This window comes from Equus asinus, chromosome X (assembly GCF_041296235.1).
Source record: "Equus asinus isolate D_3611 breed Donkey chromosome X, EquAss-T2T_v2, whole genome shotgun sequence".
NCBI lineage: Eukaryota > Metazoa > Chordata > Mammalia > Perissodactyla > Equidae > Equus > Equus asinus.
Genome location: NC_091820.1, coordinates 75,216,226 through 76,279,033, shown reverse-complemented (window position 1 = coordinate 76,279,033; position 1,062,808 = coordinate 75,216,226). Strand labels below are relative to the sequence as shown.

General features: G+C 34.7%; 1 protein-coding gene and 1 long non-coding RNA gene across 8 annotated transcripts; one reads left to right on the top strand and one right to left on the bottom strand.

Moving 5' to 3' along the window:
- Window positions 1-87,993: 87,993 nt before the first annotated feature.
- PCDH11X (protocadherin 11 X-linked) lies at window positions 87,994-752,010 on the bottom strand. Of its 7 annotated transcripts, none has more exons than XM_044763830.2 (10): window positions 751,703-752,010; window positions 721,660-721,812; window positions 720,903-720,961; window positions 705,709-706,292; window positions 676,764-679,259; window positions 448,914-448,994; window positions 397,637-397,666; window positions 288,674-288,872; window positions 218,487-218,510; window positions 91,025-91,737 (listed from the first exon to the last, which is right to left on the bottom strand). In XM_044763830.2, the coding sequence occupies exons 3-10, from the start codon at window positions 720,943-720,945 to the stop codon at window positions 91,163-91,165; spliced, it is 4,032 nt and encodes a 1,343-aa protein (XP_044619765.2). In that variant the 5' UTR covers window positions 720,946-720,961; window positions 721,660-721,812; window positions 751,703-752,010; the 3' UTR covers window positions 91,025-91,162. The 7 variants fall into 7 exon arrangements, with proteins under 7 accessions (XP_044619769.2, XP_070358652.1, XP_044619765.2 ...); XM_070502549.1 differs by having other exon boundaries at window positions 721,660-721,765; XM_044763832.2 differs by lacking the exon at window positions 218,487-218,510.
- Window positions 752,011-757,368: 5,358 nt separating this feature from the next.
- On the top strand, window positions 757,369-789,532 carry LOC139042766 (uncharacterized). Its single transcript, XR_011499877.1, has 6 exons — window positions 757,369-757,503; window positions 770,041-770,109; window positions 774,531-774,586; window positions 776,302-776,359; window positions 787,375-787,529; window positions 789,429-789,532. It is a non-coding gene; the product is annotated as an uncharacterized lncRNA (long non-coding RNA).
- Window positions 789,533-1,062,808: the final 273,276 nt, after the last annotated feature.

The window sequence follows — 1,062,808 nt, the reverse complement described above, 5'->3', positions numbered from 1 at the left end:
CTTGAACTCTTCAGAGAGAAACTCTGTTCCTTGCACCTAGAAAAGACAGATATAAAATAGGGAAGCTCTTATCTGTCTGTTCTCTGTATAATGTTCCATTTATTAGTCTCTCCATTGTTTGAATTCTTAATATCTCCTAACGTCGGGTTTTCCTCCTGTGTCTACAAACATGGTTCAGCTCTCCCTAAACCAAAAATTCATTTTCTATTTCTTGGCATCTCTTCAAGGTACAATCTTGTCTATCTTTCTTACTTCCACATTTACTGCAGAGAAGATTTCACAATTGTCATCACTTCCTTACCAACCAGTCACAATTTTAGTTCTTAAAATCAGTCTCAACATTACTATTCTACTGAAACTGCTTTGCCAGATATTACAAATGACCTTCTGGTTTCCAAATTCAATCACCTATGTCAATATTTATTCTTCTTGTCATTTCTGCAGTATTTGAAACTGTTCACAACTCCATATTTCTAAGAATCCCTCCTCCTTTGGTTTCTGTAAAGCTATAACCCCCTCGTTTCTACCTGACTGGTTCTTCTATATCCCTCGTCAGAGTCTGTTATTCTTGCAGTCTGCTAAATATGTACAACTCAAATTTTGGTAGCTTGTTATCCTATTTGCTGACAAATTTTACTCCCTTCCCTCTACAATGCCTGCCCTTATCTTTTCTCAGCTTGACGGGATACCTTTAAGTGCTCCACTCTCAGTGTATCTGCATTGTGCTACTAGGTGCTGTAGTCACCCTTGCCATTCAGCTAGGTACAGTAGTTTTCTAATATTGATGGCTGCTGCTCTGCCTAGTACAGCAGGCATTGCTCCAGGATTGGAAGTCAGACTGTTGCCACTGATCTGTCCCTACTTTTCAGGATACTGTAGTCTTTCTATTTGTTCTTCTTGGCTTGACATTTATCTCTTCCCATGGCCAAAGCCGAAAGGGTTTGCGTGCGATGCAGAGTACTTCCCTCCCCTTTATTTAATAATTTGTTAAATGAATCCCAAAAACATGTTCTGGTACATTCATATCTTAAAGAATATTTAGTGAAATATCTCTCCATGGATCTCATATAATCCAACCAATCCAACTAAAGTTAAGCTTGGTGACTAAACATAATAATAGTTAACCTTTGTTGAGCACTTACTAAGTCTCAAGAATTGTTCAATATACTTACTGTGTTTTAACTTCTTTAATCACTACAACAAACATATGGGGTAGTGTTATTCTCTCAATTATGCACTTAAAGATACTGAGGTACAGAGAAGATAAGATACTTGCCCCAAACCACACAGCTAGTAAGTGGTGGGGCAGGGATTCAAACCCACACACTCTGGCCCTAGAGATTCTACTCTTAACTTCTAGACTCTACCATCTTTCAAAGTCCATGCTGTGGACACAATGTTTTTCCTAGATTGTCCTTCCCTAAATTAACTAAGCTTTGTTACTGAGTCAAGTATAAGATTTTATTTATTTATTATTTTTTTGAGGAAGATTAGCCCTGAGCTAACTACTGCCAATCCTCCTCTTTTTGCTGAGGAAGGCTGGCCCTGAGCTAACATCCGTGCCCATCTTCCTCTACTTTATATGTGGGATGCCTACCACAGCATGGCTTTTTGCCAAGCGGTGCCATGTCCACACCTGGGATCCGAACCGGCGAACTTCAGGCCACTGAGAAGTGGAACATGCGAACTTCACCGCTGGGCCACTGGGCTGGCCCCAAGTATAAGCTTTTTAAATCTTCCTGCCAGGAGACTTCTGTTGGAAGAGCCTACCAGTTTACTGGACATGTCTAGCTATATCTGAGCTATTTCCCCAAACTCTCCTCACACCATTTACTTTACAGGCCTGCCACATGAGTTATATAGCTATTTGCAGATCTTCCCTAATCACTTTTATCTTTAAGTTGGATCTCGCTACTTTTGTATATTCCTTAAGATTCTACTCACAACCTTCTGGTCATTTTTCTTTAGAATCTATTCTTCAGGAAATTTATCTACATCCATAGGTTCAACTCTCACTTCTATGTAAACAAGACTTGCATTCGTGTCTTCAGTCCTAATATCTCTCTAGAACAGGAGACCTGCAGAGCTAACTGCTTCACTGATATTTCCACCTCACTGGCACTACAAATTCAACATTTTTAGAATTGAACTCCTCATTTTCTTGCTCAAGACAATTTATTTTCCTGACATTTAATTTATTCCAACAGTCCTACTCAGGCTTGAAATCTCTATATCATTTTTTATTCCTCCCTCTCTCCTCATCCCTATGGCCAACCAGTTGCTGAACTGTACTATTGATTTTAGTTTCCCCAGCATACCTTTTATCCATTCTTTTCTCTTTCCTCTGTCATTGCTTAAATTTAGACTTGATTGACTCAATCTTGTGCTTTTATAAGGCCTTCTTAGCTGGTCTTCATCTTTTTAACTTCCTCACTTCCAAATTACCCTACCCTCCAATCAGAAAAATCTTCTTTCAGTAAGGCATTATAATTTTATTTCCCTACTTAAAAATATCCATTGCTCTTCCCCAGCTAACTACCAAATTAACTTGAAACTACTCAACTTTGCATCCAAGACTCTCATCATTTTGTTTCAAATTACCTTTTTAGGCTCTTATTTGTTTAACCACCTACAAATGACCACTACTCAGACATACTGGGATGCTTACCGACTCATGCTTTGTTTCCTCTGTGCTTATTTTAATCCATTTTTCTGGAATGCATTCCAGATGCACTCTGATTTCCACGTTGTAAAATTCTGCAGTTCTATCTAACCACCTCTTTAAGAAAAGCTTTTTTGATCCCTCTAATTAGATGTGATCTTTTTCTTCATTTATACCTATACCATTTTGTGCCTATTTTAATGCATTTGTAGCATTCTAATTTTTATCTTAGCTATTAGGGAAACATCTCCCTTCCATCCTCACCTTACAGCCCCACCTCCAACTTTATCTCTGCTAGTGTCTAAGCAACATAAGAACATGGGTGATCTTTCTGATGTTTGTATTCCTAGTAGTGATTAACAGATTGCTTACACACAGAAAGTACTCAATAAAATCATTTAGCTGCATTAACATTTCAAATAAGTCAGAATTTCTAATGTATATGGTGGAGGTATAAAAAATTCGTTAGTGCACGTGGAAGGAGAAGGAAGTCTACTAATTTCCTGAGGAAGGCAAGGGTGAAAACAAATACAGTACATCATGGGTTGCCCTCTAACACTTTTCAGAGGACCTCAAAAAATGCATCAGAGACCCTCACTGCACGTAAGTCACTTGCTGTAAGATAATAGAGTCAAAAATCTAGAAGAGTTTGTGAAGCACCTGAGGGCAGCAAATGTCTTTATTTTCCTCACCATTGTATCCCCCATGATTTGTGGACTACTTGATACATAATACACCTCAAATATTTATAGGATGAATGTATAAAGGATAGAAAAAATTGAATGAAGGAAGTGGGAAAACACCATGAGGGAGGTGGCTTCCTTCATCACATTGTTTAGATGTTGTTCTTTGCTTAGTGAAAGGTTAGACAGGAGGAGGGACCCCTACATAGTGTGAAAGTAAGGAAGCCATAAGGGAACTTTAAACACAGTGATTATGAGAAATTTAGAATTTACTGATACACTTGGTAATCCCTATTCAAATAAACTCTCTACCTAAATATAAAATTGGACTAAAATCTATTAAAATTCATAAAATGTGCATATTTTTGTTCTACCAAATGGAGAGAGAGGACGGAACGGTCAGTTTTCAGTCCATCATGTAAGGAGCTTGGAAATCACCACTCTGTCCTAACAACAAGTAAAAAGCTGAACAAACTGGAAAATCAATAACTTTTCTTAGATCCATAAGAGAAGTGAGGTCACAGGGCAAACCACAGCCCCCAAAATTGGAGAGACAGACAGGTCAGTACAAAAATCACAACTTACCAAAGTAGAAATCCAAGAGCAGAAACCTCCAAAGGAAGCTGTACTGGGGTAGGAAAACCTGAACTGTAATGAATGAATTGCTGGAGGCTTAATGTAGACACTTTTGAGAGTCAAATATCACCAGGGGACCCAGTCATAGGAGGGTACCCACAATTTTGTGATTTTTTTTAACCAATATATGTTGTTTATTATTATTATTATTATTTTTATTGAGTTAATAATAGGTTACAATCATGTGAAATTTCAGTTGTACATTAATGTTTGTCAGTCGTGTTGTAGGTCACCACTTCACCCTTTGTGCCCACCCCCCACCCCACCTTTCCCCTGGTATCCACTAAACTGTTCTTAGTCCATAATTTTAAACTCCTCATATGAGTGGAGTCATACACAGATTATCCTTCTCTCGCTGGCTTATTTCACTTAACATAATTCCCTCAAGATCCATCCATGTTATTGCAAATGGAATGATTTTGTTCTGTTTTACAGCTGAGTACTATTCCAGTGTATCTATGTACCACATCTTTATCCATTCGTCTGTTGATGGGCACTTAGGTTGCTTCCATGTCTTGACTATTATAAATAATGCTGCAATGAACATTGGTGTGCATAGGACTTTTGGGATTGCTGACTTCAAGCTCTTTGGATAAATACCCAGTAGTGGAATGGCTGGATCGTATGGTAGTTCTATTTTTAATTTTTTGAGGAATCTCCATACTGTTTTCCATAGTGGCTGCACCAGTTTGCATTCCCACCAGCAGTGTATGAGGGTTCTTTTTTCTCCACAACCTCTCCAACATTTGTTACTATTAGTTTTAGATATTTTTGTCATTCTAATGGGTGTAAGGTGGTATCTTAGTGTAGTTTTGATTTGCATTTCCCTGATGATCAGCGATGATGAGCATCTTTTCATGTGCCTATTGGCCATCAGTATATCTTCTTTGGAGAAATGTCTGTTCATGTCTCCAGCCCATTTTTTGATTGGGTTGTTTGATGTTTTGTTGTTGAGTTGTGAGAGTTCTTTATATATTATGGATATTAAGCCTTTGTCAGATATATGACTTGCAAATATTTTTTCCCAGTTAGTGAGTTGTTTTTTGTTTCAATCCTGTTTTCATTTGCCTTGAAGAAGCTCTTTAGTCTGATGAAGTCCCATTTGTTTATTCTTTCTATTGTTTCCCTTCTCTGAGAAGGCATGGTGTCCGAAGAGATCCTTTTAATACTGATGTCAAAGAGTGTACTGCCTACGTTTTCTTCCAGAAGGCTTATGGTTTCAGGTCTCACCTTTAGGTCTTTGATCCATTTTGAGTTTATTTTGGTGAATGGTGAAAAAGAATGGTCAATTTTCACTTTTGCATGTGGCTTTCCAGTTTTCCCAGCACCATTTGTTGAAAAGACTTTCTTTTCTCCATTGTATGCCCTCAGCTCCTTTGTCAAAGATAAGCTGTCCATAGATGTGTGGTTTTATTTCTGGGCTTTCAATTCTGTTCCATTGATCTGGGTACCTGTTTTTGTACCAGTACCATGCTGTTTTGATTACTGTAGCTTTGCAGTATGTTCTGAAGTCACGGATTGTGATGCCTCCCGTTTTGTTCTTTTTTCTCAGGATTGCTTTAGAAATTTGGGGTCTTTTATTGCCCCATATGAATTTTAGGATTCTTTGTTCTAATTCTGTAAAGAATGTCATTGGGATTCTGATTGGGATGGCGTTGAATCTGTAGACTGCTTTAGGTAGAACGGACATTTTAACTATGTTTATTCTTCCAATCCATGTACATGGAATGTCTTTCCATCTCCTTATGTCGTCATCCAATTCTCTCAGAAAGGCCTTGTAATTTTCATTATATAGGTCCTTCACTTCCTTGGTTAAATTTACCCCAAGGTATTTTATTCTTTTTGTTGCGATTGTGAATGGTATTGTGTTCTTGAGTTCTTTTTCTGTTAGTTCATTATTGGAGTATAGAAATGCTACTGATTTATGCAAATTGATTTTATACCCTGAAACTTTGCTGTAGTTGTTGATTACTTCTAAGAGTTTTCCAATGGATTCTTTGGGGTTTTCTATATATAAGATCATGTTGTCTGCAAACAGCAAGAGTTTCACTTCTTCCCTCCCAATTTGGATTCCTTTTATTCCTTTTACTTGCCTGATTGCTCTGGCCAGGACCTCCAGTACTATGTTAAATAGGAGTGGTGATAGAGGGCATCCTTGTCCCTTTCCTGTTTTCAGGGGGATGGCATTCAGTTTTTGCCCATTGAGTATGATGTTGGCTATGGGTTTGTCATATATGGCCTTTATTACGTTGAGGTAGTTTCCTTCTATGCCCATTTTGTTCAGAGTTTTTATCATAAATGGCTGTTGGATCTTGTCAAATGCCTTCTCTGCATCTATTGAGATGATCATGTGGTTTTTATTCCTCAGTTTGTTGATGTGGTGTATCACGTTGATTGATTTGCGGCTGTTGAACCATCCCTGTGTCCCTGGTATGAATCCCACCTGATCATGATGTATGATCCTTTTGATGAATTGCTGAATTCTGGTTGCCAAAATTTTGTTTAGAATTTTTGCATCTATGTTCATCAGTGATATTGGCCTGTAGTTCTCTTTTTTCGTGGTGTCCTTGTCTGGTTTTGCTATCAGCGTGATGTTGGCCTCATAGAATGTGTTAGGAAATGTTCCATCTTCCCTAATTTTTTGGAATAGCTTGAAAAGGATAGGTATTAAATCCTCTCTGAAAGTTTGGTAGAATTCCCCAGGAAAGCCATCTGGTCCTGGGGTTTTATTCTTTGGGATGTTTTTGATTGCTGTTTCAATCTCTTTCCTTGTGATTCGTCTGTTCAAATTGTCTGCCTCTTCTTCAGTGAGCTTTGGGAGATTGTAGGAGTCCAAGAATTTATCCATTTCCTCTAGATTATCCATTCTGCTGGCGTATAGTTTTTTTGTAGTATTCTCTTATAATCCCTTGTATTTCTGCAGAGTCTGTTCTTATTTCTCCTCGCTCATTTCTGATTTTGTTTATTTGAGCTTTCTCCTTTTTTTCTTTGTAAGTCTGGCTAGAGGTTTGTCAATTTTATTTATCTTCTCAAAAAACCCGCTCTTTGTTTCATTGATCCTTTCTACTGCCTTTTTTGTTTCAATAGTATTTATTTCTGCTCTGATTTTTATTATTTCTCTCCTTCTGCTGGCTTTGGGCTTTATTTCTTCTTTTTTCTCTAGTTCAGTTAGGTGTACTTTAAGGTTGCTTATTTGGGACTTTTCTTGTTTGTTAAGATGTGCCTGTATTGCGATGAATTTTCCTCTTAATACAGCTTTTGCTGTATTCCATATGAGTTGGTATGGCATGCTATCATTTTCATTTGTTTCCAGGTATTTTTTTATTTCTTCTTTAATTTCTTCAATGATCCATTGCTTGTTCAGTAGTGTGTTGTTTAGTCTCCACATCTTTGTGCCTTTCTCAGCTTTTTTCTTGTAGTTAATTTATAACCTTATAGCACTATGATTGAAGAAGATGCTTGTTATTATTTCAATTTTTTTAAATTTGTAGAGGCTTGCCTTGTTTCCCAACATATGGTCTATCCTTGAGAATGTTCCATGTGCACTTGAGAAGAATGTGTATTCAGCTCTTTTAGGGTGCAGTGATCTATATATGTCTATTAAGTCCAATTGTTTTAGTTTTTCATTTAGCTCCACTATTTCCTTCTTGATTTCTGTCTGGATGATCTGTCAATTGATGTGAGTGGGGTGTTGAGGTCCCCTACTATTATTGTGTTGTTTTTAACATCTTCCTTCAGGTCTGTTAATAGTTGCTTTATGAATCTTGGTGCTCCTGTGTTGGGTGCATAGATATTTATAAGCGTTATTTCTTCTTGATGAAGTGTCCCTTTGATCATTATATATTGTCCCTCTGTGTCTCTCTTTACCTGTCTTATTTTGAAATCCACTTGGTCTGATATTAGAATTGCAACACCTGCCTTTTTTTCCTTGCTATTAGCTTGAAGTATTGTCCTCCACCCCTTCACCCTGAGTCTGTGTTTGTCCTTGGGGTTGAGGTGTGTTTCCTGGAGGCAACAAATTGTTGGATCTTGTTCTTTAATCCATTTTGCCACTCTGTGTCTTTTTATTGGAGACTTCAATCCGTTTACATTGAGAGTGATTATTGACGCATGTGGACTTATATGCTGTCAATCTGTCGCTCATTATCTTGTTTTCCTGCGTTTCTTTTCCTGTGTGCTTTAGACTACCCATTTAATACTGCAATTTCTTATGCTGGGTTTCTTAGATTTTTCCTTATTTATGATTTGTGACTCTGTTCTGTACTTTATTTTAGTGTCTACCTTGAAGTTTGTATTTAGAATTTCGTGTATAATATAGTCTATTCTCTGGTGGTCTCTTACTTACTTGACCGATACTGATTTAGACCCTTTGCTTTTCCACTCCTAAATAATTATTTTCATTTCTTATTCCAACTCGTGTTATGAATATGTAGTTAGAGTGATAAGATCGTCCTTGCTTTGGTAGTTTCCTTACCTTTACCCTAATGCTATAGTTGAATATTTGCTATCCTGTTCTGGTTCTATCCATCGGTCTCACTAGTCTGTGGATTGTGACCCCTTTCTCCGTTTTTTCTTTTTTCAGGTATGAGAGCCTTCCTGAGGATTTCTTGTAGTGGAGGGCTTTTAGTTACAAATTCCCTTAACTTTTGTTTGTCTGGAAAAGATTTAATTTCTCCCTCATATCTGAAGGAAATTCTTGCTGGATAGAGTATTCTTGGCTGAAGGTTTTTATCTTTTAAAGCTTTGAATATGTCACTCCATTCTCTCCTAGCCTGTAAGGTTTCTGTAGTGAAATCCGCTGACAGTCTGATAGGGGCTCCTTTATAGGTTATTCTCTTCTTTTTTCTTACTTCCCTGAGTATTCTTTCCTTATCTTTCCTTTTTGCCAATTTTACTACTATGTGCCTTGCAGTAGGTCTTTTTACATTGACAAATCTAGGAGATCTGAAACCTTCCTCTACACACACTTCTCAGTCAACCCCTAGATTTGGGAAGTTCTCTTCAATAATTTCATTAAGCACACTTTCTGCTCCATTTTCCTTTTCCACATTCTCGGGAATTCCTATGATCCTTATGTTCTCACTCCTCATTGAATCCACTATCTCTCGGAGATTTTCCTCATTTTTTTAAATTCTTAGTTCTCTTTCTTCCTCTGTCTGGAGCCATTCAGCCTGTCTATCTTCAATTATGTTAATTTTCCCTGCTATGGTGTCTACACGGGCATTCAGGGAATCCGTATTCTGTTTTATCTGGTCCATTGTGTTTTTCATCTCTAGTAATTCTGTTTGATTCTTCTTTATGATTTCAATCTCTTTTGTGAAATAACTCCAGAACTCAGCTTGTTTCTCCATCTTTCTCTCTACCTCATTGAATTTTTTGATTATAGCTGCTCTGAACTCATTATCATTTAGTTTGCCTAATTCCAAGTCCTCAGGACTTAATTCTATGTTTTTATTGTTTTCCTTCTGGTCTGGGGCTTTTATAAATTGCTGGATGGTAGAGGAGCGGTTTTTTCGCATGGTGGTAGAATTCGGTTGCAGTTACAGCCTGTCGCCACTAGATGGGGGTCGAGAGCCACGTGTTATGAGCTCTCCACCTTTGGGCAACATGGCTGCACCCACTGGCTTTGCCAGGAGGGAGGGGCGCTGTTCTCGTATGCCGGTCTGGATTCAGATCAGTTCTGTTCTCTGGTCTCCCAAGGCGCTGGGTTTATGCGGTCCCTGCGGATGGAAGCTTTCCCCTCCGTCAGCGGGTTTCCACTGAACCAGCGGCAGGAGTCCTGGAGGATCCCCGGTCACGTGGCCCCTCCCCCGCTCCTTCCCGACCCGGGCCACAGTGATCGCAGACTCTAGGGGAGGGAGCAATGTTCTCTCCTACCGTTCCAGTGCCTCCAAGGCCGTAAGTAGGGTTTATCATCTCCGCTTTCTTGGTATTGTAGGTCTCTAATGTGTTGGCATTATATTTAGTCTCTGAAATTCAGTTTTTTTAATCCTTTGTTGTATTTTGGAGGGGAGAGAAACCCGGGTCAGGTCACCCCGCCATTTTGCTCCGCCCCTTCTCTGATTTTTACCTCTATAAGTTTGATCAGGTTCTCAGAGTAAATATTTCAGTAAAAACCTCTCCTGCTTCTGGCACAAAGTGTGGAAAGATAGCCAAAACTTGAAAGCAGCAAAATATCCTTCAGTAGGTGAACAGATAAACAAACTGTGGTACATGCAGGCAATGGAATATTATTCAGCTCTAAAAAGAAATGAGCTATCAACCCAAAGACTTGGAGGAAATTTAAATGCATATTATCAAGTGAAAGGAACCATTCTTAAAGGGCTATGTATTGTATGATTCCAATGATGTGACATTCTGGCAAAAGCAAAACTGTGGGGACAGTAAAAAGATTAGCAGTTGTCAGGAGTTAGGGGGAGGGAACAAGGAAGAGGCAGAGCACAGAGGATTTTCAGAGCAGTGAAACTATTCTGTGTGATCTTATAATGGTGGGTACACACCATACATTTATCCAAGCCAGTAGAAGGTACACCAAGAGTGAGCCCTCATGTAAGCTATGGACTTTATTTAATAATGTTGTGCTCATGTAGGTTCATTAGTTGTAATAAATGTACTCCTCTGATGGGGGATGTTGATAATGGGGGAGGGGATACATATGTGGGGACAGAGGGGATGTGGGAAATTTCAGTATCTTCCTCTTAATTTTGCTGTGAACCTAAAACTGCTCTAAAAAATAAAGTCTATTCAAAAAAAAAAAATAGAGGGAAATTGTCTACCAAACAATCACAGAGCAAATCAATAGAACTTGCTAAAATGAGACAAAATAAGAATCCTTCCTTGGGCCATTTATAGTTTTCAGTGTTGTTGAAACCTTAGCCCTTCCAACTGCATTGAGTGGTGCTATATTTTTCTAATAGATTAGGCATCTCTAAAATTGACTTTTCAAATATTGAAGAGAAAAGACATAAACAATCAAATATATTTCTTCTACAGAAGACACAAAAACAGTATATCTAAGTTTAAACATGGCAAAACCAGGAAAGATTACTTTTTATTAATGATGTTTCTATTTAGGCAGCTTTTCTTTCAGGGAAAGGATGAGTAAGTAAACCTATTTAATACTTTTCATTTGGGGTTGAGAATTATAATTCTGATTTATGTGGAATTACTCAAGAGGCAATTTGTATGCAAAGTAAAATACGAAGGCTTCCGGTGATAGATCAAAGACTGTACCTCAATGGTCTTTAGATAAATGAAAGAAGGATAAAATGGCTGGTTTAAAACATTTTACTTTGGTTTGTTTTAAATAATTATTATATTAGCTGTAGGTTGATAAAGAACAGAGAGAGAGAGAGTAAGGTATATATAAAAGAATTGACTTTTTAAACATTTTCCTTTGTAATTGATCTTTTATATATTATTAGGTAAACACCAATCAACACTGTAAATTGATCTTCCTTTTGTCTGGGAACACATTAGCCACTTCCTTTCCTGTTTGCAGAGAGTAAAATAAGCTATGGAAGGCAGCTTTTTGTGGTCTATCACAGGCTGGGAGATTATCTGAATTAAAAAGCAAAAAACGTTCAGTGGCATCTTTTTCTATAAGATGTCCCTGTGCAACAACAAAATTGTCAGGATCACCTTTGACATTATACATGAAAATAAATATCTATGAAGACATATACCCAATCAGATTTTGACCAAAAGGGTGGAGATGAAAATGGCTTAGGTATAGATAACCATTACAACTGAGATGAGAAAAACACAGGAATGAAAACAGCATTTACATTGTATTCAGTAAAAGTGAATTCCTTTGCTTTACAGCTTGCTACAATAAAATTCTGATACACTTTCAAAACATCCTTAGCTGTTTCCTTTCTCATTCCAGGTTTGGTTGTTAACATATGATTCAGAGTGGTGAGATTATGAGTTCGATTTTGTTTCGTTTTTCGAGAGAGCTGTTGAGTCAGCGTAAAGCATGCTTAAAGTCCTGCTTCACTGCTTTCTAAGTCTGACTTTCTGAATGTTACTTAACCTCGTTAAGCTTCAGTTCTCTCATTGTGAACGATAGAATCTACTTTGTAGAGTTGTTGTGAGGATGAAAGGACATAAACAAATTTTATTTACACACTGAGATGTAACACAGTCATAAAGATGTACCATCAGTTACCTTGAATTCCTTGTAGCTGAAACTCATACAAAAGGTATTGAAGGAAATAGCTTCATTTAGAGGCTTTTGTTTCTTAAGGAAATCTACATTTCTTAGAGAGTTGTAATATTTGATCCTCTCTCAGTGATTTTTTTTCTTACAGAATGTAAAACTTTTGACAGGAAAATTAGTTTAAAGGCTTATGATCTCCAGCACAGCTGACAACCTATAACTTCCACCTTCATGATGGGCATGTTATTTCATAACACTTTCCTTTGGAACCAAAAACAATAGGTATATGCCTCTCAGTAATGCCAAATTTTGGCCATTGTCTCAGCAGATCTCAGCTCTCTCTCAAACAGTATAGAGCTCATAATTTAAAAAGGAATAATAGAAAAGAGAAAACAAACTCTACTCTCCCCCCAAAATGAGATAACAAACAAGAAAGTGGAAAATAGTCCAAATATAAGAATGATAGCAGTCGGAATATTCACTTCCTGTAACAAGGAAAATTGGAATAAATTACAAAATCTAGCAATATGTTGGTACCTGTGAGAGTTTTAGAAAAAGAGATTAGGTAGGCAGAATAAAAGATGGGTTTACGATATATTTTTTAAAAAGCAAGAAAAACAGAATAGAAATTATGATGTCTAAAAAAAGGATTTAAATAATGAAACCCCAAACAAGGTGAGTAATTTATTGACACAAAAATAAAAGCCATGATAAATAATTTAAAAATTTTGAGCATATGTTTCTGAAAAATATAGCAAAAAAACATATAAAAAATGATAAAAATGTATGAAGAAAACAATGGCAGCAAAATTTCAGTCAGATATATTTATATCTCGCTGATGAGCTAAAGAATATACTTATACTAGGATAAAGAGGACAATTAATCAATAGTAAATGCAGATTTGTGGTGTATACCAAATAGAAAAATAAACCATATTTCCTGAAAAACATACTTACGTGTTTCATTGAAATGATGCATTAGGCCATCATTAGAGGTTGTCATTAGAATTTTTGTTTAAAAGAGAACTTTACACACAATCTTTTCAGGTTGCAAAGAGTAAACAAATAAAATATAATCAAATTATTTAAATATTTGGGCTTCTTAACATACTCTCTTAATAACAACAGCATCAGGAATGAAACCGTAATACATCAAGGAAACACGTTTACAAACAAGAAAATTGAAAACAGGTGTTGGCTGGTTAATCCAGTGCACATTCATTTACCTATCTTTTGGTATGCTGTCAATGCTTACCTTGTTGTTACAATTTTAAAGATGGAGCAGTAACTGGGGTCCCTCTAATGTCACGTCTCCTATCTAAATCTTACGCATAACGCAACCTCTACAGTTTCCTGTTTCAGTTTCTTTAAATTGGAAAAATAATTTATATATCCTTGTGAATCAATCTGAATGCAAAAACTTTCTGGATTGTTGTGATTTTTTTCCCAAATCTTTTAAACTTAAGTCATAGTTAGGCAATCCAGGACCTATGCAGTTCAGAATGTCATCAAAGCACTAGCCTCTCTACTTCATGCTTTACCATCCTCAACATGTGGTTTTTGTCCTCCTGTTTTCAATGTGACTAATGCATCTCCAAAAAGGAAGGAAGGTAAAAGACGGAGGGAAAAGCATCAGTGAAACAGTTGAGGGGTTGACTATGCAAGGGGAGAATGACCAGGTCATCTATAAATATAGAACTCTGACCAAAATCTTCAGCAACCAGCCCAGGAAGCCAACTCATTGTTTATAGTAACCAGTTCAGAAAGCCAAACAATAACACCTGCAACAGTCGGCCCCAAATGGTCAGGACTTGGTTAATAACTGACAGCTACTCTAATTCTGCCTCCCCTTTCCGGCTTAGGGCCTACTGGAGAAAGTATGCATGCCTAACTAATCATATAGGATTCCCCACCTCTAGTTAGCCTGCCTACTGTTTCTTCATGCCAACAGCCTCCAATCAGAGCGTACCAGAAGCCTTCCCTTTCTACCACTATAAAGCTCTCCCACCCCCCTGCTTACCTTTGGGTCTCTGCCAAATACAAGTGACAGTACCTGACTTGCTACAACTTGCTCCAAATGGCCTTTGCTTGTTCTCATTTGGGTGGTCTTTGTTTAATTCCACACAGTCATTAATCTTGTCCCTTTCAAAAGAATTCCAAAAGACTCATCTAAGCTTCATATGCTTGTATTTTATTAGCCAGAATTGGGACCTATGGCCACCCTTATCTGCAAAGGAATTTGAAAAGGTGAGTGTTTTACGTTTCTAGTCATTTTAAATGGCTTTGAGTAGTATCTGCCACACTGCTCAACATTTAGAGTCTATGTGGAGCACAGGGAAATTTTACAAAGTTTGCATTCTCCTGGATTACAATCTGAAATGTTCATTTTTCTTGGGAAAATTCTTAATTGATCCGGAGTTGCTGGCCAGATCATTTTTAAATGTCTAAAGATAGGGACTCTTAAAATCATAACCATAATAACATTATCACATATAAAATACAAATAATAATTGCTATCCTGTCAGTTCTAATTTCCCCCAACTGATTTATATTTTACAGATTATTCATATAAGAATCCAAATAAGGGGCTGGCCCAGTGGCACAGCGGTTAAGTTCGCACATTCGGATTCAGTGGCCAGGGATTCGCTGGTTTGGATCCTGGGTGTGGACCTATGCACCGCTTATTGAGCCATGCTGTGGCAGGCGTCCCACATATAAAGTAGAGGAAGATGGGCAGAGATGTTAGCTCAGGGTCAGTCTTCCTCAACAAAAAGAGGAGGACTGGCAGCAGATTAATCTTCCTCAAAAAAAAAAAAAGGAATCCAAATAACTTTCATACATTTAAATTATATATTATCTCCCTTATGTTTCCTTTGTCTCTTTTAATTTATACTTTCCCCATCTCTTTTTTTTTTTTTCAGGATTAATCATATTAAAGCTCCTTAAAGCATATTACTGATTCTGGAAAGGGCTGGCCCCACAGTGATTTGGTGATTATCAGGGAGCAGGTAATCAGTAGTTAATATGTGTTTCCCTGGTCAACGAGGCCTCTAAATGGCAGAAGGAATTGAATATATAACGTTGAAATAAATTTCTAGGCCCACAATGGAGTCACTCCTGCGTGGGGTGCCACGTCAGCTTTTGTGTTCCTGTAAATGCTCTGCTTGACCAGAAACCCAGTATATCCAGTCAGCTAATCTCCAAATGCCAAGCCAGCTCTAGACTCTATACTTCTTTCATGGTTCCTTGATCTTTCTAAATAAGGTCAGATATGCAATCCCAGCCAATTATGCCCTGTTTCCATGTTTCTGCTTCTAACCCTCTGTAAAACTCACTCTTGCCCCAAATCCCTCAGAACAGGGCTTCACTGCTTGTGAGGCACTGTTGCTCTCCCAATCCATGGATTGTTTTCTCTTGAATAAAAGATATCCAACTTGTTACTGAATTGTTTTACTTTTGTCATTTGACAGTGTGTTGAGTCGTCATTGCTCTTGACACTGTGAGAGTGTAAGGAAATCAGAGGGGCTTCTGCAGAGGACTAGCCACCTGCCTGCTTCTAAGCTGCCAGCCCATGGGGATCCTTTTAGAGTGCTTCCTCCTCCCCTTCTTGTACAAAAACCAACAGTTAGAATACTCCAACAACTATACCTGATCCCCAATGAGCTAACTAATTAAATAATCCTTTTGAATGAGCCCAACTGCCAGAAAGAGAGCGATCAATGAGAATACATAATATATGCATAATAAAGAAAATTTGCTGAGGGAGATAGATGAAGACTGAGATAGGAAAACAATAAAGGACACTTGAGCTACAATCATAATTTCTCAAGTAAACACATCAGTAAGCAAATAGATCATGATGGCCAGTGCTGAGACCTCATAGTTGGTATGTTTATTTTAAAGTTTAAATCAACATTATTGAGGGATAATTTACTTTACAACAAAAAGCACAGATCTTAAGAGTTCACTTCAATGAGTTTCAGCATTTGTATACAAACCTGTGTGATCACTACTCCAAACAGGCTATAGACTACTTCTACCAAACTTAAAACGTTCAACTGTGCCCTTTCGCAGTCTATCCTCTCAAGTCCCAGTGCTAGGCAACCACTGATCTATTTTCTTTCAATATAGATCAGTTTTGCTTGTTTTAGAATTTCGTATAAGTGGAATCATGCATATAGCTTGCACTGTTTTGTGTCTGGTTCCTGTTTTTGTCTGCATTCTGTCTTTGAGATTCATCCATATTGTTGCATATATAAGTTGTTACTTTTAATTTTCAAGTATATTAAATTGAATGGATATATTGTAATTTGTTGATCTATTCTCCTGTTGATTGATTTTTGGATTGTTTTTGTTCTTGGCCACTATAAATACAGCCACTATGAATTTTTTTCTACAACACTTTGGGTAGGTATATTTCTCCATTCCTCTTGTATAAGTACCTAGGAGTAGAAATGCTGGATGGCACAGCTAGCATATTCTTAGCTTTATAGGAAACTGCCAAACTATTTTCTAAGATGATTGTACAACTTTTCATTACCACAACAAGAATTCCAGTAGCTCCATAACTTAGGTAAGTCTCGATAAAATCAGTATTATTAAGTGTAGTAGGTATGTCGAGGTATCTTACTGTCATTTTAATTTGAATTTCTCTGATGTTTAATGATTTTAATTACCTTTTCATATGTTTATTGGCCATGAAGCATTTAAATATTTCATCCATTTTTAATCGGGAAGTATGTCTTTCGCTGTAAGAGTTCTTCATATATTCTAATTCATTTTTCTTTTCTGGTGAGGAAGATTGGCTCTGAGATAACATTTGTGCCAATCTTCCTTTATTTTGTATGTGGGATGTTGCCAGAGCATGGCTTGATGAGCAGTGTAGGTCTGTGCCCAGGATCCAAACCCACAAACCCCAGGCTGCCTAAGCAGAGTGCGCAAACTTGATCACTATGCCCCCGGGCCAGCCCCTGTAAATATAATTCTTTTGATAGATATACATATTGTGAATATTTTCTCCCAGTTGGTGGCTTTTTCATTTTAACTGTGTCTTCTGAAGAACAAAACTTGTTATTTTTTATGAAGTAAAATTTATCAATTTTTACTTTTAAGGCTTGTGCTTTTTGTGTCCTAGCTAGGAAATCATTGTCTATGCCAAGAACATGAAAAATTTTGTCTTATTTTTTTTTATAAGCTTTTACTTTTAAGTGCACGATCCATTTCTACATAATTTCTGGATGTGGTATGAGGTACAGTTTGATGTTCATTTTTTTCCCAAATGGGTATCTGGTATCTGCAACATAATTGTTGAATTTCCTTGTTACACAATTTTTTAAACCAGTGACCACACATATGTGGAGCTACTATGCACTATATTCTATAACACTGATATACATATATATCTTTATACCAATACCTAGTGTCTTGACTAATGGAGCTTAATAGTTTATCTTGAAACCCAGTAGTGTATATCCTACAATTTTTTCATCTTTTTCAAAATTGTTTTGAATATTAAATATCCTTTACATTTCCATATAAATTTTAGAATCAATTCTCCAAATACTTCATATACAAAACAATGAAGACTGATGGGATTTTGACTGGAATTGTTCTGAATCGATAGATCAAATTGAGAAGAAGATTGTAACAATATTAAGTGTTCCAATCCATAAACATGGTTTAAGTCTCCATTTATTTATGTTTGCTTTAATTTCCTTCAGCAATATTTTGGAGTTCCAGTGTATATATCTTAAACATATTTTGTAAAGTATAAAGATTTGATATCTTGGTCTTTTGGAAAACAATTGTACAATTATTTCTTCCTGAAATATAGAAATAAAGTTGATTTTTGTCTACTGACTTTGTATTCTCCAACATTGCTAAATTTACTTATGAGGTATGGTAGTTTTTTGGTCTATTCTTTATGATTTTCCATGTGCATACCACATTGTGAATAAAGAAAAGCTTTCCTTGCTTCTTCTCAATTTATACGACTCTTCTGTTTATTGCCTCATTCTTGACTAGAACCTCAGGACATTGTTCAACAGAAGTGGTGGCAGTGTAGAATGTTGCCTTATCTAATCTCAGGGGGGAAACATTCAGTCTTTCAACATTAAGTATGATACTAGCAGTATGTTTTTTGCAGATGTTCTTTATCACCTTGAGGTAACTCACTGCTATTCCTAATTTATAGAGAGTTTTTTTTTTATCATGAATGAATCTTGAATTTTTTCAGGTGATTTTTCTGCAGCTATTGAAATAATCAAATGACTGATTAATTTTTGAGTCTTAAACCAGCTTTTTATTCCTGAGATAAACTCTTCTTCATATCACATATTTTTCTTCTTACATATTGTTGGTTTGTCTTTGCTAATGTTAAAGATTTTTGCTATCTATGAAGATTATTGTTTTGTAGTTTTCTTATCTTGCAAGGTTTTTCTGGATTTTGTACTGGAAAAATAGTAGCCTCACCTGAAAAACTTATGTTATGGATCCTATTATTTCCTCCATAAATGGTTTGTAGAATTCACTAGCAAATCCGTATGGCTTGGGGTTTTCTCTATGGGAAGAGTTTAAATTATAAATTAAATGTCAATAGGTAAAATATAACTTAGCATTTTTCTTTTTTTCTTGAACGTGTGTTGGTAATTTGAATCTTTCCAAGAATTTAACCATTGCATCTAAGTGGATAAATTTATTAACCTAAAGGTGTTCATACTATTTCCTTATTATCTTTTAAACCCTGTAGAAAATATATCTCCTCTTTCATTCCAGATATTGGTAATTTGCGTTTTCTTCTGTTTTTATTCATCTGCCTAGCAAGAACTTTATCAATTTTTTAGAATGTTTTTAAAGAAACATTCTAACTTTTGTTTTCATTAATTTTCTGCAATAATTTTGTAAATTTTGTTTGTTGATTTCTGTTCTTATCTATTTTATTTTCTTCCTTTCATATATTTTGGATTTAATTTGCTCAAGTTTTTCCACTGTCTTAAGCTGATGCTTAGATCATTGATTATACATTATTCACATTTCTAGCATAATCATTCAAAGCTATAAATGTGACTCTAGCCACAACTTTAGATACATTTTAAATCGTGTTTTAATGTTCTGTCATTTCAAAACATTTTCTAAACTCTGTTTGATTTTACTCATTTTAAATGTATTAAAATTTGTTTTACAGTTTCAGATATGGTCTATGTTGGTGAATGTCCCCTGTGCACTTATAAAGAATGTATATCCTGTAGTTGTTGAATGGAGGGTTTTAGAAATGCCAGTTACATTAAGCTCATTAATATTGTTGAAGACTTCTCTACCACTACCATTGATTTTTTGCCTAGTTGTACCATAAGTTAATGAGAAGAAACTTGTAATCTTCAACTATAATTATGGATTTGTCTATTCTTCTTTTTTTTTTCTAAAGATTGGCCCTGAGCTACCATCTGGTGCCAATCTTCTTTTCTTCTTTTCTTCTCACCAAAGCCCCCCAGTACATAGGTGTATATTCTAGTTGTAGGTCCTTCTAGTTCTGCTATGTGGGATGCTGCCTCAGCATGGCTTGATGAGTGGTGCTAGGTCTGTGCCCAGGATCTGAACCAGTGAAACCCTGGGCCGCCAAAGCAGAGTGCGTGAACTTAACCACTGGGACAAGGGAGCTTGCCTCGTATTTCTCTTCTTATTTTCAGCTTTGGCTTCATAGATTTTGAAGCTAATTTTAAATGTCTACACATTTAGGATCATTATATCTTCTGGAAAAACTGATCCTTTTATCCTTATGAAATTTCCCTCTTATTCTTGGTAATAATCCTTGTTATGAAGTCTACTTTGGCTATTTTCTTGGATTATAGTTTTACATATTAGTTCTGTTTCATTGTTTTCTGTTTTGTTAGGCACTCAAACATATTTTATATCTTTTTGCCCGTCTTCTATTTCTACCATATTAGTTCTGATCCATTTTTACTTTTCATTATTTTTATTCTCTTGGGTTTTTTAGATTTTTCTTTATTGCTCATTATTAAATACTTTTTCAACCTATTACCCCCTGGAAATCTTAAAATTTATTCTTAACTTCTGATATAATTTTGAGCGTTATTTTTTTTACCATTTTTTTCCCCAAATTCACTCAGCTCTTTTTTCATTTCCTCCCCTTTTTATCCATTTTTCTTCCTTGTGAAGTTTGGATTCAAGTTGGTTTTCATATCCCCATGTGCTTATTTGCATGTATTTATTGCCCTTGGAGTGGTTTTTTTTTTTCCACAATTTTCTTTGCTTTCTTTTTTGGAGGGGAAGAGGGATTTTATTAGCTGAGATTTCATAAACTGATTTTTGTAGAAACGATACAGATGTATATTTTGTAGTTTTCCTACTGTTTATCTTGTAAGTTTGAATAGTCGTAAAATAATCTCAGACTTCTTTTTGTCCTCTCTTAGAGCATTTTTAGGCCTGATGCTAAGTCCCTTCTCTCTTTTTCTCAGTTTTCCTTTAACTGCCCTTGTTCAGAAAAACAAAAAAAACTTTCAGCAAAAGCATCAAAGATCTCTTTACATGGTTTGTTTATTCTTCTGTCTTTAATTTAAAGTTTTTTTCAACTTATGTCATTCTCTATGTTCTAGATATGATCACAACATAGTGTTCGTGTAGTCTTATTTGTCCCTTTACTTTTGTGCTGTCCCTGATGAAAGAGCCATGGGGAGATGCAGAGCTGGGCCACCACCAGTCTTCAGCCACCCAGACATCTATCATTCATTGCTTTTTGCATGTTAATTTTTTATCCCACTATCTCATTTAATTTCTCTACTTTTTGAGGGACTTTTTTAACATTAATTCTTTTGTATTTTCCAAATATAGTATCAAATCACCACATATAGAGACAGTTTTAATTCTTTCTGATTCTTAAGCCTCCAGTTGATTTCTTTTGTTTAATTGCATCCAATACCTCAAATACAGTGGTAAATAGTAGTGAAGTTAATGGCCTTTTTGCCTTCTTTCTAGCAAAGTTGAAATGACTTTAGTGTTTTCTATTAATTAAGACACTTATTTGAGATAGGGAAATATATATTCTACCATGTTAAAGAAGTACCCATTGATTCCTATTTTATTAAATGTTTTCATCAATAACCAGTGCTTAGGAGTTCTGTTTCCAGTGACAATTGACAAAAAAAGAGTTTATCTCTCCTGTTTGTACAATAAAAACATACAATAAATAAATTCTGTACAGACATCGAGCAATAAGCAGTGCAGGATGGTGATCACTGGGGAAAAAGAAACAAACAAGTTGAGCTTTATGACTGATCCAGTTACTGCCTGTAGATAGTTTCCAGGCTGAAGCACATTGAGAATAGTCTCCTAGACAGCACACTGGTCTCCCTGAGTTGAAGAGGCATAGTTGAAAAATCAAGGAGAGTAAACCAGGTAGAAATAATAAGGATGACTACCAGAAAGGAGGGAGCTGCACAGAGAAGGAGCCCTGGCGATTTGCAGAGTAATCCCTTGAGTGTGCTGTTTATCACTTATCCATTTGGGTTTGTACATTATTAAAAGACAGAGAGATAACCAGTAGAAATTCGCAATGAAAACAACTCCTAAAGCACACACAGGGCTGGGAATAGTTCATGCTCCCAAAAGAAAGGAGAAACCTCTTTGTACACACATCAGACAAAGTTATTGGAAGGATATTACCTCAGTAATGATGCCAAGCTAGCCATAGACTGAAGACTCTGCTGGCCTCCCATAACAAAGCTTTCAAGAAAGTTTAAAAAGGATGAAACTGCTTTCAAGTAACTTGACTTCATTTCAGAACAAAGCTCAAAATTATTTAAATGAATTTTAGAATAAAAGGAGTACTCAGAAATGTAAAATTGACAATGCCCAGTATCCAATAAAAAAAATTACCAGGCATGGAGAGAAGCAGGGAAATTTGACTATGATTTTGAGAGAAGTCAATCAATAGAAATAGACTTTAAAAATCAACACAAATAGGCTTAAAAAAAGATGTGACAAAATCAGTATAGAAGAATATTTAATAATTATTATCAACATATTCCATACATTTAGGAAGTTAGAGGAAAAAATAAGCACATAAAAGACAGATGTGGAAGACGTAAAAAAGACGCAAAATGAATTTCTGAATATGAAAAGCAAAACTGTTGGAGATGGTAAATATACTGGTCAAGATTGAAAGTAGATTAGACAGTGCAAAAGAAGAGATCAGTGAATTGAAGGCATATCAAGAAAAACTACCCAAAATGAACACAGAAGGAAAAACTGAAAAATACTTGAGTAGTTAGAGTTTGAGGAGGGAAGAAGAAAAAAAATCTGAATAAATAATGATGAAAAATTTTCCAAATTTCATGAAAACTTTCAACCAGAGTTTCTCAACAGTGGTACTATTGAAGTTTTTGGCAAGATAACTCTTTGTTGTGGAGGACTATCCTTTGCATTTTAGGGTGTTTAACAATATCCCACTAGATATCAGTAGGACCCCACTTATGTAACCACAAAAAATGTCTTCAGACATTGTCAAATGACCCCTGTGGGGTAAAGTCATCCCTGGCTCAGATATCCAGAATATACAAAAACTCCCACAACTCAATACCAAAAAAGGAGAAAAAAACCCCCTCACAAACGATATTTTTTAAAAATGGAAAAAGACTTGAATAAACATTTATCCAAGGAAGATGTGCTAGTAAGCACATGAAAAGGTATTCAACATCACTAATCATTAAGAAAATGCAAATTGAAACCACAGTGGATTACCACTTCACACCCGCAAGGATGGCTATTGCCAAAAAACAGAAAATAACAAGTACTGGCAGGGATGTGGGGGAAATCAGAACCCTATGCATTGCAGTGCAATAAAATTCACCCAATCTACACACAAAAAAATGGAAAAAAAATACATTGAAGAAAGTAACAGATCTTCAGGGACCTGTTCAGAAAAACAAAAGATAAAAAATTCTCATCAGGGTTCTAGAAGGAGGGGAGAGACAGTGTGGGGCTGAATAAGTATTTGAAGAAATGATGGTTGAAAACTTCTGAAATTTGGCAAAAAACACAAACCTACTACTCCAAGAAGCTAACTGAACTCCGAACAGGGTAACTTCAAAGATCATCATCATCACTGAACTTTTGAAAACTGAAGAGAAAGAACAAATCTCAAAAGTAGCCAGAGAGTAACATTACATTAGCTATAAGGAAACAACAAATCAGATGACTGCATATTATCCATCTCGAACAATGGAGACCAGAAGAAAGTGACACAATATTTTTCAAGTGCTGAAAGGAAAGAACTTTCATCTATGAATTTAATAGCTGGTGAAATTTTTGTCAGGAAAGAAAAGGGAATTAAAACATTTTCAGATAAAAAAGAACTAAAAGAATTTGTCATTAGCAGAACTACCAGAATCAAGAAAAAAGGGTAAAATGAACTCAGAGCAAGAAGAATGCACAAAATTATACACATAATATATACAATAAAATAAATATGAGTACACATCAATGAAATGAAAACAGAAAAACAACTTAAAAAATTAAAAATTTTATCTTTGGAAAAGATCAATCAAGTTAACAGACCTCTAGTGAGACTGACTAGGAAAAAAGAGAAGAAAATCAAAATTATTAACATCATGATTGAAACAAAGGATATCACTACAGACTCTGGATATAGCTAAATAATAATAAAGGAATATTATAAAGAATGACACACACAAAAATTTGACAACATAGATGAAATGGATCAATTCCTCAAAAGTCACAAATGACCCCTACTCATCCAATATGAAATAGAAAACTTGAATAGTCCTATAACAATTAAAGTAATTTAATTCATAATTAAATAGTGCTCAAAAAACAAATCTGCAGGCCCAAATGGCTTCTCTGGTGAATTCTACCAAACATTTAATGAAGAATTAATGTCAACTCTACAGAGAATTTTCCACGCTGATCAATATCCCTCATGAATAGAGAAGCAAAAATTGTTAGTAAAATAATAGCAATTAGAATTCAACAATATATAAAAAGAATTATAAAACATGAACAAGTGGGATTTGTTCCAGGGATAAAAGCTGGTTCAATACTTGAAAACCAATCAGTGTTATCCACCATGCTACTAGGTTAAGGAAAAATTGTGTAATCCGATAAATTGATGCAGAAAAACATTAACAAAAATCTAAAACACAATAAAAACTTTCAGACAGTTGGTATAGAGGGAAACTGCTTCTACATGATGAAGAGCGTCTACAATCATCCTACAGCTAATAGCATTTAAAAAATTATTTAACAAAATAGAACACTTGTTCATGGATAATAGCTTTCAGAAAAATAGTAATAAAGGGGATCTTTCACAACTTGATAAAAGGCATCTACATGGAGCCTACAATTAACATTATACTTAATGGTTAAATACTGTATGCTTTCTCCTTAAGATTGGGAACAAGGAAAGAGTGTCCACTCTTACCACTCTTATTCAACATAGTATTGAATGTTCCAGCCAGTGCAATAGATAAGAAAATGAAATAAAGATCACACAATTTGAAAAGAAAAAAAAGAAAACTGCCAATATTTGCTGATGGCATGATGGTATACAGAGAAAATCCCAAGTAATATACTAAAACTTCCTAAAACTTATTAGTGAGTTTAGCAAGGTTGGAATATACAAGATCGAAAGTTAAAATCAATTGCATTTCTGTATACAAACAATGAACATTTGGAAATTAATATTAAAACCAAAATATTATTTACAATCACTCCAAAGAAATTTCAATATTTAGGTAGATACTCCAAAAAAGATACACTGGTTCTGAAAATTTTGTAAAAAATTGATGAAGGAAATCAAAGAAGAATTAAATAAGTGGAAAGACACATCATATCCATAGATTGGAAGACTCAACATAGTCATAAAGTCAATTCTCCTCAAATTGATCTATAAATTTATTGCAATTCCTATCAAAACCAGAGCAACAATTTTTGAAGACATAAACAAGCTTATTCTATAATAGATATGGAAAGGCACAGGACCTAGAAAAGCTAAAATAATCTTAAAAAGAAGAATGAAGTGGGAAGCATCTGTCCACCCTTTATTAAGACCTACTATATAGTTAGTGATCAAGACAGTGTGGAATCAGTGTGGAGAGGTAGACACAGATTAATGGGACAGAATAGATAACTCAGAAATATACCCATGCAATTATGCCCAACTTATTTTTGACAAAACTGAAAAGGCAATTTAATGGAGGAAAAATAACCTTTTCTACAAATTGTCACAGAGCAATTAGATATCCATAGACAAAAAACATTTAAAAAAGAAAAATGAACTCAAAATGGATTACAGACTTAAAAGTAAAATATAAAACTATAACATTTGAGAAAAATTATAGGAGAAAATCTTCATAATTGAGAGCTAGGCAAAGAGTTCTTAGACTTGACAGCAAAAGCATCATTACAAAGATAAGTTGATTAATTGGACCTCATCAAAATTTTAGGGAAAGAAAATATATTTTCCTTTGCGAAAGTCCACGTGAAAAGTATGAAAAGACAAGTCAAAGATTTGGGGAAAATATTTGCAATCCAGATATCCTACAAAGGACTAATATCTAGAATACATAAAGAATTCTTGAAACTAAACATTTATAAATACTGTATTCAAAAATAATCAAAAGAAACGAACAGACATTTCACTAAAGAGGATATGTAAATGGAACATTAGCACATTAAAATATGTTCCACAACATTAGCCATCAGGGAAATGCAAGTCAAAAACTACAATAAGATATCACTACACACCTATTTGAATAGCTAAAATAGTGACAACACCGTTCTGGCACAAATCCAGAGAAACTGGATCGCTCATTCATTGCTAATGTGAAATGATAGAGCCACTCTAGAAAAATGTGGCAGTTTCTAATAAAACCAAACATGCAATTGCCATACAACCCAAAAAGTCCACTCAAGCATTTGTCCAGAAAAATGACGGCTCACGTTTACAGAAAAGCCTATAGATGAATGTTCACGACAGCTTTATTTGTAAGAGCCAAAAATTTTGGTCAAACCAGATGTTCTTCAATTGGTGAATGGTTAAATAAAATGTGGCAAAAACATACCACGGAATTCTACCTCAGCAATGAAAAACTATTGATACATACAAATACTACTCAGCAATTTAAACAGGTAAACATATTGATTCAACTTAGTTGAGTCTCCTTGGAGCTATACGGAGTAAAAGAGAAAATCAATCTCAAAAGTTTAGATACCATATGATTTCATTTACACACATTTTTGAAATGAAAAATTTTAAAAATGAAGGACAAAATGGAGGTTTTCAGGGGTTAGGGACAGGAGGGAGGGAAAGGAAGTGGGTGCAGTTATAGAAGAGCAAGGTCAGGGATACTTTTGTTGATTGAAATGTTTAGTATCTTGACTATGGTGGTGAATTCACAAACCTCCAGGTGTGTTAAAATGTCATAAAAATAAATACAAACATACACATGCAAACGCAGACACTCATAAATGAGTACAAGTAAATCTGGTGAAATCTGAATAAGATCAGTGGGTTTTATCAAGTCAATATCCTGGCTATGATCACGTATAATTTTGCAAATGTTACTGTTGGGGGAGCCAGGTAAAAGATACACAGCATAATTCTGTATTGTTTCTTATAACTGCATGTGAACCTATAATTATGTCATTAAAAATTTCTTTCTTCTTTGAGGAAAATGTCTCAATTTCTAGTTAGTGTTAATGGTGGAAGGTGAAAAAAAAGAATTTGTGGAAGGAAAACTATCTAGGGAAATATTGAAAAATTCTTCCTGCTGTATGCATGTAAAGCAATTAGCATTCTGTCCTCTTGCAACACAGAGCGAAGCTCAATAAATATTATCTAATACGCACACTGACCCCACCTCAGTGAGGAAAGAATTATTCTTGGTAGTCTAATTTGGAACTCTGAATATATTTTTCCATATAAACTTTGTTAAACATAATATAATGTTGTGTGCTACAATCTGTTTAGAATAATACTTAAAGGGATCTTAGAAGTTAAATAAGATTTTATGAGTGGCATAAATGTCTATTTACCATACTAAACATTCCCCAGAAGAAAAAGAATTAATTCCCAAACAAATTACATACAAACAAAGTTTACAACCTTCTCATAAGTTGTAAACTGCTCTTATATTTACAGGGATTTTAAAAAATATTTTATTGTAAATGTATTTTTCATATCCAAATATATATAAAAACTTTATTTCAAGAATTATTAGTACCAGAGTCATTATTTAAATGTCAAGAAAAACTTGATTTATCTTTAAAGAATGCACCAATTACTTTTATAAATATATTGTAATTTTTGCCCGATTTTCTTTCCATAGTTCTCTATTTTATATTTGCTCTCATTAATTCTATCTTTCCCTTTTTCAAACTTCTTCAAATCAAGAAGATGTTATTCATATTAATAATGTTAGTATAATTATTATGTAATATTGTAATAATGTTATAAATATTATATATTTATATATTAATATATAGAACTAAATAATGTATAACTAAATAATTAAATATATTAATATTATATATTATAAATATTACAACAAAATAAAAATTATTGTATATAAAGATATAATTATATAATATAATTAATTATATTATTCAATTTATTCAAGTGTCTATGAATAAAGTGTCTGGACCTAAAGATAGAAATTTTTTCATGAAAAGCTATTAGGAAAATCTGAAAAAATAAGAAAGAGATGAATATACGGACACAAATAATTAATGAGAATTTTGTGATGAAAATCCAAGTTAGAGTTAAAGAATATGTTAAAATTCTTCTTGTGATTATTTCACTTTGGGGGATGTATAAAGGAGAACAAAATCAAGTTATTTTATGACCTTCAAGTAGTATGATAAAGTAAAATAAATACTGTATATTAGTCACTGCTTATATGGCCTAAAGAATATTTTAGTTACTAGTATAATTAAACTTTCTTTCACTAAGCAACATAAAAGAGTTGAATCTCTAAGACTTGGGCTCCTGCTTCTAATTAGGGAAATTTAAATTTAAATAATCCAGTGAGAACTTGGCCCTTGATTCTGATGTAAGTGACGGCATTGGGGGTTATGGATCAAGGAGAAGCATGCCCTACTTCTAGTAATAGGAATAGAGGAAGGGAGGTTAGGTAGCCTAAAAACACAATTTTAGGACACATATCCTGCTAGTTTGAATGATACACGGAGACCTAACTGAAACTCTCAGTTTCTCCATTTTGTATGGGAAACTAAAGACGAGGGCCCAGCTGCCGCCAAGATGTGCTCCAAGATGACTTAATACATAGCAACAGTGGCTAGACACATCTCTCCAATGAGAGAATGCATTGGAAACTCAGCATCCTTCCTGGTTTCGAAGGTGGGAGAATAAAGGGCAGATGATTATGGCAAAATGTAATCCTTCTTTGCCCAAATTACTTAGGTTATTTTATTTTTTTAAATGTCTGGTATTGCATGCTTGTTTTGAAGTTGCCAATTCGATGAGTTAGGAATGACTGTTTACTTCTCCCCTTAATCCTTCTAAATAACTGTAGAGCCAACTAGAATGGTTAGTAATCAACATTATGTATAATCTCTCTTAGGTCAGGAATGATTCATATGCACATCTCTGTTTTGATTGGGTAGATGAATTATCTTTAACTAGAATGTGTCAAGTTCAGTATATCTACTAAGATAAACATGAAATTAACTAACAAAATAAGTCTCATTCCAAAAAGAAGGAAACACAAGTACAGATGGTTCAGAGAATTCAAAAGGAAGTTGAAATTTAGAATTTTCCTGAAATTGTGTCATTAACATACATCGGGCAGAATTATTTTTAACAAAGCAACTGATTTAAATTTGACTCTACCAAAAGCCACCAGTTTAATCTACTAAACTAAGTTGGTTCTTTATATATCCTTTCCTTTCTTCCCAAGGTTGTTTTTGTGTGACAGTTGAAGAATCATTGATGCATTTACAGATTTTCCATTTCCCTCTCCCATACCCACACCAACCCCATCCCTCCCAAGGAAGATTTCTGTGTTTGCCTGTACTGCTAAGTTTTTCAAAGTTTTTTTTGCTGAGAAAAATTAGCCCTGAGCTAACATCTGTACCAATCTTCCTCTACTTTACATGTGAGTCACAACCACAGCCTGGCTGACCTGTGGTTTAGGTCTGTGCCTGGGATCCAAACCCACGAACCCTGGACACTGAAGTGGAGTGTGCCAAACTTAACCACTAGGTCATGGGGTCAGCCCCTGTACTGCTAAGTTTTGAGACACTTTGTGCAAACAGGATAATTGATTAAGAAAACACCAATGAAGCTCAGAAGTACTACAATAGCCTATAAAATAACACATTGAGGTACAACTGAGCAGAAGAGGAGTATATTGGAATTCAAAAATCTATGGTAATTCTTAGACAATTTGAGGTGGTAGTGTATGTAAAGGAGTTTGGGAAGTAGCACTGTGAAGAGTGAGACCTTGACATGAGAGATGAATAATTTTAGTGCATTTGGATGTGTGTCATGCACAGGCATTCCTCTGAAATGATTCAATGATAATTTAAATTGCTTTTCAGGATTTTGTAATGGTTGACCATGGGTTTCTGTCTAGTGTCAGACCACAATAGGGCTGATCACAGTGACTCAGACAGATTTGGATTATGTATATTTTAATTTATGTTTTATCTTTTTTCTAAGTATAGAAGTTATACCTGCTCATTCTACTAAATGAAAATAATACAGAAATGTAGAAAAAGCTGAAGGAAATGTGTATTCCTGTACAATTGTGGTAGGAGTGTAAAATGTTAAAACTACATTGGAAAGCCTCCTAAGATGACAAAAATTGTTATGTAAATTGTACTATAGAATACTTAAAATGATTAAATGATGTATTGACATGGATAAGTCTATAAAGCATGATAACCAAAAAATGTTGCAGAGAGGTATGCCCGGTGTGAGAACTGTGGTGGTTATCATACTGAGAGCACCTCTGATGATTCCCACCTCCTGGTATTTATATCCTTGTGTAATCCTCTCCCCTGGAGTGTGGGCTGAACCTAGTAACTTGCTTCTAGAATGTGACAAAATCAATGAGACGTTACTTCCTAGAGTAGATTATAAAAAGACTCTGACTTTGGTCTTGCTTGCCCTCTCTTGCTCTCTTACTTGGTGACTTTGATGAAAGTCAGCTGCCATGCTGCGAGCTGCTCATGTGTCAAAAAACTTTGGGGGGTATGAAGATTAATTTTATGTGCCAACTTAAAAATTAAATTAAAAGTGAGTTAACAGATGCCGAGATAGCTGGTAAAATATTTCTAGGTGCGTCTCTGAGGGTGTTTCTGGAAGAGATTAGCATTTAAATTGGTAGACTGAGTAAGCAAAATTGCCCTCACCAATGTGGGTGGGCATCACTAAATCCACTGAGGGCCTGAATAGAATAAAAAGGAAGAGGAAGAGTCAAATTGCCCTCTTTGCTTGAGCTAGGACATTCATCTTCTGCAATCAGACATTTGCAGTTCTGGTTCTCGAGCCTTTGGACTCAACCAGGACATACACATTGGCTCCCCTGGTTTGCAGGCCTTTGGGCTTGGACTGAATTACACCACTGGCTTTCCTGGTTCTCCAGCTTGCAGACAGAAGACTGTGGGACTTCTTGGTCCATAATAGTGTGAGCCAATTCCTATAATAAATCTCCTCATATCTCTATCTTTATATCTATATAACCTATATATCTATATCTATGTATCCTATTGGTTCTGTTTCTATAGAGAACTCTGACTAATACAGAAGGCTTCTGGTCAACAACCAGTGAGGAACTGAGGCCCTCAGTTGAACAACTCACAAGGAACAGGATCCTGTTCACAACCATGCAAGTGAACATGGAAGCATATTTTCTCCCTGTTGAGCCTTCAGATGAGACTGCAGCTATGACCAATATCTTGAATACAGCTTTATGAGAGACCTTGAGGCACAGGTATCCAGTCAAGCCACACCCAAATTCCTGACCCACAGAAACTGTGAGATAATAAACGTTTGTTCTTTAAGTCACTGAGCTTTGGGGTAACGTGATACTCAGCGTACATAACTAATATAATATCATTTATGTAGAATTTAAAAGCACAGTAAATTACATTTTTTTATAGACACATACATATATATGACACTTAGAAAAAGCATGAATAGGAACAATAACATCAACTTTTGGATAATGCTTACTTTTTGGAATAGAGGAAAGGAAAAGTGATTGGGGGGAAGCAATGACAAGGCATAAGTGAGTTTCAACTGCACCTGTAACATTTTATTTCTTAAAAAGTGTTTCAGAAACAAATGTATTAAATCCAGGTGGTAGGTTATTGGCATAAAAATCTGTCTTTTTCTATATTTTTGAAATATTTCATAACTTAAAGTAACAACAGTAATAATAAAAATAGTGGATACTTCATTTATAAAAATTTATTATACTATCCTATTATTTTCTGCAACTTGATTTTGTACTTACAAATATAAACTGGGCATCTTATAATGACATTCTGTCTTACCGTTGCTGAGTAGGCCATTATGTTGGGGTGCCATAATCTAGACATCAAAATTGATAGACATTTTAATTGCATCTAATATTTTATTAAAACATTGTCTCTGAATATTATTCACCTTTGTGAAAATGCTTGTTCAGAAAAATTTGGAGAAATGGATTTTATAATTTAATGGTTTTGTGGAATTTACACTTTAATTAATATTTCCATTGGTCCTCTGAATATGCTCCACAAATTTGTGCTTGCACCAACATTATATGAGCATACTCTTGCTAGCACTAGAAATTTTTTATATTTTAAATCTTTGAAAATTTGATGAGACGAACATTGATGTGGATTAAGGCTGCCCCAGCTAGAGAAGCCCAAGGTGACCTGGCCTACATGCCAAACTATATGACCCGGTGGATTTTTTTATGGTATGAACTAGGGCTGCCCCAGGGAGAGAAGCCCAGGGCATCCTCACCTACATGCCGATCTATATGGCCAGATTCGTATCTAAAAGTTATATGACCGCACAATAACCAGACCCCATCTGCACTGAAATCATTTAATGACTTTTTACACCATCTTTTCTTTTTCCAGTAAAAATAAGTCACGTACCCATGCCTTATAAAATTAGCCCTAACCCTCAACTCGGGGCAGTAACAGGAGCTCTGACTGCCCATGGGTCCTGTCCCCATGCTATTCCACACTATTCTCTAAATAAAAAGAGCACTACTGCCAGATCTTGAGAGTCCAAGAAATCTTTCTTTCGACTCCTCTGCTCACTGACCCTGCATCAACATGATTTAATTTGCATCTTTTTGATTATCAAATTTGAAGTTTCTTTTTCTGTGTTTATGAGAAATTTGCAATTCTTCTTTTGTCATTTCTGGTTGTGTTTATTTATTTTTAGTGAGGTATTCATTTTTTATTTGTTTATACAGTCTCATATATTGTAGACACTACTCTTTTGTCTGCCACATATATTTGTAAATGTATGTCCAAGTTTGTTACTTGTTCTCTAAATTTGTTTATAGTGTCTTTTGTCACATAAATTTAAAAAAAAATCCACATTCAAACTTGCTTAAATTTCTCCTTTAAATTTTTAATCTTTGAATCATGTTTATGTACATATTCTCTAATATTTTCCTTTAAGATTTTTTTAAAAAAAATTTGATCATTCTTTTCGTTTATATTTAAATCTTTCCACCATCTGGAATCTATTTCTGGAAATGGGGATGTGAGCTAAATATCTAACTGTATTCTTTTTCCAAGTGGTTAAATATTCTAACACAATTTATTGAATAATTCATCTTTTCTCTCCAATTACTTGAAACACTACCTTTTTCTATATAAATTCTTACACTTTTTTTCTGTTTCTGGACTCTGTTTCATTGTCCAATTTTTCTACATCAGTTCAACACTTTTGCATTTTAGAACTTTAAAGTAGGTTTTGATATATTTTAGTGAAAATCCTAAAATATTTTCCCTCCAAATTCTGTATCTATTACCACACTTTCATTAAACTGTTAATTCAATAAGTATTTGAGTTTCTAACATTTATCAGGGATTGCCTTAGGTTTAGGAGATAAAGTAGTGGACAAGCTGGATGTGGAAATTTCTATATAATTATCTGGTTAACATTACATCAGGTTAGGGGTTTTTTTGTTGTTGTTGTTTTTTTATATCTACCATAGAGCCTTGCACATAATAGACTGTCAAATATATATCAAATAAAGAAGAAACTTCTATTCATAAGTGAGACAAGACTATTGTTAACTCTTTTTCTCTGAATTTATCATGTTTTATCAGTGTTACTCTAGATTCATAAATGAGTTTGGGTGATTTCTTTCTCTGTCTATCTATGCTATGCAAAGGTCTAAATACCATATGAATTATGTATTACTTGAAAGTTTGGAAGAACTCATATTCAATATAATGTGGTCCTACAAATTCAGTTTTGGCAGTAGATCTTTGACAATTTGTCGAATGTTTAGGAGCTTGGGCGGAGTTCAAAACCGCATCCACTATTTATTAACTCTGTGATCTTGGACAAGTGTTTTTAACGCCATATCTCTAAAACGTAGAGGATAACAGTATCAAGCTTGCAGAGTTCTTTTGAGGATTATGCAAAATACTGTGTGAAAAGCACTTAGCAAGTCTTTAGAAAACAGTAATTTTCTTTTTGGCTTAAATAGATGATCACTATTTGAAGGGTGCCATGAGCACTTGAAGACAATGTACATTTTCTGTGTAAAAAATACCAGATAGACAGATGATAGCTAGCTAGCTAGCTAGATATAGCTAGATATGCTTTTGCCAGTGTCTATTCTGCAACTGAATGCATCTCTTCATATAATTTTTGGCAATTAAAAAAATTCTGGAACACTGAGAAATTATTCCTTTTACATGGAAGTCTGCATTTGATTTTTCAGTGTATTTCAAAAGATATGGCCTAGAACTTTTTCAAAGCTTTCTCCTGTTTTCTCTATAAAACATCTTGTTAGGTTGGTCCATTTGACCTGAATCGCCAGTTTGAATTCTCTTTTTTAAGCTATGACTACACTAATATATCCAGGGATTTAAATTTTGTATTGTATTCAGATCAATAGCCATAAACTGGGGGCATATAGTTTGATACAGTAGATTTACTTTCTAGTTCACCACAGTTCCCATAATCACTTGATATCTTCCACCCAAAGGTCTTCACATGTTACACTTCCTGCTTGTTGTCTGATGAATTTGCCACTCCTGGTCTAAGTGAATCAGCATTGTTAGCGGGTTGAGTTCCTTCCGAATGTATATAAATTTATTTTTCATATTCTTCACTGAAGTAGATGATCAGTAGATGAGGTCTCTTCCCTATACACTTGGGAATGAGTGGAAAAGGGCCGACTGGGGCAGGCAGAGGCTTTAAGGGTATTTGCCTCACACAGGTAGTGACAGGACTGCATATTATTCTGTGGAAGCCCGGAGGCTTTTCCAGAAATGGATATAAATGGCTGTAGACGGCTAACTATGCAAGGTCAGTGGGCAGAATAAGTCATTTTCCAACAAGTGGATGTGTGTGCTCTGGGGTGGAGTGCTGTATTGTGTATGTCTATTCCAGGAGGAGTAAGTGTTTAGGCCCTGGAAGGCCCCCTCTCACTATATGGCTGGGAAGTTTTCCAAAGGAGAGGCTTTTGAGAAGTCTCATCATGCAGTTTCCGTAGCTTTCTTTTTCAGAAGGGCTGCTAACAGCAGCCTGAGAGACAGAATCCCTTCAAGCTCTCTAAGTCAATTTTTCATAAAATTATTGATCCATTCCCAGGAAAGCTAAAGATAAGCATACAGAAATATTTTCTCATGCTTTGCCGTGGGCTACAGGACTAGAACTCTTCATAGCTACTGTTCACAATGCAGAGTAGACTCTCAGGTCTATGGATAAGAAAATACGTGTATTAGGACATTCTCCAAAACAAAAGCTCTGTCTACTGAGGTATTAACAACCTCGAACCACACAAAGCACTGCAACAGATTTGAGATTACAGTTATTTTCAACATACCCAGTTCAAATTCTTAGATGAGACTCCCTTCTCAACCCAAATAATTTTTCTTTTCTTTTCCTGTTCAGAAAATACCTCAGGCATGGTAGTTTTTCCCCCAATTTCACATGTAAATAAAGACATAGAAGGCAAAAAATATATGTAGATAAAGAGACATACACACACTGAGTCAACTCTGTAAGCTTTAGTTACCTAAAAAAATCAGAAGTAGATTAAAATGGTTCAAAAGATCTGTTTGCTTAGTATTTGTAATTGTTTACTAAACAGTCTTGACAATGATGGGAGTGGTGAGTGGTGAGTGCTTGCTTGCCCCTTAAGCCATACTGAATAAACTACACAATAAACAAGCAAGAATCTGTGAATGTAGCTCAGGGGTCCTCCATCCTGTTAGCTCCTGATTCCTTGTCCTTCCTCTGTGCTTTAGGATAAATGATGCTGCCGAGAAAGGGCATTGTAACTGCTTGAGATGATTTTAAAGCAATGGCATATAAACTATTTCTAACCTGTTTTATTATGAGACTATTGCCCAGTTCCTCAACAAATGAGCAAGCTGGAAAGAAGGGAATATTTACATTTGGGAATTTTAAAAATTTGATTGTAAATAATTTTTGCCTCCAAAAGAAAAACAATCTCTAGAAAATCTTAGCTTTGCTAAAAATAAATCTGCAGGAGGTAGGGGAGGGGAAAATGGGGAATTGATGTTCAATGGGTACAAAGTTGCAGTTATACATGAATAAGTTCCAGAGATTTGCCGTACAACATAGTGATTATAGTTGACAGTATTGTACTGTATAGCTAAAAATTTGTTAAGAGGTTAGATCTCATATTAAGCATTATTACCACAACAATAAAAAATAAAAGTGAAAATAAATCGAGGGCAGGCTTGTGGCCTAGTGGTTAAGTTTGACATGCTCCACTTCAGCAGCCCAGTTCATGGGTTTGGATCCTGGGCGCAGATCTACACCACTCATCAGCCATGCTGTGGTGGCAACCCACATATAAAATAGAGGAAGATTGGCACAGATGTTAGCTCAAGGCTTGTCTTCCTCAGCAAAAATAATAATAATAATAAAATAAATCTACAAAATTGTAAATTCTATGAAAATTCATAAAGTCTTTCCTAGATGTATGATGACTATATGGCAATGCAAAAATTGATTCTAGAATATAAGGATATGATAAAGCTGTATGTCTTCATTGACTATTCTTCATGCTTCTTTGAATAAGATATTTTTGTTTTGCATAGTAGTTTTCGTTTTTTCAGTGAAAAGGATTAAATATGTTTACAACTAATTTTTTTCACATCTTAGAAATAATGCAAATAAAGCAATTTATCTAGCTATCGGAAAAAATAATTGAAAGACACAAGTCTAGGGTATGAAACGCAAATAAGGCAATATCTAACAAAGCATGCAAAACTACTTAAGAAACAATTTTGCTTGGACAAAATTCATCTTTGTCAACAGTTTTATTTTCTCATGTAAGCAAAAGAAATTGTCTTACTTTTCCTTTTCAAAATTTATTCTACAAAAGGTGAGGCAGAATAAAGAAATAATCCAATTACTACATGTTCATTTGTTACTACTAATGCATCAATGCACAAATAAATATTAATTAATTGGCTAAAATATAGCTTTTTACATAACTAGTTTGAAGGTGTACTGTTTGAACTACCTATTCTTACATAACAAATCACCTCAAGCTTAATGATATCAAAACCCAATAATTTTTATTATTAGTATTTTTGTTATTACTCATGGTTCAGAGGATTGATTTAGATCAGATAGACAATTCTTTTTGTAGGTCTTCCAGGCTACAATCAGTTGGTGACTGGGGCTGGAGTCACTTAGAAGGCTTTCTCACTCACAAGTATGGCAGTTGATGTTGGCTGCTGCCTGGGACCTCAGTGATGGCTGTCAGCTGACATATCTAGACATGGCTTCTCCACGTGGCCTGGGCTTCCTCACAGCCTGGCAGCCCATTATTAAAGATTTGAGGGGCTGGCCCCGTGGCCAAGTGGTTAAGTTCACGTGCTCCGCTGCAGGCAGCCCAGTGTTTCGTTGGTTCGAATCCTGGGTGCGGACATGGCACTGCTCATCAAACCATGCTGAGGTGGTGTCCCACATGCCACAACTAGAAGGACCCACAATGAAGAATATACAACTATGTACAGGGGGGTTTTGGGGAGAAAAAGGAAAAAATAAAATCTTAATAAAAAAAAAAGATTTGAGTTCCGTAAACTCAAAGTTCATCTCCTGTAATGAATCTCATTGTGTGTGCAAGGTTCAGCTGGCTTTCTTTGGGAATTGGAACCCAGGAACCCAGTACAAATAGTGCAAGAAGTTTGATACTCTGGCTATTGCTATTGCTGTGAGTAATAAACTATCCTTTCTCTCTGATCCAGGAGTTTCAGGAGGCTGAAAAATATTGCAGGTATATAGCACACTTTTTAAATCCATTTATCCATTGACAGACATTTAGGTTATTTCCATATCTTGACTATTATGGATAATGCTGCAAGGAACATGAGAGTGCAGATACCTCTCTGAGATCTTGATTTTAATTATTTTGGATATATATCCAGAAGTGTGATTGTATTCGAGTTCACTAATTTTTTTTTTCTTCTTGATAAAGTCTGTTGTGGAAACGCTCTAGTGAACTTTTCAGTTCAGGTGTTATATTCTTCAGCTCCAGAATATCTTTTGGTTCTTTTTTATAGTTTTCCTTTGTTGATATCTCATTTTATTCTTGTATTGCTTTCCCGATTTTGTTTAGTTGTCTATTTGTGTTCTTTTATAACTCACTGAGCTTATTTAAGATGATTATTTTGAATTGTTTGCCAGACTATTCATAGATCTTCATTTCTTTAGGGTCAATTACTGGAGTTTTTGTTCTTGTTCCTTTGATTGAGTTATGTTTCCCTGATTCTTTGTGTTCCTTGTAGCTTTGCTCTGGTGTAATTGAAGAAACAGCCACTTCTTCCTGTCATTACAGACTGGCCTTGACAAGGAAAGATCTTCACCCATCAGCCTGGCTGGAGATTCTGGGAGCATCTCAAACCTTTCCTATGGAAGCATCTTCTCTGGACTTGCGCATGTAGGTTGTGAATTAGACTGATTTACTGGTTTCTTTCTTTCTTTCTTTTTTTTTTTCCAACAGCCTATGATCTCTTGCTCCCTCTGGTGTCTGATTGCTATAGTAAGGGATAGAACATTAGAGGCATGCTCCACTCCTCTTTCTCTTTCCCTATGGAGAAGCCTTGAGATCTGCCCCTTCTCCCAATTTTTCAAAGCCGTGTCAGGCACAGCAAACCACTCTCCAATTTTCCTTCTTTTTTTAGTCGCCTCCACAAAACTAGGTTAGTTCCATCAGGGCTCTGGATGAGGTGAGATGGAAAACAGCCCCTCGGGCAGCAGAGTGAAAGGCCAGGATTTTGGAGGCATTCTCTATTCCTTTCCCTCCCTCCCAGGGGAGAAGCTTCAGAATCTCACAGAGCCATGCCAACCACAGAAGGCTGTCTGCCCCATTTCCTTTGTTCTTAACTGCCCCCTGGCATCTGAACTATTCCTGGTTTATCAGCACTTCATATGAGGCAAGACAGAAAGCAACTCCTCTGGCAGTGCACGTAAATGCTGAGATGTTTGAGGCATATTTCACTCTCTCTTGCCTCAGTAGAGAAGTTGCAGGCCAAGATGCTCTCTCTGTGCTGAGCTGTGCCTGCTTGGGGGAGGGGATGGCTCAGGTAAAATTAAATTGCTCTCTTCTCATTTCAATGTGGCTTTTCTCAGTTTTGCACTCCTCTGGAGTACTGCAAATTCCTAACTCGATACTACACTTCTCATAAAGGTATTTTGGTCCATATATCATTGTTAAATTGGTGTTTCTGTTGGGGAATGAGGGCTGATTCTTCCTATTCTGTCATCTTGCTGACATCACTCCTTTGTTGTTTTAATCGATGACATTACAGTTTTCCTCAAGGGTCAGAATTTATGTCCAAAGTTAACAATGAGGAACTGAAAACTACTTAGAAGCTCTGTATAGGTTTATGGGGCTTGCTGACTGCTGAACGTAGGGAGAACTTTCTTTGATCGGACTGATATTTGGCTGTTATGTTGGTGGGTGCCCCAATGTTAGAACTCAGAAAATTTCACTATGGGATAGTTAAATTTCTTTTTATTAGAGAAATTTCTTATGTATGGAAGATAGACTTTGGGAGGTCACACTCTTTTAGGAAGGAAGGAGAAAATGGGAAATTTACTCTTCAGTATTCAGTTGTAGGGGTCTGGAATTGGCCACCCAAACGTCTGTCTCTTTGGCGTGATTATTTGAGGCTAGTTCCTTTGCAGACAGGAAAGCAACTGAAAAGTAGAATTTACATATCCTTTGTAAGAGACATTTACATTGTAAAGGAACTCTCCATCTGTAAAGATATCTCTAGAAACTCTTAATCAATGGGGAAGGCAAGGACTTAAATCTGCATTTGTTTATTGTGCTTGTCTGGCAGCCTCCTGTGACTGACTTCCCTCTCCCTCCCAAATTTGGCATTTCCTTCAGGATTAAACATCTTTCCTTAGGCTAGGAACTGATTGCTGCGCTCACCTGTGACCACTTAGCTCTAGGCAATAGACTTGCCTCCTGCTACACCCACCGAGATAGCAGACCCACTACCTGCTGTGTCCATCAAGCGCCGTGCTGACCGGGCGATCTTGTGACTATTGTGGGAGGGACATTTGAATCTTAAGTGAAACACCCTGTTTGGGGGTATATAACCACTCTGTGCACCCCACTTCTTTGGTGCCCTTTCTTCCTTCGGGAAGAAAGGCCCCGGGCCATGGTTCCTCATAAAGCTTTGTTTAATTTTCTCTTGCTATTCTGTCTCATGTGAATTTAATTCGTTCTCCGGCCAGACCAACCCACTTTGGATAGAGGAAATGTCTTCCTCCCCTACACAGTCTTTCAATCAATTCCCTGTTTTAGCCCAATGTTTCTCTCTAAAACTCTCTTATCTAGGAGAAAAGGAAACAACAGGTGCTGCAGAACTCCAAAGAGACTGAGTACTTAGAAATAGCACACATGCTGGAGTGGAAACTTGTCTACCTGGCACAAAAATGGAAGGTTCTTCTTCCAAGTACTCCGATAACTTCTTCAAGTACAGAGGTGAGCCTGGGCACTCCAAGATATTTTCTAGTTTTGAACAGCATTGTAAAATTTTTGTAGGTGTGGAGGATTGGTTTTGAAAGGAAGGGTTGTTTACAAATTTGAAAGAAACAATGACAAGAGAGACAGAGAATCCTCTCAGATAAATAAAATTCCTATAGTGGAAGGAATAATACAAGCACATCCTGCTAGGTACAGATAGTCGTCCATTTAAAGGATGGTAGAACTACTATTATTGGTTGTCAAGTACTATGATTTGCACACTTCAAATAATTTAATCTGCACAGTAACCCTCTACTTTACTATCACACAAAAAGTTTATAATCCCGATGTTATTTTTGTCTTCAGTATAGTGGGATTCAACTAATTCTGCAACTAAAACAGATTAAGCAATTAACAAATAACAACATAAACTCCATTAAGATTCATTTAGCATGTCCATTCCATAGACTGATGGCCGGGGCAAAATAAAGATTACACACTGTAAAAATAGAAGACCTCTAACCTTAGATTTGTATAGCCTAATGTAGCTATGGTGCAAGCCTAGTACACTCTCATAAGTGAGACAGACTAAATCAAGGCACTGTCGTTTAATGTGTGGCATTTCAGAAGTCCAGTTTTCAAGCAGTCATTGAAAACCAAGAGGTAATAAACATCACTTGATATAGAAAGCTATCACATTATCATGGCAACATTGATTGAAGTTTGCCTGAGGATACCGAATGGAATGTTTTGGAATCTGAGCTCTTGAGGTTCATCCTAGCGCAATTACCTTTTTATGCAAGGTAACTGACCTTCTAGTCTGCATTTGATGCAAATTTTCCAATTTATAAGGCATTCTTTTCGTTTTAATTCGTAAAGAACTCACTGTTAAATGTTTCATGTAAGAACCGGCCTGGTACCTTGTAAAAGTGTAGGTTAATGTGAAGAGTGATCCCTTTTGTTACATTTTGAATAGAATATTCAAAATATTCAATTTGAGTACAATTTGTGTAATTTTAGTTTCCTTGAATAATTCAGAGCATTCATTTATTCTTGATTAGTGAATCAAGATCTGAAAAAGAATATATTTTACTTTATGACATGTGGCATTAATAATTTATTACTTCACTCACAAATCTTTCTTTCAGGAAAGCAGTAGGAAACATTCAGGGAAAGTAATTATCAAAATCATAGATGTACTAATTCCAAGTAGCCACAGCATGATATGAAGATCAATCTTGGTGGATTTGATGAGAAGTTCATGTTTGATGTAGGGGAGGAGGACATTTCCTCTCCCCAAATGTGGGTTCGTCTGGCTGGAGAACGAATTAAATTCACATGAGACAGAATAGCAAGAGAAAATTAAACAAAGCTTTATGAGGAACCATGGCCCGGGGCCTTTCTTCCTGAAGGAAGAAAGGACACTGAAGAAATGGGGTGCACAGAGTGGTTATATACCCCCAAACGGGGTGTTTCACATGTGATTGAAATGTCCCTCCCACAATAGTCACAAGATTGCCCTGTCGGCTCAGTGCTTGATGGACACAGCAGGTAATGGTCTGCTGTCTCAGAGGGCGTAGCTGGAGGCAAGTCTATTGTCTTGAGCTGGGTGGTCACAGGTGAGCTCAGCAATCAGTTCCTAGCCTAAAGAAAGATGCTTAATCCTTAAAGAAATGCCAAAGTTGGGAGGAGGAGGGAAGTCAGTTACAGGAGGTTACAAGACTAGCACAATAAAATGCAGATTTAAGTCCTTGCCTTTGGTATTGATTAAGAGTTTTTGGAGAGAAGGTCATCTCCTTTCTTCTTCCTGGTACAGAGAGGGAGGCGCCTTTTACAGATAGAGATTTACCTTACAAATGTAAATGCGTCCTAAGGAAGGGCAAGTTCCATTCCTCAGAGCCTCTTTCCCTGTCCCAGTTTATTAAAAGCAATCAGCCTCAAATAATCCTGATGCCAAAGAGACATATCTTGGGGTGGCCAATTCCAGGTCCCCACAGTCCCGCCTTTGAAACTTTTTAAAGTTTCACAGTCCAGAAGCTGAGTGGCAGATTGTTTCATCTCACTGAACCCATTTCTTAATCCTGTTAATAGATCAGTCCAGTTAAAGTCATTTTAGAAGGCGGCGACGCAGGTGGGCTCCCAAAGTTAGGCCTGTATTTTGGAAGCAAGCAATCAGGTATTTAATAAGTATTTCTATGGAAATAAAAGTAAAACAAGGTTTATGGTTGGAGCAAATTATAAACTAGTTTCTGAGTCCAGGAGGCAGCCAGTCAAGAAGACTTCTAGATGTCAGAGTGAAGCATCTTTAGCAGCTTGAAATGTCTCTGATGATGTCATCAGGCATTCAGGTATCTTTCTGAGTGGGTTACAGTTTACACAGCAACAGACAGGAATCTCTGGTAAGTTTCTATCAAGTTGTCCAGCTTTAGTTAGCAAGGCTTCAGGAAAAAGAACAGGTTCAATTCTCAATGATTCCAAATGAAAATGAGGTAAAAAAAATTCAAAACATTAGTTTGGAGATGTGTAACCAGATATTTCAGTAGAAGAATTCAGAATCCAGTCCAGTTCACAGGTAGAAAAAAAACCTCAAAGACAATTAACAGAACTAGGATCTAAGATCCACAAATGTGTATTTTAGTTTTTCACTGAAACATAATTCTTCTCTCTAAAATCACCCTGATTTTTACCAAAGATAGCCAAGTTCAGACTAATTGGTTTGCAATATAAGTTTAAAGAAACTTGGCCCAAGTATTTACATAAGTGCAGCAAGAATAGCAAATGATCATTCAGGCTCTTAGATCTGCTTTGCAGGAATTTTTTTATGAGGAATTTCAGATTGAACTTTAAAGACTTCTCGAGGCCAGGAAAGCCAAGCCAAGGATTTGTTGTCAGATTTTGCCTGCAGTACCTACAGATTTGGGTGGATTCCTCCCTTCTCAAGGTCCCCCAAAATATTATGAGGTTCCATGCACCTGCCAGATAAGCAAGCTTCCTTACTTACCAGGTAAGATTGCCAGAATCTCTGTAAACAAGGTACCAGGCCCGTATTTCCAAGTGGCTTATTTCCAGAAAGTCAACCTTATTCCTCAAAGGCAGTATTGTCATATCCGAGTCTGTATGTTCCTCTCAAATATGACATTCCAGTCAAAGCTTTGGCAAGATAACCAATGTGTCCTGTTATAAGGAGAACAGATTCTTATTGAACTTATGGAAATAACTATATTGACATGAAATAACCATACTCACAAAGAGTTTCCAAATTCTCAAGGGATCAGGTAGGGAGAAAAAGATAAATGTTTCAGTTTTGCTCCCAAAGGTATAATTTCACCAAATTACTACTAAGTCATAGCACAAGAAAAAAGAGAAAAAGATTTTCTTGAATCTGAAAAAACAAAGCAAAACATCAAAAAATCAACAATATTTCAAATAAAAGTCACAAAAATTATCATCCTCAGTTCATTCAGTCCTATATAATCAGTTCTTGATCTTAATCTTCTGTTAGCAGTTTTATGTGGTCATCAGTTTCTCCATTAGATTTCTGTAATTTCTTACCCAGAGCTCAGTTCTATGATCTGAAAGTTTATCAGAAAATTGTGTTCCAGAGTAAGTGTCAGAGTCCTTTCCATGAATCCCTCTGAAGATGAGACATATTTGCAAAAGCAAAAAGCAGAGTAAAACAACTGACTGTAAACAACAAAAGACTTAAAATGACAATTGACAGAGAAACTTGGTTATTTCTGTGATATACAACACCTTATAATAATATTTAGAATTATGGCTGATAGGACAGATCAGAATTTTAGGAATGTTATGTAATTTTCAAAACACTTATATCAGTAACCTTTACCCACATAATACCAACTAAGAAAGATTATCATCACTTTCTCTGACAATGCTTCCAATGTAATTTAATAGACCAAATAAACCTAGTTAGTTTAGAATTTTCCACCTTATAGGAAGAGAGAGCGAATTTCTCTGTGAAGTCCCAGTGGCCCTCTGAAAATCCTCAGAGAAATTCTCTTCCTTCATCCAGGTCAAAAGAAAGCCTTTATTCAGGACTTGAATATTTTTGAGGGAGAAGCTTGTCAAAAATATCAAAAGATTTTTAAACACTTACTTAAAGTAAACAAGATCAAGAGATTGCTGATCTTGTCATTGTAAAGAAAGGGTCACTGAAACAGTACTTCATAATATTTAACCAAAGTGACAATAGCAAAAAAAAAAAAAACCTAAATAGAGAGACCTCTGTCTTTTGCATAGGAGATTATCTTAACCAAACATAGATCCTCTAAGCCTTTTATAATCTCTTTATGAAGAGCAGACTAAGAGTTTAAGAAAATTAACCTTTTAAGAGAGAAAGCCAAATTCTAATTTTTGTACCAGTTTACTTTTTCATATTAAAACCCATTTACTTAATTAGATTCATTTTAATCTTAACCAACTTGACCAGGTACAAAACTCTTTTCAGAATTTCTATAACTTTCTTTTTACATTCAGAATTTGTTCCATGCTTTCTTTCTTACTTTCTAGTATATTAGGACAAATTTATCTTGCTTAACCAATCAAACAAAATATTTCCATTCTTTATACCCTCTTTACTGAAAAGATACATTTTACTTTCCTTGAATTCAGAACTGTTTTCCTTATTAATTTCTGGTAGCTTTAATTATATAGGTTAATAAGAACTTTTAACCCTTAACAGACCATAGTAAACACTAAAAAGGTAAGCAATTAAGAATTGTCTTTTATACCAGCATTCTAAACACTTCATAATTTCTAGAAACATGCCACCTTACAATAAAACACAAGGCATACTTTCCAATTGACCCAAATGCTTTTAGCCTCTTTGCAATAAGAAGCCAAAAGTAGATAAACTTACATTTAATGATTAATGTCTAATATCTTATTTGGAAATTATCTAGTTACTCAACGAATTTTATCATTCAGTTAAATTAACCTAGCAAAATTTCAAAGTTTCAAGTTACCAAAGATTTTGGAAGTTATTTTAAATATACATACCATAAACTATAATTATTGCTAAAAAATGTTATCTATAAACTCTTATTTCAGATATATCTAAATCATTTGTTCCCAATAATGATGCTTAGATTACCCACAAAAACTTTGAGACATTAGACAAACAGCTATCATTTAAAGTTATTATGCTGACAAATTTGTAACAGGGATAACATAAGCTTTTATTTATTTTATTTTTTTAAACTAGTGAACCCAGTCTGCATTATTTGCATCATATGCAGTGCTAACTCTGGAGGACATGTCCGAACATTTTAATCAAACCAACAAACTTAAACTTTCATTAACCAAAGATTAATCCATATCATCTTAACTTAAAAGACATTGGGTTAATTTCTATTTCATTTAGAATTTATGCAAGCGCTTACTTTAATCCAATTAAACAGAGCTCTTAGTTTTGGCCATATCACCCGGGGGTAAAAATATCACACACATATAGACACACAGACACAGAGCCTTCACAGCTCTTGTTTTAAAAAATCACTCCATGAATCAGGTACAATACAAAGCTCCCTAGTTATGAATCCAAATTTTGTTCTGAGCCTTTTTACTAATATTTGTGGAGAAGACACTCAAGATGCTAGATTTTTTCTCGGCAAGGGCAGGCTTATGACCTTTCCCCTCTTTTTTTTTTTTTCAGTCTTAGTAATTAGTGATGGGCTAGATAGTAGTTCCTGGAGGCAGGGAGATGATAATCCTTTTTGAGATAAAGGAACTGAGTGGAATCTGAACTGCCTCTAGCTGTATTTCCAGTCTTGCACGGATTTTCCAAGGACAGTTGGAAGTTACTGGGTTTAACTTAATGACATTCTAGATTGACCTACCTGTCCAACTACATCACAAAGGCACAGAGAAACTCCTCAAGTTTTCTCCAAGCTGGAGTTTCTGGGGCATAAACCATCCAACTGAAAGTGTTTCCAACTAGTTAAAATGCACGCAGGGGCTGAGTCTCTGGGGATGGTTGAGGCATTCCTCATGGCGGTAAAGCTGGTGTCTAACTGACAAGGCCAGAGAAAGGGTGCAAAGGCGCCTGACTGCAGGCATCAACATAGTTATAAGATCTAGTCAAATCCCACTTAGCCCAGGGCACTTAGTCCCTGAGCCAGCACAGATGAGCCAGGCAGGGAAGCAGGAGGCAAAGGCCTGGAGAACAAAGGAAAAGAGATCAGGCCTCACCCTCATGGCCTCTTCCCCAAGGGTTATCGAGATAGAGGTCACACAGCAGTTCCCATGCCGGGGCACACAACGCCATCAGGACAGTTCACAGAATAAATCACAGGTCTCCTATCGTCATAACCAACTCAGTAGGCCACCTAAAATGCTTAACGAGTCAATCGCCAAGAGAGGGCACCCCACGTGGTCGCCGGGGTGATCAGGCCCGGAAACCAGAGTTGGGGCTCACAGGGGTGGAGCCTTTAACACCTTAAAAATTCCCTTCTCAGTTGCAAAGCTCAGAAGGAGCCCAAAATGGCCACTGTAACTTTAAGAGAGAGGAAAGAAAAGGGTCCATTACCTTGAAAATCTCCCGAACCTAGGGCAGCATTTTACCTGTTCTGCCTGTGGGGTTCCTACAGCAGGGGGCGATGGGGGCCTCCCTCTGCATTGCATCCCTTGTATACCTTCCCTATTATGTCTGGCAGTCATTAAGTGCCAGGTGAGTTGTCCCAAAGATAAAAGAACAGAGAAAAACAGTGAGGAATTTTTCCGTTGGTCTGGGGGACATTCTACCCAATTGCGTCCTGGAGCCATTCTCCCAAGAAGGGGTTCCCATACTCAACCAGAGGTTAGAGTTTGGTACTTGCCTTGAACTGGAGTCCCGATTGGGACTTTTCCACAGTTCAGAGAGTGGTCAGGTGCCAGAGGAAGGGATCCCAATCCAGCCTTAGGAAAAGAAACCTTCCACGGGAGTCTTGGAGATTGGCAGCCATCCTAATGACTTAAGTGGCCGACCCGTGCCCAGATAAAATTTGTCTATTAGAGATAGAGTCAGAAAGGAATGGATTAATTCATTTTCCATCACCCTCAGGCTTAAGGTACTGATTCTCTTGAGGCTGAATGCCACAATTTGCCCCATAGAGTAGCCATGGGCAGCAAAAGTGGATTCATACAGCTGTCTGAGAAGGTTCCTGATGGAGCAGTGAATTTAGATCCATCCTTGAAAAAAGAGAAAGGCACAAGGAAAACTAGAACTTTAGCTCACAAGCTGGTGAAGCAAGCGGGCTCAGCAAGCCAAGGAGTCAAGAGAAAGACTTCCTGGGCTCAAGGCCTGGAAGTAGCGCTCCTCTATTCAAATAGCTTGGGGACAGGGCCCAAGGGCAATGAAGAGCTGCAGCATGGTGACAGGACCCATGGCCAGGACTTAACAGGTCTTAGTTTATCGCATAAGGAAGCATTCCCAGTCAGACATTTTAAAACATACTCAGGCAAAATTGATATAACCTCTTTATAAAGAAAATCAGCTCAAGCATTTCAACCTTTACAATCTTATCAACACTTAGGCCTTTATATTTCACCAATTCAATTATAACCTGAGTCAGGGTTTAAACCTAGTCATCATTTTCTGTGTTTCCTTTTTAATTTGGCCTTTTCATAGATACCAATAAAAATTATGATGAGAGTGCTCACAATTTTTTTTCCCAATTTAGAAGTTTTCCGAATTTAAATGATCCATCGTCTGGCCTAATTGACGAGTAGGATCTTAACAGCGACTCAACCAAAGCTTAACCAAGGACAAAGAGGCATCCCCAAAAGAGATCCAGAAAATTCACTCCCAAAAATAGCCTAAGAAAGTAAAGGCCCTTATTGCACAGCAAGCAACAAAGGTTGAGATGACAAAGGTTGAGACGACAAAGGCCCTTTATGAAAGCAGTTGGGACCTCTTATGACAAACTCCCCTGAGAGCTGAAATAGCTGGACAAAGAGTGTGTCCTGGAATCCCAGTCTACTCGACTGGTCGCCAAGATGCATGCCGGTACATGCATCCTCTGATGGCAGAGACCAGAAAGGTCACAAAGCCAAGCTCTCAAGACATAGAACAAGACAAAAGGCCCAGACAACAGGCTTATAGAGATGCCTGTGTCTTATGACAAACAAAAAGACAGAGACAAGGAAAAGTCTATCTCTGGGAGGAAAAGGATCTGCAACCAGTGAGTACTCAAATACTAGAGTCGCTGAGTCCAAGAAGCTAGCCTCACCAACATTTTCTCCTGCTAATCTAAATTTAGAAGAGCAAAAAAAACTCACCACTCTTTCTTCCATTGGAGCCTGCAGGCAGAGATCCGGGAGACTGACATGGTAAGAACTCTTACCTCTTGCCGGCTCTCGTCAGGGGTCCGGGATCTCTCGGCCGCAGCAGTCCAGGAGCAAGCAATGTCCAGCAAGGGAAATTTCATCCTGCTGACTATGCCAAAACTGTAGGGGAGGAGGACATTTCCTCTCCCCAAATGTGGGTTCGTCTGGCTGGAGAACGAATTAAATTCACATGAGACAGAATAGCAAGAGAAAATTAAACAAAGCTTTATGAGGAACCATAGCCCCGGGCCTTTCTTCCAGAAGGAAGAAAGGGCACGGAAGAAGTGGGGTGCACAGAGTGGTTATATACCCCCAAACGGGGTGTTTCACATGTGATTGAAATGTCCCTCCCACAATAGTCACAAGATTGCCCCGTCAGCACAGTGCTTGATGGACACAGCAGGCAGTGGTAAGTCTGGGTGAGCTATCTCGGTGGGCGTAGCAGGAGGCAAGTCGATTGTCTGGAGCTGGGGGGTCACAGGTGAGCTCAGCAATCAGTTCCTAGCCTAAAGAAAGATGCTTAATCCTTAAAGAAATGCCAAAGTTGGGAGGAGGAGGGAAGTCAGTTACAGGAGGTTACCAGACTAGCACAATAAAATGCAGATTTAAGTCCTTGCCTTTGGTATTGATTAAGAGTTTTTGGAGAGAAGGTCATCTCCTTTCTTCTTCCTGGTACAGAGAGGGAGGCGCCTTTTACAGATAGAGATTTACCTTACAAATGTAAATGCGTCCTAAGGAAGGGCAAGTTCCATTCCTCAGAGCCTCCTTCCCTGTCCCAGTTTATCAAAAGCAATCAGCCTCAAATAATCCTGATGCCAAAGAGACATATCTTGGGGTGGCCAATTTCAGGTCCCCACACTGACAAGCACAGTCATGGAAAAGTACCCTTTTTCTCTGAATTTAGAATGAAGTTTTTTCCCCTGGGATTATCTAGGTAACTGTATTTGGGTAAAATGTCCTCTAGATTATGGTTCATCCTTGTAGTACTCTCAGATAGAATTCAATGTTACTGTGCCTTCCTAATATTTTTAACATAGTTGCACTTCTACGACATTAGAAGCACATTAAATGGAAAGTAGCCAACTTGGTGCTCTTAGACTCCTCCGTAAACAACCACAAGATGTCTACAATGAACAGATGATGTTGAATTCCATCACTAAGACATGTACTCTCAACCAGGCATATGTGCCATAAACCCTTCCCAATGAGTTGCCAAATATTTGTCAAAGTGTGAGTTTTATTTTTGTTATAACTGAGAATACACACTTTATGGCAAAATCTGTCAGAAGAAATACTGAACTGAACAGTTGTGAGATGCAACGTAAGAAGGAAGAAATATAGAAAAACATCAAGCTGCTGTCAAAGAAAAATTTTTTATTCAGTGAAACACTAGTGAAATTTGCCCCATGAGTATATAAGGTCAAATCAGTAAAAAACTGTAATGATTTAACCAAATGAACAGAAAAGTGAATAGAGTGATAAATGTGGACAATATTGTAGACCCTCTGGGACAATGTTACACTGTAGTAGTAATTATTTTATAACTACTACTGACTTGTTAAGTGTTTCTTTTGATACTGTTGATTTCCACAAGTCTATGGCCCCAAATTTTAACATTTTAAATGTATTCTGTGAAGCTTCCTGATCAAAACTGAACACAGATGTTTGTATTCTTGCTCTCCTGCGCTATTATTGCTTTGGAATTCACTAGATTCTGAAAAGAGTCCACCTATTCTTCAGTGAAGATATTGGAAATCCAAGATTTTGATAGCTGGTGAGGGTCTTTGGTGCCAAAGGAGCAGAAGATTTCAATACATGAGGGCTGCCCTTAAAAATATCCTAATCTAAGCCAACAAAAATATTTCTTTCAAGAGGCCGTCCCGGTGGCACAGCGGTTAAGTTCGCACATTCCGCTTCTCAGCGGCCTGGGGTTCGCCGTTTCTAATCCCGGGTGTGGACATGGCACCGCTTGGCACGCCATGCTGTGGTAGGCATCCCACATATAAAGTAGAGGAAGATGGGCACGGATGGTAGCTCAGGGCCAGGCTTCCTCAGCAAAAAAGAGGAGGCTTGGCAGTAGTTAGCTCAGGGCTAATCTTCCTCAAAAAAAAAAATATTTCCTTCAAAAGCCAGTAATAAATGAAACAATTAATCTTTTACAATTATAATTTTTTTCATTATGAGAAGCTTCAAACCTATACTGAAATAAAGACAATTTTATTATGAAGCAACACTGTCTCATCACCAAACCTGAAAACTCTTCATCTCTCTATCTTGTTTAATCTATACAGCCACCCAGTCTCCTGCCCCCTCCTTATACCTGAGATTATTTTGAAGCAAATCACATAATCATATTATTTCATATTTAATCATTATATACCTCTGCAAGTTAAGGATTTTTTAATATAACCACAATGCAATCATCACACTTAACATTAACAATAATTCCTCAATACCATGAAATATCCACTACGTTAACCACTAACTTTCCCTCATACTCTTATAAATGTTCTAAGACATTTTCAAAGGCTTTTCTAAATTCAAAAGTTAGAACTCTCTTGAGCTTACTTTAAGGTTTAATTTTAGTACCAAAAAACTGTAATGTTTTCCCTTTTGCTCTTACTATTGCTCCTGTGCACAGATGGTTTAAATAACCTATATGAAATATTTGTCACAATGGGGGAGAAAACAATAAAGCAAAGAAACAAAAACATTTCTCTGATAGTGCCGTGCTTAACAACGAGAGAATTGGGAGGAAAAAGAAAAACTAAAGTACTATGTCTATCGTGTTTTGTTTTCTGTTGTTTTATGATAAAGGGACAGCAGTGTCTATACCCAAGTCAAGAGTCATTTGAATAATACTTGTTGAAGAAAGTAGATTTCCATTTGCTCTTTAATTCACTAACATTATCCTTCACCCAATTCCCACATGTATCAGAATATAAATCCTAGACTTCCTGTGACAGTAGTCTGAAATGAAAATGCAAGCAGTACAGGGCCAAACTCACAGCCAAGATGTTTTGAGCTACTTGCACTCTGTGCAAGCTAAATTTGATCCTCAACTTTTACTCTAGCAACTTATATTCAATAATTTTACCCTGTTTTGTTTTTTTCCTCCTACAGCTGGGAACTAAGATTGTTGACTTTAGTAGAATGTATTTTAAGCACATGTATCTATAATTGGGAAATTAACAGAATGTCAGATTTTTTAAATTATGCACATTACAACATTAGTTTCTGAAAAGTCTGGCATGATTTTAAATCTTGTTACATGAAGTATTTTCGCCATCACTAACACACCCCACGCCCTACACCATGGCCTCATATATTTAATGAACCTTTGCTATGGTGGTTATTACATTTCAGATATTCTGATGTTTCTTTGTAAAAATAATTCCTTATAAAAGGAGGTGAAATTTATTTTTGTTTCTTTACATAATTAAAAAAACTAATTCTTTATCTTTTATATGACAAATTTATAACCTTAGAAGATTGCATCTATTCACATGACACTAACATAAAAATTCATTTAATATTCAGTTATTTCCTATAGCATTTACCTTCTCTTACAATCATGGAAATGACTGGAAAATCAACAAAACGTTACTTGTATTTTATTTCTCCAAAGATAGCCATTTAAGAAAATCCTTAAAACATCTCAAAGAAATGTCACAGCTTGTTCTATACGCTTTTAGGTTTTGTCTCCTCTTTTTTGACCCAGTCCATTTCCTTTCAAACTCCACCCACTTTTCACGTAAGAAGAAAGGAACTGATGCTTATTTGCTGCTTTTATGTGGAGGTGCTTCACTTTATGTGATTACTGTATAGGTACTTCACTCCCATTATTATCTCTCTTCACATATTAGGAAAATGAGCGCCAGAGTAAATGTCTGTAGCGGAACAAATAAATAAACCCAACAGCGATCCTAAGGTTTGTGTTCTTTATTAATTATATCCCTCTTCTCTTCTTCCTCCCGGACACCCTACTCCCAAAAGAAAACGTGAAATTAATTTTGTTTGGAAATTACAGACTCTGAAAGTAATACCACATTCAGAAAGGGTGCCTTGTAGGGCAAAACTTCCCAGTCCAAGTTTTTAGTCTGAAACAGTTTTTCTGATCCTTCTCAGCATCTAGGCTAAATGAGAAAAGGACAAAACAGGGCAAAAAATATTGGAAAAATTTAGAAGTATTTCACTTTTTTCTTTTTAATTGTGATAAAATATGCGTAGCATAACATTTACCATCTTAACCATTTTTAAGTGTACAGTTTAGAGGGATTAAGTACATTCATATTTTTGTGCAACCATCACCACCATCAATCTCAAGAATTCTTTTCATCATGCAAAACTGAAGCTTTATACCCATTAGAATGTAACTTCCCATTTCTATCTTCTTCCTAGTCCCTGGCAACAACCATTCTACTTTCTATCTCTATGAATTTGACTTCTTTAAACATATCATATAAGTGGAATCATACAATATTTGTCTTTTTGTGACTGGCTTTTATCACTTAGCTTAATATCTTCAAGGTTCACCCATGTTGTAGCATGTTAGAATTTCCTTCCTTTTTAAGACTGAATAATCTTTTGCTGCATGGATATACCACATTTTGTTTATCCATTCATCTGTCGATGGATACTATGGATACTTGTGTTGCTTCCACTTTTTTTTGTCTATCGTTAATAATACTACCTTGAAAGGGAGTCCACAAATATCTTTTCCAGATCTGGCTTTCAATTTGTTGGGGTATATTACCCAGAAGTGGAATTACCAGATCTTATAGTAACTTTGACTTTTTGAGGAATTGCCATACTTTTTTCCACAGTGGCTGCACTATTTTACATTCCCACCAAAGAACACAATGGTTCCAATTTCGCCAAATTTTCACCAATACTTGCTATTTTCTGTTTTTGTCATACTAGCCATCGTAATGAATTTGCGGTGGTATCTCATTGTGGTTTTGATGTGCATTTCCCTAATGATCGGTGATGTTGAGCATCCTTTCACGTGCTTATTCACCATTTGTATATTTTCTTTGGATAAATGTCTATTTTAGTTCTTTGTCCATTTTTAAATTGGGTTGTTTGTTTTTCTGATATTGCATTATAGGAGTTTTTATATATCCTTGATATTACCCTTTATCATATACATGATTTGCAAATATTTTCTCCCATTCTGTGGGTTGTATTTTCACTCTGGTGATTGTGTCCTTTGATGTACAAAAGTTTTTAATTTTGATGAAGTCCAATTTATTTATTTTTTCTTTTTTTGATTCTGCTTTTGATATCATACTCATGGAATGATTACCAAATTCAATGTTATGAAACTTCTCTCATGTTTTCTTCTGAGAGTTTTATAGTTTTACCTCTTACATTTAGGTTTTTGATTCATTTTGTTAATTTTTGCATGTGGTGTAAAGTAAAGGTCCAAATTTATCCTTTTGTCTGAGAAATCCAGTTATTCCAGCACCATTTGTTGAGAAGACTTTTTTCTATATAATGTTCTTGGCAACATTGTCAAAAATCACTTGGCCATGGGGCCCGCCCGGTGGCACAGCGGTTAAGTTCGCATGTTCAGCTTCTCGGTGGCCCTGGGTTTGCCAGTTCGGATCCCAGGTGCGGACATGGCACCACTTGGCAAAAAAGCCATGCTGTGGTATGCGTCCCACGTATAAAGGAGGGGAAGATGGGCATGGATGTTAGCTCAGGGAGTCTTCCTCAGCAAACAGAGGAGGGTTGGTGGTAGTTGGCTCAGGTCTAATCTTCCTCAAAAAAAAAATCATTTGGCCATATATGTGAAGGTTTGTTTCTGGGCTCTCTATTCTATTTTTTTGGTCTATATTTATGCAATACAATACTGTTCTGATTATTGTAGTTCTGTAACAAGTTTTGAGATCGGGAAGTGCAAAAGTTCAACTTTGTTCTTCGTAAAAATTATTTTGGCTATTTGGTGTCCCTAGAGATTCCATATGAATTTTAGGATGGACTTTTCTATTCCTGAAAAAACTTCATTGAGATTTTTGTAGAAATTGCATTGAATGTGTAGATCACTTTGGTTAGTATTGACATCTTAACAGTATTAAATCTTCCAATCCACGAACACAGATGTCTTTCCATTTTTTGGTGTCTTTAACTTCTTTTATAAACATTTTATAGTTTTTAGTGTACAAGTCTTTCACTTCCTTGGTTAGGTTTATTCTTAGGTATCTTAATCTTTTTGATGCTGCTGTAAATGAAATTGTTTCCTTAATTTCCTCCTTTGGTTATTCATTGTTAGTGTATAGAAATGCAACTGATTTTTGCATATAGCTTTTATCTATCACCTTTGCTAAATTTATTAGTTCTGCCAGTTTTTTTTTCTTTTTGGGGGAAATATTTAGGATTTTCTATATATAAGATCATGTTATCTATGAATGGAGATAATTTTACTCCTTCCTTTACAGTTTGGATGTCTCATTTATTTTTTTTCCCCAATTACTCTAGCTAGGACTTCCAGTACAATGTTGAATAAAAGTTGTGAAAGCAGGCATTCTTGTGCTGTTCCTGATCTTAAAGGAAAAGCTTTCAGTATTTCATCATTGAGTATAATGTTAGCTCCAGGCTTTTCACATATGGCCTTTATTATATTGAGATTGTTTCCTTCTATTACTAGTTTTTGTGTATTTTAATCATGAAAGCATGTTGAATATTACTAAATTCTTATTCTGTATCATTTGAGATGATCATGTGTGTTTTTTATTCATTATCTTAATATGGTATATTATGTTGATTGACTTTTGTCTGTTGAACCATCCTTGCTTTCCAGGAATATATCCCACTTGGTCTTGGTGTGTAATCCTTTTAATATGTTGTTAAACTTGGTTTACTAGTATTTTGCTCTATATTTTTGCATCAGTATTCATCAGGGATATTGGTCTGTAGTTTTCCTTTCTTATGCTATCTTTGTTTGGCTTTGATATGGTAATGCTGGACTCATAGATAAGCTAGAATGTGGTCCTTCTTCAATTTTTGGGAAGAGATTGAGGAAGACTGGTGTTTATTCTTTAAAAGTCTTGTGGAATTCACTGGTGAAGTGTTTTTTGTTTTTTTTTTAAGATTGGTACTTCAGCTAATATATGTTGCCAATCTTCTTTTTTTTTTCTTTTTTCTTCTTCTGCCCAAACCCCCCCAGTACACAGTTGTATACTCTGGTTGTAGGTCCTTCTGGCTCTGCTATGTGGGACGCCACCTCAGCATGGCTTGATGAGCAATGCTAGATCTGTGCCTGGGATCCACACTGGTGAAACCCTGGGCTGCTGAAGCAGAGCACACAAACTTAACCACTCAGCCATGGGACCAGCCCCTGGTGGAGTGGTCTTATCCTGGTCTTTCATTTTAGTGAGGTTTTGATTAATTCAATCTCCTTATCAGTTGTAGGTCTGTTGGTGTTCTCTATTTCTTCATGAATAAGTCTTTTTAGATTGCGTATTTCTAGGAATTTATCCATTTCATTTAGATTATCCAATTAGATGACATATAAATGTCCGTAATTCTCTTTTATTATCCTTTTAATTTTTGTAAAATTGCTTGTAATATTGTCTCTTTTGTTTTTAGTTATTGGGTCTTTTCTCTTTTTTTATTAATCAATCTAGGTAAATGTTTGTCAATTCTGTTGATCTATTTGAGGAAACAACTCTAAGTTTTATTCATTTTCTTTATTGTTTTTCTATTCTTTCTTTGTTTATCTCTGCTCAAATCTTTATTATTTCCTTCCTCTGCAACCTTTGGGTTTAGTATGTTTTCCTAGTTCCTTAAATTTTGGTTGTTGATTTGATATCTTTGTCCTATTTTTTTTTTTTGCTGATAAAGATTTGCCCTGTGCTAACATCTGTGCCAGTATTCCTCTATTTTGTGTGTAGGTCGCCATCACAGCATGGCCACCAATGAGTGGTGTAGGTCCACACCCAGGAATCAAACCCAGGGTGCTGAAGCAGAGTGCACTGAACTTAACCACTAGGCAAAGGGGCCAACCCCCTTTCTTCTTCTTTAATGTAAGCATTTACAGATATAAATTTCCTTGTTGGTATGGTTTTCACTGCACCCTATAAGTTTGGGTATGTCAAAGGTTTTCATTTTCATTTGTCTCAAGATATTTTCTAATTTCTCTTTTGATTTAATCTTTGACCCATTGATTATTTAAACTGTATTTAATTTCCACATATTTGTGCATTTTCAATTTTTCCTTTGGCTTTTGATTTTGAATTCCATTCATTGTGATTGGAAGAGATACTTTGTATGATTTCAATCTTTTTAAATTAATACATACTTGTCTTGTGGCCCAGCATATGGTCTATCCTGGATATTGTTCCATGTATACTTGAGAAAAATATGTTCTGCTGTTATTGAGTAGAGCGTCCTGTATTTGTCTGTTAGGTCCAATTGGTCTATAGTGTTGTTAAAATCCTATTTTTCCTTATTGAAATTCTATCTGCTTTTCCTATCAAATATTGAATATCAATATTGGAATATTGAAATCTTCTACTATTATTGTAGAGCTTCCTATTTCTCTCTTTAATTCTGTCAATATTTGCTTCATATATTTAGCAGTTCAGGTATTTCATGCATAGATGTTTATAATTGTTATATCCTCTTATAGAATGGGCCCTTTTATCATTATGTAATGTCCTGTGCCTCTTGTAATAGTTTTTTACTTAAAGTCTATTTTTTCTTCTGATATTAGTTTAGCCACTCCTGCTTTCTTTTGGTTATCATTTGCATGGAATATCTTTTTCTGTCTTTTCATTTTTTAACATGTGTGTCCTTGGGTCTAAAGTGATTATCTTGTAGCTAGCATACTGTTGGATCCTGTTTGCTTTCAAAATCCATTTCTCCAAATTGTCTTTTAATTGGAAAGTTTAATCCATTTACATTTGAAGTAATTCCTGATAGGGAAGGACTCACTATTGCTACTTTGTTATTTTTTTCTGTATATCTTATAGCTTTTTTGTCCTTCATTTCCTCCCTTACTACCTTCGTTTCTGTGTAGTTGAATTTTTGGTTGTGACATATTTTGATTCTCTTTTCATTCCCTTTTTTAATATTCATTCTATAGATATTTTCTTACAGGGATTATACAAAACATCCTAAAGTTATGACAATCTATCTTATTCTGATGACAACATAAATTCAATCACATATAAGAATTCTAGTCCTTTATATCTCTGCCACCCTTACTTTATTTTATTCAAGCCATAGAATTACATCTTTATATATTTTGTACCAGTAACAGAGATTTATAATCATTTTTATTTGTTTTTTGTCTTTTAAATCCTATAAAATTATAATAACATGCTTCATTTGTCCATGTCTTTACCTTTATGGAAGAACTTAACTTTTTGTTTTGTTGGTGAGGAAGATTAGCCCTGAGATAACATCTGTTGCCAATCTTCCTTTTTTGGCTTGAGGAAGATTGGCCCTGAGCTAACATCCATGCCAATCTTCCCCTACTTTATATGTGGGACACTGCCACAGCATAACTTGACCAGCAGTGTGTAGGTCTGCACCCAGGATCCAAACCTGTGAACCCCAGGCCACCAAGCAGAGCACGCAAAATTAACCACTACACCACAAGGCCAACTCTGAACTTAACATTTTTGTATGTGTTCAGATTACTATCTAGTGCCCTTTTGTTGTGACTTGAAGAACTCCTTTTAGCATTTTCTGTAGAGCAGATTTATTTTTTCTTTTATCTGAGAATGTTTCAATTTACCCCTCTTTTTAGAAGGATAGGTTTGCCAATATAGAATTTTTCATTAACAGTTTTTCTATTTTGTTTTAGAATTTTCCCAGGACTTTGAATATATCAGCCCACTGTCTTCTAGCCTGCAAGGTTTTTTCTGAGAAATCTGATAATCGCATTGAGGATCCCTTGTATGTGACAAGGGATTTCCGCTTTCAGGATTCTCTCTACATTTTTGACTTTCTGTAGCTTGATTATAATGTTCTTGGTCTGGATATAATTGTGTTTATCTTACTTGGAGTTCAGTAAGCCTTTTGGATTGTAGATTTATGACTTTTCTCAAATTTGGGAAGTTTTCAGGCATTATTTTTTCAAATAATCTCTCTGCCCCTTTCTTTCTCTTTCACCTTCTCGAGCACCTGAAATGCTTATATTACTCTGTTTTATGGTCTTCCATAAGCCCCTTAGGCTCTGTTCATTTTTCTCCATTCTTTTTTCTTTTTGTTCTTCATATTCAACAATTTCTATCTTCAAATTTGCTCATTCTTTCTTCTGCCTATGTCTTCTGGTTTAACTCTTGTATAAATTATTCAATTCAATTATTGTATTTTTTTAGCTCCAGAATTTCTGTTTGGTTCTTTTTATGATTTCTATCTCTTTGTTGATTTTTATAATTTGTTCATATATCATTTTCCTGAATTTCTTCATTTCTCTCTCCATTTTCCCTTTAGCTCATTGGGTATATTTAAGTTAGTTACTTTAATGTATTTTTCAAGTAAATTCAAGCCTATATTTCTTTAGTGTCTTTTTCTAGAGATTTATTTTGTTCCTTTGAATGTGCCATGTTTTCCTGTTTCTTTATAGGTCTTGTGACCTTTTGTTGAAAACTGGCTATTTCAAAAAGCAGTCACTCCTCCCCAGTTTTTGCTGAGTGGGTCTATGTAGGAGAGGAGTTCACCAGTCAGCCTGGAATGAAGACTTAAGGTGTTCGATGCCAGTTCCTGCATGCATCTTCCCTAGGCCTGTGTGTGTGCCTTTCCTCCAATTTCTCCATATACATGGCTGCTTTTAAATGTCTTAGTTTTCCCCCAAGTCTCACTCCTGTTTCTTCTCAGGTCCTTAGATGTTTTCTTGTATTCTTCTGCCTATAATTTCTTGCTCCCAGAGGCCTATGGGTCTGCAGTTCCCCTACAGCTTCTCTTGCACAGCAATGTCTTACACTACTTTCAGTAGCCTCTAGCCTAATATCCAAATTCTACCATTCAGATTAGTGCTCTGGTCAAATGAGACAGCAATCAGTTCATTAGGCAGCTCTCAGACAAAGCAGAATGTTACAAACAACTTTATTCTTTTCTTTCTTTCCCAAGGGAATAACAGGTCATTGGATAGCTTCTTCTTGACCATGTCATGCTTCATCTGGGAATGGGTAGGGCAAGAACAAGCAAAAGCACCACAACATTTCCTAGTGTTTTGAATGTGGCTTTTGCTTGATTTGAGGTTCACTTTATTGCTGCAGATTCTTAACTGGTTTCTAGCATTCTTGCAGAGTTACTTTGGTCCATATGTTGTTGTTTACTTAGTGCTTCCATAAGAATGAAGGCCTGGGGGCTGGCCCAGTGGCATAGTGGCTAAATTCACATGCTCCGCTTCAGCAGCCCGGGATTCACCCAGGTCCAGATCCTGGGTGCAGACCTATACACCGCTCATCAAGCCATTCTGTGGTGGCATCCCACATATGAAATAGAAGAAGACTGGCACAGATGCTCACTCAGCAAAAATCTTCCTCAAGCAAAAAGAGGAATATTGGCAAGAGATGTTAGCTCAGGGCCAATCTTCCTCACCAAAAAAGAAAAAGAAAAAAAGAGTGAGAGCCTAGAGCTTCCTAGTTCACCATCTTGCTCACATCCCATGTATTATACTTCTGTATCACTGATTTTCCAAGTAGTCTACTCACTTTAGGCAGTCTTACCTATCTACTCTTATTGGTCAAACCTTGTTCATTGGTGACTTTTTCCCTTATTGAGCTTATATCCATATTTGGAACATTTTCTCCATGCTATTTTATTAAGCTACATACTATACTTTCAAGGACTCCAGCAGGCTCTAATGCCAATGCATCCTTCACCAAATCACTAGCATCTCTTGCCTTGGTTATTATTTTTTTTACTTTCTCCACATTTTATTAAAAGTTTCTTATATGGTCTTTATAATCATCAATTTTAATGATTACAAAGTGTTCAAATTGATGGACATCTAATTTTTTAGTATTTTTTCCCAGCTTCATTGAAATATAATTGACATATAACATTGTGTAAGTTTAAGGTATAAATGTGGCGATTTGATACATGTATATATTGTGGAATGATTACAATAATAAGGTTGCTTAACACATCCATCACCTCACATAATTACCTTTGCATGGTGAGAAAATTTAAGATCTACTCTCTCAGCAACCTTCAAGTACATAATACAGTATTGTTAACTATAGTCACCATGCTAAATGTTAGATACTAAGAACTTATTCATCTTGCAACCAGAAACTTATTCCCTTGACCAAAATCTCCACATTTCCCGCACCCTCCAGTCCCTACAACCACCCTTCTCCTGTCTCTTTCTACAAGTTCAGTTTTTTTGTATTTTATATATAAGTGAGATCATGCAGTATTAGTCTTTGTCTGACTCATTTCACTTAGCATATGCTTTCAAGTTCCAACCCTGTTGTTGCAAACAGCAAGATTTTTTTCTTTTTAATGGCTGCACAATCTTCCTGTGTGTGTGTATCGTATTTTTTTATCCATTCATCTATCATTGGGCATTAAAATTGTTTCCGTGTCTTAGCTATTGTGAATAATGCTGCAATGAATATGAGGTGCAGGTATTTATTCAAAATAATGATTTCTTTTCCTTTGGATGTATACACAGAAGTAGAATTCCTGGATCATATGGTAGATCTATTTTTTTATTTTTGGATGCACCTCCATACTGTTTTCCGTAGTGGTTACATCAATTTGCATTCCCATCAACATGTGCAAGAGTTCCCTGTTCCCCACATTCTCACCTGCACTTCTTATCTTTTGTCCTTTTAATAGTAGCCATTCTAACAGGTGTGAGATGACATCTCATTGTGACTTTGATTTGTATTCCCCTGATTAGTGACGTTGAGTACCTTTACTTGTTGGCCATTTGTATGTCCTGTTTGAAAAAATATTTTTTCAGGTCGTTTGCCTTTTTTTAATTGGATTATTTGGATTTTATTGCTATAGAGTTGCATGAATTCCTTATATAGTTTAAATATTACCCTCTTATTGCACAGATGGTTTGCAAATATTTTCTCCTGTTCCATAGATTGCCTTTCTGTTTTGTTGATTGTTCCCTTTGCTTTGCAGAAGCTTTTTAGTTTGATGAGCTCCCACTTGATTTTCGCTTTTGTTGCCTATACTTTAGGTGTCATACCAAAAAAAATCATTGCCAAGACCAATGTCAAGGAGATTTTCTCCTATGTTTTTGTCTAGGAGTTGAATGGTTTTAGGTATTATATTTAAGTCCTTAATCAATTTCAAGTTAACTTTTTGAGTGGTATAATATACAGGGTCAATATCATTCTTTTGCATGTGAATATCCAGTTTTCCCAGCACCATTTATTGAAGAGACTATTCTTCCCCCATTAAATATTATTGTCCACCTTGTCAAATATCCGTTAATCATATGTGTGTTCATTTATTTCTGAGCTCTTGAACCTGTTCCATTGGTCTATGTGTCTGATTTTTTGCCAATACCATGCTGTTTTGATTACTGTAGCTTTGTAACGTAGTCTGAAATTAGGAAGAGTGATGTGTCCATGTTTGTTCTCTCTCAAGGTTTTTTTTTTTTTTTTTTTTTGCTATTCAGACTCTTTTGTGGTTACATGTAAATTTTAGGATTTTTTTTTCTGTTTCTGTGAAAAATGATATTGGAATCTTGATGAAGATAGCATTAAGTCTTAAAGAGTTTGGATAGTATGAATATTTTAACAATGTTAACCTTCCAACCCATGAACACAGGATTTCTGTCCATTTATTTGTGTCATCTTCAATTTCTTTCATCAATATCTTATAGTTTTCAGTTTATATATCTTACATCTCCTTGGTTAAATTTATTTTTAGGTATTTTATTGTTTTTTATGCTATTGTAAATGGAATTGTTTTCTTTATTTTTTTCAGATAGTTCATTTTTATTGTGTAGAAACGTAACAGATTTTTGCATGCTGATTTTGTGTCCTGAAAGTTTACTGAATTTGTTTACTAGTTGTCACAGTGTTTTGTTGGAGTCTTTAGGATTTTCTATATATAAGGTTATATCACCTGCAAACAAAGACAATTTTACTTCTTCCTTTCTGAATAGGATGCCTTTTATTTCTTTTTCCTGCCTAATTTCTCTGATTGGGCCTTCCAGTATTATGTAGAATAGAAGTGGTGTGAGTGGACATCCTTGTCTTGTTCCTAATATTAAAGGAAAAGCTTTCAACCTTTCATCATTGAGTGTGATGTTACCTGTGGGTTTGTTATACGTAACCTTTATTATGTTGAGGTATGTTGCTTCTATACCCATTTTGTTGAGAGTTTTTATCATGAAAGGATGTTGAATTTTTTCAAATGCTTTTCTGCATGTATTGAGATGATTGTATGATTTCTATCTTTCATTCTCTTAATGTTGTGTATCACATTTATTGATTTTCATATGTTGAGCCATCCTTGCATCCAAGGGATAAATCTTGTTAATCATTTATCCAAGGGATAGATGATGTACGATCTTTTTAATGTACTGTTGAATTCAGTTTGTAACTATTATGTTGAGAATTGTTGAATCTGTATTCATCAGAAATACTTTGCCTGAATTATTTAAAAAGCTTGTTTTTAATATTTTTGTTCAATTAAAAAGCTTTTTTAAAGCTTTGTTACTAGTTTCTATGCTTCCACTCCAGGTCCCCTAGAATCTGTTCTCAAGCACAATATGATTTTTTTTCTTTTTCTGTTTTTTATTTGATCTTTTCTCACCTATGGTGCAAATTTTAATGGAATTTTTTACTGCTGTATCTCTATCACACGGAACAGTAATAGTTATCATATATTCAATATTTAAAATGCTTGGGTATTTTTTGTTTCACAACATCCATATGAGTTGGGGAGTATTATAATCTTTCTTTAATGATTGAAGACCAACACACACAGAAGACATAACTAACCTGGTGGTATGTAACTCATAAATAGTAGAGCTAGATTGGAAATCTAGGTTTTTGTTCACTGTAGAGCATATCGTCTTCTCCACTATGCTATATTTTCAGGTACATACAGAACTCTCAGTTAATGTTTATTAAATGAATGAACAAATCAATGGATATCTAACAAAGAGGTCTGCAAACTATGAGCCATGGGCTGAATCCAAGCCTGCTGCCTGTTTTTGTAAATACAGTTTTATTGTAAACACAGTCACGCCCATTTTTATTTTTTTACATATTGTGTATGATTGTTTTTATGCTACAACGGGAGAGTTAAGTATTTGCAACAGAGATCTTGTGGCTCACAAAGTTGAAGGTATTTACTGTCTGGCCTTTTACAGAAAATTTTGCTAACCCTTTCTCCAGCTCATTACCCAAATTCTTCAAGTCTTCACCCTCACTAACCTCACTTTTAGTATTCTAGTCAGAAATGCATACTATCACCCTTAGTTATTATCAAATATTAAATTTAAGTTTCTCTGGGAAATTTGCACAACAAATTGATTTAAAGTTCCTCAAAGGAAGGGGCTACATCTTTTCTATCTTCTAATTTTCTAATCGTTTGAGAGACAGTATGTGGTGAGGACAGCATGAGACTTGGACACAGGAAGACCTGGGTATGAAAGTGGCTTGACTACTTACACTCATGACCTTGGAAGATACGTGGCTTACACTCTGAAAATGAAAGTTTAATTATTTGGAAAATGAGCAAAATAGTGATTCTCTCACAAAAGTCTTTTAAAGATTAAATGAAAGTGTCAGGTATTAAATACAGTGTCAAGCATGTAGTATGCTCTCAATAAGTGACTGGCTTTATTATTTCTACATGGAGATGGTGCAAGGTAGAAATCAATAGCTAAGGAACAAGAGAATTGCATATTTCCATGGTTGAAGGAAAAAGAAACAGGTAAAACTTGTAAAAGTAGATAAAAGAAATTACTGGAAGTAGAAGTAGCAGAAAAATGGGCAAAACACTGGATAAGAAGGTGAGAAAAAAAGATAAAATATAGGACAATTAACTCAGAGAATGTGGGAGTGAGAAAGGTATATAAAATCAAGTAAAATATATAATAAATGGATAGGAAGCAGAAGAATGTAGAAAGAAAAAATGACACAGTAATATAAATCTATAGCCCATAAAAGCACAGTCATATGGACAGAAAAATTCTATAATAAGCATGACAGAAACAAGGGCAAAGAGAATAAATGTATAGTCTTCTAAACTTCATCCCCCTGGGAAACCATGGCTCTTCACTAGTACAGGTCTTCCATTTGGTAAAATGGTTCCTGTAAATGTAGATCACAAGGCTAAAGGAAGGGCAGGCTCTGACAGTGCATGGAGTAGTAAAGCATCATAAAAAAATCAAAGAAATAAATGTGGGAGACAGAACTTGGAGGGAGGAAAAAATAATTAGAAGAAATATAGGTGCTAAAACTAATAGTAAGAGAAAAATGAACAGGTCAAAATATGGGAGGAGTAAATCTTAGATATGAAAAAAGAGAGAGGAAAAAGTTCAGTACGCAATAGTGATAGAAAGTGAGAAGTAGGAAAACGTCTTGTATGTAAAATAAGTTGCAATTACTCTTAGATTATGTGGAGGGATTTTTTAGTACCAAATGGTAGATGAATAGCAAATCAAAAAGTAATGTAAAATTAATTTAATATTCCATCCAAAACAAATATACTATATTCATTTTTCCATGTTCCCTGTAGTACCTGTACATACGTGTGCGATATTGTAGGCTAGCTAGCTAGAGGACAGATATAGATATATAGTCAAATAGTAGACACATTAATATTTGTTTATTTTACATATGATGAGCATACATATTTAGCATATTTTGCTAAACTATCTCTATATAACCTTTATAATTATACATTTAAATAAATGTCTTCTGGAGTCTGAGTGTCAAGGCCTTACAACTCTCCTCCTGATCTCCCATTCATTCCAGCTACTCCACCACTGATTCTGCTTGCTTAAAAAAACTTGATAATCTTCAGTTTTCTACACATGTATTATAAAATGAAGCACAGAAGATGTAAATATTTTTCTGCTATCAGTCTCTAATTCTCCTCTTTAAGGATTCAGCTAATAAGAGCTAATAACCCCTAACCAATGGAACTAAGGTTAGGGTCTGGTAGAGCTGTACATCCTCGTCTTTTGTCCGATACTGAATTTTTCCTACCCAGTGTGTAGTGTAATGTCTCCCTGCTTCCATATCTTTATGGATGAATTCTTAGTTTTCTTAATTAGGTACTTGCTCAACATCAGGGCTTCAAACATATAATATTTTGTTTATTTTTTCTTCCCTCTTATTTATTTTCCCTCTCTTCCACTCCTTAATCCATACTATCCATTCTCTTACCTCCATGCATCTACCCCAGCCCCACCCTCTAGATAACCAATGGTCACAACCTGGTTTGCACTATTCCATACCTTTCTCCATGTTCATATTTATTATAAACAAACATATATTTATACTTACATGTGCATTTCTTAACAAAAGAGGATTGTACTACAATTATTTCTCTGCATCTTTATCCAATCAAAAGTACATTGTGGAAATTACGCAAAATTAGCTGGTATAGCGCCAACTCATTTTAAAAATGGCTCCTTCATATTCCATTGTGTGATCAGTATTTATATCCTTTCCTGTGTTTTGCAAAATATTATACAGAGTGCTGCAATTTGTCTTATGTAAATATATTTCTATTGCATAGATTGATGTAAGACAGCTGAAAAAGAGAAGATGGAGAGAGACAGACCAGGAAAGGATAAGAAGAGAGCAGAAAGGGAGGAAAGAGGCATGGAAAGAGGGAGAGAAAGGAGAGGGGAAGGGAAGGGAAGAGAAGAGACGAGGAGAGGAAAGGAGAAGAGAAGAGAGGGGAGGGAGGGGAAAGAGGAGAGGAGAGAAAATCGTGAGAGAACCAAATATATTAAAAGCAAAAGAAGTAATGGTATATTTGTTTACTTTTTATAGTTGCCACAAGAGTACTTTTCCAGATTATAACAATTCATAAATCCACTGGCAATGAATAAAAGTATCCTTTTTTCACAGATCCTTGCCAGGAATAGTTTTATGACCTTTAAAATTTTTTGTCAATGTATTAGGTAAAAACAATAGTTTTAATTTTAATTTCTCTCCTAGTGATCTTATATTTATTAATCATTTGTATTTGTTCTTATGTTAATTATCTACTCATATTATGTTCTCATTTTCTATTAAGATTTTTGGTTTTTGTTCTCAATTTGAGAAATCTGTATCTTTTAGGTATTGATGTTTTATCTGTCATCTTCCTTGCATATATTTTTTCCTAATCTATCATTTATCTTTTGACTTTGTATAATACATCTGTTGTCAAAGAAAAATTTTAATTTTTTAACTTTATTGAGGAATAATTGACAAATATATTTGTATATGAAATGTACAATGTGATGATTTGATAGTCATATACACTGTAGAATGCCAAGATCAAGATAATTAACACATCCATCACTTCAGATTGTTAATGTATTTAACCCCTTTTTTTATAAAAAATTAATTTTTATAGTCAAGTATTTCTTTCTTATCTTTTCTAGCTTCTGTATTTCCTATCTTAGAAAGCTTTCCCAAGGTCATTGGTTACATACATAATCCATAATCTTAAAAAATTATTATTGTTTTATATTTTATATTTATATATTTAATCTATCTGGAATTTATTTCTGAATATGATGTTTTATAGAAGTCCATCTTTGTTTTTTCCCAGATAACAAGTTGTGCTCATTCTATTTGTTGAATAAAACATTTTTCCCCATTTGAATAGAATGCAGTCTTTTTAATATCTTTTGATATATACTAGGATCTACCTCTGGGTTCTTTTTCTGTCCTATTAGTCTATTTATTCATAGTTTTGCCAGTACTATACTGTTTTAATATATACAAGGAGGAACTTAGCTTTTCTATGTTTCTATATTTCTGTTTTTGGATTCTTTAAGCTATTTGATTTTCCCTTGAACTTTAGAATTATTTTACCCAACTTTTGTACTAAATCTGTGTGTCAGATTTTAAATTAAAAGGATGGCCAATCCCATAAGTTTTTCATATAATCTTCTTGCAATATGACTTTGATTCACCAGTCGACTGTCAGATATGACAATATGTGACTTCCAAAGCTACCATAAAATTTCATAACACTTCTGTTTATTTTGCTTGGGTTTCTCATTCTTAGGATCTAGTCAACATAAATGTGAGAAAGTTCAAGCAGCATATGGGGAGACCCACTTGCAGAGGAACCAAAGAACCAAAGTCCCTGGCCCTTAGACCCAGCTGAGCTCAGGGTCAACAGTCAGTACCAATTTACCAACCATTTGAGTAAATAACTTTAAAGTGGATCCTCCAGCAAATTTCAATTAACATTCAACTTTGACTAGGTCAGGGACTGGACAAAATGACCTTGAATTTTTAATGGAAGAATAAATATCTTGGGATTATCATTAACTATTTTTTAAACAAAATTGTGTTTATATTCACACAATGAAAGACGATGCATATAGATCATGAGTTTGAAAAACTAAAGCCTAATTTTTTATAAGTAAATGATGAAATTTTTGTATAGCATTTCTCAGTTACGGTGGTGGACATTTTCTGGCATTACTACTATTCACCAATACCTGATTCTCTATATCCTGGCACACAAAAATGTTGTGGAAGTTAGACATGGTCAGGTGAACAGTTGTAGCCAATGAGGTTTGGGCTTTCATTTTCCAGTGGAAGCATTTAATTGCCTGTACTCAACTCTCCAACTTGTTCTTCCACTGCCATGATGTTTACAGATATACCTGTGTAACTGAAAGATTAAAGAAGCCTGGAAGGGTAGAGCAACCCATGGCGGAATGCTAACCTGAACAGTCACCTGGATCCTCACCAGACTTGGTGTGTTTTAAGTTGCTGAGATTTTAGGATTGTTGGTAAACTCAGCACAACTTAGCCTTACCTGACTGTTCTAACAACTTTACATCTTGGAAATAAAGCTACTTTTCTCTAGATTCTTTTCTTTTCTTTATCACAGGTTTCAGCAATTATCTCTGAAAAATAGCTGCATAATGGAACAAAGACTGGAAAAATTTGTCTATAAGAAGAAAAATTATGTTTACATTTTAGACAATTTAGGCTGTCAAGTCATCTTAAAATTGATGCCAATTATTCAATAGCATAACCTGAAAAATGTCAATGTTTTAGACAGAAGAAATATGGAAATTAAACTGTTAAGAAGAAAAGATGTAAAAAGTATTATGAAAAATGGTAACCTCAAATAGGCAAAAAAACCTATCAAAATATATTATATTTTCATTTAATGTTTGATTACCATATTAATTACATTGTGTTATTTGGGACGGAAGTAAATCATGGAACTTGGTTTTATTTGGAATTTCAGGTACTTTTTTCCCTCTGTTTCTTAAATATTTTTTATGAAACTGATTATGTATTCTGAATTTAGTAGGTTTTCAATAAAGCAAATTCAGTTAAAAATTGTACTACGCAGCCAAGATGCCCAAATCTTAGTTGCCAGAACTGTCAGGCTGTCAAAATAACACATGTTAATGAGGTCAAATAAATTTAACATTAGTTTTACTGAGAAAATTACACAGACTCCTGTACAAAATTCAATGACTGTGGCCTTTACCAAAGGCAACTGAAAAATCTTGAAATGAACCATGAGTTTATAAATCATATGGACAGTAGCAAGATCCCTTTAAATTTGTTTCAAATTTTTCAAAACCTAGCTCTCAGCCTTATTTGCAAACTTTATAATTATCCCCATCTCCATCCTCAAAACTCTAGATCATACAATTCTAGATTAACAGGAAGTGTTCCTCACCTAGATTTCCACAGAGATTATCCTTCCAACTCACCCCGTTATCTACACTAAACTATTCAGTACACTCGCTTTTTTTTTTATTCTGGTTGACCCATGTTAGCAGCTCCAAATATCCTGTCATGATTCAAGAAAATATCTCCATTTTTAAAACAGCTTTAATTATTTTTCAATATAGAACATTTATCAGGAAGAATCAATAACCTCTGTCCAGATAACTGCCACTGACATAAAAATTAAAAATATATTACATAGGGACCAACCCTATGGCCGAGTGGTTAAGTTCGCACTCTCTGCTTTGGCGGCCCAGGGTTTCGCTGGTTTGGATCCTGGGTGTGGACATGGCACCGCTCATTGGGCCATGCTGAGGTGGCATCCCACATGACACAACTAGAAGGACCCACAACTAAAATATACAACTATGTACTGGGGGGATTTGGGGAGGAAAAGCAGGAAAAAAGAAAGAAGATTGGCAACAATTGTTAGCTCAGGAGCCATTCTTTAAAATATATATGTTTATATATTACATAGATTCTGAGGCATCCATTTATTTTCCGGAAAATAACATATTTGAAAACAAGTTTCAACGTGTAGTTGATGGTGACTTATAATTACCTTTGCCCAGGAAGCAGTCATGGCATAGTTGTCACTGCCTGCACATGGTCAAATGTAGTCAAAACTGTTCATATTGTTATCCCTCAAATTGAGTTATAGACATTGTTGTATTACAGACATTAATTGCTCTTTAAAATGTTTTCAAAATAGATCACACTACAGTGTAGCACTGAAGTAAAAAGTTACTAGGTATGCAGAAAAGCATGGAAACAGATCAGAGGTCATGAAGCTGATATTAACGAAGTAAATACTATTATTAGTGAAATGACCTTTTTGCTGGCTTAATTTCCCAGAGAGAAGACTATGAGATGGATATTAGCATGCAGAACATTTATTAGGGAGTGTCGTGGGATCAACACTTGTTGAAAGGAAACAAAGAAGCAGAATTGGACAAAAGAAGTTGGGGCAGGATTTACATCTTTACAAATGCCTCAGCTGTACTCATAAAGAGCTCTGAAGCTGGGCTGGTCCTTCAGAATCACCCAGAGTTGGAATAAAGAGAGCAAGCCTTTAGTAATTTGCTACCAGTTGCCCCAGGAACAGAGTGTGCCTTTGGCTGTGGCAACTCTTCTCAGCCAAAACAATCCTGAAGAAAGCTGACAGCTGAAGGCTGTTTAGTGGCAACACTCTTAGTAGCTGAGAGATTACATCCTTCATTCCTGAAAGAGAATCAGAAGAGGCATTACAGTGTCCACTAAACAGTTCAATTTCATTTTTCTTGGAAAGCAATAACCAGGTGCTTTAAAAGACCAAAGAAGGAGCAGCCCAAGTAATGGAAGCTTTAAGTTTTATTACTGAGATATGTGGAAAGAGTTTGCCAGTCACATGACAAGCAATGCAATTGAAGGCAAGAGAATTTCCATATTCCTGGGAAGAGATGAAAGATAATTTAATACAATGAGAGGTTGATATAACCCATTCATATGTAGTATAGGATTATTATTAAGGCATTGTGTTGTGCATGATCACTATTAAATTCTTGTGTCATAGGCTAATAGGCAGAATATTTTTTCTTAAAAGTATATAAAATAATATTTCATCTAAGACAGTGGCACCTTATATTTTAGGAAGTAAGGTATATATGTACGTGATTTAAAAAAATCTAAACATTACAAATAAGATATAACATGAAAGGATCTACTTTTCTCTCCTTTACCTATTTGTAAGGCTCTCTCTTCAAAGGAACAACCGTTAATAACTTTCAAGAGATTATTTCTTCTTTGTCTTTCCAATTGTTTATATTTTGAACATTTTCAATCCTATAGCAAAGTTAAAGTATAGTATTATAAGCACACCTGTAATCTCTCTCTTTCTATACACACACACACACACACACACATTTGACAGGACAGATAAATCATTTGAAAGTATGTTTCAGACATCTTGAAACTTTACCAGTATATACTTCAACATGTATCTCCTAAGACAAGGACACATAATACCATTATCATATCCAAAATATCTAGAGCTGAAACAAGAATCATATCTAAAATAGAATCTATATCAGAATTTCTTCCAAAGTCACAAAAATGTCCCATGGAACTGTTTCACCTGTTAAAAGGAAATTGAATTGGACACATTAAAAATGGCAAGACATATTTTATTTGAGCTACTGCAGTAAGGGGAGAGACTTAACAGCAAATACAGCAAGGACAGATGTGAATTTATAGCCACTGAGCAGGGTGAGGGAGGCAGCGATCAGAAAATTATGAAAAGGAATTCGATTAAATATTAAGGATAGGGGAAGAAGGATTTGATTCGATATTACGAGTGGAGATATTCTCCCTAAACTGTCTTAGCAGAATTCTTCCTAAACCTGGGATTAACAGACTTCTTTCCTGAAACTGGGTTCAGCGGGCCAAGGACAAGCCTCCCAGTTAAGAAGAGCGCTGACAGCAGCCTTACTGAAGTTTGGTTAAGGAGGGCGTCCTTGCTATCCCTCACAACAACATGGAATCTAATGAAAAACACACGTTGCACTTGGTTGTCGTTAGGCTCCCTTTGTCAGATACAGTTCCTCCACCTTTACCTCTCTTTTATTATATTGACATTTGGAAGAGTCCCGGCCAGTCACATTTTAGAATTTCCTATAATCTGGTTATAACTACTTGTTTCATCATGATTAAATGTAGATTAAACATTTCAGGAAGACTATTACAGAGGTCATGCTTTCCAGACCACCTAGAAGTTCAGAAAGAAGAGTTCTTTTTAAATAATATTATGTAAGAAAATTAGACAGAAGGTTTATTGATTGGAAAAATTCTAATTTCCTCCTAAAATAGGCATGGTAGTTCTGGAGAAGTTATATATATTTTGGGGCTTGTATTCCAAATAAAACAAAATTTGGACGGGCACACTATCTCCCTTGTTACATATCTAATTGAACAGCCTCGCAGCCTCCGGAGATACGGTAGCCAACTGGTCAACAATTGAGAGAAATATTATTCAATGGAGACATGATGTCAACTAAGGTGACTCAGCTAATAGCTGGTCCTGTTTGGAGCGTCCCAGATGGCTTCATTCACGTGTCTTGCCATCTTGGAGGTAATGGCTAGAAGGCTGCATTTATCTGGGCTTCTTTCCCTCTCTAATCTGTGAACTTTTGCACATCCCCTCTGCAGCAGGGAGGTAGCACTTCTAATATGATGGTTCAGGGCTCCAAGGGCAAGTGCTTTGTAATCCAGGAAGTGGAAGCTGCAAGTCTCTGAAAGACTGGGCCTAGAATCTGGTATAGCAGCACTTCTACTGTATTCTAATGATCAAAGCAGTCAGGGAGTCCACTGGAATTTCTGGTCAGTGTCATAAACCTCCCTCTCAACCGGAGTAGTGCCCAAGAATGTGTGGGCATATTTAGTCTGCCACATTCCCCTGTATAGATTATACCATTTTTTTACTTTCTCAAATTACAATGAGATGAAAAATTTAGGAAAGCAGGAAACAGATATTGAGTTTTATCACTCTTATAATTCCTTTCAAGTGAACAACACAGCTTTTTCTCTCTCTCTAAAATTAAGAAACATGGGATGTTTAAATGTGTCTAGTCTTCATTGCCTACTTGTGACTGGAGTAGATGACAGCACTCAGACTTTAACCAGGACTTTGGACTCTGCAAGGAATTTCTAGACTATGATCTTAGTGAATGAGGGGACTACTCTGACTATTACAACATCTTTCTTAATTGAATTGTCTTTTAATACCTTTTTTTATATTTTAACAGGTTTATTTGGGTTTTTTCTCTTCAATTTTCAGCAGCTCTTGGTATAGCAGTGTTAATTCCTACGTTGTCATACACTTGCAAATATTTATTCTCAATCTATTCATATTATGATCTTGCTTATGATATCTTTTCAAATGACTTTTTTTAGGCAATGAAAATATTCATATTTTGGTTTTTGGATTATGGACTCACCTCTTAGCCTAATAAATTTTCCCTCATCTTAAGTTTATACAAAATATTTTACTAAATTTCTTCCTAATGTTGCTATTATAATTATTATATTTTATATTTAATTCTATTAGGATGCTATCAATTTTATGATGCATTATTTTATGTACCACAAAGAAAGAAAATGACACTGCCAATTCAACTAATACAATACCTTCTTATCACTTATAACTTTTATTTTATCTCATTGAAAACTTTTTAACACTTATTTAGATATAGATTTTATACTCTGTCACTCTTGTTCATTTATAAAGAGGAAAACATAAATGAAATAAGTAAATTAAAATATTCCTAATATTTCTTTACTCTGAAGGTAAAACTGTTCTAAATTGTTTTTCAATTCAAAATTGTGTATTTTGCCACGCAGTATTGACCTCTGTGCCATCAAGTACTCTATTATTGTCTGCTAGATCCTCCTAGGAAACTCAGGCGCCCATTCTGTAAGTTTTAATGAGTTTTCTTTCTTGACTTTACCAGTAAGTGTCAATGGACTCACATTCCTTCATCAAATGGTTTCACTTTTGGTATGGTTTATTGAATCAATCTTCAAAGAATGCAGCTATGCAGTTATTTACCAGTAATGACAACCAAACTCACACATGTGCAGGCAACGGCAACTATGTCATGACTGCCATTGGTATACAAGTAATTGTAATACAATGCTGATTGTAACACACATCTTATTTCAGAGAAGTTAAATGTGAAAAATAAGTACACATTTATAATAAATAAAATACCGTATTTTATTATTAGGTATTTAACTCATTTGGCATGTGCTTTTATATGTGATAAGACTTAGGGATCTTGCTACATTTTTGTCCTGCTGAACAGTATTAAATTGTAAAAGGTCATTACATAAAACTCCTTTCTTCTCTAAAGGTAAGAACCAACTGAGAGATGGATGCAAGATAGAGATACCTAGTGATCCAAATGTCAGCTTTATTACTAATACAGATGATAAGAGAGAAAAAAATACTATAGTTCTTTGGTCAAAAGATCTTCTTAATATTCTCTGCCTACTACCCTCTTTCCCCACTGTATATAGACAGGCACTATCCAATAGAACATTCTGTAATGATGGAAATGTCATCCATATGTACTCTCCATTATGGTAGCCACTAGCCACATGTGGCTATTAAGCACTTGAAATATGGCTAGTGTGGATAAAGAATTGAATTTTTAATTTAATTTTACTTAATTTAAAAAGACATAGCCACATGTGGCTAGTGACTATTATATTGGACAGTTCAGATCTAGATTATGCAATTAGCTCCACTCAGTCAATAATCATGGACAAATGGATGCCATCCATCATCAGGTAATTTCTTTCTCTTAGGAGAGGAATGAGTTGAGACTACAATTGTTTCTTTATCTGAAGATCTTCTACATAGAATCTCTATATGGAAACTTGAGGCCGTAGAAAAATGAGGATTCTCTTTTTACGGATAGCCAGGTGCTGGCACAATGTATTAAATAAACTAGTGAGCCTCAATTATCAGCAGCATCAATATAACTTTGTATAATATTTATCTATTGCTGCCTACCGATATTACTACACACTTAGTAACTTTAAACAACAGACATTTGTTATTTTTCAGTTTCTGTGGGTGAGAGTTCTGGTCATGACTTAACTGGATACTCTGTGTAGAGGAGGAAAAAATTTTCCGTTATACTTCTAAGTTCGTCTGGCCAGTCTAAGAACTGAAGTAACATGAGGCCGATTAATGGGAGAAAATAAAACAGTTTAATAACATGCATACCTCTTGTATACGTGGGAGAAGCCCAGGAAAACTGAATAACTCACCAAAACGACTGAAGCCACCACCTTAAATACTATCTTCAGCTAAAGACAAAACTAGATGCTGGGGTAGTGGCTTGGGACTTCAAAAGGGAGGAAGACAATTTACATGGAGATAGGAAAAGAAAGGTTTGGTAAACAAGTGTTTGCCATGCCACGCAAAGACAATGGTGCCTGGAGAGAATTCTTATCTCGAGGCCCAGCTGAATCTCCTCTACCATACTTAGCCCATATTCTTTGCAGATATCTCTGGTGATAGCTTTGTTCCTGTTAACAGACCATTTATCCATTTATCTAAATTCTTTTAAGCAACTAAGGGGGAGGTAACAAGAAAAACTTTCTGAATCTTTTGCTTCTTAAAAATAATTAGCTTGGGTCCAGTTCTGGTGGCCTAGTGGTCAAGCTGGGCATGCTCTGCTTGTGCAGCCTGGGGTCGGTTCCCAGGTGTAGATCTACACCACTTGTCTGTCAGTGGCCATGCTGTGATGGTGGCTCACATACAAAAAAAGAGGAAGATTGGCAACAGATGTTAGCTAAGGGTGAATATTCCTCAGAAAAAAAAACATAATAATAATAATTAGCCTAAAATAATCCTCCTGTTGAAGAGATACATTTTTGAGTGGCAAATTTTGTTCCACTTTATCTGCAGGACTACAATCAAGGTGATGCCCAGGACTGAGTTCTTATCCCAAGGTTCAACTAGGGAAGGATCTGATTCCTCGTTAATATGATTGCTGGCAGCATTCAGTTCCTTGCAGGTTATTAGAGCAAGAACCTCAATTTTTTGCTGGCTGTCAACCAGAGGATTCCCTCAGTTCCTTCCCATGTGGCCCTCTCCATAGGGCTGCTTGTGGCACGGCAGCTTCCTTCTTAAAAGCCAGCAAGAGAAAGAGTCTCTTAGCAAGACAGAAGTTACAATCTTATGTGACATAATCACATACACATAATCACATATATCTCATCTCTTTTGCCATATTCTATTGATTATAAACAAGTCACAGCCCCTGCCAGCAATCAAGAAGAAGGAATTTCACAAAAGAGTAAACAATAGGTGGTGGGGATCATAGTGTCCACCTTAAGGTCTGTCACACCAGGGAATGTGTAGAAACGCAAATTTTGGGGCCTATCCCAGACCTTCTGAATCAGAAAGTCTTAGGCTGAGTCCCAGAAATCTATGTGCTAACAAGCCCTTTGAGTGATTCTGATGCATGTTCAAGTGTAAGAGTCACTGAAACGCCCCATCTTTCTCTCACTGAATTGAAATGCTAACCTTGTCATATGAGTGTTAGAGACTGCTCATTGTCTATCAATATCTGCTCTCCTCTTCTTCTGTAGTTGTATATCCTCCACTCTACAGCTGGGCACATGGCCACCTAAAATAAATATTTCATCTTTTGCCTTATATTGTACTAGGTGTGTCCAGGTGACTAAATACTGGCTGAGTGGAAGTGGTATGTGTGACTTGTCAGAAAATAACCTTGAAAGGAATGATTTTTACCCTTATTTTTCTCTTTCCTCTTTCTTGCTGACTGTAATCCAAGTGGGAGACTGGAGCTGAAGCAGCTTTCTTGGATCATAAATGACCCTGAAAATGGAGACCACACAAGATGAAACAAGACAGAAGAAGTCAGTATCACTGACACGGTGGCACCGCATACCAGCATTAAATTATTTCCTCCAGACAAATGAAAGAAATAAAATTATCTCCTTTTTAAGCCACTGATATTTTGGATCTCTTTGATTTAAACTTAATCCTAACCAACATTATGTATGTACTTTGATCTATTTCTGGAGCCCCTCATATTTCCCTTTCAAAGATCTATTTTGCTATTTCTGTCTCAGAGTAATATCATATGGAATAAATAATACATTTTAATATCTGGTGAGGCAATTCTCTCCCTTTACTACTCTTCTTTTCCAAAAATACTGACAAACTTTAAAATAATTTTATATGGATTCCCAAAATAATTACTCCATTGGGATTATACTTGATGCGCTAAAGAAATGTATTAACTTATGAGGTAACGATTTTTTTATAGTATTATTTCTGTCTTCCTATCTGAGAACATGGCTTGTGTTTCCATTTTCAGATCTGGTTTTATGTTCTTCTGTGAAATTTTACATTCATTCGTATAGATCCTACCTCATTCGTCTCAAATTTATTTTAAAGTATCTTGTGGTTCTATCATTAGTGTGAATGAGATCTTTTTCTTTTTTATTTTTAACTGAGTGGTCTATAGAAAAGCTATTGACTTTTTAATTTGATTCCAAACATACCCTCAAATTGTCTTATTATTTTAACTAATTTGTAGAAGAGTCTGTGCAATTCCTAAAATATTTTTGAAAATAACTTTTTCAAATCTCTTCAAATTTTTTATTAACTTTTCAATATTTACTGAAAATAACTTTTCTTTCATTTTTCAATATTTATATTGAAAGTTTCATTTTATTATCTTATTGCACTGTATAAAATTTCCAAAAACAATGTTGAATAATGGTGAGGATAGCATCTATTTGCCTTTTTCTGATAATACTAGAAATTCATTATCATTTATGTTTTCTAGTAGATTTATTGCAAAATATATTTGTCATATTTGTAGTTCCCTTTAATTTCTACTTACATATATTTTTATTTGGATTGGATGTTTAATTTCAGTATCTATTGTTACAATCATATATTTACCCCTTTAATTTATTGGTTGAGTGAATTCTGTTAACAGAGTTCCTAAAGAAAAACCAATTTTGCATTTATGGAGCAAAAAATGCACAGTCATCATGGGGTATTTTTTTGTTAATTTATTGCTCAATTAGGTTGACTAATTTTTTTTAGATTTTTCATTTGTGCTTATAATTTAAATTCTTTTTAAACATTTTCTTCTTTTGTGCTACTTTTGAGGTTTAACATTTGAGTAGTAAGGTTTCGCTGGTTTCATAAAATGAATTGTGGAAATTTTCATGTCTTTCTATGTATGGAATGAGTTTGAAAAATATAGGAGTTTTATGTGTCTTAAAATTTATATATAATTGAACAGGAAAAGCATCTAAGCCTGGTCTCTTTTTAAATAAGTTGGTCTTTAATTGTCTCTTCTCTATCTTCTAAGATTACTTGTATGTCTAGGTATTTTGCCATTTCTTTGGTCAATTTTGGTAATTTATGTTTGCAAGGAAAGAATTTATTTCCTTCAGATTTTAAAATTATTTGAGTAGTATTCCACATTAAAAATTTTTAAATAACTTCCATACCTGTGAATATATCTTCTTTCTCATTTCTTATATGACATATTCTTGCTTTCTTTTTTTATTATCCTTACTAAGTTTAGACAGAGAGTTACCTATTTCATTTGTGTTTTTTTTAAGAATTAACTTTTGGTTTCATTTGCCAATTCTTAAATTTTTAAGATTAAATATTAGGAAAATATATTCCAGAATGGCAGTGTGAACAGCGTGCTCCAATAAAATAGCCACAACCGGTAAAAATTATTAAAACACAAAAACAACCATTTAGAGTCTCTGGAAATTATTCCAAGGGAATATAATAAATAAACTTTTTTTGAGAAAATCTACTAAATCTTGGTAAGAACAGACTGTGTATGGGGCATCTGAGCCACAACCCACTCCCTCCCTCCAGCCTCAGCTCAGCATAATGGGAGGTGCACTCATGGTGAGATCAGCCAAGAACACAGGGTTCCCTTTCCCCCCAGCTTCCAATCTAGGTTACAGTGTCTCCCAGGGATGGGAGGGCTACCAGTATTTTTCATTCTTCCCAGTTCTGTGTTCCAGAAGCTCTATTCCAGTCAAGAGTGTCTGAAAGTTCTGGCAATCCTTTCCTCTAGCCAGCCGCCATTCACAGGGTACAAGATCTTCTCAGGTATGGTAGGCCGAGAATTCTGAGGCTTACTTGCCTTCATTTCAGATTAGTCATAAAATGGAAGTTCCATACCAAGAGAGGCAAACTGAGAAGATTAGTAGCTACTACCGTGCACTTTGGGCATGAAACAGGAGTGTCTGAGAGTAGTGAGCCACTGTCATCAACACACATTCTGGAGAAACAGCAGAAAGATTTTGCACAATAGAGGCAAGTTGTAAGAACGAAAACTCTGAAGCTCACCCCAAGTTATCAGGCTATATTTAGAAAGAACTGTGGGGATGTTCAAGCCTAGGGAATCTGTTGAAATTAATGCAAATTTTGGTAGTAAGCAATTATGAGGACACTGTTGATTCCATGAAAACAACAAGCCAAGGCATAGACCAGCTAGAAATTTACCAGAGACAATCAGGGAAAGAGATAGCTAAGAAGACACATCCTGGGGTGATAACAGGAGAGAAGCAAAACTATATGGTCACAGATGTGCATAGTGGAAAATAGGAATTGGTGATAAGAGCTTGTGGAAATTCTGCTTGAGTTGCTCCAATTTTCTTATTAAAATAGGAAGCGATATTGCTTGCTAAGGATGAGTGAACTAATCATCTAGAAAAGTAGGAGAGTAAATAAATTAATATGGTATGGATGTTGGGCAGCATTAATGTCTACATGAGGAGAGAGGACATTAACTTAAAGTTCCGACATTTAACAGAATCAAACATTCATATTTTGTTGATATTATTTCCTCCTTGAACTTGAACAAAACTACTCTTGCTGTTTCCTCCATTTTTATTATCTCCACTTCCCTGTCTCAATTCATCCCATTGTTACCTCTTTTTATAATTCATACCTCATTTCATCTCAAATGTCTGCTCAAGGAGGCCTTCTAAGGTTGTTGAGAGTTGAGCTAAACTATTCCATAATATTGCTGCCCCACCATCCATTTTGTATGGCTAAGCGGCCTGCAGGGGTCTTGCACTGACGCTAGCCTCGCCCACAAGTGCATGCCTTAGATAACAGCCTTCAGAGTCACAAGTCTAAGTTCCTGATATGACTTTCCCAATGCCTCTGGCAGTAAAACAGTCTTGCCTCCCAACTCCTTCCTCTTGTGTGCCCCTTAGATAAAACCCCTGTGGAACTAACCAAAACCCTGCTCTTTTTGGTTTGAATTGACCAATCCAATCTTAACCCAGGAACTCCGAAAGCACTCCACTTACAAATCCTAATAAAGAAAGACGTGTGCCCCAAGTCCTGCTGCTTGCTGTCTGCCTGCACCCTGCCTTGACCTCCCTTGTGTGGCCCCTTGAGACATGCTATGTACATCTTCCAGGACCTGTGAGTAACGACTTTCTGTTTCACTTTCCCTTGTGGTCTTTGTTGAACTGGTGGCTCATCATCCAACACTCCAGGGCTCTACTTAACAAATGTTAACTTAACAAAAATCACAAGAAAAGTGGTTATGGTATTTGACTAAAACAACTCTATTGCATCCATCTAATTTATTCATGGCAATCCCATTCACTGTAGCAGAGATTGTTTTTAGGAGCATGTGACCTCATTTTGGCCAATAAAATAGTCAGCTGGGAGGTTCTTGAGAAAAATTTTTCTTGTTCTTGAAAAATGGCATCTCCTCTTCTTTCTCAGGATGTTGCTGTGTCCAGATGTGACAATGAAACTGCAGCAATCTTCTTATTACTAGCCTGAGATGAAGCCAACGAACAATGAACAATGGTAGGTAAAACCAAGGGAATTACAGAGAAGCCAGGTTCGAGCCTGGATGGACCATGTCTGAAACTTCCTCGCCTTAGGATGTTATGTGAAGTCAAATAACGAAATTTCTCATTTTGAAGTTATTTGAGTCAGAGTTTTCTGTTACATGGAGCTAAAAGCATCTTAATTGATACACATCATAGATAAAACAGTCAGCCTTTATCATATTACCTTGTTTGATTTTCCTCATTTGTCACTATCATTCTCTAACAAACATATGTGTGTTCTTATTCATCGCCTGTTTGCTGCATCTCATTAGATCATAAACTCCATAAGAGCAGAAACCATTTTTCTTCACATCATTGTACCATCAGTGCCTAGAACAGTGCTCGCCGCATCACAGGCACTCATTAAACACTCACTGAGTGCATGAAATCTCTCTCTCCTTCAGGCCTTTCTTATTTCCTTTCTTGTCTCACTAGCTCACTCTCTAAATATTTGTTTCTCTAAGTCCTTTCCTTTGCTGCTTTCTTCCTCATAATAATGCCACAGGTATAAAACTTTAGTCATAATGTAATGGCCTTGGTCAGGTCAGCTATTTGAAAATGCCCGTAAGCATTGCCTCAAGGCCCATGGGATGAGACACCCTTTTGTTCTTTAGGTGACTAGCAACCTCACTTCACTGAGTGGTTAGATTTCAAGTGTCTCAGGGCTGAGGCACTCTCTCCAAGGACAGAGTAGGGCTGACTAGTTCATTCTTCATTTCACTTCTCCGTTGAATGGCAAACAATGCTAGTCTAGTGAGGTGAATTATATATAGGTGCCACTCCAAAGGAAAACTTTTCTCATTTCCTTCTTCACCACATAGCTTCTCCCTTCTTTAATGAAAGTTCATGTCACATATTGCCATTATTCCTCACAATATGCTGAATATTAGCCCTATTTTACAAATGAGAAAAAGGAGGGTTAAAAATTGCTCCATGGTAATCTAGCTTTCAAGTGGAAGAACTGAGATTTGAGCCTAGATCTGTGTGCTTTTAGAGCCTGAGAATTTAATCACTAAGCAATACTGGAGGCAGATAGAATTCTAGCTAAGCCCACCTACATGTCAAAAGAACATTCTTCTCTCAGAACCCAAACACTGGATGGAGCAGCACTTCATCAGGCCTGATCTTATATGGCAGATCCTAGTTAAGGACATTTTTTAAATTAAAATCTGTACCAGTCAAGGTTCTCTGTAAAAAAACAACAATAGAATATATATATAAAGATATATCTATATTTATATAGAGATATAGAGAGACAGAGAGAGAGAGACAGACAGAGGAAGAGAGATTGACTTTAAGGAACTGGCTCACACAATCATGAGACTGGCACGTCTAAAATCAGCCCAGCAGGCTGAAGACCCAGGGAAGAATTGATGTTGTAGCTCAAATTTGAAGGCAGTGTGCTGACAGAATTTCCTCTTCTTCAGTGGCAGGTCAGGAGATTTTCTCTTAAGGCCTTCAACTGTTTGTATGAGGCCCACCCACATTATGAAGGGTGATTTGCTAGACTCAGGGTTTACTTATTTAAAAGTTAATCACATGTAAAAAATACCTTGACAACAATATCCAGACCAGCGTTTGACCAAATACCTGGTACTGTGACCTACCCAAGTTGACATGTAAAATTAACCATCCCAGAATCTCAGTACTCTGCCTTGGTTACCTACAAACTCTAATTCCTGGAGTTGATTTTATTGTGAAATCTAGTGTGACATTTTTTTGACCCAAGATAGAGATAATAAATTTTCTAAATAAATGCTCCATTTCCTGGATTTCTCCAATTGCTCGGTAGCACATGCAGACAAGCATATTAGGATGATTGGATGCTTCCTCCAGTTGGGTGGCTGGCAAGACAAGTGCTTTGTATCCTTACTCTTTATGTTTAAAGTTAAACTTCTTTCAGTGCCACTCCTGAGTAAGAAACAGGCCTGTGTGTACTAAACATTTTCTTGACACCTTACTGGACAAAACTAGGTAAACTAAAACTCTTTAGGGAGTTGATGGCTGATCCTTTAAACCAGTGTTCCCTTCTAGCATGTAACTGAATTGTAGTATGTAGGAGAACAACTTTCAGTACTGGGAGATGAGCAGCACATGACTTAGGCTTAGTCTCATTGCATCTGACCACATGAATGTTTTCACAGAAAAATATACAGTGACATGCATTACCATCTTTGCACCTAAAAGGCACTCACCTGTGTCATCCAGTAATTGATTTTTTCTATTCCTATGAATAAAGAATGCAGTGGAAAAAATTTACCTTGGGCTACTGCAGTGTAATTTGCTCTATAAATTTGAACTGTTCTTATAGAAGCTTTCTAAATTGAAAGCCACAACTTTTTTTCTTCAGTTTATGAAAAATCACTTCCCTCTCCCACATTGAGTGTATTGTTAGGTAATAAATTTTTGTAACTTCCAGATATGTAGTGTCAAAGAGTCAATTGGTTGAGGTGTAAAATTAAAAAAGACTTGAGAGGGCCAACAGCTTTCTTTCATTAGATAAATCTTCAACAGCGTTTCTCCCTTGACAGTATCTAGTGAATATACGCTAGTAGATAAACTCGAACTTCAACCCATCAATCTATCACATAATAGTCAACTTATCTGCATTGCTTTACAATACCAAAACAAGTAAAATGAGTTAAAATCCAGCAATTTTCTTCCCCAACCCCAGAAAAAAAGGGGTATTTACCTATTGTATTGCGTTTGTTCTCTGTGTGACTAGATGCTTGAGATCTCCCCCTACTTGCCGTTATATAAGGAAAAACCTCAGTTTTAAACCTGTACAGGGAAAAGTCCACTTCTCCACCTCATTCTGTGTTTCTATTTCCTGTGAGTCTTCTTTCCTACTCACGCAGAACTCTTCATTTCTGACACTTCGCGTCACCAAATGTGTGGAGGTTTTCCCCACACCAAGCAATTCTCTGTGACACCAGCTGGGTGTCCCACAATTCAACTCAATTCTGACACTATCTACTCAGAGATAGTGTTGTTGCCTGTGCTTCTGATATCTGCCTATAGCCAGTCTCTCTACCTCCTCCTTAGGTTTGATTAATTTGTTAGAGCATCTCACAGAACTCAGGGAAACACTTACTCACATTTGCCGGTTTATTAAAGGATATAATAAAGGATACAGATGAACATCCAGATGGAAGAAATGTGTAGGACAACTTATGTTGGATGGGGTGCAGACCTTCCAGGCCCTCTCCAGGGGCACCACCTTCCCAGCACCACCATCTGTTCTCGCTAACCAAGAAGCTCTCTGAACCCGGTCCTTTTGGGCTTCTATGGAAGCTCCATCATGTAAGCATGGTCGATCATTAACTCCATTTTCAGCCCTCCTCACTTCTCAAGAGAATGGGAGGGCAAGGCTGAAAATTCCAAACATCTAATCATGGCTTCATCTTTCCCCTGACTAGCCTTCATCCAGGAGCCATCCGGGAGCCCACCCAGAGTCATCTCATTAGAACAAAGGAAAGACACTCATCACCCAGAAAATTTTTAGGATTTCAAGAGCTCTGGGTCAGGAGCCAGGGTCAAAGACCAAGTGTTAGAGCAAATGTCCTGGTGCTCTTATCACTTAGGAATTTATAAGGGTTTTAGGAGCTCTGTGGCAAGAACTGGGGGCAGAGACCAATATATATCGTTCTTATTACAAATCACAATGTCACAGCCATGATTCTTCAAATTTTCATCATTAGTGGGACATCATCACAACACTCATTTCCTATTTAGTAAATGTGGGAAGGGAAACACATTTACTTATTTTTTTTCTATTAATACTTCAGTCAAAATTGCCCTATTAGAAACTGACAAATTAAAAGGAAATGTTAAGGTAGTGATCTTTGTGGCAAGTGAGAATTTGGAAAGAGACTTATCTTGAATTGTCCCAGGGCCTTCAAGCCTGGGGAGGCCACATTTTGGGGATGCCTTGACCCTGAGTGCACCAAACACTTGGAAAATTGTGGGTCTGTGATTCAAGGATGAAGAGTGAAACCCAACCATAAAGTGAGATGATGCCAAACAATAACTGTATAGGTTAAATAATGTGCTATCACGTACACCTGAGAAGGTGTGATAAAACAAGAACATTACCTCTGTGGTGTTCCAGCCAAACACCTATAACCCAGCCTAACCAAGAGAAAAACGCTAGACAAATCCCGAGAGGGACATTCTACAAAATACCTCACCCGTGTTCCTCGAAACTGTTAAGATTGTCATTAACAAGGAAAATCTGAGAAACCATCACGGTCTATAGGAGTCTAAGGGGGCATGATAATTAAATGTAATGTAGAGTCATGGATGGGATCTTGGAACAGAAAAAGGACATTAGGAAAAAACTAAGGCAGTCTGAATAAACTGTGGACTTTAGTTGATAGTAGTATATCAATATTGGCTCATTAATTGTAACAAATACGTCACGTTAAATGTGGGGGAAATTGGGAGTAGAGTATTGGGAAACTGTATTATCTTTACATTTTTTCTATAAATCTAAAACTGATTTTCAAAAATGTTTATGAAGAAAATGTACTATGAATAGATCCCTGAGTTACTTGAGTTGCTGACAGAATTAAGCTTCCATTTATTTCTTTTTTCATTTTTGTCTTTCGCTTCTGTTTTACCCAATTAACTTTAGAATACTTTGATCGACAAGAGGGAAATTCAACTTGTGCACAGATTAAACTTCAGTTATTTTTATACAGCTATAGGTCCTCAGATACTTGAAATGGCTATGGAGTTTGTAACCCAAATTACAGAAATTAAACTCTGAACCTACTTGCCTGTTTCATGGTCGTTTTTTGTTTGTTTTGTTTGAAGCCATTTCCATTACACCGTTAACAATTTATTTTATAAATCAGTATGACTAGGTCTGGCAAGTACAGTAATGTTTTTAATAAAACTAAATATGAGCTCACTAATTTTTCCACTTGTTGAAATATTAGACATTTTCAGCATTCTTTTCCAGTAGGGCACTTATCCCCCATTCAGAGTATGTATTCATCATATTCACTTTTTCACGTTTTTAGAGTTCATGCCAAAGTTATTATGACAATGTCTATACATAACTTGGTGACTCCCAGTCTACCTATTACTCACTACAGCTTGTATTTTTTCCCAAATGGCTGGAGTCAGGATGAGAAATAACATGAATTAACCTATGCATGCATTATATTTCTAAAACTCCAATCTCCTTTTGCCAGAGGTTACATTTTTGCTTGATTTAAATTTTGGATTTTTTTCCATCATCAGCTAACCTTTAGTAAGAATGAGCAAATTAATATCACAGTAATAGAAAGATGGGTGAGCAAAGAAAGAAGACAAAAAGCTAGATTATGTGCTCCATAACTCTTAATCAAATTTCAGGACTAATACCAATGCCAAATGCAGCTGGGTACTTAGTGATCCTGTGCAGCTTGGGAGGTTGCAAACTACTGGGATTCTTTCCATTTTGCCAAAGCGAAAGTGAAGCCAGGAGCAAAATTATTTTGTTCCACAAATATTATCAACATTCTCCAGAAACATTTCATTTGGATCCTCAAGGATTGTACAGAGAAATCCTTAGATGGCTTTTACATTAAGTGAGACCATAGACCTATTCTGGAATAAATAAATATCTCTTAAGTTTGTCTTGAAAGATGCAAAATAAATGTTCCAGAACACTACAATGTTGTTCATCAACTTGGAAAAGTGAGTGAAATGATGTTCAATTCAAAGAATTATATTGAAGAGATTATCAGAGTAAACAAAAAAGCAAGCTAACTCGTAGAAATGTACCACCAAACAGCTGGATTTTACTCGGTATGAATTTAAAAACCAATTTAAAATGAAATAAAACCTTTGACTTCTGAATTAAGAAATGCACACAATAAAAATGCAACTTTATTTCTCATAACTTTATTAATACTTATATTAATGAATCAGAAAACATGCAATACAGAACCTGAAATAGAACAATTAATACACACTTGCCACTGGACTACATACTGCCATCCTGGGCCACCCAATAGCCAATCTTCTCACTTCCAAAGCATGGCTAGAGCTGCTTGGGATACTGTTCACTTTCAGATGCTGTATGATGTCACAGAGGAGGAATCTTCCAAAAATACAAACATAAATACATATTTCATAAAATTCCAAGTACTTTAAGCAGGGACAGTGCAAATTTCACACATTTTATTCCTAAAAGTATCACATACAATCACTAAACAATTGCCTTCATTTTATTTTCATTTGTGCACACACATTTTTCTGAGTAGCCTTTTCATTACTACTTCTGCTGTTGTCAACTTGCACTGCTTTTAAAAATCATGTTTACCTAAAGCACATGAATGGTTAGTGTAAGAAAGCTACCATGAATGAATATTTAAGGCCTCTGCATAAAATTGCTCTGGTGTGGTAATTGGCACGTAACGTAAAAAGGTTCCTGTCCAGATATAGTTCAGCTTCTCTTGCTCCCATGTTTTCCAGGGCAATTGTGCCAGTTGGAAATAGCCAAAATAGTGTCTGATGATTGCGATAAAAAGCTTATCCAAACAAAACTATGAATTTGGTTTGGAACAAATATGAAAGAAGAAAGACAAGAAATGATAACCACACGGAAAATATAAATCAGAGTGTAAAAAGGAAAAGCCTAAACAACTAGTATTCATTAAACATGTATTAGGAAATATACGCACTTTCAGCCTTAACATAAACAATAAAAAACTAATGTTGAATATACATGTGGGCGAAACTTACTTAATTTTCCCATGACTGGAAAAGATTTTTGTGTGTGTGTGTGACATGATTACATTGTAAGGACTGCACAGTTTGTGATCTTTTAGTCTATTTTTCTCCATTTTAATGAAAGTGTGTGACAAGTATTAGTCTGGGAAGGCAGAGGCTCTTCAAAACTGTCACCAATACACAATAGCACTAATCATTTAACAACCATTTTTTCTAACCAAATTTACATTACCAAAAACAAAACATTAAATAACTAAATGAAATTACACAAAATGTACTCTCAAATTTATTACATTGTTTGTATCATATGTAAGTTTGTTTTTAATACATCGACACAGTATTAGCTAAAATTTGAAGATAAAGTTCAAGAAAAAAATGTGTATGCACATAGCATATAGGATACATAGTGCTTGAATACATACTTACAAACGTGGTATATTAACGCTATAGCTAGTAAATTAATAATCACATGTAATTGAACATGGCCACAAAATAGAATAACCAGTCTGACTGAATGTATTATCATCATACTCGTCTTTCAATTTGAAGTTTTAATTTCAAACTAAAATCTTTCTTTTTTCAAGGGAAATATTTTTGATTGATGGTAGAATAAGACTTTTTGTAGGTCCAGGACTAAAGTTTTGCATGTCAGAAGAGCCACCTGTGAGCTTTATCAACCTAGAGCTCTGTCCATCCATTCAAAGAAAGAATTTGTAATGTGATGAGAAAGATCTCATCGGATCTGAAGCCTTGGAAGTTACAGGTTGCCAAGGCCAGACCTAGTGGAAGCTTAGAAAGAGAATGCGTAGGGGAGAATAACTGGGCTCACACCCCTTGCCTCTTTGGCTACTTCTAGCCTGCTTCCATTCAAAGCCTCTCTGGTGCAAACCCAGAAGAGGGTGCCCAGTCATTTAATATTCTAAACACAATCTAAGTCTGACTATGTAATCAGAGTTAGAAAGGGCAATAAAAGCATATTTGTTCATTCCTATATCTCTAGGAAAGGTATCAAAACTTCACGAATTTTTAGATATGAGGATTTAAGAGCCACCCTTATAACTCAATAAATCACACTACCAGAAAAAAATTCTCAAATATCTAACTTGGGTTCCTATTCTGATTTTCACTAACATAGATGGTAACCATTCATATTCTTGACACATTATTTAATAGTCTTTCAGTTTCTCCTTTTTATCTGCTTTTTATTTATTTATTTTTGTGTGTGTAGATCTTAACTAAAACTGTGGAGAGGAAAAATGTGGAAATAACTAAAATAGAAGGAAAAATTCTGACTTACATTATCTTTGCAAGCTTTTAGAGAAAAAGCATTCTAAAATCTACTGGAAGCGCTGATTTTGTCATTCTGGGTTTATCTTCCCCAGGTTTACAATCTTCATCATCAACAATAGCAACAATAATATTAACACATATACATGGTCATATTTCAATAAACTTTCAAATATCATCAGTCCTTCAGAATTTACATGCACCTGGAATACCAGTACACTCCAAATCCCTTTGAACATTAACAAAGATAAAGGAGAAAAAGATTAATAATATTAATTAATTTGAAATTTCACTAATTAAACTCTAGTAGTTAAAAGTTAAGAAGTTATTCTACACACCAAATCCAATATGATTTAGAGAGCTTCACAATGGGAACAATATATTCTCAGAACGCTACGTAACCTGCTGGGCACATGAAGAGAAGCTTTCTCAACATTCAGTGGAAACCTTCACCAATGAAATTATACATTTACCACAGTTTATATTACAACATTTACACACAGTTTAATCATAAATTACATATCTTCAAGTTACACATTACAAAGTCTACGTCTAATTTAATCAAGAATATTCACTCCCCCCCACCCCAACTAAAACATCAATTGTCTCGTGGTTTAGTGTAATACTGAAACAAGACATTTTCTCAGTTTTGCTATGGAGGAAAATTAAGTTGGTGGTTTTTCTGTAAATTGGTGAAATGTGCACATAGAAGATCATGGCCAGTTAAGAGGACAAAAAGGGAAAATTAAAAACAGACAACAGAAGGAAACTAGTGTTCCCTTGGAATACTGTTGTATTCTTTGCTTAGAAGGACATATTTTGTTTCATATATGAGATTTTGTTGGTTTTTCATATGTGTGTTTATTGGGGTATTTCTTATCCACCCCAAGACGCAGTCGTGAACCTCATTTCTCCCTCTGCACATCTCCTTAAAATTCTGTACTGTAACACGTTTGATGTAGATTTATATTTACGTCTCTTGGAAAGTTCCTTCCTTTTATCTTGTTATCAGTGGTTCTCTTCAGTAAATTGAGCTAGAATGACAAAAATCCCTTAGTCTTATAGGTTTAGTATGTGGTTATATATACAGTTATATTTATTTGTTTATTCTTTTTACTTAACATCTTTTGCTATCAGCCAAGTCAGCTGTCAAATCAACATTTAAATCTTCCCGATATTCTCTAGAAAACAGCAGTTTACAGTCGCAGCTGTAAATGAATCCTGCACTGAATACGTCCACCTTCCTTGTGAATTTCTAGGCTGTTATATACAAATTCCAGAAGATGAAGGTCCAATTAATAGTGGAATACAGGCTTAACATGGCAGATACAATATGATTTCTGATGCACTTTACACTAAACTACAAAGGTGAATTTAAAACAAAAAGAGGCCCTTGTTAGCTGATAGTTGCTTAACTTGGGCACAGTTATTGCACTTCAGTGTCTCGAACTCTACTAAAGAGTAGAGAAATAGCTTATCGACATAAATCTGTACAGTTTATATATGTTCTTTACTGAAAACATATATACAAATTATATGAACAATATATTCTTGAAATAAAGGTAGAAAACATAAAAACACAGGTAGACAAAAAATGTAAGAGATATTTACACTCCCTAATGTGCATTTTTGTAGAAAGACTAACAACACGAAACTGGAGACAAATGTCAAACAAAAAGACAAGCAAATGCTACTGTACTTATACCTTCTAATGTTATCTGAACAAAAGTTTAGATGAACTAAAGCTACTCCTGGAAAATCAGTAATTTGCTAGTTTTCCATTTGCTACATACTGGGTCCACAAAAATCAGAATGGAAAAAATCAGTAATTTTGCACATGTTGGTAAAAATGAATGAAAAAATTTACAATGCATCAGAAATAATATATGCTACATATTGATATCTGTCATGATAAGCCTTTCTGTACAAAGGGGTGTAAATTTTTTCTTTTCTTTTTAAATCCACATTCTGAATTAAACAAATTGTAAGTTTATTTTTAACTTTTGACTAAGGGTCTAGCTCTGACTTTATCCTGGTATCTGTTTCTATTTACATAGATATTTACAAACCTAACAATTTGGAATATTCATTGAAATTGGATCTTAAACTTTGATTATATACATCCTGTTGGAAAATGTGAAGTAGCCATGTTAGCCTTACAAGGGATGTTCTTCCATAATAGGAGAATCACCCCTGGAGGATTTGCCTTGTTGCCCTGGGGTGAAAGTTGTCAAGGGAATGACTTTAATTGAATCGTCACTAGGATGAAGTCTTTCAGACATGGTGTAAAACTGAGATCTTGTACTACTTTGCACTCCTTGATCAAGAGAAAGTAGTCCATCAGGTCCAGCACCTTGCCCCCAACCTTGCTGCAGACCCATTGGTGGCCGTGCAGGGCTGCGATGGAGGGCAGCAGCCTGCGCTAGAGGCGAACTGTGGTGGAGAGCAGAGGCCTGTGCTGGTGGAGGGCTGTGGCACAGGGCGATAGCCTGGGTCACCGGAGGACTGTGGCAGAGAGCAATGGTCTGTGTCACTGGAGGGCTGTGGTGGCGAGCAGAGGTCTGCGTCAGGGGTGAGCTGTGGCATAGAGCAGAGGCCTGTACCTGTGAAGGGCTGGAATGGGTCAGAGAAGCCGGCATCCAGCAGGCATCGGAATGGCCCAAGATGAGACATTCTTGAGTGCAGTTGTCCGAGGCCTCTTCCACAGTCGGTTGAACAGTTATTTCTGCAGCTGTTAGGGTGGGAAACAAATGATAAAATTTATATTCCAAACACATACTTTATTAGCTACTTAAAATAAATCATATTGTTACAAGAAAAGTTAATTATATATAAAGATATCAGAGACTTCCAATATTTTCACAACTGGTACTTGGTTTGTCAAGAAATAATTCCTAGAGAAACATAAATAAGCAGGAGTGGGTGGATGGGATCTCATTTTTATAATTAAGATACTCTGGCTAGTCTCCAAATGTAGATATTTTTAATTGTGTTTGTGACTATAAATGGAAACTATGGTCATTCATCTATACACACAAGTCAGTTGAAATACGGCTCCTAACTAGGACAAAGAGAGGACATGAGTAAAATGAGTGGGAAAACCAGTCATAGAAATATATGATGAACTAACCAATTATAGCTAATCATTTGGTTAAGAATCTAATTAATCTGAGAATAAATCTAAGAATAAATTAGGTTAATTTGGAAACATAGTTTATTGAACTTTAAGATATGCCTTTTAGTTTCAAGAATGAAATATAGCTGTAATTATCTCAAAGATAAATGATTTCTGTAGTCCTCATTTTCTGAAATCATGACAAATCAGAGTGTAGTAAATCATAAACTATAGATCCGAAGTGTTTAGCTTTAAACTGTAATACTTTCTAAAACTTTATAAGGTTTCTGTAAAGTTTTCAAATGTCAATAGATACCAACTGTCAATAAGTACACCATACAAAGACCAGCAAAATAGAGTAGCTATAGCAACATAAAAGCTGACTTTAGAGCAAGAAATGTTTTTAGCTGCAATAAAGGATATTAGCATAATAAAAAGGTCAACTCTCTAAGAAGACATAACAATCTTAAAAATTAAAAATAGAAATTCATGATCCTATAAATGCTCAACAGGACATAGAGTCCGTGTCATTATTCCATCACTTCTAAAACCAAAGAATAAGACATACAAGAACTGACTCTCATTAAGACTAATCTTTTCCATTAAATAACCATTTACTTTTCTACATTTAGAGGACACTTAAAAATGTCCCTATGACATTAACAGTTAAAATATCTTATGCTTTTGCACAATTATATTTGAGAAGTAGGAAGGTAGAGTTTTATGTATTTGAGGTGATATTGTCAGAAAAGCATGCATGGAAATATATGGACACACATACAACTATACTTTAAAATGAAGTTTAATTTCCTGGTCATCAGAAAAGCAACTCATCTGCTAGCTTTAAATTTTGCAACAAACGAATACATCATAATTTCAACATTGGGTCATTTGCCTATTTCTGACAAGCAAATGATACAAAGTCATTTTCACTGAGAAGGGAGATGATTTATAGACGTTTTAAGAGCTTTATTGAGATATAATTCATTTACCATAAAATTCACCCATTTAAAGTGAACAATTCAATAGTTTTTAGTATATTCACAGAGTTGTGCAACCATCATACAATCAATTCTGGCACATCCTTATCATCCCAAAAAGAAACCAAGTACCCATTAGCAGTCACTGCGTATTTCCCCCCAAACTCCACAGCCCTAAGCAATGATTAACCTACTTTATTCCTCTATAGATTTGTCTATTCTAGACACGTAATATAAATGAAATCTTTTAAATGGAGTCTTTTGTGACATTTAGAATACCATTTTTAAGGTTCATTGATGTTGAAGCATGTATCAATACTTCAATTTTTTTTTATTTCCCAAGATTATACTTTGTGTGGATATACTACATTTTACTTATCCGTTCATAAATCGACGGACGTTTGGGATGTTTCCACTTTTTGGCTATCATAAAAATGCTGTTATGAACATTTGTTTAAAAATTTTTGTGTAGACACAGTCATTTTCCTCAGGAATATATGTAGGATTGGAGCTGCTGGGTGATACGGCAACTCTATAGGTTTAACTTTTGAGGAACTGTCAAACTGTTTTCCAGATTGGATGCACTTTTTACATCACCACTGGCAATGCATGAAGGTTCCAGTTCCACTCACTTTCTGCAAAAATTCAGCTTGGATTTTGATAGGGACTATGTTGGATCTGAATATAATTTGTGAAGTATTGTACTTTTACAATTTTAAGTCTTCTGATCTTTGAACACGGGATGTCTTTCCGCTTATTTAGACCCTTAATTTCTTTCAATAGGATTTCAGAATTTTCAGAGTACAAACATTGTACTTCTTTCGTTAAATTTGTTTCTAAGTATTTTATTCCATTTTGTTCTATTGTAAATGGGATTGTTTTCTTATATTCTTCAGATACATTTATTGCTAGAGTATAGAAATACACTCGATTTTTATATATTGCTCTTATAGCCTGTAACACTGTTGAGCTTGATTATTAGTTTTAATAGATTTTTAGTGGATTTCTTAGAATTTTGTATATCAAGATCATATAATTTGCATATAGAAATAGTTTTACTTCTTTCTTTGCAATGTGGATGACTTTTATATCTTTTCTTGTCAAATTGCCCTGGCTAAAACCTCCAGTACAATGTTTAATAGAAATGGTGGAAGCAGACATCCTGTGGCTTATTCCTGATCTTAGGGGAAAACATCAAGTATTTCATCATGAAAATATTTTCTAATTTCTCTTGTGGTTTCTTCTTTTACCAATTGATTATTTAGGACTGTTTTGTTTAATTTGCCCAAACTTGTTAATTTTCCAAATTTCTTTTTGTTATTTATTTCTAATTTACTTACATTGTAGTCAGAGAATATACTCTGTATGATTGCAATTCTTTCTTTATATTGAGTCTTGTTTTCTAGCCTAGCATATAGTCTGTCCTGTAGGATGCTGCATGTGCTCTTGAGGAGAATTGTTCTGCTCTTGTTGAGTGGAGTGTTCTACCGAAGTCTATTAGTTCTAGTTGGTTTATAGCACTGTTCATGTCTTCTATTTCCTTATTGCTCCCTGTCTAGTTCTTCTATCTATTATAGAAAGTGGAGTATTGAAATCTCCAGGTGTTCTTGTTGCATTGTCTATTTCTCCCTTCATTTCTGTGAGTTGTTGCTTCGTGATTTTGGGGGCACAGTTGTCAGATACATATGTGTTTATAATTGTTATATCTTCCTGATTATTTTGCATTTTATGATGATAAAATGTCCCTCTTTACCTCTGGTAACATTTTTTAAATTATTTCATTGAGATCATATTGGTTTATAACATTGTGGAATTTCAGGTACCTGTCACTATATATAAGTTTCTGTATAGACTGCATCTTGCTCATCCCCAAATAGTCTAGTTTTATCTGTCACCATACATATGTGCTCCTTTACCCCTTTCACCCTCTTCCCAACCCTTTTCCCCTCTGGTAACCACTAATCTGTTCTCCTTATCCATGTGTTTGTTTATCTTCCACATACGAGGGAAATCATACGGTGTTTGTCTTTCTCTTTCTGGCTTATTTCTCTTAATATAATACCCTCAAGGTCCTTCCATGTTGTTGCAAATGGGACAATTCTGTCTTTTTTATGGCCGAGTAGTATTCCATTGTGTGTGTGTGTGTGTGTGTGTGTGTGTGTGTGTATTTACACATGGCACATCTTCTTTATCCATTCATCAGTTGATGAGCACTTGGATTGCTTCCATGTCTTGACTATTGGGAATAATGCTGCAGTGAACACAGGGGTGAAAAAATCTCTTTGTAATGTTGATTTCCTGTTCCCACCCAGCAGCAGGATCACTGGATTGTGTAGTATTTTTATTTTTAATTTTTGAGAACATTTCGTACTGTTTTCCACAGTGGCTGTACCAGTCTACATTTCCACCAACAGTGAATGAGGGATCCTTTTTCTCCATATCTCCTCCAACATTTATTTTTTGCTTTGCTAATTATAGCCATTCTGATAGGTGTAAGTTTTTCTTCGCTTTTCCCTAATAATTAGTGTTGGTGAGCATCTTTTCACGTGCCTATTGGCCATTTGTATATCTTCTTTGGAAAACTGTCTGCTCAGATTCTCAGCCCATTTTTTGATTAGGTTCTTTGTTTTTTTGTTGTTCAGTTGTATGAGTTCTTTATATATTTTCTAAACCAACCCTTTGTCAGATATATGATTTGAAAATATTTTCTCCTAGTTGGGGGGTTATCTTTTTGTTCCGTTCATGATTAACCTTTGCCTTGCAGGAGATTTTTAGTCTGACGTAGTCGCATTTGTTTATTTTTTTCTTTTGTTTCTCTTGTCTGAGTAGATTTGGTATTCAAAAAGATACTGCTAAGGTTGATGTCAAAGTGTATACTTCCTATATTTTCTCCTAGGTCTTTGATAGTTTCAGGTCTTATATTCAAATCTTTAATCCATTTTGAGTTAATTTTTGTGTATGATGTAAGATAATAATCTACTTTCATTCTTTTGCATGTGGCTGTCCAGTTATCCCAACACCATTTATTGAAGAGACTTTCCTTTCTCCATTGTATTTTCTTGGCTCCTTTGTCAATGATTAGATGTGCAGAGATGTATGGTTTTATTTCTGGGCTTTCAATTCTATTCCATTGATCTGTGTGTCTGGTTTTGTGCCAGTATCATGCAATACAGGCCTACCTCAACAAACAAGAAAAATCTCTAAGTAATCTTAAACTACACCTAGCAGAATTAGAAAAAGAAGAACAAACAAAGCCCAAAGTCAGCAGAAGGAGGGAAATAATAAAAATTAGAGCAGAAATAAATGAAATAGAGACTAAAAACACAATAGAAAGAATCAAGAAAACTAAGAGCTGATTCTTTGAGAAGATAAACAAAATTGACAAACACTTAGCCAGACTCACTAAGAAAAAAAAGACAGTAGGCTCAAATAAATAAAATTAAAAATGAAAGAGGAGAAATTACAAAAGATACCATAGAAATACAAAGGATTATAAGAGAATACTATGAAAAACTGTATGTCAACAAATCGGATAACCTAGAAGAAAGGGATAAATTCTTAGAATCATACAACCTCCCAAAACTGAATCAAGAAGAAATAGAGAATTTGAATAAACCAATCACAAGTAAAGAGATTGAAATAGTAATCAAAAACCTCCCCAAAAACAAAAATCCAGGACCAGATCACTTCTCTGAAGAATTCTACCAGACATTCAAAGATTTAGTACTTATCCTTCTCAAACTATTCCGAAAAATTGAAGAAGATGGATCCTTCCTAACTCATTCTACAAGGTCAACCATTACCCTGGTACCAAACCCAGAAAAGGACAACAAAAAAAGGGAAAATTCTGGTAAAATTTTTAACAAATTTGTTTTTATTTAATTGTCTGATATTAGTGTAGTCACTCTAACTTTATCATGGTTTCTGTTTTCATGATATAACTTTTTCTACCATTTTATATTCAACCTATTTATATCTTTCAATCTAAGGCCTGGATTCTGTAGGTAGACATTTGAGTTTTATTTTTTTATTCAGCTGACAATTTCTGCCTTATTTGGGTTGTTAATCCATTCATTTTTTTTCTCTGAATTTTTGCTTTGTGGTTACCATGAAGTTTGTATAAAAGGTCTTATGGATAAGATAGTCCTTTTTCTGCTGATAGCATCTTATCTTCATTTGCTTATGCAAGTTTGGTCTTTTTCCTCTTCTGCTTCTATGTTTTTGTTGTCACAAATTATCCCTTTTTGCATTGCGAGTTTGTTACCAAATTGAAGTGATTGTAGTTATTATTAATGTTTTCTTTCCCTTTAACCTTTAAGTTATAATGAAGTATTTACTATCCTGTGCTGATATAGAGTTGCAACTTTCTGATTCTGTCTTTTTATCACCTTGCTCAAAACTTTGTATGACTTTGCCTTTTCACTTCAGGTAGGAGAGCTCCTTTCAACATTTCTTGTAAAGCAGGTCTGGTGGTGATGAACTTCCTCACCTTTTGTTTGTTTGTGAAAGCCTTTATCTCTCCTTCATATCTGAAAGATAACTTTGTTGGATAGAGTATTCTTGGCTGACAGTTTTTGTCTTTCAATATTTTGAGTGTATCATTCCACCTTCTCCTGGCCTGTAGAGTTTCTGGGAATAAATCTGCTGATGACCTAATGGGGTTCCCTTGAGGGTTCTTTGTTCCCCCAGCCACTGGCTGTCTTTAATATTCTTTCTTTGTCATTGACTTTTGACAGTTTCATCATCACGTGCCTTGGAGAAGTTCTTTTTGTGGTGAGATAATTGGTTGTTCTATTAGCTTCATAGATTTGTATATCCAGTTCTTTCCCCAGGTTTGGGAAGTTCTCAGCTACTATTTCTTTAAATAAGTTCTCTGCTCCCTTCTCTCTCTCTTCCTCTGGAACATCAATTATCCTATGTTACCCTTTCTAATGGAGTCAGATAATTCTTATAGAATTTCTACATTAAAAAAAAAAATCTTAGTTCTCTCTCCTCTTCAACTTGCATCATTTCTAGGATTTTATCTTTGAACTCATTAATTCTCTCTTCCGTATGGTCTGCTCTATTTCCAGTGTTTTCTAGTGCATTCTTTATCTCATTTATTGAGTTCTTCATCTCCAGAATTTCTGTTTGGTTCTATTTTAGAGTTTCGATCTCTTTGGTAAAGTATTCCTTTCATTCATTTATTTCATTTCTGAGCCCATTGAACGGCCTTTCTGAGTTTTCTTGTGGCTCATTGAGTTCTCTTCATGACAGCTATTTTGAATTCTTTATGAATTAGATTACAGTCTTCCATGATTTTATGTTTGGTTTGTGGAGAATTGTTATTTTCTTTTTGTGATGTCATGGCTTTTTTTGGTGCTTGCTGAGTTATTCTTCTGCCAGTGCTTTTGTCATAGCAAATAATTTTCTTACTTATGTACAACTTTGTTTGTTTGGATTCAAACTTTTCAACTGTTTGGAGAGTACAGAGGCCTTTTTTTTGTTCTTCAGTAGGTGATACTATAGCACTAGTTTTTGGTTTCTCTTACCTGAGCTGCCTCTGGCTATATTTGAGGATCTGCATGTTCCACCCTCCACTGCCTCTATTTGGGACATCACAGGTACTCTCATTATCACTGCCTGTGTCTCTGGGGGTCACTGATGCTTTGCTGTTGCTGATGTCATGGGGTCACTGGCTTCACCACTGGGGGCACAGGCATGGCTGATATCTCCACTTCATCCGGGATCACCTGGGTCAGAAGCTCTGCTGCTGTGGTGGGTGGAGAAGAGTGAGGAGGGAGTCAGGTTCACAGGGCACCACCTCTGCTGTTGCTGGTTACCTTGTGGCCACAGGCATCACCGTAATTGGGATGTCAGAGTCCTGTGCATGTGTCTGCTGCTGCCACCTGGCTCTGAGTCACAGCTGGGGGCCTGAGATCATGGGGCTCCACAACTGCTGCTGCTCTGCTTCCAATGGCTGCAGGTGCTACCACAGCTGGCCAGCCAGAGTTGCGTGTTTGCCTCTGATGCTGCCCACTAAATTCTCTGGTGCTGGGGGCAGCTGGCTCAGCTGCCACTGCCAAAAGTCTAGGGTCCTGGGCACCACCTCTGCTTCCCCCTCAATTTAGCCTCCTCTTTGTAGTCCAGTCCATCCATCTATGTATGCACCAATATGTGGATCTCTGGTCTCCTGGTGTACTGGGCAATGTAGCCTTTGTTGAGTTATGTTTTACTTGCTGTAGATTGAAGGGGAAAGACTAAGGGATCCTCTCACACCACTGTGATGAAATCTCCTCAGTTAACCCATTCATTTTTAATGTTATTATTGACATAGTGGATTTATATCTATCATTTTACTTTTTGTTTTCTATTTGTTTCATGTCTCTTTCTGTTCCTCTATTTCGCCTTTCCAGCTTCTTTTATATTAGGTAAACACTTTGTAATGTAATATTGTAACTCTTTTAACGTTTTTTCAATGTATATGTATATATAATATGTAATGTCATACATAAATATGTATACATATACACACATGTGTGTGTATGTCAGTCTCTTACTGGTCTCCAGGGCTTGTGATCTTAACTTAGAATTACCTCAAGAGTTATTATAAGTTAATTCCAGTGAGAGATATATAAATATTACTCCTGTACACCTGTATTCACTCTTCTCTGTATATTTGGTGGTCTAGTGGCTAGGAATCAGCAGTCTCACTGCCACAGCCCATATTTGTGTCCTGGTCAGGGAACCACACCACCTGTCTGTTGGTTGTCATATTGTGGTGGCCATGTGTTGCTATGATGCTGAAAGCTATGTCCCTGGTATTTCAAATACCAGTAAGATCACCCATGGTGGACAGGTTTCAATGAAGCTTCCAGACTAAGACAGATGAGGAAGAAGGACCTGGCCACTCACTTCCAAAAAAACTGGCCATGAAAACGCTGTGAATAGCAGTGGAGCATTGTCTGATACAGTGCCAGAAGATGAAAGGATGGTGCAAAAGACCATATAGGGTTTCACTCTGCTGTACACAGGGTGACTAAGAGTCGGAATCAACTCAACAGCACTAACAAGCAATATATATATATTGCATCTATGTATGTTACAAACTCAATAATACATTGTTAAAATTATTGCTTTATGTATTATTTGTTATAATAGAGCTGAGAAAAAAAATGAGCAAGAACCTAATTATAGATTTTGTTTTGTTAACCTTCCTATTTGCCATTTCTGGTTCTCTTTGTTCATTTGTTCCCGTGGATTTTTAATTACCATCTGGTGTTGTTTTGTTACTCCAAGTCAGCTTTGCTCCTATCCACCTCCTTTGTGCTGTTAATGTTATATGCGTATAATTTAAATAATGCTACTGTGAACATGGGTATACAAATGTCTATTTGAGTCCCTGTTTTCACGTGTTCAGGGTGTATACCCACAGATGAAATCACTGGGTCATATGGTAATTTTATGTTCAATTTTTGGGGCAATCCCCATATCATTTTCTAAAGTGGCTGTACCATTTTACATTCCCACCAGTGATGCATAAGGATTCCAATTTCTCCAGATTCTTTCTTACATTTGTTATTTTTTGTTTTTTATAACAGCAGTCTTAATGAGCATGAAGTGGTATCTCATTGTGATTTTGGTTACCATTTCCTGAATGACTAGTGATGCACAGCATCTTTTCATGTCCTTATTGGCCATTTGTATACTGCCTTTTGGGAAATGTCCATTCAAGTTCTTTGCCCATTTTTTTTTTCAGGAAGATTAGCCCTGAGCTAAGATCTGCTGCCAATCCTCCTCTTTTTTACTGAGGAAGACTGGCCCTGAGCTAACATCTGTGCCCCTCTTCCCCTGCTTTATATGTGGGACGTCTGCCATGGCATGGCTTGACAAGCAGTGGAATAGGTCCACACCCAGGATCCTAACCTGTGAACTCTGGGTCTCTGAAGTGGAACATGCACACTTAACCACTGTGCCATTAGGCTGGCCCTCTTTGCCCATTTTTTAATTGAGTTGTTTGGGAGGTTTTTTTGGGTGTATGTTGAGTTGGTAGAATTTTTATGTATTCTGGATATCAATCTCTTATCAGATAAATTATTTGCAAATATTTTCTCCCATTCTGTGAATTGTATTTTCACTCTTCTGATAGTGTCTTTCCACATACAAAAGTTTTTAATTTTGATGAAGCCCCACTTATGTATTTTTTTCTTGTAGTGTCTGTACTTTTGGTGTCATAGCTAAGAAATCTTGCCAAATCCAAAGTCATGAAGTTTTTCCCATCTGTTTTCTTCTAAGATCTTTACAGTTTTGGCTCTTATATTTAAGTCATTGATCCATTTTGTGTTAATTTTTGTATAAGGTATATGGTAAGGGTGCAACTTCATTCTTTTGCATGTGGTGCAGTTTTCCCAGCACTACTTGTTGTCCTTTAGCTTCTTAATGGTAGTTATACATATTGCCATTCATATCTTTTCAGAATATCTATTGCTCCAATATTTAAGTAAGGATCTGCCAATTTAAGAAGTCTAATTTGTTAAGAACTATCAACTTTCTAAATTCACTTGCTATCATTCTGTCTCTAGTTAAGCATTAGCACTGACACATAGTCTTTAGGAGGACAGGTGATACTTCACATAAAATGTCTTCAAAAAACATGGTGGAGCAATGTAATATTATTGTTCAAATGATATTTTACTATAAAATTATAGAAAATTCAGTACATTTCTAGAGCTTCTCTAAAAAATTCACCTTGACAAGAATCCAAAATTTCTTTTGTATTTCATCACTCAATTCTAATTGATTCATTATGGAAATAGAACCTCTGTCAATTTCATAGCAAAGTTTTGATCATAAATAACCAGAAACTTATTGATATTATTTGTCCTAAAAAACTCTCTTTTTGCCTTTAAGTAATGGGTATTGCTATAGTTAATAACATTTATGAGTTTTAAAAAACCTATTCATGAGCTACAAGATGAAATCACATACCCAGAGCTACTAAATGTAATTCTTAGACACAGTTTGGCGGATAGGAGATTAATCACAATATTTGTGTGTGTGTGTATGTGTACAATTTATAAAAAAATCACATCTTTAGCTAATGTTTTTAATCTCAGTAATTCAGAATATCTTGGTGAAAATCCTAGTTTTCATTAAAACAAGTTCATGATAAACTTCACTGTTGTATATCTAGGTATATAAAAATCTGCCAACTATTAGTGAATCAATATTAAATAAATATACAAAAAAGAGAAGTGCAATGAACATTCTAAGAGTTTTTATTTGAATGAATGCTGCTAAAATATTCTTTTAAGCATATTTTCTGCAGTGGACTATACACTCTCCTTTAATATTATTGACACCATTTAGTGAGTTTAACAAACTATTTCCCAAAGAGATAGCATGAGAGAAGTACAGATTAACTAAGTGCAAGTTCAAAATTGCATGCATTGCGAATTTGTGTTCTAATTAATTACACTTACAACAACATTCTCTGAGGGCTTCTGTAACTCATTAATAACATTTAACTTTGAAGAAATGAATATCCTTCTTTGGGAAATACATTATCCTCACACAGCACGAAAATACCCTGTCGATATCACAATAGTCTTCTGCAGGGAAAATGTCATGTAGTCAGATAGTTGATCATTTTATCTTGTTGAAAAGGCAACTTGAACTAAAGGTAAGATTTAAGTGATGGCCAAGAATTCTGCCAATATGAACATCAAGCGGGTATCCTAGGAAAATGGAATATACAGCAGTGTAATAAAAATACCTATTCACAAAGAATATATTGCAGAGAAGACTGTCCTAGTATCTCTCTTTGGAAATCACTTACAAAAGACTTGACACCATCTGCAGTTGTTGAGAAGGAGTGAGAAAAAAATGACAGTATATTAAAATCTATTTTTAGCACAATGAAATGAAGATCACTTCTAGAGTGTAATTCATCTGTTCTGTCTCAGAGAGAAAATGTGCTCTTATGAGGTTAAATAAATTCATTTGGACAATCTTTTCCTTCATTCTAAATGCTTACACTTATTTGACCTTTAAATTGCTTTTGAGAACTATCTATTAACTCATATTTATTTAATTGGCTGATATATAATACGTGATTCAAGAAATAGAAGAGCAAATCCATGCTTTCAAAATTCAGATATCAAGTTTGTAGATGTGATTAAATGTGCTCTGGTGATGCTCCCTATCATTCTCTAACCTTTATCAATTTGAGGACAAATGCATATTTTATAGACCTTTTCCTTAGTGCTATCCCAAAGTTGATTTGAATGTTCATTATACAGAAATCTCCAGTCAAACTGTTTCATTTAATGTATCTGTTAACCTCTGATAGCGAATTTCACATGATAGAGGTCTTATACAGATCACTTGATCAGTGTTCAAAGCTGAATTCTCATGAAAAAGAATGAGATACTGTTGTGAATTTGCTTTGATCTCTCTTTCTCTTGCTCTTTCAGTAGCTTCCCAATTGTAACACTGAAGATTTTAAATGTTATGTTTTAAGGGATTATCAGATTGTAACTGATACATTCATTTCAGCAAAAAATTTTACTGTTCTGCATAGTTCATTATTTGATCTTCTCAAGCCAATAACGGAAACATACAACTTGCCTATTTGATTGACAGCTCAGAGCTTGGTTTAATGTGATCCAAATGCATAGTAAAGGTATTTGAAACATTCAGTCCAGATTTTAACTTTTTAGAGTTTTGTGTAACTTAAATTTCCACTAATGTTATTGAAGATAATATGTTGTAACTCGACAGCTTCAATCTATTCATGTAAGTAAACTAGCCAGAGCAGCAAAAGAATACACTAGAAACAAATATCATAAGATGCACGACCTTATTTTTACCTATCTCTCCAATATCCACTGGGAATTGTTGGGAACAAATTGAGTAAAGTGATCATCACCAAGATAGTAATTTGGGACCCACAAGGGTAGGCAAACATCTGGAAATTGGTGGGATTGGAACACTTACTATGAAAATATCATTAGAGTTGGCTACCTTATATATACAAATATAGCTATACTTTATGTTCATAAATAATGTTTATTCTACACCAAACCTTTAATCTATCCGTGGTTCCATAATCATGTTTTAGTTTCAAATTTTAGGCTCCCAAGTGTTTTATTCCTATATAAATTCAAGTCTAAATTAAATAAATTGCCTAGCTTAACAAAGAGCAGGTTTTAAGTTAAGCAAATTCTTAATATAAACAATCTTGGATTTCATTTAGAATAAAATGATGAAAGAAGCAAAATGCTCACACAATGAAATGAACTGCCCATGATTACACAGATATTTTTCATATTTCAAAATACTGCACATATGTGAAACCATAGCTCACGATACTAACAACCAACAAACAAGAAGAAGCAACTTTCATTTGCTATGGCATTTCTGATTAGTCAACAAGTGTAACACTTCCTTTGTTATCAGGTTATTGAGATCTCAACTAAATGATGGTGACAACCACCTTACACTGGTTCAGTTAACAATATCCACTAAGAAAAGTGTTTCTTTACCCTTTAAAAACAGTAATTGATGAAAATAGCAATTCAGGCCTGGTATAAGCAAAAAAGTCTCTGAATTACCTCAGAAACCAAAACTAATGTCATGTTTATATTACCAAATAAATTTTGTTTGATGTCTATCTGAAATACTTTGAAAAAATTCAAACTTATTTGTTAATATGAATTGATGTGCGTTAATAAAATGCGTTATGATATCTTTCATTTCAAAATTCTGAGACGTATTGATCTGTATCGTGTGAGTGTAAAATACTTTTTAAACATCCAAATTTCTCCAAGACTAAAACGGAATGCACATAAATGCCAAACTTTTAATTACCTTGTCCTTTCATATTTTATCATATTATTGAAATAGTGCACACGACCTTCATGAAGAGACAATGACAATTTGGTGCAAAGCATTATCATGCTAGGAGTGTTGTGATGCAAAGTGTACTACAAAAGGCATTATTTGTATTTGGCTTTTGAAGTTGGAAAGGTAAACATTTCTTTTATTTTTTTCCCCAGGGAGTAGGGGGACCTTTTTTTATTATCTTTTGGAAGTTCAATTTACAGCCTGAACTTAGCACTTAGTGAAGTCCAAAGCAGAGCAAGACCATTGCTTTTGGTATTACTTTTATAATTTTTAGGTCAATGGAGAATCTATCAGACTTATAGATTCTCCTTTTGGGAGCTAGAGAAGGTGCCTTTTGGTATATAGCCACAGATGCTATGAAAAACACATAGAATTATTAATGACCAACAAATGTAGCCAATGCCATACATCCAATAATCTGGGCCTATTTGTGGGGATGAAGCAGGCTGAGTAATAACTATTGCTGCTCTACAAAGCAGGACGCCCGTGCTTATTTAGGGTGGGAAAACTGGGGCACAGCTGCCTTGCGCAAGAACTCATTTGGCAAAATTTTCACACTTCAGTTTTAACTCATTCTGCTCTTCTGAATATATCTTATGAGACCTAGAAATTCTTCTCTCCACTTAAAAATTAGTAATTCTACCATCATGAACTGCCCTTTTATAAATTCTGGGAGTTTCTTGCAAGAATGTCAGGTTCTTAAAGTAATGAGTTGTTTTAGAATCCTGAATCATTAATAATAATTGCTGTTCAGTTTATTTATTAGCAAAAGCTATTCCAGTTAAACATGTTAATACATGCTATTTCACAAACTCATAGGTGACTGTTAACATAAAATCATTCATGATATTTTAGAGATTCTTTTGGGCAAACATTTGTTCATAAATTTGCTGTCAGTTACTTATTCAAGTATTGTATCTGGCAAAAGCAAGAGTTAATGTTAATGAATAAAGAGATATATGACAATTGATATTTTAAAATGTAATTTATAATTTAAAAATATACCATTTAAATATGCCTTTCAACATAATCCACAGTACTGGTATCTTTGACTTTGACATAAAGAATAGCAAGTATAAGAAAAAATATTTTCAGACATGATGAAAAAGTACTATTTCATACTTAGTAGAAAACAAGAAAATACTGTCTATCGTATATAATACTATGACACATTGATAAAAGATGTACATAGAAAGAAAAATCAGATACCTAAATTACTTTGAACATTCCATTTAAATAATTTCATTTATATAAAATTGATTTTTGTACTGAAAATATATACGACAAAGTATGAGCTATCGCTATCATCGCCAATAATCACAATCCAGAGAAGAGAAAGAATGTCTTCCTCTTCTGATGCTCCCTGTATAGGGTGCTGATAAAAGCAAAGATAGAGCAGAGACACCAGCTAGTCCCACTGCTGGGATCACCTCTCGGTTATTCTGGGCTAGGATTTGGAAATGTCAAAGTATATAGTGAAACAAATGTGAAAACATTTAGGGCCGGCCCAGTGGCGCAGTGGTTAAGTTTGCATGTTTGGCTTCAGTGGCCTGGCAGCCCGGGGTTGGCCAGTTCAGATCCTGAATGTGGACCTACACACCGCTTGGCAAGCCATGCTCTGACGGGTGCCCCCCCATATAAAATAGAGGAAGATGGGCATGTATGTTAGCTCAGGGCCAGTCTCCCTCAGCAAAAAGAGGAGGACTGGCAGCAGATGTTAGCTCAGGGGGGATCTTCCTCAAAAAAGAAAAAATCAAATATAAAAAAACAGAAAAAAGGGAAAATATTTAATCTAAAGTAACTTTGAATAAATTTGTCCAAGTGTGAAAGAAGTCATGAAAACTTTCTCTGACAACGTTCTTACTCCTGTTACAGTGTCTGTGAACAATTTTCCATAATATAGGTGTGTAGAAATTAACTATTTGTGATCAAGTATTACATATTATTTAAATGCAATATTAAATGAATTTTGATTTATCTTAGCCAAACATAATGTATGTAAGCATTTATTCAATATTTTGCATTTTAATTACTTCCTGGTAACTCATTATTGTCCTGGTGTCAATATTCTGATTGACTTTGAGCAAGAGAGGAATAAAATGTTGCTTTTTTTTGGAAGCAAAGAATGCCTGGTACTTGTTTTTCTAGGTGTGCTTGTGTTGATTTCCATATATTGAAAAAATAATGCTTTATATAATTTTATACTAGTACTGTAAGTACATTTTCATTGATCAAGAGATAAATCTAATTGCTTGTCTTTATTAATGCAGATATAATAACTGTACTGTAATTGCACATGAAGATTTTTCCTTCAAATTGTTTTTTTAGGAATGGCAATTGGTGGTCGAAATGTATTAAGCATATTATATATTCAATATGCTATCTGAAGTTTTGTAATGAGGAGGCATTAGAACGTTTGTACAGATGTAAGATGGACAAGCAATGAATCAAATTTAGCCTAATGAATCATAACTTTGATGTTTTCACTGCAGGCAACTTGTATTTGAATTACTCTGTACAAGATTTCAAAGGTAAGTGTATGTGTTGTAAAAACATACAGAGAAGTATAGAATATAGTCCTCATGTACACAGTACTCTACAGCAAACTAAAATTTTAATTAATGTCATGGATAAATAAACTGTCATAATGTAATGGACCAATCTATATTACTTACAAAATGGCTGAAGAGAGGGAGGAAAAAAAAATGAGATTTCTTAAAATGTGTTTGATCCAAACATCCGTATGTAATTTATGAATGATAGCCAATTTAACTACTCCATTTAAGAGGAAGATAGTAAATAAGATATGGGTTGCATTAACAAAGCAAAATATCTTGTGTATGTGTTTGTAAAGATGGGGAGGGTGTGATTGCATTCGTCAGGATGGAGAGAATGCAACATCTATAGAGGACTAGGGATGATAGAATTAAGTGACGGAAAGGAGAGACATAGGTAGGGAGATTTGCAATGAACTAGTGTGAATAGTCCTTTAGACAGTTAATTGGGACCTTAAGTGAACAGAAAGTTCCAGAGGCAGTACTCTTTCTCCATTTAGGGAAATGAACCAAAAGTGATCTCTGATATATAGACACAGAAATAGATAAAACATGTGAATTGTATGTAGGCTGGCATATTGAGATGGAATATAAGGAAACGTTCTCTCAATTAAGCAGAATACTTATTTCAATACATTTTTTCCTGAAACTGTTTTTCCTCACTATTAACATGTATCCTCCTTCCCAAATACGGATTTTATTATACATACATACATACACAACTTAAGTGCAATTCAGTACATACACATGTACTTTCTTTTACTAAGTAAGAAAGAAAGGACTAACCCCATATTTTTACTCTGTCATTAACTCATTAGGTTTCCTAGTGACTCAGTTGCATGTAGGCTATAACAAAGGACCCGCATTTACTCACTATAGCAACAAACCTTTGGTTTCAAAACAATTATGAAGAAGCCAGATCTGTGATATTGCTTTTACTCCTACCACCACAAGCTAAGGTACTTTGTTTACTATGTAACTGGGTGAATTACATAGACATATTTCTGAATGTTAAACCAACCATGAATTCCTGGGATACAACTCATTCCCTGATACATATCTGACTTTTTATATATTGTTAGATTTTATTTACTAACATTTGTAAAGACCTTTTGTATCTATATTCATGGAGGATATTTCTGTAGTTCTTTCATTCTTTTCTTTTTTTTCCATAATATCTTTTTCTGGTTTTTGGCATCACAATAATGCTGGTCCCTTAAATGAGTTGTAAAGCAGTCTTTCCTCTTGTATTTTCTGAACAAGTTTCTGTAGAATTGTTATCCTTTCTTCCTTAAACATTTGCTAAAATTCACCTTTGATGCCATCTGGGCCTGATGTTTTCTTTGTGGGAAGATTTTTATCAAAAAAGCAAATTTCTTTAATAGACATAGAACTATTCAGATTATACGTTTTCTCTTTGAGAGAGCTTTGCTGGCTTGTATCTTTCAAAGAATGTGTCTAGTTCTTCTAAGTTGTCCAATTTTGGGGAAAAATGTTGTGTATAATTATTCTCTTATTATTTTTTACCCTCTGTAGGATCTGTGATGTCTCTTCTTTTGTTCCTGATATTGATTACTTTTGTTCCTTATCTTTTTTTCTTGATCAATCTAGCTAGGGGTGTATCAGTCTTATTAAAGTTTTCAAGGGATGAGCTTTTGGCTTGGTCATTTTCTTGAATGTTTTTTTCTATTTTGTTGAGTTGTGCTTTTTTCTTTATTATTTCCTTCTACTTGTTTTGGGTTTACTTTGCATTTATTTTTCTAGCTTCTTAAGGTAGTATCTTGAACCTTTAATTTTCGACCTCTTTTAAGTATTTAAAGCTATAATTTTTCCTCTAAGCACAGCTTTAGTTAGTTGCATCCCATTAATCTTTATATATTGTATTTTTATTACAATTCAGTTTGAAATATTTTCCAACTCTTTAATTCTTCTTTGTCTCATGGAAGTATGTTGTTTAATTTCAAATATTGTGATTTTTCCTAGCTATATTATTGTTATTTATAATTTAATTCCATTAAGGTCAATAAACATATTCTGTGTGCTTTCAATCCTTTTAAATTTATTAATATTTGTTTTATGGTCCGGGGAATGGTCTACCTTGGTAAATGTGCTATGTGTGTTTGGAAAAAAATACATATCCTGCAGTTTTAGGGTATAGTACTCTGTATATAAGTATCAAGTAAGTCAATGTGATTGCTTGTGTTGTTTGGATCCTCTATTCATTGCTGATTTTTTATCTACTTGTTCTATCAATTGCAAAGATAACGATGTTAAAAATCTCCTACTATTTATGGCATTGTCTTATCCTCACTTTAATTCCATCATTTTTGCTTCATGTATTTTGAAGCAATTAAGTGCATATACATATATGATTGATAAATCTTCCTAATAAATTAACACTTTTATAATCATGAAATAGTCTTCTTTATCTTTGGTAATACTTTTTGTCTTGAAATCTATTTTCTAATATTAATACAGGCATTCTGACCTTATATTTACTGTTCAAATGATATATCTTTCCCCATTCCTTTATATTCAAGTTCTCTGTATCTTTGTATTTAAAATGTGTCTCTTCTAGACAGCATGAAGTTGGATCTTGCTTTCTGCCTTTATTTGAAGTGTGCACTCCATTAATATTTAATGGAGCTATTGATATGGTTTAATTTGGTTTCCCATTTTATTATTAATTTTCTATTTGTCCTCTTTTTAATTTTTAATATCTGTTCTGTTTTTCTGCCTCTTTTGGATTATTTGAATTTTCTAGATTCCCATTTTATTTATTGCCATTTTAGTTATATGTCTTTCAATTTTTCAGTGATTACTCTAAGAATTAGAACATATATTCTTAAATTTTCACAGTCTGCTTAAAATTAATGTTGTGTTATTAAAGAAAAAATATTATGACACTTGTTAAAACTGAAAAGAAGTCTTTATTCAGGACTATTGCCATAGGTGTCAAGACAACCTCAATAGGGCAGAGAGATTGAGCTCAACTCCAAATACAATAAAGACAGGTGGGGATTTATAGCCAAGGAATAGAGTGAGGGGGAGATGAGTAAGTAGATGGAAAATTAACAAGAGGAGACATCAAAGGTAGGGGATTCTTGCTAAACCAAATCAACAAAATTCTTGCCGAAGGCAAGCCAGGGTGATCAAACATCAAAGGTGTGGAATTCTCTCTAAACTGAATTAGCAGGATTCTTGCTAAAACTGGACTTGACAGGCCAGAGACAAGGCCCAAGGATGAGTCTTAGTTAAAAAGAGGACTCAGAGGAGCCTGTCTAAAATTTGGTCAAGGAAAGAGGCTTTGTCAGTACCACTGCCCATCAAATGTAGCGACTTACTGTGCTTACTATAACATATTATTTGGAAAACAGGTACCAAAATATAGAGTATTAAGCAAGAAATTGTAAGCTTTTACACATAACAATGTTTTTCAACTGCCCACTTTGTCATTCTTCTACAGATTTCTTCTGGAAGAGACTTAAAGCACACTATTTCTTTATTAAAGGAAGAAAATTGATATTGGAGAGAAAGAAAAGTATTTGATGAAAACTGTTCTGATAATTGAATAAAGAAAATCTGAAATATATTAATTATATTTATAATTTAAATAGAATATTTAAATTGTCTATATTATTTCGTCACATTTCTGGGCAGATTGAGCAATGGCTCGTTAATAACAGCCATAATATTAAATCCTACAGGCACATTACAAGAAAGATGCTATCATATTATTGTAGTTAATACAAATATGACAGTTAACAAAGAGTATTCCAAGACCATGTTCTTATATTCAACCCAAAATATTTTAAGGGTTCTTCTTAACGAAGGCTGCCATATTTGCCAAATAAAAGTACAGGATGCCAAGTTAAATTTGAATTTCTTATAAACTACAACTAATTTTTTAAGTGTAAATATGCCTCATGCAATATTTGGATCTACTTATACAAAAGAAAACTACTGTTTATCTGAAATCCAAATTTATTTGGACATCCTGTATTTTATCTGGCAGCCTTATTCTTGATATGATCCTCTAGTATATCCGTGAGTTTTCTGTAAGTGCACAATAACTGCAAATAACATCAAAGATAATTTATTTACTTTCAATTATATGTTAAAAAGAAAACTTAACCCTTGTGTATGCACAGTAGGTTCTATTATTTCTGATATTTATATAGACTAGATCATATAGACAAATTTTGATGAATCTGTTGCTTTTCATTTTCGGGTCTAATTTATTTCAGCTCATGTCTAAAGAAAGTGTTTAAGGGAGTACATTCAGTTATTCTGGTCATCTTAATATTAACTAATAAATTATTGGTCATATACGAATATTACCATACTAATTCAAAGTTAATAGGGAAGAAGATTTGAGAGTCTTTCTGAAAGCTGTCATGGATTTATACTGAGATATTCACACTTTCTTGCTTGGCCCTGCGTGTGACCAAAGATCTCCATTTTCAAGAAAGACAAGCTTATTTTGACTTTTTATCACATAAAGTGCTCGGAGATTTTTAAGCTATTGTACAATAAAAACATGTTCTAAACACAGTGATAGTACGTAGGTATATTTTTGATTTTTACCAAAGCTATTAAAAGTAAAATTGCATTCTCAACAATTTCAAAAATATGAAGTATCTCTATATTTTTGTATTTATCCCTAAAGTGTTTCAATTTCAACCAAAAGTACATTTTTCTCAAGATTTGGATCATCTGTTGGTTTCACAGAGCAGTCACTACAAAATTGAAATACACAGATGTTGAATTAGACATTTCATGATATTGTGTGGTTTCATAAGTTGTAAAATGAAACTCACTAATAAAACTACTTAAAATATTTTATCAAATCAATTTAAGACATAGTCAATATACTATTATAGTACTTTGAAAATATACTTTATAACTTAATGATTACATATTAAAAAGTTTATTATAGCTCTGTGATGATGCATGTTATTTTCTTAGGTGAAAAACCTATATTTTCAAAACCTAAATTGGTTTGATAATATTACACCTTTAGGAACAATACAATGTAGGCAGTTTTCAATACTCAACTACTGTGTTTATTCCCTGCTAATCTCATCAGTTATTTATAATATTGTAGAGTTAGTAAAATATAATTGAAATCTATTTCATGTGCCTTACTTGAGTACATTTTGTATGTCATATAATTTAGAAAATTTTATTGGATTCCATTAGTCATATTCCAAAGAATACAAACACAAATAATATGAAACATGTATATTAGCATTTATGACACCAGTGCCTCACATTCACACCATTCAAAATAATGATGGAATAGATATCATACTGTGGGGACTGGAATTGGCCACCCCAAGATATGTCTCTTTGGCATCAGGATTATTTGAGCCTGATTGCTTTTGATAAACTGGGACAGGGAAAGAGGCTCTGAGGAGTAGAACTTGCTTGCCTTTTGTTAGGAGATATTTACATTGTAAAGGAAATCTCCATCTGTAAAGATATCCCCTTCTGTACCAGGAAGAAGAAAGAGGATGTCCTTCTCTCTAGAAACTCTTAATCAATGGGCAAGGCAAGGACTTAAATCTGCATTTGTTTATTGTGCTTGTCTGGTAATATCCTGTAACTGACTTACCTCCCCCTCCCAATGTTGGCATTTCTTTAAGGATTAAGCATCTTTCCTTAGGCTAGCAACTGATTGCTGGGCTCACCTGTGACCGCCCAGCTGAAGACAATAGACCTGCCTCCTGCTGTGTCCATCAAGCACTGTGCCTACAGGGCAATCTTGTGACTATTGTGGGAGGGACATTTCAATCTTATGTGAAACACCCTGTTTGGGGGTATATAACCACTCTGTATACCTCACTTCTTTGGTGTCCTTTCTTCCTTCGGGAAGAAAGGCCCCGGGCCATGGTCCTCATAAAGCTTTGTTTAATTTTCTCTTGCTATTCTGTCTCATGTGAATTGAATTCATTCTCCAGCCAGACGAACCCACTTTGGATAGAGGAAAAGTCTTCCTCCCTACAATACATATACATTTACATACACGTGTATATGTGCCCACAGTTAATTTTTATTTGGTAGTTAATATCTGGTTGTCCCAGGTTTTTTTAAAGTTTGTTTTATATACATTTTAGATAGTAACTGCACCTATTATCAAATATAATAATTACTTCCTTTCATCTAAAAACAAATGCAATTTTTAAAGAAAATTTAAAGCATTCTCATCTAAATTGAATGCAAATCATCAAAATAATAGAAGATTACATTCATTTACACAAGAGTGTGAGTATAAATAGATGTAAGCAGATAAGAAAGTTTTAAAATGGTAATGCTTTATAAAATAAAAAGGGGAAAAAGCATTGACATATTTTTCTTATTAGGTAGTTGCAACAGAAAGTATAAACATAAAATAAAACATTCTTTAAAGCAACAATTTAGTATTTTAAATGAAAGAAAAATACCTAATCAAACTGGCAAACAGAAATAATATGAGTGCTACAATTTTCACATCAGTCTGAGGTAAAAATGTTTTGAATTACAGCCATTTTAATCCAATTTGATGAAGAAATTATTTCAAATGTGTAATAATTTTAAACGTTATAATCCACATTTCATTGTGCCCTTTTCAAATCTAACAGTGTAAAAGTATGTTTCTGAGCAATGCATATCATCCGAAATTTCTACAAAACACTTTAGATGTTTCATATTAGAAAAGTAGATGGGAGTGTATTGTTAGTTGGTTGCTTACTTGCATCCTTATGATCAGGCCTTGAAGAGTAAAACTAAGCTTATACAAGGTAATCACAACATAACATTTCAAACATAATTTACCATTTATAAGGGGTAAATACTTTAGTCCTAAATACATAAAATGGTGTATGCTCTAATTGTCAGTAATATACATAGTAATATAACAAAATAAACAATAATAGCAAACACATAAGATTAAGATGTTTCTGACATTCTAAAATGCATATAGATTCTACTTGCATATCTAATGGCAGAAGTTGGCCAAAAGTTATTGTATGGCTCCCCAGGCAATCTACAAAATTCCCTTCGGGGGGAGATTAATTAGTTTATGTCAGTGCAATATACTTAAAGTCACAGGGCACAATACGTTCAAAGGATGAGTCAAGATTAAGAACTGAGCATTAGGTCAGACGAAAAGACTGATATAATTTGCCTTTGGGGGCTATTTGCTTCTTTATCATATAGATACCAGCTAATCACCCAGAGGAGGCTTATGTCTTAATTGCGTTCTTAAATATGTTTGTAGGAATTTGTGAGGGTGTTGAGTTGTTAAGTGAATATGGTAACAATTTAAATTGTATTTAAGCTAGGGGTACAACATCTTCATTCATTTCAATCATGACTCTACATCAGCGTAATAGTAGACATCAGTTCTCTGATAGTAACACATACTTTAGTAGTGAATCTAAGATAATATATTATTCTATAAAGCCAACTGTAGCCTAAGGTAAAAGAAGAAAATGAAGACTACGATGTCTACTATTGCACATCACCTTATTTTCAACAAATTATAATATTTCTTTCACCCTATAAAATAGAAATTAAAAGCAAACCCTGAAAAGTGTTAAAGTCTTTTGGTGGAGGCAAGGGTGGGAAGTATAGATTTTAAATGATCACATAAAAGAAATAAAATATAGCCTGTGGTATTGGCTAGTTAGGTTGGCATAGATAAGATAGTATAAGTAAATTAGCTATGAAATCTTCAAATTATGCATTCATTCATGGACCTACATATCATAATGAATTCTTATAAAATTGTTTTTCATATGCATATGCTCAAATTTAAACAATTTGAAATACAGATAGATTGATTAATAGATAAATGCTTGATTATTTAATGTAGCAAGCAAGCTAAATAAAATGAACTGATAAAAAACTGTATATCTTTCTTTCTTAGATGTTAAGCATTTTGGATATTTAACTTACCTAAAATGCAAAAAAAATGTACTTTTGCCACTCACAAGAAAGGCGTTGCCATACGCTTGAACACATTTTTCCCAATATTTTCCCAGTTTTGAAGTAAGTATTACTTCAAATGTTAGCCTGCTCAACTAAAATTCCAAGGGTTAAAAGAAGTACCTACCAAACCAAATACTGGATAATTTTATAATAATCTCCAAATACAGAAAACTTGCTTATCATGACATCTAGTATTAAAAGACTACTTGTCAAAAGTATAAACTTTTGTAAATTTATAAACAGTCACTGAAATCATATAAACAATTATTTAGCTCACTATTTAATAAATCTAATCACTTCATGCATATGTACTTGATATGGGAGAACAACTAAATCAATTAATTCTATCAGATGATGATATTAAAAGATTTGAAGGGCATTTCAATAATTGAAAATTGGGGCGGGCCCGGTGGCGCAGTGGTTAAGTTCATACATTCTGCTTCTCGGCAGCCTGGGGTTCACTGGTTCGGATCCTGGGTGTGGACATGGCACCGCTTGGCACACCATGCTGTGGTAGGCATCCCACATATAAAGTAGAGGAGGATGGCCACCGATGTTAGCTCAGGGCCAGGCTTCCTCAGCAAAAAAAATAAAAAATAAAAAAGAGGAGGACTGGCAGTAGTTAGTTCAGGGCTAATCTTCCTCAAAAAAAAAAAATTGAAAATTAACTGAAGGGTTTACTATATTAGTTTGAGAGAATGAATTAATGATCTCCTGTCTTCTATACACTCTATTCATGAGTTGAAGAGAATATAAGATCTTAAAAGCATAATTTGAATTTTGGCTAAGGATTTTCATATCCCCACTTCATGAAACCCTATATATCCACCTTAATTATCTCAGCACTTAGGAATTATCGGGCTGAGTTAATACATCATGATGAAGACAGTTCACATTTATTGGTCTTGATAAATTGAATATAAATCATAGTGAAGAGCTTCTATCTTATATAAAGAAAATGTAAATATTTCTCTCCAAAATAACTTGGAGGTGAATTAGTCAGATTAACACTCACTAATTTCATTTAAACTCTCGGTACTGAATTTAAGAAAAGCAGCCGCTCTATTATAAATATAACAGGACAGTTACTAGCATTGAAAATTTACTTCCTAGGGAATGACAAGAAAGCTTTTAGCACTTAAAAGTGAACTTTTTTTCCAAAGCAAAGAGAAACCTATTTATCTTAACTCTCCATATTATGATGCAAATGATTTAGAAGTTATTCCTGTCCTACAAAGCTGGTATGGAATGCACTGTATTTGCAGTATGGGAAAAGATTTATGCATTCCAAATACTATAATTACACAGGTAAAAGACATTCAAAGTCTTAAATGGAACAAAAGAATTACACCTAACAGCATTAAAAACTCCTTACTTTGCATGAACATGCATTAATCTGTAATTTTTCCTTTGGAATATGGAATCTAAATTTTAACCAAAATAATCTGCATAAAAGAGGACTAATTTGCATTCTTGTGACTATTTCTATTATTGTCTTCTTAAGCACATATTTACACTCACGGAAAACCTGACGAATTTTCTTTATATTAGAATCCTACAAAATTTTACCTTATTCTCTAATTATAGCCATTATTATTTCCAAGAATTTGACAAAATTTAAAGATAAAAATGGATATGTATGAAATTGATGTGGTAAAGTCTATGTAAATAAATTTATTTAAGAGATTTTGAAGAAAATGTCTTGACTTCTTTATAAACATGAATAAAAAAACTCTTCAATTCCGTTTCAGTTGGATTGTGGTGTAAATTTGTGTCACCATCTTGTCATAAAATGCTGCATGTAATTCACCACACATTGAATGTCGTCCCAGAGCTCAAGGATGAGCTTCTAAACGTTTTGTAGACCTTGTAGAGGAAGTGGGACTGAATAAGACTATTTCTGTATTGTTTTATTTTATTATGGATTATTCAATAAATGCCAGGTCAATTCTTTTACTCCAGCTCCAATTCCTTTAAATGGAATGGTTGTTTTTTTTCTTTTTTTGTAAAGAACTGAAGATACCTTAGAGATCATGTAGTCGTATTTCAGAATAGGAAACCAAAGCAAAGCAAAGTTAAACGATCTGCCCAAAGTCACAGAGCTAGTTAGCAATAGGGTCAAGCCTAGAACTCTATTCTCCTTATTCCCAATTTACTGTTTTTTTAATTACCCTTTGCTCTTGAGGAGTAACGAGCACAACATGCAACGTCTTGCAGGACATTTGGTCCTGTCCAAAACACCCATACGACATTTTGTCCATAAGACATTTGGTCCAAGCCAAAAGGTCCTTCATATTTGGTCTCGTTCAAAATGTCCATGGAGACATTGGGTCCAAACTGAAAGATCCTTGATATTTGGTCCTGTCCAAACCCATTTGGCATAGACCAAATATGCTCATGGACATTTTGGACAAGACCAAATGTCTACTAATCCATGCAATGTGCCATGTTTCCCATTCAAAAGCATTAATTCGCACTTGAAAAGACAGAATGATTTTTAGGATTCACATTAGAATACAATGTTTCAGAATTGCATCGCAGCTTGTGTTCTGATTCTTTCTGGAAAATAATGAGACTTCATTCTCTTAATTCCTGAACTTTTAAAAAATGATTGCATTCTACTTTCCTAATTTACTTCTGATGCTTTGATAAGAGGTTTCATGGTGAAGATACAAATAATACAGGAAGAGTATTCCAGCTGCTGAAAGAAAGTACTCCCATGTTTTAGACATAAACTCATAAAATTCAACCAGTCTTGAAGTTGGTAATCAGCATTCAGACAGTCAACCAGTTTGTCGCTTCTCTTGTCTCTCTTTGGAATATAAACCACAATCAGCCAATTACCAGTTATATTTGATAGTTCTCCGCTGTTCATGTCCATTATATAAGAAGTGTCTATTAAGAACTGCTCTCAACTCATAAAATCAAAGAATATAGCAAACACACTTTTGAATTACAATTTGCAATAAGAAGTTTAATTGTGAGATGAATTAATTTTTAACCCTTCTTTTTCCTACCAATACACGGTGACCATAATCTACTTATTTCTATTAGAATGTTAAGCATGACTTTTTAAGTCAAATTTCAAAGATTTATTTAAATATTAACTCAATTTTATCTACACATGCATAATCAGGTTTAATTTGAAGTCTTCATTTAGTTATTTTTTTCCACATGATGTTAGAGAGAAGTAGAATTTGTCACCCCAAAATATGTCACTTTGGCATGAGGATTCTTTTGAGCTAAGGGCAATCAAATCCCAGCAGAATCAGGAAAAGCTCTTTGCCTTCCCCTCAACTGCCTAAATTTATGTTGGAAAGGAGGCCTTTACCAGGAAGAGAGCTATTACCAGAGATACCTTTTTACCTAAAGAACTTACCTGCGTAACAGGGTGACCTTTGTTTTTCACACATCTCCTTTGCCTTCCTGTGAATGGTCTTTCTTCCCTTTGTATCCCTAGATCCCTACCCCTTTCCTTAGCTCAGGATTTCATATAAGCTTCAATTACCTGGCTGCCCTTTGAGTCTCACATTTTCATGGGGCTCCCATATGTATGAAATTTGTGTTTCTCCTGTTAATATGTCTTACATCAATTTAATTTTTAAACCAGGCAAAGAACCTGGAAAGGAAGAAGGGAAAATTGTTCCATCCCTTCATTTGGCAAATTCAAAGGGACCTTCACTAGCTGGATGCTGCTCCGTCTGGGGCTGCTGTAGCTGAGAGACCCTGGAACCTCTGACAAAAGTCAGCAGAAGGTAAGAATGCTTACCAGCTCAGTCTCCCAAATCTCTGCCTGCAGGGTCTGATGGAAGGGAGAGTGGTGAGAGTCCTTTTCTTTTTATAAATTTACATTAACAGGAGAAAACATTTGGGTGAATGAGTTCCTTCAGTTCGGTAAAAATTGCTATGAATACTCTTGTTTTCTGAGGATTCATTTTTCCCCTAGAGATGGTCACTGTTTTTCTCCGCTTCGTCTTTTGTCATAAGGTGGAAAACCATAGGATATAACAAAGGCACAGTTCCTATAAGCCTGTCATTTGAACTGGCCTCAGACTGGTGAGTTCACAATCTCACCAGGCTGGCTGGCATCTGTTCAGACAAACTTTGCTGTTAGTAAATGTGCACATGAGGTAAAGGCTATTGTTGATGGGAATCTCAGAAGGAGCTGCAAAATTGACGGGCATAAGTTGAGCACTTAAAAGCTGTTAGAGTGCTCACCATCTAACTCAAAGACACCCGTGTTAGGACAAATTGGTCACAGAACACATTAGATTGACACTGGGTCACCCATCAACCTCCACAAAATTTCCATACAATGAGGTACATTGTAAAACACCACATAATCCCCAACCCAGCACACCTCTTAGGTATTATATCTAATAATAAAACCTCTTAGGTATTAATTTGCCTCTATCTTGGAGGCAAATTAAAACTGTTAATGTGCACATGAAAGAAATTGAATAAAGTTTTCTTCTCATCTTGTTCTATGCCTTCTCGTTTCGTGTCCTGAGAACGCAGCTTGGCAACCATCAGTGCTGCACCTCATTTGTAGCTGGATATGGCTGGACAGGAATGTGAGTTGCACCCCATTTGCAACCAGATAAGTCTTTCTCTCTTTTGGTTATCTTTGGGAGTAAATTTTCTGGATCTTGTGAAGGCTACATCTTTTGCACTCTCCTTTGGGATGCCTCTTGCATGCATGGTTAAGCCATAAAAAGGCTTCTTGGTTCGAGTCACTATTGAGACTAATGTAAGATCCTACTCATCAACGGCCAGAAAATCGATCCTTTGAACTGGTTTATATTTAAAATAAAAAAAACACATTTTTTAGAGAGCTACCGTCTTAAACAATTGTCTTATTGGTACCTGTGGAAAGACCAAGTTGAAAAGTAGATACAAAGGAGTACAATGGCTAGCACTAGGAACTCCCTTAATATGATGGAAGAACAGAAATTAGACTTAGACTAAAAATTAAAATCCAGGTCTAATGTAAATCCCCTTTCTCCACCTTTTTATGCACTCCTTTATCCCCAACTCCATGTTCCTGACCCTCCAGAATATTTTTTGGATCTCTAGGTCCCTTGTCTACCCCCCACCCCTCAAAATCCAGCCCTATTGCCTCAGCAAATCCCCTTAGATCTCAAAACTCCTCCAACTTCCCCAGAAAATCCCTGAAAAACCCAGCTATTTGTTTTGACTTCCTTTTCTTTACAAGATTTACTGAGAGCACTTTGGCATTGTCTCCAGGCCCAAGTTATACAGATTACTTATGTAACTACTAAAAGCCAGGAAGTAAATTTAGCAGAAGCATCTGAATGGTGGGTAAGGCTCACTTTTCTGTCCCTTATAATTCCTGCCACTTTCCAGGGGTCTGTAAACAGGCTCTGCCAGCTTCAGGCCCTACTATTCAATGTCCTTTGCAGATGTACCATGAACCCCCATTGCAAGGAATTGTTTTCTTGGACAAGAAGCAGATCTCTTAAATAATAAAGCCCTTTTACCTCCACTTTCAGAAGATTCTACCAAATTTAGAGAAAAATGTAAAAGATTAGTGGCCATTCACAATCCCACTCACAGGAACTTTGATCAGCTGCTAAAGAGTATTCTTCCCACCCATAATTATATTGTAACTAACAGATAAGTCAGAGGGCCCACTGGGGGAAACCCCCCTTCACAGAGGAAACAGATGGCCAGAATTTCTCCCAGACCCTCCTACAAGTGACCAGGAAATGGTTAAATGAGAGACTGATATTCAGGGGGGATAGGAGCAATAGTAGAGGCTTTCTCCCTAAGGTGAATTGGTCCAAGGTTGAATTGTCCATTCAGAAAGAAGGGCTTTGTTAAACAATTTATATAGACTTCTTAAAGGTATATTGCATTAAACCCTGAAGCTCTAGAACATAAAACATCATTTGATTTCCATCTTAATTGGAAATCTCCCTGATATAAAGAAGTAAATTTAGTTGGAGGGCTGGTCAGCCCCATGATACTTAAGCTGCAATTAACTTCTGTGGGGAATTGGAAACAACTGTCTTTGTCTTGCAAAGCTTTCCAAAACCAGACTTTCAGCTCTAGAAACAATTCAAAGCTCACTTATCCTTATGAATCCCAAAACTTTGCCTATTCAACACAACATGTTTGTAGATATTGTAAAAGATCAGCATATTGGAAGTACAATTGTCCTGCACTTGAGAAATAGAAGGAAAATTCTAAATACTAGTTACCCTAGACCTCTGGTAATAGGCAAATATACCCCCAAAACTTGGATGCTTTCTTTGTGCCTTCGTAATGTAGATTTTCTACATGCCACATATTTTAGGACCTAAGAGCCATTCATCAAAATGCAAATGTTAGAGAGACGTTTTTCATCAAAGGGAAAAAAGAAGGGGTAGGTATTTGGAAATTGGGCTAATTAAAAATCTTAAATGTCTTCTCTGCAAATATTAGTAAAGAGCTTTAGCCATCTGAAGAGGTGAACTTAACCTATTCCAACTACCAAAACACAATTTGGATCCAACTTCTCTTTTATAAACTAATGAGTTTTGTATTATTGTACCTGACTCACAGCTAAAATTTTAAAACAATAGCTATAAGGTCTCTGTTTGCATCTGTCTGTATGTTTATGTGTGTCTATATATGTGTGTTGTAGATGTGTGATATTTTTCTACCTTCTGATGGTATTGCCAAAATTAATTTGTAAAAGAGCTCTATTTAGTTGGGTTTAAGGTCAAGCACTTTTAAGAATTGAGTATTCTAAAATATAGAAACTAATCCAAATTTTTTTCAAGTTCACATGATCTAGGATAATGTTCGGTAAACAAAAGTTAATTTGTTTATCTCCTTAATTAAAATAAACAAGTCTTTAGAGTTATCAGTATTAAATATAATATAAACATACAACTTTTATTCTACCTGGGTTTACTAGTCAAATTCATATCTCTGATATGAAATTTGTCAGCAAAAGAAAATAACTTGAGATGATGGCTGACTTTGTCTAAATGTCTCACAACATTTTCATGGATAGTCCAAACACGATTGTTGGGCGCAAGTGATTTAGATAGATGTAAGTCAGATATGAGTTTTTAGGCGAACTTTTTAACAGTAATTATATTTTATGATATGCCTACTTAAATAGTCTCTCTAAATTTTTTTTAAGTTAAAGCCTTAAAGTTCTGCTTAGTTAAGTTAAATGACAGAAATTTATTGAATATTTAAACCATTTCCAAATAATGTGGAATAGTGAAACATTAATTACTGAACATAGGTCTATCTATTTTTGGCTTCCTGGAAATTCTTCTTATTAAATACTTAATTTCTCACACAATATAGGCCTAACTTTGGGAGCCCATCTGTACCACTGCCACTGAAATAAGACAAAACTGTTTAATTGAACTGCCCTACTCTCAAGACTGAGACTGGTTTGGTGAGATAGGGACTTCTAACTTAACTTCTGGACTGAGAAACTTCTTGTTGAAGTTTCAAAGGTGGGACTGAAAGGGAGTAGAATTTACTACCCCAAAATCTGTCACTTTGGCATGAGGATTCTTTTGGGCTAAAGGCAAACAAAACTCAACAGATCCAGGAAAATCTCTTTACTTTCCCCTCAACTGGCTAAATTTACATTAGAAAGAGGCCTGTACTAGGAAAAGAGTTATTACCAGAGATACTTTTTTACCTAAGAAACTTATCTATATGACAGGGCAAACTTTGGTTTCCAAAAATCTCTTCTGACCTTCCTGTGAATGGCCTTTCTTCCCTTTGTATCCCCAGGACCCTACCACTTTCCGTATCTCAGGATATTATATTAACTTCAATTACCTGGCTGCCCTTGTGTATTTGGGCCAATAACTAAACAGACCAGCCACACAATGCTCCTTATAACATGTAAATGGAAATTGTAAGCATCTGACCAAACTCATCCCAGAAAGAACAGCCATGGGGCAAATGGAAGTCAATGTATCATACTCATTTTGTGCTTCACTCACTACATATGCCTGGTAATAAAAAGTAAAGATGAGTTTTGGTTTTACAAAACCTTTAAATTAACTCTGCCATTAATTTGAAAAATGTGAGGTAATTTGTGTAAGTTCTGAAGATTTGCCAAAGATATTCTTTACTATCTTTATCATTTAGTTAATACATGCAAATTAAAACAAAGAGGCTTTCTAAGGAACATTAAATATCTACCTGTTTATTATTTGTTCTCTGCTCTTATTTATTTTCTAATCCGCCTTACCAAGGAAATGCCATTTATATTCCATAGGCAATTCATTATAGCCCACTGCTTTCACTGAAGTTCGTGTTAGCAGAATATATTCATCAAAAATGATCAGACTTGAAAAGATAGATGTAGATTCTAACAGGGAATAATTTATCATGGCTATGAACAAGCTTCCCACCAACTGGGCTGTTTGAGAGTGGGAAGATGAAAATGTAATGCTGGAGTACTCTGTGGTAGGAGTGATTCGAAAATGAAGTTAAAATATACAGTTTCCCAATATTGCATTTGATTACATTTTTAAAAGTCTCCCCTCCCCCCGGCTACCACGAGGCTATAAGGATAAGTAAGGTCACTGAATTACTTTTGCATACAGTGAAGAACTGCAGTTTTGTGATGGCACCTCAAAGAAGTGACTTGATTGACAGTGAGTCATTTAACTTTTCAGAAATACCATTGATTCACACAGGATTGCAAGGTGTTAATCAATTGACTAACACAGTCAGGTGGTTCATGTTAGATGACACATTTTTTTCTCTCTTGATTTTCTATGTATAATTGTATTTCATAAAATATGAATTAATAGTTCCAAGATGTGGCAATGATAACTATTAACAAAGTTTTCCTGGGAAGGTATGCATGTAAGAATGTTCATGTACACTTCAACAGAGAAAACATTTTTTTTAGGTAAGATAAAATTTAAACTACATCATTTAAAAACAACACAGTATATGAACGGGAGTTCACTGATATACTATAGTTCTTGCAAAACTTAAATAATTACTACTAGAGTTAAGCTGATGTTGAATATGTGAAAATAGTATAATATGTTGTAATATATTTCAATGACTACGTAACGTCAAATGTTAATTTGCTCAAGAGGAATCAAAATACAATAGAATAGACACTAAAAATAAAATTTCAAAGAAGAATTAATGACTTTGGAAGAGCTAATAGTACAATGTTAAGTTAAAAAAAAGAAGACATCAAATAGTTTATGATCCCAATGTTTTAAAACCAAACTAAAAAATATATATCCTGACATTTAAAAAAGGATTGGAATAAATCATAGTATCATACCAACATTTTAGTAGTAGTTATGCCTAAGTGATTTTCTTTTTTGAGAAAGATTAGCCCTGAGCTAACATTCATGCCCATCTTCCTCTACTTTATATGTGGGACGCCTGCCACAGCAAGGCTTGACAAGTGATGCGTAGGTCTGCACCTGGGATCCAAATCAGTGAACCCTGGGCCCTGGAGCAGAATGTGTGAACTTAACCACTGTGCCACCGGGCTGGCCCAGTAAGTCATTTTTATTTAAATGTTTTATTTAAATGTTTTTTACACGTTTAGTATTTTTTACAAATTTATAAACATCTATTAAGGCATGGACAAAATAAATAAAATTTAAGTATATATATATATACTCATATATATATATTACACACGTGTGTGTGTTTGTGTTGCTGGGTGGCACAGTATTCAACATATAGTTTGACCCTTGATACAAGATTAATAACATTTATTAAGAACTTACTACATGCCAAATGCAGTGTCTGGTATATTTTATGTTATATTTTATTTACTTGTTACAGCAACCCTGTAAATTAGGTAATTTTTAAAAATATAATGGATGAAGAAACTGAAAGTCAAGAGGCTAAATAAATTTATAAGCCACACAACTAATTAAGTGACCAAAACAGGATTTAAAACACATTGCCTATGGCTCAAAATCTTCTACTCTTTCCATTTTAGCACAATGACTCCCCAATGATTACTTAGTGAATTATATTAGGACTATATATCATTTTATCACTTCTTTCCTTCAAAACTAAGGATCAATAATGAACCAGGAAGAGAAATTTTAACTAGTGAAGATTCCCTGAGCAAAGTTGAGAGAAAGGTTAAAGTACTCTATTTTCATTATCTTCTAACATGAGAGAAAGTGTAAGCAAATCACCGAAATTTGAATGCAATTCTAAAACTTTTTAATAATCTTATTATATAGTCATTTAAAATAAATAATTTTATAAATTTTACTTTGTTTCAGATTGCAAATTTAGAAATTGATAACCAGCCAGCAGCATATTTAAAAGACATGTAAATAACCTGTCCTGAAACTGGCCAGGTGTCTTTGAATGTTTCATTTTTTTACCCTTTGGTTATAAAAATAATTTGTACAATTAGAATACTTTAGGTTGTATGGTCCTTCCAGAATTCATAATAAAATGGTGCTGGTCATAATGAAATCTTATTTAAAGCTTCTGGGTGTTTAAATATAACTTTTATACAGTTTAGAGATATTTAAATATTAATATATCATTCAAAAAAGATATAGTTCTTCTTGGAACTGGCCTACGGTTTACTCCTTCTTAGCACTGGTGAAGGTTGATTTTCAAGTTTGGCTTCAGGATATCTTAGAGCAATCCAATAATTTTTAAAACAGCATTGAAATACACAAGATACACAACATTTTGAGAAACATCAAGAAACTCAGTATCAAGGGGATGCAACAACTCAAGAAAAAGTTGAAATCATTTTTTTATATGGAAACAAAAAGGAATATTTAAGGTTAAGTGGAAACTAAATGCTCAGCTATGTTAAAATGTTTACTTTAAAAATATGCAACAATGAAGTGAAGGTAGTTGTTTTAAAATTTTACACAATTGAAATGTAAGCACATTTTGGAAGGAGCAGATAAAGTATCATCAACATTAGTTTTATCACATTCCTCTGGATAACAATGCATATTTTAAAGGGTAAAAAATATTCATTCAGGTTATTCTTAAGAACCTGGATTTCTACATTTGGATTTAACTAATCTAAATATGCTTAAACAGATGTGTATGCATATTTTTGCTTAAATAACTCAACATTTATTTGTAATTGTAGTTTCCATCTCTTTCTACGTTAATTGCAATTCTAAAAGAGGTCAAGTTAACTCACTTTTTAAAATGAACTACTAATAGAGCCAATTTACTTGTCATGCTTTTAATATTGATTTTTGGCCCTTGCACATTCTCAAATATATTTCACTTCACCATCTAATGCTTATATGTTGTTAAAAAAAATAGTAAATAACTCCATATTCTATTTTCTTGGATCTCCTAGAGTTTAGATAAATTTATTGAATTAATATGGTTGGGTAGATTAGTTTAGATTTTGTCTAGCTGATTACTTAGTAATATTTTGACCAAAACAACAACAAAAAAAACAACTTATTTTTTTGATTGAACTTCCCTGTAGATATCATTTGAATAGAGATAAGTGTACAAAGTCATATCCACCAGAATAATTTTTTTAAAGATCTCTAGTATATCTGAAATGTGGATTCATCCTTGGTTAATATGAGATAAGCATATTATTTCTACTTTTAAAATGGCACATTTAACAAACAGCCATAGTGATTAGTAATAAACGTTTAGGAACATTGATCATATTATGCAATATTTCAATTCTTCTTTTTTCTTAATCCTGTGAATGATTCTTTTCTCATAGATTTTACAAAGCACTCGTCACAAATATAAATATAATTTTCAGACATTTTGTGGACATCTCTTTTTTCACGCAAACCCTGTGAATTAGTTGCAAAATATCCAAATGTCTTCACACACATCTCTAAGTGCCTGCTTATTGCTTTGAAGTAATGACAAGTAAAATAAACTACATGCAGAATAAAATTTTTGGCAAGGTTTATCCAATCTGGATTTTAGTTGTTGCCTTAAAAATTAAATTATAAAGTGTCCATACAGCCTATATTTTTAAAAAATTTAATTATATGACTCATAATTTCTTTAAAATTTAATGCTGGAAATAAGTTCAAAAATCTAGCAAGGATAATTATATTTGACTATTATTTGAAATAGCAATTAACTAAAAAGTGTATGTGACTAACTAACCAAGAATTATTAATCAAGTTGAGATACCATCAACCTCTCCTGAATCTATCTATAATTCTTTAATCACTAAAACAAGTACAAATAAAACACAGGTCTCTAGGATGGTAAACATATTTTGATAGGAAGTTAATAGTCTCAGATCAGTTCTCATCTTGTCTGCATACACTTTAAAATAATATTTTTGTCATGAATGTCAGTATGGTTTCTGATACTTTTAAAGTAATTTATCTAATCTCCTTGGTTCAGTAAAGCATGCCAAGTCACTCATGAACTGAGTGCAGTGGTGGATGGCCTTAATTGGTTTTCTTGTTTCCATACAGTACTTCAAGTACTTAAGCTTTGATCTAATTTACCCTTAACTAGCGCTTTCCCTAAGAACTCTTATTTCCAGATAGTTTGAAAAATATTGATATATTATTTTATATAATGGTATTAGTAACAGCATATCAATTCTTCTAAGAGCACATGCATTTTTAAAACATGATTCATTCATCTCTTCATTCAGCAAACTGATTTATTTCCCACAAAATGTCTGAGGAACAGAACACAGAGCTCAGGAAAATGGGCTGGTAAGAAAAGATATAATGAATGCTGTGATAGAAGTATATACAAGGAAAGGCCAATGCCAAGAATAAAGTGTAATATTTTGAATGATGTATATTCAAATACTGAGCCACCTGGGAAACATGATTTCAGCAAAGAGACCTTCTAGGAGCCACTAAAATAATAGGTTATGAATTAAGACTTCTTATCAATAATTATTTGAATTATGACAAGGACGGAACCTTGCTAAAATTGGTTACAAGCTATGGTAATGCAAATGCTATGCAAATAGTGAGCAGCTGTTTTGCAAGGGAAATGATGGCTATGGAAATGCAGAAGGGATACTTGTCTGAAGTAGTGTTTTAGTTTAAAACCTCGGACTTCTCCAAACCTCAAGCACTGCCTAGAGTGAATTTTAAAATATTCTATTGAAGTCTCTAATCTGTATGATTCATATTTCCATTGGTTATATCAGAATCATTGTACTAATATATGCAAGAAAATATTAGACATTTTTCTGCCAAAATTTCAGGTCAATTGGGAAATAGGTAAAGTTAAAAAATAAATTTTTCCCCGTCATAAACCTAATGTTTTTATCTGATTGCTTAGAAACCATCATGATAGATCCACATAAGTATCTAAAACAGATTCTAAAGGTCAAATATTTCTTCCACGTTTTAGACTTTACACTTGAATTAAAGAATCAATTCCACCCCAAGCAAAGTCCCAGCTTTATAAACTTGGCAAATCCCTTCTGCTGTCTGGGCCACAATTTTACTTTCTTTAAAAATGTAGATTTAGAACGAGATAAGCTCTAAGTCTCTAATACTAGTATTATTTAACGTGGCTTTTAAAAATGATGAGGCTCCTACGTTGTGTCAGGTATTGTGCTAAGCATCGCAGAAACAAAGATAAATGTCACAGGAACCCTGCCATTAAGGCTCTGATATTCTAATGGCAAACACCCAGATGTCAACAAATAATTACTTTGGAAGGTGCTAATTCAAGAATAGAGGTATTTTTGAAGGCTAAGGGAACAAAGGAAAGTCTAATACAGTATGGAAGCTTTGGTGGAAAGTGGGATCTTGGTGGTGGGAAGTGCTGGCCTATAGAAAGGCACGCAAGCAAGAAAGTAAGTCTCCTTTGCAGGAATGTCCATAGTTTACAGCCAGGAGAGAATAAGGCACACTGGAAGAGACATAGAGAGATGACAGATGACAGTATGTAGGGGACAGATTATAAGACACGTGAAGATATTTCAATTGTTTCTTGTAGGCATTAAGAACTTATGAAAAATTAGGAGCAGGGAAGTGCTTTATGATAAAGAAGAGCCAGTTTATCTGAAATGGAGGATTATTGAAGGGGTGATAGTTGGATACACGTTTGAACTGTGTAATTGATTCAGTCCCTTCTGATTCTAAAGGTTTATAAGTTTTTAACTAGGCTAAGCCTAGATACTAGAGTGCCTTGAATGCCAGGCTAACTTTGAGTATTTAGATGTAGACACTGTAAGGACTTCAGCGGAGTCTAATTTAAGGGCAGCAGCACAAATAAAATCATATGGCATGAAAAAAGTTATGTTTTATTTTTCTCAATATTTACGAAACATTCAGGAGTGGAATACAAGATGCACTTGTTTTTCAACAATTAAAACATAATACTTAAAAGAAATATTATGTTGTGAGGAACTCCCAGGTCATAGGAGTGGCCAGGTCACTCTCCTTTCCTGATGGAGCACTTTGGTGGGAAATGCTGAGAAGAGTCAGGGTAGCTGATCCCTCAAGTATATTCCACCTCTAAAATAGATTATTCTATTATTGCAAGAATCTTCCTTGGTTGTCAAACACAAGACCTAGTGCTTATCCCACTGGGGTAAAATTGACTCTGGATCCAGAAGGAAATCTTTCTAGTAATGATAGATCAAGATATTGAATTTATCAAGTTCCTACTACTCGTTCTTTATCACCTCTGCAATTCATCCTTAGTCTCCATTCTGAGTAATGTAAAAGTTTGTTTTGGCTAGAATTCCAGAAATTTATGCTAAAGTGGTCATGCTTCCTCTTTGTAACTATATAAGACAGAAAAAATCTAGATATTTAAAGAGAGTGTTTATTATATTACAACAGAAAAAAATGTCAACCCTTTATTTAATAGCACATTTAGTTCTTTTAAAAATTATATGCTACACTATTGGTAATATGCTTGAGTATCTTTTCACTGATAGTTCGGTGAGATGATTCTGTTTTATTTATTCTAAAGCATAGATGTTGTTTTTTCTCTTTTGCCATCATAAAAAGAATGTCAAAGAAAGATTAAATGAATTAATAAAGTTGGGTTCAGAATAGATAAATCATGGAAAAAAGGCACTACTCAGTGTGAGAAATACATTTTTTTCTTATGGGGTATTTTATCTAGGAACTTAAGGAATCTGAATTTCAATATCACAAATTTGAAAATGTTCATCAACATAGCTTCTCATTTTAGCTATCATTTCACAACTCATTTGCACACATTAAGAAACCAGGTTGAAGGTCAGTATAAGCACAAGACAGAGACATTTAATTTCAGATCAATCAGTATTTCCTTACATTGACCCCAAATCACAATACTGTCTAAGGAGCAAATGAAATGAAATGAAAATCCACTTCGTGTTCAAGATGAAACAAGATAATATATATGAAAATCTTTATAAACTATAAATGATAGCTTTAAAATAAGGCAATGTAAGGTATCAAAATCTAAATTAGGAAAGCAAAGTCAAATGCATATACACACACATACAGTCATGCATCGCATAATGATGTTTCGGTCAAAAACAGACTGCATATATGATGGCGGTCCCATAACATTAGTACCATATAGCCAAGATGTGTAGTAGGCTATACAATCTAGGTTTGTGTAAGTACACTCTATGCTGTTCACACAACAATGAAATCACCTCATAACACATTTCTCAGCACGTATCCCCATCGGTAAGCAACACGTGACTGAATGCGTAATTTCAGATTTGAATGTTACTGTGAGATTTGGCAAAGACAGCTTCGTATTCCTCATAAGGTACTGAAGGCAGAATTTTGGACTTCTATATCCCTGTACTTTGTGAGAATATGTGAGTCTTTTACTTTTTTTTTTTTTATAGTATCTAGTTATTTTGGGGTCAGATGTACCTGGTGTATGTTTTAAAATATTGAGTGGTGCGCCTTAAACCTAATTTTAATAAATGACAATTACACTCTTTCTCCACACATTAAAGATATGGATTAGACATTTCTAAAGTCATTCTGACCTTTTGGTTTATATTTTGACCGTTGCTTCACTTAACTGTTGTAATCCTTGCAAATATTCTCTAATAATAGGTCAAACAGCTCACAAAAAAGCTTACTTTTTTTTCTGTAATCATATGAACAAACATTTCAAATAGAATTTATGTCATTTGGTCTTGGCTCTGTCATTTTTTAAGGGGACTATTTCCCATAGCATTCTGGGAGATAAGGAAAAGATCGCCGAAAGCAAAACTTGACATTGCAGTATTAGATTTAGCTCACATTCCAGAAGGCACTAGTATTAAGAGAAATTAATTTTGGGATGCTCATCATGTTATCACAGGTTTGACAGGATCAGCAAGTATTATTGCGAACACTGATGATAAGATGCCAGAAGGTTAGCTAAAAGAACAAAAAATAAATAAAACTACAGGAAGGAACTGAGCTCTTCCCTTTAGAGTATTTTATAGATTGTGATGCAGAATTTAAACTGGGATTATGTAAGGAGGAAGACTCCAGATTGTCTCCATTTAACAAAGGCTTTTGGTTTTAATCACCTTTTATATATATTGAAGCCATTGGCGTTAGTTTTAAAGCAATTTCTGTACTGCCAAAATGACATTTTAAAGGCTGGTAAAAATCTTACAAACAGTTCACTGTCTATACAATGGTGATGAAAAAGGATATTTTTGCAAGGTCCAGTGCAATTTTTCTTATTATTTATAGATTGGACTGATAAGGCAATCAGAGAATCAGTTTAATACCAGGAGAAAGCTCATTAGAACAAAAATGACCAAATATCATTTTTCTCAAGGTAAGTGTATATCTTCTAAAAGCCCCGATAGGGAACAGCAACACTAACTGTAAATCCTCATGATAGTATAAGGAAAATAACTGGCAACATTCACAATGTTAAAGGGAGGAGGAAGGAAGGAATGGAGAAAAGGAGGGAGAGAGACTGAGAGAGAGATTGGTTTGTATTCACATTTTCTCTTGAGGTTACAACTTAATCTTCCTTTAGAAACCCTTCCTTCAGGTGGGAAGTAGAATTTGAATTTAAATAGCATTTTTCCGAATAATGAATATTGCCTTAAGTAATATTAAAAAAATGACTTGCTGTAATTTCACCATGTTTTATTTTATAAGCAATTCCATTTATCAGTAATCTCTCACCTTTTATGTCATTTTCTAAATAGTTTATGGAGGAATCTTGACAGTTATAAACTAATAGAGAAATCAATCATTAATTTTTAAAATTCTTGCCAAATCACCATGATGCTACTCTAATTCACAGGTAGAAAGAATTAACACTTACTAAAAGGGGATTCATGTAGAATTTCTGGTGGTCATAGTGCTTTCTAATAAAACTATCTAGAAACTAGTACTTTTTTCCTAGGTTTTCCTAAAGGTGCAATAAATATGTCCACCCTGAGGAGGGAAATTGTTTTCCCCACAGCCGTGAGTGATGTTAGTGCTCCAAGGAGGACAATAAGACACTGTGCTGAGGTGCACTGTGAAGAGATAGGAAAGAGAGCAGCAGATCAATTTTTGCAATTCGGGCAACATGACCTTGTAATACAATTAGATGTTGATTAGATGATACGGAGCCTATGAGCTCCTTAAGCCATAGACCCAATATTAAGGACAGTAACCTAAAGGCCACTTGCAGATTTTTTTTTAAAGACAAAAGCAATATACTTGTGTAAATGGAGGATAGTGATAAAGTAATTGTATGGTAGGAAATACTGAAAGGAAATGCAAAATTTCATCAGACAGCCACACATTTTACATAGTTTGTAATATTCACATAAACCTGACTTCTTTTCTCCACTTAATGAATTATTACTAAATAGCAACTTAATTGAGACTAAAACAACGTTTGTGATTTGTAAGAGAGAAAAATGAGGAATTGGCATTATGTTACTTTTTTCCTTGTGTAACATGCGCTAACAATTATTTCCTAATTGTTTGCTATCTACTATCAAAATGAGTTGATAACAAGAAAAATAGTATCATTTAGAATTTTTATTGAAAAAAGAGTTCTCATGTATAGATGGAGATGAGAATTTTCCAAGATTTCTCCTTCATATATGTTGATGGGAAATAATATTATTTCAACTTTAAATCAGTCTAATCTCTGATATTGTATGGTCTTTCATTTTAGCATCATTCCAGCCAGATTCTGATGGCAGAATATTAATTTGCTCAATAATATTTCTTTCAGGTTCTATTCCTTGTTCCACAACTAAATAAATGTGTGACTATAGGTAAGTCACATCCTCACTAAGGCTCAGTTTTCTCATCTGTAAAATAAAGAATGTGAATCCCAAAGTTCTTTCAGAGAAAAATTTCAATTGTTTTCCTTTCCTTTGTCATTTTTTAAAAGAGGAAGAAAGACTCTCAGTTGTGTAAGGATCAGCCCACCACATAATGCCTTAAACTGGATATTCAGCAGTTCATTATCTGGTATATGTTTTTAAAATAAAAAGAGCAGATCTATATCAACAGTGCTTGAAGGTGAGTGATAATACTTCCTTTACTCCTTATCTTATAATTTTGGAGAAAGATAACAGAGAAATGCTACCTTTAAGCCAAAGGCATTAGGTGTCACTATAATTTTATATTCTTAACTTACAATATCTGAGATAGGGTGTAATCACACCTCTAAACTCATCCTACTGGCTTTTCTATCACATTTTGGCGCAAAAGCCCTATTTAAATTTATACACATGAACACATTTCAGTGGATTAATTATCAGTTCAAGAATCTAACTGTCAAAGTCAGCGATACTAAAAATGCAGTTTCACCTATCTCCTTATCCAATAGACTAAATATCTCTTATGCAGTACAATATTACTCATCTTTGGAACCAAGAAAGCCTCTAAATTATAAATTGCTCCAGCAAAAATTAAACAATATACACTAAAATAAATCCTCATATGCTCCCCTGGTGGTCATACCACTCACAAAACTCCCCTGCTTATCGTTATGATTTCCCACTTCACTCTCTCCCATGGAGTATATCAAAAGCTATCGTGGCCTTTCTATTCCAGGCCACCACATGGAAGCATGCTTTTGGACAACAGGATCTCTCCAAAGATACTTTTAAGAACCCTATACTATGCGCTAACCTTTCTGTCCACTTCCGCGAGTCATGGAACATGGACGCAGGTAGTAGGAAGAGATAGGTGCTGGTATACTTTGCCTGGGTCTTGAGGGGTATGAGTCTGGATATACAAACTGTATTGGTCTAAGCCATCAATAAAGACACTCTATTTAAATTGATGCTAAAAATTTCATCTATACAAGTTTTCCTTACTTTTGAAAATTGCTTCTATTAATAATTCACACCAATAAACTTTCTTCATTAAAGACATTTCTGGAACTTGATGTTTAGGAGAGTTTTGACTAAATTAAGCCTTTAATTAAGATGAGTCTAAGAAATTCTATTTATTTTAACTGAATATATCCAACCTTCTGAAATAAAATAAAATCATATGATGGGGTTAAATGTTATGACGTCTCCAATGGTAACTGTGCACATAAGACAAGAACAAAGACAGAAAGAAAAATAAAACAAAAGCAAAGAAAAAAAAATCAAAGCAAAATAGCTTTGTGCTGAATTCCCAATTTACTTTCTTGGCTAACTAAATCAAACATAGGCTCAACAGTTTCTCTAGTCTCACTATTTAAACAAAATAAATCAAGGACAAAGTATCTTGTTGTACTTTTTGTTAAACGTAGCCAATAATTTCTCTTCTCTTCTATTCATAGAACCTATTTTGGAGCAGGATATAGTTACATTTTCTCCAAGGGTAACTTATGCACCTAACAAACAGGTAACATCTTAAAATGATACACTTCTTTAAGGCATTTTGCTATCTTAACCAGTTTATGGGAAAATATGAAATATGTGGAATCATGCCCAAAATGGAAAATTCAATAATGAAATGTACCTGCTTGAAACGCAAGGTTTTGTTCCAATTACTTATGGAGGCCAAAGCGAGGAAGGTGTTTAACAACTACCCTATGCTGACCCTCCCGAACATACCACTTTTATCCAAGAGGGAAATAAAATTGTCAGAAGGCTGTTGCTTTTTAAATTTCCTTCTTCCCTCCCTGCCTTCCCTCTTTCCTTCCTTTCTTCAGTTGTCTGTCATCTATGCTACTTAACAAAGTTTTGGGTTTTTTTAGGTTACCATCTCTATATTCTTATTTATGTTTCCCATATTTGGAAAATAAGATTGGCTTTCGATGGCTTCCTTTAGACGACTTGAGTATAACATGTCCTGTTCTCCTAGATTATGTACTATGATAACAGGTTTTTTTTTTTTTTCCAAATAATGACCCTGATCCTGCTCTCATGAATTCATATGACAGCTTCTAGTCTATTTAGAAAGTTTTAAAAAATGAATTAGCTAGAGATTTCATTCCATTTTCTGATTATTAGGGATTATTGGGGAGGTCAGGATTGAAAATAAAGTCTATTACCATGTATATTCTTAATATGTCTGTGCTTTCAGAATGCGGGGGCCAAAAAGCATTGATTTGAATCACAATTTAATGCTGTGTCGATAACTGTAAATCATCGTAATGGTATGAAAGTCAATTTTATGTAATATTTGCCTTCAATCAGGATTTAGAGACTTTACATGTAGTACGTATAGGAGATCATGGGAATGATGAAAAACAAAGTTTCAAAATTTATTAAGGGCCAAACTTTTAAAAGCCGTAGAGTTAGTATCATGTGATCAAGGAAGTGCAATGGCCTGATATTCAGGAGACTTTAAACTAGTAGTGATTTTAGAAGTGTTTTTTAAAAAAACATAACCCTTTAAAAATATTTGTAGAAATCAGACACTAGTTTCTTGTATTCTAAATGAAAAAATGGAAGTGAGTGGTTTTGTAATCCAGATTTAAACACTTTTTCTGGAAGATGAAATTTCGTGCTGAGGAATTTTGATCTCTTATGATGAATATTCCTGTTCAGGATCATTAATAAAAGAATTGGTTGAAACAGTTCATTTTTCTTCTATACTACGAAGTATCTATAAAGACGGCTCTCTAGAGAGTAAAATGATATTTTTATGGCATTTTTTTAAAGAAGATCATGTATTCTTTTTATTAAAACTTCATTGAATTTTGTAGATTTTTGCCACTAGAAAGGCTTTAGGTTTTTTATAAAGTGTACTGGCCACCAGAAAATAAATGAGTCTTTTTATAGTGGTAAAAAGATCCCATTTGTTGATGTTATTTTGCCTACTTTCACTGTAAATAGTGTTTCATTCTTTCATCTAAAAGGAGAGTGCTATATATCTCATGTATAAGTTGGCATTAAATCATTTTCTTATGGATTATTTTTAAAGAAACATACATTGAGCCACAAAATTTTGGCTCTTATTATGAGCTATTGAGAAAAAAATTATGAAAATGTTGTTTTATTGTAATTTTATTATAATTCACAGACACTTTGAAAGGTGCTAATAGTCATCAGTCAAACAATGAAATATGAAATATGGTAATACAGAGCACTTTTAAATTCAAAATAAAAGTTTGAGAATCATTTGAATTAAGACTTGTATTTGTAGGCAGATCCATAAGCAACTCAAGGCTTTTTTATCTCCTCATGAGCAATTGCTTATGAGGATGTCCTAATATTGATGCAAAAATAATATTTGAGTTCTTTTCAAAAAGGGAGTGTATCTATACAATGGTAAAACATCATTTAAAAAAGGACAATTCAATAAAATTCGTATTGAATCTCACTTTAATTCAATTATTTTTAAACTAAATTCATTCACATTTATTTAATCATAATCATGTAGTGTGAAGATGCCCTACATAAGAATTATGTAAAATAAATTGAAAATAAATATAAATTTGCATTTCCTTGAGGGAGAGGTAAAATTAATTCTTAAGAATTGTTTAAATGGAAAGCATATATGTATGAAAATAATTTGAAGTAGGGTATTTTATAGCTTTCCAATAGTGAAAAGTGGTAGATTATTAAAAATTCAGTCATTTTTTTAAAGAAATAAAGAGTTTAAGGAAACAAAACCTGAGAAATCATGGAAAACTGAAGGCTTTATACTGTAAAATTGGCTTTGCATTTGAGTAATAAGCACCACCACAAGAATGACAGGAAACCCCACACACGTATCACACATCAAGTCACATGTTCACTTTAATACAAGAAGTTCAATAAAAGCCTGATTATCTTCAAATAAAATTGCAATGGTGATTATAAATATCGTACCACAGAATGTCCAGTATTGTTGATGTGTAATTTCTATAAGGTTATTTATTTTCAATAGACGTATTGGGTCCGTAAAATAATTTAGAAGTAAAAATATAAAGATCTAAATCAGATCATGTAATCAAGTATTAGCCAATTAGAAATTGAGGCAAAGATAAGAATATGATCCTGTGATACAATATAGTACCAGTAAGGATACATATTTGAGACCACTAGTTTAATTTATACAAAATGATCATAGGTTAACAAAAATATCTTCTCAAGTCTTTCCTACCTTAGAACTGTTTTACATGGAACTGACAAAAGATTTCACCTTCTCCAAGGTATCATATTGGCTGAGGGAATAAAAAGCATCTCAGAGGTTCATCCTTTCAACTTGATATTCAGTCATTGTAAAATATTTTGTTTTGTATGGTTTTATGTTCTGTTTCTCTAGTGAGTTTGTGTTCCCCATAATCTTTTTTATGTTAACATCTCTATCTCCCCAGAAAAGTTTCATCTCTACAGATTTCACCGGCAGTGAAATTAAAATAGGTGTCTCACATTTTTAAAAACATAGAAAAATAGAATATGGTAGCTTTGTAGTTTCAACACAGGATTTGTGGGGTCTCACCTAATTCACCTCAATAAGAGTACTTATTTTTTTTTCCTGAAATTATTTGAACAAATAAAAGTATTCATACATCACTATTTAATGAACATTCCTAATACAATTTGGTGTTAATATTGACAAATCACACTCCTCCCACAATCTATCTGGTACACATATGGAAACGATGGGATGTATTAAAACATAAATCTTTATCTTCACAAAATAGCAGAGTCATATTAGGATTATTCACTAAAAGTTTCGATATTTGCAATCAGTTTTGTATGTCAATATTTTTACTTAGGAGTTTGGCTTTGCTGTACAGCTTAATAAGGAAAACATCAGTGTTTTTATCTGTTCTATAGACTTTTGATTAAAGATACACAGTAGCAATTGATAATGAATTTCTCATAAGGAGATATCAAGTTGTACTAGCTAAAATTTTACTCTTGAAACATTAGTCTCCTGCAAAATAGCTTCTAAGAAGCTTGTGTAATCTTTATCATTATATTATGGAGATTATTACACTACATGTATTTTTTTATTGAGATAGCATTGGATTATAACATTAAATAAATTTCAGGTGTACATTATTATAATTTGATTTCTGTGTAGATTACATCATGTTCACCACCCAAAGACTAATTCCCATCCATCACCACACACATGAGCCTAATCACCCCTTTCACCCTCCTCCCTCCCCATTTCCCCCTCTGGTAAGCACCTATCCAATTTCTATCCCTATGTGTTTGTTTCCATCTTCTATTTATGAGCGAGATTATACGGCATTTGACTTTCTCCTTCTGACTTATTTCTCTTAGCATAATACTTTCAAGGTCCATCTATGTTGCAGCAATTGGCAAGATTTCACCTTTTTTATGGCTGAGTAGTATTCCATTGTGTTCATATGCCACATTTTCTTTAGCCATTTGTCCCTTGATGGGCACCTAGGTTGCTCCCCAAATCTTGGCTATTGTGAATAATGCACAATGAACATAGGGGTGCATATATCTTTGCACATTCATGTTTTCATGTTCTTTGGATAGATACCCAGCAGTGGAATAACTGGATTGTATGGTAGTTCTATTCTTAACTTTTTGAGGAATCTCCATACTGTTTTCTGTAGTGGCTGAGACAGTTTGCACTCCCACCAGGAGTGTATGGGAATTCCCTTTTCTCCACATCCTCTCCAACACTTGTTATTTCTTGTCTCGTTAATTATAGTCATTCTGACAGGCATGAGGTGATATCTCATTGTAGCTTTGATTTGCAGTCCCCTAATGGTTAATGATGTTGAACATCTTTTCATGTGCCTGTTTGACATCTGTATATCTTCTTTGTAAAAATGTCGATTCAAAACAAATGGGACTTCATCAGACTAAAGAGCTTCTTCAAGGCAAGGGAAAACAGGATTGAAACAAAAAGACTGCCCACTAATTGGGAAAAAAATATTTACCAGTTATTTATCTGACAAAGGGTTAATCTCCTTAATATATAAAGAACTCACACAGCTCAACAACAAAAAATCAAACAACCCAATCAAAAAATGGGCAGGGGACATGAACAGACATTTCTCCAAAGAAGATGTATGGATGGCCAATAGACACATGAAAAGATGCTCATCATCACTAATCATCAGGGAAATGCAAATCAAAACTACACTAAGATATCACCTTATGCCTGTTACAATGGCAAAAATATCCAAAACCAAGAGTGACAAATGTTGGAGAGGCTGTGGAGAAAGAGGAACCCTCATACACTGTTGGTGGGAATGCAAACTGGTGCAGCCACTATGGAAAACAGTATGGAGATTTCTCAAAAAGTTAAAAATAGAAATACCTTATGATCCAGCCATCCCACTACTGGGTATCTATCCTAAGAACCTGAAATCAGCAATTCCAAAAGTCCCATGCACCCCTATGTTCATTGCAGCATTATTCACAATAGCCAAGTCATGGAACCAACCTAAGTGCCCAGCAACTGATGATTGGATAAAGAAGATATGGTATATATATACAATGGAATACTGCTCAGCCATAAAAAAGGACAAAGTCGTCCCATTCACAACATGGATAGACCTTGAGGGTATTATGTTGAGTGAAATAAGCCAGACAGAGAAAGACGAACTCTGTATGACTCCACTCATAGGTGGTAGTGAACATATAGACAAAGAGAACTGATCGGTGGTTACCAGGGGAAAGGGGGGATGGGGGGAGGGCACTAAGGGTGAAGTGGTGTATCTACAACATGACTAATAATGATGTACAACTGTAATTTCACAAGGTTGTTAACTATCATAATCTTAATAAAAAAAGTTAAAAAAAATAAAATTCTGGGAAAATTCCAGTTAATTAAAATTAAAAAAAAATGTCGATTCAGATATTTTGCCCATTTTGTAATTGGGCTGTCAGCTTTTTTGTTGTTGAGATGTATGAGTTCTTTATATACTTTGGATATTAACCCCTTATCAGATATAGGGTTTGAAAATATCTTCTCCCAATTAGTAGGCTGCCTTTTCACTTTGCTGATGGTTTCCTTTACTGTGCAGAAGCTTATTATTTGATGTAGTCCCATTTGTTTATTTTATCTATTGTTTACCTTGCCTGGTCACACACATTATTTAAAAATATGCTGCTAAGACTGATGTTGAAGAACGTACTGCCTGTGTTTTTTTAGAAATTTTTATGGTTTTGAGTCTTAACAGTCAAGTCTTTAATTCACTTTGAGTTAATTTTTGCATATGGTGTGAAATAATGGTCTACTTTCATTCTTTTGCATGTGGCTGTCCTGTTTTCCCAAAACCATTTATTGAAGAGACTTTTCTTTCTCTTGTATGTTCTTGGCTCCCTTGTCAAAAATTAGCTGTCCATAGATCTATGGGTTTATTTCTGGGCTCTTGATTCTTTTCCATTGATCTGTGAGTCTGTTTTTGTGCCAGTACCATGCTGTCGTGGTTACTATAGGTTTGTAATGTATTTTGAAATCAAGGAGTGTGATACCTCCAGCTTTGTTCTTTTTTCTTAAGATTCCCTTGGCTATTTGGGGTCTTTTGTTATTACATATAAATTTTAGGATTTTTTTGTTTGTTTTTTGTTTTGTTTTGATTTTTGGGTTTTTCTTTTTTGAGGAAGATTAGCCCTGCACTAACTACTGCCAGTCTTCCTCTTTTTTTTTTGCTGAGGAAGGCTGGCCCTGAGCTAACATCCATGCCCATCTTCCTCCACTTTATATGTGGGACGCCTACCACAGCATGGCATGCCAAGCGGTGCCATGTCCACACCCGGGATCCAAACCGGCAAACCCCGGGCCACCAAGAAGTGGAACGTGTGAATTTAACTGCTGCGCCACTGGGCCGGCCCCCAATTTTAGGATTCTTTGTTCTATTTCTGTGAAAAATGTTGTTAGAACTTTGATAGGGATTGCATTAAATCTTTAGGTTGCTTTAGGAAGTATGGATATTTTAACAATGTTAATTCCTCCAATCCAAGAGCATGGAATATCTTTCCATTTCTTTGTGTCTTCAATTTCTTTCAACAATGTTTTACAGTTTTCAGTATACAGGTCTTTCACCTTTTTGGTGAAATTTATTCCTAGGTATTTTATTCTTTTTGTTGCAATTGTAAATTGGATTGTAGTCTTAATTTCTCTTCCTGCTACTTTGTTGTTAGTGTATAGAAACACAACCGATTTTTGTATGTTGATTTTGTACCCTACAACTTGATCATATTCATTTATTATTTCTAAAATAATAATTTATTTTATTAATGGATTCTTTAGGGTTTTCTATATATAAAATCATGTCATCTGCAAATAGTGACAGTTTCACTTCTCCCTTTCCAATCTGGATCCCTTTTATTTCTTTTTCCTGCCTGATTGCTCTGGCTAGCAGTTCCAACACTATGTTAAATAAGAGTGATGAAAGTGGGCATCCTTGTCTGGTTTCTGTTCTTAGAGAGAAAGCTTTCAGGTTTTCTCCATTGAGAATGATATTTGCTGTGGGTTTGTCATATATGGTCTTTATTATGTTGAGGTACTTTCCTTTTATACCCATTTTATTTGGAGTTTTTATCATAAATGTATATTGTATCTTGTCAAATGCTTTCTCTGCATCTGTTGAGATGATCATGTGATTTTTATTCTTCATTTTGCTAATGTGGTGTATCATGTTGATTGATTTACTAATGTTGAACCATCCTTATATCCCTGGAATAAATCCCACTTGATCATGGTGTATGATCTTTTTAATGTATCCTTGTATTCAATTTGCTGGTATTTTGCTGAGGTATTTCTATCTATATTCATCAGTGATATTAGCCTGTAATTTTCTTTTTTTGTGTTGTCCTTGTCTGGTTTTGGTATCAGGGTAACATTAGCTTCATAGAATGAGTTAGGGTGCTTCCTCTCCTCTTGAATATTTTGGATGAGTTTGAGAAGGATAGGTATTAAGTCTTCTTTGAATGTTCGGTAGAATTTACCAGGGAAGCCAACTGGTCCTAAACTTTTATTTTTTGGCAAGTTTTTATTACTATTTCAATCTCCTTACTGGTTATTGGTCTATTCAAATTCTCTATTTCTTCTTGATTCAATTTTGGAAGGTTTTATGATTCTAAGAATTTATCCAGTTCTTCTAGATTATCCAATTTGTTGGCATATAGCTTTTCGTAGTGTTCTTTTATAATCTTTTGTAATTCTGAGGTGTCTGTTGTAATTTCTCATCTTTCATTTCTGGTTTTATTTATGTGAGCCTTCTCTCTCTTTTTTGGGTGAGTTTAACTAATGGTTTGTCAATTTTATTTATCTTTTGAAAGAACTAGCTCTTTGTTTCACCAATTTTTTCTATGGATTTTTAGTCTCTATTTCATTTATTTCTGCTCTGATTTTTATTATTTCCTTCTTTCTACTGATTTTGGACTTTGTTCTTCTGTTTCCAGATTCTTTCAGTGCACTATTAGATTTTTCTAGTTTGTTGAGGTAGGTCTGTATTGCTACAAACTTCCCTCTTAGAACCACTTTTGCTGTATGCCATAAATTTTGCCATGTTGTATTTTCATTTTTCTTTTTCTCCAGGTATTTTGTTTTTATTTTTCCTTTGATTTCTTCATTGACCCACTCATTGTTCAGTAGCATTTTATTTAATCTCCACATATTTGTGGCTTTTCCAATTCTTCCTGTACTTGATTTCTAGTTTCATACCTTTGTGGTCACAAAAGATGCTTGGTATTATTTCAATCTTCTTAAATTTATGTAGAATTGTTTTGTGCCCTAATATGTGACCTGTCCTGAAGAATGTTCCATGTGCATTTGAAAAGTGTGTTTTCTGTGGTTTTTAAATGGAATATTCTGTCTATATCTACTAATGCCATCTGGTCTAATGTGTCACTTAAGGCCAATGTTTCCTTATTGATCTTCTGTCTGGATGATCTATCCACTGGTGTAAGTGGAGTGTTAAATTACCCTACTATTATTATGTTGCTGTCTATTTCTCCTTTTATGTCTGTTAATAATTGCTTTATATATTTAGGGGTTCCTATATTGAATGCATAGATATTTACAAGTGTTACATACTCTTGTTGGATTGTTTCCTTTTACCACTGTATAGTGCCTTTCTTTGTCTCTTGTTACAGTTTTTGTTTTAAAGTCTTATTTTTTTCTGATATCGCTACCCTAACTTTCTTTTCTTTTTGTTGCGATTTACATGGACTATCTTTTTCCATTCCTTCACTTTCAAGTCGTGAGTGTCTTTAGTGTGAATTGTCTGAAGTGTGTCTTTTGAATGCATCATAAATATAGGTCTTGTTTTCTTATCCACTAGGCCACCCAGTGCCTTTTTATGGGCTCATTTTTTCCAGCGACATTTAAAGTAGCTGTTGATAAGAATGTACTTATTGCCATTTTGTTATTTTTTTCTGGGTGTTTTAGTAGTTCTTCTCTGTTTGTTTCTTTTTCTCTTGTTCTCTTCCCTTGTGGTCTGATGGCTTTCTTTAGTATTATGTTTGGGTAATTTTCTCTTAAGTTTTTGTGTATTTGTTATAAGTTTCTGGTTTGTGGTTATCATTAGGTTCATATATAATAACCTATGTACATAACAATCTGTATTAACCTGATGGTCTTTTAAGTTTGACCTTTGCTAAAAGCTGTACTGTTTTATTCTCCTCCTCCCATATTTTATGTTTTTGATATCATATATAACCTCTTTTTTATGCATGTATTTCCATTACCCTCTTATCATGGAAATTGATAATTTTTGTACTTTTGTCTTTTGACCTTCATATTATCTTCATAGGTGATTTGTCTGCTACCTTTACTGTTTATTTGCCTTTACCAGTGATTTTATTGTGGGGTTTTTTTTGGGATAATTTTCTTATTATTATTTGTAGTCTTTTCTTTCCCACTTAAATAAGTCCCTTTAACATTTCTTGTAAGGATGGTTTCTTGGTGATAAACTCCTTTTTCTTTTTCTTATCTAGAAAACTCTTTATCTTTCTTTCCATTCTGAAGGATAACCTTGCCAGGTAGAGTATTCTTGGCTGTAGTTTTTTTCCTTTCAGCACTTTAAATATATCATGCCACTTCCTTCTAGCTTGTAAGGTCTGCTGAGAAGTCAGTTGCTAGCCTTATGGAGTTTCCTTTGTATGTAAGTTGTTGCCTTTCTTTTGCAGCCTTTAGGATTCTTTCTTTATCTTTAATTCTTGATATTTGAATTATGTGTCTTAGTGTGGGCCTCTTTGGGTTCATCTTGTTTGGTGCTCTCTGTGCTTCCTGTAGCTGGATGTCTGTTTCCTTCCTTAGATTACAGCTATTATTTCTTCAAATGGATTCTCTGCTCCTTTGTCTTTCTCTTCTCCTTTTTGGACATCTATAATATAGAGGTTAGTGCACTTGAGGTCCCAGAGGCCCTTAGGCTCTCCTGGCCTTTTTAAATTCTTTCTTCTTTTATCTGTTTAGCTTGAGTGATTTCTTCTAGTCTTTCACCCAGTTCACTGATCCTGTATCGTCTACCCTGCTATTGAGTCCCTTTAGTGAATTTTTCATTTTCAGTATTGTATTTTACATTTCTGATTGGTTCTTTTTCATATTTTCCAGTTCTTTGTTGAATGTCTCACTGAGTTCATCCATTCTTCTCTGAAGATCAGTGAGCATCCTTATGACTATTAATTATACTATTTATCAGGTAGATTGTTCATCTCTGTTTCATTTAGTTATTTTTCTGAGGATTTATCCTTTTTGCTTATTTGGAACATATTCCTTTGTCTCCTCATTTTGTCTCTTTCTCTATGCTTATATCTATGTATTAAGTAGATCAGTTATGTCTCTCAATCTTGGAGAGGTGGCCTTATGTAAGAGGTGCCTTATGAGGCCCAGCCGTGTCCTTGCCTCTTGTCATCAGTTCCAAATGTCCCAGGAGTGTCCCTTGTGTGGGCTATGTGTGTCCTTCTGTTGTGGCAGGGTTACTCTTGTTGCAGGTTCCTGGAGAGGCTATGCTGTCCCCTTGGCTGCCTGGTTGTAATGCTTAGCTGTGTGTGGCTGCTATGGTTCCTTCAGTCACTTTATCTGGCATGAGGAACCCCAGCACAGTTGGCTGCAAGGTCTAATAGCACATTCCTTTTGCAGTTTGTCCATTAAGTGACTATGCTCTTGCTGTGGCTTGTTGCTAGGCTCTGGGGCTTATAATTGCTGTAGGCCTCTAGCCTGCAAGGCTTTTGTCAGCTTTCAGTAGTTCAGCTGGGTGGGGCTGGCCCTAGGCATGAGAGCACTCAATTGTTTCAAGTATTGGAAGGTGGGGCTGATCCCCTATATGGCTGTTTGAGAAGTCCCACTGCCCGCAGGCCCACATACCCCATCAACATAGTCCTGCCCCATGGGCACACCATGACCCAGTGAAGCAGAAGCACTCACTCTGCTGCAGAAGCCCCACACATTACACCATCAAAGGCCTACTCCTCTTGCATACCCTGCCCCATAGAGGTGGAACCACTTACCCCACTGCAGAGTTTCCACGCATCCAACCTATGCAGGCTCACAAGTTGCCTGAGGACTTGCTGTTGGGTGGGACCAGTGTCCAAGGTGGGTTGCCTGCCTTGGCTAAGCTGAATTAATTTGGTGCTCTAGTGGGCGGGGCAGACTCCTGTGCTAACAGCCCAGGGGAAGAACTCTAATGGCATCTCCCAGTGCCTGGGTCAGCACACCTGTAGTAGGTCACAATAATGGCTGCTGCCAATGTCTCAGTCCCTGGAGAGGTGGTCCCAGCCTGGGAAGATCTCACCTCTTGCTGAGATGCACCCGGAGTCTATCAAGTGAATCATTTTTCACCAAAGGACTGTGTACCTTTCTTTCTGATGATTTTAGGTTGCTTTGTGAAACAGGTGAATTTGTGTGTGGGCCCTTTAAGAGCAGGTTTTTCTTTGCCTTACATTCAATAGTTCTTCTAGGGGTATTCTCCCTTGTTGCTAATAGCCAGAAAAGCCAGATATTATGACACTTATCTTAGTTTGGTGAGTCCAAAAGCTGCTTATTACAGTAATGTGTCCCCACTCGGATCCCCCTCTCCACCAGGAAAAACTTCATACCTTAAGATTACTCCTGACTAGCTGTGAAGGGCTGTGGCTAGAATATGGCTTTTTTTCCTCTCCAGAAAGGAACTTCTGCCTCTTCCACCTCAGTAAGCACTGTCCCTTGTTGTGAGGATTCTTTTTATCCAGTTTTCAGTTCTCTCTCAGGGGTAATTGTTTCAAGAGTAGTTGTAAATTTACTGCATCCATGGGAAGAGGTGAGTTCATTGTTCCTTACACCGCTATCTTAACAAAAGATCTCTACACTACATGTCTTAAGGAGCTTCTAAGAAGTTCGGGAAAGCTTGGGAGTACAGTAGTAATATCTTTGTTTAAAGATCATTTATAAAAGTTCTAAAGACAAAGCCTGATAATCTTTTATAACTTCAAAAGTCTTATTAGAGACGTGTAAGTATAATTTCCCCTTCTCCCTACTATAGATTATAAAAATATCCACACTAGATAGTAAGCTTCAGTTTACATAGACTAAAGAGATGTTAAATTCTTGTAATTAGTAAATATGTTCAGGTCTTGCACAATCACCACCTTTCAAGATGCCTACCTAAACAGGCCTATTTATAATTACAATATCAGGCTTGCCTCTAAAAATCAACTTACAAACCTCCTATCTCTGCACTGTATTTTTCCATAGCACTTTCCCCCTTCTAACGCATTACAAAATTTTCTTGTTTCTTAAGTTGATTGCTTATTATCTCTCTTTCACCACTAAAATGTAAGTTCATTGAGGGCAGGGGATTTTTTTTCCATTTTGTCCTTTGATAGAACCCAACTACCTAGAACACATATAGAACATTCAATAAATAGTTATTAAAGGAAGTTTTATTATAGGTATAAAATTATGTGATAATATCAGAAGTATTATGGCTATATTTTACAATTATTCGATTTTTTTACTTCTCCCCTCAAAGACATTTCATTTGTATTCTATTTAGACAATGATATCCTTCTCAAGGCTTCCAAACACCCTGATTTTTCTGTTCTAATCAGTTCTTAATGTTTAAATGTAAAAAATGAAGAAAGCAAACCTTTTCCTTGCTAAATACATCACACCTCAACTTATTCTGAGTCCCTTTTAATATGTTCTTAAAACTCATTGCACCCAAATATGAGCATCTTTTCATTTTCTATGTTGCATTTTACTTGAACCTAATCTGTATCTTTTCTTCCATTCCTCCTATTTCCTAATTTATTCCCCTCAATCTGACTAAATACACCTTGTCTCTACTGTCTACTCATATATGCTCAAGTGCAGTATAGATTTAGTTGATGATAATGATAGTATGGTATTTTGTCAGTATGTTGTATTTAGTAAAGAAAATTTTCTTTAAAAATGAGGGAAAGTTAGAGCTACTCCTTGTATGTGAATAGTAAAGGTATCATTAAGTCTAATTTCTTAAGAGAAAACAGGTGTGATTGAAAGGTTAATTTAATCATCTCTATTTGAAAAGAGTTTCTTATTGATGTCCTCACTCCTCTTTTATGAACCAACCCTATGAGAAGGAATACTATATTTATCAACAACCAATATTCATGGACATCAGCTAAATAATGGAAACTTGAAATATAAACAGACAGATCAGATACTCTCAAGGTACCATAGGTTCTACCACAATTAAAATATATTTCTGTTAGTATCTTTCTTTCATTAAATTCCACATAGTAGACCTTATTTTCCCCAGTGTCTACTTTCTCCCTGTACTATGTTAGCATGATTATTGAGGTGCCTCTGTGGTATCATTACTTTTACATTACTGCAGTGTGACAGGAAATCTCATTTATCCTTAGAATACCAATGAAAAATAGGTATTATATTATCCACATTAGTGAAATTAATGAACTCAAAGATCTTTTCATTTCCAATCCCTCAGGCACACTGTTAGGCCGTGATCCTTCATGATTTTCTCTCTGAAAAAGATAATTGACTTTATTTTTTTGACAATATAAGGCTCTCACTAAATTCAGAGAAGCTCACAGCTAAAGAAGATTACATAAATGGGTCAGTCACTTAACAGTAATATTTTTCAATTCAAGTTCTCTAGTATACCAAATATTGTCAAAATTAGATTTTTTTCAGTCTTAGTATAAATATTTTCCTGCTTATTTGATATATTCATGAAAACTTTCCTATGTCAATTTTTCATAAAATCTGGTTGAGCAAATTTTCAGAGTATTATATATAACGAGTTAACAGCAAATAAGATGGCTTAAGAAAATAATATGTAGGAACATATTTATGAATCAAACAAGTAAATTCACTAAGGGTATGTACACAGAGTTCAGATCATCTTGAGAAAACAGCACATTTCTGTCAATGATTTATATTACAGGAAATTATATTCATTTACGAGGGAAATAACTCCAACATCTAAAGTTAAAAAAAATTGGAACACTGACCTTCTGTTAAAAGAGGTAGCTTTGGCATTTTTCATAGAACCAATGAATGTCTTACCCTGTGTTCTTGGTACACTGGGGATAAAGTTTTATTTACAGAGTCGATTTTAATTTAAGATGTTACCTTTAGTCCTAAATCCTTAAAAGAAACCTCAGATGAGTTGAATTAAGACTCCATGTGTGTGCACACACACTTTCAAATTGGCATTTTACTCCTACTAAATATATATTTTTTGGCTCAAGGAAACCTTTCCATTTCTAGCGGGTTTTTTTCACATGTGGGAGTGCCACAGATGTGTTTCTACCAACATTGGGTACACAGTTTTGAAAATAATGCATTAACTTTATAATTTAAAAAAATACATTCTACATTTATGTTTGCCACCAATTTATTTTAAGACCAACTGAAATTGGCACCATCTATATTACTTTCCATCCATGAACGGATAATTTAAAATGCTTGACTTGGAATACTGTGACCAACCTGATGATTACATCAGATGACTCCATGTCTAATACAATTGTTTCTATGATAATCCATTGTCAAGAGAGATGAAAACAATAACTTGAACTAAAACAGTTGATTCAAATATTCATCACCTAAGAGATATATTCTATCATTGGAATATCTGTGGCTGAGGCATTCCTTGTATGTCTTTTAAAGTTCTGAAATCTTATTCTTTAAGCACAGAACCATTGTGAAGCATTACTGTAACTTATGTACTAAGAGACTACAGGATCTGTGAAAAGGGCATATATGAAAAAGTATTAGGAAAGTGCTAAGCATGCTGGTAGGATTGCTAGCATCCATCTCTGGGATATTTCCTGTCTAATAGCTATAGATTTTACCTATTACTGGGGAAAGGCTTCATGCTCTTTATAGTTGGTACAAGGGCAACAATGTAGGCCTGTTTTGGTGAGGGTGGGTGCTCTCCCCCAACGTTCCCAAGAAGTTTTGCATTTGTACACATTACAGGTAAAAGGAGGAGTCAAGTTAAGTTTGCAAAATAGTCAATATTCAAATGATTTTGAATCTTGTTGGAACAACTTCTACTCTCCCCGTAGATGAAGACTAATTAAGAGGTCTAATATGCATCTTGAATTTGGAGTTCAAAGAATAATAATGAAAACAAAAATACTAATCTTTTTAAAAAATAATTTTCTTTTCTGTTTGAGGACCACTTGAATTGAGAGGTAACTTTCAGTTTCAAAGGTTTCTTTTCTTTTCTTTTCTTCTTTTAGGAGAAAGCATGGTGCCAGAGTATATCAAATCACTTGTTTTAATACCTATAAGTCTATTGCACATATTGGATTTACAAAACTCTGTCTCACAAAAAAAGGTCAGTGCTCATAAAAGAATAGTATTTTATAGAGAAGTCCTTTGACTGTATATTCCCAATAAATCCTTATATGAGGTAAATTTCAACTATTATTTATACCAAACCTAGAAAAGAACTATCATCAATGATGGACTCCATTATTGGCTCAAGGTATTTATATTTCTAGTTTTCTTTCTTCATTCACAAACATAATATATCACAGAACCTGTATATATTTACTTTTTCTTTTTGATAAGATCTCTTTCTTTACTAGCATTCCATAGAATATACTATGGAAAATGCTGTTCTGGACTTGCACACTTTCGAGTCAGCTAATTCTATTTTCTTATTCTTCAACCAATGAAACCCAGAGAATGGATGTGTGATCTGTTTTTGGCTACTTATATCAAATTATTCACGATTTTAAATTCATTAATTCTCTGCACATTTATTCCCATCCAACTGCAACTCTGGGCAAGAGCCTAGACTGACTATTGCTCCTGTAGTTGCTCTTTCCTACTACAGTATAAGGGCTGTAATGCATCACCAAGATCCATGAACGCGAATAAATAACAGAAATAAAAATTTGGAAAGCTCTAGGAGTGGTAATTGCGCTAAATAATACATACAGATTCAGTGGACTGTGATTAGCATTTCTCTGAAAGGTATCACAGCCATATTCTGCTGTTAGAACAACATTTGCAGCCGTGGAATAAATCTAAATTAACGCTAGAAACCCTGACTAATGCATCTAGTATGAATAACCCATCCAGAAACAAGCAGTGGTGCTTTGCTCGTTACATCAATACAGATTGCACACTAATCACCGCATATTCTGTAAACATCAATCTAACTGTGTTCTTTTCTCCTGATTTTCTTAAAAAAAAACCAACCCATCCATCTTATAAAAACATAAAAAGGACAGTTTTCCACAGTGTGAAGTATAATGCTTCAGCGAAAAGTGATGCATTCAGAAGTTTTACGCTGTAATCCAGCCAGCAATCCAGGTCTAAGATAGGGCTGTTTTTTAAGGTATGTGGGTCAGATTACTGTATCATTCAATGATTTCCTCTGTGACCTTTCTCAATCCTGTACTAATCTCTCAACAATTAATAATGTAACAAATGCTAAAGTTTAAATTTGACATAATGTCCTAAGTCTCAATCCTGATACTCTTATCAACAGAGTTACATATACCTTTGTAGCTAGTGGGCTTAAGGGTAAAGACCAATGAATGCTCTTTTCTTTGACCCTCAAAACTTTTCTACAAACATTTCCTCTTCTTTTCTCAGAGATTTTGACATAAGAATTCAAATTCTTATTCAAACATGGAAAGATATAGTCCTTTCAGGGTTATATGGAAATGGATTGAACTGGAATTTCACTAAGGATTCTTAGTACAACCTAGGACTCATTAAATACATGTGCATTATACATGTATATGTGTGTGTGATTTTAATTGTGTTAAAAGAAAACTTCTCTTTAATTTTGTTAGATGCATTATATGACCTCCTGTTCTTGGAAAAATAACCAAATTCTTTTAACCAACCCAAAAGATCTGCTTCTACCACTAGTACCACAGTTACCAATCTCATTCTGCTTTTGCTTAATACCTAGGGCTAGGAGAGCATTTACAGGTGGTTCTTACACTCTCTTTCCGCTTCCATCTATTCATTCAGGAGTGGAAATTGCCTTTCACACTAAAAAAGCTATCTGGAAATCTGTTATCCCATGATCCATTTTATTCACTCATGCCTTCTTACATTTGTTCATACTAATCAATAATTTGTTTTTAAATACTCTTGGCATTACTGACTGAAAGGAAGGAATCTAGTTTTATAAGTGAAGTACAATTCAGATATTTGGGTTAAACAATTTACTTGGGTCTTGAAGGAATGAATGAATGCCTTTCTGAAGAAACAGTTAATTATATAAGATAACTTCTCTTGGGCAAGATTCTTCAATAGATTAATATATGTTGTATTCATCTGTTTAAAAGTGTTTTTTTTTAAGTTTAGAGTCTGATAGAATTTTTAAAGTAAATTAATTTAGGGCTAATTTCCCAGCCTATATTAAGTAACACTAGTGTGTTTGTCAAAATGTCCAGCATTTTAAAATAGGCTATAAGCTTTCTAAAGATATGGGAATAATACCACATGTAATTAAAAAAAAAATGTGTCCAGTGATTTCAAATTCAAATATCTTTCATGGCAAATTGTACTTTTACAATACTTCTAAATGGGGACATTGATTTCATTTTTATATATTACACTAATTTTTAAAATATCTGCATTTAAGCATGTGATGTGTCACAGGCATTTCTATGATTTATGGCAAAAATACTTCAATCTTGTATTCTGTTTAATCAGGCACTGTATATAACTCCCTTCCAAGCTTTGCACTCATTAAAGACATTACAACAGATATTAGACTGCTTGTTTAGTTAAATATATGAAGATTTCAACAATAATGTAAATATTTAGAAATTATACATGTCAAATTAGCCACAAATGAAAATCAAAAAGTTCGATTTTTACTAGCAGAATAAAACACATTATCTTCTACCCTGAATCTAAACATACCTGTGTATTGGTTCTCACCCTAGTAAAAATCTACTCAGTTTTAATTTTTACCGTATGACTTCAAGATTTTCCAGTAAAAATGTCTTTCTCTCTCTAACCAATGACATAACATAAAAACGTTAATTTTCAAGAAATACAGGGTTTTGTTTTAAAGTGTGACAGTTTGTTTTTATGAAATAGAACAAATAAAAGTAGACCAAAACAATGACTTCCCCATGTAAACATGAGCTGTTAAGCAAGCAATTAGAGCAGAGCTCATAAAAAAACCAATTCATCTAAAATCTCAGCTTCATTGAAGACTTACAGATTTCCTCTTTCCTCACTGGGCTTCCACCATCTACAGTAGTCTAAAAGCTGCTAATGATCATAGAATGGGGACCATATATCAAATGTTGCAGGTGGTAAAAGAAGAAAGGAAGGAAATGCTAAAGTCAGTCTACAAGGACATAAACCTCCTGTGATGAATTAAGAACGACTTTTATTTCAAGGACAGGTACTCTCTTCAAAGTTCAGATGCTGACCTACTGCATTCTGACACCTGAGAAATATTTGGCTACAGTGAACAGCAGGGAATCTGTAGCCCAAGGTCTGAGTTCTATTTCTTAATCTTATACCCCAATTAATTGTTAGGTCATTTCATAGCATTCTGTGCTTTATCTTCTCACTTAAAAAATTAGAACAAGAAATTTGGAAATGACCCAATAAGTGAATTCTATGTCCTAGCTAAAGTTGCTTTGTCATTGTAATATTTTTCTTTTAAATGGTTACCAATTAAAACTTAACAGACTGGCTTCAAGAAAGATTATGGTTAGGATGTTTTCAAGGCAAGGTTGATAGAGAATGTATTAACTTTTTAAATAAGAAGTTGTGTGCCTGATTGGCCAAAATCTCATAAGATAAAGACTCCATGTTAAAAAAAATTATTGTTGGTAATTTTATGCAGTACCACTTTTTTTAATAACTTGAATTATTTCTACCTTTTTCTTGACATCATGCCTGTGTCTATAAAGGAAAAAACAGGCAGCTTCTTATCAAGTTGAAAAAGAAGATGTAATTCAGGAAGGAAAAGTTAGCATTTATCAAAAAGAGAATTCAAAATGGTTAAGAAGGATATGATAATATTAATCATAACACCACACAGAAACTAAGTTTAAGTTTATTTTTGTGAACTGAAGACACGTAATATTTTGTGAATACTCTACACAGTTTCCATTTAAGGTTTCTTTTCTGGCGCTGTTTTTTATTAATTGAATAAGGAAAAGCTTTACAAAATTGTTTCTTATTGTCAGAGTTACTTTTTTGGGTAGGTTGCAGACTAATTATCAAAAATCATAGAGATCCTCATAGCAGAAAAACAAGGACCTGGTCAGAGACGTGAGCACAAGCCCTGTACTGGAGTTTAGGCATTACCAATAAACGATTCTAAAGATGACGCTGTCCTAAGTCTCTATCCTATGAAGTTAACTTTGGTCAGTTATCAGACCTCAAGGGAATGGCAGGCACGAAATGGCAATAGATTGAAATAAATGTCTATTTCATGGATAGAACATGAATGCCCAGAGATAAATTTAATCTGTATTTAGTTCTAGAAAAGAAAGGGTCAAATTGACCTGAAAACCACTGCTCCAATTTTTGTAAGGGTACAAAAGTAGAGATGAGATAACTTACAGGTGGGACTGGATAACCATATTGGAAGATAACATGTCAGAAATCAGAGGATAAGCCAGATAAATATTATTGCCTTAGTTTTACCAAGGTATGCATTTACAGGAGCTCCTTCTGGGAAACGAATAGGCAAAGAGCTCAGATTTTGGATAAGAGACATAGAACAAAAGTTGGACATCAGATAGGTTTATAGAGACGAAGTGAGTTAACCAGTCTGGGTCTTCCCCTATTAACTCTACCTGATTTATGGCCTGATACGTTTGATTCATATTATAAACCCTGATTCACAACCTCAGAGCAACTTAAAGAGAGAAGAAGGGCAAGAAATCTTTCCACAAGAGAAGTTGCTTAAAATCAGTAGAAATAAAGGTAGGAGCTGGGTACTGAGGTATCATGGTAGTTCAAATTTAACCTTATATAATATCTATTAAATGAAAACAGAATTTTTGCCCAATGTATATGAGCATTTGAAGCCATCTTTCATAAGTTCTAGAATACCAAACCATTGTCTCCTGTGGTAACTGTTTACTCACATGCCTCCGATCCTCCCTATTAGAGCATACTGAAAAATATCTGGTTTGGTATCTGAAAGTAGCTCAGCTTAATTAGAAAAGGGAGTCATGGAAAAGAGATAAAGAAGCAGGGCCTCTTTCTTTTGAAAAAAAAATGCTAAAAATAAACATTAAAAACAAATGTATGATGAATTGTGAGTCAAGGACATTTTTGAAAATAAAAACAAACAAAAAAGAGCAAGTGTTAGATTCAAGATGTAAGAAAATGATTGTGATTGAGTGAAAGAAAGAACTCATGAGGACATGAGCTATTAAGTACCAGAAAGGCTGAGTCACTGCTGCAAAATCTCTTTCTCTGGAAGTCTTTAAAAGAGAAGGTAACAGTGTTCATTAGCGTGCACGCTCCTCCTCTTAGGGAGGCCATGTGAACTTTATGGGCAGGGTCACCAAACAGAGATGGAGGAAGTTAGAGAAGATCCCTATCGCTGAGTCCCAGAGTGCATTTTGGTGGTCACATAGTTAAAGTCTACGGTAACACTAGTTAATTTCAAATGTCAATCTTTAATTCAATGTGTCTTTTCTTCTGAGAGGTGACAAATGTCTAACATTACTCTTACTATTTATAGAAAGAAAATGTAGCTCACAGCTATCTAGCACATTATGAGGGAAAAATAATGAGGAAATGAGTGGATAAAACATTCATGGACCAATTTAATAAGATAAAATTTTAGAGATAGACCAACTATAATTTTGTGTATAGCTAGAAAGGGATTCAAAAGAGCCTGTGGGCAGAGTAGTAAGCAAAAGAGGTGGCTCATCCAAACTAATAAATATCATCATTGGGGTCGAAAAGCAGTGCATCATTGAGAAAAGTTGATATGACATTGGATAGCGATGACAAAATGGATTGCCTCTTGCTGTGATGTTATCCTGGGGGAAAAGACTTTAAAATGAGACACGTTTTAAGGGATATGCATATTTATACAATGTCTACATGAGCTAACAATACTCCAGACCAAATCATAGCCAACCAAATTTTATAGTTTTCTAAAACAGTCTGAGAAGTTTTACTTTGCTACCTTCAGCAGTCTTCTCCCCAAACACAATGTTTAATTAGTGATCATTAAAATAGTGCAGAAGGCTTGGCCTGTCATTTCCTTTCCTATATATTTAGCTCACTCTCTGACTGGCTCATCTACGGCAGATTTGTCAGAGAGAATTACTTTCTGAATGGTCAAAATCCTAACTGCTTAGAACAACGCTTGGATACATTTCATCCAAGTGGTGTCAAGTTTAGGGAAAAGAACAAGCATTAGGGTCAGACAAACCTGGGTTCGATTCTCTGTTTTGACATTTTACAATTTTTTATCTTAGAAACTTCATTAGCTCTCTCAGAGTCCTTTATCCCCTTTTTCTTAAGCTCCAGTGTGAGAGTGTAATTCCTATTCCTCAGAAGGACTGCTTTAAAAATTAGATATAATGTATGTAAATTGCTTAACACATGACCTGGTAAATGCAATAAAATAACATTTACTATCAATACAATAAATGTTAACATTGATTCCTTTCTACTTCTCACCTTCACCCCCAAGATATTTGTGTTTATCAGCAATCTTTCTGGTTACTAAGTCATTTTTACAAATGATGCCCAATTATCCTATTTTCTCTCTCATTCATATAATCAGAAGCCAACCGACCGTTCCTTCCATCCTACCCCACAGGGCAAAGAAAACACTTAATACTTTATCGGTATCACTTCCCAGCTGTTACGGTACGCATTCAAATCTACAAAGATATAACTATTGTTATTATTGTCATCTCTGTCAAAAGCCTGAATAATCAAGTAAAGAAAGAAGCATTTCCTATTAATAAGTACTTAACTGGGGCATATGAAGGCAAAAGAGATGGCAAAAGGGATAAAGAGAAAGTTACTGTATTAACGACATGCTGAAGAAAAGAAACAGACTTTTGAATATACTAGGACTGTTAAAAATTAACTAATGATAAAGATAATTTTGATTTATTTTCCTGTCATAAGTCAAAAAAACAAAGAATATGATGTCATTATGGTATTTCTGCTTCCCAATGCCACCAATAAATTGAACTAATTGCAGCAGATAGGTTAATATGCCTTTTGATAGATGAGTCTATAGTCATTAAGGATATGTTTTATCTCTAGCAAAGAAAGAGTAATAATTAATTATACTTAAGCACTTTGCAAGATAGAGAGTGGTACTAGCTTAATCATAAAGTAAAATAAAGACAAAGCACATATTACCTGGTATTAGGGGGAAGGGAAGGTCACTCTTTGATCATGTTTTGATAAAGATGATAAATATATTTGCTACTGTAATAGAAGGAGAAATACAAGTTTGGCTTCAATTATGAATGAGTGAACTCCCCGTTCCACTATTCTCTAGCCATGTGAACTTAAGTGAATTATCCAGCTTCTCTGTACATATTTCATCTGCCAATGGGTTGTATGGAGCATGTGACATGGATTATTTTTTGTATTCTCTCAAAAAATGAAGTAGTTAACATTACGATCCTCATTTTACAGTTGAGGAAATGGGGTTGAGAGTGTCTAAGAACTTATTCAAGGTCACACAGTGAGTAAGCAGTAGTTGCAGCACTTGAAAGATCTTTCTATCAGAAGTCATACTGAATGTTCCTTGCAAGATTTGTTTTGTATCTAACAAAGTCTGCTTTTGCTAACATGCTCAGAGAAGGTCTTCAACTGGCCAAGTTAGGATATAATGTCGAAGGGCCTGGTCAATCTAGCTTTTGTGAAATTGAGGAAATAGGCCTCATACAAGCAAGTCAAAACGGTGCTTGCACCAAGTGGAGAATGCGAAATATCAGCTCCTTCTCATAGTTATGAAGGGTGTATTGTGATGTTCTCCCAAGAAGATAATTGGCTCATTTGAATTGATTCAGATCATCTTCCTTAGCAATCACTGGACTGAGTCTACAGAGTGTACACACACACACACAGTTGTGACTGTGTTTTACAGAAATATTTTGTAATATCAGTCTTTATAAGTATATGTGATGATATAGTTGCTGCTAAGGAAACTGTAATAATATCCATGTGGTAGGTAAAGAGACAGTGAACAATCATGGAAAGAAAGACATTTCAAAAAGAGAATAGATCACAGCATTTTACTTCCCAATTTGGACGAGTTTACAATATTCTTTAAGATAAAAGTCCAGTTAAACTAAAAAAGAAAAATAGTTAAACAAGTTTAGTGCACATCGGAAAGAAAGCCAACTTTGTTTTTTGAAAGATACTGAAATATGACAGCTTTGACATATTAATTTGTTTAAAACAGCCTACAGTGAGAAGGAAAGAAAGGAAACATGGGATTTATCTATCATTTTAGTTCAAGGAATCTTCACCTACAGAAGAAGTTGAGAGCCCCGGTAAGTGGAAATACTATCATTGCCCTATAACAACATTTAAAAAAAAATCACCACATAAGTCAGAGATTATAGGGCGCATTTTAATGGATTTAATATATGAAATGGATGATATTTTTTACAAAATAGAGAAGGAACTCTATTGAATTAGGTAGCATTGCTCAAGAAGAAGAAGCCTGCCCAAAGTTCCACGTCTGTAAATATTTCATTTGAAACCTTTAATGGTAGGAAGTGGAGTTGGGAAAAGAAATGGGAAAGAGAAGCTAGCTTCAGAGAAATGTTTGGATTCAGTTACTACTTTATACAGTAAATATAGTTTTTAAATTTTCATATATTTACAGCAATATATAAGTATTAGAAATATAGATCTCGTAAGATCTAATTGATTAAAGACAAAAATACCACTTAAAATAAGCAGTTCTTTTTATACAATGGGCTACTTCTAATGTTATATATTTGGGAGTAGTGTTCTGGAACACTGTATTTCCCTTGAAGGTTAGTTCACATTATTAATTTTCTTATCTCAAAGTTTTTTTTATCAAACATAAAAAAATTCACATTTGAATTATCACAAAGGCTAAGGAAGGTTTATACGATTACTTGCTTTACAAAAAGGATGATATTCTGATGTAGCTATCTTGAGTAACTGTCGACAATTTTCTCAGGAGCCTGAATTGTTCACAGAGAGATCTCTGATGATATTCCAATTCACTTTTGAAGTCTGGCATACAGATGTGTGTACTCACACACACACACGCACATACATATGAAACAAATTTAAAAAAATATATATAGACAATGGAAATAAAGACAAGGAGGAGAAAAGTTATGGGATAGACAGGGTGAGAATAGAAAGGGTTTGAATCATTCAGATAATTGTATCCATTCTCCAATTTGCACTTTCATAGGAAACATAGTTAATAAAATCTTGGGTATGTTGAGACATTATTTAGTTCATACTCAGCCTGGACAGTACCTCACACAAATAACCTAGGCTTAGGTTCTCATAATCTTCCCAAAAAGGTCATTTTCTTATCCAGCAAGAGCCATTGTCAGAAAACAAGCCATCGTGCCTAAGCTAGAGCCACTTAGATTGCAAGGTGAGCCTCTTTTTTCTTAATCTGTCCTGAGGATGGCAGATGGCAAATGTTAGCAAGTTACGTTTGCTGAAACGAACCTTCACATGTAGATGGTTGTGTTTGTGGTTTAGATTGTTGTTTGTGTTTTGATGTTGTGTATTTTGTTTTGTACGACAGGAGGGACTTAAGAAAAGAGTTGGAAAATGTGAGTATTTGTAGGACAGAGACTGACTATCCCTATTAAAATAAGAGTTTCCTTAGAGGAAGAGAATTTCGACAGAGCAGGGTGGGCCATCCCTCCATGCACAGACGAGAAACGATAGCTGAGAAGTTCTGACGGGCCGGTGCAAGTAGAAAGAGGGGGCCAAGGTGTCAGAAACTGCTGTATTGTGTATGATAATATCTTTGTGATGAAAAATAGAATAAAACTGGGTAAAGACTGGAGGTGAATTCTCAGAACAATCTCTCCTTAAGGGCCAATCCATCACATTTTAGCGTAAGATTGAGACGACACATGCAGGAAGAAGAACAAACAAAAACCTGTGAGTTTTAGTGAGAAAACCAGAAGAATATCTCATTTTGTGCTTTTCCCCTTTTATTATCTCTGTAATAAGAATTTGTTTTACTTAATTATATATGCATAATGAAACATTTTTAATCAATAGATATCAGTAAAGAAGGAAGTTTAAAAAATACAATGCAAATATATACTTTCAACAGGGAAACATTGATAAAACTTGAAATTTTAAAGTATTTGTAATAAACCTATACATATATAAACCATAGTTTAATTATATGATTCAATAATGTTTATGTTCCCTCAGGGGTTTTTTTAACCAACTTGAGCATTGCGTAATAGAAAAATTGTTTTTGTTGTTAAACTATGTGAATTGGAAGGAATTTTTCAAAACACTTTTGTCCTTTGGAGGGTAAATTCTATTCTCTTCCTGTTCTACTTCTGTTAACAGAAGAAGCTCATAAGTCAAACTCTAATCCAGCTGAAAAATCCCAGTTTTATTTCTTCATCTCCCCAAGGGATATCAGGACATTTCACAGAATCTTTTATTTTCTAAATTTGTGATATCAAGACTTTTGCTTAGTCTTGTCCCTTTTTCATTTAGAGTCACCATCTTCTCCCTGTTCCTTTTTTAAAACCCACATGCTTTTTCAACCTCCTGTGACTGGAAATATTTTGAGCTCAGCAATCAAGTTGGCACAAGCATGATTGCGAGATATTAACAACCCCTCAATTCAATAGGCAGAATTATGTTCACACAGCCGAGAAGATATTAATCAGTCACTTCTTTAATTTTGCTCCGAGGCTGGTGAAATTCTCAAGACTTCACTTGGCAAAAGAGAAATTTATAGCGCGATATAGACCTATGAGTCTTTTCTCTTTACTTAAACAGATATGAGCTATACACATTTACTGAATGATAAGCAGTGTAACAGTCCAAGAAAAAAATTTCTTTTCTATTTGATCTGTTGCTTCTCCAGATACACTTGCAAATGAAAGGAATTTTCCATAGAAAATGTGAGATGTATGTATTCAAGCTCTTGTTAATAACACTAAATTTTAGTATTTACCTTGATCAACTGATTATTATTGTTGTACAGAAAAAAAAGTCACATCTTTCAATATGGTGTGTAACTTCTTCAGATAAGGAGATTTCAATTAGACTACCCTTTCTGTAAACTCACATTAGAACATTTGGACATTGAACTCTCAACTTATTAACTTAGGGTATTTGCAAAGATCTTCTTTATGAAATAGTAAGAAATGAGCTCTAAACTAGTGCATAAATGGAAAAATATATTCATCATGTATTTCCCTGAAACACTTGCCATAATGCCTGGATTTCCATTAATTGATAAGATTGGTTTGATAACATCATTTGAAGATTCACGTTTTCATATGAGATAAAACTATGCCCGTGGCAAGTGTTAAAATCAATTTTGAAGGACAAGAGAGATTTATAATTATTAATTTTATCACTTTAAACTGTTAAACTAGATGTTGTTAAATAATTATATCTAAGGCGAATTTTGATAGCACTAAACCTTATCTGATCTTACTTGCAAAATTTTGATGGGAATGCAAAATGGTGCAGTCGCTTTAAAAAACAGTTTGGCAGTTACCTAAAATGCTAACCAAAGAGTTACCATAAGACCCAGTGATTCCACTCCTAGGCATATCCCCAAGATAAATGAACATGTATATCCACATAGAAACCTGTACATGAATGTTTATAGCAACATCACTCATAATAGCCAAAAAGTGGAAACAATCCAAATATCCATCAGCTGATGAATGAAAAAGCGAAAGGCAGTACGTCCATACAATGGGATATTATTCAGCTATAAAAAAGATTGGAGTCCTGACACATGCTACAACATGGATGAACCTTGAAAACTTTATGCTAAGCGAAGCTAGCCAGACCACATATTGTATGATTCCATTTATATTAAAAGCCATTTATACTAAGAATCAGACAATAGAGACAAAAAGTAGATTGCTGGTTGCTTGGAGTTAGGAATGTGCACAAAGAATATTTTTTGGGCTGATGAGAATGTTCTAAAACTGGATTGTGACAATGGTTGCCTAACTTTGTAAATTTGCTAAAAATCATTGAATTGTTTCCTTAAAATAGGTGAATTTTATAGCAAGTAAATTATACTTCACTGAATCTGTAATAACAAGGATGAGGGGCCGGTCCAGTGGCGCAGCGGTTAAATTCGCATGTTTGACTTCTCGGCGGCCGGGGGTTTGCCGATTCGGATCCCGGGAGTGGACATGGCACTGCTTGGCACGCCATGCTGTAGTAGACGTCCCACATATAAAGTAGAGGAAGATGGGCACGGATGTTAGCTCAGGGCCAGGATTTCTCAGCAAAAAGAGGAGGACTGGCAGTAGTTAGCTCAGGGCTAATCTTCCTCAAAAAAAAAAAAAATGAAATAATAAAGATTAAACTTTAACAAAATGAATGTAAGGGACCTTATAAAATGAACATGTCTAAATAAGTGAATCTTCAGAAGCTTAATCCTCATTTCAAGTCTGAGTGTTTAAGGTCTTTGATAGATATAATAATCATATATTGGAACTTTTTATGGTCACAAAAATCTTATGAAATGTCACATGATGTGGTTGCCAGATCTTTTCTCATTCTTGTGTAGTACAAAGCCTTAAGGAACTCCTCACTATGCTTTATTTTTTATCAATTCCATAAACTTCATTTCTCCCTTTATTTCCAAATTTTCATTATTTTCGATAGTAACATTTTTAGCACCCTCACAATATAAAGGCTGTTACTTTCTTCGTAGAAAGTGCTTCTTTCCATCGCCAGTAAAACAACAATTTGGGCTTGTTCTTTTAGAAAGAATGAGAAAAACTTCAAGTTAGTCAACTTGCAATAGGCATGTGTACACGGCATGATAAAAAAATACATTCACCATTGAATCTCCACTTTTCCTTGTGTTTTAACAGTAGCAAGCATGGGCATACACTACTTGTATATTTTATAACTATAAAAGAACTAACTTGTGTGGAATAAGCACCATCCTAAGTGCTTTAAATTATTCTATCTCAATTAATTCTCATAGCTGACCCGTCTCGAGGACTTAATGTATGTGAGGCACTTTTCTAAACACATTCTATATAGCATCTCTCATCTAATCCTCAGAACATTCCCATGAGATAGGTACTAATATTATCCCCATTTGACAGATGAGAAAACTGAGGCACAATTAAGTAACTTGCCCAAGAGCACACAGCTAGTAATTGTATGGCTGAGAGCAAAACTTCAGTAGTCCAACTGCAGAGCCATGGTCTTAACCAGTGCTCAATGTTGCCTCCCACTTTGTATTAAATTTGCAAGCTGACACTTCAAAATACTCCAAAAATATATATATATTTGTGTGTGTGTGAGGAAGATTCGCCATGAGCTAATATCTATTGCCAATCTTCTTCTTTTTGCTTGAGGAAGATTGCTGCTGAGCTAACATCTGTGCCAATCTTCCTCTATTTTGTATGTGGGATGCCGCCACAGCATGGCTTGATGAGCAGTGTATAGGTCCACACTGGGGATCTGAAACCACGAACCCCAGGCCACTGAAGCAGAGCATGCAAACTTAACCACTACGCCACCTGGCTTGCCCCCCAAAATATTTTGATTTAATAAATGTACTAAAAAAAATCAGTCTTCCCATTGTGCTTCAGCACTCTGTACACCCACTGTGAGGTGATGGCTCAGTTTTATGGCCTGTAGTTACAAAGATGGTAGCTATGGCTTTAAACAGTTTTCTTTTTTCAGATATCATCCTGTAAATATTCCTCTAGTAATTTCGTCCTAGTTAAATAATTTAGTTCTCAGGAGAAACTCATCTCAATTCCGTATTTCAAAAACCCAGTCTTCTCAAGACATTTTAGTTGGTTCTCTAAAAATGTTTTAACATGAGGGAGGACATTCTGGTGAATTCAATATAATTATATTTAACCCCAAAATAGCTCCCAGTATTCATATGCTAACTGATCTTGGAAATGTTGTAATTACCAAAGACTGTTGCACTTTCCAGTGATGTGTTCATCTTTCTTTCATAAGAGGAAGCACTGATTCAATTCAATGAACCATGTAGATAATATTCTTTTGCTTTCTGAAGCACAGGTAAATGGACAGGTATCTGCATGAATGTGTTGATGCCGTCGAGAAATAGACTATTATGTTAGTATGTTCTTCACCTAGAAGATGGTATGTGAAATCAGGTTCATGGATGATGAGGTTTCGAAAGGTTCTGATTTGTAATCCATTGCTTTAACACCAAGTAATAAATACTCGGGGAAGAGGTTCCTCACAGCATCATTTTATAATGATCCATATTTCAAGGAATACTCTTAAAGAGAGGCACAGATGAGGAAAAGACATAACTGCATGATGCCGTAGATAAAGGCCTTATTAAATTTCTGCTCAGTTTACCATCAAGAAGCTAGAGCTGTCACACTCTTAGGCACCCCTTCATTGTCCAGGAGTGTGAAAATTCCTTGAAAGCTTTTGATTACATTATGTGCACCATTAAGAAGGAAAGAACATATGTAGAGCTTCAGGTTTCCTTTTTCTGCTGCCTTGAATTGTTTCTTAGAAAATGTAGGGAAATCTTATCACAAACAGGGCCCTGCCTTTGTTCTTTGTCATTAAGATGCTTCAAAGTAGAAATGGCGCTGAATTAAGACCGGGTTTCAAATACATCCAGTTCAGTTAACTTTTCTGTGCCTCATTTTGTCTATCTATGGACTAATAATGCTAACAGTTACAATAACAACAATAGCTACAATAAATTTGGAAAACACTCTATTACAGGCACTGAACTTGGTGTTTTAACACATTATTTCATTAAGGTTGAAATAATGACATTCACTTAACAGTTGAAACATATTAGGTTAATAACTAGTGAACACAATATTCAACCTCAGACTCGCTCTTCCAAAGCTGCACCCTTCTTTCCACGTTAACATTATTTGACCTCCTACTGCCCCAAATTGGGATTTTGAATTGTAAGAGTCTCTGTTTTCCCTTTTTATTTAAGTAACTGCCAGCAACATGTTCTAAAGACACTCTGCAATTGTCTCTTCCTGGGGTCAGTATAGTTCTGGGAATCCTAGAATCGCACACCTGCCACAGAAATGCCTCTCAGACCTGGATCACAGACAGTAGCAATTTTTAGGTGTACTCATCTCTCCAGAAGAGATAGCCCAGGAATGTATATTGGCCACATGCAAAGACACAGCATCCGGTGAGAAATTGGAATCACTACAGGCAATCCTTTTCTACTCCTAAATAACGTCCGGGGAAACCGGCCTGTAGCACCACCCAGCTCACTCAGTGTTGCTGTCTGCAGTCTGAACATTCAGCAGCTTTAAAAGGTATTGCTTAATGTGCACTTCTTAGAGATAAACACTTAAGATAATTGAAAGCCTGAGAATGGATTTCCATAATTTAAGAATTCCTTTCATGCACAGTAATTGAAAAGCAAAGTGAATCGGATGTGTTTGGGGAAGCTGTACTTAAAAATCGAGAGATGAGTTAGGATAATGCGAACTGAATTTCTTAACAATCTTATAAAATGCACAAGCGGGAGAATTCTATTAAGAAAACTTGCACCTTCCGAACTACCCAAGATACAGTCTGTTAATCCAGAGAGGCCTTGTTAGGAAGACTTAGTCAGATTCACCCCGATACCTGAATCACTCCCAGCTAGTAAGTTACATTACTCTGACAAAATAGTTAGCTTTTCAAGGCCTCTTCAGGACAATTTAGTGCCTTGAAAATTGGCAGTAATGCACTAAATGCCCTCCGGTTGCATCTTCATGGTTAAGCAAAGTAGAGATTTGAGGCAATTATTACATCAGGATAATTCAGACAAAACCCCTTTCTCCAAATTTATACTGAGAGCTGAGGTAAAAGATTCAGAGACAGACGTTTGCAAGATTGTTGTCCTTTTATTTAATTCTTTTAACCATGTTGACTCAGCTCAAGTGTTTATCTTATTGCCAAGTCATTATTCAGGAAGAGGGGAAAACAGCCTTCATTCACTATCACTGAAAGGAATGAAATAATCAGCTGAGAGCAGCTCTTTACACAAGATGTTATGGCCTGGTGATGGTCCCTATTAGTTAATTATTTCAATGTTGTCCTCAATAAGTTATAAATTCCAATTACATCAAGATTTAGGTTTGTCCTGAATCAAGGAAGTATTTAATTTCACTCACTCTCAAGTTCTATACTGCATGTTTACTTTCACCCAAGTGTGACAATTACTTTACAAATTAAAATGTCTGAAATGAAAACATATTCTGTTATTAAAGATTCTATAATCTTTAAAGTCAGATTCTGACTATATCTCCGTTTCTTTTAAATTGTGGCATATTTCAATATGAGTCTCAAAAAAGAAAAGGGAGGAATCATAAGGCTCGAATGAGAATATGACTTAATGAGAAAATTGACAGGTTATCTCAAAGATCAATAATTATTCTTTTCCTACCAGTGGTGTTCCCATACGTTGCACAAAGGAGCTTTTATGAACTTGATCTTTCTGTAGCCAAACAATTCTTTACCCAGGGGTGAAGAGGGAAACTAACAGTCATTAAGCATCTCTTATATACTAGGATCTGGACTAGAAACCGGGTCACCTAACTCCCAGCTACGTAATTCTTCCCCATATGCCGTTGTTGCCGTTTTTGAAATGCAGAGGAAACAAGAAAAATATTACTGAGGCGACATTAGCTCTTATTTCAAATAACTAGGAAGCTGTCATCAATAAGCATGTAGACTACTCTCAAACAATACTTATGTAGAAGGAGAGTCTGAAGCACAATTTGGCAGAATTATAATGAGAATATGCCTCAAAAAAGGCAAAGTAAATATTTCTTGTCGCTATTAATAGCACTTTCTTTTTGTCTGACCTTTCTGTCCTTAAAGAATCAGGATATCCAGATGCCCAAGTTACAATTTATGTGAAGAAACTATACGTCTAGTGCCAGACTGTCAGTCACTGTAGGACTTACATGTGGGCAAATCTGATATACCCACTCTCCCCCACCCCCACCCGACCCTCACATACACAGCGCAATTTCCATCCCATCATTTCAGCTAAGAAGCAAATCTGACAATTTATTACAGCCCTCCTGCACCAGATAATGGTCCAATTGATGGTATGTGACAGAGCAGCTTAACTTCAAGAGCTATTGCCGCTTTCTATAACTGCTGTCACTTTTGCTTTCCTCAGCTTCACCTTCGTAAACGATTTCCTTGCTGCTGTTTTAATTTTGATATGTCTTGTTTCCCTGGGAAATTGCTGTGAAAGTGAATAAAAATAGGTGACTGTGAAGTATTTTTCCCAATATGTACATCAATTTTTGTCTAACATAATCATAGCAGCGGAGCAGTGGCTAACAACAGACATATTTTTTTCCTAGCCAATATGAATAACTAGGCACTGTCTCGTCTTGGCAAAACTCTTTACTTTTCAGGTGATATATAATCTATTGAGACAGAGAAAAAAGTTCAAAAATTCATTGTTTAGATTTTCTTAGTAAATAAGAATATTAGATGTTCTTCAGGAAATTTAAAAATATGTTCTATTTTTAACTTATTTGTATACAAAATGATTTCAGGCACATGTTAAAATGACAGGTGAACTTCTGTCCCAAATGCTATTTTTAATTTTGCTATTATTTAGTTATTTTATTCTTTTTTTTTTTTTTGAGGAAGATTAGCCCTGAGCTAACTGCTGCCAATCCTCCTCTTTTTGCTGAGGAAGACTGGCCCTGAGCTAACATCCATACCCGTCTTCCTCCACTATATATGTGGGATGCCTGCCACAGCACGGCTTGCCAAGCAGTGCCATGTCAGCACTCGGGATCCGAACCAGCGAACCCCAGGCCAGCGAAGCAGAACTTGCACACATAAACACTGTGCCACCAGGCCGGCCCAGTTATTTTATTCTTATACAGATTTATTATAATGTATTTTTCGTCAGTCTTAGCTTTATATCATTTGTAAAATATCAATAAAATGTTAGCATTCTGAGAGAGTTGATACATGTTGGAGGTCCTGTGGTTCAATGTTAATATTCTTGCTTTTTTGGGAACATCTCTTCCTCTTTAGTTTCATTTGAATCCACATACTTTTGGGAGCATGGAGTTCAGAGCAGAGCTTCCTCCAGTAAGGGCTCTTGTTGCAGTCCTGCCTCTTCACTCTTACTCCAACTCCGGTTACACATCAGCTTACACATGAGAGCGTTTCTTTAGGCACAAATCAAATATTTAATATCCATATGTAAACCTAGATGATTCAGCAGAAGTTTGTACTGGGCATTTTGATTTTAACTGAATAAAATGTCAGTTTCTACAGAAATTCATCTCACTTAAAAATGCACATTTCTCATTGTGAAAAGTTCAATTAAAGCCAGCTCTCACCAATCTGGCCCAACAGAGGACATAACAGGGATAACCTATAAGGCATTTCCATTTAGTTTTGAAAGGCATTTTTGACAAGGCATCTTTTGCACTTGAGTGTTCTCTGATTTGGAGCACTTGATTCAAACAGAGTGATTCAAAGACATTGTGAAGGTCCGATTCTGAAACCGCTAAGTTGCTCTGATCTGGACACTCAAAACAGTCCCCCATCGTACCTCATGCTCAGATTCTCTGTTTTCTGCCTAATTCCTCCCTGCATCTCTCGGACCTCTATGATGTCACAAGTTTCTGGCATTGCTTCTTACAGTTGCAAGATCTCCCTTTAGTTCATCCCTAAAGGGAAACAAAGGATTTTGCCACTTTTCCTCAAGGAAAAACAACTAGAAATATATTCACCCCCTCCATTATATTTTCTACCTTTGCAGATGAAGATAGGAATTGATGTTGTAGAAAGGAAAATAAAAGGTAGGAGGAATCACTTGCTTTTTATAGATTAAGGTAATTTTTTTTCAAAATTAAATGTCATTAACTAGGGAGATCTACAAAAGGATCCTGATTCCTGGAACTTAAATCATTTGAAAGATAAATTGTTTGGATAAATATATAAAAAGCAGAATACAACCACTATAAAACATTTTGTAACTTGATTACATTTTAAATCTAATTTTCATTCTGCATCGCAAAGAATATTTCAGCTGAGTATCAATTACAAGAAAAGTTTTTTAAGCCACAGAAATTTTCATGATGAGGCCCTATAAAGATACAAGAGCTGCATTAGAAACGTGCTGCAAAGCAAATACAATGAGGAGCTGGATTCACAATTGGAGAAAATTATACAGATTAGAGTGACCAGAACTAGCATCATAAAGGCCAGAGGAAGATTAGAATTACTTGTTGGCCTCCTTCAATGGTATTTCTAAAGTGCCTTATTGATAGTGATGGCAATAACTACACACTGGTTCTCTGAAACTTCAAAGGAAGAAAGGTACTTTCATTTATTTTATTCTTTTTTTTAATCCAGAGCCTCTATCTGTTGGATGAATACAGAATCAGATATTTGACTGTCTTACATTTATTTGTATAAACTGAAGAGAAATAAATCTAAATTAATTTAGGTATCATATTGATAATGAGTAAATTTTTCCTCTAACTAAATGGCCGTAGATATTGAGACAATTTTCAGTGAATTTTTATATTCTGATTTTAAAAAGCTTGTTTTTCAGGGTATTGAAGTGACTTAGATTTGATGAAAAGAGATAATATGTAAAAGGAACTAGAATGAAACTTATTATGAGATATTTCAAAAGAATTTTCAAAATAGGAGTCTGTGGACTTCTTTTCAGGAAGATTATAAAGAATTAACAAAAAAATATGTTATTTTTCAGCCCCCCAAATTATCTCTAGAATATAGTCAAGATATTTCAAATTTTGCTATAACATCTAATATATTCCTAATGTCCAATAAATATTAAATATCTATTTAGTTTTACAAGGAGGCTGCTGTTCAAGGTAAGGAATTTATCTTCTACTGGGAATTTTACAATCACTGCTTCATTTTTATATTTTTCATTTCATAATTTAAGGTTGCATTTTATGTATATGAGAGTGATCTTTCCTTTTAAATAAGTTATAATTAAAGTGCTATATATTACATAAGTATATAATACATTTATAGATTGCAACAGTTTCATCATGACTATATTGTTTGACTGAACAGTACATTGTAAGGTTAATTATACAGGCAATGTAATAAACAGGCTTGAAGTTTCATTCTTGTATCATGATATTTATTTTGAACAAACTGGGCCGCAGAACTTTTGAGGAAAAAAAACTACAGTAATAACGCAGCAGATTTGTTTTAAACTGTCAAATGTCTGTACATTTAGTGATAATCCACCACATTCTGTTGGTGAACCACAGGTGTCTCTACAGAGTGGGTAATTTGGCATACCATATGTGATGCCATGTTGTCTCAATAGGATAGCATCTTTTGCTAAGAGCATGCATTCATAACATAACTCTGAAAAAGACAAAAGGAAAATTCTCCGGGTATGCTTAAGCACGGACGTCTGAGATAATGGTCCGATTATAGAAGTGCCATTATACTCTATGCAAATGCTTGTTATATTTTGCAGTTTAAGACAACAAGGAAAGTGTCTTCACATGTTGACAAAACAATGAATTAAAAAATGAAAACGAAACCTAATTAACTGGATGTTTGACTTTGCCGCCACAAAACCAATTAATCAGACCTTTTGTCATCATCTAGATATTATTCTTAAGTGATCAATATCTGCATGGAATATCTAAGGACATAGCCATCTTTACAGGAGCTAATATGCTAATATTAGATAAAATTTTGATAACTTGTGATGCTGATAGATTTGAAGAACAACTTGAGGCATTTATCTAGTCCTATCCTAGCCTTGTTTCTAGTATAAACAAGATCATTCTCTATTATGATAATTAATGATTTGAAACAAAGCAATTTTAGTGATAGACCAAAGAGTCAATTAAATTAAATAGCTCCCATTTTTACAGTTACTAAATATATATAAACATTTCAATCAAAAGTTTGTACTTCGAAGGATTTATCATTTGGTTGTAGAATCACAGTGTCTAAATCCTAATGAATATCTGACTCCAACATTATATTTTACAAATTAGTAGTTTACATTTATCTTATGTTCTGTCCTTTAAAAGTTAATTTCAATTCAACAAACATTGATTGATTGCCCACTCTGTGCCAGGCATGGTGCTATTTTTTTTTTTTTTTTTTTTTGAGGAAGATTAGCCCTGAGCTAACATCTGCTGCCAATCCTCCACGTTTTGCTAAGGAAGACTGGCCCTGAGCTAACATCCGTGCCCATCTTCCTCCACTTTATATGTGGGATGCCTGCCAGAGCATGGCTTGCCAAGCAGTGCCATGTCTATACCCGGGATCCGAACTGGGGAACCCCGGGCCTCCGAAGTGGAACATGCAAACTTAACCGCTGCACCACCGGGCGGGCCCCCAGGCATTGTGCTATTTGTTAGGGATACAACATTGAATGCAGATTGATGTCTACCTTCCTGAAGTTTCCAGTCTGGTGGGGATATGCCCAAAATTTTTTTAAAGATATTTCAGTTCAGTGTGATAAATGTTGTAATAGTAAGGAAGACTCTTTCTTTGACCAAACTTTGGTCAGGCTCCTCTAAGCCCTTTTCTCAATCTGGCCTAACCCTTGGGTTTTGTCCTCAGGCTTGCATAGCTGAATTTTAGCAAGAATTCCTCAACATCTAATCTGATCACCCTGGCCTGCCTTCAGCAAGAATCCTGTTAGGTCAGTATAGCAAGAATTGGCCCTACCCTTGATGCCTCCTCTTAGAAATTATCCACCCACCGACCCTCACCCCTAACCTGCTCCTTGGTAGTAAATCCCCATTTGTCTTTGCTATATTCAGAAATGAGCCCAGTTCTATACTGAGATCGCTTTCCCACTATTGCAATATTTCCTGAGTAAAACCTGGTTTTACCACTTTAACTAGTGTCTGGCTCTGGTTTTCTTTAGCAATAGCTCAGTGTGCTATGGAACACAAAGATGAGGCTCCGAACTAGCTCAGTCAGAAATGTCTTCTTAGAGGAGATGACTTCAAAATTAGAGCTAAAGACTGAGAGTTAACTAGGCAAAGGGTTTGGGGAATGGGTGGGAAGTATTCTAGGGAAGGCTACAGCAAAGGTATGTAAGTTAGAAAACAGTATAGTGCATTCTTGGAAATGCCCATTTTTAAGAATACCTGCAGTGTAAAATTTTAGGGACCCAACAGTAAAAGGTAAATATAGATAGATAAGCAGTATGTTTATCTGTCTTGACCTATTCTTAGAGAGGAGGAATTATTTTAGCTACTACACTAACATAATTTTGTTCTTACCATATTCTATGAGATCCATTGTCATCTTCAAGAAATATTTGCTATGCAGACATCCCTGATAGGAGACCCAAAGATAAAGAATGCACATCTCTGAAAGAAAAGCTCGTTCAACCACCTTCATCTATCTGATCGCTGGCTGCTGTGCATTATACCACTCATTGTTTATTAACTGTTGCTCTCAAACCTAAGAATTAATTTTCCTCCGACAGCTAATTTCTAGATGGTCTAACTGCGAGAGTTGTTTAATCTTGATCACTGCTTTTGCATTTATCTTAAAAAGTTATCATATAATTAACCAACATCCATTCTAAGTCTTGTTTTAAAAGCAGTAAAGCCTCAACTGAGGCTCAACTACTGAGGTTTTTTTTTTTTTTACCATGGTTGCTTATTTTCATTTTTGAAGAAATTACCAGTTCTTAAATGTAGGAAGAATTAGTGGATAATTTGCCTCCTGAAGAGATTAGGGAAGCTGAGAAACACTTGTGAAGTTCACAGTCCAGAGGCACAGGCTCAGTGAAAGACTGAGACCTAATCACAGGACTAGAGGACACTTCTCCTCCTCCCATACCTTACCAGCATATTAATAAACGCCTACTTACAGCAGTGCCTGTTACCCAGTACATCATGTCTGGCTATCAAGAAAAAATTACAAGGCATACTAAAAGGCAAAAAACACCTTTTGAAGCAACAGAGCATCATCAGAACCAGATTCAGTTAAGGCATGGATGCTGGAATTAGCAGACTAGTAATTTAACACAACTATGATTAATATACTGAGGGCTCTAATGGATAAAGTAGACAGCATGCAGGCACAGATGGGCAATGTAAGCAAAGAGATGGAAAGAACCAAAAAAATAAAAAAACGCCGGAGATCAGAAACGTTGAAACAGAAACCAGGAATGCCTTTGATGCACTTCATAGTAGGCTGGACACAACTGAGGAAAGAGTCTCTGAGCTTATTTTAGCTGCTGTGACAAGAGTCCATGTAGGATATAGTGAGGTCACGGAGGAGAGAGTGCTCAATTCTACCCGGAGGAGGAGTCACAGAAAGCATTATAAAAGGAATCTACTCTTGAACTGTGGGTTGAAAGATGAGAAGAGTTTTAAAGTGGACATTTAAAACAGAGTAGCAAACACATGAGGCAGAGTGAATCATTCAGTGAACTTTAAATTATTTGAATTGTTTAAAGCACTGGGGTTAAGAAGCAAGTGGAGAAATGAGTATGGAGAGATAGATGGGATGCAGATCATGGAAGACTTGCTAGGCTAAGCAATATGCATTAGTTGATAAAAGAGAATGGCAACCAGAAAAAGGGATTGCATCGATATATAAAGATTTTATACAAATATTAAAGGAACCTTACTATTAAAATGCAGTGTGGTGTAATGAGAAAAGGAAAGATAGAGTATAACAAATCAGTTTAAATATCAACCCTTCTGTTTAATAACTATATGACCACAGGCAAATTACTTAACATCTTTGAACCTCAGTTTACATATTAATAAATTAAATTACGTAGATATGGCAGATGCAACATCAATGCAATGGTGTTTTTATATCTGGCGGAGTCATCAGCTGTAGAATGGCACCTTGCAGTCTATATATACAGCTGTAAAATAAGAGCCCAGAAAGGCAAATGATTATGTTCTGTTTTGCCGACAATACAGGTGAACCATTCCCAAGTCTGATGCATTTACTGATACCTCAGGTTAGAAAAAAATGCCCCTACTGCTATTCAGCCCCTGAGCCTTATTCCAGAAAGAGGACAGCTGTAGATCAATGCATTTTCTTGAACGCATTATGCAAATTCCATATTGTCAGTGAGAAAGGATGGATTATAGTGGTGCTGGCCTCTAATATTCACTGGAGAAAACAAGGCTGAGTTAAAAAAAATCAAATGTCAGCCTCTCTACTGAAACAAAGTGAAAGGTGAACTGTTTATATATATGGCATGACAGCCCCACTAACATATACTTCATTTTTCATAGGGATAAACTGACAGTGACATTTAATACTTCTAACAGGGGATAGATGTTCTGATCTGTAAAACTGCTTGGCAGTTCATGCAGAGAAGACAAAAGTGCGCTGATAGCCTATTGAAAGGCCAGGACAAAATACATCTCTTGAATCACAAATGACATGAACAGGACACAGAACGACTGTATTTGCATGATCTTCAGGTTATTTTATAATAACAGGTTCTGAACAATTTACACCTCTTTGCTGTTTGATGTGCAATACTTTGACCCTGATTTTCTTTATTGGAATTGTTGAATTGTGTATGACTTCAGGGTGTGGCTTTCTCAATTCCCTTTAGAATAGATAATGGGTAAAATAGCAAAATGGATTTTTTGGTAAGGGTATGTGTTTGACCCTTCAGCCTATGCTTCTCCCTTTTTTTGCATTACGGTACTTAGCCTTGTGAAGGGAAAGAAAATAACCTTTTCTTAAGATGTGGCACAGTAGGGTTATAAAAATCAAGGTGACAAACATTATGTAGGTTTTGCTCTTTAATTCACTAGTTGCTGTGTTATGTGGAATCTAAGTGTTGAATAAAAGTTCCTCCTCTTTTTTAGTTGTAAAGATGGATTTTATAACAGAAATAAACGCACTACTGCCTTATTGGTTTCTAATGAGATCAGAACAGACACGGGTGTGAATTCCCTTATTGATTATATTGGATTGACAATGTTATCATTTATTTATGACTTTTTTGACGTTCGTACTGAAATCAGACTTTAGAGGTTGTTTTTTTCTAAAAAAAAGTAATCTCGCACTCAAAAATAAAATATCTCACTGAACTATATTGTATTCTCACACAATGAGATCTGTACTTTTGACCTTTTGAGGTGTGCAATATGCGTCCTTACGGCCATATCACAAATATATTTTATATAGATACCTCAGAAAGGTATGTTTCACATGATTCTGATTTTGAGAGAAGAAAACATTATACATCAATTCTTAGCTTACATTTAGAGACATGTCAGCCTATTCAATATCAAATATTGGGCTTTCGAGTGTGTTTTATAAAGACATTTGAAAATTCTAGAGTTTTTTCTCAGCTCTAAACTATCATTTGGTAATGTGGTAGATACGTTAAAGAAATGTACTAGCAGGCTTTTTGGAAAATGAAAGAAGAGATTATTATAAGAAAGAGAAAGATTAGGAAATTTTGTTCAGATTCTCTATGAGCATTAGTCCCCAAAGTACTTGTCTCTAAAGTTTCCATTTATCACCTAGCACCTATACTTTCTGAAGTTTCACATATACTGTTTAACAAAGGACATACAAATTGATAAATACATCTTCTATGACATATATTCACATGTTTACACAGTAATATGACGTCTAAGATGTTATTGTTAGGCGCCTAAGTAATGTTCTGCAGGCTCAATTTTCCGGATGAAACTCAGCAAGGCTAAGGACCTTACAGATGGGCACACAGGCATATCTTAGTGCTTGGGACTTAAATATTTAAATGTTCGGTCTAGCTCACTAAGTCATGCTGGCTCCCCAGGGAAGCAACCCCTGGGACTCTATTAATACCTGTAAAGGGCCCCAAGGTGGGTGTATGCAGATAATTCTCAGAGGGCATAGCTATATTCTGAGAAAACTAAAACCTAGTGGTCCCTATTTTCATATTAATGAACCAGCCCCACTACCCCTATGGTCTGCCAAAGTGTAAAAATGAACCAAAACCCCCAAAATCTAAAGCGTTAGAAATAGCCTGACTAACTTCACAGCTGAGTCACTGAGAAATGCAGCTGTCCAGTATGTTCATAGCACTTCCAATCTTGGGAGAGTCTCCTGCCTCCCATCTGAGTGTCACAACAATCCAGACGGTGAGGCAGAGTGGGGCTGATCCTCCCCATCTGATCCACGAGTAGTTGAACCATATACAATCTATAGGATTTTTCTCAAAGCAAATGGCAGAAAAAGAGCGAGACTAGAAGGCAAATCTCTTGGTTTCCAGCCCCAGGCACGTTGAAGCTCCTGAATAGTTGATGCAGTGACCTTACCATTCTTTATTAGAGCTAAAAGAAGAAATCGGCTTAAAAGACATAGCGTGTTCGCAAGCATCAAAATACATCTGTTTACTTTCACCCTGGCCGCAGAATGGATGCTAAGCAAGAACAAAGCTTATGGTTAAATGGAAACACAGGTTGATTGATCTGCTTATATCTGTTGTTTTCTGTGGGAAGGATGTAAAAGCAGGTGTGATGTCTCCACAATAGTGCTAGCTTGTACAGTTAGTGAGCTTGATCTGAACAAAGTACTTTCCCTTCCTTTTATGGGCAGAATTAGACCTGAAGCACAGTTTTTCAAGTGTGTACCCATTTGGCGTAGAATTCTGCTACCTGAATTTGTAATCAATGACACAAAGTTAGTTTGTATTCAACTCACCAATGCACAGAAAAAGCAGCTTTCTCCAAAGTAAATATATTTTATTCTGAAAACTTGGGAGAGAGGGCAAAATAAAATGACTGTCTGAAGTGAAGAAATATACATAAAAAGTTAATTGAATATTTGGTACCCAGCTATTCTGTAGCGAGGCTAATATCAAGATAAGGGCTGCTATGCCTTTTGGGTTCCTGGACCCCATTCCAACATGTTTGGGGGCGGATTCCCCACACCAACAAACAATTCTCGGACATCAGCAGGGTGTCCAAGACTTCAACTCAGTTCTGACGCTGTCTACTCAGAGATAGCATCAGATGCCTTGGGTTAAGGGTTCAGTCCTACAAGACTTCCCCCCACCCCCTTTCAGATGCCAGTCGCAAGCCCAGGTTGCTAGTTGTGCATCTGGCCCGCCAGCTACAGAGTGGAGGTTCCCACACCTCCCCCTTGTACTTCATGCATGAGTCACGAGTCCAGGTTGTTACCTATACTTCTGACTAATTGGCTTTAAATCAGAGGTTCTCAAGATCCCTTCCCTGGGTTTGATTAATTTGCTAGAGAAGCTCACAAAACTCGGAGAAACATTTTACTTACTATATCATTCGTTTATTGTAGAAGGATGTAACTCAGGAATAGCCTGGTGGAGGAGATGCCGGGGAAAGGGTGTGGAGCTTCCATGCCCTCTCAGAGGGCACCATTCTCCCCCATCTCCATGCCTTCACCAATCTGGAACCTCTCTGAATCCTGTCCTTTTGGGTTTCTATGGAGGCTTCATTACATAGTCATGATCGATTAAATGATTGGCCATTGGCAATTGATTCAACCTCCAGCCCCTCTCCTCTCCGCAGAGGGTTGGGGGCTGGGACTGAAAGTTCCAACCTCTAATTACATGGCTGGATCTTCTGGTAACCAGCCCCCATCCTTAGGCGCTGTCCAAAAGTCACCACAGTAACATAACAAAAGACATCTTCGTCACTCTCAACACTTAAGAAATTCCAAGGGGGGCTGGCCCCGTGGCCGAGTGGTTAAGTTCGCTCGCTCCGCTGCAGGCGGCCCAGTGTTTCGTTAGTTCGAATCCTGGGCGCGGACATGGCACTGCTCATCAGACCACGCTGAGGCAGCGTCCCACATGCCACAACTAGAAGAACCCACAACGAAGAATACACAACTATGTACCGGGGGGCTTTGGGGAGAAAAAGGAAAAAATAAAATCTTTAAAAAAAAAAGAAATTCCAAGGGTTTTGGGAGCTCTGAGAACAGGAACTGTGGCGAAGATCAAATATACATGAGAAATGGATTTTGTTCTTCTGAATAAACAAAAATATATTTCTTATAAATCACAATATCACACTATGCTTGCAAAAGCAAATCCAAACTAATTAAATAATGGCAACTTATTTGTGTAGACTATCATTGTAAAAATACTGTTCTCTAATATGATGTTGATTACCTTAAAGTTTCAGTGACTTAGTATTTTATTCTAGAAAAGTAAGTAGTTTTTGTTCTTTTTTTTTCTGGGAAGATTAGCCCCGAGCTAACTGCTGCCAATCATCCTCTTTTTGGTGAGGAAGACTGGCCTTGAGCTAACATCCGTGCCCATCTTACTCTGCTTTATATGTGGGATGCCTACCACAGCATAGCTTGTCAAGTAGTGCCATGTCCACACTGGGGATCCGAACCGGCGAACCCAGGCCACCGAAGCGGATCGTGCACACTTAATTGCTGCGCCACAGGGCCAGCCCCTGTAAGTAGTTTCTAACCCTTCAGGTTGTAGCCAGGGTCTCAGAACCAATTAGCAAAAAAGCTAATAAATACACAAAATTTTTAAAAATTAAAAAGCTAATTAGTCATAAAAGCTTACTTTAATTTTTCAAAGCAGCTAAAATAAAGTAGGTTTGAGGATAAAACCTAAACTTAAAAGGAGCATGACTTGTCACAGCTAAAGACTACAATTTTTCCAATTAGTGCATATTTTGCTATACTAGATTCAAAAGTGATGAGTTTTCTGACATTTGCTACAGATATTGCCAACACAAACCACATGAATCATGCTATTAGTAATTAGATACTTAATATGAGATACAGTCATGCGTCACTTAACAATGGGGACACTTTCTGAGAAATGTGTCGTTAGGTGATTTCATTGTTGTGCACAGAGTGTACTTATATACACCTAGGCTATATGGTACTAATCTTATGGGACCGCTATTGTATATGCGGACTTTCATTGACTGAAAGGTTGTTACATGGTGCATGACTGTTGGTAAACGAAATCTCTTGTTTTAAGCCATTTGGACTATACAACACAGTCTTGGAAATGCAACACATGAAGGAATGCACCATGTTTTCTTTGTTTCATTTGTTGTTTATATTACACTGGAGAGATCCTGGAATTTTTTTTTCTTTTTTTTAAGGAAGATTAGCCATGAGCTAACTGCTGCCAATCCTCCTCTTTTTGCTGAGGAAGACTGGCCCTGAGCTAACATCCATGCCCATCTTCCTCTACTTTATACGTGGGACGCCTACCACTGCCAAGCAATGCCATGTCTGCACCCGGGATCCGAACCGGCGAACCCTGGGTCGCCAAAGCGGAAGGTGTGCACTTAACCGCTGTGCCACTGGGCCAGCCCGGGATCCTGGAATTTTTGAAGTGCAATTTATTATGTACTATACGTTCTTTTTGCCCTCTTTCTCCTCTTGCTTCTCTTTTAAACTGTTTTAATAAAATTTGAGTTAAGATTCTGGCAATAACTTATATGTCATATTTTAAAATGAATTTGAATAGAAAAAATATGCTCACTCATAATTTACTCAACTCTTGCTTTTGAAAGGCCAATTTCAGTTCATACTAAAATAGATCACAAAACAGATCACAAGAGAAGCTTCGCAAGATCCTCCTGAGGCCTATGCCTTGTTTTTTAGTTGATATTTTTGTAGTTAATTACAATCATTCAACTGTCAAAATTCTCAGTTTAGAATTCCCTAAGACTCTGTATCAAAAAATCACAGTTGTCATTAATTTCTCTCCTAGTTGTCATTTCAGCAAATGTGCCAAAGACTGAACGGCTCAACGAACACTGAATTTCTGTCTCTCTCCTTGAACAAGGTCTCCAGGGCAAGCGTGATGGTGAGACAGGGCACATAAGTTCAGTACCACTGTAGATGCCATTTCTGTTCTGTGTATTTAGTGGAGAACCATGGTCTCTGGGGTCCCTCTCTGACATCTGGCTTAAGTTCTTTTGGTGAGAGGTTCATTATAAATACATGGATCTTTCATGATCATTGGCATACAGTGTAGCATTTTACTTCCTAGAAGTGCACAAGTTCAACTTGCGTCCATCATCACACTGTAGGTTTTGCTAATTGTAAATACTTATTTCTGATATAAACCTGATAGCTTCATCACTATACATGTAAACAGAAAACATATACATATATGAAATAAAGATATGTGGAGGAAAAATATCTATAGAAACTTAGGTAACACAAATTATATTTGAGGTTTTATTGCTATAAAGCACACAATTAAATTATCTATTCTAAAAATAATCCATGTCTTTACTTCTCTACCAATTTGTCTCTGATGCTCTTGTTACTTTTTGAGGACAAGGAGCTCTCCTACCTCTTTTGCACACGTTCTTAACCACCAGAAGCACTGAGAATGTATTGACCATCATTTCATCTACTCGTATCAGTTCTAAAGAATTTGCTATGTTTGTGAATCTGCAAAAGTTTTTTCCAATTTTGCGCAGTCTAATTATTGGCATTGCTTCATCATGCTCACAAAGTTGTTTTATATCTGCCTGCCTCGAAGATCAATTTTATTTGCAAAAGTTATTATATTATTGTTTTTGCTATTATTGTTAGTAGTATTTTAATTATTATTACAGAATTATAGATGTGAAAAATAACATTCCAGAACTAATACTTATTGGGTTCAAATAAGATCGCATTGTTTAGTACAATAGCTTGTGTGAGAATATTAGTGATTTGAAGGATATATGCAAAATTTCTGTGGCATAATTCCTGTTATTTCATTAAGTGAAATGGGCCAGAGTTAGAGAGATTAAAAGGGTGGAGATGCAGATTGCTGAAAAATATTTTTGATAGTAAGAACAGAAGGGAGTCAGACAGAAAGAGGTATATTATTCTATCCTCAGCTTAGTTGTATGAGGATCTGAAGGAAAAAAAAGGGGGGTGGGGTGGAGATACCTGTAGAAGTTGCCTAAGTAAACTCAAAAAATTTGACTCTGCCCAAGAAGAAAAATAAACATCATGAGAGAAAGAATAAGAGAAAATATCTTCTGTAGTAAATGAACATGCAAGTGTAGGTATGTCTGGGTTTCTGGGTGGAGGTCTCTAAGAAGCCATCGTCTTCTCCATGGCTAACTTGGGCATAGTCTGTGGTGGCCATTTTGGCCATGGCAGCCATTTTGGCTTAGAGCTGATAGTGAGTGCCTTTCACCGGGCTATAATGCCAGAAAATTCATATCTTCGTACCTTTACTTTTCAGACATAGAGGTAATTCAGCAGAGTCCAAAAGTGAGTGAAATATTTCATTCACATTTACACTTCTGGTGGCATAATACTACCATAAGTATACTCATAATAAACGCCCATCTATTGTAAAGCTAAAAATTAAATTAACCCAGCCCTTATATTTATGGGTTAAAAATCTGAGTCAAGAAAGTTAAATCATCAGTTTAACATAAAACTGTGCTATCGGCCAGCATATTGAAAAATGCTCACTGGATGTAGGTCTACACCCACATTCATGGGCTTGGGGAGTCTGGCCATTTGGAACACGTACAAATTAGTTTGTGTATGAAGTCATCCCCACAGAGCTGCAGATATCACTTTCTGGAAAGTTGAGCTGGAATAAGTTACTCCAAATCACCATCTTGAAAGTTGGTCATATCATCCCTGCTTGTTCCTTTTTCCCTTCCAGTCGATGTAAAGATAGAACCTAGGGCAATCCATATATCGTGGCTTTTGAAACAAGTGTCATTTCTGCAGATCAGAATTTGTATGGTAGATACTCACTCTATAGCAATAAGGGTTTTATTATATCTAGATATAGACTGATTAGGCCTTTTTTTGCAGGCCACATTGAAACTACTTTGAAATATAAACAGTAGCTTCTTCGAGCCTGCCTGAGTCTAACAATTAAGATTTTCGGTTTTCTAGTAGTGAATTAGTTCAAAAATACAAATTCAACCTTAGTTATTGTGCATGGGCCTTGTATCCATTTGTAAGAATCCTAGAATAATTGTACTCTACTGGAGGAATAGACAAATGATTGCTACAATTGAGTAGAAAAAGTCACTGAACGAGTATTTCTTGAAAAGCTTCTATGTGCCAGGTACTGTTATAAGTTGCATGGCAAACATCAGTGACCAATGCAGACAAGACCTCTGCCGTCACGGAGCTTACATCCTAATGAAATTACATGGAAGAGATTCTAGAAAGAAATTCTTTAGTTAATACTCAAGACGCTAAACAACTTTCCCGAGAACAGAGGCTGCCTGTCATTTCTTGCAACCTGCAGAGGCTCTCTCACCTTAAAAAGAAGCTACTGATGCTAACAGGTTAACCAAGAAGATGATTACGTGATGTGGTTCTAATAAAACTTTAACCAGATTTGCCCTGTACTGATATTCAGGATTTGAGATTAATTGGAAGGTAATTCCATCACATCATTACAGGGTGTTCATTGAAGGGTGAAGTATTCTTGCCAGTGGTGCCTACACACCATTAGTTTGCCATTATTAAGGGTCCTAAGAGAAACGTTAGTTCATAGGAGTCAAAAAGGGCCTTCTTATTTCTCCAGAGCAGAAAATCTTTTCCATAACTGTGTCTTCACTTACTATATTATATTGAAATTATCTATTTTAGAATCTAAATCTCTCTTAGCATCAGAGACTGGAAAATACTTGTTTCTGGACCCCAAGTCCTACCACAAGGCCTGACACAGCATAAGGGCTTAGAACTGCCAACTGAAGTATTACTGAACAACAATCAGACTCTTTTTTATAATGAAGATTCAGATATCATTTATAAATAATAACCATTTGAAAATCTTACCTTTTTATGCTATTTTTTTCTGTGCACAGAAATATCTTGGCAGAACTAAGTACTAAAACACTTAATATTTTATAACTGAATATGAGAAAATTGTGTTGCTATCTTATATTAGGTCAAATACCAATGAAAAAGTCATTTGATCAGTGATCTCAACAGAAGGTGACTTTGCCCCCAAGGGGACATGTGGGGGCACGGTTGTCACAACTTGAGGTGGGAGGGGTTAGTATTGACATTGCTTGAAACAGAATAAAGGCCAGGGATGCTGCTTAACATGCTACAGTGTACAGGACAACCCCCACAACAAAGAATTATCCAGCCTGAACTGTTAATAGTGCAAGGATGAGAAACCCTGCATTAGATAAATGGAGGCTAAAATTATAAGAAATAAAATTCTAACACAGCTTGTAGGAATCCAAGTGACAATGGTAACTGAACACTCCAGTGAATATCGTTAGTGAAAAACTGGTAAAACCTTTAATTATTTTGTTTGTGACAGCCATTTTAAATGTTTACTGCTAAGTTCTAAAGGCAGCTGGTTTGCTTATTTATGCAAAATAGTGTGTGTGAGGGGACGTCAGTATACTCTGGTAGAAAGAACTCTTGCGATAAAAGAGCAACAAGCGCCTTTCTCCATTAAGTGCAGCACTAACTCCGTGAGAGCTCGGGGAAGTCACATCATTTCTGGGCCTCAGTTTTCGTTATGTCACCTCCCTCTGATAAGTAAGGTCTCAGCAACCTACTCCTTTCCTCTACATCAGCATGGTCCAATAAATATATGAAAGGCATAGACACAAGCCACATACGTAATTTAAAATAGTCTTGTAATCTCATTGAAAAAAAGTAATTTTAATATCATATTTTATTTAACATGATATATCCAAAATATTATCGTCTCAACATGTAATAAATGTAAAATTGTTAATAAGGTATTTTACATTTTTTAGTAGTATGCATTTAAAATCTCATATTTATTTTACACTTAGAGAACATATCAATTTGAGCTAGCCACATAGCAAGGATTCAGTGGCTACATGTTGCTGGTGGTTACCATTTTGGGCAGTACAGGCCTAGATATTGAAAACTGGCTCTTAAATTTGCCCATGGGGCCTTGAAGAAAGAGAAAGGAAAAAAAACAGAAATCGTTACGGGGTTAGCACTATTAACATGTTTTAGTGGTTTCCTCTTACCCCTTTTTTGTGACTCTTGTGATAAGGGCTATAGCTAGAAACATAGCTGTTTTTCTTTACATTTTGAGGCACTATTAGGTAAATAAGTGTAACATTATAAAATAATCTGGATTTTTTTTTTGTTTTATAATCTCAAGAAAGTTAGGATGGTCATGTTCACACAGAACTACGTCTTTCGAGATATTCTCCCATAACGGTAGACAGACGTTAGCTAAAGAGACAGGAGCCGAGTCATAAGACTGTAAGGGCAGAAAAATTAACAACATTTAGTACTATCTCTGCAATTTTTTTCCTTTCTTACATCCTTTCCAAAATGTTTACTAGACTAAAGAAATTGGAAAGTTGCATTTTTTCTAAGTTCAAGTTAAACAAAAAAGTAGAAAGTGTATTTCTTGGAATTAAAAAAACTATATATTTTTCATGTCACTGAAGCTTTGCTAAGGAAAGCGCTTTATCTGCAATCACATAAAGTTCTGAGGCTTCACAATGTAGTACTTCAATTTAAAACTTAACACAGGATTATATGACAGTTGGAAAACTGCAATACAGTGTCTCTAAGAGGATATACTAAAATCCTTTTTGACAGGATGATGATCTTACCACTGCTTAAAGACACATGCTAAAAATGTTCTCAATTTATGCACTTAGTCGTGTGAGCATTGATAAGAAATCAGAAATATTTGGTAAGTTTATTTGCTCATGTCAATATATTTGTACAAGCCGAAGAGTTCCCCAGGAAACATTGAAATGGATAGGACAGAAAAAGTAAATAAACAATGAGTTATGCAATTGGGATTGGAGCATACAGGCTAAAACCAGTGCACTTTCTTCTGAAGAAGAATTTGAATACAGTAGTGTACAGATATTTGAAATAAGTTGGGGTATGTGAGTCACTTTACTTTTTAATAACTTTGCATTGTCTGTCCATGATCTTTAGCTTTTATGGTTCCATATCCACATATTGCAAGGAGCAACTAATATACATTGAGATTTACAATATGACAAGTGTTTTGTAAATATTAATTTAACATATTACTGTTCCAAATTTGCTGATGAAGAAATAAAAGCTATTAGTTTCAAACTATAAAGATTAATAGGAGATAAATAATAGTCGTAAGTGTCCTGCTTATTATTTAATGCATTTATGCAGAATTATTTTCATAAAAGCCTTGTTTTTCAACCATAGTAGAGAGATTCGTGGATAAGATTTTGCTAAATTTGCCATGCTTGCCATGTTAGATACGATGCCTTTTGTATCATTCCGTGAATCTTGCCCACCTGCACATCCCAGTTAACAGTTAAAATAGGTAATTTATATTTTCTTGTACTTTGAGTATTTGGAGTAATTAATGTAACTTTACTTAATAATAATAGCAATTAAAACACTTTATTTTCCTTCCTGTCAAACTGGTGAAAATGCATCTAGATAGTTAGCACTTGCTCTCTATACTCGGTTCTGCATTCTGACAGTCCTTTTCAATCTGGTCATCTAGGGCAAGGAAAAAGCAGTCCCAAAGGCAAGTTTCGACCCTGTGTTCTGCTACATAAAGAATTAGCACTCAGCCTTGCTGTCCAACCCAGCTTTAATAAAGCCACTCAAATCCTCTTGGCTGACTCTTCGGCAGGGTGGTATCAATCAAAGGACTTGATTTTGTACTTGTTAATTCAATAGGCAGCCTGAAACGGCTTTCAGTTCTACATTTAATGGGATAATAAGACTTTCTACATATTTTCAATTTTTGCTCTGTTGACAGAAAAAACTGAGTTTTAAGAACTACAAGACTTCTTCTCTCATAATAAGTGTTTCTTCTAAGTTTAACATTCTGACCATTTCATCAATCTTTCTATTATGCAAGTTTATATTTTAAAGGAATACAGTATTAACTTTATTATCACAAATAATTGAAACTTTATTGATTATTAAAAATAATAATTTGACTAATGTTCTCTCTGATCTTAAAATAGCTTCATATTTTATTACCTTTATAAAGAAAATTTATACTTCAATGGATTATGTCATATTGTTACTTTATTAACCCTGTTCTTATTATTAGACACAATTATTCTCCATTGTAAGTGTGTTTCTTATGATACGTGGAAAAATATGAGCATTTTTGACACAATAAGTGAAGTCTTCCTGATCTTTGCCTATGTCATTGTTATTAGCCACTAATTTTTCTAGGGTAAATGCACTGCTATATGTTTATGTCAGTTATTTTTTTAAATATTCTTAACAATTTTTGACTTCTGGTCAATAAAAATGTGCTCCAGATACGATTGCTTACAATATTTATGATTTTTACTATTATAATTATAAAATAATGACAAAAACTTCTTGTTATTTGAAAAATATCAGCTTTGATTTTACAAATAAGTATGTATAAACCATTTTTTGAAGTTGAAAACTTATATTGACCTCTGGTAAAAATCAGGCAGTTTTAATATAATTCAAGGGTGCTCATCTAAAATAGATCTTAAATTATACCCATGCTGGTTTTTCATACAATGTCTCCCCTTCATTTTATTGGTAAAATGGTGGTAACCTCTTTTTAAAGTACTAGTTTATGAAAACTTATGGAATTTCTCTCATATATATTATTTATATGTGTATCAACACAGCACATTCAAAATTTTAATCTTTATTAATCTTAGAAGTCTGGTTGTCCAAATTGAACGTTATACTAAATGAGAAAAGAAAGTGTATGAAAATTGGACAGTAGTATTGTAACTAAACTACTCTCTGAACTTGACTGTGATGGCTAAGATGAAAGAAAAGCCAACTAAAATTGAGATCCATCACCTTAACTCTGGTTACTGACAATTTGGTATCTGGTACACAGAGCCTATAAATGACTGAAGATAAAGATCCCCAACATAGGTTAATCACCAAAGACCCAGTATTTCTCACCTTAAGGAAAACATTATCACCACACAAGGCATGGAAAACAAAACAAAACAGATATTAATATTGAGATAACTTTTGGTACCTGGGCATGATAGAAACTTGTCTAACAAAAGATTAATAAGTTTAAATCAGTCATCCCTAATTCCTTATATTTTAATGGTATAAGCTTTGTGGCCTATGCATTACTCTTTACAAGTATAAAAATTGGCTCAGGTAATTCAAGTGTTTTCTTAATTTTACACATAGCCACCATCTCTGAAATCTACTCTAGTGTTCTTTCCACTGAACCATGCTCCTTCCACAAGCAGTACGACTCAGGGGATACAGTTACATATGACAGTGCTAGGCCACTGCTTCCTTAGCAGTTCACATTCTCTAGCAGAAATGATATAAAATCAGAAATAATCTCACACTGGAATAGAGACTTTGATTTCTAGGCAAGATGTCAAGTGCAAAATATTGCTTAAATGTTTAAACCAGCTCTCGGTCTATACAGAAGTCATTTCTCTTATGAAGTGGATTATAAAGAATAAAAGAAGAGAGAAGCTTTTTCTTTCTGAGGTTAGGGATTTAAACTTAACTGATGCTTATATGCACACAGGGCAGAGGATGTTGCAATGAGGAGTTTGAATTTCCAACTAATTGCAAGTTTCCTACTTTCTACCTATTGTATCTATTGGCTTTTCACAAGAATAACTGGCTCTAGATGAAGCAACACAGACTGATTTCATGAAAATATCTGAAAGTCAATTTCCCTAACAGATCTCATATATTCATGGAATGATTTTTAAATGGATCATGACTTATATAGTGCTCTAACTGAAAAGGGACATTATTAAGGGCTGATAAGCTACATAATCAGTAAACTTTTAACAAGAGACATTGTTTTCCCAATAAACAAGGAGAAGCTATTGCTTGTTAAACTCATTCAGGCACTCTGAGTGACCTTCTGAGACTCCATATCACTCTGAGAAAATAAATAACAATAAAGGATGGAGGAAACTTCACCTTCTTCTAAACACTAAATGAAATTACCATCGTATGGAATACAACTCTCTTTATATAACAGTTCTGTTTCTCCATCTTAGTCAAATTTCAAAATAAAAAGTAATATTTTCAGGGGTATTCTTTAAAGTCCATGCTACTGAGAGAAAACAGAATGGTTAAACGTATGTGTATAAATATGTACTGAATCATATTTTGATAAAATAGAAGTGGAGTATATAAATATTTTTTGATGAATTCTTGCACAAAATATGCTGTTATAAATTGTGAATACCATTTAAGTGATAAGCAATTCTGAATCTTCGTTTAAATCATCTATCTATAGGTGAGGCTCTCATGCGATCACTAACACATTCATTTTTAAAACCACAGATTGGAAATTTTAGTTTCAAGGATAACCTCTGATGACAAAAAGCACTACTTTTAACTGTATATCAGTTTTTCTGCCATATGTCTTCACACCTCCCCTTCCCTCTACCCACCCAGAGATTTCAATTGCAGTTCCTGGAAGATGCTTGTTTCAGATAGTCCCATTCTATGCCCAAAGAACTCTGGTGCTACTTTCAGCTCAGAACATATTCCAAGCTGACACCCACGTGTGCTATGGTTTCGTGTAGCATAGTCATCTAACCCACCCTTCTATCTCTGACTCACAATTTCCATAGATACTTGGCACATGAGTTTAGAGGAAACCATAAAATAGAAACAGTAAAAATAACTCAGTCTGTTGTTTCTCAAGCTATAGAAAATGATAAAATGCCAATATCAATGTATTTGCAACATTGCATATTTATAATACTATTTGTTCAAAGCTAGTTCTAATCTTGTATGATATGACATAGAATCCAGAATTTCTTGTTTCAAAATGATTAAAATTATGTGAAATAATTTAAAACCATGCACAAGTGTTTTTTAGAAGGTGGCACTGAAAATTCTTACATTATTTACATTATCTCTGTCATTTACTGTATCTTTTAGAGAGAGTATAATAGAATGGGAAAGGGATTTATAATAGCGTTGACTGGATTGAAACTGTGAGGCTGCTACTTAAAGCCTGGAGGCACAGAGAAATTAAGTGACTCGTCCCAATGACAAACAGTAAGTGGTATTATCTATCAAATATCATTGCCAATAACCTCCGTAAGTCACAGAGTTATTGTATTTTTAATACTAAATATATTAGTATTAGCTGATACATTTTAAAATTAATAGATAATATTATATAAATGCTGTATATCTACCACCGCACTCTTTTAAAAAAACATTCTCTTCATGTATTCAGAGTATGGAATTATGCAAATCATATAGCAAAGTACCTGATGGATAGAAGGAGTTAAAAAATGTTAGATACTGTAGCATTGTATAGAAAGTTGGAATATGTTACAAAGTTCTAGTTAGAAAATGAAGAACAGAGCAAAAGGAAGTGAATGCAATTCCTGATTCCGAGTTTGGTTAGGTTCTGGGGTGCATTCCATTTCTTTTAACGTCACTACAGGTTACCAGAAGAATATCTCACTGAAAACCACTGTGTTCTCTCCTTCATCACATCGCCAGAGTACCAGGTAGGAGAATTGTTTAGTCCTGATTGCTTTTAGAGCAAGGTTCCCCTCTTATTAATGTCCATATTTTCATGTCCCTTTCCAACTCACTGTTCAAGTCCAATATTGCCTCAAAATTGTACAACTGACAAATAACAAAAATTGTGATAGAATTCAGGAGATTCTAGAGAGATATAATACATTAATGTATATTAAAGTATAATGTCATGCCAATACAATTCAATGGGGGAAAGAAAAGTCTTTAGAACAAATTCTGCTAGGATGAAAATGGACCCCTATCTTATACCATATGCAGAACTAACTTAAAGTACTTTACACACTTAAGTGTAAGATCTAAATCTATATATCTCTTAAAAGAAAATCTGGGAGCAAATGGTAATCTTAGGTTTGGCAATAGTTTCTTAGATATGCTACCAAAAGTACAGACAACAACAACAAAATTGAATTTCATCCAATTAAAAAGAAACTTTTGCTTTGAGAAAAGCCCTATTAAAAGTATGAAAAACTAAGGTAAACACTGGAAGAAAATATTTTTAAATCATTTATCTAAGGGAATGTATCCAGAACATATAGAAAACTCTTATAACTGAACAACAAAAAAAAACTAACCAGTTAAAAATGGGCAAAGTATTTGAGTAGATATTTATATAGAGAAAATATACCAATGGCCAATAAGCACATACAAGGATGCTCAACATTATTAGTCATTAGGGAAATTCAAATAAAAGTCATGAGACATAACTTCACACCCACTATGATGGCTATAATAAAAAAGACAGATGATAACAAGTGTCGGGGAAGATGTGGAGCAACTGGAACCTTCATGCAGTGCTGGTGGGACTATCAAATGATGCAGCCACTTTGGAAAACAGTTCGCCATTCCGCAAAAAGTTAAACATAGAGTTGCCATATACCCCAGTAATTCCAATTCTAGGTGTATACCAAAGAGAACTGAAAACAATGTCCACACAAAAACTTGTATACAGTTGATGATGGCAACATTCGTAATAGCCAAAAAGTGGGAAAAAACAAAAATCCATCAAGTGATGACTGGTTAAACAATATGTAGTATACCCAAACGATGAGATATTATTCATCAATAAAACACTAGTGAATTGCACACTTCAAAATGGTTAAGATGGTATATTTTATGTCATGTGTTTTTTACTACAATTTAAAAAAACCCAGGAATTGAAGTACTGATATGTATACCGTAACAGGCATGCGCCTTGAAAGTATTATGCTAAGTGGAGAAGACAGTTACAGAAGACTTCAAATAAATCATTTCATTTATATTAAACGTCCAGAATAGGCAAATCAATAGGCACAGAAGGTAGATTAATGGTTGCCTATTGCGAGGGGCGTGGAGTGGAGTAATTGAGGGTAACTGTTAATGGGTATAGAGTTTCTTTCTTGGGTGACAAAAATGTTCTAAAGTTAGATTGTAGTGATGGTTGTACAACTCTGTGAATATACTCAAACCCACTGAATTGTGGACTTTAATTGGATACATTTTATAGTATGTAAATTATATCCAAATGAACCTGCTAAACTCTATCTATCAGACTTAGAGACTCACTTCAAAGAACAGAGTTTGGAAAGGAAAAAAGAGCAACTTTACAGTGGAGAAAGCTGGCAGAAACCACCTTCAGCAGGTGTTCAGAGATAATACCACCAGTGATGTCATATGGATATTATGTACCCCTTAACATAATGTGACAGGAAAGGCATTTCACCCCTCTGTTATTCTTCCTCAAAACCATTAACCCCAGTCTAATCACCATGCAGACATCAGACAAACCCAAACTGAGGGACATTCTAGAAAATACCTGACCAGCACTCTTCAAAAGTGTCAAGTTCATGAGAAATTGTCCACAGATTGGAAAAGACAAAGGAGACATGACAACTAAATGCAATGTGGTATCCTGGATTAGATCCCGGAACCGAGGAAGAACATTATTGGAATAACTGGTTTAATCTGAACAGTGTCTATGGTTTAGTTGTGTTTTAGCAGTATTGATTTCTTAGTTTTGATAAACGAATCGTAGTTATGTTGCTATATTAACATTAGGGTAACCTGGTGACAGTTATATGGGAACTCTGTGCATTATCTTTACAGATTTTCTTTAAATAAAAAAAATAATTATTCCAAAATAATACCAAAATAATAAAAAACGTGTCACAACATATAATATTAGATATATAGTTCATGTGACTATTACACTTCTGATTTATGAATAATTTGAACAAAACAAATACAAAATAATTATTTTGGTGGTAAAATTATAGATAGTGAAATGTGACTTTTGATATTAAAATGTGTATATGATAAAAATGTTTTCTTCTCACGTTTTCCCTCTTTCACAATGAAACCTATTCATGTTAAATTAGTGACATCATCAAAATCCAGAATGTAAAGGAGACAATATCACTTGCATTAGAATTCGGGGTGATGAATTTTAGCAATATTTTGAATATGATTTTATGAATAAAATGATTGTATAATGTAAAACACTCAAATACATTATTTATGTAAATTAATGAAAAATTTATATAACTGAAAGAATATGGGGCTTATTCAGAGTGTATTAGTGGCTCCTGTTCTCCTTTTTCTATTTAATTTTTTAATTTATTTTTTATTGAGATAACATTGATTTGAACATCATATAAATTTCAAGAGTACATCATTATATTTCGACTTCTGTATAGACTACATTGTGTTCACAACTTCAGTGTTTTGAGCCTTCATAAACCAACCATAGATTCAGATCCTATGGTCTTGAAGAACCAGTTTTCTGCTTATGTACTCTCATCCTCCCTTCTATGCAAAACTGTTCATAAGCATCATGATCGTTAAAAAGCAATGCCTGCATCACATGTGAAAGGGTTGAGACAAATTTTTCCTGTGCCGAGGTACAGTCTGTTGGTCAAGTGGCAACACAACCACATTCTCCACCGCAGAGGCTGTGTCTATGAGGAATAACAAACTTTAAAGCATTGAGAAAATGCCATTTTCCTAGCAATCTTTCACTGCCTCTGACTAGTCTGTGTAAAAGAGAATAAATTGTTTAGCTGCACGGAATGTCGAACAAGCCACGTGCCAGAATTGTAGAGATTCTCTTTGTCTTTATGGAATTATGGTAATCCATGTGTCTGTGTTAATTTATAAATTCATCTTGTCATTTTTTTTTTAAAGAACAGAATCTGGATTGTCATAATGTCATACGTAGAGTCTACGAGAGCCAGAGAATTTAGTTTGAGTTTAGCTGTGCGTCGTATGACTTCAGGGAATTTAATAAATACCCTAATTATCACTGAAGGATAAAAAAAGACGATTAATTTACATGCTCCACATCTTTACTCAGAATACCTCATATACTAAAAAGTATCAAAGGATGAGATAAGAAAGGAGATGCTGTGTTTAATGGTTAGTGTCAGATTCGTAATTCAGGCACAGTATAGCATTCCCATGGATGTTAAAATGCAAATGTTGCTGCCTGATTCTTAAAACGATATTCCTCTTTATAGCTAACAATCAAATTGAGACTATTTATAAGGAGTCTACACATAAAAGCTCGAAGACTATGGAAAAGAAAGTAAAGGAAAAATGTCCGTATGATTTTAGCAGAACATATGTGGGAACAAGAGAGAGATACTATGACCAAAGATTTAGTTGTATACATCAAGTAATCTCCATCAAGACTTTGCTTAGACTTTAAAATATGCAAAGTAAACCTTGCTACCTGGTTTATCATCTTTAGGCTTAGACACTAATTAAGTTAAGAGTGCAGTTAGCTTAGTTAAAGGTAAAGACCAAATTGTGCTTAGTTATGAGACTAGAGGGTTCAAATCATATTTAACAGTTAGAAGCTTCTTTGATAAATTCATTAGAAAGGATCTCTCCTGTTTTTTACTTAAAATATATATACCTGAAAATATTGACAATGAGAAAAGAACAGAATAACACATGCAGATTTATTTTAAAAATTCAGAGAAAAATATTCCACAGATTAGTGAAAACAAGTGGCATCTCTTTTATTTGTTTATACTTAGAATAAAAAATAAAATAAGGTGAATTTTGCCTGAAGTCTATGCAGACATCCAGTAAAATTTGCATTCAGAGAAATAATAATAATTGGAAAATAATAATGCTATTATTATATTAGTATAATATTGAACATCTATAATGTCCAAAGGACAGTGCTAAGCTCTTTGCAAGCATTGATTCCTTAAATCCTCACCACACTCTGAGGTAGCTGCTATTGGTATTTATATTTTACAAGTGAGGAAACTGAGAGTTTAAAAGCCTAACTAGGTCTTTGCTAAGAAGATGGATGAGTTTTTGTGTATAACTTGAAATGCAAAAGCAAGGAAAAATTTTTATAGCAAGTCATATTGTAGCTTGTGAAATAGAGCATTTAAAATCGACCATTGGGGCTGGCCGGTGGCGCAGCAGTTAAGTTTGCACGTTCACTTTGGCGGCCCAGGGTTCTCCGGTTTGGATCCTGGGTGCGGATCTACGCACCTCTTGGCAAGCCATGCTGTGGCAGGCATCCCACATATAAAGTAGAGGAAGATGGGCACGGATGTTAGCTCAGGGCCAGTCTTCCTCAGCAAAAAGAGGAGGATTGGCAGCAGATGTTAGCTCAGGGCTAATCTTCCTCAGAAAAAAAAGAATTGACTAAGATTTACTATCCTAAAAACCTGAATGAACCTGGGATGTCAGAAATTACCCCAATTTCCAAGACAGTTTTTGGCTTTCTTGGATAGATTTCAAAGGTCAAAGTTGTTGAAACTCTCTTATTAAAAATATGTTCAGATATCTTTTAAGAGTGGTTACAGCATTAAAAGTTGCTTTTCAAAGAGTAAAGTGTAGTGCAGTAGACAGAGTAATATCCCTTACCCCCAAGATGTCTAAATTCCTAATCCTTGGAATCTTTATATATATTATATTACATGGCCAGGGGGAAGTAAGTTTGCAGGTGGCATTAAGATTGTTAATGAGATGATCTTAGAACAAAGAAATTAGCCTAGATTATCCCAGTGGACCCAATGTAGTCACAAGAGTCTTTAAATGGGGAAGAGGGAGGAAGAAGTGTCAAAAACCAGTGAGATGACATTGTGAAAAAACCCCAATCAGCCCTTGCTGGCTTTGAAAATGGAAAGGGGTCACGAGCCAAGGAATGTTGGCAGCCTCTAGACACTGGGAAAAGGCAAGAAAATGAATTCTCCTTAGGGCTTCCAGAATGCAATACACTCCTGCCAATGCTTTCCTTTCATCTGGGTGAGATGCATTTTCGACTTTAGCCATCCAGAACTGTAAAATAATAAATTTATGCTGTTTTAAGGCACTAAGATTGTGGCAATTTGTTACAGCATCAATAAGAAATTAATACTAGTGGAAAATTTCTCTAATTTGCTTGATTATTATACTGGTAATCTTAGGTGCTATCCAAAATGTTGATCACAAATATTCATTAGAAGCCTGTTCATAAATTGACTTTGAAAACAGAGAAGTTAGGCAACTCTTGAAAAGATTGATGAAATTTACATTCGCCTATCTATATTTTATCTATATCTATGTCATCTATATCTATATGTTCCAGTATATATCCAAATGTAATAGCCAAATAAATGTACATAAATTAATTTGCAGTTAGTAAGGCATAGTTTCAAAAAGCATTTCTACCAGTTTTCTACCTGTCTGCTTATTTAAAGCAAACACTAATACGTCTGACATGCTCTTTCAAACAGCTGAAGGGAAAATGTTATTTGGTTTGAATCACCTGGATTGTTCATGTGACTGTTAAGTGTAAGTTAAAAAAAAAGACTAAACTAGAAAATGTAACCTAATTTCTTGCTACCACCTGAATGGATAGCATTCTTGAGAACTTCAGTCCTAACAAATTTATTCATGAACCACTTAGATGACTAAATTTTTAATAACTGGACACATTTAATCAATTAAAAAATACTTACAATATTCCTTTTCTAATTGCATCTCAGTGTTGTTATTTTTCTAAAATCTAAATTTAGTTATAGTGATGGTAATAAACTGTTTTGTGTGGAAAATCTCTAAAAGTAGCTCAAACTATATTAAAGCCATATTATTTCTAAAACCCTTAAGCTTGTTTGATTACAAATGGAGCCTGAGATAGTAGAAACTCTATATTTACAAAGTAAAGCAGCCTTACAAAATTTTCCCTGGCAGACTTGAGACTTTTTCTTATGCTATTGAAATAGATAAAGAATGTGATTAACTATCTAAATGAAACCAAAATACCCTACATGTATTAGGTATTCTATGTGTCTAAAATATGAAAATTAAAATTTTATAAGGAAACTTAGGGAGTCCTCACAAGATAATAAAGTATTCCTAGTTGAAGTAGAAATTAATGTTAAATTTCTAGTCATAAAAATTCAATGTAAGGTTTATATTATAGCAAAAATGCAAAGTGAAACTACTTTTATTCTAGTTATGATTATTTTGTTTGTTTTATACATCATTTTCAAACTAAGATACACTGTATGAGAATGACATCTAGATTTCCCACAATCCTTATCCTATCATTATTTTTGTAAATTTTATTTGTGAGGAACTTATCATAACGAGATGCATGAATTTATCCTTGAATTGACTTTTCTTTAGATAAATTGTCATTTTCAATGATCATCACAGATTTATCAGTTTTGAATATCAGAAAAAAAAGTTCTCAATAAACTGACTTGAAAGCTATATCTACTTTGAATATGAATATTTTCTTTCTAAAACATATATTACGTCAAAATTATTTAAAGTTTAATTTCCCTTTGCTTAAATAATCTCAAAATATGTATAATTCCAAAGAATATTGGAAAAAAAATGAGAGCAGCTGTTATTGATTTAACTTTGCCATTTCTGTCAATGATCCTTAACCTATATTTTGCCTTCTGAAAAAATTCTATATATATTCTACGACTTCAGTAAGTATACTTTTACACCAACTTTCTCTCTCATGCTATTTTTAGACATATTCTCATGTTTTTGATATAATCTGTACATTTTATTCTAAGTTGTTTTGGGAAATCCACATTAGACTTTATCATATTTCTAATTTTATAATCAGATATAATGTATTCAGTAAATGTAATCACACTTAAAACTGATTCAAGGAGTGGTGTCAGCTAACATTGTGGAATAAGAAATTCTCAAAATTCTCTCCTCCATGACAACACTGGCAAAAATATCAGAATCGACTTTTTCAGAACTGTTGAAATTAACCAGTCTTTAAGAATGCCAGAGGGGCTGGCTCCATGGCCGAGTGGTTAAGTTCGCGTGCTCCACTGTGGTGGCCCAGGGTTCGGATCCTGGGCGCGGACATGGCACTGCTCATCAGGCCACGTTGAGGCGGCATCCCACATCCCACAACTAGAAGGACCTGCAACTAAGATATACAACTATGTACGGGGTGGGGGGGGGGGGTTGGGGACATAAAGCAGAAAAAAAGAAATAGATTGGCAACAGTCGTTAGCCCAGGTGCCAATCTTAAAAAAAAAAAAAAAGAATGCCAGAGAGTATTTATTCAAGAAAAACAACTGAATCTCCAAAAGAACACTAAGATTTGTAGTGTTTTAACTTACACTAGACTTATCCCCTCCCTTCAGGCCAGCAGTAGCCTTGAAAAATAACAGCTCACATTCCTGGGGCAGCTTGGTAGCTCCTGGAGAGAGTAGAATGGAATTGGAGCTATTTGAAGAGTGTCATTCTCAAAGAATTGTTGTTATATTACCTGTTTTGTGGTCCCCTGTAAGACCCTACTTTTAGGCTGCCATAGAGTTCACCCAGTGCTAAAGCCTTCCCCCAGAGAGTTGTTGTTGAAAACAATTACAGGCAAGTATTTTAACATTTAAGATTTCTGAGGTGATGGATGACAGCTGGGGTAAACAACAGGCTAACCAAAATGCTTAAAAGCTGGGGAAATAAATGGTGATAGGGACTTTGATAAGCCACAATACATTCCTGGGTAACTACAAACACACATAGGTAAGGCTGATTATATGCTCAGGAAAGACCTGAGAAAGCCTTCAGCTTTTGCCTCTGGCTGACATTGAAGCTCTGTACAAGCAGAAGTAAAAGTTAAGGTAGAGCTGTAAAGTGCCTGGCTGAGTGCTGAATGCATGGCTCAACAGACATGAAGATTCTCTCAGCAAAGACTGGAAGGTATAAAATTCAGTAATGTAAGGAGAGCGCTGTGCAATCATTAGCTTATCAATTAGCTATGGAGGTATATACTTTAGTGGCCACACATGACAAAGAATATACATTTTACCAAATTAGTTAATAAAAGCACTAAACAAGCAAACAGCAAGTATGACTGACAGCAACAACAACAAAGACCCTGGGGATGAGGGAAAATCTGACTTTTAGAGTTGCCACATTATATTATATAAAATGATCAGTTTTCAAAAAATTTTACAAAGCATTCCAATAAACAAGAAATTATGACCCATACATAGAAATAAAAGCAATAAACAGAAACTGTCTCTGAAAAAGCACAAACATTGGACTTTTTAGATACAGACTTTAATCATCTATTTAAATATGTTCAAAGAGTGAAAAGAAACTATGTCTAAAGAAAGTTTTTTAAAGAATAACAATGTCTTATCAAATAGAAGATATCAATAAAGAGGTAGAAATTATTTAAAAAACCAAATAGAAAACCTGGTGTTCAAAAATACACTAAGTGAAATGAAAAACCTCACTGAAATGATAAAGAGTATCAATAGCAGATTGGCACATGCAGAAAAATCAGCAAACTGGAAGATAGGTCAAAAAATTATCTATCTGAGGAACAGAACTAAAAATGAATGAAGAAAAATGAACAGAGCCTCACAGACCTGTGGGACACAATCAAATAGACTGATATACACCTAACTGGAGTCCAAGAGGCAGAGGAAAGCAGAAAATGGAGAGGAAGAATATTTGAAGAAATAATCACCAAAACCACGCCCAAAGTTTGGTAAAACACTTTAATGTGCACATCTGAGAAGCTCAATGAACTCCAGTAAACACCTAGGCACAACATAATCAAACTCTTGAAAGACAAAGACAAAGAGAGAATCTTGAAAGTTGCAAGAGAGACATGACTCATCCTCTACAAAGAATCTTTAATAAGATTTACAGCTGATTTCACATCAAAAACCATGAAGGCCAGAAGACAGTAGGATGATATACTCAAAGTGTTGAGAGAAAAAAAAATTGAATCAAGAACTCTTTATACCATAAAACTACCCTTCAACAATAAACAATAAACTAAGACATTCCCAGATATAAAAAAATCAGAGATTCCGTTGCTAGAAAACCTGCCTTACAACAAATCATAAAGAGGCCTTCAGTCTGAAATAAAAGGACACTAGAGAATAACTCAAATCCATATGAAAAAAGAGTGTTGGTAAAATAAATACATAGGTAAATATAAAAGATAATATCATTTATTTTCTATTTGTAATTCTTTTTTTTCTATCCAATTTAAAAGAGAACTGCATAAAGCAATAACTACAAATCCCTTCTGATTGAAATATGATGTATAAAGACATAATTAGTAGGACAATAACAGCACAATGGAAGAGAGAGAGAACAAAAGTATATAGGAGCAAAGCTTTTGTATACTATTGAAATTAGGTTTGTATTAATCAGAACTAGATTGTTATAAGTTAAATTGTTAATTGTAACCCCTAGGGTAATCACTAAGAAAATAACTCAAAAATATAACAAAAGAAGTTGCAAGAGAATTAAAATGGTATACTAGAAAATACTGATTTAACAAAAAAGATGACACATAGAAAACAAATAGTAAAATAAAATATATAAGTCCAACCTTAGTAATTACATTAAATATAAACAGGTTGAATACTTCAATCTAAAGGTATAGATTGACATAATATATTGAAAAATGATCCAATATATGCTATCCACTTTAGATTCAAAAGTACAAATAGGTTGAAAGTAAAAAGATGGAAAAATAGATACTATGCAGACATAATCAAAAAAGAGTAATTATACTAACATGGCACAAAAGACATATTAAGACAAAAAATGTTAATAGAAACAAAGAAGGATATTAGGCAAAAAAAAGAGACAAAAGACATCCAAACTGGAAGGGCAGAAGTAAAATTTTCTCTATTCACAGATGAGATAATCTCATATCCAAAAGAAAGACACACAAATACGGTTAGAGTTAATAAATAACTTACAAGGTTGCAGGATACAAGATCAATATAGAAAAATCAATTGGTTTTTTAATACCAGCTGTGAACAATTTGAAAATTAAATTAAAAAAATAATTCTATTCTCATTAAAAGAATTAAATACCAAGGAATTCATTTAACAAAAGAAGTGCAAGACTTGTACACTAAAACTACAAAACATCAAGAAATTTTTAAAAATCTAAATAAATTGAAAGACATTTGTGGAATTGGAAGACTTTATATTATTAAGATGGCAATACTCCCAAAATTGATCTACAGATCCAATGCAACCTTTATTAAAATCTGAGGTGATTTTTTAAAGAAACTGAGTAGCTGATCTTGAAATTCTCATGGAAATTCAAGAGATCTAGATTAGCCAAAACAATCTTGAAAAGAAGGAACAAATTTGGAGGAATCGCACTTTCTGATTCCAAAACTTACTGCAAAATTACAGTAATCAAGATATTGTGGTACAATCATGAGGATAGACATATTGATTAATGGACCACAATTTCTAGTCCAGAAATAAACCCATTCATTTTGCTCAACTTTTGACATGGGCGCCAAAACAGTTCAATGGGTAAGGAATATTCTTTTCAACAAATGATGCTGGAACAATTTGATTTTCATATGCAGAAAAATGAAGTTGGATCTTTACCTCACACCATATACAAACATTAACTCAAAATGAATCAAAGACCTAAATGTAAGAGCTAAAACTATAAAATTTTTAGAAGAAAACTGTCACAAATCTTGAAGATCTTGTGTTAGGCAATTATTTCTTGATATAAAAACCTAAAGCATAAAGAATCAAATTAAAAATGGATGAATAAGACTTCATCAAAATAAAACCTTTTGTAATTCAAAGGACACTACTGAGAAAATGAAAAGAAAACCTGCAGAATGAGAGGAATTATTTGCAGACCATATACCTTATGTGTAACTAGCATCCAGAATATATAAAGAACCCTTACAACTCAATAGTAAAAAGACAAATAACCCAAATGAAGAATAAGCAATGTATTCAAGTAAACCTTTCTCCAAAGAAGATATACAAATGGCCAATAAACACATGTAAAGCTTCTCAGCATCATTAAGGAAATGTAAATCAAAGCCACAATGGGATAATACTTCACACCCACTGTGTATGGTTACAATTAAAAAGACAGCTATTAACAAGTGTTAGTGAGGATCTGAAGAAATTGCAACCCTCATACAATGCCGAAAGAAGGGGTACAGTCACTATGGAAGACAGTTTGGTAGTTCCTTAAAATATTAAACATAGGGGCTGGCCCCGTGGCTGAGTGGTTAAGTTTGTGCACTCTGCTGCAGGCGGCCCAGGGTTTCGTTGGTTGGAATCCTGGTTGCGGACATGGCACTGCTCATCAAACCACGCTGAGGCAGCGTCCCACATACCACAACTAGAAGGACCCACAACGAAGAATATACAACTATGTACCAGGGGGCTTTGGGGAGAAAAAGGAAAAAACAAAATCTTTAAAAAATATATTAAACATAATGTTACCATATGCCCCAGCAATTCTACTCTTAAGTATATACCCAAGAGAATTGAAAACATGTCCACACAAAAACTTATACAAAAATGTTTATAGCAACATTATTAATAATAGCCAAAAGATGAAAAGACTCAAATGTCTCTTAACTGATGGATGGATAAACAATATGTGGTATATCACACAATGATATATTATTCAAAGGAATGACATACTAATATATGCTACAATATGGATGAATCTTGAAAACATTATGCTCTGTAAAAGAAGTCAGACACAGAACACCACATAGTGTATGATTCTACTTCATGAAATTTCCTATGTAGGCAAATCTATAGAGACAAAAGGAGAGTATTGGTTGCCAGAATGGGGATGTGGGGAGCTGGGGAATGACTGCTAATGGTCATGTGGGTTTTTTGTGGGTGATGAAAATGTTCTGGAATTCAATAGTGGCAAAAATTTATGAATATATTAAAAACTATTGAATTGTATACTCTAAAAGGGTGAATTGTATGTGAGTTATATCTCAATAAAAACATTAAATTAACATATTATAGTTCTGCTATATAAGCTTTCAAAGGGAAAACATTTGCACCAGTTATACTCCAGGGAAAACAAAAAAGTTGAAGAAATTGCAGCACATACTAAAACTATATCCCATAGCACTGTGGCAAATCCTTGAAAAATAGAATTTGTTACTTAGTAGAAAAAGTTTTACAATTTCCAGTAAGGAGTCTTTTCAAAAAAGTATTACCTAACTCAATGAGTTGGATGATAGTTGTTAAGTAAATCCTAAAAGTAAGCAAATTTTGCATGGTATAATGCTGACTTTGAATTTCTATTAGACTGTAAATAAGAATTAATATGATATTATCATAGGGAAAATGGAAATTCAGAGTTTTTGCATGGAAACCTAAGAGAACATATGGAATAAACAAAACCTTAGTAGTATTTTCCCTTCATAGAAATGCTGTTTTATGAGCATCAAGTAATTAGAGAAATATATGAAGTTTAGGGGTGTCATAGCACTAACCTCAGAAATAAATTAAATTAGAGCAGTTCCTGATAACCAAGGAAAGTAAGTGCTTTTTTACTGGAGCAAGTAGATTATCAGTTTAAGCAGTTCTATTATCTGACTCTTAAACAATCCTGATTGTCTTAGGGGCTTGAAAAATGTGGAGGAATATGCAAAAGTACATAAGATTAAAAAGCAGTTTTGTTTATACAGTTTTAAATAAAATTCCAATACTATCGTTTTTCATGATGGAGCTATTCACATACCATTTTCACTTTTAAACTGAAATACAACCTTATAGTAGGCATGCAAGATTACATTCTCAAAGTGATCCACTCACGCAGACTCTGGCTTATACATTCTGCCTCTGAATATTTTGAGAAAATGTTGAAAATTATGATATAGTTTTTTCTAGAAATCCCATTTAAGATTTGTCTCTGTTATTCTGAAGCAAGATCATAATATGTCAAATCTTCTTACATAGAATACCATGGAACATTAATATTAAAAATCTTATTTTCACTTATTTATGAATAAATAACTCTACCTTTATCTCACATGCACCTATAACTATACTTATACTAATTTTCTCCCGTGTCATTCCGTGCCTATTGGAGAGAGATTAGAGGATAAAGGAAGGGAACTTGGTGTAGTGTCTGGCATGTATCAGGTACTCAACAAAGATTGTTGAATGAAAGAAAGCAAAGGGAAATAGAACTGTCAAGGGGCCTATAATAAGGAGGGCTGGGGAGGAAAAGGCAGGACTGTACGAGGCTTTTAGGAAACTCTTTACACTCAAGATACATTAGCATTAAAGGAACAATAGGGCTACACCTACAAATACAAGCCGATTTAATCAAATACTGTTAGGTGAAATCATGCAAGCACCTATTTAAAAATAGCCTATGATTTGAAAGTGGCTTACTCCATCTGTTGCTGCTCTGAAATGTGAACAATGGGTAATGTTTTATATCTGCTCATTAAAAGTTGGTGATTATTATCATTATCATCAAAATCAATATTAAAAAAAGAGACTATTACTTAACGCCACACATTCTGCCTTCTAAATTATCTTTTCTTTCAAGAGCTATGTCTAAATTAATGACAACAGAATCAATCGCTCTAGAATCAAAACTTTTGGTGAAACTAACCAGAATTAACAGTAATTTCTATAGTGCACCATGAGAACTAATATCAGTAATTCATTTCAACTAAAGAATTTTTTTAGAACTGTTTGGGACTAGTTTTGCCACTAATTATACAGATACTCAGGAATAAAAATTAAAATGAGGCATATTTCTTTGGTTAATATTCACTTATATTTTCTTCTAAATCGTATGGACCCGGGTTTATACTAATATCTTTGATCTACTATATTTTCTTGGATCTGTATTTTGGAGTGATGCTCTTTCTCCAGATACTTTGCCAACTTTCCCAGCACCATTTGTTTAATAATTCATACTTTTATCTCTGTTTTTAATTATTTTTAAATCATGTATTAACTTCAGATATGTATTATGGTCGGCTTCAGTACTATTTTACCACATTAATCTATCAATTTCTGCACAGCTGCCATCTTGTTTTTATTGTTAAATCTTTATATATTCTGACATTTGTCGACAAGAATCTCTCCCATTCAAAATATTAGTATTCTTTACATTTTTTTAAGATTTTTTTTCTATTTTTTTCCTTTTTCTCCCCAAAGCCCCCAGGTACATAGGTGCATATTCTTCGTTGTGGGTCCTTCTAGTTGTGGCATGTGGGACGCTGCCTCAGCGTGGCTTGATGAGCTGTGCCATGTCCGCACCCAGGATTCCAACCAACAAAACCCTGGGCCACCTGCAGTGGAGTGCGCGAACCTAATCACTTGGCCACGGGGCCAGCCCCAGTATTCTTTATATTTTAAATACATTGGAAAAAGCTTGAGAAAGCCTGATTCAATATATTTGGAAAATGCTTAATGTGGGTTTTCTAAAGTTCCCTATTTCTTCCCTCTTGTCTTCTAGGATATTACTACATTTAGAGAACAGCAACAAATACTGACCGCAAAGGAAATATAACTTTGTTAATTTGGTGTAAATTCAGACTGTGTAAAGCATTCAACACTTCCTTTCTCCAAGCTGCAAAATGTTAAAATATATTTTCTAAATCTCACTTGGATTCTGAATAATAGCTAATGCTATATTCCACATCTTTACCAATAAGCAATGATATGATTAGATTTGGCTGTAGTTAAGAATATAAAGCATTTATCAATTTACTTGAATTTTGTTCTATTAAATGAGCATTGCATTTCCTCACTTTGTAAGATGTTTTCTGTTTTTAATTTGGTGATATTTTGGACCACTAATAAGTGATTATCAAGTGAAGAAATCAATGCTTTAAGTTGTCTCTGACACACAGCACTATTTCGAATCATTGTTATACCTGGTCACTATAGGAAATACATCTTGTGAGTGTGAGTATCATGAATACCATATATAGATATCTACTACATAAATATTTTACACTTGTTTAAGATATTATATGCTTTCACTTAATATTCTTAGAAATTCACATTCTTACATTCACGTTGTCATGGTGGATTATATTACCAATCTTCTAAATTGAGGTACCCCATTCTATATGAACTGGAGGATAGAAACTTTTCAGCCTTCTGGCTCCAGTCTGGTAGTGATACATATTGACTATTATAAAACACTATACAATACACTCTCTAAAATTATCCATGCCTGTGTAGCCTCCAGATTAACTAGTACCAATCAGTGCTCTCTACTGAGGGCTCCTTATGAAAACTACTCAAGAATTTCAAGGAGAGCAAACTGCAATGAACTGTGATTCTTAAGAGCCTGAAACATATGACACAAAGTCTGCCATTGAAAGTGTTGACTTTGACCTATACAGCCCTTTGCTGCCTCACATTCGATATTTTTTCATCAGTCATGGCAGTAAAAATCAACCAAAGTTCTTTTCTCAAATGTTTTCTTTTAGCTTTGGCCAGCCAGGGGAAAATGTTCTTAGATGAGCAAGCATGAATTCAGGGCTTTCAAGGGGTCTTCTTGTTTGTTTGTTTTTCTTCAATGTATAATATCAAACCAATGTACACCAAGGCCCTTTTTATCTCTATCACCCAAACCCAACAGTTGAGCCTTAGTCTTTGAGAAAGATCTAAAGCCATTCTGATATAGTACCCACTGGCCACATGTAGCTATTGAGCACCTGAAATGTGGCTAGTTGGAATTGAGATGTGCTGTATGTGTAAAATACATACCAGATTTCAAGACCTACTATGAAAAGGAATGTAAAATATCTCATTGATAATTTTTATATTGATTACATGTTGAAATGATGATATTTTGGATATCTTGGGTTAAATAAAATATATTACTAAAATTAATTTCATCTATTTATTTTTGCTTTTTTAAATGTGGCTGCCAGACAATTTAAAATTACATATGTGGATAGAGGAGTGTTGTCACCACGATGGTAGCATAAGTCATTCCTGAGTTCTCTGCCCTTCACAAGGACAACTAACATCTGTCAAGAATAAGACATCACTGAGAGAATCCTAGAGTACAGGGTTGAGGTTGAAGCAGCCCCCTCTACCACAAGGACCAAGAAGACCGCATTAGAATGGTAAGAGAAGTGGCTACACGTTGAACACATTACTCCTCCTGCAGAACAGTGCAGCACCACGTGGAGAGATGTCCCTTGAACCTCTGGTTTCTCTAGTGGGAAAAGAGAACCCAGGGTGTCAACCAGCCTCCCCCAGCATTGTGGGTCACTTTGTGGGATCCCCTACTCTGAAATCACACCACAGGGATTGCAGGGGAATCTGCAGGGCTGAGCCATTGGGAATCTGATTGTGATGGAGAAGGGGGAAGAGGTTTGCAACAACCAGCACACAGATCTTGGCAGACCAAATTCTTACCTGCAGTGCCCAAGTTTGCTTATCTGCAAAACCAAGTCGGGGGCACACTCTGACCAGGGAACTCAATAGGTGCAGATCTGCCTGATTGGATCCTTAAGCAAGGAGTTTTGCCAGACCTAGGACCAGGTTTGCCCATGCCCAGGCAAGATGCTGAGTCACAGACCCACCTGCTGTGGACAGTGTCTTCTGGCCTCATCTGACCAGAAGAGCTGGTGACAACTCCTGGAAGAAGTGCAACCCAGTGGTGCTTGAGCCAACAGGTGGCTGAGTAGGGCAGATCGCCCCCAAAGCAAAGTCAGGACCAGGCATGGAGGCTTCCCAGGCTACACACAGGCAGGGGCATTAATTTGTAGCTGCAGCTGAGGGTAGCTCCCAACCCTTCCCAACCTGAGAGGCTATTTGGGAAATTCAGAGTAGCCTGGAGTGGCCCTTACCTATCACATCCAGGCAAGGGAGCTGAGACATAGCCCCACCCAATGGGAAGAGTGTCTTCCAGCCCATCTGACTAGAAGGACTGACAAAAACAGTTGGAAACTGTGAAGCCCAGTGGTGCTTGAGCCTACATAATGGTAGACAGAGCCAATACTTTGAAGAACAAAGCCAGTGGCCCTGATTGGCCAGGGAACTTGGGGTGTGGGGCAGCTTGAGTTAAGACACCAAAGAGCTTTACCAGTTTTAGTGGTACTTGTCCCACTGCGCCCAGGCAGGGAATCTAATTTGTAGCCCCATTCATTGTTTAACACAGCCTTCAACTTGTCTGGACAAGGAACCTAACCAGAGCACACAGGAAGCTGTGTAGCTCATTCAACAACTGTGTAGCCCTAAGTACAGTGGCACTTGAACAGAAAGCACAGCTCGTGGCTTCCCCTGTCTGCAGAGAAAAACTGATGGCCTCATCTGACCATGGAATTCAGTGCACACTCAGGCCTGATTTGGGCTCCCAAACAATGAGCTCTACAGGCCCTGTGTCCCATTCTGCTGCCCTGCCAGTTCAGGTAAGGTAATTCATAGCCCATCTACTACTGAGTATAGTACTCAGTCCTGACCATCTAGTAAGTCTGACCAGAGAATTCAGGCAACACAGAACCCACCTTACAGCCTCACTTGGATAAGGAACCAAGTCAGCAGTCTTATCCAACTGTTCTCAGCCAATGGCACAACCCCCCAATATTTGTGCCCAGAGATCAAGCAGTTGTCTTGCCCAAAAATAGACCATAATACCAGACTCCACCTACCCAAAGATTTTACCTTCAGACACACCCAAAACTAAAAGTGAGATGACTGTAGAAGAACTGTCTGCCAAAACAAGCCCATAAACTCTGGAAGAGGTGCCCTGTTACTCAAAGGGGCAGATACAAGTAAGGAATCAAGGATCACCAAAAATCAGGCAAATATGACACCACCAAAGGAAACTAATAAAGCTCCAATAACTGACCCTAAAGAAATGGAGATCTATGACTTGGCAAAGAATTCAGAATAGTCCTTTTAAGGAAGTTTAGTGAACTATAAGAACACACAGACAGACAACTAAAAGAAATTAGGAAAACAAGGCATGAACAAAATGAGAAGTTTTATAAGGAAATAGCAGCCATCAAAAAAACCAAATGGAAATCCTAGAGTCAAAAAATACATTAAACAAAATGAAGAATTCAATAGAGAGTTTCAAAAGTAGATGTGACCATGTGGAAGAAAGAATTAGTGACCTTGAGGATAGGACATTGGAAAGCATCCAGTGGAGCAAAAAGAAAAAAGAATGAAAAAGAGTGAAGAAAGCCTACAAGAATTATGGCACACAGTGAAGAGAAACAATATTTGCAGTATGGAAATTCCAGAAAGAGAAGAGAAAAAGAAGTGGACAGAAAGTATTTTTAAAGCAATAATGGCTGAAGACTTCCCAAACCTGAGGAAATAAATGAACATTCAGATCCATAAGGCTTGAAAGACCCCAAATAGATTGAAGCCAAATAGGGCTACACCAAGACACATTATAATTAAATTTGCAAAAGTCAGATGGAAACAAATTTAAGAGCAACAGTAGAAAAAATAGAAGTTACATACAAGGGAACTTCCGTAAGACTACTGGCAGATTCCTCAAAAGAAACTTTTCAGGCCAGGAGAGAATGGGATGACATATTCAAAATATTGAGAGAAAATAACTATCAACCAAGAATTCTCTACTTGGTGAAGCTGTCCTTCAGGAAGAAATGGGGGATGAAGACTTTCCTGCACAAACAAAAGCTGAGGGAATTCATTATCACCAAATCTGCCTTACAAGAAATGCTAAAAAGAGTCCATTGAGTGAAAGTAAAAAAACACTAATTAACATCATAAAAACACAAAAAGATAGTGTAAATTTCACTGGTAGTAGTAAATAGATAGTCATAGTTAGATTCTGCAATATGGTAATAGTGGTGCATAACTCACAACTCTAGTTTAAAAGTTAAAAAAATCACAATGAATGTAGCAAAAATAATCATAAATGGAATTATATGTTATTAGTTACACAATATAAAGAACATATAAGTTGTAACAGCAATAACCTAAAATGTGAGTGGGAAAAGATGTAAGAATGTATAGTATATGAATTCTACTGAAATTAAATTGTTATCAGTTTAAAATAAGGCGTTATAAGTTTAAGATGTTTTATGTAAGCCTCATGGTAACCACAAGGGGAAATTTTGTAGTAATTACACGAAAAGAACACAATAAAAAAGTCAAAACATACTGATACCAGAAGATATCAAAACACAAAAAAAAGACAGCAGGATAAGAAACAGAACAATGGATCTACAAAACAACCAGAAATCATAAGTCTTTACCTATCAATAATTACTTTAGGGGCTGGCTCCGTGGCCGAGTGGTTAAGTTCGTGTGCTCCGCTGCAGCGGCCCAGGGTTCAGATCCTGGGCGCAGACATGGCACTGCTCGTCAGGCCACGTTGAGGTGGCGTCCCACATCCCACAACTAGAAGGACATGCAGCTAAGATATATAACTGTGTACAGCGGGGGTTTGGGGAGATAAAGCAGAAAAAAAAAAACAGATTGGCAACAGTTGTTAGCCCAGGTGCCAATCTTTAAAAAAAAAAAAATAATGACTTTAAACATAAACAGATTAAATTCTCTAACCAGTAGACATTGAATGGCTGAATGGATAAAAATCAAGATCCAACAATATGCTGCCTGCAAGAGACTCACTTTAGCCTTAAAGATACTAATGGATTGAGAAGGGATAGGAAAAGACATTTCAAGAAAATGATAACAAGAAAACAGGGGTAGTTATACTTAGACAAAATACACTTTAAACTAAAAATGGTAAAAAGAGACAAAGAAAGTCATTATATAATGATAAGGGGGTCAATACATCAAGAAGATGTAACAATTGTAAATATTTATGTGCCCAACATCAGAGCACCTAAATATATAAAGCAAAACGTAAGAGAGCTAAAAGGAGAAATAAACAGCAGCACAATAATAGTTCGGGACTTTAATACCCCAGTCTCAACCAGGATAGATCATCCAGATGGTCAATAACAAAACAGCAGATTTGAACAACACTATAGACCAAATAGACCTAGCAGACATAGAGCATGTTCTATCCAACAAGAACATAATTTGATTCTTCTCAAGCAGGCATGGAACATTTTCTAGGATAGACCATATGTTTGGCCACAAAACAAGTCCTAGCAAATTCATGAAAATTGAAATCATACCAAGTACCTTCCATGACCACAATGGCATGAAACTGGAAATCAATAACAAGAGGAAGACTGGAAAATTCACAAACACATGGAAATTAAATGACACCCTCCCAAACAACCAATAGATCAAGGAAGAAATTAAAGGAGATGTAAAAAAGTTTCTTGAGACAAATAAAAATGGAAACACAACATACCAGAACTTATGGGATACAGCAAAAGTAGTTCTAAAAGGGTAGTTCATAGCAAAAATGCCTACCTTAAGAAGCAAGAAAGATCCCAAATAAACAACATAACTCTACACCTTAAGGAACTAGAAAAAGAAGAACAAACTGAGCCCAAAGTTGGCAGAAGAGTGGAAATAATAAAGATTAGAGCAGAAATAAATGCAATAGAGAACCGAAAAACAATAGAAAAGATTAACAAAAGTTAGAGTTGGTTTTTGGAAATGATAAATAAAATTATAAAACCCTTAGCTAGAGTAACCAATGAAAAAAGAGAAAAGGCACAAGTCAACAAAATTATAAATGAAAAAGGAGGCATTACAAACGCTACTGCAGAAATTCAAAGGATCATAAGAGGCTAGTATGAACAACTATATGCCAAAAAACTATGCAACCCAGAAAAAATGGAAAGATTCTTAGAAACATACAATTTATCAAGACTGAATCAAAAAGAAATAGAAAATCTGAATAGACCAATTACTAATATGGATATTGACTCAGTACTCAAAACTCTCCGAAAAAAGAAAAGACCAAGATCAGATGGCTTCACTGGTGAATTTTGCCAAACATTTAAAGAAGAATTAACACAAATTCTTCTCAAACTCTCCCAAAAAATTGAAGAGGAGGAAGCATGCCCAAACTCATTACAAGATCAGTATTATCTTGATACCAAAACCAGTAAAGGACACTACTAGAAAAGAAAATTACAGGCCAATATCCCTGATGTATACAGATGCAAAAGTTCTCAATAAAATACTAACAAACTGAATTCAGAACCACATTTAAAAAATTATTTACCATGACAAAGTGGGTTTTATCCCTCAGACGCAAGGATGGTTCAACATATACAAATCAATCAATGTGATACATCACATTAATAGAATGAAAGAAAGACTTCATATGATCCTCTCAATAGATGGAGAAAAAGCATTCAACATCCATTCATGATAAAAATTCAACAAATTGGGCATAGAAGGAGTATATCTCAAAATAATAAAAATCATAGATAACAAACCCACAGCTAACATCATACTCAATGGTGAAAGGTTGACAGCTTTTCCTCTAAGATCAGGAACAAGACAAAGGTGTCCACTCTCACCACTTATATTCAACATAGTACTGGAAGTCCAAGCTAGAGCAATTTGGCAAGAAAAAGAAATAAAAGGTATCAGAATTGAAAAAGAAGAAATAAAATTGTCTCTATTTGCAGACAACATCATTGTATATAGAGAAAATCCTAAAGACTCAACCAAAAATTTGAAACATTGAATCTATGAATTCAGTAAAGTTGCAGAATACAAAATTAACATATAAATATTAGTAGCATTTCTATACACTAAGAACAAAATTTGTGAAAAAAGGAAAGAAATTGGTCTCATTTACAATAACTTCAAAAACAATAAAATACTTAAGAATAAATTTAACTAAGGAGGTGAAAGATCTCTATGCTGAAAACTACAAGACAATGATGAAAGAAATCAAAGAAGACATAAATAAATGGAAAGGTATTGCATGTTCATGTATTGGAAGAATCAATATTGATAAAATTTCAATACTACTAAAAGCAATCTATAGATTCAAAGCAATCCCTATCAAGATTCCAATGGCACTTTTTTACAGAAGTAGAAAAAACACTCTTAAAATTTATATGGAACAACAAAAGACCCCAAATAGCCAAAGAAATCCTGCAAAAGAAGAACAAAGCAGGAGGTATCATGCTTCCTGATCTCCTATAAAGCTATAGTCATCAAAACAATTTGTTATTGGTGTGAAAAGAGACAAATAGACCAATGGAACAGATTCAAAAGCCCAGAAAGAAACCCAAGCATATATGGTCAACTAATATTTAACAAGGGAGCCAAGAGTATTCAATGGAGAAAAAACATTCTATCCAATAAACAGTGCTGGGATAATTGAATATTCACTTGTCAAAGAATGAAATTGGACCCATATCATATACCACTAACAAAAATTAACTCAAAATGGATTAAAGAATTGGATGTAAGACATGAAAATCCTAGAAGAAAAGATAGGAACAAAGCTCCTTTACATGGGTCTTGGTAATGATTTTTTGGCTTTGACACCTAAGGCACAAGCAAAAGAATAAAAAATAAACAAATGAGACTACACCAAACTAAAAAGCTTCTGCACAGCAAAAGAGACCATCAACAAAGTGAAAAGACAACCTATGAAATGGGAAAAAAAATTTTGCAAACCATATACCTGATGAGGACTTAATATCCAAAACATAAAGAACTCATACAACTCAATAGCAAAAAAACAAATAAATGGATCAAAAAGTGGGCTAAGGGCCCGAATAGACGTTTCTCCAAAGAAGATATACAAAAGACCAACAGGTATGTGAAAAGATGTTCCACATTGATAGTCATTAGGGAAATACAAATTAAAATCTCAATGAGATATCACCTCACTCTCATTAGAATGGCCATCATCAAAAAGACAAAGGATAACAAATGCTGGCATGGATGTGGAGAAAAGGGAACGCTTGCGCACTGTTAGTGGTATTGTAGATTGGTGCGGGCTCTATGGAAAACAGTATGGAAGATGCTCAAAAAATTAAGAATAGAACTACTATATGATCTAGAAATTCCACTTGTGGGAATATATCCAAAGGTCATGAAAACACTAATTCAAAAAGATATCTCCACCCCCATGATTATAGCAGCATTATTTATAATAGCAAAGACATGGAAACAACCTAAGTGTCCATCATTGGATGAATGGATAAAAAAGTTGCCATATATATATATATGTTTAATGGAATATTTTTCAGCCATAAAAAATGAGGACATTCTACCATTTGTGGAAACATGGATGGACCTTGAAGGCACTATCCTAAGTGAAATAAGTCAGAGATAGACAAAAAACCAATATCATAGCAAAAGAGATCAGACGTGTGGTTACTAGAGAGGCTGGGAGTGGCGGAGCGGAGGGAGAATTGGAGGAAGGTCCTCAAAAGGTACAAACTTCTAGTTATAAGTATTAGGGATGTAATGCACAACATGATGACTATAATTAACACTGCTATATGATATACAGGAATGTTAAGAGAGTAAATCCTACGAATTCTCATTACAAGAAGAAATTTTTTTCTTTATTCATTTCTTGTTACTTTTCTTTTATTGTATCTATGTGAGAAGATGGCTGTTAGCTAAACCTATTGTGGTAATCATTTCACAATACATGCAAATCAAACCATCATGCTGCATGCCTTAAACTTATACAGTAATGTATATCAACTATTTCTCAATAAAACTGGGAAAAAATAATAAAATTACATATGTCTCTCATTATATTTCCTTTTGACAGTGTTGATTAAAATCAATGATAATAAATCACTTGACATTCAAGACACGGGCTATATTCTCAGATAGACAATTTACCTAATGAGAAAGTTGACTTTTTGATAATCAATTGTTTTGTGTATCCTAGAAAAACCCAGTTGCAAACTATATTTCAACCAAAAAATTCTGCCTCATATTAGACCCATCTCTTGATGCGGTATCTGCAAGTGAAAGTAAAGAAATGTAACATTTTATCTTTTTGCCACATCATTCAAATAAAATCAATTTCAAGACAATGTAATGGAAAAGTGATGTATATTAGAATTATGCTTTATGAAATGAGGATTATTATTCTTGTTAGCTATAGCAGAAATAAATATTTAGAGCCTTTACCATGTTTATACCTCATTTAAATGTTCAAGCCATGTTTTGCTAACAAGCAGCTCACTAATATGTCACTTAGCAATGTAATTTATTTTACCTACATGGATTGAAAAAAAGACAAATAGGATAAATCCAGAACCTGAAGTTTAAAGACGGCACTTTCTATTCACAGATTATATACTGTTTCAAAGCTAAGCCAAGAGTTTTTATCAGAATGACAACACTGCAGTACCACACACATTTTCTAACTTTAATAGCACTGCATAACCTCAAAAAGATACTAATGTTTTCTCCCTTACTCTGCTTTTGCGTGATAAATAATATCAAATTTGGTTTTTTTCTTCTTATGAAAAAAACATTAAAAAGCAATATAAAGTTATCAGAAGGCACTTGTTTTTCTAGCTCCATGTGCCAATGTATAATATATAAGAAGTATGGCAGAATAAACTTGTCATATATTATCTGAAGAAGATAATTTTAGATGTTAAAATATCCAAATGCTTCATAAGACTTAATTCCTTTCACAAATATTGTTCTAGGACATTCTAGAGTCTACTATTAGTACAGTCATGCTCTGCATAATGACATTTTGGTCAATGACTGACCACATATATGACGGTGGTCCCATAAGATTAGTGCCATATAGCCTAGGTGTGTAGTAGGCTATGTCATCTAGGTTTGTGTAAGTACACTCTGATGTTTGCACAACCACAAAGTCGCCTAACAATGCATTTCTCAGAACATAGCCTTGCCGTTAAGCAACACATGACTTTAATCTAAAACAAAGCTAACAAAACTGAATGTTGATTTAGTTTTTTTGGTCTGAGAACTTAGGGGAATACCAAATTAGCATGAAAGGATTAATATTATGGCTTGTATTATAAATTTATCATTTGGAAACTTACACATACATTTTCACTAACTCTTGGCCATGAAACAAATGATACCTTGTGAAAAGACAGTACTTTCCTTACTAATGGACATATAAAAAACTCTATATCTATTAGACATCAGGATGAATTATGTTTTATGCTCACAAAGTTTTATTAACTAAGTAGTTAGATGAAGATAGGTGAGATGATTCCTTTGGCTGAGAGACCGTCCATTTTCCCAATCTCTCCTAGAATCTTCCACCTCAACCTGTTTCCCCCACACACTCTTATCCCTAAATAGCTTCTCCGAACTCACATTTAACATTTCATGTCTTGTCTAATGAACTCCAAAACCACAGCTGACCTTTGAGTACTAACAATAAATATGGAAACTTAGCCAAAAACATATCCTTGAGAATTATCGGAGGGCCAGAGAGGTAAGGGTTGTCTTATAAAACGCTAAGAATATGCCAAAAGTCAGCTTGGATAACTGAGCATTACTATGGATAACAGACAAATGACTGCAGGTAGACAAACCAGTTGACATTCTACTGCTCAAACCCTAGACCTCAAGGAAAACAGAAAATGTAATTGATATATTATAGCTGAAACTCTCACCCCTATATTAAAACATGTCCCAAAAAGGAGGGGAAGTAGGCTTGCAAACAAATTTGATGAAAATTATTAATTTATAAATGTTTATTAATGTATATTTTCTTCAGGAGAAGATACAAAAGAATTTGCTCTGAATGTATGGACAAGTATTTATTTGCAATTTCTTCCTTGGGGACAAATAAAGCACGCCCAGAAGTAGAAGTAATTCTCTTACTACTAAGAACTTACATGTACCTATCTAATTTACTGTGAGGGAAAGAGCCCACATATTTTTGTATTTAAGACAATAAATCAATATCATCTCTGGTAATCAGACTTCAACAAAAAATTGAGTGAATGAAATAATCTTAGTTTCATACATATATAATTAAAGTCACAGAGTGCTTTTTCATCTTATGTACTAACATTTAATTATATGAAATATGCCTGAGAAATTTTATATGAATTAAATAATAGCAAGTTTATTCAAATGAGCTGATAATGGAAAGCAGATATACAAAATATGGTATGAAAATTATCATAAAATATAACCACAAAAGGTACTATGGTGTTTCAGTGCAGCTTGGAGTCAGAGCCCAACTGCATTATGAATATACTAAATAAATATCATTCAATTAGAGCAAAACTTAAAGTACAAGTTTAATTGCAATGATCATTACCTATTGGTGTACTGATGAAATTTCAAAATCTAAGTAATAGTAATGTCTTACACAGGTATATTGTTTTAGAAATTATCCAATGAATTCTTATATTGTTTGCTTCAGTTTCCACCTCTGCAAAAATTGAGAAAATAATAGAACTTACACATAGAAGTGTTTTAAGTATTAAAATAAAAACATTTGTAGAGTGTTAGGGACAGTGTCTAGAACATAGCTTGTTGTTAGTGCCATCGAGTCGATTCTGACTCCCAGCAATGCTGTGTACAGCAGAGCAGGAGTGCCTGGTCTTCTTGCGTCATCCGCCCATCTTCTGGTGCTATAACAGATGATGGTCCGCTGCTATTTATAGAGTTTTCATTGCCAAGTTTTTCAGAAGTGAGTGGCCAGGCCCTTCTTCCTAGTCTGTCTTAGACTGGAAGCTCCACTGAAACCTGTCCACCATGCGTGATCTTGCTGGTATTTAAAATACCAATGGCATCACTTTCAGCATCACACCAACATGCAGCCACCGCAGTATGACAACCAACAGACCGCTGATGTGGTTCCTTGACCGGAAAACAAACCCAGGCAGCAGAGGTGGGAGTGCCAAATCTCAACCACTAGACCACCAGGGCTGGCTCTGGACCATAGTGCACCCTCAAATACTAACTGGTCTTGGTTTTATGATTTGTTTGTTATTACTATTACATTATCATGTTTCAGCAGCATGACTCCTCTGTGAGGCATAAGCATAAATATGATTACTATAAGTTTCAAAATGAGGGAAAGAAGTAAGTAGAGACTCTGAGTTTAAACGGCTTGGTAAGTGTACACATCTAGTTAGATGTAATACTGTCATTAGAACTCAAGATGTGCTGACTCACGTTCAAATGCTCTTTCTACTATACCTCTGAATAGTTATGATCAAAACACCTTGACTTTGTATCACAACCGCAAACGCATCTCCACAACTATTAGACACTGAACAGTGTCCATCAAGGGCTACCTTAGAAGTAATGAGAAGGGAAGAGACAATATGAAAAGCACATGCAATGCATCCACTTTCACCTGAATTTTCCATATAAACATTGAATATTCAAGAGGAATAAAATATTTAGCTTGAAATTCCACTAATTAGACGATAGTTAAAAATTTATCATGGACATTAGAAGTAATTATATAAGGTCACATGAGAACTACTCTAGTGCAATATAAAAAGACCAAAGCAACATTTAAAAAACATTTAAGATATCAGAAAATAATAAACCATCCTGTGAGTATTGATTACATGTCAAATTTAAAGATTAAAGGTGAGGTTCTTTCCATAAGAATTTAGATTTTTATGACTGATTTCAGGAAGATTTATTCTTTGAGTGTTATTTCTTCTTGGTCAAAATATCAATGGTCTTTAAACTACATTTTAAAATAAAAGTGTATGAAGTGAAATAAATTATTATTTTAAATAGCAATGGAACAATATGACAGAATTGTCCCTAAGTATGAAGTAGACAATAAAGAAATGGATGCATATACACAGAGACTAAAAGTATATTTAGAACATCAAAATATCCTGCAGCATTTTAAAACATTAACAGCACAATAAAATTAGATACATTTTAACTGATTGCTTAAACTCCATATTTAAATAAATTTTTCTGTCGTCCTTAACTTAGTATATATTCACATGTAATATATACATTATAATTTTTCAAAGAAAATGCATATAATTTACAAGTTCACAAAGAATGTAAACTGGATTATTTTGTTAGGCGTGTACACAACATATACAATTTACAGACCAAATGCGAATGAAAATATAGAAAAGTAGAATTATATTTTTAATGCCTCCTCAGACAAAATGCTGAATATGCTTACTCTGTCAGAAGAGAAAAATGAATAATTCAATCCACAGGTAATTTGAAAGTAACTACTGTAAGTGAAAAAAATGACTAAAGGGTCATGTTAATTTTTCTCTCCAAAGATTAATTACACATAACTTGGGAAAAGCATTCAGTTACACAAGATAGCCACCTGATGGAATACCTTTCAGAGATATCAGTTCATTTGAAACATACTAAACGTGTTTGAAGCAAACAGTTGAAATTGCAATGTTTCATGAGAAGTGAAAAGGCCAAAAGTTCTTAAAACAAACACAAATCAGCAATTCATTTTAGAATGAAACATGCACTATGGTTATGGTTTGTGTTGATTTCTACTGTACCTTTCTTTAGTCCAGGAATGAAAGCTAAAAAGAGAGTTTAATAAAGTTAGACAATATTTTTTCTCATTCCCAACACGTTATATTAGTTTAACTAAACAAATGTAATATATTGCAATATATTTTCAACCTCATTTTGCAGAGAATGTCATGACTGAGATGGATAAGGTAGACAACAGATAGCCCATGAAATCGGTCTCCTGTAATGTTTTTCTAAAATCAGACCAAGCCTATGCTATATGCTGGCCTCTCGGGATGTAATGATTGGTCCTTTTCTGCTGCACTCACTATTTTACAGAATCTCAGCAGATGTTGTAGCTTCACTGCCTAAGATAGCAAAATATAGTCGTCTATTGAAATTTCGCCTTTTCTCATGGACCCTCCTACACAAAATGTAGTATAAGGAAAAACATTGTTTTCAACTTAGGTTTGCTGTGCCTCCAAATTTGATATGGAAAAAAGTAATGGGAAAAACTAAAAATCAACGGGCACTAACATGAGAATCACCTAATAGAAGTATTCTTTTCTTGTTTAAGACATTTTTCTATAACACAGCTACTTCACAACAAGTATTTCTCACAATTAGAATATGAGAGATTAGAGATTATTATCATTATTTTCCAGATAAGTAAATTCAGACATTTCATTATTAAGTGACTTCTTTCAAAAGGACTGTGAGAACATGCTTGACCTAGAACAAACAGAAAAGTCTATTTTTAAACAAAATAATTATATGTTTATAAAAACTTGGATACTCATTGATCTGAACAAACATCTTTCAGATTTATTTTTTAAAAATTTTAAGGCCAACTCTAAAAATGATTTCCTGATGTATTTAATAACATGCATATAAGGATAAAAACTTTAAAGATAAATATTTTAAACTTGTTTAAAAATCTATTTTGAATAAAATTAGAATATTACGAAACGAGACATGAAATGTTTAGAGAGTATAAGTCAGAGACAGAAAAATGGAGATGAAAGTAAAGTTTCTATGCAATGATAAGCATTAATGAGAGAGCATTTCACATTTTAAGTGTCATTGACATATACACAGCACATTTATTTTTCATCATAAGGTGTTTCATCTATAAGCAATGTAATTTAATGGTAATACAAGCTGAAATATACAAGAAAGAAAACAGTGCTTTCACAAGACACTTTAGGTAGGATTGATCTTCTAAGTAAAATTCCACAACCCACCACCCCTTAAATAATGGTTCTGCTTCAGCGATAAGTAACACACACACACACACACAATATTCTAATTTATTATTGGAATTAATAATCAACTCGTAATATTGAAGTGTAGAGTTTTCAAATATCGTGGAGTGAAAAAGAAAGGCTGCTTTAAGCAGAGAAGTTGTAAAATGCTTGCCTTCACTTTTAAGGCTGCGATTTCTGTGTGGGCTAGACCTTAGTTATCAAAATCCTTTCTAATTTGGTAACTGAAAAGGTCAGAATAAAATTAATGTGATGGGTCTAGACTTATTTCTCAAGGTATAAACAAAAGAAGCAAAACAAGTGACATGACAACAATGAAAAAGAAAACAAACACATTTTAAAAACTTATCCCAGGAGACATTTAGCTCCCAAGCTGAAAAATGAAAATTGGTTTAGAAACCACTAGAGTCAAATAGTGATCAATTTCCTTAAAGTTCGGGACAATCAGAGACTCTGCATAAAATTTTCAAGACTAACTCTGAAGAGATACTTAAATTCGTCACAGGAAACATGATCCAAAAAGGGAACCATTTTCCCCCTCAAAGCAATATATATACTTTTAGATGCTTACACAGACAAGAATAGATACATTCTTTATAATTATCAGATTTTTTGCATAAAATAAAGTCCATCTCCAAATGTATCCCTAAATTTCAAGCTGCTTCTTAAAGTTTAAAGGCTTATCATCGATATTTTTGAAGCATCCACACTGCTCAAGATTTCTGTAAGATCAAGATAAGCACAGTCTCTGTCCTTTGAGATAGTATAGCCAGTGTGACACACTATGACCGAAATGAAATTTTTTACTAATTAATCCAACCAAATGTTATATCATGAATGACTATGTATATCATTGATGTGTAACTTAAAATGTAATTTTACTAGTATAGAAAATGAATATATCTAACAAGTTAAGTTCGCATTTTCCAGGAACATTGTTTTCAGGCTATTAAGTATTCCTAAACTAAATTTATTAATTAATAAATTTAAACACAATTAACAGTTCAGCTATCATAATTTTTACTTGCACAAATGCAATAATAATGTAAAAATTTAAGTTTGTATAAGTGCTACTTTGAAATACACTGGAGTTTTTTATATTATCTTCAGAACTTATGACCCAAATAAATACCTCAATTAGTAAATTAAAACAACAGGAATTACTAGGATTCTTGTACTACAAAGTTTAAATTAAGGAAACACACATTTTATAGTAAAATATGCAGCTCTTATCACTTAAAAATGACCAAAATTTATCATGAGAACAACACTAAAACATGTTGTATTATTTTATACTAACATATTGTAATATTTCCTTCGTAATCCTAACACAAATATTTAAGGACTTGACACACCCGAAACATCTGGCTGAATGTGAAAAAATTACTGATAAATTAGATAATGTTTGACTAGTTTAAAGTCAACAGAGCTCACTACAAAATTGATAGTGTTGGCATAATGTCTGTTGATCAAGGATCATGCATCAATCTATAATTGCCATTTACTTCAATAAAGTAGTAACAATTGCGGTTGTTTTATCCTGCATAATTTTTAAAGTCATGTAATAAAGCTACTTTAAGGAGATTGGAAAAGGTCATCATTTTGGGTGGTAAATCAAATTTGAAAACATTTTTAAAGACGTTCATTTGGAAATAGATATCTTTGCCTCTGGAGTTAATTGAAGGATAATGGTTTATATAAGTATTAAAAAAGTATTTAAATACTTAAAATATTTGTTTCATACATCATCTATGTCTCCTCCTTACCTCAGTACATTACAATGTTTATCATGCTTCCTAATACAAAGAATAATCACGTAAAACCTAGTATATATTCTAAGTTATCATGGGCTAACTTTTGAGAACAAGTTTCTCATTTATTTTCTTATGCCAAGCCACACAGGAGTTTGTACTCAAGGTTACAGAATATAGCACAATCAGTATGAAAAAAACAAAAAACATTGTACTTGAAGACCGTAATACCAAATTAATAGGCCAATACCTAGTTTTCTTTGAATAATGCAATTTTAGAGCATTCTACAAAATGTGCCAAAAATATTCCAATTCTTCTTGATGTATAATTCAGATCACCCCGGTGCATCTCCTGTTTGATTGCAAAGCTAATAAGCTGTGGCATTATTGTACTTACGTAGATTGCATAGCGTCTGAACCACAAAAACAGTGAAGCTCAAATCAAATTTTCTGTTCAAATTGTGTGAAAGGTTAAGGCTACAAATGCAAGAGCTGCAAGGTGATTAATATAACGAGCATCTTATTTACGGTGAAAGCCATGTTGCAAATGTAAAATAAATATGTCATCTCTGTATAATAAAATTTCCATCCACATCCCTCTAGGTCCTAAGTTTCTATAAAAGTTAGTTTACTACTGGATCAAAGAAATATTCATTTCAAATCTGACAACAACTAAAATCATAGTGTTCGCTTTATTACAGAGGGAACGTTTTCACTAAGTATGCTATTAGCATTTTCTACATTAGTAGAATTTTGGTTGACCAAACTCATGCGGTGCCATACCAAATGGCTGCTTTTCCTCTACAGCCTAGAGTTGTACATCCTTTTAAATTTCTGAAATAAACTCATTTTTCCTATTCATCACAAAGTCTTTCTAATCCATAAGCTATTGGCTATATTTTCTGCCCTTTTATTTAGGGTATATCTTTGGGACCACTTTAACAGATAGTATTTTCAAATGTCATTTTTTTCGATGTTGACAGTGTTCAAGCACTTCGAAGAGCACAGAGGTACAACTTAAATTTTATCTGGAATAAAATAAATTCACAGGCCAAGGACCAGAGCCCTTAGAAAGTCATCTGATTCAATATCCTCAGGAGACATATGAGGAAATGAAGTCAACAGAAATGAAATGACTTAAAGGGTACAAACTTGCAACTAGAAAATGAATAAATGCTGGAGATTTAAGGCACGGAAAAGTAACATAGTCAAGAATATTGTATTATATATTTCAAAATTGCCAAGAGACTGGATCATAAATTTCTCATCCCAAAAAAGAAATGATAATTATGTGACATGGTAGACTTGTTATTTAAAGTTACAGTGGTAATTATATTGTAATACATAAATGTATCAAATTAACAGATTGTACGCCTTAAATTTACACAGTGTTATATATCAATTATATCTCAATAAAAAATAAAACTAAACTTAAAAAAAAGGAAATGAAATTACTTGTCTAAAATCCACACAACTAATTAGAGGAAGAAGTAGAATTAGAATTCATGTTTTCTCTACCAAAGAACCCACACTATGAAACGCTCCTGTTTAGGGATCATTTCCAAGAGATGGAAATAATATGTGCATTCTATTTGCCAAAGGCAAACATATATTGCAGGGAGTATCAAAAGATCAGTGCTTTTAGAGTATATTTCTGTAAAATTTCCACTTAGGTGAATATTAGATGAATATTTACTTCCTCACGTACACACCAATTGACAGGAGGAGAACAAGAGAAGAGCATACTCGAAGAATTAAAGTCTCAATTTGGTAAACCTAGAAAAAATTGATAATACCTACTGAAAACAGTAATTTGTAATTTAGCTTGGCCCTGAAGAGAGCTTGAATGCAATTCCTCCTTTTGCCTAAAGATTTAAGGCAAAAAGTTCTTTCTCAAAATCTGACCAAAATGTTTCAAACGGTTCAAAACCTCACAGAGTGAATCTAGCCAATCGTAATAATTCCTTTTGACAATTACAATTAAGAGAAGAGAAATTCTGAGATGTACAGGCCTGGATGCCTTAGAGAAAAAGACTCACGTGAACACATTGTTTTGTTCCCTATTTTTATCCAGATAATTTGGCTTTACTAACCACATTGTAAAACTGTTCTAAACAGTACAAATGCTAATTTCAAATCCTCCTGGTTTTGTTTGATTATTTAAGGGAGAAGATCCTTCTCTTAAGGATTGTGTTGACTCCCAAAAAGGAACTCAAGAAAAGTGAAACATGAACTATGAACTTTTCATGAAAGCAAAAGTGGGAAGATGAATGGTTACATAGCCCATGGAAAGTTCCCACCAAGGCCCTGGGTACACTACTTTGAGAAACGTATGAAACACTTCTGATGATACAGACATTTAAATGATCCTGAGAAATTCCAAAAGCAAAATCTTGAGGACTGGATCCATTTTTTCAGTTTGGCATAGAAAATACTAAGAAATCAATATTTCTGAAGTCTGCCTATAAGCTATCCAAAGTGTTTGAAACAATTGCAGCTCTCAAACATTTCACACCTTTTAATACTCAATCTGTTCTTGAGTGGATGAATTCTAAATTAAGACCCTTTTAAAATAGGATTTTGTGGTGTATCTGGTCTTTGGGTCCATAGAGAAATTGATTTTTAATGCATGTTCCTTTGTCTGATTTAATGCAGAAAAAAATACATGCCTCCGAGGTAACAGTGTACAATCTGTATACTACGAGAGGATTTAAGCTTTTTAATCTCTTCCTTCTGAAATTTAATATGATTTTCTTTTAATCAGTTTATCCAGTTTTAGAAGTTTTGCCTGGCTTGTCAACAAACCTATATGAGTTGTGCACATAGAAAAATAACAGAGATAAACCTCAATTATACCTAGAGACATGTACTATAATATAAAAAACTTTCTTTTCAAAAGAAGTTACTGTTTAGATTAAAAAGCTTTTGAAACCTTTCCCTCACATTTTCACCAACCTGTTTGCACCATAACAAACTAATACAGAAAATATGCTGTAGTATAAAGAAAATAGATAATTAAAAATCTCTGTATAGCATTAGAGGACATGATACCATGAAATGGCTTTTACTAAAACACTTGACGTTATTATTTCATTTCTTTAATTCAATTTTGTGAAGTCCATAGAGTATTTTGTCCTTGTGCATGAATACATGCCTTGCTAAAAATATTAGGCTCTGCATACTACTTAGGGTATAGCTTGGAGATAAAGAGGTTTCATTGGAGAAAGGTTTATATTTATAATATACTATATGCGCATCTATATTTATATTATAAATATGTTATACATTTTTATATTACATATAATATTTGTAATAGAAAACCAGAAAAGGAAATAGATCGTATAACTACCATTTCAAAAATATAGGCTTTAATTCCATTTTTGGCAGAGGTTGATATATTTTGTACATGAAAGCATGATTTTAAAATATCCATAAGAAATATGAAATATTTTCATTAACATTCTATATTCCACTGTCATAAATATTGTATAGTTCTCCAAAGCAATTTTCTATTAATCTGACTTTAAAATTCTCTACAAAATGAGAAATATGTATAGTGGACATTATTTATTGATAGCATTTTTTCTCCCAATGCATCAATTTAGAGGGATGTATCTGGATGGACTAGTTAGAAAATTCCAAATAAATTGATTACTTTATGATGTATATCTTAATATTTACATATCACATATTTAAGCAGATAAAATGATTGAAGAAAAAGTATGGTACTAGAAGTGCAATCTGACTTGATTCTCTTTATGAATATGTTTTAATCTCTTATGCTGTGTTAGCACTCACTGAAGTTGTGATTTCTTGTAGTCACAGTGAATTAATACCAGTTTAGTTGTAGTACTAAGCTGATAATTTTAAATAATTGGAGACTTTTTATTCATTTTCTATTTTACATTCTTTCTCTCCAATATATAGTTTATTGGGACTTTTGTGACGGAGTGCAAACACAAGATTTGGCAGAAATTTTCATTCTTGGAACTAACTGATGATTTACATGTTGTATTTTCACATTTAGAGAAAGGAGTTAAAACCTTGAAACAACACGGCATTTCTAAAAAAATAGTCTCAGGCTAGTTTTATTGTTTTAACACTTTGGGACATTATATTGAAGAAAAAATGAAATGTAAATGCCTCAGAAGACCTAGTTTTCCATTAGGATGATTAAAGAATAAAATAAAATCCAAATTTTTTTCCTTGATACCAAAAGAAGTGTGATTATTTTTTCAGTTTAGGTTTAAATTATTTTAAAATCAAGTGTTTAATGGCAATATCCATGCATAATTGCTATCCACAGAACAATTTAGTTTTATATTTCAAATATCAATAGATAAACCCGATATATGCAAATCTGGCTATAGATTTTAAGAATAAACAAGAAGAGACATTTTCCATGTGGTGAAACACTGGGTATCTACTGTGGAGAACCAATCTTCTTAGATGATATGTTGATAAATATTTTATGCCAGCGAAGAACAAAGCATAAAAGACAGTGCCACAAACATGAAGAGGAAATGAAAAGTAGAAGCAAGCTATTTCAAACTGAATTAAATAAAAGCTTATATGCACAGGAAGAGGGGGAGCAGTATGAAGGACTTATTTTATCAGTCTGACAGATTAACTGACTGCAGAAGACATGTTAAAAGGTTTTTTGAATAAACCAAATGCTATCTGCCTTAGAAGTCATCTGCACTCCATGATTAAAAGACACAGATTCAAGATAATGGCTCTTTGGATGCTCAAAATATAAATATTATATTTTTAGTATTTGTAAAAGGAGAGCATATCACTGAAAGATAAAATATTGCCTAAGATCTACTTTTTACATAATAAGAAAGGAAATATAAATCTTTCATACAGTATAAATTTGATTCTGTATTCACTTGAATTCCTAAGTATTAATCTCTCCTTTTACTTAGCTAGGTTTCCTCAAACATAAAATGATAATATTTCTGTGAGTCAGGTTGGGAAATCAATACATAAATTAGGTCAAATATGTAGATTAGTATTGCTAAGCATCTGACTGAAATTTAGCCTAAGAGAACCTAAACCATGACCAACTAAGGCATTTGTTTAAAATGTATGCCAGTCCTATCTAGTCCTCTGATGCCCATTACACTCAGATAAAACATTACGACACAAAGATGTGTAAGAAGGGACCATTACAATGTTCTAAGCAGGTCCCTTGATCTGCTGATACCTAAGAAGCAGCACTTTCCTATTCTGTTTCTATGTTTGTACTGGCTCATGCAGAGAAGTTACCTGTGTTCACTCATTTTTCATAGCCACAACTCACTGAAAAAATTCCAGAAATGATTCTACTTTATGTTTTTATAAAATAGAGTTAAATTCAAGTTCTACCTGTACTTTTGTTTGTAAAAATTGAAGGAAAAATTTTATAATTAAGTTAAATACCCAAACCACAATGTGTGTTTCCCAAAATAAAACAATCAATTATTCTGATCTTTTCCCTATAGTTTGAAATATTATACTAGGATATCAAGTGTCAAGAGAAAGAGAAATATCCTTATATTTTAAATAATGAATACTATATGATTTAAATAAGATCTAAGAATAGCGTTTTTTTCCTACTGAGAGATTTTCTTTTTTTAGAGTATAAATTATCCTCATAGGTTGACTAAGTTAAAAGAAGAATCTGATATGTGGTCTTGAACTAAATATGCATGAATTTCTAATTATTTTATCTTCTTTTTTTAAAAACTTTTGGTATTTACTGTAAATAGTGAATTGAATAACATTGAAAAGGGCCAAAGACAGCGCATCATAACAGTTTTTCAATATAAAACCATATAACATATCAATAAACTATGAAAACCTATCACAAACCCTTTCATTTTGAAAAATGAACACTTTCAGGAATGGACACACAACATTCCCAACTATCACTTTGCTCTTTAGTTCAAATAATCTAAATGAGACACATCAGAAAGAATATATAATTCACAATTAATTATATAATCTAAATTAAGGATTGAGGAGTCATAAAGATACAATAAAATGCAGCACTGATACTGATAAATAAACATAGTGCCACTAAACCTAAAAATATTAACAAGTATATGTGACTTCTGGACAAATCCTTTACATAGGTGAAACTATTTATAAGCCACGTATAACCAAAACCCAAACATATTCTGGGGGAAAAAAGGTACAATACATGCAAGAGCATGTAAAAATTTATTGATAAATTCTGTCACTGCAATTTTGGTCAAAATTTTTCATTTAAAGTTAATGTAGTCTGGTATATTTAGGAAAAGATCACGCCAAGAATAACCTAGAATAGTGGCTGGCACTATTCAGCGCTTGATAAATATTTATTGAATGAATGAAAATATGTTGGATGTTTGAGTGTCAGTATGCCACAATTATCCTATGACACTCATTCCAACTCAGTGAAAAAGAAAAAACCAAAACTCAGGATGAAAGAAACAAGTCTTTAGTGCATGACCATGTCTAAACCATTTCTCACCCTTTCTAGGCAAATTTTCTAAATGGTCTTTTTGTCGGACTTTCGTATAACCTATTTCTGTTATAATGCACATCTTTGTGTATCACTACCTTGGTTTGCCAAGTCATGGGTTCTCCAGCAATAAGAGCTTCTGGAACCCTGCATCCTTCATGATTTTTACTCTTAAAAGAAGAATACTTTTTGCCAACTCTACTTTGTTTGGGCAGAATTCTCAAATCTAAAATATCAAATAAGGGGCTGGCCCTGTGGCCGAGTGGTTAAGTTCGCGCGCTCCGCTGCAGGCGGCCCAGTGTTTCGTTGGTTCGAGTCCTGGGCGCGGACATGGCACTGCTCATCAGACCACGCTGAGGCGGCGTCCTACATGCCACAACTAGAAGAACCCACAACGAAGAATACACAACTATGTACCGGGGGGCTTTGGGGAGAAAAAGGAAAAAATAAAATCTTTAAAAAAAAAATAAATAAAAAATAAATAAATAAAAAAATAAAATATCAAATAAGTCATCTCTGACATTCATCTAACCAAAAAATATTTATTATTTATTATATTTCAGGCCTTGCTAGGTACTAGGAATACTTCGGTGAAAAAAAGAACATGGTCCCAGGTCGTCTGGCACTTGTATTCTATTAAGAAATGCGTATCCAGTGAAGGCATGCTAATGTACAGACCTCTTATGAAGCAATTTTGAGTAGTTTCGTCATTCTGTCATTGGTATGCTGTCCAAATGGTTTAACCTCCGTGAGTCGCTTTAAAATGGGCACGTGAGGTGGCATTTTCCTACAGGCATTCGATCCGAATTCTCTCTTGCAAGTACAGACATAGATCGTAGAACATCAGCTCAATGGAACTATCATTGGTACTTTAAAATTTAGAATATGATCAAACAGCTAATAACTCTCTCTCTATCCATGTATATGTATTGCAAGTAGGAAAGGTTATCATTGAAAACGTTGTTAATATTGCAAAGGTCAAAAGACTAGAGTCCACATAAATTTCACCTGATTTGCAGGTACCTGCAATCACTTTACAAGCCTTATCTTTAAGAATGTAAATATTTTAAACACTATTTCAAGTGAAAGAAATGTCGTCTTCGATTTTCAAAGGACATCTACGTTGTAGACTGTCTCAGCAGAGATGATTATTCAAAAATAACTTATTAAACAATAGAAAAATGTCTGAAGGATACTATTTAGTACTATAAAATAGAAAAAGAATTTCCTTCTGTTGACTAAATAGTTGGGGTGGATTTCATTTTTATGACTTTTGAATTCGATAGCATTTTTAAGTGTCTAAATTTGACTACCGAGTATAAAGATAACTGACCCAGTTTTCAAACATCTACCACTACATTGCTTACTTGGGATGTAACCTCCACTGACTTAATGTACTTTGCAAGGTCAATCCACATCTATGCTTCAAACAATTAAGACAAGAGTTCGCCTTCTTATATTTTCATAAAGTAATGTTGATTAGGATCAAATTCAGAATGAATACTCATGACTATAATATTTGCTGTCATTTCTCTACACTGCAGTTCTGTGGGATGCAAGAGTACAGATGACATGTTTATCACACAGCAGGAAAACTAAGTCATTTCACTAGTTTACATTGACAGCAATCAAGGAAGTCACTTGGTCTATATCATTAATGTATAATCCCAAATTAATATTTAATACTGCATAAGATGTACCATTACCGGTCACATTTATAAGATAGATTTAGGAGAGGAACTTGTTTATCTCAAATACTATTATAAATATTGACGTCCCCATAAATATGCAACATAATTATAATTCTACATGGGTCATTGTCTAAGTATGTAAGAGAACTTGTAAAAGGGGCAGAAGAAAGTAACAAAAGTAAAAGAATAAAGACATACAAATACTCCAAATACTATATTGTATCATATTCTATTACATATTCTATAATATTACATATGTATTGTATATACATACACGTTAATTTTGTTCTGTTTTTAGATCATTTTAGCTTTGCACTATAGTGTTCAAACGCCATTTCTATACTCACTCTATCAGAATGGATCCTTTGTTCTTACAGGAAATTTTTATTGTAGATATTAGAGAACTCAGAAAATGAGTGGGTAAACTTGCCTAAGTTTACAAAGCTATTAATATTTGGACTCGGACCATCTGTTTCTGATGCCTATATTCTTATTTTGATAAATGTTCTGTTTTGACAAATGAGTCTTACACATGAATCGATATGCTCGGAAGGCATTTATCCTGGATGTAATATATGTATTTCTATCTCTCTATCTATCTAATTTATCTATACATGTCTACGTATAGGAAGTATTAATATACAATATAATTCACACATTCATGTGCTCTAAAATATCTTTAACAATTCTTCCATTTCATATCAGTTCTATGAATTCACTCAGATTAATAAAAATATTATGATACAATTAGAAGATGAATCTTAAATACCTATCTGAATAATTAGCTATTGCCTTCCTGTTTCCTTTATTTTGAACATTTAAAAATCATTGAATTTAGCCTAAAAAGAGCTCAGAGACACAGAGGAAAGGAGTAGAGCATCTCAGCCTCAGTCTGTCTCAGCCCCATGGTGGGGCTGGTCTGGCAGCCAGGCTAACTCTTATCCAGGGTTTAATACTTTCTCCAGCAATCTAGTCCCTCTCCCAAAGCCCCTCTGAACAAATCCCAGGGCCAGAGCTGCTGCTGAGGAGACCCAGTCAATTCCTTCTTTCAGCAGGGGCATCAACACTCCTTCTTGTCCCTCCCTCCCCTCAACGTAAGGTGGTCAGTGGGGCCTGAGGGCAGCCCAGCAGCAGCTCATTCTCCTGGGATATCGATGGGTCTCTGCCTCAGAGAGGTAAGATTCACAGTGTCCACTAAATGCCAAGAACCATGGAGACACTGGCCACGTTTCCCAGATCTCAGGCCATAACCTTCATGGGTGTGGAAAGATGATCTGTGCAGTTGGTGGTAACCATACCAAAAAGATTTGGGGAGACTTTCTTCCCACAGGGATTTGGGTCCGAGAGTTTCATCTTTGGCTCTAGCATTGCTTCCGAGAGGTGACACTGCAATACTGAGCCGCCTCAAGGGGCTGAGAGGAAGGGCCCGGCATGTGACCTTCATGCACCATGCTCAGCCTCACTCTGATGACACTGAGATTTGGTCTCACTTTCTGGCTCACGTAGCATTCCCCACAGCTGGCTGTGTAAAGTGTCCCACAAGCACAGTTGTGGGGTTTCTGTTTGTTCTACAGCTGGAGGGTGTCTGCAGGCCCCTCCTTTAATAATCAACTTGTGTTCTCCGAACTTCCAGAGTGACTGCGATTGGAACTGGGTGGTATCTAGATGACAGCTGAGGGATCTCCACAGATCCCTCTGTCCATCAACCCCTGCCCCTTCTTAGGTGGTGGCATTGAGGTTACCCTGATTCCTTAGGTTAAGGACATGGGCACAATCTCTGAATCACGGCCATCCCATGAAATAACACTCACCAATTCAGGCTTCACTGGGGTCATGGGATGACTCACCCGGACCAAGCTGACTGAAGGTGAGTCAATTGTGCAAACAAACCACACTTCCCCCAACCCCCAGAGCTGTCCTTAGTGGCTGTTGCTGTCCTGTTTGAAAACGAGTCTCACTTCATAGGGGTTAGACCTGAAGCAGAGCACTTGCCGGCAGTTCAGCTTCCTTATGTCCAGGACTTGGAAAGAAGAAAGCAGTTTCTTTTGAGAGCAGCTGTGGCTGTGGTGGAAAGGGAACACAGGCTTAGAGGCAGGAGCTCTGAGTTTCAGTCCCAGCTTTGCCAGTGACCAGCTGCATGGCCCAGGCCGAGGCGCAGCAGTCTCATCTCACTATTGGCGGTGTCTCCCCTCCAAAGTGAGAGTGGATCCAATTGTGGTTTTTAAATTGTGTTCCGTGGGTGATTCTAGAGGTGCCTTGACTCTACCAACGAGGATGGAGAGCAGAGGGTGGGGCTCCAAGGCCCCCACCTACCTCACCCAGTGCCTCTGCACTGTTACCTGTTTTAAATATTAAGCGTGTCTTTATTACATTGTTTGAAGAATTCTGCTAACATTTTTTTTTAACTCCCTTGAACTTGAAGATCGCTGCACAAACTCGAACTTGTCATCACTGGTGCACTTCACAAGTAGGATTCCTGTGGTCCCACCCTCTCAGACCTAATGCCAGACAACTGGCGTATGGCAGAATGAGCATTCCCTGAGCATCCCAGGCCACCCAGAATGAAGAAAAGGGGACACACTGGGGGCTGTGTCATTTCTACTTTCCTTCGACCTCTTCCGGAAAGGACAGTCCTGATAACTGTCCTTCCCCAGCTCTAGGATTTATCTAGATCCAACCACCACACACCCATTCCCAGTGCCTGAGGGGCTCAAGGATAAGGGGGGCTGCATGCTGGTCCTTTCTGGAAGCTTGTGCCTGGGGAAAAGGGAGCAGCCCGGCTGGTTGTCCTGCCTTCCTGCCAAACGTAACCCATGGGTAGCTCACACGTCCACTGGGTTCTTACTGAGAGTGACAAAAGTTTGGCTCGAGATCTAATCCCACATCCTGAGGAAGTCTAAAACTTGCCCCAGGGTTTCTGCTAATCCCCATGAGGCCTTAAACTCTTGTTTCCTTGTTTATGGAATAATTTGCTGTCCACTGTAGGCGGGCGTTGTTGTACAACCAGATGTGGAACTCAGCTCATTCCTCAGTCTCGTCCCCGCTTCCTCACTGCCACATAGATACATCAGCCTCTCACACAAGGTATTTGTGAGTCACGTGGACTACGCTGAAGGAAAGGTTTGGCAAAGAGGAGAGTGGAAGAGGCATGTCAATCACAGAAGCGCAAACACCTTTTAACTAAGTGTTAGCTCCCTGGTTTCTCAAGCCTTCCAGGCACCCCATCTTGCCACCACGACAGATAGGATTGTTCACCACTGTCTCTTGACACTGTAGGACCCAGACACTTGCATCTTCCCTGGATCCTTTCTCCTTTGCTCTGTCTCATCACCCTTCCTCCCCACTGCCCTCCAGGATTTCCCCAACTCCAAATTTCTCTCACTCTGATGCAAGGCCTTTTTCAGCCCTGCCTCCCAAACCTGGCTTTTGCATCTCCAAACATAAAGGAGCTCAGCAGGGTGGATGTGCCTTTCTTGAACAGGACCCACCCAATTTAGAAGGCACCTATGCGTCTAAGCAGCATTTTCCCTCCCTTCCAGCTGGATCAATTGTGAGGCCAGTGTTGACCATCAAGCTGTGGTTGAGCCCTTGCTGCTTCCAGAGCTCTGAGGAGGGGAGTAAACGTGGAGGCAAAGCTTAGGAAAATCCTTCTTGGGCTCCCTAGTTTCTATTGGATGGCACCTCTGTCTACCCTGTCACCTGAGCTAGAGTCCTGGCCTTCATGTCAGCCCAGACTCTGCTCTCCTTGCCCTTGTCTAATTATTCAATAAGCCCTGCTGATTTTTATCAGCAAAACCAATAATTCTATTATCATCAATAACTAATTTGCCCCTTTGCCTGGCTACGGACCCCTCAAAGCCACCCTCCCCATGTCTAAAACTACATTTGACCTCACAAGTGCCCTATTTGAAACCCACGGGCAGCTCCTCTCATCTTCAAGAAGAAGCCCAGCCTTCTCGCAGAAACTGAGTCCCACTCTGTGCTTGTCCCTACTTCTCTCTTTGACCTTAACACACTCTTTGCCCCCCGACACACACCACTGTACACCCCATTTGTACTTACCTGCTAGAAATACCAGACATATTTTGATAACCTTGAACACACTATTCTTTGCATATGTTGTTCCTTCTGTCTGAAATGCATCTCCCCGTTCCACTTCCTCCCAGATACTCCTATTCATTCTTCAAAACCCTGCTCAGTTGTCACCTTCTCTTAGAGAACTCCCTTGGCTGGACACCTAAACCATTCATTTCTTCCTGGTCTGTACTCTTCCTGTACCTCATACAAACTTACGATATTGCAGAGTACCCTGGTGCTTTACAACTATCCCAGCTCCCCACTTACCAGCTATGGGATCTGGGGAATATTACTTAACTTCTCTGTGCTCCATTTACCTCATCTAGCTCATGTGAGGATTGAATGAGTTAACACACATACTAATGTTACTAGAACAGTGCCTGGCCAATGGAGGAGCTCCATCAGAATTAGTTATTTTTTAAATTATCGATTTCTATACTCTACCTGCTGCATTTGACTATAAGCTCCTTGAAGGCTTGAAGGCAGGGAATCCTCAAGCCCCGGGGCCCAGTATAGCACCTGCTGTATCAGGTGATTCATTAATGCTCGCTGACCCAAGCTGACCAGGAGCTTGCAGTCACTCTGCAAAGATAAGTTCTAGGAAGACAAACAACGATTCCAGGTCATAAGTGATGAGGAGGGCCAGGTGTAGTGAGGACGAGGACCAGGTGTCATAGAGCACAGCGGTTGAGAACAGGGCTTTGTCAGCGGACAGAACTGAGCCCCAAGTTTTCAACTTACTAGTTGTCGAATCTCTCTGTGCCTCAATTTCCTCACCAGTGAAATAGGAAAGTAAATACCCCATCTCTTAGAGCTGTTGTGAGAGATTTAAATAAGATAATGTCAATAAAACACTTAGAAAAGTGAAAAAAAAATTTAGCCTAAAAAGAATTTGACATGATTAAAAGAAAAATTTTACTTGCCATCTGTCTAGTATTTTGGGATCCTCAAACAAATACTGTTAAATAGTCAACCATAAACAAATTAGGATGCCAGAAATTTGTGGCTCTTCACTAAATTAATTGCTATTAATCAGGTTTTCTTATCATGAAGACTTTCCTATCCTACATTCAGCCTCCTAAAGTTTTGAGAACATGCCTACTTAGTAAACACATTTTCTTCCCCTTGACAGAAAGAATTGATGGAAATAAAGATAAAACCTTACTTTCATTCTCACCAGAACTCAAGTGGTAAATGATTGGAAGATATTTTAAGTTTTTCTGTTTAAATAAGTAGTTCTCTAATTTGCCTACGCATAGAATCCACTGGATAACTTTATAAGGATTTCATTTCCAGGCTCCATTGCCAGAGTAAATGATAATATTGGCCTGGAGGAGAGCATGGCATCAATATATTTTTTCACCTTTTTTCTTTACTGTGGTAAAATATATGTAACATAAAAATTTGCTGAAAAAGAATATCACTAATAAGATCCCAACGGTGATGTATCTGCACATGAAAATTCGAGATGCACTCATTTTAAATTCGAGATGCACTCGTTTTAATACTTCTAAAAATCATTTGTATGTACTTTTTGCATTCCAAAACTTGTATCTATGATTAAAAGCTGATGCTACCGTCATGTAGCCGTCAAGCCACGGTGAAGGCTATATGCAGACTGCAAACTTCTTGAGATACTAGAATGACGAAATGTCCTGTTTTTTCATCAAAATTTCAGTTCAGATTTGTAAATATAGTACGAAATTATAGTGAAATCTACCACAATTGGATGTCCTACTTTGATATAGCAAATATCTTAAAATTAAAAGTTAAAAACTTTTTTGACAGCCCTCTACTTAGCCAATTCATTGGTCAAACAAGGTTTTGTTGTTCTCTCCGTGAGTAAGACATAGGGACTTGTTGGCCTCAGTAAGCTGTATGTCCCCAATTAGTATGCTACTATACAGTATATCCGTTTATTTTTGCCACCAAAATGAGTTTTATGCTTAGGAAAAGTTAGAAATGTGTTCATAGATATGTTTATATCAGCTGCTTTTGCTATTAAAATTATGTAGTTTAATTAAAATCTATGTCAACTAATAAAATGTGAACGTAAAAACGATTGCTTCAAAATACAAAAATAATTAAATTGAACTTTTCAGAAAGACTTGTGAAGGGTACAAAGTCTTGTCATAGAATTATGTCTGAGCAAGATACCTGCAGAAGACTCAGGAAAAGTACTGTAAAACTCTACTCAGAAAGCTTTTCAAGAATGTTCAAATACATGCTCTGTCTCATGGGAACCAAAACTGGAAATCTCAGATGACATATTATAGGTGTGGTCTGTGTAATGCAGACGATGCGAGGGTCTGATCAGTGGACATATAGGCAAGGAAAAGACAAAGGCCTTAGAGCAAATAATGGAAGATAAATATGTACTTCTTTGTTTCAATTAATTATGTACCACATAATTAATTAATAATTAAAGTAAGGTATATGTGCATTTCTAATAATTACTTCTTGATCTGATTCCTTTGCTAAACCATCCTACTACTGGTTCCTATTGTATCTGTTAAAAGGTCTCCTACTAGAATTGAAGGGAGTTATGTTCTTATAAGTAAAACCCTTCTAACCAAATGTTTGTTAACCTCGTGAATAAAATTCAGCTCTAATTTCTGGTCTTTGTGGTTTAATTCTTGGTGTGCATGCATGAATGTATATTTAATAGACTTTATCTTTGCCGTGTCATGAACTCTATTATAAATAAGTTATTTATTCAATGTGATATGAAATGGTATTTTTTTAATTACATGTTATATATTTCCAATTTTTTAAAAAACAGTACAATACACTTATGTTTGTTACACATACTATGTGCCAAGAACTCTCTTTTTGCATGCATTTTATCCCTTAAATGACTATCTGAGGTAAATAGTCTTTCTTTCCTATTTCATAGATGAGGAAACTGAGGTTCAGATAAGAAAGTAAGGGGCACAGCTGAGATTCAAACTAAGAAGTTTCTGACTCTTGAATCCTTTGTGGGCTTAATCGCTGCATGCCAATGATCCTCCAGAATGTTCCATGGCAAAATGAGAAGAGCACAAAGCAAACTGAGCTCTCAAGTAAGATTCAAATATAGTTTTGAGACTCTGGGTTTTAACCCACGTGCTATTATTACATTTTTGTGTAACTTTGCGGAAGCAATCCATCCTTCGGCCTCAGCTTCCACTTGTGTATAGTGGAGTTTTTGTGTATATTATTTTAAATGTTCACTTTAACATTGAAAGATTTTTTTATACTCTTATATAAAGGACAGATTTTTGAATTAGCAGGTTGTCCAGGGACCCAGTTTCTCCTTCTCCTCTTGCTTGATATCTCTACTTGATCTTCTACTGCTTATGAGAATAGCCGTCCAAGAATTGTATGGAGTCAAACAAAAAAAAATCACTTTAAAAGTTTATTAAAATTTCTGGTAGAGAAGTTTGAAGCTATTGTATTAGAAGCTAATTAGAAAGTATTTGTACTTTTCAAATAACTACTTTTCTCTGATTCTGGCTAGTTGACTATAATTTTCTGTTCATACTGTCTACACATAAAATGTCTAAGTACAATACCTATGCTATTTGCTAAGATTTTTCTCTAAAAGTAAAACTCTACACCCTACTTGTAGGGTAAGGACTGTAGTCTGTCACGAATGAGCAAAAAATTCAGAGTATGCCTATGTTGATCTTTCTGTTCTTAACCCATTAAGTTAGTTGATGAATGTCAAACATTTATTTGTTAAGCTTGGCAAATACAAGTAATGACTTATATTTCATTTGAAGAGGAGTTTAGAAAAGTCCTACATGCTACATCACATTTCAGTGGTGCCTATCTAAGGAATGTCAAAGCCATCTGTGGATGAACAGATTTACTTATGTGAGTCATTCTACAAGGATATGAAAATCTGTTGCTGCTATATATTTTTAAATATAATGCTTTTGCCAACTAATGAACAATAAAATTCAGGCTATAAGAAGTTACTGAAAATGAATTATCTAAATCAAAACTTATATATACTATGCACAAAACTTTACCTTTTAAAATTCTCAAATAGGAAATGGTTAATTCAATTCTGGTCCTCCCCCCTCAACTTTTTTAGCCTATAGGCTCATTCTCTTTAGTTCTCATTTTAAAAGACAGAGGAAATTACATGTGATAAATTCAAGACAATTTCATATATTCTAGTTTGTATGTGCTCATTCCTGGGTCTATTTAATCTGGGAAAATCCTACATTATTTGACACTCTATAGGAAAGAAGAGAGACTGAAATTGATCTATAGAGTCAAATACCGACTGATATTCAGGAAGTAAAAAGTATTCTTCCTTGTTCTTTCTTTTGTTAATTCTATTTCATGATGCCTTGAAGATGACTTTTTAAGATTAAAATCTAGCTGTTATTAATAATTATACAGAATTTAAAATTTGACTGGCTTTGGTGAAATGTTGAGCTATGACAAAAAGAAAACCAATAGGAAGCTAAATTAAGAACTTCACTGAAGTTGAAGGCATTTGATAACATGTTTTATTCCTTCAGGATTATCATGGAATCAAAGAATAGGGACAAAATAATAATTCTCCTAATCCGGTCTGCTACCTCATTGCAAGACTGAATTTTAGTGATTTGTGACAGTGCTTCAAGTTTTACTCTTAATTATACTCAAGAGAGATGACTGTAATTTCCCAAAGACACTTGATCCAACGGTCTGTCCTCCTCTAAAGAAAGCATTCCTTAGAGCTAGCATAATCTTTAATTATAATTTAATTCAACATCCTTCTCTATATTTAGTGAAAATAAAGAACACTTGATCTGCAAACTCTATTTTCATTAAATACTTACAATACTTGAAAATAGTTGCAAAATCACTTTTCAGCCTTTCCGTCTTTCACTTTCTTCAGACTCTTCTCATGGGTTACGTTTCCTCACCCTGATTGTTTTCTTGCTCTACTCTGAATACTATTTTGTTGCTGTTGTTTTTTTAAACAACCCTCATAACTCATTGTGCCCAAAAGCCTAATAGGTTCCCAGTGATAAAGGGATGATATCAAACCTCTTTGTTTCACTTAGTCTGTTACGTAAAAGATTTATACCTTTCTAAATTGATCCAGAGTATATGATCTTACATTTTTGTTGCAAATTTAGTTTTCAGCATCATTCAACTCTGTGCTGGTAATTTGGTGTTATTTAAATCATTTTACCTAAAACATTGTTCATTTTATCACATCATGAAATAGAAAACAGATTTATTACACGTGACTGGTGGATCAGAAAATTATATTAGTTGTCCTTTAGGCCGTGCTTAAAAAAAAAAAATAAAAGGGGCCGGCTCCGTGGCCGAGTGGTTAAGTTTGCACGCTCCGCTGTGGCAGCTCAGGGTTCGGATCCTGGGCGCGGACATGGCACCGCTCGTCAGGCCATGTTGAGGCGGTGTCCCACATCCCACAACTAGAAGGACCTACAACTAAGATATACAACTGTGTAACAGGGGTTTTGGGAAATAAAGAGAAAGAAAAAAAAAAAGGATTGGCAACAGTTTTGTTAGCCTAGGTGCCAATCTTTAAAAAAAAAAAAAAAAAACAAATAGGGGCTGGCCCGGAGGTGCAGTGGTTAAGTTTGACGTTCTGCTTCTTGGTGGCCCGGGGTTCGCTGGCCTGGATCCCGGATGTGGACATGACACCGCTTGGCACGCCATGGTGTGGTAGGCGTCCCACGCATAAAGTAGAGGAAGATAGGCACAGATGTTAGCTCAGGGCCAGGCTTCCTCGGCAAAAAAGAGGAGGACTGGCAGTAGTCAGCTCAGGGCTAATCTTCCTCAGAAAAAAAAACAAACAAATAATTTATTGTAATTACAATATATCTAACTTCAACTTTTTCTTCATTTATCTAAGTTTTTCTGAATAGTCTGTACGTTAAGGTCATCCCTAATGATAAGCACTTTGAGTAAGTGTATCGAAGATCTGAATATTACACTTTTCCTCTTCACATTCTTTAAAATGTTAGCTATGGATTTACTACTAAAAAAATGATTCTTTTAGGATGCATGGTATCCACCTTTATAAAGTGACTTACAAACAATTCTTTCATTGATATACCTTGAAGCTAAATCTCAGAATCATAACTGGTGTGAACCATTAAAATTCATGTTGGCATTAATTTGTATTTTGTATCATTTTTTTCAAGCAATTTATGGTATTTAAAAATGCAAAATCCAAAAAAATTCTAAGAGAACATTGGAAGAATGGTTTATAAAATAAAAGTTAATGTTTAACATTACTTAATGTTAAAATCGAGACTCGTACTTAAAAATTCAAAGGGAAAAGTATGTTAGCACTCCATAAAAAAAAGAATGAAATTAAATTTAAAAAATGAACTGTCATAGATTTGTGATTAAGTATTATTATCAAGTAGAAATGGCTCTGTTTAAAGGTACCATTTTACACTCCATACACTTATATTATATCCTATAATTTACAACACCTTTTGGCTTATTGTTTAAAAAAAGTCTTTAGCCTTCCAACGTTTGTGAGTATAGTCTCCTATTCAGAATCATTTTGCTTAAAATGTCTCTAATACGTAAGCAGGTGGAAACAAAAGAAGGAGAAAGAGGGAGGAAAGGAGAGAGGCAGGGAGAGAGAGAGAAGGAGAAAAAGAGAGAGAGTTCAAATTTCTAGGTTGATTTTTTTACATACCTAAAGCTGAACTCTCAAGAAATTCACAAAATCACTGTTGAAAATGTTTCAAGGAATGATTGCTTAAATAGCCTGTGTCTTTAAATGTAGACAAGAAAAATCTTATAGGAAGTTTTTATTTTTAAACTCAGGCACTTTTTTTATACTTTCCCAAATATATGCTTCTAAACTCTAGCATACGCTTCTAAGCATATATCTAAACTAGAATGGTTGTAGCACCAGGTGCAGGCTGATTTGGTCAACAGCCATTCAGAAAATTTTTCTGCATTTTTTTGATCATCATTTGGAGGAAGACCCTGTGGTTTTGACTCAGTACATAGTCTGTCCAGACTCTCTCAGATTTAGGTCACACTTTGTTGTCCTTTTAAGGTCCGGTAACTTACTTCAATATAAGTTGTCACATTCCAAGGTGATCGCTAGGACAATGCTAGAGCTAAATTATTTTTATTATAATAACAGCAGCCCACTTGGTGTTAGTACCTTCAGAAGTGTGATCCTACAGACACTCCTCTTTCTCTCTTTATTTTTATGACAGTTCATAACCTCAGTTTAATTATGTAAATACCATTAATCCATGACAGCACCTAAGCAGCCCAAATGAAGTCTGGGTTATATATTTATGCACAGTCTGATATTCATTGAAAGGCACAGGAAAGACTCCTGTGCATTTTAACATAGAAATAAAAGCATCCCACACATGTCTACTTGTGGTGTCATTCCATATATGCTGAAGCACGTCAGGTTTACCTCAATGAATGTTTGATGCATAATTCACTTTTTTAAATTAAATACAACAAAATCACCAATTCCCTTAACTCATAACTGCATTGGGTCAAAGCAAGAGCACACAGGTAGCTTTTTTATTACAATGTGTGTCATATGTTTTCTATAGTATGTGCTCGTATAATTTGTAAAACAGTGAAAAGAATCTTTCAGGTTGTGATTCGACTGGTTTTGTCATTAGAGTAAGATTATGGAAACGATGATATGTAGATTAGGTTGCTTGATTGAGTATGGAGATAAAATATATGACCTCTAAATTTCCTTACAAGACTAAGTTTTTATAACCTCTAAAATATTGCCTTTTGCTTAGGTATGTCTTACTACCTATCAGATTAAGTTCAAACCACGCAGCCAGCCATTTAGGTACCACCCAGCTTTCTATTCAATCTAATTTTCCATTATTTAGCAGTGGTTCCCTTGTTTCCAATACACCTAAATCGTACTTCTTTCCAACTTGTTAACTGTACCTGTAATTTTATTACCTTTCTCATCCTTCATTCTGCAAGCTGGACTTTAATCAAGGCTTATAACAGGGTCCTTCTCCACCTTCCAGTTCCTTCAGACTAACCCTAAATTACAATTTCTCTCTTACAGCAGTATCTTATGTATACAACAATCATATATATTTTATACCACCTAAGAAAAATTCTGCACTTGTTGCATGAGTTCTGTTTCCATTTAAAACTGCGGATCATTCCATGCGAGAAATGTCTTCTGCTTCTTTAAGAACCTCAAAGGCAATAATAGCACATTGTCAGAGCACATGATAAAATTAACAAAGCCAGTGAAATTAATTAATGAGCAGATGCGAAGTTTAAAATGAGAAAGGAGGGCACACATGGACAATTAGCAAATTAATTATAGTTGTATTTATACCTCTATTATTAAGGTAAATTATGAATTTATTTTAAGTGAGGTGATTTTCCTTCATCATCAGTATCTGACTTTCCAAACTTAACTTTCACCTTTCAAATATGCTGATTTTCTTAGTAGAGACCACTCAAGCTCAGACTACAATATTTTACTGACACTGTAGTAAAGGTATGGAATTTTACTGAAATGATTATGCGATTATCTTTAATTCAAATTATAAAGTCTTGACTTACTAATTTGCTAACCGCCTTTTTCTATTCTTGATGTTTATCTTGAACCATAATATGAAACCAACAGTCATCCACTTTAGGTTACTTAGCGCCTCATTAATAACAGCACTATGAATTTTTCAAAGTGCATCTTTACGAATTCTCATCTAAAACTCCCATATTTTCAGCCCATATTGTTTCAGCCATATTCTTATCCATATTTATTGGTAACAAGGTCAAATGTTTTTTACTTTACTTTTACTCAACACACTTTTGGAGGTGTGGTCTGGCTTCGTGCCCAATCTCATATTCACACACTCTCTGAAAGTGAAATACAATTATAGATTCTAAATGGCAATATATTAGCAACTGGAATAAAACCTTTGCTACAACACACACTCAAATTTGATGATTACCCTCTCCTTGACGAGAAAATGTCAGGTGACAAGCTCAGACACAAATTACTTGAGGATTAAAGAGAGAAGATTTAAGGTGGCAAGTCTCAGATATTTTAACCAGATTAAATGACTTATAATATTATTTTTTGTAGGTGGACAGTTGAGGCTTATATCAAACAGAGAAAGTTCACAGTGCTCAGGTTTTCTTTATTAAAAACACCTACGCACAGTTAGTTCATATTCACAGACAGGAAACAATAAATGTGCCGAAATGCAATTTTGAAAAAACTACCATGTGTATACCCATCCTATATGTCTCTGGAGTTGCCCTGTGATGGACAAACATGCTATCACTGTTCACTTTTAAGTTAGTCATCAGCGATACATTGTTGATTTTTTTATAATTAGAGAAAGCAATGAAATATCAGACTTAGTGCTTGCTTTAATTCCCTGAATAGTACACGCACAAGTCAATGAAATTGATTTTAAGATATAAACATCTAAAATATTGGCTATTTAATCAGGAGAATTCAAGACCTTCTGTATATTTCTAGTTTCTGGAATTATTGATTTTTTTGCCAAATTACTTTTAAAACTTACATTAAATCTGCGTTTTGTAGGAGACTATATTCTACTATATTTGTTCCCCTAATGACAGCATATGTCAGCTATCCCTGTATTATAGGTTCTATTATTATTTTGTTCATCTATTTAGAATTTACCCCTTCTTTTGTCATTTAATTTTCTCTATGCAGATTTTTATCCAAATTAAAATGGGAGGTTTTTGTTTGCACTACTTAAAATGACCTAAAATTTAGAATTTCAAATGGTTTACTTCCTTGGACAAAAGATGCTATTACATTTTTTCCAATTGTTGAAGATCCTCTAATTTTGCTAGGTTCCAAGTTATTTTCACTATGAATGAATGGGCTTTAATGTGAGTCTTACCTGATGGCATTTCCCCCCCTAATTTTGTACTAGATAACTTGTCAAAAAAATGAGGAAGTTTAAGTTTTGAGTATGGCTCTACATCATTACTTAAGGTATCCATTAATTGAATATATGTTTTTAAAAATTCAGTCTACTTTTTTGTCATTTAAATTTTATTCACTACAAGTAAAGATATTTGGTACACTCTACCAAAGACTAATTCTTACATTTTGTCTCTTTTTTTCCCTTAAGCTTTGCCAATGAAAAAGTAGTATCATCTATTATGAAATCTTGCCATGATTTTTGAAAACTATGTATGGTAATTATGAAAGATGGTTCATTCATGTTCTTTTCATTCAGCTTCTTTTTGTTGAACCAAGTGTTAAGCAGCATACTGGTAAATGGCAAAAGTCTATTTATACATCAGGCATGAAAGCATAAACTTAAAAAAATGGATGATTGGATAGATGGATCATAGATAGATGATAGATAAAATTTAGGTACAACACATCTGTAAGAACTCTGTGCTTCTGCTGCATGATCTTAGAAGAGGAAAAAATGGTGTAAAAGAGTCTCTTTGTATCCACAATATGAAAGTCACTCTAGGCAAAGTTAGCTTGCTTTTGGTATTCTCCTGATTTCATGAACCTCCTGTGTGTTCAGAATCTTTTCTCACTGTTTACCATTACTCACATCACTAATGCTATCCGATCAAGAAAGGACATGTATATGTCGAATTGCACTAGATCTGTATATATCAACAAAAACAATGACAAAAACAATAACGTATCACAACTGTGCAGCTGAATGGCTCAAGGACTATACTAGGAGCTTTACATACGTGTGTCATTTGATCTGCACGTCTACGCATTAAGGTAGGCATTATAATATCCATTTTACAGCAAAATCAGCGTTCACTTTCAGGATTGATTCCAACATTCATGTTTCTTTCACCATTCCTTACTGAGGATCATTTTTGGAATCCATTACAAATTTCCATAACACTGACATCTTGGCAACAAGCATGGACTCCTATCATAGATGGTCTCAGAACATAAAATCTAAGAAAAAAGAATAGGCTTATGGGACATCTTCCAGCTGCCTTACATGTCCTTCATATGTTCATGGGACTTTATGTTACTCATGACAAAACGTGAGTATTTCACAGTGTAAAAGCAGACCTCTACAGAATAGCTCGAAAATGTAGGTCATTCTTCTGGAACCAATCAGGAAAGTAGGTTGAATATTATTTATTTATTATTATTACTGTGAATACTAAGTCTTATTTATAGACTATTCATTTCCTTGCGATTTTTTGTTGCTTGGTACGGTCAAATGAAGGAAGGAGATATTGAAGCTTTAAAACACTAAATGGTTAATAAACATTTTTTGGATAAATTTATTGTTGGCTTGTATTCCCTACTAGCAATGACAATAGCAGTTTCTAAAACAAAAAACAAAACATACAAGCCATAAAAAATACTGCTATAAAATCTTTCCTCCACCATTTTCTACTGCAGAAACGAAGATAGTTAATTTATTTTCTATTCCTTGTTAAACCAAACTACATTTTGCCATGCTCAAATCCATATTAATGGATTGGCAGCATGATTTGGAGTAATACAAAATGCCTTAGTGTATCTCAAGCAAAATTGTGTTGAAAATGATTTAATTCAAAATGAAGTCTTAATGGACTTACAGCATGAAAATGAAAAATATAAATTTTGAAAACTTATGAATATTTGTTCATCAAGTTTTCCTGTGGATTTCCCTAACAATTCAGAGCTCTAATTTTGAAACTTCATAGCCAGTAGTAATAAAACAATTATAAGGATACTGACAATATATTGAGTAGTTATTTTTGTTAAATAATTACATTTTAACTTTATTTGGCTGTCATATTTCTGGATAAATAAATACTTAATCCTCATTTTAACAAGGAGTGCCCATGAAAAGTATAGTCATGTTCTGGTAGAGTTTCTTTAGTAATTGTGTTTCATGTATATGCTACAAGTATTTATTTATTCATCTCCTACTAGATATCAAGCACTGGACTAAATACCAAAGGAAATGCAGAAAAATAAGGAAAAGGAAGCATACGGGGCTATATTGCACTTATTAACCCATGTGATGGAATTTTTCAATTCTTGAAGAAGTTGTTTTGATGTCACTCATATCTGGGAACATCACATGCTGAGAAATAAAACTTTTAAATGGACGACTGTCTTTAAACATACGTTTTAAAGTAGAGTTGGATATGCAAAATCTAATCTATGAAATCTTTTGAACCGTTCTAACTGGTGTTTCTTTTGAAAGCTACTGATATAAATATACAGCAGGTTACAGGAAAAACTGGTCATAAAAGCTTCAAAAGATGGTGCTATATTATTTGTAATCAATGAAAAATTCAAAAATCGACAATAAAATTTTCAAATGATCCTGAAATGAAAGCTAAAAATGAAAACAACAACAACAACTCTGGTATAAAATTTCAAAGGGATCATTAACTATGATAAAATGATCAATCCATCACTACTATTTGAAAGATGCTTCTGTTCACATTTGTTGAGTGGTGCATTTCTGAGCCAATCAAATGTTAATAAAATGCATTTTCATACCATTTTAAAACTTATATCAAAATATGTAAAAAATTCTAATTGATTACTAGGTTAGTGAAAATTTAATTGAAGAGGTAGAGGCAGTATTTCTTTTATAAGGCGTTTTAAAGAAAATTTAAAAACTATTTAGGATTCTAACATTATTTAATCTTCAGAGGAGTGAAAAGCAGATGGACTCCCAGACACAAGCTAATTAATTTCCATGTAGGTGATACACAGTGAGATAATCAGTCGTTAAGCAACATGCAGCTTCCTGAATGATTGGTTTGACTCTATATCGTTTTAAGTCAGTAATTTTCAGGCAGAAAAGGATATGGGCAGACTGAGAGTTTGTTCTCACGCCATTTGAAGATAACGTCATTAAGATGGCTAAGTGTTGAATTAATAGACATGTCAGACACGATATATAATAATAGTTTGATTATAATTCTCCCTACTTATCCTTCACCCCCCAAAATATATATCTTTAGGTTCTGTGTGCTTACAATTGCTTCAATTTCTTGTAACTACATTTTCCCTTACCTCCTTATAGGTGTCAGTAAGTCTGTCAAAAATAAAGATGGAGTTCTCTTGTAAGTCTTAAACTCAGATGAAATTCTGTTAAATCCTAAGTGTTTCCCTTTTATCACAGTGCGAATTCAATGACAGTATTATCATCTGGGAAAAAATTGCCCCCTTTTAAGGGACAGTTATCTCAAAATCAGATGTCTTTAATGGAAAGTGCCCGTCTACAAACAGATTTTATAAATACATTACTTCTACTAAACAAAACATCAACAAAATATTTTCTTCACAAGTGTGGAGACAGAGCTACAGGCATTAAAGAAAATACGGGGAAAATGCACTGCCTTCAGTTACATTTTAAGGAAGAGTGTTAGGAATCCTGTGCTGTTGATTTTATTTCCAAAAGACAACATTATTGTATAATATAAGGTGAAGTTGGTTTTCTTACGTTTTCATATTTAAAAAAAAGAAAGAATGTCTCCTGCAGGTAAATCTCCATTTTTCAAACTTGGTAGAAGACTAAGTACAAGGGAATTCATTTTAGCTTTTAATTCTCAAGCTTTAATTTCTTATCAGCAAAGAAATTTCAAAGTCAAGGTTTTGAGAATAAAAAGACATATTATCTTAATAGTCAGCACTATAAAACATATGCTATCGTGCCATACAGATGGATGCAAAGAGAGTTGTAAAGCTGACTTATGTTGTTTTATGTACTATATACAGTGCTGCCTCTAATGACAATGAACCACACAAGACAAACTACAATTACAATACATTGTATTTTCAGAATATTTCTAAGAAATATTTTAAACCAGTATTCCACAACAGAAATAACACAATTTTGTTCCTCTGTGACTTTAGATATATTTTCTAACATATCATTAATGACTTAAATCATTAAAATTTAAGATTGATTGCAGTGGGGATTGCAAATTATTTTTAGAGGAGAAATGTTGAAAGTTCAACCACGCAGCCAAGACATTTACAGCCACTGCAAAGACCAAACTACTTGAAACAAAACTGTTTGATCAGCAAGTTATTGCCTCCTCGGACATAATTAGTACAAAAACATTGAAATTATTATCATAAAAAGTGAGCACCCTAAAATAAGATGAATATACTATTCAATTGACACCAGAAATGAAAATTCTAGTTAAACAACTGTGCCCAACTACTGAATAAACATGTTATCAATTGCAATGGGAAATTGCATAATTACATCTTAATAGTTATTTTTCACATTTAATATTATTCTTCCGAATCTTATTTAGCCTTATCTCTATCCTCAGATAAAAAGAGAATACAACACTTCAAAATTGGAACCAGAATAGAAATATCATGCATGTTAGGATGAACTGTCACAAAATTCCAAAAGAAGGCCTAAAATCTGGCAGAACGCCATTTAGAGGCTATTTTAACAATGGGAAAAATCCTAAAGATGCTGATAGTACAATAAGCTCAAGTCTATTTATTTTAACCCTGGAGAGAAGTCATTGATAACTGTTCTCCAAAGACATTAAAGCAGATGGTAACTCTCGTATTCTCATACGAAGCATATTTTATGCTTCTATACAGACAGAAGCTGCTAAAACCGAAAGAGCTTCTCTCTTGTTTGACAATACACTGGAAGTTTTAAGAAAACTTATTGGGAGGAAGAAAAGTCATCAGTTACATCTCAACTGTTCTTCCAGATCTCAGGATGGTGTTATCTGTCACTGAATCTCACTAGGCAGTGATCCCTACAGGGCTATGCACCATTATGGGGTTCAGAGAATCTGCAGAGTGAGAAGGTGTAATTTGAAAGAGCCCATCAGTTATCATGAACTGGGTCCCCTAGAGGCGCATTACCACCCACTCACCCTCCCTGAAAATCACGGATCTCTCTTCCCCCGTAAGGCATAGGATACGAAGAACAAGAGCTTACGTATAAAAGCATCTAAAACTCTCTCCTAGCTTTTCATTAGCCAAGTGTGGCTTATTCCTTTAAAATTTCACTAACTCCCTGACATTGGCTTTCAATGGCCTATTTCATTCCTAAGGGGTGTGTATGGCAGATACTGTTAACAGACAGTAAAGTTATCTGTGACATTAATCATCAGGCTGCTAGCTGCCACATATGTGCAATCTGGGCAGGAGGATTCTGTAGGAGGGTCTCTGCCTTCCTAGGGCTGACAGACTTCTCAAGCTGTTCTCTCTCTCTGCCTCTTTTTTTTTTTTTAATACACATATATTGTCACTTTCAGATCTTATTTTGCTTCCTATGCTCCCAGGAGTTTCTTTTCAGATACTGTTGGATTTCTCACTGGTCAAGGTAAGCTTTGTCACATAGGTGAAAAGGAAAAACCACTTAGCATTTTGAATTACCTTCTCTTGAATAAATGCAAAAGGTTATTTATTCAGTTCAAGTCATTGGCCACTGACGAGAAAATTATTTGTTATTTTCTCTATAAGCTAACATTTTTTTTAAAAAAATGCAGGAACAAAAAACCCAGCATGGAGGCACTACAATGCATCTGGTTGGACCCAGGCATTGTCTGGCGCAGGACACGTTCAATTCAGTATCCTCGACAGAGTTGCGTCTGGGCTCTATGCAGTGTTAGCCCCTCTTGCCTTTTTGAAAGCCAGGGTATATGAGTCCATCTGCTCCAGCTTCACCCTACCATATGTGTTATGAAAGCTTTCCTGCCTCAGAAGAGAGGGTGAAACTATAAATACCCAGGTGCCTTGACAGCTGTGGCACAAGCTGGATTTATTTAGTTTATGTTAATTATACCATCAAAGAAGCTAAAAGGCTAAATTTTCAGATGGCACAACAGTACCAGCATGATCTCTGAAACAAAATAAATAAGTAAACGTATGTGAGTTGGCAATATTAAAACAAAAGAAGAGGTATTTTTATAAATATAGATGAATAAAGGCTGTGGTGTGCTAGGCATTCAACCACCTGTCCTATCTGTGGGTGGGAGGGGTCATATCATGTGTTATAAAAGAGTTTTGCCTAGAATGTCAAAGACACAGAAGGAAATAAAGAGGGGCATCAGAAAAGGGAGACTATGACAATTGGTATGTTTGCATGCACATGTTCCTGCCATCCTCCATTATCTCCAGACAGTAAAATCGGGAAGGGAGAACTTCAATCTCACCTGGGTGGGCTGGATGAGAGACTAACACACAGCAGGGCAAACAGAAGGGAAAGCACAGGAATGTGTACAAAGCAATCTACTGCCACATCACTCAGCCAGTTATGGACACAGATGCACCATTCGATTCATGCTAATAAGTGCTATCCGTTCCCAGAGAAAAATCACTGCCATTTCCTTTACGATGCACACACATGTTCTGCAAGAGTTTTATTACGACTCTGAAGGTAGCACCTGCAAGAGATGCTGCTGTACCATTTGTATACTTGTACGAAAAATTACAATGGCATTAGTAAACGTTCATTTGAGGCTCATAAATAAAATTCTCCACATCACTTTTAGTCTCAAACCCATTTCAATAGTACAGTTAAACTCTCAAATAACAAGCTCAATTTGATTACGATCATTAAAAGAATTGGATTTCTTAGGATGGAATATGGACACATGCCAAAAGCCTTAAAGCAAAGATAATATTACTTTAAATTATGTGTCTTTTCATGTCTGCATTTATTTATGATGTCACTAACCGAATTTTAAGTAGATCAGCTCCATAATAGTTCACAGGTCCTACTTATGGCTATTCTTTGAAATGGTGACTATTAATTTGTTCACGAGTTTTCACACAGATATTTCCCATTTGAAGGGTGTTGTTAATAATAATAATATTGCTAATAATAAAATAATTAACACTTATGTGTGCTTATACTGTGCCAGGTGTACTGTTTAAAGCTAGCGACAGTTTTATAAGGTAGGCGTTACTACCATCCCTCTTTTCTAGATTAGCAAACTGAGGATCTGAGGTGTTAAATCATTTGCAAGTTTTAGAAGACTGAGGGGCTGGCCCGGTGTTGCAGCGGTTAAGTGAGCATGTTTCTCTTCGGCGGCCCGGGGTTCGCCAGTTTGGATCCCGGGTGTGGACATGGCACCACTTGGCAAGCCATCCTGTAGCAGGCGTCCCACATATAAAGTAGAGGAAGATGGGCACCGATGTTAGCTCAGGGCCAGTCTTCCTCAGCAAAAAGAGGAGGATTGGCAGCAGTTAGCTCAGGGCTAATCTTCCTCGAAAAATAAAAATAAAAAAATAAAAGACTGATAACTATGAGGAGTAGAATTCAGAATTATGGCTGTCTGCACTCTTACACCACTAACTTTTGGGTATATTGGTCAATAGCCCAGAGAAAAGAGAAACCTCAGAACATGATTGATTTGAAGTTTATCAAATAAATCTGTAGGGTTACTGTTATTTCTTTCTGTCCCAAGGATCTATGGGCTATTTCGTTCTCTGAAATAGTAGAGGCTATTTTTTTAAACTACAAAGAATTTAGAACATTAGAACTCATCACATGATGTCTTCCAAATGGCTTTAAGGGATATGTGTGTGTGTGTGAAGATAAAGAACTATAGAGGAAAGTACTAGGATAATTCTTCTCCTCTTTCAACCTTCTCCCATTTCATTAACACTTAAATCTTCCTTTTTTAAAGAAAAAGAATAAGAAAAAAGCTCAAAGGGAGTAGGGAGAAAAGAAGGAAGAGAAGAAAAGGAGAAAGGCAGGTAGTGAAGGGAAGGAGAGAGAAAAGAAGAAAAGATAACCTTTTCCTAATCTGCTTAATTGTCTTCTATAATGTGATTCTGAGTAGGAAAGTGGCAAGAGTACTGAAAACCGTTAAGTATCAAACTCTCTCAAAATTAGCTGGCTGTGTTACCTTGGGTGAGTCATTATATACACTGCATTTACATTTCTACATTTATTTTTATTTTATTTTATTTGGTGAGGAAGATTAGCCCTGAGCTAACATCTGTGCCAATGTTCCTCTATTTTGTATGTGGGATGCCTCCACAGCCTGGCTGATGAGTGGAGTATGTCCACACTTGGGAACTGAACCCACAAACCCAGGCTGCAGAAGTGGAGCACAAAGAACTTTAACCACCTGGCCATGGGCCAGCCCTCCTACATTTCTATATTTATAAATACAGAAACTTGGACTAGATCCCTCCAGGGTCCCTTCCAAATAAAATTATATTATTTTCTTTAATATTTTTCTTTAAATTATAAGATAAAATACTATTTAAAAAGAGCATATTAAAGATAAGCAATATCCTGTTTTCACCATTTCAACATATTTTCAACTTCATGAATATAAGCAAATGATACTTAATAATTTTGTAAAACAGTATTATTTTATTTAAGAATGTGTAAGCATTGATATTAGGTATGTTGTTAAAATTGAGCCTTTGTATTTTTCCTTATACTTGTTTTTAACATCTCCTTGAAAGTATAGTTTGATGCAAATTTTTCCTTATTTTGAAGTATGTATCAGTCTTAAATATGCAATCTAAAAATAACACAGGCCAAATTGTTATTACAATATTCATGAAATTGATGAAAATACATTTCTTAGTCATTTCAGGCCACTCTCTTTCTCTGCCTTGCATTGCCCTTTTAAGATAGGACCGTAATGTTTCAAATTGCTTGCAGCAATGCCTGAAGCCTAGAACTATTGAAATGTCCTTCTAACTCTATAAATATTATTTATGCTCTATTTATTAGGAGTAGAACATTTTGGTCAATTCCATTATACTTTGAGGTTAATAGGTATCTATTGATTGTTTAATAGCTTAATCATAAAAATAGAAAAATGAATGCAACAGCTGAAAGAAGCAACATATCAATACAATCATAATCTTTTATCAAAATACAAACATTCTAGATTTCTGTTCTTTGAAAAATCCTTTCTTGAACTTACACAATTTCTTTCCTTCCCTTTAAGCAAACTCCTCAAAATAATTGTCTATACCTGCTGTATCCAATTTCTCTCCTCTCATTCTGTCTTGAACCCGCTTGATCCACATTTTCACTTGCAATACTACTCTGAAAATTCTCTTATCGAGGTAGAAATAACTTCCATGGTGCAAAATTAAATAGTTAATTCTCAGGTCTAATTTTACTTGACAGATCTCATTTTCTTGATGTTACATTTGATATTGTTGATCACACTTCCCCTTCCTTGAAATATTTCTTCCTGTGGCTTCCAGTCTCCCGTACTCAGTTTTGCTCTTACATCATACTGTTCTTTCTCAGTCTACTTAGCTAATTTTGTCTCACATCCTCCACCTCCAAAGGTTGGAATGTCCTAGAAATCAGTCCTCAGACCTTTTCTCTTTTCCATCTATACTCATTCCTTAGGCGATCTCCTCCATCTGCGTGACTTTAAACTCCACCTATATGCAGTCACGCATTGCTTAATGACGGGGATACATTCTGAGAAATGTGTCATTAGGCAATTTCATCGATGTTCGAACATCATAGAGTGTACTTACACAAACCAAGATGGTATAGCCTACTACACACCTAGGCTATATAATACAAATCATATAGGACCACTGTCAGATTTGTGGTCTGTCATTGACCAAAATGTCATTATATGGCACATGACGGTACTCAACTCCAAGCCAAGATGTCTTGCCTAAAATCCAGCCTTGTATATCTCAGTGTCTACTTAACATTTTTATTTGCATGTGAAAGAGGCATCGCAAAGTGAAAGTGCCCCTCTCCCCTAGAAATTTCTTTTAACCCCAGACTTACTTTACCATTTCAGTTTAAAAAATGCAAACTTCTGTTTTCTTTGGTCAAAAATTGGGGTCACCTTGATTCCTCTATTATTCTTAAATTACATATTCAATATTGTAGGGACCTGGAAATGGCCACCCCAAGATATGTCTCTTTGGCATCAGGATTATTTGAGGCTGATTGCTTTTGATAAACTGAGACAGGGAAGGAGGCTCTGAGGAATGGAACTTGCCCTTTGTTAGGACACATTTACATTTGTAAGGTAAATCTCTACCTGTAAAAGGTGCCTCCCTCTCTGTACCAGGAAGAAGAAAGGAGATGACCTTCTCTCTAGAAACTCTTAATCAATACCAAAGGCAAGGACTTAAATCTGCATTTTATTGTGCTTGTCTGGTAACCTCCTGTAACTGACTTCCCTCCCCCTCCCAACGTTGGCATTGCTTTAAGGATTAAGCATCTTTCTTTAGGCTAGGAACTGATTGCTGAGCTCACCTGTGACCACCCAGCTCCAGACAATCGACTTGCCTCCTGCTACACCCACCACCGAGATAGCAGACCACTACCTGCTGTGTCCATCAAGCACTGTGCTGACAGGGCAATCTTGTGACTATTGTGGGAGGGACATTTCAATCACATGTGAAACACCCTGTTTGGGGATATATAACCACTCTGTGCACCCCACTTCTTCGGTGTCCTTTCTTCCTTCGGGAAGAAAGGCCCGGGCCATGGTTCCTCATAAAGCTTTGTTTAATTTTCTCTTGCTATTCTGTCTCGTGTGAATTTAATTCGTTCTCCAGCCAGATGAAACCCCATCTGGGAAGAGGAAATGTCTTCCTCCCCGACAATATATTAAAAAGTTCTGTTGGCTTTATCTTCAAAATATACCTACAATCTGACAAATATCTTCTACATGTACTGCTACTATTCTGGTATAAACCATGACTCATCTGAGTTCTTGTCAAACTTTCTAACTGGTCTTGTTTTTACTCTAGTCTCAATCAATCTGTTCTCGAAAGAGCAACTGGAGTGATCATCTGAAAGCAAACATTAGATCATGCCACGTCTCTGCTCAAAACCTCCTTTGAGAGTCAGCCCAGCCTCACTTCTTTATGCTGATAATAACGGTTTGTCCCAGGAGCCACTGCTGAAACCAGCTTGCAGTTTTTTCAGCACTTAGAGAACCAGTCAGATCATACTCCCTCCTCACAGAGACACCAGTTCCAGTTGGCCAGCATCCCAATCTTAAAGGTCAGAATCTCAGGCCCCCAGATTCCTCCTCTGTGCTCATAGACATATGCACCAACTGAGATACATCTCCTCCTCGGAGGGTTCTAGCTCTGTCCAAAATGTAGTAAGCCCAGTATAGCCTATGTTTATCACTGATTATAACCAAAATGTCTGGAAAATATTTAAAAAGCAGCTACCTGAGGACCCTGAAATATAAGCAAAGGGAGGGCAGCTTGTATAGAAGAGTCAAAACAGGGAGAAGCAACCCATTCAGGGATGACAATTTTTTCCTTTTGTCTCACAGATTTGCCCATAGGGCCCAGTTGCAAACTGAGCAAAGGTGTGGAGCTGACTGTTAAATCTCCAGTAGAAACTGTATCTTTCTGGCCCGAGGAACCAAAACAGGGCCAGAAAATGTGACAGAAATCCAGGAAACAGAAATGTGAAATAAAGAGACTCCCTAATTCTGTGTATGAACCTACGCAAGTCCCAGGCTCTCTTCTGAGCTGCACAAGCTGGAGACAGACCCAGAGCAGACTAGCAAGGGGCTTTGAGAACTGAACTATGTATGATATTGTAGGGGAGGAAGACATTTCCTCTTCCCAAATGTGGATTCATCTGGCCGGAGAACGAATTAAATTCACATGAGACAGAATAGCAAGAGAAAATTAAACAAAGCTTTATGAGGAACCATGGCCCGGGCCTTTCTTCCCGAAGGAAGAAAGGGCACCAAAGAAGTGGGGTGCACAGAGTGGTTATATACCCCCAAACAGGGTGTTTCACATGTGATTGAAATGTCCCTCCCACAATAGTCACAAGATTGCCCTGTCAGCACAGTGCTTGATGGACACAGCAGGTAGTGGTCTGCTATCTCGGTGGTGGGTGTAGCAGGAGGCAAGTCGATTGTCTGGAGCTGGGTGGTCACAGGTGAGCTCAGCAATCAGTTCCTAGCCTAAAGAAAGATGCTTAATCCTTAAAGCAATGCCAACGTTGGGAGGGGGAGGGAAGTCAGTTACAGGAGGTTACCAGACAAGCACAATAAAATGCAGATTTAAGTCCTTGCCTTTGGTATTGATTAAGAGTTTCTAGAGAGAAGGTCATCTCCTTTCTTCTTCCTGGTACAGAGAGGGAGGCACCTTTTACAGATAGAGATTTACCTTACAAATGTAAACGTGTCCTAAGGAAGGGCAAGTTCCATTCCTCAGAGCCTCCTTCCCAGTCCCAGTTTATCAAAAGCAATCAGCCTCAAATAATCCTGATGCCAAAGAGACATATCTTGGGGTGGCCAATTTCAGGTCCCTACAACATGAACTACAGCCTAAACCTCAGACTAACCCCTGTGGCTTACATGTACTGGATTAACCTGAACTTCCATAGCAAAGTCTTTCAAAAATTGAGATTAGAACAACAATCTGCTAAACAAACAAACAAAAATCAAGATTATTCAGAAAATTAAAATAGGACCCAGGCTCTATAGCACATAACATTTGACATAAAAACGACTTGGGAAAATATGCCCAATTTTAATGACTTAAGAAACGAAGACAAACAAATGCCAATACTGAGATAATCCAGGTATTGGAATTATCAAAGAAAGATTTTAAAGCAAGTGTTATAACTATACACTAGCTCCATGAGATAAATAAAAAGATAGAATTTCTATTTCTTTCATAGCAGTAGAAACTATAAAAAATATTCAAATAAAAATTATAGAACTAAAAATGCAATATCTAATATTAAAAATTCATTTAATGTGACCAATAACAGAATGGAGATGATAGAAGAGTCAATGGACTTGAAGATAGGTCAATAAAAATTATCCAATCTGAAGAACAGAGAAAGGAAAAAAGAAAGAAAAAAGAATGAAGAGAGTCAGGGAACAATGAGACAATCTCAAAAGTTCTAAAATACATGCCACTGGAGTCTCAGAGGAGAAGAGAAAGAAAACAAAATGGAAGAAATAAGGACCAATAACTTTCACATCTAATTAAAGACAAAATTGCAGGTTCAAGAAGTTCAGTAGACTCCCAACCATGATAAACTCAAAGAAAACAATGCCCAGACACATCATAATCAAACTACTTAAAACAATAGACTAAGAAAAATCTTTGACAACAGCTAGAGAAAATACAATATAATTAGAGGAACAATGATTTGAATTACCACTGATTTTCATCAAAAAACATGGAGACCAGAAGACCATGGAGCAACATCTTGAAGTGATGAAAGAAAATAACTGCTAATCCAAAATTTTATGTCCATTGAAAATCTCTTTCAGGATGAAGGATAAACAGACATTATCAGATGAAGGGAAACTCAGAGAAGTCGTTGCTGGTAGACCCGCTCTGAAAAAAGGCTAAAAGAAGTTTTTCAGCTAAAAAGAAATACTATAAACTTGAATTTATTAAATCTTTTTCTCAAAAGAATAAATTTTTAAATATATGTCATCATTGTGAGTAATAAAAGGTTTTTCTGAAGACCAGTAGAGAATATTTTTAGGAATGAAGAAAGAGCAAGAAAAATAGTGAATATATGGATAAATATAAAACTCTATTTTCTCTTCTTAAGTACTTTAAAATATCTACGCTTGTTGAAATCAATTTATGTAAATTTAACCCATATGACAACTATAACAAAAAGGTTGATGGAGAGGAGTAAAAGGAACCTATGTGTTTGTAAAGCTTCTGTGGTTTTACTGAAGTGATAAAGTGTACCTCTGAGTAGACTGTGAAAGACTAGGTATGTATATCATAAAGCCTAAAGTAAGCACTAAGAAATAATACAAGAGATATAGCCAAAAGTCAATAGATAAATTAAACTGAAATACGAAAAAAAATACTCAAAAAATCCAAAAAAGGCAAGAAAAGGAGAGAAGAACACAAAAGAGAAAGCACGAACAGAAAACAAATAATAAAAGGGTAGAATTAAATACAATTATATCAATAAATACATTAAAATAAATAATTGCAATACATATATTAAGAAATTGTCAGGTTGGATTTAAAAAACAAAGTAAGGCTCAACTATACTCTGTCAACAAGAAACCTACTTTAACTATAAAGGTATAGATAAGTTACAAGTTGAGGGATGGAAAAAGATATGCTGTGCAAACAATAATCAAAAGGAAGTTGGAATGTCTACATTAATATAGGAAAAAGTAGACTTCAGAACAAGAAATATAACCAGGGATAAAGAGGGAAATTACATAACGATAAAAGGATCAATTCACCAAAAAGACTTAACAATTCTACATGTATATGTTTATACACCAGAGCTTTGAAATACGTGAAGCAAAAACTAATGAAACCGGAAAGAGAAAATAAACAAACACTTCTGAGTAATACATGGACCAAAAAAGAAGGTGCAAGGGAAATTAGAAATATTTTGAATGGAGAGAAAATAAAAGGACAGCATATCACCATTTGCATGATGCAGCTGAAGCAGTGGTTAGAGGGGAGATTACAACATTAAATACTGCGAATTACAAAAGGAGACAGTTTTCAACTCCATGTTCTAAACTTCCATTTTAAGAAATGAGAAGAGCAATCATACCCCAAAAGAGGCAAAAAGAAGGAAATAACAAAGAAGAGACCAGAAATCAATGGAATTGAAAACGAAAATAGTAGAAAAAACAATGAAATCAAAAGCTGGTTATTTAAAAAGTCCGAGGTGGGAGAAAATAGAAGCAATACACAGGACTTAGCAAACATTACGTTTACTTGTATTGATACTCATGCTCCCAGCAAAGTAAATCTGTGAACAAGATGATCAGAGATTGAGGTATCTTCTGTTTTCACACGGACAATTTGATTTGAGTTCATTCTATTTCCGTAGAATTGATGAAAATCTTTATAATTATTTAAGCCAAGTGATGGATGAGGCATGATCATGGAAACTGTCTTTAGTGGTTTAACAAAACTGTATGATCTTGTACTGTGTAGCAGAGAGTTAAAAAAGAAAATTTGGAAACTACAGGATCTCATTCCCTAGCGTTTTTCAAATATGTTAAAGCATATTTGGTAGGAAAATAAGTATTAGTGGTGGCTTCCTGATATGAAGCTGGAGCTGTCAGACGACCAAATTGAGCCCCTTGAAAAATTCAGATTGTGTTAAGGGTAAATCCACACAAACTACAAATCTACATGTATTTCAAAACAGATGACGTTTTTGGTCTTAATTTTTTCTAAATGAATAAGATATTATGAACATAATAATCACAAATGAATTATAGATATGAAACTCTTGAAAGTATCTGGAAAGTCGCTGTAAAATAAATACAATTTGAGATTTAATAAAGACAGAGATGATAGCTGTGAAGGCCTTGGTCACACATGCTTTGGTGATTTAAATGGTGATCACACTGTCTCTCCGTAACCATAATAGAATCTTTCCATAAAAAGTCTCAAGTTAGTGAGGGAAAGCATAATGCCATACATATTTCATCAGAGAAATTTTAAAAATGAAACTATAAACTTATTTACTTTTTTTAGTATATTTGGGTTTTTTTGTTGCTGTTCCTCTCACCATTGCATTGGGTGCCGTTTCAATATAAACGTTCCTCTAAAAACGGAATTTACTCTGGATGTCTGCGAATACTCACACTGCAATAGCAGAGCCCCTATTAAATTCATCAGGCTTCGTAGAAAGTTGGATGTTTGTACTGATTTGACTGTGGCTTGTTGCCCCAGGAACCTATGTCCATGAAATGGCGTTTGTCTGTCAATTTTTCTCCCAGTAAACAAATTATTAAACGAATTATGACAGTAAGTGAATGTAGGGAAATGACAGTGGGAAAGCAAGTGGAAAGCTATGAACCCCCTGCAAAATCATAAAATTTTGTCCTCTGGTGCCATTTCCTCACTATTCTAAATATGTCACATTGCACTAAAAAATGAAATTTACATAGCTATCATTTCCGTTGAAGTCCCTTATGCAGACAGCACAAGGTAATTTAATGTCATTCCAGGTGGATAATATGAATAATTTATGAAAAATCTCATGGGGACTAATCTTGTGTTATTCAAGGTTAAGAATTCCTTTCTCTCTTCCTTCCAAGGTTTATTGGCCTGATTATCTAAAGAACTCTTTGATCTTAGTGACCACTACAAAAATAGCAACATCATGCATCATTATTTTGCAAATTGATATTAAAAAATCAACAAAAGCCAGATTTGGTAAGCATTCTATCACTTGAATCCAAATTGTATACCAGAAGAATTATTTCCTTTTTCAACAACACACTGATTTCTATTATGTTCTGAAAGGGCAAGCAGAGGGTGAGAATAAAATATTTTATAGTGCCCTAAATGTGCAAAAAGTGCTTGTCAAATTCCTAAAAGTTGCTTTACTTGACTAACACTTTTTTCTAAATGAATAATTCATGATTATGAAAAGATAGCAGACACCTAAAGTTTGTTATCAAAGCCCCAAGATATGGATTACCTAGCATTTAAATATCACAGCAAACCTCTAAATAAAATATTATTCAGGAAAAAAATCAGGAAATTATATCTGCTGCTGCCTCCAGGAAAAAGAATCACGTGATCCATTTGAAATGCAGATCCATTTTTGTGATTATCTGGCCGTTTATACTTTATGATTATCTACTGTTAGGGATAATCAAGAATTTGCTCAACTTTGACATTTTTGTGTCAGTAGGCAACAAAACTTAACAGTAATTATTCCACACTCCTAAACTAGTCGACACTACTTGTAATATCATGAATGTTAGAACAGAATAACTAAAAAACAATAAAATAGAGTAACAAGTGGGGAACAGACCAGGCTTCGTGAGAGGTAGTTCAGGTATATGCAAATGTACCTCAGTGGAAGGAGTTGCGTTTTATTCAACATCATATTGAAAACATGAAAACCTGTAACCAGCTAGATCAAAAGGCCTATTATATTAACAAAGCCCAAAGTGAACACATCTTATGTAGTAAATCAGTCTGTCAGGTGTGGATTATTCAAGGCTCAGCTTTCTAGTATATGAAATAAGAACATACTTTTGCATAAGACAAGAAAAGGTAGAAGAAAAGAATAGAAGACCAAAAGAAAGCAGTGCGTGACCATGGCTATAAGCCAAAGTGATTTGGCAGTTGTTCAGTACTAATTAAACACCTTAGGCAACCAGCTAAACCTCTGCAATATTCATAGCCTATAAAAGTTTCGTCTCCTTAACCAGTCATTATTGCCTTTAAATTTAGAATGAGGAAGGAGCAGAAATAAAGTTTAATAAAAATTACATGTATAGATTAGAACTCCCTAAACATTGAAATATATTTTTCAAATCCATATTGACATTCCCTGTCTTTTTTGAAAGAAAATTAGAGTAATATTCTATTTCAATATTGTAAGTAATAAGAAGATTTGTTTGAAGGCTAGTATAGAGGATTCATAATTCCAATACTGACAGATTTGGGAACCATGCCAACTGCGACCAATGCAGAACGAATATCTTCTGTTCTAATACTGGCTGAATTTATAAAAACCTGAAAGAATAACACCAATTTGGCAGCTATGAACTTGGTAAGGCATTTGCACTTTATTAGAAAAACACACACGAAGAAAAAAAGATTAATACTTTGGAAGTACCATCTCATATAAAATGCAAAATCTAATATTTATTTGCTTTTTACAGTTCAACTAACCCTATCTGTTAAACTCTACTAGGATTTTTATTTATGCTTACCTTTCTCTTAACAAATCATTAATTTGTCTACAGATGGCATTTATTCCATGCATAATGCACACTACACCATCACTCAGAAAAGGACTACAGTAGCTAACAAAAATACCTATGACTATCAGCCACCCACCTATGTCATTGCTAAAATCAATGAGATACATTTATATGAACTGAAGGAATTGTTCAGTACACTAAAGCCATAATTATGAGATGATATTAAACAAACAAAAATGCCGCTGAAGTTGCTTGGATCTTGAAAACACAATAAATTATGTACAACTTTTATTCACATTTAACAAATATTCAGTTTCTAGAGTAAATAGAAGCACCAGGTTTAATGTTCTCAAAGAGAAATACGCGCTGAAAAAAACCCCCAGAGGAATCGACTTTCTAATTTCAATTCTCAATTAAGCCCCAATCTTCTTTTTAAGCATATGCCTTCCTTTTCTTCTCTTGTTACTTGAATATATAAGAGTTTATACACTAAATACTGATAAGCTGACTTAAGAAAAAGAACACACGCATGCACACACAGACACACACACAAATCAACAGCATATCTGTGTCATTGAATTGGTTAGGAAACATTAGAAATATTTTGAATTCAAGAAACTTGGGAAGCCTCATTATACATACATTTGGTACAGCACAGTAAGAAATAAAAACGAAAACAATGTTTGATTCCCTATTAGAACATGTTAAAGCAATTACTCCAACCAGACAAAGTGAAAAATAACTATGGATATTTAGTCTTCCCTAATAATATAAAGCTTTGGAAATAAAATAATTTTTTCTATTAAGTGAATTGTAGAACTTTAATATTTTAATTGTGGAATCTGGAATTGGTGCCATTTCACCTATTAGTTAAAACACACATTCTGCATAAATTGAGTCCTGGAATTCACATTTGCATGATTGCTATGCAGTCAAGTATCTAAATAGGTCAAACATACCTCATACTGTAGTTAGAAACATAACAAATTCTTTTTCTTTTCTTAAAATTCCATACAATTCAGCTTTAAAGTCACTAAAATAGTTTCTATTGGAAATGTTTCCAAGTTGTTTACATTGTATCTTCTTGATTATTTTAATGCAAATGAATACTGACGTATTTTAGTAGTTCAACATTTTTCATTTCATACTTATTGAGTCAATAAAATACTGCTATTTCTTTCTTTTTAGAGAATATATTTAATATTCAGAAAGGGCAATTGATACACTTCTACCTTCATTAAGGAACTAGTAGTTTAACTCATAGTAAGATGTAGAAATTAGTTTCTGTTAGTCAGTGACAGAAAGTTACGTTCATGTAATGAAATAAAGGTTCATGATCTCTCAGAAATTATTTCAAGAGGGTAAAACAATAGGCACACATATGTTCACCCATATGAAGGAAATCATCTCTCCTAGGAAGTTAAGTGGTTCTCCTGAAAGCAGTAGCATAACTCAGAGTAGAGCACGCTCTTCTGATGAAGGCACACGTCACTCTCATCTCAGTGAACTGGGAACGGTAATTATTAGTTTATAGAACCTTTTCCTTAATACCATCTTGCTTCAAAGTAAAAACAAAAGCTAAAATAGCGTAGCAAAGTTTTGAAGAGTACCACATTTAATTCCAAAATCCCACGGTTGTGAGGAAAACCTTCTTCCCTCTCCAATCTAGCATGATTGATCTGGACTGAGAATTGATACTAAAATAAAAGACCAATTATACACTGTACCCAAAGGTAAATGCTGAGAATATAATTGCCTCCTGGAAATCAATTTTTCAATTTGGAGGCCATTGGATTCGGTCAAGAATAAAAATTCCACTGTGATTGCTTATGTCATTCTTTGGATAAGAATTTCATTCTAGGACTCAAAATTTGAGGTGATACTGGTGCAGCCATGTGACTCTTGTTGATTAAGAGTGGCTGATTGTCCTGGAAAGCTGTAACCTTTTAGAATAAAAAAAAAAACAGTGATTCTCTGGAGCAGTTTGTGATGTCTTACTCTATTTCTTCTTGTTCAATTCATAATCAATGCGTATGTGCAGACGCAATAAATCTGTAAACAAACACATCTGTGTCAGATTCCCCTAACAAGAAAGATATTGGAATCAGATGTATCACTGGGTCCATCATGTTCTAATGATGTAACTTGGGCAACCTGTTTAACTTCTGTAAGCCTCAATTTAATAACCTTTAAATTTGAGATATTAAATTCTATCCCAATGTTTGTTTTTGAGAATAAAATAGTAGCACCTTGAACACAGTAAGCACACGATAAAAGGCATTGATATCATTATTAAATAGTATCAGTAGCAATATTTAAACATTTAGTTTGCCATATTTTCCAAATTTTCCACCACGATTACTGCCTGATTCCTTCTATCGTAGTACACTAAGAGAATATGAGTTGAGATGCCATAAATAACTAAGCTCACCAGACCTACTTTCTGGTAAGATCTTTCTTTAAAAAAACATATGCTTTAAATAACAACGTTTGATTTATCTCAAAGGGAGGTAGCCAGAGAATTTGTTGAGTTCATGAGAAAATGATAAATATATATAGATTCAAAGGTTGCCAATTTCTTCCTTAAAAATTCTGGGTTGTTTACACTGTAGGAAATAATCAAAGATTATCATTATAATCTTTGTGAATTTCTCTGTGAAACAATAATAAGTTACGTGGGGACATGGGGTCTGAATGAGGAAAAATAAAACTAGGTTTCAACAACAACAAAGAACCAAGCCATGAATAAAAACACTGATCAAAGTGAATAGAATTGGCAATTTATATTGAATATCTCTTAACTAGGACATCTATAAATAAGAAAGAACCAATAAAAATGATGTTGGCTGGTTAAAATTTTGGGACACAAAGACTAATCTTTAAAACTTTGGAAGTTAGGTGGAGTTTTCTGATCAATATTCCTAAATTTGTTTTAAACTTTGTCATATCATGTGCTCCCAACAAAAAACAATGACACATTGAATAGAAAAGTAACTATATTGAATACATAGTGGTAGTTTGATAAAAAATTCATCTGAAAAACTCGCCGCTTGGAATTTTTATAGAAGAGATAATATTGTTCTCAATTCTGGGTTTTTTTTTAAATTGTCGTTTAAAGTTGTTTCAAGTATTACATTACTTTCAGGAATACAAGAAAGTTATTTAAGAAGAAGATGAACATAAGTAGGACAGTAAAAAGTGATAGTATCGAATGTGATTGAATGGAAAATTTGACAAAAATGTATTTTCATTGAACTAGTTATAACATTATGAGACAATTTCAGTTTCCACTTTGATATGTAAAGAGCTTGAAAATCATCACTTGCAACTTTACAAGAAAAATCTGAACAAGCTGAAAATCAATTACTTTTTTTGGACCTGTCAATCAGAGAACCAAGGTTGCAGGGCAAACTATCAGGCTAAAATCTGGAGAGAGAGGCAAAACCAGAGCCACAGGTGACATCTGCATACCTGGAGCAGAAGCCACTATCGTCCTAAACTGGTAAAAACACTTAAATGGTATTTTTGATGAATTGCTAGAGGCTGTGCGGACTCTCCTGAGAGTAAAAAACTCCTGAGGACCTGCATTTCTGAGAAGGATCCCATAATTTCGTGGACTTTGCTGCCGTGAAGTACTCCATGTTCTCATTGTGAAGATCTGGGAAGATCTCCTCTTGGCTCTGACAGAGGAGGACAAGAATTATCATTGTAAAATACACCCAGATTCTTCTCCATAACAAAGGCCTCCTCTACAGGGAAAAGACTTTACCAAAGTCTTATCTCGGCTGGAGGAAGGACATTTCTTCCACTCGGCCCCCTCTAGCCTTCCTGTCTCACCTAAGAGGTTAGTGGAAGGAGCTATACCACTTGAGAAACACTTGTGAAAGTCGCAGCCCTGAGATGCAGACCCTCTAAAAGCCTAAACGTTAAACATAAGATTATACTCCCCCACCATTTACCACCACAACCAACTGTATTGGAAATACTCCAGTAAAATAGTATTGGATTACAGCTGAAAGAGTTGCAAGATAGTCTCTGAGGAGGAGTACTTAGGGAGGGCCAATGACAAGAGGGAGGAAAAAAGACATTAATAGAATTTGAAGCCTCTGGCACCTACAAATGCAGCAAATATTAAACACAGCCCAAATCCTGGCCAGATTAATATAAAACCTTACAATAAAAGCTTCTTTACCTCAGTTCCTATTACCCAATGCAACACGCCCAGTTTTACAAAGAAGTAACAAGGCGTGCCAAAAGGCAAGCAAAAACAAGGTCTGCAGAGACAAAGAAATCATCAGAACCAGACTCAGATACGACAGATGTTGGAATTATTAATCGGGGAATTTAAAATAACTGTGGTTAATACATTAATGATTCTAATGTAAAAAAAGTAAACAATATGCAAGTGTTCAGAAGATTGAAGGACCCATATTTTCTAGATGTCAACACTATCGTATAAAGTACCTACTATTCATTTGTATGTTTTTCATCTAGCAGTGGCCAAAATTCTTCTCCCTGCTATTAACCAAAACCAAATAGGTGAGGAAGAAACCTAATATACAAAGTGAAATAATTTAAAAAGAGGAAAGGAAAAATAAAGGGACGTTTAAATTAATAATATAGGAGTGATAGCAAAGCAACAGTTAAATGCTGTCTCCTTGCTTTATGTAGACCAGGATTTTGGCTCTGTGCTTTACAGAAAACAACACAAAAGAAAAAACAGCAACTGCATCTCTTGCTTACCCTCGGTTTATCTGATTATTCCTCTCTGAAATAGCATGTTTAATCTCAATTTCCTGTTAACTCTTGACTGCCCTGAAAAAAAGGTGCAACCACATAATTTTGCCAATTTATTCAACCCGAAGGGAAATACATGTCTAACGTGTCTTCATAGCATTGACCTACTCAAACTTTCTCTGACAATAGTCTCTTGCAATATATTTGGATTTTAAAATCTTTCTGTCTCATTTTTTATTAGTTTTAAAAATTAGTGATACAAAACAACCAGGAATAAAGAAAACATTGACATTATTTAAACTAATCTGCTGACTTTATCCACTTCCACAGCTAATACTGGCATGTAAATTGCTTTTCTTGAATGAAGTCTTTTTCTTACTGACACCACATAGGTCTACATTGCTTTTTGGAGAGATCGAAGATACTTCTTTGTTATCCCCAAGGCACAGATTGTTTTTCTTAACAGAAGACCAGTATCCTTTCACATTATCAAAATCAGCTGACCTTTCTGAGATCCCTCAGGAAAGTAGTTCTTACCGCTTATGCAGATCATCTTATTTTCCCACTGTCCCTTATAAATTTTAGGCGTTGTTGATTCAAAGTGTGACTTCTAAAATTTTAATATTTCCTATTATATTTTATAACAGTAAATATTATGCTTGGGCTTCTGGATATACAGGCTCGTAAGTCCTTTAATGTAAGTCCTTTAAGCCAATTTGACAAAGGTTAATGGCAATCACCAGCTAGGTTTCCTTCATATCTTGAAGGAATCTACTATCTCTCATCAAAGCCACCTTCTCTTCACTCCCTTTCTCATTCTTGCTTTCATGCAATGTAGCATTAAAATCCTTTTACTTGGTACTGCAGGGACAATTCTGCATGAAGGGTACTACTCAAGTACCAATTTCACCTTGAAAATATAGGAATATATCTTTTGTTGCTGTGCAACTAATTCTCAACACTGACAGTATGTCTCCAGGAAAGTCACTCTCTATATGTACTAAGAAAGTGACTCACTCTATCTCTAGCTAAACACCTGGAGGGATGCCTACCAGCAAGCAATGGGAGGAGAAGAGATAATCACGCTTGGTAATTCCTAAGTGTGATTTACCTCTCTTAATTATATTCCTTTCTGCCAATTTTCCCAATAATAATTATAGGGAGAAAAAAAATCTTGAAATGCATGAAGGACAGTTTCCTTAAAAATAAATTATACTGATGCCACTGGAGGGAGGGAAGCCTCTATTCCCACACAGATACATCCTTCTAAATTCTTTACAAAGTAATTAAAGCTATGACTACAGTCATACTTCTAGTTTAAATTCTGCTATCACCTGTCCTATGTGTAAATATATGTTTATTTTAAAATGTTAAAAGATAGGCTTTTCAAGGGCTGGGGAAAGATAAATATTTCACACTTTAAAGCACAAGTCTTGAATAAGCAATTTCTTAGCATTGATTTTCAGTAAATACAAATGTTGAGTCCACTAATTGAAATAGAATAAGAGCAAGCAGAACGAGGTAGAGTAAAGCAATTAACTAAGAGCAATGTGAACCAAATAGACTGAAGGACTAAATTTTCACTTGAGTTTAGCCACTGTTACTTTTTAACACAATCATTAACAAAGTGTGATTTCGATATCATGCATCCTCAGCAATTTTATGGACCGCAGAGTTTGAAACCTTTTGTACTCCAGAGCTGGGGAGAAAAACACTGCATAGCTCTATCATTTCAACCAAAGGATGTTCTCCCTCATTATCATCTACTTGCCACATCTACTCTATACTTCCATTAACAGACATGATTTGGATGGTTTATTCATCAACATAGAATTTATTCATAGAATACAATGGTTATAGCAACAAGAAAAACAGTGCTTTATAATTCTTCTACCTCTTGAACTCCAAGCAACTAAGAGTGGGGGAAGTTTACCATTTTGATGCGGTCTATAAACAGAATGTCCAGCCAGGGTCTAGTTTAAACATTGTGTGATATGCTTATGTCTATATGAGATAGCTGCTATTTAAGATTGTCCTCTGCAGAACTATGGTGACATCAGGCATATTATTGGATGACACATAATTTATGTTAATTCTAAAAACCCATTTTATATTGTAAATAGCATCTCTGAAATTGGTCCTGCATGATTAAAATAAGCATAGCCACAATCAAAGGAAATCATGCTAGCCAAATAAATTCTACTAAATACTTTAAAACTTATTTCAAATTAGAAAATGACGTCTTTTCCCCCTACTCCTCAGAAAGTATATAATATAGCATATATTAATGTAATGTTGATATTTCCCAGCTTAAATTTTAGCACTCTAAATATAATTAGCCAATATCTTTTTAAAAATATTTTAATGCTCAGCATGCTTTTATGCAGATAAAGTCTATACTGATTTATATAAAAATATAATCCTGTAAAGAATACTAATAAACAAGGCATTTCTCATAACTATGTGCATTCCAGTAAACTATGGCAAACACTAACGTTTTGGGTGTTTCTTCCACTTTCTGTATGAACTTAACAATGCAAATTAATTTCTATGCACCCAGCTTTATGTGATTGTGAATGCTGAGAATTTACTTCAAGAAAAATCCTGCAGTAATTGGTAAAAGTCCAATATGTGGTAAGGTAATAACAATAAAAGGAATTTTTTTATAGCTGAAATTAATATTCTGGTGAACACATGTTAAAACATGCTAAGATGTTCTGTCTCACTCATACATATGGAAAATCATATCCAGACATCAGTGAGACACTATTTCATGTATCAGTTTGGCAAAATTAAAACATATCCATAATAACCAATGTCTGCAAGTGTGGAGAGAAAGAGAAAACTCACATCCACTTACGGGGATTGTGAACTAGTTCATCCTTCATATCAGGCAGCTTAGTAATATCTACCAAAATATGGTTTGAAGTATATACATTAAGAGAAGATAAATAGGAGAAGGAAATTTGATATATGCAATATACATATATGAAAATTTTTATCATGACTATATAAGTAACGTGTAAATGAATAAGAAAAACATAATCCAGTAGACAAATTGGCAACGTTTATGACAGTTAATCCATGGAAGGAAAAAACCATAATAACTTATGAATTTTTAAAAAGATATTCAACCTTATTAGTAAAGAAGGAAGTGACCATAAAAAACAAAAATAGGCACCATTTTACACATATCAGATTTCAAAAATTAAAATTAAAAAATATGAGAGGGTGAATATAATGGTGTTTTATTATTCTCTTTATTTCTTAATGATTCAAATATTTAATGAAAAAATTACACATACCCTTTTATTCAACAATTCCATTGTTTCCATGACAGATATACTAATGGTGGAGCATTACAATATATGATCAAAGATATTCATTGCAGCATTGTCTGTTTTAGCAAAAACCTGGACAGTATCTAAATGGCTATCAAGAGGTGAAATCAATTATGGTCCATCAATTCATTAGAATACTATGCTGCAGTTAAAAGTAGTAAGACAGATCTGTTCTTTTTAATGTGTAAAATTCTGCAAGGCACATTTTAAGTGAAAAAACATGGCACATACACCTGTGTATAACATTTCACTTTTGTGTAGCATTTTAAAAATCATTGATATGCATATGCATAAATGCTGATACATGGATTTTGGAGGGAAGAAAACAGAATAAGCTTTTAACAGAAGTTCTCTGTCATGAGAGATGATTGTGAGCAGTAAAGACAGGTGCTGAGGGAGACACTGACTTTCCATGTCATGCCTTATAGTGGTGTTTAAATCTTTTACCATGTATGTGTATCACTTTTATTTTTAATATAGCTGGTATTATATTTGGTATTGAGCTATGAGTCATTCTATTTTCTTCTTCATTCTAAACTCCAAAATAATATTCTTTGTAGTATAAAGTAAAGTAGAGCCACCAAAAGGAAGAAATACAACTAAAGCTCTGTCTATAAGAAAATAAATTTGGTTAACTCATCCATTTAGTTAAGTAAGAATTATCGTCTAAAAAAAAAATTCTTTTGAGACCAGAGAGACCGCTTATTTACCTGAATGAATTGGTCAGAGAATAAAAAATGGCCAATGAAGCTCCCTCCAACTAAGTAGACTAAAACCTCTGGCCTTTCTTGTTCAGGTCAAAGACAATCGAATCTCGAAAGAGTTCACAGACTTTATGAAGTCACATGCGAAACGTTGCATGTATGGGCATCATTCTGAGGGGGGCGGTTCATAGCTTGAATCTGATTAGAAAAGTACCTGGTATTAATACTAACATTTACTGAATTGGTTAGGGTGTGTCACATATGGTGCTAAGTGTTTTGTGTTGCTCATGTCACTTGATCCTCAAAACAATCCAGTGAGGTCAGTATTATCATTATATACATTTATACAAAGGAGGAAACCTGATGGAGGATGAGTTTATAACTTTCTCAAAGTCACAACCAAACACTATGGTATAATGCACATCTTTATTCTTCATAGGATGTGTTGGGGCAATATCATGCATTGAACATTGTTCTGACACGACGAATCATTTGTGTCCCATAAAATTCTCCAGTTTTGTGTTTGCTTAGACAAAATGGCAGAGGCCAGAACTGGCTGTATTGTATGTAGTAAAGTCCATTCTCCAATACCTGCCTACCTCACCCATCCACTGGATGGACTAGTAGAATTTAATGATTAGTTTCAAAGAGCAATCGATTGCCTAGCCACTCACTGTTCTACTTAAACTCTGCTAGAAGGGTTCCAAAGGTAAGTAAGTGGGAAGGCAGTAAGTTGTAGTCTATTTGCAACTCTGCTATTTATTTTTTCCCTAAAAAAAACACTTTCTCTTTAGAAAAGAATAAGTTTCCTATCCGTTTGTATACAATTTTAAGATAAATAACAAACGGTAGTATATTTTTACTATAGATTAAAACTTGAAGGTACAGTAAGGTTAAAACTCTTATATAGATTTTTGTTAATTAGCAAAGAGAGTAGATATCACAGAAAATTTCTTTCTACATTTCTATGTGATCCAGCTAAAGACAGCTTATCTATATAGATAATGTGATCATAAATGAGGGTAGATTGAAAGACTATTCATTAATTTATTTCAGAAGATGGTGTAATATGTAAGTATTTTAAAATCTGTTTCTATCTTCTTTCATAACTTTTGATTCCTGTCAGCATATAAACATATCTTTGTTAGATTTTTGATGTAAGTATTAGTAAAAGTAGGTTAGGTCAATTAGAAAATGTACACATGTCACATGGCATTTGTAAATTTCTTTTGATTAGAAGCAATTAAGCTTTTGATATTAAACCGTGAAACTTTAGTGAAGTCTTCTTAGTCAAATTCTGCCAGTATCTCCATTGTGCTGAATTAATTCCAATCATCATCTTAAAGATAAGCTAGTGATTCGAATCAAATGAATTCCACAGACCTATTTACCATTTTTGAAAATTATGGCTCAAACTAGGAAAATTAAATCATACAAAAGAAAGGTGAAGATGTGAGTCACTTTGATATTTTTGTTAGATTTTATCTAGGAGAAAAAGCTTTGCTTATCATCGAGTCTTCTATTTTCCTGATTGCAATCTCATTTCACTTGCCCTTGGTAAGACATGTTTGCAGTGACCTCCAGCTTGTTAAATATTCAGCAGAAAGTTTATGGACTTTCCCATAACCTTGATTAAAAGCCTTTTGGGAAACTAAATGCTGAAACAAGAACTTTATTTGAAAAGCAACTTGAGTGCTCCATGCTGATTTTTATTTCACTTGTAGTACTCATAATCAACAGTTACCAGCGTAAGATGAGGCCAGAGGTAAAATATGGAAAAGCATCCTTTTTCTTCTTATGAGTTGCTATAGTAGCTGACTGAAGGAGGTCTGTACAACTTGATTTAGCAGCTAGAAAAGATTTATTTATAAACTCATGGGAGGAATGCATGAAGTGACTTACAAATTCACATTCTACAAGATAAGTAGCAAGTATCTATCCAACACATATCTCTGCACAAACATATAAACAGATACTCAGGTACTCATATACACAAAACAACTCATGATGTCTTGAACCAAAATCAATAGGAGATTTGTAGATTTTAAAGTTGAAGATCTAGGTGGAAATTAACAATTCAGACTGATTTGAGTTCATATTTCAGGGAAATTTCTAAACTAGACAATAATCCTCTGCCTAAATGTCTAAGTCATCTTTATCTTAAATTGGATAAAAAATGGGCTTGTTATATTTTGTTAATGACATAGTTTCTCATTTCTTCAGTGTATTGCTTTGTTCTGGGAGTTCTCTATTATCAGTGGCTCAAAAGACATTGTAGCAAGATTTTCTAGATTTAAATGCACTAATCAAGTTTAATTAGAATATATGATGATCTAGTATATTTACTTTTCAACCTGCCATACTTTGAGTCTGTCTTATTTTGTTATTTATATATAAAATAAGTTACTAAAATCACTCATCATCACTAGATCTCTGTCTTCTATAAATTCTTAGACTGGAAAAGGTAATCTACAAACTCAGAAGGAAATTTAACTCTTATATAATATTTAAAAAATATAAGTCAATACCATAACTTGATCTTCGTAAGGTGTATATTAGCTATGATTTTTCTTTTCTTCTTTATCTTCCCTTTTAAAAATAAGCTTCTTATCCAAGGTATTTATCTCTCACATTATTTGTGAGTGATCTTTGTAAGGTCAGGTTTTTGATGCAAAACCTGCCATTAATTTTCAATTAAATTGTAGAGTAAGCAGAGGAAAAGAAACAAAATTTCCACATGATAGGATTTAAGACACTATTACTATTTTTTTAGAGTCTTATGAAATATCATTCAGTGGTCACACCTACAAGTATTGTTGACATCAGAAGTAAGCCATAGAGGGCCGGCCGAGTGGCACAGCAGTTAACTGTGCACGTTCCGCTTCTGTGGCCCAGGGTTCGCCGGTTCAGATCCTGGGTGCAGACATGGCACTGCTTGGCAAGCCATGCTGTGGTAGGCGTCCCATGTATAAAATAGAGGAATATGGGCATGGATGTTAGCTCATGGCCAGTCTTCCTCAATAAAAAGAGGAGGATTGGCAGATGTTATCTCAGGGCTAATCTTCCTCAAAAAAAAAAAAAAGAAAGCAAGCTATAATCTTAGAGAATAAGTGATTTGGTTGTTTAATATTGAGTTATCAGGAAATAATGATAGTCTAGCTATCATTCTATAATGCAAATAAAAAATGGAGGGTATTATATCAAGCTAAAATTTCTTTACAGACTTAAAAAACCTATTATCATATGAATGCCATTATCATTTTTATAGAAAACTTTAGAGTGCCGTGGGGTTTAAACATGATGAATAGCCTAACTTGGATTAAAGTCCCAAGACTTTCAAGTACGTAGATTACAAATAATCCATTAAACAAAAGTGATGAAAATGGGAGTGACCTCTGTATTATTCTCTTCGTATGGCAGGCGTCAAGGGTATCAGAAATTGTGTTTGAAACTCTATCAAAAATTCACCGTATCATCATCATATTAATGTTCTGAGAACAAGATATGCGTTCTTGGAGCATACTGTATGTGTTACATTTCTTAGAAACTATATTTTAATGGATTTTAAACTATATTAAAGTGATTTGGCTTCAGAGATATGTCATATATGTAAAATAAGTTTTTAATATAATATTTCCATGGGCTCTTAAGAACTTTATGCATCATTCCAGAAATAACACAAAATACACATTATTGAAAAACTATATATATGTGTATGTATGTATGTATTTGTGTTGTATAAACAGAGTATCTAATTGCTCCCAATGAGAGACTAAGTTCACATAAGGGTATTCATTACTTTCCCTGACCTGTACTGTATCCTCTAACAAAAATACAATCATTAAACATTATTACTAGGCCTGTGCTGAATGAAGCAAGTATTTTCATAGTAAATTAAAAAAGAAAGAGTATGTAATTAACTTTGTCTTTAACTACATACATCCTCCCTTCCCACCACCAATGAAATCTAATGAAATAATCGCCTCTCTTCACCAACCTACAGGTGGGAGGTATGGCTTATCATTAACCCATAAAAAGCATAAGCCCTTAGCAGTTTTACAGAGAGAAAAAGTACATATTTTTAAACCCAACATTTGGCTAGACGATATTTTCTCCAACTAATTAAAAAAAACCCTCTGAATGATGATCTATATATATCTACACATACCTTTGGCAAATGTGTGAAGTTATAAACACATATAAAAGAAGAAATGCAACAGAATCAGTTGAAACTACAATGTTAATTGTCCATCTTGTGTCTGCCTAAGAAGCAATTGTGAAATTTGGTGTTATTAAGGAAAGATCTGAGGAAAGCTGTGTGGTCAAAATATCCACAGAAAAAGCCAGGAAAAGCTTTAAGTATTTCTGATAAGATACTGGACCGTGATGGAACAGCGTGCTTCATGAGCCAACTTTATATAGCAGATAATAGATGTAAACTATTTATTTAACATTTCACCAAGAACTCTTCCCTCCATTCTTAAAGCAGCACCAGGGTGTCACGTATATTTGTAAATTAATTAAAGAGTACATGAAAATTAATAGTTATTTTTTGATAATTTGTTATGCTTTAAATTGTTAAAATGAAAACATAAACGTTTCTCAAGTAACAATGATTCCCCCTACGTAACACCTTTATACTTCAAGCACCCTAGGTTTTATCAGAATTCTCTAGAAAATTTTCTACTCTCTCTCTAACTTATACATGATTGATTCAGTACTTATAAATCACTGACACTGAATCAATATGTATACTAGAATACTTTAACGATCTTTTAAAAAATGTGTTTTATTGCTGTTTGTGATCACTTAAAATGTTTCCTCTATTTTCTCTAATATTTCTTAAAGTTACATCATTCTTATTTGTCTACCAAAATTTTCCTTGAGGTTTAAACTGAGTAAGATATTCCCTTAGGTATGTAACTGGCAAGTTTTTGAGGTATTCTAAGGTTTTCACCTTCATCTTGAAGTTATTAAAGATTTAACGCTGTGCACCATTTTGTTAGCTCAAAAAGAAAATTCAGATTCAATCCTTTGGGATGAGTAATAGGTATTAGTGATAGCTGTTATTCAACATTAATAAGTTAAGGTAATATAACAGAAAAAAGTAGAGAATTTTAAAATTGCCATTTAAGTGGAATATAATGTTATGTATGGGAAAATTGAACCACAAAATTATAGAGCTATTCCAAGCCTGTCATTTTACAAACATGTGACATAGGCCTAAAGAGAATAACTGACTTCTTCAAGGTTACAAAGAGTTATTGACAGAATCTAGACTATATCTCAGGTCCCTTTATCCCTAGGCAGGTTCTTTCCACTGAATATACAATACCAAGTAGAAGTGTATCTATTAATTTGGTAACAAAATCATTCCCTCCTTCAAAAACAGGAAGGAGTAACTTAAAGAGGACATGAAGGATTAATTTATGTATTCATCTAAGGACCATTTGCTTTTCCACACGAATGAGCATTTCTCTTAAAAGCCAAGTATATATTTGCTTAAAGAGGGAGATTCAAGAAAGAGGAGAAAGAATACAAATGAGCCATCATCATTTTGATCTACAGTAATTTGTCCAAACTGAAAATCATTGCTTCAGGAACTCTCATGCATGCCTAACACTATCTTCATTAGATAATTACTCGTTATAAATCAGCACAGGCTGAAGTCTGATAGGGCATTCGACATTCCAGAGGTATGGCAGTTTCTCTACTAACTTCAAGGTAAAATACTTTAAAACAAATTTCATTGATTAAAAACATACATTTGTGCTCACCTATGACTTTTTTTAAATGGCATTTTTCCCTGGAGTTACTTGCAATAAATCACCTTAAAATATTACAATAAAAATGACTTGGTCTCATAATAATACAGCCATTGTACAGAGCATTTAAAAAAATATAATTTACAGTGAAATGCTGTTGTGATGGAGAAAAAATACAGCTGCCATGTCTATTCAATAAAAACATAATATTAAAAATGGTTTATGTCTCTGAAATTGTGGGAAGTTATAAAAATAGCAAGTATTCTTTTTACTACTTCCTACTGAGGGTAAGTTAGTTTGCTTTACCTTCAGTCTGTTCAATCCTAACTTTGGGAAAGAATATTTGTTTGCACTTATGCATACAGAGGGTGAGGATAAACCTAATTTACAAATTAGCAATAATATATTCTCAATCTACCCTTCTAACATATCAATCCACCCACTTACAAAGAAAAGTATGTAGTCTGTAAATTTAAACATGAACACTTTACATTTGAATATTTGATTATTACTGCAACTGCTGCTATTGTTAAGATCCTCAACTATTCATCTTTGGGAAAAGTTCTGAGGGTTAACTTGAGAATTAAAAAAAAATTGAAATAAGTAAAGTAATTAATAATTTTAAACTCTGTGAAGTTTTAATTCAAATAATCCACAATGTTGAATAGAACTCGGCTGTCTTTGATTCTTATCATGGAATAGAAAAAGCCATATACCATGAGAGAGGAAAACACATCTGCCTACAATTTCCCTAAGCATCTATATTCAGAAAGCATCCTGCATATTAAAATCACAGACTTCCCTTCATGTTATGTCCATTAGACTCGAGGCATAGCGCCTCCTAAAACATACTGGGAGGGGAAGAGTAAGGGGAAATATGGCAAAGAAAATGAATGATGATAATAAAACAAGATGCAAGAACAAATAATCAGTCAATAATTCTTCACTCTTTCGAAGTAAACTAGGATATATTGGTAAGCAATGAGATAAAGAAAGAAATAAAACTCACACATAATCAGCAGTTACCCAATTAAAGTTCCTATCATAGAATACATCCACATTGAATTGCTAAGCAAATATGCTTTCTCAAAACAATTAGGACTTTAACAACAGGACATTTCTTTTTTACGACTCAATAGGCACACACAAAAGGCAGATTCTTTTGGATACATGGAAAAGTAGTCAAATAAAACAGTCCAGCACCCCACATTCAGTAGGAAACTTATCTGTCTCTTTGCACTTACTTTCTATGGCTTTCTCAGCTTCCTTTATTCACCTTCCCCATTCTGATAATAGTTCACAGAAATCAGAACATCAACACTAGCAATGATCCAGAAGGATTCTTAATCAGCTTGTGTCTAATGGGAAGCATAATGACTTCATGTGCATATAAGATGTTTGCTGACTCGATTAGTTGACTTGCAGCAAGTACTCCACTTTTCTAAGGTCCTATCTGCCCTGTTGTTCTTCTGATTACTTTCCTAGAAATGGAGAGCCTGTACATAGCTGCACACCTAGAATAAAAATAACATTTATCCTCACCTAGATAACATGGTGACACATAAACGGAATGCATTGTTTTTCAAATAAGAATTATCAAAAAAATAAGATATCGCATGCACTCGTGTGTGTGTGTGTGTGTACATATGTGTGTGTCAAGAGACGGTAAGGAAAGAAAATCTTTTTGTTGAATCAGATGAGTACCCACTAACACTTCAAAACTGTATGCAATGCTTTTCTACACTTCAGTACAGTACTTAGCCCAAAGTGTCTATAATATAAACTCAAGTGCAGTAAATTTTGATATGTATTAAAATATAACACAATGTCCTTTGAGTTTTATCATAGATCATCGTGAGTTATTTTAATGCCTTAATTCATCATGGCCAATTGTTGCACTGTTCTCTCTCATCCCTATTTCGGTCAGTTACTCAACATATTTGTTAGAACTTTGCTACTCAAAGTGTGATTCCCAGACCAGGAGCATCAACACCGCCTGGGGGCTTGTTAGACATGCAGAATCTCAAGTTCCCACGCCAGACTACTGAGTCTACATTTTGATAAGATCTCCAGGTGGTCTGTGTGCATGTGAAAATTTTAAAAGTACTGTGTGAGAATATAGATTATTCCAAGAAAAATTATTGTAAAATGCTATAGGTATATGTATATACTCAGATACACGTACACAGACTCATTTAATACAACAATGCTATGAGGCAGCTGTTATTATTTTTGTCATTTCAAGGATGAGGAAAACTGAGGCACAGGGAGCTTAAATGTCTTGCCAAATGCCACATCACTAGTAAGTGGCAGAACCGAGAGTCTAACCAGGCAGTCTGACCCCATTCCACTAGAACGCTTCTCTTCATAACCATTTAATCACACATATTACAACAGCAACTAGGCTCACTTTCTTAGATGTGAGACTGAAAAAGAAATGGGAGAAGACAAAACATATCTGCACCTCTTACATCTTAAGAGATTTATTTGATTTTATGAGAGTTAAAATTTTCCAATTTCAGGAAAAAATCTATTTGGGAGTGGGCAAACAAAGAAAATCAATGTCTTTTAAAATCAAGGTTTCTTAAGGTCTTAGCTTGAATTTGCTACAGTATTTTTTCCTTTTGCAAAAATAGTATTGTTGAAACAGCTCAGAAAACTCAGTTTCAAATGTGTGATTAATTTCATCGATGCAGTGGTCTTTCACTCGCTGCCTTGAAAGCAGACAGTTTGCTTTTACCCTATATTGACTGATAATGTATAGCTCGATTCACTTCAGATTATTGGGTATTATGGGATCTTTCTAGATGAAAGGTTTTTTACTTAGCCACAGTTCATATCTTTTGAAACCCTGAGGGGATATTTCAAAGAGTTACATGGATACTGAGTTGGGTTCAGCATGTTTAAGATCTTTCCCCATGATATTTGGATTTCAGATATTGTATTTTAGAAGCTAAGCTGTTAGGCAAAAAGGTAATGGTTAGTTCTTTCAGAAGGAAAGGCTTAATAGCTCAATACAATGGCACTTTTAATTGACATTTCAATATTTGGACTTAGTTTTGTTTGAATCCTGAAACTCCAACTTTCTACTTGAATAAAAACAGACATTTTCCAATATATCCTGTTCTCCTGTCCAATTCAATTCAGAATCCACACTGAGAGGAGAGGACGAAACATTAGAAAACAATAGTATTGAAATGTGTGCAATAGTCCTAAACTAGTAAAACTAGCTTTTGTAGAAAATTGTCTCTGGAAAAAAACATTAAACAGAAAGAGCTGAACAAAAAGCATGATGATCCTGGGGCCACCCCGTGGCCTAGTGATTAAGTTTGGCACACTCTGCTTCAGTGGCTCAGGTTCTTGGGTTTGGATCCCTGGCAGGGACCTATACCAATTGTCAGCCATGCTATGGTGGTGACCCACATATAAAATAGAAGACGATTGGCACAGACGTTAGCTCAGGGACAATCTTCCTCAGAAAAGAAAGGAAAAGAAAATGAAAAAAAAAAAGCATGGTGATCCAACAACTGAGAAGGCCTTTGGTACATTCATATTTCAAAAATATCTCTGATGCACATTATATCTTTGTAACTAGGGTCTGAATTAAGCAAGGAATCTCTGGATTCCTTGTTAATATTTAACTTAGTCTTAAATAATCAGTTTAGCTTGCTACCTTCTTTAAAAGGACTCAGACGTCATGTGTGTGCCTCTGTAAAATTGACTTCTCCTTCAAATGAAAGCCCAGAAGTATTTAGGCATTATAAGGACACACATTTTGCAGTGAGATAGGCAGGGTACAATTAAATAGCATTATCAGTTAGGAAAGAATTGTGAAGCTCAGTTTTGGATTAACTTACATGCATAGAGCTAAAGGAAACACAGTCTGATTCCAACCCTGGAAAACTAGACCGTAAAAACAAAAACTATAGTGTGACAGTGAGCCTTGCAATATGCTACTGATGAGCCAAAGAATAGGAGTAGGATCTTCTAAAAGTCTATTAAAAATTAATATTTTTTTACATGCTTAATTTTGTGCTGTAAAAATTGTTATTCTTGAGACCAAAAAGTATTTTTCTCAAAATATGTTTTCATTTCAGCATGGCTTTTTCACTCCAGAGAATTAGCATCCATGTCATCAATTCAGTATAAAGAAAAGCTAACCGACTTCCTACGTAAGACAAATTTCTTCACATAACTTTTAAGTACAGCTCCTTTTTAGCTCCTAAGGTTATCCTGCTTTCATCTCCAGTTCTAATGATTGTCCATGCAAGACTATGATAATGTTTATTCCAAACATTTTTACTGTATGGCGCACTATTAACTCAGTAGACTTGAGTCTATCAAAATCACTTTCCCGTTAATTGCAACTTCATCATCCTGCTAGAAAGTTAAAGTAGGATAGAATGACAGGAATCTCAGAATAGAGGAAGAGTTGAATTTTCAGCAGAATGGATGGATATATTTACGTATTCATTCTGTGTTTCACCCCCTTGGGATTCTCTTTATGTACTTTTCACCATATTCAGTGGAAATCTACCTTCTACAATTCATTTTTAATCCCAATTTGCTCTGTAAGTAGTACATACACATACACACGCAGACACACAATAAAAAATTTATCTGTTAGATAACAACAGTAAAGATTAGCCAACTTTCTTGACAGAGTGATCATTAACATTCAGCATGTTTCTAATTTTCCCTATAAAACTTTCACTGGTTAGCACTAATAGTAATTTTAGAAATAAGCAGCCCATATTGCTCAAATTGCCTTTATAGTTGTAGAAGATGCTAAATGGGAACGTTTTTTATTTCTAATACAAGGCCTCATCACAAATATAAAAAAATTTTCCATATAAATATACTACAACAACATTTCCCTTGAGGGATGGTAAATATTTAAATTTTATACTCATCTATTCTCAGCTAGTTGCTTCATTTAAATTGCAAAAGGTAGCTACTTACCAATATTAGTGATTCTTTTGGTTTAAAACATGATAAACACCAAATCTCAGTTTAGGACATTAAGCTATTGCTTAAAATGGCTAAATCTCAGTTCACTCATTTGCATAATGAAGGAGTTGAACTAGATGGGATCAACGGCTCAGAGTTCGCAAATGCAAAGGCTATATAAAAGGTAACACCCGAACGTGAACATTTTGGGATTTTAATAATTACAAAATTATGACCCTAGCAGGAGCATTAAAGATCAGTATAATACCCTCATTCTGTAGCTGAGGAAAAAAAAGACACAATGAGATTAAAAGGCCCATCCACAGTCACATAGCTAGTTAATTGCAGTGCCTGGATTAGAACCCTGTAATATGCAAGATGAGGGCCTAAAAGTGATGATCTGGTATGGTCTGTGGTAAAAAGATTTCATGAATAGTGATTACAAAATGAAGTACTACAAAAAAATTACTAGTCAACATCCAAATTTTTAAAAGGTATGATTTAAATAGCTACCCCAAATAATATTTAAAATCATCTGCTTTCTCATTGCTTTTAAGAGCTAGACAGATTACAGAAGATATTTCTAAGAAAAAAATATGCTTTCAAGGGCTAATTTCATATAATACTATTTAGAAGAGCTTTCTGATGTGACCTGCAATTTTTTTCCAATACAAGATTGATAAAAATAAAGTGTCAGATAAAAATGATATACTTTATTTTTATTTTAGTGGAACTGTGACAACAGCTACAATGATTGTTGATTAAAATGGGGGAAATTGGTTCAGCAAACACTGTCACTTCTATTCTCTATTGGGAATCTTCAACATTCAATAAAGATGTAAATTAACAAATTGCAGAAATTATAATCAGACAGATTGTCTATACTTATTCATTATTTAATGAATTTCTTGATATACTCACCAGTTGTTGAGTGTTCTGTTCATGTGAGCAATTATGAGAGCTGCAAGTTACTGTACAATTTAAAAGTGTCACGGGGACAAAATATACTGCTATAATGCTCCTCATTCATTAAAAGTTATAAATTATTTTAAAACAAGAAATTGGTGTATGGCTAACGCTACTATTTCAAGTCACCCAAAAGTTGCATCTTGTATGACTGATTATATTATCTTCCAAAGAATTACAAAAAAGAACAAATGGCAAACAGTCTTGTCTTATAGGCAAAGAAAAGTGAAGAGTGAGAGTAAGAGAAAAAAAAGCAGAAGAAAGACAGAGAAGGTCATAAGAGAACAGCTTCATGGCTCATAAATAATAAAAATATAAATGTCAAATGAACTTTATTATATGGTGTAGGTAGCCTAATAAAAATTTAGAAGCAAAGGAAAGCTTATTGTGAAGAGAAGGCCAACTATTCTCTATCACTGAAGGCGGTTATTCAAGCTTACTGACATTCCAGACCTTATGGCACTGGCTTTCAATTGGCAGCTTGTGCCAAGCTCCTAGTGCTTGTCATTTTCAAACAGAAAAGACAAGATAAGAGATTGCTTTACTTCGAGTAGCCTGCTGTTGAGTGATAAACCTCTATCTAATCCATATTAGATTTAAGATACTAAAGATAAACCCATCTTAGAGGCTGTCACCCAAATGGAATCCTGTAAATGTCTTCAAGTTTCCAACTTTAGAGATACACTTTTCATTTTGATCCATGACTTTTGTGACTTTTTAAAAATTATCTCTAGTATAAATCCTTCTTTGCCTTCATAAAGCCTGGGCACTCCAAATTAGAAGTCATTTTTCAATTGGTCTGTATTGTAATTGCATTTCCTGTATAAGAAAGTTGGATATGATAGGATGGTATAGTAAGATTTGTTTCATCCATTTGCTTATTATGATATATTTTTAAACTTTCATAAGTTTGAATAGAGAACAATTGACTTTTCAAAAGCACATCAGTTTAAGTGATAAAATTAATACATATTACGCAGCATCTGCCAGTAGATCATTGTTTATACCTGCCTAAGCTCATTTAGTATACAAACTGCTATCAAGAGTGCCTTATTCTTTCCCAAGCAATGACAGACAGTTGAACTCTTGGGTGGAACCATTCTTTCTATTCTAAACTATTATTTATATAACACATCAGGGACTAAAATAAGCTGGTAGTCACAGACAGTATTCATGACTACAATGATTTTCCTTGGAGAACAAATAAAAGTGACTTTGATATTATTGTTAGCTTAAAAAAATATTACTCTATGCAAAGGAAATTTTTATTTCAATAGAAGGATAAAGTTATATGTTATCTATTGGCAAAGCAGAGAAAGCTAGCAGGCATTTGTCTTATACCTCCAAAACCCAGGAGCACTGAGGCTAGTCCCTTTCTGCAAGTGGGACATAACTAACAGAATTGATAGTTGATAATATCACTCCTTTAAAATAGTGATTGATTTATCTATCAAAATATGTGACTTCAGGTTTGCTGAGCTGATTCAAATTAATTAATTAATTTATTTACCCCCCCTCCCTCCCCATGGACTGACACTACTGTACAGTCTAAGAATGAACATAGTTTTAGGAAACGATCTTTCAAATACATAGCCAGATGAGACAGAATTGGCCTGGGTGGATAATTAATCTTTAAAAGGAACATAGCTTCTCTTTCTTAGGTTGAATACATTTCCCGTTTGTTTCACACAGTGAATTAACAAAACGATGGCATTCACTTTTCTTTTTGTTGTAACACGGGAGTTGATTTGTGGCTTCCCTCAATAATGCATTTTAGATAAATATTAGAGGGTCTATGAAGTGAAATTTCTTGGATATTTGTCAACAAACAGAAATATCTAATTAACAGTCATATGGGTAACACTTGCTAAACTGTGGACTTAGATAATTTTCTGTGACATTTTCTGGAGGAGTAAGGGCTACTGTCCCCTTAAATATATAAACCATATTACTCTTCTTCTAATGAACTGAATGGCATTTTCTCCCTGAATTTCTCAGATGAATAATTAACACAGTACTAGTATATCAAAATTGGCCTGGAAAAAAATTTGGATAGTTTTATTTTGCCTTTAGATATCTGACCCCTAATGTTCTTAATTATGAAGGGCTGGGTTTTAATGATCTCTTATTAGGTGATTCTTTTAAAATTTCATAGTTTTTTTTTTTTTTTACCCATTGTCTACATTTAGAATTAGATATTCAACTAATCAAACATTCAAATAATAATTACCCTAACATTATTCATGTCAAGAGTCTCAGCAGATCAAGACAAAATTTGTCATTTCTCTGAGCAGTATTGTAGTCAGTCAAATGGGTCTCCCACTTCTTATAGCAATTAATTAGATTACTGGTAGAGGCTCAGTCAAAGTGTGTTGCCAAGGAAAGATTAATTATTTCCTTTTCTGTGAATTAATTAGTACCATATTAGAGTGCTAAGTAAACCTGATCTAGCGAAAGGAAAATGAATGTCAGAGAGATGTGTTAACCTGAGATATACTCTAGCAGAGAGATTTATCATTTTTAAATTAATGATAAAATATGTTCCTCTTTATTTTAAATGTAGAACTTCTTTAGCCCTAAATGCTCTTGGAAAACTATTTTTTTTCTTTTGTATCACAGAAATGAGTAAAATAAAAGAAAAGCATTAAAAAACTTTTTTAAAAGTTGATATTTTACACATAAGTATTTTGTTACTTTAAGCTCAAATTTTTGACACTAGACCAGCTATAGCATTTTCAGATAGAGTGATTTCACGTGTGAAATGACCATGTCCAATAAGAAATTAAAAAAAAAACGCAGATGACATGACTTTTGCAGTTGAAGAAAATTAAAACACTGATTAAACTAAGTCCTTGTTCTCCTTCATTTAGGAATATTTTCTCTGAAAATGAACTGATTTATGGCTGGTAAACTGAAGACTGACTTGAATCTCTTTAGAAACATTCAATTTCACCATTTCTCTTCCAAAGAAACATGGATCTTGTCTATTTTCAGTCAAATTATAATATGCCAGCAGATCATTAGAAATTTAGAAGTAGTTACCCTTTTCTCTCCAACTTACCCACAGTGAGAGAATAGCAATACAGTCTCTACATAAGGGAAAACACACACACACACATTCTGACTTCATATGTATGAACTATTCAGAAATCTCTGAAGTTTAACATGGTAGACCTTTGCTAATATTTCTATGCGTCTCAGAACTTAGTCTGAATTATATCAGAGCAATGTTTTAGAAAACACAGTTGTAAAGCATTTTTAACTTTTCTCTTCACAAATTATGTTTTACCTGATGCCACTTGTAAATTAGTAGCTATGAACAGAGGGCCATATGTAGTTTAGCGTGTTTAGAATAGTCCCAAGAGGATCACACTGTCCCCAAATTTCTCAATTAATACTATATCCCTCTATGCTCTAATGGGCCACCGTCTGTGTGTCTTCACAAGAGCCTTTGAAAATCCAAAGACATTACCTGTTATAGTATACACAGTAACCCAGCAGCAACCAGCAATGCTGTTTATGAATTGGATTTCTGTTTGTTTATGTTTTACCAAATTAGCCAGCTTCAAAGAGCAGGATCTATTGGAAATGGTACACATAATTTGATGAGGTTGTAGTGGGAGGAAAGCTCTGGGACATGGGCTGTTAGACAACGAAGGCAGAACTGCGTAGAATGACATTGAGTGACCTTCATACTAAAGGCTAAAATCAGGAGATTGCAACTGTAAAATTTAAAAACTCAAAAAGCCTTCAAATGAAATGAGACAGGGTGTTTTATTAAACTTGTCTTCTGAAAGAGAAATAATTGGATTGCTTTTGCTTGTTTCTTCTTTATCTTAAAAAGGAAAGTTAATATTCTTAGCAAAAGACTCAAGAGAATGGATAGCATAATTTCTTCATCTAATCAGCAGATTTTTATCAACATGGGAACTATAGTTTAAAATAGTATTAATAAATCCCTCTAGCAAATTTTGGGGAAAATCTTATTCATAAAAGTTGTATTTCTATCTGTTTTTTGAACTTACAAGGAATTTTCAGAACTATATACTATTTTGGGCAATTCATTAGCACAAAAGAAAGCAGATCGAGGACGTAATGCATTTTAAAATATGAAATGAGAACTGCATAAATTAATTCCATTGCTTAAGGACAGCATTTATTTCCTCTAACAGTTTACATTGCTATTTGTGGTGCTATTGACTAACACTGCACAGTTTATTGGCATCTGCTCCATATCACAAAACTCGTTATTATGTACTATTTCAGAGCTATAGAGTTCCTTTTTGAAGAATCAAAGTACCTTAGCATCTGTATTAGCCTAAAGAGATTATTTTGCTATGGCAAGTTTTGCATCAGCTATTTTTTCTTTTTAATCAAAACAGAGCACACACACGTGTACTATGTTAAAAATCTCACTAGTGTGCCATATTAATAGAACTTCACTTAAAGTGAAATAATGTGCTTCTTGCACTTGTAATAAGATACTTTATTGTCCAAAATGGAACACCTAACCAAAAACATCTCCTGGAACATGGCTTAGTGAGAAGTTTCGGGTTCAGCAGGAGAGTAAGTAGCTAATATTACTCATAGTAAAAGTGGATTTTAAACGTTGACCCATAAATATTGTTACACTTAAACAGAAATGGACATTTATTTTTAAGTATCTCTACCATTTGTATGTCTATTAAAACAACAAGTAGCAAAAATGTATATTGTGTTACTATTATTATTGCCTACAGCCATCCCAATTTTAAAATAAAGCGTAATTACTAGAGAACTTTGTTAACCTGGAATTTGCCATTGCTTCATCCTATCGAGTAATTATGAAAAAAACATAATGGTCAAAATAATAGTGGTGGTGTGATTAGAATAGAGAAATACTTGTCCCTGGTAAAAACAAGCTTTAAAATAAAGCTCATACACTGCTGCTTACACTTGCACTCTTTACTATAAATAAAGTCAAGACCGAGGATTGGCAGCAGTTAGCTCAGGGCTAATCTTCCTCAACAATAAAAATAAATAAATAAATAAATAAAGTCAGGACCTGTAAAGAACTCTGTATTTGAATATTTTGTAAACAACTACTTATTACTAGATATAATTAAGATCAATAAAGCTGTATTTAATTTAAAATGTTTTATAATTTCTAATGCATACCAATTCTGCCATTACCATCAATATCTCATCTTAGTCTCATTCAGCATTTACGTTTATTTCAGGGTTAGATCCACACTGTGGATTCTTATTCTGAGTTTATTCTTTAGTTGTTGCTATGCGGGCCTTTAAGAAAAGGGCTTAGTAACACATGACATATACAAAGGAATCAATTTTTTCTAGTTTATAAAAATGATGCTTATTTTATCTTTATATTATTCATTAATAGGGCAGTGATAGGCTTACAAATAAAATAATAATTTTTGAAGTAAAAAAGAGCAAGTACACCTTTGCTTAATGCATATTTGTTACTTATGATCATATTCTTATTAGAGATTGTCTCTGAGTTCATTATACTGGTGGATATAGTCACAGCTATGTATTTCTACCAGAAGTCAGTATGTAGTATTGCATGTAGTAAATGAAAGGTAGATTACTGTCGCATATTACAGGAGAATTTTTCATCCTCAGAACAAATGTTGATACATTAAGTATAAAGTTGAATACAGAGACAGCATATGTTTAGGACTTTCAGAATCTGGTGACTAAAATGTCTCTACAATGTTTACATTGAAAACACCTTTAATATCCAGTGCCTACTCTTGTAGAGAGAAAAAGGTTGATGTTATGCTGTCATTGGTTCCTTATGTTTAGTCTTCGATTACATCATGATGTCTAATCAATACAATTCCCTTATTTTGGGGATTTTCAAAAATACAGGATTAAAACACAATGATGGGGAAGCCATTTTGTTCTCAAATTAGATACTTTAAATTATGTATCCATACAATCCATAATGATCAAAATAGTTTTGCAAAATTTTTATTTTAAATTAATTTATTTTATATGTTTATACTAGTCACTTGGTCCCTCTCTTTCATATTTGTTTATACCTATCAATCTTCTATATCACATATATGGTATACTATTTTGTATCTACACACTTTTATGTATATAAAACATATCTGGAGCAAATTATAATTTTTGGAATTCAAGAATCTTCTGTGGTATGTGTAACCTTATCAAATTTCATATTTCCCAAAATTGTGAGGAAGCAAGTATATTCAATACATGTTCAAGATAATAAATTTAATGAAGTTCTCTATTTAGTGTCAACTTCATGATCCTTTTTAAGAGTTCAACATCTTTGGATTTTGCAAAACATAGCCTTGATGCCTTCCATCTAGGGACCAAATCAGAATATCTTTCTAAACAGTAACGTGGCATAAGGCATGTGGTTTCAGTACATTATTGTAAAGTTCAGACCAACGCCTCTACGTTGGAGTCAGGATATCTTATCTTCTCAAAAAAGAAGTAATTGTTTATGGTTCTTATCCCTGTTAAAAATAAAAAATAAAATCTACAAAATAATTTATATGAATTATAAAAATAATTTATATGTACACAAATAAATTAAATGAGTAAAATAAAGTGGTTGGTTATATACATATAAATAATATATATATATGTAAATAGAAACTTTGAGCCATACTCAAACAAAATGACCATACTAAATTTCACAATAAATTTTATTCAAAGTAGATATGATTACATATTTCAAATATTATAAACTGCTGCATATATGCTTTCCACATAATTCTGTATATTTACCTTTTAAGAATGTATTGCTACTCATATTAACATAATTAAATGGCCAATATGATCATGGCTAAAATTGTTTGACTTGCAAACACAATAAACCCATTTATACTACAGGATTAGGGAGATATCACTTACTAGATTCAGGATCAGAGTTGCCATCTCCTTCAGTGCGGTTGTTGGGTGCAGCATGATCAAAGTATTCCTCCTGGGGATAGCCAAGGGGCAGGGCATGGGATGTGCTGGGAAGGCTGCCCCCATCATGGTCTCCCAGTCCACCATCACTGCTGCTTTCCTGAGAGCCTTCTGGTAGGTGAAATGTGACACGCCGCTGGGACTGAAAGGAAGAAAGAAAATTACAGGGTTTCAGCTATGATCTGAATAATTGCCTAACGCATCCAATTTAGAAAATGTATTATTTCAGCTATCTAGTGAAGTCACATTAACATTATCTTGAGTTGTGAACAATTTCAGGCTTTTGTGAACAGTCAGCTCTGTATTCAAACCCGCTTCACCTGACAGCAGAGTTGCTTTTATTACACTTTTAAACAGGGTACATCCAGAAGCAGAATAAAAGTCAGCTTGTTCTAAAGCAAGAGACTGTCACCATTTACAGACATTTGAGCACATTGGAAATTCTGATTTTCATTTGAACATGGATTTATTTAGCTATGATTTGACGAAAATTTATTTTTTGAATAATAGACATGAATAAATATAACAAAATTGTATTGCTGTATCCATAAGATTTTGGAGGGTTGAAATGGTAAATAATAACAAATTTATTCAATCATGTAGGCTTAGAAAATTAAAATCACAAATCATCTTTTTGAAGAATCTTATGGGAAAGATTTTGAGTTGGAATTCATTTAAATCGATTCTGTGCTCTAAAAAAATAAAAATAGTTACATGGTTATGGATAATAGTTGATGGTAATTATAAAAACAAACTATAGGTACCATCTTAAATGGCATTTATAGCAGAATATAAAGAATATACACATGCCGGATATAAAGATAAAACATTTAGTTTCCAAAACAAGAGGTTCATGATGTCCAGTAAGGGTGCTAACTCCGCCAGATGCAGCAGTATTTTTGTTTGCAACATTACTATATATTTTAGCTAGTCTCCAAAAATAACCCCACAATGGACTTCACCTCTTGGTATTCAGACCCTTATATAGTCCTCTACTACACTGAATATAGGTAGGCCCTGTCTAACAAAAACTTGCTGCTTCTGCTTTACTGCCTTGGAACACTCACTCTGAGGAAAACCAGCTGCATTGATGCAAGTTTGACTACTGGGAGATTGCCATACTGTGAGGAAGCTCAACCTGGCCATGTAGAAAGACTGTGCAGGAAGAAAGTACAATACCCAGAAAGGCCCAGCTGTTCCAGCCACTCTAGTTCAGGTGCCAGATATGTAAGTGAAGAATCCACTCTGGATGTTACAGTGTATCTCAGATGTCCCAGCCATCTTCAGACACTTGAGCCACCCTATTTGAGACCCCAGTCATCGTGGAGCAGAAATAGCAATCTCTGCTGTGTACTACCCAAACTCCTGACCCAAAAAATGTAAGAACAACTGGTTTTTGTTTTATGCTCCAAAGTTTAGGGATAGTTTGCTATGCATCAATAGATCAACCGAAACACTTAACAACTAGCAGTATGAAAGATGAAATTTAGAGATAATTATTTAAGAAATTTATACATATCAAAGATCACATAAGATTAGGTCCTAGGAACTTCCTCAGGTTTGACAGTCAACCATTTCTTGAAATGGAGATACGAAAACATTTGAAGATCATTACTATAGACTGAATGTTTGTGTCCCCTGAAAATTGATGTGTTGAAACCTAATCCCCAATATGATAGTATTTGGAGGTGGGGCCTTTGGATCATGAAGGTGTAGCCCTCATCAATGGGATTAGTGTACTTATAAAAGCAGCCCCATCTGACAAGGGGTTCATCTCCAAAATATATAAGGAACTCGGTATAACTCAACCACAAAAAACCAAACAACCCAATCAAAAAATGGGCAGAGGAGATGAACAGACACTTTTCCAAAGAAGATATACAGATGGTCAACAGACACATGAAACAATGTTCAACATCACTAATTATTAAGGAAATACAAATCAAAGCTACAATGGGATACCACCTTACACTGGTCAGAATGGCTATAATTACCAAGACAAGAAATAACAAACATTGGAGAGGATGTGGAGAAAAGGGAACATTCATACACTGCTGGTGGGAATGCAAACTGCTGCAGCCACTATGGAAAACAGTATAGAGATTCCTCAAAAAATTAAAAATAGAAATACCATACAATCCAGCTATCCCACTACTGGGTATTTATCCAAAGAACTTGAAATCAATGATCCAAAGAGATTTATGCATCTCTGTGTTCATTGCAGCATTATTCACAATAGCCAAGATAGGGAAGCCTCCCAAGTGCACTTCTATGGATGAATGGATAAAGAAGATGTGGTATATATACAATGGAATACTACTCAGCCATAAAAAAGACAAAATTGTCCCATTTGCAACAACATGAAAGGACCTCGAGGCTGTGATGTTAAGTGAAATAGCCAGACAGAGAAAGACAAATACTGCATGATTTCACTCGTATGTGGAAGATAACTAATACACGGATGGAGTGAACAGATTATTGGTTACTAGAAGGGATGGAGATTGAGGGGTGGACAAAAAGGATAAAGGGGCACATATGTACGGTGACAGACAGAAATTAGACTACTGGTGGTGAGCACGATGAAGTCTATTCAGGAATTGATGAATAATAACGTACACTTGAAATGACACAATGTTATAAACCATTACAATCTCAATAAAATTACTGGGGAAAAAAAAAAGCAGCCCGAGAGAGCTCCCTCTCCCCTACTGCCATGTGAAGACACAGCCAGCTAATTTTGCCAGTCCAGCAAAGCTGGATTTGACTGTTCTAAGAAACCATAAGTTCATTTAGTTGTAGGTTAATCTTATTTAATTCCAAAAATTATTTATAGTTAATATATGTTCAGCTACTTCAAGTGAAATATACACATTTATACTCACAAAACTTTTAAAAATGCGAGATGTGGAAAAATAACATTTTAAAATGCCTGAAACATTATCTTGTTGACATTTATCTACAATTAGCTATTGATATAACTTAAAGCCAAAATAAAGTCAAAATCATACTTAACACATAAATTAAAATATTAACACATAAATTAAAATATTAACACACAAATTAAAATATTATTGTATGTAAAATAAGCCAGTCGAGCATGAGACTAATTTATAATCACTTCCATCATAATCCATAACTACAAAGAAATGTTTAAATTTTCCATTAAGATATAAGTAATATATTTCAAGTATATATATATAATGTACCTTTAATATATATTTATTTATTATATATAAATATGTATATAATAATATGTAATATATATATAATTAGGGTACATATGTATGAGGTATGTGTGTGCATATATATTTATGTGTATATAAGTATTTTTATCATTTCAATTATTGTAGTATTAGAACTAGATAATAGAATCTATGGATAAGAAAACAATTACTACTGAAAAAAATAAATGAATCTAGAATTTAACATGTGCTAGTTAAGCATGGGTCATATATCCTAACAGAATTAAAATTGCCAGTGAATAAAAAGTAAAATTGTGTCAACTGATAGAAATAGGGGCTATATATTACTTTCTGATATAAGGGAAGTGGAGTTTTGTGTTCACTTGCTTATCTAAACAGAAAAGAAGGTAATTTAAGTAAAAAAGTTATTATCCCAACCTAAGATACCAGTACTAGTAACTTAACTAAAATCCCTTGCAAAAGCATGCCCTAGAATGAATCTGTAATTGGCCTGGCCACATACTCACCCCCAACCCTCTCAACACTCATAAATTGAATCCCGTTACGGGTAAATAATAGAGAGTGAACGGGTTTCTAAGGACTCCCTTTAGTGAACAGAACTGCTTTTTGTCCCTTTCTGAACGCACATAAAAGCACCAGAACCCTGTTTCTGAAATGCAGTTCTTATATTTGACATTATCACATGTATACCTTTGAGGTTTCAAAAGTTGACCAGTCATATTTATAAACTCTCTTGTTTATATTAGCTTTAACAAATATCAGAAGGCCTCAAGTAGAGATCAACGTCTGCTGTTTAGTTATTAATAACTCTATATCATTTTTAAAAAGTCTAAAGCCCAAACGCAAATTGGGGATTTGACTTCCTTCTCAATTCACAGTTTCAAAGTTTACAGTCTGAAACACCAATTTATCCATTCCTCTAATGCAGAGAAGGCATTCAAATGTCATCAATTAAATATAGTATTCTATTTCTTTATTCAGTGAATTCACAAGTGGCTTTATATTTGCACATGTAATTAACTAGGTTGTCCATTGTTTTATAAAATCTCCGTGAAATATTTCCTTCAGTGAGATTGTTAGAATTTAATTTTTAAGGATTTGTCTTGAAAGGCTTCTGAAAATTTAACTTTTAATGGGAAAAGAAGAGTTAACTACTTTTTCCTTTGGTTACTTTAATGATTCCTACCTAAGATTGCATTTTGCAATTTGTGATACTTCCAGATAGAATTCAACATAAAATAATTACATGAGCTTAACAATTTATGAATCCTTTGTAGTCTATTTTGGCAACTGGGTTTAACTCTTTTGCCCTTTACTTTTTAATGGATGAATCCTTAATCTCTGATGGCACTTTTATGCTCGGATTCATAATACAGAGGTATTCAAAACACAGAGGTATTTTTCTTAGCCAATGAATTTAGAAATATTAACTATTTCATGAAAATCATTCCTTATGTCTCTCAAAGGGAAGAATAATTTCCTTATTTCAAGTGCTGAAGATGATTACTGTGCAATATAAAAGAGCTATTACATTAATGACCATGTCATAATTTGTCTGTCTTCAGTCCTTCAAGGAAACTGTGGCATACAAATTAAAACAGTCTATTGACTGGAATAGTGACTTTATGGAATAGAAATAAATCCTGGATTATTCGTGAATAAATGTCTGTACTGAATGCCTAGTTATTTTTCTGACAGTAAAAGACAAATCCACGGGGTGTCTTTCCCTGTAATCTACATCTCTTGATTTAAACTCACATCAATCAAACTTCCAAAATGTATGAATGCTCAGAAATAATACTGGTGTCATCTAGATGAATCATTTACAGGCAAACTATCAAATTCCCAACATTCCATACTAAACATCAGGTAAATATCATTACATTTCCATAACATGATGTAAGTGACATTTTAGAAAGGTTAATCTGGCAGCAGAGAGGCTGGACGCAGATAGGCCAGCCTGTGAATCTCATTATGGAACGCTTGAGTACCATGTTCTAGAAGGTTCATTAGAATTACTTGTCAAAGTTTTCAAACTAATCATACAACCTTGCACCCCTCCACCCCCTGACTTCAATTGTAATACACCCTGACCCAGCTTACTCTAGATTTACCACTGTCACCGGGAATTCTGATTAGAAAGGATAACGATAAATAGCGTTATTATTTTTTAAGGATTACCATATGCAGGGGTGCTTTTAATTCATATATAAAAGGTTCTCAATATCGAACTATTAAGCATATTTTAAGCTTCTGAGTTCCCATATTCTATAATAATCAATGGCTTCATTCTGGATGTCAGAAGTTGTTTGCTTTTTCCCATGGGTACTGTCTTTTAGCTAAAGAATTTATAATTACTCAATATACCGTAAAGTAAAATGTGAAAATATCTTAGTTAGAAATTCAACTTGAGATTTTCACCTGCATTATATGGCCAGCATGCATATCTCACTTTTAGCTCATAACTCCCAGTGTAAAAACTCCCAGATGACACATTTTATAGCAGGCCTTTACAATTTGACCCTACACTTTATAATCATAAAACTTCTTACTTTTCCAATTCAAGTCATCTTACAGAATAGATCAGTTCACCTAATTGTTTTCTCACTGTTCCATTTCATAAAATTTGAATGGTCTGTCTCATTCCTCATTTTCCCTTTCACATTCTGTTCCTGAAGTTTTTACCCTTCAAGGTTTTTATTTATTTAATACCATAACTTATTACTAGAAGGTGCAGGAAATTCTTTATGATGCTCAATTGTCCAAGAATCAGATCTCTTAACTCTGACTATTTTGCTGTTAGATTTTGTTAGGGCACATGGAAATCTTTTAAAATTTATTATGTTTATTTAACTTTTGCCAAATGAGTCAGACATATTACTTTGATGGTTAGAAGTCTACATGGCATTACATGAGTGCATCTTACTTTGAGTCATGATTCATTTCAGCTCAATCAAAATGAAAATAATTTGTCTGTAGATAAGCATGATGAAGCTTCTTTTTTCCGGAATGTCACTGTTTGTTTAACAAATTGTTAAATTGGCAATTGACAGAGTTTTGTGAACTTTGTAAATGACATAGCATTGTTACAAATGTTTGACGCTGTATAATTATGTGACTAACAATTAAAACAGGACAAAATTGAAACTTATGCTTTGAAACCAGCACGTGTCCCAAAGTAACATTAAGTAATATTAAAATCAGGTGTTAAAACTAAAAGCAGACCATTGCAATGATCTCTAAGATAAAACCCAGTATCAACTAAAAAAAAAAAGATATAGAAAAAATGTCTACATTGTTTTTGGTGCTAACCACATCTAAGTTTAGTGATTTATATTTAAATTTATGAATTACCCTAAGACCTTCATTTTCCAGAAGCAGTTATTTGGCAGCCTCAAACTATTCAAAAAACAGTCATATCCAGAAGTAAGGAAGCGAGGGGGAGCAAAATTTGCCACCCCAAAATGTGTCTTTTTAATGTGAGTATTACCTTAGGATGATTATTTTTAAGAAACAAAAGACTCAGAAAGTTTTTATTTGTGAAAGTTACCTTCCCCTTAACTGCCTAAAAGAACTTGGATAAATGGCCTATAACAGGAATGGAGCTATCACCAGAGATATCTACAAAGAATATGGGTTAAGTGTGGTGGGGGAGACTTGGCAGGGCCTAGAGAATCCTCTCTGTGTCCCATTCTCTCTGCATGGCATAGCAAACATTTCTTTACCAAACATTTTCTTTCTATCTCCATGTGAATTGCCTTCCTCCCTTTTGAAGTCCCAAGCCACTATCCCCAACATCCTGTTTGGTCTTTGGCTGAAGGTGGTGTTTAAGGTGGTGGCTTTGGCCATTTCGATGAGTTACTCAGCTTTCCTGGGTCTCTCCCATGTACGCATGTTATTAAACTTTGATTTTCTCCTGTTAATCTGTCTCATGTCAATTTAATTCTTAGACTAGCCAGAAGAACTTAGAAGGGTAGAGGAAAATTTCTTCCTCCTCTACATTTGGCAACTCTGGTAGGACAAACTTAACTGGCTGGATGCTGCTCACTGTCCAGGGCTAATTCAGTGAGAGATCTTGGTCATTTAATAAAAGCCAACAGGAGGTAACGGTTCTTACCATGTCAGTCTCCTGGATCTCTGCCTGCAGAGTCCAGAGGAAGTGAAAATGGTGAGTTTTTTCCTTTTCTAATTTAGATTAGCAGGGAAAAATATTTGTGAAATTAGTTTCTTTTTTTTTTTTTTTAAGATTTTTTTTCCTTTTTCTCCCCAAAGCCCCCCGGTACATAGTTGTGTATTCTTCGTTGTGGGTTCTTCTAGTTGTGGCATGTGGGATGCTGCCTCAGCATGGTCTGATGAGCAGTGCCATGTCCGTGCCCAGGATTCGAACTGACGAAACACTGGGCCGCCTGCAGCGGAGCGCACGAACTTAACCACTCGGCCATGGGGCCAGCCCCTTGTGAAATTAGTTTCTTGGACTTAGGGACTCTGGTAAATTTCGTGGAGTGTTTTTGACTTTATTGATCCTTTTCCACCTAGGGATGGTCACTGTTTTTCTTTGTCTCTGTCTGTTGTATCGTTTGTCTTGCTTTTGTATCTTGAGAGCTTGGTTTCATGACCAGTAAGAATATTCTCTTTGGTCTCCACCAGCCAGAGGATGCATGTATTGGCAGGCATCTTCATAGCCAGTCAAATAGATTAGGATTCTGAGACATGCAGCTCTCCGTCTGATTGTGCCAGCTTTCAGGAGAGTATGTCATAAGGGGTCCCAGTCCATAAGGGGCCTTGTCATCTCAACTTTCATTGCTCTGTTAGTGCTGGAAAAGTCCCATTCCTGCTTGGTGTCACAGATTAGTGGGTCTGTGACTGTAGGCATCCCATGTTCCCATGGGAAACCAGAGACATCATTTTCTTTACATCTGTGAAACAAAGGCCTTCACTTTCTTAGACTATTTTTGGGAGTGAACTTTCTGGATCTTGTGAAGGCTGTTTCTTTTGCACTCCCTTTGGGGATGCCTCCTATGTCATGGTTAAGCCAAAAAAGGCTTATTTGTTTGACTTGCTATTAAGATCCTACTTGTCAATGACCACATAATAGATCCTTTAAATTGGAAAAACTTCCAAATTGAAAATTTTTTTTACAGAACTGTCATGATAAACAGCAGTTTTATTGGTACCCTTGGAAAGACCAAATTAAAAAGGTGGATACAAATAAATTTAACCACACCCTTAAGAACTTAATGGAATTTGCAGTCTTAGCTTCCCCTCTTGGGTCTTGCAGATGCTAATGAAAACATTAGGTTAATTAACAAGAGAATGGGAAGAAGTGGGTGGAGAATCAAAGGGCACTGCATAACAAAGTGGAAAATATTTAACGGGTTATTAAGAAATAAGGTAAATAAAGCAAATGTTGAAGGGGGGAAACAAAGAGGAATCAGAAAGGGAGGGACAAGGGATTCATCCCAGCTGGATGGAAATCTATATATGGTTATTAAAAGATGGGATAAATAAAATGGACATTGATGGAGTTAAAACAAAGGTTTTAATAGAGCACTACCTAAGATTGAGCAGGCCAAAGGGATTCCCTGCTCGTTATCCCAACATTAAAGGGCACCAAACAAGTCTGCTCTATTTACCCCAGTTTAAAGAAATTTAAAAAGCTGGAAAGCAGAGATTACAATGAGAAAACTGACCAACAATCACTTGGGGAAACAGCTGGGTTAATCAAATTAAAGATTGAAAAAAGGGTCGGGGTCCCTTGGCTTTCCTGTCATCAGCGACCCAAAACCTTTTGCACTAGACTGGGTAATCCGGGAGATGGAGAGGAAATATTTCTGGGACTCTTTGATGTAGGACCCCCAGGAGCTGTGGTACCAAAACCCCTTGGTGGAACCCTGATTGAGGCTATAATTATATTGAAAAAATATGGAAATATAAGGGATGATAAGAGTATAAAGGTTGGAATGTTCAAGTGGGTATTATAGGAAGAGGTTACATCAACTTCTAAGTGTTTTATGGAAATGCTTGTTATGTCTGGCCAGGAACACTTCCCCTACCTAATATTATAAGATTGAGACGTTGATGGTGTCCTAATGGAAGCTATGGTTAGAGATATAAGAGTTGATGGAATTAAGATGAAAGTTTGTAGAATTGGTGTACTTGAATGGGCTTTATGTAAAGTGATTGTATCTCTTTTGCCTGATTGTATTATGCGGAAGGACATTGTGTCTCACTGGGGAATGTTTCTCCTACCTGGTGTTGTAAAACAGATGGCATGTAAATCCACCCTTCAGGCAATGTTCATTAAACATGTTAAAGTGAGTCAACAGGACTGTCTGAGGTGACACAGTGTGAGAGAAACTGAAGGCTAATATTTGGGGGCTAATAAGAAGGATAGTAGAGGTCCCCTCCAGGGTGAATTGATCTAGGGTTGTATTGTGCACTCAATATGTGCAAACATTCTGAAGGCATGGTACATTGTCCTGAAGTTCTAAAACATGGAAATCTTTTGATTTCCATCTTAGTTGGAAATCTGCCTGATATAAAAAAGCAAATTTAATTAGATGGGTAGGTCAATCTCTTGATATTCAGCCTAGGAATTGAAAACAACTGTTTTTGTTTTATAAATCTCTACAAGACCAGAAATGGACCTCCAGAGAGTCCAGAGTCCTTTTTAGAGCAATTTATATTCTTTCCCATCTCCTTTTGAGATGTAAAAGCTTTACCTCGTCTCCTCCTAGGACCTCTTATCTAGACTTTCCTCAATTCCTAAGACTGAAGGAAAAAAAACTATTTGGAAATTTGGCAAATAAAAAATATCCTAAATATCCTCTCCTAAAATATTAGTCAAAAGCTTTAGCAGATAAACTTAACATTTTCCAATTGCCAAAATAAAATTTGGATGAAACTGTTCTCTTATAAACAGACTGGTGAGTCTTGTATTATACCTGATTCATAGCAAAAATTTAACAGAAGTTATAGGGCCTCTATCTGTGTTTGTCTGTGTTCATATATGTGTACATATACACGTTGTAAATGTGAGATATTTTGCTACATTTGTATAGTAAGAGCTCCATCTAATTGGGTTACAGGTCAAGCACTTATAAGGATTGGACATTTTAAAGTTCTCAGAAATATAACAGAAACTAAGCCAAATATTTTTCAAGTTAATGTGATATGGAATAATCTTTGTGGGGCTGGCTCCATGGCTGAGCAGTTAAGTTTGCATGCTCCACTTCACAGCCCAGGGGTCACCAGTTCAGATCCTGGGGATGGACCTACACACTGCACATCAAGCCATGTTGTCGTGGCATCTGTCATAGAAGAACTAGAATGACTTACAAGATTGGCAACAGATGTTAGCTCAGGACCAATCTTCCTCATACACACACAGACAAAATAATAATAATCTTTGGTTAATAAAAGCAAGTTCAAGTTTGTTTGTTTGATTGAAATAGGCATGTCCTCAAAATTATCAGCATTTATTTAATATAATGCAATATGCAGCATTTATTCTACCTGGGTTATTAATGAAACAAGTGCATATTATCTCTGTTACAAAACTTGTCAGCAAAAATAATAATTTAGAATGATAGCTGATTTTATCTAATGTCTGATAAAGCTTCCATGGGTAATCTAAAGAAAATTGTTGGGAGCAATTATTTAAATAGATGTAAATGAGATAAGAGTTTATAGATAAACTTTAGCAATAGTTATATTTTGTGGCATGTGTACTCCAAATACAAAATCTCTTTTATAACTTGAAACTTTAGAGGTTTGCTAGATTAAATTAAATGATGGAAAATTTATTAAATATCTGAATCATTTTCAAATAAGATAAAACACTGAAACATTAATTATTAAACAAGTCTAATTTTACCTACTTTTGTCTTTTTACTACAGAGAAACTAAAGCTGTTTGGGTGTTTTAGTAGACTGTACTATGAAGTAGCATGTGTTTCTGGAAATTATAAAAGTATTTATAAATTTGCCAAGCAACCACATGCCAATATAAAAGCGTTCATAATTGTTGACTTCTTTAATTTTCCACTAGAAATTAAGGTCTCTAAGGGTTAAAAATTCTAATTAATATATGTAATCACAACTACTAAAATAATAAGGGAGATATCTTTGTATGCAAGAAAAATTAAGTATGTGTTTTCAATAAAAAAATATGTATAAGGAATGGAAATGCATTTTGTTAAAAAAAAAAAGAGAGAGAGAAAGTACAAGACAAAATCAGAATGTAAAAAAGAAAGTTATAGAAAGTTTTTAAAAGAAGAACCCCGAGAAAAATGTTTCATGCATGGTCAAGCTAAGATTAGAATGAATTTAATTAAGTAAATGAATTTTAATATCAAAAGTATGCTCATGCAAAATTAGAATTTGATTTTTTCCTCTGTTAAAAGAACAGTTTCTTGGGCCAGCCATGATGGCCTCATGGTTAAAGTTCAGTATGCCCCACTTCGGGAGCCCCGGTTTGGTTCCCAGGCATGGAACCACAATACACGTCTGTCAGTAGCCATGCTGTGGCAGCAGCTTACATAGAAAAACCAGAAGGACTTACACCTAGAATATACAACTATGCACTGTGGTTTTGGGGAGAAAAAAGAAAAAAAAGAGGGGAAGATTGACAACAGATGTTAGCTCAGGGTGAATCTTCCCAAGCAAAAAAAAAAAAGTAAACTTCCTTAAAAATTTTTTTACAAAAGACGGTTTCTTGGACTTTGGTCTGCTCTTAACAAAGAGATTATGAAAGATTTTTTGTTACCTTTGAGCAGTCTGCCCAAAAAGCAGGGAATTCGTGTTTATCAAAATAATTTCATGTTCAAAAAGCTGAGGCCTCTCTATTAAGAGAGCTGGTTTTCTTTCAACTGTTTAACTTTCTGTGTTTGCCTTTAACATCTTCTACTGTCACTTTGCTTAAATGAGTAATGTAGCATTGTTTTACAGTGACATACATTCTATTTGACCATTTTTAAACTTAATGATACTTTTTACAAACTTCCCAAAATTCAAATCCTATATAAAGGTTTTTTTTTTTTTTTTTTTTTTACCTAAATGTAACTTTGAGAATTTTCAGAGGGCCCTTAGGGCTTCTCAAAGAATTTACTTTCTCCTTATAAAAAGGGAGATATTAAACTAATTGTGTTTATTTTATATGTTAAATCACATGGGAAGCATTATCAAATAAATAATGATAAAGCCTTCTTCATTTATATTATGTGGGTGGATGTTATTAATATAAATGTTCTAAAAAAATATGAAATTCCTAAAATCTAATAAGTTCTGATATAATGCTATCAGTCGTAACTCTAGTTATCTTAAAATGTTGTATGCCACAGAAATTATCAAATTTCCTTGTCAATTGCATTGTAATCAAATCTTTAACCAAGTAATGTTACATCTTTTGTCATTTACAGCTATTGCTTTATTCTGAAGCTTTTGCAAATACACCTCATCAACAGAGAGATTCATGGAAAAGACTGACACTGCAGAATACAGATTTCTGATAAATTGTCAGATCATAAAACTGAACTGGACCAGAAATTATAGAAATCTAATGGCGAAACTGATGGCCTCATAAAACCGCTAACAAAAGATCAAGATCAAAACTTGACTAAATGGAACTGAATGAACTGATGAGAATGATTATAATTTTTATGAATTTTTGTTTGAAATATTGCTGATTTTTTAATGTGTTTTTCCAGGAGTAAGCAAATTTTTTTCTCTTTTTCTTAAGTAACTGTGATTTACAGCAATTTGGTAAATTATACCTTTGAAGCAGAATTTAAAAATTTATCTTTTTCTCCTTTACTTGATCCCTCCAGAATTTGAGACCTCTTAGTGAGTAACTATTCTTATTCTCATAGCACTATAGTTATTTGCATAAGTTCAATAAGAATCTGTTCTCCTATAAGTAGAACACAATTGCAAATGGTTATATTGCCAAGGCTTTGAGTGGAATGTCATATCTCAAAGATACATGCATAAACTTAGATATGGCCAGGCAGCTTTAAGGACTTAAGGTTGATTTTATAGAGCTAACTAAAGCCCCTTGGAAATATTGGCCTGGTACCTTGCTTACAGGATTCCTAGCAACCTTACCAGGTGGGTAAAGTAGGTCACTCCCTGAGAGGTGCAAGAACTTCAGCATATTTTGGTGACCTCAAGAAGAGAGGAATTCACACAAATCTATAGGCATTGCAGGCAAAGTCTGATGACATGTCTCTAGGTTGGCTTTCTTGGTCTTGAGAGACCTTTAAATGTTCAATCTGAGATTCCTTATGAAAAGTCCCAGCAAAGCAGATTTAAAAGAGCCTATAAGATCAATCATTATTCTTGCTGTACTTATGCAATAAACAGCCAAGTTTATTAAAATTAGAATTATTTTCCAAGTAAATTAGTTTTAATTTGACTATATTTGGTAGAAATGAGGGTGACTTTAGAGAGAAAAATTATGTTTGGGTAGAAACTATATTACACACTTGTGGATATTAGATTCTAGTTCTGTTAATTGTCTTTGAGGCTTTGTTTTCCTCTCATAAACTGAACTGAATTCTTTTAGTTTCCTCAAATATTTGGCTACAACTCTCCAAACTAATGACTCCAATTTTTCTCTCACTTTTGACTTGGAATCGTTGAGAACTAAAGCTCCCCTTTACCTGATGCCCTACAAAATGAAGCTGAACAACTTGATCTAAACTGAAGGGAGATCACCACAATAGCCCATGTTTATACAATCTTTGTGCCTGTTGCTGTGTAAGCCACTCAAAAAGTTACCTGAACACCCAATGACATCATCAGAGGCATTTCAAACTGCAAAAGATATGTCAACCCCGATGTCTAGAAATCTTTTTGACTGTCTATCCCTTTGGCTCAAAAACTGGATTATAGTTTATTCCAACATTAACCTTTGTTTTGCTTTGGTTCCATAGAAATGTCTCTTATTAAACACCTGATTGTTTGCTTACACACTATAGGCCTAACTTGGGTGCTCACCTCCATCATTTCCTCCTGAAATGAATTTAACTTTCCTGATCTGTTGTCAGGGCTAAGAGACTGGTCCAATGAGATGGAACAATCTATCAACTTAGCTCCTGGATAATGAAAATTCTTGTTTGAAGTTTCAAAGGTGGGACTGAAGGGGAACAAAATTTGCTACTCCAAAATGTGTCTCTTTAACATGAGGATAATTTTAGGCTGATTATTTTTAAGAAATAAGACTCAAAGTTTTTCTTGTTACCTTCCCCTTAACTGCCTAAAAGAATTTAGATTAATAGCCTGTAACAGAAACAGAAATATCACCAGACATGTCTACAAAAAGTATGGGCTAGGTGTGGTAGGGAAACTTGGCAGTGCCTAGAGATCAGAGTTGTCTCCAGGTCCCATTGTCTCTGCTTGATACGGCAAACACTTGTTTACCAAACATTCACTTTTCCATCTCTATGTGAATTGCCTCCCTCCCCTCTGAAGTCCCAAGCCACTAGCACCAACATTGTCTTTTATCTTTACCTGAAGATAGTATTTAAGGTTAGGGCTTTGGCATTTTGGCATTTTACTGTTTTCCTGGGTCTCTCCCATGTATGTGTGTTATTAAACTTTGTTTGATTTTCTCCTGTTAATCTGTCTCATGTCAATTTAATTCTTAGATTAACCAGAAGAATGTAGAAGGGTAGAGGAAATTTTCTTCTGCCCCTACAGGAGAAAGAAAAGGAATGAAAATTGTCAAAATATTTGTTACTAAGTTCATTCTCAGAATCATATCTACTTTCTTCTGCTTTTATATTTAACTTTAACAACTTTGGTTTTCTGGTTCTCAAACTCAAAATGTATTAAAATGGTTGGTAGCTGTTAGAAATGAAAACATTGACAGAAGGAGAAACTTCCACCAATTATCCCTTGATCTTCCTTCTGTAGCTATATAAAATAAGTGTGATTCTTCTTCTGCACAACAAGCCTTCACTGTTTAAAGATAGTTAGGCCTCATGCACTAATATTCCTATTCCAAGCTAAAATTTCCATCCTAATTTGACATGGTTTTCAAACCTTTCATCATCCTACTAATCCCTTTCCTTTTTGCCCATGTAATTTATTTATGTAATCAATAAATCAGATGTTAAGTATTTAACATTATATTGTTGGTGATAATACAGAGTTGGGAGATGATGCATTTACAGATCACATATGATACAAATAATCACCTTATTTTTTTATAATATAAGCCAATATTTAACATTTTCTAGCTGTTAAATTATTTGAAAATTTGTCTCATGATAGAAATCACAAGTTTTGTTTTGAATAGTGCTTTGTCTCTGGTGTCACTTCTTTATATTTGCAAAATAGCTTTCCCATTGCCATAGTTACACACATGTCTGTTTAATTGATGCATTTTAAACAAACCAAATGTCATTCAAGCAACAGATGGTTTCCGACTTGAATTATATAGGTTGGAATCATACAGTATACAGTGAAAGATGAAAAGCTTGGCATTGTCATTAATTGCATAAACACTTAGGACTAAATATTCCCTTGTTTAATGTTAGCAGAAATCACAACAAAAAAGTATGTGATCAAATAGAAGTTTAAAAATAGTAATGATTAGAATATTTTCCTAATAAATTGAAGAGTGGGCACATCAGCTAGCATGCCGTAGGGAAGCAAAATTTGCCAACCAAAATGTGTCTCTTTGGCATGAGGATTATTTGAAGTTAATTATTTTTAAGAACCAGAAAGACTCAGGAAGTTTGGCTTTTTACCTACCCCTTAACTGGTTAAAAGAATTTAGATAAAGAGCGTGTTCCAAGAAGAAGACCTATCCTCAGAAATATCTACAAAGAATATGAACTAGGTGTGGTAGACTGGGAAAATTTAGCAAGGCTTTTTAATCAAAGTCTTCTGTATCCTATTGTCTCTGCATAGCATAGCAAACATTTATTTACCAAACATTTGCTTTTCCCATCTTTCTGTAAATTGTCTTCCTCCCTTTTGAAGTCTCAGATCTCTAACTCCCTTCTCTTTAGCTCAGGACTGCATAGAACCCTCAACTGCCTGAATGTCTGGGAACCTCATATCTTTGGGGTTCCTGTATGTATGAAATTAAATTTGAGTTTCTCCTGTTAAGATCAGCCAGGACTTTGAAGGATAGAGAAGAAATTTTTTCTCCTCAACAATGCTAATAATTTCTTTAGTGTTTTGTACCAAACATTGGTAACCTGTTTATTTTAGACCCTTTCTAGGGTATGTAAAATGTGTTTAATTTCATCTTCTTTACCTGGTACTCATCAGCACATCAAAAATAACTGCTACTCATGCAAAATGTGTCACTTCCTGGAAATTAACATGAGATTAAAAGACCAATGTTTCCTTTGAACTCTTTTTCATTATTTTTAAATATTTGGTGTTCTATAATTCTTATTGGTAATCAAAGAGGAAGTTGAAATAACTGCATCTTCCAGAAACAATTGTCAGTGATGGAAGGTAGCATCAAGCAATGTAGGGGTGAACATAGCTAGGGGTTGAAAGGAGAGGAATTGCAAGCAATTATAATCTGTAGTAGTACTGTACTGTTTTAGTGTTGAGCTCTCTTTACAGATGTATTTTTCTGAAAGCAGACTTCCCCCTATTTATTTTACATATAAACAAGAACACCCCTACATTTTGCCTACCACACTGTAGGGGAGAAAGACATCTCCTCTACCCACTCTGGGTCCTTCTGACCAGAGAATGAATTAAATTCACATGAGACAGAATAACATGAGAAAATTAAACAAAGCTTTATAACATGTATACATAGGAGAGGCTCAGGAAAACTGAGCAACATGCCAAAATGTCTGAAGCCACCACCTTTAATGTCATCTTCAGCTAAAGACAAAGAAGGATGTTGGAAGTGGCGGGAGTCAGTTATGGGAGGTTACCAGACAAGTATAGCAAACAAGAGTAAGAATATTATGTAGATTTGAGTCCTTGCCTTCCACATTGATGAGAGTTTCTAGAAATAAGGTCAACCCCCTTCTTCCTGGTGCAGAGAGGGAGACACCTTTCCAGATGGAGATTTCCTTTACAAATATAAATGCCTCTTAACAAAGGGTAAGTAAATTCTACTTTTCAGAATTTCTTTCCTGTCTGCAGTTTTTTAAAAAGTAACCAGCCCAAAATATCCCCCATGCCAAAGAGACATATCTTGCGGTGGCCAATTCCAGTCCCCCACAATACCTCCTTACCCTATACACATACACACACACACACACACACACAGAAATGGTATTAAAAATAACCTCAACATGATTGACAAGTTAAAAAGTTAAAAAATAACAAATTATTATTATGCTATGGTCCCAGGAGAAAATTGATATGGCACTATCCTTTTCATTGTTATTAAAAAGTTTTGTATATGTATTTATTAAATATATCTAAACTGAGGATGAAATAGAAACTAATGGAAAGATATAGACTCCTGAGCTAAAACCATCAAGTCAATCGTATATGTCTATCTTAAATATATTATTTGCATCTTATTGTAATATTATTTCTGTTACTTTCATTACATTTGGGAATTAGGGAGAAAAAGGCATGCAGTTTTGATAAAATTGATAGCTAACACAATCAGCTATTCAGTGGTTTTGAAAACACTAGATGCATAAAAATCACCTAGTTAATGTGTTAGTAATGCAGATTTGAAACAAGGGGCCAACTTGCGTTAACTATACTCATTGTCTGTTTACAAAAGTAGTTAGCCCACTCTCTAGATAACATCTCTGATGCTTGCGTCACCATGGTAATGGGTTTTTAAGTTTTTCAGGAATTGAGAGTCACTCCTTGTCCCATTCAGGCTGGTTAAGATCAATGACTCATCAACTGAGCCTGTGCAGAAGACTGATAGGTGATCTTCTGATGTCAGGGAGCTGAAAACTACACCCTTAGATCGCACTGAGACCACCATTTTGTACACACGTATCCTATAAAGAACTATACAGCTTGACTACGCTTGCAGAGATTATCAATTACCTCACTTCTCCTTACCTCCAATCATCTATTCCCACATTACAGACCACCCTTTACCCCATAAATACCTCTAATCCTCATTGGTTAGAGAGGCAGAATTGAGATTTGTTCTCCCATCTCCTTGTTGGACTTCCTTGAGAATAAACCCCTTCTCTGCTACAAATTGGTCATCTTGGTGATTGGCTTTTCATGCAACGGGCAAAATGAACTTGGTTCAGTAACAGATTCCTGGGTTCCAGGTATTAAATATTCTGATTGAATAGGTCTAAGGTAGAACTCAGACATTGAGGCACAAAATCCCTTGACCACAATTTCAGGAAAAAAAGGGAAAACACAGTGCACTCATTAAATTTTCTAAATATTTTTAGAAAATTTGTTTGAATTTTAAAAATGAATTAAAAATTATAATTAATAAGTTTATAATAATATAATTCTAATGCCAGACTGTACTGATTAGAAAAATTTTAGAAAGTCATTACTTCATGATTTTTATACAATAGACATGCCCCTTTGCCACAATATTCTGTTTAATCCCATCTACTACCTTGGCACTCATGGAGGGACCAATAAACAAACATAACTCATAGTAAATCTATTGAAGGGGAGCAGAATATGTACCCCCAAAATATGCCTATTTGGCATAAGGATTATTTTAGGCTGATTATTTTTAAGAAATAGCAGACATAGACTGAGTAGAAGTTACCCTTTCATAAGAGACATTTACAGTTATAAGGAACATCTCCATTTGTAAGAGTGTATCCCTCTCTGTACCAGGAAGAAGAGGATGACTAAATCTGTAAAAACTCTTATCAATGGAGAAAGCATGAACTTAAATCTGCATAACAATTGTTTCCTTGTTTACTGTGCTTTGCCTGAAATCCTAGCTCTCCCATCATGCAACATCTTCTTTTCTCTTTAACTGGAGATGGTATTTAAGGTGATGACTTGGGTCATTTCAGGAAGTTACTCAGTTTTCTTGGATATCTCCTACGTATACAGGAGCTATACATGTTATTAAACTTCTGTTTGTTTTTCTCCTGTTAATCTGGCTTTTATTACAGAGGGGTCTCAGACAAGAACCTAGAAGTGTAACCACAGACCAGGAACAGAATTTGCTACCCCAAAATATGCCTCTTTGGCATAAGAATTATTTTAGGCTAATATTTTTTTTATAGTGAAGAAGATTAGCCCTGAGCTAACATTTGTGCCAACTTCCTCTTTTTGTTTGAGGAAGATTGGCCCTGAGGTAATGTCTGTGTCAATCTTCCTCTATTTTGTATGTGGGATGCTGCCACAGCATGGCTTGATGTGTCGTGTGTAGATCCGTGCCCGGGATCTGAAGCTGAGAACCCTGGACTGCTGAAGTGGAGTGCACGAATTTAGCCACTATGCAACCAGGCTGGCCCCTACATTGATTATTTTAAGAAACAGCAGACATGGGGAAAAGCTCTGAAAACCTAGTAGAAGTTACTCATTTGTAAGGGAAATTTATAGTTGTAAGAGAAATCTCCACTCATCTGTAAGGGTACCTCCCTCTCTGTGCCAGGAAGGAGAGGATGACTAAATCTATAGAAATGTTTATCAGTAGAGAAGGTAATGACTTAAATCTACGTAGCAATTCTACCCTTGTTTACTGTGCTGACCTCATCCTGACAACAAAACGTTAAAGCTACTTTTTCAGGGTGGCAAGCCAGCCAGGAGTGTGCACAGAAGAGAAAATTTTGATCTGTCAATTGAAGCTCATCCTGCCAGACCTTCCACATACCAACCTGCCCTCCCTGATCCCTTAAACATCGCCTCGTAACCTGGATCTGGGAGACAGAGTTGAGAACCTGGCCTCTTGCTTCCTTGCCAATCAATTGTATAATAAACTTTCTTCCTTCAAAGACTTGTGTACACAGTATTGGCTTCTGTGTGCGTGGGTGGAGAGAGTCCTTGATCAGTAACAGAAAGGTGGAGGGAAAATTATTTTTTCTCCCTCACAGTAGCATGAATTTGCATAATTTAAACCAATATTTCTGAGTATGTGGTCTAGGGATACTGTGGGTAGTGGTGGTGGTGATAAGGTTGAATTAAATTTTCAAATTAGTAGGCCCCATCACAGATCTACTAAATCAGAATCTCAGAAGTCATGACTTAGAAATCTGCATTTTTACCCAAACCCTGGATGATTCTTCTGTTCACTAAATTTTGAGTGGCACTAATTTTAAGCACTTACTATTGATAAATCATTAAAAACTATATTATTAATTGAACATTTATTTTCAGCTAATTGAAGAAAAATAGAGGTGTGAAAATGCCTAGCACTTAGATGTGATTATCAAATTTTAGAAAATTTACACCATAACTGAATATTCATTGACTAGATTGATCAAAATAATTATTGAATACTTAGAAGTAATCTCCACCCCACTGAAAATGCATAATATAAATTAAGAAACCTAACATAGTCAATACAACCTAGAATAATCAAGTTTTCATATAGTTGTACAGTCAGCCTTCCATATCTGCAGATTCCTCATCCACAAATTCAACCAACCACGATCTAAACGCCTATGTCTGTACTGAATATATACGGACATTTTTTCTGTCATTATCCCCCAAACAATACAGTATAAGAACTATTTGCATTGTATTAGGTATTACAAGTAATCTAGAGATTATTTAAAGTATACAGGAGGATGTATGCAGGTTATATGCAAATACTACATCATTTTATACAAGGGACTTGGTTATCCTTGGATTTTGGTATCCAAGTGGGGTTCTGGAATCAATCCTCCCTTGATACCAAAGGAGGACTATATCTAATTCCCCCAAATAATCCACTCACTTCAGATTGATTCCAGTCTCTCCTAGTGTATCTCACATCTAAAATAGCTATGCCCACTGAAAGCTATGGCTTCATGATGTGGAGACAAGATGCACATTAGGGGAACTGAAGACTAAATATATGTCTAATGTACTTTTATTACATTAACTAGAAATGGAAAGCATGATACCAGTAATGCTCTATGCCATTTTGAGAGTAGTTTCTCCTATAGATTAATGGGATAATTATGACCTCAATACAGGTGATAGCAGGTAGAATTTATTTCTTGTACATAAATGCAAGTGGCAGCTGCTTCAACAAAAGGAAAAAACATTTTATCTCAAAACACACACACACACATGCACAGACTCACACTTCTATGATTTAAAATCTAGTATAGAAAGAATCAAAACATCTTATTATTAATCTTTGAAAAAAGATAAATCAAAGTTACATTAGAAATACCAGAAGAGTTAGATATTTATCTCTGAAATTATTTAGTCAAATAATATAAATAAAGATGTGTAATATTTATTTAAAGGTAAGAGTAAATGTATATTTACCTTTAGCATGCATGCAGTCATACATGCTAACACTGAAGGCACCCATATACAAATGAATGCAAACAAATATTCAATAAATGAACTCTAGCTTTAAGCTGACTATACCAACAAAAAGTTTATGTGTCTTATATAGATTTACTAGGCTATCTTGCAACATAACAGAAACTAGGGCATATCCATTATCAAATAACTCTTTGATCAATAACATGGAAATACAGTTTCTTTAAAAAGATTATCATGTTTAGATTTAAACTTGTCTTAAATCCCCTTAACTAATACTCATAACACTCCTAGGATATCAGAACTCCACAATCAAAAGCAAGAAATATTTTGGGTCTATATAATTTTTTTGATGATATGGCCTCAGTTATTAGGTAATAATGTGATTTTATCTAATAAATACACATTTAAAAAAAATCCTATCCTACCAATGTGATGATATATTAATTTTGAAGTGGTCATACAGCCAACCTAATTCTTATTTCCTCTTTAACTACAATTTATGGGCTTAAAATAAATAATCCGATAAGCTATTTTTAATAATACCATCTGGTTGTTCTAAATGATCGCTGCCCTCTCAATATCAAATAATATGGCCTAAAAGTAGGAAATCAATCTGATTTTAGGGAACATTTTTTCATTTGTGATGTCAAGAAAGAAGAAATTGGAAAAATAATCAAATATGTACATAGAGGAATATGAAAGATTTGAGTGAGAAAATATGTACAGAATACTTTAAATATAAATCAAAGTAAGTTTGCAACTATTTTACGTTAAAATTGCTTCCATGATTAAACTTAAATGGAACAGAACTCCCTTGAGTCTCACTGCATTTATAAACCGTTTCCTATGATAGCAGTGCCATAAGGAAGCACAGGCTCTGTTCTCAGTTCTATCCATAATTAAGATCAGGATCTTTCTGACTTCTCTTGTCATTCTCCATCTCCATTCAAATTATATGGTATGTACTCCCCTATCAAAGTTAAGTATTATAATTAGCTAATTTCAATATACTACCAGTGCATGCACATATATGGCAATATAAGGGAATATAGCTGCAATAATTGCAATGACAATAAACAGTGAATTGGAAATACAATTGGATTTAAGTCTAAATGCCAAAAATGTATTAGGAAGTTTTTATAAGAGTTATGTTATAAAAGCTATGTTCTAAAATTGAGAGAATATACATTTCTTAATATTTAAAACTAATATTTTATCATCACATCTATAATACTGGGTTGCATATTTACTTACATGTTTCTCTCCTCCAACTAAATTGTGAAGTTCTTGTTGGCAAGAACAGTTTATAATGTATGCATCCCAGTGCATGATGCCTGGCACATAGTCGATGGTTAGAAATAAATGAATGCCACTACCTTCACAGTGGAAATGAAAACAGTCTAAGGAATACTAAATTTTCATTGTATCCCATTTGTGACTACTAACTAAACAATGCCTTGCTTGTGTTTAATTTTAACTAACACTGATCATTCTGTTCATATTTTATTATCCTAGAAGAATATATCTGTATTCCTGATGGTAGCCTTAATTTCTGTGAGAAATATGTGTGCTATCACCAGGTTTTGAATTTCACCAATTTCACAGTCCCACCCTATGCTTCTTCATCCCTTGAATCTGTCAACTCAGTGGCAATTTTAATGTCAGGTAATTTCATATTTCAGAAAAGTATTGCAAAATAAACAATAACCCAAGCTAAATAGTACCTTGCACACTTAAAGGCAACTGAAAGTAAATGGTAAAGTACTCAGAATGAAAGGCATCAGTCTCAAAGTTTGCCATAACTGATGGAGACACTGAGATATCTATGATGGCTTCCATGTAACTTTCTTAAAACTCACTTCAAAGTAAGTAGTTTCAAGCATGGACACACAGAGTAGAACTGTTGTTCCCCAACTGTTTGACTTTAATTTCTTTGAACTCTACCAGAAACAGTGTCTCTTAATCTAGTAATTGGAAAGTAAATGATAATTGGTCCAGATAAAGGTTGTTAACACCTTAATCAGATGATACAATGTTTTAGATGGAAATACCTTTTATTTTTCTATCAAAAAATTGGGACAGAATCCAATAAGAGAGCTGGAGCAATTCATGAGAAGGAGCTGCATAAGAAAAAAAAAGAAACCTACATTTAAAGGTAACAACCAAAGCAAATCATTTAGTATCTGAGTTAATTAAAAAAATGACAGTAATTTTGAGTTATTTTGTTTCTGATACAAATAAGAAGTAATTAAAGCTAAGTCCTTTTCATCACTTCTGTAAGAATTTAGTAATAGTTACTAAACCAAGCAATGCTTAATTTAGAAGTGGGGAGTCTATTGGTGAATTCACTTTTTGTATGGTAGTTCAGTTCATTTTAAAACATATTCTTCAAAATAGTTTAAAATTAAGGGTTGAATTATTATCTTCTATCTATCAAATGAAAGCAACAAGAATTGCTTATCACAAAAGATAGGTCAGTGCCTCTTCGAAGAATCTGTTATTTTATTTTTCTTCATGATGTCTATCAGTGTATGTTTGTGATAGCTTTCCAAAAGGAAATTCTAATATTGATAATAATTAGTTCTTCACGGTCCTACATGGGTTCTGACTTTAATTTCTTTACCCATTAGCATGTATTGATTGCATTTGAACTTTAGAGAGAGAGACTTATTTACTCAGCTAGTTATCAGTTTCTAGGAATCAAATTGGATCAATGTGCTTTGTAAATGGAATAGATACATAGCATCATTTCTTATATTATAAAAGATAATTCAAATCTCATCAGTGTCTCATAATATAAACACAATTGCCTCATACATAGGGCCTTTGTTTGCACTATGACCCAAATCCAGCTGATTGTATTCCTCATATACCAAAAAGTATCTAAATTTTATATTCAAGAACCAGCAACAGAAGGAAAACATTTTCCACCATGTTTGCAAGGCTTACAAGTTAATAAAAAAAAATTGATGCTTGTAAAAATTGCTAAGAAATTTTTCCTTCATTGATTTACAACATAACATATTATTAACGTGACAAATACTTTTACCTTACATATAAACAGTTACATGCTACAGAAAAGGGAATTCTGCTTGCTGTTATGGATTCATTATACTGGGAAACTCTCTTTAAAAAAAAAACACCTATTTATTAGACCTTATTATATATATCAATAATTATCAGCTTACTTATACATTTATGGATATATAAATGTACTGATGTCATCAGATTTTAACATGGCCATTACTTTCTGATGTAGAGAAGTCAGTAATTATTATGGGATATGAATATACAGAACCTGAACACTATCATTTCCTCCACGGACAGTACATTGGTCCATGCTACCAACATTTCTTGCCAAGAATATTGGATTTGCTTACTAATTAGTTTTGTTAATTCAGTCTGTCTCTCTATTTTCAACATACCAGAGTGAATTTGTTAAAGCCAAAGTCAAATTACGTCAATTCTCTTCTTACAATACTCTAGTACCTTCCTATTTCACTGATAGTAAAAGTCACAATCGTTAGAGCAGCCTTCTAATTCCTACATGATCTGGCCCTTTGTTATCTCTCTGATCCATCATGCTATCATTCTTCTCTTCCTCAAATTACTCAGTCACAATGGCCTCCTGCTGTTCCACATAGATTTTACCCAGTCTGTTCCCTATGACTGGAAGTGCTCTACTCCCAGTTGCCTGAAAGAGTTTCTCATATCCTTCAAGTCTTTGCTTGAATATCACCTTATAAATGAGGCGTACTTTAAGCACACTACTTAAAATGTGACTTACACACCCTCAAGTGGCACTACTCTTCCAATGTATGCTTCTCTAGTTTTTCCATAGCACATAAATACCTTCTAACATACTATATAATTTTTTTATTCTTTATTGTCTATATTCATGGGGCAGAGGCTTTTGTCTGTCTTGTTCACTGTAATATGTTCAGTACCTAGAACAATGCCCAGAACTTAGAAGGTAGAAGTCAATAAAGACTTGTTGAGTTAAAAATAAATTAATGAATTTAAGGACTGATATTTGTAAAAGAGAGTAGCATAATACTTGAGTTAAGTGACATATCTGAGGAATGCAATGTTTCAACGAAATGAATTTTCCAGTGTGTACCTTAAATTATAAAAACAAGCTTTTAAGGTAGCATCCTCTTTTCCTAGTTAAGAAATTTTGAGAGTAGCATCCTTTCTTCTACCTTACAGGTAAAGATGAGAAACAGGAAACTGGAAATTTTCTTCCATATCTCATAAAAGAAGTCACTTACACTCTAAAGAGTTAGTTCCAATTCAGGGAGCATAAGGGAAGAAAGATTACGTTTTAAAAATCTGATATTTATTGAGTACTAAATTCCAGGGAGTAGATTTAACTGGGAGCTTTGAAAATAGGATAGACGAAGAAAAAGAGAATCAAGGATAGAAGAATATGCAGTCACAGTAGTAAAAAAATAAAAATAAAAAACCTAACAATGGAGACTACTGGCTGCTGCTTTCAGACATCAGCAAGATGATGAACTAGGGTATTCTTGGCTCCAATTTCCCCAATGAAGCATCAAGTAAACAGCAACACACTGACCAAAGTAGCTTTGTAGGAGCTCTGTAAAGCATTTAAGAATATGTTTTCATCTTCTACAAGAGCTAAAATCTTGGAGGCCAGAAGGCAGTGAGATGATATGTTTAAAGTACTGAAATAAGTAAAGAGAGCAAGATAAGAAGAAAGGAACAGAAAATAATTTTTAAACAAACAAAAAAATTAACAAAATGGCAATAAGTGCATATCTATCAATAATTGCATTGCATTAAATGTAAATGGACTAAATGTTCCAATCAAAAGACAAAGGTGGCTGAATGGATAAAAGAATAAGAGCCATATACATGCCACATACAAGACATACTTGGGATCTAAAGACACCCACAAACTGAAAGTGAAAGGATAGAAAAAGCCATTACATGCAAATGGAAACAAAAAGAAAGCTGGAAAAGCAACACTTAAATCAGACAAAATAGACTTCAAAATAAAAACTGTAATGAGACAAAGAAAGGCATTATACAATGATAAAGGGAACTATCCAACAAGAATAATTAATATTTGTGAATATCTGACTGACCAACATAGGACCAGCAAAATACATAAATCAAATATTATCAGACATAAAAGGAGAAATTGACAGTAATGCAATAATAACAGGGGCTTTTAACACCCCACTTGCATCAATGGATAGTTTATCCAGACAGAAGATCACCAAGGAAATAATGGCCTTAAATGACACATTAGACCAAATTGACTTAACAGATATATACAGACTATTTCTTCCAAAAACTGCATAACACACATTCTTTTCAAAGTTTCATGGAACATCCTCCAGGATATATTACATATTAGGCCAAAAAACAAATCTCAACAAGTTTAAGAAGACTGAAATAATATCAAGTATTTTTCCTACCACAACAGTATGAAATTAGAAATCAACTACAAGAAGAAAACTGGAAAATCACAAACATGAAGAGATCAAACAAAATTAAACAGCACACTTTTAAACAACCAATCAGAAAAAGAAAAAGTCACAAGAAAAATTAAAAAATATTGAGATAAATGAAAATGAAAGCACAACATACCAAAACTTACAGCATACATAAAAAACAGTTCTAGGATGGAAGTTTTTTGCTATAAATGCTTACATTAAAAATGAAGTAAGATCTCCAATCAACAAGAAAATCTTACAATTTAAGGAATTAAATAGAGAACAACAAACTAAGCCCAAAGCTAACAGAAGGAAGAAAAAAAAATAAAGATTAGGGCAGAGATAACAGAATTAGAGAATAGGAACAAAACAGAGAAAATCTATGAAAAGAAGAGTTGGTTCTTCAAAAAGATAAACAAAATTGACAAACTTTTATTTAGATGTACTACGAAAAAAAGAGGCAAGACTGTAATGATTAAAATCAGAAATGAAACAGGAGGTATTAAAACCAATTTTACAGAAATAAGGAGTGTAGGAGAATACTATGAACAACTTATACTAACAATTTGGATAACCCAGATGAAATGACAAATTTTCAGAAAAATACAACCAAATAAGGCTGAGTCATATAAAATTATGAACAAACCTATAATGAGTAAGGGTTGAATCAGTAGTCAAAAATCTCCCAATAAAGAAAAGCCCAGGATCAGATGGCTTCATTGGTGAATGTTAATAAAACATTTAAAGAAGAATTAACACCAATTCTTCGGAAACTTCTAAAATATCAAAAGGGAGAAACTCTTGCCAACTCATTCTATGAGGAAACTGTCACCCTGACAAAGCCAGACAGAAGACGCTACAAGAAAAGAAAACTACAGAGCAATATCCTTGATAAATATTAATGAAGACATTCTTAACAAATTACAAGCAAACAGAATTCAGCAGCACATTAAATGGATTATACACCAAGACTGAGCAGGAATTATTCCTGGAATGCAAGGATAGTTCAATATACAAAAATCAATTAATGTAATATACCACATTAAAAAATGTGGGGAAAACTGATATATGATCATCCCAGATCATTTGACAAAAAGTACGTAACAAAATTAAACACCCTTGCATGATTTAAAAAAACACTCAAAAAACTAGGAATAGAAGGAAACAATCTCAGTATTATAAAGGCCATACACGAAAATCCAATAGTTGACATAATGGTGAATGTCTATAAGCTTACTTTCTAAGATCAAGAATAAGATAAGGATGTCTGTTTCTACCACTTCTATTCAACATAGTACTGAAAGTCCTAATTGGAGCAATTAGGCAAAAAAGAAGAATTAAAAGCTATCCAAATTGGAAAGGAAAATGTAAGATTATCTGTGTTTGTAGACTATATGAACTTATATTTAAAAACCAAAAAAATGTTAAAACTAATAAATAAATTCAGCAAAGTTACAGGATGCAAAACCAACACACAAAAATCAGTTCAGTTCCTATACAGTAATAATGAACAATCCGAAAATGAAATTAAGCAAACATTCCATTTCTAATAGCATCAAAAACAATAAAAGACTTTTCTATAAACTTAACTAAGGAAGCAAAAGACTTATACAGTGAAAACTACATAACTTTGCTGAAAGAAATTAAAGAAGTTACAAATAAATGAAAAGACATCCTATGTTCATGGATTAGAAGACTTACTACTGTTTAGATGTCCATAATACCCAAAGTGATCTACAGATTCAATGCAATTCCCATAAAAATCTTAATGGTGTCTTTTGCCTAAATCGGGAAATCCATCCTAAGATTTGTATGGAATCTCAAGGGACTCCAAATAGTCAAAACAATCTCAAAAAAAGAACAAAGTTGGAAGTTTCACACTTCCTGATTTCAAAACTTTTTACAAAGCTACGATAATCAAAACAGTGTGTTACAGGCATAAAGATAGATATAAAGACCAATGGAATAGAATAGCCTATGGAATAAATAAGCCCAGAAATAAACCTACACATATATGGTCAAATGACTTTCAAGGAGGATACCAAAACCATTTGATAGGGAATGGACCGTCTTTTCAATGAATAGTGTTGGAAAATTTTGATATCTATATGCAAAAGAATGAAGGTAGACCCATACATTACAGCATGTATGAAAATTAACTCAGAATGGATCAAAGACCACTATGTTTATGAGAGATAAAAGAAGTTTATACCTCTTATATTTATAAGAGGTAAAACTATTAAACACTTAGAAGAAAACATAGGGAAAAGCTTCGTGATCTTGGATTTGGCAAAGATTTCTTGGATATGGCAACAAAAGCACAATCAACAAAGGAATAAATACATAAATTGGACTAAATTAAAACTTCTCTGCATTAAAGGACACAATCAACAGAGTGAAAAAGCAACCCAGAGAACGGGAGAAAATATTTATAAATCATACATATCTGATACAGAGTTAATATCCAGAATATATAAAGAAGTCCTACAACTCAATGACCACAAAACAAACAATACAAATAAAAAATGGGCAAATAACTTGAGTATACATTTCTCCAAAGAAAATGTACAAATTTCCAGTAAGCATTAAGGAAATGCAAGTCAAAACCACATTGAGATACCACTTCATACCTATTAGGATGGATGCTATCAAAAAAAAACAGAAAACTAGTGTTGAGAGGAATGTGGAGAAATTGAAATCCTTATGCACTCTTGTTGGGAATGTAAAATGTTGCAGCCACTATGGAAAACATTATAGCAGTTCCACAAAGTTAAAAATTAAATTGCCGTATGACACAAAAATTCCACTTTTGGATATGTACTCTAGAGAATTTAAAGCAGGGTCTCTAAGAGATATTTGTACACCTAAGTTCATGATAGAATTATTCATAATAGCCAATAGGTGGAAGCAATCCAAATGTCTATCAATAGATGAATGGATAAAAAAATGTGGTATGGACATACAATGAAACATTATTCTGCTGTAAAAAAGAAGGAACTTCTGACACATAGTACAACATGGATGAACTTTAAGAACATTATGCTAAGTGAAATACGCCAGTCACAAAAATACAAACATAGTATGATTCCACTTATATGAGGTACCTAGAGAAGTGAAATTCACAGAGACAGAAAGTAGAATGATGGCTGTCAGGAGCTGGAGTAAGAAAGAAATGCATAGCTGTTGTTTAATAGGTACGGAATTTCAGTTTTGAAAAATAAAAGTGTTCTTAAGACAGATGATGAAGGTGGCTGCGCAGCACTGTGAATGAACTTGATACGGCGGAACTGTATGCTTGAAAATGATGAAGCGGGTAAATTTTATCTGGTTTATATTTTACCACAATTTTAAAAAGCTAACAAGGGAATATCACAAATGCTCAGAGAGAAGAGAGTCTGATCAAATGGGGACAGTAAAAAAACCAACAAAAAAGTAATATATCAAGGATTTTCAAGAAGCAATGAATTGGGAAAAATCAGTTGAGATTGGTAACCATTGGTTTCCTTTAAGAACGTAAAGTCATCAATTTGTGAAAAATAATTCCAGGTTTCAAGCATTTAAAAGTTGACGCCTTTTGGTAACGGATATAGAGTGATCTTTTAAATAACTTGGAGGCAAAAGAAAGTGAAGAATTTGGGCATAAATCTGAAGGAAAAGTAGGGTTTAAGATGTTTAGAATTTTTCGTTTGTTTTTTAAAAATAATGGAGATCTGATCATATAGAAAGACTATATAGAAAAATGACTTAAACATGCAAAATAGGGAAATTAAAAGGAGAGATATATATCTTCCTCAAAGATAGGAACAAGAAAAGACAGTGAAAGAAAATATTCAATAATATTCTGAAATGTAGAGGAGGGAAGGGGAAAAAACCCAGGTTAAATTATCTTAACCTCCCTAAGAAACTAGTACTTGAGATAATGTTGGCAAATTGGTAAGTGGCATAAGGTGGGACTAGGAGTGTGAAGAATCAGCTTCTGAGGATAATATGAGAAGAAATAATAAGAGGACAAATAAAAATACTGCCCAGAGGCACTAAGAGCCCTGATAGTTAGCATGAATTTGTAGTGGTCCCAAACAGGCCATTTTTAAAAATCTATTTTCTTTGAACTCTGGGAGCAGAAGAGGACAATGCTTACTTTTGCATGATGCAGCTCATTAGTTTGAATATGAATGACACTTTAGTGACCTCATGAAGACCCACAGTGCCCAGAATAGTGCCCGGAGCAGATTTTGTTGATTGATTAATGATGCAATGTCTTTTAAATATCTATGATGTAGTATGAGGCAATTAAAAAAAATCTGGACAAAAGCAGTTTTGTCTACATGAAAAAAGAAAAAAAGCTTACAAGATAAAGGGTAGAAATGTAAGCTTTAATTTAGACCAGAAATACTAAGACAGCATTTTGAGCTGAATGATTTCCAATTTTTTTCTCAGCTGTATTTTTAAATAATCCCCCGTCTTAGAATTCTTTACCTGATTTATGAACATTAAATTTAGATAAGCACAATTCCTAGAAAAGACTATTCTATTCATTCATCTCACATGCAATATATTGCACAAATTCAAAATATTTTGAGTATTAAAATGTTCTAGTCTTTCAAATGTTGTAGAAATAGAAATGATGCTATCGCCCAAAAATAATTTTTCAGTGTAAGGGAAAAGTAACATCAGAAAAGCGAGAGATAAAGCTATATTTCACTTTCACAAAATGATAAAAGTACTATAAAAGCACTTCTAAAAGCGGAAACAGAATTGATATAGTTTTAAAATGAGGGATATTTTAAGGTTTATAAAACATATTTCAGATCTTTCAAATTTAGATAATTTGTAAAAAAGATTTCCTAAGGACTGAGAAAATAAAGACGCTAGCAATGCAACTTGAGTCAGGGATTTTTTTTTTTTTTTTATGCGTAAACACATAGATTTGTTTGCTCTTACAGATAACTCATTTAAAAAGACATATTAAGTATGTGCTGAGTGCAAGACACTGAGGAGGACCAGAATGACTATTTTTCATGCAGCAATATGACATTTTAAGAAACATTTATAAAAATAACAGAAGCTTTAAATGATTCTATGATAGAATATTCTTTCTATAATAAAATAATTCGATTTACATGATGCTATTAGGTAATACTTTCGTTTGCTTGTTCCAGTAAGATCTAGTTACCATGAACATAGCTCAAAATGCAATGATGGAGAGAGAGATTTCCTAAACTTGCAGCCACCAAATTATACATATTTTACTTTATTTACTGGCTCTGTATATCTTAAATGGCAGAGCTAATCAAATCTGTCATGTCATGGAATGAATCAAATGTTAAGTCAACTGGAAATATTTGTTTCGATTTTGACCCACTGAATTTTATCATAGACACATGAACTTTGCTTTAAACTAAAGTTTAACTTCAATTGGTTTGCTTTTGTTGCACTGTGTAAGAAATTGAATATAACAATCCAAGCTGTTCATTGTGTATACGCACCAAGGGATAAATTTATCCTTAATTGTTGTGAGAAATCTATTTAGATGTTTTAAGCTAATGTACTACCCTATAGACTTTTAATTACAATTCTTTCTCACAGTGCATTTTCTTTCCTGGTGATCAATAAGTTTAAGTAATGAGATTCCAAATTTGACTTTATTAGTGGTGATTACAAGTAACTAATCCCTTCTGAATAACCCAAAAAGTAGATATAATTTACAAAAAAATGTATGTTCGTCCTCCGTCATTCCCAAACTAAGCAAGTGAATATATATTTTTTCTAACAAAAGGCAGTTAGTATTAAAGAACACAAATGAGATGAGATGAAAAATAGCCATTTCTGCCCCAGGCTTGAGGCACCACCGCGGAACAATGTGTGGCAATCAATTTCCAGGGAAAATGTACACTTTAGCTACTGCCTTCAGATGACAGCTTTTCACAGGAATCAGATTATAAGGCTGAAAGACTGCAGGTTAGTGAGAATTGATGAAACCATAAATGTCCTTGCTTTATTAAGACTCAGCCTGAAGTATAAACTTCCTATAAAACTAATAGCAGGTCCCTTATGAGCAGAATTTGTAATAAATGAATATAAGAACCTAGAGATCTCAGATTCTAGATACTAAAAGAAAATAAGAGGAACTAATGGAGGTGGTATAAAAATCTTATTCTGTTTGCCCAAGATCACACTTTTGTCTCTTTCTGTGAGCAAGTTAGTTAGAGGATTTTCTCTTGTCTGCGGGTCCCCAGATTGTGTCGTTGGTAACTTTGGAGCTAGGAAGAATACTGAGTTTCTTTAAGTCACAGTAAAAACAATGGGTGATTATGGAGTGACAAAGAAATATCCAAATAATCAAATTCCTGTGTTAGAATAAAGTTCAATGAAGTAAACAACCAGAAATATACAACAAAAGTATATAGATAACTTACCAGAAGCATTATGACATTTTTTCATCAAAGCCTGAAAAGTATAAATCCAGGACCTAAAAGGATCTAGCAATAGCCAAAAATACAGATCTACTTTAAATGAATGCACACTCAATATCTTTGCGTTTTCAATAACATGAATGTTATTTTCATCTCATCATTTCGTATGTGGCACATAATAAGCATGCAAAATTATTTGTTGAATACATAAATGAATATATTAAGAGGCTCTAGAATCTTTCTCTACTTCACAACTTCAGTTATCACCTCTATCCAATGACTTCCAAATATTGACCTTCAGCCTAGTCAAATGCCTCTTCTGAGATTTAGATCTATGTTTTCTTTTTTTTCAGCTACATACTGGATATCTCCAATCATCTGCTCACAGACATTTCAAGATCAACAGATCCAAAAATAGAATCCATATTGCCCTTGCCCAGTCTTCTTCTTATAATTCCTGTTTCATACCCTTGTGGTTTCTTGCTTTGACCCCGTAGACAAGACATCACCAATTCTTGTCCATTCTACACTCTCTACATGCCCCAAATATCTCCCTTCCCCCACCCTCCAAACCTCTTGCTTTATTCCTACAGTCACTGCCTGTGATCAAAACTCTGTTTGCAGGCAAGAAAAAAAGACACAATGCATCCCTGAATAGTAGCTTTCAACATCTTCAGTTCTCTTAAGTATTAAAAAAACAGGCAGAACACTGAAACACTACAAAATAAAATAAAGAAAAGCAAAATCTATGGTTAATGAGATTAAAACAAGTAATATGGGGTAACAGAAACAGTAGGTTAATTTTTTTGCCAGATTGGGTAACTAAAATAAAGAATTGCATCCTAAATTGTAAGAGTTAGTGGCAAAGACAATATGAGGACATCAATATGCTTTTTAGATTCCTCCTGATCTTCAATCACATTTGACTGCATTTTTAGAATGAAGCAAAAGAAACACCAGGAATTCTAATTAATGGCCTAAATTTTCTGTTTTTAGAGAAATCTAACAAATGATGCTTTTGGTGATTCATTCAGCAAAAGCTGATATTCTCCACTGAGAATCAAAGTGAGTTTTTCAAACTTTGCTCCATCCTGAGTCACCTACTTTTGGCCCTCAGTACTTCACGCACTGCCACTGTTCCAGAGGAGCCACATTCCCTGCGAAGGGAAGAATTTCCTGCCACCTTTCGCCTTTCACAATGGCAATCTTCATTATGGTCCCTGAATGATCCACAGTGGGCGTCTTTATGTAGACAATCTTTGGATAATAGCAGTTTCCTATATAAAGGACATTCACTTTAAGTAGATAACTAGGGGGATTGACATGGCCAAAGACACCACTCTAAAGATCATAGAAATTCCCTAAGGAGATGCCCTGTGCCACTTTCATTCATAGTTTGGCTATATTTGCAACACAATAAACAAATGTCATTACCTCATTTATAAAAGGCACTCCCTCAAATCAAACTTGTTTTCTATTTTCACTTATACTACTATATTCTTGGTGTGTTCCTTGTTTACTGTATCAAGAAATGAGTACACTGATTTTTAATTTTATTATTACAAGGTGATTCTACTCTAAATTGTGCTGTAACTATAGGGGAAATATTTTGAAGAGTGAATCACTTAATCATTGTAAGCTTAGAATAAATAGTTAACTTAATGGAATTTATATGACATACAGCCAGGCATATTAGAACTAAATTTAATATTTTTTTCTTCTTTAAATAATTCAGTATTAGGAAATTACACATCACATTTTTAGAGACATAAAACTTTTTAATGTTGTTAAGGGATTCTTTTTATAAAGCAATATAAATTGTAGTTTCTTTGCTGGCGAAGAAGGCCAGTCTGTGAATAAAGTAAATGAAGTCCTAGTATGTTACAATTTTTGCTTTGCTCTCCAAATTACCTCCTAGGGTTCCTTCTAGGGAATAAAAGTTGAAGTACTTACCAGGAGCCCTGACGTAGAAGGAGCTCTTGGTGGTCTAACGAAAAGAGACAACAGGAGCTATTCTTTCATTCTATATACAAATTGCTTGGCCTGGGGCAACATGAGACTACAGAAATAGCAACACTTGGATGTATTTAAGCTAACATTCAAAGTGGGGTTTTTTTTGAATTCACAATGATTGTATGGAGATTTGTGAAATAGTGCATATTTGCACAGTCTCAAGATCAGTAGCACATTTATCTGATGGCAGCGATCAGTTACGAATATTCAAAAAACATTGCAATATGAATCTATGCTCTCTCTGTCCTTCTAAGTGAATCCTTAGGCTGCTAATGCTTGGTCGTGACCAAATTAGACATCTATGAGCCCAGCATTGAACACAGAATATCTGTATTAGATCATACAGTATTGCAAGGATTCTCAGAAATTTACAATGACCATTTAAACTATAGTTAGTAAATGAGGAAATCATTCACAATGTTATGTTTTAAGAATATATCATGGTAATAAAACTTGAAAGTATATCTTTTATTTGTAGCCTGCAGATACAATAAGAGGTTTTTGTTTGTTTGTTTTGTTTTTGCATTATTTTTAATAGAGGAGTTTCTTCTTCAACAACTTTTTTTTTCTGAAGAGTAATCAGCTTAGATTTTATCAGATGCCAAGGGAGATGATAAAGATTACAAGAATAGCAGTTCCTTTTAGAAAGTGAAATCAATAAAAATTACTAATTAATTAGAACTCTAATTACAGACTAGCATTAATAGGGACTATTTATTTCAGTGATGCCGCTATTATTCACATCTTGCTGTTTCTCTTTCAGATTGATCTCCAATGCTAGCTTATAAGCCACATAAGAAGACCATTGTCATTAACTTAGTGACTGATCTTACATTTTTCAAGGCTTTTACAACCCTCCCATGCTGAATTCCTTTTTTCACTGAGTGTCTGCAGTTTGATGATTTTCCTTGGTGCTTTCATTATAAATTCAGCTAATTTCAAACATTTTATTTTCTCTTTGACTATATATGTCAACAACAACACTTGTCATACTGATGAAAAAAATCCCCCACTGAAGTCTTTACTTCTAGTCAAATTTGCAAGATATAGTTCATAATAAGGGGAGTTTAATGGAGTAGAAAGAGCCCTAGGTTGTGAATTGAGAGACCCACATTCCAATTCCAGTTCTAGTTCATGTAAATCTGAGTAATCAAGTCTCACTTGGCATCAGTTTTCTCACCTATCAAATGAAAGGGTTAGGTCAGTCTATAATTTCTTTCTAATATCTCTCTCCTCTCTAAAATTCTATGGCTTTTAAGAATAGGTTAACTCTAGGGACAAGCCTCAATTAATTTAAGAAGTAAGGTCAATAGATGGCATATAAAAATAACATACTGCGCTTTCAAAATTAGAATTTTTAAAAATTTTTTGAGGAAGATAAGCCCTGAGCTAGCATCTGCCACCAATCCTCCTCTTTTTGCTGAGGAAGATTGTCACTGAGCCAACATCTGTGCCATCTTCCTCTATTTTATATGTGACATTCCTGCCACAGCACAGCTTGGCACAGCAGAGTGTAGGTCCACACCTGGGATCTGAACTGGCGAACCCTGGGCTGCAGAAGTGGAACGTGTGAACTTAACCACTATGCCACTGGGCCGGCCCCCTAAAATTAGTATTTTTATTTCATAAAGTAGAAAATCTTGCGGATAATAAAGAAAATTACTCTATTTTAGGTCAACTGGAAATCACTTTCTCTCCAATTGATTGAGTGATCATCTAGTCTGATTAGTTACTCCTCTCAATTTCCTAATGTTTGAAAATAGTACAGATTTCCATATAAACACTCCATAGCTCTTCTCCATAATCTATGTGATCCTTTATAGGCAGTGTCTAGACGTGCAATGATGAACTTAAGGAACCATAACATCCTTTCAGTAAGTCAATAGTTGATGTGCCAGTAAATCAAGGTGAATGGTCCTCTCCTGTACCCAACACCGTGGAAGCTCCACTTCATTGAGATTTGCCTGGATGAAGGGAGAAATCACAGTGAAGAATTATGATGGCAGTTGAAGAAAAATGCATTTCACCTCATATAACTGTGACTCATGATACTCGCAGTAAATGAGTATACAATGTTTGATCACTGTGTCAGAAAATTTGGCCCAAGTTCAACGTATGCTATTCAAATGTAAAAGTATTATAATTATTACTACACTATAAATAACATTGATAGCACTTAAGATTGAATTGTGTATAGCATAGTTACAGATCTTAGAAAATCTCTCAACTTGAATTTGAAAGATAGCTAAAAACGTAGAGGAAAACTTACTATTAAATGCGTTTCATAGATTTGGGTGAAACAAAATTTTTTAGTGAAATTGAATATTATTACTTTACATGAAGTTAAATTAGGTCATCCGTTAGTTCAACTCATTCTGAGTTTTTCTTGGACTATTTATTCTGAAGGCAAGGAAATTTGAAATTATTTATTTGCGAACCAACAAAAAGTGCTTTGTGAGGGTAGAATTCAGTTGAAAGGATGGTTCAAATCAAGTGGGTCTTGTAAGACAGAGGTAATTTTAGTTCTTGAAACAGATGTACCTGATTAGGGATTATTGTCTCTTCGAACTGAAGAACAATGGGCCTGTGATCACAGTAAGTAAACATCATGCTGAACAGAGGTCACTCAGAAGTTTGAAATCAACTCAGAAGTTCTTTCTTCCCCTTTGAATTGCAAAGTAGTCTACGTAAGTTCAAAATCTGCCAGCGGTGAAATGGAAAACCTAGAGAAACATGCCAATTTTCGTTGTCTATCAGGGTACAAATATTTCATGACAAAAGAAGAGAATAGTGGATGATATAGGTGAAATGGATATGTTTTGAAACACAATAGCAGAAAAATAAATATCACAGCAGAATACATGGCTACAGGTCTACAATTTTTACGCAAATACTGACAAGCTATTCTGCCTCATTTGGTCTACAGGAATTTATTTGAAGTATGATTTTTTTCTGAAGTTAGGAAAGAGATAGCAAATGTTTTTAGACATTAATACAATCAATATATAGACACATGAATGCCATTTGTCAGGCAGGACAGGGCGTGGTTGCGATTATTATACAATCTACTTTTGAGTCAATTTTTAAATTTCCTTGTATAATTAACTTAATGATCAACTAAAATCCACAAAAGAGTCATTTATGTTCATTCAACAAATGTTTATTCAACTTCTACTGTGTATTAGAAACTGCTATATGCAGTGAGGATGCATTCGTTAAAAAAAAACAAAACAAAACAAGAATTCCTGGTCTGATAGAAGTAATATTTTAGTAGAGGAAGACAAGTAATGAATATGGATATTTATCTCTGTATATGTGTCAGTACGAATATATAGATATACAATAGATAGTGGGAAATGCTATGGAAAAAATAAAGAAGGGAATCGTGTAAGGAACATTAGGGAATGAAAATTTAAAATAGGATCTACAGGACAGAGCTTACTGAAAATGCAACATTTTTGAGTAAAGAACTGGAAGTGCTGAAGGTAGTTTTTATTAGTTTCCCACAGCTGCTGTAGAAAAATGACTACAAACAAAGTGGCTTAAATTAAAGCGGCTTAAACACAAATTTATTATGTTACAGTTCTGTAGGTCATACTTCTGACATGGATCTTACTGGGCTAAAATCAAGGTACCAGTAGGGCTGCATTGTTTTCTGGAAACTCCGAAAGAATCCCTTTCTTTACGTTTTCCATCTTCTAGAGGCTGCCTGAACAGTATGGCTTGTGACCCCTTTTTCCATCTTCAAACCCGGTAACGTTTCTGAACCTTCTTTCATCCTTGCATCTCCTGACTGCAGCCAAAAAAGGTCCTCTGTTTTTAAGGACTCCTGTGATCACATTGGATCTACCCAGCTAATCCACAATAATCTCCCAACCTCAAGGCCCATTGCCTTAATCACATCTGCAAAATCCATTTTGCCATGTAAAATAACATATTTACAGGTTCCAGGGATTAGGACTTAGTGGGCCCACTATTCTAACTACTACAAGTATAGCCACTGATAGCATAGCATTGATCTGAGGGCCAGGTATAGCCAAGCATTGATCTGGGGGCAAAGTATTCCGCGGAGAGTGAATACAATGAACAAAGGCTCTGAAATTGTAGTGTCTGTTCAAAGAATAGCAAGCAGGTCAGTGTAGCTGCTCCTGAGTGAGATCAGGAGAGAGTAGTAGGAAAGGAGATCAGAGAAGGAATGGGAAGAGGAGGGGAAAATTGTAGAGGGCCTTGTAGGTCAGATAAACTATTCCAACTTCCCCTGAGAGGGATGGGAAGCAATTGGTGGCTTGTGAGCAGAAGAGTGATGTAATCTGACTTTGATTTTTAAAAGATGCCTCTGGGGGCTTTATTGAGAAATGACTGAAGAGGGCAAGGCTAGAATCACTAAGAACATTCTCATGTAAATGTATGCCAAAATATATTTATTCTTAGGTAAACAGGTGAACTTCAAGTAGGTAAGTATATTTTATTATGACTTTTTGGAATAATTTTTTAAAATTTACCTTAGATTGACCATTATTTCACGAAAAGTTAAGCAGGATGTGTTACACACATATAAAATAAACAGGAATTTCTTTCACGATTGTAAAATTTAAAAATACAAATAAGAAATTGTCATTATTTAGGCTATATATTTCATCTAAGGATTAGTACATAAGTACACAATGGTTTTAATCGTCTAAATATATGCATTAATGTCTACTTCACAAAGGTCTAGGCAAAAAGTTATCATGTTTGAGATCCTATGAGTTCTACCAGCCATGCCACATGCACTGAGTTGCAATTATGCACAAATCCCCATATATGTTAGATGCTTAGATATCTTTTTAGAATTAATGCTTCAATTTATTAGAGCAACTCAGCAGAAATCTTTGACTGCTGTCAAGAAGTCAATGGTGCTATGATCAGTGTCCCATACTTTATTTGTCTATTATCATTTGGTGAGTTTGAGTTCCCTGAGTTAAAACATCTCCTAGATGGACATTCTCAATGCCAGAAGTCTGATTTTGAAAAGTTAATGAAGAGAAAGTAGTACTGGTTGAGTTCCTGGGCTTGTGAAGTCAAGTAGACCAGAGTTGCAATCCTACTTCTGTTATTTACTAGTTTAGGAGGGAATTTGGCTTAAAATATTTAATATTTGTTTTTTTATTTTGTTTTAGTTTCCTTTTGATTTTGTGAACAAGCCAGGGGCTGAATCACTGGTTCCTGGTAGCCCACTGCTTCACTGTCAGACGTTTTCAGAAGTAAAATAACAAGATGGCTTTAATTACTTAGCGACCTATTTGCTTGAGCTTGAGGAATCCAGGTGAGAGTGTTGTGCAAATGAACAGATAAATGTCAGAGTTTGGTGGGGGAGAGTGGATACTATAAATTACCCTAACAAGAAAGCTCATGGCTCTGAAGTGAAAATGAGGCTCAGACTGGCATTAGCCATTGTTCTCTTTTTGAATTTCTCTCTGACTTGAATGTATAACATCTCCCTGTTTCATGTAACATCTATGGCCATGACCTAATACAACGTTTGTCTTCAAGGATAGAATTAAGCCTCAAAATGATGCCACTTGAAGAAAATAAGAAAAATATAGATAATCTTTGATTTGCAAATCAATTAAAGACTCAAATATTTCTCTGGAATCTACCATGCTTATACTATAATATAGATAATAAGCACAAATTATAAAGAGTTTTTCTTATATAGGAATATACACTTTGACCAAAGGTAGATTATAAAAGAAAAGGAGGATCTGTGAGGTCATAAAGGAGGATATAGACCTGATCTCATGCCACCTAGGAGTCCAGGACCCTCAGCAGTAAGCAATGGAATTACTTTGTGACACAATCTGGTGTCATAAACCTGGTATAACCCTAGGTGTAAACGGCTTAGACTATTCCTGAGGCTCAGCTGCTTTCCTTAAAACACAGATATATGTAGGGAATCCATTTCTACCCAGAAGCCTCTCAGATTTTAGACTTTTATTTTTATAAATAAAATAAGTGCCCTTTATTTTTTCCAGACTATTTTATTCTTTACCTTCTGTCAGAATTTTTGATGCATTAGAAGACTGTAAAAGTATCTGAAGGGAAAGAAAATCCTGTTTATTAACTATTAATGTCATGTTTAACATCAAACTTTTCATTAAGTCAAACTTTATGAATGTATAATGACATCTAATTTTCTACAATTTATTAAATTACTTAATGGATTTCTTGTCTATGAATAAGTTATTTATATGAATATTGATTAATTTGACATTTATCACTAGCAGTAACATAATTCATGGCTGGGCTTGGACACAGACACACACACAAATATGGCTACATATGCAAATAACTGAAAAATCTGTTTTATAAAGCAAGGTATAGGTGTAATTCAATATATACTTAAGGATGTAAAAGAAAATTTTAAGCATATCTAAAGACAGAAAAAATTATTTTTGCTCAAAAGACACATAATACAGGTAGATACTTCAAGTAAATAATTTGAAAGTGATTTAATAAAACCTAGTCTTTCTTATCCCTAATCGATATAAAATTAGCACTAAGTCAATTAGAAAGAGTTATATCTTAGTTGATGCTAAACAAAACATTTTTTAGGGGAAAAGTATGCTATAGGTCATCTTCTTTAAGGTTTGAATACCTGTAGAAAGATGCATGTTAAAAACTGTGACATAGCAGTGAATTAAAGAATTACCTATTCATGTAATAACTAAATATCTATGGCTGCCACCATAAAAATGAACTGATATAAGCCCCCTGAGTAGAATGAAATATTGAACATCAAGTAAATAAAGCTAACAGAATTTTTTTGGAGTATAAAATTGTTTTGTAAAAGGTCAAGATACACAAGTATTTATTGTTAAATGTTGATAGTAGTCTACTATGTATGCCATGTTTTCACTTAGACATGTAATTCTAAATGTCACTGGTAAATGTTTCAATACAAAGCCTCACTTTCTCAGAAGACAGTCAAATAGGGCTATTGGTTCTTGGATCTGTTCAGCGTATACTGATATTATGGGAAGAGGAGGCTTGGAAAGTGAAAATAACTTATCTTGCACAGAGGATCCATCTAGTAAGTGACTGAGTATTCTATTATTGCAAAGTTTAAAGGATTATAAACCTTGAGGTGTAAAATGACGTAAAGATGCTTTGCTCCAACATATAAACCAAGAATCCCCATCTGAGTTGTTCACTGACATTAAACAGACATTTCTATATGACGGGACAATATGACTGACTGATAAGAATTCTATGACCTTTCCTTTTCCTCTTTCTTTCTCCTACAACAAAAATGGTCTACTTCAAAATGTCATGGAAGGTATAAGAACTTAATCTTGAATCTGTCATGTGAGTTGATAGATTTATTGCCAATATAGCATTGGTAGTTTTTAATGTACATACGAGAATCCCATTAATATTTGTTGCTTCTATTAAATAAAGACCCAAAACCTGTAATTACAAATTAAAAACATTTTATTTTAAAGATGGAGTTCTATGTATTTTCTCCTTAAATATCATATTGTGGGATTCTCTCAAAATAGTTATTCACATATTAGAAGCTAGTCATTTTACCAAAAAAGAATAAAAATACAGATACAAACCCTTTTGTACTATTCTGATACATGCTCGAGTGACTAATTAGCTATCAATACCACATCTACTGTGTTCACTTATTCTGGGAAATAATGAATGAGTTTATTATGGTGAGTTGCACAGTAACTCCAAAAGACAGATGCAGATAACAGAAATAACTTGTTGAATTTCTATAATGTGAGAAAGAAGATAAATAACTATTAAGACTATGAGCTTATTTCATAAAGTAACTCCATTTTGAGATTTCTTCTGAGATTACTACAGTTCTTGAAACAAATTTAAATTATAAATTAACTGCATTCTGGATTTAATAAAATCTCTTTAAAGCATTTGTTAAAACATTTCTTTAAAGATTTTTAAGGTATCTACTAATATTCTGATAGTGTGTGTTGGAAATATTTTTATTGTATAGTTGAGAGTAGTGAGAGAAAGGGTATAAAGCTTCACATTCTGAGTTTTTCTGTGGTTTTCTCTTTGTAATTCCTCTGAGTTTATTCTTTTCAAGCCAGTAAGAAGTTCTATGTGAAAGGACTGAACAACCAGTTTCCCTGGATCCAACCCAAAGTGACTTGATGATATGCCTATGTGCTCTTTGTATGTGATAGTAGCCATAGTTAAATTCAGTCATATTACTAAAAAGCAAGTAGCTAGCTACAAACGGAAAATCATGCACCAAACTGAACAGATGTATGTTTATTTCTGTTTTAGCTCTGTTCACCATAAAGCTATATTATTGTATCTTTGTGCTCCTTATTGTTAGGTTAATAAGACTTATAAACATTCTGTCCTTCAAAGCGCTCAAAAACCAAACCAAGTGAAACAGAACTGCTAAACATCCAGACATATGGAAAAATCAAAGGAGGAAGAGCAGAAAAGGATTTTTAAAAAACGGAAAGATGAAAAGCAATCATTTCCACCTCTTCATCATATAAACCAGGAACAATATGCGGGCAGAGTTTGTCCTACTCCTGCTTCCTGAAGAGATAGCAGGCAGCATTTTGTTAGTTTCCTGCATTCTCTTCCCAGATTTACACCCATTATTTTGCTTTTTTCTTTCCATTCAACATTATTAATTTCATATTCTTTGCTGTGATTACATCTATCATTGACCTTTTTCTCCATTTCTTATTCAAAATTGAGTTGATTATATAAACTTTGATATTGAAAGAGAATATGGGAGTAGCCTACAATCAAAATGCTCTTGACAAATAAATCCACTTTATTTCCTTATCAAAAGTCATTAGTTTTCTTTCCCTTGGTGATGTATTTATAAAATCTATGGAAGTTATTATGATCAATAGCATTTTTACAAAGCAATTCTATAGTACAATTGCGGAAATGTAAAGAACAAGATTTTATTTTTACAAGTGTTTGGAACTACAATGTAAATTTCTTTTGACACATTCATCACTCTTCCCCATAAAGTGGAATAGAACAGCAGCCTATTATAAGGGAGAACTGGGACTGAGAAAAAAGATATACATTATGCTTCTCTATCCGTCTTGACTTGCTATACGACCTTGATAAAATAATATAATAACCATATTGTTAATTGGTTTATAAAAGAGAATTGACAGTGCTTTCTTGCTTCTTGCTGCCTCATCATTAATTAAATAATACCTTTAATTTGGTTCTAAAAGCATGAAGAAAGAGCTAGAAGGATGTAATCCCCAGATGTCATTATTCATTGGCTTCATATTCTGTAAGAAAGTATTCATTTATTGAGTCTCTACTATGCGCAGAATATTATGTTAAAACTTGAGGAGGCAAAGAACTTGATGGTCAGGGGCTAAAAACAGTCATGTAACCAGCCTTCAATGAATTTCCATCTCATGTAGAGGGAAAATACGCAAAGTGAAGTTTTCTCATGTAGCTAAGTTCTTAAATGCTCAATTGTATTCATAGTGTCTAGACTTGATATAAGATCCAATTTAGTTTACATATAATATATAATTGAATGTCTAAAAATTAATATTCAATGCGATTGAGTTAGGTGTTAAATTTGCTGGCATTGTTTTCCCAGTCTTCTTGATTAAAAACCGTTTAAAAAATGTGATTGCTAAAGGCACAGTGGACTTTTTATACTAGGGACTGACAAGATCCATCAGATAATTCAAAACTAGTTTGATAGCATTAAAAATCTTATTTAATGTGATTCTTTTTTTCTCTAAAGACAGTCTTTTCACATGAAGAATTATACCTAGAGATATAGGCTTAGATAAAACATTTCATGTATGTTCCTGTAGGGACCTAGAAATGGCCACCCCAAGATATGTCTCTTTGGCATCAGGATTATTTGAGGCTGATTGCTTTTGATAAAGTGGGACTGGGAAGGAGGCTCTGAGGAATGGAATTTGCCCTTTGTTAGGACACCTTTACATTTGCAAGGTAAATCTCTATCTGTAAAAGGTGCCTCCCTCTCTGTACCAGAAAGAAAAAAGGAGATGACTTTCTCTCTAGAAACTCTTAATACCAAAGGCAAGGACTTAAATCTGCATTTTATTGTACTTGTCTGGTAACCTCCTGTAACTGACTTCCCTCCCCCTCCCAACGTTGGCATCTCCTTAAAGATTAAGCATCTTTCTTTAGGCTGGGACCCGATTGCAGTGCTCATCTGTGACCCCTAGCCCGAGGCAACACACCTGCCACCCCGCGGCGTTCACTGAGACAGCAGACCTATCTGCCCTTTCCATCAAGCGCTGTGCTGACAGAGCAGCCTCATGACTATTGTAAAAGGGACATTTCAATCATATGTGAAACACCCTGTTTGGGGGCATATAACCACTCTGTGTACCCCACTTCTTCGGTGCCCTTTCTTCCTTCGGGAAGAAAGGCCCCGGGCCATGGTTCCTCATAAAGCTTTGTTTAATTTTCTCTTACTATTCTGTCTCATGTGAATTTAATTCGTTCTCAGGCCAGATGAACCCACATTTGGGAAGAGGAAATGTCTTCCTCCCCTACATTCCTTTATTTTCAATATGAATGATTCCGAAATAAAATTTAAAGTGTCACTACAGGTTTAAGAATTAATGTTTCCTTTCCCCACCCTTCACTCTCACCTTACCTGTCCTAATAAGAGTGAGGTGAAATCTATTCTGAAAGTGAATCTGAATTTCTAAGTGCATTTAGTTGATTTTTAAAGTGGGAGAACCATATAGGGTTATATGATTAGTGTTCTACTGATTTACGCTAAATTCTATTCTACTGAACACTCAACAAGGCAGACAGAATTTTCAAAATTAATCCGATCTTAAACTTTGCTCTTCCAAACGGCATTGATGCAAAACCATCTTGAAAATGGACTTTGCCTGAACTCTGTTTATTACACATTTACAATGAGACAGTTGTTTGAGTTTCAAATAAAGATGTGTAGCCCCAAGCCAATTTTAGCAAATAAAGTCTTCACCGTGATTCTGATTAAATAAAACATTCAATTTGATTAGAAATAGTCTTACATTTAGCTATTTATTTATCTTGGAAAATATTTAAGATTATCTACTAAAGAGCATGAAATAGAAATAATCCAGGGGGCTGGCCTTGTGGCAGAGTGTTCAAGTTCATGCGCTCCACTTCAGCTGCCCAGGGTTTCACCAGTTGGGATACTGGGCATGGACATGGCATCGCTCATTAGGCCATGTTGAGGCCGCATCCCACATGCCACAACTAGAAGGATCCACAACTAAAATGTACAACTAGGTACTGGGGGGGTTTGGGGATAAAAAGCAGAAAAACAAAAAGGAACATTGGCAACAGTTGTTAGCTCAGGTGCCAATCTTAAAAAAAAAAAGAAAGAATCCAATAATCAGAAAAGATAAACAGAATAATATAATTATCTTCAAATATTTTTAACCAGTTATTTTGAATTTCTTACCAAAGTAAATAAATTCAAATTTGTAGCTTTGATCAGCCCATTAGTGATTATAGATAGAGAGAAAGCAAAAAAAAAATACTTCAAAGTCAGTGTTAATACATGAGCTCCAGGACATCCACCAACGTGGTTCAGCCACTTATTGCAGAGGAATTGGTAGCAATACAAATTAACAATTTGATCTAGTTGACTGTGGGTTATCTATAAGCATTTAACAAACTTGTGTGTTTCTATGTTTGTAAGCCATTTGAAGACCAATATAGTGAGGTCTAAATCCAACAATTATCCAAGGCAGGAAAACAATATTATGTGGTGAAGTGCTTCCAGTATTTGGTAAGGAACTAATTTTATTTATGTACAATCCCGTGAACTTGATAATGGAGAGAAAACTAACTGTAAGTCCTCTACTTAAAAGTGCTTGTAGTTGTTTTTATATGCATTTCTTTCCGTCTCCATGTCTAAATTATTCAATTTTTAAACAAGGAATACTTTGACAGTCCACCACAGATGGAAATTCTCCAGCCCAACATGGATTAAGCTAATCAATATAAGATGTATCCTAAATTCTCTAACAAGGAAGGTAATGTATTAAATTTACATAATTGAGAAGTGAGAAATACATGCAATAGGTCAATTATGGTAGTTATTTGAATAAGAAGCTTCTGCGTGGAATGATTGTCAACCTGTTGTATTGTTTTATTTGAAAAAGTGACGTGAATTTGAGCAGGGCATCTGAGAAAAATTGAATCATGCATTCTTTGTGTGAATGTAGGCTTTTCATTTAAGAACATTTTTTAAAGCAAATTGCATAGGCAGAAGGAATTCTAGTTGTTAGATACAGAAATACAGACCTAAGAGGAGGTAATATGAAGTAGAATTTAAGATTATGTATTTGAGGTCTAATCAAACCACTGAGTTGGAGGCTCAAATACTCACTAGCTGTATGACCTTCGGCAAATGTTTTGTACTCTTTAAGACTATTTTTTTCATCTCTTTGTGCACATATATGTTTTTTAAATTTATATATTCATATTCTTAAGGGATAGTTTGTATGCTTTTAATTATATATACATCCTTAGTATGGTTCCTAGAACATACTAAACACTATAAATGGTAGAGTTATTCACTTTTCCCATAGTAAATCACCACCTTTTATACATTTACCCATATTTAACAACCTTAAGAAACCCATAAAATAATCTCTCTGGAATTAAGACCAATTATATCAATTAACCTCTAGAAATCTACTCTAATTACTCAGACAGATTTACATGCTTCCTCCTCTGTTATCTAGTAGGCTATCATATCGATTAATATCTCCATTACACAATTTATTCACACTGTATTACTTCTTTAAATGTTCATGTTTTTCTCTGTTGAATGATTATGAACTTCACTCCAAATGGAAACTTGTCTTATGCAGCTCTGTATCTCCAGGACTGGGAACAATGAGTGCCAAGAAGACATTCAATAAATGGATGTCAGCATTTCTTTTCCAGCGATGTTAATGGGAACACAGTAGTACTTTCTCTGAAAAACTAATGGCTGTCACCGTAAGAAGTCTGTTAACTTTCCAAAGGGAATGAGAACTCACATTTACTTATTACTACCACGAGCAAGAGGCAGGGCTAGTTTGTTCACAGCGAACTTGTGGAATTCATCAACACGCCAGAAGTAGTGGAAAGCATTGGGATCTTGGAGAGCACCGTGAGAGTTTCCAGGTTAACGACTGCAAACTTTCCGCCTCAAAAGACAAATTGTAGAAATTGCACCACCCTGCTCACAGATGCAGCGTCAGTGTTCCAGCTATTTCCGGTCATTTTTCAGCCATTTAAAAAAGAGCATAGATGGTTCTACTACGTACTGCCAAATATGTATAGTTTAAATAGAATCAGACTCAATATTTGTGCAAATCTGAAGACTACCTTCACATCTCCATTAAATTTTGGAGAAACCCACTGTCACTTAAGGTGAGATGTCAAATATTTTGAGCCCATCAGCCCCTCCTTAAGTAAATAAAAAGCTAAGAGAGAGCATTGTAAGGAACTGAACCCAAAAGTGTGTTGGATGAAGTCCTTGATAGAATTGACTGATTGAGATCTCAGACTGTGACTATTTTCTTGAAAGAACTTACGTTGAACATTTAGTCATGAAGTAATTGGCCCCACATTTTACTAGAAGAGACTCAGCTGCAAGGAGATGAGTATGTTTTGTGGGTTTTTTTGAGGAAGATTAGCCCTGAGCTAACTGCTGCCAATCCTCCTCTTTTTTTTTTCTTTTTTGCTGAGGAAACTGGCCCTGAGCTAACATCAGTGCCCATCTTCCTCCATTTTATATGTGGGATGCCTACCACAGCATGGCTTGCCAAGTGTGCCATGTCCGCACCCGGAATCTGAACCGGTGAACCCTGGGCCGCCCAAGCGGAATGTGCACACTTAACCGCTGTGCCACCAGGCCGGCCCGAGACAAGTATGTTAATAAAGTTGTCCGTGCATTGTGCATCTCATAAATGTGATAAATATTTGTAAAATTTGAAAAGCTTGAGTGAATTTGATGTACAGAAATTGTGCAGCATACAATTTTCACTACAGCACACATGATGAAAGTCAATGAATTCACAATTTAACAAAAAAACACGCTAACAAAAAACATATTAGAAATATATTGTTGAATTCAAATGAAAAAGTTTTCATATGTTGTCAGAAACTAGATTATGATATTTACAAGTTCAAGATAATGTGAACAATCAATAATTAATTAAAGATTTTGGATATATTTGTCATATATATAAAATGAACTTCTTTATATATTTATTTTCAGAATCATGGAGTACCTATGGTTTGCTTTGATAAATGTTAACTACTTAAGCATTACAACTAAATCTTGCAAATATCTCATGATTCAATCTGATTATGACCTTGAAGTCACCTTTGTTTCCACATAATTTTGTGTGTGCGTGTTCTTGACAGATTTAATTGGAAAATGGACTTTCCCTGCAAGTGAGAAATAATATAAGAATAAATTAAATTATTTTTCTTATAATAATTGTCATTACATAATTGTGACATATTTCGATGACAGTTTCCTTATAACTGTAAGAAAATCACTAAGATAATTTCTGTAGTTGTTCTCTTGTAGGTATCACCTGAAAGCATTTAAAATATAGCTCACCAGTTAGTTTCTAAATCATAACACATCTTTAGTAATATGACCAATGTTGGCCTATATGAAGATTCTAGTCTTATTTATACGCCACCCACTGCACAAAGGTAGGTCAATTAAAACAAGACTTACTGATATTAAATAGAAAGAGAGATTATATATTAACTATCAAATAATCACTCCTGTGAATGTTTTATAAACACATTCCTAACCTCAGTATCTATCTATCTACACACATGCATGTACAAACATTTCTAAGATACTGGCTTGAAATAAATGATCTCATTATAGTAAAGTTTCAGGCTAACCAGCAAAGTACATTTAAAGAAAGTTTTCTGCACAATGTTCCTCGTAGATGCTTTCTGTTACTCATTTTAAGTGTGATTTTCACACAGTTTGGAAAACTCAAATGTTGGCCTGCTCCATTAACAGATGGAGTGTTATTGATCTGATACTCGCAGATTAGAGAGGAGCTCATTTTCACTCTTAAGATTTGTTATCATTGTGTTGCTTCTAGTCCAACAATGGATTGGAAAACATGCCTGTGCATGCAAAGTCCGTTTAAGATGAATACATTTCGATTTCCTACAAATGCCTGGATTTTCACTTCTTTTCAGTCAACTTTCAGGAATCAAAGCCTGGAGCACATTATTTTAGATTCATGATTATAGATGCATGTATGATTTAAACATCAGAAGCTACTTACAATTGAACCAAATAAAAAAGCAATCTCTCATGTTAGATCAAGATTCACTCGAGGTCTAAAATTATGGACTTTGGTGCTAATCCGGAATAGAAACATTATTTTTATGCCTTGGGCTCTGAAAAAAAATTCATTTTACATAGAATCAAGGCGATTACATAAATTTAATGTTGGGAAAATAATTTATTGTCTTCAAACTGAAAAAAAGGAGGAGGTTATAGCATGTCGAGGATACACAGTGAATTTTGTTTTTTCCTTAACTGAAACTGATTGACCCTGAGCCCCTAATCCTGCGAGACAGAACAAAATAGTCTGAAAGCAAATGCTATTTGCAGAGCCTGAAATGCAAACGGAAGCTTCCAAATGCAGTTGAATCTCAAAGCACAAAGTTAAAATAGATTCCAAGTCCAATTTTCAACACTGATGATAATTTGCAGGTTGTCTATGAAGGTAAAGGGCTGTAAGGATTTTCTGTCACTAAAGATGCCAATAAATGTATTTTGCTTAATTGAACTTTACTGCCTAGAAATATCAAAGATAATTTATAAACGCTAAATTGTTATCAAAAGATTAAATGGAACAGAAATTTTTGAAACCAAATTGAGCAAATTGTCAAGTGAAACTAAACAAGCGATCTGTGCTGGCTGGCTACAACCTCCATTCAGAACACGAAACCTGCTCTATGCCCATCTTCACTCAGGGAGGGTCTCAAAGTGAGTTCTTTCAATATCTTTACTCATGTAGCTGCACATGACCTTCGTAGTGAAAAATTATTTCCAAAGCATTCTTCCAGAAATTGAGTGCCGGGAAAACATTACTTTTCAGTGTAAAATGCTCTCTCAAACAGGTAAGAATGATTTACTCACACTATAACTTACGTACAGACATTGATCGTCAGCTGTATACATAAGCCACAGAAAAGACAAAAACAAAGTCTTCTCATGTAAAATCTTAGGGTTTAAATCTTTTGCAATTCTAATCCTTCATATGTATTAACCCACTTGATTCTCATGAAATCCTGTTCATCAGGTACTGGTGTCACCATCCTCATTTTGCAGAAATAAAATCAACCACAGAAATTTTAAATAAGTTTTAATCACTAATTCATGGTGAAGCTGAGCATTAAAATTTAGTAGTTCATAAAGAGCAAGGGCATTGAACTAATACTCTGTGCTGCCTCCCATGGACATGTTGTGTAGATCTTCTACCCTCAGTGTCTCTTTCTTATTCTGGGACTTCATATGAAGGCATTCCTTATTGGCTAAGACCCTCTGAATGCCTAGACATAAACCCAAGCTGTTAAGTTTCATTTGGTCTAACCCAGTCTTTCTCAACTTTAACATACACTGGAATAACCCAGAAGCCTATTAAAACATCCATCGTTGGGGCCATCTCTGAAGTTTTTGATTCATTTGGTTTGGGGTGGGGCTTGAGAATGTGCATTTAGAACCAGTTCTCAAATGCTGCTGTTGGTCCAGGAACCGCAGTTTGAGAACCATTCATTGGTCTACAAACCTAATTCATTGCCTATTAATAGACACAATATTTTGTGAAATTACGTGACAAGCGTAAATCATAACATTTAGCTCCAGAACTTGCCAGGACATATTTGTAAATCAAAGAAAATAGTGTTGGTTACTGATTTATTTTTCTTCACTGACAGACAATGTGTATCACTAGTGAGTGGTGATAATGGTACTTCAAGCAACACGTAGGAGAGCAAATTAAAATACCAGAGATCCCACATCTTAGGCTCTTCTTATAATATTTGTAACCTTTACATTCACAAAGCACACATACACCCTGCAAAGGTTTAGAAAAATAAAACAAAAGCCCAACCTGAATATTCTTGTTAAACTTGAAGCTGCCCTGTGATACCAATAAATAAATATATTTGTCAAAAGTAATGAAATGCTCATTAGAAAAATATTTACTTGCTTTTGAAATTCCTTTTGTTTATATGTCTCATTACACTGAATATTAATGCCATTTTCTTCAAGAAATTTAGGTGGCCCTAACTTTTAAATGTTAAGCAGACAATTAGCAAATGGTAGTGATTTCACCGTAACTACATTAACAGGGTATTTTTTTAAACAGTCTGTAAACTTCAAATTGTAAACAGGAAAACCCCAGTTATGGTACACAGTATAATCAATATGTGCCAGATAATGCTTCTCATTTGAATGTCTATTATTCAGGGAACACCGAATTAAAGAAGCATACAAAAGAAATGAAAAATAAGGTCCCTGATCACAACTGATTTAAGTTATAGATATAATGTTGTAACCAAGCAGATTAATTTAGAAAAACAGCTCAACGTGCTTGAGAGGATGTGTGTTGAAGCCCAGGAAGGAGCAGCAGGGGATCAATTAGAGAAGGCTCTACAGAGGAGGTGGTTTTAAAACCAGGTTTTCAAGAAAGGCACAGATTGGTTAAGAAAGCAAAAGGACCACTTGAATAAAATATGTGATAATCCAATTTCCTCCATATAATTTCCTCAAGCCATTATGATAGATACTAACATTTCTTTTTTCAGAACTCAAATCTCATAATTTGTAAAACAAAATTTGGCACTTAAATATGTACCGCCTTGTGTAGATTTTATTATTTTTTCTTTTATATCCATATTTGTTCCTCAATTCAACCAAAAGTTTATTGAGGGCAGGCACAATGTTATATATATATATATAATCTCACAGCCAGCACAAGCAGCTAGCACAAGACTGAGCACTTCTAGGAAATTTAAACAAAGGGGAGAGTCCAAAATAGGCTATGAAAGATATCAAAACTGAAACAGATCTCCAATGACTATTGTTTGCAAGGGATGTAGGCCCTCCTAAGATGTCAAATTGTGAAGTTGATGATAATATCATTTAAAATGCAGCATACCAGAATCATTTGTACAAAGTATTTTTAAATTGCTTTACTGAGGTGTAATCGTCATACAACATACTGCACATATTTAAAGTTTGCAATGTAAGTTGTGGCATCTGTATCTACTGGGGAAACCATCACTACAATCAAGATAGTGAATGTGTCCACACCCTCAGCAGTTTCCATGTGCCTCTTTGTAATTCCTCCCTCCCACTCCCTGTCACTTACCTCCCTCAGGAAAGCACTGATTGGTCTTCTGTCAAAATAGGTTGATTTTCATTGTCTAGGGTTTTAGATAAACCGATTAATACTGTATGCACACTTTTTGGCTGGCTTATTTCCACTCAGGAAAATTATTTTGACGTTCATGCACTTTGTTGCATGTATCAATGGCACATTACTTTTTATTAAGAAGTTGATGTTTATTGTATTGATTTCCCACAATTTGTTTATCCATTTTCCTGTTGATGGACATTTGGGATGCTTCTAGAATTTGGCTATAATAAATAAAGCTGCTATGAACATGACTAAACAAGTCTTTTTACGGACGCATAGTTTTATTTCTCTTGGGAAAATGACTAAGAATAGAATGACTAGGTTATGTAGTAGGAGTATGTTGAATTTTTTAAGAAACTGCCAAACTATTTTTCAACATGTTTCTTCAATTTTATATTCCCACCAGCAATGTATGAGAGTTCCAGTTGCTTCATATCCTCACATAATGCTTGGTATGGAGAGCTTTTAATTTCAAATAGTCTAAATGTTGCTTTATTTTGCATTTCCCCAATGACTAGAGATGTGCATATTTTAATACGCTTGTTTGCCACTCATACATCTTCTTTGTTGAAGTGTCTGTTCACATTGTTTTGACCATTTTTAATTAGGTTGTTTGTTTCCTTATTACAGAGTTTTGAGAGGTTTTTTTATATATATTCTGGATACATGTCTTTTATCAAATATGATTTGCAAATAAATTCTCTTTCTGTGGCTTATCTTATTATTCTCTTATGCTGAAATTCTTAATTTTAAAGAAGTACAATTAATCTTCTTTTGGTATTGCATATGAGGAATTATTTTATAACCCAAGGTTAGAAAGTTCTTCTCACATGTTTTCTTCTAGAAGGTTTATAGTTTTAAGTTTTACATTTAGATTGACGATCCATTTTGTTAATTTTTGTATATTGATATAGGGTATGAGATATGAATTGAAGTTCATTCTTTCACATGTGGATATCCAATAATTCTAGCATCATGGATTGACAGGAGGATACTTTCTCCACTGAATTTTTTTTGTATCTTTAGTAAAAATCAGTTTATATGTGTGAATCTGTTACTGAACCTTCTATTCCATTCCACTGATCTATTTGTCTATTTTTTTCCCAAAACCACCCTGATTAATTACTGTAGCATTAATAAGTCTTGAAATCAGGTATTGTATGTCTTTTGACATTGTTCTTCTTTTTCAAAGTTGCTTATGCTTTTCTAGTTTCTTTCTTTTCTTTTTTTTGGTGAGGAAGGTTGGCCCTGAGCTCACATCCATTGCCAATCCTCTTCTTTTTGCTTGAGGAAGATTGTCACTGAGGTAACATCTGTGCCAATCTTCCTTTATTTTTTATGTGGGACACTACCAAAGCTTGGTTTGATGAGTGATGTGTAGGTCTGCCCCCAGGATCCGAACCCGGAAACCATGAGCCACCAAAGTGAAACACACGAACTTAACCACTACACCACCAGGTTGGCCCCCTCTTCTGGTATCTTAGCATTCCCCTATGAATTTTAGAATCAGCTTGTCAATTTCTGCAAAAAAAAAGCCTACAGAATTTTGATTTAGATTTGAGAGAAACTGTAAATCATTTCGGTAAAATTGACATCTTAACAGTATTGAGAATTTCAATCCATGATTGATATTTTGGTTATTCTTTGCTAGTATATAAGAATGCAATTGACACTTATATATTGATCTTGTGTCCTACACTCTTGATAAAGTCATTTGTTAGTTCTAGCAGGTTTTGTGTAGGATTTTTCTACAAAGACAATCGTGCCATCTGTGAAGAAAGACAGTTTTATGTCTTCCTTTCCAATGTTATTTCTTTTTCTTACCTTAAGCATTGGCTAATACCTTCAGTACATGTTGAATAGAAGTGGTGAGAAAGGACATTCTTGCCTTGTTCCTAATCCTGGGGAGAAATCATTTAGTCTTTCATCATTTTGTATGACGTTAACCATAAGCTTTCATACATCTCCTTTATCAGGTTGCAAAATGTTTCTTCCAGTCCTAGTCTAATGAGAATTTTTATAACGAACCAACGCTGGATTTTGTCATTTTCTTTTTCTGTATTGGTTGAGATGCTCGTATGGTTTTCCTTTTTTAGTCTGTTAATATTGTGAATTACACTGATTGATTTTGAATGTTTAAATCAATCTTGCATTCCAGGGATAAGCCCCACTTGTTCATGAGATATTATCCTTTTACCAACTGGCTGAATTTAATTCACTAAACTTTTAACAATTTTTGCATAAAGGATATTGTTCATGAAGGACATTGATGTGCAAGTTTTCTTGTTGTCTAATGTCTCTTTCTGGTTTTGATATCAGAGTAATTCCATCCTCAAAGAATGACTTAGAGTATGTTCTCTCCTCTTAATTTTCTCAGCATTTGTATAAAATTGGTCTTGTTTAGTTCTTAAATACTGAGTAGAATTCCCTAGTGAAGCCATCCAAGTTTGGAGTATTCATTTTCAAAAGATTCTTTTTAACTATAAATTCAATTTCTTGAGTTGATATAGAGGTTTTCTATTTCTTACTGAGTAGGCTTTGGTATTGCTTTTTTTCCCCAAGTAATTTCTATATTTCATTAAAGTTGTCAAATGTATAATATAAATATTAATGTTCTCCTTTTATACTTTTAATATCTGTAGAATCTGTAGTGATGTCATCTCTCTCAATCCTGATATTATGAAATTTTGTCTTTTTTCCTTTTTTTTCTGACCAGTCTGGCTAGAGTTTTATCGATTTTATTAATCTTTCCAAAGAAAGAGCTTTTGGTTTCATTGATTTTCTCCATTGTTTTCCTATTTTTTCATTTCATTAATTTGTTCTCTAATTTTTGTTATGTCCTTTCTTCTTCTTCCTTTGTTTTTTTTCCTCTTCTCTTGCTAATTTCTTGTGTGATAGTTTAGTTAATTTAAGACCTTTTTTCTTTTCTGAGATAAGAATTTTTGCTATAACTTTCTACCTAACACTGCTCTGGGACTCCAGTCATCTTGGCCTCCCTGGACTCAATTCCAGAAGAGTTGACTTCAAGAGTCCACCATGCTCTGCCTGGGTTCCCTCTCCCTGTGCTACAGCCTAGAAATGCCATCCAGGTAGTAAGCTAAAGCAATAGTAGGAGTCACCTTGTTTGTTTTTCATCTCTTGGTATCACTATCCTTGTAACTTTATGCATAACATCTTGAAAACCATTGTTTCATACATTTTGTTTGGTTTCTTTGTTGTTTCAGGTGTAGAATAAACCCTCTCCCTGTTACTCCCTGTTGGCCAGAGGCAGAAGTCTCAAATGATTTTATTACTTGATTTTATTTAAATATAATTATTACCTTAAGGATCTGGGTTTCTGAAAGAATGTAAAAACAGAGTATTTATAGTAACACACTCCATGATTCAGAATTAACTAAGTTAAGTCTTGGAGATTTTATGTTATATTTCTGAGGAAGAAATGTTTACAGGCCTTATCGATATCTTAGTTTCTCAAAAGGAATCTTTCTTTTGGAGAAATGTTCCTCAAGGAGGATTAAAATATATTTTGATGATATATTCCAGTTGAATAGAAATCTCACCACGTGTACTAACGTCGGGTGCATACTATATGGGCAGTTTGAGATGTCTTTGATAATTAAATTGTGAAAAAGCCATGATCAGAAGCTGCTAGGATCCAAAGTGAAAAGATAAAATCAATTATTTCTTTTCAAAATGAAAATTATTAATTCTCACACAATGGATGCTATTTTCTCAAGTAGTAATAGGCACATGGAAACCTTGTAGGTAGTGTAAAAGAAGCTTTTTATGAGTTCTTTCTAGTAAACACTCTTAAAGCTTCAGAATATAGCTCAGTATGCAGTCACCGAGACTGCCCAAGTGCAGGTGACAAATGAGTAATTTTGAGGGCAACTGAGCACTACAAAACCTCACAATGGATTTACATAAGGTTATTTATTACACTTGCTTTTGAAATGATATAATTCAAACATTCAAAATGTTCAAGGACTTCCAAGTTCATTCTTTCACCCTCTAATATAAGATTTTCAGGTCTAATGCTAATCTTTCTATTTCTACACTATAATGATTTTTTTCAGATATGGCCTTTGAATGCATATAATTATGGGCTGAAGATATATGGGCTATATATGCTCTAGGTTTTCAGACCATTAAAACAGATACCTAAGAAGACTGATGAGGGACTTCATATTGGAATGTTTCACAATTCTTCACTGTATTACATTTGCAAATCATGAGATGAAGGCTTGGTATATCTAATAATTTCCACCAATTTTTCTCATATTTTTCAAGGAGATTCTGAATTTTCATATTTTTACACAAGCAACAATACCTTCATTGAATATGGAAAAGATAAACAAGAGTTTACATGTGTTTGAGTAGTCTTCCTGGGGGAAAATTGGGAAAAGAAAATAAAAATTCCTAAGGCATTCAGTCAAAGTTCCTATCATTTTATTTTCACAAAATGCCCATATTGCTCATTTTGACAGATTGTTATTTTCCAAAGATGGCTACAAAAATATCTCCTATCCTATGCCTTCCTCTAGAAGCTTGCCCCTCCACCATCAAAGGGTAGAGTCTGTATTCACTCTCCTAGAATGTGGATAGGCCTTTGCGACTGCCTCCACTAAAAGAGTACAGCAGAAATGATGCTATGTGAATTACAATGCTACATCATAAAAATGTGCACTTTCCCCTGCTTCATTCTTGGATCCTTCAGCTCCCTGTAAGCAATGTGATTTCCCTGTGGCTGCCACACTGCAAGGAAGCCCAAACTTCTCTACACGGAGAAACCCAGAATCTACATGAGGAAAGAGGTGCCCTGCCAGTCTCCAGCTCTTTCAGCTACCTGTTGTTCCAGCTTTAGTCAACTTCTGACTGAAATGACATGAGAGACGCCAAGCCGGAACTGCTCAGTCCAGCCTTTCCTGAAGTCCTGACCCACAGATACTGTGAGACATAAAAAAAATTGATGTTGTTTTAAGCCACTGAGTTTTGGATGATTTGTTACCTAGGAATAGATAATCAGAATACTCATTCCCTTGATTTATTTTAAAACATTGCTATCTGAAAAGGATAGCATGTTTTGCTGTTATGAGTTATTAACACTGTGGTATTACTTTGTCTGAACAGTAGTTGGCTATAGAGGGAGGTCATGAGGCCAGGTTAGTTTTCATAGGACAGTGGAGCTCAGGAAAATTCTGTAGCAATGGATGAAACTAACATAAGATGGCTTTGAGCAACTAGGGCACAACATGAAGACAGGTGCCAGATTATTGGATGTATTGGAGGTAGAGAGAAACTTTGCTGAATCAAGGTATTATTAAAGTATAAGTCACAGTTGTGCTGACTGTGGCACTTGCCATAGCTGTAAGGCTATTCACGGCACTGTTACAACCTGCCTTCTCTATAGCACAGGGAAGAAATGGGAACAACATCAAAAAAATTGGGATTTTTTTGGTCTCATTTAACTGAAAACATCGTTTAACATTAATTTTGCTACTTAAATTGGAATGATGGATTTCCTAAAATTTATTAAAGTATTGTTTCCTTGATGTTATGTCATATAGAGATTATGTCAATATAATTTTGATAGCACTCATAGTTACTGCTTGTTGAAATTTGAAATATATATATATAATTTTGTGAGAAAAGCAAGACTTGTTGGTTAGTATCATTTCTTATCTGTTTTCATTTATTTGATTTAAGATCAGAGAATGTGTGGTGTGAATAAGAGTGAGAGCCATTCCTTCTCAAATTCTTAGCCATACAGTGTTGCCAAGGTTTTGAGTGTACAAGAACATCCCTGAAGACTCAGTTTCTATCTTTCCCAACCAGATATCCTTTTGTCCCAAAGAATTGCAGTATGTTAATAGTGGCACTCAATGTGATAGTGACAAATATTGTTATGCACTACATTGTTACCCTTACTATATTAGGAGCTTAACTCAGCAATAAATGGTATATAAACATTACTCCAGACGGTCTATCTACCTGTTACCTGAAGTCATTGAGAGAAAAATACAAGAATGTTACCAAGTTATTTCAATAACTCTACAAAGTGTTGTGACGCTCCAAAGCTGTAAATGAAGGTAAATTTATCTGACCTATGAAGGCAGATTGTTCACTCTATTGACACTGCAGAAAGGGATTGCCAAGTTGACTTATAAGTACTGTGGACACCATCAAATTAACTTATTGCCCTCCAGCAACAGGTTGTCAGATTTGCACAGAAGACTGTGTGCACTGAGGTGACCTCACATGTGAGCTCAGCACTCTAGTCAACAGAGCAGAGCAGGCATCGGTGACTTTAGCATAGCTTGTCAGAACTCTTAACTGTACTAGAAATGTCACACTCCTACTCATCAAAAAAAGTATATAAGTGTTTTTTTATGCTTCTACCTTTTATAAACCAGGATATTCCCTCCCTTCCTAGCCCCATCCTAAACCACCAGCTTAAAGCAGAAACACACTAATCACTGTTCTCAAGATCATTTTAATAAAGAAATACAGAATATATGAGCTAGGATTAGATTATGACCTAAAACTACTCTCTGGAGTTATGATTGGATTTTATTTTTAACATAATTAATTTGTCCTGAATTGGCCGTAAGTATGTTACTAAAACCTGGAACAATTGAAAAATATATAAAATAATCCCATTTCATTTCTAATATTGAAGTAAAGAGAAGTCTAGATATTTAAAAGAAATGGATAATGACACTTTAGAAACAGAGTGAATTTGACGAGGGGTCTTAGAGTGTGATAACGAACCCCCCTTCCCCAGAGACACACATCTGTGTTCTTAGTAAAATTTCTGTATCTGAAAGTCAAGGGGAAAGGACTAAACTCCAGGATACGCACAGTACATTCTCCTATACAGGGGCTCACCAGCCACCAGTGAAGAGACATGTATGGAAGTCAGGGTTCAAGAATGGATCTGTGAATTTAATGCTTCCTTATTCATCTTATGGTGAGAGGTAAATGACAAATCCTATAGTTATCCCTCTTTCTGATCCTGCAACGCTTTGAATACGAGCCTAAATAAACGGTATAACAGCAGGGAAAAAATCACAGCCTGATAGCTTTTCCAATTAGTTTTTTATAATGTATCATACTTTTAATTGAATCTATATAAAAAAGGTTTTATTTCCCTTTTAAAACAAAAGCTTTAATATTTTCTGTTCACATAAGCATAGAGACAGCATTAAACAGAAAGAAATAGGCTTTTTTCCCCTATGAAACCTTTATGAAGTATTTGTTTATTACAATGCACTTGCTTGTTAATTGGTTACTTTCTTGCTTAAGCAAGCAAATAACCTAGAAAGGATAGTGTCATTACTCAGCAACTAAATGAAGTAGCTGTAAATGTATCATCAATTTCAAGTTAATAGTTTTCCTTGTGGTTCCAATGAGAGGACAATACGGAACTGAGAGAGGAAACACAGCTATCTGACAGATCTAAAGAACATAACACCACTAAAAAAGAACTGAAACTTTTGTTAAAATCAAATAATATTAATAAGCATGTTCTTCATCATTTCAGCTTTACTATGGCTGTTTGATTTCAGGCTATTTTTCCCTATCTTTGTCAATCTTTTGTCCTTAAAATGACAATATTCCCTTGCAATACGTTTTAATAACGTTATTAATAGCACTGTTACTAATAGCATTGTGTAGCGATTGAATTAGCATTGTTATTTTGGGAATGACTCTTGCAACTAATTTTCTTGGTCAAGAACTATTTTTAGAGTTACCTATTTATATGATGTGTCATATATGTTTGTACGAAGAAGAATAGAAACTTGTTCAAATTAAACTAAATAAGATATGAAGACTTTATAAAGCCCTAAAACTACACTCATGTCTCCATGAGTAAGCCCACCTTTCTTTTGGTTTATTTTCACATTTCAGATTTTATTTCCCACAAGTTACTTGGACTTCAGTTTTTCTTTTTCAAGGTAGATATTCTATTAGACTCTTTCACTTCAAACAATAAAAAGTATGCTTTTTATGAAAATAAAACTGTCTAAAATAGACAAAAACGTTAAAATTCTATTGCGTTACAGAGTTCTATTTAAAAATTACTGCAGTATGTGGGCTGATTGGAATGAAGCCCACTTTTTGCGCATAGTCTTTGCATTTTACTTAATCCCTCTCAGCCTCAGTTGTGCCGTCTTTGAAATACTGATAAAAATAATTCTTCTTGAGTTATTTTGAGTTATATGAAACAATAAATGGAAAGTACCTAGTAAATAATGAGTAAATGTTTATTTTCGTTTTTGTTGTTACTGTTGTTTAGTGTTTTTCCTCATACATATTTGATTCAGCCACCTGTCCATTTGGAAGATATTGCATATAATTCTAGAAAATGTTGGTAGTAATCACCTGGGGTCAAGTTAACCATATTTAAGGTCATCCTGAATATTTAGTACTCTTCGTTTCTGGTAAGTATGTGTGTATGCACATGTGCTAAGCATGTAAGATCAAATTCCTATAGTATATAACTGACTAAATTATCCGTTAGAGAATGTTAATATAAAGTTACACATTTATTATAATTTAAAAGGCTATATGTCAACAAAGTATATGTGGTTGTGATACAAAAGCTTAAAAAATATAAAATATTTTTTATGCTGTGTGTGCAATTGTGTAAAAGCTACATCTCAATGTAGTCCAAAGCTGGAACATAAAAAACATGATGTTTGACTAATGGGTATAAGATTGTAAGTAAATTTGCTCCTTTCATCCTAATATCTTCATATATTGTTATAATTAACTATGCACAATGAATCATAATGAGTTGGAAACTCTGTAATACCATTTACTTGCTAGTGATATGAGCAAGCCTAATGATTTATAGGTCATATATTCTCCATATGGTTAATTTGGTTGAAAAAAAACCCTGTGTATGTGAGAGATCTTTGTGTATTTGTTAGATCTACCCACTTCCTCTGTACGTTACAAGTTCTATAACAGGAGCAGGGGACAGAGAAAGCAAATTTCAGAGAGATTCTATAGACAGGTGCAAAACTCACAGGTGTGTGAGCCAGAGCTTTTGTCTACTACAATGATTGTTCATAATATTTTATTTTTCTCACTAACCAATTGCTATTGCCACATGCTGCATTTGTGTTCTATCCATAAAACTGAACAGTATGAGAGCAGATAGAATGAGATGTTTTTGTCTTGATTCAGTACATACAGAATACAATATCACAGTTTTTTTGTAACCAACCCAAACCCGTTAACTACGCTAGCAATTGTGGGTTGTACATGGTACCTTTAAATTACTGAACATACATGAAATTGATTAGAATTATATCATGATGCTTGCTTAGCAAAATGGGAGTAAAAATTGTGTAATATTTTAGGAAAGTACAAGGAAGGTTACAAATAAATGGCAACATTTTAAATTATATTCTTGTAGCCACTAGCACACAAATCAAAAAAAAAAAATCTTGCTCTATTAATCAGTGTTACTTTGCATTTATAAATTTCAATTTACCATTGATAATAAAAGCAGCTCTCATCTATCCAGCACTCATGATATCCCCAGCCTTGGGTTAAGCACTTTACATGTAAAATCTCATTTCATTCTCTTGATAATCCTATCTCAGGTAGACGTGATTATCTGCATTTAACATATGAAGCACATAAACCTTAATTCTATGGGTGTGGTCTCATTCCTGGTAAACAGAGTAACTGGGTTTTAAAATTCAATCCAAATTATTTCATTCTATACTGTGTTCTTTCACTAAATTTTTAAAATCCTGTGTTCAAAGTCCTCGTACATTGATCTTTGTTTATCTTGAACAATCAAAATTTAAGTTGACAGTTTTGCAGGATGGTTCCAGGATATATATTGTAGACATGCATATATGATACATGACCAACTGATAGAGGAAGGTGGACTCACCACCCGCTCTCAAGACAATCAGGAACCCCACTTAAACCTCTACAACACCAAACATGGAGATAATAATGGAAAATTCAGGTGGTTATCTAAGTTATGTAAATATCTCCACAAAATGTTTTGATGATTGACAGAATCTTTTGTTTTACCTTATAGCTGTGTTCAGGTTGCAAGGAGCCTGCTTGAAAGATGTGGACAAAATTAGGCTATTTTAGAGAGAATTTGCATTCTTTTCATAGAGTAGACAATGCCTACTTTATTCTGTGAGGAAAAGTTGTTACATAAAGATAATGATAGCTGGTTTTATTGAATAGAATTTTTCATGGCATCGTGCCGGTGAAGTTTTTAAATGACTATGGATTTCTTAGTCTTTAAGGATGTTAACATTTTCCCTGACCTCTAGCTGATCAGTAAAACTGATGAAAAAGTGGCAATTACAGAATTCTTTGCCTTCACCTTGGGTGGTATTCTTTTCATTTTGTTCTAGAAGAGTCAATTTTTCTTTAATTAGAAAGATAATGGAAGACTTACTGAGATTTTAGGTAATCAGAAATTAAATTAACCCATTCCTGTACCGAGGTGCTTTGGAATAATAAAACTGCTGACTGGCGCCCGTGAAGAGGATGTCAAACACTAATCTCACACCAGTGCACGAGTAAAAAGTATCCCACAAGAGAAGCAAAAGGATTTATGCAAATAAACCTCAACTACCCAATCTCTGTATTTCAAAAGACAAACTTGGAGTCTGGTTATGCAATCACGGAGAGAAGAAATTTCTCGGCAAAACTGCTTCCTACTGACTATTCCTATTTTTGTCTTTGCGTTTGCATGTGATTTTTGATTGCTGGATTGCACAAGCAAGACTTTTCTGGTTGACAACTGTCAAAAAGCGTAGTGAAATCAAGTTTAGCTACAAAATAGGGAAGTCTCAGAAATGTGGCAAATTCCAAATCAAGGGACGAAAACTGATCAATTTTGAAATGCACATAGCCAATAAAAACATCAGGAAGACATTTTCATCCAGCTGGTATATTCTAATAGAACAATTTTATTCCGAAGGTTTTCTCCACGGGAATTGTGATGCAAAATTGATTGCCCTAAATTTTTCTTGGAACCAAATGAATATGGCATTACAAAAATAATTTAAACTATGGGTTTAAGCGTGACATAAGCTAAGAAAGGTCAAAAATAAGTTAACGATAATCTTACTTTTTTGGAGAAATTTCACCTCTGTTACTATCACTACTTCTACTACTGATACTGAACCTCTTAATCTCCAGTTCTTGTGCCTGATGTGCAATAAGCCGATCACGGAGACACCAGTGCTTGGAGATGGAGGAAGCTTTAATCGAATTGGTCAAAACGAGAAGATGGAAGGAGAGGTTCTCTCAAATCCCTCTTCATGAAAGAAGAAACTAGGGGGTCTTTGTAGAGCTAAGGGCCTTGGGAAGAGGCATTTCAGAGAAACAAAGGGGAGGTCCATGCTTCTTTCACTCCAGATAAGCCCTGGACAATCAGACTTCTGGTGGTCACCTGCGGCTGGGGCCTAGTTATCCGGTGATTGTAACTTCCTTAAAGGCATTCTTTTTCTTTTGCAAACAACCTCATAAATTCTTGTGACCCTTGAGTCACCCCTCACGTTAAATAAGAAAACAGCAGATTAACAAGATTAACTTCTTTTCATTTGTGTCTGTGTAGGGAACAAGGTCGAAGGGTAATCCTGTTCTTATTGAATATTTACAGTAACCCTCAGGTACCCAGTTTCACTGTCACTACTATTAATAACTAACATTTAATAGGAATTACTGTGTGTTGAGGTCTTTTATGTCTATTAACACATTTAACGCTAATAGTAACCAGAAGAGGTTGTTACTACCAGTTGGGAAAACTGAGTTTTAGAGAAGCAATGTAACTAGCTAAATCTCAAATAGCTTGTAATTGGGGTATCGGGGATCTAACCTCAGGTATTTCTAACGCTAAATGTATGAGCTTTTCTCCTATAGTGAGCTGTTTTTTACACTGAAGTATTAGAAGAGGAAGAAAAGAAAAGATTTGATGGGACTGCTTAGATTTGTTATGGATTTTAAATTTTGGTTCAAAATACTTTATAGAGATTTATTCACTGCTTTTGTACCTAGCCTATTATGCCAAGTGAGAAATAATTAAGATATTTTACAGACCTCTGGAAAATATTCCCAATAGTTATTGTCAATTTATGACCCTGGTTGATATATTGTGAATGGAGGAACAGTATTAGAAAAAAAAAAAGAGAGAGAGAGAGATTTTAAAGAGAACTATTCTTTTAATGAACAGAAATGTTCACATCTGTGCAGTCTAGAACTTGAGGCTTTTTAAAGAAATTAGTAGAATAATGAAGAAATTTGAGGCAGGAATATGGAAATATATTTTATAAATTAAAAGAGGATGAATAAGGAACTTTTGAAGATACATCAAATTATTTTTGTTCATCAGTATGTCTTCAACAGAATGTTATTCCTGGGGGGGGGACAATTTTAAAATAAGTGATAACAAGATATTCTTTCCAATTAACATTTCTTCACTCTTGTCCCTATCATATTTCCACTCTCTAACTCCAACATTTAAAATCTAGCAGTTTTACAAATGACTCTCCTTTTCCATCCTTGACTGAAATTGTTTCTGGCAGTATGTGTTTGCCTGTCTTTGAGACATCAACATTTTAATTCCATTTTTGGCACTGAAGACCTAAATTGAGTTTTCCAATATAGAAGGGCATAGTGAATAAATGCCTATCAGAGATTGGTTCTTTAGTGGCTACAGGGACTTTATGAGATTAAAAACTCAGAAAGGAAGTTCCTTGATTTAGTAGAACCAGGAGGAAAAGAGTTTCCAAAATCTTCCAATTCTAAACCCCTTAGAACTTGACTTACAAAGTAACTTCACTTTTCTTAAAATTCTTTCTGATATTGGTCTCAGAGTGGTTTTGACCTTAGTAAATTAACTGTAAAGAGTACCAAATTAAAGAAACTAGAAATATTAGGTCAATAACAAAAAAAAAGAAATGCCGACCTCACTGTTTTCATAATTTCATAATAGTATCTTTCAAAATGACACTAAAAATCTCTAATAGTCTTTAATTAAACTTCTAAAGTGTATGAATTATTGAGTGTATAATCACAGATAATGTTTTTTTATGAAACGTTTCACATTATTTTAAGAAGAGAAAAACTTTATATCATATTTTAAGTTGTCTTGGATATAAAGAAGAAGCTAATTTGGGACTTCTATTGAAAAATAAGTCTTGGTTAACTGATTAATTAAATTCAGCATTTATTGTCCTATTTAGAAAGATCTCTAGATTTCTCTGCATCTAAAGCAATTTTCTGATGGGATTATGGAAACTAGTTTCATTCAGTGTATCAGCAGAGATAAAGGATGATATATAATAAACATACCATTTCTTTGGTTCAGAAGATGTTTCTTTAAAATAAAATCAGAAGACACTGCTGGAAGTGAGTAAAAGTCTTTAAAGATATGACCTAGGTATACAATGTTCAAATTACAATTTCTACAAAGATAGCTTAGAAGGAATATAATCATTCTAGAGTATGCTTAACTAAGAGTGTTTAGGCCTGAGAAGCCACTTCCCCAAGGACTATAAATATATATATATATATATAGAGAGAGAGAGAGAGAGAGAGAGAGAGAGAGAAAGAGACAGAAAGCCAGAGACAGAGAGTGTAGAGAGAGAGACAGAAAGTGACAGAGAGACAAAGAGAAAAAGATTTTCTGTCTCCATCAGCTCTCCCTATTATCTACCTATATACCCACCAAATGAGCAAGTAAAGTCACTCACTTTTATCTAATGATTATTTGGCAAATACAAAGCATTAAACTCTCCTGAAGAGCCTTTAGCACGACTATCCATAACCTCCACCCTTTCAATCCTCTATCAATTGATAACCCAACCTACTTGCTTATAGTAAAATTAAATTCATTGCATATTAATATCCTTATTTTTTCTTTCCTCTATCTAACCAAATATCTCTAATTTGCCTACCCTCATTTCATCCCAATGATGTCAAAAAGAAAGAATATTACTCTGTTTCTCACCTCCCTCATAACCCCATGTGTATAAGTATATGACCTCAACTGATGCTAAAACAAAATTCTAGTCAATTCCAGAGTAAGCCATGCACTGTTATAACTCTGCTATTACTTTTGCCTATAAGGCCATACTCTCTGCTTCTCTTCCTAGAAAAATGCCCAACCATTCTTCAAACTCAACTCAACTCAAATATGCATCCTTCTATGATTTTTCTCAGGCAGAGTTATTCTCACATTTATCTAGTGTTTAGTAAATTTTAGATAAAAATTAAATATACTGTTTTATAATTTATAGTTTCTTTTTCTCCCTCTCATACTAGACTATAAGTTTGTCTAAAGCAAGCACTATGACCTGCTTGTTTATAATCTTCAGCATCTAGCACAGTTCCAGGCACAAAGTATGCTCAGAAAACTTGATGATTAAATCATATGGGGTTTAGTACTTCCCTTGACAACATTTGCCAAGTCTATCTGGGTAAAAAAATAGAAATAACGTACATTCTTGTTTTGCTTGTTATACTTTAGTTAATTGTTTGAGCCGTTTTCTCAACTCTCCACTTCGTTTTGGTTAAGAAGATATAGCAACAATAAGTGATAAACAATGTCCCCCAAATTAAAGGATTCTATTATTTCCGAAACGGATGTTGTAGCTCAAGGTCACTCCTCTGAGGCCAGTTCTATGGAACTGAAATTAATCATATGACTCCAGTCAATAATTAAGCAAACAATTAGTGAGCAAACAAAACAAACCAGAAAACAGCTGTTACGAAAAGAGAGTTTGAATATCTCTGTTGATTAAAATGCGTGGGACAGATATCAGTCTTGTACTGCACTTCATGCTGTATATGTCTGGTGTGAGTAAATGGTATGTGGTACAGAATATTTTAGTACGGCATAAAGTATAGAGTTAATATCACTGTGCATCCATATGCATCTATGAAAGTTCAAATATTTGAAAGATGTGTAGCGATTCAACTTGCTCGGGGCTCTCTGGGAGGTGCACATATTGATTGCACTCTTCCTGTGGCGCGCACTTCCCAGAGGTATGGATGGAGATTCACAAAATTCATGCTGACACTTGAAAGGAAAATAAATTAAATGGAAACCCAAACATGGAATATTATAAGACATTTAAATTTAAACATATGGAAATCTGGACCTGTAGAAGCTTTCATGGAAACATTAATTTATCCTGGTCTCTAAACATTGCATTTTTCATTCTTCGTAGACTAATGTAGTCTTATGCTTTATTTATATAATTGTCTTTTATTGAATATCTCAATGTTTTAGGTACTGTATAAAAACAATTCAGCGTTCTGTGTTGATGTATTTAATAAGATTGTGTAAAAAACAGTATTGGGCATGTGTGAGTTGGTATCATTTAAATGAAAATTATACAATTATAATTTGTTCAAGAAAAAATTACTTAACAGATATTCAAATGTAAGGACCACAAGAAATTAGTCCTATCTTTTCTTTAATGTGAATGCAGTGTGTAATGATGGAAAGAGCACAGCTTTTGCCCAGATAGATGTAGGCTTGTCTTCTCCATCAGTCACTGACTGTGTGACCTTGGCCGAGTTACTCAACCTCTCTAAAGCTTGGGTTCCTCATCTGCAAAAAGAGCTGAAAGTACCTACCTTGAGGTAAAGTATTTTCTTTCTTTTTTGTGTGTGAGGAAGATTGGCCCTGAGCTAACATCTGTTGCCAATTTTCCTCTTTTTTTGTTTGAGGAAGACTGTCACTGAGCTAACATCTGTGCCAATCTTCCTCTATTTTATGTGGGATGCTTCCACAGCATGGCTCGATGAGTGGTGCTAGGTCCTTGCCTGGGATCCGAACCTGTGAACCTTGGGCCGCTGAAGCAGAGTGCATGAACTTAACCACTACACCACCAGGCTGGACCCTAGGTAAAGTATTTTGTAATGTCCTTGTCACATAGCAGGTACTCAATAAATGTTAGTCACCATCCTTCTTACAAAAAAATAGAAAACAACACCCTACATTCTGTGGAATTGCAGACCACAGAGGTTCTGTCTTTGTCCCTCTTTTGCTACTGTCACTGAACTGCCTTGGTCCTCCTAAGTGAAAACTAATGAAAAACTCCTGTCATTGGGAAAACGTGAACAATAATCAATATACAGCAACCCAGTCATTAATGAAGAAATCATCACGTAGGGAATAGTAGCATGAGGGAAATCAAGCAATCATCACTGACAGCTTTAGATATTTGACTAAATACCTCTATGTCACCAAAAAACACTGAGCCAAGCCTCCATTGTTGAACGAGAGTTAGGCATTTCAGGCCTTGGATGTATCTTGGTTAACTCCCCTCATTAAAGAATACATATTATTAAAATGGAACTTATGTTAGTAGAAAAATTAACTAAAATAAAAGACTAAGTTCAAAAAGTGGAAAATAATGTTTCCACAAAACAAGAAAACCCACTTAATGTCAATTTAAAAACGTTAAGATGATTTGCTGCTGTTAAAAATTTCATTGAGATTTCTAAGGTTTTAATAACTGCTTGCCATTCCTGCAAATGGAAAACTATTTGAAGCAGATCCAGTGTTTTCATGTAGTAACGTACTTGAAAATAATACAATATTTATGTCAGTGGTGCTGTTAATTTGGGTAGTAGATTAGTCAAAATGTTTTTCCCAGGGGACCTAATCTCTAACTTAAACATGTAAGTTCATATAAAAACAGAATTCAATTTCATCAAGTTTGAAGACTTACACTGAAATAGAACTATTTTATTATATAGAAACCATCTATGTTAGTAATTTTTTTCATACTATATACAAATTCTTCTTTGAACTTATTTGACAGTGACGTTAGATGTCTCTCCATTTTCCTATTTTACTCTGCAAACTCTCTAAAGGATAGAACTAAATGATGCCACGCATTCCATTATATCATAAAGAAGGAGGTAAACTATTATATTTTGTGGGAGGTAAATAAAATAGAAAAATTAGTTTATCATGTAACAGTTTCATACCCACTGGTGGAAAGAGTCAGTGCGTAAAGAGGTATGACCTTTTTATCTTGAAAGACACCTATGCCTTTGCACTGCAGCGATGTCAAATTTGGTCATGCAAAATAATTTAAAAACTAACAGTTTACCTGACAATGCTTAGATTATCTAATCTATTCTGTGCAGATACATAATTCACAAAAGATGACATTTTTGTTGCTCTATTTTCTCAATAATAGTAACTAATGTTTCTTTTATTTGCTAGAAAGGTGATGAAAACTATCCTGTTTTATGAATAAACTGCAGCTTCCTAATCATATATTTCATATATCTTATCTACATGCTGTATACAATGAGGAAAAAGGACTATATCTTTTATTTCTATTTAGAAAATAGTAGTTAAAAGATTGAATTCCCATATTAAAATTGTAAAACTGAATGTTAGGGACAAAAATGTGTCATGGGCACTGTAATTGCTTCCTTTCTGGAGTGCATGAAGCAAACACTAATAGTGATGGGAGATAAGTCCTGTGAGCTACTGTGAAAAAACTTGATTTCATGGCTTTTCTAGAGAATTTACTTTCCATTGCCGAATGTGACGGTTCCTTATTTTAACTGAACAATGTCAATATTGGAGTACCAGGGCTTCGGTTTATTTTTTTTCTCTTCTATTTTAGGAACTACATATTTAAACAATAATTCTGTCTGCTGACAGTACATCAAGTAAGATTACAAAATGATCAGAAAAAAAGACAAGAAGAAATGCAAATATTAGCCACTACTTAGGAAACTAACAATTCGCTAATGTAGAACATCACTGTTTTTAGCAGCTTGACCAAACCTTGAAATGGATTCAAGGTGAAAAACAAAACTAACTTGAGTGAAAAGATGCTACTATAATTGAATATCTACTACGTATCCTGTAGATTTTATGCATTATCGTTTATTTTAGAAAACTTTGAAAGATTGACATCATCCCCATTTTACATTTCTATTTTTCCTAAACGATTCACATATCAAAGTTTATTCCCCATCTACTTTTCATCTAACAGAAATTAGGTGAACTGGAAGTTTGGTTGAGGTAAACGTCACTAGAGATAAAATCATCTGAGTTACTCAGAAAACTCAAGAGTTTGAGAAATTCATTATTTGGGCCATTTCCATTGATCCTATTTCCTTTTACACGTCAAACCACTCAGATTCTTTTACTTGGAGTTTCAGGTAAACTAAGACTTAACAACTGAAGTCTACAATATGCTGTATTTTACCAAAAAGAAAAGAAAAGAAAGAAAACCTACGTGTTCATCATTTCTCAAAAGTCTGTAAACATATTTCATCACAAGGGGATTCATATATTCTGGAGATTACATTGCTCCTCAGTGTTTTTGCTTTTCACCCATACCAGACAGAGAATGGATGGAATAAATAAAAAACAATTACAATTCAGAAAAAAAAAAGTGAGGTCAACACAAAGAAAACCAAGTAGGGATATGGATTTGGGAAGGAAAAAGAGATTTTAGAATGTGAAGATGCTCATAAAACTGAAAAGTTCCTATTTCTAAACTTAATTAAATATAGCTTTCCCAGTCCAACGTCTTTATTGCTCTGCGTTTCAACTTGAACAGAAGAGCAAATTCTGAGAGAATATTAGAAATGATCGAGAAAGGTGTTCCGAGTCAGGTCAAAAAGGAAAATTGAACAGAGTAGTTTACAAGAAACAAGGGGCACAACAAAGACAGCACCACAGTGAACTGGCTGGAGCAAGATCCTTACAGGGTAGGGAACCCATGTAAGAAAGCAGGAATGATGGCTTGACTGAGAGGTGGAAGCTGGGGTATCTAGAGATTGAGCCAGACTTTCCTGTTTCTTAAAATTTTGTTTAATAATACAATTTTTTAAAATGTTAACCTGCACAATCAAGTAACAGATATTTGAAAAGCAATAGAAAGCAAATCTAGGTCAGTATTAAATAGAAAATTGCTGCTATACAGGTAGCTGCATTTTGTCCCAACTGTCACTAGCTTGGGGGAATTTCCCTGGCCTTGAGAAGTGCTCTGTTGCCAAGTGTTTTCCCTTGTTTTCTTAGTGGAGAGAAAGTCCCATTTTATTTCACACACGGTAGGAGTTACAGCTTTGCATTTTGTTTTAAATTTATTTCTTTTACTGTGGTAAAATATAGATAACAAAATTTACCATTTTAACCATTTTTATTGTGGCAAAATATACATAACATGAAGTTTACCATTTTAACCATTTTTAAGTGTACAATTCAATGGCATTAAGTACACTTACATTGTTGTGCAAGCATCACCACCATCCATATCCAGAACTTTTCATCTTTCCAAACAAAAACTCCACATGAATTAAACAATAATTCTTCATTTCTTTTTCCCCCAAACTCCTGGCAACCATCGTTATTCTTTCTATTTCTATGAATTTGACTACACTGGGCACCTCATATAAATGGAATCATACAGTATTTGACTTTTTGTTAATGGCTTACTTCACTTAGCATCATGTCTTCAAGATTCATCCACTTTGTGGCGTGTCAGAATTTCCTTCCTTTTTAAGGATGAATTATATCCCATTGTATGTGTATACCACATTTTGTTTTTCCATTCTTCCGTTGATAGACAGTTGGGTTCTTCCACATTTTGGCTATTGTAAAAACACTGCTATGAATATGGGTATAAAAATATCTGTTTAAGTCTCTGCTTCCAATTATTTTGGTTATATACCCAGAAGTGGAATTGCTTGATCACATAGTAATTCTGTTTTTAATTTTTTGACCAGCCACCACACTGTTTTCCATGGTGGGTGGCTACAGTCTTTTACATGCCCACCAGCAATATGCAAGGGTTCCAATTGCTCCACATCTTCACCAACATTTGTGTTTTTTTCTTTTTTTTGATAATAGCCATTCTAACGGGTATGACATAGTATCTCATTTTGGTTTTGATTTACATTTCTCTAAGGAATAGTGATGTTGATCATCTTTTCATGTACTTATTGGCCATTTCTATATTATCTTTGGAGAAATACCTATTCAAGTTTTCTGCCTATTTTTTAATCGGATTGTTTAGGGCATTTTGTTTTTAAGTTGTATAAGTTCTTCATATATTCTGGATATCAACCCCTTATCAGATACATAATTTGCAAATATTTTCTCCTATTCCATGGGTTGCCTTTCAACTCTGATGATAGTGTCCTTTAATGCAGAAACGTTTTAAATTTTGATGTAGTCAAATTTATCTATTCTATTTTTGGTTGTGTGTGCTTTTGATGTCTTATCCAATAAATCATTGCCAAATTCGATATTATAAGTATTCCCTCTATGTTTTCGTCTAAGAGTTTAATGCATTACCTCTTTAGGTCTTTCATTCATTTTGAGTTAATTTTGTAGATGACGTAAGATGTGTTCAACTTCATTCTTTTGTATGTGGATATCTAGTTTCCCCAACATCTTTGTTGGAAAGACTGTTCATTTCTCCATTGAATGGTCTTCGCATCCTTATCAAAAATCATTTTACCACATATTTGAGGATTTATTACTGGACTCTTTATTCTACTCCATTGGTTTACATATCTGTCTTTATATCAGTAATACACTGTTTTGATTACTTTAGCTTTGTAGTAAGTTTTGAAATCAGGAAGTGTAAGACCTCCAACTTTGTTCTTCTTTTTTAAGATTATTTTGGCTATTTGAGGTCCCTTGAGATTCCATATGAATTTTTGGATGGATTTCTCTATTTATGCAAAATGTGTTGAGCTTTTGATAGGGATTGCATTGAATCTTTAGATCACTTTGGGTAATATTGATATCTTAACAATATTGTCTTTCATTCCATGAACATAGGATACCTTTTCATTTATTTGTGACTTCTTTAATTTCTTTTAGCACACTTTGTAGTTTTCAGTCTTTCACCTCCCTGGTTAAGTTTATTCCTAAGTATGTTATTGTTTTTGATGCTATCGTAAATGGAATTATTTTCTTAATTTCCTTTTCAGGTTATTCACTGCTGGTACATAGAAACCGATTTTTGCATGTTGATATAGAGTCCTGTGACTTTTCTGAATTCATTTATTAGTTCTAACACTTTTTTTGAAATCTAGGGTTTTCTGCATATGAGATCAGGTCATCTCAGAACAGAGAGAGTTTTACTTCTTCTTTTCCAATTTGGATGTGTTTTTATTTATTTTTCTTGCCTAATTGTTCTGGCTAGGATGTTCAGTACTATGTTGTATAGAAGTGGCAGAAGCAATCATCATTGTCTTGTTCTTGATCTTAGAGGAAAAGCTTATAGACTTTGGTGTATGATTTTAGCTGTGAGTTTTTCATATATAGCCTTTATGATGTTGAGATAGTTTCCTTCTATCCCTAGTTTGTTGATTGTTTTTCTATCTTGCAAGGGTGTTAAATTTTTTCAAGTGTTTTTCTGCCTCTATTGAGATTAAGGATGTGTTTTTATTTCCTTTCATTCTCTTAATGTGGTGTATAACATTCATTGACTTTGTATGTTGAATCGTCTTAGAATTCCAAGAATAAATCCTACTTTGTCATGTTGTGTAATTCCTTCAATATCCTGCTGAATTTGTTTGCTAGTATTCCTTGAGAATTTTTAATCAATATTCATCAGGTATATTGTGTGGAGTTTTCTTTTCTTGTAGTGTCTTTGTCTTGTTTTGGTATCTGGGTAAAGATTTCCTTATAGTATGAGTTGGCAAGTGTTCCCTTTTCTTCAATTTTTTTTTGAAGAATTTAAGAAGGATTAGTGTTAGTTCTTTAAATGCTGGATAATTTACCAATGAAGGCATCTAGTCTTGGGCTTTTCTTCATTGTAAGGTTTTTGATTACTGATTCAATCTCATTAGTTTCAAGTATATTAAGATTTCTTATTTTTTCATGATTCAGTTTGGGAGGCTGTGCATTTCTAGGAATTTGTCTATTTTATCTAGGTTATCAAATATGTTGGTTTACAATTATTCATTGTATTATCCTATAATCCTTTTTCGGTTTTTTTTGAATCAGTAGTAATGACCCCTCTTTTACTTCTGATTTTAGCTATTAAAGTTGTCTCTTTTTCTTGGTCAATCTAGCCAAAGTTTTGTCAACTTTGTTGATCTTTTTGATCTAATTTGCCAGACAGTGTCTCTTTAAATGAAATGTACATCCATACTCTCATGTTTGGCTTTTTTTCTTGAGACTTATCTCACTTGGGTGTTCTCTAGGACACTATATAAATGATCATCTTAGAGGAGGAAACACAAAAGTCCACTGAATTTTAGAATTCTATATAGAAATGTTGTTCACACTTCTCTTCCTGAAACTCTGTCAACCATTTGCTTTGCAACACTGTTATCTTCCTCTGTTCCATCCTATTATCTTCCTCCTTAAGGGAAGAATCTTTTGGCCCCTCTTTTTCCAATCATATCATTGAAAGTGTGTTATGATAAGGTTTCACTTTCACAATCGTTATCTTCATCTTTTATGTGTTCTTCTTTGGTTATGTCATCTGTTCCAATGACTTGAAATATTATATATCCTGTCATGACTACCACATCTCTATCTCCAAGTTCAAATTCTCTCAGAACTCAAGACCTGTATTTCTAGCTGCCTCTTGAACATCTTCACCATGCTATCCTACAGTTATATCACAGCACTGTCTCCAAAACCATAGCTATTATCTTCCACCTCATGTTTGCTCCTTTTTGTATACATCCTACTTGTGTTGAAGTCAGAACATAGCTAGAAACTATTGCTCCATTATCAAATTTTTATTTGTCTCATAATCAATGAATAATTTCTCAACTTTCTATCTTTTATATTTTTCTAGAATTTATTCTCTATCTGTTCTTACTCTTGGAGTCATGGTTTAGGCTCACAAAAAACTTAATATGTGCATCTGTGCTTAGCTTACTCCAATACTTATTCATACAGCTGCTGCAATTATTCTTTTAAGCCCAAATCTGGTCATATCACTCAGGATCGTAGAGGGTACAAGCGTGATACATTGCCTAAAGGATAATTTTCACTGATCTCAGTATGACATACAAGGCCCTACACAATCTGTGGTAGCCTCATACCTAAGGCTCTAGCCTGTTTAAAACAAAACAGCAAACTGTTCTACCTAATAAACTCTGATTTTATATTCCTTTATCTTATAATCATGGGGTGAAAAGCGACTTCCAGCTCCACAGACTTGCTAACTTAGAGAAACTGGTGAAAATTATAAAACAAGAGCCATTTAAAGTCTCTGGAAATGATCCTAAGGCATCCAACAAATGAAGAAATACTTATTCAAGAAAATCTAAAACTGAGTAAAAACAGAAAGAGTCTATGGTATTTGAATGAAGACCCCTGTCTCTCATTCCCTTCCCAGTTCAGCAAGACTAAAACTCCATTGCATGCTGGAGCAGTAAGATCACAGGGCGCCCTTTCTCCCAGCTCCCAGTTGGAGTACTCTTTCTAGGAGAGTCAAAAGGTCAGCATTTCTCATCTGGCTCCCAGCTGCCTGTTGCTGAGGATAAGTTCCGGGTGAACGCACCTGAGAGGTAGGGGCTCCCTTCTTCCACCCAGCCCTCACTCATGGGATGAAAGCTCTACTTTGGACTAGACTCCTCTGAGTCTGTGCTGCCCCAGCTTGTAAGGCAGTAGTTCCAAGCCTAGAGAGGAAGACTGAGAAGATTTGAAGCTACTGTGACTGCCATCCCCTCCTTCCCCAAGCCCTCAGCTCCTAAAGCAAGAGTATCACTCGGAGGGAAGTACGAGGACCAGGGAAATCCAGGACCAGATGGCCTCACTGTTGAATTCTACCAGACATTTAAGTGAGAATTAACACCAATTATTCATAAACACTTCCAAAAAATAGAAGAGCCTGGGAACATTGCCTAACTCATTGTACGAGGAAGGTATTATGCTGATACCAAAACTAGACAAAAATGTCACAAGAAAACTACAGACCAATATCTCTTATGATGGTGGACATAAAAATTCTGAGAAAATACTAACAAACCAACACAGCAACATATAAAAATAATTATACACCATGACCAAGTGGGATTTATCCCAGGACTGTTAGAGTGGTTCAACATACAAAAATCAATCACATACATCAATAAAATAAGACAAAATTCCACATTATCATTTTAACAGATGTGGAAAACACTTTTGACAAAATCCAACACCTTTTCATGGCAAAACACTCAACAAACTAAGAATAGATGGGAACTTCCTCAACCTAATGAAGGGCACTTATGAAAAGAAATCACAGCTAACATTGTAATTGATAGCGAAATATTAGATGCTTTCTCACTAAGACCAGGAGCACAACAACGATGTCCACTCTTGTCACTTCTATTCAACATTGTACTAGAGCTTCTTGCTAGGACAACTATGCAAAAAATAAAATAAATAAATAAAATACATCCATATTGGAAAGGAAAAAGTAAAACTATCTCTATGTGCAGATGACATGATCTTATATATGGAAAATCCTAAGTAATCCATTAAAAAAGAACTAGAACTGATAAAAAAGTTCAGCAAGGTTGCAGGACACAAGATCAATACGTAAAAATCAGTTGCATTCATCAATTCCTCTATTTTTTGTTTGCTTTTAGATATGACATATATAAACAATGCCATGTATTTAACTTTTGAGCCAATTATCATTTTTTATGCCCTTTGAGTTCTATGAGTGCTTGCAGTTTAACATTTATTTTACCATTTTATTCATGAATCGTATTTTTTGCATTTATCCTTTGCAAAATTTAAGTTGCTACTCATCTTATTTTCTCTATATTTTTGGTTTCAGTAAAAAGCTTTATTAATCACTCATGAAACTACATTTATCTATCTATTCCAATTAATTAACAAGCACACAATAGCTGACTTCCTTTTAGATAGTTACCATTTTGGCTTCCAGAGAATGGTCTAAAATAGCTGAATGAGAAATAGAAAACTTCAAAACTTCTGTGACTTCCCTCGTTTTTGCAATGTGAAATGTTTCACTGTACAAAACTCAAGATAATAATAGCATCGTGCTCACTGAAGACGGCAGGCATATGTTTCTCTAGGGCCTAGAATCTAATAATTACAATCTATTTTTATGTATCTCCAAACAGTAGTTTTCTGGAAAGGATGCCCTGGTTTTACAAGTGAAAACATTAAGACATTCTTGATGAGAACTAATACATAGTAATTGCAGAACAATAGTTTATGAAAATTTCTCTTTGCAGTGATTGTGGGTCCGCTTGTTTTACCCCAAGACCACAGCTCTTAAAATGTGTCAACAAAACTGGAATTCCTGTGGAGTGCTGGAATGTTTGGAGTAGCTGTGTCCTTAAGTAATGGGCATATTCTCTGAAAAGAGGGGGTTATCAAGGCAAGCTGGAATAAAAGCCATTAATACTGCATGAGATGCTACCATGGCAAAAGTCTTTAATTTTCTTTTTAACTTTTATTTTAGAATCATTTTAGATTTCCAGAGAAGTCACAAAGCCAGTGCAGATAGTTCCCCATACTCCACACACATTTTTCCCTCTTAAATTAGTATGATACATTTTGCCGCAAGTAATGAACCAATATACTATAGACTATTACTAACTACTTTATACTTTATTTGAATTTCTTTAGGTTTTACCTAATGCCTTTTTCTGTCCCAGGATCCCATCCAGGATTCCACATTACATTTGGTCATCATGTCTCATTAGATGCCTCTTGGCTGTGACACTTTGTCAGAATTTCTTTGTTTTTGATGACCTTGATAATTTTGAGGATTATTGGTCATGTATTTTGTAGAACGTCCTTCAATTTGGGAAAAGCCTAATGTTTTTAAATTCAGATTTCATAGCAGAAGACAAAAAGATGTGTTTCTACATGCCAACATAGCCTTTGAGGATGTATTTACAGCTTTAGCTCTAAGTTCAAAAGAGATCAGGTAAGTGATATAAATCTTCAACTTCCAATTCTGGGCTTAGATATGTCAATATTAACTGATCAGACACTTAAGTGTCTAAGACAGATAAAAACCTGGGACACATGTTTTAATTGTGTTTGATTTTTATTAGACTGCCATACCAAGTGTCATTTCACTAGAAGATTGCATGTATTCCCTCTTTATCTGCTTTTTAATTTGTCCTTTTTTCTTCTTACATCATGGCTGAAAAGTTATTACCTTGGCATAAAGATAGCCATATCTTATTGCTAGAAATGTAGTAAGAACTATATAAGAAAGTGTAAAACGTTAACCAAAATTCTCAACTTCTCAGAATTTGTTTTTATATCCCTGACATTTTCAGAGAAATATGTAAATCACAATGAAAATAAACTTAAAGCAGGGATCTATTCCCCAAATAACTTTTAGGTCATTTTCTTAATCATAAAGGATTTATCTCCATGTCTTATACTTTGTACATCTAATTTACCACGGTGTACCCTGTTTAGTTTGGCCATTTTAACTCTGATACCAATACTAATTTATAGTTATATTGACTTTTATTAATGAGTAAATGACTATTCTAATGCATCAACAAATGTAGTACATGATTTATTTATATTTATTTTATGCAAAAATTTTTGTCACTAAATTTAATGCTTCCAATGTTGTAGTCTTCTCCTATATAAAATAGTAGCAGAGGCATGAGAGTGAAAAAACGTTAAAGGCTCAAAGATCCCTGCCTGATTCCCTTTCACTCAATAATCAATTCACAAGATAATTTTTTTTTTTTTTGAGGAAGATTAGCCCTGAGCTAACATCCGTGCCCATCTTCCTCCACTTTTTATATGTGGGACTGCTGCCACAGCATGGCTTGCCAAATGGTGCCATGTCCGCATCTGGGATCCGAAACCACGAACCCCGGCTGCCGAAGCGGAATGTGTGCACTTAACCGCTGCGCCACTGGGCGGCCCCACCAGATAAATATTTTAGGGCAAATATGAGGAAGTACTTTATCGACTAATTGATAACATGGAATTCTAAAGATCAAGGAAAATGAGTTAACCACTGTATCTTGATTTCCCCATTTCCAAAATAAGCATCACATCTTCCCTTGTGCATCTAGTTGAGGGGAGCAAGAACAAGCCAGTTAGAGGGCTCTGAAATCCTTAGAACTAAATACATGCATACACACACAGATAAAATAGAAATATTTGTCTTTACTATAATTAGAATAGAAATGGAATCTTAAGTTTAGAAAGGTGATTGTATCCATTACAATTCCAAAGTGATTCATTAAATTTTATTCAATGTTGTGCTGTTTTACTTTCAGTCACACTGGAATATTTTATTTAAATGAAAAATTGTGTAGTATGCCCCTCACCACACACAATTGTTCTTAAACTTGGCATCAAAAATGACATTTTGGTGTCACTGAGATCTGCCTGTTACTTTATTTTTCTCCTCATTTTATTTTTCGTAGAAGAATCTTTCATGTAATGAAATCTTAGCTGGTGCAAGCTCATGGTCAATTACAGCTTTGGTCATTGTTAACCCACTTAAGAATGTTGAGAAATCCAATAGATGTCTACAGAAATTCATAGAATGTAACATATAATATATATTTAAATTTTCTTTCCTGTCAGCTCAACTTCTCCCAGGCAAGTGAACATATAATCTTCTTCTTTCTTGCGAATTTTTAACCATGAGATAGAATAACCACGATACAAGAAACTATACAATTGTTCTCAAATCCTTAAATGAAAAGAACATTTTACTTTGATTAGCTCTCTAAAATTGTTTGGCAAGGGCTATTGCAGACACCACAGAGGAACGCACTGGCTGTAATTATAGTATTGGACAATTTAACAAATAAAGTATTACATTCTTCAACATTTACCAAGAATTTTCTCTTTTCTTTCTTTCAAGGGATAAATTTAAAAATCTCTACACAGAGGCACACATGTCTAGCATGATAACTGCCTTGGCCAAAGGCTCTTTGTTTTCCTGAATGGTTCCACTATGATCTTCAGTCACTGGCTGTTACTGATTCCTGAAACAAATATGATTCTTTCTCGGTTTTATTAGGCAGGCTCTCTGTTGTTAATTACTCTTAGTTCAAATCACTTTGTGTTTCATTAAGGTCAACAAATTGAAGAAACTAAATAAATAATTCATGCTGCACTCTCACTGCAGTTTTCTTTCTCCTACTTTTCAGTTCTTTGAATATCAATAAATAATAAAGTGATTTCCTTCCTTGCCTATTGTTTTCAATAGTAACTGTGGTTGTGTGTGTGTGTTAAGGGGGGTGGTTCAGTGGTACAGCGCACCAACAGTAAAGATTCCACAGCAAGAGGCAGGAAGAATTATCTTCAACATTTTTTGCTTCATTTTCCTTGTTTGCCTTCTTAGGAAGTTGTTGCTCCAGTAGATGACAGTTTCATTTGACTATCTAGAAATGTATTTTTTTTAATCATCCTATATGTGTCAAACTTTAAGAGGTCTCCTGAATTTTTTCACCTAAAATAAAACAAGAGGTAATCCGACCCAGCAGGTAGTACATAGAAATGACTTCCATGAAAAGATTTCTTAAGCAGAAATAAAATGAGAGTGAAAGCGTTTAAAGGGCAGTATGCAGGTAAAATGCCCCAGGGACATGCTAATCCATTTAGGAAATTTATAAATTTATAAATTCTCCATGTTTTCAGTAAAAAGTTACCTTTGACTGTTATGGCACTTAATTTTTCTAAGGTGAAAATTATTTTTTCTGCAGCAGAATCTGAGAAGTCTTCATGCATTGATCAAGCAAGATTAGCCACTTTATTAGTTCTAAAATGCAAATTACTCTTTGCATCTGTAGTACAGAGAGATAAGATTAAACATATGTTCTATATATCTAATATGTTTTAACTATTATATGTAAAGCCTAGTATTATATATAATGGTCCATCTTATCTTGGAAGGCATATGACCATCTACTAATACTTAACCAAAGAGATATAACTGACTCGACATTCTTGCCATTCAGAGCTGATTTTCTGAATAGTCTCCAGGGGAAATAGTTAAAGAAAATGAATTATTTTTGCTTTTATTGGTATTCATGCTTTCTAGATATAATAAGAAATACAAGGCCTGCATCATTTTTGTTTGTTTATTTGTCAAAAGAGAGGCAATGCCCTCCCTCCCTCAGATGTACTTTCTCTTGAACTTAAAGGTCGGAGAACTTGATTACATGAATACCTAGTTAAAATGAACTTGATTGGCAGTTCTAAAAGCACATTAGCCTTATAACCTCTAAAATGATCATAAATTCTCTCTAACACTGTCTTTTACGAATCTAAGTAAGTAACCGCATTTTCTAATGAACACACTCTCAAGCATGGGTATTTTACACAAAATTGTGAAACAGACTCACATGAAAATTTTCAAATCTATCTTATCATAGATACAACACTATACTTATCTACACATCCTCAATATAAATACATATCTGATAAGTAGGAATGTCTAAGAGGAAAAATAAGAGAACTTTCTACTTCTTGAAGGAATGAAACAGTGTATTCCTAGAAGTTTATGTCACTTTCACCTAAAACAAACCTCCAAATATGCTATTTTATTTTGTTTTAGTTGAATTTTTTTTCTCCAGAATAACATCATCTTCACGTTTCTGAGCACTTGATAAACTAAATACCAGTACCATTTGCCGCGTCCTTGTAACCACAGGTAAATTGGCGGAGAGGCAATGATGCTTTCAGACCTTCATTTGCGGCCTACCTCTGCTGTTAGTAAGTCAGACAAACCGTATTTTCTGTCTAGTTCCAGTCACTAATGGACGTGTGAAAAGGATATCCTCTTCTTTACTTTCCTGGTTTCCTCTTTCTATTCAAATTTTTTTCATAACTCTTCAGTAATTTCCCTTAGAAAAATCAGCCTGTGAGTTAAAAATGATAAGGTAGAAGATACTGTCTGTGTTCCTGATGCCTGCTGTCAGACAGTCTTAGTCACTTCTTTGAGCGTAGTGAGAATGAAAGTTCTGATCAAAATTGCAAATAGCAACCTCTTGCATTCTATACTCAGGACGGGTTTTACATTCAGAAGACAGTGAATGCATAAGTGATATATTGGAGGAATGCAAGGGAAAAAAACAACTTGTCAAAAAATTACGATTTCCACCCCTCTACCCTTTCATGCCCACGGTGTCCTCTAACAATGGCTAACTGAAGTTATTAGAGATTCATTTTTTTTCTCTTAAGCCGGTGCATTTAAAACAATCCCTGAATAAAATGCCATTTCACCTGAAGGGAAAAAATTAAGCCAAAATATGAGGCATGGGATCATAGTGAAGAAAGCTTAACAACTAGACTCAGATGAGATGCAAAGCATAAGAGTGAGAGAAAGGCCATTATAAAGGTAGGAGATAGGACAAAACTAAAGAGAAACTTGGTCTCGTTCACACTTTGTATCACCTTCCCGAGAGGAAATGTCATTGAGCTCCAGCCAAGACATTTTGGTTCTAGTCTTGCCTCTGATATAAACTAGTTGTTACTGCCTCTTCCCAGGCCCTAGGTTCCTCCTCTGTAAAATGATGTAGTTGGAGCAGATGATTTCTAAATTACGCACTAGCTTTAAGGTTTCAGAAGAGATACCTCAAAAAAACCTCTCCATTACATAATTGGGTTAAACATGCATCACAGGAGACGAACACTCCTTAAAGTGAATAGGATTTGTCACAGTTTATAATCTGCTTTTGTAACTACAGCTCTGCGTCTGCTGATGTTCAACACAGCAGGGAGATGAACCACATGAGAGGTGCAATAGCTCACAATAACATATTGTCTTTTTCTATAACACGTGCCCCTTGAAATACTCAACAAAAGTGATTTTTTTCTTTTACTTCGTGAAGAAGGAAGAATTTAAAGCTGGTCTTCATTTCTCATTCTCATATTATTTATGATTTCGCTCATTGAGTTTGCAAGCTTAATTATGCTGATAAACACAGTAGAGCAAAGGCAGGTAGAACTGAGGTGTTTACTTTGAAAAAAAGAGCTAGGCTTGTGAATACGTAATAAGTCCTGCATTTGGGGCTGAGCAGGTTATATATTTTTTGTATCAAAAATAATAAATTTAATGGTAGATATTTTCAAAAAGTGTTTAAAAACTACTGGCTTCTCCTTAAGGGTGGGTAAATAAAGTTATTCAAAATATTTGAGAATTTTCTTTTCTGTTTTTCCTAATAAGGAATACACATAGAGAGTTGATCAGAAATAAACCATTTCAAAATATTTATGACAGGGCTTGAAAGTTTCTTGAAAGGTAAACTGATCTCCTACAGCTTTGACTGCAACCAGCGAGCCAGTCTTAATTATTTCTGCATATTAGGAAGCCAGTTAGAATTACAACGATCACTTTCTCAGGTCTAACTTAAGGGAAATTGGTCAACTGTCTCCAGAAGCAGTCAGGGAAATGTCCTATAATGTCTACCAACATGTAATCAAAATTTAGGTTTAGATCTAAGAGTGACAACGGAGATAAAAATGGGATCAAAGTCAATTTGTGGAAAGAGAGTGGAGTGCATTTATCAAACTATTGACAAATCAGGAAAATACCAATCAGCAGCAATTTGTGTAGCAGACACATTTTCTGAGATTTTGAGGGACATTTATCTATTTGTAAAGAAACAATTTTCTGTGGCATCATAAGCCTGACCCAAGGATATTCACACCGTAAATAGAGACGTATTGCAAAACTCGCCTGTGCTAGACAATCATCTCTCTTACTTGGCTATAATTCCTAAAGTCTCAGTTACATATTTAACATGGATACCTCCAAACAGAATCATAAAGATTGCCAAGAGGTAAATATGTTACCACTAAAGACTAAGGTAAGAATACTCAATTTTTGTTACCATTTTATCACAGTTATCAGTTTTTGAGGGTAGTGCACAAGGATGGAGAACAAACAAGGACAATGCAGATAAGAAGTTGGTGGGGAGGGGCCGGCCCGGTGGTGCAGCGGTTAAGTGCGCACATACCGCTTTGGCGGCCCGGGGTTCACTGGTTCAGATCCTGGGTGCAGACATGGCACCGCTTGGCAAACCATGCTGTGGCAGGCATCCTACATATAAAGTAGAGGAAGATGGGCACAGATGTTAGCTCAGGGCCAGTCTTCCTCAGCAAAAAGAGGATGATTGGCAGCAGCAGTTAGCTCAGGGTTAATGTTCCTCAAAAAAAAAAAAAAAGAAGTTGGAGGAACACAAAGAGCCACTCCATGGGGCACACCTGGTATAAGAAGGGATGATTCTAACTAAGTAGTCTGGGCACCCAGGCAGTTGCATGAAAGTACCAGGCAGATTGACTGGAGGATTCACTGGAGACAAAAAGCCTACTTTGACAATTTTTTCCCAGATTGGCCCATAACTATATCGAGAGTACCAAGAAAATGTTATTATAAGTTTATTTTATACACATTTCCTACCTTTTGTTGTGCATAGTATGACAGTTTAGAGTGTATAACATTTCAGATATGCCTCTGGCTACTTGTTCTAAAATTTTAAACTTGTTCTACACTTTTACTAGACTCGTAAAGTTACTGTTAATTCTTGGATAAGAAATAGTTTCCAGGTTTTTTCCTGTTATTCCTAGAATAGACTTCTTTTTCTGTTTTCTTTCTTATTCTTTTGTGTCTCCCTCCCTATAAAGAATCGTTACTCTTCTTCATAATCAATCCAGTATCTACAAGAGAAAATTAGGAAAAAAATAAGTTAGTAATATGAATATTTATTTTCTCTTCTTGAGGCAGGAAGAAGAGAAGGAGAAAGTGAAGAAAGGTATTGATACTTTTCAAGAGATACCAGAAAGAGAAGGAGCGGGAAGGCACACGGGGAAGAAGAGAATGAAAAGGAAGAAGGGGCCTTGGAGTGTCAGTATTCTTATAAGCCCATGCCCACGTTTGCCATTTACCCCACAATATTAAAAAAAAAAAACCTCAAGATTGTTCTGGCAGATCAGCTCACTACTTCTTATCTTATCTACAACCCAAATCCAAACGTTACAGTAACTCTACTGGAGAAATTGTGGTTATTAGAGATTTGTAGTAGACTGAATTATAGGCAAGTAGCATTTACTATAAATTTCATCCAGAAGTGTTGGCAAATGTTTCTTCCTTATTTCCATTTTTCAGTTCTGAAGGAAGAGCTGGTAGCGAAACTTCCTCGTAGGAAAGGATCATGGTAACTGAAGAGTCATATAAAGGCCAGAGGTAGAAGCTATCCTTCTTTTCTTCCAGTTCCAACCTGATATCCAAAGAAGGGGTTGCTTCTTAAGTAATGAAAAAGATCATTTCTTCATGAAAAGAAAATCTCTTCTTTCACCTGCCATTTCCATCCATCCATTCAACAGCCCTGTCCTTGCCATTCTTCTTCCCTAATCCCTTTCCCGGATTTTGGGTTGGAAATGTGAGGGAAAAAAAAGATACGTTCCACCTTTGGTCTTTGTATAACTCTAAAATACTACAATTCTTTTCCGTGATGAAGGCCTGCTGCCTTCTTTTCCCTCACAACTGAAAAATGGAACTAAGGAAGATACATTTGCTAACACTTCCGGTTGAAATTTATAGTAAACACTGCTTGTCTATAATTCTGTCTACTGCAAATCTCTATTAGCCACAATTTATCAATTTTGCCAGTAGAGGGAGGATTGGTATTCTCGATTCCCCTCAATCGCTGAAATTCATATGGACCTTCTGAGTTATTAGGAAAAAATTTGAATGATATTTGCTATGGATTTATTGTCAACTACTCCATATTGTATTGTAACTCTTTAAAAATGATCAGCAAACAACAGAACATAAGAAGACTATTAAGTTTAACCCACCAGAACTCCTTTCTCCCTCACTCTGATTAAAAAACAGCAAATTTACTGTTCAAAATCCTCACTCCCTGATGTAAGGAGTGAGTCTAAAAGAGCAGGGGCAAAAAGCAGACAACCGCAGCTGTATCTTTCAATAGCCAAAGAATAACTCTGTTGAATGCGTGACTTCAGATATTTCTATTTTTCAAACGCTGTCCTATTCACACAAATAAATGGTGCAGTGTAACTGTACTTTCAAAGAGTTGAATGTGGACACAGGAAAGGAGGCTGAATTCATTTGACTTCCACACTGCTTTTTAGTGGGAAAACTATCTTTTGTTGCCTCAAAAAAGTGTTGTTAATATTCTGTAAAGTCTCATATACACTATTTTCAGCAATTTATATTTTCATAATGCCACACAGTAGACTAGTCATGATTTAAAAGGATTTGCAAAAGTCATAAATCATGTCTCTGATGCTTTCGTCCAAGAGAGGGTTTTTCCACCTCTGTGCTTTCAGGTCCATAAACACTATTTGATTGATTTCCAAAGAAGAAAAATAAAAGTGAAGCATAAAATTTTAATAATAATTTATGGAATTTACTCAAAAGGGGGAGACACACAGCAGAGCTAAAATCTATCCTTAACATCTTTTAAGCAACACAGAGTAATTAGATAGTTCATTCTGCTAGCTTAAGATCCTATAACCATTTTTATCCTATATTGGTTACATGCATAGGCTTTAAAAGGTTGGAATTGGGTTAGAGCAGATGTGTGTTATATTTCACTGAACCTTAAAAGTTACAAATGTGGCGTATCCATCTGTGAGCTCCCTCTATATGGTAGGAGGGCAAATCTTCTGTGATTTCAACAAAAAAGTAGTATTCCATTTTTTCTGAAACTGTTGTTAATTATTTAAAGCTACCAAACATACAAATAGGCCACAGAATATATGGCTCTCCACCCTAAACACACACACAATGTATTTTTTTCCGTAAGCAAAAATCTTTGGAAAGACAATGTTATACCAGTATCATTTAACAAACAAAAATTTCTTTCTCAGTTCATCTTTCATCCACTAATTATATCTTCTATGTAAATTACTTTGAGACTCTAAAAGTATAAATCATATAATTAATAAATACATGGTAGTACACTACTTTTGTTAATATACAAATGTAACTGCTATATAATAACTGCATACTGAAATAATGTGACTGATAAAATGGGCCTAATAAACTTGATCAGATTTATTTATTTTGAAAGTATTTGCACACTTAGTTATGCCACCAGTTAGTCATTGCAAAATATGAAACATTTCAGAAAAACATGACAACATAGGAGGACAGTTTCCTCAAACACTTGATTTTCTACTTTTACAAATAACAAATTCAATTTCTCCACATGTCAACACGCTGATATACTTTCTATCGAATCACTGGAAATATCTTTATTATGACTTCCCTTGAAGGTTCCAAAATGATCAGATGTGTTATAAATATCACATGGTTACAGGAAGTGGAATCTGAATTAAGGTTAAAACATGTGCTTGTGGGGCCAGATGTTATAAGTCAATTATTCTTTTCTGGTTATTTCGTTGAATAGCCCTGACAATGCACTTTAACCACTGAGTGAATCTGTGGAAGTGTGTACTAATTCTGACCTCTCTCCAACCATGGTGTAAGAAATAAACACTGGCATGTGATAGGTTGTAAAAATTAGTATATTTTCTGTCTGATCCTCTGTCATATATGTACATGAAAATGGAAAGTAAATAAAAAATGCAGGTGTAATTAGCATTCACTACTTTGATTCATTAATGATTTTATTAGATATCAAACAAATGAGAGCAGTTGCATTGATCATAATCAAATTATAACTGTTCAAGAAAAATAATCAAAACTGCAGCTATAGTTAATGACAATTTTAAATGTCATCTCTGTCAGTGTATATACACTACCTTTATATAAAAGTGTTTTAGACTAATGCATTTCAGCTTCCTGACTATGACTCAATTTCTTTAAAAATATGTTAATACAAAATGTGATTTAGGAAAGTTTAAATAAATGATAAACTTCCCAGGGAAATCTTTATTAGTGAGCTGATACATAGTTCTATGAAATTTTCCCTATAAAGAATTATGATGTATGTTAATTAGTTAAAAGAAAAATAAAAGGGTGAATTGGCTTCTATGTATTAAATTATGCTCTTTCGTTAGATTATCTCTCCAATTACTGAGTCTACACAGTGTAAAACATAGTTGTAGTTTTTAACTGAATCCAAGTATCTACCTTGTCATAGCAATTTTTGCTATTTATGTATATGTGAACATCCTCACATATTTATTTTCCCTTTTGTTCAAACTCAATAGTACTCAGCTCTTAGTTCACTAAAATGTATTAAAATAATAATTACCCTTTCCATTTTAAGCTCGTATTCATCAGTATATAAGTACTCATTTACAATAAATGAAAGCAGAAATAAGTTGGACTGTAATTTAAATTATGAAAATGCAGTTATTTAACTTCACAATACTTCAGAAGCTACATTTTATCACTTGCTATATCAAGTTGGAAAAACAGAGTCTTATTGTCAACAGAAAAAACAACTTTAGCAAAATTTAACCCTGGTACCACATGCTGCATTCATTGAGAAGATAACAGATATATGGTTCCAAATGTGATTTTAAGTATAAAGCCTTAAATTCAGATAAAATCTTCAATGCAATCACTAATAATATAGATATAAAAGTAATAATTTGTATTTTAATATGCATTTTAATTTTATGAATAAAATATCAGTAATACATCCTGAAGGAATTTCTACAAATAGAATTGAGTTATGCAGTTGATAAACAGCAGCTATAAAAATTGAACCAGGTTAAGATGAACTCTAACGAGGTTCCTCTTGTTAAGTGGAACTCTGATAGTTTTAGTACTGCATTCACTAAAAGACAAAATACACATAGTCTACCATTAAGATGAATATTTTCGGTATTTTAGTTGATGATTCATAGTCCTTAAATAAATACAAATTATAATGGGATCAAATGCAGAGTGATTACCTTTCAATATAGCATCCATTAATTTCTCTTCTACATTATAGAAATATCGATCATTTGATAGTTTATGAATTAAGGAAATATATGCACATCCATGACATTCTCTTTTTTTTTTTTTTTTTTTTTTTTTTTTTTTAAAGATTTTATTTTTTCCTTTTTCTCCCCAAAGCCCCCCCGGTACATAGTTGTGTATTCTTCGTTGAGGGTTCTTCTAGTTGTGGCATGTGGGACGCCACCTCAGCGTGGTCTGATGAGCAGTGCCATGTCCGCGCCCAGGATTCGAACCAACGAAACACTGGGCCGCCTGCAGCGGAGCGCGCGAACTTAACCACTCGGCCACGGGGCCAGCCCCTCCATGACATTCTCTTAACAACATTTTGAAATTCAAACTGGAATTATTTACTGGGATGATATGAAATCTGGTATGCGCTTTTGAAAGAATCACACTAGGATTAAAATCTAAGATCAAACTCATAAAACCAACCACACAGCTGATTAATGCATTTCCTGTGATTTTTATTTTTCTACACTGACAATAAAATTTGGCTAATATAAATACCATAGCATGTACAAAGAAGTGACAGCATTTCTTGATTAATGGTAAAAATAAACAAATACTTTTTAAGCCTGGAAGGTACGTATACAGCCTTAGAAATTGTAAATAACTCAAAATTTGTAGTGACCTCTATGTCTCCCAGTGATTTAAGAAGATCCTTTCATAAATGAACAGAGCATTCCTTCCCATAGGTAGTACTTAGCAGCCCACTGGCTACTGAAAGGACAAACTAGCCCAGATCTCTAGCAACTGGGCTAAAATCCCCATAAGTAGTTATTAATTTTTGACTTTACAATCTCCCTGTTAATAAGGAAAGTACATTTTTAAGAGTAGCAATACATTAAATCCAAGAACATGGATTTATTTTAGTAGAATTAGCTAGCTGTCAGTTTATTAAGCAGAGAACAAAGCCTGAAGAAGTAAGATATTGGGTAAGAACACATGGGTGTAGGAAAATTTAAAGGAAGAGACAAGGGAGAACAATTTTAGATTACAGGATATTGTCCAAAGAGTGTTGTATCATTTGGGACATACAACACAAGTATCTGTGCTGTTGGTTGATTGAATGAGGACATTAAGTGCTGGAGTGGAGAGACAGAGAATGCAGATGGTGGATCCTGAAAGGGAGATATGTTGAGAGAGGTCAATTCCAACAACAAGCTGCTAGTTTTGTAGCCATTTTTTAAAGTCATGTCAATATGGTGTATTAAATCATACTATCACTACCACTAATGCTAATAATAATAGCTAAACTTGTATAGCACTTATATATGCCAGGCACTCTTAAAATTAATTTGAGATACATGAACTTATTTAATATACACTTATTTAATCCTTACAACAACCCAATGAAGCAAGTATGATTAGGCCTTATTTGATCACTTAAAGTACTTTCATGTTTGTAGATGTGAGATTGTTTTAAGGGAACCAATATCTGCACATTGCAATGGCTTTCTTGCTATATTTTCAGATTTTTAGTCGTTGCTACTTAGTTCATTTTTAGTCTCCACAGCACTAAGAAGTAAACTAAATTCTTTAATAGAGAATCGCCAGAATTGAAAACCAGTAAAATCATTTAGGAGAACATCCTTTGTCTAAGCATCAATTTGAAAGTACAGAAGCCCATTTAATTTAGAACGAGATAAATGGCCTCTTGGAGGGAGTCTGTCTGCACTATGTCCATTTATTTTTCTCTTTATTTACTTTATTTATTTTACTTTTTGAATTGCATTTAAAGCATTAAGAGGAACAATGCCCAATATCCCCTTCTATTTTTCAAAATGTCAAGTGGACTTTGAGCTAACCATCAATATCCCTCAATTAAGGGCCATTTCTGAATCTTCCGTGAATGCGGGAATATTTTTGTGCACCAAGAGTAAAGAGTTTTTTCTAGGTTTATTAATGAAAGCACAGCCAAAACCACCTAGATGAGATAAAGCAGTGCTGAAAAAACTTTTTTAAATGAGTATTCATATATATGTATAAATAGAAAAATAGAAAATTTATATCAATATATTTCCTTGTTTTCAATTTTAGTTCTCTGACCAAACTTAAAGCATAAAGATACATTATTACATACATAGATTGACTTGCTACTTTTCTTAAAATATGCTGCACTGTGTCAGAAAATCCATGCTCTATAACACCATGGGACCAGTACCATAGATTTTGCTAGCATATCTGCCTCACATTGCATACCGATATCCAAATAATAATAATAATGATAACAGAAAACAACTGGGCACTGAATAAAGGTCATCTTTCATCGCAGTAAAAACAGCTGTACTTGTGTCGTCATTGCAGTGTCAGTATAGATTGCATGTACTCAGTCTGCAGTTATTTGGAGTGAGAAAGCAGAGGGAAAAAAGCAAAGAAAAGTGCTTTTAGTGTCTATGGGCCTCCAGATCCCACAGTTGACTAGCTACCCAAATTGTTTTCAGGCAGTTTGGCATATCTCATCAGGTCCTTCAGATTAAATTTGAAATGCAATCCCAGACGTGAAGAGATAGTATTTTCTGTCCTGGACCCTGGAGTTCCAGCTTGTTTCTACACAAATTTCTGTAAAAAAGTCATTGAGAGTTGACACCAGATTATCACCCAAATAAAATCTATGCATTGCATTAGAAAATACCTTGCTCACGCATTAAAAAGACCTGTATTTTTCAGGCAGTAGAAATATTCTTGTGCACAAACAATTTTAGCTTCCTTAAAAGCTTCGGAAAGAAAGTGGCCCTGCTTCCCAGCAAAAATTGTTCACATTCTGCATTTGTTGGTGGTCATTAAGCGTGCCTATCTAGAAGAGGCTCAGTAATACCAATTTCTCCCATTCTCAGAATTATACTAAATCGTGGACATTATAGTGGATTAAAATATTATTTTTTGATGTCTTATTTTGGAGAGGTAGAACAGAATAAACTTTACAGCTGGTATTGGCATAACTTTTTCTTTTTGTGTTAAATTATAATTGCTTAAAAAGCACATAGCAATTTACAATGTTTTATAGCTTGATCCAGTCTTACACACAGTTTATTCCATACATGCAGATTTGAGGGTTTTTTTATTTTGTCTTTCTAAAATACATTTAGGAAGCACAACTTTCGAGCCAACAGGAATAAATATGAGCCATTATATTGATTAGCACTAATTTGACTAAGTCTCTCCCAAGTATAGTAAAATTTAACAAGAACATTTTATAGTGGTCACTAAATTTGCATAAATATGTTGATTTATGTTAGTAATAATTGACTAAATTGACTATCAATAGAACACTAAATAGAATTCACATGCGATGTCTTAATTTGCATTTTACGAGGAAAAAATGAACTACAACAATTAGTTTAAAATGGCAGTTGATGAACGCCTCATAAGGCTCATCCAGAAAAAAGAAAAGACACTAAATAAAAGAAAAATATCTTCCCTCTTTCCATACTTAACTTCATGTAAAACCGAAAATTTAATCTAAAGAGTCCAAGATATACACCTCAAAAAGAATTATTTATAAGAAACTCTATGGCTAGTGAAAGATGAATAAATGGAATAAATATGTTTAGAGACACTGGCTATATTTTACATGATGATACGGCGTTTTATATGGCCATATGTGCAAAATTGTTCATTAGATCATGAAGAGCACTCACCTCTTTTTATTAGAAAATAATGTGATTTGTGGAACTTGAAATGGAAACGTGGGAAGAAAGTCAGGCATTAGAAACCTAAACATCGTTGTAAATAGCAAAAATAAAATGAAATAAAATCACACTAAATCACTGACTCATCAATGTTGGCCATGATGTGAAAACTGGATTACAAGAAAAACTTCACTTCTGACAGAGAAAACATGCTAATCCGAATTTCAGTACACTCTGCTTTAATCATATTGCAACACTACACACTCATGGTTAGGGGATTAAAGCAACCATAACGAAGGAAGATCATTTCAATAAAAACTGTAAAGAAATCCTTACTGACATAGTTTTTCTTGCCGTAAGGAAGAGCAGGGGCAAGCAAATTAGTAATTGTTTCCCATACCCCCAAATGCCACATAAAAATAAATTTATTCAATTTAAAAATATATCTGTTTTTATATGGTGTTAAGTATTGCCATAGTGTTGTTAAAACGATTAATACTCCTTGGAATTATCTTGTCGTGAGCTGGGGATATAGATTTTCCTATCTTGTCAATTTAATTTTTAGCTCAAGAGATCTGGCTTTAGTGTCATACTAAGTCTTCAAATCCCAGCTTCACATATTTCTTAGCACGTGGTATGTGCTCAATAAATTTGAGCAGTGCTAGATCTATAGATAGAGAGAGAAACATTTTTATAAGCTCTAGTCTGCTTTTTCTAATATCAAGAGACTGTGATTGACTTTATAAGTGTCTTCTTAAATGTCGTGGAGTAGATTCACAACTCCAGTATTACCGAAAATAGTGTTCATAATTTCCCAATAAAGAAAAACCTCTTAACAGTCTACTCATGCTTTCCCATCAGAAATAGTGGAATTAGTATACACTAGGGCAGATTTCACTCTAGTTATTCATCGTGGTCAAAATATATTAATAGTGAAGGTAAGTGTTCAGATTTTATCACAAAATTGACCTGCTATCGAATTAACTATCTAGCTCATAAATAGCCAAACTTGACCAAAAAGAATAAATGCTATTCTTATTTTATTTTAGCATAATCCATTGTAAAGAATTTAACATATCGTCTCTTCTGTTTGTATATATAAGAACACCTGTGCTATTTCACATTATCGTTTTAGTTTTGGAACATTTCTTATGGCATACTGTACTTAACTTCATCATGCGATGATATTCTACTTCTAGTGTTTTATATAATTGAATGATACAGGCTTGCTAAATAACATCGAACCATGTCCTCTTTCAGTTCCCTATATTATGCTAAACTCTATAATTTTAAATTCTACATCCTTTTCAAAAATTGAACTAGGGTATTATTTTTGGAGGACGTTAAATATGTAGAGTTAAAATCCTCTAAATTTTATAATTTTTTATATACTTTATAAGGAAAGTTTTGAATATGAACACTCTCACATTTAAACTTCAAAAGCTAAAATAAATTTTAAACTTAGTCATTTATTAGACCTTTTTTTCAATCATTTGCTGGACAGCCTTCATGGAATGAAATGACAACTCCAAACACATTATTTTAGAACTTCTCATCCTCCGCCACTCTCCTTTCCCCTTCTTCCTTTCCTTCTTTTTCTCCTTTTCCTTCCTCTTCCCCTGCTGCTTCTCTTCTTTCTCCCTGGCCTTTAATTCTTCCTGTTCTTTTTTCTCACAGAAATTCAGGTCCAAAAAGTCTAAATGATCTGACTAATGTCTATGTCTGAACACGTATGTCACAACCTAACAACTAGCCAAGTTCCTGCCACACAGTGGGCCTTCCATAAATGTTTATTGAATGAATGAATGAATTTGAATCCAGAAAGCAATCATTATAATGTGTATTTTAGACACAGGAGGCTTCTTCTTATTCTGCCACCAGATTAGTCTAAGAAGGGTATGAGGCCATCATACAGGATCCAGATGAACTGAAAATATGGCATAATTATTAGGTCAACATCCATAATTCACTTGTTCTTAATTTGAACTTTCACTGATTGAAGGAAAAGCCATCTGACAGAGTCATACAATCCAATCACCAGAGATTACAATTTTATGCCTCATAATTTAGGACTTTTACGATTAACCAATGGTAACTTTCCCTATGAATTGTGTATCACTCAACCACATTGATGTCTGTTCTTGTTTCAAATTGCATATTTACTTCTACTAATCATCTTGCCAGATTCAACTTTGCAACTTTTAATGTCAGCTGCCCAAGTGTGCTCTTACTTTTTTTAACCACCCATTTTTTTTCTACAATGTATATATGCAAACATACACAAATTAAAGTTGGATAGATCGAAATACAAATTCAACTATCCAAATGCTTGACTTTATAAAAATAATCCTTGATTCAGAAATGGAAAGGACGTTAAGTTGCTGTGGAGTTGAGCAGCAGTATGGCCAATAAAACTATCCAGTACGATGTTGAGTAGCATGCTTTGTTGGTGTATCATCTTCTAATCAGTTTAGTCCAATGGGTTCAGTGTACAAAGGGCCCTCATCCACCATCACCACCCAGTTGCCATCACCACCACAGATACTTAAAATTCAGTTAGTTGAAAAACAGATACTCATGCTTATAATATTATAAAAGGAACTCATTCTGAACTCCAACATATATTCAGTAAGTTCATTGGTTCATTTGCTGAAAATAATTTTTATTCTTCCTGTCTCATAGATTTATTTCAAGTTTTTCCTACACTTAATACTACATCTAATAAATAAAGAGCTACTTTTCACTATAATATCAAAATTTTTAAAAAAGGTATCAGATTAATAGCTTTGTGTTTCAAAGGATATGTTTTTTCAAAGCGACTCATTTGTTTTCCCATTTTCCATAATTAACAGATGCTGGATTTTCTGATTTCTAATCCATGATATTCACAATGTATGCTGCCCTCTCAAAAACAATAAAAATGGTCAAACTATCTATGAGTATAGGTACAGCACTAGACCAAAGACCGAAGACTGAGATTAATTGTATATTGAAAGTTGCGTTGAAAGTGTTTTCACTATTGTACGTAGATGGCTATTACTTTCAATGATTACAAATACATCTTTTTCAGTCACTGTTAAATTGTAATTTTAAAATGTCACGATTACATTCAAATCAGGTCTACATTTAGTTTAGATAGTTTCTATCAGACAAATGTGAAAATCTAGGCTATTATTGACCTTAAAACTAGTATACACATTTATATATATATTTGACCATAGTAAGTCATCAAATTTGGAATTAGGGATATGCTTTCAGAAATTATTTTATTTCTGTTTAATTACTAAGAATCATTTCAATGTCTTTTATTGGCACATTTTTTGATGTGAAATAACAAAATACAACACATCCTAAAAGGTAAAAACTTACGTAGAAATCCAATACATTGAATTCAAACAGGAAATTTCTGTGTGTTATATAGTAAGTTGATTTTTCTACTTAGGATAAAAGACTTCTTAGGCAGGAAATTACACTTGCGTTAATAAGGAAAGCATAAATTAAGACAGCATCATCTATAATATCTTAGAGTGGTGCATTCCAAGTGGAATAGTAATTTCCAACAAATAAATTATTCTATCACATGTGAGTTTCCTTCCTCTTGACTTAGGAAATATGGATTAATTTACGTCCAAAAAGATGTTCTGCGAACTAAGTTGTGGCAGTTTTTTAATGGCCAATGTCTGAGTTGTGTTTTTGATGTGAGAAAACTTTGAGTTTATTCTTGGGCACGTTCTCAATATAGTTATGACCTCCACTTGAAAAGTTGCACGAGCGTTGTCAAACCACACAACTCTAAAGGACATATTTACAGTTGGAGTGGAATAATATTCAGATCTGAATAATGTTCCTTCTTTCCAAACTTCTAATCTCTTATGCCACAACTCCTCAAGTTTCAATAAATGCTAACTATAACTTCTTTAACAAAAGTTTTCACTTATTTTAAACTAAACAAGGTGAGATAATTCCACATAGTGAGGGTAGCAGCACGGAATCAGAAAGCAAGGATAGGATGCTATGGCTATGATGCTATAGATTCCATCTATTGAGAACAATCTTATCTATAGTGAAAGCATATGATAAGATAAATTTAAGCAAAAAGACATGCAATATAAAAAAATGACACTGTTTGCTATCTCCTGATAGTGCCGATGAGAATAACCTGCACTAAATATTAACTTAAACATGATTAGTGGTTGGTATAAAAAGTGTCCCAGTGAGGTTGAATTTTTGGTGTTTTGTATTAAAATATCAATAGGGATTCTGAAATAGCAGTAACATTCTCTACTAGAGAAAGTATTAATAATGGAGTGTTGTAACAACCCAATGCACAATTAATACATCTCTTAAAAATATTGTTATGTGTCACATGAAGAGGTTTTATATACTAAATAGTATGTGCTAGGCAGAAAATGACACAATTTAAAAGTCTCTACATCTAAAAAATTTTTCTAATCCTCTAATACACTGAAAAAAAAATACATGAAGGATTTGTGGGGTGCTGTTCATATTTAAACAGATTTCTTGATAACAGCCACTTGAATAATGAGAGCAGAGTAAAAGATCAAGGATTCACATTTTACACTCTTTAGGTTAAGAACAATATAATCTTCGCTTTTTTCACATTTTGTAAATGGGTCAAAGAGTACCCATATATATCATCAGTCTACAGAGCTTTATCTGCTGCATGCCCAATCTTACTTTGCCATCAGTTCCTACATACTTCTCCTGTTACCACTGCCTTTAATTAACCCCCATCACCAATTGAGCTCCACTTTTAGCTGGCTACCTCCTACTCTCATCATTTTCCTGAAATCTTTCCTGTCTGACAAAGTTTTGTTTATCTTGCAGTACTACAATATAGACACGGGAAGAATGCAAATGTCATTCAGCTGTTATGTGTTTATATATTTCAAATACGTATATTTAATAGACTATTACCTTGAATTGAGAAAGGGTCATGAAGCAATACTATTTCAATACTTCATTCAAAACAACAAAATACGGAAAGTTATACATGTCATGGTTGTTATTTGGATCAACATAAACAGGCACATTACTGTCCTTACTCAATAATGAGACTTGAAATGCAGTTTGCTAAAATCATCATAGAGTCTTTTAAATATTATTAAATTGTAAGATTGCAAAAACAATCTAACTGGGCTCTATTAACCAGGGATTAAATAAACATATAGAAGGTGTGTGCTACTTTTTTGGAAGGTTTTATATCATTCACATTCACAGATGCATGTTATCAGTAGGTCTGATTAACCTCATTGGCAAATACGTTGCTGGTCATTGCTTGCCTTTTCTGTGGCTACTGTTCCTATATTATATGTGAGCTATATTGCACATCACAATAAAATTATGGTACTATTTTACTAAAATTCATAAAAAGACCAACCAATTCAATTTTTTTCTCAATGAAACTTTGGATTTTATAACGAGGCTTTGCTACAGAAACAAATAAAATTTACTGAATCTAAGTTAAAGGCAGTAAGACCGGAATAAAGTAGTTCTCAGATTTGGCTATGTATTTGAAACATCTGGGAACCTTAAAAAAATAACCATGCCTGGGTCCTACCCCAGAGATGCTGATGTAATTGGTCTGGGATGCAAACTGGGCATTGTAAATTTTCACGGTCCCCTAGATGATTAAAACATGCAGCCAGAGTTGAGAAACACTGCAAAAACTCCCTGCCGGCTTGAGAATCACTGTGCAGTGAGCGGCTTTAACTGATGAGTATAAAGACACGGGAGAAGCAACTGGACTAATTGAGCATTTGCCTTCTACCGGTTTCACAAAGCCCAACAAAAGTCAAAAACCTTGCCCGATAGAACTTTTGTTTACTAAGTTTAGCTGCATTGTTTTCGGCTGTGATTTGTGCATTTTTTTTCCTATTGCGGGCGGTTTCTTTGCTCAGCCTTCTAATGGAATTTTCGGTTTCACAATAGCCACTGCAATTTTTATGGCTAATCCAAAGCATAATGTTTTAAATCAATTTAACACCCAGACAACTTTACACAGGCATTACAGAGATGGTATCCTATCATCGATAAAAATGATACACAACCTGTTCCGGAGTTACACAACAAACAATTCCCAGCAATCACCTTTATTACAGAATATGAAACAGATCCCAGAGACAGTTCCTTTAATGCTAGAGATTTACAGCATTGCATTCACAACTGCTTAGTATGGAAAAAACTGAAGGTCAGTATTTGAGATTTGCTCCACTACACATCTTGTTTTCACGAAAATCAGGAGGGTAATCTGTCATGTTAGTAAAAGGATGCACTGTTTGAAGCATTATGCACTTCAAGGAGAAAACCCTACTCTTAAATCAATGTTTAAAGTATATTTGAATAACAATAACTCTCATTCATAAATAATAAAACAAGCTGTTAAAGGGTATCTGATAAATACTTTAGGCCAAGAGGAGTCAAACATAATGGGAGGGGGGATGCCATTTGACCAGAATAAAAATTCAATGGCTTATATGACTGACATAAGCTAAAACGAGACCAAAATGTAGGTGCTCCAAAACATGAAGATAAACAAGAAGCCATTATATTTTAAATAAAGGTTAGTGAATCTATGGAAGCCCTTACCTCTAAATAAGTAAGCCTGACAGAAACTCTAAGTAGATGTAAGTGAAACTCAGTTTGATTCAAGAAAATATTTTATAATGCATTATTACAGTGAACTAACCTAGTTATATAAGATTGAATTTTTGGTTTACATATCTGTTCTCCTTATTGTACAAAGGGGTCCTTGAGGTCAAAGAGCCTATCTCATTCCCTTAGATATTTTCATCACCAAACACAGAGTCTGATACATAGAAACCATTCCATATACGTTTGTTAAATAAATGACAACAAATTTTCATTAAATATTTACTAAGTTTCAAGTAGTGTTTTAGGCATAGGCTAAAGGTATTTAGAAGACATCGTGAATTATTAATTCTCTATATCTCAACATTAAACTAAATGATTTACCACTTTAATGTGTCTAATTTAAAGCATAGAGGTTAATCTTAGAAACTTCTTTTAAGCAGTAAAGAAATAATTCAAATAAATGAGGAAGAGTGGTTTCACAGTGCTCTTCAAGACATTGGCTAGGAAATTGGCTAGTATATTTATAATCTTTTGGTAAAATAATACCAGATAATTAATTCGCAGAGGCTTCCCTGTGAGTTAAGTGGGATAGTTGCCCTTCAAAATTAAATGCATGATGAGGGGCAAATATGTGAGACGTAAATGAATACAAAGAAGTATGCAAAGAAAATGCGCCTAACCTAATGGTCATAAGATATGAGAGTTTAAAATCTCAAGTCTTATTTATAAATGTATCAATATCTGTCTCTTGAACCCTTGTCAACTCTCTTGGAGAAATAGGTGTTCAGAAGAAAAGTTCTTAACCTTCCAATATAAATGTGGCTTGATAGAAAGAGACAAAATATTTGAATCAATACTGTCATGTATTGCCAAACTTCATCCACCTCCACGGGTCCAATCTACCTGTACCATTTCTCTAAACATTAATGTATGCTTGTTCCAGTCCTCAAACCATAATGCTTAAGGGACATGACACATAAAATAAATTGTCTCTAAGATAATTCAGGAACTTTTGATGACTGAAAGACTCAGTGAAAATCCTGTTGTATGTTATCACTATAAAGCCTACAAAATTATGAATGTTACAATACTATGAAAAACCAGCCTTGTTGCAAAAGAACATGCTATAACACATGTGAATATGACTCGTATATTAACTGGGTACTGAAAAAGACTGTTCCATACTGGTGGTAAGAGAGCAATAAATCATGCAGTAACTAAGTCTTAGCTCAGCCACGAAGAAAAACATGATTGCATGGAATAAACATGGCTTGATAGCAGTCTGAAAGAGAGAGCTCAGCAGATATCTTTATATCAATGATATTGGCAAACTTTATTAGAAAACATTATCCAACAAATTTCCTGGGAATGTTTCCCCTGCCAGTTATTTTCAGAAATCAAAAGACAGGAATTAAGAAGGTGAAAGTAAAATGATTTCTTCTCCTAAAATAGGGAGATTTTCCATTTCAAAGGTGTTAATTTAGCAGTGAGGACATCTAACAGAGAGTCACTGTTTCTGATATGAAAATCTAAGTTTAGAATCGAATTTTAATTGCTTCAATTGCTTGGTTAAAATCAGAGATGTAAATTCTAATCAGAGCTCTATAGTTTGAAGTATTAATTTCAATGTATCAGATGCTGAGTTAGTGATAGTGCCAGACAAGGCTTCCAAATTATGTACTGACTCGGATGGCATTGAATGGACAGAAGCAACGACTTTCAACAGTTGCTGGGAAAAAAGAAATGGAAAACTGCCCAATCTGTAAAAATGGAAAGCATACGTATGCAAAACGCTGAATTTATAACTACACCTAACACTATTGTAAAGCTAAAGACCTGGGAAGAGTGTATTTAATACATGTAAGAGTGCGATTCAAATAAAGCTTTAAAATGCTTTCTCTTTTTTCTACTGCTTTGAATAAAATATATTTCAAAACCTTTTAAAACCTTGACTTATTTTACTTAAGATGTCACTGTCTATTGTTTCCCATACATTCGGAATCGGGCATAGAGTTGAAATGAATATGTATGATTTTATTTCAGAACATCCTCAATACTACGCCACACACAGAGTGAAAGCATCTGTTTCCTGGAGATATAATGGGTGAATTTTGATGCTGCAAGGTGAGACAATGATAGGTATGAGGGCTTAGAACATTTTCATGGGAGATTTCGAGTTTTCAGTAAGGAATGAGAAAAGGGAAGCAGTGTGATCATGTAGCTTTCTCTCTCTCTCTCTCTCTCTCTCCCCCGCCCTTTTTTTTTTTTTTTTTTTTTTTTTGCTTAAGAGCAAATAAAAATAACATTTTTAAAGAAGTAAAGAATCCAATTTGGACAGTTCAGTCAATTGGGGCCCTATAGAAAAATACTTGAAAAAACATTCAGAGTATCAGAGTTTTTAAAAGAAGATACCTTTCAGCATTGATTTTTCCAGAATACTTCTATACAGACCAAAAAGCAGAATTCCAACTGCCTGGATTAGGGCTAAGGAAGAGTTCACTACTCGTGACACATATTTCTTTCTGTTTTACATGAAGCCAGAGGACCCTGAAAAGATTGTTAAATCTCTGTATAATCAGCATCTCCTATTACATTAGTGGAATATTCTACATTTTATTCTGGAAAACTGGAAATCAGTTTCCTTTGGATTGTCAGTTCTATTAAACTCTTATCAAAATTTGGGAACTAAAAATAAGACAAATATACTAAGTGCTTTTAAAAAGTGAAATATGATATTGTGCTAGGAACTGAAGAGATACAGAGGAAACATGTACTTGAATAACATGAACTCAAAATCTAATTATGTGTAGATATGGATGGACAGATCACAGAAGGCTTTCTGGAAGAGTTTTCCAGAAAGACTGAGAGAGGAGCAGTGGTTAAAATGTCAAATGTAACTGAAAGTTCTGAATGCAGTAAGCAGAAAATCTTGGACAGATGTTAAGGGTCACTATTTTAGTTGGCAGGTAAAGAAAATAGATTATGCAGGGAATGTGTAGTGAGAAAATGTGGTTAATAGGGTGAGGTGATTTCCTCAACTTAGTAGTGAATTACAGCAATATCTTAAAAGGACAGCATACTTGGGGGCATTTTTTATTTCATATTTATTTTCCTTGTCAAATTACATTTATACATTTTTAAAGGGAAAAACAGAAGTGGCATGTAGAAAGAAACTAAAGAGCTAGATATTTCAATAATTGAAAGAGAATAAATGTGAGACTAGAAAGAACCTCAAAAGTATATTGGGGTTACAAAGATGGTTTCTACCTTAGGACAGCAGGACTTAAAGTAATCTGCTGATAATTCAGGGATGGAAATTGTGAAAGGAACTTGAAGATGGTTGAAAAAGTTTGGGATAGTCATTCAAGGCCTGGGATAGAAAGTTAATGGAAGGAGAATAAAAAGACTTCTGAACAATACCTAGAACTACAATGGAAGCTTAATACCAGGAATGTGTAGGAAGCTAAATCTTCAGTACAATTTTGTGTTTTTTTTCCCCAAACAGGTTTAGTGGCCTGTGGAGAATACAATCTGTGAAAGGACTACAATTGAAAATCGGCACTATAAACAGAGTGAGAAGCCAAGGATGAAAAGTCCAAGATGGCAATGATGAGATGGGGAGATAAATGCAACCAGGGAGAGATTTCATAAAATGATGAAAATGTAGCGAGACTGGGCAATTGGAGGACATAATGTAGGGAAAGCTCAAGTAACCAGACGGGATAATAGAAGGCAGATAATAAAGTTATGATCATAGAAAGGGAGGACAATGCTGAAATCATAGAGTCCTCATAACCACATGAAAATAAGATCCAGGGAATGCACATAGGTTTGTATAGGGGCCACAGAATCGACAAAAACAGCAACAAAAATTACCAAAAAACAAATAAACGAAAACAAACACGTAAGACAAAACAGTTATTTATCTGTGATGATGGCTACCTTAACAGCTGTGACACTGAACGTCAGGTGCAAGCAGAAGTCTTGAACAAGCATGGAAGGAGAATCCAAAAAGATCAAAGTAGAGATGTCCTTCAAATTATCTGCGACTTTTTACCACTGACCAAATTTTCAGCCTCTTCCCACTGAGTTAAATAAAGAATCTATTCCAAAGCAAAATAAGAAGCTACTAAAATACTGCTTCCTGTACCTGTAGTACAATATCCCTGGAAGAGTACATCTATGGAACATCCACAGGAAGAAGGCAAATGCGTTTCCTTGTAGGCGGTGACGCTAAGTTAGAGCTCTTAGTGTGATTTCATTTTCTCATGGCATTACTAACACTAAATTGAATCATAAGGAAAACTGGCTAGTATAAAAGAAATGCCATTCACAATTGCTGTAGATTTAGCCTCGTGCATTTGTTAGATCACAATCTTCCAAAAAGTAATGTGTGAAAATAATCCTTCACTAAAGCCAAAGTGTGTGGATACATCTCTTCAGGAACGGACCCTCAGAATTAGTTTCATTTGGAGATAACATTTTAAAAATATTTCAATGTGCTTTTGCATTTTCAATCTCCTAAATTATAAATTTAAAAGAATTTCTGAAAAAAGAACTTCCAGATATTTCTGGATGGTTGAATAGGATAAGGGATGAAGAAGGACCTTGGAGACACCAGTAAAATGGACACTTTAATATAATTCGCTCAAACACTCTCATTGCCTCCCTCTTCTTCATGAAGGCTTGGGGCAAATGATTACACAAATGGCAGGAGTCTGCAAGATAGGCCAGTGGCAGAAAGGGGCTTTTACTTGCTTTGCTACTGAAGCTACTCTTTCTGATACCCACCAGCCTAGACTGAAAGAAGCCACTTTGTAAATTCACCTCAGGCAAATATAAAGAAATAAGAAATAGACTCCTTTGAGAATTTCAGTCAGTTCTGTTTCTGCCATCTTCAGTTTAGCACTTTGGTGAACATACTCTTTAACAAGCATGGCTATTTGTGCAAACCCTGAGGGCAATTTAGACTCAGGTTTAGCCAAAGGGGGAGGGATCTTGAAGAAAAATGTCTACATGGAAATTTTCAGGTTAGTACTAACTAAGGGAACCCAGTTTGTGTTTAACCAAGAAATGCTTTTCTTTTTTAACATTAACAAGGTTCAAAAAAGTTTACTTCTCTCTTTAGTTGAAAATAAACGTTGCTTACACTAATTTATTCAATCACAGGTGGCTATGTGTTGAAATGTGTTTTCCCCTCAAATTAGCTATCAGCCAGCTGAATACCAACTGGTTAAAGAATGAGTGAACTATGTAGTGTGCCGTTTGCTTTTATTCCGCTCTTTGAATGCCACTAGCTTCTCTGTGAAATACAATCTTTTAGGAGGAAGGTAGAAAAAAGTGCCTATCTCTGGAACTTCAATCTCTGATTTGGAATCTGAAAATAGGTCCTGCTTGGTGAGGCCTCTGAAGTCATTTAAATTTAAATAGGTGAGGAAATCATTGAGAAATTCTAGGTCCTTTGATGTTTTAGAATCTAAAAGACAATAATGCATTCATTTAGGCACTTCATTCTTAGCTAAGATAATGTGTTGCCCTATTTTCTTTTACAAATGCAAGATCCTCATATTTTTCACTTACTCTGAATTAAAATGAATATAACAGCCATATTTTATAATTTATCTTTTTAAAAACCTAAATAGGTGAAGTTCAGGAGTTCAAGAGATTAATTCGACTTTTTATGGAAACATTTGCAGTAAATCCAAAGTTAATGAATATTCTGACACTTAATACATTTAAGGTTTATAGCTTCTTGAATTTAATATCCAAAATATCCTTCAAATGTATACATAAATGCAATGAACCAAAAATAAAGGGCAGCAGAGGACAGACCTAATCTCCACGGTGTATGTCAACTGTATTATATCAGGCTGGGTAGAGAAGGTGTATATACTCTTGAAAATGACTTGGTGATGGGTCTGTAGCATCACCGTAGTTGACGGAAGTGAAAGTTTTTAAAAATATTATTCTTCCAGAAATATCTTATAGCATTAAATATATTCAATGCAACTATTAAAATGCAATAAAACAATTATTTTGAGATAAAAGAAGTACTTGTTTTATGATATCAACTTTTTCTTTCTTTTTTAAAAGAGATATTCTGGACAGGTTGCTTGGGTTCAAACCACGGCTGTTCTACTTGTGAGGTCTGTAACTTTAGGCAACTCACTGAAGCTCTCTGTACCATGGTTTCCTCATCTGTAAAAGATCTTATAGGGCTATTGTTAGGGTCAAATAGGTATGAGGTATGCATATATGTGTATGTGTATACGTATACACACATATCTGTATACACACACACAGTGAGTGTTTGGAACAGAGTAAGCACAATATTAGTAAATTATTTTTATTGTGCTTACTTTGGTATAGATAGGTAGTGGGAAAAATGGCCAAGTTTTCACAATTGTCCCTTTCTGACCTTCTGCTTTGTCTTGACCAAACTTTAGTTGGGTATCTTTCCTTCCTATAAGCCCCTGAGCTCTGCTTTCCCCCAAACAATGAGCTAGCACTGAAAAAGGGGACTATGGGGGCCCTGGCCCAGTGGCGGAGAAGTTAAGTTCATGCACTCTGCTTGGGCATGTGTTGGGTTGGTGAATGACCATTTTTGAGGAGCTCTTTATTGTCTCTAAGTACTCCACAAATGCTCGGATGTTAGCTACAATGAATGTTTATGACCCCATTGGCCCTGCACATTGAAAAAGTGCACTGAGTGATTTGATTTATTTCCCAACATTACTTAAAAATCATGTTAATTTTGGGCCCAGCCTGGTGGCGCAGCAGTTAAGTTTGCACATTCCACTTTGGTGGCCCGGGGTTTGCTGGTTTGGATCCCATGTGTGGACCCACACACCACTTGTCAAGCCATGCTGTGGCAGTCGTCCCACATTTAAAATAGAGGAAGATGGGCACAGCTCAGCGCCAATCTTCCTCAGCAAAAAGGGGAACATAAAATGTGGTCCTCCAAACTAGAATAAGATAATTAATCCTAAAGATTATACTCACATTTAACCTAGCCTACAGTTATGGTAACATTTTGGTTCCAAATGTGGCCAACACTTAAGGCTTACTGAATTTAATTTCCAAAATATATTCTATCAGAAGCTTAAGAGAAACTCATTTCTTTCAATCTCAAAACATGGTGAGGAAACCAAGGTGTAAATTCTAGGAAAGAAATGTCAGTGAACAGCTGAAGAGCTGTTTATTTTTAGTGGTGGTGCAGTTTAACTAATGAAGAAATTAAAAGTTAATATGTGTGAGAGAGTTAATTTTTTTAATGGTAGAAATCCAAACTTTTCTAGAAAGCTAGACTGTTCACATATGTGTGAGAACTTAAATTTTTCACATTGAAAGGTGACGTTATAAAGCCCAGTCTCTCTGAGAACATCCATTTGCTGATTAACCACGTTTAGTTTAGTTATAGTATTTTTCCCGGTGACCCTATCAAACACGTCATGCTTCATATTTACTAACTTTTGCTGTCACTGCTAAATTGTGAATTGACACCAAAATGGTCCCTTTTATTGCTAAAATTTATCATGAAATAACTGTATTACCAGAATATTCACAAAGTGATGCTGTCAGCAGTATGTTGTTTTGGCACAGTGGGAAAAGAAAGTGTTGGTGAAAAATAAAATAAAATAAGACTTGAAAATTGCTTCCAGGACTGTGTAAGTGATACAAAATGCGGAGACAGCTCAGCTTGAAGCTAAAGGCAGAACCACAACATATGTCATCTTAAATACTTACAGTTTTAACTCCATGGAGGACCTACTGTAGCATCAGAAATTTAAAAAAAAATAACGCAACATATTTTGAAATCAATTTTCTTTGAAATTTACAATCTTACCTTTCCTGACTTTTTTCCCTCGGATTTCCGCTGATTTAGGATAAAATGGAGGCAAAGGAAAACAAAACAAAACAGAAACAAAAACAAAAATCAGCTCCAATTTGTTACTGCAAATATATATTTTTTAAAAATGTCAATAATCCCAGTGCAACAGTACACAATTTTGTTCTTCTACTGAAACTGTTCTCATCTGCATTTTTTAGTGGTTTCAGTAGAGGAGTACAATAACATCGTAAATCTCATGCAACAATATGAAGAGCCATATAAAAATCTTTGATTGGCAGCAAAAAAATTTTATATGTTTAGCCCACATAGGTATTGGTTAAGAAAAGGCATCCTTCCAACTAGATATTCTCCTCTTATATCACTTATTTTCCACCCATTTTTAAATAGATGGGCCCTTATCTCAAGCATGAACATATTTCTTAAAGAAAGAAGAGCTAGGCTGGTTGGAAATTCATGAATTAGGAGTAAACAGAGGAAGCATCCAAATGGTATTGGATATTATCTCTAAATGTTAGTTTTGGTGGTTCTTAGAAGCATCTTAATTCAATTCTGGTCAACTAAATCCTTTCTGAAGCCATTCTGGTAAAGTCATTTTGTTCATTTTTATTTGAGACTTCTTTTTTTCTCCCATCTACCTCAGGAGACAGGTTAAATTAATTTTTAAGACTCCAGAAACATTTAGGCCATTTGTCCTTCAAATTCATCCTCCTTTGTAGAAGAGAGTACACTGTATGATAAATGGATCAAATGTCTACATTTACAGTAACAATACTCTCAAAAGTCTTTCCTCCACACATTTTATCTCAGTTCCTTGTCATCTCTACAATTATGCAGAAGGTTCTTTGAGAACCTTCTTGACTACAAAGAATCAGAGAAAATTACAGTGGACGTAGAGTTTATTTTGAAACAAGGGTAAATACAAAGAAAGATACAATTAAGATAGTAAGAGGAGGAATGCTGCATTTTTTTTTATCAAATGGCTTATTCTCAGATCAAGAAGGTATATTATTTTTCCTACTTTAATATGACTTGAATTTCCAAAATTGACATTGAGGTGAGCATCTCGGCATGGGCACAATTCTATTATCCAAGAAAATTAAAGTGTTCTTTTTTTTTCCCTTCTATTTTGGATATTTCTTTTTAGCCCAAGGTATTCACGTTGTCCTTGTGTGTTGATCAAATTCAGCCATCAGTGGCTCAGTGTTAGAATTCTGTTTGTCTGTGGAGTCATAGCCTGAGGTTAATGCCTTAAGTAATCTAAGAAAGTGTCCTTCGATTTTAATGTCTTTAAAGAAACGATAGTTATATCTCTCTTTATTATGAATGATAATTCTTAAATAACAGGTTAAGAATTTCAGCCTTCCAACAGAAATAATCCCATGGACAAAAAAACCCCTCAAAACTTTATCCATATCTAAGAATATAACATTAAAAACTACCATTCTCTATTTTGTAGAACCACAATGGATCTTTTTATGTTTGCTCCATTAGAGTTTACTTTCAAGAACATAGTGGATTTTAGTTAGATGTTTACAACTTATCACTGAGCAATCTAAAAGCATTAAAATCTTTAGTGAGCCAAATGAAGATATGAAAAGATTATATCTATCTTGAAAAATTAGCAAATTATTGAAAAGTTAATGACTTTATTTAAGGCTAGTCAACATCTTGAGGTGAGCGCCTCTTCACCATTGGAATGAAAAAAGACAAGTCAAAAATATGTATTCATTTCCCTAAATTATGTATTTTAATTAAGAGCATTGCCTGTGCTATGCTACTTTCGCCCCTATTTGAATTTCTATTGAGAAAAGCTTAAAATAGATCAAGTGGGAAATATTAAAATGATAGTCTTTGCATTTATCCATACCACACAGACACAACACAATCTGTTACCATGAGTGGGTCCTATTGCATGACAGCTAGGCAAGCATTAGAATTAAAAGCAAAACAGGATATTGGCAGGCATATGGGTAGGTTGGCAAATTCATAACAGATTTGATGATAAAAACATTAAAAAAAATCAGTGTTGGAAGGGGAAAAAAAGGCTGAAAAGCAAGTTCTATTTTAATGAAGACATGGATTTTTATCCCTTTATTTAAAAACTGGTCCAAAAATTACCAACATTAAATCAACAAAATCATTATCCAAACTAAATTATATATGGTGAAGGAGGGAGAAAAGTTAATCAGTCTGAATGTTATAGGCTCGAAATTTTCCATAATACACATTAGTCATGTAGTTTGATATGTTCTTATTAACCTCCTGGTGTGACTGAATTCTAACTCTTACTACCAATAAATGAACATTTCTTCTATTGTATCTAATTTCCTAGATTGATTGAGCTGATTAAATATAACTGATGAAAAAGAGAGGCAAGACATAGTGTACAAGAGAAGTGAAGTTTGTTGATGTCAAGAGTATGATCCAACCAAGGGAGCATCCTAAACTTTTAGCCAGTTCTCTTTTACTTCACACAGTATTAATCAGTGCAGGAGAAAATGACGGCAGATACATCACCACAGTGAACAACTGTGCATGTACACACTGAAGCTGTAGCTGTATCAGTGCAGTTCAAAGAAATAAAATCAAACAATTTTGATGCTCCTTAGTATCTACGTGCTTTTGTGACTGGTGGGAACCAAATGCGTTAACTTTGTCTGTTTCAGGCCTGTGCATTCAGAACGAACACAACAAGCACGGAGGGTGAGGTCAATACGAGAAAAGCTCTATAACCCAAAAAAATATTGCTTGCATACAGTCTCTCTGGGAAATTCTAACTCTTTCTTGTTCTCACGTCCAGGTTTACCACTTCTCTTTCCCTTTCCTCGTCTGTGTAAAGTACAGGTATTATCTTCATTCTGGCTTCATGTAGGATATTCCTGTGTATTGTTGCTTTCAGAACAGCTGTCCTCCTTAACAGAGCTATTAAGAATTTCTGATCACTAAAATTAGTAGTAGAGTAAAGGGAGTGAGACTAGAGTCAGAAGTCACGGAAGACACATCTCTACACACAGGTGATAGAAAGAGGAAGATACTCCCTAAAGGGCAAAGACATAGAGCTTATCCTAAATCACTTCCCTGCCCGTTGATTAGGAAAGAGATAGAACAGAACGTGTATAGGAGACAATGCACTTGATGAGCACAAGATTTATTTTCAAAGCTGATTACAGTTCTCAGTCAGTAAATCACCAATCGTCACTGAATTTTTGTCAACTGGATCAGGTGCAAGATCAACTTTAGCTGTCTGGTAGTGGTCAAGATCTAACAAACAGCACTTAGAATAACACTGGCTGTGTTATGATAGTACCTTCTCTGAATGAAATGGTCACAATGAAAAGATTTCCCACTCTGCATACATAGTAGATCCTGAATAAATATTTGCCTGATAGATGGATCAAACTAGAGAAGGTTTTTTACATTTGTGTGTGTGTGCACATGTGTGGGCATGTGTGTGTTTACAACATAACAAACTGGAAGCCTGTGGAGTCAAGTTTTTAATCCTACACCATGTGGAATACACGCTCCCCACATAATTTGAGCTTAAAAAATATAAGAACTTTAAGTGTAATTAATTTTTACTTGATTTAAATCTCCACATAACTACCATAGCCCAGTTTATAATTTTTAGTAGATTGACACGTGACATTATAGTTCAGAACTCTATTCAGTTATCAACTTAGACAGCTGTTGGCTTTAAAAGAAAGACACTGGTGAGGGGCTGGCCCCATGGCTGAGTGGTTAAGTTCGTGCCCTCTGCTGCAGGTGGCCCAGTGTTTTGTTGGTTCGAATCCTGGGCGCGGATATGGCACTGCTCATCAAACCACGCTGAGGCAGTGTCCCACATGCCGCAACTAGAAGGACCCACAACAAAGAATATACAACTATGTACCGGGGGGCTTTGGGGAGAAAAAGGAGAAAAATAAAATCTTAAAAAAAAAAAAAAAGAAAGACACTGGTGAATCTAGTAATAGTAAGCCTAAGTGTACTTCTCAACATGTCTGCTTACCATTTCCTTTCTAAAATGTGGATCACCATCTCAAAAGAACACATTCATCTAAATGCATCTAGGTATTTTTATTGCCTTATTCTGTTTTTTCTAAATTTGAGATACACGTAAAAATTGTACAGATAGCGACAATACATCAGTAAAGAGAACATGAAACTTGAAATCATAAGATTCAGGTTATAGTCCTGAGTCCACAAGTAGCTGTATGATCTTATTCAAGCAAACTTTAGAAAACTGTATCTCCAGCCTACACTAAATCCAGAGCATTAACTACATTTGATGGTGATAATAACTGTGACAATGACAGGAATACTATTAGTACAACTATCACTGCCACTGCTATCGTCTTTCATTTATTGGGTATCAAGCATTGTAGTAAATGCTTTATAAGTATTATCTCATTTAATTCTTACAGTGACACTTTGATGTGGGACAATTATCATTCCCATTTTACAGAGAGGAAAATGTGAATCAAAGAGGTCACTCTACCTGGTCACTCTACTTGTAAGTTATAGAGCTGAGGTTTAAATTCAGCTTGTCTGGACTCTAGAGTTCATGTTCTAGAATATAAGCTCCATGGTGGCGGGCATAGTGTCATTTTGAATTTTGAAATACTGCTATAGCCTCAATGCCTACAAAAGTGCCTAGTATAAAGTAGACTAGCAATAAATGTTTATAGACTGAATCAAATAACAGGATACTCCTCTATTTTTTTGATTATGTGATTACAGATAATCAGAGCCTGGATATAACAATTGATTGTGAATCTTAGTTAAGAGCACTAATTCTAGAGCCATATTGACTGGATTCAACACTTGTCTCTCCATTTATTACCTATGTGACCCCAGGCATATTTTTCTTGTCCTTTTGCCTTAGTTTCATCTTCTGTAGGATAGAGAAAAGAGAGTTCCTACTTCAGAATATTTGTAAAAAAGGTTAAATGAGTAAATTAAGGGCTACAAACGGTAGCTGCCATCTTTAACTGTATATATATGTTAGATATTATTACTAGTAATTTATTTTAATACCTTTATTGATATATAATTCACATACAATACAATTCATCCTCTTAAAGTGTAAATTCAATGTTTTTTAGTATATTCACAGATATCTGTAACCATCACCATAGTCAATTTTAGAACATTTTTGTCACCACAAAAAAGAGACCCCACGCCCTTTAGCTATCAATCACCTATCTTCCCATTTTCCACAAGCTTTAAACAACCACTAATCTAATTTCTATCTCTTTAAATTTCTCTATTCTGGCCTTACAAATGAAACCATATAATATACACTCTTTTTGGGCTGGATTCGTTCACTTATTTTAATGATCTCAAGGTTCATCCATGCTGTATCATATTTCAGTGGCAATCTTTTTTATGGCCAAATAATATTCCATTCTGTGGATACACCACATTTTGTTAAAACATTCATCGCTTGATGGATATATGGGTTATTTGTACCTTTTGGCTACTATGAATAGTGCTATTGTAAACACTTGTATAAGTTTTTGAGTAGACACGTGCTTTCATTTCTTTGGGGTATATATCTAGGAGCAGAATTGCTGGGTCATATGGTAACTCCATGTTTAACCTTTTGAGGAGCTTCCAGATTGTTTTCCAAAGCAGCCGCACCATTTTCCATCCCCACCAGTAGGGTATGAGGGTTCCCATTTCTCTACATCCTTGCCAACAAGGCAACTTATTTTTAAGTTAATTTTAGAATTAAAGACTATTCCTGTCTAAATATTTCTTTAAAAACTATCTACTGATGTTCAAAATAAGTTTAATTAAATTAATAAAATTATGTAGTATGAACTATTCTACTATACGAGCTTAATGTAATATTCCATGGTACTAAGATACCCTGAACAAATTGCCAAACTCATTCTTTCAGAGGGTTGAAAAGTTACTTATTTCCCGATATGAATTTACTGATCATTTGAAATACATATTTTAAATTAGGACATTCCTTCTGCTGAAGTGAATGGAACTTTTTAAAAGTTATCAATTTATTATTTATTAAAATCCAAACTACTGTATATCACTGTTAAAGTCTGAAAGAAAGAACAGTTGGAAGAAGACATAGGATATCATGGGACAATGACATTTCATTTTCTGTACAATGGATAAAGAAATTGAGAGTATTGGATTAAATCCACTTGAAATGATACTTCATGGATCTTGAGTCTTGGAATTAGAACAGGCAGAGATTATACAAAGTACCAGAATGAGAGTCAAAATAAGAGGGAAAAAAAGCAATGCTTTATTCAAGATTGAGTCTAGAATTGATCTAACAAAACTAAACGATAATAAAATATTCTCAAAATGACCTAGAAGCAGAAGATTATGGATAATACTAAAAATTCCAAGCATGTTACCAGAAGCCAGAGTTGAGTTAGAATACAATTGTATTTGTTCTGACATAATCTTTTTGGCTGATTTAAAACTCTACTCTTGTCCTGAAACATTCTTATACTAAAACAAAAGCAATAAAAAGCAATATGACAGACACATCTGCTTTCTGGAAATATTACATGTCAGTTGAAACAATGTTTCATTTTTAATTGTTTGAATTTTGCATAAAGGTACCTTTGTTTGTTTGCTGCTAAAGACATATGCAATTGTCTCCAATATCACTCTAAATTACAGATCATCTTAATGTGTCATTCTTGTGAAATGTGAAAATCTGAATGAGAATGTCGTATTGTGTCTATTAAAACTTGTAGATGTTTGCAATATGAACATCAAAGTAATAAAGTGATTACAAGAATAAACATCCGAATACAAATGATATTTCTTATTTACTAGAAGGAGAACATTTTTTAAAAGTACAATATCTACCGAACTGCTTATTTCTGTGAACACAGGCATAGCTCAAAGATCTTGCTGGGTTCGGCTCCAGATCACCACAGTCAAGCAAATAGCGGTGCAATAAAGTGAGTCACTGGAATTCTTTGGTTTCTCAGTGCATAGAAAAGTTATGTTTCCACTATTCTGTAGCCTATTAAGTGTGCAATACATTATGTCTAAAAAACAATGTACATACCTTAATTAAAAAATACCTTATTGCTAAAATATGTTAACCATCATCTGAGCCTTCAGTGAATCCTAATCTTTTTGCTGGTGGAGGGTCTTGCCTCCATGTTGATGGCTGTTGACTGATCAAGGTGGTGGTTGCTGAAGGTTGGGGTGGCTGTGGCAATTTCTTAAAATAAAACAACAACAAAGTTTGACTCATCAATTAGCTCTTCCTTTGACAAGCAATTTCTCTGTAGCGTGTGATACTGTTTGATAGCATTTATCAACAGTCGAATTTCTCTCAAAATTGGAGTCAGTCCTCTCAAACTCTGCTGATGCTTTGTCAACTAAGTCTATGAAATATTCTAAATCTTTTGTTTGTTGTCATTTCAACAATCTTCACAGCATCTTCGCCAGGAGTAGATTCCATCTCAATAAACCACTTTCTTTGCTCATCCATAAGAAGCAATTCCTCATCCATTAAAGTTTTATCATGAGATTTCAGCAATTCAGTCACATCTTCAGGCTCCACTTCTGGTTCTAGTTCTCTGGCTATTTCTACCACATCTGCAGTTACTTCCTCCACTCAAGACTTCACTCCTTCAAAATCATCCATGAGGGTTGGAATCGAAGGGTTGGAATCAACTTCTTCCAAATTCCTGTTGATGGTAATATTTTGACCTCTTCTCATGAATCATAAATGTTCTTAATGGTATCCAGAATGGCGAATCCTTTCCAGGTTTTCAATTGACTTTGCCCAGATGCATCAGAGGAACCGTTATCTATTGCAGCTATAGACTTCTGAAATGTAATTCTTAAATAATAAAACTTGAAAGTCAAATTACTCCTTGATCAATGGGCTGCAGAATTGATGTTGTGTTAGCAGGCATGAAAACAACATTAATCTCATTGTTCATCTCCATCAGAGCTCCTGGGTGACCAGGTACATTGTCAAGGAGTAGTCATATTTAGAAAGGAATCTCTTTTTCTGAGCAGCAGGTCTCAACATTGCGCTTAAAATATTCAGCAAAGCATGTTGTAAACAGACGTGCTCCTATTCAGGCTTTAGTCTTCCATTTAGAGAGCACAGGCAGAGTAGATTTAGCATAACTCTCAAGGGACCTAGGATTTGGGGACTAGTAAATGAGCACCGGCTTCAACTGAAAGTCACCAGGTGCATTAGCCCCTAACAAGAGAGTCAGTCTGTCCTTTGAAGCTTTGAAGCCAGGCATTGACTTCTCCTCTCTGTGAAAGTTCTAGATGGCATCTTCTTTAAGGATAAGGCTCTTTTGTCTACATTGAAAATCTGTTGTTTAGCGTAAGCACCTTCATTAATTATCTCAGCTAGGTCTTCTGGACAACTTGTTGCAGCTTCTACATCAGCCCTTGCTGCTTCACCCTGCACTTTCATGTTATGGAGACGGCTTCTTTCCTTAAACCTCATGAACCAACCTCTGCTAGCTTCACACTTTTCTTCTGCAGCTTCCTCACCTCTCTCAGCTCTCATAGGACTGAAGAGTTAGGACCTTGCTCTGGATTAGGCCTTGGCTTAAGGGAATGTTGTGGCTGATTTGATCTTCTATTCAGACCACTGAAACTTTCTTCATATCAGAAATAAGGCTGCTTAGCTTTCTTATCATTCATGTGTTCACTGGAGTAGCTCTAATTTCCTTCAAAAACTTTTCTTTCACATTCACAGCTTGGCTAACTGACACAAGAGGGCTAGGTTTCCGCCTATGTTAGCTTTTGACATGCCTTCCTCACTAAGCTTAATCATTTCTAGCTTTTGATTTGAGTGAGAAACGTGTGACTCTTCCTTTGACTTGAACACTTGAGAAGCTGTTGTAGGGTGATTAATAGGCCTAATTTCAATATTATTGTCTCTCAGGGAACGGGGAGGCCCGAGGAGAGGGAGAGAAAAGGGGAACAGCCAGTTGGTGGCGCAGTCAGAACACACACAACATTTATGGATTAAGTTCACCGTTTTGTATGGGCCTGGTTTGTGGCTCCCCATAGCAATTACAATAGTAACATCAAAGATCGCTGATCACAGATCACTATAGCAAATATAATAATAATGAAAAATTTTGAAATATTGCAAGAATTACCAAAATATGACACAGAGACACGAAGTAAGCAAATGCTGCTGAAAAAATGGCACTGATAGACTCATTCCATGCAGGGTTGCCAGAAACCTTCACTTTGTAAAAATAACGCAATATCTGCAAAGCTCAATAAGGGGAAGTGTGATAAAACAAGATATGCCTGTACCTGGTTTTTATATTAGATGAAAGTATGAAAAACTAGATCCATGATAAGAAATAAAAATTAAAAAGTGAGGGGCTGGTCCCGTGGCCGAGTGGTTAAGTTCGCGCGCTCCGCTGCAGGCAGCCCAGTGTTTCGTTGGTTCCAATCCTGGGCGCGGACATGGCACTGCTCATCAAACCACGCTGAGGCAGCGTCCCACGTGCCACAACTAGAAGGACCCACAACGAAGAATATACAACTATGTACCTGGGGGCTTTGGGGAGAAAAAGGAAAAAAATAAAATCTTTAAAAAAAAATTAAAAAGTGAGCTGTATGCTTACATTTATATCGAACTCGGTGATAGACAAAAAGGTATTTTAAAATAGTATTAGTAGGTCATTAGCTTAGATCTCAAGTGAAAGTTAAATGGTAATATAGTCGTCTTACATAAATGTTAGCTAAGTGTGCAACTTTCTGGTAGCGACTTGAACCTAAGATATAATTGAATTCCTTTTAATTTATCCCCAAGCTGTAGTTTTAATCTAATATTACCTAGCTTATAACAGACTAAGTTATAGTTGTCTGATACCCATTGCCATCTCTTGCTTATTTCCTAGGTGAGAAAAATATTCTCCTCTGGGATTGTCGTGTAGTTTTCCTGAGTTCTTAGTTGATTGCTGATACATTCTCCCCTGTTTCAAACTCCTCTAGCAATTCTACGCTGAACTTCTGCCTTCAGTGCATTTTCTGGGGTATTTTCAACTTTACTTCAAATCATCTAAGAAAATCGAAACTCAAAACCTTTCATTTTTTTCCAAGTTGAATTCATTGTCTTCGGTCTGTGAGGTTTCATTGTCTATCTTGACACTCTCAACTCAAATGAAGCTTAATAGGTATAGTGGGTAGAACAGTGTTCTCCAAAAATTCATGTATACTCAAAACTCAAAATTTGATCTTATTTGGAAATAGGGCCTTTGCAGATGTAATTAGTTAAGAATCTTGAGATGAAATCATCCTGGGTTTAGGGGTGCCCTAAATCCAACGACTGGCGTCTGTATAAGAAGAGGAGGCACAGACAGAAAGAAGAGGGCTATGTGATGACGGAGGCAGAGACCGGAGTGATGCCCCTACAAGCTGAGGAAGGTCAAGGATTACCAGGTGGCACCAGAAGCTGGAAGAGGCCAGGAAGAATTCTTCCCTAGAGCTTTCAGAGGAAGCATGGCACTAAAGACACCTTGAATTCTGGCCCACAGATCTATGAGTGGGTAAATTTCTGCTGTTTTAAGCAACCAAATTTTGTGGTAATTTGTTATGGTAGTCCCAGTTAAAAATACAATTACCTAAAGGAATATACTTTTATTTCAGGGAAAACAACGTGCTAGGATATAAAATGGTCTGTTCTATTTTATAGTTTATCAATCCAAGATGCGCTGAAAGATTATTGACCACAAATCACTGTATTTTACATAATACATAAGTTTCTGGAGGACAGGGAGGGTTATAAGTAAGCATGATACAATGGAAAGAGCATCCAGTTTTGAATAACCAGATATGGGCTCCAGTCCCAGGTAACTCATTCATTTGTGAAACATTTAGCAAAAGCCTATTTGGCACTATGCACAAATTTTCTAAGTCATAGAAAAATGAATGAGATAAGGCCCTTATCCCAGAGGATCTCACAGTTTAATAGGGAAGCCAGATGTAGAAATTCATAGTTATAACATTTTACGTGTTACAGTGAATGATGTATAAATCATTACACATCATCTGTATAGCAGATGGATAAAATGCTATCATATCACAAAGGAGCAAAGAGCTGAGAAAGTCCCTTGACTTCTCTGAATCTCAGTCTATTAATCTATAAAATGGAGGTAACAGTAACAATTCATATCCCTTCTACCTTTAGAGATGATTTTGAAGGTCAAATAAAATCTTCTTTCTTTTTTTTTCGTCTTTCTTCTCTTCTCCTATTTTTGACATCTCTTATTTTTAAGAATCCTATGAATCTGACACCCTGTTAGGTATTTAATATACAATATCTGAATTAATCCTTAAAATAGTTCCCCATGGTAAATATAATTATCCTAACTTAACGTGTGGAAATTGAGGTATAGAAGTATAGACATTTATACTATGTGCTAAAATTGCATAGACTTTAAATCAGGAAGTGAATGTTCTCTTCACCAGGGCCTGTTGTATATCTTAGATATAAATACATTAAAAATAAATATTATACTACTAGGAGTTAATGTCCTATGTGCCCCAATATCTTTCAATAAATAAATTAGATGATGAATAATGTTTCAGATATGCCTGAATAATTCTGTATATGTATGTCCTATATCCCCTATAGCACTTCATTTCCTAACTAATGATTATCTATGCTAGAGAAAGAACATTCAGATTTGTTTCTACAAAGTAGCCATTTGCATTGATGTTAATGTTAGGGAATTACCCTTGTATTTCTCTACGAGATTTCTCTAAGTCTTTTTTTCCTGCAAAAATTTACAATTATATTTATATTAACTATTAGAATATTCAGTGTTTTTACATATGCAAATAAACATGGCCAGCTCCATAATCTGGAGCTTTTAGTTTTAGTTTATTTTCTACCATGTGGGCAAACTACTAAATTAGATAATTGACCAATTTTCCAATTCAGTCATTTTAGTTCTCTGTCCAGGTTCCACCTCGTTCTTTCAGATGGCTCATCTGTAAAGACAGTATTTTATGTGCGGAGAAAAGATCAAGGGTTCACAATCTAACTCTCCTTCAGGGTAAGAAGGACTACCTAGTGTGATAACACTGGGAAAATACAGCCTAGAATGAAGTTTTGTTTCCTGCACCATTTCTAACTTATTTATTCATTCACTCACCAGTCTAGTTACTAAGGATACAGTGACTGCCAAGATAGGAATAGTTAACTTTGCCCTTACAGAGGTTACAGTCTTCAGAAGGGAATAGAGACAAGAATATAGATAATTATAATATTCGCGCTATCAAAATAGTTCGGCAGCTTTTTCTTCATGAATAGAAGTATACTTGTATAATTTTATCTCCCAGAGAACAATTTCTAATCATTTAGTTATAGCTTTAGCAGGGATATAAAGTGAACATTAATTAAAGGCACAACTTAATATTTACCACAGCTTCACTCCAATATCTATGACGCTGCCAGATCTCTACAATACAGAAATAAAAGCACTCCTCCTGAGTGATGCATAAAGTCTTGAATTATCAAAGACTCGCATTAAAACTGCATAAGAGAGGGTCTGAGCTCTATTTAAAAAGGTATTTCATTCCCCTAGAGGCTCTTCCGCCTTAGGCGTCTTCCCAGTATTTAGCTCTTAAAGTATCTAAAATATTTTAAGCTTGTACATTTTTTACTGCTTTGAGAGTCTATCATGTAGATTTTCATTTTTTTTTCCAATTTACCACATTGATGTTGTTGTTTTCAGCTTCCAATTCAGCATAAAACAGTGGATGCTTCCATTTATCTCTCTGGCTGAGTTTATTCTCAGCACAGCTCTACATTCAGGACATTTTTATTTTTATTATTGGTTACTTATCATTAGTATTTTTAAACAATGAGAGAGTTGTAAGTTTTTAGGAGCTTTAACTATGGAATTTTATCTGTCAACAAATACTTACTGAGCATCTACTACGTGACAGGCATAGTACCTAAGATTATGGCTCTGGAAGTAGACTGCCTGGTTCAAAACTCTGCCCCGCCCCTTATGAACTGTGTCACTTTGGGCAAATTGCTTAACTATGCCAACTATTCAGTGCTTGAGTCTGTCTATCTGTAAAACACTGATGATAAAAACAGCAGCTATATAATAGGTTGTCTGTGAGGGTTAATTGAGTCAAAACAGCAAAGCACTTAACACACTGTCATATAGAAGCCCTCAACAAACACTGTCTATTATTGTTATTATTATTATCATCATCAATATCATTTTAACCACGCTCTGTGTGAAACCTTGAGAACACTATGATAAACAAGGAAGAATCTTACAATCTACCGACCAAGGCAGCTGCTAAAAAATACTAGAGATGATCAATTAATTAATTGCTGATATATACAAAAGTGCCCTGAGTGGTAGTAAAAGACTGAGGGGGGGAAACTTTGGTTTTGGAGTCCCAAGTGAATCACTACCTCATGAAAATGAATTCTAGAAAGCTGTATGATACCGATCTAGTTTGCCTGAAGCATGTATAATAAAGTCCCAGGTTAAAAAAAAAATCACACATTTTATTCAACTAGTGACTATGGTCCGAAAGTAAAAAGCTGAGTTTATTAAGGGCTTTAAACATTTATAAATCTCCAGAGCCACACGACTTAATGCACGGCCCTTAATGTTAAATCAGTAGTGAAACAGAGGTTTCTATCTTGGGCTCATGGGATCAGAATCTTGGCCCAGATGATGAGCTCTTTATCATATTCATTCTAATTGCAGCTCATCTTGAAATGATTAAATCTATTGTTAGAAAGAGACCTTGTCAGCACTAAGCATGCAGTGATTAATAGAAAATTCAGTATAATTCCTTTAGATATATGTCTAAAGTCTCAACTGAGCCATGGACCCATATTATTAAGTGATTAAAGAAATTGTAATCACCACCCTTTATTCGTATTCATCACCTGGCTAGGAATTAATCATTGCAAGGAAAAAATAGGAGAAAGCAAAATATTTTATAACTAGTACTGTACAGATAGATAGCAAAACTTAAAAATGGGCTATGGGAACAACGCTTGATGTAATAAGCTGGCACAAAAGTAAATTATTAGAAATGCTCTAACAAAATCTGATTTAATTTGAGATGAAAGTCAAATTTGTCCTTGGGGACATCAAGATATTTTTTCCTTCACTATTATGACAACCTTACTTATTTTCTTTTACTCCAAGAAAGGGCAAAAAATTAATTTCACTCAGCCCTACCTGGTAATCTCCAAAAGTTTTATCTTAATAGCACGCTGTTCCTAGGTGAGTTACACTCTGATTTTTTTGGTCATCACAAAGACGTGTTTTAAAGTTGGAGCATATCAGCATTAAAAGATCAAAAATGTCCTATTGTTTCTGTAAATAAGGTCATACCTGGGGCCAGCCCAGGGGCCTAGTGGTAAAGTTCAATGTGCTCTGCTTTGGCGGCCCAGGTTTGGTTCCCAGGCACAAACTTATACCACTCATTGGCAGCCATGTTGAGGCGGCAACCCACATACAAAATAGAGGAAGATTAGCAAAAATGTTAGCTCAGGGTGAATCTTCCTTAGCACACACAAAAAAAGTCTTTAAGGTCATGGTTAAAATAAGCAGAATTTAATGTAGGTACATTTTCTTGGAATGAGTGAATCCATCAAAACAAGAACCAAGTAAAGGGGGAAAGCTCTGCTAGTTGAAAATTACAGTGATTGATTAGAATTCTAGAGAATTATGCCAAACATTTAAAGAAGAGTTGATTGCAATTATATTCCAAGAAAACAGAGAGGAGGAATGCTTCCCAATTCATTTATAAGGCTATTATTACCCTGATAACAGCACTAGATAAAGACGGTATAAAAAAAGAAAACTACTGGTCAATATCTCTCATGAATGTAGAAGCAAAAATCCTAAACAAAATATTAGCAAATAAAATTCAACAATGTGTAAAACTAATTATACACCATGACCAAGAGCATTCCAGGTATGCAGGACTTGTCTAACATTGGAGAAACAATGTTATCCACCATATAAACAGGCTAAGAAGGAAAATCGCATAGTCCTATCAACTAATGCAGCAAAAGCATTTGAAAAAAATCAATACCTACTCATGATAAAAGCATACAGTAGGGTAAGAATAGGACAGCACAATCTCTACAACTTAAAGAACAATTACAAAAAAAATCAATACCTAACATCATATTTAATGAGGGAAGACTGAATGCTATTCCTCTATAATTGGGAACAAGGAAAATATATCCACTCTATTCTCACTCAATGGTGCTGGAAGTTCCAGCTCTGCAATAAGGCAAGAAAATAAAATAAAAGCATACAGATTGGAAAGGAAGAAATAAAACTAGATCACATGATCATCTGCCTAGAAAATCCCAAGGAATATACAAAAAAACCCTCTCAGTACTAATAAGTGAGTTTAGCAATATCACCAGATATAAAATGAACAAACAAAAATCAATTATATTTCTTTATACCAAAAATAAGCATGTGTAAACCAAAATTAAAATAAAATATTGTTTATAATTTCTCTAAAGATATGTATACATCTGCCAAAACACATACAACATCTGTATGCTTAAAAATACAGACTGCTGATAAAAGAAATCAAAGACCCAAACAGAGAAGCATACTATGTTCATGGATTAGAAGACTCAGCAGAGTAAATCTATCAGTTCTTCTCCAATTGATCTAAGGGTTTAATGCAATCCATATCGAATTCCCAGAAAGACTTTTGGAGACATAGATGAAATAGAATAAAGTGGGAAGAAATATTCTACTTGATATTAAGGCCTACCATATAGCTTCAGTAGTCAACACAGTGATGTACTAACAAAAGAATAGAAACAGAGATCACTGGGACAGAGTAGACAGCTCAGAAATAGACTCACACAAATAAGTTACAAAAGCAATTCCATGAAGGTAGGTAGCTTTTTTGATAAATGTTCCTGGAGCAATTGGACATCTATAGGTAAAATAATGCTTATTGATCTAAAGTTCACACTTTATACAAAAATTAACTCAAAATAGATCACAAACATAAATGTAAGATATAAAATTATAAAACTTATAGAAAAAATATAAAAGAAAATTTACAGGAACTAAGGCTAGGCAAAGTGCTCTTAGATTTGATACTAAAAGCACAATCCCTAAAAGGTAAAATTGATTAATTCAGTTTCCTCAAAATTACAAACATTTTCTTTGAAAGGTGAAAGGATGAAAATACAAGTTACGGTTTGGGAAAATCTATTTACAAATTATATCTCTGACAAAGGAATAGTATCTACAATATCTAAAGAACTCTCAAAATGCAACAGTGAAAAAGCAGAAGCATTCCATTTAGAACATGAACAAAAGATATGAATAGCCATTTCACTGAGGAGGATATACAGATGGCAAGTAAAGATGTCCAACATCATTAGTGTCTTAGTCCGTTTTAGCTGTATAAGTAAAAACCATGGCTGAGTGGTTAAGCTTGCACGCTCTGCTTCAGCAGCCCAGGGTTTCGTCGGTTCAGATCCTGGGTGCCAACATGGCAGCGCTCATCAGGCCATGCTGAGGCTGTGTCCCACACAGCACAACCAGAAGGACAACAACTAGAATATACAACTAAGTACTGGAGGACTTTGGGCAGAAGAAGGGGAAAAAAATGATTGGCAACAGATGTTGCTCAGGTGCCAATCTTTAAAAAAAACAAAACAAAACAAAAAAGCCATAAACCAGGAAGCTTATAAACAGCATTTATTTTTCACAGTTCTGGAGGCTGGAAGTTCAAGTCCTTAGCTGATCTGGTGTTTGTTGAGGGGCTACTTGCTGGTCCATAGAAGGTGCCTTCTTGCTGTCCTCACTTGGTGAAAGGGTCAAGGGAGCTTTCTCAAACCTCTTTTATAAGGATATTAATTCCATTCAGGAGGGCTCTGTTCTTATGACCTAATCACCTCCCAAAGTCCTCACCTCTTAGTACCATCAACTTGAGGGTTAGGATTTCAGCATGTGAATTTTGGAGGGACACATTCATACCATAGCAATTAGCCATCAGGGAAATGCAAATTTAACCCATAATGAGATATCACTACTCATCTATCAGAATAGTGAAAATTTAAAAAGTAATGATAACAATACCAAATAGTAGAGAGATGGCAGAGAAAATGGATTCGTCATTCATTGTTGATGGGAATAAAAATGATATAAACATTATGGAAGACAGTTTAGAAGTTTCTTATAAAACTAAACATACAACCTATTAATTATACTTTTGGACACATCTCAGAAAAATTAAAGCTCCCACCCACGTCAAAACTTGAACGCTAATGCTCAGAGCACCTTTGTTCATAACAGCCAAAAACTGATGACAGCTCAGATACCTTTGAACAGGTGAATGGTTAAACAAACTATGGTACATCCACACCATGGAATGCAACTCGATAATAAAAAGGAATGAACAATAGGTACATTCAACAACTTTGGAGAACCTCCAGGGAATTATTCTAAGTGAAAAAGCAAATTCCGAAGGTTACAAACTGTATTATTTCATTTATATACATTTTTAAAATCACAAAATTATAAAAATTGAGAACAGACTAGTCAGAGATTAAGATTGGGAGGAGCGATGTGAGAGAGACGAGTGTAAAAAGGGAACAGGAGGGAAGGTTTTGGTGATGGAACTGTTCAGTATCTTGACTCTGGTGATGGATATATGAATATACATCTGTGATAGGATTGTGCAGAACTAAATGCACACACACACACAGACACAGATGAGTGTATGTAAATCTAGTATAATGTAAATGAGGTTGGTAGGTTGAATCAATGTCAATATCCTGGTTTTGATATTACGCTACAGTGTTGCAAGATGTTACCATGGGGAGAAAACAGGTGAAGGATATACAGAATCTCTCTGTATTATTCCTTAGAATGATCTCAATAAAAATTACAGTTTGAAAAGCAAAGCCTTCCTGAGTTCAGAAGAAACTAAGCAAGGAAAAGCAGAATTTTTAGGAGCCAGTAAGTTGCCAAGTCTGGGACAAAATGTATCGGCAATAAACATTTTCTCTGGTACTATAGACTTCCACTGACAGGCATGTCCACTTTTTATAGTTAAAACAAATTTTTAGTTCTTAGTGACTGGATATTTTAAAATACACAGCTGTTTTTAGAGAAATAACAAGGGAAAACAAGAATTGGAAAGTGACACAAGATCTACCCAAGAAACTGGGAAGAGCTCGCCATGGGAAGATTGCATTTGAACACCATTGTAACACACCTTTCATGTGCTGTAAGTGACGAGATTAGATATATTGAGAAGAATATATTGTTTCTCATAAGTCACTGCACACCATTTCTTTGCTGATGCATTCACTCTATTCTTTCTAATTTCATTTACCAGTTTATTTAAGAAAAAAACAATACGATATGTATCCGTACCTTTTTTTAGACCTATACTCATTTGTGTTGGTTCCCAATAAACATCAGAGCCAACTAGTCTTCTTTATTCCCTTTCGCAAGGTGACCCTAATTTATAATAATTCTGTTCAAAATATGATGGAATTTATTTGGACCACTATTCTCATTTATATTTAAATGCACACCGTCAGAGTCAGTGCAACTTTATCATTACTATTTCAATATCAGCTCCTGTGTATCATCACATGAATATATACGAAGCAACATTCTTCTGAGGCAGAGTCACCCGCATTAAAAATGTATATACAAACTATCTTATTCATAATTTCAAGATTTTTGCTGAGATTAAAAAAACCAAAAAACCCTAGGCCAGCATTAAACTGTGGTTGTCTGACGTGGAGACATTTTTAGCCTGCTTACATCTAAGCAAATGAAAAGCTTTTAAGTGATTGAGAAAAGCTAACTGTTACAAAAAAATAGTAATTAATTCTACAGCAACTTCTAAAAGCAGACTTGTATAATTTGTATTAGCAGAGCGATGTTTTTGACCATTATTCTAGCATTATAATTGAGAAAATCGACCAAATGATTACTCAAAATGTAAAAATTTATTTTAAAATGTAAGCTTTAAAATTTAAGATGCATTGGGTGAATTTTATTGTATGTCTAATTGGGTGGATTCTAGAAGATAGATGGCAGATTGTGATAGGCAGAATTCGAAGCCGATCTCCAATGATCCCCACCTTTGTATAACCCCCTGCAATTTGAGAGTAGAACCTATGAATGCGATATCACACTTGTGATTATGTTACATTATGCAACAAAAAGGGATATTATCATAGTTGGGTCTCCTAATCAGGTGAGCCCTCTAAAAGCAGAAATTTTTCTCCAGCTGGTCAAAGAAAAAAACCCAGAGAGATGGAGAGCAGGTGTTCTGGAAGAAAACAAGCATTCATCTTGTAAACCACCTATGTTGAAGGCCACGTATCAAGGAACTGCAGGTGTCCCCAGTCAACAGCTAGCAGATAAATGGGGGCCTCAGTCCTACGACTGCAAGCAGATAAAGTTTGAAATCAACCAGTGTACTTGCAAGAGGACTTTGAGCCCCAGACGAGAATGGCAGCCATGGTCGATGCCTTGATTTCAGCTCATTAAGACCCTGAGTAGAGAATCCAGTCACACTGTGCCTGGACTTCCGACCTACAGAAACTGTCAGGTAATAAATCTGTGTGTTTTTGAAGTCACTAAGTCATGTGTTAGCTGGAATAGAAAACTAATAAATGGTTATGCAATTTTTTACTGTGACGTTATTTCAACTTTGCCGTATCTTTGAATATTCTTTTAATTAAATATTCAGATAAGAAGAAAAAATCTAAAGAGGTGAGCAATATTGGAGAAGCGGCTTGTTAATCTTTACAACAATAAGCTTTGGTCTCAGTGGAAAAATAAAGGGTGCTATTTACTAATCTTAGACGTAATTCATGTGAGCATGTGCCAGAGGGTTCAGAAACGAGTAATGGAGGATAATAACTACAGTGTATGGTGCAAGATGAAGTAGAAATAAAGTGCTCTGAGTTACATTACAATGTTCAATCAGACAGTTGGGTCAGTTAATGTATGAACTAAAGGTTGACACATCAATCTCCCTAGTTGTCCGGAAAGAGAGAAATGTGTATTGTCAGTAATACAGAGCTGCATGATTCAGTGAGGATCTTTTAAAAAGTCTCATAGACGAAAAAATATCATTTCAACTGTGGTTCCTCTGTATCAGTACTCTTAAGTTCATGTTCATGATTAGGTATAGAAAAATTGATGGAAAGTGAAATTTACCATGGATATTACAAAGCATATGTGATTCCCATTTGAAACCAGTTTATTTCTCTGCAAAATGGGTTTCAGATTTGGCATCCGCATCTCACTAACCATCTATATTACTGCTGAATCTATGCCTGGTGGACTCCAAAACCACAACCTGTATATGAATTAACTAAACAAGAAAAAGAAATGGTCAAATGTCAGTGATGCACAGAATCCTTTTTGAAAAACAGATTGCATATTAAACACAAAACACAGATTTCATCTTCTTGCTTCCTGAATCAATATTTAAGGAGTGACCCACTCATTTCACAGATTTTTATTACAAATTCCAATATAGGAAACACGTGGAAAATAAATGAATTAGGAATGAATGATGGATGGAAATAAAGGCAGATGACATCTGGTGAGATGAAGTGAAATGACTACAAGTAAGATAGATAAAGCACATATTTCAAAGATATACAGAAAGGTAACAGATATATATCTACGGATAGAAATATGAAATATGAAAAACAAACCAACAAATTTACCTTTCTAGAATAATGCCTGGAATGCTTTGTCATGAGGACACGTGAGTCACCAGCCACGGATTGGACATGTAAGTCTCTACCAATAATTACTGAAGACTGTATGTGTAAGGAGTATGCAGTATACATAATTTTTAAAGTATAGTTTTTTGAGCACTTGCTATTTGCTAAGCGCTCTACTTTACATGTATTTTATATGCATTTTTCATGTAACGGTAAGAATTAGGTACAACTTTTTCCCAGTATAGACAGCTGTGGCCTAGTTAATTATATGGATGGACAACAGCAGCAGCAATTATAAAGAACAGCAACAGCTAGAAATAATGAGAGCGAGCTAAGGATCAGACATTATTACGAACCGTTGTATTGTCTGTATTATCTCATTTAATCTTTGCAATAACTCATAGAGATAAATTGTTTTTTAACTTCCACTATATAAGGAAGCTGTAGCTCAGAGATGTTATAACTCACTCTGAAACAGTCACTTTGTAAATGGCAGAAAGATGACCTCAATGTATATCTGCCTGAATTCTGTTTATCATCATGCATGATGCCTAGTGAATATGATGTTGTCTACAAATAACAATGTTATATGATATGATCATAGGGAATTGGATGTCTGTAATAGTCACAGTACACATATGCACACCCACACAAATTATTGGGCTTTAATTTAAGCTTATAATGCACAAGCAAGATCAAAACTCAAGTTTTAAATATAACAAGGCATCTTTTAAAAATTTTTTAGTTTTCAAAAATCTCTGAAAATTGTGAGAGCATCCCAGCATCCCATGACTCTCAGAAACATAAAATTTTGGCTGAGCTTTGTTTTCTTCCCAAAACGTGGAAGTTTATCTTGTAGAAAAGGTGATTGTTAAAGCCTATGAGCTTTCCTTGGATAAAAAACTGGAATAAACTTGGCTTCTTTACGACAGACAGGAACATGGAAACACGTAAGTAGACCTTTCTACCACAGATTAATGTCCTTCGTAGGTAAACTCTTTACTGCTCTGAAGCTGCAAACAATTAGCCATTGTGTTATTCCTCACTGACAAGTTGCTGACATGCTTTAACCATGACTCGGCATAAATGATTGAATAGGGAACGGACATTTTTCATCATCCGTAGTCAAATATGGGCCCAGAAATCAAAGGAAACAACAACAAATATGGAGCTGAAGATTGAAGACAGTCACTGCATTGCAGCTCTTAGAGAAAAAGGCAAGATTAAGAAGGTGCTTGTTATAGCTACTTAGAGTATTGATAATCTACTAAAAGGAATTTATAACTTCTTTTGAATTTGTATCCTTGTACTGACAATTGGATTATACCAATAATAGAAAGAAACTTAAAAATAATAACTATCTTTTACTGAGACTTGACATTGAGCCAGGCAATATGCTAAAGTTGTACATGCATGATCTTATGAAATTCTCCAAATACCTCTCCACATTGGGAATTGTTATTATCCCATTTTACAGATGAATTAACTGGCACATACTAAATTTAAGTGATTAAATGGAGTAAAGAGAATAAACATCTTGCTCATGGTGACAGGGCTAAAATGAGCAGAGCTAGGATTCCAACCCAAATCCATCTGAATCCAAAGCCTGCTATACTGGCAATGTTAAAGTAATTGATAAAGTTATTGATCCTTAAAAGATTTCACTTTCCCTCATCTAAATCTAATTATAAATTACAACTAAATGGTAAATTGTATTTCACTATATTAACCAATCTTAGAAATATACTTTTTAAAAGCCAAATACTTTTTTCTATAGAAGATCATGTTTACTTCTGTACTAGAACAATGAAAAGGAATGACAACGTGGAAATAAGTATAAAACATAAATAAATCAAGAGAAAACAAAATATAGAAGAAAATATAAACTAATATGGATTTATTTAATTTGGAAAAGAGAAAAAATACAGAATGAACTGTTGCAATTTTTTAAGAACAATGAAATCCTTTCAGAATACCTCATTATTATATAGGTTTAAAATAGTAATTTAAACATAAATAATCCTATTGTTTAAGTCATAATTCCATAAAAAATCTACTAAAATGTATGATTGCCTATAAATGAACTCTAACCTCTAGGTTAACAACAGCAATCATCTTCAGTGCATTTATTCCGAATGTTCAAATAGAACAGTACACTCTTTGTGAAAGCTACCCATTCAAGATTGATAGACATGAAAAGGACCAGCAGAGTACTGGCTGATCTCTACATAGAAATCTCAGATATTTGGAATCAGTTAAAAATGAAATTAGAGTCTCCTTCCACACAGATTCCAATGCTGTAAGTATATTATGGCAGGTGGCTTTTTCTTGTCTTCAACAGCTTTTCAGGGATTGAAACTCAACAGTTTCTAAGTTGAATTTAAAATTGTCATTTATGGGCCAGCCTGATGGCATAGTGCTTAAGTTCACGCGTTCTGCTTTGGCATCCCGGGGTTCGTGGGTTTGTATCCTAGGCATGGACCTATGCACCACTTATCAAGCCATGCTCTCACATCCCACATACAAAATAGAGGAAGATTGGCAACAGATGTTAGCTCAGGCACAATCTTCCTCACCAAAAAAAAAAGGCACTTATTTGGCAAAAGGTTTTACCAGCCCAAATTATCTTCACTAGAGAATAAAAAATAAATAAATAGATCACTTCATTGATAGTCTCAGTGAGTAGCAAGCTGTCTAAACTGGTATTTCATATGAATACTGTCGACAATTTATAATAAAATTATTTAACAGAAATTCATTTTCTCTTTATGAGCCTATTAAGCAGTACCAAAATATTAACCAGATGCAGTAATTTATCTTAGCTATGAAATTTTCATAATAAATTAAAAAAAATTCTCTAGACCTTCAGGTACAGCAACATAGTAAACATGGCCAGTGTCACCAGCATCACCTTGCCAATATCTGTCAGGTTTCTCTTCTTTGCTACTTTGATTCTTACTAGTTCCTTGGGAACTGGTTTTTAACCTTTCAAAAAATTTTTTTTTTCTTTATCTTGTATATGTTTTCCCTATCACTAATCCATTCTTTGGTCATCCTAGTGGGGTATCACAGCAGTCAAATGAAATTTTAGGAACTGGGAAATATGTCAATGAGTCATGAGACGAGCTGGTTAGAAAGGTAACACTAGGGCTACTTTTACAAATTTTAAAATCATTATTAAGAAAAAAACAAAATAATTAAGATTTAACTTTGTATTACCTATTCATTCTCTCAGAATGGAAATAAATACAGATCATTTCCAAAACTATTTTTCATTAAAAAAAACCCACTTCTGGGGCCGGCCCGGTGGCGCAGCGGTTAAGTTCGCACGTTCCGCTTCTCGGCGGCCCGGGGTTCGCTGGTTCGGATCCCGGGTGCGGACATGGCACTGCTTGGCAGCCATGCTGTGGTAGGCATCCCACGTATAAACTAGAGGAAGATGGGCACGGATGTTAGCTCAGAGCCAGGCTTCCTCAGCAAAAAGAGGAGGACTGGCAGTAGTTAGCTGAGGGCTAATCTTCCTCCAAAACAACAACAACAACAACAACAAAAAACCCATTTCCCCATCTCTGAGTTTTAAATTCCATTTATTAATACTATTTAGTCAAGACTTAAGGTAGGGGGTCTGGAATTGTTTCTCCGATCTCAGCTGACCATTCCTTAATCTGATGAATCCCCATGGTACCTGAATTCTTTGATCTTTGGATGCTCAAAGTAGTTACAGTACTTAAATTTACTTAACATGTACTTAACAAGGCAGAAGTCTCAGATTTCTTTGTTAAAACTGTGAGAAATAGAATATCTTTAATATCTTTAATGCAGATTGCTAGCTTCTTAGTATCTGAAAAACAGAGGAACTTTTATTGCAATTACCTTAGCATTTGGAAATACCAGTATATGGTAATACGGTGGAAGTTGGTTAGGCCATCTAAGCCAATATTATCTGTATTTCTCAAGAAAACATCAATTCAAGCCTGAGTTGACAAGTTTTTCAGATGAAGAAGACCAAAATCCTGCACATGGCTGTACTTGAGGGATGATAGCTAATTCTGAGGTGCATTGCAAACTATTGTTTGAGTAGCAATCATTTGATTTTTGAAATGCAGTTCAAGCAAGTGCAAAGCTGGGTTCCTCTCAACATGATCCCACTACATAGGCTTCCAAATTGGTTCTTTAAATAAGTTGATCCCTTAGTCTTTTGTTCCCTTTTATGGGAGAAGGAATATAAAGACAGCTTTGAATGGTGGAGGGTTGCTATGCTGGCTTTATCAAAGCTGTAGAGCAGCAAACCCACGTTGCCATTTTCTACAGTAATGATAATAAAATAACCAAGCCCATCTGCAGAAAACTTTGAGAGGTCATACCAACTGCAAAAGCAAAATTAGAACTCCTGTGTTACAAGGGAGAAAATACTTTTGAGTTTATTTTATTTAGATTCTGTTTTATATCATACACTATACCATCTCTATTAGAAAAGATTTGGATTAAGGTTAAGAAGCCCTATTTGTCAAACCTCTGACATAAGTGGTTAAGAATTAACATTATTGCTGAAAACGTAACCCAGACCTGACAGCTAGAATTCAATGCAACCCAACCATGCAAAGCCTCAGGGAGTCTCACAGTTACTTTTGAAAATTCAAGAATACAATCAAGAATCATCTATATCAGTAGGTTGCTGGATTCATAGACTGTAATATAGCTATATACAAAGAAATACACGTATTTTGTGCTTGTATTTCTTTTCCTTTCTTATTGTATTCATGTAGACTTTCAATTTAAAAAACTCATGTTTCTGAAGCTTCTTCCCTAATGTATTAAAATACATTTTGAAGATATCATATAATTCAGAAAGAATTTTTGTCCTTTACAATTAAAACAACACATGGGAGTAGGAATTCTTTTATTGTCTTTTAATGTACCAATTCTTAATAAAGACATGGTTTCACTGATGATAAAAATTCTTCCTTCTGAGATTTGAGTAAAACGCATTGACTCCTCTATGGTCCACTTTAGAAAGTGACAGTTTTCTTCAAATGTAAATGCTTATAGTAGAAAAAAAAGGAAAAGACAGGTTCTTTGGAGAGAAAATATGAGTACGATAACCCTTTATATTATTCATTCTTTCGTTTAGAGCAAACAGTGTGATATTTTATGTATTCTGTAAGCTTTGTCATAGAGTGCTACAGTGTGTGTACATATATATGTGTGTACACACACAAGTCTCGTGGAAAGAGAGTCTAAAAACCATGATGAGTTTATTGAATGCCAATATCAAGATGCCTGATAAAATTAGTTTATGTGTTAGATTTCATATTGTCTGGTTTTAAATAGCGCATTGAATATATGAAGTCATACCTTAATAATGCATAACTCAGCAAAGGGATAGTGCCCCCTGCATCTTCTCTGGTCTGGTTGCAAGGGCCCCTTCATTTCCCACACTGGCACCTACTGCCCCAGATCCCTCTGTCATAGCTATCTCTGTAGTTCTCACTTGATCTGCATGCTCTGACTAGCCAGTCTTCTCCTTGTAAGTAACTTTTAGTTCAACATAACTATTGACGTGCCACAGGGAGGCAAAAATAAAGATTGTGCTATTCAATCCTGTGGAATTTATGCTAATTAAAAACAAAAGATGTATTTTAAAAAGAACATCTTTTTTCTAGAAAAAACGCAAGTGCTTCTTCCATTTTGACATTAATTGTAACAATATTATTGAATGATCTGGATTGTCTTGGCTCCTTGATGACATCTTCAAACATTAGGTCTAGAGATATTGTATTATTCTATGAAACTCAAACTGTTAATACCATGCCAGTACAGTACTGCCACAGAAAATTGAAACCATTATGTCTTCATATAGTCATAAACTTGGAGTTCCCTTTCATTTGGGAGAACTGCTTTTTTTTAATCAGTGAATACTACACAAAAAATGAAGTATGTTGTAGAAAAATATATAATAAAGGTATAATTGAAACATTACTACTTTTGCAACAAAGACCCACAGTGGCCCTGACTAGTTAAGGTTCAAATACACTTGCAATTCTTGTAGATAGTATAACTACTTTATGGACTCAAAAATATCCATAGCTTTAATGTACATTCTTTGTTATGCTGGTTTTAAATAAATAATATATATAATTCAAAATTGAAAATAATTTTATTATTAGTTTTAATGATTATTCCAACAATGATTTGAATTAGACTTACACAATACAGTATAAAATAGAGTAAAATTAAGTAAAAATAGAAAAATAAAAATATCAGGAGCTGAGAAGTACATGCTACCATAATTCATAGGTGTTTTAATTTTATAGTTAAGCAATGAATTTTGCTGTGTCCTTGAATGACAAGTAAAGCACAAAGAAACCCCTAAGTGACTACCAAGGACTATGACATATTGTTCTAGCAATTTGTGAAGAGTTGCAGATTAAATTAATATTATGTGGAGCGCTGCATACTAGGTACTAAGTATGGCAATAAGAGAGAGAGAGAAACATAATCAATGAGGTCATCATTTATTACCACAGTATAATATTACCAAACATAAGGAAGCAATCCACAATATGAGTGCGACTTTAGGAGGCGTTAGGTGGGGTTTAGGGTACAGGGAATCAAAAGCAGCGATGGGTAAGGATAGGTGAGGAGTTAGGGTTGAGTCAAATTTGCCTGCTGAACTCTATTTAGGGCATGACTGAACGCCAGGATTAGCAACTTTTCTCCCAGGTGTGAGTCTCTAAATTACATTGTCAACCTTAGACTCATTGTGTATATCTATATGGCCTGAAAAAAGAATGAGTGCACGTATGCATCTGCACATGCACGTGTGTAATTCCCCCAGAGGCAACGAATTCATATGAATTTGGGAGTAGAGCTATAAGCACTAGCCTTTAGAGAGTTACCAGTAAGACAGATAGTCCATATTTCTAACAGTTTCAGAAGGAACATTTAAACATTTATATACACAGAGCATTTGGGGTATCTTTCAAAATTTGGGAGAAAGTGAAATCAACAAAGTTGCGGAGTGCACCATCTAGTGGTTCAGTGTAATACATGACAATATACTCAAATGTTAGACTGCAGAGGGTTCTTGTTTTGCAATTTTGCTTCACAGTTGTGTTAGCCCTTCTCTTTGCTTCTGTTGCTACTTACCATTCTATTCCATTCATTTGAAGAGAAATGAGCATAATGAGGATAGTTTTTATAATATCCACTGCCATAAATCTGTTCTATGTGATCACTCATCTTAAACACAGAAACTTTGTATCACAGACACTTGATTCATGCCACAATAATAGCTGTGATATATATCATGGTCAAAGAATGGTCGAATCCCAAATATATTCATCCATCTTTCCTCACAAAACTGATACTGCATTTGGAGCACCATACGGACCTTTGCCCTCCTCATAGTTCCCCAAATCTCCGAGTGTGGCCTAGGTGGAAGTTGTTATACATAGTCACATTGGACTGAAATGAGTCTTTGTTCTCTCCGCCCCATAAATGCACTCAAGAGATTGTCCGTGATGCCTTCATGAACCTTTGCACAATAATACAGGATTATGAATTGAGACTTCCCATGGCCAAATCTCATTCTTGGGGAGAAGTGTACTTTACTAGCCTATGTCCATAAGAACTTAAAATTGACATGGCCTAATTATCTCTTATTTTACATACATATTCACACACCACATGATGCTTTTTGCACTTGTGAAATTCCCATTCAACTAACTGTTAATGACTGAAAACCAAAAACCACATATTTAATTGTACCAGTATATCATTCTATCTCTACACAGCTGCAAAAAGCAAATACAAACATATTAAAGATCCTGTAGGCCTAATACAAACAATAATCTTCCTAGCACTTGGTTGCCCTATACCAGAAGGGAATCTCCCTCGTTCACCCACTTAGCCTCCTACTGACATTTTTATTACTGTTATTAAAATTGTTTGAAACAATGAAAAAAAAAGGAACAGAAATTTTCAAGGATGTCCTTCCAGAGAATCTGGTATCTTTTTCCTTAGGTCTTCAACTATAAAACAGCAAATATTGCACAACAAGAGTTACAGATTTTTTAAATAACTGAAGTTTTTCCCCACTAACTTACTTTTTTAGTTAGTAAACAAAGAAAAAGAGCTTATTTCTAATTCTCTTCTTATACTTCAAAATGTGCCCACTTGGAAAAACGAATTGAAAACAATAAAATGTTCTTCTCTACTAAGTCAAAATTAATGAAAACAAATTAGAGTCCTCTTTCTATTTCTACTCTGGATGAAGTTACCTATGACACATAGAAAAATTCTCTACTGGAAGTGATGTATTTATTGAAAACTGCCTAAAGCCACTATCTTTGCTCTTCATACTTGCAGATGTTAGTGACGAATTGCAGTGATTTTACCGCTCATTCTGTTGCCACCTTGTGTACCTCCAGACTATTTTCTATAGTTGTGGCAGATTGCAAATAAGAAGTCTCTGAAACGGTGACTAATATACTTCATGGCCTTTCTGCACAGCCATATTCTCTTGTGGTAAGACTAGCAGTGGAGAATAAAATTGGAACATTCCTGCACTGTATGGCTTCTCTAAAATATTTGCTGACTGTGGCAGAATATTTGTCCACAGCACTGGCGGGTCGTACAGCAACTGCTTCCTGCTGTCTCTTCGTCACTAAAAAGTAAAGAAACAAGTTCCCTGGCCACCAGTTCAACTGATCACTCTAGGAACATCCATATTCACCAAACCAAGAGGACTTCTGGGCAGAGAAATGCACTTGCATTCCAACATGAGAGATATATAAGTTTATATGCATAGATAGAAACTCTTTAGGACTAAATTGAGATATACAAAACAAAAATAAGACAATGTAAGAACAGCTTGAGTTCCAGAGGACGCTGTAAATATACATGTTCAAACCACCTTAAGGTTATGTTTTTACTTTATCTGGCATACAAAATTACAAAACAAGAGAGCTCATGTTTTCTGCACATGTATATTCTTCTAAAATGATTTCCCTTATTCTTAAAAATGGTTTTCAAATATTTTTAACATAAATATATTTCAGAATATGACCAGGATTTTTGCCATACAAAAATGAGATATCATCTCACTTTAAGATTATCCAAATTTCTAGTGATTGCCCTCCATTGGCTTTAGTTATCCATTGCAATCCACAGTACATTAGTTCAAAACAATTAAGCCACCAACATTTCTGGGGTTTTCAACTTGAAAGTGGTTTTAATACATTTTTAGAAGGTATTACAAACTGTATCTGACTACGCATTTGTTTTTTTAGAAGTCATTTCCTAAGATGGCCAGAAAACTATTTTTCAGTGAAGTGAGATGGTCAACCCAAATCACATAATTTCACTCACCGACTGTGTTAAGGCCTGTGCTGCATAGTGACTGAGGTCACGCTCTAAGAAATAAATAAGCTTACTTATAACTTTCCTTCTTTTTTTGATTTCAGTTTACCCAGAATAAACATTAAAATCTTATTTTAGACTTGTCAATGGCCTGAATGGCTAATGACTTAATATAAAATTGGAAAAGTTATGATGTAATTATACCCAGAAAAAACGCATGTCAACCCTGGCACTCCTCTGATATTAACTAACAATTTATTTCAGGTGCTGTCATGAAAGTTTCAAGTCTAGGGTTTTTCTCCTCTCCAGGCTGATAATGCATTCCGACATTATTAATGGCTCCCTTATGGAATCACACAGTAAGCTGAAAGCGCAACTCTCTAGGCATTAGCATTTATATTTCAGAATCACTTAGCAGGGAAGAAAACAAATTTAAACTCTTCTGTGCCAAGCAATCCCACCACTCAGTCATCTTTTGGAATCGTCTGAGAAGAAAAATGAGACCTTAGCAAAATGAGGGGAAACCTGATGGCTACTGCATGTTGTCCTTATAATCTCATTGCTACTCTTACCCCCAACAAACGACATTTTTGTTTCCCCTTACTGTGATTTTGCTCATGCTGTTGACAATTCCCCCACTTTACAGCCCAGTAGAATATTCTCTCTATTCTTTTTCTTCTATCCAAATTGCACTCATCTCTGAAGGCCCAGCTCAAACCTTATCTTTTCTACAAACCTTTACTGGCTACTCTAACACGCATCAGTCCCAACAGTCTTTAGCTCCCATGGTACCTTCAGTCTGCAATGCACAACTGAGCACTCAATTAAAGCAGATTGGTGATTTTTAATGTGACTCTTTTCTCCCCATCCAAGGCATAGCTTTGTTGGAAGAAAGAAGTGGTCTTTGAATATCTAAACATCCCTTAGCCTATACAATGCACACCTGAAAATCTAATTAATTGCTTTGAGTGAGATGTCCGTAAGGATTGATAAAGTCTCACATAGTGAGAGAGTTAATCACCATTTTTCAGTGAAGGAAAAAAGGCCATTGCTAGTTCTCAAAGATAAATAGTGCAAGCAGCCAAGATAATTTCTCTCCTTAGATGCCAAAAAAAAAAGAGAGAGAGATTCAAGGAATAGTAACAGCTGCTGTTTTAGAGCTTTGACTGTGTCCTAGCACTGGGCCAGTTAATTTACAAGCATTATTGAATTTAATCCTTCCACCAGTCCTATGCTGCAGGTATGGTATTATCATCTCCATTTTACTGATGAGAAAACAGAGACTCAGAAATTAACTAGTTTGTCCTTTGTTGTATAGTTAGTAAGGACTGAGCTAAGATTCAGACCCAGGTGTGCCTGTTTACAAAGCCCATGTTTTTTAAACACAAAGTATGTTTTACTACCTCCCCAAAGTGAAACTAAATTCAGTGGAGAGGGAGCAAATGCAGAATTCTTGCTTTCAAATTTGAATATAGATGGAATCAGTGAGCAGACCTAAGAGATATCCTGTGGTCTCTCAGCCTCAGTCCCGTTTTCTTTTGGCAGTTCAAAAGCAGTCTCTGAACCTCCCATTTGAGTATGACTTAAATCATTAGCTTCTCATTTCGAAATATTTAGAAAGGAGAAAATACAAACTGAGGGAAATCCTCTTTGCTTAATCCTTGTCTTATACTTAAAACAACCTCGAAAGACACTTGATGTGAAGATTCGTGTGCGCAAGGTTAGCTGACTGTACCAAAGCTGCTGAAGCTCCAAAGAAAAAAGCAGGTCCTCAGATTTCTTAGGCATTGTTTAAGATGCCAAATGACTGAAGAAGTGTGTCAATTACGGGTGTTTCCAAACATGGTCTGGATATAAACGATTTGAATGCATGTTAGAATTCTTAGATTCTATGTCTAATTCTATTATTTTTATATTATCACCTGAAGCTCTGTGCCTCCAGCTGTAAAGTGTAAGTTTATTCTTTTTATCTGTTAAATAGCTTGATCTCAATAAAAAATAAAGGTTGGAGAGATCCACTAAGAGAAAACTCCATTCTTACTCCTTCCCGTTGAAACAACATAAATTACTCCTTCAGTTACTGTTGCCTTCTGAATGTCAATATTTAGTCTATTACTGTGCCTTGTTGGTACTTGTCTCATGGCATCTTCTTTGAAAAGCAGTTCAACCTCAAGACTTTTAGACTAAGTGCAGATTTAAACTCTCGTTGCACAGATCAAATTGTAGTATCTCTACAGTAAATTTCCTTAAATCTAATACATATTCACTTAACAAGCTTTTTTTTTTCCCCCCCAAAGATTTTATTTTTTCCTTTTTCTCCCCAAAGCCCCCCCGGTACACAGTTTTATATTCTTCGCTGTGGGTCCTTCTAGCTGTGGCATGTGGGACACTGCCTCAGCATGGCTTGATGAGCAGTGCCATGTCTGTGCCCAGGATTCCAACCTATGAAACACTGGGCCGCCTGCAGCGGAGCCCGCGAACTTAACCACTCGGCCACGCGGCCAGCCCCATTAACAAGCTTCTTTTACCCCTTCTATGGCATGAGTCATATAGGAATTTAAAAATATGTAAAAGGAGTACCAGACGTGATAAAACATGTTTGCTGCCTATGATATGTGCGTATATTATTATAAGATTAGTACCACTAGAGAGTAACAGTACATCAAATAACTAATGAGTATTTAATTTTCTCATATATTGTCTTAACCCCCCAAATTTAAGCACTCATTTTCTCTGCCTTGTCACGATGTAAAGTATTCCCTAAATATGTTAGAGAACATGGGAAACACATTAACTTCTTTGAGGTCACTAGATCATCCAATTATCAATGTACATTTATTGCTGGAGTATTACAGGGTAACAGAAAACAATATGTCAAAATTTTTAACACAAGTTTCAATGTTCAACTAAGTAGGACATACAAGAAAATAAAAAATCTAGGTCATCACATTTCGGCTGCAGATTGGTAAGACTACATTCTCTTAAACCCTGCGAATACCAAAATGGGAAGGTAAATAAATTGATAATCTTTCAGTAGTGGGTGTGACATAATTTCTCTTGTTTTTTTCAGTCAATTCTATTTAATTTTATTATGGTGTAATTTTTATTGTCTTCCTATAACTGCTTATTTACATTTTAAACTTTGAAAAGCAGTCTTTTAGTTAAAGTATATACACTAATAAGTGCATTCATTTTTTGGTAGAACAATGTGCTTCATGTTCCTTGTTAAATGGGTATATTAGTTTCATTTTCTACATTATTTGATTAGCAGAATTTTTCTCCAGGCTGTTACTGTATCTTAATGCAGGCATACCTCGTTTTATCATGCTTTGCTTTAGCGTGCTTCACAGATAATATCTTTTTTACAAATTGAACATTTGTGGCATCCCTACATCAAGCAAGTCTATTGGCGTCATTTTTCCAACACTATTTGCTCATTTCATGTCTCTGTCACATTTTGGTAATTCTCGTAATGTTTCAAAATTTTTCATTATTATTGTATTTATTATGGTGATCTGTGGTCATTGATCTTTGATGTTACTATCGTAATTGTTTTCGGGTGCCATGAACCATGTCCATATAAGACGGTGAACTTAATCTATAAATGTTGTGTGTTCTGACTGCTCCATTAACCAGCTGTTCTTCTTCTCTCTCCCTCTCCTTGGGCATCCCTGATTCCTGACACACAACATATTGGAATTAGGCCAATTATCAACCCTACAGTGGCCTCTAAGTGTTCAAGTGAAATGAAGAGTCCCAAGTCTCTCATTTTAAATCAAAAGCTAGAAATGATTAAGCTTAGTGAAGAAGTCCTGTTGAAAGCTGAGATAGGCCAAAAGCTAGGCCTCTTGCACCAAACAATTAGCCAAGTTGTGAATGCAAAGGAAGAGTTCTTGAAGGAAATTAGAAGTGCTACTCCAGTGAACACACAAATGATAAGAAAGCAAAACAACCTTATTGCTGATGTAGAGGAGGTTTAGTGGTCTGAGAGAAGGTCAAACTAGCGACAACATTCCCTTAAGCCAAGGCCTAACCCCGAGCAAGGTCCTAAATCTTCAATCCTGTGAAGGCTGAGAGAGGTGAGGAAGCTGCAGAAGAAAAGTGTGAAGCTAGCAGAAGTTGGTTCATGAGGTTTAAGGAAAGAAGCCGTCTCCATAACATAAAATTGCAAAGTGAAGCAGCTGGTGCTGATGCAGAAGCTGCAGCAAGCTATCCAGAAGATCTAGCTCAGATAATTAATGAAGGCGGTTATACTCAACAACAGATTTCCAATGTAGATGAAACAGCTTTACATTGGAAGATGCCACCTAGGACTTTCATAGCTAGAGGAGAAATTAATGCCTGGTTTCAAAGCTTCAAAGGACAGGCTGACTCTCTTGTTAGGGGCTAATGCATCTGGTGACTTTCACTTGAAGCCAATGCTCATTTACTGTTTTGAAAATCCTATGGCCCTTAAGAATTATGTTAAATCTACTCTGCCTGTGCTCTATAAATGGAACAACAAAGCCTGGATGACAGCATATCTGTTTACAACATGGTGTACTGAATATTTTAAGCCCACTGTTGAGACCTACTGCTCTGAAAAAGATATTCCTTTTCAGTTATGATGCTCGTTGACAATGCACCTGGTCACCCAGGAGCTCTGATGGAACTGTACAACAAGATTAATGTTGTTTTCATGCCTGCTAACACAACATCAATTCTGCAGCCCATGGATCAAGGAGTAATTTGGACTTTCAAGTTTTATTATTTAAGAATTACATTTCATAAGGCTATAGCTGCAATAGATAATGGTTCCTCTGATGCATCTGGGCAAAGTCAATTGAAAACCTTCTGGAAAGGATTCACCATTCTGGATACCATTAAGAACATTCATGATTCATGGGAAGAAGTCAAAATATCAACATTAACAGGAGTTTGGAAGAAGTTGATTCCATCCCTCATGGATGACTTTGAGGGGTTCAAGACTTCAGTGGAGGAAGTAACTGCAGATGTGGTGGAAACAGCATGAGAACTAGAACCAGAAGTGGAGCCTGAAGATGTGACTGAATTGCTGCAATCTCATGATAAAACTCTAACCGATGAGGAGTTGCTTCTTATGGATGAGCAAAGAAAGTGGTTTCTTGAGATGGAATCTACTCCTGGTGAAGATGCTGTGAAAATTACTGAAATGACAACAAAGGATTTAGAGGATCACATAAACTTTGTCGATAAAGCATCAGCGGGGCTTGAGAGCATTGACTCCAATTTTGAAAGAAGTTCTACTCTGGGTAAAACGCCATTAAACAGCGTCACAAGCTACAGAGAAACTGTGAAAGGAAGAGTCAATCGATGTGGCGAACTTCATAGTTGCCTTATTTTAAGAAATTGCTACAGCCACCCCAACCTTCAGCAACCACCCCCCTCATCAGTCAGCTGCCATCAACGTGGAGGCAAGACCCTCCACCAGGAAAAAGTTTATGACTCACTGAAGCCTCAGATAATGGATAGCAGTTTTTAGCAATAAAGTATTTTTTAAATTAAGGTATGTACATTGTTTTAGTAGACATAATGCTATTGCATATTCAATAGACTACAATATAGTGTAAACATAACTTTTATATGCACTGGGAAACCAAACGGTCCATGACACTTGCTTTATTGTGATATTTACTTGATTATGGTGATCTGGAACAGAACTAGCAATATCTCCAAGATATGCCTGTAGTGACTACACTATAGCATCTATGAAAGTATGAAAATGAATGTGAAACTCTCATGGTTTGAATTGTTCAAACTCCCACACACTCACACATTAGTTTCTCTCTCCAAGGAATTCAGAAACTCAGAAATGCAACAATTTGAATTATAAATTTGATTTTTTAAAGGAACACAGTAATACTGTTTAAGTTTAGATGGTATTTCTTCTTAAAAACGCAGTGCACAACCTTTTAACCATGTTTTGGAGGATATAAAACAGACTATACAATCACAGGAGGATTTTATTTCAATGAACAAAAGACACAGGTTTGTTTGTTGAAAATTATGAAACAAAATAATGTATGCCAGGAAACCCAACATTATTAGGATTATTAGGCATAAACAGGAGCATTGTCATATTATCTTAGAGAATATGTTTCTGAACATAAAATAAACTTGGGTGAATACAAATGCCTGTAATTTATTGAAATTTGCATCAACTTTATAGATCTTGATACACTAAGTAATTCCGGGGGGAAAAAAGGCGAGAAAGAGGAATTAAAACTAGCGTATTTCGTAGGGTCAATGCGGGGATCAGGTGTTACATTTGTCAATGAAATAAAAAACGCAAAAGAAAGCTGGGGAAAAGCCAAGGAGTGAAATTCAAATGCAGGAGTTCTAAGTGCGCTCCTTGGAGGGAGGTTGACACTATATGTGGGTCAGTGTGTATGACAGAGAGGACAATAACATATACAGTCACTTGCAAACTTGCTGACATTCAGAATGTATAATTTATCTGTTTATATTAAAACTAAATGTGCCCTTAAATTACATTTACAGCATAGATTAACTGGGGGCATTTCCTTGCCTACTTCAAAAATTTCTTCTAAGGATTAAATTTTAAAAACACAAGCCACTTGAGAGCTCACCTGTTTTGGCCTCTTTATCTCTGAAACTTTATATGCTTCCATGATGAAAGCTCAGAATCAAAATATTGTAAGGGACAAAAAAGGTGTGTGTGTGTGTCTGTGTAGTATTCCCAAAAGGTTATTTTGATCTCTTCTGAATTTTGGGTTCAAGTAACCTTTCAATACTCGACAATCAAGAATGGTTTTTGAAATTTAATCTGTTTTCTCTTATGTGCTTGTTCCCCAAAATGGAAGTTCTCAAGATAATCCAGTTCACTATAAAACGGATCCAGTTCAACTTAAAATTTTTCTATTGATATTGAGACAACTCTGTTAATCAGGGCATACTATCTTTAGGGAGAGAAAAATGTGGTAGAAAGACACTATTATGTAAAACAGTAGATCTAGTTCCAAGCTCTGCCACTTACTACCTGTGGGAGCTTGGGAAATAATAACTATTACTGCTCAATGAGGGTCTGCTGAATATAAAGCACTGTGCTTTTTTTTTTTAATTTTAACAAATGTGTTATTGATCCTAACCCCACTCCCATTGTTCTAATCTTTGAATTCCAGCAGCAATGCCACTACCAACCAGAAATCTTTCCTGATTTCCACTCCCAGTGAAATGCAATCACTTCTTTCACATTATCATAGTATGTTACCTACTCAAACATGAGCATTTATTTATTTATATTTTATTTTATAATTGGTGGTTGGCACACTTTTTATTACTAGATTGTGAGCTATTAGAAGATAGGGCCTACATTTCTTTTTCTTTTTCAGGGCTGTATTTCCAGTGTTTGCCTCAGGACTTAGCACAAACTAAGCACTCAATAAATGCTTTTTTTGAAATATTGTGTTAAGTGACAATAAAACAAGGAAGAAATAGTACGAACAGCTTACTCTGGAAAATATTAGAGCAAGAAGAGAGAGTGGGACATATGTTGCAAGCAATTTATTTACCTTCATTTAGTGCAAAATGCATTTTGTACAGGTGTAAATCACATTGCCTCAGAAGAGCCAATTCTCAAGGACATTTTTATTAGAATATTAAAAGAAAAAATTTGCATTTGATACCTTGTAAAATTCCCTTTCAAACGAACAATGGGGCTTTTAGAAGTTGTTGTAATAGAAAAAATATCAACAGAAGCCCAATATGTTTTTATGCTACACATTAACAACAAGGCCTAACACTCAGAAGTGATGGGAGGGAGGAGCGGGAGGAGGGCAGCTGTGTTGGTGGAGGACACCTACAGAATTCTCAAAGCACACCCAACTTGCCAAAGCATAGCCCTTTAGACAGAGCAAAGGCGAATGATGCCTAGGGCTCATGTTCCCTGGTTAGGTATGACTTTAAAGGTTTGCTGCGGTGTTTCATTCAATTACCTTTTGTAGAAATATACGTGTTAGACACCTCCAAGGATCACAAAAGTCTGCAATATTTTTTATCACCTTTCTCCCATAAACATTCTCTCCTACCATCTCCTTAAGGCATCAAAGAGAAGACTTGCTGCGCTGGTTAAGTGACCCAAGTGTTATCTTCAAGTGGCATAAGCCTAAATAAGCATCACTGCCTCAAAGAGTTAGCACAGATGCGTGACTGAATATTTATCTTGCCTTAACTCTCCACATACCTTGATTAGGTACTTCTTCAGGATGCCCTCTAGTCAACTGGGGAGGAAAGCTCAAGGGTAGAAGGCAGGGCTGTTGTAGTTTTTATTCTTTGCATCAGAATACTTGAGATACTTCCTCACAGTAATCAATCATTTCTACACACAAAGGATATCTTAAACTTCCGTAATGCTATGTGTCAATTATATCTCAATAAAACTGAAAAAATTAAAAGAGAATGGCCAAAGAGGTCCTCACATTTAACCCTCATGGTATGCATAACGTGTGTTAAAGAGGCAAGGCAGATCACTAAATGTCCTCTCTACGCACCTTCAGTATTAATGCCTAGCAAGCAGGTTCTCGTTTTTGTAAATACACAGAACATAAAAGTAACTCACTTATTAATAGATACTTTAAAAATAACCCACCTCTAAAATTCTTTTACAGAACATTTTAAGAGATCACTTGATAGTTTTGAGCAAATTAGAGTTGATTTTTTTAAAAGTAGCTTTAATTAGGATGTCAATTACTGAGGGCTCCAAGCAGCAGAGTTCATTTGATCATGTTTCAGATTTAGCCTCTCATACGAAGAATGCCAAAGGAATTTTGAAGAGCAGCAGTGATGATAGATGGAAAGTAAAACAATCCGTCTGGCTTCTTGGGGCTCTTGTTCTGTTAAGTCCTACCACTTGACTCCTTGTCAAAGAAGGGCAGAGTTTAATGAGTTAGTTATTTTAGAGGCAAAATCATCTTCCCCTTTAGAGACTTTAAAACAAAAATGGAAACTGCTCTGTGAAATGACATAGGTTTAAAGACAGGGCAGCACGCACCTGTTTTGAGAATGAATGGATAAAGAAATGAATAAAACTGCATTAAATTATAAAACACTAATTAGTGGCCTGGAGCTCAATAGGTGAAAGAGTATATACAGTCATGCATTGCTTAATGATGGGGATATGTTTTGAGAAATGCATCGTTAGGTGATTTCACTGTTGTGTGAACAGCACAGAGTGTACTTAGCACAAACCGGGATGGTATAGCCTAATACACACCTAGGCTATACGGTACTAATCTTATGGGAACACTGTCATATATGCGGTCCATCATAGATTGAAATGTCATTATGCAGCATATGACTGTATATGAAATTAAACATATATTAATGTATAATGTGATTAACATTTACTGAATATTTGCTATGTGCCAAATATTGTACTAAGTACTTTATATAAGTTATGTATATAATCCACATCAATTCCTGACGAAAGAGCTGCATCATTATTGTCATGACAAATGATGTGAAAATAAAACTCAGAACTATTAAATAGTTTGATGAAGATTATATAGCTAGTCAGTGGCAATGCTGATATTTAAACCCAGAACTATCTGACTCCAAAGTGCAAGCTCTTATTGTCCTTACAAGACAAGTGTAGGCAAATACCACTGCTTATGTAAGAGAGAAATATGTGCCTGGCACTGAAGAACACTCAGTGAATGCAAGATGCTATACTAGATGTGGAGTCATGAGTTGAAAACCATCCCTGCTCTCAAACAACTAAAACTGTAGTGGGATAATATGACATGGGTGCAAATAGTTGAAATGTAAGTCTGTGTGTGATAAAATATTTGAGAGATACAGACAGTGATATGGGAGCTCAGAGAATGGAGAGCTAACAGCCAGTTGGGTGAATTGAAAAGTATTTCACATGGTACCTTAAAAGATGAGTACTATGCCAATGGTTAAGCACAGGTGGCGATAAGGGAAGAACACTGTTTGGAAAGGGAGAAATATACAAATACATAATCAGGGAAGAATAAGGAAGTTGAAGGAAGACTCTGGTTTTATTGGAACATAAGTATGCATTAATCAATTAGCCAGAAAGAAAAGTGTAGAAAGACCAGAAAGAAAGTGTGGACCAAAACACGGAAAGATGTAAATGTAACTAAACTTCTTTCAATAATTAATGGGAGACATCTGAAGATTTTTAAAGGTAGGACCATCCATAATCAGTATTGGAATTTAGGATGAAAAATAAGGTAGCTGTTTGGGAATGGATTGATAGAAGAAATCTAGGAGAGGAGAGAGGAGATGAAGTTTTACAGCAGTAGTTCAGGTGATGTGTTTTTGCAGCTTACTGTAAAGAATACACAGATGAAATATATTTGGAAACTCACTCTTGTGAATTCTTTCTAAGATAACTCAAACCTGAGCAAAGATCTTTGCAGAAACCTGGTGAGAGTTTCAATATGAGTAGAAAGTCTTCAGTTGCCGCACTCCTCTTTCAATAAATTTAGACAACAAAAAAAGAGCTCTACGTAAAGAAGGGCTGACAACTGCAGAGGGATCAGGATGCTCTATAACGTATACTAACAGGAATTATCAGCAGGAAATAGCATCGGGAGGGCTATCCACTACAAAGTCAAAGAAAACAGAAAACTAAACAAAATAAAACAATAAAGGAAAATCTGTAAAATCTCATAGGTATGTAACCTGCTAAATTGTTCGAGCGTTGCTTCTCTGACATTGGAGCACTAAGATTAAATGGAGCAATTTCACATTGTGGCATATGAGACAGAATGTGTTCTAAACAAACAAATCCTGGAATGACAGATTCATCATTCAGATTGTTATCTACCAAAATCATGAGGTGAAATATTTCCACATCACACTAAGAAGCTCCCTGCCATTATATATCCGTTAAATATATATATAATATTAAATATTATATGTTTGTATATATAATTATATATAATATATAATGCATAATATAATATATTATATATATATTATGTATATATATACAATGAGGATAAAGGTTTGCACTACAATTATTCTGGAAATCAACGATTGGTCTAATCATTAGGTCATAGACTAGATCTATAGTGAGATTTTGATAAGGTTTACTTTTACTTGTATTAATTTTTAACTTAGCTCTGGATTGCATCAGCAGGTGTATCAAAGCATCTAGAGACCTTATGCACTTGCTTCTATGGATCTGAGCAAACTCAGCAGTACTTCCTCCAAGAGAATTTCTTTACTTTAATCTGCTGATAATAGTTTTAGATTTGCCAAAATGAAGTAGTTTCAGCATATAATTTCATGCTTATCTGAGAAAGTGATATATAAACTTGAATCACCTGGAATTGTTTTCCTTTGGGATATCTCCTACCAAAATCAATGCAGAGGCCAGGACAGGACGTGTGATGCCCCTGGCATTTATTTAGTTTTCATTTACAGGTACTTCTGGAGGTTGTCAGTCCACTGCACTGCAGGAGGTGAAGGCCAACGCCACCTTGGGCCCTAACTCATCTGCACTATATCTGGGAGTACTTTAAGATGCCCAGTCATCTCACCGCCTAAGTGCAGAATTTAATATGCTAGGATACACCATGGACACCTGAATGTCTGTGTTAGCTAATGCCAATTTCATTTGCTCAGCTCATATGCCTGCAATTTCTCCCTGCTTCTTGTTTTACCTTCCAATTCTTAGACGGGATTGGAGAAAAAAAGGTATTGAAAATCTGCTTATTGAACATCTACTATGTGCTTGTTTTAGAATTTATGGTGTTAGTTTTCAGAGCAATTTTATGAGAATGATATAAATATCCCTATGTTACAGACGTAAACAATTTCAAATACTTTATCACTGGCCCCAGGCTTCACGTATAGTTCACGAGAGAGCCATTGGCTGGAGTCTTACTACAAAGAGAACCCAGTAATATCCTTGCATGAATATCAGCACTGCTTAAATACCTTTTCAACAGAATCCCTCCCACAGTTCAGGACCTGTAGCTTCTGGAAGTTAGTCCAAATTTATCATATTCCCCCTTGGGCATTCCAACTTACTCTGCTGACGACTGTCCTTTGAGGATCATGCCTTCATGCCGAATGGTGCCCCAGCTATCGCCCCACCTATTCCTGATGTTATTCCTCTCTCATGTGACCTCCATTTAACTCCCAACATGATTTACTTGTGAGCCCACATAGTAAACCAGGCGATGAGCTATTACCACATCTATTTCAGTGTCATCAAAAAGGTTTCATCTGTGATTGCAAACACCATTTGTTTTGCTTGGGTGCTAGGCATTGCTAGAGAACTCCTGCACAGGCTGAGGAGTCATAGTCCAAACTCTGTGTAAAGAAATGATTCATATGATAAAATTATACCTATACTTGATTTCTTCCTTATATTTTGAAATCATAGAATCCATATTTTATTCATCTGAATTATTATGGTACCAAATGACGTTTAAAGTCTGTATCTATTTTCTACTTTAGAGCTTAATAAACAGTAGATATTAACAATGTAGTTAGCAACTTCTTTTCAAAATTGGTCGCCAACATTTTGTAAGCCAAGAGCTTCAGCAGAATGATCCCCATCTATTGTAGTGTGTATTCATCTGCTGTGGGTGCCTACGAGCCTTTTATCTGTGGACATGGAACAAATCCGCTATGCTGCTGAGATTCATTAACATGCCATGGGAATCAGTGGGATGTCTGGTCATACTTAGGATGCATGTTCATTGAACAGACATCCTCTAAGAATATAATAAGAATGGGCGGCAGTGGAAGGCTGGGGAAAGATCATGGACGTTAGAATCAGAAGGTTTATGTTTGAATCCCCCTATCTAACACTTGCAAGCTGTGCAACTGTAGGTACATTATTTAGCCTCTCTGAGCCTGTTCACTCCACTAAGAAAAGAGGATATTAATAGCCACATCTCAACAAAACTGCTAGAAAGACTGAAGAAAGGCAAATAATTACTGTAGAGCACGTAGCATGATGCCTTTAGTAGTCACTTAAACATAAAGATACTGATGATTAAAAGTAAATTACTCACTCCACTAAAGGTGAAGGACAATGGTTAAATCTTAGGATCCTGGTCAGAGAACAATGTTGAGTAAGTTCCATATTTCTAAAAATAAATCCCTACACTTATATATCATGTCACATCAGGGCATGTTGATTTTTTTTTTTTTAATTAGGGTTCCTATTGTATAAAGAGTTACATCTAAACTTGGCTTGGCATTTTAAGCCTTTCCACAATATAACTCTTGAAGATGAAAATAACCTTCATAAGTTCTCAGATTAAGCTTTGGAAAAACTCTGATCTCAGATCCTTCCATGATAATAGCTAGCTTACATTGCCATAGAACATACACTTTTCCCTAGAATATAAAGAAATCGTAACAACAACAAAAATAAAATGCATCCTGAATCTGCAGCCAAAAGATAAGTGCTTTGGGCTTTGAGGAAGACATGAGTTATGAAGTGAGTGGTTCCAAAAAAAATTTTTTTAAATAAGTGTATACCTTAAAAGCATTATCAAAAGTATCATTTGGTGTGAAACTGAGGTTGGCAACTAAAGGAAGTTAATGGCGTGTGCCCCTTGGAAACAATTGTATGGTTTCATGACTCCAATGAATTTTTTTCAAGATTCTTTGCTGCTAAGGAAGAAATTGCAAGTGGCTCCACCAAGTAGACACATTTTGGAATGAATAAAAAACACTGCCTAAGTGTATTCTAACATTTGACGATTCAATTATACATAATTGAAGGCAGTTTTCTTGAATTATGTATTTTTTTCCTTGCAAGAGAAGCAAACGCACTAGTATTGACCATTAACCTGAGCATCTAAACTTTCCTTTGCAGTCGTTTTACTTAAAAGACAAAAAGAGAGGTTGGCCTGGTGGCGCAGCAGTTAAGTTCGCACGTTCCGCTTCTCGGCGGCCCAGGGTTCGCTAGAGAAAGAGGGGCATGGGTGTTAGCTCAGGGCCAGCCTTCCTCAGCAAAAAGAGGAGGATTGGCAGTAGTTCGCTCAGGGCTAATCTTCCTCAAAAACAAAACAAAACAAAAGAAAAAACCCAAATAGAACCCCTCAAACTTGTGTGACTTACTCTGTCAGTAACTGTAGACCATTTAGAATATAAAGAATTATAAGAACTGATTTTACTTTATGAAAACTGATTAGCCAAACCCCTGTGGATTTCTTAACCATGCTGTAGTAAAATATAAGATCACTGTAGCAATTCCTTCATTAAATGAACTTACTGTTAACATATTGAATTAGTGAGCCTGTTAGCCACTATTCCGAGATTACAAGGTAATCCTTTAAAACTGTAGGAATTCTCTCATTCTATCCCTGTTAATTAGCTTTTCTCATCCTCCAGAAAGATTGTCAGTAAGGATTATTATAGTAGGTTTAATAATTCTAAAAATTTCATTTTTTTCTCATTATTTCAATGCATCATATTCTTTATGGTCCATATGTCTCATTGTTCTTTTATTTTCATTCGAGCATCATAAAGAGGTCATCTTACTTTATCATATGCAAATATGCACAGGTGTTCTAACTAAATAGAAAATTGTTAGTTTAGCACCAGAAAGAGATTCCTTTTAAAATATTTCTTGTTGAAGGGACCACCTTCCATTTTTGCTGTTCATTCCTTGTGAGAAATTATCATATAGTTGTTAAGAAGAGGAGCTTTGGAGCCAGACCCGGGGAGCTTGCATCAATCTTTGGTACTTGCTAGCATCTCACTGTGCCCCAACTTCCTCAGCTATAAAATAGGGTTAATAATAATAGGTTTAATACTAGTCATAGGTTTTTAATGAGAATTAAATGAGTTAATATTTTAATTGCTTAGAAGGATACCTGGAACATAGTAGGTTTATCTAAATTTTGCCAAACAAAAGAAAAAAAGTCCATTGCCACATATGACTGCCTCCATCATTCCAAAGTAAAATTTGTTCTGCTTTCATTATTTCTCTTGAATCCCTTTACAGTGTTTGCATTGTTTTATTTCTTTTCTGTGCCAGAGGTCAATTATGTTCTTTGTGGGAGACATATGAGTCACTAGCTCTGGGCATCAAGATTTGGGGAACTAACGTCAAGTAACAGGTCCATTCCCCACCCTGATGTATTCTACAGCAGTTGACCAATATTACTGTTCCGAGCTACTCTTTCTCAATGAAAACAATCACAATATGTCTGTATTTAATGAAGTACAGTGCTGGCCAAGTTAATGTCTATATTCATAAACAGACTGTCATCTTAGCAGAAACATTTTTTCATAAGCAAGGCAGTTGCTATTGAAAGTCACAAGAAAACCATGAAAAGACCCCCCTAAAAATATATCAGTTTTATTTTGTTTCATTTTCTGATAGAACATTATTTAGTTTTAAAATTGCTAGCTCACTGAGGATTGTAATTACTAAGAATCATGGGAAGGGAAGGTGGGGGGGATTTATTATGCAAGGGGTAAAGATCAAGTCATTATAAAATGCTGCATTACAAAAAATAAGAAATCCACTCCAACTGGCATATGTATACAGCATGTGTTGAGCTGGTGAATGATCATTTTTGAGGAGCTCTCTGTTGCCCCTAAGTACTGTACAAATGCTAGGATGTTAGCTACAACAAATGTTTATGACCCCATTGGCCCTGCACATTGAAAACTGCACTGGGTGATTTGATTTATTTCCCAACATTACTTAAAAATCACGTTAATTTAAAAAATCTAACTTGGAACTTCAAGGTGTGTACTACAGTTGTGTACATAAATATTTTCTAAAGAGTCTAACAAAAATACTAAAGGAAATGGACCTATAAGGACAATACTTATAAGAAAATGGACACTTCCATTTTGATTTTCTTCACTCAAAGAATAAGTTGACCTATAATTTCATGGTTCATAAGTTACTTTAATTAGTTGAATAGTTGGCTTTTACAGTTAAGAACCATTCTGCTTTATGGGACACCTTTGTAGCATTTGCCTGTTTTTTGAAAATAAACCCTCAAAATTTATTCCAGATGTGCAAGAATGGCTCAACATCCACACATCAATCAATGTGATTCACCATATTAACAAAATGGAGAAGAAAAACATGTGATTATCTCAATAGATGCAGAGGGAGCATTTGACAAGATTCAGCATCCTTTTATGATAAAACCCTGCAAAAAATGAGTATAGAAGGAAAGTACTTCAACATAATAAAGGCCATATAAGACAAATCGACAGCTAACATGATACTCAATGATGAAAAACTGAAAGCTATCCCTCTGAAAATAGGGACAACACAAGGATGTCCACTCTTACCACTCTTACTCATCATAGTATTGGAATTCCTAGCCAGAGCAATTAGGAAAGAAAAAGAATAAAAAGTATTTAAGTTGGAAAGAAAGAAGTACAATGGTCATTATTTGTGGATGACATGATTTCATATATAGAAAATCCTTAAAAATCCATCAAAAAATTAGAAATAACAAACGAATACAGTAAAATTGCAGGGTACAAAATCACCATATAAGAATCACTTGCACTTCTATACACTACCAACAAAAGAGTAGAAAGAGAATTCAAGTACAATCCTATTTATAACAACAACAAAAAGAATAAAATATTTATAATTTAGCCAAGGAGTTGAAAGACCTGTACACTGAAAACTGAAAGAAACTGAAGGAGACAGAGAAATGGAAAGATATTCTGTGTTCATGGATCGGAAGAATTAATATTGTTAAAATGTCCACACTACCTAAAGCATTCTACAGATTCAGTGCAATCTCTATCAAAATCCCAATGACATTTTTCATGGAAATAGAACAAAGAATCCTACAATTTATATGGAGCAACAAAAGACCCCAAATAACCGAAGGAATCCTGAGAAAAAAAACAAAGCTGGAGGTATCACACTCCCTGATTTCAAAGTATGGTAATCAAAATAACATGGTACTGGCAGAAAAACAGACACACAGATAAATGGAAGAGAATTGAGAGCCCAGAAATAAACCTACACGTTTACTGGCAGATAATTTTTGACAAAGGATCAGGAACATAGAGTGGAGAAAGGAAAGTCTCTTCAATAAACGGTGCTGGGAAAACTGGACAACCACATGCAAAAGAATGAAAGTAGACTATTATCTTACACCATACAGAAAAACTAACTCAAAACAAATGAAAGACATGAATGTAAGACCTGAAACCATAAAACTCCTAGAGGAAAACATAGGCAGTACTCTCTTTGACATTGGTTGGCAATAACTTTTTGGATATGTCTTCTCAGGCAAGTGAAACAAAAGAAAAAATAAAGGTACTACGTTAAACTAAAAAGCTTCCACACAGCAAAGAAAACCATTAATATAATGAAAAGACAACCTATTGATTGGGAGAATATATTTGCAAAGCATATATCTGATAAAGGGTTAACATCCAAAATATATAAAGAACTTGTACAACTCAACAACAAAAAAATCAATCAAACCAATTAAAAAATGGGAAGAGGATATGAGCAGATATTTTCCAAAGAAGATGTACAGCTGGGCAACAAGCACGTAGAAAGATGTTCAACATCACCCGTTATTAGGGAAATGCAAATCAAAAACGTGATGAGACATCACCTCATGCCCATTTTAACAGCTATTATTAAAAAAGCCAAGAAATAACTAGTGTTGGAAAGGATGTGGAAAAAAGGGAACCAACGTACAATGCTGGTGGGAATGTAAATTTGTGCAGCCACTATAGAAAACAGTATGGAATTTCCTCAAGAAATTAAAAAAGAACTACCATATAATCCAGTTATTCCACTTCTGGGTATTTATCCAATGAACATGAAAACACTAATTTGAAAAGATACATGCACCCCTATGTTTATTGCAGCATTATTCACAACAGCCAAGACTTGAAAACAACCTAAGTGCCCATCAGCGGATGAATAGACAAAGAACATGTGGAATATATATACAATGAAATACTACTCAGCCATAAAATAAGATGAAATCTTGCCATTTGTGACAACACGGATGGAATTTGAGTGAAACAAATCAGATGCAGAAAGAAAAATACCATATGATTTCGCTCAAATGTGAAAGACAAACAAACGAACACATGGATGTAGAGAACAAATTGGCGGTTACCAGGAAGAAAGTGGGGGAGTGTGAAAAGGGTAAAGGGGCACATGTGTACCGTGACAGATGGCAACTAGACTTTTGGTGGTAAATGCAATGTAGTCTATACAGAAGTTGAAATATAATGATGTACACCTAAAATTTATATAATGTTATAAACCAATATTACCTCAATAAAAATTAAATTAAATTAAAAAAAACCCTTTAAAGTCACTATCTATATCATGAATTTTAATTAATTGGTATCTGAATGGTTCAGGGGAACATTATAAAAAAGTTTAAAGATTTCAATGAAAGAATAGAAATAATGTAATTTTCAGATTGCATTCTAGTTTCCATAATTTCTATTTTCAGATTGTTGCTTTTTAAATACAACAAATGACTACTGAATATCTTGCTAAATATGAGATATTTCATAAGGAACCATAAAAGCATATTCACAAAGCAACTATTTTCTCTAAACTGTTCATAGGCAAGCACAATGTTTCTCAAAAACAAGATTGAAAAGTCCTTATCTGTACCATACGCATAGTAATACTATATAGTGCAATCCACCACTGTACAACGTATCTTACATTTCAGTTGAAGTCTCAGGCAGTAAGGACAATCAAGACTGTCAGATACTTAAAAGACTTACCTAATAAAAGAGCCTCGAGCAAAAAGTGTTCATTATGTAAGAAACAATTGTTGTCTCTAACAAGATTTTAAGTTCATAAATAAACAAAAGAACAGTAATTGGCAAGAAACTAGTAGAATTAGTTATATGGCACTCCATTTAGTAGAACACAGTCAGAAGTAACTGGCTAGATAGAAATATTGCTGATAGAGTATCTTCTTATTCATAGAGGGAGAGCATTACATAACAATGTCTAATTCCATCTGTCTTCTAATTATTTATGCCACTCATACTTTATCTCAAACTGTTAGTTCAAATTTTTGGACCTTAAAGTATATGTTTTAAAATTGTGTACTTTTCCTCAAAACTGCTATTCTGAACTCTGCAATAGCTTCTTAATCAAGGATAAGATATAGATTATGTCACCTTGTATCCCACATCCTCACCAATTTTCTTGAGACCAAATCAGACATGCACGCCTTGAAAGTCTGAAATTTGGTAAAACTTCACTAGTTGAGAATTTAGCAATTTAAAACTTGTAACAATTTAGACAGCTCCTGGGTTGCAATGTACCTTTCTTTAATTAATCATTTCTTCCCTGCATGTATTAATTCTGTAACTCTTCCCAAAGAGCATAAATTAACTCTGTAAAATATTGTAGAAGTTATTATTACAGAACATATGACTTGTGAATTTCAGAAGCACACATGAAATAATAAACAAATGTGATTTTCCTTTCATTCCACTTGGGTTGTCTTTCTAACACTGTAGATGTGTATTTATGTATCTACATTTTCTAAATTTATATGCTTTGTAACAAATAAAAGACATTTGAAAATAACTGGGTACAGGATAATTTATGGTTATCAATTTGGTACCCAAGAGGTCAGATTCAGGACGTTTACTTTATTAACAAGAGTAAGTCAACCAGCCACAGAATAACAAATAACATACAAATGTTTAGACATCCGTCTCCTCACTCCATTTTTAAAGTTCCCTTAAGGCCTGTACTAAGAAAACAAATTTGATTGGATTTGTTAGTCACATTTTGAGCTGTTCTGATTAAAATGAGTGAAAGTGGATTCTTGAAAAATACCCAGAGGGCCGGCCCCGTGGCTGAGTGGTTAAGTTTGCATGGTCTGCCTTCTGCGGCCCCGGGTTTCACTGGTTCGGATCCTGGCCGCGAACATGGCACTGCTCATCAGGCTACTTTGAGGTGGCGTCCCACATGCCACAACTAGAAGGACCCACAACTAAACATATGCAACTATGTATTGGGGGGATTGAGGGAGAGGAAGCAGGAAAAAAAAAAGAAGATTGACAACAGTTGTTAGCTCAGGTGCCAATCTTTTAAAAAAGTAAAATAAATAGAAATACCCTATAACTTAATTTATTTAAGTCAAACTAGTTTCCCCTTGAACTGATTTGTATTAGTGAGGTTTTACTAAAATTTACCTAATTAGCATAAAACCAAAATACCCTATATTATGCTAAACCTCAAATTTAAGTCATATTATAAAACAGCAATTCTCAATTTTTTTCAGTCCATGATCTCGGAATTAGACTTAAACATCAGTGGAATAGACAACCACGTAGAAGATACTTTTTGAGGAGTGCTTGTACCTGATCCAACAAATAAACTAACTCTGTAACCAGAGGCCCACCAGGACAAATTTGAATTGACCCCACCTCTTATCAACAGAGTGACTAAGAATTGTTTTTCAGAAAATTTGCAAAGGCATATAGATAGAGCATGTGCAGAAGAGGAAATCTTGACCCGAAACGACAGCAGAACCAAAGATTCTCCTCCCCATGGAACCAAAGGACCAGAACGTGACTGGAACTTGAAAGTTGGATTCTCATCAGAGGTGAGGGGTCCGCTGTCTAGGAAGATCTGGTGTTAAAACCCATTCCCCACCTTAGCACAAACGTCTAAAATCTTACTATAAAGGTTTAAAACTTTACCATAAATGTTTAAAACCTTACCACAAATGTATAGAACCTTACCACAAATGCTTAAAGCCCACCAATCCAAACCCATCCTGCCGGAGCTTCCCCGTGCCAGCCTATTCTCTTAACCTCTTAAATTTCACACCAGATCTTGAATCAGGGAGACAGATCGGAGAGCACATCTCTCCTGTCTCCTTGCAGATTGATCTCACAAATAAAGCTGCTTCTCTTTTCCCAAAGACTGAAACTCTAATAAATTGGCTCGTTATGCACATTGGGTGGTAAGCCCTTGCTTGGTAACAACTCCACTATTAATATCAAACCACACTAGGAAGAAATATGGATTTGCTGCCACATTTTCACACTAGAGTCTGGCATAAAACCACCTAAAATCCTTTATGGAACACACATTGAGAAACACAACTTAAGAATATTTCTTACCCATTCATAAAAATCAGTTAAAAGGAATAGAGAGGAAATATCAAGTGTTTCCCTTCATACCTGTGGTTGGGGATGAGTCCAGATCTCCACAGTTGTTGCCTCTTTCATAGGGGTGCGAGAACGTACAACCTCCTTCACTGGCTTTAGAAGGGAAAAAAAAATAGAAGTATTTTTTAGGGGTTTGTTAAAAGTGAAAAACATGGTGCATTGCATACATGCATCAAACACAGGTAAATAAGGTAATGCCTGGGTAAATATCTCTTCTAGATATAATAGTTATTGAGGGCTCACAATGTGGCAGGTGCAGCTCTAGGTAGTGGGAATAAAAAAACAGAAAATAAATTCCTTTTCTCATGGAACTTACACTCCAGTATTAAATTTAGGAGTTCCATTAAGCTTATGAATGGAATTGTGGAGGACAATTTAAAATATTTAAGTGGGTTAAATTTGAGCTGGAGAGAATTTCAGTCCAATGCTTTTACAACTCTGTGGCTTCGACAGCTTGTATTTGTAAATTCATCCTTGTTTGAAATTAAAGTCTATCCTGTGTCTGCCACCACATCACAAACTTGCTATCTGTTATACAAAGATATTTAATAGACGTTATAAATGCCAAGAAATTTGTGAACCAATACACAGATACTAATCTCCCAGCCCAGAATAATTACCAAGGTCTTGAAAAGATGGCGTCCTTATCAATTAAACTTTCCTCAGGACATAGAGAGGGTACGTTCTCTGTTTTAAAAATATTGAATGTATACTACACACATTTTCTGTACATGTGATTTTAGTATGGGGTAAAAGAATAGGTAAAATGTTATCATTTGATCTATGGAAAGGAAAGATTTTTCAAGGAAACTGAGAAAACCCAACTCAGTGACTGTTGGAAGCTTTCATGCTCTAATAGCAGAGCTGAGTAGTAGTGAGAGAGACCTTATATTACACTCTCAGGACTTTGAACTACTGTTTGATTTACTACAATTTGCAGTGTTGCCACTATTACTTGACAGGGTTTGGGAAGGGAGGAGAACATCCCATCAAAAAATATGTCTCCCTGTATAAGGATTATTTTATGCTGATAATTTTTAAGAAACAGCAAACATAGGAAAAGCTCTGAAAACTGAGTAGAAGTTACCCTTTTGTAAGAGACATTGACATTTATAAGGGAAAACTCCATTTGTAAGGATGGCTCCCTCTCTGTACCAATAAGAAGAGGATGACTAAATCTCTAGAAACTCTTATCGATGGAGAAGGCAACACACCTAAATCTGCATAACAGCCTTACCCTTGTTTACTGTGTTCTTCCTGGTAACCTTCTATAACTGGCTCTCCCACCCCCAACATTTTCTTTTGTCTTTAGCTGGAAATGGTACAGGCATATCTTGTTTTACTGTGCTTCACTTTATTGCACGTCACAGATACTGCGTTTTTTCAAATTGCAGGTTTCTGGTAACCCTCGGTGCAGCAAGACTATTGGTGCCATTTTTCCAACAGCATTTCCTCACTTCATGTCTCCATGTCACATTTTGGCAATTCTTGTAATATTCCAAACACTTTCATTATTATATTTCTTATGGTGATCTGTAATCATTGATCTTGGATGATGCTACTGTGATTGTTTTGGGGACCACAAACTGTGCCCGTATAAGAAGGCGAACTTAATCAATAAATGTAATGTGTGTTCTGACTGTTCCACCAACCAGCAGTTCAGTATCTCTTCTGCTCCTAGGGCGTCCCTATTCCCTGAGACACAACAATTTTGAAATTAGGCCAATTAATAACCTTACAATGACCTCTAAGCGTTCAAGTGAAAGAAAGAGTTGCACATCTCTCATTTTAAATCAAAAGATAGAAATGATTAAGCTCAGTGAGGAAGGCATGTCAAAAGACAAAATAAGCAGACAGCAAGGTCTCTTGTGCCAGTTAGCCAAGTTGTGAATGCAAAGAAAATGTTCTTGAAGGAAAACAAACAAGCTGCTCCAGTGAACACATGAATGATAAGAAAGCTAAGCAGCCTTATTTCCGATATGGAGAAAGTTTTAGTGGTCTGGATAGAAGATCAAAACAGCCACAACATTCCCTTAAGCCAAAACTTAACCCAGAGCAAGGCCCTAACCCTCTTCAATTCTATGAAGGCTGAGAGAGATGAGGAAGCTGCAGAAGAAAAGCTTGAGTCTAGCAGAGGTTGGTTCATGAGATTTAAGGAAAGAAGCCATCTCCATAACATAAAAGTGTAAGCTGAAGCAACAAGTGCTGATGTAGAAGCTGCAGCAAGTTATCCAGAAGATCTAGCTAAGACAATTAATGAAGGTGGTTACACTAAACAACAGATTTGCAATGTAGACAAAAGAGCCTTATATTGTAAGAAGATACCATCTAGGACTTTCACACCTAGAGAGGAGAAGTCAATGCCTGGCTTCAAAGCTTCAAAGGGCAGGCTGACTCTCTTGTTAGGGGCTAATGCAGCTGGTGACTTTCAGTTGAAACCAACACTCATTGACCATTCTGAAAATCCTAGGTCCCTTAAGAATTATGCTAAATCTACTCTGCTTGTGCTCTCTAAATGAACAACAAAGCCTGAATGACAGTATATCTGTTTACAAGATGGTTTACTGAATATTTTAAGCCTACTATTGATAGCTACTGCTCAGAAAGAGATTCCTTTCCAAATATGACTGCTCATTGACAATGCACCTCGTCACCCAAGAGCTCTGATGGAGACGTACAATGAGATTGATGTTGTTTTCATGCCTGCTACACAACATCCATTCTGCAGCCCACGGATCAAGGAGTAATTTCAACTTCAAGCTTTCTTATTTAACAAATGCATTTCATAAGGCTGTAGGTGCCCTAAATAGTGATTCCTCTATATAGATCTGGGCAAAGTAAGTTGAAGACCTTCTGAAAGGGATTCCCCATTCTAGATGTCATTAAGAACATTCATGATTCACAGAAATACGTCAAAATAGCAACATTAACAGCAGTTTGAAAGAAGTTGATTCCAATTCTCATGAATGATTTTGAGAGACTGAAGACTTCAGTGGAGGAAGTAACTGTAGATGTGGTGGACATAGCAAGAGAACTAGTACTAGAAGTGGAGCCTGGGGCTGGCCCTGTGGCCAAGTGGTTAAGTTCGCGTGCTCCACTGCAGGCGGCCCAGTGTTTCGTTGGTTCGAATCCTGGGCGCGGACATGGCACTGCTCAACAAACCACACTGAGGCAGCGTCCCACATGCCACAACTAGAAGGACCCACAACGAAGAATATACAACTATGTACTGGGGGGCTTTGGGGAGAAAAAGGAAAAAAATAAAATCTTAAAAAAAAAAAAAAAAAGAAGTGGAGCCTGAAGACGTGACGGAATTGCTGCAATCTCGTGACAAAACTTTAATGAATGAGGAGTTGCTTCTTATGGATGAGAAAAGAAAAGGGTTTCTGGAGATGGAATCTACTGGTGAAGATGCTGTGAAAATTGTTGAAATGACAACAAAGGATTTAGAATATTACATGAACTTAGTTAACAAAGCAGCAGCAGGGTTTTAGAGAACTGACTCCAATTTTGAAAGAAATTCTACCGTGCGTAAAATGCTATCAAACAGCATTGCGTCCTATAGAGAAATCGTTTGTGAAAGGAAGAGTCAATCGATGTGGCAAACGTCATCGTTTTCTTAATTTAAGAAGTTGACACAGCCATCCCACCTTCAGCAACCGTCACCTTGGTCAGTCAGCAGCCATCAACATCGAGGCAAAACCCTCCACCAGCAAAAACATTACAACTCACTGCAGGCTCAGATGATGGTTAGGATTTTTTATCCACAAAGTATTTTTTAATTAAGGTGTGTACAATGTTTGTTGGACATAATGCTATTGCACACTTGATACACTACAGGATACTGTGAACATAACTTTTATACGCACTGGGACACAAAAATTTCATGTGACTCTCTTTATCGTGATATTCACTTTATTGTGAGGGCCTGGAACTGAAGCCGCAGTATCTGAGTTATGCTTGTATTTAAGGTGATGGCTTGGGCCATTTCGGAGAATTACTCAGTTTTCCCAGGTATCTCCCATGTATACAGGAGTTACACATGTTACTAAAGGTCTGTTTGTTCTTCTCTTGTTAATGTCTTTTTTATTACAGGGGGGTTTCAGCCAAGAACATGGAAGAGTAGAGGGAAAATTATTTTTCCTCCCCTACAGTTTCAAGTGCCTCACCCTTATCATTTTGCCGTAAGAGTTTATTTTATTTATTTTTACTTCTAGTACATTCTCATAATGTCAAACCAAGAAAAGAAGTGACGATCAGATTTGGACCATCACACTTTTAAGGCCCAGTTAAGCAAGAATTATTTCGTTGTCAAATTAATTAGCAAATCACGTTTATTGTACAATGACACTATGGCTGTGACAAAAAGAATGCGGTACACATTGATATGGTCAGGCTAAGCACTCGTCACAGTATTCAACTGACAGGGAAACCAGTCAGAAAATTAAAATGGAATGTCTCCTCACAGTAGAATTTCTTCACAAAAATAATTAAGAAATAAAGATGAAACTGTGACTGAAGTAAGTCTCATTTGTTAGCCAAGTAGAGAAAACCGCTTACTGGTGGTGAGTCAATTAAATTGTGTTTGCTTGCAATAACCATAAGAAAAGTGTCTAAAGAAAATAAATTTCAGACTATTAGTCTTTCAGCAAGTACAGTTACTCATAAAGTTGAGAACATTGAGAGCAACATCAATAGAGAATTTAAGAAAACAAGGACACAATTTCCAGTGGTTTTCCTTGTCTTCTTCATGAGTTAATAGATGTTACCAACAATGCTTAGTTGTTATTATCTACTTGAGGAAGCAATGCCAAGTCTGAACTGACTGAAGAATTAGCCTCTCTGAATGAATAGTCTGTGTAGGAGAAACAGGCAAGAATATTTTCAAAAAGCCTACGGTTATTTATTGTATCAGCAGTTACTTTGTGGAAAATATTTGAGTCTATCATGTGTTATTGAACCGGTAATGTTAACAGTGAACCTCATTCATTATTGTTAATGAATTATTGTCATTTCCGTCAAAAATAGAAACTGATTATCCTGACTGGCCCTACCATACAAGCAGCTGGATGGCTTAGCAGTGGCAAAGTTTTATTGAGATTTTTTGAGCTCAGAGCCAAGATTGAAGTTTTGCTCAATGAGAAGCACTCTTGACCACTATTATTGGACACTGAATCACTTTGGAAATTAGTTTTTGCTGCAGATTCGATAAAGTCTCTTAACTCAACCTAAAATAATTCAACAAGGTAAAACAGTGCTTAGATGCAAAACTTATACTGCAGTAAAGTCATCTTGATGACAACTAAAAGTGTTTGAATCACAAGTAATGTCAAGTTACATTATACATTCCTGAGCTTTAGAAGTCAAAACAAGAAGCATAATCTCCACCTCCACACAAATTTGCAATGGATTGCAGCAAATATGCAAGTGAGGAGCTTTGGCATGACCTTCGATTAGAAAGGGTTAATCTTCAGTATAATGGCATGCTAAATGGAAATTATGAAGGAAAGAATCTAATAGAATTCCTTACATGCCTTCAAAGAGATGGATATGTTGAGATAAAACTATATGCTTGTGGCTTGATATCAGTATTTGAAAGTATTTATTTGTGTGAAAAGACATTTTCAGAGATCAGATACACAGTGCATTCATTTCATTAGTAGGTCTGTATTGCATAAAAAATTGAACTTATTGGGGCCGGCCCTGTGGCCAAGTGGTTAGGTTCCCTCGCTCCGCTGCAGGCGGCCCAGTGTTTCGTCAGTTCGAATCCTGGGTGCAGACATGGTACTACTCGTTGAGCCACACTGAGGCGGCGTCCCACATGCCACAACTGGAAGGACCCACAACTAAGAATGTACAACTATGTACCGGGGGTCTTTGGGGAGAAAAAGGAAAAAATAAAATCTTTAAAAAAAAAATTGAACTTATTATTGCTATAGTTGATGACTTGAATATCATCTCTTGAAATTTTGTGGGAGTTTGTTTTCTCTTTTATTATATAAATTCCTACTCTGGGCCTTTACAGGAAAAGTTTACTGACCCTTGATCTAGGGGAAAGGGAAAGAAAGAGTAACAATTGTGATTAATGGGCAAGCCTATGAAATAAATAGTCCGGTAGACTTTAGATGCACAGAGTGAAGAGAAGTTTTTTTGGCAGAGAAAGCAATATGGTCCAAGGCAGGGAAACCCAGGATGTGCTCAGCATAACTGGAACGCCCTGGGGATGCAGCTGAATGGTGGAACAAATGTATTTGAGCAAAGTGTGTGCTACAAGAGTTTCCAAGTCGATTTGTTTTCAGCTCTCAGATTTAACTTTATTTTTATATCAAGCCTTATTAGAGTTGCATTTCCCATGCACGTTTTAAGCATCTGATTTAAAAATTTTCTGTCAACTGTGAGCAGCTTTACATCTGTCTGAGCTGCCCTCTGTCAAATGCATAAAGCTGCATTTAAATGTCTATTGAATTAAGCAGGGATGGTATTTTAGGTGCTTAAACGTTTAAAGTATGTGGATGTATCTTGTTCATTTAAATTTGGCAACTAAACATCTCTATTGTATAATATGTTTCAATATTCAAATAGTAGTAAAAGTTTATTGAATTTTGTAGAAAAAATTACAACTTAAGGGTAAAATAACACTCCCATCCCCCACAACGTTTTCCCATTACACCCCCTCGTCCACCAAACCCTATAGTTATAAGACTAATAACTAAGAAATCATCTAATGAAATGGCTGTAATATACAAAACTGCTGAGGATTAACTATAATGCAAGTGAGAGAAATGGCAATTCTAAGAAATATTAGTCTTCAAATACATTTATGCTTGACTTTTTTAAGAAAATGAAGTGTGGTTCATCAGCGACACCTGAGAAATAAACTGCAGATCTGCATTTCTGTTTCCTTACATGCACCGCATACTGAACCAAACTGTATCTTCCCTTTTACGGAATCAGATGTCAAGCCGTCAAGAAAAAAGCAAAGTGCTATAATCACAGTCTTTACAGATTTAAGCCTCATTTTAATGCAGTTCATATTAAGACAGTGCTCAATAGTGAAAAGTGAGAAGTGCGTCTTACCATTGATCTTAAAGAGTTTAGAGAAGTGTCACTGGCCTTACTGGTAAAAAGAAAAAAATAATACTTCCAAGAGAAGGATGGATAAACACTGGATCTTCTTCTTATCCCCGAATCGGATATTACTAGTTCATAGTTTAGACATTGGAAGGGAATTTGACGTTGTTTAAAAATGTATATAATCCTTTAAGCACTAATACATTATTTCACCAGTGACGTCCGGTTGGTCTAACAAAATAGATGTACACGAAAGAAAGATGCTCTTTTATATAATTTCACGTTTCAGAATTCTGAAATTTCATGGCTTAAAGAATTGGTCATAGTCTGCTTGAATGATTTTATTTATGGATATGGGAAAGAGCTGGCTCATATGGAGCATTGATTCAGAGTAAATGCCCAAAACTCTATTAAATCTCCCCCAATTTTCTGTCTGAGGTAAGAAGTAAGGAAATTTTCAGCCAAATTTCCATTCTCAGAAATGTGAATTATAGCTCAAAATATATACAGTGATATAGATTTTGTGACAAATGGGAAAATATTTTCAGCTTACAAAGGATTTAGTTTTTCAGGAAAATAATAAGAAACTGTAACAGCTTACATAAAAGAATAAAATTCACTTCCCAAAATATCACTACCTTGCTGAAAAAGGCTTGTGAAGTAACGTAATTTGATTGAACCCTCTGAGTCTGGGAGTACTTCTAACTATGCTTCTCAAATGTTTTCCTGACAGTGTCACACAGACTCTGAGCTTTAGTGACTTATATTAACTGCATTCTTTAACCTAACTAATCCCAAAACTAGTGGGTGAGATAAACCTAGACTGATTCTGTGATAGCTTTAAGGAGAAGTGTGGGATGCATCCTTTATTCTCCCACCTGGAAATTTTATTGCCATTCAAACCTAATGGTAAGAAAATCATAGAATAAGATCATGATATTTCTGACTGCAGTCTCAACATTACATTATTGTTTCAAATCTAGCAAAAGGAGAGTCCAGAGGAGCTTCACTGTATTTAGCAATTACATTTCTTTCTCAAATGTAGCAGGTTTTCCACTAAAAATGTATGTATGCTTCCGTTTTCTCAGTAATCATACACACACTAGGAATCTCAGATTTTGCAGAAATGTGACATTCTAAATTAGCAGAGTCATCACTTTATTTTACTTGCCAAAGACTATAAGTGAGTTTAACTGATAGATTATTGTTACTTCAGTGCCATATAGTGGACATAGTGACAGATTAGGGGAAAAAAGTCTTCTCAACCATCATATGAGACATTTCTTGGAGTCCTCTGCAATATCCAACACAATGATATATGCCTAAAGACATATAAGTATGTGGGTGATGTTTCTAGTGATTACATTTATAAAAACTTTTCCTCGTTCTCGTTTACTTCCTTCTAAGAAATCAAGATCTTTATTATGGAAATAATATCCATCAAAACTATGGCAAAATTTACAAATATGAAATGTAATTGATGCTTATTTTTGCCTATGATATATTTAATTGAAGGATTTCATGTTAAAATCCTTGGCAGAATATCAACTTTTAATTTGTATAGTAAATTACAGGGCACATTTTTCAATTGGAGTGAATACACTCCAGAAATTTCCTGAAATAGGACAAACCCTTAGATAATTCCTACTCTCCTTAATGTTTCTTAAGGTCCTCCTGCCATGCTTTTCTGTCTCACAATTAGCAGAGGTGGTAGACAATATCTAAGGAGGAAAAGATAGATGTTTAAAAGAGATTAAAATCTACTCAGCAATATGGTATAACAGTGGAAAAGGCAGGGACTTTGCAATCTGCATCCAGCTCTACATCTTACTAGTTTTATGAACTCTGTCAAGTTAAAAACGGCTCTCAGTTTCATCATCTGTGAAATGAGTGTAATACAATGAGCCTCTCAGGATCATTGTATTACACCGAGTTACTATAGTAAAGTGCCTGGCGCTTTATAATTATCCTCTTCACTTGAACTATTATGGACGTATCTTCCCCAATAACATGACGTGGAAGCCATCTAGAGCCGTCCACCACATGGTTCCCTCTATCTCTGTCTCCCTCTCGCTCTCCTTTCACCTCAACATTTTTGAAACTAGAAATTCCAATTACTAACAAAAGGCTTTTGTATATCTGAAAAATAAAAATCACCAGCTGCTACAATAAATAGCACAGTAATGTGATGGTTGAGGGAAGAGGAAACAGGAAAGGCAGACATTAATTATTCTTTACTTTTTCCAATTATTACATAACCACTAATTAGGAGAAAAGTATTTTGGTTATAGATAAATTTCTCATAGCCAAACAAAAATAAACTATTTGTGAATTTAGTTGGCATTCAAAGAAAAAGTTGGTTTATAGAACTAGAGACTTCTTGAAATCTTCAAAATTTGAGAATCAATATTAATCATATTTATGAATACGTAGAGATAAATAAAAATGCACAAATCTAGATTGACTATTTTAAGTTTTAAAATGAATTGACTAATTAAGATATTATAGAATGCATCTAAATTTGCTTTAAAATCAATGAAATTTTTTTGGATAGAGGCAAGAAGGAGAGGAGTTGGATTGAATGAATTTAAGCACGGAGTTTGATATTTGCTATTCATTTAAAATTTTCAAGTATCCTTAATATATTCTGTTTCCTAAAACTACTGTATAGATTGCATGCTTGAAGAAATATGACAAACTTAAGCTTTCCTAATAAGTTATACAGAGTAAAGTGTTCCCATGTAAACTGACAAACTGAATTTATACTATGTTTTCTGGAGATGAGACCAGGCCAGAAAATGGACAATTTATTAATGTTTCCTGTTCACAAGGTAATGGGGGCACATTTGTCAGAATTAAAGGGACATGCAAACCTATGTTTATTAGCATTCTGGCACAGATAGGACATTAAAAATCTAGAACACCTTTCATTCTCTGATTAATCGTCCTTTATTGTTTGTATGTTTTTTGCTTTGTTCGTTTTGGTTTTTACTTGCTAATTGATGTCGAGACATGGATTTCTAAAAGCAAAACACAAATTTTATAGTGGTAGATGGAATGGTGTGGAAATGATTTAACACCAGTTTAATATAAACTAAAATTTATTTTAAGACCATATATCTTTTTCTAGGATAAGTGCCATCATCAAAGCAAAAATGATGAGGTCAAGAAAAATAGTGTTGGGTTATTCCATAGGTTTGTCTAGTATTTTCCAGGACGGTCTGAGTCCCTCTGAAGTGGTTTGGCATCACAAGAATATGCTGATCTTCCTTCTGGATGTAGTTAGACCTAAGGCAAATGTGGTGAAAAGAGAGGAGTAATTTGGGAGGAATATATTCATTTATCCATAAGGATTCCAAGGGTTCTGCCAAAAGCAAACAGCTATTTTGAAATTGTCTTCAAAGGTAACAAATCACCAGGTGGAAAAATCAACAAGCTTGGAGGACTTAATTAGATCTTTTATCTTAATCATCAACGAGATGAGTGTTCGAGTGTGTGTTTAAGGAAGGGGGAATGTTATAGCAGGGGGATGAATTAACACTTAAAAGCTCAGAGGTTTAACAAAACCTGCCATGAGATTTGCCAGATGGTTTGGTACCGGATTGTAAAACTTGAAACTAATCTTCGTTTAAGAGTTTTAATGGTTGTATCTCTCTTATAAAGCCTCTTGCTCTTCTGCTAGGGTGATTCTGCAAAATTATAGATCAGGCTTTAAAGAACGGCTTCTATGAACAGAGTCTCCTTAAATCTCAGCTAAACTGAGCAAGAAGATTACATGTTATTATGATGGAGCACAGCAGGATTTTCCCCCAGCAAACATAATGATGTGAAAAAGGATAAAGCTATCACTCTGTGCAAAGAGGTCAGCCATAGAAGAACAATGCTTTTCACGCAGATTATCTGCACATGCTGAAATGTTCACATTGCAAAAGCTTTTTCTTAATGTTTCTGTGAAGAGCTCTGATCCTGACAAGCATCCAAATCTAGATAGCAAGACCCAGTGATCATATATCTCTATGAGCTGGCCTGCCCTAGGGCACTTGGAAGAGATTGTATCTGTCACAGACATTACTGGAGAAAAATAAAATATAATATTTATTTCTCAGGTAATTTATATTTAACCCTAGCTTGTCAATTTTATTTGAGGAAGAAGACATTTTCTCATTTTTACATAACTTAAGCTTGTTAAATTTAAGAATAAAAAAGCACACAAAAGAGCAAAACAGTAACTACACAGAACCGTAATTCAGTATGTATTTTCATATCTTAGTATTCCTACTGAAAGCCAATTACGCTATGTGTCATAATAATGAGCCTCAAATATTCAGTAGAAGAGTTACGCAGTCATCAGATTAATTAACAGCAGATCGTTTGAACTTTCATATTTTAAATACCAAGCCTTATCAGAAAATACCAGTAAATTATGTTTAACACCTTAAAAGAATAATTTATGTTTGCTTATTCATTAGATTATTTCTTGCTTTCACCTCTCTCAGAATGGCTGAAAATTACTCCTCAAAGTAGACACTTATATTTCAAACTAATGGCTCCCTATTACTTTTCAAGAACTTGACCCAAATAAAGACACACATATGTCCATGTACACACACACACTACTATAAACTTCACTTAGTCCTCATTTTCAAAGTAATTTTTGTCATTGCTGTGACCATAAATTCCTAAGAATAAACTATATAAGTGGCATCCAGCCTGATCTCTTAAATGGTTTCTAATTATTTAAAGGTGACAATGAAAGCATTAAAAACTATTCTAAACTTATAATTCAGAAATAACAATTATACATGTTCAAAGATTTTATACATTGTTAGAGCAGGGGTAGGGGTTGTGGGAAACTTTTGTTATAAAGCACTTTTTTCCACTAGGAATTGAAAGAGCTCAAGAGTGAGATCAATTGATTATTCAGCATCTTAACGCAGGGTGGTTTTTATATAAAAATTTATTATTTTTAATTTCTTCTAAGAGATGTGACAGTAAAAATAATTCGTGTATTTATGGCACACTTTTAAAAGCGTGTCTTTCACTTGAAAACATTTCCATGCGTAGATCTCTTTAATGGAGAAATATATAATAATTTATTACACGTTATAGTAATGTGCAATTTGAAAGATAAAAGTAATATTTGAAATTAGAAAGAAAAATACAGCAATAAGCTGGCCAAATTTATGCTCAAAATACTAAGTGTGAATGCAATTTATCAAAAATTATAATGTCCTTATTATTCATAGAAATACAGTATAAATTAGGCTAAACTCCCAAAGATTTAACTACTCCCTGCAATGAAGACTACCATACAATGAGGATAGTTTAGGTTATTGGCATCATTCTTGTTGCCATTAAAATAAAATTATAAACGGACTCTAATGTATATAAACTAGATGCCATCATAAGGAAGATCTGCTATACATCTGTAGTACTAATATTATCCATAGGCCCCCACAATCTATGTTTAAGATGAATTAAATTTTTTCTAGAACACACACACAAAATAATGTCTTTATCACTACCATCAGTCTGTAATTTTGCTTTCAGGAACTCTCCCTAATGATTATGTCAAATGAAAAAGTCTCTCTTTGTTAAATATTAAAATTTGGATTGATAATTTTTGAATGTTAAACAAGTTTATCCTTAACTATAAATGAATTATAATTGTATCATCTGTGTCTACTCTAACTTCTTATCATTCAGACATCAAAATGATGACACCAATTATGTAAATAGAGAATGGAATTATGGACTTATAGTTTTATCTTCTATGTTTTCCAAGGTGAACACAAGATATGTGGCAAAAGATTTGTCAGAGAACTGGTGGCTCAAGCGATTATGAATCAGCTTTCTTTTCTAAAAATCAATTACAATTCACAAATTAAAGAACTATGCACCTTTTGCCTCCTAATATCAGGACATTAAGTTCAAGAGTGGGACAGAAAGAGGGAACAGTCCTATTTCCTTATGGAAATTATGATTTACCTCAAGATTTATATCATAAGACACAAAAAGGCACTTCTTCCCAACCTTAAGTATTTGGTGAAGGAATGTTAAAAATTTACGAAATCTATGTTTCAACTCCAATCAAGATTCACATACCATGTAGAAACAAAGTCTTACTAGATTTCTTGTCCAAAAGAAAACTGTCCTGTGAGGCTGCTGAGTGTTTCAAAGATGCTATTTATATTGTTATTTGGCAACATAAACATGGCCAAATAAGCGCCATCATTGCTACTATGAGAACTTGGTTTAGTAAGTATAAATTCAATGCTAAAGAATTAAAAACAATCCATGAAGGTACACTATTTAAGCTATTCAATAAAATCCGTTTTTAGCACAAAAAACTCTTACTAATTAACTATTTTAAAAACACTCATTAGTATTGTTTGCTAAACATATATATCTGCAATTCCTAGGTTGATATCAATAAGCCAGTAATGAACTGAGTCAAGATGATTTCTATAGTTAAAAAAAGTGCTAGGCTAAGGTATTGGTAAATCTATTTTTTTGGTAAGAACCTGAAGAATATGCATTATGATTATATTAAAGCTCTTCATATAATAATGACATTTCTAATTCCTCAAGAGATACTTCTGGGAATCTCGAGTGATATGATAAGAAAATATTTTGACCTGAATTAATCTACAATCTACATCAATCAGCTAAGAACCTGAAACAAAGAGTAAACAGAAGAATAGAGAGTAATCCAAATAAGTAAAGTTGGAAAAATAATAACTATAATTATTAAGAAAAGAAAGAGCTTAGCTTTCTGAAATATGACTGGAAAAAATGTAGGCAAAAAAGAGATGTGGCCTATATAGCTGCGCATCTGCAGTTACCTGTTGAATTTAAGAGGATAGGTGAGGAAAGGGGCAATATTCTAATGTCAAGAACAAAAACAAAATAGAGTCCGTATCAGCTTAATTAAAGCAAATTTAACTTCACCAAAAAAAGGGAATAACAAGAAAAGATGAAAATGGAATTCTAAAATTGGAGTTAATTTACAAAGAGTAGAAAAATAATCTCTGGTTATCTTTGCATTTAGGCATTAAGAAAGATTTGCACATCATAACGTAATCAAAAACAGTAAAAGCATGGCCGGCCCCGTGGCCAAGTGGTTAAGTTCACACACTCCGCTTCAGCAGCCCAGGGTTTTGCTGGTTCGAATCCTGGGTGTGGACATGGGACCACTTATCAGGCCATGCTGAAGTGACAGCCTACATAGCACAGCCAGAAGGACCTACAACTAGAATATACAGCTATGTACTGGGGAGAAGAAGAAGAAAGGAGAAAAAAGAAAAAGAAGATTCACAACAGATGTTAGCTCAGGTACCAATCTTTAAAAACAAAATCAACAAAATACCAACATCAACAGTACATCTCTTTATGTTAGATTTTCTAAATTTAAGAAACTAGATTAAAATCTCTTCAGTTTATCTCACAGCAGATCTTATAGTAAATGGTCTTTAAGGACTAATTAAAATGGGGGGAAAAGTAAAGGTGAATGACCTATGCTTCTGAGAAAGCAAACATTTCATAAATCAAGAGTTTTATAATTCTTATATTATTACTTTCCCATCAAATGTATTGAGGAAATATTAATTTATTTATTTACTAGACACACTGAAATGTTATTTTTAAAAAGACATTCATTATATACATACATAAGAACAACAGTGAGATTATGAAAAAGACAGGAATGTTGAAATCCTTTTGAAGTCAAGAGAAAATGCAATTACTTGGCAATGTTGATTGGGTATAGTGACTGCAGAAATAAACTACACTAATAGCAAACCTTTTAAGCTATTATTTCTTAAACTGTCTACTTCACCCTAAGCCTAACATGACTAAATAGTATGTCTAATCTAGTTCAAGATCTACAGATTGTATTCTAAGTTTTAAATATCTAATCAATTTGGCTTTTTATTTGTAATAAGTTCTTTTTTATAAGTAGTTTGAGTAGATAGGTAAAAATAACACAGAATTTATGAACAGAGGCTTCAGAATCATGCCGACCTGAATTCAAATGCCGTTTGTGCAAGCTAACTTGTTCTAAAACCTTGTACAAGTTAGTTAACTTGCTTGAATTTCAGTTTCCTCATCCTTAAAAAAGACAATGAGCTCAGTTTTTGGAAGATGACGGCACAGGAAAATCCTGCGCATGCCTCCTTCCAGGGGCACAACAAACCTACAAGTACCTGTGGAACAATTTCCTCTGAGAGAGATCTGGAAACTCGATGAAAAGAACCTCCACAGCAAGAGACAGCACAGAGAGGGGTAGAAGAGGCAGAGATACAATCCTACTGAGGGAAGAAAAACAACCCTAGCCACAGCACTTCACAGTCAGGAGCAATCTCAAAGGTATGGAGCTTTTCTCAGAGGAGCAGGATATTCAAGCTCCACATTAGACACCCCAGCCCTTAGATCCAGCATAAGAGAGGTAAGATCCCAAAATACCTGAGTTTGAAAACCAATAAGGAATACACCCAGGAAAACGATAGAACTTCAGGGAAAACGAAACCTGCTTTTAAAGGGCTCACACACAGACTCACTCAAACAGGAAAGCAGCACAAAAACACCATATATAAAGGTGCATAGTCCATTGGTAATAGAGACTCACTTACTAAGCTCAGAGCATATTCCAGAGAGGCAGTAGGTAGCTTCGGCCCCTCCCTCCAGGGACTGAGACACTGGAGGTAGCCATTTTTGTGACCCAGTTCAGCCATGCTGACACAGACACTGGCAGGTACTATTTGGAATCCTCCTTCCAGCTTGTTGTGCAGGGACCTGCCCTGCCCACTAGAGCACAAGAGGCAATTGTGCACAGCCAGGCAGTGTAGGCAGCCTGCTCCAGGAAATTGTCCTGCCCACCAGCACACCTCAGGCAGTTGTGTGTCTCTGGGCCACAAAGCCAGCTCATTGAAGGGAGTTGGCCTGCTCACTAATGTGCCTGAGGAACTTGTGCGCTGCTTGGCCACATAGCCAGCATATGTCTGAAGCCTGCCCTACCCAAGAACAAGCTAGCAACAGCTGTGCCAACAGACTGCAAACCAAATTGCACTGAGGATGAGCCTAGCCTACTTGCACGCCTGCAGTAATAGTGGCCCTGCAATAACAGAAGGGCACACACAGCCCACACAGGGGACACCCCTGGAACATTTAGCACAGGTGGTGAGAGGGGAGCACACTGCTGGACCTCATAAAACATCTACATGAGACCACAATTCCAAGATCAGGAGATGTACCTGATCTACCTAATACATAGAAATAAGCATAGAGAAGTAGGCAAAATAAGGAGACAAAGAAATACATTCCAAATGAGAGAACAGGACAAATCCTCAGAAAAAGAACCAAATGAAACAGAGATAAACAATCTACCTGATAAAGAGTACCAACTAATGTGCATAAGAATCCTTACAGAACTGGGGAGAATGGATGAACACAGTGAGAACTTCAGCAAAGAATTAGAAAATATAAAAAGAACCAATCAGAGCTGAAGAATACTATAATTGGAATAAAATATTCACCAGAGGGAATCAACAGCAGAGTAGATGACAGAGAAGAATAGATAGGTTATCCTGACAACAGAGTAGAGGAAATCACTCAAGCCAAACAGAAAAAAGAAAAAAGAATTAAAAAGAATGAGCCATTTTAAGGGACTACTGAGACTACATCAAGCATACTAACATTTGCATTATAGGTGACCCTGAAGGAGACAACGGGGCAGAGAACATATTTGAAGAAATAATAGCTAACAACTTCCTTAACCTGGGGAAGGAAACAGACATCCAGGTACAGGAAGCACAGAGAGTACCAAACATGATGAACTCAAAGAGGCCTACACCAAGACACATTAAATTAAAATGTCAAGAATTAAAGATAACGAGAGAGTCTTAAAAGCTACAAGAGAAAAACAACAAGTTATGTACAAGGGAAATCCCTTAGGGCTATCAGTTGACTTTTCAGCAGAAATCTCACAGGCTAGAAGAGAGTGGCAGGATATATTCAGATTGTTGAAAGGAAAAAACCTACAACCAAGAATACTCTACCCAGCAAGGTTATCATTCAGAATGGAAGGTGAGAAAAAGAGTTTGCTAGACAAGCAAAAACTAAAGGAGTGCATCACCACTAAACCAGCCTTACAAAAAAATATTAAAGGGATTTACACAGTTAAAGGCAAATATACAGTGAAGGTAGTAAATCAACCACCTATATAGCTAGTTTGAAGGTCAAAAGAGAAAAGTACTAAAGTCATCTATATCTGCAATAAGAGGGTAAACGATACACAAAAATAAAAGAGGTAAAATATGACGTCAAAAGCATAAAACATGGGTGGAGTAAAAATGTAGGGCTTTTAGTATGACATTGAACTTAAGAGACCATCAACCTAATATAGATTATATATACAGGTTATTATATATGAACCTCATGGTAATCACAAAACAAAAACCTATAATAAATACACAAAAAATAAAGAGAAAAGAACCTAAACATAACCCTAAAGAAACTCACCAAATCACAAGACAAGAAAAAAAGAGAAGAAAGGAACAGAGAACTGCAAAAACATTCAGAAAAAAAGTAAAAAAATGTCAATAAGTACATATTTATTAATAAATGTTTTAAATGTAAATGTCCTAAATGCTCCAATCAAAAGACATAGGTTGGCTGAATGGATAAAAAAATGAACAAGTTCCATATATAGGCTGCATATAAGAGACCCACTTCAGATCCAAAGATACTCACAGACTGAAAGTGAGAGGATGGAAAAAGATACTTTATGCAAATGGAAATCAAAAGAAAGCTAGGATGGCAAAGCTCATATCAGACAAAATGGACTTTAAAGCAAAAACCGTAAAGAGAGACAATGAAAGGCATTACATAATGATAAAGGGAACAAACCAACAAGAGGATATAACACTTGTAAATGTCTATGCACCCAACATAGTAGCACCTAAGTACATAAAACAAACATTAACAGACATAAAAGGAGAAATTGACAGTAACACAATAATAGTAGGGGATTTTAAGACTCCACTTACATCAATGGATAGATCATCCAGACAGAAGATCAATAAGGAAACATTGGCCTAAAATGACACATTAAGCCAGATGGACTTTGTAGATGTATACAGAATGCTCTATCCAGAAGCTGCAAAATACACATTTGTTTTGAAGGCACACAGAATATTCTACAAGATACGTTCCATATTGGGCCACAAAATAAGTCTCAATGAATTTAAGAAGATTGCTATAATATCAAGAATCTTTTTCAATCACAACAATATGAAAGTAGAAATCAACTACAAGAAAAAATCTGGAAAAATCACAAATGTGTGGAGACTAAATAAATGCTACTGAACAACTACTGCATCAATGAAAAACCAAAGAGGAAATCAAAAAATGTCTGGAGACAAGTGAAAATGAAAGTATAACATACCAAAATTTACAGGATACAGCAAAAGCAGTACTAAGAGGGCAGTTTACAGCAGTACACAACTACCTCAAGAAAAAAAAAATTTCACATAGATAATCTAAAATTACACCAAGAGGAACTAGGAAAGCAGGAGCAAACGAAGCCAAAAATCAGTAGAAGGAGGAAAATAATAAACATCAGAGCAGAAGTAAACGAAATAGAGACCAAAAAGATGATAGAAAAGATCAAGGAAACTCAGAGATGATTCTTTGAAAAGATAAACAAAATTGACAAACCTTTAGCTAGGCTCACTAACAAAAATGAGAGAAGGCTCGTATAAATAAAATCAGAAATAAAAGAGGTGAAATTACAACAAATGCTACAGAAATACAAAGGATTGTAAGAGAATATGATGAAAAGCTATACGCCAATAAATTGGATAACCTAGAAGAAATGAATAAATTCTTAGAATTATATAAGCTTCCAAAACTGAATCAAGAAATAGAGAATCTGAATAGACCAATCACTAGTAAGGAGAATGAAACAGTAATCAAAAACCTACCAAAAGGCAAAAGTCGAGGACCAGATGGCTTCCCGGTGAATTCTACCAAAAAATTCAAAGAAGATTTAGCATCTATCCTTCTCAAACTTGTCTAAAAATTGAAGAGGAAGGGACTCTTCCTAACTCTTTTTACAAGGCCAACATTACCATGATACCAAAACCAGACAAAGACAATGAAAAAAAGGTAAATTATAGGAAAATATTGCTGATGAACATAGATGTAAAAATCCTCAACAAAATATCAGTAAATCGAATACAAAGATACATTAAATGGATCATACAACACTATCAAGTGAGATTTATTCAAGGGATGCAATGATGGTTCCATGCCCAGAAATCAATCAAAGTGATACATCACATTAACAAAATGAAGAGCAGTGATCACATGATCATCTCAATAGAGGCAGAGAAAGCATTCAACAAGATTCAGCATCCATTTATGATAAAAACTATGAATAAAATAAGTAGAGTAGGAAAGTACCTCAACATAATATAAGTCACATACAGCAAACCCACAGCTAATATCATACTTAATGGTGAAAAACTGAAAGTTATCCCTCTAAGAAGAGGAACAAGACAAGAATGCCCACTTTCACCCTCTTATTCAACAAAGCATTGGAAGTCCTAAGCAGAGCTATTAGGCAGGAAAAAGAAATAAAAGGGATCCAAATTGGAAACAAAGAAGTAAAACTATCACTATTTGTGGATGACATGGTTATATATATATAAAACCCTAAAAAATCTACCAAAAAACTGTTAGAAATAATTAAAAAATACAGTGAAGTTGCAGGGTATAAAATCAACATAGAAAAATCAGTTGTGTTTCTGTACACTAACAATGAACTAGCAGAAAGAAACATCAAGAATTCAGTCCCATTTACAATGGCAACAAAAACAATAAAATACTTAGGAATAAATTTAACCAAGGAGGTCAGAGAACCTTACACTGAAAACTATAAAACAATATTGAGAGAAATAGAAGAAGGCACAAGGAAATGGAAAGATATGCCATGCTCATAGACTGGAAGAATTAACATGGTCAAAATGTCCATACCACCTAAAGCAATCCACAGATTGGATGCAATCCCTGTCAATGTCCCAATGACATTTTTCATGGAAATAGAACCAAGAATTCTAAAACTTATATGGAACAATAAAATACCTCCGAATAGCCAAATCGATCCTGAGAAAAATAAAACAAAGTTAGAGGCATCTCACTCCGTGATTTCAAAGTACACTACAAAGCTGCAGTAATTAAAATAGCCTGGTACTGGTAGAAAAAACAGACACACAGATCAATGGAACAGAATTGAGAGCCCAGAAATAAACCCGCATATCTATGGAAAGTTAATTTTTGACAAAGAATTCAAGACCATAAAATAGAGAAGTCTCTTCAATTAATGGTGTTGGGAAAATTGGAAAGCCACATGCAAAAGAATGAAAGCAGACCATTATCATACTCCATACAGAAAAATTAACTCAAAATGGATTAAAGATTTGAATGTAAGACCTGAAACCATAAAACCCCTAGAAGAAAATATAGGCAGTATGCTCTTTGACAGTGGTCTTAGCAGTATCTTTTTGAATATGTCTCCTCAGGCAAGGGAAACAAAAGAAAAAATAAACAAATGAGACTACATCAAACAAAAAGCTTCTGCATGGCAAGAGAAACCATCAATAAAACGAAAAAACAACCTACCAACTGGGAGAAGATATTTGCAAACCATATATCCAATAAAGACTTATTATCCAAAATATACAAAGAACTCATACAACTCAAAAACAAATAACCCAGTTAAAAAGTGGACAGAAGGTCTGAATAAACATTTTTCCAAAGAAGATATACAGATGGCCATCAGGCACATGAAAAGATGTTCAACATGACTGAGTATTAGGTAAATGCAAACCAAAAACACACTGAGATATCACCTCACACCTGTCAGAATTGCTGTTATTAAAAAGACAAGGAATAACAAGCGTTGGAGAGGATGCGGAGAAAAGGGAACCTCTGTACAAAGCTGGTGGGAATGTAAATTGGTGCTGCTACTACTGAAAACAGTATGGAGATGCCTCAAAAAATTAAAAATAAAATTACCATATGAACATGATGTAGTCTATACAGAAGTCAAAATATAATGATATACAGCTGAAATTTTATATGATGTTATAAACCAATGTTACCTCAATAAAAAAATAAATTAAAAAAAAGCTATTGAAAAATAAAAGAGAGGATGAAAGGCCTCTCTCTCATGGGATTGGTGTGAGAATTCAACAGATCTGTGTGCAGAGCAATTAGAATAGTACCTGGCATATATCATTAGTATTCAATAAATACTATCCTCTATTTCGTGTTAGTCCAAATCAAATGCAATCACCTTGTTTAGCACTCAACATTTGGGCATTAGAGTCTATGCTAGCTTCCTATAGATTGCACGAAGAAAGAAAATCACAGTCCAATACAGCACCTAAATTATGACACATCACTTCTTTGTGGATGACCTTCTAACAACTTACCTCTCATTGTGCATAACATCACCTACCTATGTGTATAACAACACCCTATGAAGCAGCCTCAGGCTACATTACTGATCTTATTTCCTTCTGTCTGTCCTCACTCATGCTGGCTCACCCACACTGTCTTCTTGTTGCTCCTTGAATGCATAGCCATGTTCTGACTTCTTGTTCTTTGCATGTGAAAATGTCTTCCTCTAGATTTCCACACGGCTCAATAATCCCCTACTTCTTTCAGATCTTTGGCCAAATGCCATATGCTCACATATTTAAATTTGCAATTTCTTACCATACCCTCAGAATCTCTAACTTCCTTCTTTATTTTATTCAATAATACTTCTGAGCAACTCCACTTGTATTAGTTTTCTAAGGCTGCTGTAACAAATTACCAAAATCTTGGCTGCTTGAAACAACAGAAAAAGATTATTCTTTCACAGTTCTAGAGGCCTTAAACCCAAAATCAAGGTGTCGGCAGAGTTGGTTCCCTCTGGAGGCTCTGAGGGAGAATCTGTCCCATGCCTCCTCTCTCCTAGCTTCTGGTGGCTACCCGTAACCTTTGGTACTCCTTGGCTTGGTGCTACATAACTCCAATCTCTGCTTCTTTCACATGATCTTCTTACTTGTCTCTGTGTCTTCTTCTCTTCTTATAAAGATAGCTGTCATTGGATTTAGACCTCACCCCCCAATCCACAGTGATCTCATCTTGAGATTCTTAACCTGATTATATCTGCAAAGACTCTTTTTCCAAATAAGGTCACATTTATAAGTACTGGGGATTAGAACTTGGGGATATCTTATGGGGGACACATATAAATCCACCAGATTAATTTAGTATATATGTATGCATGTATTTGTTAATTCTCAGTCTCCCTCCACCAGAATGTCAAGTCCACGACAACAAGGATTAAATATGTTTATTTATGTTGGTGCCTTGACCAATTTCTGGCACACAATCGGAGCTTAACAAATATGTGTTGAGTAAATAAAAGAAGAAAATGTGGATGTGATATAGGGGCTATCAATATAACTAGAAAAACTAGGGAGGAGAACTTGAAAAAGAGGTAAGACTTGTGTGAAGAAATTCAGAGGAGAGTGGCACCCCTGAAGTCGAGTATTTGTGTTAAAAGAAAAGAAAAGAGAAGAGAAACGTGGAGATGAAAAGAAAAGTAAAGAAAAGGAAAAGAAAAACATCATAGTCACCTCATTCCCCGAAGAAGTGCCTGTATTGGTGACATACTTGCTAGAGATGAGCAAGCTGATGTTAAGGCTGTAGGGTTAGGAGAAATAGGATCTTTTCTTTTAATTACTCAATTAACATTAACTGAGAACCTACTATGTGCCAGATAGAGTTGTAGGATGTAGGCTAAAGGAAGATAGCTGAGATTAGATCATCATTAATATGTGATGTTTAATTTGTTCCCATTCAATGTCATTGTTTCAAAGATCTAGAGACATTTGAAAAGCTGACTAGTGTACTCCTCCATTTTCATCAAGATATTCAACATTTTATAGACAGTCGAAACATTAAGTGCCAAGAATAAAAGATGAAAATAAATGTTAGCTTGGGGAGATGATTACACTAAAAACATGACATATAAAAACATCACATAAAATTTTAAATGAGATTATCAAATGATATACTAAAAAGAAAGCAAAAATAATATGTTCAGTAATATATACTTTAAAAATATACTTGATATAAAAAAAAGGTGGTTTCCAGACCAAGATGCTCATCAACAGAGGAATTTGCTACAGTGCCAATATATAACGTTTTACATAATTTTACATAATGTGCTTCCCCCTTCACATCTATTTCTCTGACTCTCTTTCCTCCCTTTTTCCCTCATAAACATCCTTGCAATTACATTGCACCCACCTGGATAATCCGGGATAATCTTTCCACTTTGAGGTCCTTAATTTAATCACATTTGCAGGTTAAAATATTCTCAAGTTCAGTGTTTAGGATGTGGACATTTTTGAGGGGTCATTATTCTGCGTATCACATATGGTTGAATTTTTAATGGAATGAATTCAAAGTGGTGAATTTTACATAATGTGGATGTACATGGCGTTAACAGGCTGACAAAAATTTAACCATTGTTATCTTAGCATCTGTATAATATTTGCACAAATAATAAATGCAATTCTATTGTTATATTTAAATTATAAATGTCCTTGTTCTCCAATACCATTTCTATAGAACTTTAGGACAAATTGTATATTTATGCCAAGTGCTAAGATAAGTTAACATATAAACACTACTTTTAAGACCACCCACAGGTTTTAGAATCTTAGTCACGCAGCTAGATTAAAATTGTTTATATTTATGGCTTTATGCTAACCAAATTTGACTATGCTAAATTATATTGCAAGTATACATAATCATGGTGAAAATCGCATAAATAAGTGATTACATTGAAGACACATATTACTGCAAAGAAAGATTTTCTGTTGCTCAAGTTTCTTCCTTGTAATGTCATAAAATCCATGCCTTTGGATTCATCTTTGAGATCACTTTTGTGTATAAACTTAATAACGATGGATGTCTTAGTAAGTTGTCTGAAAGAGTAGAGACCTGCAAAGATGGTTAAGATGTTTAACCTACTTTCTTAAGACATTTAAGATTCTCCAGAATACCTTTTAGTATCATCTCATCCATTCTCTCTCATAGTCAAATACAAAAAACAAAATGAATGAAATAACGGGAAAAAATAATAGGAGATGTCTTCCTTCTACGCAATATTCTTTACCTGCTTTCAGTGGTGCCGTTTTCTTCTAATCGTGACAAAAACTACTTGCATGGCTGCCCCAGAATTCCCTTCATTATAGCATCCCATTTAGACTTATTCTCCCTCAGCAGGTCTCCAACATAAATTTCCTTTCTCTATTATTACATCAGATTTTAGTACCTTGTTTTCTTAGGACCTTCCACAGTGAATCACAGGCTAATTTGATTACTATATCATAAAGTGTGCCTTTATGCCTTATTATGCTAATTCCTCCCACAATTTGCACTTGCGGAGACCTGATGTGTTAATCCAGTGGGATAATTGTGATAATGAGAAATGTGGAGGCTGGGGCAGGTCAACGAGGGAAGAACCTAGAAAAGAAAAGAGGTAGGTCGGAGAAACTGGGATAGCCCCTCACAGCCCTGTCTTATCGTTTTCCCAATCACTCCATTCATGGTATCTAATCACAGCTTTTTCCATCCCTGCCACAGAGATTATACGAATTCCTACTCTCTCCAATGTGTAAATATGAGTATAAAACTCATCCTTGGAAGGAAGTGAGAATTGTCTCAATTAGATGCTTGGCCTCCCGGGCATCTCAAGAACTTTATGTAACTAGTTCTCACATATAAGTTTCACTCTCCCTAGGCAGTTCATACAAGACCTCACCTTTAGCTTCTTATTTTTACTGAATATAAAAATCAATACAGAGGGTTTTCAAGTCTATGGTAACACAGAGAAGAACAAATGCCCTCACGTTTATATTCAGGATTAGCCAGGATTTAAAGCAAACAAAAGTCACTGGAACCTTCATCTCATACTAGAAATAAACCATATTTAAAACTATTTAATAAAGGCCCAGTAACATTTTAAATCAAATTTTCAGAAGTGTCTGCCTTTCCTTCTTTGCTAAGATGAAAACTCAAACTTGCAGACTAGTTTGAAGCATCAATTCTTTCAATAGTACTGGCAGGATTATAAACAACAACAACAAATTCTACTTTTATATGTAATGTTTTTCTCATGTTAAGATCTATATATTACCTGGGAATGATTAGATTATTTGCTTAGATTTTAACAGTGTTTCCTATCACCACTTTGAATTCATTCCATTAAAAATTCAACCTTATGTGGTACGCAGAATAATGACCCCTCAAAAATGTCCACAACCTAAACACTGAATTTGACAACATGTTAACCTGCAGCTGTGATTAAATTAAGGATCTCAAAGTGGAAAAATTATCCTGGATTATCCAGGTGGGTGCAATGTAAGTGCAAGGATCTTTATGAGGGAAACGGAGGAAAGAGAGTCAGAGAAAGGGATGTAAAGAGGTAAGCAGAAGTCAAATCGACGCAGCCATGAACCAAGGAATGTGGGCAGCCTTTAGAAGGTGAAAAAGGCAAGAAAACAGATTCACCCTAAGAGCCTCCAGGATTGCAGCCCTGTCAACACTTTTAACTTAGCCTCATAAGAACCATTTTGGACTTCTGACTTCCAGAACTGTAGAATAATAAATTTTTCCTTAAGCCACTAGTTTTGTGATATATGTTACAACAGCAATGGTAAACTAACATACTTACTAAGTGTTTAGTTAATTTCAAGCCATGGATATTATGAAATATGTCAATAAGTAGGTTAAACACAGCCTTGAAAATACTGGCTAGTGCTGACATTTCAGGGCCTCAAAACACTCAGTGGCTTTTGTAGTATCTACATCTCCACCAAAGCTCAAAATATATAAAATGTCGTGAGAATAATCACCAATGAACGGTGCCAGATACAAACAACAGGGATAGTTCAGATGAACATTCAGTCACTCATTTATTCAACAAATATTTAATGAGCACCTACTATGTGCTATACTCTGCTCCATATACTGGGGATATAGCTGGGAATAAAGCCATCAAAATCTCTACCCTCAGGGAGATTCTATTCTATATGAGGTGTGAAAGACAATAAAATAAATAAAATATATAGCTTATTATATTGTGATCAGTGCCATAGGACAAAATTTAATACAAACCAAAGGGATAGAAATTCCTGGAGAGGGGCCGGCCCCGTGGCCAAGTGGTTAAGTTCATGTGCTCCGCTTTGGCAACCCAGTGTTTTGCTGGTTCAGATCCTGTGCACAGACCTAGCATCACTCATCAGGCCATGCTAAGGTGACATCCCACATACCACAACCAGAAGGATGCACAACTAGAATATATAACTATGTACACGGGAGCTTTGGAGAGAACAAGAAAAAAAAAGAAATTCCTGGAGAGTGTGGTGGCTATTTTGCATAGAGTGATCAAAGAAGATCTCATGGAGGAACTGACTTTGAGCAGAGATCTAAAGGAGGTAAAAAAGCACGTCAAATGGACATCTGGGGAAAGGGAATCCCAGGCAAATAAAAGAGCAAGAACAAAGGTCCTGAAACAAAAACATATTTGGTGGGCTCAATGTGTCTAATGAATAACAAGGAGGCCACTATGGCTCGAATAGAATGATCCAGGAGGATAAAAGCATATGAAAAATGAGAAGAGACAAAAGGCCTATCAGATCATATAAGGTCTTTCAGAACATCACGAGTACGTTGACATTTATTGTGTGTGAGATGGTAAGAAATTGAAAATTTTGAACAGAAAGCAACATGATCTGACTTCAGTTATTAAAGGATTTCTCTAGATGCCATGTAAATAGATTGGAGGACAATGGGAAATGTAGGAACACCTATTAGGAAGCTATTTGAATAATCTGGGAGAGAGACGATGGTGGCTTGGATAAGAATGGTAGCAGCAAGGAAGTCAAAACTGGCTGGATTCTACGTAATTTAAAGGTAGAGCCCATAGGAGTTGTTGAAGTATTGACTATGTGGTGTGACAGAAACAGAGGAGTCAAGAGTGATTCCAGAGTTTTTGCAGGAGGAATTGAGATGGCAAAGCCTCAGGAAGAGTAGATTTGGGGAAAATAAATCAGGAGTCGAGTTCTGGGCATATTAAGTTAGAAATGCGAATTAAACATCCAGGTGGAGACTCTGGAGTTGAGAGGAGAAGTACGAGCTGGGGATAGAAATTTGGAAGTCACCAGTATGTAGACGTTATTGAAGCCATGAGATAGTAAGAACACGCCAAGAAAATGAAACTAGACAACAAAAGAGAAGCAGTTTGAGGACTGAGTCCTGGCCACTGCGATGTTTAGAGTCTGGGCAGATAAAGGAGGATTCAGCAAAGGACACTAAGAATGAATGGCTTTGGGGTTAGAGTAACAACAGAGAGTGAGGTCCAGGAAGGCAACCGAAGAAAGCAATTCAAGAAGGAGAGAGTGATCAACAGATCTAAATGCTGCAGGTAGCTCAAGTAAGACAGGGATTTCTAACTGATCATTGGATATAGCAACATAGAGATAAGTATTGACCTTGTAGGGGAAACTCCTGATTGGAGGAGGGATAAGATGTCTGTCAGGCTCTTCAAATGTTTTTCAGATTTCTACAACCATATTATCTCTAATTGCTTTCTGAATAAGCTCAGAAGGATACCATGATAGAAGCATGGAATTCATTTTTAACACTGCCAATTCCATTAAGTAAACTAGGCGCAAACTATGAAGTGATTTCCTGATAAGAAACTGTGACTTTTTTTATACTAAAGCTTTTTCAATGAAACTGAACATTTTTATTTCACTAACTTTCTTTCTCCATAGCATTTCAATATACGACTGAGCAGTTTAAACACGTGTCTTTTTTATACACATGTTCTTATGGTCGGTGGCAATTTGATTTTTATAATCATTTTTGAAATTCAGATGGGTTAAAATTTTCAAATGTTTGTCTAATCATTAGAGATAGATATATAAAATAAAATGAAGTGAAAGCAAAAATGCTTCTGAAAAGGTTACTTGAAGTATTCTGCCTCTTGGAAAATTAAACCTGATGTCTTTATGTCCTTATATCTTTCATAAAAATGACATACTATAATGATTAAATTCACTTGCTTTCAATTGTCCATGTTGTCTTGTTTTCATGTACAAAGCAAAATGGAAAATTAAAGTAATTCAAATACTTTAAGATAGAAATATCCAGCTTTTGCTTCTGTTAGTTATAAATTTCAGGGAATGTGATCTTTTGGCTTGGATTAGTTAAGTTCTTTCATTCTTCTACCTTCTTTGCCCATGTAGGGTAACATGAGAGCTGATCTTATAGCAAACCAGTGGTCTCAAAGAATTAACTACATAAACCTATGGATTAGCATACATGTGGGGAAAAACTGATGGAAAAAAATAGAGCTATTGTTTGAAAACATTTCATCTGAATCCATGTGTTTAGGTAGTATGAATAATGGCAGTGAAAAATGTCCTGTCCGCTTTTCATAAAATGTTTAATTTAATCCTGAAATAGTCTCTGACTTAGATTTGGAACAAAAATTCTTTTCTTTATAACTTTTATTCTTAATGATAGTGAATTTTGCTTGGCGTGTAGTAAGTGGTAAAATCCATTATTTAAATTATTAGATGAAAACTTTTCAAATTTGAGAAATATCTGTCTATAAAAAGAAATATTCTCCCTCACCTTTGGTAAATCAAAATGAAGCTTAACATATGTGAATTATTGAATAAGCCTTAGAACATAGAACCCATGGAATCCAGGACATGGGAACTGAAAGGATGTACCATTAGCTGATGAATTTTAAGCAAGGTGAACAACCAATTTAGAGATGATGTATTTTCAAATACACGTTTCCCAAATTGCATTAATTAACCATAATATTTTGCCACTTCCAAAATTTTTCAAATATGGAGACATATCATTAGATCGCCGCTTTAAGTAATACAGAATAATATCACAAGAATATGAATGCCAAATAAATTAATTTTTAAATTCTTGAAATATGTAACTAGATGTGATTCTATGGTTATACAATACCTGAAGCCGCAAAGAGTGAATGCAAATAACAAACATAAATTGAACATCTGCAGACATCCTAGTTTACCGAATAATATTCACTGTTGAGTGCAGACAATAAGCTGCCAAATCTAGGCATTATTCTTCAATTTTTGTTCTTTTGACAGTCACTGGGGGCCTTCAGATTGTAGCAAGAATATAAGTGCTTTCACTCCACCTGGGATTCCTACTGTTCACAAAATACATTTCAAATTATTTCTGTAAAAATGTCTTTGGTTCTGTACTTGTGAATTTTGATCTTTAAAATCATGTAAAAATAAATCAAACAGAATTCCTTTCACAACTCATTTATCCATGGCTTATAATCTTTCTCTGAAGCAAGTGAAGAGTCCATGAAAGGACATTCATGGGTGAAAAGTGGGTGGTGGTGGTGTCTGGTGAGAGATGCTAGAGTAAACCAAAACAAAACACATATTCAGTATTACCAAATATAACATTTTTTAAATTGTATATATATATATGTCCATAAATAAGAATTCTTCATGCGATTGTGGTAACGCACACTCCTTACACACCATCTAAAACCATGCACAAAAATTGGTTCAACTAAATCGTTCTAGGGTGTGTTTGAATGTTGCACTGAAATTCAGGAATTTAACTTCCAAAATGACTATAATGTTTATGCATCTTCCTGTACTTTAAACACATCAAAATATGTTTCCAAAACGTATATGGACAAGCCCCGAAGGATAGAAGTTTATTTGGCTAAATGAAACTTAATCATGCCTCTATTATTCAATGGACTTCTTGTTATTTTACTGCCTATTAGGAAATAGGCCACCATCAGAGCAAGAAGGTTATACGTCATCTCAATTCTGGATTCTAGCCCCAAAGAAGCTTTTGTAATAAAGTCAGAATGTGCTACTCTCTATTTGGTGAGCTTTTAACCTCTGCTCTCTAACAGCTAGTTTCTTGGCCTGTACAAGAACTTCCCCCAAAAATGTAAGCACAGGGCACCATGTCCCAAAGTTTTGATTAAGAATCACTGACTTGAAGTTTACAGCTTAAAACAACTGCTGGTTACAGTGAGGGCTGTGCCTTCCCCCCAGAAAAGCGTGGAAACCTATTATAAGGGTCTGTGGTGTACGCCCTAGAGAACATTAAAAGAACATGGTAGAAGCTGTTAACCCAGGTAAGGATATTATAATATCTCCACGTATATGATTTTCCTCTTCTTCCACTCCCACGTAAAAGTAGTAGACAGCTTGAATTACAAAACTATGCATGGTTTTATGAGCAAGGATATAAAGGTTAACTTTCAAAATTGACAAATGTTCTGCATGTTGAATCTGGATCTCATCCTTGAACCAATATTCCCTACGATATTCACGTTGAATGAATGTATGCATTGGCAGGTGTTGGAGGAATTGAAGAAAGTTAAACTTGGAAGATTAAGAAAGCTTTACTTTTTAAGCAACTCAGCAAATTGCCTGAAAATATCCACAACCCTGTGATTTGACTAATCCATTAAATTCCTGTGGCATTTTCAGTGAGGATTTTAAAGCTCTAATGAAAGCCATTATGGTGAATAATAAGAATCAAGTCAAAAGTATCTCCAAATCTCCTCATTTTTGTCCAGACCCAATCTGAGAAGTCAGTTCCTAGGTACATCTTAAGTTTTTGGAAACCAAGGTGACATTTCAATGATGAACCATATGTCAGCTGCTCTAGTTCACTTTGCTTCATTCCAGTAAGCTCATAGTGTGGCAATGTGTTATAGTGCAAAGGAGTACGTGAAAAATCAGGAGTTTGGGTTCTGGTTTTATTTTTGCCACTAAGTTCTTCCGTGGTTTTAAGACAGTTACTTTGACTGTTAAGTAGAGAAACGGCAATATTTTACTAAAAGAGGAAATTCATTTGAATAATTTGCCTTCATGGAATTATAGATTGGAAGGTTCTCATTTGGGGAATTTTAGGTTATCACAGAGGTGTGTGAATACATAGGGAGTACATGTACATTTTTGTGTATATGTGTATCCATTTCCGGGGTAGAATATTTTCTTCAGTTAGCAGTAATTTTATGTATTATTGATGCCTGCTTCAAAAAGTTAGAAATTTTTAACTAAAGGTGGCTAACATTCGAATCTTATAGACCCACTAGGGCCATTTAATTTCTCATCCAAAACTATGGCTTATACTTCATGGCTTTCTTGCAAAATTAGACTTCTCCCCCTGTAAATTGAACTTTGCACTAGGCTGTGGTAGTTTTGCAAGGAAGCCACAGTGATGTACAATATCTACCTGTCTTCTCCCTAAAGGATTAAATGACGTTTTAAAAGTCTTGTATATTTTAGATGATTTTATGTTAGAATTAAGTTTCTTAGGATTATTCTGTTGTGGTTAACCATGTTTAGTAGCTGCTGGGAAACTATCATTTTTCATTACTGAAGTGTAAGGAGCTATGAAGTCATAATTTTGCATACTTTGTAGAACAAAAAATGGTTAAGGCTCTAGGTCTTAACATCAAGTAATAATGTTTATTTTGGATAGTTTAAGGACTTAACTATCTGTATCCAAGATGCCTCAGAAATATAGGTGAAAGATGAATGGTTTGCAGGCATACATTTTATCATACATTTGGGGAATATACCAAAAGCTGTCATTCTTAGACAATTAGATCTCCTTTCTTTTAAAATCACTCTCTTAGTTTCAGCATGCAATTGTCTCAAGTCTACTTTTTCAGCTATGTCTTTGCTCTTTATCCAGCATTTGATTCTCTACATTTTCTGATTCTCACATATATCTGCCATTGATAGCCACAACCCAGCAGAAACTGAATTCATCAAGGTCCGTCAATACCCAGCCCTTCCCTGTTTCTCCATAACCATCATGATCAGTATCATTATCAAACAGTGCAAACATCACTTTGGTAGCCTCCATTCCAATATGTGAACTCAAATTAAAGAAAGACTCTAGTAAAATCATCACATTGTCCTTCAAGCCAATCAGCAACATTTTCATCTTTTGCTCTTTTACCCCTCTTTGCCTATTTAAAGATTGGTTTTATGAGTTTATTATCCCCTTGTATTATTCTTTTCAATCACTCTTGTTTGTAGTCTCTTGTTTTTAGGATTACCTTTGACACTAAAAATAAAAATAGCTTCTCCTTTGCCCCAATTCCCTTCCAAGATTCTGTGGACTACTGTATCTATCTCTTTCCCTAATAGATATGCTTTGATCTTCATTCTCATTTTACCAAAGCCTCTTGTTTAGATGAACAACTGGTTTCCTGGTTTCTGTTTCTCAATACATTTTTAAAGATAGAATTACAAATATATTTGGAAGTCACAGAAAATAAAATCAGAGTTTACAGGAAAATTCATTTACGCCAATTAAATAGGAAAGTAAGGTCTCTATATATTCATTTTCCTATGTTTCTATTTCCCTGGTGTATATTGACACCATCAGTAATGTGTGAATCGATCAATTCTGGCTATTTATTTTCAAAGAAGAGCCTTGGCAGATTATATCATCATCTACTTCTAACAAATTCAGAAGTTACAAGAAGAAATTTAAAGCAATGATTGCCTCAAACAACCAACTTGAATGGCTATTTTTGTTTTCTTTGTTCTAAAAAAATCACATAGTAAGGGTTATTTCATGGTTGAGCAAGCCTTTAGCACTGAGGTCAGTACAGTTCTACCTGAAATAAGTCCTAGATTCTTAGGATATGTCATCTAAAAACAACTCATCTCAAAGTCAATACTCTGCAGTGCTTAATGTTTTAAGACACCTGGAAAGAAAGGTTACTGCATTTCCTGGGATTATTTCGGTACAATAGTTCTTCAATTACAACCTAAAGACAGGAAATATGATTTAAGATATGCTGTATGGTCATAGAAGATTAAGACAATGGAATAATTCCTTGTAGAGATAAAAAAATTATAAACTTGGAAAAATTTAAATTTTAATGTACTGAGGCAATTTTCTGGATAATTCAAGCACAAATGTGTCAATCATTTGGGTATTCTATGGAAAACAATCTTGGAAAAAAAGTTGGTGACCATAGTTATATGGACAGTTGCCTTAAATACTTTTGCAATAAACATAGAAGGTCCAGTGGCTACAATGTTTCCCAACATGTAAAGACTCATTTATTTTAAACATAGAAAGAAACCTATATTCCTTTAAGAAGAATCTCAAGCTTTTTCTGAAGAACTAATTTTCTTTGGAGCCCATCCACTGCCCAGATCAGTGTTCTACACCCAGCCAGTAGAGACTATGTGCTGAGATGTGCATGGATTAGACATTTTGTTCATAACGTTTTTCGTTTTGTTTTGCTTCTAGTGAATTTTGAGCAATGGGACATACAGGTTCACTAGTAATCTAAAGTCCGTTAACTAAAATCTCAAAGAAACGAACACACTTTGGTGATAAAAACTATAAACAAGAACTATAAGGAAAATTCCTCAACCTGTTAAAGGGAAACTATGAAATAACCACAGCACAACTAGCCTCATACTCAAAGGTGAAAGATGAAATGCTTCCTTGTTAAAAATCAGGGATATTTGTTCTCACACTTCAATTCAACATTGCACTGGAGATTCTAGCCAGAAAAATTAGGCAAGAAAAAGAAAAAGAAATAAACTGCATTCATATTGGAAAGGAAGAAGTATGACTACATCTATTTGAAGATGGCAGGGTGTTGTATATCAAAAATCCTAGCTGACTTTTTTTTTATTAAAGATTGCTACCTGTGCTAACATCTGCTTCCAATCTTCTTTTTTATTCCTTCTTCTTCTCCCCAAAGCCCACCAGTACATAGTTGTATATTTTAGTTGTAGATCCTTCTGGCTCTGCTATGTGGGATGCTGCCTCAGCATGGTTTCACAAGTCGTGCTAGGTCCATGCCCAGGATCCGGACTGGTGAAACCCTGGGCTGCCGAAGTGGAGCACATGAACTTAACCACTCAGCCAATGGGCCGGCCCCCAAACTGAATTTCTATACAGTAGCAATGACAATTTGAAAATGAAATTAAGAACATAATTCCATGTATAATGGCATCTAAGGGATAAAATGCTTAGGAATAAATTTAGCAAAAGAAGTGCAAAACTTGTACAGTGGAAATTCAAAACATTGTTGAAATAAATCAAAGGAGTCCTAAATAAATGGAAGGATGTCCCATGTTCATGGATCACAATACTTAATATTGTTAGGATGGCAAATTTATTACAACTGGTGTACAGATCCAACATAATCCCTATCATAATTCCAACTGCCTTATTTTGAAGAACTCATCAAGCTGATTCTAAAATTAATATGGAAATACACAGAACCCAGAATAGCCAAAACAATCTTGACAAAAAAAGAACAACATTGGAGGACTCACACTTCTCAATTTCAAAACTTACTACAGAGGAAGGATATCAGGAGAATGCGGTACTGAAAATAAGAGATAGACATATAAATCCATAAAACATAATTAAGAGTCCATAAATAAACCCACACATTTGTAGTCAATTTCTTTTGGACAAGGATACTAAGACAACTCAATGGGGATAAAACAGTCTTCTCAACCAATGTTGCTAGAAAAACTGGATAACCATATATAAGAAAAAATGACATTGGATTCCTTTCTCACACAGTATAGAAAGATTAAGTCAAAATAGATCACAAGCCTAAATTTAAAAGCTAAAGCTATAAACTTTTTGAAGAAAATATAAGAAGAAATTTCATGACCTTGGATTAGTCAAAGCCTCCTTAGATATAACACTAAAAGCACAAGTATCAAAAGAAAAATCAATAAATTGGAATTCATTAAAATGAAAAACTTTTGTCCTTCAAATTATATCACCAATAAAGTGAAAAGACAACTCACAGAATCAGGTTAAATATTTACAAATCATGCATCTGATGATGGACCAATGTTCAGAAAATATAAAGAACTCGTATGTTAGTAAAAAAAAAAAAAAGACAAGAATAGAAATTTTTCCAAAGATGATATACAAATGGACAAAAAGTGCACAAAAAGGTGCTGGATGCCATTAGCCATCAGGGAAATTCAAATTAAAACTACAATGAGATACCACTTTATACTCTCTAGGATGGCTACCATCAAAAAGACAAATGATAACGTGTTTTCAAGGATATGAAGAAATTGGAACCCTCAGACATTGCTAATGGGAAGGTAAAATGGTGCAACTGCTTTGGAAAATAGCTTTGCTCAACAGATTAAACAAAGAGTTACCTTATTATCTACCAACTCCACTTCCAGAGAATTGAAAACATATGTCCACACAAAAACTTGTACACTAATGAATGTTCACAGAGCATTATTCGTAATAGTCATAAAGTGGAAAAAATCCAAATGTCCATCAATTGATGAATGGATAAAAAATGTGGTATATCCATGCAATGGGATATTTTTCAGCCATAAAAGAATGCAGTCCTGGATACATGGCAAAATGTGGATGAACCTTGAAAACACTATGCTAAAGGAAAGAAGTTAGACACAAAAGACCACTTATATTTGCTTACATTTATATAAAATGTCCAGAAAAGGTACATCTATAGAGACAGAAAGTAGATTAGCGGTTGGCTGGGCAAGCAGGGATTTGGGGGAAATGGTGGTTGACTGATAATTGTTACTGGGGTTTTTTTGAGAGTGATAAAAATCTCCCAAAATTGATTGTGATGATGGTCGCAAACTTTTGAATATACTAGAAAACATTGAATTGTACAGTATAAATGAGTGAATTTTACAGTACGTGATTTGTATCTCGATAAAGTTGTTATAAAGAAACACAGAATTAAAAAACCTTATTCAACATTCATTCAACGACCATTTTTTGAACACCTATGTTGGAGTTCTCAACATTGAGTGTACATTAGAATCACCTAGAGTGCACTTTGAAATCTCAACACCCAGACAGTCTCCCAGACCAATTCTGTCAAAATCTCTGAGGGTAGGACCAAGATATCAGCATTTTTAAAGCCTTTGGGGAAATGCCATGTACAGCCAGGTCAGGAAATACACTGTAAATGTAAAGAACACTTCTTGGCACTGAACTAATAAGTGACTCTGAACCTCAGTTTCTTTATTTGTAAAATCAGCATATTAATACGTGTCCTTAGTATTAGAAATGAGTATTTGTATGAGAAAGGGTTTCTCGACCATAAAAAGTAACCAAAAATATCAAGTTTTACAGTAAAATGTTAGTGGTAGAATCTAGGTGTTGGTTATATTGATGTCTACTGTTAAATTCTTAAATTCATTGATAAATTCTTTCTGCATGTTTCAAAATTTTCATTTCCCCACAACTGGAACAAAGTTTGACAACTAATTCCATCACAGGGATTACTATATTTTCTTACATGTTTCCACTTTTATTTGAACTATCTTTTAGTAATCTTAGATTTTCTAATCCTTAACAACAGAACTAAACTTCAGTAGATGCATAATCCATATACATATATTTAAAATATATAATGTTGTTTGGCTAGGAAAGCATAGATAAATGATAAAATATTCATAAAATTAATATTTTCCCCTAAATTTATCTTTAATATTAGGTGGGAGAAGATAGTGTTATAGTTTATGCATGGTAGCCTTGAATATTTTGAGACAATTATAAGCAAAACTCTCAGAAATTGAAGGGAATACGAAATATATATAGAAGTATTTTTATTTTATTTCTATGCCCATATTTTCATGCAAAATACATCTTATCCTTTGTAATGTGATGTTAGCCATAGAATAATTACACTGGAAAGTACATTGTATGAATTTCTCCAGTCTACGATAATTGACACTACCTCTGGGTTTATACTGCCCTCTGTTTATACTCCATGCTATAAAAAGTGGCTATTACCATTAATATTTTTTATATGTAAGTATGCTTGTCTCCCCCACTAGACTTTGAGGTCCTTGAAGGCAGAAACTGTGTCATGTTAGTCATTGTATCACCAGTTCATAAAATTTTTGAGTACTTCTTTTCTACCAGATACAGTGCTAAGTGGTAGGAATTCAATTAACTTAATATGTAGAACAGTTCTTAGCTTATAGTGAGCAGTGAATGAATGTTTATGGAACTTGAAGAAGAAATAAATGTAAGATATTCCAGTGTGCCAATAACACAAAATAGGGGAACGGGTTATGCTAAGAAAGCATCCAGACATTTATTCAAGAAATTGGCTAGGCTAAGTATAAGGAATGGATGATGCAGTCTCTTTCTAAAGTTATTGGTCCAGACATATATTGGAGTGTGGAATTCACATAGTAGTAGTTACCATTTGCCGTTGGAATTAAAAACCAAATCCAAGAAGATCATTAGCTCTTTTCGTATGAAATTAAAACTCTGTGTTTTGATCTTCATCTGTTGTAAGTGGAATTGTGGTTGAAAACATTCAGAAGAGTAAGGATGCTTCTGAAATTCATTCTTAGCTCCACTCTTAATTTGTATTATAAATTTGGAGAAAAGGCTTTATTTTTTTTTGCTAGCTCTGAAAACGTGGGGACTATCTTTTCCTTACCCACATAAGAGTTCTAAAGCTTAGTTGAAGTCTGTAATTTTCACAATGCTCCAAGGCATTGAACCAAGTTAAGACCTCCATTAGAAATGAATATAACTGACTTCCCTTAATAGAAAGAAGAGAGACAGAGGCATGATTAAGGTAAGGATGAGAGAGCACAATGATGCTTCCCTCATTCTGCTACTGGATACTCTAGCTGCCTTACAACCCTCCAAGTGGATTGAAACATACTTAGTTTTTGTCCTTACAAACAATTTCTATCCCAGAAACGAAGGCTAACAAATCTTTTCTCCTCCATTTGGCTTAAGAAAGTATTTGTGTATATACTCTCTTCAGTCTGAAGAAAAGAATCAAGAATATCGTTTTCTAGTCTTTCATTAGTAAAAGAATCCTTCAATGGTATGCCATAAGATTTAATAATAATTTTATAAAACACAGATGTTGTAGGCAAGGCTCTCTTACCAAGCTTTAAAAATTTGAAGGAAAATTGACATGCCATGAAGCTAGCTCTAAAGCTGACCTCATAATAGCCAGAAAGGATACTGAACTCAATAGATCTGTGATGCTTCTTGGAGCTCAGCTTTGCCCAAGTATGTGAACTTAGAAAATTCATTTCATCTCTTTGAACCTAGTTTTTCTCATCTTTTAAATGAGATTATCAAAGAGATGATATCTAAAAAAATCTTTCAATGGTACAACTCAATAATTTTTGGGTAAAAAATGGAAAACTGGTTCTTTGTCCTCATAACCACAAAGAATGAGCACATTCACAAGCTTATTAATTTTCTGCCAAAATTTTGGCATTTATACAGTTTAGGGGATTACGGTGCACTCTACATTTGTCGGCAAAACAAGGCAACAGTGTTAACTCTGGCATCACAGGCTGAACTAGTTCTCATTCTAGCAAGCCCTAACTCGTTTTCTTTCTTCAATAATCCCAATCAGAACTCATGGGATGTGTATTCACCCATTTTCTATTACACAATGAATAATTTCATTTAAACATACATTTATAAAGTAGGTTGTGGTGATATCACACACTTCAAATTTTGCCAATTGCCCCTGGTTAAGACAGAAACCAAATAGAATGACCAGCAATTGTGATAAGAAAGCACAAAATAATGAAACAGGTAGCAAGATCTTTCCAGGAATTTAACTAGATGGCCAAAATAATCTACTATCGACAAGTAAGGACCAATCTCTAATCATTTTCTAGGACTTGGCTTTTGTTTTCACCCTATGGTAACATAAGAAATTCCTAGTTACAGAGACAAACAGCATGAATAAGAGGCAAAATCTGGAACATGAATTTTTATTTTGACTCTTCCAAGAAACACCCAATTCCTTGAAATTAAATACCATCACATATTTGCCTATAAAATTGACACTTACAAAAAAACTTTTTACTAAAGTAATTTATTATGATATTGCTATTTTCAATTGAGACACAAATAAATATTTCCTTTAATGATTCTGTGGCTTGATAGCCCCTAGGTTGCTTATTTTGTGGTTTAGACTAAAATTGTTCATCTGTAGTGTCATTCAAAGTCTGTTTTAAAAGTTCTTCAGAGAAGATTCCCTGCCATCAATATAACTTTCAATTTTATAGCTTTTAGAGAATCCCTTTAATACACATTTTGAGGATTAATATAGTACTTCATATTGAGTGAGGAAAAGGAAACAAAAATTAGCAGGTAAAACTACAGTATACATTTGAGATTAGGCTGTTTCAGCAAAAAGAAATGCAGGTGCAGGTCTAAATAAAAGGAAATTGATCATTTTAATGTTCATAATAAGGAGAGTTGCCAATATCATAGTGAAGAGAATCATCAATTTACAGGCATTGGTGACATTTTCTGGTGTCCTTCAGCAAACTAATTGCCTCTTTTGTTAGATGAATTTCTTATAACACAAATGTTACAGAAAATTGTATTTGTAAAAAAAAGTTCTAATATTTAAAAATGTCTACTTAGACAATTTGTTTTGATATATGCGTAGTGCCAATGATTTGAGGTGGGAATTATTAGCAAGAGCCCCATGTGAAATATTACACAAAGTATAGAATTGTGAAGTCTGTGGAGAACCCACATTTTAAACAGAGAATTACAATATTAGAAACTATTTTCCTCTGGGGCCACCCCGTGGCGGACTGCTTAAGTTCAAGTGCTCTGCTTCCACGGCTCAGGGTTTTGCCGGTTCGGATCCTGGGCGCCAACATGGCACGGCTCATCAGGCCATGCTGAGGCGGCGTCCCACATTGACAGAACTAGAAGGACGAACAACTAAAAATACACAACTATGTACCAGGGGGCTTTGGGAGAAAAAGGAAAGAGAAAAAAAAAAAACCTATTTTCTCATATTCAAAGGCATTGACATAGCTGTTTCTACTCAAATCATTTCTTATCAGAAAAAAATTAAACTATAAGTAGAACATCATTTTACAAAAATAAGATTATTTGTTTTATAAAAATAAGATTAATACAAGAATTACATTAATAATAAAAATGTGTGTGTTTTATGAAACTTCATCTTATAGGTATTACTATATGCCAACGCTAACTTTTTTCTTTTAAAGTATTGAAAATATATTTATTTATTGTATAATGAAATAAAATAATACAATGTTTAGCTTTAGAACTTTAATAAGAGAAGTAGACAGTATACAAAGAAATGATTGGAAACTCAGTTTATATTTAAATATTAATATTACCATATATTGTATTTACCCATACATTTTTGAAGATAGATTTTCATAAGTTTACACAACAGAAATAATGTCTTTCACAAATCCTATTAATACTCTAAAAGAATAAGGTAAATGCCCTTTGGCTGCTGTTGAGCATTCACACCTTTTTGTAATGCAAATCATATATCTTTATTAATTTCCCCTTTTTGGCCAAATTCCCCTTGCAAATCCTGTGTATATAGTAATAGTCACATAATCCTTTTAGGAATTTCATGAAATTATTTCCTGCCATGGCAGATGCATTTATAACAGGAAATACTAGAAATGCGAAAGTGCAAACAATGATTTTTCATTAGCTGGAAAGCCATCCTTAAGCATTTAAATATAATACAGACACATTACCCAAGCAATTACAGTGCACATAGCTACTCAAGTCTGAACATGGACCAGTTCTAAATTGCTTTAAAATCAATAATATATATCACTGGTCATAATTATGGAACGTCAGAAGCAATGTAGGGTTGCATATAATTATGGTACATGCATGGCACTTTACAACAAAGCCAATAGCCTCTTGAACTGAATCTCTTTCTCTTGTGCTGCCTAATTCTGTTTAAGTGGGGCATTACATATGTAACAGAGCAAGAAAAATAGATTTTATAATGACAAATGCCCTGTAGAGAAATCAAAATCCCATAGGCAAGATGACTTGAGAATATATTAAGGGTATTGCAGAGGCTGCTTTATTTGAGGGGGTCCATGTTCATTGTCAACAAGATCAATCAAATAGGAAACCAGATTGTAATCTCAACTCATTTTCATCTTTCAAAATATACGTAGAGATTGCTGCTTATCAGAGCATCTTTAAATTACAAGGATTTTACATTGAGTCTGTACTAAGACTCTCTTTGTGTTCATATATATCAGGAACTCTTTGTTACATCTATTTATGGTATTTTCAAATAATTATTTTTATCGTCAATGACTCTTAATCCTAAAATACTATTATGTATATAAGTTATTTTTCATCCATCATACTATGAACGGAGTTCTTGCATCAAAGCTACTAAGAATGCTACTTTTTTATTTAACTCAAGAATTCTTTGTGGTGTTATGTATTAGTTTTTATTTTAAGCAATTGTCTTTGTTTTCAACCTTATTCACATTTTCATTGCTTTTTTATATGTGTCCATCCCTCCCTCTAAAACTTGCATTCAAGAATTTTCATAGGTGCGTCATTCATTCCTGGCACATCTCAGACCATTTATAATGAAAAAATACACAGCACAATATAATTACTTATAATTAGTAAGACAAATGAAGAAAAAAATAGTTATCTTAGAGCTTTCATAACATTAATCTTTTAAATAGTGGCATATTCCTCCCTAGCCAATGTTCCACTTTGCCCTCTTTATAAAAGCTAAACTGTACTGTTCTAACATCCTGACTCAATAATGATGTCCTTCTGTTTATTAAGCCAGAACAAAACAACAATAACAATTTAAGAAAACCCACCAAGTTCTGTATTAGTATATCTCAGTAACCTGAAGTCAGTGTCATAGACGCTATTTCTAACTTTCTGCAAGGTGGAAATATCGCAGAGTACTTGAAAACTGCATAATAATTCTAATTAAAAAGCATTTTCCCCTTAAAATTGTAGAGTTAACCTTGGAAAGCAATACTTATCGGTAGGTTAAATTTCAGAGGATTGTAAAGATGGCAATATAATTCAGTTACTAACGTTTTCTCTGTGGGTCAAGATGATTCATTTATATTTAGAAAGAACAGTCTGTTTAGATAGTAATTTATTTTATTAAAACTGTGAAGTGACAAAACGTTTTTATCATTTTGACCTATAATATTAAAACCAATCTCCTAAATTACCATCTTTTTGCTCCTGAGATTGAGTTCTCCACCAAATCTCTTTGTATTTGCTCTGGATAATTCCTCTATACTGTAGAACATACAGACACTTTTTTTTTCCTTCTGAGCAAGAAAACTCTTTGTAAGGAGTTTTATAACACTAAACTATACAACTGTTACCCAATAAACTATGAAAACATTTAAAAATGATAATGTATTGAGTTTGTTCTGTACGAACCAAGAATTCATACATGTGATTCTTCATTATGGAATATGTTTCCCTCCATTAAACACGTGTTGAATCTTTTGCAATGGCTCACGTAAGAACCTAGCAAACTCACCATTCTACACCCACATACAGTAGACTGGGAGATTCTACCTGTGTATTGATCCACTAAATAGGGTTGCCAAACTTCATTCATTCACTCGCTATTACTTCATATATTCCTGTACATTATTTAACTTAAATCGTTTCTAAAGTTTCTGTACTTTTAAATATTTATATTAGAGGAGCAAGAATTTTGCTTTTAGATTGGTAATTTGATAAAGGCGGCAAAATCCATGACATAAATTCTTTTTATAGAGTTTCTTGCTTCGGTCCTCAAAATCTTGGAGGCACTCAGTGCAGAACAATGAAGGCAAATAAAGCAAGTGTAGTTGGGTAAATAGGAAAATTACCTATTCTAGAGAAAAGATGAGAGTGCACTGCTATTCAGTCAGCCTTCAAATCCAAGTAAATGATCATAAAGATGAATAAAGTGAACAGAGTCCACTGTCTAGAAAATATATTTTCTATGATGTGCAACTGTTAGGAGTTAAAAATTATAAACTAGTAAAAGTATTATTGATATTCTCTAACCCAGAACAGAAAGGAGTTGATGAAGTGGCTTTCAATATATGTCATTCTTTTCCATGTTATAAGGAACAAGTACTATTATTGACAATATTCAAATATTTATTTATATTATAAAAATGAACACAATAAAAATTCTAAAAGAAAATTCGTATGATGAAAATCCAAACCTAGTGAGAGTAAAATATGTTTAAGTTCTAATTGAGCTCCTGAATAGATGCTGGTTATGAAATCAATAGCAAAAAATAGGTGAATTTTTGAGTCCATCAATAATTATTTATTCCTTTTTGATGTAAATATCATTTTTTAACAGAAATAAGCATATTGCAGCAAACTGCTTCATTTTAAATGGTACCCTGATCTGCTTTAAACTAGTTTTATTACAGCAATTGACCATGTATTGTAACTACTTTCTTTTAAACTCTGTCATTTTTATTTGGTTAATAGACCAATGATTCCAGCTTTTGCCATTAAACAGTTCTACATCCTCTGCTTTCACTCTCGCCTAATAATTAATGGCATATGATATTACTCCTCAATAGGGAAAGAAACGTAGACTATTTGTAAGTTGTTGACAGTGCAATTAAATCCGTCTCTACCATAATCAGCAGAGGAATAGTGGAAGACAAACCATTTGATAAGTTTAAGGTGAGGGAGGATGAGGCCTTTATCTCAGTAATGGGAAACTGTTTTAACTCAGACATTCATAAAAGCCACAACTCTACACACCAGAAAGATGCCTTATTGTATGGTTTCCAAAGCTAAAGGACATTGGGTACATGACCCTTGCTGAGTTTTGAGTTTGGAAAATGTGCCCTAATGGTCTTCTAAATAATTAGACCTGTGCATACTGCAACTATTTAATTTTGTATTCCCGAGATAGATTTTTGGAAGTGGTGATGCATTACCTAAATAAAGCACCTGTCTTATTTAAGTTAAAGTGCATTCAGATATCTCTTATTGATGTCATTTTAAATCCATCCAAGAAGTTAAATTTAAGCACCGGTGCTGCCTTTTAACTTCTTATGCAAAAGCCTTGTTAGTACATTTATTGAGTATGAACTTATTCTTTGTATGTGGTTTTAAAATAGTCAAGTCTATATATATACAAAACATAAAGAGCATATAAATGGTAAATAAGTCAAATTAAACTGTGTGAGTTAACCACTACAGAAACGGAAAAACAACTCTAATATGCTAGACATATGAGAACAGAGTAAGTTACATTCTTCTGTTCCAGAAATATTTATTGAGCACCTATTATAGGCCATGCACTGTACTAGGTGCAGGCAATACAGTAATGTCTGCTTTCATAGTGATCTTATCGGGGAGAGGATGAAACACATAAATTAAAAATTAGCAGAGCACCTAGTATGTTAGATTGTGATAATGCTATGACAAAAATCAGGAAGATTATGGAGAGTGCTGTGGATTGTGAGGGGTTGCAATTTTAAATAAGATGATCAGGGAAGGCATCTTTGAACGGGTAACTTTAAGCAAAGATTTGAAGAGGCGAGAAACTTCATTATAGAAATATCATATGAATAGAGTTCTGAGCAATAGGATCAGTCAGTGCAAAGGCCCTAAGGCAGAATCACACCTAGCTGCTTCAAGAAACAAGGAGGCTAGCGTGGCTGGAGCTATGTGAGCAAGGAAGGGAGGAGTAGGACATGAAGCCAGCGAGGTAACTGGAAAGGATGAAGATTGTGTAGGCCCTACATCACCTTGAAGGCTATTTTAAGCATTTTGTTCCTTAGTTTGTGTGGGCTGAGAGACCATAAGAGTGTTCTCAACATAGGAATGACATGACCTTAATTGTATTTTAGCAGAGTCATTCTGGCTGCTGTGTTAACAATTGACATGGAGGGCCAGGTGTGGAAGCTGAGAAACCAGTTAGGAGGCTATGAAGTAATCCGTGTGACAGTCAACGGAGGCTTGGGCCAGAGTGGTAGTGATAAAGATGATAAAATGTGAGAAGTTTCTAGGTATATTTCAAAAAAAAAGATCCAATGGGGTTTTTCATGAAGTGAATGTGGGTATGGAAAAAAGAGGGTGACTTCAAGATTTTTGCCTCGAGTAACTGGAAAGGTGGTGTTGACCTTTGCGGATATAAAGAACATTGCTGAAAGGCCAGGTTCAATTATAAAATGCTAATTTGGATCAGTTTTAGACTTATTTCACCTCAATTTAACCTAGAGTTAAACCTTCTTGACATGGTGGACTATTGGTCCTCCCTTGCAGCATTTTCTTACAAGAAAGTAACAGAAAAAGAGAACATACGATCAATCATTCAACCAGGATGTTCTTGAGAGTGAAAGGCAATGTTAATATATTACACTAGCAGGCAGAAAGCACACTGTCCCAGGAAAACTAAACACAGTAGATTAAGACAAAGGCTAACTACTTGGAATTTAACTTTTATTTGTCATGTATCAAATGGAATTGTTCTTCACGGCATAGAAGAGATTTCATATGGGAATGCCTTAAATATTTTATCCTGAAATATCTTAAATCACTTAAACTGTTTTATTACCACTATATAATAGAGTTGGTCACTAAGGAAATAAAACTTGAGAAAACTTGTGGTCAAGTTTCCTACGTCCCAATCAATAGATAGGTTAATGGCTTTCCATTTAAAAATAAACGGCTAGGGGTCAGTCCTGTGGCATAATGGTTAATTTCATGCGCTCTGCTTCAGCGGTCTGGAGTTCCCCGTTTTGGATCCAGGGTGTGGACCTATGCACTGCTCATCAAGCCATGCTGTGGCAGCATCCCACATACAAAAAAATGGAGGAAGATTGGCGCAGATGTTAGCTCAGGAACAATCTTCCTCAAGCAAAAAGAGGAAGTTTGGCAACAGGTATTAGCCCAGGGCCAATCCTCCTCATCAATCAATCAATCAATCCATCAATCAAATAAAAATACACAGCTGGTCACAGCAGATTTCATTCATCAAAGTTGAATAATAAATTTATGGCACAGCTCTTACATAGTTTTCTCAACCTCCATAATTTGATGCTTCATTTATAGTTACACTGCTCATTTATGTCCCACTTTTAGAAAATCTTCACAGCCATTAATTTTTGGTGTTTTTCTCACAGTATAACCACCTTTGTTGTTGTTAGTTGCTATGATGCTTTTATACTCCTTTGTTATTGTTTTCATCAAAAAGAATAAAGAAATCTGTAATAAAACAGCTTTATAGACAATAAATTGCACTTTGTTCTTATCATTACTTCTGCTATGTCTGTTGATTCTTGTAAAATTAGTGTTGGTTTAAAACTATATAGTCCTTACAAAAACCCTAGATTTATTTAATGATAGAATTCTTGTAGTCTCTGCCATGCTCACCATCCCAATATGTGTCTGTCCCTTCTGGACCTCCAGTTGTAGCAAACGGGGGAAATATTTTAAGTAATGAAAACAATACACAATTTGAAACAAAAATAAACATATACACAGCTAAGAAATACTCCCATTCTCTAGATAGGATAACTGTCTGCCAAAGAAGTGTCTGGGATTTCAATATAGCCCTAATTGTACTTAAATCTGCTCTTACGTTATCTAAGTTGTCAATTTGATAAAAATAAACCACAACAAATCACTGAAAAACAATTAATTTTTATTTTCAATATTCATTAAAAGTCTAATGAGGTTGTTTTATAATGTATTATCTTCTCTGTATATATGACACGTAAGATGACATCACAGTCTGTGATAAGAATGACATTTTTTTCCAATTGGATTTTGTTCATGAAAAATAAAAGTTAAGATTCCACGTAAAGGAAGTATACAGATGCATCCTCCTGCATGTCAAAGGTTAGACTTTGTGATATAGTTTTTAACGTACCCCCCAGTACATCCTCTGGGGGGAGCTATAGTCTCAAAAGAACTTAATTGTATTTTATTCGCAGTAGTAAAATTACTCTTAATATCAAAAGAGATGCAGTAGATCTTTACATTTTTTAGACTTTTGTTAATGAAACTTGAAGAAAGCTTTGCCATTCTCCAGAGGGCTTCATAAGATTATCCGATTATCAGTACTTTGTGGATGTGTATCTACATGAATGTACAAAAATATTCATCTATTTTAAATAAGCAAAGACTCTTGAAATAAAAGTTTAAAGTGCAATTCTAAAGCACATTGCCTTTATGACTTTCCATTCAAAACATGTTAGTGTTCCAAGTGGTCATGAAGTGTTCCTGAAGTATAATTGAATCTAAACAAGCAAATATCAATCTGCTCTAGCATATAAAATTTTGGAAAAATTCTCCTACTTTTAACTGCAATTGAAAAGTACATAAAATTAAAGTGTTTTTACTAGAGTATCTGGTTAATATTGAAAACAAACCAAAAAATAGGTGATATCTTAGTTTCTGGCATGATATGATTTTGTTTTCTGACTTCAGTATTGGAAGGAACTATTCAAATACAAAAATGTACACATTGATGTTTATAAAGACACTTCCATACTACAGTGAAGTTCTCTTAATCAGCAGCACACATTCTTCCCTGTTTTAAGTACATTCTGCTTCATTGGCAGATCTACACAATCAACACATCTGTTAATATGGCATGACGCCCATCCGAAAACTGTAATGCTGGAGTCAAAAGACAGAGTTGCCAGACAAACATAGGTGAGGTTTTAGAGCATATCTACACAAATATATTCTGTCTTCATCAACTATATGCTTTCCTTACTTCTTATAATGCCGTTGTAATTTCTTACCTTCTACTCTTATAACATTTCTCTCCTAAAATTTTAGAGCTATAATGTTAAAAGCACATAGTAAGTTGTAGCCATATGTAAATTGTCTCAAAATTTCAGAGCAATAGTGCTATAGAAATTTAATGGATTAATAAAATACATATTAATATAGAAATGAACTCTCAGATTTGCTTGGAAAGATGAAAAACATTTTTTCTCTAGTGATGTCAACAAACATCATGAAATAAAATAAAAATAGCAATAATAAATATTAACTCCTAATAAATACTAAAGTGAAATTTTGATGTTCACTTGTTATCTCTGAGAAAGACCACTAAAATTAAGCTAGATTATAGACAGGTAGCTTCAGTTTCAAAACAAATTATACTAAAAAGTAAATATAATACACCATATTAGCAAAATAAAGGAAAAAACATTCTGTAAATGCAGAACAACCATTTAACAAAGTTCAACACCCATTCATATTAAAAATGAAACTCTAAGCAAGCTGGGAATGGTAGACATGTTTCTTAAGCTGCAAAACGGCAACAAGAAAAACTTTACAGCTAAGATCATACTTAAAGTTGAAAGACTGAATGCCTTCCCTCTGAAACTGTGGACAGGCAAGCGTGCCTGCTATCGTCACTGTTATCCAACATGATTCGGAAGTTATAGAAATTAGAATAAAGCACCAAACAAAATAGAAGAATAAACATCAGAGAGAGAAAGAAGTAAAACTTCCCCCATCTGCAAATGACAGGTGCATTAAACATCTCAAGGAACTTACAAAAAGACTTTAAGAATTAATAAATAAATGTAATGAGGCTGCAAGAGACGAGATTAATATATGTAAATCAATTATATTCTCACATAGTAACAAAAAATAATTGGAATATAAAATAAGAAAACATTTACGGCAATGACAAACAAAGTAAAATTCTTTAGGAATAAATCTTACAAAATTGTTTAAGATTTTCTACATTAAAAGCTACAAAATATTGTCAAGAGAAATTAAGACCTAAATAAGCGAAATGTATACTGTGTTTACGGATCTATTTAGACAAAAAGTTGAAGAGCAAAAATGCGCATCAACGGATGAATGGATAAATGAAATGTGGCTTATCCATGCGATGGAATATTTTTCAGCGATAGAAAGGAATGAAGTACATGCTATAACATGGGTAAACCTTGAAAATATCACAGGAACTGAAAGAAGCTAAGCATGAAAAACCATATATTTGGGGCTGGCCTGGTGGCATAGTGGTTAAGTTCACATGCTCTACTTTGGCCACCTGGGGTTCACAGGTTCAAAGCCACGCTGAGGTGGTGTCCCACATACAAAAAATAGAGCAAGATTGGCACAGATATTAGCTGAGTGACAATCTTCCTCAAGTAAAAAGAGGAAGACTGGCAACAGATGTTAGCTCTGAGCCAACCTTCCTCACCAAAAAAACCCATATGTTTGTATGACTCTATTCATATAAACTTCCTAAAAATGCAAACTAAAATATAGTGACAGAAAGCAGATCAGTGGTTGCTCAGGTCAAGTTGAGGGAAGGAGGAAGGTATTACAAGGGGTTATGTGGAAACTTTTGATTATGATGCATATGCTAATTATCTTGACTGGCAATATTTTACATATGTCAAATCTAAACAAACTATATATTTTAAATTTTAAACATGTACAGTTCCTGGTACTTCAATTATAATTCAATGAACACATTTTATCAAAGATTCCTAGGATTTTGTTGGTGATTATGCTTTTTTTTAAAAAAAGCGATCTGCATGGTGTCTCATTCCAACCTATATCGTTGGCACAAATGGATTATCCGAAATTTATGAAAAGTATGGGCATAACTCATATTGTGCTACTCTTTCTCTGATATGGACACAATAAGTCAATCAAATTTTGTCAATTTATGTAGATAAATTGTACATAAATTTGTATATTTAGTATAGATATTTGCTATATCTAAACAGAGAATGGACATGAGCACTGTAGATCTGGTTCAGTTGCTATGCCAAGTTTCGCCTTCATTAGTGTCGTGTAGTGATCTCTGACATCCAGGTCAAGCTATCACACTTGCAAAGCATTCCTCAAATTCTTGAGAGTAAATTCTCTAAACAAAGACAGCATGCAACAACACATAGCCAGACATACCATAGTTTTCTAGGATGCAGATTTTTTACTCCAAAAAATATTTAAATATACACATAGGCACATCCATTTATCCAAGGCGAGCTCTTGAAATTATGCGTTCAGATGATCTTATACAGAAAAAAATGGTTTTAAGTGGCTGAAGAGCCTGTATTTGAAATAAAAGAATAATTCTCTAATGCATATTTTATGTAAATCTAGGTGTGCCTACACTAGATGTGCTAAGTAGGGGGTTCTAATGTATTCTATCATAGATGCTATTCCTGAATATTGGAAAGAAATTCAGTAAATGAGGAGTGTAACTACGTAATAGGAGAAAAAAGAAAATCTTGAGAGAGTTTATGCTAGAGGAAGACATACCATTTTTAAAGCAAATTGTGAGAAATTATCTAAATATTTTTAACACAAATAACGACATGCCTTATTCTCTTCTGTGCTAATGAAAAACCTGTTTGGCCTATTTTCAAGATAATTAAATAAGTAAAGCTGCCAAGCAAGCTGCTGTCTTCTGAAGTTAAAGAGAACATAAGAACATAAAACTTTGCTTATTCAACATAGAATAATGTAAAAATAGGCTAAAGGTACAGTTTGAAATGTCAAATTCCCATTTTATAATATTGTAAATTTCATTATAATTTGGGCACTTAGGTGGCTCTGTTGTAGAAGCTGTTTAGATCCAATAATAATTTTAAGGAATAAATTTTAAGGTAAATTGAAATTCTTAGATTTGCATTTCTAAAATTCTCTCTTACCTAAGAAGACTTTTAGGGATAAATGTTTAGTTCTGTCAATAAGGATTGTCACAGTTTCCTAAGCAGCCAACCACTACCTGCCTTCATTTATGCTTGCCCATTTTTGTCTCTTCATGTCTTCTTGGGCATTGCCTATGGCCACCATATCTCTAATTTACAAAGTACAAAAAGAGCTTTCCAGATATCCAACATTGTCCTATTAGCCTTCCCTTCATTAGGAACTTTATCACCTTAGAAAAGTCACTTTGTTTCTGCCTTTAGACTAGCACCGTCCAATAGAAATATAACATAAACCTCAGATACAAGCCGTATATGTAATTTCAAATTTTCTAGTAGCCACATTATAAAACGTAAAAAAAACAGGTGAAATCCATTTCGATAATATATTTTATTTAATCCGATACATTGATAATATATTTTATTTAACCCGGTAGAACCATGTGCAGCATAACGACGTTTCAGTCAACAACGGACCACATCTGCTTAAGACTCGTACCATATAGCCTAGGCGTGTAGTAGTCTACGCCATCTAGGCCGTCTAAGTGCACTAGGATGTTCTCACAATGACGAAATCACCTAACAACGCATTTCTCAGAACGTATTTGTCGCTAAGTGACGCACGACTGTATATACAAAATATTTCAATATGTTATCAATATCAAAATTATTGCGATATTTTACATTCTTTGTACTGAGGCTTTAACATCTGGTAGGTATTTTGCACTCACAGCACATGTCAATTTAGACCATCATCATTTCAAAAGTTCAACAGCCACATGCGGCTAGTAGCTTCAGCACTGCCCAGATTTCAAAGGTTTGAAGAACCATTTCTGCCCTAAAGAACCTGAAATATGTTAGAACACTTACTATGTACAAGTCATAGTGCAAGATGCTACAAGAAAAACAAAGAATCTAGAATTTAATAGAAAGAATTTCACAGCTATACTATTCTACGATTAATTTATAAAAACTTGTACTTGCTTGCATTTATCTAAAATCTGATTCTTTGAGTACTGCAGAAATTAAAATTTTCATTTATTCTGCCTGAAAACAAGAGTAGAAAATGAGAGTCGTTGTTTTTCATCACAGGTCTGAAACTTCTCCAGTGTTCTGCTCCAAATTGTCCACGTGCCTTTGGCAATCTTGGCAATTTCCCCCAATAGATAGGTGCGTAGCAAATTAATCACTGATCTATTGCTGGAAGAAGTTAAACTGCGATTAAGTTCTCTGCTGGGTATTAGAAAGACATGAGACCATCTTGCTAATTGATTAATCAATAGGAGGATTTACAAGAAAAGTTCCTCCTTTTTCTTTTCCCACCCTTCAATTATTTGTCACTGACCTGTCAAGCTTTGCTGGCCCACAGTCTAATCATTGGCCAAGTCTTCCTTTCAAATATACCTCAGAGTGGAATCTGACAAGAATGCCCTTGGGATGAAATTTGAAGTGGTTTCAAAAAAATCTGAAGACATAATACAAAATCACCCAGAATATGTTGTAATTAGAGATTGTGATCAAACAGAATTAAATTTGTCAGATTGTATTTTTATTTAAAAAGATAAATAATTCCTTTATATCTAAAGTTGTTCAATAGGTCCATTTTCGATTTTGTTTCTGCTAATGGTTTCAAAAATTTATCATTCCAAGCTCTGGTTTCTTCCTTCTCAAATTAAACTAATAATAATAATGATGATAATAAAGCCTCTAAGGATAGCTATCTCTTTCTCATTGAAAGGAAATCAAAATGTACTCTGATATCTTACATTCTTACATCTATTAGCAACAGTGTCTGACTATATATTACTAAAGTTATATTTTAACCTCCAAATTATCCACACCTCAAATTCTATGTGACATTTATAGGTACAAGAATAGGTCTTATAAAATTTTAAGAGTATACTTAGGCATCCAACTAAGAATTACCAGGGGGATTCTGCAACATGGACTTGCTCCTGGATACCCCAGAAGTCCACCCCAAAATGCTTCACGTTGTTTTGCAGAAAAAGGAAACATGCATTTTGAGAAAATAAAGCCCTAAATTAATGGGAAGAAATCAGCATTCTCTTTTGTTCCTTTTTGTGAGTCATTTTGACTCTTAGCTATGGCACAAGTTGCACGTATATAAAAGCTGTACATTGCCCCTCCACACCCAAAAAGCAAGCAGTTGTACAGAGCAGCAGAGTTTCAAGTTTAATAGACTCCTAGGGTGAAATGGAAGATTGCTGTACCTGACTGGAATGTCTTGAGAGATTCTCAGTTGTCAAAATTAAATTCCAAAATAATGGTTCATTTTTTATTGGCCTATTCTTCATCATAGGGAGGAAAAAAAGAGAAGTATACTAAAACACCTTCTAAATGTGATGTTTATGAAAAAATATTACTCATGGCAGTTCTATAGAATGTTTCCTAGGTCTTATGATTTTGATGATAAAAAAAAAGTATTCAGGGGTTGTCTGTTATGTGCAAAGCACTTTTGCAAGGCGCTAGACCAGAGGCAATACAACAATTTAATGCTTCTAAGTTCTCTAAATGGATATATTATACATTTTTAAAAAAACAAAAACTTTGAAACAGCTTGACATTTTTATTTGAAAAATAATTTCTAAGCATGTGGAACTGAACCATCTTTCAAGAAATTATAAAACTGCTGAAAAAAACATTAAGTAATCATGAAGTGTGGTCAAAAATCCAGTGGAGAGGGAGAATTCTGGAGCTATACAAAATTAAATCTGACTTTCAAGTCTCAATTTCCCGAGGAAATTAATGTTTTTTTATAATAATAGTTTCAGTGAATAAGACCATTTCAGTCATCTATTTATTTACAAATTTCGAGTACCTGCCTGGGTCAGGCACTGACAGACACTAAGGGGTTTAGTACTGTTACAACTGATAGTATTGAAAAGAAGTTTCAATCTGCCAATTCAAATTAAAATGCATACTTTTTAAAATCTATCCACCATTATACCTTTTTAAAAAAAATAGCTATTTACTATATGCACAGTCTATAAAGCAAAGACAACTTATTTTATAGAAGAGTCTTTGCTAATGATTTCCAAAAGCCTAAATTCTGTTCTAGACTTTCCTGTTTACCATAAAAATCAAAATAAATAATAAACAAAAGCAAATTACAGCTGTAGATATTTGGGTTGATATATATGCATCAAGTGACTACAGCAACTCTTCTCAGAAAGTTCTAATTCTGTTCAAGGGCTGTCCTCACATTTTTCTGATTCCCTTTGTTTATATTTAATGAATATAAAATTGGAGACTTGTATATGTATTTGAGTTAAATACAAGCAGCTATTTACTTTGCACAGTCATCTCACTGTCTGCAGCTTATGTTCATCTGAAAGCCAAGCTTGTTGCCCAAACTGACACTGTGGTGAATCTGCAATGGTTTTCATAGATAAGGCAATGGATATAGATGGAGCAATACTGCTTAGAAGAGTAAATGTTGGGTAAGATGGTAGCACTATTTGTAGTTCCCCAAAGATCTTTATATATAATCCAATGACACCACGTCACTTAGATTTTGTATATGCAGCAAGAAATTTTCAAGATCCAATTTGAAGGTTAGAAGTGTAAATCAATTGGCCAAAGTCACACAAAAAACCTGCTTAAATTTCTAACACATGTGACTGTCTTTGTTTCATCCTTTTCCACTGATTTAATGAAGAATAAAGAAAAATTCAGAGCTAAAGAATGCAATCTTGTGAAAGTCTAGCAGTAAAGATATGAGGATGGTTGGCTACACAGGATTGTAGACTAGGAGGAGAGCAAACCTGGAAGGTAAGTGTTGGGTGATGCTGTCTGAAAATGACAAAGTTCAACACGGCCAAATAACCAAAAGAGAATAGCAGCCAAAGATAACTGAACTTGTAATGGTATTTTAAAACACCACCAAATATTTATTTATGTGTAAACTAATAGAGCACAGCCATTCTTGGAATAAGCTTTTAAGTGCATATTCTGTCTTCTTTTCTTTCTTTCCTTCCCTTTGATTAATTGAATTTATTTGAGTATTTTTACTTGCTCTATGTTATCCATGCCTCACTGAAGTAACCACACCTTTGGTGAACTTCAGTGACCGGGACCACAAAAACCAGAGCCCTGACATATGACTTTTGTGTTATCACATCAAAATGATGCTCAGAATTATGTTCTAGAGAAAAACATTTTCTGAAGTAAATCCAAATCCTATTGGCTTCTGGGAGAGAATGAAAATTCTAGGAAATTGGTTTTCCTTTCCCACTATAGAAAACTTTTGGCAATTGAAATAACCTCTCTGGAGTTTGCTGTGTGAATCCTTTGGTATCGCTGTTAAAACACTGGAGCCAGAACAGAGACTGGCACATTGAATGGGAATATTCCTGGCACTCATTTGTTTTCATTGTCAGTAGGCAATTTACATCTTGAGATTAATGTGACCTCACATAGCAATCCTGTTTCTTGATTTAAAAGTTTCTGTAGTGATGATAACTGAATTTTCTTCTATGATCAGAATAATAATTTTTTAAAAATCTCATATATAGGAAAGCGTTTTTTTGGATGAGTGTTTTAAATTTATATAAATGACTCTGCTCATGTGAAGAAAGCAGAGACAAACATGAATCAACATAATTTCTATACATCTTACGAAATAATCACTAATGATCTTAAACTAAACCATAAAATATATAATACCTAATATTTGAAATATTTATAACATTGATATGTCATATTGTATCAAACTCTTGGGACATGTGAAAGAGGAAGAAAGGAAAAAAACCGAGGAATTAGGAAAAGTAGGGAGGAAAAAACAAGTTGCATACAATTTTAAATACGTATCTGTGTGTGTACATATATGTGTGTGTATATATAAATATGTGTGAAAATTTAGCATGAAATTTTGAAATAAAAATTAGAACCATCCTGCATAACGCTGTCAAAATTTAAAAATTAAAGGAGAGTAAATAAGGATGACAGATAATACAGTAATTCACTGCAAAAAAATACAAATTATCTGTATTTGTAAAATGGTTTAAGCACTTTGAAGATGTATTTTGTGTGTGTGTGCGGGTGTATAATTCATAAGTAGCTTATGCCCAAGTGCTTTAGTCAAGTGCTGAAGCTATGAAATACTTAGGCTGCCAAATTGTGCTTTGGTTATTTCAGTCATTAGAATAGACTTATTCAACCTCTATGTCTGCATTTGACCTGCAAAGGACTGAGCCACTTGGTTATCGGAAAGACATTCTACACAGGCCATAGTAAGACAGAGATGTTTTATAATTACCTGGTGAATTTGAGACAATCTCTAAAATTTACTCAGCTGAACTTATACAACTTGTATTTAAGGTAAAATTTTATAAATTAAATACATCTGCCTTGTCCAATAAGATTCAGTCAAACAAGGCCATGTACAGAACAATATTTAATAATGATGCAGAACTTTACAGAGTGAAAAGTCACATCTTAAAACTTGCATACCACATTAGGACAGATGGAATATTCAAATTACAAGAAAATAGAAACATATTCTTAAATATAGAGCTATTACTTGAAATTAGCTTTGTTAGTTTCCCTTGGAATATCTCTCTCTGCTCTAACTTGGCATTCCAGACTACTATATATATAATGAATGCACTATAGAAATACTGCAATCAAAATTATTAAAAATAAACATTGCTAAATTGTTTAAGCCACACGGATATATTATAAATATTAAGTGTGGGGCCGGCCCCACGGCCAAGTGGTTAAGTTCGTGTGGTCCGCTGGTTCGAATCCTGGGCACGGACATGGCATGGCTCATGAGGCCATGCTGAGGAGGCATCCCACATGCCACAGCTAGAAGGACTCATGACTAAAAATACACAACTACGTATCGCGGGGCTTTGGGGAGAAAAAAGAAAAAAAGTGATAATACAATCGTGATGAGAAAAAAATGGTATTTGAAAACTAACATTGGGTTTAAATGATCTTTTTGTTCCAACAAGCGTCTTATAAACAATATAAAACTTAAAATGGGGAAGGAAAAGCTTTATCTTTAATGTGGTCTGTAACTTCACTTTTTAAAATTAAAGCTTTGTCTTTGCCTGGCTTAAATTAAGATGTGATCATCTTTTAGCAGTCTTCCCTTGTTCTGCTTTTATGTTTTTAAATAGACTAAGTAATTTATCATGTTCACTTTACACTTGCTGATCCGGCACTCAGTCAAGCTGTGGTCCCATATTAATATGGCATACTAATTTACAATGTTAACACTTTGGTAAATGGCACAAACAATGAAAAACGGGAGCTTGGATAAAAAAAATCTATGTAACATTCAACATTATCAATTACCAATAAAATCCTGCATGCCATTCATATCAAATTTCTATTAATTTAATTCACTTGTGGAAAAAGAATGCAAAGAAAAATGGACCAAGTTAAGTCAAGTCACTGCAGTTTTCTACTCTTTACCTTTCTCTCCTTCTTTCAATACTAACTGTAAGAATTCTGTAGAGGGTGGCAATGTATACAGAGACAAACGAAACAGAATGATGATAACCCCATCCCCAGGTAAAATTAATGATAGAGTAATAATAAATAAAAATGTACATTACCTATGTAGACCATTCCTATAGCTTTATTTATGTACTCATAAACCTTTTTCTCTGTAACTATAAAAGCAAAACACATATTTACTAGCATATCTTCATTTCATGTAAATCTTCTCGGGTACCTCTTAGGATTGAATGTTAAGAGAGGAGATGAATCACAAGCTACGTATATTCTAACACTAAATAAACTTTTTTGGGCAACCAGACTTTACAGCACAGAACTGACTGTTTTTATAAACCGCGTTCATAGGGGGGTTGAAGGGAGTATAAATCCACAGAGAAAATAATTTGGAAAAACAGTCCATTTGTTCTGTAAATTTACATTTAAATTTTTTTATTTCTCAAGATTTTTGATTTTCGTGAGAGGGTGTTTTTAACACAAGAAAAAAAAAAGTATGAAAGGGCCTTCATTTAAAGATTAGGAAAAAATGATCTAAAAGTACAGTCATAATTTTTAGTTTTACATACTGTTTTTTTTCATTTATTGTTCTTGAGTAAATTACACAAGAGCTTTGAAAAACATGTCTCTTTTAGTGTGTCCCTCCGAAATAAAATCTACAGCTAGTAAAGTCTCTTACAAATAATCTCACTTAAAGGTAACTATAACTATACAACGCAGCATAGGAAAAAAATTGTAAAAAGAAAATATTCAAATATGTGTTTGAACAGAGATTAAATTAAAAATCTACTCAGTTGTTGAACTAAAAATTAACACTGATGAAACATCTTTTGGGATAATCATTGAACTTATAAATGCCTCTTCCTGTTTATTATATGCATATGTATGATAAATATATCCACGTATATACATACACACATGCATGCACACACACATATAGTTATTTTCATATACACATATATATTTATACTGGGTGCTTCAAAATTCTATTTTTGAAAACATATTTAAAAATGTTGAAAAGAGTGTGTGCTGACATCTTTAACAGTTATTCTCTTTTCAATATTTATTAATCCTGATTATTCCTTCCCTTCACTTTTTCTCTCTGAGGTCATAGAAAATATGAAAGGAATAGAGGAGCAAGGGTAGCAGGTAGTTTTAATCCTTTATTGAAAGTAATTTTATAAATTCAGTAAATTAAATATGAATAACTGGGAATAATATGGATAAATTGTCCCCTTTGTATTGATGGATCATAGACACTATAATGGCATTTTCATAATGAAGGTATATATCACACTCCCTGCTGAATCATGCCATATAAACGTTAATTTGTACATTGCGTTTAATTATTAACTATTAACAAATTATCAATAAGTTTTTGAAATGGCTCTCCATCTTTCTGATAAAGATTTACTATTCTCGTCTCATGGATAAATAGTTCACAGAGAACAACTACAGGTTTTATCTGAGTAAGGTACGTGCCTGCAGCTACTGTCATTCCAATTAAAACATTTTCTTAAGTAAAATTGACTTGTTCTTCAAAAGGTACCAAAGATTATCTGTAGATGGTCTTAATATCACATATTTGCAAAAGGAAAAAAAAAGCGAGCTGAATTTTTGTGAAAAATTAAACCGTTTATTTGCTATATCTACCCTGCCAATTAAAGAGAAGAGGCAAAAATAATCTCTATGTAAATACATTTTCAAGGACATGCGCCCTGCTACTGCCATCAACAATTAGCCAAAACATTTACATCCACATTGAACATTCTCTTCTGTTCAATAAAATTCAAATGTGTTGCGCATGCGTAAGAAGCCTAGGAAAGTTGCTGGTAAAGAAAGTAATGTTGATGATAGGCCTCGCCCTAGGACTTCTGTTTTGCACGTTAGGAAATGGGAATCTCAGCATAATTATTTTTGTATATAAATGCTGCTCAATACACTATGCAGAAAGAAGCTAATTAGATGGATTAGTATTAAACTAAGTATTTGGATCTGAGTATAATACTATAAATGACTGCCCGTTACATATTATAATTATACTGAGTGCTCATTTAATTTCAGGGTTCTGTACATTGGACACTTTACACCAAGACTAGTCGAAGAACTAACAGTGACAATGTGCTTTGACACTGTAGGTGATTTCTATATTCAGAGAGTATATTTTGTCCCACATTTGATACTCTATTTTCAATGCACATATTAAAGGATATTTCCCCCTAAGTGCCTATGCGGCAACAATTTATGGAAATAGAAATAGATTCTGATGCTACAGTGAAACTGAGGGCAAGCCTATTTTTATAACATGACGCGCCACTAAAAAGCCTTCACAAAACATTATGCTAAGTAAAAGAAGCCAGAAACAAAAGATCACATATTGTGTGATTCTGCTTATGTGAAATGTTCAGAATAGGCAAATCCATAGAGAAAGAAAGTTCATTAGTGGTGGCCTGCAGCTGGGTAGGGGAATGGAGGGTTGACTGCTAACAGGTATTGTGTTTCTTTTTGGGATGAAGAACATATTCTAAAATTGATTTTGATGATGGCTATACAACTCCATGAATATAATAATAACCATTGAATTATACACTAAATGGATAAATTGTATAGCATGTGATTTACGTCTCAATAAATCTGTTACCATAAAAGGACTTCATATACCCAAGCATATATGGAAACAGCTTTCTAGATGCCTCTACGCTTTATTGCCTACTGGAACTAAGGACAACATAATTTGCAACCATTAAAGTCATTTGAAGTTGATCTTTGCTGCTGCAGACATTCCTCAACTTGAATTGTATTCTCTCCAAGGTGACTTTTTAGAAGGACAAAAAAAAGAATAGATTTCTGTTATTCTACAGTTTAACAAAAATCAACTCATTATTTTATAATTACACTTCCTATACCCACACGTATACCAATATTGGTACACATGTGTCTATGTAGGTGTCCATGTAGTATTTGCTTGTGGTATAAGAAAACCAACCAGTAGAGGAAAAGGAAGACTTATTAGAAGATTCATTTTCCTGGTTTGAAGATAGATTACCAGGAAAAATGAAAATAGAAAGCTACTCACCTCCCCCCCAAGTTATTAAAATAGCAGGTAGCAAACAAAGGGATCCTGTTTTAAAAAGGAAATAAACTGTCATCATTCCTCTGGTCAAAAAACATCCAAGGGTTTTTCACCCCACTCTGATTAAAAGGTGAAGTCTTTAAAATGGCCTGCAAGGCTCTACAACAGGGGTTGGTCAGCAAACAGTTTCTGTGAAGTGACAGATAGTGAATATTTCAGGCTTTGCCGGGGGCTAAGGTGCATCTTGCAACTGTGCAATTCTGCCCTTGTGGGAGGAAAGCAGCCACAGGCAGTGCATAAAATAATGCGCGTGACTGTGTGCCAATAAAACTTTATTCATGGAACTGAAATTTGAATTTATTAAGATTATCGCATGTGAAGTAATTATTTTTCTTGGGATGTTTTCTAACCACTAAAAAATGTGACAACCATTCTTAGCTCTTGGGCTGTCCAAATACAGGCATAGTTTGCTGACTCTTGCTTTCTCTCTGCCCTTATCTCCTACTCCTCTTCTCCTTACTGGGTCAGCTCCAGAGCTACTGATCTTCTTGCTGTCTACGTTAGGCACACATCTGGTGCCTTTGCAATTTTGTTCCTTTGGCATGGACTCGGCTTGCCCCAGCTAGTCACATGGTTTATTCTTTCAAATCTTTGCTTGGATGTCACCTGCAACATCCACAACAGGATATTTGACTTTTGTTTCTTTGCTTTCTTGATGAATAGAGCTTAAGAGCTAATGTGGGACTAATTAGCATTCTGGTATCTTAATTTGAACATATAAGAAGACTTCCTTGTCATGTACTCATAATGTGTAAATGAAAACAACTATTGACTGAATAATTACAAGTGAACGAGTAATCACTCGCTCCCAAATATTTTTGTTTAGAACTAATGACATTTTTTGCATATGTCACATTCAAATTACATTATGGGTTCTCAGTTCTATTATTCTTTTCTCATTACCAAAGATTAACAGCTTAGATTTTCTTCAGTAAGATTATAATTTTCATTCTAATTACTGTATTCAAAAGGCCAAGTGTCCAATTGATTTCATGTATTCCACACATATACACACACACAAACACACACAGACGTATGTACCTGATAATCATGGAACTAAAGTCTGAGCCATGGGGTAAGTACAATCTGGTTTTTATTAGTATACTATTCTTTCCAAGAGACATATGACAATTTCCTTGGGCAGTGTTCAAAATAATATTTATATTAAAACATAAACCCTACTCTTGCATAAGAACTTGAGGGACATATTCTACCACTCTTATTGAAATAATAAAACATAATACTAATGACATGTAGTGTCCTCCTTTCATAAAAATAATTAAGCCTTTTACACAGGACCTTTTACTGCACAAAAGCATCATGGCCCATACAGTAAAGAGCACTGTTATTATATTGGAAGAAATTATTCATTCTTAGATAGGATATTTATTGAATGGAAATAATGAACTTAATTAAGTTCTCATTGTGACAAATTGGATGTGATGAGACAATGAATGATGCTAATCTCCATTTTAGTTAAACTATATTGAAGAGAGGGACAGATACAGGATGATAAACTCTGTGCTCAGAGAAGACCAATAACAAAATTACACTATAAAATATGCCATTTATTTAGTTCATAGTAAAATGGGGAACCAAAATCCAAGCAGGCTACCATCTGTTAATACGATGAGAATGCCTCAGGTATCTTATTTTTATCTCCAGATATTTATTACTTTGGAATATCTAGAACTGTCCCTTTGAGAAAACATTTGTTTCCTTTCCTTTCTTTGGGGGGGGGGGCTTTGTTTCTGAGACATATTATCACAACAATCAGTTCTATTATGAAGAAAGTATTATCCATTTCCAGAATGTATATTCTGTTCCCCTCTGAAACAGTCTGTCCATCTATATGCACAGACCGCTCGGACTGTCTTTGTATCCAAAGATGTGGTTTATAATAAAGACATATTTATCAAAAGAAACAGCAAAAAACTTCACGGCTTCCTATAATAACTGGTATTCATGAAAAGTTTCGAAATAAGTTTCTAATAGTACCTGAATTTTATTAAGATTGATGGGAACAAGACTCTCAGACTTGATAGGAGCAAAATATAAATAATCTTTCACAATTTGCAGGGAAAGTGAGAACTAGTCAGCATACTGGCATTAGACATCTTTGTAAGCTAATTACCATGATTTTAAAAGTAGAAAATCTACTTGATGTCATTATAGTCTCTTCACATAAAAATCAATGTACAACGTCATTAATTGAGGAATTATGTTGCATTAAATTAAAATAAAGTGTTTTTCCTTTTAAGAAACCCACAAAAAAATCAGTCACCAATATTGAATTTGTGTTGTTTCGCTTCTAAACATGCACTTACTTGATGACATTTTTAAATGTTAAGAAACATCAGATTTTTAAATTATTAATGAAAAAGATGTGAATTCTTAGTCTAAAAGGAGTTTGTTTTTTCTATCAATTCTTTAGAGCAAACTGTGAATGAAGTTGGAAATTAAAGAAAAAAAATTTGTCTATGTCACAGTAGGATATTTTCTCACCAGATTGAAGAGGAAGTTTATAACTCTTGCTATGTCTCATGTCAGTAAATCCTCCTTAACCTTTATTTGTTTTTTCTGTCTCTTGATTTAACATTTGAATCCATAAAAAATTTAACCTGACCTTAGGAATTTGAAAGATAAAGTGAACACTGTACATATTTTTAAACTCGATAAATATTAATCACAGCTTAACATAATAGAATAAAACTATTCATTTTTCAAATGGTGTGATATAAGACATTAGAAAATCATCTTGTCCAGACAATGATTCAGTAAGATCAGTTCAAGTATATATTTAGATTCAGATGTGCATTGTTTTCAATATTATGGGAGCATTCTGTTAAGTGGTAATGTACTCATAACTGAAATTTCCCCAGGAAGTTCATAAAAGCATAGGTAATATTCTAACTTGATACTTGAACACTATATTATAATTACTGTAGCTCTAAAAATCTGAAAATTACATCAATTTCTCCAGCCCCAAAACTACCCCCAGGTTGATGTGTACAACATAGGATACTTTTGAAGATACAATTTATTTTCCCAACTCTCCATGGAAATAATGCAATCATTCATTTGTCCAACAAATCTTAAGGAATACCTATTATGTATCAGATATCCTGCTTGTTCCTAGAGATTTAGGGGTAAACCAAGTAGATATTGTTCTAGTCTTAATGAACTGAACTATTTTTTTCTGTAGGAAGTCTGTTTATTCACTTCAGAGTAGGAGAATGCATTCCAACATACAGTCCAAATAAGCACATATATGTGTGTTTCTATATGTTTCCAGAGATAGTTGTACTCTAAAGGTAGTAGTAGGGCATCTGTGCACTAAATGAGTTAACATAGTTTTTCTAGGTCATTGTAGCTACTGCACCACAGAAAGAATGTTGACTAGGTCAAACAGTAGTGATGTAATTTAGGTTTCATTAACATAAAAATACATATTCTGATCACAAAGCACTGGATGTATTCATCATAATTAATGTAATACAGGTATAAAAGCTAAGTGTCCCAAGGAAAATTTAAATTCTTATTTTTTCTTGAACAATATTAAAACTGAGTCAATAATAAAAGTTTCTTAAAGGATATAAACTGACAGTTTGTCTACTGATCCAGTAGGAAGATATTAAAATGTGGTTCAAGCTAGATTATTATTTGAGGAATTTTTTTAAGAAATAGGAACACAAGAGTAAATATGTGCAATGGTTTGCAATAACAATACAAAGGAACAATCTTGCCGATATATGCAACATTTATGAATAGAGTACCAACCTTCAAACTTTCGTTCTGATTTGCCTAATATATATGTGTATATTGCATATATTCTTATAGAGAGATGCATATAATATTAGGAAAACCAGGTCTTAAATGTGAAAATATGTATAGATATATAGGAGTTATATTACTCATAAAATGGTTACACTCTGACGGTACAAAACTATCTTAAAGAAGGCTGTTAAGGGATTAATTAGAAATACGTACTATTTATAGTATTCATTTCAGCATAAGAACTGGATAAAAATGAGAAGGATTCATTATTTTCATTAATTTACTTATTTTTCTCAATATTTATGGCAACGTCAATTCCAACAATGATAGCTATAATAGCCATAATGTACTGTCTATGTTTGCCCTCTTAGATATTTATATTTGGAAAATTATGCTCTTCTAAAACTGATTATATCACCTGCAAAAATATCTTCTATTAATAGCATTGTATTAGAAAATGTAAAACGAATTTTGACATGTAATCTGCCTTCTGTTCAATTATTTATTTAATTTTTGCAGCAATATTTTCTGATGAACAAGGAATCATCTTAAAAAACTAATACTGAGAAATTTCAGGTAAAGATCCTATTTTTAGTCGTTTGTGTCTTCCTTCCCTGTCCAAGACACGTGCAATTCCTAGAACATTATTTCCTCACCAACTATGTTACTGACTGACTGAAACCTCAGGAGAATAAATTCAGAGATGTCAGATCAATTCTTTCTTTTCTCTTTCTATAAATACTACTTAGCTCATGCTCCCACCAGAATAATATTTTACATTAGAATAGCATTTAGTAGCTTCTCAAATTGCTTCCACATTCATTATAATTAATTGGTACACCTTACTTGGTAGATCCATTGGTGCAGGGGATGAAGACCAGAGATTTTAAGTGGCTGCTTGCAAATCTTCATATACCATATAGAGAATGAGCCAAATTCTAATCAAAATGTCCTTTACTGAGACCAAATTATTCTCTGGACTATTTCCTCTTTTCTGATAACCAAATGCTCACTTTACCTGCGTCTAATCTGATTCAATAATCACAGTAACGTCACGTAAACTAGTAGCTCTGCATTGACAACACTTTGCATTTGGATTGAGGATGCAACTAAAAGTGAAAAAGAAAGAGGGAAGGGTAATTTTGTGGCTGCTCCTGATGTAACATTTAAATTATTTATTTAAACCATATCTTAATTCAAAAAGGATTTAGGACTAATGTTTCAATTCTCAAAATAAAATTACAGGGTAATTAAAACCAAATACAGTAAAAGTAATCAATCTAATTCACCAGTGGAGGGACTAAACAAATGAGTCCTGGGACAGGGAGATTCAAAGTTCTTGCAATTTAAGTAAGTCACTCAGCCTCAACTTCTGTATTAAAGGAAAAGGAGAACTCTAATAAATTACATGGGATATTTTAGATACTTATTAATATTTATAACATCTAATTTAATAACTATACATTTTAATAATAAATATACCTAGGGGTTTGGCAATGAATACATCGGACAAAACATATATGCTTCTGGAAGTGGTAATTAATTAGCCCCATATATCTCATCTTATGACACCATGCTGAAAAAGTTTTCATTTATTTCATGGAATCAGTTTTCAAAACTTATGAACATTTCTGTATCAGATATGCCCATTAAGAAAGCTTAAAATGAAAAAGCCTTATCTTGGAGTAGAACAGAATCAAATGATGTATTTAATCAAAGTCTTGCTCCTTGGCAACAAAATTCAGCTGCCTTTGCTTGATATACTGATATCATTAGCAGTGAAACAGTTTTTTTTAACATATTCCAAACAAAAGCAAAGTATATTCCTCCTAAAGCATCAATTTTAAGATATTCTTTTTAAAATTACATTTTCCCATGCTTTAAACATTTTCCTCCCTTAAAAACTAACCTAACACACACACATGAATCTTCATTCTCATGAAAATTCTATCCCAAATCAAAAGAGGACATATTTATATTTTCAATGTTTAATTAAAAAGTCTGTGACTATCATGATGTATTTGATGAAATGTGTAGTTTTTTTTTAAAAATGGGGGAAGAAAAATGCAGGTGTGCTTAGAAAACAGCCGTTCTTTTGTTTTTTTTAGTTATGAGGTGAATCTATTTTTATTAAATCACTTTATTGAGTTACGATTGACATATATACCATTCCTCTTTAATTGTTAAGAATTAATTTGGTGCCTTCTTGAACTAACTCAGAAAGGTCAGAGTATAATCAAGCTTACTTTACCAAAAACATGAGCCGATATCCTGTAAATAGTAGTTTATTGCAACATCCTTTATAAAGAACAAGCATTTATCATTAGGTTAATAACAGTTTTGTTCATTTCAAAAAAACTCCATTTAAGATGCTTGCAATAACCACTGTTTCCTACTGCTATCTGCTGTGCCTATAACGCGACGAGACAGAATTCAATAACTGTCATCAAAACCAGTCCCATTACTTATAGTTATACCTTGTGTAATAGGACAAACAGAATTTCCCTTTGTGTTCAAATACAGAACAGTATGCCTGTAGTAATGTCAACTTTTAAGATTTTGATAGAAATGTAAAACACATAAAACGTATATGAATAACTTTCTTTGATACATGTATCATGGTAATCTTACTAACACCACTGCGTTGACTGAAAGGGCACAATATTGCTTGTGTTGAAGATATCACATTTATAAGCATTATCATGGTAATATATTTTTATATATGATTGGAACTATCCATAATGGGTCATGAAATTAAATGTTGTTACCTCTACAGCATCATTCTTTTCAAATGATTCAATATTAAATTTCATTTTTTATTCATTCAATCAGAAAGCGTAATTAAACAGCATGTGCATAAAATTTAAATATATCCATCCATTCATTGCAGTAAATATTTACTGAGTTCATACTATGTGCCAGACAGTTGTTAGGCACTGGAGATACAACTGAGAACAAGACAGACATGTTCCCTGACTCACGTGGAGTGCACAATCTAGCAGGTAAGACAGGTGACTAACAGAAAAACAAACGGGTAAATGAATCAGAGGTCACAAGCTGGAGGCCTAGGGCCAGATATGGTCAGCAGACCTGTTTTGTTTGGTTTACACAGTGTTTCAAAATATTGTTTTACAACACTAAAAAGTATGGAACATTTACATAAGTATTTAGACTCCCAGTTTTTCTTGAAAAGCTTAGATTATTTCCAACATTGTAGCCTTACTTCAAAATGGCCTGATATCAAATAGGTATTGCCCATTTTTGATCCAGAATGTCATCTCCAGTTAGCTAGAGTCCCCATCATACCTCATAGAGTTTTATAGCAGGCTCATTTTACCCATTTATTTTATCTGCTTGGCCCCTATAGTACCTGATTTTGTAACCCCTGAAGTATATCTTAATTACATTGTGTGGCACATACAATGGAGGAGAAAAAAGAATGGATATTAAGAGGAGATCTACTTAATGAACAGTAATGCTATGGAAAGCATCTCTGGATGCTGAAACTTAAAGTACGAGAAAGATGGAGGGTGCAGCAGCGTCCTAGGCAAAAAGCAAAGCAAGGCAGAGACCCCAAGGCAGGACAAGCTTGCCTTGTGTCATAAAATAAGCTCGTCTTCTTTTTTAAAAAGGGAGGCCAGTGTATCTGAAATATATCTTGAGCAAGAAGGAAAGTGGAATGAAATGAGGTTAATGACACAGACAAGAGTCTAATCATGTAGGATATTGTAGGTCAGGGTAAAGATTTGGCATTTATTCTAAATCCATTGGAAAGTCATCATAATCTGATTTATATTTTTCAATGTCACTCTAGCTATTCTGAAAAAGATGTAATTGAAGAGATGTGAGAATGGTAGGAGACTGGAACAACCGTGTGTGGTAGATGGGCAATGGCCTGATTTAATGTGGAAGCAGAGCAGATGGTAAGAAGTTGATGAGTAAGACACAGTTTTGAGGCAGAATCAACAGGGTTTGGTGAGGGACTGAATGGAGACTGGGTAGGGGAAATAGACAAACTGAGCTGACGTTAGTACCATTTACTGAGATAGAGATGATGAAGAAGGAATGATGGTTGGTGCAGCAGAAAAACAGTTAAAATTTAAGATACCTGTGACTTATGCCAGTATAGATACAAAGTAGGCAGTTAGATAGACATGTTCAGTGATCAGGGAGAGTCATCAGCATACAGATGGTATTTAATGCCCTAGTAAATGATAACACCAAGAGAGAGATCATAGAGGAAAAAAGTAGATGGTGGCCTAGCACTGAGATCTGAGGAACTACAACATTTACAGGTTGAGTAGATATGACAATGATACCTTGCACGGTTTCTGCTCACGAAAAGCTTACAGTCTGATAACATACATAAAAATCACTGGATTATGATAAACTGAGTAACAGAAACAACACGCTGTGGCAGATAAGAAAAGGGAAGGATTATTCATCTAGCTGGGGAAAATCAAAGGAGAATACTTGGTAGAGAAAGTTGATTTCGCATTAAAGAAAAAATTACATAGGTCAACATGCAGGGTTGAGGATTGAGGAGCAAAGGAAAGGATTTCAGATGAGAATAAACATTCTCCAAAATGGGGATGCAGGACAAAGTTGTTCACGTTGCAGGAACCACAGGTCGCCCAACTGGTTAAAGCATAGGGCGAATGAAGGGCGATACTTTGAGATTATAATTTTCTTAAATGTAAACATTAAGTACTCAAGAGTATCGCTTGGCCTTCATTCTCACTATACCACCATTTAATGTGACATTTGTTGATTCCTTTTATTTCTTTTCTTTGTAGAAGAATTTCTAGCTATGTTCATAAATACAATAGGCACGTTAAACACAAAAGAAACACAGAGGATTATGAACTAGAGACTTATCACAGAAACCATTTTGAAACTAGTTACAAGCAGACTGAGAAAACATCAACCAGTTCATAGTCCAATAGTTCTAAACCTTGTTTCCAAAATGGCCCCATTATGCTTATTTCAGGCATAGGAATAATGTTGCGGTTAAAATTCTAATTAGATTTTGTTTTTCAAGAGGTGAATGCTTCTTTTATATTCATTTGCCCTTTGCAGATTGATGTCATAGATTGCCCTCTACTTCCATTTCGAATTATTCATTTGTATACCAATTTGGTATTGTTATTTTTAAAACTTTTAAAATTGTTTTCTTGTGGTGGGAAATGTGGTAGATTATAAAGGCATATGCTCCTGTGTTTAGCTCTTTATAGAAAATTGTAAGTATATCTGTACAAACTAAACTGAGAAAAAAAATTTCCTCCTAATCATGTAACATCTCAAAAGGTTATGTTCAGCTTTCTTTAATTTCTAAACTTAAGACAAATATGAGTGAAAAGGTAAAACCACTTAAGAATGGAAAGAAGTCGATGTTATCCTTCTTTGAATAAAGCAATTATATTTTTCCCCCACTGTTCAATTATTCCTAAAGAGCTCCAAGAGATAAGAGAAGTATTGTGTACAGATTATACACAGATTAGGAAAAATGTGCATTGATAGCACGGGCAGCCTAGTGACTTGGCATAGTATGTTTACAAAAACCTAAATTACTTAATGGAGTGTCAGGGTTAATTAAAAAAATTTAGAACACATGTCTGGAAACAAATATTAATAAAGAATGCATAACACATAAAAATTAATTAGCATAAAATATTAGAGAAACTTGCTTATTGGCCAATGCTGCATGCTCATACTATGAAGACAATGAAGTATGGTCAGAAAATTGAACAATTGATTAGAACAAAAAACAATACATTAATGTGTACTAGAATGCTGAAATCCTTTTTTTAAAAATAAAGACTGCATAATTAAAAGGTTTCATAATCCAGTGTATACATACTACAGATAATGTTTATGGAGAATCCTAGGTTATTAATTTTGTTCAACAAAAACATTTATGCCTGAAAGGACAAAATAATGTTCAAGTAAATTTTGTTTTCATCTATCATAGTCATGCTATAATTGTCACTTTGTGAAAGACAAGTCATTTTCTGCAACAAAACGTCAATTTCCAGCTACCGATAGCCTGCCTTCATTCGTGAGTCTTAAAGTCATCCCCTTCACTAGAATATCACTGTAAAAATATAAGGCTTAAGATCAAAAAGTGTAAAATATGAATTTGGCCATTAGAATCTAAAATTGCTTCATCAAAAATGAAATTCTATTCTTAATCTTTATTTTAACCATACTTAGGTTTTTGTTTGTTCAAACATCTTAGAAGAGTTAGAAATGTCGCCATTCTACAATTCATTATCTTTACTTTGTAGTACATACAGTGGATGGTATAGGGATAACTTCGTAGTATTTGAAAAGTATCGTAGCATGCCCTTCCTGCCCCTATTTATCTTGCTCTCTTCTGACAGTGTGTTTTGAAGCAGTTGTGATATATCCTGTTAACGCACATGACAATCTAGACCACAAAGCTATTTCTTCTCTCAAAAAGTACAAGGAAACAAAAATACTATTGTGTAAGAGCCTCTAGATTGATTTTGCAAAAAAATTAAACAAGTGTTTTCCTTCACAGATAAACAAAGAAACGTATAAAATAGAAATAGAAAATACATAAATGTATCTTAAGTATTTGACGTGAATTTCACAGCATATACAATTTGCTAAGCAATGTGATAGCTAGCTGTTCAACCTGGCTTAAATGTATATATTCTGTAAAGAAGTTTATTTGGAAATAACAGGAATAATGAAATAATGGAAATAATAATGGAAAACAATGGACTCTACCTAATGAGTTAACTTTGTTTTGGGAAGTTATTGAATTGCTTTGGGCTTCCACAATTCCATTTCCATTGTTTTCATTTCCTATCTATTCTGATAAAGTACTTTTGGTTAAGGCTATATATCTACTACCAAATTGTACTCCAAAAAGTTATGCCACATAGATAATTTATTTCTGATAAGGTCTGGTTTTACCATGTCACTTTGAGGTTTTAAATACTTTACCAGATTTTTCTCAATACTGCATTACAACCAAACCAAAAAATATGCAAGCCTTGTTTGCATACAAAAATTTTGAAATGTGACAAATTTGAAAGAAAATGTTTCTAGAACTACTAGTTTTTAAAGCTCTATGTTTAATTCATATGCTAAAGCACATGCGGAGGAGGGCTCTGAGTGTGGCCTGGTCAGGCAAGACCTCCTAGAAACGGAGGAGACAGCAGCTAAGATGTCGATATTTGTTGTTTTCTGGTTTTAAAGTCATTAAGGATGCTTAGAGATGAATGACTAAATGTGTGTATTTCACCCTTTTCCCTTCTTGTAAGCTTGGAGTTCCTATATTGAAGAGATCTCACGCTGTTGGTAAAGCAGAAACCCATATTTTAATTCCAGCACTTAGAGTCTCGTTTAGTTACATGTTAGCTGGAATTTTTTCTGATATCTTGGTTTGCCCCCTTTAAATGAAAGATTTTTATGAAACATTAGGATAATGTACATTATTATGGCAAGAAAACCAAAATTGCATTGTTTCTGAAGGGCATATGGCTTCATAAAACTGTTGGTGGTAGATCTATGTTGTAGGTTGGAAATCTACAGCAAAAGTAATCCGTGGTTCAAGAAATAAGGTAGGTGCCAAGTACCTGCATATAAATGGGACATTTGTGGCTGTTAAGAGACTACTGTTTTAAAACAGCAGTATGCATGATCATAAATCCATTTGACATTTATATAGCCCAGCTCTAATCTCAATGTTCCCTGCGTGTGGAACAGCAAGAGCCATAAATGTTATTACACATTGCTCATTAATATGCAAAGGTGAACCTGTATACTCAGCGCATATTGCCTCAGCTTGTTAATGAGCATTTCATGGACTGTGTAACTGCTGAACTACATTTTGATAGAAACATTGAGTTGTTTCTTCAGGCCTTATGTTTCAGCATGCTTGTTCTCACTTTGATGTATAAATTAGAGCACTACGTTGAAGGGACCCAGGGGTTACTAGAGATGTTGAATCTTTCCTGTGAAATTGAATATAGCTCTCTTAAAATGCACTTCTGAGGCATTTTTTCTTCCTCTATTTAATGCATGGAAGAATTTCTACTGCCAGAAAAATCAACCCTTAGATTTAAAATTACTTTTATTTTCTTTATTTAACAAAAACTTAATCACCTTTCCCATGCATTACATGAAAGAATAAGATATTGAATTTTGAAAAAACAACTTCCACTAGTCTAAAGAGATCCTTTTGCGTTGGTTCTGGAGAATATTTGTGTAAATATATTACTTTTTGAGGATTTTTCCTACCTTTCACAAGTCTAAAGACATAAAAGGATCAAACTAGAGAAAACCTTAGAAATCAACAAGTTCTAAACCCTCATTTTATAGATGAAACAAGTTCAGGTTCACATAGGGGAAGAGAATGTCCCAAAGCCACAGAGTTAATTCCTACCCAGGATTCCTAATATTAAAGTACATTTGCTGAAAGAAGAAAACAGCCAGAATGATTTTATAAGAATTTACCTTTCCTGTAGCTTTCTGCATCTGTCTACAACTGCATTAATGCTAATGTATTAATATTGGTTTTGGCTTCCATTGCTATTAAAGTTGGAATAGGTCAATCAGATAATCCAAAAAAATGATTGAAAAGGCTATATCTTGATTCTCTCTTCAGTTCCATAATTTAATCTAGATGCCATCATGAGTCAATTCTAAAATTACAAACTATTTTTCAATTAAGTAAAATGTTACAGGCTATAAGGGAAACATACCCCCAAGATGATCTATGAATACAAGACCTGTGTCTCAATTAGCTAATCCCAGTTTTAAGCAAATTCCCAAGAGAAATAAAAAATATATTTCAAGTATGCCATTCTAAGTCTTAAAAAGTAAAGTGTTGAAGAGCTAATTAAAACACACATCTACAATTCTTACAAAATGTACTGCTGCAGAGTAATAAATTTTAGATTTTAAATTACAGGCGACTATCACTCACAGAAACTCTCTGAATCTGAGACTATCACACCTTTACAGACTCCTAGAGTTATAACATTACGTGATAGAGACTTCATAGAAATCTGTCCTTCTTGTTAAACACAGTTTTCATTGTTTTCTTACAGCTTGAAACTTGAAGAACAATAAAATAAAACTTTATTACTCTTGCAAAACTTGTTATCCATGAACAACTCACTTATTTTTCCTTCATTCAATACATATTAATTGTCTAAGTAAGGTAATTTTAATGTAGTCTGCATAGATAACTATGAAGTAGTGATAAGAATGAGTGATAAATGATACTGGAGTTCAATGAGCAGAGAGGTCACTTCCAGTTATTATGATTTAGGAGACTTCATGGGATAAGTTTAATTTAAATCAAATTTTGAGAGGACAGATGACGTTTTGATAGGAGTGTAGGGGATGGATGGTACTAAATGAGAGCTTCCAAGATGGAGCTTGCAAGTCTACGCAAAGGAAGAGAGTATGAAAATCACAAGATATGTTTAGACAATGTTTAGGAAATAAGCTTGGATGGAGACAACGTGTTTGCATAGAGGAAAAAGAAGCAGAAAATATAATCAGGACGTGGAGAACCTTAACAAATTTTGATCTTTGTCCCTTAGACAAGTGATTTTCCAAAATTTGAAAAGTTTAAATTTTGTAAAAAGATTTCTCCACCTTTTTAATGGAAACTTAGCAGAACCAAATCCACAATATAGAAAATATAGCTACTGTAGTTGATACAGGGAGTAGTACCCCCTCCATTGTACCTAACCCACATACACTCACTGACCTCCCTCAAATCTTTAGGATGTGCAAGTAGTTTTTATATGTCTGTTAAAGCTGAAGAGTGTCATTATAGTTTCCTGCGCAGGAAAGCTGAGCAACAAAATAAGTGTTTTAGATAAAAATAATCTACCACCAGTTTTAATCCCTTGCTCTAAAAATGCAAAATATAAATCATTGTCTTCTTTAAAGTTAAATAAGTTATTCTGAAGCAACTCGTCCAATTGCTTAAGGAATTCCCAAATGATGAACTTAAATAATTAATTATTAGAACTCAGATGTCCTGATAAAAAAGAAATGGGAGAAAAATGGCTGAACAAATTAATAGCCAAGATTTTCTTTACTCATTATTAGAAGCTTAGTAATAGTGGATTAAATCCCTGAATCGAGTCTCATGGTGGAATAAAAGAGAGTGGTATTGATTTTTTAAACAATGTAAGTGAACATGATGATACCAAAATTGTATATGAAAACATTATAATAAATCTCCTTAGCTAAAAAAAAGAACATGCCTATTCAAATTATTCACACACACGAAGATAAGTAATTCATTTTCATTTTGCATTGGAAGAAAAAACAAAATACCAAACGTTCCTAAATTTTTTGGAAAACGATTTCTTTTAAAACAATATGACAATATAATAACTATAAAGTAATATTTCCTACCACAATCTCACCTTACTCCCAGATAATACCTGTTTGTCAAGACTCTCCCAACCCTGAAGCATCTGTCTTCTGGATGAACAGCACACATCTTGCCTGTCCTAATCGTGGGCGTTTTTCATCTTGTATGTATGTCTCCTACTAAATTGCAAGCTCCATAAAAGTAATGATTATAGCTTATATTTTTTTTGCGTTCCCCATAATGCTTGATTGAGTGATAATCAGTGAGTTTAGTGAAATGAGCATTAGAGCAGGGGTTGCAAAATGGATTTAGCCCCAGTTGTGTCACTAAGAATATGATTTGGAAAAACTATTTTATCTTTTAGGATTTCAATTTGCACTTTTGTAAAATAATGGCATTGGACTACGTATTCTAGGATTCTTTAACACAGTGATTCTATGACTAAAGGAAACTGGATAAATATCTGATGACTGTTTTATTTTCTTTCTTATGCATTTTCCTACTTATATGCTACCTTAAAATTAAATAAATATATGGGATATTGATTATAATTTGAGCAAATTTACTTTCATCAAGTGGCATTACATTTGTATTTGAGACTAGCAGATAGAGCTCCTTAGAGCAGAGTTTCTAATAGAGGGGCAACTACATTTTCACAAAAAATTCCTTTCTTATCAATAGCTAGAAGCATTAAAAGAAGATATGAAATTTCTAGGTAGAAGTTTTTTATTATTGTTACTCTAAATACTCAGTGTGTTGGGAAAAAAATACGGTAACTTTCTAAGTAGTTGAAGTGGGGAGAGTTTTTTTTTTTTAATTTAGTCTTAAGTGATTCAAATCCAGTTAAGGCTAATATAGAGCTTATTTCATATCTTCCAAACATACAGAGAGAATGATAGTAATAAAATATCACTGATGCGGGTTAAACTAAATCAGAATCATAATAATCTTTCTTTTGCCAAGAAGCCTAAGGATTTAGACGCTCTGTCTAGGTGAAAACATTTCCTGTTTGTGTAGCTACCAAAGTCCCAGAATACCACAGATGCTGACTGGATTTGTAGATTAACTACCTTGAGAAAGGTTATCTGGGTGCCCTGGTCCCACTAAGAGAACAAAGCAGAGCCAGACAGGGATATTTGGAGGTGTCAAAAATATAATGTCTTCTGAAATTCAAAATTTTCTTTTGGACTCTTTAGATATCTAGTCTGTACTGGCATTTGTACCATGAATTCTTAATCTAAGATTTCATTATTCTCTTTCTTTGAAAGATCCTAAAATTTCTTATTCCAACTAAATTACTTAAGCTACACAAAAAATTCTCTTCATTTTCAATAAGCTAGAACTTCTAATTTGTTTTATTTACACCCTTTCAGGTATAAGTTTAAAATTAAAACCCTTTAAAACATACGATTCATTTATATTTAGGGACTCATCAATCTATTAAAAATAGATATTTCAATTATGAAGTGAATTTTAGAAAAGATTAACTTCTGAGAAGAATTGCAACTCTATTGGCCAATAGCTGAATTATATAGTGTCTTCTTCAATAACTGGACCTTCAAAGAATAAATTCATAATATTAGGAAACATAATGATAATAAAATATTTTAGATAGCATTACTCAATGCTTAGAAATACACATTTTAGATTAATCTGAGACAATTCTGACCATAATTACCTTTGCATTTTAATTCAGTGCCCCTACTTCTTATAGCTTACTCTAAACCAAAGGAATAACATATTCTATAGCAAGGTTAACACTCAGTAGCTCAAAGGATGGAGGTTATGTTTACAAATACATTATTGAAATTCTATTCAAAAAGCATTTCCTCCCAGACTCTGCTATAAAAAAGAAACAGTATTGTGATAAAGGTCACAATGGGAAACAGAACACTCTGCATTATATTCACACCACAATGGCGAAACATTAATCTATATTGATAGAGCGAGAGAAAGTTTTTATCATATTGAAGTATGGAAGGTAAAACTCAATGCAGCAGAAAATAAACTTAGGACGACAGTGTTTTGTATTTTCCTAGGCCTTTGCTAAAACTTTGTTTTAATTCCCTTCTTAATATTCAAAATTGATGCATGTTGATTTAAAGTACAGTGCCTTTCCAAGACAGTCAGACTTGGAAATGCTAAATTTGTTTTACTTATTTTCATATCACAATGTTAAGCTCTCCTAAGTGAATCACAAGCCCAACGTGGCTGAATACCCTTGTCAGTCTATTGCCATTGCTGTATCTTAAGGAAAAAAAGAGGAAAACTAGTGAACTAAATTATGTCATATATTTCCTTTGAAACTGATGCAGACATTGTGAGAAAATCTATGTTTTGAACCTGGTGTATTTTCAGAGACAGACTGTGGACTACACGATGCTTACAAAGTAAGTGACATCCAGGACTCCTTCATTATTAAGTACTTATCACTCACTGGGCTTGTCAAAGAACTCTGCTTCCTAATATTAGAATTATATCTTTTCCTTATCAGTTCATATTTCTTACACACACAGACATTTTCGAACTATCAAATAACGCTAATAAATTAGACTAGTGATTTTCTATGCACAGTGTAATGGTTACTAGCTCAAGGAAGTTATACTTTTTAAATCTGGTAATACGAAACACTAGCTATCTAAATATTATACTTCAATTATTCTATACCTTAATTGAGCTCTGCCTTTAGTTTGGCTACCATCCTTTGCCTTCTCCTAAAAATGTTATGCTATTAAGATTACCCATGCTTCCAATTTTTTTGCAGAAAAAGATTTGTTATGACAAATAAAATAAAGTCAAAATTGTGGTTTATAGTGTAAAACAACATTCTTTCTAAAAGTGCTCTTAGGGGCCAGCCCAGTGGCGCCGCGGTTAAGTGCGCACATTCCACTTTGGCGGCCCGGAGTTTGCTGGTTTGGATCCCAGGTGCGGGCATGGCACCGCTTGGCACGCCATGCTGTGGTAGGCGTCCCACATATAAAGTAGAGGAAGATGGGCACGGATGTTAGCTCAGGGCCAGTCTTCCTCAGTGAAAAGAGGAGGATTGGCAGCAGTTAGCTCAGGGCTAATCTTCCTCAAAAAGAAAAATGTGCTTTTAAATTTTGCAGTACTCACTCAAATAACTGGAGAGGGTTGGACTTATTCAACAGCAAGAGCTCGTAAAGAAATCAAAGAAATTTAGAAGCACAGCAGATACAAGGATAGCCAGGCTGGGTTGAGGACTAGGTAGCTGAGACCAAAAGCATTGCTCCACACTGCAAGGTTCTTACACTAATTTTCTGCTTCAAATTTTTACTTCTGACTCAGTCCATGCCCACATCCAACGGCAGTTCAGTTCAAACAGCCACCTTTTCATTGTGGATTATTGGCCTCGGTATTTTACCGTCCTTTTGCTAAAATGAAGGTAAAATTATTTATTTTCCTTATGAAGGTGCTAGATTTCATGAGTTAACAGTGCTTTAAAGATGAAAAGTGCTTAATATTACTATTATATATATATATATAAAGTGAATAAAGAAAATTGTAAAAAAAAATACAGGAGCTGTGACATTACTATCTCACAGACGTTAAATTTTCGAGTTGCTCATGGAGATTTAAGCAATGGATCCCATTAACATCAAAGGGTGTCACGCAGCTAAATCCCAGCAAACAGCTTAGAAAATGTAAGTGATATCTTGTTAACTATAGAGTTAATTCAGTATTCGAAATTTTTAAAGCAATAAATTAATAAGTGATAAAAAGCCTCTTTTTATTTTCTCCAATTTCATAGTTCTTATGATAATATATTAATTAGCAGGTATTTAAGGAATGCCCAGTCTTTTACTATGGTACCATAAACTCAGTAAGAGAAATAGTTATTCATTAAATATTTATGCAAGTAAAGTATTCAGATTAGCATATATTTGATAAAAATATACTGTGTACTACCAATTTTGCTCAACGTCCTCATGTTTTTTACATTTGCAGAAATTACTTTTCTAAGACTGTGAGCACATTTACAATAACAACATTGAAAAAGGTAAAATACCTAGGAATAAACATAACTGGAATTGTGCGATGGTCATAAAAAAAATCTTTAAAATACTTTGGGACACAAACGTAAACTGGAACAAGGAAAGGACATGCTGTAATCTTGGATAGAAAGGCTCAGCATCATAAAGCTGATGATTCTCCCCAAGTTAATATTAAATTTGATGTAATTCCAAAAACAATAGTAACATTTTTCTAGAGCTAGATAAATTCATTCTAATGTTCATTTGACCCAATAATCACAGTTCTGGGAATAGGTATGAACGATATCTGTGCAACGTTACTCATTACAGCACTGTTTACCATTTTAAAATTGTAGATAAGTCCTAGTGTCCATCTATAGGTGACTATTTATAACAACTAGGATACATCCTATGAATACTTGCTTGTATCTACAAAAGAAACTGTCAAAGTGTACATGAGAAATTAGTAAAAGAGATTACCTGTAGAAGCAAGGATAAGTGGGATAGACAGCGATTGGTGTTGGAAGCAAGACTTTTAGATGTGTCCCTTGTTGCGTGGTTTTTATTTTTGAGCCAGTCAAATACATTACCTATTCAAACTCCCCCAAATAAATTAAACACTTTAAAAAAAAGGGAAAACATACAAATTATACATTCTACTAAATGCCGTAAATCATTGTCCTGTTAATGTGGTGGAAATTTTTTTAAAACATATTTGCTTTAACCAGAATTTGAATTAATCTATTGAGTTCAGCCTTCATTTATCCTTAGCTACTTGTAACTTGGAGTTGATTTCCAGAGAAATTTTGGAGAAGACCACTTCTTTTCACCTAAACGTCATACCATAGTGTATATTGCAATTGGTTTTGATGACTATCAAAGGTAGTACAAATCCCTGGACAACTTTTTAGCATGTAAATATAAACAGGTCTTCACTGAGTGACAGCAGGATACATAGCAATGGACTAAATGCTTGACTTTTATATAAAAATATAGCTCTGGTCCCTGCTCTCAAGGTGCTAACAGTCTAAATTTACTCAAAACACTTATTGCCTATCTTTTAAGGGCCCCAAACTGTGCCTTTTGCTTTCCCTATAGTTATTCCAGGCAGAAGATGTAACAGAATTCAGGAGTGGGAGAATAAAGCACTTCTTAGCAATGACAGTTTAACTGAGGTTAAGGTTACTCAATTTGGGGGAATTTTATTCAAAAGATTAAAATGATTAACGTAGCTCAGCATATGACCTGCAATTGAAGACACCTGGCTCACAGCTTGCTATAAGTTTGATACATGAGCTTCTTCGGCATTTACTGCCATGAAGTTTGAAGAGAGCATACTGAAAAGAAGACACAGCAATAAACTTTTGGCAATAATTTCTCTCTCACAGTTTCTGCCAAGCTGGAAAGAAATGTCATTTATATTTCTTAATTGGATTCATTTCCAAACAAATATAGACTTTCAGTAAAAGTTTCTAAACAGCTGTACACATGGAATTAATAACAGCACAAAGCACTTATTGAGCCAAGTTGTGAATGAACAATTCTAACAGAGAAATGACAAAGAAAGCCAAGAGCAAACAAAATGATTAAGGTAGGAGAGCAATTTTTAAAGATGTTTCTGTAAAATAGATATGAATTACAAAGTAGTAGTTTGCTTGATGTGGCAAATATGGCATAGCTTATGCTTTTAGGAACACACAGGTACACATGCATTTGCAATGATTAAATAAAAGAGGGCATTTGGAGCTTCCCTGGACAAGCGCAGTCAGCTCAGTTCATTTCTGGCAAACCTAAGAACATTTGCAGAATTGTGCTTTAACCAGGGATGAGATTCTAGCTAGTGGCCCAAGGGAAGAAAAATATGATGAGCAAATTCAAACATGCTTTTTCAGTTTAACTTTTTGGTTTAAACAGCCAACGACATGTTTATTTAAAAAAGAGTTTATAATATTTAATGAAAACCAAATAGAAATGAAGATACATGAAATCTCAATCATTTATCTTATTGGTTCTATGTGTGCTGCCTTAGAAACACATTACTGAGGTCTTATCATTGGAATTGAATCTAAATCCACCTAAATTTGTTCCTGTGCTCAACTTCTGATCACATAACCTCGTAACATAAAATGTAGCTTTTCACTACTTTAATTAGTGTAGGTCAGAAAATGCTGGTGCAAGAAGGAAAAAAGCAAATCCTTAGGATCAACGAGACATCATCTGCTACCTTATATTTTTCTTAAACATCTGTGCTTTATGGCTAATTTAATTGAGTATCTATAATATTTATTTATATACTAATATATACAAATATATCACATAAAATATATATGGATTATATATTTGAATATAGTAGAGAGAATGAGAGAGAGAGAGAGGGAAGAGAGAGCACATACATAAATTAGAATTAGATAAAGATTCATGTCTAGAAATTCTGTGCAGTTCTGCTTAACTCATTTTTACCTATCTAATCATAATCTTCAGCTTTGTATATTAACTGTCAATTCTGCTAAATAATGATTTTTTGCATGAACATACACCATCATTAGAAATGTAAAGGCTTAGAGAGGAAGTAGAAAGAAAAAAGAAAATTAGTTGGTGTTGGGGGAATGGTGCATTGAAATGTACTTCCTTGAGTCTTCCCTGAGGACTTTTTGAATTTTGCTTTCTAATCTGAAAGGAGAAAATAAAGAAAGAAAGATAGAAGAAACGTTATCAATATTTTACACCTCTTATTAGTTAAAATGTTATCACAAGACGGACATCTCTCCGTCTAGTAGTGATTGACTTGTGCTTGGCAGATCTATTAAGTTCAGTTCCCATGTTAATTCCAACTTCTGCCAGATACCTATTCAAACCACACGCACACACGGACACACCACTCTGGGCCCTCTAAACTATGTGGAAGCTTAGCTGCTCATTCAGTCCTCTCACATAGTCTCCGTGAGAGCAAGTGTGTGTAATTTCCATGTGTTCAAAATGCCTTGTATATTAGCTCATAACGGTGAATTCATTCAGAATGGACCTCCACTTCTTTAGTCCATGAATGAGGTGATGCTCTCTTGATTATTTTAAATTTGAATGAAGATTGATCTTCTAGCAAGTGACTTATATCATAGAAGATATTAAACATTTCACTTCTACTTTATTGTTCTTTTAAAATATATGAAAGGAAAATACCTTGTCCTTGATGCCCTCTGTGATAATGCATGCTGGTAACTAATTCTATTATTTCCAATTTTATAATCTTTTTCATTATAAAATTGCTTTGAGGAATTGGCCAAAAATGTGGGACATCTTTTAATTTTTCTGAAAAAAAATGCATAACATTCAGCCTAAAAGTGCCCAATGATCCTCTTTGTCCAGGAAATTGAATAGCAAAAAGTAATTCTGAGTCAATTCTATTGCCATTTGAAGAACGTTTAAAGATTTTCCAGGAAAAGGGAAGATTTCCCAATGTAAAGATTTCTGACTTGTCAATATCTATAAGCAACTTCGCAATGTGTACAAATGTAATTATTAAAAAGCACAAAGTCGCTACCATCGATGTGTAGGGCACAAAGTTTAAACAGCACATCTTTTGACATTATGAACCATTTAAATTTCAAACTTAGAAATGAGGAACTGCCAGATAATCACTTGATTAGGATTTCTCAATGTTTTAAAGTTTGAATTAGACTTAGTTTAGGACTGTAGAGATCACTACATGAAAAAGGTTACCTCCAGATGAGAAACCCCACAAAAATTACAGTGTGAGGATGAGCTGCAAATTTCATCCCTTGGCATGTGCCACACTAATGCCAGAATGAAGTATTTTTATTTTTTAAAAAATAAATTAAAAGACATAACTTATTTAGAGGCATAAACTTCTAAACACCAACCTAGAATATTCTGAAATAAATAAATTGTTATTGGTGAATAAAATATATTTTGTATTAGAAATTCAATTTTGAAGACATATAGTACAATCTTTCATAAAAGTAACCAGAGAAGAAAAAAGCGGGCAGAGACGTAGAGAAGATATGAAATGCAGAAAAAGCTTGAAAAATAGTGGACAATGGGAGAGCAAATGTATCAGTTTTTATCAATACGCTAATGACAATCTAGATATTTCTGTGATGAAAATGCCACCGGGGGACACAGGGCGGGCAGGGATTGAAAGATACCAACTGAGTGACTTTTAAGAACATATTTAGATATGCAACCACAGACAATATATATTATTGCTTTGTGTATTTAAATTTTTTACTGTAAGGTATCGTACTGTATGCATCTTTTCTAATTTGCTATTTTTCCATTCAACATTATGATTTTGAGATTTACCTATGTCTATATATACAGGCTTAGCATATTTAGCTCATTTCTTATTTCTGTAAGTATTCCTTTGTGTGAATTAAGAAAATATACATATGTATTGCAAATACTCCCCATCACTCATCTTTCCCTCTAACTGCCCATTTCGTACAGGTGCCCAAGGAGACACGTACAAGGATGTGCACTGTGCAAACAATCAACTGTCTCCCTTGGTTGAGATACTGGAATCTAATCAGCCAAGAAGTTAGCATCTATTTGATGCTGGTGGGGATACAGATGTTTATCACATTATTTTCTGTAATTTTTTGTGTGCTTGAATTATTTGTAATAAAAGATATCCCCTTCCCCCAAAAAAGAACAGATTTAGGATTTGACCTTACATTTTCGTTATAGTCAATTCTCCACAAAATGCAATTGTTCCTCTATGTTTATTAGTCGAACTACTGAAAACGTTATCATGTATACTGCAATGAAAAGGCCCCTCACTTGAAGCTAGTATCTTTAGTGTATTTAAGTATTGATAATAACAGGGTATCATTTAAGCAATCAAATCAAAGGGGCATTTCAAAATTTATAATCTCTAGATTTTAGAAATTACTATGACATTTATTTCAAAACACTCTCCAAGCCTTAAACTTTTTCTTTCCAAAGCCAGGAAGTATTCACAACAGCACAGCATATTGTCCTGGTGAATCTGTTGGCAAAATCAAACTGTTCTAAATGCTGAATTACTAGGAGCTAAGAGAATTGGAAAGCACGATCATCCAATTGGCAGACGGCCTAGTAATGGAGATGATAGAGCAGTTGGAAGTTAGACCAGGAGTCTCAAATTGTCCTAGGGTGTAAAATGAGGGAGAAATAAGAGATATTTCCACATCCTGGTCTTTTGGATATTCCTTTAAGAAGAAATAAGAAAGTGGGCTAGTACTCAAATGTAGCCAGATATCCTCAAAGTTAGATATAAGTAATTTAACCTGAGTAACACATGCATATCATGGAACATCAAATGATCTTTAAATAAGAGATGATGGCTCAAAAATCAAATTTTTATTTCAAATATCTATTAGAAATTGATTCTATAATGATTAAACTTATTTCTATTTATTTTATCTATATATTTCAAGTGTTTTCCAAAGAAAAGGTTTAATAAAATATTACTGTCCATTTTTTTAGTTATTTAAGCCAATGTGTGTAGGATGTTAACCAAACAAATATGCTGAATATTTTTGAACAGCAAAATGTGAATAAATGGAAAGAAATAAAACTTTGTGAATAAAAAATTCATATATAATTTACATTTAATGAAAGCAGGTAGATTTAGGACAGAAATGAAATCATGAGTTTAAGTAAATATGTGTTAAATTATCTATCCCAGGTAATAACTAACTAATTGAGGAATGTGGACATTTTAATATACTGGACCAAAATGATTTTTAAAAAATTTTAGAGGACTAATCTCTTGCATATCACTATACATTTGTCCTATAAATGCTGATACACTAGAAAACTGAGCTAGTGTCTCTGATGAATCCGAGAATCTTTTATGCCTCCTTTTTGCTTCACTAGACACTTACCATTCTTGATGGCAAATCTGTAACTGATTTTCCAAGGCTACTGCTCTTCACACAGATATATTCCTGAAGAATTTACAGTAGAAGAGCTGATTGCACATGGATGAGTCGCTAGAACGAATAGTGAATTAGGCATGAAATCATATGAGACATCTGTGCCCATTCACTTCTCACCAGGAACTCTGTCCCAAGAATAAGGGTAGTTTCACTGGAAGGATTCCTACTGTCACTGCAGAACTCCCGTGTCCATATCTTAAATTATCTATTCAAATATGGTCCAGTTCACAATGACGGAGTAATATATTTCCTCTATAGTTCATATTGTGCGTAACATTATCTCATATTTAATAATTCTTTCCTCTGGCTAAAATGGTTACCTGGTTTAGAATGTGCAAATTATGCTGTAAGAGAAAAGCAGTGAAATGATACCTATTCATCAAAGCACATTCTCAAATGGATTCTTCTTCTCACTCTTCAACATGGGGAGATGAAAACCTGTCCCCTTGCCAAACAGTAGTCACATTTCTCTACATCCTTGGAAAGCACTACTATCTTCATTTGTACTCCTTAGAGAAAGACTGGTGTCTTCAGTGCATTACCTTGTCAGGTCGTGGAGGAAATAAATTACATTTCCTTGTCTGCTGACATATTGGGCAATTATATAACCACATCAACCTATGTAGATTTGAGAATAATTGTGTATAGAGCTGAAAAATGCAAAGATAGACATATCTGACAACAGAGAAGACAAGAAGTCTGAGAACAAATCTATACTGGCAGCCTAATCTTGGAGTTTAAATGGAATATGCAAACAGTTATAAGGACGTACTTCACAGCCTTCTCCTATCATTGTAGCTGGATTCATAACTCTGCAGTCTTCTAAATTGACTTCCTGTTTTAAGAACTAGAAATCCCCGAACCACTTGATCGACTACAGAAAAGAAAAGAAAGAAAAAGCAAAAACCTCACTAAAGCATTACTACTTATGTTAATATGATAGCAACTCAATTTATTCAAGTGCTGATCAATGCTAAACAATCAGAGAGGTTCATGAATTATGTATTTCAAAAGAATATGGTGCTTTTTAGTGGAATGTCACAAGGTTAACCAACTGGTAGACATGGGTTCCCTTGGGCACAATTTCAGCTGTAGCGCTTACTACTCCAGTCGATGGAAGAACAATAGCAAGATAGAGCTTTGTTTGAAATACATAATGAACTGCTCTCATAAACCTCAACCTTCAAAAATCATTATACATGAGAGTTTGATACTGCAGACAATTACCGGACCTCCATTTGTCTGGCAATATCATCTCTTGTTGCTTTGTCTATTCCTTAACCGTATCTCAGTAATTATTGATAGCACAATTGGCATAGATTGCCCTGTTAATACAAACGCATTAGCAATAAAAACAACTTGTTATGTATTTCCTACTTCAGTGTGCTCTAGTCTATCTCAAGTCCGTCTCCATTTCTCAGTAATGCTTACTTTTGAGAAACCTGAAGGCCTAGCATCCACTTGCCTGTGTCTGACTCATTCGTGTAACTATTTCCTCAATTTTCATTTTCATTAATATTCATATCAGTACCCATTTACCCTCTTATTTTAAAATCTAGAACAATTACCTTTGAAGCTAAAGTTGGAATATCAACATCAAAACTGGAACTTTTCTTGGTGTTTGTAAAAGCTGTCTACACTACTGATGGAGTTAGAAACTTAATTAACTCTAAGACTATTTGGAACAAACTTTTGCAAGGAGTTCCTCTCACGCAGCCCTTGTTATTAAAAATATTGCCATTATTCAGAACTCTGAAAAATTGCTTTGCCATCAGCTTATCATGCCCTCATTAAAAATGGTAATATATCTAAACTGTATCTGAAAGTATTCAATTCTCTCTATAGCTCTTTATACACACAATGGCAAATCTTGACACTTATAACATCTACGACTCTTAGCAATGCCTTACAAGCATAACTCCTTATGAACAGAGTCCATTCTTTCAAAAATGTGGTTCAAAATAGAGATTGTAGAAAAAAATAAAGGAAGTAGCTACATGACTCCACCAACGTTATAATGGAGATGCTGATCTTGAAGACAAACAGGAGCAACTGTAAAAGACTTACTGCAATAGCATTAAAATGCTGAATCAGGCTCTGAGGAGTCTGTCAGTTCGTTTAATCAAACCTCACATCACTTGCCGCTACATGTTTATGCTACATTTCTTTCTAAACAAGCAGAAAAAGGCTTAAGAAAATAACTTACTTAGGATATGCATGGCCCCATTACCACAAAGGAAGGTAGAATGTGGGCTTTTATTTTATTTTAGGTGTCCTCCATGAGCTGAGTTCAAGAGATAATGAAACATTAAGAAATGTAATGACACTAATGCCATATAATTGTATATGACCATAGGATGCAAAAATGATTTAACATCTAGCCAGATTAGGCTGTTGAGAAGTCAAATTAATATATTTAAATTGTTAATTATTTAGGAAGACTACATATTCTTCAGTTTAATGAGTGGATACCATAATTCTCTTTGTACTAAAGCATATTATTATCACCTATATTATGCGTATAGTTATATCATAACTTATAATTGCCTTGTAAATGTTTCATATTCAAGATGGAAAGTTAGAAAACCCATGTGTTTATGCTTCTTATGAACATTACTTGTGACATACCTGTAAATATCTGAAAGAATTATTACATACTGCCTAGTAACAAGAAATTGTCTTCTGATGTTCAGATGAGATGCTTCCTCATCCCAAGGGTTATTTCTTTCTGCATTCTTCTTCCCTCGAGTAAAACAACCTGTTTTAGGTTTTATTTTGTTTTGTTAGTCCTTCTCTTCTTGTATCTGAGCATAACGATGTGGAAATATTATTAGGAGACTAATATATGAATGCGTTACCTTTTAATATGGTAGTATTTTGTGAGACACTACAAAGATCTCCAAATCTGATGGCTATGCCAAAAAATAAACAGTTCTAAGGAGATGGAAGGCAAGAAATCCAAATTCTGATAGAACTGGGGAGGTAAAATAATATAAAAAGTTACTGGAAGATTTTCCACTCAATTCACAGAAAGAAACACTTTGCACCAGGGAAATCCAGTCAGTTACTGTCTCTCCTCTTTGGCATTCTGATTTGAATCTATAGGATATTTCCCAGATGTATGTTGGCTCCTCCAATCACACACTAGCTAATAAATCGAAAGCGTCTTTGAGCTTTAAAGCATAATTTTGGGGAACTGTAATAAGCAAAAGTAATTTCTCTCCTTATAGCCCATTTCCTACTTATTTAAATTGAGAATTGTCAGATAATTCAAGGACTAAATGAGCAGATGTGCATTCGAGTTCCTAATGATTTCCCAGGACAGGGGATCAAAGTATTGAAAAAAGGAGAATTCCTTAAAGTAAGAATATCTAACACTTAATCTAAAACAGTGACATAACTGTTACCATTTTAAAGAACTATTGACAAAAAAGAATAAATTGCTCCAACTATTAAGACAATTGAAAACAATATTCAAAAGAAAAAAATGTGTTGCTCAGAATTATGTAACCTGTTTTAATCTCTTACTTTAAATGTAGTTTTTATGATGATATACATTTCCTTATTTAATTCTACTGAATATAGCTGAGATATCATCAAATTTCCATGAAATGTAGTCAAACTGGAAATCTCACACTTAAAATTACTGGGTCTTTAAGAGAACCCAAGTGATTGAGACCTTATTTATGGAGTTAAATTTCTTATTAAGCAAGCAAGAAATTTTCAAACTAACTAATTAAAATCAGCATTCTATATCTCCTCTTAATCATCCAGCGTTATTATTATTTGCCAGTGCAAGTACATACTTGGAGGGCAAAACAACAGTAGATATGCGATAGAATGAATACTTTTTTTAGCTGGTTCAATCATAATTCCAACATTAAATAATGAAGGAGAAGTTCAGCAAACATTTGGAAGTAATTATCATGATTTGAGATATGAATAGTGCAAATCTGTCGCAAAATATACTTAATATATTAAAATGAAGAAATGTGTGTTGTTTTCTTTCTCATAATTCAGAAATAACTTTAAAAAGTCTGTACTCTGGAGTGCAGGAAAATATGAAATACAAAGGGGTAAAATGGATATGTCCTCTATCACAAAAAAATAATTTTTATGAAACATATATCTACTCTCCATTTAGCATTGTTTGTTTATATAAGCCATGTTGTACAGTTCATTATTTTGAGGTTCAGATAGGTCCTCATCATCAACAAACTTTTCATAAACATCATTTTCAATTAGGCAGTTATCACCATTTCTGTGGCCTAAAGAACAATCCCTTTCTGAAGATATTGCAAAGAGAGGTGAAGACCCTAATTAACTTTCATGTTTTTGGATTCTTAAAAGCATATTTAATGTTAATATGCCTGGGATTAATAATAGTAATTCATATTAATATTTAATGTTAAAATCCACAAATAGTACATGCCTTTGGTATTACATTTTTAATCAACCACAACATAAGAAACAAGAAAGTGAAATGTGTTAGTAGCAAGCAACCTTCAGACAAAAGTCTTCCTTCCTACTTTTGGTACAGAAGAGAGCTGTTCAACAAAAATGAAAGACAAGCTACATATGTAATTTCTAGTAGCCACAGTAAAGAAAGAAGAAAAAGGTGAAATTAATTTAATATATTTAACCCAATATATCTAAAATATTCTCATTTCGGCATCAGTTAATATGAGATTATCAATGAGATTTTAAATTCTTTTATACATACTACGAGATCAAAGTCTGGTATATATTTTACATTGACAGCATATTTCAGTTCAGACTAGCTGTATTTCAAGTGCACATGGCTACTCGGTACTGTGTGCTGGCCACCGCAGGTAGAGAGTATCCCCTGCAATGGTATTTTATTTTTGATAGATGTAAGTGAATTAAGCTGATAAAGTCCCAGCTCTGTCATATTTTTGGGTTTTGGGGGGTATTTTTTGCATAGGTATTATTTGGGAAGAAAAAAAATGTTCTTACCATAGCTTAACATTCTTTCTTCAGGTTTCAAAGTCTCAATACACCAGATGGTAGAATTTCTTTGGACTATTTTTTTTCTTTTGTTTCTACAATACGAGAGTGGGGATTGTAGAAGATTTAACCTAGCTGAGAACATACTGTTAAGTAATGCCAGAATTTCAGGGTAAAAAAACATGGGCAGTCAAGGCATGTGGCTTTTGTGTGTGTGTGTGTGTGTGTGTGTGCGCGCGTGCGTGCAACCAAGTTAAGAAGAGATTTTTAGCACTGTCAGGTTGGGGGTTTGGGGGAGTTTTAAATGGAGTCTGTGGGGCCCAGTGAAAGGTTAATTTTAACTCCAAACAATTAGAATTACATGTAACAAATAATACTTATGTCAATAAAGAAACATATGGCCAAGTGAATAATTGACTCAGATAGTAAAGGAAGCAGGCTTAGCTCATTTATCATCAGAACTACGACTTCAAGCAACTATATAGCTATGTCTACCCATGTGCCTTGTGTAATAACCACTCTTTTAAAAGCCCTCTTAAGTCATGAAGTAGTCCAACTCTGGTAGTCCAACCGAGTGCCTGTGATCCTCTAGAGGTGCAATTACTGCATGCTAGCTACACTCCAGAGTTTTCTTATTACTATAATCAAATCTCTTAATTTTATATGTAAATGAATTATTTAAATCAAAATCTTTGATCTCTTGTTAATATTAGACTATTTCAATGAAGCGAGATGTTCAGAAGTTAATTCAATCACTATTAACTGTACTGTTCCAAATTCGCCAAAAAACTAGACTATTTTGACTACAAAGGGGCAAAAACAGAAATGTTAGAGTGAACTGTATAAAGTAAGCTATTTAAATGGTAGCTTTTTACCAAATGCTTCTTGCCTCTGCAGATGCCTTTTGTAAAGTAGTAGTTATCACATATTCAGATTTTGAAATTATTTATCAAGTAAAACAAAATTTAATTTGGGGTTGAGGAGGCCTTATGAGTTTAAAAGGAATGTAATACCTAACACAATCCAAAATAATGGTCAGACAAACTTTTAGAGTTCTTTTGACTTTCGTTAATGCAGATATAAAAACCACTGCTCTGTAAGGCAACTGTATACTTAAAATTTGTACATTTCCTAGTTTGTAGCTTACTTGACTATGTATTTGAAAATTCTCCTCATATTTAAAATAAAGTGCTATTTTTTTTCTGAAGTCTAAAACAAGTGTTATGCAGACTCATTTTCAAAGCCAAAAGTTCCTTGAACTTGCGATTTTATGTTTGCTTCAATTTATTTCTTGAGTTTATCCTGTACTGTTCTTAAATGAACACACAGCTTAAGTTGTATGGCTTCCAAGGTTGGAACACACTTGTCTTAACCAATAGGGTGAGCCCAGATACCATTACAATAAGGTTTCCATGAGACACAGTGTCAGCACTTAGTCAAATTTAAAAATAAATAATACGTGATAACCTAAGGAATTGCACGCTTTACATAAATTTCTGGTTGGCTCCTGCCAGTCCTGACACAGTTCCATCCAACCATATATTTCCTAGATAAATATGCTTCATTCTTTTACTTATTTACCTAATTTGTCACATGTCAAACTTTATGTGTTCACAGTTATGTATTTCAAATACATTATAAAACCTCACTACATCTTCTTTAAATTCTGCAATATTTGTGTTATTAAAATTGGTATATTTGTGAAGTTAATACTCAGTTTGTTTAAGATGAATGAAGCGACTGTTAGAAAGCCAAGAAAACCTGCTAGTTGTCAAAATATAATCTTCCTCCAGTTATTTTCAACCTGAGATTAATACTACGTGCCATTACCTGTTAACATCTCTGTAATTATTGCCAAACTTGAGAAAATTTTGTATACTGTCCTAAAGTATTTCACATTTAATCTTAAATAATAATTCATATTGTTATAGGTTTTTAGTCATGTACTAGCTTTCAGATGCAGTGAAATTACTCCAATTCGTCTGCCCACTTGCTGTATCACTGATTGACAGTGTTTATTTCTTAAAAAAGCAATACCACGAAGCACACTCATCATCTTTTTAGTATGACTTATAAAGTACTTAATTTAACATAACTATCCTATCATCACATATTTTGAAATATCGCATATTATTCCTAGTGACAACAAAAGCAAAGCCTGTCGCACCATTAACTTCACTTCCATGACATTCAGACAAATGATCTTAGATGTTAACATGTACTTCAGCAATTTGCGTAGCTATGTAAAAGTAATATAGACGCCTCCAGGAGATTGCTGGTTTAATCTATGGAAGAAATAGTGTCTCAAAGTTTTGGTGTGTGTATATGCAAAGATATGCCTCATATGGATGTATGCTTACCTAGAAACTGAACGAAGTGTTCATTAAGTGTTTGTAACATACCCAATCTTATTTTCTTGCTTTTTCCCAACTCCTCAAGTACATGAGAGCAGAGTAGTATCAGACAAGCCTGGGTTTTAGTCCTGGCTTTGTCACATAGAACATCTGTGACCTGAGGAAATTGTTAAACCATTCTAAGTCTCAGTTTCTCCATCAGTGAAACAAGGATAATAAATAGTACCTGCCCCAGAGGGTTGTTGCAAAGATAGAGTGAAATAAATGATGCAAGGCACTCAGCTCGTCAGGTAGTTTTATTTCTTTTAATCAAGCTATTCTTTGTAGTATTCATAAGACAACTTGTTTTTCATCTATTGTGCCATTATTTGAGCCACTGCTGCAAATTAAAAGGACATCATATAATAGTCATCCTTTGAGATTAAGTCCAGATCTTACCTCTTCTATGAAGCCAATAGCCACTTCTGTGTGTATGTGTCTATGTGTGTGTGTGTGTGTCTTATTGGTTCAGCTAAAGCTGTACCTTATAATGTTATTCTCTAATTTCCAGTGTCTTACATATTAGCACTTAATTATATATTACATCATACTAATGATGATGTGACTGTGTACGTTTTATCTTCCCAATTAGACTGTCAGTTATTAGTGAAATTGGAGTGAGTCATAGATCTCTCTTGTAGCCCACAATGATTAGCCACATAGTAAGTGCTTAATTGATCAACACTAGATGAATTATGTATTTGGTACCAGTTCCCTATCTCTATCTCACTCCTCATATATCATCGTCATATGCATCCGTCACAAGAGAAAATGTATTTTGAGAGGAAAACATGCGCAGGTGTACATGAGACACAGGTGTTTCATTATGCTCGCATTTTTTCAGTTAGAGTCAATCTCTCTTGCTCTAAATTTCCTGTTAATATATTCAAGCAGGGGTGCATCTAGATTTTCTGGGCCCTGAAATCATTTGAGAGGCATTCTTTCATGTCTTACTATTACTATTTTAATAAGATTATTTTTGAAATTTTATAAAAACATATGACCCATGTGAAGTGTTGACAGGAGACCAACCCCCTCTGGGACTTGAAATGAGAGGAGTGCATTTTATTGAAATCAAGGTAAATCATCTGCTGTATGCAACAGTTGCTCCTGGTGAAGTTCCCAACTTACGTTGTCATTTCCAGTCTTTTCTCTCTCATCACAACAAACGATATTGAAGGGAAAATTTTTTTCAGCTAAAATGTTATTCTCATTTAACTCTATTTTAGTACCAGGTAAATTTTATTATTTTGACAAAAAATCACATTAACAATAGCAAAAAGATCAACTTATAACTTGAAGACATCTGTACTTGTTTCCTATTGCTCCTGTAAAAAAGGTTACTACAGACTTAGTGGCTTAAAACAACACAAATTTATTATCTCACAATTCTGAAGGTCAGAAATATGAAATGGATCTCATGGGCATAAAAGCAAGGTGTCAGCAGGGCTGCATTCCTTTGTGGAAACTCCAGGGCACTATCTCTTTCCTTGCCTTTTCCATCTTTTAGAGGCCACCCACACTCCTTGAATCATGGTCCCCTAGCAATTTCATAGTCAGCAGTGTTGGGCCGAGTCTTTGCCACAGTGCCATCTCTCTGATTCGCTCTCTTCTGCCTCTTCTTCTGCTTTTAAGGGCCCTTGTGATTACATCGGTCACACCAGGATAATCCATAATAATCTCCTTATTTTAAGGTCAGTTGAAGAGCAAGTTTAACTACACTGCAACCATACTCCTCCTTTGTCATGTATCCTAACATATTCAGAGGTTCCAGAGATTAGAATGTGGACATCCTTAGGGGGGTTGTATTCTGCCTACTACAGCATTCTTTGGGAAAGCTTTAAGCAGTAATTAGAATCCATTCATGTAAAATGATCATAAAATAGATAATATGAATTACAGCTTTTGCGTCAGGGATTCATTCCTTCATTCAACAAATACAGTCAATTATCGTTATTCACAGAAGTTATGTTCTATAAAGTTGCTGTGAACACTGAGTTAGCCAATAATGAATCCATATTCCTAAGGGAAATATATACATATACATACATATATATATATATATATATTAAAATCTTAAAGCCTAAAAAAACAATTCTTCCTGATAGATTCCAGTTATTTTACAGAAGAGAAAACGATGTTCATACATGTTGAATGACTTGCCTGAGGACAGTCTATTAACAGGCATTATAGTTAAGACTTAAACCCCATTCAACTGGCCCCAGAGTCAGAGCTTCTTGCACTACACTGTACTGCTGCCTGCTGTCCCCATCTTCTGGTCATTTCTTAGAGCTGAAACAAGTGACTGGTGGATCTCAGCTAGAAACGTGCGCACGAGGCAACTCAATTTTTTCACTACTCTCCACGTATCCACAAATGACTGTGACAACTTGTGACAAATATTGATTTAGGGGGCCCAAATAAGTTTCAGTGAGTAAGCGCATTCAGAAACACAGAATCCGCAAATAATGAGGATCAACCCTATTTTTTGAGCACCTACTGTATGCCAAGCACTGTTCTAGCTTCTGGAGAGAGAGACAGATTCCTTTGGTCTCATGACACACGGGGTAAGTTAGGCAATAAAAAAGTATTAGATATGTAGATACATAGGTAGATAGAGAGATACATAGAGAGAGAGATATATCCATGATAGTTCTATATAGGTATATATATAGATATATATATATATACAAACATATATAGGTATATATGTTTGTTTTGTGTATTTGTGTGTGTGAGTGTATGAGATCATGAAAGAGCTACAATCAGACCAAGATCTCCAGAAATTAAACATGCAAGAACACACTGAATGACAACATCAATGAAATAGCCATGTAATCTCATTTTCCCTGACCTTGAAAAATTTCATTTTTTCTTGCTATTCCTGGCAAGTAGGCTTAGGAAAAACCGAGTAGGGCTTAACACAACTCTGAAGAATTAGCATAGTCAGCTGCTCAGCTGAGCAAAAGTTTTAATGTAAAGTACTGTTAATCGGGAGAGTGGTACCATGCTGTATACACAGTGTTGCTGTTCCTTTTTATAACTGTCCTCATTCTGCCAAAAATCCCAAGAATCACTCATTAGCAGCCTTAAAAGACAACTTGAAGCTGGTACCCCCTACAAATATTACAAGCAGGTCTCAAGAAAATTTACCTAAATCAACAACATTTGTAAACACATACCTAATGCTGAATTTCAAAAATTCCAGCAAATGGTGCCTAAAATGTATATACTATCCACACAAGGAAAAATTGAAGATGAGAAATGAAAGATTTAAGCTCTCTGTACTATTGGGATTTAATTGCATTAGATAAAACGTTTTATGAATGTTTTGCAATGTGAGCAGATCTTTGCAATGCTTAAACTGAAATATTGTAGAGATGCCAAATCTTCCAGCATCTTCATTTCAAAAGAAAAATAAAAGACCCTGAAATTCAACTTCCAATAAATAAGGGGACAAATTTATTCATAACTGACTATAATTATTACAAAAGTTAAAATAAAGTTGAAAGCGTAGCAATACACATATTTTTGCTCAAGCATCGGATAAGAATATTCACATTTTTAAAGTGTACAGGAAAGAGCCAAAATAGTTGAATAATCTATTGAGTCTATAGGGAAAAACTACTCTACTTTGTTTCCAGGTGCAAGCATAGTGCTAATGTGAACAGTAATAATACTATTTGCAAGGTACTCGCTTTCCCTACTGGGACACTCGAGATATGACAGTTTAAATATGATCATAAATAAAAATTTAACCTTTTTTATTACTATAATGAAAAATTGTGAAAATGTTCAATTAAGTTTTGGAGGTCCAAAGACCTAACAGAAACAAAGCTATTCCTGAACTTGCCAAACTGGAAGTATTTAGCTCTAAGGTTTAGTTTCAGTTCCCTCAAGAAACAAGCACAGAAATACCTCTGTACGTTTCTTACTTTTTAGGAATTTATGTACTATGTACTAAGGTGGGAGTTATGTGATAAGTTTGTTTTTGCTTGACATCTCCTTGGTTCCCTCCTTCCATTCCTTTCCTTCTCTCTCCTTCCCTCCCTTTTCTTTCTTTTTCTTTCTTTCTTTCTTTCTTTTTTGTTTTTGAAACATTTACTATAAGCAGCCAACAGGGATAAGGACTGCTATGCAAGTAATGAGAAATAGTTTCTTCTAAACATTTTGAAAACGATATTCCCAGTATTATATAGTTATATATTGGTGGAGCTAGAAGGAAATAAATGTCATGAAGTCAACTTCCCTGATTTTACGGTTAAGGAAACTGAAGTCCACGAAGTGGAAACAATTTTGCAAGCATCACATGGTGATTCAACAATAGAGTTAAAGCCAGAATGAATATTTCCTTATTTCTTCTCAGGTGTTCCTTCAATTGCATTATGCTGCCTCCTATTCATGCAACAGGTATGCGTTGACTGACTACAATAGTCCAAGAATCATGTGAAGACTATGGGAAAAATGCATGGATTTCTACAAAGTTTACTATGATTGTGGTGCTGGCTCACCTCTTTGTCCTCAAAGGTCTCAGAATATGGTTTAAAATTACAGTAATTAGAATTTAATTTTAGACATATGGAAGAACTGGTAATGAATTAACATATGTATGAACTTAGCAAATAAAGCTGCATGCTAGAGTAGTTACTTTCTGGCCATAATACCAGCCATATGTAACTAACTATATATGTCAGAAAAAGACTCTTGTTGTCATAATACTTACCATCAATAAAAAGCACTTAATGGCTGTGGAAACTCCTGAAAAGCTGTCTGGGATAGTATATAAGCTTTATGAGGGCCGGTACCATTTTTTTCTTACTCACCATTACTCCTTGCATCGAGCACAATGCTTTGCCCATGGCAGGTGCTAAAGAGTTTTGTTGTATGAAAGATGTGTGTAAAAAGGTACACTAGCAAGAAGAATGAAAAACGATGCGCCTATTTCATTGAACATCAGTGATCTAGAACTCAGAGGAATTTTACGAAATTATTGCTAATATTTCAAGTGAAAAGAACTTTATCAAATAAGTCCATTTTTCCCAAATGATTTTCAGCACATACTTCTAATACATTAGCTCTAACTTAGTATCTAGACGACCATTTTCTTGCACAGAGAAAGGTTTTTGTGTATTTTTAGTGCCAGAAAATAAAAACTGAGGATCAAGAAATTTTGAGAAACCCAGCTGGGCAGATGTCAATTTTATTGTATTTATGTATTCAGCTCAGAATATTGTGTTAGCTGGCAGGAAACAAAAAAGCCGATAAAAATAAATGACTCAAATTGGGTTTTACTGAAATAATGCATTTGAAGATTTTTACATATTTGATGAGGGAATCCTCAGTCTCACAAAAGCTATGGGGCTCAGTTATTTTTCCCTTTTGGTGTAATTCTGCTTTTATGACACTGATCCTTTTCCAACCCTTTTATATGTCTGTTCCACATTGTGAGCGTCAAAGTCTGATCTCAGTAAAATCCAACAGAGGAACCGCTTAATTGATCACAGACCTTACTGGAAACATTGCCTAAGAAACTATAGCTGAGTCCTTTGCATCTCTTTCTGGGTGATAAACATTGGCTTCTCAACTACATTGCACTAGGAATGATTTCTAAATTTGGCTCATCTTCATTTGATCACGACAAAGATATGATCAATTATGACAATTGTGGCCTCTCATTGGTTTTCTCTCAGAGACAGGTAAACTGTTAGAAAAAGAATTCAAGTAAAATGATGCATGACCTTTTTAGAGACTGTAAACCTGCTGTCATTGGAGCAATGTTTGAGCTAGAGGCTAACATATTTCCTTACACAGACTTCCTTTCTCTTCATCTTTTGTCGGTAAGTCTCTCTAACACCCCCTATGCCCATTCAGATAAACATTTGCAGTCACAAGGATGGTACCACGATGTCTTTCAACTGAATTAATTTCACTGAAGTCTTAGTATTCCTTCATTTCTATAAAAAAGAATGGCTTACTAACAAGAAGTCACTCACATCTTCCCACAGCCTCTGATTATAAATATATTATCCATTATGTCTTTGTACACCAGTGCCTAATACAGTGGAAAGAGAGTCACAGCCCAAAGTGGATGTTTCTGAAGCATGGGTTTATTTTTACTAAATGCATGTCTCGGGGAAATTGATCATACTGAAATTCCATTTACACATTTGTAAAATTAGAAAGCGATAGTTATTCTCACTGAATGTTGTGAGGATTAAATCAGATAAAAAAATTTGGTTGAAGCTTGTTCAGTTTTAACTAGTCAATTTCATGGGTCTGGATGAAATTTTTTTGAAGAGGCAGAATAACCTTGAAACAGAAACTTTATTTAAATCCAAAAAACTAAAATACCCTTGAAAAGAGTAAAGTTTGCTCAAAGAATAAAAAAAATCTTTAAAGTAATATCTAGTCTGAGTCACTTTCTGAAAGCTTATCCTGTTGCTCTGTTTCAACACAGTTTATTCACACTGTGGCACTGAATAGAAATCTCATGCAAAGTATTTGCTCAGGATAGGCATAACCTAAATCAGTGCTTCTCAGAGCTGAGTCCAAGAGTCATCTGCAAAGTGCTGAGGTACCCGTTTACAATGCAGTTTCCTGAACATTACCTCCGATCTACCAAATTACTGGATCTGGGTGTGGAGACTTGAAATCTACATGTCATCAAGATTCTCAGGTGATTTTTCTGAACACTAAAAGTTCAGACCCACTGAACTAAGGAAATAAAATGCCTAGTTATTATATAATTCTGACTTAGGCCTCTATGAGACCTAGGTAAAAACTAGAAAAAGTATTGTAAGGATCTTTGAATCTGGAGTCCAGCATGGCATGAATGAGAACATAACCCCTCCTCGTAATTACTACCAAGAATGAAGTATCCCCATGCATATATTGTGCAAGTTCGTTTTGCTCTACTACTTAAACTGATTTTTACCCATAAGATCTAGGTATTTTGAGTGGACAGATACAGAGACAGGATTGTAAAAGGCTGCTAACATGGGTACGATCTGTGGCTGTGAGTTCACATGCACACAATTGCTTTTAACCCCAGAGTAAATAGAATTAAGAGCGATGCAATGATATTAGGAAAGAAAACCAAGAAAGAAGGGGGAAAACGTAATTTTTCTAAATATAGAAAATGAAATAATGATTTTAGCTGGAATTAACACCCTTCTAAATTAATAGATGATTTATTACTTGTGAAATTAAATATTGGGCAGCAAAATTTCTCAAAGGTGCATTATACGGAAAACTATCGACTATTTAGAAATGGAATGAGTGATCTATTGCAGTTTGCCTCCCTGATTTATGTCTCTATAACTGCAGTTTCACACAAAGAGATATGTTTTCCAATAAACTAAATTGGGTGGTCAATAGGTGAATAAATAAAACAATTTTGTTCAAATAACATAAAGATCTACAGGTAGTGGAGAGTGAGGACTGAAACACACCAAGAAAGATACATTTCAAGTTTAATACATTTCCAGTTTAAAAAAACTAGATCAATGAGTACAATAGGAAACATGGATGTTTGTTTTCCTCTTAAGTTTCAGGCATAAATAAATCTCTTCACGTTTCCTGGAAATGGCAAACTTTACTACCACAAGCTTTACTTTCTATCTGAAATTAAATTAGGTCTTTTAATATGGCCTCATTTTAACTTTATTTTATTGGAATGCAGAATCGTTGCCATCATTTCTGTTCTTTTCCAAAATCTAATGTCATCGTTTGCTTTAAAACTATCTTTCATTAGAGGAGAAGCGTTACAATCAATTGCTAACAAGAGAAAGAGATTAATACAAAGTAGCACCATGGCCCAAAGCAATCAGAGATGGATGTTTCTTGTGGATCCAACAAAATCTGAACCAAAATTCTACTTTTAACATGCTCCCCAGATAATTTTTATTCGGATTATTCTAGATCATGCTTTGAGAAATATATCTAACAAAAATAAAGCAGGTTGCAAGGAGCATATGTAAATGACTCAAATGAACCCAGTGAGCATCAAATTGTAGTGTATTATACATACACAAAGCACTTGGAAACATCACCTTAACATTGTCTCATACATGTTTATAGCCTACTTTTGCCCAAGCTAGGTTGGTCTACATTCACTCATCTGCCACAATTCCAAAACGGATACAGCCTCCAAGTACTCTAGTCATTCAAACTGTTCTTCTATACAAAACAAATCACTCCTACCTTTCTTGAAAGATCTTGATTAACTGTGCCATCATTAATGAGGCTACCTACCTCACCTCAGCTCCTAGGGCACCTAAAAACCTGACCCCCCCTGAGAACAACCATCAGATACCCGCTGATCTCACAATTAGTTCTGCATTTGTTCCCATAAATGAGTCTATTCCCTTCCATCACCTCCAGGTTCCTCTAATTGCTCTGCAGATTCTTAGACAATAAAAAGTAGGTAAGATGGATGAAACATGGTAAGATGGCCTATTTTATTATCACTCCTTTTATCAGTTGGCTTTCCAGTTTCCACTCATGGCATTAGATACGTAATGATAAATGTCTGCTTCATTTTCAGCATTGGTTCAAAGCAAAAGAAGCACATTACACACTTTTCTTTAAGAAGAACCTTGTCACCTTTGTGGACCTCAGTGGGCAGAGTCTATCTGATCATATGTTACCACTCCTGCATGACTTAAATTTTATTTCTGAAAAATTTCTGATGTCTTGTATCAATGGCAATATTTTGAAAAGTCAACGTACATTTGAGACCTGAAAATTTATAATAAATTGGACTTTGCAAATTTTATAAATGGTTGTCCTTAAGCATGTCTGATGGTATGTAAGACAATTCTTCATGTCACACTAGCATCCGTAGATGTCAGTTAGTCTTCTTACACTGTAAACTTATTTTTTAAAACAATATGCATAAGAAATTGATTTTAAAGAAGTATGGATATTTAAACATCTACAATTTTTTTTTAAAGATTGGCGCCTGAGCTAACAACCGTTGCCAATCTTTTTTTTTTTTTTTTTTTTGCTTTTTCTCCCCAAATCCCCCAAGTACCTAGTTGTATATTTTAGTTGCGGTTCCTTGTAGTTGTGGCACCTGGGATGCCGCCTCAATATGGTCTGATGAGCGGTGCCATGTCTGCACCCAGGATCCAAACCCGTGAAACCCCAGGAGCGCTCGAACTTAACTACTGGCCATGGGGCCAGCCCAACATCTATAATTTTAATGTGCCTTTAGTGATTCAATGACTGAACAGATACATGGTAGCTAAAGTAAGCATTACTTTGTAATGCTTAGAAAAGAAAACAAGTTTGATTCACAGCAGTGGCAGCTTTGTAGTAGTAATTGTACTAATTAGCGTTAGGAAAACAATTTTTCTCCTATGGGAGAATGACTGATACAGATAATCACAGGGATGATATTAGATGAAATTGACTCCAATGTACTTTTCTAAGAGCAGAAAGTTATATTATTTTTTACTGATTATACTTTTTCTGAGCAGGTATATTCTAAATTAAATGTATCCATTATGGAATTGAGTTTCTCAGCAGCAATTTTAAGACAATTAAGAAGTTTGCTTTTTTTAAGCGAATATTCAGATAGGTACCTCTGAGTAAGAAGAGATAGGGAACAATAGTTTTTAGAATGCTCAAGCATTGTTTGATAGTAATAATATTAACATAGATATGCAGATACATTTCCTCATACATAATTTAATTTAATGTCAAGAACAAACTCCTGAAGGAGGCAGAATGGATTATGACTCTAACTCTTAAAACACACGAAGTCCAGAGAGACTAAGTGAATGGTTCATGGATAAGACAAATGATGGAGCCAGAGCCGGAACCATGGTCCTTGAGAGGCATCAGTGCATACCTGCTATTTCCAAACACCATGATCCATCTTAGGTTGTTCCTTTCTCCCAAATATTTTCTAATTTAGTCTAAAATATCACCTGATAATTAAGACCATCTCAGCAGCATTTTAGGATATATTTTACATTTTCATTCACATCAAGATTATTTCTTCTTTATGATATTAAAAAAATTGAAGAAACTAATTGTCAAAGCTTAAGTGGATCCAAGTCTTCTGACGTTGTCTACTACTCTTCCTATAGTTGTATAGCAATAGAGATTTAAGGAATGGGGGATATGAATTACTTTCCCTGAGTTTTGTTCTAAACCTACCAGAGTGACAAAAGAAAGACCATCGGGGCTTGTTCTAGTGACAAGATCAGTGATTCTCAACTGTGGCTACATATTAGAATGACTGAGGGACCATCAGTATCTTTTAATGCACCCAGGAAATTCCAATAAATTGAGCCATAAATCAAAATATCTGGCTGTGGGGCCTGGGCACTAGTATGTTCTAAAACCTACCCAGGTGATTCTAATGTGCAGCCCAGATTGAGAACTATTAAACGAGTTCCTCAATAAGTTGCAATTAAGAACTTAAAGCTATTTGTCCTAGGAAGGCAAAGTTGAATTAGCCAGGTTGAATAATTGCCTTTTTACTTAAAATAATAATGTGCTTCTAACCACAAAAGATGATATAAGTGTTTCATATTTTGACTTTAACAATTGACAATACATTCTAATACTTTCATTAAATACAGGAAAAACATAGGTGCTTTTAAAGAGAGACTATCTTTATTTTATAAGAACAAATATACATAACATATCTATTATCAGTCATAATATCCTTAATGCATTTACTGAAAGAAAAAGACACAATCTATTCCAAAGACCTCAAGAATGTCTAATATTTAGTCTTTCTTCTTCAGGTCAAATTTAACCCTTTTGAGAAATTTGCTATTCAGTAATTCTCCCACACATTTTCCATGACAGCATCTGCATTTAATAATTATTATGCTTATATCAAACGTTAGACTAATGTGTAGTATAGTTCTTGAAAATTCATAGCATATCAACATTTTTCTTTGAATACATAGTATATTCGTACTCATGATTTTTCAATTTTGATACTTAAGTGTAACAACAGACATAAGAACTATAAAAATATATTTTTTTGAGGAAAATTAGCCCCGAGCTAACATCTGCCATCAATCCTCCTCTTTTTGCTGAGGAAGATTGGCCCTGAGCTAACATCTGTTCCTATCTTCCTCTATTTTATATGTGGGATGCCTGCCATAGCATGGCTTGATAAGCAGTGTGCAGGTCTGCACCCAGAATCTGAACCGGTGAATCCTGGGCCGCCGAAGTAGAACGTTCGAACTTAACCACTGCACCACCCGGCTGGCCCCCTAAAAATAACTTTCCTTCTTTGTACCTTGAAGTGCTACTGGGCTATTTACAGGGGATGTGTTAATGCTACAGCGCTTTCAACACAAAGAAGGGCACTGAAGGGTCACTCAGTTTGGAAATTTGGATACGTTTGTACTCTACATGAAATCCTCTGTCTTTTTTACAGAGTAGTGGTCCTAGAATTCCATACACTGACTAAAACATGAAATTCAAAATGTCAAGCATCCTCAGCTATTAGGGTATCACATTATCTCTAAACCTCATGAGTAATTTTCCTTTATAAACATTACTGCAGAATCCAATTTAGAACTAATAATTTCCTTAATTATCATGCAATCACAAATCTATAATTACTGTGTGATTTCATTTATATGAAATTCTAGAACAGACCAAAGTAACCTAAAGTGACAGAAAGCAGATCAGTAGTTGCCTGGGATAGGGATAAGGGAAGAGTGACTACAAAAAGGCATGAGGGAACTATTGGGTTTGATGGAAAATATTGTATAATTTGATTGTATTGGTGATTACGCGAATGTGCACATTTGTCAGAACACATCCAACTGTATAATCAAAATCGATGCATTTTATAGTATGTAAATTATATTGAAATAAAGTTAAATCTTTTATTTTATTTATTTATTTATTTTTGAGGAAGATTAGCCCTGAGCTAACTGCCTCCAATCCTCCTCTTTTTGCTGAGGAAGACTGGCCCTGAGCTAACATCCATGCGCATCTTCCTCTACTTTATATGTGGGACGCCTACCACAGCATGGTGTGCCAAGCGGTGCCGTGTCCGCACCCAGGATCCGAACCGGCGAACCCCGGGCCGAAGCGGAATGTGCACACTTAACCACTGTGCCACCGGCCAGCCCCTAAATCTTATAAAAGGTCTAAAAAATAGAGTGTATGGTGATAGTCCCTTCGAAAGGTTTATACTTAAAATGACCATACAGTTACTTGGTCATTTGAAACCTAGAGAAACTATCTCACTCCATATGGAATTATTTTTATTTTATTTTATGACACATAGAACAGAATAAAGACATAATTTTTGTATTAAATCATTTTTTCAGTATTTGTAAATTGAGAGTTAATCAGGATATGGGTGAAATTGTCTCAAAGTGCCAAGTAATTAACTAATCCAGGTTTTAGAGGCAAACTTTTTCTCATGGATACAATTTTAGGGCTTGCAACAATCTGTACCTATGAATAAAACAGAAAAATCTAATTGGATCAAAGAAAAGTGCTTAGATATTCAATTAGTTGCACATACCACATTTCATATGCAAGTGGAGCAGATGCATTTAGCTGTGGCTGGAATATACACAATGTTTTTCAAATGATGAGTAAATCAACATTAAATACTTGTGAAATAGGTAAGCAGAAGGGTTAAGTAGCAGCTGTCCCCAGGCTTGCAGAGTTATCATAAAATTATCATATAGAACAGGTCTAAATTACAGGGTTGTAATTCTAGGATCAAAAGTCTGACTTTGTTCACCATCACAAAAGTCAATGTCATACTTTCTTCCATGCAGGTATGATACAGATATATGTTTTTTTCCAAATGTGACATTTACATAATTTTTAAATGTTGAAAATATATAAGGAATTGACATAGAAGGTTTAGTGGCTGGAATTCATTTGGTTTAAAATTTATTTGATGTATACTAGCCTCATTCTCACTATCGAGCCTTCATATCTACACACATAAGGATATATAGGAGTAAAGCCATTATACTTTTTTTGTTTTGTTTTTTATTGAGGTAACACTGATTCATAATATCGTATAAACTTTTGGTGTACATTCTTATATTTTGCCTTCTATATAGACTACATTGCGTTCCCCACTAAGAGTTTAGTTACCATCCATCACCGTACAAATGTGCCGCTTTACCACTTTCGCCCTCCCCCAAACACCCTTCCCCTCTGGTAACCACCAATCTGTTCTCTGTATCTATGTGTTTGTTTGTTTGTTTATCTTCCACATATGAGTGAAATCATATGGTATTTGTCTTTCTCCATCTGACTTACTTCACTTAGCATAATACCCTCAAGGTCCATCTATGTTGTCTCAAATGGCAAGATTTCATCTTTTTTGATGGCTGAATAGTATTGCATTGTATATATATATATATATATATCACATCTTCTTTATCCATTCCTCCGTTGATGGGCATTTGGGTTGTTTCCAAGTCTTGGCTATAGTGAATAATGCTGCGATGAGCATAGGGGTGCATATATCTTTTAGAATTGGTGTTTCTATGTTATTTGGATAAAAACCTAGAGGTTAGAAATACTCTAATTTTACAATTGTTCCTTGCTCTCAATTAGGTGAAAATGAGATTCTGAATACTCAGAAGCAATGTGTTATACTAAAAATATCACTGGACTTAAATTAGCATCCTAGAAAAGTAGAGTACCTTCTTTAATTTCAGTTTTCTCAGTTTTAAATGGAGATTAATAATCCCTGCTTTAACTAATTCACAAGCGTTTTGAGGATCAAATAATGTAATATGTGGGAAGGTCCTGTATAAACATAAAGTATCATTATGCTTAATTTTTCTGGCACATAGTATTTATTGCCGAGAAGTATGTATCAAATTTCTACTGTTTATATATTATTTGGAACTTTAACTCAGCCATTTTTCTTTTAAGTACCAAACTAATGCACTCATGTCATACAGCCAAATGTTTGTTAGATACACAGAATCAGCATTTTCATAGCTTTTAATAGCTCTATAGCAACACCATATTACAAGCTTCAGTTTAACTTAGATCCAAAACCTAATTCAAGAAACACTTAGGTGCATATATTTTTCTTACTCCTCCAAGAGCCTGCCACTGTTAACGATGATGGAATCATTCAGACTAGAGGGAAATATGTGCACCTTGAGCTGTAATATCAAATTCAATTATCCATCATAATTTCTGGAGATTATAATTCACAGGAAAAATACAACATTGAAACAAAGATCAATATTTTGAATCTGAATATTTATTAGATTGTGCTTTCTTTTTACTGTAAATCTGAATTCTGGTCAGAATTCCTAAGCATGAACACACGTGTTTTAGTACATTAAAATATGAAATATAATACCAATATTAATGACTAAGTGTAATATCTCTTACTTGGTCCAAAATGTTTTGTAAAGGGACGTCGTACAAGCACATGACAGTTGGTTGTGGTCTCTGTGTAAGCACTGTGATCTGTTTATGCTTATAGACTAATTAGGCACACTATTCAAAGATTAGATGCATACACATATGTGTTTATGTATATATAATTGATTTTACTCATCACATTTGTAACCTCTAATGGCTCATTTAGGTAGGTTTACAAAATATATCCCAGAAATAGTTATAGACACATGTCATCTCTCACCACCAGCCCTTTTTCTTTTAGGTATGAGTGTTCACTGATAAAAAGAGAAAGGTCTGTATCTTACCTAATTTAAAAACACCCAGGCGTGTGACTACCTCTGTTAGCCACGAGGCTCTAGTTACAATGCAGCCCTGAGAGAAGTGGAGAGAGATCACTGGGAAGTTATGTCCCAAGACTTGAGTATCCAAGACAACTTTGAAGTGAGAAGAGGAGCATAAATATGGAAAGAATTAAAGCGGATTAAGTAGATTTTGCAATTTTATTGTATGTGGCTGTGAAATCATCTACTATCATCATGATTAAAATAAATAATTTTAACTGTAATGACAAAATAGCTGGCCTCAGAATTAAATGCACAATATAATGAACAAAATGTCTATTTTCTAAAGTGTCAGTATACACATTTGGTTTGCTTATCCAGAAAGATAAACAATAAATCATGTTCTTAATATATGTGAATGGTACAACTTTACAAAAATGAGCTATGCTATGTAAGTTCAAGTTGAACACATGGCAAACAGAATGTAAACCCAGAATTGAAAAATCCTTTTGCAAAGATTGCACTATGTTGATATTTTGATAAACAAGCTAAGAATTAGTGTTTTTTATTTTATTTATTTTATTCATGTGTTTGGAGCTTTTAGTCCCACTTCAATATTAAAATGGAAGCTTGGTATAAATTGAAAGATATCTTGCAATAACTATTAGGATACAATTTCCAACTGTCAAATCAAAAACTAGCTTCAATATCAGTTGGCCAATGCTAAAGGCAGTCAGATTTACCATAGTGTTTTTGATGTGTATATTGTATCTTTAATCATATTATGTAGAAAACTTCTACGAGAGGATTCTGTGCCACTTAGTGGCCACATAGACTATCAACTATAGCTCCCACCTAGTTGGGACAAAAAGAAGCCTCATTATAAAGAACAGGGATTGAACCTCCACTGATTCAAAACAGAGGATTCCTAAATCATCTCCATAATTAGGATGCCAATATGTCCCATAAAATCCCCCAAACAGATATTCACATTTCCCTTTAATGTTCACTAATTTCTTAAATGAAATCGTTTTTACATAGTAGAACATCATGCTTCCCTTATCACTTCAGTGTCCACTTTGTTCTTTGGAAAACCTACTTTATTGCATTTGAGTGTAATTTATACCTAAAGCCATAACTAGATATCTTTGCCCAGGATGAAGTATAAGGTCATAAATATAAACACGTATGAAAGCAAAATAAATTATCCTATTGCTCTAAACATAAAAAACCAAATCCTTTTCTATATAAATGATGAGTATCCAATTCCTGTGTATGTGTTAATTCCTTATAAGTAAAAATCAGAGAACCTCAAGCAGTTTAATTTTTAGAATAGGAATGCAAATTTTGAACATGCAATCTAAATACAAGAACATCAATTTCAATAGCTACTAACATGGTTCTTAGGTAAACCCCAAAACACAAATGATAGAAATACGTTCAGCAAAAATAACATAATGACATTTGCTAACATTTCAGATAACCCACATAGGCTTCAACAGAAGATTCATAGTCTCTTCCATTCCAGTATTCTCTTATCGGTCACTTTCTAGAGTGTCTGGAAGTGATTCAATGTTAACTTTCTGTTTAAAAATAAAATTCTAAATTGGTTTTTAATGGATGGTTCTTAAATTGGTCTTTTTCTAACAGAAACATAGTAATGAAAAGTCCTGCAATGTGTAAACTAATATGTATGAAGTGGCAGTATAAATCAAAGCAAAATAAAGGAACCTGGCTCAAATTTTATTCTGGCACATTTATCGGGACATCTCATGCCAACATATCCCTGTAGCTCTATTTGCTCTTCATAGCCACTTTCCTCTAGGAAAAGTTAAAGTGACGATGACTTTAAAAATTGTACTTTACCTTTCTAGGAAGGGAAATTCAAGGTTTTTGGGATACCAGATAAGTGTTCTTGATACCCACACATTGGGTGTTTCATATTCATTGAAAGGCAAACTCTCTTTCTCTGAGGTATACTTTGTACACCTTGACAATTTCTCTTGAGCAACTGTATTCCTTTGTAGACGTTGTTTTGTTTTCAGTTTCAAAGGCTAAATCAAAAATCACACTGAGCTTACTTTTTAATCCCACGTACCTCCCCCTTGAACTTCTCGAGAAGGAACAATGACCACGTTAAGCTTGGAATATTGTAGAAATTTCTTACTGATGAGGCTTTGAATGATTGAGTAAAAGTTTTCATATGAAATATCTCATTGGATTCCCACAAAACTCTGTGAGTTGGGCATGTGTCATCCCCATGGGCTACCTCAGTAGAGAAAGTGGCTTAAAAACGATTATACAATCAGGAGATGACAAGAATACTGATTTTTGCCCTTTCCTTGTTAAATTACACTGCTTTACTTCTAGGTCCAAAATAGACATAAAGAGATAAACCTAAGCTGAAATTACAACATGTAAATAATTCAGGAACTAATGAGGCATTTATATAAGCTCTTGAGACACTTCAAATTATTCTCATAGCAATGTTGAGCATTGAAAGGTAAGACATTTTCAATTAAATGGTTGTCTGTGAAGTGGAATCAGGAGTACATGAGCATGGGTTCTACTAAGTATGAGTTCTGTGACCTTGGCCAAGTTTCTTATCATTTCTGAGTTTTCATTTCCTCATTTGGAAAATGGGGATAACCATACCAACTTCAAGCAACCATTCTGAAAATTAAATGACGTAGTAAAGTGCAGATGAAAACACTTAGCATGATACTTAAAAGATATTCGATCCTCAATTCAATGTTAGTTCCCCCTTCTGCCTCTTATCTGAAAAACAACAGCCATAAAATGCTAGTTAACTAAATCTCTTAGGGTTTGATGATTTTCAGAACATTCCTCTTCATCTAGGTTATGATATTTTTAATAATTACAGAGGTATAGGTCACTAATTATGAAGTTCCATTATGAAGAATACAAAATCTTACAAATTTGATATCAAGTCAATTTTATAGCTATTTTTAAAAATAATAGGTTGACACCTGGGGTTTATTATCATGTTGAATTAACGTGGTTTGTGGCCCTGTGCCTCAGGATGCACTTAAAGCATGTATTAATATGCTAATAAAATATAAATTGTCTTCTGCTAATGCAATAAAACACACTCAGGAGATTTGAGAGACACCTGAAATGTAATAAAGTTTTTTCTAATAACTTCCTAAATTCAGATTATAACTCAAATATGTAAATATATGGCTGGCATTGTAATTCATATTAGCACACATGAAATAAGGACTTCTTAAATGAAAATGCATTTGCCATTCAATGAACACATATTAATAAACTAAATATTCAGAAATCTTCTTTTCACAGTGGAAAAACATTTCTGCATCCAATTCCAGCAGTAAAAATGCAATGACAAGTTATTTTTTTAACTTGTTTTTCTGACTTTAATTCAAACAAAAAGTCCACAGTAAATAAATTTTCTTACTTCATAATGTTTTGACAGTGTGTATGCCAGGGAGCCTGAAGAGAGAAAAGAAATCTTGGAATTCCTGGAAAAGTGAAAAAATTTTTAGAAAATCAAAATTTCAAATAAAATGAAGTTCAAGTACATTACAAATAGACAGAATATATCTGCAAATTGATCATGTTAACAGAAAATGTTTGCTATGGTTTGAAAGGAAAAAATGAATTAAGTAAAATATAGGCAAATCTATGTCTATCAGATGGATTGGAATTTTGTGCAATGTGTGTGTCTGCGAGTTTAGTTTCTACTCTATGTGAGTAGCCTTAGTACCAGAGACAGAGAAAGAGGATGAATTATAACAGGGCTATATACACGATACTGTTTTTTCACAGTTTTTTCCTCAACATTTAATGATATCTTCATGAATTTTATTCCTCTGTGCTTTATAACATATTAAAAAGAGCTAATCAATCAATGCAGACTTGAAAATCAGCACAAGTTTATACACCTTTTCTAAAATAAATCATTTCAATGACTAGTATCACTCACACCAATAAAACTCACTTACGTATAAAGATAAATTAATAAATGCACCCTTATAAGGATTATCTTCATTTTTTCCTGAATAATCAAGTTTCGAAAAATATTGTGCCTACTATAGTTTTTTAATCATATTAAATCTAAATTCCAAAACATGAATAAATTCATACTAGCCAAACAAGCAGGTTTACTAAGGCAGGAGAAATGGAGAATGAGACATTCATTCCAACTGCTCGGTGTGGCTTAAGGGGATAAGACTAACGTGAGCAGCAAATTGGAAAGAAGAATGGAAACAGGATTTTACCTCTTTCTTACTCCTCAGTGTGTAGTTGATGGCTTTCACTGGATCTAGATGGACTAAGACAGAATATACTGTATGATAGTTGAATTGAAAGTGTTCAGGATAGAGTTTACACTTTTTAAACTCTTTGCGTGTGTATCCTAACAGATTTATTAAGATACTTTTAAAAGGCCATAAAGTTTGCCATTTAAAATGTATAATTCATTGGTTGTTACCATATTCCCAGCTGTGCAGTCATCAGCACTGTCAAATATGCTATTTTGGTTATTCAGCTGAATGCTTAGAGTTATTTACCCAAGCTCTCTCTAACTCTTTGCCAGCTTTTAATATACTTCAGCTTTGGAAATTCTTACGCTAACAGCCTTGTGAGGCTTTGGGGATTTATTGAAACCAATATTGTACAATCTTAAGGATGAAATCCTGAACATCTTCACATTTTCTTGTACAGTCAGAGAAAGAAATACAGATTTGCATATTTTCACTGTATTGTTATTAGTACAGTAAAAATAAGAATGTCATCTACACATACACAATGTGTCTCAACAATGGAAGATATTTTGTTTCTAATCATAAACAAGAAACACTTAATTAGCATATAGGTGCATTTCTGCCTGCTTGGAATTTACAGTCTGCCGTGTATAAAATAATTTCTGGATCATTTATCATAACACAACTATAAAGAAACATTTTCTCTTTTGAAGCACTGAAGCCTTTTAACATTAAAGTTTTAACAACAATTTTACTTATCAGATTTTCAGTAGTGAAGAGGGGCAATGACAATTATAAACCAATATTTGGGATGTAGAAAAGAAAGAGACATTGAGACAAAGAGATTTATCATATGCTGGTAAAAGAAAGAGGAAGAAATGGAAAAAATAGCTTACTGGTTTAGTGTTTGGAATTGAATGGGTAATAATGTTTTCAAACTATATTCTATACTGTGTATCTGGTCATCTATCCTTCCATCGATCTGTTTATCCTTCCATGCATCCAACCTTTAAGCTATGATTTGATCCTATTGAATTGTGGAATGCTAATTTTCATGCCATCGAAATTTGTGGGAATAAACTTTTGCACGTTTATTGATTAAGAAAAGAATATCATCTAATGGAGTTGACGCAAATAGACAAAAAGGGGACACCGTGTTATGCAGTTCTTTGAACAAATATTTCTTGCATTGAAATGTGATCCAGTAGACTTGGTGCAACACAGTGTCACACTGGGTTCCAGAACTTGCAAGAGACTTATAATCAACTTCCAGCAAGCAATGGAACATTTATTTTCATTCGAAATATTTATTATTTGCTTATTATATTGGGTAGGCACTCTCTTAGGTACCAGGAATATAAAGATACATATGTCATAAGCTCTAAACTTGAGGGGTTTACAATCTACCTTCCTGGTTTTTGGGTTAACTATCTTTTATGGTAAATTGTATTATTAATAACTCCCTTTAAAAAGAGGAGGAACCTGAAGCACAGAACAATTAGCTGATTTGTCTCAGGTCACGCAGCTAGAAAGTGTCAAGGAGCAAGAATTCAGCCTCGGTCTAGCTCCAGAGTCTATACTTGCATAAAAATGTGATGTATATATAGTGTTTTCTATAGCAAATACTGAACAAATGAACAAAGCATAAGAACATAATTCCAGGAGACTACGAATTTTCTCCTGGGAAATCATTCTGCCATCTTTCACATTTATGCCAATAAAATGATAAGCAATAAAGGAAAAAATAAAATTTCAATTTATATTAGTATATTGTTGTATGCTATAAAAACATTTTTCTTGAAGTGTGAATTCCAACTTTCCTGAGAAGTAATGATAATTTTATTTCTTACAGCTATAACACTTAAGGTTGTACAAATAATTGAAAAATAGAAAATGAATCAATGTGTGTTTCTGGGTCATTAAAACCTTGGTATATATGTATCAACAAGACCTCTATTTTTATGTCAAATCTTTTGTTAAATTTGGAAATTAAATCACACCAACAATCATTGGTGCTAGGATAAATTTAACATGATGAATAAAATATATTTCAATTGTGCTAAAATTAGTAATTTGCATAATTAAGCATGCAAAAATACTGCGACAACTAAATATGGAAGGGAAAAATCATTTTATTAAATGCAAATATTGAAGATATATTTATTTTTAATAAAAAATGCATATTACTCTACATATCTTGGTCTTTTCCATCCTGTAAAGGCTCAATTCAATATTGCATAATAGAAATTCAAATTATGTGAATCCCCTTAAACCTCATAGGGAATTCTGTAAAATTGCATTCAATGTGAAATTACAACAGCCAGTGTCATAAAATGAATTTATTTTCTAATAGATATTTTATACATAGTGTTTCTAAATAAAAAAGTGTTATTTTTAGCCAACGAATTCAAACTTTTGGCCACATTTAGCGTTTTTGGAAAAGTAACTATGCAGAAACAAGGTATGTTCTTTTTTAGTAATTAATATAACTTGGGCTTGAATTGTTTGATAATGAATTATCCAGCTCACAAATGCTAAGTGCCTTGAATTTACTCATTGCAACTAGATAGCTTGTTCTCCAAAAAAGCGCTTTTTTTCTTTCATTTATTTTGAGTTTTAGCCCATAAAATGGATGTCCTCTAGTCTCAAAGTTTTAAGGAATAAGTATTTGAGAGAAAAGACGTTTTGAACACGGCTAAAGAGAGAAAGTAACTGTTGGGGAAGACAGAAAAATATTTTTTCTTGATCATAGAAGTTTCATATCACTTTGCAAACAATAATTATTTGTATTTTGAAATGAAGTGTTCTCAGATGATTATATGACTCTTCCAAACCTCAGTAAGTTAGAGTATCAGTCATTTCTTCTGAATCATGAAAGTCCTGCATTTGAAGACATTCACAAGCAGGATATATACCTAGGTAGGAATCTACATCTGATATTGCTATGAATGATATTACTTCAGCCTGACCTAAAAAAAGTAGTCAGCAAATATTCTCTTCCCTCCCATACATTTGAATGTAGTGAATCCATCCATCTTGCACTTAAGCTTCATCCATAAAACGAATGTCTAGCCCAAAGTGGCTCTTGTGCATATGTGTACTTTGATTTTGACAATTCATTGAGCTGGATAATGCTTGCTTTCTTCGGGGCTGTTAAAACTTTCTTTTCTAGCTGCTTGAAAATACGTTGTGTGAATGTTCCTAAATTAGACTTCCAAAAATCTTTGTATTCTTCTCACCACAATGGATTTTAAATTTCTGTCTGAAGGTGAGAAAATGAGGGAAACTATTTGATCTGACTTCTTAGAAACAAACACAACAAAAAAGAAAATGCTATTTCACCTTTCTATACATTACCTGGAAGTTTAAGCCATAAATATACGTGGTTTAGGTTACGCTGTGCCGCATATCAGCTTTTAAGATACCGCACAATAACATCATATTTCAGACCAAATGAAAATATAGCTAAGCAAAGAGCAATTTAAAGTACATAAGGAACAGAATCGTCTTGAAAGTATTGATTATCAAAAAGAGCTGGAGGCTGTATCAATTCAGAGGCCCAGTAGTGACTCAGTCCATGTGTGCAGAACAAGATCAATCAAGCCAAAAAAACAATGGCTGGGGTAGAATTCTATTTTTGCAGGTTACACACATGGAGGATAGATACCAAAAATGTTTAAGTTTCAGGGAATATAAGAAAACAGGAGAAAACTGAAACACAATGTAAATTATTTCCAAATGTAAGTGTACAGTATTATTATTACCATAATCACTTTGTATATTTTCTATAGCCTTGTACTTCATATTATCAAAGAGGATATACCATGTAATGGAGATAACATGTTTCAGAAAAACCATTAAAATATAAGATATCACTATAAACATATCTTACTGCTCTCAAGGTACACCTTAAAGAAAAGAAATAAATCATTGCTCTTTCCTTTTTTTTTGTTTTGGATTTTATTTTATTCATAGTTTCCCCTTTGTTATCATATTATCTTATTTTAATTCTGTCAGTTCAAAGGGCAAGTTGTACAATAAGTTTTAAGAGTGAAGGTAACAGCACTTAATCCCATGGGAAACTATTTTGGAGGCAACTATATTTGAGAAGAACATTGAATTAAGATTTTTAAAAAGAGAAAGTGTTCTTTTGTATTTCTAATACTAATGGATGTTTTGCTAAAATTGACTGTAAAATTTATCTTCTATAAATATGATACTGTTTTAACAATACAATAATAGGAGAGGACTTTAATTCTCCACTTACATCAATAGATAGATCATCCAGACAGAAAATCAATAAAGAAACATTGGCCTTAAGCAATACGTTAGACCAGATGGACTTAGCAGATATTTATAGAACATTCCACCTGAAAGCAACAGAATACACATTCTTCTCAAGTGCACATGGAGCATTTTACAAGATAGATCATATGTTAGGCCACAAAACAAGTCTTAATAAATTTAAAAGGAGTGGAATCATATCAAGCATCTTTTCTGACCACAGTGGTATGGAGCTAGAAATTAATTACATGAAGAACACTGGAAATTCCACAAATATGTGGAAATTAAACAACGTGACACTGTAGAACCAATGGGTCAAAGAAGAAATCAAAAGAAAAATTAAAAAAAAATACCTTGAGACAAACATAAATGGAAATGTAACAAATCACAATTTACAGGATGCAGCAAAAGCAGTTCTAAGAGGGAAGTTCATAGTGATAAATGCCTAACACAAGAAACAAGAAAAATCTCAAATAAACAAATAAAAAAACCTAACTTCACACCTCAAGAAACTAGAAAAAGAAGAACAAATGAAGCCCAAAAGCAGTAACAGGAAGGAAATAACAAAGATTAGAGAAGGAATAAATGAAATAGAGATTAAACAGACAATAGAAAAGATCAATGAAACTAAGAGCTGGTTCTTTGAAAAGATTAACAAAATTGGCAAACCTTTAGCTAGCCTCACCAAGAAAAAAAGAGAGAGGACTCAAATAAATGAAATCAGACATGAAGGAGTAGATTTTACCACTAATGACACAGAAGTACAAAGGATCATAAGAGACTACCATGAACAATTATAACCAACGAATTGGACAACCTAGAAGAAATGGGTAAATTTGTAGAATCATACAACTTACCAAGACTGAATCATAATAAAATAGAAAATCTGAACAAACTGATTACTAGCAAGGAGATTGAATCAGTAATCAAAAACCTCCTGGCAAACAAAAGTCCAGGAACTGACAGTTTCACTAGTGAATTCTACCAAACATTCAACTAAGGATTAATATCAATCCTTCTTAAACTCTTCCAAACATGTTTTATGAAGTCAGCATTATCCTGATACCAAAACCAGACAAGGTTGCCACACACACACAAACTATTGGCTACTATCCTTGATGAACATAGATGCAAAAATCCTCAACAAAATATTAGCAAACTGAATTCAACAATACATTAAGAGTATCATACACCAAGATCAAGTGACATTTACTTTAGGTATGCAAAGATAGCTCAATATCTGCAAATCAATCCATGTGATATGCCACGTTAACAAAATGAAGGATAAACATCATGTGCTCATCTCAACAGATGCAGAAGAAGCATTTGAGAAAATTCAACATCGATTTATGATAAAAACCCCAACAAAGCCAGTGTGGAGGAAACATACCTTAACATAATAAAAGCTGTATATCACAAGCCCACAGCCAATAAAAATACTGAATGGTGAAAAACTGAAAGATTTTCCTCTAAGATCAGGAACAAGACAAAGATGTTCACTCTTGCCACTTTTATTCAACATAGTATTGGAAGTCCGAGCCAGAGCGATTAGTCAAGAAAAAGAAAGAAAAGGCATCTAAATTGGAAAGGAAGAGGTAAAACTGCCACTATTTGCAGATTACATGATATTATACATAGAAAACCTTAAAGATTCCATCAAAAAACTGTTAGAACCAATAAATGAATTCAGTAAAGTTGTAGGATACAAAATCAACACCCAAAAATCTGCTGCATTTCTTTATGCTAATAACAAACTATCAGAAAGAGAAATTAAGAAAACAATCCCCCTTACAATTGCACCAAAATGAATAAAATACCTAGTAATAAACTGAACGGAAGACCTATATATTGAAAACTACAAGACATTAATGAAAGAAGTTGAACAAAACAAATAAATGGAACTATATTCCATGCTCACGGATTTGAAGAATTAATATTGTTAAAATGTCTATACTACCCAAAGCAATATACAGTCACTATCAAAATTCCAATGGTATTTTTCACAGAATGGAACAAACAATCCTAAAATTTGTATGGAACCACAAAAGATCCTGAATGGACAAAGCCATGTTGGGAAAGAAGAACTAAGATGGAAGCATCATGCTTTCCGATTTCAAATTATATTACAAACTATAGTAATTAAAACAGTATGATATTGGCACAAAACAGACACATAGATCAAAGTAACAGAATAGAGAGCCCAGAAATAAACCCACACGTATATGGTCAGTTAATTTATGACAAAGGAGCCAAGAATATACAATGGGGGAAAAGACAGTCTCTTCAATAAATATTGTTGGGTAAATTGCAAAAGAATTTGCATTCATGCAGAAGAAGGAAACTGGACCACTGTCTTACACCGTATACAACAATTGACTCAAATGGATTAAAGACTTGCACACAAGACCTGAAACCATGAAAGCCCTAGAAGAAAACGTAGGTGGTAAGCTCCTTGAAATAGGTCTTGGAGATGATCTTTTGAATCTGACACTATAAGCAGAAGCAAAAATAAACAAGTGAGACTACATTAAACTAAAAAGCTTCTGCACAGCAAAAGAAACCATCAACAAAATGAAAAGACAACCTATTGAATGGGAGAAAAGAATTGGAAATCGTATATCCAATAAGGGGTCAATATTTAAAATATATAATGACCTTATATAACTCAATAGCAAAAAAAAATACAATCCAATTAACAAACGGGCAGAAGATCTGAATAGACATTTTTCCAAAGAAGACATACAGATAGTCAACAGGTACATGAAAAGAAGTTCAACATCATTAATCATCAGGAAAATGCAAATCAAAATCACAATGAGATATCACCTCACACCTGTTGGAATGGCTATTATCAAAAAGGTAAGAAATAACAAGTGTTGGTGTGAATGTGGAGAAAAGGGAAGCCTTGTGTGCTGTTGGTGGGAATGTCTATTGGTGCAACGACTATAGAAAACAGTATGGAGGTCCCTCAAAAAATTAAAGACAGAACTACCATATGACCCAGCAATTCCACTTCTGGGTATTTATCCAAAGAAAACAAAAGTACTAATTCGAAAAGATATATGCACCTTATGTTCATTGCAGTATTATTTATGATAGGCAGGATAAGGAAACAACTTATGTGCCCAACGATGGATGAATAGGTAAAGAAATTGTGGCATATATATCTATACACAACAGAATATTATTCAGCCATAAAAAAAAGAATGAAATCTTGCCATTTGCAACAACATGGATGGACCTCGAGGGATTATGCTAAGTGAAATTACTCAGACAGAGAAAGACAAATACCACATGATCTCTTTTATATGTGGAATCTAAAGAAAAAAGAAAACAACCAAGCTCATAGATAGAGAACAGATTGGTGGTTGCAAGAGGCGGGGAGGTAAGGGGTGGGAAAAATGGGTGAACTCTTTTGTCTTTTTTAGTTTAAATAAATTGAATAAACATTTTTTAAAAAATTGTTTTTTATAAATATGATGCTATTTTAAGTAAAATAGTTTAGTAAAATACTTGCATTGTCTGTCTAATAATGCTCTAGGCATTTATGTTGCTTATTTGATCTTCTCAGAAAAAAATCCTTATTTCCCTTGGTTCCTTTGTCATGCTTATTTTGTTTGCATCGACCAGCAGGGAATGTCTGGAGCAACAAACAAAAAGAATCTACTACAGTATCAATAAGAATATTAAAAAAGCAAACAACATAGTATTTTAGTTAACTTCCTCCAAAGAATTGATGGTGCTTTTTAAAGTTTAAATTTCTCAAGAGGTTTAATTCTTTAGAGAATGAAACGATAATTCTGTGTTTGACATCTCTGTTCTCTCTCAAATGTTTGTTATTAATTTGAAAAGTCTAATGCAAATTAAGTCTAGACACCTAAAAATCACCAATAGAAACTAACATAGTATCCATTCAGTGGTATAGAGGTCAAAATTTAACCACCTGTTCTCAGAGAGGGGAGAAAAACACCGCAGTGTAGCATTTGCTAAATTCTGTGGCGTAAATCCTCCCACTGTCACCTATTTCAAGCAAAGGATGTGATATCACTGGATGGAATTAGAAACAGATGTTTACAATTGGCTCTCACAGGCAGGTAGTAGTCGGCTCCAGCACACCACTGTCAGTATATCTTTACTAGTGGTGGTTACAGATATAGCATATTTAAGGACAGATTTTTTATTAGCATTCCTGCCAAAATAAACTTCCTGAAGTACAGCTCTGACTGTCCAAACCCAAGATTATAAATAGCAACAGAGCTCCCTTATGTGGCATCCAAGACCCAAATCTAACATTTCAAATTTTCCTTTAACAACTCTATTTCATACATTTAACCCAACAAAACTAAACTACTCAATGTATATCAGTGCACACTAGAAATTTCCCGTGTTTGTACCCTTAATAGTCCTATTATTACTTCCCAAACACCTTTTTCCTAATGACTCACATGTCTGAATTCAATCCTTCCACAACCTGCTCAAGTGACACCTGCAGTAGGAATCCTTCTGTGGCCTGAATATGTCTGTCCTTCCTCTGGTCTCTCATGGACTCTCTATCCCCTTTCTGGAATTAATCAGTTTCTCCCTTGATTTATAAGTATCTGCCTATATTTCTTATCTCCACTAACTAGACTATGAGCTTCCTAAGGGCAGGCACCAAGCGTACTTCAGCTTTATATTTCCCAGAGCTTCAAGACACCATGAACTTGTGGAAACAAGTATTTGTGCCTAATTCATTTATTAGGGCACAAGGATCAAGAAAACAGGCAATGTTGCCATTTTAGAAACAGCGTTGTCAGTTTTATCAAGATCTAACTTAAAAATTACCTTTCTTGGTCATTGCTAATTATGAACTTAGGAACCATGTAGCTTTCTCCCCAAGAATCCCTTCTATAATTCGGTGAAAGAAATAATGGGTATGAGAGCGCTGTGAACACATGACCATGTAGATGTGGTTACATATCATGTACATTATTTGATGCAAATAAAGAGTTCTCCAAATAACTCATTTTCCTACCAAATACTTTGACTTTTAGCTCCATTGTACTTACATTAATCAGAAAATACTGTAGTAGTAACTCTTAACTAAGTCAAAAGACATTTCTCTTAATAACAAGAATTCACAAGTTTGGTTTTGACCATAGATTGTTAAAGAACACATCTAAGGTTGAAGGTTGGAAATTTCAGAAGAATAGTTGTGAACATGGCTGTGAGCAGGTAGGTATCCTACATGCAGAGAACAACAACGAGAAATACAACCAAAGCCTGTGTAATCAAAATGTATAAAGGAGAGAAAAGCAGACACAAAGTCAGATGCTAAAATTTTACACATTTACAACTGCAATATGTCCATGCTTTAAAAGTCTATGCTTACTTAACAACATTACAAAGCTATGGAAAATTTCTACTTTCTACTACCTATATCATTAATTACATATTAAGAAATTCAGGATTCCCTTTGTAAACTTTTTTCTTCACTATATATGCCCATTAAAGGATCTCATTATTTATCTGAAAAGAGACATGTTGGCAAGATTATAAAGCATTTAAACCGGAATTCCTTTCTGAAAAACAAATTTTAAAAAATCCTCTAAATAACAGTAAATATATTTATCTTGATTCAGCCTTCAGCTCCTGTCAGTGAAAACTTTAACAGACAACATAGTCATCAGAATTATTCTGTCACAATTCTACAGAGATTTTGCTAATTTTTGTCAAGTCCATTTGATCATGAAAAAAATAAATATTTTAAAAAGTCAAATCCTGATTTAATAAGTGGGGGATTTGAATAAATTACTTCCTTCCCATGTTCAACGAACTTTAAATGAATTTGACTACAATCCATTGCCAGGCAACCAGGCTCTATCCTTGGGAATTTCCACAACATACTTCTATTAAATCGACAAGTTGAACAAATAGTTTACTGAGTATTTCAGCCTTGCAACATTTTAAATAAGTTGGGATTTTTCTCATTAACTCTATCAATCATCTATAAAGGTAAGATTATACCTAAGCCATTGATGCTGCTATTTTAAACATGAAGACAGTTATCCCTATGATAGCATGTTTGTCAATGAAGCTCAAACCATTTAAAAGTAAATTAAAATTTTATATTAGGATTTGTATGTGATTGAACTTCTGTGGGGATTATATGTCACTTTGATAAATTGACAACTTGCTATTTCTGTGAAGTTTTTTTTTTCCATATAGGGAACATTTACCTATAAATTATAGCAGCTGAGGGATTATCTCTCTGCATATATTAATTTTCTTCTTTTAGCTCCAGGCTTTAGCTCCGTCATTATGGACCAATGGCCCATGAAGGCTTGAAAGGGAAAGTTCATTTAGTACTCTGATGAAGGAGTGAGAGAATATCAGTCTATCTATTTTGGAAAAATGTTCATTTCTAAACACCAGCTTTGAAATATTTTGGAAATTATGGGCCTTATGGGATAACAACACTAACAATCTGCTAGAGATTTTTTAGGCCCTCAGCTGTGCATAGATTCAATGATTTATACCCTGGTCCTCGACATTTTGCTCAACTGCTACTTGTGTGCACTGGCAGGGAAAAAAGTCGAGCAATAGCCACTAATTGCAGAAATTGCAATGAAACTTCTCTGAAACAAAGCCAATAAAATTAAAATACACTAAAGAAATTATTTGTATATTTAAGCACTGCTGTTTTTACATTTTGATACACCAAAGAGGCAATATTTAATTTCTGAAAAATAGTGTACTCTCTTACTTTTTAACCACATATGTATTAATATACAAGTATCATCCCTTTAAAGAAGAAAGCTATGATACCTTTCTTCAATAATAATATAAAAATATCTAGTATATGAAATGCATAATTATATGCAGGTCACCTACAATGGTATAATAAACTGAAAATCACTGGAATGTGCTCTTAAAAAGTGAGCAACAACTTTATAGCTTCCTGAACCACAGTCTTTCTTCAAAGAGTTATTTGCATGTGGAAAAGGCCACTCAATGGCAAGATGTGGTTCATTGATAAAGAAATGATGTATGCATGTCACTACAAAAGCCCATGGTAGGTGTTCATCAGAAAAAAATAATATATTATAGTATTTGTAAAAAGCTCGTGTACTCAGAAATGACAATTTTTGCAAAGTATGTGTTTTAATCTGAGTCATATGATATTTCTATACAGAAATCTTCAAAAAGTTATATACATTTAATACAGACTAATTTCCCACTAACACTTATGCATGTATTTAATAAAAGTAAAGGTGTTTAGTTGATAAGTTATTTAAGACAAAATTTTTGATCAGTAAAGAAAATGACAGCAATGGATAAAGAAGATATGGTGTATATACATGTATGTAATGGAATATCACTCAGCCATAAAAAAGACAAAACTTTGCCATTTGCAACAACATGAATGGACCTTCAGGGTATAATGGCAAGTGAAATAAGTCAGACAGAGAAACAGAGAAAGATAAATACCATATGATTTCACTCAGGTGTGGAAGATGAACAAACAAACATAGATGAGGAGAACAGATTAGTGGTTATCAGAGGGGAAGAGAGTGGGGGACTGGTGGAAGGGATAAAGGGACACATATGTACGGTGATGGATAAAAGCTAGACTATTGGTGGTGGACTTGATGCTGTCTCTTACCATGGAACAGTACCAATAAGGTGGTTGTATAGGAAAATAACTTTACTTAGGTTTTATAATTTGTAGCCTGCTCTATGAATAGGTCTGCTTTTCAAAGTGTCGTTTTCTTAAATGACCAATAACGTAGAATAACTCGTAAAATACCCAAAATTCTGAACCATTGTTTTGCCTTAATTGCAAAGTTCTGAACCTATTGAAAAAGGAAATGTTTCTGTCATTTTCAAAATGTATTAGCCTTTGGTAAAATCTTTACCCCACCAGAAAATATTGTAACAATAGAAAACATCTCAGTTACTATTTAGGAATACTGAAAGGTTAAAATCTATTTATCCTACTTCTTTATGTCTTATTGGCATGATTTTCCAGTATCAATCAGGACCCCACTGGGAAATAAACAAATCAGATAAGATTTCTCTTTAAGTAATAGTTGATAAAATAAGGTTTTATCATAAAAATTATAATGAATTAAATATTCAGTATGGAACATTTTTGAAAATCCAAAGGTTTCTCTTGATTTTCAGAAGCACTTAATGCTGCCTACAGGCAATAACAGTTTTGAAATGTACTCTCTCTTTCTACTTCTTTGCAAAGATTTCTAAAATAGCATATACTACAATAAGTCTAAGGAATAACTCAGCTATAGTCAGATTGAATTGGTGACCTAAAGGGAGTGGATATGGTAATTCCTCAAATATGGTATATTTGAACAAAGTATGACAAAAGAATCTGAGTAACATTGGCAGCCCCACAATCTCATATCCATTATAAATGCCTGATCTCCTCCAACTTTAGATGATGTCACACATTTCAGATTTTAATTACATCGAGGGAGAAATTTCATCCTCACTTGACTGCCCAAAGTAGAGTGGAGATGAGTAGTAATCCAGTGAACTGAGATGGAGAGGCAGCTAAAAGTAATAGGGGGAGGATTTGAGCATATAAGATCATGCTAATTATGTTCATTTAATTACCTGTGGGAGGAGGTGATAAAAGGCACATCGGACTTTGAATATAATCTTTAAGCACTTTGTAATCCGTAAACTTGATCTGATAGTGCTCTCCTAAGGAGCAGAGTCACTGAAGTCTCCCTTAATCAGCAGTTGCCCCCATCCTACCCTGTAGCAGATGTGCATTTTACCAACAAACTAAGCCAGATTCTCCTAATGCATAAGCTACTCCCAAGGAGTGTAATAGGCATTTTTGGAAGCTACATTAACTCTTTCAAGCACTGAAGCAGTAATTTTCAATGGTACCCTCTGGCCCACCAAAAAGACAAGAAAATGTCAAAACCAACAGTGTGTGTAGGTTGCTCACAATGGCTCATTGAGTCTCCATTCCAACCTAGCATAATTTGTAGTTTAAGCAAAAAATTTGAGAAGGTGGAGCAAAGACAGCTTGCTGTTGCTGTTGCTGTGTTTTGGACCTCCACTGTACCAATGTTTACACCTGTTGAGTCCTAGGGAAACTATTCAGAGGACAACCAAGCAGAAAGTAATTCATGAATACTTTGGTTTCCAGGATTTTAGAAAGGAAATGTGAAAAGAACTCATACATGATAATTTATAGAGAAGAGCAAAGAGGCTAGTCTGAGTGAGGGGGAAAGTAGGAGGAGGAATCATTGAACAGAAGAAGTGATTCACGTTGGTAACCTGAAGGAAGAGCTTATGGGGCTTTGCAGACATTGTAAAGACCTTGGGTTTTATTCTAAAGGAGAAGCTAGGTATTGAAGATTTGAACAGGGAATTAGCTGGCTTCCTTTTTAACAGTATCTCTCTGGCTGCTATGTTAAGAATAGTGTGGGAAAGCAAGTGGAAAGTAAGGAGACAGTTATAGAAACTATTGAAATCATTCAGGTGAGAGATAATAGTGGCTCGGACCAGGGTAGACATAGTGATGGCGGTGAGAAATGGTTGTTTAATAAACTCTAGGTCTGACTTCAAGTCACAAGCAGGAAGCTTAAAAATAAGGATCAAATTTTCAAGTTTGCCCTAATTCTTGCTGTATCTTGCAGAACATGAAGTACGAAATTGAACTCACAGATAGGCTTTGGGGAAGTTTCAGCCAATTTTCAGAGACTTCTTTCACTGTGAGATCTTTAAATAAATTGTAACATTTGCTTGTGTTTCTCTCAATTAGTTAATAAGCATTTGATGGCACTGACTGTGCAGGGAGCATTACAATAGACACTGGGAGATAATTAAATAATAATATTTAGAAAACTGTGCTCACACTGGAAAAGGAAGGCTAGATGCTGGGAAAGCTGGTAGAAGAACGATTAAGGAATTTAATGAAAAAGAAAGCACAGTCAGGACTCATCTATGACAAATTGTAAGAGAGAAAATAAAGTTAAATGGTAAAAGCCTATAATTTTTTCAGCAAGAAACATTAAACTTTAAATATGCATAATTCGGATGGTAAGAAAATTATACAGTATAGTAGATTTCCTTTCAGTTCAATGAAATCAAAATAGTCACATACACATTTATAAAAATAACTTAGATCTCATATCCTGGATGAAACATTGAATGTTAAGTCAGTTCCCTCTGGAATATTATAGTTTGGTTTATAGAGGTGAGTATGAGATACTTAGCTATATTTTTGCAGCTATATGATAGGATTATATGGATTTTACAAAGCCTCTTTCATGCATGGACTAACCACTAAGCATAATTGATAAATCTAATATTCATGAATGAATGAAAAGAGGAGTGATATGGTATCGCTTTCAAGCTTCTCTTGCTATATCATATACAAGATCTAAAAAACCTTATTTATGACTCACTTTTCTGTCTTTCTTGGCCATAATACACACAGCCCCTAGGGCTATTTAACTCATTCTGCATATTTCCTATCCTTCAACTAAGAAGCAATCAGTGAAAATTGCTTTGGCCCCCTATGCACTATATTATTTGGCTCCTGTGCAACTAGTAGATGGAAATTTAGGTACTATGAGAGCATTTATATAACAATTAGGAGTTTTCTTATACAGACCAACAAGTCCCTTGGCAATTGTACTCCAATGAAATAAGAAGGCTAAATTTATTAGATCATATCAGTAATGATCATGTTACTACAGCAATGACACTATCGTTGGGGCACATACACGCTATGCAAAGTAAACACATATGTATGCACACACTTATGTGTGTACTATGTGTGTGCATATATGTGTGTATATACACATGTATAATGTGGCTATATGCACACACACACTCATTTTAGCACAAGAAAGAAATTAAAAGCATTTTCCAATATTACCTCAATAAAATTTTAAAAAGCAGCATATTCCTCAAAAAATTTTTATAGTCATAAAAACGGCAACATATAACCCTGATGCCTGTGAAGAGTAAATACTTATCATAGTCACATTTGCATGAAATAAAGGGCAGAGGCTGATCAAACGGGCTAAATGCATACAGTTCTCCCGTTTGAGCCTAGAAGTGTCCCTTTATGGCTTCAGAGTAGCCATTTGCCTCCCTGAACCTGCATTGTAGTCAGTGAATAGGACCCCCAGGTAGTAACCATTCTCATCTCGAAGCAGATACAACTTCTACCCTCGCATGAAGGGCGAAGAAAAAATCAGGCAATAGGGTAGAATCACGCATTGTCTTCTTTCCACCCACGCCGACCCTACGTAATGTTTGATGTGAGAACTACAGTACTCAAAACCATACGCTCACAGTGGATTAACGCTTGAAATTGGAAAAGCATTCTTCCTACAAGTCCCAAGGGAAACCTATAAAGATACTATTCTGCTTCATTCATATCACTTGTCAAACCCGTGTAATTTTATCTCAAGACTGGATAATGAGTGTTCCTTGAGCCCAGGGGAGAAAGCACCCCTTCTGTTACACGCACATTTTTTTCCTAAGTGGATGATTTACAGCAAAGGTCAGCATATTTTTACTGTAAAGGGCGAGATAGTAAATAATTGAGGCTTTGTGGACCATATGGTTTATGTTGCAACTACTCAACTCTGATATTGTGTTGTGAAAGGAACCGTAGACAATATATAAGTGAATGTGGCTATGTTCCAATAAAACTTTACTTATGGACACTGAAATTTTAATTTCATATAATTTTCACACATCACAAAACATTATCCTTCTTTTGATTTTTTTCAACCTTTTAAAAATGTGGAAACCATTCTGAGCTCACAGGCAGCCTGGACGTAGCTCAGGAGTCATAGTTTGCCGGCCCTGGATTTACAGCACGACTTCCTTTCTTGCACATGTAAGATTATGAATAAAGGTATAGTGGAGCTTAAGGACAGGCAATGAGGTTTTTCTTTTCATTTCCACCAAGGCAGGAAATAAAATTCCATGTGTGTGCACAAGTGCAGGCACACATGCACACATGTGCATGCCTCTGCACACACAACAAGTTAGATACTATATGAGGCATGGCGATACATTAACATAACCAGTTTTTAACAAATCTATCAGAACATATATCTTTGAACTAAAGCCATTTCCAAGGAGTTATCCTGAGAGGCCATATTCACTACTCACAAGGAGGCTTCTATTGCTCACAACATTTTTGGGATATTTGATTTGAAATTGCATTTCAGGGTAACTTCTACGAAGGCATTGGCATTTCAGAATCTGTACATTCTGGTAAATTTGTTTAAACATTGGTAACATTACCTTCACAATAATGCCCTACTTGGGGTTGTACACCATTATTTATAATTACATTTAAGATTTTTAATATATTATCATTGATTTATTTGTTACTTTAACTTCTTAAATTATTACTATTATTTTTAAAGTGAAAATAGATCTACACAATTGTATTGACATATATTTATTTAATGAATACTTGAAAAACAAACTTTAATAACATTTGAGGTTAAGACAACTAATGCATAATGGTTTCAGATAATCTTTCTCCAATCATTTCTATGATAAAACCCTTTCACTCTCCATCAGCTCTGGCAGCAAATAGTAAAAATGAGACGAATAGATGCCAAGTAGCTACTAAAACATCTAGTTGCCCAGGCCTAACCATTTGACTGCTTGGTTATGATTGCTGGTATCCATACATTTCATAACCCAATAAAGCGTAAATATCTACTATTTTGCATAAAGTGTAAAATCTACTATTTACTATTAAAGGGATGAAATATAGCATTTTCATTAAACGCAAAGGATTTTTTTCTTAATGGGACTATAAACTTGTACCAGGTCTATGTTTTTAAGCCCACACGTAATTTTAGCCAGGGATTTTAAAAAGTAAGGCATACACTTATTCAACTACTTGTCTAAACAATGATTGTACCTGGCTCTCTTAAAAAATTGGGATAAATTTATACTTCCAAGAAGGTCACTCTTGCAAAAGTTGTTTTTAAAGCCTTCATTCCAATTACTTAAAAACATTTTGTACAAATTCAGTTTTCTACATTTTATTTTCAAGAGAAAAACAACAACTTCTTATAAAAGCCCATTACAGAGAGAATATGGTTCCTAAAGCAGTACAGATGTGCAGAACCATTTTACATATGGGATAACTTCTCTCTGCCCATTTAAAGAAGTATCTTATGTTCACAGCTGGAATTTCTTTAGTAAGAGGTCTTCTCGGGTAAAACCAGCTGCCATTTTACTGTCTCCCAAAGAAGAGCCACTCAGCAGCACATAAAAACATTACTACATTAAACAAAAATAACACATGGTCTATATGAACACACAGCTGTTCGATGAATTCACCACCACTTCATTATTTTCATATAAAGCGAAGAATCAAGTTGTGCTTGAAGCTTTTAAAGTAAAGAGGATATGTGCTAAATTTACCTATCAGGTTTTTCTAACGGCCACATATGTCAAGATTACCTTTTTAAAAGCTATCACAGAAAACAAGAATGAACTCTCAGATATTAGGAGATTCACTAGAGTGACTTAAAACTTGTATCAGAACTACTGTGTGGGGAAAATATTTGACCAAGAGTCAGCAGGCCGACATTCTAAAGCTGGCTCTACCAGTAACGAGATTTTAGACTTTAGGCAAGTCCCGATGTCCTGTGGCTTCATCTGTAAAACTATGGATTTCCCTAAATGATTTTCAGAGTCTTAGATCTAGTGCTAATTCTAAAAACTAAACAGCACTGTTCTTTCTGTTTTTATCAATAAATTTTTCTATCTGTCTACCTATCTATCTATCTATCTATCTATCTATCTATCTATCTTTCTAATTTACCTTAAACATTAAAGAGTTATGCTGGGGGGCATGGAAATGGGAAATGATAGCATTTAAATCTTCTCTTAGAAAAGGTTTTTTGGTGTGTAGAGTTTATACTTTCTTCAGATTGTAAAATCCTTCAAGGCCATAAATTTCTTTTTCTACATACTATTGTACACTTCACGTATTGGGTTTGCCTCTTAAAATAAGGCATTTGGTCAAGCAAGTTAGAACCCATTTGTTTTCAGAAGTATTGGCCTTCTCTAGATTGAAGCACATTTTATAATAAGTTAAAGTGATAGATTGTGAAACCAGGGTCCTGGATAAAAATAGTAGCTGTTGCCTTTTCACTAACCTGTGACTTCCCTAGTATTCATCTAAAAAAGAGATATCTACATATATCAACTTTTTAGAATTATTTTATCAAGTATTTTGAACACATAACATCAAACTGTTCAGTACACATGAAAAAAATGTGTGGGTCATAAAGTATTGAGGTTATGAAAGAACTCTTTCGGAGGGTAAAACAGTACCTGTATACCAATCACTGTGATGAATTTATACTATATCTGGGGCGGAAATGTCATATCATTGGCTATTTCTGCAAGCACAGAATGAGTAAGAAGAGAAACAGGAGATATAATCACTTACGATATTTTAATGACCACCCCAGATGACATATATTTCGAAAAAAATCTCTATAAAGTGGTTTCAGTGTTCAAAATATGAAGACCAATTTACATGTGGGACAAATGCAATGTATATGCTTTCTATTTTAAGTGAAAGCTAATAATTTGCAAAAGTATTTCTTTTGTTCTGCATAGTTCCTTCTAAGTAGGTATTTGATTATTTTTACGAAAGGAAACACTATTTTTCATCAATTTAAAAGCACATATTCCTACTATAACATTCTTTTGTGAGAAATTCAAGGTGTTAGTATATTTAAAATACTAAAATGCTTCAGAATTTCTTGCAATTGCGTCTTAATTTTATTTTACTTTAAACACATTGTAAAATATGAATGAGAGAAGTTTCTGATAATTTCCTAACATGGTCCCACCACAAAATCCAGTTTGTTCCATTTAAAAATATATTGAAGAAAAATAATAATCTGAACACTATTATTAAAATTTCTTATAAAATTATACCTTTCAAAAATTATTTTTCTATAGGAACATTCCATAATATTACTTGTGAGAGAAAAATGAATTTTTTCAATAGGGACTTTCTTAATCTAAAATACATAATTAATTATATGCAGAATAGAATCATCTAACTTTTGTGGAAAACTTTAAGTTTGCAATCAATGATTAAAGATAACTACATCAGGGGCCAGCCCTGTGGCCAAGTGGTTAAGTTTGTGTGCTCCGATTCAGTGGCCCAGGGTTTTGCCGGTTCAGATCCTGGGCACGGACCTGGCTCTGCTCAACAAGCCATGCTGAGGTGGCGTTCCGCATAGCAGAGCCAGAAGGACCTACAGCTGGAATATACAACTATGTGCTGTGGGGCTTCAGGGAGAAGAAGAAAGAAAATCCAAAGATTGGCACCAGATATTAGCTCACGGCCAATCTGTAAAAGAACACACACGAAGAAGATAACTACATCAGAACTATTGATATGAATTAGAAGCAAACAAATAAGACATATTGAGACAAAAACCAATCAATAATAAAAATATTCCATTTTATTCTTAGCAGAGTGGTGGCATTGCCTCAGTATGTCATATGTAGGAAGCCGTATCTTTTTCTTTATTTCAAAATTTCTTTAACCGTGGTCTTATTCTATGCCATTTTGTTGCTGATTAGTATATTTAAGCTTTAGGATAGAGTACCTTGTTAAAAATGAAAGTTCAAAGACATAAAATTATGTTGTTAATAATTTTAGAACTGAACCACAAAATATCCTGCATAATTTTTGCAAATAACAATTGCATTTTAATATTTTTATTATTCTTACCTGGAAGCTAGGAGACTAGAGCTAGAATACTTCTTTTGAAGGGAAATCTAATCATAAGCGTGTCCAATTTGAATAATGGGAATAAATGTAGACTTTTTTTCCCCTATAGTTACTGAAAAGGAGCACATGGAAAATTTACTAGTCACTAATAAAAGAGGGTTATATTTACTTTATTCACATTTAGCTAAAATTATTATTTGAATAAAATAAATTATTTGTGGCGTTATCTTTCTTGTTTTGTTTTGTGTTTGTTTGTTCTATTTCCTTTATCATTGCCTAAGTATCAAAGATCTCCCGATAGAGTAGACTAGGCAAAGTTTTGCTCATGTTCACCTGTTATCTAAAGAGGACAAATTGGTATTGATTTATTTGTAAATATGCTTTACTTTTGATCAGTACAACAGTCTGTGTCACTCATGTAATAATGTATACTTAGTCCATTAAGAAATGTATAATAAGGAAAACTAACATATTAATTAGGAAATATTTTAACTAAATATAACTTCAAATATAATAGAAACTGAACATATAAAATATCATTTTATTTCACTGCATACAGTAATATCTCAGTTATCCAGAAGCCATCCTTTTTTTAAAAAATTATTTTACTGAGGTCATAATGGTTTATAACTGTGTAATTTCAGGTGTACATTATTATTTATCGGTTTCTGTATAGGCTGCATCATGCTCACCACCAACAGTCTAATTTTTATCTATCACCATACATATGTGCCCCTTTTACCCCTTTTGCCCACCCCCCAACCTCCTTCCCCTCTGGTAACCACTAATTTGTTATCTCTATCCATGTGTTAGTTTATATTCCACATATGAGTGAAATCATGTGCTGTTTGTCTTTCTCTGTCTGGCTTATTTTGCTTACTGTCATACTTTCAGGGTCCATCCATGTCGTTGCAAATGGGACATTTTTGTCTTTTTTATGGCCAGATAGTATTCCATTGCATATATATATACCACATCTTCTCTATCCATTCATCCATTGATAAGCACTTGGGATGCATCCACATCATGGCTATTGTGAATAACGCTGCAATGAACATTGGGGTGCACAAATCTCTTTGGATTGTTGATTTCAAGTTCTTTGGATAATCGCTCAATAGTGAGATAGCTGGATCATAAGCCTTTCTATTTTTAAATTTTTTTTTTAACGATTGGCACCTGAGCTAACATCTGTTGCCAATCTTCTTTTCTTCTTCTTCTTCTCCCCAAAGCCCTCCAGTACATAGTTGTATGTTCTAGTTGTAGGTCCTTCTGGTTCTGCTATGTGGGATACCACTTCAGCGTGGCTTGATGAGTGGTACTAGGTCCGTGCCCAGGATCCGAACCCGCGAAACCCTGGACCACTGAAGCAGAGCACATGAACTTAAGCACTAGGCCATGGGGCTGGCCCTGTTTTTAATTTTTTGAGAAATCTCCATACAGTTTTCCACAGCGGCTATACCAGTTTGCATTCCCAGTAGCAGTAATATGAGGGTTCCTTTTGCTCCACATCCTCTCCAACACTTATCTCTTGTCTTGTTAATTATAACCATTCTAATAGGTGTAAAGTGATATCTCATTGTAGTTTTAATTTGCATTTCCCTAATAATTAACCATGTTGAACATCTTTTCATGTGCCTGTTGGTCATCTGTACATTTTCCTTGGGAAAATGTCTGTTCATAGCCTCTGCCCAATTTTTGATCAGGTTGTTTGTTTTTTTCTTGTTGAGTTGCATGAATTCTTTATATATTTTGGAAATTAACCCCCTCTTGGATATAAAATTTGCAAATATTTTCTCCCAGTTGGAGAATCTAGCCCTGGTCATATATAATTATTTTCCTACCTGAGGAAGGTAAAATCTGTTTGCCTGCTAATTGTCTCATGCTTTCATAAACTTTACACACATAAACAAAAACTATTTCTTCAGTCATTAGCCAAGGGTTAGTCCACTAGCTAAGAGAACCAGAGCCAATATTAGACATTTTTAAAAAAATTAGATTTCTATTTTAATGCTGTCACTTTAAACCTGCTTATTCTGAAAAACTGGGAGCAAGCCCGCTACTCCTATAGCCTTAATCCAAGAACATGCAGTTTTGGTAAGGATGAAAAAAAGAAACAATAAGAGAGAAAACTATGCCATGCTAGATTATTTGAATCAACAATGGCGGTGAAATCACAATTATCATAAATGAGTCACTCTTCTCTCCGTCTGATTCTATGAATACCTCTCAATCTCTCCACCTTCATGCAGAATTTGTGCTAGCTTTATGCTCTTCAAGTAAAATGTTTGAAGCTGTTGTATTTTTATGAAAGTCTGTATTCTGTACTCTTCTATGCCACATAAATATTGGAGGCAATATTTTAATTTTTCTTCTAAGTTTATGCTTTTTGTGTACCATTTTTAGTAACAATTTTGAGTATTTTTGTGTGGTCTCTTTCCAACCGTATTGCTCTGATTGAAGTTTCATGAGAAACATAGCTGTCTTCTAAAAGAAAAAGGTAATTAAGAGTGCAAACAAATATCAATACACAGATTTGCATGTTTTGGTGGTTAATCCCAATATTCTATTCAGGGGATCTCCCATCTTAAAGAATTGCACTGCATAAAATGGTGAAACCATTAAATGAAAAAAATCATAAATCAAAATACTATGGTCACCAACATGCTAGTTAACTGAAGTGTTACTGCATTATTCTTTCACAGAAACATGCTATCAAGCAAGCAACAGATTTACTGATACCTATTACATAAGTGAGTACTGTATTATGCATGGTGATAATACAGAAGACTTGAACACATGAACCCTGCCCCTCAAGGAGCTAATAATTTGGTTGGAGAGAAAAGAATTAAGTAAAAAGACAATGTAAATATAACTATATAAATATGCCCACGTGTGCACACACACACTAATAATGTTATGATATATACCATAAAGAAATGATTAGTCTAGACTGGCTAAAACTACAGAGTTAAGATATAATGAAATTATGTGAGACTTTCATAATATTAACAAATACCACTGTAGCAATACGGAAATAATAATAGAGATGATAGAAGAAATTAATTACAAAATCATTTAAACCATATATTATTCTTCAGTTGAAGAAATATTGAAATGCAATATGTCAATGGCCTGTGCTCCTTAGGAACTTTCATTCTAAAACATGACAGTATACACAGTAAGTATAAATATGCATATGATTTATTTTTATTTCAGTAACTTACACATAAGCTAAAATTACCATTTTAAAGTGTACAATTCAGAGACATTCAATGCATTTGCCATGTTGTTTAGCCATCCTCACTACCTAGTTCCAGAACTTTTTCCTCACCCCAAATGGAAATGCCATACCTATTAAGCATTCACTCTCCATTCCTTTCTCCCCTAAACCATTAGCAATTGCTAATCTGCTTTTCTTCTCTATGGATTTAACTATACTGGATATTTCATATAGATAGAATCATACGGTATGTCGGTTCTTGTGACTAGCTTCTTTCACTTGGCATAATGTTCTCAAGGTTCATCCATATTGTAGCATGTATAAATACTTCATTTCTTCTTTTATGGCTGAATAATATTCCATTGTATAGATAACCACATTTTGCTTATCCTTTCATCAGCTGATGGGCATTTCGTTTGTTTCCAACTTTTGGTTATTCTTAATAGCATCTATGATATATTAATCAATGTATTAGATGTATATCATAAACACAATAATCACACACACAAGCATTTCATTGTTTCTGCTTATATTCATTGTTAGTCTATTGTTTAAGTAATCCTGATAAAGAGGTAATGGGGAAAGCTAATTGTTTTGTGTAGAATGTTCTGGGAACACTTGGACATAGGTTTAAATGGACAGCGTTAAGGCATATCATAATCTAAGCATGTCAAAATTAGACAAGACATCATCTCCTACATCAAGATATACCCAGGGTATGAATATAGATTTCATAGTCTTTTATGCGAAAGCTTTCTTTTCTTATACACTCCCCCCTAGTAAGCATTTGTTTAAATTATAGCATTTAAAAATCTCATCTGTTTGTAATTTTACATTAACTCATATAAACTTACAATATACTCTGGGGCTTTCAACAGCCACAGTTCATATTTTTTTCTTTGTTTAATAAGTGTTAATATTTTTGAAGCAAGTCTCCAGCAGTAAAAGAATAATGCCCTTTAAACTTAGATCCTAAATCAAAAATCCCCAAATAAAGACAAGAGGAAGCATTTATAGACATAGAATACTGTGTTCATCTTCTGTCAGCTTCACTAATAAAAACAAAAGGAAAAAAACACTGGCCAATAATTGGCAAAATGTTGTTGGGGATCAGGCTACTCTGAACAGCCACAGTAACAGAACATTTTATTCTTGACATTAATAGTAAATATAAGTGTAAATAAAGTCAGACTAATTACCAGAAAGAAACATTACTCTTGCAGCCAAGGAGAAGGGAAGAAGACCCTAAGAGGCCCATTTCTTTATATTTCCCTGAAAGTAGATTTATTAAGCAATTTTGTCAGTCTTCCTGCAGATTTTCAGGTCCTGAAGAAAATTAGGTTTTTCTAACTTCATCATCTCCGCATTTATCACTTCACAGGAACACAATTTTAATGCACTGGCATCCCCTCCATGTCTTTTTTTCAAAGAAAGTAAGAGAAAAGCCAAGATTCTAATCTGCATCTTAGTAGAATTCATAGCATAAAGTTTTTAAATATATATATACTCTTCATTCAACCTGCAGCTTCCCATCTGTAAAGTATAATTCAAAACAGTGGTAGTTATAGCAACTTTTCTCTAATCTTTGAAATAAATCACAGCCCTTATAGGTGAGTAAAAAGTTAATGGAAAACACACAGTTCGAATTTCTGTTTGGGTGCTAAACGCACTAGGTAATATATATATGTTCAGAATTACATCTCATAAAATAAAAACCAGTTTACTGTTAACACATCACATTGTGAAACTACTTAACAGGAACACAGACTTGGCAAACTTGTTAATCTGAAAAGAGACTAAGCTTCAAAAGATTTCACCCTGGTCTACTCAGTATGTTCATCTTTGCAAACAGATCTAAGCTAGTTTGAAAAATGTTTAGTTATTCCTGCAAATGAGCACTGGTACAACCTTTATGAGGCCAATGTGATCTCCTGATTTAATGACTTCTGTTGCTTTTGATAAAGAGGACTCTATCACTATTTTTCACTTTTACATTTCAAGGGCCAAGCCTAATACCTAGCACATGATAAGCATCCACTAAATGTTTGATGCATGCATAAATTAATTAATGAGAACACATAGGTTATTGCTACCAAACTCTACACGAAACTAGAGCCCTATTTACACCAGTAGAGAAACAGTCTCCATAAAATTAAAAGCATGAGATTTCATGTCTACCACACCTAAGATGAGTCCTTGCTCCACCGTTAATTAGCTGTGTTTCTTAAATGATTCAGCCTCAGTTATCTCATCTAAAATATAGAGATAATAATACTACTTTCCCAAAGGATTATTGTGAGGCCAAAGCAAGATAATCTTTATCAACACGTGAGCACAGAGTGGATGATTCTGGGAAAATGGTGGTGGTTGCAGTTTTTGAAACATCCAGAATCCTGATAGAAAAACAGTCAGAGCAACTAGATTGCAAAACTAAAAATATAAGGAACATAGTTACAACTGAACTAGGTGACAAGGTATTCCCATGATTCTCAAAATACGAGTAGTTGAGGGAAAATCACTAACAGCTACAAGACCAGCATGTTATCAAGGTCTGTGTAGGAAGAAGCAGAGAGAAGCAATAGAGTGGCTGATAGACCTTAGAACAAGAGAACCCCAAAATATCAAGAAAGCGTTCGTTGGAAAGCACAGTGAGCAAAGTTGAAAAAATAACTGAAGTTAAGAGTTTAGTCCCACTCCAAAAGTGAGTGAGTGCAAGATGCTAGCATTTATGATTGAAGGGACTACAGTAGCATAGCCTGGTAAACTTTCAAAAATGATCAGTCAGGACTCCCTTTCAGGACAAGGCCCTAAACTGAGACAAAACTTTTGAGAGTGGAATCAAACTCGAGAAAGATAGGGACAATAGTGACAAAGGAAAGAGAAAGTTGAGACAAAGTAGGGGAGGGGAAGAATACCAAGATATCTCAGAATGCAAGCCACCATTTTTTGAACACAACAACACAGTGAAGTTAGAGCTGTGTGTGGAGCTATCTCCCACGAGCCACCCTGTATATTGCCTCCGTCTACAAGTTCAAGAAATCTAATAATTCTACATAAAAATGAACCATGCAAGATTATTGAAGTAAACCTTATACAAAATTAGTACAAGACAAAAGAAAATAAGGAGCAGAATGGCATCCTTACAGTTCATAAAAATGGATTAAAACTACAACTTACTGCTTAAAATAAGCTAAAAGACATTAAGAAAATTACACAAAACATGAAAGAGCAATACAAAGCAGAGTTACAAATTGTAAAAAAACATGAGGTGACAGAACTCAGGAAAAAAATATAAATAAAAGAAAAATTCATTTCAATAAGGTCCCTTCTAAACTAGAAAACACCAAAAAGTTAAATGTAACAGATAATTAAATATCAAAGGGAAAACAAAAAAACAAAAAATAAATTTTAAAAGAGAACAATGGTTTAACAGAAAGTGTCAAATATTGAAATCAGGTAAAGAAGATCTAGTGTACAAATAATAGGAGTCACTGAGGAAGAAAATCAAACCAAAAGGACAGAACAAGTTTAAACTGAACCAAAAAACTGATACTGGATGTTGAAAGAACACACCACGACACCATATGCCTGAAAATGTCAACCCAGAATGACCAACGCCAATATATATTCTTTCATAATTACTAGAATTAACAAGAAGAAAGAGGAAAAAATCATTGGAACATCTAATAAAGTGACTTATTAGGGAATAAAACATATTACCATAAGACTTTTCAGTAGTAAGTATGCCAGAAAGAAATGGAGTATGTATGGTGATTTTAAATCCAGCAAAACTGACTTTCAATTATAAAAAACACAAACTATTATCAATATAAAAGAACTCAGGAATATTGGTTCCATGAGTAACCCAAGATTCCATTAGAGAATGAGTTTCAGACAACCAAAATGACTGGGTATACTTAAAAAGTAAATAATAGTACTAAGAATTAAACATATAGTTATTGTAGAATGAAGACTAAATTAAGGCTAAAACAAAGAGAATGTAGCAACTATATTTATGTACTATATAACGCAGATATAGTACAACTATTTTACAAAGGCTACAAAATGAGGGAGCATAGCCAACAATATTTTAAACTTTTTTCAATAATTGTATTGGTCAAGTTAGTACAGGTATTATTATTCTAAAGCTATGGAAGCCATAATATGGCATGAATTAAATAACAATCATAAACTATTCTGATTCTTTCATATCTTATATCCTTGAGAACTGAGATTATAGACCTAAAAGAAAGAAGGTACAGATATAACACCAAATATATTATATTACAAAATCTTGTACTCCTGAATTTTAAGTATCAGCGAGAATCTATGAAGTGTTTTATCTTCAAATATATAGACATCTGTGTGTACACATACACACACATATTTTATATCTCTTTTCACTGAAAAGGCCTATAAAAATGACCTGCCTAGTAGCAATGAAGATACCTAGCACCTGGATTACAGTTTTAAAATATTACCCACTAGGGGCTGGCCCCATGGCCTAGTGGTTAAGTTCCAGTGCACTCTGCTTTGGCAGCCGAGGTTTGCTTCCCAGGTGCAGACCTACACCACTCATCAGCAGCCATGCTGTGGCAGTGACTCACACACAACATAGAGGAAGACTGGCACAGATGTTAGCTCAGGGCAAATCTTCCTTAAGCAAAAAGAGAAAGAGTGGCCACAGTTGTTAGCTCAGAGTGAATCTTCTCCAGCAAACAAACAAAAAATATTACCTACTAAAAGAAAAGAGTCCTTCGTGGAGTAATGGCAGATTCAAGGTCTAAGGCAGAAATACACAAGGCTATCCACGATCATTTTATCTTACCAAATAGCAAATAGCTTCCAAAATTATTAGAGTCTTGTCAAAAGAAATCAGGAGCCAACTTCAAGAGGCTCTCACTGGACAAAAATTGGGTAATTTGAGCTCCTAAAAGGATATGAATTATAATGGAATGAAATGCTTTAAATAAGTTTAAATTTATAAGTTCATAATGTTATGAAAATAATCTACTTGGTCTCTCTTTGAGAATAACAGAATGAATTCATTATCTTAGAAACTGGTAAGTAGAGTGAAAGAATCATGTATTTATCTTCCTTTTCTTATATGAATTGTACCACTTGGCAACCAAATAATAGATGACGGGAAGCATCCTTTATAAAAGTGTTCCAGGTAATAAATGAAAAACAACGATAGAATTAGAATATCACCATTTTGTAACCACCAGTAAATTAATGGATCTGGACACTGAGCATGAAAATGTGTTATATCACAAAAACAGATATAACCAAAAGATGGAGTACATGTACTTTCTCTATTCCTTCTGCTAACTACAGCTAAAAGCCCTGCACATTATATATAAAACAAACATAAGGAAAGTCTGAAAGGGGGAAAGAAGGCAGACCACTGGCCAGGGATCTCAGACCCCAAGCAAAGACATAGTGGTGAGGTCCCCGGGATTTTCTTTTTCTTTTGACCTCATACATCCAAACTGGGTACTGAAGAAGTCAATAACCTGGAAATGCCAACAGACACAGACAAAAAAATTCCCATCAAAAGCCTGTTCTCAGTAGCCAAAGGTCTGGGAATGGGACAGCCTAGCAAGAAAGAAAATGTTAGAAAATAACATCTGGACTCCAGCCATATATCACAGAAAAAGACATGGCTCCATCCCTACACACCGCAGCCTAGTGGAGGACCCAGACTTCTACCTTTGCCAGGCTGTAACAAGGTACTTTAACTGCTCTCCTCATCTCCCACCCCTCACCCCTCTGCCATCCTCTCAGAGTGATGTCAGAGAAGGCTGTGTGGGGAGCAGTAATGAGTCACTTTTACCCCTCCCGGCCAGGGGAGTGTTAGTGGAGGACTATCGGAAAGCCAGAACTCCCACCTCTACCTAGCAGTAACAAGGAATCACCTCCCCTCAGGAGTCAACAGTCAACCAGGGCAGGGTAAAGAACCAATACTCATTTCGCCCCACATTCGGCAGTAACAAGATGACCCTCTCCCTCCCTACTGGGGGAGATGGTCTCAGACAAGACCTGGCGAAAAGTCAGGTCTCTCAGCACTGCACAATATTAATGAGGCCAGCCTGCCTCAGTGGTAAGTGAAGACCACATAGGGAACAGCAATAAGGCAATGCTGTCTCTCCCAACTAGGGTGTATCAGCAGAGGTCTAGTGGGGAAAAGGGACTCCTAACCCCATCCAGCAGTAAGGAGAAGCCCCTGCACCCACTGGGTGTCAACGGGGGCTGAGTGGGAACTAAGACTTCCACCAGCACCTGGCAGTAATGAGGCAGTGCCCCTCTTCCCCACTATAGTGGTGTCAGATGAGGCCTGCTAAAACAGAAATTTTAAATAAAATTCAGCGTCTCATAACATAATACTCAAAATGTCCAGATTCCAATTGAAACTCACTCAACTTACCAATAAGCAGGAAAAATCTCTACTTGAATGAGAAAAGGCAATCAACAGACACCAACATCAGAGTTGTTAGAAGGATCTGAAAAGAATTTCTAAACAGCCTTCATAAAAGTCCTTCAATGAGCAGTAGCAAACACACTAGGAACACTGAAAAAATAGAAAGTCTCTGCAAAGATATGTGAAATCTCAGAACAAAAAAGAAGATATAAAAAAAGAGGCAAACGGAAACTCTTGCACTGAAAATTACGATAACCAAAATAAAAAAACTCAGTGGATGGGTTCAATACCAGATGGAGGGGACAGAGGAAAGAGCTGGAGAACTTGAGAACAGATAAATCAGATTTAGTCAATTTGAACAACAGAGAGAGAATAGACTGCAAAAACATAAACAGAGCCTCAGGGCCTCAGGGACTTGTAGTGCTATAACAAAATATCTAACATTCATATCCTCAGAGCTGTATGCAGGGAAAAGGGCAGGCTTGGAAAGTATCTGAAGAAAGAGCAATTCAAATTTTCCAAATTTAGCAAAAAACATAATTTTACAGATTCAAGAAACCGAGTAAACACAATTGAATCTATTTTCTTCAGGACTTCTCAGAACTTTGAATATACTAATATGCATTATTAAATCAGAAGTTTATAAATTGATTAGATATGCGTTCATTTTTTTTCATAACTGTAGTCAGGGATCATGCCACTCTCTCCCCCACCTGGGATTAACTTACAGTCTGTATTATTTCCTTTTCTTTTTCTTTAATAAGAAATGTTGGGAAATCAATGAGAGTAGCTTTTTTATTTGAGAAGTGTAAGCAATATTGGAATCAAGAAGGATGGACTTTCTTGGGACCTCCTGGCATCACAGAGGGCAGCCTCCTCTGAAGGATGTGTGAGAAACATTATTGTCTAATAAAACTGGGTCTAGTCAGGTCCTCTATGTTTTGAAAAGCTACCTAACCCCTAATAGTAGATTTCTGCATACTGAGGTGATGGTGAATCTGGGTTCATGAGGAAATGGATGCAAAAACCAAACCTGACTCGGAATTCCTCGAGTCAGCTGGTCCCCTGAGAAATAGATGTATATTTGAATCAAGAAATGAATCCTTGGAAACCAAAGAATGGGAGCCTTGGACAGCTGAGGCCCTGAGTGGGATGGTCATTCTTATTGGAAGAATCCTAAGAGCTTGTCTTGAGATCTGGATCTACACTACATCATCTTGGCACTGGCCTGTGTCCTCTATCAGACTGTGTTGGAATAGTGAGCGGCGACTGCATTAAATGGCAACTGGCAGCAACGGCCGTAGCAGACTAGTAGACTGATCAAATTTCGCTTCTTGGGTTTGGAATTCAAAGAGATCCTCATTCGGACTGCACAGGGCATCAGAGTGTTATTGGTCTATTTGACGTGGGGACAGGGGGAGAACCTCAATTAGAAAAATGTAAAGATAAGTAATCTCATTTCCACACGGCATTTGTGGGGATGGTTTACACTGCTTATACTCAGGAATATTTACTTTTTCAAGTCATTCTGATGTTCAAATACAGCTTCAGTCATTCAATAAATGTTAATTGAGAGCCTACTGTGTACGGTTCAGGCACAGTGCAATATGTGAGAAATACTGAGATAATTAATATACTTCATAGACATTTATTGACTGACAGGTAGAGATTACAGAAATTAATGTCATAGTCACCTCCCCCAAGATGTCCAAAATATACTAAGACAGATATAAATACAGTCGTCCCCCCTTATCGGCAGGGGATACCTACCAAGACCCCCAGTGGATGCCTGAAAACACGGAGAGTATCCACCCCCATATATACTATGGTTTTTCCTATACCTACATACCTATATACTTATGATAAAGTTTATAAATTAGGCACAATGAGAAATTAACAGCAATAACTAATAATAAAATAGAACAATTATGATCACATACTGTAATAAAACTCACTGTACATCTTAGTAACCTCAGCATGCAATTTTTTCTTTCCTTATTAAGTCGAGAACTTTCACCTTTTCACTTAAAGGAAACACTTTATAGCTTCTCCTTGGCATATCCGAATTGCCAGTATCACTCCTCTTGTGCTTTGGGGGTATTATTAAGTAAAATAAGGGTGACTTGAACACAAGTACCGTGATGCTGCGACAGTTGATTTGATAACTGAGAGAGCTACTACCTACCTAACGGGCAGGTGGCACATGCAGCGCGGATACGCTGCACAAAGGGACGATTCAGTGGGACTGTGTGAGATTTCATCACACTGCTCCGAACGGCGCACAATTTAAAACTGATGAATTGTTTATTTCTTGAATTTTCCATTTAATATTTTCAGACCATGGTTGACCGTGAATAACTGAAACTATGGAAAGCAAAACCACGGATAAGGGAGGATTATTGTGCAAACATATAAATTACAGTACAGTATGATAAGTACTATAAAAAGTATAGACAAATTGCTGTGGAAACATAAAAAAGGCAAGGATTTTCTCTGCCTCTGGGACTAATAGAAAGTGCATAAGAGATTGTGGAAAGGGTCCCAGCAGATCCACATAAACATTTACAGCATATTTTTGTCTTCTAAAAGAAATGTATAACATTAATAAATCAGATGATGTCCTTTCTTAACAGACATATTTTACATAAATTACCTCATAAATGAACATAAAAGATACTGTCTTACCAGCAAAGATACTATTTAGAGAATTCAGTAAATTCCCAAGGTGACTAAGGATTCTAACTTTAAAATAGAGCTCAGTGAGTCCAAAACTACCTAGAGGTCCTATTTTTCCCCCTCTGAACCATTAGTTTTTCTATCAAGGACTCTAATCACCCTATTAAAACCAAGCTTTGAGACACAACCGTAATTTATTACTGTTGGTCCTGATTAACCATCAAGTTTATCTGCTCTCTTACTCATTCTTGGTTATGTAACTGTGTGTTACAGTTAAAATTAACGTCTCATCCAAATGTTATCTACTTCCTTTAATTGTGTGGTATCTTAATGTTTCATTCTACTGCTTCAAAAGAGAACATATCACTGTTTCTATAACCTGACTCTCACAAATTATATTTGCTAATGAAACCCTCTTATATCTTCAGTAGTTATCCCCCAACTTAATGTGGCTTAAGTCAATGGCAAATGGCTTAATTTGAAAGAGAAATTAGTGAAAAAGTAAGTTACACTGATCATTTTACTGAAATGAATATGTTATCCAACTCTGTAGAAAAATTTTACATTTTTATTCTTTGATATTTGATATAGAGAAACCAGAAGGTACATGGAGGTTGTATATCGTGCGAATTCCCTCAAAAATGACAACAGAACTGCAAAGATAAAATGAACATGATTTTTAAAATTTAAGCTTGTTATAAGTACCATTTCACAGATCAAAAGTAATTACAAAATCTCCAAGCAGCTCATTTAATCAATGCTGCCTAATCTCTGATCACTTGAACACATAATCAGCTTCACACTTTTGCCTGCTTGAGAATTATTGATTCTTCCTATTAAAACAAATACAGGTCCAAGTGATACATATTATAATTATCACAGCTAATGTGATTACTGCATGTAAATTGATTACTATAATTAGGATATAGTTATTTATACCAAAGAAAGTAGTAAATTGTCTGCAGGGTTTTTGGAGGAAAAAAGATTAAGACAACATATCCCTCAGCAACCAAATAAGGGGAAAAACACATTAAGTTAATATTATTTGTCACCATTACATATGTTTTAAAATATATTAACTAACCATTTTTAAGTAGCAGGCTTTGAATGACTTCAGTATGAGAAAGGGAGAGGGCTAGATGCGGGAAAAAGAGAGGAAGAAAAGAAATGAATGGAAAGAAGGGAAAGAAAAAGAAAGAAGAGAAGAGAAAAAAGGGGGAGAAAGGAAGGAGAAGGAGGAGGAAAGAAAAGGGAAGAGAAAGTAAACACAGGTTTCCACACAAAATATTAATCTAATGTTATGTTAATGATGCTATCTCTTGTGTTATTGCTACTCAAAAAAAGTATGCTAAGTGGAATTCTATTCCAAGACTTTTTTCTCTGTGTTTTAAAATTTTAACCTCTAAAAAAAAATTGGCTCTGATATCTTCACAGCTCATAAATTAACTAACAACAACAAAATCGTTATCACACCGTGGGGACACAAAGATGAATAAGCCATGGTTTCTCTCCAAAGGAAATTAACTTTTCCATTATGAGAATTTTATTATAGACCATAGGGCGTTTCAAAGTGTTTCAATTCTTAAACCTCAGTGAAATGTAGGCTACTTAATTCTTAAATGGTTTGTTAAATTAATGAAACTTCACACAACAGAAAAACAAATGTATTGTTGACTGAGTACTGTATTTTATTTCACTCTGTAATAAAGAATTCTTTACTAGATTAAGTCATAAAATTGGCTTTTATCACAAACTCTGTGAAGTTTGAAATGCAAATAAGAGCAACTTATGGTAATATTTAATTTCCTTCAAATAGTCTGTGACTCTGTTATTTTTAGTGGATCTCTCAGTATTTTATTTCCTAAAATGAAAATGATTTTTAATATAAAATTACTAATATTTAGTAAAAAAAATATGAAGTTTTTCTTTTTCATCATATAATGTAAAATATTCCTATTGAACACTTTGTACTATAATTTTTATAAATGTAAACGTTAAAAATATACCAACCTGAGATATTTTAAAGCTTTTACATAAATGACTACTAGATTTAGTTATTGTAACCTAGATAGATGGTAAACAGTAGACTCTCAACAAGTTGAATAATGTCTAACCCAATTTAACGTTATTTGATTGAGAACCAATATGTCTGGCACATTATAGGTGCTCAACAAGTGCTTGTAGAAAGTTCAGCTCGCTCCTTTTGTATGACATAGTTTTCATTTGAAGTCTGGCTCTATATAAAATATTTCAGTTAAGTTTTTATCATGATGAAATTATTGACTGGATTGGATTGATTACATTGCCAATTCCTTTGCTTAGGCAGGCTTTTAGATAGCCGAGAGCAAGACTTTAATTATGCACGCAGTGGTAAGATGGAATGATGGCCCTCAAAGATGTCTATGCCCCAATCCCACAATCTATGACTATGCCACCTCACATGGCAAAAGGAACTTTGCAGATATGATTAAAGTTAAGGTCCTTGAGGTGGAGAGATTTTTCTGGATTATGCAAGTGGGCCCAATCTAATCACATGAGTTCCTAAAAGAGAAAAATCTTTAGTGGTTTTCTTGGATGCAGTCAAAGGGAGCAATGAGGAGAAGAAGAGTGAGAGAGATGCGAAGTTGCTGCTTTGAAGGTGGAGGAAGGGGCCATGAGCCAAAGAATGTGGGTGGCCTTTAAAAGCTGGTAAAGCAAGGAAATAGATTCTCCCCTAGAGCCTTCAGCAAGGGACATGGCCCTATTGCCACCATGCTTTTAGCCCATTGAGATCTGTGTTTTGCTTCTAAACTTAAAAACTGTACGATAACATACTTGTGTTGTTTTAAGCCACTAAATTTGTAATAATCTGTTATGGCAGCAATAGAAAACTAATACACACACATATGATTCAGCTGCTGCATACTGACATTGACGTAGTGTCAACGAGAGACATGGAGAATGTGTTATAAAATGGTTGATTCACACTTAATTTAACATAAAGCTGGCACACTTATGAGTCAATTAATTTAAATCTATATTAACTTTCCTTCCCTAAAGTAATTTGAAGTCTTAAGATTTTTTTTGGTGGGCATAATTTAAAATGGTACCCAAAGAATAACTGGCAGTTGGAGCTGCCAGCGTTTGTAGATGAATTGGTCCACTTCTTCGTTACCTCATCCCACAAAATCTACTTTCAAGAAGAGGCTGAGGCTAGCCGCTGAAATAAGCTTATTTGAGCTAATCACTGAAAGAAATAGATTCCTAAGGAATGGAGCCAGATAAGAAAGTGGGAGAAGAGGCATCTGCTGTCCTCACTGTGGTGGGATATATCCCTGTGGGAGGCTGAAAAACATCTGTGCTTGATGAAACCGTTTCATGAAAGAATTATACTTCTCCACCAGACATTTCAAGCTCTTAAAAAAGATGCATTTAAAAAAGACAATTTTCCATACTAGCATTTAACTTAGCATTTAGCTTATTTTTATTCTGAATTAATTTAAATTTTCCTATAAAATAGATTTCAAGTTAGATGTGACTTTTTTCTAGTTTTATAAAGAGCACCCTTTCCTTTTGAAATGGTAACTATGTTAACTTAGAAAACAAGAAAGAAGACAAAAAGAATGTATTTAAAAGTTAAGTCCAGATACTAGGGAAAAAAACAAAAATCTCACAGAAATCCCCAAGTTTCTGTTGGAATATGCCAATATTTTTTGAAGAAAGCAAATACTACAGGGGCAAAATAGATTTTGAGTATTTTTTCCCTGCATATCACAAATGAAACTTTAGAGTATATAAACCCAATAGGCTTCCATTTCTGGTAATAAGGTAGAATAAATAATCTGAAAAGTCTCCTGATAAAAGTCTCATAGGACTGTGGGATACAATATAAGTGTATTAAGTTTAATAGTGAGAGCACAAGAAAAGGAAAGCAATCCTCAAAAGACAAAAAACGAGAGAAGAAATTGACACTGGGGCTGCCCTGGTGATGATGTTAGGGAGGAGAGATTCACAGGTCCTCAAACTGAGGGGCTTGTGACTTAATTGAAAGGAAGAGGCCTGAGGCTATCTTAGGTACACATGAGGTGAGAAATTGTAAAGGAGATATCTGAATAAAGCCAAGACCTTTCAAGAATGATACATAGGTCAGATTTTTAAAAAGTTACCCATCAGAGCAGTGAGATTCCAAGGACCTGGGCTTATCTTAGTCTGGCCTCTGGATGGGGAAACAATGTTTTTCCTGATAATTTATAATCATAGACTTGCATTTTAACAGGTTGTGGCCTAAATTTATAGTACCCATATGGTCTAGGGATGCCCAAGTAAAAAGTTAAACCAAACTGTGGTCCCCAGTAGGTAATACTCCTGGGTTGCCTGGCAGTAGTAAACTCAAAACTTGTCTAGAAGGATGTGTGTTCAATGCAAGCAAAACAGGATTCCTACAGATAAATCACCTTTGAAGGTTATCTCCAAGTTCCAAATTCACCATAGACAAGAGTCAGCAGCCACACAAATAGCCCTGTTGTTACCCTCAGGAACTTTTGAGAATCGCTATACAGATGAAAAGAAGTATCTAAATCAATTAAAGAAATAATAACAAAACAATTTTAAAAACATAAGAAAAGAATAAGACATTATCACAAAACACCAAACATTTTAAAAGAAACTAAACTAGTAAAAAGGAATAAATACGTAGCTATTGAAATTAAAATCTAGCAGAATATTTATTCAAAAAGTGAAAATCTCCAGTGATATGATTCTAATGAATAAAAAACTATTAAAACATTTTTAATAAAGTAATATAGTAAAAATTAGGACAGTCATGCCACATGGATTTCACCTTATTTTAGACTTTCCCCTGATTTTAAAATAATACTATAACAGTCCCAAGGTTAAAGAACATAACTGACATAGAAGTCTAGATGTATATTAGTAGTTCCAAAATAAAGAAAAAAAAAGCACTTTCCATATTTTTTTTTTGGGGGGAAGATTAGCCCTGAGCTAACATCTGCTGCCAATCCTCTTCTTCTTTTGCTGAGGAAGATTGGCCCTGACCTAACATCTGTGCCCATCTCCCTCTATTTTATATGTGGGACGACTGCCACAGCATGGCTTGATAAGCAGTGAATAGGCTCATGCCTGAGATCCAAACCAGCAAACCCCGGGCCGCCAAAGCAGAACATGCAAACTTAACAGAAGAAAAGCAATTTCCATATTAAATATACTGTAATAAATTAAGATGATTTTCAATATTCAACTCAAAGACTTCAAGTGCAACTTTATTTTTGTTCTTTCAAGCATCAATTTCAAATAAGTCTTTTTCTGATTTTTCTTTGTTTCCTTCTTTTTTTTCCTGCTTTTTCTCCCCAAATCCCCCTAGTATATACTTGTATATTTTAGTTGTGGGTCCTTTTAGTTGTGCTATGTAGGATGCCACCTCAACATGACCTGCTGAGCAGTGCCATGTCTACGCCCAGGATCTGAACCATCGAAACCCTGGGCCACCAAAGTAGAGTGCGCGAACTTAACCACTTGGCCGTGGGGCCGGCCCCTCAAGTGTAACTTTAAATGTTAACAGTGTAATAAGAACACAGCCTACATGTTTATATGATAAACACTTCCTCTAAATACGTTATGAGCAATTTTCTATAATACTTTTTTGTCTACAGTTTACAACATATAGTGTATACCTTTCACATGAACATATAGTCTTCATTTTATTAAATTTCCTTTATTGGTGTTGTAAACGCTTAAGAGGTAGATCAAGAAATAGAATCTATAATTTCTGATTTGAAAATTTTTTCTAACTAATTCATCATTTTGTGCAACAACAGCAGGTGGTGGAGGACTTGTCAAGTAGCCACTCATGCTTTTTATTGGATCTAGCGTCATTGTAGAAATTGAAACCATTCAAGAAACTACAACTATAAATCTCTGTTGAATATTTGATTTTTACAAGGACAAGTCAAGTTTCTGTTGGATTAAAAAAAAAATTAGCTGAGATAGTGATCAGTCTGAAGAAACTTGGTTCTCCTTCATTTTTCCCTTATTCATTTCTTCATTCAGTGATTGAATGGGGGGGGGGGAGGTACAATAAAACAATAACCTGTCAGTTACAGTATTGTAGAGTCCACTATTAAACATTTACTAATTATAAGATTTTTTATGTACTTCAAGCTTCTTGAGGACATTATCAAATCTTGCCCACTATGTATACCCAGAGCCTAGCACAGAATTTCAAAAATGGTAAGCACTCAATGGTATTTACTGAATTAATAAATCAACCAATTTAAACTGCCCATCCTTATTTCCTTCCTTTCTAATATAAAATAAGTGGTAATGCAGTTTTGTCATTTTTACACACGTCCGTCATCAAGGCACCACAAAATACTCTACAACATCCATAGTTTTTTCTAATTGTCACTTGTTAAAATTGCTTTCCTAAGATATCCATCAAAAGAGATGATTGTAGAGTTGGAAGAAACCTTGAATACTGTTGAGAAATTGTTCAAATGGGGTGTGACTGGTGGAGAAAACATTCCTGCTTTGGGTCAGTTTGGCCCTTTGCTTTGAAACAAATGCTGCATGTAATTGGTGGAGAAGTACGTGGAGGGCAGGTCAGAAAGAAAGCATGGTGGAACTCAGGGTCCCAGAACTATTTTTAGAAGTAAATACTTCTGGTTCAGGGTAGAGCTGTCAGCTTTTAAAATGTTACAATTTCTACTCCACTTCTTGCTTTCATTCAATTCAATTTTGTCCTAAACTTACGGTAAACAGCCACAGCTGTCTTTACTTCTCAGAATTTAGAGACCAAGCGTATTCTTGCTAATTTTAAACCGGGGCAATTGAGGATAAGATATGCCATTTGGCAATCTCCTTGGTGCCTCCTCAGTTTCTGACGTGCTCTTCATGCCATTGACTATTGAGAACTTCAGTTCTTGTTTGATGAGTCAGGATTTGGAAAATTGTATTAATTCATCACTTTTTAAAAATCTTTGCCTTTAGATAGAACATTCGGCAATTAGATTGGTTGCTATATGACTGTTTTGCTATTCACTAATTGACCTTTGGTTATACTTTCATTGGCTTGAAGATAAGGCATTTCAATATCTTTTTTTTCAAAGATTTTATTTTTTCCTTTTTCTCCCCAAAGCCCCCCGGTACATAGTTGTATATTCTTCACTGTGGGTCTTTCTAGTTGTGGCATGTGGGACGCTGCCTCAGCATGGTTTGATGAGCAGTGCCATGTCCGCGCCCAGGATTCGAACCAACGAAACACTGGGGCGCCTGCAGCGGAGCGCGCGAACTTAACCACTCGGCCACGGGGCCAGCCCCAAGGCATTTCAATATTTTGTATTTAAATTATTTATAGGAACAACTGTGATGACTGTTGTTCCACACAATTTTTAATCACTTTATAAAGAAATACTACATCTTTTCTGTGTAGTAAATAAAACTGCACAAGCTCTGAAAAAATATGTCAAATGAAGGAGAACAGCATAGACTAGGGCAAAGATTCCCAGTGTGGGAGTAAAGAGACCTGGATTTTAGTCCCAGCCCTGTTATTAACTAGTTGTATGTCTTTGAGCAAGTCATTTAGATTCCCTGAGTTTCTGTTTCCTTATCTATAAAATTACATGCTCTATTTTCTCAGTAGCAAGAATATAATATGAATGTTGTTGATCGGAAGGAGAAATGGAAAGACATTAAAGAAGACAATTTAAAAAGTAACTGCCTGTCATCATTCTTTCTTGTCTTACACCGACACTTTAGCAAAAGTATTGTTACCTTTAACATTTTTAAGCAATGCAAATTATTACATGTCAATTTAAACCCTAGAAGACTAACTATGCCACATTCATATTCCACATCTCTCCAAATAGCAGATTTGCTATTTTAGGATTTGTGTAGTCTCACTGTCAAAAATAAACCTACGGATTTTTACTATGGTTATTTATTTACAATTGATACTCTGCTCATGTCTGTTACAGACATATAAACAAGATATCATTAGTAAACTATGTTTTCAACCTAAATTTTATCTGGATATTGTTAAAATCGTTTCACAGTAATACATTCAGATATACAGAAAATTCAATATCTTTGATTTGATGTTAAATTTTAAACTGAAAAGCTGCCCTTTATGGAAGGCTTATATTGTATAATAAATGCAGACATGAAGTACTGAATTACACATACCATAAGCCTCAAATCATCAGAGATACCTCTAGAATTATACTATGCCCTAAGATATTGGAAGAAATCCTGGAAATTGAGAAAAATGATGGCAGCTGCTGTCACTGATGCTGGAGCCAAACCAAACTGCAATGTCTACACGTAATCAATCACAAAGCCCTGGGGCCTGCCTTTATCGCCATCTCCAAAATCAGAGGCCATGGGTGTAAGATGAATAAGCACAATGTCATGAGGAGGCTTGAGCAGCGATGAGAGGAAGAGATTGAAAATCAACCAGAGAAGCAGCGGGATAGCAGTTGCTCACAGAATATAAGTAGGGGTAAACAGGGAGATGACTATTTCACCTATTTAAGAAACATCCCTTGTGCACCTGTTCTGTGCCAGACATTGCTGGGTGCTGGTGATGATACAAAAATGAATTAGACCCAACCTTGCTTATCAGAGAGCTCCCTGTATAGTAAGTGAAGCAGAGACACATAAATGTTAAATCACATTGTGATAGATGTTACAATAAAGCTACGTGCAAAGTGTAATTGGTAGCCTGGAAAAAGAATCTACAGTCAAAGGAGACTCAATTCCCTTCACAAGGGAATTGTCACATGATTTTGGGCTCAGTAGAAGAATAGAAATTTTCCAGTTGGAGGAGGAAGTCAAAGGGAGTATGGGCAGAGAAAGCACAAGTAAAAGAAAGGGACAGGAAAAAGCTTTCAGGCTAAAGGGCCTAGATTTACTGTGCTCAGCTAGAGCTCTTGGTTTGTGTTGTGGAGGTAGGAGATTAAGAAAAAGTAAAAGTGAAGTGACTAGAAAAGTAGATTGGAACCAGATGACGAAACTTCTCATCTGCCATGTTAAAGAGTCTGGATCTTACCCTGCATTCAACAGGCAAGTCAATAGGATTTATAAAGAAAAGTAATATGATCAGAAGTGTTTTTTAGAATGTTATATCTAGGGAAAGTGTGGAGGGGCAATTTGGTAGAGAGGACTGCAGGAATGAAGGGGGAAATACCAGTTAATAGACTGGGTTACCATAGTCTAGATAAGGATTACAATACAAGAGCTTTCAAAGACCTGGCAAATAATGCAAATGTGAGGCAGGACCTTACCTCCTCCCCCAGGCATTAAATTCAAGTAAAAATATAAACAAATAAACAAACAAACTATGCTGGCCAAGCATCACTTAGGATAGAATTTGTTTTAAGGATGCCAGTTTTTTAAATCTTATGTAGAATAAAAGATGATAACATTTTGAATTATGGAATGGAGAAATGAGGGATGAAAAAGAGAAGATGAATTCCAGATTTATTTGAGTGATGAACAGAACTGTTCCAGCTATTCCTGAATCCACTAAGAAATCAGAATATACACTAAAAATGCCATAATGTGTGCTCACTGACTCTATCCAGTAATGGCTAAAGAGAATGTAAGTGAGAAAACTCTACCCCTTATACACTGCCAGTGAAAAAAAATTCTGCATAGATCCTTAAGGATATAAGTCAATGGCATTTTTAAAAACATATTGAAACTATAGTTTGGTCTGAGAAACACAGAAAATTCCCTAGCCTTAGTCAGAAGCTGGTTTACATTACCTATTTTATTAAGGCAGTCTGTCATTAGATGAACCACCTGGACAAAAAATAAAACAAAACAAACAAACAAAACTGCTATAGCAGTGACAGAAGCTGAAATGACTATGTAATTTAAAAATGAGTTCCAATTCCAATTCTGCTATAACTTTATACTATTAATTCTTATACTTCTGCAATCTATATCTAATTCGATGTATTATCTACAACCGTGGTGTGGCAGGAAACATTGCATACATGGAGTCTACTTAGACGTAAAGTGAGGAAAACATAAATGAGGAAGTACAGAGACTTGATTCTAAGGGTTGAATAATTTCTGGACAAAAGCGAAAATCTAATGGATGATAAGAATAATGGATTGAATACAGGTGGTTATCTCAAAACCAAAGTGGAACATTAAAGTGACTTTCCCGACTTAAGCTAACCTAATCATAAATTATTACTGAAGTAATATGGATAAATATTATCTTAAAAACTTCTACATGTGATTTTAAAAAAGCACCATATGCAATTCTGGTACATTTAAGCACACAATTCAATTGCATTTCCTGGTTTCAACAATGACTGAAATTTACATGTGTCACTTGCTTAAATGTAGTATGTCTCATATATGCCAGGTGATTAATGAATAGGTTAATTGAATAAGTGTTTAGATCGTGTAATGGAAAGAACAGTAAACTTTATGTCAGAAGACCAATATGATATGCTTAAAGAAATTCAAGGGCTGAGTGAGAATTTAGAGTCTTGATTATATAACAGCTGGCCATTTGCTGTGCAACCTTAAGCAAGACACATTAACTTGTGTGTTCAGATTCCTCTTTTGTGAAGAGGGATGAAGGAACGTCAGATTGCAAACCAAGAGCTCTTTCTAACATACGGTCTGTCATTCAACACCCTTGTAAAAAGAAAGTACATCTGGCCTTGAAGAGGCACATAAATTTGGATGAAATATTCAATTACCCCAAGGTAGAAATCAGGGCTTTTTATATCTATAAGAATTTCCATCTCCTCTGGCAGCAGCAGTGGTGCTTGTGACCCCAGGCCTCTTGGCAACTGGGGCTGCATCCAAGACCCCAGTAACCCTGGCAGTGAAGCCAGTGCCCATGACTTGAGGTTCCAGAAACTGTGATGACACCTGAGACCACAGGCTCCAGGAACTGTGGTAGGGCCCATGATGAGAGGTTCCAAGAACACAGCCCTTCCCATTCCCTCAGCAGTGGTGGTGGCACCTGTGACCTGAATCTCCAGGAACCATGGTGGCACCCACAAACAAGGTACCCCTCCCCTCATGGCAGTGGCAGTCACAACTCTGGCCTGCCCAGTAGCAGCAGAAAGATCCATAAACCCAACTCCTCTGGCAGTGGCCATGCCAGCACTCCAAGAAAACCCAGGAGCAGGAGCGGAGGTGGTGCACACGGTAGCAGCTTCCCAGACAAAGTAATACCTGAGGCCACGGAAAGCCCAGCAGCAGTGATAGCAGAGTCTGAAACCTGGTCTTCCCCAGCTGTGGCAGCATCTGCAATCCTGGCCCCTCTCCTGTGACAGTGGTGCTTGCAGACATGACAACCCTGGTATCAGATGCAGGTATCTGTGACCCTGGCTCCTGCATGACCCTTCCCCTTGTCCCACTACAGTAGGGAAAACCCCAGCCCAGGCAACCTTGAAAATAGCAGAAGTACTCATCAGCACAGTGATCCTAGTGGCAAGATCCATGACTGCAATGACACTGGCAGCAGCAAGCCACCAGTGACTCAGAGGCACAAGCAGCACAAGGAGAGCACTGACAACACCACTGGTAGAGGAAGTGGAGGGTGGAAAGTACAGGCTCTCAAATACAATCAGAAGCACCTCAGAAAGAAAGAAAAACAAAGCTTTACCTAGATAAGAATGGTGTTTGCTACTACAAATGTGCCAACAGAGGAATGACTCATGAAGCACCATGAAAAATGATAGTAACATGGCATCACAAAAAAAAATGACAAATTTCCAGAAATCGAATTTGAAGTCATGGAAGGTTGTGATCTAACTAATAGAGAATTCAAAATAGTTGTCTGAAGAAACTCAAAGAGCAAGAAAAAAACTCAGAAAGACAGTTCAATGAGCTGAAGAATAAAATTAATGAAAAGAAGGAGTACTTCACCAAAGATATTAAAACAATAAGAGAGGACCGAACAGAAATTCTGGAGCTGAAGAAGACAATAAGTGAGATAAAGAGTAAAATAGAAAGTGCTGGAAATAAAGCAGACCATATGGAAGAGAGAATTAGTGAGTTCAAAGATAGAAATCTAGAAATGCTTGAGGTGGAAGAGTAGAGAGAACTAAGATTTTTTTTTTTTAAGTGGAGAAATTCTATGAGAAATATCTGACTCAATTAAGAAAAATAAAATAAAGATAATGGGTATCCTAGAAGGAGAAGAGAGGAAGAAGGGAGCAGAGGGCTTATTTAAGGGAATAGTAGCTGAGAACTTCCCAAACCTGGGGAAGGAATTGGATATACAACTAATGAAGATAATAGTATACCTAATTTCTCAACGCGAGGAGACTTTCTCTAAGATACATTATATTAAAACTGGAAAAATTCAATGACAAAGTAATAATATTAAAAGCAGCCCAGCAAAAAAAAAGAACAATAACCTACAAGGGAATCCCCATTAGGCTATCAGCAGATTTCTCAGCAGAAACTCCACAGGCCAAGAAAGATGGAATGATGTATTCAAAATATTGAAAGATAAAAACTGTCAGCCATGAATATGCTGTCCAGCAAAGTTATCTTTCATATATGAAGGAAAAATAAAGGCTTTTGCAGATGAACAAAAGCTGCAGGAATTTATTGCCACTATACCTGACTTAAAGAAATGACTAAAAGAGTTCTCCTACCTGAAATGAAAAGGCAAAGGTATACAAAGTTTTAAGCAAGGTGGAAAGTAGACAGAATCAGAAAATTGCAACTCCATGTCAGCATAGGTTAGTAAACACTTAATTATAATATAAAGGTTAAAGAGAGAGGAAGCATCAGAAATAACTATAACAACTTCAATTTGGTAAAGAACGTACAATACCAAAATAAACAATTTGTGACAATGAAAATATTGAAAAGGAAGAGGAAAAGGATGGAACCTGCATAAGTAAATGAAGATAAGATGCTATCAGCAGTTAAAGGACTATCTCTTCTATGAGACCTTTTAAACAAACCTCATGATAACTGCAAAACAAAACTTCAGAGCAGAGTCTTGAAACATAAAGAAAGAATAAACTGAAAAACACATTACAGAAAACCACCAAACTGAAATGGTCGCAGAAACACAAGGAAAAGGAAACAATGGAAATATAGAGTAACCAGAAAACAAAAGATAAACTGGCAGTATTAAGTCCTCATATATTAATAATTACCCTAAATGTAAATGGATTGAATTCACCAATCAAAATACACAGAGTAGCTAGATGGATTAAAAAACAAGAACCAACAAAATGTTGCCTCCAGGAAGCACATCTCAGCTCTAAAGACAAACATAAGTTCAGAGTAAAGTGATGGAAGAAGATACTCCAAGAAAATGTCAAACAAAAGAAAGTGGGTGTAGTTATGCTTATATCTAGCAAAATAGACTTCAGCCAAAAAAGATAATAAGAGACAAAGAGAGTAATTATATGATGATACAAGGGATAATCCATCAAGAAGACACAACATTAACTATATGTACACCTAACATAGCAGCACCAAAATATATAAAGCAGCTAGTAACAGACCTAAAGGAAGAAATTGACAGCAACACAATAATCATAGGGCACTTTAATATCCCACTTACATCAATGGAGAGATCATCTAGATTGAAAGTCAACAAGGAAACAACCGACAAACAATCAACATGCAAAAATCAGTTGTGTTTCTATACACTAACAATGAACTAGCAGAGAGAGAAATAAAGAATACAATCTCATTTACAATCACAACAAAAAGAATAAAATACCTAGCAATAAATTTAACCAGGGAGGTGGAAAACCTGTACACTAAAAACTAGAGATACTGTTGAAAGAAATCGAAGAAGCCACAAATAAATGTAAAGATACTCTGTGTTTGTGAATTGGAATAATTAACATAGTTAAAATGTCCATATCACTTAAACCAATCTACAGATTTAATGCAATCCCTATCAAAGTCCCAACAACATTTTTCACAGAAATAGAACAAAGAATTCTAAAATTTATATGGAACAACAAAACACCTAGAATAGCCAAAGGAACTTTGAGAAAAAAAGAACAAAGCTGGAGGTATCACACTCCCTGATTTCAAAGTATCCTACAAAGCTACAGTAGTGAAAACAGCATGGTATTGGAAGACTAACAGACAAACAGATCAATGGAATTGAATTGAGAACCAAGAAATAAACCCTCACATTTATGGACAGCTAATTTTCGATAAAGGAGCCGAGAACATACAATGGAGAAAGGGAAGTCTCTTCAATTAACAGTGTTGGTAAAACTGGACAGCCATGTGCAAAAGAATGAAAGTAGACCATTATCTTACAACATACAGAAAAAATAACTCAAAATGGATTAAAGACTTGAACGTAAGAGCTGAAACCATAAAACTTCTAGAAGAAAACATAGGCAGTACACTCTTTGACATCGTCTTAGCAGTATATTCTGGAATATCATGTCTCCTCAGGCAAGAGAAATAAAATGGGACTACATCAAGCTAAAAAGCTTCTGCATGGCAAAGGAAATCATCAACAAAATGAAAAGACAACTTACCAATGGAAAAAGATATTTCCAAATCATATATCCAATAAGGAGCTCATATTCAAAATATATAAAAGCTCACACAACTTAACAACCACAACAAAACAACGTGATTAAAAAATGAGAGGAGAATCTGAATAGACATTTTCCCGAAGAAAATATACGGCCATCAGGCATGTGAAAAGATCTTCAACATCAGTAATTTAGGGAAATGCAAATCAAAACCACAATGATATATCACCTCACACCTGTCAGAAGAGCTCATATTAAAAAGACAAGACATAACCAGTGTTGGAGATGATGTGGAGAAAAAGGAACCCTTGTACACCATTGATGGGAATATAAATTGGTGCAGCCACTATGGAACACAGTATGGAGATTCCTCAAAAAAATTAAAAATAGAACTACCATATGATGCAGTTATTCCACTTCTAGATATTTATTGAAAGAACACAAAAACACCTAATTGAAAAGATATATGCACCCCTATGTTCATTGCAGCATTATTCACCACAGCGAAGAGTTGGAAACAACTTAAATGCCCACTGGTGGATCAATGGATAAAGAAGAAGTGGTATGTATATACAATGAAATACTATTCAGACATAAAAAAGATGAAATTCTGCCATTTGTGACAACATGGATGGACCTGGAAGGTATTACACTAAGAGAAATAAATCAGATGGAGAAATACAAATACCATAAGATTTCACTCATATGTGGAAGATAAACACATAGATACAGAGAGCAGATTGGTGTTTACCAGAGGGGAAGCAAGGAGGGAGGAGGGCAAAAGGGGTAAAAAGGCACATATGTATGATGGCGAGTGATGGACGGCAACTAGACTTTTGGTGGTGAACACGATGTAGTCTATACAGAAGTTGAAATATAATGACATACACCTGAAATAATTCATTTAATGTTATAAATCAATGTTACCTCAATAAAGAATAGAATGAGGTGTGTGTATGTAAGAAAGAGAGACATTCACAGTATATTAAGCGTAAAAAGAAAGTTGCAGAATAATATGTATAGCATTATCTCCTTTTTGATAAAATCTGCATTACCTATTACAGAAATGTTATAATAAAATGTATTAAAACAAAAATCTCTTAAAAGATAATTAATATGTAAATATCAAATAAACAATGATAAGGTAAGGACAACTGGCTATGAGATGGATCTACAATTACTCAAGATCATCCGTTTACACTAACATTTCTCTTAAAGATTTGCTCACATTATAAAAACTTTATTTTTTTTTTCTGGATTTGTAAAAAGTCTTTCCCCACTATAAAATTGAGAATAAAGAATTAACACACGTGAGAGATAGCCTAATACCAAAGCTTCACGAAATATCTTTTAATTTAATTTTTGAAGTGTAACTTACATATAGATGACAGTTTGTCGGTAATATGGAGTAATATAGGAAAAATTATATTAGAAAGAGTAAAAGTTTTTCTTCCAGTTCACTTAAGCTTTCAATGCTTAAAATGGAACAGATCAGCTAGTTGAAGAAATATCCAGGACTTGTCTGACAGTTTCTGTCTAATGTCAGAATTCTGTCAACTAGTTTTTAGAACAGGCAAAAAATGTGTCAGGAGGCTAATGCATTAAGTCTAAAAGACAAATTGTTCACTAAAGGTGAGGTAACTGTTTTCAAGAAGAAACAGCTATGTTATCATTAGAGGTAAAGCTCTCATGATTGTATGGCCACTCATATCAGAAATTCAGCCACCTTAACTTCAGTGTGCAATCTGTCTTCCAGACTGGGTTCATTGTCTGTGTAACTGACAAAACTCCCTGGTTTAGAGCGTATTCATGTGCTGAAAACAGAGTAACGTGTTCCTACAGATATAAATGTCTATAGAGCTTCCTTCAACAACAGAAGTCAGTGTCCTTTGCAACTTTGTTAAAACACCAAGTTGCACTGAGTAATCTCAATTGGATTGTGTTGTTTTACCAAAGTATGCAAAGTTGCTCGGTTTCCTTTTTTTTCTGTAATAATCATGACCACAGGCTCTCATAAATGAATTTTCTGCTCCCTTTGAAGAAAAGGATCAAGAAAAATTTCCCAAGTACAAAATCAAAAAGAAAAGAAAGGTTGCTTTGCTTACTTGAACTATCCATCTTGTCTTACTGTTCCTTTAATGTTTTCTTAAATAATGAAAATAAGTACAGAAGGGGTAGTTATGCTTTTCTCTCCATTACCATTCTTCTAAGGAAACCCAATGAAAATTTCAATGTTTTTTAGAATTATGATAATACTAGAGAGTATTTGTGTGACACTACAGTTTACAATGCCTTAAACTCACTTGCATTTGGACTTCACAGTCCATTCAAAATTTGAAAGTAACTAACAGTCATGGGAAACTTATGGGGTCAAACATTGTGTTAGGTGAATTCACCATATCACATCATTTTACTCTCCATGAAGTAGGTATCGTTATAGGACGATTTTTAGATGCAGAAACTGAGTCACAGAAAATCAAGTACATCACATAGGACTAGACAACTAATAAGAGAAAGAAGTAGGATTCACACCCTTATAGCCCTATGCTGCCTCTAAAAAAGGTATTCTCAATTGCACTTGTAAATTAGGCACCTTCTCCCATTTTGGTGATGTGTGATCCAAAGAATTTTTTTTTATTTTGCATCTTATTTTATGGTATTTGGTGCTTTTGAAAAGCAGAATAATAATCAGAACTGCGTTTATGGCGTGCCTACTAGGTACTGTGCTATGAACTTTATCTTATTGCTAATTTCCACTAAAACCATGAAAGATAGGTATTATTATACCTGTTTTATGGATGAAGACACTGAGCCTCAGTGAGGTTAAATAAATTATCCCAGGTCACATAGTAAGGACTGGCAGAACCAGGATTCCAAACCACTCTCTTTCCACCAGACCATACTGCCAAACAGGATGATCCTTTTCTGATCATCCTTACTACCTATACCTTTAGTGAATTCTAAGCAGTATGTCTTGACATTTCTAATATGATGCTATGTTTTAAAACAATCACAACTATTCTATATCTAACACGACATTATTTTCCAAGAAATGCACATAAAATGAGCAAAGTCTTATTTGGATACTAATTTTATAGTGCAAATTGGTACAGGGAAAGCTGCGTTGACATGTGGATATATTTGTAAATGTTGCCCTTGGCCTTGCAAAGTATTCTTCTCCGGAGTCAATGAAATGCAAATATAATTAAGCTACCCTTTCTGAGGTGACCACGTTTTAACCAACTATTTTTTATCCCAACTAGATTCCTTTGGGAAGTAATGGGAGATCTGGTATTATGCAATTATGCTGTATAGTATTTTAATTAAAAGATGTATCACTGAATATGTAAACATTCTGTGTCTGTCAGAACCTACAATCATTATGCAAATGCAAGGGAGCAGGGAAAGAAAACACACATCTTTTCTGTTTATATTTTAATCAGAATGTGAAAGTTCATTGCTGAAACTGAAGATTTCCCATTTTCTAACAAATATAAAAAATTCAGGCATGCCCTTTTTTAGTTCTAAGCTGCATAGAATTCTACCTACATCAAAGTTATAACTTCATGTTATACATATATGTTGGATTTGAACCCACAAAGTCCAACTAAAATAGGTCACCCATTTTTAAGTTTATAACAATACGGTGTCATAAATCACAATGTTTTATTGTAATATTTCAATGTGGCATGGTGAACCAGATTCTTCCAAACTGATAAGTTCTTCTGCAGTTGAAAATAACACTTCTTAAAAGGTACATACACATTTTTCAGGTCAGCAGGACATTTGATAACATGGAATTGTAAATGGTTAAGCATGCCTGAAACATATTATGTTAAAGTCCTATTAGCCTCAGGACAATTAAGCTAAGACTGCAAAAAAAGGAGATTTACAAAAGAAACAAAAAATACTTTTGCTGTCAAAAGAGCTCTGGCTTAGCATCAGGAATGTGAGATTGATGCTGTACACAAACCAGCTGTGAGAACTTGGGCAACACTCTTTACTTGCTGGTGGCTCAGTTGCTTTAACCGTTAAATGGGATAAGAAAGTAAAAAAAATAACAGATATGGTAGCATTTTGAGGGGAAAATACTATACACAAATCTAATGTATTTCTGTTATTTTATTGTTTACACTGCAGATAGATTGACTATAAATACTTAACAATGTGACCCTATTGGAAAAATATTAACACGGCACAGAAGGGAATATAAAGAAAAGTGAACTCTCTATCCAAAATCCGCTCTCCAGAAATCACCACTGCTAACAATTCCCTCTTACCAGATTTTCAGAAATAAATGCTAAGGTTTTCTATGAGAATGAAAAGTTAATTTTTTAAATCAGCTCATATTTGAAAGCTTGCTTTTCTGACTCACTCACAACTCTAAATCCTGATTTGCTTTGTAGTTCAGATTTGGGGGCAAAAAAACAAATAGATTGTAGTCAAAAGAACTTGTTCATGTCCTGGCATTGTGCCTTACTAGTTGGGTTGATGGGTAAAACACTGAATATAAGTTTCTCATCACTAAAATCAGAACAGCATTTCCTCAGACCTGTTAATGAAATAAGAAAATGAACATGCTTTTTAAATTATAAAGTGAAATACCGAGCTGTTATTATTAATATAGTTTTTAGAAAGGTTACATATGGATAGGTACAATGGAATAAAGTACTCCTAAATTCAAAACGCCTGCTCATGTCATATTTCTAAGGGGTTCTGCATCTCTTCTACTGTGTCAGCTCTCTGGGAATGTTGAGAGCTGACTGTGAAATAAAGAAACATTTCTGCTTATCTCCTTTACCCACAACATTCTCACCCATACAGCCTGTTCACACCCTTCCAGTAAGCACACACAGGTAACTGAGAAAACAAAGAGAAAGGAAAGAAATCGACGCCAAAAAAGTTCCCTCCAGCATCACTCTTTTAAATTTCATTTCCTTTCACCCAAGAAACTGTCAAAAGCAATAGGAAAAAAAATGGGATAAAATCTTCAGGTGAGAAACACATCTCCTCTATACTCTAGGAAATGATATTCTGAATAAGTCAATTTACCCCCCAAAGCATCTGATGTTCATGCGTTTAACTCACAGAAGATGGCCTTCTAAAACTTAGAGCCAAAAGTACCATTCTATAGACTTCCCTTCTAAGTCCATGTGCTTACCTTCTGAAAGTGTAGCTAACAGTAGCTTAAAGAACATTCTTAATTGAAGCAGGACTTTATTAAGAGGTAGAGATAAGGAAACAGAGTGGAGAGTCAATTCATTCTAAACTGGGATAAAGAAATCAGGTGCCATGAATTGTGGAACTGACTCTGTATTCTCTGTCAAGTTCCTTAATTGTTTGGTCCCTTGCTTACTCAACTATAAATTAACTTTAACTCACAAGTGTGTCTAGAAGGCGCTGCAATTACTGCCTGCTGTCAACAAAGTCAAAGCTGGGAATTGCACATCTGACATCCATGATCTCTAATTCCTATTTTGGCCATGAATGCGGAGGGAAAAGAAGACATCAAAAACTAAGTTTTACGCCCATCAGCGTATTTAACATATAAGAATAATAGATTGTGTTTGTGTGAAGGAACTCCATTTCTACTTTTGTGTGCCCACAAATATAACTTACTCGCTCTTGCAAATAGAATAAAATTAAGAACAATCTTCCTAGTCACTATAATTTTATCTATTTCATGTTCTTCTCTCCCATTCACTGTCCTTCGTTTTATATCTTCCACTCTCATTGTAAGTCACTAAAATAAAGGGTTACCATAACTGTGCATCCTTGTTCATTTTATCTATTTGAAATAACTGTAAGTTTATCCTGTTTTTTTAAAGAGCTGAATGGACTTTACTGAAAACAAAAGTGAATAGACTATTTCCCTTTTTCATGCATCTTTTAAACGTTAAGCCTACTTCAAATTCAGTATCTGTCAACGTTATGTAAAAACATCTGTAAGAAAGATAGAAATTCAGTGACCCACAAATGACAGCTAGATTTGGCACCATTTAAACTAAATGTAAGCAGTTTCCTTCAGCTCTGGCCTTATCTATTTCTCCTGTTTTCAAGAACAGTCTACTGTTGCTGAACATCCTAAGTGTCTAAGCCTATACACTGTTCACCACAGGTCATCACACATTGCGTGTTGCTAAGCCACAGAGGCACAGATATGAGATGGCATATGATCTAGAACAAGCTGGCTGTTCTCTAAATAAAGCACATATAAGTCCTGCTGATAGAGGAGTCTAGAAGAGAAAACCACTCCTTAGGAAGAGCATTTTCAAATACAAAAGATGATTTAAAAACATTATTTAAATTCAATAAGTAGAAAGCTCTATAGTATAAACATCATGATTCTCCTTTAAGTGGCCTTCATGCAGCTGCAGTAACTAAGTTTTCAAATAAAAATGATATCGTTCATTAATATAACATGGCCTAATCTTATTGGCACTTGACATGTAATTTTTTCTAGCTAAACATCTGGATAAAACCTTGCAATATAATTAAAATGTTTTGGGGCAAGACTTGAGGACTTTATAGTCAACCCACTAATAAAAATGGAAATATTGTTAAAATTTTACATTTTTAACAAAAATTAAGTTGAACTTCTCTAAATCATTTCAGGAGAAAAGAAGCAAACCTTATGAATTCGTTATTATTGCCATGGATGCTATCAATAGAATGCTAATAAAAATGCATTATCTGCCTAGTTGGAGTAGTGCCATTTTGTACTGAGGTCCATCATATGAGCATGTCTACCTATTTTTTTATTAATATCAAGACATATGTCAAGATTGAGAGCTACGTTAATGTTCCTAACACTGTCAGCTTTTCTATAATGCTGCCATTTATGCATATAGTAAACATTAATCTTATATTCTTGTAGATGTCAACATGGCTCATATTAGCAAAGCCATGTAACAGAGCTCCATAAGGAACAACCTGACTTCCAGAGCCTACTCCCAAAGAGCAGAGATATAGCAAACTGATCTCACCTGGTTCCCAGTCTCATTATAGCCCATTAAGAAATATACTAAGATTTGGATATATTGATCTTAGGACTTGCAGAAAAATAAAACCTATTGGTATAATACTAAAATGCATGAAAAAACAAGATCTAAATTTCAAAGATAGAAGGTAATTTGTACTTGTGGTTGGACCTCAAATGAGAATCAGCAATAATAAGAAATTAACGGTGGATGCTGAATTTCTGATTTTTTTCCTCCTGTGCCAACTTTCTCTGAAACAAAAAGGTCAGAAGTGTTAACACAGGTACCCTGGTAATTATTTAGTTACCAGGTCTGCCAATTCATTTTACTTCAGTTAAAATATCCAATCTGATACCTCTTCAAGATCCCTCTGCATCTCCTCAGTTTAGATTATGATTAGATTCTCCACTAGTTGATATGTCCCAAAGCAAATGGTTTTTTCCTTCCAATATAGTTATACAAACAATGGATCAAAAGAGCTGTCGTATCCTAGCTTTAGTCATCCTCTGGCAGTTTGATAGTTTTTCAAAGTTGAAAACGGTAACTTCCTTTCAGGAAAAATGGGAAATCATTAACTGACACGAGAAAAGAGATAAACAGAAAAATATTACTTGTTGCTGAACTTAAATAGTTAAGAAAAATTCATAAAGTGCTTTTGTTCAACTTACCTCAAACGTTATATCCCGAAATAGAACTGAAGTGTCATTACTTTTACATTGAAAGAGACTGACTAATAACTCATCCATTGTCAAATCAACTCTAACCTGCAACGAATGTATCTAATTCATCTATTTCATAGGCATGCTTAAAAGTGAAAGTAACAGTCAGTCTCAAGTATTTTCAGTGCATCTATTCTTTAGCATTGGATAGGTATTTTGGAAAGTTTGCTACAAAATGAATTTCCATGAAGCCTATTTTCCTATAGAAAGGAGTGACTGAGAGGTAGAGAATGTTGCTGGGGTACTCAGTGGAGTTTTGTTTTTGGCATCTGGCTGTAATGACTCATAGCACTTTAGGAGGTATTGAAGAAAAAGGTATCAAGAGTTACAACACTCATGATGTACCGCCATGGTAGCAGCCATACCAATGAGCAGGTCTAGGCTTTACTGCTGCAACTTCCACTGCAACTTCAGCAGGTAAGGGCCCCTGACAGAGCAACTGGAAGCTTTCCTCCCACCAGAACTGATGGGGAATTCATTATCTATAATAATGAAAATGTAGGAAATTTCCAAAACCTTAGCTGAGAATCATCAAGAAAATGTAATTTGCCTCATGACTTTCTTAATTCAACAAGAGGAAAAGTCATGCATATTGATTTACTGTCTATTGTGTGATTCTTGGACTGAGACGCTTATGAAAAACAAATATGAAGATGTCAGAAGTCACATTAATTTCATTGAAAATTATGCCTTGCAAAAATGAATTTCAGGCAATTACGATATTTGAGGCACCAAGGAGGAAAACATTCCACACCAATAAGATCTAATTTAAATGGAAATTCAATACACCGAACGTCAAAATTTTGTAATCCTCTATGATTCTAATTTGTGTCCAGAAAATGTCTGCCCCTTTCTTCTTAATATTGACGAAATGCAAATAATTTCTAGATCTGTTATGTTTAAATATTAGAATTACGACTTTAAAAATCACATAGAAAATAGACGACTGCGCAAGCCTGCAGAAAATGAAGTCCACACAAATTCTGCTACTATGAGAAGAACTGCTGTCCCGCTGTTTTAAATTGTTTCAAATAGTGTTTTCCACAGCGTTCCACAGAAAACAGCTGTTGTAGTTGTGCTGACTTTCAAATGGCTTTCACTCTAGTGGCAGAAGTTGTTTTATAGTCTAGGTTCACTCACATTTAACACAGTGCCCCGAGAGTAAAATAATAAACCATGGATGGCTAGTTACCATTTCTACCTGAAAAATGAAGATCTGTTATTTACTGATACTTAGGATGTAGTCATAAATGCCTTCAGCTGAAAAGCTACAAAAACGTCTAGATCTTCTTTTGAAAAAATAATAAGGTGGCTCAGAGCAATTGTATCTTCCTTATATCTCTCTATGCATGGGAGTGATTTTACAAGGCTCCTTTAATGTTCAATATCTCATTTTTCAAGAGGTGGAAACCAATTGTGATTTTTTTAAAGCAATCTTTAACCTGAGTAAAATATGTTCATATTTCAGGCGCTATTCTTTTTTTTTTCTGCTTTATCTCCCCAAACCCCCCTGTACACAGTTGTATATCTTAGTTGCACGTCCTTCTAGTTGTGCGATGTGGGACACCGCCTCAGGCACTATTCTAAATGCTGGAAATACAGAAGGAGCAAAGCAGACAATAATCACATGGAGCTTACACCCTAATGGAGAGAGCAAAATATTCTACCTCATGCCTATGTAGTTTTAAATATTTTGTGTTTTTAAATACGTTTTGAAATGTTGAAATATATTTTGGTCTTGGAATATTTTCTGTGAGAACTTAACATGCTAGCATAAATTGCCAAATCATGCAATTCTGTCTAAAGCGTCATTTTAGACCCTCTACTCCTGTCAGGCTCCTCTCTTGAGTGGTCTACTTACAAAGCATTCCCTGTCTTCCCAAATACACCCACACTTCCCCTCATCATTCAAGTTATTCCTCTTATTAGTACCCACATATTTGTCCTTCTTTTTCTCTCTGCCTACGAAAATCCCAGCCAGCTTTTCAAGCAATTGTGATGTACGTAGTTTAAATTCTATCTCATCCCTAAAACCCTCCCAACCACTCCAGCCTTTGTTTATTTCTTCCTCCTCTGAACTTTTATAGTACCAACCAATTAAATAATTCTTGTCCTTTTATTATTAGATTTTCAAATATAAAACCATTAAAATATATCTGGAATGGATTTTAAAGTTCATCTGATCTAACCTCATTTTACAGCAGAGAAAACTGAGTCCTAGAGGCTGTGATTTCCTCACGGTCACCCAGGTTACAAAGACAGAACCGGGACTGAAGCCTCAGCACTTGGTGCCCAATAAAGTAGTTTTCCACTCCAGCAAGCTGCTTATACAAGTTTATTTTGATTTTTCTCCTGGTCACTAATCTGTATTCCACCATAAGATGCAATCAAATTCTAAATTCTTTAGCTTATGATAACATTATCTCTCAGGATTAGCTCATCTATTTGGAAAGCACAGTACTTTCTATTGTAGATTCCCCCCCATATCTGCCTCTCTAAAAAATGTTTGGAATTTTTTATCTGATTAACTATAAATTGGCTGCTATAGTCATCTCCTATGCTTGTTAAGCTGCAATTGTTTCAACTCATCTTTGTAAGAATCTTCCTTGAGATAATCAATCCCTGAAGATCATAATACCTTCTTACTGCCCCCTCCATGCACTTTAGCCTTCAAGTGATAGACTCATTCCATAGTCATCCGTTCTCAGAGGCCCCAAAATATGAAAAATGCTGAGCTACAAAGTACAGACTAGTGATATGTTGTCACATATTCGACTGATATAAACATATCAACTGATATGTAACGTCTTAGTGTAAGACAAAGCATAGTAAGTATAGCCGTAACATCTACTTTATTGAATTCCAAGCCCAAGGTACATTGTCCAAGCAACTATGGGGCCTTAAATTTCTTCTGCACATCCGTCACCCCACAATCCACAGCCCTTAGCACTCCAAAACAAGCAGCATTAATTCAGTTGCTTTTTTAGGGGCTGCAACATAGCATGGAGTTGACAATACTGTGGTGGGCAGAATCTCAAACTGTTATTTAAACACAGCTTTTTCCTTCTCTTTTGTTTGCTTGTTGATTTTATTGGTTCTATTTTTAACTAGTACTTCCTTTTTTATTCAAGAGATAATGTTGCTTTAAGATTCCCTTAGTAGAAAAAGGAAAGACGTCATTTAAAAATAATTTTATTCTAATGACAGTTAAAAACTCATAGTTAAAGCACAGCACTGGAAGCTAAGAATCCAAGAATACCAAGACTGTTGACACCTGAATGAAGCACTTATAGAAATAGAGCAAGCACCTTATATTTGCTTCTAGGAAATTCTAAAACAGGGCTGCCATATAGCAAAATTTAAAACATTTCGGGGGCCTCAGGAGCCTGCATTAGGAAGGTGACATGGGTGAAGTAGAATGACTCACCAGAATGCCTAGGAGGCATTTCTATCCTAGTGGTTGGGCTTGATTTTAGAAATAGAAACAGAATTGCTTTCTGATTCCCAGAAACTTGGGTAATGGGGAGGATACCAGCAGGTTGCCCAAGTCACTAGAGGTGTGTGCCTAGAGAGAATATGTCTTAAGGTAGCCACATCCCACATGCCAATGAGCAAATTGGAAACGACTGAATTCACTAATTTTGGTGCATTTCTCATGCCAACGCCTGAAGCAAAATCGCTCTATATGCCCCTGGAAGAGTGGTAGAGAAAGGAATTGCTAATAAGAGCCCAGTCCTGTAGACCTCTAGAGAAAAATCTTTACAGGCATTTTCTCCTTCCTAAGATTTCTTTTCTTTTAAACCTCTAATTGCGAAATTATATTTAAATCTCTAACAAAATCATATTTTAAATCTTTACAAAATTATATCAATCTCTAGCTCCAAAATGATCAGTTTATCTAAAATAACCATATAAAATATAGGAATTTCAAACATAAATCTCCCTTCCACTACTAAATGTATCGAAAAAAAGTGGAATTTTTTTGTAGAGGATATTTATGCAAAACATATTATGCAAGTGCACGTATGACCCTAAATGTGAATAGAGAGAAATAGATGACTTCTGTCCTCCCTATTCTGAGACTGTTTCTTACCTACAGTTTCTTGTATCTCCATTACATCAAATTTTTCACCTGGGTGAAGTTGAAAGAACTATTTCCGGGATCCAAGTAGCAAGGGTTTTTAGACTGTTACATGCCTCCCCCCACACACACCTTCCGCTAGCTTGCAAGCACAAGTGCATGCACACACATAAAACTTTTCGTATCAGAATTTCTGTAGCTGCTCCCAAAATAAGTAAAAGCCCTCCCAGGGAATTCTTTGATGGCATGGTTTTTATGGTAACTGCACCCCCTGGTTGTCCACTACCCCAAGTTGGCTATGTGCATACAGGCACCTGGGGTTTATTATTCTCTATGGATATGGTTGCATTAAGTGTTTCAGAGTTAAATTACATGCTCTCCACCCAAACAACTGAAGCATGCATTCAGGTAGGAAAACATGCATGCACGGTAAGTGAAACAAAGATTGATTCGAGGCTCACCTTTAGGACTTTTAACCCAATCTGCTCTACTAAGCACTTAAAAGATTAACTTATTGAACTATCTCTATAAATACAGAACAAATTTGAATAGCCATAATGGATAAACGCAAAAGAAGAAAACAATGTAAATTGGTCAGAGAGAGAGGGTAAGAGAATGAAATCACAATTAATGAAATGCAAATTACTGCTAAGATTAAAAAACGTACACTGCTGCAACCTGTGCTCCACTTAAAGATAAAAGTATGACAAGCCTTTCCTAACTGAAGATTTTAAGCAGCAAAAATTAGAAGAAGGAAACAGGTTTGAATCCAAATCCGAACTCCAAACATCAAGCACAGTTGACAGAAACACAATTTCCTTATAATTTTTATGGTCACTCACAATACTTGCAGTCAGATACAAGACAGTTTTTTCTTAGCTTTGTGTGACAAAGTTTCTTCAGTAATAGTACATTAATTGTATAATGTTTAAAGTATGAATTATAATACCCCCAACAATAAGAGTGTGAAAAAAGGCAAAATTTAATATCAAGTTGAAGCAAAATAATGTGGATGTGCACTTTCAAAATGCCTCTTAGCTATGTGATTCTGGGCCAGTAGTTTGATCTATTTGTCCCTCCTTTTCTGTAAAATGGAAATAACAATAATATAATAATACTTATAGCAAAAGGGACATTGTGGGGATTGCATGGATTGCAATCAATGTAAAATATCCAAACACCTTAGTGTACTAATAAAATAGCTCAGAGTATTCAATGTCAACATGGAGGTGATTGTGTGTACGTGTTGTGTGTGTGTGTATGATTTTTCTGGCCCATTGTATTTGTTGTGTGTTGTGTTCCATTTAAAAATATTATGTACATTAGCACCTACATACTAAAAAATTATCTAGCTAGTGCCTAAATAATTGGTTCATACCAAGTGTAGTTCATACTAAATATCTAACCTAAAATCTGATGATACAACTAGGAACAGAGCTGAGAAGTGGAAAATAGAAAATCCAAGGTGGGTTTGGAAACATGCAACCATTTCAAAATGGCTAAAGATTCAGTTTCATCCTACAATTACCTAAATTTAGAAGACAAATTCTTGTTTGTGTGAAAGGCTAATATAACTCTTTCTCTGTAACGAAAGGGTAAATTTGCCATTATTTTGAACTTACAATATTTTTCATATGATGTTGCAAACAGGTCGCATTTTCAGAACATCAGAAAATATATTATTTTGCCCTTAAAAATCTCAGAGATTTATTATAGTGTATTTGTCTTCTGATTTAAAAAGATGTTGAAAATAATAAAGAGAAGGACATTCCTTCAAGGTTAATTCAAGGACATTGTGCATCCGGTTCAACATGTACAACAAAACTGCTCTTTGTATTTTAGGGATTAAAGAGGCCCTGGAAAATTAGGAATTTCATTTAGGGTTATGTTTGACTTTAACTATAAAGGCCAGAGTTATTTATATTTCCTTCTTACTACCAAGAGATCTTAGTTTTTCAGTTTCGACTGCTAGCAGGTGATAGCAAAATGAACTGACATGGCACTCTAGTTTTGTCGCAATATTCACCTGCATATCTTAGGGATGAGACTTAAAGATTTACTCCTAAAAGATTATAAAGTAGAAAGAAAATTAGTTACTTCATATCTATTTTCTCATTTTATCATCTGAATAGTATGTTTGCTTAATCTAAACTTCCAGGGATTAATTTTCCGTAGAAACAGTGTGTTTTAAAAAGTCTGATCATTTCCAACGTATATGAAAACAGTGACACCATGCTGAAATTTTAAAAGATATACACAAATTCTATGAAGACTTAAAGAAAATAAGTGAGACAGCTGCTATTGTAAGCAGTTAACATAAGGACTTTCAGAGAATACAGATTTATGTATGATTTTATAGTACTTTGTGTCAGGTGATGGTTTTGACCTAATTATTCATGCGATCACACTTAGTGGATTGACGTACTCGATTTGTGTTTTGAAAACTATTCATTTTAATAGTATTAAGTGTCTTCGAAAAAGTTCTACAACAGGATTATTTTCTGTCAACTAATGATAACATTATGCTAAAGAATAAACACCCTAGTTTCATATTACGTGGATTCATTAAATATGTTAAGTCCATTTCAAAAGCCAACCCATACATAATTCTTTGACTATTGTCGGGAGATTTTGAGGGATAAACTAAAATAAACGACTTCAATTTGAATCCCGTAAGAATATTTCTCTTCCAACCTGTTTTCCGCAAATAGAGCCAGTGTATAAATACTGAAAAAAATGAGGAAATATCAAAAGATCGTCTGATGTTACATAATGATGCACCACGCTATTCATCTGAAAAATTACTTCTTTCGTATATCTTATGTTTCTTAATATCTATAAAATGATTTATGTATAGATCTTTTCGTGACTATCCCTGTTGTCTGAAGTCAGATACAAGCATTTTTAGCAATTTTTGAGGTGTGGCAGACCACTAACTTTTGCCACAACAATTTCAATATAACTACGTTTTTGTGGAGTATAGGCAACTTTAAAAAAAACTTAACAGTACCCCAAACTTTCCCTATTAGAATTTCAATCTAACTTAATTGCTTTGGTGAGTACATCTTACCAATTAAATTCAGTCACTTCGAATCACTTCACACATTACTATCAATTTCCTCTTTTGTGTGTGGAGTAGTTAACCCTGATTCCATGGTGATGTGATCAAGGAAATTCTAAATGTGTATTAAAAGGGCAAAGCTGTTGTAAGTCTGTTACTAAGCTCAGAACAAGAATAGCTGCAACAACAAGAACGAAAATCCCAAAAGAGATATAGTTTTGTACCATTTTCTAAAAGGAAAAAAACAGCCGAGTAAGGTAAGGTGAAGTCACAGATGGTTCTCACCAAGTATGTCAGATATTTTAATGGTTACATCAAAAACTAGAAATAAGCCTTAGGCTTGTTGTTGTTGTTGATTTTTTAGTCTGAAAGAAAAATGCGGAGTATCACAGTTAGCATAATGTATACATTCTCTCTTAAGCAGGTCAATACTGTTTTCCTGTTTTCAAATGTCAGATGTGAAGTACCGATAGATTAAATATTGCAGTTAGCTTCTTAACACAGTAGTTGCAAAAATACCTTTAAGGAACTATTTACATATGCATTAAATACAATTTTAACCAAAATAGATGCAAATCTAAACCTTTGTTTTAACGATAGTTTTAAGTTTTGCAAAAAAAATCAACGAGGAAATGCCGTTATACAGAAAAATATATTAAAAGCATCTAACTTGGGGACATAAACTATATCTTTTTAAAAGTTAAGTTTTTTGTTGTCTAACTCAAATATTATTTAATACTGTGGTTTTGGTGAGCTGAATTAAATCCACCATTCTTAAAAATACTTATTTGTAACAGATTTATTGAGGTATAATTGTTACACCATAAATTGTACGCATTTAAAGTATACAATTTTGAAATATGTGTACATTTTTGAAACTGAGAACACAATTAAAGTAGTGAACATATCCATCGCCCTGAAAGATCCCTGCTACTTCCCACACCTCCACTCTGCAGGTAACCTGTGTGTTCTGCTTTTTATCACTATAGGTTAGTTTGCATTTTCTACAATTTTATGTAAATGGAACCAAACAGTATGCACTCTTTTTTTGTCTAGATTCTTTCACTCAGAATAATTGAGATTCATCCATGTTGCCCATATATCATTAATTCATTCTTTTCTATTGCCAAGTAGTATTCTATTGTATGGATATATCAATATGTGTTTATCTATTCACTTGTTGATGGACATTTTGAGTTGTTTACCATTTTTGATTATTACAAATAAAGTTGCTATGAACATTCCTATACGAATGTTTGTATACACATACACTTTCATTTATTTTGGGTAAGTACTAAGGAATGGAATGGCTAGATCATATGGTAGGTGTATATTATCATTTTAAGAAACTTCCAAACTGTTTTCCAAAGTGGTTGAACCAGTTACATTCAACTAGCAGTTTTCCAGTTCCTTCACATCCTCACCCACACTTTGGTCAATAATTGGTCGGTATGGTCAGTTTTAAAATTTTAGCCATTCTAACTGGTGTGTAACTAGAGTTTTAATTTGCATTTCCTTAATGACTAATGATACTGAGCATCTTCTCATGTGCTTCTTTGCCATTTGTATAACATCTTTGGTGAACCGTCTGTTCAAATCCTGTCTATTTTATAATTGGGTTGATGCCATTCTTATTTTTGAGTTGTGAGAGTTCTTCTATAAATTCTGAATTCATGTCCTTTATCAAATATATACTTTGCAAATTTTTTCTCTTAATCAATGGTTTGTCTTTTCATTCTCTTAAAAGTGTCTTTTGAAGGTAAATTTTTAATTTTGATGACGTTGAATTTATCAGTTTGTTCTCTTGCAGATCACACTTTTGATGTCATATTTAATAACACTGCCTAAACCAAAGTCACAAATATTTTCTCTTGTTTCTTCCTAAAATCTTTACAGTATTAGGTTTTACATTTAAGTCTATAATCTATTTTGAATTAATTTTTGTATGTGGTGCAAGTTATGGATTCATTCATGTTTTGCACCTTGATATACAAATTTTCCGGCACAATTTATTTAAAGTAATATCCTTTCTCTTTTGAATTGCCTTTGCACCTTTGTCAAAATTCCATGTCCAAAATGTCCATAAACATGTAGGTTTCATTCTGGAGTCTCTTTTCTATTTTACTGATCTATGTGTCTATCCCTCTACCAATACCATACACACTTCTTTATTGTAACTTTACAATCAGCCTGGGAATGAGGATTGTTAGCTGTCTAAATTTGTTCCTTTTTTCCGAAGTTGTTTAAGTGGTTCTAGGTCTTGTTCATTTCCATATAAGATTGTCAACTTCAAAAAGATCTGCTGAAGTTTTGAAAGAAGTGGTGTTAATCTATAGATCAATTTGGGGGAGAACTAATATCTTAACCAGTCTTTTGATCCATGAACAAAATACATCTCTATTTAGATCTTCTTTAATTTCTATCAGTAAAGTCCTGCACAATGTTCCAGTGTACCCTTCTTTCACAACCTCTGTCAATTTTATCCTTATTTAATATTTTAATGCTATAGCAAATAGTACTGTTTTATTTTTTATCTCAATTTTGGATTATCCCTTGCAAGTGCAAAGAAATACAATTGATTTTTGTATATTGATCTTGTATCCTGCAAATTTGCTAAATTCACTTAGTTCAACTAGCTTTTATGTAGATTCTATTGGATTTTCTACATAGAAAATCATATTCTCTGTGGACAGTCTTACTCCTTCATTTCCAATATGAATGTCTTTTATTTCTTTTTCTTGTCTAAATGCTCTGGCTAGAATCTCCAGAACCATGTTTAAAGAAGTGCTGAGAATGGATATACTTGTTTTTGATATTCAAGGGAAAACATCCAGGTCTTCACCATTATTGTGATGTTAGCTAAAGGTTTTTTCATAGATGCTCTATGACAGGCTCTAGAAGGTCTTTTCTATTCCTACCATGTCGAGAACTTTCACAAGGATCAGATGACAGATTTTTGTCAAATATCTTTTTAGCAACTGTTATGATGACTGTGTGGGGAATTTTTAAAGGTTTTTTTTAATATGGTAAAACATAGTGATTAATCTTTGAGAGTTAAACCATTTCTCCATTCTAGGATAAACCCAACTTGCTCATGATATATATTATGTTGGGTTTGATTTGATATAATTTTTTTAGGAATTTTGACTCTATATTCATTAAGGAGATTGGTCTTTAGTTTTCTTTTGTTGTTTTTGTTTGATTTTGGTATCAGGATCATGCTGGTCTAACATAAGGAACTGGGAAGTGTACTCTCCACTTGAATTTTCTGGAAAATACTTCATGGAATCAGAATTATGTCTTCCTAAACATTTGGTAGAATTGACAAGTTAAGCCATCTGGTATTGTTTTTTTATGATTCAATTTTATCTCCTTTGTTGTCTTTATAGATGTTTTTAAAATTATTATTTCAGTGGTTGCTTTAGGATTAACTCTATGTCTTTAACTAATTACAAATTGCCTTCCAGTGATATTGTACTATTTCAAATATAATATAAAAGTTTTACAATAATATACGCCCATTTTTTCTCTCCCAGCCCTTGAGCTATCTTTGAAATACATTTTACTTATATATGCTATAAACTCCGCAATATATTGTCATTAGTTTTGTATAGTCAAATTACTTTGGAAAAGAATTAAATTGTAAGAAAATATCTTACATATTCCCCCTATAAGCATCATTGCTAGTGCTATTCACTTTTTGTGTACATGCACATTTTTATCTTTTGTTTTTTCTTTCTGCTCAAAGAACTTCCATTAACATTTCTTGTAATGTAAGTCTGCTGCTGATAAATTCTTTCAACTTTTGTATGTCAGGAATATTTTTATGTTGCCTTCAGTTTTAAAAGATACTTTCACTGGCTATAAAATTCAACGCTGACGTTTCTTTCTGTCAGCACTTTAAAGATGTTCCTCCACCATCTATCTTCTCATTTGCATTGTTTCAGACAAGCAGTCTGATGTCATCTTTGCCACTGTCTACATAATGTGTCTCATTTGTCTGGCTGCTTTTACATTTTTTTTTTATCAATGATTTTCAGAAATTTGCTTATGATGAATTTTTGTATAGTTTTCTTCATGTTTCTTGTGTTTGGGGTTAATTAACTTCTTGACTCTGTGAGTTAATAATTGTCATGAAATTTGGAAAATCTTCCCATTATCAATTCAAGTATTTTTTCTGCCTGACCCACACCTCCTCTCCTTGTTAGACTCCAGTTCTACATATAAAAGGCTGCTCAGAGTTGTCCCACAGCTCAGTTACTCTTTTCATTATTTTAAATTCAATTTTCTGTATGTCATTTTGCATAGCTTGTATTGCTATGTCTTCATATTCACTGATCTTTTTTTTTCTATGTCTAATCAGACATTAATCCCATCTTTTGCATTTTTCTGTCTCATATATTGTAGCTCTCACCTCTAGAAGTTTAATTGAGTTTTTAAAAAAATATTTTCCATATCCCTACTTAAGATTTTGAACATACAGAATACAATTATGGTAATTTTTTAAAATGTCGTTGTATGCTAATTCTAACATCTCTGTCAGTTCTAGGTTAGTTTCTATTGATTGATTATTCTCCTCATTACAGGTTATGTTTCCCTGCTTTTTTGTGTACCTGGTAGTCTTTCTTTGGATGTCACTCATTTTACACTATACTTTGTTCACTGCTGGATATTTTTCTATTCCTATAAATATTATTGAGCTTTTTTCTGGGATGGATTTAAATTACTTGGAAATAGTTTGATTCTTTCTGGTCTTCCATTTTTTATGTGTTAGTTAGGTCCAAAGTAATGCTCCATCTAGAACTAATTAGTTCCTACTACTAAACAAGATCTTCCTGTGTATTCTACTCAATGCCCCGGAAGTATGAGTTTTTTCAGCCTAGCCCATGGGAACAAGTACCATTTCCAGCCTTGTGTAAGGACCTGGCATTATTCTGTAATAGTATTGGATGGTTTTTCACTGGCTTCAGATGGTTTCCTCACACATGCTCTGTTGAGTAAACTGATGAATACCTAAGGGAGACCCTCTACTGACCACCAGATTTTCCTCTCTCTGTAGCTCTCTTCTCTTCAGCACTGTGTCCTGGAAACTCTAGCCACCTTGGTCTCCGGATTCTTGTCTCTCCTCAATTCAAGGAGTCTTCCAATCTCCACCTGGATTACCCTTCCCCGTCTTGTGCCCTGAAAACTCCTTCAATGTTGTAAACTGTGGCAATGTTAGAGTTTACCTCACTTGTTTCCAGTCTCTGAGGGATCACTGTTCTTCATTGCCTAAGGTTCATAATCTTAGAAACATTTCATGTATTTTGTATCTCATTCTCCCTCTCTCTCTCTTTGGGTTGTTTCAGGTGGTAGGGTAGAGCTTGTCCCTGTTACTGCATCGTAGGCAGAGACAGAAATTTTTAAGTAGTTTTAAAAATCACAAATATGCTTCTGAGGGTGTCCCTCGTGAGAGCATGTAGGTTTCAACTGAGAAATTTCAGGCTACTTTGACTCCTCCAGCTTTTGGATATTAAAGGAAAGTTGTAGCAACTTTGATTCAAGACAATATTTATGTACACATATTATCTTTCTTTTGAAACTTTAATATGAAGGTGTATACGTAATAGAAGCTTGTGCATTTTTTAAACGAATTGACGCTGTTTTATGATGTCATGCTCTAGTGCTGATCTTCTCAATTTGGGAAGAATTGTACAACATCAAATGGCCAATTTAAAATTAATGGTGACTTTATTGGCCCAACCAGACAGAATGACATACATAATAAATTTAATTCAATTACCTGAGATATAAAGGTCATCTTTGTATGAGGAAATTGAGCTTAATTTTTAAAAATTGAAGAAGAAAAATAATGGCTGAAACTAAACCATATGTTGAAATTATACTATGAATGAAGAAAAATCTTTACTGTCATTAAAGGCAAAGAGTGATAGTATAACATTTCAAACTAATGAAACCTAACTAATAAACATAATCACTACTCTACTCATACAGTAAAAGCTATGCATATCAGAATCATAATTAGAAATCAGAGGATTATGGGTTATTGGAAGTGACACATGATTACCAAATATATTTTTTCTTATTTTTAGATTCATATGAATTTTGGATAAAAAGAATTAGTAAAACTGATAGTAGTAATTTCACAAGCAACCACTATCCACACTTAATTTTATTACATTCATTTGAACTAAATGATATTTCACTTTCTTCATAATGCATAAATTTGGGACATTTAATATTTGTTCCTATGCATGATGCACTGAAAAATTATTCTGACTTTACTCACTAGACGTGTTCATTTTACAGACTGCATAAGAAAATTAGATAAAAAGTACTTAAGAGCAAAGCAAAGAATTTTATATACTAGTTAATAAAAAATTTTTTTAAATCCTACTATGCTTCTGAAAATATAACAGCAGAGTACTGGTGTGTATTATTATTTATAGGGAAAAATAGTCATGTATACTGAATTATAGACATACAGAAAACGTTCATCCTATTGTTTTCCTTCTTTTATGTATATGGCTAGTTGAATGAAAATAGTCAGTGAGTTTAAACCCATCCTCACTTACAAAATCTGTATATAGTCTTAGAAAGATGAATTAGTATTAGGTGTCAATTATATAATCAGTTATATAGCATTTCATTCTAGATTTTTAAAATCTATAAATTATAGCTTAACAAAATGATTTTTTTTGCCTGCTGTGACTTTGAATTAAACTACTAAAGTCATTATCTAAATAACTACAATAACATATAACATATTTAAGCTTATTGAAATAACAGAGTTGTCTAACAAAATGCGAAGGAAATAAACATATAAATATTCAAAAAAAGAAAAGGTAAAATATTAAGCCCATCCAATTATCATTTTCTTAATAGTACTTCAATACAGATAAGCAATGAGCTTTACTCATGTATGGCTTGAAGCTATGATAATACAAAAATTTAGCCTACATCTGAACCTAAATCATAAATCAATCATAAATCATTCCTTACAGAATTCTCAAAGACCAAAACCAAACAAATACATTAAAATGTTACCTTCAAGTTAACGGCAAATGATAAAAATCATAGGCAAGGTACCATTCCCAATGTTACTTAAACTATACTATATAATGGGCAGGCTATGTGTTTCGAAGAGGAGCTATATGTTTCAGAGAGGAAGAAGTCAGGAATAAAAATACAATTGTAAATTGTAGGGGTTTGAGATAATTGCAAGAGGTCAAATATGCCTCTATCAGTGTATGCATCAGCTGAAAGTGAAGAAAGCTAACATTACTCAAATTCATCTCAGAGGACTACCAATTACTGTATAACTCCTATTTCAATGCTTTCCATTTTTTTAAGCCCTGTTGAATGAGGAGTATTGAGCAAAGCTATTACCTTAGTAGATCCCATCCTATTGAAACATCTCACCCTCTCCTAGAGCTTACATAACTTGATTGAAAAACATAAGGCACCTGAATAGAACAAAGAAACTGATATTTCCCCATAAAAGGGACAATAACAAAAAATGTGACACTGGGGGCCTTGGGTTCGCCAGTTCGGATCCAGGGAGCAGACTTAAGCACCACTTATCAAGCCATGCTATGGTGGTATCTGACATATAAAATAGAGGAAGATGGGCACAGATGTTAGCTCAAGGCCAATCTTCCTCAACAAAAAGAATCTGACACTCTTTGGTAGATATTTTTAGCGCTGGGTCACTATGGAGATTTAATTCCGTATCATTAAATTAACTGAAGCTCACTGATAATATAAAAAAGCATATAAATTTAGGAGTGAATGCTGCTTAGGGAAAATAACTTATCTTTAGAATAAGTGACAATATAAAGTGAGGAAATTTTAGTGCAAAGAATAGTACAAAATTAGCAGTTATGAGAAAATTCTTTAGCTATCTATGAAAGCTGATCATTTGAAAAATGAAATATTTTTTTCTCCCTCTTAGTTTATGATATCCCTTTCACTTATCCCCTAGGAAACATTCCTTCACGAAAAACTTTTCAAGTAGTATATCTTCATCAGTAAAAGACTTTTTTACAGCTATGGCCATGACAAATTGAAAACATGTTCCAATATTCTTTCTCACTTGCATAGTTCATCTTTTTATACAATGGTTTTTATAAAACTTGAATTTCCTAGGCTTGATAAACCATCGGCATGACACATCTTGCTGCGATATTTTCTATCTGAATTAGCATACGTTAAAAAATACTTGTTTCTCTTTCAAATTTCTGGTCTTCATTAAGCTGTGTCTGTTGAATTTCATTGCTTTGTTTCTTGCTGAGTTGCATCTTACAAACTTAACCGTTCTTCTAACAGCCCGATAACTGTCCCTGATTATTTTCCATTTCGGGATGATTTATTTTAGACACAGTGTTATTTCGGCTTAAATTTACTAACAGATCTATAGTGAGATTCTAGAATTCCTATTATTTGTCTAGAACTCTCAGGTGGGAAAAGGTAAAACTCAAGCTTCCTTTAATTGAATAAAAAACAAAAACAAAAGGCCTTCACTGAGGAAAAACAATGAAGATGGCCTGGGTTGGAATCATGACACATTGGATATATGAACACCAATAATTTGATGGCTAAAGCAAAGTTACTAGGATTCTGTGTAAAGGATTAGTTGAATTAGTGTACTCCAAAGCAAAATTTTCAAATCATATGTTTACTTAAAATCTAACTTAAACTGCTTCCATATAGTTCTGAAGAACTGGATAAGGTCTCCCTAGCCTATTTTAGAGTATTCCAGAGAGACACATAGAAAGAAGCCCATCACTAATGTCTAGAAACCTCACTACAGTCAAAAGAAATCTAGCTAACAGTGGAATGTCGTGCCAAGAATTGCCAATTTTAGCAAGAAACAAAGTGTAACCCATAAGTCTCAGGGAAAAAAAAACTATACTCTCAAAAAGAGTAGATTACGTTTTAAAAACTAGAGCCATAATAGCATTTGACAGACATCTTTAATTGTGAGTACTATTCTAAGCCAAGTCGGAAGGAACTAAGGTTTCCCCTGGTGCCGGTAAAATTTGAACGCCACTAATCAATGATTCTTATCACTTGGGCTGTGCAATTCTTCTACAATAACATTCCCATGGTTAGGGACAATTAACAAAGGGAACAGCAAAGAGAAAGACAAAGACAAAGCCCATTTTAAAAGGAAATAAAGATTTAAATAGCTGAGGTGAAAATATTTAGCTATCTTTTAGGAAAAGAATAAAGCGTCTGGGTGTCTGGGATGTTAGTTCTATTGTTACTCTAATTAACAGACTTGGAATGTGTTTTTGGATGGAAACATATCCTTAACCACAACTTTGCTAGCTCCCTTTCTCTAAAGTTCACTTAACAAAAGGGCCATTAAGAATGTTTCTATTCAGAAACTTGATTTTTTTGTGATTTGTGTTTATTGTTCACATGTTGTGGTTGTTATTACTTTCTCACCAGAAACTTTTTGAAGGAGAAAATTTAACACTGATTTTAAGCAAAAAGAGATTTGCTTAGGCATGTCTGACACCTAAAATACTCTCTTATTCACACCAACTATCCCATTCAGCAATTCTTATTCACTGACAAATTTAGAAATAATTGCTTACTACCTAAGCAGTTCATAAATATGCATTGATTTTATCAACAAACTAGGAAACTAGAGTATATTTTAATAATAAGTGCATCTAAATGTATCAAGATTACCAGCTCACATTAATGTTGTCTTTCCTATACAAGCTGGATTCTTTTATCTTAGAGAAATTTGCTTTACAATACATCAATGGTGGAAATATCTTCAAATATTTGCATAGAGAACTGTGCTAAATGGTGTTTGAAGGTTGAAATAACATATTGTAGGTATTTGAATTTCTTATATTGTGATACAAATCCACCAATGTGAAGTAATGTTATACATAAAAACAGCCTCTAATGTTTTACTAAGGGTAGTTCACTCTTTCTTTGAGAAGTCCTGGTCAATAGCCCATTCTCTCTCCCAAGGCTAATAGTAGCAGAGGAGGAGATAATTTTCTCTGATGTGTCTAAAGTTTCTGAATACAGCTTGGCCTGTTAATTCAGTCTCTCAATTAGCACTAATCAGGAAACAAGAAGTAGCAAGTGCTTTGCAAGGCATAGATCTGCTTTTATCAGGTAGAAGGGATTTTCAAAATGGGTAAACTCAAGGTCTCACTTGGTTATCCTAAAATAATCTTATAATCAAAACAGCAATATTTAGGACGTCAAGAACTGTTTTCATGATAAAATTTTTCATGACATCGCAGAAAATGCATCTTTTCAATATTTGGTCATTAAAGGAGGATTTTCCATCTAAAAATGAAAGAATCAGTATTAACGACAGATGTGTAATTCCAGAAGACCTACACTCCTGTAAGATTTGTGAGGAGAAAGGGACGGAGCACGGATGTAAGCAGTCTGTACCTCCTATTCAAAATGCTACTTGTAATTAAATCATTTATTTAGCATAGGAGGATTGCAAGATGCTAATGAAAATGTTTTACATTATTAAGTAGATACTATTTAATAATGAGTATGTTTTAGTACAGAGTAATTCTAGAAATTATCTTACTTTCTTTCTCTTTCTACCTCTGTTTCTCTCTCTCCTCCACATACTTCTCCATACCCAGGTTTCTCTCTCCTCCATCCTCACGTTATCTTTCTCCTTTCCCTTGTGCTGTCAATTCTCTCTGCCTCTGTCTGTCTCTCCCAGCTTGTTTCTCTACCCCTCACTCTCTCCCTTTAACTTGCCCTTTCTACCTTCCCTTCCCCATGTTTCTCCACTTCATCTTTACTGTACTCCCCTCTTATTTTTCACTCCCTTTCTCTCTCTAACCTCTCCGCCTCTGTCTCCCTTCTTATTTCTCCTCTCTCTTTCCCCTTTCCGTTTCCCCATTTCTTTGCCCAAAAATCACAAAACTGTATGTCATTTTTTTGGTCTTTTCTCTTCTTTTTTATATACACACATAATCAAGCGTGTTCCACATCCACAATTTTTGTTTGTTTCAGCTTTGTTCAGGAACAGACCATAAAAAAATAAAATGCTGTCTTTTTCTATTGAGTGGATTATTTTTAACTCCCTAGAATATGACTTCTCTGTGAAATTCAATTACATTCGTCAAACAAGGAAAAATATTCTTTTAAACATGTTTTGCTTAATCCACCCCTTGACAAAAGACTGGATAACGCACATCTAAAATGCTTTGGGTTTTTTGTTGTTGTTTTTACCGCTAGATGTGTTTAACTAAATCATAAAATTAAAAAACCCAGATAGAAATAGCCTTAGGGGCCGGCCCCGTAGCAGAGTGGCTAAGTTTGCGTGTTCTGCTTCAGTGGCCCAGGGTTTTGCCTGTTCGGATCCTGGGCACGCACATGGCATCACTCATCAAGCCATGCTGAGACAGCGGCCCACATAGCACAACCAGAGGTGTTCACAACTAGAATATACAACTATGTACTGGGGGACATGGGGAGAAGAAGAAGAAGAAAAGAAGATTGGCAACAGTTGTTAGCTCAGGTGCCAATTTTCAAAAGAAAAAAACGAAATAGCCTTAGAATTCATACAGTACAGTACTGCCCCCTTATCTGCAGTTTCAGTTATCCAAGTTCAACCATGGTCAGAAAATATTAAATGGAAAATTCCAGAAATAAATAACTTGTAAGTTATAAATTGTGCGCTGTTCTGAACAGCCTGATGAAATCTCCCTCCAACCGGCCTACTGGTCCCACCTCGGGAAAGTGAATCCCTCTGTCCAGGTATCCATGCTGTATAGCCACCCCGCCCATCAATTACTTAGTAGTACGTTATCAGATTGATTGTCGCAGTATCACGGTGCTTGTGTTCAAATAACTCTTATTTTACTTAATAATGGCCCCAAAGCACATGAGTAGTGATGCTGGCAATTCGACTATGCCAACGAGAAGCTGTAAAGCGCTTCTTTTAAGCGAAAAGGTGAAAGTTCTCAACTTAATAAGGAAAGAAAAAAAATTGCATGCTGAAGTTAAGATCTACAATAAATTTTATTACAGTATATTTTTATACTTGTTCTATTTTATTATTAGTTATTGTTGCTAATCTCTGTGCGTAATTTAAAAATTAAACTTTATCATAGGTATGTATGTATAGGAAAAAACATAGTATCTATAGGGTTCAGTACTATCTCTGGTTTCAGGCATCCACTGGGGGTCTTGGAACATGTCCCCAGTGGATAGGGGGACTATTGTACAACCCATTATGAACTCCTTCAACAGAATCCTCAGCAGGTGGCCATCTATCCTTTGCTTTTGAAATTCCAGTGTGGAGAATCTCACTACCTCATTAGATAGCTCATTTCATTTAATAGAAATTTCTTCCTTCTGATGAAATAAAATCTGTCTGTGTAAATTCCACTCATAGGTTACTACTAATTACTCCTAGTACATTAGCAGACTATTTTCAACATAATTAATACAGTCTTTCATAATTTTTTTTCTGGCAGCCCAACCTGCACGTAGTTTTACTGGATCTTATTATATAAAAGTTAATTAGAACAAGCTGAAAAAGTTTCAAAAAGGTTTTCTTTCATGCCAACTTATGTTGACAGTGAATTCAAGATTAAGGATCACACATAGACACACACAGTTCTTTGCGAAGTCACACAGAATTTCCCCACATATATGTATGTATATATATTTTATGCTTAGATTTCATGTCTGAACACCATAATCATAATGAAACTTACACTATAATGGCCAACGCTGGGAAGACACTAGGCCACCTTCAAAGCTTACCCACCATGCCCTCTGGTGCCAGGATCAAGGGCCAAATTAAGCCATCAAACCTAGTTCCAAGTCAGAATAAATAGTTGTCATTGTATTGGGAATTTTTATGAAAAACTAAGCCCTAAATTGCCTGGAGCTCATGGCAGGTGCACCAGCTCTGTTGCATCTGGTAGCTAAGGGCTACTGACCCCACTTCTCACTTTCAGTGACCATAAGTTGGACCCCAAGTTTTTTTTCTGATCAAGGAATAAAAATGTCTCTTTTAAGAGGATCTCTTTTTTGCCCCTACTCTTTCTTTTCCAAAATATCTTTCTCTCCTGCCTTGTCTAATTTGCTATTTTACAGAATTATGTGACTATATATCTCCCCATGGTGCCTTAGGGGAAATGATCTCCTTGGTCATTTTTTTAATATTTAAAATGAATTTCTACCTATCTCTACCAAGTTTTTTCTATCACTTTAATGCACTGAATATTCTGTGTTTCAGAGTTACCTATAAACTTTTGGGCTGGATCTAACACCTTTAAAAGAGTGTTTTGGCCTGAAGAAAATTCTCTTATTTGGGCCTATTTTCCTTTATTGTCTTTCTAATTTCTGGATTTGTTGTGAGAGATCATGTGTAAGTATTAATATACTATTAATCTGTTTTCCTACTACCTTATGGATTTCGATTTGCTCTCTGTCATTTCTAACACCCTGTTTTTAAATAAATCACTCTACCATTCTCCTCAATGGAAACCATTTGTGAGCCTGCCAAGTAACTGAAGAACACATAGTAACCAACATAATTTGCATAACACTGATGGAAGTAAAGTAGTACAAAAAGCTAACCAACTTTCTGGGAATCAAACTCGCTAGAGCTGACTAAATCTTTACCATATATCACTCTATATAGATTCTTGGCATCTGTTTGAACAACTGAAGTCATTTAACATGCTAATTTCTACTTCATTTCCTTTGCATTTTCTCTACTATGAAGTTAATTTCATTAATCCCCCCAGATTTCTATTTTTAATAGCGTGTATGAGTCCTTTATAAATGTACTTTTATAAATATTTATAAATGTATAAATAAGAACGCTATCAGCTTTGCTGACTAAGATGGCCATGATAATCAACAAAGATAATTAAGCCTGGATTTCACCGGCCAGCCTGCCTGGGCTTGACTTCTAGCTCCATTACTTCCTATGTTGGTGATGTTGGGCAATTTACTTAGTGTTTCTGGCTTTTGTTTCCTTCCCTAGAAAACAGGATATAAAGAAACGTATTTCATAGGGCTCTTGTGTTATACATATTCAAGTGCTTAGATTAACACCTGGCACGTAGTAGGAACTCAATAAACATTGATCACCCTCTTTTTAGACTATATACGTGACCATCAGAGGGACTATAAATGTAATATGTTAGCTACAACTAAATACAAACCAAAAAATTCACACCAACTATCAAAATGATTGAAATGATGTTATGAATTATGAAGACCTGGTCATTTGATTTTTTTGGAAAAATTGCTAAATAGCATTGATTTTATCAGAATTTGAATTTATTACTTCATCTTATAATTCAAATTTACTAAATTATAGAAAATAGACTTTTCATTATGGTCTAGGCTAGGCACCATTTAATCACATTTGGTTTACGGTTCTTAAGGTTTTTAACTCATAAAAACATCTATAAGACATCTGTATATAAGGGATTACCTAAATAAGAATTTACGTACATACACTATATCTAAATATTTGATTCATTTGCTCCTATTTAATTTTGGTTCATTTGCTTATGCAATTACTTTTTCCCCCTAATCTATCCATGGCATTTGATTAATTCTATGATATCCCAGAGTAGTGAATTCCATAAGTTTACATATGCTATTTAATGTCAGTTTCAAGGATATTATATCAGAACACAAGACTTGAAAAGATCAACATCCCTCTGTCTCATTTTCAGAGGATGTATCATTTATTATGAACTCTAACCCATGACATTTGCATTCTCAGCTAGGATATACCAGTCATTCATTTCCTGCTATGAAGACATTTGCTCACACACAAAACCACTAATAGTTGAATTGCAATTTGAGGGTGTCTGAAAGTGTACTGTCTGGGCAAACTCCTGTTAAATTTAAAGTTCAGTAAATGTAATAAAATCCTTATTTCCTTCCTCTCAGAGTAATATTTGCATTTGATTTAGGCTCCAAATTTGTTTCTTGATTTACAGTAATTATTTGTATATCTCATCGTCTGATAAAATTAATCATAGCTCTTTTAGCATTGTCTCTATTCAAAGTAACCACTCCTTATATAATATATATAAATAAATGATGCTCCTCAGCATACTATAAGGCTACGTTTTTACTATAGGTGCCTGCAAAGAATGCAAACCGCAAGAACCAAGTTTGATTAGGTTGTTCATTTTACAAAACCCCAAGATAAATAGTTTCGTCTTTTTTACATGCATAGTGAGGGAAGTGTTACTCAGTGCAGCAGTCAAGAACATATTCACAGCCTGCTGTCAGTAGTGAGTACAGATAAGGGGAATCGCTAAAATAAACCTTGAAACTTAATTTCCAGTCTAGGTGTCTGTTTGCCTCAACATTTTTATTTTTAACTGAAAAATAGGTTCAGAGAAATATATGTGCTTTTATCCGGCCATTTACTTGGACTATAAATTAGAGTAGGCCTACACTTTAACACGACAGATTATTAATACTGTCCTGGTAACTATGGGGCCCTGAGTACAATCCTTCCTTCTTCACACCCTTTTGAAATATGAGATTTACTCATGTCTAAGCCAATACCTAATTAAGTAGCAGATCAGAAACTGCAAGCAGATTCTGTAAGTGTTATATTGCTTCTCCTAGTATTCTCAGAATACTTCCCCCCCCCCCCCATTTTCCCTATCCACCATCAGCGATCTGCAATGGGGGAAATTCTCGGAAAGGTTATGACAGATATCAAGGGTATGTTGCATGAGTTTAGACAAGTCATTTGACTTCTCTGGTTTCCTGACATTCCTTATCAATAAAGTGAAGGAACTAGACAAGAAAGCCCTTCTAGTTTTGTGAGTCTAAAATCTCCACCATGTACATTGTTTACATCAGTCACATCAGAATAACTTTCTTAAATCTCCTTTGAAAGGCAGTATGCTTAATGGTTAAGAGCATGATGTCTAGATCCAGAAAGCCTGGATCCCTTCCTTACCACTTGCTAGTTCTGAGACCTTCAACAAAATATCTAAACTCTCTGTTCCTCAGTTTTCTCATCTATGAAATGGGAAAGATAATGGAATCTATATCATACAGTTATCGTGAGAATTAAATGAATTGACATATGTAAAGCACTTAGAAAAGTCTTTGACACTTAGTGGGATGGTGAATTTGTTATGTTATCTAACTGCCAGTGACAACAACCTGGAATCATATTGACTACATTATCACTATTTTTCTGAGCATTTCCCAAAAACATTGTTTTGCATTGAAGAACATTCAGATATTTAAGACAAATACGTGGCATGTGTGTGTATTAATTTCCTATCACTGCTGTAACAAATTGCCACAGACTAGAGACTTAACACAATGGAAATCTGTATTATAGTTCTGGAGGTCAGAAGTCCAATACGGGTCTCGCTGGGCTAAAATCAAGGTGTCAGTAGGCTCTGTTCATTTCTAGAGGCTCTGGGGAAGAATCCTTTCTCAGCTTCTATAGGCCACTCACATTCCCTCGGATTTCAGCTCTTTTCCTCCATCTTCAAAGCAAGCAGCAGTCAGTGCATCCAGCTTCCCATCACTATGACTTCCTGCTCTGCCCCTTTAAGGAGACTTTTGATTACATTGGACCCACTTGGATTATTCAGAATACTATATCTATCTGAAGATCAACAGGTTAGCAACCTTAATTCCATCTGTAAACTTAATTCTCCTTTGCCACTAAGGTATTATATTCACAGGTTCCAGGGATTACAACATGAACATCTTTGAGAGTACATTATTCTTCATCGCACAGCATCTATTTTTCACATTGAAGCCCAGAAAATACGAATTTGATTTTTATTTTCATTAATTCAAGAACCTGTTTCTTTTGATTTAGAATTTCCAGAAAGTGTTCTTTTTCACAGTCTATGTCCAATTCTAGGTCCTCTGAATCTGGTTTAAGGGTTAGTTAAGACATACTGTCCATCACCTGCTTTTGCTAAAGAATGTGTGCTGCAAAAGTGTTTTTAAGCTCTGAAAAATATTTACGATAGAGACTTAAGATTCTGTCACTTACAATATTTTCAGAACTGCTACTATAGTCTCAAAATCAAGGGCATGGACTGTAGGGCTAAACTGACTTGGTTTAAATCCAAGCTTTACCATTTACTAGTCATGTCATCTTCAACAAGTCACTTAACCATGCTGTGACTCAGTTTCGTAATATGTAAAACAGAATTAGACATTGTGCCTAAATTGGATAATACATACCAATAGAACAGGACCTAGCACTCGGTTAAGTGCTATAGACCTGTTACCTATTATTACTACATTATAGTGAATTTTGAAATTATCTACTTAAAATGTCTAATATAATAATATGCATTACTAACGTTAATAGTAATAGAGCTTGACTGATTTCACAACTGCTATGTTATAGAACAAAGACTCCCTTAAAAATGGAAATTTTATACGTGCCTCTGTAACATCAAGTATAGACTAAAATAAAGGCCGTTACCATATGACAGAAAACACTGGGTCATAAAATGGCTGAGATATTATGCGCTATCATCTTCAAAATGAAAGGACATCAAATATTTCCAAGGAGAGAGATGCTCTGGGTGCAAGTTTGTAAATGGAAAATTCAGCCAAAGACCAACGACCACTGGAGGCTCTCTGGCAAATTTTATTAGTAACTTTTTGGGTGATATTTTGACTCTGGAAATCCATATAGCCAAAAGCATTTGTAAATCTAGAAAATTTTCAAGTGTGTACTTTTGCAAGCACTCAGATTTTGAAATTACAGACTAATTAGTGTAACTGTCTATATGAGTCTCAATTGAGGTTTACCTATAATTTTAGCGGGTAAAACAGAATCTACGTGATTCCAAGATTTCCTAAGACGGAATTTTTCAAATTATGAACAGTAGAATTATAGCTAGTGGGAGAAAAAATATTAAGAAGAAAGCAAGCTAAATCCAGAGATTTTTTTCTACAAGAATATGTTTTTCTCATCGCTATGTTCATACAAAAACGTAAATAACAAATGCAGTATAAAATGTCTCAAATGTCAAGAAAGCATCAGAAAGCAAATTACAACAACAATAAAGACCAAAAACCTTTAATTTTTTTGTAGACTGCCAGATTTCACTCCCTTTACTCTTACTCCTAGCAATTCAGTGGGCAATTTGGCATCATTTTACATATTCATTTTCCTCTTAAATTGAAAGAAATATACTGACTGAGCCAAACTCCTTGTAAAATTTCATTGCCCTTTGTTTTCAATTGTTTACTGAACGCAAAATATAAGTTTGAATTATTTAACACAGAAGAGACTTATTGAGGGCTCTAGAGAAAACTCCTCTGGTACAATATAGTACGCCCCTATTTTATTCACCATTGCACAGAACATCTATAAATGGCCTCAATGCTTGCACAGTGCTATAGGGCTCATTCCCATTATCCCTGAGCTGTGGTTACTTCAAATGCTCTGCTAATCGTTCTGTGCTCTAACATGCTCTGGAGGAAAATCTAAATGTTCCCACAAAGTCAAAGAGGAGTCCCACTAATGAAATTAAGTGAAGGGGATAAAATGTGTTTTTGTCAAAGTAGGCCCCTTAAGCTAAACTTTGGAAGGTGATACACATGGATTATTCAGTAGAAAAGCTTTTAATTAGTATTACTTTACACTTACTCCGTAAAGGGCAAAAATAATCAAAACAGTCCATCAGCCTTGTTGAATGTGTAACTAAGGAAGTTTTCAACAGAGTTCCCATCAGTTGTCTACTTTAAAAGTACCTGAAATTTAATTTAAGACAAGTCACAAGGAGTGGCTAATCAAATTCTTTCAGAGGAAACATACTTTTTCCTTTAATACTTATAATGAGTTATTTTTATCAAACCCAAACTTCATTCTTTTTCTTTCTAATGTTTGTTTCTTTCTTTCCTGATAGAGTTCTCTTTTTCTCAGTACCTCACTCTTTAAGTCCTGGTTGTGGAGTGTAAAGTGGCTTGAAAACAACAGTTTCCAAAAGCTTTGGTCAGGGCATAACGACAGAGAAAACATACGCAAATATTCTGCCTCTGCCTCAATATTGATTTCTAACCAGCCTTATGTGTTAATGTAATTGCTTTAATGCACAATTGTCTACAGCTTGTAAACTGGAATCAACCCACATCACTCTTTCACTGCAACGCCCAAAACATTATTGATTCAAATATTGTCTCTAAAAACAAAGACAATCCTTTTTTGAGACTTCAAATTTAATTTAAAGACTGTGTGACACTAGGTCAGTGCTGCCATCAGCTGAACATCAACTGACCTTGACAGCCTGACATTTTAAACAGGCGGTTGGTAGTGATTGACTCACCAGAGAACAGCTCATTATTTATAGTGCTATCTCTTACTGAACCAACTTGATTCTGATCTGAGTAGTTTTCAGCTGCACCTGAGCAGTGTAGGATTACAGATCCCTACTGAATTGAAAAGTAAGCTGTTCCTTTGTGTTCCCTAATTTTAGGGCTTTCATTTTTGTCGGTCTCCCTGAAGGATTTGTATCCCTTTCTGTGGGTGATATCCTATCTACACTGTCCGAGTAGGAAGTTCTGCTGGTACATGCACTTCTCTTAAGTCTGTATTGTCCTGAATTCTTTTTTTTTCTTCTGCTTTTTCTACCCAAATCCCCCAAGTACATAGGTGTATATTTTAGTTGTGGGTCCTTCTAGTTGTGGCATGTGGGACGCAGCCTCAGGATGGCCTGATGAGCGGTGCCCAGGATCCGAACCAGCGAAAACCTGGGCCGCCAAAGCGGAGCGCGGGAACTTAACCACTCAGCCACGGGGTCGGCCCCTGGAATTCTTTTTAATATTTCAAAAGAGAGAGAGCCCAAACGACAGTGGTTGTTTGAGGAAATCATTTATCATATGACTATGGTAAATTTAAAAAGAAAGCCTCATACATGGATTCATAAAAATCAAGTTGATCTTCCAAGAGGTTTAATAAAGCAAAAATTCGCTGAAGTAATTGAGAAATTTTGTAGAATAAAAGTGGAAAATCTACCATTTGCAGAAAATGTGAAAAAAACATTTTTTCCGTAAATATTCCCATATTAATGCTCCTTGAACACATTTCAGACCGAGTAGAATGCCTCTTGATCAACTACATCTGCATACATCTACATACAGCTACATACATCTACATACATCTGCATACAGCTCCATACAGCTACATACATCTACATACATCTGCATACAGCTCCATACAGCTACATACATCTACATACATCTGCATACATCTACATACAGCTACATACATCTACATGCATCTGCATACAGCTCCATACAGCTACATCTACATCAACTATAACTACATAGATCCATAATTATCTATTATTATTATTACATGTCTTTTTCCTCTTATTCCCCAATATTTGGGTGCCCTGTAAAATTACATTCTTCTTGGAAGGTAAAGATATATACATTGTGTTGGAAAAATTATGCTTAAAATCAGCATTTGAACTGAAATTTCAATTAATAATGTGCAGCATTCTGCTTGTGCCATCACCCAGTAAATGTAAAACACTTTTATATGTGATCTCTCTTCAAGATCAAAACAATACCGTGAGAAGTTGCAGCAAATATTAAAAGGCACTTTTTTTCCCAAGAAAGGAAACTCAGTCTAGGAGATTGAAAGAGTTGACGAAATTCACAGTGCTATTAGTGGCAGAGTCAGAACTGAACTCAGTCTTAAAAGGCTCTAAATGCAATGCCCTCTTTTGTATACAACCCTCCAACTTAAAAGCAAGTACCATGTCATGCACACTGAGATTTTAAGCAACAGTAATCAGAGTAACAATAATAACTATGACACTTTCCTTAACTCTCCATCCTAAGCACTCAGGTACATGCACACGCATGCATGCCCACACACACACCCCATTATAAGGAGACTTAAGTTGACTATTTACTAAGTAGTAGTTTCACTGGGAAGGCCAAAATGCTGACTAAAATGTGGTAATGATATATCATAATAAGAGCAATTGGGTAACAAGGTAAGCGACAAGTAAACAGTAAGAAAGAAATATGAGTAGAGAGGTGATTGATTAACTACAGCTATGAATGAATCAACAAATTTAACTTCAGATACATCTAAGAATTAATTAACCAAATATCTCAAGGCACGCTTTCTCTCTGCAAAGCATGTAATTCCAGATATTAAAAGTAACTCTCCTTTTATTGGAAGACCAGATCCCTAGGGCAAGACTCTATGCTCAATAATATTCCACAGATAACCCCTTCTCTCTGCAAGATAAATTTAGGAACAAACATTATATTTGATTCTTTCTGTTCCTTCACTTGCTAATACATCAAAAACTAACGAAAAAAATCTAACAGTAAAACTAAGATAGCAAGGCAAACAACAATTTTGAATTCAATACTCCACTAACAAAAAGGAACTTATAGTTAGGTCTGTAACTCACTAGAAATTTCTGGATAAAGACCTCAGTTCTCTGTGTGATTTAGAATGGGAAACTATGTTTGCCGACAGAAATATATCACCTTCAAGAATTTTGCAAAATATATTAGATTTTACACATAGAATATTCTCTTACTAATTACAAACTATCTTCCCAGATAATGAGATTCTAACTGAATGTTTTATAGAATTACAATTTAATTTATATATTAAAATACACGTACTTCATGAAAGATTCTCATAAGTTTCAGTTAAATGATTTAGTCCCTTCATTTTGTAATGCACCAAAATTTTATGAATAAAGAGTACTATTATAAAATAAATGTGTTGCCTTGAATTGTTATTTTATCAGAAAGTTTAAAGGTTCCCTATAAGTTTCTTAATATTTTCAGTCCAAATTAGCTATTGCAATCCTAGAGTCAAATTATAAAATCTATAACTTCTATAGAACAAAACTCTAGTAAACAGTTTTAATTGCTTCTAGATGAATATACTCTACAGATTGCATCTATTACAGTTTGGTTGTATATTATAGAAGATAAGGAGATCTCGAGAAACAGCTACAGATTTTGGGTTGGAGTCCGACCATGGAAGATCTTAAATGCAAGACGAGGAAGTTTGGAATCTCTTCATTTAGTGATGAGAAGGTTGAAGTAGAGGATGATATTATCAGAACATGACTATAGGAAAATGATTCTGATACCAATTGGTTGGATAGGTGGAAGAGGTGACAGCTTAGAGCCAGGGAAATCATTTAGGAAACCATTTTAATAATTAAGATCAAAGCCAATGAAAGTGTATGCTTTACTTAAATACAAAAAAGAATTACAGAAAAATGAGAAAACAAGTGCCTGAATTAAGATGGTGGTACTGGTCATGGAAACATGTGAGCTATTTTAGAGTTGGAATAAAGAGAACTTGGACTTAGGTAGGTATGAAGGTAATGGAGAAGAATGTTTACCATCAAAAGTTATTACTACTTTTAGTATCACTTCAATAATATCAGAAGCCCATTAAGTTTATGATTAAATTTCTATAAATGAAATAAAATTAAATAAACAACTATACAAACACATCTTAACAAAAGTTAAACATATATATAGGAATCCCAAATTAACTTTCTAGCTTCATACGAATGGATGTATCTCGGCTGTATGACTCTTGTGCTTTTGGACTCTTACATGTAAATAATTCACATAATTTTTAGGGCCTGAATTGAGAACTATAAGATCACTTCTTATATTTAACTCAAGGATGCTTTTTAATTCAATGCTAATTTCAGAAATTTATATTGTCATATTTTACTCAAAATCAACTCCAACAATAATTGAAAGATAAAACAACTTGTGGGAAACCAAGGTTAAAGGCAATCTCATTGGCCTGATTGTATATGTTTAATGATTTTACAGGAATCCATATGTCACCTATCAGTGATGAAGAAACTATCTTTAGAGAACATAGACAGTAGATGGCTGCAGTCTGAGTTCAGATAATTGTTTGCATAATGTTACTTGCTTACACCATAATTGGAAAGAAATATTTGAATATGTTTGATACTTCAGTTGAAAATAAATCTACTTAAAAATACACATATACACATTGGAATACTTAAGGTCTATTTATCCTCAAGTACATTTATTTTTACTTAATATTGCATTAAAATGATAATTTATTATTTGATCATAATTTTAGTATATTTTAATTGAATTTATAGTTATTACGGAATTTGTTCTATCAACGTCTTCTAGATTCAATTTATGAAATCCTAACTTATGACATAGTTTTAGAACTATATTTATTTATATATATATTGGCCTCAAAATATCCTCGCCCTCTCCTTTTGCTATCAAAATTAGCTAGACAATTTTTCAAAATAATCAGCCTCCTTGGCTGAATATTAAAAGTTATCAAAACTTTTTAAAAGTTGTTATATATTAAAGGAAAAAGCACTAAATTAATGGATCTTGTACCTTATAATTGTTTACTGGGCTATCAACTCATCTTGGGAGGTGCACAATTCTTGGGGGGTGCACTATGTATATATCTTTGTATTCTAAGCACCCAACATGATAACTGGTACAAAACAGATCCTCAGTACATACCTTAGATGTTTTTGAATGACTTGTAATAATCCAAGAAATTTTCAGTCCCACTAATGTATATCATAGACAACAAATTTGCTTCATCCTTTCTGTGGGATAGATTTACCTCTAGAAAGTTACCAAACAATTGGTTTGTTAGTGGCGGTGCTGTGGAGTTGATTCTGACTCCTAGCAACCCTGTGTTCAGCAGAGCGGAACCCTTCCTGATCTTTTATCATCATCCTCTCACCTTCCGGTTCTATATCAGACAACATTCCACTGCTAATCACAGGGTTTTCATGGCCAATTTTTTCAGACGTGGGTGGCCAGTCCTTATTCCTAGTCTTTCTTAGTCTAGGCGCTCCACTGAAATCTGTCCACCATGGGAGAGCTTGCTGGTATTTGAAATTATCAGTGGAATAGCTTTCAGTGTCACAGCAACACGTGGCTGCCATAGTATGACAATCAACAGAGGAGTGGTGTGGGTCCCTAACCAGGAAGGAGCCAGAACCAAGGCCCCAATGGTGAGAGTGCTGAATCTTAATACTAAATCACCAGGGCTGGCTAAAACAATCAAAAAAGATATGGAAATTGTAAAGTGCAAAAATATCTTGTGGTTATTTAAAGAATACTGATTTTAATCATTGAAAATTTCTAAATGATTTGATTGGAAGATGTAAAAGTCTACTTACATTGCTAAATGAAATAATTCCGAAAGTGTATTGCATTTTCCAAATCATTTTTCACATTAATTAGTCATGGGGTGAGATTGTTCACAGAACTGGAACAGATATAACTACCTAAAAATTCATGATTCACAAATCGCTCTGTGTTAAGTAAAGTCACTTCTTTAAAATTACTGCTTTAGAACATTTACTTTCATTATTTTAATGGTGGCTTCTCCATTTCAATTTGCTTAGTAGGTTAACAATGTTATAAATACAGTGGTTAAATTTATGGAAGTCTAAAGTATGTAAAACCAGTTTCCAATAATAATACTATAATTTCTTTTTACTTGTTCCATCCTACTTAAATATGACACATTGCATTAAAATGATATGGAGATTTACCAAAAAACAATTAAAAGTAAATATTCCAGTGGAAAAGAAATGAGTTAGTAATAGCAGATTTTTCTACCAGAAGTATTGTACAGCATTAGAATTTCATAAATTGAAATCACTATTACAAAATCCATGATAAAATCTGTTCATCTACTACAATGTTATATAATTTTTACTAAATAGTGTTACCAGAGAAACTCATATTTACATGTAATCAAGTATCCCAAATGTCCCAAACATATTGCAAAAACACATAATTCTATGCTCTGCCTGGGTAATACTACAAAACGTATGCAAATTACCTTTTATGTTCCCATGATGCAAAGAAACTAGATGCTTGAAGTCATCAAGAAGTTTAGCATTCCACCGACAAAGCATTATTCCCTCAATCTATTAGGTGATATAAACTGAGAATACAGAAACACGTAAGACAAAACCGGCAGACCCCATAGATGAGTGCCACTAGCGCCAAGCTTAATGAAGATGTGATGCTTCCCCTTTCATCTCTTTCCTTTCTTGAATATTTATTTTACAGACGATAGTTTACTTGTGAACACGCAGCCTTATCTTTTGAGTAGAGCTGAAATTATTGCTCATTAGTAATGGGGCACAATACATACCATCTCTATTTCTTGCAGAGTTATCTGTTGGACTAAATCTCTCATTAACTTCGCCAGAGAACACACAATGGTATATTTTGTTTATTCTTTATTCACCTGAGGTTGAAATAAAATGGAAAGCCCCTGAAAAATTAACGGTACATACTGAATTATTCAGAGTCCACTTTACTTCAGAGACCAGTTTGGTTAAAATCAGAACATTTAGAACCGAATAGAACATTTTCACCGAATACCTTTGTGACAGGCTTTTTTAGAATTTTTATTTTTAGAATTCTAAAATAACTCTCTCTCAAGATATATGTCCTAATCTCTGATACTGTGAATATGACAAGATGCCTGTGATTATGTTAAATTGTGGCAAAAGGAATTTTGCAGATGCAATTAAGGTTACTAATCAGTTGATTTAGAGTTCATCAAAAAGGAGATTATCTGAATGGGCCATATCTAATCACATAAGCCCTTTAAAAGCAGAGAATTTTCTCTAGCTGGTGGCAGAAGAGGATGCTGGAGAGATTCAAAATGTGAGAGAGATTAAACTTGTGGGAGGTATCTCCACTGGGGAGATAAAGAGGACTAAGGACCTAAGAGTGGCCTCCAGAAACTGAGTGGTCTCTAGCTGACAGTCAGCAAGAAAATGGGACCTCAGTCCAAGAACTAAATCTTCCCAAAGACCTGAATGAGCTTGGAAACAAATTCTTCCCCAGAGGCTCCAAATAAAAGTTAATCTGGCCAAGAGCTTGAAGCTGGCCTTGTGAGACGCTAGGCAAAGAAGCCAGTCAAGACTGCATGAACTTCTGACCTACAAAATTGTGAGAGAATAAATGAGTAGTTTTAACTGCTAAGTTAGTGATAATTTATTACACAATCACAAAGACTAATGCAGTATTTATTCCTTATAGATAAGGAAACTGAGTCCCAGAGAGGTCTACAAATATAAAATGATATGCTTCTCTCTTCATTCTCCACCTTCCACTCAATGCACTTGCATTGTGTTCTTCTATTGGCGACTTTCTATGAATTTCACAAAACAAAAATATCTAATTATTTTTAAATAGTCAAAAAACTGGCAAGGAAATAAACCATGAATTACTGAGTTATCAAATGTACTAATGTGGGAATTATTGTCAGACATCTCCATGCTCTAATTAATTGAAACCACTTTACTTTTAGCCTTGGCAGTAAGATACTGATTAGACTCCCCATAGGTCCAAAATCTTTGGATGCTCATAATAGCTTGTCTACATATATATTCAATTAATTATTTAAAAACAACCTCTAGAGATAAGCTTCATTACTCTGACTTAGCTAGCTTCATTATTTCATATTGAATGAACATGCAAAAGTCCCTACGTGTTTGCAAATTTCGGAAATAAATATAAAATCAACTATCTTTGTATAGACCTAAATGAGCTTTAAAAATTACATCATATCAAATTAATGGGGTTTCAGTAATCCTATTAAGGAAAAGAGAAAGTGCTGATGTGACTCTGGAATCTGTCATTTGCTTGAGTTAGCAAGTGTTTGTTCTAAATAGTTCCTCAGGCATAAGAAAAAGATCAAATTATGGCTATATTAGAATCATGCAGCAAAATAAAACAGAAAAATTTAAGTAAACCTTCAGGATGTGTCCAAATACCAGGTTATTTGACATTGTGTGTGTGTGTGTGTGTTTGTACATGTATCTTTATGTATGCTTCTTAGCATTGTCACTGGTAAAATAAAGGTGAATTAGGTGATGTGAGTCAAGGAAGTAGGTTAGTGTCTTGGAAAAAATCACTGAACTAGGTAACAGTGAGGAAATTTGACTCATCTCTCATGAACCCTATTTCCCAGGCTGTTTTCTCTTACATGATCTGCAATACCCCTTTCCACTTTATGGATGCATTTTACAGGTGGGCTTAATAAGCTGCCTTTGCTTACATATAAGATTTTTTTCTTTCAGTTATAAACCCTACTCCTCTTCTGTAATTAGATCATTGATAATGATTATAGCATTATAATGTTCAAGATTATAAGAAGAACACACCAGTAATTTTTAATCTGTGGAACTTGAGTCTTAACTATCTTCCTTTTGATTCTATACACCTTTGACACAAAATGTTTTATTTTGTTCAAAATGTTCAGGCTCTCAGTTCATCTTTAAGATCTTGAATTTTCACTTTCATGGACTATGACATAGAAGGATCTGATTTTTGTGGCAATAAATCATTATTTTTGAGAAAATGCTTTCCACTGTTGTGTGCATCTGTATTTCAGTGCTTGGGAAACATGAACATACTAGTACACCTGGTGCCAAGAGTACTGAGCATATTAACTGAGGACACTTATTTATAATATTCATTTTGTTCAATCAAGTATGACTATTTGCTCTCATAAGATTAAAATTATTGTTTAAGTAAAGCAATAAAAAGAATTAAGATTCTATATGTCAGCTTCAATGTACCAGGGCCAGGAGTAAGTGAGATAAGGAGGTTTCTCTATCAGGGTACTTACATGACCTTAAGAGTGAGCATCTCTAAATTTTGTGCCCTAGGCACCTCACTGACGTCAACCTAGTCCCTGCCTTATAATGTACATTAATGGATTTCTATATTACTTAATTTTGCGTCACTTTTTCTGTTAAGACATTATGGCAAATGGCAACTGCGGATGTATAAAATTGCCATGTATGTACATATTTTCAGTATTTGACAAAAAGGACAAAAATGTGATATCTTATACAAAGTGTATTTGAAGGTACCAATAAATGTGTTCACCAAACACTTTCTTTCAAATGATGGAACATTTATTTTTAATATGAATGACAAGGTAGTAGATTTATCCCTGGACATGGGAAGAAGGTTTAACCTAATATAATTATGGAAATGGCCATGCATATGTAGCAGCAATAAAGAAAGAATCTAACACTTATCAGATTGGATTAGCTTTACAGTACCTTTGGCATCTTGTGACTTCACTTCCATGTAAATATCCTTAAAGGTTATAGACTTACGAAAAGGTGTGTTTGAAATTCTGATAATAAACTTTTATTTAGAACTTCTGAAATAAAAAAATAGCTTCAAAGTCTCCCAAAATATTCCAGTTTTTATTCTATTTTTAGCTTTCTTAAAATAAATTGCAAATAAGTGATAGTTGTATGAGGTCAATATGGAACTATTTTGATAGGGTTTTATGAATTTTATCTACTAATGATGTATGGTGTAAAAAAAAAAAAGCTAGTCCAACTGCTTTATGCATCATTAACTGAACCAAGTAATTATGATTTAGGGAATAAGATGAGAGTGACTTTTTAAACTAAGGTCAGATACTTTCAAGGAAAACAAAGTATGTGTTTGACATTGTTGTACTTTGTAAACTAGATAGTGATACTGGTAAACGTAATCTGATATAAAAATCCTTCCAATCTTTCCTTCCAGGTTGTTTTTATATTCTTACAGCTCAGCGGGTAATGTCCTCTGTGAGGTTTGCAAATGCCAATATTGGGATGTGACTTATTTTAGGAAGTCAAATGGTGTATATCTAAAGCTGGTGAAAATGTTATTTGTTTGTTTGTTTTGATAAGTACTTGTATGAAGAATTAAGAACCTGCTTAAATCTGTAGATGAATGTTTCTACACAGGGCAACTTGAGCTTTCCTATAGTAACATTTTATTGTAAATGCAAATCACCAATTTCAAAAGGCAAGGTATTTTGGCTGGGCCTATAAAAAGAATATATACCAAGTTCCATATTAGCGTCAACCTCTTCCAACTTCTAATTTCTTCTTTCCCACCTTAGGTAGCCTTTACTGAGAACTAATAAGGACCAACAAGGGAAACATAAGTGTTGTTATTTGTATTGCTTCACATAAAGTGAAACCTTATCATGATGATATCCATAGAGAAACTAGAGATAGAAAGGCCAATGTGCTCATCGGCAGTCTTTTCAGATTAGTTGGAACACTTTGTTTCACTGACAGATGCTGTAAAACATGTACATTCCAGCGATATCTTGATGAAACTGGCTTAACTGGCTGAGAACTATTGGGCAATGACTCTCTGCAAGCCGAAAATATGAGGTGTTATAAAACAGGCATTACTGAAGAGTGAAATTACCTTAGAACTGGCAATCTCATCATATAACGTGCCATCTTTACAGACGAATTAGGAAATGAATGTGACACACCAGTTTCCAAGGTCTCTCTTGAACTGAAGGTTTCAACTATTTATTAGGCAATATCAAGTAAGATTCTGAATCTAGTGAGGCATCAGAAAGATTGCAAAATTCGATTTTTTTGGCCTGAATTACTCTCCTTTGAAGTCAGCAAGCCATAATAAATGCCTGCACCTTCTTAACGTTATATCAGTGAGACTTTTTTCAAACCAGCGAAACACTGCAAAACCTTTAAGGAAATTCTTTCAACATATGAGATGTCATATATATTTTTAATGCATTTCCCTTTGGGTGCTTTGAGTTTCCCATGACTGTGAATGTTTAGAAGGTAGGACATGTTAACAACATCTGAGCTACCAAAGGTGATAGAAGTAGAGGATCAAAAAGGAGAGGTCAATATTTTTACAAAGTAGTTATGGATGGCAGCATCTAATTGTTCAAAATAGTCTTATCCTTTTTTCTTTAAATGTCATTTTAAATTTATTTTTTCCAAAAAAAGTGACTTAGCTAACAGAAAACAATACAGTTTCTACTCAGCTTTAACTTGGATACAAATTTGGCAGCAAACAATTTGGAATAGCTTGTTTTGAACAGGCCTGTGTAAAATTGCCTCTTCTCAAAGGAATGAAATGGCTTTTATAATGTGCTATTTCCTACTTATCTTGAATGTTATGTACAGTTTATTTTAGAATTACATAACTGTGTAATTGTTTGAAAAACTGGTAAAGAAATAACTAAAGTGAACAAAGTTGTCCTTTACATTGGCGACACATTATATTTGTTTTTTTAAAATATAAATTGGAAAGCATCAGTACTAGTTCAAACCGTGGCAGCATAAAAACTTGGATTTGTCTATTACAATAACTTTAGATAAAGGTTTGTGTGCGTGTTTGTTAAAGGTGGTGTGTGCCTGTATGTGCACGTGTGTACCAATGGTTGCTCTTTGGAGAATAGAAATACGGAAATTCAGAAGCCCACTCAGCAAATAAAAAATAAACACTAGATTCATCGTACCACTATCTAAAGATTAGTTATTTACAAAACCAATAAAATCAGTTTAATACTTGCTCGTATTTTAAAATTATACTAGTGAAAGTAGTTTAGTAGTACACGATTTTTATACTTCCACCTGCCGTGCTATTTTAATTTATTTTAAATGGAGAATTACACACTATACATTGCCTGCGTGTCATTGAGTTAGCAGAGCTACCTAAAGTTTATTTCTTGGGCAACAAACAGTGTGCTCATGAGCACTTTAACGGTGAAAATGCTTTTCTGGCAAAATTATTCTTGATTTTCCTCAAGGAGACTTACCCTTCTTAGAAAAAAAAAAAAAAGAACAATGGAAAAGCAAAGTTAATCTTTGCTCCAAAAGTAGTTTTGTGTTTGATTTTTAAATAGGGATTTCATAAAGATTTGTTAGTCACTTTCTAGGAATCTAACCAATGGCATGATTCTTCATTGATTTAATGAATTCTTATGATTACATTAAATAAATAAATAAACACACAAATATTTCCTGAGTGCTTATGTGCCGAAAGCTGAGCTATTTACTGGCGATACAAAACTAATAAAGACATTGTGTCTGCCCTACAAAGCTCAGTCTAGTGAGTAAGCTTATTAATGAGCAGTGTTTCGAATATGTGGATGAGGATTCATCTAAAGGATGTATGCTTGTGTTCAGTGATTATCACCCCTGCTTGCACATCCAAATCACCTGTTAAGCTGATAGAAAATAAAGATAGCTAGGCTTCAGTTCAGACCTACTCTATTAGAATCTCATGGGAGAGATTCTGACCTCCGCATGTAATTTTAATGCACAGCCAGTGTTGTGAATCACTGGTCTAGACAGTGATCAAACATAAGGTCACTTTTATCAAAATGGTTAATATACTGAGTCAATAATGATTCAGCTTTTTTGTTTCATTTTAGTAGAGGGAAAGGGTGAAGTTCTCTTTACTCAAGTAAAAACAAATTGGGAAAATGCTGAAGAAACTTCACTATATAATTACATATTAGATGGTTTAACTGCCCATGCCTAACACAGAAAATAAAGATTTCAATATTCTGAACTTCATTAAAATAAGATTTAAAGTAATCTCTACATATTTATGGGAACTTAATGTCAACTTCTAAAGCTATTTGTAAGCTAAAAATATCTTCTTTATTACAATGTTATATACCCGGGTCAACTGCATTATACTTTTTTCTAGTCTTGAATATGCTAGCCTTTATTTTAACTATGGCTCAACAATTTAAAGACATTGCATATACATTGAAAAACATATCCTGAATTGTACTTCTTCTATGTGAATTCTCTGAAGCATTAGTTTTGAGGTATAAAAAATGACGAGTGACTAGTTACATGCATACAGATTAAGAAGTAATGAGCTGTAAACATGCTTCATTTTTGTAGAAATCACACAGAAAAATGCACTGTAAAGTATATGGACTTTTTTTTCTTTTCTGACATTGTACTACGGCACAGTTAAATACATAGAAAAAGGCACAATTAAGTTTATTTTAAAAAAATTAAAAGTTTCAAATCCTGAGAAAATTAGTTGATATGTCATTTTCTACCATTAAGTAAAAATGTATACAATTGATACAAGGGGAAAAACTCACAAAAGGGAAAATAGAAATATCATACTATCTCAAAAAATCCACACTATTTATTAATTATACATTATTTTGGAAACATGATTAAATAGATAAAAATCTACAAATCTAAACTTTGTAAACTGTTTCTCCATAAAAAATTATTTTATATACAAATAGCAGCTATTGTATTAAAAAAGTATGTAATAATGATATATTATCTACTACAGCAATTGATAACTGAAAGGATGATATATAAAGATGTCACTTTTTAGAAAGGTTAAAATTCAATCACTTTTTAAAAATTTCCTTATTTATGTGTATAGTAGGTTTCCAGAAGTGGAATTACAGAATTTTGGTACACATTACCAAAGTTTACTTCCTTTACGTACCACCAGAAGTTTCTCTTGGAGTTTCTCAGTAGAAAACCACTATTAAAAACAAATATTAATAGCATTGCATTACCCTTTTCAATATTTATTATTTTCCTCATATGATGGTTTTGAATGGACTGTCCAAAACAATTTTAAACAAGTAGTGATCTAAGCTTATTTCTGATTTTACTGGAATCTCCCCCAGCGTTTCTCTGTGAATTAGAATGCTGGCTGTTGGGTCAGCGCACAGAGAAATTTATGTTCAATAAGGTTCGTTATAGCATTGCTTATAATAGCATAAAATTGAAACACCTAACAGTACTAGGTAACTAAATGTATTATGGAATATCTATATAATTATATAGGCAATCAAAAATTTTCTTTTAGAGGAATAATAAAACAAGAAAATGATGATTCTTATTTTGTAAAAAAAAAATCACTGGAGTATATAATAGAAAAATATTGGAAAAATATACACTAAAATAACATTTATTATCATTAAGTTGGTGAGATTGTAGGTAACTTTAATTTTTCTTTATTTTATTTATCTATTCATCTGTATTTTTCAAACTTTCTTCCACTAGTGCATGCTATTTTATAGTCAGAAAAGAGTCAATTATGAACAAGTACTAGTTATTTTGGGGGAACATAATGTTCAAATTGGATGACAGTTGAAGTCCTTTTTGCTCATTAATCAACCAATCATAGTTGGATTGTTTCCACTAAACTAAGAAATATAAACACATAGTTGTACTGCTGAATTTAACTCTTGGATATATTTCCATCATATGTAAAACTGTGCTAAATATTTACTTATGATATAAGTTTTCATACATGTCATATTCATCTCAAAATATTTAATCCCTGCATGCATTTTCTCACCCTTTTTTCCCCACAGATAAAAGGAATTAGAGTATCTCCATTTTTAAATGGAAAGCACATACACATTTGTTCTCCATCTCCTCAACTCCCAATTCACGACAAAACTTGCACTCCTAACTATCTCAGTTCAAACTCCAGTTAGTAATCTCCAACCAACTGCCTTAAACTTTGGAATCATATGAGAAATGTTATTCACTTTGACCTCCCCATCTCTTCGTCAAGCCGTATTTTCAATTCCCACTTCTACCATGCTAGTCCTGGCCCTTATCTCTTATTTTGATCTTAATACAACATTCTCCTAGCTGATTTCCCTACTTTAGACTTGGCTTCCATTTTCCATTATGATCCTTAACTCCTTAATTAATTGTCTCAAAATATTGTTCATCATGATATTTTCTTACTCAAAGGTTATTTACGTATTATATCCCAGGAATGTGCTTATGCTGGAAATACAAAAGTCATTCTTTCAAACAACTCAAAGTGTACCATGTAGAATAAGATTTTACGTGCCCATGGTAAGAAGGAAGTTGGTCAGGGAGGGCTTCATAGAAGAGCCTGAGCTGAGTCACAAGGAATCCGTGGAGGGTAATCATGTTAACAAAATGACAAAGAGCAGGCCTCCACCAGGAAATTCATGAATGAAGTTGCAGAGACTAAAAACGGTATGCTGTGTAGTAGAAAACTGCATGCAATTTGATATCCCTATAGCATAAACTATGGCCCAGGGAGGGATGGGTGAAACCTAAGGCTGAAAAATAAGCAAAGACCACATCCTAGAGAGATTTATATGCTATGCTAAAAAACTACGGTATTTGTCCTGAAAATTGGGAGGAGCCAATGGAAGATTTCAAACAGGAGTGGAAGGATAAAATTTGCAATTGAAATAGAACATCCACTGGCTGTGCAGAGGGTGGTTTGATGGAACAAGATTAGATATATGGTAAATGCCAGTCAAGCAGCTATTGCATTTGACCATGTGAAAGATAAAGAAGACCTAAAATAGGATGGTGAAGTAGAGAGAGGAAACAATAAATGCTACCATTGTATGCAAGAGTGTGGAATTTGGAATTAAAATATTTGGATTTAAATCTCAGCTCTACTGATTATTAGCTGTGTGACATATGGCAAAATGCTAAAGCACCCTAAGCCTGATTTCCCCCATAAGCAAAACAGGGAAAATAGGATTAAATGAGATGCTCTTAAAGCTCTTGGCGCATGCCTGGCATGCATTAAGTTTTCAATATATTATCTGCCATTATTTTCAAATGCAAAATCAGAAACAAAGTTGAATTTAACTGGGGAGGGGGCAGGAAAGAAGAAAGCATATGATATTAACCAGGTTTCTAACTTGAGCAATTTGGGTCAAAGGTGACTCCATTTAGTTGATATAGGTAACAGGTCAGATTTGGGAAAAGGGAGTTAGAGAGAATTAATTCCATTTGGAGAAGTTGATTTTGAGGTTCCATGGACCATTGATGGGAAGATGTTCATAAGGGAGTTTTACATATCTGTCAAAACTGCAGGGAGAGGACAGGGCTATATATGAGGATTAGAACTCATCAGGACATAGGTTATATATGGAGAAACAGGGAGAGTATAAAGTGATGAGAAGAGTAGGCAAAGAATGTAACCAAGAAAACTAACACTTATGCCATGAACAGATGATGTATTCACATACAGAAAAGAAATAGGTAGATGATGTATTCACATACGGAAAAGAAATAGAATTGTCAGAAGGTAGAAGAAAAATCAGAAGGGAATGTCATCATGGAAGCTGTGGGGGACTTGTCTTGGCCACGCCTCTTTGGCATGAGGATTATTTGAGGCCGGTTTCTTTGCAGACAGGAAAGCAACTGAAAAGTAGAACTTACCCTTTGTTAGGAGACATTTACATTGTAAAGGAAATCTCTATCTGTAAAGGTGCCTCCCTCTCTGTATCGAGAAGAAGAAAGGAGACGACCTTATCTCTAGAAACTCTTAATCAATGGGGAAGACAAGGACTTAAATCTGCATTTGTTTATTGTGCTTGTCTGGTAACCTCCTGTAACTGACTTCCCTCCCCCTCCAACCTTGGCATTTCTTTAAGGATTAAGCATCTTTCCTTAGGCTAGGAACTGATTGCTGTGCTCACCTGTGACCACCCAGCTCGAGACAATAGACTTGCCTCCTGCTACGCCCTCCAAGACAATAGACTTGCCTCCTGCTACACCCACTACCTGGTGTGTCCATCAAGTGCTGTGCCGACCGGGCAATCTTGTGACTATTGTGGGAGGGACATTTCAATCATATGTGAAATATCCTGTTTGCTGGTATATAACCACGCTGTATACCTCACTTCTTCGGTGCCCTTTCTCCCCGGGCCATGGTCCATATAAAGCTTTGTTTAATTTTCTCTTGCTATTCTGTCTCATGTGAATTTAATTCGTTCTCTGGCCAGACGAACCCACATAAGGTAGAGAAAATGTCTTCCTTCCCTACAAAGCCATGAAAATCGAACTCCAAAAGGAGCGAATGAATGAGGAAAGTGTCAAGTGAAGCAGAAAGGTACGCAAATGAAAAATGTCCCTTGAGTTTAGAAAATAGGAGGCCACTACTAACCAGATGAAGAACGTCGGTAGTGAGAGGATACGGGTAGAGACAAGCTTACAATGTTTTGAGAAGTGAATGGGAATTGAGGAAGTATAAATCATAAAAGTAGTTTTCCCATTTGAGAAAGATATATAAGAAATAGTATTCTAAAAATAAATATTAAAACTCCTTTAGTCTGAGATTTACTGCCTCCACAAAGTTGTCCATAATATAGCCTTAACATATCTTCCTAAATTTATCTCAAAGGCAGCTGGAAACCCTGTTCCAAAAATGTGACATGTACTTTAACTCATTTAATTTGTGCCACCTGGGACCTTTCCTTTCTCTCCATTTCCCCAAATCCTGCTTGAAGGACAAATCATGTTCAGTCTCTTCCATGGCTCTATCTCCTACTCTAGCTCACAGTGGCTTCTCTCTTCAAACTCAAAATGACAATTATTCCTCTACTACCTTGTACTTTAGTTATTTATTTTCATGAATGTAGAATTTATGGGCGTAAGTAATGTGTTTTTGGTTCTGAAACCAGTCTTTGAACTACTTAATTTTTAAATTAAGATGTTAATAGAATAATTTATGAAGTCACAGCATGGTCAGACCCTATCATTTTAAATAATGTACAAGTTTTAAATATATAAGCTTATGCTTAGAAAAAAACCAGGAGTTTATCAAAATGCTAAAAGGGGTTAATTTTGAATGGCGGGATTATAAAGTGTTTCCTATTGCCATCAGTGTATTTTTTTTTCTTTATTTTCTTACTTTCTATCATAAACTTCTATAATCAGAAAAAAATAAGTATAGTAGAAATAGAATTAAATAATCTTTCTCCTGAGCTGAAAATCTATAAACTATTCATTTAGAATTTTACGGATGTGAAATTTTGTTTTCTAAACCAACATAGACAACTTAATTAGCATTCCAGGTGTGATGGAAATATAAGACTTTAATTGAAAGGTTATTTAACAGATTCTAGACAATATATGATCCAATTTAAAGTTTCAAACTATTTTTTAGGCAATTAGTTTCTATAGCATATGAATTCTAATTATGTTGAACCTAAGCTCTACTAAAAATTTTGTCTTTATGTTTTATGTCTGGATGCCTCTTTCAATTAGAGGTATCCTTTCTAAGATAGCCATTCATGTACATGGAGATAATAGAGTAAAATAGTTAATATCGAAACCACATATTAAGTCAGATTCTTATCATTGTATTAGAAACTTTCTTCCCAAAGTCGTTTATTCACAGTTCAGAAAATAGAGCCCTACTCACACCATATCTCCTTGTGCCTAACGAAGAAGAATGTAAAAGAAGGAATTAAGTATATATTTAATACCATGCATAACAACTTGAATTTTCTCAATTTGTAAACTACCTCTGAACAGAGGCATTTTGAGTCTTATGCCAGAGGCAGACTGATGGTCAGAAAAGAACTTGAAAATGAGAAGCCAATCTTGGTAAAATTCCAGACAGGCCACTTGCCAGTTGCCTGAGGTTGAGCAAATCATTGAAACTCTGAGACTCAGTCTCCCAATTTAGTTTGTGACGTGAGGATGACGCTAACAATGTATCGTTGTCTGGGTAGTTGGGTGGATTAGTTGAGATAATTGATAAAGGCCACTAGCACTTATTCAGTGCCTATTATGTGCCAGCCACATTTTATAGGTTATTTCATTTAATTCATACAACAACCCTATGAGTTTGTCATTTTTGCCGTTTTGATGGATGAAGATCCTGAGATTCGGAAATATTTATAAGTTTTATGCAAGACCCAATAGCTAAAGACCGCAAAGTCAGAGTTAGAACCCATGCCTCCTGATTTGGAAGCTCATCCTTCTCCCGCTGCCCCAGGGTGCCTAACACAGAGTAGGCACACAAGAACAGTTTTCGCCCTCTCGTTTTTTCTTTTTGTTGAGAAGAGTCACTATAACTCTATTGTTTCTAAAATGGCCCTTACTGGCCACTGAAAGCTGTCTCAGCTTCCTTAATTGTCATACAAAACCCGTGGTTTTAAGGAATTTGAGTCCATGTGCGTACGGGCTGTTCTAAGAAATACTTGGTATAATTTAGTTCATCAATCAGAAAGTGCATTTCAGAATCACAGTAGTCTCCCAGTCTCCCCCATATAATCACAAGCTGGCCTTTCTGGGCACTTGCATGAAATATTAATAAGGTATTTGTAATCAAGAACCCATCATTTTCAGTGCCCTGTAAGGGAAGAAACTTGATAGTAGAACAACTTTAAAGGCTTGTTTAGTTACATAGGATTGATAACAATTATCATTTATGTAGAGCTCTCATTGTTCAAATGCTTTTTGAGAAATTGTGTCGCCTGAGCTTCTGAAAAAACCCACCCTCTCCATTTTACACATGAAGAAACTGAATCTCAGAAGGATAAGTGATCTTCCAAGGTCCCACTAGATTTGTTTGCTAGTAAAGCTAAAACCTCAACTCTGCTCTGATTCCTACAACAGTTTTATTTTTGTTCGTTTCACTTTTTTCCCGATTTTAATACTATTCACTACCACTTGGTACAGTTTTTATCCAGGACGCAGAGTTATCATAGACTAAATAGTTTGTGTACATAGTAATAAAAATCCTGAACCGGAAGTCAGGAGATTAACAGTCATCACCTGATATTTTAAAACTCTAACGGTATGACCTTGGGCAAATTGCTCTGCATGACTTAGGCAAATGACTCTCACATTCTGAGTCTTATCTTCCTCATCTGGCATTATGATTTAACAGTAAGTCAGCCTTATTAATAGTTTTCACAATCACTAGAAGGCAAAACTTTATTTCCATCCGCTATCTTTAAAAATTCATCCACTTACAACTGAAAGGGTTTTAAAGTTAACATTATCACCTAGAGCAAGACTCAATATTTCTACGCAGGCTGCTGCAAAGAACACACATGATAGGGTTCAAGAGGCAAGACTAGCAGGTGGGTCAGCTTTAATTAAGCAGCTAATAAAAATAAGGTTGCCTAGACTCTTGATCTGATACAGCTGAGATGTAGGGGAACGAGCACTTAAATTGGTTAAATTGGGCCTGGGAAAATTCGGGAAGGTCTCTGACACTCAGGCTTTTTTTTTTTTAATTCTATAAAATTGTATGATACCAATAATACCTAACTCACTGTGTTGTTCAGAAGGTTAGATGAGTTCATCAATGTGAAACAGGGCTTATATTTATTGACTATCTACTTTATTTCAGATACCGTGCTTTTTATTTTACACATTGTCTCACTGACTCCTCACTTAACAATCCCATTAATTGGATATCTTGACATCAACTGGAAAGATGAAGATCCTGAGGTTCAAAAAGGTTAAAAACCATACAGCTAAAACCTGCAAATCCAGATTTGGAAGCCAAGTCTATAGGACTCTAAAACCCCATCGTATCCCACTACATCTTGTTGTCCATTGTGCCTAGCACTCTACCTGGCACTTAGCAGGCACTCTCAAAATTTTCCTTGAACTATCCTCCCCTCGTTTCTTTCTTTTTTACAATCCTTATTTTCAGAACTTAATGTAGCACAGGCATCTGATCCATGTTCCCTAAGTGGTCTTAAGGACTTAACACAGCTTCCTGAATAAGTGCTGAACCTTTCCCATTTGGAACCAAAGGTATTATATAATATTGTTTAGGATATACTGGACAGTATTAAAAATTAATGTTCCCATAGCTACATATAAATTGGTTAAATTAGGAAGCATAATCCAGAAACAAAATATTCTTTCAATTTCTCCCATGTAATCCAAAATTAGTAATTCTAAATGACTAAAGTAAAAATTCATATTGTACTTGAATTAGATTTTCAATACTTTTTATAGATATCTGTCAATATTTGATATGTATTTCTGATTATTGCTAATATGTCTCATCAGGTTAATCAGAAATTCATAGCTATATTGAATGGATTAAATCTTTCTTTTATTATAAATTGATGTAGTATAGAATTTATATTTGGTGATACACATATATACTTTTCTCTTTCAAACTCATCTTGTGGCTTACCAAACTGCAGGACATTAGAATACTACTTTGTTTTAAATATTGCAAAGGCACAATGGGGAGGGGAAGGGAACTCTGAACATACTATCCTTAGAAAGCTCAATTTGTTTAAAAACTTTCTGAATAGCCATAATTTACAAAGTTTGTTCTGGGTTCATATATTGAGAGTGGAGATAGGTGGAAGGAGACAGCTTCTTTGTCTATGCTGTTTGCCTTCTTCCAACTGACCTGTTCACAGGAAATTGTGACCTGTGGTACATATCTTCTAATAGCAATAGCTTCCAGAATGAACATAAGGTGCTTGCCAACCTCATGGAAACCTACTAAGAAGAATTATGCAGAAGATTATCTTCCTCAGCTGAAATGCGTGAGAAGGAGTCAAGGAAGGAGCTAAGAGAGTTGGGGAAGTCTACTTAAACTGGATGTTGATTTGTAGAACAGAGGAGAAATTTAATAGGAAAGTGGTAAAAGTGAAGGGCCTCTGAACTTCAAATCAGATGTAGGAGCCAAAACTCTACCAGACATGTAATGAGGTACAGAAGAAGGAGAACTTGAGAGTCAATTAGATCTAGTCATAGATGCTCTCTCTACCACTTACTTTGCAACCTCTCTGAGATAAAGAACTATAACATGTAAGGTGCCTAGCACACTGCCTGACATAAATACACATTCTCAAAAAAGGTCAGTTCTTTCTTCGGGCCTTGGGTTCCATCATCTGTCAAATAATACAGGCAGACTAGGATACCATATGATCTCTAAAATAGAAGCAGAACACAGATGAAACAATACATCTCATAAAGGTTGTAGAAAATAGTACAGATCTGAGAATTAGATTGGTCAGTCTCATATAACCAGAAGAGTAAAAATCATTTTCAACAATTCAAGTAAAATGTTTATCCAAATCCAAAATAAAAATGTTACCATTAGAAGAACATAATCTTCATTTTCTTAGTTTCTTTTTAAATTAGGATTTAAATTTAAGTTCTATTAATTCTATTTTAGTGTGTGTATATATATACATTTTATATATATATATATTCGTATTATATAGATCTAGATCTGTATGGAAACCGAACCTATATGGAGATCTTTCTGGACTATTAGCTTCCTTTAGCCAAGGGGAAACCTCAACAGGGCTATATATGACTATCTGATGTTTCAACCAGAGAAGAGAGAAAGGATAAAACTTTGAGGGATGAATATGTGAAATTTTAGGAATGATCATTTGTACAAGGGCCAATAGTAGGCATTACCAAGAAGAGGCAAATCAAGAAAGATGTAAGTTGATGAAATTGAGGAAATATTAGAGAGAAATCTGTGGTTTTAATCCTTTGGCTCCTACCACCTCTTTCTCTTTTCCTGTTAGGCTTTGGTTGATTTCAGCACTAGCACGCTCTCTGTGTTTCAAACCATTTTTCACAAGACTTAAGCACTTTGTTGCTTTAGCTATGCAAACTATACTTCTCTCAATGTGAAAAATGTAATTTTAGACTAGCAGATTATATGGCTAAATAAGCTTTACTCTTCACATAGTGCATATTTACATTATAATGAGAGAAATGATCACTGCTCAGGGAATGAGAGAGTTCAGGTGATTTGATGAAGTACAACGGAGAGTGATATTACTAAGGCTCATAAAAATGTATTACAAGGACAGAATGGCCAGAGGCCTGTTTTCCACAGTAAAAAGGGCCACCTTGTCCACAAAGTATCTAGGTAACTAAGACTTTTTCTGCTATTGGATTGACAGAGATTAGACAAGAGACAAGATACTTGTGCCTCTCTGAACATGGGGCACAAAAGTTGCCCAGACAACAGAGAGGACTGACCTATAGCATGTTTCCTTTATGTGTTAAGAAGACAAGTCTCTCTCAGCAGATCCCAAACTTCCCATGCCGATATATGATAGTCAGCCTGGGGTTCTAACACATTCCACATGCCAGACCAACCTAAAGAAGAAAGGAAATGTTGACAAGTCTATTTTCAGGAGTTTTTCATATGAGAAAGGATATGGAATCTTTCCCCACAGCAACAAAAATGCACCATGAAATTTGAAATTTCACACCCAAGCACAAAGACAGTTTTGGTAGGAAGATTAAGACAGTTAAGGCAGATTTGACATGTAGCTATGGTAATTTCTGAGTTCGATTCATTTTTAGATAGGATTGTTTCTAAGAAATAAACCAGAATAAAAAAATACTTTTTGGCTCTATCAGATTAAAAATGAGTAAGCGGGGGTGTGTTTTGTGAATAATAATCCTCCCACTGTCCCGATAGAAGCACTTCAAAACTATTTTTAAAAAATACAAATATGAGGGGAAACTTTGTTTATTAGAAATGTGGCAATGTGCAACTCTCGTAAGGTTTTCATTTATTGAGTCCTTAGCCTTGTCTTTATATCTGGTCTTCCACTTTATCATCCCTTTACAATGGCCCTATATTCCCAAGGGATATGCACTGAAGAAAACAGCCACTGACTTTAATTCTAAGAATGTTAATAGTTGCTTTCATTTCATCTGTGATGGTTGGAAAATTCTCAATAATTATAACTGAGCTGAAGAAACATTATTTCCTTACCCATGATGATATTCATTCCCTCTACATAAAAAGGTAAAATAAGTAATGAATTTTTGTAAACCATCATCAGGTAATATGGAAATGTTTTATGGTAATGTTGGCATTCTAGCTTCCTGATATAAGACTGTCTGGCAAAGATATGAAAGAGAAACTAACCCAAACAAAACCCTATGCATGCAACTTAGAAAGAATTTTTCTATCATAATAAAGACAAAAGAAAAAGGGCTAATTTAAGAACTATGTGGTTTATTTTCATCTTGTCTATTTCTAGGAAGAAGGTGGTGTATCGCTTTCAGTACGTGTGCCAAGAAGTGCATTCCAGAAAGATATATACATATCTTCATATATCAGTTATGTATCACGTGTTTATATGTTAGTTTTGAATAGGGATATGTAGTTTCTGAATTTTCAGGGCAATCTACCATGTTATAATTTGGACTTTATCTACATTTGATATCCCGTGGTTTTCTCCATCTGTTCCTGTTTTCACAAAGTTGCTAGCTTTCATTTTGAGCATGGAGGGAAAGAGATAAAATGATTTCTAGTTGGGGTGACCATTTCATCTCAGTACTTCAGTGATAGTATTTACGTATACACAAGCACATTTAAACCAGAGTTGTCAAATCAGTTCATTATGATTCACCATGGAAAATGTTCCTATATTGAGGACAAGAAAGCCTTTTTCTTGCCATATTTTTCTTTGAAGAAATGTCACATTGATATGTTTCTTTTTGCTAAAATGCATAAAAAAGAAGTATGTCGTTCTGGTCTCTTGTATATGGACTATGTTAAGATCAACAAATGGGTTAAATTTTCCCTTTGAAGCATTATGTGGTTCTGGTCTCTTGGTATACGAACTATGTTAAGATCAACAAATGGGTTAAATTTTCCCTTTGATAATTTTTATTTTAAGTGTAACTCATGGCCAGGAAATGTAACAAGAATTAAAATATCTGAGGTAAATATTTAAAATCTTTCTAAAATTAATGGAAAAAAATGATGTAACAGCAATTTTCCGGAAATAGTTTCCAGAAACTGATGTTTGAAAGGTGATATAATCTAGTCATTTACTTGAGGTTTTTAATTTTATAAGAATTATGTAAGGTTAATGTTAAGAAACAGGAAAGATATTGAAGAAAAGGATGCCATCCAGGCTTCTTTCATTTTTAATGTAATCACAGGTAGCACTCTTTCATTTTTATCATATTCTGTCTGCTATTAAAAATGTTTGTTTTCTTGCCTTGTCTCCACAATTACACTTCTGTTTCATAGACCACGGCTTAGTTATATTTGTTGTCCCAACAGCAGTGTCTTAACCAAAGGAAGTGCTCTAATATAGTTCTAGTAAATTGTTCAGATTTATGGAAGCATGAAAGTGCGTGGTATGGTGAAGGAACAAAGGGTAAAGTAAATGTGACAAAAATATGGGACACAAGGAGTAGTAAGAGATATGGATGAACAGTTAGACCTGCTTAAGATTGTAAAATCCCTTGAAAAATACAGTAATTAAAGTTTTATTCTATATGCACTGGGGAAAGTCTTGGAAGCGTTTCTGTCATAGACTTCACTTGGTCAGATCTGTGTTTTAGATGGAGTATTCTGGGTACAGGGTAGAAAATGAATTGGACAAATGAAAGTAGGGAGCAGGACAACCTATTAATAGTGGAACAGGTAACTCATGATGAGGACCTGAATAAGGAAGTGGCAAAGGGACAAATGTCAGAGGCATTTTACAGGCAAGATAAACAGGATTTGGTTGCTACTTGGATGTGACCGAGGAAAAGAAAGTGTTTATGAGTTTGACGCTTCCTAAAATGGGTCAGGTACGTGCTTGCTCAGCTCAGATTTCAAGAAATTTGGAATGAGTACCTAATACATACTTGCGAGATACTTTACTAGCGGTATTCACACACACAGACTCACCCACACACACACACCCCCGCTAATTATTATGATAAAAACTGATGTTTTTGTATTTTGTTACTTTAATGTGCTTTTATGTTTTCTTTTAATATTTCTTTTCCTTTTCTTTTTTTAACCTCATATACTCAGAAATTTTCTGCACTGGAAGAAAACAAAAGTGTTTTTTAAACATACTTTCAGTTAAACTCCTTGGATGAGGAGCTTTTTACACTAAACCAGGGGAGAACCTTGATTGTCCCACATCCCTACCGACTTATACCTCATCCCTCACCACAACGACCGTGATTCTCTACATTGTGTTGCTCATAGTAGGAATTTGAGAAATATTTAATCTCATTTGAACTCATGGTAAACGCCATTATCTAGCATGTTCTATGAAATATGGTGGTTAATAAGTGATACCATATTGCCAATATTCAAATAATATGACTACAATAAAATGCACAAAGCTAAAACTTTAGTAAATATGAGTCATTTCTGTCTACTTCATTGCTTTGGGTTAATTGAAAAAGACAAGTTATCTCCCAATGTTGGTGAACAGGAACGCCAGTATATAAAGCTCTGCTTAATACAACGCAGATAATGAGTTATGACATGAAACTGTAGGATGTTAGTGTGCTAAAAATTATTTTAGAATCTTAGATGATGTTAATGACATTGGTAGGCCCTGCTAACAAGAAGCACTTCAAAAAATATCAGAAGATATGTTATTGCAATGCAGAAACAACTTTATTTATAGGTATTTCACTTCATACAGATTACACACACTTTATGCACTGAAATTACATCAAATACAACCAGTGTTAGTATCTACATGTATTCCAGTTGAAAGATACTCTATAATATTCACTCTACTATATTCACACAAAAACCTGTTTATTTTTTTTAAATTACAGCTGCAAATAACAAAGCAAAACCAAAATTTTACAAGTGACTGCTGTGAATGCTCTTATATTTTAAATCTTCATAATTTTAATGTTACACAGCTTTTCTTCAATCACTGTTCTTAGTACTAGCTCCACTCAAAAACAGAAATGATAATAAAATGTACACATTGCCCAATCTGAAAACTGAACTTATAAATATTTTCATGATTTACGTCAATCCATAGTTCACACTGATCTGTTTATAAAAATGTATGTGTGTATATCCATAGATAGGTAGATATGTATGCATGTATATGATTATAGTAAATCCATATCTTAGCCTTTTGATGGAAACATAAACCCACAAAGTTGGAGACATAAGAAATTGAAAATCTGACACTGTACAGAGCACTAACAGAGAACTGCCTATCTCGTTTTTGGTTTCCTAAGTATTAAAATTAAATAAGGTATTAATGCAAAATAGAGAGGATTATTGTAATGGAGTTTTTTGTATAGGTTTTAGTTATACCAACTGAGCAGAAGTTGACTATTACTGAAGGCAAATTTATGTTAGCTTTTTTTGTGCAGAAGAAGTAGAATCTGCACTGGTACTTAGGAAAAAGCAATTTAACTTTTTAATGTATAATTTAATGTTACTTGATCTGTGATGATTCAGAAAACAGGGAAACTCTATGAAGAGAAATACTGCAGTTACATTAGAAGCAAAACAATTTGATTAAAAGTAAAAAAGACGTGAGTACGTGCTTGCGATGCACTAAATATGACAAGAGCTTTATTAAATGAAAGGTGATGTATAGGAAGATATAAGGGATACAGGATGATTGTAGTTCAGAAGTGAGGCACAAGAGTTTAAAAAGAGAGGGAATGACATCATAATCTTTGAACAAGTTGTCTTTAGCTTGACGTTTATATCACTTTTCTCTGCTAGAAATTTGACAAACATAAATATATACACCTACTATATGCAAACATATATGTGCTCATACACACGATAGCCCATTTTAATCCCACTATATTACAACTACTTCAACACCAAATTCAAATGAATTTTTCTCTAGACATGATTAGGTATATTAATTTCTAGAGTTTGGTATGTTTATCTGTCAATTCTCATACCTGAAAATACTTAGTTGCATGTTCCCTATCATTTCTATAATTTGTGTGCATTTTGAAATAAATACTTGTATAGCCTTATAAACAAGGAAAATTTATATACGTAAAGTTGAATTGTAGCACCGTCTTGAATTTTGTTGCTAAATGTTATCAATTACCTTAGATTCAGTTAAAGATAAGATAACTTTATATAAGACGTCAAGCTCTTTTTTCCTATCTAAAATGAAACGGTTCTGATATTATTCTGTAGTATTAGATAAAGTCTGTGTCTTTACAGAGTCAAACAATTTTGTCAGGTAGACAAAATATCCCCATGTTTAGTGAAAGATTGTATTTTGCCTCCAGAAGTTTTGGAATCATGTAGACAAAGCCATGACACCTATCTGGAAGTGAACTCAGCACCTTCTCTTGAATAACTGTATCTGTGTGAAAAAATGTAATTATTCACTCTGAACATCATAAATAAAGGTATACAATTTTCTGCAAAAAAAGGCACCCAATACACAGTTCTGAGTGATGCGATCAAAGGAAAAAAATTAATAATGAAATATAATGTCTAATTTAGGAGCTCATAAATTAGTTTTCCAGAGTCCATGCAATTCCATTTTGTGTGTGTGTGTGATTTTCCCACCTTGAATATGAGACTAGGCTTGTGTTTACATACTAAAAGAACTGGTAAATTTTTTCAAAAATTTTAATTACTTCAAGGTTGTGACAGTGAACAACTATTTGAATTGTATTGAATTACTGGGAATATTTTTGCATAAAGTGATAATGTTTATGATCAATTCTCTTTAGTTATAAAGGTTCATTGAAATGTTGATCTGCATTGATTTTGAAATTGAGGTTAGAACTGATAAGTAATAAAACAAGTAAATATTTTAAAGTTTATTTTATGGATTTCTGAAAATAATATTTTTCAGCAGAGTTGTATATTCATTTACTTCTAATTACCACCAAATAGATTAAAAGTAGTGTTGTGTAAACTTTTTCTAAGTATCTAATGAAAGCATTATTTTGTTATCTAATGTTTTTGCCACGTAGTAAGACAAAAAAAATAAAAATGCTTTTAAAAGTCAACGGCATTTTAAAGAGAATAACATTTTATGAAGTAAGTCAATGAATAATTAATAAATATAAGGCTCCAGGACAAGGGAAAAAGTGCAAATATTTCTAGAATATCAGCTGAAATACTTCATTTTCATTATTACGCCAATTTGACTATCTGAAACCTAATGAATTGTGATTGTTTCACTTGACAATTACTTTTGTATGTGTGGATAATTAAATGTAATTAACCACTTAAAAAGGACAGCTAAAGCAATTTTAATTGAGAATATCTAGAATATGAAAAAGGTAAGAGTTGGTTATGAGAATTCTTGGAAATAAACTTGCTTTTTCATTCTACAGGAACAGATATTAAGAAGGCGTTCTTTTTAACTAAAAAAGTTTTTTCACCAAAATTTGATCTTTTTACTGAAAAGAGGTTAGTCTCATGGTGGAGATACATAGTATGCCTGTGTATTACACTATCAACTAATCAAGCTATACTATTACATGAATTTTTCCAACCAACATCTATAAAAATAAACAATATGCATAATAAAGTCAATTACCACTATGTGTAAAAAATCCTGCATGTAAAGTTTATAATATAAAAAGAACAGAATAATTCTGTAATTTTAAAGTGCACCACTTGCAAAGGTTACAGAGCCTTTAAACACAATTACTAAGTTATAAAGAAAAACTTGCTGATATAGCTTGAAATAAAAACAAATAATTTTAAAATCCTTCATCTAAAATCTATCTATAATTTCCTAAATTTTTCTACAATGAATGTGTATTGCATGTGCAGTAAAAATAAAAGCCTATGGCTACCCTAGAATTTAAAAAAAATCTACTCCTAATTCTAAATACCGCATAAAACCATGGATGTCATGTATGGATACCTATAATGCATGAAAAAATAAAATGCACAATAGTTCTTTTTAAAAATGGTAATTATATACAACACATACAGCTTTATATCATCACAGCACCTTTGAATATGCTAGAAACCTAAATATGAATAACATTTAAAAGAGACAAAAACTAAGCTTCACAAAATCTAGGAAAACGTCTATTACACAAGAGCACCTATAGGAAGCATTTACAGAGTGTGTTTTAAGTTCACATAAGATTTTTTAAGATTTGCTTGTCCTGTATCATTTCTGTTAAGATCAGGCTTCATATCACTCCTGACTAGACACACAGTTACAAAATCTAATTGGACAGTGACGAGTACAGGCAACAAAACAATAAAATGAGGCAGTATTATTTTGTGTTGAAATTAAAAGATTAGTAAATACTGTACAAAATAACGGTTAATTGATTGAATCTAAATTCAACTTTTAAAAATTATTCTGAAGTATATGTATTCTCATTGATAATGTGGACAGGGTAGTCAACAAAAAAAATCAGAAGATGCAGACATAAAAGATTAACTGATGGCTAGAATTAAAATTGCCTTATAAATTTTTAAATTTAAATTATTGAAAATAAAAATAGTTTGAGAAACGTAACGGCTTGAATGATCCTATTTGTAAAAATAAACTTCCATATTTAAAGTAAAATGAGGGAATGTATTTCACCAACTTTTTTTCAATTTATGCACTTTGCATTTGAATCAAAAGAAATTACTTCTTTGAGTGATTGCAATGGTGAAAGCATACAGTACATTGTAGTTTACCAATTAGATAGTCTACTTATGATTCAATAGACTAAGTGCACTAAAAGTTCCTTTTCTTTGTCTGTGACGACTAGTCTTAAGATATGTTTTCCTTCTGTCTTTATTCACTGACTAGAATAAGAGCTAGAGAGACCGTGAAGGACATTTCATTGGGAATATTCCAGGAGTCCAATAATGCCAACACAAGAGATGGAAAGATATCTGAGACTTTGTAAGCCAAAATGTAATAATAATCGTAATTAAATTAAAAGTGCCACCAAATCAACTGATAAGAAGGAACCGGGTAGAAAAATACATATTTTCGTTCTCTCTGGCTTTTGTGGAAAACTGGTTTCAATGCTGTCCATACTGTTCTCAAATGGTAATATTTCCTCAAACATAAATAAAGGACAGATCAAGCCCAGTTAATTAACAAAAGTAGGATCCATTTTCATCTATGGCAGACTTTTAAATATGGTTAAATTTCACTCATCATTATTCTAAATAGGTAAGTATTTTAGCCTCAAAGAGCAGGGAAGAAATTAGTTGAGAAGTTCCTTTCCTACAGAAGTTGTATTCTGAGGGATGGAGTCACTTACAGCTTTAAAAATAGTTTTTGGTTTCATCTTCTGCAAAGATGACACTCATAGAACTATTGAGGAATGCTTTATTTAGAGATTCTGGATAACTATTTCAAGACATTTTCATCTTTATGTATACAAAGGAGTGATTAGGAGTTTTTCTTATTACAGTCATAAAGGGAAGGGTCACTGAATAGGAAGAAAAATGAGGTATTCTCCCTTAGCTCATAGAGTATGGAGAAAAGGAGAGATCAGGGTGGTCGTCATGCACCACTTAAAATGCATTTATATAATAATTGCGTGTACAAATAGTCAGGAGGTCACAGTAGTTTACTATGGGACACTTGAAATGTTGATTCATTTTCTCGGGCATCATTTTGTTCCCAACCAAATTGAGACTATGGATTTTGGAAACTCCTACTGACTCTAGGGGTATTATAAGTTGGCTCAATTTTCATCTTAATTTATTTGAATTACACTAATTTATCAAGAAGAAATAGGAGAAAATTATAAAGTTATTCTATGTGAGTAACTTTCACAAAGGTAAAATTTAATTTTAAGTATTTTTCTACAATAGTTGTTTATAAGTATGCAATATAATATTGTAGCTTACATGACATTTATTATTACCAGTAAAATAGCTACACTCACAGTCATTATAATTAACTAAGTAATGTTTAAAAAGCCAAATAGAAAGTATGTTCAAGGAACTTGACATCACTGGAGATACAAGGGATTCTGTATTGAGTAAATGGGAACACTAAATTTTAACAGAAACCTGTTTAAAATATTACTTACATACCAAATATCCAATAATTACACTAATTTGAAATGCTAAATGGAGCATAAACCTCTTCTAAATACCTTTACATCAAAGAACACTTCAAATAATACACTAATTTAATATACATACATAATAGGCCAAATCCTATTAACACTTTGCAAGGTAATATGATACACAATGAAGCATTTGAATGAAAATCCAAGAAACATATGTTATGTCATGATTATTAGGGTCCTTTATACTCCCTTTTTGTCTCAAGAAATCACGTTTCTTTTAAAAATTCTGTTAGTAGTGTTAATAAGTCAAAAGCAGCTTAAAGAATATGGCATAAGATTGGGATACATCATTCTTTCCTCAACAAATTTAATGTACACCTAATTTGAGGCATTTAGTCGTTTGTGTATGAAATGAATTAATTAACATATTGTGAAAAATGAGTTAATGTTAAAGGGCAAATTACTCAAAGCAATGAAATATGTTCAGTAATTTAATGCCAGAGAAATAAAATATATCTATTTAGATGTGACTCTAGGACCTTATATTTTCATAGGTGTTTTCAAAATTAAGATAAAATATTTTAAAATATCCTATTTAAATCTTTGTTTCTACTCTCATATGACTGTAATTATGTTTCATTATCCAAGAAATATCATTACTATTTTTTTTCAAAACATCAGGGAGTATAATGAACTTTACATTCTCCTTTTGATACATAAAAACGGAAAGAACTTTTTTCTTTTTCAGTATTTATAGAAAAAGGAAACATGATTACCACAAAAATAATTTTTAATGACTAACGTAGTGGAACAACATGATTACGATCAACACAAAAACCCAATAAGATTATTTTATATCATTCAACTTTTAAGAAGAGTGATGGGTAATTATAATTATTTTCTCAGCAACACCATATTAGTGAATATTTTCAAAAAAATGAATTTAAATGTTGTTGCGTTTTTGGTCATAAAAAAATCTCTTGCCTTGGATACCTTTCAGAGGGTAGCTTGGATAGCTCAGCTTCACTTCCAAACTCCCGGAGATGATGTTTAACCTCTTCAGAAATCAGACATGGCAAGTAGTTCCATGTTTCATTATTGACATGTTAACCATCAGTTTGTACACCAAGACAGCATTATATTACATCACAATTGTTGACATTCAGAGCAAGCAAATGGAGAAACAGCATGATTCAACTCTTTTATTACACTGAACTGTTTCTTCCACAAATTTTAAATTTTGATTGGAAGATTGCAGCTAAAGTAAGCATAAGGTTCAGTGGGACATTATTTTTAAGGTGGTTTTTGTTTTTCTTGCCTTTATAATGAGAAATCCAGATTAGGAAATTAATGATCTTGGCCAAATTTTGAAATTCGCAAATCATTGGAATTTTTTGGAAGGGGAATGGAATTATGTTGTTCCTAGAAAGTTATATCTCACTGCAGATTTCAATAGTTGATGTCCTGGAATCAGTCTAGGACAAGAAAAATAACACGTTATCAAAATCAGATGGTTGTGTTCTAGGAGTCTAAGTTGCCAAGCATGCTATGTAGCTAAAATTCACATTACTAAAATACAGATGCACAAAATCAAAGTTACTGAATATAACAGTAGTCAATACCAACCCTATTACAAGCTAAGTCAGACTCCTGTTACCATTTTGAATCCATGTATAATACCTATAGCGTGGTTACATCCACGAATTATAACCGTGCAAACATTCCACCATTGCTTTTACCTCATTTCCGAAACTGCAAGACTATCCCAACTCCAATCATAGAAATTTGTTACGATTTTTCTTTTTTTGGAAATGAAGGACCTCAAATACACATCTAAGAAAGTAACAGGTACATTGAAGACCCTTAAAAAAAAATGGAACTTTCATTTTTATTCTCCTCTCGATTTCAGAAGTATGTAGTCTTCACAATATTTTAATGGGAGAGTTCTGTTAAGCAAGACTTGGTGTGGGCAGCATCTCTCTTTTATATGACAATTTTCAAAATTAATTCTAAAACGACTACGCTTATTATTTTTCTAGAATCATACCAACCAAAGTCTATCTGCTGGCTCTGAAAGATGCTAATAGAAGGGAAAGTGTAGAATCATCTTTTAAATTTCATGTTTTTCATTTCTACTACAATATATACAAAAACGCCTTCCTGAATGCTTTAAAAATGTATGCCAAAGAGGGACATCATAATCACCAGGTATAAATGGTTTTGTGCATAGATGCATTTCTATCTAATGAATGTTCCATATTTTTTCAGAACTTCAGAGTTAGAAGTAAAATCTATAGAAAATATTTTATTCACTTTTTAAAATATGAAATTTCTGATAAATTCCCTTATAACCTACAGCCTGCTATAACTATTTCATTTCTTCACTTTCATATTTCTATTAAGATGAGTAATTAACTAAATGTAAATATCATCCTAAACTCTCCTTTTGGAAGCGTATTTCTTACTTTGTTTAAAATCAATTGGAATATTTCTGCCTTCTGCTAACAGCAATACTTTATTCCACTGTCAGAATTTCCTCAGGAACAGTGAATTTTTATTGTGTTGGCTGACACATTTCCCCATTTTGTATGATGTTACTTTAAAAAGAAGGCACCTACTATATTTGAATTTTTAAGTACATAAGTTCTTTTTCTGTGTTCACTTATCTTATTAGCAACGTCAGTGAATATAAGATGCCTCTTCTGGAATTAAACAGAAATTGAAGAGTATATGGAAAGGGTGAAAACATTGCAAATGTAGCACAAAATATAAGAATTCAAACTTTTTTAGTGTCATATCAGTCTACCTAAGTTCACCAATTCATGTCCAGAAGATATTTAGTAATTAATCTGAAACAACTGTCAGCCAATGATGTAAATTATACAATTTACCTATTTTTAAGAGGTGAAAAAATAGAATAAGTCAACTGAGAATTCATTGATTCTAAGATAGTCCTTTTAGCTAATAAAAACCTAACGATAACCAAGAACTCATTCTCACTAGTATTTATTTTTAATATTTTGCCTATCTCATGAAATGATTTGTCTTGTGTCTAGGAAAAGATGTCTTAGTTAAATAAAATAAAAAGCCATCATGAAAAAAGTTAATTTTATTGACTTTTTAAGGATTACAAAATATCAAAAAATAAAAAAGTATTTGGAAAATGCTTCCATTTTTTCTTTCATCCATGCCTTGTTTACTGTATGTTCAGATACTCAAATAAAATATCTAGCTCATAAAAGATCTCTATGCCTTCATAAATGATTGAAAAGAGAATTTGCTCTTTTAACTAACTTCACGGATCAATCTATTAAAAGTGAAGATCTGCAAACGTAATTCACAAACCCCACCTTTTGTATACAGCTTCAAGGGAGTCACAAATCTAGCCCAGGGAAAAGTGCTGTTAGGATACACAACACAAATATAGGATATTTTTCTGTCGAGAAATGTTTCCAAAAAACAAAATAATAACAATAAGAATTAGAAAATGAGAGATCCCTTTTGAATGGTTAAATATAAACAAAAACACACCCTGAGGAGATGTTAGGCATCTATCATGTTTGTCACCCATCTAAGATTCACCTTGGTAGGAAAACATGGGGCTCCTTCGAATGTAGAAATAACCACTGCCCTGTAAACCCATTCTAAGCATAACAAAACTTTCTACAAAGAGGGTAGGGTTCTATTCTACCACTTGAAATAACATAATTATGGACCTATTGTAACAAAAACTGCACCCACAACTGAATTACTATCTTACCTTTACTGTGTGATTAAGAGAGAAAGGTTAATGTTATCGTATAATTGAACTATGCATACCTTTAAATGACCTCAATCCCTAAAACTATGTCCTAAACTACGGTAAATTATTTTCATTGTTAGTTTGAATCCTGACAGACTTTAATATCTCTAACTTTGATGAGAGAAAACTTATTCTCTTTCATATTACTATTATTTTATTAAGCCTGAATAGGGTTTCAAAAACCTTTATTTACTGAAACTGAGATGAAGAACTTTTTAAGAATAACACAGACAAAATAATAAAGTCAACAAGTGGCATGACTTCGAGAGAAAAAATGTAGGTAAATTTCATCATTTGACTTTATTAAGGAAATAACCATACTTAAATCATTTAATTTACTCATGTTTTGCTAGATAAATTTTTATTCATTTCTCCACTGAATACAGATAAAAAGCACTATATAAACTGTTGTTTTCATAACTTTATTGGGTGTTAAATTATTGTACATAGATTTCTTGGGTCTTAATACGCCCATATTTTCCTTCGGGCCCATTAGAGAAAGCAAACATATTTCATTTTCGAAAAGTCATTATCTTTTAAGAACGTCTCCTGAAGGGCTCTCAATACCTTGCATAAATAGGCAAATACTTAAATGGATATCTAAAATAGAGATCTCATATATATTTCATTCTCTGGCTTGAAAATGAGAGTGAATAGCATGACTTCCTTTTCCTAATCCCGTTCTTGCTGCATTGTGTGGATATAGATTTTAAGAACCAGAAAATAGTGAGTTCCTAATCTGAAAATGACACTCTCTTTTCATTGTGGGGCTTGGGGCCATGGCGTGTAAGGAAGATATCTTGATGCTATTTGATTATCTTGGGCAGACACAGATTTTTTCCAAAGTGAAATTGAGATTCTCAACACCATTATTAAGACTCGCTTCTTCAAAGCTTTACTGTGATGCACCCAGTCCCAACTGTTCTGATGCTCATGCACACAATGGTACTGAGGACAGTGCCACAACCCTTTATTGTGTTTTTCCAGTACATTCCCCAGCAAGAAATGTCATACTGCCATCTACAGACAACACTGCCCCTATCATAATCATCATTCTACATCCAGTTTTCCCACAAGCATGAGTCATTTTGTGCTGATTTTCTACCAAACTTAAAATGAATCCATATATCTGTTTGGATACTTCTTCACAATATGATTATTTCGATCCCTGGTTGAGTCAATAGATTCTGTAAAGTTCTATTTCAACTGAAACTAACTTTTAAAAATATAGTTAGAAAGGTTAGTTAGAAACTTGGATTACCTACCGGTCTGGTGTGTACAGACACAGGGGTCTTGAAAGTTGTCACTGGATAGCTGCACTCAGAAACACTGTAGGGATCAGAACTGCTGGAGGAGCACTTGGAGATGGAGTCACAGGCCACGAAGGTGTTATCAAGAGGCAGTTCCTGGATGATGTGGTGCTTCGAATTCAGAGGAGTTTCCGGCTGGATCTGAAAGGCAGGCTGTGGGGAGGCAGATTTGTAGTGCCGGGCCAAATCAGGGCTGTCAGGCTTGAAAGTAGTAGGTGTAGTGCCCCAGTTGTACTTGCCCATGGTTTGCTCTTCCAGCTCAATGGGAAGGTCTAGTGTGACACTGTTTCCATCGTTGTCAGCATCATCTGCCTTAGTTTCTTCAATAGTGACAAAGTTAAGCAGCAAGTTCTTAGGGGCATGCTTCTTCTTCTTCTTCTTCTTTTTCTTCATCATTATCATCTGCCTGTTTTCTGGGTTTGGAGTAACCCATTCAGAATTCTGTTTGTTTTTCTGAGCAGCCTTAAGGTGTGGTGATTGGCGGCATCTTACTACAGCAGTGATGAAAATAACAAGAATGACAGTTATAGTGCCAGCAACAATGGCAACCATGATCTTGACATAGTCACTGGTTGGTGAGGATGCATCAGCTGTCTCAATATTTTGGGTTACTGGTGTTTCAATGTTTTTGCGTACCAGTTCATGTATCAGGGTAGCATTGGTCACTGACTCATTCACGAATAGATTAACAATCACAGCACTGAAGAGAGAATCGGGTTGGCCTAAGTCCTTAGCTTTGACTACCAGTCTGTGTAAACCAAGGTCTGAAACAACACATTTCTCCTTCAGTGTAATGTTGCCTGTTGTTTGGTCGATTATAAACAGACCTTTTGTGTTTCCTCCTACAATGCTGTAACGGAGTTCTGCATTCATTCCAGTGTCGTTGTCAACAGCAACCACCGTGAAGACCACTGTGCCTGGATTAGTGGATGGTAGAACTAATTCATAGGAGTAGTTGGAAGAAGGAACAACAAAAACCGGTTTGTTGTCATTGACATCAACCACATTTATGGTCACTTTGGCAGTTGAAGAGCGTGATACCCTACCACCATCCTCAGCCTTTACATAGAAAGTATAAGATTCTTGTTTTTCTCTATCAAATGAAATATTTGGTTGGATGACACCAGTCTGTGGATCAATGGTGAAGTCATCATTCACATCTAAAATGGAGAGAGTAACTGCAGAATTTTCTCCATAATCAGGATCAGTTACAGTGATTAGTCCTACTGTGCCATGTCTTGGAAGGTTTTCTGGGACATAGAAGTTGTACTCATTGTGAGTGAAAATTGGACTGTTGTCATTCTGATCAAGAACAGTCACTAAGACTGTGGCATTGGTCGTTAAGGGTGGAATCCCATTATCTTTTGCCAGAACTGTGAAGGAATATTTTTCCTGTTTTTCTCTATCCAGTTTCTTCACTGCAGTCAGAATGCCTGTACGACGATCCAGATTAAATTCAGATGGAGCATCAATGCCTAGCAGGTAACTGATCTCAGCATTACGCCCACTGTCTGCATCCGTTGCACTTATTTTTGTCAGCTGGGTGCCAGGAGAGTTATTCTCAGGAACAGAAAGACTTATGAAAGGCTGGGTGAAAACTGGAGCATTGTCATTTTCATCCTTTACTTTGACAAGGAGCATGGATGATTGATTCAAAGGAGGTTTGCCAGCATCTGCAGCCAGTAATTTAATGGCATATTCTCTTGTGGACTCATAGTCAAGATATGCAGCAGTCTCTAGGAGGAACTGATTACTAAATACTGGCCTTAATCTGAAAGGGACTTCATGATCTGTAAAGCATGTCACTCTACCATTATGGTCAGCATCCTTATCTGTCACAGTTATGAGAGCAATTTTGGTGTTGAGTGGAGCATTTTCTGAAAGAACCACGGTGCCATTGATTGGATTGATGATGTATCTTATGTCAATTGATGGAACGTTATCATTGATATCTGTAACATTTACTAGCACCATTGCTCTTGCTGGCATCAATCCACCATCACTTGCTAAAACCAGTAACTTGTGGTTTGGTGATTCCTCCCTATCCAGGGGTTCTTTGATTGTGATAAGTCCAGTGGTGGTGTTGAGGTGAAATAGCCTCTTGGCGATGTTGGACACTAGATTGCTGAAATAGAACTGAATCTTGGCATTTTCACCTATGTCAGCATCTGTGGCGTGGAGCTGTGTCACTGAAGTACCTACAGGAGCATTTTCTGGTATACTGACTTCAATTTCATTCTCCTTGAAGACTGGGCGGTTGTCATTTGTATCAGCAACACTTACTTGCAGAATAGCGGTACTGGATCTTTGAGGAAAACCACCATCTTCAACCTTTACTTTCATTACATATGTATCCTTCTCTTCTCTATCTAATTCTTTTTGAACAATCAGTTGTGGCATCTTGTCTCCTTCTGGGGTTTCAATGACATCGAGCCCAAAAATACTTTGACCCTGGAAAAGATAGAATGAAAACATATTTAAACTTATGTTATTATGTAATGAGACGAATTTTCAATTTCTTGAAGCCACATGACACAGGATCAGGTCAGAAATAAATGCCCGAAGACTTGAATTCTAAGTCTCAACTCTGCCTGTAACTAATATTGTGATCTCAAGCAAGTTGCTTAATATCTCTAGGCACTTGTAAAATTAGAAAATTGTGCTAGAAGATGTTCTGAGGGCTTTTCAGGTCATAGCATTTTATGATAATAAATGTCACTCATTTATGTAAACTATTAAAATTTTCAAAAGGAAGAAGTATATAGAATTTTAAAAGGAACTATCACTGTTTCACATGATGAATGAAGTCATCAGCAAACTAATCATGGTTGTTCCAAATGAACCAAAATATTTTACTGTAGACTCCAGTTGTCCAGGATGCCTTTTCACCACCAAAAGTAACAATCAAGCATAAAATATTCATCCAAGACAATAGCACATATATCACATCTAATAAATACAGCCAGACCCTTTGGCAGAGGGAGAAAATAGACAAACTCTGATAAAAAATAAAACCCTGTGTAAAATACACAGAATTTCCTTTTTATTTTTTTACAGAAACAAGTGTCAAAAATGAAATTTTCTTGGAGATTAGCAACATAATGCTATTTAATTAACTTTTTTAACAAGCAAGCACAATGGACAGAAACTCACATGTAAGCATGTTAAATTGGAAAGGATAGCTTGGAACAGCAACTATATTCCTTTTATGTTCATGAAGTCAGCTTATAGGAATATTTAAAAACAGTCTCCTCTGGTTCTGGCTTCCCCCAAAACCTCCAAGGAGGTGGTTCAACTAATATGAAATTGTAAAATACTTGCTCATTGCACATGGGCTCTCAAGTGCTGCTGCTTATCAGCACACAAAGGGTCTCACACTCTTAACAAGTCTTTTAAATAGTCAAACATCTTAATTTTGATAAAGTCCAATTTCATTAAAAGGAAATACGAATTGTAAAAAGTCCCCTATTTGGACTGCAATAAGATGAACCCTGCACAGATAAATAGTGATCTTGCTAGCTGATGGAGGAGTAGTGTTGACTGACTCTCGGGGGCGGTCTTATCCTATGTTACTTGTAGCACTTTGACAGAAATGAATAAGATAAAAAAGTACTGGAGGCTGTGAAGAAAAGATCAGAAGGCCTTAAGATTCCCAGCACGTGGGTGATTTAAGACCTCCTGCGTGTACACGCATGCACGCAATGCACGATTGTAATTTTTAATTCTCCAATCCATTTTTTAACATAAAAGTTACTGACACGTGGTGAGGATCAGTTATTGATCTCTCATTTATGTGCTCTATCATAAAAGAACAAGATAATATCTGAGGGGTTTTGTTCATAAGTTTTGTCATGCCAGTGTCTAAAATAAAATCCTAAAAGTTACAAACTAATAAATGATATCAAGTTTTCAGGGAACACTAGAATATATGATGAGATTATATATTCCTATTATCTTTTTCAATTTTCCAAGTTGTTATAATTGCCTATATATAGTTTTGTACAATACTCAAGTACAACTGTCTTTTTCCTCATGAATTACTTGAAGATATTTATGCAAATTTTTGGACTTTTTCTTTTGTCCTGAGAGTCATTTACACTTTTATTCAAATCCAGAACCATAATATATCTTGGTGGAAGAATTACATGTTTATTACAAAATTTAAGGTGGCATTTCAGAACTATTAATTAAAGTCATCAGTTAGCTCCAATGTGATTTTTTTAAAAAAGCAATGTGTATTGGTAATGTCATTTTTAATTCATACAACTAAAATGAGCATTCTATTCATACTTTATTCCTATAAACCAATAAACAATCTGCCTTTTCTTTTAATAAAGTATATAGCAAGGGAAGCATTTTTCATCTCATATCTATTTACAAGTCTGAAAATTAGCAAACAAATCTATTTTTCAACTGCACATTTTAAGAAAATATAGAATTTTATAATAATATTAAATTAAATAACTATAGTGTTTGTTATAATTTGATCTAAATAAACATAGTAATTAATGATAATTTTATTTCTATAATGATATTTCAAAAGGCTTTTAGGAAGGTTTAAATTTAGAATGTCTCATTTATGACTAGGAAAACCGGTTTCTAAATAGCACTTCATAAAAATCTGTGGAACTTAATACAATTTTGTTAATTCTTGGCATGCCAATATGGAGTGACTAATATGGTCACAACATTCTTCTAGGCACTGGGGATATGGTGGTGGGTAAACATATTTTACTAATGTAATCGAAATTAAATTCTAGCTAAGAAGAGAGAAGAATCAATGATAATCTAAGTATTTAACAATGATATTGTTACTAACAACTTTACATTAATTAAGAGAGTAATTCTATCTTTTTTCTTTTTTTCTGCTGAGGAAGATTAGCCCTGTGCTAACATCTGTGCCAATCTTCCTCCACTTTATATGTGGATTGCCACCTCAACATGGCAGACAAGTGGTATAGGTCCACACCCAGGACCCAGACCTGTGAGCCCACGCCACTGAAGCACAGCCTGATGAACTTAACCACCACACCATGGGGCCGCCCCAAGAGTAATTATATTTTTAATGAGAGCTATACAGGGAGATTATACAGTATTATTAGAGGTTCTTTAAGGAGAAACTAGCATATATCATATAGTATAAAATGAACAAGTAAATACTCTTAAGTTCTTGACTTTCAGACCCAAAGATCAAACTCATGACTATAATACATCTTCGAAAAAGAATATGCTAGTTTCAATTTTATGTATTTGTCTGCATATTTTGTGCTTGTATATTTAGAATTTAGTCTTATGTTTGCCTGAAATTTGAATGGACCTTTGCTTTTCCAAGCAAATGAAAGCAAGTTTATGTAGATCAAAAAATCCAAGAACAGCATGTTCATTGTCTTTTTTCTTTTTATTCTTTTAACAATAGGAAGTATTTATTGAACATCTACTATGTGTCAATCATCAAAGAACAAAGTAATGACTAACTTTCTTACTTTAATTATTTTTAAGTAATGCCTTTTTTTGGCCATTCATCAGTCTTTTAATTATTTCATGTGAAATGACAGTAATCTTAAAAGATAGATATTACAAATTCTCAAGGTGATGAGATATACATACCAGATAATGTATAATGTCCATATTGCTCCTCTGTCTTCTATGACTGCTCTGTACAATATGATAGCAATTAGCCACAGATATTTAAATTTAAATTTTAATCCATTAAAATTAGCTGAAATCTAAAAATCAGTTCCTCAATCTCACTGGTCACATTTTAAGTCCTCATAGGTACATGTGGGTAGTGGTTACTGTGTTAGATAGCACAGCTATAGAACATTTCCATTTCACAAAGTTCTATTGGACTGTACTTTTCTAAGATGTCATAACATTTTTCTTAAACAAAACTTAATGTTCAGTCAGGTGATTGCCTGCATACCCACGCAGACAATTGGAGCTCTACAAATGACTTGTATTGTCCAAAGAATTTGAAAAGGAGTTGCCCACGTATAAGACATAAATAATTTTCAACAAAGTTTTGGCCACATATCAAAGTTTGATGCCAAAGTGTAGTGCCAACATGAGCTTACTATCATTATTGAATGACTATTCCAAGATTGTTCCTCTGTCTTTTCTCCTTCAAGAATAAAGAATGACTAACACATGGATCCAACATTAGTTCTACCCCATGGCAGTTAGCTCAACAGACATTCATACCCACGTGAGCAATGCAAAAACTGAAGCCCTTTGTCGTATGTTAGACCATGACATGAGAAAGGTGTGGGAAAGGTAAAAGAGAAAATAAAGATGTATGGGTCCTTAATTCATCACCTCACTAACATTAGCACAGACATATCCTATATACAAAAAAAGTTAAAAATTGGGGATAATTGACCTGTAGTATCCTGAATTCCAAACCTACTTAAAATTATTTCCCCTCGTTTATAGGGACAAATTATACCTGAGAAAACCCTTGAATATCTCTCCCAAACGTTCATCCTTTGGTGAGGGCACTAGCTATCACTCATATGTGTGCATCTCTTGGTAATTTACTTAAGCCTTAATACACTAATGGATGTGAGTGTAGTGTAAGATGGCATCAAGCTTCATTTATATGTATAATCTCTAAGGACACGGCACTTGGCATATATGAACACATTTAATAAGCATTTGTTAGATGAATAAATGCATGAATTAAAAGGATAATTCCTATTTTAAAAGACAGAAGCAGAAAGAGCAGAGTTTGGCTGTTCTTGTTTTTAATTCTCAGTCTCTGTAGGAAGAGGAATACGCTATCATTGTTGACCTAGGGTTTATTTTTTTTTACTTTAATAAAACTGTCCAGAAAACAATTTCAGAATTATTTTATAAAACAACTGTTTTTTTTCTCTTAGAGATATAATAAGCTAAAGTGTCAATCTCTGGTAAAAATTTATAACCTAGTTGTAAACTTTTATTTTCAGAAGAAATGATGACAAGCACTAACCATGGTAAGTGGCCAGGTGCATTACTTATAAAATATAAAACCTTACATATGTCAGTCACACACATATACAAACAATAAAAAGAAAAAACAACTCAGAGAAGAAAAAAGCATACTATATGAACTGGGTGCAACACACTATATGTTGATTTTGGATTCTGATATCTTAAATGACACTGATCTCAAGTACACAAAATTGTCAAATCTACTTCAGGTTAAGAAAAATGTATACACTTTCTACTAACCTCATGTAATGCAAAAGACTTAATTGCATTTGTGATTGATATTTCTTACTAAATTCAAAAATAAGCTTTGAGTTTGCAAACCCAGGACAAGAACTGCTGAAATAAGCAAGCTGTGAAACTCATCTGAGACTTTAATTCTTTGTAGGGATTTGTAAAATCAAAGAAGAGAAAGTTAGTCTCAGATATGAAACTTCCAAGAGAAAGACTTTTGCTTTTGAGAAAAAGATGAATAAAGGATAATTTGTTGCCAAATTAAAAGCTATATTTTTTGTCTATTGTTCTGGGAAAGAATTAACTGAACCAGTGTACTAAACTTTAACATTTTTGACATGTGCACGTGCAAGACACCGCTTCCTTGCCTTTTGGAAGGTAATAAATAACGCAGCACTTCCACAGCTATCAATCTGGTGCAGTTGCCCAGAAAATGCATACAGTACCAGTAAGTACTAAAAATGGTTCCTAAGAGATTGCGTTCTGAAACTGATTAAATAAAAGCTATTTACTCGGTAGATCGAGGAATACTGGGGGAGAGACTGAAAAATTATTTCTGAGTTTTACTACTTCTTGATTTATCAAGAACCAACCTAATTTTTTTTTAATTTTTCACTTTTTTCTTACTGTTACTGATACATCTTTGGACCAGAAAAATGCAAGGACATAGTTTCAGATGGGTAAAACCACAGAGATATGACTATTTTAGTAAACAGTAGGGAAATAAATTTAATATTCTTAATACAAATATAATGGGTGCTATAATAAATTTACTTTAATTCCATTAAAAAGTTTCTTTGTTTACTATAGGCTGCCTGCAACTGTCGGAGAGAATAGCAATTGTTTCTTAACTATTCAATATTGTGGTGTCATTTAGATTCTATGCACTATTTCTAGAACATTTATTTCAGCATTCATTTGTAGCATTGTCAAGGGAAATACAATAAAAAATGGATTACGTGTAAAATGACCTGAACTGTTAGTCACATATTTGACAATAACCTTGAAGTCACCAAGTCCCTCCCTACTTTTTTCATATTAGGGAAAGGAGAGTCACGTGTTTAAGAAACCATCAACTCTCTTTGGAAGAAATAAATTTACATTAAAATATTAATAGCAGTGGTGTTAATTTTGGCAAAGCCGTGCACAGGGTTTAAGATATCACACACGTTAATTTTATCTATTGGGATTTAACAAAGCCTATATGGTAGTACAATGATATTCATAGAGTAAGGTTCTTTTTTTTTTTAATGTTAGTTCCAAGAAAAGAAATTCCTTCCATTGACTTTTTTCCCCTCTATTTTATGAGATTTCAACACTAGGAACAGTTTGCTTTTGCTCTTTGACAAAAGAAGGCACTCAGGAAGGTTCTTGAAAATGATAGTATTTTTGTCCTAAGTTCTGTCTTAAAGTGTATTCCCCCCTTACTTCAGGATTTTTTTGATGATATATGATAAATAGCCTTCATTTCCTTTTTTATACCCATGTGTCACTGTCACTATTCTGTGTCCTCTATCTGAGAGAATAATCAAACCACTTGATTATATTATTTGGAATAAGCACTCGGATTGAAATGCTTTAAAGTGTTAACTTAAATTCATAATGCTATGAACTGGAACAAAGGAGATTTAATGGAAGATATCAGGGTGGTTATATCCATGAGAACAGATGGATATTGAAACAAATCTACTCAGGTTTCCATTTTTCAGTCTATGCTTCACGTAGATTTGAAAAGTCAGATTTTGACTTTCAGGAAAAAATGGAAAATCTTAAACAAATGACTGAATATGAAATATATAAATGAAACAAAAGACATAATCTGATTCATTCTACTAACTTCCTATGAGGAAACCAATCATTTTTTACTAGTGTGTATAATAATTCAGCATTGTTTTTCTTACTTGTTCCATTTGCTGCTTGCTTGCTCTCTGTCTCTCTCTTCAGCTTTTAACACTTGCAAAGACTAAGTGTGCCTTATAACATGGAAAACTTTAATACCAGGCAAATGTTTAAAATACAAATTGGACTTGATCCCAGAGATTTTAATGTTTTACATTTTATTTGAAAATATTTTCTTTTAAGGAATATATTTTCAAGTATATGATTTTAATCACTAACTGCTTTTAATTGAAAAGACATGCAAAACAAATGAAATGTCACTCCTAATTGTTGTTAATCAGCTCTTTTTATCAGCTGCTCCCTTGTGCTCAAGTTAGATGAGCTGGATTCATAAGGAAACAAGAGTACAGTATATTGAATCATTACATACTAGTACCAGAAGGGACTTCAGATATCATTTAACCTTCCTTCTCCTTTTACAAAAAGAACACTGAGACTCGGTGAGGTTAGGTGACTTGCTCATGATCACACAGCTAGTTAATTGCAGAGCCAGGTTTGAAAGCCAAGTCTCTTGACTTTGAGTTCAATAGTTTTAACCGCAGTTACTACTCAAAGAGGAGGCCTTATTGATGCTGGCAAGAACTCTTCTACTGTGGAGAGCTCAGGGGCATGAGATAATCATCAGATAATCGTTATGCAAAAGACAAACAAACAAACAAAAAACTGTATTTCTTGATCCCTATTGAACCACTGACAAAAGGTTTCTTCCTTGCACCCTTCAAATCTACTCTACTACCCTAAGGAGTAATATATAGTGAAAAAAGAAACCAAAGAAACACTGTCTAAAATATAAAGAGTGTCGTTATTTCCAAGCACAAATTAAGATGAGTCAAATTCTCAAAAGAATTCACCATCACTCTTTTTTAATAGTTAACATAAAGTATTTTACATTTCATGGAAGATTTTCTTAAAATTTCCTTTAAAAATATTCTTAAAAAACCTTTCTAGAAAAAAACCCAAAAGCACTTTATATTGCTGCATATTTTATCTAATCTTTTGTTTAAAAGAAGCAAGGTAATGATCTAAAGGCTAATTTTAATTAAAATTCATGATTAGGCTAAACCATATCAAAACATTAGCCATCAAAAAACAGAAAATATGATCTTTCACTAATAGGTGCTCTTGCAAACCTAACTGATTTCTTATTAATATCAGGAAGGTAAAATTCAAGATGCTCCTGGTTCAGTGTGACAGAGAAAACTTCAGGTAAAGACAATCAGTACCTAAGGGAACTCCAGCAGTGGGAGGAGGGTAGATACTGTCACAAAATTTAAGGTCTTATAAATCTATTTTATCTTTTAAGTCTCAGAGCTTCTTGAATGGTTCTGACTCTGATTGGTTCTGCCCTCTGGATTGTTAAAAGTTCTAAACCAATTTCTGTTGGACTTAATCCTCAAAGTCCAGAAATCGAGTTTTTTCTAAAACATAATTTCAGTTTCTATATCATATGGAGAGGCCTTGACTTCTGTGTGTTGGGGCCTCTGAATATCAATTAAATGGATGTCACAATAAAGATGGTGGCAAATTTTTTTTCAGAGAAGTTAAGTCAATGACAATTTGTCCATGGATCACGTTCTCTTGGAAATTGGCAATCACTGCAAGAATAGTTCAAATCCCTTGCTTTTGGGGGCAAATAGAGTTTCAAATGGGCAAAGATGGCTCATTCTAATCAAGGCCTTGCTATATAATTGGAAGTCATTAATAATATCATGGGTGAACAGCCAAGTCTTGTGGATGATATATAAATATTTTGTATTGTTGGTCACTAAAATATTGTTCACATTTATGAATATAAGTATCAGATTTCTCAGTGATATGGTTTTCCAGAGGTAGGATGTAGCCCAACAGAGTCAAATGTACATGGTGGAGGGGGGTTGTTGTTGAAGGATGGCATGAGAGGGGCAGCAAACTTGGGTCCTTTTTCCCCTGCACATTTCAAATGAACCAAAAGGGTAATTTGTTTTCCAAATGGAGGTGAAGGATTGTGAATCTCACACATGGCTTTTTACAATTTAGACTTTAACACAAATATATATTCTTCTTTGTTGAAGGCAAGACTGGGCAAAGAATGGGGGGCATTGGCTAGATGTGACATGCATCTGGTGTAAGGGATAATGAGAGAGAGAAATGTTCAGGGCAGACAATACTAGGTCATGCGCAGAGGAGAGTATCTTGTCTACTAAATCAGAGAAAGCTCCAGGTGAAGCCATTTATGGTCAGAGTTATTTTCATAGTCCAAGGTCTACCCAGTTAGCATTAACCCCATGGGACATATCTCAAGATGTTATAAGGGCCTTACTCCTGACCCATGCTTTCCTGTTTTGATTTAGAGGGGAAAGGAACTCATGCTCATTTGCCCAAATGTTTTCTGATTCTATTTTAGAAGGAAGTACCAAGTCCTCTGAGATCATTTGTGATTCTTCCTTATTACCCATGTTTTCAGCAAGATGGAGAGGTGAAGCCCAAACCTCTCTGATGGTAAGTAATTGATGAGAGTCATTTTCTAAAATCATCAAATAAGGGGTCATCATTAGAAAATTCATTATCTTCATCATCAACAGTATCATCATCATTGCCGTTATCCTCACCATATTCATCATCATTATTATTGTTGTAGTAATTTTCATCCTGGGAAGGCCACTACCTCTTCTGGATAAATATCAGAGTCTTGACAAGTTTCGTAGGTCAAGACAGATTTTTTTACAGAAACACAAGGAACCAAGAAAGTCAAAATAACTTTTAATATCTATTCACATTTGAACGCTAAAATATATACGCCATTGCTATCTAAATGAATTATTGGCAAAGTAGATGACAAAAAATATTTTTACCACTGCCTTCCACTAAAAAAAAAATCATGTCCTCTTAAAGTAGCTCCATGATAGGAAAAAAAAGCCATCAGTGTTCTATAAGCATAACTATGTTTTTATATTTAAAGAATCTTTCTTAACCTACTCAAATTTACTAGAAGTATTTAATATAGGCAAATACTATGCCCCATGGCACTGATTCTAGGAGTGATTTAAATTATGTCTGGGATCAGTTTGAATTAGAAGAGACAATTATATTTTCAGACTACTAGTAATTTTTTTCCTCAGGTGCACTGAATCACACTTTTAATCAGGGCATCGATACACTATAATATCTAACCTCAATCCAGAGAATAGTAATGTTCATGAAAGTTTTCCAAAATTAATTAAGGTGATGCCTTGAAAGGCAGAACCAGTATTCTTATGCTGCAACATCCAACAACTGTGTGAATCGATCAAACAACTGAAACTTCCAGTCTTGTTCAATTAATCAGTTCTTTACAAACTCAGCCAGTGACAAGCTTAACCAAATTAATCCCAGTTTTGCTCATTGAACCATAGATATTTTCAATGATGAATAGCATTTTAGATAAAAATGATTGCAGACATATGGTCAAAAATATGTTTTTACGCCCCACAATACTAGAAGAAAACAATTATAAAATTTAAGCTAAAAACAATTTATCATAAATAAATCCATTAATAAAAAGATTAGCTTAATAAATGCTTTGTGTGTGTGTGTGCGAGGAAGATTGGCCCTGAGCTAACATCTGTTGCCAGTCTTCCTCTTTTTGCTTGAGCAAGACTGTCGCTGAGCTAACATCTGCACAAATCTTCTATTTTATGTGAGATGCCACCACGGCACAGCTTGATGAGTGGTGCTAAGTCCACACCCAGGAGCTGAACCTGCGAACCCTGGGCCGCGGCAGTGGAGTGCACGAACTTAACCACTATGCCACTGGGCTGAACCCAATAAATGTTTCTTTCAACAAGATAGTCATATTAGTGCTATCATACACTGATGCAAACTGTGTTCCATTTATATATCTTCAATTAGTTCTTAATTTGCCTAATTCTAGAAGATGTTAATTTTTATCATTTCTTCTTATCCTTATTAACAATAGCAAATAGTTTTTTCAAAGTTTCCTATTTTAACACTACTAATAATTCTTAAATGACCATGAAATCAAATTAGGAAAATAATGACTTTACTAGTGAAAGAATAAACTTTTCTTTACTAGCTGATCTCCTTTAAGTTATAACACTTTTATAAACAAATATACATATCAATTTTATTCTTCCAACTTTTTATTCTAAGATTGGAAATTAAAGTAGCAAAGGACACATATATTTGAGTAACATAAATATTCAATTTTTGAAGTGGATTCATTGCATAAGTTAAGATTTTGCTAGTGTTAATAAAAATATATTTTCTTGATATGTAATAAAACAGAATAAATGTTGAAATACTTTTGTGTGTTAACGAATTTTTTATCCCATCCAAAATCAGAAGAAGAAAATCATCTCTCAGGATACTCTACTCTATCATTTAGCATTGTGTTCCCTTTCTGTTACATAAATAACAAAGTAACTTTTACGTTTAAAAATATCATAATTTTGCAAATTACAATAGCATTCTTTTTATAAAATCTCTTCCTATCAAAAAAATTGTTATATGTGCTAATAATATTCCACTTATGATTGCTAAGGTTTAAGAAACTATTCAAATTGCATTTATTGTTTAAACATTTGTGAAGTATTTTCACATCTGGAAATGTTCATCATTTGAAGGTTTAGGCAAGTGTTCCAAGCAACCTGATTTGTGCTTGGAGTTAATAAAAAAAAAAATTGGGTCTTATCATAATAGGATGTGCAAGGCTGGGCCAGAGCAGTAGTTCTCCACCAGAGAATCCACTCCCCAACCCCACAGTGGATATTTAGCAAACTCTGGAAGTAGTTTTGGTTGTCACAACCAGGCAGAAGGGTGCTATTGGCATCTAGTGGGTAGAGGCCAGGTATAAAGTTCCTACAATGCACAGGACAGCCCCTGTCCCACCTGTCCCGCAAGAAAGAATTATCCAGCTCCAAATGTCAATAGTGCCAAGGTTGAGAAACCCTGGGCCCCAAAATTGAGAATTAGAATCCTAAAAGAAAAAGGATAAATTGTATCCAAATACAAAATTTTACTCTGAAATCAATATAACTGCAATTATACTTGTAGGGCCCAGCAAATAATCAGAAAAGATGCCAAGAAACATAAATGGAAAGAAACTAATCACATTTGTGCATGAGAATCATTTGCACAGCATCACTTTTCTAGTTGCACAAACATCACTTTTCTAGGGCAGTCAGCTGACTGTAACTAACCATATTTTTGTATAGACCTTATCTTGTGGTTAATTATACTTTTAAAAACTCTGAAATTACCAACTAATTTATGAAAATATAAATGGCTAAGATGCTTCTAGGAGGAGAAGCTTTTAGCTTTGATTATTTGTATACTAGGCCAGAATAGCACAAACTAATTTCCATTTGTGACCAATGAAAGTACCATTTAAAAGTTCCCAGATTTATACAATAGCTTGAAATTATAGGTGATAAAATCAATACATATTTAAAATATAATACTTGAATTTAAGTGAATCCAACTAGTGTCTAATGATCAAACCATCTGACTACAGAACTAGAGAAATCTTGATTTTTCTCAGCTGACCTTTGGCTAAATTTTAAAATCAAGCTTTGATTCAGATTCCAAGACAGGTTCTTGTCTAACCAAAGTTGAAGCTATAGATGACAAAGAAAAACTGAAAATGTCGGAAATGTTATTTATACATAGAAGACGTTATTCTACTTGTCTGATATGAACAAATGTCAATTCTTTATTGTACATTTATGTACATTTAAATTTAACATTGTTTATTATTTCTTAAATAAAAATGGTGAATGTATTTCTTCTGTGACAATATTATATTAACAACCACAGTGGTCTAAATATCTAGGTTTTACAGATATTTTCATAATATTCTCATGTAATTCTTAGGGTTTTGTGCATTGCTTAGTGATATACTAATGTATAGTCAGTAAGCATAGGTTTATGAAAAAGTGTGGGAAATTTTCCATAGCTCACTACATATCTTAATTAATTTGCATCATATTGAGTAATAGTGGAGAATCCAGTGGATAGTGCAAGCAAACACAAGATTATGAGAGCAGACATCACTATTTGCAATCTACCCAGAAGTCGGTCTAATTCATCCCTTACCTATTATAACAACGCCTTTCCCTTATTCTACTAACAGAACTGTCACAAATGCCAAAAGATACAATTCTTGACAGTTAATTGTTACAGAATAAAAGCTTCAAAAGTATCTAGTTGGTACAAAGGAATTTCTAGTTTAACTCTCTCTTGAATTGGGATGTTTTGGGGGTTTTGTTTCCTTTTTAATGACCAGCCTTAAATAAAGTTTGCCAGTTCTGATCATAAATTAGCAAACTTATTTTCAGCCCATGTGCAGCAACAGATGTTAGTTTAAAAAGAAGGGGACAAAAAGAGGTACAGGTTTAACTGTAACAAAAAAATGTTATGTTTGGAAAGTCACATGTCTTAATAAGATCTTTAGAATACAATGTTCTCAAAATCGGGTTCCAAACTATAATGCCCACAAAAACATTCTATAGCATTAATAAGCTACTGTGATTAAAACATGACAATTGGACAATGTGGTAAAAATGAGAAAATTATTTTTTACTCAACTAAAAATTAATGTAAAAGTCTTATATGTCAAAGCCAGTATAATATTTACATTTCCTCTCTAGAAATCAAAGCAGAAGTTGAAATTCTAGGTATCCACAGACTCTGTGTGTTATCACAGCCTCAGTAAGAAGCCAATAGTTTTAAGAGAAATGGTTTAAGGAAATGTATATAACTACAAAAAATCTTCAAAGAGAATGTAGCTGCAGCAAAATAAATTGTTAAAAGATGAATCTCTTTATTAATGATGTCCATTACATTGAGGCTTGTGATAACCAACAGAGTCCGATTTGAAATTCCCTTTAACAATTCCCACTATTCTGAATAAGCATGCCAATTTTCTTTGACCTATCCTCTTAGAAGAGTGAAGATGCTGCTCTTTGTAAAATACACTAGATGTAATGGAACCCCAGAGCAAGGGTGCTACAACACTCATCTGAACTAAAGAGGAGAGCTTACTAACAACAGGAAGAATCATCTAATGGAAATGTGAGTTTATCCAATCCCATGAATCATTCTAGATTTTAAAAGTTCTTTCTGGGAGTCTTGATATACATTTACTGAAGTAGAAAAATTCTAGGAAGCAGTTTTAAAGTATCCTGAAGACAAATAAAATGTACTGGGAAAGGATATGATTCACTCTAATTTGATTATTAACTATAGCACAAAAAGTATTAACTATAGTTTTGAAAAATTAGTTACATAGAATTATGCTAAATTACTTTCTTGCACATAAGAGCATTCACAAAGAAGCCTGAATATTAAAGTGGTACTCAGGTAATAGACTTTCAAGTTATGTTTTGATTATCAAACTCTAATTTAATGAAATCACAATTTCTCAAAAATCTGACAACACTGGGATATATATTATTGAAATAAAGTAAAACCCTATCAATGATAGTAGACTGGTAAACAGTAAATACCGATTTTGACTTCTGAGAAAGATATTTTTCTCTGATCTAAATCGTTTGTGATTTGGCAAACTTCCAACAGATGGAAGAATACTTAATTAATAAAAAGTTGAGGAACCTAATAATAAGCAATTTCCATTTTATAACATCATTACTCTAAAATCAAATGTATACTGTTAAACCTCTGGATTATTAAGCTAACTGAGGTCTATACCACATTTTGTGTTTAACGTGATGTTTATCACCAGAATTATTTTTTTGTTTTTGTTTGTTTCTTTTTGCTGCTCTTGGGGTTTTTTGAGAGGAAGATTGGCCCTGAGCTAGCATCTGTTGCCCATCTTCCTCTTTTTGCTTGAGGAGGATTGTCCCTGAGCTAACATCTGTGCCAGTCTTTATTTTATGTGGGATACCACCACAGCGTGCTAGGTCCACACCAGTCATCTGAACACAGAAGTGGAGCATGCGAACTTAACCAATATGCCACTGGGCCAGCCCCATCACCAGAATTATTTAGGTTTGTAGCAATTGCTACTAACTTTATTAACTATATACTTAAATCTAATTCAATTATTTTTATTATGGACTATGCTGAAATATTCAAGTTATTCCTAAGAATTCAAGACAAGTTTCAAAATAACCCTACTGGTAATGTGTTTACTAATTCATTGAATCACTTCACTTTTCATGAATAATGTCACATAAAAGAACAATAATCCCGATATGCACAATTGACTTTTAAAATAGAATTCTGCATCATCTCTGGTTCAATGAGTCAATCCATGTAGAACATTTTTTGGGGAAAAAATTAAGTTTATTCTTAAGAAAATAATTAGCTCTACTAGAATAGGATATGGGCACTTAGGTCACCATCAGAAGATATCTGAATGGTGACTTAAGTGCCCATATTTATATATTTTAAAATATATTTTATATATTTTATATATATTATATATATTTATGAGTGGAAAATCCAGGTAAGTCTATGAAAAAAAACAAAACGTGATGCGAAAACAATTAAATGATTATTGGTGACATCATGTTTTTTAATATTGGTGAATGGAGAAACAACAACAGAGTACAAATTTGATACTGCATCGATGGTATCAATTATTCTCAAACCAGTATAATAAAGGGGAATATAGACTATTCTGTTAAAACGATTTATGAAGAATACCTCCATTCAGATAGAGCCACTATTCTTCTACAGAACCCACTCAAGGCTCTTGATCTACAACCTAATTCCTATTTTGGAAAGATGTGCAAGAGGTTCTTCAGCTCATCCTCTCTTTAGGCATACTCAAATGACCTCCAGATAAATAGCTATTTAGGGAAAACTGTGTAGAAAAGGAGAAACTGGGTAACACATTTAGCTTCTTAAAGCCTTAATTGTTTAGAACCTTGGCCAGAAGTCTAATCTCTCCTACTTTTGTGAGTCAGCGCATGACAGCAAAGGAGCGATAGTCTTCATATATTTGAACAATGATTAAGGAAATCTTATGTCCAAAATAAAAGAATTTTTAATGAAATTATATCTGCTTTCCATGCCATTCTCTTGCCTATCTAGCTTTAGTGCATACTACATGAGATGAACAATGCCAGCTCAGAAAAAGAGTCACCCTACATAAATTTGATGACAGCATGTCTGCTGCCAGATAATTCTTCACAAGTTAATCTTTGCCAATTGAGCTAACTCAGCCTGAGTTGCTTAGCTAAAATAAATGGAGAGTGCAGTTTGAGTTTGTGCAATAGGTGGCTTCGTTGATGTTATGCAGGAAGTGGGCAGCTCTCTGGCTCAAGGTAGTCCAGACCTTCAGGAAGAAGATGGAACATAAAATGGCAAACAAAGAAATAATCTAGATATTTTTGGCTTTAAATATTGTGACTATATATTCCGGTCGTGCCTGTTTAATTATGAAAGCGGGCCCCTTTTACTTTCAAAATTGTCCCTATTTGGAGGATAAATTATATGATCACTCTCATTTCATACAATGCGAATAGATAAAATAAAACCAGATGAAGACAAAATAGAGGTAAAAAAATACACGCAAAGATATATACAACGCAAACAAAGATAATTCTTTCTTTAATCTACAAATTGAATCTGCACTCTACTGGTCAAATCATTTGTCCGCTGTCCCTGTGGAAATCATTAGAGAAGACAACACTTAAAATAACTACAAATATTGCTTAAGCAATCTTCAAAATAAGCAGTCATCTTTTAAAGCAACTACTGATAACTGCAACTAAGAGAGCAAATCCAGTTATTTGTGTAGAAATTGCTAAACATATGTGAAAGCACAGAGTTATGCAGTCAGTTATTTGTGAGGAAAAGAATAATGAAAAAAAGGTCTTTCAATATCACACTAACACAAAACACAAAAGCTGTTGTCAGTAAAAAGAACTGTCGATAACTCATTGTGGCAATGCCCTGCAAATACGGGTGAATCAACTGTCACTACCTTATTGAAGAAATCACAAGTTCAAGAAATTTTAACAGCTGCAGCAGACGAAGTAACTGTCAACAAACTGTGTAGCAAAGCAAGAGATACTTTGGAATAACTCTTGAGGTTATACAAAACAATAGTTTACATTTTCTTACAGCTGTATCTAATCTAATTAAGACATCATGCCTTAAGAAGGAAGACAAAAGGAAACAGAAATAATTGCTTTACCAAATTCCAGTTGTCTGGTAATAGCAGGAGGTTATTTGGTAAAATGCTATTTTTACATTCATCAATATCCAAATAAGGCCAGCCACTATTTTGTAGGGTATGCAGAACATTATCTCAGACAGGAGTCAATTTTTTGCCGCAAACCTTTAACAGTCTAGATTATAGAAGGCCAGACACAGTTAAAATGAGATTACTATTTAGAAAACATTCACAAAACAAGAGGAGAAAAATTTTAAGTTATTTAAACTTGCCACAGTATAATTATATTGGTGTAGACAAGTATAGCTCAAGAAGTCTATATCTATTAGATAAATAATAAAAAATCAGATTTCTAAGAGATTAAAACTTCAGTTTTATTAATCTGGTTATTTTCCACATAAACTAGTTTTCTATGTGACACCTCTAGCTTTATAAAAATCCTTTCATTATACCAGTTTTGTATTTGATCTTAAGCATCCTTTGACGGACAAAGGAAAACTCCAGGCACCTAAATATGCCTGAAAACTCATGGTGGGATTTTTGGAGAAAATAGATTTCAGAGAAATGTCTAGAATCTTAAAAGCTATAGACGGATAAACTAGTTTAGCCTATATAGAAGCCAGCCAACAGTGTTCCAAGTACCTTGTATACCATCCCCAAAGATTTCACTTTTCCAGCCCCGTGAATACTTCTAGTTAAAGATACGTTCCCAAATCAATACAATGGTTTTCAAAGGCTTAAAAATTATGGTCATTGCTACTTCTTCAATTTACAGAGTTCTAGACTGGATTTGGAATCTAGGATAATGATGTATTTGAGTGGGTGATATGATATTGAAGGAAATGGTATGGCTACATGTAGCTGATCTTTTAAGAAACACTTTCCTCACAGTAAAATTAAAAGGTGTAAATGCCTCCTGAAACACACAAAATCTGAGTCCTCAGAGAAAAAGCAGTGTGTCACCAATAAATGAAGTAGAGAATATAATATTCAACATCAGAATCTTTTTGCGTATTCAACCAACGTAGGTAGCCTTCATTTTATATTTATTTATTGAAGGCAATTGAATATCTAGGAGTTAATTGAATATTCATTAGTTTGTAACTAAACATGATTATATTTTCTAGCTTTTTGATAGCTATATGCATTTTCATATTCATCCATATAATCATTCAGTGGCTTAAATAAAGCGCAATGTTCAACTAAAAGTAATCTATGAAGTTTTGTACTTCTTTATTTATAATCCATTAAAATGTGTTTTTAAAATTTATGCATCCCTGGATTGTTTAGAGCATCACTTTGTTCTTCTGTTAACCATTTACTTTAGTATTTTCGTTACCAACAGCAAAGCTCTCCTTGTCCCTTCCCAAGCCATTTTAAATGGATGCTTCTAAGCAAACTCTTGTCCTCAGAGAATATCTTGGCCTCCTCATAAACCATGAAAACATACTAGCATCCATGAAAGGCTAGTTCTAGCAAATCCTCTGCTTGAAAAAATTATATTTAAAACTTATTTAATTTAGAATGGTTAAAAATAAAAAATTCACATTTGTTATTACATCTCTCTCCTACAGAACACATTGCAAAAAGACAATTGTGATTGACTTACAAGAAAAGAAATAGGAAAATAAAGTTTTCAGCGTGAAAAAAGAAAAGACAAAAGAGGAAATTTTATTTTTTCCAATGGCATATGAATGAGATGTAAATAAAGCAATTCCAGATGGCAGAAGCTGTATATGAGAAAGCATTCACATTAGCACTTATCATAGTCATATGGAGGGCCAGTAGGAGGCAAAGACAAATGAAGAGAAGGAGACATTTGATTCAAGAGAAAGACCAAAGAAGGTAAGTGGAAGTTTGTTTTAAATCGAACTAGGTCCAGAAATAAATGTGGAGCCAGTGGCATTGATTAAGCAAGAGACTAATGCTATCATATTTTTTTTGTATACATATATATATAAAATATGTAGGAAAAATAAGTTTACGTAGTAAAATAAGCCTTTCAAAGAGTATAAAGGCATAATTTTAGAACAATTTGGGGGGACTATAATTAATCTTAAAATATCGAGCAAAACCAATGACTGCTGTTTATAGAACACTTTTCTTCAAGGCACTCAGCAAATTTTATATATTTTTCTTATTTTATTAATTTTTATAATATTCTTGCCTGTTAGATAAAGATAATTTTAACTTTCTCCATTATATAGGAGAGGAATTGGAATCATAGATAACAAGTCTGAGAATCAAGATAATAGAAAGACTCATGTAATTACTATCACTAGCACAAGAATTACCGTTTTTATCAAAAAGGTTGTATTTCCAGTCTCAAAACTGTTTTGCAGATAAACATTGGCAAAAAATATCGCTGCTATAATTGAAAATCTGATAAAATATAAAATATCATAAATTAATGAAGATACTGGGTGAAAATCTACTAAAAGTAGATTTGGAAACTTTAACTTTTCTGAAATGGTGAAGACCTAAAATAATTCCATGTTCTTAATGCCGTAATGACTATTTCAAGATAAAATGTTATTTTAGTATAATAAATATGTCTTCCTCCTTACTATCATCAGTGTAAAAATATAGTAACTATAATGCCTGTTATTAAGCTCCTCGGGGACAGTGACTGTTTTTCAAACGTATTTTTATCCCTCTAGACTTTGTATATTGGGCACTCATTAAGTTTATGCTAAATTTAGATAACTTGAATTAGACTAAGATATTAGTTAGCAGCCAATTACTTTTAAAACTAAGGCAATATTTAGTAGAACAGCTTCCTATTCTTTACAGCTTTACTTCATTCTACTGGAGAAGCTTAAAATAATGGACTTCTACATTCAAAACAAGCAAAAAAGATGAGAAATGTTCATGAGAATATCCTCCATAAAGTAAAATTCCTGATGCAATGAGATCTCGAGAACAAATGTAACTTAGGTTAAATACTCCAAAACTTCATTGCATCACATTCAACTTTTGAAATTCTTTGTTTTATGAAACAAAGTTTAAAATTACTATTTCCAAAGGTTTTTTATTTGTATTTCCTACTATATAACTTTGTATTATGTACTTTTCTTGGTTTACCTGCAAGTGTAGAGATGTCTACATAAAGCAATTAAAATATAATACCACTAAACATTCTTTCAATGTATTTTTATAAAGCCATAGGTTTCTTACGACTGGTAATCTAGAATTGCCTCTTACATTTCACAGCAAATGAAAAATATAGGGACAGCTATAGTTTTATTGTTTGAGTTGCTAAAAGGCACACATTTGTGTGAGTGCGCATGTGGATATTCTATTTTGATGCACTGAGCTCTCTAGTAATGAATATTTAACTTTTTATGGATAAAACACATAATTACATGTTGGAGGAGATATAATAACTTCTGCAAGCAAAAGACAGAAGGGAGCATTTCAAAAATAATAAAATTAAGCTCTGTGTTTGATAATTAAATTGAACTTAATACTTTCCTTCCTCTGGTAATTTCTACTGGCATTCAGAACCTAAAAGAAACTTCAACAAAAATATACTAAAATTTAATTTGTGGTCAAAGCATTTTTATATGATCTATTATGCTATTGAATCATTTAATTATTCACATTTTTTATTGATTTTATGAAGATGACTATAACTGACAAATGCAGAGGGAGAATATTAAATTTCTGTAATATTAGATTTTGAAGTGAGAGCTATTTTTCAGTGCATTTTACATTTTTTGATAAAGAATAATTTCTTCAACAACTGGTTCAAATTTACATAAAAGCATAAAGCATAAGGCTTGATAAAAGCATAAAGCTATATACATTATTTTATAGATCAAATTAAAACAGAATCAGAAAGTTTCCTGCAAAATGACCTTGTTGCTTTTATCATCACCTCTGAACAAGAAGTCATCATCTCTGATACAAAAACTTTACAAATCCATCAATTTTTTTGTCTAAGATTGAATGAAAGATCATACTTCAGTTCATTAAAAGGGCACGCACAGCACACAGTGTTGTTATATAGTCAATATAAAGTGGTGTAGACAAAAAGAATAATTTATGCCAAACAAACCGCCGACATTGGGATATTTATTATCTTAGATTATTAGCATTGATCAGAATTACAGAAGCCAAGTAGATCTGTATAACCAAACCTCGTGTTTTTATCAAAGATTTCTCTGCCAAATAATTTTGCCTTGTATAAATATATATTTATATTAGATTTTAAGTCATGCCCATTGGCAGGCACAAAATTAAGCATCTAACTGGTTTTTATTTAGATACAGTGAACAATGGAATAATGGATCAACAAGTCTGCACCTAATAATCATCATCATAAAATTTAGCAGTATTTCTTATACTTAGTTGGTATTATCAGGTCAAGGGGTAGGATATAAGTAAATTAATCACATTTGTTCTTTAGTAAAATTGGGAACACATTTGCTCTTCAGAGTCTCAATTTACAAATTCTAGAATTGTGCTATCTAAAATGTCCTACATATATGTGTTCCATGTGGGACTATTAATAACAGGTGCATTTAATGAAAGACATTAGTGGAGTATAGATATTAACCAGGACACTGATAATAGTAATGAAGTCAAAAATTACTTAATCCTATTAGTATCATACTTTCATTTTAATAACACCTGACAGCATTAATAAAGATCCATTTATGAAGAGAATGAGTTTTACGTTGCCATTTTTCCCCACTGGAGGTATACTTTGATAATAACCCCCAGCTTTCAGAGACCTAATAGTCATTAGCATTTGATTGTCATCTCTTTCGCTTTTTAGCACAGATAAAAAATGTGAATCTGCACATCACAGAATTCAGAGAATATAAAATCAAGTTATCTTAAAGCTGGAAGGCTTAAACTTCTAAGTACAACTTCATTTTATAGTTGAAAAAATGAGAAAATCACTACATTCAAACTTTTCTGAGCCCTGTAGAGGCAACTATGCTTTTTAAAACAGTTAAGCACATTGTTATAGCATATTCTGCCCATAAGGGGCATTAATGTATCCTTATGCACTCCTGATACTACACACCACTTTGAGCTATGGTTACACAGATAAAGAAATATTAATGCCTTCAGAGCAATAAAGTTTTCTTGCTCTTTGTATCCACAATATATTATTCGAAGCTTCATTCTTGGCAATTTGATTCAAGATTACTAAATCTAATGGTAGATGAGATTTTCACAATTTGGATTTTCTAATCCCAGACTTCAAAACAAATCTAACTCTAATGTTTGTTTCCTAAATCCAAGCTCTTGATCAGCAAGGAAGATTTTCATTCTCATTTAGTTTTAAAAGTGAAGACTAAATATATCTTGTTTTAAATAAAATATAAACAAGGGCCTAAAATCCTGCTTATGGGATAAGACTCTGCCCAAGATTCAACTTTCTTTTGAAACTGATGGAAAAGATGAAGATGCTTTATGGGATGGGCAAAAATGGGTGAGGGCTTTGACTAGGATCACCAATGTGAGAAAAACTTGATTTTCACACTCTGTCAGCACAAGCTGTCAACCTTTGAAACATCGTCATGCCTGCCTCAAGGGAACCAATCAACACATTGTCACTGGGCTAGTATAGAAATATTACTGCTGATATATGTGAGGGAAGATGGAAATCTGAAGCAGAAAATGAAGACACATGTAACATCATTACACAAACTAATTTCCCCTGAGTTCCAACCATGGGAAGAAGTAGGTCCCTGTGGTTTATATTCATACAGTGAGTCAGAGTGGGTGTTTGAAGTATATTTCTATTTGTGAAAATATTGGCTTCCCTGTCAACAAGACTTAGAATATTTAAAAAAGCCTTATAAATAACAGGCCATCAGCATAATTGAGTGAAAGTTAAAGAGATATTGTAATTTCCTACTCCTGGCCAATAACTCTCAAATACTGCAAGGGCTGGGCAGTATATCTATATCTATATCTATATCTGTATTTATATCTATATCTGTATTTATATCTATATATATATACTAGATAGATGATAAATGCAGATAGTGAACAGTGTACACTATATACCAAATATAATGTATAATAATATATTTTTACATATATTATTTAATAATGTTAACAAAATGATATATTAATAATATATACGAAACGGTATATATACACATATATGGGTATATAGATACATATAGTTATAAATCTTTGGCACAGGTAGTCAAAATTAAGGGAAATTATATCAAAATACCACAGGAAATTCTCATTATAGCATGACCTTATTTGGAAAATAAGGAAAAGAGATTTCACTTCTGAATATTTTTTTAAGCGGCAACCAATATCACAAACTTTTATAGACAAATCTTTCTTTCTTTAGAAAATAACCAAATCTCTTACAAAGTTGAAAATTAACCTTGTCAAAGTCACATAGATAATTTTAACATAATTTTCTTTGTACTAAGCAGAATCACTTGGCAATCACTTAATCCTTTCATTCCTCACTTTCTCCTTTTTCTTCTTCTTTCTTGTTTTCCTTTTTCTTCCATCTTCTTATATCATGAACTTACTGTGATCCCCTCCCTCAAAGTTATCTATCTGTCTGTCTGTGTGTCTGTCAATCAAGTCTAAGAGTCAGAAGACCTTATTCTGGTTCCCATTTCTATCATTTACTAGTCATATGATCACAAGCAAAATCGTTACTCTGAAGTGCTTTTTCCAAATATTTAAAATGTAGAATAATAATGCTTTGTTTGTGCCAAAGCGTATTTAATATCACAAAAATGCAGAAATTAAATTATTTATATGTAAAAGTTTTGAATATAAATATGCTAATTTTGGCTTATGTTACTTTATATTATATACATTTTTGATACATTTAATTAATCTTTTCCACCATTGCCTTTATTTTCAGTTAATTAATACAGAATTGTCAATAGCAGGGTCCCTTCATGTATAAATTGACCTATTTTTCCCTAGAATTTTTCTCTCTGTCTCCCCCTTCTCTCTCTTTGCTATCAAACTTTTCATATAAATTTTATATTTCCCTGTTTAGGATAAGCTATGATTTTGCTAGCCTTGTCTATTCAACAAAAATAGAAAAATTAATATTTAATTAAATTCTCATCCTATTCTGCAAGACAGAGGGTCTTTTAAAATCAATTATTATGGTTGGATTACTTACTTTCAAATTGTAACATTTATTAAAGTTTATGGATGAATCACAACGTGTTTTTTTCTTTCTTTTTATTTAACCTCCCTATCCCCCCAGCATACAGAACACTTTCTTGACAGGACCCTTTTGTAAGTCAAAGCGCACTCAGTTAATGTCACCCATGCCATGGCCCTCTGCATGCCCAGGGCTAAGCTTTGTGTTCCATACTCATTATTTTTAACAAGCAGTGAGGACACTATTTATCCATGGGGCCATACAAATGCCCCAGTACTTTAGGTACATCATATAGTTCACTTTTGGTTTATCACACATTCCAAAGCAGAATGAAATTTTAGAGCATATCTATTTCTAAGACTCATCTAAGAACACCTAGTGAGGCTTTCTGTCATTTGCTGACAATCTTTCAAAAAATTCAAATGAAAACATATTTTAACAAGGCTAAAATTATGCCAGTAGGTTTATTTTCTTTATTTGAATTTGTTAAGCAGTTTTCAAGACAAATTAGAAATTCCTTGGAAGTTCATTAAGCCGCCCTGAGGGAGACATGACAAAATCATTCTTTGAGTAAAGCACTGCATTTCAAAACAACACATTTTTCAGGATGGTTGGGTGGAGAGACTCTATTACTAATACCTGATTTAAATTTGGTAGGGTCCCATTTTGATTTTACTTGCCAATTTTTATTTTCCAAATAAACTGTTTTTCTTTGTTTAGGCTGTGCTGTCCAATATCATAGCCTCTAACTACATGTGGCTATTAAAATTAAGATTAAATAAAATTAAAAATTCAGTTCCTTGGTTACATGAACCACATTCCAAGTACTAAAAAGCAACATGTGGCCAGTAGCTACCATATTGAATAACGCAGACCATGGAATTTCTGTCATTGCAGAAAGTTCTATTACAGAGTTTTTTTGAGATGGTATCCACTCTATCTACTACACAGCTTCCTATTTAAAGTGATAAGCCTCACATTTCTATAGAGTCAAATATTTTAAAGCATCTCCAGAAGTCTTCTACACAGGTGTATCTACTCTCTATTTAGTGCTTACTCTTCTCAGTTTTGCTTCTGTGACATTTATATCATCATCCTCATATTATGATTAAAGAAACTGAAGGTTTAGAAAGCTTAAGCTGGAGGTGGCATGTCTAGGCAGTGATAAGCACACAATTGTGATCCATAGCTTTCTGACTCTTGCATATTTTTCTATTTCATCAGAGAAGGAGATACCACTTCAAGGACCTTATCTAAAAATTCTCATTTATAAATCATCTATCCCTTCTTTTTCTGTTTTCACTCCTTATACTCACACACAAGTCTGCATTTCACTTGAATTCACTCAAGAGATCTGTAGCCTTCAATTTCTGAATGCATTTATAAACAAATATATCTCCACAACATATTGGCATCAGCTGAGCAGTTCTCCACTATTACACATCCTCCAGGCCAAAACCATCAGATGACACACATCAAAATGTCGTATTTATGTATTCTTTGAATATTTTTTAACATTGGTCATCGTGTTAATCATAATGTGGCAGTGAATAGTCAGAAAATGACTATAAACCTTTGAAAATTCCTTTGCTATATCTACATTAAACCTGCACATTTGTTCCTTTACACATTGTCCGAGATCATTCAAGTGCATTAAGCTATTTCACAGACCCAAATGTGAGTTTCCTACTATTCTATCTACTATATAGGTAATTAAAAAGAATTGTCCATTCACTTGATAAAAGTGGTCTCTCTGCACGTATTTGGAAGACAACCAAATATTCCATCTACTCTTCCCTCTGCCTTCCCCACCCCAAGACCAACATCAAGCCAACATAGGTTCTTCAGATTGACTGAAAGTTTTTGGCTAAAAAGCTTACTTACCCTTTACAGTAAGTGAATGCTCTGTGTTTTCAAAGAATAAGAACAAAATGAAAATATTTAACATTAACAGCATATTGGCTAAAATTTAATCTCATTTTGATGACTCAAGAGAAGCTTAAAGATACTGCCTTGACTTGAAATCATTGTGAAAAATATTAGTTATTATTGCATATAAGTGTGGAAATACTAGTAATAAAAATATTCTATTCATCTCCAAAATAAATTTCCTCGGCATCTTATCAAATGGCAAGATAAAGCTTTCTATCTAAAATAATCACTGAGAAAAAGTGATAGATTTGTGAGTTCATCCTTAATGATTAGATTTGCTTGTTTACGTCAAGTTTGCAGCGGAGTCACGACTAGACAGATTAAAAGGAAGATATTGAGTAGGTCATCGATTGGTCAGTAGCTGGGCTGAGCTCCTTGTCTGACCTGTATAATAGATTGTTAAGGGAAACACAAACAACTGCTTGAAAATGAATAAACATAAAACGAAGATTCATAAACACCATGCAATTGCAAATTGCGTTAATAAATTTTCTCCACTATGCTTTGCTTAAACTTTGAAAAATTGAGGCGAAGGCTTACCCAAAATTTGAAGTACACTAAGATCCTCTTTTTTTTGTCTTTAAAAAATGAGCTATCTTTAACAAAGTGTTTTTAAAACGCACCTTAATTAGTTGGTAGTTTTGAACTCCGTTTATTCCTATGTCAGGATCAATGGCCGCTGGGAGAGCATATCGAGAGTTTATAGCCGAGTTCTCTGGAATTGATATGTTGATAACCGTTGCTGGGAATAATGGTGCATTATCATTTATGTCTTCTATCAGAAAACGTATCTTAACCAGTCTAAATATTTCATCCGGCAAAACGGCAACCTCCACTTCATAAAAGCATCGAGCCTCCACCAAGATACCGGCACATAATTTCTCACGATCAATGCGAGCTCCAGTAGTGAAGATCTCACCAGTACCCTCTTCGATTCGAATCAGTGGCACATCCCCAGTCTTGTACACTAACTTGAACTGCATAGGAGATGTTAAGGACTTGTCTGGTATTAGCGACAAGTTGAGGTCTTTCAGCAAGTCGCCTATCAGGACGTTTTCTGGCATTTCTTCTCGGACGGTGTAGTTCTTCTCCTGGGCGCCAGACTGAAACACGACGCATGCTAACAGGACCGCAAATATATACGTCCCGGACAACAAGTCCATACCAGGCACGATTGTGACGGTTCTCTGTATCAACGCACAGAAAACTGTCAAAGAAAAAAAGTAAGGAAAAAAAAAGAAAGAGAGAGAATAAGAAATCATTAAAGCCAATGGTTAAATGTATGTTAACTAAATGCTCAGTTTTAAATTAAGATCAGTAAATGAAAATCATTAGCACAATCAACACTGATAAATAAACCAATGACAGATTTTTGAATCTGATATTATGCCTTTTTACCTTAAGATGAAAGGTAAGTTAAACAAGCTACCTACAGTAATTAAGAGACCCAGAGTATTTATAAAAGTGTTCACCATTGATAAAAGATATGAAAGATAATATTATAATAAACCAAGATAAGTAAAGGTAATAAAAATTTAAAAAAACATTTAATTTAGTAGTTAGGGAAAAGTAAAGGGATATTTGTTACCAATCACAAGAATATGATCATTATTATTTGTTATAATATGGCTTTCAAATGCAATTCTTCTATTGGTAATGAATGTTTTATGCAATGTTCAATGTGTTCATTTCTGGGCATCAAAACGTAAATTCCATCTAGATAAAAGGAAAACAGAATCATGACATATGAGGGATTCAGTACGTTTGGATTAAAGAAGAAAAGTCCTTTGAGCGAGGAAAGGGGTTGATGTGACAAATGCTTAAACATGGGAAGAACTGTAAGTGAAAAGGAGATTAAAATTTTCTTTCTTTGGATGAGAGAAACAAGAATAGGTATAAGAGTCAGGGAGGCAACCTGCAGATGCACATAAACAACTGCATATTAAACAGACTGAGAAAGAAATGGTTTTCAGGAGATAGTGAATTCTATCTTTGGAGGTGCTGATATAGGAGCTGGATCACCAGTTTAAATCTACATGTTTATGATCTGGTAAGCAACATCCAAACATTCAATGGAAGAAGTGGACCAGAAGACATCACAACTCTGAGAATTTATGCTTATAGATCGCAGAGAGTAACCTATATGAAAACGGCTTTTCACATCTACAAACTGACATAAGAATTACTCAACTACAAGGAACAGCCTGATTAGGGTTTAAATATAAGAAAGGCATTTAAAAACACTTTACTGAATTAAAGCAGTGAGTCAAAAAATAGTCTCTCTGGCTGCTTTTTTCCCCTCTTGCTTACTATTTTTCACTCACTTAAATCTGTCAAATTATGTCAGTTCTCCAGTTCTGATAAAATTCAATAAGGAATTTTGATTTCTTTATAATTTGCAAAATGTTTGTCAATTTCCTTTATTGATTCTCAAATTGATTTGTTTGAGATAATCTCAATTTGGTATATTAAATGTATTTTAATATCTAGTGTCATGGAACACTTGAATGTGCTTCTGAATGTTATTTGTAGGTAATATGTCATATAAACCCAAAACAAAATTTGTGTCACACTGCACTAAACCCTATCAGATGATATATTTTTATAATTAAATAGGATTAATGCAACTATCAATGCATTCAGAAGTTTTAAAGATCAGTTGACAGATGGTCATTTAAAAATACCTTACAGAAATCTATCAATGCACATGGGTATCTAGTTAAAGAAGCTCCCAATATTTACTGGGAATCAATAACATTAACAAAATTTTGGCAACGGTTCTGAAAACAGGAAGACTCATGAAACGATATAAAGAACTTTCTATGGATATTATAGTCTGATTATGCCCAAAAATGTATCATATTAAATAATTTTACCACCAATAGCTGTGCATCTGCATTTTTTTAAAAATATGCATATGGACAGGTCGGAAGACACAAAGTGGAGAAAAAGAAACTGCCCTATCCGCAATCAGTATTAGAATATATGCATTTGTTGCAACAATTGAGATAGTTTAAGTCATGAATAGAACCAACTAGAAATCAACTAGAGAAACTTGAAACATCTCATTTTATAAATTCTTATTACAGAATTTAAAAATTATATAGTATGGGTCCAACCACTTTCCTGTGTTGAGCAGGTGATGCCATTTATAAAACATTTTAAGCATAATAGTGAGTAATGTTAATGCTGAAGACATTCTCTGTCCTAGTAAACAACACAAAAAGACCATTGCCTGTGGTATTTTTAGCATCATTTGCTCAGTGATGAGCATTGGGATTACATAATATAGAAACCTCAAGATTCATTCCCCTGTGAATTACTGACCTTATACTCATTTATGAAGGTGAGAATAAAATACCTCATTTATACTTACTATAAGTTAATATGCATACATATAGGTGTGTCTCATACATTGTGAATCTAGGACATCTAAAAGAATTGAATGTCTATGTGTGTGATTATAAATATCATGCAAACATAAGCAAAAATAAAAATAGGACAGTGACAATTGGAATTAAAACTACTACCCGATTCTTATTTTACCCTTAGGTATTACACATTATTACAACTGGCAGAAGAATACTACAGACCATTTTTAAAAACATTGCATACATGTTGCAATATCTCTACACGAGAGGAAGAATTAAGAAACTGACCTAATTCCAAGCAGTCCCTCTCTCCCAATCCATTCTAAATCTGTTCTACTCCAGCTTAATAAGATCACCAAATAAAATATTTTAAAATGTATTTCATCACTTGCAATTCTTTTCAAAGTTTTAAAAACCAGGGAAAAAAATGGGGAGAAAAAAGACAATGCCCTTTCTAAAACGTAAGCAAATATACAAATTGCAAACCTAGAAAGAACATTAACCCTTTAGGTAGTAATTAGTTTCGTGAAGGTTTAGTCACTTATTAAAAAATGTTTATTAAGCAATTTTTATATGCCAGGCACTGGTCTAGCCACTTAGAATAATCAGTGAACAAAACAGACAAAAATCCCTGCCGTCACAGACTTTATACTTGATGATATAAATATGCCACAGTGTTTGGGTTTTTTTACTGCAGTCACGTTGGATTATAACATTATACAGCTTTCAGATGTACAGCGTAATATATTTCAAGTTCTGGGTAGATTACATCATGTTCACCACCCAAAAACTAATTACAGTCCATCACCACACAGCCACAATGTTTTTAATTCAGTGTTTAACCAATGTATATCAAAGTCAACTCTGCCTCTCTCTGGATGTAAACACGCATGATTGAATAACCTCAATCTCCAGATTTTGATTCCAAACCCTACATTTATCACTTGAAAATGTATGTTTATCTTTAAAATTAAAAATATTTTCCTTTAAAAAACTGAGTTTAATTCTTTAAATGACCAATTCAGGAAATTAGCTACTAAATACGGATATGAGGAGTCACTGCTTAGCTTTATGGAAGCATGATGAATTTAACTCAGATAAGTAAGGAAAATATTACTAAACACATACCTTTACTTGGATCTAATTTTCTCTCTCATAAACAAATGATAAGATAACTTTAAATTTCTTTACTGTTCTCTCACATTCCACTCCTACTATAATCTAAGGTTAGTTTGGAAATTGATAGGAGAAGCACAATGAAAGCAGACACAAAGAATTAAAATTTTCTACAAATTTCAGTAGTGCTGGTACTATTTAAGTGATGTTTTCTTTAGGCAATACATAGTGGCTGGGTAGGCAACAGTCATAGTTAAAGGGACAGAATCATGACAATCAGAGAAAGCAAAAGCAGAAACAATAAGCAACTCTGAAATTTTATATGATTATAACAACTATGTGGTATATATGAATGGTGCAATAAGCACAGGGGCGCATATATCTTTTCGAATTAGTGTTTTCACGTTCTTCAGGTAAATACCCAGAAGCAGAATACCTGGATCATATGATAGTTCTATTTTTAATTTTTTGAGGAGTCTCCATACTGTTTTTCATAGTTACTGCACCAGTTTGCATTCCCACCATGAGTGTATGAGTCCCTTTTCTCCACGACCTCTCCAAGACTTGTTATTTCTTATCTTTTTAATGATAGCCATTCTGATGGACGTGAAGTGATATCTCATTGTGGTTTTGATTTGCATTTCCCTAATGATTAGTGATGTTGAACATCTTTTTGTGTATGGGTGGGTTTGTCATATACGGTCGTCAATAAACATTTCTTAAGCACTTATATGTATTTGGCACAGTGCTCATGCACTGCTAAACTAAATAGAAAAGTATACTAATAAATTTGGTACATATTTGAAATAATTCATTTGCATTCAGAGTAGAAAACTACACTATACAATATTATTGATCTATACAGTTATTTCAATTTAAAAAATATTTTTATGGAAGGTGAATTTTATACCTAAATTTCTGCTTTTGAAGAGCTATATTTTTAGGTATTATGTAGGTTTTTACACATAAAAGCATTCAGTTTTTACTGCCCATTTTTCACACTTTCAAGTATACCTGTAATATTGAAATAGGACCCAACAGAGCTTCTCTAAAATTAGGACTTCTCAAATTTAGCAAGGTGTTTTTGAATGCCCAAATTGAAGTTTGAATGATAGTATTACATTTATATTTGGAATTAAAATGAGTTAAGAGAAAGTTAAAATAATAACTTACTACAGGTTTGAGGGATATCGCTAAATTAACAACACATTTTCTTGTTATTAACTTAGAAGAAAGAAAAAGGAAAAATAGTAGAAATATTAACATATATCATTTGTGTTTGTATGAGCTATTAGTAAACATATTTGAAATGTATCTGTTATAGCCATGATTCCTTCATGAAAACCAAACTGAACCTAGAATATGGATTTATTGTACAAATTAAGAACAGACAAGAAGCAGTGTTTAACTCATAAATGCTAATTAATTTTTAAAGCCAAAATTCTGCATAATTATTTTTATACCCTAAATTAAATGTATCAAAAGATGGCCTGTGTATGAATCATTTATGGTTCAAATGTTTTTCTATCCATTTATTCATCAATGTTTTCATTTTTAATTTGTCATCCAGCTTGTTTGGGTTTTGAGCTGATACGAAATAAAAATCACAGCGGAAAAAAGGGAACACTCATATCCTGCTGGTGGTAATGTAAACTGGTACAACCTCTATGGAAAACAGTATGGAGCTTCCTCAAAAAATTAGAAATAGAACTATGATATGATCCATGTATTCCACTTCTGGGTATTTATCCAAAGAATATGAAAATACTAATTTGAAAATATATACGCACCCTTATGTTCATTGTAGCATTATTCACAATTGCCAAGACCCAGAAACAACCCAAGTTCCCATCAGTGGATGAATGGATAAAGAAGATGTGATATATATATACAATGGAATACTATTCAGCCATAAAGAAGAAATCTTGCCATTTGCAACAACATGGATGGACCTAGAGGATATTATGCTAAGTGAAATAAGTTAGGCGGCAAAAGCCAAATACCATATTATTTCACTCATGTGTGGAAGACAAACAAACAATAACAAACATATAGATACAGAGAGTAGATTGGTGTTTACCAGAGGGGAAGGCGGGAGAAAGGAGGGAGAAAGGAGTAAAAACGCACATGTGTATGGTGAATGGTGATGGATGGCAACTAGACTTTTTGTGGTGAACAAAATGTAGTCTATACAGAAGTTGAAATATAATGATGTACACCTGAAATTTATATAATGTTACAAACCAATGTCACCTCAATAAAAAAAAAAAAAAACAGCAGAATTCCAATTGCTGACAGAGAGTTGTTCTTTACAACACAAAAAAAGAATGGAGGCCAAATACAAAGTAGCAAATGTCTCTTACAAGTGGATGGGGAAAAATCAAAACACTAAACTATATCTATAACACAATCCCAATGAACGGATATATAGATTATTCCATAATCTATATGGGGATAGGGCAGGGTGGATCAAAACAAAACCTTAATAAATTATCTCTGGAAACAAAAAGAAATGTTTATTGAATTTTTGGGTTTCCAATTTTTTTGTTTTGAACTTTGTTTTAAAGATCATATTACTACAGGGACTGGCAAGAAACAATAGGAGTGATATACAACTTGGAGTGTTCATTACTTTGTGCATTTTGTTTTATTTGAAGATGTACATTTTACTGAGTATATTTCAAGCCCCGTCTTCTCTTGTGGGTATTTCTTTACAAATTACTGTAAGTTGTTCGTAGGCAAGCATTTTTCCCAACTATAAGTAAACAAACTATTTATATTAATTAACTAATTCTGTACTTTTTCAAAATATTTATAGATTGTTCTTATTTAAAATTGCTTTTTCTTTTTATCATGTTTCCCACTTTGGATTACCACAAATCCTACTTAGGTTTCTAAAAGAATTAAAAGTGATTCTTTTCATCGTTAGCCCTCATTCACCATACTCTTCTTTCTCACTACAATTAAAGAGACAGTCTTCTGTCTACACAGTAATAGACTAGCATATTGGAAGAAGAATTTATGCTACCTTTTTATAAATTAAGCTGTCCATTAACATCAAAATGGCTTTTAGTAACTGCCAAATGGGAAATCAAGAATATACAAGTTCCAGGGGCCAGCCCCGTGGTTGAGTGGTTGAATTTCCACGTGCTCCACTTTGGCAGTCTGGGTTTGTGGGTTCAGATCCTGGGCACGGACCTACTCCACTCATCAGCCACACTGTGGAGGCGTCCCACATACAAAACAGAGGAAGAGGTGTTAGCTCAGGGCTAATCTTCCTCAAGCAAAACAAGAGGAAGATTGGGCAACAGATGTTAACTCAGAGAAAATCTTCCTCACCAAAAAAAAAAAGGAAAGAAAAGAATATACAAGTTCCACAGAGTTAGATACAGTTTTGTTATTTGGACTAGCAAATGCTAGCCAAATCCTAATTGTGGAATATCCATGAGATATTTCATTTTTATGTTTAAAATAATCATCTTCGTTTTTCACTGTGAGTGCATGTCTTTGTGTACATGTGCACAGACAGTTTCAATGAAAAATGCCAATTGAAATGCCATTGTATCAAAGAGTAGTTGAAATTGAAGTGGTGTGGTCAGGGTCACTCTCTATTAAGGCAGTCCGAATGTACACTACTTTCACGGTGTCTCACACTAATGCATATGGAGGCCAAAAAGATATCTTTATTTAGGCATTTGCAATCATTGTTATTTGTATTAATTTAGCTATTGCACTGCTTATAAAAAACATAATTTGAACTTTACTTATTTATGAAGGTTTGCAGAAAAACAAATTTGTTTTCTGAAAATTAGAGTTCACACTGGTTTTGAAAAGCAGTTCACCAAAAAAGAAAATAAAGATATCATTCTTTTTATTAGAGGCTCAAATTATTTACGTTACTTTACTTCCCCCCAAATTTTTGAGATTGTTTTTAATCTTCTTTTCCTTTTTCTCCCCAAAGACGCCCAGTACATAGTTGTATATTCTTAGTTGTGGGTCCTTCTAGTTGTGGCATGTGGGACGCCACCTCAGCGTGGCTTGATGAGCAGTGCCATGTCCACGCTCAGGATTCAAACCAACGAAACACTGGGCTACTTGCAGCAGCGTGTGCGAACTTAACCACTCGGCCACTGGGCCGGCCCTGCAAATTTTTGGATTTTAGAATTAGAACTTGCACTGTGATGATTTCAACTTGAAATGGAGTATGTAATAGGTGAAAAATGGCCCATTTTCCCATTTTGGGTAAATTAGAATTTCTATATAGATGATAAGTGTATAATATTGTCCTCAAATTTTCTTATTATTCCAAGAAATATTAGAAATACTGAAATATTTTATTTTTTTTTTCCTTTTCAAAGATATTCAACTCTCTAATGGAGATTAAAGAATGAGCTATCACAACTAGAACTATTTCACACTTGCTGTAACTGTCACTCACTCTAGGAAATTGTGATCACATGCTGCATTAATTCTTCCTACACACTGATAACACTGGAAAATAAAGGCCGGAGTGATTCATGACAAAATTGCTTGGTATCAGGACTTGATATCATAGATGGCGTTAAGAAAAAAAATTTATAAGCAAAAGGAGATTATGCCCTCAAAAGAAGAAGTCTCTATTCTACTCTATAGTCATACTTAGACTACAAGCATTGGGAGTTCTGCAGCCATGCCATCTGTAACTATAAAAATTAAATTAAATTAAAAATTCAATTGCTTAGTTGCGCTAGATATATTTCAACTGTTCAACAGGCAAATGTGACTAAGGGCTACAGTACTGGACAGTGCAGATCATAGAACATCTCTGTCATCACAGAAAGTTGTGTTGGACTGTGCTAATCTAGAGCAAGAGGAAAATAATCTTGAGTTGAGCATGCACCGAGGAAAGTGGAATGATGGCTGGGGCACCCAATTCATAGGCAGGGGCCAAAAATGGATAAAATGGAATGATGCAGTAACATTTATTATTGAATCATTTAGGAATTAATACTATTTTACAATATTAAATCTTGAAAGTATTAGGCAGTGAATATTTTTAAGAGATTGGTAACTTGTTAATTCAAGGAGAAACAATCAAATTACCCCTCAATTCACATTAGAATTCATACTGCTTGAGATCCTCTGAGAGAAAAAAATGTGCAGTTTTATAGTTATAAGTAAATAGTACCTTAAAATAGAATTATTTTCATAAAACATTATATGATCTCGATAAAACCTATGAGAAATGCTATATAAACAAATGTACTGTATCTGAGACACTAAAATTATGAAGAGGTAATAGACCAATACAACTACCCATTAGATGGTTTTTAGTATATTGGGTAGGGTCAATAGAAGTGTGGGGTACTCACCATGTTCTCCTGATTTATCACCATCAGAATCCTTATACTGATAGTATGAAGAATATGATGCATGATAGAAATCACCAGTTACTCAAGAACTTCAGACAGGAAACTGAAGGGGATAGTGCAAATATCCTAATAGACAACTGTGTAAGTTTGTCTTGCTTTATAATATCAGAAATGCATGCATACTGTAAATAAGTAACTGTAATGTAGAACCATGCAATGCAAGCCACTGTTTTCTAACATATCTAGTTATCATTTCACTCTCAATCTTTCTCTATTGTCCCCAGGTCCACAATGTTCTCTTCCTTCTCTGAACATATAGGCAGAGCACTGATATACATTGGCTTCTACAGTCTACAAGTTTCCTCATATTTCTAATGGTGTGCAGAATTAACCCTGGACCTCCAAATTCTACACAGTGCTGGATACAGTCCTATTAAACGTTGGCGACTTTGTATTATATGTATATATATATATATATATATATACACACACACACATATATATGTATTATGTATATATACACATACATATGTATTATGTATATATATACATTTTAATAAAGAAATAATATTTAATAAATAAAAGGCTCTGAGTGTTTAAAAAACTTAGACAAAGTGAGTTAAAGCATTAGTAAAAGCCACTGAAATGGAAATGGAATCCTTCAGTTTCCCTATGCAATATTCAGTCTTGCTCCTAGTCCCATTTTTTCCCTAAAATTCCTATTTCTTATGAGTCAGCTATTCTCAATTTTAATGTTATTGTCTTTTAATTCTATTTTTAAAAAATGGACAAATAAGAGCAATGTGTTGACAAAGATCTAACATTCTAATTTCATTTAAATTCTTACATGATGATTTTCAGAATTCACTGTGCTATACAAAAAAACAGCAGATTTACATGGGCATTTCGTGCATTAGGTATTGTTTTTTTACCTTTTCCATATCCTCTATACAATGTCACTCTAATTGTTTTTCATTTACTTGTACTTCTTTCCCATGGATCAATATGTTAACATGTCAATGGTGAAATATGCTCTCATTTATAGGGCATGATTTTACCCAATATTATTTTCAAACTAGCAATTGAGTCCAGAGACTAAAGCAAGCTAAAGAAAATAAGACTTTTATTTCTGTATTGTGTGTCATATTCATGAGAAAATGTAAAATCAATTTTGCTTATATGGTCATTATCAAGAATATGAAAAAATAATCTGTTTACAGCTAATTCCATCACACTCGTAAAAAGAAGCCATTTGGTATAGACATTGTTTAAATACACTTTTGGGTTGATCTTCTAGTTTTAAAAATAAATGAAAATTTCTCCATAAACAGAATAAACTGAGGGACTCTACATAGATCCATTCTTGCCATTGTCTTAATGACCAATACTGATGACTTCAGACAAATCATTCATTTGAGAATTCACATACATTCTAGCAAGATCATTCATTTAAAGCTATTGCTGAAAATATTTGACATGGAAATTGAGACAATCATTCATTCCCCTACTTAAAAATCAAAGCCATAAAAATTTTTATATACTACGTAAAAATAAAAGTCATAAAATGTTATTATATTCAATTATAAACTGCCATGGCAAGATGAAATTAAAAAAAAATTTTATTTAAGATTTTGTAGCATGAGCCATGGAGACAGATTGCCTAGTTTTGAGTCTGTAATCCACCACTTACTAGTTGTGTAACTTTATGCAAGTTTTTAAAATTCTCTGTGACTCAATATAAAATAGAGATAATAATAGAGGATACTCATAGTGTTATTGTGAAGACTAAATGAATTAACACATATAAAGCACTTAGAACAGTTCCTGGAACCACAACATTATTGTATGTGTTGGTAATTGTTGCTGCTGTTACTAAAGAAAATAAATAACGGTGTTTGTATATTCTGCACTCACAATGACAAATAGATAAGTCTAATCCTGTGTAGGAAAAAAAATGAACTTGAATTCTAGTGTTAACTCTGCCTTTAAGTAGCTATCACTTAGGACAAGTCATTTAATCACTCTGTGCCTCATTTTCCTCATTAATGTAAGGAGCATTGGGGTTCATCTCTAAGATCCTTTCTTGTTCTAGCATTCTATGATTGAAATAAGCTTTAATCATAAATCTGTGATCATTTGCATAATGAATCTCAATTATGTGCAATGCTATAGCTTTAGAGAATTTTACTTCACCGTTCCATATGTAAAGTCAAATTATCTTATTGTCATCAACTGCATATTTCATAAAATTTTAATTGATTTAAAACTGTATGCTTTGTTTTTGGTAGGTAGTGATTTATGGCTGTTTCTAGCTTGGTAACAAATAACGTTATATAATTTGGAATGGAAACATTGTTTTAAAAGAGTGTTTTAATGACTATTTGCCATTTTCAAGGTTTTTTTGGTAATAAAATTTCCCCTCAAAATTTTATGTCTTGGGCCAGTCCAGTGGTCTAGTGGTTAAGTTTGGCATGCTCCATTTCCACAGCAAGGGTTCAGTTCCTGGGTTCAGACTTACACCACTCATCTGTCAGTGGCCTCGTTGTGGTGGCAGCTCACATACAAAAAAAAAAAAAAAAAAAAAAACAGGGGCTGGCCCTGTGACATAGTGGTTAAGTTCACTGTGCTCTGCTTCAGCAGCCTGAGTTTGTGGGTTTGGGTCTCCAGCGTGGACCTATATCATTCGTCAGTCATGCTGTGGCAGTGATCCACATATAAAGTAGAAGAAGATTGGCATGAATGTTAGGTCAGGGCTAGTCTTCTTCAGGGAAAAAGAAAGAAGATTGGCAGCAGATGTTAGCTCAGGGAGAATCTTCCTCAGAAAAAAAAAAAAATATATATATATATCTATATATCTATATAAGTCCTGATAATATTTTCAAGAAGGAGATATTCCAATGACATTTAACTTTCTATATTATTATGATTAGTTTTGAAATGCTTAAAGTGACCAATTTATTCCTTTGATGAAATAGGAAACATATATTGACTCATTGGATGATGAGTTTACTTAATATTTGAAATTTTTAAGAAAGAGTATAAGTTAGAGAAAGTGTGGAGTTATTTTAATTGGATAATTGTAAGATATCTTGAAGCCCTGTAATCCAGCATGGTGTTGAAAATACTGAAGCAAACACATCTTACAAAATCAAATGATTTTTGAAATATTATTTCCAACTAAAATATATCATGATTTTGTATTGAAGATGATAAAAATTCAACTTCTGTAAAATTGATCAATTTAAAATAAAAACATAATTAAAACCTGTTATAGCTGACAACTACAACATTGCACCTTCAAAATTTTCCGCTAATTACAGCTGCTAATTTTCAAGAGGCACTGTTAAAGTGAGTCAGATTTGACATAAGGACAGCATCTCCACCTCTTTTTATAATTCAGAAGAAAAATTTTTTTAAACAAAATATTTCCAAGTATATTGTCTATCCAGCCAGTGCTTTTGTTACAGATTACTTTTTCTTTTTCTGATGTTGGAAAATAAATATTATTTTGCAAACATTATAAACAATAACTGAAAAAAACCACCAACAACAAAACTGAAAACCAAAAAACTACCTGTTACCTATTAAAATCTGTAGACTGTAAACTCTGAGGCTTAGCATTCAAGGTCCTTAATTAGTTCCTTCTAACGTATGCCTGTCTCATTAATTTATAATCCATGACCTCCCCTCTTCAGCCAAGCCAACATCCACTCTCTAGCCATAATATTTTCCACATCTTCTCTGGTCATCCAAGGTCATCATCTGCTTCAAGGCATTTCATAACTCATTTCTTCTAAGAAACTTTCACAGATTAACATCACATGGGGAATATCCAAATAAGCATAAGAGTAAGAATAATGGTAAATGTAAGTGCTTAAGGGACCTGTCGTTAAAATATGACAACTATGGAGAAGGCAGTTGGCAAAGTCCTGGAGCAATGAGTTTTGTTTAACTTTAATTTGGAAAATAATCTTATTAATAATTGTTGTGTATCATGTGCATTCACACAGCACATCCCTTACTCATCTATTCTTTCTCTTTCACTCTTTAAAAGGTGTCCAGATTATTGTTTTGAACTGAATGTCTTGTTTAATAAAAATTTTTACCTTGGTTTAATTTGGCTTTGCTATCTTAATGATAAACCGATACTAAGAAAATAGGGACTGTGCTTCCTAACTTTTTTTGTAACTCTGCCCTACTATCCCAAGTTCCTTTGAAAGCAAGCCTGGTACAAGTATCAGGTCTTTAAAATGTTGTGTGCATGTTAAGAAGCAATAAAGAATAAGATTAAATCAACCTGCCAATGATTAAACTATAAACTTTCTTATTCATGGCAGTTTGTAAACTCAAGCTGTTGGCAAATGTAGTAATAATGTGATGAGCTATGTTCCAATATCTGTAAGGGGCTTGAATAATTTGGGAAAGACTCTGAGGCACTAGAAAAACTTGGAGGAGCAGAGGATTTGGAAGGGGCTGTGGAAGAAACTTGAAAAGACTGGGGGTACTAACAAGAGACAAGGAATGATTTTGAGGATTGGGATGAGCTAGGAGAATACGAAGTACTCATCGAGTCTAGGCTGGACAAAGAGGGACGGAAACTAACTGGGAGAAATTGAGGTGAATAGAGATGAGGAAACTAAGGAGTGAGTAGAGACTTGGAAAAATTACAGAAACTCAAAATGACAGTGAGGAATTTGGTGAAACTGTAGTGGAACTTAGAATGACTTCAATGAATGGCAGACTTGAGGGACTGAAAAATACAGGGAAGGAGTGGGGAGATTTGATGGATCTGGGAGGTCTTAGGCACCATTGAGAGTGGACTTGAGTACCTGAAGAGAATGATGGGGTGAGAGAGAGGAGGAGTGGAGATAATGGAAGAGAATAGCGAAAATAATAACATGAAAAGTAATCAAAGCTTGTTTAAATCTTTTCTTCCCTAAGTAAAGATTAAAGTGCCTGAGGAATTTTGCATTGACGAGAACTTTTAAGATATTTATTCTTATAGCAATGTGGGGAGGGGGGCACATATTTCACTCTTTCTTTGTGCCACATGGAAGAGAGAAACTGAGAATGGGAATTTGCAACAAAGAACTTAAATACATTACTTTAAAATATAAAAAATATTGCATTATTATGTCACAAGTACCGTGAGAAGGTTGAGGGGCTACACTGGAAGAGAAGTTAATCACTGTCTATAAACTTCAATGATTTTTGAAAAAATTAAAACCTCCCATGACACTTTGAACATTATTTCAAATTTTGTTTAATTAAATAGAATCTTAACTTTTATTTACTTAAATGGAGATTGAAAGGATGGTTTACTAGCTTATTTAATCAAATCATCATCCTACCAGTGCAAGAAATTCCATATATTTATTCATGAGAAGAATCTCTTGTTTGCTAGTTTTGTATATATTTTGTTAAGCACCTTCTACGTATATGTACCAGGCATTGGAAATGCAAAAATAAGGAAGAACAGTCCCTCTATCCAGGGTATTCACAGTCCACAGAAGAAATATTAGTCTTGAAAATAGGTATTTCTGTAATTTATCAGTATATGGATAACTAATGGTCCTAAGGACATCTCTGCATGATCTAAAAGGGCTTTTAAGTCTTCATAGGTTACCATCAGTAGGGTGGTAGTGTTGTATCTTTTCTCAGAATTGTTCTCTAGAAATTGATAACACATTGATGACATATGTGGTTCATCCACACGAAGAGAAATATTTACTATAATTTATGGGATCTTTGTTGTTGTTTTACATCTCTCCCCACATGATATCAATCAGTAAATTGGAATATGGCCTTCCTTCCCCGCCCCCATCCATTCTGACTGTTAACACTTTAAGCTTTACGCAAATCTTTTAAGGAAAAAGAAAAGTTAAAACACTAAAAACGGGAATTCAGATAAAATTTGTACTCCTGAAAAGACCCAGAGGGAGTGTGACTTTTATGGTATTTAACATATATAAGACTCACCTTGAAATATCTGAATTAAAACCCACTTTCGTACAGTCCTCATAGTGCTCTGCAATCAGCTGTGGGGTGGAGGATGAGAAGAGGGAGGGGAAGAAAAAGATCTTTGCCTCCAGTACAATGAAATCAATTGAACCTGAATAAAACAGATGCACTAAAAAGATGGGGCTTCACTAACCCAAATGCTAGTCTAGGTGGGAGGTTACACAGCAGGACCTCCAAGGTCCCTTTAGTTTCAGGGATGCAATGATTCTGTATTCCCTGACAGATAAAGCAGCAAATCATTCAGGACTCTGATATATAGGCACAAAATATTCTAGGAATTCAAAATGAGGAAAAGTCACTGTTACCCTTATTTGTCTGCTACGGGAAGCTTACATAAAAATGTCATATCCACTAATCAGGCTTTCCCCCTTGGACTGTTATAACAGGTCTGTAAACCAAACATATAGAACTGGGAATCTGCAGTAGATTTATGAAACAGTAGAATGCACAGATTCAATGTACTATATATATGGACTAGGTGTGATCTTAGCCCCACTGGCTAGTAATATTTATTTCCTGAAACTGAGGGAAATGATCATGCCTTGAATATTAATCACATATTCTATCACTAAGAATTCATAATTACCTACATATTAAATTTAATTTTCTTCAGTTACGAAACTGATCTTAGCTATAATGCTTCTTGATATCAATTCATACTATCTTAGAGGGGACTTTCTAATTCTGTAAGGAGGATAGCAAAACATTGTCTCACCCAAGCTTGTCAGCTTCTTCACAAGACTATAAAGTTGAGAGCAGCTGAGGCAAGACCTCTCTGGCATGTGATCTGTGGAATGCTTCTTACTCACAAAAGGGTTTTCCTGTAGTAGGTCAAACACTTCGAGTTGGATTTCAAGAAACCACAAATCTAAATTCAACAAGTAGACAACATATGACAGAGGTCCGTCATTACATGGAAGGATCCTCCAATTTGCTGTAATGGCTACAAATCAAGAAAAGGTTAATGATTTTTGCACAATTTTAGATTTTGGAAAAGGGGAAGGAAGGCATAGAAAGCTTGTGATTTCAATAGGATCTTATGGATCTCTCTTGGATTAAAAAACAAAAAGTCCACAATACTTTTGGAGGTAGGGTATGCTGGAGAGGTATTTCCAGGCTTTAGAATAGAAGAAGCTTTTAAAATTTTGGAAGGCCAGCCTACACTGTTGCACTCTTAATTCTAATTAAGTCAGATCTGTTAAAGAATTTAATGTATATTTATGTGGAAATTATGGTAATTTACTACCTACTTATATTTTGATTTATATTGGTGTTGCAAAAAGTTATAGATTAAATGAAAATGTGATCAGAATGGTATTGATTATAAATGTTCCTCTTTGGGAGAAGATTGTTTACATTGTAAATGACTGTAAATTATACTTTTTAATGTGGGAAATGAGAATCCTATGCTTTGTTGTTTTATGATTATGACCTTCCTAGAATTTCAAAGACATGTTTCTCCTATCCACTTCTCCATCAAAACTTTCTAGAGTAGTGCTATCCAATAGAAATTTCTGTGATGATGGAAATATTCTGTATCTATCTACATGATTTAATATGGTAGCCACATGTGACTATTAATCACTGGAAATGTGGCTAGTGCAACTGAGAAAATGAATTCTTAACTTTATTTAGTTTCAATTTAAATTGCCACATGTAACTAGTAACTACCATATTGGACAGCACAGTTGAGAGGTAGTTAATATTCTGTATTTAATTTAAGGTATGCATAAATTTACTCAAGGAAAATGTGTTTTGTTAGGATACTCCATCCTCTTCCATCCATCCATCCAGCTGATCTTCAATTTTTAACCATCCTCACTGTGTGAAACACTGTTAAGTTTATATAATAAAGGAGCTTTACGCTATCTTAAGTTTATATAGTGGGGAAGATAAGAAAGACTTGTGCAAGATTAATAATACATTGAATAGGCTAAGTGACAAAGGAAAGAGTAAAGTGTTGTGGAAGTACCAAAGAATGAGAACACTTTTGGAAAATGGGATTAGGAAGATGCTCATGTAAAAAGTAGTTCTGTAAATGTTTCTGATAAGTGGTTGCAAGGTATAGGAAAAAAGTAAGGGAAAGAGACTGCAAGATAAAAGTCTGAAGTTTAGTCTGGAATGTGCGGATAAGGAAGAAGGAATACTTCAAGGCTTTTCAAGTCTGAGTGACTGAAAATGTCAGTGCCAAGAACACATAAGGTAAAGTCAGGAGAATGAACATGTTTTGTAAGACAGTGTTGAGAGTAAATAAGAAAATGTATTTTAATCTAAGATCTCCATAAAAGTTATTTGATTTTAAAAATTTATTTGTTGTAAAAGTTAATTAAGAGAGTTAAATTTTAGCCATTGAACTAACTTTATATGTTAATTGTAACTGTACTAATGGTAAATAAGATCAATATGAAGATCAGATATGCTTAAAGAGGCCTCTAGTAAAGTGTGATCATCAATCATCTATCTAAACTTTCATCTTGGCCTCTATAAAGACTAAAGGTTAGGATAGCTACAGTAAGGGTAGCTTAACACAAATATATGTGAATTTCACTTTAATTCCTGTATAGAATTCTTTTGGGGCAGTGTCAGATAACCTAAGATATATCAAATTTTTTCTTGCCCTAGGCGAGTGCCTTAAATTCCTCAGCAAGTATTTCATTCTGTATTAATCTAAAAGCAAAGATCAAGACACTTCGGGGAAGTAGACATCCTTATAATGTGATATAGGTCACTAATAAAATACCATAAATATAGAGTGATGGATGGATTTAGTGATGGACTTGCTGATGCTCAGATCCATCAATGGTCCTTTTGAACATAAATTTATTAAAATTATTTAATTTAAATAAAAGTTAACATTTATCTAAGGAGCTCATTGTTATTTTTGTTTTGATTCTCTGAATTAATGCTCATTATTTTGACCAGAAAATAATTTTTCCTTCCTTTGCAAATAAAGAGAGAATTTAAGATTTCTATAGTTTGAATAAATATGTTTTTAAATAAAGAATCAGGTATTTAATGGAAATACCTAATTAGTTTGAATGTACTTTGATGTTTATGAGATAGTCAGTGTTGTATCTTTGCCATTAATAATGACCAGGCCTATAGCAGGCTAAAGTTATTTTCATAGCTGAATTTTCATCTCTGGATTCATAGAGCTAACAGCTATGGGTGCCATTTCTTTTGAGGCAATTATGATTTCCAGGAATTTGATTAACATGAGTGCTCATTTTCTCCATTAATAAGAAACTTGAAATTTGAGAAATTGTAGCCCTTTACATTTAATATTTTATGAACTGGTCAGGTGCACTTTATGACTTAGGGGCTATGCCCATGTAGGTAACTTTCTTCCAACTAGAGTGATATGTAAAGATCAAGAGGTTGTGGATATACAGTTTACCGACACATGGATTCTTAACTCCTGGAATTTCTGCCCTCTGATCAAAAATATCTCTATTAGCTTGTCCACCCCATGGTATGTTGATGGGCAAATTAAAATATTATTTTTATGATCTTTCTCTCTATCTCACACACAGACACACCACTTTTATCACCAGTTAAGAACATAAGTGGCAAATGTTTAAAGGCTGAATCATATTTATCTCCTCTAATCACTTTTGGTTCTTAGTAATGCAACATGCCAATGTGCCTAATTCACTCCAAAACATAATTGTCTGCAAGAATAATTTTAATTAGTAATTGACTTGATGGCACATTTATAATACATGTATTTTAAAGGTAGTTGCTCTGAAATTCAAGATGAAGTTGCTCTACAACATGGAAGCCAAAATATAGCTAACTGCAGTTGACCACTTCTCAGAGAATAGTTTCCTCCTTGGTGAATTCTGTCACAATAGAGCTGGGATGGCCAATATTTAATATTTTGTGTTCTATTTTAACGCTGTTAGCTGGATGACTTACTAGTAAATTTGTATAATTTCAAAGTGAAGCAAAACTTGCTTTACAGCCTAAGCATATTTATTGTAAGAAAATTCGATAATGGGTGAAACAGCAAATTTCAGGTACAGCGCTAACACAATAAAGTACCTGCCAGGTGTTGAGTCCAAATAAATATTATATATTTACTAATCTTGGTGTGCATTGTACAGAATGGCAAGCGATTATGCAAATTTCCAGGTGTAGGAAAAAAACAGAGGCTGCAGTAATATTAAAATGTTTGAAAGGTTAATAGAAAGCTACATGCTACTTTCATAACTTACTTTCCTCTAGTTAGCCAAAGCACTTTCACCAGTTCAGATAATGAAATTCCGTGACTTTTGTCCTTGAGGCTCTGAGGATTTACTAAGAATACTTGGGATTAAAACAATGACAAATCTTCAAAAGAACTGTCATTCATAAGTATTTCCAGGTGTAAGAAAAAGGTATTCTAATGGTTTTAAGTTTAAGAGAGAGTCAAGCAAACAACCGCATGGCTAAAAGAGGTTGACAAGTCTGACCTATGATTTTGCTAATATAGAAGAAAATCACAGAAAGGTGACTGGGGAGAGAGGAAACTAACATATCAGCCAAAGGAAACACACTGCACTCCCTTCTTCAACAGTCTCCACTAGACAACCATCTTCATTGGTTCATTCAAGCTTATGAATTAATTTATGAAGTCCAGACGCTGTCTGCCTTAGATATTGATTCTTCCTGTTCACCTTTACGTCAATAAGGTATACTAAGAAGCTTCTGTTCAAAGTTAAACTATTTGAACTTTATTGAATTTGGAGCATTTATCTCATAGACTCTCCCTGATCCTTATATGCATAGGTCTGAAGGACCACATCTTTGGTATTTTTAATAGTAGAAAACTTTCGTCTTTATTCAAATTTCACAGAAGCTATGAGGAAAATGTTGTTTCCTCTGCTCTTCTGTACATGTTCAGATGTAATAGCGTGAATACAGTTGGTAAAGGAAAACAAGAAGGAATATAATAAACACTAGCCTAAGTCGACATCAAGAAAGTTTCTGAATTTTTTGCGTTGTATTTTTCCTGCACTCAATAATCGTGGTCAAGTACCAAATTCCACATTGGATATTATCTTTCAACCAGTTTAAGCCTAAAACTAAACTCAAATTTTAACTAGCTTATGCAAATTTAATTTGCATAGAGAAATTTAGTTCTTCAGTGAGATTAAAATTCCCATCACCTGGGTGCCTTATTAGTTAAAAAGTAATAGGGAAATAAGCCCCACAGGTAAGGTAACTGAAATTTACACTCTTTGTGACTTACTTATCATCTTGAGAAAAGTTTTTTTTGTAGTTTCAGATTTCTGTGGGCTAGAATTTTTTAAACAGGTGTACTGTAGAGATTATGACAAATCGTCGTTTAGAGAATTTAAGATGTCTAAGAGAATTGTCACAACCATGAAAGGTGAGAAACATTAAATGCCCATTCTCTCCTTTTCAAACAAAACAACTTTTTTCTAGTAGAAATCAAACTCTTTAAGCGGCTGTGCTTCAGCAAACACAAGACATTCCTTCACTTTCATTCTCTTTATTCTTCTACTAAGTGTTATTTTTAGCATACCTCAAGACAAGGGGATAAAACATAAATATTTGGTCCCCATTTTCAAAGATCAGTAAATCCTTAGAATATTCATTATAAGTGGGTCAAAACATTTAACCACATGTCATTACAAAGGCAATCAATTTAAATCAAGTTTGAATAGCAAACTTTCTTCTCCCCCATCACTTATACGGTCCTGCTCATCTCCCCACTTTATAGTCCTTAAATTATTCACATAAAGTGTACTAAATTATTCAGGAAAAAGTCCTAGGCAATTCATTTCTCCAATGTCACTTTCATATTCCCAAACTTTGTTTTCATTTTATTTTGGGGGGTAAACATTCTGTTTATTTTGCTCTATATCTATTTGTCCTGATCACTTATTTTAGTGCGAAACTACTGTAAATACAATACATATAATGGATGAAGATTTTTGTGGTGAATATAATGTTTCTATCCTAATATTAGAACCTTAAAATATTTGAAATTCCTTTTTGAGATAAATTACTACAAATATTGATTTTAAAAATACACACATATGCATGTACATACGTATATGTGAATATATATGTAATATGTATATATGAAATATACGATATCTAGATCACAAGGATCAAGTGTATAGTTTTAAAACGCCAGAAAACTGTATGATGAAACTACTTTTTGGAGACAAACAGAATTTTGAGTCTCAAGAATTCATCTTCTGTGTATATTTCTTTATTGGGGGAAAAGCTGGGGCTAAAACTCTGCAAAACAACTATCATATTTAAATATGCTGTTATAAGCATTTTTTAAATAGATTAAGTGAATAGAAATAGAATCAGTGGAGAAAGAAACTTAAATCTGATTATCTTTTATATTCACAAAAAAGTCTTCCTTAGAACAAGGTTTGGTGTATTCATCATTTTTTAATATACCACAAAGGGAAACTGCACCTTCTAGATGTAACGACAGCAAGTGATTTTATCAGTATTTTTGTCACTTCAGCTTTCATAAATGGAAATTGAGTGTTTTTCTTAGCCACTTTTCTGTAGGTTATATTTACTAGTTTTCAAAACCTCTGACTTTATCATGTTAGAAAATGAAAGATAGGGGCTGGCCCCAAGGCCTAGTGGCTAAGTTCAGCTTAGTGGTTAAGTTCGGCACACACTGCTTCAGTAGCCCAGGTTCGGTTCCAGGACAGGGAGCTGCACCACTCATGCTGTGGCGGCAACCCACATACAAAATAGAGGAAGGCTGACACAGATGTTAGCTCAGGGCAAATCTTCCTGAAGCCAAAACCAAAAAAAAAGGAAAATTGGCAACAGATATTAGCTCAGGGGGAATTTGCCTTGGCAACAAACAAAGTAAAACGTTATTCTTGGATCACTCTCTAGGAGTGAGTAAAGTTCCTCAGGAAAATTAGTCTTTCTGAGGAGGATCAAGTAATGTGTCTTTTACCAAATGTCTTTTATCATGACATTTTATAGTATGCCTACTTATAATTATTATTAAATGAATCTTTTTAAAACTTGCATACTTAGCTAGGTTATTTCAACATCTGGTGGTTCAAAACTAAAATATTTTTAAATATTCAAGTTAACAATAAATTATTACACTGTAAACTATATCCTCTTTGACCAGACAAAGTGGTCAGTTGAGAAACAAAGTGTCATTTCAGGTATAAAAGAAAGGAAACCCACAACTGCATATATGTTGACTGAGTAGTCACTTGAGAATGATGAAGTGACATTTATTTTAAAATAGAATTTTCTCAGATAAATCAATAATACATTACTAAAAACTTATCAACAACAAATTTAAAATAAATTTAACATTTGATCTAATAAATTAATGATATTTTTAAAGTCTTAATTTTTTTCTGAGTTCCTCACTGGTTAATTATAAATGACCAGAACCACTTTAAATATAAGACTGCTATTTCATGTTTTGTGGTATTTTTGCAGATAAACAATATTCTGAATTGCCACAAAAATCAAAATTAAAAATGACATAGTTTAATGACATAAGATTCTTTAAAACAGTTTTGATAACTTTTAAAAATAATCAGGATTCTAATTTTACTAAGAGTGTAAAAGACTTGCTTTTGGTGAAAATGGAGAATGTATCACATTAACATTGCTTAAGCTGTTAAGAACGAATATTCTTTATTTGCACTGACTACTGTTGGCAGCACTGCTGCCAACTCAAGGTGCAAAATTTCCACTATTTAGCAATCACTAGGCATTATCAGTAATCACACTATGGATATATGATTGAAAAAAATCTAGAAAACTGAAGATCTTTCTACTCAGGTCATTTGAACTCCTACTTCCAAGATTGTTTACATTCTTGTAAATTCCCGAAAGTCATAATCCCATGAAAATAAAACATAAAGGAAATAAAGATCCATGTTTCTGCAAATTATTTTGGTGATGAATATCTTGATACATTTAGCAGTTAGATTCATCTTAATACAACTTCTACAGTATATCATCAATTATTAAAATAACAGCAGCTATCATTTTATTGAATTTTTATGCATGCAAAGCACTGTGCTAAGTACATTTAACACAACAATCCTATGTATGTACTGTTATTGTTACTTCCATATACATATGAGGACATGAAGCTCTAAGAGTTTAACTTGCCCAAGGTCTCAGAGTTATTAAGGTATGCAGCTAGAATTTGAAAGCAGATTTTTCAGACTCTAAAGCTTAAGCTCTCAACTACTATAGAGAATTTATACAAGACAAAATATGTTTATGTGTTCACTTATACTAAAACAAACAAACAAAACAGAATCTAGCAACGTCTTGGAATTAGAATGTAGATAGAGAGTATCGAGGGGGATCACCCAGTAAAAAGTTGATCTGTATGAAAATGTAACATTAGGAAAAATGGGAAAGGTACTTAATGGCAAACGTTTTTGTTAATTTACTTTTCTCTTAGGAATCAAATTTTCTCAATTTTCTGATAACAGGATAAACAATTATATGGGGGTCTCCTTTCGTGTGTTTCTATAATCCGTATTAAAGTACAAACACTATAAATCTTTTGTAGGAGGAACTAAATACTATTTTTTCATCCAAACACCTATCTTCTTATTAGAAAAATGTTTACTCATTCAATAAGTAATTGAATTGGAAAACGGATTTGCTTGATGCTACATCTGACTGAAATTGATGTTACATAATTGGGTAATTTGCACTAAGGACATTTAATGAAACTATGTTTCATTTTTGGGAACTCGTGAAAATTAGATCAGAACGCCCAGCTTTACAAATCTTACTTTCTCCAGAATCATGCATTATTCATAAAGATTTCTCCAACACTTATTTTTACTTAAGCCTTACGTAATGATCTTGACAAATCTGCATATATGAGGAGTATATTCAGGAAATATCTCCACAGATGACATTATAATTCGGGAGTTATTAGCAGAAAAGCTGTGATTTCTCCCTTTCAGTAAATCTCCTGGACTCTGGCTTTTGATTATTAGGTTGAACCAAATGAAATTGCTGATATTCAACCAATTTTGAACTTAAAAATAGCAACTTTGTATAGTCCTACTTCATATATTCTAAGTATTTAGCAAACTTTCCACTAATATTCAATTCTCTATATAAATCACTATATCAAAAAAGAAAAGATTACTTCCAAGTATCTGAGGAATATGCAAACTGGGTGTGCAGAAAAGCTTATTTCTTGCAGGTGGACATTAATGAATAAGTGGAAATTATCAAATGTATGGGCTTCTTAATAACATTAACTTTGACGAGGAGTGAGCAGCAAGATGCTTAAATAAGTAAAGAGAAATGACTTATTTGAGAGTTGATAAGGCAAAGCAGACAATATAAAAGGTGTGTCAGTGAGAAGCAGAAAATAAAGGGGATCAAAAAATGTGAGTTTTAGACAACAGAATTAATTGAACCTAAACTACCTACAGTATACTGTACTAACATAGGCAAGTGTAAAGAAAAACCAACAAAGGCAATACAAACACATGCTGGAAGAAAATAAAGAAAATTGCCTATATTTAATTTGGTAGATTTGCTCTGCAGTGGAACACAGACTGTCACTAACAACTTGGATAGACATGTTACACCATCTCTTCTAATGTATGCAGGGATAACACGTGCATGTGTATGATTGTCCTTTAATCATAGACGATGTTCTAAAGGACAGGAAGAGTATCTGCCCCACCAGAAGGTAGACCAGTTTTCTGAATTCCCTCAGTTAAGTATTTTCTCTAGTAACCACCTCTTCAAGACAGCACATTGTTAACGTATCCGTGTGTTTTTAAATCAGTCAACGTTTCATTGTTTCATTTATATAAAGTTCTTTAACATATTTTAGCCTCCCAGATTCTTGCATTTACCTTAACTTCTTTTACTTATATTGCTGTCTAAGTGTGACTGTTAGTCATATGTGACACCCTGGAGGACTGATAACAAATGCCGTTTTTAATACAGTCTGAGAGCCTGATACTTAAAGAGGCTATGATGAATCCATTTAGGCAGTAAAAATCTCTTAGCAAAACAAATAATTGATGTTAATGTTATATATTATGTTAACATCACATAAAATTTTAGCTTTAATGTCACAATATTACTGGTTTTAAAATATGTAATTTTTCTATACGAATTTACTTGGTAGATAAAGTTTTAAAGTATTTATGTCATTCCAAATGAAAGTAAAATGTGACTTTCACTAATGAAAGTTTATTTCATTCTGGAAAATCATGCTTGGCTATTTCCTTCACTTTGAAAATAATCAAGGATTTATCTACCATTTCTATGCACATGTTTTTCAATCAGCGTATGTTGAAGAAATTTCTGTTATTCAGGTACAATATGCAGCCCATCTTACCTTTTGTTAATAATTAAAAAAAGGAAAACCCTCATTGCAACTTTAGAGGCTCTTTTATATTGACTAACAAAAGTATGAAATAAATGCTTCTCCTTAAAACCTAATTAAGTTTTATTTGTTTTTGATTCTTCTGAGTTGAATAAGTAACCACCCTACTTATTAAAATCACTTTATTTGAAGTCCAAATGGGATAGTTAACATTTTTAAGGAGTTTTTGTGTTTTTTTAAATTAATGACTTTTTAATTTAGACTGAATAGTCCTAAAAGTTAAATATAAGCTATTATATGCCTTAAATTAAATGATCAACTGAATATTTTTACGATAGGATTAGTCTGTTTTGGTTTTGCCTTTTTTTAAGAGTCAATGCTGGCAGTAGAAAGGGTCTTAGTTTTCAGAAGAAAGCTATTGATGACTCATATGCTAGATGAAAAACAAAAGGGTACATAAACATAATGTTACACATAGAGAATCACTAATTACAGCAAAATTATTTATCTCATATCACCTTCGTTCAAAATGCTAGTCAAAAATATCTATGTGTTTATACCTTTGTTTCATCAGGTTACATTTAGATATATAAATCAAAGTCTTATTCTCCCGGGCATATACTATTTTATTGTGCATCTCCAAGACAACCAAGCACAAGCAAGGGGTCAAATTCACAATTTGGGGTACATATTTGCCTTAAAGAGCCCAAGAACATATTCCTAATTGTAAATTTTTATTTTCACAAAAAGGATTTTTACAAAAAGAGGTAATTTTTACAAAAAGGATAATAAAAGGGATTTTCAAAATTTTTGGCGTAGAACAGAAATAGAAAACAGAAGAACCTGCAGTAAAATATTTTAATCTGTCAACGACTCAGTTTATGAAGAAAGAGGCATGAAAATTCAGTGAATGAACGGAAAAATACAGTAGAAGAAAAAGATAAGAGGATGGAATTGGAAGAGTCTGAAAAGCATTGGGCAAAAACCCTAAGGAGATATCAGGTCAATTTCTCTACTGTGTGAACTTGGTAACGTTCTCTGACTAGGAACGTGGTGATGTCTGTTACTAAGGAGTCAACGTGCTGCTAGTACGGAGGCAATAAAAGGCGTTTGGAATTGGCTATATAGATGAAAACTTAAAAGATCTAGTTTGATTTTCCTTGATTAGCATTTATAATAATGTTAAGATTTTGTTTAGGAACGTGTCTAATCATTATATTGCTATTTATCTAAGCAAGAATATATGGGCATGCATATCCACATATGCCTCTCCATAACTATTAATATCTAATATATGAATAACATACGGATATCATAATTCTACAAATATACTTGCAATAATGTTTAGAAAAATATACAACTTAGTTATGTACCATTTCATCTGGTTTTGTAATGTTATGTCTAACACCCAATTTTTAAAACTTATTTATAACCAATGTTTGTGATCATTTATGAATATAAATACATAATATTTGAAATATTTAAAGCTTCATATATTTCCGTTCTATTCTTCCAAGTGATGCAATCTTTTTCATGTCTTATGACTTATTTGCACAGTCTCTCAGAAAAATTGTTCAATGGCCATTATTTTTATTTCACAACCAGGAAGCTGTTTGGGTAGCTATGCAGAAATTCATAGTAAGTCAAGTGAATGGCCAGAATTCTGTCTTCTCTTGTGAATCTTTAAAACACCTTATTAGGTTCACTTACATTATTTATCACACGATATCAAAAAAGTTTGTGTTTGACTCTTTATAATAAATAGTCTCTTAGTGACTATTTTACACTCACTCTTGTTAGCCTAGCACAATGCTTCAAATAGAAATGGAGTCACTCACTCAACAGAACTACATATGTTTATGATTTATTATTTAACTTAAGGATAATAGAAATTCTGGTGTGATATGCCTTTTTAAAATCAGTCAGAAAATACCATAATTTGTGTCTAGGAGGTCATGGTTAATTCAAACCTCTATTCAACTCGATGGAATATTCTTCTAAAAGTTCTGTTTTAAATTCTTATGCTGCAAGATTTTTTTCAAAAGAAAACAGTTCAAGAAAATATTACAAAATATGGAGTAAGTCAGAAATAAGCTAATCAAAGTCTCTGGAGAAGAATAGGGTTTGTTTAAATATTAACTGGTGATATATGATAAGGAAAGTATAATAAGTTGTGCCAAAATATTTATTTTTTAAAATGTTTTGAATATATACATAATTGTGATTTATTATACAACGCCAGTTATTACACATATTAAAGGAAGAAATAATCTATCTTAGTAAAATACATACCAACGAGAACTGACTCCATTTCTATTTGAAGTAAGAACTGAATTCTTACAGGACCATTGCTACTGGTGGTAATATATCCTAATATCAGGAAGATAACGTAAGTTCTAGAAAATAGGTTCTTCTCTGTGAACACTAGAATTCTCAAGTAACAAAGTGACATTGAATATTAGTAAGAGAAGTACAATTTTTAAACATTATTAAAGATAAATTTATATTTGTCTAAGTATAATTTTAAAGCCTTTCTGTGTCATAAATTTTAAAACATATGAGTGTGTACTTGTATTTTAGAAAAGTGGTTCTTTTTTTCAAGATTTTAAAATATTGCTATAGCAAAAAAATGCATAATGTTTGTCTACTGGAATGAGAGTCTACTTAGGTAAAACTTGCCCATGCTAAGCTTCCTTGCTTGTATTTGTCAAGCAGAGGCATCTTTGTTCATCTGTGTTCTATATTTGTACTGCATTTGCATCATTATTTCACAATAATAATGTTAATTATTAAAAAAAATAAGCCCAAAAGAATATATTTTAACTTTTACTAATCTTTGATCAATACCCTTCACTCACAGTTTTTCATCCTGGTTCATAAGCCCTAGGATATGATTAAAGAATAAGGAATTGCTGTACTTTGAAGTAGAAATACAGACTGAGTTGTTTGGACAGTAAGACTAATGTCCAGATAAAAATAAAACTATCAGTTAATTTGAAAAAAAATCGGTTAAAATAATTGATTGAGTCAACTAAATATGATACTATGCAGATGGATAGTAAGTAAGTTCAATTCTCCCTTTGTAGTTCAAGAGAACGTTAGTGATTTAGTTGTTTAATGCTGTGAAACATATTATCCCTTTAGTATTTATCCCAGCACTATGGATCAGGATTTCTGAATAGAAACTAGAACTGGAAGTCATCATTTTAACTTGGGATTGTCCAAGCAAATCCATTAAAAATCAAAATGGCTACATGCCTCTAGATCAAACCTGTCAAATTTCTAATAAAATGAAATAAAAATGCAACAATCTTAGATGAGAAAGATCATAAGCCGAAGGACCCACAACTAAAAGATACACAACTATGTACCAGAGGGCTTTGGGAGAAAAAAGGAAAAAAAGAAAAAAGAAAGATCATAATCCGTTTATAATTTTAATTTGCTTAAACTGATTATATAATCTACAACAAAGAATGGGATTATCCAAAGGACAAGTCTAGGTTTTAAATTAGACCCGTAAAGTGTATGTGTCTACTTTTCCAAGCTGTAACCGAATTGTTAGACAGGTGATTTTATAGATTGAATATTTCTCCTACAATTAAGAGGTCCAGAAGGAAGAAAACCTTAGTATTAAGTTTAACTGATGTAGTTTTTTTGTTTGCGCAAGGCATTGTGTTCTACAGCTGTAATACGGTTAATAAAGCTGAGAAATGGATATAATATGAAACATTTGTCTAAAGAGAAATAAAAATAAAATATCCATGTGCATAGTGTGAAAATAAAGGAAAACCTCATTTAAAATGGAGTCAGGAAGCCCTGAAGGGGGAGCTCTCACACATGTACCGCTCATTACAGTCTACATAAGCAGGAGGTAGAAGGAAGATAACGAAGTCTCTATGTATAGAATTCTTCGTATAAAATTTTCTTGGTCTCGACTTCTTATCCATGATTATAAGAATGTTACTTTTCTTCTAGTACAAAAGAGGCCATTTTTCACATGGGAATTTCACCTGCTGCTTTTGAGCAACAGAAGGCCGATCCCTCCCTTTCCCAGCAACAATGCTCGAAGGAGCCCTGACAGCCAATAAGAAACCGCCAAGACCTCGAACTCTTGTTCTTCTTCAGAGAACTTTTATTCAAAACAACCCTTCCCAATTTCCTCCTAAAATCTAATAAAAGTAGGCCTTCCCTTTGTCTCTTTGCACTTGCCTATGGCACACCTTGGTTTGCTTGTCCTGAATTGCAATTCCTCTGCTATTCCCCAATACATTCATTATTTTTTGAGCTTGCCTCAGTTTACCTTTTTATTTAGGTTGACAATAATCATTATTAATATCGTTGAATAATATTTTGAAAATGTAGACAAAAATAAACTTCTATTTATCATTGTGGTTAAAAAACCTGGGCTGTGAAGTAAAAAATATCTGAATTTGATTCCTGACATGCTGGTTTACTATTTGTGTAACACTTTGGGCCAGTCTCAATTTCCATATTTATAATATGGAGATGATTAGAATACCTCCTACCTCACAGGAGTATAGATATAGATGTCTAAAATAAAGATAACTAAAGAACAGAGGAGGCTTTTGATTACTTTGGGCCAATGGAAAAAATATATATAGTGATTATCAAGTGTGCAAAAACAACTTTTGTGGGTAACTGTGCATTTATGTTTTAACCTTAATCTCTGGTTAAATAGTTGACTCTGGACTTTTCAGTTTTTGGGAACTTGTTAGTTTTGAGAATCAGTTTATCAAGTAAGCCTTTTCTAGAGGAAGAATTAAGAAAATGCTATTGACAATTATTGTCCCCTTTTAGTCATTTAACAGTTTCCCTCTTTACCTGTTTGTCTCCAGCAGCTTCTGAAAGGGAGAGATTCTTCTATGTTGGTTGAATTTTTTACCACATAGCTAACATTTCAAAATTTATCTGTACAGTAGTTCCAAAATAGGCGTGCTGTTACAAAAAAACTACACCTAGAAATTTTCTCTGGAAATCAAATTAAGTTAAAGACATTCATGTTATTTCTTAAAAGAGTTTAAGAATATATGCTATGCAGAAGGAATACATGGCTCTGGTAAAAAAAGGAAAAAAATTGTAGACCCACAACTATGAAAGATAAAATGCTGTCTTTTCATAATGAAAGCTCTTTAAATTAAAAAAAAAAGATACTTTTAGTTATGTTGAATAAATCTTCATTCAAATGCATACAACTAAAGCAAAATAAACTGAGATTTCTGGCTTTTAGACTATTTCCTTGCATTTAACCAAAAGCTGTTAATTTATATTTTGAAAAACAGCATGACCTTTGAAGATGTGTTTGCTGAGCAAAAGTTTGCAACTCCATTCCATTAGTCTATTAAAAGCTTAACGTGCTAGACATTTTTAGCAGGAAAGCAAACACCTTTAAAATAAACAGGGAAAATATTTAATTTTCTGTAAATAAGCAAAGCATAAGTTTGATAAGTTGGATCATTTGTAGTGTTTATGGAACATTAAAACTTTACATTAAGGTAATTTTGGGTCCTAAGTTACAGGGACATGCTATTAAAGTTAAGATGACTATAAAACTGTTCGTATAGGATTTCTTCAAAGCAAAATTCTTGGATTCAAGACAGAGATCTATGTTGCAATACAGCAGAGCATTATAGTGAAATTTCAGTAAAGTTTAAATTGCAGCATAAAAACTTCATGTAGAAGATGAATCTGACATTCAAGATGATAAATTATTTAAAATATGTAGTACTGTCTTATAAAATTTAGATTTAATTTAGAAAATTTATCAATGAGTTAATAAGTCTTTAATTTGTTCAAAATGAGCCACCATTTTTAATACTTCATACGCTTTTGTTTGGTATTTACCACACAAATCTATAACCAAAATTAGCCCTTTAGAACATTTCAGGCTGCATGATTATTACATATCTAATTTTGTGTTATTTACATAAGCCCTTTTACTTTGGTAAAAGATGTGACTGTATGATATAGTGAAAAGCACACTGGCCAAAGAGATCTAAGTTCTATTCCAGACTGTCACTAACTGGCTTTTGTGACCTTGAGCAAGTCACTTCAAAAGGAAAGGAACCTTCTGGAAAACAACAAATCTTAATTAGATGTAATTGATCACAGTTCACATTGAAATAGTATTTGTGTTTTATTAAGTTACTTCAGAAAAAGTGCAAATTATACACAAAGAGAAAAAGATCCCGGAGGATCACATTTCTAAGCAAAAAAAGAGAAACTGAATAAAGATTCAAGGACATTGCATAACGCCTATGAACATGTATTTCACTGAAATATCCTTACTTTCTCTCTTTGGAGGCACTAATATTAGAATAAAAGGAAAATCCCCAAAGCAAACAAATTAAGGGTATTTTCTTGAAAATACTGCTAGTTACCTGTTACCTCAGCATACTGCTAGTTCCTAGAGGTTGAGTATTTCATCACAATTTGCATTTTTTTCTGCAGAGAAATGTTAACCCTAACCTAGCTTCTATATCTATGAAATACCTCCCTTCTCTTTCTTCTTTCATTAAAAATGTCAAATCACTGCATAATTCCTAGGATAAGTTATCTACAACCAGTGACCCAATCTATACAGCATAGTGAAAAGCTCGTGGAATTCATGGTTACTCCTAATTAACGTGGTGACCTTAGCCAAGCAAGTCATTTAGCTAATTCTGAACTAGTTTGATTCTTCATTTGGAGAAAAAGCAAGAGAAGGGGGATTAAAATGTCTTCCCCACCTAACTCACAGGGATGTTTGGAGTGTTAGATGATTATATGTGAAGTCTTTTGTCAAGTTCAAATTCACAAACAAATATTTTATGTAGAAGAATTGTAGTTTTAAGGAAACTGTACAACAAGGATAATATTTGTCCTTTATATTCAGTAGCACTTTGGCAGAATATGTGTCATCGTTTATACTTCTAAGTCTACTAATTATCTCATGAGATTCATTAAAGAAACTAAACAGGGTTTGCTTCTCTGACAACAAAAGATATTTTTGTAATACCTTCTAATAATCTAGTTCTTCCAAGGGAAAACGAAGTGTGATCTCCCAATGGGTAAAACTATTCACCCCACGTGGTTCACTACTATAACAAGAATCTATCTTACGGAAATGCTTGAATGTAATTTAAATAAAATGGGAAACCTGAAACCTCCCAAAGTTCTGGGTTGCAAGGATTGCCAGCACTTAGCCAGAGCAACACATCTTAGTTTGTTATTTAACATTCTATATCTAAGCCAACCCATAGCCATAATAGATTTTTCTTTTTTCTCCAAAATACTCTCCCTCTAGACCTATTTTCTCAAATATTTTTATCCCCACAGAAAAAGAAAACTCTTAGGAACTTGGCTCTAGTTTCTGAGCCTATTTAAAATTAGAACTAAATCTTCATTTTTTTTCCTAAAAAGGCTTATCAGATTTATCCATCCTAGTACGCCTTTCTTGTTCAACTTGATCACATCCTTATTTCCTAATCCACTATGACTATTGTATCATTGTATATTTATGTTACCATATGTTTTAAATTACCAAAGTCAGGGATATTATCCTAATTGTGCCTAATAAAGTTCAATGAGTGCTCACCAAAATTTCTAATAAAATTCAAAACTCCTAAAAGATTAAATACAATAAATGTATTGTTAATTTTTTCCTTTGAAATATATCCTTAATCGTATTTGGACCTAAAATTGTAGTACACACATTGGCTGATGGAATGAATTTTGCTCCAGGGATGATAAGAATAAGGAGCTAGTGCTGTCTCTGACACTTAATAGGTATGCGACCTTTTTTTTTTAAAAAAAAGAGCCTGTGTCTCTTTCTCTTATGTCAAAATGGTGTAGTACTTGTTTCACAGGTCTGTTGTGAGATTCAAACGAGATAAAACCTGTAATACCCTAAAATAGAATGAAAACAATTTTTAAATGATAACGTACCTATTCACGTAGTTAAAACCAGATGGTAGTGCCTTTCATAGTTATTGAAAGGTGCTATTTCAGGTACTTCCTTTAGATTTAATGTAAAGATTCATGACAAATCTACTTTGTTTTTTAAATTAAATGGTTAAAAAAAAAAACTCAGTTGTTTTAGTTACCACCAAAGCGTGTTCTTGAGTGATTTAGTTCCTATCATTAGCGTACGGTATAAGGAATATATAAAGCGTAAACACATTTTCAAAGGAAATGTTAAACATTATATTCTGAGTGTGTTCCATATCTTTGAACGATGATGCTTACTTGAGTTGTCAGTCTTCATCTTGGAACCTAATCTTAACTTGGAATTCTAATCTTTTTCTAATGAATATAATCAACCCAATTCCTTAGTAGTGCTATTACAGTCATGTTTCACATAATGACTTTTGGTCAACAACATATACATAATATAACGGTGGCCCCATAAGATTAGTACCATATAGCCTAGGTGTGTAGTAGGTTCTACCATCTAGGTTTGTGTAAGTACACTCTAGAATATTCACACGACTACTAAATCTCCTAAGGACGAATTTCTCAGAATGTATCCTTGCCATTAATCGATGCATGACTGTACTAATTTTTGCCATCCTATCATATAATTAGCAATTATAAGTACTTCAATATTTAGTGTATGTTATATGTCATTATCTACTGGCTAATTATGCTCAATCTTTACAGTCATCTCTTTAAAATATTTACTAAAACTATGTGACTTATGATTAAAATTTTGTCCAGTTAAACAATTTTTTTCTATTTAATATTTCCAATACTAAAAAATCTCCTTCTATTAAGATGTATTCATACTGCCTCTCAAACAGGGAAAATGAGAACTGACTTAAAGTTATGTAGCTGGATTTGATTACTCTGACAGCATTTTTAAAAATATTTTTATCATTTCTAATATTTGTTAGATTAGTCCAAGAATTATCTCATATTTTTTCTTCCAGTTGTTACGACCCTGATTTTTCACATTGTAGTCAATTTTATGTAAGTTTTGAGTTGTAATGCCATTGTAAATTAACTCAATTTTTTCTTATTCTGTCTTAAGGCATGAACAGCATATTTTCATAGAACTGATATTTCTACTTTCTATAAAGTGAGTTTCCATCTCTAGTCTTTGAAAACATAATTTGAAGAAATCTATTTGTTTTGTGTTCTGTACATCTTCTCTTTTTTGTATATTTTAGAATTTCCCCCTCAAAGAAAAAAAGATATATGATATTTTGGCTGCTTTACATGCCTCCTCAGGCACATGGAAACTGCCTACGCTTAGCATTATTAAATAATGTTAAGAGTAATGAAATCCAAGGCAATTTTGGCAGACACCCAAGTTCATTTAGCACTTACAAAAACCATTTTAATCCAATTGGCCCTTTAGTTCACTGGGATCCTCAAGTTGCCACCAAACAAGCTCTGCTGTTACTATTAAAGTATCAGAGCTTAGAAAAGACTAATACAGTTTCACTGGGAAGGCGGGGGCTTCCGAATCCCAACGCCACAATTAAGACGTGAATCCTAGTTATGAAGTGACAACTTCTTTAGTTGTTTCCCTAACCCTGCTGGAACCACATTGTGCCTGTTAAAAAACACAGTTTAAACACTTCAACTTGACTTATTTCAGTAGCTGCTTTGAATTTTCTTTGTTCTAATGTGACACTGGTTCCATACCAAGATAAACTGTGTATAAAGAAATGGAACTATGAAGATTTCCTAGACCGATTGTGAATGAAAAGTTCACTTCGATTAAATGGCTATTCTGCTGTCGTCTAAGATAAAAGTCTAGGTGTGAAGAAAGTAGTTAGGCAGCATGGTGTCTAACTTACCATTTGTTCCCACTTTGAGGAAAGTTTTGGGGGATAACAAATATAAAAGAACCTCTACCGAGTCTCTTTTGTTGTTGTTCTTGCCCTGAAAAATGTCAGACACTTGTTAAAAAGATAATAAAAGTAATGTCTTCAAATTAGGTAAGTGAAAATTTAATTGGTTCTTTTATTCGGAAATCTGGATGATTAACTGATATGTTCATTTTAAATATTTCACTAACTAATATCTTCGAGGATCTATACTATATTAAACTACTCAGAATTTTTGGATCTCTTTGGAAAAAGTTTAAAAAATATTGGTAAGCTATTGACACTGTGGCCAATGGTTTTCATTTTTGAAATGGTATAAATGTATGCATATAGTGCTTGTAAAATAGATTTGAGTATAAAATGATCAAGCAACTGGTTTTTATTCTAGTTTCAACTAATCTAGTTACACCAAAAGTTAAAATCAATTTTAATATCCAAATGCAATAATTATATATCATTTTAATTTTTAAAAATTTCATCCTTTGCAAAATAGCTACATTATTTTTTTTAATCTATCTTTGTCTTACTTCACCTTTTTCATGCTTGTTTACCAGACCAGAAATTATGCCCGTACTCTTCAGCGTGGTTTGAGGGGTCGCAGCGTCTATATCCCAAGGGACTTGTCAGAAATGCAGAATTTCAGGCCCCACCTAGAATCTACTGAATCAAAATTTGCATTTTAACAAGATTCCCAGATGACTGGTACGCACATTAAAGTTTGAGAAGCACAGGAATAGAATATAACTTCCTAGAAACTGGAGTTCAAAATAACAAGTCCTTAGCAGTGACGGTGATTGATTAGAAATTGTGTATTGGCTCTATTTCTTTCTAAAGTGCTTTGATTCTGTGACAGCTAGCCAGCTATACGTTTTGCTAGCATTGGCGCTATATTCCCTATTTGTTTACTCTTGTATGAAATTCTAAGACATTCGGAAGGCATATGATATTTAATGGATTCAAACTCCCTCCCTCAAATAATCTTGCTTTACACTCAGTCATATTAAAATATGGCCAGCATATATCATACCTGTTTTATCTCATGGATGCTAAAACTTAGTTCATGGGCGAAAAGCTGTAAGACAAGAGATACTGTAAGAACTGTGGAGCCTGACAGAGGGCTAAAATATCATTGTTAAACTGAGCAAATTTTTTCCTGGCATAAAAAGAAATCCTGCCTGATCATCATAGAGCGAGTGCCCAGGTAAAAGTTTTACCTGTAAGTTTGTGTGTCTTTATTACACATTCTTAAGTCTCTCTTTTAAAAATTGAACATATTCATGTTTTTGAAGATTTCTGATCTTAGTAAAACTGGCAAACAACCACCAAATAACAGTTAAGGTATTCCAAATATACAATATTAGAAGTGAGAGAGGAGCCAGCCTAGGCAGTTCCAAAAAAGTTGCATATTTCACACTAAACTGAAAACCAGGCCCTGTCACCTAACACTCTGGCAGTGCCCTTCTGACCTGATTCCTTTTTTTCCCCTCTTCCTTTCCCTGTGCCACAGAGTAAAATAAATCAGTCTAAGGTTATTCAGGGAAGAAAGGAAAGCTTTCCTTTGGCATGTTTTGCCTGCCTACCTTTGCCTGACCCGTACTCTCTAACACATACACATATATCTCAACATGGGCAATAAGATCATGCAGCAAACAGAGAAAAGTTTAGAAAATTCACTTAAACTCTTTCCCAAATTATATTTAAAGTTTCAGGGAAATGTACATGTAAGCCTTTAGGTAACTATGCATTTATAAAAATAAAACTATCCTTCGAGAAATGTATATTTCTTGCCATCTTAAGTAACTGGACATTTTAAGTCATTTTTAAAAAGTTAAAATATTTATATAATTTAATGCATTGATAGTTTAGTTTATTCACTTGGCCTTCATGTCAAGACTTCATTTTCCATGTTTTATAACATAATATGCACAATGCAGGTGTTTTTAATTATCTAAATTCAAAACAATGCGTGGAAAACATAGTATTTTCTATATCTAAGTCAGATTGGGAAATTGTACAGGTTAATAAAGCCTAATAAATAAACAAATAAATCTTGGGTATAGTTAATTTCTGATATGGTACAAAACCATTATTGTATTTGAGCAAAGTAGGGAACAGGTACTGTTGCAGAATAAATTAATTAATGCTATCACCTAATACTTTACGTGAGTTCCTATAGCACTCCTTTCACAATTCTGAACCTTAGCTTTCTTATCTGTAAAATGAAGCGGTTGGACAAAATAATCTTCCTGGGTCCTTCCACTTCCAGAGTTTTTGAAAGCTGGACCACACTTGGTGTACTGTAATATACCATCTGGCACTCAATATTTGTTGAATTTAATTTAATGTGGCTGCGTATTACTTTGTTGTTGTTGCTCATCTTTTTGCCCAATCAGAATGTAAGCTTCTCAAAGCAGGTACTCCCTTAAATTTCTTTAAGGGCCACTCTTCACAACCCAGTCCAACCCCCATATCTAAAGTGTTGCGATGATAGACAAGCAATAGATTCTTAGTTATTAATGGTTAATATATCAATGTAGTGAAACTGGTAACACTTGCAGAGCCAAGGGACAAGGAAAGAATGCTTTATATGTCTACCACTTTTTGTAAAATATCATATACTTTTTTCATTTGAAAGCAGCTTGAAATAATTTACAATTTCTTTCTTTTACTTTTGGGAAAACTACACTCCAGGGAGATAAAGTTATTTGCCCAAGGTCACTCTTTAGGTGCTAATAAAGTATAAGTCATAAAATACTTTGTGTTCACCCAATCTGAATAAACCACCTGCTCTCACTTCTAGTACCAAAAACCACAAGATAAAGGAGTTTATAATCCTGAAGACAACAATGATTTCCATATTGGGAGCTTAACGTCCTTTTGGCTGATATAATACAAACCTGCATGCAGTTGATTCCCAAGGACATGTTGTTTCGAAGATGGCAATTAGGTAAGAAAATCACTACTTAAATATCATTGACAAATATTCCCTGAAATAAAATGTATACAAAACTATAGATGTCCTAAAGGAAAAATGAATTAAGCTATAACACTAAATATTTGCCACATTAGGTAAACTTAACGGTGTGCCATTATGATGGGTCATAATTTGAATTATTCCTATAAATAAAATAGAGGAAGTGTATGAGCATCTGTGAGCATGTACTGTTAAATTTCAATAGTCCTGCTATTTTATGATATAATTTTTACAGGGTTATTGCAAAGACTCTAAATAGGAGGAGACTATGACACAGTAGCCAGTTAATTGACAAACTTATTTAAATATACTTGAATATACTCATCTTTGAGATTTTTATTTTTTAATCCAAGCAGCATTTTTTTTTTTTTTTTTGCATTTTGCATTCAGAACTTTGAGAAAATATACTCGAAGAAATGAGAGGCAAGGCGAGGTGTTGTGAAAAGACTTAGTTTGGAGTCTGAAAACCAACAATCCCATATTGGCTTCCCCTCTTATTAACTGGAAAGCCTTAGAGATCTGATTTCACTTGCCTGAACTTCAGTTTCCCCATTGAAAAAACAGGTATTACAATGCCTTCTTTTCTCACTCAAAGTTTTTTATGAGACTAAAATAATACATTTACTTTTTAAAATATACCAAATATAAGATACAGTACAAATTAAAGGTATTAAACTAGGCAAATGAATAAAAACAAAAGTGGCAGAAAACACTGTTTTGTTTTCATTTCATATAATGACCTTTAACAAACTGTAAATTCAGTACAAATCTTGATTTGCATTCTAATCACTTCAATATTAAAAAGATGAATTTTTACATAGTTTAATTGAAATCCATCAGTAAATTAGTTTTATTATCATCATGCTAAAAGATATGCTAGATTAATAAAATAGGTTTTATTGAAGAGAGAAAAATCCTCTCCCCGGATTTATTCTCTTCTTTTTGCTTTCCTCTTTTTGTTTTCCCAAATCTATACATTCAAGAAGAGGCGATTAGGTGGGGAAAAAAAAATCATTCTTTCAGATCCAGGTTGGAAATGACAACTATAGCCATTGTCACTCTTAGTTTCAATATTTATTATACTGGTTCAACACTTAACATATTAAAGACAATTCAAAGGGCAGTTTAAATCCTTGATCAGTTTAGGGTTTTGAGTGAAAATGATAGTAAAATTTTGTATAATTTCTGCCAAGTCACTCTTCTAATTCAAAAACTGTAATTGGAAAAGACTATTCATTTTTTTTTACAGTTTGATAATTAGAACGCAATCTTTCCACAGATGTAACCAAATCTCAAAAGGCACTTTACACCCTCAAAAAGCTTTCTCCATGTGATAAACCCGTGCATTACAACTAATGTTGCACAGGGCATAAATCTTAAGGGACCATGGCACGTAGGTCATTTGATGTTTTCGCCTAACAAAAGAAGACCACATTTTAGGGACGATGCCTTTATGATGAACTTCTATTGAAAAATAACAACATTTCAAATAGGATTAGATTAATTTAAACATTGCAAGCCAGTCCAGAATATCAAGGCATCTTACCTAGTTTTCTTCATTCTGGATACTGAATGATCAATAAAGTCTTCAGATAATAGAACTCTGCTCAGACAATAACATGCAATTTGGAATGTTATAATATAACGTCAATCCAATTAAATGTATTTGTATATTTTATTTTTCCCAGGGGTAAAATGTACATATGTCATTGATGGAAGAATGTATCGTCTAATTTTAAGGCATACTTTTTCTTCCCTCCCCAATTCCCAATGATGTTCAGCCAATTCCACTGCATGTGGAGATATGGACAATCTGAGAATTGCCCCTTTTCCATAAGTAAAAAAGTAACTTTCTAAGAATGGAGTAAAAAATAAGGGTTCCTTTGCCTCTGAAGACTGACATGGTAACTGTGCATGTCGTTATGAACATGTTTTGACAAAGACCTTAAAATCCTTGTGTGTGTGGGAGGGGTGTCTATCTGAAGGGGACACTTTCCCAAAATATTTAAATTTGAGCCACTATGACAATCCCACAAAGCAAAAAGGAGAAGGGACTAAAAATAAGAAAGAAACTTACTGAAAACATGAAATGAATGACCCATGGGAAGAGGACCCACCAGAAAGAATGGGATGCAGAGAAATAGTTTCAGGAACGTGTGGTGAGAAGTTCAGAAAAGTTGGAAACGTACAACGTACATTTTTTGAATCTCCAATGTACAATACTTGAATCCCTAGTTGTAAGCAAAGTAAAAGAGACATTTGCAGGCATAATAAAAAATACAACAAACCTGAGGAATTCCAATATAAATCTTGTTTGAAATAAAACAGCAAAAACACACAGACAGTAAGAAATCCTCCTGGTGAGAAAAATTTAACAAATCTGTAAGTTTGAAGTAGAGGTTCCTTGATTCGTTGTTGTTGTTGCTGTTGTTGTTAGCTTCTTTAAGGTCACTGAAGGGGAAGGGAGACTCCAAGGTGGCTAGTGGAAAGGAGGAAGTAAAATGGGGATAATGGAGAAATTACCTAGGGAGGTAATGCAGGAAAGAAGCAGGGAGGGAAGACTGACAAAAGGAGGAAAATGAATACAGACAGAGGTGTTTGCTAGTGCCAAAGGGAAGGGAAAAGCCAAGATTAAGAGACTCTGATTGTTGGTTGAGAGAGAGCTGAAGTGGATAAAGGTGGGAGACACAGTGTAGGGCACAGAGATGATGCAGAGAGATGTATGCACAAAATGGAGTGTAGTGGGAATGAGCGTGCTTGCGAGTGGCTAAAGGAGTTTACTCTGATAGTGGAAGAAGGAGAATTTGGAAGGCTGGGTGGGGAAGGTGAGACAAGTATAAAGATATAAATGGGTAGATGATTACGACTAAAGAAAAATTTTCTTCCCCCAAATAGCATTTCTTTCTTTCTTAGTTCTGATTTACCTTAGGCCTTCTTCATTCATTTGTCCTTTTTTCTGGATGTTAGAGTATCTTCTTAACTTATTTGCCTCCACTCTATTCCAACACATTAGTTTATTCAAATATCCATTTAAAGAGAAACAACAAAAATTTTTCTATTGTGTGCCGCCTACTGCCCAATTTTCTTACACTGTTTTTTTGTTGTTTTTAACATACTTGCTTGAAAAATCTTCAAAGGTGGCCCATGTCTACAAAATACATACCTCTTAACTCCATAGTGGGACATCAGGCCCCCACACCTTTCCTTACTTAGCCTGTGTCTACTTCCTGGTTAGCCACCGCTAGGAGTGCCTATTTTTCAAAGCCAGAGAGACACCTTCTTTATGAATCTTTTCTCAACCTCTTAGCAAAAATTAATTCCTCCCTCTACTATACTAAATTAGAACATTTATCACATTGTATCATAAATTTGTAAGAGTCTCCCGGCTCACAGAGGCCCAAGCCACGTTGTCATACTCTCTTTTGTATTCCTGGAGCCTAGCACATTGTCTGGCACAGTAGGTGACTAATTAATGTTTGTGAATTCTTTAGTGAATAAATAGATGACACCACCTTTAAAATATGTGAAGCAAGATTATTGGAGAAAATTAGATTTCAAATTTTCATGCCCTGAATAATTTCCTTTCCTACTAATAGAAAACGTGGCAGCCATGCACATTTCGTCAGTGTAGCTTAAAGCCAGCGGTTTATATAAAGTCTCCTTGTCAGTGTGCCTCTCCTCCCTTCCCCAAGAACCTTATAAATCTTGGCTAAAGGCTGTTGTGGACTGCTTGAATAGAGAAAAGGAGAATGTTCTGCTTTCTAAATCCCTTGCCAGATTTCTTCCTACCACGAGCAGCCTGAAAGCTCTCTATCAAGAATTTCTATCTAGCAAAAAACATAAAGTTTTGAATACCAAGATAAGAAATAATGTGAAACCTCCAATCTCTTCTGCCAGGGCTCCCAGCTGGCAAAACCCAACACTACTTGGGCATCTATTAGAATAGCATGCGGGAGATTTAAAAAAAAGAAAAAAGCTCCTTTCAACCCTTAGCAAACGACTGAAGTCTAGAAAATAAACGTGTTTTTATGCTTGGTGTGAGTTTCCTCTCATTCCCGTATTTCAAATCCACAGCAACTTTAAGTGTGATGCCTTTGCTGATACAGCATGTAAGGGAAGTCTTCCATCAAAGGGAAGAAAACAAAACCCTAGATTTTACAACACGGAAGAATTCTTTGCTCCTGTTCCCTTTGCCCCAATTCTGCCACGTGCCTGCAAACCAAAATACAGTAGGTAGGCAGTTGATCGCGATCCTCTCTGAATTTAATTTCCTTGGGCAGGTAACTCAGCGCCCAGGCCCAGCGGCCTCCACACGCCCTGCCTCCGTCCCCTCCCCCTCGTGCCCTGCACAACCTTCTCCAAGTGCGCGCGCTGCAGTCCTTCTCGCAGCGCTAAAGGAGGAATTGTCCGCAATCAGGGGAAACAGATAGCCTCAAATTCGGGAAAGCAGGAGATTGTTCCTTAAAACGAGAGGAGCAAACTCAGAGGGGAGGCCGCCGCGGGCTTCCGTCTTGTAAAATCCTATTCCTGAGTCTTCCCAATTTGGCGCGCCTCTCTCTGGAAGTGACTGCGCAGCCTTACATTAAAGAGCACGGTGGCCTCTCCCCTGCGGCAGCAGCTCCTAGAGTCTTTCTCTCCGCAACTCCCAATTTCCAGGTCCTTCTTCAGTGAAGGGGACTCCCCACGCTGCGCCGCTGCCTTTGATGTCCCCCCCGCCCCCACCGCATCATTTCTTTGGGAAGACCACCCTCTTTGCCTTCTATCGAGCTTGCTCTGTTGCCGGCGGAGGACAGTCACGGGATTGTAAAGATGCCTGTCTTCACATCCCCCTTCCTCATCACCCAGGGAGGAGAGAAAACAGCGGAAATTTAACATTGGTAACTACTGTTTCATCTGAAGAACTTGCCCTCTAAAATGCGGCTAAAAAGTCAATTCACAGCAATAGTGAAGGTGCGAGCTGAAAAGGGGAGAGAACGGGGGGCAGGGAAAAGGAGGAAAAGAGTGCGAGAAGACCCTACACCTGGCTGTGAGACCCGGGCTCAAAACCGGCCACTGCCCTGCCTGCAGGGGCCTCCTCCGCCTCGGGCGCTGGCGGGAGGGGCGGCGAGTGGGAGCGCGGGAAGCAGGCCGAAAGGAAGCGAGGGCGGCTGCGCACAGGGAGCGCGCGGGGCAGGGCCGCTCGCGCTCCCGGCCGGGACTAGCCGCTTGGCCTCCTCTGCGCCCGCCGAGTCTCTCCAAGGCTGACATCATTGCCAGAAGGAGGGGCGGCCGGTGCATGGGCGCCTGGAGAACAGGGACCTGGGGCCCCGCTCGCGGAGGCGCTCCCTCGCCCGCCGCTTGGCAGGCGCAGCACGGTGGCAGGGGCGGCTGGACTCAGCCCGCGTGAGCTGCGCGCGGCAATTCTTAATTTAGCAGAGGGAGAAAGGTATCTTTAGACGTTAGCTCGTCCATTTCTTGGTTCATTTGTCAAAACCGCCTGCACACGCTCCGCGCTTCCTCCGATGAACCAGACAAAGACAAGAAAGAGGGAAACGTACGAATACTATTACTTCGACTTGCTTTCAAGCGTCCCCCTACCCCGAACACACACACACACGAAGGGACAGCCCTGAGGCTAAGATTTCCCACCGTGATCGTGCGAGTTTGTTTCAAACAAGATTGGAATTCCATTCAGTCTTTACCAAGTTCAGAAGGTGCCTGCAAGCACCCCTTTTTTTTTCTTTTGAGTCACACCTGTTTTAACCTTTTATAGGGAGGGGCGAGAGTCGCTTTAGTCATAAAGCGCCTCTACCTTCTCTGGTGTTGTGCTCAGGGGTTCAGAATTCTCCTCCGCACGCTCCTCAGGTTGTTTCCTTGTTGCAGCGATCAGAGCACAAGCGGCTCCTCTAACACCATCGCCTCCTCCCAATATTATCTGCCCCCTTACCCCACCTATGCCAATTTTTAAACAGTTTTCTTCACGCACTTTTCTTCATACAGAAACAGCTCCCATGGTAGGTTTAAATCCCATCTCGGGATGTTTCCACACAAGCACTTGCTTTTGTTTTGTTCTTGCTATTTAATTTTATTTATTCTTTTGTCTTAGCCCCTTTTCTCTCCGGTCTTTGCTTTGTGGGTGTGTGTCGCAGTGGCGCAAGTTTCGATTCCCACTCCCAAGCGAACATTTTGGAAGGGCACTCCGCTGGGAGATGCCAGGGCCCGCCCGCAGGCGCGCGCGCACGCACTCCACACACTCACCCCCGCGCCCCGCACCCTAAACCGCAAAGGCTGCCAAAGCAGCGAAGCGCGGAATCATTCATTCTAGAATCAAGGAGGTCATTTTCAGTTGAGCTCTGAAAGTCTTTCCTTGGGGGAGGCAAGGTAGTGGTTCTCACTGTACACTCTTGAAAAGTGACCCCCCCTCCTTTTATTGGAGAGAGAATGAAGTCAATTTTCGGCTAAGCGCTCATATGCAAGTCCTGTCTCCAACCGAGGGCAGACTGCCGCTCCGCTCCTCTAAAGTCTCTAAAGAAAAGGACCCACTGGCGGCTACGCGCTTTTAAAAAGTCACCTTTTCTGATGACGCTTTCCTATTAAGAAGCATTCATTTTCGCGAAAAGGGGCCGGTTTATGGCTACGCGCTTAAAAAAAAACTAATTCCTTTGTGGAGTGATAAACTGTTTTTCGGTTCTTAGTAAACGTCATACAATTTATGAGCTAGGTAGGCACTTTTGGCTAAGGGATGAAAAGTCATTTCTTTAGAGAAAGTAGAACCCTTTTTATTCAGCTACACTCTTAGAAAAAGTGATTCCTTTTTAAATGAGAAAATGATGCCCCTTTTCGGCTACGCGATTATAAGAAGTTCCTTTTTTAAACCTAGGCAGAATTTTCCACACCTACCATCTCCACATCCAGCAGGTGCTGGCTGAGCACAGCCCCACGAGTAGGGCGGGAAGGAAGGGGGGGGCAGGCAAGGACCAGGCGGAATGGCCCGGGGGACCCTGCGCTCACCGTGGCGCGCGGCGCTCTCGGCGCTCTCGTTAGCTCTGCGCCAAGGGTCGTGTCCCCAAGGGTTAGAGCCAGCCTGGCAGGGATCCAAACCTCAGGCCCCCAGAGATAGAGCGCAGCGGGGTCGGGCCGCGCAAGGTCCGAAGCGGGCTCTTTCTGGGCTCGGGGCATTGCCCCTCAGCTCGGACTGCTCTGCTGCGCTAGCCCGAGAGTCCAAGGTGTGATCTTTTCTCAGCACCTGCTCGGATCTTAGAGCTTTCTCAGCCTCGAAGCTAACTGTATCCATTAAAGTGAAAGACCTTTTTGCACTGCCAATGTAGGAGAAATTCACGCGCGGACACTTTTTTGACAGAAGTGAGAGTTTTCGCAAAAGTAACCAAGCCAAGCCGAGCGGTGGCAGTGCCAAAAAAATACTCTGTCTGCGCTCACCTCTGGGGTTTGCTCTTTCTCCTATTTCTAAGGAAGAGATTGGGGAAGAAGGAAGGGAGGAAATCAGATGCGTCTCTAAAACCACTCTGTGGTCATAGTCAAGACCCCCGGCGCAGGCGGCAGGAAGCTTCCGCGCACTAAGTGCGGGACGCACACCTCACACGCCGCGCTCTGTTCTGATACTTACCAGTGATCGAAGCCTCTAGAGTAGAATGAGGTGGTAAGTGAAAAAGAGAAAAGGCTTCTGCTAGCTCCACGGAGACTGCGATTGCTGTAGCGGGCTCTTCCGCCACAGCTCGCAGTCCGCGGAGCAGCTGGTGTAGTGGAGGCTGCCTCTGAAGCTGTTCGGGCCGCCCCGGTTGGTTGGGCTGCCTGTGTCGCCGCTGTCACTGCCACTCTGCGCACTCTGTTCAGCTTGCTTTCTGCTTTGCCGCGCGGGCCGCTGCGTGCAGCTCGGGCTCACGGCTCCTCCCGCCCTGACAGTTCGCCGACTGCAAGGAGCCAGTGCCGAGCCAGCCCTTTTCAATGGCGAGGGGGAGGGACTTGATAGAGGGGGAGAAGGGGGAAGGAAGGGGGGTGAGCGAGTGGAGGGCGGGGGGAGGGAAGTGAACCAGTGCCCGGGCCGCCTGCTGGGAGGGGATGGTGCAGCACCAACTGCTGGGTACCCCCCTCTGGTCCCCACTCCCTGCACCCCACATCCCCCACCGCTCCGGGGACGGCCCCTCCCTGCTGACGGGGAACCGGGGGAGAAGGGCGGGGGCGAGATGGAGGTAAGCTTAGGAAGTTACTGTTCGCTGCCCCGAGAAGGCGGCAGAATGTGGGCTGGCGGCACACTCGTGTGCGGGACCCGCTACTGGGGAAAACGCGCCGCTTTCGGGCTGTCAGCTTTGCAGAGCGAAAACGAGGGCATGCATTGCTCGCTCTGTCCTCTGCTTGCTGCTCTCTTCGGCTTCCCTTTAAGTTTAACTCATTCACATTACCTTACAGAAGTTTTATTTTTCTTGTTATGTATGCTTTTCTCGTGATCCCGCTGACCGCCTTGTCTCCAGCTAGAGAACAAGCTTCCAGCAGCACCATTTTCTCATACAAAGGATACTTAAGGCAGACTAGTGGAAGTAGGGGCAGGAGTCCGGCAGAGCCGCAATTGGAGCAGAGAGACTGTGTCTGCATATATTACACTCAACTGTGAGCCGGGTCTGGTACCTCGCTTGTTTTTCAGATTGATCGTTTGGAGGCGGCGGAGAGGGGGTTGAGGGGGAGATCTAGCATTTGGCTATCCCAGAGAGCAAGTACCAGTGAGTATAAGCAGGTCAGGTCGGTGGCTTCGGACTGCTTTAGTTAGGGCCAGGGCCAGGGCCAGGGCCAGGGCAGCATCGCGGGAGCGGATAGCGCGTGTCCGAGGTAGGAAAGGATGCAAGAGAGGAAGGAACCCAGCTCGGAGCCGCAAGACTGGTGCTTGCCAGCGCGCTCTGGCTGCCTAGTCGGTGATGCCCGAGCGGGCATCCGGGTGCCAGGTCTCCCAAGACCACTAAAGCGACCAAGGGCAACGTGGCTGGTTTATAGCTCGGATGGGTCTTGGGTGTCTAGAAACAGGGCTAATTCCCCTGTCCCTGTCATGAGATTAAAAGCAAATGGCAACAACCACCCAAACCTTCCCGGCTGGTCTACTCTGATTCTTGCTACAAGGAGCAAATACTCAAATTTATCCAGAAGCCAGAGAATGAACCAGGTGAATTCTCTAAATTCTTCCCCAGAAAGGTGTAGGATTTTAGAAGAAAAATCCATTTTATGTGCTGAACCAATAGAAAATCCTATCTTTCTAGTGCTCTGCTTTGTTTTTGGAAGGAGGAGGCTCTCTTTCCTGAAATAAAAGGAGAAAAAGTAGATAATGTTTTCGGGCGCCAAGAGCACAGTATTCATTTTTATTTTTGTCTACTGAATGGAAGGGGGAATGCATCTGCATAGGGATAGAACTTCAAGAAGGAAAAATTTTGCCAATTATTGTGAGTTTATTTTCTCTAATGGCAAGTTTTCTTCATGGCAAGTTTTTCTTTTAATTGAAAGGCAAATGTTTCTGACTTCTTTCCCTAGTATGACCCTCTCCATCTTCATAACTGCCTTCTTTCCAATTCCTGATATTTTTAAAGGTTGAAACCTTTATTCAAATATTTCTCACATCACTTTTTTTCTGTTGTATTTTTTTTACACCTAAAGCCACTACTGAGAGTGACATTAGCAGCACAGTTCAGTGCCGTCTGCATGAAAGAGGACACAAGGAAGTATTTACTATTACATTTTACTCCTCCTGTAACTCTGCCTCCATTATTCATAGTATCCAGCACATGCATTGTCCTCTTCTTGGGAGCTAGAAAATGTCTTGGAGATGAAATCAGAAGCTGTCAAATGCTTGCAGCTCCGACTCCTGGAGTCTGCTGGATGAGACCCTGTCACAGGGGATGGCTGGAATTCAATGAAAATAAAATCACTGATTGATCCAGGACAGTATGGCAAAGCCACACCATAGAAGCACTCTGAGAGCACTAATAATCTTTCATAACATCCACAATAATCATTCACTAGACAGCAATTAATTTATTTCTTAAGATTTCCATCCAAACCCAAGGCAGGGGGAGAGAACTATTCAATGACTGTTATGAAGTATTGTAAGTTATCATCATGACAGACTCATGAAGTTAGTATTATTATCCACATTTTACAATTCCTGAAACTGAAGTTCATAGAGGACAGGTAATTTGCACAAGACTATGGAGCTAAAGAGTTACAGACTCTGGATTTCCATTCAGAGTGTACAACTCCTAAATTCAGCTACGTGGTTGCTTTATAGTTAATCTAGATTCATCTATAATATATAGCACACCATTTAGTTTTAAGTGTATAGTCCAATAGAAAATTATTTCTGTAGAGTGGAAACACGACTTACACACCAAGAAGACTACTAGTTGAACCAAGTGACCCAGAAAATCATCTGAGAAATTCAGTTTCCTGGTAAGACTGACAGAACTCTACATCTGATAATAATGAAATTTGTTTCCATTTTCTCTTTTCCTGCATTCTGTCTGATGGTGGCATCAATGAGCAATGGAATAACCAAAAGACAGGGCACCTGGCAAAAGCTCTCCTGTCAGTGCTCTAACTCTAAAACAACTAATGAGGCCTCTACTCTGCCTACTTACAGAGAGAAGAACTCCTTGATTGAATACCTTTTATGCACCGTCTGCATTATATACATTGTCCTATTAATCCTCAAAATCGTTCTATGAGATACGTATTATTAGCTTCATTTTTTTTTAAAAAAATGAGGAAACAGACTAGGTAAAATGCCCAAGATTATATAGCTATAGAGTTGGGAAATTCAAGTCTACATCATTTCCAGTCCACTATGCTGACCTTCAGCATATGGGCCTCAGATTGTGTGGTTACATATTTTCAGAATTTGCATTACATCAAAATTTTATAATTAATGAAAGCCCTGAAAAGTTAAAAAGGAACTGTAGGAATTTATTTTTTGGAGGAGATACTATGGAGGAACTGTGATATTTATTACATTTTATTTGGTCAGTGTTCCAATATGGAGCTTGACCCAGAATTCTACTAAGGTGAGAAAAGGGAAATTATGGCAATGTTACCCTATAAACATGGAAATATGTCTAATCTCTGAGTCTAAACTATAAAACTATTATATAATTACAGAATGGACAGAAAAGAGATTTAAAATACTTCAGTGAGTGAGGATGTTTCTCAGGCCGATAAGAATTGATTAAAACTGAGAGATAATGTGTTAATCTGAAGAGGGATTGATCAGCCATGGAGGCCTAGTAAAATAATACTCATAGATGAGCATTGGTAACTCTTATCCATGTACGTTTTCATCTCACTGGCAAAACCACCCTTGACATGAGATTGATGATGCCAATCAAATATTCTGAGATTTCAATTGCCCTTGCATTGAGACACCTCTTATCAAGCAGTCTGCCATCTGATTATGATTTGCCTTCCCATGTACTGTCTGCAGAGAAAATGCACGGGTCACGCAGATGGATGAGAATGAGTACTTTGTATCATGTGACAGTTATTTTGCATCAAATTCCATTCATCTTTGTGTTGTTCAGGACAACTTGCACCATAAATTGCACATAAATGTTACAATCAATAAATCATCGCTGTTATTGAGAAAATAGGTGGATGTGTAGGCACAAAACTGTAAGACTGGATAAATTACATTCTCTGTGATATTTTTCACATTTAATATTAACCATCAACAATAATTGCAATTAGTAGAAGGCAATAATGCCCAGTGGTTCAGAAAAGGACTTTGGTTTTGGCCAAATTTGGAGTGCTGGCTCTGGCATTTTCTACCTCTCTGGCTGTGGACAAATTAATCTCTAGACCTTTACAGTATAATAAGATGGCCACTAGCCACATGTGGCTATTGAGCACTTGAAATGTGGCTAATCCAAATTGAGATGTGCTGTGAGTGCAAAATGCACACCCTATTTTGAATACTTAGCACATGCACACACACACACGTATGTAAAATATATCATTAATATTTCTATATAAATTGCATGATGAAATGATAATATTTTGACTAATTGGTTAGCTAAACATATTATTAAAAATAATTTCACTTGTTTATTTTCAGTATTTTTCATGTGGCTGGTAGAAAACTTAAAATTATATTTGTGGCTTTCGTTATACTTTTTTTGCACAGAGCTATCCTAACAAGCTTCAATTTTTTCATGTAAAAATAGGGATAATGTTTATTCAACTCAATTATTGTAGTGATATTTAAATAAGGTAATGCACCTAAAATGCTTAGGACAGTGCCTGACATTAAGCTAAAAAGTTTTCACTCTCCAAGACTTAGGAAATACAGATGTTAAGCAAAATTTAAAAAAAAAAAAAACCTTTAACATGTTAGGGACTACTTAAAGATAAACCTTTAGTTAAGAATTAGTTTTCTTTATCTCAAGTGAAATCATTCTACTTCCCTCTCTTAAAAGGACGACAAACATACATGTGTGGTGGTGGCGGGGGTGGGGGGGGGATTTTGTGACACACAAAATGATAATGTTTATGCTAGTGCTTTGAGGAGTTAAACGCAATTTCTCAATTCTGAGCATTTTTACTATCATAATTTGTGCAGGCACTTTTATACTTAATTGGTAGATATTTCTAGCGTTGAGGCATTCAAGTCGCAAATGAAAATAAGGCTGAAACTGGTGCAGGTACACCGAGGGCAAATGAATTTCAACAGAAGCTAAAGATAAAGAAACGGAGAAAGCCTGGTAGTTATGGAGCTCTATGTTTTCAGTAGTTTGACTGCAGAAATGCTGTACCTAGCTGATGACAAAATGCATAGCTCAACTGGAGACACTAGAGGGTGCTATTAGTGAGAGCTTAGAAGGATGAACAAAGTCTTCCAACGCCCTTCCCACTCCCCCACTATAGATTATAAGAATTTGAAAAGGGCATACCTGTGAAATGAAACTACCACTTCTCTATTTCCTCCTGGACATGACTTGCAAGGCTTTTTTAGTCCTGCGTCTGACTTTGCAACATTACCAAAATAATAAAATTATTACAAGTTTGCTATAGTGCTGGGGCAAATAATTGGGAAAGTTTGACATGGCTCCCTGCTTTGAGAAAAACTTTACCAAAGCCCAAGGAGGGGAGGACGAGAAAGAAAAATACCCAAGAAAGGGCTTTTATTGCAGGAAAGATTTCGACAGAAATCCCTGACTACTCTAGCAACCTCTGTAATTAAGTATGGGTGGGGCAATTGTTTGATAATCATGCCATATAAGGTTTTTTTTTTCCTCTCTAGGCTTGAACAGCTACACACTTGTAGTGGACAGAAACTACAGCTGAATTTCTTTCGTAGGAGCCTGGGAATTACAGCCTTATGTGTATAGCTGAACTTTGCTGAAGCACTGAGCTCTGATTAATGCAATTAAATGAGTAAAGGTAAGTGGTGATGTTGTCCTCAAGGTTACTGTTTCCTTCTAAAGAATGTGTCGCTCCTACTGTACTCTCATTTTTCTACAGATTAGCAGTTGCAAACTGTACTGGATGTGGCTTTTCATCTGTGTGTTATTTTCCTGTATTGTGATAGAAGCACACGAGCAGGGAAAATTATTGTCTTTTAAAGCATAGAAGGATCAGAATGCTATTAGCGGTCTCTATCCTTGTTTTCTTAGGACAGGCATTAGCTTGAGTTATCCAGATGTTGCCTGGTGATGTGAAAGATTCAAAGAGATTTTGATTGCTGGGGAGAAGAGAATTCTTTTTTGTTGTTTCTTTTAACATTGACATTGATTTTTTTTTCCATCCTACCAAAACTCCTATGTGGTCACCTCTTCAGGAAGTAGGTATCAGCTACTGCTCTAAATTTAGGAAATACACACACATTTAAAAACAATCATATAATGTTTCCAAAGCAATATATTGAGATTGATAAAAATATACATTTTTAAGAATCCTGGACTAATCCCACACCACTCTGAGCCTTCTTTACTTTTTAAGCTTCTTTATTTCTGTTATATGACTATGAGCTAAGTAGATTTAACTTCTGTATGGTTTGTGAAATCAGTTATATTTTCTGATGTATGTTAACAAATATATTGTGTATTTCACTGAAACATGTAGGAAAACTGCCTTACTCTTTTTTTTTTTTTTTTTTTTTTTAACAACCATAGCTGTGGTTTAGTCAACATAGTGTTTAATGGATGGCTACTTGGAGCCATTTTTCTGTTGACTACGGTACTTCAGACATCTCATTTTAAATGATTAGACATGCATTTAGGTAATCAACACAGGGTTTCTGTTTTCTTTTAAGATCGAACAGTTTTCATTTCATCATTACTGAAACTTAGCTGAATGTCAGTTTCTGTTTTTGGATAAAATATAAAAACCAAGAATTTTACTCAGTTGCCAAAGTGCGGCTGGTCTCAACTATTCCTTTTAGATTTCCTTTCATATAAGGTGAAGAATGGTAATTCATTTTACTTTCTTGCCAAAAAAGAAAAGATGTCTTGAATTTTTCAATTAATTGTTTTTTCTTGACTAACTACTAAATAAAGTGAAACCACAAATGCAACTTGGCACACTATTGATCCTATTGTGTTTGCCTTTTTTGACAGGCTAGATAGTGAAGAAAAAGTGCTTGGAGCATAGAAGCATTCTCCTTTTAAGGGAAAAAAGCATAACACAAAGTTGGAAATTAAAAGAAAATATTGTTCCTGGATTCCTTCCACTGAGGATGTTGTTATTAGGCTCCATCTTCTCTAAATCTGTTGCTGAAGCTCAAAGCGCTAAAGGAGTTTCTCCAGACTGAACCTAATCCTGTCATACCAAAGAATCCTTCAAAAATCTCCACCTTGTCAACTGATGGGGTTTTAAATTCTATGTCTTTTCAGACCCAGTATTCAGTGTTCTTGTGGTAAATTCAGCAGATCCGAGTTTTACTCCAAGACTAATCTTAGCTATCTAGTTTGCACAATTAACCATCTACCTCAATTATCTGAGTGGCACTCTAATACCCACTGCTAGTACCAGTGTGCAGGCTCTAATACTTAGTTGGAGCATTGGCATCCTGCCTAGTTTCCACGGGTCCATTTCTCTGGTGCCCTAGGCTGAGTATCAATGAGATATTACCTGCTTGGCTGAGGTAATCAACCTGTTGGTTGATCCCAACAAGACAACTTTCTTAGAACTGCCCCATAAATACCAAAACAACTTATGACTCTAGCCTCACATTTTATGTTTTACATTTTTGGACCATATATTTTATGGAAGATGCTGAAGTGGGTAGGCTATGTTGGTAAGCCTTTTGCAATTCATCACAACAAGTAATATGTTATTCACAGATGTTTATAATTCTCCAACAGTGCAATTGAATGAATTACTTAACACCCACATTTCTACTCTCATCAATTATAAATTATTCTCCAAAAAATAATCATAAGGATGTAACAATCATAGGAAAATTACAAATAAAATACCAGAGAATGTGAAATTAGCTTTGTTATAAACTTGTTAAATGACAGAGGTTTCCAAATATCCTATGAATTATTACAATTGTCCCATTTTTACAAGGATCACTTGGGGTGGGGAGCCTGAATGGATTTCTGAAAAGGCGATAATATTTTAAAAACGCATTTACAAGATAAGATGTGTGGTAACTTTGAAGTGTATATCAACTAGTGACACAGACAATGAAATGTATATCTTCAAAGTTAGTCGAGGACTTCAAGAAGTATATACTTATATTGAAAGTATTAAACTGTATTTGTCAACTATTGTTACAAACTAACATTTTATGGAGAATTAAATGCTGCTATAGTTTGTACTAAATTAACTCATTTTTAACTCTGTGTCATTCTAGTCTCTTTTTCAAAGGTCATTCTAGGTTATACAATGCATAAAAATAATATAAATTGAAATTTTCTCTGAAATATAGTGCCTGCTGCTTATACTTCGCAGAAAAACTATGGCATGAGGTGCAGTCTAGATTGGCAAAATTTTCAGATAAACGATATCTTTGTGGTTACGTTGGATTGGCTCTACCAAGCAGCCATAAATTATAGTTCAATAAACTCTTAACAAAATTAACTTGGTTTAGAGTTCTAGTCAACTAATAATAAATGAAAAGAAATCCAAAAACTAAAAGATAATATTTTGTCCCCAAGGCATATATGGGAACTAGTAACCTGGATTGGATCTCAAGGAGGAGGAGGAGGAGGAGAAAGGAGAAGAAGGGGTGGGGGAGGGGGGTATGAAGAATAGGCATCCTCAGGGTCCTGAGAGAGGGAAGGCAGTACAGGTCCCTTTTTCTTTCAAACTCATTTTCTTTACTTTGTCCTTCAACTTCAACGCCATGACTTTTAAAACTTACTCTATACTATTTCTCTTTCAACTTTTCAACAAGTACTCCAGCAGGATAAAATGCTCATATTGAGACTGGTGTGGGGAGACATGCAAGTGATAGCAAAAAAAATTGAAGTCACCTTTCTCCTCACAATGATTTTCATACTGCAGACTCTGGAAAGAAGGAAAGACAGTTATCAGTTAGCAATGGTGGAGAAATACAAATCGATGTTCAAACTCTGCCCCTGAACCCCTAACCTTTTTACTTTGAGCACCTCAGGCCAGAGTTCCCGCTGTGTAGTCTGCAATAGAAAAACAACTCCGAGGGGAGAGGGCAGTGATGGTGTGCTTGCTGTGGCTAAGACCCTCCAGGGGGCAGCAGAGGAACATGTTGAAGTTGGGTGAGGTAGGGTTTGCTGGCGAGAGGAGAAACAGGTTTATTTAGAGTAGGACCTTGAGTGTCTTTAATATGCAAATATGTGTGGTGACTTTCCAGCAGGGGTATATGAAGAGTTTATTCAACTAGGGAACCCTTTTCAAATAGTATGAAAACTGCTGCCGGGCAGTTTTAAAAGCACCTCTCTGGGCTCTTCAAACCTGTCTGACCCATTGTGATGAGGTGAATCCTTCTGCACATGGCTATGTCATACTATTAATATTCATGTTACCCTTGATGTGCTGCTGCCCAAAGCAGACCAGACTCCATTCAAAACTGAGGCTAGGAAGAGCAATCTAGGGACATGGAAATGAAAGCTAATAAATTGAAGAACTCTGTACATTGTAGCACAACAGTGAGAGATTCCATTGTATCTATTTTTGCCATAATGTATTACATTTTTGTCTAGAACTTATCTAGAACACAATTTTAATAGGCTCCTCTTTTTTGGCTATATTTTTACAGCATGGCATGAAGGGAGTAGAAACAGCTACAGTGTATTTTATCTAGTAGTCTAGAAAGCCTGAATTCAACTTGTAATTCTATGTCATTCTAGCTGTATAACATTTGATAAGTGACTTAAATGCTCTAAATTCTAATTTCGATAACTGTGTGTTGAGATATATAATTACCTCGAGAATTGTTATGAGGAATAAATGAGATAATGAGCATAAACGCAGCTAATGGAGTACCTGACACAGATAGTCTAATGTAGTTGGACGCTCCAATAGATTTAGACTTCATTAGACACTTAAAGCAGTCATTGAGGTAAAAGAAAATGGGAGGTGGGGCTAACTGTATTATTCACCCATTCATTTGTTAGTTCATCTATTCATTTACAAACAAATATTTAATGAAGAACTATATATTCAATGCACATTTTTAGGTATATTAATTCCTTAAATAGCCTTTCCGTTTCACATGTAATTTATAGCTCTATGGTGAGTTATATAATGCTGAGTACAACCCCGTTAATTGAGGGAGGCAGGGATTGGTAACCTCGATCTATCTGCAGAAAATAAATATCCCCTTCCACCTCACCTCCCACCATATAACTTACACCTTCCCTGAGGAGCCATTTGCCCTGAAATACATTCCCAAATTAAAATGAATGCTTTGTATTGTATATATATGTGTGTATGTATATACATACATTTGTAAGATAGATAGATAGATGGATAGATGTAGATATATAGCGATAGATATTTTGAAACAGCAGATTGTCACTAGTTTAGATTATTTGAACAGCCACACAGTGATCAAATGACTGATATAAACAGAGGCAGATTAACTATGAAGCTCCATAAAGTTTTCAAGTATTATAGAGCTATGTCAAACAGTTTATTAATACACATATACTATTCTCTTGGCTTTTGCGTTATTGGTGATGTCCGCTTATATAAATTTGTCATTTGTTGTGATTCTTTTTTCTCTATAAATTAATCTTTTCTTTAAATCAAATTTCGTATTAGTAATTTTGTATTCTTTTGTTAAAGAGAGCCCCTGTGTATAAGCTTCAGACTCTGCAATACCAGGATTCACCCTCTATCCATGTCAAAAGATCTCCCTTTCATTCTTCCAGAGAAAGTAAAAAATACCTTTAAGAATAAATTTAAGTTGTAGGCTTGGGTCTTTACTGACCAGATTCATTTAGGCGTACAAAATAGCTTCAGTTTTTAATTCTGAAAAAATTTTGATGATTTTTGTGGGCTTCTGGAATATGATTCTTAGTCACATCAGCAAGTAAGGGGAAAACAAAAACAAAATCTCCATATACTGGTGAAAGAGATTTTTGTCCTTTAATTAAAGGACAAAAAGCATGCAATCTGTATAATATGGAGCTCTGTAAACTAGGAGTAGCCTTTATCATCTTGGAAATTATAGAATTTGTTCAAGTTTTGGACTTCTGGTCGTAAGACATTTTTCTTCTCAGATAATCATCTGTCATGTTTAAAGGATATATGATATTCCTGAGAAATCAAATGAAATGGAATTTTGTATTGAACATAAAATAGAAAACTATCAAATCAATCTTTCTTTCGAGTTCTGTGATGACAATCCTCTCTTGGATTAGATTTTTTCCACTTTGAACTGCTAAGTATATTATATTTCACACAAAAGGAACATTAGTCAAACTTTAAAACTTTTCTTCAGACCAGTTGTCATTTTGTTATTTTTAAATGGCAAGGAATAGGAAGCGATGGGATGATTTTATCTACTCCAGTTGAAATTCGATGCTACTATTTACAGTCTGCTCTGAGAAGAAAAATGAAATCATGCTTTGCAGACTAAATTAAAGTGAATGGGTTTCTTTTACAAAAATAAAGAGTAATTAGATTTTAGCAGATAATATCCCATGAATCTCTTAATTGTTTTTATGTTTGTAGTTATACGGCATATAATATTTTTCAATTAAAAAATGCTGATAATTGTTTAAGAGAAAGAGCAACTTGAAATGTACTGGTTAAAATAGAGCATTTTTTAGTTAAAATGTGATTAAATCTTGAATTTTTCTCCTTAGGAAAGTTTCTTTAAGTAAAGTATGTGTTTAAAGGTATGGCTGAAGATCTGCTAGTTAATAATGACCAATGGGTATGCTGCCCACATATGCATATGATCCTGCTTGCTCCTTTTTTTTTTTTTAAATAACAGCAGTGATGGGTTTCCTTTATGATCAAAAAATAGAAATTCGTTAGAGAGTTAGTTAATGGCAAAGGGCCTAGTGAGGGTGGAAACAAAATATTTTTTTCTGTACAAAATTAACTGGCCTATATGTGACTCAAATCCATGGCCTTGGACTCATTAGCACAGTGCTCTAACTAATTAAACTAATGAATCTCAACATAATGACAAATCCTAAGTGTGAAAGAATAAGATTCTTCTTTAACTTAGCTTGTTAAAATGGATGCAGACTATTAAGCAAGGATGCCAAAAACATGCTAACATTTCCTGAAATCACAATGACAATAGAGAGAAAGAAATGTCTTTCTCTCTTTGACTCCTGGTACTTGTTCATACATGCAGAGAATGTTGTAAATTAGCATTCAGTAGTCTACTGGCCAAGTGTTAATAACTAATAAATGTAAAAGATGATGGGGGGACTCAAAAAATAAAGAAAATATAGATCAGAAAGCTGGATATTGCTAAAATGCTATGTATGCATGCTCACAAAAAAATTGGAAAAGTAAGAAATTTAATGCTTTCTATTCTGAAACATTTGGTGCTGAATTAGAGGCCGCGCATCACCGAATCTAATATTGGGGGATCACTAAATCTAAATTGGGCAATGAATGCTGGTCATGGATCACTTTGGCGATCCTAATGCCCAACCTAAGAGGACTGAAGCAGATCCATCAGTTTGCTTTTTGAGCTACTTTAAGGATTCATTCAGACAACCATATAACCCTTGCCACGTGCTTATTACCTAAGTGATATATTTACTTCGGGTGATGTTTCCTGAAGCATGTTCCTTGGATTTGTAATTAATATTAGCTTTAAAGGCTCTGAGATGTATTGCAGCGAATAAATAGATTGAATACATTCTAATTCAGAATTTTCCAATATTTATTGCCTGGGAAGTCTTTTTTCTTTTCTTTTTGTCAATGACATCTGCTTGTTCTGTAGAACCCACTCTAAAAAATGGTGACATAAAGTAATTATATTGCTACTGAGAAAGCATATGAAAGAATAGATGAAAATTATATATTGAAGAAATATCACGAGAAACTGAAGCCTAATTATGTTTAGAATTAATTTTTAATGTCTCTAAATTTTACATTTTTATGTTTTAATGTATACAATGATTAAAATGAAATAGATTTAAGTAGCAATTCTTTAAGTTCTAGGCGTTTGGACTAGAGTGTCTTTACTATATATCAAAACATTCATGAGTACAAGAGAAGCAATATCAGTTATTTGGTCAAAGTACAATTTCTGCTAAATTACATTCTGCCTAATAATTAAAAGTCTCCTTATAGCATCCATTACATGTAATTTTCATTTGCATTCTGCCTCAAATCTCTGTGTCACTTTGTTGCTAAGTATCATTCCTGAGATGACTGATACATTGGTTTGAAAAGTGATTTCAGATGATAGTCACAGTATAAGTGAAACTCATTTCATTGACCATAATTTCTTTGTTAATTTCCTTTTGTCTTTGTTTTGTTAAGAGATTAACTTTTTATAGAGATACAAGAGAACTCACATTTATTCCAATGAATGTGATTCGGCAGTTCGGCTGAATGATCTCTCACAGACGAATTTCACTTTATAGATTATTAACATGCTAGGCAATTACAGTGTGATGTAGCAATTTTGGCTGTCTACACTCAACCATGGACACTAAAGCCACATATTTAAATCACCGTTTCTTCTTGTTAAGGTTAAAAATAGTGCTCAACATAGCAGCTATTGAAAATAAAATACTTATTTTTAGTATTTTTATTAAACTCTCCCCAGGAAATAATATACTTAATTGATCAATGACATTTGCAATTTCATTCTGTTCACTGAAGTTGTTTTTGAAAAATAATGAAGGAATTTCTACTACTTTGTCATTTCTATTTGTATTCCTGCTTAAACCCATCAGACATATTTTCTAAAATTAACCTGACTCAGACATACATATAGGCTTTCAATTAGTTTTAAAAATATGTTTCTAATTGGATAGCAAAATATTCCCTCATAACCATAAATGGTTGCTCCTCTGGTAAACTTTATCATAAGTTTAAGACAAATGACGACGTTCTTCAAGTGGAATTCTGAATTCATGAGGGATACGTGCTGGGCGTACAGGAGGTACTTATTCACTAATTACATACCTTGTTGGAATAGTAGCACTACATATTTTTAGTTCACTTATCATCAACCATTTTTGATACCTTTTTCAGAAGAGCACCATAACGCTGCATAATTTTATGGTCATAAACTTAGTTCTTGTTTGGAAAGAAAATGTTGTGTTCTGAAATGTGTCAATCTAATGGGGTCTGGGTCTTTCTATGGGTCTAATAACATCAGTAGGATATTGACTGTTCTTGGTGAGTGTTTATCATAGAATTCAGCAGTATTGTTATGACAATTTCACGATCATTTTTTGGAGCTGGTAATGACTACTTTGTATGATGAGAACACTAGAAGAAGTTGTTTTATAATGATGTTTTAAATGAAGAATTAATCTGCTTTAATCTCTAACCAATGAAGTAGAAATAATAAATATATTTTATGACAACAAACTTTGTTTCATAATTGGGAAGATATTGTAGTCTTTAAAGTATGAAAATCAAAGGACAAACAACACAAATGACAAAAAAAGTTGCTATAAAAGTGTTGAATTTACTTTCTATTCTTTTCTTAGATCATAAAATATTTTCTGTGTAAAAGCAGTGAATAAATCTTTTCATTTGTCTTAATTTTAAACATATATTTGAAAGTGGAAGACATATAAAGGATCATCTGCTCCAGACCTTTTCACACTGTATTCCTCAGAGTCCTAGGGTTTCATGAGGAGAGACCTTAGGAACTAAGGTATGGGGTACAATGAGGAGGAAGCTGAGTGGGCAAGGCCCTGGGTCGTCCTCAGTTAGATTGCTCTGATTTTTTTCCTGATATATATGCGAGGTTCCACTTAATATTTTATATGAAGTCAGAGTTCTGCTGCTGAAAAAACGGAAAACACCTTTAAAAGAAATCACTGACCGAGGCCATCATCCTCATTTTACAGTTGATAAAACTGAGACCCCGTGGATTTAAATAACCTATTCATGAGCATACCCATTTACTGAGTGGCAGAATAAATTGTTCATCAAAGTAACATGCCAGCATATATTTATTATTCCTCATATTTATGTATAATTCTGAACTTTTCAAAGCAGCTTCATGTCTATTATTTGATTTGATCCTCAGAAAATAGCACTATTATGTGTTTATAGAAAGCCTTAGCTCAGTTTTAGAGATGGGGAGATGAGGTTGAAAGAGATGAAGCCACCAGGGTTATACCATATTATTGGTGGAGTCAGGAAGTAAACTAAGTTCTCTTGACTCCCAGGGGCTTGCCTTGGATCATAGTTTGTTCCAATAACAGCTTGCCTGGAAAGTGGCAGTTTACACAGATGTGGCACATGCACTTGTCAAAATGCTAATCAGAAGTCTGTGATGCTGTCATTATAGACTCTCAGAACTCACTGAGATCTTAAAAAAATCTAGGCCCACATTTCCGTTTTACTGATGAAGAAACAGAAACTCAGGCTAGGTAAAAGGACTTATAGGCAGGGCTTGAATTAAAATTCATATATCTTAAATCTAAGTAAGTGTTTTTCCTAACAAACTGCGTTGCATCTTAATTTGTAAACATATGCTAAGTAGTGAAAATACATATTCTTGCCAGAGTTCCAGCACCCTTACTTTTTTTTTTTTTTTTAGATTTTATTTTTTTCCTTTTTCTCCCCAAAGCCCCCGGGTACGTAGTTGTATATTCTTCGTTGTGGGTCCTTCTAGTTGTGGCATGTGGGACGCTGCCTCAGCGTGGTTTGATGAGCAGTGCCATGTCCGCGCCCAGGATTCAAACCAACGAAACACTGGGCTGCCTGCAGCGGAGCGTGTGAACTTAACCACTCGGCCACGGGGCCAGCCCTTAGCACCCTTACAAATCATCTAGTTCCTCTATCTTAAAATGCCAAAAGACCTTGCTGTGGTAGACTCACAAACCCTCTAAGATGCGTGTGATGAGCCCTTTTATGATTTGCAATGACCCTAAGGAATAAAGGAATGTTCATGTGTGAGGAAGGATTATGGTTATCTAACATTTGCATGGAAATAATAATTTTCTTGGTCAATTAATGTGAGAACTTGCAAATGAAGAAGTTCACACTCACTTTTCTATCCAGTAGAGAGATTTAATCTCCATGTTTTCTGAATGAAGTCTCTATCCGCTAGAAGTTTAACACCGTTGAAAGATAAATAAACTTCTTTTTAGTCTCCAGGCCATTCATACTCAAGGACTGTGCTTACTTGAACAATTATTTTTCTAAATATCTACCAGATCTATGTTTTCATAGTTACTTTTCTATATGCACTTCGTTTCTACTATTACGTCACCTCAGACGCTTTCTTTATAATAGAGCTTCTTTCACAAATACCCTTGCAAAATGAAATGTGATTTCGTATATCTTAGGTAATAACCTTAGCAGCAGCATGATTATATACTCCTCAATTGACCATTTTCTGTACTGGAATTTAGCAACTACATTTTTGCCAGTGAAAAATGAAGAAGGAAAGTATAAGAAACTCTCACGGGCTTATAACTTTTCATTTAGTTGAAATTAAAATAAGAAATTATTGAAGAAGATCCATTTGAGTGACACAGTCCATTGGGGAAAAACATGCCTCCCATGATAGAAATAAATTAGGCATAGAGATTTATTCCAGATCAACAATTATGTACATATTATTACCTAATGCACATTAAAAAATTCAAATACAGGAAGACAAAGATTAGAATTTAATAGAAGGTGAGAAGGAGATACATTATGAAGATAGGATGTCTTCAATATATAGGGTTGGGCAGGGCAGGAAAGGTTCTAAGGAGAGAAAGAGGCCAAAGGGTAAGGGGAAGGACCCTTGACCCCTAGAAGCTATAGCTCAAGACTGCTATGTATGATTGTGTAATTGTTCACAGCAAAAGGGATTTACAAGTGGGACAAGTGTGGGCTTAAATCCAAGCTGTGCATCCTGAAAGTTTTTTCTCTTAGAGGAAGGGGTACTGTGGCTGGCAGAACTTTAAAGATCCCTCCACCTCCTGAACCCTGCTCAAGATTTCCATGTCCTTGTTATTCAATCAAACACTTATCTAGATACTATCATGAAGGCATTTTGCAGATGTAATTAATGGCCCAAGTCAGTTGGCCCTAAAATACAAATATTATCTAGGTGGACCTGACCTAATCATGTACCCCCTTTAAAAGCAGAGTTTTCTTATGCTGATCACAAAAGAGAGAATGAGAGATCTGAAGAACGTGGGGCATTCAACATGCCTTTGCTGACCTTGAATGTGGAGGGGAATCTTGTGGGAAGGAATGCGCATAGCCATTAGGAGCTGAGAGCAGGGGGCCTGCCCAGTGGTGCAGCAGTTAAGTTCACACGTTCCGCTTCTCGTTGGCCCGGGGTTCGTTGGTTCAGATCCCGGGTGCCGACATGGCACTGCTTGGCATGCCATGCTGTGGTAGGCGTCCCACGTATAAAGTAGAGGAAGATGGGCACAGATGTTAGCTCAGGGCCAGGCTTCCTCAGCAAAAAAGGGGAGGACTGGCAGCAGTTAGCTCAGGGTTAATCTTCCTCACAAAAAAAAAAAAAAAAAAAGAAAGAAAAAAAAGGAGCAGAGAGCAGCTCCCAGCCAACAGCCAGCGAGGGAGCAAGAATTTCAGTTCTACAATCATAAGGAACTGGATTCTGCTAACAACCTGAATGAGCTTGGAAGCAGATTCTTGCCCAAAAGCTACACTAAAGGAATACAGATCTGCTGACACTTTGATTTCACCCTTGTGACACCCTGAGCAGAGAACCCAGTCAAGTCCACCTGGACTTCTGACTTATAGAAGTATGGGATAAAATGGATGTTGTTTTAAGCCTCTATTTGTGGCAATTTGTTATGATAACAATAGAAAACCAATACAGGTGCTTTTTTTTTTTTTTTTAAAGATTTTATTTTTTCCTTTTTCTCCCCAAAGCCCCCCCGGTACATAGTTGTGCATTCTTCGTTGTGGGTTCTTCTAGTTGTGGCATGTGGGACGCTGCCTCAGCGTGGTCTGATGAGCAGTGCCATGTCCACGCCCAGGATTTGAACCAACGAAACACTGGGCCGCCTGCAGCGGAGCGCCCGAACTTAACCACTCGGCCACGGGGCCAGCCCCCAATACAGGTGCTTTTTAAAAAATCATATGAAGATGCTCTATGAGCAAGTGGTAGCTCCCTCTATGGCTTTATGCTCAAGTTCTTCAGAAAAGCAAAGGAAAGTCTTAGGGGTAACCAATCATATGTTTTCCTTTTTTGATTCTCCTTCTAAGTGCTATTGCTTTCGAGGCAATTGTAACTATTTTTAGTGCAACTACTAACCAGAAAAACTCAATCAAAGGTAGAGGGTTGTTTGTTCTCATGCTTGTTTCCCCTTTCAATTTCCCTTCCCTTTTCACCTTTAATCTCTTTCTCAGAGCATCATTAAGAGTGACTTTGTGGCAAACCCGTTAATGAGGATAATTCTTCCATAAACAGATTTTTAGGTAAGACTTTTAATTGTGACTGTCATTAATTGCTTCTTGGAACTAGCATCCTGTTTATTGGAAAGAGGTGATAACTCGTTAGGGCTTTGATTGGGCAGTGCAGTGTGCTTAGAGTGACCAGAGGTACTAAGATTTGATACCTAACGTTGGAAACTAAAAATCCAAGCCTTCTAACTAAATAACCCCTCTGAAATAAGGGAGAGCAGAACTCTTGTGACATATCACACAGATGCTTCCAAAAAAGGAAAGAAACGTAGCTGAGAGGACACTACTGAAATACTTTCAATTATAATAAAAGCGCAACTTTGTCACCCTAGTATGGGCTTAAAAACTACAAAATAACTTATGCTTTATTTTTTTCCTCTTTTTGTGCACTCATAGGCTGGGCTTTCCAATTTTCCCAATTGAAGTGACACAGTAGTTCAACATGTAAGAAGAAAATTGGAGAAGAGTTCCAGTTAACTCTATTAATTGGAAAGTTAACTAAAAGTTCTAGTTAGCTCTAGTTAGTTCTAGTTAGTTCTATTTTGCTCTTAGCATCATTTTGGATGCAAAAACAAAAATCAAACCAAACCAAATAAAAAAGCAGTCGTGTTACATAAAATCTTATAAGTGTAATTAGTTTGCTTTTTTAGTGTACCTTATTGTATTTATATTTTGTCAGATTTAGAGATTTCAAATTTCCTCAGAAAATGCCACTATGATATGAACTCCTGTAATGTGAACTCCTGTGACTAGAAACGTTTAACTTATGAACAGCTTATTTATTTATTGTTTTAGAGTAAAATAGAGCACAGGTCTAGCAGTAGCCTGCTGACTTTTATAACTGCACTCAAGAAAAAAATAATAATTTTGTCACCTAAGGCTATAATCTCTAATGAAATGGATGAAAATAAAAGCCTCATATGTACTATAACTAGATGAAAATAAATTTTGTTATAAGCAAAGTGTTATGTCACAGGCAATAGTAACCCTGTTATGGTAGTGATCATTAGTCACTATATCTAAATTATAATACATTCTAAAATAGGGGTGATGGTACATAAAATATTGTGCTCAAGATGGATGTACTCAGGCAGGGTTTAAAATAACACAATCATATACTCAGGCATATAAAGTGCTTGCCCTGAAACTTTTGCCATTTATGAATTCCTCTTTAAAGATCATTCCTTATTCCTGAGATTCAATGACTGGTTTATTCTCTGAATCAGTCTCATTTATCTACTTCATGTGTTTCCATTTCATTTCATCTAAACTACTGCTTAGAAATGGAATGTAACAACATTTAAGAGAAGATGCTTTATCTCTTTAATAAGAGCTCTCTAAAGAAATGTGAGTTTAGATTATGTTCGGTTTGGCCTATAAATATTGATTATTAATATGGCATGGTGAAGAAAATGATAATAATTCCTCTTTGTCTCCATGAACAGAAAATGAAAAATTCTTAAGTCTTATTCTTTTACGTTTAGATATACTACTGTGGGGCAGTCACAACAGCTAAAATAGTAAACTGCTTTAAACAAGTTATTTGTGACTCTCAAACAAAATTGTACATGCTTGAATTGAAAGTAAATCTATATATAATCATTCTTTTCTGAGATCTTGAAAATTCTGAAGCTCTTTTGCTAATGGATATTTGGAGGTTGGTTTGTTACCCTATGGCTTACTTTTGCTTATGCTTACCATTTCTTCTTTCTAAAATTATTCTTCAGTTAGAATTGAATTGAAATACCAAAGTAATTGTCATTATTTTTTAAACCTGAAATGCTGATCCAGAAAATGTCAGATAGTGAATGGAAACCAATCTACATTATCTAAGTGCTGCATTTACTTCCTTCTGCATCATTTAAGAAAGGAGCTGAGATGTTAATACAGACGCTACAATTATTCTCATCAAATTTATCATCAATTTGGGCTAAAGAGCATTTGTAACATTTTTTGTTACCACAGTATTTATATCAGAAAACTATTCCCAAAAGTAGAGCTGACAGAATTTTTATGATGAATGCTTACTTTGAATGGGATTTTCAGTATAATGACGATGTCAACCCCAGAGATGAGCAGGTAACCTTACACACAGGTAAAGAACAAAATGGGAAAATCCAAAAGCAGTCAATAATAAAGGAAGTCTGACAGCTAATACAGAGATCAGTCACGGGATATTAGGGGCAAGACTGTTTTCTTAGGGAGACAACTAGCAAAATTGACGTAAGCTCTAGCCCTTGAGTTACTGGAATATTGAAGAACACGGGATGAAACATAGATCCATTTATCAAAATTATATTAGAAGAGGCTTGATTTTCAGAATAAAGCAAAAACGCACTTATCAGGCCATCAAGTCAGCACTGGATCTCTCCTAACCAAGATGAGATTGATTTAATAACTAGGGCACAGCTAAGCCAGCAGGTAGAGAGCAAATAGCCGAATCTGAGGAGAAAGAAGGACCTATAAAGGTTTAGGAATAAGGAAAGGATTAACTTTCAGAGTCAGTGGGTCTAGACAAGGGTTTTTCAATCTTGGCACTATTGACATTTTGGACTGGATAATTCTTTGTTGTTGGGTGCTGTCCTGGGCAAAGTAAGATAGTTAGCAGTATTCTTGACCTCTATTCCACTAGATGCCGGTAGCACTGCCCTCTTCCACTCGTTGTGACAACCAAAAATATCTCCAGACGTTGCAAAATGTCCCCTGAAGGGCCAAAATGGCCCCAAGTTGAAAATCACTTGTTTTGAGTATAGGAAGGTTTCAGTCTGCTGCAGAGACAAGCCTGATCATATTGCTGAAGAGTTTGAAGTGGAGAACAAGAGGCAATTTCTGGCCACCAATAAAAGAGAGTCCATTGAAAATGGACTTTCAAATGTCTACTATTTGCGCTTGAATGAATATTAGTACAAATGTTAGTGACCACAATGATTAATTATGTCTTACCAAAATATATTTGTCAGTTATGTAAGATACTATTCTTTAGAAGGTCAAGAGTAGTAGCACAGTTATCAATTCATTTGATTATTTGGGATGATAAATTAACTTCAGTCTAGAAACACACAAGTGATAATGTAAAATAAAGTAGGCTAATGTTTATTGTGCATAACGTAAGACAAGTTACTACAGGAGAAAAAATGTATAATATTTTATAATTGTCCACAAGAAATTTACAATTTTATAGGGACAGTTAAGATGTGATTCTATAAGTTTTAAATACTAATATGAGATTCACTAAGTAAAACAACTGATTAATTACAATATTAATGGCAATACAAGTTATAAATTTAGAGGAGTTAGGATTATAAAAGTAGAGGGAAGATTTTGGAGGGTTTTGGAGCCAGATGGCAGAGATTTATTGAAGAATGTTATATGGAACATTATGAGGATGATTTTATGAAACTAATCTTCAGGAGATTAATTTAATAATGATTAATGTAATGAATTAAGAGTCAGGTGGGAGAGAGTACAGAAAGAAAGCCTTGTTAGAGGGTTATTGTAATAATCTAATAGTAAGAAGAAAAGAATCTGAGATAGTATAGTAACAATGAGCATTAAAAGGAGGTAACTGATGAAAGAAACAAATAGGAAGAATTGACAGGAGTTTGGTCATGGGGGAAAAATATAGAAGTTGACTGGGACTTTTAGTTCAGATATCTAGTTAATGATGATGCCATTAATAGAAATGGAAAACTTGGGGATAGAGAGCTGGATTTTGGGGAAAGGCTGACATCTGTATTCAATTAGTTGAGTCTGAGAGAAAGCAGGACATTTTATGGGATCGTGGCCAGTAAAAAATTGTATGTGTTAGTTTGGAGCTTGGAGAAATCTCCAGAAGAGATGGAGAAGTAAATTTGGAAATCATTCATATGCTTTCTATGTTCCAGGCACTGTTCAAAGTGCTTTATATGTATTAAATAATTAAAACCTTTTAATAACCCTATAGAATAGATAAGTTATTGTCTTTAATTTGAATATGAGGAAACTGAGTCACAGAGGTGCTATGTTGTTTGTCCAAGTTCACATAGCAAGATGAGATCTGTGAGGGGAAACATGAAAAGAAGAAAGAGCAGAGGAACTGGAGAATACCTATTGCTATAGACGGGATGTTTGTGCCCCCACAAATTCATATGTAGAAATCCTATCCTCCAACATGATGGTATTAAGAGGTGGAGCTTCTGAGAGGAGATGAGGTCCTGAGGGCAGAGTCCTCATGAATAGGATTAGTACCCTCTTAAAAGAGACCCCAGAGAGCTCCCTTTCCTCTTCTGCCACATGAGGATGCGTTGTGAAGACATCCATCTATGAACCAGGAAGCATGCACTCACCAGACACTGAATCTTCCAGTGCCTTGATCTTGGACTTTCCAGCATTCAGAACTGTGAGAAATAATTTTATGTTGTTTATAAGTCACTCAGTCTATGGTATTTTTGTTGCAGCATCCCAAATGGACTAAGACATCTGTCTATATAACCCTAAGCATTGAAGGAAGAAGGTGAGTCTGACGAGCAGTCAATGAAGCCTGGTCCAAATGACAGGAGATGAACTAAAATAGTATAGCATCCTGTAAGCTGAGAGGCCATCAAGAAAAAGTTGAAAAGTAATGTGAAATGCCTTAGCAAGGCCAAGAAAAGTAATACAAGGTGTTCAATTTTAAATATTTTCTCGAGTTTGAATTTTTGAATTTTTGCCTCTTTTAGATCGATCAACTATTTAGTTTTAATGAATGAAGTGTTAATAGTAATAATAATGATGAGCTGAGTCATTCTATTATGTATCAGTTTGTTACTAAGCCAGAGAGATGTGCAAAAAGTTAAGCAGATAGATACACATACAAAGTATAGATTTCTTAGTCAACATATTGAAATATTAATGCTATTTTTACTAGCACAAGTCGGTGGAAAAGAAAGACAGAAATGGGATAGTTAAGGTATTTTTAAATGCTTAAGTAGTATAGAATTTTAAGATTCCAAGTTTCATATATTTTCAAAAACATCAATAATGATACTTGAATTTGCTTAGCAATTTTTATCCTTCAGAGTCCTTTCACATCCATTGTCTAAGGAGCCAAATCCTGACCCCAAGATGTTTCTTTTATGGTAAAAAATCTACATTAAAAACTGAAGGCATTGTTTGCATTCAGAAGAACTAGATTCTTTGCTTGCCTTCCAATAATTGATTGAATATATATATCGAATATTGAGTATTGAATATATTGAAATATATATATAATAAATTTATAAATATATATATATATACTGTGCTTATTTATGCCTGGATTTAGAGTGGATGAATAAATAGAAGAAGCTAGGAAGCTAGAAATGGCTTCTCAAGTGCGGATAGAAATAAGGGCTTCTGGAATTTATCATGGAATAAACCAGATTCTTCCAATGCCAAAATTTTTCCCTGGTAATGCCTGCTTGCACTAAAATTGTAATTTGCTAACTTGAATACAAAAGGCCTGAAGGAATGATGCAGAGTTCGAAGATAATTAATTTAGTCTATGGGAATAGTTTATTCACTGTGAAAGAAGGAAGTATGCTTGAATCACTTCCTCCAAAAAGAGAAAGAAAAGGACTTCCTGACAAGTTTGTTTAAGACTAATTCCATCGGGTAATACGGCAAGTGACTAATGATATCTTGGAGAAGTATTTTTAACAAGTGCTTCTCAAACTTCAATGTACATACAAATTATCCAGGGCAGCGATCTTGTTAAAAATGCAGATTGTGATTTTGAGGGGCTGGGATGAAGCCTGAAATTCTGCCTTTGTAAAAATGTTCCATGTGATGCTTATGCTGTTGGTCCATAGACCATACTTGGAATAATAAGGACTTAAGTTCATTGGTCTTCAATTTCTTTATCCACAAAATGAAGAGTATCGGTTATATAAATCTGTGATCTCTTTTAACCATAACTTTTTGTTATTCTGCCTGACCTCTTATGTTATTTTTGTTTGTACTTAGTATAAGGTAAGAAAGAATCCTTTGTAAAATCTAGTGGATTTTTTATTTTGTTCCCTGTTTAATTAAGTACTTAAAGAATTTTTTTCCCTCTCTATCTTGACAGAGAGAAACCTAGAAGAAAGTTCTTTTTGGATAAAGTATTTAGCTCTTTGTTTTAAGAAAGTTGACAAAAAAAGCAAGTTTGGATAGTTGGCTTTCCAAAGCTGTTTGGTATCAACCTGAGTAATAATTTCCCATATTGTTTAGACAGGATGAAAGTAGAATTTGGAAGCTGGTGGCTTTTCAAACTTGACTACCAGAAGAGGTAAGTCAGATTCTTCATAGTAGATTCACAAGTCTTTGTCAGATTATACCCTCCTATTCAAATCTAGCTCCAAACATGTCAAAGCAAATATTGATGTGTTTTTCAGTACCCACCATTGTGAATTTTCTCTGTGATCACCCCCACTCACTGATATGGATAACAGGAAATTGTGCACACTCAATGTGCACTCAGTTTGTTTTGTGCAAAGCCTTTTATCTGTCACTTTTCATTTGCTCTTTTGGAGCATGTTGTCATCCCTCAATTGGAACTGATTTTCAGTTCCTAAAGAAAAGTTTTCATTTTGATTCTGAAGAATGCTGAAAGGTGCAGTTATTGCCTTAACTTGGTTAAGATGCTAGACACACTCAAATTTATTTTGCTACTCATTACAAGTTTTAGTGGGGAAGCAAGTAATCCGTGTACAGGTGTAATCTGTGCAATTTAGTAATCCTAAACAAAAGCTCTTTTCATTCATTGTAGCTTTAGTTAGTCTAAACCAAAAGAATTTTTTTAGATGTGTATTCACAGCTCCTGTCAACATCAGCAGGTGTCATACGTGCATTAAGGGAATTTTCTTATTTGTAAATTTTCTGTATTTTCTTTCTATTCTTCATATCTGAACTCTAGTGAGTGGCTCTGGACTATAAAAGTATACTCTGTATGAGAAATTTCCAGTACATGTTTATAATTCTTACAATCAGTAATCCTTTCTGTTATCTCCCCACAAAGGCTAAATTTCATTTTGTTTTAGAACACTTTTGCTTATTAGTTTATCATTTGATCTTTAAAAATATATAGCAGTTGTAACTCTGTAGTATCACATATAGCTAAAAACACACACACACATAGAGATAGGTTTGTTTTCTAGGACATTCAGTCCTAGAAATAATTCTATGTGTATGTGTGCATGTGTGTGAGGAATGAGGAAGAGGGAAATGCAATCACAAGTATTTGGGTATATTATGATTGTAAATAATTATAGAAATTATATATTTTACATTGTTTTAATTTTCCTGTAATCATTTTTTCCTAACGATTGGGGCAAGAAGAAATGCTAAAAGAAAGAAGATAGCAATAGCATAGGGAAGAGAGCATCACAGAGAAGAGTGAAGGGCAAGGGCAGGAATTAAAGGCCTTTCCCAAAGGGCCAAGAGTACATTGTCAGTCATGCCTAGTTTGTGGGATTTCTTGCTCTGCATTTCTCCCCATGGATATCACGCATTGACAGGAGAGAGATTTCATGAAATAAATCTACTCACTTCTGTTAGCTGGCTTCTCCATTGGAAAACTTGTGCATTGTATTATTATGCAGTAGTTGAGAACTACTGCTACCATGCCCTTCCAAATAATGGCTACAGAAATCTTGGAGTAACAAGCATGGCTTGTCTGCTTATGTAAAAACATCAATGCCATCTTCCTGCTTTGGCCAAATGGCTGCAGGCTATTTCATCAGCAGCTTTATCACATTCACATTTTCGTATTACGAAGGCTGAATTACCTGACAGGAACCCATTTTTTCCAGTGATTTTTTTTGTTATTGTTGCTCTTGTTCATCTATGTTCTCCCTGATTGCACTGGCTTACCTAACTGGACAGCTGGAATATGTTAGAGAGCAGACTGCTCAGAGAAACAAAACAGTTCCTTTTGAAAAATCTCCAGGAGTGACTGAAAGATCTCTAAGTCCCCTTTCAGTTCAAAAAGACTAGGATTCCACATCTGGTATGGTCAGTCTTTTATTTGAATTTATTTATCTTCATCCAGAAGTATGCTTTCTGGAAGTAGCTTAATACATTGATGTTGTTCCTATGAATACTTTTGGTGACTACTGAGACCATGGAAAATAAAAATAATGCAATAAAGAAATTACAGTAATTAAAATATTTTTCAGAATTTCTTTTGGAAGTGCATAGATTTGTTAACTCAGAACTCTTATTTGTGTTTCCCACCCTGACCCATGCTAGAAGATAAATTCCTTAATAGCATTACCAGGAAACTTTTTTATAAGGCCATGGCTTTGCTGGTTAAAAGACCTTTAACTAAGAAGAGAAAGATGTTTTATATTTCAGGGAAATACTATAAGTCAATGTTAATGGAATTTTTTCTTGTTAAAAATAAAGCCTGTAACTGTGATATCTTTTTTAGTTTCATATTTTACCATGGTAATATTTTAGTGCATTTACTTCAGTCTTGCTAGAGCTAAAAATAAATGCTTAGTAAATCTGATGCTTCCTGAGTTTATGGCATGACTGGCTTCTTTGTACTTACAAACATTCATTAAAACCGTATTTCCCTGTAAGAAGCTCAAAAACCAGATTCTTTTGTCCCTTTTCTCTTTTTTTGTATTGTCTCCTTCACTCAGGAAGTAGGTAAGCTCCTCTTTACTTGTTTAGTAATTCTGTTGAAATGTGATATTTACTATTATTTTACACAACGCTCCAAGAAGAAAGAGCAAATCTTATAGGATGACTTCCTGGGAGTTTTATCCTGACTGCATCAGCTCTGCACCCAAGGTCTATGAAAACAGTTTACTACATGTATTGGCTTATAATTGCTTGAATAGGTCTTTCTGCCAGCAGACGCTTTATGAGTCTTAGCTCACACCCTGTAGAGACCACGATTTCTGGGGCCAGATAGCCATTGTGCATCCCTCTCTCTCGTGCCAGCAATTCTTTGTACCTAGGCTCTGTAGTGAAATATCTCATTACTGACTGGCAGTTGAGTCATAGCATACTAGCTTTTGAAAATCTCCTCTTAATAACTGCCATATATTATTCAATTAGCACTGCTTCATAATTAACACTCTGTGAACACTCTATCTACTGGTATCATGATGGTAATTTCCTGTTACACATCACATGATATAGATATTTTCAAAGGAGTTTCTATCCAATGCTATGATTTTTAGAAACAGGTGTCCCCTTGCTACTCAAATCTGTGATAAAGGATAAATAATGCTCGTGTTTTAATCTTATTTGTCTAACCAACAGGGAAAAGAGAGCCACCAGTTATTAATTTTGTCAAGCTGGCTGGAAGAAGTATTATAAAATAATTACACTGCAATTTGTGAGTGGTTAGTGGCTTCACAGAATCACGTGCCCAGAATTATAAAGAGCTCACATATACCCTTGTCCCCCATGCTAATTTCACAGATGCACAAACTGAGGTCCAGGGAAGTTACAGCCTCCCGTTAGTTAGCCAGCACTTTTGACTCTAAATCAAGACTCTTTCAACATGAAGCTGAGTTTTCATCATTACATCTTACAGTGCTATACTGGGTCATCACTCATGGTGCACCTGCAATATAAAAACACACTGAAACACTCATTCTGGTGATTAAAGGGCTGCTTTGAAAGTTGTTACCTTGTATCCCGTGATGGACCTCAATTAGGCACAATTTCATACACCATCAGATTTACAATGTAAAATAAAACTAGTAAGTGATATTGCTAATGTTATTTTAAATTATCAGGCCTTAGAACAAAAAGAGGTCACCTTATGTGTGTGCAAGTACTTTGAATACGATTGCTTTGCAAATGGGAATTGATAGCATCGCCTTTTATTAGTTAAACAATAGATAGTTCCCTGAGGGAAAGAGATCTTCTCCTTTCATGCCCTCTCTTAAAATCTTAGCAATGCTGGGACTACTAGTGCTAGTTATGCCTATATCATTCAGTTGTGTAATGATTGTTTTGAGATTAAATGGATCAGTTTGTGTATATGAGTTCGAACAGTTTTGGTGTAGGATAAATTCTGTGTCAGTGTTAGCTATTAGGCTTTTCAAATAATGGCTGAGAACTTGAACTCTAGAGTGAGATTGCATGGATAAAATTTCTGGCTCCACCATTCACTTCCTGTGTTACTTTGCCCTCAATTTACTCTGTTTGTCTCAGTTTTCTGATCTATAAGATGGGAACATCAATAGGATGTACCATAGGTTATTTGTAATGATAAGAATTATATGTAAAGCACTTAGAACAGTGCCTGGCACATAGAAACCATTTTATAAGTGTTAGAAGTTACTACTATTTTATGCTTAGTATTTTTCAGTGTTATTCATATATTAATGTATTGGTTCATCTTAAAATATCAATTTGCATTCCTACTACGTTCTATGCGTCATGAGGATACAGTCTACTGTGGGAAGTAGGCAAGTAAACAAGCATTATATAGTGTTATCAGAGATGTCATCAATGATGTTATCAATGATGATGGGGGAATGCATTGTGTTCCCATGAAGATTTAAAAGCCACTTACCCTTGTGTGTGTATTTATTTGGGTTGGAGGGGGACTGAAAAGTGGGGTTGGTAATGGTAGTGGATGAGAGATAATAACTCAAAGATGACTTTCTTGATGAAATGTCATTTAGGCTGAAATAAAAATCATGAATAGCAGTTAGGATGGGGTGAGAGGGATGGAAGGAAGAGAGAATTCACACACAAAGAGAGTCTAGAGAAGACAAAGTAAAATACAAAGGAATTTCAGAACGGCTGGGACAAAGGATAAGGTGGAAGTTGAAGATGAATGAGGCTGAAGAGCTACATAGGGATGGGAACAGATGACACCAAGGCCCTGAATGTCATGATAACATGTTGAGGGGAGAGATTGGAGAGTCAGTTAACTGTTTAAGAAGGTGAATGAAATGATAGGATTTGTATTTTGAAAATATCTCTTTGACTGCAACGTGGAAAATAGAATTAACTTGGGTAAGGCTGGAGATGGGGAGAGCACTTAGCATGCAGTAGTGTAGTGAAGGTGAGAGATGATGATAGCATATAAAAGGGAAGAAGAAATAGGATTGGACAGAAGGAGTTTCCAAACATATTTAAGAGATTGAATCAAAGGAACTAGATAATAGATTGGATATAGGGATTGAGAAAAGTTAGAGATGACTTTCAAGTTATTGGCTTGGGCAACTAGACAGGTGGTGGTACCATCCCCTGACATAAGGAAGGCACAAAAAGAAACAAGTTTTAGGGGGAATGAAGGTCATCATTTTAAGTTTAGACATATTTTGAGACATCTAGGTGGAGGTGAAAGATAAGCAGTTGGATATGTGTGTCTGGAGTTTAGAGGAGAGATTAGGGCTGGAGATTTGGGAGTCATCTGTGCAAAGATGGCAAATGAAGCCGTGGGAAAAATGAGATGACCCAAAGAGAATGTGTAAACCTATAAGAGGAAATTTCTTATGATAGAGCAAAAGATTCTTAACCTATTTTGTCCCATTATTCCGTTCAGCAGTCTGGTGAAGCCTAAGGACCCCTCTTCAAAATTATTTTTCCTAATTATATACTTGTAAGTGTATATGATATATATATACATATACATATTATAATAAACAATTATATATATTTGGTATATATAATATAATTTAGTATACAATACTAATATAATTACAGAAAATAATAATATTGAAATAAAGTTATCAAAACATTTAAAGACACATTTGTTATGAACAAATATATGTGCTTTTTTATTAATGCATTAAATAACAAAATCTGGAGGGCCTAATAACTTCCTTAATTTCACAGTAATGAGGACTCATTGACATTTTGAGATATCTTTAACAATTGTAATGTGATATAAAACTATCTGATTTCTGTTGGTGACAACGTTATAGATATTATTCGTACTTTTTTGATTTTTTGAAGATAATACTAACTTTCATTTAAACTCTAAGAGGTTAGTGAAAATAAAGATGTAATTCTCCCCCATCCAAATCACAGCCCCTTACATACTCCCCATGGGTTCTTGGGGGTCTGTGAACTCTAGATTACCAGTGGATTAGAGCCCTGATAAACTGACAGTTACAGGATGTGCAGAGTAAGGAGCTCAAAGAGGAGGCAAACAAGAGGTAAGCGAGAAGTCATAGAAAAACGAGGAGAATGTCATGATGTAATGGAAAGCAGGAAAGAGGCCGTTTCCAGAATAGGTAGTGATTACCAGTGCTGAATGTGACAGAGAAATCAAGTGAGGTGAGGACTGAGAAGTGTTCTTCAGGTTTAGCAGGCAGGAGCTTAGTGTTGGACTTGACAAGAGCAATTCCAGTGATGGTCGTAGGTGTGCTATTGGTGGTAGTGGTGGTAGTGAGCTCAATTTCTGTAGGTGAACGAGTGATTGGTAGGTGATGAAAGGCAGATGGCAAACAAAAATATTTTTCTGGAAAGGTGACCATATAAGGGGCAATACCTAGATAGAATCATGGACTCAAAAGAAAGATTTTTTGCTTTTTTATTTTTAAGATAGGAGACAGTTGATCATACACAAATGCTTATAGGAAAGTGTGTGTAGTGTTAAAAGGAGTATGAGTACATTGAGTGGTGTCCTTGAGAAGGGGCAGAGAAGATGAACTAGGAGAATTAGTGAAAATGCTTTGAACTTTCCAGAAGTAAAATGCTATCCTGAACAAAAATAATAATATCTATTTAAAGATTGAGAAGTCTATAATCGTACAGCCCTTCTTAGGTCAGTGGTATACCCCATCTAGCCTTTCTCCTGTGCTTTTCTCTTCCACCTTCTCCTCTGCCTTATTCCCTCTTACTCAAGAGACGTTCCTGGAGAGTGAACTTAAACTTCCAGGCATATCTTTTCTTGTATATCTTGATTTCATTTCTATACGTTTTAGTCTTTGATTTCACCACCACAGTCTGAAAGTGCAATGACTACTCTGGACTTCACCTTTTTATAACCTCCTAATCTGCAGTTTTCTTTAACTTACAATTTTTTTCTCCATATTTTTAAAGTTTTATCAGTGTTAGGTGAAAGTCCATGTTAAAACAAGCGAGAAGTGTATAGGACTTTGCTTCCTTAATTGTTCTGTAACTGTGACTGTTACTAGGAATATATTGATATTTAGCCTTTTTTTAGACAAATCTTATATTTTTCCATATCTGGTCGAACACACATAATCTATGAAGTACATTTAAAAGTATGTTAAAGACACATCACAATTTTCAGGTACTGTTTACAGATACTGTACCCTTTCTTCTCTTACCTTATAAGTCATCTTCTGTATTTTTGCCCTCGACATACATTTAACAAGACATTTGGGAGCAAATGTAACTCCCATGGATGCAAATCTAAGTTATACGGATGTAAGTCACATTCTCCCTTGTTCAGAGTGTAGGCTCTGGAGCCAGACTGCCTCTCTTTGAATCCTGCCTCCAACACTAACTAGCTGTGTGACCTTGAACAAATTATTTAACCCCTTCGTGACTCAGTTTCCTTATCTGTAAATGGGGATAATAATGGTACCTATTTCATAAAGTTGCTGGGAAGATAAAATGAGTCAGTAGATATAAGTTTAAAATGGTGCCTGGCACGTAGTAAACACTTAATAAATGTTTGCTATTACAATAATCCAAAAAATACTTCATCATTTTATTCAGTATGAGTCTGCTGCATGTAAACCACTGTGCTAACCTGGTAGTGTGGGCTGAATGCTAGCCCCTCAAAAGATAGATCCGCCTCTTGGTCCCTGGAACCTGTCAATATTATCTTATACGGTAAGAGTGAATATTTCCTTATATGGCAAACGATGTGACTAAATTAAGGGTTTTCAGAGGAGGAGATTATCCTGGATTGTTCCAGTGGGCCCTAAATCCAATGACAAGTGTCCGTATTAGAGTGAGGCAAAGGGACATTAAACAGACAGAAGAGGAAAAGGCAGTGTGACAATGGAGGCGCAGATAGCAGTAATGTGGCCACAAGTAAAGAAAAGCCTGGAGCTCCTGGAGCTAAAAATGGCAAGGAATGGATGCTCCCTTAGAGGCTCTGAGGAGGCACAGCCCTGCTGACACCTTGATTTCAGACTTCTGGCCTCCAAAACTGAGAAAAAAGAAATATCTGTTGTTTTAAGCTACCAAATTTGTGATAATTTGGTATGGCAGTCCTAGGAAACTAACATGCTGGAACATGTTGTTTAGTTTACTTGTGCTTGTTTGGCTAGGTTTTTTTCTTTTAACCTGCTACTAAGCATTCTGTTTGATTTTTTTTCATTCCCTCAACTGACTGTCTACAGTGTTTTTGGTTTGGGTAAAGGGAACCAGCTTTAGTGTTAATTTATCAACACACAAAGAAAAAAATTTATATCTCGCTCATTATTATTGTTATGATTATCATTATCATCACCATTATTATTTTTAGTGCACAAAGAGCTACCATTTGTTTGGAAAGTGCGCATCATGCTAGTTCACACTTTACTGTTTGACATAGTTGCTTTTCTTTTTTTCCTCCCTCTCTTAGCTTTTTATATATGTTGATTTAATTACTCACCATCCCATCTTTTTTCTTTCTGCTTTACTGCTCCACCCTTGACTCCTTCCCTAAGGAGATCAGCCACCATATTGTTTGAATCTATTTTAATGTCTCACATTTCATAATATTTTCACACAGATACTAATTTGATCCATATATTAACTCTGAGCTAGTCGTGTCAGAATTATCATCACCATTTATAGATGAGGAAACTGAGGCTTAGCAAAGCAAAAGAACCTGAGCCAGGCTTTGAACCAAGCTCATTGTTCTTACTATTACACCAAAGGTACTCCTCTAGCCCTGTGCTCTTCCAACTTTTGTGGGCACGTAAATCACCAGGGGACCTTGTTAAAATGCAGAATATGATTCTGTACGTCTGGGATGGGACCCGAGACTCTGCATTTCTATTCACTTCCCAGGTGTTGCCGATGTTACTGGTCTGTGGAGCTCACTTTGAGTAGCAAGCATGCTTTAGATGATGGATTTATAACAGAAACTAGAAGCCAAAACCGAAAAATTATAAATAACAATAGCTTTAAACTTTATATGTCTAGTTCATGGTCACAAGTTTGCAAAACAAAAGAAAATTACAGATATTTGGGTGTCAAATATTTAAGTATAAAGGTTTTTATAAGTGCTCCAAACTTTCCCTTTGTAATTTTTTTCAGCTGATCATGAAAGATGCTCCATAAAAATGAGACATTTATCATGTGGTTGTTTATACAGAGGATATTATTTATGTATAAAACTCTGATTATATGTACTGTGAATAAAAACAGATATGGCATTTAAACTCTCACGGAACAAAGCAATGATACTATATTTTTTAACTTGGAAGGTTACCTGTTCATTGAGCCCATTTGCCGTTTATGAAGCATTGTGTTAGTACTGCATTAGTTTACATATTGTTTTAATATGACTTGGAGCAGTAGAGTGTGTAATTGTTGGAATGTTGCTTTCCACTGACTGCACAGCATTGCTTCTTCCTGCACCTGAGAAAGTGTTTCCTTCTACCTGACACTTAAAGAGCAAATTTTCCAGTCATTTGGCAACAAATGCATACAATTTCGAACACATCTCCTTCATATAATTAGGATTTCAAATGAAACATTACCAATTAGTATTAAGACAGCAGACACACAGGGACAATTGTCTTCTTTTTATTGTGTATTCTATTATGCATTCATTTTGTCTTTATCTTGTCTCTCTCTCTCTGTCTCTCTCTGTCTCTCTATCTCTGCTTCTCTCTCTGTCTCACTAAGATCATAGAAGTAAAGTTAAACCAAGGAATCAGTTTTTCCTGTCACTGAGACCGTAATGCCGGCAGAAGCAAGAAAAAGACTAAAGATAAATGACCATTTCTTTGTTTTCCCTTGTAATTTCAATTATTAATATGTAATGGAAAAGGATCTTGGAAGTTAAACTTAAGCAGGGACTTACAGTACCCTGCAGAAAGAAGTCAAGTATTTCTGAGCAACAATAATACATCCACTTGAGAAATGGTGGACGTTATTTTTTACATTTAGAAAAAGATGTTCCTTCAAAACCTAGATGACTAGGCTATCGCTCAGCCATGATGAAGGGTTATGTCCTTGAGTCTTTGTACAAGGGTATTTTCTTCTTCAACTCACTGTCACTGGGGAAACAGCAGTTCTAAAACTCTAGTAAGCTTAAAAGTTACTTTGGTGTCAATGAATAGATCATATATTTAACCTGATATTTTCATTCCCTCCTTCAGTTTAAAAATAGACTCTATTTTCCCCATTAATATCTAGCTTTGCTATTTTCATCATCAGGAGGGCAAAGACTTATATGGTGAAATGCTTTATTTGTAAATATTTACCAGTAGTGTAGTGGCATACACAAGGCATATGAAAAAAATATGGGAAAAAGACTTCAACATATTCCATATATTATAAAGAGAAGAGTGAACTCTCCTTTTTGTACTTAAGAATTCATAATAAAAATATTCAGTCTCCTGAACTAATTTGTTTCTACCTAACTGCTGCTTTGTTCACCTACCCCAGAGTGTTTTGAAAGACGAAAAGTAAGATTCCTTACCGTTCTTGATATAGATTTGTCTTCCCTCCTGGAAAGATCTCAGTCAGATGGAAAGAGGAGATAGGCTTTTAAAATGTCCCAGATTCAAACATGAACAGTAGGATCCATCTGGTAGCAGGAAAAAAGAGAGTGATTCTGAAATAGACGTTGCTGCATAAACTCTGACATGCAAATACTTATTTCTTTCTAAATATACATGATTGAGTAAAGTCTTAACAATTCCTCATGCTATTTACTTATGCTAAAATGCATATATTTGTAAATTATTAATTTGCCCATATTCTTAGACACTAATTCATCATATTTACCTCACTGATAAACTTTGTATAAGATTTTAATAGATAACCATTTGTCAGGCTAAACTTATTATAGGACTGGAAGATTTTAAAAAGGGCAAATTTTCTGTTGGCATTAAGCAAAAATCAATATTTCTTGCTGTTATGAATTCCAAATAATACTCAAAATTGTGCATGCACATGACAGAATAATAAGATCATTTTGATCTTAGTTAATTAGGGAGCAGGGATGACGGAGATTAATCTTGATCTCTGCCACTGGCTTCCTTTGTGACCATGGCCACATATTTCCTGTCTTTTTCTTTTTTTATAGTTGGGATAATAATAAGTCTAATCTTTCTCAGAAAGATTTGATATAAAAGCTCAGAATGCTTCCTCCTTTTAACACTCACCGAATCTTCCCAGAAGGAATAAAGGGCTCCAAGCCATCAAATCTGCAGTGAACAAAATGGAAGTGCCTTCCAATCTTGGGTACATCAGTTCAAGGCTCCTGTTGACCATGAAAGATTTGTCTTCAAAATAAAAACACACACTGATGGAAGAGGAGGAGAGCAACTCAGGTAAGACAGAAACTAAAGGGATTATTTTGAAGGAAAATGGTTCTAAGGGACTCAGAAAAGACAATTAGACCAGTACTTCTTGAGAGCCAGGAAGAATGTCTTATTTAACTTCGTATTCACAAGGTCTAGCACCGTGCCTGGCACAAAGTAATCTTTTAATAAATTTTTGTGACGTTGAATTAAGAGCAAAAATTAAACTTTTGAATTGGTTGGAGAGGTCTTTTGCTTTGAGGAAAAAGGTTCAGGAGACCATTTTCATATTGAATTAGTTGGCGGTTGGCATAGCAGATGTTAGCCATTGCACTGGGAAATTAGGTCTTTTTGTAAAGTGAAGCAATATGTTTCTAAATTTATCTAATCCAATTTCCTTCCTTTATTGTATACATGGCATTGATTGCTGTCAGCTCATTCATCCATTGAGTAATATTAAAAAACTGCACTAGTCTATCAACTCTGAATATATAGAAAAGGAAAAACTGAGGCATTTACTGGAAGATTCAAAATAGATATCTTTGAAATTGCCAATAGTTTGAAACCTCTATCAGTTAACGGGTCTGACAGCACTCCACAAATTACAGGCAGGTCCTCAGATAGGGCAGTTTAAAAAGCTGTTGACATGAGAGCTTTACCTGGATTAGAGGAGAGCAATGAAAGGACTAAGAGCTAGTTGAGATGTCTTTCCAGTCCCTGAGAGCAAGTAAAAAGCAGTCACTTGTGAAAGACACAACCACCCCTGTGGAAGGGGAAACGATGGAAGACGTAAGTTTGTGTCATTCCAGTCAGTATATTTGTGTATGTGACATTTCCTTGAAGTCCTAGCAGAGGTGATATTCCAGAGGAGAAGAAATTGTCTCTTTTTGTGTGATGTCACAAAGTGTACATCATTGTGAACTCTGAGTTCTGTGGTTGGCCGACATATCTAGATGCAGTAAAGTTGCAAATAGGTGGAAAATAATCTAAGGTATGGAACTCTCATTGTGAGGAAAAAGGTTTTTCTTAAAAATGTTAATCACTGCATCTTTTAGGATACATTGTCAAGCTTTTCTGCAAGTTCCTTGCATTAATTAGGAAATGCTGGGTTATGCTACGGTAAAAAACAAACCTCTATCTCAGTAGCTTAAGGTAAACAGAATTTATTTTTGGTTCAGACCTGTTCTTCTGGGGGTTCAGGCAACTCCACGAAGCAGTTGTCCTTCCTGTGTTGGCTTGGCATTCCAGACTGCTTATGACAACTCGATCTCAAGACATGTTTCTACCATTATTGTAACAGGGAAAGAGCAGAGTAGGAAGTAAAGTACCAGCACATTTCATTTGCCAAAGCATGTCATATAGCCAAATTTGTGTTGGTTCATGCACAATTTTCCCTTGATCGTTAACCTTCTGTGCCACCACATAACAACAGCTTAACTAAAGTACACTGACACAGCCTAACGTGGCGAATCACAGAAAAATACTGTACTTCACACAAGGTCCATTCTTGATACTGTCTCCCTCTAGGCTCAATATGGCCATATGCTCTGTCTTGGAATTGCTTATTGTATGTATTTTCCACATTTTTGTACGTCTTAGTCTTGTTTCAAGAATTCAAAATACCAACCTTTCTTTGCAGTTCTTCCACCAAGCTATCATTACATTTTTCTTCTAAGATAAAATCTAATATTTGCTATTGTAGTTCATTTATGAGGAGTTTAACATATCTTTTTGTAGTCAGTGCTATTATTTTATTAAGATTTAAGAAAACAATTTCGTTTGCTAGCCACAGTTTGCATATGGTTTGAGTGGTCTGCGTGAGCTTATTTTCCCCCACAGCACCTTTTCTTTTCAGTGAGTGATTTTGCAGATTCTGAAGTTCACTTAGCAATGCACACATTGTTGATGACAGAAATGCTTGTTTTGCAGTGTTGTGCTGGTACGAAGGCAGTAGATCTAGCCAGCATGAGGATGCAGAAGGGGCTTTGCTCCAGCAACCATCCCATCTCAGGTTCGAGGAGAGCATACTAGGTCAGTATATAAACCAGAGTCCCCAGGGACTTTGAGTAACACTAGAGTAGTCCAGACTTTGTTTAATAATCAATCATTTCAAAATCTTTTTGACACCCATTCCATTGTTTTGCTGTGTTACTCAACGTGGCAACGATCTGTCCATTGCAAAATACCAGGTAAGAATTGCTTTCATTTTACTAAAGTATCTTTTTGTCACATTAAGGCCAGAGTGCTTATAAATTGATAATTTTGCACCTTTTATTAGGCTGTTCAGTAGAGAGATCCCCCTCCCCACTGTTGCGTGGAGGATTACTCCAGTGAAAGATGACCACTTAAAATGAATGCAAACGCTTTGTGTCATCTATTCTTTTATCCAGTCATTATACATATAACTCCACTGGTTAGAGAAGCCACTCTTCAACAAAAAAAGTTTTTAATGTAAAATGAGACTATTACACCAATCTGATGCCGATAATATAATAATAGTTAAATTCAAGTAACTTTCATAGAAGCTTGTAAAGATCTTTAAAATTTTGACTCCTTTCTTAAAAAAAAGAAAATTAACTTAACTAAGACAATAAGAATAAAGTAAGTGACTAACAATGAGTGATCATTTGTTTGTAACCTGCATAGGAAATATTATTAAGAAGTCGCTTTTATTCTCTCTCCCCTTGGTAAAAGTATGTGACTGCATTTGTACATCATTGGAAGTTCTGGGAAGGCTGTTACTGTCTATAAAGAGGCTTTTGCCCCATCACGTCTAAGATGGGACCGTGTTCACGGTGGTAATGACATGCTTATTTTTTGATAGTGAAAATTAAAGGATGGTGAAATAGGAAGCATTTTCTCATTGGAAATTGCTTTTGATTGTATACAAAGGCTTGAAATTAGAAGCATGGGATAGACTTTAAATATCATATTCCACCTTTTCCTAATTGCTTTTTTGTAAAGGAAATAATGAGTGCACTAAACTAGGGTACATTTAGAACTGTTACACTGAGGAGAATTCTTGTAACCTGTATGTCAGAGGTACTGAAGCTGTACAGTGCAAAACCTTCTCAGAGATTTATTCTACTTTTGCCTTTTCAAGATTCTGGTGGCCTAGGCAAAGAAAGGGCTATCAAAAAGAGCTTTAAAATGATTTATTGTAAAACGTAGTCCTTGACTGCTAAACTAGACAGTAGCACTAGGAAAGCTGTCGCTATTTTATGAGATGAACATAAAATAAGAGGTGAACAAGCTTTGAGGTTCTCAAAGGTCCCTTCATCAGTTACCACCTTCATCCTGGAGAAAGGAGCTCTTACTCCTCCAAAGCAAGTGTACTCAATGTTTTTCTATGCTAGACTAGTAAAAGACATGTTATTGCTAAAATATTAGGCCTCAGTGGAAAATTCTTTGCAAGGTACTTTGATTTTAAAGAAAGGTTTGAGAAAATAGTGTACATGAAGAGCTGTTTATTTGTAGTTCTTGCTTTTAAGGGTAATTCAGTTCCTATTAGAAGTTACCACTTAGTATTTTAAATGAAAGATGTTATCAAAAATAACAGCAATATTTGGATATATAATAGATTCTGTGGAAATATGCATTTAATGTCTAATATCCAGCATTGCAACTGCTCTCTTTTGGTATCCATCATGTAGTAAATCAAATTGCTCTGGGAAAAAAAGGTTCAGGCATAGAAGGCAGGAATTCTGAGCTTTATTTGTAAAATGGGAATAATACTTATTTCCTCACAGGTTTGCTGGGAAACCAAATAGAATAATATATATACTGTAAAAAGCTCTGCAGATATTAATCCTAATTCCAATGCCAAGTACAATAAGCATTTTTATTCTTTTTAATTCTAGTAAGTGTTATTTATTCTAGTGTGGGAAAAGAATACCTTTTTTTCACCAGTTGCCTGGATTTTCTGGTGAAATCAGGTTTGTGTCTATGCTACTTGATCACTGATGGAGAAAAAAAATATTATCTATAGCCAATAGAATATCTATTTTGTGAAGGGGAAAGTGAATAAAATTGGAGTGAGTCCCAGCCCTCTCAGGCATTTTTCAAGATATGGCTCCATTTTTACCTATAATTAGAATTATATTTATGTTGTAATGTATTTCTGAACAAATATAAGGGATCAGGAAAAATTTTGTTCTCTGGCTTTACTTTAGTTCTTTTATTTGGATTTCTGGATCATTCTTCCATTGGGGAAAATTCCAAAGAAATTTGCGATCACTGTGTTCACATTCATCCTCTGGGGTTATGTGCAAGAGGTCTCAAGGTATGAACAAGAGAAATAGCACTGGACAATTTGTAAATGAATGTATATTTCAGGTTTATAACATTGTCTTGATTAACTATGATTTAAACTTATCTGAGTTATTTCAGTGAATAAAGGATAAAATAATTAGAACTCCTAAAGCATAGGTGTAAGTATTTGAACATTTGAACTAATATCACATAAATTTAGCAATTTATGGGTCTATGGTAAGTTGTGCAGTAGAATGATATGTTTGAGTAATGTAAATTTAGCAATTCATGTGATATTTTGGGACATGAATTATGCTAGTCTGAATTCAATCATTGTTTAGAAGAAGCTAGTTTTTCTAATAATATATGTGTGAGAATGTGTGTATCGCCAAGCACCAACTATTTTTGACATGTACTCAATTAAACACCTGGACATGTATTATAATATATACTACATGATTTTAAGCTATTTATTCGTAGATTTGAAAAAATGATTTTCATTTTATTTGTAGAATTGAGAATTGTAGAACTGTGCCAGTTCTTTTCTTTCTCTCTTATCCTAAATTAATTTAATTATTATGACTGTACAAAAAGTAGAGCCTCTGAAATGTGCTATCCAGCCTCATTATTCTATTAATCTTTCTTTTAGTAAAACAAATACATAGTTTGAATACAGAAGTAAATGCTTTTCAGTTATTAAGAAAGAAAAAATTGAAAATATTTTCTTGGATTGGGATAAGAGACCAAATCCTATATATTCTTTATATATTTCAACCATGACTAAAGCTGTGATGTTGACCAAAAGCTTTCACAAAGATCGACCCCCTCTTTCTTGGAAGCGACGTCATAAATAAGTGCTATGATCACAAGGACCAGTGAGTGTGCTTTCATTATCCTACTCAATCTCGTTTCCTGCCTGGGACAGCTCAACTTTTTTATTAAGGAAAGAGGCTGGAAGACAGACTTCCAAAGTAACTTGCACTTTGTAAATTCTCAATATAAGTGTTGAACAAATGTAAAATATTTGCAAATTTCTCTAATAAATTCCTTACATCCCAGGTCATACACCATAACACAGACATTCGTGTACATATATGTATGTAAAAATACAGGCGTACAAATACAAGAATATTTCATTGTTGCCTGAATTTGGTGACTTCAAAGCAGTGGTAGACAATCACGAATAGACTTTTAGGGAAAGATGGGTCTGTGGTAAGCTGTGCAGTAGAAGGTGTGAGTAATGTAAAAAGAACAGATGAATTCAGCACTTCACACTAGTGTGAAAAACACCGCTGTGGGAGCCTTGTGAAAGCTGTGCAGAAAGTAGAAGACCAGGAAAATCAAATAGGAAAGAAGCCAAAGGACAATAGTCATCTCTGGAATTTTTAACTATACTGAAGTAAAAATTAAAGATATATTTTAATCTAACATTTAAAACAATTTGATTTCATTACCAGTGTCTCACTGACCCTTGTCTATGAATTTATTTTTAATTTAATAAGTTTATATACAGTTACTAAATCAGATCTGATAAAGGCTTTTAAAATATGTTTATTTAGTTAAGAACATGATATCTTTTATTATATTGTGTATTGACCATATAATAGAGGAGGCTCATATTCACATAGCTGTCACTGATTGTACAATGTATTTCTACTTTTCTCATCTGTAAATTAGCTCTTAAAATCCCTTCTTCATATGGTAAAGTTGAAGTAAGATAATATATGTAAAGTGCATAACCAAGTGGCCGGTGCTCACTAAATTGTAGCTGTCATCATTGTCATCATCATCATCTCATCATTATCTCTTTCAAACATCAAAGAATACACTTTCATCCTTTTTTCTTCTTGGTCTTTTTTAAGTCTGACTTTATGTAGAAAAAAAAATCTAACATTCTCTGAATTTCTTGACATACCCTTCTTGTAACCTTTTCTTTCTCTGGTTCTTATTCTCCAACAGAAGTTGCAAAATTTAGTGTAGTTTAGATGCAACTGAACCCCAGTGTATAGTATACGGATACTAGAGTGGGTAAGGTTCCTTGTTTTTGTTATTTTCTACAGTAATTCACAGTCAACAATGACCTAAGTTCTGTTCCTAGGCCTTGAATGACAGTATAAATAAAATATTTGAGGGTTATTTTTGAAGTGAATTGCCGCACATTTACTTATCTTTAAACTTTTCTTGAAGCTTGTCTAATGCTTTTCTGTCAACTGGAATAGTCATGTTATGGCTTCTCATGGTTTTGCATGCCCATGTGAATTGCATTTTTTTCTTTTTCCATTTGACTCTGTGCTATTTAGATTGTCTGAGGTGTAGGGAACAAAGCCAGATAACAATGCGCTCTGTTACACTGGCTTCCTGAAGGTGTGTCCTAAAATAACTTAAGACAGGAGTATCTTCAAGTAGGTGGAATATAAGGTCAACTTACGCTCTCCTTTGAGGAGTGCTGTAACTCTTTCGCTCTCCTCATCCATTCTCTGTCACACTTACAGATTGCATCCTCAACTTCCTGTATGGTAAACTTGTTAAGCAAATTTTAGAATGCTTTAGGTCCTAATGGCTTTCCTGGGTTCAGGAGACCCAGCTTAAATTTCATCTTCTCTAGGAACACCTTCTTGATTCCTCCAGGCAATTAGACTTCACCTCGTCCTCCCTTCTCTCCCTGCCCATACTTTAATTGTAGCATCAGATTAATGTACTTTTCTTCACAATAGTTAACACAGTGCCTGGAAGAGAAATGCTCAATATGTATGTGTGAACACATTTTTGAAAGATGAATGAGAAAAATGCTTAGGGGAAAGATTTTAAATATTCGGCAGAGAATAAGATTTATGTGTGAGTTGGTTTGTCAAGAATGGGGGATTGTGAAGAGTGAAGGGAATGGAGAGATGTTTCTCATCCAAATGAGAGGGGAGTTCTCTGTTGGAGAGAAGTGTAGAAAGGGCAGGTAGATAATTCTTACAGTTTTGCTTAGAGCCTGCCTGAATTAAACCACAGCTCTTTATACCTAACTATGTCCTTCTTTTCTCCATTCTAAAATATCCTTCTACACCCTCTGCTCACACTCTCCTCCAACACTTTCTTTTCATATTCATGTTTTCATATAACAAATTTACCTACTTTATACAGGATCAAATGTGAACTAGAAATTGCTATTGTCGTGGAGAAGAAACATAGAAACAAACATATTAAGAAACAAAATGAGTGACAAAATTTAAAGCTGCAATATTCTGATTTTTAAATATCCATTTAGAAGGATTCATTTCTTTGCTAAAGAAGCTATGTTTTAATTTTTTATAAAGTATAACATAAAATATTAAAAATTTTGAGTACAAATGTTACATAAACAAAATAAAAGCAGTCGTAGTATTGCTCTTGGATGAATGCCTGTCACTCAGATACATTGTTTTCTGCTTATCCACGCATAGTGGGGAGTTTGATGGAGGATTATTTTTCCTTCTCTATTTTTATCAGTTTGTCAGAAGAACAGAGGTACCTACGTGGGTTAATATCCTTTTGAGTGACAAATACTTATGACTACTGTTTTGTTTATAAAGCAGCCTTTTCTATGAGATTTCCATTTAATTTTCATGTGTTTTACTTTATTAGAAATAACGTAAATAGAAAATTTTTCCAGTTAAGGAATATTTTAAGAAATAGTGTTCAGTTATAGAGCTAGAACTTTATAATAAAACAAAACTGATATAGACACAAATAGATGTAATGTTGCATATTACATATGGAAATGAAGAAAAACAGTTGAGGATTGTGAGTGGGAAACACTGAAGCAAAATTAACATAAATTTTAATATTTCAGAAAAAAATGTCAATTCCTGGTTCTAAATCCCTCCTATGTTTTGAGGATTTTGATGAAGTTGCCCTGAGAGGTACACCCTTAACTGTTCTCATCTTGACTGAATTTCCTACTCCTTCAGCCTTTTCAAAATAATTTTCAGTCACCAGTGGCATTTTTGTTAAAATTAACATGTGGGAGGTAGTTTATAACTAGTAGAGAGTGTGTGCTTTTCCTCCTAGCTGCACTTTCAGCACATTTTCTGTGCATCAGTCTCCCTCATCCCACCAGTAACAAACAGCCCATTTTGTTGTCTCATGATTTGGACAATATGGCCCATCCTTATCAGTCAATGGCTATCTAAGTGGCATGATGTGAAATCTACTGACATGCCCCTTAGTTTCTTAGTATCTCCCCTGTGCATGCTGCCAGTATTCTTTTTTTTTTTTTAAAGATTGGCACCTAGGTTAACAACTGTTGCCGATCTTCCTTTTTTTTTTTTTTTTTTTAAGGGTTGGCACATGGGCTAACAACTGTTGCCAATCTTTTTTTTTTTTCTGCTTTATTTCCCAAACCACCCCCCAACCTCCGGTACATAGTTGTATATCTTAGTTGCAGGTCATTCTAGTTGTGGGATGTGGGACGCCACCTCAACGTGGCCTGATGAGCGGTGCCATGTCCGTGCCCAGGATCCAAACCCTGGGCCCCCGCAGTGGAGCGCGCGAACTTAACCACTCGGTCACGGAGCCGGCCCCGATGCTGCCAGTATTCTTGACAAGCTCTCTGATTATCATTCTTCGTAAAATTTGGAACAAACATTTTAACTTTTATTCGCTGCAGTGTCTTTGTATAAACAGTGAGAGTAATAAGAGCTATTCTTAGGTTCAAGTGAGATTATTTGTATGAAATACTCAGAAAACCTTAAAGCACTATATGGAGTAAATGTGGTAATAGTAACAATTATACTATAGCAATTGTGAGGATAATTTCATTTTATTTTGTGGAAGACATTAGTACTACTCATCAGTATTTCTGACTCTTCAGTAATGGAAGACTGGACTTCCCTTCCTCTTTGAAAATAGGTGTAGCCACAGCAGTTGCCTTGAGCAGGCAATAAAATGAGAGCAGAAGTTACCAGTGCTACTTCCAGGCAGAGCTCTTAAAAATGTGTGTCTTCTCTCTCATGACTCCCCGCACCAGTTAAAGTAAATGGCAACTGTCCAGAGAGTGGAGACTCTGGTGGACTGTATCTCTGAGTGAGGACCACGTGGAGCAGAGCGGCCCTCCCAGTCTACACAATGGACATGTAAGAGACGTGCATGAGGGAAAACTTTACTGTTTTTAAGTCAGTGAGATTTTAGTCTGTTCTTTGCCCCATATCATATATTATTCTATCCTCATCAGTTTAATCTTATGAATTTCAGTCTTTCATTATAATGAATTTTTTTATTGTAGTAAAATACACATAAACATGTGATGTCTTTCCATTTATTTATATCTTCTTTAATTTCTTTCAGCAATATTTTGTTGTTTTCAGTGTACAAATCTTTCATCTACATGGTTAAGTTTATTCTTAAGTACTGTATCTTTCTTTCCATGCTGTTTTTTTTATTGTAGTCGAATATACATGACGTAAAGTTTACCTTTTTAACCATTTTGAAGTATACACGTCAGTGGCATTAAGTCTGTTCATATTGTTGTGCAACCATCACCACTATTCATCTCCAGAACTTTTTCATCACCACAAACTGAGATTCTGTGCCAATTAATACTCTCCATTCCCTCACCCTTTCCCCCTGGTATCCACTATTCTCCTTTTTGTCTGTAGGAATTTGTCTACTCCAGGAAGTTCATATAGGAGGAATCATGCAATATTTCTCTTCTGTGGCTTGCTTATTTAACTTAGCATAATGTCTTCAAGATTCGCTCATGTTGTAATGTGTGTCAGAATTTCATTTGTTTTTATGTTTGAATAATAGTCCATTATATGTATATACCACATTTGTTTATCCATTCAACTGTTGATGGACACTAGTTGTTTCTACCTTTTGGCTATTGTGAATAATGATACTACAAACATGGGTATGCATGCTTTCATTTCTTTTGCGTATATATCCAGAAGAGGAATTGTTGGATCATGTAATTCTATGTTTAATATTTTGAGGAATTGTCATGCCATGTTCCATAGAAACTGCACTATTTTACATTCCCACCAGCAATGCAAAAAAGGTTTCAATTTCTTCACACTCTTGCCAACACTCATTGTTTTCTTTCTTCTTTCTTTTTTTTTTTTTTTAAATAATAGGTGTCAGGAGCTAAGCTGAGCTGGCAGAGAGAGCTGAGCTGATTAAAGCAACAAGCCAAAAATGAAAGAGTTAAGCCTTTAATCACTAACTGTGGTGGTATAAGTAAGAAGCTAAAACCAGGAAAAATGCCACCTCCCCCTGTTCCATTTTCCCCGATTAGCAGTGTACAGGTGGAAGGTCAGGTGGATTAGTGCAAACGTGGGGTTCATCTTACTGTTGACAGAGCCCCAAACAAAAGGCTCCAACAGTTTTATAGACTCTGGGGTTGAGGGGCATGTTGGGGGAAGACTAGGAGTGGAAAGGTACTGGTACTGAGTGAGAGGAGGGGAAAAGCGTCTTCAAGTTTTCCTCCCCCTTCCTCCATGGGGAGCTCTTGGAAAAGGTGCCTGAAGAGGACCTCAGAGGAAGTTCTCAGATGAGGAGACCTAGAAATCAAGGGACCAGGGCTAGGAATGTAAACAAGTGAAGAGCATGACCAGCTAGGGGAGACTGAGACCTTGACTGTAGCTATCCTCCGAGATTGTGAGGCACTGGCTGTGCTCCAAGACTGATGCAGGGAGGGCAGCTTTCTCCCATGAAGCCTTTCAGGTAAAGCCCTTCTAATTGCCTATAGGCAGGCCTGAAAAATCACACATTGGTTTTTAACCAAGAATCAGACTCCTTAATAGGGATCCTAATGTGTACGAAGTGGTATCTCCTTGTGGTTTTGATTTGCATTTCCCTAATGACTACTCATGTTGAGCATCATGTTTTTATGTGCTTATTGGCTGTTTAGATATCTTCTTTGGAGAAATGTCTATTCAAGTCCTTTGTCCATTTTTCAGCCAGGTTGTTTTTGGGTTTTTGTTGTTGAGTTGTAGAAGTTCTTTATATATTCTGGACATTAATCTCTTACCACATAAGATTTGCAAATAATTTTCCTATTCCATAGGTTATGTTTTCACTCTGTTGATAGTGTCCTTTAACACATAATAGTTTTTCATTTTGATGAAGTCCAACTTACCTAGTTTTTCTTTTATTCCTTTTCTTTTTGGTGTCATGTTCAAGAAATCATTGCCAAAAACAATGTCATGAAACTTTCTCCTATGTTTTCTTCTAAGGGTCTTATTATTTTAGCTCTTACATTTACATCTTTGATTCATTTGGACTTAATTTTGTATGTGTTATAAGGTGAGGGCCCAACTTCCTTTTTTTGCATGTGGATATAGAGTTTTCCCAACATCATTTGTTGAAGAAACTGTCCTTTCTCCATTGCGTTGTCTTGACATCCTTGTCAAAAACAATTTGATCGTTTATATGAAAGTTTATTTCTGGGGTCCCTATTCTACTCCATTGGTCTATATATTGGTTTTTCTGCCACTGCCACACTGTGTTGATTACCATGGCTTTGTAGTAAGCTTTGAAACCAGGAAGTGTGAAACTTTCATTTTTCTTTCTTTTTCAAGCTTGTTTTGGCTATTTGGGGTCCCTTGAAATTCCATATGAACTTTAGGATGGATTTTTATATATCTACAAAAAAATGTCATTGGGATTTTAATAGAAAATGCATTGATTTTATACATTGCTTTGAGTAGTATTGACATTTTGACATTATTAAGTCTTCTAATCTATGAACATGGAATTTGTTTCCTATTATTTGTGTCTTCTTTAATTTCTTTCAACCACGTTTTGTTGTTTTCAGTGTAGAAGTCTTTCACTTCCTTAGTTAAGTTCATTACTAAGTATTTTATTTTTTGATGCTGTTGTAAATGGAATTGTTTTTTTTAATTTTCTTTTTGCATCATTCATTATTAGTGCACATAAACACAATTGATTTTTGTGTGTTGATTTTGTATCATACAAGTTTGCCAAAGTTGTTTATTAGTTCTAACAGTGTTTGTGTGTGTGTGTGTGTGTGTATAATCTTTAGGCTTTTCAACATAAAATGACATGTGATCTGCACACAGAGATAATTTTACTCCTTCCTTTCTGATTTGAATGCGTTTTATTTCTTTTTCTTGCCTAGTTGCTCTGGCTAGAACTTCCAATACTGTATTGAATAGAAATGATGAAAGTGGGCATCTGTGTATTGATTATGATCTTTGAGGAAAAGTTTTCATTATTTTACCATTCAGTGTGGTGTTGGCTGTGGGCTTTTCATACATGGCCTTTAATATATTAGGGTAGTTTCCTGATATTCCTAGTTCGTTGACTGTTTTTACTATGAAAGAGTGTTGAATTTTGTCAGTTACTTTCTCTGCATCAACTGTGATTATCATGGTTTTTTTTGTTTTATTTTTTCCTTCATTCTGTTGCTGTGGTGTATTACATTGACAGATTTTTATATGTTGAACCACTCTTACATTCCAGGAATAAATCCCACTAGGTCATGTTTTATGAATCTTTTAATCTGCTGTTAAATTCAGTTTGATAGTATTTTGCTGAGGAATTTTGCATTAGTATTCATAAGGGATTTTGATCTGTAGTGTTCTTCTTGTAGTGCCTTTGTCTGGCTTTCATATGAGGGTAATGCTGGCCCCAGTAGAATGACTTTAGGGAGTGTTTCTTCCTCTTCAATTTGTTGGAAGAGTTTGAGAAAGATTGTTGTTAGTTTTTCTTTAAATCTTTGGTAGATTTCACCTTGGAAGCAGTCTGATCCAAGGATTTTCTTTGTTGGAAGTTTTTTGATTACTGATTTGATAGCCTTACTAGTTGTAGGTCTATTTGAATTTTCTCTTTCTTTGTGATTCAGTCTTGGTAGGTGGTATGTTTCTAGGAATTTGTCCATATCATCTAGCTTATCTAATTGGTTGGTGTACAATTGTTCAAAGTAATATTTTATGATGTATTTATATTTCTGTAAAATTGTTAGTAAAGCCTCGACTTTATTTCTGATTTTTGTAATTTCTCCTCTCTCTTTGTTTTTCTTGGTCAGTGTGTCTAAAGGTTTACCAGTTTTGTTGAGCTTTCAAAGCTCTAACTTCTTGTTTCATAGATTTTCTGTATTGTTTTGTATTTTCTATTTTATCTTATCTCCAATGTTTACTATTCCTTCCTTCTGATAGTTTCGGGTGTAGTTTGTTTTCCCTTATCTTGTTCCTTAAGATTTAAAATTACGTTGTTGATTTCTGATCTTTCTTCTTTTTAAGTGTAAGCATTTACAACTGTGAAGTCCCCTCATAGCTGTGTTTGTCTTTTCATTTATCTCAAATTATTTTCTAATTTCACTTGTGATTTCTAATCCTGGCTTCCTCAGGCTTGGGGAATTGTGGGGCCTTATTTTTTCGGATAGTCTATCTGCCACTTTCTTTCTTTTCTTTCTAGGACTCCCATACAGCCTCTGTTGGTCCACTTGGTGGTGGTACATAAGTCCCTTCAGCTTTGTTCACTTTACCTCATTATTTTTTCTTTCTGCTATTCAGACCAAAATTTCAAACGTCTTATATTCAAGTTTGCTGAATATTTCTTCTGCCTGCTGGATTCTGTTGTTGAACCCCTCTAGTGAATTTTTCAATTCAGTTTTTACATGTTTCGTCTCCAGAATTTCTCTTTGGTTTCATTTTATAGTTTCAGTCTCTTTGTTGATATTTCATTTTGTTCATATATTGTTTTCCTGATTTTTTTTAGTTCTTTTCCCATGCTTTCCTTTATTTCTCTGAGCGTATTCCAAACAGTTGTTTGAAAGTCTTTGTGTAGTGATTCTGATGTCTGTATTTCTTCCGGGATGGTGTCTGTCATTTTATTTTCTTCCTTTCAATGGGTCATGTGTTCCTGTTTCTTTTTACGACTTATTATTTTTTTTTGTTATTGTTCAAAATTGGGCTTTTGAAAAAACAGCTCACTCTCCCAGTCTTTGCAGATTGGCTCTGTGCTGGAGAAGTCCTTCACTAATTAGTCGGACCTTGGTTACAAGCCTTGGTATTAGCCCAAAGGAAAATGCTTGAGATGTATTCAGCTCTTTGTTAACTGTGCTTTTTGTTTGGGCCTGTGTGTAGCTTTATTGTTTTCCCTGAATACATAGATGCTTTTAAATGTCTTAATTTCCCAAAGAATTTTACCCTTCTCCTTAAGGCCTTTGGTGGTCTATTGTACCCCAATAAAATCTCTTGGCCCAGGCTTCTGCAGGTCTGTAGTTCCCTTACTGCTTTTATGAGCAGTGTCCACTGTTTTCTGTTGAGTTCCAGCTTGAGATCTGAGGTATGCTACTTCTCTCCATGCGTTCTGAATTACGCAAAACAGAAACCAGTCCTCCAAACAGCCCCCAGACAGGTTAGAACATTGCAAAGAAGGTCTAAGCTACTCCTTCCAGTTTGAGGTAGGGAATTGAGAACTGGGATGAAAACTTTGTCAGACCAAGGTCAGGTTGCATCAGGGAAGGGATGGAGCAAGAAAGCAAAAGTGCTTGAAATTCCCTATTACTTTGAATGTTGCTTTTCTTGATTGGGCATTTACTTGTTTGCTGAAGAACTTCGTTTTTCCAAGCTCCTATAAGGTTATTTTAGCCAGTTGTGTTTTTTTTTTTTTTTCACTATTTTAAAAATGTATCCATGAGGGAATAAGGATTTGGAGCTTCACATTCTGCCATTTTCCTTGAGTAAGTTTTCTGCATATTTTCAACATCTTAATTCTGCCATCTGTGGATTTGCTATATGTACTTTGTCATCTGTAAATGATAGCACTTTATATTAAACAATGCAAGACCAAGTTCAAAGGCGTATGGTTGGTCTCTGGAACTCTCTCTCCAATTTTGTCATCATTCTTTAAACAATATGCTTTTAAGACCAGTTATCCACTGAGTTAGAAATCTCACTACCCTTGTTATCTAGGTCACATTTTTTTTACTTGTCTTATTCTTTGCTTTAATTAAGATAAAAAATAATGTCTTGAGAATTGTTCTGGTCTACTAATCTTGTAACTCAATTAAAAATGAAGAAAATTAATTTGCTTTTCCTTACTCTCAAAACTGTTTCTGGCCTCCTAGTGATCACTAATTTTTGACACATCTTTTTGTTTTGTTTTTTAGTGAGGAAGATTGGCCCTGAGCTAACATCTGTTGCCAATCTTCCGCTTTTTGCTTGAAGAAGACTGTCCTTGAGCTAACATCTGTATGTGGGACTCTGCCACAGCATGGCTTGATGAGCAGTGTGTAGGTGCGTAGGTCTGTGCCCAGGATCCAAACCTGCGAACCCTGGACCACTGAAGTGGAGCACACAAACTTAACCACTATGCCACCAGGCCAGCCCCATTGACACATTTTCTTAAACTATGCCCTTGATGATGTTTTCTGTTTGCCATCAATTTCTACTCCTGAATTTCCTTCTCAGATCTACTCACCCCAAGTTTTCCCAATCTCATACAAGGCAACTCCATGTTTGCAGGGGTTCATAACAAAAATTTTAGTCATTCTTGACTCCTCTGTTTCTCTAATACCCATATCCAATCCATCACCATGCCCTTCCATAGCTGTTCAATATACATGGTCAGTTTTTGTTAAAGGTTTCAATCATTTCTATTTTACCTACAGGTTCCTTTAGATGATATTAAAGTCTAGTAAGACAGCATCCCTTACTATTTTCACAAAGTTCTTTAACAATTGAATGTTTCTTAAGTCTTTACAAGACTTGTGATTATTTTTATTACCACTCTTCTTCTTGGGCACATTATATAAAAAGAAATTCCCTTTTTGATGAATGGAAGTATTACTTAATGCCATATTATCCAACTTTCACAAATAAGTACGTTTATAACAATAGAGTTTTTAATTATTTTATTGGTGTCACATTAGTTTATATCATTGTATAAGTTTCAGATGTACATTATTATATTTCAGCTTCTGTATAGACTGCATCGTGTTCACCAGCAATAGTCTAGTTTCTATCTGTCACCATACATATGTGCTCCTTTGCCCCTTTTGCTCTCCCCCTGCCCCCTTCCCTTCTGGTAACCACCAATATGTTCTCCTTATCAATGTGTGTGCTTATTTGTTTATCTTCCACATATGAGTGAAATCATACAATATTTATCTGTCTCCGCCTGACTTATTTTGCTTAGCATAATACCCAAAAGGTCCATCAGTGTTGTGGCAAAAGGCACAATTTTGTCTTTTTTATGGCTGAGTAGTTTTTCATCGTGTATATATATATATACCACATCTTCTTTACCCTTTCATCCCTTGATGGGTACTTGGGTTGCTTCCAAGTCTTAGCTATTGTGAATAATGCCACAATGAACATAGGCATGCATGAATCTCTTTGAATTGTTGGATTCATATTATTTGGCTAAACCAGTACTGGGATAATATAGTATTTCTATTTTTAAATTTTGGAGAAATCTTCATGCTATTTTCCATACTGGCTGCATCAGTTTGCAATCCTACCAGCAGTGAATGAGGCTTTCTTTTTCTCCATATCGTACCCAACACTTGTTACTCTTATCTTTTTAATAATAGCCATTCTTATGGGTATGAGGTGATATCTCATTGTAGTTTTGATTTGCATTTCTACTAATTAGTATTTTTATTTATACTAATAAAGTGATGTTGAATATATTTTCATGTGCTTGTTGGCCATTTGTATATCTTTTTTTGGAAAAATGTCTATTCAGATCCTCTGCCCATTTATTGATTGGGTTGTTCGCTTTTGTTGTTGAGCTGAGTGAGTTCTTTACATATTTTGGAAATTAACCACTTGTCAGATATACGATAGGCAAATATTTTCTCTCAATTGGTGGGTCATTGTTTCATTTTGTTGATCGTTTCCTTTACCATACAGAAGCTTTCTAGTTTGCTGTACTCCTATTTGTTTATTTTTTCTTTTGCCTCCCTTGCCATAGGAGATATAGTATGCAAAAAGATACTGCTGAGACTGATGTTGAAGAGCATACTGCCTATGTTTTCTTCTAGGCGTTTTATGGTTTCAGATCTTACATTCAAGTCTTTAATCCATTTTAGTTAATTCTTCTGTATGATGTAGGATAATTGTCTGCTTTCCTTCTTTTGCATATGGCTGTCCAGTTTTCCCAATGCCATTTATTGAAGAGACTTTCCTTTCTTTATTGTATGTTCTTGGCTCCTTTGTCAAAGATGAGTTGTCCACAGATGAGTGGTTTTATTTCTGGGCTCTCAATTCTGTTCCATTGATCTGTGTGTCTGTTTTTCTGCCAGTACCATGCTGTTTTGATTACTATAGCTTTTTAGAATATTTTGAATTCAAGGAATGACACCTCCAGCTTTGTTCTTGTATCTCAGGTTTGCTTTGGCTCTTCAGGGCCCTTTGTTCTCCCATATAAATTTTAGGATTCTTTGTTCTATTTCTGTGAAAAATGTCATTATGATTCTTATGGGATTGCACTGAATCTGTAGATTGCTTTAGTTAATATGGGCATTTTAACTATGTTTATTCTTCTAATCCATGAGATGGAATATCTTTTCATTTCTTTACGTCTTCTTCCATTGCTTTCAGTAGTGTCTCATAGTTTTTAGTGTATAGGTCTTTCACCTCTTCGGTCAAATTTATTCCTAGATATTTTATTCTTTTCATTGTGATTGTAAATGGGATTGTATGCTTGATTTCCTTCTAGTTTGTTGTTAGTGTGTAGAAATGCAACTGATTTTTTTATGTTGATTTGGTACCTTGCAACTTTACTGTATTCGTTAATTATTTCTAATAGTTTTTTTGGTGGATTCTTTAGGCTTTTCTATGTGTAGAATCATGTCTTCTGCAAATAGTGACAATTTTACTTCTTCCTTTCCAATTTGGATGCTGTTATTCCTTTATCTTGCCTAATTGCTGTGGCTAAAATTTCCAATACTATGTTGAATAAGAGTGACAAGAGTGAGCATCCTTGTCTTGTTCTTGGAGGAATAGCTTTCAGTTTTTCATCATTGATTATGATGTTGGATGTGGGTTTCTCATACATGGCCTTTATTGCATTGAGGTACTTTCCTTCTATACTCCTTTCATTGAGAGTTTTTATCATAAATAGATGTTGGATATCAACAAATGCTTTCTCTTCATCTATTGAGATGATCATGTGATTTTGATTCTTCATTTTGTTAATGTGGTATATCACATTCATTGATTTGTGGATGTTGAACAATTCCTGCATCTCTGGAATGAATCCCATTGGATTGTAGCATGTGGTCCTTTTAATGTAATTGTTGTATTCGATTTGCCAATATTTCATTAAGGGTTTTTTCATCTATGTTCATCAGTGATATGGGCCTGTAATTTTCCTTTTTTGTGTTGCCCTTGTCTGATTTTGTTATCAGGGTGATGTTGCTCTCATAACATGTGTTAGGAAGTATCCTGCCCTCTTCATTATTTTGGAAGAGTTTGAGAAAGGGAAATATTAAATCTTCTTTGAATGTTTGGTAGAATTTACCAGAGAAGCTGTCTGGGCCTGGACTTTTGATTTTGGGCAAGTTTTGGATTACTGTTTAAATCTCTTTATTTTTGATTGGTCTATTCAGATTTTCTATTTCTTCTTGATTCCATTTTGGAAGGTTGTATTATTCGAAGTATATATTCATTTCTTCTAGGTTATCCAATTTTTTGGTGCATAACTTTTCATAGTAGTCTCTTATTTTTATTTGCATTTCTGTGGTATTCATTGTAATTTCTCTTCTTTCTATTCTGATTTTATTTATTTGAGCCTTCTCTTTTTTTTTCTTAGTGAGTCTGGCTAAGAGTTTGTGAATTTTATCTTTTTGAAGAGTCAGATCTTAGTTTCATTGATTTTTTCTATTGTTTTTTAGTCTCTACTTCATATATTTCTGCTCTGGTTTTTATTATTTCTTTCCTTCTGACTTTTGGCTTTGTTCTTCTTTTTTGACTTCTTCTAGGTATAGTATTAGATTGTTTGAGATTTTTCTTGTTTTTTGAGGTAGGTTTGTATTGCTATAGTCTTTCCTCTTAGTATGTCTTCTTTTTTTTTGGTCAGGAGTATTTGCCCTGAGTTAACATCTGTTGCCAATCTTCTTCTTTTTGCTTGAGGAAGATTGTCGCTGAGCTAACATCTGTGCCATTCTTCCACTATCTTGTATGTAGGATGCAACCACAGCATGGCTTGACAAATGGTGTGTAGGTATGTGGCAGGGATCTGAACCCAGGAACCACAGGACACTTAAGTGGAGTGCAGAAACTTAACCACTATGCCACAGGGCCAGCCCACTCTTAGTGCTGCTTTTGGTGCATCTCATAAGTTTTTTTATGTAGTGTTTTTCATTTTCATTTGTCTCCAGGTATTTTCTGATTTCTCCTTTGATTTCTTCATGATCCAATAGTTGCTCAGTAGCAAGTTATTTAGTCTCCACATATTTGTGACTTTTCCACCTTTCTTCTTATAGTTGATTTCTAGTTTCATACCATTGTGGTTGGGAAGATGCTTGATATGATTTCAGTCTTCATAAATTTATCTAGGCTTTCTATCTTCAAGCTCACTAATTGTCTCTTCTATGTGATCTGCTCTATTTGTAATGCTTTCTACTCTATTTTTCATCTCATTAATTGTGTTCTTCATCTCCAGAATTTCTATTTGTCTTTTGTTTTAGGGTTTCAATGTCTTTGGTGAAGTACTCCTTCTGTTCATTAATTTTATTCCTGAGCACATTGAACAGTCTTTCTGAGTTTTCTTTTAACTCATTGAGTTTCTTTGTGATGGTTGTTTTGAATTCTCTCTCAGTCCGATTCTAATCTTCTGTAACTTCCAGTTTGCTCTCTGGAGAGTTATAATTTTCTTTCTGTTCTGCCCTGTTACTGTAGTTCTTCATGGTACTTGATGAGTTGACCCTCTGCTGGTGCATTTGTGCTAGTAATCACCTTTCTTATTTGGGTAAGACTTTGGTTACTTTAGTTCCGAGGTCCTTCTGGTTGTATTTGAGTACCTGCATTTTCCCCACTCCACTGCATCTGCCAGAGGTGTTGTCAGTGTCCTCCTTGTGCCATTTGTGCCTCTCAGGTTGCTGGTACATTGCTGCTTATGACATTGCTACAGTATCAGGTGTTTTACCCTACTGATTATGTGGTAAGTGGTGTTAAGCTTTCTTTGGTCTGTTCACACTCCAGCTGTTACTTTGCCTTACTTTAAGATAACCACCTTTCTGGATTCTATTATGACAGATTATTTTTGTATATTTTAAAAATATTTATATGGTGCATGTTCCTTTCTGTCTGGCTTTTTCCATTCGATATTATGTCTGAGATTCACCCTCAGTTTACTCTTTTGTGTAGCAGTAGTTCATTATTTTTCATAGCTGCATAGTAATCCATTGTTTAAATATATCACAATTACTTTTTCTGCTCTACTATTTATGGATATTTGGGGTTTTTCCCCATCATTTTCTGCCTATTTCTGTCTATTTCTAGTGCTACTATGACCGTTTTTTACATGTCTTTTGTGCACATGTATCTGTGCTATCATAGTATTACCTTAAACATTATGCTATTCTAATATTTATTACAGAATTATAGTATATTACATTATATATATCTCTATGCCTTGCAGGTTCTTCAAGCTCCTAGCCCTGTGTTTGGATTATAAGTAAACTTTAATAACTGTTTGTATAAAGAATGAATGAGTGATCAACTTCTTGACAATTTGTAAGAATCTTCCTGAACAAAGTCCAGAAAAAAGTACTTTTTTAATAGCTGCTCTCTGTGAACTTGTAAACTACTTATAATAAAGGAAGTTCTCTGACAAAAATAGCTATCAGCAACTTTAACAGTTATATGTTTCCAACATTAAAACTATTGTCTTCTACTACTTTAAGTGTTTTAATAGTATTACTTTTTTCAGCTGAGTCTAGGATGTGGGAAAATGGTACATATCTGTGCCTCTTCTTTGTTTAAACTTGTAACATTTATGCCTTTACTAATGGTCTTTCATGCCTGTGATTTACAAGAGAAAAATAGTAAAACATTTTCAAGAAAATAATGAGATTTTTGTTTATATAGAGGCTTGGATTACTTGCTATCAGTTCCTTACAGAATCATCTGAATAATTAATTTGCTGAGTTGCAAGACTTTTCATCCACAGTGGTATTGAGCATTGTTGTTTATTATGGATGAAATTATTACTATTTGGCCTTTTTCAGGCCAGTTTTGTATCTCAAACTAGGCACTACAGAAAGAATTGCTTCTCTCCCCAAATTTCAAAAATTTCAGTTAAAATAATTTCTTCTTAAAGTGTATAGGCATTTAATTAAGATATTAATGCTTCTTTTAGGTAAAATGTAAAATAATTATTTATTAATCAATTAATATAATGTTTTTGGTGATTGACTAGAAAGATTATAACTTCATTTTGGAAAGACAAATCTGAGAAGATTTATGATTAAAATCTATAGAATCAGACCAAATTGAATGCAAATTTTTTCACAACATTTGAAAGTACTAAAATTTGGAGGCATTGTGATTGGAAAAGTCAAGCCTAATTAAAGAATAATAATAACCGGACTTTATTATTCTCAATAAATGCTACAAAAAGAACACATAAAATAGTGTAAATAAACATTTAAATATTTACACTAGTGATAGATCTAAATCCTCAGAAGATTAAGAATAGATCTACCGTATGATCTAGCTATCCCACTGCTGGGTATTTATCCAAAGAACTTGAAAATGCAAAGGTATAAAGATACATGCACCCCTATGTTCACTGCAGCATTATACACAATAGCCAAGACTTGGAAGCAACCTAAGTGCCTGTCAGGGGACGAATGGATAAAGAAGATGTGGTATTTATACACAATGGAATATTACTCAGCCATAATAAATGATGAAATCCAGCCATTTGTGACAACATGGATGGACCTTGAGTGTATTATGCTAAGTGTAATAAGTCAGAGGGAGAAAGTCAAATACTGTATGATCTCACTCATAAGTAGAGGATAAAAACAGCGACAAACAAACACATAGCAACAGAGATTGGATTGGTGGTTACCACAGGGGAAGGGAGGGAGGGCAAAAGGGGTGAGTAGGCTCACATGTGAGGAGATGGACTATAATTAATTTTTGCTTGGTGAAAATGATGTAATCTACACAGAATTCTAAATATAGTACAATGTACATCTGAAAGCTAAAAAAATTTTAAAAAATAAATAAAATGTAGTTTTAAGGGAACTAGCAAGCCCATGGCTGTATGCTAGTCAAAATAAATAATTGAGTCACTAGATTTTGATAGTGGGCCTAGCTTTCACTTATTAGCCTTGGAAATCTATGGCAAGATCCTTCAGTTTTCTCATATATACAATAATATGGCAATTGTCTCCATTACAACTATCATCTGTCTTTTTTAATTTTTTATAGTTGTGGAAAAGAACTCATAGAGTGTGGTGAATATGTCTATCAACAGATCTTGCAAACTATAAAACACTATCCAGATATATGGTATTCTTATCGTTTTTCTTAACGTTTTGTAGGTAATGTCTGGGAAACCACTTGTGCCATCCAAGAAATTCTTTTCTCTGAGAGAGAATATTTGATTGGGTGGAACATTACTCTGACCCAGTTTGGCCATCCGTATGTTCTTGTTTTATAGAATGTCACTTCCTATAAGAGACTTTTTTCTTGTTTTACTTGGCTTAATTTTACAAATCTTTATGATATATTATGTAATCGACTGGAAACTTCATGCAACAATCAAGGTTAGAAAATTGGGGAGCTCTTTAGAATACACAAACTATTGTATAAAATGTGTACTGTGTCTACACAAGACTCAAAAAATAAAAACTTGAGAATAATATCTGGATATCTGGATAATCCATGCCATATTAATACCATTGTTTGAAACACCCATGGAATTGGGTTAAAATACTTACTTATTTGCATATTTTTCCTCAGGTTTCGACTTCAGTGTTCTCTTCTAAACATAGTATGAAAAAATATTTCTATCTGTGTTTTTTACTTATTTAGTTTGGTTTACTTTGAAATTTCACAACCATTCGCTCGTGTTTTCATACTCTACATGATGCAAAATGTGTAAAGCTGCCAGTTGTATCAGGTTAGACAAGTATCATTCTGGCTGTTGAAATCAGATGAAGAGAGTTCATCTAGTTTGTTTACCTCATATGTCAGACTAGAATAGAATGGCATATTATAATTCTGAACCTGGTTGCATTCACTCATCCTCTGCTTTATGAAACTTGGATGGAAACAGTAAATAATGCTAGGTTTCAGATCTGTCTTGCTGTTTCTAAATTTGGAATAGGTAACTGTATATGATGGTGCCAATATTGTATATCCGTATGACAAACATAAAAATTAAACTTTCTCTCCAGTATTTCCTGGAAATATTTTTGTGCTTTCAGTAAAATGTAAAATGATACTTATGAATTTATCCAACTTTTCTGCCTGAGGAAAGAGATAAATTGATTGATTTACATATTTATTAAATATATCTTGCCAGGATGCGTGCACCTGTGATATTTCATCTCGTTTATAGGGTTGCTTTTCTTGCAGCTAGTCATTAAATGGAAAATATGAAAAAAAAGCCCACATAACTTGAATATCGAAAACGAAAACTAAAGTAAAATATGAGAAGTAAGTAGACACATCATATTCTATGGACATAAAAGGCTACAAATACAAAGCAAGAAAAACACAAGGCTTTTAAGGCGTTTCAGAGCTTTATATTTTGTGTTTAACAATGTTACAATAAATCCAAAGTATTTAAAATTCGTTCATATTAGACAAATATTATCTGTGAAATATGATTCAGCCTTCCTGTGTCCTCTCAAAAGCAGCAAAAAATAGGAAATATGTTCTAGATCTCTTTGTAATTTCTTTATCTAAAAATGGCTATTTCTAGTAATAGTATGACTTGAAGATCGTTTTTAGCAATCACGAAGTATTCTTCTTTGGTACTTCTTTAGCTGTAATATCTACTTTCTGGATTAGAGAGATATTAAGTTAAATATCTAATCATATACAATTCTATGAATGTAAAAACAGAATAAATATCTGAAAGCCTATTATTTTTTCTATAGATAAGAATAAGTTCTTTAGAATGTGATCTATGAAGTAATCTTGGGATCTGTTGCTATTAAAGGCATTGCCATAGAGCAAGAAGTCATGTTATATAATGTTACATAATTTGTCTCAATGCTCTAGAGAGTAAAATTTTTCTAATTTGAATAGGTCATAAATAATAAATATTGCTCAAATCAGGGTTTCTGAAGGAATGTAACATATGGAAAGGAATTTAATGATTCTTTAATTTGAAAGATGTTTGAACATCACACAGCACCAAACTTGACAGGACTATCTAGTTTGTATTGGTAAACTTATAAAGTCCAGTCGTGTGGAAGACTGCGATTAGTTTGCAGATTATAATAGCTTGAATCAGGACAAGCAATGCTCAGCACGGAGACACTGCCCCATATACATCATCATTTTATTTTACCTTACTTTTGACTCTATGATCCTGGATCATTATATTTCTATGCCCATTGAAATTGCAAAGATTCAAAGCCATTGTTTTCCTACGTTTGGTTTGATTTACTCCTTTTAGTAGTTTCAAGTCTTTATTTAGAGCTTAAGTTCACATAGGAGGTATCAATACTAAAATACTATGTCACAGTATATAGTACTTCATATGGGGACTGAAGTTTGCCTAGAAGTTTTTTTTATGTCAAAATATATAAGTACTAAGTTGTCTTTTAGTAAAGGATATCAAATATAGCTGAAAAATTATAGACTTTTGTGACATGCACACCAGAGTTTAAATACTAGCTCTGCTATGAACAGGTTAATATTTTTTCAGCCAAAGATGATGATTAACAACACTTACCTCATAGAATTTATTATTATGAAGAATAGATAAGGAGATATATATGTATATATATAGGTTAGCTCAATGTCTGGTCTATGGCAGGAATTCCTTCAAATATTAGTATTTTTCTTCCAGTTTCTTGCTTCCCTCCCCCAACATCCCAAATCTCTTGAAGAACTGAGATTTCTGGTTATCTTCCTGGTATCATGACATATAATGGCTGACCAATGGAGAAGGTAAATAATTAGCTATGAAGATATGCAGATTATTATGTCCCTGGTTGTATAAATGATAGAGTACTACCTTTGATGAAATCCCTGTTGCTTCCAGAGGAAATAAAATTCTTTAGCAAAAGGTTCTAAATGAAGTCTCCATATCTATCTATCTATCTATCTATCTATCTATCTATCTATCTATCTATGTATCGTCCACTTATCATCTATATTGAGTAAAGTTTTATGGCAATTTAGAACAAGAGACAACTTTGATAAGGTCTCAAATTTGAAGTTTTTACTCTTCAATATAATTCCACCAAGAAATAAATGAATCAATCAAAGTCTAACTTCAAAATATTTCAATAGGCATCTAACATTAATTATTTTAGAGTTTGATTTTAAGAGATGTTTCATTATATTTTTTTGGAAAGACAATGAAGAGATAATAAATTGCATTTTACTTTTTCCAGAAGTCAATATGTTCGTACTTGAAATTGGATCCTGAATTTTAAAAATGCCAGGCAAGACTATAATGTACATTGACAGCCAGAACTTTTATCCCATGGGTCAACACTAATAAGAAAGGAAATGTTATAGGCATCATAAACCAATATATGCTGTCTCAACAGATGTTTTCACTTTACTTAGCTCAAATAACAAAGAATCTGTAAATCCTTATTGGACTCAGATAAGGAAGCAAATGATCCAATAATACCAAGTCTTGTTTTATTAAATGTAAAATAGTAATAGATTACCTTTTTATGTTGCTTCCTGTCCCCTCAAGATAATCTAAGCATGAAACTGCTGTAGATCTCAAAGGGTCATATAAGTAAAAGATGGTACAGCTCCTCAGTATGAATGATTCCACAAGGTTTGGATTCTATATATGAGAACAAATGTCAAATTACTGTCTAAATTTGCACATTATCTTTATGGATTATTTACGTAGTGGATATATTAGTTTCCTAGTACTGCCATAACGAAGTACCACAGACTAGTGGCTTAAAACAAGAGAAATTTATTTTCTCACAGTTCTGGAAGGCAGAAGTCTAAAGTCAAGGTGTTGGCAGTCAGGATGTAAGCTCTCAATGAAGCCTCTAGGAAAAGATCTTTCCTTGCCTATTTGAGCTTCTGGTAGCCCCAGGTGTTTCTTAGCTTGTGGAATCTCTGTCTCCACCTTCACATGGCTGTCTTCCTTCTGTGTCTGTCTCTCCTCTTCTTATAAGGACATCAGTCATATTTCATTAAGGGTCTATTGTACTCAGGAATGACCTCCTTTTTAACTACATCTTTGATGACCCTATTGGCAAATAAATTCACATTCTCAGGTACTAGGGATTAGATCTTCAATATATCTTTTGAGAGGGACACAATTCAACTCACAACAGTCCCTCCACTGGACCTCTAAAATTCGTATCCTTCCCATGTGCAAAATACATTCACCCCATCCCCAAATCTCTCAAAATTGCAACTCATCTCAGCATCAACGGTAAGTCCAAAATCTCATCTAGATATAAGCAACTCAAAAAGCCCCAAATCTCATCATCTAAATTATCTAATTGAGGTATGGGTGAGACTCTGAGTATGGTCCATTCTGGACCAAAATTCCTCTCTATCTGTGGACCTGTGAAACCAGAAAGCAAGTCATCTGCTTCCAAAATATAGTGGTAGGACAGGCATAGGACATTCCCTTTCCCAAAGAGAGAAATTGGAAATAACAAAGAGATTGTGGGTCTCAAGCAAGTATAAAACTCAGCAGGGCAAATTACATTAGATTTCAATTCCTGAGAAACATCATCGATGACTTGATGCTCAGGCCTCTGGGCCTGCCGAGGTTGGGGTCTCACCTTCTTGGCCTAGCGAGGTCCCATCAGCCCCAGCCTCTGCATCCGTGGCTCTGCCCTTAGAGTCATTCTTCGTTCATTTCATCCTGTCTCTATTCATTTCAGTTCAGGCGGACAGTTTTTCTGCAACTATAAAGTTCTCAAAAGTTCGTTAGTTTTCCACTATATCAAGGGGAACCACCCTGTTAGACACAAAGTTCTCCACAGATCCTTCCTGGAAAACCCCATCCCTATTCCTGGCTGTTGTGAGATGAGTGGTTGGATCCATAAGTTACATAAGGCGCATGCCTCTAAACTATTTTTCAAATGTTTGCCCAGCCACAATCTTGGTCCTGTTTCAACAGTGCACTATCTGGATGGGATGAAAATTTTCTAATTCATCAAGTGCTGGTTTCTTTTTGCTAAGGAGTTCCTTCCTCATTTTATCTCTTTCCTCTCACATTTTACTATAAACAGCAAGGAGAAACCAGGTTGCACCTTCCACACTTTGCTTGGAAATCTCTTCAGCTAAATATCAAAGTTCATTGCTTACAAGTTCAATTTTTCACCGAATAGTTGAACATAATTCAGTCAAGTTCTCTGCCGCTTTACAACAAGGATCACCTTTCCCCCAGTGTCCAATAACAGGTTCCTCATTTCCATCTGACCTCAACAGAAGCAACTTTGACATTCTTATTTCCAGTAACATGATGATATATATATATATACATAAAACATATGCATATATTAAGCTATATATAATTAATATATAATATGTATGCTATTCCTTAAGACAATAGGAGCTTTCTCTACATCCTTTTTCTCTGAGTACTCACCAGAATGACCTGTCATGTGCATATTTCTACCAAAAATCTCTGAAGGGTAATTAAGATTTTTTTCTATCAAACGCTTCAAAATTCTCCCAGCCTCTACCCATTACCCAATTCCGAAGCCACTTCCACGTTTTCAAGTATATTTTACAGCAGCACCTCACTTACCAGTACCAAAATCTGTATTAGTTTCCCAGGACTGCTGTAACAAAGTACTGCAAAGCAGGTGGTTTAAAACCACATCACATACCATAACACAGTTATGGAGGCTTGAGGTCTGAAACTAATGTGTTGGCAGGACTGTGAAGTCTCTAGAGGAGGATCCTTTCTTGCCTATTCCAAATTCTAGTAGCTCCAGTGTCCCTGGGCTTGTGGCCCCATAAGTCTAATTTCTGCCTTCATCTTCCTATGGCCATCTTGTTTCTGAGTCTGTCTCTTCTCTTCTCAGGACACCAGTCATATTGGACTAAGGGTCCATCCTCCTCTAATATGACTTCATCTTAACTTAGCTCGTTACACTGCAGTAACCCCATTTCAAAATACATTCACATTCTCGGGTGTTGGGGTTTGAGACTTCAACATATCTTTTGGGAGACACAATTCAATGCATAACAGTGGATGAACTTTGAAATGAGTCTTAAAAATGAACAATATTGAAGTGCTTTGAGTTATCCTCACGCCATATGTATGGCTTCCCTAACACCCATTTCTTTACTTTTCCTATCCTGATGCATTTATAAGTGAATAACAGGAATTTTCAGCATGTATTCAAGAGTCAGATTGGTTTAAAAAGATTCTGAGTTTTTAGTAGTGGAGGTTACAGTAAGACATTTTAGATATCATATAAATGAATGTGTCAGTTCAGAAGGCAATATTTCAAGAACAAGACCTGATTTAAGTAGAAGTGTTTCTCTTCAGAATTTAGCTCTTCAAACATTGGAAAATTTCAACCTATATTTCCAGATTCATTTTTCTCCTCCAAAAGATTAGTTTTCTATTGCTGCATAATAAATTACCATAAAATTAAAGTGGCTTAAAACAGCACTTGTTTTTTATCTCAAAATTCTGTAGGTCAGAAAACTGACATAGCGATGCTGGGTTCTCTGCTCAGGCTAAAATCAAGGTGCCAGCCAGGCTGAGTCCTCACCTGGAGGCACTGGGGAAACATCTGTTTTCAGGCTCATTCAGGTTGTTGGCAGAATGTAGTTTCTTGTGGTTGTAGACAGAGGTCCCTGCTTTCATTGCTGGCTGTCCATTGTGGGGGATTCTCAGCTAAATAAGCCACCCATATTCCTTGTCAGGTCAATCCCTTCCAGGAATAGTATGTTGAATCTTTCTCAGGTTTCAAGTTTCTGACTTCTTCCTCCCTGACTAGCCAGAGATAGCTCTCTGCGTTTAAAGGGCTTATGTGATTAAATCAAGCTCACCTTGATAATCTCCCTATTTTGAAGTTAGCTGTGCCATACAATATAATCCTGAGAGTAGAATTTATTACATTTCCAGTCTTGAGAATTATGCAGTGTGCACCTCAGGGGTCAGTAAATCCTGGAGACCACCTTTGAATTCTGCGGCTCTAATTTAGCACCTGATATTTCGTACTATTACTTGTTAAAAAAAGAGTGAACAGAGGGAATGGATTCATTATAATCTTTTTTCTCTTTTATAATGATATCTTTCTTATTTTTTTTAAAAGATTTTATTTTTTCTCCCAAAAGCCCCCCGGTACATAGTTGTATATTCTTTGTTGTGGGTCCTTCTAGTTGTGGCATGTGGGACGCTGCCTCAGCGTGGTTTGGTGAGCAGTGCCATGTCCGCGCCCAGGATTCGAACCAACGAAACACTGGGCCGCCTGCAGCGGAGCGCGTGAACTTAACCACTCGGCCACGGGGCCAGCCCCATCTTTCTTACATTTTAAAAGAAATATTTGCTACATAAAAGTAATATATATTTATATATTATTATAAGTACTATGTATACATATATAATCATCATAATTAAACGAACAAGCATGAACACATCTTGCAACCTAGGAAGTAGAACCTCACCGATATCTTGCATATATTTCTATGGGATGCAATCTTTTGAGAGTTTCTCTTCTGACTTAGATAGAAGACTTGTAGTCATAAGTTGGTCTTAAGTGTGCTATGATGTACTCTCAATGTTCCTTGATGCCCCTTATAGATGAGATTTGGAAACACTGGTGTAAGTTCTAAGTTCTGAGAAGTTCAGAGAAGAAACTTGTTAGCTAGAGGAATTAGGGAAATCTTTATGGCAGGGCAGATATTTTATCTATCTCTGAAAGAGTGATGAATAACACTTTGTAATCAAGGAGAAGACAATGAAGAAAATTCACATGAAGAAAACACCTTGAGAAATGGTGTTGATTTGGGAATAAATATTTCATATTTGAAGGATAATGTGGAGATTTCTCTGACTATGTTAGAGAGTTTGTGTTGGATAGAATTGAAAAAGATATATGTAAAAATAGTTTGGGGCCCTATTTTGAAGTACCTTGTGGAGTTTGAAATTGTCTCAAAGACAGGGGGAGTCATTTTAGGTTTTTACTTATGCTCAGGCTGTAAGCTCTATGAGAGCAAGAATCAATATCACTATTGTTCATCACCGTATCTACAATGCCTAGCACATAGTAAGGGCTCAATGAATATTTGTTGAATGAAAAAATTATAAAATGGAAGAGATTCAATACAGGGAGATCATTTTTGAGGACATTCCATGAAAGACCTGGCCCAGAGTGGTAGCAATGGGAAGTGAAATGAAAATTGGGATAAATATGTTGAGCAATAGAAGAGTGTTTATACAAAAGCATCTTAAGCACTAGTGAGGTCAGCACTGAAGCAAGTAACTGCAGAATTTACTTTGGGTATAGAACTATTCTATGCTAATGGACAGGATGAAGGGGATGCTTTTGAGTAATTTGAGGTCCAAGTAAGGATATAGAGCAGATTCACTGGGTCTGCAGATTTGGATAATTTTGATTCAAATTATTTCATTTGGAAACATGAATGATCTGGAGAAGTGTCATAATAATTCTGAGTAGACTAAGCAACCTATTTCAATTTTCCCAAACAGTGGGCATTTTTTCAGTGCATTATGCATTATGCCAATAAGCACACTGTTTTTAGGATTGTTCTCATCTGTAAAGTGAGGATGATAATTGTGTTACTTCATAGGATTTTTATAAGGATTAAATGAGTTAATGAATGTAAATCACTTAGTAGCGTACTTGCCACATAGAAAGAGCCTCATGGATATTTTCTAGTATAATTAGTATTATTAGTTCACCATTAACTTCTGATTGAACACTTATCTGATCAATTGTTACTAAAGCTCAACCATTATTACAGGTTTTGGGTCTCTTTAAGTATAGAGCAGAGTACACTGCGTACCGTTCTTTTATGCTTTTTGGTCTTGAATTGGATATATATTAAGACAACTGTTTGGTGTCCTTAATCTATTACATTTGGCTGAGCCAGCCTGGAGAACAAATAAACATTTAGTGTCTTTTAAAATAGTGTCACCTTATAAATTATTTGTTTGTGTTACTGGACCATATTTGTTCTTTGAAATAAATTAGGCATCAAGCCATGGGGCTTTTGTATTTCTGCCAACATTGAACTCTGCTCCAGATTTCTCAATAAAAAGGAAATAGCTTCAAATGTCTTGTGTGACATATAGACCAAATTTTTTCCTAATTTAAAGGCCTTTCTATTAAGAAAAAGATAATCTTTATACTTTTGGTTATTTTCAGAAAATGAGGCAAGTTTAAAGATTAACTCGATATGGAAGGTTAGAGAATGATTATCCTAATTAATGATATATTAAGTGATACTTTAAGCTATGCTTAGAGTATGCTTATAAAAAATTACCCAGGGAGATTCCTATAGATATTTATTGTAAACATTGAAAAAAATGTTTCAGTTATTGAATTTTCGCTCAAATACTGTTTTTATTTAAATCGGAATAATGTAGTTTTTAGGAAAATGGCATAAAGAAACAGATTGCCAGTTTGAATCCTGCTCCACTTTTCTTGCATGCTTTTTCTCAGTTGAGAAATGGGTGTTATAATAGTAGCAATCTCACAGTTTCGTTGCGAGAATTAAGTGAATGATATGAAATGCTTAAAATATGCCTGGCATATATTAAATGCTCTATGAGTATTATCTATTATTATTGCTGTTTGATTTTAGAAAATTATCACATTTGACTTTCTTTTTATAAAAGTCTCTCACTTTACTTTATTTGTGTGTGTGTGTGTGTACCCGTAGTAGAAGTGATTTCAGGACATCACTTTTTGAGTTGCAGCTTACTTTTGAAAGGCTAATTAAAACATATATGATATAAAATTGCCAGTGCTAAGGATTGAATTTCCATATCTCTTACGGAATTGACAGTTTTCTTTATTCATTCTAACAAGCGATGACACTAAATTCCTTCTATACTTTGTTTATTTTAGAAAATTCTTAAATAATGTAAGGCTACATAAAGACATTATTTATAGAAACCTGGGTATTAAGACAAGAGGCTACTTTTTCAAAGAGGGAATCATTCTCTTTAGTTGAATGGCAAGTTTCGTATTTCAAATAATCGTATATCTTTTACTTATATATAAGAAAACCATTTACAGTTTATACTGTAGGCTAGATAAGAGGTTATCTAACAAATCTTTATAGTGAGAAGCAGATATTTAGAACCTCATAACGATGATGTCTGTGTCCAAAGATTGTAATAGACAATAAGCTTCAATTTCCTATGCAGGATCAGTTTTACCGTTCTCCTTTCAAATGGTTATACTTGACTCTTAGACCGGTGGCGTTTGTAATTTATTATAAAGAGGCTGATTTGGGCCCTTAAAACATCATCTTTTTTGTGAATAAGCATTCCCTAGGATCGTTTCTCTTCAGTTTTTCTGGTTATATGATATCCAGTCTCCCTCTCCCATGTATTTAGAATTTATTTTAGTCACAAAGAATGTTATTAATAATCCGAAAACATTTTCTTAGAAAAATGGATTTGCAATGTATCTATCATCAGAGAAGAGAGGCTTTTTGTTTGCCACTGATAGAAATAGATTTACCTTAGTAATTTCAAGTAGGATATAACCATTGATAGCTGATAAGAAAATTTTTAAGTCTTCGGTCATCCACTCAGTCCTTAAAGTATTTAGTAATTTGTAATTTTTAGTTTGAACATTTTTATTGTGTAAAATATAACTCAACATGTTATCTACAGCTATAGACATATTTAATCATGATCTTCATTAAATTCACATGAAAGATATAAACATCTCAACTTATATATATATAATTATTGCATAAATTAAAGATGCAATGCATTATTCCTTATATTTGTTTTAAAATTCACACTAGGGCCATTTATTTTATATTTAAAACTTTCTTTAGTTATTAAAATTTTATTTTCCTTATTGCATATATTTAGAATTATTACCAGTCTCAATTATTTATCATGATGTGATTTAGCAAACAAAAGCTATGGTTCATATAAAACAGGAAAATTATTTTTTTCAAGTGTACATCATTATATTTTGACTTTTGTATAGACTACATCGTGTTCATCAACAAAAGTCTAGTTGTATTTTTTGTCACATATCTTCTCACAATCAGTAGGTTGTCTTTTCATTTTCTTGATGATTTCCTTTGCTGTGCAAAAGCTTTTCAGTTTGATATAGTCCCATTTTGTTCCCCTTGTCTGAGGAGACATGATATTCCAAATGATACTGCTAAGATGATGTCAAAGACTGTATTGCCTTTGTTTTCTTCTAGGAGTTTTAGTTTCAGGTCTTACATTCAAGTCTTTAATCCATTGTGAGTTAATTTTTCTGCATGGTATAAGTTAGTGGTCTACTTTCATTCTTCTACACATGGCTGTCCAGTTTTCCCAAAAACATTTATTGAAGAGACTTTCCTTTCTCAATTGCATGTTCTTGGCTCCTTTGTCGAAAAGAGTTGTCCATAGATGTGTGGGGATTTTTTCTGGGATGTCAATTCTGTTCCATTGATATGCGTGTCTGTTTTTCTACCTACACCGTGCTCTTTGATTACTATGTTTCAATACTATATTTGATTTGTAGTATACTTTGAAATTGGGAAGTGTGATAGCTTTAGCTTTGTTCTTTTTTCTCTGGATTGCTTTGGCTATTCAGGGTCTTTTGTTGTTCCATATAAATTTTAAGATTCTTCATTCTATTTCTGTGAAATATGTCATTGGGTTTTTGATAGGGATTACAAGGAATCTGCAGATTGCTTTAGGTAATATAGACGTTTTAACTATGTTAATTCTTCCAATCCATGAGCACAGGCTACCTTTCCACTTATCTGTGTCTTTTCAAATTCTTTCAACAATATCTTCTAGTTTTCAGTGTACAGGTCTTTTACCTACTTGGGTAATTGTAGCCCTAGGTATTTTATTCCTTTGCAATTGTAAATGGGATTGTTTTATTGATTTCTCTTTCTGCTTATTTGTTGTTAGTGTATGGAAATGCAGTTTATCTTTCATTTTGATTTTGTAGCCTGTAACGTTATGGTATTATTTATTATTTCTAATGGTTGTTTGGTGGATTCTTTAGGGTTTTCTATATATAAAATCATGTCATCTGCAAATAGTGATAGTTTTACTTCTTCCATTCCGATTTGAATCCCTTTTTAAACTTTTTATTTCCTAATTGCTCTGGCTAAGGCTTTCAATACTATGTTGAAGAGGAGTGGTGAGAGTGATCATCTTTGTCTTGCTCCTATTCTTAGAGGAATAACTTTCACTTTTTCACCATTGACTATGATAGTAGCTGTGAGTTTGTTATCTATGGCCTTTACTATGTTGAGTTACTTTCCCTCTATACCCATTTTGTTGAGAGTTTTTATCATGAACGGATGTTGAATTTTGTTGAATGCTTTTTCTGCATCATTGAGATGATCACATAATTTTTAATCTTCATTTTGTTAATGTGGTGTATCACCTTGATTGATTTGAAGATGTTGAACCATCATTGCTAGAATAAATCCCACCTGGTCATGGTGTATGGTCCGTTAATGTATTATTGTATTGGATTTACTAACATTTGGTTGAGGATTTTGCATCTGTGTTCATCAGTGATATTGGCCTATAATTTTCTTTTTTTGTGTTGTCCTTGTCTGGTTTGGGTATCAGGGTGATGTTGGCCTCATAAAATGAGTAGGAAGCATCTCTTCTTCTTCAGTTTTTTGGAAAACTTTGAAAAGAGTAGGTATTAAATCTTCTTTTAATGTTTTAATCATCTGGTCCTGGACTTTTGTATTTGGGGAAGTTTTTGATTACTATTTCAATCTCTTTACTAGTGATTGGTCTATTCAGATTCTTTATTTCTTCTTGATTCAGCTTTGGGAGGTTGTATGATTTTAAGAATTTAACCATTTCTTCTAGGTTATCCAATTTGTTGGCATATAGCTTTTCATAGTATTCTCTTATAATCCTTGGTATTTCTGTGGTATCCATTGTAATTTCTCCTCTTTCATTTCTGATTTTGTTTATTTGAGCCCTCTGTCTTTTTTTCTTGGTGAGTCTAGCTAAAGGTTTATCAATTTTGTTTTTTTCAGTAAAGCAACTCTTCGTTTCATTGATCTTTTCTATTGTCTTTTTAGCCTCTATTTCATTTATTTCTGCTCTGATTTTTATTATTTTCTCCTTCTACTGACCATGAGCTTTGTTCTTTTTTTTCTAGTTTTGTTAGGTGTAATGTTAGATTGTTTATTTGACATTTTTCTTGTTTCTTAAGGTAGCCCTGATTGCTATAGACTTTCCTCTTAGTACTGCTTTTGATGCATCCCATTGATTTTTGGTATGTCCTGTTTTCATCCTCATTTGCCTCCAGGTAGTTTTTGATTTCTCCTTTAATTTCTTTGTTGGTCTCATAGTTGTTCAGTAGTATGTTGTTTAGTCTCCACATGTTTGTGACTTTTCCAGCCTTATTCTTGTAGTTGATTTCTAGTTTCATACCACTGTGGTCAGAAAAGATGCTTGATGTGATTTTAATCTTCTTAAGTTTATTAAGGCTTATTTTGTTTCCCAAAACGTGATCAATCTTTGTGAATGGCCCATGTGCACTTTAGAAGAATGTGCATTCTCCAGCTTTTGGATGGAGTGTTCTAAAGACATATATATTAAGTCCATGTGGTCAACTGTTTCACTTAAGGTGACTGTTTCTTTGTTGACTTTCTGTCTGGTTGATCTATCCATTGATGTAAGTGAGGTATTAAAGTCCCCTACTATTATCGTGTTGCTGTCAATTTCTCTATTTAGGTCTGTTAATAATCGCTTCATTTGTTTTGTTTCTCCTATGTTCTGTGCATATATATTAATAAATGTTATGTCTTCTTGATGAATTGTACCCTTTATCATTATATAATGTAAATCTTGGTCTCTTGTTATCTTTTTTGGCTTGAAGTGTATTTTGTTGGATATAAGTATGGCTACAATTGCTTTCTTTTGGTTGCTATTTTTTCTAGAGTATCTATCATTTTACATCACTTCACTTTGAGCTTATTTTTGTCTTTATAGCTGAGATGGGTCTCTTGCAGGCATCGTATTTTTGGATCTTGTTTCTTAATCCATTCAGCCACTCTGTGTCTTTTGACTAGTGAATTCAATCCACTTACATTTAAGGTGATTATTGATATATGAGGACTTAATACTGCCATTTTATCTCTTTTTTTCTGGTTGTGCTATATTTCCATTGTTTCTCTTTCCTTGTCTTTCTGTCTTTCATTTCAGTTTGATGGTTTTCTATTTTGTGTTTCTCAGTTTCCTCTTTTCTATGTTTTGTGAATCTGCTTTGAATTTTTATTTCGTGGTTATCATGAGGTTTGTATAAAAGGTCTCATAGATGAGATAGTCCTTTTTCTCCTGATAGGGTCTTATCTTCATTTGTCTATGCAAATGCCATCCTTTTCCTCTTCTCTTTCTGTTTTTGTTGTTACCAATTATTCCTTTTTGTATTGTAAGTTCATTACCAAATTGAAGTGGTTATACTTATTTTTAATGCTTCCTTTCCCTTTAATCTTTATGTTATATAATGAAATGTTTACTAATGTTTTCTCATATAGAGTCACAATTTTCTCATTCTTTCTGTCTATTTATTACCTTGCTGAAAGCCTTGTATACCTTTGCCTTTTTGTTCCAAGTAGGAGCATTCCTTTCAACATTTCTTGTAAGGCACGTCAGAGGCAGTGAACTCCTTCAGTCTTCGTTTTTCTTGGAAAGCCTTTATTTCTCTTTCATTCTGAAAGATAACTTTTATGGATAAGGTATTCATGGTTGATGGTTTTTGTCTTTCAATGTTTTGAATTTGTCTTTCCACTCTCTTCAGGCCTGTAGTGTTTCTTTTTTTTTTTTTTTAAAGATTTTATTTTTTCCTTTTTCTCCCCAAAGCCCCCCGGTACATAGTTGTGTATTCTTCGTTGTGGGTTCTTCTAGTTGTGGCATGTGGGACGCTGCCTCAGCGTGGTCTGATGAGCAGTGCCATGTCCGCGCCCAGGATTCGAACTAACGAAACACTGGGCCGCCTGCAGCGGAGCGCGCAAACTTAACCACTCGGCCACGGGGCCAGCCCCAGGCCTGTAGTGTTTCTGCTGAGAAATCTGGAGATAGCCTTATGGGGATTCCCTTGTAGGTTATTTCCTTTTTCTCCCTGGCTGCTTTTAATATCCTCTTCGTCATTGGCTTTTGACAGTTTTATTATCATGTGTCTTGGAGAAGGTCCTTTGGCATTGAGATAATTGAGCATTTATTAGCTTCACAGATTTGTATATCCATTTCTTTCCCCAGGTTTGGGAAGTTCTCAGCTATTATTTCTCTAAATATGCTCTCTACTCCCTTCTATATCTCCTCTCCTTCTGTGATACCCATTATCCTTGTGTTGCCCTTTCTAATGGAGTCAGATAATTCTCATAAAATTTCTATTTCTACATTAAAAAAAATCTTAGTTCTCTTTCTTTTCCACTTACATCTTTTCTAAGTTTCTATCTTTGAGTTCATTAATTCTTTCTTCCATGTGGTCTGCTCTATTTCCAATGCCTTGTAATGCCTTCTTCATCTCATTTATTGAGTTTTTCAGCTTCAGAATTTCTTTTTGCTTCTTTATTAGTATTTCAATCTCTTTGGTAAAGCATTCCTTCTGTTCATTGATTTTATTCCTGTGCTCATTGAACTACCTTTCTGAGTTTCCTTGTAGCTTGTTCAGTTTTTTCATGTTAGCTATTTTGAATTCTTTATCAGTTAGATTGCACTCTTTCATGAATTTTCTATTGATGCATGGAGAATTGTTATTTTCTTTTTGTAGTGCCATATAACTTGGGCTTTTCTTGGTGCTTACTGAATTATTCCTCTGCCAGCACATTTGTTGTAGCAAGCACTTTTCTTATTTAGGTATAGCTTTGCTTGTTTTGATTCTGACTATTCCACTGTTCGGAGATTAGAGGGCTTTCTTTTGTTTTTCAGTAGGTGGTGCTATAGCACTAGTTTTTGGTTTCTCCTATCTGAGCTGCCTCTGGCTATATTTGAGGATTAGCACATTCCACCTTCTACCACCTCTATTAGTGTGCCACCTATACTCTATTCATCACCATCTGTACCTCTGGGGGTCACTAATGCCTTGCTGTTGTCAGTGTCACTGTGGTCACTGGTTTCACCACCACGGGTAAAGGGATGGTTGACACCTCTGTCACATCCAGGATCACTTGGGTTGGAAGCTCCCCTACCCTGGTGGTTCAAGGAAGAGGATGGGGAGGAACCTGGGTCCATGGGGCACTGCCTCTTCTGTTTTCTGTTACTTTGTGGTTGCAGGTGCTGCTGTGGCTGCGACGTCAGAGTTATGTGCATGCCTATACTGCTGTTACCAGTGTCTGAGCTTCACCTGGGGTCCTGGGATCATGGTGCTCTGCCTCTGCTGCTGCTCTGCTCTTTATGGCCACAGGTCCTGCAGCTAGCTCACTAAAGTCACATGCATGCCTCCATTGCTGCCCACTGGGTTCTCTGGGGCAGAGGATAGCTGGCTCAGCCCCTGCAGTTGAGATCCCAGGGTCCTCTTCTACCTCTTCTGTTCCCATTTAGCCTCTTTTATGTGCTCCACTCCACATAGAGGATGTACCAATGTGTGGATCTCTCCAGCATCCTAGTGTGTTGTGGAATGTAGTCTTTGTTGGGTTATGGATGTCTTACTTGATGTAGATTGAAGGGGAGAGTCAAAGGGGTCCTCTCACATCACCATGATGATGATGTCTTATAGGAAGATTATTCTTAATGAAAAAACACCATTAGGGAACTTTACATCATTAACAATGTATTTCCTGAAATTGTTTACATTTGTATTTGAGATTTTCTCTTTTGTATCTCAATTTTCATTTTGTTTTAAAATATCTTACTATGGAGTCTGTCAGTCAAGATCACTTTTCAGTAGTAATTTTTGTTTTATCTACAGCACAAATAATTTGAAAGGTAATGCATCTGTAGGCTAAGTAAGGAATTTTCAAAAAGTTGAGTAATCTTGATTACCTCTAAATCAGGAGAATAAACTACAAAAGGAAGTTCATTTTCTTGCATTTGATGAGAATGTAGTATATGCTGAAATCAATTGATATGGTAGAATAAAGCTTTAATGGTTCTACTTTGTTCTTGTTCTTCCCATAAATTCCAGCCCTAACTTTTCTCCAGGCTTGATGTTACAGAAGGAGGAACATCTAAGAGAGTTAAAGAAGAGATAGAAGGAAACAGCTGATGGCTGGGTTGACTTAGACTCAATCTCAGAAATGTGGCTACAGACTCAAAAATGAAAATTGATTTTTTTTTTTTTACTTCTTCACATCTCCTTACTTCTCTGTTATCCCCTTAAGCACTAAGCCTAAATCATGTGTGTCCCATAATGTTTTTCTATTCAGTGAATACTTTTAGTTTGCTATAGATATTTTTTCATACTAGGTGATATCTTTTGATTGTTATAATACCCTTTCTTGAGATGAATTTATTCTATTAAAGCATAAATTTGATATTTTAAACTCAATCCTAGAGCATTTTGAGAATCATATAATTTATATGCCACTGTATTAATAAGAATCCATGGGCAATTAGAGCTGCTAGGTTAACAGAAGTAATTAGCATTTATGTAAGATATTATTTTTTGGAGAATATTCCTACACATTTTATTTTGTTTATTAGAGCTTCATAAATATCCTACGGGATATAGAAATTTTTAGTACCTCTATTGTAAAGATGAGGAAATTGAGGCTTGGTGAGGGTAATATGATAAGAAATTGGATTGAAACTAGAATTTTTATGTAATCTTATATATTATTTCATCTGAATGATCAGAGTTCATTGAAATTCCCTAGATCACTGGCCGGTGTACTCACAAAGTGTCATATATCCAAAGAACTTCACAAGTAATTGCATTATTTCTGCAACTTCATTTATTGCAATAGCCAGTCTTTGAATTATTTTCCATAATTATTGGAGATAGTGCTGCTGTATACTTATAAGATATTAGATTATGCTAAGTGAATCTTCTTTGAAATGCTGTATAATAAAATAAGCTGTTGATAACATGCAATTTTGAAGTTGATTCTAATAGAGTTATAACATTGAATTTAAGAATGTGTATACATGGCGGGGAACAGGTGTGTGGATATGCATGCAAGTGTTTACACACATTGTTGAAAGACAGTTCTCAAATGAAGACTATATATATTTGCTTTGCTTATTTCGATATAAATCTTGTTTATATTTACCTTGTTTCCCTTTAATTCCCATAAACTCTATCACAACTTTTTCTATATTCTTTGGCTTGACTCTACTTAGGAAACCACATACCATGCCCCTTTTTATTTTACATTGACTTAACTCTTCATCTGGCTGCCTTCAAACAAGAGCGTGTCAGATTTACAAAATTCTCATGAAGTCGGCAAGGTTGCTAGAGGTTCTGACTATAGTCTTCTCTTTCCCCAATATCCCTCCATTGGTCATTGTTCTCTTGTTGTCAATATTGGTAAATAAATCTTATCCATATGTAACAGAAACCCCTTGTTTAGCTCTTAGCTTCAACCATCAAGACTTTACAATAATGTTAAGACTGATTTGTCTGTAAAGGTTTTATTGGAAGTTCCAACAGGGACTACAATGAAAGGAAAGGTAAAGAAAAGTGAAACTATAGTAATTCACTGTCCCATGGTCACCTCAAACTGCATATTTATTAAACATTTTATTTTATTAAAATTAAATGAAATATTATAAACTGATATATTATAGTTGAGAAAAATAAAAATATGAAATTATCTATGCCTTCAGTAAGTTAATCATTGCTTCTGCTTGAAGTAATAAACATATCTTAGCTACAAAATGCTCAGGATAATAATCCTTTTGATAAATAATTCACTAATTTGATCAGTAAAGTAGCCCCTGTGAATTTCTGTTATCTGAAAGAAGAGAAAAATTTCTTCGTCTCATTTATAAGTTTGAATAATAGAAAAATTATAATATTTCTCTAAAATTTTAAATATATTGACCAGTAGCTGATATAAATTCCCATTTTGAAGTACCTTTGTTATGTCTGTTCCACAGTTTCTCTTTTCAGTAAGTAACAACAGAATCAATTTCAAGTAAAAATACTGTTCAGAGCTTTGGGAAATCAAAAGTATTTTGTTTAATTGAGTCAAAGTTATTGTCAAATAATCACTACCCTATAAATGAAATTAAAAAATTACCCAAATAACTAAATCCCTTATGTCTTTTCAGAAGCAACAGCCATTGAATTTATAAATAGTTTAAAATTCTTCCAATTTTTTTTAATTGAGTTGTCCAACACAATGCTATTGAAGTTTTCTTAGCCCATATAGATATATCAAAGTTTAAATCTTGGTTTCTTCTTTTAACGTGCCAAATTGTTTCAGATATGGTACGCTGAAAGTAGATTGCCTTAGCCTTAGTCCCTTTGTCATAATTTGATGGTGCATTCTTCCTCTTCCTCTTCTTCATTTCATCTTCTTTATATTTTCCTAAATTGTGAATAATAGTGAATTATAAAGAAGTGGACAAGATGAGAAACATACATCTTTTGTTACTTTGGGAATTCTACCCTGAGACTCCCATCTCCTTTCACTTTTAAAATTGCTCCATATGCAAAATGATAAGTGAATGCAGAATTGTGCCTTTGATTGCAAATTTCTCATTCAGATGAACAATTATTGTTAAAAACATTTTCCCAATAATACTCTTTGGTTTTATTTACTAAATTTGGTCTCAAAGTTGTGTGACTCTAAATTCTTTGGGCTTTAGTGTCTACATTTGGAACTAAGTGTAAAAATTCTTCCCATTTACTAAGTGAAAATTTTGCAAGTAATAATCAGATGAACAATATTCCAAATTAATATGAAGCAAATTGTTTTACAATCCAAGCATAAAACATCATTAAAGTGTGAAATGTATTTGCTGTTTCTCTTTGTTAACACCAAAGTCAAGTACGGATTTCCTTCCCAGGGCAAAAGATATAAGATTATGAACTCTGTTTTCCAGGAAACCATAACTATACCTTTAATCATTTAATACATATCATTAAGAGAATTGGCAGCATACTCATTAAAAGTCAGAAAACAACCTCTAAATTTCTGTGAATAACAGAAAATTTATTACATACACCAGGAATCATTCCAATACATAAACAGATTATCATCTGTTTTTTAATATTGAAGAACAAAATAATTGCTTTGATTACTTATTTCATTTCTTATTATGCAATCAAGTAAAAAAAATTGGAAAGTCACTAAGTACTGTGACATCTACTGATATAGATAATTACACTCAGGTAATTACATTCATGTCTGTATAGAAAGGTGACTGACATAATGAGCCATAAAATACAGTAATAAGACTCCCTGAAGACAAGGGTCAAACTGGGTGAGCTAAGAGATCAGTTGGTATGATAAACCATTCTCCTGTAAACAGAATACAATCTTCATTCTTAACTAGAATGGGGTTTATTCTTAACTAGAACTAGACCAGTTCCCATTTTTTCCATGAATGTCTCTGCTCATTCTTGTCTCTGTAACTTTGTTCAAGTTATTTTTGTCCCCAGTAATTCTCTTTCTAATTCTGACCTTTTATGCATGTCTCCTATTGCAGGTTATACATTTTTCAGGGAGCTTTCCTTAATTAGTTCAGTGTTTAAATATTTACCTTTTTTTGAACTATTGATGGTATTTTCAGTCTGCACCACAGAGTTTAACATGCAATTTTATATGACAATATTGTTTCTTATTATTTTACTAGTTAATCTAGCCTCATTAGCTATGTTGTAAACTGCTTCTGAATACATGTGAATATTTGTATTCTCAGTGTCTACCACAGTTCTGAAAACAAAGTAGCAAACAATGAGTTATTGATGTTTCCTAAATGAAATATTTCAATCTGTATATTCTGCCATTAAAACTGCTCACTGATTTTTTAGTCTGGATCTTTGTGATTTTATTCTATTCTCCAAAACCACCTACAAGGTTTTGGAGGATTTACATACATAAACATTGGATCTTTCATTTTTTTCAGCATATATGATCTCTTTACCTGACATTCATAAGTTTGATAAATATTTGTTGAGCGCCAAACTCTGTTGCAGATCTTGTATTAGATATTTGAATTAAAAGAGTAACATTAAATAGTAGCTATCCTAATATATTTTATTATTTAGTGGGGATGAGAACTCATGGGCCTCAGAAGTGAGATCCATGAATCCCTAGGCATCCATGGACCTCAGTTTGGGAAACATGATATAGCAAAAGATTTATTCAAAAGATATATTTGGAGATGCATCTGGAGATTTAGGAAGATGTATTTAGAGATTTAGGAAGAGAATACAGAAAGAATGCTGCCTCAGAAGTTAAAGTAGGAAATAATTAAAGAATGAGAATGTGGTCACATGCTGCTAAGAGCTTAAGTGAAATGAGAAATGAAAATGAAATTGTTCACTATATTTATCAGTTAGGCTACTATTTGATGATCTTAGAGCAATTTAATTGGAATCGCAAGAGCATCAACAAGACTGCAGTGATCTCAGAAACAAATGTTAAGTGGGGAAATTTTTCTTCCTGGGGAGGGGGATTAAGGGAATGAAAGACAATAAAGCATAACTATGTACAGTTTGCAATGCAACATGTGCACTAAAAAGTAATCTAAATTTTATGTTCTGCCAAGTGGCATCCTAGAAGCATAACAAAATAAAGTAAGCTATCTTTCAGCAAGAAAAGGAGAGCAAAGATTGAATTGCACATAGTGTGAAAACAAAAGAAATAGTTAAAAAACTATGGTGTAGTAAAATGGCTCATAGACCCTTTTCAGGAAAATTATGAAGAATATATCAGATTATACCAGAGTATACCAGATTATAACCTCCACAAGAAGAGGGGCAGTGTGCAATTCTGTTTTGGTGTATCCTGGAGCCAGTTGCACTGAGATCGCAAATGTTAGTCCGTAGTAAATACTAGCTAAACTGATTTGAGACAATAGAGCAGAAAGATTAAGAAGATAGGAGAAAGGCCAGGTGTCATGCTCTGGCTTCAGCACTTAGCAAACAACTTAAACCCTCCAGGTCTCAGTTTCCTTCTCTGCAAATGGAGATAATGGTAGTATTTGTGTCAGCGTTATTGTGAGCGTTAAATGAAATAATGCATATAAAATGCCTATCCCAGTCACTTAGTAAGTACTCAATGAATGTTAGATCATTGTAATAAGGATAATAGAATTAAGTACAATACTAAAGTATTTTATCAGTGTGTTTCAGGGAGAGAAGATCCTAATCAGTCTACATTCTATGTGAAAACTTATGTTATCTAAATATGTTTACATCTAATATATCTCGCCAGAAGCTTTTATTCTATATCACCAAGATTCAAACAGGATGCTAATGAATATCAGGAAAAAAAACCTAGTATTCAGAATCTTAAATTAATTGGATTTGATCTTGATTAAGAAAATTAGACTGCTCTGTTAAGTCATAATATGGTTAAGATTGATTGTTTGATCTCTATTCTGTACAGTCTTTGCAGAGTAAACATTGTCACTGAAAATTTAATTTTTGTAATCTTATCCTCAACGTCATGGATATTTTTATTACTATAGCTATCAAGAATGAACATTTTTCAGTATTTTTATATTTGTAATATAAGTTCACCTACTTGAGAGTTATTTTTAGATGTATTATATTTCTGGACTATAGCCCTGTGGTCAAGGAAATTACTACTCTGTGTTGCTGACAACTGTGAAAACAAGATTTTAAATGGGTCACACAAACCTACCAACAATAGTGCAGGATGCATTACAGCAAAGTGGTTAAGAACAAAGGCTTGGTATAACGTAGACCTTGGCTAGAGTACTGACTCTTGTCCTCACCATTTCTGTTTCCTCATTGGTAAAGTGTGAAAAATAATTGTATCTTCCTTAAATAAAATAATGCGTTACATTGCTTACTCTAGTGCCTGACACTGAGGAAAACGTGAATAAATGTTAGTCATTATCATTGTTTGAAAAAAAATCTCAGATCTCATGATATGCTTGTAATGTGTCACTAGTGTCACATGTGTATAGATATTGATTAACTAAAAAAACATTGTGGTAAAATCCCAATTTAAATTATTCACTCTTGCATTAATCTTAGCTTTGGTAACTTGAGTATTTTGCTATGTTTTCTTATCTGATTTTGAAATGCAGATCTTGTGTGCAATATAATTTCATTCAAATGCATCAAAGATGAATTACACTTTCAGTGGGAATTTAGGAGGATACCTAATTCAATTCTATTAGCTAAATCATGTGGATAACTATATCTTATCTTTCTTCTACAAGTATCATCAATTTGATTTTTAAAGACATCAAGTTACTGAATGTTATACTAAATACCTGAGAGAACAGTTTTGTTTATAAATAATCAATTGATTAAATACTGAATTTCAAAAATCTAAATAGGATTAAGTGTCCAACATCTGTGGTGGGTCCTTGCATGTATCAGCAAAGCAGGGAAACGTGTTGTTGTTGTTTTGTTTGCATTTTTAACATTACTTTTAGGAAATGGATATTTGACATTTCATTTAAAATATTGAAATAGTCACCATGGGCTAAATCTAGAAATGTGTTGGGCTTCCCTCTCTTAATTTTGATGTTAATATTGCTTTTATTTTTAATTAATATAGAACAGGGCACCTCTCTCTATCTGTCTCTCTCTGTCTCTCTCTCTCTCTCTCTCTCTCTCATGCTCTCTCTGTTTTTTGCTTAAGGTTTCTAAAGACACTAACTGTATTTGGGTTCAAAGCATTAAATTTAGGGGTCAGTGGGAGCTGTTGTGTGGTGGAACAAAGATACACTCATGGGATCTGGTAGTCGCTCATTTGAATATAAAGTACATCCAGAAATTAGCACATTGATTTTATTTATCATAAATGTCCCATGTGTAACTAGGTGTGAATGAAATGAGTTTCTGTGTGCCTAATTGAAAACTATTAAATGGCTATTTAATATTTTTATTAATTATTATTACTATCATCATCACCATCATTGACTATGCAGTTTTGAGGCATGCCAATTATTGCTACTGAGCTCTTATTTTTCCCATATAAATACTGTCTGTGACATCGGAGATGCAATACTAAAAAACATTTTGAGGTTAAATATGCGTGCTTGCGTGTTAGTTTTCTATTGCCACTGTAGCAAATTACCACAAACTTACTGGTTTAAAGAACACAAATTTGTTGTCTTACAGTTCTAGAGATAATAAGTCTGAAATAAGTTTCATAGGGTAAAAGCAAGGTGTTGGTAGGGCTGTATTTCTTTTGGAGGCTTTAGGGGATAATCGATTTCCTTGCTTTTTCCAGTTTCTAGAGTTCACCCACATTTCTTGGTCCCACATCATTCCAACCTCTGCTTCCATAATAGCATCCTTGTCTCTATCTCTGATCCTCCTGCCTCCTTAGGGGGACTTGTGATTACATAAGTCACACTCAGATAATCCAGGATAATGTCTTCATCTCAAGACGACATCTGCAAAATCCCTTTTGCCATGTAAAGAAACATATTCACATGTTCCAGAGTTAGGATGTGGACATGTTTGGGGGGCTATTATTTCTGCCTTCCACAGCTTGTGTGTTTCTTAGGGGATAAAAATTTAGTGGTTTAATACATGACTATCCTCTGTTTAAATACTCATATTTTGATAATGGTACAAGATGATTTTCTAGTCACCAGTGATAAGTGACAAGAAATTTATTTTAAGACACCGATGCTTTAAAATTTCAGTTGATTTTGACAATTATAATATCAGTTAAAAATGAAGCACTCTTCCGTAATTCAGTGTTGCTCATCTGTAGACTAGATATAAACATTTCAAATAATTTGTTAATTAACCTTTAGCCCTTTGTTTTATTCATATTTTTAAGTAATTCATTGCAATAGTCTTACCCAAAGTGTATTTCAGGAGTTTAGGCTTTTGTTTTATTCGATTAATAGGTCTGAGATTGAGCTATTTCAGTAGAACAAAGTAATTTTGTCTTAGAATATTGAAAAATAATGTATGGAAGTATTCCTTCCTGTTTCAAGAGGATGAGAGACTTGTTTTTCTCTTTCTTTTAAATGGCTAAAACTGCCTTTTCTGAGGTTGTTGTCTATCAGCTTTGAAGGTCATCGTTGAGGCCAGGCCTTAGCCTCCTGGATAATGTTTAAGGTGCTCTCAAATGACTTAAAAATAGACTAAATTGTTTTAAGTTGACAGTGATAAAGGTCACAGAGGAAGCCAGTTGAGTAAGTCTTGTGTAGTTCCTAAGTACACAGTAAAATATGTCATAAGGTACAGTGAGGAACTTTTAACTTTAAAAGAAACTGGTAGCATAGGGATTAGAATGCATGTTTTGTGTCTTTAAATTGCTGGACAGGGACTTCGAAATAGGGGTTATTATTAAAGGTTTCAGATCAATCACTCCTAGGTTTGCCCTTTTATGTTTTCACTCTTAGTCACATTAGAATACATTATTTATAAGAAAAATAATTTATCCTTCTCTCAAGTTATTGGGCATAGTTATTGTGTGTAGGGGGGGAAGGAGAGAGAAATTACTCATGATTCCCACTAGCTTTAATGGTTGTTACATACATGATTTGAAAAACATATACTCTGGTTTCAGATTTTATTCTCCTTCTCAGGAATCACTTAGGAATAGAATAAATAAGTAAACTGTTGTCTCTTGTGGCTTAGTCCTAGTCAACTTGGCTCAGTTTGTGCAATTGTAATCCAATAAAATGTCAATTCAGAAATACCTTGGAAGAATGTGAACATTAGTCTCCTCTAGCAGATTCCTGCTGCTGCATCTGCAGAATCTATGAAAATAGGATTTCTTAATAGACTTGTAGCTTGTTCATTAGTCAGAGTGCTACTTATTTAGACTGTCAGCAATTACACAAATTTTCAAGTAAAGTTTAAGCCGGTGATTAGTTATAGTTGAAATATACAAGTGAGAAGCCATCATTGTGAGCTCAGCTCAGAATATTTTAATGATGTTTCTGGTTTAGAGGATGGTCAGAAAGCAATGATTTTCTTCCTGCTAATCACCCCATTGTAATATAAGTTGAACATTTGAGAAAAATAATAGGAAAGAGGTACATTATTGCATTAACTCTTTCTGTGGCTTACTAGATCCCTTTGTCTAAGACTTATACCAGAGGATTTGCATTTAAAACATTTTAATGTGATGTCTACGGAAACACACATGCGTATAGTAGTACCTTACTATATCTAAGACTTGTAGTCTTGGAAAAGATCATATTGTTTCCATGAGTAAATATCCCAACTTGTGATGCCCTTTGCACTCCATTCCATGTATCCCAAATTATGTCTCTGTTTCTGTTCAATCTGGCTTTTCCATCAAGATAGTCAGTTCCTCTAGTCTAGTCCACCACCCAGCTTAAGCCACATAGAAAATTACAAAACTATTGGAAGCACCTTCCCTGTAAACCTTTTATATGTATTTGAATGTATTTCCCCTACCTAAAGTAACTCCTATGCTGAATTAATATTTAGCGTCACTAAGCAGGTTTTATGCTTTTAATATATTTATGTGCATCACCCAATAATTTTATAATATTATTTTTTCCCAAATGTTTCAGAAAAAATTTGGAGGCTGACTCAGTGGCATAGTGGTTAAGTTCAGCATACTCCACTTTGACGGCCCTGGGTTCACAAGTTCAGATCCTAGGAGTGGACCTCCACCTCTCATCAAGCCATGCCATGGCGTCCCACATACAAAATAGAGGAAGATGGGCACAGATGTTAGCTCAGGGCCACTCTTCCTCAAGCAAAAAGAGGAAGATTGGCAACAGGTGTTAGCTCAGGGTCAATTTTCCTCACCAAAAAAAAAAAAAAAACTTCAACCATGCAGCAAATTTGAAAGAATTATACAGTCACCACTTGTCTATGCACCACCTAGATTCTACTCTTTACGTTTACTTGCTTTATTATGCATCCATCCATTTTAGCATTGTTTTTATAGGTTTTGAAACTGCATAAATTGTCCCGTGTTTTGTTTTTTTTTTTTCCGAGGGCAGAGTCAGACTCTAGTGCCGGTACTTTATTGGTATTATTATTTTATTTTACTCATACCCAAGCTTGTTTCAGGAAGGGCTTAATTGGCTTAAATATATATACAAGATAAAATAAAGTTTAAAAATAAGAGAATAAGAACATCTTGACCACAGAGAAATAAGCATGGGGAAGATAAGATGCAGTAAGTAAAATATGTGCTTTGAAGTCCTGTACACTTGCGAGAAAAGGTTTACAAATTTGACCCTCATTATTTTAACAGCCGAAGTGGAGAAGAAAACACAGTTACAAGACACATTTATTCATTTATTTAAGAAGTGTTTGTTGAGCTCTATTAAGATACTCCCTTAAAGGTCTCAGTATACATAAAAATATCAGCAAAATAGTTTCTCAGAAGAAGCATAATTCTTCCTGGGACTGAGGCCAGAGTGACATTTCTTTCATGGATCATCATAAAGAGAATACTGTGTAATGTAGTGAACATCATACTCAACACCGTTCTCACAGTAAATAGAATGATGACTTTCAGAGGATAGTTTCTTATAATGTCCTTCATTGTAAGTTGATTACCTAATGCCAAAAAGCAGTTCAGAGAAAGCAATTATTTGAGAAATCAAAATAATTTGGCCCATCACACAGTTCTCTGGTTGTCTGGATTCCTCTGGGGATAGATTTTAAAGTATAGTCGTTCTGCTATCACACAACTTAGTGTGCTCTAAAATTCACATTTTTCAGAACTGCGCAATGAAAACCACAGAGTTCATAGGAAAAATGGGATTAGGGGCACAGCATTCAAATATTTTGTCAGTGACATATTTAAAAAAAAAAACAAATGATAGTAACCTAATAAATATGGCAGCACAGTTTTACATATGTTAAATGGTTAAAATATAAAATGCATAAATTCTACAAAAAATATGACACTTTGCCTTGAAAAAGATCTGAAGTTTGCTTGTGGAAGTGGGTTTCAGAAGAGTTGCAGCTTGTAAATTATTGTGAGGTTGTGCAGAGGGATTATCTGAAATGAGATGGAAAGTTGTAGCATTGGATGGGGATGGATATGGCTAATTTTCCAGAGTTTGGCACTGTTGTCAAATATCACAGATAAGAATCTTTCCCAGCCTTGTATCCTGGCTGTGTTTCTCTCCATTTCAGAGCTCTTCAAACCCTTCTTGTATCTCTTTAAGGAATGAGTTTATAATAGATACCCATTTCACCAAAATTGAAAATTAGACCTAATCTATAGCTGTCAATTAACTTGTGTATGATTGGTGGGAATTATTTTGTAGATTTCTCGTCTGCACTCATGGCTCTGCCTGACAGCTGAAGGCTTTAAAATTTTTACCTATGTTTGAAACCACTAAAGTAGGCACTACTAGGATTATAAGAAGTACTTCTGCAGGATTCAGTGATTTCTCTTTAAAGTTGTAGTGTAGTAGTAGTAGTCCTTTCTCTTTGTGGGAAAATTTATTCCTAGTTTTTGCACTTTTTGGTACAGAACCCATACACTTGATAATCTTTTCACTTCCTCAACTTCTTTAGCCTTCTTGTTACTGACTTGGTAGCAGTACCTTAAGTTTTTTCAGCCCTTATGGAGCGTTTTCCATACCAACAACCAATTCTCTGATTCTCCAACACCAACTGGATGTCCAACAATCCAATTCAATTCTGATACTACCTGGAGGTAGCATCAGATCCCACAAGACTTTCCCCACTTCAGATGCCAGTAGCAAGTCCTGAGGACTACCCATACTCCTGACTAACCTGCTAGAAATAGAGGGCTCCCACTACCCCCTCTTCAGGTTTGACAATTTGCTAGAACACTTCCCAGAACTCAGGAACCCTCTTTACTTAACGTTTACTGGTTTAGTATAAACAATACAATTCAGGAACAGCTAAATGGAAAAAATGCATAGAACAAGGTATTGGGCTGGGTAGTGTTCAGCTTCCATGCCCTCTTTTGGAACACTACTCTCCCAACACTCTGATTTGTTCACCAACCCAGGAGCTTCCCAAATCTCATTGTTCAAGAGTTTTTATAGAGCACAATTTCCAGCCCTCCCCACTCAGGCCAGTGAGTGGATCTGAAAGCTCCTACTCTCTAATCAGTTGTTCTTTCTGGTGACCTACTCTATCCTGAGACTATCTAGGAGCCCCACTCTCAGTTAGTTCATTAGCATAAACTCAACTATTATCAAAGGCTTATTATGAATAACAAAAGACACTCACCCTTATCCCTCAGTAAATTCCAAGCGTTTTAGTGCCAGGAAGCATGCACATATTTTTTTATTATACCACACGGCCATAGACATTTCTTTTGTTTTTGCACTTAGTCACTGATGGGCCACAAAGTGGATTCATTTCTCTCTGTTGCTTGGAAGACATCACGAGTTCTCTCATTTCTTTCTCAGCACTTTATTATTTCAAGCTTCTACTCAATACTTAAAATTTTCCTTTTCACGCATTGCTTGGTGTTCTTGAACTAGGATACTTATACATGCTGTGGAAGTTGTTTCTTTTTAATATAAAAATGTCCACAAATGCAAAAGAATGGCAAAACAGAACATTGTAGGATAACACACTTGGTGAACTAGGATAGCTGATAGATTTTTGAGGGGTGTATACGTGTATTTTATCTATTCTTACCCTGGGCACAGTTTTCTGAGTTTACCTAGTGATTTTCAGAGTATAATCAAATGTGAAATTCTCTTTATGCTCAAATTTTTCCTTAATATATCAGTTGTATTGGAACAAATTCATGCCTTCAAAACAAATATTATGGCAAAAGTGACTAAATCTGAAGAATGGATGAGCAGCATATTCTTCAGATAATATTACCTAAGAAATGAATATTTTTCTCAGCTTAAATTTTTTTTATAATATTGAACAATAGAGTTCAAGATGATCTTCTCTAGTAAGTAACTGGAGTACACTCATTCTATACTGATGTTTACATAAAGCACTACATGCCTGAACCTAGGAAATCAGAGCTAGGATTCAGGACCCAACAGCCTATCTCATCAAACTTCTGCAAAAAAAAAAAAAAAAAAGGTAAAAGGCACTGATTCTGATAGTACTGCTGTCCTTTAGTATTTTCAAATTTAATATAGCTTGTAATGCAACTTCAGGGACTTAAGCCAACATTTACAGTTTTTTACCAAGTCCTGTAGAACAAACGGTTACTCTGTTAATCAATCAAATATTTGAGCCCAAGTATAAGCAATAAGTTTAAACTCCTTCAAGAAGCACATCTCATACTGTCCATTTTCATTTCCTTGTATCCTACTGAGTTGCTGCTACTGCCACTGTATTGTTACTGTTGTATTGTCGTGACCATTTTTCATTTCTATCACCATGAGAAGTTGCCCCATAATTCACTAAGGGCGACCTAGTCTAGAATTCTCCATCGTGGAAGTCTTTACCTTGGAAGAGAGTGCAATAACATTATTATGTTATACGTTATCAGCTAGTCTCCCGTAGGAGAAAAACACTTGGAGAAGGGCCCTTGTTTTTTGGCATTTCGTAATTTGTCAAATAAAATGAACAGCATCATCAGCAAGAGATATGTGAAAAGCTGAATGAGTGATTTGAACGTTAGGCTCATATTCCCTTTCTTGTCTTTTCCATCAGACAGCATGAACCTTCAATTTGAAAGCTTTCTGTTTAGCAGAGCATTTGAAATAAGTCAGCCACCTTTAGGATTTGGGACTGGAACTTCTGGTTCTAGTTAATGGGAAAACACTATAATATGAGAGAAAACGCTATTTTGAACAATTTGCAGTATAAAGACAAGCGCTTACTATTAAAAAGGGTGGAAAAAGTAAAGTACACCATCTGAAATGCTAACTCAAAAAAAATAAGGTGACTTTTTAAAAAAAGAAATCCTTGATATCATGAATCAGAGTATAGGGTTGCGTTCTCCACCAGTTTCTAATTGGAAAGGATATCTTCTTTGAAATGCTTCAAAGTGTTGATAGAAAGAGGGGTAAATTTGTGAAATGTGAATTAGAAAGACCCATAGAAGATGGAGAAAATGAATTAAACCTAGAATCTTTCCATTCTTATTCCTGGTAGGGAATAGCCAAATATTTATGGCTTTTATCTTAAAACAAAGAAAACAATAGAATTGACAAAAAATATTATTTTAAGGATGAATGTTTCCAGGAGTGGGAACAGTGCTAAAAGGAATGATATTTAAATAATGTAATTAAAGGAAGCTTGTTTTCTGTTACAATTCTGTAGGGTAATAAACTAATCTATTTAATTATACATTTTAACACGTTTAAAGGAGATATTTATATAGTGTGTTTCAAAAGAAAAACAAGTTGCCTATAGCCCATACTGTTTTGGATATTCTTAAGGCTATTTTGCCTTAATATTTAGGTCTTATTATAAGTTAATATACTTTTTTCATTCAACAAAAATTTTTGAAGAATAACTATGTGCTAGGGACTCTGCTAGGCAGTGGGGATAATAATAAAAATGAGATGTGCCTTCATACTTCAGGGACATCACAATATAGCGGGAGGTTCCTCAGACTCTGATGCATACACAAACTATCTTTTTGACTTGAGTAATGTCGATTTGAAGAGATGATGCAGCACCTTTCTGAGAATCATTATTAGCATGTTTCTTAATTAAACTGAAGAATTTGTGAATAAGATAATTCTTCCTTTATTTAGAAATCAGTATGTTGGAACTGTTTCTATTCACTTTAAAATAAGTTCTGGAATGGAATGAAGCTTCTTTGAGCAGTGCATCATGTGAGAATTCATTTAAGAAATATTCATTATCCATAAACTTGATACAGATAATTTTATCTGTTCAAAATTGAGCCATTTTTCTATTTCATTCATTCTTTCATTTATTCATCCATACACTGGAGTGTTTATTCATTTATCAAGCAATGCTTCAGCCCTAGGCATAAAAAGAGAAATCGACATGGTCCCTGTTCTCAAATAGCTCGGTCTCTTACCGTGTTCTAGCCCTCTATACTTTTGTTTCTAAAATGGCAGCAGCTCTGAAAGTTTTCACAATAGTAGTATACAATCAAGCAGTTCAGGACAAAGATTTGAGGAAGGAAAAGAAGTCAGTCTAGAGGAAAGAGGCAGATGGCAAGAGTCACACCCTTTATCTTCTTCATAGCCCATTGGCAATACCAGGTCAATATTGCACAGTAACGGTAGAAGAGAAAGACTGGTCCAGGGATTCTCCCTAACCTTCAACTCTTTCTTGTACAAGGCAGCTTATTTTATTTATTTATTTTACAGACACTTAAACAGCACTTAGCACTTATTATGTTCCTGGTATCGTTTGAAGCACTCCAAGATCACAAAGCACTTTATTAAGTGGGCCCTGGGTAGAAGAAAATATATAGTATTAGAAGCTGGTAGAATTGAACCTTCTGGTGAAAATAATCATAATGTTAACAATAATGACTAACACTATATATGCCTGGAACTCTGCATATATTTTCTTTAATACCAATTGTAAACTTATAAACCCCATTGCCATCTCTGTTTTACTGGTGGGTTAAATAGAGGTTAAATAAGTCCAAGGTCACAAAGTAATTGATGGAGTCTGCATTCAAATCCACATCTGTTTGACTCCAGAGCATGAGCTCACACCCTTCACATGAACCGATTGTGTGTGGATTTGGATGCACAGTTAAGGACCTTCCAGCCCTACAAATTCTACCTCATAGCTTGTTAAATTTCTGAAATGATGTCATTGTTGGCTCATTTTTAGGAATCTCTTTCTTAAAATTCATTTTAAAAATTAAAAAGAAGTAGAATCTTAGTAGTACATTGAAGGAGTTTTGGTCGCGAGTTGTCAGCCATGCACATCGAAACCTAGGAAGAGTAGTGGGCAGAATCACTAAAGAAAATGATTTGGCGTAGTAGAACAGGGAAGCTGACAGGAGCCGCTGACTTGATTGACTCGACAGTTTACCTGTCCACCTCTGTCTGCTCAGCACTGATTGCCAAACGTAAGCATAGTCCGGGCTTGTTCATTGAAACTTGAGATTATATTGTACCATCATTTAATTAGCAGTATATATTCCTCCTGTCTTTTGGATTTAAATTAACGTAATAATTTAAAAATTATTTTTTTAATTTTAAGGAAATTTAATTTCTAAGGAAAATAAGCCTTAAAATGTTTGCATTCAGGACTTAATTTGTCCCTAAGGTGGATCCCTTTCTTTTTCTTCAAGTCTTTCCACTCATATCAGAGCCCCTATCCTTGTTAAAACATACCTGAAATTTCTTTCTTTCTACTGTCGTAGTTTTGGCTATTTCTTTCACACGTCAGCACGCAGTGGTGCCTAGATCTTTCTCCTTTTTCTTGACTTTTGTCAACTCAATCCTGATATACAAATTTAACATGTATATACGTTACTCCTCTGCTTGAAATCCTTCAGTGGCTTCCCATCTCAGTAAGGGTAGAAGCCAAAGTTCTATGAGGGCTCTATATAGTCTGAAAATTCTGTTGATCTTAATAAAGAGAAAGGGAAGTGAAAGATAATCCTGTGTTATATCCTCAAATCTTCCAGTGGTTTCTTTTGCCCTTCTGAAGTTTCCTTAAAAATGTAACAGTTTATATTAAGAAATTTCTATTTCAAATTTGGCTGTCATAGTGCAGCCCAAGCATAGTAACTATCCTATTAACCAAATCTTAAGGAAAATCTCTTTGGCATCAGCAAAGGTAAATTTCCCACACAATTAACCTAAATATCGTGTCAATTATGGAGCTTACGTTAATACATTTGCATTCCAAAATAACTCAGAACTGGCAGAAATCTCTCCTTTTTCTTCCCCTTCAAAAACAGGCAAAATTTAAACCTTTTAGCAATAAGAATAAGGTTCTTTATGCCTTATAGCATCACTTATCCACACTGCTGATGATAGTTTGAAGAGAAATTGAATTCTATTCTACACATGGCTGCATTCTATAAAAGCCTGTGGCCACACAATAATGATTATCATGGTACTATGATCCTTTTGCTCATCATTATAAAGTTTGAATTCATAATTTTAATAATACGTTGTCATGCATTTGTATTTAATTTGTCTACTCTGCTAATACACTACAAAAAATACAATTACAGAAAAGCGGTGGGAGGAACAAAAAATAGTAATCCCAACAGAAATGTGAACAGAGATTCCAATTTTACTGAAAAGAGGTAGCGATCCCACTGAGGCTGGGAAAAAAAAGAAATATGCTTTAACTAGTAAGTTTTGCTAGTTTTTGCTTTTACCATTTGGGGCATGTCAAATCATGTTGCTCCTCTGTCTTGGTCTGTTTGGGCAGTTGTAACAAAATACCACAGACTAGGTAGCTGATAAACAATAGAAATTTATTTCTCACAGTTCTCGAGGCTGGAAGTCCGAGGTCAGGCTGCCAGCATGGTCAGCTGAGGGCCCTCTTTTATGTTGTATCCTCACATGGTGGAAGAGGCTAGAGAATTCTGTGGGATCTCTTTTCTAAGGGCACTGATCCCATTCATGAGGGCTCCACTCCCATGAATTAATCACCTCCTAAAGGCCTCACCTTCTAACACCTTCACATTAGGCATTAGGATTCCAACATGTGAATTTTGGAGAGACACAAACATTTAAAATCCTCCAGTGGCTTCCCATCCCAGTAAGGGTTAAAGCCAAAGTTCTACAAGGCTCTATGCAATCCTCAGACCATTACTTCTGTGACTTCTCCTTCTCAAACTTCTCCTTTGCTCACTCCACTCCATCAATATTGTCCTCCTCACTATTTCTCCACAGTCCAGCTCAGGGCTGTGGCATTTACTTTTCCTTCAGGTAGGAATTGTCTTTCCCCAGATATCCATATGGCTCAGTCCACCGCCTCAAGACCATTGCTCAGATTTTCACCAGCTCTGTGAATTCTGCACTGACCACCCTATATAAAATTATCAATCCCACCCATTTCTCTTTCCTGCTTCATTTTTTTCTTAACATTTATCACTTTCTAATGCTATATAATTTACTTATTTGTTTTGTTTATATTCTCTCTTCCCTGACTAGTATGTGAGCTCCATGAGGGCAAAGATTTTTTTCGGTGTGTTCACAGTTACTTCCCCAGTGCTTATAACAACATCATGCACATAGAAGTGCACATAAATGATTGTAAGTGAATGAATAAATGGTGGATAGTAACAAAGGAAAATATCTCTCCGTTCTGCTTATAATGTGTGGACCTTCCAGCTTGCTCACAGTTAAATATATGCGATATTCTTAGAAAAAGCCTGTTATAAGCTGCCTCTTCCTCTTTTGTTTCTGACTGAAACTTCCTTTTTACTCTCCTAAAACCATCATGATGCATATCTTCAAGCAGATGATTTGCATTTTCCATTGGAGAACAAACTGGAATTTTTCAAAGGGAAAGATAACTTCATAAGCAAAAGTGTATTTGAAACCCAGAACATAAATAGCATTTCAACGCTCTTTCATAGGGGACAATATTACAGGAAGCTAAATGTCAAAGTATAGAAGCTCTCCCTTTCTTGTCATATAATACAGCCCCAAGAATATGCTCTCTTATAAGTTTGAAAATTGAGGATTATTCATATTCTAGATGGAACTTCCAGGAAAGTATGTGTATATTCAGGGGTGGGTAGACAAGATGGGGGGTGTCCTAAAAAATAATAGAAGCCCATTAGATCTGATCCAAGATCAATTACTTTTATTCTTACAACTTTCAGTGTAGGATTTATATGAAATATTTATTTAGCTGTATATCATCAGCTGAAAGGGACTGGTAAGTACAGTAAATAATTAATTTACAACCCCTTTGAACAAAAGCTAGCTTTTTAATCACTAGGCTGCTGAAGAATCCCTTAGCATAAAGTAGTAGGTATCACTGCCAACATGGGAAATGTCAGTGTGATTTTTAAAATAATTCTTCTATTATCATCTGGAGTTTTACAGCAAAATCCTGTTAACCCATCCTTGAAAATAGATTCACCCAATATCAGTCACATATGCTAAAAAAGATCGCAAAATAATTGTGAGAGAGGAGCGGCTATTGTCTGCACAATGTGAATGTGTAGATTTAAACTGCTATTAAAAGAAAGAAATGACCTAATTTGGGATAAAGTGTTTTTCATGGTAAAACCTTCTTATACAACACATCATTCAAACGTGCTCCATTTTTCCAACAGGCGGCTAGCACTCTAGCTAATGAGTGAAATGCTGCAGACCCGCGCATCACACTTGCTCCACATTGCTGAGGCTGGAAGAAGTCTGTTTGCATATATGATTGTTTGACAAGCAATAACAATGGGATGTTTTCTGAAAATGTCTGTCAAGTACAAGCCATCTCTTAAATTAATCATTCATTGTTTTTGGTTATGGACTTTAATAGATTTACCAGTAGGATGTACAATAGTAAATTGATTCCTTTAAAATAATATGTGAAAAAAAATTTTAATTTTAAAGTTATCTAAATAATTGCCTTTGTACTGTAATCCCTTGCTGATGGTTCTTTTCTGAGTTTCTAAATCAGGAATTAAAACATCTGAGATTAGTTAATCTTCTGTAGTAACAAAATGACACTCTTCTCCAGTTTACACTGGATACATTTTGATAGAGCCAAGCTATATAATCAGAGTACCTGGGCTGGAGCAATGACAGAGAGGAGATTTTGAGAGAGAAAGAAATTAATGATTATACTCTAAATACATATTTGCACATGCACTGCCCCAGAAAGATTAATGAATACTCGTTCATTCAACAAACATTTATTGATATATACTGGAATCTAAAATACAGCCACACCTTCAAGGAGCTCATTCTCTGGTTGGGGAGCAGTATGTCACACAAATAACCTATACTCATAATCTATTGTTCTAAGTGCAATTATAGTGATATATTTTAGGGTTAGTGATCCCTAAAGACTCACTGCAGAATTCCAAACCATATATATTCAACTTTGGACTGCATATCTCATTGGAATATTTCAGTGGCACCTCGAAAAACAAACTTTTTTCCTCCAGTCTTTTCTTTCTACATCCCATCTTTCCACTCTACCCAAGCACTATTTGATATTCGCCAAAGTTTAGGCTTAAAAAAAAAACCTCCGTGGAGTTCTTATTACATGCATACATGGGCCCCCAAGTAAGAAACAATGCAAACTAGGGTATAAAATACAGGAAATAAAAGTAGCCTCCTTTAAAAACATTCTAGAACATGCTGGTGTCATTCTAATAATTATAATTTTGTGATGAATAACACACCAATATAATTAGAATTAAAAGAGTGTCTCATGGCCTTCAAAATATCCTAGTTTAATGAAAGTCTTTAAGAGACAACATATTAGCTAAACTTGTGTTCACTTTAGAAAGCTGTAAGAAAACACCTTGGAATTATAATGATAATTTAATATTTCACTTGGGATAATCTGAGAGCGTGTTATAGTTTATGACTAAAATAGATTTCTAAGAATACCGCTAATGGTCATAAGCTCATAGGTGAGAATAATTTATAATTATTTGCTTAGACCTCCTCCCAAGTATTTTCTCACAGAAAGGGGAGTGGGTTGAGAGTAGTATCATTTTAAGCCAGTTGCATGTTTTGGCTTATGTCAGAACTGAAATAAAAATGGAATTTATACGTAGAAGAAGAGCATTATCCTCTGAATTTGTTTGGTTGTGAAAATCTGATCAGTTTAGCAAAGAGAGCCTGGCTTTGCATGTTTGGATCTCATTTTCTAAAACTATCTTCAGCTTCTTAATTCTTACTTTCTACTAATACATTATGTTTCCTCATGTTTCCTGTAGTCAGCATCAATTTTGAGGGAGATCAAAAATAGAAAACAGTCAATTTAATATGATTTATTCAATGTAAAGTAACTGACCTACTTGTTGGTTTTATGTTAGTTTATTTACACTGAATTAATTTTCTCACAAAAATGGTTGAATTTTCTATTTACTTTGCTTTCTAATTTAGAGAAGGCAGAAAAGATAAAATAATTCTCTGAAAAATCCCCAGCATGTGTAGACAAGTGAAAACAATAAGGTATAAAATGGAGCTGGCAACAACTTCTGCCTATTAGAAATTAACAAAGTACCAATTTTCACACCAGCGATAGCCATTACAAGTGTTCATTTTCTAGCTGGCCAATGTGTACAATTACACCATATAGTACATTTTCAGTTCTCTCTCAAAATAGCATACAGCTTGTTTTTTTACTTAAATCTGGCAAATCTTTAAGATGTGAACTTAGAGTGTACTTAAGGAATAAACGACCCTGCAACCATTGCTTTTAATTCATTTTTGAAAATTATTTTGTTGAGATCACATTGGTTTTTAACATTCTGTAAATTTCAGATGTACATTATTATATTTCAGGTCTGTATAGACTGCATCATGTTAACCACCAAAATGCTAGTTTCCATCCACCACCATACATATGTGCTCCTTTACCCCTTTTGCCCTCCGCCTACCCCTTTCTCCTCTGGTAACCACCAATCTATTCTCCTTATCTGTGTGTTTGTTTGTTTATCTTCCACATGTCTGTGAAATCATACAGTGTGGGTCTTTCTCTGTCTGACTTATTTTGCTTAGCGTAATATCCTCAAGGTCTATCCATGTTGCTGCCAATGGGCACAATTTTACCTTTTGGTGGTTGAGTAGTAGTCCACTGTATATGTATAACAGATTTTATTTATGCATTCATCCATTGATGGGCATTTGGGTTGCTTCCAAATCTTGGCTGTTGTGAATAATGGGCCAATGAAAACAGGGGTGCATATATTTTTTCGAATTAGTGTTTTCATGTTCTTTGGATAAATAACCAGAAGTGGAATAGCCAGATCAAATAGTATTTCTATTTTGAGTTTTTTGAGAAATCTCCATACTGTTTTCCGTAGTGGCTGCATCAGTTTGCAATCCCACCAGAAGTGTATGAGGGTTCCCTTTTCTCCATATCCTCTCCAACACATATTATTTCTTGTCTTTTTAATAATAGCAATTCTGATGAGTGTGAGGTCATATCTTATTGTAGTTTTGATTTGCATTTCCCTAATAACTAGTGATGTTGAACATCTTTTCATGTGCCTATTAGCTTGGTATATCTTCTTTAGAAAAATCTCTGTTCATATCCTCTGCCCATTTTTTGATCTGGTTGTTCACTTTTTTTGTTGTTGAGTTGTATGAGTTCTTTATATATTTTAGATATTAACCCTGTATCAGATATATGATTTGCATATATTTTCTCCAAGTTGATGGGTTGTCTTTTCGTTTAGTTGATGGTTTCCTTTGCCATGCAAAAGCTTTTTAGTTTAATGTAGTCCAATTTGTTGATTTTTTCTTTTGTTTCCTTTGTGTGAGGAAACATGGTATTCAAAAAGATACTGCTCAGATCAATGTCAAAGAGCGTATTGCCTATGTTTTCTTCTAGGGGTTTTATGGTTTTAGGTCTTACATTCAAGTCTTTAATCCATTTTGAGTTAATTTTTGTGTTTGTAAGATAACAGTCTACTTTCATTGTTTTGCAAATGGCTGTCCAGGTTTCCCAACACCAGTTATTTAAGAGCATTTTCTTACATTGTATGTTCTTGGTCCGTTTGTCAATGGTTAGCTGTCCATAGATTTGTGATTTTGTTTCTGGGCTCTCGATTCTGTTCCACTGATCTGTGTGTCTGTTTTTCTGCCAGTACCATGTTGTTTTGACTAGCATAGCTTTGTAGCATCCTTTGAATTCAGGAAGCGTGATACCTCCAGCTTTGTTCTTATTTCTCAGGATTGCATTGTCTATTCAGGATCTTTTGTTGTTTTATATACATTTTATGATTTTTGTTCTATTTTTGTGAAAAATATCATTGGGATTCTGATTTATATTGCACTGAATCTGTAAATTCTGTTAATTGTGTTCCTGATTTCTCTTTCTGTTAGTTCATTGTTAGTGTATGGAAATGCCACTGATTTTTTTATGTTGGTTTTGTACCCTGCAACTTTACTGATTTTGTTAATTATTTCTAATAGCTTTTTGGTAGACTGTTTAGGGTTTTCTCTATGTAGAATCATGTCATCCACAAATAGTGACAGTTTTACTCTTCCTTTCCAATTTGTATAAATTTTCACTTCTTTTTCTTGCCTAATTCCTCCTGCTAGGTCTTCCAATCCTATGCTGGATAAGAGTGTCGAGAGTGGCCATTCTTGCCTTGTTCCTATTCTTGGAAGAATAGCCTTCAGTTCTTCACCATTGAGTATGATGTTGGTTGCAGGTTTGTCATATGTGGCCCTTATTATGTTGAGATACTTTTCTTCTATACCCATTTTATTTTTTGTCATAAATGGATGCTGAACCTTGTCAAATATTTTCTCTACATCTATTGTGATGATCATGTGCTTTCTATTCTTCATTTTGTTAAAGTGGTGTACCACATCGAGTGATTTGTGGATGTTGTACCGTCCCCACATTCCTGGAATGAATCCCACTTGATCGAGGTGTATGATCTTTTTAGTGTATTGTTGTATTCGATTTGATAATGTTTTGTTGAGGATTTTTGTGTCTATAGTCATCAGCGATATTGGCCTGTAATTTTCCTTTTTTGTGTTGTCTTTGGTTTTCGGTATCAGGGTAGTGTTGCTCCTTGTAAAATGAGTTAAGAAGCATCTCCTCGTCTTCAATTTTTTGGAAGAGTTTGAGAAGGATAGGTATTAATCTTCTTTGAATGTTTGAATGTTCACCAAAGAAGCCCTCTGGCCCTGAACTTTTGTTTTTTGGAGTTTTTTGATTAGTGTCTCATTCTCTTTACTTGTGATTGGTCTATTCAGATTCTATATTTCTTCTTGATTCAGTTATGAGAGGTTGTATGATTCTAAGAACTTATCCATTTCTTCTAGGTTATCCAATTTGTTGGCATAAAGTTTTTCATAGTATTCTCTCATAATCCTTGGTATTTCTGTGGTAATTATTGTAATTTCTTCTCTTTCATTTCTGATTTTATTTGAACCCTACATTTTTCTCTTAGTGGGTCTGGCTAAGGGTTTGTCAATTTTGTCTGTCTTTTCAAAGAATCAGTTCCTAGTTTCATTGATCCCTTCTATTGTTTTAGTCTCTGTTTCATTTATTTTTGCTATGATTTTTATTATTTCCTTCCTTCTACTAATTTTGGGCATTGTGTTTTCTTTTTCTGGTTCTTTTAGGTATAGTGTTATATTGTTTATTTGAGATTTTTCTTGTTTGCTCAGGTAAGCCTATAATGCTATCCACTTCCCTCTTAGTACCACTTTTGCTTCAGCCCATAAGAGTTGGTATGTTGTGTTTTCATTTTAATTTGTCTCCAGGTATTTTTTGATTTCTCCTTTGATTTCTTTGTTGATCCAATAGTTGTTCAGTAGCAAGTTGTATAGTCTTGACATATTTGTCACTCTTCCAGCCTTCTTCTTGTAGTTGACTTCTAGTTTCATACCATTGTGATCAGAAAAGATGCTTGACATGATTTCAGTTTTCTTAAATTTATTGATGCTTGTTTTGTTACCCAAAATATGGTCTATCTTTGTGGAATGTTCCATGTGCACTTGAGAAGAATGTGTATTCTTCTGTTTTTGGATAGAATGTTCTATATATATCTACTAAGTCCATCGTGTGTAGTCTTTCATTTAAGGCCACTGTTTCCTTGTTGGCTTTCTGTCTGGAAGATATATCCATTGATGTACGTAGGGTGTTAAAAAGTCCCCTACTGTTAATGTGATCATGTCCTTTTTCCCATTTAGGTCTGTTAATAGTTCGTTTACATAATTTGGTGTCTCTATGTTAGGTGCATATATATTAATAAGTGTCATGCCTTCCTGGTGGAATGTCCGTTTTATCATTGTATAATGTCCATCTTTGTCTTTTGTTATCTTTCTTATGTTGAAGTTTGCTTTGTTTTATATAAATATGGCTACAGCTGCTTTCTCTTTGGTGCCATTTTCTTGGAGTATCATCTTCCCTTTTTTCACTCTGAAACTATGTTTGTCTTTAGAGTTGAGATGTGTCTCCTGGTGGCAGCATATTGTTGGATCTTGTTTTTTAATTTATCCAACTACTCTGTGCCTTTTGATTCACGAATTTAATCTGTTTACATTTATTGATATATAAAGGGTTAATACTGTCATTTTATCTTTTTTTCTGGTTGCTCTGTGTTTCAATATTTTCTTTTTCCTTTTATTTCTCTCTGCCAATTCAGTTTGGTGCTTTTCTGTGATGTTTTCCTCAGTTTTCTCCTTATTTATGTTTGGTGAGTCTGCTTTGATTTATTGTTTTGTAGTTACCATGAGGTTTGTATAAAATATCTCAGACAAGATAGTCCTTTTCCTTTTTTGGAGATAATCTTATCATCATTAGCAGGCAATAAGCAGGGGATAATCTTATTGCCATTAGCAGATTCCATCCTTTTCCTCTTTCCCTTCTATGTTTCTACTGTCACAAATGATCCCTTATTGTATTGTGAGTTTGTTATTTGTTACCAAATTGAACTAATTATAGTTACTTTTAGATACTTTCTTTCCTTTAGCCCTTACGTTATAATTAATTATTTACTAACTTATTCTGATGTAGAGCTCCAATTTTCTGATTCTGTCTCTTTATTTATCAACTTGCTCAAATCTTTTTAAACTTTTGCCTTCTCATTTCAGGTAGGAGGGTTCATTTCAACATTTCTTGTAATCCAGGTCTAGTGACAGTGAATTCCCTCAGCTTTTGTTTGTCTGGGAAAGCTTTTATTTTTCTTTCATATCTGAAGAATAACTTGGATAGAGTACTCTTGGCTGATAGCTTTTGTCTTTCAATATTTTGAACATATGATTCTGCTCTCTCCTAGCCTGTAGAATTTCTGCTGAGGAATCCACTAATAGCCTGATGGAGGTTCCTTTCTAATTTATTTTCTTCTCTATGGTTACCCTTAGTATTTTTTTTTTCATTGACTTTTAACAGTTTTAATGTTATATGCCTTGGAGAAGGTCCTTTGGAGTTGAGATAATTAGGAGTTCTATTAGCTTCATGTACTTGTATATCCAGTTCATTTCACAGGTTTATGAAGCTCTCAGCTGCTATTTCTTTGAATAATCTCTCTGCTCCTTTCTCCCTTTTGTCTCCTTCTGAGATACCTATTATTCTTATGTTTCTTTTTCTAATTGAGTAGATATTTCTCATGGAATTTCTTCATTTTTAAAAAATCTTAGTTCTCTCTCCTCTTCTCCTGACTCATTTCCAGATTCCTGTCTCTGAGCTCACTAAACCTCTCTTCCATATGATCAACTCTATTTGTCAATGCTGCCTACTTTATTTTTCATGTCATTAATTGTGTTCTCCATCTCCAGAATTTCTGTTTGCCTTTTTTTTTTAGAGTTTCAATCTGTTTGGTGAAGTACTTCTGTTCATTAATTTTATTCCTGAGCTCATTGAACTGTCCTTCTGAGCTTTTTTGTAATTCATTGAGTTTCTTCATGACACCTATTTTGAAGTCTCTGTCCATTCAGTTGTAGTGTTTGGTGACTTCAAGTTTGGTTTCTGGAGAGCTGTCATTTTCCTTCTGTTCTGCCATGTTACTGTAGTTCTTCATGGTACTTAATGAGTCGATCCTCTGCCAGTGCGTTTGTAGTAGTAACCACCTTTCTTATTTGGGTACAACCTTATTCTAGTTATGAGCTGCTCCTGGTTGTATTTGGAAACCTGCCCTTTCCACCTTCCACTGCCTCTCCTAGAGGCATTGTCAGCGCCCTCCTTGTACCACTTGTGACTCTGAGGTTGCTAGTATCTTGGTGCTTATGATGTCACTGCAGTCTCAGGTGTCACTACCATGATTTCTAGGCTGTGAGCACTTTTCCTGCTTCTGGGGTTGCCTGGGGTCTTGTGTTCTTCTGCTGGCTCTCTGCAGGCTCTTTACAGGCTTGGGTGCTGCTCCTCCATGCACCACCTGTGCTGCTGCTCTCAGGTTGTCTGGAGATGCTGGCTAAACTCCTGCCAGGGTGCTGGGTTCATGGGAGAGCTTGTTGCTGCTGTGGCCCTGGGGTCTTTTATATAGCCCCCACTGTTGGTAGAACAGTTAGTAGAACACCCCATTGTTGGGGAGCGCTACCACTTGGGGCTGGGTCACAAGTTCTACTGTGGCTCTTGAAGCCTCAGGTCACTGATGCCACTCACCACTGTTGGAAAGGGCAGGGGCTAAGCGTCATGAATGTTGTTGCTGCTCATGCAGTTTCTGGTTGCTGGCATGTGCCAGTTCATATTGAAATCTCAGGTCAGGAGGCCTCTTTCCAGCTGGGAAAATCTGCATTTTGGCTACTGTTCCCACTGCTAGAAAAACAGGCACCATTGCCCAGGGATGGGGAGATGACAGGGTCACCAGCTCCACTCTGTGTCCTGATTCCTCAGGATGTGTGCACCAACTGCCACCAGTGGGTGTGTCAGGGTCTAAGCCACGAGTGCTGTGTCTATCCCTGTAGCCTCTGTTCACTCGTGCATGCACCGGTGTGAGCATCTGCATTTTGGATTGCCACTTCAATGGAGCAGGAAGGGGATGCTTCCTTAGTTCCACTGCCTCCTGGAGGTCCAGTCCACTCACCTTCAGATGTATAGATACATAGAGCTCTCCAGTATTCTTGTGTGCTGTGCAGGGAGTCCTTTGTTGATCAATGGATGTCCAACTGGTTATAACTTAGAGATGAGAGACAATGGGAACAATTCACTCTGCCATGATGCTGATGTCACTCTTGTTTAATTCATTTTTTGATATCACTATCTTTTTGTTTCATATATAATATTATCAAATATTTATGGAGTAATTACTATGCCAAGTACTGTTCTATGGGAGATACAAAATTGAAAACAGCAGGGTCTCTAAACATAAAGTTATTATAGTCCAGTGGAAGAGAGAGATATCCCAACAACAATAAAAATTTTAAAAATAGTGAAAATATAGTGGGTATTCCAAGGATAGGAATGGTTATTTCTACCAAAGGGTTAGATCAGGAGAAACTTTATGTAAGGAGTCATTGAAGGATTTTAAGCTAGAAAATGATATTGTCAGAAGGATACTGTATATAGATTACTTTGATGGACAAATGAAGGTTGGATCGGATAGGTGCAAATTTAGATCTGGGAAAACCAGCTAAGGAAAGATTGCAATCAGCTGGATAAAAGAATATGAGGGCCTGACCCAAGGTGTTGGGGATGGAGAAGACAAGATATAAACACTGTGAAGGATGTTGATTCAGATGGGTATATGGAGGTGGAGGTAAAGATATGTGAAATTATTCCAAAGTGTCTGACTTGACAAAGTGGAAACTTTAATCAGGATATGAGACACAGGAAAACATAGCTCTAGGGAAGGAGGTTGCGAGGATGAAATTAATTTTGGACATTTTAATCTGGAGAAGCCTGTAGGACATCCAAGTGAAAATGTTCCATTGAAGTTGATTTTATTCATGTTAATTTCAGGAGCAAGATTTGGGAGGAGGGAGGATTAAGGTTTTTTGTTGTTATGTTGTTTGTTGTTATGTTGTTAGCATATTGATGGCAATTGAAGCACGGATAGTGAATGAATTTATTCAGGGATAGTATATTGAGTAAGAAAAAGATTGAAGATAAAATCCTAAAGAATGTTTCCATTAAGTAGAAAAAATGGCAAACTGTCAATGAATGAAGCCACTCCACTTCTCAAATTGTAAAATGTGGGAAAAGAAACAATGTAATGTGTTATCAAGGAAGCCTAATACAAGAGACAGCTTAAGACAAAATAGATTAGTTGGTTGTGTCAAATATCAGAAAAATTTTATTCTGTACGACACTGTTTCTCAGCACGAGTTGAAAAGGAATATTTGCAATTTTTCCTTCGTACTTGGCTCAGCTATCAAAAAGTGATATATGAATCAAAACATGTAATTCTTGCCCTTTCTCTGTTCTTGGGAAATTATAATGCAAAGAGAATAAGCAAAGAAAAGAAGAGTTAGCTTGACTTAACGTTGATATTTTGTATCAAACTAAGGAGCAATACACTAGTCATCATTTGCCAGATTGGAGTGGGTTGTGGAGTTCAATTTTGATGTTAACTAATTTACCAGCAAGTGCTTCTAGGTTCAAAGTTGAATACGATATGACCCTTGTCCTCCAGGAGCTTGTAGTTTAACAACAAAAAATAAAAAACACAGACAGATTTTTAATGCTGGTACAACAAAATGAGAGATACTACAAATGAGAGGTACTACAAGTATTACTTGCTTTGAGAATTTACTCTTTAGTTCTCTAATTCTCCCCGACTTGAGTGTTTAGATCATAACATTTCCATTTTGTTTGAAGTGTTAAAAATTCCAAAAACACAAAGCATATCATATTCGTACGCATTTGTAAATTACTTTTAAAATTTGCACCATGGATATAAATTTCTTAATATACCAGCATGAATTTCCTAATCTGTTATCCAATGGAAACACTCAGAATAGTGTCTATATATGTGTAGATAGCAAATAGCCCACCATGAATTTGTCCCTACTAAATAATAGAGAGGAAAAATAATCATTGCATATTTAATAATTATATTGCTCTATACATATACTCTCTCTTCTGGAATTGGAGCTTAGCACACCAAAACTTTTGATAGCAGCAAAAAAATATACGTGATGTGCTTTCAAGCAACAAAAGTAAAGCAGACAAAGCATTATACTGGTATGTAAGCCAACAAAATGTCATTAGCTTACATCAAATGAATAAAAATAATAGCAATTTTCAAACTAAATTGTTTTCAGACAAATGATCTCTGTAGTGTTTAGACTAGCAAAGTGATGTGTCTGGCGAGCTAATCACCCAGCCACATCACTTCACAATCAACTGGAAATAAATGATATTCCTCAAATTATAATTTTCCCATTACTTCTCTCACTTCGAGAGTCCAAATTTTCTCTGTCTTGGGAGCCATAAACTAAAAGATTGATATTAAAATAAAAAGAGGTTCATCTAGTGGAGAATATAGCCCATCTATGTCAATGAAAACCTGGAAGATTTAGAGCAATATTTAAACTTCAAGCCAAATGTCTTAATTAAAACATATTTTGTGAATTGGAATAAATTTTGACTGAGAACATTTTGGCTTGTTGTTTCTGTGTCATAGGGGCTTCTTTTTTCTAGTCTCATAAAACAGACCTTGTTAAACTTTCACTTTCTATGGCTAGATTTCCTTTCTCCTTCTTACCTCTCTGGCAGCCATCTATGCCAGCTAGTTATACACTTAATTATTTATCCAGGAAAATATTTTGAATCTCATCTAGAGAAGTTTTTAGTCTATAATTTATTTTCCTTCAGATGTGATTTGAAACACAGTATTTCAAGGAGAAAGATACTTTTAGCTATTATGCTAAGGATTAAAAGGTGACTTTATTTCTGCTTTGATCAACATACAACCTATCATTTCTTTTGGAATACAGTAAATCCAAAATCTAACGGTAATTAGTACCCATCCAGCGGGGCTTTTATATGAAACCATCTACAACATGAACACAGGGCTGTCAGAAAGGAACAAATCAATGAAATGAGGGTATGATATATTTCTGTGTTTATAAATCAGATCTAAAGCTAAAAGTGAACATTGTGACATCCCAATATAAAGAAATTTTTGTGGATAGTCGTGACTGAATTAAGTCATTGCTAAATATGATTGTAAACCTTTTGAAAGATTCTTTTATGTTCAAGTAACTTTATGAAAACAGTGATGATTCTTTCATGTTCAAGTCACTGTATAATAACATGAAAGCTTTAAATTGTGACTCTCAAGTCCAGAGGGAGGCAAAGAAAAGAACCAGCTAGAGCACAGTGCCTACGAAAGAAAACTATCGCACTCTGCAGTCCTCTCTCAGATCAACTCTTAGAGGGAATATCAACAGTGTCTTGAGAGGCTTCTGGAAGCTGTTCTTCCAAGAACTCAATAGGAGAATTGGAAAGTGAGATTTTAATGAAATTGTAAATTTGCATTTCAAGTTTTAAGGTTTAAATGCCTCACATTCTGAGGGTCTAATATTTTTAACTCAAATTAATTTACCATTTTATTCAAAAGCTGTAAACAACTGTATTTCTTCATACCAATTATAGCAAATTTAAGCCAACAATAAACATATTTTGTTTACTTACACATTATTTAACATTATTTTAATTGAAAAATTGGGATAGAAATAGTACGAGAGCAAGGAATGGTAGATAGATAATTAACAAATAATGACATGGAAATAATTATAAAACCTATTTTTTATCTCCTATATTGACACATGTACGTGTGTGTGTGTGTATATGAAAATGAAACATTTAGTTGATAAATTAGGAATATCTACCTAACCTTTAATATTAAACAGATGGCACATGCTGTCTAGACAGTATTTATTGAATAATCATGCATAATCACAGAAATGGTTCAATAACAATGAAATGCAAATGTTAAAATATTTGCACAAATAATTACTGATTGATTTTGTAAAACCGATTTTAAAGCATTGTATCGTGTTTCACATCTGTTTTCGACAATTTTTACTTTAATATATTTCCGTCTTTTTATATATTCCACCAGCTGTTCTCTATAGTTAAATATTGTACTTAATGGTTTACTTCACCCTGGCCCCTCTAAGTCAGGGTCTTTCCTTCGCTGGGTTTGCACTCTTCTGAAATTTTCTCCTTTACTCGTTTAACTTGTGCTGCTCCTTTAGCTCTCGACTCAAGTAAAATTTCCTTGAGAAAACTTCCCTGGGTTTCCTGACTAAAATTCCTGTACTATGATCTCATAGCACTATGTTCCTCTCCTTCATATCATTTTTCACAGTTCCAATTTTCTATTTATTGGTTTGATAATTTTATTAATGCCATTTCCCTTAACAAGATAGCCATGTGGAACAGACTGTGCCTCTTTTGGCTCCCCGTTGCTTGTTTCTCCTTCTCTTGTCACAACGTCTGATATCAAGGAAATACCCAATAAGTGTTCAAGGAAGGAAGGAAAAGATGGCTGGAGGGAGGAAAATGCCAAAATAAAGCTTGTTCAGGTGAAGTAAAATAGAGCTGACTTCGTTTTTCTTCTTCGATAATAGAAAGGAATAGTTATGATGTCTCTCTTCTTCTTTTGTACATATCATTGGTTAATCAGTGGAAATCTGTAGGGCAGGACAGTTTTTCAGAGGCACCTCCTGAATTAAGGAATAAAAAGGAAAGTTTTACCCCTTGATCTCAGATTTTTAACAATTAAACAGGAATTCAAATGAAGTTCATATATATATATATATATATATGGGTTAGTTGTTAACTGCCCTCAAGTCAATTCCGACTCCTGGCAACCCTGTGTACAGCAGAGCAGAGCCCTGCCCAATCTTTTTTCACCATTCTCTCCCCTTCTGACACTATTATCAGACAATGCTCCTCTGCTATTCACAGGGTTTTCATGGCTGGTATTTTGGAAGTGGGTGGCCAGATCCTTTGTCGTCTTTCTTAGTCTGGAAGTTCCACTGAAACCTGTCCACCATGGGTGATCCTGCTGTTATTTGAAATACCGGTGGCATAGCTTTCAGCATCACAGGGATACCCAGTCACCACAGCATGACAGATGGTGGTGTGGTTTCCTGACCAGAAAATGAACCTGGGCCATAGCAGTGAGATCGCCGAATTTTAACCACTAGACCACCAATATATATGGGTATATTTTAATAAAGTGTAGTGAAAGTCTGGTAGAAATCATGTTTGTTATTGTGGTGAAACTGATCCCTTCTTGTATGAGAAATGTTTATTTTGGGTGCAAAGGTCATGACTATTTCTCTTACTCCTTTTTATGAAAACATTGTATAATGATGCTAACTGCAAGCACATAGATAGATGAGAGAGCCAATCCATTCCCAAATGCTCAGCAGTGCCTCTTCTCTATTTGGAGATTAGTTGGTTGCTCCACTGACAATCACAATTCAGATGAAGATTGAACTTTTTGTTTTAATATTTCTTAATGTTATTCAAACACTCCTTAGGCTTAACATTCTTACTCAAGTCTTACCTTGACACTGTTATTTTGTTTTTATTTCTTTCCCTATTGAAATTATGAATCCTTTTCAAAGAATTATTTAAACTTTGTGCATTTACATGTTATTTTCAATGTGACTGAAAACCTTTTTACTTTCATCAATCATAACATCTGTGTATCCTTTAAATCTAGTAAAATGTTAATTGGATATAGAGGTGGAGGTGGACAGTGGGTGATGCAAAGTGTATATTTTATTGATGATCAGATTGAAAAGAACTTGAGAAAAGAGGTGCCAAGATACATAGCTCACTTTACCAAGCATTCCCTTCATACGGTCTCTTTCTATTTTAGATGTAATTTAACGCAGAGATGGTTACAAAGTGCAGGGAAACATAGGCTCCCTAAGCAAAACCAAACAATATTGACTAAGTGTTATGTCACTGGAAGCAGACTTTCAGACTCCCTGATGTTTTAATTTTTGATTTAATTTTTTGATAATGCACACAGTTGCATCTCTGTGTCGCAGACAGGAAAGAGAAAAAAATGACAAGCTAAACCATTAGGGGGTTTGTATCTACTTACCAGGTTTTTTTATACCTTCTCTATTTTTAATATCCCAAATCCAGAGGCCTCCCAGGATAATAAAAGAGATGTGACTGGGTTATTATCTGTCAAAGATAAAATACAGTGACTCATACAAAATTAAATCAAAGAGAATTGTAAAGTCTAAAATGATATCACTTTCCCCACATTCTCATAATCAAGTTCTCATTTACCTTGCGTACGTAAATATGCAGTTAGATGTTCTATCTTTTTCCTATTTCCTGCACTCTGATCAATGTCTGTATGAACTATTGCTTAGTAGAACACATCTACTTCATAAGCACTTATTTGGTTTATGAAATGAAACAAAGAAAAGTATTTTTATTCTAAAAACATCCAGTTGATTATATAAAAGTTAAACCTATTGAAAGATTTCCAATTGTTTGATTTCCAAAATTAAGGTCACGGTTCAACTCCTCCAGACATTCAGCAGCTTAGAAAGTTTTCTTTTGTCTGCATCAATTTGAATCACTTGATTTTATAACTCAAATTCTCAGGTTGGAAAATTGTATGTTTTGCTATTTTTATTTCAACCAATGCTAAGGGCTTTTAATCACAACTTTTCCATGATTAATCAAAATGACCCTTTAGCTTTGGAATCAGAACTAAAGAGTGATGATAAAGAGATAAGAGCTAGAAAAGAGAGTAACAATCACTTTTGAAATTATCACATAAACAAAAAGTAAAAATAAAGTCTGTAATCACAATTATTCTGCCTACTGTAATGATGATGAACATAAAATAAATAGCAATCTTTCTTTATTCAGTACCTATTATGTGCCATGAACTGTGTGCTCAGTATCCATTATAGATAGGTATTATTATTCATATTTTACATACAGATCAAGGATCTAGGTAATTAAACCCAAGTCCTTCAAATAGTCATTGGCTAAGATTAAACCCAATTCAGTTAGACACCAAGGCCTGCTCTTACTGTTTCTGCACTGCCCGACAGAATAGGGTACAACCTACTCTTCACACACTGGTGAAATTCAGCTTCCTCCTTTAGCACCAATCAGATGACGCTGTATTTTCTAGCAAAGAATTTTGCTTTGTTAATCTACTAATATGACCAAATGAAACTATATATTTTTACACTTGGTGGAAACAATTCAAGGGATGACAATTCTTCAAGCACATAAAGGCTTTTTACATGGCAAGGTATTTTTTGACACCATAGGAGAGACTATATATTCATTTGTGGTACAGTGTTAAAAACCAATGGAGGTTGGATTTCTCTCTCTGTGTATGTGTGTGTGTGTGTGTGTTATAGAAGAAATTTTGTGACACTCAGGATTGGATGCCAAGGAATGAAATATAATCTATTTAGCACAACACTGGCAATCTCTCCTACAATAGTGTTACAGGGAAGCATCAGCAGCCCACACTCTGAGAGGGCTTCTGATTTTCACTACCTTGACTCTGGATTTTGTTAACTCTCTCTATTAGCAAGTTTTACTTTAGAAAGTAACCCTAACAAACCGTTAGTGACTTTTGAGTAGTTCAAGTCCCAGGTTGCCTAGACATCCGTTATAAAAATTGTGGGTAGCTGTTGATTGATTCTGCAAGTAGTGAAAGACTAGCAGACATGGAGTTGCCTAGGGACCTAGGTAACTTCTTGCAGTGCACTCTGATGATATGATTTCATGAGTCTGTGGTAATGGTGATGAGGATTTCTGTTCTTTTCAGCGCCCAAAACCCATTGCAGAACACATTCCGAAATTTCCCAGATGATGGAAGTTAAAGTTTGATTGAATCGAGAGTTATGAAATAGTGGCTAGAGGGCATACAGCACAGTTAGAGAAAGAATAAATCTCAAGTGAGAGTTTATTGTCTTCCTCAGAAGAGGGCCTAGGGTTATGGTTCTGTTCTTGCTCCATGAATATCTGCAGTGCCAGATCTTTTTATTTTCCTGATGGCTGGTTAGTACCATGGAGTAAAATGTAAATATTATTGAACAAGAAGTTCAAAGTCATGAAATGATTTAACTATTTCGTTTGTACTTTTGACATTAAACTAAAATAAAAAAATGAATGATTTATACTCTGAATTAGACAATTCTTGACAGAAGAAAGAACATAGGAAATGACTCAATTTAATTTTTTTCTATCAAAAATTCTTAGCCTTAGTTTGACAAACTTTACCTGAACAGGAAGGAAATAAACTTAATTTAGGAAACATCTGAGTGTCTACTATGTGCCAGTGGGGGTGAAGGAAGGATGCAAATATGAATTAGAAGTGATCTTTACCTTTAAGGAGCTCACAATACAGCCAGAATGACAATTAGCAAAATAATCCCATTTTTTCACATACCTTAATGAACATTCAGATTATGTTACTTCAGTGTGCACTATCTGGGGATAATCTTAGAGAGCACAATGAAACCACTTACAAATTTGTTTCCAGCTTGTTAACTAAAAACTATAGCCAGAAAAAAGATTCAGTGCTCTCTTCTTTATGGCCACGTAAAGCCTCACTCCTTTCACAGAGTTTTCCCCGTTTACTTCAAAGTACAAGTTCCTTTATTTTTAACTCCCATATTTCATATTGCCTAAATAACATCTACATAAATTCTATGGTATTTTGTGCTGCTATTTACATCTTTATGGACGAAATTTCCTGCCTTAGATTGTAAGCTATGTGAGAGCAGGATTTTTGTTGTCTGTTTGCTACACTGCTGTACCTAGAGCATAGTAAACATTCAACAACATTTGTTAAAAGAATGAATAAGCTAATTAAAGGAGATGTTTTGTGGGGTTGGCTCCATGGCATATTGGTAAGTTCAGTGTGCTCCACTTTGGTGGCCTGGGTTCACAGGTTCAAATCCCAGGTGAGGACCTATACTGCTCGTCAGCCATGCTGTGGTGGCAACCCACGTATAAAGTGGAGGAAGATTGACACAGATGTTAGCTCAGGGTTAATCTTCCTCAAGCAAAAAAAGAGGAAGATTGGCAACAGATGTTAGCTCAGGGCTAATCTTCTTCAGAAAAAAAAGGAGGTGTTCTGTTACTCATTAATAAGCTTGACAAGCAATTCATTCTGATTGTTCTATCGTAATTGGCCAAGATACTTCTTTACAATTGGCTATTTGTTTTTCTCTTTTGCTTTAAGGCAGCAGGATGCAAGTGGATGCCTACGACCTCCCCCATATCTAAGGTGAGACTAGTGTAAAGACCAGCAAACTGTCTTTCAAGTCATGACCTACAAAAATGTACCAAGAAATCTAAGAAAAATTAGGTTACTCTTAGAAATCACATTGTTATTTCCTCCTTTCCTAATTGTGTATTTTCTAGTTTAAGGAATTCTGAGTAAAGGATGATTTTAAATATATATATATATAAATATAATATATAAACATATATAAATGCTTCATTGAATCAAACATTTTTTTCTATAATTATGTTTAACTCATGTTCTCAAATATTCTTAGTTAACCAGAACCCAAATTTTGAGAAAGATCATGAGTTATTGCAGTTCTTTGCTTAATTTGCAAACTGCTAAGACTATACCTTCAAAGAATGCACTATAAACCAAAAATCATATATGTAGATTTTGAAAATCAACTGTCTTGCCATGTTTATTATTGACTATTAAAATAAAGCTAAAATAATCTGTACTCATAATTAATGAAAAAATACAAATAATACTGCATTAAATAGAATAGATTATGTACATAAATTTAATTCATTTTTGTGTAGTGAAAAACAGCACTACTCTTTTATCATGTCATTCATCTCTATTCTCTCCTTTGGCGTCATGTTCAGAAAATTTAAAATCCATGCTGATGGTCCATTTGTGTTTTCAACCTCACAATTATTTTACTTCAGCTGGTCAACTCTTACACATATTATCTTGGAAAGTGCCTGTTCTCAAAATAGAACAATCATCAACCAACAAGATCACATGGCATCATGCTCTTCCATCTTTTGTTTCCTATACTTAAACTTCCCCTTTTCAGATCATAAGCTCTTTATCATTTATTATATCCTGCTCAACTCCACTCCCCATGTCAATATTTTTCTCTCTTTAGGTCTGTTTACTACCTGATGTTTACTAAACTACTACTTTAATAGCCTATGACTTTTTAAATTAATCCTTTTATTTTGAGATAATTGAAGATTCACAAACAACTGGAAGAAATGATATAGATAGATGCTGCCTACCCATTACAGTATTTTTAACTATTAACACAATGTTGTACAGCAGATCTCTAGAACTTTTTCATCATGCATGACTAAAATATTATACACAATGAACAGCAACTTCCCAATTTCCCTTGCCCCCAGGCCCTGATAACTACTATTCTACACTCTGCTTCTATTAGCTGGACTATTTTAGATTCCTCATATAAGTGGTATCATGTAGTATTTGTTTTTCGGTGTCTGAATTATTTCACTTAGGATAATGTCCTCCGGGTTCATCCATGTTGTCACAAATGGCAGGATTTCCTTCTTTTGTAAGGCTGAATAATACTCCATTATGTGTGTAGGTGTGTGTGTGTTTTCTATATCCACTTATTTGTTGATGGGCATTTAGGTTGCATCCATGTCTTAGCTGTTGTGAATAATGCTGCAATGAACATGGGAGTGCAGATATCTCTGCAAGATCCTGATTTCAATTCTTCTGGATATATCCCAGAAATGGGATTACTGGATCATATGGTAGTTCTATTTTTAATTTTTTCAGGAGTCTCCATGTTGCTTTCCATAGTGGCTGGACTAATTTACATTCCCGCCAACATTGCATAAGGGTGCCCCTTTCTCAACATCCTCACCAACACTTGACATATTTTTGTTTTCTGATAATAGCCAACCTAACAGCTGTGAGATGATATCTCACTGTGGTTTTTATTTGCATTTCCCTGATGATTAGTGATATTAAGCACCTTTTCGTATATCTATTGGCCATTTGGATGTCTTCTTTAGAGAAATGTCTATTCACATCCTTTTACCATTTTTTAATGAGGTTATTTGATTTTTTGCCATTGAGTTGTAAGAGTCCCTAAAATATTTTGGTTATTAACCCTTTATTAGATATATGGTTTGCAAATATTTTCCTCCCATTATACATGTTGCCTTTTTATTTTGTTGATTGTTTCTTTTGCTATGCATAAACTTTTTTGTTTGATGTAATTACACTTGTATATTTAGGCTTTCATTGCTTATACTTTTGGTGTCATACCCAGGTAATCACTGCCAAGACCAATGTAAAGAACTTTTTGTCCTGCATTTTCTCGTAGGAGTTTTATGGTTTCAGGTCTTAAATTTTAGTCTTTAGTCCACTTTGACTTTATTTTTGTATATGGTATAAGATAAGCATCCAATTTCATTCTTTTGCACATGGACATCCAGTTTTTTCAACAGCATTTGTTGAAGAGACTATCCTTTCTCAATCCTGTGTTCTTTAACACTCGTTGAAAATCAGTTGAACATGTATGAGTGGGTTTATTTCTGGGTTCTTGGTTCTGTTCCGTTGGTCAATGCGTTTGTTTTCATTCCAGTACCATATTATTTTAATTACTGTAGCTTGGTATAATATTTTGAAATCAGGATGGGTAGGATGTGTGATGCCTCAACTTTGTTATTCTTGCTCAAGGTAGATTTGGCTGTTCTGGGTCTTTTGTGATTCTATATGAATTTTAGGGTTGTTTTTGCTATTTCTATAAAAAATTATATTTAGATTTTGATGCAGATTGCATTAAATCTGTAGATTGCTTTGGGTAGTATGGGTATTTTAACAATATTAAGTCTTCTGATCAATGAACAAGGGATGCCTGCTCATTTATTTGTGTCTTATTTCATTTCTTTCATCAGTGTTTTATAGTTTTCAGTAGACAAATCTTTCAATTCCTCGGTTAAGTTTATTCTTAAGTATTTTATTCTTTTTGATGCTATCATAAATGAGATCTATATACTTAATCTTCCTTTAGATTGTTACTTATTAGTGCAAGTGATTTTTTATATTGATTTTGTATCTAGCAACTTCACTGAATTTATTAGTTTTAACAATTTTTTTTCTGTGGAGTCTTTAGGGTTTGCTAAATATAGATCACATCAGCAGTGAACAGTGATAATTTTACTTTTTCCTTTCAGGTTTGGATGCCTTTTACTCCTTTTTTCTTACCTATTTGCTGTGATTACAACTTCCAGTACTATACTGGAAAGAAGTGGGAAGAGTAGTCAACCTTGCCTCTTTCCTGATGTCAGAGGATAAACCTTCAGTTTTTCACTGTTGACTGATATTAGCTGTGGACTTTTCATATATGGCTTTAGTTATGTGGAGGCCATTTCTTACTTTTCCTAGTTTGTTGAGTCTTTTTATCATGAAAGGATATTGAATTTTGTCAAATACTATTTTGATATCTATTGAGATAATCATGTGATTTTTAAACTTTGTTCTGGTGATGTGGTGTATCACACCGAATGATTTTCATACGTTGAACCATCTTTGCATTCCAGGAATTTATCCTACTTAGTCACGGAGATTGATCCTTATAATATGGTGTTGAATTTGGTTTGCTAGTATTTTGTTGAGAATGTTTGCCTGTATGTTCATCAGGAATATTGGCCTGTAGGTTTTTTTGCTGTAATGTCTTTGTCTGATTTTGATATCAGGGTAGCGCTGGCCTCACAAAATGAGTTTGGAAGTATTCCTCTCTCTTCAAATTTTTGGAAGAATTTCAAATGATTACTGTTTGTTTTTCTTTAAATATTTGGTAGAATTCACCAAATAGTTGGTGAAGTCATCTGGTCCTGGGCTTTTCGTTGTTAGAAAGTTTTTGATTACTGATTTAATCTCCTTACTAGTTATAGGTCTGTTCAGGTTTTCATTTTCTTCATTATTCAGTCTTGGTATTGTGCATATTTTGAGGAATTTATCATTAGATTATCCAATTTGTTGGTGTTTAATTCTTCATAGTATTCTCTTATAATCCTTTTCATTTCTATGACATTGTTTGTAATCTCTTTCATCTCAGATTTTCTTTGAGTCTACTCTTTCCTTTCTTAGTCTGATAGTTTGTTAATTTTATTTAACTTTTAAAAAGCCTAACTCAATTTCATTGATTTTATCTATTGTTTTTTATTCTCTATTTTGCTTATTTCTAGTCTACTCTTAATTATTTTCTCCTTCTGCTATATTTGGGCCTAGTTTGTTTTTACTTTTTCTAGTCCCTTGAGTTATAAAGTCAGATTCTTTATCTGAGATCTTTCTTTCTTCTTAATATAACCATTTACCACTATAAACTTCCCTCTTAGTACTTCTTTACTGCATCCTATGTTTTGATATATTAGGGTTTCATTTTAGTTTGCCTCATGATATATTCTAATTTCCATTTTTATTTCTTCTTTGATCCACTGGTTGTTCAGGAGTGTGTTGTTTAATTTCTACGTATTTGTAAATTTTGCCATTTTCCTTTTGTTATTGAGTTTTAGTTTCATTCCATTGTGGTCTTAAAAAATAGTTGCAATGATTTCAGTGTTTTTAAATTTTTTAAGATTTGTTTTGTGACCTGTCATGTGATCTCCCTAGAGGAAGGTCCATGTGTGCTTAAAAAGGATGTGCATTTTGCTGTTGTTGGGTGGAATCTTCTGTATATGTCTCTTGGATCCGTTTGATCTATAGTGCTGTTCAAATCCTCTGTTTCCTGTTGATCTTCTGTCTGGATGTTCTATCCATTATTAAAAGTGAGGTATTGAAATATCCAAGTATTATCATTTCTGTCTAATTCTCCCTTTAGTTCTGTCAATGTTTGCTTCATATAATTACGTGCTCTGAGGTTGGTTTCATATATATTTATAATTGTTATATCTTCCTGGTGATTTGACTCTTTTATCATTGTATAATGTTCTTCTTGGTCTTTTGTGATAGTTTTTGATTTAAAGGCTTTTTTCTGGTGTAAGTGGGGTCATCCATTTCTTTTGATTACCATTTGCATGGAATATCATTTTTCCATCCTTTCACTTTCAGTCTGTCTGAGTCCTTAAATCTAAAGTTAGTTTTCCTACAGACAACGTATAGTCAGATCTCGTGTTTTTATTTTTTAATTCATTAAGCCACTCTTTGTCTTTTGACTGGGAAATTTAATCCATCTATATTTAAAGTAATTATCTATAGGGGAGGACTTACTATTGCCACTTTGTTAATGTTTTCTTTCTGTCTTGTAGCTCTTTTGTTCTTCTTTTCTCTGTTGCTGTCTTCCCTTGTGTTTTGTTGATTTTTTGTAATAACATGCTCTGCTTCCTTTATGATTCTTTTATCTTTTATGGGTATTTTCTTTGTGGGTATATGAAATGTCTTTTAGTTACAACAATATCTTTTGAGCTAATAATACAAATATCTACACTTTTCCTTCTCCCTTCCTACACTTTATGTTATTAATGTCATGAGTTATAACTTTTATATTGTGTATCCATTAACATAGTGTTATACTTACTTTAGACTTTTGTCTTTTAACTTCTGTACCTGAATTAAGACTGATTTACATACTACTGCTACATTATTACAGTATTCTGTATTTGCCTGTATATTTACCTTTACTAGTGAGCCTTACACTTTCATATGCCTCCATGTTGAGATGTAGTATCATTTTGTATCAACTTGAAGAACTCACTTAACATTTCTCGTAAGGCAGGTCTCATGTTGATGAACTCCCTCAGCTTTTGTTTGGTCTGGCAAAGTCTTTGTCTCGCCTTCATTTCTGAAAGGCAGTTACTGGATATATTATTCTTCATTGGAATTTTTTTCTTTCTACAGTTTGACTATATTATAACACTCCTTCTAGCCTAAAAGGTTTCTGTTGAGAAATCCACTGACAATCTTATGGGGGGGATTCTTTTGAATGTGATAAGTCACTTTTCTCTTGCTACATCCAAAATACTTTTTATCTTGGCCTCTTCACAATTTGATTATAATGTGTCTTTGTGTTCATACTTTTTAGGATCTGTTGAGCTTCTTGACATCCATATGGATGTCTATTTCCCTCCCCAGATTAGGGAAGTTTTTGGACATTATTTCCTTAAATAATGTTTCTGTCCTTTTCTGTTTCTCTCCTTCTGGGAATCCCATAATGAGTATATTGATTTTTTTAATGATGTTCCATCGGTGCCTTAGACTTTCTTCCCTTTCCTTCTTTTTTCTTTTCCCTTTTCTGAGTGGATTATTTCAAGTGATCTGTCTTCAAATTTTCTGATTCTTTCTTCTGCTTAAGCAAATCTGCTACTGAGACCCCTCTAGTGAATTTTTTTAATTCATATATTGCATTCTTTAACCTCAAAATTTCTATTTGATTCTTTTTTTCCATTTTTTAAAATTAAGACTTTGGTTTCTTAGAGCATTTTTAGATTCACAGAAAAATTGAGGGGAAAGTACAGAGACTTCTCATTTACCCTCTGCCCCTACACATGCATAGCCTCCCCATTATCAGCTACTCCCCCATCAGAGTGATACATTTGTTACAATTGATTAACATACCTTGACATATCATAATCACTCAAAGTCCATAGTTTACATTATAGTCCACTCTTGGTGTTTTACATTCTATAGTTTTGACAAATGTATAATGACATATATCCAGCATTACAGTGTCATATAGAGTGTTTTCACTGCTCTGAAAATCTTCTGTGCTCTGCCTATTCATCACTGTCCCCCCACAATCCTTGGTAAGCGCTGATCTTTTTACTGTGTCTGTAGTTTTGCCTTTTCCAGAATGCCATGTAGTTGGCATCATATACTATGTGGTCTTTTCTCATTGGCTTCTTTCACTTAGTAATATGCATTTAATGTTCCTCCATATCTTTTTATGGCTTGATAACTCACTTCCTTTTAGCTATTGGTTTCTTTTTTATATTTTATATCTCTTTGCTAAATTCTCATTTTTTTCATGCATCACTTTCTAGAGCTCATTGAACATCTTGATGGTTATTTTGAATTATTTGTCAGGTAATTCATACACCTTTTTGTTAAGGGTGGTTTTTAGAAATTTATTTTATTCCTTTGATTAGAACATTTTTCTCTGTTTCTTCATGTTCCTTGTAACTTTGTGTTGTTATCCACACATTAGGAAAACAGCCACTTAGGGCCAGCCCCAATGGCCTAGTGGTTAAAGTTCAGTGTGTTCCATTTCAGTGGCCCCGGGTTCAGTTATCAAGTGTGGAACCACACCACTCATCTGTCACTGGCCATGCTGTGGTAGCAGCTCACACAAAAAAAGAAAAAGAGGAAGATGGTCAATAGATACTAGCTCAGAGCAAAACTTCCACAACAAAAACAAAAACAAAAACAAAACAACTGCCTCTCCCAGTCTTTATGGACTGGTTTCATATAGGGAAAGACTTTCACCAATCAGCCTGGGTATTGATTCTGGGGGCCTCTCAAACGTTTTGTGGATTTGTATTGTCTGAGACTTGTACACATAAGTGCCTAGTTAGAGGGATTTGCTGGTTTCTTTTTTTCAGGAGCTCATAATTTCTTGTCCCCTCTAGTTTTGTCTACTGTGCTGTAAGTCCTCTGAAACAGCAATATGAGCCCCATGTCTTTTATTCTCTGTGGCCCCCAAACATTTAGAGCATGCTAGGTTCTGTCTGCTGTCAGAAACATTTGATCTTCCCACAAGCCATGTAGGTGATACTGTTTTTCTACATCCTCTCCAGCATTTGATACCACTACTATTTTTTTATTTTTGCCCTTCTGATAGATGTGTATTAATATCTCCTTATGATGTTAATTTGCCTTTCATTGATGACTAATGATGTTAAACATCTTGTCATCTTGTTGTTTGTTGTTCATGCTATCAAGTCAATTCTGACTCCTAGCGACCCTGCATACAGCAGAATAGAACCCTGCCCAGTCTTTTTTTGGCCGTCCTCTCATCTTCCGGCACTATATCAGGCAATGCTCCACTTTTTCAAAGGTGAGTGTCCAGGTCCTTCTTCCTAGCCTGTCTTAATCTGGAAGCTCCACTGAAACCTGTCCACCATGGATGACCCTGGTGCTGTTAGATATACTGGTGGCATAGCTTTCAGATTCACAGCAACATGCAGCTGGCACAGTATGACAACTGACAGATCAGTGATGTGGTTCCCTGACTGGGAAACAAACCCAGGTCACGGCAGTGACAGTGCTGAAATTTCAATACTAGACAACCAGGGAATACATCTTTACATATGCTTATTTGCCATCTTTGTATTTTCTTTGGTTAACTGTCTCATCTTGTCTTTTGCCTGTTTCCTAAGTGGATTGTTTGGTTTTTCACATGAGTTATAAGAGTTCTTCACATATGGTAGAAAGTAGTCCTCTGTAAAATATGTGCTTTGCACTTATTTTCTCACAATTTGCCACTTATCTTTTTATCCCCTTAACAGAACCTTTACCAAAGCAAAATGGTGGTTTTTAAAAGTTTTTATGAAATCTTACTTACAGATTTTTTTAGTGTTATGGATCATGGTTTTAATGTCAAGTCTAAGAGTAATTGCTTAGTCTTTACTTCAAAGCTCTTCTTATTTTTTAAAATAAAAGTTTCATAATTTTATGTTTTACATTTATTTATTCTACTACTTTTCTATTTTCCAAATAATTAATTTCTGATTTTACCTCTCTATAACTTTGTGTATGTTCAAAATTTGCCATTAAAAAGTAAAAACAATTAGTGGAAATATAAAATATTAGAGATGTTTTAGTAATCCTTATTTCTGTGTAGGGCAAAGCACACAAAAGTGAAGGATGTTGATATTTTTGATAACACAAACAAAAAATGCAACATATCACTAAACAACCTCTAATATAAAAAGAAGCTAATAGTAATATAAATGGGCATATATGGGTGCCTCTAGTTTAAGTAAATATTACATTGCTTGCATATATATTTTAATTAGTTAAATAAAAGTGATTGTGGCAGACGTGAAAATTCACCTCTCAGATCTCCAACTGTAGGACGTAATTGACTCAAAGGCTGAACTACTTTGCTCTGAAGCCACATCCCCCTGGACTGCTGTCGCTTGATAAGTAGGTTTGCTAGGGTAGACCTGTATGTCAGAGAACTGAGACTCCTCACAAGGGCAACTGTTCTGACAGATACCTTTGGCTTGAGTACTCTGAATTGGCAATGGCGAACCTTCTCAGAAGTGTGCTTCAGTCTAAAACTCTTTCACACAACTTCCCATCCTTCCCTATCTCCTTCACAAGAATCAGACCTGTATCATGGCCTGGTGGCTCTCTCAGTCACCCCAGACTCCTTCATTCCCTCCAGCAATTTACCCTAGTAAATCTCTCTTATGTTTGATCACATTTTGGCTTCTGCTTCTTGAAGACACTAGACTAACACGAGCATCAAATACGTCTACAGGTGGAAAATAGCCAAAATTTGTTTCAATTCGATTTTTTTGTTTGCTTTTTTTTAAAGATTAGCATCTGAGCTAATATCTGTTGCTAATCTTCTTTTCATCTTCTTCTTCTTCTCCTCAAGCCCCCCAGTACATAGTTGTAGATTCTAGTTGTAGATCCTTCTGGTTGTGCTGAATTTGATTTTTTAATGAGCATTATATTTTGTTTTGTTTCATCTTGCACTTGTGTTACTTGATGGGAAGGTTTGAAATTAACACTAAATTGAGCAATTGTTATGACCAGAGCTATGAAATGTATGTCAAATACAATCATGTGAAATACTTCTCTACAGTGACATTGTATTTTTTTTTAAAGCAATATATGGGTGAGTTTTCAGTCAATTCCCACAGCACTTAACAAATATTTCTAATATAATAGCTATCTAATTGTACTATCATAATTTGTTTATGTACATCTGTTCTTCTATATTGTGAAATCTTCAAAGTAAGAAAGTGTTAAATATGTGATTAAACCTATTACATACTGGCTTATCCTACAGAATTGTAATAGAAAACACCTGTCCTTTAATTCCCATGTGTACATATTCTTCTCTTTTACACTACCCCAACTCAAGGAAACATCCATCCTTAAAATATTTTTATAAGCCCTATTCTTTTTTTCTGTTTTAAGATAAAAAAAGTAAATATTTTGCTGTCTCTTACAGGGAATAAGAGTAGAATATTTTACGTTTAAATCTTTATAATTAAAATTGTATGTCTATCCCTCTTGCCTCAAAACCTTGACGTATTTCGAATAAGGTACCTTGTTCAACAAGAAATTAGTAGAGAACAATAGATTGCTTATTTTATACCCTGATTCATGAAATCATTTGTCCTTTCCAATTAAAATGCCTTTTATTTGTTTTTCTTTCTTAATTAGGTGGCTAGAAATTCTAGTGCTATGTTGAATAAGAGAGGTGATAAAAGGAATCTTTGACTTGTTTCTGAATCTAGAGAGAAAGCAGACAATCTTTCACCACTAAGTATGTTGTTGGCTGTAGGCTTTTTGTAAAGGCTCTATATAGGTGAGATAGTTTCTCCTGACTCCTAATTTGCTGAGAATTTTTCTTATGAATGGGTTTTGTCAAGCGTTTTTTCTGCCTCAATTGATATAATTATATATCTTTTCTATCCTCTTCAAATTGTGGATAACATTGATTTTCAAATATCAAACCAGATTTGCATACCTGGAATAAATCCCCCTTGCTAGTGGTGCATGTATTGTTCTTTTGATAAATGTAGTTGTAGATTCTAGTTGTAGATCCTTCTGGTTGTGCTGAATTTGATTTTTTAATGAGCATTATATTTTGTTTTGTTTCATCTTGCACTTGTGTTACTTGATGGGAAGGTTTGAAATTAAAACTAAATTGAGCAATTGTTATGACCAGAGCTATCTTGGCAAATGCTCCACAGATATTTGGTAAAAATACGAATTCTATTGTACTTGGGGTGGAGTGTTCTATATTTGATTTGTTAATATATATTTTCTTAATGTGGCCAGTGTGACTGGGAAGCTAACATTTTGATATAAATTTATTTTAATTATTTAAATAGTCACATGTGTCTAGTGGCTACCATATTTGACAGTGCAGGTAGCCCCTTCCAACTGATGTTTTATTTGAACTTTTTTAAAATTTAAAATAAATTTTTTTATTGAGGTTTAATTGAATATTAGATTACTTTAAGATGTATAACACAATGATTTGATATTTGTATATATTGCAAAATGATCACTATAATAAGTCTAGATGACATCCATCATCATGTTACAAAAATCCATCCATCATACATGGTTACAAAAATTTTTTTTCTTGTGATGAATTCTTTTAAGATCTCTCTTAGTAACATTCAAATATATGATACAGTATTATTAACTATAGTCACTATGTGGTAGAGTACATCACCATGTGGTAGAGTACGTCTCCATGAGTTACTTGTTTTATAACTGGAAGTTTGTACCTTATGACTCCTACTATTTTTTTAGTATATATGAGTCTAAGTTCATGAAAGATGTAAGTCTGTATTTTTCTATTTTTGTACTATTTTTGCCTGGTTTTGAAATCATGATAATAGTAATTTTATAAAAAATGAATGAGGAATTGTCCTTTTTTCTATTTTTCTACGAGATTATGCAAAATGTGTATTAATTTTTCTTTAAATTAGTTGGTGGAATTCTCTAGTGAAACCATCTGGACTTGGAGATTTTTAACAATGAATTCAATTTCTTTAATGGTTATAAGGCTATTCAGAGTGTTTATTTGATTGTCATTGAATTTGGTTGGCTTTTGATTTTTCAGGATTTGGTCCATTTTTATTAACTTGAGGAATTTATGTGCATGTCTGTAGTATTACCTCACTTTTCTTTTAATGGTTACAGGATCTTTAGCCATATTCTCTGCCTCATTCTTGATACTAGTGGTCTGTGTCTTCTCTATTTTTGTAGAGGCTTCACAATTTTATTGATATTTCGGAAGAGCAATCTTTCTGTTACATTATTTTTCTCTGTTTTCCTATTTTAAACTTCATAGATTTCTATCTTTATATTTATTATTTTCTCCCTTCTTCACGTTTTTGGTGTATTTTGCTCTTTTGTTTCTAGTTTCTTGAGGTTGGAATTTAGATTAATTTGATGAATCCTTTCTTCTTTTCTCATATAAGCATTTGAAGATATACATTTCCATCTTAACACTGCTTTATCTGCATCCTACATGATTTGATATTTTGTATTTTCATTTTCACTCACTTCTATGTATTTTTGAAATTTTCTTTGAGACTCCTGTAACCCACAGAGCATTTAGAAGTGCACTTTTTGATTTCCACGTGTTTACAGATTTTCCTCTTTTCTTTCCATTTTTGGTTTCCAGTTTGATTCTGTTATGGTCAGAGAACATACTCTGTATAAATTAAAGTATTTTTAAATTTGCTGAGGTTTGTCTCATCTATCTTGGCAAATGCTCCACAGATATTTGGTAAAAATACGAATTCTATTGTACTTGGGGTGGAGTGTTCTAGAAATATCAACCGGATAGTGTTGGTTAATTCTGTTCTTTAGATATTCTGTATAATTGCTGATCTTTTGTATATTAGTTCTATCAGTTGCTAAGAGAACGACATTATAGTCCTTAACAATTATGGGCTTGGCTGTTTATGTATTTGCTTCATCTATTTTCAGATTTTGTTTTTTGGTGTATACACATTTAAGATCATTATAAACTCCTTGTACATTGACCTTTTTATCATTACGTAATGTCTCTTTCCCTCTAGGAGTTTTCTTTGCTCTGAATTGGTGATTAGTATCAAATTAATCTGATACTAATCTAAATATACCTTTATTTATTTGATTATTGTTGACATATCATTTCCCATGATTTTAATCTGAAACTATATATGTTGCTGAATTTGAAGTGAATTTCTTCTAATTAGCATATAATCAAGTTTATTTTTATTTTTACCCACTCTGCCAATCTATGGCTTTTTGTTGGTGCATTTACACCATTTATATTTAATGTAATTATTGAGGCATTGGTGCTTAAGTCTGCTATTTTGTTATTTATTCTCTATTTCCTCTGTTTCTCATTCCTTTGTCCCTCTCTTCTTGACTTCTTCTGGGTTCCTTGAATATTTTTAAAAGTTCTATCTTGATTTGTTGATAGTACTTTTGAGTGTATATCTTTGTATAGTTTCTGTAGTTGTTCCTCTGGTTATTACTATAAATGTATTACACTTATATATATGACTTACTTACCACAGTCTATTTGAATCAACATTTTACCACTTTGAGTGAAGTATGGAAACCTTACTTCCATTTAGGTTCCTTTACCTTCCCCACTTTTAAATATTATTGTTTTGAGTATTCTATTGTGTTATAATTTTTGTTTTAGTCCTCAAATATGATTTATAAAACTCATGAAATGAAGGATAGTACATTGTATATACCTATATTTCTACCCTTTGTGCTTTCTTCCTTTCTCTTGCTTTAAGATTTATTCTCTTATCACTCATTTTGTGTTTAAAGAACTTGTTTTTGCCAACTTTTAAAGATTGGTCTGCTAGTTCATAATTGTTTTGATTTTCCTTAATCTGAGATTGCCTTTATTTTACCTTTAGTCCTGAAAGAAAATTTTGGTGAATATAGAATTCTGGATATTGACAGTTCTTTTTTTTTTTTTCTTTTTGCATTTGCAAATAGTGTGCCACTTTCTTCTGGCCTCCATAATTTCACGTAAGAAATCCAAGATTAATTAGTGTTCCCTAGAAGAAATGTGTTGTTTCTCTCTGTCTGCTCCTAAGATTTTTTCTTTGTTTTCAGTTTTCAGAAGTTTAATATTGATATGTTGTGGCATGGGCATCTTTGGGTTCATCTTGCTTGGAGTTCATTCAGTTTCGTAAATCTGTACATTTATGTCTTTAACTTAAAATGGGGAGATTTCAGAAATTATTTTTTCAAATACCCTTTCTTCTCTCCTTCTGAGACTTTGATGATACAAATGTTGGGTCTTTTATTATTGTCCCACAGGTCTCTGAGGTTATGTTTTCTTTCAGTCTATTTTCTTCAGATTAGATAAATTCTATTGATATGTCCTCAAGTTCACTGATTTATCTTCTGTCATCTTGACATTTTTATTGAGCCCATCCTGTTAGATTTGTATTTCTGTTATCCATTTGTATATATAAGTTCTATAATTTACATCTGGTTCTTGTAAACAATTGTCAGGAAATGTTTATGGTGACAGTTTTAAAATCTTTGTCAGATAATTTCAACATCTAATTCACCTCAATGTTGCCATCAGTTGACTGTCTTTTTGCATTCAGTTGTGATTTTCCTGGTATTGGTATGATGGATAATTTTCAATTTTGTTGTGGACGTTGTGTGTGTTACTTTAGAGCAGACTTCCCAGGCCAGGCTTCATGCTGTGGTGCATTCTCTCTTGCAGGTGCCGCTTGGTCACCCTGGTGTCTCTTGTTTGGCGAGGAGAGTCTCAGGTCAATGTGGGCAAAGAATTCACTAGGCTTTATTGATTTTATAGTGAGATCTCTCTTGCTGCTGCTTCTTGGCTAGTCTGATATGTGTGGTTTGTGGAGTGGAGTCTTAGGTTTACAGGGATAAACAGCTTTCCAGGCCATGCCACTTTTTGTGGCAGAATCTTTCTTGCAGTTTTCTCTGGTCTCCCAGTATCTCTAGTGGGAAATGTGAGTCTCAGGCCTGTGGAGACAAAGGAGTTTCCCAGGCTTGCCTATTTTTTGTGGTGGAATCCCTCTTGATGATGCTACCCAACCATGCTAGTTCCTCTCAGTGGGAGTATGAGATCTCACACAAGGAAGAAATACACCTCCCTTGGTTGTTTATTGTCAGCAAGGATCTTGACCAGTCACACTTGCTGATGGTGTGGGTTCACCTGGTTTTGTCAGAGGGACTCACATTCAATTACGTGGCAGAATCAGCATACTTGAGCTGCCTCTGTGGCAATGTCCAGAGTCAGGAAACATCGAGACTGGATTAGTCTTCTATGCTACTGTAGCAAATCACCAAAAACTTGGTCGCTTAGAACAACACAGATTTACTATCTTATAGTTCTGGAGGTCAGAAGTACAAAATGAGTTCACTGGACTAAAATCAAGATGTCATCAGGATTTTATCTACTTTGGAGGCTCTAGGTAAAATCTATTTCCTTGCCTTTTCCAGCTTCTAGAGGCTGCACACGTTCCTTGACTCATGAGGATACATCAGTCTGACTTATGCTTCTGTTGTCACATCACCTTCTCTGACCAAGACCTTGCTGTCTCCCTCAAATAAGGACCCTTGTGATTATATTGCCTCACTGGATTACTGGATAATCTAGGACAGTTTCTTTATCTTAAGGGTCGTAATGTTTTTTTCCTGCTTTATCCCCCAACATCCACCCGGTACATAGTTGTATATCTTAGTCGCAGGTCCTTCTAGTTGTGGCATGTGGGACGCCACCTCAATGTGGCCTGACGAGTGGTGCCACGTCCACACCCAGGATCCAAACCGGCAAAACCCTGGGCCACTGCAGCAGAGTACACCAACTTCACCACTCGGGCCACGGGGACGGCCCCCCAAGAGCCATAATTTAATTACATCTAAAGATTCCCTTTTACCATATAGCGTAACATATTCACAGATTTCAGGGATTAATCTGTGAACATCTTTGGTGGAGGGCATTGTTCTACCTACAAGAGTTGCCTTCTTCTGTTCGGTAGAATTGCCATAAGATGCCCTGCCACAGTCCTGGAGTCCCTAGCCAGTTTTCCCTCCTCTTTTCATCTTTCATAGATCTCCTTTGGCTTTCTTTGCATTATTTCTATGGCTTATAATTGCACATGGCAGGGAGGAATGTGAAAAATTAAGATTATGCTATCTTGTCCCAATCAGAAAAAGCTCTATTATCTTGTATCCAATTTGAATTGCATTTCTGGTGATGTAAAGGCCTTAGAATTTTTGACCCCTGAATATTTCTTTGTCTTCTCTGCCAGTTCCTTAGCCTGAATCATGCCCACTATCCACCTATCTGAATGCTCCCAGACCGCAGAATGCTACTGAATAAAGTAATGTAATAAAACTGACCTTATCCATTACATGTTATGCTGAACAAAAAGAGTCTTTGGTTTTACTAGATGGTTTTATTTTGAGGACCTAGAATAACCCTAAAGCTTGTATTCTATACTTACTCCCCTTTCCTGATATCCTGAAATTTCCACTCAACATCTGGCAGATATTGTCTACAATAGGTGGTATTAAGATTAAGGACATATGGCTTGTCTCTGGTCCTCTGCTTCATCATACCTTTGTCTTTTCATCATGCCCTTTCTTCTTGATTTAAGGAGAGAAGCATACCTCTTATGTATAAAGCTAATAGTGTCTTATTTACTTATGACAACAATGCTTATAACTTCCTTCAAATTTTTGCTGATGTCGCTTCTCTTTTTAAGCCTCTCTACATGGATGTTTTCTTAGCTCAAAACATATTTATATGGGCAAAGAGAATTATAGGGAGGTAGAATAAAAATCCAGTTCTGCTATGTATTAGCTCTTACTTTTTCTTCCTAAGCTTCCGTTACCTCTTTCTAAAATTGTGGTAGCAATAATATCTATCTCATAAAATTGAGGCAATTAGAATACTTGTTAGCTTCCAATAAGCTGTGTCTACCCTTATTGATATTATTGTTTTCATCATTTTTATAGCCTCTGTAAACCACTCTTGTTCTTTTCTTACATTATTTGACTTCTTTATTGCCATCAATTTCCCTCATTTCCCTCCAAATATGGACATTTCCCTAAATTCAGTACGTAAGTTTTATATTATTCTGTTTCTATATTTTTCCATTGTTTTGAATGACTACAGATGGCTCTAAATTTTATCTTCAGTTGCAGCCTCTTTTGGGAGCACGAATTGCCAAGTCCTTACCAAAACATTCTTTATTAAGTGTATTCCTCCATATAACTGGAGTTATTTCCACTCTCCACATTCCGAATCGTTGTATGAGTCTCCTTATGGACCTCCCTGCCACAAATCTTTCACTATTAACAATCCATACTGCATATTGTTTGGATCATAGCTCTCATCTGCTCAAAAAACTTCAATGTCTCCTTGTGTGAGACAAGTATACTACTTCGCTGACATTTAGAGACCTCCAGAATTTATCCCTATCTTCATTTCCAGTCCTTTTCTTACAAATCCAATACCTGAGACTGCTGCTCCAACTAAACTGGCTGACTACTCACTATCCCTTGAATATACTTAGAGTTTTGAAATCCCCATGTTTCATACCCACAAGTTTCCTCACCTTGACGTAGCCTTCTTCTTCTTTGATTAAACTTTATAGATCTTTCAGGGCTCAACTCATAACCTCAGGGAAGCTTTCCCTCAGTCGTTCTTCCCCTTGCCTTCTCAATCTCATATAAACTTCAATTGCACTTAATGTATGTTCATTCCTTTGCATGTGCAGTTCATTTGCTTGTGTGCAAGTTTATTAAGTGACCATTCTTTGAATGTCTTCTATATGAAAGACACTGTACTAGACCCTGGAAAGAAATAGTATTAATTCTTCAAGAATTTTCATACATTGTCTTAAATTAATTGCACATTCATTGTAGGCAGGGTTGTGTTTGATTCTTAGGTGGTCCACAGTAGAAGGTACTGTTGACATCTGTGGATGTTGTAACAAAGGTAACTGTGGCATTCCAGACCATTCCAGGAAGCTGCTCCCTATAGACCAGCTGTTGGTGAGCCAATGACAGAAATTTGCTTCCCACAACCACAGGCAAGTGACACATGAATAAGATATTACTGTGGGTCCATTGATCTTTCTGGGAAATGCTGAGGACCGTTGCATAGAGGGGAAGACTTTGTCTGCTCACACCTCCGTGGTGTTGGGTTTAGACCCAGCTGTGGTGGTAGCCCTGACCGTAGCTGCTGTCATCCTGTGTCTTGCCAGGAGACATCATGCTGCTTCCCACTTTTGATGTTCCCTGTATCAGCTTCCAATAAAAAAGAAAGTGAATACATTTAAAATAAACAATAAGTTATGTTACCTATTATGCTCAGTACAGTGCCATGCATGATACCCAGTGATCAATAAATATTTGTTGATTACTAAGTTTTTGTTAGAAGAAGTTTTAGTTGAATAGGTTTGTATAGGCAAAGTTTGTCTTATATATGTTAGAGTAGGTGTCCTGAAATTGGAAAGATTTCAGCTATGTTGGCATATAAGAGCAGGTTAGTCAGTACGGGAAAGTATAAAAAGTCAACTGGGTATGATTATAAATATATGAAAAAGTTTAATGAAGACAGCAACAAACATTCCAATATAAACTTGCAACATAGGCTAATTTGCTGCATAGACTAAAGGACATTTTTTCTACCTAGGGAGTCAATAACTAGTAGACTGCCTTTCCTATTCCTTATTGGATTGCACCTACAGCTGTCTCAATTGTTCTTGCCATTTTAGTGTCAGCCTACTAGACTATTAAATGCAATGTATGATGGCAACAGCTGGACAAGTGCTGGGCTATTGTGTCTAATTATGGTAGCAGATGGCTATGCCATGACAATTAGTCTTGAAATGTGCAACACGCTGAAAATACGAATTTTATCCTACTTATGCTCATGGTTTTAAATTATAAGAATCATAAGGAACAGTACATGCCAATAAATAAGTATTAAGGTAAAATAACCACTGTTAGCTATCTGCTTTTAAATCACTTTAAAAAAAATCTCGATAATGAAATCATCTCTTTAAATCCTGCCCTAGCTAATGATACTGATGCTATAATGATAGTTCTAGCATATTGTCAAATTTGACTTTTTCCCCCAAAAAACTCTTAAGAGAAGAATTCTATGAAGGAAATAAAGCATTTACTTCTGTAATAAGAACTACTTTGCCCTAATAAATAAAATAGTTAAACTTCTTTAATACACACTTGTATTTGACAAACATCATCCATTCTTTAGTGAGAAAATTCCTATAAAAAGAGAGCTATTTTTCAAGATGTACATAAGTTCAGGGAATTGTTCTTTTGATTAGATGGTTATTGCCAATGGAAGGCTTATTTTGTGACCAATTTTACCCGAGTCATGGTGAAACTTTGTCTTATAGTATTAAACATCAGTAAATCAAACACATCAGGTACTACGGATGTTTATTTCTAAATTACTAAAAGTTCTTCTTTCTCCATTATCATCACTCAGCCTGAATCATTGAGTTCATATTAATTTTCATGCCAAAACCCACTCATTCATGGAAAGCAACAAGATTTAGGGAAAATACAATGGATCAGGAGTCAGAAAAATGATTTTAGTAGTGTCCTTTGCTAACTAATCCGACCACTTTAGTAAGAAATGACACTACCAAATTTCAGTTTTCTAATCAGTGAAATAAGAGTAACATCAGTCCTGTTTCCCTCAGCACTGTTCTGATTAACAAATTAAGTCATGTCAATGAAAACATTTTGAAAATTGTAAATCATAGTATAGATAAAAAGGAAATGTTACCATTACCTTATTTGGGCAATTTCTACCCTCAGGACCTGAAAAATCTTTTAACTATTACTACTCCTTCTTTAGAAAGAGTGAGCAAAACAGCTTAATCTTCGAATACGTTGACTCATGGCTTACATATTCATTGGCAGTTTAAACAATAAAGAAATATCATCTTAAAATCTTTACAGGTAATTTGGATTTACAGATCTGATGGTCTTGTAGATTTATAGATCTTAAAATCATAGACTTTGACAAGAAGGGACCTTCCAAGTCATGTAATCCTTACAACAACATCCCTGACTTCTTGTCTTCCAGCCTGGGCTCAAATACCTGGAATAACAGAGAGTTTACTTTCTTAAATAAATATCAGAAAAAGCTTCCAAAACTTCTCCATACATCTTCTGCCCACTGGAATGTTGATTTTCTTGAAGACCACACAGAACAATTCCAGTAACTTTTTCTGCATGACAGCTTTTCAGATATTTAAAGGTATATTTCAAGGCCGGCTACATTTCTTTACCCCAGGTTAAACTTTTGCTGTTCCTTCAAATGCTTTCCATATGGTACAGTTTAGTTAGTTCATAGAAAAGCTATTGCAGTGATCCAGAGGAAAGGCAGTGAAAACCTCAGCTAGGGTACTTGCTCTGGGAATGAAGAGAAGGGATCAATGCAAAAATATATTATGGGGCTAGCACCAATGGGACTTGCAAAACAATTGGTTTTGTGTGGCAAGGAAGGAATCAAAGGAATCAAATCAGTGTCATTTGAAGATGACACTAAAGTTTCAAGCCTAAGTCAATAGGAAGATATGAAATGGAAAGAAATTGGCATTATCAGCATAAAGAAAATTAGGAAGAAGAGTTTGAGAGGGGAGAAGCTAAGCTGATGTTTAAAAATATAGTTTTAGATGTGAAAAGGATATACAAATGAAAATGAGTAACTCAGATTTAAAAATGTGGACGTAGAACTCAAGGGAATATATAAAACGTAAGATGTGAAAGACGAAGTATTTGAGACTGGCTGGTAAAAATAAGTATGTAAAATAGATCAGTTATAACAATGGTAAAGTAGAGAACACATGCTTAATTTGAATGCTGAGCAAACAAGTCATATCTGTGAATCATGCTTGGTAGGAAACTGCAAGTTTATATCTTTGTTATGTATAGAGAAGAGAGCTAAGGAAAAAAATCCCAGAAAATAACATGCTTTCATAGGAGGCTAAAACGGGGCCAGAAAAGCAGACTGCATAGGTCCGTGAGACTGAGGAGTGGTTGGGGAAGGAGGAAGAGGAGAGCTAAGAGTGTGCACGGAATGGCAGCGGCCAGGAAGGAGGCAACCGAGTTAAATAAGTCAAATGACAAACAGAACTAAGATGAGAAAGAGAAAAGCCTGTTGAGTGTTTTAGTTAGTGACCTTTGAGTGACACAGTACACGTTAGAGTAGCATGGGACGGTTTTACAGAATGATTTGAGTAAGGTTTTAGAAGTATGGATAGATTATTCTCTTAAGAATTTTGAAGTGAAAGCAATTAGGGAAAGGAAAAGGCATTGCAGCTGGAGGGGGCATGAGGATTTAGGGACTTTTTTGGTTTTGTTTTTATTTTTTTCTCTGAATGGGGACATCTTGAATTTGTTTTTATAATGAAGGGAAAAGATTTGGCATCAAGTGAGAGATTGAAAATAGTTGAAGGAAAAGCCTGAGATGAGGAAAGGGAAAGAGAAGGAATCTAGGGTCTTAGAAAGGAAGAGATCAAATGTTTTCTCTGAGACAGGAGGAAAAAGATGATAGCTATAAATATAGATTAATTTCGAAATTGAGAAGAGAGACATTGAGGGAACTCATGCTGTGACGATGCTTCCAACCCAAATTAGATCGTGGTCATGTTTGATAATATTTAATTCAAGAAGAACTAGAAATACAATTAAACAGCAAAGGAATATAAATTAAACACGTTCCATATGTGTTTTAAATTACCTATATTAATAATTAGTTTTCTAATTAAAAGTTTAAGTCAAATTTAACTGTTCTAATTATAATGATTAGAATTGTATTTAATATAATTCACAATAATTAGGTATATATATTACTTATTTGCAAGGAAAGCCCCTTAACCAAGAATGTAAAGAATAACACAAAGTTCTAGAATATTAACTCATTTGTGTACATGTAATATTTTGTGTTGTAAAATATCCACTAAAATAAAATTCACCATTTTTTGTTCTTATGTTTTTCCTTAAAATGAATTACTAACAGTTTTTGACATTGATTCTCTTGGTTGATGCAATATACTCATAATGAAAAAGCAATACAACCTCAAAGAGGTATTGTTATCCTGTGGTACACTCCTTTCTTAAGCATCACAGGGGACGCAGACAACATGTTTCTTCTCTCTCACAAGATTTTTTTTATAGTTTATTGAGGTATACTTGACACAGGAACAGTCTATATGTTTGAGGTGTACAACTTTGTGTTTTGATGCATATACATTGTGAAAGGATCACCACAATCAAGTTAATTAATATATCTATCATGTCCACATAGTTTTCTTGTGTGCTGCGTGTGTGTGTGGTGAAAAGACTTAACATGAGATCTACCTTTTTAGCAAATTTCAAGTATACAATGCAATATTGTTAGCTGTAATCACTATGCTGTATGTTAGATCTCAGTAATATATTCATCTTGCATAACTGAAACTTTGATGATGTTGGTCAAGGGTACAAAGTTTCACAAGATTTGTGATTAAAAATTTCTGATTAAAATTTTTTGGTAACTCTGTCACCTAAAGCTGCTTTTGAAGCAATGCTTTCCCCATTGGAAGATAAAATTTTCAGCTTATAAATGTGAACATATTTTTCAACACAATAAAGTGATTTTCTCCTTCTGGAGTCATTTTTCCAAATATTCTTACATATATCCATTAATGTAAATCCTAAAATGTGTAAATACGGCATCAATTATATACTCTATGACTAGGAATTTGAAGTTTAAGATGAAAAAAAACTCCCTAGGGATCTCAGGAAGATACTTTTGTTGCGCTTACTGTGCAACGTGGTGTGATGGTCACCTTACGGAACTCAAATTTTATGTTTTGTTTCAGAATACTTGGACACGGCAAGCCTTTGAAAGGGGTGTTTATTATATATTTCAAGACGTGTGTTGGATATTCAGATTTCTCTTTATGGATAGACCCAAATACAATGTGCAAATGCAAACACTTCCACTACTCCATTTGTTTCCCCTATGAAAGAAAGAAGTAGATGTGGATTCATTTCTCTTAGAGCTTAAAAAAACCCATATTTTCTCTAGAACTCACTGACTAATTATGTTCTATTATTTACATAATATTTTCATAATGAAGAAGAATCTAGTTACAGGCATAAAACAGTGACATCATTATGTGTGAAATCTCTTGAGAGGAATGGCTAAGGCAGAACCGATTCTTTCAAACAAGATTACTGAAAACTCTGTATAAAGTAAGTTATATTGTAAACGTACAGTCTTAGTCATTAAAATGAAAGTGCCAGAGTCATGCTGACATTGTGGAGTGCTGCTGCTAAATGCTGGAACACTTGCATACAACACCTGACTCATTAGAATTCTCCAAACTATTGTTCAAACAAGATGAGAGCAATGTACTGTTCATAACTAGGTTTTGTATTGCAGTGCAAAATAACCTTTCCATAAAAGGGTAATCACCAAAAAAAGCACCTCGTTGGAAAAACCTTTTTGATTGCAGAGAAGTAATGGAGTACTCTGTGATACAATCAAAACTGCTCTGTGCATTTGAAATCACACAGAGAGAAAATAAAATATGTGCTCTGGCTTCATACCACCCAAAAAGACTTTTATAAACAAACTTCATGTACTTCAAAAGTTATTAGTTCCTGTTAACAGACTTCGTTTGGCAGCCATTTTGAGCTATAGGCTATTACATATTCATCTGAATTAAAAGGTGCTTCATTTTCTAGTTAATAATCAATTTTTAAATTTATGTATCAAATGGATAGCTAAAGCTCCTACACACCCAAATGTTCTAAAATACAATTGGTTTACCCAAAGAACAATCTCTACCACAAGCATAATTTTCAAGTAACTATGTTTTTAGATAGAATATTTACTCCAAATTGAATTTATTTCCTTAGTGATCTTTGCTAGCGTTTGTTTCCCCAATGTTGTTGAAGAAAATATGAAGTTGATTCATAGAAAACTTAGTGAGGTCCCAGTGATGACAGATCATCTTGAGAATTGATAAAAATCATGCATTTTGAATCTGTGCACTCATCTCTAATGTCTCCGCATCTGAATTATTTAAACAATACTTTGAAGACTATTTTGTGGGAAAGTTGTGGAACCTTATCACTTGGACCTGTGTCATTGAATTCTTGTTTTGAACTCAGAGCAAAAAAGAAAGAATGTTATCAACTTTGAAATACCTGCTTGCTCGCACATCTACCGTCAGCACTTCTAAGTATTCTCTAGGCTTTCAATTGTGCGCTCCTTAATTGGCATCTTAGTTGGTCAGTTAATAAAGTTTGTTTTATATCTTAATTGTAGAAGAAGCTCTTAATTTAACGTGTGATATCAAGAACATGCTGGATGGAAGAGGTGAGCTATATTTGGCTCAACTCAATCTGCTTGAATTCCAAGCTCAGCAAGAACAATGAGAAGTGGTAAGGAAAAGTTGTTAATGCATTCACAGTATAGGGTAATGGTTAAAGAACAAAAACTCTGGAGTCACACTGCTTAGCTTCAAACCCAAGCTCCACAGCTAAAAGCTGTATGATCTTGGGCCTATAAATAATATTTGATGTGCCTTGTTTTTATCATCTGTAAAATGGGATCAATCACAATGTCCTACTTATATGATTAACATGAGGCTTAATGAAAATGTTTCATGTTGAATACTTTTTATAGTATCTGACATATAATAAGCTTTCAATATTTGAACTTTCATGTGTTAGTACTCATTATACCATTGAATATGTTCAAACCTTGTGATCATATTGATTATGTCACCACACCCTAGCTGGTTTTGTCATTTCTTCTAGTAACTGATCTTAAGGTCTTTTTTAAACAGAAACTTCTCAAGTGAAATAGAGACATGTGTGTAGAGCAGTAAATTTTATGGAGCGGTTCATCTCATAAAGGTTGTGGCTCTGCATCGTAAAACCAAGGGAGGGTGTTGCACTGTTCATTGGGTGGTCAGGCTGTGCCACACGATAGAATGTAACATGAGGGCAACCATAGTTAAAAGGTTATGTTATATAGAATATAGAATATCTTATTTAGAATATAACGTAAGTGCCACCCAAGGAAGAGACCAGTGCCTGAATCGAGGTCACTGAGAACAGACAACAGGTACACCAGGCTCAAGTGGTACAGTGTTTACTTAAAGCAAGAGGAGAGTGTGCACAAGATCTAGCCGCTTGCAATGCGTTGGTCCCTTATAGCCAGCAGATCCATTCCACAGCACACATGAGTGGCATACGCACCCTACTTGGTCCTGCAGAAGAAGGACCAGTTCCCTGCCCATTGGGAACAGATATAGCAGAGGGGTGAGCCAGATGTCATGTGATGCACATTAAGCAGAACTAAGAAGTACACATCAAGCCCTGAACAGGGAAAGAATTCCCAAACAATGAGGTAAGCCCTGCACAGGTGGTAAGGGCTCTTTATCTTTTTGCAGGGAAATGTTTCAGGCCCAAGCCTACTCTTATGTGACCTTATGAGGGCTGAAAAGCAGCAATGACTGCCTTTCTCAACAGAAGGCTTTTTAAAGATAAGAATTATCAAACTGTGTTTGTTTGCTGATTTCGATGAGAACGCAAGAATTGTTGATCTAGGAAAGAAAGGAGATGATTGTCTGAGTAAAGCTTTTGGGCAGGACAGGGTGAGATTCAGTGAACAAGTAGAGTCATTCACTCATGACAGGGACAAGGCAGAATACATGGGCCCAGGGGAAGATAGGATGGTCAATAAAGTAGGGAAAATGAAGAGAATCTCTTCTGTCAGTGTTATCTCAGTGAAACAAGAAATAATGACATTAGCCAGAAATAAGAAGAAGGAAGAAGTGTTAGATGTTTGAGGAGAAATAAGAAGGTGAGAAATAGTCACTTCAGAAATTTGAGAAAGTTAATTGATAATGAAAATGAAGTATGATTGCCAGGCTGCACTAAGGAGCTATTTGAGGTTTGTGGTCATAAATTTAAAGTAAAAACAATCAATATGATTGGATAGTTTCATCTTTCATATTCGACTCTTCAAGTTCGAGTATAGAGTAGGCAGACAGTTGGATTCAGCTGTATGGGTATGTTGGAGGCATAGAAGGTCAAGGCAGTTAGGGATACATGTAAGAGAGTAATTGTAATAGTGGCCCATGGAATCTAAGATGGAAAGTAAATTACTTTCCTATTTGGATTTCAGGCACATGCCTTTTAAAATTCTTCTCAAAACTATTGTTATTGTAGCTGTTATTATATCTGTATAACTTTGGACAAGTTAGTTAACTTCTCTGAGCCTCAGTTTTCTCATTAAAAAAATGTGGCTATATCAGTCAATGTTAAGTTAGGAAGAAAAGAAATTATTCTAATATTTCAAGCAGAAAGGCATTTACACAGGAAACTAGGTACTTACAAAACTGCGGGAAAACCTGGAAGAGCAAACGTCAGGGGGTTTCCACTAGTTTTCCAGTGTAATGCAGAAACATTGGGTCAGGAATGTGTTCCTGGAATCCAGAGGAGATCAGGAAACTCCTGTAAACCACTACTGACAGAGCTTTCCCATAATTATGGGTCTACTGAAAGGGAAAGCCTCATGTTAATTTTCTTTCAAGACTGTGCAAATGCACAGAGAAAATTAGGAAAACATATGTATGGGAGAGAGAAGATTTAAGAGAGAATAGAAGGAGTAAAGTTGATGAGATATAACAGATATTTGCGGGAGCAGACCAAGGTGCAGTGAAGCTCACTGATAGATGGGTTGCCCTCTTCCTGAACCTCAAATTCCAGGAAGTGGTCTCTTTCTTGCTGTTATTGACTTCTCTCTCCCTCTCACTCTTTACATCTAATCAGTTTCCTAAACTGATTCTTCTTTCTCAAAATTAAATTCAACAAACATTTATGGAGTGTTTACTGATCATTCATTGAATCATTTATTCATTCATTCAACGAATATCTATTGAATATCTAATATGGGACAGACACTTGTAGTACAACGGTGGTCTTTGCCCTCATGTGCAAATGCGTGTACTAGTGCTGTGTTTGGGAACGCCAGCTGTGTATTAGAACACTTCATTTAGTAATTGACAGTGCACGTAGGCGTAATCAAGTCTTTGGGAAATGCTGCAGTGTTTAAGCTAGTAGTTTTCCAAACATATTGGACCACAGAATCTTCATTTCATTGAGACACCTAGTAAAATCCCATAGAATATCACACCCTTCTCTTTAGAATAAAGCTCTAATTAATTGTTTTAGCATACTAAGCCCATGAGAGTCTGGCCCAAGCTATGTTTTTGGTTTCTTTCCCATTTTTCTCCACAAACCATATACTCCAGTTAGAGTTCTCAATGACTCAAGATCCACCCCCGCTCCTAGAACACAAGATTCTTGCCTCTTCACCATAGTGATTCTGAGAGGGATTTGAGCTGGGATCTAGTGGGATGAATCTCTGGGTAGTAGTTAAACTGCTGTCTTTTATCCACCCTGTTAAAACTGAGATACTCCTTATCTGTGAATTTGAGAAATGCTGAGTGCAAAGAACAATGTCACAGATGAGTGTATTTTACCTGTGAATGCTCTGGAGGCACTGCGTGCCACCAGATTAGAACACCATCCCTATTCCTCTGTGTATATCAGCATCATGCTCATTTTTCAATGTCTGATGCTCTTCTGTCTTTTCCTTTTGAAGGGCCAAGAATTCATTTGATGCTGCTTTCAGTTAACTATATCTTTCGGCAAGAAAATTCTAAAGAAGAGAACATTCGTATCCCGCCCATTCTTCTCTTACTGAGCATCTGTATTTAAGTCATTTAAGTTTTGCATATCTCAATCTTTCCATCTCTGAAATGGAGAGAGAAGTACTGAATATGTATTGTTAGTTATTTGTAACAAAAGCAAAGTATTTGAAAATAAAATGCTATAAATGAATATATATGCAGCACTATTCACCATTCCCATGCTAATGTTGTACCACCAATTAGGATCATATATATAAAATATCTTTTTAAAACTGTAAGGCATTGTACAAATATAAGATATTATTATAGAAGGTCAATATCGTATTCGCTTCTTTGCTAAGTACTTTATGTACATTATCTCATTTAATGTGTTGAGCAAAGTTGTATACAGTAAATATGTGGTAACTGCTCTCAGTGAATGTAATGGCTCTATAATAATAACAATAAAAACAACAATAATGTCTAAATACAAAATATTAATATTATTATATATGAAATATGCTTAGTTTCAAGTAGGTGTTCTAGAAAAGATAGAATTTGTCAAGTGTTTAAGGAAACCTAAATTACAGATGGAACACCTTTGAGCCATGTTGCCCTAAATATAAATGGCTATATAAGTTTTAACATGTTGTCATATAAACTCTAAGATGTAATATTTTTGGAAATTTAAACCACTTCCCTGACTTAAAATTAAATGGTTGGATGGCTTGTCTCTGACAGCGCTTAAATGTAGATAAGTAAAAAGATACCTGCTGGTTCTTATTTCAATAAGTGAGGGTAAATCAGTGTGGCCCAAAGTAGACTAGATCTCGATTAACACCCAATGAAATCACATAATCTGTATATGTGGACTTGTTTGTGTATATTTTGAGGAGTTATACCTTGTTGAGATATGCATGGAGTGTCTCTGTAAGATATTCCATAGCTATGATATCCAGTTTTTTGAGAAAATATAACTGTAAGTATTAGATACAAAACATCATTTAGATATTATTTTACGTATGTTTGTGAGTGTATGTATGTGTGTAAGGCATGTGTGTATATGTTTACCTGTTCTTTTTATTGATTTGCATTAATTTATATATATACATTTTCAGCACAGGGAGAAAGAATACAGGGCAGGAAGATGAGACGTTCCATTGGTTACTTGAGGGAGTTAAAGATTTCTGAGCTCCTTTCTAGTCCTTATTTTAAAAATTATAATAATGACAATAATAAGTCCACTTATTAAATATTTACTGCATCTCAATATTTTCATATTTTATATTTTATCACTTCACAATAACCATGCATATTTGATATTATTGGTCCCCGTTATACAAATGACAAAAATCAAAGCTCAGAGAGTCTTAGTAATTTGCCTAATTCCATACAACTAGTAAACAGGGGAACAAAATGAGGGTTTTTTAAGTTGTGCTTTTGAATAACATAACATTTTTATATCGAGATACAATTTATTTACCACAAAACTTACCCTTTTAAAGTGTACAATTCAGTAGTTTCTCAGTATATTCACAAAGTTGCACATCCATCACCACTATCTAATTCCAGAACATTTTCATAAGAAATTCCGCCCCCATTAGCAATCACTTTCCATTCTCCTCCCCTTATCCCCTGGAAACCACAAATATACTTTCTTTCTTTCTAGCTTTACCTATTTTGGACATTTCGTATAAATCGCATCAAACAATAAGAGACCTTTTTGTGCCTGGGTTGTCTCACTTTGTATAATGTTTTCAAGATGCATCCATTTTATAGCAAGTATCAGTAGTTCATCCCTTTTTAACGTCAAATGATATTCTGTTGCATGGATATTCCATATTTTATTTACTCACTCATCAGTTGATGGACATTTGGCTTCCTCCACTTTTGATTATTATAAGTAATGCTGCTATGAATATTTGTTCACAGGCTTTTGTATGAACGTATATCTTCAGTTCTCTTGGGTATATACCTAGGAGTCAAATTGCTTGGTCATATTGTAATTCTATGTTTAACTTTTTGAAGAACTGAAAATTGTGTGCCAAAGCCCAGTTGAGTTTTTAAAACAATTTAATACGTAAGAAGTAGTACTCTAAAGTAGTCTCCAAAATTCATAACAATGAGACAAAAAAATCCCCCTACAGTTCTCCCTTTTTGTAGGGGAAAATGCCCAGGGGTAGCTCAAAGGATTGAATAATAGATTATTCTAGACACTAATATAAATATTGACCAAACAGCCCAGAGGTTTTGAGGATTCAAAGGAGGACAAGAAAGGAAAAACCTCTCTAGTGAAGCTCTGCTTATTTTTCTATTACATCATCTCATTTTTTGTTTTGTTTTGCACTTTTAATTTCAATGTGCATACTATCTTAAATAGTTATAGCGTTCAAAATCTGCATTAACTGAGTTACTGATTAGTGTCTATATTTTAAGATATGTGTTTGAAAAGCCAGTATTACTTTGCAGCATTCATCAATGGAAACTCCATATTCTGTTATTTATATGTACCAAATTAAAGGAAGAAAAGTCATTGCAAAAGAAATTTATAATTGAGTTGTCTGTGGACTTTGATACCCTTCTGTAGTTTTGTGAGGTGCAGTTGGTTGTTTCTGAGTGACGGTAGAGCACTTATTTTCTCCTTAAGTCACTTTGTTTAATATGATTTTTAAAAATTTTGCCGATTAGAAACATTAACCTCTGCAGTAACTTCTCTTTCTTCTCTCTGTGCTTTTATTAATTGGGATCATTTTGTTAAAGAATTGATAGTTAAGTGGCTAACCCAAGACCCCAAAGCTTTAAGCAAAATGAAAGACTTGAGCTTACACCTTTATATAGAGATGTGGACCAGTATGTTTTTAAAATTTTTTTATTCTTTTTTAGGAGGGTGGTTTCGGGTGGTGGTTGGGAGCAATAACCAGAAGGAAAGCAAAATCTTTCATGCTCCCAATACTGAGGTGGTAAAGACAGACAAGAATAGGTCTAATGGTACCTAAAACGACTCTCTGGGAAATCAAAGTAAGCTAGAGGATGAAGTCTCCTCATTTGGAGGATGTAGAAATTGTGAACTTTGAATGGATTTGGGGATTTTATTGTCTTTCTCCTCTAGTTGTTTTAAACCATATTGAAAGTATTAATATGCAATGCACTGTGATCAACATGTTTACCATTCACACTTGTGTACAATTGAACTGAAAAGTGTATGTGCAACAAAAAATAAAGTCGGTTAATTAATATTAGTGCCAATGTTTAGGAGAAGGATGTCAAACTACATGATTGGATGAGATATGGAAGAAAGGGAAACTAATTTATCCCAATATTCAAAACACTCCTGACTCTCATAATATACCCTCAAGGGTTAATGAGAAAAATTTCAAGTTAAGCATGAATAACTCCATGCATTATTGATAAGTACACAGGACGATCTCAGAGACTGACCTTTTTAGAGCTCTCCTTTATCAGAGCTCCGTCAATGGAAAGGGAACTTTTACAGTGATACTGTCTTGCCAGATACTATCATTGCATGGCATAGGCAAGCTACTCCCAAGAGTCTTTTACTGCAAGTAAGTGTTCCTTAACACTGAAAAATCACTGACTATTTCTTCTTAGATTTGTCTGTAAAAGAGGTGGAATGTATGAGCTCAACTCAAGTTTACTGAAACCATTTGCATAGTATATTTTCTCGTTACTTTTTAGGAACAATATGAATAGAATGTAAGCTTCAATGAGGACAGTGTATTGTTTTTTTCTCTTTTGTTCACTGCTAGATCCCCAGCACCTAAAACAGTGTTTGACTCATTGTAGGTGCTCCATAAAAATATATTTTGGGGGCTGGCCTGGTTGCATAGTGGTTAAGTTCATGCACTCTGCTTCAGTGGCCTGGGCTTCATGGGTTCAAATCCCTGGTATGAACCTACACACCACTCATCAAGCCATGCTGTGGCAGTGTCCCACATATAAAAGAGAGGAAGATTGGGACAGATGTTAGCTCAGGGTCAATCTTCCTGACCAAAAAAAAAAAAAAAAAAATCCATCTTTTGAATAAATGTTTTAATGGCTAACTGATCAAAAAATTATTAAGAAAGATTTTTAGTCTAAAATATTTGTAGAATCAGTAATTGAAAATTGAGACTCCTACAGGATAAAAATGCTGTACATATTTTTAAAATGTGAATTAAAGAAAATTTAGCTAGAATTATGCCAAGAATAATTACTTTGGTAAATGAATTAGGCAGTGATCAAAGGAACAACTAAATACAAAAACATATTACTACTCTAGGATGCAAAGATCTGGCAGTCAAGTTCCCAAGATGGATTCATGAGATTAAGAAACACTGCTTTTATGAAGGCCAATACTGTTGCAGAATCTTAGTTTTTGCATCATGCTAAACACTTGTTAGTTTGTTTGTTTTTATTTTTTGACGAAGATTAGCCCTAAGCTAACATCTACCACCAATCCTCCTCTTTTTGCTGAGGAAGATTGGCCCTGAGTTAGCATGTGTGCCGATCTTCCTCTATTTTATATGTGGGATGCCTGCCACAGCATGGCTTGATAAGCAGTGTGTAGGTCTGCACCCAACATGCAAACTGACGAACCCCGGGCTGCCGAAGCGGAATGTGAGAACTTAAGTGCTGCACCTGTTTACTTGTTTTTGGACTGCACCTTTGAGAACAAATGTATATGATCTGAGACTTTTTCTTATATTGTGAGTTTCCTTTGTAGATTTGACTATTTCTTCTTATTTTGCCTCTTCTTTTCCCAATACGAACAGCTTAGATGATCTTTAATGTTGATTTTCCATAGAATGTCAAATTAATACATTATTAGGAATTTTCTTTTCACAGAGGAGTTCCCATTGTTTGGGAAAATGGGATTTTTCATTTATAAGAGTGATTTTTTTTAATAACGATGCCTTAGTCCATTGGAGATACTATAACAAAATACCACAGACTGGGTAGAACAGAACAGAAATTTATTCCTCAAAGTTCTGGAGTCTGGAAAGTCCAAGATCAAGGCAACTGCGTGATCGAGTTTTCTGGTGAGAACTCTCTTTCTGGTTCATAGTTAGCACTTTCTGACTGTGTCCTCACATGGTGGAAGGGGTGAGGGAGCTCTGAGGGATCCTTTTTATGAGAGCACTAGTCCTATTCATTAGGTCTCCACTCTTATTCACTAATCACCTCCCAAAGGCCCTACCTACAAATACCATCATCTTTGGGGGTTAGGATTTCAACATATGAATTTTAAGGGGACACAAATATTCAGGCCATAGCAGTCTTTATTTTTTTAGAGCAGTTTTAGGTTCATAACAACTTGAGAGGAAGGTATAGAGATTTCCCATATGTCTCTGTCCCCACACATGCATAGCCTCCATCATTATTAACATCCCTCACCAGAGAGGTATATTTGTTACAACTGATGAACCTACATTGATACAACATAACTACCAAAAGTTCATAGTTTACCTTAGGGCTCACTCTTGGTGTTGTATATCCTAAGGGTTTAGACAAATGTATAATGACAGTTTTCCTCATTATATACCATATAGAGTATTTTCACTACCCTAAAAATTCTCTTCGCTCTGCCTATTTATCCCTCTCCCCCCAAAATCCTGGTAAACACTGATCTTTTTACTGTCTCCATAGTTTTGCCTTTTTCAAAATGTTATATGGTTGAAATCATACAGTATGTAGCATTTTTGGATCGGCTTCTTTCACCTAGTAATAAGCATTTAAGCTTCCTCCACGTCTTTTCATGGCTTGATAGCTCACTTCTTTTTAGTGTTGAATAATATTCCATTGTCTGGATGTACCATAGTTTATTTAGCCATTCATCTACTGAAGGAAATCTTGGTTGTTTCCAAGTTTTAGCAGTTATGAATAAAGCTGCTATAAACATCCATGTACAGGTTTTTGTGTGGACATAAGTCTTCAACTCCTTTGAGTAAATACCAGGAGCATGATTGCTGGATCCATATGGTAAGAATATGTTTAGTTTTGTAAGGAACCATCAAGCTATATTCCAAAATGGTTGCACCATTTTGCATTACTACCAGCGATGAAATAGATTTCTTTTTGCTCCACATCCTTGTCAGCATTTGGTGCTGTCAGTGCTGTTAGATTTTGGCCAATCTAATAGATATGTAGTTTTATCTTAATTTGCATTCACCTGATGACATATGATGTGGAGCATCTTTTCATATGCTTATTTGCCATCTGTATATCTTCTTTGGTGAGGTGTCTGTTAAGGTCTGGCTCTTTTTTAAATCGAGTTTTCTTATTGTTATTTTTTGTGTTATTTCTATATTTTGGATAGCGGTCCTTTATGAGAGGTGTCTTTTGCAAATACTTTTTCCCAGTCTGTGACTTTTCTTCTCATTCTCTTGACATTGTTTTTTGCAGAGCAGAAGTTTTTAATTTTAATGAAGTTGAGTTGTCAATGATTTCTTTTGTGGATCATGTCTTTGCTGTTGTATCTAAAAAGTCATTGTCTGATCCAAGGTTTTCCACATTTTCTCCTGTGTTATCTTTTAAGAGTTTTATAGTTTTGCATTTTACATTTAGGTCTGTAAGAGTGAATTTTAAATAATCTTTTTAGCTTGGAATAATTTTAGATTCATAGAAAAGTTACAAAAATAGTACATAGTTTTTGTACCTGACCTCCACAAATTTCCCTCATTGTTAACATCTTATGTCACCTTGGTACATTTGTCAAAATTAAGAAATGAGCATTGGCACATTACTATTAATTAAAAGCTGTGATATTTTAATAACTCTGCACAGCTTCTTGATAAATAGAAAAGGATTTTGAAGACAGAACCTTCAAAACCAGGTAACCAAAAATCAGTTGATAATTAAGATATTTTGGATATATTTTTAATGGAAACTTCCTTTAAAACAAATTAAATGGAACTATCCAGCTTTGTATTTCAAAGATTGCTGTGGAAATCACAAAGCAGACCTATTATTAATATTAAAAATATATGAATTCTGTGGAATATTGAGTTGCTTTTCTTTAAATTATCCTATAATTGGCAGGATTTGTAGATTTGAATTCAATTCCAACATTCTGGTTTTTCCTTATGATTTTTAGAGTTCAAAGATGAATCTACTGATTTCATTCCTAATTGTGTTTAAGAACTAGGCTAGGAATCTCATCATTTCTGAGTAAACATCAGACTTGTTCTTAGAGTTATGACTGGACCATGATGGTATAATCATAATTATAACTAAAAATCCAAAGTTTGCAAGCTGCTTTAGGAAGAATTATAATATTCTTCGCTTTTTCTGCCAACTCAAGGGATTTATTTTTATATATTGAAAAGATTGGTTTCTAGGATAAGATATAGAAATTTTAGAAAAATAAAGTCTATTATATCTACAAGGGTTAAAAATGTCTAGCAGAGCAAGCACAAATTTAAATAACCCACGTGTTTGCTGTCTGGGTTTAATACACTTTGGGATTCTTTAAAAAATATGTAATGCTGTCATATCATTTTGAGACTTGGGCTCCAGCTTTCTCATTAGATTCCAGTCGTTCAGATTCTTTTCAATCCAGTAAGTACTCCCTCTAAAAAATGTTAATGTATTTGCTCTTAGAAACTGTAATTTTTCTTTTGGAATTAAGAAACATTTTCCCTCCAATCTTTGTATTTCTGATTATTAAATACACTGTAATGCTATATATTGGAATTCTCTTCATTTCAGCTATAATCAAAATGGAGATTTCAAAGTAGACTAGAGTTGGAGTCCAGTGACTTATATTAATTATTCCCTTGTCAGGAAATGGAAAAAAAACCCAAAATGTCTTTGAAAAAAGGCAGGTTTAAAATTGAGTACTGGATGTGACTAGCTAAAAGAAAAATTGTAAGAAGCTAATGCTAAATATGAGATTCAGGTAATGGGTAAAGCCAAGTGCCCCTTTAAAATAGGTAAATAAAATTATTTCTTTTGGAATTGCCCCTTTGAGAAAACCTCTTAATTTATGTAAATGGTAGAAATGATCCATTTGTTCCACATGATCTTGACATGGTGGGAAAGGATCCTTATTTTTTAATCCAAATTGAGAACACATCTTTCTTTTTCAAAAACATGCTCATAAGGAACTCACAATATATGTGTGTGTGGGTGTGTCTTTATTTTCAATAGAGAAGCAAACTATTTCATTGCAACCTAAGCCAAAGCATATTTACAATTCTTAAAATAAAATATTCAACTTGAGTACACTCATGGAAAAGTTATTTGAGGAAATGAACTTTCATAACCTCTAAACATAGTTTGTTCTTTGAACATTTCAGAATAGAAAGCAAATTATTAAATTTTTCGATTTTCAGTACAAAAGAAAAAAGACACCATCCTTGTGGAGGAGGACACTATCTTTATCACTACTGTCACTAAAAGCCATTCTATATAACAGGAATTAATTGACTAACTGGTAGTCTATCTGCCAGAATGTTCATTCCAAAAGGTTTACATATATTCCTTTAGAGAACTTTCCAATTGCCTCCCACTCTCCCCAACCAAAATAGAGCTATACAAAGTATGATTTTAGTTAGTCTTTTTTTTCAAAGACTAAATATTTCTAGGTTTGATTTTCATTGTCCTCTTGCAGTGCATCTTCTGAGAATTCTTTCTCAAGAATGAGCACAAATTGCTTAGATCGGGGAATATACTTGAGAAGTGTGAAGTGAATCATGCCGTAAATTAAGATTCATCTAGTGGTGATTCATCAAGTCCATAGATTGATATTACATTGATTTCAATTTATTCTACTTCTGATCATTTTATTAGCACTTCTATGAGATAGGATATAAAATTCAGTGTTGTCAAATATATTTCAATTTCATATGTTTGTTTCTTATGAAGGTAATAGAGGATCTTGTGCAGATGGGATGGTGGGTTGGCCAGAGGCTTCAGGTTATGTCTAATTTTATTTGTTTTCCTTGGACTAGCAGAGATAGTTAAGATTAGCTATACATAAGAATACCCCACAGTATTTACTTAACACCAACATATTCAGTCATGTCAGATAATGGGTTAAAGCAATAACTGGAACACTAAATTGTGACTTTTTTTAATCATAAAGATAAGTAATTTGGAGACACAACAATGAGGCATTTATAAATCCTAGACAAAATATATATTCTTTAAAAGAACACTTTACATCCTTGATAAAGCATGTTAATAGATGAAATTTCCATTTTCAATAAGTTGGTTGCCTCAAAGGATTCAATAAAATGTATTATATTACAATTATATTTTTCTAAAGTAATAATCTTTCTTGACTTCAACTTCTGAGTTACAAATGGTGCATTTTCTTTTTTCCATTAGATATTATAACATTTTGTGATGTGTTAGCCTTTGATATGATAAAATGACAGCATGTGAGTTAATCTAATACAGAGCTTCCAAAAAATATCTGAAAGAAACTTGGAACAGTAGATGACAATAAAAGGTTAATTAGAATCTCATAAATGTATTTCAGTATCTATGTGCTCTGTATTTTAGTTACCTTTATCATATTTGAGGCCAGAAGCCATATTTGTATAAAATAGGGACCAAGGGACTGGCCCCGTGGCCGAGTGGTTAAGTTCGCGCGCTGTGCTGCAGGCGGCCCAGTGTTTCGTTGGTTCGAATCCTGAGCATAGACATGGCACTGCTCATCAAACCATGCTGTGGCAGCATCCCACATGCCACAACTAGAAGGACCCACAATGAAGAATATACAACTATGTACTGGGGGGTTTTGGGGAGAAAAAGGAACAAAATAAAATCTTAAAAAAAATTGTTTAGGGGCCAGCTCTGTGGCCGAGTGCTCAAGTTCGCGTGCTCCACTGCAGCGGCCCAGGGTTCGGATCCTGGGTGCGGACATGGCACAGCTTGTCAGGCCACGTTGAGGCAGTGTCCCACATCCCACAGCTAGAAGGACCTGCAGCTAAGATATACAAATATGTACAGGGGGCCTTGGGGAGATAAAGCAGAAAAAAAAAAGATTGGCAACAGTTCTTAGCCCAGGTGCCAATCTTTAAAAAAAAAATTGTTTAAAACAGGGACAAAACAATACAGACATATAAATAAAATGAAATTGACATGCTGTATATTCACTGGTAACAATTCTCAGAATTTCAGTGAAGATATGCTAAATCTAGAAACAAGTTACTGTACTTGTAGGCACCAATCATAAAATCAAGTGGAAAAATCACTGAAAAGGAAGAGAGAATCCAATCTTTGGTTTAAAAAGAAAAAAAAAAAGAACACAAAAAATACTGAAAAATATTATCAAAGAAAAAATATCACTGATAAAGGCAAATATACAGTAAAGGTAGTGGATCAGCTACCTATAAAGTTAATGTGAAGGTCAAAAGACAAAAGTACTAAAATTTTCTATTTCCATGACAACAGCTTAAGGGATACACAAAAATAAAAGAGATAAAATATGATGTCAAAAATATAAAATTTGGAGAGAGTAAAAGTAGAGCTTTTAGGAAGTGGCCAAACTTAAGAGACCATCAACTTAGTATAGATTCCTATTTTACATAGATTATTATATATGAACCTCAAGGTAATCACAAACCAAAAAACTATAATAAATACACGAAAAATAAAGAGAGAGGAATCCACATCCAAACATAACACTAAAGAAAGCCATCAAATCAAAAAGGGAGAGAGCAAGAGAAGAGGAAAGAAAGTGAGAGGAACTATAAAAACATCCAGAAAAAAGTAACAAAATGACAATAAGTGCATACTTATCAATAGCTACTTTAAATGTCAATGGACTAAATGCTCCAATCAAATGACATAGTGTGGCTGAATGGATGAAAAAACAATACCCAGGGCCTGGCCCAGTTGCATAGCGGTTAAGTTCGCACACTCTGCTTTGGCAGCCCAGGGTTCACAAGTTCAGATCCTGGGAGTGGAGCTACACACTGTTCATAAAGCCATGCTGTGGAGGCATCCCATATATGAAATAGACAAAGCTTGGCACAGATGTTAGCTCAGGGACAATCTTCCTCAAGCAAAGAGAGGAAGATTGGCAACAGATGATAGCTCAGGCCAATCTTCCTCATCAAAACAGTAAAAATAAAAAAACAAGGTCAATATACATTCAGGAGACACAATTCAGACCTAAAGACACTCACAAACTGAAAGTGAAGAGATGGAAAAAGATACTTCATGAAAATGGAAATGAAAAGAAAGCTGGAGTAGCAATATTTATAGTAGACAAAATAGACTTTAAAACAAAAGTTGTAACAAGAGACAAAGAAAGTCATTAAACAATGATAAAGGGAACAACCCAACAAAAGGACTTAACACTTGTAAATATCTACACACTCAATATAGGAGCACCTAATATATAAAGCAATTATTAACAGACATAAAAGGAGAAATTGATGGTAACACAATAATGGTAGGAGACTTCAACGCCCCACTTACATCAATAGATAGATCATCCAAACAGAAAAGCAATAAAGAAGCTGGCCTTAAAAGACACAATAGACCACATGGACTTAGTAGATATGTACAAAACACTACCTCCAAGAACTGAAGAATACACATTCTGTTCAAAGGCACATGGAAAATTCTCCAGGATAGATCACATATTAGGCCATAAAACAAGTCTCAGTAAATTTAAAAAGATTGAAATAATGTCAGGCAACTTTCCTGACCACAATGATATGAAACTAAAAATCAGCTACAAGAAACTGGAAAAGCTATATGTATGTGGAGATAACAGAAAATGCTACTGAATGACTTTGGGTCAATGAAGAAATAAAAAATACCTTGAGAAAAATCAAAATGAAAATATGACATACCAAAAATTATGGGATGCAGCAAAAGCAGTACTGAGTGAAGTTTATATCTTACCACAAAAAACAAGAAAAATCTCAAAAAAATAATCTAACAGTACATCTAAAGGAAGAATAAACAAAGCTCAAAAACAGTAGAAGGGAAGAAAGAATAAAAATCAGAATGGAAATAAGTGAAATAGACATTAAAAAAATAGAAAAAATCAATGAAACTAAGAGCTGATTCTTTGAAAAGATAAATTGAATTGACAGACCTTTACCTAGACTCACCAAGAAAAAAAGAGAGAAGGCTCAAATAAATATAATCAGACATGAAAGAGGAGAAATTACAATGGACACCACAGAAATGCAAAGGATTACAAGGGAATACTATGAAAAGCTATGCAGCAAAAAGTTGGATAATCTAGAAGAAATGGATAACTTCTTAGACTCATACACACTTCCAGAACTGAATCAAGAAGAAATAGAGAATCTGAATAGACCAATCACTAGTAAGGAGATTGAAACAGTAGTCAAAAATTTCCCCCAAAATAAAAGTCCAGGACCAGACAGCTTCTCTGGAGAATTATACTAAACATTCAAAGAAAATTTAACCCCTATCATTTTCAAACTCTTCCAAAAAATTGAAGAGGAGGGGATGCTTCCTAACTCATTCTATGAGACCAAGATTACCCTGACATCAAAACCAGAGAAGGAGAACACGAAAAGAGAAAATTACAGGCCCGTATCACTGATGAACATAGACACAAAAATCCTCCTCAAAATACTAGCAAATTGAATAGAACAATAGTTTAAAAGGATCACATGCCATGATCAAGTGGGATTTATTCCAGGGATGCAAGGATGGTTCAACATCCACAAATCAATCAACATGATACACCTCATCAACAAAATGAAGAATAAAAATCACATGATCATCTCAATAGATGCAGAGAAAGCATTCAACAAGATTCAACATCGATTTATAATAAAAACTGTGAATAAAATGGGTATAGAAGGAAAGCATTTCAACATAATAAAGGCCATATATGACAACCCATAGCTAACATCATACTCAGTGGTGAAAAACTGAAAGTGATCCCTCTAAGAACAGAAGCGAGACAAGGATCCCCTCTTTCATTGCTCTTACTTAATATAGTATTGGAAGTCCTAGCCAGAACAATCAGGCAAGAAAAAGAAATAAAAGGGATCCAAATTGGAAAGGAGATAAAAGTGTCACTATTTACAGATGACATGATTTTATATATAGAAAACTCTAAAGAATCCACCAAAAAATTGTAAGAAATGATAAACAAATATGCTACAGTTTCAAGGTACAAAGTCAACATACAAAAATCAGTTGTGTTTCTATACACTAACAATGAAATAGCAGAAAGAGAAATTAAGAATACAATCCCATTTACAATCACAAAAAAGGAATAAAATACCTATCAATAAACTTAACCAAAGAGGTGAAAGAAATGTACACGGAAAACTATAGGACGCTGTTGAAAGAAATTGAAGAACACACAAAGAAATGGAAATATATTACATGTTCATGGATTGCCAGAATAAACATAGTTAAAACATCCATGATATAATAATATTATAATAATGTAATGTCCATTGCTTCGCAAAGCAATCTACTAATTCAATACACTCCCAATCAAAGTTCCAATGAGTTTTTCACAGAAATAGAACAAAGAATCCTACAATTTATATGGAACAACAAAAGACCCCGAATAGACAAAGCAATCCTGAGAAAATGAACAAAGCTGAAAGTATCATATTCCCCAATTTCAAAATATACTACAAAGATATCATAATCAAAATAGCATGGTACTGGCAGAAAAACAGACCCACAAATTAATGGAACAGAATCAAGAGCACAGAAATAAACCCATACATCTATGGTCAGATAACTTTTGACAAAGGAGCCAAGAACATACAATGGAGAAAGGAAAGTCTCTTCAATACATGGTGTTGGGAAATTGGACAGTCACATGAAGAAGAATAAGATAGACCATTGTCTTACACCATACACAAAAATTAACTCAAAATATATTAAAGACTTGAGTGTAAGACCTGAAGCCATAAAACTCCTAGAAGGAAATATAGGCAGTACACCCTTTGACATCGGTCTTAGCAGTATCTTTTTGTATAGCATATCTCACGAGGCAAGGCAAACAAAAGAAAAAATAAACAAATGGAACTACATCAAACTAAAAAGCTTCTGCACAGCAAAGGAGGCCATCAACAAAATGAAAAGGCAACCTAACAATTGGGAAAATATATTTGCAAATCATATATCTAATAAGGGGTTACTAGCCAAAATATATAAAAAACTGACACAACTCAACAACCAAAAGCAAGCAACCCAATTAAGAAATGGGTGAAGGATCTGAATAGACATTTTTCCAAAGAGAATATACAGATGGCTAACAGGCACAAGAAAAGATGCTTAACATCACTAATTATTAGGGCATGCAAATCAAAACCACAATGAGATATCACCTCATGTCTGTCAGAATGGCTATAATAAAAAAAAAAGAGAGAGAGATACCAATCATTAGAGAGGATGTAGAGAAAAGGAAACCTTCATATACTGCTGGTGGGAATGTTAGCTGGTGCAGGCACTATGGAAAACAGTATGGAGATTCTTCAAAAACTTAAGAACAGAACTACCATATGATCCAGCTGTTCCACTTCTGGGTATTTATCCAAAGAACTAGAGAATACTAATGCAAAAAGATATTTGCACCCCTATGTTCATTGCAACATTATTCACATTAGCCAAGATTTGGAAACAACCTAAGTGCCCATTATTGGATGAATGGATAAGGAGGATATGGTATATGTATACAATGGAATACTACTCAGCCATAACAAAAGATGAAATCTTGCCATTTGCAACAACGTGGATGGACCTTGACAGTGTTATGGAAATGAAATAAGTCGGAGGGAGACAGCCAAATACAGTATGATTTCACTGATATATGTGGAATATACAAACAACAGTAACAACAAACACATAGATATAGAGATTATATTGGTGGTTACCAGAGAGGAAGCAGGGAGGGGGAAGGGCAAAAGGCGTAAAAGGGCACATGTGTATGGTGATGGATGGTAAATAGTCTTTGGAGGGTGGACATGATGTAATCTACACAGAAATCAAAATATATTGATGTGCAGCTGAAATTTATATCATGTTATAAACCAATGTTACCTCAATAAAAAATTTCACACGAAAAGTAAACGAAGTTTTAGCCCTGTAGGGAAAAAGTAGTTTGTGGCACAGTTGAAATTTTACCTTCCTTCAGGACAATCTCTTATGCCAATTGATTTATTTAGAATGCACTCAAAAACAGTACATTTGTAATAGCTTGCACACACTGTAATTTAAAAACGTGTTTCTTCTTTCTGTTCATCTTTTCATCTAAAGGAACTGTTGCCACTGCTAAATTGCACCTCGCCTGTTATTATCATCCCAGTGACTTATAAGACCAGTCACAGTACTCAATTACTGTCAGACAGGGTGAAAAGAAAAAGCAAAAGTACACATAATTTGCGAAAAAGAACACATTGTCATACCGTTAGTACTATTATGAAAGGGGATAAGATTTAGGGTCTCCAGTTTTTTAAGGAGAAATACAGGTGTTGCTGAAAATTGTTACTCCGACTTTTGGGTGTTAAGTTTGGGATTATCTTTGTTTAAGTTGTCTTCTTTTTTTCACCCAGAGGTAACGTAGTTTTGAACTGCTTGTGAATCACTGAGTGAATTTCCTGACTCTAGACTTATACAGTAGGAATTTGTTATATTTTAGTGGTAATTGGATTTTCATCTATTTTTAAGTCACCAGATAGTTATATAAAGTTTTCACTTTTAAATTGTTTAGAGATGACAATTTTATTTAAACATGACCAAGAGTCCCCGTTACATCTGAAATGATGGGAAATGTGTGCCATTTTACATCAGGTGTCTGTGGGGAAAACAAGAGAGAAGAATTCATTAGCCACGTGACACACTGTAAACACTCTCCCACACACGTTTTTTGTGGTTTGTCTTACGACATGTATACTGTTAGCAGATTTTTAAATGTTTGTTTTTCATAAGTGTTTGAATATTTCATACAACATATAAAATTAAGATTATGTGCATAATCCATTAGGTATCAAGAATACAAGACAAACTGACTCCAGTGAAACTTCATAAAATGAAATTATTTTGTGGCTTATAAATCAAAATCGCACAATTAATTCTACTTTCTCTAAACTGGCTGTTTTTCTTTTTATATACTCTTAGCCTGTTAGAAGCTTGTGTGAACTTTTGCAACACTTTAATTTAAAACTCAGACATTTCTTTGGGTGCTGCAATACAAGCAATCAGTTAATTAAGGAGGCATGCAATACAAAATTCAATTAAATTGCATATGATTGCTTAATATGTTGAGAGCGGTTTCTACAGGCAACCAAAATTATAATTATGCGTAGCTAACGAAGTATTGTTTTATCTTCTATATCTTTATTTCCCATTGACTCACAGAGCTTTTGCTCCATTTTAATGTGATCTCTTCCAAGCTGCTCTAAAAAGCTATTGCTCTAGTCATCTTCCTAGTTATTTTACTACAATACTTGCCCTGGTGGTTTTATTAAATCCGAGGCAAATGTTTAATCATCAGGATATTTCTAAAGCAGTTTAATTACCAACATCGAAGAAGATGACAGAGCTACACACAATCATGTTTATATCCCTGTTTAATTGAGCCCCTCCACATTCTAGCGCAGTGAGACTATGTAGTTCTGCAGTGAAGTTGCTGGTTGCTCTGTATACTCTGTCTATATAAAACAATGTGATAAATACTAGATTTTAGCTTCTTACTGACTTCCACGGTCTTGGGTTTCCTGTGATTAAAGGGTTTATCTGTGATTAAAGGATAAAACTTATGCATAGTGCTAATTTTCTAGGTAGAATGATCAGTAGGCATCTGTGTAAGTGCAGTAGTCTTTTCTTAAGGTTCTGTTTGCAGATAAATTCAAAAGTCTTCCAGCTGAAATACACACTCTAAAGTATAAAAGATGGCAGATACCTCTTAGGAATAGAATTTGGAGGGGGAAAAGAGCCTAGGGGGTTTTCGTTATTTCACACCTTGCTGCGTTGTTAGAAACTGTAATGATGAACACATCACTTATAATGATCCTCTTAAAAAAGCAAACTAACAAAAGGGTTTACCAGTCACCAAAATTCGCTCTCCACCAAATCCAGCCTAGGCAGTGTCTTATTTGCTTTGGCTTTTTTTATACTTCCCCTCCCCACAGTCTCTACACTTCTCTAAAATTTACCTATCTACAGCTACATTTCTACTAAATTGGAAATGTATACTTTTGGGTTAATCTGTTAAATTAATCTTTGTTACTGTGTTACTAGTGGTATTTTACAGTTCTGTAAATCCCTCTCAGATATCAGCTCAGATAACTTACAGCCTAAAACAAGAGCCTTGAGGTGTCAACGGCCCTTTAGTCAGGAGCAAAGCATAGGTGGTGAAATATTTGGTAACTCTCAGATCAAATTACCCATTTGATTAATTTGGGTAATTTGAGTAATTACCCATTTTTTCTGGCTGCCTCTAAGGCTAGCCTTGGTACTGTGCCGCAGTAACTTTATGGAATTTAGGATCATGGTTATAAACTTTACTTTTAGTATAATTTTAAAACTTACCAAATTACGGAAAACTACAGAAAATATAAAAACTTGTATGGACTCACTCGTAAGTTGTATTTTAAATGGTGATTTTCTAATGTATAGGATTTTCATTCATGCATGATTGATATGCTGGTTTTGGACAAATCCATGCCTGATTCTTTCTTGGAAAAGGCAGAATCTCATTATACCAAAGGAGCAATTTTCAAATGCAATTACTGAAAGGAGAGAGAACGTATTGGGTCATTAACACCTTAGTGAAAATTAGATTTTACTAGCTCAAAGAGTTTGACAAAGAAGAAAAGTGAATGTTTGTCTGGTATGTTAATTGATTCTCCTGATTTCTAGAAAAGCACCATATTGCTGTCTTTTCCAAACTATGGATTTGATTTTACAGTTTGAAAAACAAAAGTCTCCTGTTACTAACAAGTCGGTTACCAATTGCTCTATTAAAAGTTGCACTATCTTGAGAAAGCTTGTTACAAGTATCCTCGTGCATTTACATACCTTCTTTGGCAAACAAGAGTTAAACAGTACACGTTTCTTAACTACTAGTCATACATAAAGCTTTGGGGATATTTGAAAGAAGCAAACCATGGTTTAGTTACAATGTTGAAGGATGTTTTTTTCTTATCAATATACTTGTGTTTAATAGAAAAGTTACATACATTTTCTGATAAAAATGTCTGCTGGCATTGGTGCCCATCCTAGCTTCTGCTTTTCAGTACCCAAGGGGCATCTCCAAATTGTTATTTGTGTAAAGTGCCTTTAGACGTATCGCATCAAATTTTGGATAATGCCTTGGAACAGAAATAGGGGGAAATACAAGTGGCAATTGGCACAAGCTTGACTGTTTTCTCCAGGGATAAGTGGCACTGCTGAAAAATATGATTGGCTTGTTTTCAGACTAACATTCTTGCGGCTGCTTGTCTTCTCAGTCGTCCGTGATCACGTTTGTGTTTTGCTCGTTTGTATTTAACTTGTCCAGGATTTCCCGGTACTTTCACAGAAAGTTGTCCAGATCTCCCGATTCCTCAGGTGGTATTCTTTTCGCTGAACCATGCTGTTTTTCTCAACTCTTGGTTTGTAACTGATGTGTCAGGAAGGATTACTTTACCATTTGTTAACTCTCTAAATAGCTCTCTCAGAGCTGGAATTTAGGTGACTTAAGGTAGGTTACTTTTCCTCCTCCCATACTCAATCATGAACAAGATGAACAGATGTGATTTTGAATAAACGAAAATTAGCTGTGATTTATAAATTGATGTATCACAAAGCATGTAATCACCTTTCCTTCTATTCTACATTGTTTAGTCCTAGCCTTCTCTCAATTAGAATGCTATGAGTTAGAATAACAAGAATTTAGAGTGGAAGAGGATTTTCCTGGCTCAAATCCACATTTCAACAGTGTCCTCACCTAATAGGTTCTTAATGGTACTGGTAAAATTGCCTTTTCTTTTTGCATGGGCTTCTGCATAGAATCATAGAAATTCAGCCTCTTGTCCAGTCATAGACCTTCATCATAAAAATGCCCAAGTTCTCCTCATAATTCTTTCTAAGTTGTTGGGGAGAGGGGAGAGTAAAGAAAGAAAGTAAATTAAGATGGAAGGGAGAGATCAAAAGGGATGTTTTAGAGTAATTTGTACATAGTGACAATTGGGAAAGCAGAGTTAAATTTGCCAAAAGAATAACTAAGTTATAGTACCCTTTCCCTTTATCTTCAGCATTGGCTGTTTCCCTAATGATTTCCCTAAAATTTTAGATCAGAAAAGGACTTTTGCCACTATCTAATATAATACTGTAGAAGCAGAGTCAGGTAGAATTAGGTTTGAGTCTCAGATCGTCCATTGTTGGTTTTGTGAGGTAGTATGAATCGTTGCACCCATCAAAGTATGCATTTCCTAATCCTTAAGTATGTATGCAGAGAAAGCATCTGCTCATAAGAATGATGTGGGGATTACATGAAATAATCTGTGTGAAAGTGCTTTCTAAACTGTAAAAAGCTATTCAAATATGACATATCTAATTCAACATGCTCTGGACCCTGTTATTCTCTCCAAGCATGTCCTATTACTCTCTTCCTTGCTAATTTTTCTCTCTTCCTACTGTTTTTCCTTCTGCTCTTTAAGCACACTAACTTCACTTGTGCCCCAGGGCTTTTGCACAAGCTGTTTCCTCTTTCTAGAATGTTCTGCCCTCTAATCCTCATATGGCTGGATCCTTCTTGCTACTAGATGTCAGTTTGATCCAAATTATAGTTAACAATACTGTATTATAAACCTCAAGGTTGCTGAGAGACTAGATCTTTTTTAAAAACTTTTTATTGCCGTAACATTGGATTATAACATTATATAGCTTTCAGATGTACATCGTAATATATTTAGAATTCTGTGTAGATTACATCATGTTCACCACCCAAAAACTAATTATAGTCCATCACCATACATGTGAGCCTAATCACCCCTTTTACCTTCCCTCTCCCCCTTCCCCTATGGTAACCACCAGTCCAATCTCCGTTGCTACGTGTTTTGTCTGTCATTGTTTTTATCTTCTCCTTGTAAGTGAAATCATATGGTATTTGACTTTCTCCCTCTGACTTATTTAACTTAACATAATACCCTCAAGGTCTATCCATGTTGTCACAAATGGCCGGATTTCATCATTTCTTATGTCTGAGTAGTATTCCATTGTGTGTATATACCACATCTTCTTTATCCATTCGTCCCTTGATGGGCACCTAGGTTGCTTCCAAGTCTTGGCTATTGTGAATAATGCTGCAATGAGCACAGGGGTACGTCATCAGCTATCAGGGAAATGCAAATAAAAACTACAATAAGATATCACCTCACTCTAGTCAGAATGGCTATAATTAACAAGACAGGAAACAAGTGTTGGAGAGGATGTGGAGAGAAGGGAACCCTTGTACACTGCTGGTGGGAGTGCATACTGGTGCAGCCACTATGGAAAGCAGTTTGGACTATCCTCAGAAAATTAAGAATAAATCTACCATATGATCCAGCTATTCCACTGCTGGGTATTTATCCTAAGAACTTGAAAACACAAATGCATAAAGAGAGACTAGATCTTAATCATTCTCACCACAAAAAAGAAATGATAATTATGTGATAGAATAGAGGTGTTAACTAAGGCTATGGTAGTAATCATATTGCAATACATAAATTTATCAAATCAACACGTTGTACATCTGAAACTTACACACTGTTATATGTCGATTATATTTCAATGAAAAGAAAAAAACAACAGAGCATTGACTGGATGCTGTGTAGCCTGGGTTCAAAACTCTGTTGTGATACTCAGCTATGTGACTTGGGGTGGGTCAATTAAGTTCTATGCATTTCAGAGTCTTCATCTATAAAATTTCCGCAATAGTATGTACCACATTCAATTGTTTTGGGAATTACATTTGTTGATATTAGGACGCATAGAAAGTATGTATAAATAGCTGCCATTTTTAAGTGTCACTTCCTCAGAGAGCCCTCCCATGACCATCCAATCTAGGGTTGCTACCCATTCAAGCCCTTAGCACATATTTTAATTATTGGCATAGTAATTATTATTCACTAATATATTTTCCATACCTGTCTATTTATTCATTTTTCTGTCTGTTAGTCTTCTCTTCCCACTATAATCTAAGCTCCATGAAGTTATGGGCAACGTATCTTTCATTCAATGCTGTAACTCCAGTGCTATCAAATTTCCTGATACATAATAGGCACTGAATAAATATTTGTTGACTGAATTCATGACTCTTTTAAACTGCCTTCTCCTCAGTTTTATGCCTGAGATTCAAAGAAGGGAAATAACTTACCCAAGAGTAATAGGGCTACTTAATGTCAGAACTCAGTTTTCTTGATTCACTGCCCAAGCCCAGGGCCGGAAGTAAAGAGTCCTGTGTTCAACTCCCATTTCTCATTCTCTTTCGTCTTTGTGACAATGGGGAAGTAATTTAAACCCACTAAGCCTCATTTTTCTCATGTGTGAAACTAGGGAAGAGGTATGAGATGACCCCTCAGTTAAAATCAAATAGCCAAGATCCGAGAGGGCTTTTCTTTCCAATTTAGCGAGGTAGTTAAAGGCTTTAGACTACAGAAATAGCTGTAAGGACTCTGGAAGCCCGTTTTGAACTATTGAGAATCCTTGACTCAGTCTTTCTTCTTAGAAAATACGATGGTGTGTCATCACACCCTGTATTAGTGGTACAGTCATCTGGTGGTAGGTTTAAACATTTCTCTCTAGGACAGTCTTGACAATCTTTTCTTTTATTTTTTTCTCCTCAAAGTGTGTTCCTTCCATCCATTTTAATCTGACATGACCAGTGACCACTTATCCAATCACTGCACCTATGAAACTGTCACAGAAGTTAAAAATATTATGGAAATAAAATGTTAATTGCCAAATTCTTGTAGCGCCTCTTTGATATTTTAGGCAGCTCTTGATATTCCACTTTCTCTTTCAGTCCTTCCAAGTGCTCACTATGCCTTAATTCCTGGAATGCATCTATTGCAGTTAAATATTGATAGAAAAGGTATGTGTTGAATCATCTGTCTAGTTTATATTTTTGTTCAGGCTGTAGGTCATGTACATGTTGGTACACTCACCTTTTCCTATCTTGGAGTTCAATATACTTGGTTAGTCTAAGGCCTGAGCCCATTTTGATGATGATCTTTCTTTCCTTCTCTGTAGAGCTTAGAAGCCATTGCAATTAGGTGTTGTGTAAATTACAAGTGAAATGGAGTGTTTGGAAAGATAATTACTCATTTTATTCATTAGTCTGCATGCTGAAGGAAACAAATCTATAAATTTTTTAAAAAGCTGTATTAGGTGTTTTTTCCTTCCTGTTTTGAGTATTGGAAGCATTTCTTACCTATGTTCAAAGGTAAAAGACATATTTATAAATGATCAGAGTAATAAAAGTTGGGGAACTTATTACTTCTGTAAGAAGTGTAAAACTCATGTCCTCTTGGTTATTGTTAAATCAAACTCAGGTGGTGTCTGTGTGCTGGGCAGCAGCAGGATTTTGACCACCAGCTTGGGTCACACTAAATTGCGTAGTGGAATGAGATGTCTGGCCAAAAGGCCTGGTCAGAATGGAAGAGGATGGAATTGAGTTTTGGAACAAATCTCAAAACCATTTGGCCTTCATACGAGTATTGTCGTGTCCTAAAACAAGAGGAAATCAGGCTACTAGGTCAAGAAGCTGGGAAATGATTCTGAATGCTGGAAATACAGTATTGTAAATTGTTGAAAGAATTAAGTCTTCTCTTGTGCTGTGGATTCCTGTCAAGCAAGCTTTGGTTTCTTTTACTCCCATTAGACATGGAAACATATTTCTGAATGACAAGAAATTGTGAGGACAGTGGTGCACAGTAAGAGAAGTGACTTTGAAGTCTTGAATGCTGATTATGTTGTGTTCCGTTGAGGAAAGTGATGCATGAACACATTGACTTATCATTTTTATTGATGATTTCACAGACTGTGCGAGCCAAGTGGGGAAACGCAGTTTAAGTGGAGATGTAGTTTTCAGACAAGTGAAAGAAATAATCATTGATTTTCACTCTTTAGTTGTAACCATAAGTAGTAAAGATGAGCAGTGGGGGGATAATAATAAAACTGTGGCAAATTTCCTAATTCTTTAGCACTAAAGGAATAAACATGTGAAAAATAAAATCATTTGTAGTATTACAAAATGAAATTGATATTTATGATGTTGATTTAAAAATGAGAAATTATATATGGGTGTATATATGAAATGAATATAGATAGACCCATAAATAAAGCATGCATAACTTTTTTTAAGCAGTGGACCATTAACAAGTTTCAAATAACTAACTGATCTACTCTGCTGAATCATTAACAAATACTAAGTAACTAAATTCCTGCTACTATGCACTCTACAGTGAGCTACATGGAAGAGGCAGCAGGCATTTGCCAGCATTTCAGACCTATCTAGAATGTAACTGCCTGTTGTTTTGAAAGCTGCTGTGGGACGTCACAAATGAACCCAAATATATTTGGAAAGATTTGGTGAAATTGCCTAGCTTTTAAAAAGTGATGCAATATAACAGAAATTTGCAGTACAAATATAAACTTAAAAATTGTAAATTAAATAATAATAATGAGGTCTACTTTCTACTCTTCTGAAGTCCTCTTGCGGGATCTTAACCTTTGGATGGCATTCTGAAAATCTGATGAAAGCTACAGTCCACATCTCTAGAAAAATTAGAGATACGTAGACAACTTTTGCATCTATTTTCAGGTGCCTGCAGAGACCCTCTCAATACTCATCTGTGGATTCCCAGGACAGAGATAAACCCCAGTTAAGAAATCCTGCAGTGAGATGACAAGATATCCTTGTCTAGTTAAGATTGAGGTCATTTTCGAAAATCTCTACCGGGCAAAAATTTGCCCTGCATAATGCTTTCGTCAGGGCAAGTTGAGCTTTAGTTCCCACTGTGGTTCAGGTATGAGATGTTGTAGATAACTTTCTGTTAATTACCTGTGACACTTGCTGAAACAGTAATTCACAATGTCATCCCCAAACCACAGGCTACAACTTGAAATTCCAGCTTAGCATAGAGGCTGATATTCTCCAAGTTTGTTTGTTTTAACAGTGAAGAAGTATGGGTTCAGAGAATATATGGGGCTACAGAAACTCCCTGGGGAGATGTTCCTCAGCCTCCCTTCACCATGCTGAAGTGATAGCGCCTCAGGAGAAACTGAGTGGTATAGTGGAGAATCCTGACCTAGGTATTGAAAGACCTGAGGTCAAGCCTTGTTCCTTAGCTTACCTTGAGTAGTAAGTCACTTAATATTGCTGAGGCTTACTTTCTCTTTTGGTAAACTAGAAATAGCAATACCTGTTCTATCCTTTTACAGGATATTGTGAGAATCAGTGAAAATAATATATGTGACTTTTTATAGGAAACTTATCCATCAAAAGATAAAGGGACGCATAGCATCAGAGCTATGAGAAAATGAAACCTTCGTTCACTCAGCTTTATTCATTAGTAAAAACCTGTAATCTAAAATGCACAAGGTATCTTTAATTTCTCTATGCTTTTGGTTGGAAATATGGCTCTTCTATCTCTCAAATACTTTTTAGAATCTATTCATCTTGTGTAGAAAAAAGAGAATAAGAGAAAGTTTAGTGGTAGAGAATGAGGAAGTCAAATGATTTGTGTAATATTTAAGTCAGAAAAATCAGTAATTGAGTAGATAATATTAGCTCTTAAAATGATAGTCAAAGGAAGCAGGATAATTTTAGGCTCTTCTGAAAATAGTGAGATCTCATCCTGCCCCATACCCTGTCCTGGAGATGACCTAGTTACAGGGAAATAATAATAGCTGTCATTTTCTGAGAGCTTTCCTATCTTTACATATGTCCTATCTCATTTAATCATCACTTGCCCAACGTCACACCAAGGTTGCTCCCAGAGCTGACATTCCAGCCTGCTTTTTTTTTTTTTTTTAAGATTTTATTTTTTTCCTTTTTCTCCCCAAAGCCCCCCAGTACATAGTTGTATATTCTTCGTTGTGGGTCCTTCTAGTTGTGGCATGTGGGATGCTGCCTCAGCGTGGTCTGATGAGCAGTGCCATGTCCGCACCCAGGATTCGAACCAACGAAACACTGGGCCGCCTGCAGCGGAGCGCGCGAACTTAACCACTCGGCCACGGGGCCAGCCCCAGCCTGCTTTTTTTTTTCTTTACCTGCACAGTCCATGTTCATAGTTACTTAGAAGCGGAAAACTGGGACTGAATTAAAACTAGTTGAACTGGGATTTGCCTCTTCTAAGGTTCATAGAGATCAGTGTTAGTTCACACTCTTCAACCTTGAAAGCTCGGAATAACCTTGAGCTTGCTCTTCAGGACTTAAGAGATAGTGGCAATTGCCATCTGAAAACAAGGTGAAACTCAGATGGATTGAGTTTTAGCTTTAAGAAAAAAGGTCTTCATGCGTAACTTTTTTAAGTGAAAAATTTTAAGCGGAAACTTTGTAGTGGGAAATTTATTCCTATGGCATACACTAAAAATTTGGGGAGGTTGATGATCAAATAAGGTGTACCACTCTTAAATCTGTTTTCACAGTACATAACAGGGGTGAACTAAATACACATTTTGGCTGAAGCTCAAAAGATAAAGTATTAAAGTCAGTATTTCGTCAATGTTGAATATCAGCATCATTGAATGAATTTCTGAAATATAAGAATAAAACAATTTTGAGCCAGCCTGATTGCCTAGTGGTTAAAGTTTGGTGCCTTCCACTTTGCTGCCTGGGATTTGGTTCCTGAGTGCAGAACCACACCACTTGTCTGTCAGTGGCCATGCTGTGATGGCAGCTCACATAGAAGAACTTACAACTAGAATATGCAGTTATGTGCTGGGGCTTTGGGGAGGGAAAAAAAAAGACACGATTGGCAACAGATGTTGGCTCAGGGCGAATCTTTACCAGCAAACACAACAAAACAAAACAAAAAAAGAGTAAAACAGTTTTATATTTTAAAATATGAAGTATTACAATTTTCTTACTAATGGCCCAGAATTCTGCTATGATATGATATTCTATTATTATTTTATGAATACACCACTGCAGGGTGTGAATAAAACATGTATTTGTAATTTCTTAATCACTCGTCTTCACAATGTTTACTCTATCATCAATGGCAACTGCATGACAATCTTTAAAATTGACATTACATTCTGTAAACATTTCTTACCATACTGATCCTTGTGGCAAAAGCAGCAACTGAGTTCTGGGTTAAATTTCTGCCCCTGTTTCAAAGTATACGAGGGATATTTTTAAAAGAAAAAGGCTCGTGTGCTCTCTTGCATGCTCTCTCTCTCTCAATCTCTCGCTCCTCTCCCACTTTCTCTCTCTCTCCCTCTCTCTCCTCTGTCTCTCTTTCCCTCTCTCTGTTTTTCTGTCCTCCTCTTTCCCCATGGTAACAATATCATTTGGTGCTTCTCATATTTGGTATGGGCACTTAGACTAAGCCCCATTTAAACAAAAGGATCAAAACCCAAATATTTCTAAATTAGTGCAGAAATTGAAATTTTATGGAAAGTAGCAGTCATATTACACACGTACACAGAAAACAAATGAATAGTCATATAACCTCTCTCATAATGGAATCACTAACCTGCAGAAAGAAAACTAGTTTGCTATAGATAGCACTACATTTAATGAGGAAGAAAAATATGATGGTAACTTTTGTGAAAGAATCAGATTTCAACTGGATTGGAAGAAATTTTACTTTAACAGCTTATTACGATTCATTTCATTCTAAACTGTAGTTATATTATCTAGAAAGATTAGTAGGCGATAGTAACTGATGCCAGTCGTTAGTAATATGTCTAAGAAAAACACTTTCAAGGTATAGGTTGGCCAACTTCCAAAAAGAATTTTCCCACTGAAAAAGTAATTATAGGAGAGCCGAAGTTAAGTGACAAGAACACCATTCAGAAAGTGAGTTAGAAAAACTAATTTAGAACAGTGCACAGACCAGCAAAGAGAAGTATATTCAAGAATGAGTGAAAAAGAGTTCATGATAGAGCCTTTGAAGTTGATAGTTTGTGGTGCACACACAATACAATGAATGAAAAAAATTACTTAAATGAAAGCTAGAGAAGGTTTTTCTACTTGACCTGGAAAGAGTATTCCAAATCCATGTAAAAATCGGAATAGAAATCAACAAAAGGTTAGATCTCGGTACATGATAAATATATTCTATTTCCTTTCTATTAAAAGAGGAAAGAAGTCTGTAGAAACAAAACATCTACATTGAAGTTGTTAGACAATTTTCCAAAGTATTTTATTTAAGACTAAATTTTAGTGGTAAAATCGGAATGGGGAGGGGTCCTGATTTGATAGTCAGAGGGCAAGGCTGCTCTATTCTAATGGGAATTTTGCTTTCAGTTTTGTAATTATATATAATCCCAGCCTCAACTTGTAGCCTTCATGAAATTATTAACTCTTTCAAAATGTCAGGAACTCCTTATATAATAAATTCAACAAAAAACTGAAAGAATGGAAAAACTCTAAATCTATACTTGTCAGATCTAGTTCTTCAGTTATAAATTATTAAATTCTAATTAAAAATGGAGATATAATTGATGTATAACATTGTGTAAGTTTAAGGTGTACAACACGTCCGTTTGATACACATATATTGCACTATAATTACCACCATAGCATTAGCTAACACCTCTGTCACATCACATAACTATCATTAATTTTTGTGGTGAGAACATTTAAGATCTAGTCGTTTTGCAACCTTCAATTATATAATACAGTATCATTAACTATAATCAAAATTCTATGCATTAGATCTCCAGAACTTGTTCATCTTCTAACTGCAAGTTTGTACCCTTTGACCAACATCTCTCCAATTCCTCCACCCTCCAGCCCCTGGCAACCACAGTTCTACTGTTTCTACAAGTTCAGCTTATTTATTTATTTATTTATTTGAGGAATACTAGCCCTGAGCTAACATCTGCCAATCTCCTCTTTTTGCTGAGGAAGACTGGCCTTGAGCTAACATCCGTGCCCATCTTCCTCTGTTTTATACATGGGACGCCTTCCATGGCATGGCTTGCCAAGCGGTGCCTTGTTGCACCCGGGATTCGAACCAGCAAACCCCGGGCTGCTGAAGCGGAGCATGCACACTTAACCATTGTGCCACCGGGCCAGCCCCAAGTTCAGCTTTTTCAGATTCCACTTGTTGATTTTTGCTTTTGTTGCCTTTGTTTTTGTCATATCCAAAAAATTATTACCCAGTCCAATGTCATGGAGTTTCTTCTCTGTTTCCTTGTATAAGTTTTATGATATCAAGTTTTATGCTTGTCTTTAATTCATTTTAAATTAATTTTTTGAGTTGTGTAAAATAGGGGTCTAATTTCATTTTTCTGCATGTAGTTGTCCAGTTTTTCCAACCCCGTTTATTGAAGAGACTATTCTTACCCCATTAAGTGTTCTTGGTTGCCTTGTCAAATATTAGTCGACTATACGTGCCTAGGTTTATTTCTGGACTCTTGATTCTGTTCCATCGGTCTATGTGTCTGTCTTTATACCAGTACCATAATGTCTTAATTAATACAGCTGTGTAGTATAGTTTGAAATCAGGAAGTGTGATGCTTCTGGCTTTACTCCTCTTTCTCATGATTGCTTTGGCTATTTGGGGTCTTCTGTGGTTCCACACAAACTTTAGGAATTTTTTTTCTATTTCTGTGAAAAATGCCATTGGAGTTTTCATAAAGATTGCATTGAATGTATAGATGGCTTTGGGTAGTATGGACATTTTAACAATATTAAATCTTCTGATCCATGAACATAGGTTATCTTTTCATTTGTTTGTGTCATCTTCAATTTCTTTCTTCAGTCTTACAGATTTCATTGTACAGATCTTTCAGCTCCTTGATTGAATTGATTCCTATGTATTTTATTGTTTTTGTTGCTATTTTGAATGGGATACTTTTCTTTATTTCTTTTTCAAATGTTTTGTTGTTAGTGTATAGAAACACACTTGATGTCTGTGTGTTGATTTTATGTCCTACAACTGTACTGAATTCATTGACCAATAGCTTTTTGGTTGTCTTTAGGATTTTCTCTATATAAGATCATATAATCTGCAAATAATGACAATTTTACTATTTTCTTTCTAATTTTGATGCCTTTTATTTTGTCATCTTGACTAATTGCTCTAGCTAGGATGTCCATTACAATGTTGAATAAGAGTGTGGTGAGAGAGGGCACCCTTGTCCTGTTTTCGAGTTTTTCCCTGTTGAGTATAATGTTAGCTGTGAGTTCACCATATATGGCCTTTATTATATTCAGTCATGTTCCTTCTATACCCAAATTTTTGAGGGTTTTAATCATGAAAGGAGGTTGTATTTTGTCAAATAACTTTTCTGCATCAATTTAGATAATCATACGCTTTTTACCTTTCATTTTATTAATACGGTGTATCACATTTTTCATTGTGTATGTTGAACTGTACTTGCATCCCAGGGATACATCCCACTTGGTCATGATGTATAATCCATTCAATGTGTTGTTGAGAGTTTTTTCCTAATATTTTATTGAGGACTTTTGCATCTAAGTTCATCAAAAGATATTGGTCTATAGTTTTCTTTTCTTGTGGTGTTGTTATCTGGCTTTGGGATTAGGGTAATGCTGACCTTATAAAATGAGTTTTGGAGTGCTCACTTCTCTTCAATTTTTTGGAAGAGTTTGACAAGAACTGACATTAATTTTTCTTTAAATGTTTGGCAGAATTCACCAGTGAAGCCATCTGGTCCTGGGCTTTACTGTGTTGGGAGGTTTTTGATTACTGATTCAATCTCCTTACTGGTTATTGGTTTATTCAGGTTTTCTATTTCTTCCTGATTTGGTCTTGGTAGGTTGTATACTTCTAGGAATTCATCCATTTATTTTAAGTTATCCAATTTGTAGGCATATCATTTTTCACAGGAATCTCTTATGATTATGTGCATTTCTGTACTATCAGCTGTAAACGTCTCCTCTTTCATTTCTGATTTTATTTATTTGCGTCTTATCTATTTTTAGTTAATGTGGCTACAGTTTTGTCAATTTTGTCTTTTCTAAAAACCAGATCTTAATTTCATGGATCTTTTTAATTGTTTTTCTTCTATTTCATTTGTTTCTGCTCTGGTCTTTATTATTTCTTTCCTTCTGCTAACTTTGGTTTCAGTGTCTACTTCTTTTCTAGTTCATTAAGCTATAAAAGTATGATGGTTACTTGAGGTTTTTCTATTTTCTTAATAAATGCTTTAATCACTGTAAACTTCCCTTTCAAAACTATTTTTGCAACATCCCACAGGTTTTGATATGTTGTGCTTCCATTTTTCATTTGTGTCATGTTATTTTGTGATTTTGCTTTTGATTTCTTCTTTGACCCATTGGTTGTTCAGTATTGCACTGTTTAATTTCCATATATTTTTAGGTTTTGCAGTTTGCCTCTTGTTGCTTTCTGGTTATGTACCATTGTGGTCAAAAAAGATACTTGGTATGATTTCAATCTTCTTACATTTGCTAAGACTTGTTTTGTGTCTTATCATATGGTCTATCCTGGAGAATGTTCTTTGTGCACTTGAGAAGAATATATATTCTGCTTCTGTTGGATGGAATGTTCTATAAATATCTGTTAGGATCATTTGGTCTAATGTGTCGTTGAAGTCCATTGTTTCCTTGTTGATTTTCTGTCTGGATCATCTATCCACTGCTGCAAGGGGGGTATTGAGGTCTCCTACAATTATTGTGTTACTGTCTATCAGTTCCTTCAGAACTATCAGTATTTGCTTAATACATTTAGGTGCTCCAGTGTCGAGTGCATATATATTTCTGATTGTTGTATCTTCTTGATGAATTAACTCCTTTCTCATTGTATAGTGACCTTTGCCTCTTGTAACAATTTTTGGCTTAAGGTCTATTTTGGCTGATATAAGTATAGCTACCCCAACTTTCTTTTGGTTTCCACTTACAAGGGATACATTTTTCCATCCCTTCACTTGGAAACTATGTGCGTCTTTAAAGCTGAAGTGAGTCTCTCATATGAAGCATGTACTCGGGTCTTGCTTTTTTGTAATCTGTCCAACCACTCTGTGCCTTTTGATTGGTGAATTCAATCCATTTACATTTAAAGTTATTATTGATATATGAGGACTTACTAATGCTATCTTATTAATTGATTTCTGGTTGTTTTATATTTCAATTTTTTTTCGGTTTTTGCCTGCCTTTGTAAATTGGTGATTTTCCATGGTGGTATGCTCTGTTTCACGGTTCTTTATCTTTTGTGCATCTGCTCTAGGTTTTTGATTTGTGGTTACTATGAGGCTTACATAAGACATTTCATAGATAAAACAGTCCATTTTAAGCTGATAGCAAGTTGACTTTGATCACCTACAAAAGCTTCACCTGTTTATTCCCCCTTTTTATATTTTGATGTCATCATTTACCTTTCTTTATATTGTGTATTTGTTAATACATGATAGTAGCTGTAATTATTTTTAATAGTTTTTCCCTTTAAGCTTCACAGTATAGTTCAGTTGTTAATCCGTCTTCCTGTTACAAATGTAGAGTTTTCTAAGTCTGAGGTTATATTTATCTTTACCAGTGTATTGTATACTTTTGTGTTTTTTTATTTCACTGATTAGCATCTTTTTATCAACTTGAAGAACTCGTTTTAGCATTTCTTGCAAGGCAGGTCTAGTGGTGATGAATTGCCTCAGCTTTTGTTTATATAGGAAAGTTTTTATTTCTCCATATCTGAAGGATAACTTTGCTGGATAGAGTATTCTTGGCTGACAGTTTTTTTTTCTTTCAGCACTTTGAATATTTCATCTGACTTTTTCCTGGGCTGTAAGGTTTCTACTAGAAATCCACTGACAGCTTAATGAGGGTTCCTTTGTAGGTTACAATTTTTTCCCCTAACTGCTAATACAATTCTTTTTTAATCCAGTTTTTAACAGTTTCATTATATGTGTCTTAGAGAAGTTTTTTTGAATTGAGATCATATGGGTATCTGTTACCTTTGTGAACTTGGATTCCAGTTCTCTCTTCAGGTTTGGGAAGTTCTTTGCTATTATTTTTTTAACAAAATTTTCTGCTCTCTTTTCCTTCTGGACTTCAGATTATTCTAATATTTTTTCTTTGAAAGGAAGCCCATAGATCATGTAGGCGTTATTTTGCTCTTTTTCCTTTCTTCTCCTCTAACAGTATTATTTCAAAATTCCCATCTTCTAACTCACTTATTCTATTTTCCATCTGCTCTACTCTATCACAGATGCTCTCTACTGTATTTTTCATTTTATTTATTGAGCTCTTAAACTCTAAAATGTCTGGTTGTTTTTATGATTTCTATCTCTTTGCTAGAAATCTCATTTTCCCCACACAAAGCCCCAGTAGACAGTTGTATATCCTAGCTGTAGGTCATTCTAGTTCTTCTGTGTGGGATGCCACCACAGCATGGCTTGATTAGTGGTGTGTAGGTGTGCCAGGATATGAACTGGTAAACCCCGGGCCACTGAAGTGGAGTATGTGAACTTAATCACTCAGCCATTGGGCTGGCCCCTAAAAATCTCATTTTGATCATGTGTTTTTTTGAGATTTTGTTGAATTGTCTTTCTGAGTTTTCTTGTAGCTTGTTGAGTTTCTTCAAAATAGTTATTCTGAATTCTTTATCAGCTAGATCAGAAAATTCAGTGCCTTTGAGACCAGGTTTTGAGAATTAGTATATTCTTTTCATGATGCCATGCTTCCTTGATTTTTCATGTTCCTTGTAGCTTTGTGTTGCTGTTTTCACATTTGAAGTAGTAGACTCCTCAAATTTTTGCTAATTGCTTACAGATGAGGTATTTTGTTTAATAATATTGTTATTAATTGGAGCTTTCTTTGTCTTTATATGGGTACATTTGTTCCACTCTTCTTGCTCCCTCTTGTGGCAGAATACTTAAGTTTTTATGTCTTTTCCCATTCTTACACCTCACCAGACTGGCTACTTGAAACTTCTCTATTGTTTTCCAGAGGTGGCACTATAGCTCAAGTTTATGGTTTCTCCTTTGCCCACAGAACTTGACCTGTTTTCTGAGCATGCTTCTTTTCTACCAGAGCTTCTCAACACAACACGTGGAAACAAGCACAAGGAGCTGGCAACAGAATGGGAGGGGGTGTGGGTTTAGCACTCAGGTTGTAGGGGGTATGTACAGACCTGATTGGGATATTCCCCAGGCATGATACTCCCAGAGGCTCATGGGTGGACTTCCTGCTGCACACAATCCTTTTAATGCTCTTTGAAATTCTTACTGACATCTTTCCCAGTCTCCTTCCTCCCCCAAGTCATGGAAGTCCTTCCTAAGTACCCTTGGTGCTGCTGGTGAGAAACGGGTTTCTCTAGCCACATCTCACACCACTGGGGTAGTCAGATTTTCACTCACTGCTATCCTTTTCTCCTATGAGAGAGGTCACTGCAACTGATAGTTTAGCCCCATGCAGTGTTTCCTCAGGAAGGGGGTGCCTCCATAGGAAAGTTTCTACTACCTTCACTTCTGCTGCTACCAAACTCATAATTTATTTTTTTGTTCATTATTTTTGCTTCAATAACATGCTTGAATCTTCCTTCAGGAAGGCTGGGCTTCTTTGAATTTTTCCTCAAGCATGAGTATCTGCCCAGGTCAGTACTCTCCAGCTATTTTCCCAACAATGTCAAGAGGTGTATGGGCAGGTATGTTGGCTTCGCTGGTTTCACAATGGGTACAAATGTCTGCCTGCCTCTTATTGGATGCACAGATGGGAGAGACTCCTCCTGGGTCCTTTGGCATATGGTGCTAGATCCAAGAATACTCACAAAGGTGCTTTTGTTTGTGGATGGACATCTAATTCATTCTTTAAAGAGGAGGATAAAAAAAGAGGAACATTTTATGCCACCAAGATGCTGCTATCACTCCTTGTTGATTGTTTCTTTTGCTGCACAAATGCTTTTAGTTTAATGTACTCCCAATTCTTGATTTTCGCTTTTGTGGCTTGTGATAAACTATTATATTCTTATTTTTTTGTGTGTTTTTACCATATAGTGGCTTATAAAATAAGAAAAGAGCATCTTGATTGTTGTCACCAGAACAGTATTAAATGTGCTATGTATTGCCAATATACAGTTACGGTATTTATAAATGTTACAAATTGCTTTAAGCTGACATCTATAAATCTAATTAAGAAAATAATTTTCTAATAGTGTTTCTAAGCCAACAAATTTTGGTTTTCCCTTTTTCTTTCTTCTCCCTCTCTTCCTTCCTCCTTTCTGTCCTTTGTTCTTTTCCTGTTATGCAGTTTGCTCTACCAAATTGCTTCTATTAGCCACATAAAATAATTTTTGAAAAAATAGAATAAATGAATATTTCTTTTTCATGAAACAATCCACTAATCAACTAGACACAGATAGTTTGAGCAATGTAATATTGTTTTTATCTCATACCAAATGTCATATCTGTGAAAACTATTAGTTTTTAAAATAAACCTATAGTTAAAAAATGTGTATATTTCTCAGTAGAATCTGCAAAAGTAACAAATGCTCAAATACTAAGTTTATAGTAAATTAATGCAAATATTACCAAAGTAAAGTAGTTTTATTATACTGACTGGCTAAAATAGCGTTAGCATCAATAAAAGCAAACTAAAGACTTTCAGCAATAATTATGACAAGAAAATTACAGCAAAAACTGTTTTCCAAAAAATGATTTTATTGAAACCTCTGTTTGAGAACTTGGTAAAAGATGGACGTAGAGGATCAAAAGTTTCTTTGGGTATACTAGATGGCATGGAAACCTTATGCTATTAAAGAAAGCGTTAGCTACATAATGATATGTCCCTTTTGTTCTTACAGCATTTCCACTTATATTGTTACAGTTCTCTTCTGGAGGAAAAACTATTGAGAATGCAATGAAAATTGAAATTGATTCAAGATATTTAAGAATCATTTTCCAAGAATAAATTTCACATTTGTTACTGAGCCAAAGACCAAATAGTTTGGACGATATAGCGGCCATGTCTTCCAAGTTTACTCCTGGCTTATTCCTTGGGCTTCTTTAAATACCTAAAATCCATCTTCCCAAGAATATGCTATCTGTAAATAAAATAATATGGTAAAATATAACCAAATCATGTTTTTAATAGTATGCTGTTTTAACGTACTGTCTAAGCAAAATGTAAAAGGAAACATCACAGGCGCATTTAACGTATCTACATATATTGAATCCATGCATGTAAATTTATGCTTTTTCAATCACACAAAAATATTTTTTATACGTTTCACAGGGAGGTTGCTAAGGTTACAACACAGTGTAAATAAAGCACTTATGTATTCTCATGTTAAATGTTAGTGAGGTCAATCTGTGGTTGATTAAGACATATATGGCACAAGTAGGAAAGTAATATGTATACTATAAGCACTTTAAGAGAGTATTGTAACACATTTACCATGAAGAATAGCAAGTACATTATTCTTCTTACCTTTTTAAACAAACTGATAGTGAAGTTTATGAAAATGTCATATCCCTAACATCTATGAAAATCCATAACAGAAGCTCATGAACTCTGTTTGGCAGGGTAATAGCAGTTTCAATTACTTGCCTTTTAAATGTCAAGAGTCAAGTCTGAACAGTGAAACTGTCAAACTGTCAAAAATATATATCATAGGCATTTCTTTCTTATCATTGTTAAGAAATATGCAAATATAGCACAGCAATTATCTTCATAGAGCTAACACTTTTTCTTCCTCCAGAGTAATAACGTTTTTCAGAGTGAAAGTTGATAAAATAAATTCTGTACTTAAATGCAATTTTTCTGAGCTTGGTGCAAGGAAGAATCTCAGATGTGGTGGTGGATTTATTTATTGATTTAGTGTTTCTTTTTCTAAGCATATGAAGAAGTCAAGAGGTGTTCACTTTGTTGATGTTGCAAGAAAAAAACTAAGATTAGCAAAATTATTCAGCTTACAAACAAATTTCTCAATGCAGAACCCATTATGTCCTAGAATTAACATGCCTCATAATAATGATAATAATGTGAAAAGAAGTCATATGAACATCTAGTTTGTTTTAAGCTAAACCAAAGTTCTCTTAGGCCCTGGGAACTTGAGTTGAGGCCAGTTTCACTACCAATAAGACTATTTCAATTTTTATATTTCTGAGCTAAACAAACAATTCATTTTTTAATAACATTGAGAGGAGAGAGTTAAGAAAGAGTTGGCATTCCTGTAGCTATTTTGTGCTAGTTGTGAATTTTAGAGTTGCATTATCGTTATTAAAATTTTTAGCAATTAAGAGCACATAATATATGTGGGCTTCTGCGTGGAGTGTTGCTGCTATCGAAGACGTAGAACATCTCCTCAATGAACGCCCTATCTCCAGGCAAATTACCATTTTGATCCAAATTACTTGTGTGAATAACATGTAATAAGTTATAAGAATATACCCAGTACTTCAAGCTAGTTTCTTGATTACAACTATCACAGAATACTGAAAATGAAAGCCCAACTGCCACCAGAGCCAAGAATAGACTGCATTTAATAATAAGCAGATCCTATCATGATTCCTACTAGTGGGCTGGATGTGGAAACTTGTAAATGAACATTTGTAGGTTGTTAAAGGTTCATGTTATGAGGGCTATGCCCAAGGCCAGAATATTTAACTTTTATCCTATCATTAGACTTTCGATCAAATGGATTTTATTACACTTTCATTCTTCAAAGTGCTGGTTCGTCACTTCTTTGTCTCCTAATTCATCTTTTTGCCCTGCTTGCTCAGGAAGTTATGTTATAATAGTCAATGTGTGACATTCTTTTTACTATAAGTCTGATTATAATTGTAATTCTGTAAGCTGAGATTTATGAACAGTGATCAGTATAGTGTTCAGGATGAAAAGATGAATTAGCAAATGTATTTTTAAAAAGTCATCAATAAAAGTTCTATAATTGTGAAGCTAAATTAAACATAATTAATATATTTGACATTATGTAACTTTTTCTTACTATGGAGGAAAGCCTTTGTAGTTTTTCTAACTAAAATATTAATTAGATCTAAAACAGTACTTGTTAGTTATAGAAATTTCCCATTGTTAAAGTGTTGTAAGAGTTTTCTGGAAATATTTTTCTGTGGTAATCCTAGATCAAGTCTTATTTTAAAAGCATCAATGGAGTGGAAATGGTCAGGTCATTTAAACACTTATTCTCAAGTATCTTCTTTGATTTTCCGAAATTCTTAGACATTTATTTTTGTTTTTTACTTGACCATATTTAATAAGTAAACAAAAATATACATGCATATGATATATCTAGCATAAATCTATTTTTCTAAAATTGACATTTATTTCCTTTCCATGCATTCCCATAAAAGACAGGATAATTAAATCACAAGAATACCATTAATTCATCAAATAACAAGTCTAGAAATCCTGTGCTCCTCTTCATAGAACAGTTTCCTGCTCAGGTAATCTATCTCACACACAAAACTTCAAAAGAGACGCAAATAGATTTTTATTAAAGGACCTTCATTAACATATGTAAAGGAGCTAACTCACCATACAATTCAATCTGTTTATAAAACCACTAGAACCACTAATTGGATTATTAATGCTGTCATATTAAGTGAAGCAAGGTTCATTGTCAGTGGTACTACTTCAAATGTTAAATTTCTGAGCCATAAATTAAAAATATTTCATTCATTTAAATAAAATTATTGGTTTGGTCAATTATTAAGCAAGTAATTCCGCAAATTGTTAAGCAAAATAGATTTCATAATACTGTTGGCTCCTCTGTCTGGAAGAGATTTGGAGTATAATCAGAGAACCTATTTTTTACTACTTTAATCTACTTCACTTGTGTACTCTGGACAGTCTCAAGATTATCCAATTATCTACATATGTCAACTAAGTTTTTTTTAAATCAGGCAGATGAGCTTATTCTGGTGAGACAGTAAGAAGCCTTGGGTGAAAGCCACTCTGCAAAATAGTATAGCTAAGTTTAGGGTGTGACCAAACAATATGGAAAATAATTATAGTCATGTGCTGCATAATGGCATTTTGGTTGGTGATGGACCGCATATACAAAGGTGATCCCATAAAGTTAGTCCCGTATAGCGTAGGTGTGTAGTAGGCTATACCATCTAGGTTTGTGTAAGTATACTCGATGAGGTTCGCACAATGGCAAAATCACCTAACAATGCATTTCTCAGAATGTATCCCCATTGTTAAGCGACACATGACTGTAATTCAATAGGCTTTTTACAATCTGCAATTTATCAAAACACATGTATACACACTCACACACGTACACACACAGAGGAATGACTTTATTCAAGAAAGCATCTAGTCTCCCCTCACCTCAGGACCACACTTGAAATCCAAATGACTAAAAAATTTAATGTTTTCAAACATTCTAGAGATGTATGCATTTCAGAGAGAGTGCTATCCAGTTTAGATTTCAAGCTATAATGGGAACTGTAAACTCTTTTTCCATCTGTATTGGAATTAAGAACAGTTTACCATTTTCTTCTGCTGATCATTTTTCATTTGGTCATGATGATCAACATTATTCTACTTCTCTTTTTATCTCCAGGCTGAAAAATTACAAACTTTTAAACAGGTTTGCTTTCCCTGTTTTTCCAGTTCTTTCCTCAGATACGTGACCTCTCAAAACTGTTTTCAAATCCTCTCTTTAAAGAATCTTAGCAAGTGCTCCCTTATCTTTTCAGGGTTTGCCAAGGGATGAATAAAATTAAGGATTGGCTAATATTGACTCTTTCATTCATCAGATGGGTACATAGAATCTACTGTATGCTGGAACCATTCCAAAGCCTGGAGATACAATAGGGAACAAGGTGGATACGTGCATGGAGTTTACAATTGACTGGGACTTACACGTATTATAGGTCTTAAAAATTGCTTATTAAAAAGGCAAAGTTGGTGATTACAATCCAGTTTGTTATCCATATGATATCCTAGTTGCTATTCCTTAGATTGAATCTGTGATGGTATTTAACTGAAGGAGAGAAGGGTGACACCACTGAGTTTACTACACAGAGTAATGGTTGAAAATGGACTGGTAGCAATAGAAAATTAGTATTATAGGAAGCCTGAGGATCGTATTCCTTTATGTTTGTCAGTCATTGCTAATCCTTTTCCGTGACTGAAGTTAAATAATAGCTTGTGGTCTCTGAAATCATGGCCAACACAGTCATGGAGGAAAACATTTTTTCCAAAGGGGGGAAAATTAGCATTACAGACACTTTTTATACATGGTTTTAAAACTGCTGCCTGGAATGATGACTCCAAGCTACTTGAAGACACCATCCTCAGCATCTCAGGGAAAGCTAATATAAGGCACCATGTATTTCCAAAATGTTATTTTGCAAATATCTTTATAAAATAGAAGGACCAAGAATGATAGTGCTTTAGTAGAGGCTTTTCAGAGTAAAAAAATTTAAAATGCACTCAGTAAGCACTCAATTTTAAAACTTTATTTCTTTATTACTGAAAAATAAATTAAAGGAAATATACGTATAAGAAAAGAAATATGATTTAAACATAATGTAGAAAACCAGATTCCTCACATTCTCTAATATAGGCTGATAAATGGGGAAATTTGAGAAGAGGAAAATGTGAAATGTCATCTATAAATTATTTGTTCAATCAATTAATTACCAAACCAATAATTTTTATTTAAAATTAAGCATAGTATTTTACCTAGCTCAAACAAAAACCGTGAGAGAAAACTAATTGGATTGGGAGATTCATGTAAAAAATGTGTTTTCCTTACAGATTTTATTATATGTTTATTTCACAACAAAATTGATATGTTAATGTAAAATGCATGCAACATTCTCAAGTGTATCATCAAGCATAAAGAGTAAGATATTTGAGCTATTGGGGAGGAAGGAACATAAACTATTATAAAGTAGACAAAAACATTATCGAGATAATTTTACTTAGCTATAAATGCTTTCAAGAAAATGAAACATGGCAAGGGATAACTTTAGATAAATAAGTATTTATAGAGCAAAGGCCACAATACAATGAGGTAGTGAGCAGGTACCTGGAAGACATTGTTCATGTGCTCGAGGAGTTTCACTTCAGTTTACTTGGTAAAACGTGGCAAGTCAAATAACAGTGCAAACTATTAATTCACAAGACTCAATACCTGGTTGTTTACACATTATGAGTTTTATTAGAGTCATCTAGAAAGGAAGAATTGCCTGAAATAAGAAAAGAAGAATCATAATGTGCAGCCTAGTTTTTAGATTCTGAGCCCAAACCTCAAAGCATTATCAAATTGCACTTGAAGTAGATACCTCAGAAGTATGAATTCACATCCAATGTTCACACTCATCCATTGTTTTGTTTCTATTTTTCTTGTTAATACCCTTAGTATTTCTCTGATTCTTCTATAGTCAAGAGCCCTGGTCCTACTATCTGGGTTCTAAAAATTCAACATCTTTTTTTTCTTTTTGGTGAGGAAGATTGTCCGTGAGCTAATATCTGCTGCCAATCTTCTTCCTTTTGCTTGAAGAAGATTGTCCCTGAACTAACATCTATGCCAATCTTCCTCTATTTTGTATGTAGGATGCCTCCACAGCATGGCTTGATGAGTGATGTGTAGGTGTGTGCCTGGGATCTGATCCCGCAAACCCTGGGCTGCGGAAGCAGAGCATGTGAACCTAACCACTATGCCACCAGGCAAGCCCCTCAGCATCTTTTTTTAGCTGAAGTCTTGTTAATGAAAACCTCTTTTATTAATACTAATGCTACCAATATCAGCGTCCACTGACATTTACTAGATGGCTCGTATATGTCAAGAACTATACCAGGCACATTTATCCATATTATTTCATTTAATCTTCACAATATTCATCAAAGGTAGGTGTTAGGTATTATTATCACCCCAGTTTTACAGTTGGTGAAACCGAGGTTCCGAGAGATTAGATAATTTACCCCAAAGCCAAAGAGCTAGTAAGTAAAAGTGTCCAAGTGTCCCTGACTCCAAAACCCATGTTCCTTCTATATCACCCTTTTGTATTCTTTTCAGTTCAGTTTTGGTAAACCACAACATATTTCTACTATCCCAATGACAAATCATTGTGGCCCATTCTTGTGTGTTTAATCTAAGAAATACACAAGATACGTAACCCCAAAATGCGGCTATGATTTGGAGAAAGGAAGTGATGAAGAGATTTTGATCAGTGAAGAAAAGGAGAAGGTTCAAGTACAGGGTAAATTGGGACAAGTTTTGGAGGATCTAGAATGTGAGAGTAGAGGGCTTGCATGTTTTCTAAAAGACAGCAAGAAGCAATGGAAGGATTTTAGTGCATTGGGCATAATAAAGTTTTATTTTATATTGGTGTTCTATAGGGTGAATTTTAAGAAGTAGAGTGGAAAAATGTTAGGACACGTGAAAAATAATTGAAAAGCTGCTAAGAAAATGTAATGATGAGGGGTCTGATCTAAAATAATACTAGTGGGATAACAATGAAAGAAAACATGAGAGATACTTTGAAAAGAAGAATCAGGAGGGCTTGATGACTGGATGGTATTCTTATAATTCTCTGAGAAGCATAAAACAATTATGACTTTTTGCTGAAAAAGAGTAAGGGAAAAAGAAAAGATCAGAGAACATTTTAAGATATTTAACCCAAATAACTTTATTTATAGTAACAACATTTAAAAATGTTGCAGGATTTTACTTAATATTGAAAATGTATTGATTTAGTCACATTGAATTTGCTCATTTTAAATGATCATTTCTTACTACATAAGTTTTCAGTTATTTTCAGATAAGCTACAAGTCCTTTTTATTAGTATTGGTTCTTTTATTGCTCAATATTCTCACTGAATAATTTGAAAAACTAGAGCCAAAAGTTTCATCTTATTTCTTTCTCCATTTTTTTCAGTTTTTGTTTATGTATGTTGGCGCTCCTTTATTAATGACATATACGTTTATAATTGTTAGAGCTTCCTGATGTTTTGATTCCTTTATCATTATAAAGTGTCCTTCTACATCTCCAGTAACATTTTTTGTTTTAAAGTCTATTTTGTTTGATATTAGTATAGCCACTCTAGCTTTCTTGTGTTTGCTATTTGTGTGATATCCTTTTATCCTTTTACTTTCTATTCGTATCTTTAAATATAAAATAGGTCTCATGTATAGTTGGTTTATAATTTTTTATTTATCTTACAATCACTCCCTTTTGATTGGATTGTTTATTCGCATTTAATGTCATTACTGTTATAGTTAGATTCACATCTGCCCTTTTACTTTTTGTTTTCTGTGTCTCGTGGGGTTTTTCTGCTACCCTATTTCTTTACCTATATCCTCTTCACTGAGGGAATACTTATTGTACTTTTCTACTCCGGACTTTCCATTTGGGTCTTTTTGGTAATTTTTATTTATTGATGGATATTTTCTATTTGATACAGCATTGTCATCATACCTTCCTCTATTTTTTAACCGTATTTCCTTTAGTTTTGTGAACATGTTTATAGTGGCGACTTTGAAATCATTTTCTGTTAAATCTGGCAGCTAGCCACTCACAGATAGTTTCAGCTGTCTGCTTATTTTCTGATGTATGGATCACACATTCTTGATTCTTTGCTATTGACAATAGCAATTGTCGACATTGACAATGTGCTATCACACATTCTTGGTATCTTTGCTATATATAAATATGCATATAGTATATATATATTTGAAAACTAGACAGTGTAGATAATATATTATAGCAACTATGGGTACTGGTGTCCCCTTCTGCCTCTGACCTTATTAGTGTTATTTCCTTGTTTATTTGTTTAATGACTAGCCGGATTGTTTCTGGATTATTTTAGTGAAGTTTCTCCCTCCCCTCTTCCCCCACCTACACACATGGTGTTAAGTCTCTGATGTTGTTTCTCAGGAAGGTATAGCTTTGGGTGTACCTACAGTCCCCCTGTGATGACAGTGGTACCGATAGGGCTCTCTCCTATACTTTCTCTAACCACACACAGCTATTACACTGAATTAATTCCTGGATAATTGCTCTACTCTTTGCAATAAGGCCTTGTAAGTTTGTAGATTAGTCCTCTACAAACTAATCTAATCAAATAGTGGCTCCTTGGATGGATTATTTTCTGAGGTCAATGTTTGCTATTTGTTCTCACCCCAGGAGTACTCCTCTCATTCATCTTATTCCCCTCTTCTATCCTGCAGGACTACAGTCTAGGCTTCATCTTGCTTAGATCCCTGAATCTCCTTTCAATTGTCTTTCACCACAACTTCTGTTCTTGAGAGCATGTTTAGGTTTAAACTTCTTCCAGCTTTCTTGCAAATGAGGTTAGTTCCTTAGAGAAGAGATTAGGAACTATCTTTTTTACAGCCTACTTCTCCCCCCAGGCAAAATCTCTGAATCAGGGTTCTGTAACTGGGAGTGAGGACAATGTCAACCTTTTCTCTGAGTGACACTCCCACTCTAGGAGCTAAGTGTTCAGTGGAGAAAGGAACAATAGCCTGAGATCCTCTTGCTTTGCCTCTACTGGTGTGAAACCACTTCATCACCAGTTGAGGAAGAGCTACCTGGGGTCCGGTATTCTCAGCATGCCACAGCCAAGGCTCCGTTCCACCAATATAGGAAAGGAGCCCCTGCCTTTTGACTGAATTCACCTGGGCCTTAGCCTTAGCAACTAGCAGCTGGGAGCAGGATGAGAAATGCTGACATTTTCTTTCTCCTGGGAAGAAAGGCCTGGGTTGGGAGCTGGAGAAGAGGGAGCCCTGTGTTCTTGGCTGCAGTAGTCTGAAGTGCAGTCTCTGCTTCACCTAGCTGGGAGTGGGGAGGAAGGGAGTGGTTGGGTTCAAACTCTCATCTTGTTACTGACTTTTCTCAGATTTTCTTGAATAGATGTATCTTTGTTTGTTGTTTGCCCATAGGACCATCTCCAGAGGCTTTAAATGCTGTGTGTTTTTAAAATATTTTTCTCCAGGTTCACTGGAGAGTGGGTCACCTAAGGTCCTCATACTATCATGCTCGGAGTCAATCTGTGTGCTAATGAAAATAATCATGATTTATGCCAGAAAGAGTATTGGTAAAATATTCGAAGAAATAATTTGTTAATTAAAAAAAAGTGTGATGGGGCTGGCCCGGTGACATAGCGGTTAAGTCTGCATGCTCTGCTTCAACGGCCCAGGGTTTTCAGGTTCTAATCCTGGGCGTGGAGCTATGGACTGCTCATCAAGCCATGCTGTGGTGGCATCCTATATACAAAATAGAGTAAGATGGGCACCGATGTTAGCTCAGGGCTAATCTTCCTTAGCAAAAAGAGGAAGACTGGCAATGGATGTTAAGTCAGGGACCATCTTCCTCACCAAAACAAAACAAAACAAAACAGTGTGATAAAAGGTTATGATAGGGAAACAAGCTCACAGGAATGATACGTAATATAGAGTGAGCAAACAATTGACAGAGAAAGAGGTACAAATGAGAAAAAGAAGGAAACATATAAGCAAATGTGTAATCTTAATTGCAATAAAGAACATACAAATATAAATAATGTGATACCAACTTCCAGTCAGGATAAGATGGCATAGACCCATTTTTCCTTGCTTTTCTTCTACTAAGTCTTAATATAAATCCTGGACACAGTATGAGGCAACCAAAGAACTCTGAAAATGTGGTAAGAAGAAGGTGTATTGGTTTGGGACACCAAAACTAGAAGAACAATACAGCAGCAAGGCATTTTGCCTCCTTTCACATAACAGAAGGCAGTGACCAAGACCCAGCATTTCTACACCCCAGACCTAGTGATAGAAGGTAGCCCCAATAGGCTCTTCCCTCCATCCAACAACACAAGATAAGGTGAGCCAGGCACCACCAGCAAGGCAGATGGACTGGGAGACCTTTCAACAATAAGCAGCCAGGGCAGTGCTCTTCTTTCCTCTAGGGCCTGGAATTCCTCTCTCCCACTGAGAGATACTGAGGAGGCAGAGCTAAGAGAGACCCTGTAAAAGCAAGTGGCTCAGCTCAGAAATTCTCTCTGTCCCTGTGTGTCTGAGATTCCCATCCCCGTCCCAGAGACACTAGGGAAACTGTGGGACACATATAGGAGGATTCCACTCCAACAAGTGGCCTGGCCCAGGAAACTTTCTCCATCCTCCCTGGGCAAAGAGGATCCTGCCAAAATGAGAATCCAGTCAGAGAAGTGCCCTACAGAGAAGCTCCCTCTCTCTGTTGGGAGATGAGGTGGCCGGCAGGCACAATGGGCAGGAAGGACCCAGCCACAATGGGTGGCCATTCTCAGAAAGTCTCTTTGACTCTATGGGCCTAAGACTATTCTCCTCCATCCAGAGACATAAGGACAGCTGGAAGGCACTGTTAGTAATACCCTGCGCAACGATAGTACTACCAGGGAAGCCTCTTCATCCTGGGGAGCCTGGAACTCCCTTTTCCCACTGAGAGACATCCAGTGGCCTGGCCTGAAGAAACCTCTTCTGCCCCTTTAGACATCACTAGCAAAGAGAATAGGAGCCCCTGTAGCCTCAGATAAACTGATCAGAACAAAATAATACCACAAAGTGTCTGAAAATTAAACTGTCACTGGAACCGCAACCCAGAAAAGTAGGCCAGGAACTGCCTGCTTAACAAACTGAAGATCTGACGAAATAAAAGATTTAAATAGGACCCGGAGTGTCTGTTAACACACAGAAGAAGTATCCAATTGAAAATCACTGATCATACTGAGAATCAAGAAAATTACAACTTGAATGAGAGAAGACAATCAACTGATGCCAACGTTTAGATGAATCAGATATTGATAATTGTTGAATTGTCTGACAATGATTCTAAAACAGTCATCATAAAAATGCTTCAACAATCAATTATAAATTCTCTTGAAACAAATGAAAAATATATTTTGGAAAAGAGAAATTCTAACAAAGAATTAAATGGAAATTGTAGAACAGAAAAATGTAAAGATGGAGAAAAACCTCTCTGGATGTACTTTATGAAGAAGGAATTGGTGAACTTGAGAACAGATCAATAGAATTTAGCTATTCTGAACAACAGAGAGAATAGAGACTGACAAAAAACGAGAACAGAACATCAGTGTCCTATGGGACAAAAACATAAGATCGAATATTTACATCACTGGAGTCACAAAAGAAAGGGAGAAACAGAGGCTGAAAGAGTATTTCAAGAAATAATGGATTAAAACATCCCAAACTTGGTGAAAAACAATAACTTACAGATTCAAGAAAATGAGTGACTCTGATAGGATAAATGCAATGAAACCCACATACAATAATTAAACTTTTGAAAATGAAAGATCTCTAAAGACAAAAAATAATAATCTTGAAAATGGCTTAGAAAAAAATGATACATTACTGATAGGAGAACACCAATACTAATGACAGTGGATTTCTCATCATAAATCACGGAGGCAAGAAGTAAAGTGTCATAATAGTTTCAAAGTACTGAAAGAAAAGAACTGTGAACCCTGAATCTTATATCCGGTGTAACTATCCTTCAGGAATGAAGGGGAAATAAAAATATTATCAGATTAAGGAAAACTGAAAGAATTTGCCTCTAGCCTACCTACCCTTAAAGGCTATAGAAAGTTTGTCAAACAGAAAGGAAATGATAAAAGAAATAATCTTGGAGCATCATGAAGGAAGAAGGATGATGGAAAGAGTGGAAATATTGATACCTATCATTTTTCTCATGAGTTTTATAAATCATATCAAGTAAATGATATTTAAAAGTGGAGACGGTGAAGGAACCCAAGTAGAAGTGAGATTTCTATACTTTACTCGAAGTACTAAAATGTGGATATCAGAAGATTAAGTTGTATGTTTATATTGTAATACCCAGAGCAACCAGTCTGAAAAGTGTACAGAGATACACGCTCAGAACACTATAAATAAATCAAGAAGAAATAAAACTTGAACACTTGAGGGGAACTCTCTGCAAATACCCAGAGTTCTCTTTCTGTGTAGTTCTCTCCCTCTTAATACTTTGTCCTGTGGATTCTAGTAGCCTTGATATCTTCAAATTCTCAGCCCCATCTCTTCCACTCAGGAAGATGATCAGGTTTCATCTGAGTTCTTTCTCCCTGCACTCTGGCCTGGAAATTCTCTCCAGGCAGTCTACTCAGCATTCGTTGGATTTAGCTCATTTGCCTTTTATCTCTAAGGAATAAGTCCTTTGTTGTGTCATGTCCAGTTTTCTCCTGTATTTTTTTCCTGCTTTTTCAGTTGTTTCAGGAGGAAGAGTTAATCTGGTCCCTGTAAAAAAATGGCAAGGACTTATGCTGCAATACCGGTGTTTGTTATAGAAATCTCTTAAGAAAATTAGAAAGCCTGTATTAGACAGTAGAAGCAAGAAGTTATTTTGCTTTTTACTTTAGTAGTAAAACTTTCAATTTTAGAGAGCTACTCTTATTTTTCTAAGTTATCTCTTGGAATCATTTTATTTGATGTTTTCATGTTGAAACAATTTTCAAATGTATTTTAATTGATGTATGGATGGCTTTATTATTTAATTTTCAATCAATGCATAATGTCAAGTGGTGTTTTTGCTTTGTTTTCATTATTCTCTAGCCTGCTCAACAGTTTTTCATTCAAAAAGAGATTTCTTTTCAACTTTTAATGAATATTTGTAAATGGTACTTGTGACGTTATTAGGCAGAGCAGGAATAGTGCTTTGCCTAATTAAACTGTAACTACCTCCATTTGCAGATAATTTATTAGAAGCGAATATATTCTTTGAAAAATAGTCAGGTCACCTGAACATGGTATAGCTAATAAAATGAATGCAAAATGACGGACATATGCATTCCTGTTGCTTTTTGAAGATGACTGCTGGGAAGCTGGCTATGGTTATAAGGTTGCATATTACTCATTTAGTGAGCATTGAGTAAGTATGAACTCCTTCTATGACTTTTGATGAATCATGTGGAAATTATTCATGGTGGAAGAAGGCAAAACCATATGGCACATCATCTGTTGAGTATATTTTGCTCAGTGATGCCCAGAATCACATCCCTAACAAATCATTACATGCTGTTAGTTATTCAGAGACTAAGTAAAATGAGCTGGTAGTCTCATTCCAATCCCTGGTCAAACTTTGTTTACATCATAGAATTACCTGATAGACCTCTCTTGACTGATTGATGATCAAGCTATGAGGTTAAAACAGACTAAATGAGAGAGATTTAAGTCATTCTGTATATAGAGTTCTCAGAATAGAATCAAGGCTCTAAGAAAAGAATAGACTGACTTACTTCACATGCCAAACCCAGCAATTAGAAAGTGTCATTTACTAATTGTGAAATTTTCAGTCTCTAAATTCGCTTAAAGATATAACCTTTCATTCCTGCCTTACAGATTTTAATTAGTTTTAATTACCTAATTTTGTTCCATTTATAATTTATAACCAAGACAGTGAAAGTAGACAAAAGATTGAAATTTTTTTAGAAAAAATGTCTTTAAGCAGGAGGGAGGCTTCTAATAATTATGTGTGAACATGACCCTGAAAATAATCAGGACTCTCTAGTTTTTTTCCAAAATGAAATGATATGAAATAGGCTTATTAAAACATCCACCCACACCTAAGATATAAAAACTAAGAAGGTACTTTTGAGTTACTAGTTAATTGAGAGCAATGTCTCATCAATTATAAACATAATAACCTGATGATTTAGGAAATTCCATCAAGAATTATTGAAAAATAAAAAAACAAAGCTTTTACATGGACATTTATTGTTTCTGCTAGTTTATATGTAGTTCATTCTTTCCTTCATCCACATATGTACATTCATTCATCAAACATTTATTAATTACCTACTACATTACAATGCATTATCATATTGTATCCATTGGGGAGTGAAAAAATGAAGACAAGACCTTCACAGTCTAGTGAAGGAAACTCAAACTGCTGTAAAATTGAAACCTAAGGTAGGTACTACAGCAGAGAAATAGGCAAATATTGTGGGAACATAAAGAAAGGTTAGCTGAATTCTGACTGGGCAGATCTAGAAAAGATTTCACGCAGAAGTTGGCATTTGACAGACCTTGAAAGATAAGTTGGATTTTCCAAGTAGAGAATGGAGGGAAGTACAACGTAGGCAGAATAAATAGCATTGGAAAAGGCAGGGAATCATGAAAAGCCAAAGAATAAATGAGGAAAAATAAGTAGTCATTTATCATTGTGATTTAAATATCCTTAGTCAACGAGGGTTAGAGAGATGGAATATTGCCTACACATGGAATAGGAAAAACAAGCAAACAAACGCACATTTAGAAAATTGTTCAGACTCTGAAACGAGCCTTGAAAAAAATATATGCTCAAGATTTCTTAGCTAGAAGGGTGACTTCAGATGGTTCCTAAAAAGCAACATCAAAATAATAGTAGAAATACAGAGAATTTTTCAAAGGCTAAGTATTAGTCCTCAGTATTTTGAGATGACAGATGATGGACTACATTCTCTCTGTCTCCTCAACTTGTCTTATTCTAGCAAGTTTGGCTGGAGTATTACTCAGTTTGGGCTGTCACAACAAAAATACCATAGACTGAGAGGCTTAAACAACAGAAATTTATTTTCTCACAGTTCTAGAAGCTGAGAGATCCAAGATCATGGTGTTGGCCAATTCAGTTTCTGATGATGTCCCTCTTCCTGACTTGCAGATAGGCATCTTCTTGCTGTGACTTCACATGGCACAGAGAGAGAGAGAGTGTAAGCTCTCTGATGTCTCTTCTTATAAAGGAGCTAATCCCACCAGACTAAGACCCCACCAACATCTAACCCTAATTACTTCCCAAAGGTCCCATCTCCAAATACTATTACATTGGGGGTTAGCATCTCAACATACAGATTTGGGGGGGATACACAGACATTCAGTCCACAACAACTGGTGACCTGGGATATTGTATCTGGATTAGTATCAGAAATCATCAGCAAAATGTATAAGCATGTTTATATATGCATTTTTCTTTGAAGTGTCCAGAACTTTCATCATAGTCTCAAAAAGACAAGTGAGTCAAAATTAAGAAGGCACTATAATATAGGAATTTTGGTTGTACTCTGTAAAGAAATAACCCTAGCATAATTGAGACTAATGAATACCTAGAATTATCATATCCTATTTTCTCATGGTCCGTCCAGCTAGCTGTATCTCATCTTTCAAGTCTTAGCTTAAAAGTCACATTTTCAGATGGCTGATTTCTAATTACTCAAAATAAAATATTTTTCTTAACTCTTGCTCTCTATTTCAGTGCCTTCTTTGTTTCTTTCACTATACATAACCTAGACTTTGAAGTTCTTTTATTTACTTTTTGATATGTTTTGTTTTAGCACTGTTCTTGAAAGCATTGACTGTCTTCTTCACTCTCGTATCACCAGTATCTCACATAGTAATTACCATCCAAACTTTTTAAAATAATTGATAAAACAATAAATGAATAAATGAAAAAAAATGGCTAGGACTGTACAAAATTGATTGGGTTTCTTTGACTTCAAATATTTCCTCTGCCCCTTTCTCTTTCTTCTTCTAGTAATCCAATTAGGCATATGTTAACATCTTTGATATTGTCCCACAGTTCTTAGATGTTCTATTTTTAGCCTTTCTTGTTTTTTTTTTTTTTCATTTTCATCTCAATTGGGAAGTTTATACTGGAATGGTGAGAAATTTCCTTCCTGATGTGAGAAAAAGTTTTACTGTTGCTCTCTATGGGAGTCTTTCTCCAGAAAATAGACTTTTGTTATGGATAATGATCTGACAAGGCTCTACAATGGGTACTCTCTTACACGCCCCTTCCAGGGCCCTGAGGGAATATTTCCCTGATCCACTGTGAGAACCTGATGAGGACTCAGAAATTGCTGGGGTAGGGTGGAGGGGTTTGTTGTGATTGGGACCTCCAGGAGTTTCTTAGTCTCAATTAGTCAGACAGTCAGCCTCTAGCAATTCATCACAATTATTAGTCAGGTAAGTGGTTCCTCATTATGACCTCTAGAAGCTTATGCTGTAGGTAACAAATGCTTGGATGTTTTATCTCTCTGGATTAGCTTTTTTTCTCCATGTTTTAGAGTGGCAGTTTGCCCTGCAGCCTCAGTTTTCTAATGGGCCCAAGAAAAGTTGTTGATTTTCTGTTGGTCCAGTTTTTTCTTGTTTTACAGACAAATGGGATGACTTCTTAGGTCTTTACGTGTCAGAGCAGAAACTGGAAGTCTAGGTTCACTTTTAATTTGACTTGTTCATTGGTCCTTGTAGTGTATGACCTCACTGCCATGTCATCCTCCTGTTTGCCCTAACTATATTAAGAAATCGTTTAGACATTTTGTGATCACTGATATATTGTTTCTCTTCTAGATGCTTATCTCGTTAGCAGCATCAAAGTAAAAGAAAGTGAAGATGTAGGGTAGTTTCCTCTGGGGCAACTGATAGATGTATCTTACCTCTGCAATGGTTTCTCTTTCATTATTGGTTGTAGGCCACAGCCTATTTTCCTGTGTGAATTGCAGTAATATGTTCTCAAAATGAAAATGAAAATTGCAAGCTATTGTTTTCCTGTATAGGTTCATTTCCACAATTCTAACCTAATAATTTAATCATTGATGTTGGAGAAAGCATTGAGAGGTATTTTGGGAATGGTAAAACAATTTTGTAAGCTTGACAAACACTGTAACAATAAAGTAATCAATAGTTCTAAACAACTGATTTTTCTTCCATGAGTGAATTACTGGAGTAGCAAGAATTGGATCATTCCAGTGATTACAATATTTTTCTTCAAATGGCTCGTTTCTTCATAAGGATATTCTTTCCTAAGATAGACAGTATTAAAGTTAGAAAACTTAGCATTTCTATCATATAGAAAAACACCACATATGAAAAGCATATGTAGGGGAGGAAGACATTTCCTCTCCCCAAATGTGGGTTCGTCTGGCCGGAGAACGAATTAAATTCACATGAGACAGAATAGCAAGAGAAAATTAAACAAAGCTTTATGAGGAACCATGGCCCAGGGCCTTTCTTCCTGAAGGAAGAAAGGGCACCGAAGAAGTGGGGTGCACAGAGTGGTTATATACCCCCAAACAGGGTGTTTCACATGTGATTGAAATGTCCCTCCCACAATAGTCACAAGATTGCCATGTCGACACAGTGCTTGATGGACACAGCAGGCAGTGGTCTGCTATCTCAGTGGGCTTAGCCGGAGGCAAGTCTATCGTCTTGAGCTGGGTGGTCACAGGTGAGCTCAGCCATCAGTTCCTAGCCTAAAGAAAGATGCTTAATCCTTAAAGAAATGCCAAGGTTGGGAGGGGGAGGGAAGTCAGTTACAGGAGGTTACCAGACTAGCACAATAAAATGCAGATTTAAGTCCTTGCCTTTGGTATTGATTAAGAGTTTCTAGAGAGAAGGTCATTGCCTTTCTTCTTCCTGGTACAGAGAGGGAGGCACCTTTTACAGATAGAGATTTACCTTACAAATGTAAATGTGTCCTAACAAAGGGCAAGTTCCATTCCTCAGAGCCTCCTTCCCTGTCCCAGTTTATCAAAAGCAATCAGCCTCAGATAATCCTGATGCCAAAGAGACATATCTTGGGGTGGCCATTTCCAGGTCCCACACATACAACCAAGCATACATTTCTCACCTGGAAGCTAGAATATTTCTTTTTGTGTGGCATTATCTAGTCCTTCTACCAGCAACAATTTTATTATTATTGGAAACCTTTCTGCCATACATACCTGAGCTGAGCTGAGTCCTAAATTATCGGCTCTTTCACTTCACAGGATTGTGACAGAAGAACCAATCTTATTTCCAGATAGATTGTTTAAGGGGAAATATTGTAGCTTGCCAAACTTATGGGAAACATGGGCTCTTATTGCAAGGTTGAATTTTCTCCTTTTCGGAAGATGCCTGTAGTGGTAATCACTGAAGAAGTTTTGCTTAGTGAAATGTCTAACTATCACCAAATAAAAGATAAATCCAGACTTAGATAAAGAGAGACTATTTGAAAAGACTGTTGCATACAAGGGAAAGGGATTATTGCAATAGAGGAAAAGGAAAAGGAAATTGCAAGCATCAAGCCTCTCAAAGGTCAGATACAAAGGTCTCTTTTTTAAATTTAGTTGCTATTTTTTATTGAGTTGTGCTCGACAATTAAGAATTGTATATATTTAAGGTGTACGATTTGATGATTTGATATACATATATTGTGATATTATCATCATATGCAAGCTAATTGCCATATCCATTTGTTCAGATAGTTAATGTTCTTTTACTTCTGGTGAGAACAGTTAAGATATACCTTCTCAGCAAATTTCAAGCATAGAAGAAATCACCATTCACTATAGTCACATTGATGTACTTTAAATCTCCAGTACTTATTTATCTTGAATAACTGAAATTTAGTACCCTTGACCAACATATCCCCATTTAACTCTCCCTCCAGTTCTTAGTAACCATCATTCTACTGCTTCTGTGAGTTTGACTGTTTTAGGTTGAACACGTAAGTGAGATCATGCAGTACTTGTCTTTCCTTATCTGTCTTACTATATTTAACATAATGTCCTCCCAGTTTATCCATGTTGTCACAAAAGGCAGGATTTCTTTCTTTTTTAAGGCTTAATAATATTCCATTCTCTCTATATATGTATCACATTTTCTTTGTCCATTCATATATTGACAGACATTTAACTTATTTCCGTATCTTGGCTATTGTCAAAAATGCTGAAATGAACATGGGAATGCAGATATCTCCTCCAGATACTGATTTCATTTCCTTTATATATATATATACCCAGAAGTGGAATAGCTGGATCATATGGTAGTACTATTTTTAACTTTTCAAGGAGTCTCCATACTGTTTTTCATAATGGCTGTAGTCTGTACCAGTTTACATTCTATCAACAGTGTATAAAGGTTCTCTTTTCTCCACATCCTCACCAATACTTGTTATCTTTCATCTTTCTGATAATAACCATTCTAAGAGGTGTGAGGTAATATCTTATTATGGCTTTTATTTGCATTTCCGTGATTAGTGAAATTGAGCACATTTTCATGTACCTGTTGGCCAATTCTATGTCTTCTTTTGAGAAATGTCTATTCAGATACTTTGCCCATTTGTCAATCATCTTGTTTTCTTACATTGAGTTGTTTGAGTTCCTTATGTATTTTGGATATCAATCCCTTATCAAATATATGATTTGCAAATATTTTCTCTCATTCTGTATGTTGTATTTCCACTCTATAGATCATTTCCTTTGCTGTACAGAAGCCTCTTAGTTTGAAGCAATTTCATGTGCCTATTTTTGCTTTTGTTGCCTGTGTTTTTGGAGTCATATCCAAAAAATCATTGCGCAGACCAATGTCAAGAAGCTTTTTCCTGGCTGGGGGTCAGCATTATGGTAGAGTGAGCTGTTCCCCTTGTCTCTCTCTTCTAAGTTACAACTAGTAGGAAATCCATAGACCAACAAAAGACTCTCTGCACAGCACAACAGAATGCCTGAGAAATCCATAAATCTATGCATCTGAAGGTGGGTGGATTAAACCTCGTGGAGACAGTGGAACCCGGGAGAGCAGTGATGGCAGCTCCCAAGACCAGAGGCTCTGGGAAGTGTGGCCATGCCTGCCACCAGAAGACCCAGGAAACTGTGGTAATGTCTGTAAACAGAGGCACCAGGAAATCAAGCAGCCCACTCTCCCAGAGGTGATAGGAACAACTGCAGGGCCTGCGACCAAATGCTCTAGGAACTGTGATGATACCTGTGACTCAGCCCCCTCCCTCTCCCCAGGTGATGGTGCCTTCGACCCCAGCCCTTGCAGCAGCTGGGGCTTTATCCAAGACCTTGAAACCCCCAGCAGTGGGGGCAGTGCTTGTGACCTGAAGTTCCAGGAATTGTGCTGGTGCCTGAGACCAGTGGCTGCAGGTACCACAGCAGTACTCACAACTCAGCCCCTCCCTCTCCTCAAGCAGTGGTAGGTGGTGCTCAAGGCCTGAGGCTTTAGGAACCACAGTGGTGTCTGAAACATAGCCCTCTTCCCATCCCCTGGTGGCAGAGTCTCCAACACCAGCACTTACAGCAGCAGGGGCCACATATAATATCCCAGGCTACAAGCAATGGCAGTGGTGCCCAAAACCTGAGATTCCAGGACCTGTGCCAGCACCTGAGACCAGAGGCTTAAGGAATCCCAGCAGCACTCATGACCCAGGTACCTCTCCCATTGTGGCACTGGTGATGTTGCTCACAACATGGCCCAACCACCAGTGGTGGTGACACCCAAGAGTCCAGTGTCCCTGGCAGTGGCCATGCCAGCACCCCCAGAAGATCCAAGAGTAGCAGTGCAGGCAGTAGATGTGGCAGCCATGCACAAACCTGGGGAGAGCCCACAGAGAGCCAGGTATCAGGAATAGCAGAACCCAGGACCTCATGACTCCCCAGCTGCAGCAGTGCACACAACTTGGGCCCGTTCCACCCATATCAACAATGCCTGCAGACCCAACAAACCTGGACATAGCAGAGGCACCCATGACCCTGGCTCCCACAACACGCTCCTCCTCCCCACTATGGGGGAACTCATGACCCAGATTACCCTAGAAGCAGCAGAGGTGCTCACAAATCCAGTGACCTCAGTGACAACACCCATGACTGCAGCAGCATCATAAGCAGCAAAGCATCAGCAACCTCAGAGGCACAAGCAGCACAACAAGGGCACTGACAACACCTCTGGCAGTGGCAGTGGAGGGTGGAAAGTGCAGGCTCTCAAATATGATCAGAAGCAGCTCAGAATCAAAGTAAACAATGCGTTATGAAATAAGAAAGGCATTTGCTAACAAAAATTTGCCACCAGTGCAACAACTCATGAAAATCTACAGTAACATGGTATCACAGAAAGAAAGTGAAAATTCTCTAGAAATCAAACATGAAGTCATGGAAGACTATGATCCCACTGACAGAGAATCCAAAATAGCTCTCATGAATAAATTCAGTGTGTTACAACAAAATTCAGAAAGACAGTTTAATGAGCTAAGGAAGAAAATTAATGAACAGAAAGAGTACTTCACTTTGGGTGGTGAATGTGACATAATCTACACAGAAATCAAAATATATAATGACGTATACACCTGAAATTATATAATGTTATAAACCAATTTTACTGCAATAATAAAAAGGAGTACTTCAACAAAGAGATTGAAATTCTAAAAAAGAACCAAGCAGAAATTCTGGAGCTGAAGAACACAATAAATGAGATGAAGAATAATGTAGAAAGCAATGGAAATAGACTTAACCATATGGAAGAGAGAATTAGAGAGCTCCAAGATAGAAATCTGGAAAACATTCAGGTGGGAGAAGAGAGAGAACTCAGATTTTTAAAAAATGGAGAATTCTATGAGAAATATCTGACTCAATTAGGGATAGCAACATAAAGATAATGGGTATCCCAGAGGTAGAAAAGAAGGAGACAGGAGCAGAGAGCTTATTCAAGGAAATAATAGCTGACAACTTCCCAAACCTGGGGAAGGAAATGGATACGCAAGTATGTGAAGCTAACAGAATACTTAATTATATCCACTCACAAAGACCTTTGGCAAGGCACGTTATATTAAAACCGTCAAAAGTCAACACAAAGAAGGAATATCAAGGGCAGCCAAAGAGAAGAGTACAATAACCTACAAAGGTACCCTCATTATCTGCAGATTTCACAGCAGAAACTCTACAGGCCAGGAGAGAGTGGCATGATGTATTCAAAATATTGAAAGATAAAAACTGTCAGCCAATACTCTATCGAGAAAAACTATCTTTCAAACGTGAAGGAAAATAAAATCTTTCCCAGACAAACAAAAGCTGAGGGAGTTCATCACCACTAGGTGTGCCTTACAAGGAATCTTGAAAAGAGCTCTCCTACATAAAGCTAAAAAGAAAAGGCTTAGAAAGCTTTAAGCATGGTGATAGACAGAATCAGAAAATTCCAACTGTATACCAGGATAGTTTACTAAACCCTTAATAATAACATAAAAGTGAAAGGGAAAGAAAGCATTAAAAATAACAATAACCACTTCAATTTGGTAACAAGCTCACAATACAAAAAGGGATAATTTGTGGCAACAGAAACATAAGAGGGGAAGAGGAAAAGGACAGAACCTTAAAAGACAAAGAGATAAGATGCTATCTGCAGAAAAAAGGCTATCTCATCTATAAGATCCTTTATAAAAAACACATGATAACCACAAAACAAAATTTCAGAGGAGAGCCCAGAAACAGAAAAAAGAGGAAACTAGGAAACATATCAGAGAAAACCATGAAACTAAAATGGCAGACACAAACACAAGGAAAAAGAAGTAATGGGAATATAGAATGACTAGAAAAAAAAAGACAAAATGGCAATATTAAGCCCTTAGATATCAATAACCACTCTAAATGTAAACAGACTAAATTCACCAATCAAAACACATGGCATGGCCAGATGGATTGAAAAACAAGACCCAATAGTATACTGTCCCCATGAGACTCATCTCAGTTCTAAAGACAAACATGGGCTCAAAATGAAGGGATGGAAGGTGATACTCCAAGCAAATAGCAACCAGAAAAAGTAGGTGTAGCCATACTTATGTCAGACAAAATAAACTTCAAACCAACAAATAACAAGAGACAAAGATGAACATTATATATTTATAAAGAGGAAAATCCATCAAGAGGAAATAACATTTATTAGTATATATGCATCTAACATGGGACACCAAAGTATATAAAGTAAATATTAACAGACATAAAGTGAGAAATTGATAGCAACTCAATAATAGTAGGGAACCATATATATCACTTACATCAATGGTTGGATTATCAAGATGGAATCAACAAGGAAACAGTGACCTTAAACAAAAAACTAAGCCAGGTGGATTTAATAGATATGTATAGAACATTTCATCCAAAAGCAGCAGAATACATATTCTTCTCAGATACACATGGAGCATCCTCAAAGATAGAACATGTATTGGGAAACAAAACAAGTCTCAATAAATTTAAGGAGACTGAAATAATTTTAAACATCTTTTCTAACCACAATAGTATGAAACTGGAAATCAATTACTAGAAGAAAGTTGGAAAAATCACAGTTATGTGGAGACTAAAAAACATGCTACTGAACAACTATTGGACAAATGAAGAAATCAAAGGAGAAATAAAAAATACTTGGGGACAGATGAAAAAGAAAATACAACATACCAAAATATATGGGAAGCAGCAAGAGTAGTACTAAAAGAGGAGTTTATAGCAACAAAGGCCTGTCTCAAAAACAAGAAAAATCTCAAATAAATAGTGTAACACTACATTTAAAAGAACTAGAAAAAGAATAACAGACAAATTCCAAAGTCAGTAGAAGGAAGGAAATAATAAAAATTAGATCAGAAGTAAATGAAATAGTGACTAAAAACACAACAGAAAAGATCAATGAAACTAAGAAATGGTTCTTTGAAAAGATAAACGAAATAGACAAACTCTTAGGTAGACTCAGTAATAAAAAAGAGTGAAGGCTCACATAAAGAAATGGATACATTCTTAGACTCATACCACCTCCCAAACCTGAGTCAAGAAGAAATACAGAAACTGAATAGAGTAATCATTAGTAAAGAGATTGAAACAATAAACAAAAACCTCCGAAAAAGAAAAACCACTTAGGGACGAGGCAGCTTCTCTGGAGAATTATACTAAAAATTCAAAGATTTAATACCTATTCTTCTCAAGTTCTTCCAAAAAATTTAAGAGAAAGGGATGCTTCCTAATTGATTTTATGAGGCCAAAGTTACCCCGATGTGAAAACCAGACAAGGACAGCACAAAAAAGGAAAATTATAGGCCAATATTGCTGATGAAAATAGATGCAAAAATTGTCAAAAAAATATTAGCAAATCAAGTATAACAATACATTGAAAGGATTACATACCGCAATGAAGTGGAATTTATTCCAGAAAGGCAAGATGGTTCAACATCCACAAACAATCAATGTGATAAATCATATTAACAATATTAAAAATAAAAATCACATGATCACCTCAATAGATGCAGAGAAAGCATTAAAAAAGACACAGTATCCATTTATGATAAAAACTGAATAAAACGGTTATAGAAGGCAAGTACATCAACATAATAAAGGCCACAAATGGCAAGCCAATGGCTAATATAATACTCAGTGATGAAAAACTGAAAACTATCCCCCTGAAAACAGGAAAAAGACAAGGATGCTCCCTCTTGCCACTGTTATGCAACATAGTATTGGAAGTCTCAGCCAGAGCAATTAGGCAAGAAAAATAAATAGAATTTACCCAAATTGGAAAAGAAGAAGTAAAACTGTCACTGTTTGTGGATGATATGCTTTTATATATAGAAAACCCCAAAGAACCACCAACAGACTATTAGAAGTAATCAGTGAATACAATAAAGTTGCATGATACAAAATCAACATACAAAAATCAGTTCATTTATATACACTAATGAACTACCAGATGAAGAAATCATGAATACAATCCCATTTACAATTGCAACAAAAAGAATAACATATGTAGTAATAAATTTAACTGTGGAAGTGAAAGAACTGTACACTGAAAAATGTAAGACATGGTTGATAGAAATCAAAGAAGACACAAAGAATTGGAAAGATATTCTATGCCCATGGATTGGAAGAATTAACAGATAAAATGTCCATATCAACTAAAGCAATCTATAGCTTCAATGCAATCCATATAAAAATTCCAATGACACTTTTCAGAGAACTAGAACAAAGGATCCTAAAATTTATATGGAATGAGGAAAGACCCTGAGTAGCCAAAGCAATCCTGAGAACAAAGAACAAAGCTGGAGGTACCACACTCTCTGATGTCAAAATATAGTACAAAGCTGTAGTAATCAAAATAGCATGGCACTGGCAGAAAAACAGACACACAGGTCAATGGAACAGAATTGAGAGGCCAGGAGTAAACCCACACATTTACGGACAGCTAATTTATGACAAAGAAGGCAAACACAATGGAGAAAGGAAAGTCTCTTCAATAAATGGTGCTGGGAAAACTAGACAGCCACAGGCAAAAGAATGAAAATAGACAACTCTCATACCATATACAAAAATTAACTCAAAATGGATTGAAGAATTGAATGTAAGATCTGAAACCATAAAACTATAAAAATATATGCAGTATGCTCTTTTAAAAATATAAGCAGTATGCTCTTTTGCATCATCTTAGCAGTATCTTTTTGAATATCATGTCTCCTCAGGCAAGGAAAACAAAATAAAAAATAAACAAATGGCACTACATCAAACTAAAAAGTTTCTTCATGGCAAAGGAGTCCATTAACAAAGTGAAAACAACCTAGCAATTGTGAGAAGATATTTGCAAATCATATGCCCAATAAGGGGTAAATATCCAAAATATATAAGGATCTCATACAACTTAACAATAAAAAAAAAAGCAAGCGCCTCACAAAAAATAGGCAGAAGATCTGAAAAGAGGTTTTTCCAAAGAAGATATTCAGATGGCCAACAGGCACATGAAAAGATGTTCAACAGCACTAATTATTAGGAAATGCAAATCAAAACTAAAATGAGATATCTCCTTACACCTGTCAGAATGGCTATTATTAAAAAGACAGGAAATATTAAGTGTTGCAGGGGATGTGGATAAAGGGTGACCCTCATACACTGCTAGTGGGAATTTAAAACTGGTGCAGCCACTATGGAAAACTGTATGGAGATTCCTCAAAAATTAAAAATAGAACTACCATATGAACCAACTATTCCGCTTCTGGGTATTTATCCGAAGAACGTGAAAACACTACTATGAAGTAATATATGCATTTCTATGTTCAGTGCAGCATTATTCACAATAGCCAAGACTTGGAAGCAATCCACATGCCCATCAATGGGGAAATGGAAAAAAAAGATGTGGCATATATGTATATATATATACATATACACACACACACACCCATCCATATATATATTCACACATACACAGTGGAATACTACTCAGCCATGTAAAAGATGCAATCTTGCCATTTACAACACCATGGATGCACCTTGTTGGTATTATTCTAAGTGAGAGAAGTCGGACAGAGAAAGATGATAACCATATGATTTCACTCATATGTGGAAGATAAAGAAAGAAACAGATATGGAGAACAGATTGGTGGTTACCAGAGGGGAAGGTTATGAGGGTAGGGTTAAAGGGGTAAAGGGACACACGTGTACAGTGGCAGATCACAGCTAGACTTGTAGTGAACAGGATGTAGTCTATACATAAGCCAAAATATAATGATGTACACCTGAAATTTATGTAATGTTATAAACCAATGTTGCCACAATAAGAAATAAATAAAATAAAATAAAACTGAATAAATAAAAAAGAAGCTTTTTTCTATATTTTCTTGAATTTCTTTCAATTTCAAGTCTTATGTTTAAGTCTGCAATCCTTTGATTTTAAAGGATAACTTTGCCAGGTGTAGTATTCTTGGTTCACAGTTTATATATATATATTTACTTTTTTATCATGGTAGCATTGTTTTATAACATTACATAAATTTCAGGTGTACATCATTATATTTTGATTTCTGTGTAGACTACATTGTGTTCACCACCCAAAGACTCCTTACCGCTTGTCACCTTACACATGTGAACATTTACTCCTTTCACTCTCTCCTCACCCCTCATCCCATCTGGTAATCACCAGTCTAATCTCTATATTTTTATGTTTGTTGTTTTTTTTTTTTATCTTGCTCATATGAGTGAAATCATACAGTATTTGACTTTCTCCATCTGACTTATTTTACATAGGACAATATCCTCAAAGGCCATGCGTGTTGTTGCTAATGGCAAGATTTTGTAATTTTTATGGCTGAGTAGTATTCCATTGTATATATATACCACATCTTCTTTATCCATTCATCCCTTGATGGGCACTTTGGTTGTTTCCAAGTCTTAGATATTGTGAATAATGCTGCACTGAACATAGGGGTACATATATCTTTTCAAATTAGTGTTTTCATGTTCTTTGGATAAATACCCAGAAGTGGAATAGCTGGATCATAGGGTAGTTCTACTTTTAATTTTTTGAGGAATCTCCATACTGTTTTCCATACTGGCTGCACCAGTTTAACATTTCCACCAGCAAGGTATGAGGGATCCCCTTTATCCATATCCTCTCTAACACTTGCTATTTTTTGTCTTCTTAATAAATCACCATTCTGACAGGTGTGGGGTAATATCGTTGTGATTTTGATTTGCATTCCCCTAATAAGTAGTGATGTTGAAAATCTATCATGTGCCTGTTGGCCATCTGTATGTCTTCTATAGAAAAATGTCTTTTCAGATCCTTTGCCCATTTTTCAATCATGTTGTTTGTTTTTATGTCATGTTCTATGAGTTTTTTATATATTTTGTTTATTAACCCCTTATCAGATACCTCATTTGCAAATATATTCTCTCAATTGTTAGGTTGTCTTTTCATTTTGTTGATGGTTTCCTTTGTTGTGCAGAAGCTTTTTAATTTTATGTAGTCTCATTTTTAATTTTTTCTTCTCTTTCCTTTGCCTAAGGAGATATGGTGTTCAAAAAGAATTTGCTAAGAATGATGTCAAAGAGTCTACTCCCTATGTTTTCTTCTAGGAGTTTTAAGACTTAAGGCCTTAAATTTAAGTCTTTAATCCATTTTGATCCTTTTAATATATCTTTGTGCTCATTTTTCTACTGTTTTATTGAGGATTTTTGCATCCATGTTCATCAGTGATATTGGCCCGTAATTTTGTTTCTTGGTGTTTTCCTTGTTTGGTTTTGATATCAGAGTAATGTTGGCCTCATAGAATGAGTTAGGAAGCATTCCCTCCTCTTCAATTTGTTGGAAGTATTTGAGAAGGATAGGTATTAAATCTTTGAATGTTTAGTATGGTTCTCCAGAGAAGCCATCTGGTCCTGGACTTTCATTTTTTGGGAGATTTTTGATTACTATTTTGATCTCCTCACTAGTGATTGGTCTATTCAAATTCTCTATTTCTTCTTGATTCAGTTTTCAAAAGTTATGTGATTCTAAGAATTTATCCATTTCTTCTAGATTATCCAATTTGTTGGCATATAACTTTTCATAGTATTCTCTTATAAACTTTTATATTTCTTAGGAGTCCATTGTAATTTCTCCTCTTCAATTTCTGATTTTATTTATTTGACCCTTCTTTATCTTGGTGAGTCTAGCTAAAGGTTTGTCAATTTTGTTTATGTTTTCAAAGAACCAACTGTTAGTTTCATTGATATTTTCTATTCTTTTTTTTAGTTGCTATTTAATTTATTTCTGCTCTGGTTTTTTATTATTTCTTTCCTTCTACTGATTTTGGGCTTCGTTTGTTCTTCTTTCTCTAGTTCTTTTAGGTATGGTTTTAGATTGTTTATTTGAGGTTTTTCTTGTAGCTTGAAGTAGACCTGTATTGCTATAAACTTCCTTCTTAGTATTGCTTTTGCTCTATCCCATAGATTTTGGTATGTCTTATTTTAATTTTCTTTGTCTCCAGGTATTTTTTGATTTTTTCCTTGAGCCAATAGGTGTTCAGTAGCAGTTTGTTTAATCTTCGATTATTTGTGACTTTTCCACTTTTCCTCTTGTAGGTGATTTCTACTTACATTCTTTTGTGGTCATAAAAGATGCTTGATATTTCAATCTTCTTAAATTTATTGAGACATTTTATGGCCTAATATGTGATCTATCCTGGAGAATGTTCCATGTGTATTCAAAAAGAATGTGTCTTTTGCCATTTTTGGATTGGAGGATGGAATATTTGGTATATGTCTATTAAGTCCATCTTCTCTAATGTGTCAGTTAAGGCCAATATTACTTTTCTGATCTTATGTCTGGATCATTATCCATTGAAGCAAGTGGAGTGTTCAAGTCCCCTGCTGTTATCATGTTACTGTCAATTTCTCCTTTTATGTTTGTTAATATTTGCTTTTTGTATTTAGGTGCTTCTATATTGGGTGCATAGATGTTTACAAGCGTTATGTCCTCTTGTTGGATTGTTCCCTTTCTCACTGTACAATGCCCTTCTTTGTCTCTTGTTACAATTTTTGTTCTAAAGTCTGTTTTTTCTAACATAAATATTGCTACTCCAGGTTTCTTTTCATTTCCATTTGTATGGAGTATATTTTTCCATCCCTTTACTTTCAGTTTCTGAATGCCTTTAGGTCTGAAGTGCATCTCTTAAATGCAGCATTTATATGGGTCCTGTTTTTTTATACATTCAGTCACTCTACAGCTGTTGAGTGGAACATTTAGTCGATTGACATTGAAAGCAGCTATTGATAATTATATACTTATTGCCAGTTTGTTACTTTTTTCTGGATTTTTTGTAGTTTTTCTCTGTTCCTTTTTCTTCTCTTGCTCTCTTCCTTGATGAATCAATGGCTTTCTTTAGTGTTATGTTTGGGTTCCTTTCTCTTTATTTTTTTGTGTATTTTTTATAGGTTTTTGGTTTTTGGTTACCATCAGGTTTATATATAATAACCTGTGTAAATCACAATCTATATTAAGTTCATGGCTTCTTACGTTCAAACTCTTACTAAAAGACCTGCACTCACCCCCAGCCCCATGTTTTATGTTCTTGGCATCATATTTAACATCTTTTATTTGTATGTATCCCTCAACCTCTTATTATAGATATTGATGTTTTTAGTACTTTTGTGTTTTGTCCTTCATACTAGTTTTATGGGTGGTTGATCCACTACCTTTACTGTATATTTGCCTTTCTCAGTGATATTTTTTCTTTGATAATTTTCTTATTCCTATCTCTGACCTTTTGTTTTCCACTTAAATAAGTTCCTTTAACATTTCTTTTAAGGCTGAATTAGTGATGATGAGCTCCTGTAACTTTTTCTTGTTTGGAAAACTCTTTATTTCTCTTTCCTTTCTGAGTGATAACCTTACCAGGTACAGTATTCTGGGCTATAGGTTTTTCCCTTTCAGCACTTTGAACATATCATGCTACTCCTTTCTGGCCTGTATGGTTTTTGCTGAAAGGTCAGCAGACAGCCTTTCTTGGTTTCCTTTCTACGTAAGTTATTGCTTTTCTCTTGCAACTTTTAGGATTCTCTCTTTACCTTTAATTGACATTTTAATTATAATGTCTTGGTGTGGGCCTCTTAGGGTTCACCTTGTTCGGTGCTCTCTGTGCCTCCTGTACCTGGATGTCTGTTTCCTTCCCCAGGGAAGGGTATTTTTAGGGTATTATTTCTTCAAATAAGTTCTCTGCCTCTCTCTCTCTCTTCTCTTTCTGAGATAGCTAGAATGAGAATAGTAGTATGCTTGATGTTGTCCCAGATGTTCCGTAGACTGTCCTTTCTCTTTTTAATTCTTTTTTCTTTTTTTCTGTTCAGCTTGGATGATTTCCTCTACTCTTTCATCCAGATCGCTGATCTGTTCTGTGTCATCTGCTTTCTTGTTGATTCCCTCTAGCAAATTTTTCATTTCCATTATTGTATTCTTCAGCTCTGATGTTTTTATACTTTCTCATCTTTTGTTGAAGTTCTCACTGTGTTCATCTATTATTCTCCTCGGTTCTGTGAACTTCAATATGACTGTTAGTTTTTACTCTTCATCAGGTAGTTTGTTTATTTTTGTTTCCTTTAGTTCTTTATCTGAGGATTTGTCCTGTTCTTTTATTTGGAACATATTCCTTTGTCTTCTCATTTTGCCTACTTCTCTGTGCTTTTTTCTATGTATTAGGTAGATCGGCTGCTTATTCCGATCTTGGAAATGTGGCCTATGTAGGAGATGTCTTATGGGGCCTGGCAGCATGCTTCCCTCTCATAAACTTTGCCAAATGCTCCAGGGGTGTACCCTGTCTAAGCTGTATGTGCCCTTCTGTTGTAGTGGGACTGCTATTGCTGCAGGGATGTGGCTAAGCTGGAATGGTCCCCAGGCCAGCTGGTTTTGAGGTCCTGTCATGTTCGGCTTGTATGGGCATATTATTGGATGAGACAAGCCCCCAGCACAGCTGGCTTTGATGTCTGGTGATGCGCAACTACTGCTGTTTTACTGGTAAGTGAGTCAGGCCCCCAGTGTGTCTCATTCCTAGACCCAGGGACACACAACTGTTGCAGGCCCCCAGTGTGGATGGCTGCATAGCCCTGTGGTACTCAGCTCCCTTGGATGTGTTGGTGGGAGGGACAAGCTTCTGGTGAGACTGTCTGTGCAGCACATGACTTCCCAGCTTGCTTTTATGAGGGGGTGTCATGCCCTGAAGGGGAGGGCCACAATGTGGCTCCAGCCCTGGGTGCAATGGGCAGCAGCTCTGTCAGGGTTATTCCTTATAGGGAGAAGTAAATAAGGCTAGAGGAAACTTGATGTGAGGGTGTAGAACAAACAGGTGACTTGTTCAGACAGTTCTTTAGGCAATTTTTTCCTACAGTCAGTCTATTCTTAGGTGGGATTGTGAAGTAGGAGATGGGTGTTCCATACTTTGATGCTGGCTCTGGATGAGCATGGGTCAAAGTTCAGGCGCCTCAAGGGAGAAGAGAAGCTTGACTCAATTTTGGTCAAGTTAGTAGATGTTTTGAACAAATTGGTCAGTTGGGACAAACAGTTCAGCTAATCATTTATGAGACAAAGAATGGGAATATGGGGTATCTGTATCTGGCCTTGTCATCTATAACCAAGGAATTCATCTGCTAGTCTTATCTAACTCATAAGTGGAAGGGAGGGTCTTTGTAATAATCCATTTCCTAGAACACAAAAAGTTGGGAGGATTTCTTCCTGTTTTTCCAGGAGCACAGGACTCTGGTAAACTTTAACATTATCACTATTTTTCAAGCTGTCACTGGTATGTAATTAAAAGGGTCCATATTTGATGATAAGTTTCTTGTGACAGAATACTTGAAGTAATTTATCTTTGTAATGTTCCTGATTAGTCTCATTGAATGCCAAATTAACAATTATATTGTCCATTGTTTCCCTGGAATGTTCCGTCTTTAAAATGAGAAATAGAATATTTTAGGAGTTCTCTCTAGAGAAGAGGCAGAATCTTTCATGATTGTCATATACAAATATTTTGAGGACATTTTTAATATAGGAATAAAAATGTTATTTTGCTATAATCAGCAATACCTATAGCAGAACACAGAATAACATGGACTTAAAAATAACAAAAAAAATCTTGGAGATCATTACTCACAGTAGGAGACTTGGGAATACTGAGGATCTGGAGTAACAATTCTTGTTTTAATTTCTACCACGGTATGCAACTTTGGCGAAGTGCATAGAATGAAAATACCTATTGTATAGCAGTCATTTCCTCTCTTCATGGTCACCCTATAATTTGAGCATAATCTTAGGTTAAGAAACATGCACATACTCTTTACCATAACTTTAATTTATTCCTTGCCCTAGTAATTCAGACTTTATCATGTCCTCAGTGACAGACCATGAAGAATATATGCTTAGCAAGGTTTATGTTGTGTTAACCTTGCCTTGGCAGCATTCCATTGTTTTGAAAGCTTGCTTAGTTTAGCAGAAACAGGCCTAAGTCTGAGCTGCATAATTTCTGAATACATGGAGTTTTACAACATTGCAACTTCTTTTCTTTTTCAGATGTGCTGTCACATGTGTTGGTTTAAATTTTGCGTAGCTCCTGTGTTGGTTGCTGCCATGCACGTGATAGTGCATTTTCTATTTATAAATGACTGATAAGATTGTCCAGACCTTATAGTGCCCTTCATTAACTTTTCTGTTAAATGCTACTTCTAACAAAAGCTTAACAGAGTGAGAACAAATTATTCCTTTTGTATACCTTAAATATAATGAATAGCACAGTAGTTTAGATTCCATAAGGTTTTTTTTTCTCTCTATTCTGCCTTATAAACATGGTCGTGTTTGTTGAGGTGTTATTTTCTGTGGCCTTGGGAACTTTAACATAGTAAACAACGTATTTCATAAGAGAGAATCCTAAATTACATATTAGGCAGTGTTTTGGCATACGTTGAATACTGGTATAAATAAGCTCCAAATAGTTACTCTTTCTTTAATTTATCAGTGGCTATAAACATTTAGAAAAACTAGTTATTAAGTAGAGAACTCTTTAAAAGGAAACTCTGGAAAAATAGTAATATTACCAACTGTTTAAAAAGATTTGAATAGCGTATCTCATTTATGCTGTTCTTGTTCACAAGTGCCTTCAAGTATTATATAAGTGCCAATTATTCCATAATTACATCTTACCACACCCCTGGAATGAGATTTATTTATTTCACTATGAAAACCGTTAAAGTGGCATAATCACAGACACACTGTGACTATCAGAGTTAAAATGCAATTGTTTTATTTACTTTAAACGCTAAAACTTACTGCAACTGATCTAGTTTGTCGATTTATCCTTCTCCAGAACAAAACTTGCCATCTGTCTTTGCTTTACATCCTTGCAAAGCAATATCTTTTAAAACCCCAAATTTATGTGGGGCCATGCAAAATATGACTTGGTTGAAAAGAGCGCTACAGTGAAATTAAACCCACTATAATTCATTTGAATGCAATCCAGATATTGTTTTGCAGTATTTTCTTATTTTAACATGTATACTCTCTAAAAATATATTGGAGAAAGATTTTAAGACAACAAGGATGTTGAATAACATTTTAGTAACTGTAGTATTGTGCTTCTAACTTTATAAACTACTAATTACTTCAGAAATTTTACTCTAATTTTTTTTTAAAAAAGCCTATATCTATGACATTCTCTAATGTGGGAACATTCCATTTACTAAAGTGAGACCTGGTAACTGATTTAGTTACAAATAAATAATCTTGAGTGATCTAGATTGCAAGGACAGCCTGGAGTATTCTTTCTTAGTCTCCTTTTCACAGAACAAATTGCCTATAAAGATTTAGGTATTGTTGTTAGAGCATAGGATGAAATAGTAACTTGGATTTCTTCCTGATCCACACTATGCATTTAGGAAAAATTGTTTTAATTGTTAACAAAGTATAAAACCACGTTTTGGGGCCGGCCGGGTGGTGTAGTGGTTAAATTCACATCCTCTGCTTTGGCGGCCCGGTGTTTGCAGGTTTCTGTCCTGGGTGCAGACCCAGCACTGTTTGTCCAGTCGTGCTGTGGTCACGTCCCACATAAAATGGAGGGAGATTGGCACAGATGTTAGCTCAGTGACAATCTTCCTCAAGCAAAAAGAGAAAGATTGGCATAGATGTTAGCTCAGAGCCAATCTTCCTCACAAAATATAAAATAAAATAAAACCACATTTTTTTCTTTTTCAAATCTTAGACAGCAAATTGGAGACCATTGAAGAAGCAAATGCTTAAAAATATAAAATTGAAAAATATTTGGTCAAATAATTGTGTGACTGCTGACTGAATCAGGTATAACTGGATGTATTGTTTAGCTACAAAGCATACCTATGAAAAAGAAGAAATAGAGAAAGAGCCAAAATGTGTGTATATTTTCTCCCTGTGGGCATTAAAGTTTGTATTTTAAAAAAATACTTCCTCAAAACTTTTAGAAAAGTAGAGACAAGTAACCTAAATCCTTTTGGAGTAAGACATTCTCTAATTCCAAGATAATAATACGGAACCCTAAAATTGAAAATTACCTCTGTTTCCAGAAAAAAGAATTATTTTATTACAGCTGCTATATAATTTCTTTTAGAGACAGCAAAAGATGATTACATATCACCTTACATATGTGTAGGTGCTCTTGTAATTTTTTCCAAACTGTCTTATCTCTCATTGCATTTGTGCTGCTGTCGACTCCCTCTGTGGATAATTGAAGGCATGTAGTTACTGGAGAAAAATAATAATATATATATATTTTCAAGACGTATAGTATCAGTGCAAGTCTTTGCAATCCTGTAGATTCCTTCCGTGATTATGTATTAAGCCATTCACAGTCCTATCTTATAATATCAACAACATCTTTACAGACATTCTCAGCTGTCTCAGAATATCCTGAGACAGCAGTAGAGACCATATAGGAGAGCTTCCCAAAAAGTAGATGTGAACGTTAAAGCAATAGCACTGACTCCTGTACAAATTAGATGGGTAATTCACGGACACTTTCTGGTTTTTTTTATCTCCTGTTCTTTACTGCTCTTTCCTCTGATCATTTCATATATATTATGACTTAAAATAAATAAATAAATAATGATTTCCAATAATAAGGTAGACACTGTTACCTTATACATACAGCCCTTGGTTCTTTTCTTTTTGCCTAGTCCAAATTATTAGCCCCATTGACGAGCCATCAACAATTTAAGCCTTACCACAATGCAGAAAATTGAGAAGCCAATAATGCCATTTTTATTGATGAGACAATTGAGGCACAGGGATTTGATAGATGCGTAGGGTCACAGAACTGGTTAGTGGAAAAGCAGAAACAAAAACTTTTAATGTTTCTACTTCTAGCCCATTCTTTGATGCTATCTTCCTCATTTTATTATTTGATGTCAAGGAGTATGACTCAAATTTTAGAATACTTATTCTGCCATTAAACCTCCCCTTTTTTTGGTTCTTCTTTGAAAGGGGATCAGGAAAATTGATAATAAAAGGACTAAGTACAATAAAGGTAATATTAAATGTCATTTCGACTCAGGGTTTTAAGGCAGCAAATATATAGAAAGTGAATAGATCAGAAAATGCATAATAATTTAAAACATTAAAATGAATAAAATTTTAATGTTAAAGTTGTAAATAGCATTTGAAGAAATATATTCTATTTCTTCTTATTTTCTGAAACAGTAGCATGTATAGTTATTTAAAATAAAAAGTAGTATGGGGGGCTGGCCCCATGGCCCAGTGTTTCATTGGTTTGAATCCTGGGCACAGACATGGCACTGCTCATCAAACCACGCTGAGGCAGCGTCCCACATGCCACAACTAGAAGGACCCACAACGAAGAATATACAACTGTGTACCGAGGGGCTTTAGGGAGATAAAGGAAAAAAATAAAATCTTAAAAAATAAATAAATAAAAAGTAGTATGATGGTTGAGATATAATTATCAACTGTTCTCCTAATTACCAATCTATTTTATTCTCATTTGCACTTGTGAAATGTGCCCTTAATGTCGTAGAACATATAAGATTATTGTATCTCAATGTCTTAAAATGTACAAATGTTATCATTATGTTAGATAACTGAAAAGAAAACATTGGATATATTTCTTTTTGGTAGGTTCAATAATGGGTGATTAATAATAGCAATGTGACAGCATGAACAATCTAAATGCTTTGACTTTTCAGATATCCTGTAAGTGAAGGATCTTTTCCTAATAAGAAGAGGCCCATAGGACCAGCGGCAATAATTATTACATTTATGTGCATGACAGAGATTATGCGGCATTTAGCTTAAATTCAGAACGTGGTTTTTTTTTCTTAAAAAAAAATGAGCAAATGCCCCCATTGACCCATTTACTGAGGTGTGGGAGGCCCATGAGGTCAGTGAAGCATTGCAGAGATTTGTGTGGAAGATATATGTGACCACTGGGAGCCATTGGGGGATTAGTTTAGCATGGATTTTGTGAGCAATTTATTCAAGTCCTTATTCTCATTCATGCAAGACTGCTCAACAGGACACCTTTGATTCTCTGGAATCAAAAGGTAAGTGGCATGTGAATGGCATTTAGTGCTTAGGAGTTTGTTCCCTCGAAATCCCCTATATCCTAGTATTTGATTAACATGGGAGAAAACCATAAAAAAGCACGTGCACAGGCAGTGTTTTCAAAGAGTAGAGGAAACTGGGTCATTTCTGGCCTAATTTAAATCTTATATATTTTGCAATTTATTTTTCTTCCCCCTTAATATTTTTATAAAACCACCAGTGGTTTACATTTTAAAGCTACTAAATGTCAAACTGCAAACTAAATTCTCTGATGGACAGAAATAGATGTTTAGCTGGCTTAATTTTAAGGTTTACGTTTCTGTATAACAATAGGCTACACCGTTCTTAGCATCCTTTTGTTCACTAGTTATAACCATGTTCCCAAGATCTGAATCCTATTCCTTTCCTAAATAAGGATTATGAAAAAAAGAAAACAGACTCTGCCTTGAGTCCATGTTCATTTATGTTGTTTCCTGCTTACTTGCGTCATGTTGATAACCAGAATTTTATTTTATAACAATTTAATATGCACCTACTCTGTAGTGGACACTTTACTATCAACTGGAGTTCTCAAGATGAATCATGTTGTTATTGCCTTCAAAACGCTCAGTCTAATAGGAGAGAAACATGCAGGAAATTGAAATGCAGTGTGATAAAATCAATATACAGTGGGCTCAGAGAACATAAAAAATGGTATCTGTATATACGCTTGAGTGAAGGCAGCACTTGAGTAACCTCCATATATAAGGAAATGCATAAGCTCCAAAGTAAAGGACAATTGGTGGTCATAAGAACAAAAGGAAGATCACTCTGTATAGGGAGAATAGTGTACACGAAGGAACAGAGATATAAAAAAGATTATGGTGTGAAACAACAGCTAATAGTTCAGTAGAGGATTCATGAGAAAGGTGGTATAAGAGGAGACGAAAAATTAGTCAGAGTCTTGTCTGTCTCTCTAAGTTACTTTGCATACAACTCTAAGTATTTTAAAATTTATCTTATAAGCAGTAGGATGCTACCAGTGAATAATTTTAACCAGGGAACTGACATAGGCACCTGCATTTGAGAAACATTTCTTTGATGGCAATAAGCAGAGTAGATGCATGCAGGGAGGTGAGGTTGGAGGGTTGTGTGGGCAAGCAGCAAAACCAGTTTCGGCAGCTATTGACACTATCCAGTAAATATATGTCACTAATGCAGAAGCAGTAGGATGGAAGAGGAAAAGACAGAACTGAAAATTATTTCAATAGAGTTAACCTATCTTTGTTTCTTTTACATGATAGGGTCTGGTCTAAGATGACTGAAAAGTATCTTTGAATGGGAATTCTAGAGTTTCAGGTTATAGGCACCAATCTACATTCTTATTTCATGGCTCTCTCTCACTGTAAACCAATGTCGGTATTTCAGCATGGTTGCAAATATTAACTATTTTTTTCTTTACCTGTCACTAGGACAATGCGCTAATATTAAGCAAATGGGTTTGCAGGTCCTTACTTGACTCCATTAAGATGTCACATATTTTAAGCTTGTTTACAACTATAAAGATGAAATATTCCTCTCATATCTTTCTTTTCTCTCAATTCATACACATCACCTTCTTAAACACTAGGCTTAAAATCTACTTCTGGGATAAATTTATCTCTTCTTTTAGATGCCCTTTATGCTGCATCTCTCAGTATGTAACATCAAACTTATACTAGTTCTGTGCTTATTGATTTGTTGCTTTTTGTTTCCTACTCTCCTTAAGACCACAGAATCTAATAATTTGCTCATCACAAACCATCATTTAGAGGACCTCCATGCAATGAAATGTATAATTATCTAGATTGAGCTAGACTTGTTTGTAATTACCCTGAAAACTTGCTTTTATTTTTTTCTATTTAACTAGATTTTAACTTTCTTGGGTTTAAGGACTAAATCTTCTGTTTCTTTGGAATCTACTTCTGATCATAATACATGGCTCTAAATTTTAATAATTTATTTTTATTTAAAAAATTATTTAGCGTCAAGGATTAATCTTCCTTTTGACTTCTTTGGATTGACAGGGAGAAAATTCTAGTACACCTTCATGGTGTGGAAAGAACTTCCAGAGTTCTGCTTTATGCAGATCTTGAAGTAGACAGCTTATTTCTGCTTGCAAAATGGCCAATTCTTTTCTGAGCTCATCTTTTAATACTTTCTAAAATCAGAAAACAAAAACAAGGCACACTATGACTGACTCCAGCTCTCACGCTTTAGAGCTGTAGGCTCAGTGGGCATATTGTTTGCCTTCCAAGTTCTACCAGGCAACAGTTTTAACAAATGTTTTGCCACCGCATATCATGGGTCTTCATCTTTTCAGCCTCCAAATCAGATACCTTACTGCTCACTGCCTGAACGTTAAACTAATGTATTTTAGGTTTTTGTTGTGGCAGCTCGCCACTTCAAAGAACAAATTTCTTTTATGATCACTATGGTAACAGATAAATCCCTAAATATAAGTGGCTCAACATCTACATAAAGTGAAAACAGAGGTTTCGGATTAGCTGACAGCTTTTGCCCAAGTGGTGATTCCGGAATCCAGGCTCCTTCTCTCTTGTGGCTCTTCTGTCTTCAACACATAACTTGTAAAGTCACTGTAGAAAACAGCATGATTGATTACAGTCGGAGATTTTTATGGGATAGTTCTGGAAGTAGTGCCCAACACTTCTACTCCCATTCGATTACCCAGAAATCAACCATAGGATCACACTTACTTAAGCCAGGAAGGCTGAAAAATGTAGTTGAGATGTGTGCCAAGAAGAAAGTAATGAGTTTGGTTATCATATATTAGAATCTGTCACACTGAGAGAACTAGTTTTTATATGATTCACAAACATCAATTTTGTTACCTTCCTCCCTCCTATGGGCTCCATTTTTTCCAACTAAGTATTAGAACAAAAATAGTTTTTATCTAATATTATATATTAATGATAATGCTTTTGCAGTTCTATCAACCTGTTTTTAAGGGAAAAAAGACAAACTAAATGCATTAAAGTGAAGCGTATTTATGGAAGTCCAAAGTAACCTAGTACACAATAAAATATTTTTTATAGCATTTCTGTTTGGGAGAAAGTGTCTCCATTAACTCAATTGATCATATTTCCAGAACCCTCCATATAGTGCTCTACATGACAGATGCTTGGTAGATGAGTATTGCTTCATTACTAGAGATAACGTCTTGTGCTGATAACAAAGAAAAAACCATATAATAACAATAATCATTTGTCTGTTTACATTACATTCATTTATTAAACAAATGCATATTGATCACCAATTATAAGCCAAGTTAATTATTTTTTTTCTGGGCATGCTCCAAATTGCCCATGTCAAATGTTTAGTGTGGCTTGTGAAAGTGAGTACAACTTTCTAGGCTTTCTTTATCCATTATAGTGAAGATTGCTGGAGAAATTTAAATAAAGAAGAACCTTCACTGAATAGCTGTTCTAACCAGAATTGCTTTTACATCATCCTACCCTCTCGCACATTGACTTTAAAGAGTTAGTGAGCATAAAAATCACTGTGAGCACTGTACTAAAATGCGTATTCTTGGGCACCACCTACAGAAATTCTGTTTCAGCAGGTCTACTGCAGAGAGGCAGAAATCAGCATCTTAACAAGCTCTCTAGATGCTTTTGCAAAGTGTTCTTGGATGACCCTTTAAGAAACTACTATAGAATACTTTAGATAACTCTTTTATCATAGCATACTACTGTCTATAAAACAAATGTCAGTAGCTAATTATTTTTAAAATTCTAATTATTTATAATATTCCAAATTGAGTCAGTTGTTGATTGTAGTGTTTCCTCCATTTCTGGTGTTTTATAAACTTGCTTTATCTAAATAGATATTAGGAGAGAGTGTCTTCGTCCATTGGAGGAATGCATTTTATGAACTTACTATCCATAAAATTAACACATAGGTATCTCCTTCAATTGAAAATTTTGTTTTTGAATATTTTAGTCACAGGATGGAAGATCATAAATATACCTTTTCTATAACTAAAAACGAAAAATATGCAGTAGTTACAGAAATAAGAATTTGAAAGCTGCAAGTATAATTAACATTAAAATGAATAATTAAAACTGTTGATATATATTTCTTAGTTTATAGTAAAATAAGCATCTATTATTAATTTGTTAATTAATTTTTTCATGAGGAAAATTGGTTCTGAGCTAACACTTGCTGACAATCCTCCTCCTTTTGCTTGACAAAGAGTGACCCTGAGCTAACATCTGTGCCTGTCTTCTTATTTTTTGTATGTGGGTTACCACCACAGCATGGCTTGATGAATGGTGTAGGTCTGTGCCCAGGATCCGAACCTGCAATCCTAGGCTGCTGAAGTGGAGCCCACCAAACTTAACCACTACACCATTGGGCCCCTTAAACTTATTTTTTTAAAGCATATCGTGACCTTCAGTACTAGTAGGTTTTTTACAGTTATCATAGCAGAAACTAGATAGATAAAATAACCACAATATGAAAAGCAATTCCAGCCAGAGGCAACTTCTATTTTTAATCATTTTGTTTATTGTCCTGGCAAGCTGATCTCGAGCGTATCAAAGAGCTGACTTTGAATGATGACAAGGTATGTAAAATTAGCCTGTATAAAACTCATATGCACTTGGATGCTATGTTTGTTTTCTTTTTCATGGGAGACTATTTTTAACCATCATCCATTCAGAAGCTCTTTTATTTAGTAATCGCTGATCAAAAGTTTACATTAAGTGTCCTCAATTTTCATTACAGTTTATGTTTATGGTGCATTTTATATGTGCAGGATTATTTAAAATATTTTAAACTTTTTATTGTGGAAAATTTCAAACATACAAAAATAGAGAGAAGAGACTAATGAACCCTAATGCATTCCTCATCCAGTTTCAAAGTTTATTAACTCACGGCAAATCTGATTTCATCTATAACACCATGCCCCACTTTCTTCCTCACTGTATTATTGCAAAGCCCATTCCAAACATTATATAATGTTCACAATTTTTAAAATTACTCTTAAGTTCAGATCTTTTATTTTTATATGTTTTGAGGAAAGGGACTCATCAGAAATTATGTAAATGCCTCTACGAGCAAGGACCAGAGATATTCTATCATTGGACTAGGCATGAGTCAAAATCAAATCAATAAATATTTCATATTAAGTGTTTGTTTAGTGAAAGAAGGCATGTACTATATTATACAGTATTACAAAAGAATAAAACTTTTAGTATAATATAGAACAAAAAATATAAGCAGTAACTGAAACATAAGCATATTCCCTCCTAAATGGCAACAGGTGCTCCTGTTCATTGCCTTTTTAAAAGAAGGATTATTTTCTCCCTATTCACAGCAACTGTGACACCAGCATAGCATCATGTGATCTCATCTGCAGCCATGGATTCAACTAGAATCTAAAGGCAAATGATTCCTAAGGTTATTTCTCTCCTGAGATCATACTTTTATTCACAGTATATCCACTGGCATGTCCCACTTGCGTTTCCATGTAATGGAAACTAAATCAAACTTAGCATCTTCCCTCTAAATGTTTCACTTATTTCACCACATATTCAGAATAGAAATGTGGTAGTTTCCTAGACTGTTTTCTCTCTTTCATCTCTCACATCCATTTGTTCAACATAACTGATCAATTCTTCATTTAAATATTTCCACTATCTGTCCTCTTATTTCCATCTTCACTGACATTGCTTCAGTATAAATACTTTTACCTAGATTATGGCAAAACTTGTCTAACCAATCTCTTTACTTCGATTATTGGCCCTCTTCAATTAATCTTGTCTCTGCTGCCTTGGTGATTTTCTAAAAATACAAATCGGATAATGTCAGTCCTACTACAAATTCTTCAATAAGCTCCTTAAGCTTAGTATGTGAGTACTGGTATGATCTGGCATTAGCTGCCTTCCCGGTCCCATATAAAATCTATTTCCTCCCCGAACACTTCCCTTGCCATACCTAACTACTGTATCAAGAAAATGTCTTAATTTACGTCATGCCTATATCTTTACATATGTCTTCATTCTCCATTACTCTCCAAGAAATGCCCTTCTTTATCTGCCTTTCTGCATTAATTCTCTACTCAGAGACATCACTATCGAGTCATGAACTTTAGCCTTCGGGGAAGAGTTCACAATGCTACACCTATCTCCAATGGCAATTTCAGATTTTTTTAGGAAAGAAACAAGTTACTCCTCTTGGTGAAAAACATAAAACACCTCTGACCTTGAACATTATTTTTTCTGATTTTGAACATTGATAAAATGTTATTTTTCCTTATACCGATACGTTGATATTGAACTAGTAGAGACAAAATGCTTTTTAGAAATCCACTTTCCTTCAGATAGTTTGGTATATGACACATCTTCTGAAATTTAGGATTTAACCAAACTTCTTCCACATCTTGAGTATTCTTTTTTCATCTGAGATGGTGGTGGCTTCTTACTGTCACTGCATGGCCATAATTTGGAAAAGATCAGAACAAATGTTGCATGCTCAGTCCTCCAATTCATTTATCCATGGTTTTATTATCAATAAAACCCCCACCATAGCAACAAACTCTCCCTGTTTTTCATGATAATATGCTATTCATAAGGTAACTCATCATCCTTTTAATGAAACTGATCAGACTGGGAGGCTTATGGTGTTTTGCAATTGTGTCACTCATTAGAGGGGCTCTTGTTGGCAATTTTCTAGCCAAATGAAGCTGCAGTAACAACAGTGTTCAGGACTAATGGAGATTATATCAGTAGCAGAAATTTTACAACTCGAACATGAAACAGTCTGTCATTTTATATTAAAATCTCATAGCTAATGATTATAATTAAGTTTCTGACTACACAAAAGACAGTAATTTCAAGATGCCATTTAAAAAAAAAATCTCAAACTTCAATCACAATATTTATTACATAAAATCAAAAGTCTACCCAACTTGAAGTCTCATTGGTCTTTCATAATTGATTATTCCATTAACAATTACTAGATACTGAGTTTCAGAAGCAGCTGTGCTAAGTATTGTTTAAAGGCATTAAAGCACTAATGAGAATTAGTGAATTATGTTTGAAGGGAACAAATTTTATTCAAAGTTTATTTGGATGTATACATTAGAGAATCCACAAATTTGGAGGCTCAGATTATACAGTACTTAAGTTTCTATTTTATCTCAAATGTTAAAAGGAAAATATCGCTTAGTTACATAGCTGAATGATTATTGATCCATCCTCACATTTGCTTCTTAAACTAGGTGAACTAATATTAAATTAACAAAGATCACAGATTGAGAATTCCCGATATTCTTGAGTTATCAGTAAGAAAACTGATTAGTGGTTTATCTTGTAGGGATTAACGTGGTTGAAAAGTTTGCAGAGTGGCATAACCTGACAAATTTTCTCCTTCATTCTGATAGCAAAATTGAGCTAGACTCCTTAAGGGCAAAGCTCTTATAGGTAGAGCCCTTACCTATAAGGCTCTACTGCCTTTTTGGTTTTAGATACAGCAAAGCCATGATATAAGAATTAGGTCTAAATCATTGTTCTGATTCTAAATGGTGACCATATTAAAATGTATATGTTAATTTACATGGGTTCTACAACTTTATGCATAATATCCAAATTGGTCTCCCAGTAATGTATTTAATATCATACACAGTGAATTTTGTCATGATTGAAAATGCAGTTAATATAAAGATTCTTGTTAAAACAAACGGTGAACATAATAAAAAACAATCACTTAGACTGTCTTTAGTTGTTATAGTATGTAATAAATAGCTCAGAAAAGCTTGAGCACTTGCTGATAAGACATGGAAGTAGTAAAATAAGTTGTAGAATATGTTGAGTGAAACAATGAGCATGAAAGAGATCTCATGTCAATAGTTTATAAAGAAGAAACATTTGGTATAATATTGTTTTTTATTGGCTTCATTTTCCTGGAAAATGTATATTCCACAGAAAGTTTATGTATGACATTCAGTAAATGATGAACAACTAAATATAGGAGACTTATAATAACCTTTTCAACCTTCAGTTGAAATTGTGGTCTTCTAAATCTCAAAGGAAGAGAAATCATCCTAACACAATGTATCATTTTCAGCTCTACAAGATGAAGATTTGTTACACTAAAAAAAAATCTCATCTTTATGGGGGAAGAATGCAAGATGAACTTTATTACTATAAAGCAATTAAGTGAAAATTAGATAATCACAAGGTGAGAAAAGCTCATTAATTAGAAGACCAGAAAAACACAGCAGGCTGCTAAAGATGAAATACTTAGGAAAAAGCAGATATATATAATAGTCATTATGACAGAGTCAATATTAATTGCAAAGTTACTGAATATTAAAGTAATGATATATTTTTGAAAACATAAATTGATACATCTTTGGAAAAGGATTACCTTATAAATCTTAGATCTGAAAGGTTTTATTTCTTATTCACTTTGTTTTCATGCCCCCTTCTTCTGGTCCCTTTAAAGGTCTACATAAGCAATAAAAATTTTTTTTGCACCTTCTGGCTATTAAAGAATATACACGTATTCCATTTTACATTAATCTATTTTTTAATAGAACTAAACTCATTCAGCATAAAAGGTCATATTTAAGAAACCAAAATCAGCTCTAAAGTGGTTATGCCCATGAATTATTCCAAATGCCAGTTTGGAGGCTGAGAAAGGAAATGTATTAGTCTGTAAATCTTGTGCTATGTCTCACTTAGTACTCTTTTTGAAAACTTCATGTAAAAACCATGTGGTGACAGTTTTTGAAGCTGCTCTAACATATATTTACAAGATAGTCCTATGAGTTTCATTGGGTATTAGTGAAATTATGTTTTAAAGGGCATTTAATTATTAGTACTATGAGAAAGCCCATGAATGTAAATTATTTAAAATCTTACTGTGAAATAGGCAATATTTAATGTTTCTGAAAACACTGGACCCTTTCCTGGAATTTTAATTCCATGTCAACTGAAGGAAGTAATCTCACCTGGCAAAGCTATCAAGTTGATATGCGGTCACTAATTTCATTTTAATAAGCTGCTTTTTGGAAAAAAAATTCACATACTTAGACCTAAATACTGATCAATATAGTCTTCTATCAGCAGTAATTAATTTCCAGCAACTTAACTATTATTAGTTCTGGGCGTATACAATAATCTCCTACTTAGAATAGTGCTCTCTATTGGAACATTGTTGTCGTGTGGTACAAATTAATTACTGTGAGGTTGACTATGAGCTTTTTATGGGAAAGAGATGGATGGGGCAAATACCTAAAAGTACAATTTTCTTTGAAGAGACATTTTGAAAGAATGCCTAGTTTCTGGTTTTATTTCCAAAGATGACTACAAATAATTTGTGCATTCTCACATTATGGAAATAAAACATTTTCAAGGACTACTAACATGTTTAGGAACAATAAATATGGAATTTATTCTGACTATGAGTTAGGAACTTTGTTGCTGACAATTGATTTGTTCCATAGTCTATAAGAAAACACACAGATAAAATAGTCAAGTATACAGCAGTGTTTTTCTCATTCGTTGTCAGGCTAGCATTTTCACTACCTAGTAGTTTTCTGAAGAATTGCTATGAAGAGTTGCCTGTGAAGATTGTTACAGTTTAGTCGTATACCACAAAATGTAGCTATAAACCAAAATACTTGAGAACAAGTTGCCATAAAATAATAACAACAAAGGCAATTGTGTGCACAACTCTTGAGAAGCCGAGAATTTGTCTAGAAGAAACTTTCAATAATGGAACAAGCAGGTTGTCAATATATACGTTCTTAAGGGACATCTTAAATACCTAGACAGAACTTGCATCATTATCATCTTCAGAACTTTAAAAAGTAAATCATACCAAAATGCCCTCCCTTCTGATATTTTCCTTCTACCAAAATCTAGCTAATTTTAGTATGTGTTTGAGTGGGAATAGGGAATGCAGAGATTTCTTAGACGTGCTTACTGTGTGTATATTTGTCAGAGGGTGGAAGAGTTGAATAAAATAATCATATATTTAACTTGGTAATATCTTGGCCATGTATAATTTCCTAATTTTTATAAAAACTTCCATTTCTGCTAATGCTTTTACAACCATTCATTTGAAAGTGACTCCATTTTGTTTGAGTCCAGATATAATATTTTAACAGAGCTTATTTTTTTTCAGATTCAAACGCTGTAGTTAAGAGCCGACTCTGAATTCAGCAAGACTATTTTGCATCTCTTCATTAAGCAGTAATTAAGCACTTCCTATGTGTTAGGCATTGTATTTAGAGACAGAGATAAAGAGATGACTACACATCCAATTCTAAGCTCAGTAAGATACCAGTAGTGAGGTAATCACGAAAATATAATTTCAGTGCAATATGTGAATTGGCATGGAAAGCATGAACAAATTGGTTTCAGATAAAAGGAAAGATTGACAAACACTCTCTAGAAGAGTCAGGGAACAATTTATAGAAAAGTTGAGATTTGTGCAGTGCCCCAAAGGTTAACCACTTAACCTAGTACACACAGGAAAATAAAGTGTCCTTGGATTTTTTTCATGGAGCAATTTCCCCAACTTTGTTCATGGAGTGCTTTTCTCTACTCTGTTTTTCAGTGTTTTAAATCGATTCTACTAAAAAAATGTAAAGTATATTTTGGAGAATGTAGAAGTATTTTTAAATTGGTTAAGTAAATACTACATTAATTCAACTCGTTTTTAAAAAATTCAACTTCTCACGTAACTGGCTCTTATAGTGGAAGAACTGTCCCTATTAAATCATTGTTACTTTTCAGGCAGTTGTGCATGGGAATGCAAGCTGACGTGTTGGTCATCACTTCCAGAGGCAGCACACTTGTTAGAAACAATTTGTTCCTTCAGTTGCCTGACTTCCTTTTTCAGTATTAAACATATAAGCCTTCCTACACCTGTGAGGCAGTATAGAGTTGTGGATAAGAGCAGGCATCAGGAATGAAATTACCTACATTTGAACACCACTTTACCATTTGCTAATCTTGGGCAAGTCACTTCAAGTCTCAGTCTGAGATTCCTCACTTCTGAAATAGAGATATTGTGTCTTTTCCTATATGTTACATAGTTTTATATCCATAAAACCCATGGCACTATACCTGACACATAGTATTGACCACAGCATGCCATTTCATCCATTTGAATAGATATAAGGATTTTCTGTTTGTCTTCAACTTTAAACTTACTTCTTTCTCAGAACCCCTAACCTAATATTTTCATCCAAATTTAATACGTTCCTTACTTTTTTGCCAATGCTGAACCAATTTCTCTAGAGATGAATTTAAAAACATAACAGCACAAAAGAAACGATGAATAAAATTAAAAGACAACCAATGGAATGGGAAAAAATTTATGTGTAAACCATAAATACGATAAGGGGTTAATATCCAAAAGATATAAAGAACTCATACAACTCAATAGCAAAAAAACAAATAATCCAATTAAAAAATTAGCAAAGGGCCTGAGAGAGATTTCTCCAAAGAAGATATATGAATGGCCAATAGGTACATGAATAGGCGCTCAATGTCACTAATCATTAGGGAAATGCAAATCAAAACCACAATGAAAGAACACCTGTTAGAATGGCTATCATTAAAAAAACAAGAGATAACAAATGTTTGCAAAGATGTAGACAAAATGGAAGGTTTGTGCACTATTGATGGGATTGTAAATAGATACAGTCACTATAAAAAACAATATGAAAGTTCCTCAAAAAATTAAAAATAGAACTACCATTGATCTAGCAATTCCACTTTTGGAAATATATCTAAAGGAAACAAAAACACTGTGTTGAAGAGATATCTGCACACCATGTTCATAGAAGCATTATTTACGATAGTGAAGACATAGAAACAACTTAAGTGTTCAGTGATGGATGAGTGGATAAAGAAGTTGTGGTATATGTATACAATGGAATATTATTCAGCCACTAAGAAGAAGGAAATTCTGCCATTTGCGACAACATGGATGGACCTTGAGGATATTTTGCTAAGTGAAATAAGTCAGAGAAAGACAAATACTGTATGATCTCACTTATATGGAATCTAAAAAAAAATACCTTATTGAAAAAGAGATCAGATTTGTGGTTACCAGAGGTGGGGGAAAGGGGAATTGGATGAAGGTGGTCAAAAGGTACAGACTTCCAGTTACAAGATAAGTAAGTGCTAGAGATGTAATGTACAACATGATGACTATAGTTAACATTGCTGTATGGTATATTTGAAAGTTGTTAATAAAGTAGATCCTAAGATTTCTTGTCACAAGGAGAAAACCATTTTCTTTCTTTTTCTTTTTTTTTGTATCTATATGAGATGATGGATGTTAACTAAACTTATGGTGGTAATCATTTCACAATATATGTAAGTCAAATCATTATCTTGTACACCCTAAAATTATACAGTGCTGTATGTCACTTATATCTAAATAAAACTGGAAAAAAAATACATTCCCTTGGATCACAACCCCTCCCCAAAAAGAAAGAGAATTGTTCAATTTACCACTTAAAAATAATCTGAAAATCAAATTCTTTTATATTGGACTTTTTTATATGATATAACTGTCAGGGCCATTTAAATTTGGGAGAGGTGTGACACCCTTTGATGGTTCTATTTCCAGTTGTGGAAATGAATTCAGATGTCAAAGAGCATGTGGGAACAGAACACAGAGCTTCATTGTTAAAAATTCCAGTGATTGTTCAGCTTTTCATGTGATGATAACATCCATATTCCTGCCATACTGATGGGAGTGTCTATAGATAGAAGTGTTATCCACAAACTATTGTGATCTTAAGGCACACAGCACTTCTAAAGACATTATCAGCTGTTGTTAGCTTACTTTTTATTTTCTTCTTTTTGTAAACATCAGTTTAGGATGCAATGCAATTCAGAATAGTAGCCTACTTACAATAAACCTCAGGTCCTCCTGCACAGGAAAAAGGATTGCTTTCCCAGCTTTCATCAAATAACTTGGTGCAGTTACACTGAGGGTTATGAATAGGAGAGATTCCCTAAGGAATGTAGCTGGCATATTTAAATCTTTAAGCAGATTATGAAAGCCATTGTAAAATCTATTTACTGAGAAGGAAGGAGGGATCCAGTTCTTTGAGACCACTTTGCTTTTTCAAAAGCAAGGTTAGTGAAGTAATCATTGTAGCAGAATAGTGCAAGAGGAAACTCTTCTGTCTCGAAATCTACTGGTGTCCACCAAAGAAACATGGAAGGTACAAGCTGAGAACATTTAGACAAGAATATAAAAGAATATTTGATGTTTTAAAGATAAAGATAACTATTGCTAAACTCAGAATTTTAACCTATATAAAATATTATGCTTCACTAAGGCATATTGATATGTCTAATGAGTGGCCCATTTTGCTTGGTGAGGTGTTCTGGAGATTCTCCTTTGAAAACATTTTTTCGTTCACTCAGTCTTTGTTTGAATTGTATTAAAAGTTGAAGTTGTACAATTAAAAAAATAAAAGCACAAAATTATTGCTATTGCCAAAAGTTAAAGAAAAATAATTCGTGTTCAAATTATAGGTCCAATGTGATTTTCTCTACCAGTAGAAACAAATCACTCAGAGTATATGATTACTCCTCAGTCATTTCTTACTGTCCAATAAGTTTATGCTGGTTAAAATCATGTTGGTTTGTTTGTTGTTTTCCTTTTTAAATGGAAATATGTACAAATAGAATACAAGTAAACATTTAAAACATGTATACTAGGGGCTGGCCTGGTGTCGTAGTGGTTAAGTTCCCACGCTCCACTTTGGCAGCCCGGGATTCGCAGGTTTGGATCCTGGGCGCAGACCTACACATGGCTCTTCAAGCCACGCTGTGGCAATGTTCCACATAGAAAGTAAGAGGAAGATTGGTATGCTTGTTAGTTCAGAGACAATCTTCCTCACCAAAAATAATAATAATAAAGAAAAGAAAAGAAAACGTATATTAAATAGCTTAAATGGAAAAATACAACATATATTATAAAAAATATTATCAACATATAATGTCAAATTTAATATTCAATTTCCTTTTAAGAACAAGGGAGCTAATTCTTTATTACACATGTGTAACCTCTACAAAAGTCACATAACATACATTGAAGACATGAAAAATATAGCAAAAAAATACCTACATCCACAGATATGTATCTATCACATCCCAAATCTTTTATTATCTCTGATTATTACAAAAGAAGGTAGCATCTGATATCTCCAAGGTTTATAGCTTTTGACATATCTAAATATCAAATATATGCTAGAAGATTTTATCAGACATCAACAACTAAAGGATGTGGTAACAACTGCCTATGAAAAGTATTGTACATTTCAATTGAGGGGCTTAAGTGGATTGTAGGGGCACATGTTTATGTATTATGCAAATGAAAATATCTCTCTATTTCTTGAGTTAATCAATGCATTAAGGGCACTATAGACTTTATGATTCATCGACAGTGATTTACTGAAATATTTTACATAGCTGACTTTATGAGGTTTAATTCTCAGTTCAGAAGCTAACAGTAATAACTTTGGCACATATATAAATTAGCATAAATGCTCATGGTAGCAGAGCTAATGTAAAAGTGACAGTGATGCATACCAGACTACTAAAAGGAACAAGTGAGGCTGAACAAGGAAAAGAGAAACGTAAAGGACCTCAATGCAATATTTATACTTTCCAAAGGCAAACACTAATTTCCTTCTTAATCTATATATCAGGCCATGAATAGTAAAAAAATCTACATAATATACCAATTCTGTTTAAAAATATTTAACTTGTTTGGAGAAAAAGCCCACATTAATATAATGGAAGTGCTGGTTTATTATAGCCAGTAATGGTTTTGAGCCTTTCATAACTTTGCCCAAGGCACTACTATGACTGCCAGTAACAAAAAATTAGCAATTGAGTTTCTCTGAACAGCTATCATTTACTATAATACTTAGCCAAAATATTGCCCTAATTTGACTGCAGCACAGGACTTTCTGTAACAATCTGTGAAAACTTGGGAATACCCATTCTATTTTTCAGAAGAAAATGATGCACTTTTTAAAGTTTCTCTATTATTAGTCCCTTGGGAAATTAACTGCAACAATAACACAGATACTTCTGACTATCTTTTGTTGAAGATAAAACTTATTTAGATATTATGGAGGTCGTATTACTTACTCTGGATATATTCTAAAGAATCTCCCTTCCCTACTCTATACCTTTGTGTCCAAAAAACTTAATAGACACAATTTCCGAACTTGTCAAGAGCAAGTAATTATGAGTGACTTCAGAGGTAATCTTATTCTCTATGAATCTGAAACAGAATGAATACAGAGTATGAGTACAAGATTTTGTGAAGGCCAGCTGATTAAATCTAGATAGAGAAATAAAGTAAGAAGGAAAGGGTTATATAGTAAATATAGGGCTATATTGTATGCATAGAGATAAAGCATAGAATGAAATAGGCTGGTGAAAAGAGTGAATGAGAGTCTTTAGGAAAAAAATAGAAGCTATGCCAGAGTGTTTATGGATCCATAGTTGAAAATTTTTATAAAAAGTAATAGTCTTATTAATTATTGTTAATATCCAACATTTATTATGAAATTGCTATTTACCAGGTACTATCCTTAGAATTATATATAAGAAACATATAACCCTATGATGTTAATATTATTTTTATCCCTGCTTTATAGATGAAGAAACTGAGGCAAGAGATGTTGATCACTTACCAAAGGTCACACAGTTAATATTGTTGGGAACTGGATTCAAATACAGTAAGTTTGCTTTGAGAGCTTACCGTCCTAATGCATGTAGGATGTAGCAGAATGAAAGTAGATACGTGTAACTTTCCCACATAAGGAAAAGAGAAACAAAAATAAGAATGCTTGTGGGACTAGAGACTAAAGTCTAGAGTTGGAATTTGCAAATTTTCCGTAAGTAGAAAAGAAGAACAAAGATGATCATGTGGGTAGAATTAGAAGTTAAAATCTGGAATTGGAAATACTGTGAAATGAAAGCACCGAACGTGATATCCTGTTTAATGTTTATAACAAGCCTAGGAATTAGGCACTACTAATAGCATCACATGAGGAAATAGAGGCTCAAGGTGGTTAAGTAACTTGACCACAAAGCTAGTAAGTAGTAGAGCTAGAACTGAACCCAGATCTGACTGGCTGTGCTCTAGGTGATTATTCTTTACTGCTTCTGTATACATTCTTAAAGAGGAAGAGTAGGTAATATCGTAACTTTCTGATATAAAGCCTATTAAGTGTATATTTTAAATCATGGGACTTCACGTGATTTTGGCTTTGCCAACAACCTGTTTTCCTATGGACCATTTCCTTCCATTTTGGGAGGGGGTATTTTTTAACAGTTTTGTTGAGATATCGTTCATGTACATAAAGTTCACCTGTTTAAAGTGTACAATTCAATGGTTTTTAGAGTATATGCACAGTGGTGTGACATCATCATAAACTGATTTTAGGACATTTTCCTCACCCCGAAAAGAAGTTTCATAACTATTAGTAGTCAGTCCTGATCTCCTCCCTCCAAAGTCCTAAGCAATCACCAATCTTTCTGTCTCTATAGATTTTCCTATTTTGGACGTTTTATATACTTCTCTTGACCTTGAGATTTTAAAAAACCTATTCTTCTTCAAATAGTTTCTCTTAGTTTCCATATATTACTTTACATTTTATTACAGAAACTTGAAGAAGCTGAGGCAGACAGAATTATTTCAGTAGAAAAGCAATTTGCACATAGGTTATATAGTTTTATTTTCAAACAGATATAAAAATAAAATTAGAGAAGTGGCAGGATAGAGTTGTAGAAAGAGCCATATTGTTAAGCAAGTGACATCTGTTGCCTATTATCAGGAGTAGAAGTGTGAACATTTCTGCCAACTGTATCCTCATATTGGAATCACCAAGGAAAACAACACAGTCAAGCACTGGGTGGAACAATGCTTTACTCACATAGAGAGGAGACAGAAGATGACCAGCTTCAGTAGTGGATAGCAGTCTCTCATGACCACTGAGTCCTCCTCGACTGCTGACAAAGGACATTTGGCCTGCATGTATCCCTCTTGTGCTGCACCAGAAAGACGCTGCCCCCTCTCCAAAGAGGGCAGATATAGTAGTGGGATTGGTTAGATGCCATTGGATGCACATACTTAAGCAGAGCAAAGAAGCACACATTGAGTATGAAACAGGGAAAGATATTCCCACACAAGGTGGTAAGTCCAGCACAAGCTGTGACAACTACTTGTCTCTTAGAAAGTGTTCTAGGCCTAAGATCCATTCTTATGAGGCCAAGAGGGAGTTGAAAGACTGAGTGCATGAAGCTACTTTTCCCAAACATAGTCTTAAAACCTAGGTCTAGCTGAATTCTTTGTCTTGGTAATTTTGTCCAGGTAATAAACATTTGTTAAATGTACCGTGCACAACATATGTGCATATGCATGTGAATGCAAATGAGAATCAAAAAAGATCTCTTTTTTCAAAGTGTCTGTAATTGAGTAAATGGACCCAATATTAAAGAAAGTCAGTAAAAGATAGTGTAGAGTTAGAAATATGTATGTGTTGTTTCGAAAAGAAGAGGCATTTAGTTTAGAATTTGGAGGTGGAGGAGAATGGTAAATCAAAGACTGTTATGAGAAGTGATGATTCTTTGTATAACATTCAGGATGTCACTTTGCCTCTTAGCAAATCTGGGCATTATTTTTTTTTAAGGTGAGATGCTTAGAAAAACAGTCTTCAAGATACCTTTCAGTTCTATAATTGTGAGTGAGGGAAAGGAATATTCACATCCACACCCTTCATTCCCAAGAAAAAAAAAGAAAACCAAACTAGAAACCAACCAACAAAAATTGCTTATTTAGAAAGTGTCTGGGTCTGAGAAATTTGAGATTTAATGTTTTAATTAATTAGGACTTCTTCAAATTACTTCAATCATGTATTCGTTCACTTAATAATATTAAGTATTTAATATTACCAGATGCTAATTCTAAGTGCTGGTGTCACAGCACTAAAGAAATTGGCTAAAACCTGGATAATTTTTCTGCTTTGACAGGGTTGACGTCTCATAGCTTTCAAGGTATTAGGGTATATTTTACATATTAGAGGCTTCAATTTTATAATTTCCAGTTTTATCATGCTTGGAAAAATTGCAGGCATACTTGTACTTGCCTCAGAGTAATATGAAGGTTTTAAACTTATACTAAATAAAACATCAATAACACTTCTTGAGAATTTATAATAATAGCCTTCTCTATTTCACCTGCTCATCTATTGGCTTCAGATGAACAAATATGTAAGAAGTATTTCTAAAGTAAGCTTTATTTTATTTAGCTACTGTTTTTGTTCTAAATAATAGTCTAGAAATCTAAAACAGAATTATTTCTAGAGATATTCTATAGAGCAGTAATTTAAGTGGTGATAGAACATGACTCCCTAGAAATTCCTAAATCAGTATCACCATCTATAACCAAATATTTTACTTAATTAGCCCATCTTATTTAGGAAGGCACCACATTAATTCATGGAGGCAGTGTGGCTTACTGGTTAAAAACATGGGATTTGTAGTCATACGGGCCAGAGATTATTCCCATCATAGCCGCTTAGTAGCATTTTGACTGACTTTGGGTAAATAAATTATCTTACTTGAACAATTATTTCACAGGGTTTTTTTTTAAAGATTAAATCACATAAAGTATCTAAAACACTTAGTATAGAAACTGGAACATATTAAATGGGAGCAAATATTACTATAAGCCAATAAAGGTATAACTGGGACATTTTAAGGAGAGGCTTTGTTGGTGTTTCCTACACAAACCCCATGAGATGTTAAATGCAAAATGACCTATGGTCAAAGAAGTTTGGAAAACTTTATACTTTATTTACTCTATAAGATTCATAAAGTACATTAGTATATTAAAATTTCTACACAGTCCTATGGTAAAGAAACTAGTTTAATATTTTTAGTAGAGCATTTCCTAAACTTATATGAACAAGGAACACTTTTGAATCTAAGACTTTAGAAGAACACACTCTGGATAACACTGAGCACAGTGTAAGATGATGATGAATTTGCTATAAAATAAAATACACAAGAGAGCTTACAACATGGCCTTACAAAGTATTTTTAAGTATCACATAAAAAGGAGAGTAATAAGAAAATGATTATTGTATATTCAAACCTTCAAGTTAATGCAGTGATCATTATACCAGTTCCCAAAATAGCATAGTGTTAAGTATGCAAAAAGACATATGATGCTAATTTTATTTTTATAAATCAAGCTCTTTTGTTTCACTTGCAGTACTTTAGTGTGAAAACTGAGTAAGGGGGAAAGGTGTTACAGCTTTACGTGTGTGTATTGAAATTTCATGGCAGATGATTTTTGGTTTTGATTCTAAACTTTTTATTTTGAAGTCATTTTAGATTTATAGATGAGTTACAAAGATAAAACAGAGAATTTCCACATACCCTTCATCAAGCCTCCTCTAATGTTAATATTTTACATTACCATGGTACATTTTTCAAAACTAAGAAAATGACCTTGTTACATTATTATTATTATTTTTCATTTTATTTATTTACTTATTTATTTTTAACTAAACTTCAGACTTTATTTAGATTCACTAGTGTTCCCACTAATTTCCATTTCATTTTCTAGGATCCCATCCAGAATACCACATTGCATTTAGTCATCTTTTCTCCTTCTACTCCTTCAGTCGTTGACCGTTTCTCAGTCTTTCCTTGTTATCATGATCTTGACGCATTTGAAGATAACTGGTTGGTTATTTTGTAAAACATTTTTCAATTTGGGTTCATCTGATGTTTTCTCATGATCATACTGGGGTTATAGATCCTCAGGAAGAATACCGTAGAGGGAAAGTACCTTTCTCATCATATCATAGGAGCTGTTACATGGTATCAACAAGACACCACTCTTGATGTTAACTTTACTCACTGTGTTAAGGAGGTGTCTGCCAAGTTACTATTTTGTTAGTAAAATTACTGTTTTTCTCATTCCATACTTTGCTCCTTGAAAGTGATTCACCAAGCACAGCCCATACACAAAGAGAGGGGGATTAAGCTCTGTTCTTGGAAGAAGAATATCAAAGAATTTGTGGACTTATGTTAAAATCCACAACAATAATTATTAAAAATTCAGAGGAAAATATTTTCAAGCCTATGCACTTTGAATTATAATCCAGTACTAACTTAGTTTACTTGCCTGCTCAAAACTTTCCAGCTTTGGCCGTTGGAAACTCTTTAAAGTTGGCTCCTTTTGTTCTTTTGACATGCCCCCATCCTCTTTTTTAAGCAATTTTTTGCTTTTTGGTACTATAATATTATCATCTTATATTTTATTTAACTCAGCCATTTCCAAAGCTGATCATCTTAGAAAGCATTTTTGAGTGTTATGCTAAGAGTCAGCAAAGTGTTTCTGTAAATGGCCAGACAATAAATATTTTAGGCTGTGTGGGCCATACAATCTCTACCACAGCTACTGAACACTGTTATTGTAGCATGAAAGTGTGGCTGTGTTCCAACAAAATTTTATTTACAAAAGCAGGCAGCAGGCTGGTTTTGGTCCATGGCCATACTTTGCCTATAATTGGTTTAGATACTAGAAAGTCTAAAGTAAAAGTGGAAAAGACAATGATCCTAAAGACATGTTTAAAATTAGGTAAATTTCATTTTAAACCTAATTTTGAGTCTTGAAACCAAAAGAACCTATCTATTAAGAAAAATTATACTAGGAGAGTAATGTCAGTGAAATGATGGAATAGGAGGTGGAATAGGAGTAACAGGCCCAATGACCTCAGTCTTGACTGTGGATCCTGATGTGGCCCTTAGACCCGGTTTCAGCCCTACTCTCCTGCAGTCCAGAATGAGTCCTGCCCAACCAGGGTCTGCCCAAGGACTTGGCAGGATCCCACTCAGGGAATCAGCAGAAGCCACACCCATTCAGCCCCTGGTAACAAGTGATCACCTGTGAATTCAATTGAAGACCCAGAAATGACCCCATGATAGAGCTGCAGCCCTGCTAGACTGTGGTTCTAGAGGCAGTCTCATCCACTAGGGACCTGGAAGAAACTACACCCACCCACAGTCCAGGTAACAGGCCTGCAAATCATGGATCCAACAGTGAACCTGGCAACAGACATGTAACTTGACTCCAACTGCACTTAATTCCAATCTTGGAAGCAATCTGATGTGTTTGGGGACTTGGCAGTAGAAGGTCTTTACCTTCCAAACCTAGTCTGTAATAAGATGAAGAGAAGTTTGCTACTTCATATGCACAGACATCAACCCAAGGCTACACAGATCACAAAGAATTAGGCAAACATGGCATCACCAAAAGAAATTAATAAAACTCCAGTAATAGATCCCAAGGAAATGGAGATCTATGAACTGCCTGAGAAAGAATTCAAGATCACTGCTTTAAGGAAGCTCAGCAAGCTACAAGAAAACACAAATAGACAATTCAATGAAATAAGGAAAACAGTACATGAATAAAACATGAAGTTCAAGAAAGATAGAAATCATAAAGAACCAAAAAGAAACCCTGGAGCTGAAGAATATAATGATTGCAATGAAAAATTCAATGAAGAACTTCAATAGCAGACTTGATCAAGTAGAAGAAATAATTTGTGAACTCAAAGGGATCTCATTTGAATTTAGTCATTCAGAGGAGAACAGATAAAAAAGCCACAGGATTTGTAGGGTATTTTTAAGAGAATCAATATACACATTCTGGGAGTCTCAGAAGGAGAAGGAGAGAAAGGGGCAGAAAGCTTGTTTAAAGAAATAGTGGCTGAAAACTTCCCAAATCTTGGGAGGGATATGGGCACCCAGATTCATGAAGGCAAAAAAGTCCGGACAAGGGACCAACCCAAAGAAGATTGTGAGAGAAATTATAACCAAATTATCAAAAGGTAAAGACAAAGAGAATTTTGAAAGTAGTAAGACCAAAGTGAGTCATCACATACGAGGGAACTCCCATAAGGCTATCAGTGTATTTCTCAGCAGAAACATTGAAGCCAAGAGAGAGTTGGATGATGTATTGAAAGTGCTGAAAGAAAAAATAACCCTGCCAACAAAGAATAGTATATCCAGCAAAGTTGTCCTTCAGAAATGAGTAGAGATAAAGACTTCCCCAAAAGAGCAAAACCTAAGGGAGTTCATTACCACTAGACCTACCTTGCAAGAAATGCTAGAGATGTTTTTCAATTTACAATGCAAGGACATAAATTAGCAAATGAAAGCATATGAAATATAAAACTCACTGGTAAAGGTAAGTATTAATCAAATTCAGAATATTCTAATACTGTAATAGTGCTGCATAAATCACTTTTAACTCAAATATGAAAGTTAAAAGACAAAAATATTAATAAAAACTATACATACAATAATTTGTTGATGTATGCACAATATAAAAAGATGAAAATTGGATTAGCAGACCTTTGATCCTGTCCAAAATGTCCATCAGACATTTGATCCACATCAAAAGGTCCTTGATATCTGCAGGACCAATTGGTCCTGTACAAAATGTCTATCAGACTTCGGATCACACCAAAAAGTCCTTGATATCTGGTCATATTTGGTTCCATCCAAAATGTCCATTGAGGATCCATGCCAAAAGGTCTTTGATATTTGGTTTTGTCCTAAATGATTTTGCATGGGCCAAATATCTTCATGGACATTTTGGACAGGACTAGATGTCAAGGACTTTTTGTGTGGACCAAATGTCTTATGGTCCAAAGGTCTTATGGACATTTTGGAAAGGACCAAATGTCAACAACTTTTTGGCATGAACCAAATGTCTTACAGATGTTTTGGATAAAACGAAATGTCCTGCAATGTGTAAATTGTGATATCAATAACATAAAATGTGGGAGAAGAAGTAAAATTGCATAGTTTGTGTTTGCAATCAAAATTACGTTTTAATCATTTTAAAATAGACCATTATAACTATAAAATGTTTTATATAAAACTCATGGTAACCACAAGGAAAAAACCTGTAGCAGGTACACAAAATATAAAGAGAAAGGAATCACATATTATCACTACAAAAAAATAATCAAATAACTAAGGAAGGCAGCAAGAAAAGAAAGAAACAAAAGAGTGACAAAACAGTCAGAAAACAATTAACAAAATACAGGAGTAAGTAAGTCCTTACCTATCAATAATTACTTTAAGTGTAAATGGATTAAATTCCCCAATTAAAAGGCATAGAGTGGCTGAATGGATTAAAAAAAAGATTCAACAATATCCTGGCTACAAACGATTCAGTTAATCTTTAAAGACAAATGTTGACTGAAAGTGAAAGGACAGAAAAAGATATTCCATGCAAATGGTTATCAAAAGAAAGCAGGAATGCCTATACATGTATCAGACTAAATAGACTTTAAGTCAAAACTGTTGCAATAGACAAATAAGATCATTAAATAATGATAAAGGGTCAATTCAATAAGAAGATCTAGCAATTATAAATACATATACATATGTGTGTATGTATATATATATATATATATATATATATATATATAAACCCAACATCAAAGCACCTAAATATAAAAAGCAAACACTGACAAATTTAAAGGGAGAAATAGTAATATAATAATACTAGACTTCAATACCCTACTCTCCATAATGGATAGATTTTCCAGTCAAAAAATCAATAAGGAAATGACAGAATGGAGCAACACTATAGATTAAATGGACCTGACAGACAAATACAGTACTTTCCACTCAACAGCAGAAGTATACAAAATTTTTTCAAGTGCACAAGGAACATTCTCAAGGTTAAATCACATTGTGGGTAGAAAAACAAATCTTCACAAATAAAAGAACATTTGAAATCATTACAAGTATCTTTTTGAGCCACAATAGAATGAAACTAGAAATCAATAATGGTAAGAAAATGAGAAAATTCACAAGTACATGTAAACTAAACAACACAATCTTATACAACCATTAGGTCAAAGAGGAAATTAAAAGGGAATTTAAAAAATATCTCAGGAAAAATCAAAATGAAAATACAACATACCAAAGAAACTTAAATTACACAAGACATCAGAATCTTCTTTACAAAAAGAAAAATAGAATTGTAAAATTAGAGAGAGTGATACGTCATAAGGATCATGAGGTCCAATCCCTTCATTGAATGAGTGCCTCACAGCAACTCTGAAAGGGAAGAAGGAAGTGAACATTTATTGAGCCCCATCTGGGATACAATTTGTAGACGAACAGCTCCTATTCCCCCATTTTTTTAATTGAGGAAATATTGGTTTAGAACATTATATAAATTTCAGGTATGTATCCTAATATTTTAACTTGTGTATACACTACATCCTATTCACCACCAAAAGTCTAGTTTCCATTTGTCACTGTACAAATGTTCCCATTTATTCCTTCTGCCTTCTTTCCACCTCCCTTCCCCTCTGGTAACCACCAATCTGTTCTCTGTACCTATGTTTTTGTTAATTGTTGTTGTTTTTCCATCTCCCACATGTGAATGAAATCATATGGTATTTGCCTTTCTCCATTTGACTTATTTCACTTAGCATTGTACTCTCAAGGTCCCTCCACATTGTTGCAAATGGCAAGATTTCATCGTTTTTGAGTGAGTGGCATTCTATTGTGTATATATATATATATATATATATATATATATATATATATACATACATATATATATCACATCTTCTTTACCCATTCATTTGTCAATGGGCATTTAGGTTCTTTCCATGTCTTGGCTATTGCAAATAATGCTGCAATGAACACAGTGGTGCATATATCTTTTGAATCAGTGTTTTTGTGTTCTTCGGATAAATACCCAGAAGTGGAATAACTGGATCCTATGATAGTTCTATTTTAAATTTTTCGAGGAATCTCCATCTGTTTTCCATAGGGGGTGCACCAATTTACACTGCCACCAGCAGTGTAGGATTGTTCCCTTTTCTCCACATCCTCTCTAACACTTGTTATTTCTTATCTTTGTAATAATATCCATTCTCATCTGAGTGGGGTGATATCACATTCTGGTTTGGGTTTGCATTTTCCTAATAATTAGAGATGTTGAACATCTTTTCATGTGCCTATTGGTCATCTGTAAAGCCTCTTTGGAAAAAAGTCTTTTCAGATCCCCTATCCATTTTTTCTTCAAATTGTTTTTTGTTGTTGAGTTGCATCAGTTCTTTATGTATTTTGGATATTAATCCCTTATCAGATGTATTATTTGCAAATATCTTCTCCCAATTTGTAGATTGTCTTTTTGTTTTGTTGATGGTTTGCTTCCCTGTGCAGAAGCTTTTTAGTTTGCTGTGGTTTCGTTTGTTTATTTTTTCTTTTGTTTTCCTTGCCTGGGGAAACATATTCAAAAAGATATTCCGAAGACAATGTCAAAGAGCTTACTGCCTGTGTTTTCTTTTAGGAGTTTTATGGTTCCAGGTCTTAAAATCAAGTCTTTTATCCATTTTGAGTTAGTTTTTGTGTATGGTATAAGATACGGGTCTTCTTTTATTCTTTTGCCTGTGGCTGTCTAGTTTTCCCAACACCATTTTTTGAAGAGACTTTCCTTTCTCCATCGTATGTTGTTGGCTCTCATCAAAAATTAGCTGTCCACATACATCTGGGTTTATTTCCAGGCTATCAATTCTGTTACATTGATCTGAGTGTCTATTTTTCTACTGGTACCATGCCGTTTTGATAACAATAGCTTTGCAGTATATTTTGAAATCAGAGTGTGTGATGCCTCCAGCTTGGTTCTTTTTTCTCAAGATTGCTTTTGCTATTCAGGGTCTTTTGTCTTATTCCATATGAATTTTAAGATTCTTTTTTCTATTTAACGAAAAATGTCATTAGGATTCTGATAGGGATTGCATTCAATCTGGTTTTGGTATCAGGATAATGCTGGCCTCATAAAATGAGTTAGTAAGCATCTTGTCCTCTTCAGATTTTTGGAAGAGTTTGAGGACAGGTATTAAGTCTTCTTTGAACGTTTGGTAGAATTTAGCACAGAAATTGTCTGGTCCTGGACTTTTATTTTTTGGATGGTTTTTGATTACTGTTTCAATCTCCTTGATAGTGATTAATCTATTAAGACTCTATTTCTTCTTGATTTAGTTTTGGAAGAGTGTAGAATTCTAAGAATTTATCCATTTCTTCTAGGTTATCCAATTTGCTGTGTATAGCTTTTCACAGTATTCTCTTAAAATCCTTGGTATTTCTGCAGTATCCACTGTAATTTCTCCTCTTTCATTTCTCATTTTATTTATTTGAGCCTTCTTTCTTTATTTCTTCTTGAGTGTAGCTAAAGGTTTCTCAATTTTGTGTAACTTTTCAAAGAACAAGCTCTGAGTTTCATTGATCTTTTCTCTTGTCTTTTTAGTTTGTATTTCATTTATTTCTGCTCTGATTTTTATTTTTTCCTTTCTTCTACTGACTTTGGAGTTTTCTTATTCCTCTTTTTCTAGTTCCTTTATGCATAATGTTAGTTTGTCTCAGTTTTTTTGTTGTTGTTGCTTGAGATAGGCTTGTATTGCTATAAATGTCCCTCTTAGAACAGCTTTTGTGGCATCCTGTGGATTTTTGTATGTCGTATTTTCATTTTCATTTTTCTCCAGGTATGTTTTGGTTTCTGCTTTGATTTCCTCATTGATCTGATAGTTCTTTAGTAGCATGTTGTTACTTTCCACATATTTGTGACTTTTGCAGCTTTCTTCTTGTAGTTGATTTCTCGTTTCACACCACCATGGTCAGAAAAGATGCTTGATAAAATTTCATTCGTCTTAAATTTATTGAGACTTGTTTTGTTTCCCAGCATATGGTCCACCCATGAAAATGTTCCATGTACACTTGAGAAGAATGTTTATTCTCCTGCTTTTGGATGGAATATTATGTATATATCTATTAAGTCTGTTTGGTCTAATGTTTCATTTAAGGCTTATGATTCCTTGTGGACTTTCTGTCTGGATGGTCTATCCATTGATGTACGTGGGGTATTAAAGTCCCCTACTATTATTGTGTTGCTGTAAATTTCTCCCTCTAGGTCTGTTAATAATTGCTTTATATACCTTGGTGCTCCTGTGTTAGGTGCATATATATTAATAAGTATTATGTCTTCTTGGTGGCATATCCCTTTTATCATTATATATGCCCGTCTTTGTCTCTTGTTATCTTTTTTGGCTTGAAGTCTATTTTGTTGGATATTGTTATGGCTACATTTGCTTTCTTTTGGTTGCCATATGCTTAGATTATCATCTTCTGTCCCTTGACTATGAGCTTATATTTGTCTTTAGAGCTGAGATGGATGCCCTGGAGGCAGCATATTATTGTGTCTTGCTTTTAATCCAGCCAGCCAATCTGTGTCTTTTGATTGTTGAATTCAATCCATTTACCTTAAGTGTGATTATTGATATATGAGGACTTAACACTGCCATTTTATATTTTGGTTTTGGTTGCTCTATATTTTCATTGTTTCTTTTTCCTTGTGTTTCTGCCTGCCACTTCAGTTTGATAGTTTTCTGTAATCTTTTCTCAGTTTCTTCTTTGTTATGTTTTATGTCTCTGTTCTTTACTTTCTTCGTGTGGCTACCATGACATTTATATAAAAAGTCTCATAGATAATATAATATTTTTTCTACTGATAGCATCTTATCTTCATTGGCCTATGCAACATCCTTCTTTTTCCTCTTCCTCTTCTATGTTTTGTTGCCACAAATTATCCCTTTTTATATTGTGAATTCCTGACTAAACTGAAGTGATTATAGATATTTTTAATGCTTTCTTTCCCTTTAGCTCTTTTTGTTATAATAAAATGTATACTAACCTCTTCTGATGTAGAGTTGCAATTTTTTGGTTCTGTCTATTTATAATTTTGCTCAAAGCTTTGTACAGTTTTTCATTTTCATTGCACATAGCAGAGCTCCTTTCAACACTTTTTTTTTTTTTAAAGATTTTATTTTTTCCTTTTTCTCCCCAAAGCCCCCCGGTACATAGTTGTATATTCTTCGTTGTGGGTCCTTCTAGTTGTGGCATGTGGGACGCTGCCTCAGCGTGGTTTGATGAGCAGTGCCATGTCCGCGCCCAGGATTCGAACCAACGAAACACTGGCCGCCTGCAGCGGAGCGCGCGAACTTAACCACTCGGCCACGGGGCCAGCCCCTTCAACACTTTTTTAAGGCAGGTCTAGTGGCAATGAATTCCCTCAGGTTTTGTTTGCCTGGGAAAGCCTTTATTTCTAATCCATATCTGAAGGATAACTTTGCTGGTTAGCATTTTCTTGGCTGGCAGTTTTTATCTTTCTGTATTTTAAATAAATCATTCCATGCTCTCCTGTCCTGTAAAATTTCTTCTGAGAAATCTGCTGATAGACTACAGGATGTTCCCTTTTAGGTTATTTCTTTTCCTCCTGGCTGTCTTTAATATTCTTTTTTTTGTCAATGACTTTTGACAGTTTTATCATTATGTATCTTGGAGAAGGTCTTTTTGCATTGAGATTATTGAGTGTTCTATTAGCTTTGTGGATTTGTATATCTAGTTCCTTCCCCAGGCTTGGGAAGTTTTCAGGTATTATTTCTTTAAATAAGCTCTCTGCTCCCTTTTCTCTCTCTTCTCCTCCTGGGATGCCTATTATTCTTGCTTCTCCTAACTGGGTTAGGTATTTCTCATAGAATTTCCCAGTTTTGTTAATGTCTTAGTTTCTCTCCTCTTCTACCTGTGTCATTTCTATGTTATTTCATTTGAGCTCAGTAATTCCCTCGTCATATGGCCTTCTATGTTTCCAATGCTTTCTAATGCATTCTTCTTCTCATTTATAGAGCTCTTCACCTCCAGAATTTCAATCGGTTCTTTTCCAGAGTTTCAATCTCTTTGGTAAATTATTCCTTCTGTTCATTGATGTTGTTCCTGAGCTCCTTGAACTGCCTTTCTCAGTTTTCTTGTAGCTTTTTGAGTTTCTTCATGACAGCTGTTTTGAATTCTTTATCAGTTGGGTCACACTCTTCTAGCACTTTATGTTTGGTTTCTGGAGAATTGTTATTTTCTTTTTGTGATGCTATGTTACCATGTCTTTTTGTGATGCTTGCTGAGTTATTCCTCTCCTGGTGGACTTGTTGTAGTGAATTATTTTTTTATTTAGGTATAGCTTTGTTTGTTTTGATTCTAACTATTCAACTGATTGTAGATTAGAGGTTTTTCTTTTGTTTTACCTTAGGTGTTACAGTAACACTAGTTTTTGGTTTCTCTTACTTAAGCTGCCTCTGGCTATATTTGAGGATCCGCATGTTCCACCCTCCACCCCCTCTTTTAGGGATGTTGCTGGTACTCTTGTCATTGCTACCTGCACCTTTGAGAGTGACTGATGCCTTGCTGTTCCTGGTATCACTGCCATCACTGGTTTCACTTCTAGGGGTACAGCAATGGCTGACACCTCTGGCACATCTACAATCACCTGGGTCAGAAGCTCTGCCACTCTGGCAAGTGGAGGGACATGATGTGGAGGGAGCCAAGTTTGCAAGGCTTCACCTCTGCTTTTCCCTGTTGCATTTTGGCCCCAGTCACTCCTGTGGTTGGGAAGTCAGAGTTGCATGTATACCTCTTCTGCTGTTACCAGGGTCTGAGCCATGGTTGGGGGCTCAGGATCACAGGGTTCCACTGTCACTTCTGCTCTGCTCCCTGGGTCTGCAGGTACCACTGCATCTGAGAGGCTGGAGACATGCACGTGGTTCCATTGCTGCCCACTGGGTTCTCTGGGGCTGGGTGTGGTTGGCTCAGCTGCCATGGCCAGGGGTCCAGGATCATGGGCACGGCCTCTGTGTCTCCCCAGATTGGCCTCCTCTACGTGCTCCAATCTATCCACCTTTGTATATACTGATTTGTGGATCCCTCTTGCATCCTAGAGTGTTGCACAAAGTTGCATTTGTTGGTTTGTGGATGTTTTACTCACTGTAGATTGAAAGGAAGAGACAAAAAGAACCTTTCTTACTGTCATGATGATGATATCTCTATCTGCTTCCCCATCTTATGTTCCTCCACTTTGGCTTCAAATTTCAGGAAGAAAAAGAGAATCTGAAGGGTTTGGTAAAGGTTATTTGCCTTTCCTTGGACCAGGCAGGATGAAGCACACTGATGGTTCCACCTAGCCTGTCTGCAATAAATGAGGTGCAGTTTCAAAAGGAAAGGGAAAAGAATACCATGTAGACAAACAACAGATGTCCAATATAGTATGATTATGACATTTGTCCTATTTTCTTGTCACTTTGAAAAATGAAGGAGTTTTGAATTTGACATGACAATAAGGTTGACGATATGATAAAAGTAAAAAGGAAAATCCCTGTTTTGTAGCATAAAGTGTACAAAGTTGAGCAGTGAGGAAGTTTGGAGGAATTTAAGTGAAGGCCACCCCTGATTAAAGGTCATCTATATTCATTTTTTGAGCCACAGCTTACCATTTAAAGGTTATGAAACATATTTAACATATACATCTTTTAATAATAATGTTTTGTAGAATTACTCTCTTGAAAAATACGTAATAATCCTTCCTCTCTGAATCCTGGAATCATGATGAATTTTAGTTTTCTTTTCCTTTTGTCGCCTTATATTCTGTCTTTTATCTTATCATTTACCTAGCCTTAAATCACTTGAAAATCCATTTACCATTTCAGATCTGAGAGTCTGGAGAACCCAAAAATAGAGTAAGAGTATAAAATTAAGTTCTGCATTAAGTGGTGGATAAGAATGAGTTTGCGATTGCCCAGAGAGAAAATTTTATGGCTTACAGGACACAGGATATTATTTAGATTTGTTTTAAAAAAGCAAAAATAAAATCAGAGAGACAGAGAGAAAGAGATAGCAGTTATTGAATGTCTTCTGTGCATCACATTCAGTGCTAGGAATTTGGGAGTAGTCATTCAAGAATAGCCATTTTGCTTTGATTTACTACTCTCATTTAGACCCTTACTATGTAGTTCTTTGACAGAACTGTCATTTTGTAATTCTTACAAATGGTAAGATATACTAAATCCCTGTTGTGTAAGGAGTTTTTGGTTAGAACCAAATACCTTTCATTTTAACTGCATTGTGCTTGTCTAATGACAAATACGAGGAGTATTTGACAAGGAGTCTAATGAAAATAATATAACCTTCAGCGCCAGCCAGTCCTAGAATTTGGTTTTCCTGTAAGATTGTGAGTTACTTAGCCTCTCACCTGCACACGTGCAAAATGGAAATAACAATTCCTCTCTCATGGGGTTATTGTGAAGATTGAAGTGGATATTTTATGTAAAGTTCTAAGCACAGGGCTTGGCACATTAAAGGAAATCACTATACTTATTCCCCTCAGGAAAGTAGATTCTGGGCCATTGAATAGTTAATAAATGAATCTTCAGACAACAGTTGATATATTCTTTCAATCTTAATTGTCCAATCATTGTAGTATTATGGTTGCATTGTCCTAATGAAAGTAGCAAAGTCATTTGGAAATAGCCAAGAACACTGTTAATCAAAACACTTTCTGGAAAGTGAAAGGGTTTTCTATTTAGCTCATATAGGGTAAAATGATTCTTAGAAAAATAAATTTCAATCTTCCATATTAGTTATTGTCAAAATTTTTGTTTGTTTGTAATGGTAATTTTACATTTCCAATTTTTTTAAAAAAGTATGTTGATTCTTTTTTTCTTTCCTTTGTCTTTAGCATTCACAGACTCTATTTTCTCCACAGTTATTCCTGTATTTTCTATTCATTTCTTTAAATATATTTAACATTTTCTGTTAAAATATTTTCGTTAAAAATTCTCCAAATTCTGTATAAGCATTCCACAGAATAATAGCATAAGTTAATCTTTCAAAACGGCTCTAGTCTGCTTGTTTTGAACATGAATGTGAATGACAGTGCTGTGTTTCCAGATGCAGAAGGCTTACAGGTGTTATTTTAATAGCAGGAAGAAAATGTTGATTAGGTTTGGAGTGTATGCCAGCTACAAAAATTAACCAGACTTAATTTGTTTCTTTCACAAATCTCATAATGTTCAGAAAACAGCTAATGTTTTAATTTTCATCATGTTACTACATAAGAAACATTTCCATTATGTTCAAAGTCACCTGAAAAAAAATAAAGCATTTGAAAGTCATGGAGATACTTATTACAAATCTATTGGATTATTGTGATAGAATAAATTCATGGTCAGAGCTAACATTAGTTTCAAGCTCGGGTTTATCACAACCATGTATATATTCTTTTTACTGTTTTTATTACTGTGTGTGTGTGTGTACATGCATGTATGCACTTTCAGGATTTTTTTCCTTAATCCGTATGCAGAGATAAATCATTGAAAATGTTAGTATATTATAAACACCGTTAAATGCCTGTGCAACTGAGTATTTCAAACTTATTCATGAATTCTGTGTATAAAAGACCTCTTCTGTGACTTTTTCAAAAATAAAAATAAATAAATTTGAAAATGAAGATCGTTAAGAGTGTTCCTTCACCTGCATATGTGGTATACAAAACTAAAGAAAAGAAGCAACTAATAAAATAGAAAGAAATGTGCCTGCTGTTCAATATTTTAGTGTTAATCAATATAAAACTCAGTTTTATACAATTTATTTTTTAATTAAAAATAACTTTTGAAATAATCAGAAATTTATAGAAAAAGTTGCAAGTACGTTTCAGGGAATCATTTTATCTGAACCATTTGAGAGTAGGTTACCTTCGTGATATCCATCAAAACCTAATACTAGTTTAATGTATATTTTCTACAGATGAGGACTTTGTTCCAAATGACCACAGTACAACTATAAAAATTTTATATTCTCCTTGCCCAACCCTGGAATCAGTCATTTCTTCAAGCAGCCCTGGTTCCTTTTAGTACAAAACGGTATTTGCAAGTCAGGATCTGAGCACTACATGTGCTCATTGATATTGGGATGTTGCTGCTCCATGGCTTGCCCTCTCATTGAATAGGCTAGGGTATGTGTGTGTTACTGTGCATGCAAACACAAACAGACAAAACTTTACATATATACTTATTTCCATATCTATCTCCATATTTTGAAAACCATGAATTCATATTGATATCTTTAATTTCAATCTACACTATTTGTTTTATTCTAGTTTTATCCTTTCCATATTTATATTCCTTTCTTTTCTGACAGTGAAAAACTTTGCTTCTGTTACACTTAACGTATTTAATTATTTGATCAATCCCTCTGTATAAAACTAATCTTTTGACTTTGTCCCCACTCCCTCCCCCATGTAGCCCTCCTGTGCAGATGGTCTTCTCACCCTGCTTGGACCATAAAATCCAAGTTTTGAAAGATTAACTTATGCTATTATTCTGTGGAATGTTTACACAGAATTTGGAGAATTTTTAATGAAAATATTTTAACAGAAAATGTTAAATATATTTAAACTTTATTTTTAAATTTTTCTCTGCCATAGAATATTTCCCAATGTTTTTTAAAAAAGGTGTATATGCAATTTTGCCACATTAGCAACAATTGTGCTGTGTCATCCAGAAATCCATGAAGACCTACGAAACATGTTTGAAATTTCTGTTATAATCAAAGAAAACGTAGAAAAGTAAGTTTGACGCTGACTTAACGATGCACACAATTGTTATTATGCTTCATCGTAATTAGGCCTTAGTCATACAGTTCACATAAATGACTTTTTGTACTACTTTTTACAAAGCCAAAAAAATTAATTACAAGATAATATTTTCTTGTAATTGAATTACTTTTTCTCTCCTGTAATAAGCATCATTGAGGACTTTTAAAAAATTATTCCGCATATTTTTTCATTGACTTTAATCCTATTGTTACTTTCTTCTGAGTCCACACATATCCTGAAGGATCCTAAAAATATATATATATTATTTTGACTCATCAAGTCTAAAAGAATCCATGTCAGAGACTATAGAGCTTGAGAAAACTTGATCTCTACACATCATATCATGAGATGTTTGCCAAGACAGAGAGAGTGATCACTGAGGTTCAAGAGGAAGAGTGAATAAACAATTTTGAAAAAAAATTGAAGGACTGAGACTACCTGATTTCAAGATAGTATAAACCTTGAATAATCAAACCAATGTGGTATTGGAAAAAAGATAAATAGATCGATGGAATGCAAAAAGGATTTCAGAAATAGCCCCATGCACATATGGTCAATTGATTTTTAACAAAATGGCAAAGACAATTCAACGGAGAAAATAGAAAAAGAATAGTTTTTTTAACAAGTGGTACTGGAACAGTTGAACAGACATATGCGAAGAAGAAGAAGAAAAACCTTAACCCTTAAATTTCTCATACCATATGCAAAATGGATCATGAGCAGAAATGAAAAACTCTAACCTATAAGACATAAAACATAAAACATAAAAAAATATACTCGCTACCTTGGTCTTGGGTTTGGTAAATTTGTTTTTAGATATGACATACAAAACGTGATACATAAAAAATTAAATGATTAATTAGACATCATCAAAATTAAAAATTACCATTCCAGATTCCACTCCTAATACTTTGTCATCTACTTCATGGTCCAGGCAAACTAGACTATAACTTCCCACTTCCATGCCTTTGTTCACATTGTTCTCTCTGTTTGAAGTTCCTATTGCTCTCTGTCAAAATTTGACCCATTCTTTACAGTATAACTCTGCCTTTCTGGAGCTCCCTAGTCCCAAGTAATAATCTTACCTCATTTGTGCTTCTATGCCATATGTATGTGTGTCTATATGTACTTGTGCATATATATACACACAAACACACAGAGATATGCACATATATTTAATATATAAATACATGCATATATATTTGTGCATATATTTATTGTATGACATCAATTTTACTGATTTTACTAGACTAAAAAGTCTTTGAGGGCAAAGATCATGTCTTCATCTTTCTTACTACCAGGCCCAACTAAAGACCTTATACATAATAGATACTCGAAAAATGTTAAAATAAATGTCATTACATGGGTGTAAGCGCAGATTTGCTTTAGTTTATAAACTATGTATATTCATCTATGTCAAATAGAAACTATGGAAAAACTATTTTATCCCATGTAATTTGATGTGCCTGTGCATAGTAGAATTTATGCATGGTCCATCAGTTGTCATTAGGTGACAAATCCAAATGCAGCCTGCTCCTCTGCACACCATCGTATCTGGACTTCTATGCTTCCTACTGCTTTCCATGGTGGATTAGCTGATTCAGACAAGGCCCACATGATTCCTGTGCCCAATCAGGAGAGGAAGAGGGAAGAGTAAGTAGGATTAAGGAAAAGAAGAATATACTTCATTAATGGTGTTCTAGAGAGGGAACCTTGAAAAGCTGAAGGTGTAATATGGAAACCTCAGCAATTCTTGGTTCTCATTTTTAGGGCATCAATCTACTGTATATTCATCTACAGCTTTCTCAGTTGCAAAACACTGAGTATATTGGATGACTCTGTTCCAGTAATAGTTAGATCATATTTGTAGTTTCATCTCACTTTGATGTTTATAAGTAAGTGAATGAGTTTCTTTATTCAGTAGGACACTTTAGCTATTGTTATATCAAATAGAATTTTGTAGTGAAGGATGCCTTTGTGTATTGAGGGCCCTTGGAAGAGTATAGAAAGAAAACAGTGGTCTGGAAATACCGTTAATAATGTGACAAAACCCCCAAAAACTTACACTCAGAATTCATTATTTTTTCAATTGATATACACCAAGTATTTGTTTTATTTCACACATGTACACACAACTGTGCCCTCACTGTAGATATATATAGTAGTCATAGAACAGATGTGGATTGCATAGAAAATGGTCCAGATTCAAAAGGTTTAATTATATTCTCCACTTTTACATATTCATCTCTTATTAATTGAATGAAATGGGACAAAGTGTTTTCTTAAGTTATGGTAGTGCTGACATATTACTTATGACTCTATAAATATAGTAAGAAATGCTACATTTAACTCCTTATAATTCAGACATATAACTAGAAGTAATGTAATTCCCCACAATCTGTTGTCTATTCTTTTATAGAAATAAATTTAGAATACACGTATTCTAAAATGACTATTTAGAAACATCAGGAAGAGCCTGATATTCAGCATATGCAAGCTTATTTTTAATCCTAAGACTATTTTGCATTCAATTAAAATTTTTTCCAGGCTATCTGACAGAACAGAGTTTATGAATTTCAAGTACAAGCTGAACCAACTAAAAATCAGTACTTTGCAATATAGTGTTAAAAACAGCAAAATTGTAAAATAAAAAGGGATTCAGTTTGATTTGTGAATACCAAATAGAAAAATATCTCTTCTCTTTGAAATCAAGTATAGTGAGGTCCCAGAGTAAGTATTTTATATATTTTCTTTTGCAAATTAGATTTCTAAAATGTTTAAGACTTTTTAAAGTATCTGAACCTATTTTTAAATCTCAACGTCTTTTATTTTAATTATATCTGTATAGTGTATCAGCTGAAACAGAGACAGAAAATGCTTTGATTATTTTGCAGAATGTATTCTTACAAGCATAATCTAAGCATAGTTGTTGATTGTAAGCAAGAGGAATAAGGATAATGAAATCAGTATCTAATACAAAAAGCTCATTCTGACAATGAATTTTACTTATATTAAATCTCATCTTTTTACTCAAGCTAAGAAGCAAGAAATTTAATATTTAAAATTTCACTTTCTCTTCCTGATATATCTCCTCTGTTGTGAGAACTAAATCAACTTAAATGACAGGATAGTGAAAAAATAAGGAGTGTGGATACTTAATTTACTTGATAAGCAGATTTTCAGTAGTGGAAATGTGTGCTTTCAAGAGAAAAAATATCAACAATTGTGTAAAATATAGAAAGTGTATTTTCCTTAAGAATTTCCCTTAACATTAAATACCATGATACAGTAATTTAAAAATGATACAAGGCCCTTCATGAATACAAGGATATTTATTGAGCTCTTACTGTGTACAAGGCACTATGCTAAGCACAGTCTATGAAACAATTCTGAAAAAATAGAAGCACTGCTGAGATCACTTCAGTCACTTTGTGTATAATCATTCTTTCCATCATTAAAGAGGAGTTTATAGATTTTGAAAATGTAGGACGCTTTTACATTTCCTTAAACTTGTAAATACATATATTTTTTAAGATTGGCCCTGAGCTAACATCTGATGCCAATCTTTTTTCTTCTTCTTCTCCCCAAAGCACCCCAGCACATAGTTGTATATTCTAGTTGTAGGTCCTTCTAATTCTACTATGTGGGACGCCACTTCAGCATGGCTTGATGAGTGGTGCTAGGTCTGCACCCAGGATCCAAATCAGCCAAACCCCGGGCCACTGAAGTGGAGCATGTGAACTTAACCACTCGGCCATGGGGCTGGCCCTTAAATTCATATTTTTGACTCACTTGATTTTAATCTGTGTTTGATGTATTGAAGTAACAGTATGACAATCAGGGACTCTTATACATGACACATTTTCCAATCGCTTTCTTAATCATTGGTTGAAACACTGTTAAGCAAATTTTAAAAAGGTCTGAACAAACACTTCACAAAAGAATATATGTAAAAAGATGCTCAACTCCATTAGTTACCAGGGAAATGCAGAAGAAAACCAACACTATACATCCACTAGAATGGCTAAAATGAAAGTGTCTATGCCAAATGTTGGCAAGGATGTAGAACAACTAAAACTCTCGTGTATTGCCAGCAGCATTGTAAAATGGTACAATCACTTTGGAAAACAGTTTGGTAGTTTCTCATAAAAGTAAAGATACGCTTACTGTATAATCTGGTTATTTCACTCCTAGGTTTTTATCCTAAAGAAAGGAAAACATATGTTCACATGAAGACTTATACATGAGTATTCTTACCAGTTTTATTCAAAATAGCCCCAAACTGGAAATGGCCCAGATATCCTTCAGTGTTTAAATGGTTAAAGAAACTGTAACACATCCATATAATTTAATGCTACTTAGCAAGGAAAAGGAAAGAGCCATTGATACACACCACAACATGCCTGGATCTCTAAAACATTATGATGAACAAAAGAAGTCAGATACAAAAGAAATATAGAGCATGGTTCCATTCGTATGAAACTCCAGATATACCAAATCTAACCTATAACAACAGAAAGCACTGTTTTTCTGTGACTTATAGTGGAAGTGGCAGCAGAAATTAACTGCAAAGTGGCACAAGAGAAATTTGGGGACAATAGAAATATTATATAACTGGCTTGGAATTTTGTTTACAAAGATGTATACATTTTTCAAAAACCACTCAACTTTGCACTTAAAATGGATGTTTTTTGTTGTATAGAGACAATTTCTCAATAAAGTTAATTTTTAAAATGAAAAAATACTCTTGTTAAACATGTGCATTTAGAAGAATGAATGTTTTAAATCAGTTGACTTTAACACTACTGAATCAATTTCTTAAATTAATCCAGGTAGGGTGACTATATAATTTATAACCTAAACCAAGACATTTTTGAGAGTAAAAGGAGAATGTTTCCAAAATGGCAAGCATAAACTGGGACTGTTCCAGGCAAAATGGGACATACGGTCACTGTAAATACAGATGATTCTGGTAACGTGACTACGTTCCAGTGGCATGGCTTCATATACTTGTTACAAGCTTTTTCTTTCCTCCTTCCACCCTTTTTTCCTTTACCCGACTGGGCTTCTATTCTACCTATCGTTCTCTCTTCCTAGGTCATCTTTATGTCATGACAAATGACAAATACCAATAATTCTTACTGAAATATGAAACTACTATTTTGTCTTTAAACAATTATAAATGGAGCTTCTTTATATATATTCATATTAGCACATTTTGGTTACTTGTGAGATGAGTAATGCAGTTAATTAGATGAGATAGTAACCACAAGGCTAAGAGTATAAAATTGTTGACCTTAAAGATAAATAAGCCAGTTATTTTACCAGCAAAACAAGTTTGTTCAGGAAAAAACAAAGAATGGCAATTCGGAACCCACATGCTACAGCAAAAGCCATAGGGAAGTCCAACAGGCAAAGGAGACAAGTGTTATTTTATAAACAAAAAGGGTGAAATTGGGAGGGTTTGTTTTGAACAAAAGTCCATTGGAGAAAAGCAAGAGTTCAGGGTGATGATGGTTTCTCATTGGCTGAGTAGCTGGGGTGCTCTATTTCTGTTCGAGATTCCATGTACATTTTTTCCTGTTGGGGTCTACAATTGATGTTTCCTCTTGATAACTTCTTTCCATTGGGTTCTATAATTGACAATCCTTCCTGTAATTGACCTTGAGTGGTACTGCATGGGTGCTCCCCCTTCTGGACTCCTGATTCCATTTAAATGAGGTTTATCTTTATCAATTTTCACAAAGTAATGTGCTGCTTACACATACTATGTCAATTTTTTAATTTCATATCATCATTTACCTTGATTTTAAATGAGAGGTGTATAGTTAGGCCATCTTATACGAGTTATTTGAATGTTTATAAAACTTATCCAGAAGATTATGTAAATTCTTGCCTTTCTAAATGTGCAAAGACATAATTACAAGGAACAACATTTTTATATTGTTTTCACCACATGAGTTAGTCTTATAGAATAATTCATGTGAAAAAATCCTTTGTTTCTATGGCCATTAGCCCTTTCTACGTCATTCCTGAACTTATTCAAGCAAAGGTTAGAAAAACCAACTATGAGAGTTTCTTAGAGTGATTTCTACTTCTTAAGACAAGTTGGATAGCTGACCTCTAAGGTCCCTTGTAACTTTCATTTCTATTATTCTGTTGGGGGAGAAAGAATGGCAGCTGGGCAAAGCAGAGATGCAAATGATGACTAAGAAGCTCAAAATAGTGTATCTTCATTTATATACAACCTGAATGCAAATGCAATTCATTGCATATTTTCAGTCATGTCATACCTGTAAAAATTTATTTACAACGGAGTATTAAATAAACAGTCATACAATACTTTGGGGATCATATTCTTTTGGAGGTTCCATGTCTATCTTAATATAAACTTTGGTCAGAGAGATCTCCTTTAGTTGATAAAAGAGAGTTGTTTGTGCTTTTTAGAGAATATATGTGATTTATCACTAAGATTTCTTTCTACCATGATTTATTTCATTACTAATGTTGTTTCATTTTAATGAAACTTTAGAGGTTCTAAACTATATAATTTAAGGAGGATCAAGTTACAGAAGTTTAAAAAATATAATGACTGTTTGCTAAACTAATAATACTTTCATTTATACTATTTTTCACCAATGCATATGGAAAATAAAGTAAAAAATATGTCTTCTTTATAATTTTTCTCTATTTTAAGTAATCTGGGCAAACAGTAAATCAACTAATTTCTGAATTATGACCTCGCTTCTGTTTTTTCTCTATTTTAAAATCAGAAATCACATATTTATAAGATGATTTTTAAAGAGCAGGAAAATATTGATATTACCATGGTGTATTTCTTGTTTTAGTGAAATACAGCATCTTACAATTTAGATGACAACACTACAATAATGACATATTTTTGAAACCATATTGGTTATAGCATTAACTCAAATATCACCAGTGTAACATATGGTTACTCACATAATTTTCATAGGAACAAAATGCATGGTTAGTATTTTTTTAAATCTCTATGGAAATTTCCTCCAAATTGTTTCCCCACAAGGTAGCATTCTTAGAAAGGAGCTGAAAATCAAGTTGCATGCATCTGCAGGCTTCTGCAAGGTAAGCATGACAGGAGGAGAAAAAGTGCTCTCCTCCATTAACCCCAAGAATACAGAAAATACCCGGTTTGGCATAAGATAATATCTTTTCTTTTTAAGTCACAAATATAAAAAACATTGCCATGTACAAAAGAAATAGTAATAAGATTGTATTTTTCACAATATATGTCATGACACAAGAATAACCCGCACCGTGAGCTAAGTAGTGTTTCCCACATTCTCAGAGAGCAGCGCTGTTCAATAAGCAGTAAGTCATTTTTTCCTAAAGCGATAAAGTGTCAGATAACTCTCTATATACCCATTAGTGTAGAAACATAAATATATTTGCTTAGGTTTTTATCTTAATTAATCTTAAAATAGACTGAAAATGCAGAGACAAATTAAAAGAAATTATAGAACACCTTAAATCGTTAAATTAATAGAAAAAATAATGTTTCATTACTATTAGCTACCTAAGCAGCCTACAATTCATGATAATGACTTTACACTAGGGAAGAACTGAATTGATATTCATTTTTTTTTCATTGAAAACACCTTTCTAAGACAATGTTGCCTAGAGGTTGTTTCTTTCTTTTTTTTTTTACCTGAAAAAATGTACCTATAAGTATGTCAAGAACTTTGAAAAATGTGAGATTTTACTCTACTTGAAGGCTAATGAGTTATCCTACCACAGTTTTATGGATGCTGCAGAAGACATGAGACTTCCAAGTCGCATAAAGAACTCTATAACCAATGGCAACAACGTTAGCCAGAGCACCAGCGCTTCTGCCAGTTCTCTAAGCCTCAGTTTCCACAGGGTGATGTTAAGACGGCCAAGTGATGGCTGCATATGAAATGGGTTACATTACAGAAAAGGAACCCTGAACTTAGGGAACGTGAATCTTTTATAATGGTCTATAAGCCTATCTGATCATTGTCCTGGATGGAGACATTGTCTTTATTATGTTGGGCAGTAAACCAAACTGCTCTGTGCTCTAGAGGGAGATATTATCTCTATCTTCTAAAGCGATTTACTATGCAAAGATTTTTGAAAAAATAGTCTGGAAGAAAGACCAACAATGCCTGTCCTGAAAAGACATGCAAAAATGTGAGAGCCCCATAGAGAATTGTCTCTTAACAGTGTGTGTCTTTTAGCCAATGCAAATGAGAATAGGAAAATGGTGGATGAAAGAAATCAGTACATACTTAACTCAAAAGGATATTTTGACATTTTGCAATTAGAGAGTATTTTCTGTTCACGTAACTATTTGAATAAGAATTATCAAAAAATTTCACTTTTTTAGCTAAGAAATTTCCTACTAGCCCATGATCCAACGAGAAGCTTAAAAGAAAATAGGTGAGAAGAGATGTCAAAGAAGACCTACTCTGTCAGCAAGGGACCGTGTCCAATCAAAGAGAATTGTTCTTTAGCTCTATATTCATTTTCTTGGATGCACTGCCGCTAAGGCCTAGGACATAATTAACAAGGACTATTGGTGGTTTTGGAGGTGGATCTATAATCTTGAGAGCTCAAATGTATAAACAACACAAACAGTTCCAAAGAATGATTTTCACAATAAGGCATTTCATAATATTGAAGCACATAATGAATATTAAACGCATGCCCCAAAGTGGAGCTCTTAAGATACTATTATCCCTATATCAGTGTGATTGAAATTATAAGCAAGTGACAAATATCCTTTTTATTCTAGGCATGGATGCGAATTAGAAAATGTCATTTGGTTTGTGGTAAAGGCCAATAGCTGTCTATGAATGATGTGTTGTTCTGTTCCTATTGATAGTTAATTCTTTGGGCAAAACCACAGTTTTACCACATTAAGATGATGTTAGTTGTAGTTGGTTGATATTACTATTTATTTTTCTTACTATTTAGTAGCAATCACCATCTCTCCATATTTATTATCTTTTTGTACTAGATGCTCTGTTGTTGTAGTGAAGGAGGATTTGAAAAATTATCTTGAAACTGATTTAGAAAACCATTTTTAATGTATAGCATATTAATGTCCCGGAAACAAACATTTGAACAATAATGATTATTTTGTCACCATGAACTTGGTTGGAAGCTAATTCATCAGGCAAGATTTCTAAAATATGCCATTTCTGTCAATTTCATGTTCTACTTCTTTGTTTGTGCAACATCGAGTATTTTCTTACCCAAATGGTATATATATTGTTAAAGGATTTAAATTCTAGGTAATAATCAAACGGTGTTCAGTGTATATACACTCTTTTTAATACACTATTTTATTTAATTTGGGTTCTAGATACTTTAGCAACTATCAAAGGGTAAAGAATAACGTAAGTACTATAACTGAGGTAAAAATATAATGTTACAGGAACATAGAAAAAGAAGAGATTGATTTTAACGGACAGAAAGCTTCATGGAAGTGGTGATATTTTAGATGAATCTTGAAGGTTGAGTACGGTTTTTTATCATTGACTATCGGGCATAAGAATGGATAAAGGGATCATTGTGGCCAGGACATAGATCAAATAGAGGGATATAATGGAAAATGAGACTGGAAAGTTTGTTGGACTAGGACAAATTGAATGCTTTGCTAAGGAGTGTGGACCTATTTTCCTACATGCTGGAGAGACTCAAAATATTTCTGAACTGAGTGGTGGCATAAACCTACCTGTGGAGAATAACCCTAGCAAAATAACGGAGGTAAGAGAAACAATTAGGAGCTGTTATAACATTCTGGGCAAGAGTTAATAAAGGCATAAAGGATGGCCATTGATAGGAAGGAAAAGATCCATATAAAAGACATTGAGAAAGCGTAATTATAAGGTCTCCAAACTGTTTGATGTTAGGTTAAAGGAAGAAATGAGTTAAAAATGTCTGTGAGGTCTCTAAAATAAGTGATTTTAAATGTGAGAATCCAATTAATAAGTATTCGGAACATAGGAGAAGAAACAGGTTTGGTGACTCAGATAAGTTTAGTATTAGAAATGTCAGGTTTAGGATCCTAGTGCGATATTTACATGGAGCCACATGCCAAACCATATGTTAAAATGAGTCTGGAGCTTGAAAGAGGCAACAAGGCCAGATGTGGTAGTAATCAGCCTGTACATAACAATTCAAATCATCTGGGGAAAGTGTGTAGCATGGAAAGAGACAAAGCATTAAGGAATGCCTACAGCTAAAAAACGGAAGGGGGCAAGTTTTAAAGGCAATTGAAGAGATGTTGGACAGGTAGAAGAAAAATCAGGAGAGTGCAATGTCATGATAGGCAAGGAAGGAGAATTTTAAAAAATGATTTACAATGGTGTTGGTGAAGAGTGTCAAATGCCCAGTGAGGATTAAGAAAAAGCATTTGAACTTGACAGTTAGGAGATGACCAATTACCTACAGACAAAGCACTTTCATTTGGAACAGAAACTCGATTATGAGGGAAAAAATAAATTGTCTGTAAGAAAATGAAGACAGCAACTGTAGGTTGCACTTTTAAAAAGGTTTGCCTGTGAAGGGAAGGGAAGATATAGCATGGACAGAAAACAAGGTTTAGTGTTTTCTGCTTTTATTTTTCAGGAGAGTTGAGTATAATAGTTTTAACTAGAGTGACTACAAAACATGTTGGACTATCACGAGTAAGTACATATTGAAATGCCACCCCAAATTAAAGTGTAATGATTCTGTTGGATACTTAATCATTTAACAGAAGACTGGCATTGTTTTCCAAAGAATCGCGTCAAAGAACATGAATTAATTGTAGGAACTGACTCATGAATAGCTGTCTTATTAGAGCACATGAATCAGCAATGTTTTTCTTTAAAGTTCTGTTCCCTAACTTTTTAAAATATCTTCATCTTTCATTAGCAAATATTCTCAAAGTATCTGATTCGATTCATGTTTAACCCATAACCAGATAGAAAGTCTTATGGATGTCTGGGTGCCAAAGAAAGATGAAAACTTGCAATCTTCATTTTCCTAACAGAGAATAATTTCAAATAACTTTAAAGCATATTGTTCAGAAGTCTTTACCAGGAGGAAATAATGGTAACTATAGGCTGTGCAATACGATATTCTTGTTGGAATACCTGCATTATTTCCATTTGGGCTATTTTATAATCAGCCATTTTATTGTTTTCACTGGGCCTATTTTCTTTGCTTAAATCTACCTTCAACTTGGTTTCTTGGTAAAATTTACCAAAACCAGTAGGGCAGATGTGAGACATCTATCAAGTAAATGCAAAAGAGGATCAGTGTACTAATGAAAGTATATTACAAAAGATTCATATTAAAACTGAATTGTTTGGGTCTCAGAAATAGAAATAAAAATATTCTACTCTAAATTAGAAAAAATTCTTGATTTCAGAGTTCCGAGTAAAAATTATCCATGATACACAAGTTTCCAAAATCTGATGATTCTCCCATATTTCTCATATTATCACTTTCTATTCATCATCTTCAATTTGTATTCCCTGTGTCAGTGAATTACATATCACTCATCTAGTGGCCTTATCTACGTATCCAGGAGTCATCCTTGACTGCTCGCTCTCCTCTACATCTATTTAATCAGTAAGCCTGTCAATTATAGCTATTCAACATTAAATCAGTCAGATCACCAGACTGACACCTCGGTTAATTCAGTTTACTAACTCACTTTCCTGTCTCTTAGCACATCATTCTATTGCTTGATGTCAATGTTTCCTCATTGCACTTAAAGTCCAAATAACTTTTATTTATTTTTTTTAAAGTTTATTTTTTCTTTTTCTCCCAAAGCCTCCCGGTACATAGTTGTGTATTTTTAGTTGTGGGTCCTTCTAGTTGTGGCATGTCGGATGCCGCCTCAGCATGGCCTGATGAGCGGTGCCAAGTCCGCATCCAGAATTCGAACTGGCAAAAGCCTGGGCCACTGAAGCAGAGTGCACGAACTTAACTCGGCCACGGGGCTGGCCCCATAAAGTCCAAATAACTTAACAGTGCTTACCAAACTCTTAAATCTCTGGTCCCTGTTTACCTTCCCAGCCTCATATTCCTTTGACCACTCCCGTTTTCCCACTCCATACTTTCCAGTTTATGTCTTCAGCCATAAGGACAATCAGTTCCTCCCTCTTTATCTAATTTCCTTTTATAAACATTTATACAAGTAAGAATATGTGGCTCAAATATACTTCTCCCTTTCACCCAAATCCACCTCCCTTCATGTAGCTAACGCCTTCCCAAACTGAGCATCATTTTTTCTATGAAGATTTCCCTGGCTACCTCTCTCCCATGTTTTGGTTAGGTATCCCTTCAATGTTCTTTCTCAGTACCCTGTATTTACCATTGTAGCATTTAATATTGAAATATTAATGTCTACTTATTTGTTCATATTTTCCACTAGAATATGAGCTTCATGAAGACTGTAACTAGTGTCTACCTTGACACGTGCTCATTCATGCATTTTTTTATTGAGGTAAAACACAAATAACATGATATCTACCCTCAGCAAATTTTTAAGCGTACAGTACAGAACTAATTAAACTTCAAAGTTGTACAGCAGATCTTTAGAAAATTTCCATCTTGCATAACTGAAACTTTACACCCACTTCCCACTTCCCCCAGCCCCTGGCAACCACCACTCTACTTTCTGCTTTTATGAATTTGACTACTTTAGATGTGTCATATAAGTGGAATCATGCAGTATTTGTCCTTTTGTGACTGGCTTATTTTACTTAGCATCATGTCCTCAAGGTTCATTCTTATGGTGGCATATGACAGGATTTCCTTATTTTTTAAGGCTGAATAATATTCCATTGTATGTATATATCACCTACTCTTTATTCATTCACCTCTCCATGGATATTTAATTTGCTTCCACAAGTTGGCTACTGTGAATGATGCTACTGTGAATGATGCTACAATGAACACAGAAGTGCAAATATCTCTTTGAGATACTGATTTCAATTATTTTGGGTAAATATCCAGAGGCCAGATTGCTGAATCATATAGTAGTTGCATTTCTAATTTTTTAGGGATCATTATATGTTTTTTCACAGCAGCTGCACCATTTTACATTCCCACCAATAGTGCACAAGTGTTCTTATATACCCACATTCTGACCAATGCTTGCCATTTACTTATTTTTTTTTGCTAATGACCATCCTAACAGGTGTGAAGTGATATTTCATTGTGCTTCTGATTTGCATTTCTCTGATGATTAGTGATTTTGAGCATCTTTTCATATACCTGTTGGCCATTTGTAGGTCTTCTTTTGAGAAACGTCTATTTAAGACTATTGCCCAGGTTTTAATCTGGTTACTTGGGGGTTTTTTTGTAACTGAATTGTAGGAGTCCCTTATATATTTTGCATATTAATCTCTTATCAGATATATGGTTAACAAATATTTTCCCCCATTCAGTAGGTCGCCTTTTCATTTGTTTGATTGTTTTCTTTGCTCTGCAAAAATTTTTTAGTTTGATAAAGTCCCACTTGTCTGTTTTTACTATTGTTTCCTGTGCTTTTGGTGTCATATCCAATAAGTTATTGTCAAAACCAATGTCATCAGGCTTTCCCCTATGATTTCTTGTAGGAGTTTTACAGTAACAGATTTTATGTTTAAGTCTGGATTACATTTTGAGTTCATTTTTGTGTATGAGGTAAGATAAGGACCCAAGTTCATTCTTTTTGCATGTGGTTATCAAATTTTCCTAGGCCCATTTGTTGAAGAGACTATCCTTTCCACATTGTGTATTCTTGACACCTTTTTAGCTTTGTAATATGTTTCGAAATCAGGAAAAATGAGGCCTCTAGTTCTGTTCTTTCTCCAGATTGTTTTAGCTCTTTGGAGTTCATCGTGGTTCCATATGAATTTGAGAATGTTTTTTCTATTTCTGTAAAAAATAAGCCATTGGGATTTTGATAGGGATTGCAGTGAATCTGTATATCTTGTTGAGTAGTATGGATATTTTAATAATATTAAATCTTCTAATCCAGGAACATGGGATGCCTTTTCCCTTTGTGTTTTCTTTCTTTCATCAATGTTTTGCAGTTTTCAATGTACAAGTCTTTCACCTCCTTAGTTAAACTTATTCCTAAGTATTTTATTTTATACGATGTTACTGTATATGAGATTGTTTTCTTAATTTCCTTTTCAGCTTGTACATTGTTAGAGTATAGAAAAATAAGTAGTATTTGTATGCTGATCTTGTATCCTGCAACTTTACCAAACTTTACTGAATTTCTTATTAGTTATAATAGATTTTTTCATATATGGCCTTATGTTGAGGTAATTTCCTTCTATTCCTAGTTGTTGAGTTTTATCATGAAAGAGTGTTGAATTTTGTCAAATGCTTTTTCTATATCTATTGAGATAATCAGGTAATTTTTATATTTTGTTGCATTATTGTGGTATATCATTTTGATTGATTTTCATAATTGAAACATTCTTGAACCCCAGGGATATATCCCACTTGGTCATGGTGTATGATCCTTTTAATGTAATGTTGATTTTAGTATGCTAGTATGTTGTTGAGAATTTTTTTGCATCTATGTTCATCAGGGATATTGGGCTGTAGTTTTCTTCTCTCATAGTGTCTTTGTCTGGTTTTTGTATCAGGGTAATACTGTTCTCACAAAATGAGTTTGGAAGTGTTCTCTTCAATTTTTTGGGAGGGTTTGAGAAAGATTGGTGTTAATTCTTCTTTAAACATTTGATAGAAATCATAGTGAAGCCTTCTGGTCCTGGGATTTTCTTTGTTGGAAGGTTTTTGATTACTGATTCAATTTCCTTACTAGTTAATGTCAGTTCAGATTTTCTATATTTCATGAGTCAGTCTTAATAGCATGCATGTTTCAGGAATTTATCCATTTCTTCTAAGTCATCCAATTTGTTGAGGTATAATTGTTCATAGAAGCCTCTTATGATCCATTTTATTTTTTGGCATCAGTTGTAATGTGGCCTCTTTCATTTTTTTTTTTTGCTTGTCTTCTCTCTTTGTTTATTAGTCTGGGTAAGGGTTTGCTGATTTTATGTGTTTTTTCAATAAAACAATTTTTAGTTTCATTGATTTTTCTGTTTTTCTATTCTCCATTTCATTTATTTCTGCTGTAATCTTTATTTCTTCTTTCCTTTTTCCTTTTTTTTTTTTTTGGAAGATTGATCCTGAGCTATCATCTGTTGCTATTCTTCCTCCTTTTTTTTTTTCTCCCCAAAGCCCCAGTACGTAGTTGTACATCCCAGTTGTAGGTCATTCTAGTTCTTCTATGTGGGATGCCACCATGGCTTGGTTTGCTGAGTGGTGCGTAGGTACATACCCAGGATCCGAACCAGTGAACCCCACACCACTGAAGCTGAGTGTGCAATAACCACTCAGCCCCAGGGCTAGCCCTTATTTCTTTTTTTTATGCTAATTTTGAGCTTAGTTTGCTTTTCTTTCTCTAGTTCCATGAGGTACAAAGTCAGGTTGCTTATTTGAAATCTGTCTATTATTTAAATGTTGACATTTATCAATATAAACTTGCCTCTTAGTACTGCTTTTGCTGCATTCTACAAGTTTTGGTATGCTGTATTTACATGTTTGTTTGCCTCAAGATATTTTCTAATTTCCTTTTTGATTTCCTTTTTGACTCATTAGTTGTTTAAGAGTGTGTTGTTTGGGCCAGCCCCATGGCCTAGTGGTTAAGTTCACTATGCTCCGCTTCAGTACCCCAGAGTTGGTTCCTGAGTGTGGATTTACATCACTCGTCAGTGGCCATGATGTGGCAGTGACCCATATAAAAAATAGCAGAAGATTGGCACAGATGTTACTACAGGGTGAATCTTCCTCAGCAAAAAAACAAATATATGTTTTTCAATTTCCACATATTTGTGAACTTTCAAGATTTTCTTTTTCTATTAATTTTTATATCATTCCAATGTGGTATACAAATGTACCTGGTATGAATTCAATCTTCTTAAATTTTTCAAGACTTTTTTGTGACTTAATATTTGGTCTATCCTGGAGAATGTTCTATGTGCACTTGAGAAGAATGTGTATTCTGCTTCTGTTGAGTAGAATCTTTGCATATATCTCATATGTCCCTTTGGTCTGTAGTGTTTTTCAAGTCTTCTGTTTCCTTATTTATCTTCTTTCTGGATACTCTATTCATTATTGAAAATGAAGTATTGAAATCTCTTATTATTATTGTCTTACTGTCTATTTTTCCTTAGTTCTGTCAATGTTCGCTTCATGCAATTGGGTGCACTGATGTTTGGTGCATAAATATTTATAATTGTAATATCTTCTTGGTGTATTGACTCTTTTATCATTATATAATGCCATTCTCTGTCTTTTTTGACAGTTTTTGGTTCAATGTCTTTTGTCTTTTTGTCTGATATAAGTTGTGGGTACTTCTTCTCTTTTTTGGTTACCATTTGCATAGAATATTGTTTTCCATCCTTTCCCTTTTAGCTTATGTGTGCCTTTAAATCTAAAGTGAGTCACTTGTAGTCAACATAAATTTGGGTCTTGTTATTTTTATCTGTTCAGTCACTCTCTTGACCTGCGCTGTTTATCCACTTATAGTTAAAGTAATTATTGATAGGGAAGGAATTACCATTGCCATTTGTTAATCATGTTCCATCTATCTTGCCACTTTTTTTATCTCTCCTTTTCTCTCATGATGTCTTCCTTTGTGTTTTGTTGATTTCTTTTAGTTACCTGTTTTGATTCATTTCTTATTCTATTTTGTGTATTGTCTCTATGTATTTTCTTTGTGGTTACCATGAGACTTAAAATAAAAAACCTAATGGTTATAAAAATTTATTTTAAGCTGATAACAACTTAATTTCAATTGCTTACAAAAACTATACTCTTTAACTTCTCCCCCACACTACACACTTTATGGTACTAATGTTACAAATTACATCTTTTATATTGTATTTCTATTAACATATTTTTATAGTTATAGTTATTTTTTATACTCTTGTCTTTTAACTTCTCTATCAGAATTAACATTGATTTACACACTACTGTTACAGTATCATGATATTTGTCTGTATATTTACCTTTACAGGTGAGCTTTATACTTTCATATTGCTGTGTTCCTATTTAGCATCCCTTTGTTTTAATCTGAAGGAATCCTTTTAGCATTTCTTGCAAGGCAAATCTAGTTGTAATGAACTCTTTCAGCTTTTGTTTATCTGGGAAAGTCTATTTCTCCTTTATTTTTGAAGGATAATTTTGCTGGATAGTGTATTCTTGGTTGGCAGGTTGTTTTTCAAATTTTTGAATATATCAGCCCACTCATTTCTGGCCTGCAAGATTTCTACTGAGAAATCTGCTTATGGTCTTATGGGTGCTCACTTGTATATGACAAGTTGCTTTTCTCTTGCTGTTTTCAAAATGTCTCCTTTTCACTTTTGACAATTTGATTATAATATGTGTTAGCATGGACTTCTTTGGATCATGCTATTTGGAGAATTTTGGGCTTCTTGAATTTAGATGTTTATTTCTTTCTCCAGATTTGGGAAGGTTTTGGCTATTACTTCTTTAAGTAAGGTTTCAACCTTACTCTCCTTCTTCCAGGATTCCTTTAGTACATATATTTGTCTCCTTGCTAGTTTCCTATAAGTCCCTGAAGATTTCTTATTTCTTCTTCATTCATTTTTTTTTGTCTTCTGACTGGATAATTTCAAATGACCTGTCTCTGAGATTACTGATTCTTCCTTCTGCTTGATCAAGTTTGATGGTGAAATCTTCTAGTGAATTTTTCAGTTCAGTTATTTTATTTTTCAGTTTCAAAATTTCTGTTATTTAAAAAGGGTATTTTCTATCTCTTTGTTGAAATTCTCATTTTGTTCATGTATCATTTTCTTGAGTTCATAGAGCATTTTTATGATGGTTATTTTGAATTATTTGTCAGATAATTCATATGCTTCCATTTCTTTAGGGTATTTTTTTGAGATTTACTTTGTTTGGGCCATTTTTACCTGTTTCTTTGTGTTCCTTGTAACTTTGCATTGATATGTATGCATTTGGAAAACAGTCACATCTCAATCTTTCTGGACTGTATTTGTACAAGGGAAGACTATCCTCAATCAGCCTGTCTAGAGATTCTGAGGAGTCTCTCGAATCTTTTCCGTGGATATGTCTTCTCTGGGCTTCTGCATGTAAATTCCTAGTTTGAGGGAATTGATGGGTTTATTTCAGAAGTTCGTAAACTCTTGCTCCCTCTGTTGTCTGTCTGTTATAGTACATGTTCTCAGGAGCAGCAGCAGCAGCAGCAGCACACTACTGAACTCTTCTTTTTTTCCTTCATTTTTTGGGTGGGAGGGTTTCTCAGTGGCCCTCAAGCATCTAGAGTATATTGGGTTTCATTGTCATTCTGAGACATGACAGACTAAGATCGATCCCTCAAGTAGCCCACTGAAAAACCTGAATGTTTTCCATGCATTTCAGTCTTTTCTTTCCCTCCCCAAGGGAAGCATGGGCTGTAGGTTTTCCTGACCGGGTTGTGTTGAGCCAAGGGAAGGGGCTCTGGTGGTGAGTGAGTCATAGTCCAAAAATTCACTTTTATTCTCAGCAGTCACCAGGCATCTAGAATGAACCATCTTCTTTCAGTGTTCTGAAACAGGTGATAAACAAGCCAGTCCCATGAGCAACCCTTTAAAAAATCCAGAACATTGGAAAGATGCTCCAACTCTTTTTTTTCTCTAGGGAGAATCTGGCATCTAGTGGTTTTCATCCACTTGTTGCGTGCTAGCTGGAGGGAGAACCTATGTCCAGTGAATGCACACTTGTCCAAACCTTTACCTTTGTTCTCAGCTGCTCTCAACCTGGGGCCTTTTCCTGTCAGTGTTCAGACTCAGATAAGACAGAAACTAGTTCTTCAAGCAGCCTCTTGAAAATTCAGAACAATGACATATGCTTCAATTCTCTCCTTCCTTCCTCAGGGAGAAGCTGGGAAGTTGGGAATTTCCTTTTAATTACGGGGTACTGTGCCAGGTAGAGGGATTATGGTGCCACAAATTTTCCCACTGGATTCAATGCAGCTGGTTTAATGCTCACCCAGGGTGCAGGGAGGGACCTCTCAATCTGTTTCTGGATTTCTCACAAAGGAAATTAGTTTCTGTATTGGAGTTGAATTGTTGTGTCCGTGGGAAGAAGAAGGTTTGAGGATTTATATTCCAGTACATTGCTGACATCATCCCCACTCAAATATGCATTTTCTGAACTTTTTAATTAATGACATCTTGTATATACCATTATAGAGACCAACTAAATGTGCTGCAAGCCTTCAGTCATTCTGTACACCAAACTAATACCCACACTATCCACACAGATATATTTTTAGAACACAATTCTGATAATGTCACTCCCATTTTTAAAAATTGAGGTGTTTCCTATAGGTATAGTGACTGAATTCTTCAGCCTGGTAGATCAAGATGTCTGAATTCTGCCCCAAGAATATCTTTATTTAAGACTATTGCCTGTTTTTAAATTGATTTTCTTTTGCTATTGAGTTATATGAGTTTGTTATGTATTTTGAATATTAACCTCTTTGCCAATATATGATTTCCAAATATTTTCTCCATTGCATGGGCTGCCTTTTCACTCCATTTATTGTGTCTTTTCATGCACAAAAGTTATTAATTTTTATCTAGTCTAATGTATCTATTTTGGGGGGTAGCCTATTCTTTTAGCACCATATCCAAAAAATAATTGCCAAATACAACATTGTAAAGATTTTCCCTTATATTTTCTTCTAAGAGTTTTATATTTTTAGCTCTTATCTTTAAGTCTTCAATCCATTTTGACTTAATATTTGTATACAGTGAAAGATAAGGGGCCAACTTTCTTATTTTGGATGTGAATATTCAGTTTTCCAAACACTTTTGAGATGAATGCCCTTTCCCTATTCAATGGTCTTGGCACCCTTATTAAAAATCATTTGACCATATATACAAGGCTTTACTTACATTACAATTGTAATGTAAATTCTATTACATTAGTTTGTATGTCTGTCTTTATGCCAGTACCACACTGCTTTGAATACGGTTGCTTTGTAATAAGTTTTGAAATTAGGAAGTATGAAACCTCTAAGTTCATACTTCCTTCTCAAGGTTGTTTTAGCTATTCAATATACATTGAGATTCCATATGAATTTTAGAGTGGATTATTCTATTTCTGCACAAAATGTCATTGAGATTTTGATAGAGATTGCATTGAATCTGTAGATCACTTTGGGTAGTATAGACATCCTAATGATATTAAGTGTTCCAACCCATGTACACAGAATGTCTTTCCATTTATTTGTGTCTTTTCAAAGTTTCTAACCAATATTTTACAGTTTTCAGTGTAAAAGTCTTTCACCTTCTTGGTTAAGCTTATTCTTAAGTATTTCATTCTTTTTGATCCTATTGTGAATGGAATTTTTTTTTAATTCCTTTTTGGATTGAGAAGGGTTTGTGCTAATTCTTCTTTAAATATTTGGTAGAATTCACCAATGAAGCCATCTCAACCTGGGATTTTCTTTATTGAGAGGCATTTGATTATTGATTCAGTATCTTTACTTTATAATATACATATATTCAAATTTTCTATTTATTCATGACTTCATCTTTGTAGGTTGCATGTTTCTAGGAATTTATCCATTTCATCTACACTTTACAATTTGTTGGTGTACAATTGTTCACAGTATTGTCTTACAATCTTTTTTATTTATGTAAAATCAATTGTAATGTTCCACTTCTCTATCTGATTTAGTTTTTCAATCTTTTCTCTTTTTTCTTGATCAATATACCTAAAGGGTTATTAAATACGCTCATCTTTTGGAAGAACCAACTTTTTATGTCATTAATTTCCTCTATTGTTTTTCTGTTCTCTATTTTTCAATTGCTTTTCTATTCTCTATTTTGTTTTCTTCTGCTCCAAACTTTATTGTTTTTTACTTCTGTGAGCTGTGGGTTTGGTTTGTTCTTTGTTCTAGTTTCTTAATGTGTAAAGTTAGGACATTTATTTCAGATTTTTATTTTTTTATTATTAGCATTTACTGTTGTAAATTTTTCTGGTAGTATATTGAATTTTCATTCTCATTTATCTCAAGACATTTTGTAATTTCCCTTGTGATTTATTCTTTGACCCATTGGTTGTTAGAGGGAGTGTTGTTTAATTTCCACATATTTGTGGGGTTTTTTTCTGTTTTCCTTCTCCCATTGATTTCTAATTTCATTCCATTGTGATTAGAAAAGGTACTTTGTATGATTTTGATCTTTTGAAATTTATTAAGACGTGTGTAGCCTAATATATGGTTTATTCTGGAGGATGTTCTGTGTGCATTTGAGACAAATGCATTCTAATATTGTTTGGTGGAGTGTTCTGTATATATGTGTTAGGTACAGTTTGTCTACTGCATTGTTCAAGTCTTCTATTTTCTTATTAATATTCTGTGTGGTTGCTCTATCCATTAATGAGAAAGAAGTACTGAAGTTGTGTACTGTTATTGTAGAGCTCTGTATTTCTCCTTTCAATTCTGTTAATGTTTGTTTCATGTATTTAGGAGCTCTGTTTTTTTACCACATATATTTATAATTGTTTTATCTTCTTGGTGAATTGAACTTTTTATCATTATATAATGACCTTTTTTGCCTTTTGTAGCAGATTTTCCTTAGCATCCATTTGATCTGATATTAATATAGCCATTCTTGCTCTCTGTTGGTTGCTATTTGCATGGAGCATCTTATTCCAGTATATCTCTTTCAACCTATGTGTGCCCTTAGATCTAGAGCAAATCTTTTGTAAACAGCATACAGTTTGGTCTTACTTTTTAATATCCATTTTACCAATCTTTGTCTTTTGATTGGGGCGCTTAATTCATTTAAATATAGCATAAGTATTGAGAAGGAAGTACTTACTTTTGCATTTTGTTATTTGTTTTTTGTATATCTTATAACATTTTTTGTCCTGTATTTCCTCCTTTTCTGCCTTCCTTTGTGTTTAGTTGACTTTTTGTGTTGACACTTTTTATTCCCTTCTCATTTACTTTTGTATATATTCCATAAATATTTTTTTGTAGCTGCTATGAGGATTATATAAATCCTCCTAAAGTTTTAAAAACTATTTCAAAGTGATAACAACTTAACTTCAATCACATACAAAAACGATACTCCTTTACATCTTGGTCATGCTTGCTTTAAGTTATTGGTGTCACGATTACATGTTTATATATTGTGTACCCATTAACATAGATTTATAATCATTTTCTATGCTTGCTTTCAAATGTAAAAAGAGTAGAGTTATGAACCAAAATTATAATAATATAGCTTTTATATTGTCCATTTGTTAACCTCTCCCAGATAACTTTATATTTTCATATGGATTCGAGTTACATCCTTTTGTTTCAACTTGAAGGACTCCCTTTAGCATTCACTGTAGAAATGGGTAATATAAACTTCTTAGTTTATCTGAGAAAGTCTTAATTTATCCCTCATTTTTGAAGGACAGTTTTCCCAACCAGATATAGTAGTCTCTGTTGACAGTTTTTTCTTTCAGCATTTTAAATGTGTCATCCCATTGTCTTCTAGCCTGTTAGGTTTCTGCCACGAAAGTTACTGATAATATTATTGAGGATCCTTTTTATGTGACAAGCACTTTTTTTGCAATACTTTCAAGATTTTCTCTTTGTCTTTGACTTTCAACAGTTTGATTATAATGCGTCTCTGGGTGTGTCCCTTTGGATTCTCCTACTTGGGGATCATTGAGGTTCTCGTATTTGAGTATTCATGTCTTTCCTCAAATTTGGGATGTTTTTAGTTATTATTTATTCAAATAAGCTCTCTGCCATTTTCTTTCTCTCTTCTCCTTCTGGGACTCTCAGAATGTGTATCTTGATCTTGTTGAGGCTGTCTCATAAATTCCTTAGGCTCTGTTCACCCTTTTCATTTTTTTTTCTCTTCATACACAAGTTTCAAATGATCTGTCTTCATATTCACTACTTCTTTCTTCTGCCTGTTTGAATCTGTTCTTGAAACCCTCTAGTGAATTTTTCAATTCAGTAATTGTGTTTTTCAGATCCAGAATTTTTGTTTGGTTCTTTTTTATAATTTTTGCTTCTCTGCTGATATTCTCATTTTGTTCATATAGACTTTTCCTGATTTTATTTAGTTCTCTGTCTATGTTCTCCTTCAGCTCATTGGGCACATTTAAGACAGTTATTTTAAAGTCTTTATCAAATAAATCCAAGGTCTGTTTCACTTTAGGGTCAGTTTCTGAAGACTTATTTCTCTTTCAAGTGGGCCATGTTTCCCTGTTTCTTTGTATGTCTTAGCTTTTGTTGACAGTTGGCATTTGAAAAAACTGCCTCTTCTCCTAGTCTTTGCTGACTTGCTGCATGCAGGGGAAGACCTTCACTAATCATTTCAGCATGAAGGCTCAAGGTCCGCTCAGCCTTTTGCCTTGGGCTGCATCTTCCCTGGGGCTGTGTGTGTGCTTTTACCTCCCAATTCCCTTTAAATGTCTTAATTTCTCTAAAAGTCTCACTTGTGCCTATTCTTGGGGCTTTACATGGTCTATTACATTCCTCTGCCTACAATCTCTTGTCCCTAGGTGTCCCATGGGTATGCATTCTCCCTGCAAAACTTGTGGGTTATGATGCCTGCCACTGCTTTCAGCAGCCTCCAAGTGGATATCCAAACTAGGCTGCCATTCTATTCCAGGCTCTAAGTCAAGTGAGACAGAAATCAGTCTCTTGAGTTGTCCCAAGACAAACCAGAATGTTGTAAGCAAGTTCCACTCTTTTCCTTTCATCTCAAGGGAGGAACTGTGGATTGGGAAGCTTCCTCTTGACAGCACTGTGCTGCACTAGAGTAGGAGTGGGGCAAGGGTGGGCAAAATACTATGAAATTTCCTAGTTTGAGTATGGATTTTTTTTTTGGTTAGGCATTTTCTCGGTTACTGCAACTTCTTAACTGGTTTCTAGAATTCTCATAAAGCTTCTTTGGTCCATTTTCGTTGTTTATTTTGTGTCTCCAAGGGGGAACAAGGGCCTGGAGCCATCTAGTCCACCATCTTGCTGATGTCACCCTCATTGAATTTTGAAACTTTATTGAATTTTGTAACTCTATACAGGCTCTGTCTGATTCATGATTATTTAAAGGACATTTTTATGATGAAGAAAATGCAGCTAATGATAATTTGAAATGTTGCTGAATTTGTAATTTTATTTAATTTTAATTAATTAATTTACAATTAAATAACCACATGTGGCTAATCACTACCATATTGGACAATGCAAGTCTAGGTTCTCACCAGGGATAGTAAAATCACCTTTGAGGTTCTCTCACACACTAATACATTGATGATATTTTATCTCAGGGGATATGGCATCCTCATGAAAAATCACTATTCTAGAGAACCACTGTAACTAAAGAGATTCTCCTGGGTCCCTCAAGAATGTTGTAATAAGAAAGTAAAATAAAGCATTGAGAACTCATTGTCATAGAGGACAAATGCTACACATGTTTTTACTGCCCTTTGACTCTAAGAAAACATTTCACAATGCTATTTCTTTATTGAAAGTTTGTAGGATTATACAGTTGGCATGTTGGAAAGGTAATTTAGCTACTTTAATTCCATTTTATTGTCATGCACTTGCTTTAATATGAAATCAGATGCAAAATAAATAGAAATAAAGTTAGTCAAACAACCAGATTGGTTTTGTTCAATACAAAACATGATTGAATATTTTTATTTTCATTTTGTTTTATTGACTGTCATTTAGCAGAATTTGCCTAAATCAAACTTTCCTCTACTACTTAAGTGGTATTAATAATAACATGTTATATTTACATAGTAGTTTTTAAGGTATAACCTATGTTTTCTACAGTATCTAGTTTGTTATTCACAACAACCCAGTGAAGTAGGCAATGTTGGTGAAAATCTCATTTTACAGATGAACAAATGTGGCTCTGAAAGATTAAGCAAACTGCCAATGAAAGGGTACTAAGCAGTGGAAGAATTGAGATTCAAGTCCAGGTCTGTTGGACTTTAAAACCAGTGTTGCCTTTCAACATTATTTTGATTGATTGAAGACAGCAAAGACCTTTATCTCAAAGTCAAACTGGATTTATTCTGAAGATTTAGAAAGTATCTTCACTTTTCTTGTTGGCAAACTGTTTACATAGTTTGTACATTCATTTAAAACTTCACTAGGAAATTGCAAAGGAATATTTCTCAATGTGTAAATACCCATATAGACAATTAATTTGATCTTTAAATTCTAATGAAATCTCATCTTCAGATTTGACAATATTTTGATTTCTAAATTGTTTTGTATTTACCAAATGGAAAGGACAACAATGATTTCCTCAAATATCCTACTACTAGAAATGGAAATCAAAAGATATAAAAACATATTAGTTGTTTATGGTGGAAAAAAGCAATCAAAACAAACAAACATAAACATAATGGGAAGGTCTGTAGAATAGATTAACAGGAGAAAATGGCATATTACCAAATGTAAGTTAGAGGGAAACTTAGAGTTTCCTTTTTTTCTCATGTACAGGTCTCCCCTCTGTGTCATTGCCAAAAATCTTACTTGGATACCCAATATATAAAATAGATGACACCAGAATGGATTTAGTTGAAGTAAGGTATGGAAAGCCTAGTGCCTCTCTATCTATGAACTCCATCTACTCCCTTTTTACTGAACGGCCTCCTTGACAAAAGCTAAGGCTTTAAGGAAGACAATTTGAAGTTCTTCCATTTAAACCAGCTTCCACAGGATAGCTCTTTTAAAAATATGAATAAAGTTACCATATTCATTCTAATTCTGCTTTTTTAAAGTCACTTTTTCAACAACATGTAATTCTGTTCAGACCTTTTTATACTTGGTTTCTTATCTAAGAAGCTTTCCAGTTTTATTAATTTCTCTCTTAATATGTGGTACTCAGAAATTAACAGATTGCCTCAAAAACCAAATGTAAACTTACTTGAACAGAGAAGGCCTGCCATTTCCGTTGTTCTTATAATTCTCAATTTATTGTTTGAAGTTCCAGGCTGCATAAGCTTTGGGGTAGATCTTCACACTCTAGACTCATACTATTATCTAGACAGATCAAAACTCCCAAATTTTTTCTTAAATAGGAGCTCTTTAAAAAATAACAAGTTCTTTATGCTTTACTAATGTATGTATTTCTGATCTAATAACAATGATAGTAATAGAAATACTGATGATAATAATAATGGCAGCCACTTATTTCTTACCATGTTCCAGGTGTTGGATCAAGCATTACAAATGTATTATTTTATCTAATCTTCAAATCAATCATATGAGACATAGGTACTAACATTATTCCCATGTCACAGATAAGTAAAATGAAGAAGAAAAAGGTTAAGTAACTTGTTCAAGACCATAAAGCTAGGAAGTAGTACAGCTTGGACTCAAACCCAGATCTGTCTGTCCTCAGAGTTTGAGCCCCTCAGTACCAATGTTTAAAGCAGAAATATAGGGGCATGTTGAAATGCCACAAACAATGAGGATGAGTGATAACCTACTAGGAAGCCAGAACAAAAGGGGAATTACAGAGAAACTAGAAAGGATGCTACCTCCAGAGGGAAGAAAGATTGATGTCAAAGGATAAATAGGGAGTGAGACGGGATTGCAAATATTACTAAAAATTTTAGTGACATAATCTGACAGTACAAACCACTCTACATTCATCATGTCACCAAAAATACTCTTGCTAAGGTTCTAATGAAATCTGTGCTGCTAAATCCAGTGACATTATTCAGTATCCACTTTACCTCACATTTCAGAATCATTCAAAATAGTTGTCAAATTTCTTCTCAAAATCTTTCTTTCTCTTGCATTTTGTGACCTTAAGTACAGAGCTTTATCCCTATTATATTTCTTTTTCTTTGATATGGCCTATCATTTTAAATTACACAAATTATTCTGAGTTGTAATTTTGCCATTTAATTTATTTGACATCACTTCTCAACTTTTGACGTGATCAAGTTTATGAATAGGCACTTATGTTCTTTTTTGAGTACTAGGTTTTTAAAAATTGAATGAGACAGAGTCAAGGAGAGAGCTCTGTGTCATTGTCATTGGTCCCCTCACCCAAAAAAAAGTATTTATAAATAATAATAGTGAATAAAACAGATAAGTCAAAGAAAACAAGACAAAATAACAACAATGGCATTTATCTACTAATCTACATTCTTTCTATTTAACAAATTAAAATTCTATCAATTTACCTAACGCCCTCTTTTCTATATCTTAATGCTAAGTAATATCTTAAAACACTGTCACATCAAATGTTCTCTCGACATTCAGATGTTATAGCCAAGGTGATCTTCTGATTTTTATCAGTCTTACTGACCTTATTTTTTAACGAGTTCAGTAAGGCATTTTTTTTTAACTCCTCAGCTTTGAGTGATTATCTCTGTCTTTGCTAACTACTCAAGAGCCATAGAGGTGAAAATCTTTTTCTGGGATTGATGTCAAACTCCCTAGTTTATAGTTTCTCTTCTTCCTTTTTCTTTCTTTTGGTATTAATCTCTTTGGCCAGAACTCTTCAAAGATCTTGGATAGCAAATAAGCAATCTCATCTCTAAATCGTCATAGTGAATATCTGAAAAACTTCGATTAGGAGCGTTAACATTATTTAGAGTTGTAAGATAATTCATTGCACAATAATTCCTTCATCTTTGAAATTTTCTTTCCATTTCCAGCCAATAATGATCATTGATGGAGCAAATAAAAGGAACTGAGTAGCTAGAGCATTTCTGCTCCCTCATTCATTCATTCATTCATCCAATATATATTCGTTGAGAACCTTGTATGTGCTAAACACTCTTTTTAAATACTTAGGATACTTCAGTGAACAAAATTAACAAGGCTTCCTGCCTTCATTCTCATCTCTTCACATTAAATTATCCACCTTAATCAGCATCTATATTTTTCTCCATTTTTTGTTACAAGCATGAATAAAAATGCTTTTATTTTGGCTTTTCACATTTTTCAAAATATTTAGCCACGTGGAGCTTTTGCCTTTGTGAGATTCTACTATGGGTCTGTCCTACCTTTTTGCATTTGTGCTTGTTTGTGTGTCTCTCCATCCATCCCGTGGGCATGTATTTTAAATATATGAGCTCGTTGGAGGGCCTCCTGTACAAGCTATCCTGGTCTCTTTCTTCCTGATCAGCATGATTTGCTTCTGCTCCTGAGGAATCTCCTGCAGTCTTTTGAGTAACATCAAATGAGTGATTTCCATGCTTGAGTTTTTGTCTTCACTTTTTCTCTTGGAAAGCACTTTGTTTAAATCAGAGTTGAGTTCAAAGCCAAATACATGTTTTGGCTGTTCTGGGTATATTACAATGTGGATCTCATACAATATCACTGCAGTAAGTTGATATTTTAAGAGCATCCTACTGTATACTTGTAAGGGAAAAAACAGTAAGGCAGGAATATTAAAGAATATAAGGAACAAAGCATATATATCTAACCCCTTTTCAGTAACAGTTCAGATAGCATGATATTATATAATGATAACTGCTCTTACAAATGGAATCAATGGGCAAAAACTGATTAGGAAAATTTGATAGAATAATTAGATCTTATAAATTGAGGTTGTGCAAATTCACAATGGAAAACACTGGGTAAATGTTCTATCTAATTGGACAGATTGTAAATTAGGAAGACATGTAAGACAATAAACAGAACTAGAAAGCAGAACTTTGGCTATTAGAGAAGAGGTTGTTGAAAATGTAATCTTGGAAGGCAATTTAAGAGATAGGGATCATGAAATGGTAGCAGTACAAATTCTAAGTTAATAATGAAGGAAAGTACAAGGAGAATTCATTTTAAAATGATCTTTGTTGGAAAAAATACCATGAATTGTAGATCTAGCAGAAAATGCCTGGTTATTTCTATTCTGCTTTGGGTCAGCTATATATAAAATGTGATGGGAAAAGTTTAAAAGTTATAGTTTATAATAAAAATGCTAAAATTAAATACTGAAGGGATCATTTTAATGAATATAAAGTAGTAATAGAAAGGTAGTTTAAAATCTCCTTTTAGAGAAATATTTGTAAGCTGTACACATAATCATTATTGTGTGTTACATAAAGTCTGGTGGGAGAACGAACTAAAACTCAAAACATTTGTTTAGAGCAGTAAAAAGATAAACTGGAATAACCCAATATCCATAAGGAAAAAATGAACTTAGAACTCCTCTCACATCATACACAAAAGTAAATAGCATACAATTTAAAGACTTACACTTGAGAAAGAGAAATCAAATGCTTTTAGGAAAAACATAGGAGAATATATATATATTTGTGAGGAAGATTGGCCCTGAGCTAACATCTGTTGCCAATCTTCTTCTTTTTTTCCTCCGCAAAGCCCCAGTACGTAGTCGTATATCCTAGTTGTAAGTCCTTCTAGTTTTTCCATGTGGGACGCCACCACAGCATGGCTTGATGAGTGGTGTGTAGGTCTACACCCAGGATCTGAAACAGTGAACCCTGGGCTGCTGAAGCAGAGCACGTGAACTTAAGTGCTACACCACCAGACTGGCCTCTGAACATAGGAGAATATTTTTATGGTCTCAAGATAGGGAAGAACTTATTAAATATAAAATAAAAATACCTAGATTTGACTACATTAAAAGAAATGTCTCTCATTTACAAAAAACACTGCGAAAATATTAAAAATGAGTCATAGAATGTGAAAAGACATTTCAAACACATATAATCAGGAAAGGATTAGTATCTAGTACATATAAAGAACTTTTATAAATCAGTAATAAAAAAGTCAGTAGAAAAATGGGCAGGGGTTTAAACAAGTATTTCAAGGAAGAGGAAATTTATATAGTCAATTAATATATGAAAACATGCTCAATCTCACCAATAATCAAGGAAATATAGTTTAAACTATAGAGAGATGTCTTTTAAAACCCAGCAAATTGGAAAAACTCGGGAAAACACAAATCATGTGAAAAAAGTTTTCCTTCATAGCTATCGGACATAAATATTGATACCACTATCTAAGAGAACAAATTTGCAACATCTGGTAAAGTTGAAGATGTCCACACCACTCAACCCAGAATTTCTACTTCTAGATATATTCTTTGTAGCACTACTTGTAGTTTCGTAGTGGTGTATTATCTGAAATAAAAGACACCTGTATTGAGAAAGTACACTGTGCTGTATTCATACTGTGAAACTATACTGGAAGTTAAAATGACAAACTAAAGCTGCATATACACACATGGCTAAATGTTAAAAATGTAAGATTCAGCAAAAAAGTGATATATAGAGTGTCATGTTATTAATATAAAGGTTTTTTTCTATTGTTTATTGAAGAATTGGATCTTGCTTATGAACGAAATTGATAAATGTTCTCTTAATGAGTTAATCCCATTCACATGTATTGATATGATTGGTCTCAACTTTGTCACATATTTTTTGTTATAGAACTACATGTATATATGCTATATACAATATATTTCTCTCTCTACTAATATGTTCTCTTTGCTATTTTTCTTTTTAAAATTATTTTTATATGTAAGAATTTTTTTTCAAGTGGTTGCTTTTGTCCTTAAACTTTTTTTTGCCCTCAGATTGAGATATGATTGACATGTAACATTGCAAGTTTAAGGTATCCAATATGATGATTTGATATATTTGTATTGCAAAATGATTACCTCAGTAGGTTAGTTAACATCTCCATCCCCTCACATAATTATCTCTTTTTTTTGATGGTGGTAACATTTAGGATTTACTCTCTTAACAACGCTCAAGTATAAAATATAGTATTGTTCATTATAGTCACCATGCTTTACATTACATCTCCAGAATTTATTCATCTTATAGCTGAAAGTTTTTCCCCTTTGACCAACATCTCCCCATTTCCCCCACCCCCAGACTCTGGCAACCACCATTCTACTCTCTATTTCTATGAGTTCAACTGTTTTGGATTCCACATAAGTGAGAGCATACGGTATTTGTCTTCCTTTGTTTGACTCATTTTATTTAGCAATAATGCCCTCAGGATCCATCCATGATGAATGATTGAATATTGGCCTGTAGTTTTCTTTTCTCATAGTGTCCTTATCTGGCTTTGATATCAGGGTAATATAGACTTGTAAAATGAGTTTGGGAGTGTTTTCTCCTCTTCAGATATTTGGAAGAGGTTGAGAAGGATTGGTGTTAATTCTTCTCAAAATATTTGGTAAAATTTGCCAGTGAAACCATCCGGTCCTGGCTTTTGCGGGGGGGATATTTTTTTATTACAAATTCAATCTCTTCCCTCATTACTGGTCTGTTCAAGTTTTTAATTTCTTTTTGAATCAGTCTTAGTAGGTAAGTATCGTTATAGGAATTTATCCATTTTTTTCTAGGTAATTCAGTCCGTTGATGTATAATTGTTCATAGTAGTCTCTAATGATCCTTTTTATTTCTGCAGTGTCAGTTGTAATGTCTCCTGTTTTGATTCTGATTTTATTTATTTGAGTCTTCTCTCTTTTTCTCTTAGTGTAGCTAAAGATTTGTCAACTCTTGATTTTTTTTTTCGAGGAAGACTAGCCCTGAGATAACGTCTGCCACAAATCCTCTTCTTTCTGCTGAGGGAGATTGGCCCTGAGCTAATGTCCATGCCCATCTTCCTCTACTTTATGTGTCGGATGCCTGCCACAGCATGACTTGACAAGGAGTGCGTAGGTCCGCACCCAGAATCCAAACCTGCAAACCCCAGGCTGCCAAAGCAGAATGTGCTAACTTAACTGCTGTGCCACCGGGCTGGCCCCTGAGGTTTGTTTTTTGACATAAGAAATGATTTATCCTGGAAAACGTTGTATATGCATTTGAGAAGAACGTGTATTCCCCTGCTGTTGGATGCAGTATTTAGCAAATGTCTGTTAGGTCCATTTAGACTAAAATATGTTTCAACTCCAATATTTTTTATTCATTTTCTGTCTCAATGGTCAATCATTGTTGAAAGTAGGGTATTGAAGTCTCCTAGCATTATTGTATTGCTGTCTATCTATCCCTTCTGACGTGTTAGTATTTGCCTAAAATATTTAGGTGCTCTGATGCTGGGTTCATATAATTTAGAACTGTTATATTCTGTTGATAAATTGACTATTTCATCATCAGATAATGACAATCTTTGACTATTTTTTTGAGTTTTTGGGTTAAAATCTATTTGGTCTGATACAAGCATAGACATCCCTGCTCTATTTTGGTTTCCATTTGCATGGAGCACCTTTTTCCATCCCTTCACTTTGAGCCTGTGTGTGTCCCTAAAGCTGAAGTGAGTCCCTTGTGAGCAGCATGTAGTTGGCTCTTGTTGTTTTATCCATCCAGTCACTCTATGCTTTTTGATGGGCCAATTTAACCCATTTACTTATTTACTTATTTGTTATTGTGGTAACATGGGTTTATAACATTATATAAATTTCAGGAGTGCATCTTTATTTCAAATTCTGTGTAGATTACGTCACGTTCACCATCCAATGGCTAATTACAATCCATCACCATACACATGTGCCTAATCTCCCCTTTCACTCTCCTCTCTTCCCCCTTCCCTTCTGGTAACCACCAATCCAACCTCTGCTTCTGTGTTTGTTGTTGTTTTTAACTTCTACTTATGAGTGAGATCATATGGTATTTGACTTTCTCCTTCTGACTTATTTCACTTAGCATAATGCCCTCAAGGTCCATTCATCTTGTCTCAATTTCATCATTTCTTATGGCTGGGTAGTATTCCATTGTGTATATATATACCACATCTTCTTTATCCATTCGTCCCTTCATGGGTACCTAGGTTGCTTCCAAGTCTTGGTTATTGTGAATAATGCTGTGATGAACATAGGGATGCATGTATCTTTATGCATTCATGTTTTCATGTTCTTTGGATAAATACCCAGCAGTGGAATAGCTGGATCATACGGTAGATCTATTCTTAATTTTTAAAGGAATCTCCACACTGTTTTCCATAGTGGCTGCACCAGTTTGTGCTCCCACCAGCAGTATATGAGAGTTCCCTTCTCTCCACATCCTCTCCAACACTTATTGTTTCTTGTCTTGTTCATTGTAGCCATTATGACTGGAGTGAGGTGATGTCTCATTGTAGTTTTGATTTGCATTTCACTGATGCATAATGATGTTGAACATCTTTTCATGTGCCTTTTGGCCATCTGTATCTCTTCTTTGGAGAAATGTCTATTCAGATCTTTTTCCCATTTTTTAACTGGGTTTTCAGTTTTTTTGTTGTTGAGATGTATGAGTTTTTGTATATTTTGGATATTAACCCCTTATCAGATAAAGGGTTTGCAAACACCTTCTCCCAGTTGTTAAGTTGTCTTCTCCTTGCTGGTGGTTTACTTTACTGGGCCAAAGCTTTTCACTTTGAGGTAGTCCTATTTGTTTATTTTTCCTATTGTTTCACTTGCCTAGCCAGTCATGGTACTTGAAAATATGCTGCTAAGACCAATGTTGAAGGGTGTACTCTTTATGTTTTCTTCTAGAAGTTTAATGGTTCCAGGTCTTACATTCAAGTCTTTAATCCATTTTGAGTTAATTTGTGTGTGTGGTGTAAGATTATGGTCTATTTTCAGTCTTTTGCATGTGGCTGTCTAGTTTTCCCAGCACCATTTGTGGAAGAGAATTTCCTTTCTCCATTGTATATTCTTGGCTCCCTTGTCAAAAATTAGCTGTCTGTAGATGTATGGGTTTATTTCTGGGCTCTTGATTCTGTTCCACTGATCTGTGTGCCTTTTTTGGTACCAATACCATGCTGTTTTGGTTACTATGGCTTTGCAGTATATTTTGAGTTCAGGGCGTGTGATACCTCCAGCTTTGTTCTTTATTCTCAGGATCCCTTTGTCTATTTGGGGTCTTTTGTTGTTCCACATAAATTTTAGGCTACTTTGTTATATTTCTGTGAAAAATGTTGTTGGAAATTTGATAGGGATAGCATCGAATCTGTAGATTCAATGGACATTTTAACTATGTTAATTCTTCCAATCAAAGAGCACGGAATATCTTTCCATTTCTTCATGTTCTTCAATTTCTGTCAACAGTGTTTTATAATTTTCAGTGTACAGATCTTTCATCTCTTTGATTAAGTTTATTCCTAGTTATTTTATTCTTTTTGTTGCAATGGTTTATGGGATTGTATTCTTAATTTCTCTTTCTGCTACTTCATTGTTAGTGTTTAGAAACACAACTGATTTTTGCATGTTGGTATTGTATCCTGCTACTTGACTGTATTCATTTATTATTACTAAAAGGTTTTTAGTGCATTCTTTAGGGTTTTTGATAAGTAAAATCTTGTCATCTGCAAATAGTGAGAGTTTCACTTTTTCCTTTCCAATCTGGATCCCTTTTTCTTTTTGTTGCCTGATTGCTTTGGCTAAGACTTCCAATACTATGTTAAATAAGAGTGATAAAAGTGGGCATCTTTGTCTGGTTCCTGTTCTAAGAGTGACCACTTTCAATTTTTCTCCATTGAGAATGATATTAGCTGTGGGTTTGTCATAAATAGCCTTTAGTATGTTGAGGTACTTTCCTTCTATACCCATTTGCTTCAGAGTTCTTATCATAAATGGATGCTGTATCTTGTCAAATGCTTTCTCTGCATCTATTGAGAAGGTCACGTGATTTTTCTTCTTCATTTTGTTGATGTGGTGTATTTCATTGATTGATTTGTGGATGTTGCACCATCCCTACATCCCTGGAATAAACCCCACTTGACCATGGTGTATGATCTTTTTCATGTATTGTATTCGATTTGCTAGTATTTTTTTGAGGATTTTTGCATTGATGTTCATCAGTGATGTTAGACTATAATTTTCTCTTTTTCTCATGTCCTTGTCTGGTTTTGGTATCAGCATAATGTTGACTTCATAGAGTGAGTTAGGAAGCTTCCCCTCTTCTTTGATTTTTTGGAAGAGTTTGAGGATAAATATTAAGGCTTCTTTGATTGTTTGGTAGAATTCACTAGGGAAGCCACCCGGACTTTTATTTTTGGGGAGGATTTGATTACCATTTCAATCTTCTTACTGGTGATTACTCTATTCAAATTCTCTATTTCTTCTTGATTCATTTTTGGAAGGTTGTATGATTCTAAGAATTCATCCATTTTTTTCTAGATTATCCAATTTTTGGCATATAGCTTTGCATAGTATTTCTGAGCTGTCTGTTGTAATTTCTCCTCTTTCATCTCTGATTTTATTTATTTGAGCTTTCTTTGTTCTTGGTGAGTCTGGCTAACGGTTTGTGAGTTTTTTTTTTATCTTTTCAAAGAACCAGCTTTTGATTTCATTGATTTTTTCTATTATTTTTTTAGTCTTTATTTCATTTATTTCTGCTCTGATTTTTATTATTTCCTTCCTTCTACTGATTTAGGGCTTTGTTCTTCTTTTTCCAGTTCTTTTAGTGCAATGTTACATAGTTTATTTTGAATTTTCCTGTTTGTTGAGGTAGGCCTGAACTGCTATAAAGTCCCTCTTAGAACTGCTTTTGCTGTATCCCATAGAATTTGATTTCAATTGTCTCCAGGTATTTTTTGATTTCTCCTTTGATTTCTTCCTTGACTCAATCATTGTTCAGTAGCATTTTGTTTAACCTCCACATATCTGTGGCTTTTCTGATTTTCGTCCTGTAGCTTGTTCCTTGTTTCATACCTTTGTGGTCTAAAAAGATGGTTGGTATTGTTTCAATCTTCTTAAATTTATTGAAACTTCTTTTGTGGCATAATATGTGATCAATCCTGGAGAATGTTCCATGTGCATTTGAAAAGAATGTGTATTCTGTGGTTTTGGATGGAATGTTCTGTATATATCTACTAAGTCCATCTGACCTAATGTGTCATTTAAGGCCAATGTTCCCCTATTGATCTTCTGTTTGGATGATCTATCCATTGGTATAAGTCGAGTGTTAAAGTCCCCTGCTATTATTGTTTTACTGTCTATTTCTCCTTTAATATCTGCTAATTATTGCTCTATCTATTTAGGTGCTCCTACGTTGGCTTCATAGATATTTATAAGTGTTATACTCTCCTGTTGGATTGTTCCTTTTATCCTTATGTAGTGCCCTTCTTAGTCTCTTGTTAGAGTTTTTGTTTTGTTTTAAAGTCTGTTTTGTCTGATACAAGTATTGCTACCCCACTTTTCTTTTCTTTGTCATTTTCATGAAGTATCTTTTCCATCCTTTCACTTCCAGTTTATGAGTCTCTTTAGGTCTGAAGTGTGTCTCTTGGATGCAGCATATCTATGGGTCTTGTTTTTTTTATCTAATTGGCCATCCTATGCCTTTTGATTGGAGCATTTAGTCCATTGACATTTAAAGTAGCTATTGATAAATATGTACTTCTTACTGTTTTGTTCCTTTTTTTCTGGGTATTTTAGTAGTTCTTCTCTGTTTCGTTATTCTTCTCTTGATCTCCTCCCTTGTGGTTTGGTGGCTTTCTTTAGTATTATGTTTGGGTTCGTTTCTCTTAATTATTTGTGCATTTATTATAGGTTGCTGGTTTGTGATTACCATGAGGTTCATATATAATAATCTATATACATGACAATCTATATTGACTTGATGGACTCTTTAGTTTGACCTCTTGCTAAAAGATCTACTCTTTTGCTCCCATCCTCCCACACTTTATGATTTGATACCATGTCTAACCTCTTATTTTCTGTGTGTCTATCCATTACCATCTGTCATTGAAATATGTAATTCTACTACTTATGGCTTTTTGAGCACCATATTATCATCATAGGTGATTGATCTGCACCTTTCCTGTATTTTTGCCTTTACCAGTGAATTTATCACCTCTTTTTGATAATTTTCTTATTTCTATTTGTGGTCTTCTCTTTCCAACTTCAATAAGTCCCCTTAGCATTTCTTGTAAAATTGGTTTCTTGGTGATAAAGTCCTTTAAATTTTGCTTGTCTGGGAAACTGTTTCTCTCTCCTTCTATTCTGAATGATAACCTTGCCAGGTAGAGTATTCTTGGCTGTAGTTTTTTTCCTTTTAGCTGTATCATGCTATATTTTAACTGTATCATACCATTCCGTTCTAGCCTGTAAGGTTTTGGCTGAGAAGTCATTTGATAGCCTTATGTCATGTCACTTGTTGCCTTTTTCTTGCAGCTTTGGGGATTCCCTATTTATCTTTAATTCTTGGCATTTTAATTATAATGTGTGCTGGTGTGGACCTCTTTGGGTTTATTTTGTTTGGTGCTCTCTGTTCTTCCTGTACCTGGATGTTTGTTTCCTTTCTTAAGTTAGGAAAGTTTTCAGCTATTATTTCTTCAAATAGATTCTCTGCTCATTTGTCTTTCTCTTCTCCTTCTGGGACACCTATAATATGAATGTTAATGTGCTTAATGTTGTCCCAGAGTTCTCTTAGACCATTCTTGTTCTTTTAAATTCTTTTTTCTTTCATCTGTTCAGCTTGGGTGATTTCCTCTAGTTTTTCATCCAGCTCACTGATCCATTCTTCTGAATCATCTACTCTGCAAGTGAATCACTCCAGTGAAATTTTCATTTCCAGTATTGTATTCTTCATTTCTGGTTGGTTCTTTTTTATATTTTCCAATTCTTTGTTGATGCTCTCAATATGTTCCTCCATTCTTCTCCCATGATCAGTGAGCCTCCTTATGACTTTTTGCTTGAACTCTTTGTCAGGTAAATTGTTTATTTCTGTTTCATTTAGTTCTTTTTCTTGGGTTTTGTCCTGTTCCCTTGCTGGGAATATATTCCTTTGTCTTCTCATTTTGCCACTTTCTCTGTGCTTATATCTATGTATTAGGTAGGTCAGCTATGTCTCCTTATCTTGGAGAAATGGCCTTATGTAAGAGACACCTTTTGAGGCCCAGCAGTGTGCTTCCCTTTTGTCACCAGTTCCAAATCTTCCAGGAGTGACCCCTGTTTGGACTACATGTGTCCTTCTGTTGTGGCTGGGTTGCTCTTGCTGCATGTGCCCAGGGAGTCTAGCCCATCCCCCTGGTTTGCTGGTTGTAATGGTCAGGTGCGTGTGGCTACTATGGACCCTTCAGCCACTTTATTTGTTTTGAGGAGCCCCATCACAATTGGATGCAAGGTCTAATACTTCACTCCATTGCAGTTTTTCTGTTGAGTAAGCCCCCAGTGTGGCTGGTTGCTAGGCTCAGGGGCTTAAAATTGCTGTAGGCCTCTGGCCTGCAAGGCTATTCTCAGACCTGCAGGCTGGCCCCAGGCATGTGAGCACCCAATTGTTTCAGGCTTTGGAAGGAGAGGCTGATCCCCTATGTGGCTGTTTGTGAAGCACAGGTCATCTGCCATTGATAAGCTCCATAGCCCACAGGCGCACATACACTGTCAACACAGTCTTGGCCCACACACACATCCCGACCCCCTGGAGTGTACCCAGGTGCCCCAGTGTAGAGGCCTCCACACACTCCACCAACACCCCCCCAACTACACTTGCTTTACACACATGCCCTGCCCTGCAGAGGATCCATGCACTCAGTCTATGCAGGCCAAAAAGTTGCCTGAAGACTTGCGGTCAGTTGGAGCCAGTCCCTAGGATGAGTTGCCTGCCCTAGCTGGGCTGGATTAAATCAGCACTCTAGTGGGCAGGGAAGACCCTGGGTTAACAGGCCAGGGGAAGAACTCCAGTGGTGTCTGCCAGCATCTGTGTCAGCACACTTGTACTAGGTCACAATAATGGCTGCCACCAATGTCTCAGTCCCTGGAGAGGTCTCACTCCTCACTGAGATGCACCCATAGCCTCCCAAGTGAGTCTCTTTACACCAAATAACTGTGCACCTTTCTTTCTGGTGTTTTAAGCTGCTTTCCAAAATGGGCAAATTTGTGTGTGGCCCTTTAAGAGCTGACGTCTTCCTGCTTTTGTCCCATAGGTTTTCTAGGAGTATTCCCCCTTGTAGTTAATAGCCAGCAAAACCAAATATTATGACCCTTGTCTCAGTTGTGCTGAGTCTGAAGGATGCTTATAGTGGTAATTTTCCCCCACTCAGGTCCCCTCCTCCTCCAGGGAAGGCTATGTACCTTAGGATTGCTCCTGGCTGACTGTGAAGCACTGTGGCTTGCGAAAGTGTGCTTTTTCTCTCCAGAAAGGAATTTCTGCCTCTCCTGCCTCAGTCAGGACTGTCCCTTATTGCTGGGATTCTTTTTATCCAATTTCCAGTTCTCTCTCAGGGGTAATTGTTCCAATAATAGTTGTAACTTGGTTGTGTTCATGGGAGGAGGTGAGTTCAGATTCCACCTATGCTGCCATCTTGACGGCAACCTCTTGCCATTTATTTTTAAAGTAATTATTTATATCTTATAGGACTTACTAATGCCATATTTTTTATTGATTTCTGGCTGTTTTGTAGTTCCCTTTTGCCTTTTTTCTCTTTTGTTGTTTTTCTTTGCAAATTGATGATTTTCCATAGTAATATGCTTTGATTCCCTTCTCTTTATCTTTTGTGTGTAGACAGTAGATTTTTGCTTTTTGGTTATCGTGAGGCTCATATAAAACATCTTATACATATAATAGACTATTTTAAGCTGATAACAATTTTACTTTTATTGTGTACCAAAACTCTACCCTTTTTTCCCTCCTCCCAGAATTTTATGTTTTTGATGTCACAATTTACCTCTTTTTATATTGTATATTGTATATTATATTTTATATTGTATACTGTATTGTTGTATCGTAACATTATTGCAGCTATAGTTATTTTTCAACTTTTATCATTTAACCTTTACACTAGAGTTATGTGGTTAACACACCTCCATATTACAGTATTAGAGAATTCTGAATTTGACTATATAATTATCTTTTCTTGTGTGTTTTATATTGTCATATGTTTCATATTACTAATTAATGTCTTTTCATTTCATCTTGAAGAACTTCATTGAGCATTTCTTGAAAAGCAGCTCTAATGGTGGTGAACTCCAACTTTTGTTTGTTTGGAAAAACCTTTATGTCTTCTTAATTTCTGAAAGAAAACTTTGCTGGGTAAAGTATTCTTGATTGGTATTTTTTTTCTTTCAGCAGTTTGAATATATCATCCCACTTACTCCTGGTCTGAAAGTTTTCTGCTGAGAAATCTACTGATAGCCTTATGGAGGTTTCCTTATATGAGAAAAGCTTTTTTCTCTTGCTGCTTTTAAAATTCTCTTTGTGCTTTATTTTAGACACTTTTATTATAATGTGTCTTGGAGAAAATCAATTTGGGTGGAAATTTTGATGCAATCTATTAGTTTCATGAAGTTGGATGTCTAAATCTCTCCCAGATTTGGGAAGTACTTAGCCATTATTTCTTTAAATAAACTTTTTACCCCTTTCTTTCTCTCTAATTCTGGTACTCTAATAACTTGTTGATTGTTTCTTTTAATGGTATCCCATAATTCATGCAGACTTCCTTTGCTCTTTTTCATTATTTTTTCTTTTTGCTCCTCTGACAGGATATCAAATGATCTGTCTTATAGTTCACTAATTATCTTTTTCTTATTGGTTGGGTCTGTTTTTGAAGCTCTCTATCAAATTCTTATTTCAGTCATTGTATTCTTCTACTCTAGGATTACTGTTTGACAGTTTTAATAGTTTCTATTTGTTTGTTGAACTTCTCATTTTGTTCATGCATCATGTTCCTAATTTTATTTAATTGTGTATCTCTGTTTTCTTATAATTTACTGAATTTTCTTAAGAGGATTGTTTTGAATACTTTGTCATTCACTCCACAGATCTCCATTTCTTTAGGACCAGTCCTTAGAGTTTTGTTAGTTTCTTTTGGTAGTGTCATGTTTCTTTGATTATTCCTGATATTTATGGCCTTGCTTTTATGTCTGCACATTTGAGGAAGTAGGCACCTCTTACAGTATTTGCAGACTGGCTTTGGTGGGCAAAGCCCTTCACCTGTCAGCCTGCCCAGAGATTCTGGGTCAGTCCTTTAGTAGTGACCATGAGTGAACTTGCTACTGGAGTGCTTGAGTGGCCAGGTCTGGTGCCTGTTCAGCAGGTGAGCTGATCTGGTACTTGAGTACATGGGATCCAGCCTGGTGCTTGGATCCATGGGGCAGGTCTGGAGTCTGGGTTCACTGGAGCATGCCTGGCTCTTGAATCTTTGATTCTGAACCTGGGACCTGGGTCTGCAGGAGTGGATCAAGATCTTGCATTTATAGGGGAGAAGTTGGCACTGGAGACCACTAGGGTGGGCTCAGCATCAAGATTTGTGAGGTTTGCTCCAGTACTCAGACAGGCTGGGAGTCTAGTTTTTCAGGAGCTGGTCTGGAGACTGGGGCTGTGGGGGCTGGCCTTGTGCTAGAATGAAGCTGGAGCCTGGGCCTGGAAGAGCTGGCTTTTAACCTATGCCTTGGGGTGCTGGCCTAGAGGTTGGGTCTGTGGAGCTGGTATGGCTCTGGGGTAAGCCAGGAGCCTGAGTCCATGGTAGCCAGTCTGGAGAATAGGTCTATAGGAGCCAGTTTCATGCTTGGGTGGGCCAGGAACCTGAGGCCACAGAACATGGCCTTGTGTTGCAGTGAATCAACAGCCTGGGTCCACAGTAGTTGGCCTGGCATTGTGCCCAGCCAGGAGCCTGGGTTCATGCATGCCTGCCTGGAGCCTGGGTTGTAGGGGCTAATTGGGAACCTGGGGTTACAGGGGCTTCCCAGATTCATGGGAGCCTGCAGGGCACTTGGTTTCATGGGAGCTATTTAGCATTGGTGTGAGTTTGGAGTCCAAGTTTGCAAGAGCTGCTAGGAGGTCTCAGGAGCCACCTGGAGTCATGGGAATTGGCCAACGTTGGGTGAATGAGAAGCCTGGGTTTGCTGAAGTCCACCTGGAGCCAGGTGTCATGGGAGCCCCGTGCAGCCACTGGAATCAGCTGGTGCTGGGGTGTACTGGGAACTTGAGTTCATGGGAGCTCCCTGGAAGCCTGGTGCTGTGGAAGCTTCTTGGTCTTATGGGAGCTGCCTGGGCTTGTGGGGGCCTCTCAGGGCTGTGGGAGCTGCCTGTGGCTGATGGAGGCAGCAGGCACTTGGGTAAGCCAAGGGCCTGGGTTTGCAGGAGACTGCTGGGAGCCTGGGACAACAGGAGTCACATAGATCCATGAGAGTGGGCCAATGCTAGGGTGGGCTCAGAGCCTGGTGTCAGGGAGCTGCCTGGGACCATAAGAATCAGTTGATGTTGGGGTGGACTGGGGGCCTGGTTTCACGGAAGCCCATCAGGAGCTTGGTGCCATGAAAGCTACTTGGGGGCTATTGAAGCTGCCTGGGTCCCAGGAGCCATCTGGGGGCACAGGAGCTGCCTGGTCCACTGGAGCCAGCAGGTATTGGGGTTAGCTGGGAGCCAGGGTTCAAGGAAGCCCCATGGGAGCTTGGTGCCACAGAAGCTTCCTAGGGCCATAGGACATGCCAGAGCTGCTGGAGCTAGCAGGCACCTGGGTGAGCCAGGAGCCTGGGTTCACAGGAGCCTGCCAGGAGCCTGGTGTCATAGGAGCCTCCTGGGGTGTGGAAATTGGCAGGTGCCAGACTGGATCAAGGGCCAAGGGCTTGGGTTTGTGGGAGCCCGCTGGTGACCACCTAGGACTGTTTGAGTTGGTCTGGTGCTGGAGCAGGATGGTGCTGGAGTCTACAGTGAAGTTGGGTGCTCGCTTCATTCTCCTCCTCCCATGGGGAGAGTGTCTCTCTCCATGCTGGGCTGCCCCATCTTAGGGGAGGGGTGATGGGGATAGTGTGAATCTATATTTTCTCTTCTCCTCAATGTATCATTTCTTATTTCTGTCCTTCACCGCGGTGCTGTAATCCCTCACTGGGAAACCTTAGATTTTGTGAAGATATTTTCATGCACGGCTAGTAGTTCAAATCGTTGATTCTGGGAGGGGATGGGAGCTAGAAACTTTTATACCACAATTTTGCTGACATCACTCCTATCTAAAGTTTAAAACAAGGCAACAAATTACATATTTAAACTGATACATGTGTATTAATAGTATAAAAACACGCATGGAGATAATAAACATTGAATGAAGGATAGTAGTTACCATTGGTGAGGGAAAGCGGGGGAAAAGACAGTGAAGTTGCACACCCTGCTTCAATGTATTTGTAATGCATATTTATTAAAAATACATATGAGGAAAATATAGCAAAATATTCAGATTTGATAAAACTGAGTGATGGGTAAGTAGGTTTTAAAAAATGTATTCTCTATATTTTACGTGTATTTGAAGTATATTAAATAAGAAAGTTTAAGTAAGGTCAGTTGAGATCTTCTGGGGTTTGGATCTTTAAACAATTGTTAATTTATATGGATACAAAAGAGTAGGGGATTGCATATGGTTCTGAGAGAAGCTAACACTACTTATTACATTTCAAGCTTCTCCCCAAATGATTCATTGTAATGATTGCTTTGTTATAAATCTTATCATTAAAAGCTTAGAAATAATAAGTAAAATATATACCTACTAGGTTGGAAAGTGCTTAATGCAAAAACAGCCTTTTTAGAAAGGTAGAAAACTTCTGTACCATTTATAGAAAAGTTTGAGATTTGATAGTGTGTGCATTTATTTCGTTAAATTATAAATTGTTACAATATTTAAGGCACAGCATTTGTTGTTAATGTTGTTGGGTAGGTAACATTTAGGTCCTTTTTGAATTCCCCTTCTAGTTTCCTGTGACTACAGGGAAATTGTTGTTGTTGTTGTTTTACTCTGTTTTTAAATGATACCAGAACCCAAATGAAAGAACCGCCCCCGTTACAATTTTTGTTTTATTGTTTCTCATATGGAACAAAATTGTCATGCTTGTGAGCTCTTTATTCAATTAATTTCTCAAAGATAAACCTTTTTCCTCCTTTTGTTACCATAAACGTACTTTGCTATTGTTGCGAATAAATGTCCTTGGATATAAACAATTAACATTATGCATACACACATGCACATGGTCACGTGCACAACTTTCTCTTAATACTGAAAGAGAAATGAAAACTGTTTTAGCATAAATTGTTATTCAAGGGAAATGTTCAGAAATAAAGCAAAACAGAAATAGCAAGAATTCTTTTTTAACTTTTCCAATAGAGAAACTTCTGGTCATTTTTTTCCTCAGAATCTGAATGCTCTCGTGCCATGCTGTCCTTTATAGATCAATGCTAGAGAGGAGTTGACGAACCCATACTGCACAGGGGCTGTTGAAACAAAAAGCAAATAAGAACTTTAAATTTATTTTGAACGTGAGATGGAGGACAGGTTTAGAGGGACTTCAAGAGGTTAGGACTTACTTAACTGTTTTTATTATTATCAAAATCATCGGCAGTTTAGTAACAGTGATGTGCACTTTGTTCTATTTTTTAGCATAGTTTGGCTAGGAACTCACCAGAATTTTAAATAAGACTTTTTCTTATCATTCTTGTTTTATTTTATGAAAAGTACAAAATGAAAAGTTTCTCTGGTGTCATTTGGAATTATGCACCAGTAAGTGAGAATTAAACAAACGTGATTTAATGTAAGCCTTCTATAAAGCTTTCCTTGAGTTCAAAACTAAACTTGAGGTTAATATTGAGCTGTCCCTGCCTTGATCCTTCAGAACACATACAATCTACACTGAACAGATTGGCATATGGATATGTGTGATTTAGCGCCTTTACTGACTTTTTCACTTAGCTCCCCAACAAAACTGTTAGTGGCTTACGAATAAGAATAAATGCTGCATTCTTTTTTCTACCCTCTCATTGTTTACCTCAAAATTCTGCACTAATTACATGCTCAATAAACATACATTATGTTCTTGTATGAACCGTGATCTTTTGTCCCTATATCACTCTGGTTCTTCTCTTCCAAATCTGAGTTAATGATTAAAAATTCTTCTTTTTTTATTTCTAAGTTTATGTGTAATTTCCTGCACAGGATTTTAAGTGATTTCATTTTTCAAGCAAATTAGAAAATATTTTCCATATGGAAAATCCTTTGGCAACAAATTGGAATACAACTTATTTATGATTCAAAAGAGCAGTACTCAATAGTCACAAATAACCGCATGTATTGTATCAACCATTTTCACATCAGCTGACATCTGGACAACAAGCTCTTTCCTAGAATAATCAACCTCTTGGGAGTGAGCATGTAATCTCTGCGATCTGTAAATATAACCATTTCTTGCTAGGTGCCATGCCAAGTACTTTGTGCACGGTCAGGCAAACAGCCTTCAAATTGAAGTAAAGAAATTGGAAGGAAGAAAGAAAAACATTGGGACCTGAAGGATCTCTTGAAATTAGCCACCCAGGTAAGGGGAGGAATTTGTTTGCTCAAACTTGAAAAGCTGTATGCTCTCTGAATCTCTGTTTAATCCAATTCACTCTAGCAATAACACAGTACAACGTCAAGCTGACTTTTCTTTTCCTCTTTGTCATGTAGAAAAGTGGCAATTTTGAAAACTGTATTTCCAAAATTCATTCTTTTGAGCAAATGTTATTTGATTTATTGATCAGAATTCTTGGGTTTGCCTTGCATGTTTTATTCCTTTTCCAGAACAGCTAGGAGATAAATGTTCTCATTCATTTATTCATTCATTCATGTATATATTCTTTATCCAATAGACATTTTGCATAAAATAGACAGACTGTATGTTGAATGCATGAATTATTTTATATCTCCTCTATCTAGACATTTTCCCCTGGATTTTGTCATTTTTTCCTCTTCTGTTAATGCACACACAGGTTCACAAAATGCCATTTTTAAAGGCTAATTGCAATTTCCAAGTCCTAACCTTAAAAATCCCACACATTCTATGTGAACTTGCATGCATGTTGTGTTCTTCAGTTTCCGAAAACTATGTATAATAGATGAGTTTTCCTTCTTCCTTATAGAATTCTACTTATGAAAATCAAGAGCTATAAAACAACAGAAACAGAAAAAGACATGCAAAATGTTGCAAATTTATATCATATTTAAATGACAGAATAAAATTTAGATTTCTTAAAGACAAGAAATGCAGATATAACAGAGTGTGATATGTGGGGAATCTGTAAAACAGATGTTGCGGTAAAAGGTGAGATAAGAGGTATGTTGTCAATTTATATCCAATTCAGAAAGATTGTTAGACAAATGAACATACTTTTTCAGAAAAAAATTTTCCAGTAATTTTTGTAAAAATTTTCTAATTTTGCTAAAATTATTTTATACAAATTCAACAAAGTGCTTTAATATGTATATAAAATGATAGTTAACATTTATTTCAATGTTTACACTATGTGACAGGTTCCATTCTAAGAACTTTGAATACATTAACTCATTTAATCCTCCCCACGAATCTATGCAATAAGATACTATTACCATTCCTCTTTCATACATGAGAAAACTACGACATCAAAGGGATAAATAATTTGGTCACAGTTGTGTAGCTAGTAAGTAATGGAACTGGAATTTATGCCAGGCAGTCTGGCTCCATAATCTCTGCTCTTAACTATTTTGTTTAACCATCTCCCATAATACCTAAAGCATTTCTCAGAGCCACGTAAAATACTTTCTTTCAGGATAACAAAGCACTTTAAAAATAATTGGTAGAAATACATTTTTTAATGTGTAAGCTTTCATAATAATAAACTTTACTTTTTATAATAGTTCTAGTTTCATAGCAGAACTGAGCAAAGGGTACTCATATATCCCATGTCCCCCCCATACACACATAACTTGCCCGACTATCAACATCCCACACCAGAGTGGTACATTTGTTAAAACCGATGAAACTACATTGACACATCAGCACCCAAAGTCCAGAGTTTACACTAGGGTTCACTCTTAGCGTTGTACAGTCTGTAGATTTTGACATTTTGTATAATGTATAGTGTAGAATGACATGTATCCACTATGAGAGTGTCATTTGGAATACTTTTACTGCCCTAAAAATTCATGCTTCACTTGTTCATTCCTCCATCTTCCCCATTCCCTGGCAATCACTGATCTTGTTACTGTCTCCATAATTTTGTTTTTTCCAGAATGTCAGACTGTTGGAATCATACAGTATGTAGGGTTTTCATAGTCTCCTTTCATTTACGAATGTTAATTCAAGGTTCTTCCATGTCTTTTCATGGCTTGATAGCTCATTTATTTTTAGCACTGAATAATATTCCATTATGTGGACGTACTACCATTTATTTTATTTGTCCACTCACCTACTGAAGGACATGTTGATTGCTTCCAAGTTTTGACAAGAATGAATAAAGCTGCTATAAAGATCCATGTGCAGGGTTTTGTGTGCACATAAGTTTTCGCTTCATTTGAATGATTACCAAGGAATGCAATTGCTGAATCATTTGGTAATAGTATGCTTAGTTTTGTAAGAGACTGCCAAAATGTCTTCCAATGTGGCTTTACCACTTTGCATTTCCACCAGGAATGAATGAGAGTTCCTGTTGCTCCACATCCTCACCGGTGATGGTGTTGTCAGTGTTTTGGATTTTTGCAATTATAATAGGTATGTAGTTGTATCTTATTGTTATTTTAATTTGCAATTCCCTACTGCCATATGATGCTGAACATCTTTACACATGCTTGCTTGGGGCATCTGTTTATCTTCTTTGGTGAAGTGACTGTTCAGGTCTTTTGCCCATTTTTTGATCATGTTTATTGTCTTATTATTGAATTTTAAGATTTCTTTTTATGATTAGGTTAGAGTCCCCTATCAAATGTGCCCTTTGCAAATATTTTCTCTGAGTCTGTGACTTTTCTTTTCATTCTGTTGACATCGTTTTTTGAAGAGCAGAAGTTTTTAATTTTCATGAATTCCAGCTTATCAGTTTTTTCTTTCATGGACAGGGCCTTTGGTGTCATATCTAAAAAGTCATCGCCATACCCAAGTTCATCTAGAATTTCTCCTATGTTTTCTTCTAGGTGTTTTATAGTTTTGTGTTTTACATTTAGGTCTATGGTCCACTGTGAGTTACTTTTTGTGAAGAGTATAAAGGCTGTGTCTAGATTCATTTTTTTTGCATGTGAATGCCCAGTTGTTCTGGCACCATTTGTTAAAAAGACTATCTTTTCATCAGTTTATTGCCTTTGCTCCCTTGTCAAAGGTCAGTTGAATGTATTTTTGTGGCTTTATTTCTGGGCTCACTATTTTGTTCCATTGATGTATTTGTCTATTCTTTCACAAATATCACACTGTATTTACTACTATAGCTTTTTTTAAAATTTTTATTTTTTTCGGATGTACATCATATTTTGAATTCTGTATACATTACATCACGTTCACCACCTGAACACTAATTATAGTGCATCCCCTCACATGTGACCCTAATCACCCCTTTTTCCGTCCCCCTCCCCCCTTCCCCAATGGAAACCACCAGTCCAATCTCCAATGCTATGTGGGTTTTTTTGTCCTTTTTATCTTCTACTTATGAGTGAGATCATATGGTATTTGACTTTCTCCCTCTGACTTATTTCACTCAGCATAATACCCTCAAGGTCCATCCATGTTGTCACAAATGGCCAGATTTCATCATTTCTCATGGCTGAGTAGTAGTCCATCATGTATAAATACCACATCTTCTTTATCCATTCGTCCCTTGATGGGCACCTAGGTTGCTTCCACGTCTTGGCTATTGTGTATAATGCCGCAATGAACATAGGGGTGCAAGTATCTTTATGCCTTTGTGTTATCAAGTTCTTTGGATAAATACCCAGCAGCGGAATAGCTGGATCATATGGTAGATCTATCCTTAATTTTCTGAGGATACTCCAAACTGCTTTCCATAGTGGCTGCACCAGTTTGCACTGCCACCAGCAGTGAAGAAGGGTTCCCTTCTCTCCACACCCTCTCCAACATTTGTTGTTTCCTGTCTTGTTAATTATAGCCATTCTGACCAGAGTGAGGTGATACCTCATTAAAAAAACAATAGAAAAAATTAATGAAACCAGAGCTGGTTCTTCAAAAAGATAAACAAAATTGACAAAGCCTTAGCTAGACTCACCAAGAAAAAAAGAGAGAAGGCTCAAATAAATAAAATCAGAAATGAAAGAGGAGAGATTAGAACGGACACCTCAGAAATACAAAAGATAATAAGAGAATACTATGAAAAGCTATACACCAACAAATTGGATAATCTAGAAGAAATGGATAAATTCTTAGAAACATACAACCTTCCAAAACTGGACCAAGAAGATGTAGAAAATTTGAATAGACCGATCACCAGTAAGGAGATTGAAACAGCAATTAAAAACCTACCAGGGGCTGGCCCCGTGGCTGAGTGGTTGGGTTCGCGTGCTCCGCTGTGGGCGGCCCAGTGTTTCGTTGGTTCGAGTCCTGGGCGCGGACGTGGCGCTGCTCATCGGACCACGCTGGGGCGGCGTCCCACGTGCCACAGCTAGAGGGACCCACAGCAAAGAATATACAGCTATGTACTGGGGGGCTTTGGGGAGAAAAAGAAAAAAATAAAATCTTAAAAAAAAAAAAACCTACCAAAAAATAAAAGTTCAGGACCAGATGGCTTCCCTGGTGAATTCTACCAAACATTCAAAGAACACTTAATACCTATCCTTCTCAAACTCTTCCAAAAAATTGAAGAGGAGGGGAGGCTTCCTAGCTCCTTCTACGAAGCAAACATTATCCTGATACCAAAACCAGACAAGGACAACACAAAAAAAGAAAATTACAGGCCAATATCATTGATGAACATCGATGCAAAAATCCTTGACAAAATACTAGCAAATTGAATACAACAATACATTAAAAAGATGATACATCATGATCAAGTGGGTTTCATTCCAGGGATACAGGGATGGTTCAACACCTGCAAATCTATCAACGTGATACACCACATTAACAAAATGAAGAATAAAAATCACATGATCATCTCAATAGATGCAGAGAAAGCATTTGACAAGATACAGCATCCATTTATGATAAAAACTCTAAATAAAATGGGTATAGAAGGAAAATACCTCAACATAATAAAGGCCATATATGGCAAACCCACAGCAAATAGCATTCTCAATGGAGAAAAACTGAAAGCTATCCCTCTAAGAACAGGAACCAGACAAGGATGCCCACTGTCACCACTCTTATTTAACATGGTATTGGAAGTCCTAGCCAGAGCAATCAGGCAAGAAAAAGAAATGAAAGGGATCTACATTGGAAAAGAAGAAGTGAAACTGTCACTCTTTGCAGATGACATGATTTTATATCTAGAAAACCCTAAAGAGTCCACTAAAAAGCTTAAAAATAATAAAGGAATACAGTCAAGTTGCGGGATACAAAATGAATGTACAAAAATCGGTTGCATTTCTATACACTAACAACGAAGTATCAGAAAGAGAAATTAAGAATACAATCCCATTTACAATTGCAACAAAAAGAATAAAATACCTAGGAATAAACTTAACGAAAGAGGTGAAAGATCTGTACACCGAAAACTATAAAACATTGTTGAAAGAAATCGAAGAAGACACAAAGAAATGGAAAGATATTCCGTGGTCTTGGATTGGAAGAATTAACATTGTTAAAATGTCCATACTTCCTAAAGCAATCTATAGATGCAATGCAATCCCTATCAAAGTTCCAACAACATTTTTTACAGAAATAGAACAAAGAATTCTAAAATTTATATGGAACAACAAAAGACCCCAAAAAGCCAAAGGATTCCTGAGAAAAAAGAACAAAGCTGCAGGTATCACACTCCACGATTTCAAATTATACTACAAAGCCATAGTAACCAAAACAGCATGGTACTGGCACAAAAACAGACACACAGATAAATGGAACAAAATTGAGAGCCCAGAAGTAAACCCACACGTTTATGGACAGCTAATATTCGACAAGGGAGCCAAGAGCATACGATGGAGAAAGGAGAGTCTCTTTAATAAACGGTGTTGGGAGAACTGGACAGCCACATGCAAAAGAATGAAAGTAGACCATTCCCTTACACCATGCACAAAAACCAACTCAAAATGAATTAAAGACTTGAATGTAAGACCTGAAACCATGAGACTTCTAGAAGAAAACATAGGCAGTACGCTCTATGACATTGGTCTGAGCAGCATATTTTCAAGTCCCATGTCTGACCGGGCAAGGGAAACAAAAGAAAAAATGAACAAATGGGACTACATCAAACTAAAAAGTTTCTGCACAGCAAAGGAAACCATCAACAAAACGAAAAGACAACCTAACAATTGGGAGAAGATATTTGCAAACCACATATCAGATAAGGGGTTAATATCCAAAATATACAAAGAACTTATTCAGCTCAACAACAAAAAAACCAACAATCCAATTAGAAAATGGGCAAAAGATCTGAACAGAGATTTCTCCAAAGAAGATATACAGATGGCCAATAGGCAGATGAAAAGATGCTCAACATCATTAGCTATCAGGGAAGTGCAAATCAAAACTACCACAGCTTTATGTAAGTCTTGAAGTCGGGTAATGTCAGTCCTTCAACTTCGTTCTTACCCTTCAATATTTAGTTGGTTATTCCGGATCTCTCACTTCTCCTTATAAACTTTAGAATCGGTTTGTTACTACCCATGAAATAACTTTCTTGGATTTTGTTCAGGATTGTATTGAATATATAAATCAAATTGGGAAGAATTGACATCTTGACAATATAGAGTCCTTCTATCCTTGAACATAGAATGTCTCACCATTTATTAAGTTCTTTGATTTCTTTCATCAGAGCTTTGTACTTTTTCTTCATATAGATCTTGTATATATTTTGTTAGATGTATATCTAAATATTTTGTATTTGGGATGCTGACATAACTGATAGTGTTAAAAAATCCCACTTAATTCCTGGTATACAGGAAAGTGATTGACTTTTGTATACTAATTTTGGATCCTACAACCTTGCTATAATTGCTTATTAGTTTTAGTGGTATTTTTTGTCAATTCTTTTAGATTTTCTACATGGGCAATCATGTCATCTGCAAACAAAGCAAGTTTTATTTCTTCCTTCCCAATCTATATACCTTTCATTTCTTTCTCTTGTCTTGTTGCCTTAGCTGGTACTTCTAGTACCATATGAAAAAGTAGTGATAAGAGAGAACATCCATACCTTGTTCCTGACCTTACTGGGAAAGTGTTTAGCTTCCCACCATTAAGTGTGGTGTTACCTGTAGGGTTTTTTTAATCAACGTTCTTTATCAAATTGAGGAAGTTCCTTTCTATCACTGGTTTGCTGAGAGGGTTTTTTTTTTTTTATCATGAATGAGTGTTAGATTTTTAAGTGCTTTTTCTGCATTCGTATGATCATGTGATTTTTCTTCTTTAGCCTGTTAATGTGATGTATTACCTCAATTGGTTTTGGAATGCTTAACCAGCCTTGTATAACTGGGATAAGTCCGACTTGATCATGGTGTCTAAGTTTGTTATACACTGTTGGATTTGATTTACTAATATTTTTTTGAGGATTTTTTTCATCTGCTCATGCTAGACATCGGTCTGTAGTTTTATTTTTTGTAATGTCTCTGTCTGATTTTGGTATTAGAGTAATGTCTGCCTTATAGAATGAGTTAGAATATATTCCCTTTGATTCTCTCCCTCTGGAAGAGATTGCAGAGAATTGATATAATTTCTGACTTAAAAGTTTCATAGAATTTACTAGTGAACACTTCTGCGCCTAGTGCTTTCTCTTTTGTAAAGTTATTAATTATTGATTCGATTTCCTTAATAGATATAGGTCTATTCAAATTGACTATTTCTTCTTGTGTGAATTTTGGCAGAATATCTTTCATGGAATTGGTCTATTTCATTTAGGTTATCAAATTTATGGGCATAGAGTTATTTATAATATTCCTTTATTGTCTTCTTAATGTCCATGATATCTGCAGTGATGAGCCTTTTTCATTTTCGATATTAGTAATTTGTTTCTTCCCTTTTTTCCTTCATTAGTTTGAGTAGAGGCTTACCAATTTTATTGATATTTCAAAGAACCAGCTTTTGGGTGTGCTTATTTTTCTATTGATTTTCTGTTTTTAATCTTATTGATTTCTGCTCTAATTTTTTATGAAGGTCATAATAATTTATAACATTGTGAAATTTCAGTTGTACATTATTATTTGACTGTCATCATATAAATATGCCCCATTCCCCCCTTGTGCTCACCCCCAAACCTCTTTGCCCCTGGTAACCACTAAACTATTCTTTTTGTCCATACATTTATTTATCTCCCACCTATGTGTGAAATCATATGATGTTTATCTTCCTCTGTCTGGATTATTTCGCTTAACATAATATCCTCATGTTCATCCATGTTGTTGTGAATGGGACAAATTTGTCATTTTTTGTGGATGAGTAGCATTCCATTGTATATACACACCACATCTTATTTATCGAATCTTCAGTCAACGGACACTTGGGTTGCTTCCATGTCTTGGCTATTGTGAATAATGTTACAATGAACGTAGGGGTGCATAAGTCTCTTGAAATTGTTGATTTCAAGTTCTTTGGATAAATACCCAGTAGTGGGATTGCTGGGTCATATGATATTTCTATTTTTAATTTTTTGAGAAATCTCCATACAGTTTTCCATAGTGGCTTTGCTAGTTTGCTTTCCCACCAGCAGTGTATGAGGGTTCCTTTTACTCCACAACCTCTCCAACATTTGTTATTTTTTGTCTTCGTGATTATAGTCGTTCTAACGGGTGTAAGGTGATACTTAAGTGTAGTTTTGATTTGCATTTCCCTGATGATTAGTTATGTTGATCATCTTTTCATGTGTCTGTTGACCATCTCTATACCTTCTTTTGAAAAATATCTGTTCATATGCTCTGCCCACTTTTTCATTGGGTTGTTTCTTTTTTTGTAGTTCAGTTGTGTGAGTTCTTTATATATTATGGAGATTAATCCTTTGTCAGATATATAATTTGCAAATATTTTCTCCCAATTGGTGGGTTGTCTTTTCGTTTTGATCCTGGATTCCCTTACCTTCCATACATGGTATTAAAAAATATCCTTTTAAGACCAATGTAAAAGAGTGTACTGTCTATATTTTCTTCTAGACGTTTTATGGTTTCAGGTCTTACCTTGAAGTCTTTGATAAATTTTGAGCCTGTTTTTGTCTATGGATAAATGGTCTATTTTTATTCTTTTACATGTGGCTCTCCAGTTTTCCCAACATCATTTATTGAAGAGGCTTTCCTTTCTCCATTGCATATTCTTGGCTCCTGGGTCAAAGATCCTCTGTCTGTAGATGTGTGGTTTTATTTCTGGCCTTTCAATTCTGTTCCATTGATCTGTGTGCCTGTTTTTGTACTAGTGCTGTTTTGTACCAGGGCTGTTTTGATTACTGTAGCTTTGTAGTATATTTTGAAGTCAGCAATTGTGATGCTTCTTTGTTCTTATTTCTCAGGATTGTTTTGGCTATTCGGGGTCTTTTCTTTCCCCACATGAATTTTAAGATTCTTTGTTCTATTTCCATGAAGAATGTCATTTGGATTCTGATTGGGATTGTATTGAATCTGTAGATTGCTCTAGGTGGTATGGACATTTTAACCATGCTTATTCTTCCAATCCATGTGCATGGAATATCTTTCCATTTCTTTTTTTTTTTTTTTAAAGATTGGCACGTAAGCTAAGAACTGTTGCCAATCTTTTTTTTTCCTGCTTTTTTCTCCCCAAATCCCCCCAGTATATAGTTGTATATTTTAGTTGTGGGTCCTTTTAGTTGTGGCATGTGGGAAGCCACCTCACCATGGCCTGATGAGCGGTGCCATGTCTGCACCCAGGATCTGAACCCAGTGAAACCCTGGGCCGCCGATGCGGAGTGCGTGAACTTAACCACTGGGCCGTGGGGCCAGCCCCTTTCCATTTCTTTACATCATCACCAATTTCTTTCAGTAATGTCTTAATAGTTTTCATTGTATATGTCTTTCACCTCCTGAGTTAAATGTATTCCTAAATATTTTATTTTTTGTTGTGGTTGTAAATGAGATTGTATTCTTGAGTTCTCTTTCTCTTAGTCCATTATTGGAGTATAGAAATGCCACTGATTTTGTAAGTTGACTTTGTACCCTGCAACTTTGCTGTAGTTGTTGATTATTTCTAATAGTTTTCTGATGGATTCTTCAGAGTTTTCCATATATAAAATCATGTCATCTGCAAACAGCATGAGTTTCACTTCTTCTCTGCATGCTTGGATTCCTTTTATTTCTTTTTCTTGCCTAATTGCTCCAGCCAAAACCTCCAATACTATGTTGAATAAGAGTGGTGAGAATGGGCACCCTTGTTTTGCTCATGTTTTCAGGGGGATGGCATTTAGATTTTCCCCAATAAGTATGATGTTGGCTCTGGGTTTGTCATTATGTTGAGGTACTTTCTTTCTATAGCGATTTTATTGAGTTTTTATCCTGAATGGATGTTGGAACTTGTCAAATGCTTTCACTGCATCTATTGAGATTATCATGTGGTTTTGGTTCGTCATTTTGTTAATGTTTTGTATCACATTGATTGATGTGTGGTGTTGAACCATCCCTGTGTCCTTGGTATGAATCCCATTTGATCACGATGTATGCTCTTTCTAATATATTACTGTATTCGGTTTGCCAATAGTTTGCTGATTTTTGAATCAATGTTCACCAGAGATATTAGCTGTAATTTTCCTTCTTTGTCTTGCCCTTGTCTGGCTTTGGTATCAGGGTGATGTTGGCCTCATATAATGTGTTAGGAAGTTTTCCGTCTTCCTCAATTTCTTTGAAAAGTTTGAGAAGGATAGGTAATAAATCTTTGAATGAATGGTAGAATTCTCCAGAGAAGTTGTCTGGTCCTGGACTTTTATGTTTTGGGAGGTTTTCATTACTGTTTCTATCTCTTTACTTATGATTGGTCTATTCAGATTCCCTATTTCTTCTTGACTCAAGTTTTGGAAGGTTGTATGAGTCTAAGAATTTATCCAATTTCTCCCAGATTGTTCAGTTTGTTGGCATATAGTTTTTCATAGTATTCTCTTATAATCTTTTGTATTTTTGTGATATCTGTTGTAATACTCCTCTTTCATTTCTAGTTTTATTTATTTGATCCTTCTTTCGTTTTTCTTAGTGAGTCTACCTAAGGATTTGTCAATTTTGTTTATCTTGTCAAAGAATCAGCTCTTTGTTTCATTGATCCTTTCTACTGTATTTTTATTTCAATTTCATTTATTTCTTCTCTAATTTTTACTATTTCTCTCCTTCTGGTGAGTTCAGACTTTGTTTGTTCTTCTTTTTCTAATTCGGTTAGGTGTAGTTTAAGATTGCCTATTTGAGATTTTTCTTGTTTGTTAACATGGGCCTGTATTGCTATGAATTTTCCTCTTAGGACTGCTTTTGCTCTATCCCATATGAGTTGGTATGGTGTGTCTTCACTTTCATTTGTCTCCAGATATTTTTTGATTTCTCCTTTAATTTCTTCAATGATCCATTGGCTGTTTGGTAGCATGTTGTTTAGTCTTCATATCTTTGTCCCTTTCTCAGCTTTTTTCTTGTAGTTGATTTCTAGCTTCATAGCATTATGGTCAGAAAAGATGGCAGATACAATTTCAGTCTTCTTAAATTTTTTGAGGCTTGCCTTGTTTCCCAACATATGGTCTATCCATGAGAATGTTCCTTAAGCACATGAAAAGAATGTGTATTCTGTTGTTTTGTTTTGGGATTGAGTGTTCTATGTATATCTATAAAGTCCATCTGGTCTAGTTTTCCACTTAATTCCACTATTTCCTTGTTGACATTTTGTCTGGATGATCTACCCATTGATGGAAGTGACGCATTGAGCTCTCCTACTATGGTGTTGTTGTTAATATCTCCTTTAAGTTTGTTAATCATTGCTTTATATACTTTGGTGCTCTTGTGTTGGGTGCATATATATTTATAAGTGCTACGTCGTCTTGGTTGAGTGTCCCTTTGATCATTTAACACTGCCCCTTTTTGTCTCTCTCTACCTGTTTTATCTTGAAGTCTACTTTGTCTGATGTAAATATAGCAACACTTACTTTCTTTTGTTTGCCATCAGCTTGGAGTATTGTCTTCCATCCCTTCACTCTGAGCCTGTGTTTGTCTTTGGAGCTGAGATGTGCTCCATGGAGGCAGCGTATTGTTGGGTCTTGTTTTTTAATCCATCCTGCCACTCTGTATCTTCTGATTGGAGGATTTAATCCATTTACATTTAGAGTGATTATTGATATATGAGGGCTAAATGCTGTCATCTTATCGTTCATTTTCCGGTTCTCCTGCATTTCCTTTGTTTCTCACCTGCGTATTTCAAGCTACCAATTTGCTTAGGTAGTTTTCTATGATGGTTTTCTTAGTTTTCTCCTTGTTTATCATTCATGTCTCTGTTCTAATTACTTGTTTAGTGACTACCATTAGGTTTGTGTAAAAAATCTTGTAGATGAGCTAGTCCATTTTCTGATAGCCTCTTATTTCCTTAGACTAAGCCAATTCCATCCCTGTCCTCTTCCCCTTGTAAGTTGTTATTGTCATATCTTATTAAATCTTGTGTTGTGAGTTTGTGGTTAAAATGATGAGATTATATTTCTTTTAGTGTTTTCCTTCCCTTTATCTTTAATGTTATATTTAAGTGTTTACTAACCTGTTCTCATAGAGAGCTGCAATTTTCTGATTATTGCCTACATATTTATCTCCTTTCTGAGGGCTTTGTAGCCGCTTTCCTATTTTCTTTAAGGTATGAGGGCTTTCTTGAGGATTTCTTGGGCAGGGGTGGTTTGTGGTGATGAACTCCCTTAGCTTTTGTTTATCTTGGAAAGTTTTTATTTCTCCATCATAGCTGAAGCATATCCTAGTTGGATAGAATATTCTTGGCTGAAAGATTTTGTCTTTGAGAATTTTGAATATATCATTCCACTCTCTTCTAGCCTGTAAGCTTTCTGCTGACAAATCCTCTGAAAGCCTGATAGGAGTTCCTTTGTAAGTTATTTTCTTCTGCCTTGCTGCACTTAATATTTTTCTTTGTCATTGACTTTTGCCAGCTTTACTACTAAATGCATTGGAAAAGGTCTTTTTGCATTGATATGGTTTAGACATCTACTGTCTTTTTCTACTTGAATTGCCTTCTTCTTCCCCAGGTTTGTGAAGTTCTCAGCTATTATTTCTTTGAACAAGCTTTCTGCTCCATTCTCCTACTGTTCTCCCTCTGAAATGCCAAAGATCTTTGTGTTACATTTCCTAATTGAGTCTGATATTTCTCAGAGAATTTCTTCATTTCTTTTTAGTCTTAGTTCTCTCTCCTCCTTCATCTGAAACGTTTTCATATTTCTGTCCTCTAAATTGCTAATTTGAACTCTGTAACATCAGCTCTATTGTCTAGAGCATCAAGATTTTTCTTTATCTCATCCATTGTGCTATTCATCTCCAACAGTTATGATTGGTTCTTCTTTATAGTTTCAATCTCTTTTGTAAAGAGGTTGAACTCATTTCGTTGAACTGTCTTTCTGCATTTTCTTGCAACTTGAGTTTTTTTACTCTAGCTATTTTAAATTCTCTGTCATTTAGGTTATGAATTTCTGTGCCTTCAGGGTTGATTTCTAGAGATGTGTCATTTTCCTTCTGGTCTGGAGATTAATATATTTTTTCATACTGCTTGATGGCATGGATTTTTGACTCTACATAGTGATATTATCTGGTTGCAGCTTCTCTCTGCTGCCACTGGGTGGGCGTCAGGTGCTGTGTATTCTGAGACTGGCACAATCCGTGGCTCCCTAGCTCTGGCCACTGACTCCTTTTCTGTCTGTATGGCATTCTGACTGATCGCTGAGCTGGAGTGCTGGGCAAGAGGAGGAGCATTTTCTTTCACCTGCACACTTCCCCCAGCTGCTGCTTTTCTCTCAGTGTGGTGCTCTGGCCAATTTCAGAACTGGCACGTTGGATGGGACAAAGGGCACTTTCTTTCTCCTGCATGACCCTTAGGGTGTTTTCCCTGGACCCTCACTAACTCCTCTTCTGAGGTGCTAGCTTGGTGAAGACACCCCTGCAGTAGCTTAGTCACCTCTCTCTGTGGGACTTTCCCACAGGCTGTGAGGGAACTTGGAGAACGATGGTGTTCTCACAGAGGGTTGCCCCTCCCCCTTTCCTCTCAGAGCCTTGCATAGTCCTGAGGTCACTGCCATTTGGAAAAGCCCCCATTACCTCCTTCCGCTTCCTCTGGGGGATCCAGCACCACTGCTTTCAGATGTATGGCTGTGTGGGTCTCTCAGATGTCTTTCATGTTGTGTGAATGTCCTCTGTTGGTGTATCAATGTTATTTTCATTATATGCTAGAGGGGAGGATTTAAGGGGCGATCTTACACCACCATGATGCTGATGTCACTCCTCCCTGCTCTCATTTTTAATCTTTGTTTTCTGTTGCTTACTTTGGACTTCACTTGCTTTTGTTTTTCTGGTTTCCTAAGGTTGTTGGGTTTCTTTTTGCTTTCTAATATGTCTTGTAAATTTTTTTGAAAAGCAGACATGATGTCGTTGTACTGAGTAAAAGGAACTGTGGTAAATAGACCTTTAATAATGCAGTGGAAAGGTTTTATTTCTCAGGCTCATCTACACTGAGCTTCCAGCAATTTATTAATTGTAGTTTTGATTTTCCTACCCTATTACTGGTTCCTGCAGAAATTTCTGCTTGTTGATTTTTGTTCAGATAAGTTGTAATTTCCTGTATCTACCTGTCTGTCTCTCCAATTTTGGGGCAGAAGTTTGCCCTGTAACCTCACTTTCTGGCAGACATAAGATTTGTTTATTTTTCACTTTTTTTTAGCTTTTTACTTATTCGGTCAACATGAATATCTTCAAGATCTTTACATGCCAGACTGGAAACCAGAAGTCTTACTTTTCTAAAATGTTATTTAGATGATAGTAGCACTATTAGCGTTTTCAAAGTAACCGTCAAGTATGATATTTAAGAAATTGGAGGAACATAACCAAAGAATTCAACATTATTTCTTCAGTTTAATTTTTCTGTTTCCCATGGTTGAAGCTCTATGCTTAGAATCATATATTGAGGTAATTGAACAGACTTTTTTTCTTAGTGTGTTTCATTCACTTTACTGTAAGAGTAGTAAGATATAGCTTAGCAACAAAGAGCATAAAGATATAGAAATGTCAGCAATAAATCTTTCTAGGCTTTGCTTATATAATAGTATACAAATTCTGCACTATAATGGCAATGACATTATGGTTTATCAGACCATACATATATTTCCCATTCTACTCTGCAATTTTATGTGTCCAAATAGACAGACATATATAAGTGGTTGCAAATACAGTAGTCCCCTCTTATTGTTTGGGAATATGTTCCAAGACTCCCGTGAATGCCCGAAACCACAGATAGTACCAAACCCTATATATACTATACTTTTTCCTATACACACATAGCTATAATAAAGCTTAATTTATAAATTAGGCACAGTAAGAGATTAACAACAATGATTAATAATAAAATAGAACAATTATAAAAATATACTGTAATAAAAGTTACCCTAGATCTTAGCAATCTCAGCATATAATTTTTTTTCTTTCCTTATTAAGTCAAGAACTTTCAGCTTTTTGCTTAAATATGCTTCTCTTTGGCATATCTGAATTACCAGCATCACTACTCTTGCACTTTGGGGCTGTTATTAAGTAAAATAAGGGTTACTTGAACACAAGCACTGTGATACTGTGACAGTCAATTTGTTAACTGAGATAGCTGCTAAGTGACTAACAAGAGGGTAGCATATACAGCGTGCATATGCTGGATGAAGGGATGACTCACATTTTGGGTGAGATGGAGCCAGATGGAGCAAGATTTCATCATGCTACTCAGAATATCATGCAATTTCAAACTTATGAATTGTTTATTTGGAAATTTTGATTTAATATTTTCAGACTGTGGTTGACCACAGCTAACCAAAACTGTGCAAAAAAAAACCTGTGGATAAAGGGGAACTGCTGTAAATAGATTAGAGAGTATTACAGTGAAACTGGTTTTAATCAAGTCCTAAATATGGGATATAATGTTGCATAACGGAATGAGTACAGATTATGCAACCATAATGACCCAGGTTCAAATCCTACGTTCTGTCATTTTCTAGCTTTGCAACTGCAGGCAAATAATTTGAGCTTTCTCTTCCTCAGTTTTTTTTTAACAAGGTGGTAGGTTTATTTCTGTCTTTGGGTTCCCATCAAAGCAATTCTTGAGATAAAGTATATGGTGCAGGTATTTATTTAGAAGAAGATCGCAGGAAGCACAAGAGAAAGTGGAGAAAGTGAGAGAGGCAAGGAAGAAAAGTCAGTTAGAGGTGTGTTGATATGTGGGTTGCTTATATGGGCAACTGCTGGTCATCCTCTGAGATACTGTGTGGAACATGTCTCTAAAATGTCCTGCTGAGGGACATAGAGAAGCTTGGGCATTTTTTCACCTATTTTCATTTCTCATTGTTGAGGATTGTTCTGTGAGAATTAAATTCCCTGCCCCCGGTGCTGCCATATGTTAATGCTGAGTAACCTTCTGAACTGCAGGAGAAAGTTCTCAGGCAGAGAAACAGCTGGCAGCATGTGTTTGAGGAAGGAAGTTGCCACCATCATTGCAGGTGAGCTTAGAGATGAGCACAGTGGATATGAGATGGGGCTACAATTTTTAATATTTTATGTAAGCAACCTAAGATAATCTGTTACATATTAGATATTACATAAATGTAGCTATTTTTTGTTTTTATTGTTAATTAACTCAGTAAATAACTGAGAAGCTGTGATATCTACAGAAAAGGTCATTTATTAAACTGAATGTTATGGAGTCTTTTAAATTGTACTATTTTCCTTCCAGACTCAGTAAACTTACCTTCTGATTGCTTTGTGGAACAGAAGATGGCAGCTATATCCCTAGGGGTAGAAGTTAAAAACGGCGTCTTTACTCCATTCTTGTGTAATCAGATTACACTCTGCTGACTTTGAAAATATTGGCCCCCTTTTGCCACATTACCAGCAATACTCACTGTACATTTTATGAAGATTTAGAGTTAAAAATTATATTAGAAACATATCCTGTCTTAATTTGATCTTACTCAAATCCAATAGGGAAGAATAAACCTAAGCTGATAGTAACTTTAACATTACTTTCATGAACATAAGAAACTACAGCTTAATGCTCAGTCTCTTTGACAGTACAATATACTTCAATCGGGATTCTAGATTTGATTCTTTTATCTTTTTTTTAAAATGAATTAGGCAATCAATTGACATCAGTGGAAATTGAAATTCCCTTTACTGTTCCAGATACCATGAATTCTGCCATGTAAGCTTTACAAAGGTATCCTATACCCCTAATCTGAAGAGATCTCTTTTGGCAGTGGTGCTACTTTGCTGTTCGCTGGTCCTTTCTAATCACTAAATGTCTGTTTTTTAAATTGGTGACTAGATAATAGGTGACTGGATAAATGATGACTAGATAATTGCCAGTTATTCAAGGCCTATGTGAATTTTGGTGATATATGTATATATATATATATATACTAATGTAAGCTGAAACATAGAAGTTAAAATGGACTAAATCTATTCAAAGTCTTTAATGCTGCCTCTTTTTAATTGCTTTGAATTTGAACATGGGTTAAAGTAATGGCTTCCATATTACTATGGGAAACTCTGATGACTTCATTAAGAAATAAAAAACTTTTGATAATCAAAGTGCCTTATTACCAGTACTAGGTGTCAGATTCTTTTATCCTCTTTGCAGCTTACTGTTTTAACCATCAGTGTGTACATTATGAAACAAAATTATTAAGTTGTGCTCTAATGGTCCATTTCATAAAACAGCTGGAACATGAGAACTTCTAGACACTGTACTTGGGTCATAAAATCATTGTGTTCATTATATTTATATGTTAATTACATTCCTCCCTAATAACGTAATTCTAGATTGTGGAAATATTTGGTTTTTATAATGAAAGGTTTCTTTTCCCTTTAGTAAATGATGAGGTTAGCATGCTGCACTGTTAGAATAACTGTCTATAATCAAAGACGATAAAATTACAAAGCAATTTCTGTATATTATGTTTTAATATACTATAGAGGAGGAGCTATTTGCACTTAAGACCTAATATTATGTTTTCAATTAATATATTATTTTTCTAAATTTTAGAATTCCTTTGTAAGTATTTTTAGAACTGGAAGTCCAACAGCTATGTTGAGAGAGATTACGGGCTAGAATGGATCTGCATAGTACTTTATACTAGAACACATTTTTATTGTTTTTATTTGTTTTTAACACATTTATTGTGATTATAACATATATAAAGAAAAATAAAATATTTGTATAGCTTATCATTTTATTAAAAAGTGAACGTTTTGTAACTACCACTCAGGTCAAGAAATAGAGCAACTTCTTGACCACAAACTCCTCACTCTCCCTTGGAAATAAACACTATCATAGCTTTTGTGAAAATCGTTGTTTTGTTTTGTTTACAGTTTTGCTACCTACTCATACATCCCCAAATTCTATTGTTATTATTGCCTAGTTTTGAAATTTATATACTTTGGAATATATGTGTTCTCTTGAGTCTAGCCTCTTTTTTATAATATCGTATTTGTAACATTAATTCCTGTTGTGTTCAGTTGTAGTTCCTTCATTTTCATTAATTCATACTGTGGTACTTACATGAATATATCCTAATTCTATGACTTTACACTTTTCATGGGTATTTGGGCTGTTTCCAGTTGGGGCCCTTATGAAGAATGCTGTATTCTGATGCACATGTGCATGCATTTCCTCAGATATAATGAGGAGTGGAATTGTTGGGTCATAGGGTATGAGTGCCCATGGTTTTATTAGGTAGTATCCAAATTATTCTCCAAAGTGGTTTTATAAGCTTACACTCTCACCAGGAGAATATGAAGTTCCATATCTTAAAGTGATAGCTTTCAGTGTTTCACCATAAAGAATGATATTTTTCTAGCTTTTTAAAAGATATTACTAATTGGATTAAAGAAATTCCCTTTATTAATAATATTTTAAGTGTTTTAATTCAGAATGGATGAGAGCATCCAAAGCAACAGTTAGTAAATTTAGATATTTTAAATATTACCACCAGTGAATGTGTAATGATTTCTCAGTGTGAGTGAATTTTTATTTTTATGATTGATATGGTTGAGCACATTTTCATATGGTTATCATCCATTTTGATTTTCTCCTTGTGAAGTTCCATTCAAATCTATCAACCATTTTTTTAAACTGGCATTGTTTATTTTATCTTTATATCTGTAGGGCTTTATTATACATTCTGAGGACTTGTCAATTGTTGTTTATATGCACTGTAAATATCCACTACGACCCTATGGCTTATATTTTAATGCTTTTTTTTAATATTCTTTAATGAATATGTTTTAAAATTTAATTTACTTTAATTTATCAAACATTCCTTTGTTGTTATAAAGATATTTTCTAACATTGTCTTTTCAAAGGCTGTCCTGTTTTGCCTTACTAATATAGGTGTTTAATCTACCTAGAATTGATGTTAGGGTATGGTGCCCAACGACTTTGCAACAAGTATATTGTTCCAGTAATATTTGTTTAATAAAAATAAATGAAAATAACTAAAGATGTCTTATCATATTTTTTTATGAATGAAGCTTCTGTTCATAAATCAAGTGTCATTCCATAAGTGTGTGAAAGTAACATTCTAGGCTTTCCATTCTGTTCTATTAATCTATGGGGCTCAATAATTAACTCACCTTCTTAATTATTACAAGTTTATAATAGTCTTGATTACAAGTTTACATAGTCTTGCTATCTGATAGAGCTATTTCTCCCACCATGTTCTTTTGCTTTTAATTTTTTTATTGAGGTAACATTGATTTTTAACATTGTATAAATTTCAGGTGTACATCATTATATTTTAACTTTTGTATAGACTACATTGTGTTCCCCATCAAAAATCTAGTTGTCATCCGTCACTGTGCATGTGTACCCCTTTATCATTTTTGCCTTCCTCAAATCCCCTCCCCCCCGTAACCATTACTCTGTCCTCTGCATCTATGTATTTGTTTGTTTATTTTCCACATACAGGTGAAATCATACAATATTTGTCTTTCTTCATCTGACTTATTTTGCCTAGCATAATACCATCAAGGTCCATGCATGTTATTGCAAAAACAGCAAGATTTCATCTTTTTTATGGCAGAGTAGTATTCGATTGCATATGTGTACCACATCTTTATCCATTCATCTGTTGATGAACACTTAGGTTGTTTCCAAGTCTTGGCTATTCTGAATAATGGTGCAATGAACATAGGGATGTATATATCTTTTCGAATTAGTGTTTTCATGTTCTTTGGATAAATACCCAGAAGTGGAATAGCTGGATCATATGATTCTTCTATTATATGTTTTGTTTTTTGAGGAATCTCCATAGTGGTTTTAATAGTGGCTGTGCCAATTTACATTCCCACCAGCAGTGTATGAGGGTTCCCTTGTCTCCACATCCTCTCCAATGCTTTTTATTTCTGACTTTTTAATAATAGCCATTCTGATGGGTGTGAGGCGATATTTCATTGTGGTTTAATTTGTATTTCCTTAATAATTAGTGATGTTGAACATCTTTTCACTTGCCTGTTAGCCATCTGTATATCTTTTTTGGAAAAACATCTGTTATATTTGTTTAAGTTTATTGATAGGTATTTTATTCTTTTCACTGTGATTGTAAATGGGGTTGTATTCTTGATTTCCCTTTCTGATAGTTTGTTGTTAGTGTATAGAAGCACAACTGATTTTTCTTTATTTGGTGAGGAAGATTGACCCTGAGCTAACATCCATTGCCAATATTCCTCATTTTGCTTAAGGAAGATTGTCGCTGAGCTAATGTCTGTGCCAATCTTCCTCTATTTTGTATGTGGGACACCACCACACCGTGACTTGATGAGTACTGTGTGTGTAAATGCCTAGCATCTGAACCTGTGAACCTCGGGCCATGAAAGTACAGCAAGCCAGCTTAACCACTATGACATTGGGCCAGCCACAAAACACAACTGATTTTCATATGTTGATTTTATACCTTGTTATTTTTCTGTATTAATTGTTTCTAATAGTGTTTTGGTGGGTTATTTAGAGTTTTCTATATATATAAACCATGTCATCCACAAATAGTGGCAGCTTTACTTCTTCCTTTCCAATTTGGATGCTTTTTACTTCTCTTTCTTACCTAATTGCTCTGGCTAGGACTTCCAATGCTCTGTGGAATAAGAATGGTGAGAGTGGGCATCCTTGTCTTGTTCCTGTTCTTAGAGGCATAGCTCTCAGTTTTTCACCATTGAGTATGATATTACTTGTGTGTTTGTCATATGTGACCTTAATTATGTTGAGATATTTTCCTTCTATATCTATTTTATTGAGAGTTCTTACCATAAATGGATGTTGACTCTTTTCAAATGCTTTCTCTGCATCTATCGAGATGATCATGTGATTTTTATTCTTCATTTTGCTATTGTGGTGTATGATGTTGATTGATTTTCAGATGTTGAACCATCCTTGCATCCTTGGAGTAAATCTCACTTAGTCATAGTGTATGATCCTTTTAGTGTATTGTTGTATATGATCTGTTAATTTTTTGTTGAGGATTTTTGCATCTGTTTT

What these genes read in the sequence shown, in the direction of transcription:
- PCDH11X (XM_044763830.2), bottom strand. Translation starts at nt 720,945, where the DNA reads ATGAGGACTGTACGAAAGTGGGTTTTAATTCAGATATTTCAAG. An exon ending in GGACTCATCCCCAACCACAG is followed by an intron (nt 397,667 to 448,913) that starts GTATGAAGGGAA and finishes ATCCTAAATCAG; the next exon opens with CGGAAATCCGAGGGAAAAAA. An exon ending in CATTCCTGGACTAAAGAAAG is followed by an intron (nt 91,738 to 218,486) that starts GTACAGTAGAAA and finishes CCACCCTAACAG; the next exon opens with CTGCAGAAATAACTGTTCAA.